We start from the raw sequence: 1061177 nt of genomic DNA, 5'->3' as shown, positions 1-1061177 counted from the left end.
TCCGCGCCTTCAAAAGTGTCAGACTAAGGCAGGCGGCTTAGGCCATGGGTCTTGTGATGTTAAGTTTGCAAAACTTAATGCAGTGCTTTGATAGGTTTAAATAGATTAGGTGATATATATATATTTTTTTTAGAAAAAAAGGAATTTCTAATACTCGCTTCTAATTTTTATTGCTAGCTTTTAATTGCAAATGCACAGTATTTCGGCTACATTTGGGTCCAATTGATTTTTGTCCACCGTCCAAGAAGCCTTACAGCCGTTGTTTCTATGGGAAAATGTATACTGAGTTCCAAAAGCTCAAAAGAAGTCTTGGAACAGTGCCCAGGTGGGGCTGGCCGCACAGGTAATGGCTGCAACGAGCACGTTATAATTGTCAAACCCTTCAAACACACGTAGGAAGAGCATCAGCCCATTAAGAGCTGAAGTTGCCTTTTAACTGTGCCCGGTGCAAACTGACGCTGGAGGGCAAAATATTGTTCTCATCAATTTGTTCCCAACAAATAAATCCAGTACCACACACTCCAAAACAAGGTAGGCTGTTTCGAGAGATCACACATTTTAATGGAATCACACTTCATTTCTGGAACAAGCACATCTTGCCCAGGCAGCTCAACTGTCATTACAAACAGGATCTGGTCACTGCTCCCTCTCTCCCTAGCATTATCCCTGTTTTACTGGGAAGGAAGCTGGCATGAGGCGCTGAAGTGACTTAGCCCCAAACTAGGGGTCAAGGCTGCAGCAAGCAGCTGGTGAAAGCACAGCCTGCCCCCGCCTCCACGCGGCTTGTCTCCCCACCTCCGCCTGGACTCCCTCCCAGCTGTGGGGCCGGAAATGTCCCTCTCACTCTCCTTGGCTCAGTTACCTGTGAAACAGGCTGGAAACAGCCATTCCCAGGAAGGTTCAGTGTTCATTCACTAATCAAAGAAGAAAAACCCGCCCCCAAGGGGGACATAGAACCCAGCACCGTTTCTGACCATTTCTTTCCTCCCCAAAGGGGGTCCGAATTTCTGAGGTTTGAGGTCCTCTGGTTCCTTTGACAGCGATGTTAATAATCGTACCAGTTTTCCCCTGGCGCGGCGGCACCACCGAGTAAAGAAGCCCAGTGTAGGAGATGCGCCCAGTGCAATAATGCCGGTTAAATAAGTACCGTTCATTGCCTCCCCACAGTCAAGGAGCTTAAAATCCTGTCAATCCATCCCACGTGAGGGAGATTATGTGATTTACATGTTAAAGTGTCCCGGTGGTTTGATTTGCATAGCAAAGACTTTGGGGGCACGGAAACAAAGGATCAGTGTGCATGACAAGAGTACTATTAGCATAGAGCATTCGGATTTTCAGACAGCCCAGCCTGGCAAACAATCCAGCACCTTCACCACACCCACTGAGTTTATAGGATTTGACAGTTTCTCATCGACAGTAAGGGGAGGGGTTAGGGAGTTGGGGTGTGGAAAGAGGTTGACTAGAAAGGCTGTCTTCTTAAGCACAATAATTAGTCTTTTCCTAAAGGGCTCCCCTCCTCCCGCCACCTTTTTTCACCCTCTGATATTCATTCCAAGGCAGAAATATGATGCCTAATAATAGTGGAAGAGATCAGCCACAACCATTTTGAACACTGAAGAACACAGTAGCTCAACCCTCATCAGCGCACGCACGTGCGCACACATACACACACACACACACACACACCCTGAAATGTATTTATTTGCATCTTATTTCTTCATTTATTTCTGTAATATGGACCAAGCAGCACCTAATGAAAAGAACACTGGTTAGGAAGTTCAGAGACTTGGCTTTAAGTCCTGACTTTGCCACATTCGTTACTTGGACAAGTCACCTAGTTCCTCCATCTACAGCCCAGTTTTCTCCCAAGACGGAAGATGGACCAGAGAAACTCTACAATCCCTTCCAGCACTAGCATAAGAGAAATTAATACGACAAACCAGTGCGCAGTTACATCAGACAAACGGGAAGACAGGAATGTGGGGGTTGGGGCCAAAATGAATGTTTCAGAAATCCCACCTTAAGTGTTTTGTCACCTGTCACTTTAAGAGTGTACTTACTTACCCACCCTGAGCCTGTCTCTCAGTTTTAAAAGAAGAACATCAACAAAATGTGTCTTGAGCTCTTGGGAGACTTAAATATAATGCTCTAAGTGAAAAGCACTTTGCAAATTATATATGCAATACACTGTTACTATGTGTTAACTCCAATGAGATGGAAAATCCAAGTACTAACATCAGGATGTTGTGAAATAGTCCTTTAAACCCATTGGTTTTCGGGGGTGGGGGGTGGGGGGGGGAGTGATTCTGTCACCCATGAGATATTCGGCAATGTCTGGAGACATTTTTGATAGCCACACTGGGAGCAGGGGAGAGGGCTACTGGCATCTACGGAAGAGTGGCCAGGAATGCTGCTAGATGTTCTGCAAGGCACAGGACAAGTGTCCCACAAGGAAGAATTCTCCTGCTCAAGAGTAAACCTAATACTCAAATACCGTCCTAAACAAGGGCGGTCTGTTTTCCCAGGGAAGAAGACAGGTCCAGTTGGTATGAACCACCAAATACTTAGGTCCCATGAATACCTAGACTCCCAAAGAGTCCTACAGCCCTGTGACAAAGCCCCAGCCAAAAATGGTTTCCCTCAGAGATTTAATCATCAAGCTCTTGGCCACAGGGACTTGGAGGGAGGCGGTCCTATAACCAAAAAGTCCCATGAATAGAAGTGCATGGTAATAACCTTACAAAGTTTATGCTCTCTTTTTTACTGGGGTGGAGGGAAGAAAGTCAAGTCTCCAAACTCATTTATTGTGTATAATGTGATAATGGGAGTTGGGGAATGAATGCATGAGGAATACATGATGCATCCATTATACTGAGGGCTGAAATTGATTCTGCATGTGTTCCATTCTCATGCACGCAATTAAGTGCACAGCTCATTCTCTATAGAAATCTACAAAAGATCTGCTATGAACATACCATGTAAGGGGGAAAAAATCTACTATAATTGATATATTTTTTAGTTACTTTAAAAAAGATTTAATCACTAGCCAGGTGTTACAGAATTTGAAGCATGAGTAATTCTACTGAATATCTGTTGAGCATTCTGGAAACACTTCTTGCAACCCAGGCTGAACACTGAAGGTGATTCAGGAAGATCTTCGATGGGTTGATGGGTTCAGTCTCCAACAGTCTCCAACCTTAGATGGTAAAAATAAATTATGAAACCAGAAACTCTTATTTCACGTTTAAATAGCAATATTTTTGTTTCAGAGGGAAAAAAATCACTTTAAATACATTTCTATTTTTTCTCATATAATCCCGGAAGGAGGATATTACAATAAATGGGGAAACAAAACTGTAAGGAATAAGAAAGCTTTGAGGGTAGGGTTAGAGCTCAAAATCTTTAAGTTATTTAAATTCACACCAACATCTCTGAAAATGCCGGTTACCCTCTCTATACTTTGTCCTTCGACTCGACACCCTCCTGTTCCGTGTTATGCCAATGTGTTCTCTACATGGCTTTCTGAATAACAGTGACTTGGTAGGCAAAGGTATGACAACGCTGGGCCATTTCCTCTTGACTTGTCCTGTTCAAACCAGAGTTCAGGCCTTGAGCCTGGTGTTAAGGTCTCTGAGTCCTGACACCTGACCCAAGATGAGAGTCCTTTCCTTTACCCTCTTGAAATGTCAAGGGGGCACTGGCATGGACTCTCTCCACTGAGTTAAGAGCCGGGCAGTGAAAGCACGTCATGGAGGTGAAACCCTTGTAAAACACACAGCAAAGGCATCATAGTTTCAAGGTGATCCAAGGTCACTGCTCCTGAGAGCTCAGTGAAAAGGCATTGACAACACCTTCAGAAACCCTGGTTTTGTAGTGCATTCGTAATTGTCGTCTCTTTGAGGAAGGAGCTGTTTAAGGTATATGCAGATAACATTCCAGATTTTTCCTGTGTCTGAGTATAAACTTGGCACTTTTAAAAATGGCATAAAATCAGGGGCGCCTGGGTGGCTCAGTTGGTTAAGCGACTGCCTTCGGCTCAGGTCATGATCCTGCAGTCCCAGGATCGAGTCCCGCATCGGGCTCCCTGCTCGGCAGGGAGCCTGCTTCTCCCTCTGACCCTCCTCCCTCTCATGCTCTCTCTCTATCATTCTCTCTCTCTCTCAATAATAAATAGATAAAAATCTTTAAAAAAAAAAAAGGCATAAAATCTGTCAAGTTACCTGGGTGCCGTTTTTGAAATTACTACTACAATGAACTAAGTGGTGCCTCACAGGACTTACCCCATGTTCAAAAACTGTTCATATAATTAAGGGATAAAGCCATTTGATAAAACCCTAAGAATAATTTAGGTCCTAGAAGAATCCAACTATTTCAGGCCTGCTTTTGTCCATGTACTTCCCCTAGGACCTAGGTGAACTCTGAAATTTTCTAATTAACAGTTTATTGTAAGAAATTCTTAAAAGGTATTATTCTCCTTCTATCCCTGAACAGGCATGCACACATACACAATTTCCTTTCTAGAGTTCCCTTTTGAGGTTTCTGGTTAAAAACAATCCCAGCTTCAAAAGGGGCTTTCTGGTTTGAGGCAGAGAGAGGAATGGAAAGGTGAACCGCCCAGGAGGTACTGTGTCAGAACCTATAGATTATTTCCACTTAGGATAGGCATAGACGGGAATGGCTAAAGGCAGAAGGAAGGAGGCTTTATTTTCCACAGACTTGCATATGTTTAAATTGGAGGAGAAATCCTCAGCAGTGCCTAGGTTAGTCGATCTCAAATAAGTGACCAAGGAACTTTCCCTGAGAAAGCAGTAGCTATCCCTGCTAGGATTACTGAAATTGGGTGGCACTGTTTGCATTCTTGGCAGAGAAAAGCCTCAAAGCCAAGTTCCTGGGATATCAATCTCCTAGAATGACAAAGAGCTAAGGGGAAAACAGTCATCTGAGAAAAAACGGTACTTATTCAAAAATATTTCCAGAGGCTATGCATGCTCCAAGGGATATAGACTAAACATTTTTTTTTCTTTCACGTAATGAGGAAATGGAGCCAGTCACACTGTTGGAAGAACTGTGACAAAGGAAGCGCGTGGACCTTGACCCGGAAGCAGATGATCCTCCCTCTCTTTAGCGTCAGAAGGTCAGTAGTAGCCTAACGCTCCGTCCCGGTGCCCACGCCATTCCCCTCACCTCGTTGCATCATGTGGGCATTTTATCATCTCACATCATCACAAGAAGAAGGGTGAGCGCAGGACGCTAAGCTATTTTGATAGGCCACATTCACAGAGCTTTTAGTACAGTCGTTTTTATAACTGTTCTGTTTTCTTATGAGTTATTGTGGTTAATCTCTTCTGGGCCTAATTTATAAATTAAATTTTATCATAGGCGTGTGTGTACAGGAAAAAACACAGTCTATGTAGGGGTGAGTACTATGGGCGGTTTCACACATCCACTGCCGGGGGCGGGGGGTCTTGGAATGTAACCCCCCCGGATAAAGGGGGCTACAGTCCTTATCATATCCTCAGGCGTAGTTTGTGATCTCTGTCGGGAGAGTGAGGAGTTGTGGGAAAAGGGATGCAGCAAACATTCCTACGGCGTTTGTCTCAGGACAGAAGAAAACAATGTCTCTGAGACCAGAGCATCCAGGAACACGTTGCCTCACCCTTTACTTGGGTTTTACATTGAAAATAATAAGCAATATGCCGTTGGACACAAGAGCACTTTAAATTGGAATTAAGCAAACTTAACAAATATAAAAAGCTAAGACAGTATATAATTATTTCAGTTCCCTTTGCTAGTAACTTACCCCATATTGTTCCTCAAACCTATGACCTCTACATGGATCAAAACAAAGTCTCCTTTTAAAATAATTTAAAAATTCATTTAAAGATAAATATTATAGTATATGCTTGTTTAGTTTCCTCAGTCCCTATCCTGATATTAAGTCTATGTTACACGTATACTCTCCTGGTGAAATATTTAAGATAAAACGATGTTTAATAAATTTTCCAGGCTTATCTGAGAATAGTCACCTTTCTCTCTCTGTCTTTTCATTTACTGCATTTTTCCACATAAGGAACACCATATCTGAACAATCCATTTTAAAAATAAACAAAGCTCTGTGGGTGGCTGATCTTAGATCGTGCCTGAGATTTATCTTCGTATCAGCCTTAATCTGCGTTGCCTTCCAGTAGCAATGCTTCCCCAGTCTCGAATGGAAGGCACTCACCGAGGAAACTACAAATATATCTTTCAATTTTCCCAGAAGGTTCTTTCTCAACATGAATGTTTCCATGAGTTGTTTATATCCCGTTGACTATAACCCTATTACTTCGACTGGGAACAGATGTTGGTATGTTGTGAAAAACTAATATTCATCTCAAAAATTTCATTTAGATCATTGTACATGAACACCTAGAGATAAATGCAAGGCTAAGGTAATAGAATACAAGAACATGAAAAAAAATTCAGAAATAGCTTATTCTTGCTATGCCTTTTATCTTCTGGAAGTAGAAGCAACAAACTTTGCCAAAAATTGATTGGGAATTAATTAGAAAATTCTCTGACCTAAATCAAATGACAAATTATGTGAAAATAGAATTTTTTTCATACACTGCAAAACTGTACTTTCCTGGTGATATCTGTTTTATTATGTAGTGTTATATACATTTTTAATGATATTCTATACTGATCAACATCATTTATTTTGTATACATGTTTAGTCCAATTTTACTTATAAGGACACTTAGGATTCCAAAAATGCACAGTCTTATGGAAAAATCTCATCTTTATATGCTGCCCAATAGAGGCTGACAATGTTAAATCTTTTTCTTTTCTTTTTTTTTTTTTTTAAAGATTTTATTTATTTTTTAACAGAGAGAGAGAGACAGCGAGAGAGGGAACACAAGCAGGGGGAGTGGGAGAGGGAGAAGCAGGCTTCCCGCCGAGCAGGGAGCCCGATGCGGGGCTCGATCCCAGGACCCTGGGATCATGACCTGAGCCGAAGGCAGACGCTTAACGACTGAGCCACCCAGGTGCCCCGACAATGTTAAATCTTTGAAGAAATTAAATAATAGTGAATTTTTTAGTTATGATTGAAGTGAATGAGGGTGTCTAATACATATTGACCAACACAGAGATATTGCTGGAAGATTCAGTAACAAGTGCTGTGCTACCAGACTGTGGTCTTAGACATCCACCAAAGGACATTCATTATTCAAAGTCAGAAAAGATTAATAAGGCCACAAAAGGAATAGCGTGTGACCATTACTCAAAAAAGGTATTTGAACTCAGGCACCAAAAAGTTGAATGGCATTAATTATAGGACATCTGACAAGGGGAATTTTAAAGCAAGCTCTAATATGAGAAAGATCCTAAGGAGAGGCAAAAGATTAATACTGGCCATCCTGGGTAGGAGTCATTTTTTCTGTGTCAGAGATTTGTATCTCAAACCCATCACTGGTAAGACTCCAGCTCGTTTACCCCATCACTGTCCTGACTTCTGAGCTCTTAAAAAAAAGATTTTGAAACTTGGAATAAGTGAAAAATCATCAAAGAAAAGCTCAGAATCTCTTAGTAGGATTGTTTTAATGTAGCCATGCTGTTATCAGTATGAGGTAGTGATAACTCAAGTAGAGACTGAAGGTGTTTTTCCTCACCTGTTCTTTGTAGGGACCTATCTGGCGAAAGTAGTCATGAAGAACACAAGCATCAGAGCCATACTTACGTGGTAGAGAATTAGGTCATAGAAGTTAATTTTTTAGGATTATGTCATAGAAGAGACCTAAGGTATCTGATAAAACTCTCTTATTTTACAGATAAAAAAACTCAAGTTTGGAGAAGCTGATATTTTTTCTAAGTGTACATAGCAAGTCAGTGGGAGGCTATGAAGCTTGAGGGTGAAGGGCTCTGGAATTGTACTGCTTGGTGGGCATCTTATCTTCATCACTTGGTGGTCATGACCAAACCATGTTCTTGGTTTCGGTTTCAATCTCTTTCTTCATCTGTAAAACTGACAATAGTAGCAGTGTAGAAGCCCTCTTATCCAACGTAATAAAGACAGTATATCAAAATTACAGTATAAGCAGTGATACACTATAAATACAAACACTAAATTATGTATTTTAACCTATTATATGCATCTGTATATATTTAATCTAACACATGCATACAAACCTAATATATATTATATTAATAAGATCATTATATTTTTATTAACAGTTATATAGTATATTTTATATATTTTAATATATGATATACTCTTATAATATATATTATATAAATATAAAATATATTATATATTTTTTATGTATGTGTACATCTATGTGTATATTCAATTATATTTCATGTAGGGCCAAGGTCTTTTCTCTGAGTATGGACCCTCTGATTGGGTTTCTAGTCATCCATAAACTTTCCTTCCTTTAAAGGAGAGCAAAAATTTTAAAGACATTCATGAGTCAATCTAAGCACAGGATTCTTTTAGCTTTTTACAGTTTCCAAATTTGTAATGGTCATCTCACCTGTACCTAATTCAACAGCATTTTTTAGAACACATATTGATTAAATCTTTCCAGTGCATTCAACTTAGTTTTTATAAAAATAACCTTTTTTTCTATGGGGATTCTTATTTCACTGCATTGTGTTATATTCAATAAAATAGGCAATTGCATTAACAGGTGCAACTGTTATAATCAGATTTGGGTCCAAACACCTCTGATTCTTGATAACATACACCTCGACTTGAGGTAGCATTGGTGATCAGCTTCCAGGAGACAGGCCCACCCTGGAACTGTTGATGTGCAATAAGTATGTCAGTGTGCTTTATGGATGGAATGCAGAAAGCCAAGTTGTCTTTTAAATGCAGGTGGTTGGGGTACCTGGGTGGCTCAGTCGGTTACACGTCTGACTCTTGATTTCGGCTCAGGTCGTGATCTCAGGGTAGTGAGATTGAGCTGCATCAGGCTCCACGCTCAGAGGGGAGTCTGCTTGAGATTCACTCTCTCTCTCCCCCCTCTGTCCCTCCCCCTGCTCATGTGTGCTCCCTCCCTCCTCTCTCTCTTTCTCTCTCTCTAATAAATAAATAAATCTTTAAATGCAGGTGGTTAAGGAAGCTCCTACTGAAAGCTCACCGAACAGTGGCAGCACATGTTAGCTATTAATATAAAAGTTTAGAACTCATTTTTCCTGACTTCTTGGCAGGAGACGATTCTTTTATGTAGCTATTATTTTTTTCTTTTACACAGCTATTATTTTTTTCTTTTACACATTTCTTTTTCACAGTGACATTCAAAATAATTTTTACTCTCTATTTAGCCACAGTAATAAAAATTACCAGTGGAATAAGTGTTTGTTGCAACAGTAAAGATTGGCAATCAGTTCTAGAGTTATGCTAACTATAGTCCCCATGATATAAGAAAAATATTTTTATGTTTTTAATAGTTGGTTTCTACTTTTCTCACTATTCAGATGCATATAGTTTAAACATCAAATGGTGTATCACACTAATTCTAATATGCACTCTTTTTTTACATTTTAATATCTTTGAAATCTGGATGCCTTTTTACTGTCCATGACATCTAATAATTACAATGGACCAGGTGGCAGTTGTAACATGGTGGCACTGCCTGTGCATTGACCCTCCTTAAAAGTACCAACATTACAATTCAGAAGTGACAGAAACTTGGAAGAGAAACACAGAATCAATAGATCAGTCTTTTGAGGAATGCTGCATTGCCAGTGATCTCAGTGACCTAGAGAGCACTTACTGCATGGAAAAATACAAGCACCAACAACTTGAATTAAACTAATTCAAAAGAGCTTGAAATTCCAGGAATACCTTATCTAACTTCACTTATATTTTGTTTGTCATGTATGCAAAGGAGTGATATATGACCATCATATATGATGCATGATCAGTATGATTAAAAATACTATATCAAGGGGCGCCTGCGTGGCTCAGTTGGTTAAGCGGCTGCCTTCGGCTCAGGTCATGATCCCAGGCTCCTGGGATCGAGCCCCGCGTCGGGCTCCCTGCTCAGTGGGGAGGCTGCTTCTCCCTCTGCCTCTGCCTGCCTCTCTGCCTACTTGTGCTCTCTCTCTCTGTCAAATAAATAAATAAAATCTTTTTTAAAAAATACTGTATCAAATAACTATAAAAGAGCTCCTTCATTAATATTGTATAAAGATGATTTCTGAGATGCCTGGGTGGTTCAGTGGGTTAAGCCTCTGCCTTTGGCTCAGGTCGCGATCCCAGGGTCCTGGGATCGAGTCCCACATCCTGCTGAGCAGGGAGCCTGCCTTTCCCTCTGCCTGCCACTCCCCCTGCTTGTTTTCTCTCTCTCTCTCTCTGACAAATAAATAAATAATTCTTTAAAAAAAGATGATTTCTGACAACAGGGGAGTAATTGGTACCAAAGTAGCACTCCCATCATAAACAAGCATAACACTGAGACAAATATATGTGTTCAGGCATTGGACCACAAGCAGTGTGTGGCTGGGATCCCTGAGAAAAAGAACTCACGATGTGTGTCTTTTTATTACGTAGCTGTCTGACTGGGGACAAATTTCTGACTACAGTGCAGTAAGCTGGAGTCGAAGCAGATCGTGGAAGTTGATCTGAGCTGGGAAGGCAGAGATCAGAGTTGGGGCAGCTGAAGCCACCGAATTCTACAGGGCTAGGACCCCAGAGGTAGAAGTGGCACAGAGTGAGGGCTCCAAAGGTTGAGATGGGCTTTCTCATGAGTCCTCAAATCACTAGGTATCAGTATGAAAAAAAACGAATCTTGACCCCATCTCACACTGTAAACAAAAATAATTTGATAACAATCCTACCTAAATTTAAAAGTGAAAACAATAAAACTCCTAGAAGAACACATAGAAGAAAATCTTTGTAAACTTGATTGGCAAAGTACTAAGCATAAAAAAAGAAAAATTGATAGGGGCGCCTGGGTGGCTCAGTCAGTTAAGCGTCCTACTCTTGATCTCAGCTCAGGTCTTGATCTTAGGGTCATGAGTTCAAGCCCCACATTGGGCCCCACGCCAGCTCCACATGGAGCCTACATAAAAAAAAAAAAAAATTGATAAATTGGACTTCATCAAAATTAAAAACTCTGACAGGGCCAGGATTAGAGTGAGGCAAGCAAAGCCAAAGCATGCAAGTTCAGAGTCAGATTTTGTCTTTATTTAAAAGTTTGATATTTTGTCCATTGTGATTTTTAACATTAATTTGGATTTTTAAAATATTGGATTAAAATATTATTTATCTTGATTACTCAGTTTTGGGCCTTGTTCTAAATTTTGTGCTTAAGGCAGGTGCTTACTTTCCTCACCCTTGTCCTGGCACTGATCCTATCCATCCTAAATTCTGAGCTGTGTATCCTAAAGTCAGTGGGACCCACAGGCTCTGTTTTGGTTCTCCCTCCCTTCTCTGTAGCCTGAAAACTCTTTCCAGTCAGTAAACTGGGGCAATTATAGAAAACACCTCATTTGTTTTCCTTCTCTCAGGAACCACTCTTACGTTCTACATATGGTCCAATGGTTGGACATTGTTGTTTCATACATCTCATCCAGTCTTCTAGTTGTTTAAGGGTAATTACGGTCCCTGTGCCCATTATTGCTGGAAGCATAAGTACTCACAAGAGTTTTGAAGTATATTTTTATCTCTAGTGTTTGCATTTTTAAAGTTCAGTGACCATGGCAACTCCTTAGTCTACCTCAATTTATACTGTTTTGGAAGAGGGTCATCAAAATTTTTCTAAAAGTATTATAATTTTAAATCTATATTAACATTTGGCTGATGGCCTGGTGACCATTTATTTGATCACACTGATTTTTTTAAGTCTAAAAATATTTGGTAATTACTTGTAAGACTGCTATGGGAAGTACGCTGAGCTGAAGTTATATACAATTGTGCAAGTGTGTGTCACATGGCTGTCTGTAATAATTCATGATGAAAAATACTGGAAATTGCTGCGTTCTGAAATTGCTTCCATCTCATTGATTTGTAGAAGTATATTCTGTTTGTGTGTGCCATGTTAGAGATATGGAAAACTTTTAAGAGATTTAGTTTACTTTTCTCTATTGCCACATGAACTTTAAAGGATGTTTTATCTTGGGGTGCCTTGGTGGCTTAGTCCGTTAAGCGTCCGACTCTTGGTTTTGGCTCAGGTCATGATCTCACGGTTGTGGGATAGAGCCCCTAATTGGGCTCTGCACTTAGTGTGGAGTCTGCTTCAGATTTTTTCTCCCTCTTGCTCTGCCCCTAGCTGCTCCTGCTCTCTCTCTCAAATAAAAAAAATTAAAAATCTTAAAAAAAAAAGTTTTATCTTTACTTTCTAGTCCAGGGATAAGGTATTTGTTCCAGAAGCCCGGACTCACATCAGAGGTGGAAGGTCAGTGGCTCTCAAACTGTAGGTCACTAGTATAGAATTAGAAGAGGGGGTGGGAATGATGAAGAGGAAGAAAGAAGGGTCACATTCACGGCTATGGGATGGAGACCAGAGAAGCCAGCCACAGTTAGAAGGTCTAGAGTAGGGCGCCTGGGTGGCTCAGATGGTGGGGCATCTGCCTTTGGCTCAGGTCATGACCTCCAGGTCCTGGGATTGAGCCCCATGTCAGGCTCCCAGCTCAGGGGGAGTCTGCTTCTCCCTCTCTCTCTGCCTCTCCCCCTGCTTGTGCTCTCTCTCAAATGAATAAATAAGATCTTAAAAAAAAAAAAAAAAAGAAGAAGGTCTGGAGTAGAGAGCAGGAGGCCAGAGGCAGCAGCTCTGTATATCCTCAGACCTGGGAGTGGATGGAACACCTCGGTGACTCTCCATTAGGAGGCTCTTAGATACTTTGTCCAGAGGGACGGATCATTTTCATTCTGTTGTGATCAGTAGCATGCACTTACTAGGAGAGCACGGTAATCATGTAACAAAAAATAATTTGTATTCATAAACTATCTCCCTAGAGGCATAAGACATTATTTAGATTAGTTTAGATTAAGAAAATTATCTTCTTCCTTCCCCTTACTGACCAAACATAGAACAAGTCTTAGCGTCTTTTAGTATTGCTGCAACATGTGTTTATTGCAACACAAATGTGAAAGAAAGTGCCATGAGGCAAGGTATAAGAGGCCCATTCATTCTTAAAATGAGTCCATGTTCTCTTCTCCCTGCTGAGGCTGCCAGCCATCTGCCAATTGTGATGTACTTTATGATATGGACAGAGGAAGCTAGACAAAGATCACCAATTAATTTCCTTCCCTACAAATGACAAAATTTATCATGAAGCAGAATTGCTTAAATCAGTGACCACTGGGTCTTGGCTTGTACCACAAAGGCTAGCCTCTCCTCTCTGACAACTGCTTTAAACTTGGAAAGAACTCAGCACTTCTGCCCCCTTGACACAGCTCTCTATGCCAGATTACAGACAGAGGGTTCCATGGTGGAATGTGGGGTTTGGAAAAGACTGTAGTGCTTCTATTTTTTTTTTTTAAGATTTATTTATTTGACAGAGAGAGACACAGCAAGAGAGGGAACACAAGCAGGGGGAGTGGGAGAGGGAGAAGCAGGCTTCCCGCTGAGCAAGGAGCCCGATGTGGGGCTCAATTCCAGGACCCTGGGATCATGACCTGACCTGAAGGCAGACGCTTAACAACTGAGCCACCCAGGTGCCCCAAGACTGTAGAACTTCTAATACGAGCCTCTCAACTTACAGATGAGCTAACCAAGGCCCATACAGGCTACATGACTTGCACAGAATCAGCATAAGTCAAAGATATATTTACTCACACATTTATCCAGTTATAGTCAGTGACACCTTTCTTACTTGCCTTATCCTGACTACACAGTTTAAGGGTAAGTGTGTTTTTACCCAAATGATGAAACTCGTTTGCAAATACATGTTTAGGTTTCTTTATAACCAGATGAAGTTAAAATTTTAATTTAATAAATAAATTGAATATGAAAAAAATCAAGGAAAGAGAGTAGGTAATAATTACATTAATAAACACTTGAGTATTGATAATGTACAAGGCTCTGAGCTAAGTTCTAAGGAGACTACTGGAGAAAATGCAAAGCAGGTTAAGATAATTGCCAGTATCAGCTATGCATTGCTGCCCAAGCAAAAGTGAAACTGAGCAGGTTAAAACAGCAATTTATTATATTTCGGGATCTTGTGGGCAGACTGGGCAGTTCTTGTGCTTGTTTCTGCGGCTGCAGTGAGCTGGGGGCTTGGCTGGTGCTAGATACTCTGATGGTTGGTTAGGAGGATGGTTAGTGGGGATGTCTGAAGTGACAGAGATGGCCAGGCCTCTCTCCAGCCTGTCTTTCACCCCAGGCCTCTTCACATGATGGCAGAGCATTGCAAAGAAGAAAAAGTTGCAAGTCCTCTTGAGACTCTCGTGACATCAATTCCATCATATTCTTTTGGGCAACAAAAGTCAAAAGGACCAGCCCAGAAGCAAGTGATGGAGAAAAAGCAGTTTCATCACTTCCTGGGAAGAACTGTGAAGAGTTTGTGATCATTTTTAATCCATTGCTTGTCCATATCTCAGGAACTTAGAATCTACTTGTAGAAACTCATTATTAATATAAATAGCCACAAGGCATAGCATTATTGACTGTTAGTATGTGGGAGGCATGTTTCTAATGCCTTTATATGTCATATCTAACTTGATTCTCATTGTAATCCTATGAATTATCATGAGTGATGGTGGGTTTCCTTATTAGAGATGAAACCGTAGAACCTAAAAGATTCAGTAACTTGCCTTAAGGTCATGCAATCTGTGCATATTGAAGCAGAATTATGGCCCAAAAGTCCAATTCTAAACCCTAGTCTCTTGAACACCCCACTTTGTGAAATGCACAGTAAGGACATTGTACTAATTTTCTGTTGCTCTCATAACACATTGCCACAAACTCAATGGCTTAAACCAACACAAATTTCTTATCTCAGAAGTTGGGGTTGGCTTAGTTGGTTCCTCTGCCCCAGGTTTCACAAAGCTAAAATCAAGACTGGGCTTTTATTGAGAAATTCTGGGAAGAACCTTCCTATTTACATCCTGATTGTTGGCAGAATCCGGTTCCTTGAAGCTGAAGGACTGAGCTCCCATTCTGTTGTTGGCTGTCAACTCTGGACCACCCTTAGCTCCTAACTTCTTAGAAGAACATTCTCCATTTCTCGCATGTAGGCCCCTATATCCCAAAGCCAGCAACAGCACCTCAAATCCTCCACACACTTAAGAATCTCTCTACCTTTCCCTTCTATCACATCTCTCTGACTGCAGCCATCTCTGCTTTTAAGGGCTCAGCCCGTGTGATTAGATTGAGACCATCTACCCAACCTCTCTATTTTAAGGTCTGTAACTTTAATTGCACCTGCCAAGTCCCTATTGCCCTATAAGGTAACACATCACAGATTCCAGGGACTTGAGGTTATTCTGCCTACCACAGATATGAAGTACCACTGGATTCAGAGGAAAATGAGATCATGAGGGCTGGGAGGTTAGGAAGTGTTCAGAAATGTAAAATATGAGTTGGCTTTTAAGAGATATATAAGAGGTGCTCTTTGTGTTGGGGAGAAAGAAATAAAGCCCATAGGGGAGGCTATTCCAGTAAGTAACAAGAATTGCAGGAGTAAGGACACATGGGAAAGTATAAGGCATTTGTGGTGATAATGACTAGAATGATGGATTCGTGGAAGCAATCGGTGGGGAGATATGTTAGTGTACAAGTTAAGGTCAGCTGGTGGAGAACCATAAATGTCACACAGAGGAATTTGGGTTTTATGCTACAAGCAACAGGAAGTCATTATGTTTTGTTTTGTTTCGTTTCGTTGTCGTGTTTTTAGTAAAGGAATGAAAAATAAAATGACCTGGAAAAATGAATCCAAGTGCATAGGAAAGATACAAGTGAGGAGAGCAAGAAGGTGGCTAGGTAAGTTAGGGAACTGTAATAATCATCCAGCTGTGCAATTATAAGGGTGGATAGAAAGGAAGGGAAACTAACAAGAGACCCCAGAAAGAAAGAGACAGCTCCTGTGGGACTGACTAAATGTTGCATCTGATGGAGGGAAATGTGACCTTGGAGAAAGGGTGTGGGATGGATCTACTAGAAAGAGGAAACCTGAATCAGCTTAAGTCTTAAATGTGATTCCAGCCTGGGGAGAAGAACTCTGCCCTAATTGGGAGTGGTTGGGATCTGCATCCTGCTCAGCCTTCTTGTCCCACCATCCTCCTACTCAGGGTAAGAAATGGACTCCCCACAAAGTAGGTGCCTGCTGGAGTCTCCCTGATTTCAAAAGCCACATCTCTAGGCACAGAAGAGCAGACACACTTTGTCTCTCCTGAAAATCTCCTTTAAATATTTGGAGTTATTTTCCAAACAGTGGTTTAATTAGTGTTTTTAATTTTTGCATTTAATGAAAAATTTACAGCTCCATGGTTGCTTCCGAGGATTCTGTGTGCTTGTGATGGTGTTCTCTCTTTTTTCCTCTTCCTATTAATTTTAATGCAAGATTTCTATAGTCTCAAAATTTTCTGAACTTTAATCTTTGAGGGCATCTCTGCATCTCAGAATTGAGTTATACAAGAATAATAATAATAATAATAAATCCCCAAATGTACAAGAGGATGGATTAAGAGATCACTTTTGAAGGCACTTCTTAATAAACATTCTTTGGCAGGCCTGAGATTTACAGGGGGCCATCATCAAAGCTGCCATGTAAATGGGGACATATTGACAACTTTTCCCTTAAAGGCAGAGCAAAAAGGATTTATATGCTCCAACCACAGCTCCCTTGGGAACTCAACAAGGGACTTATTTTGTTTCTCTTTTAATAGCTCCTCTTGGGTACTTTATGGACCAGTTCTCTCATCTCAAGTGTCTGATCCCAAGACATAAATTAATTTTAGATGCACCTTTTATCCATCTTGTCTGCTAAGGCAATATTCACTATTTGTTTTGGTTGCCATGGAGATAATTGACTTCCTGCCGTGGCAGGAGTCTTGTTTGTGGGTATTAAAGGGGTTTGGGTCCAGGGATTCTTTAATTTTCACACAGTAAGGAAAGCCATTTCATCAATGGAGCATTTGTATACATCTCCCACTTATAACTGGAATGATTTGTTTTATCACCTTGTGAGATTTCCGTTTTTATTTTCCATCACTTCCTTTTTTAAGGTTTAACCTCTACTCTCCAAGGTGCTGACTAAAACCACAGCAAAGGGCAAACAGTCATTTATTTCTGTTTCGTAGGATGGCTGGACACAGCCTCCCAGCAGAATATTATCTGAAAAAACAGCTGAAGAATCTGAGAAAATGGTGGATTATAGAACCCTATTCAGGTGGAGGAAGAGGCTACATTTTATCAGGGCAAGAAACACTTTGAATACCAATTCATAAAATCAATCTCCCAGTGACCAACCTGGGCTGCTAAAGATTGGGTCCCTCTGGAGTTTATGTACCAGTTCTGATATTTAAAAAGGCGATTGTTGGGTTTTGCTATAAACTGTTATAACAGGCAACCTGAAAGCCCTTTTCAAGTATAATGAGAAAAATTAAGAACCAAATACCAGTTTTTAAAACACTTTCTTAAGGTATATAAGTAATAAAATGATAAAATATAGTATTTTATACATATTCCCTCTTACCTTCCACACTTTGACTACTACCACAGATTATGAAAATTTCTATAACAAATTGTACAAAGATCTTTAGAGACATTTCAAAACATAAGCAGCAGAAAGATATCATATTTGTTGTACTCAACAAATTTGATTTTTGAGGATCATATGAATTACAATATATCTACACATATATTTACAACACCAAAAAAATCCCATAGCAATTATCCACAGGGCTAATACTTTTGCTAAAATAATTTTTTGTTGTAGTTCAAAAAGCTATTACCAAAAGAAAAAAAATTAAATCAATGATCAGAATGAGAATCCTTAGGAGCAATAATAGTGAACAAAACTCTAAGAACCTACTTCAGTTCTTTTAAGTGCACAGCACAAAATCAATTTGCAATGACCCTGAGAATCAGCCTTCCTCACCACATGGCAACAAAAGAAATGGGGGATGAAAACAAATTAAAGAAGATTCTTGAAAGTCTTTTTTGCCTTCCAAAGATTTCAGGGTATCTTTGAGCTATGAAATTTTAAAGGCAGCTCTTTGAATGTTTTATCAATATCGTTATATATTCTTACAGTAATGGCTTTTAGGCTGACCCTAGAAGTTCATGATTCACTTTCTGATTCCTCTTTCATTCTCATTATTTATTTTTTCCGCAAATGTTTTCTGATGGTATATCATGAACATAGCACTGGACTAAATGATGGAGGGAAAGAAAAATAATTGATATAATCCAGACCTGCGCCAGGCGAGTAAAACACAGGGTGGATAATTCTTTGTATGTGTCCAGAAGAAAAAGAAATGCCAAGGGTATGATGATTTCACAACATGCTTCCCATACATTAGCTCATTGAACAATGGCAATACCCAAAAAGGGAGGGCCTAGTTGTACCTTCAGTTCACTAATGAAAAAACTACACTTGAAAAAGGAGTTGTCGATATAGAATAGAGAATGGATTTGACCCCAGATCTCTCTGATCCCTACCCAAGCACTAAACCACTGACCTACAATACTTCCTTAGTTCAGCTTTATACTTGGCTCTGATGATGATATTTAAGGTGGACCAGAAAGGATTTTTTAACATGTACATGAAGGGGAAAAGCATCCCAAAGGAATATGGAGGCCAGTGCATGAGTCCTGGGACAATATAAATAATAGCCAAGTCTTTTCACAGCACTTACTTGGTGCCCGGCACTATTCTAAGTACTTTCTACATATTAGCTTTTTCATCCTCACAAAGACATCTTCATTCTCCAATAAGAAGAGGTATTATCATCATTCCCACTGTATAAGGGAGGAAACAGAGAGATCAAGTAACTTGCCCAAAGTCAAGCAGCTCCTCTATGGCAAAAACTTCCCAAAGTCTCAGGCAGTCTGGCTCTGAGCCACCACTTGCCTGTCTCCCTAGAGGCTGCAGGTGAAATGCAGAGGGCTAGGGCAGGACCAGGTGATGGGTGCCTGACAGTGAAGGCTGGAAAAGGAGCTTGGGGCCAGGCTGAGAAGGGCCCTCGATTGCCTTTTCTAGACTTTGGGGAGCCCCTTTCTTTTCTTCCTCTTTTTTTTTTTGAGCAGGGATACTCTAAACTCAGCTTTGTGCTTTAGAAAGATAAACCTGGAGCAGAGAGGAGCATGGATTGGAGGGGATAACAACTGGAGGTATTTTTCTTTCAGTAAAAACATATTTACCAATAACCCTCCACACGCTTACATATCACATACATATCATATACACTGCACATAAGTACCCATACACCACATACCCCAAACACACACGAATACATGCACCCCCACACCACACACATGTACACACACACACATTCACACATATATCACACACATCATGCTCCACACACACACATGCCACATACATGCATATACACATACTCAAACAAGCCGCACACTCACACACCAGCATCACACATATGTATACACACAAATATACCACATGTATACATACCAGGGACACATTCACAACACATACGTTGATACACACGCACATAAATACTCACATTCATCTCCTGGCCTCAATCATAAGGCAAATGAGCTCGAAAAGGCAATGCTCACTAAGATTTCTTTACATTCTTGATTTCCTGCTCTCTGAACAGACTGGACATGGTCAGGAATCCTGAGCCTGCAGCAAAGGAATGGTGAAAACCTCCTTTACCTTCCATTGCTAATGACCTGACATTAGAAACACTTCTCATTCTCCAGATTAATTTGGATCTTTTCTGAGCTCAGTAAGTGTGCCAGGAGGGCAATCTTGAAAGGCCTAAAAAGGGGCCTTGGGCAGCATTGTCCTTGGCGACTACAGATGATGTCCTGATCACTTATGTCTTAAATTAAGAGAAACCAATAAATTTTGGTTTCCCCAGCTTTATCTGGTTTCCCGTTTAGAAATTGCCTGTGTGAAGCCTGGACAAAGGCAGTGTGCATACCAGGACAGTGACTGCAGCCTGACAGGGAATCCCACAGAGCTATATGTGGACTTAATTATACCGTTGCCTTTTTGCCTAATTTTCTACATTTCTTGGTATTATAAACGCACAAGTATAATAGTCATCCTTTATAAAAATAATATATCTGTATCTAAAGAAAATAAAAAACATTTATTCTTTAGTCAGAATATCAGCCACCTAGATGGTAAATTATACACATAATGAGGTTCATACTTGTAAATATTTTTTAAGCCTTCAGGATATTCTGGAAAGGCAACATTTCTGAGCACACATGATTTGAGTTTCACTTAGGGACCATGAAAAACACATCCTTTAGAACACACATAGGGAATTTACAGGAAATGTGGTCCATGAGATACGGAGCCTCTGTTTGGTCTGAATGGAGGATCGCATTTTCCTATTTTAAGGTCAAATTACATCAGTTTCTTTCCAGTTAGAAAAAAAGAAAGAAAGAAAGAAAGAAAAAGAAAGACAGACAGAAAGAAAGAAAGAAAGAAAGAAAGAAAGAAAGAAAGAAAGAAAGAAAGAAAGAAGCATCATACCAGAATAATATCTTTAAAACCTCTGAGACTCAATATTGTGATCTCTCAGGATAATTTACTGGGGTGAGACTGATGAGCTGTAGCTGCTGTAAATACCCAGCGTTGTCCTTAGGAAAGAAAAGATTTCCAGGATAAACCATTTGCAGGGAAAATCCAATCTAGCATCCTTTATTTTGAGAACTTATGTTTAGGGTGGAAAAAAAAAACCAAAAACAAAACCCAACCTCCTATATATAAACATAGAGTTTTCATCCTTTATTATAAGTGTGGCTAATTCCAACAGCTGTGAAAATGTAGGACCTTGACCAACATATGACTATATAAAATCATTTCATGGAAAGAAACAACCAAGGAGATTTCTTTTAGTTTCTTCCCTCTCTTTCCTCCCCTGTCTGTTATTGTGCAGTATTGTTATGTCTACAGAACCATATGCAAAATATATTCAATAAGCATTTACTGAGCCCCCCCTCTGCTGTTGCAGAATGAGAATAAAACTGCAGGAAATTTGAAAGCCGGCTCGGCGCGTCGGCTGCCCAGAGTCCGCGGCCGGGGCGCCCCGAGGAGCTCAGCGGCCATGGCCTACCACAGCTTCCTGGTGGAACCCATCAGCTGCCACGCCTGGAACAAGGACCGCACCCAGATTGCCATCTGCCCCAACAACCAGGAGGTGCACATCTATGAGAAGAGCGGGGCCAAGTGGGTCAAGGTGCACGAGCTCAAGGAGCACAATGGGCAGGGGACAGGCATCGATTGGGCCCCCGAGAGTAACCGAATCGTGACCTGTGGCACAGACCGCAATGCCTACGTGTGGACGCTGAAGGGCCGCACGCGGAAACCCCCCCTCGTCATCCTGAGGATCAACCGGGCTGCTCGCTGTGTGCGCTGGGCTCCCCGGGAGAACAAGTTCGCTGCGGGTAGCGGCTCCCGCGCCGTCTCCATCTGCTGTTTCGAGCAGGAAAATGACTGGTGGGTGTGCAAGCACATCAAGAAGCCCTTTCGTTCCGCTGTCCTCAGCCTGGACTGGCACCCCGACAACGTGCTCCTGGCTGCGGGCTCCTGTGGCTTCAAGTGCAGGATCTTCTCGGCCTACATCAAGGGGGAGGAGGAGCGGCCAGCACCCACCCCGGGGGCTCCAAGATGCCCTTTGGGGAGCTGATGTCGGAGTCCAGCAGTAGCTGCGGCTGGGTGCACGGCGTCTGCTTTTCGGCCAGGGGCAGCCGTGTGGCCTGGGTCAGCCACGACAGCACCGTGTGCCTGGCCGATGCCGACAGGAAAATGGCCGTCGCGACTCTGGCCTCTGAACCGCTGCCGCTGGGGCCCTGACCTTCATCACGGACCGCGGTCTGGTGGCAGCGGGCCACCACTGTTGCCCGGTGCTGTTTACCTACGACGGCACCACAGGGACGCTGAGCTTCGGCGGGCGGCTGGACGTGCCCAAGCAGAGCTCACAGCGCGGCCTGACGGCCCGAGAGCGCTTCCAGAACCCGGACAAGAAGGCGAGCTCGGAGGGCAGTGTGGCCTCGGGCGCTGGCCTGGACTCGCTGCCTAAGAACAGCGTGAGCCAGATCGCGGTGCTCAGCGGGGGGAAGGCCAAGTGCTCCCAGTTCTGCACCACAGGAATGGATGGCGGCGTGAGCATCTGGGACGTGAAGAGCTTGGAATCAGCCTTGAAGGACCTCAAGATCAAATGACCCATGAGGCATAGGTTGCCCTCATCCCAGCTGCTGGGGGAGGGGGTCAGGGAGGCTAAGGATTGCTTTGCTGAATGTTTCTAGGGTAGCAGTTTGGGTCCCCCTGGGGACTGCTCCAGCTGGAGGGGAGGGAGGGAGGGATGGGAGGCTTTTCTGACCTATTGAAGGAACAGGTGCCTTTTTCTTATAAAGAGCTGCTTTCATTTATTGTTAAAAACAAAAATGTTCTCAAAGTATTGTGCTGGTCATGAACTGCAACAACGTGGATGTAATAAAAAAGCAATCTTAAAAAAAAAAAAAATACCTGCAGGAAATTTTCTATTTGCCCCCGGTGTGCCTGAAGTCCAGCAGGAGAGAGAAGATACTTACGGGACTACGGAGAAACAAAAGCACAGTTACCAGGAGGGGCGTGGGTACAAACTGCCTTAGGAAGGCAGAACTGCAGTTGAGCATCACCAGGCTGCCCGCTAAAGAAGACATATGCCTAATTCCAACGATGGGAGATGAAATTCCCATTTCAGGGACATAAAGTTGAAGTCCGTTGAGGGGCATTTTGGCTGCAGTGGCAGATGTTTGAGACCCTGTGCTAGAAATGGGGAGAGTTAATGACTACAGGTGGTTATCGTACCAAAATGACAAACAACAGCAACAAAAAAATCCATAAAAACCTGAGTGGCTGCTGCTAGATGTGCTGGCATATTTTCAAACACTAAAAAAGGTTGCTCATAAATTATCTTTCAAGTTGATTTCCTTTTTCTCTGTATGCTAGTGAAATGCTTTAATGAACATCCACCCACCTCAGTGGAATTGGGAGTTAGTACTGTTTGAGAAAAACAGGGGAGCTTGTAGCTCAAGGACACAGTAAGTGTTTCTGCCCAAACAATACAGCTGTGGACTCACAAATCCCCCATGGGCTTGGGACAGTCTCAGCAACTGTCAAAGCAAGAGGTTTTGGGGTGTTTGGGTTTTGTTTGTTGGTTTGGTCACTGGGGCGTTGTCCAAGTGGGATTTTATGGAAGACTCTGTCAGAGAGTTCTCCAGCCTCTTTCTGAGCATTTACACATACACTTTCTTCTCCTCTTGGCACCTGCAACCCAAATTTCCCTGCACAGAATCACATCCATATCTGTAATATGAAAGAGGCAAATTGGATCGGAGGCATAACCTCGCTGCCTGAACCTGTGAGGAAAGGCTCCCCTGTTAATATTTCTGCTGAAATCTGAGCAGCCTAGAGCCTGTAGGTTAAGTAAATACATTGTTGAATTTGCCAGCCTACAGGGAAAATGGCAATCTCTGTCATTTGCAGAACACCTACCATGTCCCAGAACCTTATATACATTTTTTTCTCTAAATAATAATCCTGTAGGGTTAGCAATTGTTATTCCTTTTCATAGGCTTCAAAAGACTAGATAATTTGCCCAAGGCCATATGTATGAGTGGTAAGACTTTCTGATCCCAGATCACTGCTTTTCTCTGTTCTAGGATTGGAAATATAACTCACAAGAGAATTAAAAATTGTACTTTAAGCAACATGAAAATATGGTGATCAGTTAGGCATAACTATATTGAACCAACCCTGACAGAAATTAAATAAAACCCTGGGGCAGCCCAGACCATACTATTCTAGGTTAGAAGAGATTGAAGAAGGGGCTCAGCCTGGGACACCGTAACCTTATCCAAATAATAGAATACCCTGCCCCCAGGGACCAGTATTATGGAGCATTGCTCACTCTCCCATGAGACCATAAGGTCATAGGCATGAAAAACAATCACTCACCTACTCACACATAGTGGCTACTGAAGTGACCTGGATGAAAATCTGAACCCAAGCAGATTATAAATCTTTGACTTTTCCCTTTGAGCAGTTAATCTAAAACCAGAGATTTCAGATAAAACAAGAACATTCAAAATTGCTCTGCTATCCTTTCGGAAATGTTACTTATTCAAAAATTACTGAAATCTCATAGACTTGAAAGGGGCTGACACCAAGGTATAGGGATGAATAGAAATGAAAGATAAAAACATCTGTCTTACTCTCCTACTACTCGTAACTTCAAATGAACTACATCCTAGATTAGGCAAATTTCCCAGCATCTCCTATGCAACATCCTTTTTTTTTTTAATCTTACAAAAAGAATCTCATTTATTGAATCTGATGTTTTGCCAACAAAGTACATACACATCAAACAAAAAAAATCATACATGAACAAACTGAGGGTTGCTGGAGGGGAGGGGGCTGGGGGCTGGGGTGCCTGGGTGATGGACATTGGTGAGGGTATGTGCTATGGTGAGCGCTGTATGTTGTGTAAGACTGATAAATCACAGACCTGTACCCCTGAAACAAATAATACATTATATGTTAATAATAAAAAAAAAATCCAAAAAAAAAAAATTCCATTAAGAAAGCAAAAAACAAGCTACAAACATATCAGTGAACTATGTAGCCAACAGAGGCACCTGGGTGGCTCAGTTGGTTAAGCGTCAGTGTTCGGCTCAGGTCGTGATCCTGGCATCCTGGGATTGAGCCCCGCGTTGGGCTTCCCTCACAGTGGGGAGTCTGCTGCTCCCCCTGCTTGTGTGCTCTCTCTCTCTCTCAAATAAATGAATAAAATCTTAAAAAAGAATCATACATGAAAATAGGCAACACCCTTTCATTCCTCCTTTTTGTTTTTCCCTTGCAGTGGTCTTTGTGGAGTGGTAGTGTTCAGAGTAAGATAGGTGGTGAAGTTTACTTGGAATGGAGTGAGACGAGGAAGGAATTAATTGTTTCCATCATGCATCTTGCAACTATCTGAGTATCAGCTTTGTGCACTCTGGGGAAAGCAAAATCGTCAACACTCACTGCTCTTGTGGAGCTCACATTCTAGTGAGGGGAAAGATGACAAAAAGGATAAATAAGTAATATATATTGTGCATTAAACAGTAAATGCTGAGGAGAAAAATAGAGGTAAATGTCTGGTGGTGCCATTTTAAATGACGTGATTATTCAATGTGAGCACAGGGCATCCATGCAAAGACTTCACATGTGTGGAAATATCCTGACCGTGGTAGAGTAGACTTAGCTGGTGTGTTAGCTTCTTGGGGCTGCTATACAAAGTACCACAAACTGCCTTTAAAAACAGAAATGGAATGGCTCATGCCTCTGGAAGCTAGGAAATCTGAAATCAAGGTGTCTACAGGGTTGATTCCCTCTGAAGGCTATGAGAAAGAATCTGTTCTGTGCCTCTCACCTTGCTTCTGGTAACCTCAAGTGTTCCTCAGCTTGTAGCCTTCTCCCTGTGTCTTCGTGTCATCTTCCCTCTGTGCGTGTCTGTCTCTCTGTCCAAATTTCCCCTTTTCAGAAGAACACCAGTCCTACTGGATGAGGGCCCACGCAAATGGCCTCATCTTAACTTGATCATTATAAAGATCCTATTTCCAAATAAGATCACATTTACAGGTGCTAGGGTTTAGGACTTCAACATCTTTTTTTTGGTGGGTGGTGACATGATTCATAACCTATAACCCCTAAGAAATGCTCTAAAATAATTAAAATAAACAGTCCTGACAATACCACTTGGAGAGAGGAATCATTAAAGGGGTTGATTGCTTTCATCAGGGACTGCTGATGGTGCCTACTTCTAGATTTAATAAAGGCTAATTTCAGCCCTTCAAACATTTATAATGAATTATTTAATGTAAGCTGGCAAAAATATACCTATCGAACGTAGATGTTGTCTTCATCGCTGTTGGATTTGGCTATAGCATAAAAAAGGAATTAGTGGTCTCTCAGGGACTGGAGCAGCAGAAAATTGGACAGGCCAAGGTCTCCTGAGCAGTCCCACAGCAACTCTGCCCACATTGGGCTGGTCCCTCTGCTAGTAGCAGCCCAACATTGCCTCCTGGGTTCCTTAATAAGCATCTTTTCTTTTCACAAAGGGTAGAAAATATTATCAAGCTAAATTTTTCCCTCTGCCAACAAGTTAGGGATAATGTGCACCATGTGGATCAAGCTGATCACATAAATTAAGGCTTTAACGCACAATATCTGAGCGTTTCCCAACTGAACGCTGCTTTTCTGTATAAATTAAAAATGTCTAAAAGGGGGGGTTATTAGAAGGAGACTATCAAAGCTTCTTATGAACACGCTTTCTCTTTTGATCTCTATAATTTCCAAAAAGTGTTAGACATCTCATGATTTCTAGCACAACTGGAATTTTAAATCCAGGAATCAGAAGGAAAAAATGCAAAATAGAAAAGACACGGATTTGAAACCATGTCTCCTTTGCCGCAAGTAGTCATTAAGCGGAGGAAATGAATTTCGGTAAAAAGCCTGGGTTATCTAACACTTTATCAACCAGAAAGCACCAGAAACAAAGCAATTTTATACCCCCCCCCCCAACACACATCTTCAATCTATTAACCACAGGGCTACGAGAAGGTTGTTATTTGCTTTCTTCCTGGTTTGGGGAGGAGAGAGAAAATTACATCTTTGCATCAGTGAGCTTTTTCAAACAATGGTGATTTACATGTCAGTCTCCTGATTATTAAATATTACCTATGTGATTTTCAACCGCATCCAATAGAAAAAATAATTTTAATGGCAGATGATATTTTTAAAATACTAACTACTTTGAATTTATAGGCTTGGAGGAGATCAAAGTTCTTTCAAGGTATATATACTTGTGGGTCACTGAGCCAGAACAGATCTGAAGTGGTCATTTATTTCTGAGCCCTCTCTCCAAGCATGTCAATATTAAAATATCAAATATTGGGAGACGTCTCAGGTTCTACTCTTCAAGAACTCAATCCATGTGAGACAAAGTTAATAGTGCCCCCTGGATTTGGGAGATTGCCAAATAGTAAATATAGCGTTCATGATGTGTCCCATTTAGTGACCCTGAGAGATGTTAGAAAATAATTCAAGCACCTTTCCTTGTCTGAATGGGAACTAAGGAGAGGTATGGTTCTTTTCTTTTGAAAGGTTAGCCCATCAAGTTACTGAACCACAGCATATTCAAAAGATACAAAGGCAAGTATATCAGCTTGTTAGAACTGCCATTACAAACTACCACAGACTGAGTGGCTTAAACAAGAGAAATTTATTTTCTCACAGTTCTGGAGGCTGGAAGTCCAAGATCAAGGTACCAGCAGGGTTGGTTTCCTCTGAGAACAGAGGAAAGAGAACAAGCTGTTCCAAGCCTCTCCCCTTGGCTGCCGATGGCCACTTTCTTACTGTGTCTTCACGTGGTCTTTGTGCATGCACACTCCTGATGTCTCTCTCTCTCTCTGTGTGTGTGTGTCCTAATCTCTTCTTTTTATAAGGACACCAGCTGGACTGAATAGGACCCACCCTAACAGCCTCATTTTAACTTAATTACCTCTTTAAAGGCCCTTTCTCCAAATACAGTCACATTCTGAAATCCTGGGGGTTAGGACTTTGACATATGAATTACGGTGGTAGGGGGAATCATTCTGCCATAACAGCAAGCAAGGTGGGGGTCACTTGTTAGTCTCAGTGATCACGACTCCCCTGTTGATTAAGTTTTCACATTCTTCCTGCTGGAAGGATGAATGTAGATGGCATCTTATTCAACTGTACAAGCTGCAACTCTATGATGTGCCTGAATGAAGGAAGAATTAGCAAAACATGGCCTACGAAGGCAGAGTTACCTTCTTCAGGACTTGAAGGTTGCCAGCATCCCCCTTCTGCTCTTGAAATAAAGATGAAATGACTATACAAATCAATGCAGTGGGGGTTATGGAAGTCAAAGCTTTAGACATCTCGAACTAGAATATGGAATCTACTGGTGGATCTCAAAGTCCTGACTAGCACAGTGTCTGGTACAGTTAGGAGCTACCTGAGTAGCGTATCTCCAAGTAGACTGGCCACCATCACGCTCCATCTTGTTTCTCTTTCTCACCGGACATCGATCCCAATAAGAACAGAGATCTAGCACATTCGTTAGCTTTTCCCAGGTCCTGGCATGGTAGTGGATACACTGCAATCACTTGGAACCCACCGAATGAGTGAATACTCCCTCTCCTTTAGAGGCTGCTCTAGAACTAGTACAGTTATAGGGCAGGCAAGTTGTGTGCTTCCAAAATCACTGCCTTTGACTGTTCTGAGTAATCAGAGTCAGATTTTCTGCCCACTCTAGCTGGAAGAAAGGCAGTTTGATTTTGTCAGAAATCATGGCTCTTTTACTTTCCCCCCCATTGCTCTATACAGTCTAGTTGCAACACTCTTATCTAGCTAGAGGAGACAACTCTGAACATGACTGACTCTCTGTTGAGTGAACTTGCTGGTTTTGAGTAGTCGGAATCCCAGTCATGGCAGGGTTCTCACAGGGCAGCCGGCAATAAGGGTACTTGTGTTTTTTATATTTTACATAGCACAGGTAATTTTTGTTTCTTCTGATTAAATATCTGACATGACCCATTTTAATAAATTTCTCAGGAAAAGTGACCCAAAGTACCCTCCTAATGGGTGGGCGAACATGTGCTCACTTATACTGGGTGACTCTAAGGAGACTGTGTCTATGTGCATTTTTATTGTGGTCTATGCAAATGCAAAGTCTGACCCATGCAGGGTCCTACTTCCTAGTGGAAGGACTCCTCTACTCCCCTTGTATGTCTACATTCCCAGGAAAGAAGCACCAAACAAGCGTTAGAGACATCTCCCAACTGTAAGAAGGATCCTGCCATGAGCACTGACCCCTGACTTCCTCTCCTCTCCAGCTTCTTAGAAATGAAGGTCATTTCTCTTTGCTAGGAGACCAAGGGCCCTGGACCCTTGGAGAAGGCAGAATGAGCAGCAAAATGAAAGATCATAGGCTGTTTCCAAAAGTTCCACTCTTGTTCCCAGGTTATAGATTATCTAAAAGAAAAATTTAACTCAATCAAAAAATTCATTCAGCTCTATGAAACTGCAGACGTTATAAACTGTCTCTTTCCTAAAGAGCACCAAACCTTGAATTTTTCCTGCTAGAGAGGAGCTGATCTTCACAGATACCTGTGTATTACTAGACATGAAGAAGGAAGGTAAATGCTGTCCTCTCCTCATAAAACACTTTTTTTGCCTTTCCCTCTCCTCTGCCACTGAACTCACTACATTTACAAGTACAAGCTATGACTCTGGAGATGGAAAATCTGATACCGTCAGCACAAGTTAAACAAAATGAAAAGGGAAAAAAACCTACACCCATCTGGACTTCCATATGCTCTGTAGCCAAGAGGCTAATATAATTCCTTGAATGTTGGTTATAAAGCAATGTGATATGGGTAACTGCTATGCACTGAGCTTATTTAGACAAGTGTTCTTTCTACTCAATAAACCTTTGAAAGGATTAAAGTATAATCACTCCCAATTATCTGCCCATAAGTTCTCCCCTTCCTATGAGTTTTGACCATACCCTACAACTGGTCCCTGTTTTATCCCGGTCTGATTCCCTGTCCACTGGACCAAGTGACAGAGTGTAACAAGAACACATGACATTCAGGGACTGTTCAGAGGTTTAATATGCCCAGGGTGTGGGGTGCATGGCTGGATAGGGGGCTGCCGAGAGAGAGAGCCACCTAAAGATATAGGAGCCAGGCTGTGAGCGGCCTTCCATGCTATAGTAAGGATTTTATCTCTGAGCATCAGGGAACCGTTCGAGTAACATGCTGATTTTTGATTTAAAGAAATAATTCTGGTGACAGTGTGGACAGTATATGTGAGAAGAGTAAAAAAAGATGAGGGCATGGCTAATTCAGTGAGATTGTCATGGTCCAGCAGAAAAATGATGAAGGCCATACGAAGGCCACTCCAGGAGGGCTTAAGAGGAAGGACCAGGTTCAATTTTGTGGTCAGATTTATTCACCAGGAAAGCTTGCTTCCTGCTCTTCAAAAAAAAAATCAATTCAAAAGGAAACTCTCTGAGGAATCTTCGGGATTTTTGCAGTCCCTAATATATAAGAAACAATATTAAGGAGACTTTTAGGGTGCTTGTTGAAGACTATTGTGAGAAGGGAGGAGGAGTCTTAAAATTACTACACACTTCACTTCTTTATCTAATGGGAGCAATCATCATTAATGTTCTAATTTCTCAGCTTAACATCTAAGTTGTCTCCTTATTATTTTTAATAGTCATAGTTTTCTGTATCCGAGTGCTTTCTTTTGCACTGAATATAAAAATGCCCTTGATTTTTGTTCCTTTTAATTTTTTTCCTAATGATGCCTCAGATTTCCACCTCTGAAAGCTCCAGTAACAGCCTTGACCACTGGCCCTTTAGTACACTTCATAATGGAATTAAAACTAAATGGATTTCAACAATCTAGTTTAAATGTTTCTAAATCCTCTTTTATAGACATCTTTTAAAGCTGGGGACCACACAATGGTCTTCGTGCCAATTATTTAAAAAAAAGAAAAGGAAGAGGAGATTTTGCAAGGTATTTTCTTCTAAAAACTTAGCCTGTGTACTTGAGTCGAGTCAAAACTATTGTTACATGAAAGAACTGAAAAGACCCATGACTCGGCATGCGGTATTAGTAAATGAATACTACCATAATATAATTTGCAAAGATTGCACTATGCTAACAAAAACTCTCCGTTGTTCTGCATTAGGAATAATTGCGTGTTCCGAAGATTTTCACCTGTTAGAAAGGATGGGCCCGCTCAGCTGAACAGGGTTTTGGAGGTCAGCAGTTTCAAGGTCACCCTTCTGAAGCTGCTGCAGAAGAGCCCCAGGGCGTGATGTGAATCGGATGACCATACTGCCCTCAGCAGAGCTTGGCGCGCTGATGCTCAGGAACCCACATAGCTCAGGACACAGGAGAGCCCAAATCTCCGACATTAGAGGTAAGTGGGTAGAGTGGATTGGGAGACATGTTTTAAAAGAATTAACAGTTCCAAATGGCTGGAGGGAAATCGCCTAATATCCTCACTGAAGCTTCTTGGGAAGGCTGGACACGAACTCGCTTCATCAGAGGCAGATGTTTCTGATTTCTGGTTTTTTCTTTGTTATGAAAATGAACACGGGTTAAAAGGGAACTGCGTTTTGGGGGCCACGGTTTGGAGCACGTATCCCACTTGTGTGGGAGAGACGGCATCAGGAGCCCTCACCTGTTTTCACAATGGGCTGTGCAGAAAGACTAGCGCCCGGGAAGTAAACAAGCTTGTCAGTTCCCCTAGAAAGCAGCAGACTAGCTGTCACTCTATTACACAACACTGAGTTTTTCATTTTATCCCGAAGACATGAAAACCAGCATCCAGTACCACCTCTCATTTTTCTTAAGTAACACAATGGAACTGAGATTCTCCAAGTCACAGAGAAAAAATGTAATCCGAGTAACTGAAATAGGGAGGAAAAAATAAGTAATAAGGGAGAAGTATGCAACAGCCAGCTCACTCAGAGCCAGGTTTTCAATGGACCCTCTTAATTGTGTCTGCAGTCTTTAACGGCACCTTCCATTCTCACCAGTATAAGCCCACATTTCAAAAGCAAATTGGATACCTGCATGAACAAGCAGGCAGTTAGGCAGCTAATTACTGTTTGCAATTCAATTACCTAATTACTGTGGGCAAGTGTAGGGTGTTTGTGCAAGCAAACAGTCCCACCCACAAATATTGCAGATTTGATTAAGAAGGCTTAGGTGCAAAGATCCATGTGCACTGCTAGTGCATAATAGGCTCAGTAATTTTCCCTCTGGGCCCAGGAAGGTCCTGGTTAAACACTCTTCTAGGAATGGAGTGGGGAAAAGCCTGCCGAAGCAGACTTCATAAGCGTCTCCCCAAGTCAGACCGAAGCTAAGCCAGAACCTTGCTACTCAAAGTGTGGTCTGCAGATCAGCAGCGTTGGCCTCTTCTGAGAGCTTGTCTGAAAGGCACAATCTCGAGCCCCATCCCAGACATACTGAATTAGAATCCACATTATAACAAGATGCCCAGGTGGTTCGTATGCACCTTTGTTTGAGAAGCACCTCTCTAGGTGGCTGCTCAAGAAACAAGACTGTCCTTGGCTCCAAGTTCCGCAGAGCTAGGTCTGTGCGGGGGTTGTCCTTGAAAGCCTTCCTTTGAAATGAGAGCAAGGCAGGTAGAAGCAGATGACCAATGATCATTCAGCCACATGAGGAAGCTTGATGCTTCAAGAGAAATTCTAAACAGGCAATGCTTCAGAAAGGGGACTGCATGTTCAGCAGCAAAATCATTCTGTGAATGTCCTCAACCAGGAGGACTTGGAGTCCAATTAATCAGTAAGATCTGCTTCCACTGAAGAACAATATAAGTGTGTGTTAGGCGAACGTGATAACCACTACACTACGGAAACCTAACTCAATATAAGTGTGTGAATATTGTGTGTTCTCTGCCAATCTCTACAGAGACAGACCACACTGATGCATTTACCCCAACATTACTAACAGAATGGAAGGCCTCAGGGAGAGGCATTTTCTACTCCCAAATAGACTGCTTCAACCACCTCATCAATCTCGCTCACTTTGCATGGTGCTGGAACCTGAGAGCAGTGCCACTGTAAGCAAAATTGTGTAGTTTGTCTTCATGATAGAGAGGAAAGGCGCCATGCAGGAACAGGGACCTGACCCCACCGCTAACCAGCTGTATGACCTTGGGCAAAGCACTTTAGGCGCAGTTTCCTCATCCGTAAAATGAGGGGATTGAATTGGCTGTTTACCTAATTCCCTTCTAGTCCCTACAGTAATTTGTCATCATCCTTCCACACTGGGGCTCACAGCTTCTACGTCCAGCTCTAGCTGGTGAGATACCCCCATATAGCGTATTATACCTTCTGATTCCAGGCAATTCCCCAGTGTGGGACTTCTGCACTATCTCCTACCTATACTTTCTTACTATGACTCTCATTCAATTCAAAGCTTCTTCAGTTATTTAATTAGCAAACTTCCAAAAAGCTATGTTCTAAAGTATTAGCCGCTAATTTAAATGTATTAACTCTCCCATGGAGTATTTGGTTTTGAATGGAGAACTCCTGCCTTAGCATAGAGGACTCCATTCTTTTTTTTTTTTTTCCAAGATTTTATTTATTTTTTGACAGAGAGAGACACAGTGAGAGAGGGAACACAAGCAGGGGAAGTGGGAGAGGGAAAAGCAGGCTTCCCACAGAGCAGGGAGCCAAACGTGGGGCTCATCCCAGGACCCTGGGATCATGACCTGAGCCAAAGGCAGACACTTAACGACTGAGCCACCCAGGCGCCCCAAGGACTCAATTCTTTTTTTTTTTTTTTAAGATTTTATTTATTTATTTGAGACAGAGAGAATGAGAGAGAGAGAGCACATGAGAGAGGGGAGGGTCAGAGGGAGAAGCAGGCTCCCTGCCGAGCAGGGAGCCCGATGTGGGACTCGATCCAGGGACTCCAGGATCATGACCTGAGCCGAAGGCAGTCGCTTAACCAACTGAGCCACCCAGGCGCCCCAAGGACTCAATTCTTAATGATGAAATGTTAAACATGTTTCCCTAATAAGGAAACTATGGCATTTCTATAAATAGCCAAAGCACTGACCATGAGGCCAAGAAACTCTCTTTTTGTTTCAGCAACTGAGGCCTAGAGAGATCATCTCACTTGTCCAAGGAGATGCTGCCAGGGTTGGAACTAATATTTCTTGAATCTCAACACCCTAAAGAGGTTCATCTTTTTATTGTTATTATTATAAAGGCAACTGTAATTTGAGGTAAGTGGTGACCAATCGGCATGATCGTTAACTTTGTCTCCCAAAAGGTCAAGAGTAGACTGGATCTTAGGGAATAGATGTCATTTCAAGACTTCTTCTATGGGGCACCTGGGTGGCTCAGTTGGTTAGGTGTCCAACTCTTGATTTTCAGCTCAGGTCATGATCTCAGGGTCATGGGATCAAGCCCCACATCGGGCTCCATGCTCAGTGCAGAGTCTGCTTAAGATTCTCTCTCTCACTCTGCTCCTCCCCCTGCTCACACACACTCTCTCTCTAAAATAAGTAAATAAAATCTTAAAAAAAAAAAAAGACTTCTTCTATAAAGGAAAAGAGAAAGCATCTTTCATAATAATGCTCTATCATAGTTGTCCAAGCTAAAGTCAGTGAGCTTTTAAAACCAATCATTTGACAACCCAAAGGGAAAAGGCAATATTGCTGAGAAGAGAGGTTGTTAAAAGCACTGAAGGACCACAAAAGGGAAGAGGATGCAATGAAGCGTCAGGAGCTCTGACCCTGTCACTTCTTGTAGTCAACAACTTTACAGCTTCGGCTGGGATTGGACTAGATCTCTCAATGTCTTAACATATTGTTTTACCTGTGATAGGTGAGAATAATGAATCAAGCCTAAAATTAAGCTTATTAGGAATAAATGAAAGGTCTGACATGTGGGTTCATATAAACAACTGTACGAGAACAGGATGGAATGAAGACATTGTTTAGCAGCTATATGATTTAAAAAATCACTGATTCCAATCAAGTCTCATATGACTTTGAAAGGGCTAATTTGAGTTCAAGCAGCATTAGTATGTGTTCATTTTAAATAGACTTATTTAAATTATAGTCCTGTTCTGCTTTGTTAGATCACATTCAGGGTGGTGCATTCCTGTTTGATACCACATTTAAGAAGCATGTGGACAAAAGAAAGTGGCCTGGGTGGGGAAGAGACTCTGAACTTCGTCATAGGACATGCAAGAGAAGGGCCCTGAATGTTTAGCTGGAGGGGAAGAAAAAGGCCCCATATGATCTGAGGGTTACTTGAAGGGCTATTGTTTTCACGAGGGGTTGGCACTATGTTGTGAAGCGCCAGTGAGCAGAGCCAGGGCCAGTGAGAAGGAGGTGCAGGAAAGCGAGGCCCCGAGTAGTCAGGGGCATCGAAAGGCAGAACGGGGGACCTCAGGAGGTCACTTGCCAGGGCAGTTCAAGCCCTTCTGTTTGTTCTTCTTTGGAAAAGATCCAAGCATCAGATGGGTGGACGAACAAGGGGATCCTTTTACTATTCCTTTCCAACCAAGAGCCTATGAACTGGAGAGAGAAGGTGCACCAAAAGAAAAAGCAGAGATGAGCAAATGCCAGGTGTTTATTGCTACTTTAAATGAAACCATCCCCCTCCAGGGAATAGCAATAGATCATTCATTTTCACAGGGGGGCTATTTTTAGTCTATTTTGCTAACATCCATAGAAGGCACGTCTACAGAATTATGACAATTAAGACACTCTTGATGTCACTGATTTAACAAGGCTATCACCTATGGGTAAGCTTAGTTTTTGCTGAGGAGATACAAATATCTTGTGTTTATAACTCGAAGACTCTTTTTTTTTTTCTGTATCTAATATGTGAATTCTCTCCATGTGCCTTATTTAAGGTTGTCATATCTCATTAGCAAATTTTATTTTTACCTGACCAGTTGAAAATGCGTCATGTTAATGGCAACTCCTATTACTAAACTTCATGAGAAAGCATGATGCCTTCTCTTTGTATTCATTTTTAGTTTCTTCATGACTACCAGTGTAACTATAATTTATTAAGATGTGATTGTCTTCAGTAGTGTGACCATCTGGGTTATTAATACAAAAGCAAAACAAAATCTGTTCCTTTTATCTTATGTCTACCACTGCCCCCCCTTCCCCCCCCCCCCCCGCCCAATCCAATAATCATCTTATTTTGACTTGCCCAAGAGGCAGGAACTGTTTCCTGATTTTAAGAATCTCCATTTTGAGAGTGTTTGAAGTTCACCTTTTCTCTATAGACACAAGAGAAATCACTAAAACTCTGACAGTACACATCATAATCTAATGTGCAGATGTCTGCAAATACTAATGAGCAAATGCATTGAAATTATCAGAGAAAAACATTCTTCTGTGGTTTATATCACTATAGTCTGCTTTGAAATTATGCTATATTATCCCCAATAAAAGCCTGGAGACACAGAAAATAAAGATACCTTAATCTATAAAGCAGTGATCAGCTTTCATAATTAGAACAATAAGCTACTAATTCTTTTTCTACTGTTTGGGGAAAGGCGAAAAGGAAAGAGTGATATTTGGACAGCTAAGGGGCAAAATGAGGCCCCTGCATGCTACAAGGTAAGGGTAAAAGCCTATAGGAATATTGGAGAAAGTACTTAAGGGGGATGTGAAGATACCAGAGACCATTTTTATCTGGTTTTTTTAAGGTTTTGCCTGGGTTATCATGAACGTAATTGCCAAAGAAAATGGTTATGCCAGCTCATATCTGAGGAAGAGGTAGAAAGAGCCAGCCTCAACTAAGAGGAGCGCTGGGCCACCCTGAACCAATAAGAATCTCTTCCCTCATAGACACCTGGGAAGAGCCACACTGTCTCTCAGCAATCTCCAGAGCCTCCCAAGAAATTTTTATTGATTGCACAACTATTCTTAGGGAGCACAGTCCATTAACTGACTTGGAATTTCAAACTCCTGTCTTCCTCCTGATCACCACTAGCTTGACCAAGTATGTGGCACAAGCCTGGGGATTGAACAGCAGAAGCCCACAATAAACAAACCACACACCAAAGTTCATTCTCCTAAGTTTCCGAAGCCGCTGGCCTTCACTGGACCTCCTCCCCACCCAGTCATGGGTGTCAGAGGAACAAACCCTCAGTCTGGGTCAGCCTGTCCTAACAGCTCAGTGTCAGAGAGTTACCAAAAGCTAAAGATACGAGGAAAGTGTTATTGAAAATAACCAGCATTGCTCTATGGGTAGTGAAGTGGGGAGTGTTGTCATTTTTATATTTCTTATTTCATTTGATTCACAAGACGTATCTATGAGTTACCAACAATAGATATCACATTCACCAATTAGCAAACGAAGAAATCAAGGCAAGAAGAAATTGAAACTTTCCACACTTGTCAGTGTCCTCAGCTCTGACCAGCCATTAAAGATATTTTAAGGTCATATGGAGATTAGAACCCAGATGCCTAACTCATAATTTAAAGATTTTTGGCCAAGTTAGTTGTTCTCTTCCCAATGCTACTCAATTATCTTCAAAAAGAAAAGCTATTAATTCCACATTAGTTCCAGGAACTATTCTAGGTTCTGATGAATCCATCAATTCCACCAAAAAACACAAAATTAAAAAGTTAGATAAAAAATCAATAATTACATGATTTGTACTGTGGATTATAATAGAAGTTTATAAAAGATGCTGCGGGAAACACAGTAGAAAGAATTCTTAATTTTGTCTGAGGATATCAAAGATAGCAATGTTTGAGATAGTTCTTAAAACCTAAGTAAGAGTTCCCAAGGTAGAAAAAGAGGCAAAAAAAAATTCCTTACAGAAAAATTAAGGTAAATAAGGCACAGAAATATTCAAGCAAATGGTATTCTAAAAAAATGGTCAGTGGTTTGGAGATACTAACTTGAGGCTAGGTTGGGAGGGGCCCTCTATGCTAAGTTAATGAACTGAGGCTTAGTCCTGTGGGCCAAGGGAACCTATGAAAGGATCCTCTAAAAAAAAAAAAAAAAAGCGAGTAAAGACTGTTATCAATAACCTATTAAATGTAGAGTACCAGGTTGCAGACATCATTCTACTGGCATGCTGACTAGAATTGAGAACAGCAAGGCTCCTTTTACTTATTCCAACCCATTTTCTCCCAAGATGACATCACCATTCACCTCCCCCTCTACTCTATCCAGGAGGCATCAAAAGTAATTGAACATCCATAGCAAGTTCTATGTTTGCTGTGAATGGAGTCATTCATTCTGGCTAGAAGATCTTCATTATAATTGCATGAAGCTTTCATTGCGGGCCATATTATGAGACTGTACTCAGTGCTGGCACAAGAAGAACTGCCTGGTAGAGCCAGCTGCAAATGTCATGGCCAGCTTTTATGCACAAAGTGAATGGGAACTTAAAAAAATGCAACACCCATTATCGTGATTCATCTTCCCATCAGCATCAGGACGTCTCTGATTACATTGTCTGGCTTTCAGGGAGGACATCTAGGACAAGGATGAAGGGAGGGGGTTGTGGCTATAGAGCTGGGCTCTCCTCTGAGGCTCCAGCTGTAGATAGCCACGCTCCATGCTGACAGTCGAGCCAAGGTCTTCCCGAATGATGGCTGAAAAAGCCATTATAAGACAGAATATGAACCCTGGAGCCTACTGCTCCCAGCAGGAGTAGAAGCAGAGAACAGTAGGAGCTGACTATAATTTTCTTTTTCTCTGGTAGCAAAGCAAGGAGGGAAAAAAAAAAGTCACAAACACGAGGGAGAGGAAATGGGAGATCTTTATTCTGAGCCACTAAATTTCCTGGAGGCTGAAAACTCCAAAAGGTAAGTTCACATAAAACACTGGCATTTCACCTGGTATGTTCAAGAACCTCAGGTGCACCGATTTTTTAAAATATAGCCATCTCATCTGCAGAGGGGAGAGATTACCTTATCTGAAACCTTTGGACTAAACGTTGGGGCGCCATGTGCCTGTACCTGTGAGGACCCAATCACAAAAGTAATTTGTTATAGGGACTTGACCTTACAAAGTTGAGGTTCCTGGGCAATAGTTTCTGCGAGGCTGTTGTCTTTGCATCTGATCCAGGAGCTTGATGTCTGTGGGCCATGCAGCTGGGAAGGGAAGATGGATGTTAAGTGGGGAGAGAGAGGACAAACTAGAACCCACACAGAGTCTCTCATGGTCTCCTGCAAGAGAAATTGGATCCTTCCTCACAGGGATAAACATACCTGGCCTAGGAGGAATAGAAGCTGAAGGAGGGTGCAGGGGGAAGGTAGCACAGCTGTGGGCCCAGCTGCTGCCCCGCACCAGTGTGTATGAGCTACAAAAGCACCAAGTTTCTGAGCACAGAAACAATGTGGTTGCTGTCGTTACAGTGGCGATCCCCAGAGCTTGTGCACACGTGTCTCTTGGGGCCCACCTTAACCAAAAGCATATAAGGAAGAGAATTGTAGGGAATGCAGCCCAGCCCAGTCAAGTCAACAGGTTGCAAAGCCACCATGTGCCTTCGGGACTAACATCATGACTCTAAGTGGAAGGCAGATGACATACAGGTGTCCTGTTAGTTTCTTAGGGTTGCTGTAACGAAGTGTCACAAGCTGGATAGCTTAAAACAACAGACATTTATTCCCTCCTAATACTTGAGGCTAGAAATCCAAAATCAAAGTTTTGTCAGGGCCATGTTTCTTCCCAAGGCCCTTTGGAGCCTAGGGAAGAATCCTTCCTGGCTTTCTAGTTTCTGCTGGTTGCCAGTAACCCTCAGTGTCCCTTGGCTAGTGGCAGCATAACTCCAGTCTCTGCCTCTGTCCTCGCACGGCCTTCTTCCTCGTGCCTCTGTGCGCCTTTTCCTTTTCCCATAGGAGCACCAGTCGTGCTGGATTTAGGGCCCATCCTATTTCAGTGTGACCCCACTGTAATGTAACGAATTATGTCTGCAAAGACCTTGTTTCTAAACAAAGTCATATTCTGAGGTTCTGCATGGATATGGATTTTGTAGGAAACACTATGAAAGCCAGTACAAATGTCATGAGGGAAAATCTAGATCGGGAAATGAACGGAAATCTTAGAACAGAGAATTTAACCAGCAAATGTGGCACTTATAAAAGGAACAGCCTCATTCCAAAGAATTATGTGTTCAGGAATTTAGTTTGGACCTAAATCTCTTGACACTGGAATACAGGTATATCTAGAAGACTGGAAGTCATACACTTCATTTATCTTATTTATTTCCTCATGGGACATACCATATTGCTCTTCAAAAGAGAAAATCCTCGTTCAAAGAGATTCCATAATATGCCCAAGGCTATACAATCTGGGATTTGAACTCAGGACTGTCAGCTTTCATTGGGAGTCTTTTATTACCCATTTTATGTAATAATAAATAATACTTGCTGAAGTGAATATTAACAAACTTCTACAGGCCATCTCTTACTGTCCCTCAAAGCTTATATTAAATATTATGTCTTCTTTGAAGACTCCCCTAACTCAACTGGACAAAATTAGTTCTTTCTCTGACTTCCCGCATTTGGGTCACAATTTCACTATTGCAGGCATTCCATCGCATTACAGTTATCTATTTGCACATCTGTTTCCTGCCCCATGGGAGGTACTGTATCGTATCATTGCAGTATTCCTGCACCCAGCCCAGTGTCTGGCACATAATGGGAACTCAAATCTTAATTGATTAAAGTTCTTCAGAGAAGAAACATTGCTTTCTAAAAATTTCTAAAAATGTTGTGTCTATATCCTCCCCCAATGTACTATTTTCAGACTTTAGAGACTCTGAATTTCTGTTATGCCAAATGAAATACTTCTCCTTCAATGCAGAAGTAATTCTACTTCAATTTTTATTTCTTTTCCCTTTTCTGAAAAGGTATAAAATAACTAGTCTCGAAGACTTAAAAAAAGAGGCAGGTAATTTTATGTGTTCATTTTTATTTTCCTGGTTGATAATCTCAACTCCATAACCTAATTTTATGGTATTTTTTGAAACCCTGTTAACTATACTTATGAACACACATAAATGTTTTTCATTTCATTTTTGTTTTTAGGTCATTTCATAATCTAAAAAAAATCACATTAACTCCACCATGCTTTCTGTTCTATTTCTTCTCATGCATCTTCTTCATTTCCTGTTACTTCACTCATATTTCTAGGAACAATCAGCTGCTTTCATCCCAGGGAAACAGATCACCATGAAAACTACACCAAAAAGGGAAAAAGGCAAGATTTACTTAGGGTCGCCACCTGATTTCCCCGGGTCTCTCAGCAACTAAATTGTATTCTTATTTATCCAGAAGCCTTCTATTTTCTCAGGCCTGTGGTATCTACAACAGAGGCTACAGAGTCAGAAAGGGCCAATTTATTTTAGCTCATGGCCAGCTCTCATTTCCTTAAATGTTTCAGTCCAGGCTCAGAGATGTCCTACATTTTGGCAACTCAAAGTGTGGTGCGTGGAACAGCAGTGGCAGCTCCCAGGAGCCTGTTAGAAATGCAGACTCTCTTGGGCGCCTGGGTGGCTCAGTTGGTTAAGCGACTGCCTTCGGCTCAGGTCATGATCCTGGAGTCCCGGAATCGAGTCCCACATCAGGCTCCCTGCTCAGTGGAGAGCCTGCTTCTGCCTCTCTCTCTGCCTGTCTCTCTGCCCACTTGTCTCTGTGTGTCAAATAAATAAATAAAATCTTTAAAAAAAAAAAAAAAAGAAATGCAGACTCTCTGGCCCCTCCTCAGACCTACTGTGTCTGAGTCTACATTCTGACAAGTTTTCCAGCTGATGTGGATGTAACATTAATTTTGAGACCCACATCCCTAGATAATTGGAGGCGACTGTGAGTTAGAGGAAATAACTGGAGATTGGCATAAAAAAAACTTAGGTTGGAACCCTGGCTCCTCTATGTTTCTATCCATGTGAACTTTGGAAAATCACTTGGCATTTCCTTTTTTATTTTCCTGGTTAATAATCTGACCCTCCGTTTCCTCAACTGTATATGAAAACTGTAAAGTAGTCCAAGAACCACTTACATTAGATTCTTAAGTCCTACCCTATAACTACTGAATCAGAATTTCTCAGAGATTTCCATTTTTAACAAGCTTCCCAGATAAGTCTTATGCACACGTTAAGGGTCACTGTTGTCAATACACATCAGAAACGATCTTTTCTCTCTTGACTTCAGTGCTAGTGACATGAAGGTCAGTTCTAGTAACACAGAGGGCTGGTGATTTGAATAATTTTCTTATTAAGTTGGCATCTGTACTGCATTTCATCTTCCTTCTTTAGCCTCCACCATAGGTGAAGAAGTGGTAGTCTTCCCTTAAACTGAATCATAGCAGGAGGATTGCTTTATGGAAGGACTACAAAGACTGGCAATCTTTCCAAAACATTCTGTCAAGACAAAGGAACATGGTGCCTAGAGAGTTGTTATTACCAGTGGCTATTCATTGCTCTTCTGATTTGTCTAAGAATATCAGAAGGTTTCCAGGGAGATGTGGCTTCCCACTTTCTATTTCACAAGATATTTCTACACCTGGCAGTTAAAAAAAAAAAAAAAAAAAAGCTGAAAACCAAACGCTTCCTTCTCACTGCTGTGCAAGCTTTCTAGATCAAAGAAATCCCTTCAGCAGTCCTATACAAGTAAGTCAGAGAGCAAAGTGATGGAAGGCAACATTTGGTGAGCCTCTCCTACATGCCAGGTGCTGTTCTAGGTGTTCTATGGCTGCACATTCAGAGAATCCCCCTGCCATCCTGGGAACAGGGGATTTCTTTGTTGCATGTTACAGATGATGATGCGAATAAGCACTGGACACATTACATACTATTTTAATATATAAGTTTTATTCTGAACTTTAATTAGCTCATTAAAAACTCAAAAAAAGCAAAAACACAAAACCCGAAAAGCTAATATTCCAAGAGTACTTAACTTACAATGTACTCACCATCTAATCTCATTCACGATTCTCAGTCTTACAGTATCACACAACTTCATTCGCGAAATATTGTTTAGTGCTCTCTGGACCCCTGATACCCAGAAGGAGAGGGGATTACACAAGTACTAAATGATGGCAATGTCCATGAAGACTGCCGCACATTCTGCTTTAGAATGGGGTTGATACTACTTGAGGTGGAATAAGAGACTGTCAGGAAAGGGCTCTGCAAATTTCCAAAGAAGGGAGCATTGGTATATGGCTGAGAGAGATAGACAAGGCATGGAAAAGATCCTAACATGCTGAGATGGAGGGTTGAGGATTGCAGGAGAAAGATCAAATAAGCAAATGTCGGGAGGCAGGGAAATTCAGGGTCTATTCAAGCAAACAGGAGTAGCCCATTTGGTTGCAAACTAGCAGATATGCCAGGAGAGACCTGGGAAGCAGGGATATCATAAAAAGACTTGAATGTCAAGCCAAAGAGCACGCCATATATGCTGAACGTTTTCGAACAGGGGAGAAGTTGATGAGAGTTGCTCGTTAAAAATCATTCTGGGGGCGCCTAGGTGGCACAGTTGGTTAAGGGTCCGACTCTTGGTTTCAGCTCAGGTCCTGATCTCAGGATCGTGAGATTGAACCCTGCCTTGGGCCCCACACTCAGCATGGAGTCTGCTTGGGATTCTCTCTCCCTCTCCCCCTGGCCCTCCAAAATAAATAAATCTTTTTAAAAAATAAGAAATAAAAAAAATAAAAATCACTCTGGCAGTAGTGTATAATGTGTTGGGAGGAGAAAAAGAGACTGGGGGCAGGGAAAGGGGCTGCAACCAAACCAAAGCCCCTGGACAAGTGAGGGTAGAAAAGGCTGTGAGAAATCTCTTTGGAGCAGAATGTAGGCACCCTGCTGGGAACTGAACATCAGTAGCAAGGAGGGCAGCACACATATTAACAATGAGAGGCAGCACTGAGAGGCCAACTGGGACCCTTGATGTCACCAAAAACCACATTTGTATCCTGCTTGGTGCATTACCTAACCTCTCTGAGTCTACAACTTTATTTGTAATGAGGGAAAAGTAACTTTAGAGGGCTGTTGTGAGGAGTACCTGAGTGAACATGTAAAATGTCTCATTGAGAGTGGTCCTTATACTGTGGCTTCCCTCTCTCCCTGTGTCCTTGACTCAGAATACTGAACATGGACCAGTAAAAGTGACATCCCCAGAAACATGTTAGAAATGTAGACCCTCAGTCTGCACCCTAACCTACTGAATCAGAATCTGAATTTTGACATGATCCCCAAAGATTTCAATGCACATTAAAGTTTGAAAAGTGTTACTCTCTGTAGTCCTTCTGAAATGCTCCCCATCCAGGTCCCCCAGCTTCTCTTTGACTCCTTAACCTTGACTCCCATTCTTTCTTCCACTTCCCCTCCTCCAAGAAGAAATGGAAGAAAGAGAGGAAAAAAATGAAAGAGAAAAAATACAGTAGAGCCTAGAAGAATGTCCTATGACTATAACATAACAACACTAATTTTTTTTCTTTTGTTAGAACTGTCACTACAAGACATTTTTAAAACAGTTCTAAACAGTTTCAAAAATGTTTGAAGAAAAATGACCTTCAAAGACAAATTCAGTTGGCACTTTTTTTGGTATGTTTGTGGAGAGTGGGGGCTGTCTCATTTTATTGGCACACCTATAGTCAAGCTTTTAGAATGACTAATAAAAGGAAAAGGCAGTGCTCTAGTGACAGTCGTAATCCAATTTTATAAGGCAACAAGCAGGACCTGTGGCTGAGAGAGGAATCTTTGATTTTGTGGATTAAGGATCAAACTCAATCCTGAATGTCTAGGCATTTGGCCACCATTCAAACCAAAGCTTTTAGGCTCTTGACATTGTAAAGCAACACATGGTAAAGGATCAAAAGATGGAGATTTCTCCACAAGTAAGAGCTAAGTCAGCCTCTGCCAACACAGGTTTTCTTTACATAACATCCACAAGCACGGGGAAGCTCCTAAGTTGGTGAGCCAATGGCTCAAGGTAGCAAAAGCAGACATTCTGATTCCAAGAGAGAGGACAGTACCATGATCTCTAAGGCCCATGCTTACAAAAGTACATTCATGATGAGAAAACAAGAGCCACAAAACAAACAGCCCTGGATCAACATCTCAGAAATCCATCCAACATGGACTCAGGCCTCCCCACTAGAACAGTCCTCAGCATACTTTTTGAACTCTGCCTGGGAATACCTTCCTGAATCTCCCAACCCTGATATGAATCTGCAACTGACAGAACATTGCCTGATTTTTTTTTTCAGTATGGATAAGTGAGGAATACATGGATTTAAAAGTATATGCAGTTGATTGGATAGTCTATCACAGTTAGCATAATTTCACATTATTACTGAAAGCACCATTATGATAAGGAACAAAGAACTAGGATGGTGATACTCTTTCTCACGTCTTAGCTGATTTCTTAAGCAAGTTAAAAGCTACATTTTAAGTCCCCATGATGTTGTCAATAATGATAATAATTAATTTCCAATTATTGAGTAATTACTCTCTACTACAGACTGTTCTTACAAAATGTTACTGTTAAGGATGGTAGATAATTCCCACCTTACAGATGTTGAAATTGAGGCAGAGAGAGGTTAATATCTTGTCAAAAGATACACAACTGATAAAAGATGAACCTGAGCCTCATATTCATATCTTTCTGTCTCCAAAGTCCTCTATATACTAATTCACATTGTGTCCAATAAGTCGCTCCACCTTATCGTTCCTTAGTTCCCTTACCTGTGAAATGAAGACCTTAATCAAATGGTCTTCTGTGTCCTTTTCTGCTAATAATCTGATAATCTTTGATTTTCTGTGACCTTAGGTCAGTCAATTTATGTAATGTAGAGTATTGTGATGGTCAATTTTATGTGTCATCTTGGCTAGGCTATGGTGTCCGATTGTTTGGTTAAAACTAGAGGATACAGTGAAGATATTTTTTAGATGTTATTAATATTAATCAGTTAACTTCAAGTAAAGATTATTTTCAATAATGTGAGTGGGTCTTATTCATTCAGTTGAAGACCTTAAAAGAAAAACTGTAGTTCCATAGGCAAAAAGTAATTTTGCCTCAAGACTGTAACGTAGAAACCCTGCCTGAGTTTCCAGACTTCCAACCTACCCTACTACTTTTGGACTCAAAATGGAAAAATCAATTCTTACCTGAGTTTCCAGTATACCAGCCTGCCCAGGAGATTTCAGACTTGCCAGCCCCCTCAGGGGTTTTATGAGGCAGCTGCTTAAAAAACTGTGAGAAATAAATTCTGGTTGTTTATAAGCCACCCAGTCAATGATATTTTGTTATAACAGCCTAAACAAACTAAGACAAGGGACAAAAAAACTACAGGATAGACAGAAAACAATTAACAAAATGGCAATAGTAGGTCCTTCCATATCAACAATTTCTTTAAATATAAATGGATTAAGTTCCATAATCAAAAGACATAGAATGGCTGAATGAATTTTTTTTTTAATATAATTATGTAGTGTCTACTAGGACTCATTCTAGATTTAAGGACACACATAGGCTGATAATGAAAGGATGGAAAAACATATTCTATGTGAGTGGTAACCAAAAGAGCAAGAATGGCCATACTTACATCAGAAAAAAAATTTTTTTTCTGTCTTATTTTTGATAAAAACTGTCAAAAGAGACAAAGGTTATATTATTATATAATAACAAAAAGGATCAATTCACAAGTATATAACAATTATATATACACCCAACATCAGAGGTATATATAACCAAATACATAAAGCAAACACTGACAGAATTGAAGAGAGAAATAAACAGCAATACAATAACAGTAGGAAATTTCAATATTCCACTTTCAATAATGGATAGAATATCCAATAGAAGATCAAAAAGTAAGCAGAGGACTTGGACAACACTAAAGGCTAAGTGGACCTCATAGACATATAAAGGACATTTCACCCAACAGCAACAGAATATACCTTCTCTAAGCACACATGGAACATTTCCAGGATAGGTCACATTTTAGATCACAAAACACAAAACACAAAATAAGTCTTAACAAATTTAAGGTGGCTGAAATCATACCAAGCATCTTTTCCAGCCACAATGGAATAAAACTAAAAATTAATAACAGAAGGAAAATTGAAAAATTCACAATATGTGGAAATTAAACAACACACTCTTGCACAACCAATAAGACAAAGAAGAAATCAAAAGGGAAGTTAGAACAAATCTTGAGACAAATGAAAACAAAAATATAGTATACCAACATGTATGGGATGCTGGAAAAGCAGTACTAAAAGAGAAGTGTATAGTGACAAATGCCTATGTTAAAAAAGAAAAAAGATCTCAAGTAAACAACCTAACTTTACAACTCTAAGAATTAAAAAAAGAACAAACTAAACCCAAAGTTAGCAGAAGGAAGGTAATACTAAAGATTAGAGCAGAAATAGAGAACAGAAATATAATTTAAAAAAATCAACAAAATTAGTTATTTTAGTTTTTTTTAAAAGAAGGTCAACAAAATTGACAAGCCTTTAGCTAAACTAACTGAGAAAAAGGGAATAAATAAATAATATTTATTTAATAATAAATAAACAAAAGATATTAATAACTAATGCCACAGAAATAAAAAGGATCATGAGACAACTATAACCAATTATAAACCAACAAATTGGATAACTTTGAAAAAAATGGATAAATTCCTAGAAACATACAACTTACCAAGACTGACTCAGAAATAGAAATAGAAATAGAAAGTCTAACCAGACCCATAACTAGTAAGGAGATTGAATCAATAATCAAAACCCTCCCCAAAAAGAAAAGCCCAAGACCAGATTATTTCACCGGTAAATTTTACCAAACAGTTAAAGAATTAATGCCAGTTCTTTTCAAACTCTTCCAAAAAACTGAGATATATATATATAAATCCTCAACAAAATACTAACAAACCAAATTCAACACACCTTAAAAAAAATCATACACCATGACTAAGTAGGATTTATCCCTGGAATGCAAATATGGTTCAACAGAAGAAAATCAATTAATGAGATACATTGTATTTAGAGAACAAGGAATAAAAATCACATAAAATCAAAGAATAAAAATTCACATGTTAATAGATGCAGAAAAAATATCTGGTAAAATTGAGCACCTTTTCATCATAAAAACATTCAATAAACTAGGAATAGAGGGAATGTACCTCAACATAATAAAGGCCATATATGAAAAGTGCACAGCTAACATCCTACCCAACAGTGAAAAACTGAAAGCTTTTCCTCTGAGATCAGGAATAAGACAAGGATGTCCACTCTCACTGCTTTTATTCAATTTTAAAGTACTGAAAGTTCTAGCCAGAGCAATGAGTCAAGAAAATAAATGTCATCCAAATCAGAAAGAAAGAAGTAAAATTATCTCTGTTTGCAGATGACGTGATCCTATATGTAAAACAAAACAAAACAAAAACAACAACAACAAAAACCTAAAGATTGCACACACAGAAAGGTAGAACTAATAAATGAATTCAGCAAAGTTGTAAGCTACAAAATTAGCAAATAAAAATCATTTGTGTTTTATACAATAACAGTGACCAATCCAAAAGGAAATTAAGAAGGCAATTCCATTTACAATAGCATCAAAGGAAGAAATTCTTAGGATTAAACTTAACCAAGCAGGTGAAAGACTTGTACACTAAAATCTATAAAACATTGTTGAAAGAAATTAAATAAGACACAAATATATGTGAAGATATTCCATAGTTGTAGATTGAAAAACTTAATATTATTAAAATGTCAAACTACGCAGTGTGATCTACAGATTCAATGCAGTCTCTATCAAAATCCCAATGGTATTTATTTTTTTTTTTGCAGAAATAGAAAAAATAAAAACAATCCTAAAATTCACATGGAACCACAAAGGCCTCCAAATAGCCAAAACAACCTTGAGAAAGAACAAAGCTAAAGGCTCACACTTTCTCATTTCTAAACATATTGTAAAGCTACAGTAAAATTAATTAAAACACTATGGCAATAGCATAAAGACAGATATATAGACAAATGGAACAGAATAAAAAGCCCAGAAACAAACCCCTACACATATGGTAAACTGATCTTCAATAAGAGTGCCAAGAATACACAATAGAGAATGCATAAATTGAATTTAAATTAAAAGTAATTTAAAAAAAGAGAATGCATAATCTTGTCAGCAAATGTGTTGAGAAAATTGTATATCCACATGCAAAAGAATGAAATTGAACCCTTTTACCATACACAAAAATCAACTAAAAATGAATTAAAGGCTTAACTGCAAGGCCTGAAACTGTAAAACTCCTAGAAGAAAGCTTAGGGGAAAAATTTTGTGACATTGATCTTGGCAAAGATTTATTGGATATGACACCAAAAACATAGGCAACATAAGCAAAAATAAATAAGTAGGACTATCTCAAATGAAAAATCTCTGTACACAGTGAGGAAAACCAGTGACAGAGTAAAAAGGCAACTTATGGAATGGGAGAAAATAATTGCAAAGTGTATATGTCGTAAGGGTTTAATATCCAAAATATTCAAATAACTCCCACAATTTAATGGTAGAAAACAAATAACCTAACTTAAAAATGGGCAAAAGACTGAAATAGACATTTCTACAAAGAAGACCTACAGATGGCCAACAGGTACATGAAAAGTAGTTCAACATCACTAATCATAAGAGAAATGCAAATCAAACCCACAATGAGCTATCACCTTATACCTATTAGAATGGCCATATAAAAATAAATAAACAGAAAATAACAAGTGTTGGTGAGGATGTGGAAAGATTGGAACTCTAACATTATTAGTAGGAGTGCAAAACGGCACAGCCACTATGGAGAACAGTACGGAGGTTCTTTAAAAAATTAAAAATAGACCTACTGTATGATCCAACAATCCCACTTCTGAGTATTTGTCAAAAAAATTGAGATCAGGATCTCCAAGAGATATATGTACTCTCATATTTATTACAACACTGTCTGCAATAGCCAAGACATGGAACCTCAATGTTCATTGACTGATGAATGAATAATGTGATTTTTACATACAATGGAACATTATCCAGGCTTTAAAAAGGAAGGAAATACTGTCATATGCTACAACATGGATGAATCTTGAGGACATTATGCAAATTAAAAGAAGCAAGTTCCAAAAGGACAAATACTGCATGATTCCATTTATATGAGGTATGTAAGTAGTCAAACTCATCAAAGCAGAAAGTAGAATGGTGATTGCCAGGGGCTGGGAGGAGAGGAAAATGGAGAGTTGCTGTTGAATGGGTATAAAGTTTATCATGTAAGATGAAAATATTCTAGTGACCTTTGTGCTTATAGTTACCAATATTGTAATGTACACTTACAAATTCGTAAGAAGACTGGTCTCATGCTTTTTACTATGATTTTTTTTAAAGTAGATATATTAAATTGAAAGTGAAATCAAATTAGTAAAAAGAATTACAAGAAGCATAGTTTTTGCTTCTAGACCTATGGCTATCCACAGTCGAAACCAATTTTGGCTTTGTTTTTCAAAATATATTCCACAATTTCTCATGGTAACTTCCTCCATTATCCTTAGGAAATTTTTCTTTAAAGTGCTCCTAATTCTACCAAGAGATATAGGATTTGTTTCTTGTCCTAAGTCTAAATGTTTGATTTGGTACTTGACCATGCCCTGAGGATTCGTTGTGTATCCTTTCTTCCCTGTACTATAAAATTTGTTAAATGGCTCTGAGACTTTATCATGCTATAAACTACTAAAATTCCTTGGTATTGACCAGCAGATTGATGATCCTTAAACTTCATTATAAAATAACCAATTCAGTCAGAGAGGTAGTTATCTCCTTAGGTTTTATTCTCTTGGCTATACCTTTCAGTTTGTTACCTAGCCCTTGCCTCTCAAAAGACCTGAAATTCAGGTTAATTTACCTGTGTTATCCACACATGCTACTTATATTTACACTTAAGTTAATTAAAATGATATAAAATTGAAAATTCACTTTCCCGGGCACACTAGCTATGTTTCAAGAACTCAATAGCCACATGTGGCTAGTGGCTACTGAATTGAGCAGCACAGATATAGATCATTTTTAATGACTGCGGAAAGTTCTGTTGGACAGGACTATTCCAGATCCTCCCATCACCCTCCAAAGCCCCACCCCTAGTTGGCATATTAGCAGAACTCTGAGCTTCTAAATAAATTTCACTTGTCTCATCTGAAGAGTGAGAATAACACTTTTCTGACTCAAGAAAGAGAACTGACCCAGATTATCTTTGAGGTTCCTTACTAGTATGATAGCCTCATTTCTGTGACTCCACTAAGACTTGACACTTGGTCAGGAAGATAACTCCCATTACAATAATGTTTCTCTGGAAAAAATCAAATTTGAATTACATCATCTCAACTCACAGCCTCTTTGCCAAGAATATAACCTACTTAAGTGTAGGAACTGCATTCCAACTTCACAAATTCCTTATTGGATCCAACATGGCAGGTGGTACTTAAACTGTATTTTTTTACACCCCAAGAGGCCTTGAAAATACTGTGATAAGAGAACCAGCCTCTCTATGAAGGGTCACAGCATCCCTGTTAGAAGACATCTGGGAAGCAGAAAATTCACTTAAAAATGCAAACCACATAGCCCTGTAAGTAATTAATTAGGGAACATAAGTTGTATTTGAACTAAAACGGAACCTTTGATTATACTTAATGTCTGGTGGATGATTAATGTATGAAGTGTTTGCTGTTTACTAAACAAGGGATTTGTCTTTTCTTTGCCATCTGAAAAATCTTGTTTGAAACACTTAGTTTCAGAGATGTGATCATTTCTTTGGCACTTACTGGACTGTTAAATTGAATTCATGCTGTCCTTCCTCGTTTCCCAACCTACTCAGGAAGTATGAAAATGGGAACTGATGAGCAAAGCCTGGACATGTTTCCACATCCACTGTGTTAATGTTTATTAATGCAAGTTAGCCTGCACACAGATCTACCATCTGGACCAAGATAAATGGTCAACGGTATACCTTGCTGCTTGGGCAACTTCCCTTCCACATCTAAAACAGAAGACATCTTCTAACTTGGGTTATTATTCACTTCCGTGGCAAACCTTATTGAGATCATCATTTTATATCATAAACCTTATTTTAAAAATATTTTTTTTATTTGAGATAGCTAGAGAGAGAGAGCATGCACGCATGAGTGGGGGGTGGCAGAGGGAGAGGGAGAAGCAGGCTTTCCACTGATCAGGAATCCCGACAGGGGCCTCAATCCCAGGACCCTGGAATCAGGACCTGAGCCAACGGCAGATGCTTAACTGAGCCACCCAGGTCCCCTATCATAAACCTCTTTATATCAGAAACCCAAATATGTTTAACAATAATTCTCAACATAAGATATAGTAAAAAAAGTTTATCAGACCACCTTCTTCCCCATTTCAAGTAGCCATATTTGTTCTAGGTTTTCCTGGGCAGGGAAAATGAATTGGGGGATGATTGGGTGATTTTTTCCCCAAACTTCCTGGGTCTTCTCTTGTGCCAATTCAACTTTGTTTTGTTATTCTGGGCTTTTTGCCTCATGAGGAACCAGAAGTTTATAAGCAGATCTAGGAACCAGTGGTTTTCATCCTGGAATTCATCAACCCCCAGAAGATAAAAGCAAAATTGCATGAATACATGCATTTTTTTCTTAGGAGAAGGTTAATAGCTTTCATGAGATTTTGAAATGAATCCATGATCCAGAGGAGATTAAAAAGTCCCAATTTCAATGCACTTGGAATGTAATCAAGTCACCAATGACATATTGCTTCTGCCATGAGAAACGGCCAGTGATAGTGCACAACACAGTGGCCATAGATCTATAAAAAGAAGAACTTGAACACGTAAGACAGGAGCCCTGTCTTATCCCCAACTTTTTTTTTTTTTTAAGATTTTATTTATTCATTCATGAGAGACACAGAGAGAGAGAGAGAGGCAGAGGGAGAAGCAGGCTCCCAAGGAGCAGGGAGCCCGATGCAGGACTCGATCCCAGGACCCTGGGATCATGACCTGAGCCGAAGGCAGATGCCTAACCATCTGAGCCACCCAGGCGCCCTCCCCAACTTTTAATAGTTGAGATATGTTCAGTAAACGTGGATGGAGGACTTTAAGCACTGATGATATGTCAGAAAGCTAATTATAATAACACCCACCACGATTTACTAATCTGAGGCTCAAATTGGCTAATAATGTGTTCAAGAGGGGGCCTGGGTGGCTCAGTTGGTTAAGCGACTGCCTTCGGCTCAGGTCATGATCCTGGAGTCCCTGGATCGAGTCCCACATCGGGCTCCCTGCTCGGCGGGGAGTCTGCTTCTCCCTCTGACCCTCCCCCCTCTCATGTGCTCTCTCTCTCTCTCATTCTCTCTCTTTCAAATAAATAAATAAAATCTTTAAAAAAAAATAATGTGTTCAAGATAACAAAGCTGACTGACATATTGCAGTACAAAAATTAGAGCCCAGGTCTAAAAGCTCTGGAAGCTTCTGCATTAATATGCCCAGCTAGGAATGTCCTTCTAGACCATAGGCTTGGATCTTCAAATCTCCAGTCATCCCAACTAAAACTGGAAAGGTGGCACATCTCATGATTCTTCAGGCAGGGCAAAATAAGGCTAATTTTAGAAGTCTAATGAGAAAGGATTAAGATACTTCCTGTTAGACAGTCAACACAAGTGCCTCTCATTAGCAGCAATAAAAAAACCAGCTTTATGGTCAGCAAAGGAAGCAGCCTCGGCTTTCTTTTGTGAGTCTCAGCTGCGTTGCCCCTTTAAGAAGCTTAGCCCACATAGTCACATTCATAGATCCTCTAAATCAAAACCTTTTCAAAAAACACCCAGGAGTGATCCCTAACTACCAAGGAGTAAGACATATCCTCTCAGGAAAGAACCCTGAAGTGGTTTATCTGAATGCCGGTGAGGTTCAGCTATTCAAGAGAAAGCCATCTAGATAAGTGATTTTACACAATTTGTGAATTTTATCCCATGCCAGCAAACTTTTATTGACACCTGTTCTATGCAGGAATTGTGCAAAATGCTGCCGAAGGGGCAGAGATGTATAGGAGGACATTGCTGTCCGCCGCGGGTTCAGAGTTCATTGGGAGAGACAGGTATACACCCCATATATGTAGTCTGGCAGATAGTAGTATGTTGCAAAATCAATTTTCAACCAAAATCAAGAGGAGAGCAGGACAGGGAAAGAGCAGACAGGGAAAGTCTGAAAAGGGCTTGTGGAAAATGTGGGCTCTTTGGATTAGTAAAGGCAAGTAAGACATTGATAGGGACTAACATCTCAAAAGCATAGAAGAAGGTGTGTATGTATCTGGAAAAATAATAATAGCCCAAGGAGGCCAGAGAGTAGAGTGACTCTGGAGAGTCAAGAGAACACAGGGCAGTTGGCCCCGGAAGATGGTTGGAAGCTAAGGACGCACTGCAGCCGTTGTTAGGCCCATCCTGTAGACCCATGCTACTCAGACCGTGGTCAAAGTAAAGCGGCCTCAGGAACACCTGGAAACTTGTTGGACACGCAGAAGCCCAGACCCCATCCTAGGCCAACAGCATCACAATCTGCATTTTTACCTGATGGCTGGGTGATTTGTAGATGCATTATGTTTTGAGAAAGACCGCTGAAGACAATGGGGAGCTACTGAAGGTTTCTAGGAGAGAGGAGTAATCTGACCTTAGCTGTGCTTGGGAAATGCACCTTCGTAAAGCAGCATGGGGAACACACAAAATGGCCATTCAATAAACAGCTTTTCAATGACCACATTCTTTGCAAAAAGATGAACAGTTGTCTTCTGGAATGATGATTATTAAATGATATTCCAGCAGCCAGAATTTTATCACATTTGACTTGGAGGTACCTCAGATATTAATTTTTTTAATATAATTTATTCATTGGATGGGAAGATGAAGAAGGGAAACCTGGTTGTTGCTGCAAAAAAAAAATAGATGTATTTTTCACTTGAATTCTTTATCTGAAATCTATGTAACCATGCTGCCTGATTTTAGATGGTTCAAAATTTTTAATGCTACTTGAAATCTGATAGCCAAGGACCCTGTAATATGAGATAAAATTAATCAGGCAGGCTCAAAGCCCTAATTCCAGAACAGTCTATGGCAACTCTTATACCCTCCTCCATCCCCCAAACACCCATTTTGAGATAGCCAGGATCATTTTCTTCATTTCCTGCCCAGACAGCTGTGGAGTGTTGCAATTCTTTGTTAGCTGCAGCATTTCTCCTTAGAAAAGGATACATCTTGTCAAGGATGCGGTTATTCTCAAATTTTTAGCTTATTTTTTAAACAGTGGTGTACCCACCAGATGTAGAAATAGCTTAGCTTTAGAAACCTTAGTGCACGGCCATAGCTAACATGCGCATCCCAGCTTGGAGGTCAGCGCTAAAATGTCCTCCCTGGGTTGCTTGTAATCTCCACTGCTTCAGCAAACAGTCCAACCCACTCCTGTTGGAAAATCCTCTGGACTCCTGAGAATAACTCCTTACTAGCTGAGTAAACCTTAACCATCTCCTATAAGCAGATAAGAAAATGCCACACATCTAGAAGGTGAGGAGTAGCCAATTTTAATCCTCAATTATCTCCTCCTTCCACACATCCACAAAACAGCCCTGCTATCTTCTGATCTTTACTATGAAACTGCAGAGAGGAGAGAAAGAGCTAAAAGAAGATAAAATCTCTTTCTCTCTCTCTCTCTCTCTCTCTCTCTCTCTCTCGTGTGTGTGCACGCACATGCACCCATGGGCAGTTATGTAGGAGGGAGACAGGCAACCACATAAAAATTGAAAATTACCTCAGATGACAGTAAAGGAGACAGGACTTGGAAGACTGCAGGGAGCAGAGATGATTAGAGTGAGTAGGCACGTCGGGTGAGGGCTAAGAGGTTAGAATACTTAGATTATTTGGGAAATGTTGGACATTAGGTCAAGGGAGGTTTGTTACTATGCCATGTCCTATAATTTAGATATCACAAATCACAAATAGCACAGATATGAGGGAAGCTTTTCTCCTCTTAAATGACTTCTACGTTCACAATAACCTCTTATTTGGTACTATTTTAATCTTTTTTTAAGCCTCCTTAGACTTGGCAAAATGGGTCCAGAGGCAATTAAAAGTCCTGTTAGTTACTTCTGTGAAATTGGTGTTTAATAGCTTTTGGGGTGTTTCTCCAAATAAAAATTCCATTTGCCCCATTTCTGTTTCGAGATCTCTAATAATCAATAAATTTTGTTTGACAAGGAATGCCACAAGTTAAAGCTATTTCCTAACTTTGTAAAATCAGTCACAAGCTCTATCCCCTGAGGTAGAAAGGACACATTCTTTGTTCATTGGCACAGCCAAGTGCACAGAGACCAGGCAGCAAAGTGCAACTGGTCTGATGTGGTCAACAAACTGCTCTGGCACCTACTACAGATCAGGGGTTTTGCTAGGCAGAGGCTAGAAGATAAATAAGGCATGAACCCTGACTCACACAATGTACATATTACGAGAAAGACAATCAAGGAAAGGGTACTTGTAATACATGTTTATTAATATAACAGGGGCAGCTTTTCCTGACCAGTTGGAGAGGAAATCCCTCCAAAAGTTAGTTGTTCTTAGAAGTCCATTCTGATGGAGATTTTGGGTAGTGTAGATGCTCAGGCAGGGTTAACCAGCTCTGAGAGCTTGACTAACGAGTTTAAAGTCATGGTTGTGTACAAGATGAGTTATCCCACTACCACATGCCAAATTCAGCAAGGGTGACCCCTGCGGCACTGGAGAAAGTTCTCATGTAGCCAGTAGGTGGTAGGCAGTCTGTGGTTGGTTTACTGGGAAAAGCTAGTTAGGGGGTGCATCACCACCAAGCAGCTTAGAATGACAAGACTCTAGAGCTGGACTGCCTGGGTTTAAATCCTGGCTCTCCTGTTTACTAGATATTTGACGTTAGGCTCAATCTCTCTGTTTGAGTTTCCTCATCTGGGAAATGGGGATAATAAAAAACACTACCTACTTCATAGGATTTTTATGAAAAGTCAATGAGTTGAATTGTGTCTAATCTTAAGGATAGTGCTTGGACCTTAGAAAGTGCTTTGAAAGGGTTATGTTAAATAAAAGTCAATATTATGACCCCCATTTAATGTCTATCAAGATAAGGTAGCTGAATCATAATTTGTTCCAGATAACGTCTGCTTTTTCAATGGATGAGATGACCTTTCCATGAAGGAAATGGACCATCTGTCCCAAGCAGCCTCCCACTCTATCAAAAAAGTTCCACTCAGATTATATTCAAATAAAATAGCTCCATGGCCCCCTTTCCCCTAGTTCTGGCATAATGAATGGGATACATTTTCCCAAGAGACTCTTGCTATGGTGGGGTTCATCATCTCCCCTCTTCTTTAAAATTCAACCAGAAGTAAGAGGCAGTCCCATATTAAGGGAATAGAGATCCCAAGATCTGATAACAAATTAGCATTGGGGCGCCTGGGTGGCTCAGTTGGTTAAGCGACTGCCTGCAGCTCAGGTTATGATCCCAGGGTCCTGGGATCAAGCCCCGCATCGGGCTCCCTGCTGGGCGGGAAGCCCGCTTCTCCCTCTCCCACTCCCCCTGCTTGTGTTCCCTCTCTCGCTGTGTCTCTCTCTGTCAAATAAAAAAAAAAAAAATTAGCATTAAACTCTAGTCATATCCTTTCTTAAAAAACGTATTTAAATTTAATTATTTAACATATAGTGTATCATTAGTTTCAGATGTAGAGTTCAGTGATTCATCCATTGCATATAACACTCAGTGCTCATTACATCGTGTGCCCTCGTTAATGCCCATCACACAGTTACCCCACTTCCCCACCGCCTCTCCTCCAGCAACCCTCAGTTTGTTTCCTAGAGTTAAGAGTCTCTTATGGTTTGTCTCCCTCTCTGAGTTCACCTTATTTTATTTTTTCCACCCTTCCCCTATGATCCTCTGTTTTGTTTCTTAAATTCCACATATGAGTGAAACCATATGATAATTGTCTTTCTCTGACTGTCTAGTCATATTCTTTTATATGTCTTTCTCTTAAATTCAGCATTGAATTTAATTACATTGATTGGCTTTGTCTTATCTCCAATTATAAAACCAATATTTTATAAATCTCTTGTTTTTCCTATTGCTCTCCACAAAAGTTAGCAAACAACCTTCCCTCTCTAGGCTATTTATTAAAAAATAAAAACGAAAGTTACATTTAGGCATACACATTACCCCTGGACTGACAGACTTCTACAAAACTAATTTCCCCATCCTCTTATCAGGGATCTGTACGAAGGCAGCAGCGGCATGGAAACTATTTATAAGCTGCACAGGCCAAGTAAATGCCAGGAAGCAAAATTGGCTGCCTTTAAGATTTTACACAGACATTCCAAGTCCCAGAGCTATTTCTTGTTCAAAATTTTAATAATTAGTCACTTTCTTCAGCTGTGACCAAAAAAAAAAAAAAAAAGCAAAAGCTTCCTAGGAGGACATTAGGATCATCTTAGGCTCCTTTGTCAGGCAGCTTAATAAGTGTCCCACTGAGAAGGTCCGCAGCCACAGCTCCTCCCAGTCTCATTGTAGATAAAAACTCCACTGATAGGCACTTGAGTCCCCGACCTGCAAGTTAACACTCCCTGTTTTTCCAGACAGCCGTTCTCTGGAGTGCAGGCTGACAATCATGTCAGGCGGGGCTAGGACCTGACCACCAGCCTCATTTTCAATTGTGAGTAAAATCAGGATTTGAGCCAGGTCTCTGAAGATCAGGCGCAATGACATGAACTTGGTCCCCTAATAAATCACAGCTGAAGTTAGTGTTCGGGAGAGCAAATGCTCTATGAGGCTTCTGGCAAGATGAATTCTATTACAGTCTCACTTGTCCCCTTTTGCCTTGGCTTGAAACTTTCAAAGAAGTTTAATCAGACTTTCCCAAACTCCATGTTTACCCTTTGTTTAAAAGCAATTTTTTTGTTCTTTCAGGAAATCATCGTACGGATGGCCTCAGGGGAAAAATTACATATTTTATATTTAGTCTGAGGGCTGTTGGGCTTTCACAGGAGCAGAGTTTAGAGCAAAAATCATATGTGGTCCTAGGAATTCTGAGTGAAGAAGAACAAAAATTACATACCAAGCCATTTTTGAAAGAGAAAAAATTACATATCAAGTCATTTTTGAGGTATTTTTAACATTTTATGTTTTCTATCTAGAGATGCTGAAAATAAATAATACCTGAAAATTATGATGTACCTTCTGAATTCAGCTTCAGTGGAGCAGGTGATACTTAAGAAAGCATCACCAGTAAATATCAAAACATCACAGAAATATTGATGTTTTACCTCTATGCTCTTCTTAGCAATTTTTATGTGGGCCAAATGGTATAAACTCAGCATTTAAACCTACAAAGTACAATTTTTTTTTTCTGATTCTTAACGCAAAGATGTGTACTCACAAAGAAAAATCAATTTGTCAACCTTGCATGTACATGACATTTTTCATTTCCCCACTTGCTGAGGAGAAACACAGACAGTATGTGCTGCTGAATGAAGTGACATTTAAAGAATTGTGATTTTTTTCTTTTCATTTACTACCTTAGTCACATTTAAAATTTTGAATATTACATGAATAAGCCTTCCCTACATATTTGAAATCAAACCAGTAAAATTCCTTGCAAGGAAGCAAAATTTTCACCTACTCAACGCACCCTTCTATGTCTGTTGTCAAAATGATACATTTAATGGCATCAAAAGGCTGAACAAGTAGAAAACGCAGGGTCTTTGGGCAACATTTCACAAATTTATCCAAGTTTTCACTTGCCCTAAACTGACTTCTTTTTTTTTTTTAAGATTTTATTTATTTTTTAATTTATTTACTTGACAGAGAGAGACACAGCCAGAGAGGGAACGCAAACAGGGGAAGCGGGAGAGGGAGAAACAGGCTTCCCATGGAGCAGGGAGCCCAGTGCGGGGCTCGATCCCAGGACCTGGGATCATGACCTGAGCTGAAGGCCGACGCTTAATGACTGAGCCACCCAGGCACCCCATAAACTGACTTCTTTTAATCCTTGTCTCATGCCTTCAGGATCTAGCCTGTGCCTAGTTTCATGACCACATTATTCTAGCTGCTGAGCTAGAAGTAATTAACAGTTTCACATCATAGAAGAAGCAGGTTTACCCCCTTGAAGAAGGTAATTGGTCATTGATGGTTGTCTGCCATATTTAGAATATTCTCTTAGTCATCTTCCGTAATTTAAAAGGTCGGTTTGGTGGAAATATACTGCCTGCCCTACTATTTTTCAAGCAGATCACTTTTTCCTAAAGTAGCTTCATTATACCAAGTAAACCCATTGCTCATTTCCCCTGATGCAGGACGACAGCAAATACCCCAACCCATTCCGGCTTCAAGTGCCTTATACTCCGGGAAATGAGTCTTGTTCTACACTAGACCCATTGAACATCCATGCCAGACTCTGCTTGTTACTTCATTTGTTTCTTGAGAAAAGCCCTATAGGATTGGTCATCTTATCACCATCTCATACTTGAAGAAACTGAGACTCAGAGGGTTCAGAGGAGTTAAGCTCACTTAGCTATCAGGAATTGGAATCTAAACTGTCTGCATCCAAAACCTGGATCCCAGTGACTGAGCCATCTTGGTTCTTTTTCTGGCCATAAGTGAAATATAATGGTCAAGATCTGAAGGCTGGATTCAAATTCCACCTCTGCTCCATCTCGCTTTGGCACTTGGGAAAAAGTGTTTAACCCACTGAGTGAAATGAAGCTAGAGAGATGCATGTCCCATGGGAAGCTCACAAAGATTAGAAGGTGTGTGATAAGCACTCCACCTACTGCTTCCCATGCAGCCAAGTGTTGAATATGAGGGGGGCTGTCAGAGCATAGGAAGTATCAATTTCAAATATTCCAGATCACAGTGTGTGCGTTCAAGGCATCTGTAGAGTTAAAACTGAAAAGCCTTAACCAAGTTTTTAGTCATCCAGGACCTTAACAATCATAATTAATGAAAATGTCTTTTGTTAAAAGCTTACCACTGCCAGGTGCTGTGCCGAGCACTTTACATACGCCATATTCATTGATTCTCGCAACCACGCAATGAGCCAGAAATTAAACCTGTTTTACAGTTGATGAGTCCAGGATTAAGAGTAGTTATATATTCAAGCAGCTAGTTATGCAGAGGAGTGGAGATGTGAATCCAGGCAGATACCAGAACCTAAGCTTTTCCTATAGTTGTGTGGACTACTCTTTGATTATCTCTATAGCAGGATCTGAAGTGACTTGTCTAAATTCAACTGTTTTGTTATTTCTCTCTTTCTCTATACATTCAAAGGATGGAATGCAAACATTTTAACTTACCTCCTAGATAACTTGAAGATTGAGACCTCCCCGCCCTCTAAGAAAGGGAAACTAGCTTATCAGTGGCTAACAATTTGGGTTCTAAGGATGCTGAGCCTAATAATAGGCCATACACTCTGTCAGAAAAGGAAAACAGGGTTTCACGACAGTTAAGTCCCTCTAAGGGAGGAGGAAGGATTCCCTCAGAACAAAAGTCAGTCAGAAGGAAGTGACTTGGAAGAGGAGGTGAAAAAGAAAAGGGTCATGGGGACAGGAACTGCATCCCTAAAAGTCAGCTTCCCAAAGGACAACTCTAAAGGGCCTGGGTGAAAGATAATCAACCAAGGTAGTAAACAGCCGTGATTCTGAAGCCAGCCTGCCTTGAACCAAACCCAATTCTACTGCTCACTATTTTGTGGCCTTTGACAAGTGGCTTAACCTCTATGCTACTGAACTGCTGCCTCAGATTTCTCTTCTGTAAAATGGGAAAATGTTAGCATCTACATTATAGGGCTCTGAGGGTTAAATGAACTAATACCTGTTAAGCCATGAGGACAGTATCTGGCCCAGAGGATGTGCTCAGTTATTATTTATACAGTATTTGAGAGTCCTTGAGTTGGGTGAAGCTGTGTCATCATATACCCAAAGTGGAAGTCTGGGCCATGGCCTGCACCCACATCTGTGCCTACACCAGCAGATCCTCCTGTTAGGGCTCAGAAATAATTCATTCTGGAAGGATCCAGTGATGTACTTGTGATTTCCCAGTGGGAGCAGATCTTGACTTTGCTACAAAACCCTTCTCTGCCATTTCCAAATGCCACATGAGGACCACTGCAAATCCAAGATCAGAAAGCTTGTTGAAGTCAGAACTGAAATGATTAGCAACTAAGACTCCAGTTCCCCTTTCTTCTATCCCCACTTCAATTTTGCTCAGTTCCCACATGTGTAAAATAAAAACACCACCCACTTCACAGAATCATTGAGTATTAAATGAGGTAACAAATAATCACCCAGCAAAGTGCCTGACACATAGTAGGTCATTGAAAAAATATTTACTTCCTTTTTTCTTTCCTCAAGCTAAAGACAGCACTTATTAAACCCTGTTAAGGGACTAATGATTTAAGGTAAAAGGCCTCATGAGAAGCAGGCAGTTGGTTCTATCATTGAGACACTGCTGCCTACACCATGTCTATGGACTTACTCCTTCCCCAGATGCTTGTGTCTCATAGTGTAGATAGGTTAGAAAGAATGCCTTCAACATAGGAATAAAATGAGGATAATAATAGTAATGATCATTAATAAAATCTAACTTCAGATATGTAATAAAATTGGCCTCTGTTTCTTTAGTGGAAATGTCTCTATTTTTCTCCTCTGGTCCCTAGAAAACCAAATCACCATTTATTCCTACGTGTTAGGAAGAGATGCGCTCTGCTGTAGTCATTAAATTCATTTAAGCTCACACAACAGAAGGAGACGTTCTGGAGGGCCTTTGTCATCATTAAATGAGCACCTATGTGGCATTGCCAGAAGTGAAAGAAATAAAGGCACTTTGAGGAATGAAAGAGAAAAGCCACTAGCATAAAAATTAATCAGATGAAGCATATTAGTAGAGAGAGACCCACAATCTGTTTACTACATCCCGTGTGACAACTTGACGAAGATACTGAGAAAAACCACTAGAGAGGACCCACCATTTTAAGACCAAAATACCTGAAACAAAGGCTGCCTTGAAGAACTGTTTGTGATGCTACACCTAACCCTCCGCAGGACAGCTAATTTCTCACACCAATCAGTCCATGGCTAGAAATGCTGAGGAGGGAAAAAAATCCCTGCTGCACACTTTCCTGTCTTTCCCCAGATTCTAAATCTTCGTACAGAAATAATTTGCAAGCACAGGCATCTCCGGGATTCAATAAATTTTCCCTACCACCTCCCTTTGTTCCTTCAATCCTGGAGGGAGCTCCAAGCAGACAGAAAATGTGACCCAGAAGTGTGGCAGCACATTTGTGTCTTGTTTCAGGAAGATGAGTGTTTCTCGGTCTCGTGCAGTTGAACTCACACATTCCATCTCTGAGGAAAGTTTTGAATAGTCCTGGCCCTTTGTTCTCAAGACCACTTTAGGAAACAGCCCTCAGAGACACAAAGACAATAAACTGTTCGGTGGGATGCTCTGTGCTCTGAATATATATCTTCAAGGATCAGGATATACTACTGATGTTTTCCTATCATGGTATTGTAGGCACGATTTCTTGTTACCAACCAGGACTATCAGTCCTAGACTAGGTTACACTTGAAGAATCTATCTCAACAACCACATGCTGGTTCATAGAGTGAGCATAATATTTGCACATAGCCTTCAAATTAGTCCTAATTTTTCCCTGGAGTATAAAATGCCATTGAAAGTATTTTTAAATAAATGGGAAATATGTGGATATTCTACACAAATATCTGTATGTAGCTGGACTTGACCTAAACGAACCCAGACATAGAAAATGTATCTCTATTAGATAATAATAACAGTCATGCATTTGCTTTCTTATTGGAATAGGATTTAAAGCTAGCGAAAAAAAACAATAAAAATAAAAAATAAAGCTAGGGAAATCAGGAGTGCGTCTTGGGTTCAAACCAATACCAGAACGTACAAACATGCTCAGAGATGCCACGAGTCAAAGGAAAATGTGGACACATCCCCACCCTGACTGGACCCAGTTGGTTGAGAAGAAGGGGGCTCTGACTTTCAGACCCCACCTGTGACCTCAGCCGGGAACAGCACCGCTACAGAAAGCCCTTCATGTGCTCAGGGCACATTCCACAGCAGAATGAATGAGGAAATCAGTAGTGGGCTATTGCTTCGTAATAGGGACTGTCCTGTAGGTGAATCTTTAAAAATGTGGCCTCTGCCTCATCCTTGTGGTTATTCAAGCAGAAGTGAAAGGTTTTCCCATCCATGTCATAAAATCAAGCAAAAAATAATCACCATATCTCCTGCCAATCTTGTCTCCTTGACTGGGAGAGATTTTAAATGCAGAAGGAATGCTCTCTTGGCTTGTTCCCTCAGCAACATACTAGCCTCCACTTCACTGGCGGATTAATAATGTTTTAGAATACCTGTCACCGATATGAAAAGCTCTAGCACACCAACTACCCTGATACATGAGCAGTTCGTGTAGGAAGGACTATAGTTTATAATCAAATGTAACATATGAGTGGTAATATTTGTTATACTTTATAGGAATGGCTTTAGTTTATAACCAAATTTAATATATGAAGGGTTATATTCTTTAAATACATAGGATAAATTTTATACTTTCCAAATGAAAATCCCAACTCACTACCTTTCATAAAGGCAACAAACAAAAAAGTCATAATCGGGAAAAAAAAATTAGAATCCACCCAACTAATTTCTTCTGAATTATCTCTCTATCTGCTCCATTTCTCTTTTCCCCCACCCTCCCATAGTCTGTTGTTGCCAGCAAGTAAACATAAATGCTGAAGCAAGAACAAAAGGAAAACAGAAACATATATTTATGTAAACTTGTATTGATTCAACTAGGAAGAAACCCCACAGCTTTCAAGGTCTGAGTCACAAATCATTATGATCAGAAATGCTGAAGTGCTAGGAATACACAAGTACTCTGGCTTGTTATCATGGTTCAGGTCTGTTGCAAAGCCAGAGAGAAGGGGAAAACATTAAATATAGTTTTAAGCCTCCATTTATCAGGTGATATTTTGGGAGAGGAAGGACACAGTGGCCATGAGTCCAAGCTCGTCTATTCAGCGCCACACATACTCGCTGACAGATCCGCATTTGGGAAAATCAGAGGGAGGTCGCATCACCTTTCCAAACATGAGAAAACTCTGTTCTTCCCAAGATGACCCGAAATGTTCTAATTATTGGTTATTCCCTCTGGTTGGTGATGCAGCCAACAAGCACGTAGAGTTCAGTGAACCCACAAGCGCACAGCTGTTATCTTTGACTTGTGGCCAAAACAAAAATTGGAACAGAATTTACCCAGACAAGTGTAAAGGCTTCTGTTTAAAGCAGCTATTTTCTGAGCCAGATAAACAGCTTTGAAATGGAGAAGAAATGAATCCTTTTCTAGAATATCTGAATCAAAGCGAGGTCAATGTCTTAAAGACGAGATGTTCACACGGACTGCGAAAGTCTTCCAAAGAAGGAGGCAGCCTCCAGGCTGCCTGGAGTTCTCCCTGCTTCATCAACTTGTTTTTGTGTTCGGATACAACTTTCTGCATTCAGGAAAGGTGGCTGTGTTTATTTAGTTCCTGATATAAAACATCGGAGGACTGCAAACTGCTATTCTGGAAGCTTCCATGAGCCAGCAGTTGCATAGGCCAGTGGCCTGTTGGGCCAGGAGCATCAGAAGCTCTTATTTGGCAGTATGATGGCAGAAAGAAACAGAGTAGTTTCACTTTGGGATTGAGTCCGCGATCCTGTCCTTTGGATTTCCGCTAAGAAACGACATTAACAAATACCTTGCTTTTTGTAGGAAGCCGTGGGACTGGTAAGAAATAGCTGGTAGGAGAAGCGGGGAAGAATCACCCTCCCTGTTCCTTACACAAACACTGTGTGCCTGTAGTAATCCAGCAATCCATCTTACAATCACCGAACAGTACAGAGCAAGGAAGTAATTCGCACTGTAATAGTGCTCCTCAGAGCTTTTCATAGCTTGATGCCTATTGCGGCTCCTTATAGTGTATACCAGCGGGTGGGTATAAAATAGCAGATCCGGAGCCTGCAGAAGTAGTGTCCCAGGGTAGAAAAGGAGATGATTTTTTTTTTTTTCCCAGTAGGGTGAATATGCATATCGGTGTACCTGACTGGAGAGCTGGGTCCAGGTTAGCTGTCATCAGCAGCCCTCCCTCAGTACTTCCATCTCTAGTGGTCTGTTTCGGTGATAACGAGGCTTATATCACAAGGGTTTGAAAAGCCTGCTTCTCTTGCTTCCAGTGGGGTTACAGACCACATCGGCCGTGCAGACAGCTCTGAGCCTGCTATCAACTTTCATCCACTCCCCCAGGTCCCCTGCACCCTGCACTTGCAGCAGGAGTAAAATTGCACTGGTTTCGGAGGCTTTTCCAGACATGGTAAGAACTACAAGACATTGTGGCCTGTTCTAAAATACTCTATCGTTAAGGCAGTCAGCTGCATAATTGGTGTCGACTTCATACCCAATGGGCAGGGATAGTTATCAGAAGCCCATTGAACAAATGGATGGGATGTTTCAAACCTATGAGCATCAAGCTTCTCCAAAAATAACAAGAAGTGACAGCTGAAGCCATGCTTAACAGAATTGGTTTTAAAATGTGTAATGGGTTTTAAAAGCAGCACTGCCTTCGTATTGGGTGTGAATGAAGCTTAGTAGGAAATATCAGGGGAGGGGGAATCCCTATCAAAGCTGAGACTCTTGCTTTGTTCTCCGCGTAGACAATTGGATATCTCTAGATAATACTTGAAAGGACGAGGATGTGTGGGCAGCAGATGGGTGGGTGGCCAAGGCGTGTGTAAAACAAGGCTCTAATAGTTTCAGCGCACTTCATAAGCAGCACTTTAGGACCCATCCTTGTAACAACTCCAGAGCTGTTGTTTATCTGGTAATTTGTTTACCTCAAGTAAGCAAGGAAAATTGCACCCGCCACCTTCCCTCCCTCCCCTGGACCGTATGTTTTCTGCTGTTGGTTATCTGATTGTTTCCCCTTTCTCTACCCGATGCATGCCCTTCTTATAATTCTCTAACATTGGATCAGTACATTTTTTTTCTGTGAATAGTGAAGAGGCTAAAAGTTTGCAGACCGTATAGTCTCTGCCACAACTATTTAACTCTGCCCTTAGAGTAGGAAGCCAGCTACAAACAGTGCACAAATAAATGGGGAGTCTGGGTTCTAATAAAACTTTATTTACAAAAGTAGGTTGGGGGCCAGATTTAGCCCACAGCCATAGTTGCAGACTCCTTCTGTAAGACATTGTGTCTTAAGCAAAATTAATCCTGGGAAATACTGTGAATCTTCAGTTCCTTTCCCACATTTTGATAACGTTCTGTGGTAGATCCTTAGTAATGCTCCCCCCTCGCATTTGTTCATGTGTTTCACTGTCCATAGTGAATTGTGTCCCTCTAAAATTCATATGTTAATGTCCCAATTAACCTCAGAATGTATCTCCATATTTGGAGATAAGGCCTTTAAAGAGGTGACTACAAAAAAAAAAAAAAAAGGCCTTTGAGGTGGAGCCCTGATCCTATATGACTGCTGTCTTTGTAAGAAGAGGAAGAGACACCAAGGATGCACATACAGAAAAAGCCATATGAAGAGGCAGCAAGAGGGAGGCCCTCTACAAGCCCAGGGGAGAAGCCTCAGAAGAAACCAGGCCTGCCATCTCCTTGATCTTGAACTTCCAGCCTCCAGAACTGTGAGAAAATAAGTTTCTATTCTTTAAGCCACCCAGACTGTAGCATCTTGTTAGGGTGGCCCTACCAAACAGTTACAGTGTCTCTGGGCCAAACATGCGATTTGCTTTGGCCAATGAGGCAATAGCAATTATGACACAAGCAGCAACTTGAAAAGTATCGCTTGCTGCTCTTGAGCCCCCTGGTGGACAAATCTGGACTCATCTGCTGGATGGTAAGAAACAGGACCAGTCAGCTCATCACCGCAATGGGTGAGGTGAACCCCAGAATTGACTGCCTCATTGACTGGCAGCTGACCACAATTGCACAAGAGCCCAACTGAGCTCAGCAGAAGAACCAATGAGCTGAAACAGTCCACGTTGTTGAGTCAAGAAAACTGTTGTTTTAAGCCACTGAGTTTGGGGGTGGTTTGTTATATACAACGGATATGCCCCCTAACCACCTGCCATGTCTTTTCCACCTCAACGCTCAGACCCACCTCTTCGTCTCCTGTCTCCTGCTTCAACGCTGCACTCCATCTTTCAAGCCCCTCCTCCCTCCACACCATCCAGTAACTCAATCAGGCCCTTCATCCACTAGCGACACCACTCTCTGCTAGGCGGGTGTATTCATTTTCTGTCACTGTGATAACAAATCACCGCAAACTTAGCGACTTACAACAACACACACTAATTATATCAAAGTCTGTAGGTCAGAAGTTTGACACACGTCTCCAGGGAAAATCAGGACGCTAGCAGGGCTGCGTTCCTTTATTAGTGCCTCTAGCGGATAATCTGTTTCCTTGATCATTCACGTGGTTAGTGGAATTTAGTTCCTTGTTGTTGCTAGAGGACTGATATCCCTGTTTCCTTGCTGGCTGGCAGCTAAGGGCCATTGCCGACTTCTAGAGGCCACCCACATGTCTGGGCTCGTGGTTCCCTTCCTCCATCTTCAAGGCCAGCAAAGGTGGGCCAAGTCCCTTCCACACTTAGAATCTCTCCTGCATCTTCATTTATCACATTTCTCTGACTCCAGTTAGGAAAGTTCCCTGCCTTCAAGGGTTCATGTGATTAGATTGGGCCCACTCTGATAATCTAGGATAAACTCCCCATCTCAAGGTCCATAACCTTTATTATGTCTGCAAAGTCCATTTTGCCATATAACATTGCCTATTCATAGGCTCCAGGGCTTAGGGTGTGGACATCTTGTGGGGAGGGGCCCGGTTATTCTGCCTACCACAGGTGGCAACTTGAAGCAGTAAAATCAGAAGTGTCTCTTAGTTACACAGAATTTTTTTAAAAAGCCAAATGCCAGCTCTCAGTGTGGCTGCTCTCCATCACAACCACCATGACAGCCAGTGTGGGGCTTCTGCATCCTCCGGAATTGCCACACTTATTTATGGCAGAGTGCGCTCCACCTACATTTATGGACGCTTCTGTCTCACAGCTCTTCTCCCTACTTAGTTGTAAATTAGGGTTTTTTGGCCATGATTCCCTGAATATGAGGTTTTCAAGAATGATGTTGGGAATCCCTTATGTCATTATCTTGGGCAAATGAGCTCTAACAAGTCATCCATTTTTTAGCCCAACTGCTTCAAGCCTGAGGTGGCTGGACTTAGTACAGGGAAAAGATTGTGTTATAGCCAGTGTCACAAGTTCGTACCCCTATCCACTTAGGATTTTGCAAACTGGTATATTGTAGTTGACTGAAGCTACCAGGACCCATTCTTTATCAGTTAGAATGCCTTCAGCTGCAAGTAAAAGAAATCCTGATTTAAACAGGCACACACAGTATGAAAAATTACTATTTCACATCACAAGGAGCACAGACAGAGAGAAGACTTCAGAATTAATTAATTCTGTGGCTCAGAAAAATAATCAAGGTCCCAATTTCATTCTCTCTCTCTCTCCCCCCCTCCATCCTGCCTTTTATGGTATCATCAAGCTGGTAGCAAGGTGTCTGCAGCTCTTCCTGGCATCACATCCAATTATAACTACATCTGGAGGAAGAAGAGAGAATTGTCTCTTCCTGTGCCTCTATCTTTGTTTGAGGAAATGTTTTCCTACAAGTTCCCTGGTAGACTTCCCCTCTGGTTTCATCGGCAGACTTGACCTAATTTAAAGCAAAACAAGGAAGGAGAACATGTCACTTCATCAAGCCCTTCCTTGATCACTCTTTTAAAATCACAACTACTCCCCGGCACTTGTCTTCCAGCATTCCCTTCTGAATTCACCAAGGCCTTGTTTTCCTCCTTAGCTTTTATTGCCATATGTTTTGCTTTATTTGTACATTTTCTTTACATACACACTATAATGTCAACTGCATTGTATTAGGGATTTGGAACTTTTTTATTTACCTAAAACAATGCCTGGCACATAATAAGTTTCTCTCAGTATTTTTAAGTAATTGAATAAGTGATACTCCTTGAACCAATGAGGCCCTTGGAGCTAGAGGTAAGATCCATTTCCCCATATGGCTGCAGTGGGGATGGTGGGCAAAAACTGAGTTTATGTTAAGAGTAGATGGGGGGCTTGGAAGTGAATGCTAAATAGGCAACCAACATCATCACTCAACCCCACTTCCCCACCACCACTGTCACTAATATTGGCCTGGGGTAACTTTGAAAAGACAGAGACTTGGTTATACTGTATCTTAGAAGTGATTACTGGTTTCAGGTCTTCTTGCTAAGAATCTTGATCCAAGGACCAGGCCTCTAGAAATTTGTCATCACAGATCCATTCATCCAACCATCCTATCATCATTTGGTATCTAAGGGAGGTTACCAATGCTATAAGTCCAATGGTTTATTTAATACTTGTTCTTCCAATATTTGTAATATTTTTATATAATTTACCCTTATAATTCTGAAGAAGCAATTTACCTAAAGTTGACATAGTAATAAGAAGGGTTTTTTTCCTGGAAATAATCAGGATGATCTAAAGCAATTAGTTGAAGCAGTAAAAGGAACTAAGGAAAGCCATTAGGCTGATGTTTGGCTATTCAAACCATCCCACCTGGGGAAGCCTGCGTAGAGCTTGAAGAAAGACAGCAGGTGACCATATTCCTTTGATTAACATCAGACTTCTGCAGCATAATTCATAATATTCCTGCTCATGTTCTGCCCTCAGAGTTCTTGAGAGCCCCAAGGTAGGGGAACATCAGGTCTCTCAGGCCTCCTTCTGGAGGCCCTGCCCTCAGAGAAGAGCCCATATATTCACTGTGGAGAGGTACAGATCAGGCACTCAGTTTATGCCCGTCCCAAAACCCCTTCCCACCTCCTTCCAAAGAACCTTTCTTTATCCTTGGGAAGACGCAGGGGGACCATTTGACCTATCCATCCCAAATCCTGAGACCGGGACAGTCTTGCTACAACCACTATGACCCAACATAACCTAGAGTCTTCCCATTTGAACTCATTCTGCCTACATAATGCTGGGCTTTTCCTCAGAGCTCAAGAGTCTCTTACCCCACTTAGCCATTGTCATCATTGCCCCTTTCAGATTCTGCTTCTTCAGGGGCTGCTTGTGTCCCCTTTTCCCCAGGCAACCAGAGACAACTTCTGCCCAAGCTCCTTCCCTGAATCCCAGGCTCTTTTTTGGAATTCCTTAGGGTCTCTAGAATCAGCTCCTCTTAATGAAGCCTGACCCTTTTTAGGCACTCTCTGAGGATACCTAGTTATAATCCAGTGTTTTCATTACTTTTTTTTTTTCTCAAATTGTTCCAGCTTTGGTTAATAAGATTTCCTTCAGGTTGACTCCTGTGTCCTTACAATAAGTGCCCTTCCTTTTTTGAGCACTTTTCTCTATCATAAGATAATCCAGCTTAATCTTGTATTTTCCTGTCCCACCCCAGGGATGGTTTCTTTTGTTGTTGTTTTAAGATGTTATTTATTTATTTGACAGAGAGAGACACAGCGAGAGAGGAAACAGAAGCAGGGGGAGTGGGAGAGGGAGAAGCAGGAGAAACTTATTTTGTGCCAGGCATTGTTTTAGGTAAATTAAAGTCCCAAACCCTAACGCAATGCAACTGATGTGATAGTTTGATATATGTATCAAAGTCCATGATTTATACTAATAGCTCTAATTCCAGCCCAACACCACAGGTTTTATTTTAGCCTTCCCCCTTTCCTTATCTGAAATGTCTTTCTCCAATAGTGAGAAACTTGAGTTATTATCTACCTTATTATTTATTATATAAGTAAATTTATGATCTCATTTGTTCAACTCTAGTAGACATAAAGTACTTCAGAATTTCTACCCCATGCCCTGTGAGAACACATTTATTAACTAGATTACAGCATTTGTATAGCATTTGTATACAGCTATTTTTGTATTTAGTCTTACAGTATTCAATCAAAATACTGTTTTCCAAAGTTACTTAGGTTTATTCTTTGCTAGCAGTAGGATTCTTGACTCTGAAGTCTTTTTCAAGCAACCTGTAGTCCTCCTCATAGTCCTGTGACCCATTTTATCCATATGCAAATGCCTGTAGAGCTTTGGGTTTTAACATCATGATCCCTTTTTTCCTAAAAGGCAGGCACATTTAAACATACTTTTGAGGTCCCACTTTTAGACTAAGCTCCTTAGCCTAAATAAGTGTCAAATATATATTGTGCCAGATTTTTAAACGTCTTCTTTACAAGATAAAACCTCTTAATTAAAGAAGGAGAATGGGCTTGACTCCTGTGTGTATTGTATTTATGCTTTATTATTTTTCTATACAATAGTTTGGATGCCTGAGATGATCATTATAAATTTCTTTTTATTATTCTAAATTTGTATTATCCCCTTAAGTGGTATATTGGATTGCTATAGTTCACAACCTCCAGCCATAAAATACAAAGCAATAAAATCTTCTAATTAATGCACACATATGCAAAGTTTGTAATTAAATGCAAAGCTATAATTGGACCCAGTGCCCCATTTAACATGAAATAGCAATAGCAGGGAACTAGGAGGAAAAAAGAAGAGCTGAAATACTCAGCATTGAAGTTGAACGGTTATTTACAGTATCTTAAAGAAAAAACACTATTCCAGATTTTAGGGAGAAGAAATATCCATAAAACCAATAAGGAGAAAATCGGTCTCAATTTATCATTACACAGGAGGATAAGGTCTACTATATTTATGACACACTAATGTGGGGGAAGACTATAGCAAATTTGTGGACGTAGTAGCTAAGGAAATAAGCTCAGCTATTGACTATGATCTGCCCACATATACCCCTACACACAGAAAAAAAAAATGCACACACACACCCTCCCTTAGTGGGAAGCCTTAAATTCCCACTTCCTTTTTTTGTTTTTGTTCTACACATTTCTATATAAATATTATGTCTCTTGCAGCAAATGGAGTTATTTTGTCTCTGGCTATAAGCATTTCCAAAGGTGATGTCAAATGACCCACAAGCACACTTTTCATAAATAACTTGTTTCCAATCTCTAAAAATTAATAGTAATAATTTATGAGTTCCAAATTTTACATGAAATGGGGAGTTCACATTATTGTATTATATTAATTTCAGGATCTAACTAACCAAAGTTGCTTCTCCCCTGTCTTCTGATTGAACACTAACTGCCACTACCATCCACATAGTCACTCAAGCCAGAGCTTAGAAATCATCCATTGCTCTTTACTTTCTCTCTACCCTAGTTCACCTTAATCGATCAATAAGTCCTATTAGCTCTATCTCCAAAATGTAGCATGAGTTCATTTTTACTGACACAACCCTAATCCAGCCTACTATCATTAATTAGCTGGACCACTGCAGTTGCCCCTTGACTCTTTTCCCCAATATTCATTTTTCCCACCTTGAATCCATCCTTTGTACTAAGGCCAAAGTGACTGATATTTCACAAATATAAGCTGATCACATTATTCCTTTTCTTTTTAAAGAATGTTCAATGCCTTCCTGTTCCTTGTGGGTGAGAGACCACATGAGTCACCAGAGGAACTCCTCTTACCCCACACTCCACCTCACTCTCTGAACTCAAGCCGACAACAATCCTTCAGTTCCCGGAATGCTTCCTTCTGCTCAGGTCCTTTGCCCATCCCTCCCACTCTGCTGCACTGGGTAGCTCCTACTGATCATTCATATCTCAGCCCTACTGTCACCTCCTCTAAGAAATCCTCCTTAACCCCCACATAATAAGGCAGGTTACCTCTCACCCCATATTCTCAAAACACAATGGACTTCATAGCACTCATTATAGTTGAAATTCTGCATTTATTTGGAAAAAAATGTTTAATTTCTGTCTTTCTACTTCTCCTGGACTACAAAGAATTATGTCTATTTGGGTTCTCTATAGTATTCTTAGCACCAAAGTGAGTAAGTACCTGGCACTTAGTAGGTGATCAATAAATATTTATTGAACAAATACTGAATAAAAAAAAGAATACTTTAACTATATGGAATTTTCACTTTTGTCTTCTCTATCAACCATCAACAGCAGGTGGAATAAAAATCCTGTCAGTGCACGTGAATCTCCTATTGCAATCCCTGAAGTTCTGCTGAGCTCAAGACAGATGGAAACCCTGCAGCATCCTCACAGAATGGCTCTCAGATATGACCTGCATACAAAGCAGAGAGCAGAACACTCCAGGCAGAGAGCCAGCAGCCTGTTGACATCCATAAAATACAAGGCTAGCTCTGGCTTTGACCCTCTCAGGTCCAGTAAAACATGGTAAAGATGTAGAGAACGGATGGGCTCATTTCCTGGAATTATTCCAGAAAATTTGAATATATGAGCAACATTTGAATATATGACCATTTGTCAGCCACTCAGTATTACCTGATAATTTGCTATTATCTTTTTCAATCTCAAAGAGCAGGAGACTACATGTTTCAACAGTGTTTTTTCTTCTTTCTGCCATTCCCAGATGACATATTTAGTGAGACAAAAATGAGGATAATGCTTTCTGGTCCTCTCTTTTCTAGTTCCCATGAAAATATCATGTCCTGACCATGTGGACTATGGAGGGCAGGAGAATGACCCACCTGTAGAGGAGACACACCAGCTCCAGGAAGGATCCAATAGGTCAAACACTGGGCACAAGTTGTGTAGTGAATGCTTGCCTGCTCTGGAATGGAGTCAATATGCAGGGATTTGTTCCCACGGAGCTGGCTGAGCATCACAAGGGATTTCCAGGTGGCAGGAGTTCTGTGTATCAGGTGGGTCCTGAGGCTTGGACTATGAAAGGTGCTAGAAGCAGAATTCAGTATTAAAACAAAGGATAGTAGGAATTAGGCAAATGGAATCAAGGTCTATGGCCAAGCAAATGGTTTGTGAATGGTGGGAAAGGAAGAATGAGAGACAGAGGATAGAATGTCAACTGGGCAGACTCTCCCGCTCCCTAACACAGTCACTTGTCCTTGAATCTTACTGAAATTCTACAAGATTACAGGCATCTTAATGGGTCATTTTCTGTTCTTTGACACTCTGATGAGCCTGCTGGGAAAACTCCCAACATTAGAGCATTTCAACCACCTACCTTTCCATTCATATAGCTGGCCTGGTGATTATGTACCTCAAGAGAGAATTCTCACTATGCAAGATGGCACAATTACTAGTTAATGACCTCCCCCTCATCCAAGCTCCCAGTGTACGCAGTCATCTTTCTCAAGATCCCACTCAAAAATGTTCACATCCAGGTAGACTCTTTTAAACTGTCTCTGCTCCCATCAGGCCCCATTCCCACCCTGACTCTCAGCTAACTGCACCATCTATTTTATGGAGAAAATAAAAGCCATAGAGCAAGAAATACCTCAAACTCTTGCCCCTACAATTTGACCTGAAAAGGTGCCTAGATCTTTGCTTTCTTTTTTCTACTTTAGAAGAGGTAGTTCTTCTGCTGCTTAAAGCTAAGCCCCCCACATGCATTCAGGATCACATTCTCTCCAAATCCTCACAGTTTGCTCCATCAAAGGTTTTCCCTTCCTTTTCTCTATCTTCAACTTCTTTCTTGCTACATACTCTAGCAAATAAGTCTCTCCCTCTTTAAAAGAATTAAGTTATCCCTTTAACTTTTTATTCCCTACTTTCCCAGGTGACTTAAAAGGCTCCTTTATGCAGGCACACCTTGAAGATATTGCAGGTTCAGCTCTAGATAGCCGCAATAAAGCAAATATCGCAATAAAGTGAATCAAATTACTTTTTTGGTTTCCTAGGCATATAAAAGTTATGTTTATGCTATTAAGTGTGCAATAGCAGTATGTCTAAAAAAAAACAATGTACATACCTTAATTTAAAAATACTTTATTGCTAAAAAATGCTAACCATCATCTGAGCTTTTAGCAGTTGTAATGTTTTTGCTGGCTGAAGGTCTTGCCTTGATGTTGATGGCTGCTGAATGGTCAAAGGGTGGTTGCTGAAGGGTAGGGTGACTGTGGCAATTTTTCAAAATGAGACAACTAATTTACCTCATCAGTTGACTTTTCCTTTCACAAATGATTTCTCTGTAGCATACAATGCTGTTTGATAGCATTTTACCCACAATAGAAATCCCTTTAAAATTGGAGTATATCCTCTCAAACCCTGCCACTGATTTATCAACTAATTTTATGTAATATTCAAAACCCTCTGCTGTCATTTCAACAATCTTCACAGCATCTTCACCAGGAGTAGATTCCATCTTTGCTCTTCCATAAGAAGAAACTTCTTATCAAAGGTTTATCATGAGATCGCAACAATTTAGTCACATCCTCAGGCTCTCTTTCTAATTCTAGTTTTCTTACTATTTGTTCCACATCTGCTGTTATTTCCCCTACTAAAATCTTAACCCCCTCACAGTCATCCATGAGGGTTGGAATCAACTTCTTCCAAACTCCTGTGAATGTTGATATTTTGACCTCTTCCCATGAATCATAAATGCTCTTAATGGCACCTAGAGTGGTGAATCCTTTCCAGAAGGTTTTCAATTTACTTTGCCCAGATCCATCAGAGGAATCTGCAGCAGCTATAAACTTATGTAATATATTTCTTAAATAAAGACTCTAAAGTCTAACTTACTTCTTGATCCATGGGCTGCAGAATGGATGTTGTATTAACTGGTATGAAAACAACATAAATCTCATTGTACATCTCCATCAGAGCTCTTGGGTGACCAGATGCTTTGTCAATAAGCAGTAATATTTTGAAAGCCATCTTTTTTTTTTTTTTTCCCTGAAAGTAGTTCTCAGCAGTGGGCTTAAAATGTTCAGTAAAACATATAAACAGATGTGGCATCACTGAGGCTTTGTTGTTCCACTTATAGAGCACAGGCAGAGTAGATTTAGCATAATTCTTTTTTTTTTTTAAGATTTTATTTATTTATTTATTTGAGAGAGAGAGAGAGCAGGAGAGGGGGGAGGGTCAGAGGGAGAAGCAGACTCCCTGCCGAGCAGGGAGCCTGATGCAGGACTCGATCCAGGGACTCCAGGATCATGACCTGAGCCGAAGGCAGTCGCTTAACCAACTGAGCCACCCAGGCGCCCCAGATTTAGCATAATTCTTAAGGGACCATTTTTGGAATCGTCAATGAACAATGCTTCAACTTAAATCACCATCTACATTAGCCCCTAAGAAGAGAGTCAACCTGTCCCTTGAACCTTTGAAACCAGGCATTGACTTCTCTTCTCCAGCTATGAAAGTTCTAGATGGCATCTTCTTCCAATAGAAGGGTGTTTTGTCTCCATTGAAAATCTGTTGTTTAGTGTAGCCATCTTCATTAAGGATCTTAGCCAGATCGTCTGGAGAACCTACTATAGCTTCTCCATCAGCACTTGCTACTTCACCTTGCCCTTTTCTATTATGGAGACAGCTTCTTTCCTTAAACCTCATGAACCAATATCTGCTAGCTTCAAACTTTTCTTCTGCAGCTTCCTCACCTCTTTCAGCCTTCCTACAATTGAAGAGACTTGAGGCGCAGCTCTGGATTAGGCTTTGCTTAAGGGAATATTGTGGTTGGTCCAATCTTCTAACCAGACCACTCAAGCTTTCTCCATATCAGCAATAGGGCTGTTTCACTTTCCTTATCAGTCATGTATTCACTGGAGTAGCCCTTTTAATTTCCTTCAATAACTTTTTTTTTTTTCCACTCACAACTTGGCTAACTGTTTGGTGCAAGAAGCCTAGATTCTGGCCTATCCTGGATTTTAACATGCCTTCTTCGCAAGCTTAATAATTTCTAGCTTTTGATTTAAAGTGAGAGACATGTGAATTTTCCTTTCACTTGAACACTTAGTGGCCCCTGTAGGGTTATTATTTGGCCTGGTTTCAATATTGCTGTGTCTCGGGGAATAGGAAAGTCTGAGGAGAGGAAGAAATTTGGGAGAATTGCTGGTGGGTAGAGCAGCTGGAACACACACAGCATTTATTGATTCAGTTTGCTGTCTTATATGGGTACAGTTTATGGTGCCCCAAAACAATTACGGTAGTAACATCAAAGATCACTGATCGCAGAACACCATAACAAATATAATAATAAAGAAAAACCTTGAAATATTGTGAACACTACCAAAGTGTGACAATGGAGACACAAAGTGAGCAAATACTGTTGGAGAAATGATGCCAATAGACTTGCTCAGTACAGAGTTGCCACAAATTTGTTTCAATTTGTAAAAAATGCAGTTTCTGCAAAGTGCAATAAATTGGGGTATGCCTGTATTCAAAGCTTTCTACTTTGTCACCTCCTATTCACTTGGCACAACTGAACCAGCTCTCACCAGATCAACAACAACCTGCTTGCAATCAAAACCAATGGACACTTTTCTCTCTTCATTTAGCTCACTGCATTTGAAAATGTTGGCCACTTTCTCTTCTCTTGGCTTCTGTGAAACTAATCTCTCCTAGTTTTATTCTCTCCCCTCTCCATTCCCTTGTAGTCTCCTTTGCTGATGTCTGTCCTTCTGCCCCCTTTCTCTTATTACAGTACACACATTACTTACAAAATCTCATCCACACCAGCCATCACAGACCATTTATACACATAGAACTTTCAAATAGCAACCCTAATCTCCTTAGTTCCAGACTACTCTGCCCAAGAATCTCATAAAAATTTCTATTTGGAGTTCCCAGAACTATCTCTAACTCATCCCATCCCAAACTGAATGAATGTGCTTCCTCACAAAAATGCTTACTTTGATAAACCTGTCCCTGATCACCTCTTGGGTCATCCCCAGTCACCCAAAGCAGGAGCCTGAGAGTCCACCTAGTTAACTGACTGTCCTTTGCCCTTCACACCCAGTTGGTCCCCAAACACTATTGATTCTGCCTCTTAAATACTTAACAGCTCTACTCTTGCCTGTCTCCACTTTTATCGCTATGGTCAGGTTCTCATCATTACTTTCTGAAATGTAGCACTGGACTCCTAACTATCTCATTGTCTCTCCTTCTTAAATATATCCTCCAGAGTCCTTCTCTGCTTTTATTCCTTAAAAGACATACTATAAAGAAAACAAAACTTCCTAGCACACCATACAAATGAGTCACAATCTCAAGAACACCCTTACTTCTTCTAATATTATTTGGATATTAAAAACACCCACTTCATAAGATTTTTGTGAGGCATACATGAGTTAATACATATAAAATGCTTAGAAGAGTGTCTCATACAAAGAGAATGCTCAGAAAAATCAGAAAATATCCTAGTAAGAACTTAATAATGTTCAATAAATAAATAATAACTGAGATGATCTGCAGAGGATTTCATGATTTGTATCCCAGTGCTGTACAGGCACACAGAAAGCTAAGTATGGGCACAGTTGGCTTCAAATTCCAGGCTAATAGGGAAAAACTGCTAATATGATGCCAGGTTAAGGGCCTCGCTGGTTCAAAACTACATTTCCGGTTTTTGCAACCCACATCAGGGTAGATGGGCAATTTGGGATTAAAAAGCACATTATAAGATCTCTTTCTTTGTTTCTTATTTTTATTTCGATTGGGAATGATTCGTTTCCATTTTCTTCTTTGCATTTTCACCTATTTGAAATCTTTGTGCCTAGACACACGCATGGTAAGGACTATACTGCACCCAGTGGAAACTCAAGTTCTAACTAATGTTCTCCGGGTACACGATGATGAGAACACACTCAAATGATGACCGTGAAGATGCTGATCAACAGAATCCCCCTCTCCCACCCACCCATGTTACATAAGGCTGCCAAAAGAGGCTTCTAAACCTTTATAACCTTAAGGGAGATTTTACTTAAAAATACAACCATCTTGCAGGGTCACGTGGCAGATCCTGTCTCTGTCAGAGGCACTGAAATTTATGCTGCAAAAGGACATCTCTGTGCTCATTCACATTAACCTCCAAGACAGGCCTGAACTTCCATTAATGATCTGTCATTGTTATTAATCTAAACTAGGCCTACAAGCTGTTTATGTTATTAGTCTCCTTCACCATTTGTGGGAAGTGAGCTTCTCAAGTTCCAAACTTCTCTCTTTCAAATTCAAAGGAGTCACTCTGGTGTACTTGGGTTTGAGGGGAAACAAAAAGGGCTGAATGGGGAAACTTCTTTTGTAGGACTATGAGATTTGACAACAAAAGACTTAATATTCCCCCAGATCTTTCACTGGGGCAGGATATAGTCACAACTTTTAACACGAGGACCACAAACCACTGCTGATAATGGAGAAACATATTTCACTTTAGTAATTATGGCCAGAAAAGTACATTGTTTTAAAAAGAAAAACAAGCTATTCAATTTTAGACATTTTTAGTCTATTGACTCTTCACTGTTCTAGGATTCAGAAAGAATCATATCATATAATTAAATTCTCTACATAAACATACCAAGCAAGTATAAGGTGTTTAATATAGTGCCTGGCACAGAGTAAATGTAATAAATGGTCATCATTGATGTTGTTATTTTCATTATTCTGATCATCATCTCCCATAGTCAACTGGGGATACGACCAGAAAACAGAGCCAACCACAAGTATGTCTTCTCATTAGGTAATAGATGTGGATAGAGATAGAGATAGAAGAATATATGGAGATAGAGGAAAGACTTCTGCGTTTATCACAATATCACATTCACTTAGGAGCCCTGTCAGTCAGGAAAGGTAATATAATTATCCTACTGTTACATGTAAGGAAACTGACACCAAAAGAAGCATATCACAGCGGTCAATGAAAGATTTGAGCCTGTAATTCTACCTTTCAGACTCCTACCTTCTTACTCTTCTCTTTGAGGTTGAGGGAATGGTGGAAAGGAGGCTGGGAACAGTGATGCAAGAGAAGTTGGGGAATGGGAGATAGTATAGGAAGCTGTTTTCCAGGTTATTTGAGTTCCTAAGCCTATGCAAAGTATATTGCTGTCAAGCAGTTTATTTGGTTTATAGGTGTGGCTTATGAAATTTACCTCTTTACTTCGTCATCATCATCATCATAATTAATTGCAAGTAGGCATTAGTCTACACTCATGATTTGTTGTTTATTGCACCAGCATGAAAAGCAGAAGAAAGCACTATATCCTACAAAGGCTCAAATTTCTCTTTGAATTTATAATACTTGTTCTAAAGGAGAAGAGAGATTCTGACAAGCATGGGTTGATTTCCCATTATGTTCCCTAGTTTCTTGGCTCAATAAGCTAGACCTTCAACAGCGCCAAGCATACGCTGACTGCCCTGGATCACCCAAGGTATGCTGGAGGCCTTAGGAGACCATATGTTAGGCATCTGACATATGTTAAAAAAAAAAGAGCTGGTCATATTTCTGAAGCAGATTTCCGTAACTAGCTTCGCTGTGCAGGAATTAGCCCTGTGGCTCATCATGTTTAATTCATGCTTAATTACATTTGAATCTGTGAACTTTTCCATGAAGTCTTCACAATTGCACTTCCATTGTAGTAGTCATACTTGCTAAATTTTCTGTGCTTTAAACACAAATGTCAGTGCCTTGTGAAATTTCACAATGATGCTATCCACTGTCATTTTTCATTCAGCCATGAATCAACATAATTTGATGATAGCTATACAATTACGAAAATACTGTCGAGTAGACATCACCCATGTGAACCTGGTGCTAAGCATTATTGTAATAACGTCAGGGAAAAGTCATGAAATTCCTAGCCAGCCTGAACTTAACAGAACATGAAGTCATTTAACTTAATTGAAAGTGTTCGCACTGAGTTTTTCTACTTCAGCAATAGAAGTTCCATACAAATTAGAGCTGCTGAGGAAAGGGCTGCTTCCGTAGTTGCCTTTCACAGAGCCAACAAAACTACCAGATTTACAGTGACATTTCATATTCACTCATCCTTCCTTCCTAAGGACCGTTTGATTAGCTCCTACTGCCATGTTTAAATCAAATCCTATGAAGCTGCATATCAGAAAGTCATAGACTCATAGCTGAAAGGAACTTAACAGATTACCTAATCTCCCACATTCATTTTGGAGATGAGAAGCTCAGACCCAGACTCTCCTAATATCACAGCTGTACAGTGACAGACTAGAACTGGAATTCAGGTTTCCTGATGCCCAAGCCAGGGAATCGTTTTCAGTGCACACTAGGGCACATCTCGGTAATGGTAGCTGAGGGTTACAAAGTAAAGCTTTGCTCCGATTTGAGAAATGGAACACCGAAGGCTCAAGTTCCATCTCCTTCCCTACCCAGATAGACCATTCCCACTAGTCTGGCTTTATGCCTGGAAATTTCACCATTGAGAATTTTTTTTTGGATTCAAACCATTGGGTTCCTAGGAGAAACTTGTTAAAATTGAAATCATGTATTATACAACAGAGGCTATCCCTTGAAATGGCCCAAGGAATCCTTTGCATGAATTTCAAGTTAGCAATCAGGGCCTGAACAAATGGCACAAGAGACAGAAACAATTTGATGGACGTGACTGATGCGGTAGGATGAGGGAGGAGACATTGGACATGGTGGGGAACCATAGTGGGTCCCTGGAATCTGAAGGTCCAAATAGGAAACAAGTTTCAGAGAGGCAGCATTTAGTCCTTCAAATAGGTTGGGAAATGGAAGGGAAGAGACTCTGATAAAAGAGCATTCGAGTGGGTGACTGATACCCACATACCAGAACCCAGGAATAATGACCAATGACCGGTATTTTCTTCTCCAGAGGAAAATTCTATCTCCATGAAGCATTTTCGTTTTTCATCTCTTTCTTATTCAGAAAAGGGAAGAACACTTCTGCATCTTTCTTAAGCACTCCTGCCCAAGATTTTTCTCTGGGCATATATTATCTGCAGGTGGTCAGTCCTTCAGTTAGAAAGTCCATGATTTTAGAAAATCTTTTTCTGAGTTCAGGCAGCAGAGAGAAAGCTCCCAAACAAACCATCCTCCTCCCATCCGTTTGCTACAAGCTTCCTCGAGAAGGCTGTGGTCAGGTTTGAAGTCCATAAAGTATAGGAAAAGAGTGGTATCAATTGCCTAGGAACACCTCTGCCTGCCTCCTCCCTTCTCCATATCTTCTTACACATGCTGGACAGGGCAAGGTGGTGACACTTAGGGACTCTGGGCTTAGTATCCAGTCCCACTTTAAACTGAGTGAAAATATAATGGGGTAGGCATTTCGCGTTGAGAGGTAACCCCTTCTTGGGATAAGATATTATATTTAAAGGTCACTTTCTGGTGTGTCTAAATCAAACCATCAGTGAGGCTAGTGTGCTAGGCTATTTGAGTAGAGAGAAGAAACATGGGTCTTATCCTCAAGAGCTTATAACCCAGTAAAGGAGAGAGAGCATCTGCGCAGAGAGATAGCCAACAATGATATCAAGATCTGTCAATGAGAGGAAAGGGGAGAGGATGGAAATGGATGAGAGACATGAGTGGGAAAGAAATATGTAAATGCATGAAAAAGAAGGGATAAGACAGATATCTTTAAGTACATGATAACAACGAGTAACTAAGCACTGTGTTCCCAGCACAGTGCTGTGCTTTATACACATTATCTTCTTTGATGGTATTTGTGACCTTTTTTAGAACTCCAGGAAGAAACTGCAATAATTGGTAGATTAGTACCTGTCTTCAAAGAATTCCTCTAGGAAAAGTAACTGAGCAAAGGTTTACCATTAAAGGATGACAAAACCAAGCCAGTGCCTGTGGTTTGATAACAGTGAGTCAATGGCAGAAACTCTGTCATAAAGCTTCTTAACTCCAGGAACGTTGTCTGCCATCTTGTCAACTTTGCTTTGAATGTCCCCTCCACCTGGCTCAACAACCTGGAAAGAGCAGGTGCCCAATATTCATCTGTCGGTCTGCCTTGGATTATAGCTTCTTATGTGGGGAGTGACCCTGTGTTATTGTCATTCATGAGTGACCAAATCCTTACAACAGTCTATCAGCACTTCAAAGTTCCCAAGATGCTTGACTAAACAAGGCCAGATAAGATCCACGGTAGACCGGTGGCTGATATGTCCTCAACACGTTCAGCCATAAAAACTCTCCTTATTTCTCCACAGGCCCACGAGCTCCTCCAAGTGCAAAGTCACCCTGAAGTGCAAAGAGCACAGTGGAATTGAGAGATTAGTGATGCAAAGGTGGTCAGGCAGTGGTAGAAGACACGAGAACAAAAGCACTTGTCATGCCAAAGACATTTTCACCCCAAGCAGGCCAAACCTTTGTCTGCCAGCTTTGAAAACGCTGGCCACAATACATCCTCCGTTTGCCAGGATAAAAGGGATTCTATTGTGGAACTCTCTCTAGGCTCAGGGAAATAATTATTAACTGTGGCTTCCACGGGCTAGGATTATGCCAGGTGGAAAAAACCATGGGCTTTAATCTGCTTGATCTGAAATGTCAAATTGGGCCTAAACACGTCCTAGTGCTCTTAGTGCTGCTGGGGAAGCCAAGCTCTTGATGCCTTAGCCCTTCTGTTCACAACTCAGCCTTTTCTTCTACATTTCCACGTTAATTACAACTCTTTGCAAGGGAGAGAATAATTGTTCTGGCTATTGTGTACTATCAACAGGCCATTTTCAAGCTTTTACCCAAAATTCAGTGATTAGGCCTCAGTCGGTATGCCTTCTGGATACTCTCACTTAGCCCTTCACTCTTGCTGAGTAGACAATAGTCAGTCCTGTGGTTCTGAGATTGGAAAAATAGAAGGCCTCCTTCCACCTTTAATATTTGTGCCTACAGAACTCGGAGGGGGGGGAGACCAGAGATGTGTCCTCCTCCTGGGACCAAAGCAGACTCTAACTCCCTTCCATAAAGAGACGGAGAAAGCCCTGCAGAGGCACATGGAAAACAGGCTTGAGGCAACACTGGTCACACTGGGAAGCTGGGCACAACCAGGCCGGCAACATGGACTCTCAGGAATGAGGTGGGTTGGTGTGCACAAAGCAATAAAATGAAACCAGAGCCAGAGGAGCACGAGGGCATCGGCCTCTCCAGATGGAGACGCTCAACGGTGCCATATGCTGCTGCGCGTGCCGACCTGGCGGTGGCTTGTCACTGCCATTCATTTGTCATCAGGAGCACGGCCGTCAGGCATGGGATGTCACTAAATCAACAAAAAACACAAATTCATTACCTTAGTCTGTCACTTAGCTCCATCCACTTTTTTGAAATCAGAAAGATCATTTTCCAAGAGTAAAGAGGATCTGTGTAACTAAGCTCTCAAGGAATAGCAAACACTGGGTAATAAGAGTCTGACTCCATTTTTGATGTTTGCTGACAGTTTTCAAGGCCCACCACTCCCCTCCGCCCTGCCCCACAGCTGAGCAAGCTAATACAAAAGCTCAGTGCTCCCTCTTTTGGCACCAGCAGCAAATTCAAACCACACAAGCCACAGTCTGGGCGTGGGAAACCATAGCCCACACACACCCCATGACCACCATAAAACCTCCCTTCTTTGCCTTCTCAAGCCATCGTCAGACCAGCTTGGGAGCCTGCCTTGTCCTCCCCAGAGACCCTCAATGTGTGTACAATAAACTTTTTCACACCCTCTTGGTGCATGTGTGAAATTGTCACAACCTAATATGAGGTAGGGGTCCACCCTACCTCCATGGATTGACCACAGCACATTGTTTAAAATGCATAAGAACAAATACTGACGGGCGCCTGGGTGGCTCAGATGGTTAAGCATCTGCCTTCGGCTCAGGTCATGATCCTGGGGTCTTGGGATCGAGTCCCGCATCGGGCTCCCTGCTAGGCGGGGAGCCTGCTTCTCTCTCTGCCTCTGCCTCTCTCTCTCTCTCTCTCTGACTCTCATGAATAAATAAATTAAAAAAAATTAAAAAAAAAAGAAGAACAAATACTGTCTAAAAAACTTGACTTGGAAAAAAAAGGGGGGGGGGGCGCCTGGGTGGCTCAGTCGTTAAGCGTCTGCCTTCGGCTCAGGTCATGATCCCAGGGTCCTGGGATCAAGTCCCACAAGGGGCTCCCTGCTCAGTGGGGAGCCTGCTTCTCCCTCTGCCTGCTCTGCATGCCGTTCCCCCTGCTTGTGCTCTCTCTCTGACAAATAAATAAATAAAATCTTAAAAAAATAAAATAAAAAACTTGACTTGGGGAGATTTCCAAGATATAGTCAAGCTTAAAAAGCAATTTGCAAAACAGCACGGATTGTATAATTCCATTTATATAAAAATAAGTATTACATACAGTATATGTTTATATATATAAATGTAATAATGTATATATGTATATATATAAAAATATATGTAAATGTGTGTGTATATATATACATACACACACACACACATATATAAAACCTAAAGAAAATTAACTAAAATCTGTTAATTCTGGTCACTCCAGGGCAAAGGAATAGAGAATAAAAGGAGATTAAAAGATCAACATCATGTTTCATTCTGCATACTTATGTTAGGCTTGACTCATTTATCATAGATATATCTATTTGTCTAAGGCACTACCAATAATTGAAATAAAATAAAACAAAATAAAATATTAAGTCTAGGGGTACCTGGGACACTCACCACTCTTGGTTTCGGCTCAGGTCATGAACTCAGGGTCATGAGATCAAGCCCCACTTTGGGCTCCATGCTGAGCGTGGAGTCTGCTTGAGATTCTCTCTCTCTTCCTCTCCTTCTGTCCATCCACCCCCCCTAAAAAATATATATATATATACTAAAATAATTTTTTGAACTAATTTTAAAATGGTTTTACTCATCAGACAGGGAAAAGCTTTTTGAATGGGGGTACCCCACATTGAGGGAGATGTAAGGAAATGGGTACACTCTGCATTGCCAGTGAGCTGTGGAGAAAACTGATTAACATATATAAAAAGCCTCAAAAATTATCAAATCCGTTGGCCCAGTAATTCCATTTCTAGTGATCAATTCTAAGGAAAAAAAATTAGAGCTGTGTACAGCAATTTATATAAAAGAACTCCTATCACATTATTTTTAAAGCTAGTTTTTATTTCTACCAATGGAATATATGCACATAGTTTAAACATGAAGTTTATAAGGCTTATAGTGAACACAGCAGTCCCTGCTCCAACATTTCCCATCTCCCTAAGACCATTCTTCAGATTCCACCTCTCTCTGCTCTTTGATAGGTTTCTTCTGATGTGTCATTCCATGTTTTTCTTTTTTCTTCTTCTTTTTTAAAGATCTTATTTATTTATTTATTTGAGAGCGAGCGACAGAGAGAGAGAGAGAATGAGTAGGGGGAGGGAGAGGGGCAGGGAGAAGAGCCCCATATGGAGCTTGATCCCAGGACCCTGGGATCATGACCTAAGCTGAAGGCAGACACTTAACCAACGGAGCCACCCAGGCGTCCCCATATTTTTCCATACTATGCTTATCCTGCTACTTCTTGGTTCATCAGTTTTAGATGTATGTTGATCTTACTATAGTGGCTGAGACTTCACCTCTCCTGCATCATCATCCCCACTCATCCTTACTTCCTGTCCCCTCTTCCTCCAGTCCTGTTATATCACAATCTTTATTCTCTATTATTATAACTATGCAAGTATTGGATTGAGTCAAAAAGTGAGCTTTTATGACATTTCCTTTCATGTACAGTACTTTTCCTAAAAAGTTAATCATCGCTTCTTCTTTTTTCTATGACTCTTGTGTTTCCAGATGTTTAACTCCTCCTCAGTCAACTCCTTCTCACAGAACTTCCTAGGGCTTCCCTTTCCTGCTTCTCTCATGTTCGATACATACTCATTTTTCTTGATCTTCCTCTTTTTTTGTTTACTCTTTACTTTGCTTGAGTGTATCTCCCAGCAGCCTCCCAAGAAGGGAAAAAAGGAAGATTTTTTTTTTTTTAAAGAATTGTATATCTGGAAAATCCTTTATTACTTCTTATAATAATAGCAATAAGGTAATCTCCCCCACCTTTTTTATTTTTCTCTTATTAGTTTGATGTTAGATGTTCTGCATTGATTTTCTAATTTCCTCCAGTCTCCTCCATTTTCTGTCTCTTTTTGTTCTGTTTTCTGAGCATTCCTCAATTTCATTCTCCAATCCTTTTATTGAATTGTTTATTCTACTACCATATTTCTAATTTTAAGGGCTCTTTCGAATCCCTTGGTTTTTTTTATAGCCTCTTGTGTTTGTTTTATAGGGGTAGTATCTTTTATTGCGCTGAAGATATTAAATATAGATTTTTGTTTGTTTTCTTCTGCATTGTCTCTGTTTTTTATGGGTCCTTTTTTTATTTGTTTGTTTGTTTTTCTCTTTAAAGTTGGATGAGTTCCTCAAATATATAGTGATCCTTAGCTGAACATTCACATTTAAGACTGGCATTCCAAAGTTGCTGATTAGAAGCTCAGCATTTGTGAGTGTGACTTGCCCACTATTCGAAGTGTAAAGTACATGGGCATGACTTGTCCACCTATGAGCTAACCTGGAAGATTTTTAGCTGTGAAGTAAACAAGGCTTTTTGGTGAGAAAGAAATACCAGCAGTATGAGATATCTTCTCTGGAAGGATTATGTTTCTCCAAAAATTATCCCTGGTGGGTGCAAGGGAATTTGGTGAAAAGGCATCATATGACCAGCTATCAGCATTCTGGAAAAGTAGGGCAGGGGAAGACAGCCGAAGACTCAAAGATTAGTGCATTTCAGTGGCCCTGTTTTCAGCCCTGTGCCCTACCCCCTCTCTCCTCCCACCTTCTGTGATGCCATTGCAAGGCCTATGACACCTCATGTTACTACAAGAAGGAGACGGACAAATTGACAATAAAGCGTGGAGCCAGAAGGCGCTGTTATGTTCTGGGGATGGTGTGCCATACTCCTCAAAATGCGTGGGGCTGGAGTCTCCTGTAAGACCAGTGTAGTTTATTGACACTTACGGTTTTCTAAAGATGAATCCTACTCTTAGGACCAACTCTGGCCAACATAAGGAGATAAAATGTTGTAAGCTGGATAAAAAGTACCAGGCAGCAGCATCGCATAGAACTATATTGCTAAAATAAATCTTCCTGGTAGCTGGTCTAAAGATCACTGTTTCTGTGTATTGAATTTTAGCCTATTTTTATAGTCATGCATTCCTATAAAGATGCTTATTACAGACTGCAAAGACCTGATTATGAAGAGTAGCTGCAGAAAATGAATTATGCAAAGGAAAGATCTTGCATTCTTAATAAATATACTTGTTAACAAATATGCAGCAAAGAAACAACAGGCTGAGAACCACTACCCTAGAAATCAATGCTTATTATTCTAAGGAGCGGGTCATTTAGAAATAAACTATCTCATTCAGCAAATGCACATGAATAACATCCTGCAACTGGAGCAGATGAAAGGTGTTTGGCCCGCAAGGGCTTTACCTTGTGCCACCACTGGGAGGGAACAAAAGTTCTTTCTGCCCTCTTTCTGGACTCTTGGTTCAAGTTAGGCTTCTGTTAGGATCAAGGTGAAACTCACTTCCACAGCTTCATTGGTATTTTGCTCAAAGAGTTAAGGAGAAGCAACCAGAAGGCATGTTTAGAGATGGCTTTTGTATGACCTGGGGGATTTGGGGTCCTTATTTCTAGCCACTCCCACCCTGAGAGTAGTTGTTCCATCGTGCTGTGAATAACTGAAGTGCTGCTTTGCTGATCTCTGTATGTGTGAGAAATTTTATAATGTACGATCCAAGGGAAGTCGGCTTAGTACAAACTCCAGTGGACACATACAGCAATTAAAATATTTATTAGATATAACGCTGCCTATCTACCCACGTCTGCTCGTGCCTGTACATTAAGTTTACTGTAAGTGGTTAAATTATCCTATGACATATCTTTCAATGCTCAAGACTATAAGTAAACACCCCTACTGTATATTATCATGTATATTTACTCCACCTTAGCACCATTATAATTGCCTATTAATACATTTATTTACCTTCCAGATTCTTAGTTTTGAAGTCATAGATGGGACATCTATTATATGCCCTACCCAGTGCCCAGCACAGTGCTGGGTACATAGCATATGCTCACTAAATACTTGCTGCAGGAAGGAATGGCTTACAAAGTCTCTATTAAATCTTCTCATCAAGCTTGCCTCACTTCTCATTCCAGCTTCTAAACAGTCTAGGGGTAGTATGGTTGTATAAGGGGGGAGAGGGAGTGGATACGGATCAAATTGTCAAATGGATCTGACTGCTTTCATGTATCTAAACCCGTTTTTGGAACTTGAATATTGAAAACACAACTCCGCCTACTTAGATGTATTGAGAGAAATGTAGGTTGATACAATCACCGTAGCAAACTTTCAAAGTTGAATTTACATACTATGTCTACCATTCAGCAATCCCATTCCTATAGTCTTGAAGACTCTTGCATATGCACACAAAGGGATGTGTCTATTGCAGCTTTCTTTATAACACCAGAGAAATGGAAACCCCTAAGGGTCAATTGACAAGAGAATGTGGAAATGATAAAATGGTGACTGAGCGCACATGAACTAAAGGTACACACAGTAAGGGTGAATCTTAGAAACATGTGATGGTTAATTTTCCATGTCAACTTTGGCTAAGCTGTGGTGCCCAATTGTTTGGTCCAAACACTAATCTAGACATTGTTGTTACGTACTTTTTAGATGTGATGAAAATGTATCACCAGTAGACCTTACGGTAAGCAGATTACCCTCCATAATGTGGGTGAGCCTCATCTGATCAGTAAAAGGCCTTGAGAGCAAAGATTGAGGTTTCTCAAGGAAAGAATTTTGCCTCAAGACTGCAACGTAGGAACCCTGCCTGTGTTTCCACTGCCAGCCTGCCAGCCTGGCCTACAAATTGTAGACTTGCCAACCCCCATGGTCAAAGGACTTAATTCCTTAAAATGTATCTATTTCTTAATATAAATTAATATAAATATAACATAATATAAATAAGTATTAAATATGTTTTTACCTTAAATTTTATGTATCTATGTATAATATCTCCTACTGGGTTGCCTCTGTGGAGAACCTTGACTAACACAAAACATAAACATCAGTGATAAAGCGTATAAAACTACATACAGTGGTACTTCAGTATCATACCTATAAAGCTTAAAAAGAGGGACAATTAAATAATATCATGTTAAGAGATGGATACGTGTGCGAAAAAAATATTTTTGAAAGGAATGGTTAGGGACGCCTGGGTGGCTCAGATGGTTAAGCGTCTGCCTTCAGCTCAGGTCATAATCCTGGGGTCTGGATCCTGCTCAGCGGGGAGTCTGCCTCTCCCTCTGCCCCTCCCCCTCCCCCTGCTCATGCTCTCTCTCTCTCAGTTAAATAAATACAATCTTTAATAAAAAAGAAATGGTTAAGCCCCACACGTATGAATTCACATTACCTCTGTGCAAGGAGTCAGGGGAAGGAGCTTAGGCTTTCCTTTTATGTGGTGTTGATAATGTTCTAGTTCTTAGGTAGGGTGGTAGGTTTATGAGTACTCATTTTATTAATATACCTTATGTTTTTATTTGTATATTAAACATCATCTTTTTACGAAGCAAATATTTTATGATTAAAACTTTTTAAAATAACAAACCTTATAGGCACCTATATAAAAGAACATTGTGCTGAGCTCCCTTTGTTGGCTTAGTCACTGTTTTTAACATAAAATATTTCCTTTTGGAAGCCTCTGTCTGTTCGTTTTTCTTTAGTAACACTCTTTGCTCTTTTATCCTTGTCCCACTGTACTTCTCACAGCTTCTAATCCATTAACCACTCTGACATATGGATTTAAATGCCCTTCTTATTACACTCTGTTGGATTCAAGTTCTCCAGGTCCGATTTCCCCAACTCGGTTTCATAATCAGTAGCTTTACCTGTAGCCCTTATTTTCAACCCCCTCATCTGGTTGGACTGCATTTCCCTTACGTTCATCTTGCCTAGACCCTGAGCTACGTCCCGGGAAAGTACAATATCCCCTGTTGACTCCATGGGCTTTGCTTATTTCTCCCCTTAACCTTGTTCTTTTGGTTAAGTCATTCTTCTTAGGCAAAAGTTCACACCTGTTCCCCCAAATTTCTTTCCTTCAATTCTCTCTTTGACCTTCTCTAATCCAGCTTTTACCCACTTCACTTCATTGAAACACAAAGCTACCAATTATGCCCTCCTCGGGGGCTAAGCCTCCTGGCCTTGTGCCAGCCTCAGCCCCCTTGACCTCACCGCTGCCTTTGATCTTGTGAAACAGTCTGTCGTTGGGTCAATCGATAACTCCCACAAGGGCCAGGCAGAATGTGTTCCTTGCCTAGAGTGTAGAGAAGTCAGCATGCAGCTGGCTACCCAGAGTATTTTGCATGCTGCAAAGGAGCTCTCAGCTAAAAGAGGGGAGGCTTGAGATGAGAATTAGTTTTTCATTTAAAAGCTGAATAAAGGATTGATCGTGCAGGCTGAAGTAACTTGAAGAAAGAAAAGGGTTGCCGATGATCAGCACAAGCAGACCTTCTTTCAAATAATTTCTCAGCAATTTAACAAATAGTTGTAGAAAATGAAATTTTTGAGAGAATTTGAATTCCAAAGCTCACTGTAATAATTTGCCTCTGTGTTGTTGTTGTTTTTAATTTTCTGAGCGGCATATTTGGGTTTTGGTTTCATAGCTAAATATATGAGCAGCATATTTGGACTTTTTTATTTGATTGTTTTTTATTTAGATTTAGAAAGGGCTAGAAATAATCTTTTCTTCTCTGAAATCATACTAACAAAAATTCCTTTATGGCCCTTATTGAAATTCATCATACATTAAGACAGAATGCATTATTAATAATATAGTCACATGAATTTGAGTTGATAATATGCAGTTGGATATTCAAGATATCCTCTCACAAAATATCTCCAAATTACTATTGTTGATTTATCTCTATAATTTCGTACCCTTTAGCTAAACAGGACTCTTTTCTCCCTTATGCCTTTACTTTCCCTCCTCCTTATCTTTGCTCCTGAAGTTTTTTGGGTTTCTGTTTGTTCTTTCTGACTTTAAGACCTCCTTGTTCTCTCATTTCCTCTGGTCAAAATTTCTCCCATTATTTGAGCAGCAGTAATACTTGACTTGTACCCTTTCTGACCTTATTTTGTTTTGTATTATGCATTTGCTATATTATTTAAACTTTTATTTGGAAATAATTTCAAACACACAGAAAAGTTGCAAAATAACACAGAATATAACACCCTTGCTTGGGTACACAAATTTGAACATTTCCCATATTTGTTATCTCTTTCTTTCTCTGTATGCCTGTGTTCGTATAATATTTCCCTTCTGAACTTCTCTAGGATAGGTTGCATCTATCATGTCCCTTTATCCCTTAACATTTCAGTATGTATTTCCTAAGAATAAAGCTATTATTTTATAGAACCATGGTACAGTAATCAACCTGAGGAAATTTAACGCTGATACTATACTTTTTATCTAAGCAGTCCATATTCCAATTTTGTCAATTGTGCCAATAAAATCCTTTAAAAACTTTTTTTACTTCCAGTGCAGAATCCAGTCTAAGATCAAGCATTGCATTTAGATTGCATTTAATCTAAGTCATGTCATTAGTTGGCAAGTATCATTGCAACTAATAAGCATTCTGAAGGTAGTCATGTTAAGAACATATAAATATCCTGCTCTTCATTAGACCCTTCCCCTAGATTTAGCATCCATTGATGATTCTTGCCCAAATTATTATGACAACTGAAAAATGGTGAATTTCCAATTCTACTACCCCACCCACATCTATCTGTCTGAATTAATCTTTAAGGAAGAGCCCTCCCTTTTCCCAATTTTTTTAAACTACCTAATTATTACCAATATAGATTCATAGGTTTCTATTTTATTCACTGGGTTACTGTCCTTAATTATTTTGATACTTAAAATTGTCTCTGACTTGGCTAGCGAAAGCCTCTTCAAGTGGGCTTCTGTATGCTTTTATTATGCCCATGTATTTTCAGATCACTTCCTTGCTTTCCAGCATAGCAGGATGATCCAGACTCATCTTGTGCCTTCTCAGCCCTGCAATCAGCTATTTATTCATTCATCTCACAAACATATTTAGTACCTGCCATGTACCAGACACTCTTCTAGGCTTCACCGATATGGTGATAAGCAAATCTAGCCATCGTCCTTTTCTTAATGGAATTTACAGCTAAGTGGATGATATGGACATTAAAATTTTCTTTCCCCATGTCTCCCACTCACTCATCTTATCCCTGTGTGGTGACTACATGAATTTCTCACAAATTGGATTGCATGCTTACCGAATGAGACTTAAGGTTTTTTTCTGGTTATCTCCAAATTTCTCCTTGTCAGAGTCTGGAGCAGGGTGATCCTGCAGGCTTGTAAGAAGTAGCTCTGGGTCTAAAGTTGTCTTGAGCCAGCAGGGAATGTTTTTACAGGGAACTCCATCCTGGAACCAGAGTGCACCTCAATGTCTCCTGTTCACCTGCTGTAGGGCAGACTTGTTGGGCACAAAGCTGGCAGGAGGAGGCATATGGCATTGGCTCCTAGGAACACAGAGCATTGGATCAACACTTTATGTAGGAGTCAGTAATGTCCACGTCAGAGTTCTTGGTTATGTGGAAAAGCCACAACTTCTCTAGTCACATGTTGAATGATTCTCTATTCCTTCCCTTGCTCCCTATGCTTCAGCCACAGTGGTTTTTCTTCCATTCCTTGAAAAATCCAAACTCTACCACATCATAGGCTCTCTAGTTCTTCTCCACACTATTCTTTTTTTTTTTTTTTTCAGTAGGCTCTATACCCAAATTGGGACTTGAACTCATGGCTCTGAGATTGAGAGTCTCATGCTCTACAGACTGAACCAGCCAGGCACCCCACACACTATTCTTATTCACATGGAAAGGCCATCCCTGGCCATCCCACCAAGACGCCTTGCTCACCCTGTTCATTCCTCTAACATTACCTTTACAGTCTGAAACACAGAACCTTGAAGAACATGGCAGGAAGCTTAGATTTGTATGCAAGGGCAATAGACTCTGAAAAAAAAAAAAGAAGAAGAAGAAGAACCATCATGACATTTAAGGTAATTGACTATAGATATACCTCTCACTTGAGCTATGAAAAGTAACAACCTAGACAAAAATGTTAGTACTCTTACCTCTATAATTTAGAAGATTTGCTTGAAATCTGAAAACCTAGAAATGAACAAATCATTGCACACAGGTTCAAAATAAATGAAATGTCCCATGGTGAGGCTTTAAGCACAACCTCTTGTCTTATTTAGGGATGCAACTTCCTGCTTTGGTCATGCTGTTTTAAAGTATTAGTGCAACCGTTAGGTACACCTCAGGGACTTTTGAGAATGTAATTTACAACATTTAATGTAGATGAAATGTGAATGTTTTTCATACCCAGTTGCACAAAGCTGAATGCATAAGAGCAGATGACTAAAAAAGTGTATTTGTGTTAGCAGTGCTCAGTTTTGAAGACCTTTCCATGACCCTACCACCTTCTCTTATTTACCTAGAAAGTGGTGGGAAGCAGTAAAATGTCCTAGACAAAAAGGTATCCTGGAGACTCCTAAGCATATAGGTTCTGGGAATTTGAAGCCTTGAGAAAAATGTAATCAATTCATCTGGAAATTGGACAGTAAAATAATCAAATTGTGACCACTTTACTCACCAACAAAGTATCTATAATCAAGAACGGAAAGATTGTCTCTCTAAAAAAGTAGATATGAAGAAAAGATTGGCATAAGCTTCTTTCAAATTATTTTTTTTCCTGATGATAAAAGTAACACGTGAAAAAAATCTGAAATCTTGAATGGCAAAAAGAATGAAATAAATTTATTACAATCCCACCATCCAAATATACTAACAATTATTATTATTTTGACATGGGAGTCAGATGATAAAGATAATTCTACATTCTGACTTTTGTAATCACTTTCTATTCTGAGCATTTCTCCTTGTCCTTAAATAATCTTTGAAGTCATGATTTTTAGCGCCTATACATTATTTTAGCATATACATACACCTGATTTATTCAACAACTTCCTGGTTTAGGGAAATATAGGTTGCTTGCAATTGTTAGTCATAGTGAACAATGTTTTGGATTTCTGGTGTGAAAAATGGCAGATTGACTACTCACACTTTAGCTTTCTGCTTCCCCCAAACCCTGCTAAAATTTCAGGAAAAGGGCATTAATCCACAAGGAAAAACAGAGTGTGAGAGGAGTCCTCAGTAATTAGAGGTCTTAATATATTCCTTGGAAGATTGAAAGAGGACAGAGGAGGGATGCCTGGGTGACTCAGTCGGTTGGGCGTCTGCCTTCGGCTCAGGTCACGATCCCAGGGTCCTGGGATCAAGTCCTGCATCAGGGTTCTTGCTCAGCAAAGCTCAGCTTCTCCCTCTGCCTGCAGCTCCCCCGCTTGTTCTCTCTCTCTGGCAAATTAATAAATAAAATCTGAAAGGAAGGAAGGAAGGAAGGAAGGAAGGAAGGGGACAGAGGAGAGTAACTGGCCATGGAAATATCTTGCTATTTCTTCCCCATAGATAACCTTTCTTAAGCATCTCTCCCTGCAATACCCATGCAAGAATGACAACATACCTTGAATTTACACAGTGTTACATGTCAAACATATTTCAATTTAATTAATAATTGATCGATTAATTACTTTCCTTTTACCCTTTAAAAAATGACATCACACTAGACCCTACCTCCAAGTCCACTGCTCTTTTAATTTGCACGCAATGTAGATTATCTCATTTTATTCAGTACATATGTTGAAAATCTTTAACCACACAATTTATTGCATTATGGTAGGAACTATAAGTCTATTTATGTGACTTTGAAAGTAGCCCAGCTTGTACCAGCAAGTTTAATAAAAGCTTCTGATGATAGAATAAATGGTTCTTATTATGTTTGAATCTGAGTGCTTGGTTTTTGACACTTCTCTTTGGTGTAGGTAACACACTCTTGAAGGCTTTCTACCTCCATGCTATAATAGCTCTTCTATTACTGCATTTATCACTTCACACTGTAACTATTTGTTCACAGAACTGCCTTACATGCTAGCCTATGAGATCACCAAGGTCAGGAACTGTATTTTCATTCCTTTAACGCATATTTTTGAGCACCTTCTACATATCACCCAGTGTGATAGGCACAGGAAATACAATGATGAACAAGGTAAATGTGGCTTATTTAGGCAAATACAGTGTGGTCTGAACCCCAGGCTGGCATATTACTTAGCCATTGCCACAGTAATGCTGTCTAACAAACCACTTCAAAACTCAGTGGCTTACAGTAACAAGCATGCATTCTCATGCCATGAGTCTGCAGGTTCTCCATAGTTTGTGCAATCTGAGCTGGACTCCTGTGAGAGGTTCTGCATCAGGCCAAAGGATGGCTGGCACTGGTTCCTCACTGTGACTTGGGTTCAAGTCTAAGACACTTGCGTTTATCCTGGGGCACAGGCTTCTCAAAGCATGCCCTCCTCATGGTGGATCACTGGAACACAAAATGTCAAATTCATGGAGCAGACAAAACGTCTCTCTGCTCCATGAGGTTCATTTACTTTCCATTGGCCAAAGCAAGTCTCATGACCAAGCTCAACATCAGTGGAGCAGGAGAGAGCCCCATGCACAAGGACACTGCAAAGTTACATGGTAAAGGGTAAGATTTATATTTCCAATAGGAAATTGCAGAATGTAATTCAATCTACTACACTAGATCACTGTTTTTGTTACAGCTGATCATCGTACCCTGTAGTGCTCCCCTTTAAATTATTCATCATAAATAACTTGTTCAGTATTTGTCTCCCTACTCTTCTGTAAGCTCTGTAAAGATAGAGATCCTGGGGGTACTGGTAGCTCAGTCAGTTGTGCTCCTGGCTCTTGATTTTGGCTCAGGTCATGATCTCAGGGTCATGGGATCAAGCCCCACCTCAGGCTCTGCTCAGCACGGAGCCTGCTGGAGATTTTCTCTCTCCCTCTCCCTCTGCCCCTTCCCCCCCTGCTTGTGTGCACACTCTCTCTCTCTCAAATAAATAAATAAAAATCTTAAAAAAAATAAAGATCCTGTTTTACTCACTAGTTATTTACTAAATCATCCTTTACACACAGTAAATGCTCAATAAATTAATATTGCAGTAAATTGAATTGGTAAGTGTCATGATAGGGACGTCCAGAAAGCTAATAGATCATAAGGAACAGAGGTTCATACCATTTCCTGCTCATTGTCACCACCTGAGGAACTTTAAAAACTACATGCCTATGCCTCACCCAGCCCATTCAAAAGGAACCTTCTAGTTTTAATCTCTGAAAGTGGAGATGGGGCCTTGGTGAGTTCCCAATGCATACAGGTGATTCTAATATACAGCTAGTGATGAGAATCCCTGAGCTGGGGCCACCTGACTCGGATTAGGGCAGTCAGGGAAGGCTTCATGAGGTATGAGGCATTTAAGCAGAGGCTACCCATGGACTGGTAAGTAGGTTTTGGCCCAGCGTGGGGGTGAGGGCAGGGTGGAGGAAGGTGGAGGTTTTTAACAGAGGCTGCCGTGTGGGCCAAGGAATTGAGGTAAAAGAGCTGTTTTACCTGGGGTCTGGGTAGGGTGAGGGGAGCAATGTGGAGCCTAACAACTGATGCTCTGGACAGAATTCTTAGATAAAAGGGCCAGAAAATATGAGAATTGAGGGGAAAGCTTTCCCCATCGGAAGCAGAGGTCTCTCAGGAAAGGCTCTGCCCGGTCTGAGTAACTTCCTTGGCTGCTTGCCCAGGTGAGGCTTTTGTTTGGTGCCCTTTTGCTCGAGTTTATTTTTGCTGTTGTTGCTATTATGCTGAGGTCTTTCCAACTCTTCTTTGTTTATGTAACTCTCTGGGCAGACATCTCACATCTAGGTTGTGACTGTCTTTCCAGGCAGCGTGTTTTGTTCATGATGACTGCTGAGTTACATTTTAATAATAAACAAGCACATGTTTTTTTTTTTCAAGTATGAATACATGAAATAATCATACCAAGAACCTCTCTGCTTTAAAAACAAATTCCTCTTCGAGATAGACTTTATGCAGCTCCATATTCTCCCTATACAAATCCATGTGATGAATCAATTTCAGATTTTTTTTTAATCAGTAAAACTTTGTTGCTCTTGTCAAAGTGATTTACTTGCATTCAATAATGAGAAATATTTATCCATCATGTTTTACTTATTGTCTCAGGAACCTTAGACAGCAGGATTCAATATTAGCCAGATTTGGGACATAATTCTCCTCCCGCCTATCAAATTTTAATTTTTTTGCTTTTAATTTTAGCAATTCTGCTCTATATGTGTCTTCAGTGGTAATCTACCTTAAATACTTTTTGGAAGCAAGAAGCCGACAGATTACCAGGTAAGGGAGTCAGAACACTTACTAGATACTGTGGCAAATGAAAAGATACAGGATTCATTCACTGTCCCCGAATTCCCAGTCTACTAAATACTCAGAGAAGAATTTTTCTGCAAATAAGTATATTAGTGAAAGACTTGTAATGCCTAGGCCTCAAATTATCTCGACAGTAGGCCTAAAGCTAAAAATATATTTCTTTGCATTCTATCTTAAAATCAAAGTTCTAACCATTTAATTAAATTTTTTTCCAACTATATGCAGAGAGAGACCTACATATATGCATACCCACACATCTGCAAAGGTGGCAGTAGTCAATATTACTGATTACCATCATGGTGAAGGTTGGCACATGTGAAATGTTGGGTTTTTGCAGTTCCAGTCAGAAGGTATAGGGCATGGGCAGTGAAATAGTAAATGCATAAATAAATTGCTGCCTGCTGCCTTCTGCAGCTTTCCAGAGAAAATAGTATCAATTGAAATCAAGTCATTTTGAGCCATGTCATTTTGCAGCAGAGAAGAAAATCTAAGAAAACTGAGCACCCTCCTCCAAGAAGTTACGAAGACAGGGTTCAATAAACCAACAAGTGGAGACTTTTCAAAGAAAATTCTGCCGTTCTAGATCCCAACATTAGGCCTGTCCTCCAACCTCCCTCTTTTGAATAAAAAGTAATTTTTTTAAAGATTTTATTTATTTATTTGACAGTGAGAGAGAGGGCACAAGCAGGGGGAGTGGCAGACAGAGGGAGAAGGAGAAGCAGACTCCCTGCTGAGAAAGGAGCCCAATGGCGGGGCCCTGGGATCATAACCTGAGCCAAAGGCCGACACTTAACTGACAGCCACCCAGGTGCCCCAAAAAGAGTAATTTTGTAAACCCTCTGAAAAATACTTCTTGTCACAATTCTACCTTCTGAATTTAATAAACAATTTTATTACCTTCATTTTATTAACCTCTATTAATCATGAAAAACATATTACTGGCATTCCATTGATCTTCTGGTCTGAATTTGTAAGGGAAAGACTTCTTATTTCTATTTACTAACATGAATGAAAAAGATTTAAAGCAAGACACTTAGCATAGAAAACTCATAAACTTCCACCGAAATAAGCAGTTTCAGAAAAGCAGAAGCATCTGGATTATATTGGTAAATGGTGCTTGGTTATAGACCACTCAATACGGTTAATGCTAATTGTAGCGTACTCTGGTCAAAATTGTACTTTATCTTAATTTCTTCTGATCTATGTCATTTTCCATAAAGTAATTCTGAAAACTTAAAGCTTATTGCATTCAGTACCTACTAAAGGAAGACTGATATGATTTAAATATCATTTTTCCTGGTATTCAGATATCAGGTTACATATTGCTGTTAGTTCAGAATGGACTGATGTTTACTAGATTATATTCCACCTGCCCCAGACTTCCAGTAACATAGCTCAAAGTACCAGTGATTGACAGGTCTTGAACTAAGGCACATTTATAGAAAGTACCACAAGCATTTGTCTCAGGAGGCAATAGTCTTGACCTAAGGCATATTTATAGAAAGTACCACAAGCATTTGTCTCCAGAGGCAATATCCTTTATGACTGCTTGTGGAAATATTTATAATGCGTGTGGAGTGCCTTGATCATTTTGTTCAGTAAGCAATGCATTTACAAAATGGAAGAAGAATGAAAATTCAATTTTTTTTTTTATTTGATTACAAATCTCCAATGAACTGTTCTGTGGTTGATCCCTATATACCAGTTCCTATTCCTTGGGACAAATGCAAAAACTGCAGGAGCCAGATCCATCACATGCTATTCTAAAGAACCGGAAAGTTTCCGAGCCTCCTGCTTCTGTGGATGTAAAAAAAATCCTGCCTGATCCTCTCCTAGGCGGTATCATGTCAGATGATTTCATAACACATTCGTGTGCTGAGCACCACTTCCTCCTTCTCCCCCCCCACCTCCCCCTTCCCCTTCCCCATTTAGCTCACATTTACCTTTATAGAAATTTTTGGCTAGATAATTCACACACTTTGGGGAAAAATAAAACTTAGCAAAATGCCAGGTTACATACCAAGACATTTACAGAAGAGAATCCAATAATTTCCTGTAGTTATTCTTCCCAACATAGTATGGAAATGCATTCAGTAGTTTAATTTTCTTTTCCTTCTCTTGCCAGAATTATTTATTGCTGAAAATTGAGGAGTTGTATTATAGTCATTATTTCTTTTAGTTTAAAAATTCAGTTTGATAGTAATCTTAAAAAAAAAAAAAATCCCACAAAGTTTAAATATGGTTTGGAAAGGCAGAAGAGGGATTTGAAGAGAACAGATCTGATGAAAAAGAAAAATGTTTTAGCATTTTCAACCGACCAGAGTGGAATCAGTGAAAAACAGAAGTCTCCAAAGGATACTGCGACAAAGTAAAAAGGGTTTATAAAAGAATACATAGCCATTTTGAGAGTTGTGTTGGAAAGGATAAGGTGATATTTTTTTTTTATCTGAGACTGTAATGAAAAGACCAGAATTACAGATTTGATGCCTCTGTGAGAGTCCAACTTTTCCATGACAACAGAATAGACTCGCATCCCTGGCTAAACATCTTGAAAAGATGTGGAAATATGGAACTGATTATACAGAACTGATCCATGACAATCTGTGGGAAAACAACGCATAATTAAGGGTCATAGTGATCATGTTAATTGAGAACTGTTCCCAAAAACTAATCTGAATGATTATTAGAGCTGAAGGTTTCCTAGGCTATACAACACTCTACAGACATGAAGTAAACAAATTATGGCAAAATCTCCTCATTGTTGCTATCTGCAGAGATTGTTCTGCCATCATTTCCATAGCCATGATTATTGTCAAACACCGAAGTGAACATGAGCAAACAGTATGATGTGCTGGGGAGAAACAGGGGATAGAGCTGAGGCCTTACCCCCTTCTCTACTCTTCCACTAACCAGCCATTTGATGTCCTCTATACGGAAGGCCTATAAACTCCCTTTTAGTTTCCTCAACTCTCATATAGGAATAATAATAGTCCCTTATCTACCACCTCACTGGGTTGTTAGGGATATCCAATGATATGAAGTAAAAGAAACTTAGAAAAGATTAAAAGTACTTACAAATGTAAGAGATTGATAGTGTTTATTGATCCCAGGTGCCAGACTGTTCTTGCATCTACACAAAGCTCTGCTTTCATAGCAGTTGACAACATTGATATTAGTTATATTGTTTTTCAAACTTCATCTTAACACATTCTGATTTCAAAAATAGTAAATGAGATGGTTTTTGCAAACGGAACTTGTCTTTTGTCCTTGTATTGCTGTAAGTGGAAAAGTTCTGTTGTAGAGACTTTCATTTTTAGTATTTAGAAGACTTTGGAAAGAAGTTCAAATTCAGAGGCAAGTTTTAAGTCTCCACAAGTATTTCAGTGGTGATGGTAACAATAATATTTACACTACCTGCATTGATAAAAGCCTTGACTTCCCTTTATGGTCATGTCCTATGTCTATTGCAGTTCAAAAAAGACCAAGCAATACTTTCTGGGAAAAACCAACTGGCCTCAGACAGGTTCCCATGGAGAGGGAGAACATTGGTATGGTTATCAAGGGTCTGGGTCATGGATATGGAGGTTGAAAATTCAGGGTCAGTATATTCAGAGGTGATTGGGCTCAGGCACATGACTCATACCAACTCAACTCATAAGTCTGACATTAAAAATCCAAAATGTCAATTTATGCACTTATAATCAAAACTTTAACTCCTCATGGGTAGATCTGGACAGCACAATGCTCATCAGAAGGTTGTTTGATGGAACTGGAATCAGAAGCTTACTGCCTAAACTGAATGGTAGTCAAGTCACCAGAGTTCTATGGGATATCTGTGCATCACAGGCCAGGTCCTTGGGCTCATGGTTCAGGCAACCCAGTCTTTTAGAGCTAGAGGTGGAAAGTCTATCTTTGCCCCCTTTGACCTACCCTATTGTTGGCCAATTGGCTTTCAGATTAAGATTTTTTTTCATATGAATATTTTCTCTTGAGGTTTAGCCTGGGAGGTAGTCTGCCTCTTTAAGGTAATCCTGTATCTTTGCTCTGATATATTTTAAATGTTTGTTTCATAGAAACACTTGGAGGGTAGTCTTCTCAAGTTCTCAGCTGCACCCCACTGTTGCTCATTGTAATATACCACCAACCATTCTTCCTCACATTTCCCTGAGCTTGTTCTATGCTCTTAAACTTCTGGGCCTTTGAATATGATTTGGTCAGGAATGCTCACCATACCCAATAAACACCTACAAAACTTTCAGTACTACTTTAAAAGTCCATTCCTCTGTGCCCACAGGGTAGGCATAGGCTAGTGTTCACTAAAAGAGCTACATTACCAAACTCAATTGTACTGTAGGGCTTAAGTCATTTTGCAGGCACAGCCCTTCCTCCAAGGGAGAAAAATAGAGAAAAGCAAGGGTGAAAATGTAGTAATCAATCTTCAAGGAACCATTCTAGTTCTATAGGCCCACAGTAGCTATGGGGCCTCCTCTTGGCCAAGAGGATTTTATTTCATCAAATAAAAAAGTTTTTTTGTTAATCACTGTAATACTTTGAGATTCAAGGAACAGCCCCAGTGGATTACATTTGTCATTGCAGCTAACATCGTGTGCTTACTACATGCTAGGCAGAATGTAAAGCATCTGGTGTGGATTATTTCATTTAACCTTCATGATAAGCTTATGATGTAAGTGGTTTAATTATCCCACTTTATAGATGGGAAGACTGATGGTAAGAGCAGACAAGTAGTAGGAGGTAGAGCCAGGACATAAATCTAGTGAAATCTGAAACTGTGTGGTGACCCAAAAAAGTGTTCCATTACCAAAAACATTTGTTTTTCCCACGGCAGTTGTCCCTGTAGTACGCCTGATCCCTACTGTAAAGACAGATCTGGGTGTTCCACGATGGCTAAGCATCTTGGCAAGATGTGGGCAAATAGAAAGTCAGGAGGTGTAGAAACTTAGACTCTGTTGATGTAGGAATAGTGCCAGGTCCTCCCTGGATCAGCTACGGCTCCCAACAGACAACTTTCTCAGCTGTCACAGAGCCATAAACACAGCTCTGGGATCTGCTGATAGGTGCTCTGAGCTGTCCAGGAGAATGTCACACAACAAGCAAGTATTAAGATTTGAGCTAAAAAGGGGGGGTTTTGTGCCCTACAGAACCAAAATTCAAAAAAAAAAAATTGTCTAATATTTTTCAAGGAGTTTTCTCATAATTTCCAGAATATTAGACATCTGGTTGTATCTATGCACATTTTCTACTCCCAAGCCTATGTGGTGATAAAACTGTACCCTGAGGACCCTGAGGAAAGAACCTTCTACCTCACGCAGTATTCACAGGGTTAGAGATGGCAAACTTCTTTTACTCCTAGAAAACCAATAGAGGGCTTTTGTCATAAATGGACCACAGTCCTAGTTATATAGCTGTATTTTCAGCCACAGTATTTGCTCATCCAGAGGAAGCTGTTGTTTAGGTTACTGCAAGCTCCCACTGGGACCCAGCCAGCTGTACCGTCTTAACTATTGCTCAGGATGTCCCTCTGTCCGTTCAAACACATATATTTGGCACCTACCAGGTGCAGGCCACTTTTCTATCAGATCTCAGTGTTTTAAGTTTCAAAATGTATCCAAGTACAGAAAAATAATTTGGTCAGTGTAAAAATGTAGGATTCATGCTTAATGCATCTATGAAATGTCAGTCAAACGAACACAGGTTTCCCCTTCTTCTCAAAAGTTTACCTCATGCCACTTCACTTTTACAAAAGACCTACATTTGCACCTGTTTTCACTCACCAAAAGAAATCTGAAGAGATTTTCACTAATATGAAAGAAGGCAAAAAGCAAAAACAGTGTTTAGCATTTGTTTTGCAGCCAGCAGCTACAGAGGTAGCGTGCCCCCAGGAGCAGCAAGGGGGCGCAGCCCCGCTCCTTCCCTGGGAGCTGACACAGCATGGAGCTGCCATAGCTTTGAGCTCTGTGAGCGTCTGTGCTTCATCTTGATTTATTCTGTGCGTCTGTTAGCAAGAAGTGTCCTAAGGTATCTGAAGACTCTAAGAGAGGTTATTTTTTGGGGTCTAGGAATGCTCAAAAATTTTTTCCATATAAATTAATGGTAATCGCTTCTTCACTTTACACCATTCCAGCTCACAAAGGTTTTCATAGGAAGCCTCTGTTTTCAGATAGCGGGGGGAACCCATACTCTACTGTGTAATTTGGACAGAAGTATGCCTTTTAGAATCAGAGGGCGCTCAACCTTTGAAACTGGTTGTTACTTCTCCGTTCCTCATCTGTCTTTCCCCCAAATCTATCTCCAAGTCACCTTCTCTCATCCCCTACATACACACACTTAATCAAAACAAATCTGTGGAGCAGCTATCCGCATGGCTACTCCATCATTAAGATCTATCACTTCACAGCACCTTATGGTTATAATAGGATTTCCCCCCTTTGATTAATTCTTGTTCAACATCTCTCACACTTGCCTACCCACGAAACTCTTTCCTGGGGGAGAAAACAAAATTACACCTTCTTTTACACTGATCCAGCAGAGAAAATGAGATTGCCCAACACATTACAGCTTCTATTCAGCAGAGCCACATGCTCCCCTCTTGAGATAGGATGGAAAATGAGCTGCCAGCAAAAAAAAACAAAAAACAAAAAACAAAAAACTCCTAAAGAGTGTCACAATTGCAACTTTTCATTGGTGCTCCTAGTGACAGTACTTCTGACCTAAGACAACTGAGACCTACAGATGTACTCCTGAGTCTGCTCATTAGCCTAATGAGGATGGAGTTAGGCAAAGAGTTAATTTGACTAATTTAATCAGCATGCCCCTCCATGTGTCTACTGGGAGAACACCAAAGTGACGGAGACAAACAGAAACACACAGAGGAGAGGAATTTACTGGGCTGTGTTTGCCATTAGGCAGAGCCACTGTGAAAACATAATAGAATCAAAGCTGGAAAGAACCTTAATGATTGTTTAACCCATTCATATCATTTTATAAGGTCTAATGAGGTTCAGAAATCATCATAAAAATAAAATTTATTGTCAAATGGGTGATACATGGGAAAACATTTTATAAATTGTAAGCTACTATGTGTGTAGATAAATATTATTAGATTGTTTTCTCCAAACAACATAGGGGAATTTAAACAATGGATGCATTGTTCTATATTTTCATAGAACAAATACTATAAATAAATTTCTTCTCCCCACAAAAACTGATTCTTTAGCTGTGAGGACACCTTTCAAGCTAATCATCTTATAAGGATAGTTTGAAATTATGAAAATTTTTTCCTAAACTTTTCCTGCTTTTGAAGACTTGGGAAAAAATAAAGCATTGATGCATGTTCTTTGATGCTGAATATAAATTTTAGTTTTACCAGATTTAGGGATTTTCAGTTAATACTCGGTGTGGATGATTTATGTGTTTGATTAATGGTTTTCGATTTCTTTCAAGTTCTACCTTAAAATGAGCACCATAAAATGTCTATTTAATGTTGGCAGTACTTCTGATAGCGTGCCTTGATCTTACAATTAGAAATTAAGCCACAATTACCCATCAGATTCAGTAATTCTAAGAGAGTTGATTGAGGGTTTTTCCTGGACAATAGAATGTCATTTGCATTGATTATTTCATTATATTAATTTTCTCATCACTTTTCCTTTTTCTTTTTTTTTTTATTTCAACATTATTAAGTTTTTTCAACAGGCTTACGCCTAAGGGGATGAAAAAGAAAATGAATGGGTTTCTTCGGTTTTAAAAAAAAAAAAAGGAAGAAAAAGGCTTATGGGGATACTAAGCCTCATAGCCTATAAATTGGTCCTGTTCTCTTTTTTCCTTGATGATAGTTTGTGGAATTAAAACAGGATAGGAAAAATTATATTTTGAGGTTGAGTCTTTTAAGAAATTGAACTTTTGTAGTGTCCCTTCTATAACAATATTGCTGCTATCCCAGTAGCCAGATCAGGCAATACATAATGGTCTTTTTCTGTAAGTTTTCTTACAAATCATTTTTCTTTATTTGGTTATTGATGGAGAGCCTATTATGTATTGTAGGTATATATAAAGTATAAATAAAATTTATACTCTTTTTTTTTTAAAGATTTTATTTATTTATTTGAGAGAGAGAGAGAATGAGAGAGAACACATGAGAGGGGATAGGGTCAGAGGGCAAAGCAGACTCCCTGCCGAGCAGGGAGCCCGATGCGGGACTCGATCCAGGGACTCCAGGATCATGACCTGAGCCGAAGGCAGTCGCTTAACCAACTGAGCCACCCAGGCGCCCCTAAAATTTATACTCTTGAAGGAGAGATAGACATTAAATAAATAAACAAATATGACTTTAAATAGAAGTGCAATAAAGGAAAAGAATTGTGTTCTATGACAGAAAAAAAGGAGATAACCTAATTTATATGTGACGGTAGTCAAGGAAGGCCTCTCTGAGAGATGTAAAGAGCAGGTGCATATTTAGGCTTATAGAAGACAGGACGAGGGACGAGGCTAAAGCAACTGTATAGGCAAAAGATCTTGAATCAGGGAAGACCTTGGTTGGTCCAAGGTCACCAATTTCAGTGTGGCTGGAATAAAGAAAAAAATAGTAAAAAATAAGGCTGAAGAGGAAGCCAGTGTCCAACTTGGAGCAGTTGAAGAGGGAATGGAAGAGTTGATATAGTACAGTGGTGGGCTGAATGCAGGATTGAATTCTGCTTCCTCCCAAAATCTCACTACAGAATGACAGAAAAGAAAATTGTTATAAAAGGCATAAGCCCCCCAAACAAAGAGAGATGCAGTGGAGTCCTTGGCATCAAAATTTTTTGCTTCTGCAAAGCATGCGAACAAGTGGTGATTGATTTATCAAATCTGAGAAAGTCTGCAGTGGGGAAAGCTGAGAAGTGACCCAGTTTACCAAGTTACCTCTAGAATTGGGGTAAAGGTGAGGCTAAACACAGAAGGAGTAGTTGAAAGCCCATTCAAGGAGCACTTAGACTCTGTACTAGTCAGGAGGGGATTCAATACAGAGAACGAATCACTTATAAAACAGTTGGAAGAACTAAAGAGGCACAGGTCAGAGAAAGCCATGGCTACTTCTTAGAGTTACTGGCAGTTTTCAGAGAATCAAGCATTGCAGGAACTTCGGGAAACTGCCAAAGATATCACGACTATCTGAAGCATCATAGCAAATGATTTGCAAAGAAATGCTCCTTGGTGGCTGAAAAATCTCATATTTGCTGAAGCCCATAAATTGCCTTCAGTTGTCAGAAAGCAATAATATGGTTTCTACCTTTCTTATGCCTTCCAATCTTGTAGGCTCTCATTGGCAGACTTGAATACAGAACCTGGCCAGCAGATTATTCTGGAAGTGCAGGTCCTTGGCTTCTAGCACCTGCAGTATAAGCAAGACCTACAAGAGTCATGATGTCAGGGAAAGCAGGAGGAATGTTGGAACTGAGTTGCTATCCATCAGTCCAGCATAGAGCCACCCTCCCAGATCCCATTCCCCTTTGTACAACTGGGCAATTGCCCTTTCCTCTATAGGCAGAAGATGAGGTGTAGAACAGATGGTCACCAGATACAGCTGATGGCTGGGGGACAGTTCTTCAAATGGGGGGGTGAGAGAAAAATGAATATATTAGACCTCTCTGCCCATTTAACTCTGGGTTTAAACTCCCTAGGCCAGACACTGGATAAGCCTTTCATAGAAAACCTGACCAGCCCAAGTGAAAAGGCCTCAGAGATACTGATCTCAAGGGTTTCTCCAGGAAATGTCCCTGTCAGATCACTTTATAGAGAATCCACAATGGCAAGCCCATACATGGGCATAAGCTTTAAACTATTTAATTCCCTACATTAAATATGAGCCAAGGATCATCAACATTTGAAGAAGGCAGCAAACATGGAAATCACAGTCCAAAACAAACAAACAGCCATGGAAGACAGAGGCTATAAAGGAAAGAGGAAAATGTCAAAAAGAAAACTAACAATAACTATCTTTGGAAAGTAAGGAGAAATATATTGAAGTGAGAACAGAAAGCTTTTTTTTTTTTTAATTAAAACATGATAGCAGAACTAAAAACCTTAATAGAAACCTTAGAAAATAGTATCCCAAGAATTAGAGTAAAAAACTCAGAGTTCATAAACAAAAAGGGAGGGAAAGGATAGAGAATGGTTCAAATGATGGAATCTCCAAAAATTTTTAAAAAACAAACAAAAACACAAGGAATTATAAAAGGAGAAGAAATTTTAGTGGGAATAATTCAAGATGATATATCAGAAATGAATGACACTGTGCTCAACACAATTAATGAACATAAGCTAAGATATTTAAAACACTGGGGACAAAAATCTTACAAAGTTTTAAAGAGGAAACAAACCCAGGACTTAGAGCCAGGATTGGCAAACTTTTCTGTAAAGAACCAGAACATAAATGTTTTAGAACTTGAGGGCCATAAAGTTAGTGCCCAAACTACCCAACCCTGCTGTTACAGTGTGAAAGCAAATATAAACAATATGTAAATGAGTGAGCATGGCTGTGTTTTAATAAAACTTTATTAACAAAAACAAGCTATGTGCTAGATTTGCTAACCTCTGAAAATCAAAGAAAAACACATGGGATCCTGAAACCAGGAATTAGGTTCCATTTCTTGGAACCCAGATTATGATAAAATAAAATACCAAGCCTGCAAGTCATTCAGCACAGAGGGCAACCACTCTCCATCAGAGCAGATCACAGGGTTTTGATAGAAACTGCTTTAAGATGAAATTGAGAGAATATGAACTGTGTTTATATGGATTCAGAGGGTATTTATACAACAGGAGAAATTCTGGGTGTGTATTAATTATAAGCACATGGAAAACTAAATAGAACAACTAATATTAACTCCATAGGAAACAAAATGTTGCACAGGAAAAAAAAATTAATCATTGATAACTATAATTCCAACTCAGAGGTCTCAGAGTCATTAACAAACATATATTGATCTAATTGAAATTATGACAGAACTATAACAGATGGAGGGAAGGAATGGCAGTGTGTTGTAGAGGGGTAGGTGTTTGTAGAACAGGGAGTTAAAACTTTGTCTCCCATTAGTGGAAAATCAAAAGATAATAGATAAAGCCTAAATTACAAAAAATAAATAGTACGCCAACATTCAGAGTTTTGGAGATACATACCAAACAAATCAGCTACAAAAGTTGATTGTGGTTATCTCTGGGTATTTTGGACTAGGGATGGCAAGTCATTTAATGAGACTTGTAGAACAATTCAACTCTTTTAAACTCTGTATATGTATAACACTTCGATTTTTTAAGTTAATTTTTAAGAATAATAAGTAGTTTTATCAATAGGAAAATAGGCAAATGATATATTTAATCAATGGATTTTTGTATAACTCTTAAGGTAATCAGGTGAAACTTTATGTTTTAAGGTAAAGATTAATAGCAATGCTGAGCAAAAAAACAAAAAGGCAAATTGCAGAAAGAGATGTAGAGTATGATAGAAAGCAATACTACATCTTATTTATACATAAATATGTACTAATGAATAATGATTCGCATGGGAAAAATAAACAATTCAAATGTGGTTGCATCTTGGGGGAGGACAATGAGAGCAGAGAACGGTCCCAGAAGTGCTTACACTCTAGAATATTTTATTTCTCGTAAGCAAATGAGGGAGAGTAATACTTTTAGACAAAACAGGAAGCAGTCAAAGATGCAAAAAAGAGAAGGGTAAACATCAACAGCAACAATAACATTAAAATCAGAGATAGGTTCCTCTTTCTGACAACACTTGGGCCTCCCATAGAGTCCCTCCATTTTCCTGTCCCTTCTCTTTCCTTCTGTTTTGTTTTGCATTTGTTGTTTTGGGTGTCATGTTTGTTTGGGTTTTCCATCAACATTCCAACATGCTCTTGCAATGACTCTATCTCCCTCCAGTGATAGTCCTGTGCTGCCATTCTGCTTGAGAGGGTCTCCATTTTCCTACCTCCCATCTGCTTTTAATGTTGCTTGTGGTGGTATTTTTAAGTAACAAGGCCTCAGTAGGAGTGATTCTGAGTAAAATATAGTATCACCAATTAAAACTGTTTTCTACCCCAGCCCACTATGCAGTCATGTCTTTGGAGAATAGGAGCTTTCACTAAAACCACTGTGAGATTTGAAACCCAGTTGTATCATTAAGCATTATGAGGAAACAGGAAGTAGCTCCTACCAGGATTGGTTCCGTCATGCAACACGGTCATCAGGAGCCAAGCTCCTCCTACCCTGCCATCCACAGAGCATTGACTCAGTCCCCGGATTTGCCTCTTGCAGTACTATGGGGATTGGCATGGTCCCAAAGTCAACTTAAAGAGAGTTGCCTCTCCGTTTCATTACAGAGGAAACTTTTCTTGGCAACAAAAGCAGGCATTCTTTCAGGTTGCATTCACCAGGGTTCGGTCCCGTGCAAAGAGGGGTGGAAAAATGAGAATCTAGGATTTTCAGTCCCTACAGTGGGAGGCAGGTTCTGCCAGCAAGCAAGTGGGGGTAGGGCATAGCTGTTGGACAGGTTATCCACAGTGCCTACCACTGACCTTCGGTGCCTTAGAACATCCACCACCATGCCCTGCAGAGGGCATAGCAGTGCCCAACAGACAGGGCCATATCCAGTAGAAGTGGTGGCAATGCCTACCAGCAGCAGCACTCCCCAGAAGGAAAGGCAGTACCAAATGGAAGCCTCAGTGGGGCCAGTGGATACAGTGTGCCCAACAGACACAGCCAAGTCCAGCACAAGGGAGACTGTAGCTGCATTGTTCAATACGATCACCAATATCCTCATGTGGATCTTTAAACTAAAATAAAATGTAAAATTCAGTTCTTCAGTCACACCACCTACATTTCAAGTATGCATGACCCACTAGTTGCTACCATATTGTATATCACAGATAAAGAACATTTCCATCTTTACAAAAAGTTTATTGGACTGTGCAGGGCTAGAGCAAGGGAAGAACTTCTTAAATGGCAAATCCATATATGTAGAAATAGGATTATAGTATAGCTCATCCCCAAGTATCTCTAGGGATGCCTAGAGTCATGGTATAAACCTCTGGCCAAGGCGGGAATGAAATGTACTAGCTAATGATTTATAATATGCTGTTTAAAGCCCAAAATTCCCCTGCAGGCACGCAGGGTCAGCGAGTCTGCCTTGTTTAGTGGAAATGTATAAATGGATGGTCCCTACCTGGTTTACCTGGTCGCTCAGCCTGATTCTGACTATGAGATCAGTGCAGTATAAGAACCCCCACACAAACTTGTGACTCATCCTCCCTGAAACAAGTATCTTGTTCTCATATTGGTGGATCATGATTCTCAGATGGAGCATATTCTGAGCAATGCAGAGAGGACGCTGGAAGCTGTGCCCAGGTGTTCCAGACTTCTGTAATGTTGCTTTATGCTTTCTTACTCCTGGTGCTGTGTATCCTTTGCTTGTAATAAATCTTTCATGAGTATACCTTGTTAGAGTCCTGTGAGTCCTTTCAATTATCTGACCCCGAGTAATTGTTGCACTCCATGGTGGCCAATCAGATTTGGTCATTAACACATACGAAACACCCTCTGGACACTGCTAGAAATAACTAGGCTGAACTTTACAAGGCTCTGGAGGTCCCACACTAGCAGATGTGAGCAAGAAACATCATATATATATAAGATTTTGTTGTTGTTCTTCCTTCTTTCATGTCAAAGGGAAGTTATGCATGAAGAGATATATTTTGACAGGAATAGAAGTCAGAGATTATTTGTGTTCAAATAATTTTATTGCCTAAACCTCAATTTTTCTCTTCTGTAAAATGGGAAATATTACAGAATGCACATCATAGGATTGCTTGAGGATTGATTTGTATAATACATGTAATAGGTAAGTACAATGATGAGCATGTAGGAAGAACCCTGTAAGTATGAGCTCTTGTCACACTGCTCAAATGAAGATATCTATTAAATATGAACATTTATAACAATCTGGGTAATGCATTACCTTAAAGATCTCATTATCTGTCTTAGATTTTATTTTATTTCATCTGGTAGCATTATCTCAATTACCTTCTATTTTGTTTTCCTTTAAATGATATTTTATAGAAATGCACACTGTATCTGAGTAGAGTGCTACATCATCCCACCCTAAACAGAGTAATATTTTCATATGCTCTATATTTTTATTCTATGCATGGCTCTTGCTCAGTGGGAAAATTATGGATGCAATTGTTAGGCCACTAACTCAAATTCTTCCCTAGTGGTTAATCATTATTTCTAATCCCAGTGGTATAAACGGTTTTCTGGCAGTCTTCTGGCATAATCCTCTCACTTTATAGTGAGATTTCACAGCTAGTAAATGATAGAACTGGGACTCCAATGCAATCAGACCCATATAAATGTTGAAGTTGTTATAGATGATACAGTACATTCTTGGAGAGGATATGATTTGTGATAGAAATAAGAGATTATAAAGAGACAAACATTTTAAGAAATTGCTCAAACTAATTTATAGGACAGTGCTGGAGGAGAGGCAACAAAGTTTAAGATATTCCTACTATTAAAGAATTTGGACCCCTAGTTGTACTTGTCCTATTCAAGTTTCTTTAAGTCACATGAAATAAAAACCCATTCAAGATAACTCAAGTAAAATGGTAATTTATTATAAGGCTATGTCAAAGAAGAAAAGGTAATATGGATGCATCTCAGGGCAACTAGAATTGGAAAGTAGAATGGCATTAGGGATTGAGGCAGACACTTCATCTCTTCCTCTCCTGATGATAAGTTCTCTAATCTCTACCTTTCTGGATTCTTTGCTTTGAATTCTGTTCTGTCTTGCCTGGTTTTCTCTGCCTGCATATCTGAACAGGGCCAACGCAGCCTTGCTCTTAACTCTAGAGTTCATCACTTTGTGATGACCAGCATTGTCTCTCTTTTCTGTTGGGCAGCATCCTCCTTACCATTATAGTCCATCTGCATTGTTTGCTGTTGGCTCAGAAGTTCATCTGTTGTTAATCGGTTTGGCTGGAGGTTTGTGGACACCTGGAACCAACAGCTGACCTTGATAGGGCTGCAGGAAAGTAAGTACCTCCAAACATATCCTTTATACATACACATACATGTATAAACGTTCAAGAACCGTACAAGGGCAGTCATTTAGGGTTATTTTAGAGGTGTCACGTGAGGTATATGCCAAATATGTCATAAAAACAGAAGTGCTTCAATAATTCATGGTAGCAGCTATCCATGTTCACTGAACCTCCAGGAAGTCTGAATAGAAAAAGTGGATATTAAGTGATATCTTGAAGAATGGGTAGTGTATGATTATCTGGAAAGAAGATAAAGGGTATTCCATTCAGGCAAAAAGGCATAAAGGTAGGAAATGTTAAGGTAGAAAGAGTAGAGTATTTAAACTGGAATAGAATGCTCATATACAGGTGTAATAAAAGGTAAGGTTGTAGAAGGTAAATTGTGGGCTAATTGGGGAGGGTCCTACAGTCCATATTATAGAGAATAGATTTGATTCTAGAGGCAAATTTGGTAAGAGTTGGTTGTAAAATATTTTTTATTTGGGGTACATGGGGAGAAGTTTAGGTATTGGGGCTGTTTGAAAATGGGTCTTGGGTGGTCCGGGGTTGGAAAAAAGAGGAAAGGTAATGTGGCATATTCTACTTCTAAGACTCCATCCTCAGGAAATTATAAAAGATAAAGCCCAAGATTTATGTACCAAAATATTTATGGCAACGCTGCAAATAACATAAAAATCTGGAAATGATTTAAATACCCAACAACATGGAGATTCATTAATAAATTATGTATATCCAGATGTATCATTAAAAAAATGTTTTCAAAGAATATTTGATGATATGGAGGGAAGGGAAGTCAGGCTACTCGCCGTCTATTAAATGCAAAATTCAAGGACAAAGCTAATGTTTATGTATATGGTATTGCCAAAAACTTAAATCTTTCTAAGTTTTGATAATTCAGTCTCTACTTCTTAAACAGAGGAAATTAACACTATTGTTTAATTCTTTTTTTATTGTTTACATTCTTGACAAAGAAATAGCAAGCAAACATTGGTATCTGTTATATATGTTAAGGTAAATGCTAAGTTGCTATAACAAAAAACACCAAAAAGTATGGCTTCAATAAGAAGTTTATTTCTCTCTCATGAGAGAGAGTCCGGCTGGTGTAGGCTTGTTGGGTAGCCCCACTTTGCAAGGTATTTGCAGGGAACCAGATTTCTTTTATCTTGTTCTTTGCCTTCCTCTGGGTTATCTTCTTTCCTCCTGAAAGCTGAATTGGTGCCATGTCTCTGTTCCAGCCTAAAGGAAGGAGGAAAAAAGAACAAGTTCAAGCAACTTTATTTTTAAGGACGTGTAGCAAAATTTGCTTGCCTCACTTCTGTTCATATCACCTTAGCCAAAATTTGATCATAGTCACACCGAGCTAATAAGGGAGGCTAAGAGATACAGTGAGAGAATGTGCTGTGTGACTTAAAGGGAGAAGAGAGAGGGTAATTAAGGAGAATAGTAATCTTCCACATCTGCTAGAATATAATGGCTATTCAGGAAAACTTTATTAACTTTCTCAAAAATCTAAGGGTGTTGTTGTTGTTGTTGTTTTGCCTTTATGTCAGTAGCGGAAACTGTGACTGTCGGTAAACCAGCCACTTTGGTTTACCCACCTTAATTGAGCAATTAGATAATCAAACATAGCAAGGATAAGTCTCAGATCAAAAACTTAGGTGAGAAAAGTCACCACATTCCTTTATTTTCTTTAAATCTACTTAAATCTAGCTCCAACCCCATGCAGTCTGGCAGGCAAAAAATTCACTCCGAGGTATTACTGGACTCTTCTCCTGGGGTTGTGTCAAGGACTACCCCCAAGCGCCAATGGTCATCAGCCATCAGTGAGCATTAGGTATTGTTCCTCCAAGTGCTGGACTCTGCACAGGGGACAGGAATATTTCTGAGACCACAGGTGCATGACATAGGTCTTACCTCTGGGATCTTTCTGCCATCAGTTTCCACCCCATTCCTAGCACTGTCAGGGAACAGGACCCAGAACCCCGTATGCAAGGCCTCTGGATCTGGTTTCTTTTTTCTTTTTCTTCTTCTTTTTTTTTTTGGGGGGGGGGCAGTATAATTAACATACAATGTTATATTAGTTTCAGCTGTACAACAAAATGATTCAACAGTTCTATACATTCCTCAATGCTCACCACCATAGTGTAGTCACCATCTGTCACCAAACAACATTTTTACAGTATTATTGACTATAATCCCCATGCAGTATTTTTCATTTCCATGAGTTATTTATTTTATAACTGGAAGTTTGTACCTCTTAATCCCCTTTATCTATTATCCCCTCAACCACCTCCCTCCTGGCAACCACCAGTTTGCTCTCTGTGTTTAAGAGTCTGGTTTTTGGTTATATGTTTGCTTTTTAGATTCCACATATAAGTGGAATCAAATGGTATTGGTCTTTCTCTGTCTGACTTATTTCATTTAGCATATACACTCTAGGTCCACCCATGTTGTTGCAAATAGCAAGATCTCATTCTTTTTTAAGGCTGAGTAATATTGAATTGTGTGTGTGTGTGTGTGTGTATTACATCTTACTTATTCATTCATCTATTGATGGACATTTAGGTTGCTTCCATCTATTGGCTATTATAAATAATGCTGCAATAAACATAAAAAAGTACATATATCTTTTTCAGTTAGTGTTTTCATTTAATTTGGGTAAATATCCAGTAGTTGAATTACTGGATCATATGGTATTTCTGTTTTTAATTTTTTGAGGGGCCTCCATACTCTTTCCACAGTGGCTGCACAAGGTTTCCTTTCTCACCACATCCTTGGCAACATTTGTTACGTCTTGTCTTTTTGACTCTAGACACTCTGACAGATGTAAGGTGATATCTCATTGTGGTTTTGATTTGCATTTCCCTGATGATGAGTGATGTTGAGCATCTTTTCTGTGCATCTGTTGGCCATGTATATGTCTTCTTTGGAAAAATGTCTGTTCAGGTCCTCAGCCCATTTTTAAATCTGATTATTTGGGGGTTTTTTTATGTTGAGTTGTAGGAGTTCTTTATATATTTTGGATATTAGCCCCTTACTGGATATATCACTTGCAAATATCTTCTCTCATTCAGTAGGTTGCCTTTTTGGTTTGTTGATGGTTTCCTTTACTGTGCAAAAGGCTTTTTATTTTGGTGTAGTCCCAATAGTTTATTTTTGCTTTTATTTCCCTTGCCTGGGAGACATATCTAGAAAAATGTTGCTATGGCCAAAATCAAAGTGATAACTCCCTATGTTTTTTTCTGGGAATATTATACCTTCATGTCTCACATTTAGGTATGTAATCCACTTTGAGTTAGCTTTTGTGTATGGTGTAAGAAAGTGATTCAGTTTCATTCTTTTGCATGTAGCAGTCAGCTAAGAAAAAAAAATAAAAGGCATCCAAATCGGAAGGTAGAAGTAAAATTGTCATTATTTGCAGATAACATGATACTGTATATGGAAAACCCTAGAGACCACCTCAAAACACCCAGATAAATGAATTCATTAAAGTTGTAGGATACAAATGTTTTTTCTTTTTGCTGTTCATCTTGGTTGCTTTCCTTTACCCTATCTTCAGGTCACTGATTTGTTTTTCTGCTTACTCTAATATGCTGTTGATTCCCTCCAGTGTATTTTTTTTTTACTTCAGTTATTGACTTCTTCATCTCTGGTTCTTTTTTATATTTTCTAACTCTTTGTTAAAGTTATCACTGAGATCCTTCATTCTTTTCTCAAATCCAGTATCTTTATGACAATTACTTTAAATTTTTTGTCAGGCATATTGTTTATCTTCATTTCATTTAGCTCTTTTGCTATTATTTTTCCTGTTCTTTCCTTTGGGACATATTCCTCAGTCTCATTTTGTCTAACTCTGTGTGTGTTTCCATGTATTAGGAAGGTCAACTACATCTCCTGGTCTTGCAAATAGTGGCCTTGTGTAAAAGAGGCCCTGTGATGTCCTGTAGTGCAGTGTCTCCTGGGCACCATAACCAGGCTCTCCAGGGGTGTCTCCTCTGTGGGCTGTGTATGTCCTACTGTTGTGGCTGAGCTGCATTTGCTTTCAGTCCTGTTCACTGCAATGATCTACTTTGCCTGTTGTCGATGCACTGGGCAGGGTTCGGTCCCTGCACTGTTGAGGGGCCTGTCTGAGGCCCCTATGGGCTTGTAGATGGGCAGCGCTAGCAGGCAAACTAGACGTCTGCACTTTGTCTCCCTGCCAGGGCTGTAGCTGCTTTCTCTCCGTGTGGCCAGCTGAAAGACTTGCTGCTGGAACTGCGGGCACACTGGGGTGTGGGGTTCTCTCCCCACTCTCCCTGGGGCAGGAGTCACTTTGGAGTGGCACCTGTCCCTACTGGGGTTTCTTGCACGATGTGGTAGGGCAGCAGCTGCTTTGGAGAGAGTTGGGCAGGTTGGGTGGGGTAGGTCCATGGGGGAACGTGAGGGTGGGGCACACAGTATGAACCAGATAAGCAGAGAGTGTTTACACTGGTCCCCACAAATGTCTGGTATCTAGCCAGGGTGAGAGGAAGAGAAATGACACCTGCCAGGACCTTTTTTATTGGAGAAGTCTCCTGAAGATCCCTGCCCTTCCCCTTATTTATTATACTGGCTTTTTAAGGGTGGAGACTCAGCTTCCAATTGCCCTCTTGTTCTCCTGGAACTAAGCCTGCTGATATGTAAAGCTTGTGAAATGAAGCCCACTGGTTTTCAAAACGTAATGTTGTAGGGACTCAGTGTGGGTCCCCAGTGCCTGGGTACCTGGCATGGAGTCTGATCCTCTTGCTTCTCCACACCTGTGGTATCTCTCCTGTTTGTGGTTAGTCTTGCCAGGAGTTTGGATCCCAACCATATGTCTGCCCATCCTACTCTTTTCAAGGTGGCCTCCTCTGCATTAACTGTGGAAGCTCTGGTCCTCCCTGCTGCGGGTCGTTTTCAGAGTCAGTTGTAAAGATACAGCATTTTCTCAGTGTTTCCCTAGCGAGAGGCGAGCTCAGGTCCTTCTGCTCCACCATCTTCCTCACCACCCTCCCGCCCTATGGATCTGTTTTGACCTTCTCAGTTTCATGGAAAACTTTCTTGTCTCCCTCAGTAATGACCAGGGAAATATTTTGAAAGCCTGAAGTCCAGACTAACATTACAAACGACAGAAAATGCTTTAGCCCTTAAGCAGGACTGCTTTCCACCCTGCAAGGTTTCTACTGGCTTAAAATGAGAAAGGAGAGTAAAATAGAGCAAACAAACCACAAATAATCACCTATAAAAATGATTCTGCCACCAACTTCTGAAATCGCATGTAAAATCAAACCAGTACTTCAGTATATGAACTTTTTTTTTTTACTTAATACTTCTAACTTTTTATTTTGCAAAATAGTACAGTGAGTCCCATGTACCCTTTACCCAGTTTCCACCAGTGGTAAACAAATCTTACAAACTATAGTACAAGTTCAAAACCAACATATTGACAATGGCAGAAAACTGCTAACTACACTACAGACCTTATTCAGTTTCACATGCATTCATTTGTGGGTATGTATGAACTATTTTAAATTCACAGAGATTTTTCCATTGTGCTTGGTTCCTCATGATTGGTCAGATTTTAGAGAGTTGAAAAGGTCAGATAACCTGTACCTAAGTGATGTATCTGTGTCTGAGTTCCTTGAGGATAAAAATGGGAGAGCGGCAAGAGGAAAACGTGAGAGAGGAAAAGGTTACTTAGTTAACTGCTGTAACTACAAAGTTTGCCTGTGATTTGAAATAAAGAATCTGGAAGCTGTTTCTTTATTACCAAAACGTAGGTCACCAGATGGATATGGAATAGTATAGAGAGACCTGAGCATAAGAAGAGAGAGGAAAAAAATAAAAGTTTCACCCAATTCCCAATCAGGGTAGGTAAACGGGCTCCTTGCGTTCCTGGGGCAGCTTTCTACCCCTACACACCCCCCCTTGAGAGACTAAAACTCTCTCTCTCAAAATCAGTTTCTCAAGAATCAAATCTCTTATTTCTCAGTTCTCTGCCTATCTGACTTTCCAAACATCAACATTTCAAGTTTTGAGAAATATTTGACATTTTTCCTGTCGATTTAACACAAACCAGTGATTTTTTTTTTTAAGAAAACGTATTTTAACACAGTAAAAACATGACAAGCAGCAGTGTGCAGCCAAGGCTCTGTTAAAGGCACAGGCTGACTCTCAGCAGACACTTGGTAGGGCCTCGAAAGTCAAGCAAACAAGAAGGAGGATCTCAATATTTTATGTCAAGGAAAACTTTCTCTACATCTTTACTTTTTTCCTGAAGATGAAGAAGTGCAGTAGCAACTTTCCAAGCTCCTATGGTTGACATCTTTATTAATGATCTTGCAGAGACAGCAAATGGTACTTAAATGAAGTTTGCAGATGATGCTAAATTAAGAGCTGTTGCTAATACCAATAAAGACAACACAGTAATAAATAAACTCGTGATGGTTAAAAATACAGGGAAGAAAAGGGGGGAAAGATACAGAATAGGCACATTTTGTGATGGTATACGAAAGCTACCCCGCCCCCACAAAGGAGACCTGTATTAGGGTAAATTTGAAGACAGTGTCTTATGGAAAAGGGAAGTTCCATGTCCCTCTCTCCCAACTGCAATGGAACTGAACTTGGAACAGCAGGTCTAATTTGGGCCCTTTATTCAACCTGAAAAAGTCCTAGGAAAGAGAACAAAGCTGAACTGAGAATCACCAAGTGTGATGCAAATTAAAAGGTTAATGGGAACAAACATTCACAATTTCAAGACTAAAAAAAGTCTGCAATTATCTGAAAGGTACAAACACTACAAAGAAGAGCAATTATTTAATCTGGGGAAAGGGTCTGTAACTAGAAATAATGAAGTTAAGTATGACATTATTTCAGAAATATCTGGAGGGACGCCTGGGTGGCTCAGTCGGTTAAGTGTCTGCCTTCGGCTCAGGTCATGATCCCAGGATCCTGGGATCGGGTCCCGCATCAGGCTCCCTGCTCTGCGGGGAGCCTGCTTCTCCCTCTCCCTCTGTCTCTCTCTCTGTCTCTCATGAATAAATAAATAAAATCTTTAAAAAAAAAAAAAAGAAATATCTGGAAACTTTTTCCCAGCCACAAAAAAACTAAGATCTAAGCAATGGGTACAAAGACCATTCTTCTAGAATAGTCCACCCTGTGGGGAAGAGGAGAAGTAATGGAAAGGATCACAAGGTAGTTTAAGGAAAAGCATTAGCCCACCAGGGAGCGAAGAGCAGGGAAAGCAAAGACCTGGAGCTCAGGGGAACCAACAAATCCCTGGGGGCCTTGAGATGAGGAGCTGTGTGCCTGGGCTTACACAGCCAAGGGAATGCATTACAGAAAAGAAGACTCAGGATTTCCAGAACCCCACCTTCCAGTCTTAGAAAGACTCTGCTCATATATTATGTGAAATGCTTAGAAGAGATCTCTGACTTATATTCCTGGGGTCCTCTAAGAACTGATGTTCCTGTGATGGCAGGTAGCTTATTCATTACAGCAGCAAGTGTACTGAGAACAGACAAATCTTTCAAGTGGGTATTGATACATTCTGACAACAGTGAACTTACAGTGTAGTTTGGACATACTGTGAGATCTGACGATTTCTCCTCCCATCTCTTCTTGGTTGCTACAATTATTACACTATAGAGCAGCCCAACATTGTGGGCAAACCTCAGCTCTACCACAGAGTGTATCTTGATTAAGTTATCTGACCTTTGTGAGCCTCAGTTTTCCCATCTATAAAAACAGGCATCATAATAATATTCAGAAACTACCATTTGCCTACAATTCCCAGGAGCAATGAATCTCCCTAATCCCCTAAATAAAATAGTTTCATAAACTACTAATTTTGTAAATAATTTAGTTTTCTAAGTTAGGAGGTGGGCAATGGATGGCACGTCAGGCAGAGTTCTTGAGCACATGCAACAAAAGCCATTTTATCACCGAAAGGTGATAAAAAATTATTTTTAATAAAAAGTTAAGGATTTTTTTTAAAGGATATTTAAAAGAGACAGAGATGGTATGGGGAAATTGGATATTTGCATGCAAAAGAATGAAACTAGACTTCTCTCTTACACCACTCAAAAAAATTAGTTTGAAATGGATCACAGGCTTAAATGTAAGACCTAAGACCATAGAACTCCTAGAGAAAACATAGGTGATAAAATCCTTGGCATAAGTCTTGGCAATGATTGTTTTTGATACAATGCCTCAATCACAAGCAACAAAAGGAAAAATAAACAAGTGTGATTATATCAAACTAAAAAGCTTCTGCATGGCAAAGAAAATGGCCAATAAAATGAAAAGTCAACCTACAGAATGGGAGAAAATATTTGCAAACCACATATCTGATAAAAGGTTCATATCCAAGATATATAAGGAACTCATACAACTCAATAACAAAACAAAACAAAACAAAATCTGATTAAAAAATAGGCAAAGGACCCAAGCAGACTTTTTTCCAAAAAAGATATTCAAGTGACTAACAGGTACATGAAGAGGTGCTCAAAATCACTAATTATCAAAGAAGTTCAAATTAAAACCACAGTGACCTATCACCTCACACCTATTAGAATGACTGTTATCAAAAAGACAAGAGATAGCAAGTGTCAGTGACAATATGAAGGAAGAGGATTCTTTGTGCAGTGTTGGTAAGACTGTAAATTGGTATAGCCACTACAGAGGACAGTATGAAGGGGCCTCAAAAAATTAAAAACAGAGATACCATATTATCCAACAATCCCACTTCTGGATATATATCTGAAGGAAACGAAATCACTCTCTCAAAGAGATACTTACACTACCATGTTTACTGCAGCATTCTTTACAATAGTGAAGACATGGAAACAACCTAAGTGTCCATCAACAGATGAATAAAGAACATATGGGAGATTCACACACACACACACACACACACACACACACACACACACACACACACACGCTGGAATATTATTTAGCCATAAAAAAGAAGGAAATACTGCCATTTGTGACAACATGGATGAACAGGACTTGAGGGCATTATGGTAAGTGAAGTAAGTCAGAGAAAAAGAAATATTTTATTATCATACTTATACATGGAATTTTAAGAAGTTAAACTCATAGAAACAGAGCAGATTGATGGTAACCAGAGCAGAGGGTAGGGAAATGGGTAAAGGTGGTCAAAAGGTAAAAATTTCTAGTTATAGATAAGTTCTGGGGATGTAATATGCAGCATGATGATTATAATTTACAATGTTGTATTTTATATTTGAAAGGTGCTAAGAGAATAGATCTTAAAAGTGCTCATGCAAAAGGTAAATATGTGGGGTGAGAGAGGTTAATTCAACTTAGTGTGGTAATTATTTTACAGTATATTACATATATCAAACCCTGTTGCACACTTTAAACTTATATGTTAATTATATCTCAATAAAATTGGGGGGTGGGGTTGAGGACAGAAAAATGAGCTCAAGGGTAAGCTTCTGAAGCAATGCTCAAACCTCACACAAAAACCACAGGTCTGTCATGGATGTGGTCACCATCCCCATCACCAGTGAAGTCTCCTGCCTTCTTGAGATGCTGTGATTCACACAGCGGCCAGAAACGCAACTTGACAGCACCCAGGGCTGCCATTAGCACGCTCACAACTTTATGCCCCAAATAACCTTGTAGCATTGCTTAACAGCCAAATAGCTGGGCAGTCATCTCCTATCAGATGGATTCCACTTATAGCCTGCTTCCTTGTGCAGTTCTGTTCTGAATCAAAGTTTCCCATGTCTGATGGATAGGGCCTAACTACCTGCCTATGTCCTAACTGCAAGGGAATCTGGGAAAAGAAGTGTTGTGACTTCTACATGTGGGAGGCAGGACTCACGAGGCTGAATATTTCTCCAGACATGAGAAGGGTTTCAAGAGATGCTGGGCAGGATATGTGGGCAATCTGACTGTGACATCTTGATGCAGCTGATCTGGCTGGTGAGAGAAGTATTCCCTTTCTCATCACTCCATGTGCATCCCTACCCAAGCTGAGCGCTCCTCGGTCAAAGAGGACGACCTTCCCCAATAGAGGAGGATCATTCTTCAGGCAAGCGTGTATGAATAGCTGCTCTCCCCTGTTAGAACCTCCAAACAATCCCTCAAGAGATGCTGAGCAGCCCCAAAACATGACAAACGTCTACTGAAGGACTTGGCTCTGAAACATTAACATACACATGCTTTTTCCATATTTAAAATTAAACAGCAACAGATTTAGCAACTCTGGAGCACAAAACACTGCCACTGAATAAGTCCCTCGTATGAGGCATCCCAAAAGAGACAAAGTCTCAACTGATACTGCCTATAGGTCCAAATCCAAGTTCTTTGAGTCAAGTCCGTTCCTCCTCTACATCTTTCACAATTTTGTCTGGAGTCTTTAAGCTATGTACTACTTTGTAAACTTCACTCACACTAAATAAAATATAGAAAGGAACAGTTAAAATATACATGTATATGCATGAAACAGTGAGGAAGAAAATATGAGTAGCTACAACAGTCCTTATTTCTGAACAGGTCACAAGGTTATAGTACTATTTTTTAATTTTTCTTCTACCTGTTTCATGTTCCCATTGTCATCAACCAATACCTCAGCTGGTCAGGAGTCTTTGCCCAGTAGATAACCCAAATTTTATTTCCAAGGTAGATAAGCCCTTAGTAATCTTGCTTGTAAAGGGTTGCTGCAGTTTTCTTCTCTTTCGCACTGGAGAAGGAAAAACTAGGAGACATCACATCCGTTGAGTTCCCCGTAAAATCCTCCTTGTTTCCATTGCCTAACCCTACTTTCCATTGATAATAGGGATCAACCACTTCAGTTAACGCAGAGCCCTTATTTTTGCCTGTTTTCCAGAAGCAAGAGGAATACTAGATGGCCAAGTAGCAGTCTCAGCTTCCAACATTGTCGTATCACTTAATGAAGGAAACCTTTCTCTCAGGGTTACTAACACGCTTAAGCCAGATTTCAAAGATACAAGGAGACGAAATAAAGGCCATCAGAGTGATTTAGTTATAATAGTGCGATGTGCCACTCCCACTTCCACTTCTCGGTTTCAGGGCCCCTGTGTTTCAGCTATGGAGGAAGCAGCATGGGATATTGGTCCCTGGTTGGGGTCAAACACATCTGTAGAATAGCATACAACCTGCACAAGGAGCTGTTAGCTACCCAACCAGAGTCATAACTGAATTTTCAATGGACTATTCTACTGTTAACTGGCTGGCTGCTTCTGGATGGTTGGGTATATAGTAGGACCAGTAATCCCATGGCCCAAGCACATTGGCTCATGTCTTTTGCTCTAAAATAAATTTTTTATTCTGTCAATTCTGGCCCCAGCTCAGACCTTACCTAAGGGCAATTATCTTACATTTCTCAAATGGGCAGCCTTTTGGGATTCTGCCTTTATGTAGTTCCCTCCTTAAATTTTCCAGACAGTTCAGGAAGCCAGACAACAGGATTCTAAAGATTGCTCAGAATCACAGAGCAATCACAGTAAGGCATTCCAGCTCACCAACTGGGCTCTGAGAGGCCAAGTTCACAGCAGTTTCTAATCTCCCCTCTCCCCCTCTCCCCTCCACCTCCCTACCTCTCTGTCCCCCATTCCCTTTGTTCTTCCTTTACTCTCTCTCTTTTCCTTCCCCTTCTAAGTCTTCTCCTTCTTCACCTTGCACATTCTTCGTCATTTTTGTAGTTTCAACCAACTGCTGCCTATCCATCTGGGAGAAGCCCAATCCCTACCTAGTTTTCCCAGAGTAACCTTTATCCCAGTAGATGCCCCCACTCCCCCCAGCATACTAGGTCAGAGGAAACTCAGCCTGTATAGAAAAACAACAACAACAACAAAATAGCCTTGAGACTATTAAATTATTCTCCCTAGCAAAAAACATCAATTTCTCTCATTTGTCGTTAAAATTACAAACTTTCATTCTTTCACTGTAAAATGTATGCATTTAGATATCATGGGAAGTGTTAACAAATTCCTTCATACAATCTTTACAAATTTTCTCAGTTTCAACCTCTAAGATGATTTCTTTTTTCCAAAATAAAAATCCTCTTTCACATCCATAGTCACATCCATAATTGTTTTAACTGAGCATTTGATAGGCTTTTAATTTGCACAGTTCTTTGTTGGTTTTATTGTGTTAGTTTTAAATATAGATTTTCAAGAACAGTACTTTTAACCACCTTGGGCACTTTCTTCTATCTGTGTTGTTGCTGTTATTGTTGTTTTACCCTTTTCTAACTTGTGTTGACAAATTTTATTTTGTGACTTTGATTTTAGTAATAGATCTGTGATAAAAGTAATCATTATTTCTATAATCTGACATCTTTCACAAACTTTGAAGCCCAGGCATAAATGTTCTCTATTGGCTGTCAAACATCTGTTTTCACTAATAATATGGTTTTATGGAAAAGATAAAGAATGGCTCAAAATTTCAGTAAGGATTTTTCAATTGAGTCATAAATGGGAAAGCACACAAAAAAGCAATTTATTGCAAATAGCATGTGACTAGAAATGGTCTGAAATGGAAGGAAATTTTCTGAGAATAAAAAAAGGAGTGGTTGGAACATACCCACCCACATAAACACACACACATGCTTTTCTCTGGGGTCGTGATTCTTAGTCTTGTTAGGTACTGAATCCTTTTAAGAATCTAAATAAAGTGATGGACTTTCTCCCCAGAAAGAAAGGCATTGACACACAAGGGCCATGGACTTGAAGTTAAAAACCTATGTCTAAGGAGTAATATTAGACAATTAATCCTAGCCCAAGTACCCTCTTGTTCCCCTTCTACCCCAAAGCCCCACTTGATGAAATATAGTATTCATCTGGAGGTAGAGATAGAAGGTCAGCACCACCCATGGTTTAACCTTCCATCCATTACAACGGAGCAGAGAAAGAATGAGGAAATGAGTGAATTAATACAAACACAGTTCCTCTTGGTGTAACTAGGTACAAATACTGTGGGGTTTGGAGAAGGTCATTCTGGGCCTGGGCAAAGGGAGGAGATGGGAAGAACCATGCTGGATGTGGTGAATTACCGGCGGGAAGGGGCAGTCGAGGAGATGGGATCATTTCAAGGGGCCAGGGAGGGAGCCGTTGTATGAAGTGCCTGGCACTTAGATTTTACCCTTTGAAGACAGGGTTTTGAACAGTTGAGGAACTGGTTAGCTCTGAATGTTAGAGGGATCACCCTGGCCAAAGTATGGAGAATGCATTTGAGGAGGATAAGACCAGAATCCAGGAGGCAGAGACACCAACCGGGAGGTGGTTTTAGGAGTCCAGGACAAAGATGATGGAAGACTGAACTAAAGCTGTGATACTAGGACCCAGCAAGAAAAAAAAAAAAAAAAGGAAACCCATGTAGGAAATTAAAAAGAGCTGGACTCGATAATGGAGTGGAGATTGGAGGTGATGGAAATGAAAACGTCAATGAGTGCCACTCATTGAGTGCTTATGTTTTACAGAGGATTTAAACTGTGGACTGAACAGCTTTAACATGCCAGGACCATCCCACTGAGGGCTTCAGCTGGTCTTGGGCTGAGGACACATCAGGACTTTTCTTTCCACAAAATTCTTTCCAAGGCTAAAGCAGAAATTTTTGGGAGGCGGGGTAAAGAAGAGGACTCACCAAGAGGTTTATATACTATAACTGTGCTTGTAGTCTCCTAAGTACACACAAACATACACGTACTCCTGTGTATGCGCACACACCCTTAAGTGGAGCCCCAGGAGCGGAGAGAAGGCCCAATCCATGTCATGCACACACGGTCTGTTCAGCCAGCGTTCTTGGACAACATGGAACTCTGCCACTGAGCACCCCGAGTATGTTTTCTTTAATTTTCAAAATACATTCTTCCACACTGAAAAATTAATCCCATAGATGCTTACACTAGTAAAATCATAGCTTATGACTCAGATGCCTGATTCTGCTTCACTGATTTTGACCATTTATAGCGGACATATTGGGGGATATTTTTTAATTCCTGGTGAATCCCCCCTTTCTCTCTTCTTTGGGTCACTGGCAAATGAAAGATAGGAAGAACCAAAAAGGAACAGGAAAGGTCAGTAATGTGCATGTGTGTAAGTCCCCTGAATTAGTGTTAGCTACTGATGGTTATATCACGGCCCTTCACTCACTTGTCTTTTCTTCATCAAGCCCAGAACAGGGTGGTGTTAAGGGGGTGACCACAGAGAGGGTTTCGGTGGCCCCCACCCAATAATCTCCATTGTGCTTCCTTTGCCCTTTTTCTTTTTTCTTTTTTTTTTTTTTTTTGCACACCCAATTAGAAGTCTCCCAAGTCCCCACCTCCAACTTGCTGTTCCTAAGCCCTTTCTGTTAGGTTGAACCATATTAAATAACCCTTTTTATATGTCAAGAGGGGTTGAATGAAAATTATTTCACATGGTTCAAGTTAATGTCAAAATTCTGGACGCACATCCAGAATGTGTCTCTTCTTGAGATCAGAGGGAAGAAAGGCATTCTAAGCCACTCTTTCTGCTAGTGTCACCTGTTGCTCATCTCTGAATCCCCAGAGCCTCCTGCTACGCTTGAGGATTCTCCCTCCTAGGAGGTTTGTGTTGGGGTGTAGGAGAAATGAGAAGGAGTTCTGAAGGACTTCAGGATTTTCTTGGAAAAGACCAGAGAAAAGCCATGTGCGGTCTAGCCTGTGTCAGAACCAGCACAGTGGTGCGCAGTCCTCCTCCGGCTTCCCGGGGGCTCCGCACCGACCGCAGTGGTCTTGGTGTGCTGAGGACACAATACAAGCACATGGGCAATTGGAGGGGAGAACGCATTTCCCTCACACCGGAGCTTGTGCTGACTTCCAAAACACTGTCCTGGGCTCTTAAGAATGATCCTCCCTCCTGCACACAGAGGGCAAAAAAAAATATATATATATATATATATACAGATTTTACAAAATGTGGCCAACAAGAGGAAACTAAAGAGTCCAGGCTTGGAGACATTGCTGGGAAAATTCATATCTGACTTTAATAATCAATAGCTTATGCTGGCATATGCCTGCTATCATCACACACTGAACGCCTGCAGACTATGGTACAATCAAGCTTTCATTTATATTTATGTGACCAGGAGGACTCTGTATCTGATGAATGTAAAAGATGCATGGACTCCGCTCTGTTTAATTCTGATATATTGGTCTATTATCTATAAGAGGCCATTGGCTAAATTGTACTATTCACATGAGGGTCCATGATGAAAATGTATCAAAATGATAGGGAAATATTCAGATTTCAGTTTTCTCCAACAGTAAAATTTGAGAATATAAGCATATTGTGTCTCCAAATGGCCGTCGGAACTAGATTTAAGAGGATCTCACTGTATAACAAATGCATTATTAAAATAGTTTGTTATGCTGCATTAAAAGAGAAGCAGCATGACAACTGATGGAGCAGGAGAGATGGATCCACAGAATTGCAGCCGAGGAAACGGCAGTCTCAGGAGTCAAATCAGAGAGCCTGGAGGGGGCCCCTAACGCTGAAGGAAACCAGCATTTCTTAAATAAGCAATTATTTCAGTTTTTGCTTTGTTTCAATAATGCAATATTTATTTAACTTCCTCACTGCTTATTCGGTAAGATAAGTCACTTCAGTTCTCCAGGCTCTTCGGCACCCATGGGTTGGGTGCTTTGGTGTGACAGTTACTGTGATGGACATGGATTTTCAAGGAGAATACTCATGGTCACTGCCTTCAGGAATCTGACAGTCCGGAGAACATACACATTATTGATTGATAGAACACACTAGTTTATTTTATTTGGGAGTTTCAGGTTTTTATTTAAATTCCAGTTAGTTAACATACAGTGTAACATTAGTTTTGGGTGTAGAGATACGACATACTAATTTACTGTTCCTCTGGAAGGAGGTAAAGAGAAGCAGGCAATTCCTGGTTCCCACTGGGAATTTCAGTAGTAGTAAAGAAAGGCGTTGTATGGATGGGAGTCCCAGTAAGCAGGTTTTCCTCTCAGTGTCTTTGTTGTGAAGATGTCCTTTTAAGGGGAAGGGTATACGTCTGCCATTGTTTCAAGGAATGGAAACGAGCTTGCAGCAAGTCATTCTTGTATGCGATCAGTGACATGCATCTTCAGAATGCTAGTCTCAGTGAGCCAAATAATCAACTTATTGTAAGCAACATGGAAAATTAAAAATGTGTTAGGTTTAGTGGTCAGAAGGCCTGGCACTGAGTTGCAGCTCTGCCACTCCTGCCTATGGGACCCTAGAAAAATCACTCCAGTTCCAAGGATCCAGATTTCCTCAGCTGTGAATGTTAATCTAATATTCAAAGTCACTAGAGGCCTAGGTTTCTACAGCTTAATGTGGCACTGAACCTTTGCCCACCACCTCTAACCAGATATCTTTAAATGAAGGCAGCTGTGGAGCATTTTGACTTTGTTCCAGAGCCAGATGTAGAATCCTGCCTGTCATGGTCATGCCAATAAAATAGAGTTTGTTGTCTTTACACATTAGACACTGGAAACTAAAGACTAATGATCCACCCACTCAATGGATATATATTGAACATATAACATAGGTCCTGGGAAACAATGGGAATAAGACAGGTTGCCCTCCCCTTCCCTGCAGGAATAAGCAAGAAAAGCCTCCAGGAATTTAGATCAAGGAATTCAAATATCTTCTAATAGAATGCATAGCTTACAGCTAGCATTGCAAAACTACATCTGAAGTGATCTTAGAGGTCACATAGGACAAGCTCTTCATTTTTCACTGGGGAAACTGAGACCTAGACACCTATATCTTTCTGAAGTCTCTTGAGAAGCTAGTGACAGTCTTCATTTAACCTGAAAACATTTGAGCTCCAATTTGCTAGCTCCCAAGAAAATAACAATAAAGCGCTCACAAATCTAATGGGTGACCCAGATGACTAAAGATGACATGATAAGCATTGTGATCTGGAAACCCATGTTAGAGGGGTGTCAGAGAAGGCTTTCTTGAAGGAATCCAGTCTAGGCTGAACTCTAAAGGATGAGCAGTAGACATAGAGCTAGGGCAGTGAATCCTAATTTAGAGTTCAACCCTCTTCTACAAGCCAGGACTATGGGAACTAGTTGGGATTTGCTGCTCAGTGGGGAATGTTCTTAGGGATTTGCCTGCTCTCAGCCCTGTCTGACATAAAGTGTCAGGTAGCTCCTGAAAACTTTTGACTGGGTTCACTCTGCCCCTTGGTTCAATGGATGGTGAGTAGAATAACACAGTCTGACAAAAATGTCCAACTGAGTTTGAGCAGACCTGGGTTGAATCCTTACTCTCACCGTGACTATAGCTGTGACCCATGGGCAAACCCTCTCTGAACTCAGACTTCCTAGATGCAAAATGAGGAAAATATCTCCTTAATAAAGTTGTTAAATCTTTAATCAAATGATAGATATAAACAGTCAGCACCTCCAGCAGTCAGGCCAGATAAAGAGCCCACAGAGTGTAGCTTTGAAGGGTCAAGCCAATGCAAGCACCTGAAATTGCAGTCTTCTTGTCAGAGGTGACTAATTGATTTTGCAAAAGGAAACAATAAATTCAAGGTCTCTAAACACGAAGACACTATCTTCTGTTCTGCTCCTCTGCTTCCTTATTATCAATTGAAATTATTATAAACTTTCTTGGTGCTTTACATCAAATCCATTAAACCCTCCATCCCAAGCTCATCACTACTATAGGCTTACTGAGAAAAGCACAAAAGTACAATTCAAATATACAGGTTCGCTGATTAAAATCAATTCACTCAGCCATAACATGTAAAAAGAAGCACAATTTCTATTGTCTTGTTCTTCTGGCATAAATTAATTATAGTTTATTCAAAGGAATTTTTAATAAAGGACCTAACAAAATTGTAGTTCTGGGCATGTTTTTTTTTTAATATTTTATTTTATTATTTATTTGAGAGAGAGAATGAGAGAGAGAGAGCACATGTGGGGGCGGTCAGACGGAGAAGCAGACTCCCTGCTGAGCAGGGAGCCTGATGCAGGGCTCCATCCTGGGACTCCAGGATCATGACCTGAGCCGAAGGCAATCACTTAACCAACTGAGCCACCCAGGCACCCCCTGGTCATGTTTTAAATAAAAGCATCAAGTACTCCATTCTACTTCCTGCTTTAGAAGGGTTCTTCCACTACAGAACACTTATGAAAAAAATTGAGGAAGACACAAAGAAATGGAAAAACATTCCATGCTCGTGGATTAGAAGAACAAATACTGTGAAAATGTCTGTTCTACCAAGAGCAATCTACACATTCAATGCAATCCCTATCAAAATACTATCAACATTTTTTTACAGAGCTGGAATAAATAATTCTAAAATTTGTATGGAACCAGAAAAGACCCCAAATAGCCAGAGGAATATTGAAAAAAGAAAACCCAAGCTGGTGGCATCACAATCTCGGACTTCAAGCTCTATTACAAAGCTGTAATCATCAAGACAGTATGGTACTGGCACAAAAACAGACACATAGATCAATGAAACAGAATAGAGAATCCAGAAATAGACCTTCAACTCTATGGTCAACTAATCTTCGACAAAACAGGAAAGAATATCCAATGGAAAAAAGACAGTCTCTTCAACAAGTGGTGTTCGTAAAATTGGACAGCCCCATGCATAAGAATGAAACTGGACCATTTCCTTACACCACACACAAAAATAGACTCCAAATGGATGAAAGACCTAAATGTGAGACAGGAATCCATCAAAATCCTAGAGGAGAACATAGGCAGTAACCTCTTTGACATCGGCCACAGCAACTTCTTTCAAGACATATCACCAAAGGCAAGGGAAACAAAAGCAAAAATGAAGTATTGGAACTTCATCAAGATAAAAAGCTTCTGCACAGCAAAGGAAACAGTCAACAAAACTAAAAGGCAACCTACGGAATGGGAGAATATGTTTGCAAATGACATATCAGATAAAAGGCTAGTATCCAAGATCTCTAAAAAACTTAACAAACTCAACACCCAAAAAAACAAATAATCCAGGGGTGCCTGGGTGGCTCAGTTGGTTAGGTGTCTGGGTCCTAACCCAGGATCTCAGGGTCCTGGGATCAAGCCCCAAGTCAGTCTCCCTGTTCACGGGGAGCCTGCTTCTCCCTCTGCCTACTGCTCCAACTGCTTGTGTTCTCTCTCTCTCTCTCAAAAAAATGAATGAATAAATAAAATCTTAAACAAATAACCCAGTCAAGAAATGGGCAGAAGACATGAACAGACACGTCTCCAAAGAAGACATACAAATGGCCAACAGACACTGAAAAAATGTTCCACATCACTGGGCATCAGGAAAATACAAATAAAAACCACAATGAGATACCACCTCACACCAGTCAGAATGACTAAAATTAACAAGTCAGGAAACAACAAATGTTGGTGAGGATGCAGAGAAAGGGGAACCCTCTTACACTGTTGGTGGGAGTGAAAGCTGGTACAGCCACTCTGGAAAACAGTACAGTGGTTAAAAATAGAGCTACCCTACAACCCAGCAATTACACTATTAGGTATTTACCCCAAAGATACAAATGTAGTAATCTGAAAGGACACTTGCACACCAATGTTTATAGCAACAATGTCCATAATAGCCAAATTGTGGAAAGAGTGCAGATGTCCATCAACAGATGAATGCATAAAGAAGATGTGGTATATATATACAATGGAATACTACTCAGCCATCAGAAAGGATGAAATCTTACCATTTACATCGACATGGATGGAACTGGAGGGTATTTTGCTAAGCGAAATAAGTCAATCAGAGAAAGACAATTATCATATGGTTTCACTCATGTGGAATTTAGGAAACAAAAGAGAAGATCATCAGGGAAGGGAAGAAAAACTGAATGGGAAGAAATCAGAGAGGGAGACAAACCATGAGAGACCCTTAATTATAGAGAAAAAAAACAGGGTTGCTGGAAGGGAGGTGGGTGAGGGGGATGGGGTAAATGGGTAACAGACATTAAGGAGGGCACGTGATGTGATGAGCGCTGGGTGTTATATGCAACTGATGATTAACTAAACACTACATCTGAAACTAATAATGTACTATATGTTGGTTAATTGAATTTAAGTTAAAAAAAGAAAGCGTTCTTCCAGGGTGGGTAGAAATACTGCTCCCCAAACTAATCCTCCTTTTTTAGATACAGAACAAAGTGGGTGAATAAATGACACCCAGACACAAAGTTCCTATGCCCCAGTGCATAATTTCTCTTGAGAGAGCTGGAGTTCTGACTCTGTCAAAAGTGTCCATATTTAGTGATGACCACCATAGCACTTGGCTACCTGGTTTTTACTCCATATAATTTCCTTCTTCTTTTCTCTTCAAATGTTTTGATAAGCTTCTCATAAAACTTTGCAAAGAAGGGAAACGAAAAGTTGCAAACTAACCACGTTGGGCCTGGACCAAACTAATGAGTGGGGGTTTGGAGGACAGGAAAGCTGATCAAATAAATGCGTGTGGGTTTCGGCATGCAAGTTTTTGACTCTGGCTTTTCAGAAACAGTGATGATATCAATTCACTCTTTCCTACTCAAGGATGTTATGCACCATCAGCTTCCAGGCTCTGATCTTTACAGTGTTAATCACCTGTAACCAATAGATTTTAATTCCCCCTGCAAAAATTCCAAAGATTTCTCTAACCTTTGGACAAGCAACCGGCAAGTTGTTTTGTCTTTTTTTCTTCACAAATGCCAATGTTATCAATAAAGGTCGAACTCCCCACCTTTATGAGAAAGGAAGCATAGTACAGTATTTTTAGCCCTGAGAGAGCTTCATCCTGTGATTTAATTAACCCAATTAGTGACCCTTGTACCTTTCTGGCTAATTTTAAACCTCTATCAGTGGGTGATTACCCCATATAACTTTAATGAAGAGAGTCAAAATTTCAGAAATAAGCAAGAGTGCGCAAAAAGGGAATATGTAGTTTTTCTAACCAACGTGAAAAAAGCCAATTCTAAGTTTTTAAACTCAGCAGATGTTCTGGTATCTCCCACAGCTTCTGTGGTGTTGTCACCAAGCACACTGATAATCTAATAAGGTGGAGTTATAGCAGCTTTGGTTCTAGACCACCGTAATAAAGTGAGTATCACAACAAAGCAAGTCAAGTGAATTTTTTGGCTTCCCAGTGCATATAAAAGTTACATTTGCACTATACTGTAGTCTATGAAGTGTGCAGCAATAGTGTCTTTAAAAATGTACATACCTCAATTAAAAATTACTTTCTTGTGAAAAAATGCTAACCGTTGTCTGAGTTTTCAGTGATTTGCAATCACTGATCACAGATCACCATAATATAATGATGAAAAAGTTTGAAATACTGTGATAATTACTAAAATGTGACATGAAGACATGAAGTGAGCAAATGGCATTGGAAAAATGGTGCCAATAGACATGCTCAATGCAAGGCTGCCACAAACCTTCAATCTGTAAAAAGGACAGCATCTGCGAAGTATAATAAAGTGAAGTGCAATAAAACAAGTTATGCCTATAGTTATGGAAAGAGTCACTCTTCATAGGTTCTTAATATCAGCTTGATTCTCTTGTTCCTTCTTACATCCCAACCCGTGGACCAGAGCAGTGATCTGTGCAGAGATGGTCAAACTGGGGGATTCACAGATCTGGGAATATACCAAGCCCTTCCAAAGGGCATAGGAATTCCTATAGTTTTTAAGCATTCTTTTTTTTTTTTCCAATTGAGGTGGAATTGACATACCATATTGGTTCAGGTATACAATGTAACATTTTGATACTTGTGTATATTGCAAAATGACCATACTAAGTCCAGTTTGCATCCATCACCATACATAGTTGCAAATTTCCTTTTCTTGCAATGAGAACTTTCAGGATCCATCCTCCTAGATACTTGCAAATATGAAATACAGTATTATTAACTATAGTCACCATGCTGTGGTGAAATTTACTGCTAAATTGTGTCCCAGCCTGTCCAACCTGCTTCACTGTGGGCCTTCTTTTGTTTACCTGATGTATAGGAGTCAGTCAGCTGGTTTTTAGGTTTTTCCCAGAGGAATTTACTCCATATGTAGCTGTGGATTTGGTGTGTTTGCGGGAGGAGGTGAGTTCAGGATCTCATGTTGCCACCTTGAACCAGAATTCCCCTATAATTCTGGGAAATCAATTTCCAGTTTCTCAAACTCAACTCCTATCCTTTCCTAAAACAGATTTGCCTAATCAGACACCTGTTTCACCAATAGCCCCTTTCTTACTTTACCAAAAATGAGCCATGACCTGATTCCCCACCTCCAGCATCAAAATTGTCAGGGTACTAAAAAAGAAGGTGAAAGTACCTCCTTTCATGACTACTCAAGACACTAGAAGTTAGGGCTCCAGTCATTCCTTCTCTTTGATGTACTCCTGATAAGAATGAAGGTGGGCATTAAAAATAAAAATAAATGAATCCCTGTTTAAATGTTCTAAATGCAGATATACAATAAAAAGGGGCTGATAGTCAAAATAAAAATGAAATAAAGTGGGAGTAATGATAATTTTATTTAATGACTTCACTTTGTCTATCCCCTATTAACAAAGAATTCATTATTCATGAGGTAGAATCTGTTGAGAGCAAGGCAAAGATCATCTGTGGGAAATATTTGATACCAAAAATGGTCCCTTTTTTATGTATTTAAATGTAAGCACTTCTTTTCAGCTATTCTCAATGCTCACCTTCCATCAGCCAAAACAGTATGAGTTAATGCTGTAGATCTTTTAAATGTTACTGGGATGTTTTCTGGGATTTCTACTTTTTTAAGGTACATTAGCTAAAACCCACAGATAAACTTCTGTATGGTTTCTTTTAGGATTTGGTTTGTGTTAGTATTAAATAAGGCAGTTAAATCTATTTTATTTAGTCATACCTTAAAATATTCTAATCTTTATCTTAGGAAAAGTTTAATATTTCCACCCCTTAGTAATAAAATATAAAATTATGCTAGCTGCCAGACTGATTGATTTGCAGCAGTTTATATGGTTTTTTCTTTTGTTTCATGTGTAAGAACTTTGATCTTATCAAACTTTTTTAGGGTCAAACAAAAATTATGGTGTTATTTATGTTTATACCTGAACATTTTTGAAATATATCTAAAAGCCACACATCAAAATTCAACACATATACCACATATGCACATGCACACATACTTACTCAAGAAGTGCCATGAGTTTGATTATAATCTCTACTTTTGGTAACTCATTTTACCTGTACATTACACTACCTTATTACAAATTAAGTAATGAGAAACTATATATTGGATTATTTTGTTTGTATATGTTAGTACAAACAGGATAAATTAGATCTATTAGATTAAAAACATTTAAATATGGATTTAACTGTTCATCATTTTTATATGATGCATTCCATAATCTCTTTCTTCATGGTTTCTAGTATATAATTCACAATCTACTTATGGGCACATTTATTTAGTTTAAAAATGAAGTCAGAAAGATTTGCAATTCTAGAAAATGATGGAGTAGGGCACACTTCTCTAGATTCTTCCTACTAAATACAGCTAAAAACTCTGGACATCATATAAAACACAAGAAGACTGTGAAAGGTGGAGAGAAGAAGATATTCTAGTGAAGGACCTTGGGACCTATGGAACAATGAGTTCCCTGGTTTTTCTGTTTGCCCTGAATACTCTGGATTGGGCACTAAAGAAGCCAAAACACCAACAGGCATGGGGAGAAAAAAAAATCTCATTCTAGCCAAAGATCAAAAAAGGGCTGCCTATCAAGAGAAAAAATGTAGGCAACAATTGCCCTACTTCAACTACCATGGGAAAGAAATGAGGCCATGCTTCCGCTCTCACTCCCACCAGCAAAGGCCATATAGAGAGCTTAGAGTTCCATCTCATCAGGCCATAGCAAGGTGTGCTTTCCTATGACAAGGGAGGTGTCAGAGAAGGCCAAGTATGGAGCCAGGATTTCACTACCACCAGTGGTAAGGAGAGCTCCCTCTTCCATGGTGTCAATGAAGTCCACATGGGGAACATAAATGTCCACTCCTACCCAACAGGGAGGCACCCTCTCCCAGAGTCTTAATGGAACCTGGACATCTACCCCACCTGAGAACAACTGAGTGATGTCCACCTTTCCCTACCAGTATGGTGTCAGAGGAGATCTGCTAAAGCAAAACATTTAAATAAAATCCAGGGTCTCATTACACAACGGTCGAAATGTTCAGTATATAATAAAAAATCACTAATCACACCAAGAAACAAAAAAAAAAAAAAAAATCTTAACGGAGTTAAGATAATCAATATACCCCAACACCAAGAAAACACAGGTGGTAGAATTATCTGATAGAGACTCCAAAAAAAAAAATTAATATATTTTCCCCATCCTTTCTGAGTCTGTATTGGATTTGGGTAAACAGAATGCCTATAAATTTTTAAATAATAGTACAATTGCCATTTGGTAAGTCTGATAGAGTCTTTTTGGTACACTGTGCTCTTCTGAAATTGGAAACTCAAGGTCAGGAAGACAAGGGAAAATTGTAAAAAATTCCAAATTTAAAGAAGAGCTTAATCCTATATACTTAAACTGGATGATAGTGTGTATTAAATCATTATAATATTTGAATCCCATTGGATGCATTTAAAATAGAGTTCCAAGCTCCATGTCTTAGCTGGTTAAAGTGCCTGTCTAGTAAAATAGTGATGTAGGGTGCCTAAATGGCTCAGTCAGTTAAGTGTCTGCCTTTGGCAGGTCATGATCCCAGGGTCCTCAGCAGGGAGTCTGCTGCTCCCTCTGCCCCTCCCTCCACTTGTGCTCTCTCTCTCTCTCAAAAATAAATTAAAAACAAATTTTTAAAGTTTAGTGATGTAGCAGTTTCATATTTAAATTTAAGTATTTATAAAGTACCAGATATTGCGTCCTTTGCAGTTATTTAAACTTATGATGAAAAATCTTTGAGATCAATTTGAAAATGTGTGGGAGGTCAATTAAGCAAAGAAAATGCTTGAAGACCATATACATAAGCTCAGTATCTATCAGAATTGTCCTTCTTTCCCAGACTACTCTGGGTGCTGACTATCTATCACCACCACATGACTATGTAGTCACACACATTGGACTTCTAGGATTCATCATCTCTCCTATTTTCACTTCTGTCATAGTCGCTACTGGACTCTTCCTATTGCCAGTCTTGGAGTCAGGTGTTCTGGGTGTGGAGACAAAAGACTTTCATTGTCATCTAAATAAAGAGTAAATGGGGGCGCCTGGGTGGCTCAGTCGGTTGAATATCTACCTCTTGATTTCTTTTTTTTTTTTTAAAGATTTTATTTATTTATTTGACAGAGAAAGACACAGCGAGAGAGGGAACACAAACAGGGAGTGGGAGAGGGAGAAGCAGACTCCCTGCCGAGCAGGGAGCCCGATGCGAGACTCGATCCAGGGACTCCAGGATCATGACCTGAGCCGAAGGCAGTCGCTTAACCAACTGAGCCACCCAGGCGCCCTCTTGATTTCAGTTCTGGTGGTGATCTCTGGATTATGAGATGGAGGCCCCCCCCAACCCTCCAGTACCAGGCACCAGCTCACTGGGAGTCTGCTTCTCTCCCTTTTCCTCTCCTTCTGTCCCTCTACCCACTCATGCTTGCTTGTGCACTCTTGCTCACTTGCTCGCTCTCTCTCTCATAAATTAATTAATTAATTAATGGGAGGCGTTAGTCAAGGAGGTTTTATGCCTGGAGCACATTTGACCTAGAACTCGTTCTGACCCATTTGATGATCTTTTTTTTTTTTTTTAAGATTTTATTTGTTTGAGAGAGAGAATGAAATAGAGCATGAGAGGGAGGAGGGTCAGAGGGAGAAGCAGACTCCCCGCTGAGCAGGGAGCCCAATGCGGGACTCGATCCCAGGACTCCAGGATCATGACCTGAGCCAAAGGCAGTTGCTTAACCAACTGAGCCAACCAGGCGGCTTTGATCTTTTTAATGGTGATTTTTTTCAGCTCTTGATCTCCTTTACAAATTTTAAGAAATAGTTATAAAAAGGGGTGCCTGGGTGGCTCAGTTGGTTAAGCATCTGCCTTTGGCTCAGGTCATGGTCTCAAGGTCCTGGGATTGAGCTCCGCATCGGGCTCCCTGCTCAGCAGGAAGCCTGCTTCTCCCTCTCCCACTCCCCCTGCTTGTGTTCCCTCTCTGTCTCTCTGTCAAATAAATAAATAAAATCTTAAAAAAAAATAGTTACAAAAAATCTTCTATACACCAGACATGGTACTTCATGAATGAAGATTTTACACACACACACACACACACACACACACACACACACACACATTGCTTGGCTTTCAAGAAGCTTACAACTAATAGATTTCAATAGATTTCAAACAAATAAATGAAATACTGAAGGAAAGCTGCAGTAATAGAATATACAAAAACACTATATTTTATCAAATCTAAGATACCATGGATTATAAAATGTACCGTTATTTTATGTACCATTAAGGAAAACTACCACACAAATTGTGACACAATGCTTTCTCATCACGTAGAATCTTTATTTTATACTTACTGAAAGAACTTTTTATTTTTTTTTTATTTTTTTTAAAGATTTTATTTATTTATTTGACAGAGAAAGACACAGCGAGAGAGGGAACACAAGCAGGGGGGGTGGGAGAGGGAGAAGCAGACTCCCTACCGAGCAGGGAGCCCGATGCGGGACTCGATCCAGGGACTCCAGGATCATGACCTGAGCCGAAGGCAGCCGCTTAACCAACTGAGCCACCCAGGCGCCCTGAAAGAACTTTTAAAACTTGTTTAGATGTAGAGCTTTATCATATTGCAAGTACATTAAAAGGAAAATATAAGTGAAATAAATTAAGGTGTTCCTGAATCTTCTTCCAATTCAAAGTTTATCTTTTAGTATCACTTTTTGAGTCAGATTTTTTAATGTCTGTGTCCTTCAACACAGTATTGGATTTTCTTTCAAGCTGCAGATACTCTCTTTGCAAGTATCTGCAGGTTTTGATGATGACCCTTTCTAGACCTTAAAGTAGTCAACAAAAGATTTCAAACAGTTAACACTCATGATCCTTCTTTGAAAGCCTTCCTAAAATAGTTCGTCAACAATGGGGTTTTGCAGTTGTTCGGTCATGATTCCAGAAACAATAACTAACTCTGAGTACGTGCACAAAAAAACAAGCATGTGATGACTGCTGCCTGACCACCAGTGATCGCGAGAGACACCAGCAATGAGAAAGGCATAGGGGGCAAATGGTGTGTTTTAGATTTGATTTAATAGGAGAGTATGAATGAAGAAGGATTAATTTTCTCTAAGATGGTCTGGGATAACCTGAACATGTTTTTGCTTTTTGTTTTCTTGCCAGGTAGGTCTCCATCAAGCAAGTAAAGGGAAGGGGAGGAGAAAACATGGAGACATGAAGCAACAGGGCACACTGGGGTATAAATTAGTTGATGAGCTTAAAATGAGCCTGAAAATCACAAATACCCTAGATCTCAAAAGAAGAAGCTTAAGTTCTTGGAAAAGATGGCAGAGTAGGAGGATCCTAAGCTCACCTCATCCCATGGACACACCTAGACAACAGCCACATCAGAGTAACTAACCTAGAAAGTTACCCAAAGACTGGCAGGACAGACTCTTCACAGTTAATCATAGAGAGGAAGCCACATTGAAAAGGGTAGGAAGGGCTGAGACAGGAACAGGAACCAAACTCCTGGTGAGACTAACCGCAAAGGGAGGGATACCACAAGTACAGAGAAGGGAGAAGAGCAGACTCCATGCCAGCCACCCCAAACTTTAAGGACATTTGAACTCAGAGGTTCTCAACACTGACTGCACATTAGCATTGCCTAGTCCTATCCCCTGGGCATTGTGAATTGGCCTGAAGTGAGGCTGGACTCTGATGGTTTTGAAGCTTTTCAAATTATTTTAATTTTCAGTCATGGTTTAAAATCACTGACACCAATAGGGCTGCCATCCAGTTTCCAGAGGCCAAACCTTCATATATCCTTTTTTTTTTTTCTCATTGTTTTTTGTTTGTTTGTTTGTTTTTTAATTTTATTTTATTATGTTATGTTAATCACCATACATCATTAGTTTTTGATGTAGTGTTCCATGATTCATTGTTTGCTTATAACACCCAGTGCTCCATTCAATACCCTCTGAGTACCCTCTTTAATACCCATCACCAGGCTAACCCATCCCCCCAAATCCAAAAGAATCACCTTTTAAATACATTGGGTATATGAGCACTAAAGATACAGGGATGACTAGTAAACAGCCCTGGCTCTCAAACTGCATATAATCTAAAAAAACACACACATAAATTACTGCAATTCAGTGCAATTACTGATAGAAAGGTGTATGCCAAGTGATAGAGCAGTGGAGAGAAAACCAACATTAAAGGCACCAAAGTGGATGTTTTTAAACCTGAAGTTTGACTGAGAAAAAAAATATGACTATACTGTTTCTTGCATTCATTCATTCATTCATTCATTCATTCACTTATTTAAATACTTACCCCAAAAATGTATTAAATGACTATTGTTTTTTAAATATTATCTTCTTCTCGTGGACTATGGGAGGTTATTGAAAATAAGAAATGTGTATCAGCTAGCTATTGCTGCATAACAAACTACAACAAAGTTCAAGTGACTTAAAACTACAACTATTTATTTGCTCATGTTTCTGCAGATTGGCAATTTAGGTGAGGATCAACAGTTTAATCAGAAAAGTATGTCTGAGTTACCTCTTAGGATCTTTGAAGAAAGTGAGATTTGACAAAAATATCTGTACTTGCCAGAGAAATTGAATGTTTAGTGAATAGATTCTTTATTAAAAAAAAAAATTGTTCTCTATACTGTGGAAAGCTTTAGGGAAACAAAACAAACAAACAAACAAACAAAAAAAAACCCACAAGTAGACTACCAAAGTTGGGATACCAGTTTTCTGCTCAGTCTTTATCCATTATTGTTTCCCAGCCCTGTAAATAAGAGGCAGGGATCAATTATTCCTTTCTGTCTAAGACCCTCCCAATTGCAGACCCCCTTCTTTGCTCTCTAGGACAATAAACCAGAAGAAGGATAAAAGAGTCTTACAAATTAATATTGGTCTCCAACTTCTATTGAACAGAGTAATAAAGAAGGCACAGGAGCCCAACAAGGTGTGGATTCACACAGATTTCCCACTCTCCTCTGGAGTCCTGGCACTTCCACAAGTAGACTGGAGACTGGGGAGGAGGTGGAGAAGCACAAGACTGTACTTCAACACTGGATTACTGGGGACAGAGTGCTGAAATTTGAGGCCATGGGTTTTTGTTTTGTTTAGTATTTAGTCTTGCATTATGCGCAAGAATCGCTGCTCCGTACACCACAGGTTGGCCATCCCCATGAGAAAGAACACCCCAACTTCAGGTGCTGTGGTCAGTTCTCTTCTGCTGTGGTCAGTTCTCTTCTGCTGTGTTCAGGGGGCTTGCTAGCAGCTCTGCCAGTCTGCTTGCGATGCTTCCTGGCCCTGGGCAAGGCGAGCAAGGGGATTCTTGTGACAGCTCCAGAGCGATGCTTGACCTGGCACTTGCAGCCATTCCCCTTGTTCTGGCACTTTCTCAGTTCGCGCTCGTGGTAGTGGTTAGGTGTCTTCAATGTGATGACTGGGTGGTTAAAAGAAAGATGAATGAGTCAGCACTTTTATAAAACAAGATTTCACCAGTGGATACTGATTTTTTTAAAAAAGATTGGTGCCCTAAGTTTTAAGTGGTATTTTGGATCAAACTCTACCTGCCCTAGATGAAAATGCACTCGAGGAATGCACACCTATGCACATCTGTATTAGAGGTAGACAGTCATCCTGGGACTAGAGCTGTTGAGGATGAGGGACCTTGATAGGCTGTCAGTGTCCTCAGTCAAGGCCTGATGTTTCAGTGGAGAAGAGATGCAGAGTGCTTGGCATGATGTGGCAGTCGTCTACTTCTGCAGCCTTACTGGTCACCATTCCCTCCTTCACCCTGCCTTCTTAGCTGCTCAGTCCCTCTCAATGTCCTGTCCCCAAGGGTCCCTCTTATATCCTCCCACAGGACCCTGTGAGAGTCCCCATCCCAGCACAGAGGACACCACATGGTAATTGCATTATTTACTGTCCTCTCTTTTCACGGGACTGTGAACTCCTTTGAGAGCAGGAACTGTATCTCATTTATCTCTGAATCCTCAGAAACTAGCACAATTCCTGTTTCAACATTAACACTCAGTGAATCCATTTTTAAAAGACTAATGAATGGGAAATATTATTATTTTTAGTTCAACAGTAGATTTGCATATATTAAGGCTTTAATATTATTTTGAACATCTAATGATCAAATATTCACAAACTAAAATACAATTTTATCATAAAAAAATTTTAAAAAGCATAAAAGCTTTCATAAAATAGAGAAAAGAAAAAAATATTCCCAGTTTTCTTTTTTCTTTTAGCAGTATTTTAAACACTTTCCCAGAAGGATTTCAGGATAGTTTGTGAAATTTGTTTTTTCTGAATTTGTTTTCCTAAAAATTCCCACTGGGACTAGGAATGCTTTAAATGTAGAATAGTTTAGGGAGAACTGTTATGTTTACTGGTTTTGTGGGTGTTTTGTTTTGTTTTGTTTTGTTTTTAGTCTTCCATTAGACACATGATTGCTCATGCCAGTTATGCAAACCTTTTTTTTTTTTTTTAATTTAAGATTGGGCGTTTTGTTCACTGAGATTATTTCAAGGTATATTGTTTTCCATAGTTTTGCATTCAGGTTAAAAATATCATAATGTTGGCCAGGATGTGGAGAAAAGGTAATCCTTGTGCTTTATTGGTGGGAATGTAAATTGGTGCAGTCATTATGGAAAGCAATATGTAGGTTCCTCAAAAAATTAAAACTAGAACTACCATATAATCTAGCAATTTTACTGCTGGGTATTTACTCAAAAGAATTGAAATTAGGCTCTTGAAGAGATACCTACCTTTCCATGTTCACTGTAGCATTATTCACAGTAGGCAAGATATGGAAACAACATAAATGTCCATTGATGGATGAATAGATAAAGGAAATGTGGTATATATGTGCAATGAACTATTATTCAGCACTAAAAAAGAAGGAAATCTGCCATATGTGACAACATGGATGAACGTTGAGGACATGTTCAGTGAAATATGCCAGTAACAGGACAAATACTGTATGATTCCATATATATGAGGTATTTAAAATAGTCAAACTCATAGAAACAGAGGGCAGAATAGTGGTTGCCAGGGACTGGAAAAGGGGGAAATGGGGAGTTGCTATTCAGTGGGTATGCAGTTTTATTTCCGCAAGATGAATAAGTTCTAGAGATCTGCTGTACAACATTGTGGCTATGGTTAATAATACGTTTTTTAAAAAAGATTTTATTTATTTGAGAGAGGGAGAGAGAGAGAGCATGAGTGGGGGGAAGGGGCAGGAGGGGCAGAGGGAGAGGGAGAAGCAGACTCCCTGCTAAGCAGAGAGCCAGACGTGGGGCTTGATCCCAGGACCCCAAGATCACAACCTGAGCTGAAGGTGGATGCTTATCCCTAGAGGGATGAGAAACAGAGTTGTTGCCCTTAAAGAGACAACACACACAGAAAAATCCCTGCTGAGATACAGCATAGAAGCAGCAGTTTAAAAAGTACCTGGGATATATATGAAGGAGATTCGTTTCCTAACTTCAGAACATGTGCTAGAGGGGCAGAGATCTTTAGATTTCTTCAAGAAAATGACAGGTGCCACATCCCCACCACCACCACCATCCTAGATAGGGAGACACTTGTGAGAACACTTTCCAACTATCTTGATAATACAGCATACCCAGTCCCCATATTCTTCTGCAGATCTGCCCCGTTAACCCACCCCATGCAACAGGCATCTCTCCAAAGCTGCTCCTGACCTGACACACCCTTCAATCAGCCCCAGCAGGGACCAGTGCTACCCTGGAGTGACTCCTGCCCTGGAGAGAAGGGAAAATAACCACACACACCAGTTTGGCTGTAGCCCCAGCACACAGATGAGACAGACATGGGATCTGACTGCTGGCCCACCCAAAAACAAAAACCTCTCAATGGATAGCACAGGGAGAGAACCCTATAGTTTGGGGTCACTGAAGCCCCAACACATGGATTAGGGACTGGCATTTGGTCTGACTGCTGGCCATGCCTACCAACAAAATCCTCTCAGGAGACAAGGCAGGGAGAGTACCCTGCTGGTTGGTGCTACTGCAGCCTCAGCAAATGGGCTGAGGGCAGGCATTTCTCTGACTGCTGACATGGCCCAGCTATAAGCCCATGGCAACTCCAGACTGACCCATTAAGAGCACAGGAACCAAACCCTGCCAACAACTGGAAAAGTGGGCCATTGCACTGACTGGAATACAGGCTACAGTACTGGAATACTCAGCCACAACTGTAGGGTTCATGCAACCCACATAGAGATACCCCTAAAGCACCTGGTTCTGGTGAACAGGGACAACATTGTGCTACAGAACACCACAGGACTCTTCTATACAAGGCCACTACTTCAAGATAAGGAGATGGAGCTGAATTTCCTAATAAAAAGAAAAAACAAAAAAGCCCCAAAAAACAGAGAGATAGACAAAAATGAGGAGACAGAAATATGTCCCAAATGAAAGAACAGGACAAAATAACAGCAAAAGAACTAAATGAAATGGAGATAAGAAATATGCCTGATAGAGAATTCAAAGTAATGGTCATAAAGATACTCACTGGACTTGAAAAAAGAGTGGAGGACATTAGTGAGACCTTTAACAAAGAGATTGAAAATATAAAAAAGAACCACTCAGAGATGAAGAACTCAATAACTGAAATTAAAAATATACTAGAGGGTATCAACAGCATATTAGAGGAGGCAGAAGAACAGATCAATGACCTGGAAGACAAGGGAATGAAAAGGGCTAAAATTAACAAGTCAGGAAGCGACACATGTTGTCAAGGTTGTGGAGAAAGGGGAACCCTCCTGCACTGTTGGTGGGAATGCAAGCTGATGCAGCCACTCTGGAAAACAGTATGGAGGTTCCTCAGAAAGTTGAAAATAGAGCTACCCTATGACCTCACGTTTGCACTACTGGGTATTTACCCTAAAGATACAAATGTAGTGATCCAAAGGGGCACCTATACCCCAATGTTTATGGCAGCAATGTCCACAATAGCCAAACTATGGAAAGAGCCCAGATGTCCATCAACAGATGAATGGATAAAGAAGAGATGGTGTGTATATATATACACACACACACGCACACACACTGGAATACTACTCAGCCATAAAAAAAAAAAAAAAAAAATCCTCAAAAACAAAAGTCCAGTACCAGAGGCATCTGGGTGGCGGAGTTGGTTAAGCATATAACTCTTTATTTTAGCTAAGGTCATGAGATCAGGGTCATGAGATTGAGCCCCGGGTCAGGCTCCACACTCAGCACAAAGTCTGCTTGAGATTCTCTCTCTCCCTCTGCTCCTCCTCCTGCTTGTGCTAGCTAAATAAATAAATAAATAAATAAATAAAATCTTTTTAAAAATGAGAGCTTTTCCTCTAAGATCATGAACAAGACAAGAATGCCCACTCTTGCCACTTTTATTTAACATAGTACTGAAGGTCCTAGCCACAGCAATCAGATAAGAAAAAGAAATAAAAGTCATCCAAACTGATAAGAGTAAAATTGTTACTATTTGCACATGGCCTGATACTATATATAGAAAACTCTAAAATTGCACCAAAAAACTGGTAGAACTGACAAATGAATTCAGTGAAGTTGCAGGATACAAAACTAATACACAGAAATATGTTGCATTTCTATATACTAATAACAAAGTAGCAAGAGGGAAATTAAGAAAACAATCTCATTTACAATTGCACCCAAAACAATAAAATACCTAGAGACAAACTTAACAAAGGGTGTGAAAGATCTGTACTCTGAAAACTATAAAATACTGATGAGAGAAATTAAAGATGATACAAATGGAACAATATTCCATGCTCATGGATTGGAATAGCTAATATTGTTAAAATGTCCATACTACTTAATGCAATTTACAGATTTAATACAATCCCTAATAAAATACCAACAGCATTTTTCATAGAAATAGAAAAACTAATCCTAAAATTTGTATGGAACCACAAAAGACCCTAAATAGCTAAAGAAATCTTGAGAAAAAAGAATGGAGCAAGGAGGCATTACAATCCCAGATTTCAAGATATACTACAAAGTTATTATAATCAAAACAATATGGTTCTGCTACACAAATGGACACATAGATCAATGGAATGGAATAGAGTACAGAAATAAACCCACACTTTTCAGGTCAATTAATCTATGACAAAGAAGGTAAGAATACCCAATGGAGAAAAGAGAGTCTCTTCAACAAATGATGTTGGGAAACTGGACAGCTGCATGCAGAACAATGAAACTGGACCTCTTTCTCCCACCATACACAAAAGTAAAGTCAGAATGGATTTAAAGGCCTAAATGTGAGACCTGAAACCATAAAATTCCTAGAAGAAGACACAGGCAGTAATTTCTTTGACATGGGCCATAAAAACATTCTTCTAGATATGTCTCCTCTGGCAAGGGAAACAAAAACAAAATTAAACTATTAGGATACACCAAAATCAAAAGCTTTCACACAGCAAAGGAAAACATCAACAAAACAAAAAGGCAACCTACTGAATGGGAAAAGATATTTGCAAATGATATATCTAGTAAGGGGTTAACATCCAAAATATATAAAGAATTTATATAACTCAACACACAAAAAATGTGTGTTGTTAAAAAATGAGAAGACCTAAATAGACATTTTTCCGAAGAATACATATGATGGCTAACAGATGGATAAAAAACATGTTCAACATCACTCATCATTAGGGAAATGCAAATTAAAACCACAATGAAATATCACTCAAACAAATAAGAATGACTACTATTAAAAAGACAAGAAGTAGCAAATGTTGGCAAAGATGTGGAGAAAAGGGAACTCTTGTGCACTGTTGGTGGGAATGCAAACTGGTGCAGCCACTGTGGAAAACAGTATGGAGGTTCCTTAAAAAATTAAAAATAGAATTACCATATTATCCAGTAATTCAACTACTGGGTATTTACCCCATGAAAAATACTAACTTGAAAGATATATGTAGTGATATGTTTATGGCAGAATTATTTATAATAGCCAAGATATGGAAGCATTCCAAGTGTCCATCAATAGATGAATGGATAAAGAAGAGATGGTATGTGTGGAGATATACAGATACAGATATATAGATGATATATAGATATAACAGCCATAAAAAAGAATGAAATCATGTCATTTGCAACAACATGGATGGACCTAGAGGGCATAATGCTAACTGAAATAAGTCAGACAGAGAAAGGTAAATACCATATGATTTCACTCATATATGGAAGTTAAGAAAGAAAACAAATGAACAAAGAAAAAAGAAAAAAACCACTGAAGTACAGAGAACTGGTGGTTGCCACAGGGAATGTGGGTGGGGGGATGGGTGAACTAGATAAAAGGCACTAAAAGTATACTTGATGGGTACTGATAAATGTAAAGAACTGTTGAATTTAAGGGTGCCTGGGTGGCTCAGTTGGTTAAGTGACTGCCTTCGGCTCAGGTCATGATCCTGGAGTCCCGGGATCGAGTCCCACGTCAGGCTCCCTGCTCAGCAGGGAGTCTACCTCTCTCTCTGACCCTCCCCGCTCTCATGCTCTCTATCTCATTCTCTCTCTCAAATAAATAAATAAAATCTTTAAAAAAATAAAATAAAAAACTGTTGAATTTTTATATTGTACACTTGAAACTAATAGAACACTCTGTTAATTATATTTGAATTAAAAAAAGCTTAGACTTTGTTGTGCAAACTCTATGAATAATTAACATTTTAAAGCAGAGTTACATTGATTAAAAAAAAAAAAAAAACACTCCAGTCCCTAGGCAGCTGCACAGGAGGGAGGCCAAAGTAGCAGATGAGATCATCAAGGTTCAGGCCACCCGGCCTGGTAGCCACACAGTCTTCAGGAAGATCGTTTGCAAGGAAATCCCAGCCAAAATCATTTTTAGGATAACCAGTGCCTTGCTTTCCATGACATTTGCCCTCAAGCACCAACACATTTTCTAGTGATACCCAAGAAACATATATCCCAGATTTCTGTAGCAGAAGGTGATGATGAAAGTCTTCTTGGCATTTAATCATTGTTGGCACAAAATGCGCTGCTGATTGGGACTAAAGAAGGGTTATCAAATGGCAGTGAATGAAGGTTCAGGTGGGGGACTGTCTGTCCATCATGTTCATCTCCATTGGCAGATGAGTGAGTTGGCTTCCTGGTTAAGCATGTTTTAGGGGTAATTTTCCCTTCTCTAGACAATGATCAATATTTGCAAGTTCCAATATGTTAAACAGTATACTTATTATTGCCTGTGTGTGGAGAGATTGAGGAAATAATTTTAAAAACCCAGACATAATAAAAGACAATGTTGCATGGTTAAAAAAAAAGAAAAGATTCCAGTTGCCCAGTAGAGAAGTTTAAGTGGTATATTGCTAGAGAATAAGGAAAACAGGAAAGAAATCTTCTGGCAGCAAGAGACCAAAGGTGATAGATGGATGCTAAGACAACTGCAGGCCTCTGAGCAGTCCTCTACAAAACCAGACCAGCATCTACAGCATCCACATCCATGATGCCATGAAAACCAAGCTCCAGTGCAGTTCTGAGTAGATGGAAGTTGTAGAGAGAATCTGATGCTGGAGTGACTCTCCAGTGGTGGTCCTTTGCCTTCAACCTCTCACATCTCAACTAGATCTATCAAGAGAAAAATACTGCTGAAGCTCACACCCCCAATTCAACCCAAGCAGTATTGAGCCTCTACAACCAAACAAGTGGAGGGCTAGCAATAGGAACTCAATAAAGCTTTCATTCTTCAGAAAATATAGTAGGGACTCAATAAACATTTGCTGACAGGAAGAGAGAGAGGACAGAGGAGCAGAAGGGATGGAGGGAGGGGGGAAGGAAGACAGAGAAAGAGAACTTTAAAAAAAATCAACACTTCAAATAGGAAATGCTTTTGTACTTTGAAAATTCAAAGGGTTTTAACAGACAATACAGTAAAATATCTGAAGAGTTTCTTTCCACAGGGTGAAGTTCTGGTAAATTTCTCCATGCTTCCTCCTATATCTTCACCCATCTCTGTTCACTCACATGAGGATTAGAATTAAGAGTTATTCTATTCTCTCCCCTGCTTCCAAGACTACAATTTTATATATAAGTTAGACGTTTTTGTATCATTCCATATGTCCCCCAGGCTCCATTCAGTTTTTTCATCTTTTCTATTACTCAGATTGAATAATTTTTATTAATCTATCTTCAAACTTACTGAGTTTCCTCTATTATCTGTATCCTATTAAGTTCATTCAGTATTTTTTTAAATTTCAGATATTGTATTTTTCAATTCTAGAATACACAAATGATTCTTCAAGATGTCAGCTGAGATTTCCTGTATTTTCATTCATCGCAAACATATTCTTTATGTTCTTAAGCATGGTTAATAGTTGCTTTAAAATCTTTGCTAATTCTAACATCCTGCTCACCTCAGAGTCTGTCTTTTCTCTTGAGAATCGGTCATATTCTCCTGATTCTTTGAATTTCAAGTTACTTGGGATTATATCCTCAACATTATGAATATTGTGTTTTAGACACTGAATTATTTTATATTCCTGTGAAGAGTGTAGATTTTCTATTTTAGCAAGCAATTATTTGGTTGCACTCAAACCAAAAACACTGGCTCCTGGGCAACACCTTATAGGTTAGTTAAGTTCTTTAACCCTTAGCTGGAGTCTGCCCCATGCATGCCTGGTTTGACAGCCAGAGGTTTAGGCAGAGTTTATAATAGAACTTGGGATTTCCCTTTCACTTGCCAATAACTGTGGTTGTCCCCAACACTGTCCTCTGGTTCTTTAGGACAAAAAAATTGAGAATTTTCTTTCAGAATTTTAGTGACATGTTGGTGCCAACTTTGGCTTGCCCACAAACTAAATACTATTGAAAAATGGGTAATTCATCCATGCAGTGCCTTTTTTTTTTTTTAAGATTTTATTTATTTATTTGAGAGAGAGAATGAGATAGAGAATGAGAGCACAAGGGGGGGAGCAGGAGAGGGAGAAGCAGACTCCCCACTGAGCAGGGGAGCCCGACGCGGGACTCGATCCCAGGACTCCAGGATCATGACCCGAGCCGAAGGCAGTCGCTCAACCAACTGAGCCACGCAGGCGCCCCATGCAGTGCCCTTTTTTAAAGTGTCGACTCCTCTTGAGAATCTGCCTGCTTTTTTTCACTCTCCGGTGCCTTTAAGTTATTGGTTTTTCTGTTTTGTCCAGAACTTACAGTTACCAGCAGGAGGGTGAGGCTCAATAGGAGCTACTCAGCTGTTCTGGAAGGAGAAGTCTGATTATGACTAATTCAATTATTATTTTATTTTAGTCGTCTCCACATCCAACATGGGGCTCAAACTCATGACCCTGAGATCAAGAGTCACCTGCTCTTCTGACTGAACCAGCCAGGCACCCCTGACTAATCCTAATTATGATTTATAATTACTGAGCCTTTACTTTGTGCAGGAACTGTGCTTTATAGATCTCATTTAATCCTATAAGAATCCCAGAAGGGAAGGAAGTGTCACTGTTTACATTTTACAGATAAGGAAATGGAAGATGAGAAAGGCGGAAGTCATACTCCAGTAACAGAATCAAACTCAAGTGTTTTGGAGACCAAAGTCCATACTCTTACTGCTTTAAGAAAGAAAATTAGCTCTCACTACCATAAGGTGCCCTGAGGCACCAAAGACTGCCTCAGGCAGGTTTCTTAATCAGAAGCCAACTTTAAACTAGATGATTGCAGGTGCTTAGAAATTCATCTTTTTACTCATTTAAAGCAGTGTTTCCCCATCGTGGCTTCTCAGAAGGATCACCTGAGGGGAATCTCTGGCTACAGATCACAGATTTTGTGAATCAGTCTCCAGGGGCAGGGGCTGAAAATCCAAATATTTAACAGACATTGCAGATAATTCAATGTTCTTCCCAGTTTGAAAACACTTACTTAGAGAAAGGAGCACCTGGTACTGAACACTTTATTCCCAAATCTGTGTTACCTGGTGTAAATAATGAGAGTCATAAGAAATGCTAATTATCCTCTAGGGCTGACCTCAGGTCTGGCAGGCTCTTTTCTTAGTTTACATATAGTATCTCCTTTAATCCTCCCACCAGACCTAGAAGTCATTGCAGGTTTTTATGAGGAAACTGAGGCACCCACTTAGCCACAGTCATACCAATGAGCGGAGGACCAGTAGGCTGTTTGATTCTATACCGCCCTTCGTCACTGCATTATTCCATTTCCATGTGTTCCGTCTATCCAGTCTGCCACCATCACTCCTAAGAAGAAGTTTGGGTAAATGTGTGTCACAATACATGTTTCCCAAGTACCCAAAAACAACGTTCCCAGCCTGCAAACAGTCCTTTTTCTGTCAGAACCCACTGAAGCATTGGGTTGTACTCGGGGAAGCTTCCGTTTGATTACTTTCAGCAGGAAGGTGAAAAAGAGTAGGAAAGAAGCTAGAGAGGTCAGCCAGCTGATCTACAGCACGCACCAACTTCCACACATTTACTATAGAAGTCTCTGTGCTAGGTACCGGCGTATAAACCAGATGAGGGGTCCACCGTCTAAGGAAGGAGGAAGACAATAAATAAGAAAACCAACTATTGCAAACTGACCTACTGACCATATGCACAATCCTTGGGGTCTTTTATAGATTATGGTAGCCACCAAAGAAGTTTGAAGTGGGTTCTGTAGGCTATTTCCTTACAACAGTTTATGCTAAAAGCAAGTTTCAAACCAAGAGATGTCTTTTTATTTTTTTATTTCTTGAGACACAGAATAAGCAGTGGAGGGGCAGAGGGAGAGGGAAAGAGAATCTCAAGCAGACTCCATGCTAAGCATAGAACCTGACGTGGGGCTCGATCTCACCACCCTGAGAACATGACCTGAGCTGAAACCAAGAGACGCTTAACCGACTAAGCCACCCAGGTGCCCCACCAATAGATGTTTACTAACTAAAATTTTGTTAGCAAAGCAAGTATCAAAAAACAATTCATATGACCTCTGTAGACTGGAGAAGGCCTCTACTCGCTTTCCTTTCAGATGGTTTAACCATTAACTTTGCATGAAAAGCTCATTCTAGTTTAATGGCAAGTTTCCAGAGGCAGGATACTGTCACCCCAACATCCTGACAGAATCTAGATTTCATGGCTACAAATCAGACCTTTTTAAGTGCAAACCCTAAGGGTACAGTCAGGAGCTTGCTGGATTCTTATACCCTATTCATGCTTTTTATTAAACATTCAATGTATATTAAATGCCTTAATTTCATAACTAACAGCTCATTTCTATTCCCCACATTAAGAACAGGCTACATTTCACATAAATCGAAACCTGTTTCTGACATCAAATGCTGATTAAAACAATCTGTTGTTGCTAGAGATGTGGATATCAGGAGGGCCTGTCATAGCTACCTCTGGAGTCTAATCCTTTCCGATAGAATGTTATCGGACCCTCTGCTGTACCTAATTAGCACACTAACTGACCACCTCTTGACCTTGCTTTCTACATCAATCCCTGGGTACTGGTTTAACCCGAGTTTTGCATTTTATCATATCATATTGTAATATTAAAGAACTTTAAAGATAATTACAGACACTGTAACAACAACAAATAGGAAAATAGAAACCATGGTAAGTACTATAAAAGAAGCCCCTTACAGGGTGTTTTGACAGAATTAGAAGACAAACCAGTTCATCTCACCAGGGCCCCATGGCTGGACAAGGGGAGGGGGGGTTGAGAGTCAGGGATCAGCTCTCCTTTTCCTTCTCCTAGCCTTACTGCTTCAGTCGTTCAGAAGTACAAGTAGTGGGCAGCTCAGAGAATGTTCAGGGAGGTGGGGAGAACCGGAATCATGAAAAGTCAGAGAGGACAGATAATGTTAGTGCCAGGGATCAGCAGGGAAGTTTCCTGAAAATACCCCGACTCCTACCTTCCCCAGAACCAGCAGAGCTCATGGAGCAGTCTCAGCGGTCCTGAGACATACGGACTCCTCAGAGCGCATGCAGTTCCACACACCAAGAACCCTGCTTCCTGCCACTAACCAGCTCCCACCTGCCTCGTCACTGCCTCCGCCCCTAGTTCTACTCACCGCTCCCTCCTTCTGCTCCAGCCTGATGGAACACTTCTCTGGAGAAGCAATGTCTGGCTGTTCCTACCCTCCAACACCAATTTCCTCCGCTTCCAACTTCCTAAAGGAGGACAACTAGTGGATTCTGTTCATTTGTATACTTCTACTGGTGTGTTTTCTTTGTTGTTACAATAAAGAATATTTTGCATGTTCATTATATGAAGAAATCAAGCAATATGTAAAAGAATAAGGAATAAAGCAATAATCACCTTAAATCTTACAACTCAAAGAGAACTGTTAGCAAACTTTTAATTATCTGGCTACATATAAATACACAAATTTTTATTTTACATAAACAAGACCTTATTAAACCTGTTAGTTTTATCATAGCTGTATTGCTTTTTTGTTAACATATTTTGGCTTCCACACTTACACATTCTAATATAATCATACATAAATAATGTACACATGTGGGACAGTTGTCATTGTTCTCAATAAAAACACTATAAATTCTTCCTTTCATCTTTTATCACTTAATAATGCTTTATGGAAATTCCTTCAAGCCAATGGTTTTAAATTTCATTCTTGGGATGCCTGGGTGGCTCAGTCGGTTAAGCGTCTGCCTTCAGCTCAGGTCACAATCTCAGGGTAGCCCTGGACATGTAAGCATGTCAGTGGGGAGTCTGCTTCTCCCTCTCCCTCTGTGATCTCTCTTGCTCTCTGAAATAAATAAAATCTTAAAAAAAAAATTCATTCTCTTTAAGGGTAGCCTAATATTCCATGGTATCAATTACCAGAATTTAACCATCCCTTAATGATGGACATTTTTACATTGTTTCTAGGTTTGTTTGATGGTGTTTGTTTTTGTTTTGGGCCCTACAAATAATGTATGCTTATCCTTTTACAAATGTCCTTTATATATTGCACTTTTATTTATTTTTTGGCCCTTTTATTTTTTTGACTATGAAGCAAAAAAATCTGTAGGCAATTGGGGATTGTTCTAAAATTTTTCAGTAGTACAAATAAGACTGCAATAAACGTTCCAGATTATACCTTTGATTGTTAGGTTAAAGTCCTAAAAGTTAAATAGATAAATTAATGAAGTAGAACATTTTCAAGATTCTTAATGCACACGGCCAAATTTTTCTCCAGAAAGATTGTGGTTGTAGCCTTTTCAGTCTTTCTAGAAGAGTGTGAGAGGCTTTCTTTGAGAATATCCTCCCTACCACAGACTATTCTTATACTCATTTCTTCATTAGCTCTACATCATAAGAGCACCTTTAATCATATCCATGACTCTGTGTCCACCTCTCTTGCTGGATCCTAAAAATCTTCACATTGGGTTGGTGGTGTACTTTTTCTTTAAGGTGGCACTCTTTGTGGAGTATCTTCAATAACTTTTGAGCAAAAGGAATTTCCTTTTATATCAGGGGTAATTTTCGCTATTACTGATTACAAGCTATATACCCCAATACAACCACTAACTTTATCTTCCAAGGTAGAGCTTATCCCTTGGGGTTTATATAATGGATATAAGGTATATTGATGGGGCTGTCTTCTTGACAAAAGACAGACAATATTCATCTGGAAGAGGCTTAAAGTCCTCATTTCTTCAAGACACTTGCTTCTCAGAAATATCTGGAAACCCAGTGTCCATGAAAATTTGTTTATCAATGATTCTCAAACCTAATGTCCATCAGAATCACCTGAAAGGTTTGTTAAAAGACCTTTGGCTGAGCCCCAACCCCAGAGTTTCTGATTCAGTGTGTCTGGGGCAGGATTGGAGAATTTGCATTTCTAACAAGTTTTTAGGTGATGCTCATGATGTTGGTCCATTGGCAACACTTGAAAACTACTGTTCTATCCTTACCCTCCCCCACCTGCTCTGGTAATAGAGGCTCACTATGCAGTTCTATTACTTCTTTATAAACTATCCCTCTTTTTATTAGTTCTGTCCTCTACAACAGTAAAGAACAGCTGGTCAGCACCTTCCTCATTATAACCTTTCATATCCTTGAAGAAAAAGATTAGGTTTTCCTCATTCTCCTTTTCACCTGAGTCCTGATTCCCTCAGCTTTTCCTTATAATCATATATCCAACCAGCTCATCATTTTTATTACTCTTCCCTGAAGCCCATTTTGAATTTCCACCCTACCCCCACCCACTCCTGTTCCAATCTCGGTTAATAAGAAGATATGAGGGGAAGGGAATGTGCTAACATAAACCTTGAATTCCTAACTTTTCCGGCTGTTCCTACCATGGTCTCTGGCCATGATATTTAAGAAGCTTCATAGAAATTGATTTTTTTCTTCAGTCCTTTATTTCAAAGATTATAGCATTCCACAAATGGATAGAAAATATTGGTCACTTTCTTCATATTTTCAAACATTCGGCTGCATCTTTTGATAACAAATACCCCTTTATTTAGTCCACAAATATTTTTTGAACACTTAAAACATGCCAGTCACTGCGAAAACTACATCAAGTGGATTGACATTAACTTGGGGTCAGGACAGCTTGTTTAGGCAGGTCCTAACAGCCCGAGAATATGAGAAATGTTTTCAACAACAGCTAAAAGATAGTGTTTATCAACGCAAAATTAGTTTAGCTTCTTCCAAATCCACTGTGCATATAGAAACAGACCTAGATTATAGTCAACTTTACATTATCTACAAGGAACGAATAGTATCTTCTATAATTCAAGTTGGTATACTATTAAAATACTATTAAAAATATACTATATACTATATACTATACTATAAAAAATAATTATTTCTGTTTGTCTTTGGGGTGTGTTCTGAAACATGCATATTCCATTCAATGCTGCCATGGATAGCACTGATTCATCAAAAAAGATGTCTGAAACTATCTTAGTCCTAAATGGTAGGAGAGAGGGAGCTTTGTGAGGTCTCTTTTGTAAGAGCATTAATTCCATTCATGAGGGCTCCGCCATCATGACTTAAGCAACTTGCAAAAGCCCCACATCCTAATACCATTTCAACATATGGATTTGGCAGTGAGAAAGAAGAGAGGGGGCAGATGACAAAAGTGTTCTGCTTATAGCAGAAACTTTTTTTTCCTATGGTTACTAGATGATTTTCCCCATGCCCTGAACACTATTCCGTATTGTGAGGCTGCAAAAATTTGCAGGGTAAATTGCATTATGTGTTCTTGGTGCTATGCATTCTTGGCACAATGCTTGTGGTTTTGGGACACCAGAGCATTAAGTGAGTCTGGTAATACTCTTCTAAGGTTACCCTGTGTGGTTGTGCTCTGCATATGAATGGTCTAAACCTTTTTCTGGCTTCTGCTGAATGAGTTTTGATTCCTAATGCCCAACAAAATATATGTAAATAATGGTGCTGAACCTATCTCAAAGAAGCAACAATAAAACTACCTTATGAAATGGGAAAAAGCAAGTTTTATGATAGCTCAAGTCTCTTTCAAGGAAATGACCACGGAAAAAAGAAGAAAAATCTGTAGGCAATGGGAGCTTGGTGGAAGTGCTTTGACCTAACAATAGATGTCACACTTTACTATAGTTGATGCCAGTCTGTGGCTTCCAAGAATTTGAAGAAAATGAGGATTGATTTCCAATGTGCAATACCAGGGCCCTATTTCCTTAAGGGGCTGTGCTAATCCAATGCTTTCTGATATCAGTTCCATTCTTTCCAGGAACACATGGACCACATCCCCTAGAGAAGAAAGGCAGGAAGTGAGCTCAGAGGCAAGTGTTTGAACTTTCCACCCTCCAAACGAATTTTGAAACTCCATGTGAAAATTGTAAATAAAGTACTAATGTATCAAATCCAACAGGACATTAAAATAATAATCCACCATCCCCAAGCATATTTTTACAGGAAATTTGTTAGTGTACCATTTAAAAAGTCAAAATAAGTAGGAAATACTGTAGGATAATAGCATTCTGAAAAGATATTTGATAAAAATTTACTCCCATTCTTAGTTTTAAGGTCTCTAGAAATTTGGAATAGAAGACTATTTTCCTTCCTGTAATGATGAATACTGGTAGCAAACCAAAAGGTAATATACTCAATGGGAAAATACCGTAAGCATTTCTAGTAAAATCTGAATGAAACAAGAATGCCTACTACAAAATTATTACACAGAATGCATTTCTTCATTCAAAAACATGTATTAAGCCTATACGTATTTCCAGGCACTCGGGGGTATAAAGATGAACAAAATATCCTATTGTCTTGAAAGTTCTCACCAAACAAAAAGATATAAAGACACAGCTATTGGAAATGAGAAAAAATCATTACTGCGATAGAATTTCAATCTCAAATGGAACCAGAGGTTATAAAATTTAAAAACCTCATGTACTTGTTGCCCTCAGGAAAACAAAACTTGACTGAAACACAGATTTCCTTTAAATACCTGATTTACAGGGCACCTGGGTGGCTCAGTCCTTAAGCGTCTGCCCTCGGCTCAGGTCATGATCCCAGGGTCCTGGGATCGAGCCCCGCATCGGGCTCCCTGCTCGGCGGGAAGCCTTCTTCTCCCTCTCCCACTCCCCCTGCTTGTGTTCCTGCTCGCGCTATCTCTGTCTCTGTCAAATAAATAAATAAAATCTTAAAAAATAAGTAAATAAAATTAAATAAATAAATACCTGATTTACAGAAAACTGATAATACTGGAATTTTCTTAAAAATGCTAGGAGAGTTGGTCAGGGGTTGCCTTATATAAATCTTGGGAAGGTTTACTTATGGTTTCCAGAGGCATGAACAAGAAACAAGGCAGGTCGGGCTGGTCTCGCCAAATAAGCTGAACTGAGCTTTGTTTGTGTGAGTGGATTGGTTTTGTCTGCTCAGGGAATTTTCAAAGCTGGTCTCCATTCGTTTTTGATTTTAACAGACTCTAACTCAACTCTCTCCTCTTTACATTCCCAACCGGTAAATACTGCCCACCCCAAAACCTCCACACAGTCACTGGTAGCTTGTGGTGGTTTGCATGTCCCAAATTGCAGTTCCTTTGTTATTCCAGAATAAACTCATCTTTTTGACAATTTCGAGCTCGTCTCAGTTTACCCCTTTATTCAGGTTGACATTACTGACAGACCATGTACATTAGTGTAGATAGTAATTTACATAGACAATATCAGATAATAAACTGAATGAACTAGAATTAACAAGTGAGATAAAAAACATAAATGTCTCCAAATTAACATTGGGAGGAAATATTATTCATAAAGTAATAAAAAGATAAAATAACTAGGCATCTTACCAAGGAATATGCAACACCAGTATGAAGGTGAAGGATACCAGAATAAGCCAGCCCAAAGAATACCTCTTTGGCATACGCATTATTTTGAGGTAAAGACCAGTGAGAGCTTGCAAAGGTAGAAAAAGCTATTTGCCTCTCCCCTAACTGCCTAAAAATAGAACATAAAGGTCCCCTTTTAAAAGAAAATTTTCATTTGTGGAAGTATCCCCGCCTAGAAGACAGCTAGTCCTGAGATGATTCTCACCACCTGAGAGCCTCTTGTTTGCGTAAGACAAGCCTTATTTACCAGCCGTTTCCTCCCTTCCCCTTCCTGTAACTTGCCTCCTTGGCCTTTGTTTAGCATGGGCTGGCACCAAAGCTCCAATCATTGGACCACCTCTTTGAGTCTCATTTCTTCATAAAATCCCAATCATCAGTTATTGTAAGTAACTAAGATTGTTTTTTCTTTTGTTAATGTCTTTATTAGTGTGATTCTCAGGCCCCAGCCACTGAACCTAGGAGGGTAGAGGAAGAGTTCTTTTTTTTTTTTTTTTTTTTAACCTCCTCTAAAAGGAAAGTATAGAGGTGCCTGGGCGGCTCAGTGGGTTCACTGTCTTCCGCTCAGGTCATGATCCTGGAGTCCTGGGATCAAGCCCTGCATTGGGTTCCCCGCTCCTTGGGAAGCCTGCTTCTCCCTCTCTCTCTCTCCCTTTGCTCCCCTGCTCGTTCTCTCTTTTTCTCTCTCTCTGTCTTTTTCTCTATCTCAAATAAATAAATAAAATCTTAAAAAAAAGAGAAAAAGGAAAGTACAGTTTACAGAAAGATCCTAAAGAAAATAACAATAAATGGAGAGGCATACTAACTAAACAGAATACAATCTCAATTTCTTCCAAAATAACATATAGCTTAAATACAATTTCAATTAAAATTGCAATGATTTTTTTTTTACCTTGACAGAAGTGATTCTAAATTTAATCTGAAAAAAATAAAAGGCAAGACTAGCCAAGAAAATCTTGAAACACATGAATGTTAAAGGAAGTCTTTCTTTAGCAGATATGTAAATTCTTCAGGGCCATAGCAGTAATTTTTAAAGTGTCTGATTCTGAAAAAAGATTCAGGCAAAGCAATACAAACACAAATTTATAGGATAAGGAAAAAATTAGTCAAATGATTTGGGGAAAATTGACAATTTAGAATTAATCCATTTAGAAACTACAGGTGAATTTTAAAAGTTAAACATAAAAATAAGTTCCTCAAAAAGTTGAAATAGAATTACCCTAAGACCCAGAAACTACACTCTTAGGTATACACCCAAAAAAATTAAAAACAGATATTCAAACAAATACTGGTACACAAATGTTCATAACAGTGCAATTCACAATAGCCAAAAGTGTCTTATCATGTAAGTGTCTTATCAATAATCCAAATGTCTTATTAGTGGATGAATGGATAAACAAAATTTGGTGTATCATATAATCATATAAAGGATTGAAGTGGTTATACATGCTCCAAGGTGGATGAATTTCCAAAACATTATTAAGTCAGAGAAGCCAGCCAGAAAAAAGGTCACATATTGTGTGGTTCCATTTATGCAAAATATCCAGAATAAGTAAATCCACAGCCACTGAAAGCAGATCCGTGGTTGCCAGGGGCTGGGGGAGTAGGAAGTGGGGAGTGATTGCTTAATGGTTTTGGAGTCTGCTTTGGGTGTGATGAAATGTTTGAAACTAGATGTGATGGTTATACAATATTGTGACTATACTAAATGTCACTTAAAAACTGGTCATTTATGAGAATTTCACCTCAATAAAAATGTAAATGAGTAGAATTAACAGAAAAAATGTGGGTGTACATTCTCTAAAATCTGAATTTGGAAGTTTTCTAGATATAAAATGGTGAAAGAAACAAGAGGAAAAGATAAATACACTTGATGGATGAAAATTAAAATGTTAGTGAGTCAAACTTAATAATAAAATTGTACTATATAGATAGGTTTCTCAAGGAATACAAGTCATTAGGTCTCCAAACCTACCCTTCCCCATTCATCTCTTCCCTGCTCCTCTAACCACTGCTAAAAAAATTCAGCACCTTTTGTTAGTCTGATCTACAGCACCAGCTGAAAGAATATCAGACAGATGCATGAAATTGCTGTTTCACACCTTGCCAACAGCATAGAATAAGCTTTCGTATAGGGTTTATGAAGACCCTATTTATGCCCACAAAGTATTGAATTTAAAAAGGAGCAGATCGTAGCAAGATTTGCCATAAGTCTCAGTCTGATTAATCTATAAACAGATTTTATTAGATATTTATTTAGATGCTCTGTACAGATTGCTTTAATTTTGAAATTAAGTTTCCAGGTTGGCAGTGGAATTTTAAATACTTGAATTCTAGAAAGGCAGCAACTTTTAACCTTTGCACTTTTCTTTTGAAAGCTAATTAGGAAATTAAATCCAAAAGGACTGAATCCATAAAATGTTGGCTTTGTAATGCTGATGGAAAAATTTAAGTCACCTGTTATTTTGGTGTCATTCCCCTGATTAGTCATTGGAATGAGATGTTCAAAGAATTTTTTAAAGATTTAAAAAAATAATTTAGGAGTTCCATAACCTTTGTTAATATTAGAAATTTTATTGCTTGAAAAATTAAATCTGAACAGAGAAGTATTTTAGATTTTCTTATCACTCCTGGCTAAAGGTTTTCTTAATTTATTATGCCCTTGATCAGTCAGTAAACTTTGGGGTTAATTTATAGTGGTGTTGTCAGCTGGAGCTCCAGAGCCTGCCCATTATCTCTGTAGGCACCCTGGCGCCCTGTGAGTACTCACCACAGACAGCGGGGGTCCACTGGGGTTGGGGGGAAACACTAAAGCTTTTTCTACCTCCAAAGGCATTTCCAGCCCATGAGCACTTGAAATGCTCAGCAGAATTCAAAATTCCCCTTTCCTTCAGCTGAAGGTTCTATTTACAGCTGTGACCCTCCACCTCTTCAAATGAGTTGAAAATACCTCCCGACAGATGTAATTTTTTTTTCTCTTTTGTCTTGAATATGCCCACAATCCTATGAAATCCTACCAATATTCATGGAGATCCAGGTGTGTGTGCCTCAGGTATGTGCTTCCTAGGGCTCACCTGTCAGCATGTCCATCTGAAATTCCTTCTCTCAGATATCAAGTGTGTGAAGCCTATTTCTGGTTAACTTAAGCCTCAGACCCAGATTTTTTTTCTTTTTCCTTCAGCAAATGTTTTTAAGCACCTACCTTCTATCTGACACTTTCCTAGGTACAGATGAGAAAACAGTCAAGTCCTCAAATGTTCAGGAGAGGCAGAAGTATAAATTGGTAACTTGAATACTATGTCAGATTCCAAGATAGAAGCCCCAAAAGGGAAGAGTAGGCCTACAAAGAGGGTGGGCATAGTTCTGCCTCGTGGTATGGGAGTCAGGGATGAAGTGGACCTTGAAAGGTAAAAGATGTGTTTATAGAGTGAAAGAAAAGAAAGCATTCCTGACTGGTAGCTAGTCTCCAAAGGTGGTCACACTCAGTTCCTTCAATTCCTTCCCTCCTTGTATGTGCCTCATGTACATGCACGATGTTCCTCACATCAAGAACTAGAGCTAATTCTCCTATCTTTTGAATATGGGCTGACCTTAGTGACTCCTTCTAATGAGTAAAATGTGGCAGAAGTATACTGTGTGACTTCTAGAGCAGGTAGGAAAGGACCATGTCACTTGGACCTAGTCCGTTTGGGATGCTTGCTCTTGAAACCTAGGCACCATGTTGTGAGGAAGCCCAGACCACAAAGAAGGACCTGGGTGGAGAGAAGCCCAGGACCGCCAGTGTTCAGTCCTGGCCAACTTCCCAGACTGCAGGCATTATTAATTGCTAAACTTATAAAGGAGGGAACCTTTGAGATGACTCTAGCACCAGCCATCATCTGACCACAAACTCATGCGAGAACACTGATTAGAATCACCTAGCTGAGCCCAATCAACCTCTACCGCCATGAAAGGTAATAATAGTAAATGATTGTTGTTGCTTGAAGCACTAACATTTTGCAATGGTTTCTTATGTAGCAATAGAAAACTAGAACACAGACAATGGAGGAAGCCTAAGTAATGGCACAGGGGACACTAAACAACAGCCTGACTTTGGGCATCACTGGCTCACAGAGACTGTTGAAAGAGGAAAGGAGGAGAACATGGCATAAAGCTGCAGGATCTGGACACTTGTTGATGCCCATCAAGGGGGAAGGATTCTAATGTATGGGCAATGGAGAAGCCATTAACCTCTTGGATGAGGGGAGAGAGGTTAATATGATCAGATCTGGGGAAGCCTTTCTAGCAGCAGTGTGCAGAAGGGTTGGGAAGATAGACTACTACATTCATCCCAGCAAGAGAAGATGGTGGCCCTGAAGTAAGGTGAGACAAAAGAAGATGGAGGGGAGAGGGCAGATTTAAACATGCTCAGAAAGATAATCTATAGGATTTGGAGATTGTCTGGATTTGAGATTGATGGGAGGAGAAATTAAAAATCGTTCATTTATTAAATTCTAACTGAGAGCCTACTAAGGACCACACATGCTTCTGTGCCCTGACAGTAAAGCAGTGAGTAAGACCTCTGGGGCCCTCATGAGCTTCTATTCTAGTGAGGAAGAAAAACAAATGGGTTTAAGTGAGTTTCAAACTCCATTTCCAGTTAATGCTTTTCTTATTAATTTGTGTTCTCATTTATCATGAGGTATATAGGAGAAATGGACAATTTTCCAGAAAGTAAAATGAACTCCTTAATTTTATATTCTAATGGTGATCCATGAGGCAGATTATCTGGGTGCTTGGGGCAGTTCAAGACCTATTTTTTGATACTGTTAGAGTCCACATGGAAATCCAGACACATGGTGGTCAAAGGAGTACCCTGGGCTGTCTACTGTGGTCTTTGGTCCCAGATACCAGTGACACATAGCAAAGGAAAGGGAGCATGAAGGACATACTTTAGTGAGGAAGTGATTTTCATTAATTTTTCTACAATCTTGCACATATTTGTTAATTCAGTAAATATCCATCACTCTGCTGTGCATATTGCAGGGAAAAAAGAGAAAGAGAACCCCTTAGTTCACGGAGCTTATATCGCATTTAGGAAGACTGATAATTAAACTGGTAAAGAAACAACATAGTATCAGTGTATTAGCTTCCTTTTGCTGCCATAACAAAATACCATAAGCTTAGTGGCTTAGAACACAAAACATCTATTACAGTTCTGGAGTTCAGAAGTCTGAAAATTGATCTCATGGGCCAAAATCAAAGTGCCAGCAAGATTGTATTCCTTATGAGAATCTGTTTCCTTGCTTTTCCAGCTTCTCAAGATCCTCTTCATTCCTTGGCTTACAGCCCCCTTTCCATGGTGTCGTCACTCACTCTGTCGTCTTCTTCCCTTGTCCTATCTCCTTCTCTGGCCTGATCCTCCTGCCTACTTTTTATATGGATTCTTATCCCACCCAGATTATCCAGGATGATTTCTTCATCTCCATATTCTTACCTTAATCACATCTGCAAAGTCCCTTTCACCCTGAGGTAACAAATCTATTGATAGGTTCTGGGGATTAGGATGTGGACATATTTGGGGACTATTATTCACCTAACCACACTCAAGTACTGATTACTATGAAGACAAATAAAGCAATAAGCAGATAGAAAGTGTGACTGGGCAGAAAAGAATGAAAAATTGGGTAAAATAGGGGGTCTGATTATGTAAAGACTAGCAATTTTATTCCCATTATGATGGGAAAACTGAAGGATTGGCCAGGTATGGGATGATGGGGCTTACAGTTTTGAAGATTCATTTGATGCTATGTGGAGAACATTGAGGAATTTTATTCCAAAGAGGAACAGAGAAAAGGGACTAATGGGCAATGTGTGGTCAAGGAGGGCGTTTTTGTTGCTGTTTCGATTTTTTTTTTTTTTTTAATTGGAGATACTTTAGCAAGTCTGTGTGTTGAAGGGAGTAGTGTAGTAAAGAGGGGAAACAGGTGATACAGGAAGAAAAAGGGTTAAAGCAGAGGCAAAGTCCCTGACTGAGCAAGAGGACAATAGGATCCAGTGCACAAGTAGAGGGGTTAGTCTCATAGGAACATAGACCCTTCTTTCCTTGTCAACAAGGAGGGGAGGGAAGAACAAGGGGGAAGGGACAGATGCAGAGAGACCAGTACATTGTACCTACTTTCCTGGTGAAATAAAATGCACAGGCATTGCTAAATGTGAGTGTGTGTGTGTGGGGGGGGGTTATAAGAAAGAAAAGTAATGATGAAATATTTATCCAAGAAGTGAGAGAATGCATGGACTCTGAAAATGTCCTGGGCAATATTGAAAGCCCTTCGAGGATGGTAGTCATTTGTCTAGAGCCAGCAGGGTGTATGTTTTTTTCTCAGCCATGATCAGCTGCTTGGGAGAAGTAATGGAGAATGTGTAATAAGTTGGATTTAATCAGGGTTAGGGTTTCAAATGATGTGAACACAATGGAGAGGGAAGGGAACAGATTTGAGGGTGATGCAAGGGAGCATGTAAGTATGGGCTGTGGTGTCTAAGTTGGATAAAGAAGGGAAGTGAGGGCACAGGGCAGTGAAGGACAGTAGAAAGAGGGTCAAGGGATAGAAAGTCCTGGGGGGTAAAAAAATATATATATATTGGTATGGGGGTATTAAAGTAAGTGAGCTGGAAAAATAGGAGCTAGTGATCAGAGTAGAATGCCTCAAAATGAGATTTTGGAGGTGATCTATGTAACCTGTAACTAAGCGTACCATGGGTGTGGATAACTAAGGTGCAATGGAAGATCAAATTGTTGGAGGTAAGGCCAAGGTGTTGAATGAATTATCCATACAGATATTTAAAAACATAAAGGATGCTAACGGAAGAGTGGTGCAGAAACTTTCAGTAATCTGGGGCCAAAATTCTTCAACAAATGAAAACAAAAGATTGGAAGGCTGGTAAGTGATTATTAAAAGGCAGGTTATCAAATAGGACAGTCAAAGGCATCTGGGGGGCAGCAGGGAGAATAATGGTAATACACGGTCATACAAAGCACTACCACTCTAGGTATGGTGCTACATGGGGTGGTGGGAAAGAAAACAGCCATCATTTAAAGAGAGCTCCAGGGAAAGCCCGGGCTTCAAGGACAGCCAGATTTCCATAAGAGTACGAAGGTTAAAGGAACTTTGAGGATTTAGGGGATTTTGCTGATGACACTCTGTGAGTTCCAGAGAATACAGCTGGAGAATTTAGGGGCTTGGAGGAGTAGGAGCTTAAGTCAGGAGAGCTACACAGAGCCGTAATGGGGTTAATGCCCTGGGAGGCTGGGCTTTTTGTGGGGACTCTGATCACAAGGGATGTAGGGAATCATGGGATTAATCTGAGGTTCTCTTAGGGCAGGGGTCAGCAAACATTTCCTGTAAAGAAAACACTGCAGGCTGTGTGGAACGTAAGTTCTCTACACGCAGGGAAAAAGCAGCCATCGACGATGCATAAATGAATGGGGGTGGCTGAATCCCAATAACACTTCACTGGAATAAACTGGCAGTGAGCTGACCCCTGCTTTAGGTGGAGTTGGCTGATAAAATCTGGGACTGTGATTTAGGCAGTTGCAGGGATAAAGCAGGCAGAAGTGGTGCAGGAGAAGGGTGATAGGAATAGTATTCTCACTGGAAATTCATGTGATTTTAGGGCCGTCCATCCTGCCAGGTCTTCTTCTATGTGGCATTTGGATCTCTGTGGGTCCACTCAGACCCTGCTGTGGCCTCCTGGGTTTTAGCTAGGATAATGTGTCTTCCACCAAGACACAAGTGATGAGCGAGAACCATTTTTGAGGGAAAGATGATGAATTTCATTTATGAGGTTGAGTTTGAATCGTCTTTGAAACGTGAAAGTAGAGATGACCAGGAGCCGGTTGGACTGGGATCTGGAGCTCAGCAAATGTCTGGTTGGGATGTTTGGGACGTGTGGAGGAAGGCATAATCCTTGGGGAGGGTATACACTGAAGTCTCACCCAGGCTCACTTGGAGAGATCGCCTCCAACTACATCACCCTGGGAACTAATGGGCCGGCAAAGATACTCGGTTATAAAAATCCCCTCCGAGTCCTGAGGTTCTAGTTTTATATATTGATAAAATCAATCTCAGATTTTCCAAATCCCATCCTCATTTGATGCTAGATGGGCACCGAGATGCTGCAGAGTGGAAGACAAAGTTTCCACCATGCACGGATCGGAGAGGTGCACTACTCGAGTGAGGTTGTATACTGAGAAATGAATGCGTGGAAAAAAGTCTTGAATCTTCTGTAGTTTTTCAGTAAAGCAGGACTCCTTAATGAATCAGGGGAGGGGGCAGGTTGAAATCCCTATCCCCCGCCCCCCCTTGGATGGCTCATTTTCCAGCCCATCATCACCTCTTGAACGAGGACAAAGAAATAAGGAGGTGCTATGTAAGTCATTTGACATTACTATCAATTAACAGCTTCTGTAGAGGGAAGTAACAGAAACCTTCACCTAAGTGCGTGTTTTCAGGTTGTCTCTTTGCCCTGAGAACCCAGAAGGTCGGGACGAGGTAGTGGAAGGGTGGTTTGTACTGGGAATCTGAAGACTTGGATTTGAGGTGGTTTGAGCACAAACGGGACCTGTGATCTTGGGTTCCTCACTTCTCTGCACCCGTGTTTTTACTTAGGAAGCGCCAGCTATGTGCCAAGTGCATGGCAGACACCATATATGCTTCTTGTGTCGTTTAATAATTCCTGCCTGGAATAGGATTGCTGTGAGAGCCCCATATGAGGCGGCCACAAAAGCACTGTGTAAGCCATAAAGCAATACACCAGCACTGTAGAACACTAATCATTTGTTTGCCGTACCTTAATTGCCGTAAAAATAACAATATGTTTGCCCATACCTGACAGACTTGTTTTTTTTTCATGCAATTTTCTTTTGGTCTGTTTCGTGTTATTGTTTTTAGGTCAAGGAACCAAATTGCCCATCATCGTTTAAGTTTTATACAAAAATTGCCAAACTCAGAAAAGGGAAGGTGGAATGAGCACATTCTTAGGTGACCTGAGCCCCAGTCCTCTTACTAAATTTGCTGTGACTTTTATAAACCCACAGTCTGCTGCCCTTTCTAAAGCACCCCTAAGCAAAGTAAAGGGTTTGGAAAAGGAATCCATAGGGGTGCTCTTTCCTGGACTGAGGCAGCACTGCCATTAGAATATGATGGCATTCTTGCATTATAATTTACACCTGCATTTCATGCATTTTATTCACTGCCAATAATTATTGAATAATTACTGTGTTCTCCCACTGTGCCCTCTCTTTGTACTCCCACTTCTTCCTAGGGTTTCAGCTAGATTGTTGCCTTTTGAAAGTTTCTTTGCTTCTGAAAAGGAGGCAGGTGGTTTGTAATTCTTAGTTTTGAGCCAAGCATTTGAATAGGCAAGCTTTTAACCCAGTAGCCTGTCCTGTCTCTCTGATTTCCGTGTGCACTGTTTACTGGGAGAATAACAGGAAGTAGTTGGGCCTGGGAAGTCACTTTTGCTTAAAGACCTTAAAATTCATGTGTTTGTGACTCCCGTGTTACCTATTTTCATGTAGCGTCTTCCAAATTTGCTAAGCTGATTTGAATTGAGATAAATTAGATCATTTGCAGCCCAACTTGCCTGCCAACTTCAAACTGGCACTTGAAGCACTTTATCTATGTTTGGGGGTTTGTTGGAAGACAAAATCATCAAGACTTAGCTACACTGAAGTTTGTTTTGTTTTCCTGCATGGAAAAACAAGATAACTCCTGCTTTTTTGTTGCTGTTGTTTTTCCTTTGCTGCAAAAAAAAAAAAAAAAAAAAAAAAAGTCCCAATTACCCAGTTAGTCTGTCTTGGTATCTATTCTCAAGCTCAGAGGAGAGTCTTGTCTTCTTTCCAGGAAACAAAACTTCAGAAATGGGAGTCTGGGTGGCTCAGTCGGTTAAGAGTCTGCCTTCGGTTCAGGTCATGATCCCAAGGTCCTGGGATGGAGCCCCGCGTCGGGGCTCCCTGCTCGGCCAGGAGCCTGCTTCTCCCTCTCCCACTCGCCCTGCTTGTGCTCTTTCTCTCTCTCTCAAATAAAATCTTTAAAAAAAAAAAAAAAACAAACTTCAGGAATGATAGACCTATTATATCCAGTACTAGATATAATCCTGGTTGCTTGACTTATATGATCTTTTCGTCATTCTAATGTCACTGCTCCCAGGGAAAATCTTGTTAAGACTACAATCTCCTTCCTTGATGTTAAAAACCTCTAATTAGTCTTGGAAGGAACTTCAACTTCTGTCACTCCCGGAAGAGTGCGTATTCTGTGTTCTCAAGTGTGTATTGAGTTTTTCTCACCTATTTTATAACTGTGACAAACCTCAGCATATGACAGTTTCATAACCAAGTCTTTCTTGAGCCTGATTATTGAAACGAAGACAAAAGTTGTTCTGGAATCCAGGCCCCGCACACAGTATCGGCTGCTTTGTGTATTTATTCCACCTTAGAACTTGCAACCGAAACGACTTGAGCTGTGGTGTTATGGATAACTGAGTGCTTATCAGAAGGCAGACTTCATTGGATAAATATGGATGCATCCCATAACAACTAGCACTTGCTAAGGCAGAGTTGTTTATTTTACACTCATTTCTTAGTCCTCACATTGAGGTTTCCGTGAAATAGGTAGGTGGAAAGTAGGAAGTGGTCTGATCCTTTGCTTGACCCCAGAAGAATTGAGCTACTTGAAATCTGTTTGGAAATCTCAGCCCGGGTCATTCAGAGCATCCTTTTGTTCCCAGGGCCCTCCTCCTCAGTACGAGGAACTTCCAAGTGATTTTCCCATAGGAAAAGAGATGATGATAAATAGAGTCCTAGGACTGTTTGAAACTTCATTTTGCTTCATTGTAAATAATACATTCCTTTAAATAATCTCCCTTCATCAGAACATATGTCACCTCACCTAGCCATCTCTATTGGGGAAAAACTGATTTGGAGGATGACAGATTGCCATTGCTAATGCCCCAATTATTATAAAATATTTGATAAAGACGAAGTCAGCCTCCAAGTATTTTTTTAGACCCTGGTCAATTTATTCATTTAATAAATTATTACTGAACATCTGCCACATGCTAGATTCTGCACGAGGTGCTGGTGATAAAACAAAGCATAGCCCCTGCCTTCCACTGGACCCTCAGCAGCTGCTAAAAGTAAAATTAGAATCAAAAGCTAGGAGATGAAATAAAGAAATGCCTGTTCTCACAAAACCGTCTGCACAAGGCCAAGATGTTCAAACACACAGCGGACAAACACACATGCTGGTATCGCATCGGGGCTCTTCTCTAACCTAGATACAGTGAACAGGAGTAGTTAACATAATTAACTGAATGAATTTACTCATACCAGATATTTATTGCTTGTGTCCCTTTCCCTGCCCTTACAAAACTTAGAGCACTTATTGGCCAGTTTCTCCCTCAGTTTTTCCCAGCTGTAAAAATATCACTACATCTTTCAGTTCCTGACACCAAATTGTGGGAGTCCTTCTCCAGTCTTCTTTCTTTCAACCTCAAACCTTCCCAACTTCTCATCCCCAGCACGGTCCAGAAACAAATTTTGCCAACTCCAAAACATATGCTGAGTCTCCCCTTTCCTCTGACCTCTAGTCTCTGTCCTTGTCCAGCGCCGCCATCTCTCCCCTGACCCACACGATGGAGTCCTCACCATCTCCGTACTTCTTCTCACACTTCCAACCCGAACACACACATCATGCATCCTCAACTCAGCAGCCAGAGTGAACTTGTAAAAATGGAAACCAGTTATATGTCAATTATATCTCAATTAAAACAAAACAAAAGAAACCAGATTGTGCCTCTTCCCAATGTAAAGTGGCTTCTCCCATACAGAATAAAATCCAAACTCCTTTGAGGGCTATCGAGGCACATAGGAAGTAGCCTCAGACTTTCCTTCATAGCTCAACTCCTACCAATATGGCCCACCCCAAGCCATACTAGCCTTTTGGTGCCTTAAATTCACCAACTTCCATCCCAAACTTGAGCCTTTGTACAGGCTGGTCCTTGTGATCTTTACGTAGCTGATTCCCTCATCACTCATTCCACCACACAGAGTCACATCCTCAAAACTCTTCCTTGCACTCTCCCTTCACCATCCTATCACCAACACTTTAATTCTCCACATACCACTTATTACCACCTTGGGGTTTCCCTCTTTATTTGCTTATTGGATGGTTTGTCTACCACCACGAAAATGGAAGCTCCATGTCTGTCTAGTCTTTTGGCTAACTGTGGTGCCTAAAACAGTGCACGATGATGTATTGGGTGCTCAGCAAATATCTGTGGAATGAATGGGGGACCGAGCTGGAGGGGGAAAAGTTGAGAAGAAAAGGAGAGCTGGATAGGGAGAGGTGTTGACCACGCAGGGAGAAGTACGAGAGCCAGAGAGACTGTGAGAAAAATGAACTGAGTTTAAGACTGAGATTCCAAGGACAGAAAGTTAAATATGGCGGGATATAAAGTGGGGTGAGGAAGAGGGTGGAAAGGTAAAGGTGGAGAGATGAGACACAGAGCATCAAGAAGTCTGAGATCTAAGCAAAAGTATTTGCACTCTATCCTGTGGAACCCAATTAAGAGTTTTAAGTAGGGGAGTGATAGGATCAGGTTTGTGTTTTATTTTATTTTATTTTTTTAAAGATTTTATTTATCTGAGAGAGAATGAGAGACTGAGAGCACGAGAGGGAAGAGGGTCAGAGAGAGAAGCAGACCCCCCAGCTGAGCAGGGAGCCCGATGTGGGACTCGATCCCGGGACTCCAGGATCATGACCTGAGCTGAAGGCAGTTGCTTAATCAACTGAGCCACCCAGGCGCCCTCAGGTTTGTGTTTTAGAAGGATCACTCTGGCTACGGTGTAAAGCCTGAATTAGAGGAGGGAAGACAGAAGAAACATTATGTTAACAAAGGAATGGTCAGTGTGGCAGCTTAAACAAAGAGGAGTCAGAAAGCAAGGATTTGGCAGTGTTTTTCCAACACTGTCAGGGAAGGGGCAGTAAATCTGAGAATCGGAGCATTCCAGTGAGCGCAGAGGAAGTATATAATGGTGGTTAAGCATCTGGGCTTAGAGTCAGACAGACCTGGGTTTAACCTCAAATCTATCACTCTGTAGTTTATGTGATCTAGCACAAGTTATCCTAAGCCACAATTTTCTCTGTAAAGTAGGAATAATCATTGTGAGCATGTAAACTGCCTAGTGCTCTGCCTGTTATGGGTGCTAAATAAACGTTTAGCACTTGGTTGCACTTTGTTATGGGCTTGCTTAATTCTACCAAGTCACCCCATGACCTGGATGAACTGTGCCCCAATAGCCTTCACCTCTTTTGATGCAATTCTCTGCAAACCAGGAAACTCGGATTATTTCCTTGACTTCCTATATACCTGACAGAGCAGTATCCTGGCTGCCAATAAAAGCCTACTTTCCAATGAAAATTAATAAGATAACACTGGGTTTATATTTAGTCTCTTTTGAGTTCAGTTCACTCGAATCAGTCCTCTGAACTTACTGATCTCTGGGGGGAAAAAAAAATAGGTGTAGGGTCTTCAAGGCTGAAGGGCGGGCCCTGGGCCAGTGGCTACAGCAAGGGGGTGAGGCTCACTCCCGGGAGAGGGGCCACCAGGCTATTCTGGACAACCGTTCCCAGCTGTGCCATGGGGAATCGTGTGCTTGGAATGTAACCATTCTGCAGGAGAACGCTTCTAATACTTAAAACTTCCTGTTTTACCGGGGCGCCTGGGTGGCTCAGTCGGTTAAGCGTCTGCTTTCGGCTCAGGTCATGATCCCAGGGTCCTGGGATCGAGCCCCGCATCAGGCTCCCTGCTCCGCGGGGAGCCTGCTTCTCCCTCTACCTCTGCCTGTCACTCTACTTGTGCTCTCTCTCTATCTCTCTGTCAAATAAATAAACAAATAAAACCTTAAAAAAAATTTCATGTTTTACCTCCTTCCCCCAAGTCTTCCCTTGAAGATGAATATCCACATAGGAGAAGAAATGGCTGGCGCTATTTTACAGCAGCGAGCTTCAACTGCATCAGGAGGGATGCCCGCCAATGCATTTGATGTGTTTTCCTTTTAATCTGTCTTTGGGGAAAGAGCTATATCTGTTAGAGACTTAATATTTTTAGAAATTTAATAGGCTCATTTGGAGGTAAATATTTTAAACGGGCCACCCATGCAGTGCACTAGCTGTACCTTACTGTGACATTATCACAAAGGCCTGAGACCTTAGGGACTGAGAAACCTTTTAACACTCTGTTTAGGAAACGGCAAACCCTCAGTTGATGATCTGAGTTCACTTTCCCTTGGTGTCGATCAGGCTGCTGAGGCGGGTGATATTTCAGTCATCTGAATGTCAGTCTAAAAGCAAGAACATCTCTGCCGCACATCATCAGAGCCCCGGGTCATTTACACTTGTGGTTGTTGTACTTCACAGCCCAGAGCCTTCCCCAAGCTGCTGTCATTCTGACCCTGAGGCTGCCCTTCACGGCCTCCTGACTCCACTCCCAACATCCTCTTTCAAGCTGACACAGAGCAGGGGTGACCTTGTCCCACCAACCACTTACCCACACAGACCCAATTAATCCTTGGTTGCCAGTCAATCTAACTCACTTCCCTCCTTGAATACTACAGAATCTCACAGAGGGGATGCTTTGGCTTCATTTGCCTCCACGTGGGATGAACTGGGGCTGAAGCCGAGACAGCTGCCCTCTGGATTGATTCAAGGACCCCTGGCGACCAAAGGTCTCTTCTCGTCAGAGTGTCCAGGCTTAGGAACTCCTACCCCTTTCCGTTGCTCCTAGGGGCTTCTGTGCAAAGATAAGGAATTCCTAGAATAATTAACTCATTGTATCCAGCCAAAGAGTCTGTCCAAAGACAGATTCCATGCAAGGGGGAAGGGGAAGAGGATGAGAAAGTGCACTGAAGAGGGGATGGAGTGTCCTGAGACCTAGGAGGGCAGGGGGTACCTGTAAGTAGTAGGTGCCCAGGTGAGGGGACAGCATGATCCTAGAGTCAGACTAATCCGAGTTTGGTCGAGGTGATGAAACTATGTGACTTGGGTGAGAGATGTTACTTCTCTGAAGATCTATACATCTGAAAAATTACACGATTTATCTCCTAAGCAAAGGGCTTCCCATAGTGCCTGGGGGCCGTGTAGCTGTGCGAGAATAGAGACAAATACCACTCAGTGTTGAATTTAACTGCGGACAGACTTGGCTTCAGTCAAGGTCACAAAAACCCAAATCAGTTGCTATTTCAACAGATGTAAGGTGGAGGTCTAGAATGAGGATTCAGTTTCCATTGTTCAGTATTTAGAGCATTTGAAACGCATTCAGATCACTGTAGGAAGATAACTGTTGTCTACATGAGATACTGAGGTTGGCACTGACCTGGGTGTGATGAGCTGAGTTTCTCACCCATGAATAGAGTGGAGACTGAGATTTTGGGAATACAAGGCCTGATAAGGAAAAAGTCATTGCTCATGGAATGAGAAACTTGAGGGGTAGGGAAGGTCAGTGGTCCAGCACGCCTTCCAACACCAGGGACAACATCCCATCACCATCCCTGGAGTTGGTGGGCCCCATGTTGTCCATATGAGTCCATCTATTCCCCAGAAGAGTTGGGGACTATGTGTGCATTCCATGGCAGACAGAATAGCTTCTGCCTTCAAAGATGTCCATGTCTAATCCCTGGAAACTGTGAGTGTATTCAATGACATGGTAGAGAATGAAGGTCACAAATTGAATCATCAGGAGGTGGGTGAGTTTCTCCTCACTGATGTGGGTGGGCCAGATGTCCTCACAAAGAGCCTTACAGGTAGAAGAGGGAAGCAGAGTCTGTCAGTGATAGGGCAAGTCCTTCTTGTACCCCTGCTGGCTTTGAGGATGGAGGAAAGGGGCTATGAGGCAGGAAATGCAGACAGCAGGAAAAGTCAAGGACAGATTCTCCCCTCGAACCCACAGCAGGAGCACAGCCCTGCCAATACTTTGATTTTAGCCCAGTGAGACCCATTTTGGACTTGTAATCTACGGAAATGTAAGATAATAAATGTGTGTGGTTTTAAGCCACTGAATTTGTGATAATTTATTACAGTACTAGAGAACACCTCAAAAGGGACCTGCATTTGGAGATGTAGGGGCCCTCCCACCTGAGATAATTTGCCAAAGTAGTGAATCTTTTTTTTTTTTTCCTTCAGTCCTTGAAGGGAGGACCTTCGCATCTTTAACCAAAAGCTAAAAGCTTCCCAGTTCCACGTTCTGTTAGGGCATACGCATCACCTGTGACTGCAGGCATTCAAAAGTTCTAGGTGAGCAGTCGAATGCTAAGGGAAGCACATCCCTTATTGGAAGTCAACAGGAACCTTACCTCAGAACTTTTCAGAACCCCACTTCAAAAGAGGAAAGAAACATTAAGGGGTTTGTTAGGGATCCGAGTTGGCAGCATTAGGGGAAAAAAAAATTCAGAGGCAAAATGTGTCCTGTATCTCAAGTTTACCCTTATTGTTCCAAAGAAAAGCAGGGATCTTAGAAGACTGTCATCTTAAAGCACGATGTGTCGAGTTAAAGATGGAATGGCAGTATTAATGGAATTGCCTTGCTTTAGTAGGTTTAAGGCAAATCCTTAACATTATTTTCCTGCCATTTTCTAAATTAAATTTATAAGAAATATTATGTATCCTGCTGTGCAGAGTGAAAGCTGTATTCTTGTAAAGGGCTTATAATCATATTAAAAAGCTGGAGGGTAAAGTTTGTTCATGCCATCAAAGTCACAAAGTAAAAAATAGAGGTTTGCATTGTGCATTTTTATAATGGGTAATACCTTTTGGGGTATGTAACACCACAAAGTGCTTCACTGATACTGTTTCGTTAATCCTCAGAACATCCCGGTGGGGAGGTATATTTTTATCTCCACTTTGCATATGGGAAAACTGAGGTACAGCGAGTGTCAGCAATTTGCCTTGGCCGCCAGTGGCTTGGCAGCACAGCTTCCATGAGACGCCAGGCTCTTAGCCCGAGGACGATTCATACCATTCATCAGATGACAGTCCTCTTTCTAATCTACCTTTCTGCAGGTACAGGAATAGCTCCAGGAGGACTTTTGCATCACTCAAATTTTATCTTCAAGTTCCTCAAGAAAAAAAAAAAAAATCCTATAAATAGATTTGGTTAATTCCACTACATCTGCTTAACATACTTCTGAACAGTTGGTGGGTTGGAGAGAAGGGTTCAGAGTAGGGGCATTTTTGCAAAGTTGGTAGGAAATGTGGATGCTCTAGGGAAAGCCAATAGGGGCTCGGTTTAGAGAGGGGGGACAAGGCTGGCGGGTAAGCCAGAGGCTCCCCACAGGAGCCTGCCCGCCAGAAACCACACACCTCCCCTCTGCCCAGGGAATTCCAGGGCTTTCGGGAAGCCCTATTTCTGGGCACAGAAGTTACTTCCCTTTTCTGCCGACTTCAGTTTTGCCCTGGCTCTTCAGCTTCTGCTTAACACGCTTTCGACCAACTGGTACACCCTGGGTTTGACTGTCTTGATAGAAATGCACAGTAACTTAAAGTCTTTATCCCTGCCCTATGCCCTTGCAGGAGGGGGTGGTTTAAAATCTTGTTCTCTCTGCTTGTTCTCTGTGTTGTGTGTCCCTTAGTGACACAGAAACCAAAGGCTTGAGTACCTTGCATGCAACAGAGGTGAATAAAATGATGTCTGGAGCACCCACTACGAGTAAGCATTAGTTTTCATGTGTCCCTCCTGAGGCCTCATGGGAATTTAGGCTACCCCCTGTTGTTACACAAGAGAAAATGTCATTTGTTCAAGGCCACTAAGGGGTGGGGCTGGGTTTCAGTCCCAGGTCTGACTGGACTTAACTACCTACTTTTAACTACCATACTATGTTCCCTCTGATATTCTGGGCTCTGTGAGTTTTCCAAGTATTCTGTGACTCATGGACTCTGCCAACCAGACACTGTTCTCCTGGCACATACGGTATGCTCAGTTTTGTGTGCTCTTTGGGTCTTTGGTATCCCACCATTGAGCCTGATAAGCATGCCCATTTCTCTTTTAATTTAAGGGATTCTTATCCTCAATACCCTCCATAAAATATTAGGAACATGGTTTCTAGGTCTTTTTCCTGGGAACTTATTTAAAATAAAAATGGTCCTTTTTTTTTTTTTTTTTGGATAATTAACATATTCTATTCCTTTCCTTCCTTTACCCATATGTTGTGTGTGTCACTAGTTTGCTGCAAATGCTCAGTTGTTCTGTGATTTATTTATGCAGATAGTTAATTGACTGCGTGGACAGAAGCACATTTTAGAGCAAAGTTTCCATTCCAGGATTAAGATTAACGATGGGAAACAAGGGGCTTCTTCAGCCTGTTTTCCTCTTGGACAGCGTAGATGGTCTTACATAGTGCTGGTTCTTAGGGTATCTGCAGCCAACTGGAGTGTTTCCCAGACATGCCAGCAGAGCCCCAGTCATGTCCCCTCACTTCACACCATTCCAGGATGTGTGAATGGCTTCATGCTGCCAGCACCCAGGGCTCTAAGAATACCCACTGGCCACGTGCATGCTGAGCCTGAGCCGAGGGTAGGTCAGAAGCACTGGGTTATTACCACCCTTGGAGAAGCCCTACCCACTGATGAATTGTAATGAGTGGCTCAATATCACATCTTCTTTGCCTCTCAGGTAGAACCCTTCTGAGGCATATTCTACACCATCTCCCACTGGCCTTTATGGAATTTAACTTTGTCACCCACAGAAGTAACCAGCTTACTAATGTGCCCTACATTGGCTTCCTTTAATTCCCTGTCTCATTCTCTCTCTCCCTGCCAGTGCTTCCTGTGATAACCTCCCAAATAAACGCAGGGTCTGCTTTGGGGTGTGGGGCGGGGGTGGGGGGGAATGCATCCTAACACACCCATGTTTCCTGGACTCGGTCTTCTCTTATCATATAAAACACTGACCCGTTGAATCATACTTGGACTGGACCTTCTACATCATCTAGCTCCGTACAGACCTCAGGGTGGGGGTCAGGGCAAGAAGGCAGGACTCTGGCCACTTCCTTCAACTAGAGCAGGAGAAATTTCTGTTTTATCAGTAATCTTCCACTTGAACTATGGGATCTAAACCTTAAAAGAATTGCTTGAAAACCATGGATGTAGGCCAACTTATTTACCCATGCAGGAATCCCATCTCTGTTAGTTCCCAATTGCTGCTACAAGAAATTGCCACAAACTTACAAACAACAGGAAGGTATTCTCTCAGAGTTCTGGGGGCTGGAAGTCCAAAATCAAGGTGTCAGCAGGGTCCTGCTTACTCCAAAGGGTCCGTAGGAATGTCTGTCATTGCTTCTCCCTGTTTCTGGTGGCTCCAGGTGTTCCCTGGTCCATGGCAGCACATCTGCCTCTGTCTTCATGTGGGTTTTTCTACTGTGTTTGTGTCTTCTCAGCCTTTGTCCTTTATAAGAGCACTTCTCATTGGACTTGGGTCCACCCCGATAATCCAAAATGATCTTATCTTGAGATTGTTCATTATATCTGCAGAGATCCTTTTTCCAAATTAAGTCTTATTCACACGTTTTTGGGGTTAGGACATAAGCATATCTCCTGGGGAGCCATCATTCAACCCATGATGTCTGTTATGGCATCTCTGGCCATCACAGCTCAAACTTGTAATGATCTGCAACTCCTTTCCTCACAGGACCAGGTGATTCCATCTTTGCTGAACTCTAATTTCATCAGAGATACACTTCATATTGTACCCAATACTGTGGCCAAATCAACTCTGTAACTTTCCCCCATCAGTCCTGCTTCTGCCTCTAAATATACCCAAGGGACAGTCAGTTCCTCTCCAATGAGACTAATGAATAAAGCTGAGCCTAAATATTATGGGTCAGAGAAATGTGGATGTTGGTGAATTCAGGGCAATCTGGACAACGAATTCAACTTACTTCATCAATTATTATGTTTACCTTGTGCAATGTGCCGTGGCAGATGGTGTAGAAGATTCTAAAATGGATGAGTCCAGGATCTCTGGGAAGTTACCATCTAGCAGGGCAGTGGGACACATTCAGGTGTGAGTGCAGTGTACAAGATGAGGCAAATAACTATAACACAGGTAGAAGGTGATGGAGCTCGTGAGAGAATTAACAAAGTACAGTGGGAGTTAGACGATAGAGGGCGCGCTTTGCCATCTCCCCCATCAATTTTCTATACAGGAGCCAAAATGAGTTTAAAACCAAACAAAACTGAGCAGATCATTCCAGGCTCAAAACAACAACAACAAAAAAATCAAACTCCTGGTATGGCCTCCCAAACTCTTCCTGATCAGGCCCCTGTCTGCCTCTCAGCCTTCTACACCCATACACACCTCCCATTCCTCCTTGCTTTCTGGACCAGCCACATGAGCTCACGTTCAGTTCCTCAGATGTGCCAAACTCTGTTCTGCGCCATGGCTATCTCCCCAGTTGCTCCTTGAGTGTGGAATTTTCTCACCCCAAATTCTTTGCTCACCTATTTCCATCTTGACCTCAAAGAAGATTCTTGATTCTTTGATTTAAATCAAATTCCCTATCCTATTCTCTCATTGCACCTTGACTTTTCATCATACTATTCACTATTGTTTGCAATCACATGCCTCAGTGTGCGATTATCTGTTTGCCATTGGATGGCAAGCGTCATTAGGGCCGCTGTATAAAAGTTTTCCTGAAGGAGGTGAACTTTGAGGAGAATTTTGAAGCAGTTATAGAGATAGGGCAGGAAAAAATATTCCAGGAAAGTGAAGAATGTATGAATGGGAGGTTCAGAGCTTACTGTTTGGAAAGTGGCAAAAATAGAGTTTGGTTTTTAATATAAGGCTGGTCGGCACCCTTAATGCTAAGCTGTGGAGTTAATAACTTCCAAGACCGGTAATAGGGAGACATAGCAAGTCTTTGGGAAAAGACATTGTGTGATTAAGTGATTCTTTGGTATCATTAATCTGGTAGCATCCTCTGATGAAGTGAATCAGAAGAGATTAGAGACATGGAGAGGAGCACTTAGGAGTCCACTGTAATAATCTCGGTAAGCGATAAGAGTTTTTCACCTGAAGAGACTGAAAGTAAAGAGGTGAGGAAAAGTACAAATTAATTCTGTTTTCATCCTGGGTATTAGAAAATGGTACGGGACTGGTAGGGGAGAAACAGGGATGTGAGGAGGAGGAATAGCTCTGGCCTTGGGGGGAAATAGCCAACCAAGTTCCCAACGTGTGAAGTTCCAAGGTGTGAGGAGGACCTACAGTGGATGAGAGAAAATTTAGGGCTCAGGTCAGGGATTTCTGCTGTGAGCTCAGACTTAGGTGAAAGACTGAGACAGTGGACAGAGGGAGGGCAGACCTTGGAATGATCTTCACTTAGACACTCAGTGGAAGAAGGAAAGCATTAGTAAATGATCCAGGTAGCAGAGGGCCACAGGGGGCAAACAGGGAGAGTTTCAAGAAAGAAAAGTGAAATCAGGCCCAAACAAACCCATCTCCAGAAAGCAAACAAGAAACAATTCTGTTTCTGGCATTATTAAAACGTCTATCCACAACATGGTGCATTAACTAGAAATGATGTACTAAAATTAGCCAGGGGGAGCCCAGTCTTAGGGTTGGCACTGCCCTTCTCTATTCAAGAAACTGCATCACAAAGAACACGACACGGAAAAGAGACAGACCTGTTTGCTTTCTTTATCCTAGGCAGGTTCCCATACTTCAAATGACCTGCAAAAATTCAATCATCTGTTCGTTTGCTAGAGTCTCTTTCTGAGACTATTGATGGGTGACTTATCAGAGCAACTACGGCCAGCAGGAGAGCATTCTCTGCATTGGCTTGGAAGCCCTGAGGCCAAAGCACATTGTCAGGACTGAAGGCCATTGTTTTCCATGGAAAACAATGGCATTTAGTACGGGAGGCAATTGGCGGTGACGCCCCAAGTAGAACAGCTCCGCGTTCTCAAGCTGTCTTTGCATTTCAGGAAGAGTGTGCTTTGTCTGTTCTTTGGAACAAAGGTTCCGAATCCCCCTTGGCCTGAGGTAAAATCAGGAGGGAAAAAACCCATCCGGGAGAGCCCTGAAAAGGCTGATTTCACTGGGTTTTTTACTTCCCACTCTCTGAGTCAAAGGCATTTGACCACAGATTCATGTGGTTAGGCCCGCAGAGAAATTAGCGGAAGGAGGAGAGTGATGATCCCAAATAACCTTTCCTGGAAAGGACCCAATTTGTTCTCACTTGCTGATTTCTGCACTCTTTCCAAGTGCTCTTGAATTTAAACGACTGTTTATTAGTTTCTGTGGATTTTCTTTGTGGAAAGATGTACCGTTCTGCATTTCTTGGAAGGAAAAATACAAACTTCTGAGGCCTCTTTAGGGATTTTACAGTCAGGAAGTAGAAAATTGTGTTTCAGAGTTGAAGCTAATGAGAGATCATCTGGTAATAGATGGGCTGTAAGGCTCTGTGGTCTGCGGAGTGAAGGGATGGAGGAAACAAGCAATCCACCTGCTGCAGTTCTCTCACCAGAAAAATTTCAGCTTCACCATCTGACAAGGAAGGTGTGCAGCCTGGGACATGGTGTACCTCAAGTGAAAAACAACTATTACCAATTCAGGTAACAATGCATCTGATTTTCACAAAGTCATCTGGCTACAGGATAACGAGTCACTTATTTCTCGGGAATGACTTTCAATAGAGTTTCTCTGTGAATACATTTCAAATTTTAACAACACCGCAGTGTTGCAAGTGTAAAAGCTAGCAGGCCATCGACTGAGCTGTGCTAGTCATTTGCCACTTACCCCTCCAGATCCATTTTCCAGCCTTGTCTGTGCTGCAGGAGGCTGACCTTTCCAAACCTTTTCACCGAAGCTTCTTGTTCTCTGGCTTCCTATTGGGTCCATCCAAAGGGAGGCACCAGCAAGTCCAAGGACTGAGTCCCCTGGTCCCTTTCTACTCCCTCCTTTCCCTGCCTGCATTTGGGTAGTGGCTGTGCTCTGCTAGCTGGCCCTTCTTGTGGACTCCAAGTCACAGGCTTTCTCCCTTTGCTGCTGCTAATGACGCCCCGTAGCTTGCCCCTGGGTGCTCTTCCCCACCCCCACCCCGCCCCCACTCCTTTCTTCAGATCTGCCCATACCTCTGGAAGCAGTTCCTTCATTAACCTCTCTTCAGTGAAACCCTTTACAGGGGCCATCTGTTTTCTGACTGCTCCCGGAAGGAAACAACAGCCATGTTTTAATGATACCATTTGTAAAATAATGTAAAGGGGAGTCTGGAAGTAACTATGCATATCCTAGCCAAAATTTTAACAGGTGCATTGGGAAATTTGATAGAATAATTCTAAATTTCATCTGGAAGAAAAACTACTCAAGAATATACTCAGGAAAATTCCAAAGGAAAAAAATTTTAAAGGCAAAAGTGATGACAGAGCCCTCAACTTGGCTGACATTACAGTTGGTTATAAAACTTCACTAATTGAAACAAATGAACACTTGTGCAAGAAGACCGATCAGTTAAAGAGAACAGAGAGCCCACACAAGAAGATATGGCAACACTACTCAGGAATATAGTTTATGGAAATGGTAATATTTCTAATCATTAGGGAAAATGATTATTTAATAAAAGGTGTTAGGGTAACTGGCTAGCCATTTGTTTAAAAAAAAAACACAACCAACTGGATTCTCAACTTCATTACTGACATCCCAACAAATTGCAAAGGGATCAAAGATTTTAATGGGAAAAAAAGACAATAAAAATACTAGAAGAACATATATTAAAACATTTTTATAGTCTTGGAACAAGTGTGTATGGGTGGCTCTAAGTATGTCAAGAAAATATAGGATAATAAAAGGTGCATTATTGTTAAGTAAAATACAGAATTCTGTATACTTAAAAAGAGGACATATATGAGGAAAAATTACTGACAGAACTTTGGTTACCGGCCCTTATTATGGAATGGCCTGAAAGTTTTTTCCGTTGAAAACAACTGAAAGTGCTGGATTACAAAAATTTAAAGCTCTTTCAATGTATTGTCAAGCTGGGATAAAAATAAGGAGTTTGGGGGAGGTTAAAGAGAAATTAAAGTAGGACCCTGTGAGCTAAGTAAGGACTGGAACAGTTTTCACTCTGGGAGTGTCTGCCAACACTGTACCTTGGATCTTCTCTTTTTGGTGTTCATACAGGGAAAAGGGGACAAGATAAAGCAAGGGCTGCACTTGGCCAGCTAAGGCTACACCTTTACTGCAAGGATGCCTAAGAACCAAGTCCCGTTGCATGGAAAGCGAGAGAAAGGAGAGCTGCCTGTGACCATCTTGGTGCAGGATGGGAAGTCCATTGCCGCTGAATGGAAACTCTTCCCCTGGGAATTTGCCAAACCTTTGGGGCTCTGTAATGGGGAGCTCTCCTTATCCGTTGTAGTTGGTCCAAGAAACTTCAAGCCGGCAGAGGCACCAGGCAAGTGACAGAAGCAAGTGCAGATCCTCTCTGAGGGCATGAGCATTCAACGCAAGCCTCAAAGAATTCTCAGAGATAATGTTCCAAAGAAAATGAGCTTACAGGCAAAAATAAAGGAAATAAGGCACTAGAAGCAAGAGCCAGCAGGTACACACTGGCAAAGTGTTTAGGTATCAAAATGATCAGACACAAACTATAACATATTTAATACATGTAGGTAAATACCAGAGAAGTTTGGAAATGAGAGAAGGGAAGAAGAGCTTATAACAAGCAACCAAACACACTTGAAAAAAGAAGCAAACGGATTTCTAAAATGAGCCATATAATAGTTAATATTAAAAACTCAGTGGGTGGGTTAAATGGAAGACTAGACACAGCTGGGGAGAAATTAGTGTCCTGGAAGATAGAGTGGAAGAAATTATCCAGAGTACCACATAGAGTGTCAAATAGGACATTTAAAAGCACCGTTAAGAGACCTAGGAGATAGGCAAAGTCTCGTACAGATCTAATAAGAGTTCCAAAAGATTATGGAACAGAAAAGATGCAATACTCAATGAGACAGTGTCCCAAATTTTCCAGAATTGTGGAGACACCAAAGCTCAAATTCAGGTAACTCAGTGAATCTTAGGGAGAATAAATAAAGACAAAGCCATACCTAGGTAAGTTACAGCAAAACTGTAGAACCCCAAAGATAAATTTAAAACACTCAGAAAAGCAAGATTACCTCTAAAGATCAGCAGTTAGGGCGCCTGGGTGGCTCAGTTGTTAAGCGTCTGCCTTCGGCTCAGGTCATGATCCCAGGGTCCGGATCGAGCCCCGCATCGGGCTCCCTGCTCTGTGGGAAGCCTGCTTCTCCCTCTCCCACTCCCCCTGCTTGTGTTCCCTCTCTCGCTGTGTCTCTGTCAAATAAATAAAGTCTTAAAAAAATAAAATAAAGATCAGCAGTTAGACCAACAACTGAGATCTCAATAGCAACAATGTAACTTGTGGAATAATATTACTGTGCTAAAAGAAAATACCCACATGTAAAATCTATCAAGAATGAGAGTGAAATGAGAACTTCTTAATTAAACAAAAATCATAAGAGTTTACCACTCATAATCCCTTACTACAGGAAATTCTAAAGGTAGATGCAAAATAATTCCAGAGGGTATGATATAAAAAGGAAACAATAAGCAAAGATATTAGTAAATATATGATAAATGAAAAGAAAAAATGTAAAACAGTGATAATGTCTAACTTACGAAGTTAAAAGAAAATCACAGCAAAAATATTGGACAACTTAAGCATGTAGTTTTGAAGGGTTGATGTTAAACAGTTACATTATTTGGAAAAAGTGTGAAATAATAGAAAAAATATATACATATAGGCCTCTGCTCCCAGCTCCAGGCACAGAGCTTCCAAGACCCTTGTGATTTCCTAAGTGATAAGAACCCTAGAAACATCTCTTGTTCTAATATTTGGTCTTTGACCTCATCCCTGACAGGGCTTCTAAAAACGTTGTAAATTCCTAAGTGATAAGAGCACTGGGAGCATATTTTGTTCTAATGAGGCACTCCTGGACAGCTTTAGGATGGGGGCTGGTCACCCAAAAGATCAAACCATAATTAGAAGCTTGGGATTTTTAGCCCCACCTCCCATCCTCCAGAGATGGGAGAGGGGCTGGAAACGGAGCTAATAATTGATCATTTCCTCATGAGGAAGCCTTCATAGCATCTCAATAGTAGGGGGTTCAAAGAGCTTCTAGATTGGCAAACACGTCCACACCAGGAGGGTGATGCAGCCCAACTCCACGGGGTACAGAGACTCCTGTGCTCAGATACCCTACACCTTGCCCTCTGTATCTCTTCATCTAGCTGTTCATCTGTCTCCTTTATCACATCCTTTAACAAACTGGTAAACATTTTTCCTTGAGTTGTGTTAGCCGCTCTCGCAAATTAAACCCAAAGCAGGGAGTGGGTGTTGGAACCCCTGTATAGCCTGTTGGTCAGAAGCACAGACTTGGGTTGATGACTGGTGTCTGAAATGTGTGTGTTTTGGCGGGGGAGGAGGGCAGTTTTGTGGGACTGAGCTCTTAACCTGTAGGATCTGTTGCTGTCTCTGGGTAAATAGTGACAGAATTGAGTTAAACCTACCCGGTGTCTGAGACGTGCTAGTTGTTGTGGGGGAAAATTCCACACATTTGGTGACTAGAAGTGTCAAAGGTGAAGTGCTCTCTCTGAGAAGCAAAGGAGACAGACATGTGGGATAAAAACACAGTTGGGTTTTCCCCTACATCAGAAGGGAAAAAACGGAGTTTGTCACTTACAAAGAGTAATACAGGTAGTTAACTAACTTCAGACTTTTAAAGTTTAACTATCAAGATAGCTAAGGAAACTACTAAAAGAATAGAGTGTAACTTCCCAATTTAAAGAGGAAAGAAATGAAGTGAGAAAATTCGGGGTGGATGGAGTGGAGCTACAATGCATTGTTTAGGAATATATGTATTTATATGCAGATATATTCATATACACATGTATACATATATGGAAAAACCACAAAGAAAAGTGAGGGGACAATGAACACAAGATTCAGCAAGCCTGTGGAGGCTGGACACAGAGTGTGGCTGCTCCGCACGGTCCCCGCTAGTCTGAGGTCGGCGGAGTCCCCAGCAGGAGGGACTGAGAAGGACACCTTGACCCTTCCATAATAGGAAGCCTGAACCTCTCACCCCTTCCCATTTTGCCCCTGCCTCTGCTCCCCTCCCCTCTGGCAGTCATCAGTTTCTTCTCTGTATTTATAGGTTTATTTCTGCTTTTGTTGTTTGTTCAGTAGTTTTGTTTTTTAGATTCCACATATAAGTGAAATCATACGGTATTTTTCTTTCCCTGACTTACTTTAATTAGCATAATAGCCTCAAGGTCCATCCATGATGTTGTAAATGGTAAGATCTCATTCTTTTTTATGGCTGAGTAATATTACACTGTGCACGTGTATGTGTGTGTGCATCACATTTTTTATCCATTCATCTATCAATAGGCACTTAGGTTGCTTCCATTTCTTGGCTATTGTAAATATTGCCACAATAAACATAGGAATGCATATATCTTTTTGAATTAGTGTTTTTATTTTCTTTGTGTAAGTACCCAGTAGTTGTATTGCTGGGTTGTGTGCTATTTCTATTTTTAATTTTTTTTGGATTCATTTATTTCAGAGAGATAGCAGGGTAGGGAGCAGAGGGAGAGGGAGAGAGAAACTCAAGCAGACTCCCCACGGAGCCTGACACGGGGCTCAATCTGATGACCCTGAGATCAGACCTGAGCCGAAACCAAGAGTCTGACGCTTAACCAACTGCACCACCCAGGAGCCCCTCTGTTTTTAATTTTTTGAGGAACCTGCATACTGTTTTCCACAGTGGTTGCACCGGTTTCCATTCCCAACAACAGTGCAGGGAGGTTCCCTTTTCTCCACATCCTCAACAATACTTGTTATTTCTTGTCTTTTGGATACTAGCCATTCTGACATCCATGAGGTAATACGTCATTGTGATTTTGAGTTGCATTTCCCTGATGTTGAGTGACATTGAGCCTCTTTTCATGTGTCTGTTGGTCATCTGCATGTCTTTTTTGAAAAAATATCTATTCAGGTTCTCTGCCCATCTTTAATCAGATTATTTCTGTGTTTGGTTGAGTTGTATAAGTTCTTTATATATTTTGAATATTAACTCTTTATTGGATATATCATTTGCAAATATCTTTTCTCATTCAGTAGGCTGCCTTACCATTTTTTGATGGTTTTCATTGTTGTGCAAAAGCTTTTTATTCTGGTGTAGTCCCAATAGTTTTTTGGTTTTTTTTTTTTTTGCTTTTGTTTTCCTCATCTGAGGAGACATATTTAGATAAATGTTGCTAAGGCTGATATCCAGGAGATTACTGCCTATGTTTTCTTTTAGGATTTTTATGGTTTCAGGTCTCACATTTAGGTCTTTAATCTATTTTCAGTTTATTTTTATATATGGTGTAAGAAAGTGGTCCAGTTTCATTGTTTTGCATGCAGCTGTCCAGTTTTTCCAGCATCATTTATTGAAGAAACTCTTTTTCCCACTGGATATTCTTTCCTGCTTTGTCATAGATTAATTGACCATGTAAGTATGGGTTTCTTTTTGGGCTTTCTATTCTGTTCCATTGATCTATGTGTCTATTTTTCTGCTAGTACCATACTGTTTTGATAGTACTTAGCAATCATTCTTCCCTCGAGATCATTTTAATAAAACACATCTGTAAGTCATGTTGTTACATAATATTATGTCACCTTATGACAGAGGACCCATACATTGTGGGCCTTCTGTAACTACTAGTACATGTGAAAAATATTCTTCCATCCAAGTACTAACCAGGCCTGACCCTGCTTAGCTTCCGAGATGGGACAAGATCAGGTTTATTCAGGGTGGTATGGCCGTAGACAGACAGTAGATGTAAATAATATTCTCAAGGCAGAAAATAGGATCAGAGAAATGGCTGTGCTAGAGATTATCTGCGTTTCTGTTGTTCTCTCCTCCTTGGGCACATAGCTGGAGTACAGTTCTTGGCTTTTCTTATAGCAAGGGGGCAAAGTTCTCATCAACAGGACATGAGTGCAATGGTGTCTGCTACTTCCAAGCATGGCCAGGAAAATCTCCCATGTCCCCTCATTCATGCTCTTTTTTTCCTTCAGGTCCTCTGTCCCTCCCCCTCCCCCCACCCAGAGTAACTGCAAAGGCTGAAATGACAAAGCTACCATTGACCTGGGCTCTGCATGGTTTGTGGATCATTCTACCCTCACACGAACCTCAAACCTCTCTAGATTGTTGGGTGAGTGGGAAGTTAACTGCTATCATGTTGAGTCATGAGTCTTTGGGTCTATTTGTTTCCACTGTCTCGTCTACCCCCTAACTGAAAAGTGGCAAATGCTCAAGAGCTGCTCGTAATGGCCTGAGAATGAAATTTCTTTAATGACTTTTTGTAAAGTTCTTTTCAGATGAATCCTTAAACACTGTGTGTTGTTTCACCCATGAATGTCAGATTTACCTCATTAGTTAATTTGATCTCCTGGGTGCGAAACTGTTCGTCTTTTCGCTCAGTGTGATACAGAGGCACCCACTGTGGGGTACATCTCAGATGCCAAAAGTTAAGCAGAGCAGCATTTTCCACTAGAGCCATTTGGCTTGTTACAATTACGGATGGGGAATGTGATCTAGAAGCTGAAACTGCAGTTTTCAAAGTGCAAAAATAGCAGCAACAAGTCTTCTATTTAGAGGAAACAAAAGATTTAAAACGACAGTTATAACAAAAACTAACATGTGCTGTTCTGGGATAGTCTGCAGAAATTTCAGAAGAGCTTCTCCTTCTAGAATAAGGCTGCTGTTTTAATTACTTTTCTTGAGCCTGTCTCAGATGTTACCCAAGTATAGTAGAGCCGTTTATACAGAGCCCATAAATCTGACTCCAAAAGCCTTGAGAACTAATAGAGATAATTTTTAAGGGTTTTGAGGAAGGAGCCCTGCAGGGCTTCACACATGGTCCACACAGAAAAATGTCTTCAGATTCCTCTTCACTCACCCGGCTCCACCAAATCCCTACAATGGCTGCAAAAACATTTCTCCCCATGGTAATCACTTTATGCTTTTCTCTCTCTTCCTCCCCTCCTTTTGCCAGTCCCTCTCTGTTCTTTTCAGTGTCAACCCTGCTACTCTATTCTACAGTGCCCCCACATTTCCCACTCTCACTCAGTGTCCTCACCTCCACGGGCAGATGCAAGGAAAGGGATGCATGCAGGCCTGGAAAGAAGATGTGAATTCTTACATAATTTTTCTTTGTCCCTATCATAATGATATATACACTTTATGAGATTTTATTGATCATATGATTTTTTTTAATGCTTTTTCAACTTTTTAAAAAGAAGCTCTTAGTTCTTCAACAGCCCCGTAGCCTTTAACTAAGTGAATTGGGAAGGTTTTAGGGAAGGGTGAGGCTTTGATCTCTTCCAATATCTATTATAATTCTTAATTATCAGGTTTTAGGGGGGAAAGAGAGGGGGCTACATGCTCCAATCCGTTGGTTAGAAACAGTTGAGAACTGTTCAGTGTATGTCCATATCACGCAGAACTCTAATTCTATGGAGTTCATAAAAGAGCAGTTCTGTAAAGAATGCTTGTCCTTCTTTGTATGATCTTTGAGGATGGACAATCCTTCAGACTGGTTGCCCAGAGCTTTTCCTAAAGCAAACCAGTGGGAGCACCTGCCCCAGCACTAGGATGACCGTGCTTCTGTCCACATCCTTACGCTACAACAGGGAATGCTGGTGATTACCTAGCATTGCTACTTCTATGTCTCAGTGGATGTGGAAGCCTGTGTCAGGGTGACTGCTATGAGCCAGTGAGGGCAGAATCTGAAATATCTGACCACAGTGAAGACCCAAAGTCCTCCGAGCTAGCAACCGAGAATTCTTCTCCCTGATCTGCTTCATTTCACTTACTGGGGAAGAGGGCCCTGAACTACAACGTGGGGCTTTGGGGGCTTGTATTTCTGTTGCCCTTTTCATTTGGACCGAATCCTCTGATGATTGGCAGCCCACCTGGCACCTCACTGCTGGAATCTCTGCCACACATGTCTGAGTACTGGGTCTCTGGTCTTCCTAACAACTTCATGTTACCCACCATCATTTCCTTTGCAACCTTTACAGTTGTCAAGTGAGCTTATGGTCTTTTATCCCTCCAGTCCTTTACCCCTGAAGTGAAATAAAGCTGCACATTAATCAACGTGGGTTCCCAGACATTTTGCTTTGAGTGTCTTTTGTAGTTCTTTGCTGTCTAATAGAACATGCATTTAGAAGCATGGCCGCCCTGCCCTTTACCGAATACATTGTGTTCTCAAAGGCGGCATGACATAAGCTTGTTTAGATGAAAGGGCCAGGCCTGTTTTGGTAGCTTCTGTTTGGCTTATTTGACTTTGGTTGGATCATATTAAAGTTTCATGCTTTCTGGGTGTGTAAAATTGATGTAGCATAAACTAGTTGGCTGATCTATGCATTTTTGCTCTATTGTTTGAAAATTACTGTCTCCGGGAAAATCCCCAGTGGATACAACCTTGCCTGCATGGATCCTAGACAAAACACCACTGTTAGTATTTGTCAGAAAAGTATGCATCTATGGAGAAAAAAAAAAGAGTGAGTTCTCAGAAAAACCATTTCTAAAGAATGTACATCCCGCAGTGATGTGGGTGATCTAATGGCATTTTATACCAGTAGTGTTAAAAATTAGAGTGACATACTTAATCTCAAACTCTATAGTTATTTTCTAAAATAAACACATGAAAGCATATACTGAAAATGTATCAAGTAGGAAGGTGATATGCTCGCCTTAAATATCAATTTATCTAGTGCAGAATAATTTTTGCAATAATTAATATAGCAGATGTTCACCTTGGAATACCTTAAATATAGAAATCTTGTTGCATATAAAATTAATGAAAATTTGAAGCCTCCTAATCTAATTATATTTTGCTTTTATGAAACAAAACTTAAGGACATTTGATACCACAAGTAATTGTTAGTTATTTTCCTTTTGGAGGTGGATTAATTTATACAACTTTGTCCTATTAAAAATTTTTTTTCCCAATGGTTTAGGAAAAATAGTATGAGTCTTTGTGTTATAGAGGAAGCAGTGTGCTAGCTTGATTAACTTCCCCTCAAACTTAGATCTGTTTTGTACCCCCAAATGAGCATTTCGTGCTGTTTCCCTCTTTAAAGCCTCTATATGTGCTATTCCCTCTACCTGGCACTCTCTCTGCCTGCCTAATTTGCCCATCCTCTCTGTTTTGACTTGAGTCACTACCCAAGAGAGCTTCCCTGATCCATCCCTCCCCACCCCATCAATGCAGCCTCCCATCATACTCGCCTCTCAAAGCCTGAGTTCCTACGCCAAGCATACTCATTCTGTGTTTATCTTCCCTGGCGTATTATACACCCCTCTAGAGCAGGGACTATCTTTGTTTGTCAAGCTTTGTATCTCCAGTATTTTGCATAGCTCCTGGCATTACTGAAGTTATGGACTGATGTTAAAGATTGACATCTGAACAGTTTGTGATGGACTCTCATATGTAATTGCTATTTTGCTTTTGTACATGGACTTTTCAGCAGAAGAATAAGGGTTGTCCAAGAATAACCCAAGATCATTCCCTAATGGATCCTTTGGTCTTCTTTTATTAAACAGATTGTTCATGAACTATTTTCAATATAATTGAGCTTTATGGCAGGTATCATATAGGACACTGAAGATACGGTGATTAGCAATACATTGTCACTGGTTCCTGTAAGCAAGTCAGATAATGGATGCATATGCTGCTAGATTTGTGCACTAAAGATAGTGTCAGCAAATTCTAACTTTAGAAGGATTAAACGGTGGAAACAAAAAGGAAGGACTAATAGAAACCTTATCCTGGAAAGCTTTAGTAATAACAGGCAAATTTGCATTTCATTTAGGCTATCTTAAAAATTCAATTATTTATTTGTCAGTATTGCTGGTTATGGAATGGAAAAGCATACCTATGGGAGGCCAATACCAAGTTCGGTTCATCCGCAATAAATGTCTTCACTTCAATAGGATTGGAATTTAAATTGCCTCTTACCCAAACAAAATTCAGAAATCTCTTAAAATACGTCATTCCAAAATACATGGCTTACTACTAATCAAAGAAATACCTTGATGAGTAGACTAAATCTAAAAACTTGATACATTCTGAATTTGTTTTTTAAAGAAACAAAACTCCAATGCACTCAAATTTCTAGATATTAAAAGGCCTACAAAGTAATTATTTTAGCAAAAAAGAAGCCTTGTCAAAGTTACTGCTTACATATCATGCTTTTGTTTCCCACTAAATTCAGAAAGAAAGGAGGGAAAAAATAAGGAAACCAAGGGAGAAACAAAAATGATCAACATTGTTATTTTGCAGTGAGGCTAACGGTTGGGGAAGAACTCATCTCTTGTACATACCATACTTACAGAAATCTCAGGAGTCTCCCAAACACAGAGGGTTTGACAAGCTGCTCATCTGTGTAGGAAAAGCATTCCTAGTGGGAGCAGTGCATGGAAAGTTGGCTAATCTCAGAGGACCCTAAGTTCCTGACAACTGTTGGTCATTTTAACCAACTTTGGCAGCAAATGTTCATGTTTAAACTTAGTCACCTTAAACTGATATGAGTGATTATTTGACAATATCATATTCAGGGAGAAGCAGCGATGGCAGGCATGTATATGAGAAAATATTTTATAAAATTTGTCCATTTTCAGCTTTGGTGTATAGGTATTGGAGATTCCAGGAAATCATAAGCATTTTGGTCCAAAATAATGAAGCTGAGTGAAGCGCAACTATAAAACTACCAGCAAGTTTTGCGAGGGAGGCAAGGTGTTTGAAAACTATCCCTGGTGTTTTTTCCAGGGAGTAGCTCCAAATTGTGCAGGGAGACAGGATAGCTTAAGATTGTGAGGTCAGGGCGCCTGGGTGGCTCAGATGGTTGAGCGTCTGCCTTCGGCTCAGGTCGTGACCCCGGGGTCCTGGGATCGAGTCCCACATCGGGCTCCCTGTTCTGCGGGGAGTCTGCTTCTCCCTCTGACCCTCTCCCCTCTCATGCTGTTTCTCTCGCTGGCTCTCTAAAAAATAAATAAAATCTTTAAAAAAAAAAAAAAAAGATCGTGAGGTCTAGAGTTTGAGGACGCATAGATTTTAAGTCTCGAGTTCACTCCTCACTAGCTTCCAGCCATGGGTAAATTATTTCCCGACTCAGTTTCTCCGCTGGTAAAATGGGCTCCAACAGCAATTCCCCTTTACGAGGTTGTTAAACACAGAAAGTGAGATAAGACCCATCACATGGCTACAGCGGCGCCTGGCAGAAACGTGTGGAACTCACATTCATGTTTTCATTACTCGCTACATTTCTGCATGCTGGAAAAGAGCCGCTTTATCCCTCGGATCGAGGCAATGCACCAGCCCAGGTCCTAAGCGGCTATTCTTTCCCACAAGGAATTCTGCCTTTTCAGATCACTTCTTTCTAGAGTAGGCCTGATTTATTTCAGTTGTAAGATCTGGCGCCGGAACATGAATAAACGAAGACAGTTATTTTGTCCCTCCAAGAGATTAACCAGTGGAATATGTGATGGCATGTAGAAGGTGATAAGCCCCAAGGCAAGGGTGCCCACTTATGATTCTAGAAAAATCACAGAACACAGATTCTAAGAGTGATAAAGTCTTTCAGTGCTCATATATGCCAACAGTGTACCTGAGTAATAGATTCTTTTCTTATCTCCCAGTCAAGCAGAGTCTGGCCTCTGCTTGTCGAGGTACCGGGTAACTTGCTAACAGGACTGCACAAGGAGGGAGGGAGTGCAGAGGGCAAGGAAGTGTGGACTCCCAGGTCACCTCACCCTTCAGATGGAGAATCAAGAGCTCAAATTCGATGGTCTCTGGCATCCCCCTTGAGGACTTGCTTGTGTTCTAGGATTCAGTGATTCATAATCTTGAAGCAGAGCCTCTCATCACTGGGCAGCTTTCCAGCTAAAACGTGGCTTCCTACATACTGTTGACCCCCGCTCTAGTCTCTAGAGACACACAAATACGTTCAGTATCTTTTTCATATGAATCTTTGAAGGATTTGAAGGTACTTATCCTTTCTTTTGGTCCTCCTTCTCTCTGAATATGGTCAGACACTTCCATCTGCATTGCTTCCAGCCCTCACTGTGGAGGACTCCCTTCATGGAGGACCACTCAGCAAACTTCCTTCAATCCCATTCTCCCCGTTCTGCCCTTCTCCTAACTCCCCATATTGTGCGTGGTCTCTGTTCACACCCACACCTGCAGTCAGTGCAGTGTTGGCCCAATGTGGCTTCTTTTTTTTTTTTTTTTAAAGATTTTATTTATTTATTTGAGAGAGAGAATGAGAGAGAGCACATGAGAGGGGGGAGGGTCAGAGGGAGAAGCAGACTCCCTGCTGAGCAGGGAGCCCGATGCGGGACTCGATCCTGGGACTCCAGGATCATGACCTGAGCCGAAGGCAGTTGCTTAACCAACTGAGCCACCCAGGCGCCCCCCAATGTGGCTTCTAAAGGTGGTTGCTATTCAGCATCATGCAGCTTCCAGCAAGAGAACTACATACCCACATCCCACAAAGACCTCAAGGGTTCAGCTGACTCTAGCAGGGCGACAATGCTATATAATTTGGGCAAGGCTGGTGTCTCCTTTCTGAGGTGCAGGAAAGGCTTGTGTGCCCAGACAATCCTTATGAACATGTGGGATATCATTCTGAGGCTGAATCAATGGTCGCCATTCTGGAGGATACCTGAAATTGTAAGAGTGTGGAGTTGTTGCTCACAAAGGCACCACTAGACTCCTTCATCCCTTGCTGTCTTAAGGGAGGACTACATTCCCCAGTTTGTCAAAATGTGAGGGGTGTTGTACTATGGAGGAGGAGGACTGTTATTTATTAGCATGGTATCTTTGTTTCTTGTGGCTTCTATCTATCCCTTCACTTTTCTCCTCAGAGCTTTGTAAAGTCTTTTAAAAGTCCCATCTTGTCTCAATTCTGCGAAAGAGAATGGAAGAAAAGGATTTTTGCCCATGCTCTGACCTCAGCATTAAAGTGGAAATAGCTCCCCTTGAAGTCAGACAGAAAGAACAAGGGGAAGTTTCAGCTCAGGGTTCAGCTTAATAAGTGAATGTAGATTCCCTCAGTTTGTGGCTTCTCAATTCTCTATTAGCAAACTTTCAATCCTTTTAGATTGGGTATAAGTTAAAATGCAGTTATTTTCATGAAAGGGTAATACTTTGCTGTTACCATCCATCTAAAGAACTCAAAGGAGGCTCAGATATAAAGAGAGAAGCCCTAAGGATAACAAAAGCCTAGTTTCTTGAGAACATTTGGGGCTGATCAAAATTGAGCTTTGCCTTCCTCATGCAGTACCTGGGACACACCCGCATTAAACAGTCATCCTAACTGAGGTTATCCTACTTGAACAGGGTCTCTGGCCTCCACAGACAGGCCCGCCATGCCCCCATGACGCTAGCATCTTCATGCTTAACAGTGTCCTTGAAGTGTGTCTGTTCTTATATAAGTGTATTCTCTTTTGGCTCCTCAGACAGAAGCTGTTAAGCTTCTCTGGAGAGTATGAGAAAAGCTATTACAACATATCAAAAACTCCCTTTCTAGGTGGATTCATGAGGAAGTGCCTGAGAGACAACTCTCCCCAGTGTCAGCCAGGATAAAGGAATTAATCATTGAGAAAGAGGGTGGTAAATTTGTGAACTTGGCGAATACATAATGTGTCCTGTAACATCCCGGGACCCCAGAAATTATTAAGGAATGAAGCTGGATACTTCTTAAAGAGGTCTTTTAATCTCTAAGAGACCTTCAGTATTCATTTCATAAAGTGAGACATTTAATCTAACGGATGCAGTAAATGTTCTGCAGAAAACATATGGAGTGACTTGCAGGACATTTTAACTGACATTCTTATAAAGATTAAAAAAAAAAATCAGATTTGTTTTCTCAGGTCAGCAATCCTTTATTTTGGGGAGAGACTATGGAAGGAAGAGAGGGTAACAGATACAAACTAGTCAGAAATCCTTTATTTTGGGGAGAGATTATGGAAGGAGGAGAGGTTAAAAGATACAAGCTATAATTCAGGAGGGTGATACAAGGAAGGTCAGGCGGGACAGAATGATGTGTGAGATCACGTTAGAAATATCACCAGATTCCTTCGGGAGTTATAAAGGTGCCTTAATTCTTGTCCTTGCCAAACATCCTATAATAGTACGACAAGATTTTATTTATTATTCCAGTCAAATTGGACCCTTATGCTCTGGGTAGGCCACAGGTGTGGGATGTCAGTCATGGCTTATCATCAGAATGGCTCTTGTTAGGTCATTAAGGAAAGGAATCAAGATGAGACCCTTCAAAGAAAATGCCTCCCACACCACCCCCAACTGCCCCCCTATGAAAAGGCACCTGTTTGCTTTTATTGGCTAATTGGTTTTACAATGTAAGGGTCAAGTATGTGTGGTTGATACAAGGGTAAAAAAGAAATATCTCATTTTAAAATCAAACTTCCCTCAGAGGTTGAGTACTTGTAGTTATGAAGTCCAAACTTTTGTTGCCTAATTTTGATGTATTTTAGTAGGGAATGCTTTACACATATTGAGCCTTGAAATTATTACAAAAGATATAAATAGACATTTCCATATTATTAATATATATTCATACATAACTATTTGCCTTGATACATGTTAAGTGTTTTAAGTTAAAAATACATGTTATTATTTATATTTAATCTACCCTTTTTTTTTTTTTTTTTTTTTTTTGAGGCAAAGATATGCCTGTTCCACCAGAACCCAGCCATGTCTGAAAACAGACATTGTGGGGAGAGATTATCTAGAATATACCTACTGGAGGACTTGGTCCTGCTCTCAAGAAATAATTCACGAGAACAATTGTTTCAATCTGTTTAATTATTTTATTTTTATTGACATTTATTTATTTTTTTTAGTAAGCTCTATGCCCATTATGGGCATTTGAACTCCCAACTCTGAGATCAAGAGTCACATACTCTATGGACTGAGCCAGCCAGGTGCCCTCAATCTGTTTAATTATTTTATTGTAGCTGCATGTTTGACCATCAATCACATCTGGTCAGATTATACATAAAATATTAAGATTAGACTGACACCAATTAGAGATACGTCATTAAAATAAAAATTTAATAACCCATAGTTAGAAAGTGAGGAGAAAAGAGAAATTTTTAAAAATAGGTTTATAATCCAAATATAACATGGGATAAAAATGCCAGGAGAAAAATTGATAGCTCCAAACTTTAGATAAAATTAAAAAAAAAGAAGTTATGTAATACGGAGTTTATTAAAATGCTTTAGAATGATGTTGTAAAAGAAAATGAATAAGCTGCCCTGAGGAGATAAATTTGGCTTCCAGTTCTATCATCAGATTGCTTGTAAAATATTAAGATTTCAAACATGAAATATATAATAATGTAGATTTGTCAGAACATGGAGAATGTTGGTGGTATTAGTTGTAAGGAGGAAATACCTGGAACTTTTAAAACATCTTTTTGTCCAATGGTTGGAGTTTCCAAGTGGGTAGTAGAGGGGGAAAACTTGTTTTAAGATTTGCTGGAAGTAACCAAGATTCCTTTTAAGTTCTTGTCTTTTGAAGATGTCTATGGGGAGGGTACTCATTCTGCTGAATAGTGATGGTAATGGGGGAGATTATCCTTGTGTGGGGACAGGAGGTAATTGGGAAATCTGTACTTTCCTCTCAATTTTGTTGTAAAACTAAAATTGCTTAGAAAAATAAAACCTTTAAAGAAATGAAAAAAAAAATAAAGGGAGGGTACTGTTGAAGTGTCAAACATGACCCTCAAATCTAATGAGGTGAGTAGAAGACAAAGAGGCATCTACAGGCTAACCCTAGAGGACACAGTTAAATTTCATTTTACCTCAAACTCTGTCTCCAATACTAGTTGTGACAGCCTTATACCCATTTTATATTTTAAAGATTTTATTCAGTTATTTGAGAGAGGGAGCACAAGCAGAGGAAGGGGCAGAGGGAGAGGGAAAAGCAGACTCTCTGCTGAGCAGGGAACCCGATCACTCGGGGCTGGATCCCAGGACCCTGAGATCATGACCTGAGCTGAAGGGAGATGCTTAACTGACTGAGCCAGGCAGGCATACTATTTTTAAATTTTTAATAGAAGTATAGTTGGCATATAATATTATATTAGTTCCAGGTGACAACAGTGATTACATATTTACATAATTATGAAATGCTCATGGTGAGTATAGTTACCAACTGTCACTGTACAGAATTATATTATTGACTATATTCCCTATGCTGTACTTTTCATTCTTGTGACTTCTTTATTTCATAACTGGAAGCTTGTACCTCCCACTTCCCTTCACCCACGTTCCTGACCCCCCCACCCCCACCTTCCCTCTGGAAACCATCAGTTTGTTCTTTGTATGTATAGGCCCGATTCAGCATTTTGTTTATTCAATTGTTTTGTTTTTAAGAGTCCACATATAAGTGAAATCATATGGTATTGGTCTTTCTCTGACTTATTTCACTTAGCATAATACCCTCTAGGGCCATCCAAGTTGTCGTAATTGGTAAGATCTCATTCCTTTTGATTGCTGAGTAATATTCCATTGCATATATATACACCACATCTTTGTCCATTTATCTATGGATGGACACTTGGGCTGCTTCCATGTCTTGGTTATTGTGAATAATGCTGCAGTAAGTGTGAGGATGAATAGATCTTTTTGAATTAGTGTTTTTATTTTGTTCAGGTAAACACCCAGAAGTGGAATTATTGGATTGCATAATATTTCTATTTTTAATTTTTTTTTTTTAAAGATTTTATTTATTTATTTGACAGAGAGAGACACAGTGAGAGAGGGAACACAAGCAGGGGAAGTGGGAGAGGGAGAAGCAGGCTTCCTGCCAAGCAGGGAGCCCGATGCCGGGCTCCATCCCAGGACCCTGGGATCATGACCTGAGCCGAAGGCAGATGCTTAACGACTGAGCCACTCATGTGGCTTTTACCAATTCGGTTGCTTTTAATTTCTTGAGGAATCTCCATATTGTTTTGCAGGTATTTGGGAAATCTGTGGTTGCACCAGATTTACATTCCCACCAACAGCGCACAAGGATTCCCTTTTCTCCACATCCTTGCCAACACTTGTTATTTTGATACTAACTATTCTGACATACATGAGGTGATAACTCATTGTGGGTTTGATTTGCATTTCCCTGATGAGCAGTGATGTTGAACATCTTTTCATCCTGTCTGTTGGCCATCTGTATGTCTTTAAAAAATATCTATTCAGATCTTCTGCCAATTTTTTAAATTGGATTGTTCTTTTGGTGTTGAGTTATATGAATTCTTTATAGATTTTGGATATTAACTCTTTATCAGATATACCATTTGCAAATATCATTTCTCCTGTTCAGGTTACCATTTTGGTTTTTTTGTTGTTGTTTTGTTTCCTTTACTGTGCGAAAGATTTTTAGTTTGATGTAGTCCATATTGCATATTTTTGCTTTTATTTCCCTTGCCTGAGGAGACAAATCCATAAATATGTTGCTAAGGCTGATATTCAAGAGATTAGTGCCTATGTTTTCATTTAAGAGTTTATGGAAAACATAAAGAGTTTTATGGTTTTGTGTCTCACATTTAGGTTTCTAATCCATTGTGAGTTTATTTTTGTATAAGTTGTAAGAAAGTGGTCCAGTTTTGTTCTTTTGCATATAGCTGTTCTGTTTTTCCCAGCACTGTTTATCGAAGAGATTGTCTTTCCCCATTGTATATTTTTGCCTCCTTTGTCATATATTAATTGGCCATGTAAGTGTGGATTTATTTATGGGTTCTCTATTCTGTTCCATTGATCTCTATTTCTGTACTGGTACCATACTGTTTTAATTACTGTAGCTTTGTAGTATATTTTGAAATCTAGTATTGTAATACCTCTGGCTCTGTTCTTTTTTCTCAAGATTGCTTTGGCTATTTGGTGTCTTTTGTGGTTCTATACAAATTTTAGGATTATTTATTCTAGTTCTGTGAAAAACACTATTTGTATTTTGAGAATTGGTAGGTTGCTGTGGGTACTATGGACATTTTAACTATTCTTTCTATTTATAAGCATGGTATATCTTTCCATTTCTGTTGTCTTCAATTTCTTTCATCCCTATCTTATAGTTTTCAGGATATAAGTCTTTCTTCTCCTTTGTCAAATTTACTCCTATTATTTTTTTTGTGCATTTGTAAATGAGATTAAAAAAAAATTCTCTCTGCTTTGTTCCTGGTGTATAAAGATGCAAAATATTTCTGTATATTGATTTTGTATTCTACAACTCTACTGAATTCATTTATTAGTTTTAATAGGGTTGTTTTTTTTGTTTGTTTTTTGTTTTTTGTTGTTGTCTTTAGGGTTTTCTGTGTCTTTTGCAAAAAGTAACAACTTAACTTCTTCCTTACCAATTTGGATGCTTTTATTTCTCTGTCTGATTGCTGTGGCTAGGACTTCCAGTACTATCTATGTTGAATAAAAGTGGTGAGAGTGGACCTCCTTGTCTTATTCCTGATCTTAGAGGAAAAATTTTCAGTTCTTCCCCATTGAATATGACATTAGCTAAGGTTTGTCACATATAGCCTTTATTGCATTCTCCCTAAAATCACTTTGTTGAGAGTTTTCATTATGAATGGATGTTATAGTTTGTTAACTGCTTTTTTTTGCATCTATTGAGATGATTATCTGATTTTTATTTTTCCTCTTGTTAATGTGATATATCACATTTACAAACATTGAACCATTCCAGCATCCCTGGAATAAATCCCTCTTGATTGTGGTGAATGTTAATGTATTGTTGAATTTGGTTTGCTAAAATTTTGTTGAGGATGTATGCATCTATGTTCATCAGGAATTTTGGTCTATAGTTGTCTTTTTTTGGAGTGTCTTTGTCTGGTTTGGGTATCAGGGTACTGCTGGCCTCATAGAATGAATTTGCAATCGCTCCTTCCTCTTCTTTTAGTTTGAGAAGGATAGACATCAATTCATCTTTAAACATTTGGTAGAATTTACCTTTGAAGCCATCTGGTCCTGGACTTTTGTTTGTTGGGAGTTCTGTGATTACTGATTCAATCTCATTACTAATAATTATTTGTTCAATTTCTTCTTGATTCAATCTTAGAAATTGTTTTCAGAATTTATCCATTTCTTCTAGGTTGTTCAATTTGTTGGTATTGGTCCTATTTTTCATAGTAGTCTCTTACGATTCCTTGTAGTTCTGTGGTGTTGGTTGTCCTTTGGTTTTATTTCAGTTGACAGTATTGCTCTTTCATTTCTGATTTTCTTTGAGTTACTTCTCTTTTTTTCTTGATGTATTTGGTTAAAGGTTTATCAATTTTGTTTATTTTTCAAAGAACCAGTTCTTAGTTTTATTGATCTTTTCTATTATTTCCACTTTGGTCTTTATTATTGCCCTTCTTCTACTAAATTTGGGCTTTGTTCTTTTTGTAATTCCTTTAGGTGTAAGGTGTAAGGTTGGAGTGCTTGAAATTTTTCTTGCTTCTTGAAGTAGATCTGTATCACTATTAACCTCCCTCCTAGGACTGCTTTTGCTGCATCTCAAAGATTTTAGACACTGTTTCCATTTTCATTTCTCTCCATGTGTTTTTTTAATTTCCTCTTTGATTTCTTGGTTGACCTACTGGTTGTTTAGTAGCATGTTGTTTAGCCTTCACATATTTGTTTTTTCTGTTTTTCTTGTAATGAATCTGTAGTTTCATATGTTGTGGTCAGAAAAGATATTTGATGTGATTTCAATCTTAATTTTTTTCAGACTGGTTTTGTGGCCTAACATGTGATCTATCATGGACAGTGTTTCATGTTGCCCTGAAAAGAATGTATATTCTGTGGTTTTTGGGAAAAGTTTTCAATTAGCAATAATCGCGCCTCGGATAAACCTCATTGGCTACGATACTGCCACTGCGCAAAGCTTATTCTGTGGTTTTTGAATGAAATGTTTTGTATATAACTGTGAAGTCTATCTGGTCTAATGTGTCATTCACAGACATTTTCTGTCCTGTCATGATTGGGCTATGACTGCCACAGGTGCACTGGTGGGTGTGGCTGACCCTCAGCCCAGCTGGTGGCAATGGCCGGCTGTGACTGCTGTGGGCACACTGTTGGACAAGGGTAGCCCTCAGTGTGGCTGGCTGAGAGGCCTGGATGCAGCTATTGAGTATGCTGGTTGGTGGGGCTGGCTTTCCACTTCCCTGAGGCAGGAGCTGCTCTGGAAGGGTGCACATGACCTAAAATTTCTTTCAGGTATAACCCAGGCGTTTTTCAAATTGCTGTCTCTGGTTCACTGTTGGAGTGAGTGATAGAGTTCCCTGAGCCTTTAAGAACAGACTTTCCATTTCGTATCGCCCTCAGGCTGTCCAGAGTTAGGTCCTGCTGATTTTCAAAGCCGGAAATTGAGGGCTCATCCTCCTAGTGCAGATCCCCATAGGGAGGTAGGGTGTGTGTGTCTGGACATGGGGCTTGATCCCTCTGCTCCTCAGGGAGGACCTCCTGCCTGTGCTACCACCCCTGTTTGTGGGTCGCTGTGCTGGGGATTTTGTTCACAACTGTGTCTCTGCCTCATCTACCCTTCTCAACATGGCTTTTTGTCTTTAGCTGTGGAATAGCTGTTCTGCTAGGCTCAGGTTGTTCTGAGTGAATTGCACTCCATGTATTCGCAGCCTTGATGTATTTGTGGGAGGAGATGAGTTCAAGACCCTCCTACTCTGCCATCTTTCCAAATCCCAAGATCTACTCTCCTTATACCCATTGTAAAAGGCAAAGGTGTGTTTAGGAATAATGAACTTTTATGGTTTAGGTCACATTATTTTCATTTTATGGGGAGATTTGGATTCAGTTTTGAAATGCCATCCAGTTTTGTGGCTCTTTGGCAACTTCCTGTGTTTTTGCTAAAGCATAGCTCTTAGAGCAAAATGGCTTCACGGTTTGGCCCCAGGACATATTTTAAGAACACTCTTGCCTGGCAAGGACACGTCATAACTAATTTTAATGACTAGACAAAACTGAGTATTGTTACGCTGCCAGTTTACAATTTCTGGATTTAAAAAATTTTAATAATATGAAGAAAATATGAATGCCACTTTTTGAGTTTCAATCAAATTAGCGGTTTATTTTTTAGGAGCTGTCACTTCTGAAAAGTTACATAGTCAGTACAAATGGTTGGCACACAAGTAACCATGAAATATACTCCCAGCCCACCTGTGCTTACCCATAAGAGAGTTTAATAAGATGAAATATAGCATAGATATAAATTATAGCCTAAATGATTTAGTTTTTAACTAGGAAACTCAGAAAGTTTTGGTATAAATTACTGAAATGTCTACTTCTTCATATAAACTTTGATATATTTTGTTTAAATATTTAAATGTTAAAGGACATACATGCATATAGGGTAGTACCCTCCCTGCCTCCATGTCTGGTTTAACTTTCCATGGTTTCAGTTATCTGTGGTTCAACTATAGTCTGGAAGCAGAGGATCTTCCTTCTGACGTAATGTCAGAGGTGAATAGTAGCATAACACTAGGTCTGTGTCATTCCCCTCACTTCAAATCATCATGGAGGCATTTTATCATCTTATGTCACAAAAAGAAGGGTGAGTATAGTACACTGATTTTCTTTTTTTAAAGATTTATTTGAGGGGCGCCTGGGTGGCTCAGTTGGTTGGGTGACTGCCTTCGGCTCGGGTCATGATCCTGGGATCCCGGGATCGAGTCCCGCATCGGGCTCCCTGCTCGGCGGGGAGTCTGCTTCTCCCTCTGACCGTCCTCCCTCTCATGCTCTCTGTCTCTCATTCTCTCTCTCTCAAATAAATAAATTAAATCTTTAAAAAAAAAAAAAAGAAAAAGATTTGAGAGAGAGGGAGGGAAGGTGAGTGGGGGGAGGGGCAGAGGGAGAGAAACTCAAGCAGACTCTGTGCTGAGCATGGAGCCTGACATGGAGCTCGATCCCATGACCCTGAGACAAAATCAAGAGTTGGACACGCAACCGACCGAGCCACCCAGGCACCCCTACATTAAGATATTTTGACGGAGGCTACATTCATATAACTTTTATTATAGTATATTGTTATAATTGTTCTATTAGTTATTGCTATTAATCTCTTACTGTGCTTAATTTATAAACTTTGTATAGGAAAAAGCATAATATATATAGGGTTTGGTACTATCTGCAATTTTAGGCATCCCCTGGGGGGTTGTCTTTGAATGTATCCCCTGAGGATAATGGGGGGGTGGGGGAGATAGGATGTGCTGTATGATTAGATCATTTCCTTATTTTTAAATCCCTTCAGATATTTGGGAAAACTTATTAGCAGCAGGTCTTTGCTTTTGGACAACTCAGTGATCACTTAGTTGTCTGTGTGTTTTTGCCAAATTCTCTACACTGACCAGAGAGGGAGTGAGAACCTATTTGGGGTTTGTCACTGGCATGGATGGAACATCTTTATCAAGGGTCCTGAGCTGTGTTTTGGCTTCAAGTTTACCTGGTGATTCAAATGAATAGATTGTTTGCCCAGAAACATGAAATTGTATCTCAATGTCTGCCCTCAAATTAAAGGTCATCACTATAATTTCCAGCTATAGTTGGCTAAAGGAATATTAAGAATTTTTCATAAAACCCTAATCCTACCCTCCCGCCCATTGTTGAAGGCGCATTTATCAGTGAAATATCTGCTGCAGAAACTGATCTGTTTCTTGGTTGGCCCTTAGCGCTGTGAACTCTAGCTGTGGAGAGGAAATCTAAAACAAGGCCCTCTATTCAGGCCTGCTCAGACTCCTGTCAGCGACGGGGAGGGAGTGGGCTGCTGACCTGCAGGAGTCCAGCCCCAGGGGGTGCTCTGCTAGCTTTGGACTCCCATTCATCCCGCTAGATGGCTGTCCTTCGGCTCCCGCAGACAGATGCTCTGGGGCCTGATGGCTCCGGCTAAGGCCTTGCCTGCATGTCTCTGCCCCTGGGGGTCTGCGTCGTCACCTCCCCTTACTTGCCAGGCTGCTCCTCCCTGGCCCCATGTTTCCAGAGTGTTTACCTGCCACCTGGTATGTCCAAACTATCTGGTTGAATTTGTTTTGTTTCTGAAAAGCCCCCGTCTTTACAGAATCACATGAAGAACCGACAGTCAGTATTCTTTTATTCAGCTTCTTTTCTTGCCGTTAGGGTCCTGTCTGCTAAAGTGTGTCAATGTCCTTCACCTTTCTTGATTTTGAAGATTTGTTCTCAGGAAAATATGCACTTTGCCATCCAGTTGCAATTCCTATTTCAGCAATACATAGGAGAACAATTTCTTCCTACACAGGCTGTGGATAGCATCATTCCCCAATGTCTATAAACAGGGCCTGGTTCATAGTTCTAATTAATTAACTTTATTAACTTGGAGCTGAAAGGAGGTGGCAACTTAAACAAGGAAATAAAAAGCAGTGGACCTCGCCAGACTGGTTCCACATAACTGCTTTTTAACTGAAGGTAAAAGAGCATTTACTTCACATAATAAAGCAAAATAGATGCTTAGATAGACAGCAGAGCGCAGTCTAGTTACAGCTTATCTACAGAATATGCTAACTACAAAAAAATCCCCCATTTTTTTTTTCACTTAGTGCAAGTAGCATTTTCTTTAATATAGGATTGAGTTAATGTGATGCCCCAAATGAGGTAAAATTGCAACAATTGCATAGGAAAACCTTCCTTGACACACTTTAGATCTTTGTTAAACTTATGGTCAGATCAAAGAAACTGCAATTTCAGGTTTGTTCACAGAAAAAAAAAAAACCCCATTACTTGGGAAGTTTCAAAATGGCAATTCGATCCCAGAGTCACAATTACCAAGGGAAAAACGCTCTCTCGGTTGAGAGTTTCGGCAGCACTGTAATACCGTATCCATCCACTTGATACAAAAGCAGGTGCGTTTTACAAAGAAAGAATGCACACATTCCTAGTACATCATTTTTGGAAATGTGCTCAACGGTCTTATAGTCTCCTACAGGGTCTAATGAACACGAAGTCAACAAAGATAACAATGAGCTTACGTGCATTTCCTCACAGCTCTCTCATATTCAATTTTATGTTCTTGATGCTACACTGATAGCACGAAGATCCGAGCGAAGGAGAAACCTGGGCCCATATAAACAACATGCATGGAATATGTATGGATACAGATCAAGAGTTGACAATGATGACTTGATGTTCACTAATGCTGAAAACAGGACGGTAAAAATTAGTGACTTAGAAAAATGGTATTTTCTTCAGGACACATTGCTGAACACATGGCCACCTACCTGTTTTCTAAAGCATTATGTATAATTTAACCACCAAATATAGAACACATGAATACCAGGAGACAAGAAAAGCATTAAAACCCATTACAATCTTGAATAAGCCAAGACCTCAAGTACATAGAAAAAGCACTACAATCATGTTATTTAGCTTTATTTTTCTAACATATATCATAATTTAAACTATATAAAGTCACCTATATAAAAAGCAATTTTTTTTTCAAGTGGTATAGCTTGGAGCATGGCTTTATGTTTGGCTTAATCATTTTTTACCAGTTTAATTTATAAAGCTCGTAATCTTGCCAGCAGGGCTTCAACTTCGGGAACAGATTCGTTTTTAGAAACAGAGCCAAGAAGTTCCATTTCCTTTTTTCTGTTGCTTTCTACATTACAGGCTTCCTTCTTCTCAACTGCCTTGATCCTACCCGTAGATGTATGAGTGTCTAGATTATAATTAAGCTCCTTGGCGACTGGAGTCCTCGTTGAGTTGCAATTGATATTGTAGTGTGAACGTGACCCTTCTGTCAACTGCACTTTCTGATTTTCTACAGTAAGGAAGAGAGAAACAGAAAATTTATCACTGTGATAAGCAAGGACTGTGCACATTACGAAACATTAATTTAAAATAATTATTCTCAACTCCTCTTAGATAAATTAAAATATTCAGAGAAGGGTAGATTGGAAATAAATACACATAGTTTAAGAATAAACTAAAATATAAATAGACAACCCTTTCCTTAGCATGCATGCTGATTTCCTTCTGGTCTCTGCTCAAATGCTCTACTAAGCAGAGAGGCCTTCTAGGACCATCCAGCAGAAAGAGCACCGCCCCTTTCCATCACACATTTACCCTTCTTCATAGAACTCCTAGCCACCAGACACGTCATCTACCTGTTTACTTGTCCACTGTCTGTCTCTTTACTAGGATGTAAGCTCCCTGACAGCAGGGAGTGCAGTTCTAAATACCACTTTAACGTCAGTGCCTAAAATGGCCCTAGGGCAAAGCGGTGCTCAATATGCACTAAGGAAATCCTCTGCATACTCTAGGACCCAAGATATGCATTAGTTGGAATAATATATTTTTTTTTCTAAAACCAAAACAAAACAAAAAGGAAAGTTTCTACTAGGTCTTTAAAAACCTCAATGATTTCCTTCAAAAGAAATACAGCATTTGGCAAATTAAACCTTCTTAGCAAATCAAAATTATGTCCTAATCTGTCACATATACACACACATTCATAGACATGTATCCATATGCACACATATATTCTTTTATTGGTAAGTGACACTGAGTCTGGCATGGAAGGCTAGAAGGTGAAAGTCACAATAGCTAATGACCAATGGCTTGAGATGATTGACTTTTGCAGGGAACGCTAGATTTTCTTTCAATTAACTGGCTTATCGCACAACCTTATGCGTTATTAGACCTCAAACTTAAAAAACAGACACCCTCAATATTCATGTAACCTTGAACGGGGCTTGAAAATAGCTCAACAAACTTGCCATGACATTTAAAGTTTTTTGGTTAATCGCTGAGAGATGTTCCATTATCCCAATAGTAATGACTCTCGAGCACAAGCAGTCACTCATGACAGTGTGTTTTATGTGAGTGCTGAAAATTCCAACTGAAAACAGCGTGTACATTAAAAGGTGGCTGCTGAAGATATTTACTGCACTGTCATTTCCTGACCAGGGGCTTCCAGTGATGGATGAGTATTTTACACACTTTCTTGGACAATCTCAACAAATTTTAGAAGTATGATCACCTTTTTAGCTGTTGGAAGAAAATAAATAGTTTTCTTATCACCTCTTCTATCAGGTGGGCAATTGTTACTCAGAAATCAAAATCTAACAGCACTGATTTATAATTTATAATGTACATATTGTGTTTGCAGTAAAGAGGACAGAGGTCATAGTATTCCTGCAGTTCCCATGACTGCACAAATTATTTTTTTTTTTATGGTATCCACCCTCCCACCCCCAGAATGTCTGAGAACTGCATTTGTAGCTAAGTGGAAATCTTTGGTCAGCTTATTGCTCTTTTCTCCCAGACATTCCTATCTTTTCTTGTCGTTTGATTTCTTGTAAACGACTCCATCATGATGACATCGCCAATGAAGTCGCTGGTATTCTGCTGCTGGGCAACTCTAGCTCCAGTTGTGACGGCAAAGAAGACAGTAAGTTGGCTAAAATATGGGCGTATAATAAACACAAAGTACTGCATACCTTCTCTGGCTATAAAATGGATCAAGCCCAATTCCCTATGTGGCAAAATGAAAGAAAAGGGTGGGATTTTGAAGACTGAAATCCACACTTCTGCTTGGCTTTAATAAGTTAAGCTTGTGTGTCGCAGGTTCTAATAATCAACATCAAAGAGCAGTTGTGAGAATTAATGCAAATGATGTGGGTGACACCAGCTTCAAGATACTTGATTTCCCCTTCTAGGAAAGTTTTTTTTTTTAAAGATTTTATTTGAGAGAGAGAGATGCAGACTCCCTGCAGAGCAAGGAGCCCAATGCAGGGCTCAATCCCAGGACCTGGAGATCATGACCTGAGCCGAAGGCAGACACTTAACTGAGCCACCCAGGCACCCCTCTATAAAAGCTTCTTAAGGGATGCATCTACCACCCAAGGCTGACCCTTCTGACTTTCTGGTGACTGTACCGGTAAGGTCTGAAATATCATTTTATTAACAGCTTGCATTTATACAGCACCTTTAGTTATAAAGCATTTGTTGCACTTTAAACATTACCACCCTCATTTTATAGATGGAGAGGTAAAAGCAAAAGGAGGTTAAGTCATTTGGTTAGACTTAGTTACTGAGTAAATCAGTGGCAGAAGCCAAATGCTGTCTCTAGAGATACTAAGGCTGTCTTAAACAAATTTGAAAAGCTTTTTGCCAAGGAAAAGTGCTAAGTAATTCAAAGCTAAGTTTCATAATAATCATATCCTGTACTTATACCTCAAAATGCTTTCTGTCACATTTAATTCTCTCAATAACTTTGTAAAGCAGATCGCAGACCCATGTAAACTACCCCAGTACAGCACATCCAAGGTCCTACATGTGCTCCTTCTCTTTCTGGGTCTTACTGAAATTGTGACAATGAATTTCAAGTACGACCTTTACTACTACTGCAGTCCCCTCGTCCATTCATTCTTCCATTCTTCGAGACAAATATTTCACACCTCCTCCTTTCTTACCAAATGTCCAATGTGTTCTCCTTCGCTATCATTTTAACTCATTCAGAGAACCAATCAGAACTCCCATAAGCTTCCACCTGCCCCCAATATCTATCTACTTACTGCATATAGACTCCTTCCCTCCTTAGGGTCTTCTGTGCTCCCCTCTGAGGAGCCTTAACCGTGAGCACCATGTACTACTGTCATTTGTCTATTCAAGGACATCCCTCTGACAGCTGTGTCCTTTCTCTATAGGAAAGGTTTCCTTTTTCATGTGATCACTCCCCTCAGCATCCAAGTAAGTTGTGATAACCCCAGTCTTTAGAGAAAATATGTATTTGACTCCACATCCTCCATTTACTCCCTCAATTGTCAACTGCCTTTACAGCAAAACATCTCAGAAGAATTGCCCATTCTTACTCTCTCGGTTCCTCTCTTCCTGTATTTCTCTTGAACCCACTCCAATCATGCTTTTGACCCTTTACTCTTCTGAAACAGCTCTTGTCAAGGTCACTAATAAACTGTGTGTTGCTAACAGCAAGTACTGTATATCCACTTGGATATTTTAGTCCTCCTTTACTCAACCGATGCCAGGTCCAAGGATGAAATGCCTAGCAGAGCCTGGGCTTTTCTTTAACCGTTTGCTCTTTGAACTTCTTTGGAGGCTTAGGTGGCTACCACTGGGTGGGTCAAAGCAGGCAAGAGCATTTCTACCGCCTTTTTTTTTTAAGGAAACTCCAAATATTATTTTGTTCCTATAGCACACCCACAGAGAAGAGAAAAACCAAGCTAGCATTTAACTCCTCTGTGGTTTCAGGTGGAGAATCTTTTATAAGAAGCGACGGATAAGATGACACAAAATGGAAAGTGGCCATTCCTGAAACCACCAAAGAAATAAAAAAGAAAGTGCACCAGGACTTCTTTAAGACTGAGCTTCAAGCTCTTAGATAACAACTCTTCACTCCAGCCCTCACATTTATCTCTCCGCACCTCAGTAGTCTCCAGGTGGGAGACTATTGCAGTTTCTTTCTCTTTGCTTTGTTCCCAGTCATGGGAGTCCCAAACTGTGGAACCGAGGATATCGCATCTGAAATTGCAAAGCTGATAAAGTTGAGATGGAGTCTCCTATCCCACTGCCACTAGCCACAATGTTTACAGGTAGAAGGAAGCTCCCAGGTGCATGTTCACTTTTATTATAATGTTGGTTCGAAGCCAGGTGACTTTTGCCATTACTATTATTTTAAACGTTGGCTATTGGTGGCTTCATGTGGGCTGAACTACAGATACAAATTCCACACAAAAATATATACTTGGTTTCTAAATGGTTCACTTCAAACATCAGGGAATGGCACAATGCTTTAAATTGGAGAGAACATTCTATAGGTGCTCAGAGGCATAAAATAAATCGTAATTTGAAGCCAGTGGGCTCATTGCCTTTTCCCAAATTAGACGGTTCCAAATACAAGATGACACACTTGTACTCTTTCTATGAAAGATAAGGCTGGGGTATCAAAAAAAAAGATTTCTATATCCTGTCAATTCAAATCCCTATCAGTATACATTTTTAAATGGAAACTAAAAATATTAAGACAAAGCAGAATGGTTGCTTAACTCTCCAAAGTAAGGAGGCTTGTGCTATTATTTTATGAATCAAATCTAGGGCTTTACAAGATGTCACAATTGATGTCTGTGAAGGGAAGTATGATATATCTAGGACTACGGCCAATACCCAGGGCCATTGTGATTATGGTACAGATGGCAAGGACCAGCTGCTATTCTTAGTAGTGGGTCAGTAAGGGAATCTAATCCACACATCTTGTTTCTACGTTTCTGTGGAAATAAACCGTGAGAATACACGCTATTTTCCTTTAAGACAAAAAAACCCCCAAAACACAAAACCCCCAAAAAACCCTATTTCAATTTAATTCCTCATATGATTCTCATTCTAAGAATTGATTCTGGAGTCCCACCATGGCTTCTTTTTTTTCCTCCCTAAAACTGAATGAAAAGTTGAATGGCTCTTAAATACAGAGAACCCCCTGGACTTAAACATGAGAATAAAAGCCTTAAACTAGACTTAGGGCTGGATCCCACATGACCTTTGGCAGACTATAGATGTGGATGACAAAGCTAAACAAAACAAACCCAAAACAAAAAACACCCACCATCCTGAGCTAATTTTTCCCTTGTTTACCCCGAGTAACACAAAAGACATGGGAAACTAGGAAAGTTGCTGACAAGAGAGTAAACATAAATATATGCGACTGGGCCTCCAACTGAGGAACTCTTTCAGCCAACCATTGTTATACTTCTTAGGCTGAGGCCCTGGCTGATGGCCCTTGGGGAAAACTCTCTCAGCCGCAGGAAATCTCAGTTATGGTTTAGAAAGAGGTATGATTCCCTTTAAGTCAGTATTGATCTCCCATCACATTGTGGTTCTAATGGGCACTGGCTCCTTGGAAGTGCCAACTCTCAGATGAAATATAAAATTGAGCTCCTGCCTTTTGTGGTCACTGGTGAGCCTGTGGCAGCTTTGACAGGAGGAAGAACACAAAACTCTGGTGTCCTAAATTGACTGCCTCTGGTCAGTCTTCCAGAAGTTTGGTCCCTCTTCCCCATTCTTTACCTTTTGCTCTTAACTATTACTTTGACCTACTAAGTAGCTGTTTGTTTCACCCCAGAAATGGCTTTACTTTGGTGTGAGAAAAAAAAATAACCCATAAATATAATTTTTAAAGCACTACTGGGTGTACAGGATAGTAAAGTGTGTGACAAATATATGTTTTTAATCTATGCAATAACTGAAGTTCGTGCAGCCGCCAGCAGCCGATCTCCCTGTGGTTTTCCTTACTGTTGATTTACTGATGCTATAAATAATTGTCTTCCCTTAGTTTCATTTTGCTGTTCATTTTACCTTTTGTATTGAAAATGTGTAAAAATGACAAAAAGAGCAAAAGGGCATTTTGTATACAGTCAGAATCTTTTGGGAGTGCCAAGAGACTCTTCCTGAAACCCATTACGTAAAAACAAAACAACAAAACAATTACTCCCCCAATTCAAAAAAGACAAAGAGAATGATAAAGGATATCTCTGAATAAAGGAGATAATTGACACTTGTTAAAGAAACATGTAGATAATGGAGTCACTTGTGCTGGGCCCCATGTCACCAAGCCAAGACTTTATACCTAACATAACTGCAGTTTCAGCCTCACCCAGGAATGTAACTAAAGGTTACCAATCAATCTGGAATTACCTGGCCAGCATGGTGAGGTAATCTGCCCAATAGACCCTTTTGGTCTCCTTTCAAAGGATGGTGACCTTGCCTGAAATACACCCTTTCCTCATCTCACTCCCTTTCAGCCTATAAAAGTCTTCCATTTCTTACAGCTCCTTGAAGCTCCTTACTGTGTGCTAGATGGGATGCTGCCTGATCCATAGATTTCTGAATAAAGCCAGCTTGATCTTCACATTTACTGTCGAATTTTGTTTTCTAATAGATTTGGTGGCAGCAGTGGGATCTAAAGTGAACTTTTGGGAGCTTTGGCAACAACCAGAAACACAGAAGTGGTACCCATGAATGTTTTTGAGTTTTTCCTTGCCATTTCTGAGGGCTGTAAATTCCTCTTGGTTCTGACTTCAGCTCTTGCATTGAGCTTCTAATCTAATTGGCTTTCTAGTCAGTTCAACATTGGGAACAGCTAGTAGTTTGGGCCACAATTCTTGTATAATTGGTGGAAACCCCTGACCGTTGATTCTGTCCCCAAATCCACATGGGAACAGCAGTTCCCCAGTTACGTGGAGCCCCCAGTCCCCATTTGTTGAGGTCTGCTGCTTTAGTACTTCCCCCAGTCCAAGGTTCCTTGGTGGGAACTGGTAGTGGGCCACACAGGGCCTTTTCTTGTCCAGGCTGCAGCAACATCTTCTGGTTATTGCTGGTATATTAAGGTGCACAGGTTTGTCTGTCTTGTTTTGTGTACATAAAGGCTATTGCTATAGGAATCTGTGAAGCAGCTGCGAAGTTGGCAGGCAAAGGTCTAGCATTTAAAAGCTTGTTATAGTTCTTGCTACCTAACCCTTGTTAGGATAAGTTGGTCACGGGACAGGTCAGATTGACCCTAGGTCACCGGCCAACCTCAATTTCTGTGCAGTGAGGTATATGGCAAACACCACAGAACCCCCAAACCAAAAGGCACATCTCTTTTAAGTATTAGTTTGACTCCAAGAAATCCAAAGGCTTAGCTTTAAAAAAAAAAAATTTAAAAATGAGACCCTTAAATTCCAAAAAGTTGAGTGTACCACCTTCCAGCATACCTGTTTATTTCATGTCTAAGGACTAAGGTTACAGAATGTAGAAGTATCTAAAAAATGGCAAAATCTTACTAAAGGCAACCAAGACTGTTCATTTAAAAAGTGCACTCAAAAGCAAGAGTTCCTGAATTAAACAGAATGGGGTGCCTTCTGAAAGGCTTCAAGATTCCCAAATTGTTCCATTAAAAAATTTGTAACAAAAGGCTCATGAAAAATTAAAGACACAAGAGGTACCTAAAACAAAGGATGATAAAACTGATAGGACTCCTACTGTTCTCCTCTACCTTCTGTTACCTGAGTACTCACATTCTGACTCTGTCTGAACTGCCTTTCAACTCTGAAGAGACCATTAAACAGTTACCTTTACAATAAAACCACCAAAAGTTGTGGGTGATCCTTCTCAGGTATCAATCACTCCTTGATCAAAAATTGAAATAAGGACCACAATTATGGAAATTTCCTAAAGGGACGATCCCCAAGAGTGTTTTGAAGAATTTAGTCATTTTGGGGGCCTTATCAGCTTTTACAAATGATGGTGGGACCTGGTGAAGCCCAAGAATGGATGTGGGAAGCAAAATGGCAAAACATCCAGGATGATTTTTGAGATACTTGATTTTCAACATGGTCCCCTCATGGGCCAATAAAAGCTCATAAAATAGCAACTAATCTTTTACAAGCCACTCCTAGGATTTTCCCTGCCTGCAGGGATTGGTTTGTTATTCAAACACACAAAAGATATATCTTCCTACAGCATTCCAGGTTCCATACAATAAACATCACCCAACCTGCTCTTACTGCCCGAGTAGTTAATGCATTATCTCCTGAGTGGATTGAAAAAAGGCAGAACATAGAATGGGAGATCACCAGTATGTCTGAACTTGCATCCATAGCTGAACACTGTGTAAGGTCTTTGGAACACAACCACAAACAAAAGTGTTTGTGAGTGACCTTACAGCTACAATAGATCCAAGGTCACGCACCAGAGATAACCCTTACCTGCCTATATCACACCCTCTAGGCATCCACCATTAGAATATGGCCCAAGGGTCAATGTTTCATTTGTAATCAACTAGGCCACTGGAAAAAGAAGTGTACTGAAAGGTACTGTGCAAATTCTTAACATCAACTTGAATAAAGTAGCTCTTTGGTCAGAGGCTGATAATTGGAGTCTGATGGGAATATTTTTAAGGCCTTCTCCCCTTAGCTAAAATGGAACTATGGAACCAGAAGGCAAGAAAAACTTTCTAGCACCTTCATAAAAGGATTTATGAGTGGATCAGCCTACGATGTCATTTAAGTTGCAACCCAACTCCTTGAGGAATTAAAAGCAACTGTCCTTACCTTATGAATCTTTACAAAACCAGAGAAATAGCTCCAGAAAAAATTTAAAGCCCACCTATTCTTTCTACCAATCCCCAGACCTCCTCTATTTATCTTGAAATGCTTGTAAATCTTGTAAAAATTTTGGCCCTAGGAAACAAAAGTCAGGCACTTTTGTCAGGCACAGAGGAACTTGCATTCTTTCCCTGTGCCTTTGAGATGTAAATGTTCTACTTGATCCCTCCAGGAATTCTTACCTAGGTCATCTCTTTCAACTACCGACTTCAGGAATAAGAAAGTCTACAGATGGTGGATGTAGGAAGACCCTGAACTCACCTCCTCCGTGAGCACACCCGAATCTACACCTCTTCATAGAACAATTTATCCTGAAGAACTGAGGGCTGACTGAACAGCTTCTGCACAACCAAACAGCCCAGATAGAGAATGAGAGAGAGGGATGGAGACAAAGGGACCTGTGCAGGTTCATCTGCTCTGGGGCACAGGAAAACAAACAAACAAACAAACCACAGTTTAAAATGGCAACTAGAATATAAAGGACCCAGCCCTAGAGCCCTGCCACATGGCAGTGGAGCTGCTGGAACTGTCTCCAGGTCAGAGGGGCTGGCAAGTGCCACTGGTTATGTTCCTCCTCCTCCACCTTGATAGTGCAGAGGAGAGCAGGGTCCAGGCTCACTAACCAGACTGCCCACCTTAGGGAGCCCTGGGCACCTAGCCCATACCAGCCCCAGATGGCATGGTTTAAAAGAGCAACTAGAATATAAAGGATCTAACCCTAGAACTTAGCCAAACAGCAGGGGAGCTCTCTAGGACAAATGGGCTGTGAAGCAGTACAATTTTCATTTCCCCTCCACCTTGATAGTGTGGACAGGAGCAGGGTTCAGGCACCCTAGCCGGCCTACCACCTCAGTGAACCCTGGGTCCTACAGCCCACACTAGCCCCAGCCATCGCACCAAGGCAACCCAATATGGCACATACTGGGAAAACCCCTAATCAGTGCTCACCACAGCTTCAGCCCTCTTGCCAAGATGACACGGTACAAAACATCCTGAAACATTCTAGGCCCATTCTCTGATTCCAGGCAATTTGCCTGGGCACCTTCAGCATAGAGCACCTTGGGAAGTCCTGGCCTGAGTGATGAGGGAGGAGAAGGCTGGCTGAGGACAAAGCACAAGCCGCAACACCCTGCAACCTCCCCCCACCCCCCACTCCTGGGCAGGACCTGTGTGACATCCTTCCAGGAATCTCCCAACCATCTTAATGCTAATATCTTGCTAGAAGGGTAAACCACCTTAACTTGCCAATGGCAAGACCTCTGGTATCTTGTAGGTCAGTCCTCTTTAGCATATGACAGTTCTTTTGAAATCTCCCTTTTCCTTACTTCCCCCAACTGTGGGGTATATAATCACCACTCCTCAAGACCACAGTGCAGCTCTTTCTGCCCACGGGTCCTGTCCCTGTGCTTTAATAAATCACCATTTTGCACCAAAGACGTCTCAAGAATTCTTTCTTGGTTGTCGGCTCTGGACCTCACCCCACCGAACCTCACTTATATTCCAAAACCACATCACGTGCACTCCTGGGCTCCAGCTGCCACCTGGGAAGAATGCGCACCTTGGCCCTCACATGCCTCAACTTTACCCACCCTACCAGGGTGCATGCTGCATGGAGGGCCCTGGGACACCCCAGTTTGCACCCACTTCAGCTTCAGCTGTCCTGCCAGGGCACCCTCTGTGGAGAGGGCCCCGAGATGGCACTTCAGTTATGGTTATCCCACCAGGGCAGTCCTAGCACAGAGGGCCCTGGGAACCACAGCCCATGACAGCCCAAGCTCCAGCCGACCAAAGTTACCAGACAGATGACCACACCCAAGATCATTTCTTCAAGTTTAGAAGTAGCTGTTCTGCCTAATTCATAGAAATAAACACAGAGAGTCAAGCAAAATGAGGAGACAGGCATATGCTCCAAACAAAAGGCCAAGACAAGATATAAGAAAATGTAAATAAAATGAAAATAAGCAATCTACCTGATTAAAAATTCAAAGGATAATCATAAAGATGCTCACCAGACTTGAGAAAAGAGGAATGAATTCAGAGAAAACTTCAACAAAGTGGTGGAATTCATAAAAAAGAACCAGAGATGAAGCATACAATAAATGAAATAAAGAATACAAATGAAGGAATCAACAATGGATTGGAGGATGTGGAAGAACAGCAATCCTTATGACAGGGTAATGGAAAGCACCCAAGCTGAACAGCAAAAACAAAACATTTTCAAAAATGATGATTTAAAAAAAGGATAGGTTAAGGAATCTCTTGGACAAGATCAAGTAAACAAATGCTATACTACAGAGGGGTTCTGGGAGGTGAAGAGAAAAAGGGGCAGAAAATTATTTGAAGAAGTAATAGCTGAAAAGTTCCCTAGCATAGGGAAGGAAACAGACATCCATGTTCAGGAATCAGAGTTCCAAACAAGATGAACCCAAGGAGGTCCATACTACAACACAAAATTAAAATGCCAAAGCTTAAAGATTGAGAATTTTCAAAAAAGCAAGAGAGAAGTAACTAGTTATGTATAAGGAAACCCCATAAAACTATCAGCTGATTTTTTAGCAGAAGTTTTGCAGGCCAGAAGGGAGTGGCATAATATATACCAAGTGCTGAAAGGAAAAAACCTATATCCAAGAATATCTGTGTGGCAAAGTTATCATTCACAATGGAGAAGAGAGTTTCCCAGAAAAATGTTAAAGGAGGTAATCAACACAAAAGTCGCCTTACAAAAAATGTTAAAAGGACTTCTTTAACTATGAAACCAAAGGTCATAATTAGAAGAAAATTATGAAAGGAAAAAAATTTCATGAGTAAAAGCAAATATACAGAAAAGGTAGTGAAGCAGTTACTTACAAAGCTAGCATAAAGATTCAAAGAGAAAGGCAATAAAACCAATCATATGTAAACAACTAGTAAAAGGAACTTGCAGAATAAAGACGTAAAACATGACAACATACACATAAAACATGGAGGCAGGAAGTAAAAATGAAATTATTATAGAATGTGTTCAAACTTAAGTGACCATCAACTTAATGTAGACTGCTATACACTTAGGATGTTATATATGAACCTTACGGTAACCACAAACCAAAAACCTGTAATAGAGACACAAAAAAATAAAAAGGAATCCAAGCATAATATTATAGAAAGTCATCAATCACAAGGAAAGAGAGTAAGAAAAAAAGAGAAGTACAAAACAACCAGAAAATAACAAAATGGCAATAAGTATATACCTACCAAATTACTTGTAAATGGTCTAAGTGTTCCAATAAAAATACATAGCATGGTGGAGTGGAAAATACCAAGATCCATTTATGAACGGTCTACAAAAGACTCACTTCAGTCCTGAAGACATATTTAGACAAAGTGAGGTGATGGAAAAAGATATTTCATGCAAATGGATGCAGTGGGGGAAAAAATGCTAGGGTAGTAATACTTACATCAGAAAAAATAGACTTTAAAACAAAGACTGCAATGAGACCAAAAAAAAAAAAAAAAAAGGATTTACATAATGACAAAGAGATCCATCCAACAAGAGGTTATAACAATTGCTTAACTATCTATGCATCCAATATTGGAGCATCTAAATATATAAAGCAAATATTAACAGACATAAAGGGAGAGATTGACAGTGGCATAATAATACTAGGAGACTTTAACACCCCACTTACATCAATGGATAGATCATCCAGGGAGAAAATCAGTGCACATGGAACATTCTCCAGGATAGATCACAGGTCACAAAACAAGTCTCAATAAATTCAAGAAGATTGAAATCCTATTAAGCATCTTTTCCAACCACAATGGTATGAAACTAGTAATCAATTAGAAGGACAAAAAAATAACTGGGCAAAAATGGCAGGCTAAACAATATACTACTAAACAACCTAAGAGTCAATGAAGAAGTCAAAGAGAAAATAAAAATACATGGAGACCAATAAAAATGAAAACACAATGCTTCAAAATCTTTAAGACACAGCAAAAACGGTTCTAGGAGGGAAATATATACAGGCCTACCTCAAGAAATAAGAAAAAGCTCAAATAAACTATCTAACCTTGCACCTAAGGAATTAGAAAAAGAATAAATATTGCAGAAAAAGCCTTTAACAACATTCAACATCTGTTCATGATATAAACTTTCAACAAAGTGGGCTTAGAGTAAACATACCTTAAAATAATAAAGACAACATATGACAAATACACAGCTAACATCATACTCAATGGTGAGAAACAGAGCTTTTCTTCTAAGATCAGGAATAAGATAGGATGTCTACTCTCACTACTTTTATTGGTGGAAATAAAAGTCCTAGCCACAGCAATCAGACAAGAAAAAGAAATAAAAGGATCCAAACTGGTAAGGAAAAAGTAAATTTGTTTCTATTTGTAGATGATATGATACTATACAGAGAAAACTCCAAAGACTCCAACCAAAAACTATTAGGATAAATCCAGTAAAATTGCAGAATACAAACTTAATATACAGAAATCTATTGTTTGTATACACTAATAATAAAATAGCAAAAGAGAAATTAAGAAAACAATTCCACTTAAAATTGCACCAAAAATAAAATACATATGAATAAACTTAACCAAGGAGGTGAGAGACCTATACTCTGAATACTATAGAACACTGATGAAAGAAATTGAAGATGGAGTGCCTGGGTGGCTCAGTCAGTTAAGCATCTGGCTCTTGGTTTCAGCTTAGGTCATGATCTCAGGGTCCTGATATTGAAACCTGCATTGGGCTCCCCGCTCAGCGAGGAGTCTGCTCTTCCCCCACCACACTCTGTCCCTGCTCATGCACACACTCTCTCTCTAAAATAAATAAATATATCTTAAAAAAAAAAAAAAAAAAGAAAGCAAGCAATTGAAGATGACACAAATGGGAAGACCTACCATGCTCATGGATCGGAACAATTATGGTTAAGATGTCCATATTTCCTAAAGCAATCTACATATTCATTGTAATCCCTATCAAAATGCCAATAGCATTTTTCACAGAACTAGAGCAAATCATGGTAAAACTTGTATAGTTCCACCAAAGACCCCATATAGTCAAAGCAATCTTAAGAAGAACAAAGCTGGAGGTATCACAGTCCTAGATTTCAAGATATACTACAACAAGATAGTATGACACTGGCACAGAAATAGGCACATAGATCAATGGAACAGAATAGAAAGCCCAGAAATAAACCCATGCATATATGGTAAATTAATCCATGACAAAAGAGGCAAGAATATATGGTGGGGAAAAGACAGTCTCTTCAGTAAATGGTGTTGAGAAAACTGAACAGCTACATGCAAAATAATGAAACTGGACCACTTTCTTACATTATACACAAAAATAAACTAAGAATAAATTAAAGACCAAAAATGTGAGAACTGAAATCATAACACTCCCAGAAAAAACATGGGCAATAATCCCTTGGACATCAGCCTTAGCAACATTAATCTAAATATGTCTCCTCAGGCAAGGGAAACAAAGCAAACATAAACTACTGGGACTAAACCAAAATAAAAAGCTTTTGCACAACAAAGGAAACCATCAACAAAATGGTAAGGCAACCTACTGAATGGGTGAAGATACTTATAAATGATATATCCAATGAGAGGTTAATATCCAAAATATATAGAACTTAACACCAAAAACCCCCAAATAATCTGATTAATAAATCGGTAGAGGATCTGAATAGACATTTTTCGAAAGATGGCCAACAGACATGTTCAACATCACTAATTATCAGGGAAATGCAAGTCAAAACCACACTGACATATCACTTCATACCAAAAACAAGAAATAACAAGTATTGGCAAGGATGTGCACTGTTGGTGAGAATATAAATTGGTATAGCCACTGTGGAAAACAATATGGAGTTTCTTCAAAAAATAAAAAAATAGAAATACCATACAATCCAGTAATTTCACTAAGGAGTCTTTAGCCAAAGAAAACAAAAATACTAATTCAAAAAGATCTATGCATCCCTATATGTTTATTGCAGCATTATATGCAATAGCCAAGATATGGAAGTAACTTAAGTGTCCACTGATAGAAGAATAAAGAAGATGTGGTTTATATGTGTAATAGAATATTACTCAGCCATAAAAAAGAAAAGAGAGATCTTGACATCTGAAACAACACAGATGGACCTGGAGGGTATTATGCTAAGTGAAATGAGTCAGAGAAAGACAAATATAATTTGATTTTACTAATATGTAGAATCTAGACAACAAATGAATGAATAAACAAAAAAAGCATTAACAGACCCATAAATACAGAGAACAAACAGTAGCCAGAGGGGATGGGGTAGGGAGATGGGCAAAATGGGTTAAGGGAAGTGGAAGGAACAGGCTTCCAGGTACGGAAGGAAAAGGTCACAGGGATAAAAGGCACAGCATAGGGAATATATAGTTAATGGTTTTAGAATAGTGTTGTATAGTGAGAGATGGTAGGTAACTTACGATGAGCACAGCATAACCTATAGAGTTGTCAAATCACGGCTGAACAGCTGAAACTAATGTCAGATTGTATGTCAACTATCCTTCAATAAAAATAAAATACCAACTTCAAGGAGGAAATTACCAGGAAAAAAAAAAAAGGAGACAGGGTTATTTTTTTATTTTATTTTTTTTTAAAGATTTTATTTATTTATTTGAGACAGAGAGAATGAGAGACAGAGAGCATGAGAGGGAGGAGGGTCAGAGGGAGAAGCAGACCCCCCGCTGAGCAGGGAGCCTGATGCGGGACTCGATCCCGGGACTCTAGGATCATGACCTGAGCCGAAGGCAGTCGCTTAACCAACTGAGCCATCCAGGCGCCCAGAGACAGGGTTATTTTAAAACTTAGGCAAATGAAAAACCTTGTACCTTTCCCACAAATATCATTAAAAGGCTTTTGCCATCTAAAAGGCATTTTGCCATCATCCAGGTGACCACAAATTATTCTATCTGCCAGAAACGTAATTTGGATTCAACATCTTTTGTAACTAATGATTATAAATGGAAGGTACATGGTCTCTGTGTCTGTCTTTATGTTTGTTTCTCTATATATATGCTGTAGAGATGTGGTATTTTCTACCTCTGGATAGTGTTACTAAAAGTAATCTGTAAAAGAGCTCTGTAATTGGCTTGAAGAGAATTAAGCACTCATATGCATTAAGGACTCCTAAAACCCTCAGAAATATAATAGAAACTAACCAATAGAAACTAACCCAAATGTTTTTTTTAAAATTTAATATTATTTATTTATTTATTAGAGAGAGAGAGTGAGCAAGAGAGAGCACAAGCCAGGGGAGGGGCAGAGAGAGAGGGAGAAACAGACTCCCCGCTGAGCAGGGAGCCCGATGTGGGACCTGATCCCAGGACCCTGGGATCATGACCTGAGCAGAACACAGATGTTTAACCAACTGAACTACCCAGGCACCCTAACCCAAATGCTTCTTAAGTTCATGTGATCTGAGATAATTTCTGGTAAATAGAGGCTAGTTGAAATTTGTTGGATTGATTAAAATAGATGTCTTCAGAATTATAAACATTAAAATTAATGTAGACGTATAACTTTATTCTACCTGAGTTTATTAGTCAAATTGGGTCACGTTATCTCTGTTACAAAATTTGTCAGCAAGAAAGAGCAAGAGATGATAGTTGAGTTTATCTCATGAAATTTTTGTGGGTAATTTAAACATAATTATTGAGAACAGTGAATTAAATAGATGTAAGAGGGGTAAAAAAGGTTTTAAGTCAACTTTTTAAATAGTGTCCCCAAATCTTTTTGGTAGCCTGAAACCTTAAAGTTTTGCTAAGTTAATTTAAATGATGGATAGGCATTAAATATCGACATTATTTCCAAAGATTAAATACTGAAACAATTACTGAATGTAGGTTTACCCAATTTTGGCTTCCTTTTACAGAGGAACTAAAGATATTTGGGTATATTAGTAAACATGTTTTGTGCCACACTGAAGCAAGCATATGTTTCCACAAATTAAAAAAATTATTTTAATTTGTCAAGCCACAGAATGCTCATGTAAAAGACAGTTCACAATTGCTTACTTCTTTATTTTCACTAAAAATTACAGTTTTTAGTGTTAAAAATACCAATACATGTAATTAAAGCTGCTAGAAATAATAAAGGAAGCATCTCCACATGTAAGAAAAGTAGGATGTGTGTTTTCAGTAAAAGAAGATCTGAAAAATGGAAATGTGTTTTTGTTAAGGAAAAAGTAATTTTGTCCTAAAGTGAGACTGGTTATTTCAGAATGGGAAAGGGTAAAAAAAAGTTGGACAAAACTGAAGAAGATTTGAATCTTGGGGAAGGAATTTTATGGTAGTCAAGATGGCTAAGATTTGAATAAGTTAATAAATAGAAAAGATGAGTTTTAATATCAAAAGTACACTGGTACAAAATTACAATTGGCTTTCTCTCTGTTAAAAGGACAAAGTTTTTCTGGACTTTGGGTCTGCTTTTGGTAACAGATTGTGAAAGTTTCTTTACCTTTTAAGTAATCTGCATTGGAAGCAAAGACTTTGTATCTTAAGAAAAAAATTCACTGTGCTTCATGTTAAACTTTATCTTTGGGTCTTTGATTACTTAAGAAAAACTGAGTCTTCTAAATTCCTTAAGTCTTCTAAGTTCCTATGTCCTGTTACAATACTAGCATAATTCCACTTATCATTTTAAAATGTGTGTCACAGGGCGCCTGGGTGGCTCAGTTGGTTAAGCGACTGCCTTCGGCTCAGGTCATGATCCTGGAGTCCCTGGATCGAGTCCCGCATCGGGCTCCCTGCTCGGCGGGGAGTCTGCTTCTCCCTCTGACCCTCCCCCCTCTCATGTGCTCTCTCTCATTCTCTCTCTCTCAAATAAATAAATAAAATCTTTAAAAAAAAATCATTAAAAAAAATAAAATAAAATGTGTGTCACAGAAATAACCACATTTCCTTGTCAATTTCATTATAATCAACTCTCATCACATTTTTAACAATGGGAATTTTTAAAGTGTTTTGTCATTTGCAGAGAGTTATTATTTTACTCAGATGCTTTTGCAAAAGTGTTCCTGCAAAAGTGCATCGTCTTCAAGGAGATTCATATAAAGCATTTTGACAAGTACAGGTTTCTGATACCCTTAAGATTGTAAAAACTGAGCTGGGTAAGAATTTCCAGAACTAATAGAAAAACCAGAGTCAAGGAGAACAAGTAATTAATACACAGGGCTGAATGAACTAAGGAAGATGATTATAATTTTTTTATGATATTTTGTTTGAAACTGGTTCTTTAATGTTTTGCTTTCTCAAATTTAAGGAAATCTTAAGTGACCTGTGACTTACAGCAATTTATTAAAGTATACCTTTTTAAAAAGATTTTATTTATTTGAGAGAGAAAGAGAGTGCGCGTGCTCGCGTGAGCAGGCGAGCACACGGACAGGGGGTAGGGGCAGAGGAGGAGGGAGAGAGAGAATCTCTCAAGCCCACTCTGTGCTGAGCGCAAGCCCAACTTGAGGCTCAATCTCAGGACCCTGAGATCAGGACCTGAGCCAAAATCAAGAGTCAGACACTTAATCGACTGCGCCACCTAGGCACGCCTAAAGTATACCTTTCTAAATGAAGACTGAACATTTACTTTTTCTCGGATTCATCCAGAATTTGAAAACTCTTGAATATTTTTTACATGGCAATGTAACTGGTTATTTGCATAAATTCAATAAGAATCTGTTCTCCTCATAACAGGACACAACTGGAAACACTGGCTATACCTCCAAGGCTTTGACTGGAACACCATATTTAAGAGAAATGTGTATAGACTGAGATATGACCAGAAAGCTTTGAGGAAATAACTCGAAAGACGAACCTGGTATCTTGCCTTGAGGGTTCCCAGCAGCCTTACCAGGTGAATAAGGATGGTCACTGCCTGGCATGCCCAGGAACCTTAGGATATTTTCAGGGAACTTGAGAAGAGAGGAATTCAAAGTATAGATTTTATAGGTAAAATCTAATAGCTTTTCAGAGGTCAATCTGAGATTCATTATGAAAAGTTCCATCAAAGCAGTCTTAAAGAAAAAAAAAAAAGCTTATATGGCTGATCACTACTCTTGCTCCACTTATGTAAATAATCAGGACAAGTCTAATGCAAACAAGTCAGTTTTACTGTGATTATCTTTGCTTAAAAAAATGGGGGTAATTGTAGAGAGAAAAATTATGTTTGTACCTTTGTAGATATTCAACTCTAATCCTATTGTCTTTGAGGTTTTGTTCTATACCTATAAACTAGACTAGATCCTGAATTCTAGTTTCCTCAAATATCTGGCTATGACTAAGGTTTCCAATTTTCTCTCACCTTTCTGACGTGGAATAATTAAGAACAAAGACTATCCTTGAATCTCCTTAGAAAGGATTATACTAGATCCCCCTCACAACCTAGATGGCAGCCAAACTTCAGGGACTTGAACTTCAGATACCTATCTCACAGCCAAGGCAGGCTCCACATGACATGTAGTCCTGTGCAGATGCTGGAGACCTCTAAATCAAACTGATGAGGAAGAGCAGTAGCTCACATCGAGGTCGACTGCTTCCACCAAAGATGCCAGATCAATACTTCTTACTTTAACAGAAAACACTGTCTTCTTTTCTTTCTTTCCTTTACCCTGGCAATGGCCTTGAAAGTTAACTCTATCGCCCACATCTCCCTGGCCATTGCTAAGGAGGAGTAACTTTTCAGACGGCTGGATTTGTCCTCAAAAACTCCAATCTGTCTATGATACTAAAATACATTAACAGTGCCACCTTAGCAGAAATGGTTTGTGCCCTAACAGAATTTATATTTGACTGTTGTGGTCTTCATTCTTCTGGGCCTAGGAATGGCTAGGTGGCTGACACATACTCGGCAATGCCTCTGAGGTTATTGAACCATCTCCTAACTGTTCATAAACAGAGTAAGACACCTCATTGCTCAACTTCCCTGAATTTACAATGTCAAGTTAGAAAAGATCTACCAGGAGGAGTTCATGACTCAGAATTTGCTTGCTTGGACAGGTTCCCTACTTCCCTGGTTAGGAGTGAATTCAAATGAGGCTATGATCTGGAACTTCTTAATTTCTTGATAAGTAGTGCAGAATGTGCTGCTAAAGCAATAAAGTCCAAGACTCTCTGGTTAAAGTTGATCTTGATTATAGGATAGCTCTTGATTATCTTCAAAGAAGGAGGTATCTATGCTATGGCCACCACCTGCTGCATCTTGATTAATATTTCTGGGGAAGTTGAAACTCAGTTACATAAGATCACTGAGCAAGCCATGTGGCTTAAAATGCTGACTCCCTCAATGGACTCTTTGACTCATTTGATTTTGACTGGTTTGGGTCGGGGACCATGGCTCCCAAGTACACTCCAGACATTGGGAATTATCCTACTTACAATAATTATTGTAATCTCCCTGGAGTGCTCTATTCTCAAAAGCTTTAAATGTATGTTCCCAGCTCCTAACCACCAAGCGAATGATCCACCTAAGGCTGGAATGTCAGAAAAGGAACAAAGATAATGACCAACTTAAAAATTGTGAATCTTAAGTTGTGGCCTGTGACTATCAGAGATTAAGCAAGACATCATGGCCTGTGAATACCACAGAGAGGATCAACAAAAGCCGTAAGAACTACAGAGAGTTAGCAGAGAGTGGTACTAATGCCTTAAATTCTGGTTGCATTGATGCAGAGCCATCGAGCACAGGGGTCAAGAAAGAATTTTTGAGATGTTTTATGGTGCAAAAGGATACTTTTATTATATCAGGGGGACAGGACCCATGGGCAGAAAGAGTTGCACTTGTGATTGTGGGGAGCAACTGATTATATATTTTTAAATTTGGGGGGTGGAGATAGAGATAACAGAAGTCTCTAAAGGGATTTCCAGATTTCTGTATGTTAAAGAACACTTATAGGATCCTGAATGGCTATAGTTAAGATAAAGTTGCTTTTAGTCTCTAGAAAAGCATTAACATTAAGGCTGCTGTGAGTCCCTTGAGGAATGTCACACTTTGCATGTGTCAGGTATTTATCAATGGGTTACAAGTTGTAAGGAAATGTAATTTTATCTACATTTCTCTTGCCTTTGTTCTCCTCATCAACATCTCTCAGTTAAGTTGAAAGTCTAATCAAAAGGGAGGAACTGTTAAAAAAGGAAACAACAGGCCCAAAATGGAGTCACTTGTGCTGAGTCCCACGTCAGCAAACCAAAACTTAATCCTAATAACCTAATAGCAGTTTCAGCCTCACCCAGGAATGTAACCTTTAACCACTTAATGTGGAATTACCTGGTCAGCACTAGTGAGGTAGTCTGCCCAATAGACCCCTTTCATCCCCTTTCAAAGGAAGGTGACTTTGCCTGAAACAGTTCACGGCTTCCTTGTCTCTCTCCTTTTCTTCCTGTAAGTCTTCCATTTTGTACAGCTCATTGAAGCTCCTTTCTATGTGCTACATGGGATGCTGAATAAAGCCAGTTTCATCTTCAAATTTACTTAGTGCAACTGTTTAACATAATTTAACTAGAACTTTTTTTCCTTGCTTTTCAGAAACCCATCATATATATACTTCTGTTCAATCTTGTTTCATATCATTGCCCTTTAAATAAAAATTCAAGACAGCACTTCTATTTTACAATTCCCTGTCCTGGGCCTTGCTAATTGCTCATAAGGTTAGATGGAACTCAAGATGCTGCAGGATCCTGACTACAGGGCATCGAGGTTAAGTCCAGATTCTTTTTTTTCTATAGTGAATAGTAATGTAAACCCTTCCATTCAATTCCTTATTTCTGACATGTAATCTGTTTGTAATATATTACTTGAATTGAATGTCCCTCTCTATAGTTGCTTCCATTTTTCCTACATCTTTATTCAATTCTTAGCAAATTTTAATTTGGTTTTTATCTATATCTCTCTATTGAAACCTAAGAGCCTCAAAATTCCTAAACTCAATGGAATTTGCAACATTAGAATACATATAATAGCGAATTTGGGGGCATCTGAGTGGCTTAGTTGGTTAGGCAGCTGACTCTTGATTTTAGCTCAGGTCATGATATTGGGGTCCTGGGATCAAGCCCTGTGTCGGGCTCTGTGCTCAGTGGGGAGTCTACTTCAGGATTCTCTCTCTCCCTCTGCCCCTTCCCGCTTGCTCTCTCCCTCTCAAATAAATAAATCTTAAAAAAAAAATTTTTTTTTTGGTTTGCCTTTATCCAGGTTCCTGGGAGGTGGCCTCTAAACCCCTGGCATTTCTAAAGTGATAGGAGAGTCTCTGTTATTCATGGTAGGTCCCTAAATAGTTTATGGTAATTGTGATTCAGAATGGGGGAGTGGCTACATCAAAAAGACCAATCATGTGATTAGAATGTTGGGGTTTTGAGTCAAGTGATATAAGCCTGATCTTCAAGGAGGGGAGGAGGGTAGAGACTGAGTTCAATCATGTGGCCAATGATTCAGTCAATCATACCTAAGTAATGAAGCCTCAATACAAAGTCTAGACACTGATGCTGAGTTTTTCTGGTTGGCAATATGATGTAGATTGTCACACACTGATGTGCTGGGGAGAGATAATATACGCCTGGGGACAACAGAAGTTTCATGTTTGGGACCCTCCCAGACCCCCTCTGTGTGTGGTCTTTCTTTGGCTGGTTCCAACTTGTGTCCTTGTACTATAATAAAGCTGTAATAGTAAGCTCCTGAATTCTAGGACTCATTGTCGTGAATTATTGAGCCAGAGGGTGTAGTGAAAACCCCTGAATTTACAGCCAGCTGGTCAGAAGTGAGCATGGCCTGGGGACCCCCAAACTTGCAGCTGGTGTCTGAAGTGAGGGCTGTTTTTCAGAGGACTGTGCCCTGTAAAGTTTGGCCTAACTCTGGGAAGTTGATGTCATAAGTCATAACTGAATGTTATTCATAACTTTTAATATTTTATAATTGATAATATCAATATCATTGTGTTACCTTGATATATGGCTATTCTGTAGTTCTCACACACTTTCCCCATACTGCACTCATTTGAGTCTTGTAACCACCTCTGTGAAAGAGGTGATATATTTACCTTGTTTTACATAAAGGTGAAGAAGCAGACATAACTTTCAGGCAGAGCCAGAGACAAAACTCAAGTCTTCAGACTGCTCGTGCGCATGTTCTCCCATGGTAATGCCCTTTACCATGCTTATTCTCCCACATTTTGGTGATTATTTTTAATCTTCTTTGGTAACTTCTTCCACCTTCCCAGCTCCTCTCAAACACAATGCTATGTCTTCCCCATGTGGCCATTTCTCATGGTTAGATGCTCGGCCCACTTTCCTGTCCATTCTACATTGTCTTCACCAAGATCTCACAGCTCCAACCATTTCTGCTAATAAGAAGACTCCCCATATGTATCTGCAGCCCTAACGGCAGAGCCTCCACACCCTGTGTTTATCTTGGGTTCCTGAAGCATTTCTGCCTTAAATGCCCTACCATTACTTCAAACAACACATTTTCAAACCAAACTCACGTCCAAAGCAGCTTCCTCTTCATACTAACATACAAAAACCAACCATAGCATCTGTTTGCCAGTCAGGCTATCTGTTCCTGACTGCAGTCCAAGCTACTATGGACTTGTGGCCACAGGGTGAGGCTTATTAGCAGCTATCAGGTAAATATTTCTCAAGTATGCATTCACCTGTCAGAGAATACCAGACAGTACATAACGTGGTGTCTCATGAGGAAGAGGTGGAGAAATAACACAGGGATAGGGTTTGATATTATAGTTATTGAATACATACTATATTTCTGATAAACCCCTTTACGTGTTATTTAAAAATTTTTGCAACAACTCTAAAAGATAGGTATTAACAACCTGGTTTTATAAATGAGGAAATGGAGGTTTTGAGAAGTCCATAAACTGTTAAGTCCACAGAGACTTTGCTGTTTACCTTTGGCAAGATCGTCCCAATCTTACCCCTACGGCTCTGGGGCACATGATCAAACCATGGAAAATACACATCATGAAATAAAGAGCACTTCACTGAGATGGGGGGGTTGAGGAAAGGCTGATTTCCAGTGCTAAGGACTTGGAGGCTATCTTGGAAAACAACCAGCTAAATAAATACTATGGGACCTAAACATTTTCCTGAAGCCATTTCTAAGCAGTATCTTATAGTGTGTTTTCAAGTATTTTCCTTTACTTATTTTTCCTAATACAACACTTTTAGATATTTCCAATGGGCAGATGTTCCTTCTGAACAAGTAACTTATACTATTTTGACTCCATTTCATTTTGATTCACAGAGTCATATAATCTCAGGATTGGAAAGACCCTGAGTTACTTGGTAGAACCATCTATCCAATGCTTGAATTCAATTTATTCAGCATCCTGTCGAGTGGTTGTCTTGTCTAAGTTTGAAGACCTCTACTCAAATCCTCACAAGACAATATATTCTTCCTTTGGACAGGTCTAATAATTAAATGTTTTACCTTACATTTATCTAGTGCTTATTTCCCTGAAATCTTTCAGCTGGTGTCTGAGGAAAAAAATGGCCTACTGGTTTTTTCCACTAGGGATGTAGTAATGGTGTCCGATTCCTCTTCCACCCACTGGCCCTTCTGCTATTTAGAGACAGTAATCCTATTCCCCAACCTCTTTGCCAAGCCTAACAGCCACAATTTCTTCAACTGTTCTTCCAGAGATCATGAGGCGAAGTTATGTCAATTTATTAGTTAATTCAATGAGGGTTTAGCCACCATGCTAGGTGCTGAGTCGCTCAAACATTTAGGATCCTGTCATTGAAATTATGAAAATACAAAATCATATTCATTTAGTAGTTCAAAATTCTGGAGGGAAACAAAAAACAAACCCAACTACCATATCCAATACCATAAAATAACAGAATTCTATGTTCCATAGAATCATTTTGAATCCAAACTCTAAAACATTTCAACGTGGACTTAATAATTGAGGTTGGTTTTCTGTATGTGCCTAATAAAAGTCTGTTTAAACAATCTGTTTTTATTCTTTGGAGATTTCCATCCTGAGACACATTTGTGTTGAAGACCATTTTAAACTCAAATAATTCAATGTATGATCATACACATAGAAATGTTCCCTTCTCCCCAACGTGTTATTAAAATACATATTAGCCACATCTAAAAGATAATAATATGTTCAAAGAGTAAGAAAAACAAACTCATATCCATGTGAGTCTGACCTAACTTGCTCTGATGTAAGCTCCATGAAGGCAGGGATCTTTGTTCTAGTCACTGGTTTATCCCAAGTACTTAGCCCAGTGCCTGCCTTATGAGCGCTTAATACATAATTTCTTGACTGAACCTAAGCATGGCATAATTATCCTGTTTCACTTAATGTTTTATATTAGTCCTTTCCAAAGTAACAGACTGAGGACATACCATTTTTGTTTAATACATACTTTTGTGCTTTCTGGCCCTTTGAAGACCTAACATTGGGTCTAGAGCAGCACCATCCAATAGAAATATAGTGAGAGTCACAAAAGTGGGCTACATATGCCACTTAAAATTTTCTAGAGGTTACATTAAATAGTGGGAAATAATCACCTGAAATCAATTTTAATAATGTATTTTCTTAACCAAATGTCAAATATTATCATTTCAGCATGTAAGCAAATTTAAAGTACGTTAATGAAATCCTTGCCTTTTTTGTTGGTTTGTACTAAGTCTTCAAAATCAAATATGTATTTTATACTTACAACACATCTCAATTCAGACTAGCCACATCAGCCCATTGGCTACTGTACTGGACAGAGTAAGTCTAGAACCCGGGGTTTCTACCAATGCTATTACCTGTAACATTTTTGAGTCAGATCCTTACTGAAAATTTTAGTGACTATATCTCAAGTTGGGTATTCTACTATCAGAAAGCTAATAATTATTAATAAAAATGGTTTAGGAATTATAACAAAGTTTTTTAAACTTTAGTTAAAACTTAAAGTTCAAATTGGAATAATCCATATCCTAATGGAAATTAACATTGTTCATTTCTCCATATTTACTAAAAATACTTCTACACCTTATTTATAAATCACTGTATGAGGATGTGCAGTTCACTTGGCTAGAGCAAAGGTTACAAGATCAAGATCATAAGCTCGTTCCACCTTTGTATAGACTAGCAAACATGGCTTTGTTCTGTGGTCACAGACTGTACACTAATCGCAGTTAGTTATCAAATAAACAGTGCCGTTTGAATTACATGGGGAAATAAATTTCAGATATAAATACGTTCCTAAGGCTGGCAAAAAAAAAAAAATCACAAAATATATAACCTATTGAGATTAGGATGATGAATAAAAGATAACCTATTAATGAAATCTGTTATTAAAGAAACTGCTTTTCCAACGTCATTTTGTAGCTACATGAAAAACGAGTGGAAGAAGGCAACGTTCCAAAATTTAACACTTCATTGTGGTTAAATTTTATATAAATTTTATATAAAGAAGGAACAGTTACGCATTGCTCGGTAATCTGGATTTATGTAGCTGCCGTGAAAGGTAGAAGAGACAATGGCTAAGGACGTAAACACAATCGTGACAGCTGCATGCCGATAACAGTGCCTCCTGTTACTACCGGCCGCGTTTTGACAGGTGTTTATCCAGCTACCCAAGCATAGGGAGGCCAGGGTACCACCACTCCAGGGACCCTTTTACCTCACGGTCCTGTATACATTTTAGTAAGTCAGTGAAAATTAGAAGGATCTAACTTATTAAATGTGACTTTCCTTTCCAAAAGGAGACTGCCCTTTATTTCTTGCCATTCTTTTTATTTTTATTCAAATTGGAACAGAGCCGGGAACAGGGCCGGGAACAGGGCCCAGGTGCCCAGAGTTGCCACTCAGAAACTGATAGACTTGCCTTTTTTGATAGTTCTATTCATAGCCCAGCAGCATTATCTTGTACCGGATTGATGGTATGAAGTTTCGTTATGAAATCTGACACTACCTCTAAGATTTTGGTTTCATGTCTTTCTAGAAAATGAGTAAAAAAAGAAATTTGGCATGAGTCACAGGCAGTACCTTCAAGAAAGCCGCTCAGGCTGGTACACCACTGCCTCCTACTGTCAGTTGGAGGAAAATGATGGCCTCCGAGTCTTCACTCCAACTCTCTCCATTTACAGATTTACACCTCACTGTACAACTTTGCATACTATGCCCTTGGACCAGTAACCTGGGAAGACACGCTCATGTTTTTTTTTTTTTTAATTTCTCTGAATTCTTTCCCTGCTTAGATACTAGATATGTAACAAAATCCAGCAAACACTCCTAGTATGGATCTTATCCCACCCCCCCCCAACAAAAAGGAAGAAACTGGTTTTTCACAAAATAATATTTGTTCTTTAAAAAAATCTGTTTCACATGTTTTCCTTAAGTTTTTAATTTTTCTCTTCCCCTTTTCTTTTAAAGGCTTACTGCATACTTACCTGTTTGGGGAAGGGAAGACAAAAAAAAATCTATATTATTTTAAAGTCTTTTAGCAGCTTTGTCTAAATCAAAGATATTAACAGTTATGAGTTAAAATAATATAGTAGGAGGTATAACAATTCATTAAATCAGAAAAAAGCATAAAAGCTTTGTTATGTATCTAAAACATGGAAGGAGTACATGACAATTTAGGGTAAATATAAACCACTCATTTCTAGAACTGGCATATCTGGATCAATGATTTGGGTGCTGGTTTTAGAGACTCTTGTCCTCAAACTGAAATTTGACTTCTGATGGTTTTGGCTGAGTCGAAGAATATCGATCTGCGTTTTAAAGGTGGGATTTTTGATCAGCAAAGTAAGTCAGGCAAAGAGGACCTTTCTTAGAAGCTGCTCCCTTTTAATGAGGAAACAGGAAAAGGAATAGGTCGCTGTCACTTCAGTTGTTTTCTTGCAAATAAAACACTAAGTTTGCTTCCTGAGAAACCTCAGGCTGCCCTGAGATCTTTGAAAAACTGGTTTCTGTAAACAACTCATTTTAAATGCAGCATGGCAGGGCTGTGCACTTCCTAAGACTCTATGGACACATAGTCAGATCTGACCACACAATTCCCTCTTGCCATTTACTGCTATAGATTCCTCCCTCAGGCTTCTCTAGCCAGCAGGGACTGTTTCCTCAAAGACCTGCTTCTATTCGTCTTCCCAGGGCTTTGCAGCACCTCCTGTCTCTATGGTAACACGAAATACAAAACACTGGAATGGTACCATACAGCAGACGGAGAAGAAAGAAATTAAAGTGCAGTTCTCTTGGTAAGCTCAAGAAGGTGCTGACGGCAGGAAAATGGACAGAAGACAAGACGTAGCAATTGTTAGTAGTTCCATTTCTCATATATTCTCTTTAAAAAGCCACAGGTGTTAGCACAGAAGCCTTAAAACATGGAATTTTACAAACCACATGGTATTTGAAATAAAAAAAATTATTGGAGATTCACATGAGCCATAAATTCATAGCAATTTATGGTTCGCTAAACTATTGAGATAAAAGTTCTCCGTTAATTGAGATACAAAGTATACAAAGAAAACAATTAAATCAAATATTCCAATATGGTGTATGTCGAAGACAAAGGAAACTATATTACTATCACATGGCAGAATGCTCTTTTTTATTATTCAACCTCAGTATAAATTGTTTTTAGTCTTTTTCAATTTGGGGCATCATATTAAATGTAGAATCTATGTCCATTTAGCTCAGTGGTTCAGAATCATCAGAGTTTAATTCCAATCTGTTCCCTGGTCACAAACAGCGTCCTCAACTGATGGAATACATGATGTACAGAAAGGCTGTTCAATTTGCATCTGAAAATATTCATAAAACCCACACATCTACACATTATGAAAGACCTATTACTTATACAGACATCGAATAAAAAATATACGTAGCTAGTCTGTCGATATTTTAAAAAGTATTTCAGGCAAGCCAATCAAATAATGCTGAATGTTGATGCTGGAAGCTTGCTATGAACCTCAGAATGTCAACTCAAAATGCCGTAGACATTACTTGGCTCTTGGGTCACAGGGCAGGGGGGCTGCTGATACATTTCAAGCCCCTGAACTCACTGATGAACAACACTGGTTCTGAACTCTGTTCTTTGAGTCATTACCTCAACAATTAGACTAGTAGAACTTCAGGGAAGATAATAACAGTACGCTTGCTTTTTGAACTCAATTCTTAGAATCTGAGAAGATTTTTTTCCCATGGCCTTATTATTTATTTTTAAAGGTTTTATTTGAGAGAGAGAGCGCGCGAGCGAGCGAGCACAAATGGGGGGAGGGACAGAGGGAGAAGGAGCAGACTTCCCCGCTGAGCAGGGAGCCTGATGTGGGGTTTGACCCTGAGATCACGACCTGAGCTGAAGGTAGATGCCTAACAGACTGAGCCACCCAGGCATCCCTTATTTTTAAAACCCTAACAACTGAGATGCATCTACAAGCTACAGCCACTAGAGGTCAGACATTATACCTGCCACCAACCATTACATTTAAGGGGGCATTCTTTAGGGGTGCCTGGGTGGCTCAGTCGTTAAGCATCTGCCTTTGGCTCGGGTCATGGTCCCAGGGTCTTGGGATAGAATCGGGCTCCCTGCTCTGCGGGAAGCCTGCTTCTCCCTCTCCCACTCCCCCTGCTTGTGTTCCCTCTCTTGCTGTGTCTCTGTCAAATAAATAAATAAAATCTTTAAAAAACGGGGGGGGGGGGGGCATTCATTATAGGGCCTTAACTTTTAGTGACTTAAAAATATGGAACAGAATACATTCTTTTACAACTATTACACTGCAATAACAATCTGTTTGCTAATTCATTCTGTTTCTAAAGGTCCTGGATATACCTTTCCATACTGGTTCTCATTTCATTGGAAAAGGAAAGAAATTGCAATTAATGGAACCAAGAAACCTTTGAACTAATGGAATCCCATGACACGAGAAAGCATCCTCTGGAGTAGAACACAGAAACAATGTGTTCTGCAGTTTCATCAAGTCCACTCAGTCCCCCTAACATTCATGGGAATTCCAACATCTATCACTTTATTTCTCTAATGTACTACCTTGTGCCTATTTTCTCCAGGAATACACAAGTCCTGTGATCTTGCATGTTTATGGCCCTCCTTACCAGAGTAAAGAATTACTTATAATTCTATCCAATGAGGTTTACTACGTGACAAACTAAAAATACTTTGTTAAAAAATAACATTTTCAGTATGACCCCCAAAGAGAGAGAACTCACTCAGATTCAGTTCTAACAAAAATATATTCACTTTTTCTCCATCTTACTGGTAAGACACTTGTTTGCAAGCCCCTCTACCCATTTTAGGTTATATGTTACAAAAGACTAATAATAAAAACAATGTGAAGGTGTTTGAGCATCTACTAAGTGCCCCAGCTGCCTGAGGTGTTATCAGCACCTCCAGGCAGCCTAGTGAAGGATGATTTTTCTTCTCTCCATTTCACAGATGAGGAGGAGAAGCTTTGAGGGGCTAAGAGACTGGCTCCAGGGCAGGAGGCAAGTTAGGGCGAGCTTGGATGCAAGCACCAAACCTGATTCAGCTCCAGGCACCAAACTATAGCTGCTACATTTAACTTTTTTTTTTTTTTAAGATTTTATTTATTTATTTATTTATTTGGGGGAGAGAGAAAGAGAGAATGAGCTGGGGAGGAATAGAGGAAGAGGGACAAGCAGGCTCCCCGCAGCAGGGAGCCTGATGTGGGGCATCTCAGGACCCTGAGATCACGAACTGAGCAGAAATCAAGAGTTAGACGCTTAGTCAGCCAAGCCACCCCGGCGCCCCTGTATATTTAACTTTTAAAAATAAACTATAAATGCTGAAGGAGCAGCAGATAGCATTCCTATATTAGTACAAGGAGCCAAAGGTAACTTATAAGACACTTCCTTTTTACCCATATTATTTGTGACAAATGCCTTAAATATCTATTGAGCTTTCTAGTTAAACAGAACTGGGAGTATTTTTCTTCGCAAGGCTTTTGCTTGTCTGGTGTAAAGTACTGCCTATACTTAAAACTGCAACTAGTTACTCACAGAGGAAGCAGAATGTATGGCCCAGATTCACCAGTACATTAGGAAATACTCAAAGCTAGTTATTTTGACATTATTACACATCAAAGAAAAAACACTCTACATTTTTTTTTTTAAAGATTTTATTTATTTATTTGACAGAGAGAGACCAGTGAGAGAGGGAACACAGCAGGGGGAGGGGGAGAGGGAGAAGCAGGCTCCCCATTCAGCAGGGAGCCTGATGTGGGGCTCGATCCCAGGACCCTGTGATCATGACCTGAGCCGAAGGCAGACGCTTAACGACTGAGCCGCTCAGGCGCCCCAAACACTCTACATTTTAATACCACCCAACTGGTGCCAACTAGAGCACCCAGAGTTATAAAATTACTTTCTAAAAACAAAGAAATGAAAACCAAAACCTCAATCTATCTAAAATGTTTAAGCTTTAGAATATCATTTCCCCTCACTATAAATCCGCGCTTGAGGAACCTACTATTCCTTTAGGAAATGGCGTGATTCCTTAAACTAAGACATGCCTCTTTAACTTCTTTTAGCAGTGAGCTTTCTAGGTAATACTAGCCCCCCGCTATTCCTCACTCCTAACCTTGTAATAACCAGTGATCCCTCAGATCTCATCAAATGCTCCCTCCACATTCCCCTAAAAAGGTGATGTCACTTTCCAATGAACATTCAGTGTCCCTCTCTCACGTATTGTGTACAATGGTCTGCTTGGTGGTAAGAGTTTTTTGGGTCCTTGCCTCACATGAGAGTCGAGATAAGATCGCAAACTACTCAGAGGAGGGTCTGTGTTCTTGTCCTTCCTTGTGGTGTTAAAAGCAGTAGTTCGCATGCAGGTGTAGGGCATTTCGTCTTAAGACTCTACATTCAAGAGGGAAGAGGCATGTCTCACAATTCTTTGGCATACTGCAGGATGCAAGATGAACAATAAGCTTTCATTCATTTAGGGGTAAATACAGGGAGCCATAAGTGTCAGGAGTGTAGCAAAGAATGGTCGGACATGGTTCCTGCCTATAGGAAACCTAAAATCTAATCACACCGATATATTGATATTTACAGAGATCTTTGCTTATTATCTTTCCTATATAACAAGGAGAAATGGCAAAAATCGAAGTATTTTGTCTAGTCCCTTATGGCTTTTTAAAAAAATGCATTACTGAGGAGAGGGACACCTGGGTGGCTCAGTCAGTTAAGTGTCTGCCTTCGGCTCAGGTCATGATCCCAGGGTCCTGGGATCGAGTCCGGCATCGGGCTCCTTGCTCAGCGGGGAGCCAGTTTCTCCCTCTGCCTGCAGCTTTCCCTGCTTGTGCTCTCTGACAAATAAATAAAATCTTAAAAAAATATATATATAAAAATGCATTATTGAACCTGTTATGGCTTTTAGCAAAATTAGGATGCATGCCTCATAAATACAAAACACAAATGTGTAGTAAGTCCTGTGGGTGTGCTAGATTTCAAAAGCAAATGCTTAGGGATTGCTAGGGGTGTCATTTGCAGCAGTGGACTGTGCCTGAAGGGAACACAAGCACTGTAAGGGTAACAAGGCCCAATCAGTGGAAATCTAAGGAGAGCTAGTGAACTAGGCAATCTGGGGATGGAAAGACAAGAGACAGGGAGAGGGCAAGGGAGCCTATGTAGAAGTACAGGTATGGAAATGATTGAATAGGGCCTAGTTTATGAAGGGAAAATGGACAGGATTTACAGAACACATGAAGAAGGAAATGAACTTGTAAAAAAAAAAAATTCTGAGTTTGAAACACTTCTGCTCCAGACGTGGCTGAGGTAATGGCTCCCTTGGCATCGTTCTTTCAATGCAGTTGACCTATTACCATTATTTCCCTTGTTGCCAATGCCATAATAAATGCAGAAGAATGATCTGAATTCATCATTCTACCTGAGTCTCTCAAGAGACTGGTGTTCCAGTTTCTCCTTTTCTCCACAGTCAGTCTGAACCAAGGTCAGAGTGCTTCGGTGCAGGAAGTCACTTCTTGGGAACCCCTGGCCCACACCCACCATTGTCCATCTCATAGCACCCTGTTCTTTGCCTTCACTGCACTGTCCGTTGGTGTCCTTTACTACATTTGACACAGGAAAGCTTTCACGGGTTCTTTACCTGAATGGTGGGGACTATACTACCATTTAGTGTGCCTCTCTGCATGCAGATGGGACAAGCAGCTTTAATAGCATTTCCTCAGTTAATGCCCACATACTCTATGAATTTGTTGTTAATATCCCAATTATACAGGGAAAAAGTCAAGGTGGAGAGGTCAGCTACTCTGTGGGACACCATGACAATGTTTCTGGTTTTATTGCTGAGTCTCTCTTCTGGGTCTCCTGGAGAGGGCTCAGGTGATCTCCTCAAGCACGTTAAAGGCCCTTTGGCGGGAGGCAAGTGTAGCTTTACTCGCTTCCCTGCTGTCTCTACAGATGTGATTTTAACTGAGCTGACTGCCACGGAACAATCTTTCTATTTACCAGGGTGCACGCTCATTGATTTGTTATTTGGATTTACATGAAAGAGAAACAAAAACAATTTTTCCTGATTCATCTGGTTGGTTGCAAACTCTACGTCTGTAGATCAGAGGGTGCTCTATTAGGGGGTTAATTTATACTTAAAAGGAAAAATTGTAAGAGTTTCTTCTTAGCTCTATCATTCACTTTTTATACCGAGGAATGATTCGCTTAATCTCTAGACTTCAGTACCTTTCTTTATTTACTGGAGATTAAATAAACCAACTCTACAAAGGATCTTTATGACAAAAACAATATACGCAAGAACTCTGATAAATACAGATCATCATACAACTCTAAGTCATTGTAAGGTGTCCTTTAATCACAAATCTTGAAAGTGGCTGTGTTTGAGCCTCTTTTCTGATGGTTACAGCAGATGGATTAGTAACAGACACTCCTGAAGTCCTAGAACTCAGGGGTGAAACAGAGCCATGGATGCTTTTGGAATAACTGATTAAGACATGTCTTTAAAAAAAAAAAAAAGAAGAAGAAGAAGAAGAAGGTAGCAGGAGGGGAAGAATGAAGCAGGGGAAATCGGAGGGGTAGACGAACCATGTGAGATGATGGACTCTGAAAAACAAACTGAGGGTTCTAGAGGGGAGGGGGGTGGGAAGATGGGTTAGCCTGGTAATGGGTATTGAGAAGGGCACATTCTGCATGGAGCACTGGGTGTTATGCACAAAAAATGAATCATGGAACACTACATCTAAAACTAATGATGTAATGTATGGGGATTAACATAAGAATAAAAAAAAGACATGTCTTTTAATGTTAAAAAAAAGAAAAGAAAAGAAAGAAAAGGAAAAAAAGAAAAAAAAATCATTGCTAATACTTTCATTGTAATCTATCTCATCAGCAAACTGGCTTATGCTTACATGTAGTATTAAATTCACGGTAGAAGTGATAAATGCAGCGATGTGTATTTGTGTGTTAATTTGCTGGGGATAAAATGGGTGGATATCTAAATTCTGAATATATCTGAAGAGAATGGCAGCTGTAATACTTATGCATTAAAGCCCTTTGTCATTTAAAATAATCTGACAGCTTCCCCTTAAAGAATGATGACAACGATACATTTAAAACCAAGTTTGATGATTTCAGGGCATCTAGAGTTATTAAAAAAGAAATTATGAAAAGCTTTATTTGGGGGGAGGGGGGGGAAGGAGATTCTTCTGAGCATCAGAGAAACATTTCCCATTTTCCTAAAATGTTGGTGCTTTTCAAGTGACTTCCACCGTCACAAAGACACATCTGTGACTTTTTTGTTTGTTTTGAGTGGTAACTAACACATTATGTTCAGGAATAAACTGAAAATAAGGAAACAGATTAAAAGAATCATTGAGGGCGCCTGGGTGGCTCAGTTGGTTAGGCAACTGCCTTCGGCTCAGGTCATGATCCTGGAGTCCCAGGATTGAGTCCTGAATTGGGCTCTCTGCTCAGCAGGGAGTCAGCTTCTCCTCTGACCCTCCCCCCTCTCATGTGCTTTCTCTCTCTCATTCTCTCTCTCTCTCAATAAATAAAAAATCTTAAAAAAAATAAAAGAATCATTGAAATCTCTTGTTTAAATTAAATATAAGCCCTCTTGTTCTTGTAGCCTTGCCTTTTCCAAGTGTCTTCCTGGTTCTCTTTGGCTGTCAGATGCAGGTCGCAAAGAAGCAGGTATCTGGACATGTTAGCACACGTTTAATCCTCCTGTGAGGTGGTTATTGTTTATCTCCATTTATCGACAAGGAAATTGAGACCAGAAGTTAAGTGGATTATTTTAGTGACAGAGCCAGGGAAAAGGAGATGCAGAATGAAGACTTAATAGTCTTTCTGTTTTACCTGGCACACTGCCATTGTCTTCCAGGTCACAGATCAGCTGTTTTGCCGAAGGGAGTGCTCTCTATCGTAGAAGTGGTTGGCTAATATGAAGAGATGATGAACAGAGATGGCAAAGTGGTATAGTGGTTGTGGGAAAAAGTGGGTGGCTGGTGGTTGTGTGGGACGCCCCCCCCCCCCCACCGTACATACATACATATACATATTGGACCTGCAGGAGATCTAAGCAACTATAAGCTTAAAGCGTTTGTAGTACCAGAGTCTGAGTAAGAAAAAAATGTTGACCATAACTTGCTTTATGTGGGATGTGTTTGGGGAGTGTGGAGGGCACTTTAATAGGCAACAGGCTTGAACGATGGAAATACCAGAGCAAGGCAAAAGGGCCCAGAGTGGCCCCTGAGGCTCATTAGGCGACCCACCCTGAAATAGCCATGGGTCCTAACCAACCAATGGGCTACTTACAACCAGGCACAGTTACCAAAAAAGGGAAAATTCCATAGACTCCCTTATTTCCTCACTCTGCCCTGTAACTATGGCCTCTCACCACCACCTTGTGGCAGACAGGGTCTCCTCTGCTGTCCTGACTGCTGCAGTATATTCAGTAAACTTCTATCCCTCTCCTTTGTTCTGCCTTGGATGAATTCTTTTACCACCCATGCAGCCAGCCCCCATCTGACTGTGGATACCCCACATGGAGTGATATATTTATTTCAGAATTCCTGTTTCCCTTTTATGTGGTTTTAATCTGAGATAAACTAAAATTTACACTCAAAGTTAACATTTTAGTAAAGGTTGGAAACCCACCAAACCAAATATGCCATGATTTGTGGTTTTTCCTCATTTAGGCTTAGCTTCATCAGTCATGAAATTACCACTTTTCTAAAATCTTTTCCCATTCAAAATTATTTGATTCTAGGAATAAAATAATACTATAAGAAACGTGATAAATATTTGCTAGTAGAATTTCCTACAGAAGAAGGAAGGAGGTAACCCACAGAAAATGTGAAGGCTCAGCAATTTGTCTTCTCTTCTGAAACAAAGGAAAGAGACGGAATCCTAATTTCAGAAAATATGATTCCAGAGCAGTTCTAAGCTACACATTTGCCAGTTACTGCTGGCCTGATTTAGTACCTTAGGAGACATCGCATCCTTTTTTTTTTTTTTTAAATCTTAAACTATAAGAATCAAATCACAAAGGGTATCTATTCACATCAATGTTGCACTTGAAACAGAAAAAAAAAAATCAGCTCACAGGTGGTTAACCAGGCAGGAGTACTCATGGGTTCTAAAAGGATAAATAGGAAAATGATGAAGCATTTTGGGCTTTTCAGGAAAAAGGTACTGCTATTGACCAAATTCAAAGATCTCTTCCCATTGGGAAAATGTACAAAAAATGTTTTCACTGACAAATAGGGCATTTATTTTTAACATATTTATGGGTTTTTTTTTTTTTTTTTTTAATACAATGACTTTGTTGTGGCTAGAGTAGTGTCTGTTTCGCTTTGGGCTCCAGGTACAGAAAGTTCAGCAGAAGAATAGGTAGCCCTGTGCCTGGTTTGTGTCCGAGGTTTATCACAGTTTACACACACCAGGGGTAAGCACATTCTGAGCAGATCCTATCATCCCACATCCTCAGGCAAAACCATGTGCACCAAAGCGTTGCAGAAACAGCCTTCAGAAGTAGAACAGAGCCTAACAGAGCCGTGGCACAACAATGGAAAACATCGCAAAGACCAGAACCTTTCATGATCTTTGACAAGCGAGGGTGTGTAAAATAGTAACAACTTCAGAGCCATGCAGGTGAGGGGGGGGGGTGGTGGTTCATGTAAGAGCACCATCCATTTCTCTTTGTCTGCTCTTAGCTGAGCTTCCCCATCAAGAGTGAGTCTAGACCAAGAGGCAGTATTAAAAACAAAAGGTTAGAGATCATCATGGGACATTAATTATGCAAAAGAAGGCAAACTGAATTTAATCAGAAGCAGCAGACTCGGTGCAGGAAGAATTTTCTCTTTTTGACAGAAGCAGTTAGGAAAACATTTATGGTAATACCACAGCATCTGCTGATTGTAGTCGAAGTTGCAGGACACCAACGCTAAATCACTGAGCCATCCTGACAGCTCCTGGGTACTTGAGTCAGATCGACCAGCAATTTACAGTGAAATTCATCCAAGTCTAAAAATCAGCCAAGATGTTTAAACCAGAGAGAAATAACTTAGTTTGGACTGTTAAAAAACAATTATCAAAGGGATTGTAGCTGATAAAACTTTTGATCTAATACAAGTATTTACCCTCAACAAATTCTTTTTTTTTTTTTTTTTTTAAAGAATGCATGAATTTTCAGATCTATTAACGGGCTTTGTGATCAATAAGATCTGGAAATTTATAGGCAGAAAGGATTTTATAAGGTCAAAAATACAGGAAGTAGAGTTTTAACTCTTGACACGAAATCAGGGCAAAATCTGACATTTTTTAGTGCTTTGAAATGAGAAATCTAAAGGATTCACAGAGTAATTAATTAAAATGTAATTTTTAATCAGTTAACTTGGTTGCCAAGCAAATATGGGTAAAATAAAAAGCTCAGAGAAATAATAAACGGGCGCCTGGGTGGCTCAGTTGGTTAAGCGACTGCCTTCGGCTCGGGTCATGATCCTGGAGTCCCGGGATCGAGTCCCGCATCCGGCTCCCTGCTCAGCAGGGAGTCTGCTTCTCCCTCTGGCCCTCCCCCTCTCATGTGCTCTCTCTCTCTCTCTCAAATAAATAAAATCTTAAAAAAAAAAAAAAGAAATAATAAACTACAATGTGGTATACCATGAGGGCGCTTATTCTATGAACTGCCTATAGAGGACGGGCAGGACAACCAAATGCATTATTAGCCATCTGAGAATTGCTGAAATGGTAATTAAAAGAATGATGAAATTCTATAGATATTAATAACTAAAAATTTCATACTTAGGTGTTTCGGTGGGCTTTCTTGTGGTCCAAAACACACTGGTGTTTAAATTTAAATCTTTGAATGACACAAGAGCCCAGAGAACAAAAGACCGTGTTAAAGTCTTCTGAGATTAAAATTCACAAAAGTAAATGTCTCATATTTTATCCAAAATCAACACCAAAGATTTTCTTTCCCCAGTCGCTTTGGGAGTTCAACTAAATATTATTCATAAACATGAGAGATTAAAGGAAGAAGGAAACAAAAACTTTAAAAAATGACTATTTTTGAAGGAAGCCACTGAAAATGGTCACAAGGGATGGCTCTATTGTTGTCTTTTTCTCAGCTAGATAAACTCTTTCAAAATATGTTTGCTACAGTTAATCACTAACATAATATTCATCTGCAATTTTAAAATCTGAACTTCTTTATTCAATTTATTTTCCCAAACACATTAAAAATGTCTCTAGACTTCTATTCATAGACATAACCTATTGATGGTAAAAATGCGACTGGGTAATCAAAACACCGACAAAAAACTAATAACTGAAAATTTCAGGTCAAAAATGGATCAGCTGAAAACTTCAACTTAACAAAGAAGTCAATATGTAATTGAATAATGAATCAATAAATGTTTATTGAGCACCTGTATGTATAAGCTGTAAGAGTTAGATACTACCAAGAAGTTGAAGGCACTCTTGCTGACTTGAAAAGCACCCTGGACAAAAGAAGCGCTTATGTTGGCTCATCCCTAGTGTTATGAAAATGCCAAATGAGACGTGCACACAGTAAATGCAGTAGGATTTTAGAGGAGTGAAGTCTAATAGCCAGGATAGCGAAGTGAAGGCTGGCTTCACAATGGCAAGGTCTCAGTCGAGCTTTGCAGTAACAATAAGACTTAAGATACACCTGAAAAAATGTGCAGGAAATCCGACCTAAGGGGAAATCTACTAAAAATGCTACAAATGTCCTATCTTGTAGATGTTAGAATTTAGAGTAAGTGACATCTTTGCTGACGAACAGATGAAGGCAATGAAGAGAACACATTACATGGGTCATCTAATGCTAATATTTTTAGTATCAAATTGCATTGGAAATTTCATATAGAACATGTTTTTGTAATGGAGTCAGACCCAGTAAAAATTGTTTATATAGAAGGGGTTACATATTTATTAGGTACTAGTCAGTCTTCAGGCACAGAAGGAAAGCAATGATTGAGGAAGAGACTAATGTGAATCTCTTGTTACAAACAGTTAAATATTCTAAGAACTCACTAACTTCTTCCTTTTGTTCCCAAAAAGTCTCCTCAATGGTCATAAGATTTCTGGGGAAGCTTAAATATAGGGCAGAATATAAAGAGGGTTTGACAGTTGAGAAAGGAGGCATTCCAATCAGAGAGAAAGGGTTGAACTGCAAGCATTTTGTTTGGAGGACAGCGGACCCCCCTGCTGGCCACCTTCTGGCCCCTCCCTCACCCACAAGAAAGGAAGAAGGGGTAGGAAAGTGGGAAGTGCAGGTGGTACTGTAAAAACAGACTAAAACGGATTGCACAAAAATAAAAAGCACTAGTCATCGGCAAACAGATGGCTCCTAATAGAGAATAAAGTTTGATTAGACAGTTAGCTGGAACACAGATAGATCTACTGCACTGGAATCAACTCTCAGAGAATCTCTCAGGCAAATCATGAAGGAAAACTTGACTCTTTGCAGGAGAAACCAGAATTCTGAGTAAGGAATAAGAAGATTGTTCTTCTGCAAGTTTGGATGGAGACACTACATGACAGAAGTTAGTTTCTATGTAGATTTTGATGGCAGATGTTGGGGAACAAACTGGCTTTAAGGTGGACATATGTGCAGATGAAGGAAGAAACTGTATCAAGCAGTAAAGAGATAATGTACCCAAGTGGTACTTGAAGTAAACTCTTCACGGAAGAGAAAATGAAGAAATTCAGACTGTATTTATGACCCCTTGAGGACATTTTTGAGTCCACCAAAGTTACCACTCTGTCCAAATAATGTTAAATACAGACAATCAGATTAAAAGAACTGGATAGTCATCTAATCCAAATGTTGTTTTGTCCAAGAGGAAACTATTTTCCAGAGAGATTAACTCATGTGTCTCAGGGCTGGTCATGGTGGAAAGATAAGGTGGTGGTTATCCAGTTCCCAGGCTTTGGGGGTCAGGCCAATGGAAGTTTAAACTCTAGGAGTTACTTTCTTTTTCACTCCATCAAATGTTCATAATTCAGTTTAATTTCATTTGTGAGTACTGTATACCATGATACACACTGCATTTGCATAGTGTTTTAAATGTTTCAGTGTGTACTTAAACACATTATCTTGCTTTTTCTTCAGGGGGAGCAGGCCACAAATACCAAGTTGGGGGGAGAGATGTAGAAACTCAGGCATAGTAAACTTAAATGATCTACAAGGCAAGTTAGTGAAACAGCTTGGCTTATATTCAGTGATCATGCTCTTGTTGCTAGGTCATGTTATGCTTGCCCATCGGTATACTTTGCCCTGGACAGCAGTTTCTACACAGAAGAGGAATTGTATTTACTTAATGTAATGAAAACACTGCACATTTGTAACAGTGCTGTTTTCTGTTATTTTTCATTACAACTGCATTGTGTTTCAGCTACATTATGGGTTAAATAGACTCTTGAGGGCTAGCCTGGGAACCTAACCACCATTTATAACATTTATAACATTGTTTCTGTGGGAAATTGCTTTGTGAGTTCCAAAACAACTGATTTAAAAATTAACTTTGGGAATACAACTGGTTTCAAAGTAGAAGATTGTCTGTCAGACATTTCATGTAATTGGTTACTTAATTCATGCATTGAAGCAATAATGGATTGCCTACTATGTACCTACCAGCCATTGTGCTGGGGATGCAAAGAGGAAGGAGGTCTTAGATCCTGAAGCACTCATATGTAGCAGAGAAAAAGCATCTTATTAAAAGAAATAAATTATAAATAAGTGCTAAAAGAGCCATGAAAGAAAAAAAAAATGCTGCAGGAATACAGAGGACAGAGGAACTAAGCCTCCAAAGAACTGACTGTGGAAATAACATTTGTACTGAGTCTTGACTAAGTCCAAGCCTATCAACTAAAGAAGGGTAAGAAGGGCATCTCAGGTAGAAGTAGGAGCAGATACAAAATACAGAGGGTTTCTTCTGATGGTTGGACTTACGATTTTTCAACTTAATGATGGTGCGAAAGTGATACCCATTCAATAGTAACCAGACTTCAGATTTTGAATTATTATCTTTTCCTGGGATAGCGCGATGCAGGACGACACTGTCATGATGCTGGGCAGCCACAGGGAGTGGCAGTTCCCAGTCAGCCACGCCATCATAAGGGTCAACAACTGATACACTTACAACCCTTCTGTACCCATACAGCCAATGTTTTTCATTTTGGGGGAAGTATTCAATAAATTACATGAGAGAGTCAACAATTTATTATAAAATAGGCTTTGTGTTCAATGACTTGGCCCGACTGTAGGCTAATGTAAGTGTTGTGAGCAGGTGTAAGGTAGGTGAGGCTAAGCTATGATGTCTGGTAGGTTAGGTGTATTAAATGCATAAGGTGTATAAAATGTATTCAATCAGGATGTAACTCCATTGTTAAGATGAGGGAGATCTGTACTCAGATGTGAAAGGGTCTGGTGGGTATGGAGGAAAAATGACAGGAGTACTGGGGGAGGGAGTTGGGCTGTGAACTGACAGATGTTTTTTAGTCATAAAAAATTAACTGTTGGAGAAAGGACTGATAAAGGATCAAAATTAGTGTAAAAGCAAAACTGGTCCATATGGGGACATCTTCAATTAGCTAAACTTCTTGGATTTTCCAAAGGAAAGAGGATGACTAGATTGAGAAAATTATATAGACCTGTGTCCTCCATGAAAGACTGCAATTTCTGCTTTTCATGTCATTAGTATTGCTTTTGTCTCTTCGTGTTGTATAATCAACCTTCACCAATCTTTTGCTGAACTATATCAAATCAAAGATTATAAAGCTTGCCTAATAGTGTTTTAGAAAATACAGTAAAGGATCAGAACTTAAAATCTGGCATATTTTAACCATTTCCTTATGCTTATTTCTGTGAACCTAATATGCTTTATATTAGCATAAGTATAATCTTTCTGACTCTAAGAAACTGTCTCACTGTAAATACGTGTTGCAGAAAAATTCAGAATAAAAGTTCATCTGACACGTCAGTCTGTATGTAGATCCATTTTAGTTATTAATACATGTAGAACTAATAAAGTAAGTGAAGGAAACAAAGAGGAAAGAATGTTTCAGCTCAAGTACATTTTAAATTTACCAGTAACTTTTTTATATTCAAGTACATAATCCATTTGCAGATGGCTGACTGAAGGTGTTTAGGACTAAGTAAACTGTATTCCTTTCATGTGCAACACAAACAAAAGGATACAGTCCATTGATCCTCTGTAAACATTAGTTAAAAATAATCCTGACCCTTTGGTATAAAGCTTATGCAATGTACACGTTAGGACTAAAATACCTCATTCAGCCTAAGATGAGTTAAAAAGGGTTTTAAAAAGCCAAGAACAGAATTTAGTATGTAGAATACCACAGCTGTAGTTGATGGTATTCTTTGTTCTATGCTTTTGATAACTAAAAATAAAACTTTTCTCCCCCCAATCTTACTTGGTACAGATTCCTCATAGCTTTGAGAAATTATCGGTTGGTTCTTTTATTTTTTTAAAAGAAAATATTAGCTTTCATAGATGAATTCTTAGCTCTTTTTCTGAATCCTGCTAATTTATCTATGAAATTTGGTGGGAGAAAGGATTGAGGTTTAAGACTAGGGGGTTGAGAAAGAGTGTGAATTTGGAGCCAAAGAGGTCACAATTAACTCCTAATTGTACCTTTCCCTCTGGCCCTTCTACATCCTTCCAGTCCCCCCGGAAGCTCTATGTTCTTGCCTGTGTCTGGAATCCTTGGTATGATTTACAACTGTAACCTGTCTTCTGGAAGAATACTTGGAGCCCAAGCCTCAGCCTATTCTATTTGTGGTTGACAATATTACAGTCATAGAACTTTAGGTTTCCTTTTACTGGTAAGGACATGGAGGCCCAGAGAGGCCAAAAGACAAGCCCAAATAACTAGTAAGAGCAGACTCTTTCTACGTAAAACCATCTCTCCCCCGCCCCCATCACCAGCCTCCTATTCTTTGAGGCCTCCTAAGATGAACCTGTGTACCTCCTGTTTTACACCACACAGCCTCGCCTCGAATTCATGGTTATCAGGCTGTGTGTTGCTCCCTGGGAGTTAGTTTGGTCTAATTTACCTGTCAAAGTGTGAAATACTGATTATAATAAAGTCTTTCCTCTGACTCCAACTCTTTCTTTAATCGTACAGCTTACACTCTCTTGGGAGAGGCAGGCGTTAAACAAATAATCAAACAAATATGTAATTATAACTTGTAAGTGCAATGAAGGAAAAGTAAAGGATGCAATTATGAAGTGTAATGGGGGACCTGATTTAAGTTTTAGAGGCAAGGCAGCGAGAGGAAAACTCCCATGAGAAAATAATATTTGAGACCAGAAAGATACCCTGAGAGTGAGGCAGGTTTAGGGGGAGAACAGCATTCCAGGCAGAAGGAACAGCATGAAGCCCATGGGTGGAAAGCTCTTTTGGTTGGGATGGAGTGACCAAAGGTAGGAGTGACTTGATGGAGACTGGAGGGGCATGAAATTTTATTCCAAGAACCATGGGGAACCACTAAAAAGATGTTAGGCGGGAGTGTGACCTGGTCAGATATGCATCTCTCTGATGGTCTTTGTCACATAACTCACTTTTCAAAGGATGGGGAGCCTGGGTGGCTCAGTCAGCTCTTGGTTTCCATCAAGTCGTGATCTCACGTAGTGAGATCGAGCCCCAGGATGCGCTCCGTGGTCAGCGGAGAGTCTACTTGAAATTCCCTCTCTCCATCTCTGCTCCTCCCCCTGCTCTCACGCATGCGCGCTTTAATAAAATCTTAAAAAAATGAAAAGGATATGTCATTAGTCTAAACAATGAAGACAATTATCAGTGCAAGTCCCTCTCTCCTATCTGTAAGAACAATTTGAAGAAAAAGCTCTTATGACAGTTTTTATGTAGTATCATAGTACCATGTAATTAATATATGGTATACTAGTAGTATAATCCAACATGAGAACAAATTGCAGTGCTAAAGTTAGAAAAAAGTAACAAAGTTTCTGCAAAATTCATGAAGCATGTGTTATCTTCAAAATAGTGAAAACAATATAGTATTTTTATAAAAAGAGAAAGGAAATTGTTACAAAATTCTATAACAAATTTGAGTTTTTTATTTGTAAAATCAAATTAAAATCCATAATTTATATTGGAAATGGTATTTTCTAATCTGGGAATTTCAAATGATCTTTATAATCTTCATTCTAAAATGCCCAAAGTGAATTTTCAAGGAAATAGTTTCTGAAATAAACGATGAAATGACTTAGTATATAATATTCTAAAGTCATCATGAACAAAAACCCTTAGTAATATCCTGAAACATGATTTTTCAAGTAAGTGACTTTATTTTTCTGATTTTGAACTACTCTTGTGGTGCTATTTATGAACCAAAGCCTCTAAATATGCCACCTTTGATTTGCCTACGGTTATAGAGAAAGCACAGATATGAGATCCTACTAAATATCTTTGGCTTTGAAATAATATTAATAAACAATAATCAACCTCAGTAATACTAAGAAAAATAATTCTTGGAATGGATCTAATTAAGATAAAATAAGATAGGAGACTCGAAAAAAATCAGACAATTGTTTATGAACCCCGACTGCAACAGAACACTCAAGATTTACTGGCTACAGAAATCAAGAATCTCTTCTTAGGTCAGGGTTTATGCTAAGAATAAGTATATATATATATACGAGGCTGATAAACTTTGATTTTGGTCTAGCTTAGTAGAAAGGAAGCCATGCCATTCTTCACTGCCTAATTCTTAAAACTGTAAATCTCTGCCAAAAAGATAATAACTGCAGGAAAGCATATTTTCAGTTTTTAAAAAGTTAAATTTGCTTCTTAGTTGGGTTACTTTAACAACCTAAGGAGAAAAGTAACTGAAAACATTATAAAATAGCTAATTTTAAAGCTTCTAAAATACTTAACTGTTAAAATAAATAATGCTCTTGGGATGTCTACATTTCTGCTTAATAAAGTAAATTAACCTTAACATAGCTTCTTAGTGAACCTAAGACTTTAGGAAATACTTGCTTTGTTTCTGATTCTTGGGAAAATGTTATTAAAAACAAAAACAGTAAAAAAAATGTTACAGTTCTAGAATGAAACAAAGTTGTTTAGTCATTTGAAACATCTGGTACTGAATGTGGATTTCTTAATTATTGAGAGGGCCCTGAAATATAAATATTCACAGGTTCAAAAGAGTGCTGCCAAATAGGTTATCAAGCAAAAAATACGCAACCACCTGGAGAACAAAATCCATCTGTCTGACTGAATTTAGTTGAAAATAATTTTTTAGACTTGTTAGTAAAACCCTCATGTAAAATTTATTTGATTGAATAATTTACTAAGAATATTTCCATAAGCATCATAAAGTGTTACAGTTGATAAAAATGAATATACTAATCATCTTTCTAACTTGGAACCACTGCCACAGCTTCTAGTGAATATATTTTGTAGGTTACTAGTTAGGTTTCATCGTGTTTGTGGTTTCAATGGGAAAAACAGAATTCTCATATATATACTGCGGCCAGTCCCATAAATGCTCTCTTTATAGGAAAAGGGGTGAGAGCAAATATTCGTGGGCAGAGCTGTTATTTACTTGAAGGCAAACAATACCCGTCTTTCCCTCAGAGATGGGCACCATGGTACGTTCCTCCTCTGCCCCCATACCAGACCTTGAGTGATGGCTACAGTCAGAACCAGAAAAGCCAAGGGAACAACACCAATCCTATATTCTCCCTCCTGGAATTTACTTTTGCAAGTAAACTGTGTATTTGGAAAGAACCACTATTGCAATACATCCAGATGATTTCCCCCCTTCAAATATTTACCAGTTAAAAGGAGACTATTAAATGAGATGATAGAATGTTTGTAAGGCACAAAGCACAGTACTTAACAAGTAAGTCACTAAACAAATGTTTGTTCCATCAGGTGATTATTTGCTCCCCCTTCTAAGCATCAGAAAACTGTACCTGCAAAGTTCCTAACAAAGAAGAGAGGTGGACAACCAGGTCAATCACCTAATAAGTGAACTGTTACAATCCAACTGGATTCACAGTTTTGATACTAAAATGCGCACTTACTCTTTCTGAAGACTAAAAGATGTACTTAAGAAGTTAGTACGAAAGTTTTCCAGAATAAGAGTATTCCAACAAAAAAGACATTAAGCAGAAGAATAAAATGACCCTTATCTAAAAAAGAATGACAATTCAGGCTGAATCAAGCAATTAAAAAGATATGCACTGGTACTCTTTCTTCTAATCTAATAGCATGAAAAGATGTCTCCTAAAAACATTCTTTGTTCCACCACCAAAACCTCTCTGTGGTTATCTTTAAAAACACAACAAAAATCAGAACATCTTCCAAATAGAAGATAACAAAGCTTACTAAATCCTTACTGAAGAAGCCCGAAAGGTAAGGATGCAGTTCTTGTCTCTCATACAAAAGAATTTCCATTTTAACTGTGCCTAATTCCATTCACTAGTTTCTATTCAGATGAGATGGTTATTTGATCTTATGCTTTTAGGCAGAGATCAATCAAGATAATCTACTAAAAATCAAAAATATTTAAATTAATAATCACTTTTTAGGAATAGCTCAACGGATTTCACATCATCTGGATTGACTTTTGAACATTAAACAGCAGATAGTTATTAATGGTACAATATTAGAATATGAAATTTAGGGCAATCTGAAAACATGTCAGTTGATACCATAACCATTTGAGAACACGTGGAGTTATTTCTTAGAGACAATGCCATATTCCCTTATATCACAAACCTGTTACCATGACAGGGAGGACAGACTCCTGCCATATAGTGCTATGCATCTCATTACGGCAGGTTCATTCATATTTATAATACAATCTGTGATGTCGATGCAATCACTTTAGATCTCACTGTTATTTCAAACAAATCCATAACTGAGCAAAAGGCAGGATGTTGACAGGAGTTAATGTGGGTTTTACGCTGTTTACAATTGCTTTCTAATCTACTAAATGGCTGTGAAAATTAATGCACTGTTAGGAGTGCTTTTATATACTAGTACAGATAAAGAGCTGCTGTGTTGCAGTCATCTCTGTAGCACTAAACTGAATTTTTTACAGTGTTTTATATTTTCTCTAGTTGTATATGAGGAGGCTCCTGATCATGTGTAAACCATTAACAAAGAAACCAAAAACCAGACTCTCATTGTATTAAGATGTATTTGCTTTTACTTCCTGAAAGTCAAAGTAAACTTGCAATTCTATTCTAGTTACTTGTAAAATGAACTTTTAATTATATTTCAAATAAATTAAGGAATCCGCACATTCCCAAGAAATTAGGATGATTTCATTCCAAGCCAGTGAATCATTGAACTTGACTAAAAACTTGACTGGCATGTGGTACATCAACAGCTGTGCAACCTAATGATGGTTGAAAAAATTCACTCACATCAAAATGAAATAATAATGCCTCCTCAAAGTACTCCACATGCTGCCCATAAGGTAGATAAGAGGGCAGGATGGTTTTCCAAAGAAGGAATTGAGGCTCGTGTAGAATATCTCTAATTATTTAATCTCTCTGTGTGAGTGTGTGTGTGTGTGTGTGAGTGTGAGAGTGTGTGTGTATGTGTGTGTGTGTGTGTGAGAGAGAGAGAGGTGTGTGTGTGTGTGTGTAGGCCCACCAGTCATCATAGCTACCAGGAGACTGTATTGCTTCTCTGGCTGTGACAGATGTAGGACTGTAAACATGTCACAGATCTAAAAATCATTTCTCCCTTTAGTGAACGTGACTCCTGTTTGATAATTGGAACAACCTTGAATCTGAGGACCAAAAGCTGGGTTTTCATGTCTACACAAGCTGTGAATAAAGACTACCTATCGACAAAAGCAAAGAACAAGTGTTCATGATGTTTAGAAACAACTTTAAATCATCCAACTGATTAACAGCTACTTGTTTATTGTGCTAATGGTTTTATATTTCCATGAAAGGGGTTAGAAATAGTGGATAATTACGCTTTCATTCTAGGATGTTAATTGTGCTTGTAAACAATGGTTGCTTCTACATAAAATTTGGTTTAGAAGTATATAATGCTTCTGGCCTTTTTGTTTTTGTTTTTAAACTAATATCTTAAATTACAGTAGTCAAAGGAAGGAGAACTCTTTATGTATTGACAAGAATTAAACACTCAGGAAAGTCCAATAAAATACATATGCCCAACTGTGCATAAGCCAAAGAATGCCTCTTTTATGGCTATTGAAATAGGGGCAGCATCTTTTCAAAGATCTGTCTTCCTGCTTTTTACATTTATCAATACATTTCACGCTCTTATTATTTCTCTCCCTAGGACAAGTTATTGCATTGACATTTATAAAGTGCATCGTTAGGAAAATTAAATAATTGGTTGTCTGATTACAGTTTCATTCTGCGCTTAATGTGGGGTTTTAAAGTCTTTTCCTGTCTGCTATCTCTGATTCCCTGTGGTAAACGGTCTCTCAGAGACTTAAAAGAACTTAAAATGTCTTTCTAATGAAGAAACACAAGACTACTGCCTCAAAACAACCAATAAAAGGAGGAGAAAATAAAAATAGTGACAAGAAACCTACAACAACCTGCTCCAGCTGCAAGTCAGAACTTGAGAACATAGCAGTTGCTGAAGTAACTTGAATATGAACATAGTATTTGATCAAATGAAAGAGAACAAAGCACCAGCGAATATCCCTCTTATCTATTTTTTTGAAAATCTCCATCATACGAACATTATGGCACAAATGGGCAAAAACCAAGTGTTGCTAGATTCCCGCATAAAAAAGTGTTGTGGTTGTAGATCGTGACAAAAGGAATAGCACAATAAGCCATATTCCTACTTTCCAAAAAAAACAAAGTCAGCAATATTCTTATTTCCTTAAATCAGCTTGAAGTAATTTATTTCCTAAGAACAACACAAACAGTACATGGCAAGGATTAATTGGCTCAGGAGAACGGGGAAGGCGGAGTGTAGTGGTCGAAATCAGAGGCTTGCAAGTGTTTGCAGAGGGAAAATGAAACAAAATAATGATTCCTAAAGTTAAATTTATACAAATTTGGCCTCGGTGGCTCAGTTAAGCATCTGCCTTTAGCTCAGGTTATGATCCCAGGGTCCTGGGATCGAGTCCTGAGTCAGGCTCACTGTTCTGCGGGGAGCCTGCTTCTCCCTCTCCCTCTGCCTGCCGCTCCCCCTGCTTGTCTTTCTTCCTGTCAAATAAATAAATAAAATCTTAAAAAAAAAAAAAAAAAAGTGTAACACAGAGGCTCCTGGCTGGCTCAGTCAGTATAGAGTGTGCAATTCTTGATCTCAGTTTTGTGAGCTCAAGCCCCACACTGGGGGTAGAGATTACTTAAAAGTAAAATCTTAAAGAAAAACAAAACAAAACACAGTGAAATATAGGTATAGATACATATTTTTCTAGTAAAAAAAAAAAAAAAGAAATATAGGTGACTGCAAAGCATCTTTTATATCCATCCCTTTATCCAGCAATGAGTTACTGAGCTCCTATCACAGGCCAAGCTCCATTCTAGGAAGAGCAGAGTGCAAAACTGAGAGAGGATGCCTGCCTTCCTGGAGCCTGCGTTCTGGGGGTAAGGCAGGAGGAGGCTCCCAGAGACAGACAAATACAAACCCATGTCCAAAGGCGGTCAGCATAAATAGAGAAACAGGCAGGGCAGACATGCTGAGGATCAGGCTGGCTATTTTACAAAAGATGGTCAGAAGAAAGTTCTCGGGTAACATGAAAATGGAGTGGAGATCTGCAGGGACGCACGGGGTGAGCGTGCATATATTGTAAAAGGAAAAATGCTCCAGGCAGCAGGAACTGCGAGCACAGACCCAGGTGTTCTGGGGGCAGCAAGGCGGCTGGATCCTGAAAAGGAGGAAGCAGGCGCAGCAGCAGCTGAAGTGCAGCCGGAGACTGAGGGGGGCAGGCTGAGGGGGACAGGGTTCTGAGGAGAGTTACCTGGTCTGACCTGCACTCGGCCAAGCTCACCATGGCTGCTGTGTTCAGAACAGAGCGGAGGAGGACAGGAGAGAAGCAAGGAGGCCAGGGAAGAGACAACTCCAATAATCTGCATGACAGATGATGTGACCAGACTTGCTCTCCTTCTTAAGAGATCCACAGAGATCGTGAGATGTTAATTTCACTGCCATCATTTGAATACCGACTTTTTAATCTATTTCCCTGCATCCCAGTCTCTCCAGAAACACTTTTAGGCAGAAACGGGTCTTAATTCCAGGTTTTCATTAGAAAGTGCTTTCTGTCATTCACTCCGTCTTACTTGGTAGCTGGACTTTCTCCAGGACTTCCTTGTGTACAGTTTGGTGTTTAGAAGCAGAGTCCACTGGGGAAGGGCTGGCTGTTCATGACCTTGCATGGGCCGTTGGAGTAGAATCAGAGTGATGGCCTCCATTTGGATTTTCTAATCTCTAAACTGGGTGGAAAGAGCTACTCTTTTTCTTCCGTCTCCTTCCAAACTTCCTAGCAGATCTTTTGCTGGCCCGGAAGTCATACTGCTCATTCACTTCTCTTTGCCCCCACCCCCGTGATCCTCTTACTCCTCCACCCTCTCCAACTGTCACCCCTAAATGTGGGTCTTTCCCCTAGAGAGTGCATGGGACTCCATGGCTTCAACCTGAGGCTTTTGGCTTCAAACTTTACACCTCTATGCTAAACACTTTTTTGAGTTGCAGGTCTCAGTTTCTATCTGTGTACAGAATGTTGCCTCCTCCACCTCCCTCTTCCTCTTCCAATTCCTGATGTCTAAATGCACACTTATTTTCCCTCAGGGGGGAAAACCCAGCTCTTCTTCCTTACATTCCCTATTTTGTTTCGTGGTGCCACCATTTCCTACTTAGCCATTTCTATCCTGAGGAAGGATAAAGGGGGAGGAAATAGCAATTCTCATAACAGCGTATCTCTCTACAGTGGAACAGCGAAGTGCCCCCTTCCCTCTTATCTGCAATCACTTGGCCACAAAGCTTTGTATTAGTAGTCAAGTATTGCTCCGGTGGATACTTGCTGTTTTGGAGAACAGAAGGATGCATAGGTACATGCAGGAATGCATAACACAGCACATACACATTCATTCTTTTGTCAGTCCACAATATTTTTACTGACAAGTGTCCCCAAAGAATGTAATGATGAAGGGTGTGGCAGACACAGGGCTCACCAAATATTTCACAGGCCTTCCTCCATTTCCTGGACTACTCTACAATTACGCTGGACCGTGTGACTACCTCAGATCTCTTAGAAGGAGTTGAAGTGACATGTGTCACATTTGGGATCAGGCAATTAAGAGCCAGTGTCTCCTCCATCTTTCTTTCCCTTCAGAAGAAACCATGGTCCTTCTGGGGATTTAGTTACATGGTAGAGGTAGGCTGCCTGGCCCATACTGGATCTCGTGGGGAAGAGAAATCAACCTTTACTGTGCTATGTCAGTCAGGTTCCAGGGCTTATCTGCAATGACAGAAGTCTTTGTTACACTGACTAATAAAGATTGTTTGGTTATCCTTGTGAAATCAACCTTAAATGTGAAATACATTATTTTAGTATTCCCGTCTTTCTAAAATTTATCAGAAATCTTCAATTCCACTAGTAATCCCTTCCAGTACAATCTTTAGGATAATGACTCCAAAAATATTTACTTTGTAAAGGAAGTTACCCAGATCAGTCTTCAAGGATACATCTCTTTTATTCTAGTATTAACACAGTATCAGCTCTTTCTCCATCCCTGTTAAAAATAAGTAAATTAATTTACTTATTTCATATGTGTGTATGCATATATGTCTATTTTATTCTGGTCTCTCAGCATCTGTCTTCAAGTCCAAAAAAAAATCATACATTTAAAAACTGCTTTTATCCTTCTGTTCGTTTTAGTTCTTTATTCATTCCAGTTACCCACCTTGAGGTATATCAGACCTACAGGTACTATATCTTTGAAATATAGATATAATAACATTCTGTGTCTATTTTTAAAGATTTGACTGAAAGTAACCATTGGATGTCAGTTAGATGCTCCTCACAGCTGTCTCTGAAATCCCTTTGTCCACCCTACAGTCTGAATTCAGTGCCTCTCCAGAGTCTTCCAAAGCATTTTGGGAAGGGTGTGGGAGCAGTTATCACACTATGACATAAATGCTTTCTTATCTATCTCCTTCCCCAAATTGTAACCTGTGTGAGGTCAGCTGCCAAATTTGTCTTGGTCTCTATGTATTTCCAGTACTTAATTTAGGACCAAGTTTATAACTGAAGCTCAATAAATATTCATTCACTTACTGAATGAATGGATTGAGGAAAATCACTTTGTAACTTTTTAGCTAATTCAAGACCACCACCTTTAAATCTGACTTCTTACTGTGGGGATTATGAGCTTTTTCCTAGGGAAATGGTTCATAATTTTAATTGGACTTTCAAAGGAATTGGGGTACCCTTCAAAAAGGAAAAAAGCCATCACTTCAAAGTCATATACACAGATATACGTACACTGGATTTTCAATGACCAGCTATAGAGCATTGCATTTGCTGGTTTCAACACTCAAATGCCCACCTGCACAGAGCCTCATGGTATTTCCTGAGGACTCTTACCAATTTATTGACTTTCTACTCGAAAATTCTGTGTTCTCTAAAACCTCTGATGTTTGACTGAGTCCTACTCTTCTCCAAATTATGTGTAGAAGTGTTAAGCTAATATCAATCCTTGAAGAAACTCAGTCCTCACACTCAACCTCTTCTCATCACTTTTCTTTTTCTAAGACAGATCCTTTACCATAATTAATCATCTCATCCAATCTCAGAAAATGAAGATTCATATTTATTTTCCCAGACTGGCTATAGGAATTACATTTTTACATACCTCTAAGCAAGAAGACCATATATAACACCAAGGCATTCTCAGTTTTACAACCTTCATTTGTCAGATAAGGAAATGTCTCACCTTTCTAACTAGATCTCTTCCTAATCCTAACATATAATATACTGTAGACTGAGCCACTTATAATTAAAAAAATATATATATCCACACTTAACTCACTAACTGAATGTGGTTATTTTCAATATTAAAAAACAAAAAACCCAACATGTAAAAAATTTGGAAATGTACTGATTTTCTTGCTAGATATATTCACAGTGTGAAAAAGGTGTTATTTAAAAAATTTATGCTAACAGAGTTTAATCATATTCTAGGGACTAGGGGAAAAGGATTTCTGAAAACCAACCTCAAAACGAACCACACCTTCCCTGACTCTTCATGTTGCATATTTAGTGGTGCACTTATGAAGGCATTATGGACTTAAGTACTCATTTTCAGGATACTTTTTTTTTTTTTAATTAACAACAGCAGAAAAACCAAAGCTAATTTTTAAAGCTTAAGTCCCCCGCTCCCCTTAATATAAAGTGAGTAAGCAAAATATGGAAATATATGTATTCCTTACTTATAAACTTCAAGAAGTCTATTGAGGCTTTATATGATCTGGCTCCCTATGCTTCTCTGATCTAATCTCCTTGTCTCCCACTTAATCCCTCCATCATACACCAGGCTCCTTGATGTTTTAAAAATGCCATCATACTCCTGCCTCAGGTCCTTGCCTTCAGTCTTCTACCCTCATCCATCTGCAGGTCTCACTTACTTCCCCATCTCCTTCATGTCTATCCTTAAATATTGCCCTGTGGGTAGGCCCTCCCATGTATTTATTTTTTAAAAAAGATTATTAATTTATTTGAGAGAAAGAGGGTGTGAGCATGAGTGGGAGGAGGGGCAGAGGGAGAGGGACAAACCGACTCCCAGCTGAGCAAGGAGCCGGATGCAGGGCTTGATCCCAGAACCCTGGGATCATGACCTGAGTTGAAGGCAGACGCTTAACCGATTGAGCCACCCAAGTGCCCCCCTCCCATGTCTTCATTTAAAACTATATACCTCCTCATGACCTCTCCACTGTCAGTATTTAGCATTCTCTATCTCCTTTCCTACCTACTTTTTAAAAAATATTGCTTCTGACTTCTTTCCTCTCTTCCTTCTGGGATTCTAATTATAAGGATGTAAATCTGAGCTGTCCAATATGGCAGCCATAGCCACATATGACTAGGGGCACTTGAAATGGAGAGTCCAAAACGAGATGTTGTGAAGTATAATATATGTATCAATATCAAAGACTTTGCATTAATAAAAACAAAGTAGCTGATTAATACTTACATGCTAATTATATGTTGAAATAATACTTGAATACATTGGGTTAAATAAATTAAAATTAATTTCAACTGTTTAAATTATATATTGTCCTGCCATGACATGTCTACTGGACAGTGCTGTAAAGCCTTTTTGTGTGTCTCATGTCTATTACACTTTTTTCTATGTTTCCTCTTTTTCCTTTCTGTGCTTCTGATTAGATATTTTCCAGCTGTCTTGTAGCTCACCAATTTTGTTTTCTGTTTGTCTAAACTGACATTTATTCATCATTTTACCCACCCACTTAATTTCAGATTTTGTATCTTTCAATTCTAGAATTTCCATTTGATTCTTTTTTGAGATTCTAATTCTTTGGTAAAACACTCCATCTTCTCATCTATTTTATTTTCTTGAATATTTTAATCTCAATTAAAGCCCTTGTCCAATAACTCGAATGTCTGGATCATCTGCGCATCATTAATTTGTGTGTGTGTGTGTGTGTGTGTTCATATGTCCTGTGTCTTGACATGCCTAGGAACATTTTATTGAAATCTGGACATTATCTACATATTAAAAAACAAAGATCAAAACAACAAGACACAGGGTGCCTCAAATGACACTGTCTTCTACCCGAGGGTTCATACTTTCCTCTTCTAGGAAGAGTGAATGATTACCTTAATCCAATCAGGGACTGAGCTGACTCTAGGCTAAGTAGCAGATTTAGTAAGACTTAGTCTATTCTGATTTGCCCCAGTTCCTAGTTCCTAGGATAGGATATAGCCCTCTAGAGTTTTCAAATGATTTCCTGGCAGGAACATCAGGAAACGTCAACAAGATGTTTTCCGCTTACTTTTAATCTTGTGCAACTCCTCACTGTCCACAACTTCAGAATATAGTAAACAACATGAGGGGGAACCGACTCTTTGCTGAGGCCCTTCCAGTTTGGCTTTCTGCCAGTTCAGCAGCATACAACTGCCAAAACTTGGCTGGTTTCACTGCTCTGAAGTTGACAGCCCACTTCTGGGGTCAAGGCCCAATGATTCCCCGTCTCTAGCCTTAACAGCTACACATAGCACCTCCCAGGAGCAGGTATACATGCCTCGGCTGCAGGTATGAGAGATAGGTAAACTCCAAAATGTTAGTTGCTCTAATCCTCAGTGCTTCTAATACCCAGCAGGGCTAATGATCAGCCACCAGCTCCACCACCACCCCAAAGCAGATGATCCCTTTTTTTCCCCCCATAGCCTACTTCACTATCTAACATAGTATGTATTTTATTTATTTAGTTTATTATGTTCTTTCTTCAGAATTTATCCTCTGAGAGGGCTGGGGGTTTTGCCTCTTTTTCACATCTGTATCCTCAGTTCTCAAAAAATGTGGAAAGAATGAATTTATGACCAGTGCATTGCTAAAATTAAGAAAAACCTAAATAAAAGTGATTCTTAAGTAAAGATGAACTGATTTGTCTCCCCAAGAAATAGATATTTATTCTGCCATCATTTACTGGGCTCTTGCTATGTGCCAAACAGTATGTTAAAGGTTGGGCATTCAGAAGTGAATACAGCATATTCCCTCCCCAAAGAAACAGATTGGCAAAAAAAAGAGATTAAAAAAAAAGAAAAGAAAAGAAAAATCCCAAAACCCAAAATGTACTTTCTTGACTCATGACAAGACAGCAACAATGGATTTTTAAACATTTGAGGACCCTAATTAACAAGAAACCCCTTCAAAAGCTTCTCGGGGAAGTCACACTCTTACTTCCCTTGATGGCCCTCTCTCACTCTGCTCAGAACAATCTGCCAATTTTTCTGTAATTGCCCTCAGGGCCCAGAGCATCTTTGTTTTCAATGGTGGCAGAAAATTTTCCCCTTGAGGGTAGATTTGACCTTAGAAAAAAATTAGCAGCCCTTTGGAGGTTTGATCAAAACAAAACAAAACTCATAAAATCATTTCTGATCAATGATGAAAGACTATGAAGTAAACAGGACTTTTCTTGTGTGGCTCATAAACTGGCTCTGAAGGTAATTTCAAGAAACTGGAATATTTGTGAGAGTGAAGATATTGTTGAAATAAGTATTTTAGTATTTTGTTTCATTATCGTAATCTATGGTTAAACACTCAGTTTAGAGGATGCAATGCTAGTGAAACATGAGAAATAAAGAATACATGGAAGAACAACTCGTATATTAAGAATACAGAAGTATATTAAGAATGGTAAAAGAAATTTCTAGATTTCACAAAGCCTGTATTTCACAGCTGAGGCGGCAACGCTTTCCTGTGCTAATCTTAGTAAGAAGGTCTTTAACAATTCTATTTTGTGTTTCCTCATACTGAGCTGTGCCCATAATGCTTCAGTTTTCCTCATATGTTTTTGTTACTTAAGACACATGCATACGTGTATTTTTTTACATCTTCCAATTCTGAATCACCTGCAAACTTAATAATGTGTCTAATAAGAGACAGCAGTAAAGAAGAAAGTCAACTTTTCTTATTTTCAGGTCAGAAGTTACGAGGTCAAACAGGGAAGAAGAAAGAAAAGAAAAACATTAAGAACCTGAATAAAATACAATCTACAAAACTGAATGTTAGCTGCAAATAATGGTGATTAAGTTATTTCATTACATTTTCTTAATATACTTTGCAAAATGCTGTGACATTTTTTGTCATCAACTATTTAAAAAGACCCAAAATGAAGAGATGCTCAAACGTGTCCATAAGCACTAAGCCACCACTTTAAGAGACCATTTCTTTTGTTATCTAGATTCCTGAACAAAATAAGCCTCAACTATGACAGATCTGCTACTAATAACAGGAAATAAAGTAGCCCGGAGAGGTTACCTTTTTTCCTTTTCCTTCATCTCTCCTGTTAGTCATTCTCAGATTACTATTGATAATTTAGGTTCATTATATTAGCATTTTTGGACAATAGAGTTAAATTGATTTCCTCACATTGAAACAGTCAACAAAAATGTGTTAGTATTTTATACTAGTAACATATTTTCCATGGGACTATTTTGATTGAGTAGAATTGACACATACATATAAATGCAAGGAAGTAATTATGATTATATTATTAGCAGTTATTGTGGCAATAATTTCAGAAAATGGTTATATCCATCTGCCTGAGAAAACAGACTTTAACACAAAATGAAGTCATATTCATTACATGAAAGAAGTGATTAGAACCTAGTAGTAAAGCCAGCTAAATGTGTTTCTAGCAAGCTCCAAGTTTAAGTTTTAATGCATTTTTAAATGTTTCTGGTCTCAAAACATTGAACAGCTGACAATTTCCCCCAAGAGAACAATACCTTGAGGGGAAAAGCAATTAGAATATGGATTGACCAGCAATCAGTAATCATTACTTGGTACATTAAATGCACTACACTGACACCTGGTTAAGTAATTTAGAAACTGGTTAAATATCTGGAAAACAGGGCTTTCTCAAGTTAAATGTGAAAGCTCAGAGAAATAAAATGGACTTTCTCACAGTTACAACGTATCAGGAAGAAAACTGCCGAATAAGGTTTTAGGAGGTTAAAATTGGGTGAACATATTAAAGGCAATTGGAATCAAAGGGACTGAAGTAGAAAATCTGGTATTTCTGGAAAGTTTAAATTCCCCCAAGTTTCTAACTCAGAAGAGCGGATGATACATCTCACAGAAAGGTTTAATATTTCTGTGAAGATGGCTTAAATAAACTGTACCATTTGGAAAAAGGTTTTTAGAAAATTCTTCACCTACAGGAGAAGAAATGAAAATTAGTTACTCCACCAGGAAGACAAGACCTTCCACAAACCCTCTTCCCTGGTGACATTTTTCCACCTGCCTCACTGTGGCCCACATACTCTACCTTCCCTCCCATTCCTACCCACAGACTGTGCAGACTCTAGCAGGGTCAACCTCTCCACTTACATCCAGACCTCAGCCTCTCATCCATGGACAAAGCTCCCACAATCCACTCCTCTTTTTCTAACATCAATTTCTCCTCATGTCACCGTTCTCTTTAGCAAACCAACATGCTATTTCCTCATCTGGACCCTGACTCCTTCTAACTAACCCATTTCTCTCTGTTTTATAGCAAATGGCCTCGCAAGAATTACCTAGAACCTCAATTCCTAATTTCTCTTGTGCCCTCTAGAACGCATTTCAGTCAGTATTTGTCCAACCCACGGCACCCAAACCAACTTCCTCAGTCACCTGTCTCCTCATTCATAAATCCAATGGTTGTTTCTCAGTTCTCAGCTCCCTTGACGGCTCAGCAGTACTGGGCACAGCTGTTACTCTCTCCTTCCTGAAATGTCCTTCCCTTTAGCTCTCAGGATATCAGTCTTGCTTGCTTTTCTCAGTGCTCTCATGTATCCTCCTCACCATCCTGAGCCCTAAATGTTAGCTAGTCTCAGGGCTCTGTCCTTGGAAATTATCTCCTTTGTATCCACACTTACTTCCAAAGTCATCTACTATACTCACGTTGTTTGACTACCATTTGTCTACTGAGAATCCCCAAATTTATATCTCCATAGCTCTGACCTGTTACTGGAATGCATTTTCTGAATATTTTAAGTAAGATGTGTTGTTTTTATAATTATCTCATCCCCTCAAAAAACCAAAACAAGATGCTGCTTTTTCTTCTGGATTAAAAAATAATAATAATAAAACACAACTCTATTTGTTCTGGACAATCAAAACTAATTTAAAAGTGAATTTATTAAAAAAACCATTATTGACAAGATTTTTCTTAATTGCTAGGTATGAGAGATATAAAAATGAATAAGGAAACTTAAAAATCATCTGTCTTCCCATAACCTAGAGATAACTATATTCAGACACAGAAACTCATTAGAATCTATGAAAAAATGCAGATCTATGGCCATTTGAAATGAAATAGTACCTAATTAAAATTTTTAAATGGGCACATACCTTGTACTCTTTCATTTTCTTAATGAGTGACTTTTATTTCTGAATGAGCCTGTAAATTTATAGAATTATTAATTTAACATGATTTACTTTTAATTAAGTTGCTCTTTTTGAATAACAGAATGAGGACACCTAATGTAGAAAAGTTGTGCTTAAAAAAAAAATACCATGCAAACATCTTATTATTACAGACTACTATTACAGACTTACTATAACAGACTTCAAGGAAAAAAACAAACTTCATTATTGTTATTTTAAATGTATTCTGTGCCTTTAATCTTAGTTTAAAAATGACACAACAAATGATAACCCAAACCGCAATTTGAAAAAGGCATGCAATTAAAAATATGGGATAGATTAGGGGCATATTAATAGATTGGTGATTCAACTCTCGAAGTGTAGGGTCCAACTTCCATTGAATTTGAACTCAATCCTTACTAATCCAATTATGGCTAAACAATCAAGGGAGAGGGAATAATAAAGAACTTGCTCTATCAACAGTGTGGTTGGTGTGAATGCTGTCTCTGTCTCTCCTGAGGCATGTGAGCCTGGGGAAGTCTAAGTTTTAGTTTCTTTATCTGTAAAATGAAGATAATACTAGCTTCCATCTCATGACTGTTATGGTTCCTGAGATAATATATGTAAATATCTTAGCATAGTGACTGGTGTATAAACTAAGGGCTTAACAAGTATTAGCATTAACATCCTTATATCTACTTTCTTAAACATGTTTACTGCATGTTGTTTATTCCTAAGTTTTTTTCACTAACACTGTTCAAATGAACAAGTATCAAAAATAATTAAAACAAAGAATATTCACACTGTGCTCTGAATTCTGCCTGCAAGTTTTTATACAGAACAGTTTATTGCAGGGAACAAAGCTATACTTTGAAATCAGTTTGTTCTGTCAAAAAGACAAAAAAGCTCAAAGGATGTAATTGAATGACTATAATGCACCCTGGCCAAGAAGCGAGGCTTTAACTTGCTCTTTAAAGTACATGCAAGTGAGCATTGTTCTTTCCATTTTAATACAGACTTTCCACCCCTAAATTGACTTTCTGAAATAGTTAGATAATTGTTGTACACTTTTAAGTCACTTTGTCAGTGTTCTTGAACTGTGAAAGTAATTCAGTGTTGAACTCATAAAATACACTCTCCAAGGTCCAAGTTTAAGTGAGCATAGTCATTTGTTTCCTAACAATAGAGCCCAACTAAATTTAAAAACTCCTTTGTACTGGACAGTCCTTGAAGCTTTGAGTGTCTTTCTTATCCACAGCCCTTCTGAGCCAAGGGCAGTTTTTCTGTGTGTATAATCTACTGTCACCACCCCCACAAGAGCCATGATCAACAACTCCCATTACCTCCATGCCTACCACACTATTCCGGTTGCTCCCGTGATTCCCTCCAATGCTATCACGACCACCGCCATCACTCCTGCCACCACCACCGCTAATGCCAGATACGCGTACACTAACCCTGTTACTTGTATTACTCCCTCTAATCCTCAGAACAAGTCCAGATATGTTGTAGCTCTTTTATGGATGAGGGACTCGAGGCACAGAGAACTTAGTAATTCTTAGCCCATGTTCATATATTTGATGAACGGAAAAGCCAGAAGTTAGATCACAGTTTTAATAACTACAAGGCATGTGTTCTTTCCATGGCCCAGTGTATCACTTGGACAGAGTTAATGCTAAAAACAATATAGCAGGAATGGCCAAAAAAGAAAGTTGCCATGCTTTGGGTCCTGCAGCAGTGGTGACGGCTCCCTGGGCAGTGGGAAGGAGATGCTGCCCTACAGGACCTTCTGTACTTGATATTCTCTAGCTCACCCTGTCAACTCCCCTTGTGGGACAATGAAACACAGAGAGGGGCACAAATAGTATAGGGACATTAAAATCAAGAAACAGAGAGAAGGCACTGGGTTAGAGCCATAAAGTCAAGAAAACCAGCATCAACATACACCAGAAAGGTATAAACATTACATCTGCTGCCAATGACAACAGAAACAGAGGCAGAGACAGGAAGAGGGTGCATCATCAGGACGCCACAGCACCCTCGTGGCAACAGCAATATCCTGAACAGCACTCTAGTTCTCCAAGTGGTTGACTGGGTCGCTGCCGACACGCTCTTTTCAAATGTTTTTGGGCTCCTCTTTCTCTAACCAAGCAGTGATCCTTTCCTTAGGAAACAATAGTCTTTATCCATCTGCTCAAGTCAATAACTCAGGAGTCCCGTGTTTATTCTGCACACACAACCCCTTACCATGTTCAGTATTTTCTCTCTATCCTCACCGCTTCAGTTCTAGTCCAAGGGGTACCTGAGTGGCTCAGTTGGTTGAGCATCTGACTCTGATTTTGGCTCTACTCTTGTCTCTCCCAATCCCTACGCCACACACCCACCTTCTGCACGTGGACACATTTGGTTCTTAACACATCATTTCTTTGGGGAAGCTCAAAGTCTTCCTGGTGTTGGGTCTGTTGTCACCCTCTTCTTTCTTCACACTTGTCACCCTTGAAATTACTTGTTCATTTTATTTATTTATTTTTTTAAAGATTTTATTTATTTGAGAGAGAGAGAATGAGAGACAGAGAACACGAGAGGGAGGAGGGTCAGAGGGAGAAGCAGACTCCCTGCCAAGCAGGGGGCCCGATGCGGTACTCGATCCCGGGACTCCAGGATCATGACCTGAGCCGAAGGCAGTCGCTTAACCAACTGAGCTACCCAGGCACCCGCTACTTGTTCATTTTAATATGTCTTCCTTTCTAGACTACAGGCTCCTTGAAGTCAATATTGCATTTGTTTTAATCCTGGACTCCAAGTACAGTACATGGACCATAAGAAGTATATAATAAATATTTGCTCAATAAATTCTGCTATTTCTTTGTATAATACCATCTGTAATAACTTGAAGGTCTATTTCTTTTAAATAAAAAAAGAACCTCAATATCTGATCTAAAATGTGCTTACGAATATTTCACAGTTAATAGAACTAGAATCCAACCCACCTCCATTGAGGACTGCCATTATGCGTGCACTGTGCAGAGTGATCTGGGATGGGGAAAGGGTGGGGGGCACAGTATGCAAAGGGAAGTCCCCAACAATTTTTAAACAATGGAATGACATGATTGGATCTGTGTCTTGGGTAGAAAACTATGGCGGCACTGGACGGACTCAAGTGTGTTCAGACTTGAGGAAGGAAGAGTAGTGGGGGGGGTGGGCGGCTGTTAGAATGTTCTAGGTAAGAGGCTTTTTCGATGGAAGAGCCAGTGCCCACATGGCCATGTGACATAGTTCTGGCCACTAAGACTTACAAAGTCTGTTAAAGGACTTCTGAGAAAGATTTGCCTTCCTAAAAACACAAACTCAAGAGAAGAGAGCCTTTTGCCAGACCCAGATGTCTTTGGACATGGCTGAGTGTGGATGATGCCAATTATCTTGCAAGCATGAGTCCGTGCACTCAAGGACAATAGCCATGGGGAGCAAAGAGGAAGGTTAAAAAGAGTCCAAAACTTTGATAATGCTGTCACGCCCTCAATGAAAACTAAAAACAAGTTTTACTTAAATTTCAAGATCTCAAACCTCTGTTTATGTGTTTACTTTTTTCCTTCTCCCTCTTCCTCTAACAAGATGCCACATCCTCAACCTTACCTTCAGAGTGCTCCCTCCACTCCTCCTGCCTCCATCAGTGAGGATGCTCCAACTTCAAGTGACAGATTGTGATTTAAGTGCCTTAAATAAGAAATGTATTTATTATCTCATTCATTAAGAAATCTAAGCTTTTTTGTCTTTTAAGGGGCTGACTGGGGTGCTCAGGGAGCTGGCTGGGGGTATGGAGAGTATGCAATTCCATTTGCTAGCAAGTAACATACAGCTCAATTTTATAAGAAAAATGTTTTTGGTGAGCAGGCATTTGTTACCATTTATTACAGAGCCATCTATTATCTAGATGTTAATGAGGGCATATCATTTTCTCTGCCCTCAAAGGATTATTCAAAATTCACCTCAAGAAGAAGTCACAAATTACCTGCTTATTAGCCAAGTTCCCAGCACATGGTAGGTAATCAAATATTTGTTTAATGCATCTGTTCTATAGCATTATGTTTTTGAGGGTTCTAAAGAAACCTCATGAAGGCAAAATCTTCTGGATATGGCACCTGATTAGAGGAGGGTATGAGAAAACAAATCTGTTCCCCAGTTCACAGAGAAGAAATTCCCACAGTTTGTCCCAATTATAGCACTTTTGGAAAGTAGAGGCGATTTAATGAAATTAATAGTGACCCAGTGACACAAGACCAGGTGTAACTTTGAACACGCCCTAGAAGCTGAGACCAATATTTTCTTTCTCGAAGATGATGATCATAATCCTCACTGCTGCATTTATTGTGAGAAGTAAATAAGATATGTAAGTGGAAGTACACAGCACCTGCTCGCACGTAAACATTTTTCAGGGTGTGCAAGAATGTAATGGTATCACCAAGCACTTGGTAAAGACTACTCTTTGCAATAGGGTAAGAGTAAGTTTAAAAAAAGTTTTTTAAGTGGACCAGCCGTATGAATGCCAATTATAATTAAAATCTAAATGCACAAATGCCATTTAACAGATATCTTCAGGTATCTATTGCAAGAAGTTGGTTATGGACATACTAATATTTTGATGACAATTTTTATATTAAAATGAATATTCATGATTCCATCTTTCTTATAGTCACAGGAATAATGCTGGGCTGGGGCATATAAGAAATGTTAATTCAAAAGAAATGATAATGAAGATGATGTCGACAACAAAAATACAGGTGCCCCTCCTGGGGATGCGCCCGGTGCCAGGCGACATCCTAAACCCTTCACATCCGAATAGCTTCGAGTGCTCATAAAAGCCATTTGAAGTAGATATTATAGTTGTTATCTCCATCTTACAAATATGAAACTGAACTTAAGCTAGCTTAAATAACTCAAAAAAGGTCACACTCTAAGTGATTGAGGCTGGATTTGAAACCTGCTCTTTGATTTTATACTCCCTCTATTAGGTTCTTTAATACATAAAATGAGGGGGTCTGACAGAATTATTATAAAATATATTCACCCCATGAATTCTGTTTTAAATGAGATGAACTGTCTACCAACCAGGGAATACTTGACTGCTTCGCAATGCCCATTATTACGCCAGCATTCCTTCATGTGACCTGACTACAGTGACAGGCGTTTCTACTGAAAAATAAAAGGTAATGATGATAAAAAAATTGTCATTTAATTTTTATCCTTAAAATTTTCTACACTGTGGGAACGATCACAAGATGCTGCAGAAACACAGAACAGTGTGTATCAAGCACGCACATACTACCTTCAAAACACATCATTCAAAACACATCAAAAGATCTATAATGGAACACTCCAGGAGAGTTGATATTTGAAAGAGGAATCAAAACAGAGGGCTGACGAGGGCTAGTATAATTTTAGGAGAAAAAAAACAACAACAGTAAGTTTACAATGATCTCATAACTACTCTAAGTTCATGAAACAGTTAAAAAATCTTATCATTAAAATGTTAAAAATTTTTAACATATTAGTACAACTTTTATATTTTCAGTTTTTAATCCAGATGCATTGATTTAAGATGTAAACACTTTAAGTGTTAAGTATTTTCTCAGCGGCATAGTTAACAGTCTGCACAGAGGATAGCCATCTGTCAGCCAGTCGCCTTCAGTGCCAACCAGTGATCCACGGTGGCAGGAACTTGTGGTCTCTATTGTTTTGTCTAGTTTCAAGTCCTGCATTAATTTGTCACCCAATGGCCCACTCGTTCTGGTCCAACCAAGGCCAAGTGTCTACAGTCTGACCAGTCACTCAGACTCTTAGGGAGAAATCTTACTTTCTAGCCACGTGCCTATCGTTAGGTTTTAAATGGATATTATCCAATAAGAATATATTTGCAGAACTGAAAAAAAAATCCATGATGATATTGTTTTTTGGTTCCTATGCAAGAAAAACACTGGTGACTTTCCCACACAACCACCAACCTACCCCAACACTGCCACCCTTGATACGGTAGCAACCAAGAGAATTATAGGTATAGGAGGATAAATCTTCCAAAGCACTAGCTTCGGAGCTCCACATCAAGAAGAGAGAGTTATTAAAATAGACAATCTTATATGTCCCTACTGAACTTTTTATCTCTAATCATCTCTACAGAGATCACTAAACACACAACATGAAATTTTAACATTAGAAAGAAAGAAAAATCAATGTTTACTGAACTAGTATATACTAGGCACGAGCCAGGTCCTTTTAGATATCAATTCATTTTCAAACTCGTAACAACCATTCAGGGTTGGAACTATTATTACAGTTTTACACTGAGGAAATGGGCTTAAAGGCCAAGGTCATGCTGTTGGCCACCTTCCTGATACCATGCTGCACGTGGTAAGGAAAAACCCCACACTTTACTTTCCTCTGTTTAAAAAGAATATCACAGAACATAAACAACCCTAATAATATCCTAAACCTTTAGAGAAGGTACTATGATATGTCCTTATAATTAAAAAAGCTAAATTCCTCTTGTTCTGAAATCTATTTGAATAACTAAAAAAAAAAAAAAAAAAATTAAATCCATTTAGCACTTGACAACCCATTCAAATTTTCAGAAATAGTGACAGTGCTTTTATTCAAGGAAAAGCATTATAAACACCAAAGTGGCCTAAATAAAACAGACTACCTAATCCTATTCATAGCTACTGAATGTTAAGTGCTTACTAAATTAGCTTAATCTGATATCCCTCTTAGGATGATACTAGGCAGAAAGGAGACCATCATAAGCAAGTTTCCAAAGTCAAATGGTAATGTCTTCTAATAATATATCTTAAAATGAACACATATTAATGCCATACAGTATGTATAATTGAGACATTTTTGATAGGGAAATGTTGAGAAAGGCAGAAACAAGTAATACTATTTTTATAAAGTAATTGTTATTTGTTAAATCCTTTTGGTAGGCTATATTCCAAAAGAGTAACACTTTGAGCTGGTTTTCAATTATCAAAAAGATTAGAGAGGAAATGAAACCATTATCTTGAAAAGATATCTACACTCTCATGTTCACTGCAGCATTATTCGCAATAGACAAGGAATGGAAACAATGTAAGTGTCCATCACTGAATGATGAATGGATCAATAAGCGTGATATATATATATGAATAATAGTCCTTTTTACATGCGGGTATGTATATACATACACATATTCCATTTTATAATGTATACACACACACACACACAAAATGGACTATTAGCCTTAAAAAAAAACTAAGGAAATCCTGTCATTTGCAACAACATGAGTGAACAACCTGGAGGGCATTATGCTAAATGAAATAAGCCAGACAGAGAAAGACAAATACTGAATGATCTCACTTATGTGTGGAATTGAAAAAGCCACCAAACTCCTAGAAACAAAGAGCAGAAAAGGGGTTGCCAGGTGCTAGAGAATGGGGGAAACAGGGAGCAGCTGGTAAGAGGGTACAAACTTTGTAATAGAAGGAATAAGGCCTGAGAATCTAATGTATAACATGGTGATTAAAGTTGATTCCACTATACTGTAGAATTGAAATTTGCTAAGAAGAGTAAATCTTAAAACTATTTACCATAAAAGTTGGGGGGGGAGTAAATATGTGAGCTGATGGATGTTTTAATTAATTCAGTGGGGGAATTCTGTCATAATACACAGATATCAAGTCACCACATTGTATACTTTAAGTACCTTACAATTTTATTTATCAATTATCCCTTAATAAAGCTGAAAAAAGAAAACAGATTAAAGAACAGATTTCCATGTTTTATGAAGGTTTCTGCGAGAAGTAATAGATACTTCACATTCATATATTTTAGTGACACTGACATCTCAAAAAAAGCTTTTTCCCCCCAACTCTACTGGTAATTTATATAAAGAAAATATATTCAGAATCCAGGCCTGAAGTAAGTATCCTGTAGGACCACTGCCAGTCCATTCCTTTTCCTGAGGGTTAGCTCATGGAGCCTCTGGGAAGGAAATGCATGTCTCTAAAAAGCCCTCACAGTTTTTAGCACAAATACACAGCAGACTGCTCTTTTTTTTTGTCATACCTCATATTATTCCTTCTTTCCAGAATATTTTTTTTCCCCCTTGAAATTAAGCCATACAATAAAATGTCTTGCTTGAAAAAGCGTATTAGTGAAGTGGGACACAGGTATGTAATTGGAGCTGGACCGAAGTATATATAAAAAGCTACATTTTAACTTAGGGAAGACAGCTATCAAATACAATACTTGACGTTAGATCTGTTTCTTATTTTTAGGTAAAGTTTTACTTAATAAGACACTCTGCTTTGATGAAGAATGGATTAAATGGCAAGCTATGAAACATGGAAGTTATGAAAAAAAGCTGAGCCTAGGCAAACTGGTTAAATAAATGAAGCCCGTCGTCGGCCACTATTGTCTCCGGTGACATTCCAATGCAGGTACTGCTTTCTGTCCCGCTGCTCATGGCCTTCCCACTATAGGCAATCCTTTCTTTCTTTCTTTTTTTTTTTTTTTTTTAAGATTTTATTTATTTGACAGAGAGAGACACAGCGAGAGAGGGAACACAAGTTGGGGGAGCGGGAGAGGGAGAAGCAGGCTTCCCGCTGAGTGGGGAGCTCGATGCGGGGCTCGATCCCAGGACCCTGGGACCAGGACCCGAGCTGAAGGCAGATGCTTAACGACCTGGTCACCCAGGTTCCCCTATAGGCAATCCTTTCATATGAAGTCCCCTGAGATTGGAACGTCTCCCTACATCTCCTCTTCTGGGTGTTGGAAAAAGCTCTTTACCGAGCCATGCCATTTGGCTCTTGTTGGTTTTTTTCCCCTCCCTGGAATACAGACATGACAGATGGCATTCCAGTAGCCAAAATGGACCAAGAGGCAGGCTTGAGATTAGAAGCTAAAGGAGAGAGATAAAGACAGAAAGGGACAATCCCTCATTTTTGTCCTTTCTAACCTAGGCCTGACAGAATGGCTCCCATGAAGAAAGATGGTGAGGAGGGTTGTGCCTGTCATCAGTGAGGTGGTGACCAGCGAACACATCATCGACGTTCGCAAGCCTGCCCCTTGGGCGTTCAAAGAATTTGGCTCTTTAGACTGGAAACTTAAAGTGTGTGCACATATGCATGTACTCCCCTAACCAAACCAGAGCTCACTCGAAATATTCAAGTCTCTCGATAAACGTTTACTCTTTGGTTTGATTATTATGTACTGTTTAAGATTCTTTAAGTCTCTCTTTGTCAGAAAATAACGATCTTTCTATCTAGCCCTTTTTAACCTTTTTAACAAAGGTTAAAACAAAGGTTAAAAAGTTTTAACAAGGGTTAAAAGAGAAAAAAAAAAACGACTATGATTGACAGTCACTGTGGGCTCTCGGTTTTTGTGATAAAGGGACAGTTGCCTATTACAATTTGTGAGGTTTACCTGTCCACTGTGGGTAAGGTTGTGTGATTTAGCAAAACAAAAATGAAAACAGTTAAATTTGAATTTCAGATTGACAACTGTTTCAGAAAAACAATGAATACTTTTTTAGTATCAGTATATCCCATGTAATATTTGGAACATAGTTATATTTAAAAAATATTTATGGGACATACTGTGATTAAAAAAAGTATTCACTGTTTATATGGAATTCAAATTTAACTGCCCATCTTGTGTTTTAACTAACAATCTTAATTATGGAAAACCCCTTGCAAGCACTACGTCTGCAGGGTGATCTTCTTACACTGAGCTTAGGTGCTGCAGAGTTCCCTAAGGATTTAAGATACCCAACTTCAGGCTGAAGCAAAGAGCTCAGTGTGCATAATTTATGGCATTTTATATAACAGGAGATAAAGAATAAATGAAACTCTTAATTGGCCTCAGACTCTTGCTATTTCCTGGGTTTTGCTTTCTTGAACCTAGATCCAAATATGCTCTTGCCCCAGGGGATGCAGCACACATTCTGGCATTCTATAACCATGCTGCTTCCTTTCTTCCCCCTGGCTGTCAGGAAGCTCAAAAATAAGTCACCGTATTGCTTCTCAGTTTCTTCTTCATCCTTTAAATAGACAAGCCACTTCAGATTCTTTTAAAACAAGAGATGGATCGTACAATATTGATTGAATCAAATGAGCTGGCTTTCCTCTATGGTGGCCATGGATAACCAGTGAAAGAAACAGTTCTAAAAATGACACACAACAAATCACCTTCCTAATTTTTCCACCTGTGGGGAATAAAACATAACGATCATGCTACTTGAATAGTTACAGAAGTTAGAAATTCGGCTATTCAAGTTTAGAAGCAGTGTAGTATCCTACACTACTGTTGTCTGTGATGAATGTATGCCCCAGAGCAGAAAAGCTATTCCAGAGTTTCAACTTTTATTTACCAAGGCACGTACTCTATAACGCAGAGAAGAGAGCAGTATCAAGCAATTTCGTGTTTTTATTTGTTAAAAGTGCTCTTCTGTTAAAGTATGAGAAGTGAAAATGTGGCTTAACTTTGAAATGTAATATATATCTGGAAAATAACATAATTTGCAGCATAGTTAAGTTTTGCTCAAGTCTGGAGAGATCACACGAAAAACTCTCAGACTAGCAATTTGCTGACTAGAAAATCACTATATTTTCAATCAGCCTAATATGGCAGTTGTTCTTCATAGGCAAAGAAAAGCTAAGGAAGACTTACAGTCTGTAGATATTTGGCATAGGTTGGCAAAATTTAGCTGCTAGCTTTCTTCTTATCCTTGTTATCCGTTTTCCATATGGGACTTATTATTATCAACAAGGAGAAATAATAGAGGCAAACAGAAGCAAGAGGAAAGGTCCGGACTAGCATGCATTAACTGCTTGTCAACTATGGTTTTCCTAATGAATTGCCCTGTTGCTCTGTATCTCACTGATTACAGTACAACAGCTTTCATTAGTCACTGCAAATAAGACTTAGTGCCACCTTATTTACATTCTATTGCAAATAATTAGCATCTCATATTAGAATCATCCAAGGCACTTCTGAACTTAGCAGGACTATTTGACATCATCCAATACTTGATTCCATCCTGAACAAGCTTGGAAACAGATTCTGGGCTTTTTAGTTACAACGGTGTCACCAATGAATTCTACCATAGCTTAAATTCCTGCCAATATTGTAGCTGGGGATATCAAAACGCTGCAGTAATTAGACCTTGCAGGCCTGACTTCCCTAGTCATAGAACTGTCACAGAAGGGGAAGAATTGATATTCAAAGTTTATAATAACTCAAACCTTTACAATTATTGCTAGAACACGAAAGCTACCATTTTGAAAGGCAGAAAGCAATTTAAGAAAAAGCCTTATTACAAAGGTAAAAGACAGAAAAAAATGGCATCATATGCTTTGCTGACCGATGCCCTTTCTCTGCTAAAAGTTTATAATTACTTATTAAGACTCAAATCTGATTATTATTAACTTGGTGAGAAACTATTTCTTTTGAAAACATAGCTGCCACATTTAATAGACTGTAAAGCCCATTCTATTACACAAATTAGAACTTTATGAGTATTCTAGAATGAAATATACAGATTTGCATATATTATTTACATAACCAAATTTATAGAATTTTGTACAAAGCCAGTTATTTCCATCCCTATATAATGTGTGTGTGGGGGGTGTATGGACCTACATATGTACATGTAATTCTTTGTATGAAACTGATGTTTTCTCCAGCATGCATGTATAATAAGACAGGAATCAATGCATCAAGTAATTCTGAATTCGTTTGACTATGTTGTTCACAGATAAAACGAGTTAATCTGAACATAACACCTCAGGATAGGGTAACTATCAGCAGCCCCCCAGGCAATGGCTGGGTCCATCCATACACCTGTTCTTATTTCCCTGACCTTTCCATCACTGGGCTCTGTACCATGTGTATAGATCCCGATACATCCTTCAGGACCTCATGAGATAGTTGAGACTCCTGGCCCAGCTAACCAACTCAGCCACCCCTAACCCTTTAGCTACTACTTCTGTTTCCACTTAGTCACTGATCGAACACCTATCTCCAAATGGCTGATCTGGTGGCCCCTTCCCTCACAAGAGCAGTGACTGGCTGACTCTTCCTGCTTCCGTATTTCAGCTTTCAACTAATAGTTAATTATTTTCATTAGACATTTCAGAAAAACAGGCAAATAGATGTTAAAATGAAATATAATAATAATAATAATTAGCCCAAGGTACAAAGAGGTAAATACAAACATATTAAAAATAATAGCGTGTAGGATGTTGGCTAAGGGCTCTCAGAAAATGCAGGAGATTAGAGGTTAGAAATCAATGATGATAATAAAATCTACTCAGTTGATAAAGGCCTTTCATACAAATTATCTTTTGTATGAAAAGATCGAAGGCCTTCTTCTTTCACATTAAATGTTTTATTCCTTACCACATCTCTCAATGGAGGCAGTGAACTAGTTCTATCTGAAGAAAGCTCTTCAAAAACAAAGCCAACCCCTGCAGGTTTCTTACTAGGTCAGTATGACCTGCAGGAACAAAGGGGTGTTTATTCTCCCCTGGCAACAGCTAGGTGGTCAAATCCAGGCTATAGTTCTTCAGGGGGATAGGCTGTTGTTTAGGAAACTGGGATGATAATTAGGTCCTCTATCCATGAGGTCACATTGAACATAGTAAACAATTATTTGATATCCAAGGAAGAGGACCATTAGAACTTGTCTGGGGCTAATACACAGTCCGCCTCCTTTCCAAATGTCTGCCTGAAATGAACCAGGGAATTTGGAAACTCTTCTAGGAGTCCTTACCCTCATCCATCCATCTTAAGAATATGGACAAATGCATGGGTTTGAATCCCACTCTGCCATTTTTATTAGCTTTTTAACCTCTCTGTGCCTAAAGCTTCTCATTTATATATAAATATATAGAAAATACCTACCTATATATAAAATACATATGCCTTATGGGATTTTTGTGATAATGGAACAAGTTACTACACATAAGGGCAAAACGCTGCCTACATGCAGTAGGAGCTACATACATGTTGGCTGTTTTTTCTACTGTTAGGAAGATGTGATGTAGAGAAAAATAAATCATTGTAAACTTAAGAACTTATAAAAGGAATTTCTTATCCAGTTGTTATTAAAGAGGCCTGGCTGTGGCCTTACACAGCCAGCCTACCATCTCATACACAATTTGACATGGAGCCCTAAGGCTCCCATTTTGGTCTCTAAGAGTCTTCTCCATTAAAGAAAGTGTCTGTGGAGGGTAATTGATTCCAAGTTCTGCAGCAAGGGAAAAAGACAGTCAAAAGGAGTTTGAGACATCTTGTTGCCCAAATGTATGGACATATTAAAAAATAACTGGGATGGTGTTACAAGGACACAGAGATTTGAAGAGGGTTCTTACTGGATGAGCCAGACAACTGGGACATCAAAAAGAAGAGAGACATTTGTCCTTTGTGAGTCGAAATATACCATCCTACTTTCTTGTTTGTTGCTTTATGTTGTAGTATCTGCTAAGCCCAGGCCCCCACCGGTCACTCTTTTTTTTTTTTTTTTTTTACTTTAAGTTTTTGCTTCTTTGTTTTCCCATTTGAATTTTAGAATTAGCCCTATCTATTTTTAGGTAAACATCTGTAGCTACTTTTAATGGTTTAATGTTGTCTGATAACTTTATGAACTAGAATTCCTGGAATTAATTAAGAAAAAGCCCAAATAACACAAAGATAGAAAACGAATATAAAGAAACATAAGATATATATAAAAAGAAAAGATAGAAAAGATACTGGTAACATTAGTTGACTCTAAAAAGAAACTGTATAAAGGATAGGGTAGTATCAAATTTTTATAAATTTTAGTTTGAACCATAAAAATGTATTATCTATTAAAAATAAATTATAAAATGAATATAATCATGGTTTACTGTAACCAGGTAAATATGTATAAAACTAATTAATTACAGCATACATGCCATTTAAAAAAATGTTACTATTAGGACATGAATATAAAAAAAGGTAATTATAATAGGATGTTCAATTTTTTACTAATTTACTATGTAGGGGTATATTGATACTTAATGGAGAAAAGCCAATACACTTATGTAGATGATTTTTCTCTATCTGTATAAGCAGAAAAGCATATACAGAGGGACCTATAAATAAGGAACATAGTTTCACAAAAGTAGGATATATTGTAAGAAGTAGGAAGAGTTCCAGAGAAGGGATGTAAGAGGTCAAATAAACAACATCTTGAGGGGAGAGCTGACTATGCTTCCTGAACCCCTCCTAGCTCCCAAGGGAGTTGAAATCTCTGCACTTATTACAAGATACTCAGAAGGCACGATATATACACGCAGGTAAACAGCCTGTGGCTGAAATGTTCTTGTGGGGAAGAAAAGAAGCATCAGGTTTCCTGGCAAGGTGTGGACTTTGGAAGTTCACCAATGCAGAATGGGAAGCTTAACTGTAGCCAGTGTAGAAGCTCAATAAACATGGCTCAGGATCGGCTTACCTTCGAAGGAATAAGAGCCTATGTAAAAATCAGCCAGTTACTTAGAATGGTTGGTCTGAGATCATATTGTCTTTCTGGTCTGGTAAGATTGTAGTAACCCTGAGCAGATAGAGAGATAAGAGTTGGAACTCCAACATAAATCAGAAAAAAACTCAAATATAGAAGCAATCAATAGTGAGGGGCGCCTGGGTGGCTCAGTTGGTTAAGTGTCTGCCTTCAGCTCAGGTCATGATCTCGGGGTCCTGGGATCGAGCCCCATGTCAGGCTCTCTGCTCAGCAGGGAGTCTGCTTCTCCCTCTCCCTCTGTGCACTCTCGCTCTCTCGCTCTTTCTAATAAATAAATAAAATCTTAAAGAAGCAATCAATAGAGATTAGAAAGGACTTATTGAGTAATACATGCTGTGATGGTTCAGGCCAGTTTTCTGTGTGTTTGTGTATGTGTGTGTGTTGGGGGAGCACACAAAAATCAATGGACCATAAAGGGGTAGCATGAGATCTTTGTAGTAATGGAATCCTATGCTGATTGTGATAGTAGTTACACAAATTTACATGTGATAAAATTGCACAGACTTATACACACATACTAACACACATACACAAATGAATGTATGGAAACTGATAAGATCTGAATAAGGTCTGTGGAATGTACCCATGTCACCTTGCCAGTTTCTCAGCTCTGTACTAAAGTTATGCAAGACATTTCCATTGAGGGAAACTGGGTGAAGAGTCCATGGATTCTCTTTATATTATTAAAACAACTTCTTGTGAATATGATTTCAAAATAGCTTAAAAATATTTCAAGTTACAGCAAATACTATGAATCAAAATAAAATTCAGATGGATCACAGAATTAAATACACTTCTTAAAAATGAGAGGAAAATTTAATTGGGCTCTTGAGCAGCCATTGAAAAGGACCAGCACAAGGGGCCCACACAACTGCAGACAAATTTTATGTGGCCAGAGTTGCTTTAAAAAAAGAGCTAACATTTTAAATTGAGGGATTTCACATAAAAATAGAGATTTCTGGTTTTTCATGGGAACCAGAAGAACTGGCACCCCAGGTACCATGTGGCTGAAATGAGTGGCACCTCCCTACAGATGGAGGACAGAGTCTCCAATTCCCTTCAGCCTCTGCTTGGGTGTCCATTTCCAGTTGGTGTCCAGTCTCTAGTGCTATATTACATTTTGTCCCTACTCTAGCAGGACGACAATCTTACATCCTCATGTCTCATAAATCTGGAAGTGCTTGAAAAAAATTATAAATGGAAAACATTGCATTTGACTACATAAGGGGCACAATTTAAAAATACGATAAACTGGGAAGAAATGAATACCTCTTGAATTATTATTATTATAAAAGGAAAAATTTAGGGCAGAAATTCATCAAGATAGAGTCTGCTATTTGTTCTGCTGCTCATACATTTAGCAATCCCAGTAAAGTATTCAAAGATATCAACAGGAAGGTAAATATAGTCTTAGTGAAAGGTCAAATGAAGTTGGAGTGAAAAGTTTACTGTGGTAGTTGAGAACGTGAGCTCTAGAACCTGACTACTGGGATTCCTCCTTATGCTAGAAGTTATAGCAGCCAGTTCCTTATCTCGTTGAGCTTCACTTCTGCCATCTATAAGGCAGAGATCTGACCACTTGCTTCACAGGGATGTGTTGATCATTAAATGGGATATATGAGTAAAACTCTTAGTACAGTTCCTGGCGCCTGGTAAGTACCCAGGAAAAATCAGATAGTGTTATTGCTGTCCGCATAAAACTAAGCTCCTTATCTTCCCTACAAAGACCACTGTCCTTGTGGTCCCAGGCTACTCTTCTGACTCCTCCATTCATTCATCCTCACTGCTCAATTATCACCTTTTCATCAACATCACTCTTCTGTTGATTCCTCTAACAAGCCCAGATCTCCCCTGCCTCTGTTCCTTCAGTATTGCTCCTTCCCGGCTCTTTGATTAGCTGTCACCTTCTGGGGCCTCCCTTCACGCTGTAGCTCCAATGTCACTAAGAAAGGCTCCAGCTGATTATCACGTCTCATTTATTTTCTTCACAGCACTTATAATAAGCTGATATTTCTTTTCTCTATCTACTTGCTGTTGCAAGAGAAGGTGGAGCTTGTAAGGTCCATAAGGACAGGAATAGTAGAGCCCTAGCATCTACAAGAGACAACTCTGGGAGCTACACAATGAACATCTACTGAGTGAATGTCTCAGAATTAAACTACAGTATGCTGATGAAGAAACTGGAGATTTTATGTCCAAATGCAAATCATATTTTGAGCTTAAACGTTTAACTCTGATTAATGTCTCATAAAGTGAAAAAGAAAATCCAATCATGTAATTATATTAAGAAAGAATATTCGGAACACCGAGACAAGCAAAGCACAACAAAAAAGAATGCCATTTTGATAAATATTAAGCAATCTAATTAGACAGCTACCATACCTACTTCTGTATAACATTTTTGACCTGCAAATTGTGCCTTCACACAGTAGAGGCAGCTCTGTAATTACACCGTTCACTGTAGTTAAAAAGCTTAGAAAGAGAATGAGCCAGTAAATCAACGCAGAAGACATAATTGCCATAATTGCCATATTCGAAGACCATTCAAGGCTGCTTGTTATCTATAGTCCAATATAGCTATAGTTTTATATATATATATATGTATGTATAAAGGAAATCAGCAAGAAGAACCAAAAAGTCAGGTTGTTCAGCTTTTCATAGCTGAATTTTTTGTACCTCAATTTAGAAAGATTTCTAGCTTAGTTTCTGCTGGTTTCACTTGAATTTAAAGATTTTTTAACATCTCGATGGTCGTTACTGATCATCTGTCAGAATCCTGGTGGAAATATTTAAAAGCCTGTTGTTTTGAAAACTTATCTACTATGCTAAACTACATCAAATCTTTGTGGGATATTAGATTTAGAACAACAGCATAAAGTTCTCGATATAGCCAGAGTGCGTTGATTTCCAACTTTGATCTTCATTGTTCTGTAAAACCCGATTTGTCATGTTTTCATATCTGCACAGAATACTATTAAAACACCTTCCTAAAAAGGTCCTTTTCTGAAAAATATAGTCTATGCTTTTCCATTTCTTCCAAATTTAGTTCAAATATTTTGTTTATAGTCTTTTTAGTCTATCTATATTCTTCTCATTAGTATAATCTAAGAATTTATTTGCAATTCTATTTGCTATCAGCTGGTATTAAGGGGAGTGATTTTTTTTTAAATTTTATTTTATTATGTTATGTTAATCACCATACATTACATCATTAGTTTTTGATGTAGTGTTCCATGATTCATTGTTTGCATAAACACCCAGTGCTCCATTCAATACGTGCCCTCCTTAATACCCATCACCAGGCTAGCCCTTCTCCCGACCCCCCTCCCCTCTAGAACCCTCAGTTTGTTTCTCAGAGTCCATAGTCTCTCATGGTTCGTCTCCCCCTCCGATTCCCGCCCTTCATTCTTCCTTTCCTGCTATCTTTTTTTTTTTTTAACATATAATGTATTATTTGTTTCAGAGGTACAGGTCTGTGATTTCAACAGTCTTACACAACTCACAGTGCTCACCATAGCATGTACCCTCCCCAATGTCTATCACCCAGCCACCCCATCCCTCCCACCCCCCACCACTCCAGCAACCCTCCATTTATTTCCTGAGATTAAGAATTCCTCATATCAGTGAGATCATATGATACATGCCTTTCTCTGATTGACTTATTTTGCTTAGCATAATACCCTCCAGTTCCATCCACGTCATTGCAAGTGGCAAGATTTTTTTTTTGATGGCTGCATAATATTCCATTGTATATATATATACCACATCTTTATCCATTCATCTGTTGTTGGACATCTTGGCTTTTTCCATAGTTTGGCTATTGTGGACATTGCTGCTATAAACATTGGGGTGCACGTGCCCCTTCGGATCACCACATTTGTATCTTTGGGGTAAATCCCTAGTAGTGCAATTGCTGGGTTATATGATAGCTTTATTTTCAACTTTCTGGGGAACCTCCATACTGTTTTCCAGAGTGGCTGCACCAGCTTGCATTCCCACCAACAGCGCAGGAGGGTTTAAGGGAATGATTGTTAATGATGTAATATATTTAATTGTGTTTGTCCTATTTACATTTTAGTCTGTAAATTCCTCGAGGGTCTGGAACTTAATTTCTGTTCTGAATAGGAGACTGTGGTGTTTGTATTTTCTTCTTCTCTTTTTGTAACAAAACAGATCTCTTAGTTTCAGCTTCAGTTTCTTAATTAGTAAAATGAAAGAATTAGAGTAGAATGATATTTTCTACATTTCAGGTCCCTATCCACCAAAGCTGGCATTATATATTCTTTTGTAAATGGAATACAGTAGATTAGAGTAGATCGGATTAGAAAATCAATATATTACATAAAGTAAAGGTAAAAATTCTGCAATTTTTGTCTTCGGATTTTTTGGGTAGGTGCAGATATATGTACTGGGTCTTGATGTATTATTTTTTTTAAATGTGGGCTGAAATCAAAAAAGCTTGAAAGCTTGAAAGACTAGGGATAGAAGATCTTTAGTTTCCTTCAATATCTACATTCTGTGATTTCTAAGGCATTCACCTAGGTGTTAACCTTTCTTCTTATATCATTGCTCATTAAAGACTACTATGGAATCACATGCATTTTTACCCAAAGGAGACTACTAAGAAAAATTCTAATACATAAGCACATTCATGATAAGAAAATGTTCATTACGGGGCACCTGGGTGGCTCAGTTGGTTAAGCGACTGCCTTCGGCTCAGGTCATGATCCTGGAGTCCCAGGATCGAGTCCCGCATCGGGCTCCCTGCTCGGCAGGGAGTCTGCTTCTCCCTCTGACCCTCCTCCCTCTCATGCTCTCTGTCTCTCATTCTCTCTGTCTCAAATAAATAAATAAAATCTTAAAAAAAAAAAAAAAAGAAAATGTTCATTACGGAATAAAACCTGAAAGAAGTAGATTTCTAGCAATTTCTTTTTCTCAAAATAGAGTCAGAGCTTAATTTTCATTAAGAAGTTTTAATTTGAAACACCTTAATCTAACCACTGAGAAGACAAAAAAAAAATCTATTGAAAAGGTAGTGTAACTAGTGTGTCCTGTTGTCTTATTCTAAAGTTTGAAATAAAAATATCCTGGAAGGTTTCTGGGAGAAGTCTTTATAAAAGGAAAATACATAAACTTTGATGAATTCATTACAGATAACATTTGAAGAAGGATGTTCAAGATAGGAGGGTTTAATTATACCTAATCTTCTATATCTTCAGTATCACAGTCCTTAGGTTTCGCATATATGTTTGCTTAGGAGAAGAAAACCCCAAGCACATATTCATCCCAATCTCTTTTCACCATCAACCTTAACAGGTTAAAGTGCTGTTCAGAGGGGACAAATGTGTGGGATAGAGCATGTCACTTCCCTATCCAGCACCATCACACACATCACTAAATGAGCACAGTGCTCTTTCCACTTGAGCCTTTCCTAAGCCAGTGCTCCAGGAAGCCAATGCAAGTCAGTAAGTTGTTGAGAGGAAACTTTCTCCTTTTCTGGCCCAGATCAGAATCCATCTATGTTAGAGAACTTTGACATGGAGACCAAGTTACCATTACATACACACCCCCCGACCCTTGTACGTTCACTTGACTGAAACATACATGCATTCAGAAATCTGGTTTGATTTAGGTGACAATGAGTCATGATACAGTCTATTAAGTCTAACCTTTTATTGTATTCATTCCTGAAGTGGTTTGATTTAATAAAAACCCAACTGAACTCAAGAATCAAGGTCATTTATGAAAGTAGATATCTAGTTCTTACGTTCTCCTTTTTGACGTTCCACTTTAAAAGTCACACTCCCATCAAAGAGCTTAGTAATGGAAATGACACATAATATGTGCTGTTCTACGTGAAAATAAATATAAGTATTATTTATGGACAACAGAGTCATCGGGGTGAAAAAATAAAACGCACAAGGCTAGTCTATTCAACAAAAAGCATCTTAAAGCCTAACTGTTAAAAACAAACACCGAATTTTCTCTTTGGCTCATCAACATCATCGCACATCAAAAGTTAAAGTTTCTGAATTGTTGAACTGGTGAGTAAATTTGCCCCTTGAAACCATCTGACTTTGGCTACAAGGAGTCGTGTCACTTCCTCTTCCTGTCAATGTCCTGCATGGCTGAGTTGCCACAATCCGCTTTGGGCACGAAAGCTCAAGTCATTTGAAGCCATCAGATCAATTGTAACAGCCCCTGCTGTCTTACACCGACAACCAGTGATTGATAAGAAACCTATCTGCTTTCAGTTCTCATCTGACAGCAACAAGCCAGTCTGTGCCTGCTCTTACTGGCATTTGCCATAAACCAATAGCCATTGCATGCTGCAGAGAGGGGCCGGCCACTCCTAGCCCAAGTAGTCTCACTTTATTTTCAGATTTTGAAAATGTAATTATTAAGCAACATCAATGCCAAAAGTTTATTTCCCGAAGTATCGGATGTCACATTTAAGTAATCACATAACTTAATGCCACATAATGTTCCTATTCTTTAATTCGATTTCCAAATGCCTAAAATGTCACTAAAACTTTGAAAGAGAAAACTGTACACTCTGGAATCCTGTGATCTTACATTTAGTAGAGAAAAATGACATTTCCTTTCAGATTATTTCAGATCTGCTGTCACGTTTTTAACTGTTTCAAAATATCTTGAAAAAAGAGGATTTTATTTTACCATTTGGGAAAGTCATTGCAAAAATGAAGTAAAAACTTCAACGCAATATTGTAAGTATTAGTCATTTACCATTTGGGAAAGTCATTGCAAAAATGAAGTAAAAACTTCAATGCAATATTATAAGTATTAGTCAATAAGCATTTAATATTAACTGCATGTAGAAGAATGTACTTTGCAGATAGGAAAATAGACAATTTTCTGAAAAAGATACGTATGGACTGAGACCAGTACACTTTATCTTATGGAGATGAAAATAACACCTTAGTCATGTGCAGGGAAAGAAAATAACAAACACTGATCTAATTTGCAGAAATTGGAAAACACTTTGAGAGTCTGTAACACCTTATTTTGCAATTTTCAACATCAAAGAATACTTAATAAAAAATCTGGATACATTTGACATCATATTAGGTAGGATGCTAACTTAGGCAGGAATGAATGAGTCTTGCAGGGATCTTGCGCAATAAGAGTAAAACAAAGATAAGTCATAATAACATAAAGCATTTATACCGGGGGAGAGGAGATGGAAAGGGAAGAAACATATATTAAGCATCTGCTTTGTAGAAGGCACTCATATGGCCTTTGTATATATGATTTCATTGGCTCCTTAAAACTCTAAGGTGGCATTTTTATTTATTTATTTATTTATTTTTTAAGATTTTATTTATTTATTCATGAGAGACAGAGAGAGAGAGAGAGAAGCAGAGGGAAAAGCAGGCTCCCAAGGAGCAGGGAGCCCGATGCAGGACTCGATCCCAGGACCCTGGGATCATGACCTGAGCCGAAGGCAGACGCTTAACTGTCTGAGCCACCCAGGCGCCCCTAAGGTGGCATTTTTAGAGTAGAAACAGACACAGGGTCACATCCAACCGAACTGCAAGTCAGTTCTGCTTGATTTTAAAGCCTATATTCTTTGTGTGTTCATTTATCATTTACTCACCTATTATTATTGAAAACCTAATATATGGCTTTCGCTAAGATAAGGATTACACATAGAAAAATGACTGAAGCTCACACCCTGGGACTACAGGTAAACAAGGCAGGCACAAAACCCAGGAGGTCATGTCAGCCGTGGCACATAAAAAGAGAACATCACAGTAACTAAGGCAGTAACCGTTCAACTAGGTCCAAACCGTCCCCCCTGTGTGGTTAAAAGCCTGATTTAAATCTCAATTCAGCCTACAAGCTGTATGGCCTTGGGTAAGTTGCTCTCTTAACCTCCCCTCTTTCTCGTCTGGAAAAATGGATTTACCCCAAAAAGGTGGACTGGAGTTCAATATGAATTAACCTGTATAAGAAAACACTGGGCGTACGGTAGTTGATCTTTAAATATTAGTCTCACTTCCCCTGTATACACAAATCTTCACCTTCAAAACATCTTCCTAGTTGCCGTCCTCAGAAATATACAAGATCTATCTTCTTCATTTAACATGTAAAATTAAAAAAAAAAAATGTAAAATTACCTGGTTTACAGAATTTCCTGACCAGACTGGAAGCCTGATAATAATGGTCTGGGGTCATTTGCATAAAGATTCTGGTCGGGAAGGCGGTCTGCCTAATGAGGGCACCACAGCAGTAAGAAGGTGCAGGTGAATGGGGTGGGGGAGCCTGGGGCAGAGCAGCCTCCCCAGAAACTGCGCTCTATGCATTGCCCAGATCTAGAGCACGCCACAGGGTAGCCAAAGTAGTACCTAAATTGCTTAAGAATGGTCAGATTCCCTTTAGCTTGCTTCTTCCCTTCCATGTGCTGGGGGAGGAAGGGACTGTTTTTGTTTTGTTTGTTTTTTAATATTTTATTTATTTGACAGAGAGAGACACAGCAGGAGAGGGAACACAAGCAGGGGGAGTGGGAGAGGGAGAAGCAGGCTTCCCGCCGAGCAGGGAGCCGGATGTGGGGCTCGATCCCAGGACCTTGGGATCATGACCTGAGCCGAAGGTAGACGCTTAATGACTGAGCCACCCAGGTGCCCAGGAAGGGACCGTTGTACGAGCCAGGCTCCAGCCAGGATAGATTTGACCTACTGTCAAATACTAAAACTACCAAGAAGAAAATATGCCCATTAATCCATGAAGATATTTTTAAAGTGGCACCACTTTAAAAATCTAGTCCTTCATATAATAGCTTGCAGCCCCCATAAGGGAATTCTGTAGGTCAAGTCAGTTCTTCCTCTCTTCCAAGAGCAGTACAGATTGACTTGAAACCTAGCTTCCTAAAGTTTAAATACTTGGCCCGACCACTGTACATATTATCTATGCGCCTCTTTGTATAAGGAGATATTTTCACCAACATTATCATCTGTCCACCGGACTATGTTTACATGTTTACAACCAATGACTTCCCCACCTCTTGATGCCTTGCTATTTTTTTTCTTTTTTTAACAGCAGTGAAGTAATATAATTTCATGTATTAAGAACGTTTCGGAGGTGAAGTTGAGACTCTCCTTACTGACTTCCTGTCTCTCCTGACCATGCTGTAAAGATCTATCCCTCATGCTCAGGTCCAAAGTATCAAAATTAACAATGGTTAGTAGAGGGATTAGTACAGGGATTCGAAGTTTCAAATTTGCATTTCGTTAAGAATGTGATCCTGTAGGGCGCCTGGGTAGCTCAGTTGGTTAAGCGACTGCCTTCGGCTCAGGTCATGATCCTGGAGTCCCGGGATCGAGTCCCACATCGGGCTCCCTGCTCAGCCGGGAGTCTGCTTTTCCCTCTGACTCTCCCCCTCTCATGCACTCTCTCTCTCAAATAAATAAATAAATCTTTAAAAAAAAAAATGTGATCCTGTAGAATAACGTGCTTTATAAAATAACCACATTTCACCTACTGAATTGTAATTTGAATCTTGAATGTATTTTGCATTCTAATACTGAACTGTTGGAGGCTGCATGCTGTAGTAGAAAAAAGCACATCAGATGGAAGAATCAAATGCTCTATTTTGTATGTGGCAACATGAGCTGGTCAGTTAATGACTGCTGGGCTAACCGGGAACGCTAATAGCAACATGTGTGCCTCATGGTGTTGTTCCGAGCATCATCAGTGACAATGCCACCAGTACGAGTGGCATCAGAAGCACAACAGCCCCCAGGCTCATTCACGTCTAACTATTACTCCGGGTCAGGCGTTCTGTAAAAAGCTTGTAAACACAGAACCTACTTAGTACCTACAGAGTACGCTTATTTCTGGATTTTAAAGAAAAGGAAACAGACACAGCCAAGATTAAAATTAATACCAAACCTGGAATTGGAACCCAGGTCTGCTTATCCCAATGCATATTGTCTTATCACAGTGCTACAGTGACTCCGGTTAAGCACTGCAAAATGCAACGGAGAACACCAGAAAATACACAAGGGTTTACTTATATCCCTTTAGCAGACATGCACAATCCACATTTTTGATACCACGTATACGCCCATCTTACCTACTTACTCAAGGGTAGGTTGCAGAATTATTTCAGAATATTCTTTCCTTAATTCCTTGGAAAATATATTCTTGTGTAGGAATAACTCAGGAACATTTTAAACACAGAACTTAAGAAATACCAGTTTTGGAGTCAGACAGTTCTGAGTGCCAATTCACCTCCACTGTACTTTACATATCAGGCCAAATACAAACAATTTCACCTCTTTACCCTGGAAACAGGAACAGTTTATCTTGCTTTATTGGACTATTGCAAGAGTCAAGTACACAGTGCTTGCCACGTAGAGAGTGCTCCGTGAATAATATCTTTTTTTTTTTTTAATTTTATTTATTTATTTGACAGAGAGAGACACAGTGAGAGAGGGAACACAAGCAGGGGGAGTGGGAGAGGGAGAAGCAGGCTTTCCACCGAGGAGGGAACCCGATGTGGGACTCAATCCCAGGACCCTGGGATCATGACCTGAGCCGAAGGCAGACGCTTAACGACTGAGCCACCCAGGCACCCTGAATAATATCTTTTAACACTAATTGTAATGATTGTCCCAATGACATTTAATTAGCCCGTGTGCTGGGATTTCTCACATGCTAAGTGTAACATCATGCACCAAGGCCTTCCACAGCCTGTGAAATTAGCAAACAGTGGACATGTATGTAAAGCAGTGAAAAAAAAAATGTCACGGGGGAGAATCAAATCCAGTTACATTCTAGCTTAGGTATCTTGAAAAAAACTTAAACAAGTTCTTGTGAAGGATCAAGAAACTTATAACAAGCTAGAATGAAATATCTTATCTACTTTCTTTTACATGTTAAAATCATTTGACCTCAATTAGAGAAACAACAGTTAACTCCTCTCCTCCCATTCTTCACACTATAGGGAGAGGATGAGGAACAGGGGATGGGGGAGTGAGAAGATGAATGGAAAAAGTGTAGCCTGAAAGCATGTCCTCAAACGGAGTTGGAGAACAGCTCAAGGAATCCACACCCAAGGCTGGGAAGGGAAAATAAGCCATGGGGACAAGGAGCAAGTTGGGGTGAGGTCAAGGGCTGACATGGAATTGCAGGAAAGCCAGGTGGCTCCTTATTTCCCGTGTCCCACTCCAGCCAATAACAGGTCATTTTTACAGTTTAACAAGCTGCCACTCCGATAAGACAAACATGACCAACTTAAAGAAACTTTAAAATGAAGCAGGTGCTGTTTAAGAGAAAGAGAATGGGTACAAGGGATGGGGTAGTTAAGAAAGAAGAAATATATATGGAGTGTTTTTTCTTGAATTTTTTCACATTATAGGGATATTTGGGTAGGTGTATGTGGGGGAGACAAATATACAAAGAGAAAATGTGAGTAAATATGTACAAAGGGGAAAGAAAAAATATATCCTAATAGCACTCATGCTATTATACGTATTTGAGTTTCTCATATCTACATAATAAAAACATTACAGATTTAAGTGTATTTCAGAGAGAATACCAATGGAAGGCAAAGCTGTAAGTATTGCCGGTAGCAAGTGAAAGAGATGAAAAATGCTACTTTTTCAGCTGTACATTCCACTCTTTGATGCTCAATTATTTATATAATCTTAAATAAATTAAAAATGATTAGTTAGAAAGATAATAAAGACTTTATGCAAGAATAAAATCTATGGCCCAATTCAGGTATAACTAAAATGTTTATAGTAAATATTTATAAAGTCTCTTAAATTCCAAAATTTAACCTATTTGAATATTATTCAACATAAAACAATTTTAAAATAGAAATTTTAAAATAGAAAAACATCCGTGGACTGTTCCCATTCACGTTCAGTTTCTTAAAGATTTTTTCATCATGGGTAGTGCCTCAAATTGACATAAGAATATTTTTCTGCCTCCTCTATGTGGTTTCAACATAACAGTGCTAAATCAAAATTATGTGAAGTAAATTAAAAATACATAAAACAAAGAGTAAAACATTTTCAAATATTTAAGCTATATATTTTTTCTGACAGCTTGTACTTCACACTTGGAAATTATAAAAAAGCAATAATAATATTGTAAAATATGTTTTTGTATCCAGATCTGGAATTGTTAACTTTGTCATAAGAAAATGGAAAGTATTAAAAATATTCTTTAAAAATATTTAAGTAAGGCGGGGAGTTAGTGTTGCATGAGTACAGAGTTTTAACTGTGTAAGATGAAAAAGTTCTGGAGGTGGACAGTGGTGATGGTCACACAACAATGTGAATGTAATGCCACAGAACTGTACACTTAAAAATGGTGAAAATGATAAATTTTATATTATGTATATTTCACCAAAATAAAAAATATTTACAAAAATGATGAAAAATACAGGATCAAGATGTAAATAAACAAGAAAAGATTAAAAACCCTATATTTTTTCTTTTCTTTTAAGATTATTTATTTTAGAGAAAGAAAGAGCATGTGAGAGCACGCAAGGGGGGGTAGAAGGAGAGGGAAAGGGAGGTAGAGAGTTAAGTGGCCGCCACGCAGAGCATGGAGCCCAATGTGGGCTTGATCTCATGATCTGAGCTAAAACCAAGAGTGGGCTGCTTAACCGACTACTCCACCCAGGCACCCCAGAAACACTGTATTCTTGATAACAGTACCAAATATGGAAGATTAAAAAAAAAAAAAAAACCCGTTAGAAGAAAACAGAATATAGTCATGACCTTGAGATAGGCAAAGATTTCTTAAATAGGACACCACAAGTGCTAACCATAAAAAGAAGGGTTAATTAAGTGAGCTACATTAAAATTAAGGTGTTCATAAAATCACCAAGAAAAATGAAAAGGAAAGCTACAGAGAGGAAGAAGTTATTTGCATTAATGAATATCCACCAAAGAACTTGGATCCAGAATACATCAAGAACTCCTTAAATGAGTAAGAAAAAGAACTCATTAGAAAACTGGAGAGAGACTTAATCATGACACTTCATAAAAGAGGTTACAAATTAAAGGAAATACAACTTAAAGCCTCAGTGTAATACCAATATACACCAGCAAAATGACTAAAAAAAAGAACTTTAAAAGACTAGTAATACCAAGTGTTACTGAGAATATGAAACAACTGTAATCTCCTTTAATGCTGATGGAAGCAAAAATTGGTAAGATTTCCTTGGAACATCTGCTGGTAGTATTCACGTAAGTGAAACATAAGCACACACTATGATCCAGCAATTCCACTCCTAGGTGAACACTCAACAGAAATGCATAATTATGTTCACCGAAAGGCATGTTTGAAAATGATCACAGTAGCACTGTTCAGAACAGCTCTAAATGGGAAACAAACGAGAGGCACTTCAACAGCAGGTTGGGTAAATCATACACTATTCAAATAATGGAATATTAGACAGCAGAAAGAATCAGCAAACAATTATCCTGTGCAAGATTATGATTGAATCTAACAGGTTGAGTGAAAGAAGGCAAATTCCAAAGAGAACAGACCATGATACTCCATTTATATGAAGTTCCCAAACAAACTAAAGGACTGATGGTCCTAAAATGCACAGAATGGTTATCGTTGGGAGATGAGGTGGGGAAGGAGAGGGGTGAGTGACTGGGAGGGAGCAGAAAATGGTGCCTCTGGGGGTGTTGGTGATATGTTATTCCTTGGTATGGGTGGGGTTACATGTTGTGTGCATTTTGAGAAAATACACTGAACTATATATATACTTTTACAAGTTCTGCATTTATCTGCATGCATGCTATATATCAGTAAAAAGCTCAACAATGAAACAACAAATCCATAACTATTAAAACTAAAATCGGAAAAAGGGTTAAGTGAAAATGTAAAAATCCCTCATATTTCAGTGAAAAATGGAAAGGATCATAATGTACTGAGAGGCATATCTGCAAAACACCCAAGTGGGGGATGCTAATTGCTGACACATACCTCTGTTGATTTTGAGCAGAATACAGATTTCTAAAGGTTTCAGAGTCTGGAAGGCATTTGATTTGATGGCCAAGTGAGGGAAGGGCTGGAGAAGAGAGAGCAGAGCCACAGTGCAGTATGGTACAGCATATGGGGTTGAAGGAGAAATAACAGGGACATACACCCTCCCAGCCAAGGGAGAAAGCTACAGGTAAAGAAGTGAGACCACTAGGCTCCATCACAAATAGTCTGTGACTTACGGGGCGCTACTAAGTGCCACAACTACTTGGGCAGTGAAAAGTATGAGAAGACCCAGGGCAACAAAAAGAAAATATTTGAGGAAATCTGAATCTCAGTTTGAGATTATTATACAAACTCGCTCTCACTATCCACCCATCTCAATTCCTCCCCATACTATTTTCAGCAAACCACGGATGAGTAGTAATCTCAAAAGAGCAGCATGTGATCTAATCATAGATGCTGCTAAAAGGAGGGGAAAAAAAGAGAAAATGTATAAAAAGAACAGATCAAGACATACTCCACACAGTAGGTCATGTTTCTACCTTAGTCTATCATATTTTATGTTTATATTTAAGCCGCTTTGACAATTCACCCTTCATGAATTATAACAAGACTCATTAAAATTGAAGAAATGACAGATTTTGGGGGTGGGTGTTCTCAAAGAGAGCATTAATAACTCTTAATGCAAGCAGTTATAATGTTAAGATTAACATTCTTTTTTTTTTAAGATTTTATTTATTTGAGAGTGAGAGAGAGTGCAGGAGCATGAGGAGGGGAGGGGCAGACGGGGAGGGAGAGGGACAAGCAGATTCTGTGCTGAGCATGGAGCCTCACGTGGGGCTCAATCCCATGACCTGAGCTCATGACCTGAGCTGAAATCAAGTCAGCTGCTCAACAGACTGAGCCACCCAGCGCCCTAAGATTAACATTCTTAATCTTAATGATATGTTGGAATGTGACATACAGGGACAAAATTCCTAAAAGATGAAAGAATTGTACACACTGAAAAGTGTGAGTCCCACAGGGAGCTACAAATGGCCAAGTACAGTGGAATCTGGCCATGGCGTACACAAAGACAAGCCTGGGGAGAAACGCAAGGGGTCATGTGGGGAATTTACATTGGAAACTATTGGAAATGACACAGAGCACAAAAACATCTGTATTTCTGGATGAACTCTGTAGTAGTAGCAGTATGAAGGAATGAGTTGGATGGGAGGAAGACGGGAGGAAAGGAGTGTGAGCAGGATTACTATTGCAGTAGAAGTATCTAGAAAGTACTATGGACTGAAAGAAGGCAGCAGCCCTCAGAGGGAAGGCCAGATTTAACCAAGCTTATGGAGATGGGAAAACTGTACTGGTGACCAACGGGGTGTGTATGTGGTGGTGGTGGTGGTGATGAGTCAGGGAGGAGGTTTCTAGGGTGGGGAATAAATAAAGAGCAGGTTAGGTTGGAGTTAGGAGGTGAGATAAGAGGAACCAGAAGCATCCTGTTGGGGGTACTGGAGGGATGATCACCCAGGGAGAGAACATGCTCACCCTTGCCTTACCCCTTATGAGGGCTGCGTGACAGCCCAATCTGAGGACTGTTAAAAAAAAAAAAATATATATATATATATTTTTTTTCATATATATATGAAGTATTCTTTTCTGAACATTTTTTTCATATATATATGAAGTATTCTTTTCTGAACATTTTAGAAAAAGTGGCCAATTATCTTTGTGTAATGGCTATTCACAGATCTACTGAAGGGTCCCTTCCAGCCTTTTGATTCTATGACAACTGCCTTTTTCACAGTCCTATAAGGATGCTTGGGGAATTAATGGGATATTTGTAAAGCATTTTCATTTCCTTTAAAGTTTTTATTTACAACCCATTTACATACATTGAAATGCAGCTAGAAAAGCATATTTAAATTCAATTTCCTTTGAAATTGCCAAGGGACTGCAACAGGGAGAATAAAAAAGCACTTTAATAGAGGAAAAAGGTCTGTATACAACAGGCATCACTGTCACTTCCTTGTCTCAAAATATACACGGACGTGCACACGGACGATTAAGGAAAATGGTGGCAGACCATATTATTCCTACACTGAATTTATAATAGGATCAATTTCTTTATTTTCTCTGGTAAATTCTATATTGCAAAAACACCATATGGGTGCTGGTTTCATGGTTCATTTTGTGAAAATACATTGAACTGTATCTACTGAACTCAATTAGTGTATTTTCTACATGTATGTAATAATTCAATAAAAAAAAACAAAAGTAGAAACTTTTAAAAATGATTATGAGTAAATGCGATACCAGATGAAGATGTAACATCCAATATTCAGACTGACGATATCAATCAATTATCTGAAAGGAAATGTGATTTTGGTGTTAGGTAGAAGCTAGACAAGAGCAGTGGAAGGAACGCCCTGAGGCCAAGTCCCAAGTCCTAGAAGGGAGGAATGAGAGAGAAGCAAGCTGGAGGCAGGGACAATGAGAACTACCCCTCTCCCCCCATAAGAAAGGCTGCCATGAAGTTTGCGGTACAAATCTTGTAGGGTCAAACACTCCTTTTGGAGGAGTTTTCCCAAAGACTGGAAGAAGCCTCCATTAGAGTTCACCCCACTGTACGTTACAGCTCCTCCCAACCCAGAGAAACCCAGTAATACCAATTCCAAACAACATAGGGGCCGGTTCCACGTCTCAGAACCTGCCTGCTCTCCCAGCTTGAGAATGTACTTTCACTTTAATAAACTGCTTTGTGTAGACATGTATCATATGATCTCATTGACATGAGGAATTCTTAATCCCAGGAAACAAACTGAGGGTTGCTGGAGTGGTGGGGGTGGGAGGGATAGGGTGGCTGGGTGATAGACATTGGGGAGGGTATGTGCTATGGTGAGTGCTGTGAATTGTGTAAGACTGTTGAATCACAGACCTGTACCTCTGAAACAAATAATACATTATATGTTAAAAAAAAAAAAAAAAAAAGGAAGAAGATAGCAGGAAGGGAAGAATGAAGGAGGGAAAATCGGAGGAGGAGACAAACCATGAGAGACTATGGACTCTGAGAAACAAACAGAGGGTTTTAGAGGGGAGGGGGTGGGGGGATGGGTGAGCCCGGTGATGGGTATTAAAGAGGGCACGTTCTGCATGGAGCACTGGGTGTTATACACAAACAATGAATCATGGAACACTACATCAAAAGCTAATAATATAATGTATGGTGATTAACATAACATAATAAAATAAAAAAAAAATAGCTTTGTGCTTGCTACTTTCCTTCTGGCCATCTTTGATCCGAGCATGGATTCCCATGTAAACCGTCCTGCGGGGAATCCAAGGATGGAGACCTCCATTCACACAACGCAGAAAGATACTCTCTCATCCCTGACATTGGGGACAGATGACATTGTGGGCAGAAATAATAACCAACAGACTCATTTAATACATATTACCTGCCGGGCACTCTGCTAGGCATCAAAGAAGCAAACATAAAGATGGTTGCTGCCTTCAGCTCATATTCCAGTAAGACAGACAACTACATCAACAACTCACCAGGGAGAATGGAGACCAAACATAGGGTTGCAGCACAGAGCTGCAGGGATTATCAGGAGTGGGGGAGGAGTGGGGCTGGAAGGTGAATCTAAAAAGTAAACTGTGAAACTAAGTGTGCCTCCGACAAGGAAGGAAAAGAATCTAAATCAGTGAGAATGACCCAAGATGTGGAACAACCAAAGCATTTTAGTTAGGAATGACTAGGGTGGAGTTTATGGACAACTTGTAAAACTCAGAGCCTTTTTGTTGTAGAAAGATTTCTTGCAGTAGTTGCTGTCATAAGAGCTGACAACTTTAGCCTGCCAGGAAGGAAGTATTTTAAAACTTATTTTATTTTGTCTTTCTTTTTCCTCCAGCTTTAACACACAGCCTGAGGTTTGTCGGCTCGTTTAACAGGAACAAAGCTACAGAAGTGAAAGAGAAGGCAAGATAGAAGGGGGACCCAAACCCAACATGGCAGAAACCAATACTACTTCAAGTGTGAATATTGTTTACCCTGGAGGTTAGCTATCTTTTAAAAAGCGAATGCCAAAGGTTTAGCAATTTATTCGGGTATATCTGGAGAGGGTACTTCCAATAGTGGGGGAGCAAAATCTCTTAGAAGTACTGCAAACAAGTGAGTCAAGGGGGCTGGGTTCTCTCATGATTTCAGTGGATACAAAGAAGAAATACTAATGGCTGGTGTGTGCCACAGAGCTATTCCTTGCTCAAATGAGAATTACCTGCAAGCCAATGGTTACTAGTTCCCAAAGGTATGTAGCGGCTGCACATATAAATACAGGTTAAATTAAATTGGCATTAATTATAATCCCACTAACCAGTAGCCCAGACTTTATTGAAATAATGAGATGCTGTTGGGGGCGGGGGGCGGTGGAAAAGCAGGCTGGACCCAGAGTTGTCAGGTCCAGGGAACCTGTCGCTAGCAAACTGATCAAAAATGAATGCATACAATCGATGCACACTTTCTAAAAACTATTTTTCAAACAAATTTTCTAATTAAATTTCAGCCAATTATGTCTGCTCTGCTTGGTAGTTTCCATTAATGTTGAAACTATGTTTCAAGCTCTAAGTAAATTGTTTGGAAGGATATGGATTGAAAACAAATCTTTCCAAGCACTAGCTCATGCAATAGCTTTTTTTTTTTTTTGGACTCCAGGGTTAAAAAAATTAGCAATTTTTTACATCTTAAAAGCAGCAATTCTGTCCATGTTTTATATTACTTATACTCTAAATTTATTTTTAGTCACTAACACATTATCGATTTAACATGTTTTACTGCAGATATCTTTTATATTCAAATATATGAAATATATTGTTTCCAAAATGCTCCTTTTCCATCTAGGAACACCTCAGGTATATACGATAATCTTTTGAGAAATTTGTTTAAAAACTTCCTAGCCCCAGGAGTTCTGATTCAGTAGGTCTCAGATGAGGCACATAAAACTATTTTTTAAAGAAGATGCCCACTGGATTATGACACACAGCAAGGTTTGGAACCACTGACAGTTTTTCTCATTATGTATAATTTAAATAGTGCTAGTTTCTGGCTTCACTAGTTTGTTTGTTTGTTTGTTAATTAATTAATTAATTAACTCAGGGCTTGAACTCACCACCCTGAGATCAAGACCTGAGCTGATATCAAGAGTCGGATGCTTAACTGACTGAGCCATCCATGCGCCCCTAACTAGTCATTTCAAGCAATGACTGACAAAGGGAAAAATGAATCTAAGTTTTAAAAATTAACAACTTGAACTATCACTACCCAAAGTTATAAAATTAAATTGAAGTGCCAAAAAAAAAAAAAAAAAAAAACACCCCACCAAAAAACCAAATGAACAACATATACTTAGTAGCTGGAAAAACTTTGAACTAGTTTTCCTAGGAGCAAATTGTTTAATGCTGGGTACAATTAAAAATAAATCAGGTAAGATTGCTAAACTGCGAAGAAGACATATTTGGCTGAAATGTATGGGGATTAACATAAGAATAAAAAAATTAAAAAAAAAGACATATTTGGCTGAAAATAATTGAGAAAATAATTATAAAAGTGAACCAAACTATAAAACACAAAACAAATAAAAAAAAATCTAACAGGTTGCCGAGTTGACCCATATCCCCAGTTACCAATATGTAGGGAGAAAAATCACCAACATTATTCTGTCAGGACTGTCTTTGAGGCATATGTACTCAGCAAGGGATTTCCAGATAATGTCCTGGGAAAGCTTGACTGTGGCAAAGATCAAGGGAGACTGAGTCTTCTAATAAACATTCACGTAAGATAGAGATTTTACAGCAAGATTTTAAAATCAGCCTGCTTCCATCAACGCATTGCTAGAATGATTCATCGACCTTTGGACATAGGTCCTTCAAGCTTCCTTTCTTTAAGAGGAGGGAGAAGGAATGAGTGGTTTGAGCAAGGGTTAAAGTAGAATTTTTTAAAATAGAACTTTAAATTTCAGGTCACTCATTCTCTCACCTTCCCAGGGGAGTGATTCTTTTAAGCCACATCAGGTCCTGTCTGGGGACTGTCTCAGAACGAATCTCAAGCCGAAAGAGATGGCCAACTAACTTCATAAGCACACAGACGGCATCTCCTCTTGGCTCTCTTTAGTTACATCCTACAGTGAGGATGCACATTTGAATGAAAGGTGATTGTATTCTTCTCATTTCAGGAAGTAATTATCCTGCCATCCACACCAGACTGAGGACAGAAGAACCAGTTTGGCCCCTGGATTCCTTTTCCTCATAGTCAACTCTTCATTCCCAGGTCACAGTCCTTGGGTAAGTCCCACTCCAATCAACTGACCTGATTCTAAAAGACTATAGACTGTCACCTTCCACTAGAGATTGTTTGGGGAGGCTTTGGTTTATCTTGGCCCAGATGAGCTTACCTAGCCAGATGGTGGGCATGTTACATCAATAAAAGCAAAGGTCTACAAACTATCCAGTACGACAAACTGGGCAGCACCTTTTTATACTGATACAGGAAGCCTATGGAACATAGTCAGCCATGGTTAGGATTCTGCCCCTAGGAGAAAGTGTGGTGGTGGTGTGGGGGGATCTCTAGGTACCACAAAGAGCTGGCTTTCCTGATGAGGTTTAATATTAATATTATGTGCTTTCAGAACACTCCTTGACATTAGAGCATTCCTCATCCCATATTCAAGTTTCAGCCCTTTCATCTCTCTGGCCATTAAGGAAAAGAACTTCGGCAGAGTGAAGATAGACTGTCTACTCTTATTTCTCCAGAGGGCTACTGTGCCCTGATCATGATGGAAATTTATCCTGCCAGTTATCATCCAGTCTACCGCTAAGTTTTGTGTTAACACAAATTCTCCCTGCCAAGGAAAAATGAATGTGCAGCCTCACTGTAAGGGTATTTTAGCTTCATTTGTTCTCAGAATCCTATGGGAGACCTAATCATTTGAGGAGGCTGGAAGCCATGATTGGTGATAAATTTGATAGTAATTTGCTCTCTCTTGACTGAGGAATTAGGAGTATTTCTTACCTTTTGGAGCTTTTCTCTTATTTATTATGCTGGGGATACAGTGTTGTAGGAGTAGAACCAAATATTTAATAAAAATAACCTATTAAAAATATATTCCATGGGGCTTATTAGGGAATATCTGAGATGTCTTTCATATAAAATTCACAAATAAGATATATATAATATTTAAAAAATAGTATTTGTTACATAGTGTATGGATATTTCATCTTAATTAAAAATTAGGAAAAAAGAAAACAAACAGATCTTACAAAATTTCAACAATTTCAGGACTTTTCTCCTTGGAATTTATGGGTTGAGTATCTATGTTAATCAATGAGATGGGACTAATTTGTTTAGTGTTTAAAGCACACAAATGACTCATGATCACTATCATCAGAAACGAATCTCTTCAGGGCACTGAGTGATACTCTGCTGGCTATTTTCTTGGAAAAAAGCAGGACAAGGGATAAAAACAGTAAATATACATGGAGTTCTTTCAAGGAAAAAAGAATCATATTGAATTGAAAGGCCTTTTTCCCCCTGTTCTCCAATGTAAAAAAAGAATCTGTAGTTATGATTGGGCCACTTTTAGACCAATTTTGACTGTCTGAATACAAACAAACAAATCTACAGCAAGGAATAGCTCAACCTAATGAGTGTGTGGTAGTGGGTCCTCTGAATTTTAAGAACAGTTCAGCCAGGATGCGCCGTCTTCAGTCTACTCGATTAGGAGACACGTACGTTAAATTTATACTTTAAAAAACTACCTTGATGTTTATTACTATTTGCACAGTAGCTGGTTTTAAAAATCTCATGAACTTGACCATTTTTATGAGTCAATATACTTTTAAAGGAAGATATGATATTATAATATAATAATATAATAGTACTTCACATGTTCCCTCTCACCAATATAATAATTTTCCCAAGTACCTACAGCAATTAGGTTTTACAATGAATTACCTCCTGCCAGGTTTAAGAACATTTTCTCAGATTAAACTAGCATGAAAGGCCGTACAGTTGGTAGATGTCACTTTGTCTTTCGTTTTGCAAAGGGCGCCTGTTCTCGTTTACACCGAGCTGATTTTCAGTCTCAACTCATTCCTGGCATTTGAGGAGGTAGTTACCAATACAGACTGAATCTAACACCTATGTGAATTACAACTGATTCCTTTCAACCAAATGAGTATTTTTACCTGAGGCCACGGGAACGCTGTTTCAGATGGAAATAAAGGAAGAACCAGAGATCTGTCTCCTACAGCCTCGGGGCGTTCCAGGATTGAGTTGAGCCTGGATAAACAGCTGTTACGATAGGCCTAGCACCTACCTCTGAGGGACTGGTGTCAAATTAATCTCCATGTCATCAGTACCTTCTCAACAGGTTCTGAACAGTCTTCTCCTTCCCCCTGAGTCCCAGCTCAACAGTTGTCGGGGTCTGAGTCAGGCTGTGCTTCTGCCCACATAGTGGCACTGTCAGCACTGTTGGCCGCTCGAAGGATTTTTAAGCAGAGCAGCCGGTTGCCTTCAGCAGCGATGCTTCTGGGGCCACTCTGTGCTGTTCACCCAGAGTCTGGCTGCTCTACAACTGTGCTAGTTAAGGGATCGACAGAAGGAACAACAAATGGCTACAATTAGCATCCGCCCTGCTCCAGCAAAAGAATTTCATTGCTATGGCAACGGGAGTTGCCCAGACAACAGGGGTTTTGGCTGAGTACAGTGTACTGCATTATACCAAGAACTGAACAAAATAGCCAGAGATGAGGCTCTCGCTTCACGGCACAAAGATCTCTGCCATCATATTTAAGTTTAATGAACAAGAACTGATTTCTCAATTTTGGGAGCCAAGGTTCTGGCTAATAGCCTGAAACAAAATACCATTATTGACCCATTCTTTTAAAATCCAGTAAAATAATCAGAGTGATTAAATTAGATTGCTCTTAGCTTGATTTTCTTATTACCGACCTTAAAGAGGCAGCCCGTACTTTTATTTCTACAACAGTGTTATTTACAAGCCCATTTTTTTTTTTTGCCTCCATCAGTTGCTATGATACAAATGTATACAACCTATGAAAAATTAACACGCACTTCCTTACGCTTGGATATTCAACCAAACTCTAGATGTCTGTAATCGTATGTAAGAAGGAGCAACGATATCTAAGTGATTTACATCAGGAACTATGATCTTGTAGGTCTTCTCCATTGTTTAAAATCAAATCGGAGAATATCATACTGTTTGTAAAATAAACTTTCAAAGCAGAAAACTGAAAATATCTTGAAATTTGATTGGTAGTAGTGGAAAAAATTAATCTAAATGACAAAAATAAGCTACCTTGCCTACCATTAAATACCTCTGCAGTCAAGCTACATAACTGGATCAATGCCACTCTTAGTCATGTAAACCGTTCTGTGGATCTGAGCTGGGAGCATTTCTTAATGAGCCAAGAAGGGGGATATGTTCAGGCAACAACAGGACAATGTGGCTACCTGGAATAATTTGGCAGATGATGATCTCCTTTTCCTTCTTTTCTAAAATTTACCAAACTTAAACATTTCCAGAGTATCGTCTCTTTCCCAGCCAACATCTTTATCAGGGCGGAGCCAAATGTTATCATCGGTAATAATAGTTCACACTTACTGAATGCATACTGCTTTGCATGGCTTGTTTCATTTGTTTTCACTATAAAGTGGGTATAATTTCTGCCCATTGACAGATGATGAAACCAAGGTGCAGAGAGATTCAGTAACTGCCAGCATCTAAGCCCCACAGCTGGAATTCGAAACCAAGTCTACCCTCCAGTATTTTCTTCAGGGATATTGTAAGCGTTACACCACAAGTAGTAATAATATAGTAATTTTGAAGCTGCAGTCCTTTCAGAATAATAGGAAGTACAGATTCTATAATGGGAAAAGTCTAAGTGACAAAAATAATGGTAGTATATACGAGCATAATGACACTCAATTTGATCAAATTTCTTAAATAATTATCTAGGGATGTGGGTGAGTGAAAAGAGAGAACTGAATTCTTCACTGACCACTTTGCTAGCACAAGTTTCGGAACAAAATGCTTGAAAAGATCCATACAGTCTGAACAGAAATTGTATCCCTTAATAACTTATGTAGATATTTATTTTCACTTCATAAATGATTACTTTAAAAAGTAAACACTTTCTTAGTAAGTAGCCATTAATGAAAGGTAAGAATTTTACTGCCTGGCAGAAATAATCACACTTTACAGCTCTTAAAATGCTATCTGGATAGTTAAGAGCATACCATATTACTTTGCTCCTGGGTTAATGTTAATCAAGCCAGGTGAAAAAACAAAACAACAAAAATAAAGAATTTTAGAGTTAATGAAAATAAAAACCCATCTTCTTTGTAAACAGACAAACCTAAGTCTAATTTTAGTCTAATCTAATGACAAAGGGTGAAGATTGGAAGACTTTCCAGGAAACTCATTATCAGAGGTTTTTACTCTTCCATTAATCACTAGGTATTTATATATGCAATTCTAATTTATGAAAAGACTTTTTGTAAATAATCAAACTTCAGATAAAATGCAGTACAGTACAAAGTTGTTTTTTTTTATGACTCCAAATGCCACAGTAATATAAGCCTGAAAAATAGTTTTGTTTTGTTTTTTTAATCAAACTGATACTTTGGGATTCAAAACTGTATTATACAGGGAAAATTACTTCATTTTGAACATGTTCGAGCAGTGGCAGTATTGAGATTTTTGAGATAGAAAAGGAAGGTGTAAAATGAGAGGGAAGAATAGCAAAGATCTTCCATGACACTGCCTGATGGCCACTGTTTCCCAAATAATAGCTAAATTTAAATTTTGATCATAACTAAACTTGTCATTTATAATGAGATAAATGCATTAAAAAGATATGGGCGGAACAGAAACCAATTTAAAAAAAACAACAAAACAGAAACTAACTTAAAAAAAAAAAGATATGGGCGGAGAAACTCCAGTACAGTTGTGACTTCTATCCAATTTGGTAGAGACATGTTTCTTATACTCATGGATATTTTAGGATAATAGAAGCAAATTGTTAAAGTGCTCACCAATATGTTAAGATCAAAGAAAATAATGCATGTGAGAGCATTCTGAAAACTGTAAAGTGCTATAAAAATGTATGTTTCACCAAAAAAGTGTTAGCTTTTATGGGCTCAAGGAGATCACCCTTGATGTTTACTTATTTTAACTAAATCAATGGAGAAAGGAAGTATATAAATTGCCTACCTTTTTAACTCACCTCCCCTCCCCACCCCCCCTTCTAATCTATAAACCCTCATCTGGTCGATTTTCAGCCTCTTTCTTCTGGGACACCTTTACTTTTTAGCCATTTAACTCATTTAAATACATGCTAAACTCCGGAGAAAAATCCCTTAGCTGATTTCCTCATTTACTCTGTCACAAAATAGGGAGTTAAACACATCTCCTGTCTCCACCTTATCTTTCTGTAGTCTAACTCCAATCTTTTTGAGTGTATCTTCTCCAGGAAAAAGTAAGTTCCTGATTCCATCCAAAGATAGGCAATTTATTGAAGTGATTCAGAGATGGAATTTGCTGTCACAGATCTGGGTCTAATTAATGGTTCTGACATTTATCAGCTGTATGATTTGGGGCAAGTTCCTTAAGCTTTCCAGGTCTCCGTTTGAGACAATGTAAATAATGAGGGTCAACGAAGTCTGACCCACAGTAAGTGGTCAAATAGTGGCTACTTTATTCTTTTGGGAACCTTATTTTTCTAAACTAGATTCCCACTCCCCTCACTCCGTCAGCTAGGGGCAACCTCTTTCCTTTGTTTCTACCAGTTAGCAATTATTAGCTTGTAGACAGAAATCCTGAGTTTGAACCCGAGCTCTGCCACTTGGTAGCTATAATTAACTACAAAAGCATACTTTCCAATAACAAACACAGCACACGGAAAATGAAAATCTCAATTCTGTTTGCTTCTAGGAAAACATGCTTAAACTTGTAAAAAAACAAAGGTTCCAGGATCTGTCACATTCGTCACTGAAGAAGGCAGATCCCAGACCAGTCATCCTTGTGTCACTTGGATTATTATCAGTCTTGTCCAACCAAACCTAAAATGCCTTCTATTATCAATTCTTCAACTAACTAACTCTTAATCATCACCATTTATTTGAACTGTTGCTATGTGGTAGGCTCTGCTGAGATTTTTCCATGCATTATCTGATTTAAATCCTCACAACAGACCAAGGCAGGAATTAATAAGATCCCACTTGATGGATGACAAAACCTAGGCACAAGGAGCAAGTAACTTAATTAAGGTTACACAGCTAATAAGAAGCAGCTGATACTTTAACTTCTATATAGCCATATTTAGGCTCATTACATCCATCTGACCTATGAACTATATTATCAATGTTCAATTTTTGTAGGTATATGTTTCTATATTCTGTGTTGCTCATGCAGCTCATGTGATATACATATTCTCCTTAGAGTTAAAACTTCATGAAATCAGACTCAGCATTCATTTTCACCTATTTCGAAGTCATAGAACTTGACTCAGTAACACACAACTTCTAAGCACTAAATAAATGTTCACTGATAATGAAGAAAATGTGCATGACCAGGGCAAAGTCAAGGTAGCATCACCCACATGGTAGAAATAATTTGCAATAAAACTATAAAATATAAAAACTTAATGAGCACTCTCAATTAGGAAACTGAAAATCTCATTAAACTTGCAGATGATACTTAGTTGGGCAGGGGTTAAATACTCTAGAAAAAAGAAAAAGAATTTAAAATGACCTTGATAGATTAGAGGAATGGTTCATCAAAAACTGGATGAAGTTCAATTAAGAGAAGAACAAAACCGTGTGCTTAAGAACCAAAAACATATCACACAGGTCAAAAAATGGGAATGAGTGGCTAGGCACACTGATGGAAAAAAAAAAACAAAAAACAAAAAAAAACCCAAGCCACAAAGGAATAAGCTGACTCTCTTTTGGCAATATGGGCTGTTTTTCTTTCCATTGGTGGCTTACAATTCTGGCTGCACCCTGGAATCACAAGGGGAGTTTAAAAAAATATATAGGGCTTAGGCGCTGTCCTCGACCATTAAATCAGAATATGTGGAGATAAGGTTCCATGTTGGTGTTATTGAAAAACTCTCTAGGTGTTTCTAATGTGGCCATTTTTCAGAACCACCAGGACATATAACCAATCACAGCTTTTATATCCATATCAAGAGCCTTATAAAACTAATAACATAGCTATCATTATGTATGATCAGATACATGGTTTATAAACTATTTAATTAAAAAAAACCACTAATATCAATAATGATTCCAGACACTCCAAACAGAAATAAGATGATCTATATCTGTGGTTCTCAAAGTGCAGTTCCTGAATGAGCAGCATCTGGAAACTGATGAGATATGCAAATTCTCATGACCACCACAAACCTACCGAATCACTAACTCTGGGTTAAGCCCAGCAACCCGTGCTATGATAAGCCCCCTGTGTGATTCTAATACATGCCAAAGATAAGAACCAGGGCTCTACGCTAAAGGAGCCAACTTTCTTCTGTTTCCTTATAGTATCTTTTTTCTCTTACTATTATAGAATGTTAGATGTCTTCTTTTGTAAGTATCTCAAAATCTTCCTAGAAGCACATATATCAATTATAAGTTTAAAGAATCATATTTTAACAGAGATCATAATATACAAATACCTTTATTTTTGAAATATCTTTTATTAAATGGATGCACGTGGTAAATTTATTGAAGAAAAAAAAGTCTGTTAAAATTGGTGTTAAAAAAGGCCAAAGGGGCGGAGCAAGATGGCGGAGGAGTAGGAGACCTGGATTTCATCTGGTCTCAGAAATTCAGCTGGATAGGGATCAAACCATTTTGAACACCTACGAACTCAACAGGAGATCAAAGAAAAGAATAGCAACAACTCTCTGAACAGAAAAGCGACCACTTTTTGGAAGGCAGGACGAGTGGAGAAGTGAATCCGAGGTGATATTTGGGAGGATAGACAGCGGGGGAGGGGGCCTCCGTCAGCCGCTTCTGGCAAGTGATAGAGCAGCGGAGCACAAAATCAGAACTTTTAGAAGTGGGCTCTGATGAGGGACATCCCTCCGGTGGCTAAGCGGGGGTGGAACCCTCGCTGGACAGTGTGGTCTCACGACCCTCAGGGTCACAGAAAGACCAGGGTGCCTGAGTGTGGCAGAGCTCCCAGGTATCTGAGCGGGGAAGCCGGCTGCAGAGACGGAGCCGAGGAGTGGGCTCTCAGCTCGGGGTTGCCATAAACCGTGATCCGTGGCACAGTCGGGCCACTGCTCCTCCAGCAGGGACCCAACAAGCGGCAGATCCGGGGAGACTCCACTTCCTCCCTCGGGAGGAGCCACGCGGGAGTGCACCGCAGGGATCTGCTGGGTTTGGAGACTCCAAACTGAGTTGGGTGCCAGAGATAGAAACGCTCGGTCACAGGCCGGGTGAGCACAGAGTGCGGCCAGAGACCAGGGAGTCGGGAGTGATTGACTGCTTTTCTCTGGGGGCTCACTGAGGAGTGGGGCCCCGAGTTCTCGGCTCCTCCGGGGAGGAGATTGGGAGGCCGCCATTTTCACTCTCGTCCTCCAAAGCTGTATGGAAAGCTCCCAGGGAACAAAAGCTCCCAGGGAACAAAAGTTCCCGAGAGCAAACCCAAGCAGATTACTTAGCCTGGACCCTGGCAAGGGTGGGGCAATTCCGCCTACGGCAAAGACATTTGGGAATCACGGCAACAGGCCCCTCCCCCAGAAGATCAGTGAGAACAGCCAGCCAAGACCAAGTTTACCCATCAATGAGAACAGCAGAACTCCAGCGCTAGGGGAATACTGCACATAGAATCCATGGCTTTTTTACCATGATTCTTTAGTCTTTCAAAGTTAATTTCTTTTTTAACTGTCTTTTTTTTGAATTTTTCTTTTTCCCTTTTTCAACCAACATCTTATCAATCCCTTTTTTAAAAACATTTTTATTCTTCATTTTTAGAGTCATATTCTATCCCTTCATAATAGTTACCCTTATTTTTGGCATATATATATATGTTGTTCTCTCTTTAAAATTTTGAGATACAGTTTCTTCTAATAGATCAAAATATACCCTAAATCTCTAGTGTATGACTTTGATCTAGTCTCCTGCCTGATCACATTCTCTCCCTTTTTTTTTCTTTCTTTTTAAATCCTTTCTTTTTTCAAAATTATCAATTCCCTTTATAAAATTTTTTATAATTTTCAACTTTACATTCATATTCCATCCCTTCATAGTATCAACCCTTATTTTTGTACATATATGTTTTTCTTTCTTTAAAATTTTGGGAGGCACTTTCTTCTAACAGACCAAAATACACCCAAAATCTAGTGTGTGGCACTGATCTATGCACCAGCCTGATCATATTTGATCATATTGTTTTTTTTTTGTTTTTATCTTTTTCTTTTTTCTTTTTCTTTTTTCTTTCTTTCCCTTTCTTTCCCCCCCGGTTTCAGGTCTTTTCTGCTTTGTTTAGAGTATATTTTCTGGGGATGTTGTTAACCTGTTAGCATTTTGTTCTCTCATTTATCTATTCTACTCTGGAAAAAACGACAAGACAGAAAAAATCACCTCAACAGAAAGAACAACAGGCAGTACAGACTGCCAGGGACCTACTCAATACGGACATTAGTACGATGTCAGACCTAGAGTTCAGAATGATTATTTTAAAGATACTAGCTGGGCTTGAAAAAAGCATGGGAGTTATTAGAGCAACCCTTTCTGGAGAAATAAAAGAACTAAAATCTAACTAAGTTGAAATCAAAAAGGCTATTAATGAGGTGCAATAAAAAATGGGGGCGGTAACTACTAGGATAAATGAGGCAGAAGAGAGAATTAGTGATATAGAAGACCAAATGATAATAAAGAAGCTGAGAAAAAGAGATAAACTACTGGGTCATGAGGGCAGAATTCGAGAGATAAGTGATACCATAAGATGAAACAACATTAGAATAATTGGGATCCCAGAAGAAGAAGAAAGAGAGACAGGGGCAGAAGGTATATTGGAGCAAATTATAGCAGAGAACTTCCCTAATTTGGGGATGGAAACAGTCATCAAAATCCAGGAGGCACAGAGAAGCCCTCTCAAAATCAATAAAAATAGGTCAACATCCCGACATCTAATAGTAAAACTTAACGAGTCTCAGAGACAAAGAGAAAATCCTGAAAGCAGCTTGGGAGAAGAGATATGTAACCTACAAGGGTAGAAACATTAGATTAGATAGGATAGACCTATCCACAGAGACCTGGCAGGCCAGAAAGGACTGGCATGATATATTCAGAGCACTAAATGAGAAAAATATGCAGCCAAGAACACTATAACCAACTAAGCTGTCACTGAAAATTGAAGGAGAGATAAAAAGCTTCCAGGACAAACAAAAACTAAAGGAATTTGCAAACACAAAACCAGCCCTACAAGAAATATTGAAAGGGGTCCTCTAACCAAAGAGAGAGCCTAAAAGCAACATAGACCAGAAAGGAACACAGACAATATACAGTAACAGTCACCTTACAGGCAATACAATGGCACTAAATTCCTATCTTTCAATAGTTACCCTGAATGTAAATGGGCTAAATGCCCCAATCAAAAGACACAGGCTATCAGATTGGATTAAAAAACAAGACCCATCGATATGCTGTCTGCAAGAGACTCATTTTAGACCCAAAGACACCCCCAGATTGAAAGTGAGGGGGTGGAAAACCATTTACCATGCTAATGGACACTAAAAGAAAGCTGGGGTGGCAATCCTTATATCAGACAAATTAGACTTTAAACCAAAGACTGTAATAAGAGATGAGGAAGGACACTTATCCTACTTAAAGGGTCTATCCAACAAGAAGATCTAACAGTTGTAAATATCTATGCCCCTAACATGGGGGCAGCCAATTATATAAGGCAATTAATACAAAAGCAAAGAAACACATTGACAACAATACAATAATAGTGGGGGACTTTAACACCCCCCTCACCGAAATGGACAGATCATCTAAGCAAAAGATCAACAAGGAAATAAAGACTTTAAATGACACACTGGACCAAATGGACTTCAGAGATATATTCAGAACATTCCATCCCAAAGCAACGGAATACACATTATTCTCTAGTGTCCATGGAACATTCTCCGGAATAGATCACATCCTAGATCACAAATAAGGGCTCAACCAGTACCAAAAGATTGGGATCATTCCCTGCCTATTTTCAGACCACAATGCTTTGAAACTAGAACTCAATCCCAAGAGGAAAGTCGGAAAGAACTCAAATACATGGAGGCTAAAGAGCATCCTGCTAAAGAATGAATGGGTCAACCAGGAAATTAAAGAAGAATTAAAAAAAATTCATGGAAACCAATGAAAATGAAAACACAACTGTTCAAAATCTTTGGGATGCAGCAAAGGCAGTCCTAAGAGGAAAGTATATAGGAATACAAACCTTTCTCAAGAAACAAGAAAGGTCTCAAATACACAACCTAACCCTACACCTAAAGGAGCTGGAGAAAGAACAGCAAATAAAGGCTAAATCTAGCAGGAGAAGAGAAATAATAAAGACCAGAGCAGAAATCAATGAAATAGAAACCAAAAGAACAGCAGAACAGATCAACGAAAATAGGAGCTGGTTCTAAGAATTAACAAGATTGATAAAGCCCTGGCCAGACTTATCAAAAAGAAGAGAGAAATGACCCAAATCAACAAAATCATGAATGAAAGAGGAGAGATCACAACCAACACCAAAGAAATACAAACAATTATAAGAACATATTATGAGCAACTCTATGCCAGCAAATTAGATAATCTGGAAGAAATGGATGCATTCCTACAGATGTATCAACTACCAAAACTGAACCAGGAAGAAATAGAAAACCTGAACAGACCTATAACCACTAAGGAAATTGAAGCAGTCATCAAAAATCTCCCAACAAACAAAAGCCCAGGGCCAGATGGCTTCCCAGGGGAATTCTACCAAACATTTAAAGAAGAATTAATACCTATTCTTCTGAAACTCTTCCAAAAAACAGAAATGGAAGGAAAACTTCCAAACTTTTTTTTTTTTCAAGATTTTATTTATTTATTTGAGACAGAGAGAATGAGAGAGATAGAGCACATGAGAGGGGGGAGGGTCAGAGGGAGAAGCAGGCTCCCTGCCGAGCAGGGAGCCCGATGTGGGACTCGATCCAGGGACTCCAGGATCATGACCTGAGCCGAAAGCAGTCGCTTAACCAACTGAGCCACCCAGGCGCCCCCAAACTTATTTTATGAGGCCACCATTACCTTGATCCCAAAACCAGACAAAGACCCCATCAAAAAGGAGAATTACAGACCAATATCGTTGATGAACATGGATGCACACATTCTCACAAAAATACTAGCCAATAGGATCCAACAGTACATTAAAAGGATTATTCACCACGACCAAGTGGGATTTATCCCTGGGCTGCAAGGTTGGTTCAACATCCGCAAATCAATCAATGTGATACAATACCTTAATAGAAGAAAGAACAAGAATCATATGATCCTCTCAATAGATGAAGAAAAAGCATTTGACAAAGTACAGCATCCTTTCTTGATCAAAACTCTTCAGCGTATAGGGATAGAGGGTACATAACTCAATATCATAAAGCCATCTATGAAAAACCCACAGTGAATATCATTCTCAATGGGGAAAAACTGAGAGCTTTCCCCCTAAGGTCAGGAACACGGCAGGGATGTCTACTATCACCACTGCTATTCAACATAATATGAGAAGTCCTAGCCACAGCAATCAGACAACGAAAAGAAATAAAAGGCATCCAAATTGGCAAAGAAGAAGTTAAATTCTCACTCTTTGCAGATGGTATGATACTTTATGTGGAAAACCCAAAAGACTCCACCCCAAAACTGCTAGAACTCATACAGGAATTCAGTAAAGTGGCAGGATATAAAATAAATGCACAGAAATCAGTGGCATTCCTATACACCAACAACAAGACAGAAGAAAGAGAAATTAAGGAGTCGATCCCGTTTACAATTGCACCCAAAACCATATGATACCTAGGAATAAATCTAACCAAAGAGACAAAGGATCTGTACTCAGAAAACTATAAAATACTCATGAAAGAAATTGAGGAAGACACAAAGAAATGGAAAAATGTTCCATGCTCATGGATTGGAAGAACAAATATTGTGAAGATGTCAATGCTACCTAGAGCAATCTACACATTCAATGCAATCCCTATCAAAATACCATCAACTTTTTTCAAAGAAATGGAACAAATAATCCTAAAATTTGTATGGAACCAGAAAAGACCCTGAACAGCCAGAGGAATGTTGAAAAAGAAAAGCAAAGCTGGCGGCATCACAATTTCGGACTTCAAGCTCTATTACAAAGCTGTCATCATCAAGGCAGTATGGTACTGGCACAAAAACAGACATAGATCAATGGAACAGAATAGAGAGCCCAGAAATGGACCCTCAACGCTATCGTCAACTAATCTTTGACAAAGCAGGAAAGAATGTCCAGTGGAAAAAAGACAGTCTCTTCAACAAATGGTGTTGGGAAAATTGGACAGCCATGTGCAGAAGAATGAAACTGGACCATTTCCTTACACCACACACAAAAATAGATTCAAAATGGTTTAAAGACCTAAATGTGAGACAGGAGTCCATCAAAATCCTAAAGGAGAACACAGGCAGCAACCGCTTCGACGTCAGCCACAGCAACTTCTTCCTAGAAACATCACCAAAGGCAAGGGAAGCAAGGGCAAAAATGAACTATTGGGACTTCATCAAGATAAAAAGCTTTTGCACAGCAAAAGAAACAGTCAACAAAACCAAAAGACAACCGACAGAATGGGAGAAGATATTTGCAAATGACATATCAGATAAAGGGCTAGTATCCAAAATCTATAAAGAACTTCTTAAGCTCAACACCCAAAGAACACATGATCCAATTAAGAAACGGGCAGAAGACATGAACAGACATTTTCCCAAAGAAGACATCCAAATGGCCAACAGACACATGAAAAAGTGCTCAACATCACTCGGTATTAGGGAAATCCAAATCAAAACCTCAATGAGATATCACCTCACACCAGTCAGAATAGCTAAAATTAACAAGTCAGGAAATGACAGATGTTGGCGGGGATGTGGAGAAAGGGGAACCCTCCTACACTGTTGGTGGGAATGCAAGCTGGTGCAGCCACTCTGGAAAACAGTATGGAGGTTCCTCAAAAACTTGAAAATAGAGCTACCATATGATCCAGCAATTGCCCTACTGGCTATTTACCCCAAAGATACAAATGTAGGGATATGAAGGGGTACGTGCACCCCGATGTTTATAGCAGCAATGTCCACAATAGCCAAACTGTGGAAAGAGTCAAGATGTCCATCGACAGATGAATGGATAAAGAAGATGTGGTGTATATATATATATATATATATATATATATATATATATATACACACACACACACACACACATACAATGGAATATTATGCAGCCATCAAAAGGAATGAGATCTTGCCATTTGCAATGACGTGTATGGAACTGGAGGGTGTTATGCTGAGCGAAATAAGCTAATCAGAGAAAGACATGTATCATATGACCTCACTGATATGAGGAATTCTTAATCTCAGGAAACAAACTGAGGGTTGCTGGAGGTGGAGGTGGGGGGATGAGAGGGTTGGGGTAGCTGGGTGATGGACAATGGGGAGGGTAGGTGCTACGGTGAGTGGTGTGAATTGTGCAAGACTGTCGAATCACAGACCTGTACCTCTGAAACAAATAATATATGTTAAAAAAAAAAAAAAAAAGATAGCAGGAGGGAAAGAATGAAGGGGGGGAATCGGAGGGGGAGATGAATCATGAGAGACTATGGACTCTGAGAAACAAACTGAGGGTTCTAGAGGGGAGGGGGTGGGGGATGGGTTAGCCTGGTGATGGGTATTAAAGAGGCCATGTATTGAATGGAGCACTGGGTGTTATACGCAAATAATGAATCATGGAACACTACATCAAAAACTAATGATGTAATGTATGGTGATTAACATAACAAACAAACAAACAAAAGTCCAGAAGAAAAGTTAATTAGTTGGTTGGGTCAGTTTCTTCTCAATTGGCTCTGCTGGCATCAAGTAGACAAAGTTTAGTCATAAGCATCCTTACAGATCTATTAAGCTGCTGCCCAACGACCCAAAACCCCTGGGAAGGAAGTACCAGTCCAGGTGATAGTCCAGCTACCCCTTCCTTAACCAGTTAGGTACTGCTGGGAATAGGTCGATCTCTGATTTCCATCCCCTATCTCCACCTCATTACTCCAATAAATCAAGTGTTAGTTGTATGTATTAGTATTAATGGTCAAAATGTATAAATAAAACCTACGCCTGGGCCGGCGGCATTGAAAAATCATCACAGATAAACAGTAATAATAATGCTCCTAGTGGAGAAGTAAGACAGGAGATAACAATATTAAAGTTTATGATTTTTCCTTAATTGGTGACAGTTTGATAAAAACTACCCAGAAAGTTTCTCTCTCACTGCCCTCTGTTTCTGGTCTCCCTGTTCCTCACATTTTGTCAGTTTTATTAAAAGATAGAAAAATATACAATTTCACTGCTAATTAAAAATGAAAAAAAAGACATCATTTTGTGTAATTGTAAAAAATCTTTAAACACATCTAGTGCTGTTGAGGGTTTGAGGAATGGACACGGTCATAGATTGCTGAGAGGAGTATAATTCAATATAATTCCTTTGCTCTACCCAGGTCAGTGTGGCAATATGTATAAAAAGCCTTAAAATTGTTCATATCTGTTAAGTTATCCTAAAGAAATAGTACTATTTATTATAATGATGAAAATTTAAAAGCCATGAAAAGGTCAAACCCTAGGGAAGCTGGTTAAATAATGCATGGCCCAGCCTTACTATGGGGATATTACACAGCCATTAAAAATTATTCAGAGGAATTTATATTATATGGAAAAAAACTCCTAAACAAGTTACTATGTACAACATGTCTGAATTAAAAAAAAAATATGTATGTTAAAAATTAGAAAAAAGTGATGTCAAAATGTTAATAATGTTTATATGTGAGAGGTTAGGTTATGGGTAGATTTTATTTTCCCCTTTATAATCTTCTCTATTTTTTAAATATTCTACTACTGATAGATAATTCCATGAGAAAACTCAAATATATTAATTTTTTTAAAAAGATTTGTCAGAGAGAGAGAGAGTGAGCAAGCAGGGGGAGTGGCAGGCAGAGGGAGAAGCAGGCTCCCCACTGAGCAGGGAGCCTGATGCTATGTGATGAGATGAAATGTGATGCGGACTAGATCCCAGGACCCTGGGATCATGACCTGAGCCAAAGGCAGATGCTTAACTGACTGAGCCACCCATGCGTCCCTCAAATAATTAATTTCTAAATGAACTCAGTGCTCACTTTCAGTGAATATATTTGATCCCAGGTGGCAGCTTAATTGGTTCAAATGTAGCAATCAACATAGACCAGATTGTGATATAACTATTAATCAAATAGTCTAAATAAAAAGAGTGAGATGTATAAGTTGTAAAAGAATAATAACTAGTCTAGTATCGCATTTTACTAAGGAAGAAACCTGGTAAGTGATGGACTTTAGAACACTTACTTAGCAAGGCACCTATCTTTTCCCCCTTCCATAGAATAGAGTCAACATTTAAAAAGTAAGAACAGCTTCCATTTCATACTAACTCTTTCTCGATGTAAAACTATCTCTATATTTTGCAAATTTGGCCTTGGAAGACAGCGCATAAGTTTTTGAGAAAAATCAATGCGTAATCTTCTAGGGAAACTTACACATTTAGTCACTTAATTCTAAACCAAACTCATCAACAGGAGAATCATGTGTTTGGGGTAACTATGAAGGATTTTTTCTGTGGTAATAGACTATGTATTTAAAAGTAGTCTATAGAGAAGTCACTCATATTTTATCATAAATTAAATCTAAACGTGTTTTAAGTTTGTGACTTGGAGAGTTCAAACCCCATTCGTGTTTGTGAGCTATAAGTTGAGGACAAGATTCTATGACAACAGTTCACCACAGTCCAGCAGTATTTCCTGATTAGTAGTAAATATTGAGACATGACGGAGTGTACATCAGACTTAACAGTTGAGAGGCCCCGTCAGCTTTTCTAGAAGAATGCTCTTGGAGTGTGAGCAGTTCAGAGAAGCTAGAAAGGCACTGGACTGCTATCACATGACAACAAGGACAGATAGACCAAAGGCAGTTAACAGAAGAGGATAAGCAGGCGGCCGTCCACAACTCGCTTGCTCTTTTATGTAGAATCCTGAGCAGACCTGTCATTCTAGCGCTTCTTACTGGAAGATCTAAGGGACCAATAAAATTTATAAAACTATAAAACGACACAATCTTTCATCTGACCTAAGTTTTAGGATAGAATTCTAAGTTGTATCAAAATCTATTCTCAATATGAAAAATATCTGTGAACTACTAGAAAAATAGGCAAAAACCAAACCAAACCAAACCAACAACAACCATGAAGAGGCACTTCACACAGCAGGATATCCAAAAAGCCAATAAGCATATGAAAAGGTGCTCAAGTTACCCAGGAGAAAAATGCAAATCAAAACCACAATAAGATACCCTACCAGAGTTGTTGAAATGAAACTCTCACCCACTGCTGATGGAAGTATAAATTGCTACAATCATTTTGGAAGGGTGTTGTACAGCATCTCCTAGAGCTGAATATATGTATACCCAATGAAAGAGCAATTGCACTCCCAGGTACACACCTGACAGAGCCCAAAGACAGGCATGAGAATGTTCTTAGCAGGACTATTTGTATCAGCGAAAATCAAGAAATAACATAAATTTCTAAGTACAAAGGGGGAAAAATACTGTATACTCAGAGCAGAGTACAAAATAACAAGAATGAACAAATTACAAATTCACACAATGTGGATACAAAGCATATGATCCCGTTTTTAAAAAGAACAAAGCAAGACGGGTTGGTGCTGTCACAATGAGGGTATGTGTGGGATATGAGGTTATGAACAGGAGCAAGAGGGGCTCCTGTGTTTCTAACAATATCATCTGTTGATCTGTGTGTTGGTTACATACATAAGTTCACTTTATGAACATTCATCAAGCCACACGCTTGGGAATTGTGTACTTCCTTATATTTATGTAACTCTTCAATATAAAGTTTAAAATGAGGGAAGAAGCAAGAGTATAGAGAAAGTTTAAACAAAATAAAACAAAACCTCCCAGTTCAATGCTATCTATACATCACACCGAGTACTTAAGTAAAACAGAGAGAGCTTTGCTGAGGCATGAATTTGTATATTTATAGTCTTTTGTTCCTGATTTTCAAAGTGGAAATAGTGTTTGGTATTTGTAGAAAGAGGATAGTAACAGGGTTAAAGAAGATCTTAGAGCAAAATGACAAAGATTGTAGATAGGGCTGCAGATCTGTTTAGAAGAGGAACATGTGATGAACCATATGGGCCTAAAATGAGAAAAAAATCAATTACACTTTTCAGCACAGACAGGCATGGGGGCAGGGGCCCAGACACCACTACGAGGACGGCATCCCAGCAGGATATAATAACTCATCACCAAAGAATAATTTTAAAAAATTATTCTCAAAAACCTCCCTTTTATTGACTTTAAAACAAATACAGAGGAGACATGGAGTTCATTTTTAGGAAATATTAAATATTTTGACAACATAGTACCCAGAGTTGCTAACTTTCCTTACCTCATTCCATGAATGAATATATTTATTTCTTACTCTGAGCAGATTGTGTCTTTTTATGTTTAGAGGACAGAAGCGAATGGGGATCAGTGACCGAAGAGGTTAACAGGACAGAGAGTAACAGGCCGCGTCCAGTTCCCAGCAAGTGAGGAGCAAACAGTGTCTAAGAAGTGATGAAGACCCGGGCCTTAGTAGAGGCAAAGCCACTGCCACGGGTTGCCATGGTAGCACAGGACCCAGGAGCTCCCAGCCACGCCTTCCTCCTCCCTGAGAGGCTGTCTCGGAGATCTCTGCACGCACCCTGGCCTTCCTTTACTGGTATCTGCACATTCAAACGTGGTGCATCATCATCATGATTTAAGCAGTTGCCGGATGGCAGATCACAATGAATTTTAAAAGATCCTTTTTCTTTTTTCTTCTCCTTTGGGCCGTGGGGAATACTAAGGGAAAGATAGGAAAATACACCTTTCTTTTTTTTTTTTTTTAACCCAGTGATAAAATACACTTTGAATTAAATAAAGCCCAGTGCATGGTTTACCAAACATCAGCTTAAGAACTCCTCGGGCTAATGGTATTAATAAGAAATAATAAGAGGACTGATGATAAGTTTCTTAGTTGTGTCTTATATTTATAGCCTTGAAGTTCTTGAGATTGAGTTATTGGCTTGTCAGGACTAAAATACAAGATGCTATTAACATTTTTAATGCTAAATCTAAACAGTATTTATTGGTTCATCTTTCAATATGGATATGTTGGTAAATGAGGATTTTGTTTTTATTTGCATATCATATTAGCACTTTTCTGCTGCATAAGTGTTTTAATGGGAAAAGTATGTGCATATAATTTAACAGGCCTAATCATCATATCTCAAATAAAAAAAAAAAAGCCAGAATCTTTTAACCTTGAGGCTGTTATAATGGACTAGGTGAAAGTAAATAAAATTGATATATGATGTAAATGGTGATGCACTTTTTTTACTATATTTCAATATTCCCTTATTTCATTATTCCTCTAGAAATCGGGATTAGACAGCTCTTCTGACTAATTAACCAAAGGAGGTTTGACTAATAGAAGGAGATTGCAAGCATGATTAGTTAAATGATGATGTACATAGCACTTAATGATCATTATCATTTATTCTAATATCAGTGGTAATAAATGGTGAAACTGTTTAAGCCAAATGCTGTCACATCACAATAATGTACATCATGGCTAATGCTAATAATTTCTAATTTACTTGGGAATCAATGGGACACGTAGCTTTCTTAATCCATGTCAATGCTTTCTTCAGTAAATTTATAGACCCTTTTAAAGTAAAAAATATTTAATATTTATCTTTTTACCTAGACTACATAACAGGTAGTCATACCACCATTTCCCTCCAAGGCACAATTAGTTCCATTGAATGTATGAAGACACTTATTTACAAAGATCCGATGACTATAATCAAGGCTACTGTTTCGAAATACTGATCTCATCCCAGTCTTTTGCTTTCTACAGATTCACTGGGTCCAGGTTAGCCCTCAGGTTCTTACACAGCACTGGAAGGCTACCTTTGTTCTAAGAAACAAACTAGAGTGGTACTTGATTTTCTATGTTACTCATTTCCATCACTGTTTTCTCTCACATTAAGAATTACAAGGGAAAGAAGATTCAGATATGCGCTACAAAATGGCTGGCCAATGTTATCTCCAGAACACACAAAGGTGGGGAGAGTGTCCATTTTATGTGGAGAGACACATTCATTATCTTGAGCTAGAGGCACTAGACTATTGACTCTTCATCATACCCTATTACTCTTTAGGAATGCACTTTCAATTCTGGATCACATAAAAATGAAAAGCTGAGAGCTAGGACAGACAGAAGTTCCCTTTAGGTTCATACACAGTAGTGGAAGAAGAAAAAGGAAAAAGGAAAAATACAGTTGCAGTCAGCGTCTTTTAGGAGAAAAGGATATTAGGTAACTAATGAATGAAAGAAGAGATTTGGCTTCTGCTTGTATTTTAATGGGGACAAACTAAGTTACTCTTGGAGATGTCTTCCTATCTCGACTGCCTGCCTGTTGCCCATTAAGACCTTTAATATTTCTAATTTTAATTTTAAGGTTAATGGTTATTTTATAAAGAAATGCAAAAGGCCTCCAATAAAACAGCAATTCCTTGTCTCTGACTCTGCCTTATTCATGTTTCTCTTGCTATCTCCTGATTAATCAGTTTTAGACATTATTTACTGATTTCCTAGTCTGATAGACCAAAGCTTAACTTCCTTACAGCTTGGTTGTCTCAAAAGGGCTGCTCACAACAAGGCTTCTCCTAGAACCAAGAGAGAGGTAGGGAGACAGAGCAACCAAGATGGAAGCCACAGTATCTTTTTTTTTTTTTTTAAAGATTTTATTTATTTATTTGAGACAGAGAGAATGAGAGAGAGAGAGCACATGAGAGGGGGGAGGGTCAGAGGCAGAAGCAGGCTCCCTGCTCCGCAGGGAGCCTGATGCGGGACTCGATCCAGAGACTCCAGGATCATGACCTGAGCCGAAGGCAGTCGCTTAACCAACTGAGCAACCCAGGCGCCCCACAGTATCTTTCATAACCTAATCTCAGATGTGACATACCATCAGTTTTGTTGTATTCAACTGGTTACAGACTAACTCTGGAAAATGTTTCTGGAGGTGGTACAGATTACATAAGGATACGAACACCAGGAGGCAGTAATCATTGGGGCCACCTTGGAGTCTGGCTACGACAGAGTTTATATTATTATGACTGTAAAATTGCACACAAGGCTATGTCAAATTCAAGTAGTATACTATGATTATATATCCCTATTTTCCCCCGGAGTTAAAATTGCCTCTTTTTTTTTTTTTCTTAGCACCTACCACTCTTCCCATACTTGTCCCCAAAGTTTTATAATACCATTGTACACAAATATACAATTATACAATTATAATTGTATACACTAATTCAATTGTACACATGGCCAAACAGATCAGATTATCTTAAGTTCTATATTTTTCTCCTGATCTTCCCCTAGTTTTTGCTTCTCCAAATATGTACTATTTTCTTTCTGCTACTATATTTTTCATATCTGAAACATCTTTTTCTTTTTAAATCTTTTTTTATACATACATCTTCTATATTTCAATGATCAAAAGAAGAGGATGATATATACATTATTATGATTTAATATAGATTACTTATAATGCTTTTACCTACATTTTCTCTGTCTACTAAGAGTTTCTTTTTTTTTTTTTTCCCCTTCTTTTTTCAAGTTGAATGCTTTCCTCAAATGTCAGATGATGAATCCTTGGCTCAAATTAATATTTAAGAACAAACACTTTGAATGAGTGAATAGTTTGTTAACTAGTGAGTTTTTCCATGGGATGTTCTTGTAGTAAGCTAGTGTTTTTTGAGGGAAGGGAGCCGAAATGCCAGTATCTGAAGGCCTTTTCTCTGGACTGTTCATTATCCATAGAGGAATATTCAGACATCTAGTTAGAATATAAGCTTCGCTCCTATGGAGTAAAGACTAGGTGGTGAGATGGGATCAGAAGAGGATTTTGCCAATCATTTCTCCTCTTTTCTCCCAAAGACCCTCCTCTACGTTCATGTAATCCCTGTTTTCGGTGGAGTGCCTCAGCTCTGGCTTGTATTCTAATTCTAGAGCTTCTAGCACAGTTTTTCCAAACAGCATGCTTTTCATCTCCTGGAGGTGTGGAGGCAAGGCTGGGGCGGGGGGTGGCGGGGTAAGCGCAGCATAGTGGTTACAAGCCTGCATTTGGAGCCCCGTGCCCAGCTGGAGGCTGAACTGCTCCCTTAAGATCCTTGCATTTTCAGCTCTGTGCCTCCTTCCTCCCTGTCTGTGGTTCCGGAACCCTCATGTGGAGCTGTGAGGAGGAGGTCAGTCTGTTTCTCATCGGGGCCCCCTGTGGTTGGGGGTTGAATTGTGTCACCCCAAATTTATGTTGAAGTCCTAACGCCTGGCATCTGTGAATGTGATCTTTGCAGATGTAAACAAGTTAAGATGAACTCAAACTTGATCAGTGTGGCTCTAACAAAATGATTAATGTCCTTCTAAGAAGGCCATGTGAAGAGACAGAGACAGAGAGGGAGAAAGCCATGTGAACACGGAGGCAGAGATTTGAGTGACCCAGCTGCAAGCCAAGGAACATCAAGGGCTGCTGGCTACCACCTGAGGCATGGAGGAGAAAGAGGACAGATTCTCCCCCAGAGCTTCCAGAAAGAACCAACCTTGCCAACACCTTCAGATTTCAAGCTTCCAGATTTGTGACAGAGTAATTTTCTGTTGCTTTAAGCGCCCCCTGCCCTTTCGTGGTAGTTTGTCGTGGTGGCCTTGGAAATGAATACACCTGGATTCCAGCTTTCTCTCCCTGCATCATTTTCTTCTCTTTTGTCATTGTATGTTGTTCCAGGTGAAAGATGTCTTGGTTTCAGAGGACTGGAGATTGGTTTTTATTACTCTTTCTCTCAGTGGCTCTGTGGTGACTCCCAAGGGGAAAGGGGGGTTAAAACATCTTTACTATCCTATTTTAAAACTAAAAATCTCTATAGTCTTTTAATTTTTCCTTTTTTTTTTCCTTCTAAACTAGTTCATACCAATTAATGCACTTTAAGTGCAATATAGGAACTATTCATAGGAAGAAAATTAATTTCAATCTCTAATTAGTACACCCATTCTGCACACTACTGTCACTTTGCTCACGAATTTCTAATTACTTTCTAGTGAGAAATGCATCACAGAAGGTAGGTGGAGAAGGGGAAGGAATGAGGAGGAACTGACATTGAAGTTACTGAACACCTATTCCAGTTGAGGTACTGTAGTAGAGTACTTTCCTATATTTTTACTAAATCTTCCTAATAGTTTATGAAACGTGTAATTCCTCTATTTTACAACTGAGGAAGAGGACATTCAAAGGTTAAATAACCTGCTATCATCACCCTTTTAACAAGTCAAGAAGTCAAACCAACACCTGTCTGTCTCTAAATACCAAGCCTGACTCCACACTGTCTTTCAAGGTCCGACTGCTTGGCTAGATCATTTAAGCCTTCTATAAACAAAATTCAAAAATCTGGCTAGTTTTATGCTTTCACAAATAGTCAGTGAATAAGAACAACTACTGCTCTTTTTTAAGGTAACTACTATGTGCCTGGCGGGCACTTTGCAAAAAGATTCATTTTTAATACAACTGTCTTGAAAAACGGTTTCCGTATCTGCCTATTCCAAACTGACCTTTGATGAGGACAAATAAAATATAAAAATAAATCTAATAGTACCTTAGCAATACCTAGGTGAGCACCAAGGGTTGTTTTCATAGGCAAGGATCTCAGACATGTAATATAGTGGACACACGCCAGGAAGGAGACCAGCTATGTGAGGGTCGCCGCTCTCCACGCCTGTTAGAATGCCTGCCTCATACATAACACAGCACCCCGACAATGCTGAAACATACATCATGTAAGATGTCCCAACAGAGTTTCCGTTACCTTCCTAAATAACCACCACACTATTTTGAAGTATGAAATATCTTCTCCTCTTAAAAAATGGGAGGACTCCGCTTGACTGGTGCTCGAAGCATGCTCAGACTGCCTTCCGCCACACTGAGCACTATGCTGACATCTGGAGAGGAACTTTCAGAACCTTTAGGTTATTGGGAAACTAACTGCCCTTTGTCACAGGGCCTGGGAAGCAACCTGGCCCTTTTTCTTCTCCCTAGACTTTACAGACTGCTATCATTACATAAGTCATAGTCTCCCTGTTCAGCTGGACCACTGATGCAAATATGGTTTTGTCTCCCTGAGCAGTTACCTCTCACAGTTCAGGTAGGACACGCACATATCACGCTTGTCTCTCCACTCACAGACTTTCAGGAGGACACCTTTTATCTTAGCTCTCAGGAAAACATGTCATCAGGTGAGACCTCCAGATTCCCCCTTACGCAGTATTTGTATCCACTTCTCTCCTGTATCCACATCCTTCCTTTTCACTGACCAGGTTCCCCACACCTGTGCTCCCCCGATGCCATCCCCCAAGAACCTCGCTCTAACCCCTGCCCCACTATTCACCCCTCCCCTCCAGGAGCTCCTTTCTCTCAGTGGCTTCAGAATACAAAGACAGTAAAGCCAATGCCACACAAAAGGCAAAGAAACACAACCTACTTGTTACACCATGATTTGCTCTAGTTGCAGCTATTTCTAGCTATTTCTCCGCTCTTTCTTCTCTCACATTCAAGGCATTTAGAAAGAGGAGGCTAAACCCCTCCAACCAATGCTCTCTGCCTTCAGTTTCTACTATTCCATTGAAACTGCTCTTCCTGAGGTGAATAACGGCACTCGTGTCCTCAGGCCAATTTGTGTCCGGGTGCTCCCCTATCCTGTTTTGCCTGGCCTTCCTAAAACCTATGGTTCGCTGACTGGTTTTTCCCAGGCTCCTCTTTCCCTTGCCTGCTCCTTCCAAGTTGCAGAGCCCAGATGAGCTCTGCACACCACCCTGCCCAGAAGACCCAGTAAGACTAATGACTGGATCCGAGGCACAAATGATGCCTTCTCCTTTTACCCTGGGGGAAGCTTCCCAGTAGCACCATTTCATTGAATCGTAACTGTTTATCTTAAACAATTTATTTGTCATTATGACTGTAGATCTGCCAACCGCTTGACACGTTTTCCACGTTTGTGATTATGTCAATGCGACGTTAGTTCTCAAGTGACAAAGTGGCAGTACAAGTGGCCTCCCCTTAAGTACATGTAAAAATGTAACACGTGGAAAAAGAGAAAAGCAATCAACAATACACAAGCCAGTAATCAACACGATCAATAATTCTTCTTTAATCTTTCTGGGGGGTTGCAGGGTGAAATTCGATTAAATCAAGAGATCCTGTCGCCAGGAAAGAAAATAGGCCCAAACACAAAATCTAAAACTAAAGGACAGAGTTCAAGGAGCTTCTAAAGTCTATCCACTGACTCCTTCTAAGCCTGTACTACGAGGAATGGGAGAAATTTAGAGTGGGCCAGAAATCTTGAAATATCATGTAATTATAGTCCACTATGGCACACAAACAGAACAAAAGACATATTAATCACAGCAACTATTTCAGGGAGGTCAAGGACATTACTTTCCTTATGCAGTAGTCCTTTATCCCTTTTCACTCAATTTAGTTCCAGCCTTCAGCACACGTTTGTGGATGCTCATTAAATGAAAGGCGTTTGCTATTTCTTGCATAAATGTCCTTTTGAAACAACTTGAAGTCCTTAGTGCTTGAGGATTTTTTTAACCTGTTCGTGCTTAAGAGCGTATATGATAATGACTAAGCCAGAAGGTTGTCCCTGCCTTGACTATAAATTAGAAAGGCCTTTCCCTTCTGCCCACCGGGCATCCTTGCCTAGGCAGGAGCCCTGCTGAGTCCATTCTTCCTTTCGCTTGACTACATAGTAAATAGGAGAGACTGTGATTTGAATAAAATGTGAAATCACCCAAATTGTTTTACACTCCTGGACTAGAAAAATCTCCTTAAAAAAATATTTAAGTGTTTTTTGACAGCTACAGGTAGCATTTGATTCTGCTTGAAAGCTCCAGTGTAAGGTGTCAAAAACAATTAGTATTTTAATAGCTCTCTTTCTTTCTTAGGTATTTAGCAGCAGAAGTTCATCGGAAAGAGAACAAAAAATATCCTGAAGAACGTGAGCCAATGACATTTGGCAAAATCATATAATCTTACTTTATTATTCCCTAGGCCCTTTTCTACTTTAAATTAGTATACAGTTCAAAGAAATAAAAATGGTAGTTGTCAACATTCACTTTGATAGATAAGGTTTTCTAGGCAAGGAGTGGTTTGGTGTCGTCCTCACTGTTTTCAAACAAGCCTTAAGGCAGCTAGTGTTCAGTAGACACTATTGAAAACCTTACTAATTTCATAATTCTGCCTCAAGACAAATTCTTGTTGTTTGGGGGAAGGTAGGTCAAGAAATAAAGAGGACCCAAGACCGAGTGGATTAGGGAGAGCGGGGTGGTTATGTGTGAAGTTTTGATAGATCAACAACGGAAGCCTGTCTTGTGTTGCCTCCCTTATTTTGTGAGAAATATGCTAATTCAAAGATATCTAACTAGCTTCACATTTAATTCTGACTTCAAATCTTAGAGTAGCAGAGCAGCTGTGCCTGGCGGCAATACAATCTTATTTCTATAAAAATCTCTCAAAGCTCCATATATAAGTGGAAGAGTAAAAATAGATAATCAAATCCAAATTAAGGCTATTAAGAATTGATTTAGTGTAAAGATAATATAGCGAGATTTTGTTTAGGTTATGGATGTTCACTAAAAATGTGTAATACTTGTTTGCCTAAAATTTTGATTATGTTTTATCTTATTTTGTCACAGTTAAATAGTTTTATCATTAGGGGTTTTAATTGCGTATAGTTTATAGAATTCTTTCTGATTACTCTATATCCATTTAACTGAGAAAAAAAAACCCACTGTAGTATTTAATGAAAAGAGAACCTTCTAATGAAGATGCAATCAAATTGCAGGCAGATGTACCACAAGGTGTGGCTACACCGTTCATATTTGCGAAACCTTTGTTGGGAACACATAAGCGTCTACATAGTGTGCAGAGGAAGAGATGTCCTGGAAGAGCGTAGGAAGTAAGGTATCCATCCTAAAAAGCACTAGTCACTCAGTGGTATACCACCGAGTTGTAGAAACAAAGAAACAAACAAAAGAGAGAAAATGAGGAAACCAAGTCCTTGAAAGTCTCCTTTCCACCTTCTTAATGTTGGCTCGACTATCTTGCATTCTCCCTGATTTCTTCATCTTTCTTCTGCCTCTTGTTCATTCACTTCGTTACCCACCTGTGTCCATTCCTGAGGTGTAGCCCTTGATTTGCTATCCTCTAGATTTAAAGATTTTCCTTTAGAGAACTCATTAGCTTAAGTAGCATTAGCAATTCTCTGTGGGGGTCTCTTAACCCACAGCTCTAGACCTGGCTTCTTCCCTCAAACTTTAAAAAGCTCTTTTATTCACTCCCCATCCCTTGCGGCCAATCCATGTCGACATCTAGGGTGGCTATGAAGTCCTTTTGATTCTTTCCACTTTCCTACTTTGTCACTTCAGTTCCAGAAAATCTGCTCAGACCTGTCATTTTCTTGCTTAAAAACCTCAACAGACCAATTTCTTGGTCTGGCATCAGACTCTCCATATGTTTCTTTCCTATGTGGTCCTTTATTTTTAACCAGACCATTTGATTCACTAACACCTAAGTATGGTACAATCTTTATAAAAACACATTAATAAATACTTTGATTATCTTGACTTAAAAGGAAATCTTACTGTTTTCCACAGACTATAGAAAATCTTCAGATTTGGAATGCACTGTGTTGAGTAAAGACACAAGATAATGCCCTGTACTCATTAGCAGAAGTTTCCCTTTGTTTTATTTACTGTTGTTAAACTCTGCTTGATTAAGCAAGGGAAAGAAATCTAATTAATAAGCAACCTGCCGCTTCTAAAGAGTGAATAATCCAATCAAGACTGAACCGCATCCTCCCTGTTTGATATAACACCTTTTGAAGCATAGACCACTGATGATCAAATAGCTCCTTCCGATGACAGATAACATTTTAGGGAGGAGATGAGAGGGGGTTAACAGTGTTCACAGCTGGAGCTTTAGCAATTAGCATATTAAAGCCCACTCATTTGGGTGACATCCAGCGACCTGATTTTGCTCGGTATCGTACATTACTTGTTCCATTCCAACCTAAACATAACCATGTCTGTTCATTCAACACGTTCTTACTAAACACCCATGTGCCGGGCACCAGCGCAGCTAAGTGCTGAGGTTACAGCAGTATATGAATCAGGTATCTTTGGTCCCTTTGTCCCCACCTCGAGGGGACCCATGACTAGGGGGCAGACACTGAATATTTTATAGGAAATGACTACTGCAAAGTGGGAAAGCCACTGGGCTTATTAGGACATACAGTTTTACAGACCGGGGTCCACTGGAGATGCTCTGAGAAAGTGTACACATGCTGTTGCTCTTCCTTGGCTTACCCTTGCCCGTGGCCTTTTGACCTCACTTCTACTCACTCCTCAAAACCCAGCCTGGATTTCAGGGTCCTTCTAGAAGTCAAGTCTGGATTGTCCTCATAAGGTCTGGATTCGTCTTCCACACCTGCAGGTGTTCCCAAAACTTTGTGTGTTGCCTCTATCCTGGCATTAACCAAATGCATGGGAATTGCTACTCATCTGTCCCAACTAGATGATGAACACTTAGGGAGTATCTCTATATTTTAAGCGCCTAGCAAGTGCTTCATAAATTTTGCTAAATTAATGAAGGAATAAAGGTTTAGGGAGGAAAAATACTGGGCATTTAATTTCTGCTGAGGCTGTAAAAGGCAAAGCAAAAGATAAAACAACCAATAGTTTTTTTTTTTTTTTTAAAGGTTTTATTTATTTATTTTTGAGAGAGAATGAGACAGAGAGAGAGAGCATGAGAAGGGGGAGGGTCAGAGGGAGAAGCAGACTCCCTGCCGAGCAGGGAGCCCGATGCGGGACTCGATCCCGGGACTCCAGGATCATGACCTGAGCCGAAGGCAGTCGCTTAATGACTGAGCCACCCAGGCACCCCCAAAACAACCAATAGTTTTAACCAAAGTATTTTTGGCAGAGGTTTGGAGCACAGCATAAGGGCTGGATTACGGAACATGCATAATTTCTGTGCTTCTGAAGCCCATAGCAGTTAGAGCGCTTGAGGTCATCTTCTGCCAAAATATATTCTCGGACATTTTAGCTCCAAGGTCTGAGGATACTCTACCAGGATCTTCTAATTCTGAAATAAAAGATGATCTATGTTTGCAACTACATTTGTATCTACAGGTATAATCTAAATCTGCACTTATAATCTATACAATCTATATGTTCCATGGTTGGCTAAAATTAATATAGATGTTTTAATACAGAGTTTTTTATTTTTATTTTTTTTTAAATTTTTATTTTATTTTATTTTTTAAGATTTTATTTATTTGAGAGAGAGAGAATGAGATAGAGAGAGCATGAGAGGGGAATGGGTCAGAGGGAGAAGCAGACTCCCTGCCGAGCAGGGAGCCCGATGCGGGACTCGATCCTGGGACTCCAGGATCATGACCTGAGCCGAAGGCAGTCGCTTAACCAACTGAGCCACCCAGGCGCCCTATTTTTATTTTTTTTTAAAGATTTTATTTATTTGTCAGAGCGAGTGAGCGAGTGAGCCCAAGGAGGGGGAGAGGCAGGCTGAGGGAGAAGCAGGCTCCCCGCTGAGGAAAGAGCCCGACACGGGACTCATCCCAGGACCCTGGGATCATGACCTGAGCAGAAGGCAGATACTTAACTGACCGAGCCACCCAGGCGTCCCTAATACAGAGTATATTAAAAAAAATAAAAAGTGGTCATAATTCCAGAAGATGACATATTCTTGGAAAAGAGTGCTATCTAGTGGTTAAATCTGGGAACAAGAGATAAGATACACCACAGGCTAGAAAACCTCTGAAAGGATGTATCTCAGTAGGTCACCCTTATGTCAAGAAGAGGAAAAAAAAAGATACATAGATTGCTCATAGCACAAGGATGTGAAAAGGAATAGATGCTGATTCAAGCTGTGTATTCAGAGTACAACATGGCGGAGAGATTAAGAACTTGGAATCAGAAGTCAGCTCAAGTTCAAAACTTGGCACAGGACCATAAGCAAACTACCAGACCTGTTTAATCTTTAGTTATTTTCAACAACGAAATGGAGATAAAAATATTGACTATCTGACAGGATTATTGTGAAGATGAAATAGGATGATATGTATAAAAATTCTGCATGGTGCTTGGTATTTAGTAAGCCAAATAACTCAGTAGACATTAGATTATTATTAATACTTAAAATTATTATTTTACTTAGAATATAAGTTTAAAATAATTGTAGAAAATCTTGTAAGTCTTCAAAAAAAAAAAGGTTAGGAGATAATATGAACCACTATAAGCATATAGAAAATGTCAGACATTAGTTTAAGTACATCAAAGCAGCTTAAAAAGTAAAATAGGTTCAAGTTACACTTCACATAGTTCAGTTGAGTTGTAGGGTTAGCATTTTCAAAACAAAAGGCAATTTTTAGAAATAGCAAGATTATAAAATACTCTGAAATATCATCTTTTCCTAATAATAATCATGATCCTTGTTTCAATAATATTTTCCTTAAACAAACTGTGTACTTTTGAACATCTAATCTAATAAATCTATCTTTATATACAGAGTTCTTCAAGATTAACTGGTCATTTGAATTTTTCCCCACTTGGTTAGAAATACAAAAGGAAAACACAACAGAAATATTGATAGAAAATAAGTGTCAAAAACACTGTAATCCACTACATTTATATTAGAAAAGAATTTGACCTTCATATCTCTTTTGGCTTGCTGTATAACCTATTAGTTTAATTATCACAATAGCCTTATAACTTCAGATAGTACATGTCAACCTGAGTAAAGACAGAAATGCAAGGTTCATCTGCTTTTATGCAGCGGACCAAAATACCATAATTTGTAAGTAATCATAGATGAGCTTTTGTAGACTGGACACTTTACTGACATTACAGTCAGAAAAGAACTGGGTTCCCCAAGGCCAGTGAACAAAATTATCTTAAATAATCTTCCTCTACATAATACCTAAATTAAGCATAGCATGGACATATGTATGCCATTATAATCATTTCATGATCACTGTGTTGGCTGTGGGTCTTAAATGATACACAATGGGGGCTGCATTATTTTATATATTTTGTTACTGATAAAAAATAATTCAAAATACCCATGTGTAATCAAAAAAAGAAATGTGATGGGAATCAGAACTGCATTATGGTTATATTTGTGTCACTAACTAGCTCTGTACTCTTGGGAGGGTTTGCAGCTTCTCTGAATTTCCATTTATTCATCTACAAAACAAAATAATCTCTAGGTCCAGGATAGCTCCATTCTCTAACCTTTTGCCATTATTTACTATGTCACAATGACTCCAAATCATAAACCCAAAGTTAGGAAGTACTTAATTATCCACAATGAGTATCTGTGACATACTACCATTCCTCTTTTCTGCTGTTAAAGTAGGGAAAGGCTAAACAATAACAAAAACATACTGTTGAAAAGACTAGAAAGATCTATTTAAATATTTTACCTTGAGCAATAAACATCTACCCATCTATGAAGATTAATTACCCACATTCACTTCTTTTTCTTATTCACTTCATAGTGTTTTTTTTTTTTTTGGCTACCCTAGAAATTTGACACAAATGTCTGTAGTTAGCCACACATTAACACTTCCAGAACTTAACTCCTCCATATCCAAAACTATCCTTGAATGAAAATCTGTCAAGTATTTTTCCATTTATAAATCTCGCAAACTTTGATGACAATCTCATCCTGAATAAATGACAATGACAACTGATAAATTTACTTATGACTATGTAAGGTAAGCAGAACCCCATAATTGATAACAGTGAGAGAAAGGGAGCCAACGTAAATAGAACTTGGTCAGCATGAATTGGCACAATGAAGAGAGGAGGGTGCCGTGCGGGCGCTGGTGAGATTTCTGGAAGCAGTCACTCTCAGATCAACATCAGAAACTCAGTTAACTCACCTTTTTAGTGATCCTAGTATATCCTTCCACGATAAGGGCACATGAAACTCATCTGTGTTATAATGATTTTGCCAAAATGCTGGTCACAGTATTACAAACGGCACTGGCAAATATGGTAGAGTAAAATAGTTTAACAGATTCACTATTTCAAGTCGTATCTTGATGTAAAGCAAATCCACTATGTGAAACATTACTTTGAGAGCAAACTGTTTTTGAAAGGATACATTGGGCAACACTGATCAAAAATGTCTGAGATAATTTCAAAAAATAATAATTTTAAAAATTCATCTGAGACCTGAAAGAAGAACCTTAGATACTACCTCAAGGCAATAGTATAAGCATGGAATATTATGAATATACAAGCTCAGGGCAATAGGTACATCCACACATTTCTACTCCTATAGTTATAACTAAACTTGAGAACCCTCACAGCAGCCTATTAAAATAATAGATCAACAGGATAAAAGTAGATAAGAAGAATGTGCAATTTATGAATACGGTTTATTACCATGGTTACAAACTTTCAGAACAGGCCTCTGAGACATGGGACTGAGACTTTGCCGAATATCTGTTAAAAAAAGAGAGAGAGACAAAATTAATACAGAGGTCTGTTCACCTCAACAAGTGTTAACAGTGGGATGCCTGGGTGGCTCAGTCAGTTAAGCGGCTGCCTTCGGCTCAGGTCATGATCCCAGCGTCCTGGGATCGAGTCCCACATCGGGCTCCCTGCTCCTTGGGAGCCTGCTTCTCCCTCTGCCTGCCTCTCCCCCTGCTTGTGTTCTGTCTCTCTCTCTCTGACAAATAAATAAATAAAATCTTAAAAAAGTGTTAACTGTTAGACTGTTTTCAAAGGTTAAATATGTCTCGACCCAAGCAATGCTTCAATACCCTGAAATACTTGAAGCAATGATGCTATGACTTTTACTTCCCATTTAGTTATGCTATTGTAAACTCCACTGGGATAAGGTGCATATGGTTCTTTAGATGAGACTTGTCACAGTAATCAGGATTTTCTAGGTTCAGTGCTTTGGTCTGTTAATGTGCTGACATCGGTCAGCTGGAATGCTTCTCTCTCTGACATCTGTCATGGCAAGGGAAGGATTAAGCAAACTCAGGAAACTTCTGAAGAGGTGTTGCCCAGAGCACTACATTCTTGACACATGACTTGAAAAGAATTAAAAGGAAAAAAGAAAACGGTTGTTCTTTGTGATAGTTCCCTAGAAAGTAACATGAAAGAACTATAATGTTCACCTTTTGGTTTTGGTGTCCTTTTTCTTCTGTCGCGGAAGGCAGCCCCCGACTGCAAAGCCTCCAGCAGACTATCCATCACTCCTGTCTCATCACCCTCTGTGAAGAGAGATGCAGGGAATTCCATCAGCCCTCAGGGTTACCATAGCAATGTCAAAGCATACACAGAAACTGGTGATGGTGATGGTAGGGGGAAGAAAGATCAGATGCCAGGACTAAGCCAGCAATTTCAAAATAAGATAGGACTTTATAAATCAAATATCTTCTAATGAAATCGGGCTCATTAGTGCCTGTGTTACTGTCCACTGAAGAGGACCAGCTTCCATTGATTCACTTCACAGGACTGCTTTTATAGTCTGGTGGCCCAATAACTTTAAATAGAATGCGGTTCTAGTCATATCTGTGTCCCAGGTTATCATAAATCACATTTCCCTTGTAGAAATGGGTTATTTTCAAAGCATCAGCTTCTATTCTAAAATCGACCAGGTGTGGGAGAATGTTTTCGTTGCTGTTACTGAGACTCTGCTGCCTAAACTTTTGCACAAAATTTTATTTCCAGGTTAACTATTGTGAACATGCTCCCAACAACTGATCTTTCATATCAGAAGATAATCGTCCCCTGATTTTGGTGACACAGAACAATCACTACAAACTTTCATAGAATGTATGAAAAGTTTGTCTTCTGTAATGAAAAAATAAACCAAAAGAGGCTCTCAAGTACCTGAAGTATTTTTCATCCCATTATGATTAGTTTAAATTGATATTCTGTATATATTTAGTGAAGGCTGTGGTATAGAGCCAATCCTTTCTCCAAAGAACAGATTATCTTGTAATATTCATAGTTATTTATAGTTGTCAATGCTAAATATTATTCAAAGGGGGGGGGGAGCTTCAAACTACTGGCCCAAACCCAAATTCAAGGAAATACACTTTTTTGTCCCTCAGAAAGAGGTTATTTGTAGGAATCTCTATGAAATTGTATGGCTGTCATAGTTACATCTAAAGTAATAGAAAACTACTTCCTCTGGATTTTTTATTTCTTTTTATTGAGACGCAATCCCTTGATTGGGAACAGAAGACAAATGAATGCAGTAAAGTACAGATAGCAAACTCATTTACAGTTTATAAACAGATATATAAATATAAATATGTATCGGCCTCTTTCCATCTGGTTCTATCTCATATTTTTAGAAAAGTACTAAACTTTGTAGGTGTAATTAAAAAAAAAAAGGTGGGTGACAGGTAGAGTATCTGAAGGTTAACTTACAGATAAATTTAATTCTAAAGTGGCTTGAAGGCTATTTTAATTAAAATACACTAAACATTTCAGACCCCTTAATTAGTAACTAAATATCTTTGAAAATTTACACTCAAACTTAACTTTAAAAAAAAAAAAAACTGTGAGTAATGCCAGATATTCAAGGTTGAGGATATATTTCATTAGTAAAAGGCAACATTTTAAAATTCTACAACTTTAAAAAAGCAAGCACGAGATTAATGGCATACACTTTAAGGGAATAAAAACAAAAACAAAGAACTACAAAGAAAATTTGGACTTTCGTTATTAAGTTTACTGTTGATAGTGGTATTGACATAGTGAATCTGAAACCATTATGTGTGTATTATAAGGTTGAGCAGACGGGTAAACTCGCTATTGGAAAGGAAATACAAATATGGAATAGGAGGACAGAAAGAACCATAAAGTGTTGGATTTCATTTACAAGGGTTTAAAAAAAAAAAAAAAAAAAAAACCAAAACACTTCCTAGCTTTCCAAAATAACCCAGAAGTAATGACTGTGGCAGCAGTGAGCACGCCGGTCTCCAGATCTTGGTTTCTAAATACCATTATTAATGTGAACTAGAATACTTAGAGAAATATCTGATTATGGGGCTGAGACCAAGAAAGTGTGAAAAAAGCCAGGAATGTATTGATGTACCAGAAGATTAGAAAGTACTCACAGAAGGCAGGGATGTGTCAAAAGGGCAGAGGGGAGCTAGATTGAAGGACAGTCTTGGCTAAATTTAGGGGGACTTGAGCACTAAATGAATAATAATAGGGATGGATTATTACACATTGGGGGTAAAAAACACTTATGCATCCATACTGATACTAAAAAATTAAAAATAAATATGGGGTAAGGGAAAGCTCTTTATAGAAGAATGCCAACCAATAGGTGTCAAAGATATGGGGGAAATACACAATTTACTATATTACAATTCACATAGTAAGAATTGATTGAGGCAGGAATCATCAATGGGTGCAGAAACTACTGGGTATTAGGCTGTCAGGGACAGCATTTGGAGAAATCTGGCAGATGTCACCTTACCTAAAGAATCCAATCTGACATTCTACGTCACAGTAATGGTACACAACGGACAAGCGCCTTCTGAAAGGGTGCACTGAGACAGACCCAACCTGTGCAGTACTTTGCACAAAAATATTTATCCTGAATCTAAATGTGAGGAAACTATAATAGAAATCCAAAGTGAGGAACATCCTGTAAAGTGACTGGCTTGCATTCTTAAAGACCATCAATTATGAAAGACAAGAGAGAGAGGGAGGAATGAAGGGGAAGAAAGAAAAGATTAGGGAGATTCAAGAGGTAGGACAACCAACTGTAAAACACAAGCGTTGATTAGCTCTTGGACTGTATCATATAAATGCTATTGTTGGGATAATTGGGGAAATTTTAAAATGGACTAGGTATTACATAATTATATTTTGCCACTGTTAAGTTACCTGAAGATGATAATTATGGTATCATTTGGTAGGTTCATTCCATTGTTGTCAGGAGATAGATGCTGACACACTTAGGCTCACTAAACAACTTATGCCCCCATCTCATATTCTCCGTTTCATGCCCTTGAACATGCTGCTTTCTTTACACAGAACATCCTTCCCTTTTCTTCGCCAAGCTAACTCCTCCTCCAAGACAGAAAGGAGAATCCTTCCCTGAACTATGTGAGCTGAACCAGGTACCCCTCTGTGTCCTAATGGCATGGGGTAGCCACAGCAATAAATCTTTTACAATATAATTTACTTGACAGTTTCTGCCACTAGACTGAGTTCACTGAGGACAGAGATCATGGCTTTCATTTATCCTTAATACCTAGCAAAATGCCAGTATCACACAGAAAGTGTTCATTATTAACTGTTGACTAACCAGTGAGGTACTCACATGGCCAATAGGAAGGAGTAATCGTGCAGGAGAAGGAAGGCCACAGGCGGGGCAGGGGTCAGGGAAGCGGTGGGAGCGTGTTCCCACCACCACCGTAAACAGTGCAGCACTGTTTCTCTCTCTTCCCTTGTCTCACACAACCATTCGGTTGCCAAACCCTGTTCATGCACACTCCCCAGTATCTCAAGAATGGATCGATTGTTTCCTTTTCTGATTGAACCTGAAGTTCACTGTCGAGAATTGAATTACTTTTCACCTGAAATATCGCATGAGTTGCCAGGAGTCACACTGCGTCTAGTTAATCCCAAATTCAAATTCATCCCATACAGCACTGGTCTGCTCAAAAGCAGAGCCATGATCTTCAGTCTCCCAGTCACAAATTTCCATTATCTCTCACTTCCCGTAACATAAAGTTCCAACTCTCACTTGCCCCGACACTTGATTCCAATTGTGTTTCCAATCTTATCTCTTTTAATTTCAAAACCTGTTCTTCAGCTAAAGGCAACTTTCTTCACACGTCTTTTCTCTTCCATCCTTCCCTCTCCAGCTGGAACCTCTGCGCTCTTGTCTCCCAGAGCTGATGGCTTTTCTTGGCCTTCATTCCCACGTGCATAATGGGAAGAACATATTATGGAAGTAAGAAGACACGCGTTCTAGTCTGAGCTCTCAACTAACAACCTATGTGACACCGGACTCATTACAAAATCACTCCTGACAAGTGTAATAGAAAAAATACCTGTTTAGGGTTAATGAGAGGATCAAATGAGAAAATACAAATGAGAGCACTTGGTAAATTGCTGTGATATCAAAATGTAGGGAAATAAATTCATAAATGAACTCCATAGCACACTACAGGCAGTTTATGAAATATTTGATTATTATGTTTCAAGTATTGTTTCAGATACAATATAAATTAAATGACTTCTATAGTGTATTTTATTATGTCTTTGATTATCATCATTTCTAAGGGAAACTGATGAAGTACCTGTCAGAAGTAAGCCCTTTAAATAGTCTCTAAATAATCCAATGTGTAAGGTAAGACATATAATGGAGATGTTATTCCAAATGTTAAAAGTGCACTTAGAATATATTCATTCACCATATGTTTACTGAGGTCTTACGATGTGCCAGGATACTACTAGGCACTAAAAATACCCAGGCCCCAAGAATTAATAAGACATGCTTTCTGATCTTAAGAAGCAGAACAGTGTGATAGGTATGGGAGGGATCCGTATGAAGTACTGGAGATAAAAGATTTCCTGGTGAATTATGATCTGACAAACAAGCAGGATTTAGCCATGGCAAAGACTAGAGAGAGAACATCATCCCTGGCAGAAGGAATATCAGGTACAAAAGCAAAAGATATGAATAAAAACAAAAGTGAGCTAGAGTCAAGTATTGAAATGATTTATATTTACATGATTCTAATACAAACTTAATTCATATTTACATCACTTTCATACATTATTCCTCTACAAAGAGAAATAAAAATTAGCTATTTTTTAAATTGTAGACTAGAATTCAGTATCTCTAACTACAAGTCAGTTCATATTCAAAATATTTATAGTCTCTCTCCTGCTATGAACTCTTTTAAATCAAGAGACTAACTGTAATATTCAAAGCTTTGCTATATCTGAATAACACATCACCTTGTTTAATTAGTAAATGGTATTTACAAAAATTGTACGGTGTCAAGGGAAATGGAGGAGAGAGAGCTAAGGAGGAGATACCCCTAAAGCAGAATCAATAGGACATGCAGACAAGCAGAGGATGGCCTACTGAGGAGTTAGACAAGTCTGAGGTCTCAGGGGCCTATGACAAAAGGAGTAGAAAATATGAAAATGTTTTAAAATAATACTCAGTTTGTTGGGGAACAAATGTTGAAGATAATGAGCTTCCTTTTGGACATATGAGTACAAGGTGCTAGCAGGGACCTCCTGATAACTTCTGAAAGTAAGCTGGAAATTCTGGCCTCAAGTTCAGACAACAATTTTGGTATTATTTTCAGAAGTCATTTCTATATTACAAAAGATACTCATTCAGCACTATGGGCCAGACCCTGAGAAAGGTCCTGGAAATACGAAGGCTGACTTTGTCCTTGCCTTATATGGTCCTCTGGAAGCACATATGACTGATTCAGGAGAGGTGCCATCTTGAGAACCAGTAGGAGAAAAAAGATAAGACAGTGACATGGTAAGGTATTTTCTTTCCTTTGTTCTACTTTCCCAAGTCAAGGCACAACACGGAAAGTAGATATAACTACAGATACAGAGAAGATCCCAAAAGGCTCGAGAACATTAAAAACAAACCAAACAGGTTGCATACAAAGTGGAGAATCACAATGGAAATGGATTTCTCAAAAGCAACACTGAGCTCCAGAAGACAAGTTATGGATTTCAAATTCTGAAGAGAAATGATTTCCGATGAAGACATGGTTACACTCCCTCTAAGAGGAGGACAGAAAATGAACATGCAAGTTTACGAACGCTCATTCTTAGAAAGCTACTGGAAGGTGTGCCTTGGCAAAAAAAGGTAAGAAGGTAAGAAAAACAAACATGGGCTCTCGGAGAGGGGAACAGCAAAGTGGCAAAAATATTGCCCAGGATGACACTTGTGTCCCAGGCCCAGAGCAGCCAGTTCAGATCACATGGGAGAAAGCTGGAGTGAAGGAGAGAACCGTGGCCAAGAAACTAAAAGCAAATCTGCTGTGTTGAGCCATTTACACAAATGACTGCGGCTGATTTCACAGACCTGAGAGTCTGGATAAAATTGTGACAGGTGTACACAAATACTGAGCAAATTAAAAAAAAAATTGTTCATATAAACCTAGAAATGACACTGTTGCCCAACAGGAAAGAACCATGGAATACTAACTGGAGGGGTAAGGAATATTTCCACAGTTGCGATATTATAAACACTATTTTTTTGACTATCAATTGCAATACAATTGTAATGTGAGGACAGCAGGGGTAGAGAAGGGGTGAAGGAGGGGAGTCCAAGGTGGTGAGAAAGCAAAAGGAAACTAAATCTTCACTTCTCAGGAACTCGCTAATGCCTAAAATAAATTAACAACAGTCTAAGCATATTATTTAGAAAGAGAGAAGAGGTAAATAAATACCAGAAAAAAAATCCTAAGAATTAAAAGTGGCTGCCTCCTACTGGGTATTTACCCCAAAGATACAAAAGTAGGGATCCGAAAGGGTACGTGCACCCCGATGTTTATAGCAGCAATGTCCACAATAGCCAAACTGTGGAAAGAGCCAAGATGTCCATCGACAGATGAATGGATAAAGAAGATGTGGTATATATATACAATGGAATATTATGCAGCCATCAAAAGGAATGAGATCTTGCCATTTGCAACGACGTGGATGGAACTGGAGGGTATTATGTTGAGCGAAATAAGTCAAACAGAGAAAGACATGTATCATATGACCTCACTGATATGAGGAATTCTTAATCGCAGGAAACAAACTGAGGGTTGCTGGAGTGGGGGGTGGGGTAGGAGGGGTGGGGTAGGAGGGATGGGTTGACTGGGTGATAGACACTGGGGAGGGTATGTGCTCTGGTAAGTGCTGTGAATTGTGCAAGACTGTTGAATCTCAGATCTGTACCTCTGAAACAAATAATGCAATATATGTTAAGAAAAAAAAAAAGAAGAAGGTAGCAGGAGGGGAAGAATGAAGGGGGGGAAATTGGAGGGGTAGATGAACCATGAGAGACGATGGACTCTGAAAAACAAACTGAGGGTTCGGGGGGGGGGGGTGGGAGGATGGGTTAGCCTGGTGGTGGGTATTGAGGAGGGCACATTCTGCATGGAGCACTGGGTGTTATGTACAAACAATGAATCATGGAACACTACATCTAAAACTAACGATGTAATGTATGGGGATTAACATAAGAATAAAAAAAAAAGTGGCTGCCTCTGGGAAGTAGAAGGAAGTGGAAGGAAGTTGAGAGGAGTGAGGGGAAAATATATTTTATCATGCTAGGAGCTTAACATATTTCATCTAGGAATTTGCAGACATTATGTTGATAAAGTAACGACAACGAAAGATCTCATGACAGAAAAAGATGACCAGGTAGGTAGAGACAAGGGAAGAAGTTGATTTTTGACCTACTTGTGCTTTCCTCTGATAAGGGGAAGAGGAAAGGTAATAAATGGTACAACGCAACATGCTGAGTAGTGTGATGGAGAGCTCCAGGGCAGGAAGGACAACTGGTATGGGGCACAAGGAAAAGGGACAGCAGTCCCAGAAGGCCTCCTGGATACCTAAGACTTAACAAAGAGCTGTCTGTCTGTCATGGCTTCCTGAAGGGGGAAGGCCCTGCTCGCGCTCACAGAACAGGCTGGGGTCCCAGAGGGTCATGAAACACATGGGAGACCCAGATGTGCATGGGAGTGGAGAGCAGAGTGCCAGTGGGGCAGCGCTGGGAGGGGTTGAGGGCACAAGGAGGGGCCAGTGCCCCAAGCACTGAATAAGCTACAGGAATTTGGGGTTTATCTTTAAGGGAGCGATCAAATTATTTTAAGCTAGGACATAACATGGTTAAATTCCCCCTTTAAAAGAACACTCTGAGAAGAGACAAGATGGAGGGCAAGGAAAAGGTGAGAGCAGGTCTGAGAATTTAAATCTAGGCAAAACGTGATGGCAGGGCCCAAGTAAGGAATGGAAGGTGGTGAAAATGCAAAAGAATGCACAGAAAAATCTTGGTGAGCACGGATGGGAGTCTTAAAAAATAAAGTCGAGGTTAATTTCTAGGTATCCAGCTTGGCTAACTAGGTATGTACTGATATTATTCACCAAGTACTGAATTGTTCTTGTTTGGTGGTGGAAGGGGGCCGAGCCTAGAGAGGAACTCATGTCTGGATGTGTTGAGATGTTCAGGAGACATCTAACTGCAGGTGATTAAAGGTGTTTAGAAGGCTGATGGTTTCACAGGTTTAACAAGAGGAAGGAGAACTGGTTACACTAATAGGTTTAACTTAGAAGCATAGTGGTTGTATTTGAAGCTGTAGAAAAGGGCGTAAGCTTAGCACAGATGTAGAGGAACACACGTTTTGAATTCAAACGACTTGGATTGAAATACGGGCTTTCCAATTAGCCACCAGTGTGACTCTGGGCAAATTAGTTAACCTTGCTAACCCTCATTTTCTTTCCCCTCAACTTTAATGTGGAAATAAGAATAGTACCTGCCTCAAAAAAAAAAAAAAAAAAAAAAAAGTCCTGCATCGGGCTCCCTGCTCGGCAGGGAGTCTGCTTCTCCCTCTGACCCTCCCCCCTCTCATGTGCTCTCTCTCATTCTCTCTCTCTCAGATAAATAAATAAAATCTTAAAAAAAAAAAAAAAAGAATAGTACCTGCCTCATGTTATTGGAGGATTAAAAGACATACATGGTGTGCAGTGCTCAGCAGGGTGCCTGGCACATAGTAAGAGCTTCACCTCAGTTGATCTCTGCTGTGGTAGTTGAGCTGGCAGAGCATGAGCTCTCTTAGGAAGATGTGTGCTTGACAAGAGCGCTGAGGGTAAGCCACAAGGCAAACTAGCGTGTAAAGGGGAATTTAGGAAGTCCTGAGTGTTTTCAGTCTCTGACCGTTTTCCATCGGGTTTACCGTGCACGCACTTTGAGAGCTCCCCTTTCTCATTGTCCCCTACATAACTTCATTAACTCTCACCACATTTTATAGGGTTTCAGTAGCAGTAAAAGATGGAAAGATAACCACCTGGAACTGGGAGTGGGGCTACAGAAGAAAAGCTCAGTTTCTCCAAAGACGTGTTGAAAGTGTGCAGCTGATGTACAAATTTCATAGGCTCACAGTTTAACCCAACTCCTTCTAAAAGAAACAGTGACAGTTGCCCTTACAAAATTACATGAATTATTTTTCTATGCTGCTGGTTATAGACCTTCTGGGAACCAGATTGTATCTGCTTTACTTGGTAACCCAGTTCAGTCTTTAACCTAGAACAAAGCTCAAAATACGACTTAAACCAGACAGCAAAAAGACAGGAATAACTTAAAGTCTTTGAACTTGTCTTAATCTAGATGTGAAACTGAAAATTTGAGTCAAGGGAGTTAGAAAGCCAATTTTCACTGGGATTTAACTGATAAAATGATGATTAGAACAGTTCTCTTTTATACTGCAGTTAAGTACCTCAACCAAAGTAGAATTTTATGTTTAAAAAAAACACAATATTTGAACCTATTTTTCTCCACTATTCTTCATTATTTGCACAACTTTAACTCAACATATTTCTTGCTGTAAGTTAGAAGAAGAAAAATAGAATCTTCTACAAAGGAACAAGTTTTTACTTTTTTGTTGTTTTGTTTTTAAATAGAACAGTTGATAACCTCTCTACTTCTGCTGACAATCCCAAACATCTACTGGAGCTGTGACAGCTCTGTCTGCAATCACATGCTACTACCTATTTCTTGCTATCCTGAATATGCTTGGACCTGTGGCGATCATCTCATAACTCTGAGCACAGGCCATGGGGCCATGCGTATAGTTGCTCTGGATAAAATATAGGCTATATTTTCAAAGCCTGAGTAAAAACATATTTCACAGGTACATGTGAATGTATAAACCATGATTATTGTACTATTTATTACATTGTATGCAAATGAGAATCTAAATAATTTCATGCCTTATAATAAATAAGGTTATAGTAAATAAAGTTAAAAATGTATTTGTAAAATAAAGTATTTTTCTCATATGAACTCTCCAGTCGCCAAAAAAAAAAATCCATACTGGATGTCATGCATAAAGTATGATTCTATTTTAATTATATAAACAACCAGGCAAAAAAGGTAATATAAATATATTGTGACAAATCATATTGCATTGTTATTAATTTTTAATTTCCCAATTCTTATGATTTAGATTCTGATGTAAGGAAATGATTCTGGCATCATAGTCATTTAGTTCAACTCATGAAGATATCCAATCTATCTTCTTCTGAAATCTTTTATTAGAGTTCATTTTTAAAACTAATGTAAACATGGCAAAATTACAGGAAAGTAAGTTAGTTATGTGCTCATTTAATTCTCCTTTCAAATAAAAATGGCACACCATTTTTGGAATGTCAACATACTTAAGGCACAAGATTTACAAGTGATCATATAATCAATGAATGAGTTTGCTATTTCAAAATAATATAGCAAAAACTTATCTGGGCTGTATTAAATAGACATCTCATATCAAAAAGCCAAAATTTCAATAAGAGTTTCCCAAAGGGTGTACCACAGAATGCTAGTCCCATGAGGAGCAGCGTGTGTGTGTGTGTGTGTGTGTGTGTTGTGGGGGAAGGGAGGGTGGTTCTGGGGTCAAATAAGCTTGGAAAAGAATGTGTAGCATATACTGCCCTTGGGAATTCATATCAAATACACACAAAAATTTAATTCATGATTTATGATAAATGTGGCATTTCAAATCAGTAGAGGATAAGAAAATGTTCAATAACCACTATGGTGACAATGTTTTATCTGGCTCCCACTCCTCTACTTACAGCAACATAAATTCTAAGTAGATAAAACATCTCAACAACAAAAAATTAAATTGCCAAAGTATAGCAGACAGTATGTAAAAGTATATTTTTCATTACTTCTGGAATGGAAAGATCTTCTTGTGAAAAATCTAAATACCCAAATGTCATGCAGATTTTACTAAATGTCTACAAACTGAAAGAATAGTAAGAACAAAGTTTACACAAACAATAAGAGGAGAAACTAGGAAAAAAATTTAGAACACAGGTATTCCTTAAGACTCGTTCTCTTGAAATACAGAAATTATGACTCATAAAAATAAATCAATTAAAAAACAACAACAACAACAAAAAAAACCAGGCAAATGCTATGCTCAGGAAACCCATCCTTAAAATAAATAAGCAAGGCTTTTATACAGAGAATATCATACTCAAACTCATTCATAATTAAGGCTATTCCAAATACATCAGTGAGAGATCATCTTTCACTTATCAGCATGGCAATAAAAAAATGAGGATAACGGGTATAGGCTGGAAAACAGGTCACCACACTTTGTTGGTAGAAATATAAAACTAATACATCCTCTTTAGAATGCAATTTAGTAATCTATCAGAAATAAAACTGCACATATCACTTCATGAAATAATTTTTCTAAAAAAATTATCCTACTTATAACTCACATGTGTGCAAGGCAATATGTAGAAGGATGCTCATTATAACATTGTTTATAATATCAGGAGATTGGAAACAACCTAAATGCCCATCAGCAAGAGACAGACTAAATAAACTGTGATAGTCACATATTAAAATATATTGAGAGGTGAAAATATAATGAAGCATATTTATTCATTTTAAAGATTTTATTTCTTTATTTGAGAGAGCGAGCGAGCGAGCGAGCGAGCAAGCACAAGCGGGGGGTAGGGGGGCAGAGGGAGAGGGAGAAGCAGGCTCCCCATCAAGCAGGGAGCCTGACACGGGCCTCGATCCCAGGACCGCAGGATCACGACCTGAACCGAAGGCAGACGCTTAACTGAGTGAACCACCCAGGCGCCCTGAAGCATATTTAAATTGTTCATGTGGACTACCTCCAAAATATACCAAGTGAAAAAAGTCAATCACTTATTTGATCAATAAGGACACTGGATATAGACCTTTCAATGGCCACTCACAGATATTAGCTATAAAGCGGAGGATATTTTCGGACTTCTTGCTTAGCAATTACTCTACCACATGGTGCTGAGAAAGGCATTACTTAATCATTTTTCCAGTGCTAAATGTTTGTTAAAATGTCTCCCATGTAAGTACTCAAGTGCCCAACTCTGATTAGCTTGTTCACAGTGACCTATTCTAGCAATTACTGAAGAAAGCAAAATTTAAAAACCAGTATTGACTCTGGTTTAAAAAAATAATGTTGCCAAAGTTGTCCTTGTGTATTACGTAGGGACTTGGATGCTGAACAGATGCCTTCAGCTGCAAAAAACATAGAATGTCAAGGGAAAGATAATGTATCTATTTAAATATATATGTAGATGCGAAATGATAATGGCATTTAACAAGATGTGACTCACACACAGTGAACACCCATGACCCTTTCATCACAGGAACCCAGGTAGGAAAAGTTTAATTACATGACATAACATCACTACTTCTGAATAGACGCTTCACTTGTTACCCCCAAGGGCTTCACTTTACTCTGAAGAAATAAGCCTGACAGTGTTTAAGCTTGGCAATTGCTTATTTTCTGATGAAAATATGCGATAGGTTTTAGACTCATTTAAATATTTTCTAGATGATTTCAATATTTCTTTAATGTTTTAATATTTTCTCACTATATGAGTGAGGAATTTTGAAAAATATTTTTCAATGGCTTTGTTTCTCAAAGTTTTGAACAAAGAATGGAATGATTTCAGATACAGAAAATGAAAATGTTTAATTCGATACCCTGAATCAAAAAAAAAAAATAAAAAGGGAAGGTAAACCAGGGGACAGCAGTAATTTCAGAGGAATTTCTTTCAGGAGAAGCTGGGATAAGTGGACTTGAGGCCATGAGGGGCCGCTCTCGGCGAGTGTACTTGGACACCGAGCGGTACCCAGAGGGGCCCAGTGGTCAAGTGCTGACAGCAACATATGGTGCACACAGGAAGAGGGGGAGAAAAGGTCGGGAAGAGAGGCCCAGGGAGCTGGGATGCAAGGCTGAAGAACTGCCATAGAATGGTTTTGAAAGGTGTGAAACAATCAAAATTGTACTTCACCATGATTAAAGCCGGCATAGTGTGAAGGTGTCAGGCCTGGGTGACTGGGAAATTGGTGGTATCATTAAACCAAAATGAGAACGTGAAAATCAGGTTTTATGTGGAACATGATAAGTTAGGTTTTAGATGAATTGATTTTGAGGTGCTGGCAGAATAGTTAAACTGCTTTGTCTAAGAAGTCGTTGGAAATATACTACTACAATTTCAAGTCAATCCCACACGGAAGCACTAAGGAATACGTGGCAGCCACTGAAACCAGCCCCAGCCCTTGTTCTCATGGGACTTATAGTCCAAGGGCAATTTCAACACAAAATTTGTGACTACCTGTATGATAAATGTCCCAAGACAGAAAGCAGAGTTCTATGAGACTGCTTACTGTAGAGACAGTGGATAAGAGGTGTAACTATGGCTGCCCAGTGATGATTGCAGGGGTTATTCTTTGATACTCATATTTGCACTTAGATTTCTGAAGACAGGTTTTAATTGCACTTTAAAAGACTCTATGGAGGGGTGCCTGGGTGGCTCAGTTGGTTAAGTGTCTGCCTTTGGCTCAGGTCATGATCCCAAGGTCCTGGGATGGAGCCTCACATCTGGCTCCCAGCTCCAAAGGGAGCCTGTTTCTCCTTCCTCTGCCTGCCGCCACCCCTGCTTGTGTTCTCTCTGTCAAATAAATAAATACCTTAAAAAAAAAAAAAAAGACCATGGATAACATAATAAAGAGTGGAAATTTGTATATTAGCATTTTGAGTGCCAGGAATGTTCTTAAATGCCACCTCACTGCAGCCAACTTTGCCCAAAGTAAGTTTATTAGATTCGAGTTCCAGGTTCATTTCTAATACGAATTTGTGGCTCAAAGTATTTTTTTCAGTTCATTTTGAAGGAGAAATACAGATTTATTCTGCATAAATATGGTATTCCTCCCCATTCTTTCCCCAATCAGATGCAAAAGTGTAGCATTAATATTACACACTGAAGAAATGTAAAAATCCTAATCAGAGTAACAGCAACATGCTTTTCAAAGAAAGGAAGTCAGCAAAGACAATAGGCAACTCTGAATGAGAGGAAAGTGGGGAGGAAAGGAATTGACATATGCTTCCGGAGAAAGCAAATAACACAGAAAAGAAAAGAAAGTGGGAGACAACTGAACTTTCCATGAACTCATTAACAATTGCAAAGAAACTGGAGACAAAAATGTGCTAAACTCTTTCAAGCGAACAATGGAAGATTTTCCTCTCAACTACAAAAAAACTGACAAAATGAATATGGAAGCCCCCAAATAAAACCTGATATTAGGTATGTTTGAGCACAATTTTATTTAGAAAAGAATGCATGAGAAAAAGAAAAAAATCTAAATATGAATTAAGATATACCAGGAACCATCACTTTGAGTGAACGCCTGTGTGGAGTATTTTACCTAAATTTTCTGATTTCATCCTCACTCCAACCCTGCAAAGTAACTATTATCACATCTATTTTAAAGCCAGGGAAACTGAAGCTCAAGGAAGTGATGTTCCCAAAGCCCTACCCGTGGCTAAGTATCAGAGGGGAGGTCTGAACCAGTATCTTTCTGATTCTTTCCATTATATGCTTTTCTTAGTATAGAGGTGTTGCAGGCTGAGAAGTACTCAGATCTTTAGCTTAGTTGAGTTGTACTTAGAGGTGTTTCAGGAAATGCCTCAAGGTACAGACAGACAGTGGCTTTTGTAGCTGGTAACTCAACCAACAAGCACAGATTAGGTTTCCCCCAATTCACTAGAAACCTGCTCCCTTTCTCTGGAAGCCAGCAATAAATGAATGCAGTCACAGAAGACTCCCTCCCCACAGAGAAAGGCCAGAGACATCTTCCAATTCTCCTAGGAACAGGAGTATCTGGAAATACTAAAATCAGTCTGGTCAGCCTGTGGCTTCATGATCCCTCCCTACAACCCATTCACTGGGTACCTGTTATAGTTGGGTTAAAACCTTGAGGCCAGCTAAACCACTATCACTATCATTCTTGGTCACCACTGGCCAAAATTCAGGTTCTTTCTGGTCTTTACTTCCTCGATATATATTAGCATAAACAACTTTTCTACTGCCTCAATGTCTTCAGTGAACATTCCTTTCACCTCTACCTGGAAACTGGACAGATGATCTGCACTGCCCCTTCCTAATAGATGTCCCTCATTCTCTCATACATTATGTGCGTGTAGGAGTGTAGGTAGAGGAGAGGGGAGTAGTTTTCTCCCTCAACTTTACTACTATATCAGAGTATCACTTCTTTTTCCGGATGTAAAAAGAATGCTTTGAGAAACAGGTCATTTGGTTATATCACTGCCATCCTTCTGAGTCAATGTCACCTAATTATGCACTAGTCTCCCCTCTATTCAAGATAGACTTGGTCATCTGATTCAATCTTCCTTCTCCGGCCAAGTCCTGCCATTATCCTGCATGAATTCAACCATATGAACAACTAAACTAACAGCAAATGAATTCTTTGACTCCCTCATCTCCAGGGACCAATCCTCTCTCTTTAACGGTCCGTTACCCATTCTCACATCCATAACTGAACTTTGTGACCAACCACAACTATTTTGTTAATAATAACTTAAATTCAAATAAACTTGACTGACTCCTGCCCTTCTTATATTCTCTCTCATGAGTTCTGTCAGGGGTCCCTGGAAATCTCCAAAGCCCTGGCCTCACGGTCTTTATTCCTTGTTTGTCTGCTAATACTCTATAGTTCGTTGCTTTGACCGTGATTCACCTGCCAGTATCTTACTTCTTCCATTGATGTCCTTTTTCAGACTCCTGGTAAAACATAAATGGATCCCAAATTCCATCTTCTTGAAACTATGTATCAGCTGCTGAGTAATCCTGGTGAAAAATAATACTGCAGGATCAGGACCAGTACATAATCACAGTTGCCAACCTCAACTGAATTCTTAATGGTATCCAACACGCCTCCTATGTTTCACCAGGAGGCTCTCACTCCCACTCCCTGATAGGGGTTGTTTCAATGCTTCCATACTTTTTTCACGCCTCTCAACCAACCACTGTCCTTCCTCGGTAGAGGACTTCCTCTATTTCAGATATAAAATAGAAACCCCTTGACGAAAATACCCTTAACTTCCTAACATCAAATCTACCATCGTATCTACACCTGGACCCAGCCTTTCCTCCTTCCCACCCATCACAGTGGCAGAGCATGTTGCTTTCCAACACAATTTCCTCCACCTGAATTGTTATCTTACCCTCTGCACTGTTCCTGCTGCCCTCAGGACCTTGTTCTATTGAGTACCCTTCCCAATCTCCCTCCCTTTCTCATCTCCCCAACTACATTCAAACAAATTTAAACACCTGCTTGGCCCCCTCTTGACCCCAAATCCCCTCTGGTTACTACCCTTCTTACATCTCAGTCTCACTTCCCATATTCATTTATCAACCCTCTAACCTTCTCCTTTGAGTTGAAATCAATGGGACAACTGTCATTCTCTTTATGATCTCTTGGTAGAATTTGACAACGTAGACCAACTCTTCTCCTTTGAAATGATCCCTTCCCTGGGCTCCATGATGTCAGAATTTTTGTTCCCTACAACTCTCATGGTGACTCCTTCTCAAGCTTTTCTTGGTTCCTCTTCCTTGGCCCACACATATACCATTCCTCACACTCTCCATCAGCAGTTTATTAAATCCCACAGCTTTGTATATTAAGAACTTCAAGTTTTTATCAATAGCACAAGCTCTACTCCTGAGTCCCAACTACCACGACCAAACAATCCACATTTGCCAAAGATTAAGGGGTTTCCTAGAACAAAGGACTTGCAGTGCTAACACTGGGAAAGTCTCAGGCAAACTAGCTTGAGTTACCCTCACCCCTACCCAATCACTGAGACAAGGTTACTTAAGTGTTCTATAGATATCTCAAAGGTAACATCTACAAAATGAAATTCATCACCACTTTCCCCAAAATTCCACTTCCTCCTGTATTTTTCATCTCAGTGAATGGTATCACCTATTCAAGCAGAGGAAACTGTCAAAGGCAAATATGTATAAAAGGATCTCCCTATCTCAAAGCACTGAGTTCCCAGACACTTTTCTTTGGGGAAATATCCAATATGATTCTTATATAACTTGTTAGTATTTATAAATGCTGCTGAATGAAAAACAGTAAAAATTAGTGTATCACTTTTCTGAAAAGTTACATGTCTACGGGCGAGCCCCAATAGTGCAAGATTTCTTTCTTCAGTGTCGCATTCTTCCACCATTCAAGTTCTTTGACACTAATTTTGGTTACCATTTAATGTATTATACAATTTCTTCTTTAAACACCTTGAAATATTCCTTACATGCAGTTATGGAATGATTAATTTCCCTTTCCAATACGTTGAAATAAATATTCCTCCAGTAAGGAAACTCTGGAAAACAACTGTATTAACTTATGAATGCCTCAGCCAGAAGACAGTACACATTCTACAGGTCGCCAGGAAACAAAATGTTTGCCCTTCACAGTACATTCTATAGACTCCGTTATCTTCACACAGCTCCTGTCTCTGGGTGAGCTCTATCAAATATTGCCTTTAAACTTGCTTGGACAAGTGAAATACACCCAGTACACAAAGAATAAATGAAAGTTTTAGATTATGAATGTACAAAAGAAGTGCAAGACCCAAGACTCCTTAGGCTGAAGGAAATAGGCAAAGGAATAACTTCACGGTGTTTGGGTTATTACATTTATATCTCTTCATCTTCATTCAGCACGAGACAGTAGATAGTCTGATATTTTAATGAAAAATTGACACTATGGGAAGAATTATCTGGAAAAAAAATGATTGTTAACACAGGACACAAAGTGCCAAGGGAAATGGTATTTTTTTGTTTATCTCAAATTTAGGGAGATATTCTCTTCTGTTCCAAGGAGTTCAGGTAGTGACTGGACATACAGCCAAGAGCACATAGGAACAATTCTCCATTGCTTAATACATTTATCTAAGCTTGTGGGTCCTCTTTTCATCCTCTTGCCAGCCATCTTGTGACCACATCTATACGTATTAGTGCTTCCACCATAGGGTATGTGCATCAATAGGAGGAGAAGTTGAAATTACATTAGTTAATTTGCTACTTCATTAACAGCTGTGGTAAAAAGTGCACAGAGAAAGGAGATTGAAACTAGCTAAAATGAGTGGTTTGTATTGTACGTGAACTAAATTATCTATGTCCCCTATTCCTGCGGATAACTGAGAGTCAGCTGTGCACACATCTGTGGGTGTTTATCAACATTTACCATCTGTGAGAAGCTTATGGGTTGTAAATGGTGGGCTAATTAGTTGAAATGCTAGTCACTCCTAATGACAGTTGTTAGGGATAAAGGTTTTACCCAGGTTAAATTGATCTCGGAACCCTGTTAATCACTGGAGGCCACTCCACCTTTTATTACAAGACTAAGGAGCTACACTATGCTGTATAAGTCACACAGTAAAGATGCATTATAACTAGATCAGGCTGCTAGTTTATGCATGTTAATGAGCTCTGCTCTTAATAGACTGAAGTGCTGATTGGGTATTTGTCAGGGAAAATGGGAAGTTGTCAGTCTGTAAAAAGGTCAGCCAATTCTGTAATATATAAGATTTTCATTTCTGTTCTACATATATACTAAACGCATTCCATTCAGAAAATTAGGAAAGCATGGATAGCAAACCAGTAACTGACATAAGAGATAATTCATTTATGAAAAGATTTGTCCTTATACATACTGGCATACATATACATTTCCCTAAATTCCCCAAATCAGCAAGTTTTTCTAAGCCCATGTCTCCCTTTTACTGATCAAAAGTGTGGGGAAAACATTCTAAACAGGTTAACTTTCAAATAAAATTGTCCTATAACCAAATGGAAAGCAAAACCAAACAAAAAACATACTGCATGGGGAGAGAGACTCTTAATTTCCTGCCAAATGAAAAGTGTCTTATAATAGAGCTTGTATTTTAATAGAGGATAGTGTTGTAAAATCAATGGAGGGCCTAGACAAATTTTGACTGCTCAGGCATGTTTTTATTTAAAAACTGACTTATAGAATATAGATGGACTTTGCAGGGTTAGAAGGAACCTTCTTTGATGGATAAGGAGACTTATAATCTGGGAAGCTAACTGGCCTGCATACTATCACTTAGCTGCCGGTGAAGTCGGGGCTGGAATACTGGTCACCCCAACCCTAAGCTGGAGCGCTCAACACTACAGGATACCGCTTGCATTCTAAGAGAATAACAATACTGTCCATAGGATCAAGAACTTTGGCAAGGGAAAAAATTGCCCTATCTAAAATGTCACTCCTTTCCACACTTCTTATCCCTCATCCCTGCTTTATCTTCTCCTTAAAACTTACTGACTTCTAACACTATATATCTTAAATGCCATCTGTCTTCTCTGTCAGGACCCACAAGGGCAGGGATATTTGCTTGTTTTGTTTCCTGCTATATCCCCAGGGCCCTGGAAAGTATCCATAACATGATACATGTTCAATAAATATTTGTTGGAGAAAACCTTTTGATAGGAAGAACTTCTTTTCACCATTACAGTACCAGTTCTGTTAATAAAGGAGGTATTCCAAGGCCAATTTTTATAATTTGTTGTCAGAAATGTAAAATCACAAGAGCAAATCACACAGGAGGCTTGAGAGTGTCTTTTGAAATGCAAAGTGTGATCGATGCTTTTTAAAAATTCACAAAATACGCACTAAAACAGTATCACATAGAACAGAAAAATGTGAACGCAAACTTCAATAACAAGAATTCCAGAGTCTTGGAACTGAATGCCTGAGTGGATTTCCACTGAAAAGGAAGGAGTGGGATTGCCCCTCTTTCCTCCGAGGGGAGAACGGGATACGTTGTTTTACTTGACACGCATCCCAACCGTCAGTTAGCCGCTCCCCGAGAGGCCCACCCCCAGTTTACCCTCACGAGCTAACATGATTTGTTTTCAAATGTTCTTGGTTGGCGTAGCTACAAAAAGATGCTCAAACTGTCTTTGTTAACGGAGAAGACTGTTCTCTTCCTCTAGACAAGAAGTTAACATTTATGCACAGTTGTGTTTCATACCCTACGCCAGACCCTGTCAGGTGAAATTATGCCCCAGATAAAAGGGTTTTAAATTAGAGATGTAAAATCAACATGTCCTAAAGCTCAGACAGGTACCATCTACCCTGTCACGAAAGCTTTTCCGTGTCCCCATACTTCATCAGCAACAAAGCCCTACTGGTACCGTTTTAAACTGCCTTTCAAATCTACCCTGTCTTCTTTTTCTCAGTACATCTGAGTTCAGGTTGTTGGCATTTAGCTCCTACAAAATTGCAATGGTCTCCTAACTGGTCTCACTCTTTCTACTCGCGCCACATCCTCAAAGCCTTCGGCATGCATTCTTGCCGTCAGAGCCATCTCTCTAAAATAAGACCCTATCACTGCTCTGCTCAACGCCTTTGGAAAGTGCCTACAGGATAAAGCAAAACTCTAAAGCATAACACGCTCTCCCAATTTCCAATTTAGCCTTGCCGTTTCCTACAGCTCTACCCAAAGAGCATTTCCGGCCTGCTACCTTATTTGTTGCTGTCCAAATACGAATTTCATGCCTCCGTGTCTTAATTTACACAGCCCAGTGGATTTCCAGACTTGGAAGCCCTGGCTCATTTTACTGTGTTCATTTGGTATCCACCTAATTCAAGATTCTGCATTTCAACAGACCAATAGAAGTCTGGGTACTACTGCTCAGGTGACAACCCACCTTCCCTGGCTCTACCCTAAGGTGGAAGCCAAAAGGACTATTCACAATATTGGAACTATCTACGTAGGAGAGAAGGTACATCACGTTCATGGGTTGTACATAAATGGACAAGATGCCCCCATCTGCTGGGAGAAACTGGAAAGGGAGGAGGTTTCCTGCAGGGTAGGAACCCTGCACACCGTTCCTCATTCCAGGAGGAAATGGGACTCACAGGGTAGGATTTCACATGGAGTCACAGGGAGTGGAATCCAAGAGCGGAAGCATCTTGTGCCCAACGTGCAGCCCTTGGAGAGCAGCGGGTCTACTGATGCGGCCAGGGGACAAACCTAAGTGAAAGGTTGCAGTCCCCACGGATGAGTGCTTCGGGAGGAGCACAGTGACTTCTAGGGGCACTGGCTGGGGAGAAAAAGAAGTGAGCAGAGAGAAAGTGCAAATCCAAGTGCATAACACGGAGACATCTCTGAGAATCGCCAATATCCAGGAGCAGAGGAGATGTCTAAGAGAACCCAAGCAGATCTCCTAGATTCCCACTCAAGGGCGAAAGAGACCTCACCCTTACCAAAGGAAGACACAAGAAATTATGTCAAGGTAGGGAGGCTGGTTTGGGCCCAGTCAGAATTGAATCAAGAAGAGTGCACGCTGCTAGAAGTGCCCGCAAGCTGGCTTTCAAGCTTGGCATCCGTTTTAGAGAGAAGGACAATAAGAAGAGAGCACAAACAGGGATTTCAAACAAGAATAACTCAATCCGACGCTGGCATACATACACAGAGAGAAATGACTAAGCGGTTTCCCATTAGGCAGGCGAGTGTTTCAGAGTCAGAAATGAAACTTCATTTATACCAACTTACATCTTTGCACACCTGAGTTTGTTCTCCTGACTGTGAAATACCTATTTGTTACCGATATTACAAGAGCACATAAAACAAACTGGACAGATGCCATATCTCGTCCTAGGATTGGGCCAAATATACCTCTAAGTGGTTGGCTCAGATAGAATATGTACAACTGAGGAATTCCTACCCCAGAGACGTGAATTCCATTAATGTTTTAAAAGTGCTTATTAAACACCTGCTTTGGAAAGATAAACAGCAGCTCACTTTAAAAAGTTCTTTTTAAAAAACATGGCTAATTTTAAATACAAGCGTTTTATTTTTGTAAGATTAAATGAGAAATAATATTATGTTTGACTTTCCTGTTTAAAGAACAAATCTTTTAGAGCCAAATTAGAATATTAGCTGAAGTATCATGTAAAGTAACTATAGTAAATGCTTCAAGTCACTTTCCTCTTTTCTTGTATTTTATAAAAGATAAATATCACTTAATTAATGAATTAAGCTAAACTTTTATTCCACAGAGGCCTCTGATAAGTTTCAGGAGGAATACACCAAATTCTTAAGATGTTTTATTTCTGTTTTCAATATTAACTGCACTTAAATGGGAGCAGGCTGAAAGCATGCGTGCACACACAAGTCTCCCTAGCTAAGATGTAATACTCGGAAGGAAATTTTTATATCTCTGAGAGTTCCTAAGATTCTAACATGGCTAAACACTGCTGGAGATATTTCTCCTTTCTTACCTTTCCCTGTTTAAAGTTGATGAATGGCGACTCAGTTATTATTCCATTTCTATTATATCCAAGTGTGATGCTTTAGAAATAAAAAAAAAAAAATGGTGCCAAACATAAAGAGGGAATTTTCTCATGGGGGAGCTGAAAGATTTGAAAAACAGTACTCTTTCCCCAGCTTTCCTACACCACAAGTAAAGCAGTTCTGAACAAAGCTCAGCATCATTTGGGCTCTCCTAATTTTCCAAGTAGAGAAGGAACAGTTTTTATTTTATTTTTTTTTCTTTTTTTTTTAAAGATTTTATTTATTTATTTGAGAGAGAGCACATGAGAGGGGGGAGGGTCAGAGGGAGAAGCAGACTCCCTGCCGAGCCGGGAGCCCAATGCGGGACTCGATCCCGGGACTCCAGGATCATGACCTGAGCCGAAGGCAGTCGCTTAACCGACTGAGCCACGCAGGCGCCCAGAAGGAACAGTTTTTAAACTCTCCACTATGCCTCCAAATATAACATTAAGACATTTTACATTCAGTCTCAGCAGATACCATGAGTTAGGAAACAGCGTTTCCTCAGATTGCAATGCTGTGTGTCTTAAAAGAGTCAAAATGCAAGAATCAAGAACACAGTATAACCATAATACCTGAGAAATACCTGAGAAATACCTGAGAAAATGCCTGAGAAAATGCCACATTTCCTCAGGCCAAGTTCCTTTAGAATCTCATAGATAAGGTCCCTAAAAAGGTTGTAGTCTATGGGGAAGGTGAGCAGCATTAGGGTCTTTTTGCAAGAATGAAAGGTACTTCTAATTATCACAAATGATATTTTCCTCTACCAAAGCTGAAATCAGAGTATAATCAACAGAGGTACAGCAAAATCATAGGATAATCTATTAAAATATTTGGTAATTTATTGGCTAATTTAATATTTATTTAATAAAAACTCTCCATGCATTCAAAAGGCACTACATTTGTTTGACTCTACCAAAAGGCACTCCTTTTTTTTCCCTGAAAGGTCAACATTGTTCCGTAATAAACATTAAAATAAATGAAGGCAAAGTAAAACAAAAACAAAACAAAAAACCTTTTATTCACATATGAATCCAAGGGAAAATACAATCTAATTAGCATCAAGACTATCCACTGGAAACAAGAGATGATAATTGCAATTCAGCACTAACAGAATCAATACTTATAAAATATACCTGAAGTATAATAAAACGACTGCCTTTCTCTTAATTCTTGGCTTTTGAATTAAGATAGTCCCTTTTGTTCACCAACCTTCTCGACTTTATGACATTTGAAGGCTACTATGCAGTGAAACAGAGGAACTGTCACATGTTTAGAATCTTAGAACTAATGGCAAGTCAGAGAATCAAAGTCAGGATGACTCTGGAGGGAAACTATCCAGCTTCTAAAGGCACTGAACCTTCACACAACCCTTGCAAGTTCCTGATGGAGCCTCTAACTCAACACTAATTTGACAAAAAAATGTTTCGACTTTGCAAGAGTTACTGCATGGATAGCACTAAAAGTTTAAAAATAAACCTTCAAAGGATTGTGCTGGACTAAAATTACTGTCACTTTTATCCATTAATGATAATTATTGGTAGGAGTTCTATAGTGACAGTTCATTCTACCCAGGCAATGGTCTCCCAAGAACTGCTTATTCCAAAAACAGTCAGTCATCTATTTTCTGTTATTACACTAGTCTGTCAAATTCTTCCTGCCTTGGGGCATCCAAGCTTGTGTTAATGCTGCCCTCAACATTAACTCTGTTAATATTATGTTGCTTCTAATTTTCTTGAAGAACACTGGATATCTGAGGAAGGAAGCTATCCAGGAAACAATATTTTAAAATCCTATCACAAAATAATGTCTAATTTCATCTAAACACTAATGCCTATTTATACCATTTTCAAGTAACACATAAATATTCAATTTCTCTGCTTAATTTTCCCCATCTGTCCTAGGGTTTATTTATTCATCATCAAAAGCCAAATACTACTGAGTTCCTTTTTTAAAATGGCAAGATAATCACTTTAGACTTAGCAACCTTCGTGACCAAGTTCAGCACCACTGAATGGATTTCCTTCAACCTTAAGAATTTAATGTCAAAATGACCAAAAATAGGAAGAGAAAAGAGACAGCCTATTAATAAAGAAATAAAAACCTGGCTTCCCCTATGACCTTTTGACACATTGATATTTTCATCTCAAAAGATATACAAACAATAGTACAGAAATACTGGGGACTATAAGCTGGGATAAAAGGATAAGAGCACAATAGTTGTGCTGGATTGGTGACTGGAACAATTGGCAGTCCAGATGCTTGCTAGCATTTCAAAAGTTCAACTGCACAACTTTTCATTTTAAATTAAAGAATCTAAAAATCATATGCTTCTCTTTCTGTGCTGAAAGATTTAGTTTTCCCTGACAATTACCATTATTTTTTATCAATACTTTGTGTTTAACTACAAGATCCTAATTTTCTTTTCTTTTTTTTTTAAGATTTTATTTATTTGAGAGAGCGCGAGCAAGCACGAGTGGGATGAGGGACAGAGGGAGAAGCAGACTCCCCGCTGAGCAGGGAGCCTGATGCGGGGCTCAATCCTGGGACTCCAGGATCATAACCAGAGTTGAAGGCAGATGCTTAACCGACTGAGCCACCCAGGCGCCCCAAGATCCTCATTTTCTAACACACATTGGCCATTTTGCAAATGCATTCTTTTGGTTACAGGGAGACAAGAGAAAAGTTGACAGAACAGGTTTTTTTTTTTTTTTTTTAGATTGCACCATAAAAATCAAAGAATAGTCTCTATAGATTATTGATCACTATCAGGAGTTAGTAAACTTTTTCGGTAAAGCACAAGATAGCAAATATTTTAGGCTTTGTGGGACATATGGTCTATGTCCCAACAGTTCAACTCTGCACCTGTAGCTCCAAGGTTGTCACAGACAATATGTGAAGGAATGAGCGTGGCTGTCTTCCAATAGAACTTTATTTATAAAAACAGGTGCCGGCTAATTTGGCTCAAGGTTCTGTAGTTTGAGCTATATTTTTACTTTACATATAAATAACAATATGCTGAACTAAACACAAAATGGAAGAGATGTCATTTGACCAGTTAATTTTTATCAACTGTTTGACAAATCTTATGCGTGTCTTCTGTGGTATTTCCTATGCGCACACCGCATGCTAGGTCCTATGAGATAAAGATTGCTGAAGGCCAAGTTCTTGAAAAATGTACAATCGATTAGTAGCATAACACTAAAGCAAACGAAATGAGTGCAACCAAATATTCCATACATTAAGTTATGTAGCAAGACTATAATGGTTTACCAAAAACAGACTACTATCAATGACAAATATTCAGAGAACACTGGACTTAAAACAAACACGATTTTGTTAGATTCAGTTAAGAATCAGAGGGAAGGTATTTATGGCAAAGAGGACACCAGAAATAAGCACAGAGAAGCAGGGATGAGAGTGCCTGAGGTAAAGAGCGGATGGTTATAACCAGTTCAATAGAGTCAGAGAGCAATCACTGGGAAGTACATACTCGTAGTCTCTTATCCACAAATTCTACAGTCAGATGTTTTAGAATCTGTTTTGCAGACTGTAAGAAGGTCAAAAAGGTGTATACGCTGTTAAACACTACCACATCCAGAATAACCTAGGGCAGCATCTTCTAATTAAACTCATTATTATTTCTGCTTCGATGGGGCCTCCTGTCAGTTCAGGCCATGTCTGGCATCAAATGAGCTTGGACACTGAAGTTACTTAAAAACTTCTGGTTTTCAGGGGCAAATTTGCATTTTTGGATTGGAAAGCGGTTGTAGACAGAGAGTGGATTTAGCTGCCCCAAACCCTAAGCAATCCAGTTTCTTTTACAGTTTTGTCTGATTGGTTGTTATTAGCTTTTTGACTGGTGCCAGTAAGTAACAGCCTTCAAGGGTGGCATACATTTCACCTCGTTTTCAACTGTGATATAATTTTTTTCTTTTTTTATAAGTGTTGGACTGGACTCTATACAGGCACCAATCAAGTTCAAAAGCCTCTCTCTCTGGAGGGCTGTGTTTCTCAGGGTAAATGCTAAAAACAGACATTTACATGATGTGTAAAGAGTATGCATTAAGTAATAGAGGTGGGATAAGTTTCTTAAAAAATGGAGAGATCTATGGTTATGCCTGAAAGTAAGACAATACTCACAGTCTATCTCTGAAATTAAAAATACCTTCAAATACAAATACTCATTCTACTCAGAACTAGCAATGTGACATGGGAGGGCTCATCATGATAATAGTCCACTGGTTTGGAAAGTATACACCATGTAAATAAGGGTTGGGAGGGACAGCTACCTAAGGAGGAGTCAATGTCACACACACAGAAGATGCACTGTGATTATAGCCTATGTTGTCAAAGTTATAATGTTCTCAATATGGTACTAAGATTAAAATAATGGATTGGTAGGATTTCTGCCCTCGAAGGGTAGAAAGCAGGGTGAATCTGTGCTAGGTAATAGAAGAGCCATAAGTTAAGTGATATTCATAAAAAGTTTTCTTTGGTAAAATTCTTAGAAGTAACCCATACGACACCATAAAGATTGAAATTCTTTTGCCCCCAAAAAAGTTCACAATTAATTGGCATTTAATCTTGCATTATAAAACAAATTTAAACAACAACAAGAAATTGGAGTAATTTTCTAGTCGGCATATAGCTAATATTATAGAATACTCAGAAGGGCAATGAAAACCATTTTCAAAATGGTTCTTAAATATTGGATGAACAGCCAGTTAGTATGAGGATGTACCATAACGATGTTAAACGAAGAGTGACACAACTCAAGAAGTTACCAAAAAAAAAAAAAAAAAAAATCACAGTTTCAAGATATGTTGTGCTAGAGAAGTCTGAGAGCCTCCTCTCCTTATCTTCCTTTTCAAAGGCTTTTTGTAAAGAGAGGATGGTGTGTGGGCCTTGCACAGCCATACAGAGAAGACATGTATTAGTGCACAGAAAAGCAGGACTCTGAATGAGTTTTCCCCATTGAAACTGTGTTATTCCAGTGAAAGAGATTCCTGCACACACATGAAAACCTGTGTAACTATTAGCAACACTCTTGGAAAAATTCCCCACTGGACACTCCTTGATACTATTCATGGAGTCTCCTAATACCATCAGAAAAGAATCTGTTAAATGGTAGAGCTGGTGGCGGGGGTGAAGGTGTCTAAGGGCATTTGTTCTCGAATAAAGCACACCAAGGTGTTTGTGCCCCTTCCATAAACTACTATCCTACAAAATCTCCTGGTTCTTTCACTTCTAACTTGGGTCAAGTAATGAAAATACTACAGATGTTTCCACCCCCTTCCAAACTGTTGAGCTCTAGCTACTCAGTTGGGCCCCGAACTATCCGGGCCATTGAAAAACCCTTTTCTAGAGGGGAAGAGTGGTGCTGATGGTATCCTCAGGGTTCTGGGCACTGGGGTAAACTCAAGCTTGATTAATCAGAAGAATTAAAGTGGTATCTGAACCAGAGTAGAAAAGCCTTCCTAATGTGACAATCCTCCTCAAACTCCCCAACACAAAGGAAGAGGGTATCTATAGTTTAAAACCACTGACTACGATACCAAAGACAGAGCTGTCCCTCTCACCCAAGGTTTCCAGAGAAGGTAATTCTCAACCTCCATACATAGGTATAGAGTCTAGTGCTAGGTATCAATTACTAAAATTCATTTTGGTCCCTTTTTTTCTGCACTATGGTCAGACCATCAGTGGTAAAGGCATAATAGCACAATAGTTTAAAAATACGTCCTCTGGTCAGAAAACTTGGCTTCAGTGCTTGCTCAATCTGTGACCACGTACAAAGACATTAAGCAACTCTGATAAAAATAGCTGCATAAATTTGCTGTAAGCATTACATGCAATAATGGACACATACGGAACCTGGCAAATAATACGTGATCAATAAATGGTGGCAGAAGTGGGTGTTGCTATTGCTAATGTCCCATAAAAGATGAGGGTAAGAAAAGAGAAATATATCAAAGCCAGTGCAATCTTATTTGTTCTATTCTTCTAAATAGAGAAATGATTAAAACCATTGGCCTATTTCTATGCATCAATTTCCAAAAATGCTAGAAAGCTGAAAGCACCACTGAACAAAACTAGAATATACACCATTATGGAAAATAATCTAAGTTTTATGATATCTGCAGAGGACAGGGTAATTGTTAAAGCCTTTATGAAAGCAAGTACACACATTAATTGCCTATCTATTGAGATTGGTAGAGACATTCCCAAGTAGTATTTATGTAATATGCATTTCCTCTAAAATGGAGGCCTAATTGCTTAGTTATTCTAAATTGCAGAATGGAAAACAAAGGAGCCATTTTGGCCATGTGGGTAAACAACAGATTTCTAAAAGCTAATTATCTCTTTATTTAATAGACTAAAGTTGTACCAAATGAGACATTTAAGTCTAATAAATAATAAACAAATTGTAACCTAAAGACTGAAATATAGGAGCTGCTCATATAGTTTTTATTGCTCCATTAAATAAGCTCTTATTTACTTCCCCCACAAAACATAATTATACAACACTGGGTCCATTTCAAGGCCATTCTGATGTGCTACTTAAAAATTATGTGAATCAACTTAAATACTCAGGAAGTCTTAAAGCATAATATTTGAATTATATTATCAAACGCCCTATTCGTTTCCACAATTAAGAAACAGAAATACAGTCTCGAAAAACTTGCACATAATCACATAAAATTGCTATTACTATTTGTCTCACTAGAAATGATTACACATAAGCATAGCTGTGCACTTCAAACAAATAAATACGAGCGTCTATACTTACTAGTTTCTACATCAGATGTTTAATACTTTGGGTATATTCTCAATTAAAATAACTCAAAATGTAAATACCAACCTCAGAAAATGTATTCGAAATTCACATACCAATTGAAAAAAAGACATCACGAAAATGTAGTTAATTTCTTTGCTTGTTTAATGTAATAACAAATCATTCAACAGAAATAACTAAAACTGTATGTGTGAATATTTAAGAGACCTCCAGGCTCATCATTTTTAAAGAAAACAAAAATGAGAAAAAGGACCTCTTAAAGCTATAATATGACAATACGAGATTCTGTGCTTTCTTAGTTTCACTGCGCAAAAGGATTTTCAATGCTTCGTTTTTCTTCTTAGGGAAATTTAGCCCACTATTCTATTTTTATTTTCATTCTATTAACAAAAATCACATCCTGAAATGATAGTGATAATAAATAGTAGACTTGAAAATCGTTACCTGCTCTTTCGCCAAGGGCAAGTAATGATTTATGGTGGATAAGAAAGAGCAGGGATTTAATTTACTCTACTACCTCAGGTGGTGAAACAAGAATTTGTACATCTGTGAAAAAACACAGTTCTTATTTGCATGGTGAAAATACTAAAGTCATGAAAATATATGGAAGGAAGCTCCCTGTGGGTTTATAATGGGGTTATGTGAACATTTTTCTCTCTCAATCGTTCAGGGCTGCGTGCCCTACATATGAAAATAAAACAAAAAGTCCCTGGTCTAGAGAGGTGACAAAGCCCTAATGTAAATTCAACAGTTTGCCCTTCTACATTTTTTTTTTTTAAAGATTAGGAAAGCTAGGCTGACAACTTCCACAAAGACTGAAGCAGTATTATGTTCTTCTGTACTAAAATAGAACACCCACAAGGAAAAATAATACAGAGTTTTGGCTCACAATAAGATATTGAAAAAATAAACCATACTGGCATATTTAGTATAGGACATGCTATATCCTATAGCATAGGATATGAACATGGACCTGATTTCTCCTATCAATTTCTAAGGAGTTTTAGAACCAATATTTTAAATTAGTACATTCCATATACATTGTATTCTTAGTTCTCTAAGACCAAATTTTGTCACCACCACGCACCATGCCAGCATCTCTATCTTGTTGTCTTGCCTTTAGTTCAGGTAACTGTTTATAATCTGAAATTATCTTTTACATGTGGTTGTCTGGTTGACTTGTTAGAATTAAAACATCATTCCATCGGGGACTTTATTCTTATCAGTGTAATGCCAGCATATAAATACAAAAACTATTTCTCGTTAAATAAAACAAAAGTGACCTATTAAATGTCTTTTCTCTACCAATGAAGTGGAAAACTGTAGCACTTATATTTTTCATGGTGATACATTTTAATTAAAGATAGTATTTGTCAAGTATAGGAAATGTATAAGATCCAGTGAGTGTATTTGTTAACAGTGTCAAAAACTGATATTTTGCATATGAATATTTTCTGTAATTGTTAATTAGACATACTACTTTACTGACCTCTACTTCATAAAGCCTCCAAATGTTAGGGAAAATCATGATTTGACAAAAAGCATATTCTACATCTAATGTGGAAAGGAAAAGGTGATTGCATATCTGTACTATTTTTAAATGTAAAAAAGATATCAACAAATAATAATATATTTGATACTTATATGACTAACTTAGCTATAGCAACTATAATAAGAGACTGACTACTTTGTTCTTCTATATTAGCAATCTTATGTTTAAAGGAAAACTAAAGACCACTTGAAATAATCATCATTTACTAGGGTTTTAGAAGAGGTATTTCACTTTGGTGAGGATATTATAAGTTTAGGTGCTCTGAAATTTGGGATATATCCCTAGATTCGTTAAAATTCCATGGGCTACAGGAAAAAAGGAAATTCAAAGTTGATTTCCAAAATTTTCAAGTGTTTTCAAAAGTAGCGTCCTACCTGATAACTTTCTTTCCTATCAACTGGCTTTCCGACTAAATATATTAAAATATTCACAAATACAGAGTATGTAAAGATACACTGTCTTAAAGTATTTATTTAATATTATCTATATAAATTAATGTTGCCCTGACTATCTTTTGAAGAGCACTCTCCTGGGAAATGTCAAACTGTCTGGCACATAAGGACCTTAGCATTTTTGGGGGAGCGTCTATCAAGTGAGAACCCTATAGCTATTGAGACCCATGTTTGGGAAGATATAGCATAAAGTTTTATAAGGTAATTCAATAGGTCAAATAAGATAAGCTCTATGATTCCCAAAAGATGCAAAAGAAACCTTTATTTAAAAAAATTCATATCTACCTTATTACCCTCTGTAGGAAACAGGATGAAGTTTCTTCAAAAAGTTAAAAATAGAACTACCCTATGATCTGATCCAGTAATCACACTACTGGGTAATTATCCAAAAAATACAAAAACATTAATTCAAAGGGATACATACACACCTATGTTTATTGCAGCATATTTACAATAGCCAAACTATGGAAGCAGCCCAAGGATCCATCGATTGATGAATGGATAAAGAAGAGGTGGTGTGTATACATACATACATACATATATATATATATATATATGTATGTATATACACAACGGAATATTATTCAGCTATAAAATCTTGCCATACGCAATGACATGGATGGAGCTAGAGAGTATAACGCTAAGCAAAACTAGGGAAAGACAAACATTATATGATTTCAATCATATGTGGAATTTAAGAAACAACAACAACAAAACGAGCAAAGGAAAGACAGGGTTGGGGCGGGGGGGAGAGGCAAACCAAGAAACAAACTTTTAACTATAGAAAACAAACTGATGGTTACCAGAGGGGAGGTGGGTGAGGGTATGGGTGATGGGGATTAAGGAGGGCACTTGTCGTGATGAGCATTGGGTGTTGCATGGAATTGCTGAATCACTATATTTTACACCTGAAACTAATATTACACTGTATGTTAACTATACTGGAATGAAAAGAGAACTAACCTTCTCAACAAAAAATTACCTTTGTGAAACCAATATAAACCAATTATTAACCATAACTGATGGGTAAGTATTAGAACAGTTTTGGTAAATTTCAAAAACAGACCCTCGTATATGAATAAGTAAGAATTACAATTAAATGGAGCAAAATAGTATTATGAATAACTGAAGCTAGAAAAATAATTGAAATGGATATAAAACTGCTGTAAAGATGACTAAATTTTAAGATAAGAAAAATCACAAAAGCAAAAATTATAAAATTTTTATATATCCAGATATAAAAAAAAGTGAGAAAATATACTTAAAAGGTAAATATTGATGCTCAATGAGCTAACATGTGTAAATCAATAAGAAAAAGACTAAGACAACACAATTCACAAAGAAGGAAATACAAATGGACTGTTAAATACTTGAAAAAATGTCCAACTTCATCAGTACTCAAAGAAAGGCAAATTAAGATAAAACAGAACTTTCTACTTTATTAACAAAAATCTTTAAAAATGACAGTATTCAACCAAAGTGTGTTCATAAACTAATACTAAAAGTGGGTGAAATTAGAATGATACTTTTGAAAATCAATTTGGCAGCATGCATCAAAAAGTCTTAAAACTTTATCCTAATAATTACAAATATTTGTCAGCCATTTATGCATAAACATATCACACTGAAAAGACGGAAATAACTATTGTTCTATGACCTCATTAAGACTAATGCAAATTAAATTAGATATGACATACCCAGTGAATGCAATGACACAGGTATTGCAAATGACAAATTAAGAATCACAAGAATAACAGGAAACATTCAGAAAGTACAGCAAGATGCTAAACAGCATATTCAGTACTATCATATGGCTACTATTAAAAGGTAGAAAATTTTAAAACTGAAAGAAAGATGTGCCAAAATATTAACAGGGATTTTTTTTTTTTTTTGGATGGGACGATTATGGGTAATGGTCTTTCGATCAATTACTTTTTAGGTGTTTTCTGTAACACAGCCGTATTATTTTTAAATTGGAAAAATAAAATGAACTTCGTTATTAAAAATAAAATGCCTTCCCACCAACAGTGTAGGAGGTGGATATTAAAGAGGGCACGTACTGAATGGAGCACTGGGTGTTATTATACACAAACAGTGAATTATGGAACACTACATCAAAACTCATGAAGTAATGTATGGTGATTAACATAATAAAATAAAATTGAAAAAAAATAAAATGCCTTCAGGAGAAAGGAAAATTTAAATGAAAACATTACTGAGATTACATTGGATCTAACATTTCATTAAAATTTTTGTTTCCTATCAGGTTTTAACTTTCCAGGTTGATAGAAGAGAACTGCTGAGAGGCTCTATATAGGCAGACCAGAGGGTCTGGGCAAACCCACAAATACAGCCCATGTGCTTGCTATCAAGTAACTCATCTAGGTGACACTTTGGCCGATACTAAATGAACTAATGTTCTAATATAAGAATGTCTGGTAAATTAGGCGTAGTCAATTATTTTAAAATGATTTCCAAAAACATTAAAATCAATATTAAACCTTTCTGATCTCCATTTTAGTTAACACTTTAAGATATTTTTGAGAACACTTCCTGAATTTCAAGTGTACTCTTCTAAATAAGAAGCTGTGCTTACATGATTATTTTTTTCTCCTGGAAGAAACGTGTGATACATTAAGGTACTCAGTTTGCTTTATTAAAGATAAAATATGTCTGTAAAAGTGAAAGTAAAAGAGGCAAAGAAGGCATCTCTGTCTACCCCTGGGGAAACTTTAGGTGAATTTGCAGCCCTGAGTTGTAAACTATGGTAATTTAGCAGTGAAGTTGATGGATTTTAATTAAAGCCTTCTGCAATCCTTAGTGGCTTAGAGGTGGAAGAACCAGAATTTTGAGGGAGTGAAATGTAACTACAATTTACTTAATTCTTTCGCTTCTAAGTTAGTGGTATCCTCTAGCTTTGGAATATATACATAGATATCTTTGTAAAACTGTAATTTTTCTATTTTTTTCCCAAGAGCTTTTTATTAAAGAAAATTTCAAAATATACAGAAGTAGAGCAAATGGTATAGTGAACACACCCTTCCCTCTAAGCACCCATCACCCAAGTTTAGCAACTATTATTTATAGCCAATCTTGTTTCATCTACACACCCGCCTATTTTCCTGGTCATGCTAGACTATTTTGATTGAAATCTCAGACATACTTTTGTCTGTAAAATTTCAGGATAAGTCTCTAAAAGATACTTTATAATATATTCGCAACAACATTGTCATGTCTACAGGAAAAAAAAAAGGTATTCAAATATTTCAGACTGCCTTTGTCTATACTTGTTTGGATTAGAATATACGTAAGTTCCATTTATTGCAATTGGTTGATAAGTCTCTTAAGACTCTTTAATCAATACATTTCCCTCCATCACTTTTTCCCTCCCTTAGAATATTTTGTTGAAAAAAACAAGTTACTTGTCCAATAGAATTTCCCAGTTTTCTATAGTTGTTAATTTATTGATTGACATAAACCATTACCGATTGGTTACTGAAGTAGCAGTCACAACAGCGCGAATATACTGGGACTACAAGAATAGACCAGGGGACCAGTATTACCTACAACCGATGACCAGTTAGGTAAAAGCACTACTTGTGAGTAAACTAAAGGGGGAAAGCCATTTAAAAAAAAAATGCTCTACAACTTAACTATACAAATAGGTGATCATATCGTCTTTTTTCACAGAAGTTTATTAAACTGCTAATAACCAGTACAAATAGCAAAGCTGACAGTACTCACCAGTCTTCATTTCTAATAAGCGCTTTTTCTTTTGTTGGCGTTCAAGCCTTTCCTTCTCTGCCAATTCTTTGGCTATTTGGGCACGTTTTTCCCTTTCCTCTGCTTCTCTTTTTTTGACATTCTCCTTTCTTGCTTGCTGTTACAAACAAATTGTGGAAAATGATCAATTTTAACCACAGCGATTCCACAAAAATTATTAATCTGTAGAAGTGTGATTAAATATCTTTTAGATAATGGCTACTTCTAATATTAGTAACACAGTCTTTTAAAAGATTAGCACAGGAACCCTTGTTAAATATGGATCTATAAATACAACTTATGTTTGAAGCACCTGCATCTTAGTGGAATCAACTAAGAGAAGGGAGACAGAAACTAAAAATAAAAAAGCACTTAATTTACAAATCAAAACTGTCTCCCTATATGTATTTCCAAAAGAGGGTCTAGCAAATGTATTAGAGCCTCCCATACATCCTCTGCTAGGTAGCTACTGAGTACCAGAAAAGTAGTTGAAAAAATGATAGAAAAGAGCTGAAATTTTGCAATGATTGTTTCATATTACAGTCCATCATTTAACAATTTCTTTCATATAAAGACAAGTGTCACAGGATGACTAGAGGAGTATCTGGCATTTCAAAGCTAGACCTCTGACTTCTCCTCAAAACCAATAACATGTGAACTATAGGATCCTGAACAGATATGTGATTTAATTCTTTATTTTCTAAGTTTTGTACAAATCAAGAAACACCTCTCACATGGCATTAGCGTGAATTAACAGGTAAACAAGGATTTTTCTATGTGCCAACAAACAGCATAGCACATATTACAATCTCCTATTGTGATTCTCAGTACCAAGGGATGCAAACAGACTATCTAATTGCTTGTTTATCACTAATATTAGTGATTAATAGTATTAATATTAATACTATCAATATTAGTATTAAATAGAAACATGCATAACTAAACTTTAACAAGTAGGTGGCTTATGTTATTTTTGGGAGAAACTTTCATTTCTCTACTGTCATAGTCTCTGTTTTTGTTAACCCTAGAGAGGGTACATGGTCTTCATTAGAAATCAAATAGCAAAATTTAATATTATTGACCAAAACGATGAAAAGTACATGGAAAAAAAAGGAGGAACAAAAAGCCTAGGTTAGAAGCAATAATAATTCATCCATCCAGACCTTCATGCAATACATACCGAGACACCGAATAATAAGTGGTATTATGCTAATATCACTTGGCATATATATATGTGTGTATATGACTTATATATGCATAGATGTATATATAGTTCTAAATAAAACAAGTTTATATTCTGTGTGATAGGGTGGGCCAGGAGGCAAAGACAGACAATAAATAAAAAGAGTTTGATAAATATTGTACCATGAAAAAAACAAGTGATGTGATAGAATGCTTGGGGAGGTACTTTACACTGAGGCGGTCAGATAAGGCCTCACTCACTGATTGATTCATGCTGAATCTTTAATGTCAAACAGCTAACTAGGTGATAACCTGGGGGAAGAACAAATGCAAAGGCTGTTGGTGTGTTTGAGAGAAAGAGAAGGCCAGTGTGACGGTAGAAGAGGAGGTGAGGAGATATGCTGAAGCCTGATCACTTAGGGTCTTCTAGCCAAGATAAGGAGGTGGGATTTTCTTTCAAGGGAACTGGAAAACAACTGGAGATTTTCAATCAAGAGAGTGCAAGACCAAGCACTCTAAGGTAAAAGTGCTAATCAAGCACCTTCGTTCCCAACAATCTTTTCAAAGATATATTATGAATAGTCTTGGAAGATAGAGGTAGAGTCTTCCTCTTAAGTAAATGGATTTGTTCACCAGCCAGTATGTAAACTGGGGCAAAGGTTGGGCTGTCTTATTACCTCTTAAAAAAGACTGAGTTCCCTTTATTACCTCTTAAAAAAGACTGAGTTCCCTAAGTTCACGATTTCACTCCAGTAATACAAACCACTGTGCATGTAGGTATTAAACTGGCCTTCTTCACATCACCCCGTGGGAATAGAGACTCAGGAATCTACACAACTGTTGACTCTGGCTAGTGCTATTACTGTAATAAATTCTTTGACTCCAGTCTTGTGTCTTCTGCCAACATTCATGAAGTGATGGCAGGCTAACAAGGTAAATTCTCCTATTCCTCACAGTTCATGACATATATTAACACTATTACTGCTAAGCTACGAAACGCCGGCTGCAGTAATAGGTGCTTTCCCATGCAATCCCTCCAATCTTCAAAATGGATTCTGCATTCTCCATTTGACACAGAATGGTCAATAGTTGCTCACTGTAATGAATGTAGGAAGAGGCAGAGGCAGGACGGAAAGCCTGCCTGTGGTGTATGTTCTTTCTACCATGCTGCTTCAGACTTATGGCAGCATATGTTAAGCACCAACTCTAAGACAAAGGCTGCTATAAAAATCAAGATAAGGAAGGTAGGAAAAGGCAGCATAAAAGTAGAAAACAAGTGTGGTTTCAAAGACAAGCATGTATACGTGTGTACATGGGTACCCATGTGTGTATAGGTAAGGGGGACAGGGAAGATGGGATTGTGGTAAAGAAAAAGATGGGCAAATATTCAGAAATCAAAACTGTATTTCTTACTTGAGGGAAATGAGTAAGAGGAACCTACAAAAAATAAAAAATATATATATCATGTAGCTTATTTATTAAACTTATTAAAGTACAAAATTTTCTGATGTAAATTTTCTACTTTAATGACTGGATGCATTTCATTGAGAACATTTAATAGACAACCTATAACCAGACATAATTGCCACACCCTTTTAGTATTCCATTGGGCAAGAAGAAGTCAAAATTACTTCCTGGGACCTATAAAAATAATGTTTACATTTAAGGAATAAGCTCTGTATAGTTCTTAAAGCGGTTTTGTTTTATGGAAAATGCACTACTGATTTTCATTTAAAAGCCAATCTCATTTAAAACATATCTTATTCTGACACTATAACTACTAGAAGAATTTCAGGTGGAAAAATACCAACAGACAGCATAGAAATAGATATTTAGTCTGAAACTAATATCCCAGTTCAAACAGTAATTGGGAATTTTCTTTTATTCTAAATGTTGAGAAGCAAAAGCAGCTGAAAACAGAAAAGATGAACAGTTAGAAAGCCACAGTATTCTAGATACAACTGCCTCTTAGTAACTTCAATTCTAAATTCAAAGCTAGAAAGAAAAGTTAAAGATGAGCTATACATAAAGATAGCTGTAAGACATTGATTTTTTAATCCTCTCATTTTAACTTTTTATTTTTAGTATAGTTCACACATAATGTTATGTTAGTTTCAGGTGTACAACTTAGTGATTTGACAAGTCTATATACATTATGCTATGTTTCCCTTATTCTTGGCCTGGTTTTCTATTTAGTCAATTGGCAAATAAACTGCACCGCCACCAACTACTTTCAGCTCTGCAATGCCAAAACAATTTCTCTGGATGCTTGCAGAATGTTCCCGCGATAGCCTGGCACATGTTCGGGTCTGAAAGATCTGTGGGCAATGACCACAGACGGTTTTAAAACTTCAGTCACATTTTGACTGTTGGTTTCAAAGTTGTAATCAATAATTTACCTGAGCTCCTAAAGCTCACATGCATTTTATGGTAACAGCAGACTTTAAAATAGCTCTATAAAAATACATAGGTAGGCTAAAAAATAAGTGTACACAAGAATATAGATATGTCAAATATATGTACATATGTGTGTGTGTTCTAAAAAAAATGAGCTCACAATTATTTCCCACCTATAATTTGTTTTCTGCATAACAAGAACTTTGCCACGAGTTTCAATATACATTATAGCATCATACATTTTGTCCCAGAGAAACCAAAATGACTCAAAGCCAGTGAATTTCAATAAGCGCACACAAGTGTGTGTGTGTGTTTAGAATTAGAACAGTCTGGCAGAATACGCTGTGACTATTCTCCTAAACATTATCTCTGAGCTTTTTTTTTTTTTTTAAATTCATCTTTATTACAAACTTCTATGACTTGCTTTTTCCATTCAGCATTATATTTCTAAAACTCATTCACATTTTTATATAAAAATAGAACCTCATTTTCACCGCTTATAATATTAAGTCATTTTATTATTTACTCACCTATGGGTGGGATTTGAACTGCTTTGGATTTTTGGCTATGATGAACAATGCAGATACCAATATTTTTACACATGTCTCCCTGTACCTATGTGTAAGAGTTTTTTAATGGTAGATCCCATTAGTTCGTTCTTTTTTTTTTAAAAGATTTTATTTATTTATTAGAGAGAGAGCACATGAGAGGGGGGAGGGTCAGAGGGAGAAGCAGACCCCCCGCCGAGCAGGGAGCCCGATGCGGGACTCGATCCCGGGACTCCAGGATCATGACCTGAGCCGAAGGCAGTCGCGCAACCAACTGAGCCACCCAGGCGCCCCCATTAGTTCGTTCTTAAATCTGTTTAGAAATTGTTGATAGTTTCTTTAAGTGAAAGAGAACAGAACATTTTAGAATGTAACACAAGCAGTAAGTATTCTTTGTTGATGCTTTTTGTTTTTGTTCTAAGGAGTGCTGGGTCCCCCTGTAAAATATTGTTTGACAGTGTGGGTTATGACCAAAATAGTTTGAAAGCCGCTGCTCTCTCGGGTCGGAGGAGAGCTGGGTGATGAATAAAAGGAGAGGTTCCTCTTCAACCTTACTAGATGGTGTCAAAGCATTTCCTGAGTGGGTTGTGCCAAAAGATACAGCTACCGTCAGCACATGATCACAGCCTACATACTAACCAGATTGTTATCATCAGTCTTCTATTTGGTAAGCTTATAACGGTATCACATGGTGCTTTTAACTTGTATTTCTATGGTTACTAATTAGTTCAAGTTGCTTCTCACATGTTTATAAAACATTTGTATTTCTTACTCTGTGAAATGCCCATTGTATCTTTTACCCACTTTTCCATTAGGTTATCATTTTCTTAATTTGCAGTTCCTTAAATATCCTGGATAGTAATCTTTTGTCAGTTTATTTTATAAATAGATTTTGGATTTTAACTGTCATACTTCATTTACTTACGTAGTCTTTCAGTAAACAGAAGTTCTTAAACGTAGTCAAAAATATCTTTTCTATTACTGCTAGCACCTTTAGTAACTTATTTAAGAAATCCTTTCCTACTTCCAAGACAAAGAGATTCTTCTACACTTTCTTCTTCAAGTTTCAATGATGCTATTCACATTTTAGTACCTACTTTATCTGAAATCAATGTTTTTGAATGGTGTGAGGTGGAAACCCTATTTACTTTTTTCTATGAAGAGTTGAACCATAACTTTTCACAACTAACCCAGCCTTTGCCCACTGATTGGCAAAGGCCATCTCTTTTGGATTTGAAGTGGCCATATATGTGCTGTTGTTGGGGGCTATTTCAGTCCATCTGGTCAATATATCCCTGTTTGCATCAATAACACTGTCCTAAGTATTATAGCTTATGCTTGATTTTTCTTCTGTAGAATTGTCTTCACTCAGTCACCTATTTTTCAGAGCAAACTTACTGAAGTTTTTGAAAAGCCCTATTAGGATTTTGAACAGAATTGCTCTGATTCTGCAGATTTAGATAAAATTGGTATCTTTATAATAATGAGTCTTTATAAACATAATGTGGCTCTCCATTAACTTGGGCCTTTTTAAAGTCTTTTGGAAAAAAAATACACTTTTTCCATCCAGGGCTTAGACAGTTTATGTTCGATTTCTTTGTATTTTCTATTGTTCTTCTAAATGGTGCCTTTAAAAAAAATTATGATTTCTAATGTTTTGGAACTAATACACCTTTTTATATATTCCATTGATAAAATTTATTTCCAATAATCTTCTTGTGGCTTCCTTTTCGTATATTCATTGACAACCATAATGGATGGCTACTTGCTTATCAAATTTTCTACTTTGTATTTCTTTCTCGTTTTAATCATACTGCAGGAGTTAAATTCCCATTATTAGATTACGAGGGTTCTCTTTGTCGCTAGTTTTCTACTTAGGGGTAGAGGGTTTGACCGGTTTATTGTTCTTGTTTTAAAATCTGAACACACGTTGAATTTTATCAAATGTTTTCCTCAATCTATTTAAAGTCTTAATGCAGTGAATTATATTAATGGATATTCTAATATTAAACCACACTTTCATTTCTGGGATAAACTCAACTTGGACAGGAAGCATTTATTTTTTTTGAACATTTGGTCATTATGCATATATATTTATATTCTATCAGTTTAGAATAATCATTTCATTAAATTTGGTAAAACTCATCTGTAAAACTTTTTGGGCCAACTATTTAATTTGTTCAAAGATTCTAAATAAGTCATTAAATTAAAAATTAGTTATAAGCTTATTCAAGCTTTCTTTTTCTTTTAAAGTAGCTTTAATATGTAGTAATTTTTCTAGGAACTTACCTATTTCATCAACCTAATTCTGGCCTACAAATTTTATAGTATGCTTGTCTCTTTTTACTATCTTCTGCATCTGTAATTATAATCCTTGTTATATCAATATTTCCTTTTCCTTGATTAATCTTTTCAGAAATTTATCTAATTTTTTTTTTAAGATTTTATTTATTTGACAGAGAGAGAGTACAAGCAGGGGTAACAGCAAAGGGAGAGGGAGAAGCACACTCCCTGCTGATCAGGGAGCCCGATGTGGGGCTCCATCCCAGGACCCTGAGATCCTGACCTGAGCTGAAGGCAGACGTTTAACCGACTGAGCCACCCTGGTGCCCCCTAATTGTCTTTTCAAAATAATGACAATTCGGCTTTTCAAAAATTCTCTAAGTCCTTTTTCCTTCATTCCTTTATTATCTTATTTTTTCTAAAATTATACAATTCCTTTTTAACCTCTGAGGTCAGATGCTTACTTTAATATTCAGTCATTCCAATTTTTTAACATAAACACTTAGGGTATAAATTTCTTTATACCATTATCACTGCATTCCATAAATTCTGGAGTATTTTCAATAAGGTCTAATTTTTCTCTATGATTTCTTCCTTGACATGAGTAATTTCATGTAATTTTAGAATTTTCAAAACAGAGGTTTTGAAATTTCATCATTTTTCAAATTTTATTGCTAACTGCATATTACAGTAGTTAAGAAAGATGCAGCTTAGAAACTTATCAAGATTTCATTCATGGTCTCTAGTGCGTGATTACTTTGATAACAGCACCACTTATGATTGAGAAGTGTACTCTAATTGTTGAGTTGGGTTCTTTCTATATTAATCAAATCAACTCTATTAATTGAATTGTTTAAAGCTCCCATATCTTTAATGATATATCAATTAGAGAACTTTGTTGAAGTTTCCCAATATAATGCTAAATCTGTCGTTATTTCTAGAAATTATAAATTTTTACATGTCTGTTTTGGTGCTATGTTATTACGGTCATGCCAATTTTTGAATTGTATCTTTCTGATGAATTATGCTTTCTATCATGAAGTAACATTCCCTTGTCTTAAGTCCATTTTGTCTGTTATCAACATAGTTTCCCATTCTCTTTTGATTAATATTGTATTCATTAACTGTTCTGTTATTTCAAACTTTTGCACATATTTGGGTTATAGGTAGGTCTCAAACAGCATAAGGCTAGGTTCTGTTTATCCAATCTTAGTCTTCTAAAAATTTTATTATGATTTATAAAATATTTGTTTCTACCACCTTATATTAATCCTTTTATTGGTCCTCCTTTATGTGCCTTATTTATTTTCTTTGTATGTCTTTCTTGGTCCATTTCTCCCTCTGTGGTCTGGAACGTATACTGGATATATCTATCCTTTTACTGGTTATCCTTGTAATTTTATCACACAAATTAATTTTTTTTTTTTTAAGATTTTTACCCATCTATTCGACAGAGAGAGAGAGACAGCAAGAGAGGGAACACAAGCAGGGGGAGTGGGAGAGGGAGAAGCAGGCCTCCCGCCGAGCAGAGAGCCTGACGCGGGGCTCGATCTCAGGACTCCGGGATCATGACCTGAGCCGAAGGCAGCCGATTAATGACTGAGCCACCCAGGTGTCCCTCACACAAATTAATTTAACAAGACCTGCAAGTTCACTGATAGCTTTATCTCCCTTCTTCTCCTTTGAACAATACAGAAAGGATAAAACACCTGAACTCCAAACACCTTGTTCAATTTATTTCACAATTCTGTCCAGGAGTTAAGCTCTGTAACTCCTTTTCTATAAAACAAGTTAGACATTGTTTTACTGTATACTTTCTTTATATTTAGTTTCATAGTAGGTAGGCCTTCTTGTCTCTCAATTCTTTCTTTCTGAAGGAAAAAAACGTTGCTTCTTAAAATACATCCTTTAGAGGAGGGGTCAGCAAGCTACATTCATGGCTTGGCCAGCAGTTTTTGTAAATAGTTGTATTGGACATAGCCACACCCCCTCATTTACATACCACCTATGATGGCTTTTACAAAGCTACTGCAGAGCTGAGCAGTGTTAACATCTGGCCCATTAAACAGTTAGGCAATCACTGCTTTGGGAGATCCTTTAACAGAGAGATGTTCATGAAAAACAACCCTTTGCCCTTGAAGATTTCCCCAACTTTCTCACAAGACAGCCATGTTTTAAAATATCTGTTGTACTGTGGTGGGACTGATCTTTGAATCTCTATTATATTGTGAGAAAATTCTCACAAGTAGCTTCTTATAGAAGGCTGACCAACACAGAGATCTTTATTTCTTAAACACTTTTGTATAATGTGGCAATTCTTATACACTATATATATTTCTGGGTAACTTATACATGTGTGTTTTAGGATCCAAAGGTAAACAATTTAACACTGAACAGCCATATAGGGTCCTGGGCACTCACTCAAATAAGTGTGTTGACTGGATAATCAAGAATATAATAAAAAATACAGTAAGTATGACATTTCATTACTTTCAGAAATGATTTTTTAAAATCTGTTTATTATCGCTTCTTAGGAAGGCAGTAACATCGTTAGGAGGAAGAAATCTAAAGTCTTGTGTCTCAGTTTCCTCTTCTGTAAAATGGGCAAAATAACACCTACTTTACGGTGATATTTTAAGAATTAAGTGCCTGGCACACAGTAAAACCTATGTAAATGCAGCAATTATTAATAACATTAATAATATTACTAATTTACATTATTTCCATTACTATATCATTGGTGAAATGCCCCACACAATTATTTATCCAGCAACAATTCATGCAAGAGCCACTTTCTAGCTTGCATCGATTATATATGCTTCTATCAAGCATATGGGGGAGTGTCAATTTTCATAGTCCCTATGAGAATATAAATGTTTTCCATTTAGAGATGGTCACGTACACTGACTCAGTAGGAAATTCCTCCAAAGCATACATCTAATACAGCTGGATTACTTGGTAGGGAAGGTACAGAGGTGAATTAAATATGGGAGGCAAGATATACACTTGTTCTCGTCTAGCTATTTGCCACTAAAAATTTATATATTTATGTTTTCATACAGAGGTACACTGTTTTTAATACTTCTAAATCTAATATACTTTTTGAGATTTTATTCTGAAAAAGAGTTTAGTTTCCTAAAGTAGTTCTCCTCCAAAGTACTGCCTGCTTTTGAAATTAGACATTGATAAATTAACTTAAAAATGTGCCCAATGACACAACTCATTTTTTTCCTCAAAAGCAAAATTTAAAAAAATCAATGTGCATATTGCCTCCTTCCAAAAAAGTTTAGTAGTCTATATTCCAAATATACCTTTTCTTGTCAAGTGTATTAGTCTTATAAGAGAAGAATTGAAACACAAAAGAATAATTTTTCTTATAATTAATACCAGTCACAAAAGTCTTTACAAATATAAAACATACGTGACCTATTTGTCCATTTTCCATCAAGATTTTCTTTTGTAACTAAATACAAAATTTCCCCCACATGCAAAAAAAAGAAAAAAGAAAACCAAAAACAAAGCCAAACAATGGAATGTAACTACTGTGTGGAAAATGAGTTATTCTTAGAAGTCCCTATTTGCAATACTTATAAGTAGATGCTTTAGAGAGGAATCTAGAATGACAGTAAAAATTAATTTCTCTGCTATTACCAAATTCAATGATGAAATGTTATCAATGAGAATAGGAGAGCATTATATACTCTAAACTGGCACAAACAATTCGTCATCTTAACATTCAGTATAAGGTGTTATTAGTTGAACTTTTCATGACCATGAAACTTACGAAAATGGGAAACTATCCTTTGAGAATGTCCCCCCAAGAATGTGCAGGTGCTGATGATTATTAAACTATTTCAGCTTCAAGTTGCTCTCTTTGGTAAAATCAGTTTCAGATGAAACAGCAAATTACCTATAAGCTTATCAGGAACTTAACATTATTGAGCCTATATAACTCCTATATAACGCCAATGAATTTGTTGGTGATTCTCTCACACATTTGGCAAAATTCTCAAATAAATGAGATAGTTCAACCTATTCTACAACTTCTTTAACAGAAAAAGTATGGAATATTCACAATTATGATTTCCCAAAGTACAACTTGATTTTCCATTAAGTGTGTTTTCTTCCTTTGTGCTCTGAAGTGATATAGTAGTATAAAAATACTTTTTATCCCGCAATTGTGAGGCTTAGATAAAGGCATAGCTAGGCACAAGACGGTAGTCATGAAGTGTACTGCTTAAAGGGAGGCTTGGTGATAGGGTAGTTTTGTTTGTTTGTTTTTGAGCTACTGCTAATCACCTCTTCAAGGAAAACATCCAACTAAAGGACTACAACATTCCATGTAAACCTGGTAATGTTTAAAACATAACATTAGGGGCGCCTGGGTGGCTCAGTTGGTTAAGCGACTGCCTTCGGCTCAGGTCATGATCTGGAGTCCCGGGATCGAGTCCCGCATCGGGCTCCCTGCTCGGCGGGGAGTCTGCTTCTCCCTCTGGCCCTCCTCCCTCTCATGCTCTCTGTCTCTCATTCTCTCTCTCTCAAATAAATAAATAAAATCTTAAAAAAAAAAAAAAACATAACATTAAAAGTAGCCTTAAGTCAACAGTGTGTGCACTCTCTCTCGTTCAGAATGTAGAGGACCAGTATATCTGATGTATAAAGAGCATGCCATTTTATTCATTTTTGTTTGTGGTGTCCTAGTTTAATGTTGTCTTCTCAATTACATGGGTTAATATACTTATTATTATGTATTATTTTATTTCTTTTCCCTCCATTGTCTATCAACAGTTGACCTTATCATTTTATTAGAATAATCCAGTCTTTATCTTTTGCTAATATTATTTCAGTGAACAAAATATTTAAAAAGTAAAAGGGAAGTACAAATTACCAGTCATTTAATCATATAGAACATGTCGTCAGATGGACTTGTAACCCCACTGAGGAAGGCATAGTAAGAATAAAACCTATCAGTAAAGAGAAAATTTAAGTCAATTAGTCTAGCTGTGTTTTTACTGTGAAAAGGCTAAAAAAGTAAAGATTAGAAGAACACATCAGAATTATTTTCAAGGTTGTACACCCAAAATATTCAGCACCTGGAATAGCTCTAATTCCTTAAAAAAATCAGATGCTAAAGGATATAAAGAAAACATCCTATAGTTAAAATGTTTGTTTTGTTCTACATTTGGAGCTTTATACCTCCCAGTATGATCTCAGAATAGCAATACTGCCACTAAAGACTTTTTTTAAGCTGTAAACTCACCAAAACAAGCAAGAAGAGAAGATATTTCCTACAATAATTACACAAGTGGGCTCAACATCCAACCACGGGACTTTTACATGCTTTTCATTGCTCTGATAACATCATGAGTCAATCTACAAGATTTAAGGAGCACACAGGAAAAGCTTAGTGCTTCGGAGTTCCTGTTGGTCAGCTAGTTAGTCCATACAATGGTCATCAGAAATGACATTTAATGTTGACAAGCATCAAATTTAAATAATTTTATTTAAAATATTTAATTAAAAATTATTTAAAATAATAAATTTAAATAATCAGTTCTGTTCTGGTTGTCCTCTTTACCAAGAAAATTTTATACTAAAAATATCCCCTCATTGGATGATTTCATTTTTGTTTGGCAAATCACTACTTTAATCTCAGTATTCAGTAGAAGAATAAATTATATTTGATCAACTCATGCAGCAAGATTAAATGAGTTATAACTGATTTTATATTTGTTCACTACACAGTGTATTTCAACTGTATGAACCAAAAATTAACTTAAAGTCTTCAAGTAGCATGAATGATGGATCTTTAACAGGATGAAACATAACAAGCAAAATTGTAGAAGTAATCTAAAACGGAGCTATTGATGAAAAATGTTATTTAGTTCAAAAAATCTATGTGGAAGCATAAAATAAAAAAGGGACACAATACTTAAAATATCGATCCTGTTATAATGACATGGCAAAGGTGAAAATCACTTCTATTCTTTGTAGATAGTTAACTTGTTTTGAGGGTGCATGTACATCATGTCATTTGATCTTCAATATGGAACACCCCTAAGGAACACATGGTATTTTTAACAGAAAACAGGCTCAGTAAGGTTAAGTAACTTGCCCATAGTTCTAACACCCCGGGTGCTCTGATGCCAGAACATGCACTCTCAGCCATGGCCGTCTTCCCAAAAATAAGGCAGATGGTAAAATACCACTCTTAAAAACAAGCAGCAAGGGTGAGGCTTCCTGTAGGCCAAGTTCATAAATCACTTAAGATTTGAAGACATGAGAGTGAATTCTTCCTCTGTGATTGTCATTACACAATTCAGATGGGAGGTATGCATGCGGGGAAGGAAGTTTAGGGAGGAACTGATTGGACTTTAGGGACAAGAAAAACTGCAAAGTTCAGCACATACACCCAAACCCAGTGCACGAAAAAGAAAAAACCTAAGAGAGGCTACCCCACCTCTTGTGTATGCATAAGTAATCCCTTGTAAGGCAGGGATTGTTTTTCTCACCCTCAAAATCCTAACCGGAAAGTGGGGTGCCCAGATATACAGGTCTGAGAAATGACAATGAAGGATGTCCAGTGATCTTTTTCAGTACTTTACAATCCCTACAGAAAATGTTCATGTGCTCAGAAAAGGAACTACACGAACCAAAAAAGTCTGACTTCTTTAAGTGTAATCATGCCAATTCTGTATGGGAATATATGAAATAGGAAACTCAGACAGTCATCACAGTGGTTACATATGTCTAATTAAACAGAAAATTGACAGAAAGAGATCTGTAAATAAAGAGAAAACACTGGTGGCTGTCAGAGGGGAGGGGGCTGGGAGGACAGGCAAAATGGGTGAAGGGAAGTGGGAGATACAGGCTTCCAGTTATGGAATGAAGAGGTCATGGGGACGAAAGATACAGCATGGGGAATATAGTCAATGACGTTCTGTCATAACAGATGGTAGCTACACTTGTGAGCACAGCATAATGTAGAGAGGTGCTGGAAGTTGTGCACCTGAAACTAATGTAACATGGTGTATCAATTATACTTCAAATACACAGAAAAATGCCATATTCTTAATAAGTATAATTGGGTAGGAAAATTGTTTTCAAACATGCTATCTATAAGGGAACAAATAACAAAGGAGAGCCAGGAGGGGAAGCATTCAGAAGTATTTCTCTAAGATGAAGTTGTTAAGTAAAATAAACAAGGTGTCAGAGGAAATTTGCTTAAGGAGTTAAGAGTGTTGTTGCACTATGCTAATAATTCTGGTTAAAGAGAGAGAATAGCAAAAGAACTTTCAATGACGAAAAAGGAAAGCATCACCAAGATAAGAAACGAAAATGTTAAAGAAGAGACCGCATATTTCAGGTGTGAGTGAAGGCACTTTGAGCAAAATTCTCTAATACAAATATAAGTGGGAAGTGGGGCCAGCACAAACATTATGCTTCAAGGCCATAGGGCCCAACGAGACACATGAAAATTAGGTTTAAACTCAAAGGACCAACATGAACATGCTATAGCTGTGAGGTAGCATAAAGGCAGGGGGTGGAGGGTCCTAGTAAAAGCCAACAAGAATTCCATAATGGGCTCAATTCATCCAGTAGAAGCATCACCTCTGTGAGTAATGGGTACATTGTTAATGGCATGAAACAATGTGCCTAAAACCAATCACGAGTGGAAAACGATGATTATCGTTCTACAACACTATACAGGTGAAGGCATGAACTTCACTTGATGAAGCCTAATGCCTGGGAGGACACTGATGTACTCAGCCTACAGTGTGGGGTCAAGTATTCCCACCTAGTATCTCCAATTTGAACTCCATGGTTCCCATGAGTCCTACAGGAAACAAAGATCTATTACAGAAAGGTGCTGACTCTTTACCCACCCTCACCCCAGCCTTGGGGTACATTAATAATCCTCTCATTTTAAAAGAGAACATCTGATGCTTTGAAATAGAACCAGACCAGCATACATTCTTCTACCATGAACACATCAATGTAGACAGAAAGTTATTCTATCAAGGAGTGAAGAAATAAAGTAGGTCTTGTGCGGATTCCTTCTAGTAAGTTATCAAAAATGCCCTTAAAAATCACATTTTAACAATTCTCCCAAACTCTCTGAGCACCAGTCTACTTGGAAATATTTTTCGAAAGTACAGGCTTTGGAGTCAGGCAGGCTTCCATTCAAATCCTAGCCCCTACCAATTCTGAAGCCTTCTGCAAAGGCACTGAGATTCTCTACCCCACAGTTACTGCACAGGTGACATTCTGTCCCTCACGAGAACACTGGGAAGACAAAGTTGGAGGACACGTGTAAAGCATCTAGTGTGGAGTCTAGCAAGAAGCAGGCACTTAACTGGTAGCAGATGTTTCTGGATTCATCTTGTTGAAGATGGTAATAAAAATAAAGCTAAATAAGATGACAATGAAAACTTACTCCTTATCTCTTGGAAATTGATCAGTAGTTCTAAATAGAAACTATCTACCTAGAGTAGATCATTAAAACAACATATTAATTGCCGCTTGAGAATCTCCAAGTCGAAAGGAGGTGAGGTAAGCTGCACAATGAGCAGGTGCTCCTCAAAGTTACGTGATTGTGGAACTTTTCTCCCTTGGTCTACACGGCTTGAGGCAGCAGTCTAGAACAGATATTCCTTTAGCTATTGTGTAGGGGCTCTCAGAAAGGAAAGGAAAAAAATAAATAAATAAAAGAACCTGAACAGCTACATCTAAACAAAGTAGTTAAAAGATCTTAGTGACTCTGGTAAGAGATTACATGGGTTGGTAAAAGGTATAGTAAAGGGTTTTAAATAGAAATGAGCCAGGCTTTAATTGCTTAAGAGTAAATTCTGGGGCAATTCTAAAATATAAATATTTTTGGATACATTATTCACAAACCAATCACTACTAAAAATAAAAGGAGCCACATTTGTACTTTGGGGAGGTATTAAGTTTCAGATTAGTCCTGTTAGCCATTTAAATGTAATTGCCATATTTAATAGGAATTAATAGAGTTCAGCCATATGCTGCATAGACTGGTACAAGACTCCCCGGGTTAGCCCCTCAGCTCCGTCAATTGCTGGCACGTCACAATCTCTCTAAGCCTCAGCTTTCTCATCTGTAAAATCAGAGTAACAACAGTATGGATACCACATCTGGTTATTGTTAGGGTTAAATGAATGAATAGGGCACCTGGCACTTGCTAGCACTATATGTATTAGCTATTAAATCCTGGCCCCCATTGTAGATGAGACTATCTATTACCCAACAAATTTGTCTATTTGTTGAGTAATAGATAAATGCCATGAATTACACTAGAGAAACAAAGGTAAGCAAGATAGTCACAGGTCTTAACAGATGAAGTGAAGTCTCAGCAGAGAGCAGAAGGGTGAGTATAGTAATTTTGCAGGGCAAAATACGGACAGAATGCTCCAGGCATAGGGAACCATAAGTAGAATGATCTGAACTTGGGAGAGAACATTCCATGGAAAACAGCCATAGTTTTGGGGGCGGGGAGTGGGGGTAGGTATGGAATGAGGACAGTGGTTCCAACTCCATGTTTAATAATACAAAATGGATCTCCACTTTAATGGTAAAATTTGCTCATTCATGACCAGGAGTATTCCTAAATACCAGTGGATGAAATAACAATATAAACATATCTCACCAGGATTTTCTCAAAAAGAGATTGTATTGATATGCCTTTCCAGAACAGACTTTCAACACATTAAAGTTCTACATCTGTTGCTAAAATTTTCACACTGATTCAGTGAGGTTAACTGGATTTTCAAAGTTGAATAGTGTGGAATTAAATAGCAACATAAGAGATCAGGAGAATTTGACAAAACAAAACATTTGTCAAAAATTTTTGCCAATATTGACACTGTCATCTTTTTAAACATACACTGTCTAAAATTCAAGCAGCATAACCATATTTACCAGAAAGGAAGAAAGAATAAAATTTGTGTGCCAAATTTCACTACCTTGATATAGCCACTTCCCTTACAGTCTTCTTTGTGTCTATTTTTACCCAAAAGAAAATTTCCTCTCCAAATTATTCATTTAAATAAAATATATTTTTTATATTTAGCTCTAATGAGGTTAATTCAGTACAATGTGCATATGTGTGTGTGACAGCTTCTACTTCTAGGACCCATGTGAACTCTGAAATAGACAAAGTGTAGCTGTCACTCTATTACCCCCCTCTTTTGAATGCTTCTCCAGTCAAACACTTTCTCCCTCTGCCCACCACTTAGTAATACAATGACCAAGTTACCCCCAGAATGCCCAAAGCCCTCCAATCCTACCAGATCTTAGGAAAATTGGGAATTAGACTTGATTCAAATGTCGATCTAAATGCTTAAAAAAAGTACAGCCTTGGTTTCATTAGAAAACCCTTCCTATGCCAGTGATCTTATTTGTAAAATAGAACACAAGCTATAAAATGTGAGAAGGAGCACTACATAGCATTTAATTGTACAGGCTCTTGGAGGAAGCCTGTATGGGCTCAAATCCTAGTTCTACCATTTTATAGCCTAATGAAATTAAGCCAGATACACTCCATCTTTGTGCCACAGAGGGATGGTAACAGTGATAGTTGGAAAACTATTATGAAGATTGACTGAGATAACATACATAAGGCATTTGAAAGACTATCTGGTTCACGGAACACTCATTATATGATAGGTGTTATTATTTCATATATCTATTTTATACTTTTATGCATAATTGTGTTAAGGGTCCCCAAGACCACCCACCAGTTTGATAATTTGATGGAAGGACTCAGAACCCAGAAAAGCTCTTGTACTCATGGTTACAGTTTATTACAGTGAAAGGGCACAGATTAAAATCACCACTGACTTCTCCCAGAGGAGTTTCATTATTCTAGCAATGATGTGTGACAATACATATGAAGTACTGCCAACCAAGGGAACTCTCCCATGCCTTGGTGTCAAGAGTTTTTATTGGGAAGGTCAGTCACATAGGCATGGACCTTCCACATGGACAACCTTAGCTACTTAGTCTCTAGCCTCCTATAGAGGAGAAACTGAACAGTGCACTCCAGGGCTTCAGGTGAACAAGAACAGGTACTCACCATAAGTCACAATTCTAGCAAAACCTATCTATAGTTTGGTCCAAGGCCCCAGGCATAAAAAAAACATCCTTATGAGACAGCATATTCCACGGGCTTACAGGTGATCTCCCAGGAGCCAATGGAGGGCTAGTATTTTCTTTGAAATATGCAGGGTTGAAATACCTCAAGACTATTAAGTTAATCCTTCACTGCACACTGATTTATTAAACAACTACCATGTGCAAGGAGCTGTGATAAATACTTAATATATATTAGCTGGTTTAATAAACACTCTTATGAGAAAGGAACGAGTATTTCTATTTATTTGGGAACTGAGGCTCAGGAAGGTTACAGCAGTTCACAGTCACATAACTAGTATGGAGTCCAAACCTAGTTCTCCCAGACTCCAAAACCTATGCTACTTCCACTAAGCCATGTTGCCTCGTAAGATATAAAAGTTAAATATACTGTACAATATATCACAGATATAGGCATATATTTATCAATCAAATCCACTTCTTCCACTTCTGGTAGTGAAAAACTAAAGAATCATCTTGAATTTGCGAAGGGAAAAAACTAAAGCTATGAGCAAATGTGTATTTATTACAGACTAGTTTTCCTTTAAAATACTGAGTTTTTATTAAAGGACTATCTCATAACCAAGTGATTATAACCAAGTCCAATAAATTCAGCACTAAATTTTTCCTGAGAGTAAAAAGAACCACTTCTTTAAAATTCAAGCTTTTTTCTTTACCCTTCGAAACTTTTTAATCCCTACAAACATTTGCTGAAATAGAGAAATGACTTACCCATCTATTAAGAATAACATAATTTTTTGTTGCAGAAATGTATCACCAGTTTCCCCAGGGAGGCAAAAATGCTTTCTCACTTTAATATGTGTGTGGTTTTTTTCCTCATCTAATCAGCTAATACTTTTCAAAAGATCTTTTTAATGCCTAAATGAAAGGATTCCACATCAAAGACCTGACCTCCCTATTAAAGTATCTAAAGGAAACCCTAGGAATGTAAAATCCATTCAAAGGCAAGTCACAGGTAGCTTATTGTACAATGCATTAAGAAAAGAAAAGGGGGGAAAAAAAGGCTTCATAAAAGCTTCATGGAATTTGGTAAAATTATACCACAAAAATACAAATTGAGCTTAAGTATAAAGAAACAAATTCATAGCCAAAAACAGATTACAAAAGTGTTCTATAATTGGCCAGGAGGGGAGTCTTTATGAAAAATTTTAGAATTTGTCACATTTTCAATCAAAATTTCTGATTACAGCTTAATGTTGGGAAGGCCAAAAAGAGCACAAACCGCACATTTTTCAATAGTATTAAAATTTGAAATTTTTAAAGCTAACTTTCAACATCGGGAAAGTAGATTTTATTTTACTACAGACAACAAGAGTGTAATAAAGTAATGAGATTAAAGTAATAATCGATGCGATAGTATAGACACAGACACCTTTTCAAAAAACAAATTAAAATTTTTAACATACCATGAATGTGGTTCTGAAGTTATTCAAGTCATTTAAAAAGTCTTCCACAGACATCTTCTTCACATCAATGGCGTAGTATCCCATCATATTCTGGTATGACTTCTCCATATTTTCATGTAACTTAAAAAGTTTCTCGTATTGTTCTTTTGCACTGATAACAAAGCTGTATGTTATAGTTAAGGGATTCAGAAACTTACAATGTTTTAGAAAAAATAAACAAACCCGTGAGTCCAAAGTGCCAAAACTACCTCTAACAGTTCACTGTTCTTATAACTAAATCTATCCTGTACAGTGGTGAAATCTTAAATTCAATTTCTTAACTGTCACAGTTATCAGAAAAGCTAAATATTTATTTAATATTTTTCTTTTACAATTGAGTTTAACGAAATTCTACTTCCAATTTGCGGATCTATGTTATTCAGATCATGCAGTATGATTTAAATTATAGCTCAGTAGCTAAAATTGAGTAATTTCGACGATACTGAAATCAACTACATGGGCACTGAACATACAGGTTAAGTTGGATGACTAGGGTCAATTTCAGGCTCCTACACCTGGAGGTAGATGGCTGTGGGCAGTGCCTTATTCTCTCTGTGCTACAATTTCCTCATCTGTAAAATGGGAATGAGAATACCACCCATTTTACAGGGCTGTTGCGAGGACTAAGTGAGTTAATAATGCAAAGTTCTTAGAGAAATGAATAGCACTTAGTAGTAAATGTAATCACTTAGTATTTTTATTGCCCACTTACTCATTTTAAGCTTTAAGTTTCTAAGATCAATCCAAAATAAATTAAGAGTTACACTAGAAACTTCAAATATTATGTAACTTCATGTTTTAACTTCCCTTTGGAAAATTGGTACATATATTCTATGCATTGCATGTTTTAAAATTATGATCTGGCACATAAACCTTCACATACAGAAATGTTCTTTTCTCATTTATTATGACAACACAATTCAAAGCACACTGATTTTCAGAAGACTAATAGTGAGAACATAGTGATGGCATTAGAAAACATTTTTTAAACCATAGCATTTCCTTTGTAGTGTGACAAATCACTAATGCGGTTAGATATACCATACCTCATTCTAAAAAGATGACTGCTAAGAGTATCATTCACAATCCTCTATGGCTCCTTTAAACTGGGACTTTTAAAGAAACGGAACACATAGAATTAAGCTTATCAAAGCCATCTTACTGTCTCTAATGTAAGAAAATAAACATATTAGTATAATTTTTTAAAAAGTCAGTAATAAGAATAACTAGATTCAGACCAAGAAAAGAAAACCAAACATGGAATGTTTATAACCTAAAGGAAAGATTTTCCACAATTTCAAAAGATAGGATTCCTCTGATCAGGGTATCCTCCAGTGGAAGATAAAATAAGGAAACTGATCTGGGCCCTTTATTTTGAGAGAGAAAGAGGCAGCCTTGCTGCCAGATGGGTGGTGAAATCCAAGGGGCATGGAAAATTTCTACCAATTGGAACCCAAGCTCCCCAAAAGGAAAGGCATCCCAGTCAATCACAGCTCACTTGTACCCATGTCTAGGGTCAGACCACAGATCACTTACTACCCTTCTATGCTAGTTCCTTTTTCTCCTTCTTTTCCCCGCCATACAATGCTCTTCTTACTTTTATATATAGTATTTTAGGAAAAAAAAGAACAAACTAGAACGTAGGAAGTCTGGATTCTAATGCAAGAGTTGATATTTTTTAACAACCTTAAGAAAATCTATAGATCTTTCTGTGGCTATCAACTGAATAGCAAAATGCTTCCTTATATTTTCTAGAATCTAGATCAGAATAGCAGCAGTGGTTGATGAGTGGTTGATGAATTTATGTGTGGTATCATTTCTTAATGCTTAAATAACAAAAGATTTTCTATAATTACTCAAATCACAAAATCGTAAGAAATTGTAACAATACAGCCACACGGGACAGATTTCCAATCACTTTGTCTTAGGAAATATCCATATTCATGAAATATTATAAAGTGAATTTATGTAAATTAAATAAACCACATTTGAAACACATTCAGGAACTAACATTAAATGGACCATATGGTGATTCATTTGTAATGTGAAATAATCATTCCTTCATTTATATAGTAAGGTCAGAAATCAACACTGGCCTATTTATTCAATCTATAACTCTCACCTAAAATTATTTATGTCCCAGATACAGACTATATGCATATGGATTATTTATATATCCTCAACTCTTTTTTTTTTTTTTAAAGATTTTATTTATTTATTTGAGAGAGAGAGAACACATGAGAGGGGATAGGGTCAGAGGACGAAGCAGACTCCCTGCCGAGCAGAGAGCCCAATGCGGGACTCGATCCAGGGACTCCAGGATCATGACCTGAGCCGAAGGCAGTCGCTTAACCAACTGAGCCACCCAGGCGCCCTATATATCCTCAACTCCTGTCTAAAAGAGAAACTGTTTTCTGCCTTTGCTTGTCCAAACCTATCATTCAAAGCTTCCTTCAATTCTTCCTCTTCCACAAAGCCGCCTTCTCTCATCTCTACGGCTATAAATTCGTTCCACTGACCACAGTATTTGTAATCCATTGTAGTCTGCTGCAACAGAGTTTTTCCTTCTAGTCCAATTCCCTACTCGTGCTTTGCTCCTGCTACATTTCTAGAGGATGGTCACCTCTGACGGTCAGCCTCTTCTGTAGATGCCCTGTTCCATCTGCTTGGCGGCTGCATTAAGTATACTCGCCTGCCACTACATTGGTGCCAATTATTCATTTTCCCCTAGTGTGCCATCATTCTTAAACTTTGGTGGCAAGGGTTAACAGCCCCCCTCAAAAGTGCGATGAAAGCCATGGAACTTCCATTCAAAAAATTTCACATCTACGCATTCACACACATACATTTGGGATGTAATGCTAAGGGTTAATAGAGTCCCTGAAAAGTAGGCGTGCTGGACAACACCCTAAGTATACTACTTTAGGGGGTGTTTCTAATTGTACGGTCCTAAAGCTACTCCTTTTCTTCCCCCTCACTGCATGGTAAGGCTTTGCATTTTAATAACAGGCACTTCACAAATATTAGCAATTTTATCCTAATACCTGGGAATATGCCCATTCTCAAGAATCAATTTGGTTGGGGCGCCTGGGTGGCTCAGTTGGTTAAGCAACTTTGCCTTCAGCTCAGGTCATGATCCCAGGGCCCTGGGATCGAGCCCCATATCAGGCTCCCTGCTCAGTGGGTTGCTTGCTTCTCCTTCTCCCACTGCTGCTTCTCCCCCTGCCCACCCCCCGGCTTGTGCACGCTTTTTCTCAAATAAATAAAATATTTTAAAAAAAGAATCAATTTGGTCAACAGGTTGAAATAAAACTAAGTATTATCCAATAACACTTCTTAAGATTTTCAGGGAGTAATCACAAGTTAATAAAATATTAGAAATATCCTGAGCACTTTTTTTTTTGAAGACAGAGCAAGAGAGGAAAGCACATGGGAGGTGGGGGCGAGGGAGGGAGGGAGATTTTTTTTTTTTTTTGAAGATTTATTTATTTATTTGAGGGGGGCGTGCAGGGGCAGAGGGAGAGGGACAGAGAAACTCAAGCAGACTCCCCACTGAGTGTGGTGCCCGATGCAGGGCTCCATCTCATGACCCTGAGATCAGGCCTGAGCTGAAAGCAAGAGTCAGGTGCTTAACTGACTACTCCACCCAGGTGCCCCAAGAAAGAGAATCTTAAGCAGGCTCCACACCAAGCACAGAGCCCAACACAGGACTCAATCTGACAAGAGATCAGATCATGACCTGAGCCAAAATCAAGAGTCAGTCGCTTAACTGACTGAGCCACCCAGGTGCCCGCCTGAACATTCTTAATAAAAATACTACAATTCTATATAAACTAAAAAGATGTGATAGGAAAGAAAACCAAGAGCCAAAACCATGGAAATGACATGGTCTTGTTTTAACAGCTAGAAAGCTTTCTAAGTTAATTTTCTTATCATTGTTATCTATGAAACAATTTGCTCCCAAAGGAATGAAGTGGAGCTTTGAATAACTGGAATTATCCACAAGAATGGTAAAATTGTGATTGAACAGAAACAATTTTGGAAATAGTCAAATTAATTTTCAGTTTAAAATGATTGTCTGATAGGACAGAATAAATGGTTAGATTAATGAGGCACTCTACATCATTACTGATGGGCTATTCTCTCATTAAGAGATGGTGAAACCACCCAGCACAAATACATTTCACATTCAGTCTCATGTCCTGCCCTGATTATTGTGCTTCCCCCAACAAGGATATCTAGTACTTCCCTTAACACATCTTATAAGGACCAGCTTCAATCCGTCCTCTATGTCTAATACCTTTTATAGATCTTCTTAAGTACTCAGGATCCAGCTAGCCAGGCAGCCAGCCAGCCATTCGGTAAGTATTCACTAAGCTCCACTGCATTCCACTCTTCTGGGCAATAGAGAAAACACTAGTTAACGAGGTAGGCAGAGTCCCTGCTTTCATGAAACATACATTCTGGAGAGTGGGGCAGAGAAAAGAAGTAAATGCATGAGAGAGAGAGAAAAGTATGATGATGAAAATAAAAGTGTGTGATATTATACAGACTGAGAGAGGCTAGTTTACGATGGGTTGTTGGGGAAGCTGTGGCTAAGGTGACATTGCCTGGAACAACTAGAGTGTAACTATAAAAGAGCTGTGAGCACCAAGTGCTGCACCTGTAGCACAGTGAGACCTCAGGGAAGGAAAAGTTCATTACCAACTTGGATGAGGAGAAGGATATTTTAATCCGAGTTCTAACACTTTGTTAAGAATGTAAATGGAAGATGAGGAAGGGAAGGGGAGGGAAGGGGAGGGGAGGGAAGAGAGGAATTGAAGAGAAAAATCTGCTACTACAAATCACCCAATTACCCAAACTCCCGCTCTTGCAAATGGACACATATTATACATATTATGTTTCACAGATCCCATTCGTCTATTTTACTTTCTAACCACTGTTCAATTAAATAGAAATGTACTGAATTCCTTTATCCAAAAGATGCTGTGTTTTACGCAGTGTGGAATACAGATATAAGCCCTAAGTCTTTCAAGGAATTAACTGGAATAGTTTTAGCATCTACATAATAATTTCAGAAGTGCCTAACACATTGTTACATACGAGAACAAGAAAAAAAAGTATGAAAATAAAGTAGGATTGCAGTGAAGAAATTTAAAGACTATAACATGGGAAAAAGCCAAGTGATTGTAACGTAAGTTGTGACAAATACAAAAATATATAAATGTCTGGCAAAATGATTTTATTCTAAGAAACTCAGGAGATGGAGTAGGAAAAGAAAAGGTAAATCCTGGGCAAGAAGAACTTCAAGGGCAATGCTCTAGGATCTATTTGTTATTTTCCTTAAAATTCTAGTATTCTAGAATCTAAAGTTCAAAAAAAACGAACAGGCACTACATGACACAAGTCCTGGCATTTTCCTAATTTTCTCATGTATAAGAGCTAAATGTGGATACTTCACATGTAATAGTTTACATGTAACTATGCTGATGGACCTGCCTCAAATTTGTGTCCCACATTTTTCAAGCAAATATTTACAGTGGAAATAGTCAACTCCAATTATATTTCTGTCCCAGGCTTAGCAACTGGAAAGTAACATAATTACTACTAAAAAGTCAATGTGAATATATGAAATAATTGTACATGCTATTTTAACGGATGTACTAAATTCATATTTTTATACTCAGTAGTATATGTAAATAAAAAGCATGCACTGGAAGAATTACAATATACTATAATTGAATGCTAATAGTGAAATTTCATATAACAAAATTCTATCATTATAATTTAAAACAATTCAATTAACGGATTAAGTTACTAAATCATGACTGTTTAAATATCTACTTGTAAAAATGTATCCCTAACAAGTTAGATAATACACATGTTCTTCCAGAATTGGCTGATGAACCAAACAATTTGACATGTGTTTCAACTAATGAGCACCAAAACTTAAAACATAAAGTTTGAGCGTTAATAACCCAAACTTCAGTTAAATACATTTTTATTCATTGTGTGTTTTAGTTTCCGAATTCTTTCATTTTCTAAGATCTGATAAGAAGCTCACAATTTGCCATTTTAATAAGATCTATATAAATCCATTTAATATTCAAAATGTGACTTGTTGTCAGTCCTAATTAAAGTAAACAAAGCTCTGCAATGAATGAATTTAATTACTTCGAAACTAGTATGTCTAACCAAGATGAAAAGCAAACGAGTACAATCTAATCTCAGCAAAGAATATTTATGATTATAAGCTTTGTCGATAGCAAAGTGCACCAACTGTTCATATATCTGACTTCCAAGAGATACATGAATGCTAATCAGTTCATTAGAGGCTTCTAGGTTGTGATATTTAGTGACAGAGGATGTAGTAGCCTTCTTGTCCATGGAGTATAATTGTACTCAGAATGAAAAATTGTTTCCAACAAAGCATCATCCTTCCTGTTTCTGATTTCCTGCTGGTTGCTTTTTATGAGCTGCATACCTTTCAAGAAGCCGACATCATTCAGCTTCTTGTTTCATATGAATACAAGTATGGATAGGTCCTGGGATCGTCTGCTGAGCAGGATTCTACCACCTTCACGCCAAGCTCAGGAATTTATCTTAGGTTATAGGTTCCAGAAACCTGAGCCTCCTAATTAGTACACTCACAGTGTATTACCAGAAACTGTATGCAAGCAAACCCTTTTCTAAAATGCAGTCTCTCTATAGGGAACAATGAAAGTACTTCAATTAACGGTGCTTAATGATTGAAATAAACTGTCACATGTGAATATTTTAACATGATAAAATGATTGAGGGGGAAAAAAAACTAAGGATAATGAAGCTAATGTAACTCAGCAATAACAAATTTAGTTTTAAAAAGCATACTTTGCCAAATGAGAAGGTGCTGCGAAAGTATTCTTTGGATAGGTAAATACAGATTTCACCTTTAGTTTAAAAACAAAACAACAAAAAATACCAAACAAACCTTCTCAAATGTAGTGATAATGGTGCCCTACCTAATAAAAGAAGAAACTGAAGGGGTAGGGAAGATATGAAAGGAAACACATTAGCCTGAATTGATTGTTGCTGGAGTGCATTTTTATGGTATTTCCCAAAAGAGACAATGAAGAAAGTTAAAAATTGAACTAATTCACAATTAAGCTGAAAGCATATACAATAAACTCTATGACAAACCAAATAATAATTTTGTGATTTGCTAAATCTCAGGGGAGCAGATATGGAAAGAGGAAAAATAGTTACTTTATTTCAATTATCTCAGTTTAAAATATTAGGAGTGTCTATTTATAAGAGTTCATTGGAAGTGGGTTATCCTTTCATATAAAATTCTGAGGTCCATATGGGATTTTAATAATGCATAGTAGTAATACTTTATTATAACACAAAAGATATCAGTCTCTAATCTCACACAATGGTTTGCAACACAACTCAACATTCATTTCAGGAAATTAAAAAAAAATTTATTACTTCAATTACTCATTAGAGATTAAACCACAAAGTTAGTGAAGCCAAAGATAATCGAATTCAAAAGAAAGCTTAAATTAAGCAGGACACAAGTCTCATTGACACACACACACACACACACACACAGATTTTATTTTGGGTTTGGAGAAGACCTATACAAGTAGTGATCATGACAAATTCCATTTTGATTTTGGAATCAGGCAGTATTTCTAAAGGAAATATTAAAGTTTCTGGAACATAATTTTTTATACCAACCCTTGAAATTAAGCTGACTAGTCATACCAGTTTATAAAATCTTTGTTTCCTTCCTGAAACATTTCAAAAGTATCTAAATCACATCATGATTCAAACTTCCTCAAACTGAGTTTTCACATCCTTTCAATTAACCATGAACATCAGAAGGAAACAGGGCAAATGGAAGGGAAAAGATGAGAGAAAATATCCAAATAGATATTAAAAAAAAAAAAGAATTGAAAGCAGAATACATTTCTGTATTGTTCATGATAGGTAAACACAGTGATAGATTTCCCCACAAGAAGGCAAAAGTTAAGCTGCTCTTTGGCACTACAGAATAACCACTGGTTATGCAAATAAACCTACAACATTAAATAAATTACAACTCTAGTTGACTAGTGACGTAAGTTATTTAGAGATCAGAAGGATATGGACATCTTTGTCACAAACTTATCATGCAAGTCCTCAGGAGGGGGAAAGGTTTCCAAATCTTTCTCAAGCTGTTGAAGCTGCCTTCCCATCTGCTTCAAGTTCTTTTCCAGCGTTTCTACAGAGACTAAAAGAAAGTATATTAAATGCCTTGAAAGGACAAAATTATAATATATAAAAGGTAAAACATTCTAGGAACATTTGTGCAAAACCTTACAATAATAAAGTAAAATTCTACTGAAGATAAATTTCACTAATTTTTTTTAAACCTTTAGATTTTCAAATGCAAAACTAAAGGAAATTTCATATTTTAAAAAAACATAAGATGAAATTAGGAAATGCTCACATGAACAAACCACATTTATTTTTTTTTTAATTTTTTTTTAATTTTTTTTTTTATTTATTTGACAGAGAGAGAGACAGCGAGAGCAGGAACACAAGCAGGGGGAGTGGGAGAGGGAGAAGCAGGCTTCCTGCCGAGCAGGGAGCCCGATGTGGGACTCGATCCCAGGACCCTGGGATCATGACCTGAGCCGAAGGCAGACGCTTAACGACTGAGCCACCCAGGTGCCCAAACAAACCACATTTAATAGTTTTGTTTAAAATTAGAGCCCTTGACCTCTACACTACAAGATAATCAGTCTATTCAGAAAAAGAGGAGCAAATAGAGACTCTTAAACATTAAACCCCTTTTAACATCATTTTAACATTTTTCAAAATCATGATCTCTCAAGAGGAACCATGAGTATGTGGAAAAGGCAGGGAAAAGAGTGTTCTATTGTCCAAGCTAATCTATAACAGGAATGAAAAGGTATCAGAAGCTACTTAAGCAATATGTGGAACAAATGTCACATTTTCTTTACTGGTACCCTGAGCACAATCTGTGTTTATTATCTAATAACAGTTTCCCTTCCTTCACGGGGAGTTTCTCTCACAATGCACATGAAGGAACAAATGGTAGAGAGGGCACTAAGGCCCTATCAGAATGTACTGGTCACCCAGCAGGACGTTGAAGAATCACTTCCTAAAATCTATGCATAATTTTAGATGACATCAAGGAAAAAAAATTAACAATATATAAAGATATAGTGACCCAAACCAAATTTGGGGTTCAGATGAATTTTGGCTAAAACTTTTTTTCTTTTACTTCCCACTACTGAGAACTATATGAAATAATGTTTAAAAATGCATATACTAATTCTAAGTACACTACCACGTTTAGGCTTCCAATTAATCCTGAGGAATGGATACAAGTCAGGTTTCAACTGTAAGAGTGGGAATACCTTTGAAAGCAACCTAATGGCCCAATAAAATGGGACTGAGTTAAATATATATATATATATATATATATATATATATATATTTACAGTCTTGGTTCAATAAAATGGAATAGAAGGGAAGCATGAAAAACAATGTTGCGTAAGAACATGGAGTTTTGTTTTTTAAACTAGCTGTATACAAAATAACATTTGCTATTCTAACATAAATAGCTGTTAATAAAACCTTAACATATTTTGTTGTAAAATCAATTAGCAGGCTAATTTTCAGATACAATTTTTTTTTTTTTTTTGAGAGAGAGCGTGCATGCACACATGCATGAGCAGAGGGCAGGGGGAAGAGCAGAGAAGCAGACTCCCTGCTGAGCAGGGAGCCTAATCTCAGGACTCCCGAGACCATGACCTGAGACGAAATCAAGAGTCAGATGCTTAGCTGACTGAGCCACCCAGGCGCCAATGTTCAACGAGGCCAACGAATGAACTTTTCAGAGAGCCGCATATAGTAGTTGTCAGCGCCCAGAGTGATGATATTTTAACCTCCGGCTCCCACTGTAGTGAAGCCATTCTGAAGTTATATTAGGTGCATATTTTATCATTAATTTTGTGCTACTCATGTTTTCCCTGTCAGCCTTACATTTAAGACAATAACACACACAAAAAGAGTACATAAAATATTTCTATCAGCATTTAGTGCATTAATTATTTCAATTTACTTAACTCAAGTGCCCAAATCTCGCTGTACTTTGCTCATGACGGTAACACATGGTTCCTATGCTATGCTCTTTCAGTTTTAAGTCTGTTTGTCAATTATTCACAACCAAGACATCTATTTAATTAGGCCTGGGGTGTTTCATTTACTCTTCTCATTTCCAATTTTTTTGTTTGTTTCTTTCAAAGTTCTCTATCTGCACTACAAGAGATTCCCTTTGCTCTCCTAGTCTATTTGATCTCGTGTCTAATATTTCATTAGCATTTCCTCTATCATTTAAGAAATCTTACAGGTGGTTCACTTTTATACTTCCTGAAACTGTGAAACTTCTCATTAAATAAATACAAGTTCAAAAACACATAAAATCATTTTGAGTGAATATGTGCTCAGAAGAGTTTATAAGCTGTACAGCCACTTTATGCTGTAAATCAGGTTCAAAACAAGCCTATTAGGATAATATTAGTGAAAGTCGTAATGGTAGCAGTAGGGATAACAGTAGCAGTGGCTAGAATGTACCAAGTATCCTGAGGTCCTGTCTTCAGCATCTTCCATTAATATTTTCAAAGATTTATTTATTTATGAGAGAGAGAGAGAGAGAGAAATGCAGAGGCAGAGGGAGAAGTAGACTCCCCTGCTGAGCAGGGAGCCCAACGTAGGGCTCGATCCCAGGACCCTGGGATCATGACCTGAACCGAAGGCCAACGCTTAACCGACTGAGCCACCCAGGCGCCCTGGATCTTCCATTAATTTTTAAAATCCTCACAAGATAATCATGAAATAGATATTGCTATTATCCCATTTTACAGATAACAAAAGTAGAGTTGAGTAAAAGTTAAACTAAAAGTAGTGAGGTCAGAATTCGACCTCAGGCAATTAAATTCCAGACTTAATTTTTAACTGTTTTGCTCTACAGAATACATTTTACTTTTACAACTGCTACCTATCTATAACAGTGTTTAAGTACATAGATGTGGCTTTCACACAATGACTGTCTTTTTGTATAATCTTGCCTCGTCCAACTGTAAGTAATCCACATATGGCCAGACTCAGGGGACTAGATGTAAGCATTCTGGACGGATGGCTGGATGACAGATAGACATGCTACCTTATTTTTTAAATGAAACTTAATGTGTTAATACACCGTGGAACAAAACCACATGCTTAAAATACTGTTAGTCCACTAATCCAATTTATTATACATACACATCATATTTGGGAAATATCTACAGAAAGGACAAATAAAAGTTCAAGGGACTCCAATGTAACAAAAAGCACAAGGCAAATACTGGGAAGGAACACAGTTGGATTTTTTTTTTTTCTGACACCCAATACAACGTTCCGATACCTATCAATTCTCCGATTCGCGGACACCAATTGGGTAGTCTTCCACTTCAATTCTGACACTAAGTACCTGGAGTTAATGCAGAGCCCATGGAGTTTAAGGCCTCAGCCCCACGAGACTCACTTCAGAAGACAATCACAAGACCCAGGGACCACCCATAACCCACACTTTTGACTAACTGGTTACAGAGTCAGGGGTTTCCATGCCCCTCCCCCCACTTATTTTCCATCATTTAATGTTTTCCAGAACTCAGGAAAGCACTATACCTGCTATTACAGTTTTATTATAAAGGATGCAATTCAGGAACAGCCAAAGGGAAGCTATGCATACAACAAAGAATGGGGGTGGGGAGATGGTAAAGAGTTCCCATGGCTTCTATGAATATACCCCAGCCTCCTCAGCCTCATTGTTTCAGAGTTCTTCCTGAAGCTTCATGACACAGCATGACATCAAATCAGCCGTCACTGGTGACTCAACTCTATCTCCAGCCCCTTTCCCCTCTCCCTGGAGGTCAGAGGGTAGGCTGATAATTCTAACCCTCTAATCACATGCTTGTTGCCTCTGGTGACCAGACTCCCATCTGGGAGCTATCTAGGTTCCTCCTCCCCCCACCCCCACCTGCCTGAGTCATCTCATTAGCATACAAAACACATTTTTATCACTTAAGAAATTCTAGAGGTTTTAGGAGCTCTATACCAGGAAACTGGAAAATGACCAAATACATATTTCTAATATACCACACGGATATACAGAAGTACATGTCTGGAGAGAAGGCAGAACTCCAGTACCTGTGAGGAGGTGTAAAAATAAATAAATAAATAAATTTTTGATTCATGAGTTGTGTTGCTCAGAAGGGTTTAACAACCTTGGCCGCCCCCAGAAGAGCCAGCTGCTCGTCACTGAACACAGAGCCATCCCCGTGAGTGATGGGCACTTCCCAGGGCGATGAGAGAAAGGCTTAAGAAAGAAGCCTGTATGAAGTGATCCTGTGAGCCTTTTCCAATTCTTTGTTACCCAATGGGTCAGAAACTATATTCTACTAACATTGTGATTTGAAGTAATTTCTCACTGGCTTAATTTCCACATCAGTGAAATGGGAAGAATCCTACCTCTTATTTTTACCTCTTAGGCATTTCATAAAAGATCAAATGCTGTAACATAGGAGAAGGAATTTTTTTAAAGACAGTGCACGATGCACTGTTATTCTTAGCTCTCTATAAGAAATGAAGAGCTTAAAGGCTGAAAGAAGTAATAGCGGACTCAAAGAAAAAGTAAAAAGCATCATCATCATCATCATCAGGCCAGGAACAGTGTTGTAGAAGTCAGTCTAAAAAGAAAAGTTGCTAATTTCAAGAACAAAATATTAGGACTGTTTGGGGCATATTCAAACATTTAACACTGATGTGATAAAAAGTAAGCAAGTGGTCTCTAAAAATGCTTCTTGAAGCTACTCTACAGATGGAAACCCCACTAAGCCATTATTTATGCTTCATCAGCAGTCTCTGGTTACATTATTTGTACATTTAAGTGTAAGTGACCAACTTTCACTGGTTTTTAACTAAAGACCACAGCACACTTGGAAGAGAGAAAGAAGGATGTGAGCAAACTGTAGGCTAATAATGCTTGGGCCATCCAATGGGTAAAACTAAAGAATATATAAGAATTTCTTTGGTGTCTTTCTTTTTCAGCAATTCTACTTCCACAGAGAAATCCTTTAAACATCTTCAAATATAATTTTAACCACACTGTTTGTGTCAAGTTCTTTGAGGTCAGTGATTATATATATTTTTTCATATTAGAAATCCCAACTACAGCAGAGTTTTAAATTGTACATCCTCAAAGAAGTGTTAATTTACTGGTGTCCCTGTATGTGACCTGTGTATGAATTTTATCTTTCAACACTGTCACAGTCCTCGACTAAGAAATTAATCTTATTTTTGTATTCCTTTCCATTATTTGGAAGTAACAAAACACAGCCATCATCAAACAGAGTTGACTAGATTATTTTAAGGGCAATTTCCACTTTTTCATTTTACTCGGTTAATATTCATTCAAATGGGATGTCTCTCAGTCACCTCAAATATCACGTGTGCCACTGCCCATCTGCAATCTCCACACCCAGGCAGAACCAGGAATTGTGTTTCCTGTGGTAGAAACCTGCTAGTCTTTACCCTTCCCTCTCCTGCAACCCTCAGATCCAATCGTGACATCACTGGCATTTCATTTGGCAAACAGTTCTTAATTTCTTGCTCATGGGAGCACCATTCAAGTGATCGGGATCTTTATCTCTTCTCTGATCTCCGGTCTCCTTTTTTTCTTCAGTGCCTTCTCCACACTGCACTTAGGAGTTTCCAGACAAACACCAATTTAAAGACGGCTTCAAGCTAGCCAGTAAACTGCTTTCATGACAACATCTGAGCTCCACCCACAAGCTGGCTTGACTATCTCATGTTCTGCTATGCTTTACTCTCAGAGCAACATCCTGCTTGTAGTTTCCCTCCCCCAAACCCCTCTTCATCCACTCTGTGGGTACTGACCCTGGAAAAAGTATGTCTATTTGCCTTGTCCACTGTTCCTCGATCATTCCCACTCATACCTAAAATAACAAGAGTCAAAAACTCTAGCTAGTCCCCCTAGTGAGGTGTCCTCCCCACCCATCATACCAGGTAATTATCTCTATCTTTGCAATTACTACACTCCATTACTTTTATCTTTGTGTGTGCCTTCCTCTCCCAAATGACTACGAATCCTTGAGGGAAGATACCGTATTTATTTTTGTATCTTCAGTTACATAACACACTGCAGACACTCAAATATTTGCTGAAGGAATGGATTTTGGATTTAGCTTTAATCTCGTGAGGTTAATAGAATAAATATCTCAAACCTTAAAATCCAACACACAGATTTGTCTTCAAGTGCCTTGTCATTATGATAATTATGCATTAGAGGTGTTAAGTATAAAAGTTAAAAGTCACAACCATAAATATTTAAGTTTAAAGTAATCATGAATATAGGCTTTCTGTAATGCGATGGCCTCCACCATTTACTAAGATTCCAAGAAAGGAGAGTAGAAATTACACACATTTAAGTAATTTTTACAATTAAATAACAATCCTCTATGAATATCTCCTGGAGATGCTGGTTATTATTTTATAACAAGCATCCTTAGAAGTGTCACATTCATTCTTACCTATCATGATACATTCCAGGGAAAATGATTTCTTTAAAGAAGGCTTACACAACTTATTACCATAAAAATTCAAACATTCAACCTAAATGAACCTTCCTGTGCTCACAAACACAGTCGTTTTGTGAGGGCAACACACTAGGCTAGAGCATTCAGGCTCCCAAGCAAATAAAGGTATTTTATAAAATTCTAAGAATATTTTATAAATGCGAGTTAAAAAAACAATAAGTTGGATGGACAAGATGGACAAAAACTCAGCAGCATTTTAAAAACCTCCACATTAAGTAGGCCTCTAACAAAATCTAAGTTCTGGAATAGCATTATGAAACCCATGATTATTTTGAAAAGGTATAAAACTGAAGCAAGAGGACAGAAAAGCACAAACTCAAAATAAATCGCAGCTCGGTATGCACCAGGCAAAGGTAAATCGAAAGAAGCAGTGGGAAACGAGTAGCCAGTTATCCTCACCAAGCACTGGCCTTCCTCTGCTCAGCTTCCCTTCCATCCCATTGTTCTGATTCTTAATGGGACCTGTTATAATAAATTGTCCTAACTTGCATTCCCTAATTTACTGTACTATGTACAATGAGAGTTTTGTGGTTATTTTATTTTTTTAACATCATGCTGCAAGAGAATGGCCTATGTCTGCTCTGGGAGCTGGAAGGAGGTAAGGTGGAAGGCAAGCAGAGGTGAGGCTGAATGGCCCAGTGGAAGGCTCCCTCACGTCAGTTCTGCTGAACCCTCCTCCTGCCCCACTCTCTGCTCCGGGGGAGAGAAGCAGCCTTGTCCTCCACAACCATGAAGAGAATGTTAAAGGTCAGTCAGCGTTTTAGACACCAGTAGTAGTGGTACAAACAAATCTCTTTCATAAACCATGTTTACCTATAAGAATTTGAGAATTCCTTCTTGCAAATAAGATGTTCAAGAACACGGTAAATATGACACAAAAGAGGTCCGTCATAGAGACGTCTGTCACAGTATTCAAGACGTTCCCTCAGGATAATGGTTTTGTGTGCCTGTGTATGGGAGGGAGATGGTGCCACTTTTACTGTGTCCTATGGTAAATATGAAGTATAGATTGGATGCTGTGCAAATTATAAGACAAACTTTCACATAGGACTACGGGAGACCACACAGCCTAGCATGTCCTAGACTGCGTATCTCTAGACCTGAAAAATTGTAAATTTTTTTTCCGGCCTGTATCCTCCCCCTAAACGCCAACTGCCTATTAAACATCTTCCCTTAGTATTTCACAGGCTTCTTAAACTCACATTTCCAAATTGGGACTCATCTTCCTCCTTGAACCTGCTTCTACATCTCAGTGAACAATTGGTGTGGTGACTCCTCTTTCTCTCATACCCAACACACCCACTCATAAAGTCCTGTTGGTTCTACCTTCAAAATCGAAATACTTCCCACCGCTGTTGCTACCTCCTTCTCGTCCCAGCCAACATGCTTTCCTCTCTGGATGATTATTACAGCCTCTGAGTGGCTTCACTGCTTCTGCCATTGTTCTGGATTTTTCCCCAGGACAGCAGCCAAAGCAATCCTTTGAAAATACAAGTCAGATGCCACTCTTCTGGCCTGAAAACTTTCTAATGGCTCCCCATCTCAGAGTAAAGTCAAAATCTGTCTAATGATGAATCCTGTCCTGTAGAATCTGTGACCTTTCTGACCTCATCTCCTCGCATATCTTCCCTCTGTTCCAGTCTCACTTGCCTATCTTGGGACTTCTACACGGCTCTGCTCTCTGCCTAAAGGGCTTCTCTCAGACACCCAAATTGCTCTGCCTCCTCCTCCCACCTCCTTCACATCTTTTCACAAAGGCCACCTTCTCTATGGGGCCTTCTCTGATCACTCAACCTTAACTGTGGGAAAAACAAAACAAAACTCTGCCCCGGAATGCCAGAACTAACCATCTGACATACTGTACATGGACTTCCTCCTTTGGCAGATGTTCCATAAAATGTGAACTTCAAGAGAGCAGATACTTTTCTTTTGTGCTCATGGCTCTATCCAGGCTTCCAAATTTTGCCTGGACAGAAGGAGGCACTCGTGAGATGGCTCGTAAAATAATGAATGAGTCCATCTAATTTAGGCCACTGTTTCATTTTTTCACTGTCAAAGTCAGGTCTGATCCTTACTGATGCAAGTGCCTAGCACCTTGTTTGCTACACAGTGAAAATTCAATAAACTTTTTGGGAAGATTTCTTTCCTTATGGGGTCAAAACATACCCAAAACTATTAATGAGCACTAGTACTTTTTTTCTTAAAATTCACAGTTTGACAGACAACTGCTGAGAAACTGTCCTAACAGTGACAGTAGTTTCACTGCTGATCAATTTTAAATCTATACTTGAAGATGACCTTTTCTGAGGGGAGGGGGGAAGATTATCCAGAACATATTTTCTTTAGGTTTTTCTATGCAGGCAAATAAATATCTTTTTCGACATTCCTATCACTTGTATCATTTATCTTAAGTGTTCATTCGTATTTCCTATTTTCATATGGAAATGGAAAACATTTCCAAGTAACTAATTCCTTAATAATTCCGGGCTGGTAAATTTGTTTTTTTAAATAACATGCAAACATTTCCAGAAAAAAATAAGCTCCAAGTTGTTGAAGAGTGGTTGGACCCTAGCTACTTTTTACAGCTTAATAGAAGACCTCTTTCAAAAGAAATCTTTTTATCAAAGTTCAAAACAGGAAATAAAAATAGTGACTCAGGCTGAAGCAGAGGAAGGAAAATAGAACTCACTTTCCAAATTCCATTTCCCTATGCTAGTAGGCTCAACCAGTGAAAATGCATTGTGTTGTGCATTTAAGATTGTGCAATTTCCTATATGTATATCATTCTTTAATTTTTAGAAAAGTAAATAAATTTTTCAGCAACATCGATCTATGAAATCCTAAAGTTTGCATAAGTTTCAGGCAAGACACAGTTGGGACCTGTTCAAATAACTATTGAGAATACATGTTAAAATTACATAATCATATTATTCACAGAGACTCATGTTTATCTGCATCATTAATGATAGAATAGGCAGATGTGTGTCAATAAAAAATAATCAAAAAAAAACAGCTAAATTACAGAAAATATAGAGAATATTTACAAAGTCCTTATGGTGTGCTATTCAATCTTTATAGCTATTTGCATGTATTAACCTATAACTTCATAACAAACCTCTGAATTAAGTACAACTATTATCCCCATTTTACAGGTAAGAACACTGAGTCCCAGTGGGGCTAAGGAACTCATCCAAGGTTATATACCTCTAGCAATGGACAGAGCTGGGGTTTGAACCCCAGCTGTCTAACTTCAGAGTCTGTGACTGTAACAACAGCTTCCTCCATAATGCAACGTCTCCATAATCTAAATGGGGATCACATTTTTTTATTTTGCCCACTGAAATTATTTATTGGAGTTATTGTAATTGTCACTACTTATTAATAAGAATTCCTTACATTCAGAGGCATATGATGAATTTGTTTTAATTGCTTTACCATTTGCATGTGATGATGAAAGAAAAGGGTATTTCATAAGTTCATCAACAATAACCCTAAACACCAAAACATTTCACAACATAATGCTAACTGCCGTCCATATACATGTCTATCTGTGTAACTGCGCTTCACCATTTCATGACACTCAGAGAATGGTGCTACTTCCATGCAGTTCTGGGAGTGAGGACAAGGATGAGTACAGGGAGTTGAATAGTATCCCTCCCACCCCCCCAGATCCATGGCCACAAAGCACTTCAGCATGTGGCTTATTCGGCAATAGGATCTTCGCACAGGGAATCAGTTGAGGATCTTGAGATGAAATCGCCCTGGATTTAGGGTGGCTTTAAATCAAATGACTCGTGTCTTTACAAAGAGAGGCAAGAGCCAGAGACACGGAGGAGAAGAGAGCGCCAAGGGTTGCTGGCAGCCACCAGAAGCTAAGAGAGAGGCTCGGGATGGCTCCTCCCTGACAGGCTTCAGAAGGAACCCATCCTACCAACACCTGGATTTCAGACGTCTGTATTCCTGAATGATTCGAGCATAAATTCATATGCCTCTGCTGTTTAAATGAGCCTAGCGTGTGCTCATTGCTACGGCAGCCCTACGAAGCCCCTGCGACTATTATTTCAGGACCCTGCCAGCCTCCCAGAGCCTGGTTTCCGGGCAGCAGCTGACAGTTTCACCTGCGGCACTGGAGCCACCCCACGGCTCTGCACCCAACTGGCCACATGGGTGAGCAGTGACATTCAGCAGACTGCCGTGACGGAGCACGTTCCATCCACTGCCTAGGCGTCCTCAGACTGCACAGATTTGTTACGGTAAGCTATCCTTCAGAAGGCTCTCATTCCGAAATTCCTTTCATCCACCTTGCTTATAATTTCCCACTTCCTGATGCAGCACTGAGCAGCCGTAAATACTGCTTTGCGGCCAGCCAGCCAGGAGAGCTTGGAGACCTTGCTTGTCACTGTTGCTCCTGTCCTGTGACTTGATGTCCTGTGACTTGATGTGAGCTACGGCTCATAGGTGACACTGAGAGAACTGTTCCAGTAGCTATTTCAAATGTGTAGCGGGCCCCAAATCTGAACACTGTAAGCTGTTAGTTTCTTGAAAAGATTAATGCTGTACTGATGCCACTTTCAGTCTGCTAACCTCCAAAAAGATATAGAGGTCTTCCTGATGTGTTTTTCTTCTTCATCATCATCGATCAGCCCCAGCAGCAGCCGATTCAGGAAATGTTCTCAGCTCAGTATCTCAAAAAGCAATCTTTCGCTGGACGTGTAGTTCCTCCATGCCTAGTGTTCTTCCACATCAGTCTACAGAATCCTCAATCTTTCGAGGGACTTTGGCCATGGTCTTTCTACATTCCATTATGCTGCTTTTCAAAATAGTTTATATTTGCACAGAGCAACAGCGCAATACAAACTTACATGCAAGTCTCCGATATAAACTTTTGATGCCAACTCTATCTAGATAATCCCTGGACATTAACTGGGAGAATTTAAATAGAATGCCACTCATCAGACAACTTGCACCTTGTGGCCCCTTACCAGCACACTGAGCTCACAGTACACTACATATATTTTTCATATATCTTGTAATTACCTTGTGAATGACCCAGTTATATTTCATCCTACCTTTTTATGTTAAAAGTGTTCACTTGAACAGAAAATTTTTACAAATACTGCCCTTTTAATACTATATGCAAACCTATATGTGAATTACATTTTAAAAATAAATTTATCTTTTATTATACTGGGCTGGTAGTGACATTAAAATTATTCTACAATTCCTAAGAATACTTATTAGATCAGTACAGATTATCCAATTAGATCACTGAGACCTAACTACACAGAAGTCATAAAGTAGCTTCCCAGACATAACTTGTTACTCTACCATCTAGCTGCAGAATCATGTTACACAGGTAAGAGATAGCAAATGTTTTCACTATTTCTACAGGATAATGCAAAAAGAAGTACAACCATCCATCCACACCTCCCTTTCAGAAAAGAGTCAACAGATAATTCAAAGTGTTACTAGTCTTTATTGGCTACTTGCTTATAATAAAATTACAACTATTAAAGTAGCAAAACAGAGGTAGGTGGCAAAGAAATATACAGAGGGATGCAGTGACTAAAAGAAAAGACCGAACAAAAACTTAATATACCAGCGTAAACAAATGTATTCTAGAATAAAATCTAGGAGATACCATAGATCTAACCCTGAAATTAAATGTGAATATTCATGAATATATTTATTTAGATTGCCTCAATTATTTCCTTATTATATGTAGCATTTATGTCGTGTCTATTCAAAAAAGGAATTGAGGGGCGCCTGGGTGGCTCGGTCGTTAAGTGTCTGCCTTCGGCTCAGGTCATGGTCCCAGGGTCCTGAGATCGAGCCCCATATTGGGTTCCCTGCTCCGCGGGAAGCCTGCTTCTCCTCTCCCACTCCCCCTGCTTGTGTTCCCTCTCTCGCTGTGTCTCTGTCAAATAAATAAACTCTAAAAAAAAAAGGAATTGAGACATACTTGTAATTACATAAAATCATGTGATAATTCACGGTTTGTACAAGAACCTTTGATATCCCGAAATTGCTTACTAGTGAACACCTAACACAGCAGGTCTACGACTGTTTCTTTAAGTGATCTGATCAAGTAAAACATCATTCCGCAAATGCTACTCTATTCTACAGCCAAAAAGCTGTAAGCAAGAAAAGTGCCTTAAGTTATTCTATTAGTGTGCTAGGGCCGCATCACAAATGCCACGGGCTGGGTGGCTTAAACAACAGAAACTTCATTCCTCACAGTTCTGGAGTCTAAGATCAAGGTGTCAGTAGATTTAGTTTCTTTTGAAGCAAGAAGACGGCCTTGGCTTGCAGATGGCTGCCTTCTCGTTGTGTCCTCACATCGTCGGTCTGTGTGCATGCAAACCCCTGGTGTCTATCTGTCCAAATATCCTCCTCTTATAAGGAGACAATTCACACTGGATTAGGGCCTACTCTAAGAGCCTCATTTTACATAATCACCTCTTTAAACACCTATCTCCACATTCAATCACAATTTGAGATACTAAGGATTAAGGCTTCCACATATGAAGGGCTTGGACACAGGGGGACAGAATTCAGCTCCTACCAGTGCCCTTTATTGACAATTGAATTAAAACGATACCCTACATGGTTGTCGTCTCTAAATTATTTTATTATAAATGCCCCCCCACCGTGTTCTTTCAAATGATTTCACTATATTGGCAGAAATGTACACAAATGAGTATTTTCATGAAACTCTAATATCTTACAGTTGATTTGAAATACCAGATGAATTATCTCACAAAATCGTGAAGCCCCAACCTATGACCTCCCTAACATAATGTTATTTATGTTAAGTCTGTTGCACAATGAATATTTTTATGTATTTACAGTACACACTTAATGTCTAAAATGCAATTGAATTAATAACTAATCCTGAACATTCAAAATATATACATCAAACTAATAAATTTTAATTGGCATTTTTAGAAGTGTATAGTATAAGAAGGTTAATGGGAGCCTTTGAAAATGCTTTCTGCTTGTTAGAGCAGATGAATTTGAAATTTCAAACACTATACATTTCCAGGTGGCAGCCACCTGGAAATGAAGTGTTCTAAGTGCTCACAGTAGGTGAATAAAAGATAAACATTTGGTATTTAGTAAACCATTTATCATAAAATGTTGGAAAGTCACAAGGCACTGGAATTGGAGATGTATCTGAGTAGACAAATATCTGGGTCAGACCAAGGAGTTACTAACTAAAAGCAAACAAACAGTCTTAAAAGCAGAGATGTCAATAAAATGGAGGACAAATATCAAATGTAAGATATCAAAGAAAATGCTCCCAAAAGCTGAACATGTGGAAATGGGGACACCTGGGTGGCTCATTCGGTTAAGTGTCTGCCTTCGGCTCAGGTCATGATCCCAAGGTCTTGGGATCGAGTCCCGCATCAGCCTCCCTGCTCAGGGGGGAGTCCGCTTCTCCCTCTCCCCCTACTCCTATTCTTTCTCTCACTCTCTCGTGTGTGCACTCTCTCTCCCTCAAATAAATAAAATCTTTAAAACATTTTTAAAAAATTTAAAAAATAAACATGTGGAAATGGAAAAAAGTGAACAACATTAGAAATGCGGAATCAGGGCGCCTGGGTGGCTCAGTTGGTTAAGTGACTGCCTTCGGCTCAGGTCGTGATCCTGGAGTCCCGGGATCGAGTCCCACATCGGGCTCCCTGCTCGGCGGGGAATCTGCTTCTCCCTCTGACCCTCCCCCCTCTCATGTGCTCTCTCTCTCTCACTCTCTCTCTCAAATAAATAAATAAAATCTTTAAAAAAAAAAAAAAAAGAAATGCGGAATCATTAAATGCACTCTGACAATACCCTGAAGGCAGCCCATTCTCTAGAAGTGAATTCCATCTCCAGCAGTTCCAGGAATAGTCTCTACTCTAGACTCTGAGTGCTTAGATAGTGGTCGAAGATTTTCTGGAAAAACATATGAATTTATCCTTAAGGAAAGAGTAGAGCACACTGAAACTCCCTGGAACAACCAGGAAAAAAGCACTAGAGGGAAGGTGACATTTACTATAAGTTGCTTGATGAAGGAGGGAATGAGGCAACATTCTAGGCCACTTCCCATAGACTAAACTTAGAATCTACCACACGACTCGCAGCTGACGTGCTGAAGGCTGTGAAGAGACAAGGCGAATGAGAAGAGGAAAATCAAAAGAAAGGGTGTTAGGAAGGATTTTCTCAAGTAAATAAAACTTGGGAAGGAGCGGTTACGGGTGTAGGAATTAAGAGCCGCATTTTATGGCACGCTGTGATCTATGCGCGTGGTGTGGCCGAAGATGGCAAGTTCGCTGTTGGATACACAAGTGTGGAGCTTAGAAGGGAAGACTGGGGTGCAAATTTGTAAGTCATTAGCGGAATGATGGTATGTAAGCCCTTGGAAACTGAAGAGATCACCTAAGGAGTTATGGGAAGAAAGGAAAAGAAGGGCTCTGTATTAGGCTAATAACACTGGCTGCAACAAAGCTGCATCGAAGGAGAGGAGGAAGTAAAGGATCCTGAGAATGTAAGAGGAGCCAGTTAGGACAGGAGCCAGATGCCAGTGCAGTCATCTGGGTTGCCACCAAGACACAGAAACTAAACCTTGGACCAGCAGCAAGACAAGGGCACAGTTTCTGACACTGAGTAATCACACAACACCTGCTTATCAAATGAAGAAGTGAGTTACAGACTGGACTTGCATGGCATTTCTAGAATTTAGACTATCTAGGGAAGAAGAGAAATATATGGCAGAGATCCAAGAACCCTAAAAGAGACAGGGCTGAACAAGGTGACATTATAAACTTACCTTGGTTTTACTTTAATACACTCCCCAAACCCCCACAGTTTTGTCATATTTTCTGCTCATTAATAAAAAACCATTCCAAGTTAATAATGAAGCTGGTTATTGTGAAATAATCAATAAAACTTTCACAGATTAGAGTCCATTAACTTCAAATGTGTAGACAAGAGAACAATGTATTCAACCCTTCAAAGACCGGAAAAAAAAAAAAAAAGAAAGAAATATTGCAATGGTATATAGAAATACAATAATGACCCAAAATATTTTCACTGAAATACAACAGAAAAGCTGTAAGCCACTATCTCTTGGAAAAGCAGCAGCCCTAATGAAGTAGATTTTTGAAAATTGTCATACGGGTAAGCTCATTAGTTGCGATGAAAGATCCCCCTGCTGATCCATGAGGACTTAATGGCCAGGATTTTGTTATGTCTCAAAAACAAAGGTGCTTTTTAATTCATATGATAGCTCACCGAGGAGACTTCAAATATGGAAACTTTTAAATGATGATATATAATATAAAAGCACTGAAATTTTCCAAAGCAAACATAGACTTCATCCAAAACTATTACATTCATTCCGCTAAAATCTCGTTCATTATTAATAATAGGGTAATAAAATCACATGAAGAAATTATGCTCGACAATCACCTACACTATATAAAAATATCTATATCCATCTATACCCGTGTATATCTATCTATATATCTATCTATATCTATATTTATATATATATATATAATATATATATCTCGATGATGGCTTTTTTGTTTCAAATATTTAGTTGGCTGCTTCCAGTGAAACACATTCATGCTATCTGCAGATCTATACACATATGCATGCCTCTGCTCTAATAGATGGAAATGAAAAACCTCCAAGGCCCTAGAATGCCCTGGTAGAAACATTAAAAAAGAAAACAAACAGAAGTATCTAATTACCAAGCTACAACTCTTCAAGCCCTTATCAAAGTTAGTTTTCAAAAGCAAAATAATACTTATACAGAATTTTAAGTACAATCAAGTAAGTCAAAATAGATAAATGATATTTTAAAAACTTAATTTAGAGCACCACTGCTGGAAAATAAATTCTATACTAAAATGTACATCTGAAAGAGAAGTATGTTCCAGCTCACTGTTCAATTTTAGAACCAGGAGGAAAGGATGGTGAAGCGGTCAGGAATGCAAACTGTTATTATCATAAAATGCTTGCACGGATTTAATTCTTCCCAAAGACCTAATGTTGATATAAGCTATAGCTCTACTCAGCTATCTTTTCTCCAGAAAAAGAACTCTCTCTATATTTCACGGCATTATGCACAACTTTTTCATCTACTATTCTTTTACTTATCATGCTTACCATTCATCACTTTCAATTCTCTTCTGGCCTGTTTACTTAATTTTTATTTCAAAATTTCCAAAATCTCATTTTAGGGAAGTTACCTTCCCTGAATTAATGAATCAATCACTTAAAAGCATTTTGAATATCACTGAGTTATTTTTAATATTTTTTTTTCCTCCATGTACTTTTGCCCTATCTCATTGTTTAATATAAGAGAATAATTATTTTCCCTTCTTAAATTCCATTAAAACACTTACACCCATATGTATATATATATATATACATATGGTCATTATCTTCTTATACCAAGGACATTCTTAGGTAGCACAAGGACAAAGTAAGTAATTCCAACATCATTACAACATTAGCATGCAGGAGCAAAAAGTGAAGTAAAAAGCTTATTTTTGGTCTTAAAAATCCAGACTAATTTCTAACTCTCCTCCACCCCCCACCACCTCAACAGGCTGTATGAGATATGTACTTCGAAGAAACATACATCTCAGGAAAAACTGTCAAAGAACATCTCATCCAATCACATTACCACTCTGCAGATAGAGTGTTACAAGAAGAAGTTTTACAGAAGAAACAAAGGGAGTAGAAAATGACAAAGGTGACTTTTTTTTAAGAAGGAATATTCACTAAAATGGAGGGGGGTGAAGTTATTCTTAAGTTGACAAATTCCAATTTTAGGAAGACAATAAACAACAAACAACACAAAAATAGTCTGACATTTCTAATGACCAGTTTTCAACACAATGACAATACAGGTATCTTGCCATTTGGAATGAGTTGTCTTCCAAGAAGTATGTATGCATATATTCATAGAAATGCGTATTCATAAATTGGTGGTTGAAGCAAGTAAAATTTTTTCATAGAATAGGCTATATAAATAAAAACTGGATTCTTCAAGTGGTCAAAATCTGCACTTAAATCATATTATAACCAACTATTAATAACAGGTCCTATCCTATCCTGACCCTTTGCAACCTGAGCTAAACCCAGTGGGGACAGAAGTAGGTGAGACATCCGGGCATTAGAAAGGACTGAAGGGAATTTCTGGCAGTTTGGCCTCTACTAAGACAAAGAATGCAGTCTCTACCTTCAGTGTGGGTAGAGACAGATTTAGAACTTAGGCCAACTGGGGACACTGATTACTGGGGCTTGGCCCAGACACAATGATTATCCCCAAGTGAAGGACACTGACTCAAGTGAGGGTTACCATGGCTACAGTGGAGGCAGCTGAGCAGCAGAGGGTGGGGCTGGGCAGGTATTCATAAGGCTTAACTACATAACTACATATTTTTTATATTTTTATAAACATATTTAAAACACTGTGGCAAAGTAGCAAGTTTGTTCAAATAAAAGGCATTTTCTGTCTTGACGTACTAAATGAAGACTCAGAGCAGTGAAATGTTTTCTATAAAAGCACAAACCTTTACTGGCTTTGTCTAAATGTTCCAAATCATCCACAAAATTCAGGATATCAGGGTACTTCTCTTCACATACTTCCACCAGAAAATGAAGTAGTGTTGTTTTCTGATCTGCTGATTTTGTGTCCTTTAGCTAGATAGGAGAGGGAGAAAAAAAACAGTAAAAAATATTTTGGTAATCTGCCTACTTACCTAATGTCAATACTGTATTTTGTAGGTAAGAAGTAAATGAATTGTAAAATTAGTTCATTCTATTTTTGAATTGCAAATGTTTAAGTACTTGAAAAGCTATTCTTTAAGTATTGTTGTTTGAAGTCATTAACATTTGTTGAAAAGTATAAGCTTAATCCAATCTATTATGCAACATTTTATGGGAAAAAATACATGATAAACACTTAGGAGAAGAGAATAACCTGAAAGTCTATATAATAATAGTACTTAAAACAATCCCAGGCATCTGTTCCTTTTTTAAAATTTTTTTTTTTAATTTGGCACATATTTATGGAATGCCTACTAGGTGATGTAGGAGTCAGAGATGCAGTAATAAATAAGACACAGAATTGTTCCTCAAGAAGCTGTTTAGTGGGGGGAAATACACACACACACACACACGTACATTTACCATGGTGTGACAAACAGAATAAAAATAATAACAAAGTAAGCCTCAGAGCACAGGACATCTGGAACACTGGTAGACAGGAAGTTGTATGGATTAGGGAAGGGAAGAATATTCAAAAGTGCCATACCATGAGCAGATGGAGCAATACTTGAAAAAGGCCACACTTGAGGAAGAAAACACCACATTTGAGGAGTCTGAGTGACTCAGAAAAAGAAGTGTTGAGGAGGACAATAGATAGAGTAGACAGATAAAAAGCTGGGAAGACAGGAAAAGACCAGAAAACAGGAGGAAAGGTATGCCATGGATCCCTCAGAATTGGGAGTTTTTAAACTGGGTAAGAGATGATGAGACTGACAGTTTAGAAAGCTCCCTCTAGCACTGTGTGGATAAAAGGCAAAAAGCAAGCAGGGAAAGAACTTAAAAACCTGAAACAACAATCCAGGCAGGAAAAGACAAGGGCCTGACAGAGGGGCCATGGAGACCCAGGTGGTACCATTAATTGAAGTAAACGGAAAGACAGAGAAACAGATTTGGGTGGGGTGCGGAGCGCAGAGAGACTGGTTTCACTTTTGAATGAGTTTGAAGCTTTTAAGTAACATCCAAGTAAAAATGCCCACAAAGGATGTAGATTGATACAGGCGTAGAAAAATGTTTCTCGATCTTTTTCTTTCATTATTGCTGACCAAAGAGCATTTTTAGGTATTTTTTTTCCTAATCATGTGCACCCATGAAATTTTAAAATCATAGGTATCCTGTATATCTGTTCATGTGCTGTATGTGTATCTATGCTTTGTACATAAAAACAGCAAGATATTTTTGCTTCCCAAGAACCAATTTTCTAGCCCCTGGGGAGTGGATAAACTGTTGAGCATACCTGGCTAGAACTCAGAGGAGTATAACGGTCTAGGCCCACCAGATTGTGAGCCTTTAGCCCCCAAAGCTCAACAGTTGATCAAACGAACCCAAACAAGTACATAGAATGTATATTTTATATACAAATATATGTCCTAGTTGTAATCCCAGTTCACAAGTTATTTTTTGCATGCTAAAAGCAGTTAGAATCTCTCAGTCTGTTTTCACATATATTGAGAATGTTCATCTGATTTATTAAGCTACCTTTCGATCCATAATTTCCTTCACACTATCATCTTTAATGGATAAGGCCAGAGTAAAAGTTGCAAACTTTCATAAATGTAATAATTTTCTGTTATAATAGAAATTATTAGAATAGAAAATTTCTATTAATAGAAATAATATATAACCAAGACGTAGCATAAAAGCTGTCTTTTGGTTTTGTTTTTATTTTTTAAAGCACCCTAATAGTGAACTCTTCTATCCCCTCTACCCCCGTGACAGCAATGACTGCCTGGGGAATAGCATCCCCTCGGTGGGCTCTCATCTCCCGACTGCCACTAATTACATCTACACCATGCTCCTTTCTTGTGAAACTAGATATGCAGCCTGTATGGAATGTTGATTAGCACAAGCACCATCGACCTCTAGAATTTGTAAAGCCTGGAAGGAGCTTTCCAGACTATATATGATGAAACTAAATAGTCAGCAACTGCTAGGATTAATAGATCAAGAAATCTCTATGATCTAACAACAACCAACTGGATCAATCTTGGTCTTTATTCATGAGCAACAAAAATTCAGAATTAGAATTCTGGAATATAATATAGTTTATAGCATCTATCAGTTTAGTCCACGTTAAGTATACAAGTCAAACAAAGATTCAAGTTATTCAGAGACCATCACAAAGCTAGACAGTAATTCATGGAGGAGGGTGTTGGGCTGGCTGTACTACTGAAAACATTGCCTGGTTAGCAAGTAGAGTATTGACAACAACCTAATATTAAAAAGTAGATCTACTGAATAGTAAATGGAAGCAAAATTCTCCCATCCTTTCAGAATTTGTATGTAACAGCTGTAAGACAAAAAGAAAAATCAAATTTCCAAATAAATAAGTTTCAAAGTAAACCTAATAAATGAGAAGTAGTTCAGATAAGAAACAAAGATAGCAACCAATTGTTGATAACATAGGTGTCTCATTCACAAACTGCTATGTGGCTTTAAATTCCAGGGTGGAGAATCTTCATTCAAGTCCTAATATTCTCAGGAATAAGTACACAAAGGTATTCTTCCTGCCCCAATTACTCTATTCCCTCCCTTCTTCCCCCCAAATCACTTTACAAGAAAGAATGAAGAAAAGGTCACCCTCTAAAAGCATGAATGCACAACAAAATATTTATCAACGTCTTTATCTACTTGCTCAATTTTTTTTACCACTTTTTGAGAAATGTGAACAAAAAGGGCACATTCTATTTCCACTAATTACTCATATTATATATAATCAGCAACTGAGCTAGAAGAATATGGAAAGCTTGGGGGATGGTGCTAATTTTGTTGAAGGGAAATAACAGTTCACTTGAGCACACTTCTTAACGCTAACTCTTGGAAAGAAAACGAAGCTAAAATATTTGCTTTAAAAATTTGTTTAGATTTGGGGCGCCTGGGTGGCTCAGTCATTAAGAGTCTGCCTTCAGCTCAGGTCATGATCCCAGGGTCCTGGGATTGAGCCCCACATTGGGCTCCCTGCTCAGTGGGAAGTCTGCTTCTCCCTCTCCCACTCCCCCTGCTTGTGTTCCCTCTCTTGCTGTCTCTCTAAATAATCTTTAAAAAAATAAAATAAAAATTTGTTTAGGTTTAAAAAATATGCTTTATTTAAATTTTAACAGACACTGTTTGACAGGCTCCCTTTTGTTTTATTGCCAAGAGATGTATCTTGCTGGTGAGTAATCATGGCTGTTAAGGAGAATTTCTTATTTGTATATTGTTTCTTTGAGGTACATTTAATGCAGCATGGATGTCAAATAAACAAAAAGATAGATGGAGTTTCTTCAACTGCTCTGTTCATTCCAGACAAAATAATGTTAAAAGAAGATCCTGTAATAAATCATGGCCTAGTTGTCACTCTGGAGTAGAATTCCCTTGTAGCTACAATGCAATGTTTTGAAATATTTTTAAGCTATTCAGCACAAATTTGGATGACATTTAAAGGATATTCCATTGTTTTAATCACAAGGAAAATTCGTAAAATATGAGTAAATTTTTGGTGATCCTTAGAATTCAAAGGCCCCTTACTCTTTGACCAATGACACTTAAATCATAAGAATATTGCCGAATTAGTAACTCTGCTTCCATTATTGTGTTTCTATTATCTAAGTATGTATCAAAACAGCACGGACACTCTAGCTATTGCAGACATTGCTGAACATCATAAAATGACAAAATTATGAGAATCTGTAATTGCTCCATGAACATTCTAGAAGACCCTAACTTGTGAATGGCATGAATACCATTAATATTGATAATGATTAATATTAATAATCAAATTAATTTTTAATTATGAATATTAGTAATAGTCAATATTAACACCATTAACACTAATACCATTGATATTATTATAGCCACAGCTCTTATGTGGCACTTGTCCTGAGACCAGGAGTAGCCATATATTTAGTGCTTAAAACACACAATATCTTTATGAGGAACTGGTATTATATGCATAACTAAGGAAGAGAAAGATTTGAGAGGTCATGCAGCATACTCCAGATCATATAGCAACTAACTGGTAAAGTCAAGGTTTAAACCCATGTCTGCGTGAATCCAAAGTTCATAACCTCACTACAAAATACAGTTCCTCTACAAAAATCTTGAGATTATTATGTGTCAAAAGAAACAAATTTCTCAAAACCACAGTGGACAAAAATGGTAGTAAGACAACAAAAGAACATCAGTGCAATTTAAAATACTGAAGCCCTATAACCTGCTAATTCTAGCCTGGAAAGCCTCTAAGAACAGATACCTTCTCCCCTGAGGTCATCTCTAGTTCTGAGAGCATGACATTCTTTCTAGTGTTTTATCCATAAATATAATAAAATGCCACCTGAATCTTATCACTCAAACAGCAAGCCTTTCAACATTGCTAGATTAGTGCTGACAAAATATTATATGAATATGGGTAGATGAAAAGACAGCTGTTAAGTTTAACCTTTAAAAGACTTGAACAAGTATATGTACTAACATCATATTCCATCTTAAATACTATGCAGAATAAAGTGATTTGTGTACATATGAAATAGTATCTCTAAATTTAAGTTAAAGGTATTCACATAAAAATAGATGTGTTAACACATACTGTCAAAGAATATATATATATATTTTTTGAAGATTTTTATTTATCTGACAGAGAGAGACACAGCGAGAGAGGGAACACAAGCAGGGGGAGTGGGGGAGGGAGAAGCAGGCTCCCCGCTGAGCAGGGAGCCCGATGCGGAGCTCGATCCCGGGACCCTGGGATCATGATCTGAGTCAAAGGCAGACGCTTAACTGACTGAGCCACCCAGGTGCCCAAAGAATATATATTTTCTCAGACAGAAGGTCAATGTGCCAGTAAAAACTCACTAGTGAAAACCACAATTATACAATGAATAATGTTTTTGATATGTGTAAACACATTAAGAAAATAATCGACATGCTGATTAAATTTTTTAAAAAGATTGGTTATCTCTCTACAATGGAAATAAAAATCTTAATTTAAATAAAATGCTTCACATCATCTATGTCTCCACCATAACTATTAATACCAATAATAAAACTTTCATAATGATTTTCAAGATAGGTGGAGATCAATTGATATTAGGTAAAAAAAGATACTAGACAATTTGTGATGTTCATATATAAAAATAATTTATATTGTGTAATTTTCATTTTAAAGTGAGAGTTGAAACATTATTAAATAAGCAAGAAAATGCTTTATATAATATGGATTCCTATAATTATAAGCTGATTTCTTCCATATCCCCCCTCAACTTTCCCTGAATTATGTTTTAAATTTATTTCTCTTGGATTTTAGTGAACATAGAAACTGCAGTGGTAAAAGCATTTTTGCCCTGCAGTAAAAATGTTAGATTACATTATCTACTGTATCATTCAATGTTATTTATTTATACAGCCTATTCCACGAGACATTTAAAACAGCTCACTGTTCTTTAGTTAATATAAATGGATCAAATACATTAATTTTAAAATAAATGTTTTACCTTTTATTTTTTAAACACATTTTTTTTTTAAAGCAGTTTCAGCTTTACATGAGCAGAAAACAACAGGGTTCTCATATACCTTCTCCTCCACACCAGTTCCCCTATTAGTAACATTTTACATTAGGTGTGGTACACATCACAACTGATGTGCTGGTATTGATGCATCATCACGAACTTAAGATCCACTGTTTACATTAGGGTTTACTCTGCATTTACAGCTGTATGGGTTTTGAAGAAGGAATAATATCATGTATCTACCATTACCCTGTCATACAGAATAGTTTCACCCCAAATTCACTGTGCTCTACCTATTCCTCTCTTTCTTACCTTCCCAACACAACCCCTCGCAACCATGGATCTTTTTACTGTCTCTATAATTTTCTTTCTTCCAAAAAGCCAATGGTTAAAATCATCTAGTATGTAGTCTTTTCAAATTGGCTTCTTTCACTTCATAGGCATTTAAGGTTCCTCCAAGTCTTTTCTTGGCTTAGGAGATCATTTATTTTTATTACTGAATAATATTCTATTGTATGGAGGCATCAGAGTTTATTCATTCACCTACTGAAAGACATCCTGGTTGTTTCCAAAGTTTGACAATTAAAAATAAGCTGCTATAAACACTTTTGTGTAGGTTTTCAACTCCTTTGAGTAAGAGTGTGATCACTAAATCCTATGTTAAATATATGTTTAACATGGAGCGCCTGGGTGGTGAAGTCGGTCAAGTATCTGACTCTTAGTTTCAGCTCAGGTTGTGATCACACGGTCATGAGACTGAGCCCTGCATCAGGCTCTGTGCTCAGCGTGGAGTCTGTTTGAAATTCTCTCTCCCTCTCCCTCTGCCCCTCCTACTCATGCTCTCTCTCTAAAATAAATAAGTCTTTAAAAAATATATATATATGTTTAACTTGGTACCTGCCAGTCTTCCAACGTAGACCTACCATTTTGCATTCCCTTCAGTAATGTATGAGAGTTCCTATTGTACTACATCTTTGCCAGGATTTGGTCTTGGCCAGTGTTTCAGATTTTAGCCATTCTAATAGGTGTGTAGTGTTATCTCATTGTTTTAGCTTGTAATTATTGACATATGAAGTTGATTATCTCTTCATATATTTACTTGCCATTTGTAAATCTTCTTTGGTGATGTGTCTGGTCAGGTCTTTTGACCATTTCTTGTTTTCTTGTTGCTGAGTTTCAAGAGTTATTTGTATATTTTTGGATATAAGTCCTTTATCAGATAGGTATTTTACAAAGATTTTCTCCCAGTCTGTGGTTTGTCTTCTATCTTAACAGTGTTTTTATTGCAGAGCAGAAGTTTTTAATTCTAATGAAATCCAACTTAGCAATAGTTTTCATTCAAGGATCATGCTTTTGGTATCCTATCTAAAAAGTCACTGCCAAACCTGAGGTCACTTAGATTTTCTCTTCTCTTCTAAAAATTGTAGTTTGCATTTTACATTTAGGCCTATGTCCATTTCGAGTTAATTTTTATTTAAGACCTGAGGTCTATATGTAGATACATTTTATTTTGCATGTTTATGTGCACTGGTTCCAACACCACTTCTTCAAAATATTATTATTTCTCAATTGAATTACCTTTGCTTCTTTTTTAAAGATTTGATTGTATTTATGTGGAGTTATTTCTGAGCTCTCTATTCTGTTCTATTGATCTACTTTTTTAACCAATACAACAATGTTTTGATTACTGCAGTTTTATAAGTCTTCAAGTCCAGTAGTATCAGTCCTCCAACTCTGTTCTTCTTCAGTGTCGTGCTGGCTATTCTGGGTCTTTTACATATCCATATAACCTTTAGAATCAGCTTGTTAATATTCACAAAATAATTCACTGGGATTTTGATTAGGATTGCATTGCATCTATAGATCAAGTAGGGAAGAAGAAACATCTTATTCTTTTCCATTAACCTGGAATATCTACTTATTAGATCTTTTTCAATTTCTTTCATGAAAGTTCTATATTTTTTCTCATAAGAATCTTGTTCATATTTTAGTATTACGCTTTTGTGTTCTAACATAAATGATACTGGTTTTACTTTCAAGTTCCAATTGTTCATTGCTGGTATTTGGAAAGTGATTAACTTTTTTTTATGTCAATCTTATATCCTGAAACTTTGCTATGATCATTTACTAGTTTCAGGAAGTATTTTTTTTTTCTTTTTGGTTAATTCAGGGGGATTTTCTATGTAGGCAATCATTTCACCTCTGATCAAAGACACTTTTATTTATTCCTTCTCAATCTAAATATCTTTTATTTCATTTTCTTGTCTTACTGCATTAGCTAGGACTTCCAATACAATGTTGAATAAGAATGGTGAGCAGGAACAGCCTTTCCTTTTTCCCAATTGAAGAGGGAAAACATTCAGTTTCTTACCATTAGGAATGATGCTAGCTGTAGTGTTTGTAGATATTCCTTATCAACTTGAGGAAATCCCCCTGTATTTTGCATGAATGGATGTTGGATATTACCAAATGCCTTTTCTACATCTATTAATATGATCAAATGATTTTTCTTATTTAGCCTGTGGATGTAATGGATTCTGTTAAGTGATTTTCAAATGTTTAACCAGCCTCCCATACCTGTAATAAATCACACTTGGTTGTGGTATGTAAATTTTTTTATACATCATTGGTTTTTATAAAATTTTATGAAATTTTATAAAATTTTGCTGAGAATTTCTGCATCTACGTTTATGAGAGATATTGTCCAATAATTTTCCTTTCTTGTAATGTCATTGCCTTTGGTGTGCTCCCATTTTATCATCATATTCCCCCACCTCTGCCACCTAAGAACAAATGTTCATAAATGCAACTATAATTATAGAGATAATAATGCTGCATGTTTTGCCTCTATCCCAAAAACACAAGAGCAATGCAGACCCTTGACAAAGAAGAGGTAAACAGTAAGTTCCTCCAGGAATGGAGCATCTTACTCAATTTTTGATTTTTCATTTTTAAAATGTATAAAAACAGGAGACTAGACTAAAACAGGGATAGTTGGAAAGATTCATCTTGGGTGCTGCCTCTAATGGATAGTAGCTGTAAGTATGGTGTTAAGGACAATGCTGAGGCTGTGTGTTGGGGGTAAAGGAAGTTTGATAGATTAGCTAGGCTTTCTATGAGAATGGTGAGATAATAACTCACAGTGTATTTGCTGTTCACAAGCAAAGACACTCTAATTCTAGTGAAAGAATAATTTCAAGTTACAATGCTTAATAGCAATTAAAAAAAGGTAATGTGAATAAAATTTATCAAAAACATTGCTTAGCAAAACCAATAAAATATTTCTTGGAAAATGCTATAGATTAATTGTGTTAATGAATGAATCAAAGGGGTTAAGAATCCTAAGTAGTTTCACATTACTTTGGAAGTCAGTATTTCAGTGACTTAATTGGCTGGATAAGAATGGCATTTGTTATCTGCAAGTCTTTGGCCAAAAATTGCTTTACTTTCAAAGGGTGCCAAAATTCACTGGTGTGATTTTGCCAATCCAATAAAGAATAAAAACCTCTCTAAAATCCTTCTAAAACACAATGCAGATGGAACAATGGGTTTGTTTGGCAGGGGTCTTTCTTCAAAATAACTTCATAGAGTGAAGGAAAAGTGATATATGAGAAGTAAATTTCACAAAAGAAGCTTCACAGTATTACCCTATATGGCAATAACAAGTGACAGGCAGAGGTATTTGTCTCCTGCTTTTTATAATGACTGAAACTCTACCTGTACAAGACAGAGCCCTGCAAAATAACTCAGGACACTGGCCATCAGCTTATTTCAGTTCCGCTGTGTGCCTGAGATTCACACTCCACTCACTACTTCATTTTCAGAGTAGTGCTCAGCTTGGCATGAAAAAAAGCAGCAGTTTTTGGAAATATTTTCACCATTCATCCTTAAGTGAAGACGAGTTGTTTCTTTTTTGTTTTTTGTTCTTGTGTTGGTTGGGTTTTGCTTCTGTATGTTTGTTTGTTGGCTGGTTTCACACCACCAATCAGGGATTTTCCATTCTGGGATAAAGAAGTAGGGCAGAAGACAAAGTGATTCTCAGTTCAGTTTGTGCATTAAAATTACCTGGGGGACCTTTAAAAAGCCACTAATCAAGATCCACACCCATACATGCTCAAGTAATGGATCCAATGTGGAGATGACACATCAGTATTTCTTCAAGGGTAATACAGAGGTTGATAATCAAGGTACTACAAGAAGAGCTGTTCATAACTTCAAGAAATCACTCACTGGAGTTGGTGGGGGGCATTAAACAAAAAGGAAATTAAACAGTTTTGTTTTTTGTTTTTTTTTCCCTTTAAAAATCTTCTCCACGGGTGCCTGGGTGGCTCAGTTGGTAAAGCAGCCGGCTCTTGATTTCAGCTCAAATCTTGATCTCAGGGTCCTGGGATAGAACCCCCGTTGGGCTCTCTGTTCAGCGGGGAGCCTGCTTCAGGATTCTCTCTCCCCCTCTGCTTCTCCCCCCAACTCGCTCAAGTCCCCCCACCCTCTCTCTCTCTAAAATAAATAAATCTTTAAAAAAGAAAGAAAGAAAGAAAGAAAGAAAGAAGATAAAAATCTTCTCCATCACAGCTTTGGGCAGCTTTATTCTACTTTTGGTTAGCCTGCACTTGTAAAAAGAATATATAGGCAATCAGATAAAAATTTCATGCACTTCAATGAACAACAACAAAATCTTTTAAATGGACAAAAAATCAAAATCAAGAGAGGACACAAAAACAAATCTTGCCTCCCACTGCCTACCTTTTTAATACCTAACTTCTAACTCCTTCACATCCCCATTACTACATATCCTTTGATGAATTCATCTTTGAGATGAACTCACTGCGTGGTCTACTGCCACAGAGAATAGAAAAGTTTCCTACAAAGTGATTAATACTGATACATTTATAATGGAATCAATAATTACTTGGTTTCTGCAATTTTCCCCCAAAATAGCATCAACACTGGCAAAAGTAAATTATTACAATTTGTAAACTCTTCTAAAATTTATATCTACTATCCCGATACAGCTTACTTAATTACTCAGAACAAAGAGCTACATTTTACAGCTAATCATCCACCTGTGTTGATCAGGATAATTTGTTACTCCAAAATTACCTATCATTAGACATTAGGAAATATTAAACACATGTTACAGCCATGATGTATGGATTGGTAACATTTGCTTTTTAAATTTACAAGTTAATTTGTATTATACTTTATTGTATAATAAACAAACTATATTGTATTATACTCTCATATACTTTAGTATGGTGTTAAACTTTGATGATTGGATCAATTCACTCTTTTGCTAGAATACTGATCTACTTGAAGGAAAAAAAAAAAAAAAGTCTTTGCCCTACCAACAGGTCTAAGAAAATTAACTTCAACACTAAGCACATACGCATTTTTTCTAGGTGTGCATTTCGGTCAGGCCCTACCATTTACTGACTGAATTTCTAAGGATATGGATTTGCATTTAATCAATAGCAGGTCCTGAAAAAGAGAATATAACCTCCAATTCCATATTATCCAATTCTTATATAAAGTCTAGCAATATCTTTGGAGGACTTTATGAATGACAAGAAGTCCATCCACTCTTTTATATATTCTAAGGTTTATCCTTCTAGATAGTCAAGCCATCAGAAATCAAGGTACTTACACCATTTTACTTAAACTAGGAATAGCATTATGTAACTGCAAAGTACATTTGTATCTTACCATGAGGGTTCTCTTGGAGTGTCAGACCCTAAGAGGCTCTGGTCCACACTTGTAGGGAAAGGAAAGGGGGAGGGGAGGGAGAGCTAGTTCTAAAAGAAAGATCCTAATATAACTGACTCTTTCATTTACTGTTTTAAAGACCATGGCTCAACATCGTATTTTTCTTTTATAACAATGCACATGCAATTTTTCTTGGGAAGTTCACCTTTGGCTAATGAGAGAAACCTCATCTTTAGCTCATGTAAAGTTTCATTACCATGTTTGCATTTCACTGAGTCTCAAACCTAAACACCTATATCTTAATAGATTCTCACTTATGTTTATCTTCTTTCTCATATTTTACTTTTACACTTATGTATCATAGGCCACATCAAATCTTTAGGATAAAAAAGAGCTCACAAAGCTTTCCCTCTGAACTCAGGGATATTGTATTTAGCTATCTCAATTATAAATGTATACAAAGATGTAATATAGCCCCCCAAATTAAACTATAATGTATACAGATTTCACGATTCATGCAATTATTTCTAAACAATGCAAAGTTAACAATTTAATATGAATTTTCATACACTTCTCATACTAGAGCTAAATTTATAAAGGGTATTTAAAAGTAAAGATTTTGAATATAGAATATTAGATGTCATATAATTACCCAGCATGTTTTAACAGATTAAAATATTATCCTGTCTTTCTACTGTCAAATAAATATGGAATTCCTTTTACGGGGGTTTATCATCAAACCAAATGCTTTATACTCTGTGAAAATTCAATCACAATTGTCAAAGATCAAGCTGCTACTTCTGATAACAAACATGATGAGCTATCTTGTTCAATATATGCTTTCAACTTGACATGTAGGCTAATAAAAAATACAAAGTTGTAGTATTTATTTTGTTTCTTGCACAACAGAAGGCTTCTAATAGGGATGATCAAAATATCTAGTATCATTGCCTGAAAATACAGTCGACTCTTATCTGGATACAGATTAACTGGTTTACAGATAAACTATAGTAAAATAATAGCAACATGCATTGTCCTTGTAAATTACTATGCATCAGCCACTATGTATCAGTATAAGAGGATGTCTACTTTCAACTGCATAACTAAGAGGCACAACTTTGTGTCCATTTTGTCTATTGCATTGTCATTCACTCAACAGCTATTTATTATTTACTATGCACCAGGCACTGTATCAGGATACTCGACCTCATCGATCAGACCTAATGTCTTGTCAACAGCTCCTCTGCAAGGAAAGCATGAGGAAAGGCATATGGTCAACTCTTTGTGAGTCGACTGGAGATCTGAGATGCAAGCTCTCCAGAGGAACAGACACTTAACACTAAGAAACAAACTCCAGTTGATTTACAGGTGTAAATTTCTCCCTGACCTTGCTCTTCAGCTTGTCTGTCTTCCTTTGCTTCCCTGCTCAGGGAAAGCCTGAATCTGGCAGGTGTGCTTGCCTCCTTGCCCTTTCCTTTCCAAGTTCATTATCACCACATTCTCACAGTTCCCTAGATGCTTCTTAAATGTGTCACTTATCTACCCCAAACCCTTCTGCCACTACCGAAGCTTGTACTTCCACTGTCTCAACATATAGTCACAGTTTCATAATAGACACACACTGTTTCAGAATATTTGCTAAATAATGAAGGCAGCTTCCATCATCCTCGCCATCTATCTTTTCAGCTTGAGTTCCTCAGTCACTTGCTACACGTCTGCCAGTCACCAAGTCTCTCCCAACTATAACCCTCTAGGCCACTGCTGTCCAGGAGAATACTCTACAGTGATGGAAATGTGCTATATTTATGCTGCCAACACATATGGACACTTACTCAGCTGAAATGTGGCAAGGGTGACTGAGCTCTTTCCTAATTTTATTGAAATTTTAATTAATTTACATGTGAACAGCCCCACGTGGCTCATGGTACCAGGACTGGACAGTGCAGCTCACCTTTCTTCCATACTGCTATTAGAATTACATTGCTATGGGACATCTCTGAGACTATCACTTGAATTAAAGAACTAACATGTCTCTGTTAATCTTCACCATCAGGTGTGCCGCTGGAGGTGCTTTTCAGTCTAGACCAATTTACTATTTCCATTTTCTGCACGCCTCTCCCGTCTAAGCTTCCGATCATTTGGTGGACTCACATATGCCACGATATGACCCTTCATGCCAATTGATGGCTATTGTCTAGAATGCCTTTCCTTTTCAGGAATATCCACTCATACTTCCAGATCCAGCTCAAATTCCTACTCCTCTCTGAATGCTTAGCTGTCCTCCCTTAACCGAGCTAGACTCTCTCTCACCTCTGTTGCCATAACTTTTTGGATAGAACTCTATTAAAAATTTTAATCATAATGGTTTACATGTGAAAAACAAGGGTTCTGTGTATGCCACATAAATAATTACATCCATTCAATGAGATGATCAGGTCAAGCACTGAGCACAGGGATAGGTAAGCACCCCATAAATGTGCAAAGTTTTCAATACATGTATTATGAATTACAGCCCCCATGCTAGGGATCTTAACTGAATAGATCAGGCTCAGAAAATGAGAGGAAAATAAAAAGATGGAGATGGAGTTAAGCAAACTCACAAGCTGTTGATACCAACAGGAGGCTTTAGGTCGGGAAAACTGCATAAGGAAAGTCATGAAAGCACTGAGAGATCAACTATTCAAGCAAACCCAAGGCTAAAACTGGACTTGTTTCTCACCTTCCCTAAGTGGCAATTGCAACACAGGTCTCCCCAGCTACCTGAAAGTAGAGCGTTCCCATGAAACCTTTCATAATCCAAATGGCGTAAAGCAGAGGAGCAATCACCATTTTGTAAAAGCGGAAATCCTCTTCGGATTTCATTTTGGAAAGAGGTGTATGCTAATGTAGGTCTTTTATACAAGTGAAGTTGCGTGAAGTGAACTTCTGGACAGTGGGGAAAACCAGTCATCAAATTCCTTAATCAGGTAGCATAGATGTTAGAGCAGGTCAAGAACAAAAGAAAGCTTTTCGTAGGATGTGTAACGGAGAAGAATTTGTTGTAAGCAGATCAATAAAGCACTATTACTGTGGCCCGCTTCTGAGGAAAAAGCTCTGTTACATAAAACAGTGAATATATTTGTGGTAAGGACATTTAACCTGTGGAAGAATCCAGGAGAAAAAAAAACAAATCTCTAAACTTACTTAATTCTCACATCCTTTAAAATTATATTTAGATAGAAACACTTCAAAATCATCAATGACATCCGAGGCATGTTTATTCCTAATAAAATGATTTTCCCTTTATATAAAGCAGTCTCATTCTTTTCTCCCTTTAGTCAGCTTGCAAAAAGAAAAAAAAAAAAGCAAAGAAATATTTAAATAGTAAAGGTAAAAAATGTAGTGGCAAGCCTAAGCAATTCTCAATATATCTATACCATCATTTGCAGCTACCTGAATTGAATATTAGATTTAAATAATATTTTGATGTTCCATTTCATTAGTTTGGGAAAGCATAGGTTTACAACATAATTCTATTATTAAACAAAATCCTTCCATTGGATTTGCAGATCAGAGAAAATTAATATTTGGATTTAGCTCTGAGGTTGAGTAAATTAGCTCAGTTCACTCTGGGTTTGGGTTCATGGTTTCCTTTAAATTCTTGATAACGAGCACATCAAAATAAAAATATTTAAATAATGTAATCAGGGCTGACATTTCCAAGTAAGTGCTCAGGCAAATATGTGTTTTTAAAAAACGAACTCACTTTACAGAGAGAGCTAAGGTTAAATCCGAAGGTTTGAGCATTCCGGGAGCCCGCGTTCATGTAGTTTCCCATTAGCAACACAAGTTCCAGCAACTTGCAGAAGCTTTTACTCTGCTTTATCTCCTCGCAGGCAGTACTGACAGCCATGATGTCAGGTTTGATGTTGTTCACCTGCTCTTCAAACTGCAGCTTAAAGAGAATAGCACTGAGCCGTGGCCGTAGTCTCTTCACATTGCTCATCTGATTGAAAAGAAAATAACAGATTCCCTTTAAAATGCATGGTATACTTTAGTACTGTATGACTGTGAGTAATCTGGGATGATTTATTGGTATGACAGTGCCGAGGAAGCAATATGTTCCTTCAAACTGATAGCAGGGAGAGAGAAGAGCCCCGCTTGTTTTTGTGAGCAATCAAGAGTCATTCCTCAAAGAAGAAAAATTAACAATTTAGATGCCCAATGGAAAGAAAGCTTTAATTCAGTGACAATGGTCCCGTAATCAAGTATATATAACTTCTTAACAGAAACCAAATTTTAAAAAGGTAACAGGGTACAGAAGCAACAAATTACAAAGCATTCCTACCATTAATTTTTGTTCAATATGGAAAATGTGGGGTCATGTTTAAAACATTCAGAAAGGTCTAAAGAGGGTTTGTTTTCTTCAAATAGCAACCGCTGTCCTCAGCAGCCCTGCCGACTAACAGTATGTGTTAGATGGAGTGAAAGTAAATAGGTCCCAATTTGTACTAAATTGACTTTCTTGAGAAACAGCCAAGTTGAAGGACTCCTGACGCACACTAAATTAGCAGGGTCAGTGTTGGGGAACATGGGCGTAGCCAGAGACAGAAGCCACGCAGAGCCACAGGTCCATCCCATGCCAGGTGAACCCTGTTTGGGACTCTGGGTTCCCTTGTTGCGAATGTGGGGGGTTGAAGACTTTAAAAAGAACAAAAAGGCTAGAGTCAGCAAGTTCTTGCCTTGAGCTGACTCCCGTGTGTTCTAGCAAAAGGGAGAAGAGCCATTTAACTGAAGACTGGAGACAAAGGGCATTTAAGCTACGGATTCCTTGTCCAAATATACTAGGGATTTGAGACTTAAAACACCTTGATGAGGCAATAACAGTGAAACTATTGAATTTCAACAACTATTATAAATATCAAAAAGAAGTGAGAAGCAAGGTCAGGGGAAAAAAATAGTGACAGAACACGAGAGGGTTAAAATAGGGAATAGTTGTGTCAGTCACAGACCCTAAAGGAAAAAAGTAAAGGACAACGTCACACAAAGCTTATAGGATTTCTGTTCAGGAGGCACAAGACTATCTGCTCATAATACAATGACCGTTATTTAAAATTAAACAGACCAGACAGAAGCCTGAACTTACTAGAGTCAAAAGGCGGTAATGGACACTCCTTGGCTGAAATGGTACAGCCCCGTGTGCCCATCTAACCACCTCTGAGCAACAGGGGGTGGCTCTCCAGAGATACCTCTGAGAGAACAGTGTCCGGGAGACTGAATCCAGCCAGCGACTGAAAAGTTTCGTAGTAAATAATATAAAGAGATAAATCACATTTAGTGTTCTCCCCAGCCACCTGACAGATTAAACGTTTAAGTGTATACGGCCAAGATGCTAAGAGTTCAACTAATGTAGTTAATGACTCCCCTCTACAAAGAGCTTTAAGAAATATCTTAAAATTCCCGGAGCCCAAGGAATGTCTTCAAATTTGCCTGTCTAGAGGAAACTTTTCTTTTCTTCCTACAAGAAAGTAGAAAGACTGTAAGCTCAAATAAGACTTAAAAACAAAGCAAAAACTAGTAATGGTTCATAGAATAAATATAAAATGTAAGAAAGATAAAATGAAACTCTATTAGAATACCAATTCCTAGTGGGCATGAATCCTTCTGTTTGGACCTCTATGTCCAGCACAAGAAGTAGAATTAAGCAGTGATTACTTCTCATACAGTCATTTCATATGTCTTAAATGTTCCCAAATGGGCTAAATTCCCTACGTTTTTATCCTTAAACGTTGCAAATGGCATTCATATTATATTGGGCCAGTTCTGTAAAATGCTCTATTACATTTAATAGATCCCTTAGAATAGTAAAACAAAGGTGTAATCACCTGAGTACACACAGTTACGGTCATTCAAAAGGTATATGATGCGCCCATGGCATGTTTTTGACCTGTGCCCTCATTCATGATACTTTGTTACTTTGCAGTAAACATGAGAAGTATCCCAGGAAAATATTAGTATTACAAAATATATTACTTTTAACCTACATTAATGTACTTTATGCACAGAGAGAAAAAACTCTGCTTAAATGCTTATATTATACTGCCCCAAAATATGTTAAAGCTTCCCTGATGACAAGCAAACCATATGTAACCGGTATAAAGTAATTAATTTTCCTAGAAAAATATAACCTAGATTTGTATGAGTAATGAGTCTACCTGGCACTGGGGACAGGTACCTTGAAAAGACAGAGTAAGTGTATGATGTAATGCAGAACAAAATGCTATGAGTTCATGAAAAAGCCTGACAAAGCAAAGTCAGGAAAGGAATCCTAAAAAACACATCTTGGAGCAACATCTTTTAAAATTAGATGTCCTTTACATATTGTTTTTCCTTCCAAATTTTAAAAAAATATTTTGACGAATATGAAATAAATTTATTTTAGTGAACAAAATCACTGAGCTGGAAAAGAACGTGAGGGATCACCTGGAGCTCATTAAGGTCTTGAGTCCACTATTGAAGAGCCTACGCTGATCCTCCAGGACACATGACTGTCCCTGTTATTTAAAAACAAAACCAAACCCGTAAAGAACGCTAATGTTCTAAGATCTAAGATCTAGATCTATGATAATCACAGGGTTCTTTTTGTCATTAATCAAATCAGTCTTTTGTCACATAGGATCAAAGAAAAAAGGTTTAAAAATTAGAATTTTTTTTTTGTTTTAAATTCCTGAAGGATGTTTCTTTGTCACTTCACAGACTTGCATTCTGTTTGCTTGCTAAGGAACCGCTCATTTGTCTGAGGCTGGATGCAAAAATGGAGCATTATAGTGCTCAAATAATCTTCTCTATGGTAACAGAAAGTCGCAACAGAGGAGGAGGAGGACAAAAAGAGTTAAGAAAGTTTAACTGCAAGATAGCTAATAATTAGAATGCTAAAAGAAATTAGAATTCCTCTTTCACAGAGGTATCCTTTCAATTTATTGTCACGGAGTCTTAGTAATATAAACTCGCATCACAAAACTCTGACAATAATGAACTGTGATCTGAAGATCAATCTAAAGGCATAAAAAAGGAAGTGAAAATACTTTCACTATTGTCTGAAAGCAGGGGGCAGGATTCCTGCAATCTCCCCACCCCATGACCAGAGATGTCCCATGCCCCAATGAGAATACCTTTCAAACAGTGACTGGTGAAAATCAAACCACAAGCAATATCCAGAACGCCAAGGGTAATCTTTATAGACACACTTGGGTTTGTTGGCAATGTGAGTGTTGTCGAAGAGATGAAATGAAACAACTTTAGAGAAGAATGAACCAACAGGTACTGACTGGATGCCCACTCAGTACTGTGTGAGTCACCTAAGTCATGAATTCCACCCTTGGATCATCCAAGTCTTTCCATCTGTCTTAAAGGGTAAAAAGTAGTAGTAGTCCCCAGGAAGATGCCATCTTCCATCATCTCATTATGTTTTTCACATGTAACTTTAATGTCATCCATTGTTTTATTGGGAAAAAACAGAAGTAGACATTTTTATACCAACGATGTCTAATACCATATCTGGTTCTCTTTATTTCTTTTATAGATAAGAGATATTCAGAAACTGGCTTATTCAAAACTTGCTGGGACGCCTGGGTGGCTCAGTCAGTTAAGCGTCTGCCTTTGGCTCAGATCATGATCCCAGGGTCCTGGGATCGAGTCCAGCATCAGTCTCCCTGCTCCGCGGGAAGTCTGCTTCTCCCTCTCCCTCTGCCTGTTGCTCCCCCTGCTTGTGCTGTCAAATAAAATCTTAAAAAAAACTTGTTGGGTTCCCCCTACCTTCTTGCCTGCAGACTTGTGTAGGCTTCCCTCAAAAGAAATTTCAGTACATTCTCCTTATCTTCATTATTCTCCCCTAAAGTCGTTTTAAAACTATTTTAACCATTCATTTAGCTAACACTACAAATAGCCAACTGATTGAAAAGCCACTCACTTCAGTCTTAACTGACTGGCCACTCTAAACCTTTACTTCATATACTTTGTACATATATCAGGAATAACAGAATATGATTTCACAAAGGTTTAAGGACTCCTGCGAGGTCACATGCAGGTAGGACACAGCCCTCGAGCTAACTTGCTGCCGATCACATGTGCATGCCACTCAGAGCATCACAGTTTGGAAATTAATAACCCCAACTTAAAAACCATCTGATACTCAAACTACTCCTATGCTTTTCCAGGAGTACGAATGGACTTTAACTGCGCCACAGTAGTTATTAGACAAAACACTATAGAGTTGACCCTGCTGTGAGCACCGCCTGCTACGACTTCGGACTCCTTTCCTTTCCCAGCTACCTCCTGCTGTGCTGAATTTTTAGTATTTTCCAGATTCGTGTTTGTTGTCCCCTTACACTGCACTCTCCACTCATACTTTATTAGCTAGTTCTTCTGTTCTCTGTGGAAGAGGTGCAAGATGCAAGGAGAATGTGAAAGAACAAATGCTTCGTTGTCCGAGACAAGTCTAGAGAAAATGACAAAGGGTTGAGGAAGGAAAGCGACATCCAAGAAAGCAATGTGAATCTATTAACAGAATTAAGACACTTAGAAAAAAGTTTTTAACTTGAATTCTTAAGCTAAACTACATAAAAAATATCTACCCTTTACTATTGGTTGACCACTATTTTCAAGACTTCCAGAATGCTCAGGAAAAAATAGTTCGTTTCATGTCAAGAAATGCATCTAAAGGGGCACATGGGTGGCTCAGTTGGTTGAGCATCCCTCTTGATTAGGGTTTAGGTCATGACCTCAGAGTCTGGAGATAGAGCCCCACATTGGGCTCCACACTCAGCAGGGAGGCTGGTTGAGGTTCTCTCCCTCTGCCCCTTGCCCCGCTCACTCACTTGTGCTAAGATAAAGAAAATCTTAAAAGAAAGAAAGAAAGAAAGAAAGAAAGGAAGGAAGGAAGGAAGGAAGGAAGGAAGGAAGGAAGGAAGGAAGAAAAGAAAGAAAGGAAGGAAGGAAGGAAGGAAGGAAGGAAGGAAGGAAGGAAGGAAGGAAGGAAGAAAGAAAGAAAGAAAGAAAGAAAGAAAGAAAGAAAGAAAGAAAGAAAGAAAGAAAGAAAGAAAGAAAGAAAGAAAGAAAGGCATCAAAAACCTAGCTATTTAAGCCTGGGTAGTGCTAAGAATACAAAAAAAGAAAAAAAATTTTTTTTTAATAAATGTGCCCTTATGATATTAAAGCTCTGAAGCTAAAATTTTTTAAAAACTACAGAATAGCAACCTACATATATATATTTTTTTCCCCATAGGAGCAAAGCCAAGAATTATTCAAAAGTTATTAAAAGGATAAAATGTATACACCTCTAGCTGGTCAAGAAATAGAAAATTGGTTATAGCCATCAGATATTGCTTTATCTTTGTTTATAAGTACTTATCAATTCTAGACCACTAAGGATTTCATAAGAGGTCCAGAGGAGTTCTGTCGATGCTCAGGATCTGTAAGTGGGAAAGCTAGAGAGCGGGAGACTTATTTAATTTGGCAGTCTTAGCAAATACTCTTAACACAGAAGCTTCATCTCTGATGAATTAAAAAGCTGGCATTAAACCCAGAACCATTCTGGTGTCTTAAATTCATTCATGTCTGCTTCCAGACAATCCCCACCCTACCATAGGAAACCAAAGTTTTGATTTCTATCACAATAACTTAGTTTTGCCTGTTCTTGAAATTTGTATTAATAAAACTTTCAGTAAACACTTTTCATGTCTGGCTTCTCTCACTGAATAAAATGACTTTGAGATTCATATACATGTAGTGTGATTCGGTTCTTTACTCGTTTTTACTAATGAGCAAGATTTCATTGTAAAAACATACCAAAAATATACCATGTTAAGGGACTCTTTTTTCTAGTCTGGGGCAATGTAGGGGTTGAGTTACACAGGGAACTGAAAAAATGTTATGTCAGGTTCTAACCCCAGGTACCTGTGAATGTGACTTTGCTGTGAAAGACCTGTGAAAGATCTTTGCTGATGTAATTAAGGATCTGTACATGAGATCATGCTGGATTTAGGGTGAGCTCTAAATTAAGTGACTGATGTCATTTTAACTAAAAAAAAAAAAAAAAAAAAAGGAGGGGGGAGAGAAAAATGCAGGAGGAGGTGATGCAAGGGAGGAGGCAGAGACTGGAGTCCTCCTACCGGCTAGGAAACACAAGAGCTGTGACTGGGAGCGGCTACCACAAGTGACAAGACAGGCAAGAAACAGATTCTTCCTCGAAGTCTCCAGAAGGAACCTGGCAACACCTCGATTTAGGATTTTGGGTCTCCGGAAATGTGAGAGAATAAATGTGTTGCTTTTAGCCGCCACAGTTGTGGGCATTTGTTAGGAGGCCCATGGAAACTAACACAGGACATTATGAATATTCTTGTATGAATCTTGTCATTTCTATTAAGTATCTGAAAAACTGAGTATAAATGTATGCTTTATAAGAAATTGTTAAACTGTTTTGCTAAGTGGTTTCTACCGCTTGAAGCCTGTTTTATATTTTATCTTTGCATGTTAGGTCTATATTCCATCCCTCATTAATTATTCTGTGTAGTATGATGCAAGACTTGGGATTCATTTCAGTTCATAAGATATCCAAGCACTGCAGTACAGTTAGATACAAAAAAGTTCCTTTCCCCACTCACTAGCCTTGAAGTCTCTGTTGAAAATCAGTTGATGGTATCTTCGTGGGTTTATTTCTAAACTTTCTAGAAGTTTGTGTATTTTTAAGCCAAAATGTTACTGCCTTGACAGCACATCAGTAGTCTATGTCTTCCAAGTGTGTTCTTTTTTCAAAACTTATTTTAACTCTTCTAGGTCCTTTGCATGCCATATGAATTTTTTGTAACTTCCTGTCAATTACTGTAATAAAACCTACTGGGATTTTGATTGGGAATGTGTATCATATATTAGAAATCTAAGATCATTTGAGGGAAAAATGAAATCTTAATAATACTAAGCCTTCCACTCTATGAGCCTGGTAAATATCTCATTTACAATTTCTTTAATTTCTCTCAGCAATATCTTACGGCTTTCGGTGTAGAAAATTAGTAGGTTTTAGCGAATTTTTTTCATAAGTATTTTAAGTTTTGGAGCTGAAGTAAATAGTACTATTTTTATTTTGCTTTCTAGTATGTCATGGCTTATAGAGAAAAATACAACTTATTCGAGTATATGGACTATTCTGTGATCTTATTAAATGCACTGGTTACTTCAATCAAGTTTGTTATGTGAATTCATAAGGGATTTACAATAATTAGGTCACTTAAGATAAAGGTGGTTTATTTCCTCATTACCAATGCAAAGGCCCTAAATTTCTTTTCCTTTTCTTACTATACAGGTTAAAACATGCATTATAATGCTGTATAGAAGTGTAAGAATAGATAGTCTTGCCTGGATTCCAATCATAAATGACAAAGCATTTATTCTTCCACCATCAGTTATGAGGAGAGTTAAGAGCTTTCCGCGGCTATCTTTTATCAGGTTGAAGAAGTTCCTTCTACTTCTAGTTGCTAAGAATTTTTATTTATCATAAATTCAAATTCTGAACACTTCTCATTTTGCATCTACTTAGATAATGTGATTTTTCTCCCCTTTTCCTGGTAATAGGGTTAACTACATTAATTTTTAAATGTTAAGCCAACCTCGTATCACTTGGTCATGACACATTCTTCATGCACTGAAATATTTGATGTAAAAATATTTTAATTTTTGCATATATGTTCAAGTCTAATTCTCTGTACTGAAATTCTTTTCTTTGACTCCTGTTATCTGTAATTTAAGAATTTGATTTTTCAGTGTTTGCATTCAGTTCAAAATAGCTTTTTCTTTGACCCACAAGTAATTAAAAACGACATTATGCAATTTTCAGACAGAGAGATGTTCCATTATTATGGTCCAGTTTAGTTTTAACAGAAAGCCTACTCAGCAAGATTTCAATCTTCTGAAAATTACCGACATATATTTTACATTCCCATATGCCCTACTTTGGTGAATGTTCCATGTCTATTTGAAAAGAATGTATATTCTGCAGCTGTTCTGAGGAAGCCCCACAGATACTAGAACAAGACAGTTGACAGAACTGTCTTCTTGATTTTCTACGTATTTACTTTTTGCGGGGAGGAAGGGGGAGTCTATTTTCTTTCTAGAATTTACTGAAAAAGGGACATTAAAGGCTAGGGTTAAGGAGCTATCTATTTCTCCATTTAATTCAGCCAGTTCATTCTTGATGAATTTTGATACTGTTATTAGGAGCTTATATATTTAAGATGATTATTCCTGGTAAATTACTCCTATCATTGTGTAATATCACTATGCTTTTTTTTTTTCTAAAGATTTTATTTATTTATTCATGAGAGACAGAGAGAGAGAGAGAGAGAGAGAGAGAGGCAGAGGGAGAAGCAGGCTCCGAAGGAGCAGGGAGCCCGATGTGGGACTCGATCCCAGGACCCTGGGATCATGACCTGAGCCGAAGGCAGACGCTTAACCATCTGAGCCACCCAGGTGCCCTATCACACTATGCTTTATAATAGGCTTTGCCTTGAAGTATACCTTCTCTGAAATATACATAGCTAGTCTACTTTTCTTATTGTTGCTGTTCTCCATTTGTCCCCCCTGCTTCTCAACTACAAAAGCAGGGAAAGATGAGAGAGATGTAATCAAGCAATTTTTAGTATTCCATTTTAGTTCTTCTACTGGCTTCTGAGGTTGTCTCTTTTCATTATATTTTTTCTGGTTGCGCTAGGACTAGCAAAATGCATCCTTACATTACTGATACGTCCTTATGTATCAGTCTACTTAGCGTTACTCTGAAGTCAATATTGCACCTATATACATGTTTTCCTTTTCCTGCCTCAGCCTTCCTCCAGTTAATACCACCTGATCCATTTCAGCTGTATAATGTTTTAACGGCATAATTCCATTTGTTGTGCCCCCATCATTTGTGCAATTACCATCGTATCTTTTACTTCTATGTACATTATAAGCCCTATCCTGCCGTGGTTTTTTTAATTATCAGTTTTCTTTTAAGTAATATGAGAAGGGAAAACAGTTTATTTACTATTTCAGGCACTCTTCATTCCTTTTTGTGGATCTAGAGTTTCCATCTGGTATCATTTCCCTTTGGCTGAAGGACAACCTTTAGCATTTCTTAGAGGACAGGTCTGATAGCCATACACTCTCAGTTCACTAAAAATGTCTATTTTACCCTATTTTGGGAAGGGTATCTAATAAAGAGAAAATTTTGAATTTACAACGTTTTTTATTATTATTATTATTTCAACACCTTACATCCTTCTGTTGACTTGGCTTTCCATTATTTCTGCAAGGTCAGCAGAATCTCTCATTATTCCATAGTGTCTCCCCCGACCCCACCAGTCCTCACCCCAACCCCCTGCACCAAGTTACTTTCAAGATTTTTTATCTCTGGCCTTTAGCACTTTGACTAGGATCTGCCAAGGTGTCTTTTTCTTTACATTATCCTGGTTGGAACATGCTGAGCTTCCTGAACCTGAAATTTCTATTTCTCACTCAATTTGGAATTTCTTGGCCATTATTTCTTCAAATATTTTGGCAGACACAATCTCACTCTCTTCTCCTTTGGGGACTCCAATTAGAGGTGTTTTGGATGGCTGGTATTTACCCAACAATATCTAAGGTTCTTTTCATTTTTTACACAATTTTTTTTTTTTTGCCTACACTCTTAAGATAAAATAACCTCTATAGAGCTCCCTTCAAACTGACTCTTCTGCTCTCTCCAATATACCATTAAACCTACACACTAAATATTTTAACTCAGTTATTAAATTCTTCAGTTTGAGAATTTCCATATGGCCAATTTTTATAGTTTTCATTTCCCTGCAGAGATTTCTCAATTAAGACCATGTTGTTGTTTTTTAATTCCTTAAAGATAATTTCCTTTAGTTCTTTGAACATATTCATAATATCCACAGTAAAATCTTTGCATGTGAAATTCGAAATCTGGGCCATCGTAGGTCTGGTTTGATTTTTTTCTTTGAAGATAGATCCCATTTTATTTTTTACTATTTACTATTATAATATTACAACAACTGTTGAGTTATAATATTCTTTTGAAGAATGTTCATTTTTTAATAAAAATTCTATTTAAATTCAGTTTAGTTAACATATAGTACATTATTAGTTTCAGAGGTAGAATTTAGTGATTCATCAGTTGCATATAATACCCAGGGCTCATTACATCAAGTGCCCTCCTTAATGCCCATCATCCAGTTACCCCATCCCTCCCACCCACCTCCCCTCCAGCAACCCTCGGTTTTATAGTTAAGAGTCTCTTATGGTTTGTCTCCCTGTTTTTGTCTTTATTTTTCCTTCCCTTCCCTTATGTTCATCTGTTTTGTTCATATGGTATTTATCTTTCTCTGACTTACATTATGCTAAGCAAAATAAGTCAAAGAATGTTCATTCTTGTTTTAGCAGGCAAATTACTGCGTGATCACCTTAAGTTGTACAGGCCTGAGTTACACAGTTAGTATAACTGGTGGAAGTAAAAGGAGTTGCCCTAGCCCCTCTAACTTGGTAGGATTATCTCCCAACTTTCTTCCCAGAGAAGTCCGCAAGATTTGATTATAGGTTTCCTTAAGGTGGGTCTAGAGTAGGTACTTCTTTAGGGTGTGGTCCTCAATCTCAAAGTATGACCTTTCCAGTTGTTTAAGTAAATGCCAAGTGAGTAAATGAGGTGCTAAGACGACTTCTCTATTTTGGCAGAGCCAGAAATCCAATGCCTCCCAGCAATGCTGGACCTTTAGGATCTCTGCTCCACTCGCAACCTGTAGCAGGTGCGGAGCAGGTAGGAACAGCCCGGTCTCCAGGCACAGACTCCTGGAGATCCACACAATGACTACCAGAGGCCCTTTCTGCACAATCCCTTCCCCTTCACTGCCCAGTAGATTTCAGCTGTTTCTATTGCTAGATATTCTGATCTCCACCTCTTCTGCTTAGAGAAAAACACAGCTTCTGTTTAATCCCCAGCTCTCTGTGCTGTTAACTGTAAAACTTTCACTAGGCCAAAAGCTGGGCACTCACGAAGTCAGGATTAGTTTACATTCTCAAGGCTTGTAATTTTTCCATTACTGGTCGTCTATTGCCTTACAATAGACAACTTTCATATTTTGCCTAGTTTTATCTTTGTTAGTGGTTTACACAGCTTTTGTTAATTTATTCCTAAGTATTTTATGTTTTCATGTAACTGTAAATGGAATTTTAAAAACTTATAATTTCAGTTTTAAGAATACCAAAAAAGAGACTTTATCCAAATTAACTGGCTAGTTCTATTTTGCCCTATTTGCTTTATCTTACTCCCTCTCTCCCTCTATCTTATATACACACACACACACACACACACACACACACGGTTAAAGTGATGCTCACCAGTTCTTCCTATGTAAAGTTACTACACTTTTCCTTTATAATTAAATAAGCAATTTGCAGGAAGATACTTTAAGTCTATTTGAATAGTACTTTTGTAAAACATTTTCATCAAATTTTCACCTTCATGTTCGTGGGGACAGCCCATTGAGTAGAATATTATAGTATTTACACAATTTTATTAAAAATGCACTTTAAGACCCTTTCAGCAGGCCTCGCAAATGAGACACAAAGCAGCCAACAGCCACATTTACACCTTAGGCCACAAGTGTGATGCAACTGCCTGGCCCTACAGTAACTTAGTTAGTTCCTTGAGTTCAGCTTCCCCCTTTCCATTATGTTTCCAAAGCAGTCTCAGAAAAGAATATGGAAACCTATATAATGAGATTTGCAGAATACAGAAAATGCTTCCCAGGCACTAGATGATACTTGGATCTAAAAAAGCAACCTTAAAACAATGCTGTTTGCAAAGTGATGAATCATAAGAGGCCTTTTTGCTTATAACTACAAAATGCTTTAGGCTTTATTTCAAATGAATGATGTATGGCTAGTAATTAGTATGTGACTGTAATGATGTTGTTTTGTTTTTGCAAATGGAACAAATCAAGCAGATTGTGCCATAAAATTTCAATACTACATAGAGGGTCTAACTAGAAAGCATCATGTTTCCATACCAAAAAAACAGCAAAGAAACCACATTTCCTATTATGGGCTTAAATGCCCCACTTTTCAGTTGTCTATTTAGATTTAAAATCCCAAAGAAAAGAAAATCCCAAATTTCTAAAACTTAATTTCAAGTTCAACAATTTCAGCTCCCACTTGAACGTTCTAAGTAATTTGTATCTATTAACTTGAAGTTAATCTTTAAATACTAAAAATAAATTTCCAGTAATGAAGCATACAGAAACCACCACTAAAAACGACTTCAGGTACAGTGGGCACCTACAGCAAACAGAAACACAAGAGCAGTGGCCACCCAAAGAAATGGGAATACTACCTTTTAGTGGCATAAAAGTATGAGTTCATAGCAGGGCGGTAATAGTTACTGGTTGAGCGTACAAGTTGCCTCATCTATGAAATGGTAATGCCTACTTTTGGAGTTATAGGAGAGTCAGATAAAATTACTCGTTGGTTTATATATCAAATATTTATTGAACATTTACTATGTTCACTGTTTTTGGCCTTGGAGATTCACATTAAAAATAAGATGAGAAGGACCTCGTCCAAATGGAGTGTACCGTAAGTAAGCAGGCAGAGAAAGAAGAGAAAAAGAGAAGCAGACATGATCCTTCTAGATAAGGACAAGTGCTATGACTAAGTAGGGTACAGGAGATAGATAATGATGGGGAGATCATTATGATGCGCTCCCATTACAAAGTGGCATTTGGGCTGAAGCAGAGGGAGCTGCAAGAGTAAAGGCAAATCTAAAGTGGGGACAGCAAATGAATAAGACAGCAACACAGTAAATAAGGAAGGGAGCAGTAAACTATGAGTTTCAAGAAATAGATACTCCATCATCTTACAAAGTATAATAAAATTAGAAACCATTCGAAATTGCAAAGGAAAATTCCTCTTCTGGCCAAAGATGGAAAAACAGGGACTAGACATATGCCTGAAGAAATCATTTTCAGACAATGGACACCAGGCAGTGTGGGACAGTGGCACCTGAGAAAGGAGAAACAAGGTGAGCACTAGGACTGTGCCAACTCACTTTTTAGAATTTCCGAAGTGCAGCACAGGGAGAAGAAAGCCAGGTGGAGTCAGGGGTCCCCACAAATTGAGGAGAGGCAGGTAGGAGTCTGACAAGGCCAAAGCAGCTGGAGTTCTTGGGACAGAGTACCAGAAAGGAAAGATAGCACAGAAAGAAACCTCCCAAGAGGTTCCCCCCATGGTTTTAGCTCTGGTACAGATCAGCACACACATGTGAGAAAACCAGTGGAGGCTGGGGAAAGTATCTGCTAAAAGCACCAGAGGTAACGATGCCCAGTTCTCACACAGGGTTGGGAAGAGTACTTGTTCTCATCAGCCAGAGTGGGGAAACTTCAAAATCCACGGGACATTGAGTAGAACACTCAGAAGAGTATTGCCTCACTCTTGGGGTTAAAGAAGCTCTAGATTGAAGGCTACTCTGATTCCATGCAACAAAGCTTAAATACAAGTACATTAGGTATCAAACCGTTGGCAAGTAATTTAACTGCCTCCCAAAACAAAGCTCAAGAATATTTTAAGAGTATAAAAGTATCTAGAGTACAACATGTTAAAAAGAAAAAATTTTGGCACCCAAACAAAGATCATTAGCCACCCAAAGTAGCAGGAAAATATTTAACTATTGAGGAGAAAAGTTAATGAATACAGATACAGAATTGCACAAATGACAAAAGTACTAAACAGGGAAAAGTTATTATTAAACTATTTCATATGTTTGAGAAGGTTGTGGGAAAATTGAGAATTTTAAGGAGGTGAAAGATACTTTAAAAAATACCCAAGCCGGAATTTCTAGAGAAAGAAATTATGATATATGAGATGACTGAATGGGAAAAACAGATTAGACACCACACAAGAAAAAACTAACTGGTATACATAGTCATGGACACTATCACAAATGGAAAAAAAACGAAAAAGAACACAAAAAAAGCATCAGTGAGTAAGGAACACCTTCAAAAGGACTAGTATATATGCAATGATAAAATATATGCAACTTAAGGCCCCAAAACAGAGGAGGGAGAGAAAAATTGAAAAAAAGTAATGGCAAAAATTTTCAAATTCAGTAAGAATTATAAACCCATAGATCCACAAACTCAGTGAACTCCATGGACAAGAAATATGAAGAAAACTACACCCAAGGTACATCATAATCAAATTGTTCAAAACTAGTGATGAAGAGAAAATCTTTGAAAACAGACAATAAAGAAAAAGACAGGTACAAAGGAATAAAGATAAGAATGATGGCAGATTGTTTGCCTAAAATAACTCAAACAAGAAGACCATGCAGAAACACGTGTAGGAACACATTTGGAGGACTGAAAGAAAAAGCTATTAGCCTGGAATTCTATACCCATGAAAACACTTTTTAAAGTGAAGGTTTTTCAAAAAAGAGACTTGTTCAGACATACAGAAACTGAAAGAGTTCACTAGCAATGAAAGAAATGTTATAGGCAGGGCGCCTGGGTGGCTCAGTTGGTTAAGCGACTGCCTTCGGCTCAGGTCATGATCCTGGAGTCCCGGGATCGAGTCCCGCATCAGGCTCCTTGCTCGGCGGGGAGCCTGCTTCTCCCTCTGACCCTCCCCCCTCTCATGTGCTGTCTCTCTCATTCTCTCTGTCTCAAATAAATAAATAAAATCTTAAAAAAAAAGAAAAAAAAAGAAATGTTATAGGCATTTCTTCAGGGAAAAGGAAGAGGATTCTAGATGGAAGTCAAGATTTGCATGGACAAGTGAAGAACACTGGAAATGGTATGTATGTAAGTACATATAAAGACAACTGATTGTTAGAAGTAAAAACAATAACCACATGTTAAGAGTTTTAAACCCATGCTGAGGCAAACTGTAGAGTAACAATAGCACAAAGCCCCCCGGTATTGGAAAACAGGAGTACACTGTTTTGAGACTTTATATCACAAAGTGGTATAATATCACTTGAAGTTAAAAAATAGATACTATAAACACTAATGCAACCATCAATAAAACAAAGAGTAATAACTAATAAGTCAACAAAAAGATAAAGTCCCCAAAATACTCAATCCAAGAGAAAGAGTACCAAAGAATAGATAAGAGAGAAAATAAATAGCAAGATAGTAGATTCAAGACCCCACCACATCAGTAACCACATTAGAAGAAAATGGTCAACACTATACTGAAAAAGTAGAAATCATCAGATTGGATTAAAAAACTTACATGCTGCCTGTAACAACAGTAGCTTAAAAGGAAAAGAACAAAAAGGACAGACCATGTTATCACTAATCACAATAAAGCTGGAGTGGCTGTATTAATAGAACACAAAGTAAATTTTAAAACGTTTAGAGTATTTTAAGCTTAGAGGTGAAATAATGTCACTTAGTTTGTTTTTTTCCCATTTAGTTTTATAATAAGAGATCACTAGCAGCTCTGTACATTTAAAACATGAGGCATAGGGCTGGAAACACATGAGGTAATCAACAAATAGTAAAATCAAAAGTATATGCAGTTATGATGGACTGGCCCAGTATCACTATCCTTGAGGGTTTATGTTTTCTCAATAATATCATTCTAAAATTAATACCCACACTTTATTCTACTTTAAATTTGGCTTCCCCATTACCATTCATTAACACGTATGAAACAAAATCACTCTAGGCATGGCAATCCCTGCCTGACTTGCAGGGCTCCATTTAATAAAAGAGGGATTATGAGAAATCATCAAAATACCATAAACATGATACTTACATTTAAGAGCCACTTTGGCTAAATCCTCTATACTTGCAAATGGTTAATTAATTACATGCTCAAGACTGATCAGTGGACCAGATAAAAATAGTCACAGAGTAAAAGAGAAAGTTGGAACTGAAAGTAAGATCCCCCCAAATATATATATATATTTCTGTGTGTGTGTGTTATATATTTACATATATAACACAGATCCTTAGATGTAATTCTAGCCAGCTGACTCTCTTATCTCTATCTCTAGAAGCTGATCTCACTAGCAGACATTCAAGTCTTAGGTGGTACTACGGGGAAGCAGGGTCCGGGGTCGTGGAGGTAAGAGAGACATAGGAAAAACTGTTGTAGATTAGATTATTCAAAAGTAATGAAGAATAAGAGATCCTTTTCTTGTAACATTTGCTAACTACCTCATGTTTTAAGGTAACAACTGTCCCCAACTACCCTTAAATGACAATTCCTTGCCTTCACTTTGATTTCTCCTATGCCATTTTACAAATTCTTTCTCTTTCTCTGATGCCAGAATATTAATGGCAAAGGTGTTCCTGTATTTATTCCAAATATAAACCCATTAAGAATGACACCTTTGTGTTTCTTAGGATTGACTGCTTGTAATTCTTATTCTGTTTCTACATGAGAAAAATAAAATTCATTCAGGGGCTTCTAAAAATAAAATCAATGGCCTTTCAGAAATTCATTCGGCTTTTGGGTTTAGGTTTCAGTTCCAGCCATTGATTTGGTGGGTGCGTTTGGGAGCATTCAAACCAAAATCACTGTGATAGTTTTCCAGCAACTTCTCTGCCCTTCAGTCATTAAGTATGTCTGTTACTTTGTCTGAAGATGCCAGAGGGGCCAGGCATGTCTGCATTTTGGGCAAAATGGGGGAACTACGGAGATACTGATTAAGGTGTCGTGAGACAAAGGGCATCTGACAGCAGGATTCAGGCTATGGTGCAGAGCCATGATTAGGAAAAAATAAGTGGAAACCTGGATTTGGGGGGAGCATAAAATAGGGGAAAATGTAGTCTTTAACTGGCAAGAGAAGTAACTACTAAAACCTATATCATCTATAATTCTGACACCTTATAGATAGTTCCAAAGGAGATTGTAAGAATCTAGTGAGAAATAAGGGGCTAAGAACATAGCAGATATAGCCACTCCTAAGAGAAAAACCTCGAAAAGTAAACAAGGCAAAAAAGTGCATCAAGTAGTAGAATGAGAGAGAAGAGAATGGTAGAAAATTAATCAAGGGAAGGACTGTCATGAAGCTAAGTGAACTAGTTTTCTCTTAATTACATTCAAACTATAGAATGCCTTAAAAAGAATTCTGAGTCAGAACTTAGGCAAAGCATAAAAATAGTGTCAAGAAAACCTAGCCAATTTGCATCAACATGGATGTAACTAGAAGGTTTTATGCTAAGTGAAAAAAGTCAAGCAGAGAAAGACAATTATCATATGGTTTCACTCACATGTGGAACATAAGGAATAGCGCAGAGGACCACAGGGGAAGGGAGGGAAAACTGAAGGGGAAGAAATCAGAGAGGGAGACGAACCATGAGAGACTCTGGACTCCAGGAAACAAACTGAGGGTTGCAGAAGGAAAGGGTATGGGGGATGGGCTAGCCGGGTGATGGGTATTAAGGAGGGCACGTGTGGTGATGAGCACTGGGTGTTATATGCAACTAAGTAACCGCTGAACACTACATCAAAAACTAATGATGTACCATATGCTGGCTAGTTAAACACAATTAAAAAAAAGAAAGATAAATAAATAAATAATTTGAATGGGGGGAAAAAAGGATAATACCAAAAAAATTAAAAAAAAAAAATAAAGAAAACTTAGCCTACAAAGCTGCTGGAAACTTAAATCCTTTCATAACATACCAGCATTGATTTGATCAGAATGATTTAGGTGCTTTAGGGTTCCAAGGGCACCTACCTTCAAAGGAAACATTGATAAAATAGAATAGACAAACTCTACTTGCCCAGAGCATGAAACTCCAGTAATGCCACACGGCTTACTGGAAAAGACACATAATATGACATCAGTGATTAAAAAAATCAAATTGACAGAACACTGGGTCCAATCACAATTTCAGCATAAAGCCACCAACTATGAGAATTCCTAAACATATTAAAATTTATGCTAAATCGTGACTATTTAATGTATCAATATAAGTTAACGTACTGTAAGTGCTACAGCATTCACACACACACACACACACACACTCACACACACAATTAGATTTTCCTAGCAGATGGGAACTTGGACAAATATAATATGTCACATAATTTGGTTAGTGATGAGGCCAGTGGTATAAAAGTTAACATTAGCTTTTCAATAAAGGGAGCTGGGGAATCCCTTTGTTCCCTATCCTATCCCTTAAATAAATATAATACGTGGACTTAGATACAAAATTGCCATCCTTGGTAAAGAAAGACAAATAACATTAATAATGGATAATAGTGGAGTTGCAGGACAGGAAACTTGACCCAATGTCAGAGGAAAGAAAACAAACACATTTATCCTCTCAAAAGGGCCACGTCTGGTATGGAAGATAAGGGTGTTTAATGAAACATACAATTCAATACAAAATGAAAATATAAGCAAAGAGGGAAAAGGAAAAGACAAACAAAACTCAGACAAGTACCATAATGAACCCAAAAAAATACAGATCATCACAACACCATCATCTCTGTCTCAGGACCCACCATGCAAATTAAGTTAAACGAAACTATACAGTTGATTCTGGGTATCCCAGGAAAGTTTTCAAGGGCTCTCACCCTTAGCATCCCAGTCCCAGTTTTCTGTCAACCACAAGACAGAAAATTAGGGAAAAGCTTCTCAATGAAGTCAGTGGTCAGGCCACAAGAGTAATGAGCCTGATAAGGCAGTTCACATTCCAGAAACATCTACACTCATCCGGCTCTTCAAGGAAAGACACAGGATTTCCCTCCAATTTGGGCCCTGAGTTTCTGAAGATAAAAAATGGTATTTGGTTTCTGCAAAGAAAAGGAGGGATGGGACTGGTCCTAAGCAAAATGCAATGTAGGCTAAAGCCTTTTTAAAAACCTTTCCCTTCATTTGCCTTTTGGCCACCTCCTATATACAACTACTTCTTTGCTAACATATCAAGAACCTTGTACCTAGAAACAACACGGTATAGTAGAAACAAAATACAATACAGAAATCCTGAATGTGAATCCTTCTCTTCTGTTTATAAGATATAGGGGTTAAGTCACCTACTCTATAAGAGCTTCAGTTCTTGCAATCCTAAAGGGCAGCCATGAGGGATATATCAGGCAAATGTATTATCACTGTACAAAAGTCAAATAATATAACTGTCATGCAGTTACTTGGCTGCTCTATGGTTGCTCATTTGATGCAATACTTCTATCATTGAACTGAAACTCCAAAATTACTCTCCCTGCTATCATTCAAACCCTCCTCTAAGCGTAACAAGTCTCAGATATTATATTAAAAAAAAATCATACTAAACTAATGTGGAGTCAGATTCTAATCTCTAGCCACCCCACTGCATGAGATGACTTACAAGCAGAGGTCTAACCTGCTGTGTTAGAATAACTCAGAGTTAAATTCAATTTCTAGTATCTTTTTTTTTGTCTTCAAGCACACTTTCTATAATAACCATCAAGCTTTTACTGTATGCAACTGGATGATTTTAATTTCAGGGGATTTCTAAGGCTAAGGTCTTCAGTTGAATAGACCTAGTCAGGTCTACTTAGCTCCTATCTCTGGCTCTAACTTGTGCAACTAATATCAGAAGGGAAACTTATCCTAATCAGGTTTTCAGTAACTTGAATGGTACTCTCGAAGGTTGTTCCCATCAACACAAACAACTATTCTGGCACCGCATCTCAACACGAGATCTGGGGGTCAGGATAACGATGGTAACCAAAATGTTCATCAGTCGGTACTTACTTTTGTCTCACACCCTTACTCATCGCCTTGGCTGCTCTGTGCAACACTGAATTCCATTTAAAAAATATACAAAGTACAAAAAGTCTAAAATATCTAAACATTGTTCAAAAGGAGTTAATAAATAACTGTGGGGTAGATAAAATCACTGAGAAAGAGGAGGATATGAAAAGAGAAGACAGAATCTGAGTAAGACGCTGATTTAAGTAATAGAAGAAATGGGAAAAGAGTCAGGGAAGGAGTCAGACAAGCAGCACACGGGAGCCAGAGGAGAGAACAAGAAGCAAGTCGATAAAGCCAGCAGGGTGAAATGCTGACTACAGGTAAAGAGTCTACAGACATGAAAGGACTTAGGTTGGATTTGGAATTATGCGGTTGTGCATAACCTGAAAATAATTCTTAACATGTAATGGAAGGAAACACACACACATAAAACATGTAAGAGGATCAGAGAACAGAGAGAAAACTTTCCAACTGTACATTAGGAAATGACTCAAAGCAAGAAAGTGGGTCCTCAACTGGATCTCAGCACATGAGAAGAATAACATTTAAAACACAAGTCTGATGAGGAGGAGGATAGCAGCTAACATAACTGGGTACTGATTCCTACTGACCACCCACGAATGCTCTCCTTTAAATCTTACCACAGCCTAAGGAGATAAGTTCTAAATTCACATACATTTCATAAATACAGAAAATGAAATTGAGGGGTGTTAAGAGACTTGTTCAAAGTTTCATAGCTAGTACCTGGTAAATTAAGTATTCAAACCCAGACCTGTCTGATTGGGCTAGAAATGCAATGAAGGATATTTGAAGGAATTTGGAATACCAAGACCAAGTTGTTTTAACCCAGATTCATGTTTCAATACTAGGAATATGTTCAAGCCTCAGTAAGCCCAGAGCTATATAGTTTTAGTATTTCAGTATTTACAATAAATCATATAGTACCTTATGGAAAATTTATTCATTCATTGATCAGATATTTATGGAGTGCTTATCACATGCCAAGTAGTTTTCAAGACATTAGGAATTCACCAAGAGATACCTGAGAAAATGATTCCTGCGGTGACGGACATTCTTATGATAGACTTGATAGCTTAATGGACAAAACATAATATAATGAGAAAACAATGAATACTTGGGAGAAAAAGCAGGGATGAGGAAAAGAAGTGCTTTGGGCAAGTGGGCATGCAATTTCAGGGTACTCAGAAAAGACCTCTAGAAGTAGAAATACGAACAAAGACCGTAAGTACATTAAGAAGCATGCCATTTTGGAAATCTGGTGGAAGCAAGGTCCAAGGAGAATAAACAGCAAATATAAAATCCTCAAGAATATGACTGGCATTGCAAGGAATATTACAGAGGCCATGTGGTTAAAGCAGAGTTAGCGAGGGGAACACAGTAGAAGATGAGCCAAGAACACCGAGGCAAAGGCAGATTCTCCAGAGCTTCATTGACCACTGCAAGGATTTGGGATTTTTCTGAGGTGGGAAGTCATTCTAGGGTTATAGGTAGAGAGAATATTATCTGACTTAGATCACTGTTTGTTGTGTTAAAAATAAACTGGTTGAAAATAAATTGAGGTAGGGACTATTTAATATAAAATCTTTCACACATTTTACATATATATTATATAAAACACAAGCAAACATTGAACCTTTTTGTCATCAAGTGAATAAAGAGAGAAGATCAAGACAAACACAGCTGAAAATTCAAGCTTTGTGAGAAACTCAAGAGTTAGGAACTCTGTGAAAGAGCTTATTATTCTGATCATGCTGTGTTTTCATTAGTTCTAATAAATTAAGGAATTGCAAAGTTATTGAATATAGCTGACATTCTATTAATTTCAAGGGAACGAGGGTTACAAAAGCTCGTATGAGAATTCGTTTAGAGCTCAATTCAACTTACCCTCCCACTCTACAGAGAATACAATTGGTAGTGTGCGAGTGATTTTTCCCCCTTACTGGCAGAATTTGATATTACTATTTTTATGTCGATTTGAACTTAATGAACTCAATCCCTTGATTAAATGAGAGGGTTATTTTATCATGGAATATGTCTACATACTTTTGGCATTTTAACTTGATCTTAGTTTATGACATAGGCACTATACCTTTAGTAAGATGATGTGCTAGAGATTATTCCATTTTCTTTCATATGAGAGCAAGATTTAGAGGCAAAAGAAGTTTTTTCTTTCTTTCCACAGACACACATTCTCATGAACACGAGCTTCTTTCCAATGGTCCCTGATGAATTATATTCTACAAATGCCAAATAGCCCTCTCACCCCGGCTCACACTTAGTTTTTGAAACAAACTGCAATAGTAGCATACTATAAACTCACCTGGTACAATTCCCTAGACCGGGGATTACAATTCTCCTCAGAGAGGTGGTAGCTGTAAAAACAAACAAAACCTTGCTGATGGTGAGTCCCTCCCTTGGGAGAAGATTGAAACAAAACAAAACAAACCAAACAAACAAAACCCAGTAGGGTTTGCATATATTACCTTGCCCTTCACTGCCTCCTGCACTGCATTTCTAATTCACTCCCTAGGTGATCTCATCCAGAGATCACAGCTTTAAATACCATGGTCCCAAATGTATGCCTCCAGCCCTGAACTCCCAGCTTACATCCCAACTACATACTTCATGTGTCCATTTGGAGGTCTACAGACATGTTAAGTGATGCCCCTTCCCAGTCTGTTCCTCTTGCAAGCCTTTTCCTCATCTCTGTGACTGGAAATGCTTATCTTTCTACTTACACAGGCCAAGAACTTTGGAGTCAGTCTGATTTCTCTCATATCTGGAATCCCATCTATCCAAATACATCCAGAATCTGACCATTGCTCACCAGGGACAGTGCCATCCAGCCTGTCAAGCCAGCACTATTCCTCACCTTCATCATTAGACCATTAGAAGGGCATGTTAACTGGCCACTGACTTCAATTTATGCCCCCTCCCCACAATCTGTTCCCCCACACAGTTGCTAGAACAATACTCATAAAGCATCAATCTGATTATTTCACTTATTTCAAACTCTGATGGCTTTCTCAGAATAAAGTCCATGGGCCTCATGCCATGGCTCCAAGGCCCAGGTGATCTAACTTCATCCCCTACATGCCCCTTCATCTCCTCCTTACTCTGCCAGAGCCACTGCCCTTGGCTGGGCCAAACTCACTTATCCCTCAAAGCCTTGGTGCTTGTGGTTTTCTCCATCTATAATGTGCTTTCCCCAAGACAGCCACACAGCTAACTATAGTCACTTGAGCTTTGGCTAATTATCATCTCTTCTAGCCTTGTTAATTTCACACACACACATACACGCACCTTCACCCCACCACTTCCTGAGGAGTATTTATTTTTTTCTTGATATTACATTATGTTTTTGTTTATGTGTTTATTGTTATCATCTTCAGAAATCTAAGACCAACAAGGAATAAGAGACACGTCCAAAGTCCTTCACTCAGGGCCTAAGCAATGCCTAGTGCACAGCAGGTAGTCAGTAAATATTTATCAAATAAATGCACAAATGAATGAATCATTTCTGAACCCCAGGAGACAAGCTATTAAAGTAAAAAGATCAGCTAGATGGTGGTGCAGTTCCCAATACAATTTCAAGGTCGTAATTCTTCCATAAAATATCTGGCAATCTAAGTCCCCTGTAACATCAGAAGGCCAGGGCCTACACTAATGGAAAAACTGCTACCTGGAGCCATTTCGTAAGAATCTAATGCGAGCTCAAATCAATATTCAAATGGTTCTTAAACATAATCTATTGGCAGTGAAGCCATGTTAAGTTCAACAGTAAGACAACCTCTAATTTTCTGTATATTTCAATGTATTTGGTTGAATCGATACATCAACTTGTAAAGAGAAAATGTAAGTGGACTTTTAAAAGTTTTGTCAATATCTAAGTCCATTTGTGACATGTGTAGGAAGAACTACAAAAAAATCTGTGCAGAACAAGATCTTCCAAGAAAATATTAGAGCGGGCAAGGTGAAAATACCTTCCAACTGACAACTGATTTTAACTACTCACACCAACAAAATTTCTATAAGTTTAATTAAAACTTCAAATGGAATTGTGACTATTTTGGCTTAAACTAATGAAGGTGATGAAAGACAAAAATCAGAGCATGAGAAAAATGACAGAGTACTAAATGTCTGCAGAATTTTAGCTGCAAATCAATGAGAATTGAAAGCAAGCTAAATTAATAAGCCTTGAACTAGGTGAAAGAAAAACCATCTGTGCTAGTGAGCCTATATTAAGTCCTGGATCCTGGTAGAAGCATGTCAAGAAGGTTGCAAAGCAGAGTTACAAGAATAACTGAACAACAGCTGAATGCTTAGTGTCTTAAGAGAAGCAGACCTCTAAGATTTAAATAGCTATGAATCTAGTTATAATCATTTATTATTCTAAACAAATGTCCTCCCTGGGTAGTGAAAGATTTGCAGATGCATTTGCCAAAGTGCTGTCTAAAGCATCATGAAATTTGAGAGAACTTGGACTCCAGGACAGGCACCAAAAAGCAGAAGACAAAACAGAACTCTAGCTTCCAGGAGGAGAGACTGGCAAGATTTCTCTCATTGACAGATGAGATGGGAGATGAAAGATCAAAGAGAAAAGGAAGAAATAATTGCAAGAAACCAAAATGGAAAAGAAATTCTATCATACTAACCTCATGTCTTTGATTAAGTTTTCAAGTGAGAACTCTGTGAAACATGACTGATCTTGTAGCAGGCCATTTGCAAAGCTCTTGAAATAACCAACACCCAAAGCATGAAAGACAGATTTGGAGATATTTAGTCTGGAAAAGCAATAGCTCAGTGGAGATACTCTTTCATATTCCTTGCCGCTCTTGCTTAGTCTTTCCTAAAGGTGCTTCAATAAACCATGATTCTTACACCAAATCACAATTTCCTCAACACCTATTACAAAAGAAAACTACTAAGTACCATAAGAAATACTCTACAGGGTACCCTGAATATTCAATGGACTTTAAAAAGAATGGCCTTCCGAGTTAAAAGAGCATCAAGGTAAAGGTCCAGGGTAGGTGTGATATCAAAAGAACATAGCGTACTGTGCCCGACGGACAAGTGGCGGCATTTCACAGGGTGGTTAAGTTCTACTTCTTAAAAGAAGAGCGAATTCAGACTTTTATGCTCATAAGTTACTTGGTCTGCTTTTAGAGTTCACCCATTCTTGCCACAGAGAAGTCATTATCTAGAGATTCATTTTAACAAAAATTAAAATAATTATCTTAAAAATACTTAACATTTTCATTTTAAAAAGTGAGTTTATGTCTCCCGAGGGAAGGGAAACAAAAGCAAAAATAAACTAAGGGGACATCAAAATGAAAAGCTTCTGCACAGCAAAGGAAACAACAAAACTGGAAGGCAAACCTATGGAGCAGGAGAAAATATTTGCAAATGGCCTATCTGATAAAGGGTTAGTATCCAAAATAAAGAACTTTATCAAATTCAACACCCAAAAAATGAATAATCCAATTAAAAAATGGGCAGAAGACATGAACAGACATTTTTCCAAAGTAGAAATAGAGATGGCCAACAGGCATACGAAGAGATGCTAGACATCACTCATCATCAGGGATATGCAAATCAAAACTACAATGAGATATCACCTCAGATCTGTCAGAATGGCTAAAATCAACAACATAAGAAACAACAGGTGTTGATGAGGACGTGGAGAAACGGGAATCCTCTTGCACTGTTGGTAGGAATGCAAACTGGTATGGCCATTCTGAAAAATAGTATGGAGGTTCCTCAAAAAGTTAAAAATAAAACTGCTCTATGATCCAGCAATTGCACCAGTAGGTATTTATCCAAAAAATACAAAAATACTGATTCAAAGGGATACATACCCCCCAATGTTTACAGCTTTATCTACAATTGCCAAATTATGAAAACAGCCCAAGTGTTCATCAATGGAAGAATGGATAAACACACACCCCAGAATATTACTCATTCATAAAAAAGAATGAAATCGTGCCATTTGCAATGAAATGGATGGAACTAGAGAGTATTGTGTTAAGTAGAATAAGTCAGAGAAAAACAAATACTATATGATTTTACTCATATGTGGAATTTAAGAAACAGAACAAATGAGCAAAGGGAAAAATGGGGGGGGGGGCCCAAGAAACATTTGTAACTATAGAGAACAAACTGATGGTTACCACAGGGAGGTAGGTGGGGAGATGGGTTAAATAGGTGATGCAGATTAAGGAGTGCACTTGTTGTGATGAGCACCAGGTGTTACATGGAAGCACTGAATCACTATATCATACACCTGAAATTAATATTACACTGTATGTTAACCAACTGGAATTTAAATAAAAACTTTTTTAAAAAGTGATTTTAAAAGACATTTGTTTTAGGGCAATAACAATATCCATATGATACCATAATGTGGATACATATCACTATACATTTGTCCAAACCCAGAAAATGTACAACACCAAGAGTGAACTGTAATGTAAACTATGGAATTTGGGCAATAATAATGTGTCAGTGCAGGTTCATCAACTGTAATAAATGTACCACTCTGGGGTGGGGGTGGGGGGTTGTTGATAATGGGGGAGGTCATGGATGTGGTAGGGGGAGGGTATATGGGAAATCTGTACCTTCCCCCCAGTATTGCTGTGAACCAAAAACTGCTCTAAAACAACAAAATCTTCTGTAAAAAATTCTTCACACTATTATCTTATTGTTCTTACCATATATTTTCCCTCCTTTCTGTTCATCTCTTCTTTATTTCATATATTCATTTAGCTAATATCATGTGGTCACCATGTGCTGGAAGATACACTATGTGTTAGAAATAAGAAGATGAACATGAGCTACTTCAGCCTACAGAAAATTCTAAGCATAAATGAAGACTGTCTGGTGTAAAAGAACACTTACATTCTAGGGGAATAACAGCCATTTGGAGATATGCACAGGATAGTACAGTAACAAAGAGGAGGGATACTGAATCTTGTAGGGAAAGTATTCCAGAGAAGTCTTCCTCAAAGTGGAAAGGAAGGGGAAAGGAAGCATACCAACTGGCCTAAGTATGGTGCCTTCAGAGCTCAGCAAGTTAAAGAAAGACAAGGGATAGGGGAAAACTAAGACTAGAGGAGGGAGGGGAGGCAGGAATGCTTCTTTAAAGACCGAGTTCTTGGTGGATGGGAAGGAGGGGTTTCTAGAAAGACCTGAGGAAATATTTGGGGCTGATGGGTATGCTCGTTATCTTGATTACGGTGATGGTTTCAAGAGTATATTCATACATGTCAAAATCAAATTCTACAAATTTTAAATATATGCATTTTGTTGTATGTCAATTATACTTCAAAGATTTTTTTTTAAGGCCTAATGCTATTCGAAGAACTGTAGACATCCATGTAAGAGCTATGGGAAGCAACTGAAGGATTTTAGGGAGGCAGTGAAGGATATTCTGTGGTATTTGACACTTATTTTACATCTTTACAGATCTTCCCTGCAATAAAACTAAAGACTGAATCAACTGGTCCTATTATAAACAAGGAATCATGCTCCTGTTATATACAAAGAACCATGCTTGTCTGTATACCCAGAATACATTCCTATCTTTAAGTGAGTAACATAGGTCTTCTTTATCTCAACTCACTTTTAAAACCAAACTTCAAAAATGCTAAAAAAAAAAAAAACAACAAAAAAACCCAGACATCATAAATAAAAGCAAAGAGACAAGTGAGAAGCATTAAGAAAAACTGCAAATAGGGTACCTGGGTGGCTCAGTTGGTTAAGCGACTGCCTTCGGCTCAGGTCATGATCCTGGAGTCCTGGGATCGAGTCCCACATCAGGCTTCTTGCTCAGCAGGGAGTCTGCTTCTCCCTCTGACCCTCCCCCCTCTCATGCTCTATCTCATTCTCTCTCTCAAATAAATAAAATCTTAAAAAAAAGAAAAAAAGAAAAAAGAAAAACTGCAAATATTTATAAAGGAGTAACAAAAAGATTATGTAAGATCCTACAAGCTAGAAGAAAAAAAGAAAAAAGATAAGCAGTTCTAAGAAGAAAAATAATATATAATAACTGCTTTAATATCATCTCATAACCAAGAAACATAAAGTAAAATACATAAAAACAAGTGAAAAAAGATAATATTAAGTATCGGTGACTATACCAGAAAAAAAAAAAAATGCACACATACATTGTTCCTAAAAGTATACATTGACACACATATCTTGGAAAAGTAATTTAGTAATACTCTCAAGATAAAAAATACCTTTAACCTAGCAAATGAAATTCTGGGACTCTTTCCTAAAAAAATAATAAGAAAGCTAACCTTTATAAAGAGTTTATCATTGTAAGAGGATTTACACATATTCACCATATCGATTTTTTAATACTCAGAAGAACATAATGGAGGTAGGCACTATTACTGCTCGTGTGATTGGTAGAATAATGATCCCTTAAATATAACCACTAATCACTAACACTTCTGAATACATTATTTTACATGTCAAAGGGACTTTGCAGATGTGATTAAATTAGGGATCTTTAGAGGGGTAGATTATCATGGGTTATCCAAGTAGGCCCAATATAATCACAGACTCTTATAAAAGGAGAGGAGAGGTTCAGAGGAGATGTGATGACAAAAGCCATAATGACGCTGGACCATGAGCCAACGAATGTGAGCAGCCTCCAGAAGTTGGAAAAAGGAAACAAATATTCTTCTATAGCCTTCAGAAGGAATGCAGCCCTGAAGACCCATTTTGGACTTCTGACCTCCGGAATTATTAGACAATAAACTTCTGTTGTTTGAAGTCACTAAGTTTGTAGGTAAGTTGTTATGGCAGCACAAGGAAATAATATAGTCCCATTTCACAAATAAGAAAATTGAGGTACAGAAACATAAGTAACTACCCAAGAGCACACAGCTAATACGGCTGGTCTAGGATTAAAACCCAGAGTCCATACTCACAACATCTAAGATACACTGCCTTCAAATGCATATATAAAGATGAATGCAGAATTACTCTTTTAAAAAATCCTGGGGACATACAATTTAATGGGTACTGACATAATATTTCTGAATAGTATATCCAAGTACATACATGAAGATGTGTACAAAATTATTTTAAAACCCTCCAACTAACCATCCTTTAGAGGAATAGTTAAAAGAAAAAGTCACACTAAAGACCATAAAATACCATTAAAGAATTTAAAACCAGGGACACTAAGGTGGCTCTGTCGGGTAAGCGTCTGCCTTCGGCTCAGGTCATGATCCCAGAGTCCTGGACCGAGTCCTGCATTGGGATCCTTGCTCAGGGGGGAGCCTGCTTCTCCCTCTGCCTGCCATTCTCCCTGCTTGTGCTCTCTCTCTCTGACAAATAAATAAAACCTTAAAAAAAAATTTAAAACCAGTACATCATGAAAATTAACTATCTCCAACATATATTTTTTTACAATGAAAAAGTTTCTGAACAATATATTTTTTCTAAACGCTCATATGAACACGCATATATTTGTGAATACAAAGAAATAGGTTTGGAAGTCTAACAAAATGTTAAAAATAATTTGTATGGGATGCACTGAGCTAGTGAGATACAAGGAACTTCCACATTGTATTCAATATTTTTATACATTATTTGAATGTTTTACAACAAGAATATTAGGGTTTATTTTAAAACAGGCATTTTTTATTCAAGGAAATATGCATAAACTTCCTACAACAGTTTTTGATTTAAAAAAACAAAACAAAACAAAAAACAAAACAATGGAGGTCTCTCACGCACAAAGTTTAAAAGCCCTGCCCTATAGTGACACCAAATGGTGGCAGCTGAAAATACAGAACACAAACAGGACATTTGTTCAATTCAGCCTTCCTATAAATGTTTTAATCCCTTTGAAGAACAGGCAGCTTAACAGAATTAAATAATGTGGAGACAAATACTCAAACACTGGGCGCCTGGGTGGCTCAGTTGGTTAAGCAACTGCCTTCGGCTCAGGTCATGATCCTGGAGTCCCGGGATCGAGTCCCGCATCGGGCTCCCTGCTCGGCAGGGAGTCTGCTTCTCCCTCTGACCCTCCTCCCTCTCATGCTCTCTGTCTCTCACTCTCTCTCTCTCAAATAAATAAATAAAATCTTAAAAAAAAAAAAATACTCAAACACTTAGAATTTTTAATCAAAGGAAGTCTACTGCACCAAGTTTCTAATTGCAAATTTTTAGGCATTTTTCCAAACTTCAGCTCATCTTCTGATCCCACTGACTATTCACATGTCTCATTTCTCCCACAGTTAAATCATGATACTGTGAGAACAGTGATTTTACCTAATGGTTTACTGATCAAAGAAACTGCAAATATAAAAAAAAAAATAGTCATACAACTAAAATCAGGTTTGATAAGTAGGCAATATTTTGGGAGGATAAGTGAGGAGGTGTTAGAGCTGAAGAGGGAAGGAAGGAATCCAAGAAAAGAGGCAGGTATATTTTCACTTCACTTATTGATAGAAAATAAAGTTGAATAAAGCATGAGGAGAGGGCCTACCAAATATAAACTGATTTCTCAACAATAAAAAGAGTCCTGAACTGCCCAGGAAAAAGAATATTTCAAATTAGGCACAGTTAGTATTCAATGTCCTCTGCCCAGAACCTAAACCAACAAATAAAATCAGCATGCAAATGGTCTCATTCAAGTCACACAAAAAGATACAGAGATAGACCACCTCCCGCAGCACTCCTTTAAAATACCATTTGACTAGAACCTTTAGTCCCTCAGTATTAAATGGTAACAGTTTCACATTTTTGAAGGGATATTATCTTTCATATGTCAAAATCTCCCAGAAAACATAGGACATATAAGTATACTCTACTCAGCTACAGAAACAACTTAATAGTATCATTAAACCATTAGACCCTGGATGCATAGCACCAGAGGATCAATTCCAAAAGGTAACAGGCCACCAACCACCACCAATGTCACCATCACAACTAGACTACAGAGCACAGACAGGACCAGCTCCAGAACACCTAACAACTGTCCTGCTCAGCTGGCCAAGGTCCAAGTCATAAAGATTGCAGGGAGAATTAGTTCAAGAAGGTACCTCAAGACTCTGAATTATTAAAAGTAACAGATGAATGACTAAACCCTTCAAGGCATAAAAGTACCTGTATCTAGTATTCATGCATTAAAAACTTTTTTTTTGAATAGTGATAGTATCTGCATTAAAAAATTTTGTTTCCAATTTCAACGGAGAAATAAAGTGCATATGAAATACTATATTATAGAAAACCTGGAAAGAATACACACATATCAAAGTCAATCAGAAAAAGACAATTATATGATCTCACTCAAGTGGAATTTAAGAAACAAAACAGAGGACCATAGGGGAAACATAAAACAAGACGAAATCAGAGAGAGAAAAACCATAAGTGACTCTTAATCACAGGAAAGAGTGTTGCTTGGGCGGGGGGGGGGGGGGGGGGCGGGGTGCAGGCTGGGAGATGGGCTAACTAACTAGGTGATGGACATTAAGGAGGGCACGTGATGTGATGAGCACTGGGTATTATATAAGACTGATGAATCACTGACCTCTACCTCTGAAACCAATAATACACATTAATGTTAACTGATTGAATTTAAATTAAAAAAATATAAAAAAAAGAAAGAAAACTTCAGGGACATACAATCCAATGAATATTGGCATAGTATTTCTCAATAGTCTATTTGTATAACACACTCTATATAGGATATAGTGTTCTAAAACGTTGTATCTAAGTAATACATGACAAAAGTAAAACATTTCTAATTTACATGTTATGTCTTATATATTCAAATTGGTCTTCAATGGACATTGGTTACTAGCATTTTGAATGTGTCACTTTTGCACACTGCCTTTCTATCAAAGAGAAAATAATGTAAACAAATGCCAGTGTCCTGGTGGATTTGCTTTTTGTTTATTGTTTTACAAAATTCTTTAGTGGAATTAAGGTTGATTATATAATGCAAACAACTATAATGACTATCGTATCAAATTTTGATGTTTGTTGAAATGGAACACACCTTTTCTGAGAAATCTGTAATTCACATGAATCAAATTAGTAAATTTATATAACTGGATGAAAGAAAAAGTTAAACTGGCAAATAATTTAACTGTAGAGTTTTAACGGTTTTTTTTTTTTTTTTTTTTAGTGGAGCGAGAGAGCAAGAAGAAGGGGGTAGGGAGAAAGAGAATCTTAAACAGGCTCCACACCCAGTGCGAAGCCTGATGTGGCACTTGATCTCATGACCCCGAGACCATAACCAAGAGTTGGATGCCTAACGGGCTGAGCTACCCTTAATTGATTTTTGTTAAAATGAAAACAATATAGAAATCACTATCAGGCTACAGAACTGGAATACGATACAGAGCTAAAAGTAAGTCTCTCTTGGGTGAAAATGAAAAAGCAAATGTTGGCCTCATTTGGGGGTGCAAAGGCTACCCTAACCCTTCCCTATTCCTTGTCTGTGATACATTGATGGTTTTTAGGTAGAAATGATTAGTACTTTAAATCTAAGTTTAGTCAATAAGTAAATGTTTTTCTAAAAGATCAAAGTAATAGGAATCTGCAGTTTAGCTTACCTCAAGGTAATAGCCCATCTTTGATACAAACATAATTAAGTTTATTACTTTAAAAATGAAACAGTATAATGGAAATCACAGAAATACACATGATAATTATAATCAGTTTCCTAAAACTACTAAATCATCTTACATAATCTTGATAAACTGAAAACATACCACTTTTTAAAGAAACTTAATATTGAGCGTTTATTCCAGAAAGAACAAAAAACTCCAGGCATTCCACACTGCTCTATAATTTTTGTCCATCATTTTTTTTTGGTAATTCTCAAGTATTGTTTAGAACTTTAAGTAGGTTTCCCCCTTTTTGGTGGGGGTAGGTGTCTGAGAAGTAGAGGAAGACAGATTGGGAATGGTGAAAACTTGCAAGGGAAGAAGGTAAAGTTGAAGAATATTATTATTTGACAAAAAATATATATATACACACACACATACACACACACTGTATTTTCCTCAACTTTCTTTCTCCTTTCTTCATGAAAGTAATTATGTCTTAAAATGTCAGTACCACACAAACTAGAACTTACAAAAATGTGTTCAAGAATATTCACAATCAACATATGATAAAGCACTGTTCATATTGTCTATAACAGATGTTTTTCAATAGCATTACTCTTTCTACATTAAATTCCATTTGCAGTCAGGTATGACCCGGCATGGAATGTCAAGATTCAAGGTCAAGTTTGAGTTGACATGTCCTGAAATGGAAGTGGTCCATCTCTGTCTTAAAATCAAAACTATAACCTCTAGCACTAGTATCTGGAAGTATAATTGTTTTAACTTTCTGACCCCTACAATAACACCGCTTATAAATCATGGCTCTTTGATGTGAACTCCAGATTTTCGATGGAGGACATAACCTGGCTATTTTAAATACACTAAAATAACTGCAAGTTTGAACTCATTCTTCTGTGAAAATCACTAAAACATGGCAAGCGTTTTACATTTTTTCTGTGATTATGTACAATGTAAAAAGTTACTGGCTAAATAGGCATTTTAACATAAGCTTGTATGTGTTTCAGATTTAATGTGAATGGGAAATATTTTAAAACTGTAATTTTACATTTTGTAGTCTTCAAGAATCAAAAAAAGATGGGCAAAAAAGTCTGTGGTTAAAAATTTAATGCAAATTCTCCCTTACTCACTTATTCCCAATGGAAGACAGTGCAGGTAGAGCATCAAATAGGGATCAAAAGAAAGACAACGTGATCCGGTAAAAGAATATAAAGCAAACAAAGAAATACAAAAGAAAGTGAAAAAGAGAAGAGAACATGATACCCTGGAGAATTGGGTTAAAAAAAAAAAGAATAACATTTTTGTAAAGAAAATCAGTTAAAAGGTTTTATAATCAAACTTATAAGACTATAAATAGGAAAAACCCTGCTTCCCCCTCCCACTTCTGTGTTCTAATCAGCGTTTTGTGAACTCAGGAAGGGGGCAGGTGCTGTGGAGAGGGGTGAGGAGAATGGGTTTATGAAGAAACAGGAAGTAGTTTAAGAGCAAATGCCTACAACATGCAAAATATGGTATGCAGACAGTCCTTTGGTTAGCCAACCCAAATTTCCAAAATTATATCAAATACAATTCCATCATATCCCTGGAGGTTGGTAATAGAACTGAAGATAAAAGGGAAAAAAATAATCTTACATATAAAAAAAATGGGGGCGCCTGGGTGGCTCAGTCAGTTAAGCATCTGCCTTCAGCTCAGGTTATGATCCCAGGGTCCTGGGATCGAGCCCCAGGTCAGACTCCCCAATCAGCAGAGAGTCTCTTTCTCCCTCTGCCTCTGCCCCTCCCCCTGCTTGTTTCTCTCTCTCGCTCTCTCTCTCCTAAATAAATAAAATCTTAAAAAAAAAATAAAAAGAAATGAAACACTAAAGTATTGTCATAATGACTGAATGTAACCAACCTCAAAATGATAATTTAATGATAGGAAAAAAGAAGAGAAGAAAGAAAGGTTGATAAAGTTGCAACTCAGCTAATATGTAACATTGGCACGTATTTTCACCTCTTCTGACCCCAACTTCCGTAAGATAGGAGGCTGGAACAAGATGATTATCAAGGGGTCTCAAAGATTTTTTTTAAAAAGGTATTCACTTTTCATCCTCATTGCCAAGAAGGAGACTGTATTTCTAATTCCACAGTCTAAAACAGGAGATGAACAGAGGTGAGCGATAGAACAAGAAACTGAAGCTACTCTTGCAGTATGTTGGAATATGTAGCTCCAGAATAAATCATAAATATACTCGTCTGCCATAGGAGTGCAGTTTTCATCTTACATTTTGACATGAAATAGAGAACACATGCAAAAAAATCAAGTTTATACTTTAAAAAACTCCTTGGACTTTCTTTAAGGCTACAGTTTCAATATATATATTTGAAATCAAGATAATTTTCCATAAATATCCTTAGGTTAAAAAAAAAAAAAAAGACAAGATGGACATTAAAGGTTTATAAAACAATCCTGATGTGAAAAGGTCTGACAGTTCTTTCCTGTGTGGCACAGTATAAAAATCCCCACCCAGGAGAGCTAATGCTGAGAGATGGATGGTACTTACCACAACAGCAAACTGCTCAGGTTCACATAGGTTGTTATAGTCACTCTTGAACTGAGACAATGAACTTAATTGTTCTTGATCAGGAAGATGCTTTATTAGGTTCTAAAAATTAAAACCACAAGAAAATATCTTCACTAAATGTGCTTCTTGAAATCTAGAAAGATTTATTAATCGACTATGGGAAAGAAACCACTGAAAAAGTCAATCTTTACTTTTATTAGGTAACCTCAGCCTTGTACTCAGCCTTACACTACATTCTCTGCATCTGGAAAGCAGTCAATTTTCCTCTCTTCTCTCTAGAGTTATATATTCAAATCAAGCGCCACTTAACTATAAAACTGAGAAAGAAAAACTCAACCTACACCAAAGGAACAGCTTTCTCACCTGGGTAAATGTGATCAATCACAGTTCAGCTTTAGGGAATTAAATGTCAGAAATTTCAGTCAAAGCCAAACATTTTAACACTTCATTCGAGGGGATAAAAGGAATTATCATATTGCTACTAAAAGGCAAGAGAAAGAAATGAAATTCGGGGAATTTTAATGAAAGTGCTTGCAAGATTTAATGAACATGATTTACAGTTTTAATAATAAAAATTAAAGTATCTCTAAAACAAAGACTAACTTTCCTGATGGGAAAGAAAACTTGAAAAGACACTGAAGACACAGAATGATATACTTTGCAGATAAAAAGCTTATAGAGATAACCTTTAGGAACTTAAGTGCCCATGGCCTTTGGCCTTTATCACCTGCAGTCCAGAAACCACAGGTTCTCGGTTATTCTGGCTCCTTTTATCCATGGCCTTTCCCATGCCACACATTTAGACAAGAGAAACACTCCCAATGGAGAAAGACCAAATAAACACACAAATTGTCTTCCCTGTTAGAATTTTAATGATTACACAATCCTGGGGACAAAGTCTATACAGATCCTCTGTGTCAAAATATAATTGACTATAATAGTGTTATAAACAAATTAGTGTCCTGATATTAAAGTTAAGAAACAGAGTGGTTGGTGCTCACAACTCCAGATAATAGCGTCAGTATACTCTGTACAAGCCCAAAGTCAAGTACAAGTTATAATTAAGCCTACATCATGCTATATATATTTATGGGGAAAAACTCCCCCAAACGTGTCATTAGTTAAAAATAATGTTAGAGAATGTTATATATCAAAGTAGTTAGATCAAAGAACAAGTTTTTGGACTCACTGTGTACCTTTGGACAAAAACTTGGTTGACTGGCCAAAAACAAACAAAAAAAGGGGCAATTTAAGATAATCCCTAAAAAAGAATTCACTGTTAATACTACCAACTGAATAAAAGCAATAGAGGATTTTTCCATATAAATAGAAATTTCTCTTATTAAAATTGCCTGAGGCCCAAAGACCTGGTTATTTATGCTTCTTTCAACCATTCTAGCTGACAGCTGGATTATGTGAGTTATTTACTAATCAGGCCTCTGAATTTCTTCAGTATCCTTTTAGATGACCATCAAATCCCCTTAAATATCTGTAGTTAACATATAATTAATCTTTTATCATGAATTTATTAATTTTTCACTTGCTTAGTTTTACTTTGTAAAGTAATGAAACTACTATGATTTGTAAGAATATAGGCCCAATTTCCCTTGTCCCTCCCTTTACCAAATTCACCATCCTTTCACAAATCCTAAGGTCCTATCAAACTAAACTCTTTGCAGTTGCCGCCTGCCCCAAACTCTTCCCTCATGGCACAGGGAATTATTAGGGCCAGAATAACTGACCCCTGCTACATTACTCACACAGCGCTACTGCCTTTTCTACATCCATACTGTATCCAACCCTGCAGAATGCTCACCTCCACACATGCACACATGTAAATACCCTCACCTCCACACATGGCACAGCGCTCCCCTAACACACCCTCTAATTCTAAATAAATAAATAAATAAACTCTTGATCCAATCATGTTTATCTTGTAATTATATAGGTAAATGTCATTTCCCTTGCCAAACTAGAAATTCCAAAAAGGTAAAATCCATGCCTAATAGAGCCTGACATCATGCCCTGCACATGGTGGGTATAATAAAATAACGAATTAATTACTAGAAGACAAATGAAGGCAAGTGGGTAAAGAATGAGGCAGAGAGCTGACATCAAAAACAGCATACTACTGATATCTGGTTATATATGAATACGTAACAAGATACGCCAAAATAAAGTTATGACTGTGAACAGAGCTTACCAAAATGGTGATTATTATCAAGTAATGTTTTTTTTTCCATGCCGTGTTCAAAATTGGCAGTGCTTCACTTTACAATTAGGAATATATTTTTAGGGCGCCTGGGTGGCTCAGTTGGTTAAGCGACTGCCTTCGGCTCAGGTCATGATCCTGGAGTCCCGGGATCGAGTCCCACATCGGGCTCCCTGCTCAGCAGGTGGTCTGCTTCTCCCTCTGCCCTCTTCCCTCTCGTGCTCTCTGTCTCTCATTCTCTCTCAAATAAATAAATAAAATCTTTAAAAAAAAAAAAGGAATATATTTTTAAAATTAAAATAAGACTTCAAAGAGCATGAAAGTCTTATTTTTTTTTTAAAGATTTTATTTATTTATTTGACAGAGAGAGAGAGAGTGAGAGCAGGAACACAAGCAGGGGGAGTGGGAGAGCGAGAAGCAGGCTTCCTGCCGAGCAGGGAGCCCGATGTGGGACTCGATCCCAGGACCCTGGGATCATGACCTGAGCCGAAGGCAGACGCTTAACGACTGAGCCACCCAGGCACCCGAAAGTCTTATTTTTTAATCAATCTATAAAAGTTCAAACTAAGTCTTTAGATTTTAAACTCCTAAAAATTGTTTTATATTTCGTAGGTGTGGTAGGCAAAAGATGACCTAAACCACATCCCCCAAGATGTCCACACCTAATCCCAAGAACTTGTGGAAATATTAGATTACATGGCAAAGGGAAATCAGGATTGTTATCAGCTGACCTTAAAATAGGAAAATTTTTCTGGATTATCTGAACTGCTGAACGTAACCACAAAGGTTCTTAAAAGTGGAAGAGGGAGAGAGAACAATGGAGCGAGAGGAAGATGTAATTATGAAAGAAAGAAGAGAGGCAACATTGCTTCAAAGTTGAAGAAACGTGTCCCAAGCCAAGGAATGTGGGCAGCCATGAGGAGCCAGGAAAAGACAAAGATTTTTTTCTAAATCCTATAGAAAAGAATGCAAGCCTGCCAACACCTTGACTTTAGCATGGTAAGACACACGCCAGATTTCTGTTCAATAGAAATGTAGGCTGATACATCTGTGTTATTTTCAGCAACTAAAGTTGTGGTAAACTGTTACAGCAGCAATAGAAAACTAATATATTAAGAAATTTTACGGAACTGGATGATCTTTGGACATGAATTTTAAAAATCCAAATTCTTCCCCCATCTCTGTCCAAGAGCCACCTGAACATCCAACACATTCATGTAATCAAGTTAAAAGCTACTCTGTAAATACTCAACAAATGCATTAGGAAAAATACCCATATGTATTAAGTAGAAATATTTTCTCTAAGGAACTTGAAGTCTACTCCCAACAACAAGGCACATTTATAATCAACAGTCACAAAGACAAAAATCTAGTAAAAAGAAAGTGCTAGAGAATGAAGGCTTCAAAAGTTACTGGATTACATTGTTTGAGTGTCTCAGCGACTCACAACGCAAACTCCTACTGGGATTATGTCACAACCACATTGGGAAGACAAGGTAGGAGAGGCAAAACCAAAGGCTGCTAAAGATACCATCAACTGATGGATTAAATGTCTAAAATAATTTTAAACATGTGTTGACACTAACAATCTCTGGTTTCTTTTTATTGCTAAAAAAATCCTTTTTCTAAGTACATCCATTATAAGAATGAAAGATAGTAAACAGAAGATATTATTCTCTCACTATATGATTTGTGGTTTGATTCGCTGACTTTACATTTTATCAAGATATTCATTATTGATGCCTTATGTGGATTTCAGCAAGCAACTCTGGTACCACACTAGCATTCCTTAAGTACTACTGTGGGTAAAAACCATTTAAAAAACCTCGCAGCCGCCTGAATGAATTCAGAATGCTATGCCCACAATTTCTAGTACTTGTAGGAACACAAATGACTCAAGGAAGGGTTGTTAATAAAAGATAACTTTAAATAAAGTTACCCTCTGTCTTCTATATCAAATCATAATATGACTTTATAAGACAAAAGTCTAAGAAAAACATATTCTAAAAGGATTATACAAATAAATTTTAATTAACATATTACTAATCTTAACTGTAACCAAAACAAAAACATATATATAAAATTAAACAATTCGCCTTTCAGAAACAGTCATTTAAAATAATTGAAATGTAATCATTTTGATAGCGTTATATTTGGTTTGCAGTTAAGAGAAGATGCAGAGTTTTATCTCCTGGCAAAGCAGAAGTTATGCTAAAACTAATTATGCAGCAATGATTTTCCAGTTGAATGATTTGGTTTAAGAATTTTGCTTCACTTACAGATTTCTATTTAATGAGAAGCTTGCAATGAAATATTGGAATTTAAGCTCTCTGCCAGTTTATTTACCTGAATCATAGACTCTGCCAACTGTGTTTCATCCACTTCCAGTATCATCATTTTGATTTCCTCATATGGCACCCGAAAAGAGCTCAGGAAGATTGCTAAGAGGAGGAGGGAGAGGTTCATGATGAGTAAGTGAAGAAAATAATTTGAGATGTAGTTCTCTATAAAAAATAATCCATAAAATGAGAAACTTTAAACACTGAATGTAATTACAATGGGGGAAAGGTTCATTAGCACTTTTTCTATTCTAGCTTTAGAACTACTATTTAAGCAACAGTCCTTTATTATTATGCTGGTTACAAGGTTGATTTTTAATGCTTAATCATTAGCCTATCACGGAATGGTGCCAATTTTCATGTGATTAAAAAAAAAAAACCTGAAATATATTTGGTATGCCATAAAAATATCACATTGTAATAAAAAGAACCATGAAACTCCAAGATGCACATGTAATATTTGTCTAAACGTGTGTTTTTAGCTTGTATAATATCTTCCAGCCCTACTAAGTAGTTCACAAAAAATATTTTAAGAAAACTGCTAAGTAGTGCATTAACACTATTTTAAGTTATAATAGCACTTCCCTGTTTCAAAATATTGTAGACAATATCCCAGAAAAATAGCCTCTGCATGTAACTAAAGCTTGAATATCCAATATTAGAAAACAAATTTTCCTGAAAAGCTATCCAAATAGATTAGATTGGATAATATATCCAATATAGATTGGATAAAATTACTAAGAATTTCAACATTTACATTTTTTTCTAATACCTCATATATCTAATATTAAAACACAACGATCTTCTCAAAAGCTATTGAGGTAAATAAGGATATTTTCACAGTATTAGATTCAAGGCTTTTGCTATTTTCTCCCTTATTCTACTATTAATGTCTCTTCTTCAGTGACAGATGTCACTTCTTGAACATACTCAGAATTTGCTACCACTAGCCCACTAATTTAGATGCTAAACTTACGTCATGTTGTCTGTAGGCATTTTCATAGAAAAACAGCATTTTTTACAAGATTGAGAAAACATGATCTACTTCTTTCCTGAAAGCTGTATTCCATATACCTGAGGATTCCATAGATCATCTACAAATAAGCAACAAGGGCACCATCTGTGTTCTCATCACCAGCTTCACGGACACATTTCTGAACTCAAACAGTCATAAATATGGGATAACAGTGCTAGAAATTATGGATGGGTATAATCCTTAATATCCCAACAAGATGGAATGAATGATATAAATGCTATTGCAACAGAGATTAATGAAATTATAAGAGGATAACCCCATAGTGGACACTAAAAAGCACAAAAATATATGATCTCAAAAAAATCATCAGTAAGTAATGGGAAGAGAAGATCTAAATCCATAGACCATGTACAAAACAAGTTGTATATGATTGTAGAATTAAATGTAAATATTAACAAAAACAAATACTAAAAGAAATTTCACATGTCCATTTAGCTCCTTTATGGTAAGAGAATATCTTAATCATAAAAGTTGATGGAAAATATATGAAAAGACTGATATCTGACACCATAAAAGGGAAACACCATCAAAGCACCAAAACAGGGCGCCTGGGTGGCTCAGTTGGTTAAGCAACTGCCTTCGGCTCAGGTCATGATCCTGGAGTCCCGGGATCGAGTCCTGCATCGGGCTCCCTGCTCAGCAGGGAGTCTGCTTCTCCCTCTCCCACTCCCCCCTCTCTCTCTCAAATAAATAAATAAAATCTTAAAAAAAAAAAAAAAGCACCAAAACAATTAAAAAGCAAGGAAGCTGAGGGGATAAATCTGCGTCAAGATTGAATGCATTTGTTTTTTCTTCATTTAGAATATCCTGAGATCTAAGAAAGAAAATGAGCAAAATGTACGTAGCCTTAAATAAAAGGGAAAAAAGACAAAAAAAAAAAAAGTAATATGTTAAACCTTAGGAGTAAGCAAACTGAAAAGGCAAATTGTTAAAACATACCTGAATTGTAAATTTAGTAAGATTAAGCAATCTTTGAAATTATTAATTTCCTTTGAGAAGCAATAAATCTCACTCAAGAAACCTAGTCTATGGATACAACATGGAAATATAGGAAAGATTATAACATTAAATACAAAGATCAAAGAATAAATACTCTGAAGCATAATATAGTCGTTGAGAGGAAAAAATATATACTTTTATATACTTTAGTCATTATGGCAAAGTGGAGAAATGCCCTTGAAACATCTATCTCCTCCATCCTGAAAAGGATATTTTTTATCTTAATCAAGAAATACCCTTTGCATAGCATAAGGTATAGAGCTCTCCAATCACTCCATTGTACAACTGAAACTAATCAAACATTGTGCACCAACTATACTTCAAGAAAAAAAAATAAAACCTTGAAATATCTAAAAAACATACATATGTGCGTGTACGTGTGTGTGTGTAAATCCTAAATTCATTTCTAAGCTGTCCTGAAAGGAAGGGAAATAGAAATCCCGGGAGAAAAAATATTTTAAAAAATGGAAGTTCGAAATAATGGCCAGGAAAAAAAAGAAAAAGATTACTAAGAAGAAACAAGATTGGGGGGGGGGGGCGACTTGGAAATTAGAAAAAAAATTTCATAAAAAAATTTTAAAAATTTATATATACATAAATATATTAAGCTACTATATATATAATATATATATTAAACTCCTGACATTAAAAACTCAACCTATGGATCAGACGTCAGATAAAGAGAAAACTGAGGACATCAAAGACATAGGCAAAGAAGCAATCCAAAACACAAATTTAAAGAGATGGGAAAATACTAGGTTAAGAGACACAGAAGAGGAATAAAGTACCTTAAAATGTCTACTTGGAGTTGCAAAAGGCAATCACAAAAAGTACACAAATGAAGAAAATCTTATCTGAAGAGAAAATGTCAGAATTTTCCAGAATTATAGAGAGATACAAATCATCACAATAAGAAGACCGAACCAATCCCAAATAGAATTGGTTTTTAAAACCACATTGGTTTATAGATCCTTATAAAACACATGGCGCTGGTAAGGTTGGGAAGGGGGAACATTTCAAGCACTGATGGTGGCAGAATACATTTGGTACAGACACAGAACAGTATATACCTCGAGCAGGCAGTCACCTGTTTCTGCTAAGAGAAACAATAGTAACTATTTTAGGTTTTTAAGCCCGACAGAGTCTCTGTCACAACCAGTCAACTCTGCTAGTGTAGCACAGAAACAGCCATGGACGGTATACGGTCAGATGTCCTGGCTAAGTTCCAACAGACTGCGTTTCAACAAACTGGGAAAAGCAAGATTTAGCCTGAGGGCCATAGTTTGCCGCACCCTGTCTCAGTAAAACCAAAAATGGGAAACCACCCAAGAGTCAACCAAGGGTTAAATGAATCAAGTATAACATTCAAAGCATGTTATTAAAACTGCAATAAAAATGAATATACTGCAGCTAGATGCATTAATAAGGTATGATTTTATTTATGTACAATTCAAAGTCGGTCAAAACCAAACAACTTATTTAGGAATATGTACATGGTTGGTAAAACTATAAAGAAAAGGAAGGAAATATTTAAACCAAGATTTAAGATAACGATACTTCGCATAGGAAGGGAGGTAAAATGGGAAAAGGTAATATTTAAGTCTCTAAAGTATTAGTCATCTTCTGTTTCTTTAGCTGTGGGTGTTTGATTTATATCATTAAACTGTAACATGTATTTACATATTCACTCCTGTATAATATGTCATAACTATTCAATTAAAAAAATGTTAAAAGAATAATATGAAAACAAAAACGCATGGGGAAAAAAAGGTGGCATAGACTGTGGGTAAAGCATTAAGCTTACTCAAGCAAAGTCTGGCTCCTGTGAGCTTCTCTCAAAAGCCCTGAGAATGTCCTGTGGGATTAAGAGTGTCTTTGTTTACCGGGGGCACTGGGCCACACTAGACAGTCTATGCTAATAATGTGATTTATGGTGGGGGCTTTGGGTCACTGTATTAGCCTGACCTCTCGAGGGTCTGAAAACTAAAGTCAGTCGTGCAGGGGTTCACCCATTACCAAGACCTAGTAAAAATGGTGGACACCAAGGCTTAAGTGAGCCTCCCCAGTTGGCAATAATCCGTGCGTATGAGTATTCATCATTGCCAGGGGAAGCTAGAGCTGTCCATGGCTGAAAACTTCACCCTCAGAACTCTCCTGGACTCTGCCCCATGTACGTCTTTCCTTGCTGATTTTAATCTGTATCGTTTAAGCATGAGTCAAATAGCTTTCAGTCAGTTCTGTGAGTCCTTCTAACAAATTATCATACTTAAGAGTGGTCTTGGGGACCCCCAAACTTGCTAGTGTCCAAAGTGAAGATGGTCTTGGAGATGAAAAAAATTTGCAGATAAAAACCTTCTATGATCTCACACACTTTTAAAGTATATAAATATGAATAAACATAAATAATACAACATGCATAATGAATATAGTAACATATATAAAAAAGATAAAAGGTTAACAGAAGAGTTTACTTTGCAAATAGACATAATTTATTCCTTGACTTTCTTCTATATTTGTAATTTACCCACTGCTTTCTGGTATTAATTATTATATAGTTAAAATAACATGCACGGGCGCCTGGGTGGCTCAGTCGTTAAGCGTCTGCCTTCGGCTCAGGTCATGATCCCAGTGTCCTGGGATCGAGCCCCGCATCAGGCTCCCTGCTCCGCAGGAAGCCTGCTTCTCCCTCTCCCACTCCCCCTGCTTGTGTTCCCTCTCTTGCTGTGTCTCTCTCTGTCAAATAAATAAAATCTTTAAAAAAAATAAAAATAAAAATAAAAAATAAAATAACATGCACATCAAATACCTATATTTATAAAGACTGAACTATGTTGTTTTTATAGCTTATGAATAAGGTTTTAGGAAAACATTTGCTCAAAGGGTAAAAAAAAAAAAAAAAGAAGAGTTGAAAATGGCCTAGTGCATAACACACAATTCAGAAGACAAACCTAGACCTTAAAAAAACAAATTAAAAGTTACTAAGAGGGCGCCTGGGTGGCTCAGTTGGTTAAGCGACTGCCTTCGGCTCAGGTCATGATCCTGGAGTCCCGGGATCGAGTCCCGCATCAGGCTCCCTGCTCGGCAGGGAGTCTGCTTCTCCCTCTGACCCTCCTCCCTTTCATGCTCTCTGTCTCTCATTCTCTCTGTCTCAAATAAATAAATAAAATCTTTAAAAAAAAAAAAAAAAGTTACTGAGAATATGAGATACTCATTTAAAGCCTCCAAAAGACCCATTAAAGTGAATATTTTTTTTCTTTTTTTTATTCTTATGTTAATCCCCATACATTACATCATTAGTTTTAGATGAAGTGTTCCATGATTCATTGTTTGTGCATAACACCCAGTGCTCCATGCAGAATGTGCCCTCCTCAGTACCCACCACCAGGCTAACCCGTCCTCCCACCCCCCTCCCCTCTAGAACCCTGTTTGTTTTTCAGAGTCCATCGTCTCTCATGGTTCGTCTACCCCTCTGATTTCCCCCGCTTCATTCTTCCCCTCCCGCTACCTTCTTCTTCTTCTTCTTCTTTTTTTTCTTAACATATATTGCATTATTTGTTTCAGAGGTACAGATCTGAGATTCAACAGTCTTGCACAATTCACAGCGCTTACCAGAGCACATACCCTCCCGAGTGTCTATCACCCAGTCACCCCATCCCTCCCACCCCACCCCCCACTCCAGCAACCCTCAGTTTGTTTCCTACAATTAAGAATTCCTCATATCAGTGAGATCATTAAAGTGAATATTTTTACTAACATGCATCTTATCCTTCAAAATGTGATTATATAGCTCCCACTGGGCAGTTCTGAGTTCAGTGAAGAAGTGTAACGTGTGCAGATTTTGGAACCAGTCACACATGTTTTCTTCAAGGGAACTTATAAATATTTAAACCTTTACATTAATTCATAGATTCCAGGGTTCCTCCCTTTAGAGCTCTAATACTCCAAAAATCTGGTAAAGCATATGATCCTTGTACAACTCCTAAGGCATCTCTTGAGCTGGAGTGGCTAGAATTCTACCTTTTAGGCTGAGCCCAGGGTCTCTGCCAAACCCTTTATGACCTCAAATACAGGGAGAACCTAAAACACCCTTGAATCAATAGGTAAATAAAGGAGTATATTTTAGATCCTTTGCTCAAAATTCTATCAAATATTTCAGTTAAGAGAAATCTAAGAGAAAGTATCTGATTTCCAAGTGACAACATAGAGAGTCTTGTCACTATCACAAGACTCTTTTCAGAATTCAGTATCTCAAAAGACTGAATTTCACAGACAAAAACCAGCTGTGAATCAGACTATAATTACGGTCAAGATTATAGGTTGCTAAAGCTTCTTAAAGTTTAAATCGTAACACTTGCTACAATCAAAGAGGTCAAGAAGAATCCAGAAATGGATTACATCATAATACGACATGGTTTAAATTCTGGACTTTTCGATCTGATACTTTAAAATGTGTTTACAATTAATTGGATGGATATATATCCTCTAGCTAAAACAATAACAACAAAAAACTAATATCCTCTGTATAATATGATTTTGTTATCTCTAAACAGGAATAGTATAACCTATATCTACTGACCATTTTCAAAATAAGCAATCTTCTTCAAGTCACTGAACTGCTATACCCATCCGTAACGTCATGCTACTTACTACCTATGTGATAGGGTTGTAGTAGAGATTAAAGGGCCAAATACAGAACTAGATTATAAAGGTAATCAGTAATTATTAGCCATTATTACATTTGAAATATCATTTAGCACATGTTCTATTACATATAAATAATACCAAATTCAACTATTCAACTTTGAGATGAATATTTATACCAACTTATCATGGCTGACCCATCTGAAAAGAATTCTATTAAAAATGCTACTTCTTGGGGTGCCTGGGTGGTTCAGTTGGTTAGGCATTTGACTTTGGCTCAGGTCATGATCTGAGGGTCCTATGGCTCTGCTCCACGGGAGTCGGCCTGTCCCTCTCCCTCTGCCCCTGCTCATGTGCACACACTCTCTTGCTCTCTCAAATGAATAAATAAAAACTTTAGGTAAATAAATAAATAAAATGGTATTTCTTCAGGACCCTTAATGAGGCTGTTTAGAGTTAAGCCTAGGAATCAGTCACGCCAAGACATGGACACTTGTCAAGAAAAACTCTCTTTTAGATTACAGAGAATAGAACTTTTTGACATTATCTAAGTTAATAATGCTTTGAAATCAATGTTCCTTTAAAGGCAAAAATTCCCTGAAATACCTGTATCATGTAACAGTCCCCAAAATCTTAGTCTAAGCTCGCACACACATACACATCCACAAATCATTTATAATTCAGACTACATGTCCATTACACATCAGAAAGAGCCCTGACACAATCTTCACATCAGGGTGATGGACACCACTTTGACCGGCCATCCTGGGTGCAGGGGAAAGAGCACTGGAGTTTCTCACACCAGCAATAAATGCTTCCATGTGAAAGCTACCTCATCTCCACTTACACTGTCATTGGCCCAAGAAGTCACACGGCGACATCTACCTTCAAGAGCATAGGGATGTGCAATCAACTTGTGCCCACAAAGAGAGTAGTATCTTGGCCAATCACATTAATATCTACACACTGTCCATGGGGATCATGGCGCATCCACAACGCAGACAAGGGGTGGCCCTCTGTCATAGCAAGCAGGAAAGGATGGAGGTCTCAACCTGCACAGAAGGAATGTCAACTCTGTCCTTTACACTTACTGCCTCCGACAGAATTCCTTCTCTAATCCATAGCATGGATCTTTAGCCTCTTACCAAAGAATTTTTGTTCCCAGTACTTGCTAAAAGCTCTCTTGAGGCATGTAGCAATGGAAAGGCAGACTAGAAGCCATGCTAACTTCCCATGACTCTTGATTCTCCACATTGGATTCCTATCACAACATTAGCAAGTGATCTATACACATGGTATTATCTCGGTTCCAAGCAAACTATCTTTGATGCATTCAAGTTGCAGTTAGAAAGGAGTTAGAAGCAAAACTCTTTGCTCTCTTCTCCTCCTAGTAATTCAGTCAGGGAGACAATTCAATACTAAGTATTTAGCCCCTGTAACAGTAATTAAATCTAAAATATTTCCAGTCATTACTTTTGAGGAAAGGCTTTCAATTGCTCAGATGGGATAATGGAATTCATTTTACTCATCATCCTAATTTCCATTAACATTCCAACCTCTTTTGTGTGTGATCAAGTATCAAAAATAATAGAGATTCGGAGGTATAAAAGAAATAACCCGTTACCACTTTTTAAAATATGATGTCATCACCTAAATTTCTTAACTCGTTATTTATATACTTAGACAAAGGGTAGCTTTTTTTTCCCGTTATAGAAGACATATTTTCATTCTAAATACTTTCCTTAGCTTTATTTTCTAATATGTTTTTGAAGAATTTAACCCATAAATTGCCTAAAGGGAAGGAATTATCTTTGAAGTTATTATGCAAATAATAAAATATTAAAATAAAAAAATGAAAAACAAGTCATAAAGAAAATGAAATAATTTACAGGAACCACCTCCAGTGTTTTACTAATGTGATAGTATTGAAATTTCATACGTACAAAGGTTCTGGGCAATTTTAGAATCTAAAAATTTAAGCTCTTTAATTTTTTTCTTAATAGCCTTCTTCTCTTCAAAATCTTCCTCTTCTCTTCTCTCTGTAAAACCAAAGATAGACCCACATCAGTCAGGCATTCAGCAGCAAAAGGACAGGTTGTGAACTATTATCAAAGAATCTAAAAAAGATACTATTCTCTTAAATAACATGGTTATAAAAGTAATAGATATCCCAAGACCTAGACTGTTTTAGATATAGGCACTAGTGGTTCTTACGCTAGAAAAACGGAGTAGATACTTGAAGGTCTGACAGCAAAAACAAAACTGATGTGCATTATGGAAACCAATACCACTGGGTACAAGAATGAGAACACTTAGCTCATTTGAACAGTATATGGGACACAATTACAGAAATGAATATACTTACACTTAAAGTAGGTTAAGAAGTTAGCTCTAAGAATGCTAAGCAATCACACACACACAGCTATTTTATGTCTGAGAGACCACCCTTATTTAAAAATATAGCTCCTATTAAACTGGAAGAGTAGGTGGTTTATAATTTGGTTTCCAAATCTTTGAAAACAGTCAAAATTTGATATTTAGCTTATTTTATCTGAGGGTTTCAGAAGCAACAAATGCATCTAACCTCCCTATTCTTAGTAAAAAATAAGAGAATAAATGTATCATGCTAAACATCAATCTATGACCTGTCCTTACAACAAGATATAGGACAGTCAAGATTAAGAGCTGGAACCAATAGTGATCCTATCAACTTCCCTCTCCTTTGTGTCCACAGATGGCACTTCTGGTCAAAGCCAGTCATTTACAAAATCAGGATCTTGATAACAAAAAATAATGGAGCAAAGTGTTTTAGATATGTACAAATAAATCACTACTATTGGGGAAAATAGCTGCCAAAAGCATCTTCATACATATAAGATGGCACATTATAATTACATTATATCAAAAAAGACTAATATAATTACATGTTTTGGTACATAATGTGAGACAGGGATCAACTTTTATATTTTTCAAAATACTTATTAAGTAATTACCTCTATCATTTTATTAATAGTCATCTTTCTCAACTGCTTCTATATTACACTTTTGTCCTATACTTGTTTTTCTGGGCTTCTAATTCTGTTCCACTGTTCTAAGTACTACATCTTAATTGAATGTCCAAATTATTTTTCTTCCCCTTCTAAACTTTCTTCCCTTTTCTCATTTATTTTTCCACATGAACTTTAGAGTAATGCAAAAGTTCCAGAAATAAAATTCATTTGAATTGTATTTGACTCATGAGACATTTGTAAATAAATTCAAGATTTGGTATGTTGACAATTTTCAAAATTCCCAGTCATCAACATGACATGCGTTTATAATCATTCAACTTAGAGCAGTGTTCTTTGTAGGCAACCCGTACATTCATTGTTAGTGTTAGGTGTCCTAAGTATATCTAAATTATACTCTTAAGTATGGGGATGGAAGGTGGAGAGATTGGTTAATTCTACCCTTTCCACTGTACTTTGTAACTAGTTACTGCTGGAATATAGAAACTTTGTTGAATTTTGCATACATGTTTTATAATCAGCAACTTTACTTATTCTTTCATTCAAATGAATATTAAGCACCCATTAAAAGGGACTGTGCTAGGCAATACAGATACAACGTTAGACAAAACAGAGACATCCTGGCCTCACAGAATTAAAGACCAATAGCGATGAATGCGAAGCAAATGTCAACTACAATATATAGATAAGTCTGCAATGTTTTGATAAGAATCCCATAACCCATTCTTAACAGCGACAGTCTTCATGTAATAAATGATAACCTAATCAAAAGCTTGGAAGAGGAAAGGAGTTAGGTATGAGAGAAGGTTTTGGGGTGGTAGGAGGAAGGATCAGACAACAGAAGGATAGTGTTTGTTTGAAGGTTTCATGGTGCAAGAACTTGAAGGGCACAGAAAGAAGTGAGAATAACAAGAGCAGAGAATATTGTGTGGAAGTAAAGGACACCAGAAACTAAGCAGATACCACATCATGCAAGACCTTTTAAGCCAGGTTAAGAAGTCTGGATTTTACCCTCCAAGCAATGAGAAGCCACCAAGGTTGAAGTATGAGACAGACATCAAAAGAATTGAATTTTAGAAAAAACTCAGGCTTTTCAAAGTGAAGTCAAAGAGTGGCAAAAGTAAAATGGGAGAAGGTCAGGACAGAGGGCGTTACAGAAATCCAAAGGACAATACATGGTACCCTCATCTACAGCAGCAGCCACTGGGATGAAAAGAAGGGATGATTTCCAAAAGTAGAATCCAGCCCACATCTGCCTCCTAAATTCCAGATTGAATACCCAAGGGCCTCCTCTCAACATCTCTGCTCGGATGTCTAAAGGGCACCTTCAACTTAACATGCCCAAAGCCAAACACACACACCCCTCCACACCTGCTCTTCCAGCAGTTTTCTTCATCTCAAAAACAAAAATAAAAACAAAACCAAAAATGGGAATGCTCTTGTTGCACTTGCTGAGCTCAAAGAGCTTGACGTCATCCTGTTTCCTACTATTTCCCTCAAAATCATAGCCAATCCACCCAGCAATCCAGGCAGCTCTAACTCCAACATGTTCCCTGAGCTAAGCACTCCTCCCCATCCCCCTGGCTCCTACTTTTCCTCTGCTCAAGCCCACCATCCTTTCTCACCTGCATCACAACTGCTCTCTAACCCATCTCCCACTTCCTGGCTTGACCATCTGCTGTCTCTGTACCACAGGGCAGCCAAAGACTCCTGAGCAACATTAATGGAAGAGCTTTCCTTTACTGCCTTACATGGAACAGCAGTCCTCACTCAGTATTCCCTAACACCATCATTCTGCCCCTTTTTTTTGCCTCCAAAGCACCTACTCCTCACATACTATAAATTATCTTTCTCCCCCCATTACAAAACAAGTCTGTTAAATGTAGATACGTTGTTCATCATTATATCCTTAGCACCCCAAAGTAAGGCCTGGAACACACCTCGCAGGTATTCAGTAAATACCGGTGGGGTGTATGTTTGTATGTATGAAGCTGCAGACCAAAGGAGAAAGAAAGGGCACTCGGGGCAACCTAAACCCAGCAGATGATGATGGTATGGTGCTTATCTAATTCAGCAACAAATGAGAAACAGGTATGAACAGTCCAGTTTTAAACACGTTCTGTTTGAGCAGCCCTGGCACATCCACACAATCACATTTAAGAGGCAACTGTATGTACCAAGGTGGAAAAGAGTAATCTGGAATATGGAGATACAAGTACCTATCCTACCAGTTATTCCACTCACTGTCCTAGATCTTCCAGGAACCAGCAAAAAGTGACATGTTTGTCACCTTATTCCTAGTACTTAAACCTCCTATCTATCAGTTAAAGCTTTCAGATGAAGGCTAATAAAAATTATGGTAGTGGACTTCCTTTCCTTACCCTGACCAAATGGCAACCCTCTACTTTTTAGAAAATGTACATTTTTCTTATCTTTATCTGCAAAAAAAAAAAAAAGGCCGGATTTTTTTAATCAGTTCATTTCTCAACACCAATATCCTTTGACATTCTGAAATATGTTCTAGCCTATCTAAAGAAAAAAGTCAAAGAAACTAGTAACCTTTAATTTTAAGCAACATGCTCTGCCCATCTCCTAGGCATTCCACTGAACACATTGTTTCACTTGCTCACATAATTCTCATCATCACTCATACTACTGCTATCCTCATAATCACAATGAGAAAAAGAACGCTTAGGGCAAGTAACTTCAGGCAACGGATCTGATAAAAGAGCCATCACAAGACTTTCTCTCCAATATTCTTTCCACTAGTTTTGGAATATATTAGGCGTCACATAAAAAAAAAGGGGGGGGGTGGATAACCAAGTAATCTTGACCAGTTCTACCTCCAAATCGAGGCTGAAATGATTTTAACTAATTCTGCCTTTTCATAAAAGTGACAAATTAGAGTCTGAGTTTAATGTTATCAGCATACCCATAATGCAATGAAGTTACGGTTTTTCTCCTCTCTTCTCTGTTACCATATAGTCAAAGGGTGGTTGGAAAAAGATGGAACTGAAATAGTGAGAATATGGATAAAGGGATAAGAAGCAGCAAAGTTTTCTGGGATAATAGGATTAAAACACACACACACACACACACACACAGTAGAAATCAGATAATCACTCTATTAGCCAAATAAGACTGATTTGGATAAAATCTTCAGCGTGGAAAAATAATAAAAAGTGAAAATGGAAAAAAAAAAAAAAAAGCCAGACAGATAACAGACTGCCTAAAATCAGTGTAATACCAGTGAAAATGTTTATGCAAAGGTCCTGATAAAACAGGACCCAAATGTTGGCAGCAACAAAAACATGCATTCAAGAGGAATACGAACAAATGAGGATATTTAATGGAAATGAAGTTCATACACAAAATCCTATTCATTTACCTGTGGTGATGTCATTTCTGTGAGCTACTACCCAAGACAGAGTGTAGGATCCTGCAGGCAACTCAGGCTGGGCATCTCCAACCAGGTCCTGCATGCCCAGCCCCACCACATACCCACCACTGAACCCCACTGTGGCTTACATCCCTCATCTAGGACCTTGGGACACTGGCCCTCTAAGAGGAGTTGTGAAAAGGAAATAGGACAATAATTACCTTCCTGTAACCTTCCCTCAGGCTCCATGGTAACAGGGAAATAAGAGACAAGAATCAGAAGGCCTGGGCGCCTGGGCGGCTCAGTTGGTTAAGTGACTGCCTTCAGCTCAGGTCATGATCCTGGGGTCCCGGGATCAAGTCCCGCATCGGGCTCCCTGCTCAGCAGGGAGTCTGCTTCTCCCTCTGACCCTCCTCCCTCTCATGCTCTCTGTCTCTCATTCTCTCTGTCACAAATAAATAAAATCTTAAAAAAAAAAAAAGAATCAGAAGGCCTAACTGCAGTTTGTGAGCCAACAGAGGACATTTTGGACTCATCCCATCCACTGGTAGATCTCTTTTTCTAAAGCTATTATAAAATACACTTTCACTAAAAGACTAAATTTTCTCAAGATGAAACTCTGAATCATAAAGTCAGACTATTAGTGCCATCTACACTTGGGATCTAGCTTTTTTGCCATTAGAGGCCTGTGTTTAATCTTATTTCCTAGAGATGCTGTGTAAGACGGCATTTTTCCAACAGAAGATTAATACTGTTCAAAAACGGTTCTGATCACTAACACAGCATATGCCGCATTTTATGAGGGTTTTATGTCAGAATGAAGTCAAAGATGACAAAACTTTCTATGTTGCCAAGAGCCATGAACTGAAAAAGTCTTTTTTAATTACATTTTCTCTTTATTCTTTTTCTATTTTCAAAGTTTCAAATATAGCAGCAAAATTATATAAAGAATCTCCTTTCAAAATCTTTGCTTTCATACTAAATTTTCCATTAAAAATCATAATTCCATGGTACATGGTTATACAGTTTAATCCAGTTCATTTTCCATTATGCTCTAATCAGATTGATTAAAAATGTGACTTTTTTCAGGAGTAAGAGCCCACATATTCTATCATACATTATTTCACCATTGCAAAAAATTCTAGAATACACAGTCCTAAATGTGTAAGTGGCTAGTGGAGGCACAAAAGGCAGTGACCGTTTTCTCTTTCCATAATGGGATATTCTAAATCAATGAATGCTACTAATAACTGTTTATTCTATTTTTATTGGCGCTTCCTGGTTAAACGTATCTCATGTCAGTATGTTTTTAAAATACTACACATTTCAATTTTTTTCTGGTATTCATTTGGCACAAATGCTATTAAATTTTACATGTTAGATGTTCACAATAAATTGCCTTTGTTCATTAGATTACACTAGCCTTGAGAGGATAAAAGGAAGTGTACCAGATTAAATAAGCATTCTCTATGACACTGAGAGAAGCCAATAAAATCATCTCACCTACAGAAATAAAGCAAGCATATATCAGGTACTTAGGAAATGACAACGGAGGCCTAGCACAATCTTCACATAAGGTAAAAGGCAGGGGCAGGAAGACACCCCTAAACTAGAAATTCTTTGTGTTAATTGCACTTGTTTTTCTTCTAGCTTTCTAACTGCTGAGGTTCTAAGAGGTTAACAAAGAGTATCAAGATTTTATAGGGTCCAGATTCTAGAAGAACCATCTCTGAAGTTTAAACACTTCATTCTACTGATGAGGAAGATTAAGCACAGAGGTTTATGAGTTACTTGCCCACAGCCACACAAAGGGTGAGGTGGTGACCGCCCCCCCCACCCCCCTCAGAAAAGGACACTGATCACCACGCCACAGCCAAGAGCAGCCTTTGGGGCGGGGAGTCCACGTGAGGAAAGTGATCTGCAACCCAGCACGTAAGAGAAAGGTAACTCCTCAAGCTTTGCATTGACACTTGATAGAATTTTCCCTCGTGGTACATGTTCACTGAGAGAGAAAGTGGGGAGGTGAATGGATCCAGGGGAAGAAAGAGAGAGATGTTTGGTTTCTTGAGCACAGTGAGCAGGATTTAACGCTATGGGAAAATGTATAGCTCCAAAGGGAATTCTTAATTTCACCCATCACTACCTCTCTTCAAGTGGTGGTGAACTGTGCTTCAGTTATCCAGCAATACACTGTGAAAGGAATGTACCTGGAAATCTCAAGGGTCAGAATTTGAGAATAATCTAATGGCTGGGAAAGGAAAATAGATTTCTGAGAATTACTACTACTGGTAGCTGTGACAGAATATTTTACAAAGAAGATTTAGGCAGCTTGAAGGCAGAAGATACGGAATACATAGAAGAAAGTGAAAACTTGGAATGAATTATTTTTTAAGTTGACAATACCCCCTTGGCAAAATGTCAAAGTAAATGCTTTGGTATTGAAAACCACAATTGTATAAATAGCTTTAGTCATATCTGATCTGTCAAACCCAGTTTTAGTATTTCTAGGCACATAAATAAATGACTATGTACCTAACTACACAGAAAATAAACAGAGAAGAAACAGATAGGCTATCTTTCTATTCAAATATTAATATATGACTGCCATAACTAATCAGAGCATTTTACTAGCAAAGAGATGCCTGCCTGGCAATTTCAGGCTAAGAATGAGAAGAGTGGCTACCACGCTAAAATTTTGTGGAATAGATCATTTCAACTACAGCAATCATCAAAAGTGTAGCAAACAAATGCATATTTCTCTTTATAAGGCATTCTATTTCTAACCAATGTCACAAAACAAATAGTCTTCAAGGACTTTTCTCTACAACTCAAGCCTTCCACGGACAGGGAGAATTTCATTATTTCATAAATTTTTAATTAGAGTTTTATCTTTTTAAATTTTTTTTAACCATTACTACATGTACAAGAGGATCACTAAGGTATGGGGAATATAGTCTATAAAAAAAAAACTTGAAAAATACACTTCAAAACTATAAGGATCTCTACATAGTTGACCTAAAAGTATCCCCTCCCTTTATTCCCATATACAATAATAAACTGATCAAGGAATGTTATACAAACTGCTCCATTTCTAAGGACACTTGCAAACACAGAAATTAGCAATTCTGCTCATCTCAAAGTTATTTGCACCACAAACTAAAAGAACCACATTCTTGAGGTCCCTATGTAAACACCCCTTCTTAACCAAGATTGAGATAACAGAAATACAGGAGCTCAAACCAAAGAAAATATCAGTATCTTTCAAGTTCGCGTATTCAACAAAATGTTTAACTTAACAAGCCATGCACCGGGGAGAAAAATAACAGAGTCAGTTAGATCTATTGACTGTCATGTATATGTTGGTGTTAAATGTTATAATTAAGTTACAAATCGAGATAAGCTTTGAGTAAATTGGACCAAAGGTATCAGGGAAGAAACTAAAAGATTCAAGAAAGAGTTACAAATTCAGTCCAAAAAAACACTGAGGCCTACTGTCACATGATCTTCCTTGGTTCATCACAATTCATAAAAACATCTCAGTTTTTTTAATTACGTATCCTCAAAATCTCTCCACTGTAAGCAACTGCCCCCTAGGAATTATTCTTGATGTTGCTGTTTTCCAGTCATGGAATAATACATATACTCATAATACATAATTTTTCTAACTATTGTTTTTGCCAGTCCAACCTATTCCCATATATCCTCAGCTGATAATAGAAAGTAAAAATATATCTCTGCTAAAAGAAATTACAGAGCAAAGACTCAAAAAGTTAATGAACGGCATACTAATGCATACACAAGAGAATAAACTAAAGGGGGGAAAACCTATTATATAAAGAATGAGAATTCAGTGTACAAGCCTAATATAAAAGGAGGATTAAATCCAAATGAGGACACAGGTAATTCAGGATATCTAGCATGCTGTAGAATGGAAAGACTTAATAAACCAACTTATTAGTATTTGTACACACAGTGCTAAGCAATTTAGGAATAGAAGAAGTAACAATAAATTGTCTTAACTAACAGATAAGCAATGTCATACTAAACTGTGAGCAGACCATCCCTGGTGTGTCAGAGGATGGGGAAAACAAAGAATTTTATCAAAATGGCCAGAGTGATTATCTAAACCTTGATAGAAGAAATGTGATCAGACATAAAAATGACCATTATTTCAAAATAATGAGAAAGAATCTCAGGTGTAAGCAGCAGAATTTTACAATGATCTTAATTAGACTCAATGACAGCATGCCTGTAGTCTTCAGGATCTTGTATTTTTGCAAAAAACTAATCAGAATATGGAATGTCACTGCATATCTCACATTAACATTTGTTTTAGTATTAGAAAAATAAAGTTGTTACCCCATCCCTAACCACAAGAACAAAGACTTGTCTCCAACTATGGGCTTAACATTGCCCTAGGAAAGGAGTATACACATCATCTCTGATCAAAAAATATTTCAGAGTGTTTGCGTGTGTGCACGTGTAAAAGAGAAGGAGGTAGAAACAATACCTAGGTATTTGTTCAATTCAACATTTATTACACAGCCTTTCTGATAAGTAGTTATCCTGTCCCTCTGATATCCTGTTCCTATCTCTGATAGCTCAGGTAAAAATTCATTTCCCCAATGTCTCAGTTATTAAATCTTTATTCCTCTGTGATCAAGGATGCTCCCAGCTAGTATTCCAGATCATTCTGGTCTCCAATTGGTCTACCTAGCTCGAGTTCCATTATCTGACTAGTCTGTTTTCTAGAATCAACTAGCCTGTGCTCTTTTCTATCCCACAACCACTTGAATTTACAATGATTTTTTTTTTAATCTGGGCTTTTGATACTTATGTATCTATATTATCATCCCTTCAAGCTAGATCTCATACTGTGTAGATTCTATATAGTCATACAAAACTCTCAGCTCATGTTCAGACCTCTTTTCCAGTGTACCACCTTTCCTATATGCAACCCAAATGTCCCTCATGTACCTTCCAACTATAGGGAAGTGGTTAAGGGAGGACTAGTGGGGTTTGTATAGACTATGATTAGGGAAGTATGGGCGAGAAGGGAATGGGGAGCTGGTGTTTAGTGGGTACAGAGTGTCAGCAGGGGAAGATAAAAAAGCTCTGGAAAGGGAACCGTGGTGATGGTTATGTAGCAATATGAATGTACGTAATGCCAAAGAACTGCAGACTTAAATGTGCTTTAAGTGATAACATTTTATGTTAATTAACCATAAAAAAATAGAAAAAAGTAAGGCTGGATTTCAAACCACTTTCTTTTTTAATAATGTGAGTTTGACCTCTTTTTGATTTAAAAATGTATGTAGGGATTAGGTGATTTTTTTTTTTAATGAAAAGACAATAAATCTTAAGTGACCCTCAAATTCTCAAACCAGATCAAACTGGGATCATTTAAAATGTGTGCGGTCTTTCCCAAGAGCTGCTCAAAGACAGAGATGGTGCTTCTTTATGGCACAGTGCACCTCGAACATGGACACTGGCTTGACTGCTCACGTGATGGCCCAGAAAATGCCGCTCCAGAAGAATCCTTCCTCTCCTACCTCACTCTGGACTATCTCTCCAAATCGTGCAAGGACTTTGCTTCTTGGGCAACCCAGGGTCTCAAGAACCTAATCACATTTCCAGTTTCTCCAATGTCACAGCCCGGCTCTCAGATTTCTAAGACTATGGCACCCCAGGTCAACCACTGTCATTACTGAGGATAAGCAAGGAAGCAAGGGTAGTCTCTGACATGGAAGGCAGATCTTAGCTCCTCTCTCCCCCCTCTTCTTACACCTCCAGTTTAAAAGGTTCAGCATGGAGTGTGGCCCTCTCATCTTTTATTTCCTTCCCTCCTCAAGAGCTGGCACAGACAGGAGAACTTGACATTTTCCAGCACTGAAACCAACCCTCTCATCTCCTTGGTCTTTGCCCCACATAAGCAGCGGGCACATGGAGAAACTATCACACTGGGTTCTAGAGAAGGAGCCAGCCTTAGGCCTTTAGTACCTGCAGACAACCATGTTAACAATAAATGGTGCTTTATCTTCTTTGTGGTGGATCCCTATAGAGATACCTTACCAAAGAAAAAGGAAGGCTGGACCAAGACAGGATTCGGAAATGCCCTGATGTTTTATAATCCCCAAAACTCCCATAAAAACTCCTAAGAATTTAAGATAAGCAACATTTCCACCTCCTTCCTAATGTCCATATTTAAAGTTACAGGTTTTTAATAAAACCATCATTTTCCAGTATCTTCCAGGATGCCTCACGAAAACATCATATCCTGAGCACACTAACCAAATATGCTATGAAAAAGAAGTACTTAACAGAACCATTCCGTGAAAGGAAAAGGGAAGAAACTCTTCATTAATGGGAGTGCAGTAGCTTAAATCTTATTAGAAAATCTCACTTTAAACTCAATTACTTCACATTATGTTGGGCCACCTGACACTTGAGCAGAGAAGCATTAACATCTTAGTAGAGAACAATCTTTACAGGAAACAAAATATCCCTTACTGTAAACTTCCCAATCTTACTAATTAAAAACTATCTCTGGTTTAAATGCTTCATGAAAATGTCAGACAGTAAAAATTAATGTTCAAAAGATATAAAAACCAACAAGCCAATGCAGAACACGGAACGAAATACTAAGAACATTTTTGATATCTAGGAACACCCATTAATTGGGGACTCTGGTGCATGTCAAAACTCTGAAACTTTAAAATGTTTTAATAAATCATATCACTATTCTTATTATTTTACTTGTTTACCCAAGAAACATGGAATCCATATTTCAAATGATTACTTGAGTTTCTTAAAGTTTCAAATCCTTTCTCCATTAAAATGAATAGTAAAATATCACCTAATAAAAGATTTTACAGTAAGAAAACTGAAGCAGAGAGTAGCGAAGAGTCTGGCAAACAGACATCAGGACTCTAGACTCCCGTTTTTGAGCTTTTTCTGCTCTGGAAATTTGATCATCCTGGCCATTCAGAGTCTATCTGGCCCATCAGCAGAAACTACAAATGTGAGGACATGTGAGCTGAATGGAATTAAAGGCAGAATGACTAAGATTCATTCCACCCTGCAGAGAAAGTAGAGCCAGACAATAATTGGAAATGATAACTGAATTTTTTTTTTTCCCCCTATCTGGAGATTTTCCCCATAGCCTTGCCATTTCAGGATCAATGGCCTTTATTTCCTCTGGGGGAAAGATAACGCTTAGAGTAAGACCTCATTCCTCAACACCAAGTGTAAAATTAGGTTTCTGTTAGTATCTACACTGAGACAATGGTCTTGAAAGCTATGTGGTTCAATTCAAGAGCTGGGTACTTACAGGGAGAATATGTTTAAACGAGCTCACAATGTTTTCTTTTAAAACAGGACGGGATCCCACTGTCCGCACTACAAAGGAAAGATGCAGAAGAGAAGGTAAGGACAGAGTCTCAGGCACAGGGAAGACCAAGAGAAAACTTGGAGAAGACCAGAGGCAAAAGGATCAGAATTTAGACCCAGCCATACAGGCTGTGCTCCCTTCCTCCTCCTACAGATAGGAATGGGCTGTGGGAGAAAGGTATCTGAGGTAAAAGATGACGGAACAGGGTTTGGAAACCTAAGAGCAGAGGCTGTTTGTGCCCCCACTTCTTGTCTGGGTCTCCGTAGGAAGAATGGCCTTCAGCCAAGGCGCCACAAGTTCTGGAAAGCGAGTGCGGGACACAGCAGGCACGCGGAGGCAGTGAGTGCACCTGCCCACAAGGCTATCTTGCTCCGTAAGAGGTGGATGGGAGATGTGAGGATGCTAACGGGTCAGAGGACATGCTCTTTTCAGAAATAGGGGCTATAGTACGTTAGACTTTTCAAATAATAGAGAAATACACATTGGATAAATTCTCCTGCAATTCTAGGAGGAAAAAAATATCTATACTAGCAGCAAATATTCTATTCCAAATTTTACAAAGTCAGTGAGGACTGCAAGAACTCTTCTCAACATGTATACATAAATACTGCCCAAAAGGAACATAACCTATAACACACACATTTCTATTGCCTTATAGAATACTTGACATCAAATGATTTAAAATTTAAACTCTTATTCCTATACTTAGCCCTCTTAGTTACTTGACTACTCACAATGCTTTCTCAGCTTTTCACAAGCTGCTCCTCCTAAAGCCTGAGGAAGATATATGCAACTTGCACTTCATCAATTACTTCTACCCTCACACTTGAGCAAACATTCTTCAGGATAACCATTACACAGATTCCCATCATTACAAATGGGTGTCCCTTCTGATCACTGGCACCATTTGGAATAATTAACTATCGAATATACTGCTTTCTGAATGCAGTTTACTGAATTAATGGAACTCTGTGTATGTAATATACCTGACAAAAACTTCTCGCACTTTGGAAAGCTAAGGTCATTTCTAAGCGGTGACTGTTTAAAAATCAAACAAATGACTCACATATCTTGTTACAATTTCTGAGATTCATTTACATCGAGTAAGGCAAAGTCACCTTTTACTTTCCAGTTAAACATATAAAACAGAGTTTAAAAAAAAAAAATGAAGCATAATAGTCCAGCTAATTGTCCTATTATGCTGAAAATGTTTTCTAGGAAAAAGAATTTTTAAACATCACTGTAAAATGATTCAAACAATAAAGCAAAGTTTCCTTTACCTTACTACATGTTATTGTAAATATTCCTCCAAAAAAAAACTGGTAACAACAGTTACTAGTAACTAAAGCTACTGCTGGTAGTCTTCTAAAAGGCTACACATAAAATATAAATACACATATATAAGTGCCTATGTAAACACCAACAGATGTATATACATGTATATAAATATACGGTTTAGGTTTTTTTTTTTTTCCTTTTTAATCAAATAGGCTTATACCATATATATTGTTTTACATTTTATTATTTGATAAAGCAATAAACACTGGATATTTTTCCATGTTCTTATGTATGGATCAACCACATTCTTTGAAAGAGCTTCACAGTATGTCACCCACGTACCCTATTTTACCATAATTAACTATTTTCCCTAATCATTACTTAAGGTGTTTCTAAATTTTTGCCATCAATTTATTACAGTAAACATCTTTGCAATGTATTTTTCCATATGTATATAAGCATTTGTTGCATCTACACTGTAGCATACCTAAGTGATAATCTCATTCCCTTTTAAGAAAAGAAATGTGATCAAGCTTACCACCATTATTACAGTTCTTCCTCCACTGAGCCAGGATACATGGATTTTAAAGTGGTTTTCCCAAAGTTTATTTTGGTAGCTTAGTTCATTTTAATGAAGATAAGTAGTTCTAAAAAATCCCAAATATTAAAGTGAACACTCATTTTATAGATATGTAACTGCGGCCTGGAAAACTGCCCTCTCCAAGGCCAAAGAACTACCTAGTAGCAGATTCAAGACTAAAAACCAGATTCTCGATTCTAGGCTATTCTCACTGTACCAAACTCCATTTTTGGAAGGAGGACACCCGGGGCAATGAAAGCCCTGTTAGAGCAATGAAAAGAACTAGAATTTCAATAGTTGTCAATACAGAGCTCCTCCAAGGAAAGGCTCCTTTGTCACCGCAAAGACCATTTTAAGCAGTTTCATTCACTCACTCATTCACAAGGCACTGAGACATCCAAGGAAGGATAGAGAAAAGGAAAACATAATCCTGTCCTTAAAGAATTTCAATTAAAACTGGAGCAATAGGTGCAAAGATGAAAATGATACAATAGTAGAATCATTTATATAAAGCGAAACATTTTAAAGGGGTCTTTTGAAAGCTAACCCATCAGAAGCCCACTAGAAGAGTTTATTGAAAAATTAGTAAATTTTTGAATGACTGAAACAAATGAGACCAATAAAGGGAGAAGTCGCATGGAGGAGGTTCAAAGAAGCAAAATATAGATCTGGCTAGACTAGTCAGGAAAATCTTCATGAAATAAGTGGTTTGAGGTGTGGGCCTTGAAAGCTGAATAGGAGATAGGATTAGGATGCATCTCTTTCCTCTCTCTCTGAAGAGTCACTTTCTATATGTAAATATGTGAATTTTTAAAAAAAAATTTTAAAGATTTTATTTATTCATTTGAGACAGAGATACAGAGAGAGAGAGAGAGAGCGCGCATGAGCAGGGGAGAGGGAGAGGGAGAAGCAGGCTCCCAGCCAAGCCAGGAGCCAGACATGGGGCTCAATCCCAGGACCCTGGGATCATGACCTAAGCCAAAGGCAGACGCTTAACCATCTGAGCCACCCAGGCGCTCCTAAATACAGTTCTAAGTTTTTTGAGAATGTTGAAAAAAATCTTAGTAAAAACATAAATCCAAAAGGGAAGAGCTTTGGTCTTTTCCAGTCTCATTCCGCACAAGGCAGTTGAAGAACAGAAAGGTTTATTTCAAGAATTATCATCACACATGAACTCTTAGTGCATCTCTGAGATACGAGGCAAACCAACTGTCCCAGGGAAGCAGAATTCCAATGACAGAATTTGGAGAGGGGAGCTGATTTCTACTGTCATCCATGCCTTATATGCAATGGAATTTTGAAAGTTTATTGAAATACATCTTTATTATTGTTAATGCATAGTTGAGTCAAAAACCACTATGTTTAACACTAACTTGTTTCAAATAACTTTCTTGTGCGTTAGGAAAAAAGGGGGCTTCAGCCATCAAAAAAATGAGATCTTGCCATTTGCAATGACGTGGATGGAACCTAAAGGGTATTACGCTAAGCAAAATAAGTCAATCAGAGAAAGACGATTATCATATGATATCACTCGTACGTGGAATTTAAGAAAAAACGGATCATAGGGGAAGAGAGGACAAAATAAAACAAGACGAAGTCAGAGAGGGAGAGAAACCATGTGACTCTTAATCATAGAAAACAAACTGAGGGTTGCGGGGGGGGGTTGGGGTAACTGGGTGATGGACATTGAGAAGGGCACATGATGTAATGAGCACTGCGTGTTACAGAAGACTGATGAATCACTGACCTCTACCTCTGAAACCAATAATATATGTTAATTAACAGAATTTAGGGGCGCCTGGGTGGTTCAGTCGTTAAGCGTCTGCCTTCGGCTCAGGTCCTGATCCCAGGGTCCTGGGATCGAGTCCCACATCGGGCTCCCTGCTCCGCAGGAAGCCTGCTTCTCCCTCTCCCACTCCCCCTGCTTGTGTTCCCTCTCTCACGCTCTCTCTGTCAAATAAATAAAATCTTAAAAAAAAAAAAACAAAAACAGAATTTAAATAAAATTTTTAAAAAGAAAAAAGGGGGCTATCGTCCTTTATACCACCTTTTAGAAAGGAGATAGGCAAAGCATCTTGAAAGAACCTGTCCTTAGTATCAGTCATTCTAGGCTCATAGCAGGCCACTTCATAGCCTCGAAACATCACCCACCACCACACCCTGCAGGCCAGCAATGCCTTCTACGGTCCTATGCCCTGGGCCAGCAGTCACTGCAACAGTGTGTCAAATCTTCCTCTGACGTGACAATTCCTTCTGCAGGATTAGCCTTCTCCTTTCCTTCCTGCTTTCATAAACCACATGCACCCTCCCAAACAACTCAAATGTTTGCCTGAAGCTTTTCCACACAATCCAGACCTCAAACCCCATCTCCTGCCATTTTTGCTCCTCACATAATATGCTCTAGCCACAATGAGCTTCTGAAGGATTCTAGATTACACATTCTTTCCAACCTAAGGGACTTTGAACATGCTCTTTCCCACATCTGTAGAGCTTGTCCCTCAATTCCTTGCTTGCCTGGTGAATTCTTAATTCCCCTTCAGGTCTCCAATTAAATGTCAGGACCTCAGAGGCCTTCAGTGACCAGCCTCGTCCATCTAGCACCTATCACTGTAACTTGCTTATTACTTTCACGGGACGTTCAAAAAACTGTGGTTATTTTTTTTCTACCTATTTATTTTCTATCCTCTCCATTTGAAAATACACTACAAGAAGGCAAGAATTTTGTCTTGCTCAGCACGGCATCCCAGGAGCTAGGACAGTACCTTTCATAGGAGGGGCATCCGATATGTGTCATTTGGCTGACTGGCTGGTTGGCTGGGCTACATGATTTGCCATGACTGATTCAATAACCAAAACCAGAGCCTCTGCTTGCTGACTGACAGCGGATAACTGCAATCCTAGGCATAGCATTAAGAAGTAGCTAGCCTTGAGGGAGTATGATTTGTATATCCAATTTCACTTGCTGACAGAAAAAAAAGCCACACGAGCACTAAGTCTTAAGCACTTAATACAATAGGGATTATGGAGCTCCGAGGGGAAAAAGTCCATAAGCACAAAGCTGCTGGGCTAGGAGATAAGGAGGCCCTCTTCTACCGAGGAATATCGATCTACAGAATAGACGTGGGAACCAGTGCCAAGAGATACAGGTGGGTATTCCTGTCCTGCTTCCTTCAGGCTTCAGAGTTAACGCAGCAGTATTTTCTATAATAATGATTCATTTTATCAGGAAAAACCCTATACATTAAATTTTACATAGCGAGCTTCACCTATTAAAAATACACTCACATAAAAAACAGAGAACACTCTGGCATATTGTTAAAATCTCCTAAATAGGCACTGAATTACAGGGTGCTGTCTCCACAGGACACATACAGAAAATATTTGAGTGATACATCACCCAAACATGAGCAACGATGGTTTTACTAGCAAAGGTTTTAGTCCTGTGTTCAGCCATCACAATTTTCATTAAATGATCAAATGATTACTATAGACCATACTAACTTTACACTTCTATGCTTATTTAACCAACATTCCTATTTTTTCTACTTCCATTACAAGATGCAAAGCACTATGATCCCTCTGTGTTGTCCTTTCAGCTAAAACTGGTTAAAAACAAACATTTGTGGGGCGCCTAGGTGGCTCAGTTGGTTAAGCGACTGCCTTCGGCTCAGGTCATGATCCTGGAGTCCCGGGATCGAGTCCCACATCGGGCTCCCTGCTCAGCGGGGGGTCTGCTTCTCCCTCTGACCCTCTTCCCTCTCGTGCTGTCTCTCATTCTCTCTCAAATAAATAAAATCTTTAAAAAAAAAAAAACAAACAAACATTTGTGTAACATCTTACACTTTATAATGCACAACTTCCAGCTGGACCAAGTTCTGGGTTATTTATAATGGATACAATGATGAGAAAAAAAGCCTCATCAAGACTATTTAATACTGTTCCTTGCATGGACATTTCTTTAAAACAAACAAACAACTACTTGAAGTTCGATATATAGCATGGGAAATGCCATGTTCGCAAAAATCAACTCCAAAAATTTTTAAAGAATATATATGCAGGTAATTTTAATTAGCATACAAATAACAAATGCTGGAAAAGCACTTGGGTCATCATTTAAAAATACATGCAAACAGACACAAAGAGAAAAAGAATATATTGCTGATGAGTACTGGACCATGCTTATCAGCTTGAATAGCTATTGTAGATACTATTTTAATTTGGTCATACTTAAAATTGAAAAGTTAATATTCTAAAAACCTAAGTACATAATGGACATGCTAGTGTTTCTTTTTAAACTACACCCCCATCACCAGGCACAGCTTTAAAATGTGTAATACGAAATGAGAGAATTTGAAAATCTGGTACAACAGAAGGAAAGAAAATTGTAAAATAAAACTGATGATGAAGTGTAAGAGCTGCACCAGGGGTCAACAACACTGTGTCTATTATTCAGTGGAAACACAGAATTTGCCTTTGGATACCATTTTAATGTCAAATCAAGAACTGTCAATCAGCACCATTTGTTTGTAATCCCTCATCAGAACCCATTGCCTCCATCTGAACATTCACAGGGAGGAATGCAGAGAGCATATCTACAAGCACTTAACCTTCATCAACCAACATTCATGCATGCTCATTAACTTTTTTTTATCCCACTTTCGAGCAGGACACAGCTCATACCGGAATAATAACTCGCTGATAATTGTTCAAGACAACAGCTGGACAGGCAGAGTGCAGAGGTGAACACTCTCATAGATTATGGGGTACAGTAATGCATTACAATTAGTATAAAGAGTCATATGCTCATGTTCAATCGTTTTCAAAAAAAAAAAAAGTTAGGAAAATGTCAGTAAGAACAGCAATCCCCTCTAACTTTAACTCAGCATGGCTCACTGCCTGATTCTCTTAATGCTTCACTATTTTGATATAAACCAATGACAAGCACTGACCCCAGTTACTGTACCATTTCATGAATGGAAACAGTCATTTTGATGTAGTATAGTCAGACATGATCTAAACTTATGATCTAATTTAAAGACCACCAAGAGGGAAGGGAACATTTTACCCTAACAGTTGTTTTGTATTAAATCTTGTAAGTTCATTACTATTCCAAAAAGTGGCACTGATTACTAGGTCTTAAAGATGAATTCAAATTAATATCACTGAAGAAGCTTTAAATATCATTAAAAAAGGAGGCCTAGCTATGGAAGGGAACCTAGAGAATATCCAGTCCAAATGTCTGATTCATAAGAGCTACTCTTCTTCTTTGCCATAAAGCAATACAAATGAAATTAGTATAATTGTTGGAAAAGGTAATCAAGAGGACATGATCACCAGTTGATCCTTGAGCTGGACTCAGGCAACTGGAGACTCTTCACCTGCTGTCCTTGGAATGTATGCTCTGACTACTGTTCCCACAGTGGAAGCTGTTCCAAGAACATAGCCTTGAGAGAGCAGGGTTTTGTTGAGACCATCCAGACATATACATGACTGAACCCAGTTAAAGCCTCTACATAAATTTTTTAAGATTTGATGGATAGGTGCAGACATGTACTCATCTTGCAGCGGCCCAAAACATGTCTTATAAGTTTCCTTGCTTTTTAAACCTGCCACCTACCAATCTGGAATGGTTTGCCTCCTTCTATGGTCTCTCCTTGCCCTCTGTGAACAGGGGGCCAAGTTTGTGAACCAATAATAAGAGTTGCCATTTATGAAGTAATGTGAATCAGGTATCATGCTAGGCATTCAGTAGAATGGTCTCTTAATATTGTGAGTAGCTATTAACTTCTTTTCAGATGAGAAAATTAACCTGAAAAAGACTGCGAATTCATCCAAATTAAAAAAAAAAATCAGAGACAGGATTCCAACCAGGCATTCCAAAATGAAGCTTTTGATGATTCCAAAAATGAAGCTTTTCATTGTTTTTTTTTTTTTTATATCAAAGTCTTGCTTCTATTTCCATTATTTTATTCCAGCATTCTGGCTATACAACTATTTGACTCTCTAGAATTAGACCAATTCCTGAAGGGTCTTTATTCTAAGATACAGTACTTAAAACTCCATATTTTCCCACTACATGGAGAAAATGCTCTTAAAATTCATATAATCTCTAGTCTTTGTACTTTAACTAGTTTCCTTTTGACATCCCCCTACCTTTATTTCTCCCACCACCCAGCTTAGACTTTCCAATCAAACTTCTTCAGGTAGTTGCTACTATACCCTTTCTCCATCTTACTTCCGTGACATTTAGTCACAAATGTCTCTGAGGTGAATTGCCAAACCTAAGTAAATACAACAGTCATTTCTCCAGTCCTACTTCCAGTTAGTGGTAATTGTCAAAGGAAATCACATAATCCACCTTGGGATCCACTATAATTTAAACTATAATCTGAAGTAAAACCTCAATAATATAACCCAGTGCTCACTGAACTCTAGCCCCATGACCCCCAACCATAGCTAAGCCACCTGTTTTTGTAAATGAACGATTACTGGAGCACAGCTATGGCCATTAGCTTACACAGAGTATGTAGCTGCTTCTGCCCTGTAGCAGCGCAATCACGGAGCAGGGGTAACGAAGAGCATATGACCCACAGGGACCGAAATATTTACTATGTGGACCTCAACAGAAAAGCTTTGTCAACCTATGATATAACCTATAATGAGGATCCATACAATATCTCAAGTCAACTGGGTAAAAATAAAAGCTGTTTCTCTTCAGCCAAAAATCTATAGACACCAGCTTAATTCACACTATTAACCCTAAATCAGCCTATGCTCTGCAATTCTTTCCAAAGTCCACCAGCTAATAATCATCTAAACCTGGTTCATTATACTTCCACAACTCTCTCTCATACCTTTTGTACTCCCATGGAAGGAACCTAGATTCAGGACTTTATCACCAATTCCCTGGGTAATTAGAGTGGTCTCTTAATGGTACCCCAGCCTATGGATTTTACCAACTACAACAAAGAGCTGTCCAATACTGACTTATCACACTAACATGGAGACTGAATCACACTACATCTCTATTCAATACATTTCAGTGTTTGTGACAGAATTTAATATATTTAATATTTTAAACTAATAATTGTGATAGGTCTAAATTTAAATGCCTGAATATTCCATACAAAGACCTCCATAATATGGACACAATTGTGTCCCAGTTCATCTTCCAGTGACATTGCCCCATCTCTCTCCCCCAAACCCCACAGAAGCTGAAGTACACACCATTACTGTTCTTTAGCTCCTAAGCCTACATATTTCCCCAAATACATCCAGCACACATGCCCATGCCTTTACTTACACTTTTTCTCTTTCTCCCTGTGTGTTCATTCACTAACCCATCCAACAAACTTATGAAGCAACAGTAAGCATCAGATACTGGCCTCAGTGAAAAGAATGTAATGGGGAGAAAGCAGACCTGGTTCTACCCATGGAAAGATTACAGTTCATTAGGAAAAGAGAACATTAAGTAGACACACAAATAAGAATTTTATGAGAATCACAAACCAGTGCTATGAATGAAAAGTAGCTATGTGGGACTGAATTACAAAGGGATCTATCCTAATCTGGAAAGTCAGAGAAGGCATTTCTCAAAGGAAAGGACACTAGAGCAAAGGAAGTTTGCATGGGGTCAGCAAGGTGAAGCTACCTCCCCTCATGGGATCTTTTCTAATTAATCCAGTTTCAATCAACAGATTTATAAATATGTGTAACAGCTGTGATATAATGACTAGATGTAATACTATATGGTCAAGATATTATAAAAACTGTTTAATAGCATAGAATGCATATGTACAAATAAAAATATATCACATATACAAATTTTGAAAAGATAAAAGGGAATACAGGCAAACCCTACCCTGATTTCAGGTAGGGTAGTAGAGTTTAGGGTGGTACTTTTTTCCTTCATCCATTTCTAAACTTTCTGTAACATAATTATTTTATAATGAATAAATTATAGCAGTTTAGTTAACTATCTTCACAAAATTTTAAACAGCATAAGTAATATTTCATGTCTACTTCACTCACATATAATATTTTATAGTTATAACATAGAATAACCCATAACACATGTATCTGTGCATTGCAAGCTTCCCAGTCATAAAACCTTTGAATCCTACCACTGTTCAAATTTGCAATATTATTATTTGTATCTTAATGTTTCTCTACTTGATTAAAGCTTGTTATTAGCCTCTATAAGAGTTAATATACTTGAGTTTGTTATGTCCAATCAAATCTTTATGTGGTGATGGGTATTAAAGAGGGCATATACTGCATGGAGCACTGGGTGTTATATGCAAACAATGAATCACAGAAAAACTAATGATATAATGTATGGTGATTAACATAAAATAAAAAAAAAGAAATATGCCCTCAAAAAAAAAAAGGAATAGTTTCAGTAAATTTTGAATTTTTTAAAAGCTTAAAGTCAACACCTGTCAAAGAAAGAAAGAAAAGGAAAAGAAAAGAAAAAGAAAAGAAAAAGAACGGAAAGAGGGAGGAAAGAAAGGAAAGGAAGAAAGGAAAGAAAGAAAGAACGAGTGTTTGCAAGTAGAACCCTTATGCATTGCTGGAGGGAATGTAAAAAGATTCAGCCACTGTGAAAAAGTTTGGCAGTTCCTCAAAAAGCTAAATACATAATTACCATGTGATACAGCAATTCCACTCCTAAATCTGTTACCCAAAGAATGGAAAACAGGTATTTAAACAAATACATGTTCACAGCAGCACTATTCACAATAGCCCCAAAAAAGGGGAGGAGGACAGTTTCAATGTGCAAAGAATAAAAACTTCATATATACACAGGATGGTATATACATACAATACTATATACAGAAAAGGAATGTAGTACTGATGCAAGCTACAATGTGTATGATCTTAAAAACTATCATGCTAAGTGAAAGAAGCCAGATACAAAAGCATCACATATTGCAGATCTCCCATTTATACGAAACACCCAGTATAAACTCACACAGACAGAAAACAGATCAGTGGTTGCCAGGGCTGGAAAGAAAAAAGGGGGAGAAACTGCTTCATGAGTACGGGGTTTCACTTTGGACTGATGGAAATGTTTTAAAACTAGACAGAAATGGTGGTTGCACTCCACTGTGAATGTCCTCAATGCCACAGAATTATTCACTTAAAAAAATGGTTTTTATGTGATATGAATTTCAACTCATACCAAAAAAAAAAAAAATCAATACCTAACAAAGGTGCAATTTTCGGGGGGGGGGGGCTATAAAATGTGTTACAATCTATTTGTTAACAGTTATTCTTGGTTTGCACACATGGAATCAAGGTCCAGCCAACAACAAAACAGAATTTACCTCAACTCTTTCCTCCTCCTTATACAGATTCCTGCTGCTAAACCAAGCAAGCAAGGTCAATCATTTCAGCATCTAGATTCTAAACCTATCCCACTCTCAATCACCTTCATTGTTCCAATTTTTTTTAATCTAACTTACAGAAGAGCTTGTTATTCAATCAGAGCTAACGTCATCAGTGGCAGAGTTAATTGAGTCTTGATCACTTAAATATTTCTACTCTCCATCCAAAATTCCTATTTGCTTAAAATGGAAAAAAAAAAAAAAAAAAAAGCTTGTTGGAGGAGGATGAAATTATCCTACTCTTCTTTTTTAAAGGAATGAGAAACCATTCATTCATTCAGCAAGCATTAATTCACTGTCCACTCATGTGTCCGGCATTCTACTAGGGACAGCAATACAGCAGTAAAGGAAAACAAAGATCTCTCCCCTAAAGGAGGAGGGCAGAGAAAGAACAAGATAAACATATGCTTAGTAAATAAGAATATGCTAGAAGTTGATAAACGATTTTTAAGAAGAAAACAACAAACCAGGTAGAAAGAACTGGCATGGGGACACAGAGGCAGAGCACATGGAAAACAGCGGTAGCACTGAGTTGGAAAGCAAGTGCAGGAGCCTCATTGCGAAGGGGACACTGGAGTCAAGACTCAAGCTGGTAAGAGACTTAATTTTTCCTCTGCCATGTCCAAGGAAGGGAACCTCTGGGGACGTATCAGGGGGCTCTCCAGTGCGGCTGAAGTAAAAGAACAAAGGAGAGGTAGCAGGCAATGAAGTGAGAGAGCAGAGCAGCAGGAGAGGGAAGAGTTTCCAGAGGCTTTGGCACTCTCCCAGGAGAAGAGAAAGGGTTCGACCATGTGAAAGCAAAAAACTGCATGCAAGGCAGCAGCTAGGGGCAGAACGCAAGCAAGTTCTCCAATGCCTAACCTGGCGGAAGACATTCTGCCAATAAGGCTGTGACGGCAGCAGCTCCTGTGGGGAATTTTCCTAGGAGATGAAGAATGGGTAGAGCCTGCAAATTAAAACATTCAGGGTAAATGATGAAGACCCAGGCAGAGGCAATGAAATGCACAGCCAAACCTGGTGAAAAAACAGACCAAAAGTACTGAAGTCTAGTGTATAAAACAGAAAAATAACAAGAAGAATACAGCTAGAAATACAAGTTGGGCCAGACCCCAAAAAGCTACCCATAACAGAGAAGTGTTTTTTTTTTCTTTTTAATCTTTTAGAACGCGTGCACACATGGGATTTGATAAATGTGCTATTTGTAGGGGTGGAAAATCCGAAGACATCTGGCATGACTATCTCAGGAAGAGGAAGAATAGGAGAAAACAACACAAAAGGTATTTAAGGGAAAAAGAGGTTGGAAGTACGTATGTAATGGATAAAATGGCTCTTAGAGCTTCCAAAGGTTAAAGGAACAAAAGAAAAGAGGTCACTGTGCCACACAGGTAGTCAGGGGAGCTGATACCAAGGTCATTTCCATACCAGCGCATGTGGACTTCCACGGACACCTTTCGGTCTCACCTCCCCTTTCGGTCTCACCAGGAGAGAGGGGAAAGAACACAAGGTGCCAAGTCAGGAAGAAGTGAATTCTTGAATTCCAGCTCCTTGATAGTGATTCGACCTATCGGGCCAGATTTTTAACTTCTCTGAGCCTCAGCCTCTACACATGAACATGGGAAGAAGGCCTAAAGCTCACAACGTTAAGGACTGTGCACAGTTACTGGGGCCAAGCAGACGCTCTTTTTCTCCTTTACTGTTTAAGTCAGCTCCTTTCTCTCATTGCTTTTTGCTTCCAACAGCTGTTCTGGACTTCTTACAACCCTAACATGATCAAGAATAATGAGAAATTTTGATTTATTGAGGTTGTAAGTTACGCTTATTCATCAAGAACACATTCACGAAAATAGCTTTGTTGACAAAGCGCACCTCAGAGATACAAAAATGGGCATGGGATGATCCCGTCAGTTGCCTTCTCTGTACTCAACAATCTCACAGAGGTAAAAAATGAAGCTGCACCCCAGTGATGATCAATTTGGATTATCTGGTTTATGGAAGATATTCTTTCATAAACAGGTAAGTTTACAAAACACACACACACACACACACACATCGAGGAAATTCCATGGCACGAGCATTGCTACCACACTGAAGCTGGAAGAGACTACTGCCTTCCTCGCTATCAGTACTGAAAACAACACGCAATCTACTAAAGTGGGTAATGGAAATACAAATGATTGGTCAGTGGGAAAAGCTCATATTCACTTTTCTATAGATAGGCAAGATTTGAAACGAAGCACACTAAAACTTGAGAAAGGTATTATTCATAAAAGTATAATTTTAAAACACACATTCAATCTCCAAATGCTAATATCCCTCATTTAAAAACAAACACAATTATTCCACTGTTATTTCAACTCTTCTGGGTTGAATCTTACGCTATGGGAGCAGCGTGCCAAACTGTCCCACTGTGACCTGTGAAACCCTGAAAAATAATTGGTTCTCTAATTGAAAAAGAAGAAAAGATGAAAGGAGGAAGAAGAGCTCGGCTTCGGGAAGAATGAGGCAAAGGCAGTATCATGATGGAAGAGTAGACCGGCAAATGACTAAGAGCCAACAATTAAATTAAAATAAATTGCTTATTTTGTGTGAAATGTGGTTGCATTAGATCTTTCTGATAAATGGGATTTCCTCAGTGATGAATTTTTTCCAATTAAAATAAACTTTTTATAGATTGTATTTGAAATTGCCCAGTGAAATATGCAATTATATATTTTCCAGGTTGTAATGAAATTATATGTTCATATCCATTTATAGATGCTTATGAGGTCTGAATAATATCTGGACCAGGAAAACATCCCTCTTCCCAGGGTCTCTAACACAAAAATATTACTCAGATAAAAATATATTGTGAAACATCATAGAACAAGAGTAACAATCTGCATTTTAAAATATTTAACTAAACTTCAAAGTGAGGAAATTGTTTTTCAACAGGCAGTGTAGAAAGTTAATAATGTGATAAGTTATCTCCCAGAAGTTAATAATGTATAAAACAGTACACATTTCTTTTTCTAAATTAGAACCAGTCTTTCTTTCTTTAAATACATAGTAATAAGAGTAAAGAACCAATTTGTTTTTATTTTTATTTTTTTTTTAGATTTTTTATTTATTCATTTGAGAGAGAGACTGAGTAAGAGCATGAGGGGCGGGGAGGGGCAGGTCAGAGGGAGAGGGAGAAGCAGATAGCCCAACGCAGGGCTCGATCCCAAGACCCTGGGACCATGACCTGAGCCGAAGGCAGACAGTAATCAACTGAGCCACCCAGGAGCCCCACCAATTTGTTTTTAAATGCCAAAGGTCTTTAGGTTTGGGGAGGGTGTTTCTGGGTTGAAAAATAATTATATATATCTATACACACACAACTTAATAATTTCTCCGAAAAAAAAAAAAAATTTATAGTGTGCATTACAAACTAAGAAATACATAGTAAACTGTGATACCTGTTGCCCATTAAATAAATATATTTGACTAAAAAGGGAAAAAAATTTTTTTCCTGGCACTTAGACATATGTAAGGATTTTTCCTAAAACTCCAGAAAGGCACTTAGCTGTGGCAATAAAAACATGTTAATGTGATTAGCAAAGATCCAAAGCTCAATAACAGAGTGAACAGAACAAATAACTTATAAAGTTAAAATGCCTCAGGACCCTAAGACGGCGCTCCTGTAAAAGAAATGCAGAGCTAAAGGAGACAGACATAATTTTGAGTGGAATTAACAGGGCCAAGTACCTTGTGAAATGTTGCAGTTTTAGGACAACCACTCATCCTAGCACCCCATCCTCCTCTATAGAAGATGACCATGTTCTAATCCCTAGAACCATAAATATGTTACCTTACATGGAAAAAAGGAACTTTGCAAATGTGATTACGATTACAGACCCAAAGATTGGGGCATGAGCATGGATTAGCTAAGTGCACCCAATTTAATCACATGGTTTTTCGAAAGAAACTTTCCCGGTGAACGTCATAGTCTGAGAAGGATGTAATTAAGGAAGCCAGGTATGTGGGCAGCTCTAGAAGCTGGACAAGGCAAGGAAGGGACAGATTGTCCCCTAGAGCCCCCAGAATGTAGCCCCGTTGACACCTTGATTTTAGCCCAGTGGGCCCATGATGCACTTCCAACAGAACGGTAAAACAGTAAATTTGCATTAAGTTGTCAAATTCACAGTAATTTTTTAGAGCAGCAATAGAAAATTAATACAAAGCCCCATTTGTGAGCATAAGGATTCCTCCTACCCTATGCTGGAAATGGACAGAAAGCTAAGAAAGTGGAGAAGTTAATCCTGGGTCCTGACATCATTAGGATGATGAATTTACCAAATCTGAGACAACCAACCACCAGACTTCTTGTCTAAATCACTTTTAGCTGGGTACTGTTTCCTGCAGGCGAAGTTCCTCACAGATTCACCGGAAAACACTAATTTATATACACTAATACAGCATATAAAATTCCAAAGTTGTCTTCCAATCTTAGATTTGGGGGCTGTAAGACATTCTAAAATAAATACTTCTCACTTCAGGAGTTTTGCCCCTCTTATTGATTATTTGACATGCTACGAGAAAAATAGAAATACCAATATTCATTAAGTTATAAAGACAGCTCTATATATTTCCTTAATTTGTTACGACTTTAGGAAACAAGAATTGGGCGGAACCGCTCAAAGTTCTTAATATGTCAAAACAGTAGAACTTCAACAATTATATATGGTTCACCTAAATAATTTCTTTAGCTTATACTATAAAGCGGGAGGAGGGAAAAAAAAATCTATTCCTGAAAAATTATCACTCCTCTGAACCTTCTGCTAGCACTCTATGAAAATAAGAAAATTAACAGTTATCACCCTTCCTGCAAACCCTGGGGAGAATTTTGGCCATAAGCTTTCCTTGGCTCTTGTATTTGCCTATCAACTACAGGTTCCCTATGCCTTAATGCACCCCAGTTCTGTAATTACATTAAGCCATACATAGCATCCTCGTTAATCTTTGAAACTGTAAATAACGGTCAAAAATAATAACAATTAACAAGAACAAGTCAGATTTTATAAAGTACAGACTGAGCTTTTCAAGTTCACGCTGAAATCATTAGCTCAACACTCGAAACCTGAATCACACCAAGTTAAAAGTTAAAATTCTGCTTTTAAATTTCATAAAATCACAAAAATTATTGGCTCAGCTCCATTAATGACTTGTAAACTGAATGAAAAAAAAATCATGGAAAAACTCAGAAAAAATTAAGAAGAAAAAAAAATGGTCTTTATTCCTGATTCAACAGATCCCTCCTTCTCCTGGAACTTAATAAAGCATTTGACAGTGAAGACATACACAAAAATGAAAGAAACAGGATGTACAGAATCTATTAATATTTTCTAAAACTGACGGTAGAGATCCGTGTGAGAGAAATCTTCTGAAGTGGCCACTAATACAGGTCAGTTACCTCAGCAGTCCTATGGTTCTAAAGGCTTCATTTGGAAGTGGGGCTAGAGCTGGCCAGGTTCCGTAGAAGAGTCAGAGGAGGTACACAAAATTTTACAAGTGGAAATGAACCTGCATTCCCAAAATTTAAGTTCGGCTAATAATTCTTGAGCAACTAACAATGAGCTGGGCATTGCAAAAGATGCTTTAAAATCTTCATGATATAATCCTCACATCACCTTGTGAGATGGGTATCATCTCCCCCATTTTATAAAGAACTATAGCTGCCAAAGCCGGGGTCACACGCGGGTGTGGGGGTGACTCCACTGCCCCTCTCTCCTCCTGTACACGCCACAGCATGGTGTTAGTATTTACAGCTCAAATACTTACAGAAGTGAATAGAGGAACCAAATGATGAAAGATGGTCATAATAAAAAGTGGCAAGTTTTTAAAGCCTTTAATATAAATTGTGGGATGAGGGTGAACTGCTGTGGGGCAGTGCTAAGGTGGCAGGAGATGAGAGGGAAATTATTTTAAATCAAAGAAGAGCACTTTAAATAAAACATAACAGGATTTCTTTTAATCAGAGAAGCAGCATGGCACAGCAGAGAGGCCATGGCTTTAGACTCAGATCTGTATTCCATTCAGAGTGGCAGCCCCTTTTAGCTCAACTTCGCTTGAAGAGTGTAACTTTTTCTTACATACAAGATCTAGGCAATATTTGCCTTGGTTCTTCCACAGGATTATTTTGGGGAACCAATAAAATGATAGGAGGTAAACACAACTGCTAAAAAAAAATATATATATGTTATCAATACTGTTGTATTATTGTCTAATTAAGGAGTTCTGTATTTTTGCCAGATTTGACATATGCTTTTATCAACAAATGCATTACAGTCTGTTAAAGTAGACCCAAAAATGGACGACCTGATGTTAAAGTCACCATAAAAAGGTATTCCTAGTTGGGTGAAGTATCTTATTCACGTTACAAATAAGGTACTGGTCCCTTGAATTAAAAAAAAAAAAAAAGGAGGGGGTGGTGCCTGAGTGCCTCAGTTGGTTAAGCTTCCAACTCTTGGTTTTGGCTCAGTAGTGATCTCAGGGTCCTGAGACTGGGCATGGAGTCGGCTTGAGATTCTTTCTCCCTCCGCCTGCCTGTGCTCACACACTCTCTCTCTCTCTCTCTCTCTCAAATAAATAAAATCTCAGAACAAAACAGAAGGGCTGCATATATATTCTGAGCTAGAGCTCTCCCCCAACTATGGTGGCTGAAAATTTGTTCTATTACACCACAGCTTAAGGTTCTTCCTACGAAGTCCTGCTTTCCCCACCTTCTACCCTTCACGTGCATTACCCACAGCATACCCCCTAAAAAAACTCCTGTACTCCAACCTTTGGCATCTGCTGTTGGAGGGACCCAACTGACAAAATAGGCTTCTGTATTAATGCATTAAACAACAATATTTTACTATATCTGAAATAATTCTAATGGGATATAAATGAAAGTATATATAAACTTTACAGGTAGAAATGGCCTAGGTGCTGGTGCATTTGTTGCCTATATTTACAATTGAAGGAAAAGCTAAATTTCAATTAGAGGTTAGTGAAAGTAATGATTTTTTTTTTCGTTATCCAAGTTCAAAGACCCCAAGTTAAAAATTCCTGGATTAGATATGTCTGACTTGGAAATAACCACTTTTTTAAGACACAGACAAACACCTAGACAAGTGAGAGCTGTGAGAACCAAAGATTTCTAACCTGGTGTTTCTCCTTAGATGCCAGGAAATCTGTGAATGCTTATGTTAAATGCACAGAATGTGTTACAAATTATAAGCTGTGACTAAATAATTTAACTTTGAGGGACAAAACACACCCAGCTCACCTAAACACAAATATATAATTACCTCAAAATCTAACTTAGGAAATTTAAGGTTAAAAAAGTTATTTTCATAAGGGTTTTTTTTTTTTCCCCTGTTACAAAAGAATTTACTACATTGTTTATTTAGTATCCAGTTCCAACAGCATACAAGCCAGCGGGAAGCCTCTTACACCTGTCTCCTCAGGACTCTCCTCCCCCACCTTCTAGTGCTCCACAGTGGTGGCATCCAGTTGCTCTACTAAGACCATGCGATCCTATTTCTTCCAAGCCTGGCAAGTGTGTGTGGAGGTAGGCATGGGGGACAGGGAAGAATGCAGAATGGCAGAGGGAGGGGGCAGTGAACAGCCAGATTTACAAATATCATTCTAAGATTAAAATCCTGCATTGAGAAGGATGACTCTCCTTTATATTTTCAGGTGAATAATACTGTACACTAATTATGAGTGGGAGTCTTGAGTGCTAGAACATAATGTAGACAAGGCAAAGAAGAACCGCCTGAAATAGGGAAGTGTAGTTTGAGCAACCAGAGTTCAACAAGAAATGCCCTGGGTCAATGGGGAGAAGACAGAAGATATGGGAAATGGAAGCGAAATCCCGAGGGGAAAAAATATGTGAGGACAGTAAAATGTAACAACCTTACAATGTTGTCAAAAGGGGACAGCTACAGGTGCAAACTACAAGAATTAAAACACCAAGGTGACTTTGTAATCTAGAAGGAACACAGTTTACCCCAATCTACTAGTCAAGTGACTCCAGTGAATCCAGTGCTCCCCAGTACCACTCCTTTCTCCAATGTTAAAAGGAAAAGAGAGAATAGGAAAAAAGCGGGGGGGGGGGGGGGGAGCTATGTTTATGAGCACCTCCCCCCCCATGCACACACGTCTAAGCCTCCTCCCTTTCTGTTTGCAGCATTTGTACAATATACAAGTAATATGCCTAGTTACAGGGGCCTTTAAAATTCCCGTTACACCATGTCAAAAATATGCTGTATAACTAAGCATGTAACTGAAGCATTCTGGGACTTTAAAGTCGCCTGTGGCTCCGGGCTAAAAAACCCACTCTCTTTAGCCTTTTTCTCTATTTCTTTAAAGCTTTCAGAATACATTTCTGTTTCTTTAGCAACCCAACACAAAATACAAGTAATTGGTAACAATGAGATACTTTCCAATGGTGAAGCAAGACATTCCTGACCTATCCTATTGTTTCCTTAAGTCTTTAGTTCTTTTCAGATTCAGACACAGACAAGAACCGAAGGATAAATCCCTAGGGAAATACTTAATTCTTCATGGACTATCTCCTCAATCTTTCCAAATTAGTGTTTGTCAAAACACTTTTTGTCAAAAAACTTTAAGATATGTTGCATTCATCTTGGCATCACCTATTAACACGCATTCCCAACACTGTGTTATAAATTACATTATTCATCTTAATGTAGTCTTGTGAGGTAGTTTAGGATTTTTTTTTGTTTTTATATATACACTTTGTTCATACAGAGGAATAAATTGTGTTTCAAATACAAAGCGACATCCTGAACACAGCCAAGTTCCTGGGATAATCCATGGTTTATCACTCCCTACTTCAATACTTTGTCCACTGAACTATGAGGTCAGAAATCTAAGCTTGATTTGTTTTTAAGTGCATAATCCATTAACTGTTTCCATATGCCATAACTGTTCAGTTGAGAAATTTATAAATGTTTATTAGCCCTATCTGGCAAATAGGATGCACCTGTTATAAAATGTGATTACTTCAGAAAGCTAACAATTGTGGAATCACATTTTTATAATAAATCAGTCTAAGTGAATTAGACTATTCACGTATTTTCAGAAAGCCCTTTAATCCCTATTAAGTTAATAGTTTGTGAATAATGAAAGAAATTAATATTAATTTTAGTTGATAAATCCAATACCAATAACCTGTTAGTATACTTTAATCCATTTTCCAACAGCCTGTAAAAATTAGCCAACAGATGCTTCCAATCTGGTAAAAAATATGCAGGTCATTAGCATTATTTTGATACCAAATGTTCAATATATGAATATTGTGATTACATTTCAAAGAGATATATATGCAATTTTCTTTTATAATCTTGTTAAATTTTAACAGGAGCCCAAGTGAGTAAAACATGACAGCCCTTTCTATATCAAAATCAACATTTGTCGTTCCATTCCTCATTCTTATGCTTCAACTTGAGGGAGAACTTGACTGAGTTTCACGGAGACTGAGTTTCACGGACGCAGGAATGGGCACATGTCTGCCTTTCTCTCTAACAGTGTCCCAGGTGCGAATCACAAGGCCTAGCATACACTGTATACCAAATAAATATTTGCTGACTTGAACAGCAGTAGCCAAATATAGGAAAGAGAAAAGGTGGGAGCAATGAATGAGGAAGAAAGCGAGAAAGAAAAATATGACCAGGAAAATGCCTATGTGTTATTTTCAGAAGAATTTAAAATATGGAAAGCTAAGATAGAACTCGAAAATTCAGGATTGAGAAAGGCAAGGAAACCAAAGTGATACCCGATTGCAAAATAAGGTACAGAAGAGAAAGTGATACAAACTGAATCAGGGAAACATGTTGATTTCACAAGAAAAGGCTGAGACAGTTTCCTTATATTCCTCAAGATAGGGCACAGGCACTTCCCTATTAAAGCAATGTTAAAAACATCACAGGGAGGTTAGTTTAAAAGACAACATTATTAAAATCTGACGGGGGCAAGGCGGGGAGGGGCAGCGGGGGAGATATTATAAACAACAACATGAATCAGCCAGGAAAGCTCATACCTAGAATATCTTGCTATGTCTACCAGAGCACAGGCCAGGGTGGTATTCTGAGGAGATAGCATTGTTGTGCAGAAGAAAAATCTCAGTAGAGATGTGGTCCTGATTGGACAAGGTAACGTGAAGATGGCCCAGCTCAGGGAGTGGTAAACCACAGGTGCTCTATGGGTACTATTAGGCCACAATTAGGCCCTCTTCCCTTTCCAACTTTCAGGGTATAAGACCACTAAAACCCAGTCATCTTAACCTGAAAGTTTGTAAAACCCAAAGCAGTGTCCTCCATAAGAAAAAAATAATAAAAATGAGTAACAACAACAACAACAAAGTAGAGAGCATGTGATTAGAACAGAGAATAAATGGTTGAATTTAGTTTCCTTTTTTCTTTCTACCAGTTTCAAACGTTTAGGGAGCACAACTGACTGACATTTTAAATTCCTGGGATGGAACTTCCACCTTTGTAATCCAAGAAATAGCTTTGGGTTTTTTGTTTAACAAATTTATACCCCCTTCGCCCATTTCCCAGACCCACGCCTCTGGCAACCACCAAGCTGATCTATAAGCTTAGTTTGCTTTTACTGTTTGTTGCTTTGAGGTTCTACATATAAAAGAAATCATACAGTATTTTTCTTTCTCTGGCTGACTTATTTTCAGTTAGCATAATGCCCTCCAGGTCCATCCATGTTGTCACAAAATGCCCTGGTTCTTCGACAAAAGAATTACTACAATGAGAAACAGATACACTAGTTCTCTAAAAACCCCATAGAGTCTCCAATGATGGGAATCCTGGGTCCTTCCGTGTTCAACTGTGATGCAAACCAATGATGAAAATCAACCAGGAGGCAATGCCTCTCCCTTACCCCTGCCAGCTAGGGAGCAGAGAGCAACTGTAGGGCCATCTTGGACTGAATAAGTGACTAGGTTTAATTTTGATTTCTGCAGAAATCACAAAATTGATTCAAAGTAACCTCTGGAGTCACGGGAGATGGGCAAAAAGTTAGGATTTGGACCTAAAGCCTCAGGGGCCAGGCCGTGAATAAAGAGACAAGGAGAAACATGTCCACTCCACCAGCCCACAGTCTTGTCTAAGCTTTCCAGGTACTCTCCTCTGGCCTTCCTTTCTGATCTTTACTACATAATAGCTATAGGAAGTCCTACTTTTCTGAAAGCAGCAATTTTGTTTTCCAATAAAATACTTAAGCACTAGTAATGCTAAAAAGCACTCTTAATTCTCCTTGAATAATGTTCTCTAGGAATTATTCTTTAAAATCCAGACCAAAAAGTTGTCACCTTCTCAGCTTGCCACTGTGAAATGTTGGCATCACCCAGGGGAACAACCTTGGGCTTCCCCACCTTTCCTGGTCACCATGGAAGTATCCTCCACTGTCACTGAAGAAAGAAGGTAGCATCTGAGCTGAGACAATAGAAGTCATGGGTCTCTGCCAGCCTCTAAGTCAAATGAGAGACTCTGGGCCGAGGGGACAGCATGTCCAAAGGCAGAGAGGGATGGAAGTACAGAACACTCACAAAAAGATCATCCTTCCCTCACTTTACCCTTTATAACTAATATTAGATTCAGCAAATACATTTTTTTCTTCAACCTTGAATCTCAAGGCTAAAGTTAGATGACTTAAGAATTTTTTAAAGGTCCAATTATTTCATTTAGGGCTAGCACTACAGCTAAATTAAAGACATGCTAACAAGTTTCCCTTTTGAGCCTCATTAATTAAGAAAGTAATCAGAGTAAAGAGAAAAAAAAAGAGACAGTAGCTGGATGGCAGTATTACTTAAATAGCTTTAAGGTACCACCATTTGTACCTACTAGGAAAGCAAAGGGAAAACTAATCAATTCCAGATTACGAAATCTGAAATTCTGAAGTGTTTTACATGTAAATACACATTTTAACTGCCATATATTTTCCTTGATTGCCTGAAGAGCACACTAATCTTACTCAGAGAAAATGTTCTTTCTCCATAATCAAAAGGTAAAATTAAGATCTGCTTACTTCACAAGTTTTCCTAGGATAAGCTTGCTGAGAAAATTCCCACTGTTTTCAAAGATCAAACTACATCAGTTTTACTATTTTGATCAAGAACAGTGCCCAAAAATATCTGAAGGCTCTGGGTTTATCCCAAATTCTGGAAAACCACCTTAATTTACAAATACCTTTTAGAGTTTCTAACTTACATTATTTTTTAGAAAAAGATTCTAATTTACAATTATATTTTATAAGCATTTCAAAGGAATGCAAATGATTTTTTTTTTAGTATCTGCCAATATCCTTTCATTGCCGTGATTGTCAAGTTAAATCAGATACATAGCACAGTGCCTAACACATAGTAGCTTTTAAGATTTTATTTAAGAGAGAGAGAGAGAGAGCGCACAAATGGGGTGGGGGAGTGACAGAGAGAGGGAGAAGCAAGCTTCCCACTGAGCAGGGAGCTCAATGACATGGGGCTCGATCTCAGGATCCCAAGATTATGACCTGAGCCAAAGGCAGATGCTTAACTGACTGAGCCACCCAGGTGCCCCCATAATAGGTATTTTAAGAAGTTAATTCTTCCCTCTCTACAGCAAGCCTTCCCATCTCCAGCTGGAGTACAATCTCTCTTCTCCAGCAATCTGTGCTCAATGAGCCCAGGGTCATAAGTGGCACAATTTGTGGTGAAAAAGTTTCCTTTTTGAAAATTAAAAGGTAATCACTGATATAAGTACCTTGTAATATAGGCCTAAAATGTAAGCATTACATAACTTAAAAATTAACTTAATAGTTTAAGTGGATATCAACTCTCAAACATATGTGGTGGAAACCCAATTTTTAGGCAAGAATAATGTTTGAGTTATTTAAAAACAAAACAAAAATATCACACCAAACAAGTAAAAGCTTTCACAAAAAATTTTGGAAATGAATGCTATTACTTTTAATGAAAAGATCATATAATCTATTCATATATTTCTATTTTAAGCTAGCCTTCAAGGTATTCTATAAATTTGGTATTTCTATCTCATGTGACTCATGCTAATTATTGCTACACTCTAATATTAAAGGGTGGTAAAATTATAACTAGAAAAAAGGCTCACATTTTGTTTGTTTTTCTAGGTCCCATTGACTGAAAGGAATTCTCATGCCAAAATCCTCTGTGAAAACATCCTCCTTTTCAAAAGTCCAATTTAGAACACCTTCAAAAGATACTATACTGAAATTTGACAAAGTTCTGTATTAACCATTTGCATTTTAAAGACTGTTCATGTGATAATCCAAATAACAAAATCTGTATTTTAAACATTTCCTTTCATTAGATAATTTAACCATTAGTAAAGTAAAAATATGTCTAGGACTCTTAAAATAATGCTCTCTAGAAGTTAATGTATAAGAATCGGCAGTGTTAACGTACTAAAATTAACAAATAAGCACTATGTTCAACATACCTTTTTGTTGGCAACAAAATGTATTCTCAAGTTTACAAAGCAAATCCACATTTTCATACTTATTTTCATTTGCTTTTATCCAGAAACAGTTTTCAGTCATTTCATGAGGTCTGATCTGCAATCAGAGAGATGGATTCATAAATAGTTGGGTGTTTCACCTCTCCCAGTGCAATCACTATGCTCAGACCCAGGGTCCCATCGCTGCCAGCAGATGTTTATGAAGCAATCCCTGTAATATTTTCCCCCAAAGTGTGTTCAACAGAATCCAAGTTCCCCAGGAAGCTAAGATTTTATTAAGGGGGGAGTGGGGAGTTCCACTACCACATAGTTGAGGGTTTGAAGCAGAGTGAAATAAAATTTGTGGCTTCTTAATTATACCTATCAGAGTCTTTAATAATGCTCGTGTGCACTGCAACAATTCAAGTGCAGGATACATTACACAGCCCCTCCCAAGGTTGTCTGACCATGAAACCATCTTTCTACAGAATTCAGAATTTCTATGTCCTGACTAAATATCAACTTCCGACAACTAGTATTGGTTTTTCCAATGGCTACCCACATAGAAAAGTTCCAAAGATCACTAACATCGTCCTTTTGAGAAACACTTCATAAAGGGTTCAATGATGATAATGTTGAATTATCAATTTGATGATGAATCAAATCCCATTTAACAATTATTAACTCTCACCAAATTTCTAAACCAGAAAGCCTTAGTCGAGAGAAAAGGGCTTTGTCTCAACACTTTAATTCACATAATGCCTATTTAATGTCACTGTGTAAATATAAAATTAAATTTTAATGTAGGTGATAGTATGTTTTCTTCCATTTAGTTCTGTTTTACCTTTAACCAATTCAATCTCCTCATGCTGGTTTCAGGTTTAAATTCTTTCTTTGGTTTTAACCCAAATGGTAGGGTTGGTGGAGGAGGAGAGTTTCGCCCGCTGAGAAATCCCAGGGGAGGTGGTGGGGGCACAGGACCACCAAAGGGCATTGGCATTCCTGGAAGTGGAGGAGGGGGTGGGGGAGGGGGTGGAGGTGGCCCGCCTCGGCAGGAGGGCAGCGGCGGGGGAGGAGCCAGTGCTGGGGGGCCAGTTCCATTTTCTTTGGACAGCGGCAAAGCGTTATTCGTACCAGCTGGCAAGGCACCAAACTAGAGAAGAGGACAAAAGAAACATGACTAAAAACACCTACAACACATGCAGAAGTACACTTTGCTCAAAAATTTATTATTTTAAATCAAAGATAATTCACTATCAGCAATTTCACATGGGTTAACCAAAAAAAACAAAATTCCAACCAAGTTGGGGTTTTTTCCCCCCAGTTAAAGAATTTCACTTTTGTTTTCATAAAAGTGTAATTGCCAGAAATATTATTTCCTATTTTGGTAGTTATGGCCATGCAGGTGGAGATATCCAGGAAGGATATGGGTATATGGGTTTAGAAGATTTGAAAATCAGCAGTTTCTAGGTGATAGTTCAAGTCATGAGAGTAGCTAAGTTCACACAGTATGGACAGAGCATCTAGCATAAAGAAAAGTCTATGTACAGAATTCTATGGAATACTAGCATTTAAATGAGAAGTTAAACAATAAGATCAAGACAGACTTAAATAGTATTGTCACATCATGTGACATGTGCCAATGACCTTGAGAGGAGGAAAAAACAAAAAGAAAAACCTGAAATTCGTAAGTAGGACCTGCAGGGGCACATCATGATCCTTGTGAACTAACTGGCCTTCAAGTGGCTTTCATATATAATTCCATGTAGATGCCAACCTCACAGCGATTTCAGGGCCTTGGCACATGCTATTCCTTCTGCCTGGATCCATGAGTCTCCGCATATGGATCACTTCCTGCTGGTCCTTTCAGTCTTAGCACCTCCCTTCCTCAGGAAAGCCTCATCTGACCACTCCTTTTACACTGATAGCACTGCTTCTCTTTGATTGTACTTATCAAAGTGTTCAATACTTAAGGAATCAATCATTAGCATTTCTCTCTTTGAGAGATTATAAGCTCCACAAGGGAAGTGACTAAGTCTGTAGAATTTACTATTCTTTTTCCAGCACCTAAGGTTGCGACTGGCAAATGACAGCTACTGAAGAAATACGTGTAGGATGAATGGATGAAAGATGAGAGAAAAAGCAGACAAGTACAGGTTCATGAATCACAAGTGAAGCAGGGGCATGCTGATATTCAACAGTGTCCAAAGTCACAGAGAAGCAATGCAAAATCAGGAGTGAAAAAGAGCCAAGGATGTCCACTCGTCACTTTTGTCCTTTTGTTTCTATGGCATGGTAAGAATAAATGCATTTTAATTATCATAAAGAAGACGAGAGTTGATAAATTTCTTGTAGTATGATCATTTTCCTGTAATTACTTCAATTCAGACACACACACACACACACACACACACACACCCCTTGCAAATGGTGGCATTTAGTAAATGTTAATAAATCATTTGAAAACTTTCATTGCACAATTATGGAAAAGAGATCATGTATAAAAGCCTGAAATTGACATCTGAGATCAGCACAAAGAAAAAGTGTTATAAAAGAAACTGAAACCACAAATCAAACATATCTTAACAAAAAATTAACTATAAAGTAGAATCAATTCAGCATTATGCTGCATTGCTGTTAGAATGGATAGTACTGCCCTCTGAATGTTAAAGAAGTATGTATGTTATATTCACACTCAATATGCATTTTATAATTAACTACTAATGTCTTAAAGATATGGTTAGATTTCCGCTCTATACTAGCTCATTTGATGGAGGATGGCTGACTTAAATATCATTCATGAGGCCAGATTAACCTGTGATTAACTTGCTCACCATTATAGCCCCAGCACTCGACAACATTTAGTTGTTAAGTGAATAAAGGAATAAAATCACAGATAACAGAATATATTTTATTCATACCCTTCATAATCATTATGGCTTTGATCAAAGAGAAGGATCTTAAGACAAATGAATAGATTTCATGAGAAACACACCAATCCATTAAAAAAAAATTTCCTGTTGTTCTTCAAAAATTAACAGGGTGGCCGATACTGTCTCTAATTCCAGGCTTGCTTCTGATGTACAAAACTAGTCATCCTTTTCCACATTCTTAAATAACATAGGAGATTCCTGGATTTAATCTCAGTTTTAAAACTAATTCAGTCCCATATTTATTTAAAACACATGCAGCAATATATCCAAAGCTGGTGATTATCTTCTTTTTTTAATTGACAGGAATTCTTTAGATTGGATTTACAATTAATCCTTCAAGTATAACAAATTAAAAATAAAGTTTTTTAAATTTATATTAGCCCAGACCAAGAGAAACTGGACATAAATATCTCAGCCACTGTCTATAACTCAATCTGAAATAATAAAACACAATCAAATATTTCTTTTAGTGTGAGAGACAAGGAGCCACACGGGAAAGATGAAAAGTTTCAATAAATTGTACTTCCTTCTTGCACAGAAAAGAGCTTCATTTTGCCTAAAATTGAACACTTAACAGATAGCTATCTCTTCAGGTATCTTCTTAGAGGCTCTGTAACAAAACTATCCACTAAGTATTTAAAAGAAAACAAAATAGCCAATAATATGGGAAATAGTACACCGATCTAGGAATTGGTACATCTGAGACTATTTCGACATAACCATAAATTAGGATGAAAGAAAATGAGCAAAAACTATACTTATTGCTCATCATCCTATATGTAAATCTGCATGAAGAAATTTAGCTATGAATATTCTACCTCTTTACTGTCATCCACTTACAACATGCAGATGATGTATTTCTTGCTATCTAAATGTTTTATATGTAGAGGGTGTATGTGAGCTATCTGCTTCATAATCCAGATTTGCTCTCTTTTTTGTCATGTTTTAAATCTGTTTACTTTTGGAAATTGAAAAATTATCAGAAAATGTTCTCATTAAGCTAGAGGTTATCTTTCACTGCAAGGTACCCATAGACTGAAGGTTTTGAAAAATAAATAGCTCGAGCAATAATTTCCTGTAGTGGGATAAAGATCAGTGATGAATGACAAATCTAAGAGTAAAAGACTTTCTTACCCTTTATGATTACATACAAAACATGTGACATTAAAAACAAAACCCAAATGAAACATAAGCAGATTAATTAGTAAAAGTTAAGACATTCTTAAAAATGCCAAGTACAAAAAAAAGTGGCGAAGTCATTTTTAAAAAAAATTTACAGAATAGAAATACATATAAACAATACTATTAAAACATACTAGTGAAATTAAAGCTTAAACATTTTGAGCTATGAAGATATGACATGACCTTTGCTTCCCTGGTAAGCTTTCAATACCCAAATTCAATCCAGAAAGATGGTATTTTACCTGTGACTTAAAAGTTTGTAACTCTGCTTGAAGTTCATTAATCTTTGCTTCCTTTTTCTGCAGTTGGGCCTGAGTTTCTTGGTGGTCGGTAAACTCTTTTTCAAACTGCAAAGGAAAAACAAACAAACAAACCAGGAGACAGAAAGATGGCATTGAAAAGCACTATTCTTCATAGAGAAATAGGACTCTAATGATCTGTCAGTAGAACACAAACCTTTTATGAAAGGAATGGCAGATCTTGCTAAGTCACCGAAAGCCTTTTTCTAGGTCCCCCCAGGTCCCACCAAAAATCATTCAGTTTGCAAGGGAGCAGACAAAGCCAGAGATGGTGTGACCTTCTCCTCTCGGCAGAGCAAAGTGGCTCAGAGGGATCTTCAACACTGACATTTTTCTTAAAAGTCCCTAAATATCATTGCAACTCTGTGTACAATAATAGCAAAGCATTGCACTGAGTTCCATGACCCCTACCTGCAAAAACTTCTACTTAAAATTTATGGGAAGTTTATCAATAGGAATTAAAAGAATTCCATTTTAGTATTTTTTATTATTAAATGACTCCATTTTGTAAATGCATCTTTTTCTTACATCATTATGCAAGTTAAGGGCCCTGATGTAGGCTCTAACCTTCAACAATAATTTAAGATAATAAAATCTGTTATTTATCATGAATCTTTGGGAGATTAAACTTTGGGAGATTAATGGTAAATTAATCTTTCAAAGACCCTGGTGCAATACCTTGTGGGAGGAAGGCAAACAGCAAAATTTGGTGAATCCAATGAGTTTTCTAATTTATATAGCCCCTCATCACAAATTCCCATCTTGCATTCAAATAGCTTCGCCCTGTCATCATCGTGACTGAAAACCTCTCCTAACAGAGGTGAATTTCAATAGCACAGTGTCTCACAATCAAAGAACATTTATCTCTTTTAAAAAGAAAAAAAAAAAAAAATCAAAAAAATACACAACTACTTCCCAAATGTAGCCTTTAGACTTTAAAATACAGTCAAACCTCAATTAAGGAAAAAACAGTAATATAAAACTCATTTACAGAAGGTACTTATTTACAAATTTTATTTTGTCCCTACCTCAAAGAGGTGGTTAACTAGTTCCTCATTATACAGCCAGTAAGTGAAGATGTGAGATTAAAAGCCAGATTTTGTCTTCCAACCCTGAGTTTAGATGAAAACACACCACCTTCCTACAACTTACATTTAGGTACTGTTTTATAGTTTGTTTTTTAAGATAGGTTTTATTTTTTAGAACCATTTTAAGTTTACAGCAAAATTAGGCAAAAGTTCCCAAAGATTTTTCATATACCCACCCCGCCCCACAGGTCTTGCGTCCCCCACGATTTAGTCTAAGCAAATCTGCCCCCATATTCATCTCTGTGCACCAGTGTGTTCCATTACAACACACCGTTCTGGTTCTCCTACTAACTCCTTGACTGTTCCTACCAATTCTTCTATAGTTCCTGTTCTTCAGTCCCACCTTCTAACATTTCCATGTTGTAAGACTCTTTCTTCACCCCTCTGTTGGTCTCACTTCTCATGTCTGATAGGATGGTATCTTCCACACCCACATGCTTCAATCCCATTCATACACTGATGGTGTCCAAATCCCTATCACCAGCTCAGCTTCTCATGTGAATTCCACACAGCTAATTAGTCCATAAATGTATTTCAAATGCTTAATGAACATTTCTCAAGGAAAAAAAAACCAACAAAACCAGTATTTTTAAAACCAGTATTATCTTCCCCCCTACAAACTTTTTTGAATACTGCTATTCTTTCTAAAGAACTGGCTCAAAAAACAGGACTCCTCTTGCTCTTAAACTTTCAGTGGCTACATTTAAAGGCTACACTCATTAACCTAATATCTAGGAACCTCCTAGGACTCACCCCAGACTACCTAATTCCCATATAGTAAGTAATAGAATGTGTCTGATGTGTTCCTCAAAGTGGTAGGTGCTAGACATAGAGTTTAACAGAACACAGTCATAGCTTTTAGTAAGTTTAGTGTCTGGTGGCAAAGTAAAAGCAAACTAATAATCCAAAATCTATGAAAATTACCACAATAGAAAAACAGATTGCAGAGAGTGATTCCGGGAGGAAGGATGCTTGACCCCAGGTTTAAAGAACTTGAGTAGTTAGCTGGGAAGGGGAGCGGACACTTCAAAGACAGGGTCTAGCACAGTGCATAAATGACAAGCAACCATGTGTCAGTGCCATAAAAGGAGGGAGGAAAAGAAATTGCAAGGGATGAAGTCATTTTTTTTAATAAAGATTTTTATTTATTTGAAAGAGAGAATGAGAGAGAGAGAGCGTGAGAGGAGGGAGGGTGAGATGGAGAAGCAAATTTCTGGCCGAGCAGGGAGCCCAATGCAGGACTCGATCCTGGGACTCCAGGATCATGACCTGAGCCAAAGGTAGTCGCTTAACCAACTAAGCCACCCAGGCGCCCCAGGGACGAAGTCACTGATGTAGACAGGAATGAAATTGTTCAAAGGAATTTTACAATAAGCCAAAAAGGTTTCCCTTTTGCCTGAAAACCAAGGAGAGTTATTAAGAGTACTTACAAGAAATTAACATGATCAAATCTGCACTTTGGAAAACCCAACCTGCAGCAGGGTGGAAGGTGGAATGAAAGAGAAACACCAGAGGCATGAAAACGAGTTTAGAGGCTACTGCAGTTATCCAAGCAAGAACTGAAGGCCTGCCTGAACAAAGGAAGAAGACAGAGGAATGGGGAAGAAAAAAAAAACACAAGGTTTTTTTTTTTAAACAATCTAAAAAATTAGTGTACAACTGAACATAGGAAATGAATGAGCGAAGCATATCTAAGATGACTATGGTGTTCTATTGCTTTGCAAACTGGAAACTAAATATTAGAATTTTAGGGGGGAAAATAGGGATATAAAATACATGGGGAAAGGCTTTTTTTTTTTTAAGTATTATTTTAGAAAGCGAGAAAGCGGGGGGTGGGGGGGGGAGAGAGGGAATCTCAAGCCAACTCCCCGCTGAGAATAGAGCCCAAGAACGCAGGGTTAGATCTCCCAACCCACGAGATCATGACCTGAACGGAAATCAGGGAATCGGATGCTTAAGTGACAAAGCCACCCAGGTACTCTTGAAAGGGCATTTTTAGGGAAAAGAAAAATGAATTTGGTTTCAGAAGTATTAATCTTGAAATGCCTATAAGAAATTCACAATAAATTTCCATATACCTCCTTGGCTATCTCAGCCTGTTGCCTCACGTTAGCTATCAATCACTTCCTTGGGTAAGCCTCCCTTGACCACCCAAGACTAGATGAGAAATCCTTTCTATAGGCTTACACACAGCATTGGGTTTAACTACCATAACAGTTATTACACTGTCATATAAAAATATCAAAAGGCACTATCACACACCTCAGTAACATTCACCAACTGGAAACTTATTAATAGTGAGCTGAATATTTTATTCATCACCTTTCCAAAGCCTTACATTTATAACTAAACTCAATAAATATTTCTGGAATGAACAGATGGAGCCAATTCCTGTCAAATCTCCCTTTATATGTTGTGAATAAATATGTCAATATCATATATTAAAGTTCTTCAATCTCCCAGCATGAAAAATCTTTGAGAGGTCATGTTCTCTATTCTCCCTTTTATGACTGCTCAATGTTTACTGCTGCTTAGCAAGAAATAAAAAATTCTTATGAGAGTAAAAATGAAGTCTTTTTCACAATACAATATGTACACTATCCTATCTCATATGGCTTAGAATAAGATTTGGAAGGAAAAAGGATTATTTATTGGAACAAAGATAAAACTACCAAAACTACCAGAGCCATAATTAGTATACTCTAAAAGAATTTATTAAATTAACTTGGCCTTACTTAAAGTATCTCTATTACTTAACAAAGAGAGGAATTTCTACATCCTACCCTATTAAAAGGATCAGACAAAATATAAACTTTGCTTTAGCATTTTTATAATATCTATAGTCAAATCACAGTAGCCTTGGGGATAAAATGAATCTCCATTAAAGACATACTTTATAAAAACAGACACGATAGCCTTCTTCTCCAAAAAGAGTTACTGGAGCAATATTATGCTTACAAAATTACACGCAAAAATGTCAAGAAACACAGTTAAGGCTGAGGCTCTGCTTAATTTCACTCCCTAGGGTAAATGTATTAGTGCATCTATACAAGAACGTTGATAATTCAATATTCTCTATGTACTTTCTGACATTTCTGGTCTTCATTTTTCAAATTTATGCACCAAAATAAAGAATGTGTCTAGCAACTATGATAGCTTCCTGCCTAAAGCAAAGTATTTACATGTGTCCTTATAAAGCTATCAGAAAGAAGTTCTTGCTGATATATACAAAATGGTATGGCAATAGAAATCTTTTATGGAGCAAACAATATTTTCTGAATATACCTAAGACATAACTTCTGACTAAAAGGAGACAAGTAACCTTGAACAAGGTCCTTCTTCTACTTAAACTTTACAATTTTAAAACAATATGTTGAGAAGGGTATCACGTTTAGCAACATTCATATATACCTTATACCTAAAAATGATTATAAGAGCAAATTTACACTATCTGGGATGCATCCAAACCAAGTACTTGAAAGTTTGCTACTACTTTCTCATGAAGACTTAAAACAGTAGAAAAGTAGAGAGCTTGGAATACAAGGTCAGGGTGAGGGGTCACCCTACAACATGATCACCTATCAACTGTAACACATATGACACTTAACTTAAATGATCCATTAATTTGTCTACTACATTACTGCAGGGCAATGACAGTATCATATTCATAGCTGTAATCCTAGTCCGCAGCCAGAGGCCCAGGAGTTAATCATCTCTCACTAAGTGGTGAACCTCAGGACTTCTTATACAGGACATTTACAAAGTTTTTCATAAATTCCCAGTAACTTATGGAAGACTGTCTACCATTTGCAAGTTATATTATCTTAAAAGGTTATAAAAATGTACAATTCTCTCAAGATTCATTTGGGTCGCGGCGGAGTGCCTGGGTGGCTCAGTTGGTTAAGCGACTGCCTTCGGCTCAGGTCATGATCCTGGAGTCCCGGGATCGAGTTCCACATCGGGCTCCTGGCTCGGTGGGAAGCCTGCTTCTCCCTTTCCCACTCCCCCTGCTTGTGTTCCCTCTCTCACTGTCTCTCTCTCTGTCAAATAGATAAATAAAATCTTAAAAAAAAAAAAAAATTCATCTGGGTCGGGATAGATCAAAAATGTAGCCTCTCAGGCATGGTACCAAACACATAGTAAATGTTCATTTAGTGTATGTTCATTCAGGTGCTGGTAGTAGTAATTATCATTTATTCCTCCGATGTGAGAAACCAGCCACAAGAATTTAAAACAGAGTGACTACTTAAAATGTGAAGAAATGTAAATTTTTCAAAACAGAGAAAAAGTCTAACAGATACATACTGAGCAGAGATGAAACCACAGAACCCCACCTTAAAGAAAAGCAGAGAATGACTGGATGGTCAGCAATACTACTGGGAGGAAACAAACAGAACTGGTAATATTGGATACTTTTCACCTATAAAAATGACAGTTTTATATGTTCAATTAAATCTAAGGAAGCAACTTTACTCAAAACAAAAATTAACCTTCCTTTTAAAACTTTTAGACATAATTTTGATCTTAAGGGCCTAAGTTACAGGAGTTCTTGAGGAATACTCCAATCCTAAAACTTTGAGTCTATATATTTTGTTCATTTATTCATTCACGCATTTTTTTTTTTTTTTAAGGTTCTGAGGGCCAGGAATTGTTCTAGGTGTAGGGACAGTGAATAAACAAAATCCTTCAAACAAATAAACAAACAAAACAAAAATCCTTCCTAAAGTTTACTCTAGAGGAAGAAAGAGATAATACATCCACGGACACACAGGTAAATACATACACCATGTGGCATGTCAGATAATGAATACAACAGAAGAAAACAGGGTTGGGCGCCTGGGTGGCTCAGTTGGTTAAGCGACTGCCTTCGGCTCAGGTCATGATCCTGGAATACTGGGATCGAGTCCCACATCAGGCTCCCTGCTCAGCAGGGAGTCTGCTTCTCCCTCTGACCCTCCTCCCTCTCATGCTATCTGTCTCTCATTCTCTCTCGCAAATAAATAAAATCTTAAAAAAAATTTAAAAAAAAAAAGAAGAAAACAGGGTCAGGGTTGGGAGTAGAGAGTTAAAATTTTTAAATATAGTAGTCTAGAAATCCTCCTCTGGGATGGCATTTGTGCTGCCTAAAGGAGGTAAGAGAGAGAGTGGGAACACCAAGCAAAGTCCCTGACGCAGAAGCATGCCTGAGGAGGCTCCTCATGGAGTCTTGCAAAGTTGGTCAAAATTACTTACTTTCTTGTAAAGTTCCGATGCTTTCTCTTCAAACTCTTCCAGTTTAGCTTGATCTATGCAAGTATCTGAAATTGCGATAATTTTTTTTTTATTCCAGTACTTCTTAAAATCATTAGGGACTTTAAAAGTTCAGAAGGAAAATCATGGAAAAGAATTAGAAATAATGCCAGTAATAAAAAATGCAAAACAGAAACCTAACACTGGGATGGAGAAGGATTTTCGAAGTGTGACACCAAGCCCATAAAATAGAAAGGTAAAGACAAACACAACTTTAATTTCAAACTATTAGACAAAAGGAGGAGAAAGTTCAAATATAAGAAAGAATAGTCTAAGGTTTCTATCATCAATCCATAAATATTTTGAAGATGATGATATCCAGGGCGCCTGGGTGGCTCAGATGGTTAAGCGTCTGCCTTCGGCTCAGGTCATGATCCCGGAGTCCTGGGATCGAGTCCCGCATCAGGCTCCCCGCTCTGCGGGAAGTCTGCTTCTCCCTCTGCCTCTCTCTCTCTCTCTCTCTCTCATGAATAAATAAATAAAATCTTTTAAAAAATTAAAAAAAAAAGAAGATGATATCCAACACGAGCTAGGAAAACGGGCAACAGTAATGAACAGAAAATTAGGAACAACAAAATTAACAACTGCTAACCCATATGAACAGGTATTTCACTTTACCTAACACAAAAATACAAATTTTATTTAATGAGACACAGCAAGGATTAAATGATCCATAATGCCAAGCGTTGTAGATGGCACAGAGAAACTGACTTGTCTACACTAGTGTAATGGAAGCATAATGAACTTTGCTAATGATAACTAGTTAATATGAGGTAGTATGTACTAAAATTTAAAATATGCATTTTCTTTCACCCAACAATTCTATTGTTAGGACTGTGCCTTTAAGGATGTTCTATTGTTAGCCAACATCTGGAAATAAATGTCCATCAATAATAGATTAAATAAGCTACAATATATATGCACACAATGGGATACAATGCAGAAGAAGTGATTCATATAGATTCCCCGTGATATAGTTGATCCCTTTTTTTAAATAAAAGTAATACATAAACACAGTTTTAAAAACACATTACAGAAGGCTTATGATGAAAAGTAACAACAAATCACTATATTAAAAACTCAATTCCACTTCCAAACTGCTACCTCTTACAGTTCTTCTTTTATCTTCTGGCAGTTACCTTCCTATCTCTAAATAAAATGTATATACCATAATTTCTTGATTTAATACATTATAGATAGCTTCCTATTAAAGAAGATGAAAATGGTGTTCCTTGTCTAATCCTATTTAATAATTTTGCTTTCTAAATTGGCTGGCTCTGGAGCACTAAATATTTAAAACTCTGACCTCTGTTACGAAAACAACATCTCCTGATTTCCACTCTAATATATGAAGTTATCTGTACCCCATACTTTCCAACGTTTCTCTACCCTAATATCCGAACCCCAGGTCTTCACGCTCACCTATTCACGTGAACACACTGACATTCTCTTCTCTAAGTCCTTTGTACTGTGTCTGTAAGTCTTGTGTAAACATTTAAAATCAACACATACAAGGTACTTGTTATAACTATGTAAATATGGTTCACTCATAGAGCCAAGCAGTAGTCATGGCGTCTATTTCCTTCTCAAGGGTTCAATATCTAAACCTCTCATCTACTCAAGAAAAAGCATTCCTAATGGCCAGGTGGAAGCAACTGGATTTTCAGATACTATTCAAAATTGTTCCACATTTTAGCTTGCTTTGTATTTACAGGATGTTTTTCCTCATTTCTCTATCCCTCCCACTACCAGGAACTTCTAATTGCTTCTCTTCTATGGAGGGAAATAAGCACTTTCTTTATCAGTGCCACTAATATTCCATACCTCTTACTGGATTCAAATATCCTATGAAGAAAAAACCACCTCACTCAAATAATGGATATTCTTTTCTCATGTTATGCCAAAATTTGACTTACACATACTCCTTACACCTTAGTTGCTATGTGGGATCACGTATCAATGACTATTTTGTTCTATTACTTTAAAATCCATGAATTCTTTACCCATGCAGAATTTGTATCAGGCACTGGAATGTGGAAAAGAGTGGTTTGCAGAGTCATGCAGAGTCTCCAAATGCTGACACATCTCATCATATAGGATCAAAATAATCACCAATGATCTCATCAGAAACAAATTTGAGTACTGGGAAGCTCTCAAGCTAACAGTAGCAGATGCAAGTTTTCCAAAACTCAAATTTTTACTTGAAAGCTTGAATTTGATCATTGGTAACAAATTCTACCAGTTGTTTTCCCTGACCTGGTTCATTTCATTTTTAAGAAACGTGTGTGCCAAAACAGTCATGCCTGAGTAGCCCCAGCTTTTCATGACAATCATTCCTTCAAAGCAAAAATCAGCCAATTCAGCTCACAATTTAAGCAAATACACAGCTATATGCTCATTGTACTTTGGGATGTGGAAGTGCTAAATGTGTAAAGACAGTTCGTTTTGTCTTAGGGGATATTAAAGTAATGCGTACTCGAGGATTCGATTTTTAATAAAATAGTGTTTTCCAGTTATCAAGGACACTCAACTAAAACAGCAGTTTTTATTGTTTTGTTTTACTCAGAGTGAGGAATACGATGGCTACTAACACGGTTTGGTGTCACTTACTGCCTTGATTCCTAACCAAGTTCCAGCAGTTTGACCCACTATTATTTTCATCACCAGCACAAGTATCAAAACAAAGGAAAAGGCAAATAAGGTCTTAGGATTCTTAGGATCCCCTGAAAAGGAGGGTATTGAGGGCCCTCAGGACTCTAGGATCACACCATTAGAAGCAATGCTGCAAACGTGACCGGCAGGGTAGGGGATAATAAAAGATTTCCATTTAAATATTAAATACTCACCAACAAAGTGACTTAAATCTAAATCTAGTCTTTTTCGATATGTGAAGTCTGGATCCATCCCATCTCTATGCAATACAATCTGAGATACACACTCATCAATTAATTTGAAGTATTGTTGCCTAAAACCAAGAAAAAGAATAAATGTACACCCAATTTATTAGTGTAACTTTACGTCAAAACAAAGTATTTTGGTAAGCTCGATTTCAAGTTCAGTAATTTACCTTTGTACAGTTTCAACAACTGACATGTCAGATTTAACACAGGAGAGTAAATACAATGGTCATCACTTTCCTTCTAATGATCTTAAGATATTAAATTTTTATCTCTTTTAGCAAATATAATGCTTTAATGATGATTAGCTTACAAAAGTCAGAACCTTGACTTAATTAGTAAACAATAAAAAAGATGAAGTGATATGTGCTTAAAAGCAATCCTCAAAAGAGATCAACCTACCACTATACCATACTGAAATATCTACCACTATTCATTTTATTAACACAAGCCAAAACCCATACCTTTTTTTCAAAAAAAAATTCTCTGAAAGGGTCTTAGAACTATACAGTATACTATTTTTAGAATGTTTGTGGAGTCCAATTAAAAACCGATACTGTAAATTATATACAATACCAAATGAATATTTCTTACTCAAAAGACAACTGAAAAAATTTAGTACATTTTCTGTCCAACAATTAAAGTTTAACTAAAATTCCCCAATAGAGATATTTTCACTACAGTCCACCTATGTTTGTTCTAAGCAAAAGAACATCCCTTAAAACTTAAGCCAACAAATTTAAAAGAAATACCCAGATTTAAAAAAAAAAGAAAAAAAAAGAAATACCCAGATTATATTAACAAAACCAAACTGAAGTGACAGAAAGGGTGGGTGCTATCTCAGTGAGGTCAGTCCTTTATCCCCAAGCCACCTCTAAGACTTATTTCTTCCTTCAATGACTTTTAGCACACATTTCCTCTCCCAATCTTTCTCATCGTGTATGTGATGGTGCCTCTAGTCACTTGAGCTCCTCCTCCCTAGAAACCGTGACCTACTTGTCCTTCATCCACTTAACTCACACCTAATAAATGACCCATTATACTGAATAAAATTCACAGCAACATTAGCAAAGATGACAAGTGGTCATTGACTCATAAACTAAAAATATTTTAAGACACTGTTCTTGGGTACATATCAAAGCAAGATAGTATTACCAATGCTTTCCTCAATGTTCTAAACTTTTTTCAAAAAATTAGTCTCCCATTCCCTAATGCTTTGCCATAATAACCAACCACATTTACAGTTAAGGTACATAAACTGCACACGTTCGTATCTATCACATTTGAAAACCGAGATGATGCATCCCATTCCTTTTTTACTCTTATTTAATATTATCCTAGTGTTGGGTTTGTTTTTTTTTTTTTTTAAGATTTATTAATTTGAGAGAGAGAGAGAGAGGGAGAGAGGGCAGGGGGAGGGGAAGAAGGAGAAGCAGATTCCCCACTGAACAGGGAGCCCGACTTGGGGCTCCATCCCAGACCCTGAGATCATGTCCTGAGCTGAAGTCAGATGCTCAAATGACTGAGCCACCTAGGCACCCCTACCCTAGTATGTTTTTAACACAAACAAGTTTAAATTAACAACATATGCTATTTTAAGGCCTTTTAAAAAAAAAATTTTCACTTCCACAGCTCCCAATGATAAGCTCATTTACAAAGTAGCTGAAATTTCATGCAAAACCTCTTTCAAGGCAACACTAGCAAAAAAATAATGTACTTCTGGATTCCAGAAATATAAATCTAGAAAATAATCTCCATGAGCAATGTTGGTGAGTTAGTAAATATGTCAGAAGAAAATGTGAATAACCTAATTAAGGGATGAATATAAATTGTCATTATTTCACTGATACATCATTTTTGCTGGAGGAATTTTAAAATCTTCACTTGCTCTTTAGTATTTTTACCAAATATCAAATTATCTCCTATGCACATTCAACTAGCATAAAATTTTGCACATGTAAGCCATTGAGTATTTGTTACAGAATTGAATTTGATTTTCTACTCCACCCTCCAATTTTCTTTCCGCATTTCATTTTTCTTGGGGGCAAGAGCTACCTCGTTTTGTTTTTTTAATATTTAATTTATTTGACAGACAGAGACAGAGCGAGAGAGGGAACACAAGCAGGGGGAGTGGGAGAGGGAGAAGCAGGCTTCCCGCTGAGCAGGGAGCCCAATGCGGGGCTTGATCCCAGGACCCTGGGACCATGACCTGAGCTGAAGGTGTACGCTTAACGACTGAGCCACCCAGGCACCCCAGGAGCTACCTTTCATGTACATTCTCCAATCAAGTTCCACTTCAGTAAAATTTCCTCTTGTTCCAAATGGGAAGGTGAGCAAACTTTCTAATTTCCCTATCCACTAATTCTTTTAAATGAGAATATCTTACGTTCTAAAATAATGCCATTTATAAAAACCTTTAAAAGATTATATCAGTATGTGTTTAGAACGTTCATTAAACAAAAAATGTTCAGATAATCAAAGATTTCTAAAAGGTAAAATCCAGGTCCACCTATGATAGTGAAAACCGAAAGAAATGAAGCTAAAACCAAAAGAACAAGATTCATAGAACTACACACCACTAAGTGAAAGTTTTACTGTATGTAAATAAAAAGCTGAATTTTTAAATGAATGTATGAAAACTTATGTAAATGACCCTAATCTGACTCAATCTTATAATAAAAATATGTTCTAAGAATAAATAACAATAATAAATATCCATGAGAATTTAGGAACATGGGGAAAAAAATGGATGGAACAGTCTTGATTACAGCAGTCATAGGAAGAATGATGCCTTCTCAGGGACCATATATGGAACAAAGACCAAGGTCCTTGGGCTTAAAGAGTCAAGGAAGAATGCAGCATGGTTACGTATCAAATTAAAAATGTGATACTTGAAAAATGACCAAAATAACTAACCTTCTATACCTCACTAATGTCACTCTGGTGATACTACGGTTTAATATTTTTCTGAGACTCTTAATTCCACTGAAGTGATAGGATTGCCTGAGCAGGTCCTAGGAGAGTTGAGCTTTTCAATCTGTTTTAAAGGTAGACAACTGCATATGCTCTTGGAGCACCAATTAGGGATTAGGGTAAAATTAAGGGATCAAAAGTAAGATATAACAACCCTGGCAGCACTGAGACACACTGAAAAACTTTGAAAGCAAACAATATTCTTGAATTCTTGAAAACTCAAGCAGCATCAAACAATCAGAGGTTGACAGAACCAACCACACAGGGATCAAGAAAAGGATGGGGTTACTTTAGAGCAAATGGAAGTTTCAATTTTATTTTTAAGAACATTTGGAAAACATATTAGTATAATTAGCAGCAAGGTACCTCTGATATTTAACAATATTAATCAATGTATTAATAGTTTTAATCAATGTATTAGTACTTTTATTAATAGTTTTGCCCATGTATTAGTATTTTATATTAGTATTTACAAAAGGAGATAAGATGAATGATCTATACTCATCCCAAAGAACCTAGTTTTACTTTTTTTTGACTCTTATTCTATTCACTTGTCAGTTATATCAAAAGCCTAAATTACACCCTCTGACATCACCCAGAGGACACAGCCTGAATGAGACATGTCTAGCAAATTCTTCTACATGAAATTAGAGTAAGAAAAGACATACTACCTGAAGTATTTGAAAATGAAATTTCAGCAAAGCTAAATTAAAGGCAACAAAAAATGGTTTTATATTCAAGGATCTCAGCTTCCCTCATAAAACAGTAACAAAGTGCAAAGAGGATATAGAGAACATTTATTGAGAATACACCATGTGCCAGATATCTGGCTAGGAGATTTACCCATGCTATTATATTCCATCTTCACAACTGAGCAACTTAGGGGCTAATATCTTTACAAAGCTACAGATAGACAACATACAGACGGGATAAACAATCTGTTAAACTTCAAGATGGCTAAGATATAATCAAACTTGAAATGTCATTTGCCTAGCTTTTCTGATACATTAGCAACATTAAATGCAACTATATTATCAAGGCACTTGCTAGCTACTTACAATGTATTATCAAGGCACTTGCTAGCTAAACACTAATAAAAGCAATGTTTAGTACCCTTCATGTAACTTATAAAAAGAAACATATCAGCATCATTCCTACTACCTAAACACTAACCAGAATGTATTATCCATCACATGATAAATTGGTAATTTGTTGCTAGTTCGCATTTTTATTCAGGTGAAAACTTGTTACCAACAATCTGCTGGAGCTTAAAACATAACAGTAATATCATTTTACCATCACCTGTCTAAATATATGCCCAGAAGAAACGCCACATTCCATGAGTCAATATTAAGACAGAAATAAAAATCTGAAAATTATTTGCTTGCCCAAATAAAACATCAGGTGATTTTCCCAATTAATAAAATTTTATTAGTGAGAGAAAACATTACAACATAGCTTCTTCTTACCTTATAAAATAATTCCTCTTACCTTATAAAATAATCATTTCGAATCAGCAAAAGATGCTGAAGAATAGAAATGAAATATCCCTCCGCTCTAGTTTCCTTAACTGAGTTCCACACCATGTTGTAAATATCATATGCTTCAGTGAATTGATTAAGGAATACACGATTTATTTATCGTCTACACCAAACAACTGCAATAACATGGCATGGAATCTACTCTGTAAGGCTTCAAAAGATTATTATGTGCCTTAGCCTAAAATAGGCATCATGTATATTTAACATCAAATAAAACACAGGTATCCAGGATTCAGAGTAGAGGAAAACATTTTGCAAATGACAACTTGACCTGACACTCCCTGGCTTCTCCTCCATGATCAACTCCAAACATGTGCCTCTCTCAAGCTAAGATGTTGCTGGCGGCAAGGGTAATGGGCAGCTGGTTGTGAATACCATATTAGGTTTTCAGAGTGCATTTATCAAGAGAGCTGGTGCCAGGCATTATCCACCATGGAGAAGCCCCAGTGGAGGACAGAAACCTGGTGGATTTCTGGAAAAGCACAGAGATCTGTAGACCCACAGAGTTAACAAAGGCCCATGTGAGTGTGCCCCCAAGGTGTAGGGCAGGAGCCAGCCAGCAAGCTAAGGATACCCTACTCCCAATGCTGGAAAGCACTAGGGGAGGGGAGGTGCCAAACATGAAAAGAAAAAAACAGTGTATACACACACACACACACACACACACACACAAGGCCCTAATAGAATCCATCTGTAGGTTGTAACGTTGATTTACATATGCATGTACTCAGAAACACACACAAGCTAATAAAAAAAAGTTTATATAAAAATCAGTGATTCATGTGTCTGATGAATCACAGACCTGTACCTCTGAAACAAATAATACATTATATGTTAAAAAAAAAAGAAAGAAAGAAAGAAAGAAAAGAAAAAGAAGATAGTAGGAAGGGAAAAATGAAGGGGAGGAAATCGGAGGGGGGAGACGAAACATGAGAGACTATGGACTCTGAGAAACAAACTGAGGGTTCTAGAGGGGAGGGGTGGGGGGATGGGTTAGCCTGGTGATGGATATTAAAGAGGGCATGTTCTGCATGGAGCACTGGGTGTTATACGCAAACAATGAATCATGGAACACTACATCAAAAACTAATGATGTAATTATGGTGATTAACATAATTAAATAAAATTTTTAAAAAATCAGTCTGATTCATAAAGGTTTGACTTTCTATTGTTTATATAGAAATGGCTTCAGAGGTTTGGTTGTTTGGGGTTTAGCAACAGTTTTTCCTATTTCACTAATTTCAGAACAAAAGGATATTCAAGTTCAGCTCTAATATCTTCAAGGCGATGGGAGAACTCAAGCAAATCTTCTTCCTTATGCTCATCAAACACTTTAAGCTGGATATCCAGGCCATCGTTCTTCATACATTTTAAGTTCTAGAGTTATTAAATAGAAATGACAATCAACGGTTTTCTTTTTAATAATGCAAAAAAGTTAATGAAAACATATAAACAGTAAACCAGCCATTTGACTGGATTTATAGCATTCAAACACTTAAAGTGTTAAATAATACTCATATCTTATCTGTATTTCACAAATTTTTATACTCAAGCCTTTTTTCCCCACAGATAAATTATTCTTGAAGGTAATTTATCTAAATTTCCCCCTATTCAAGTACTCCTCTAATTTAAATATTAATAAGGAGACTGCAGGGCACTTACTGGCAAGATCTCTTTCAATCCACAACGCATAAATTCATTTCTGATGTGGAGCCTGAAGTCCAAATCATCAGGAGATGTAACAAGGGCATTGATGAGCTGCATACACGCTACCTACAACAGATTGCACAGTGAGACTTAGGCTCAGATTCCAACATTAAGAAAGAGTCATAGAACTGAAATATCAAGGTTTTGTTCTAAGAATCAAGTATCTTCCTTCAGAGGAGAACCTATTAAAATAATAATCTGTATGTAAATTATTTTAGTCAATTACAAATTAAACAAGAAATACTTCAGTGGAGGTGTTTTGTTTTGTTTTGTTTTAATTTTTCATTTGTTTGGGAGTTCTTGTGGAATAAGAGACAGAAACATTACGCACTGGCACTACTCCATAAAAAATTCACTCTAGCCCAAAGTTAAGTTCTTGTCCAAAAATATCACTCAACGCACATACAACACAAAACTGAAGATCCTAGTTGAAAAATTATAGATCTCTATTGGATATATAATGCTTACCTAAAATAAAATGGTAACTTGCCATTCATCAAGAGAAACCTAAAGTCCCAAACACTTCAAGGTCAGCAAATGTCCTGAATCCGGTTAATGGGGTTGTTATAACCAAAAACTATCTTAGGAACACCGAACAATTAATTAGAATTACCCAAGCAATGGTTCTTACACTTTGGCAAGCATTCAAAAATAATATATGTCATGTTTATTCCAAAGGCATAAAGAAATTACAGAGCTAATTAAATCCTTTAGTATATACCTTAAATGATGAAAGTGTAAAAATCATGTATTTTCCAGGTATTTAACACTCCAAATTTCAAAGTGGATCTACTTTTTTTTTTTTTTTTTTACCCCCTGGCTGAAATTTATCTTTCATTATCTGAAATCCATATAATCAAAGCAAAAGAGATTGGAAGCAAAAGAGATGGTCTCTACAGAAGCAAAGTATTCTTTGTTGCTGATGATGATGTTATTTTTCTAAGTCTACATTCTATCAGAGTCTAACAAAAATAACTGGCTTACTAATCAATATGTTTAACCTCATGCTGTTCCCTAAATTGTCCTTTCCCCATCCCTTAAGGCAAGGTTTATATGAATTTAAAAATGCCTTTTTTTGGATTAAGACACCAACAGGGGTCTCAGGTCCTGCTGGTTGAAATATATCGTAATTACTGTATTTGCTGTCTAAATACTAAAATCTGACCAGCATGCCTCTACTGTCAAAACTTAAGACTATTTAAACTGGAGGAAGGAAATGTGTCAGAAGATAAATAGGGAAAAGGGAAACATTTAAAATAAAAAAAGAATAAACTTAAAACAGAGGCTACCTTACCAGTACACATTCATTCAGCTATAACTGGCTCATGTCACAAAGTTTAAAATGCTTTCTTTCCACCTCCCTGCCAGTCATTACCCAGTAGCCACAAATAGTTTTTCAGCAATAGTATGCGGTTTTAAAAGATCTCAAAGAACATTTAAATAATGTTTCTCTACATTCAGAGCAATTAAGATAGTGTTAGTGGCTAGGTTTCTGGAAAAGACATGAATTATAGACAACTCAAAGCAGCAAAAAAAGCAGTATAAAAATTAGCAGGAAATAGGACTTAAATGTAAAGTAAATATATGCAGAACAATAGCAGCATGAAATTGAAGAAAAAGAAGGGGAAGGATAATCCAAATTCTTTTCAGGAAACATCCTGAAAGGCAATTTCCTAAAAAAGGAAAAACAGAAAATTGACTTAAGCTGAAATAACGAATTTAATTATCTAAAATCCCTTCCCAATTCTAATGGTAATTGGCCATTATCATGACCTATAACCACTCTAACAGATGTCATGTAAACATAGATCTATGAACATATACAAGCATACAGCAAAATGTAGTGTTTCCTTGCAGAAAAATAATTCTATCAAGGTAAAGATCGAAGAGTTCCTTCTAGGTTATTAACATGTATACTGAGATACACAGACTCATTTGATCATACAATTTCACACGAATATAGCATACCAGCAGAAGCAGGTTCCAATATAGCATCTATGTCATTGAACTCAATTCCTACGGACAGTGGGAAAGGCTCAGGAACTATGAAGGTAAACAAGACATATTGCCTACCCTCATGAAGATAGATACAATGATAGACATACATTATGTAGAAGAGAACATATGTTCCACATATAACGGTAATATGGAGAAACTAAAGACAAGGACAGCTGGTTAACAGCAAGGCTCTTAAGGCAGCCTAAGTGAAGGACCGAGATGAGATGTTCTAAGCATCCAAAGAATTAACCGGTTAGAGGACATGGGACGTTCCATTGAATTACAAGGAATTCCAATATCCTGAGCAGTTCGCAAGGGTAAGAAGGGAGAGAGCAGTGCAAGGAGTCGTGAGAAATGAGGCTGGGCAAGAAGACAGACCAGGTAATGCACAGACTTATGTGCCAAGTCAGAAAATTCAGGTTCAACTGGAAACGGGGGAAACCACAAGGGATTCTATGTAAAGGAGAGGGAACAGTAGAGGTAACAGTATAAGTTAAGAAGCTATTGTAGAAGGAACTTTAGTAAGCAATGATGAAAGCTTGAACATTCAAAATGTAGGAGAAACTGACAGAATTTGACAGCTGGGTGGACATGGGGTTGACTCAGAAGAATTCACAAGACTGCCTCACCTTTGTTCTTCAACGAGATAGGAGGTGATACCATTAACAGAGCTATAAAATGCAAGGAGAGAAACAGGTTTTAGAGACCTGGATAAATCCCGCTTTTAAAATTTTGAGATTGAAATATACTTTAGGAGGGGCACCAGGGTGGTTCAGCTGGTTAAGCATCTGACTCTTGATTTTGGCTCAGGTCATGATCTTATGGGCATGAGATAGATCCCTGCAGCCAGCTCTTTGCTGAGTGTGGAGCCTGCTTAAGATTCTCTCTCTCCCTCTACCTCTGCCCCTCCCCAACACTTTCTCTAAAAATAAATAAATAAATGAATGTACATTAGGAATCATTCATTCTTAAAAAAGAAAAAACAAACACAAAACACTAGTTATTGGGTACCTTGCCTATGTCAGCTGGGGATATTAACAGAAGCTCAAGGAAATAATGGCATTGTAATATTCATCATAAACAATCACCATGCTGCTTGATGTTCCAAAAATATAGCCTATATAATCTCCATTAATTTGCATTTAACATATTGTTTCAAGAGCATCACAAAACGGGGGCGCCTGGGTGGCTCAGCCGGTTAAGCGGCTGCCTTCGGCTCAGGTCATGATCCCAGGGTCCTGGGATCGAGCCCCGCATAGGCTCCCTGCTCAGCGGGGAGCCCGCTTCTCCCTCTCCCTCTGCCTGTCTCTCTGCCTACTTGTTCTCTCTCAGATAAATAAAATCTTTAAAAAAAAAAAAAAAAAAAGAGTATCACAAAACGTACTTCTCTGTGGAATAGATGAGGGTAAGAAAACAAAGAGCTTCTGTCCTCCTAGAAGCATCCTAATTTAAAGCTTCTATCTTTGGACATCAAAATACAGAATTCACTCTCTGTGTACCTGTTCAACCATTTCATTCCCTCCAAGCCTATTTATTGGTGCCCACTAAGCATTCTCAGTGCTAGAGATACAGCTGTGGAAAAAGACAGAAATCACTCTCAGAGATGAAGAGTCAAGACTGACTCCAAGGTTTTTGGCCTGGGCAATTCGAAGGATGGGATTATCATTGATTAAGGTGGAAAATAAATCATTCATTTAAGATGGGAGAAAGAGGCTTGGGAAGACAGATCAGAGGAGTTGGGTTTCAGAGATGTTAAGTTAGAAATATCTATTAGTGACAGGCATTGAAGAAAAGTGGAGAAGGAAACTGGCTATAAGAGACCCAGGTTCAAGAAAAACATGACCACAGCAACTGCACATAAAACTCAGGGTCTTACATGGAACCACCCAGAAGTAGCCAGAGAAAAAAGACGTACAGGCACTGAGGGGGCATTTCGATTGCAGGTTTTACTTTAAAGGCTGGGGAAATAAAGTAAAAAGGCATCAGTGAGGTAGAAGAAAAAGGACACTTGGGTACCCAGGAATTATGGGAGGAAAGTGTCTCAACAGAGAGAGTGATCAACTGAGTCAGAGGCTCTAATAGGTCAATAAGATGACTAATAAATTACTACTGCATTGGGCCAGTTGGTGACTTGACAAGAACAGTCTCTATAAAGAGACAGAGTTGTTGTCGCAAGTAGGAAAACACCTGCCTTCTCATGTGTACCATATGCAACCAAGACGATTAAAATCGGCACTGAAATATTCTTCCTCCAAACGCAACTTTATACTTTAGAAATACTGCTTATTAACCTTTGGTCTCAGTAAGACACGTCTCTTTAGGTGTTAAATCATGTACTCAGTTCTAATGATTTGGAAAGCGGGTAGGGCAAGCTCATTTTGTTAATCTTGTCTCAATTATCAAGAAGGAGCCTTGCATGAGAAAAGTATATCTAGCATAACTTGTAGCTGGAGGGGTGTGTGCGTGTGCGTGTCCGTCCAGGGCTCAGGAGAGCTGAAGGCTTCCTGGAGACCAGCAGCAAACCGAAGGCGCACTGCAAGGACTGTGGCCCGCCAAGCCCACAGAGCAAGCCGAGGAAAATGAGCAGCCAGAAGTGTAATTACAAATCGTGGCAGCAATGCCAGTAATGCGGTAAACTAGAAGGCAGAGACACACAACAGGGGGCAAAGTAAATAAACTGTAAACAGAAATCTCAAAGATCATCAATATGAGGGATAGATCTGGTCAAAGGCAATCTCAGGAACGAGGCAAATGATCAAAGAAAAATCATTAGACCTAGAAAGAGGTTAATGAGCAAGACACGTGAAGGAACATGCCACCATCTACAACACTTCATCAGCAGAGAAGCTTTCTGCCCTTGAAAACAGTCAGGTTTCTTCATCTGTGAATACCCATCACCTAACTTTCCTCTAGTACACAATTTAACTTACTCCTATCACCATGCTCAATGCAAAGATGAGAGAAAAAATAAACAACTTTATGCAGTTGTAAACTTTGACCCAAAACCTCTGACTCGAATGAAAGTGAAGCACAAAATTCAAGGTACTCTAACAGGCGTGATGCCTGAGGGCCAAACACGAAGCTCAACCAATTTTTTCAAAGGCCACCAGAGCAAATGCTTTCTCCGTGACTGTGCTGAAGGAACGGAGAAGGTATCCAACAGCCCACGTAAGGATATTCTTTAGAAAGCTCACACTTGGGTCAACATGTTCGTCCTCAATACAGGTAGATGTTTTTACAAGTAAAATGATGGCTATACGATCCTGAAAATATATCTGCTTTATAAGCTAAATTCACATTATAAACAAGTACCAGTCAAGTACTTACATAAAAATTCTATCAGAATCTGTGAATAATTATCATCTGGGCCTGGAAGATGCAGCTTACACTGCTATTCATCTTCTCTACCCCATAGCAGAAATCATCTGTTTCTCTTTGCACAATCAAATTTCATATTTATCAAGTTAAAATGAGTAAATGATGCTTACAGAGAAACAGTTTGCTGCTAGTGCAAAGAAACTCCAAAGAATTTAAAAAGCACAGGCGTTAATTCAGAATAAAAACTAACCAGGCTACATTATGCAGACAAACACAGAAACAGTAAAGTAGATCAACAGATATAAAGTTCTTTCTTATTTAGACTTCCAATGGACTATTCTGTAAATGATAGACACAGTAAGAGAACAAATCAGAACAAGAGGTAACCGCATAGCTCCCATACAAACATGGAGAAACAAAGTGCAGGATTCAAGAAGCTACAATTTATATAAATGGGAATACTGGAAAAACAAACGGATTTTTAAGTATTTATTCAGACACTCCCCACTGAGACAGCATTCATTTCTTCTGTGTCCTCCCATGCATTTTGCTGGAACTCTTCCTACTGCATTTTACTTATGAAACATTAGCTAGCTTTAGATTCCCAAGTATAAGCTTCTTAAGGGCAGGAATGTACTTTAAGATTTTATTTATTCATTTGACAGAGAGAACGAGAGCGAGCACAAGCAGGGGGAGGAGAAGAAGGAGGGGGAGAGGGAGAAGCAGGCTCCCCACTGAACAAGGAGCCCGATGTGGGACTCAATCCCAGGACCCTGGGATCATGCCCTGAGCTGAAGGCAGACGCTTAATCGACTGAGCCACCCAGGCGCCCCGGGCAGGAGTGTACTTCTGTATTGGTCTTGTATAACTCAGTGCACAGCAGTCACTGAATAATTAACTAATTGACTACTTAATTATGAAACTCTGTACAGTTACCTTTGGAGCATGAGGTAAGTTTATCTTTCTGGTGATCTACCGTAGCATAAGTGAAGAAATTTATATTCTAGACAAAAACTTTCACCGCTGATTTACACTTAGATGTGTGCTCCCTATAACAGCATGAGTTCACATTAGACTATTATTCCACTGTGTTTCCTTAACGTCTTAGCTTAATGGCATATTATTTACCAGTCCATTTCAATACATTTAACATTTATATTAATATATTAATCCTACTGATGTAAACCTCACGGAGAGGAATTAAAACAAATTGATCTCCACATCCTTCTGGGATGCCCCAACACTGGCCCTAAATACAAAAACTTTCTACTATCTCTATTCTTCATTTGGTTCTTCATTAAGTATGAGGACAAGTTACTTGAAATTGAAAATAACTTCGGTTAGTAATTTGGCAGGGAGGGGGCAGTGGGGATATTTGAAACAAAAAGGAATAGTAAATTAAGATAGAACTATGCATTATAGTAACATCTTTATTTGGTCTCAAGCAAAATTAAACCTGGGAATATTTTGAGCATTTAAAGGGGTATAGAAAACAAAAAGAAAGAGAAGCAAATAAACTTGACTATATCTAAAAAGTCATTTAAACCTATGATTTGTTTCAATGTCATATTTCTCAATTATTGCCCAGTAACAAATTTCAAAGTACAGTGACTATAACTCCATTAAAGGTAATTTTTCCTACTTACTGAGACATAAGAAAATGTGACCCAATCAATTTTGCAAATATCTATTGTTACTGAACTCAATGAAATCCAGAAATTGAAGTTTTTTTGTTTTTAAGAAAAACTGTCTTTGTAGCAGCCACAGGAATGCAGTTCTCAATCTCTAACTGCAGGGAGTAAAAACAACCAACAGCCCAGCCCCAGCTGCTACCCTGGAAAATCCATCACAACAGGTGAGCTGAGGCCATACTCCCCACAGGCTTCTCCCAGCCAATGTCTGAACACAGCAAGAATACTAAAATGGGACACAAGGGGCTTTGGCTTGAGGATTCCCCAACAACCCTGCCAAGTTCTCCTGGAAGTATAGAGCAGCCCAAGACACTTCCCTCCCTTCACCATCCTTCCTTCTCTCCTCCACCTGGCATCAGGTCTGCAGTGAGCTGGACATCTCCCCACCTCCCCCCAGCCCTCTCCAGGCCCTCTCCCTAGTGCCATGCATACTAAATCTCTTGCTTCTCCAAAAGACCCCGATTAACACAGCCTTGGTCTACCAAACAAGTTTCAGCAAGAATATCATTTCCAAGTTGTCTGAGTCATAAGTAGTATAAATGAATCTTCACATTCAACAGGACACTTTCACTTTTTCTTCCTGTTCTCTAAATGTGAGCACCTTATGCACTTCAATATGTAACCATGAGGTATTTAAGACCACGTGCATGCCAGGTGTCTGGATGTGTTTGAAATTTGATTTTCCTCTAATAACAGTTCTAGAGATACTAAAGACTTGGATTATATTTCTGCCTTTTGCCTCTCTGAAAAATACCTTCTAGGGTAGAGCAGTATCTCCCGTGAGAATCCTAGAAAGACTGTCCACTGACTCTTGTAAGGATATCACCTACCACCCTTGTCCTATGTCCCTTTAGTCAGTAATTAAGGTAGGAAAAATACTCTGTAGTATCATATGAACCAAAATGAATGAAGGTTTTATTCTATTCAATGTACATCAAGGTACAATGAATGTATAGGAGAAATACCAAGAGGATCAGACTGAAGGCAAGAGGCTGACAGGAGAAGGTTTGGTGGTCTCTTCCCCACCACTGGACGCTGAGTCTCTTACATTTCTGTGTGCATTCCAAGTAGAGGCACTGGTGGGCCATCTTCTGGATGTTCTTTCCGAGGATGTATGAATAGCAAATAGGTAGGCGTGCTTCATGTCCAGTATAATAAAGATAATATCTCTTTGGAGCAAAAGGCAGACACAATTATGACCCACTATAAAGATTAAGGTTTTCTAAACTCAGAGTTTCTCTCCTATAGCACAAGATGACCTCGCAAACAAACCAAAAGCAAGGACTGGCCTCAATTTTATCCTGAACTGAGAATCCTAAAGTTTATCAGCCAGCTGGGAAGCCACATTGAAAACAATATTACCAAGTAGCCACCTGTTTGATAAAGGTCCCAACTGGGGGACCCCAATAACTACAAATAATACTTTCCTTCCAGAAGCACCATGTAGACCTTCAAGACTATATATGTTATGAAGAAGCCAGGTGTTAACTTGCTTATCTCTCCAAAAACACTGCCTTTCACCTCAGAGCTGATCCTAAGAAATGTTCAAGCATCTAAGCAAACACTAGTCCTCAGACAGTCATGAAGGACTCTCCAAACTGAGGCTACCATTGGTCCTGCAGAAAAAAGTAACTATGTGTACCCTGTAGGCATTTATCCCTATGATGGAAGTCACCCAATTAGAAAAGGAGCTAAGATATCTGTCCCTGATTTTAGTTGAAGTTATCAATGATACCTCACTGGCCCTGGAAAGCATTCGGCTTCAACTCACTAGCCAGGGTTGTTGTAGATAAAAAAAAAAAAAAAAATTGCCCTAGATTTCCTTCTTGCTGAACCAGGGGAAGTCTGTGCAATCACTAATACATCATTCTGTACCTGACTACCCCAGGCAAAGTGGAAAGATCATTAGAAAAAATTAAGAATAAAGACTTCTGGTGTTCTAAGTTAGACCCTGATGGTCTGTGGGATTTGTTCAGCTGACTCCATTTGTTCAGCTGACTCCAGGAAGGCCTGGCTGGGGTCCATACTGCATGTTGGCCTCAACCTGCTGCTTGGAGTCTGGTGAACCAACAGCCTTAATTAAATACTGTGAGACAAACTGAACTGATTTCATCATCACCTGCATCGATCAGAATTAAGTGCTGCCCGTGATGTAAGAGTTGAATTCCCTATATTCGGGGTTTCTCTCCTAAAACACAACCCACTGCAACTGGAAATTGGGGCTGATACAAAGCTGTCCTCAAACCACTACTGTTGCTGTGGATAGTGAAGTCCTTTGTTGTTGACCCAGGGATTCACGTCTTCCCACAGCACCCATAAACCTACGGCAGACTAACACGCTAATATACAAGTAACGTAAAAAGCACAGACCCTTCATGTTCTTGGCACTTCCCCCTTGAGTCCAAGAGGACTGAGAGGAAGACACCACTGGAAAAATGTAGCGTGCTGTCACCACACCTGAGTACAAGTGCACAGAAAAGCAAACATCCACCCAAAAAACTCTAGGATTCCCACACTCTGATTCCTTTCCTGACAAAAATCTACCACAATTCAAACAGTCCCATGACCAACAGCAAGAGTTTGGACAAACTCTAGAATCTAGCTCATGTTTGATGCTCTAGCAAGGCTCTAAAAAGAGAAGGGACAAGACATACATAGAAAAGAAAAATGAAAGAAATGAAAATAACAGAGGAATTCAACACGTGGTTGAAACTAGAGATTGGCTCACTCACACTTCTTCCGACCCTCTTCTAGTGAGGAAGACTGAGCCAACATGAGGGGACGATCACACATCTCCAGACTGGACCACGCGAGGCAAGGTTTGCTGCTGCATCGCCCTGTGTCCTAGAGTGTCAGGCGCTGACCAGCATAGAACGTTGGGAGTGGCATGTCCTTAGAACATTCCCACATGTGGTGTAGCACTTCTACATTGGCCAACATCATCCACACAGAGTTCCCTGGGCCTGCCAAAAATTCTGTTAGGGATCCAGTACCACTTCCTGCTTCAATTACCCACAGTGGATTATGCTGCTTGAATCTGAAAACCCTTCTCTGATACACTTGAGAAAAGTAAAGTCTGATATTTATATGAGTACTTTCTTTCCTGACAGGTAAGACTGTCTAAGGCCTGAAAATAATTTTAAGTTATTTGTGGCATTCATTTTTTTCACTGTCTTACTATACCATATGAGTGGGAGGAATGAAAGGATGTTCAATTTTATCAGAAACATGGGCAGTCACATTATCTTATTATCAGACTCAAAAAAAATCTAACAATCCTCCTTTAAAAACTACTTTGTTATAGTTTTCAATAAAAGAATGAGAATTTTTATTTTACTCTCATTTTCTCCAATTTAAAAGCAATCGGTTCCTATTTTATTCAGCAATAAACAAGTTATATTTTTAATTTGGTGATTTGCTAATATAAACCAGACTAGTACATTTCAATAAATGCAAATTATGTGGGTAATGGTATAAAATGGCACTTAGAGCAATAGCTTTATGGGAAAATTGATAACCAGCTAGCTCTAAAATATACTTTACTTATAGAAAATTCAGAAACACCCAAAGAGGAAAGTATTTTTAGATATTACTAACAGGTTGCTTGATCTTTTTAAAGGACATAGAGAACAACCAGCAGTCCCAGAAAAGACAATCTACTTACTTCCCCACACCCCCTAACTCCCTACGTTAGCTATCTGGAAAACAGTACCTTCAATCCTAACTTAAGCTTTCCACCTGCTAGCTTAGGCTTAGTAATAATGAGAACCTTCCTTCAAGAGTAAAAACCCAGAACAAAAAGGTTGAGTAGGAAAATAAATTTAAAAAAAATTTTTCCCATCATTTATTCATAATCAAGAGTATAGAAATTTAATCTGAACTTATTAAAAAAAATGAAAAAAAAATGCTAAAATGAACTTTCAGTTCATTTGAGCTGCCCAGTCTGTGGTACTTTGTTGTAGCAGCCCTAGCAAACCAACACAGAGAGGAAGTATCTGTGAAGGGTTCCCTAACGGTATGAGATTATCGAGGCAGGCACATTAGGGGGGGAAAGGTGTTCTTAGTAGAGAGAATAACACATGTAAAAATCAGCATGAGAGAGAGAGCATGAAACATTAAAAAAATCTGTGTCTGACTGGGGGGGACAGAATGGGGGGCAGGAGTATCAGGACAAATCTGGAGCTCTAAGCAAGAATCCAGTATTAAAGGGTAACAAGTGACTGGTTAAGAGGAACCGCTTTCTAGCAAGAGAAGAAAGAGCCCTACACTGTTGAAAATGACACACTGGCAAAGCTGAATTTCATCATTCTCTGCTCTCAATGAAAATTAAACTTTAAAAACTGTATCAAGAAATTTTAGTGTTTCAAAAAATAACCGTAAAAGAAAATATAATTATTCACAACGAAGGCAATTAGTTTCATAAGAGCAAATATAATCAGCCACCTAGGTCTTGGTAAAATTTTTCAAGAATTGAGTCAAATGGTTGACTTCAACAACTATCCAAGCGAGATGTTGCTGGCTAGCTGTGCCCCCACCTTTATTCCTTAACGCTAAATATGGCAAACAAGCAGTCATTAAAAAAGAAATCATCTCCACCAATATTCACAGGTAGCATTATCCATAAAAGTCAAAAATTAGAAACAACCCACATTTCCACCAACATACAACTGATAAGCAATGTGGAATATCCATAGAATAGCCTAATATTTGGAGGGAAAAAAATGAAGTTGTGATACATATTTCAACATGAGTGAACACTGAAAATATTAAGTGAGAGTACCAGTCAGAAAAGACCACATACTGTATGATTTTTATCAAAAATCCAGAATATGAAAATCTATAGAGACAGATTAACAGTTGCCTAGAGCTAGAGGGAATGAGGGTAATACAAGGTGACGGTGAAGGGGTTGGGAGAGGGGATAAGGAGATTCTTTTATGGGTAATGAGAACATTCTTGGTTATGGAGAAGATTGCACAATTCTGATTATACAAAAATACTCAACTGTCCACTTTCCATGGGTAACTTTTATGATAAGTGAATTTTATCTCAATAAAACTTAAAAAAAAAGGAATTCTTTCAAAATTACATCAATCTTTAAATATAGTTTAATTTCTTCAAGTCTTAGTGTCTTCTATAAACTAATAATCCATTCTCAATTTTTAACTGGCCATTCTCTTTCAGAGAATTTTATAGATATCTATTTTCCATATGGTAGCACCTTCAATAAACTGAGAGTAACTGCCCACAATAGAAATGGCTAAACATACCCAGGAATATTTTTGATACGTGTAGTTTGGCTTCAGGTTCATACGGTAACCAATTTTAATTCTACAAGATTAGACAAGTTTACCTCAATGTTTGATAGCCAAAAAAAAATTTAATATGTAAGTTACCATGAATTTTAAGGTTGTGATAGTCACCTTTCAATTAATGAGTCAATCGTGTTATTTACCTAGGTGAAACATGGCTTTGTTCTTAACAAGACATTCTTAACCCCTTTCCTCACAGCTTTAAAATGTTAAGTGACCATAATACTGCTGTAAACAAATTGGGACCCCACTTTTACCAGGATGTTTTTTTTAACTCTTTATTCTTAGATAATTGTAGATATACAGAAAGTTGCAAAAAGGAAAAACGTACAGGTAGGTCCTAGGTACCCTTGGCAAAATTCTGCCCCATGGTAACATCTTGCATAATTGTAACGTAACACTAAAACCAGGAAATTGAAATTGGTACAATCCACAGAGCTTATTCAGATTTCAGCAGCCTTACACTCATTTGTGTGTCCAAGTAGCGTTCTATGCAATTTCATTGTATGTACAGATTCGCCACCGTGACCACAATCCAGACACAGACCTGTTGCACCACACACAACCCTCTGTTGCCATTTACTTATGGCCACACCTAACACTTTCCCAGACCCGATCCTAAATCTTTGGCAACCACTAAACTTCTCCATCTCTAAAACTTGGTTCTTTCAAGGCTACTATATAAATGGAATCATCCAGTTTGTAACCTTTAAGATTGGCATTTTTCAATCAAGGTAATTCCCTGGAGATTCATGTTAAGTTGTTGTTATGTATCAATAGTTCATTCTTTTTCAATACTAAGTATTCCGTGGTATGGGTGTCCACGGTTTAACCATTCACCTACTGAACATCTGGATCGTTCCCAATTTGAGCCTATGACAAATCAAGCTGCTATAACAACTTGTGTATGGGTTTGTGTATGAACCTGTGTTTTACTCATCTGGGTTATGTTCACGAGTATAACTGCTGAGTTGTAGTTACATAACAATTTTAATATCAACACAGCTAAGGTTTTTGAAAAAGGAAGAGCCCCTTCAATCCCCATTCTCCACTGACTTTGGTTTTAATTTAACAAAATTACTTTCTAAGGCTAGCATTTACTCAACGTTTATGGCAAATAAGCTAAGCATTTTAAATACATTCATATATGTAACCCCACATCAACAATGAGGTAGTGATAAATATTATCCTTCTCTTACAAGTGAGGGAACTGAAGCATAGACGTGGTCTGGGGCAGGATTCAGAGTCCCAGAGCCAGGATGCCAAGGGCTGGGGCTTAAATTCAAGCTGCTTGACTCACAAGTCTACTCCTTCTATCTCAAGACACCACCCCTCCCACTCTAGGGACATGTGTGTTACTAGATCAAAAAGTACACATTAGTAGGGGTGCCTGCGCGGCTCAGCGTCTGCCTTCGGCTCAGGTCATGATCCCAGGGTTTTGGGATCGAGCCCCGCATCAGGCTCCCTGCTCCGCAGGAAGCCTGCTTCTCCCTCTCCCTCTGCCCCTCAGCCCCTCCACCCCTTCAATTCCCAGCCCCCGTTCATACTTGCTTTCTCTCAATCTCAGATAAATAAAACCTTTAAAAAAAAGGCATACATTAGCATAAAAAGTATTTAGAGGATAAAGTTTACATGTGACTATTACATTTCCTAAGTGAAATTTTAAGAATTGGACATGAACTCTAATATGCTACAAAAATGACCAAAATTAATCTGATAACCTAGTGCTATTTGCATAAATACTCTGAGTAAAAGGTAACCTGGGTAGTAAAGGAAAATTCAGATAAAGTAAGTGTTCAGTTTTTCTCTACAAAGTTTCTTCTCGGTTTACTGTTCATTTTTAGGCTTGTGGTAAATAGGAGCTCTGGTGCCAGATGAGAAAGGAGGAGAAGAGAAATGAGAGCAGTGGTATATGATAAAAAAGACTCCAGAGCACACATCAAAAAACTGAAGGAGCGGGGTCCACATCAGAGGTGGACAACACATCCCAGACCCCCGTTCCAGCCTCTCTGACAAGCCCCGATGAGTCAGGAGAGGCTTTTTTCAAGAAGCTCTAGTAATGGGACCTAAGCAACAGGGACCATACACTCGAATCTCCAGGCCTGCTTCCAGCCCAGAGAAACAAATCATAACAGGGTTCCTCACTAGCCATTCACAAACACTATCAGGAAGGTCACCATCACAAATACCTTCATCAGAAATGCCACAGTAAATTTATTCATTTGACCATCCCTAAGATTTTCTGACTGTTCATCAAATACCATCTTTTCTTTTTTTTTAATTTAACATGGAGATTTGGTTTTTCTATTCCTACCCCAACAAGAAACAATACAAAGGCCAAGCTACACAGAGTTTTAAAAATCCCAACAGCCAGGTCACACCAATTAAATTTTAAAAATACTGGGAGGTGGGAGTCAGGTATCAATTACTTCCTTAAAGATACTCAGGTTATTAGCAATAATTTTAACAATAATGCCAGCAATAAAAAGAACTCCTTTAAAAAAAAAAAGGGGAGAAATTAAATGAATATTAATTATGCAGCTTGGACATTATAATGGTTAAGTCTAAAAGTGACTTTCCAGGAGCACTTACATATTTAAATATCTTTGAAAATCTTAGTGTACCTTGGTCTCATTATTATTTATGGAAAGTCTTAACTTTTCCAATATAAAAACTAATAAATCAATGAAAAGCCATAATTCACTTAATTGCCCAAACTTCTTAAAATTTGTAGTAATCAACTGAGATTAACCAAGAATAAACAATTTATGGACTATGATTATATATATTTTACAGAGATCTCTAGTAAGTCAGCTTCTAGGAAAGTAACCTAAGGAAATAATAATAGGTATCCGCCAAGTTACATCTGTAAGATACATTAATAGAATTCTCTACTTTATTTGAAATATTATAAAATATTAGACATGCAGGGTTTCATACTTGAATATAAGCCAGTGAGCAAACAGTTACAAAACAGTATGTAGGGTTATGCATGAAACCTACTTGCAATTGAACTGAATCGTGCTGGAGACCTTCCACAATAGGTGAAAATCTGTCAATTTTTCTTTCTTCTCCAGCTGATGTTAAAGCTTCTAAAACCTCTTCAAGGCTATCAGAAATTTTGAAATTAATTAAATTGCAAACAGCAAATAATCCCAATGCCTTAAGACAACTGCTTGATCTACGCAACTCCAGAATCACTACTCCTAAGCAAGCAGCAACATTTTCAAAGCTAAGTACATAGCATTTATCAAGTACTAGCTACATGTTTTTATTCATTTATTCCTAATAACCCTATGATGAGGGTTATTTATCGAACACTTATAAAGTGCTTTCTACACATCAGGCACTATTTAAACCAGTTTACAAATATTAACTCTTTTTAATGTATATAGTTCTATGAAGTAGGTTTTATTATCCCTTATTATAGATTAGGAAACAGAGGGGAAAGATAAGCAATTTGTCTGAGGCCTCACATCTCCTAAATGGAGCAGGGATCTGAAATCAGTCTGTGTGGTTAGCACCATCTCGGCGTTCTTAACCACTACACTCTCCTTCCTTTTGAGTATAAATGAAGTCTGGTAGCCAAAGGATTTACAGTCAAACATAAAAAATAATAGTTACACAAGAACTACACTTGCTACTCCTTTAAAGAACAGTGTTAACACGACCTAGCATATTGTAGAAACTCACTTCGTAGACACAGACATGTAGTCCGTAAACAATATCTACATCATTTTGATAACCTATGATGAAGTCAAGAAATAATAAATAGGAAAAAATAAATAAATAAATAGGGAAGTGGGGGAGGAAGAAGGTGGGGAAAAAAAAGGAAAAAGAGAGGGTAAAGAAAGAAGAGGGAAAGGAGAGGGACAAGAAGAGGGAAAGGAAAGGAGAAGGTGGTAAGGAAGGAAGAGGGAGAGGAAAAAGAAAAGAAACAAGAAATGCGAGGGGAAAGAGGGAGGAGGAGGAAGATGGAAGAGGAGGAGAGAAAGGCGCAGGGGGAGCACAAGGAGCATCCTATGTGTCATCATTAAATAAACTCTGCAATAAAATGAACAGGGTCTTTTGAAAATGGGAGAGCTAGTGCGGAAACTGTGCGCCGGGCTTTGCGCGCTGGGGCAGCCGCGGGGGACGGCCTTGCCCTCCGGCTGCACATGTAGGGCCTGCAGACTCTCCAGCGAGTCCACACTGGGCAGCCCAACACTCTCAGCCCTGGTGGGGTCACCACCAGGGCAATTTTCAAATGCGTGCGGGAGGTTCCACTCACAGGCCTCTGCCTAGCCTTTATGAAAGGGCTATTTCTCTTTGTTCTATTAGTTGTTCCGTTTTTTCTATCTTTATCCTTTTTTGTTTTGTTTCAAGTTTTTAAATTCTATTAGTTAACATATAGCGTAATATCGGTTTCAGGAGAATGTAGTGATTCATCGCTTACATGTAACACCCAGTGTTCATCACAAGTGCCCTTATCTTTAGCCTTTTTAAAAGGCATTTTAAATAATTTTTAAATGCTTCCTGTAATAAGTACCCCAACCTTTAAAGAAAAAAAAGGTTTATCTTTATAGTTATCTTTTAATATGTATGTAACGGTCTTTTAGTTATAACCGTAACATTTGCGGATAATGTCTTTAAAGTTTAAAACTTCAGGATGTACATTATGGCCAAAGACTATGTACCTTCAACCAGTAAAGTACTACTATTTCATATAACACTTTGCAAATCTGCCTTACAAAGAGATTTCCAAATAGTATGATGTATGATTTTATAAGGGAATATACATGAGTTTGAATTAACTATCTGGAAAACAAAAATACATTAGAAACAGAATCCATTTGTACTTTTTTTAAGTCTTCATTGAAAATTTTTATTTACGGTTTGAATTCAGTACAGTTTAAAATAAATATGATGAAGAAATCAGTTTTTCATAGAAACATGTTAACCTATAACTATTATATTGACCGAGAAATCATTATTACTCAAACATTTCTGTTTGGCCAATTATGAATCTAAATCAGCTGCTTAAGTAGTATTCACTTATTAACAGTAAATTCCAGTCTAAAATAGAATAGGAACATTAAGTAAATCAAATTATACTGTTACATAATTAGAGAACTGAGTTGAGAAGACTTACATGCTTTCTTCTCCTACAATGCACACCGCAGACAGGAGTTTCACCACATCTGTCATCATACTTGGGTGCTCGGGATCGATGGCTTTGGCTAATAAAGAAAGACTCCTCTCTTCACTCATAATTCTTTCCAAGCCATACTGTAACATTTTGGAAATAAGAGGTTAAATGATAGCCATTTATTGGAAAAAACAGCACCCTAAAGGAAATGTATTTAAAAAGTTGATAGGATAATATATTTTTACACTTAGTAAAAGCCAGAAAATATAAGGAATATCTAACATTCTTAAAAAATTTTTTTTAAATAAAAATTATAGCAGTATTCACATCAAGAAGTAGGAGAGTCAACCAAATATAAATAACTTCTCAAAGGTGATTTTACAATGGTAGGACCGATAATTATCAAGGTAGATAAATAACCACCTGGAGAAAGGGAGAAGCAGTGAGGAAAATTGAGATTTCCCAACAGGAACACACAAAATGAACAGTCCATTTTTCAATCAGATGCTGAGGGTGAGCAGCTTTGCAGGAAAGGAAGGTGGGTAAGGGATACACTATCACAAGTAAACATACAGATCAACTCTCTCACAGAAACAGAATGAGAACCACAGGGGCAATATCAAGTTCCCAAGCAAAAAGCAAAACTTTAATGAAATTAATCCAATATATCTAAAATACAATTGTTTCAACATACTCAATATAAAACATCTGTTCGTGAGCTATTTTACCTTTTTTTTCCTTCCTAAGTATTCAAAATCCAGTGTCTATTTTCTATGTACACCACATCTGCATTCAGACAAGCCACATTTCGGGTGCTCGACAGCCACATGTGGTGACCACATAACACGGTGCAGACCTAGAGACTAACACGGAGTTCCTCTGATGGGCACAAGGTGAAAGATGACCTGGGCACATACCATGTAGAAACTGCCATGAGGAGCATAGGTATTCTAATCAGAATGGTATTTTATCATCAGAAAGACAATGCAGTTGTAAACACATTATATAAATGGGATGATGCTGGATAAGGATAAAGTTTGTTTGCTACTGCTAGGATGTCACATCCAATTAGAAGATAAGGAGTCATGTTAATGACTTCGTGTTTTGATTTAAGGATGTATACATCTCTTAGGGCCCACTTACAATCTATGGAAGATAAGTATCAGATAACAGAGAATAAATAGAAGCAATAAAACGATACGATTTATCTTCCATGCATCCCAGAGGATCCCTCTAAGGAGTGAGAAATTGGTTGATCAGAATTACTACTGAGCACCAAAAAGGACCTTAATCCCAGTTACAGACCTGTGAACTATGGCTTAACTCAAAATTAACACTAGATGTAAGTATCAAAGTTAAACCTATAGCAAGCTTAGACCCAAATGCTGTGAGTAGTATGAAGTCTTATTTATAATTTTCCTATCTCGCCGATGCCATCTACAGAAAGAAGCCGTTACACTGTGCGGAAATACCGCATTTGCTTTAAACCACTATCTAAGGAACACAGGTACAAAGGCAGCAGCAGAGGCAGGAGGGCCAAGGGCCCCAGGATATGCCCTCTGGAGAGACTTCTTCCTCTTCTTGGTGACAGGGGAAAGTTTACAAATAGCGAAACCAGCCAGGCAATGATCGCTTTTGTGATGCCCTGGGCTGTCTCATAACTGGAAACAAAGAAAGAGAAAGCAGGCATGGGGCCAAGGACCACAATATCCTTTAATAATTATTCCAGGGAATTGTCAGAAGCTTATAAAGTACCACTTAGATCCAATTCAAAGAGTCAATTAATCAATGATTACCAAGTACCAAAGGGCTGGCTCTGTCCTAAGAAACCTGAGGACCGAGTAAAGCACTTCCCCCTTCATTTCCCACCCACCCGGACATCCTTAACCAATGCTTGCACCTCCGGAATCAGAATCCTGTGGCTCTTCCAACCACTCAAGGCAAGGCACAAAATTTCCTCCAGGTGAAACTACCTACCTTCTCTGGAAGCCCTCCAGCTCTAACCCATTAACATGGGGAGAGCAGAATATGAGCATTCTCAGATTTCAGTTTTGACTAGCACCCCCTAACCTCCAAAAGCTCCATCATCGGCAGTATTCTGACTTTGCTAACATAACCACAAGCAGTGCTCATTTTAAGGCTGGAATGAGGCCAGCTTACCACTACTGAGTACCTAGAACTACAGACAGAATTGCTGCCTGCTTGAATAAAATTACTCTTGTTCAGTTATTTTTTAAAAAAGCAAAACTAAACAAAAACTGTGACTCCGAGAGAAATAATCAACTTACCAGTGCTAGCATCTAAAGTGCATTAAATGAAGCCTGTTATAAGGTTAGAGGCAGTGACAAATTTTGGAAGGTCTAAGGATGTCTCTCTACTGAATGTCAAGGACCCACCCTGGTTTATATGAAAACTCATGTGTTCTAAACCGAAGACTAAAGCCAGGTTCCATTTGCGTTCTATTCAGACCTATTATTACCTAACAGATGGAATTTTAAGCCACTGTGAAAGTGTTAGGTGGGAGAAGGGGAAGACCCTAATCCCCATGTAGGATGCTCAACAAGACATGAATACTGATGCTGAGTAACTCCCTATGGTGAGTTCATCCCAGGAGCAAAGAGAACACTGGTACTGGTAAGGGGGCTGGCTTCAGGAGCAAAGCACCTTTGCTGCGGGTGCACATCTTAAAGCAACACAAAAAGTTAACTGACCAAAATGAAGCCCTTGTTCCAATTATCTTTTAATTCAAATATATTTAACTCCTCATCCTTTTGTTCCCCCCAATATCCAAAGTCTCCTTCCATTTAGAAATTATTTAGTCCAGTTTATTATATGAATTCACTTTCACCCGTTACCAGACTTGCTCCTTATATTAATAACTAAATACTAGTACCTAATAAGGTACCACTGTTCTCTTAAAACCTGCATTTTTTCATCATTCAATGAACTCCTATAAATACTACACAGTGAGATAAATGAAAAATTATCAACCAATCTTGGGGGGGGTCTTTACTGAAAAATTATTTCATATATTATTAATTTTAGAATTCAGACATTATAATACTCATTCCAAGTATCAGCAACTTTTTATTTGTACTAGCACAATCAACACAAACGACAATATATTCTAGTTCCACAGATACAAACTATAAGCAAAAGCAGTCTATTATAAGAGAACACACTACATCAATCAGAACCTAAATATATAAGGTTTACTTGCTCTCCAATTCAATTTCAAACCAAGCAGGAATATTATCCTCTATATACCACCTCACCTCACTTAAATTATGGTATTCTCAAATTCAAAGAATGATCCAAGATCATTTGCGATACCTAAAATCTCATTCTTACACAACAGTGAGTACAAATCTAGAATATATTTGAATATATAACAACATAGAGTGGATTTCTACATCAGATAGTCTCCTTGAAAATCTTATCTGATTAGAGAAGGCAGGGAGGTAAAAAATATTTCATTGGTTAAAAACAAAATAAGACAAAAATAATCAGAAAATACAAGTTTTTGCTACATTTAGTAAAAAGAAATGTTAATAATTTAAGTACCAGTACTTAAGTGTGTAGTCCTCGAAAGGACTTTTAAAGGACTTTCACATTTTAAAAATGTGAAAATATTAAAAATTAAAATTAATCAGAAATATAGTTTTGCTCTAAAACACAAATCATCCTAACACCACAGGTAAATTCCTCCCTGCTGTCTAATGGCAACTAAAACACCTATCATTACTGCACCCATCATGAGGCAGATATGTTTAGATGTTGAAGCTAAAGACATAGCATGGGATAGAGCTAATTTCCGTAATTAACAGTACCAATTCTATTTAAAAAGGAAACACTGTCAGATACATCTAACTTCAGTTAGGATTTTCAGTATTTCTCTCTTCTAACATATCCTCTTCAAATATGAAAGCTCTGCAGACCCGCCCTATTACCTTTCGTCTCAATATTACTTACATTAAGCATCACTGCTCCATTTCTGGGAGCTGTTCCCTATCGGTTCATGTTAATTTCATTGCAGATTCAAGTTCCTCGACTATGAAAACTGTCTTTCCAACTTGATTCTTTGGTAATAAGTATTACCGCAGACCACGTTTAATTATCATGTATGATTTTAAAACTTATTCGTGCTATACTTTGAGAAGGAAGGGAAGAAGAGAAAGGGGACCAAAAATAGAGTAGAAAGGGAGGATTAATGTGCACATGACAATTTAAGCATCAGGAGAGGATCCATTCAATTCCCAAGTTTTTCCTGTTGAGAGATGGTTGATTTGATAAAAAATTAGAAATCAATGCAATTCAATATTTTTTCCTTTATGTACTCAACAGCTTATCAAAGCAGTACATCTCTTTAGTTCAAATTCTGTAATATACAACTATTTTATAAAAATTCTCTAAGAACTGGTGAAGAATAAATATAATTACCTATGTACATACCTGTGTATTCATCAAAGCCTTTAGACACTGTATGACTTTATGCTGATTCTTCTTTACAATTTTTTCTTGTCTGCATTGGCATAAAACACATCAATATTGGAATTATAATTGGACATGCAAATGTAGCTTAATTGAAAATAAAAACAATATACTTACATTTTGCCACTAATCAGTCTTTCCAAAATGTCCAGTAATAATCCAAGCCCCTCGCGTCCAAAGCTCTCCACCCAACTGATAAACAGGAAAAAAAAAAAAAGGCAATTATACATGGTCAGTATTCTACTTTGGAATATCACAATAATGCTATATAATCAGAAATATTTTATTTTTTTTACTTATTTATTTAACAGAGATAGAGAGCACAAGTAGGCAGAGTGGCAGACAGAAGGAGAGGGAGAAGCAGACTCCCCGCGGAGCAGGGAGCCTGATGCGGGACTCGATCCAGGGACTCCAGGATCGTGACCTGAGCAGAAGGCAGACGCTTAACCGACTGAGCCACCCAGGCACCCCTACTCTTGTCATGTTCTAATCATAAATACAAGAATAACACCAGGTGCAAAATCAATCTATTCATCTTGTGAAAGGAGGAGTAGTGATGAGAGCTGACTATGCCCATCGCTTCCATTCTGTATCCAGCAACATAGTGTGAGTAGATAAAGTCTGCCGTGTTGTAAGTACTACACCACAGAAATCACCAAATGCTGCCAACTAGAGCATCTCCCCCCACCCAGAAAGCTGGCTGTTAAACATGTACCAGCCTCACTTGAGAATTTCCTAAGAACAGAAATCAGGCAAGATTTAAAGAGGGAAAACTCAGGGAAGCCTGGGTGGCTCAGTCAGCAAAGCATCTGCCTCCGGCTCAGGTCATGATCCCGGGGACCTGGGATCAATGCCCACATCAGGCTCCTTGCTCAGCAGGGAGTCAGCTTCTCCCTCTGCCGGTCTCTCCCCCTGCTTTTGCGCGCACACGCTCTGACAAAAAAATCTTTAAAAAATTTTTTTTAATTAAAAAGAAAAGAGGGAAGACTCAGATCTACAAAAAGGTTGCTGGAAAAAATTCATCAAGTTATCAAAAGAGAGGTCTTAGGAAAATTTCTCAAACCACTGTCATGCATTCTACAAATGCTAATTTCCCAAGTTTCAAAATTCAATTTTTTTTTAAAAAGAGCTTGTTATTTTTAAATGAATATATTCATCTTGACCAAGCCACCTCTTTTCATAAACCCATTGGTATAATCAGTACTGTAATATAATTAGAACATCACTGCCAATATTCAACAGCTCACCTTAATTATAGAAAAACTACCTTAATGGATATTAATACATTTTTTCAGTAGCGATTTAGAAAGCCCTGAACAATAAAGAATATATTCGGTCTCCAAAAACGAGGGAGGAAGGAAAAGATAGGATATATAACTGTTTATTTCTTTGTATATATATATTTGTATGTATGATTTTGTGTATAACCTTTGAAAAATGGAACTTTAAGGGCAAAATTTCATCTAATAATTAAAAGCAGTTCTTAAATATGAAGAACATGTTTTAAGTCACATACCAGTATATAATACCATTTTCTTACTTAAGACACAATAGAACATTTCCCATGACAATAAAAACCAAATTTTTAAATGAAAAAATAAAAATATTCTTTAAAAAAAATTAATCTTCATTTGTACGCTTGTAAATACAGCTTACTTACCTATAAATGTTCAGAATCTGATTTCCCCACCAAAAAAAAAAAAAAAAATGCAATTTGCCGTTTAGATTGGCAGACTCTTGTCAACTATTTTACTCATCTCTTCCCTGTCCTGTGAAAGCCAGAGAGTAACTAATTCAAGAAGTCAAGCAATAAACACACTGATTCTCTCCTATAAAGGAAAAGTCTAAAGATCACTATTATAGTGAAGGTGAGATAAACAACTTAAATATAAGTCAGTGTTTTGAAACCAGGATGCTACTTCAAAAGTGAGGAGTTTACTTTCCACTATCAGCAACACACAGGTTACCTGAAGGCATTTCAAATCTCCTTCATATTTCATGGAAACACCTACAGCATCTGCTCAACTGTTTACCTTGTTGACATCCTATTCCGTATTTATTCTTATTTCAAATGAAACAGGGAAGCTTGAAATTAAACACATAAAGAGTAATTTGAGAGTGGTGCCTGGGTGGCTCAGTCAGTTAAGCATCCAACTCTTGATTTCAGCTCAGATCATGATCTCAGGGTCGTGAGATCGAGCCCTGTGTCAGGCTCTGCGCAGAGTCTGCTTGAGATACTCTCTCCCTCTCCCTCTGCCCTTTCCCCTGCTCTCTCTCTCTCTCTCCCTAAATGGATAAATAAGATCTTTTAAAAAAAAGAAAAAGGTAATTTTAGAGTGTTACTTGGGCTGACACTGAGATACGTGGACAGAATCTGTTCATCAGGCCCCCCTGAGTAAGTACACCAGAGCAGGACTCCAGTATTTCATTTGAAGTGAATTTTTAACAATCTCTATATACAAAGTATATCCAGAAAGGTATTCTAAAGCTTATAGGATTTAGGATTATTCATACTGCTATCTCCTTCAATCACTGTGGAAAATATTCCTAAAACTGCCTTATACCAAAATTATGTGACTATAACAAAATCTGCTTCACTTAATATGCTTATGTTGGAGCCCACTATAAAACTTAGGAAGCCTATCAAACCAAATAAATCAAGTCAAGTCTTGTGGTCTGAGTAATAGAACATATCTGTTTTTTTAACACCCCGAATATTACAATTACAACCAGAATAGTGGAACCCACACTCAAATCAACTATTTCTGGACCTACCCAAGAACTCATCTGCACTATAGACTGTGAATCATTAAAATAAAGCTTACATCCACTCGTGCATATTACATATAAACTAATTCTCTATAAAACAAACTTAACAAATTAAATGTAGAGAGGCATTATGCCAAATTACTTTATACTACAATCTTTTAACTCACGGTAGGAATTAATTTCTCAATAAAATCAGAGAGAATGGTAACAACCTAATGAAAGTCAGACTATACATTTCATAAAACATCAAAAACAAGCAAAGTAAGACAGGGCACAGCAGAGGAAGCAAAGATGCTTGAGAACACACACTGTAATATTTAAACATAAAAAGCTGGTAAAAGTACTTATGAAAAGTAATATTAAAACACAAATTAGATATGCATAAAAAGGCTCCCTGTTCTCTTAGAAATCTGCAAGGCCAGCACAGAGTTGTACTAACAAAGTGACAACCCATTCTCTCAAAACCTTGGCCCCCACCCTTACTATTTGGGGCAATATTGTTTTTAAAACAAGTGACCAATATTACTTATTTTTTCTGGAAAAGATGTTCAAGAAAAAAGTGATATTGAGTAGGTAGGTCTGTGGTACTGACAGAGGTTCTTTGAAATCCGTAGCTTCTTACAAAAGTAAAAAATTTCTCATCATCAACCTAAGAAGCAACCTGGAGAAAAAATTATCAACTGATCTATAAATGATCAATCTTCAGAAAACAAAATCTGTTCTATTTATTCTGTAACTGTCAGCACAGTACCATCAGGCATTATGTGGTTTAACTACAAACTGCATTCATGGATGAATGAGCACTGTGCAAATGTTTCTTCTTCATGAATAGAAATGACATAGAGATTAGTATGTCATTTGTATTGGGGGAAAAAACCACTTTAAAACAGCAAAAAGTAATGTGCTAAGTACTAATTTAACACAAAATCTACCTCTTAAAATTCTGTAACAGGAAATATCAAACTCTTCTTTTAATTGCTTAAAAAAAAAAAAAAAAAAAACCAACTTCTAAGTATATTGCCATTTAGCACTTCCTAGCAGGGGGCTCAATGCAGGAGCAAAGAAGAGATGAAGAGGTAACAGAAGGGGAGGAAAAAAAAAAAAAAAAAAAAAGGAGAGCAGGTCTCTAGGATTAAATGTTCAAACCATCTTTAAATAAATGTTCAAAGCATCTTAGGCTTTGAAATTCAGTTATTCCTTCCTCAGGATGAAATCAAAGGTATGCAAAGTGGTTTCCTAGATATTGTGGGCTTTATGAAGCAAATACAGTCACCTCACTGAGCAGAAAGAGGCAATAATCAGGTCTCAGATTTGCTTCCTGGCCAAAGGAACACTACCCCTGTAGGTTTCTCACGGACTACAGTTACCCTCTCTCCTCCCAAATATGCTCCAAGGAAGAGAAAGACAAATGCATCAGAGACCGTCAGAGCTGGAATAAACCTAACACATCCTAAGGGCAACCTGACCAGTTACATATACGTACAGGACAGGGACCATTTCTGATTTGTCTTTAAATTCCCTAGCACCTGGAACAGACTAAGCACTCAATAATGGTTTGAAAACCGAATCTCCTTCCATTTCTATATATAAGGAAAAGAACACACACAGAGAGGTTAAGGTCACTTAGAAATAGCATCCAGGTCTGCTGGTGCCAGGCTCACAGCCTCACTTTCTAGATGTAGAGAAAGGGACAAAGCAGTGACACCCCCTCTGCATTATCACTGAGCCTGTCTCAACCTTCATGCCAAAAACATCAATTCTGATTTCAGAACAGGTACTTATCCAGACTGAACCAAGGATGAGGAATCTAGAGTCCCTGTCCTTATCGCACTTTAGGACTTGATTGACTGCAGCTCAAAGGGTGATGTTTCATTACTACTAAAACAAGTGTTCATTAATGAAGTCACTCAGCCTTTAGGAAGGGCTCACTGTGTGCTCGAGACTGCAGTAGGTATGACAAATACAAAACTGAATAAAACATGTTCTCTGTCCTTGAAAGGATCACAGACTAGTGGCTGAAACAAATGTTGAGCTAAATTATCTCCCTAATGTAATAAGTGTTATAATCGTGGCGCTAAGGGAACAGAAGGATCTACCTCTCCCAGGAACAAAGCCACCAAGGTCTGACCTGAGTCTTGAAGGGTAAGTCAGAGAAAGAGCAGTTTCTGAGGCGGAGGAAAACCATGCAAATATGAAAGACGTGCCTGAGCTGACTACCAGAGGTGGCTGTATCAGATAAAACCAAAAAGGTAGGAAAGAGCTTCTGAAAAAAATTCTATACAATGTCATGGGCAATGGGAAACCATTAGGCCTATGTGGTAGGCAGAGTAATCCTACCCCTGCCCCCAGAAAGATGGCTATGGCCTAACACCAGAAGCTATGGTTATCGGATATAGCAAAAGAGGAAATAAAAAAGGAAATTGAGGTTACTAGTCAGAATATTTTAAAAGAGAGATTATCCTAAATTAGCCAGGGAATCCAATCTAATTACCTAGTTCATTGAAGTTGAAAGCATTTCCCAATGAGATCAAAGAGACAAAACGGAGGAAAGAAGAGAGCTGTAAAAGCATGAAAAGGACTCAACCTGCCTTTACAGGTTTAAAGACTGAGGAAGGGGAATAGGAGCCAAGGAACGTGGCGGGGCGGGGGGGGGGGGGGGGGGGGGGCGGACTCTCAAGCTGAGACAACCCTCACATGACAGCCACCAAGAAAAAAGGGGATGTCAGTCTCACAACTGCAAGGAATTGAATCTGGCCAATAACCCAAACAATCAAGCAAACATCAAGAACACAAGATCTCTTCTCATTTATTCAGAACTTCAATTCTCTTCATTATGATTTTGTAGTTTTCACCATAAGTCCTCTATGTGATTTGTTAGATTTATACCCAGTTTTGTTTTTTTTTTTCATATCTCCCCCCCCCACCCCGCCCCGGAGTGGTGTTAGGGGAAAGCAATAGCAAATGGAGTTCTCCAGAAGTTCATTGCTAGTAAAAGAAATATATTTTTTTCAGGTGAAAAACATAAATTTCCTAATATTTAAGTATACAGTACAGTATTGTCAACTATATGTACACTGTTGTACAAATCTCAAACTTTTGCATCTTGCAAAATACAATTGATTTTTCATCTTGAATCCTGCACTGTTGCTCAACTTACTGATTAGTTCTAGTTTTTGCAGATTCTTTCAACTTTTCTATGTAAACAACCATGTCATCTACAAATAGGGACAATTAATTTTCCTTCCTTTCTGATTTATAGGTTTTTGTTCATTTTGTTTGTGCCTCATTGCTTTGGCTAGAACTTCCAGCACTGTGTTGAACAAGAGGGGCAAGAACAAACATCCTGGGGCGCCTGGGTGGCTCAGTCGTTAAGCGTCTGCCTTCGGCTCAGGTCATGATCCCAGGGTCCTGGGATCGAGTCCCATATCGGGCTCCCTGCTCCGCGGGAAGCCTGCTTCTCCCTCTCCTACTCCCCCTGCTTGTGTTCCTGCTCTCACTATGTCTCTCTCTGTCAAATAAATAAATAAAATCTTAAAAAAAAAAAAAAGAACAAACATCCTTACCTTGTTCCCAGCCTGAGGGGGAAATGTTGAGACTTTCACATTTAATGTTAGCTTTATAATTTTTGTAGATTCATGTTATCAAGTGGAGAAAGTATTCCTCTGTGCTAGTTTCCTAGAGTAACTATAACAAAGCACCACAAAGTAGAGAACTTAGAAGTTCATTCTCATAGTTCTGGAGGCTAGAAGCCGAAGTCAGCAGGGTCAGGCCGCCTCTACGACTATGGGTAGAATCCTTCCTTGACTTTTCCTAGGTTCTGGGGATAATGGCTAATCCAGGATTTCCATACCTCTCACCACATGGCACTTTGTCTCTCTCTTCTTAAAAGGACATAAATCAGATTAAGAGCCTACTCTATTCCTTTATGACCTCATCTTATTACAACTATAATGACCCAGTTTTCAAATAAGGTCACATTCTAAGGCATCAGGGCTTAAAAACCTTTTTCTGGGGGGACACAACTCAATCCATAACGTTTCTATTTTTCCCAGAGTTTTTATCAGGAATAAGTGCTCAGTTTTATCAAACCTTTGTCTACATCTATTGATATATTTTTCTTCTTTAGCCTTGTTGATAAAGTGCATTATGATGAAGATTTTCATGCCTACATTCATGATAGACATTAGTCTGTAAATCTGGGGGTTTTGTTATTGTCTTTATTTGGTTTTCTTAGCAGTACCAGCTTCATAGAGTTATTCCTTGCTCTTGTATCTTCTGGGTGAGATTGTGTAGAATTGATATTAATTTTTCCTCAAATTTTGGTAGAATTCTCCAGGGAAGTCCTCTGTACTTAATTTCATTTCCTTAATAGAGGACAATTCAAATTTTCTTTTCCATATTGGGTGTATTGTAGTACTTTGCTTTTTGAAGAACTGGTCTTTCAAATAAGTTGTCCCATTTGTGTTAAAGTTTGTAGTAAGCCTTACTACCCTGATAACACAGGGCCTGCAGTGATACTCCGTTTTATTGCTGATCCTGACAATTTGCCTATTTTTTCATCAATAGAGGTTTAAGTTTTATTCATCTTCCCAAAGAACTACAACCTTGTTCCATTGATTTCCTCTATTGTTACTGTTGCAAATTTAATTGATTTCTACTCTTTATTATTTCCTATTTGTTTTCGATTTTGGTGTTTTTTTTTTTAGATTAAGGGTTAACTAAAATTATTGACTTGAGCCCTTTTTCTCTTTCTCTACCTAATGTAGGTATTCAGCCCCACAGATTTCCCTCCCAGTACTACTTTATATGTGTGCCACAAGTTCTGAAAGGTTGCATTTTCATTAACTTCAGTGTATTTTTTTTTTTATTTCCCTTCAGACTTTTTCTTTGACTCAAGGATTACATACAAGTGTGTTATCTACTTTCCAAATGTTTGGATATCTTCCTGTTATCGTTCTGTTACTGATTTCTAGTTTGAGTCTTTTGGTGGAAGAACACATTTGGTAGGATTTCAATTCTTTTAAATTTGATGAGGTTTGCTTTGTGGCCCAGGATATGGTCTATGTCAGTATAGGTTTTAAGAATGTGTACTCGGTTAGATGGAATGTTCTATAAATATACATTACGTACTTTTGCTTGAGTTCTTAGATCTTCAATGATTTTCTGTCTAGTTGTTCTACTGATCGTGAACCGAGTTGTGAAGTCTCCAAATCTGTGGATTTATCTACTCCTTTCTAGTATTTTTGCTTCATCTATGCACATCTGAGGTTTGATGTGTACACTTAGGATGGGTCTTTTGGTGGAATGACTCAAATACATCTTTTTCTTTACTCTGAGGTCTACACTATAGGATATTAAAATAGCCACAAACACCTTTTGATTAATGTTTGAATAGGTCTTATCTCTTCACTTTCCATCTGTCTATATCAATATATTTGAAGTGAATTTCTGATAGAAAGCATATAATCAGGTGGTGTTTTTTCATCTACTCTGCCAATCTCTAATTGGCATAACCATTTACACTTAATGTAATTACTGACATGTTAAAATTTCACTAATTTTTTTGGATACTGTTCATTCTGTTTGTTCATTTTCTTCCCCTGGTCTTCTTGTGGTTTACTAAAACATGTTTTAGAATGCCATCTTTTTGATTTATCATGTTTTTTATAGCTCATATAGCTTTTCTAGAGGTCGCTCTAGGTACATCATAATATATCAAAGCTTACTGGCATCATCATTTTATAAGCTTGAGTGAATTGTACAAACTTTCCTTCCTGTTATGAATCAAACGGTGTCCCTCAAAATTCACATGTTGAAACCCAAACCCACAATATGACTATATTTGGAGATAAGGCCTTTTTTTTAATTTTATTAATCACCATACATTACATCATTAGTTTTTGATGTAGTATTCCATGATTCATTGTTTGCGTATAAGATAAGGCCTTTACAGGGCGCCTGGGTGGCTCAGTTGGTTAAGCAACTGCCTTCGGCTCAGGTCATGATCCTGGAGTCCCGGGATCGAGTCCCGCATCGGGCTCCCTGCTCGGCAGGGAGTCTGCCTCTCTCTCTGACCCTCCCCCCTCCCATGCTCTCTATCTCATTCTCTCTCTCAAATAAATAAAATCCTTAAAAAAAAAAAATTAAAAAAAAAAAAAGATAAGGCCTTTACAGAGATAGTTAAGGTTAAATGAGATTATAAGGATAGGGCCCTAATCCAGTAGGACTCCTGTCCTTGTAAGAGGAAGAGACACCAGGATTGCACACCCACAAAGGCCATGTGAGGACACTACAAGACAGCAACCATCTGCGAACCAAAGAAAGAGACCACGTAAGAAACCAGCCTGCTGGCACCTTACCATGACTTTAAGCCTTCCAGCCCCCAGAACTGTGAGAAATTACATTTCCATTTAAGCCACCCAGTCTGTAGCTTTTTTGTTAGGGCAGCCCAAGCTAACACACTTCCCTTTGTGCACCTTTACTCTCCCAATTTAGAGTATAGTTGTTTTAAGTATTTCGTCTACATAGATTTAGAACCACATCAGATAGAATTTTTGCTTCTACCAAACATAATTTAGAAAATTCAAGAAAAGTATCCTTATCCATAGTTTTATTGACACTGTACACGTTTTCTTCCCAGGATTTCAAGGATGCCTTCTTTTACTGTCTCCATTTAGAAAATGTTCTTTAGCCATTCTTTCAGGGTGAGTTTTCTGGCCACAAATTCCCTTTGTTTTTCTTCATCTGAGTAGGTCTTGATTCCCCCTTCATTCCTGAAAGATACTTTTACAGCATATAAGATTCTGAGCTGTTCCTTGCTTTCTTCATTTAAAAACTGCTTTACCACATGCTTTGGGCCTCCATAGTTTCCAATGAGAAATCCAGGGTCATTCCATTGGTTCTCCTGGTAACTAAAGCGGCATCTCTTGCTGCTTTCAAGATTTTTTTTTTTTTTTTAAAGATTTTATTTATTTATTTGACAGAGAAAGACACAGCGAGAGAGGGAACACAAACGGGGAGTGAGAGAGGGAGAAGCAGACTCCCCGCCGAGCAGGGAGCCCGATGCGGGACTCGATCCAGGGACTCCAGGATCATGACCTGAGCCGAAGGCAGCCGCTTAACCAACTGAGCCACCCAGGCGCCCTCAAGATTTTTTTTGTTTTCAGTTGTCAGAAGTTTGACTAGGATAGGTCTTAATATGAGTTTCTTTAGGTTCATCCTATTTATGGTTCATTTGGTTTCTTGAATCTGTAGGTTTGTATTTTTTGCCAAGCTCAGAAAATATTTTAACCATTATTTCCTCAAATACTTTTTTATCCTGCCCTCTTTCTCAAATCCTCCAAGGATTTGAGTAACAAAAGGTTAAATCTTTGGTTATAGCACCCCAAGTCACCAAGGCTCTGTTTAACTTTCTCTCTGTTCAGGTTGGGTAATTTCTATTATTCTATACTGCAGTTCACCAATTCTTTCCTCTCATCCCTACATTTTGTTGTTGTACTCCTCCAGTAAGTTTTTCATTTCAGTTACTGTATTTTTCAGTTCTAAATTTCCATTTGAGCTTTAAAAAAGAAAATTTCTTCTACATATTTGCTGAGACTATTCTTTATGAACAATTCATCAATTTTTAATGAACAATTCATAACTGTTCATTAAAACACCTTGATGATGGCTTCCTTAAGCATCCTTATTAGAATATTCAAATAACTTGGGGTGCTTGGGTGGCTCAGTCAGTTAAGCATCCAACTCTTGATTTCAGTTCAGGTCATGATTTCAGGGTTGTGAGATCAAGCCCTGCATTGGACTCCATACTCAGCACAGAGTTGGCTTGCCCCTCTCCCTCTGCTCCTCCTCCTACTCGCTATCTCTAAAATAAAATCTTTTTAAAAAGAATACTCAAATATCTGTCAACTCAGTGTTGGCATCTATTAATAATGGTCTTTTTGCATTCAGTTTGTGATCTTCCTCCTTTTTTAGGAAGACAGGTGTTTATAGTGAAACCTGGAGACTTAGATTATTATGTTCTGATACTCCAGATTTCATTTCAACCTCTTATTTTTTAGCTTGCATCCTATGATACTGCTCCAGGGGATGAAGGACAGGCATCACCTCAAAGCTGCCAGGTGAAAACAGAGATCCACGTTCTCCAACTGGCCTCCGTTGACATCTTAGGAAGAGGTTTCTTCCTTTCTTTAAGACTTTGAGAGAGCCCAAGCACAGGGAGCAGCAGAGGGAGAGGGAGAAGTAGGCTCCCAGCTGAGCAGGGAGCTCGGTCCCAGGACCCTGGGATCATGATCTGAGCCTAAGGCAGAAAGAAACTTAACCAACTGAGCTATCCAGGTGCCCCAGGAAAGGGTTTCTTGTTATTGCGGGACATAAGTGGGAGCCTGAGCTCCCCACCTGGCCTCCATGGTACCTCCCTGGCAGGGAGAAGCAGAACTGCCTCATTATGCTCAAATAACCTCCACTAGAACCAATGGGAGGTGAGGTTTGTTTCCAAATCTTTTTTTTTTGCCAGTTGTACTAATTACCCTAATTAATTTATTTTAAAATTACATAAACAGACAAGTCACTGTTAAAAAAAAAAAAAAAAAGCTATTTCTAAGAAAACTAAACCTAAGTACTTTGAAAGTTTTTTCAGTGACATTTTAAAAAGTGCCATAGAAGTAGATGTGGACACAAGTGTATATTATTGAGAGACATCAGCAGAATGACTTTTTAAGAAGAATTCTATACTCTACTTTTTAAGAACCTCTACATTTCTGCTCCACCTTAAAATACCAATATGAGGAAGATAACGCATCACGGATGTGGTTTAATCAACCTGTGTCTACTCTAAGTAGGCACAGGCTGGCCTCCACATCAAAAGTCTAGAGGAGGGGCGCCTAGGTGGCTCAGTCGGTTAAGCGTCTGCCTTCGGCTCAGGTCATGATCCCAGGGTCCTGGGATCGAGCCCCACGTCGGGCTCCCTGCTCAGTGGAGAGTCTGTTTCTCCCTCTCCCTGCCTCTCTGCCTACTTGTGTGCTCTCTGTCAAATAAATAAATAAAATCTTTAAAAAAAAAAAAAAAGCCTAGAGAAAAAAAATGGATTTTTAATCTTTTGAATCCAAAGGATGTTTAGGCTATATGTGAATCATTTATCATTCCCTGCTTTTGCCAATTTTTCCAAAAACCAGTAGCATTAAAATGGACTTCCTCAGTAGACACACACTTCCACCCAAGAAGTTACAGTGCCTTTCTAAGTAGGTGAAATCATACGTTTTTTCCCTTCATTTTGCTTTTGCGTATTATCTATTTTCCTATAATGAACTTTTTGTAATAAGAAAAAAAATTTTTAATTACCCAAAAGAATCATCTTACATAAACGCCTAGGGAAACACAAAGTTATTTTGCTAAAAATCAATATAAGAAACACCCTGAAAAGGGAAAAAAATATCACTGGTCACATGTGACAAAGTAACGAATTTTATACCTTAACCTTAGAAGGTCAGTTTTAATACTGTGTAATATCCAAATCCAATTTACATTCCTCTGTCAGAGTAATATATCACCAATGCTGAATATAATTATAGCTTATTTTAGCTTTCATTTTCACTTACTCTTAGCAAGGTGACTAAATACTTAAAATGAACAGGGTGGGGAGGAGGGGACAAAGCAATTAACATGCCCCATAGGGCAAAACAAACATACACCCACATCCCAACCGATGGCCCATCCATGAAAATTACACTAAATTATACAGCCAGAAAGGGACTTCAGAAATTCAGGAACTAAATAATGTTCTCATTTAAAAATCTACCAAACTTCAAAATACAATCATTAATATGTGTATTTTCTAGGAATTGACTTTTCAAGGAATCATGTATTTAAAACCAGTCACTTATTCTCACTTCTAATATTAAATGAAACAGTAGAATAACAAACTAAGAAGTTTATTCTCCTGGTTACTTTTTAACTCTAATATATTGAAAGGTATAAAATGTCTAGAGAAAGTGTTCAAAATGAAAAGAAAACCAGATGAACTGCAGTGATGAAAAACCAATCACCAATATAAGAAACATGAGCTCTTGATCTTTAGATGAAAAAAGAGAACTATAGAGGTAAAATAACATATCTTAGCATGTGATCTGATCAAAACAAGTCCACTATTAAAAGAAAAATTGTAAAAAAAAGAAAAAGAAATCTCATTGGGAATGTATTAAATATGAGTAAGGAAGTTTCTTAATATCAAATCAAAACATCATTACTTGAGGAAAGCATTAATGAATTATTCATCTTAAATTGACTAATTTGACAACTAACGTATGAGGGAAAAGAAATCATTACATTGCAGGTCTTCCATCATCTGTTTTCACCTTAAGTACTTGCTGCCCAACACTTGTTCCATAAACTTCATTATTAAGTCTATCATCTCCTGATTCTATCAAGTTCATTGCTATGTTCACTCAGCAGCAAATGAAACTATTTCATCTTTCAAGAGCCAATTCAAGTGTCCTTCTTTGAACTCCCATTAAGTTTCTCCATTCGCTTACTGGGTTTTACCCACCTGACCCCAAATATCCCTCTAGTTACTGCCCAGTTTTCTTTCTTTTAGAGGAAAATGTCTCAATTTCATCACAAGAATGGTCGGTAGTCCTTCACCGTCCATTTATCCCATCTCAATCTGGCTTCTGCCACCCAGACTCCACAAAATTGCTTTTCTCAATGGTCAACAACAACCCTCCTCTTTCCAATTCTGACAGGAGTATCTTGCCCAGGTCTCAGGAGCATTCTGTGGTTTGTCACTTTCCCTATTGAAACACTGTCCCTCTCTTAGGCTCAGGAAATCAGTCTTTTTGGGTTCTCCTCCTCCCAAATGACCACTCCTCCATCTGTTTTCCTGGTTTCTCTTGCCTTTCTGGACCATGGATAATTGCTGGAGATTCCCAGGTCTTGTTCTGGGCCGCCTTCTATATCTTTACACACACCTCCCTGTCCTACCTGAATTCTCAACTATTTTCAGGGCTTAATATGCAGTGCACATATAAACAATAGGTAAGTATGTCTACATTCTCCACTGAGGTCCAGACTGCATTATCTAGCTGCTTGATATCTCAAACTGTGAAACTCAAACATATCAAACTTAACACGGTTAAAACAGACATTTTGATTTTCTCCAAAATGCATGAAACCAGTAACAAAACCATCTTCCCCTATCCAAGCTAATGGCACTACTATCCACCTATTTGCTCAGGTCACACAACCTAGGTGTCATTCTTGATTTCCTCCTTTTCATTCACACCCCACATCCAATCTATCAACAGGTCCTACAGTTTCTACCTCCAATCTGTCCGTAAAACCCACCCAACTCCTTGCCCTGCCCCCACTACAATCCTCATCCACGACATGCTCATCACTCCCGTGACTATGCCATAGTCTTCTTTCTGATCTCCCTGTCCACTCTTTCCTCCCTTCAATCCATTCTCCCCATAGCAGTTCCTTTTAAGAGTAAATTTAGAAATAGATCATTTCCTGTGTAAAACTCAGTAACAGCCTCACACTTATCTAGACTAAAAATCTTACCTCTCTTCCACATCACCTTAAGGCCTCTCATGACCTGGGCACTGCTCAACTCTCTGAAGGCCCCATGGCCTCCCTCTCTCCACCCTCTTGCCTGTTTCCGCACCCTAGGGTCTCTGCTGCCTAGGAGGTGCTCCAGGCCCTGCACCAAAGCCTGAGCCTCTCTTACCTAATTCCTCGTGTTCTTAAGCTCTTAAACTTTACCACCTCAAAGACATTCTCTGACCAGCTTGCACCTAAAAGCCCTCTATCCATCACGCTCAGTCCCTTTTCTCTTAACTGAAGTTTTATCTTCTATTTATTACATATTTTCTAGATCTCTCCCCCATATGCCTCATTACTGTGATATCTGGCATAGCACCTGAGAATTCTTGTTGCATGAGTAGATTAACAAATACATCCTCTGTTACTCTGTTGCATTTTATCCAGACCACACACTTAAAGATTTAATTAGGTAAGAGCTAGTGGTATCACTTACTCTACTATGTGTTAGACATCGCTCTCCAAATGGAAACTCAGTAATTTGAGGACAGGGAGAAGCCCTTGTACCTTTACTAGTTTTCCAATAGAGACGTATGTAAAGACACTCAAAATACTTGATACCCTATCCTGAAAAATGAGCAGTATACTGCCTCATGCATTTTTATTTCATGCTTTAATTTCCCTGTTCTTTTTACTATTCAACTCCATTTAACATACACCCTGATCTCCTGAGTCCCACATTACAGTTCCATAACAACACATTTTGTGCACCCCCTCAGAAATCCATAGCTTGCTAGAGAGAGCAGCCATACCTACAGAGACTCAAGAATGCAAAGGCTCAAAATAAGGGCACCAAGAATATCACATGGCTTTCTCATCTGTAAAACTATTATCCAAAAGGGAAGCCTCTAGCGACATGTGGATTTAAGTTTAAATTCCATTCCTTAGTCACATTAAGCACCATTCAAGTGCTGAAAGGTCACATGTTTTGAGTACTGAAGAGCACAGACCAAGAACATTTCCTGTACAAAGTTCTACTGGAATTCTGCTCAAGGGAGCCTACTTTCTCTTTAGCTCCGCAGAGGCACTCCAAGTGACATCAGTGGGTCTAACCCTCATGTGTTTATCTTTTATGAATTTCAACATAGGAAAGATGTTTAATATATGAAAACTACACCTATTTCCTTCTCATATATACTGATTACCCCATAACAGAAGACCTAGAAATCCATGGCCAATATGGGTGATAAAGTTGAGATTTCACAAGGTTTTCTGAATCATAAATATTAAAACTTCCTTCTATTGCCAATATTATTTCACCTACCTTTGTATCAAGGCCTTCTATATACAGCTGATCCTTGAACAACGTGGGTGTGTTAGGGGTGCTAATTCCCACGGCACAGTGGAAAATCCACGTATAAACTTTTGACTCCCCAAAAACTTAGCTACTAATAGCCTGTTGACCAGAAGTCTTACCAATAATATAGCCAGTCGATTAACACATACGTTGTATGTGTGTTATATACTATATTCTTACAATAAAGAAAGCTATAGAAAATATTGAGAAATTCTAATAGAAAATAGCTGTGGATAAGCGGACACACACAATTCAAACCGGTGTTGCTCAAAAGCCAACTGCAGTTATGTATTTTTTTATGTATAGAGACAACAGGACAAAATTTCTATTTTTAATTCTTTACTTAACTCACCATGCAATGTTTTTGTTTAAAAAAAAAAAGAAGGCTCCACACCCAGCTGGGGCCCAACACAGGGCTTGAACTCACGACCCTGAGATCAAGACCAGGGCTGAGATCAAGAGTCAGACGCTTAACCGAATGAGCCACTCAGGCACCCCACCAAGCAATACTTTTAAAACATCATAACAAGGCCAAAAAATTAGTATAAAGAAGAAACTACATAGACTCTTTGTATGTAGGATACTAAATAACTAGGGAGTGTGACGGTCTGAAGTTCAGTAATTTTTCCACTGAATATATACATATCTTTGCGAAAGAAACCCAAGTATTCAGTAAATAACATCATCCTGATAACGGTTATAGATTTGAACATAGAAGGCTTACATTCTCTAAGGACACAGACAATTATCATTGAAAAGCAAAGTTTCTTATATTTCACCTCTACGGTCAGGAGCAACTATACAAGTTTAAGAGCAGTACTTTTTCCAAATTGTTATAACACTATATTTTGTTGTCTTTTAAACTGTAATCTAGTCTTTTTGAATAGTTTTCAGTCACATATTCTTTCTTTTATGCTGAATATCAAACTACTGTATTTTAAAAAGGTTTGAGGCCCTATGTTAATTGTGACTGACTTTACATATGAATAGAATATTTTTTGAAAAAATTAATCTTGGCTATTCAAATTAGTAATTTATATTTTATTTTACATACACTAAGAGATATATATATTATAAAGTAGACTGAAAGGATTTTACAATTCGAGGACCTTTCAGGTCAAGTATAAATTGAGCTACACAGCTCTTATTCACCATGTACAGAAAATATGTATTTCTCAGTTAAAAGCAATTGCTGTATTTTCAATGTACTGTACTTTTATTGTTAACCTTGCATTCAAAGCTTTTCAGACACAGATAGAGTTAACTTCGAAACCAAATAATTATAACACATTTTAATACATCTACAACCCAAAACCAAGCTGTAGTATGAATGACAATACACAAAAGAGAAAGTCTCCTACCAGGGGGGACCATTCAGTCTTCTGGAAGGTGTCTCAAAGAAATTACACCAGCTTTGGAAGGACTGTGAAAGCAATGGAATGTATTGGCATGCCCTTTAAAATATCAGGTTAGTACTCATTTATAAACATTAACATTTTCTTTCAGGGCATTTTTCATTAATATTTCATTCTTTTAAAACACTTTGGAAAGGACTGCAAAAAGACCTAAAATTAAAGTGCATTTTCAACAAATATTTCTTTAATAAGCAATATTAAGGGTCATAAGAGTTATGGATCCTGAATGTTAATTTAGACATAAATAATACAAAGCATATCCTAAGATATATGGTATTGTCTAAAGAAATAAAGAATATTAACATCCTACCTATACTTTACTTTTTATTGGAAACATAGAAAAACTACTTTGAAGAGGTCAAAGTGTATCTCCCTGAGAAAAGTTCTGTAAAATAGGCATCCAACTAATATTTTTAACCTACCAAAGATGATGCTTCTATGATTTCTATGATGCGCCATATTGCTGATTCCCTCATCCCAGCTACAGCCAACCACAATGAAGTCTGCCATGGACTGTAGCGTTTCTACTGTCAGACACATCTCTCCTCTCCATTTCTATTCCTTAACAGCTGGTAGGAAACCCATTCCCTTTGCCTTATCCTTCCAAGAAGGCAGCACTGCCCGCTGAAGGCAGCCTCCCAGGGATCACTCATTTCTTCTCTCAGGACTCTTGATATAAATGTTCACTCATCCTTCGAGGTTTTAAAAATCCTTTAATCTTTCAGACTTCAATTCTTTTATTTATTCCCATAGTCCTGAACCTAACTTTGAGGATATAATCATCATGCAGTATTTATGTCAAAGAAGCAAGCAGCTACAGAGAGGAACCAAGGTGTTTAAGCAGCAATATCTAATTTTTTTTTTTTTTTTACAGTGACATAAATGGTTTATATGTGCTGTTCAGTTTGCTAGCCACTAGCCACATGTGCCTCGTGAGCACTTGAAATGTTCTGGATATTCCCCCCCACCTTAATTAAATATCACAACTAACTAGCAGCTACCTTATTAAAACAGCACAGGAAGGAAAACATAGAACCACCTGAATGACTTGCCTCTCTGGTATCATTAATTAAAGGAAAAAAAAAGGAAGGAAGGAATTTAAGAATGTAGATCACGAAGGAAAATCTTTACTCCTCTTGTCCACTTGAGGAATTATCACTATTATTAACACCATACATCCATACATATTGTTAATTCTCAAACTTTTTTCTAAGGCTTTTTTAAAAAAAAATTTTATAGCTCATGTCTTACTTTAAAACTCTAAAGCATGTCAGTGGAATAAAAATAAACTAGAGCTTATTATTAGAACATTTACTATTCTCCTCTCATTTCTACAAAGGGAGAAGCCTTCTACTATGTTCCCCAGAAGACAACATTAGGGATTACTCCCTCCATCTCATTATGTAAAGATTTCCCCACACCTCCACTACCCAGAAGGACTGAATTATCCAACTGGCGAAAGTGGGGAAGGGATCTTGACCCTGACCTACAGTTGTCTGTTCTTCCTACTCATGACAACGTGACAAGTTTGATTCAGTGGCAAGAACTACACTTCACCTTCGGAAGTCCCAGTTGTGCTCTGCAATTTAGCCTTTCTAGCAGTTCAGAGGTTATTCCTAACCTCACTTCTGTATCTGCTTTAACATATTCAGAACTCAAGGTTAAAAAAAAGGGGTGTCTATCAGGATCTCCACAGAACCAGTAGTTTGCATGTATAGTGTAAAACAGGACAGCTATTAGAGAAAATGAAACAAATGATAAAAGTTTTTTTTAAATGGAATCGAGGACTAAGTCATAAATAGAAAATGAAGCTCTTTGGGAGGCAAAACAAAAGTGAGATACTGAAAAAGTATCAGTCAATGTAGGAGCTGAGCACGTGACCATTTAGCAGGACTCAACTGACAATCTTCAAACTGAGATAGTTTCAGGAAATTCAGAGCAGAATAGTCTTTTGTATTCTTAGAAAGTTTATGACCAGACTCTACTCCTGTAGTCTGGTCCTAGCAGTAAGATAAAGAACCTACAAATCCAATGAAACTAAAAACTGGAAGAAATGAGGATTCATCATTTACTGATCTATACTGGGTCCCACTAAATAACATACAGATGCTTGACCCCTGTCCTCGCTTCCCCTCTTCCCCTTCTGCTGCTCTGTTCTAGTTTCAAAGGGGCTGAGTCCGGAGGCTTCAGCTCCCAGGGTTTGTAATCAGCTGTTCCCTGCTAGGTTTGAGCAGTGGGAAGCAGGAAGAAACAAGGTAATGCTCTCCCCCGCCACCCCCGTCTTGGAGGTTTCTCTGGCAACAGCTGCATCTTCCCCATGGATACAGTTTCTACCAATCAACACCAAACCGTTAGATTCCAGAACAGAGTTCTCTTTCTCTCCCTCCAGCACAGGGGTGGAGCAGCTTCCTGCTGCCACTAATCAAGTGTCTCACTGTTTCCTATTTGGTTTCTCAGTCTTCCCATCAGTTATTTAACCAATTGCTGTATTAACATTAAAAAAAAAAAAAAAGAAAAAACCTTACAGCGCACGCTCTAGTGTCTTCCTGTTAGATCTCTAACATATATACTGCACTCAGATACATACATGCATATGTACAGTCTCCTTCTGTTCCATTCCATCTCCTTCCTAGGAAAGCATCTTTGGTAAGACTGACAAAAGCAACAGACACTCCTCTAGGATCATAATGCAGTATAATTGAGCTTTAAGAGGAGGTCGTTCTTGATAAGAGAAAGGTTTGACTTGTCCATGTTTTGGTTTAAGTGCTCTGAAGAACCTGTAACCCCCACCCCCCACCCCACATAACATCATTTAGATCCACTAGAGTAAGGGCTCTGCAGACAGGGGAGAAGGATGAAGGATGAAGGCCTGAGGGACCGGCAGTGACAACCAAGAAGGGACACTATGTCTTCTTCACTCAAGGAACACCCTACCTCTCATTATATGCATTGTCCCTTCCCCCAACCCTGGGATGGGCAGAGGATGTAGGAAACCCAGACTTTCTACCCATTCACTCCCTCCATGAATTTCTAGGACAGTTTTGAGGAATACTACTATATCCCACAAACCTCTAATGTCAATCCCTGATTTTCAAAAAGATAAAAACACAGCTTCACCCAGATAAAGTGAGCAATGTCAAATATTTATTTAATGAGGGAACCAGCAAGATGATGACCCTGGTTCAAAAAGAACTAGAAAAATCAAAGAATTTAAAGTGACTTAAAAGATAGACAAATGCTAATTTAAATACAAGACTGATACCCTACAGAGCAATAAAACAGCAACTGCTAGGGTTCATCTTTAAAAAAATAAAAGTGTGCAACAGTAAGGTAAAGTAAAATAAGAGTATTAACATACTAACATATGCACTTAAAAAATCTGGAGCAAAACACTCAAGAAACTATTAAAAGGAGTTCACCACTGACCAGCAGGTCTGACAATCAAATTGACAGAAAAGAGGAAGTCTTTTACTTTTCTGTTTATATCCTTCTGAGAAATTTGGATTTGGGGCACACAAATTTAATACCTTTTTTTTCTTGTATTAAACTAGAGATCTAAAAAATGTAGTGATGCGAAGGGGCACCTACACCCCAATGTTTATAGCAGCAATGTCCACAATAGCCAAACTATGGAAAGAGCCCAGATGTCCATTGACAGATGAATGGATAAAGGAGATGTGGTATATATATACAATGGAATACTACTCAGCCATCAAAAAATGAAATTTTGCCATTTGCAATGATATGGATGGAACTAGAAGGTATTAGGCTAAGCGAAATAAGTCAATCAGAGGAAGACAATTATCATATGATCTCACTGATATGTGTAATTTAAGAAACAAAAGAGAGGATCATAGGGGAAGAGAGAGAAAAATAAATAAAACAAGATGAAACCAGAGAGGGAGGCAAACCATAAGAGACTCTTAACTATAGGAAACAAATGGAGGGTTGCTGGAGGGGAGGGATGTGGGGGGATGGGGTAACTGGGTGATGGGCATTAAGTAAGGCACATGATGTAATGAGCACTGAGTGTTATATGCAACTGATGAATCACTGAATTATACCTCTGAAACTAACGATACGCTATATGTCAATTGAATTTAAAAATATATATAATTTTAAAAAAAGTAGAGGCAAATAAAGTCACTTTCTGACAAGAGTTTTACCCTCAAAAGACTTTTGTCAAGGGAACCTAATGATATACTTGAAGCAAGAGTAAAATCATCAGACAAGTGAAAAGGACCTAAAAAGAAATGATTATCTGCATGGGCAAACATATATACATATACACTTATTTGTAGTTTAACTCAACAGTAATAGCTAATCTACCACACAAAACTAACATGCAAATTAACTGAGGGTGATTGTGTTATTCTTAGGCTCAAAATAAGGGATATTGCTTATTTTTGTCCCTTTTATGTACATGCATATTAAATTTCCTTTTTGAGTGTGTACAAGTTAACTTTCTTTTCTAAGATCAGAAAGGGAATAGGTCTTCCAGGTTAGGAAAAAAGTGACATGAAAGATTAAAAAAACTATCCAAAAGAATTTAAGTAAGAAAAGAATACAGAAAAGGAACAAAGAGCAGAAGAGGGTATGGAAAGGGAGATGAACATGGTAAAAAAAAAAAAAGCATAAACTATTTTACAGTGGCTATGAAGGCAAAGCTTATCAGAATTGTTTTAAAAAGCATTTGCATGCTACTTACAATAGCTATGCGTAAAACATAAGGAAATAAAAAGGCATGAAATAGTATGAATTGTGAGGATATGTGAGTAGTTGCACACATCAACATATATAAATCTATGAAACAGAGAGGAAAAAAGCCCCAGAAGAATGCATGGAAGATGCCACCACTGACACGAAGTTCAAAACGATATAAAACCAAATAATACATGAATTAAGAAGACCTATATGGTGAAATTACAATGAAAAGAAAAAAAGATAAGTCCGAAATTCACAACAGTGCTAACCACAGCACAGTGGGAGAAGAAGACATAAAATTTAGCAGGGATGTGTGGGAGCTTTAAAGTTACAAGCAGTATTTCTAGCTTAGTCTCATTAGTAGGCAAGTGGGTACTTGTTTTACTCCTATGACGAAGCCTTTTTTATATATTTAACATTTTATAAAAATAAGAATTTGAATAAGTATTGATAACTTCAAAATATTGGTCTTGACTTTTTTCCTCCAGATCACATCGATACCAATGAATATGTTGATCTCGTTGCTTGCCACAACCTTTTCTATTTGTCTCTTTACACGTGTGGTCCATGGCACAACATATGTCAGTTCCAAAATTAAACTCTTCCACCAGCTTTGTGTTTAAGCCAGAAATGGAGAAAAATTAGATTCCAAACAGGACACTGATCAAAGGGAATAACGAACCACAAAGGCTGTTCACTTGCTTTGCAGTAAACATACATTTTACTGCATTTTTCTAAAGTGATTTTTTTGAAGTTATTAACTTTCAGACCTAGTTCCAAAACCTCCTTAGAAATTTAACAAAAAGATGTTAGCAAGAAAATAGGTCTTATAAACTTCAAAATGTACATGTTAACTGTAAGTAAAGGAAAATAATGCCTAAGATCACAACACATGGGACCGGATAGACTGGATTTTCTGAGACAGAAATCGTGCCTTTGACAGCTGCATCAAATTGAGAAAAATGAAGATGTATTCTGTAACTAATTTGCTATATACATAGATGAGTATGGACTAAAATGCTAGATATCAATCATAATAATGTTAGTGTCTACTCTTTTACGTTTCCACCTCAAAGTGTTCAATAGCTCAAACATAATTGTTGCCCATGTCAAGATCCATTAAAGGTTGTAAGTGGCAACTTGAAGAAGTTGGTCTTTTCTTGTGTTCCAAAAGTAAAGCAACTATGTCTTTTAGCTTAAAACGTTCACCAAGAATACTGAATAATCAATAAAACTTCAAAAGAATTCTGTGATCTTCAAACCAACTCTTCATAAAAGGTGGCAAATAACATGGTATTTAAGGCACCGGTTTTCATATAATTCACTGCTGTCTGGATGGTAAAAGGTTGATGTGGCTCATAATTGGTAGGCAGAGTTTCAGAAATGGATAAATGGCTCTAAAAGTATTGCATATCCGGGAGGGGATGGAGTGGAGGGAGGTTTCTGTCTTGTTCCTTGATTTTTGATTTAAATAAAGCCCAATCCTAAACCAGCATGGGAGAATCATCATTAATCAGTTCACATGTTTCACTCTCACCTCTATTCGCAGAAATTGAAGAATTTTAACACTGATTTACTACAGGTCTAACAAGGGTCTCAAAAGCTGACAAAGAGTCTAATTCTTTTTCTCTTGAAACTGAGTCATATACTATACATTAAAAAATACAGGTATATGAAAAAAATACATGTATACGAAAAACTGACTTTAACAATAGCAGACATAAAACTAATAGCCAAGTCCAAAGATTTGAACATAGGCAGAATTTCAACTTTTACACATCCAGGAAAGTCATTCCTCAAATTGAAGCACTGCACACAGAGATATTCTTGAGTCTCCTCTCGTCTCTCTACATCAGGTGCCACAGTTTCAGAAAAACCTCTCCAATGGTAAGATTTCTATCACTTTCGATTAAAAAGACTTTTATAGGAAGCATCCACAGCTTGTAGGTTCCTGCTAATATATTCTAGAATTGACCTTTCTTGGAAAAATAATTCCACATTTTTTTTTAAAATAAGGTTCAAGTGAAAGAGACAAAGCATTATTTCCCAGTAGTTTAAGGCGAAACCACATAAAATTGTATCCACTGGAATATACATGAATTCGTACATAAAACCCTTTCACAGTTTTTCTTTTGCTACCATTTTCATCTAATCAAATTATGAAGATAAAGGGAAGGGTCTACTTCTAATTAAATTGAAAAGCCATGAATAAATCCATTGCTCAATGGCTGCCAGATAAACTAAGACATGAGTGCATCTTCCCATTCAACTCCAAACACCCTCTTCCTACTTTTAAACTCCTTAAGGGCCTGGGTCCGCTTTGCTATTTACCCAAACCCCACATCTAAGAGAGTGCTTGGTAAATATCAGGTACTCAGTAATTATTTTTTAAATGAATATATTAAAGAGGTACAGATTAAACTGGAAACCAGAGCTCTTCACGTATGATTATACCTTTCAAATTCCCACTTCAACTTAGTCTCTAATAAGGGCCAAGGTAAAACCGAAGGAGACTAAAATTAAACCATGTTTCAATCAACAGATCTTCACTGAGGATTTTTTATGTGCTGTGCACTGTGCCTGGTAAAGAGAAGTACATAAGACATACGAAGTCCCTGGCCTCCTGCCCATCACACTTCCATCTAAAGAACAGTCTGGAAGTGGGGAAAAATGGAAAAACAAAGATAAAGTTGAAATATACTTTGTTCACTCTCCATACTCCTCAGTTAAACCTCACTCGCTTTCATGTCTCAGCAGGTAGGGTCTTCTTGTTTTAAATAGTTGTTACTGCCAAGGATTTTTTCATACTGTAGCCAAACTTCAGAAGTGTCCAGAAAAGTACTAATCAGAGAGGATATCAAAAAGATTCTATATTATTAACTTCCACAGTCATTTTAGCCCTAATATGTATTTATATCTAAGTAAATATACATGTAATACAGATATATTCTCATGTAAAAACAAGCATTCATTTATTATACAAAAGAAGCCAAAACTGATCTACCTTAGAGCCTTGCAGCTCTGAAATCCTGATTTTATGACTGCTCATTTTTTTTAACAATTTCTGCCTGAAGTTTTTCAAGAATATCCTGAGCTTAAAAGTCTAAAACCTGATTTATAGAGACATCTGTATTAGTGTTGCCAGATCCAGGACACCTAGTTAAATTTGGATTTCAGATGAACAACAAAAATTTTTAGTGTTAGTATGTCTGAACTCCAGATTTTACTGGGCATCTTCTATTTTTACTTGCTAAATCTGGCAATATTAACCTATGTGCTCCTATAAAGATATTATTTCCAATAAAGGAAAAGTTAATTAATGGTATTTCTATGTCAAACAAAATTTCAGCCAGTATACAATACCAAAATTCAGAGTGAAACTCATTCTTTATTGTTATGTTAATCACCACACATTACATCATTAGTTTTTGATGTAGTGTTCCATGATTGATTGTGCATAACACCCAGTGCTCCATGTAGTACGTGCCCTCTTTAATACCCATCACCAGGCTAACCCATCCTCCTACCCCCCACCCCTCTAAAACCCTCATTTTGTTTCTCAGAGTCCACAGTCTCTCATGGTTTGTCTCCCCCTCCGATTTCCCCCCTTCATTCTTCCCTTCCTGCTATTTTTTTTTAACTCCGTTTCTAATCATGATTGTTCTCTTTTAAAAAACACCATAAATTTAAAAGAAAAAATTTTTAAGATGGGGGGTAGAGCGTGCACGTGAGTGGGCGGAGCAACAGAAAGAGAAGGAGAGAGAAAATCTCAAGCTAACTCCCGGCTGAGCAGAGAGCCCAACGTGGGGCTGCGTCTCACAACCCATGAGATCTTGACCTAAGCCGAAATCACAAGTCAGATGCTTAACCAACTGAGCCACCCAGGAACCCCAGTTTTTTTAAATTTTAAGAAAAAAATAAAAATTTTTAAGTCCATAGGGTATGTATCACTTGGTAATAAATACAAAAAGTACTGACACTATATTTCATCATGCATATAAATATTACATGTTCACTTTTTATCTTGAGACAATCGTTGATGAATATCCCACCTATTTGCAGGTGCTATGAAGTATTAAATAAAAGTAACAGATTAATGACATCTGTTTAATTTACCAACATGCCCCAATGATGTTCAGACAGATGAATTACCTCACAGGATTACTAGTCAAAGACACGCGAAGGGACTCCAGACATGTGACAAGTCTCTCATCTGCACACCCCATTTTCAGTTCATGGATGAATTCCTGAGGTGAGATCTGTCGCCTACTCTTAAGACTTCCCTGTAAATTAAAGAAAATAAATTGATCTTCATTAAAGTAATATCAATTACATTAATCCCCCCTTTCATATTAGCAGCTACACATGACTACACTAAGCAGTATTATTTTGAGGGAATGATTTCCTTCCGCCCACAAATACAAAGCATAATCCAGGATATTCACGAAAGATAAAAACATCAAAAAGGTTTGCAAATTAAAAGGGCTTTTTTCAAATCCCAAATATCATGGAAAACAATCAAGTATTTACTACAGAAATATCTGAAAATATAGTCCTCTATTTTAGGCCCATGCAAAATAAAAAGCAAACCTCAATACAGGAACAACCCTCTTAAAATTAGTATTCCAAGCGCCACAAAAAACGGCTGTAAGTCATTAATTGACCCAACTACCATCAAGTGCCCAGTTCTAAGCACAGGATACACAGAGATTATCAAAACCCAAGTCTGGCAAGAGAAATGCACGCAAGGAAATAACACTTCTCAGCGCAGCCTAATTCCTATAACGGGGTACCAAGGCACTCAGAGGAGGAAGCCCTAGCTTGCTGGAGCAGATGAGGGAAGCCTGAGGAACAGGGAAAAGGGAAGTCCGTTCAGGAGACTAAGAATTAGGAACTCCTTCCAGACTACCACATGGCATCCATGTACAGCCACAAAGAAAACCAGAAGCACTTACAACAGAATGAGGATAGCAGCCAGATCATGAAGGCACAGAGCACCGCTCTGCAATTAGATTTTCCAGGGCAGTTTTGGAAGGCTCACTCTGGCACGTTGTAAGAGTTGGAGTTCGCTCATTATGCAATATTTAGTACCTGCTAAGTGCCAGACACTGTTTTTTGTTTTGTTTTGTTTTTTAAGATTTTATTTATTCATTTGAGACACAGAGATACAGAGAGAGAGAGAGAGCATGAGCAGGGAGAGAGGCAGAGGGAGAGGGAGAAACAGGCTCCCCACTGAGAAGGGAGCCTGATGCGGGGCTCGATCCCAGGACCCTGGGATCATGACCTGAGCCGAAGGCAGACGCTTAACGACTGACCCACCCAGGCGCCCCATCCAGACACTGTTCTAAGTGTTACACAGAGAACAGTACACAAGGGACAAAAATCCCTAGATGCATGGAGCTTTCTTCTCCATGGAGAAAAAGAAAGCCAGGCAGACAATAAATGAAATAAGCAGGGAAACAGTTGCTTTGTGGCTAGTAAAAAGTGCTCCAGAGAAACAAAAGCAGAGAAGAGGTTTAAGGAGCCCAGGAGGTGGTTGGCAATTTCAAACAGGGTGCTCACAGAAAGACTCACAGAAGAATCTGAAGGCCTCAGACTTGAGTATTAGAATAAAGGTCTGAAGGAGATCGAAGCAAGCATACTGGTAACTGAAAAGTTGTGATGGAAGGGACTGTACCCTCACAGGCCACCAAAGGAACTCTGACTTTTACTCTCAAATCAGAAACATGAGAAGACCTATTAAGAAGACACATAGTCCAGATAGAAAATGATGAGCATGATGAACAATAAAGTCCAGAACTGTATCTGTCAGTTACAGATTATACATCCAAGGGGAAGGAATTAATACATGTTCAAAAGCAGGTTAATAGGGATGGCAGGAAATCTGATTCATTTTTTTTCCTTTATTATTAAATTTGCCATAATATTGTCCAAGGAAACATTCCCAATAATGCAAAATAAATTAGCACTGGAAAGACGGATGGTTTTCATCAATTGCAAAGTGGTAATTTACTAAAGAATATTCTGAGATTTTGCTCGTAAAACTAAGAAAAGTGGAAAGGGGAAATGAAATGGTGAGAACAGTGAAAACAAGCACTTTAAAAATCAGTGACTTATGTATCATTAAAGAGAATACATTTAACTTGTACTGACATAGCATTTATCAGTAAATTTTTCTGCTTTAAATTACTAAAGTATTGCCTGTTCAACACAGAAAATTTGGAAAACAGAAAATAGGGGGAGAAAAGTGCCTCAAAATGATTATTAATTTGATATTTCTCCTTGAAGTTTTTTCCTCATGTAATATGTACATAATATCCCATATATATTCATAAACACCTGTACTTTACTTTCAAAAACATTAGAGCATATTGTTTGGTAAGCTACTTTTATTTTTAGTCATGTTTCATAAACATATCCCAGTATCTTAAATGAAATTTTTTTTTTTCCTGTCTACAGGCTATTAACATACCTAATTACTTACCTAATTTAGACCCATATCATTGGGCATGTAGGTTGCCTAGCACAATTTCTTGGTATCTTAATTTTTCAAGTTTCCTGTCAGGCCATATTGTCAGGCCAATATTTTATCCAAATATATACCAATAGAAGTTAAACCAGATGATCTTTTTGTAGTACTTGATATTTATAGTACTTGATTCAGTACTCTGAATTTACCACTGAAATAATCATGATGGGGGAGAAGGGTTCAAAATAAACCAAAACTGAACAGATCAACTGGTTCCCTTCAACAATAAATGGGTAAGACCATATAGTCAATACTTTCAAAATATAAGAATAAAAAGCAGTAAATGCATTTGAATAAAAATAAAATTAAAACAAAAACAAAAACAAAAAAGCAGTTACCTCCCCCACCACTTAACCCTATCTTTCAGAGGCAATCATTTTCATTCCCTTAACTGTTTCTTCTGATAGCTACTTAATATGTCTAAATAGCATGATTACTCTGATCTCTCTAAACCAGTAAGTTTTCAGTATTACCTTTGACTTCTATTATGAAAGATGACGACTTAGTTATCTTAAAACATTGGAATTTGTACTCTTCCACCATCTGACTATAGGGAAAGGTAAACTCAATTGAGACAAAAGAGGTCAGTTCCACGAAATGGAAGTTCTAGGAGATCCAGAGATTTTTGGATAACTGAACTTAGTAGTTCTTTAGTTTGTTTCATGACACAAAATAGAACATCATATACTCCCATTCATAAAAAGTCTTCCAGCGGGCGCCTGGGTGGCTCAGTTGGTTGGGCGACTGCCTTCGGCTCAGGTCATGATCCTGGAGTCCCGGGATCAAGTCCCGCATCGGGCTCCCTGCTCGGCGGGGAGTCTGCTTCTCCCTCTGACCCTCCCCCCTCTCATGCTCTCTCTCAAATAAAAAAAAGTCTTCCAGCTACCTTAATTCCCCTGTTCATCACACCAACACGTTGGTCCCCCTAAAAGTGAGAACACAAGAAGCGTGTTGGCTCTTACCATTCCTATTCAGTATTGTACTGGAGATACTAGCTAGTGTGGTAAGGCAACAATAGACAGATTAGGAAAGTAGTAGTAAAACTGTCTATTTGCAAATGAAATGGTCTACATGAATTGAGCAAGATCACAGAATAAAAGCTCAACCTCTAATCTTTTTTTTATTTCTAAATACTACTCACAGTGGGGAAATAAAAATTTACTTATTTTTAATAGCATCAGAAGAGCCCTCACAAAATAATCAGGAAAATTTTTAACAAAAGAAGAGAAATACTTCTATTCTGAGAAGTACAAAACATTGTGAGGAGGTATTGAAGGTCGTGACCTAAATAAATGATGCTATGCCAGGCTCATGGATCAGAAAACTCGATATTATTAAGACATTGTTAAGAAATACATTTTCTGAAGAACGAACTATATATTCAATATAATCACCATCAAAATCCCAGCAAGTTTTGCAGAAATTGAGAAGCAGCTTCTAAAATCTATATGGAAATGCTGGAACCCTAAAATAGAATAATTTAAAAGAATAAAGTTGGGGGGGTTCATCTGATTTCAAGATTTAGTATAAAGCTACTGTAATCAAGTTAGAATAGTATCAGTAGAACAGTCGAGAAATACACTTGCACCTATGTGGTCAATGATTTTCAACAACGGTGTTAATGGATTTCAATGGGGCAAGAACCTCCTCAACAAACAGTGTTGGAAGAACTGGACATCCAAATGAGAGAACGTGAACCTAGACCTTAGACCTAAATGTACAAGCTAAAATTTAATGTCTACAAGAAAACACAGATGAAAATCTTCACTACCTTCAGGAAGGCAAAGATTTCTTAGGACAAAAGGCACTAACTACAAAATTGATAAATTAGACTTCATCAAAATTTAAACCTTCCATTTTGCAAACAACTCTTAAGATAGTTTTATTAAGACCATGAAAAGCAAGCCACAGACTAGGAGAAAAATATCTGCAATACAAGCTAAGACGTGTGCAGTCTGAGACTTTACCCTACATAACAAGCTACGTGAGTCTGTTACTGGTTTGTAAGTGCTGGTAGAAAACATACGAGTCCTTAGTTAGGGACAAAGGACTCTATTATGCCTCTACTCATTCCCCAACCCACCAAGTCCCCCACCGGCTCCCTGACGGATGCCTGCGCATGCAGTGGATTGCATTATAGGACACTAAGCTTGGGGGACTCACCAATTTTATAATGAATAATAACAAGCCTGCTCACTGTCTACAGGGAGACCTAACCACCTCTCAAGGCAGCTCACTGCAAACACAAGACTTGAGAAATGGTTTGGGTAAGGAGAAGTCAGGCCTTGCATTCTTGGGGTAACCAGAATAAATTATACAGGGATACTCAGGGCCCATAGCAGACTGCCTCTCCCAACAACAAATGTATCTCATAAAGATCTGTATTCAGAACATTTAATGAAGGCCTACAACTCACTAGAAATAAAACAGTCCAATTAAAAAATGATCAAAAGACTTTACCAAAGAAGATATATGAATGGCCAATAATCACAAGAAATGACATTCAAGATCATTTGTCACCAGGGAAATGCAGTTTAAAACCAGGGAGAAAAAAACACAAATGGGATATCACTACACACCCCCTAGAATAGGGAGGATGTAAAGCACCTAAAACTCACTCACAATATTGGTAGAATGTAAAATGGTATCATCACTTTGACAAAAAGTTTGGCAGTTTCCTTTAAATAGACACACAACAGGGGCGCCCGGGTGTCTCATTCGTTGGGAGTCTGCCTTGGGCTCAGGTCATGATCCCAGAATCCTGGGATCGAGCCCCACATCGGGCTCCCTGCTCGGCGGGAAGCCTGCTTCCCCCGCTCCCACTCCCCCCTGCTTGTGTTCCCTCTCTCGCTGTGTCTCTGTCAAATAAATAAAATCTTTAAAAATAAAAAAACAATAGACAGACACTGAACAGCGGATTCAACAATTGCACAGCTAGGTGTTAAGCAGGAGGAAAAACCAACGACAACAAAATTATTCATACAATGTTCACAGCAGCTTTATTCGTAAGAATCAAAGACTGGGAACAACCCAAGCATTCATCAAGTTGTGATATATCTATACAATAGAATGCTATGCAACAATAAAATTCACTGATAATGCAACCAGACTGATTAAAAAAAAAAAAAAAGTTAAATCAAGCAAGAAAAAGTACATAACGTATGGTTGCATTTATATGAAAGACCAAGACCAACCTGTCAATCTTTCATCCAGCGACACTCTCTGGTTCAAGGCAGTGAAGCAAATCTGTAAGCAGTTTTAATTGTGTTTGGGTGGAAGGTGGGGGTAAAGACAGACAGTATTTTAAATGGGGGCAGTAAGTAGATTTTTACCAATCAAAACTGGAAAGGACAGAATAATCTTACTGGCTAAAAATAATTCTTTATTGCAGCCATAGTTAAGTGTTCCCAGTTTGAGCAATTTATTATCTAAAAACTTCTGCATTTTCACCTGAGATTCCTTCCTCTTAACACCCTCCACTCTCACCATCACCACGGCGTGCTGGCACAAGCCTACTCCTACACATCAGACCTGGTTTGAGACTAACTGCCCGGGACAGGCCTTTAGGGGGCCACAAAAGGTGAGTCCCCCATCTATGGATTCCATGTTCTTAATGCTCACCACTGTATTAAAATACTTTTAACTACCATTTATTATGTGAAGGATATTTGGAGCACCTACTCTTTCCAGATCTTGTTTACATCATGTAGATACACGATGTAGATACAATGCAGATACACTGTTTACATGAAGTCCAAGTCAAAGACAACTCCTATCTAGGTTTTTGCCCAAGCAAAAATGTGATGCTGTGTGCTTCAATGGGGAAGATGAAAGAAGCAAAGTAAGTGGTAGGGGAAGTAGCTATTTGAGAGGGAAAGGAGGGAAAAGGAGGGGAAAGGAGGGGAAAGGAGGGGAAAGGAGGGGAAAGGAGGGGAAAGGAGGGGAAAGGAGGGGAAAGGAGGGGAAAGGAGGGGAAAGGAGGGGAAAGGAGGGGAAAGGAGGGGAAAGGAGGGGAAAGGAGGGAAAGGAGGGAAAGGAGGGAAAGGAGGGAAAAGGAGGGAAAAGGAGGGAAAAGGAGGGGAAAGGAGGGGAAAGGAGGGGAAAGGAGGGGAAAGGAGGGGAAAGGAGGGAAAAGGAGGGAAAAGGAGGGAAAAGGAGGGAAAAGGAGGGAAAAGGAGGGAAGGGATTTGAGCAGAGACCAGAATGAAGGGGCGGGGGGGGGGGGGGGGGGGACATGGAAAATCTGCAAGAAGTGTGTTTCGAGCCAAAGGAAAAGGCAAAAAGAACTGGGTAGATTCAAAGGACAACAGAAAGACATCTCAAAATGCCAGGGAACATGACAAAGAGTTGTAGAGAACAAGGAGACACACAATAAGCTGGTGTCTGGTCCTGGAGGCAGGGGACAGACAAACCGGAGCCTGAGTGCCAAATGTTTTTATAGGACTCTGGAGCTAAGAGTATTTCTTACATTTTTAAAAGCTTGTAAAAAGGAAGACGAGGAAGAGGAAACACGGGCACCAGCACAAGTAACTGAAACCCTGGGTGACTTACAAAGCCTGAGATGTTTACTGTCTGGTTATTTCATACAAAAATTTGCTGGTCCCTGAGGGGGTCTTACAAACCATGGTGAGGGCTTTGGGTTTTATTCTGAGGGGATAGAAAACTACTGGAAGTACCCAGCAGATAAATTTTAAGATCTATTAAAAATCAAACACTTTTAAAAGATTATTCTAGCTACTGTATGGGAACAGACTCTAAGTAGCAAAACATGAAACAAGAAGACCAATTAGAAGGCTAGCATTCTGTCTGGTCTAGAGTTGACAAGTAGCCTGGTACAAGAAGCCAGTGACGGAAGGCATGAGATCGGCTCAATATGAAGTTAGATCAGACAACACTAGCTGAGAGTTTGGAGGTGAGGTGTGAAAGAAATTCAAAAACGATGCCAAAGTTTTTGGTTTTAACAACTAAGTGAGCAGCGCTGCCATCTACCGCTCAACAGCGGCATGAATGGTAGACTGGGGATAAGCCTGGTCAGAAGGTGAAGGGGAAAGAAAGAATGGACAACTCCTTTGAGCAGATTTCCATAAAGGAGAGCAAAGAACTGGGGCAGCAACTGGAGGGGAACCTACAGTGGGATTTTTTTTTTAGGGGGGTGGGGTGGGGAGCGGTTGGAACCCCACCATGTTTGCATGCTGATGGGAATAACCAAGCAGGGGGAAAGTAGGTACAGATGCAGGAAAACAAACAAGGAAAGAAAAAACTTTTAAGCAGATAACACAGGATGTGGCCTATGATACAAGAGGAAGGGTTGATGTTATACAGTCACCGGTCAAGTGTATCACTGTAAGAAGAACCCAAGCATAGGTAAAGGGAAAAGACTCAAGTAGACTGTTAGACCCGGTGATCAGGAAGTGAGGTGTGAAAGTTCTATTCTCATTGCATCGACCTTCTTGGGGATAGAAATAGCAATATAATCGGCTAAGAGGACGCAGACTTGGAGGTAGAAGAAAAGGTATGAAATCTTTTTCAGAAGTCATGAAGTGCACTGGCAAGGGCCATGTGGTAGGGTTATGGGCTAACCTGTCGACTGTGGTCATTCAGAAAACACTGGTCAGTGTGGCTGCATGCTTCCTCCCAGATGCATGCTGTGTGGATGTGCAAAGGCAGAGAAGGTAGGAAGCTGAGTTTGACCAAAGGCAGAGTTTATATGGACCAAGAGGCAAACAAACAGATTGTTACTCAAGGTAACAACAGAGTACGGGTCTAAAGTCAATAAGGAAAGAAGGGCGCGGTGGTTAGAAGGCAACGGACACAAATGGTAGAGTCAATGGATTGGCAGTTCTAAAAGGGTCATGGAATTCTTACAGTGGGAATAGTAAGTAAGCAGAAAGATCGGTAATACTCAGGAGAGTCTGTAAACCGTATTTATAGGTGGTATTTTACCCGAGGCAATAAGTGGTTGAGATTGGGTAGAAAAACAAAGATTGTTGGAACTGGGAAATTCAAGGACATGAGAGGATGGAACGTTGGATGGATGCCCTAGGTGAGCAATGATGTCAGTAAGGATGAGGGCAGCGGCAGTAGCAGGAAGAAAAGCAAAGGCTCGGGAGCCAAATGAATAAGAAGGGAGCTATGACTAAGATGGAGTCTGTCAGTACACGCTAGCACCTCTTTGTGTGAGGCCTTCTCCACTAAGGACAGCGTCTGCTGCTGCCTGATTTATGGCTCTGCCATCAGTCAGTCCCTCGTAACATGCCCGGCATTCAGTGAATGAATGAGGTTGTAATAAAACTGAAGATATGCCTAGACTAAGGATTAAAACAACAAAGGAGAGGAAGATAGGTCACCAGGAAAAATTTCTGGAAGAAAGAATACTTACTCAGAAAGGAAGATCTCAAATTAAAGACACAGGAAATAGACCAGATAATTGTGTGATCGGCTTTCGCAGGATTTCCCCTTTTATTAGAGTACTATCAACATACAGGTACATAAGAAATGAAATTGTGGGGAGAAATAGGACGCATGAATAATCAGAAATATTCCTTTTAAGCACAGCTCCTCTTGTGTTTCTTTCATTTCACAGAACTTCAAAGGAAGCAGGAAGTAGGGGGAGAGAGGAAGGACACTCCCATCTGCCTATCTCTGATTCTATTAGCCATGAAGATGAAAATACTTAGAAAGCTTTATCCCCCATGGTATCAAAACACATTAGTGAGATAAGGATGTCTGCCTGACATCACAAAAATTAGAAGGATATTTATCCAACATAATTTTTAAATCTTTTTTAATCCTTTAAATTTTATTCTGAAATACCAAATGCAGGATAGAAAGAAAAGTACATAACATTCCCCTTGTCAGATTCCTTATTAAATGTGTTCTCAGGTACAAAAATAAGGTATATAAAAAATATGTACTTTCACCACTTACTTCCTTCACCATTTCTGTATTTCAGAAACCAAATATCCTTTCTTTTGCTACGTACTATTCAAGGTGATGGTAGTCATTTCTGTACCTGAGTCCATGCCTGCATTTCATCTCAGTTCAGGTATCAGAACTGCTCAGTAAGTTTCTCCATTATTCTATTTCATTTACTTGTTTGCAGAATTTGAAATACCTTTTCTATGATAAGTTAAAAATACATCCCATTTCCAGTTACCAGTAGACAGCATTAAAGAACTTTCTTTTTTCAAATAATTGAATGATTCCTACACAGGTATGGAGAATCCACCCTTCAATGGTGGCCTAATTTTAAAAATAGTCAAACGGGGTATCTCCAGAAAGTCTGCATGCTCTGCAAGAAGAGGACCCCCCCTAACGTGTATGTGGGTGAGGACAAATGACCTTTTAGCCTCTAGTAGAATGTCTAACACATGACAGTTGCTTTAAGCAAGTCTGCCTACATTATCTGAGACATCACAGAAGTTAGAAATTACATTCTTACACACAACTCCAATCGTTATAAACTATTACTAAACTCATTAAATCATACCTTATTCCTCTCGGAATGTAGCCTGCACCCAAATTCCCCATACTACCTCCTCAATGACAGGTAACGGTCGCTTACACCTAAACCCCCATAAGGGAAAATCAGCATGTTTTAACATGACCCAAAATATATAACCTCTAGCAGTTAAAAACTTAAAATTTGGGGGGACTGTAAGAAAACACTGAAACCTTTACTGATTTTTATATGCAGTTACTAGACTCAAGATCCCTCTCCATGACATTCACTTTGTAATTTTTAGCAGGTAAGCTGCAAAGAACAAAAAAATTCCATTAACATAACGCCAAAGGAGTCAAAAAGCCTAAGTTCTCACAGGGATGTGTGTGTGCGTGCGCACACGGTCTTACATGGGCGTGTGTGTGCCTGCTTCTCTGTCCGTAACTCTAAGTCAAATGCCTCAGTTTCTCTAGCATTGTAACTCCTGTATTCTTGGAACCTAATTCAGGTGATGAGACTAGTAAAGACAAGTAAGATAATATGAAATGTGGAGACTATTTAAAGAAATAGTTTGCATTGATAAGGACAGTATTTTAAGAAAACCGCAGAATCAGCACTGTGCAAAATAAGGGTAAGCACAGTTGCTGCCAAGGGGGTAATTATAATCTAAATTACTATCACGTATATTGCTATTAAAATGCATTACAACAATTTCCTTGCATTTTTCAAATGATTTCTAGGATCTCTAATGTCACTGATCAACAGAAACACTAAGCTGTCATTGCTGTATGAATTACTTGTTTTCAGAACATTTACAACCCCAACAGATCTCCAGTACCAATAAAATGTTATTCAGAGATGATATTATGCAAACTTCATAGTAGAAACTATGAGCAATGAAAAGTCCTGCAGGAAGGGGTGTTCAACAAAAAAAAGTTTAGCAAAGAGTTCCTTTTAGGAGTTATATTTTTTCTATAAACATTTAATGAGCACCATTATGTACCAAGAACTCTGCCTATAATTTTGGAGTCTGCTTTTAACATACATTAAAAATAGCATACATTAAAAGTTTAGAATTATCAAGTACATTTTACAAAGGAACGTGATAAAATACAGAAAAATCTGCGGCTCTCCCCCTTTTTTTCTATAATAGCTCTACAGGGGGGAAAAAAAAAAAGACTGATCCAACACTAATTTTAGCCACTCAGAAATTAACCTGAAGTAATAAAAGAAATTCAACACATTACATTCCTATTATCCATCAATACCTAACTAGCATCGACTTCCCTTCTATTCACAGGAAAGCTTTCTCACATCAGCCCATTGCCTTCAATAGGACACTTGAATCTTTAGACTATTTTGCGTATTTAAGAAGTGTTCCTTCAACTGCTAAATGCACTACCCTGCTATTATAGTACTTCCACCTGGTTACCATGACCACAACTGAGGCGTTCCTTTAGTTTGTTTTTGTTGTTCTTGTTTGGGGTTTTTTGAGAGAGAGAGAGTGCACGAGCAGGGCAGGGTAGGGATGGCTACAAGAGAGAGAATCTTAATCAGCCTCCCTGCCCAGTGCGGGGCTCAATCTCACAACCCTGAGACCATGACCTGAGCCGAAATCAAGAGTCTGACACTTAACCAAGTGAGCCACCAAGGCGCCCCTGTTCTTTTAGCTTTTAAACCTCAAAAGGATGGACTGTTAACAGTTAACGGTCAACTGCTTCTACCCATAGCCACAGAACAGAAGCCAGATAAACTATGGTGACCCACACACCATGAACACATTGCGTGAACCATAACATGCAGTTATTAAAAAGAACAAGATCTCTGAACCTTACAGCATTATTTTCATGATACAGTTTGAAGTGGAAAAATTAGCAAAGAATGTAATACCTGTGTTTATGAAAAGATAAGAGATGGAAGCAATAATCAGGAACGTTCATGAAATTGTACACCTTCGGGGAGTAGAGGGGAATGTGGGAGGTAAGACGGGGAGAACATTTAAGAGACAAGAGGTTAAGTGACAGTGCTTTGAGTCTACCTCTGTGTATGTTCTGACTTTTGCTTTTTCATATACTCAAAAGGAAAAATTATGATCAAAGAAGATGGGAAGAAAATCCTAAAATGAAATGAATCCAAGTAGGTGAACCTAACTGTATTTCAAATATATAATGATTTCAGAGAAATCAGCTAGAATATAAAAATCAAAGGTAACAGTATAAACTTGTGGTTTGAGTGAAAGGGAGAAGTATTTGGATACAGCTAGCTAAAAATAAAAAAATAGATATAAGATGGGTGCGTGTACACACATATACTATAGGTTTTCTACATATGGATTTACTTATATTTAATATTCACATACATATATGCAATTTCCAAATATGTACACATCCATATACACATCTTATAAACATATAAATGTCTACATACATATATATACATACACACACACACACACATATATATATGCTCTCTGTCTGAAAGGGCCTAGAGATAGAGATAGCCCATTAGGAGACCTGATCTCTAAAGAGCATTCTCTAAAAGAAATTATTCCCTGGATAAAGGACTGATTCCAGGGCTGGGGCTAGGACACTCCAGGAGGATCTTGGAAGATTTTCACAAGATGGTGAAAAGTGCTCAAAGAACGGTGGGGATACGCCATAGGACAAAGGAACCAGCCTGAAGGGGTTTCTATTGGTTTCTACAGGCTAGAGGGTGGGCTACGGAGTGACTGCTTCAAGGGCAAGGGGTTTACTTTGGGGCTGATGGAAAGGTGCTGGAACCAGACCGTGGTGACGCACAACACTGTGAAGGTACTGAATGTCAATACACTACACTTTATAATGGTCAAGATGGTAAATTTTGTATTATGTGGATTTTTCCACACACAAAACAAGTTTTACAAAACATTTATAAAACAGAAAATGTGTCATCTTAGAAGTTGACAGTTGTCTTGAAGAGAAGGAAGAGAAGGACCAGGAGCTACACACCGGCCAACAATGTCCTATTGCTCCAGCTGGGTCCTGGTTACACCCGGGTGTTTATTCTGTGTTGGTTTATCCAACAGTATACTAAAGATTTGTCAACTTCATTATATACATTTTATTTAAAAGTATCTAAAAACCATATTCAAATGGACTAATTTTTATGCTTTATTCTATTTCTAAGGTTACACAGTTACATTCAAATTGAGCTCCTTTCAAATCTTTGGGTTTCAAAGCATGCCATTTAAAAGGTTTTACACTAAATGTCATTTTCTTGCTGAAAAATGAAATTAAATGAAACAAGTTACAGTGTCAAATGAGGCCCCACTTGTTTATATTTAGCATCTTTGGTATACCTTTTAGAACTAAAGAATGTTTAGTTCCATCTGAACAACAAATTGCACTTTAAAACCTAAAAAAAAAAAAAAAAAGCAAAAAAGTTGGGGGTGGGGGAGCTGATTAAATAAACATGGATGTTCTAATTTGCCAGCCTCTATTTGATGGTTCAGTGAAGGATAAAGATCTATTTGGCACATCTGAACAGAGAAAAAAAAATGTGCTGATGCTCTTATTGGTTCATTATCTTCTTTATTGTGATTATGTTTATGTAAGAAGAAAAAACAAAACTTCATTGGGCCTTTACCGAAAAAGAAGGGGGGATGGGGAGGGAGGTAAGAAAACACCAGCTGTTCCAGTCTTCAAAATCAGGCAATTTGTTTTTCGGTCCCTTCAGGTAATAGCAATTTTCTGCCTCCACAATTCTGAGTATTTTCAAGTGTCATTGTTACATTTACAGTATAAGCCTGTCTTTTTTCTTTTTCTTGATTTAGAGACGAAAACCAACTTCTTCATATACACATACTATCCTACCAATCTAACCTAAAAAAGTAAATATACAACAGCACAAAATGTAACATTTTTCAGATTGTTCTTAATAGAATTAACATTAGGGGCACCTGGGTGGCTCAGTCGTTAAGCATCTGCCTTTGGCTCAGGTCATGATCCCAGGGTCCTGGGATCAAGTCCCCTATCAGGCTCCTTGCTCAGTGGGGAGCCTGCTTCTCCCTCTGCCCCTCCCCCCCCACATTCATCAGTTCTCCCACACTCTCTTTCTCTTGTTCTTAAATAAAAGATCTTTAATTTATATATATATATAAAATTCACATTAACAGCTAAATATGGGACCAAAAAATAGGAAAAAAACAAGATCTTGGGATCAGAATCACATCCCCCTATGATCAGCTGTGGCACTTTGGCTTCTGGTTCTCTCAGTGTCAAATGTTCCCAGTTCTTATGGAGTGGAGGAAGCTGTGAAATTGAAATACACTTGGAATATACCTATATTATGTGATTTTTGTCACAAAAAGCATATATTCCTCTTTACTTAGCAATTTTTAAAGCTGTGCAAGTTTATAGAGCAGAGCAAAGCAAAGCGAAGGAGGGACCCATAGTCTGCAGGGTTGTTTAGAGAGGAAGCAACAAGAACCAACAAATTGATTAAAATGAGAAGCAACTGAAGTCCAACAAAAAGGAGTTAATTGTTCATTTGTGTTCTTCCTTGTAACAAAGTACATATACAGAAAAGCTAAAACTGTCTCATATTTCTATTTCCCAGAATCCCTAGCATTATGTTCTAAGCAGATACTACATAAACAAATAAAATGAGAGGACAAAAAAGCTAATGGCCCTAAATTTACTCAACTACTATGCTCCTGCCAAGAACATTCAAAAATGCTAAGTTTAAAAACTCTGATAGTCCCATGGTAACAATTCTGTGAGTTCATAATTTCTAAGGTGTTTTGGAAAATTTACCTATCCATCTAACAAGTCATTCAATAAACGTGGCTAGAAGGATCTACTGTGTACCAACCATTATGGTCAGTAATGAGACTCAGAAAGGAGTAAGAGAAAATTCTGTCCCCAAGGTAGTCATCATCAGGTGAGAAAGAGCACCTGAACAGTTACAAGGTTGGGGAGGCTGGATAGGAATCCATCCTTGGTGAACAGAAGCGGGGGGGGGGGGTGGAATGTCCCAACTGTCACTCATCAGGGAAGGCCTCCCAGTAAAGGTAATGCAAGAACCGGGTGTTAAAAGACGGGGACTGGAGAGTAGAATTACACAGACAACGTGGGCAAAATGAGGTGAAAGAGATGGGGCATTTTAGGAATCAAATGGCTACATTACAGATGGTGCAGGGAGCGAAGACAATGAAAGCACAAAATACGCAGGCACCAGAATGTGGAAGGTGCCTACCGCATCCCGAGGGAAGTCAGCGTTAGCCCACAGCTAACAGGAAGCCATTGCATAATTGGAAATCAAGTACAAAAAAAGCTGTGTGTCAGAAAGATACTAGGGCAACAGTGAGGAAGACAGAGACACAAGCCTCTGAGGTTAGAGACACAAGGCCAGTTCAGGTGAACCTGTAAGAAAGATTTCATCTTCTCAGTTTTATTATAACCTTTAAAAAACAAACAGAACAACAACAACAACAAAAAGAGCTGGAAAGTGTTACTAGAGTTGGGCACAAAAGTGTGTTCGCCTCACACAAGGAAACCTAACATGTTGTATCTCCAAAGCGCTTAAAGGACAAAAGAGGGAGAATGGTTTCTCCTGTTAACAGACACAAAGGAGCCTCTCTCTAACCATCCCACTCTTCTCAAAAATATTCAGTGCTCCAGTAAGGGAGGAAAAAAAAGTATTTCCAAACCTGCTTTTTCAGCCTCATATCCAGCTGTTCTCTTTCAAAGGAACTTCACTCTGGACAAAATAAACAACTTCCAATGTACAGATGCACATCATGGTTTCCCACACATAAAATACATCTTTGCTGATGGGATTCCTACAGCCTTCCACATCCCTACCTCCGAACGGTTCCAATCCTACCAATCCAATCCCACTGAATGCCACTCCCCATGGAAACTTTTTCTCTCCCCTCAGCAAGAGATGATCTTAACCTCCCAATTCCCACTTTCAGGTTTATATCTCCTATTGTGGGTTAGTTACTTCTAGCTTCTTTTAGCAGCCTATTTCTATATTTTATGACCCCTAGCAGATTTAAAACCTCCTTAGGAATAAGATAAATTTGGGGCTCATCTTTATATGCACTGCAGAAAATAGGAGCTCAAAGACCAGTGTAAAAAAATTTTTTAAATCCCACCTTGATCAAAACCATGTTAGGGCAGTTGGTTAAAGCCAACATAGTTGCACCCATTCCTTCAACAATATTTGCTGAGCATCTCTTAAATGCCAGCAGTGATTCACACATTACAAATGAACAAAACCAGCAAAATCCCTATTAAGCTTTGGAAATGGACTCTTGGGATTTTTATCAATTTGGGGGGCAATTCTTTCCCTTCAGGGTAGTTTCAGTATCATCACTACTAAGACCAGTTATTCAGTATATTTCTCTTCAAACACTTCCTAAACCTTTACATTCCTATATCCACCAAGCACTGCCCCCTCCTGAATCACATGGATAAATAAGAATACCTGTCCTAGTAGAAAAGATCAAAGGATCAAATCTCAAGCTCGGTAGTGCTGTGGAAGAATTTGAACAAAAGTCTTAACAGTAAAAAATAATACAAATTATTTGTGTTCCCAGACCTGGTCTTACATTTTTTATTATCCATCCGTTTCCTCCACTAAAAAGTAGGCTACATGAGAGCAGGGGTACTTGCTTTCAGCTCTAACACAATATCCCTACTGCCTTGAACAGGGCCTGGCACAAAATACTTGTTTACAGAAGGAAAAAAAAAATGAATATATGAATGAGATTAAACAATTGCCCTCATCTACTATTTCTACTAATCTGATACTGGAAGGACTCAATGTAAAGATCATGACTCAGAGACCTGCCCTGTGTCAAGTTGTCAACATGTTTTTCATCTTTGGATTTGATCTTAAATTCCCAGAGTAGTTTATAAATAGGCTGTCATTAACTACCAAAATCACTGCTAACTCAAGAGGAGGGAAATGCCCATTCATCACAGCTTTAAGCAACAAAAAGAGATGTTCCATAAAGAACTGCACAAATTCAGGTATAAGGCTGGGGGCGGGGGGGTGAAGGGGGCGGCTGTGTAGCTTTCCAAAAACCGAGGAGGAAATACATGATCCTGGAGGCATTGCTTAATCATGGTTTCCAATGATGTATTTCAGAATGATAACTCTGATGATGGTCTGCAGAAATTTACATATTCTCTACTGCTTACTAAATATCAAACTAAAATTGAACACTTTTAAAAAGCAAATACCCTATTTTGTGAATATGTCCTACTTACTAACTCCTGATAAAAATAAATCACAACTCTGAAATGTAGAATTTTTTTCCAATTTTTAGTCACCATGACAGGTCTTGATTCATAATTAAATAACATGGTATTGCTGGGAAGTGTTTCACAGCCGCCTCTCAGGAAAAACAGCTTTTTGGTAACGTTTGCCAATCTATGTAAATACTCCCTGATAGCCAGCTTCAAGCACTGAACGTGAACCAACCAGCTCCAGAACACCAATGCAAAGTACATCGCGCTAGACTCGTCTGGGTATGGCACATGCTGTGGCCAGAAACCAACCCTTCAATAATGTCGTGTGCATACACTACATTCCAGGTTGGGATGGCGGCATGATGACAATTATACAACCACTGTGTTCAGGTGTGTTAGTTTTTGTGTAAATGAGAATGGCACAATGCCATATGTACTACAAATCACTGAAAAATCTAAGACAAATCTCTTTCATCTTCAGTTGGCAACGGCTTATACTCATTTTCAGTTGCTCAACCACCAATCCCATTTTACCCCCATCTCCATATGAAGTACCAAGTTAACTTAAATGTATCAAATGGCAATGAATTTAAGCTCCTTCCTCAAGGGTTATATGCTTATTACATGTATGTTATGGTATTCTAGACGACATTTAAAATTTTTTCCTTCCTGGGGCACCTGGGTGGCTCAGTTGGTTGGGTGACTGCCTTCGGCTCAGGTCATGATCCTGGAGTCCCGGGATCGAGTCCCGCATCGGGCTCCCTGCTCAGCAGGGAGTCTGCTTCTCCCTCTGACCCTCCCCGCTCTCATGATCTCCTCTCTCAAATGAATAAATAAAAATTAAAAAAAAAAAAAGATTTAAAAAAATTATCCTTCCTGAAGCTCTATTTCTCTTTCAATTTACATCTTCTAATACATTTACTCAACCTCATTTACTCAATGAGGTATTTATTAAATGCAACATATATGGCCTGATTTTATAAACACATACACTGTTTAATAAGCATTTTACATCTCTCTATTCAACCAAGATTTATTACATGCCAGATGTATGGATAGCAGAGCTCTTGTTAGGAGAAGGAAATACCAAAGTGATTAAGGAATTACCTCAAGTTTATTTCCTTCACAGTAAATCTTTGCCATCTTCAACATATGCCCAAAGTTTAGGGTTTTCCATGTTTCTCAATTACTTTATTTGAGCAGAATTAAAATACGGCATTCTGTAATCCCTTAATAGTTTAAGTGTACCCAAAACTTTATTGCCCTTTCAATATGGTTTTCTTAATTTTTTAAACTCAAACTTTATTCATTTGTGTGTATGTATATATATATTTAAATATATAATTTAAATAAATGTGACGTAGTTTATATACATAAGTATAATTTTTATAAATCTGTAAAAGTGAATTTTTTCTTTGACCCAGCTACTATACCCCCCTTCCCATTGTAAGGCAATTCATGTAAAAAGCCTGGTATGTACCTTTTCATATTTTAACCCAGGCACACACAATCCTCTGTTTATACACTTAACAATTATACCGTTAGAGAGTTTATTTTTTAATGGCATCATTTTATATAATTCTCTGCATCTTTTCTGGCTTATAGCACATGGAACTTTCTCAAATTATCTAGTATTCTAATTCATTCTCTTTAATATTGGCAGAATACTCAATGGTATGGGTAATTTATTTACCCATTTCCTTCTATTTCCAGGGTTTTTTTAACATAGTGACTACTACTGAAGAAAACACATCTTTGTGCATGTCCTCTCTATTGGTGCTTTTATTTCTATTTCACAGAATCCCAGAAGTGGAACCCCTGGGTTAAAAAGCATGTGTATTTCTTCTTTCTCATAGACCTTTCAGATAGCTTTCCAAAAATACTGTATCATAGTACAGTTCCACCACCCATGTATGAAGGTAATTTTCCCCCACATTCCCACTGGAATAGTAAAATATGCAGTTGGGGAGGGGGGACGCCTGGGTGGTTCAGCCTGTTAAGCGTCTGTCTTTGGCTCAGGTCATGATCCCAAGGTGCTGGGATTGAGCCCACGTCCAGCGCACGCTCTCTTTCAATTTTTAAAAAATTTTAATATGCAATGGGTATAAAGTCACTTTAGTTTGAATATCCACAACTACAGATATTTGTATTTATTTAGATTTCTTCTTCTTGAATAGTCTTTTCAGACCCTTAGCCCATTTTTCTATTGATTTTTTTTTTCCACTTTTCTAGGCAATTCATAAAAGCTCGTTCTAGGATAGAGGTATTAATCTCGTCAAAACCATTAGACCTCTATTTTTTTTTTTTTACCAGATTGTCTTTTGCATGTGATGTTTGTTAAACAAGTGGTTTTAGCTTTAACAGTTATGCCTTTGTTTTCTCTTACAACTGCAAGGTTCCAATTTCTTGGAGAAAGCTGTGCTGTAGTCGGGGCCGAAGACACGAACATCCAGAGGCCGAGGGAAAAAGAGAGACAAAGTTCTGGCATCAGACCCTCATTCTGCTCATCCCTTGTCCTCCAGGTAGAAGTCAATAAATGGCCTGTTTGGCTCAAGTTAGTTTAAACTGGGCTTCTATCACTGAGCCAGCAAAGGTTTGACTAATACGGTGATGTATTCTCCCAAATGAATTGCTACATTTGATACACTGTGGGGTTTATGCACATAGCAGGAAAAAAAAAAAATCTGTACTATATAAATTATTTCCCATTCTCACCGCCCATGTCAGTGTTCCTAAATCTCCACGTTTATACGAAGAAAATATCACTACATGGTTTAAGGAAAATGAAATCTAATTATTTCTTAATGCACAATAGCTAAAGCTTTTGAGATTTATGTATAATTGACAGTATTATTTAAATTACTCCTAAAGACTATGGTAATAATACACTTAGAGTTTCCATTTGACAAATGTGTCGTTTTCTTAACACACAATTTCACACAATTTTTATCCTTTAAAATGTTCTGTATTTTTATACCAGAAGTGAGAGAAGCTTTACTTCCAGATACCAGGTTCAAAAGCTATGAATACGATGGCTAATACTTAATTTTAGAAAGTACTTATAATTTTACATGTTTGTTCTCCTTTTAAAACCCAGATTCCTAATAGCTTTATTCCTATGTAATTCTACCTTTTTTTCCTTAAGACTTTGTATTTATTTTTAGATAAAGAGAGAGCGCACGGGGGTGGGGGGTGGCGCAGAGGGAAAGGGAGAGAATCGCAAGTAGACTGCCTGCTGAGCTCTTATCACACTCTTACCACTCCACACTCTGTTATCCATCCAAATGGCCCAACAGATGTATGAAAATAGGATGAAAAAAAAAAAAAAAATCAACCAGGCAGTATAACCTCCTATGCTACACACCTGTTGCTCCCCAGACTTGTGGAATCATTTCCTTACTGCAAACTGTTCGGATCCATATGTTGCTTCTTCCTTTGGTGATTTGCTAGGCATGTGTTCCAGCTGCTTACTTGATCTTCTGGTATCTGCTCCTCAGCCTAGCCTGGACCTCGGGGGTCATGTGAATTGGGGCTATTTGCCCAATCGGGATTGTTCTGGCCTATTCATGGTCAAAAGGAAGGAGATTATCAAGGTTCTAATTTATCTAGATCATTCCCTTTTCGGGGTATTCTACTTGTCTCCTCTCAGGACAGTGTCCCTTGGAGCTCTAGGCTTCAGGAGCTGAGCCTCAGAGTTGCCCATAACAGGGTTAACCACGGCCTCTAGGACACACTAGTGCTTCTATCTGCAGTTTGACGGGGGTTCCATGGAAGACTACATTTTTATAAAAAGGTTCTTTCACCAAACAGAATTTGGAAGCCATTATTCAACAGTATTTGTTTCTATTTCCCAACTCAAATGACCCTCAAGATAGCGTTCAGATATTTTTTCCTCATTTTCCATCCCTTTAATACCTGTTCAAAACCCATTAGCTCTTTTTGAAACTCTATCCCTCTCTGCCCTACTCTTGACACATGACTTTGCCCCTCACCTCCCTGAAAATAGCAAAACTAGGCAGTACTGACTCCATTTTCCTCTTCTACCAAGAAAATCAGGATCCTTCTAGCTTTACTCAATCTCCCACACAGCAAAACTGTGTGCTTCCTTATTTTTAAGACTGAACACTAACCATCAGTCTAGTCCGAGCACCTCTTTTCCACAAACCCTTCAACCACACCCACCCTCACCTCCCTCAATTCTGCTTCCTGTCAGACTACTATTTTTCTTTTCTAGAACTACCAACAAAACTGACAAGCATGGTGTAATCTCACTATCCCCCTTCCCCACTACATCCACTTTTCCTAAGCCCTCCCAGATTTGGTTACCTGCCCCATCAACCCTTCCTACAGTTTCTCTTACCAGTGACCATCAAGGAGCTCCTCATCTCTAGGCCGCATCTCAGGGCCCAGTCAACAATCTCCCCTGAAGCACAGCTCTGTTCTATTCTCCCACCTGAGCTCTCCTCTCCCTAGACTATCCCATCTAATCCTTCTCGACTGCCCTACATCCTATCTAAAGAGGCAGATCTAGCTGTAGCAGCTTCGCAAAATCCTCTCCTTTGTTTCTCCTCTTTTCCCCACTTAACAGAGGCTTTCACAGTGTCTCTACTACTCTTCTCTTCTTGCTAACTTTACCGGTAAGTTTTCAACCATGTCTTTACACCAATTAATGTGAGAACTAATCTTCGGCATGCCATGACCAATTTCATGAATTTCAGAGAAAGATCTATACACCTTGGTGTTCTCTACAGCTAAGTGTTCTGTCAGACATCACTTTTATATATACCAACACTAAAATTTTCCTTCAAACAGAGAATACCAGAAAACACTAGAAGATAAATGCATTTTTCTCAAAGTGCCTTACACTACCTCCTGCAAGTCACAGTTATTAAGGGTCTCTCATAAGCCTCAGAATAAAAGCAGTTGGAACATTTTCAGGACAGTATTAGAGTAAAAAATATCAGAAATGAGACCAACACTTTAAAAATCTCTAGAAAACACACCTATCATCAGTACTTACTGCTAAATGCTTAATTTAACCCACATGCCACATATGCAGTTAACAACATGCAGAATTTCATTTACTCTCCACAACCACCTTAAGGTTGATATTCTCAACTTCGTGTTGCAGGATTCCAAGAAAAGTAACCGAAAATGCTAACCACCATTATATCTGGCAAAGAAATAACAGTTATTATTTTCTTTTTGCTTTGTATGTTTTTTCTACAAGGATTATATATTACTTAATGAAAACATTACTGAGTGAAAACACTAAGATAAAGACATCAAGTTTTCAACTAAATGGCTTTGAAAGCAGGGTTTGTACTGGAGGGACATTTCCTGGTAAAAGCAAGAATCCAAGAATTGTCGGAAATGGAAAGTAACTTGGAGGTTATCAGATCTACTCCCCTAATTTTTAAGATTGGGGGGAAAAATCAGTTTAAGTAATAATTTCTAAGGCACAGAAAAATCACATGAAATCCTTCAAATATAAATAATACTTTTCATATATTTCAATGTAATAATATACCTCTTTCATGAATCGAGTCTCCAGGTTCTCTCTTTTTCATTTAGTGTGGTATTTACAGCCCCAGCGTTGGCCACACATAGGTAAAGGCTTAATAAACACTATTTAGCAATGATCACAAACTGAACATTTAATTTAGACATTTATCCAGATATTTCCAAAACTTAAGGTCTGCAAATAAAAGTGATTATGAAATGAGTGCCAATTTACTCCAAGAATATAAAATGATTCCGTGTGCTCTTCCAAGTTACATTTAAAAGCTTTGCAAACAGCACACTATTAGCTCTGCTGCTTTGTTTTTATTTTTGTAATTGAAACGTGGTCCATGTTATCAGGCCATCTGCACCACGGCAAAATGACTTAGTAAACAAGACAAAAATGGTGTTCTGTTAGGAACAACATCAGATTTTGTGTCTGCTAAGAAAATATTACTCTAAAAAGACAATTTCTGGGATCAAGGCTCAAGACTTGGCGGAAGGAAGCCACAGCAGGAACAGTCTGTTACACCACTTAGGGCACCAGCTAGGAGACTGATCAGAGTCCAGTGTGTCCCCCACCACCTCCCCAAGGCAGAGTAGAATGCATTCTCCACACGGTGCTGTGGGCAAGAATCCAGCACCTGACTGTACACGTATGGCCCACATATCCCATTGTGTTCTTTTCACGGTTACACATTTGGTCTCTCCTCAACTGTGAGCTCCCCGAAGTGCCAAAGACCTTGTCTTATTCACATTAGCTTCCCCAAATTTCTTATGCACAGAATGGATTGCTGTAGCCTAAAAAACAAACAAAAACAAATCCAAGGGGCAGGCAGTGAAGTTCATTGTTCACGTCTCAGCACATCCAGAAGTAGGACATAATCTGGGCAATGGTTGCCCTCCCTCTTCCCCTAGCTCTTCACCCCATATCATCCTGTTCCTTTTTGGTCCAAAAAAAACCTGTTTATCCTAAGAAATACACAAAAACATCAAAAACTAAACGTCACCCACAATCCCACTAGTCCTTTTTAAGTAAACAAGGAAATGGAAGACTTTGCCTCAGTTTCTCCAAACGTAACCTAAGAGGACACTGCAAATGCTTTTGCAAGTTTGCAGAGAAGCCATCGAGTTTTCTTTTCAATGGGTAGAGAACACACAGACGACTGACTCACTCACATATACACATATGTACCCACACACCGTCTTTAAATATGAACTTGTTGTACCATTCACCTGCTCCTATTTTTTTTCTAATCAGCTAACTTTCCAAATCATATCTAATGCACTCATTTTAATGGCTGTATCATCCACCACTGCATGAATAGGCTGTAAATTCATCACTTTTCCAGTGATGGGTATTTTGGTTGTTTAAGTTTCTTGGCATTCTACACAGTGCTGCACGGACCCACTTCGTACATACATCTTTATACTTTCAAAATAGTGGGGTTTGTTAGATCACTAGGGTATACCAGTTTTTTTTTTTAATAATCCCAAATTATACTCCAATAAGGTTGCATTGCTATATATTTCTACTCCCTGTCAGCAGTACTGTTTAGCTTTTCTTTTTTGACGGATGAAAAATGCTTTCCATGCCTATTTTAATTTACATATTGAGATTGAAGGTCTCTTCAAATAACCATTCACCATTTATGTTTCTTCTTGGGTAAACTGCCTATTCATATTAAGTGAAATTTTTCCTATTGGGTTTTCATCTTTTTCCTAATGATTTGTAGGTATTCTTTACCCAGTAGTGATACGTAGCAATTACTCCATTTTTTTTCTCTTCTTCTAAATTTTTATATTTACTCCCTTTCTCTCCCCATTACCACCCATATAGAAGTTTTTAGTTGTTATATTAACAAACATACCTAATCTTCGCCCTCACAATTTCTGGAATTTAACACACTTAAAAATATTCACCTCAAGATTATTTTACCTCAGAATAGTCTACATTTCACATCACTTACCCAACATAGTAAGGAAGAGTTCTTTTAAAAGACTAGTATCACAAATTTCAATCTTAAAGTTCCTCCCCTTCCTCAGTGTGACCCTCACACAGACTAGGAAATAGTGATTACAGAGCTGTGGGTCTTCACTATTTTCCCAATTAGTTCTTCAACTCCATTATCCCTACTCATCAGGTTTTCTCCAACACCTTCAGGGCTGAGGGGAGTGGGGAGGAAAGAGGTAAGATGGAGAAAACTGTTGTCATCAGCTATCAGTCATACTCCAGTGTCCCTGTCCTCTGGTTGTGGCTGATAAGCATCCCAGGAGGCAGCATTTGCATATGTGGGTTACTCAGAGACTCAGTTTGCTGAGACTTCTAGGTCTGCCCTACATAGACTCTGTTGGGGTCATTGCAGGTGGTCCCCTTAGATAAAACTCTTAAGATATCACAAACCTAGCTACCTTCTGAGAGGTCCATATCCAGTCAATGTTTTGGTGCAAGTCTAACTTGTTCCAACAGCAAGTCTACTTTTTTCTTATTGCTTTGCCACCACAGCAGCTCACACAGCGTCATGCCTTTAGAGTCCACCATTTGCAAATAGAGTCAGTTTCCAATCCTCATGTCCCCAAATTGAAAGGGATAAAGTCAACCTCTGAGAGGTTTTCTCAAAGGGCCATTCATTTGGCTTTATTCCCTCACAAAGAGTTGGATAATGCCATAGTACCCTGACACCACTCTCTCCAAAGAAAGCCTCTCTTGATAGATCTTCCATTTTTTAAAGTAATTGTGAACCTATTCTCATATAGCCTAGAATTGAGTGACAAGTTAACAGTAGCATGATTACTCTCACAATCTCTTCTCATGGCCACAGTGATCTGGCAAGTGAGTCTCTGGACTTCCACCAAAACTCTGACACAACAGAAAAAGTCACATTTAACATTTCTGCTATAGAAACTTTAGTTTTACTGTTTTAATGCCTTTTTAGGCAGTTTTGAAATCAAAACCACCTTTATACTTTAGCTGGTTCCTTGGGTTGGTAGTATTTTTTTTCCCTTCTTTGTCTTATACTTTCTAAGTTTTCTACAATAATGCATCTTTTGAAATAAGAAAAAAATAACTTAAAATTGCTGTTTTAAATACCTTGCTTTAGTGCATTCCCATTAGTCACATTCTTAACTTAGATTTTGTTAATTTTAAATAAGCATTAAACAAAAGTAATTACTTAAAGCCATTCCATTTATTCATTTATTTATTATGCATTAAAATGGCATTTGAATTCTGATCATATCTTACAAGAAAAGCATTCCTTCTCCAGAACGTTTAATGTAAAAAGTACTTAGAAATCATCTATCTTTTTTCACCGGAGAACAAAGCAATAAAATAGTAAGAAATTCTTCCATATTGGTCGTAGACCATCTCATTAAGTGATACTTTATCTTTTTAAGTTGTATCTTTGATTTTAATAATTTTAAATTTGAACATCTGAATAAATGAATGATACTTGCACTGTTACTTGATTACTAAACAAGTTGATCTTAGAATTTCTAATCACTTTAGTCACTGAAACACTCTAGGTCCCAAGAAACTCTCAAAAATACAGGGGGAAATATATAAAAATCTTGAGTATGAATCTTAAATATGTATTGAGAAAAATAAAATGAAAACACCAACTCTGGTCACATTCTATTCTAACAGAAATGAGCCTCAGGGGAGATGTATTTTGCCAACTCTAAAACACCCACAAAACTTAAGTTACAATTAACTTCAGATAATGAAACTCAGAAAAATTAAATTTATCAAATATGAGCCTATTAAAATGTCTCAAGAGATTACACATGTGCACCAAGATCAAGTATGACCTCAAGATAAAATGCATTCTTTTACCATGAAAAAAATATGACCTTAGCAATTTCAGGGTCCTCTAACATAGGAGGAAGCAGTCTGCTTGGCTACCTGGAGACATGCCCGGAATTCTGCAGAGTTCCACTGAGACTTTCCAGAAAAGGGAGTACCAGGCACACTAACACAAATACCTACTTTGCACTCCATCGGGTATTCTCTGCCTTCATGGAGCTTCTAGTCTATTCAGCGGGTAACTATATGAAGTAGGAGGACAGTTAAAGTAGGAAAAGTATACAGTGCTATGGGTATACACCCCATTATCTTCACAGCATACCATCCAACAAACCAAGTAAGTAATTCTCTATCATTTGGCTTCCTATATAGACTACCCTACAAAGAGATAAGGAAACAATTTCCTCCTTAATGATATTTCTAAGTCATTAAAGCGGCATTTGCATTCTTATACAGTCTATTAGCTTAGATCTTATACCTGTTCACAAAATGCATACTAAGTCTTACAATGTTGACCAATCAAGTTTGTAAGCCTTCAAGATCCGTCACACGTGGGAAATTACAAATTCACAAAGATAAGATTGTCTGAAAAGGGATCTATCTTGTCCAGGTGACACCTGACCTCGATGTCATTTTTCTCCAGGTATAACATATAAAGGCTAAGTGAGAGCACATCATATCTTATCCCTGAAACACTAACCCAGTAGGCATAAAAGGTGGCAAAGTGGAGGGCACAACAGCAAACTCAAATGAGTCTTCATATGTGGCTAAATGGAGGATGAGAGCTGGTTCATGGTATCACAGAGAAACCGGTAGAGGCAACAATAAGAAAGGGTTGATGTGGGCAAGAAGGAAGTCAGTGTGAACTTCAGAGAACTGCAATGGCTACTGCAGGTACGTGCATGCTCCCAGAACATTCCTGAATGGACAGGATTGATTGAGTTAGAAAAAATAAGATGGGTAATTTAAAATTAAGACCTTTAAATTTGGGGGGCAGGAGTATAATATTTAGAAGAGATAAAAAAATTTAACATTTCTTTCATCTTAAAAAGGGCATCAAGCCCAGAAAATCTTATAGTTCTTAAAAACAGCAAGTCGTCAAGTAATTTGTAGATTGTGTAAAAATATTTAAGATGATAAAGGGCATATTTATCATCAATCTGGCATAGCTAAAATGTGTTCGTAACAAAAAAGAAACCAAACATTTGTGAAGGAGAAAAAATTCTCAAATGAAATCATTTCCATCTTAATATCTTCAATTCATGTCACACACTTGAGATAAAATATTAATACATTAGTTTATACATAAAATGAGTAGAATACGAAATACTAATACAGTAGACATATTTATAATAAGCCAATATTTATTGGCATAATCAACTTTTTTTAATTGATGTGGTAAGTGATCAAGAATTTTTAGAGACTGTTAACCTGTAATAGAGGAGTTAAGCCAGAAGCTTCTGCTATCCATCTAGATATACCATGGAAAAAAACCTGCATGAATGAAGCCAAGACATAGTAAAACAGAGCTAACAGACGTAGGAAGACTAAGTCCCTAGGTCATTTGAGAACCTTGATCTAGGCCTGTCTGAAGCCAATATACTGAACCTGTACTAGGCCCATCTGAAGCCAAGAGCTTCTCAGATGCATGAGCCAATAGGTTTTTGTGTTTCTTTGAGTCCATTTGAGCTGAGACCATTATTTCTAAACAGAGGGTAGAACAATTAAGTAGGGGAAAAATAAAATTATGGAATAGATTTTTATGACCCCATTGGAGAGAGAAAGGGAAGAAAAAAAATCCACTCAAGTGTGACTTCCTTAAGGTACTGGATATAGATGACCAGTATCAAGCTTTCTATTATTCTGTAACTTACAGTGACAGGTGCCCAAAGCATGCTGTAACCACACATAGTAACTACACATAGTTACTCCTATGAATTGAATTCTGTGACTACCCAGAGTTGATTTTTTGTACCTCAAATTGTTAATGAGCTGGGATACCTGTTCTAGTTAATATAATAGAATGAAAGGTAAGTTGTTTCTGTGATAAATTACCTTAATGCTTAGAAAAGACAAGATTAGGATGAGTGCTTTAAAAAAAAAAAAAACTTATTTTCAAATTAGGTAGAGGCAAGATAACTGACAAGATCATACTGTAAAAAATCAATTTGAACTTAGACTACTAATGATGTACTATATGTTGGCTAATTGAAATTAAAAAAAAAAAAACAAGTATACATCCTTGGTCAAATTAAAACACACAGGGGGTCACAGATGATGCTTCATGGGTATGCCTTATGCGGGGGAAAACCAAAGTAGGCGCAACTCCTACTCAAAGAAAAGGACTTGGCCCTATATCCAAAGACTGACATCTGAATATGTAAGTTCATTTAAGTAGAAACAAAAATAATTTTTATGATGCCTGGTTTTAATAATTTATTCAACTTTATTCCATTGTGAAGCCAATGTAAGAACACTTCAGCTGTAGCATATATTTACCCGGTGCCATTTGACACTTTAAACTTTGATGACTTGAACTTATGTAATCATCGCCCTACTTCCCATCCTATATGTTCCAACACAAACGCTCCTAAAATTTTATTAATAAGTCATGTCTTAAAGAGGGATAATGAATTTTCTCAAATCACAAAGCTAAAAGTAACAAAGCAGGATTCTGAACTCCAAAAGACAGTCTGCCATGATGAGTAAAATAAGCTTTTATGAAACACTGTAGAACACAAATTTAATAATTCATATCTTCTGGAAAAGACAGAAGTAGTCTTTGTTCCTATTTCCAGTCATTAACATTACTATACTTCAAGTAATATTTCAGCAATTTTCTTAGTATTTAAAAACAGTATCTAAATACAGTTACCATTTTTGTATTTTACTACTATATATAAAGTCCTAATGTCCATAACATTTTACAATGTGTTACAGAAATTGATGAGTTTAATTACTTAATGTGCATGGATCAATTTGAAGTAAATTGAAAATGAACACACCATACACTCTACTTAATCTTGTTAGTCTTGTTTCAGAATTCACTTTCTAACTTGCAACCCAGTAGGCTATATTTTAAAATAGAAGATTTCTTTTACGTCTCAGCAGTTTAAAGCCAAAGCAACTACAGGGAGGTAGAGTTCTAGCGTCACAAAGTGTGACCTCAAGGGGAAGAAAGGTCCCAGGCTTTCATTCTCTAAGCCAATTCCCTTGGATTGTTATACTTTTTTTCCCCCTTAAAAATGGGGAGGAGAGATTCTACTTCTCTGTCTATAATTTTTAAATGAATTACAGGCACAAAGAGTAGACAAATTGGTAGACAAATGAAATAACAAAGGAAATAATCATTCAAAGTCACTTCTGGTTGGTTAAGAATGGCAGGGAACTATATAGTTAAGAAGAGTGATACGTTTTCATTAGTAATACATTTTCGAAGTAATACAGGTATCTGCAAAAGGGGTCACACAGTACTTTTCACATCACCGAACCATTTTAAAATCCAAGGTGAAATAAACTCCCAGATGCCTATGAACTCCATTTACATGGAGTACATCACTGTAATTTTTAAAAATGCATTCATATTCAAATCGGAGAAACAGGATTCTGAGCTCATCAGGCCTGCTTAATTGCACCAACATCTGCAATCAATTTAAATTCTTTAAGATGGTCTTTCACAGTGCTTGAAGTGATTTCATGCTGTGATAGATTTAACACACTCACTAATTTATAGACACACACAAGCAGATGAGACCTATTTTTCCAGGGGTGGGGTAAAGTACTGAAGGGCAGTCTGAATTTTCCCAGTATCAATGGGATATAAAAAAGGACGCATTCTGCATAACTTATTGAAATTATGTGAGAAGATGATAGCACTGCATAAACATAATATAGAAATTAAAACTAAAACTAGTGTTTTATTTCAATCTATTTGTAGGTCATGGACCATTAAGAGATCTGATGAAAGTTTACGGGTGGAATAAACAGCAGAACCCAGAGCCACCAAGTAAGGTTACACAGAGAAATGTCATTCCCTAGTTGATCATCATATTCCACCCTGAGTCAAGGAGGGGGGGGCAAGCAAGAAGAAGAAACGCTGATAATCCAGAACTGTTTTTTAACCAAAGACCTACATTGGCATTAAGTCAAGAATATGAAACTCAGTCAGAAAACTGGAGGACTTGGGCAGACGGCAGCAGCAGGGCAGTTTCTGAAACTCAATGGATTCCCACAGAAAACAACAGCTAAAGGGCAAAACCACAAACCTAACAATACTGAGCAACAACTTATCTCTGTGATCCTCCAAATACAAGCAGTAGGAGACAAACCACTCATGACCACAAAATCTACACAGCATCAACATCTATGTGGGAAGAAACAGAGAAGGCAAGAAGATGCCAGATGAACATGGAAAGACCCAAGGCCCAAAATAGCCCAGGGGTCGTCATTAGAAGCCTCAGTAGGTTAATTTGAGGATAGCAGCTCCAACTAGATGGAGTTTGGCCCATTCCAACCGTGGGTGAGCACAAGTGGCAAAAAGCATCTAAGGAGACCCAAGTGGCCTGTGTCCCGGGAACTCCCAGCCCTGAGCTGCCCGGGCTCCCTTGCAGGGGAGCCCCCCCCGCAAAGACAGAAAGTGCTGACGATGAAATCAAAGTTGAGCAGAACATTCCTGCAGAAGACGAACAGTCGCCCCGAAAACTAAACCATAAAACATGGCAAAGTAACTTACAATTTCAAACTGTGCAAAGAGACATTGAGACAATATACAAGCCATAGGGGAAAAAAATTAAAACAGAATTCAAAAGCCTCAGAAATGAGGTGAGAGAACCTGAAATGGGGGATGGGGGAAATAAGAAAATCACTTCAGAAGTAAAAACTAAACTAGAAGGAATAACATAGAAAATAAGAAGGATTTGGGACAAAGAGCATATTGAGGATACACAAAAATCTAATATACAGATAAAAGGATCTCTGAAGAAGAGCCCAATGCAGGACAACAGAACACTTTCATGAAAATTAAGAAAAAAATTTTAAAAAGACTTAAAAAGTACATTGGCACGAGCCAAGCTACTCATGCTGTTTGACAAAGTCCAAGTATGGGGGACGATCCTGAAAACCGGAGACTCCACAGCTGGCTCCTGCTATTCTCTTTCATTTTGTTTATGGCAATCTTTATAACTGTGGGAATAGTTCTGGGGTTTCATGATAAAGTGACTACTCATCTTAGTTTACGCCTATCTAAGCAATCATAATGAAACTAATGCCACGAGGCCCCCCAGGCGCCTCAGAAGCAGCAAGATTCTAAGAAAGGAACAGCTCAGGCTGTTCCACAGTTCACTATATTTCCTGCGCTATAGAACAAAATAGCAAGACGGTCACGCTCTGTCTAGCACCTTTCTCTTTGCGTATTGTTTTTTAGTTTTAGCGAAAGTCAATAAGCGGAAATCAATAAAGGTCATGTTAATCATTACAAAGGAAAAATAAAAGAAGGCTATGTCTGTAATCAAAAAATGATCTAAGATAATCTCAATCAATTGTGAAAAAACATAATCACATGTTACGAAAGTATGGAAAAACAAAAAAATCCTAACATATAAATAAAGTTCCTCCAAGGCTGTCAGGAGGAGATGCTTGCAACCTGACCCTGTGTCTGTGTCTCCTCATTCGCCGACGCCATCCTTTCCTACGAGAACCCCACCCCGGCTGGAGCTGGACTCCGGCAGTACATAATGAAAGTATGCGGTTTACCAGATAATCCCAACTCAGACATCTAGATAAAAAGAGCCAGTAACCCCTAAGGGATAAAAATTCATTACCAGCAGGGGCACCTGGATGGTTCTGTCAATTAAGCGTCTGCCTTTGGCTCAGGTCATGATCCCAGGGTCCTGGGATCGAGTCCCACATCAGGCTCCCTGCTCATTGGGCAGCCTGCTTCTCCCTCTCCTGCTCTCCCTGATTGTGCTCGCTTGCAATCTGTCAAATAAATAAATAAAATCTTAAAAAATTAGTTACCAGAACTTTTGACCAGAATACTGTCATGCTTTATGCCAGAAGGATATATTTAAGATCCTTTAAAAAAAAAAAAAAAAAAAAAGAGAAAAAACGGGAAAAAAACAAACCCTACATGAACCAAAGATTTTATATCCACTCAAACTGACTAAACAATAGAAGGCATATACAGTTATCAGTATGCAATACTCCGGAAATGCCCTTCCTGGGAGCCCTGCAGAGGAATCCACTACAGAACAAACTTAGACAAACGTCCAGAGAAATACTAGCTTAAGGACTGGTGGAGAGCCTTAAAACAGTTACTCAGAAATAAAGAGGCGGGGGGGGGGGGGGGGGGGAGGCCTAAATTCAGTTACTCATAGAAGGGAAGGCTACAGGAGGACTAGAAAGAACCAGAAAGTGTAACAGCTCTACACTCAATGTAGACAGAGTCCAACAACAGCACATGGAGACCACATATGCCGAAGAATACTTTTTTGAATATATCCACACCATGTTCTTCATTTGCTAGCTCTCCACTGAAGAGGCCCGGAACCAGAGATTAATCCACCAGCAATAAGCATCCTTACACCCAGACTGTTCTTGAAATACCATTTCCCACTGAAGGAAAGGATGGATTCCAGGCATAGTGTGAGAGAAGAACCTTGATCATCATATCTTACCAGACAGGAATGAAACACACTCTGAAACTCCTAGGGTCATGCCAAAATGCCTAGGAGCCAACTGGTCAAAAATGAGACAATTTGAGCTTCACTAAGAATAGTAATTATAATGCATAAATTATAATGATCATATCTTAATATTAAAAATAACTGGTTACCTTCAGAAGTTGAGAGGAAACCAATTCAGTATAGTGAAAACTGGAAAGGAAAAGAATCAAGCATTTATCCTAAATTTGGATTTTGGATATTCTTGGATATTTGGATTTTGGAAATACTGAGATACTCAAATACTGAGTATTTGAGAGGTAATGTCTCTTTGTGTATTCCAAATAAGAATATGCAGTGGGAAGAAGTCTCTTCAACAAATGGTGTTGAGAAAACTGGCTTACACCATCTCCAAAGATAAATTCAAAATGGATTAAGGACCTAAATGTGAGACCTGAAACTATAAAAATCCTAGAACAGAGCACAGACAGTAATTTCTCTGACGTCAGACACAGCAACTTTTCTCTAGATAGGTCTCCTGGAACAAGGTAAACAAAAGCAAAAAAAATTATTGGGAGTACATCAAAATAAAAAGCTTCGCACAGCAAAGGAAATAATCAACGCAATGAAAAGACAAACCCTATCTGATAAAGGGTTGGTATCCAAAAGGGAACTTATGTAACACCCCAAAAACAAATGATCCCATTAAAAAATGGGCAGAAGACATGAATAAGTGAAACAAGTCATAAAAAAATAGCATATAATTTCACTCATAGGTAGAATTTAAAAAACACAACAAATGAGCAAAGAAAAAAAAAGAGACAAACCAAGAAACAGACTCTTAACTATAGAGAACTGATGGTTACCAGAGGAGATTGGTGGGGGGACAGGTGAAATAGGTGATGGGGATTAAGGAGTGCACTTGTGACAGGCACGAGGTGTTGTACAGAAGTGTTGAATCACTGTACTTTATACCTGAAATTAATATAACACTATATTTTAACTATATTGGAATTAAACCTAAGACTGAAAAAAAAAAAAAGTATTCCAACTAATAAATGGAAATGAAATTATAGAATTTTCTCTATAAACCAGACATGAAGAACCTCCTGCCAACAAAACATAATACTTCCTATGGTCTTGCCAAAGGGAACAAATCTGAGTCTGATCAAGCTTCTGGATCTAGCTGCCATTTTACAGGAAATGAAACAAACAGGATTATGCAATCAGCACAATCCAGACTGTCCTCGACAAAATAGATGGGGCCCTGAAGATTAGAGAAAAACAAAAAAAAAGAAATTTTAAAGACATTCCAAATTTTTAAACAGAAACATGAATTATGGTGTCTGGTGATGTACTTTTGGGTAATTAAACTATAAAGAAACTCAAGGAAGTGACTCCTATAAAAGTCAAGGTAGTGATTAGGAGTAATTAAAAAAAAAGGGGGGGTTTCTAGGATGGTTGGCGAGGTTCCAGTTATTGACCTGGGTGGTGTTTCCCTTATGATAATTCATTAAGCTACATATTTGTTTTTGGTGTTTTCTAGAACTAATTTATAATAAAAAGGTCTTGGAAAAAAAAAAAAAAAAAAGCCTGGTTTCTAGGTCTAGCTGCAGAACATGGGGATGTCACTCCCTAGGCCTTTACACATTCTCCAAATGCAGAGGTGCCCTGAGATATATTTCAGACCTATTGTAAATAAACTACACAAAGGTCTACTAAATGAGTATAATGAAGCCATTCTTTACAAAAAACCATGCCAGAAAATGACTTAACTCAGAGAGTAATAGAACAGCTTTCCCCAAGGAGGGAAACCCCCCCCCCCAAAAATCTAGCGTTACAAGAAACAATCAACAATCTAGTCATCTAAATTTACTTTTGGACTATTTCTTCCAAATGAATCCCAAGGATAGAGTTCCAGTTTACCTGGTCTATCCCTGGAAGGCTTTCTGATATTGAAAGGATTTGAAATAGTTCTGTATTACATTGAAGGTAAGAAGATATATCAGCCCTATTTTCTTCGAAGTGGGGAGAAATCATTATACTGCGCCAGTTAGGAAATGGTAATGTCAGGGAAGCATGAAATTAGGAATTAATTAATTAGGAATTTTTGTACATCAAGATGATTAACCTATGAAGGATTTATGTATGTATAGAATGTATTCTACCTAAGCCCAAACTAAATTGAGGGTTTTAAGTTTACAGCCACCAACTAGGAAGACAAATCAGTCCACTGAAGCTTTTAAGCCAGGCTTACTCTTTTCCTCCTTACTAATACTGACCTATCAGGCATCTTTTCCCAAAACAGACCAGTTCTTCCATCTGTTATAGTAGATAGAAGAGGGGAAGGTTAAGTGGACAAACGTCAGGATTTCTTAGCTACAGTACGCCCCTGGAACACCCATTCTGACCTGATGCACATGCAAACTAGCCTTAAACACTAAGTGGCTTAATTTGTAAATACGCTCTATGCTTTGCTTTTAAATTCTATCAACTCCTAGTCTTTTGCTGAACACGAGTTCAACAACCTGTCCTATATAGGCAGAAATGGAAATTAAAGTGCCAGTTAGATTATTAAGACATCTAGTGATGATGCTCATCTTGTACAGCCCAGGAGAGTTTTCACCCTTGATTATACATTAGAATCACCAAGAGAGCTTCACAAAGTATGGGTGCCTGGGTCCTACCTGCAGGAATTCCGACTTGTTAAATGGTAGGGCTCAGACACAGAATTTTGCTTTTTTTTTTTAAGTTCTCCAGAAGATTCTAATGGGTATCAAGGTTGAGAGCCATTGTTCCTGTCCACTCTCGTTCCCTCCTTCATTTCATGAATTACCTGTCCCCTTCACTCACTGAAAGGCAACCATAGATACATAGCATTTTTTTTCATTTTCACATACTCCTTCAGAACGGTTTCTTTCTTTCACAGGGCTATTTGCTCATCACTTTCCTCTCCATCAAGTCACATGCCTCTTCTTTCTGGCACTTTCAAAGTTTTTTACCACTTTTGCAGCTATCAGTCATAAGTTTAATTACACTTGCAAAATCTAAAAAGCATGAGCAGAGCAAATTATCTCAGACCAACAACTCAGTGAAAAAGATAAAAACACCTCAGATGATCTCCAATGCCACAATTGGTATAAGCATCAAGGACCACATCAGGTTCTAAAATTCTAGGTTTTACCAGTAAATAACATTATGTCTTTATCTGGTGAGTCTTTTAAAAAATTGCTTAATCGGAGAAAGACATGTATCATATGATCTCACTGATATGAGGAATTCTTAATCTCAGGAAACAAACTGAGGGTTGCTGGAGTGGTGGGGGGTGGGAGGGATGGGGTGGCTGCGTGATGGACATTGGGGAGGGTATGTGCTATGGGGAGTGCTGTGAATTGTGTAAGACTGTTGAATCACAGACCTGTACCCCTGAAACAAATAATACATTATATGTTAAAAAAAAAAAAAATAGTAGGAAGGGAAAACTGAAGGGGGGGAAATTGGTGGGGGAGACGAACCATGAGAGACTATGGACTCTGAGAAACAAACAGAGTTCTTGGCGGGGGGGATGGGTTAGCCTGGTGATGGGTATTAAAGAGTGCACGTTTTGCATGGAGCACTGGGCGTTATACGCAAACAATGAATCATGGAACACTACATCAAAAAAAAAGGTATCTTTAAAGTGTTGTTTTTCTCAGATTTCATTTGCAAGTAAGAGTGTGCGTGCCAGCGGGGGGGCGGGGGGCGGGGGGTGCAGAGGGAAAAGCAGACTCCCCCACACTGAGCAAGGAGCCCGATGCGGGGCTTGATCCCAGGACCCTGAGATCATGAAGGCCCAGGACCTGAGCCGAAGGCGGATGCCTAACCAACTGAGCCACCCAGGTGCCCCTAAGGTTTTTAAAAGACCAAAAATATACAGTTCTAATTTGAACCTATTATAAGGGGGGAAAAAAAAAAAAAAATGAAGACAACTGGTTTCTTCATGTTCATCTCCTGCCTAAGCCAGAACACAGCGCAGTAATAGCAGGAGCACGTTACCCACCACTGGTGCCAGCCTGAAACAACTCCCAGTGAAGCCGGATGAATCTGAGCTGTTGGAAGATCAGTTTAATTGCACATAAATAAAACCTGCCCTATAGAGGCAGAAACGGAAATTAAAGTGCCAGTTAGATTATTAAGAAATACTCCTAACCAGAAATTGGTTCATTGCCCTGGGGCTCTGATACTTCCTCCTAGTCAGCAAGCAAGACCTGGAGACAGACCGACAAATACCGTAAGCAAGGGCATTGTTGATAAATAGGTAAGCGTCTAATACCCAGTACCAGCCACAAATTTTTACTAAGGTTTTATGTTACAAGTGTGCTTGGATCAAATCCCTAACCTGAAATAGAAGCCAAAAAATAATCCATGTTAACTTTAACTAGCAAGAATGTATTAAAACTGTCTCGTTCAGCTAAGTTTCCAGTGGTTAAAATATAAACCTTTTAATAACGACAAAAAGTGAGACAAGAACTTGATTTATGCGTATCTGACAATGTTTTCCAAAATTAACAGATGAAAATGAACACCCCCCCCCCAAAAAATAAGACTCTGAAAGGTATGAAAATGCCCCCACTAATAATACAATTTTAACAAATCAGGGCTAAAAGAAATGAGCTCTAGGTTTTCTACCTAGGGAAAAATATACAAATCTGAACATCATTAGTATTTTCCCAAAACAATGCTTTCCTGATCAGGATATGCCTAGATGAACGACACTGGACAAAACCACGTCCTCCATACTTGAACATTATGCCCTACTGGGCTAGGACAAGAGGTACCTGGTAACACCTTTCAAAATACACTATATATAAACGTGTACACATACACATGAGAACCTACAATCCTACATTTACAAACTCCATGTAGACTCATTTTATCACATTGTTTAAAAAACTTGTTAAACTTTCTATGTGCCTTTTAAAGTTCTGTTCTAATATTTGGTATTTATTTCTTACTTGAGAAGTCTAAGCAAGAACTACAGAAATACTTAAGGGTTGAAGGAGTATAGTCCAACACTAACCAAATTTCTCCAATAATGCCTCAGAGGAGCCTTGCAGTCAGTTGTCTGTGGTCTCAAATGACTAGGAAAGACAAAAGCTGAAAACAAAGTCCAAGGAAGCCAGCAGACCTCCAGGAGCATCTGAGGCAAGAAATGGCAACTTGGCCTTGTAGTACCCACTCTCATCTACGCGGAGTATACTTGATGAGGGGAATAATTTCCAGAGTGAATTAGAAATAGAGACCCTGCATAGGAAAAAGGCTATCGGGAGGCTATCAGGAGGGCCCAGCCAGATGTGCACAACAGCAAAGCAAAATCCCAACCTCAAGTAGTTTAAATAAGAATATGCATCACCTCACGTGATGGAAGAATCTGGAGGCAGGACTGTACAAGGCCAGAGCAGCAGCTCTAAGAAGTCATGTGCCAAGCATCCCATACCCTCACAACCATGTCAAGTAACAGGAAAAAAAAAGTGGTCTTCTGCTCTGGATCTTTTTATGAGGGAGGGAAGCCTTCCTCAGAAGCCCCCAGCAGACAGTACCGGCTAAACCTGGATCACATACCCATGCCGTAGGAAGTTGGAAAAATGTGACTCTGGCATTTGCAACCTCTAAAATAAGGCTCTTGGCTTTAAAAAAAAGTTAATCTTTTCTAACAACAACAACAACAAAAAATCAGCATTACTATTGGGCTACCTAAACAAACAAGATCTTAGAAATAACCTAGCTTGATTGATGATTTGTTATTTTTCCTCCCTATTCCAAAAACCCAGCTTAGCTACTTTAGGGCTGGTTTGAGGGTTAATATTTCTAAAGCATTTTCAAATTACCACCTGCAGGCATCAGTGCTAATTTCAAAAATATTAATGCTTCCCCACAAAAGAGAATCTCAAAGCAAAGTCTAAGGCTAAATTTATAACAAAAGTTTTTCTGACACAGACACCCCCATGCTCTCTAGAACAACCCATCTATGAATTTTGATGGTTTTTCCTCAGAGCAGCTTTTTTTGTACTCATTAACCTCAATACACTGGTATGACAAAGTCTGCATCTAAGAGTTAATGTGTTTCTACTTCCACAGCAAAAATAGATGACTGGTCAGCTTGAACTTTCTACAATGTTAACCATCTGCCAAATTATTCAGCACCCTCCTAGGAAAAGCCATGATCCTCCACATACTAATTAAATGAGTGAATGCTTTAATCATACTTTAGATAACTAATCTATTTCAATCCTGATAATCTAATTATCTAATTCTAGTAAATAAATTCCAACCTCAGTCCAAAACGATTAGAGGATTAAAGCTTAAAATCAGTGAATGCAAACTGAAATAGATCCACTCTAATGAAGTTCAAAGCAGTTTGTTCTATTAAAAAGTCTGTTTATTATCTGAAATTCAAGAATTAAAATGCACTATTATGCCAACATTTTCTAAACCAGTTCTAACTAATGTAGTATCTCTTGTAATTTTATTCAGTGAATTCATGCTCATTGGGATTTGAAATCTCTAACAGGGGAGTCATCCCTGATTACTCCATGCAACAGTTACATCACAGGGAGGGGGTAGGGAAACAGGTAAAATAGATAAAGGGGATTAAGAGTACACTTACCAGTGATGAACACTGAGTCATGTTGAGAACTAGTGAATCCTATTGTACATCTGAAACTAATGTAACACTGCATGTTAACAATACTTCACTAAAAAAGGAAAACAATTATACCGTCTCCACACCCCCTATATTTTTTCCACATCACATTTCACCTATCATGTATGTTTGTGTTTCTGTTACGTGTGTCCTGTGTTGCTCCATAAGCCACAATGATTGACCGTCTTGGTGCTCCAACTCCATTGGCTGTAACATTGCCCGATATACAGACACTGAATAAATGTGATATAGACTCACTAAGGGTCAATATTTATCTTCAAAAATATAAGTCAATGTTCATCAGTAATTACGGTGTAAAGATTTCAACAGCAAGAACAAACAAATCACAAAGAAAAAATAATTGCTAACAACCACCACTGCTACCACAAGAGGCAGCCACCAGTTAGAAAACCTGTTCTGTTCCCCTCATGAAATAAACAAATTAGTTTTAATATTTTATTTACTTGAGAGAGAGCACAAGCCAGGAGCCGGGGGGGGGGGGGGGGAGGCGGGGAGAAGCAGCCTCCCTGCCAAGCAGGGAGCCCATGGGACTCGATCCCAGGACCCCAGGATCATGACCTGAGCCAAAGGCAGACACTTAACCAACGGAGCCAGCCAGGCGCTCCATAAACAAATTCTAACAACAAGCCTAGGATATAAACATTAGTCCCATCTTAGGAATGAGGACGTTGAGAATCACAGAGATAAAATAAGATGCTCAATATCAAAGGGATAAGTTGATCCACAACACAAGCACTCGGACTCTTAAGTCCCTAATGCTCATTTGTGATATCCAGGGAGCATTAGGGTCAAAAAGCAATAGCAGAAAAGCCCATCTACATAAGGAGCCAGAAAAAGTACAGTACTCAATGACTTCTAAAACTCAACATCAAACTGCCTAACACGAGGCATATTTAAAAATTAAACATCACTTGAGTCTGTCTTCCAAAAGAAAAGCCTCCAAGTCACTGACTGGTCTAGTAGATAAATGGAGCTTAAGTGTAAGTAACTTACATTTTCGTACATTTTGGTCTTTAAAGTATCCAGTGAAAACTGCAGTGTATTAGTTGTTTTTCTCCAACCCAATTCTATTTTAAATTCATTTTCTACTGTCTTTCTGATTGCTTCTTCATTAGCTCCCATTTTGTAGATTTCACCCAGTCCATCAGTTCAATTTCTATAGGACTGGTCAAGTTCATCTGTTGTCCCGTGAAATGTAATTGATTCTGTGTGCCAGTCATGGTTTCTTAGACATTTACTCATTACTTCCACCCACATATTTCATGTTTCTTTGGAAAACTGGCAGCCACGTGGAGTCCTAATGCTCCTTTCAACATCTACATTTATAATTTGTTATGAGATCATTTTATCTGTAGGGAAACTCACAGTAAAGATAGGCCTCTCGGCCACTATTACATGAACTGATTTAGGTAGAGTAAAATCAGTCTTACTTTTCTGTAATACCAATATTATCCCAATTTATAAGTGACATCAGAGATCAATAGCCATCTTAATTCACTAACAAGGAAAGAAGTCTTGGAGGAAACCAACCCAGTCCGTGTTCCTCATCAATGTCAGGGGCTAAAAAGCAAAAGTAGTGTTAGAAGGTATGAGAAATATTTTTAAATTAAATAAACATCCTACTTGTGGCCTTTATACATTCAAAAGCCCTGTGATTCCAGTTGCCCAAAAACAAGCACTTCGTAGACAAATGCATTGTTTTCCACACTATCACACACAGTGCAGCAGTATTTTTCAACTTGACAGTTTTACTTACTGTCTTGGAAGCAGTATTAATGTACTGCAACACCATTTCTTTTTTGATGCTGAAGTCCTTTTCCCGCAATGGTGCCTTCTTATCTTCATTTAAATTCATATCTTCCTGGAAAACACAATTAAAAAGCCTCATTTTAGAATCTAAGTAGAGCAGCAATTCTACATACCCTAGGAACAGAAAAATCAATTTGTGACTAAAGCAGCATTAATTGTTTTGGAATGATTTATGTGTAGTTCTGCCTGGAGAAAAGAAAGAGCAGGAGATACAGACAAAAACATGTTCTAGATCATTTTAACAGGTAAAACATTTACCAGAAAATCTTTTTAAATTCACAGTGGGCTAGTAAAATTACATTCTCACCACTACAGATAATTAGACACTTAGATTTCTACCTTTCATAAGGTCATCCAGATTCACAATACATACACACACACACACACACACACCCCTAGAGGTGTTTCTTTTAACCAACAGCTGTACCTGAAGCTATCTTGCACTATTTCTGAAAGAGCTGCTCCATGTATCATAAAAATTAAAAGGTAAATAAGCCAACCACTTTCCAGATGGTGTAGCTATAAACTCCTATGATCAAATACGTGATATAGATCCTAGCAAAAGGCAAAGCATTCTATAGTTGTCTCTTCTCTACCCGTATCAAAAATATCCTTTAGCTACTTATTCTGTGTTCTATATCACCTAAAAGTTGCACTCATAAGAAGAGGTACCACCCAAAAATCTAACATTGCTCAACAGCACCAATCAAAATAAAGGTCTAAGTAACCTAGATCTTGCTACAGGTCTCATTCTAACTAAAAATACAAGTCAAGAATATCCACTTAAATGTGGAAATTGCTACCAGTTAAGTTGATTTAGAGGCTCCTCTGGCAAAGGAAAAGGAGCCTACAGGGGAGACAAAAATGACTGAAGGGCAGCTCAAATGGATTTCCTCAAATATTAGCCCTTGGTCATTTGTGATATGCAATATAACACACTTGAATGTATACCAACTCCACAGCTACTCAGAAACAGGTGTATAAAAATCAGAACTTTGGATCACCTGTGGAGCCCAGCAGGTTACATTTATTCTAAGTTTTATAAGAGTGCTACAATTCATAAGACACTGTAGTTTATGCCTTTAGCTGACTCAGTTTTTGACTACTAATCCCTTCAAGCACTTAAGTCAAAATTTCCTTCATTTTACCTTGATATAAATATTTAAGATTTTAGAAGTTGTTCCACTTGATACTAATAAAAGGTAGTAATTAGTAATGTCACTCCTGGCTGTTCAGGTTAGAAATATCCTATTATGTGAATAATCGTTTTGCTACCCCCCCCCTTTTTTTTTCTTTAAGCCAGGAACTCTCAATAGGCCTAACCACCACTTAGGATTTTAAAATTGTCTTGGGATATTTTGGTTGTCAATGACTGAGATGATGCTCCCAGCATTTATTAAGGTGTGTTAGGCATTCTTAATCCTACCCAATAAGAAACTGTCCTGTGTCCCACAGAGAGATGCACAAATCCTAAAAAAAATAAAATTTAAAAAACTCCTAAGCCTTGACTAATTCAATAGAATTAAATGTAAAATGGAATGAAGATGTAAATTGTTACTGATTAAATACTTTGCATTGTGTGGTTTTAATACACATTGATTTTTCTAAGAATCCAACTACTCTGCAAGTTATAGTTACACTGGGCTTTTTGTTTTTGTTTTAAATAAGCTTTACCATCAATTCTGCTCTATTTTTGAATTTTGGGTATCCCAGGAAAACATTGGTGGTGGTATCTGAATCACCAGAATAGCACAGCTATGTCGACCGGCACCAAAGCTGTTGTACTCACATGAGGCAAAGATTCAAGAATGACTTTAATGTACTTTCCTGAGCAGTCATGGCCAACTGCTTATACTGAAATGTATGTGGTTGTTCCATACAGTACAAGTAAGGCATTAAATGGATTTTTTAAATTATGAGTGTAGATAGCTTCTATTACCTATAAAGAATTTCACTAGAAAAAAGTAATGGGGGAAGTTACGGGGAAAGTAACGGAGTAGTTGTTCTAAAAAAGCAAGGGATGTAAGAGTACTGAGAACCTCTGTATTAAATTATTAACTATTTTTTTTCTGTCCAATGGCCAAACATGACCCAGCCTCTTCAACCAGCAAATTAAAATATGTAGTAAATACAGAATATGAAAAAAACTAGAAAATCTGCTTTCTTTTTGGAAAGGGATATTCAAGATGACAGGAGCTCATACACAAAAGTGGCATATTTGGAATTAAGGAAGAAACCCAGAGTTCTCCCAACCTCCTTCCTCTGCCTTATCCCACTTCTCTTGTCTAAACAGCACTCGCTCATGACAGTATCCGTTTAAAAGCAAAAAGGAAACAAGAAAGGACACTAAGAAGTTTGGAATCAGCTACACAGTACCTCGGACCCTTTTCATTACGCATGTAACTCACACATGGTCATTCTCTATTGTTTAATTCCAGAGGAGCTAAGCTAAGCATCTTTGAAGGCTATCCAAGAAACTGGAGTGGGGGGAGGGGGGATCAGGAGGAGCCTAGCATCTTCATCTAATAACCCCTGCCTTAAGGGAAAATCTTCAACGTGAGAATGAGTATCACATCATTTAAACTCCATGAATTAAAGAACAGAAAATACAGGCTCACAGAAATCAGATGACTTTTCAGGGATAGCTGGCTATTCGAAACTCAAGAAACTGGAGCCCAGATTCCCAATAATTTCCAGGTAATTATAATAGATATGTCTCTTGAAAGCAAGTTATCAATTTTTATGTTACTCAGTTTACATCTACTCAAAATGATCATATAGTATCTCTACTGTCTTAGGTCAGGTTCCCTAGAGGTAAAGTATAAGACAGGGATTCTAGTGCAGAAGACTAAGGGAGGGGATACACTCAGGAAAGGGAATGGGAAAAAAAAAAAAAAAAAAAAAAAAACAAGACAGAGCAGGGGAAAGAGACATTGGAAAATGTTGCCTCAGCTAGAGTACTACTTCAGCCTGAATTGCACTGCTACCAGTACTACCTAGAGGGAGAAGGGCAGTTGGACACCTCCAAATCAGTCAGCCAATTAGCTACAGGATCCTAGTTCCCAGAGGCCAAATCTCCGGAGAGAGCAGCTGTGAGCCACCAGAAACCAATACCTATCACCTGGGGTTTGCATGCACCAGCCTGGTAAAGGGGGTCTTGCAGGGGCACCAACAGCACCCACTATACCTTTTGAAAATAACTTACTGTATAAAAAGGTTTATTTCTAAGCGGAACTGAATAATACAGAAACTCATATATATGGCCTCAACAAGCAATACAAACCACTCAACATTCAAACATAGGTTGGGACATTCAAACATAGGTTGGGACATCTACTACACTGCATAGGTACAAAATGATACTGCAGGTACAGATTTTAAGAAAACCCTGAAATGTGGTTTACTTCAATGTATCAATGTGCGGAGATATTTGTATGTAATTCCTTAAAAATTGTAAATCAAAGACTGAACAGGAAATACATAAAAATGTAATTGCAAAAGACAAGATGAGTAATTTGAGGCTAATACTTAGTGGATAGGAGATAGTTTTCCCACTTACAGATATTTATTAGTTGGCTATTTAGCTGAATAGATCTCAAAAATACTTAAGCAGTCATCAAATCAAAACTGTGGAGAGTATTGTGATTAATGTTCTATTAATATCTTAATATACATTATAAAGTAACTCATGTATAGTGCTACCTTCATATACATGTTGAAACAGTTTTGCCTGGGGAAACTGGGAGTTGCAACATCAAGAACTAATTTTCCTTTAGTTAATTACTTTCTAATTAAAAACTATACCTTAATTGAACCACTGTGCTATTTTACTACGCGAATCTGACTGGAACGAAGGATAGATTTTAGAAGCAGAAAAAATACTGCAGGAAAGAAACCTTAATTGAGGGGCACTCTACAAAATAAGGATTCTTCTCAAGTATCAAGGTCATGAAAGATAAGGTAATGTCACTGATTGGAGACTAAGGATACATGTTAATCTGAACTCAAGGTGTGATCCTGGATTGGATCCTAGAAGAGAAAAAGCATGAGTTAGAAAAACTGGCAAAACCTCAGTAATTTAGTATTGTACCATTGTTAATGTCTCAGTTTTAATAAATGCATTCAAGTTACAGAAGATGTTGACATTTGAGGAAGTTGGGTGAAGGGTATCCAAGAATTGTCAGTGCTCTTTTCGCAACCCTTCTATAAATCTAAGATTGTTTCAAAATCAAATTTTTGTAAGACTAAATTGAAATATTCATAAAATTTCTGCCATAAAAATAAGTTAATGAAAAAGGAACATTCCTCATTCTTAGAAATTTTAATTTGTTCATTTAATTTTGTGCATTTGTTGTGTATTTGGCTACATAAATACAGACTTGACAGAAGGGAAGGAAGTAAAGAAACCACTATCAAAACAAATCCGAGGCTACTAAGAGAGTTAAGACCCAGGTATCAGAATTCCATTCCAAATCTAAAGGTCAGGCAACCTTTGGAATTCTCTCCAAACCAAATCCAAGTTGCTCACATTTCTTCCCATTTTCATCCCAAACCCGCTCTATAAACCATCCTCGTTCTTCCCATAATTCTTCCTACATATTTTCACAAAGATTTAGTATTCCTGTCATCTTAAGTAACAGTTAAGTTCTTGGGCCAGGCACGGTACTAAACATTTATAAGCACTTTCTTTAATCATCACTAATAACCCACTAGAGGTATGTACTAGCCTCTTTTCATTGAGGAGAAAACGGAGGCTTAGGGAAATTTTCAGTTGACCATAGTTCTATGGCTGAAATTTGAACTCTGTTCTATCTTAACTCTTCATTCTTATTCCCATAGTACTTATCTCCATCATCTAAAATCTCATTATCCTTTGGGGCTAATACTATCAGACTTCTCACTTACATCCCCAGCACCTTGTGTTGACTCCTCTCCCATCCCATGCCTTGCCATTCAGTCTTTAGCCTCCCCACCACCACCAGCAGTCTTTACTTCCCCTTTTCTCAACCACAGCCTTCGTGACCATACCTAGACCTTTTCATCATCTAAAAACTGTTCCACCTCAAGTATCATCATAATCCCCAAGACCCTATTCTGACCTCCATTATCTCTTTTCACTTGTCCTATTCCTAGACCACCATGGTCTTAACCTCAATAAAACCTCCAGTTTCTTGATCCCCACCATTTTCTCCCAAAGCAGGTTAATTCCATGATCCATCACTTCCTACATTTATGGAAAAGCCAACTAGTTTTTCCTTCACACAGTCCCTAAGGTACTTATTTCAAACTTGCCCTTCCCCAAGAACTATGAAACTACCACTTTTACCTATCATTTTCAGTAAGCAAATTACAAGTTCCTCTGTGAAAAGAAAGCTTTCAATTTCCCATTTCCTGTATTACCGATTTATTTGCACACTAATCTTTCTGTATCAATTCTTACATTCATCCAGAGATAATTCCATTCATTTATGCTCTGGATCCTCGTTCCTCTCACCTCCCGAAAGGGCACTGCATGTCAATTATCCTTTTTCAATCCGGTCTCACTAAATTGTTCTCAGTTGGTTGGGTCTCAATATATAAACATGTTGATCCTTAAATTAAAATTAAAAGGAAAAAAGAACCTCCCTCAACCCTAGCTCTCCTTTATATATGGCTTCCTTCATTCTCCTTCACAGGTAACTTTTAAAAGACCTTTTTTTGAGACCACAGTGGATTTCCTTTCAGGTGTTTGTGAAATAAGACCTAACAAAAGTTCCCAAGCAGAATTTGCTAACTCTATTCTGGGACAAACCATGAGATGAAGGTAACTTTCTGAAGGATGAAGTTGGAGCTAGAGAGAATACTCACATCCCTAGCTGAGAACAGTGAAGGAAACAAGGTCCAGCCCCAGAGATAGATTCTTCGGGCAGTAGTAGTGACGCAGGTCAATACGGCCAAGCTGAAATCCAGGACACTCTCAGGAAGCACGAGCAGAACCACCCACAAGCTCCATGACCTGGAACAAGGGTGGCATCTGGGGGAGGAGTGAACAGAGCAGAGATCCTCCAGACCTCCCTCAAACTGCATCCGTTTCTGTGATGCACTGTGTCTACCCAGAGGAATGAGGGATACACCTTTTTCTAAATTGCATGCGGACACCCTAGGTGTCAATAGCAGCCCTGATCTGGAAACCAGGTCCACGGAACATAGTAAGTCAGCAGCTTTTAAGCTACTGCAAAGGATTCTGCCTGTGTGCTGGATGGGTCATTAGTTCCCACCAACAAGCAAGTCACACACCTTGACTCCATCCCAGACTGATAAAATACTGGTAAAAATAAATATTTTCTACATTTTCTTGGCAAAACTGAAGGGAGGGGGCAGATACAATCTTAATACTCCTGCACATACATGCCACTAGTTAGAGCACTAAGGAGCAATCAAGCAAAGAATGGCAAACAGAATGGACATGTTTTCCACCAAGTTACAAACATTAGTCTCACTATTTTCATTCACGGATGTGGATTTTACAAGACAGCATGCTCATTAAATTTACATACATCAAGTTGAGTGGGATAGTTAACACCATGGAGAGTCAGATTAAATTTAAAATGATGGACTATTTGGAGATTTAAGCGAATCTGTACAGGCAGCAAGCTGAAGATGGTCAGGTGTGAGGTTATTCACCCAGAGAGGAAAAACTCTCCAGACAGGCAGAGGCATGCCGGTTAGAAAATATATGTGGAAAGACAGGATGGTCCTAGATCCAAACATCCAAGTGGATCAAGAAGCATATCAGAAGGGAAAAACTGGAAGCACAGCAATATCAAAACCAAACATTAAGTCCTACATAAAAGTAATCCTCTCATTTCAATAGTGTAGTAAGGCTTCTGTTTCACGGGTTAAAAACCAAGAGAATTGTTCTTGGAAACAGTCTCTGTTGTGCTCACATTTTTATCACTACAGCAGCAAATTGGTTAAGCATTTTAAGAGGTCCACAAGATCCCCTAATTAGTTCTCTTGAGACTTCAGAGCCCACCAAACTATAAACACAATTTTACCCGTATTTCCTCTTAAAGTGTTCCCTGTTCTTAACCACATTGGAATTCATCTTCCATACCACGTGTCAAAAGGTCCTGCTAATGTTTATCCCTACACTAAGGCAGTGTTTACCACCATGAATGGTTTAGTGCCAAATAAAGTGAAAGATTTCGTGATCTCATTCCAGATCATTACATACGCTCAAAGAGTGCCCACTAACTGAATCTATCTAGTTCCGCAATTTGTTTCATTAAGTCAGGTTTACATAAAATTAGAAAAAATTAGAAAATTAGGAAACCTTTAAGAGATAAATGCGCCTTGGAAAAAACTCAGAATTAACTTTATTACTACTTTGTATTTAACATGTCCATAAATATGCTAATGCTACAGAATAGCTGATCTCTTAATCATTTTTTACTATGTTCTTATATATACACCTTTATAGTAACTTTTTTATTTATCAGTGTGATTATAGAGAAGATATATACGGTTCTGCCAACAGTGAGGTTGGATTTTCACTGTTCTATCCATAGTATCTTTACTCAGTCCCCATTAAAATTAATAGGGATCCAGACAGCTAGCTCATTAACAGGAGAGGAGCCAAAAAACAGCATTTATCCAGAGACTGACAAAGAACTCACATAAAATGTTTGACCAAATACTCTAACTGGAGCTTACACAAAGTGTAAAGTATCTCAATTTGAAACCAAATTTCAATTTGTCCTAAAGCCAGTATCAAAGAACAAAGGAAAAAAGAAACTCAAGCATCACTTTTCTTCCATATAGGTTTTAGCTGAATAGACAAGAAATGAAATTAATATGCAGGGAGCTTCACAACTGTTTTGAAATTTTTTTTTTTCTTTTTAAAGATTTTATTCATTTATTCATGAGAGACAGAGAGAGAGAGAGAGGCAGAGGGAGAAGCAGGCTCCCAAGGAGCAGGGAGCCTGATGTGGGACTCGATCCCAGGACCCTGGGATCATGACCTGAGCCGAAGGCAGACGCCCAACCATCTGAGCCACCCAGGCGCCCTTGAAATATTATCTTACTGGAACTGTTCAAGCATATACTTAAGCACCTATAATCACAAACAATCGTTAAGTGATCTTTTAGGTAAAAACACAGCTAGTGATAAAAGTTTTTATTCGCTTTTTACCTTTTCTAAACAAATAGCCATTTCTTCATCAATTACATGAAGGATAGTCATTGGACTGAACATAAAAAAGCCAACTTTTCTAGAGATGAAAGAAGACTGAGAAAAAGCCCTCACAGCTGGGAAAGAACAGACTTGCACACTTCCTAATTGGTCAAAGAGTATGCCTAAACTTTAACACTTATTCTTAAAATTCCTCTAACCATTTTATTAGTTCAACGAACTCCCACCAGGCAAAGTCCAATGCTCCTAAATCATTTATTTTCTCATTTATCTGGATCTAAAGAGAAACAACTAGGCATTGACATTACCCCACCCCACCCCCCCACCCCCGACAAACACAACCCATGAATCAACTTGACAATTGCCTTACACTTCTATACTCTTTTCCTCCTCCTCCTCTTCCTATTTGGATTATTCGAATTGCTTTTAAACCACCTTTCCCTAAATTTTTCAATTTCTACCTAAAGGAAAGGGAAAAGGTGACAATTAATAGATCAAAACAAACCATTCCCACACAATCACTCTCATTTTATCGGACCAACCCTAAATATACTTTTTAAGTTTTTAACAAACACTCATGATATAGAAAAGCAGATTTGTAAAGAATGCTAATACTTGAAATAAACTAACTGCTACATTATAGCAGTCAATAAGCAGAATTAACACAAAAGAGTCTTTGGTTTCTCTTTTCATTTCCACTCCTATGTAAAGATATCACCTACACATTCAAAACAACAGGCATTCATTTAGCCGACTAAAAAAATAGCCATGCATACATCCTTAAAACCAAGGATTAAGGAGAAAAAAAAAAAGATAGGGAAAGAAAAAGGAAAAACTGTCCTTCACAGGTACCCAAAGAATGGGAACATGGAATAAAGTTAGCAAGATGAGGCACCTGGGTGGCTCAGTCAGTTAAGAGACTGACTCTTGGTTTTGGTTCGGGTCATGATCTCAGGGTCGTGAGATCCAGCCCCACATGGAGCTCCCTGCTCACCAGAGTCGGCCTGAGACTCTGTCTTCCATCTGCCCCTCCCCGCCACCCCCACACGTGTGCTCTCTCTCTCTCTCACTGCTGCCGCCCTCCCCCCGGGCGTGTGCGTGCCCTCTCAAGTCTTTAAAAATGTAAAAAGTTAGCAAGATGAACCCTCCTCCCACCAATTACAGTATGTATCAAAACATATGTACATGGTCATATTCGATTTTATAAGGTCACCTGAGCTTTTTTCTTCCTCTGGACCTTATGCTTCAAATACATCTGAATTGGTTATAAAAAGACATCTCAATATTTAAACTCTATGTGTACTAATTTTTATCATTTGATTGCTTAAACAATGTTTACCAAGGCAGAAAAAAAAAAAGATCAGCTCACTTGACAATACATGCTATATGTACTGTAAAGGCACTATGGAGACAAAGATGAGTAAAGTTGAATATCTACAGTCCACTAAAATACACTTCTCAGAAAAAATTCTTACATCAAAGTTCTCATTAAAGAAGTTCTTATAGTTCTAATGAATCAACAAGTAAAACAAGTATCAGAGTCACTCATTTAATCAATAATGGAGAATACATGCAGTTAAAAAAAAAAAAAAAAAAAAATTAGCAGGATCAAGAATCTACCCTATTGGAAAAAAAAAAAAAAAAAAGAATCTACCCTATTGGAAGGCCAGTCTAGTGAGGAACTAGCCATAACTCAAGTAACTAAAATGTAAAATGAGGGCGCCTGGGTGGTTCAGTTGGTTGGGCGACTGCCTTCAGCTCGGGTCATGGTTCTGGAGTCCCGGGATCGAGTCCCGCATCGGGCTCCCTGCTCGGCGGGGAGTCTGCTTCTCCCTCTCCCGCTCCCCCCTCTTGTGCTCTTTCTCTCTCTCAAATAAATAAATAAAATCTTTAAAAAATAAAAATAAAATAAAATGTAAAATGAAAAAGTCCTTCACTAAATACTTCAGGGAGAGAAAAATAGAACATATTAACTCTTAATTAGGGTTTTTAGAAAAAGTTTTATGGAACAGATTGTGTTTCATCTTCATTTTGGAGGCAGAAGAGTTTTGTTGTTGCTTTTTTTTTTTTTTTTTTTAAGAGGGTGGAGCACTTATTTGGGGACAGAAGAGGACTTAAGCTGGAGTACATAGAACTAAGAGCAGCTTCTCAATTCCCCTAATTCAGTTTATTATGTTTGGAGTGAAATCTCAGATTTGAAAAATATTCACCACTTTCAAGAAGACAGTTTTAACTTTTACTGTACAATTCTACTCTGTACAATGAAAAAGAAGAAACGTAAGTTTTTCACAGATACTCTGATAGGACCCCCCCCCAAAAAAAAAAAAAATGAAGGAATCTACATATAAAAATGAGAATCCGGTAACACTACCAGATAGCAAAATTCATGAACAAAAATTGACAATATTCTTAGTAAAAAACAAAAAAAATTTAAAGATGGTTACATATTAGAAATAAAGAATAAACCTAATAGATGTGCAATGCCCCTAGGGAGAAAAACCATAAATTTCTGTTTTAGGAGCCAAAAAATCTAGAGATAACATACACAATAGTCACAGATGGGAAAACTTAATATCACAAAAGTATCCATTTTGCCTAAATCAATAAATTCACTGCAATTCCAATCAAGATCCCAACAGGGTTTATAATAGAACTTAACTGATTCTAAAATTAATACAAAAACACAAAGCCTCAAGAATAGTCAAGATGATTTTGAATAAAGGGAGGGTCTTAGATAACAAGGCTTATTATACAGCTATAGTAATTAAGACAATGGATGTAAATGAGAGCTAGACAAATAAGACTAATGGACAGAATCAAACCTCCAAAATAAACCCACATTATGTTCAGGAACTTGATGTTTACCAGTGGAGGTATGATAAATGAAGGATAACAATGACTATTAAATCAATGCTGCCAAAACAAACCGTTAATCCATGTAGGAAAAAAACTGCATCCATATTTTACAGAAATAAAGATATAGAATCCTGAAATACAGGACAGATTTATGATGTCAGGATCGAGAAGGATTTAATATACAAAAAGCCAAGACCATAAAGAGATGGATAAATCGGACCACATGGAATTTTTTAGTTCTGTACTTTAATCCATCTACCCCTAAAGAAAGTAAAAAGACAAGACCCAAACTGGGACAAGATGCTTTACAGCTAACAGACATGAGCATTAGTCCAAATAGTGACAAATTCTACAAATCAATATAAAAAAAAAAAACCTCCCAGTAACAAAACAGGCAAAAGATATGAACAAATTTATGAAGGAATAAACCAAAGGGCCAATAAATGTGTGAAATGTTCAAACTTATGATCATTTAAAAATGAATTAAAGTAGGAGGTAACCTGTTTACAATTAACAGACTTAAAATTACAAAGTTTTATGGTACCAATGCAAACTCAGGGACATTGTACAAATTAACCAAGTGGAATCTTCAAAAATGTACAACTTCGAGAATACAAGGAGAGACTGAAGACTATTCCCAAATGAAGGAGATTTAAAAAACCTGACAGCTGAATGAAACACATGATTCAAAATTAAACTCTTTTCCTACAAAGACCATTTTTGGTACTACAGATGAAACCTGAACAGGGTCTGAGGATTAGTTGATAGAAACTGATCACTGTTAACTTTCTGATTTGGGTGGTTGTATTGTGGTTATGTAGGAGGATGTCCTTATTTGAAGGGACTAATACTAAAGAATTAGGAGATTAGGGAACATGAAGTCAGCGATCTACCATCAAATGGTTAAGAGAAAAATTTCTGTACATTGGTCATTATTATGCAGAAAAAGTTTAACATAGGAATGAAACCATCAGATTCAGGGTATTGTTCACCTTTGGGAATTAAGGAAGAAGAATGGAATTATGAGCATACAAGGCACTTCAATGATATCTGTGGTGGTGTTTGTTATGTTCTATTTTTTGTATACTTGAAATATCCTATTTAAAAAAGCATCTTTCAACATTACACAATGAAAATAGTTTCAAAAGTCAAATTGTAAATGCCTTTACTATTATCTAGGTTTCCCCACACTAAAAGCTGATATATGTATTAAACAGGTCATCTAAGCTCTTAATACCAGGAGACACCTAAAGCACATACTTTAAGAGACAATGATGGCATTTTATAAATTGCGTTTTCCCATATTAGATAAAGCTAACAAACATCTTCCCAAGAGAAGATTAGGGCATCACTATTCATACTTATGTACTCTGTGCAATTTAGGAACCATTTTTCTTCCATACTTAACAAATGATGACAGGAAGTCCAGAATTTAAAAACTGTCAGAATAATTTTATTACTGGCACTCATTTAATGCCTGTTAATGATCACATCTAAATAGGTGACCTTTCTTGCATAGCTTTCATTCTTTCAGAGAGAAGTGAGAAATCAAAACAAACAGGAAGGGATGAATGCATGAAATCTCTCCTCCTATTCATTATTTTAATGTTTTTGTGTAACAGGGAAAACTGGCCATTAAAGCTAATTTCCATCCAAACAGAATTGCAGGTAAAAAGAATTGTGGTATCTTAGAAATCTTAAAGGTTAGGACCATGCATTTAACAGGCAATTGTTTAATATAAACCAGTTGGATGCTGCTGCATGAATTTAATCTAGTGGGGAAGACCTATCGAAATAACAAAGGATAAGTTCTACAAGGGATTTACCTACAAGCAGCTGTGAGAAGCAGGTTTAATGAGTGCTAGGTCTGATAGAACATAGGAAAGTGTCAAAGAAGAGTCATGTTTGGGCCAGGATTTAAAGTGTGAATAAGAGTTCTCCAGCAGAGGCATGGAAGGGTGGATGGAAGGCCAGTGCAATAGCCCAGGGAAGAGGTAATGAAACCTTCAACAGAGAAGAAATAAAATCAGGACCTATTACCAACAGAAATGAATGGATGTGACCAATGACTGAGGGGGATCAAGAAGGATTCCCAGATCTCAGTGTGGGCTTCTGAGAGAGAATTAAGAAAGGAGCAGTTTTGTGAGGAATTTTTTGTTTCGTTTAAAAGAATATGACAGAAAGGGGAGGTCAACAAGATGGCAACATAGGTCATTTCCAAAGTCAATACCCTCCACAAAGGCCATTAACTATCCATAGGCAAGATAGCACTGTGAAAATCCCAGAAATCAGGAATAAAGCTGAAGCATGCCCCTGACTGAAGAGATGGTAAGGACAGTATTAAAGTCAAGTAAACAGGACACATAAAGGAAACAAGTTCCAGTAACTGATCCTAAAAAAATAAGTCTATCAGCTGACAAAAAATTCCAAATAATCTTCTTTGAAGAGTTCTAAAACAATACAGATAACTAAATGAAATTAGAAGATAGTATGAGCAAAATGAGTTCAAAAAAACAAACCGTCAAAAAAAAAAGTCAAGGTATTCAAAGATAAGTCATGTAAAATCATCTGGTCAAAGGAGCAAAACGAAAATAAAAAAAAATGTCTATGGGACACCAACAAGAGAAACTAAATATCCATTGTAGAAATCTCCAGAGGAAAAAAAAAGGTACAGAAAGTCTAAAGTGATAAAGGCTGAAAACTCCCTAACTTGGGGTGAGAAATAGACATCCAGATTCAAAAGGTCCAAGGGCTTCCAAATAGGTTGAACCCAAAAAGGGCTACACTGAGACACATTATAATGCCAAAAGTCACAAAGAGAATTTTGAAAGCATAAAGAGAAAAAGGGACTAGTCACAAATGAGAGCCCCCTAAGACTATTAGCAGATTACCCAACAGACACTTTACAGGCCAAATGAGTGAAACATTCAAAGTGCTGAAAGAAAAAAGTCAACAATACTATATCCAGCAAAGGTATCCTTCAGAAATAAAGGAGAGATATGACTTTCCCAAAACAAAAGCTGACAGAGTTCATCACCAGTAACCTGCCTTACAAGAAATGCTAAAAGACATTCTCAAGGGAAATAAAAGGACACTGATCATCACAAAAAAAAAAAATAGAGGAAAATATAAAACTCAATTAAAAAAAGTTAAATTCTGATTTTGTAAGTCACTTATAATGCTAGTTTTAAAAAGCTAATAAACCTATGAATTATAACTACAATTTGTTATTGATACACAATACTAACAGAAATGTCAACTGTAACATTCACAACCTAAAAGAAATAGTATAAAGTTTTTGTGTGCTATTGAAGTTGTCAGCATAAAGCAGGGTATTTTTTTTTTTTTTTTAAGATTTTATTTAACAGAGATAGAGAGCACAAGCAGGCAGAAGAGCAGGCAGAGGGAGAAGGAGAAGTAGGCTCTCTGCTGAGCAGGAAGCCTGATGTGGGATTCGATCCCAGGACCCAAGGATCATGACCTGAGTCTAAGGCAGCCACTTAACTGACTGAGCCACCCAGGCGCCCCTAAAGCAGGATATTTTAACTCTAAGATATTTAATATAAGCCTCGTGGTAACCATAAGGAAAATCTTTTGTATAGTACTACAAGGTTATAAGGTATTCATAACATGCTGCCACAAAAAGTCAATCACAAAAGACCACCACAATGAAAGAACAAAAGGATCTAAAAGAAAACTATTACAATGGCAATAGTAAGTCCATCTCAATAAACAAATGGATAAAATTCTCCCAAAAGACACAAAATGGCTGAATGAATCTTAAAAAGATCCAATGATATGCTGCCTACAAGAGAATCACTTTAGCTATAAGGGCATACATAGGCTGAGAGTAAAGGAATGCAAAAATATATTCCAAACAAATGCTAATCAAAAGAAATCACTTTTGCGGCACCTGTGTGGCTCAGTCACTTAAGCATCTGCCTTCAGCTCAGGTCATAGGTCCCAGGGTCCTGGGATCAAGCCCCACATCGAAGTTCCCTATTCAGCAGGGAGTCTGCTTCTCCCTCTCCCAACTCACGCATGTGCACGATCTCTTGCTCTCAAATTAAAAAAAAAAAAAAAAAAAAAGTTTTATCCGAAAAAAATACACTTTAGCTAAAAATGCTCATAAAAGATGATTATGTAATGACAAAGGAGTCAATTCATCAAGAAGCTAAAAACAATTCTAAATATTTATGTACCCAACATCTGAGAACCTAATTATATCCAGTAGATATTACAGAACTAAGGAAAAATTAAACACAATACAATAGTTGGACAATATAATACCCCACACTATCATCCAGACAGAATTTGTCAGGAAAGAGCAAATTTGAATACTATAGAATAGATATATACAAAGTCTACCATCCATGAATAGCAAAATACTAATTCTTCTCAAGTACACATGGAACATTTTCAGGATTTAGCATGTTAGGCCACAAAACAAGCCTCAAAATTCAACAAGATAATCTTATCAAGTATCCTTTCTGATCATGATGGTGAGACACTAGAAAACAGTAACAAGAGGAAAGCTGGAAAATTCGAATGTGGAAATTTAACAATACCATCTTGCACAATCAATGGGACAAAGAATAAATGAAAAAGGAAAAAATACCCGAAGACAAATGAAAACAAAACCACAACATACAGATACCAGTAAGATACAGCAAAAGCAGCACTATGAGGCAAGTTTACAGCAATAAATGCCTACATTAAACAAGAAATATCCCAGATTAGGGCACCTGGGTGGCTCAGTCATTGAGCAGCCGACTCTTGGTTGGGCTCAGGTCATGATCTCAGAACATCCAGGTCTGTACTCAGCAGGGAGTCAGCTTGAGGATTCGCTCTCTTCCCCTCTGTCCCTCCCACCACTCATACGTGTGTGTGAATGTGTGCACTTTCTCTCTCCCCCCACCCCAAAAATAAATAAATAAATCCTTAAAAGAAATATCCCAAATTAACAAGCTGGCTTTATAGCTCAAGGAACTGAAGAATAAACTAAGCCCAAAGTTAAAGAAATAATAAAGATTAGAACAGAAATATAATAGAAAATATTTTTTAAAATGGGGGGAATCATGAAACTAAGAGGCAGATTTGGAAAGAAAAAAAAAATTATCACCTCTTAGGTAAAGAGAGAACACTCAGAATCTGAAATCAAAGAGGACACATTACAAATGCTACCACTGATCACAGAAGGTCATAAGAGACTACTCTGAACTCTCGCTCTCTCTCTCTCTCTCTCTATATATATATACACACACACCAACAAATTGGACAACCTAGAAGAAATGGATAAATTCCTAGAAACACACAACTTAGAGACCAAATCATGAAAAATCTGAACACACCAATAGAGCACTGAAGTTTAATCAGTAATCAAAAATTGCCCAAAGCCAAGACCAGATGGTTTCACTGGGTAACCAAATATTTAAAGAAGAATTAACATCAGTTTTCCTCAAACTCTTACAAAAGACTGAAGAGGACGGAACATGACCAAACTCTTTACCAAGCCATCATTACCCTGATGCCAAAGCCAGACAAGACACTACAAGAATACCATAGGCCATTATCACCAATGAATTTAGATGCAAAAACTCTCAACCAAATACTAGCAAACTAAATTAAACAGTACATTAAAAGGATCATGTGCCACGAATAAGTGGGATTCGTTTGACAAAATTCAACATCCATTCGTGATAAAAACTCAGTGAACTGGTAATAGAATGAGCATACCTCAACATAATAAAGGCCATATGACAAGCCCACAGTTCACCTGTACTGAATTGGTTATAGATTGAAAGCTTTTCCCCCAAGATCATGAAGACAAGGGTGCCTACTCTCACCACTCCCATGCAACTTAGTACTTTAAGTCATAGCCAGAGCAAAAGCAATAAAAGGCATCTAGATTGAAAAGGAAGAAGTAATACTGTCAACTATTTATAGAGGATATTATATATAGAAAACCCTGAAGGCGCCACCAAAAAACTGAGAATAGATAAATTCAGTAAAGTGGCAGGATATAAAATCAACACATAAAAATCAGTTGCATTTCTATATACTAACAATGAAATGTCTGAAAAAGAAATTAAACAATCTCACTTACAATAGGATGAAAGACAATAAAACAGGAATAAATTTAGGGAGGTAAAAGACCTGTACACTGAAAAATATAAGCAGTGATGAAAAATATGAGGACACAAATAAATGGAAAAATATTCTATGCTCATAGGTAACAATTACTACTGTTAAAATAACCCTCCTACCTAAAGGCATCTATAAAATCAATGCAGTCCCTTTTAAGATTCTAACCACATTTTTATAGAAACAGAAAAATAGGCCTACACTGTTTGTATGGAACCACAGAATACCATGAATAACCAAAGCAATCTTGAAAAATAGAGCTGGAGGCATCATGCTCCCTGATTTTGAACTATATTACAAAGTTACAGTAATCAAAATATTATACTGGCATAAGACAGATATATAGATCAATGGAAAAGAATCAAGAGCCCAGAAAGAAACACATACATATATGGTCAATATTTAACAAGAAAGGCAAGAATACTCAATGGGAAAGATATTCTCTTCAATAAATACTGTTGGGAAAACTGGACAATCACAGGCAAAAAAGAAACCTGCAACCGGACCCCCTACCTTACACCACTCAAAAATTAACTCAAAATGGATTAAAGACTTAAATTTAAGACCTAAAACTATAGAACTCCAAGAAAATATAGGGGAAATGCTCATGGACATCATTTTGGGCAATGCTTTTTGGATAGGACAAAAAAAGCACAAGCAATAAAAACAAACAAGTAGGCTTTCATCAAATTTGCACAGCAAAAAAAAAAAAAAAAAATGAAAAGGCAACCTACAGACTGAGATGAAATATTTACAAACCACACATCTGACAAAAGGTTAATATACAAAATATGTAAGGAACTACTACAACTCAAAGCAGAGAAAGAAATATTAAAAAATGAGAACAGAATAAACCTCTATTCCAAAGAGGATAAAGTAGTGGCCAAGAGTTTCATGAAAAGGCACTCAACATCACTAATCATCAGGGAAATCCAAATCAAAAACCACAAGGGATATCACTTCATACCTGCTAATATGGCAGTTATCAAAAGGATATCAAGTGTTAGCAAGAAAGGATAAGAGGGAAGCCTTGTGCACTGTTAGTGGGAATGTAAATTGTTACAGTCACTGTGGAAAATAGTATGGAAATTCCTCAAAAAAAAAAAAAAAAATTAAAACCAGATATCAGCAATCGCACTTCTGGGTATATATCCAAAGGAAATGAAAACCACTTTCTGGAAGAGATACCTGTACCCCCCATGTTCACAGTATTATTTATGATACTAAGAAATGGCAAAACCTAAGCATCTGTTCAGATAAATGGAAAAGAAACTAGTGTATATATATTCATAATAGAGTATTACTCAGCCGTAAGAAAGGAAATCTGCCATTTGCAACAGCATGAATGAACCCTGAGGCATTATGTTAGGTGAAATAAGTCAAAGAAATACTACATAGAATTACTTATATGTGCAATCTAAAAATAACAAACTCCTAGAAACAGAAGATTAGTGGTGCCAGGAGCTGGGAAATGGAGGAAATGGATGAAGGTGGTCAAGGAGTACAAATTTACAGTTCTAAGACAAGTAAATTCTCAGGATCTGATGTACAGCTTGGTCAATCTCATTCTGTATTATATACTTGAAAATTGCTAAGAGTAAATCTTAAGTTTTTTTTTTTAATTTATTAAAGGGGTTGGGGGAGGGGCAGAAGGCAAGAAAACCTCAAGCCGACTCCCCACTGAGTGCAGAGCCCAATAGGGCTCGACCCCAGGACCCTGAGATCATGACCTGAGCCAAAAATCAAGAGTCAAGACTGAACCACCCAGGCTCCCCTAAATCTTGAGTCTTAAAAGTTCTGACCGTGGGATTGAGGGTAAGGAATGGTAACTACGTGAGGGGACAGATGCGTTAACTACCCTTACTGTGGTAAGCATTTAGAAATAGATATGCTCCAGTCACCATGTAGTACACCTGAAACTAATGTAACATTGTGTGTCAACTATACTTCAATAAAGTATCTGTGCCATTACAAAACATTAAAATATATATATGTGCATTTATCAAATCACACTGTATACCTTAAGCTTACACAATGTTATAGGTCAATTTTTTCTAAATAAAAAGTTGGAAAAATATCAAAAGGATGAGATCAGTTTCTGGTTTGTTGAGGTTTAGCATCTTTTACAGAGCTTGATTATAGCTGCTTTTTGAAGACAGGTAAGCATCAGAATATTGGGGATATTCTAACATGAAAGAGCTCCCATCCCCCAAGAGAAATGTGTAAGGAACCAAAGTGGATAAAGGTAAGAGGACCAGAAGCAACACTCTGAGGAAATGAAAATCAGAACAGGAAACCTGGAAAGCAAACTGGGGTAACAACTGGCCAGAGAAAAGGAAAATCAGAAGGCAAGGAGTGTCACGGTAACTAAAGGAAAGAGAAATGCAGACAAGAGGAGGTGGTCAGCAGTGTTACATATAAGATCTAATGATTAGAAAGCCACTTACAGTCAGGAGGGTAAACATCTGCAATAGCAAGAAAGAACCAAGTAGGTCATACTCCGAAGAGGACAGATGCTGAAGGGAATGAGATAAAGGACAGGAGCAAGGGGCAAAGGATACATTAGCTTCCCGTGGACAGGATGTGCATCCTAGGGAAGCAGCAGCCCTAGGCCATCTAAGAGGTCCTGCATCCAAAAGGCGACTCCAGCAAAGGAATGGGCTCATGGAAGGCCAGGGCAGAAGACCAAAGGAGACCTCACCAGTGACAAGGGAACTGTAGGGGAGACTGGGCAGCAGGGGGCACAAAAACGCCATAGGAGAAAAGAATCAGCCTTTGTTAATCTCCTATACCTGTAAGAGGCAAAATGGTCCCCCAAAGACATCCATGCCCTAATCTCTGGTCCTATAAAGGAGTTACATTACATGTTAAAAGGGGACTTTGCGACATTATGTTGGGTTATCTGGGTGAGCGTAATCTCATACATGAGCCCTTAAAAGCAGAGAACTTTCTATAGATCAAACGAGATGCCAGAGGAGGTGGCTTAGAGACCTACAAATGATAGGAAAGAGGCCTCTGGAGCTAAGGCAGCCCCCAAATCACAGCCAGGACCTCAGGCCTACAACAGCGAGGAACTAGATTCCGTCACCATGAACTTGGAAGAGGTTCTTCGCAAAAGCATCCAGTAAGAGCCCAATCAGACACTGATTTTAGCCTTAAATTCTCCAAATGGGAGAAAGAGCCCTTAAGTAGTGTTAAGTATTCATCATTGCTTAAAAAAACAAAACTCCACCCAACCTCGACCCAAAAACCCACTGAAACTACTACCCAGAGACCAAGTAAATCCATCTCTAAAATAAAAGTGAAAGGATTACAAATATTCAAGTATTATACTCTACCTCTCATCAATCAAGTCTGCACACTGAAGACTATTAGAAAAAGGTTCTGTAAAGTTTTTACTTTACATAGAAATTACTTCAATACCTTTGATAAAGTTAAATAAGGTTTTAAAAATTGCAATGTCAAAACTAAGAATTTAGACGCAAATTTTAAATGGTAGGAAACCCCTGTAGTTACAAATGCCAATACGTTAAGATTGCAGATTCAGCGTGGCTTCTTCAAAAGAACAGAAGTACGAGGGACGGGTGCCTAGGTTAAGCGACCTGTTAACCGACCTAGGTTAAGCAATCGGTTAAGCGACCAACTCTTGATTTCCCCTGAGGTCATGATCTCAGGGTCGCAGGATGAAGCCCCACATTGTGGGGCTCCGCACTCAGCAGGGAGTCTGCTCAAGATTCTCCCCCTCCATCCTCTGCCCCTCCCTTGCTCTCTCACGCTCACTAAATGTTAAAAATTTTAAAAAGTGCTAGATAGGTAGGTACAAATAAAAAAAAAATAAACTCAACATTTCATCTAGCATTCTCTACAGACATAGGAACAGCTTTAAACTTGTCAAAAATGCAGTACCGTGTAAAACCTGACAAATATCATCTACATTTAGTGAAGGGAAAAGACCCTTCTCAGCTCCAGAACCATCAGTGGATTTTCCCCTAGAATTATTGTCATATAGTCAAGCAATCAGAAAGGGAAAAACCACCTAGTTTTTTGTTTTTGTTTTTTTTGTTGTTTTTAAACAAGACCTTAGTTCTCACAAACTCACTTATTAGCAAAATCAGGCAGCCCTGTCCCATCAACAATTTCATTTTACTGCTGCTGAGTAAAATGAGTTTGATTGCAAACGATTTTCTGCCAACAGGGATACCTGTTTAAGATTTAACAAGCTATCAGGCCCAGTTATTAAATATGTATTGTGTAAACACTTCAAGGATGTCAATATCCTTCTGCCCTATACATAACTACAAACATTGATAGTCTTACCCTTCTCTGGGTAACTTACCTTTTTCAGAATAACTGAAAAATCCCTCAAGTAATCACGGTCAGTACAGAATACCGTGAACTATATTCAGTACTCTAGGTAGTTGCGCTTTTAACAGCTTGTGGTGCTAAGATGTGGCCTTGTAAACACGTAACATCAACAGCCTACTCACTTTTACTCAGATGGCACCAGCAGTTATGATCAGAAAGAAAAACTTAACGAAGTAGTCACCAAGGAAGAAAGTACCATTCTAGAATCTCCTAGGTAATTTATGTGAGTGGTTGACATATGGTACACGGAATGAGGAGGTAGCTAAGGGCACTTTATTATCTTGAGTCCTCCAAGGTGGTATTGAAAGAGAACTACCATTATACAAGCCTCATTAACAGAGGCAAAGAGGCCAGCAAAATATAACACAAAAACAAAAGTGCTCACTTTGGCGGCACTTATACTAAAATTGGGGGGAAAAAAAACAAACTTTTTTGTTCAAGGTTGAAATGATATCAACTCATGGAGATGAAAGAGTTAATAAAGAGTTATACATGTGTGGTTAATTAAAACCAAAATGAGCACTTCACCAAGAGCTGACATAATAGGTAATAATGTCCCAAGCCTAGGGTTCATGCAAAACAATACTAATGAAATGTATGCTCAGTGATGAAAAGTTAGGAATCACTAATTAATCCTATGGAGACACAAACTAGGCATTCTCCCTTTCTGGGGCCTTCTAAAGCTCCATGTGTAACACTGGACACAAATATTTGATGAAGAAAATAAGGCAGTATAACGGTAAATATTTTGTTGATTCTAGCGGAATAATGAAGAGGCCAGCTATTAACTTTCTCAAATTTCAAACACATTTTACACTCTAAGTGAATGTCCCTAAAAACTAATAAGGCTGTCAAAACCAATAGACGAAATAAAATAGATAAGTCCTGAGTTGAAATATTATACAACTCTTCAGAATGGCATACAAAATCCTCTCATAATCGGCCCCAAATTACCATTCCAGTCTAACTTTTCAAACCTCTCACATGTTCCCCCATGAGCTATTTGTACCTAGCTCTGTCTGGGCTCACTGTCATTTCCCCATCTTAAGAGAATGCCCTTTCCCTCTTCTTATTCCAACCCTGTAAGACCACACCTGCCTCTAAGTCCATCTGCTTTATGAAATTTCCCTAAGCTACTATAATAACCTTTCAATTTTGGCTTCCCCTGAAGCTAACGAGGTATCTCAAAAATTATTTTCTTCCTACTCTGAACTTATAAAGAACTTAACCATTAATTACCACCCTCTGGCATTTCTTACTCATTTTTTTCAAATGTTTGTTTTGACTCCTAGGAGATAAGCAACTTGAGGGTAAGAACTATACATGAACTATTTAGATGCAATTAGCATTCATTTTGTGATAAATGATTTTGAACATACTTAACATACTGGGTTGTTGGTGAAATTAGGTTAGCCATGAGCAGAGTCAGGATCACCATTTTTTTTTTTAGAAGCAACGGAATGCGGCTTCTAACACTGTGTGTCTCCACCAGAAAAGGCACACCCCCAAAATGAGTAAGTTCTAGTCTCCTCAGATATAAATGTTCTAGGACTATATGAACCTGGTTACCCTAAGAAAGAAATCACACAAGAAAAAAGATGAAAACAAACAAACAAAAAAAATCAACACACGTAACATACACAGCACCGTGATCATCATTCTAAAATGCAAACGAACCCCAACAGACCACTTAGATAATCTTTAAGATTCAAAATGTATCATTTGAGGGGCGCCTGGGTGGCTCAGTCATTAAGCATCTGCCTTCGGCTCAGGTCATGGTCCCAGGGTCCTGGGATCGAGTTCCGCATCGGGCTTCCTGCTCAACGGGGAGCCTGCTTCTCCCTCTCCCACTCTCCCTGCTTGTGTTCCCACTCTCACTGTCAAATAAATAAAATCTTTTAATAAAAATTAAAAAATGTATCATTTGATACTTGAGAGGGTTTTTGTGTATTCTGTATATTAAACACACACACACACACAAAACAAAAAACCAGTATGCCTATTTTCCTCTGGTTCTTATTTTTGTAATCCTAAAGCTCTGTACACCTAAAGTGCTATACTCAATGACATCAGAAATAACCCAATGGAACATGAATCTTAAATGTTTATGTTCCACTAACATGATTAGAAGGTAACGTTTTTACATAAACTATTTTATGAAAAAAAATAATTCTTACCATCATCTTTTCGAAAAGTTCTAAGACTTCATTCTGTGACAGTGGCTTTGGAATGTTTTCCATCACCTCCGAAGAGCAATCATTGCTTGCAAACGCAGTCTTCAGGTTGGAAAGTGGAGGTCTCTCTTTCTTGCTCCCTGGAATTCTTATGCTGGCAAATTTGTCCAGCTACAAAGGTAAAGCAGCACATACATTAATATTTCCTCCAGCATTTATCTGATTGCCAAAATAAAAAAACCCCACAGGATCGATCACATTATCACTGTGACTTCATCAAAAGGCATTCAGCACTAGAATCTAAGTTTTTTTTAAAACACAGAAGTTTTCCATAACCATCCTGTCTAAAGACAGAAGAAAAATCGAACAACTTCCAAAGATTCCTTCTAATCTTAAATTATAGAATTAAGATTCTAATGGCAGGTGACCTTTGCTTTACAGATTAGCCAACTAAGCAGTTTTACAAAGGTAACTGGGCTAATTTAGGGGTTGGCAATCAAACTAATACTTAGTGTCCTAGCTCCCAGCCCCCTTGTCCAGTGCCCTTTTCATAGAATTCCTAAATCATATTTCATAGTATGCATGCACTAAGAGTTGAATTCTACTTATTTCTCCAGAGCTTGTTGGTCTGATAAATACCACATTTCTCTTCATTCAGGCTGGTCTGTATTTGAATTTCATGAGCAGCTATAGAGTAGGATGGTTAAGCCTCAGGAAATAAAGCTGGGGTTTTTGCTATAACGGGATTTCTATTAAGTCAAATTGTTCACTGATATTTTAAAGTATATAGATATTAGTTTATAAAGCTAATTGTTTATTCATTGAAAATTGCTTGATTTCACAAATCCTATTCCTCACATAAAACCCAGACTCAAAGTTTCAAGTGGTAACAATCAAAAAAGGCAAAAAATGTCTTCGAGTAGTTAATAGAAGTGTACTCAAAAACCACAATGGTTCTGTGAATTGTTCGGCATAGCTGTATCTTACGCTGTTTTTGCCATAACGTATATATTGACTTGTGCTACTCATGGCAACCACTAGCCATGTGGGGTTGCTTAATTTAAGAGTTCAGTTTCTTAGTTGCAATAGCCACATGCCAAGTCCTCAAGAGCCACATGTGGCTAGTAGCTCCCATACTGGTAAAAGCACATATAGAACATTTCTATCATCACAGCAAATTCTACTGGATAGAGCTAGTATAGTCCAGGAGAGAAATGTGATACAAATACTGAATTTAAAGAGGACAAGAAGTCACAGTATTATTTCACTAAAGAAAAAGAATTTCTTTAAGTAAGATACAAAGATAATGTTTATCCTTCAAAACAGAATTTTAAATTCACTGTGAATATACAGCCTAGGAAAAATGCCATGTACTACATTCCATGTGGTCCATCTAACTGGACCTAATCAGGAAAGTACGAAGAACATGACAGCTTCCAGTAGGATTTATAAAGGAGTCACAAAATACCACCACCGCTCTCATCCTCATAACAGAAACAAGCCAGAAAACCTCCCAAGTTACAGTTGTTTTCAACCCATCAGGGGGATGAGAACATAAGGAAACCTGGAAGGACTACTGGGAAGTGACAAGCTGCTTTGATCCCTGACAAACAGTTACAGACTAAGAAGTTAAACAAGGATAAAAAAAAAATAATAACCAGCAAAATTTTTAACTACTGACGGGTTCTGGCAGGAGAGACTCAAATTCCAAGGAGCCCCAGTCCTGAAGCAAGTCTACACCCACCTACTGACACTTTCCCTCAGGCCTTCACCAACTGCATGGGTTAATCCCCCAAAGGCTGGAGGGAGGGCAAGATGTCCTGAGGCATGAAGTGTCCCAGGTGGCCTCTCCCCATGCAAAGAGACTGCCCTCCCAAACACTCTGAATTAGGAAAAAAAAGATGGGAGAGAAGCCCTAAAGACACATTCTGGCCCGTCAGAGAATCAATGATGGCTGCCACTGAAGGCCGGGGTCAGATACCAGGTCGGCGAGATCTCCTGAAGAAACCGAGCCAGAAATGGAACTGAAAACACAAAGAACTCTACATTAACCATGGAAAGGGCATCAGAACTTTAAAGCAGAAAGAGTTATCCCAGTCTTGAAAATGAACAGTTCAGTCTTAAAGCCAAAAGCAGAATGCCAGAATCTCATTCGTGCTAAGCGATCCTGAAGGCCCAGAGGACACTAATCAAACTAAAGCAGCCCCTTTGCCAAGCCCAGCTCAACGAGACATCACACAGGCTCAGTCCCCCATTCTAGCGCCTGAAGAAAGGTACAGTCTTTCGTAGTATTATTTCATTTCCACAGTATTCAAATGTCTACCATATAATCAAATACTCCTAGATTCACGAAGGACCTAGGAAGTGTCACCCAGAGCCAAAGAGAAGCAGACCTAGAGATGGTTTGGATGATGGACTTACTGGTCAGATCATCTCAAAGGGTATTTAGAAAAATGCTGAAGAATATAATGAAGAGCAGACACAAAGTAGGACATGGGCAATTTTAGCAACAAAGTCATGGAAATTATTCTTAAAAACACATTAGAAATTTAAATTGTACCAACAAAGAATTCATTAGATGAGCTTCAGAGTAACCTGAACACTGCTGAGAAAAGAACTGGTGAACTTATACCCAGACCAACAAAAAGCACACAAACTGAACCACCACAGAAAAAAGGAAAGAAAAAAGAACAGAGCAACCAAGAGCTGTGATACAACATGAAGCACTGTGATACAAGTGTAACGGAGGACCAGAAAAATAAAATGGTACTGAAGACCTAGGTCAGGAGATAATGGCTGAAATAACAGATTTTTTAGGAATCAATTCATGGCTACCAGAAGCGCAGCCACCGAGGAAGAATACCAAGACAAACAAGCCCACACCTAGGCACCTCACAGTCAAGCTGCTAAAAATCCAAAGTAAACGGTAAACCATAAAAGCACACCCAGACATATGAAGACACGATCTACACAAGATAAAAATGACACAAATAACTCATTTCTCCCCAGAAACTATAGCAAAAGACAGTGGAAGGGCATCTTTAAAGGACTAGAAGAAAACGACTGTCATCGTGGGATTCTATATCCAGTAAAAATATCTTTGGAAAATAGAAGCAGAATGAAACACTTTTAGATAGCCAAAACTTGAGAGAATTGGTCTCCATCAGACCTGTACTACAAAACATGCCAAAAGGAGTTTTTCGGCTGAAAAAAAAAAAAAAAAAGATACCAGATAGAATCCCAGATCTATAAAACGAAGAACAGAGATGTTATTCTATCAGATGTTTATAATTTTTAAAAAAAGACTATATTCAACTCAAATTGAATAAATCAAGTGGGAGAGACAAGCATATAAAGAGGCAATTCCATATGGATATAAAAAACATACCAAGAGGTATGGACAATGAATTACAGCAGCAGAGAAAAGAACATCCAACTCATCAACATAAATACTCCTCTACTTTAGAAATAACCCAGAAACATACACTTGTCTCCACGTGATTAGAGGTCCCAAAGTGAGTGACCCTATGTACCTCAGTACCCCAATTCTTGATAGTTTTAAAAAATGAGACCAAAAATTTAAGAAATGGGACTGGTTCCTCCACCTGTCTTCTGAATCACTACTTCATTGCTGTAACTTCTCTACAGAGAAGATCAATTCCTGAGTGTTAAACCTATGCTGACTCCACACACTCCACACACACACACACACACACACACACGTAACTTAATATGTTAAACTCATAATGAAGTGAAATTAAGCAAATCATTAATGCAACATCAATATTATAAATGTAAACACGTCAATGAATGGGAATAGTAAGCGTAAGCAATTCACAAGCTAATTTGTGAATCTATAACCTAATGGTTCCATCAGTGAGTTATCAAAAAATTTTAATTTTCGCCACAAACCAAAACTTTCTAAATAAGATCCTCTCAAAGTCATTGAGCCCCTTCTGTATTTTATGCACTGTGTTAAGAGCTTGAAAGGTAGCATCAGACTGAGTGCATTTAATTTTTACAATAAGGAAACTGCCTGGCTAAATAATAAAGGACAAGCTCCAAAACACTTCTATATTTAACAATTTCATAGTATTTAACTTCTACAACCACATAAATGAAAAAAATTCCATTATGTTTTTAGAAGTAGAACTGCATTTATATCAATAAACAGCATCATAACTGTACAATAACAATAAAATAGAATGAGCACACCTCCCCCATATGCTTAGCACCTAAACTCTGGGGGAAAGTTGGATTTTATTCAAGTGGAAAACAATTTCACACATTACCACTAGGATAGCTAAAGGCAAGGTAGGAAAAATTAGCACAAGGAGCCATAGGAGAAAAATACATACGATCCTCCTATGCTAGAACAGTAAATTCAATTTGTTGAATACCTCGGGCTTAGAGTAAAAGCATCCCCAGGTACGTGATGCTCTACTGAGCACTACAGGTAGGTTCCTATAATCAGGGCACTAGTGACAAAGCTAGATGCAAAATGAACTTTACTATCAAATCATTTTAAACATTCTAAGGGTTTTTTTGGGGGGAGGGGGGTTGGGAAGGGGTTTGTTTTTGTTTCAAGGGAGGATGCTTGTGACTCCATGCAGAAATGGGGGGGGGGGCGGGGGGTGAAAAACACTCCTAATTTATCTTTCATGGAATTACTCATACAATTTGCTTGAAGTAAGGTACAATGGAACCCAAGAGCAAAAGTTTTAAATGCTTCTGTCCATAAATACACAACAGAAATCCCCGTTATGCAGACTAGAAGTTGGTTATTCTGCATTTGGCAATTTGGGAGGTTTCCCAATTTGTGCATTGCATAGCTACTTTTCATTTTACGTGAATTCTCTTAAAGTTGAGCTAGAAACACAACCCAAGAAGGTGAACCACACCAATGACTTGCCTTTGTTAAAGAATTGGTTAAACACACAGAAGACAGAGAATTCTATTTTAATGCTATTTGGAGGTGGTACACCACAATTAATATGGCTTCAGCTGTGTCTGGGTGTACGGAGTTTTATAAATTAATATCACTTATCTTCATGGGAAGTTAAATGAGCACCCTACTGAGTATTATCTCACACTGATAATCAGTAATTACAGTTTAAATAAAATTAATTAAACCAAAAACAGGCTCTAAAAAACTATCTGGATTTTAAGCTGTAGTATAGCACTGTAATAGTGACAAAGTTCTATTACAGTGTTTTAAATACTAACAGCAGTGGTATTTTTTTTTAATTTAAAACAAAAGGAAGATACTGTAATTATTAGCCATTTTAAATTTGAAAAGCCAGAGAAAGTATCCTAAATGTACTTCCTTAGAACCTCTAAGAGTACCTATTTTCATGCAATCCAAGAGAATTAAGCAAATAAAAGTTCATTGTAATTATAATTCCATGTGAATGCATACCTGAAATCCAGAAAAAAATTACTTAAAATTATCTACCAATTTTCATGCAATCCTGTACTATATTTAAGAAGATGGGGTACTTGGGTGCCTCATTCAGTTGAGTGTCCGACTCAAGTCATGATGGGGCGAAGGGGGGGGGGGCAGGAATAGGGGGCGGTAGTGGTGAGACTGAGCCCTGCATTCAGGCTCTGCGTTCATTAAGGAGTCTGCTTACTGCTCTCTTTCCCCTTTCCCTCTGCCCATCCCCGTTGTGCTCTCTAGAATTTTTTAAAAAAGGAGAAAAAGGGGAAAAAAAAAAAAACACCTATAACTTCATTACTAAACAAGCAACTTGCTGATTAAAACTGGCTCCAGAGTCGCACTTCTGATTCCTGCCCAGCCACCTGCTTGCTGTGTCACCCTAACCAAGCTATTTAAATCTTCCATGATAATACCTATCACGGCAAGTTGTTTCCTATTGGAAATGAAACTGCTTCTCACCTTTCAGCTTTGGGCTGAAAGGCCTGAAATGCCTTCGGTGACCACTATCACGTGGATCCCCATACTCCCCATTATCACTGCACACAGGTTATTCCCTTTTTATGTCCTTTCATAAGACTTATAAAAAACATGTAATTTCTTCATTTATTCTGAGAAGGTTGACGGTCTCCTTCCCACTAAAATATAAGGGCATGATAGACCAACCATCAATGGTCTTAGTCACTGTGGTAGCCAGTCTCTAAGACAGTCCCAAATAATCCTGCCTTATATAACCAGTAGGATACTATGGAAATTATGGAGTTTCCAAGACTAGATCATAAAGACCTCACAGCTTTTTGTCTTGCTCCCTCTTGGGTCACTCAGTCTGGGGTATGCCAGCTGCCACCCAAGAAGACACTCAAGACCTAAGGGTAGGTCCACATGGCATGGAGCTGAGCTAAAGACACTAAAGAGGCAGAGAAGCCGCTTGCCAACAGCCATGCCAGTGTGCCATCTTGGAAGCCCAGCTGAGCCTTCAGATGACTTATATAGCCAACAGGACTAATAGCTCCTCAGAGATTAAGACTTTTATATACTCTAGCCAACATCTTCATTACAATCTCATGGGACTCCAAGCCAAAAACCACATACCTAAGCAACTACCAAATTCCTGCCCCCCCAGAAGAAGTGCAACTAAACATTCACTGTTTTAAGTCACTAAGTTTTGGGGAAATTGTTAACATAGCAACAGGTAACTGTTAAAGTCACTGCTGTATGTTCAGCCTAGAGCACAGAATCTAGCAGAAAGCTAACGATCCATTAACACGTGAAGGTACAAGTGAATGAGCAAATACTGGATAAAATACATAAGATACAGTACTGTCCCTGAAGAGGCTCACCACTTGAAGGAAAAACAGAAGCTACTGAAGGTAAAATACACAGATGCCCCCAAGAAAAATCATAAGCCAAGTAAATTAGCAACAGATAGTTATAAGTGATTCTAGGGTGAGGGAAAATCAAAAGAGGCTTGGAAAGAGGATACATCAGGGAACCCCGTGAGGCTGACAGGAGAATTATGGGAGAGGACACACGTTGACAGCCCAAAGACATGCCTGCCTGTTTCCACGGTCCTTACTAAAATGGTGGGGACATCAGTATTACTAAGATCGAACACGGTCAGTGAGAAATTGGCTGCTCATTGTTGCAGGTGTGAAGAGCTAACCATCCCAGTCTGAGGCCACAATCCTAGCACTCAGTAACAATTCCCACCAAGCCACCCACTATTGCACTCCAACTTTAATAGCCCTCAGTGTTAGAAATGGCCCTTCCTGGCCTTAAATTTAGATTTTAGTGAAGTTATAAGACGTTCTTTAGCCAGAGGTTTTGACAAAGTTTACCATCACCCCCCAGAAATGTACCTACAGTAATTTATTCACATTTAAATTTCATAAGGTATCTTATTAAATAAGCATACTCACTAGATTAAAATTCCTTGACAATAAATTACAATACGCAGTCTATCTCCTACAACCAACTGTCACAGGGCAGCCAGTGAAGACGCCCACATAGGAAAGACCAGAGGCCCCCAACAACTATCAGCACCAACTTCCCAGTCAGGCGTGAACACCCTATAAATGAATTCTCCAGCTCCATGAAGGCTTCACAGGACTGCAGCCTGAGTCAACGTTGTGCTTAGAATCTCATGAACGACGTCAAACCAGCACTATCCCGCTATGCTGCTTCCAAATTTTAGACCCAAGAAACTGAAATGTTATTGTTTAACCCACTCAGCTTTAGGATAATTATATAAACAGAAGACTAATACAGAGCTCCTCATAGAATACTTTTAAATGCCTAAAATAGGTATAATTATAACAAAAACTGTTATGAAAATATTTTAAAATTTTATGGTAATAGGTCTTCATGAACTCATTATATAACATGCGATAACAGGAAATCTAATTTCAACATAGTGTTGAACACAAACCACCTTTTGAAGTATCTCCAATAACTAACATGCTTTGAACATATGTTTTCTGTGGTAACCAAGTCACAGGTCAAAATCTACTGTGTGTGTGTGTTTGGAATTTGTTTTCACCTATATTCATAATTTAAAAAAAACAACTAAGTTTTACTTAAAGATTAATGAAAATAAAGATTTAATCTTTTTTCCGTTCAAGGACACCATGAATTTTACTACCAAACCCCTGGTGGTCCATGGCCTGCAGTTTAAGAACCCCCTGGTAGGTCTAGAATAACAGAAAGAGGGGTTGAAAGGTAAACAACTCAAGTTCTAATGCCTTTCACGCATTAGTGGCAGAAACTACATACAAGACCTCAAGTTGAGACCAACCAGGAAAACTGCACCAGAAATGCTCAAAGAGAGCTGGAAGCTTTTGAAGGAAGAAGCCAACAGGAACGTAAAGCCTTCAAAGAACATCTAGGTTTCAATTAGAACAAGAAGGAAAACAAACATTCAAAGACAGGCTTCGACTGCCAATGGGCAAAGTAGGAAGGCTTGAGAAGACTGGAGGAGTTGGGAGAGGAATGTCCGAGAAAAAGAATAAATGGACCTGGATAGGGAGAGAAGCATCTAGGTGCAGATATGGATTGACTAGGACTTCTGATGTTGACTTAGATCAACAGAAAAATCGTTTGAATTGTAGTGACTAATGAAAACAAATAAGGAAACAAATCATGAAACCATATAGACCGACTCCTCTTAAATCATCTTCTCTCTGTCCTGACTGCCACTGTCCTACTTTGGGACACTTGGACAACAGCCACAGCCTCCTCGCTTGCCTCTAGGTCTGCTCTGCCCCTCTACCCCCAATCACACTCTGAGCTACTCTCTATACGGACATCATTTTGATCTTCCTGAAATGCAAATCCAATCCTGTCCCTCACTCCTATGCTTAAAACATTTCAATCTTTGCATCCCCATTACTCAGAGAAGGACATTCCAATCTTACCATGGCTCAACAAGGTCCAGCTTAATCTGAACTGCACCTTCTCTCCAATCTCTTCACCACTTCACCCCGCTTACACTGTAGGATCCAGATGTAATGAAAATGCCAGTCTCTTAAATGTGCATGTTGTTCCTTGTGCCTAAAACCTATCCACAACCACAATTCCTATCCCATCCCCTTAATCTGGCTCATTTCAACTCCATCTTCAGCTCTCAGTTAACTACATCTTAGGTAGGAGCCTTCCTGACTAAGCAAGATGCCCAAAAGTCTGGTGTCTGCCATTACATAGTACGAATACTATTCTGAAACTACCTCTATCATAGGTTTACTCAACCAGGGTGGAAGTCCTTGAGAAGAGGAATTATTTTATTCACTACTGGACCTACTCCTGGAACTTAGCATTGTCCAAAGCATATAGTAGGTGTTCTATTCATTTTTGGTAAGTGAATAATAAATAGCTCCCTATCTTCCATGTCTGGGATACAAGCCATTGCTTCTTGCTTTGCTAATTCCTTCCCAAAAGTATCAGGAAGAACTCCAAGTGTCATGCCTTTTATATATTAAGAATAACCTAGACTCTTACCAACACTGATCCATTGAGTATTAGTCCCCTAGACTGAGAACCTTGAGTTCTGTAATGCAACATCAGGTGGGAAGAAAAATATCCACTCAAAGGAAAAGACAATCACTTAAAAAGAATATTCAAAACAACCCCAAAGTTATACCTACTCACATCTTTAAGTATAATTCTAATTTCTTGTGTGAAAATATTAACACTATATACATAAAAGGAAATATAAATTAGCTCTGTAAATATACTTTTTAGAAGACATAAACGAGTAATACCCATAAACAAAAGTCCTCCGAAAACATCAACAATTGCTTTCTACTTGCCAACCCAACATTTCCATTAGGAATCCATTCAGTTAGTATCCAGTAAATAAAATTATCAGAGTAAAAAATTACTACAACTCCTGCCAGCTTAGATTCCAACTTGTCCTTCAGAAGTAGCTGAAAGGTCACCTTCTCTACCAAGTCTTCTCCCAACATCAAAAATGACCTTACCACTTCCAATGAACCCTATATACAGAGCAATGGGCCTAGGACAGTATTAGTATATACCTATACAACTGTAAACTGTATACATCTGCTTCCCCACTGTTCCCAGATGCAGAGGCCATCATATCTATCTTTGTATTCCTACAGGAGTACTAACTATTCAAATGCTTAATGAATGAAGGGATAAAAGGATGAATAAACAAATCTGCACACCCCACTACATCTTAGTATATTCAACTCTGAGAGCTCTTGATCTTATTCCCAAGTTTCTACTGATTTGAGTAGGAGCTCTCTAAACTATCCCATAAATATTTAAAGATTCTAAGACAGTACTTAAGTGTTACTACTGAAAACCTAAGTACAGGAAGCTCTAATTAACTCATATTAATGGGCTCAGAAAGGCTCACCTGACTTAGTGAATAATTTAAGCTTATAGAACTTGTTTGATGTATTTTACCACATACATTCAGTTGTCCCAGTCCATGCTGGTTTATCTACTTTACACAGAAGAGTTTCTTTTGAATATATCATTTCAAAGAAAAACTGGAAAATATCACTCTGTATTATTATTCATGGTTTTTAAACTTACCAAGGAAATAGAAGTTCATAAAAAGTTGTATGTCCTATTAGGCCAATAAGAAAATAATTTAAGTAATTCTTTTAAATTAAGTTTTTTTAAAGAGGATTTATGTTCTATTAACTGACTTGCAAGTGAGGCACATAATCAGATAAAATGATTATTTACTTTCATAAGTACAATGTCCAATTTAGCATATATCCCACAAGGGAGGTCACATCTAGGTAGGTCCAGGAATAGCCTGCGGGTAGACAAAATGCAGTCCTGTCAAGCATATTCCTCTGGGCAACTCATCTTTGAGCAAACCAGTCTCACAAAACACACTCAGGAACATGCTGGAGTCGTCTGGTAGCATTTACATCAAGTTAGTCACAAGGCCCACTGAGAACAGGGAAAACTTCTCAAAGCACTCATCAGAACCCACACCCAGGTGATATCTTCAATGGTTCTAAGACCACATTCCTGGTGGGGAAATTTGAGGGGAACCAGGAAAGCCCGCAGTTATATCGGAGCAAATTGCCATTGCTAGATCTGTGAAGTGGCTTCCATACAGAGTTTTTCCATGTCCTTCACAATTAAAGGGGGGGGGCGGAAAAAGACGCTTATTCTTTACCTGTTGACATCTCTCAGTCACACACATCACTAGTCCTTCGGGATAAAGGTTTCTCAGTTTTATTTACTGGAAATACTAAAAATAACTCATTTCTAATCATAGAAAAGTTCTCAGAATATGTTTTTACAATTATAATTCTCAGAATTAAGATCAATGACTAGGATACAATTTTTCCTGATCAATTTAAAGGCCAGAAGTCTCACAGAAATGGCTTCAAGGGGAAAAGCAGTCTGGAATCAGTCTGCCATGGTCTTTTCTCACAGCCCCCATGACATTGAACAAATTATTAAATCGCTCTTGCCTCAGTTTCTCCATCTTTCAAAATGGGAATGATTTTCACAACAAGCTTCTAAGGGGGGTATTAAGTATTTATAAAGCTAACATTTAGAACACTACTCAGCACATAACTAACAATTACAGGGTCTTTATGTTGACTAAGAAATGCCTATCAAGTTAGAGAGGCAGGGTCCTACCATAAAGGCCTTAAAGGCCATATTAAAGAGTGCAGGCTTGACTTATAGATAACTGGTGCACCTAAGCAGTTTCAAATGAGGTGAAATATGGTCAGATATATAATTTAGATGGGTCAGCCCGCTGTGCAGGAAGTTGGCTTTTTAGGGAACAGAAAGTTGCTTGAGAATCCGGACAAGAGATAGGAAGCCTTGTGCTCTGATAGAAGGAACTGAGAGAAGGAAATAGATTCAAGAAATCATCAAGAAGCTACCTTCTAAGAGAATATAGGAACAGAAACAAGCTTAAGAGGAAAGAAAGTCAAAGGTTTCATTTGGGGCATGTAGAGTTTCAAGTATGGATGAGACATCCATATGAAGGTATTCAGTAGGACAATGCAGTAATAGGTCTCAACTTAAAGGTCATAGACAAAGACATGGACTAAGGTGATAACCCCAGGCCAGTACTATATACAGAGGAGAGCAGTAGCTGCAGGAAAGAAACCTGATAAATAATAGTTTAAGATCGGCAAAGGAGGAGCGCCTGGGTGGCTCAGTCGGTTAAGCATCTGCCTTCGACTCAGGTCTTGATCTCAGGGTCCTGGGATCAAGTCCCGCATCGGGACTTGTGGCTCAGCAGGGAAGTCTGCTTCTCCCTCCACCCACCCCCTACTCATGCTCGTTCTAATAAATAAAATCTTTAAAAGAAAAAAAGATAGGCAAAGGAAAACCACACAAAATAGAAAAGGTCATAGGGATACAAAAATCAATAAAGTTTGTGTCCCACAAGCCAAGAAGTATTTGTTCAAAGAGGAAGGCAGTAACTGTATCAAGTATAGCCAATAAGTCTAGTAGATTTCCAAAGACTACAACTTAATGACTATTACTGGGGATAAAAATAGTCATTTCATAATGATGAAAGATTTACTGCAATCCCAAGTGTATATGCACTTAATTGCAGAGCTTTAATATATGGAGCAAAACAGATAGAACTGAAGAGAGAAAAATCCAAAATTATAGTTGGAAACTTCCCACTGCTCTCTCAATAACTGTTAGAACAAGCGAAAAGAAAAATCCAGAATATATGAATAACACTGTCAACCAACAGGATTTATAGACCAATTCTAAAACAAGCAGAATGCACATGTAACATTCACAAAGATAGACCACGTTCTGGGACAGAGAGCAAGACTCAGAAAACTAAAAATGATTGAAGTCACACAAACTATGGTCCCTGGCCACAAGAGAATTAAGTTTTAAGTCAGTAACAGAAAGATCAGGAAAAGCCCCATATATTTAAAAGTTAAACACAGACCTAAATAACCAATGAGTTAAAGAAGAAATCAACAGGAAATTAGAAGATATTTTGAATATTCAGAAATGATACAGCTAAAGTAGCTCTCAGAGGAAAATTTATAGTGTAATTTTTTTTTTTATTAGGAAGCAAAAGCCTCAAATTATGCACATTTCTACCTTAAGAAACCATAAAAAGATTAAGGCAAAAGGAAAGACAAAAACAAAATTATCATCCAGAAATTAATGAAACCTAAAGCTGGTTCTCTGAAAAGATCAATAAATTTGACAAATCTCTACCCAGACTAATCAGTGGGGAAAAAGAAGACAAGTTATTTTTCAGAATGAGAAAGGGAGAAATCATTACAGATCCTACATTTAAAAGGATAAGGAAATATCACAAACTGCCAATTCAAAAATACAGATATGAAAAAATTCCTTGAAAGCCTAAGGCCCACTCAAGAATAATTTGAATGGCCCTGTATCTTGTGATAGACATTACAGGAGAGGAGTGGCAAATAAGCACAATAAAAGATACTCAACATTAGTATTTAGGAGAAACAGTTTGTCAGTTTCTTATGGTCATAGTTACCACTTTATTCCCCTTCCAAAATGAAAACATGTCCACAAGAACTGTACTCAAATGTTTGCAGCTTTATCAATCCCCAAAAACTGGAAATCCAAACTAGTGAATATAAACTAGTATTACCAAACAATTGAATACTACTCAGTAATAAAAAGAACAAATTTCTGATACACCCATAGCACTAGAGGGGTCTCAAAAGCATTATGCTAAGTAAAAGAAGCCAGACACAAAGGCAACATACTAAGGGATTCCATTTATATGAAATCCTAGAAACTGAACTGTGTAGTTCAGAAAGCAGATTCATGATTCCCAAGAGCCAAGATGGCAGGGGGCAGGGATTGACTGCAAAGGGCACAGAGGGAATCTTTTGGGGTGATGGAAAGCTTTTATATCATAATCCTCATGTAGGCATGATTGTATACATTTGTCAAAATGCATCAGATTATACCCATAAGATTGGCGCATTATGTTGTAAGTAAATGCTTCCTCAAAAAAAAAAAAACAAAACAACGCATGTTCCTATCTATACCACGAGTATGGTAAATGCATAGTTCTCCAAGCATTTCGGCAGTAGTTCTCCCTTACAAACCTCCATCACCAGGGATACCAAGTCTCCACAGAGAGAGGAGTCCTGCGCAGTCACACTGCTAGTAAGTGGCAGAGCCAGCACCCGAACCCAGATTTCCCCTTTCAGCTACATGTCATAAAGTGAAGAGCAGACACTCGGAGAGACCGGAGGACGTCCTCTGGTTGCTGTCTGGGCCAAGGTCTGTTTTCAAGTTCTACTTGTGAGCCACGTGTGGGACAAGAAATCAATGTAGTGGATTCGATCGGCACCCGCAACTTTTTTTTTAATGGAAGGAAAAAGAGTGGAAAAGAAAAGATCAGAGTTCACTATGCTCAGAAACATGAAATAGTCATATATAAAACTGTTTCAACTGCAGGGGAATTTATATGTGTACGTGTGCTGGGCTACAAAAGGGTACTTCTTATTGTAGGTCGCAGCCAAGAAAATTTGAAAATCATTGCTGCAGGTCACACCAGAGATTACAACAGTAATACTGGCTGCAGAAGGGATAAAAGAGACAATCAGTACAAGCCCAACACTTGAGACAAATGGTTGGGAGGGACGGTAAGCAAGTCAAAACGACTTCTACTCAAAATGCAAAAACACTCTGTGGACACACTGATGGAGGATTCAGCATTGTGTCGTCCACGTTCAATTTCTTGCTGTTTACCTTTCCAATCCCGGCTCCCTTCACTGCCCCGTCTCAATCTTTTTGTCTCTACAAGGAAAGCGCTCTTTTTAACCCAGGCATAGACAATGGATGGTTGTAAACTAAATGACTTTTTCACCTTGGATTGCACTTTATACATCATGAATGCTCAGATATTTGTAGAACAAACACGGTTTCAAGTATATGAACTCTGACCAGGGATCTGAACACTACAGCAATACTTCCTTCCTGCAACTGGACAGTGTCGGTGAAATCCTGACTAACTCAAGAAATAACCTTGAAATGTGAAGTATTTTTGTAGGCCTTCAACAAAGCAACTTAAATGGGGTTTTTAACATTAATGCTTCCCAGAATGTTTCAACTTAATGTTTCTAAAATACTCTTATTCAAAGATGTGACTACAGCTGACACCATTTTATGTACCTTCTCTCAAGTTCTACCCAAAACATGCTATTCTCTCATTAAAAAGTTCTAAATTGGAGCGCCTGGGTGGTTCAGTCGGTTAAGCATCTGCCTTCGTCTCAAGTCATGATCCCACCTCTGCTTGCTGCTCCCCTGCTTGTGCTCTCTCCCTCTCGGTCAAACAAATAAAATTTTAAAAAAAAGTTCTAAATCAAAAGTACACATGCAACATATATGTTGTGGGGTAGCCACCTTTAATTAGAAAACACATTGCCAGCACACATCAAAGCATCCATGGCAAATGCTCCCCTGAGCTCTAACTCACCAGAAACAGTTAAACAGAGGCCCCAAGATAACCAGCTACCCTTTCCTCCCTCCCTCCATGTTCTGCATTGGTCTGTGAGCATATAAGGCTCAACTACAAATGCATCACATCACCCTACTGTCTATACGTTGGGAAATATTTTTAAAAGGGGTTAAAAAGGGACAAATGAATGCAGCAGTTCAACACACTTCAGCCTAAGTGAAACTCAAAACTTTATGACAAAAGTAGAGATGGTATAATCAGTCCTGCTCTACAAGTGATCAAATTGATTTGCCAAGGTCAAAGAGCTAAGAGGTGAAGTTCTGTCTTTCAACAAGAGTTTTCTGATTCCTAATCTAATGCTCTTTCCACACTGCATCAATGAGTAAGGTTTGCTTTTCAGCGTGTCTTCTTCAAGATAGCCAGGCTTCTTCTCTAAGCTCCACAACAATGTATCCAGCTGCCTGAACTAGATGCCTGCTTGATCCTTTCCTGGACTTAAGCGCTGGCCTACTCAAGAGCCAGGCTAAAGCACAAGAGCAGAAGCGAACATCAAGAGCTGGGGAGACAGTAGTTCAGTCAGCTGGTCAAGGGGAAAAAGGCCAAGAAGGAATCTAGAAGAAAGAGTCATGTGTACATCGAAGAGAAAGGCAGGGGCAAGGCAACCATCAGTGATCCAGGCAGGTGGTCAGAAAGTCTGACAGCAAGCTCTTGTCAAAGGTTTTTTGTTTTTTTGTTTTGTTGTTAAAGCTTCTTTACCCTATGCAAAGGCAAGAGTCCATCTCTGGAAAGCCTAACCAGGACCAAGCCATCCCCAGGTCCAAGGAAACCACAATACTAGGCAAGTAATCAAAAACAGGGATTCATTCTTTTATTCCCTCAATGAAAAACTAGTGAAAATGCTTACCATGTACCAGACAATATACCTGGAAGTAATTAACACATTGTCTCTTCCTTGATGTTTAAACTGGTGAGAAGTTCACAGAGTGATATACTGGTTTGATAAAAATACCACACAAGGCACTCTGGTAACTTCCCAAAAGTCCTGACCTTCCCAAGCCCGATTACAAGGATGAGGGGAGAGCAGGAATGGAGGCAGAAAGGAGAGAGAGGACTATAGTCTTCACTGAGGAGGAGCCTATTTACTAATGTAAGATCAGAGCAAGATGGCTTCCAGAATGACCTGCAAAAGCCACTCTAGAAAAGAAACAGGCCTATTTCTAGAACTTAGGGTAGAGGCTGTGGGTTGGCAATGTGCAAGGTCAGTCATAAAGAGGGTAAGAGCGGCAGCTCAATGAAAAAAGGAAAAAATGTATGGTGCCCATAAAATATGAACAAACCTCACATGTCCTAGAATAGCATTCAGCAATAGAAAGGAACAAAGTAGTGATCAAGCTACAACACAGATAAACCTTGAAAACATTATGCAAAGTGGTCTTTTGTGACTGAATTCTTTCATTTATCATGACTCCATTCATAGGAAATGTCCACAAGTGGCAATCTGCAGATCAAGTAGCCTGGCCATTGCTGAGCACTGCCAGAGTTGGGCATGAGTGGGGAGTGACTGCTTTTAAGTAGGAGGTTTCTCTTTGGGTGATGGAAATGTTCTAAAACGGATTGTGGTGATGGCTGTATAGCTCTGAATAAAACCATCCAACTGTACACTTTACATGGATGAACTATAGGCTATATAAACTGTATTTTAATAAGACTATTACAGATCTACCATTGTATATTCTCATGGATGTTCAAACAAAAAAATTGCAGATGGTTTTATTGCAGTCATAAGCAGCCATTTGAAGGCTAAGTCAGCACAGTAAGCATATGGGTTCAGAACTTTGTGGAACAAGAGTGAAGCCACGGCTGCACCACTGGCCAGCTGCACATAGCTGGGCAAACGGCTTACTGAACCTAGCTGACCCTTGGAGCAACTGAGTGCTAAGACGAGGACAACATCTACCTTGCAGGGTAAGAAATGACATGTCCTCTGTGTAAGCACTCCATAGAACTACAACTTCCTAAATACTATTACATGAAAAACATTATCCAGAAAAGCTTACATCAACCTTCTTAGATATTATCCAGAGGAACAAAACAGAACATTCTATTTCTTCAGTCCTGCATGTCAAGATCTACATCTCCTTCAGCTTCACATGTCCACCTTATCCAAGTACCCAAGATGGTACTTTGGATAACAGGGGTGCTAAACATTTTTTTGAGTGCTTACTATGTTCTAGGCACTCTGTTTCATATTAAAGGTAAATTCTAATTCAAAACCAGGTCAACAGGGCACTGTGCTTGGTCCTATTGTTCTTTCATTATTATTGTTAATTTGGGCCTTGCTGTTATTATCCTTTATCATTAGCCAAAAGTTACACTCAAAAATCTATTTTTCAAAAACATGTACTTGAATATACAAGAATCTGTAATGGTGATATAAAGTGTTACTTATAAGCAAGCCTATTATCAACAGACAGAATAGGAAGGAATGCTTGGTTGTGTTTTTGAGCAGTATTTTTTTTTTTTTAAATACATGCATGATTTTTTAGTCTGGTTTACTTTAATTAGCAACTACATATTTCAAAAAAGCTGAATGTCTTTAGCTATTTTTTTTTACCTCCTTCTGAAGTGTGCAATTCATCCCCCAAAGAATGAGAGCTGATTTGAATGATTCAAAGTTGACTAACAATTTGTAATTAAACAATTTTAAGATATCAACTAGTTCCTTTTACTATTTAAAAGCAAAAAAATGTTTTTTTTTTTTTACCAGTTCTGTCTCTATTTTAGCACTATAAAAAAAAAAAAAAAGCACATTTCCAAACCATGCAGGTTTTTAAGCAGTTTCAAAGGTGTTAGCATAGCACGCCATCCACATTACATGGTTAGTTAAGATTCACAACAAAAGAAATGTTGAGCATAACCTTACCATATCATCCGTCAGGGTCCTAATATTTAAATGCTGCAAATGAAAGAAACCAATCACATCAGTACTTTATAACAGTTTTTTAGTTAATATTTAAAAATTCTACAGTGCTAAGTTGAACATAATTAAATTCCTGACAGTCTAATAAAAATGAATTATACATTGTTTTAATCACCTTCTCAAGAAGATGGACAAAAGGTACTCTGAATGTGTAGTTTCAAACACTTCCCAAGATTTCTTGGACTTGCAAACCTGACAAACCAGAAACCTGTGCTACAATAAACATGTTCCCGATTAACAATATTAGTTACAAGTATATGGACTTAGGACACAATGGATATGGAGATTTAAAATGTGAAAAAAAATCTGAACCATAGGACAGTGAAACTTTAAATCTACCATTAGCATGCAGCATAGTAGATAATGAAGTACTTTGCTGGCTTAATTAACTTAAACAATTCTAGTAACGAAGAGAGTACCGGAATGACTATTTGCATCTTTAACATCAGTCTGATTTATCACCAGTGGTGACAGTAGACACTTTTCAATTTCATTGCTAGCTTCTTTGAGAACCCTTTTGATTTCCCTGCTAGACAAACATAAGGCCACCTTAAAAAGTGAATAAATTAGTTTCTTACAAAGTGGTGTTCAAAAGAAAAAGCATTTAGGGGGAAAAAGGCGGCCAGAAATCTAAGTTTTATAAATTCTGGAGTCAGGCAAGAGTTTGTATTCAAGGAGCTGGAATCAATTTCCAATGCTCCCTCGTCTTATTCAGTAGCATTAGACCGTTTAAAAGGGCAGAAAAAGGGTCAAGTGCATTCCTAAATAGACCTGATTTTAGAAGTATAAAAGAACATGTGTCAGCATTCATCATATAACAGCCTGAGTGGCACTAACTTCAACATGGACAGAATGAAATTTTTCATGTTTGTATACTGGCATACACCTTTATTAATGCTCACCAATCTATCTCAGTGATGATCCAGATTAAAAAATTGTACAAAGCAAATCACTATCCCAGATTCTCTTGTTCTTTGACCAAGACATTCCTTCCTCTAGGGCAAGGAATACAGTAACTAGAGGGGCCCAGAATGAGCTTTGTGTATAACCAAAGCTGAGTAACAGACCACACTTAAGCCACACCACTAGGTTCTAGCCTAAACGCTCTGTTAAATTGGGAACAAAGAAGGGACAGTACTGAACTAACAGAACTAGTATTTAATTCTGGGCTAGAAGTGGTCTTCAATATTACCTTCAGCCTTTGAAAATAACAAGCACGGAAGTCCTTACAGGTGGGTAAACTCCTGGGCAGAACGGTTAAGATTTCTGAATACTTAGGGCCACAGTCACCTCCCAGAGGCCATTACTAGAATTAAACACCAGCAAAGGGCTCGCAAGTTCACAGAAAAAGGAGTAGAAAGACCGTGTGGGTAGAAAGCAGTAGAAAGACCCCTCCTAACTGCTCACTGTTATGTACCAATTTCCCACCAACAGAGATCTCCAGCCCATTGCACATGGTGAACTCATCTCTATTCTTCAGCCAGAGATACCGCCCCAATCACAACAGGCATCACACCGAAAGGGGTCGTTCCGCATTCCTCTCACAAGACTAGGAATAGAGCCAACTACCAACACAAGGGCATTCTAGGTGGCCTGATCTTGAAAAGGCAGGCCAAAGACAAAGGATCCGGCTGGAATCTCGTTTAGAAAAGTACGCCACGGTAAAAAGAAAACACCTTCTTCAATTAAATAGCCCCAAATACCAGTTTGAGTTGCCTGAGGAAAATGCCATAAAAGCAATGTCGAGAGAATGGAAAAACAATTTTAAACCAGAGCAGAGCCCAGGCAAGATTCATCATTTAAAGACTGCATAAAAGGTACAGAAAATACAGTACCAGACAGGAAAAGTCGGGGGGGGGGGGTGGAAGTTACAGCATGCAAAATACAGAAGATGTAAATAGCCAGAAACTATTTTTTTTTTTTTATAACTTTGAATGCCTAAAGCTGCACAGCCCTTTCAAGTTAGAGTTGGACTCATAACTCAGAATATAACAGTCACCCTTATGTAGAAACAAGACATGTAAGTTTCTTTTTGTTGTTTTTTGTTGTTTTTGGTCATAAATTCTTTGGATCCTTAAACCAGCTCACTGAGAATCTAGCTTTAGTGGTGCCTGGGTGGCTCAGTCGGTTAAGCGTCTGCCTTCAGTTGGGGTCATGATCCCGGGGTCCTGGGATCGAGCCCAGGGTCAGGCTCCCAGCTCAGCAGGGAGTCGGCTTCTCCCCTGCTCCTGTGCTTGTGCTCTCTCATTCTTTCAAATAAAATCTTAAAAAAAAAAAAAAAAGAATAGGGCGCCTGGGTGGCTCAGTTGGTTAAGCCACTGCCTTCGGCTCAGGTCATGATCCTGGAGTCCCTGGATGGAGTCCCGCATCGGCCTCCCTGCTCGGCAGGGAGTCTGCTTCTCCCTCTGGCCCTCCCCCCTCTCATGTGCTCTCTCTCATTCGCTCTCAAATAAATAAATAAAGTCTTTAAAAAAAAAAATATGTGACAAATTATGACAGAATTATAATACAGGGGTAAGAAAACTCAAAAGGATCCAAGTGAAGGAAGTTCAACAGTCAGAGAAAAGCAAGAAGCCAGTTCCTATTCTTTCTCTGGAAAGCACTCGCCTATCAATTCTCCCCACTACCCACACCACGATCCAGAGAAGCCAGTAGGGCAGGAAATGATGGCAAATTCAAGGACCCACGACAGGACCGCAGGTAGTGACCAACAGAGCAAACAGCTGTAAAACGAATCTAAAAATTCTGGTTCCTATATCAAAACAGTGAAGCCAGAATAACTTTCACTTCAAGATTTAGCTTTCAAAAAAAAAAAAAAGAAGTTACATAGCTATTTGTTTACACGCATGCAATCTGAGACTACTAAAGACCCGTCAGCATTTAAAAATTTAAGTAGGTCAAAGCATGAATAATTGCCCCTAAAAACTGAAATGTCCAATCCATCTACTTCAAACATGACCCAAAGAAAAAATAGACACTATTTTTTAAATGTACAGTTTTATCAAGTGGTACCCTTCTGTAGGATGTTTGCAAGCTAATATTAATTCAAGTTTTCTGTGAAGTGGACATTACATCAACATTTAGATCACAGACTTCTGAAAAGTCGAAGGGGTAGGGGGAGAGGAAATGATGGACATAAAACCCGGAGATAATTCTGCGGGGTTTCGGCCTTCTTGTAGTAAATATAAAACTACAAGGGTGACATCCCTTAATTAGAAAAAGAAAAGAACTTCGTTATAAAAAGTTACTGCCTTTATACTGCTACTCGAGGTACTGTTTATATGTCTGGTTAGCCAAGACACTTAAATGTAGTTGTTCGTTTTATAGCTACGAGCAATGCTCTTTACTCTGGCTTCTGCTTGGGGGAAATAGGAACTGCACCCATCAATCCAGCTCATGAGTAGCATTTGCTGAGACCCACACCAAGAAGGAAATGGAAACGTTCAATGGAAGCACATAGGACCACTTCAAAAATAACGTAATAGAAACTTTTAGGATTATATTTGTATCTCCACATGCACAGAAATGGAAATCATACAGTTCTAGACCTATGAAAACATTCATACCTAAATGTGATTTTGTGACCTTTAGTTACATTACTTGGTCTCTGATTGTATGGTGTTATAACACTTTATGGCAACGGGATAAATGAAACTGGCAGTAATTTCAAAAACAGTTCTGTACACAGAACAATTGGTAAATGGTTAAGGTGTGGTATTAAAGCACATTAGGGCTCCTTTCCTGAGCCAAAAAACTCACCTTTCTTCCTGTGTTCCTATGTTGCTCAATTTGCTAATTCTACTTTCTCCCTAAAAAGGAGCACCTCATATAGATAAGGAACAATGTTTTCTGCTAATGACAGTTCCTAGGATGGATGGTCAAGAGGATCACTCTGGAACTGAAAGACAAAAAGCCTTTATAGTTTTTTTTTTTTTGGATCCTATGTTCTTTTGAAGAAAAGAATAAAAAGGTAGAAATACAGAATAGAGGTCTCTATATTCGCATTTAAGCAAGGCATCAAAACCTTTATTGAAGACCGTACATGCTGTCAAAAAAACAGATCTAGAGCTTCAGAGCACTGTAAGAAATGCTGTAAATATCAAGAGGTCCTTCCCCAACCAACTTAGTTTACAAGGAAATAAACAAGACCAGATAAACTATATAATACAAAGCAACATATAAACCAAAGGTCCACATACACTTAAAAAAAGATTCTAAGCTATAGCCCAAGACTTTTAGCCAATTTTATATTTCCTTTCATTGGTTAGCACATTGGAACTAGCAGGGAGCAAAGGATCTGTCCATTCATGTCATTAGTTACATGGCAGTCACCACCAGGTGTCAAGCTAGCAGGTCTGATCACTGTCAAAGCCAAATAACATTTAAAAAATAATTTTTAGCTGTTGCAATTTCATCAGTTTACGTCCTTTAAGTGGGTCATTATGAGGAGCCATTAATGAGGAAAACCTGTAAGATTAAAGCCTCTGAAGGCACCTAAGACCCAAATTTCATCTCGGCCACCTGGTTTCACCTTGTTTGTGTGCACTAGGACACACCAAGATTTTCTCTGTGAGAGAAAGGACAAGGTCTCGGCTTCTCAAGATTCTGATTCAGTAGGTCTCAAGTGGGGCTTAGGCACCCACAGGTTCCAGGGGCCCTGAAGACAATGTGGCCACCAGCCCAGGACCCGTGAGAAATCCCGCTCTGCACTCCACCACCACCAGCTGTGAAACAGCCCCTCAGCCTGCACACATTCGAATCTCCTGTTAGGTGGCTCACTTGAAAACCGGTGTCCCTGAAACAAGCTAAATGAAGGGTACAGGTAGGAAGTACAAGCCGTTTTCAAAGAAGTGAGTAAGACTGAGCTGGTACAATTGGGACAGACACCAATTAGTATTGTTTTATGAGAATTCAACACTCTCGGGGGGGGGGTGAATTATTGCATCATTTATTCAAATGCTTAGTCTATCTCTAAAGGTACAATAATTCCACCTCTAAGTATAGGTTTAGTACTGAAGGATCAAAGCTTGCTCATTAGATCAGACCGGGCCATGACACTATTTCCTTGTCAAAAAAGCCCATAACGGACTGACAACAAAGTTACACCCAAAAGGAAGAACGGATCAATCTTCTTTTAATCAGAAGATGTGGGTGAGGTTATGTTAAAGCACTACTCAGACTTGTTTCCAATTCCAGATTCCTTTCCACCAAATAAGAACATGTACTTTATCCTAACAACATTTCTGGTCCACACACCTATTTGTTTTAATGTCAATGCCAATTGTAAAGATTGCAGGAATGTAAAGAAATATTACTAATCATGACACTAACCACACCTACAGAGCCTAAGGTTCATTTCCCAGGCAACGACACAGCATACCTAGACGTGAAACTATTCAAGGGCTCCATATTTAACAGCTCAGAAGTGTCCAAAAATAATACTGAAGCTTTCATAGCACCGAGGATAAGAGTAGAGCTGGCTCTTTGATAACCTAAAGAAAAGCTTTTTAAGTTGACTGGCTCTTCATGTGGTCGTATTTTTAGCCCCAGGTGGAAACAAGTAAGGGATGTTAGGGACAGGTGAGAAGGAGTAAAAACTCCCCACCTTCTTTTAATCTGTTCATTTATTCAAAACCAAACCCTGCCTACCTCAGAAAGATAAACACCTGGCCATTACCCCAGGCTTCTCTGCTCTCACCCACCCCAGAATCCAACCTCCCTTCTCCATAATTCCTTCTTTGGGAAAGGAGAGTCATCGAGAAATATTAGCTTTCAGGAAGAGACATCATTCAAGTATTCAGAGAAGTGAAAAAATTAATTTCTAAGATAACTCAAGGTTTTCAAAAGGATCAAAAGGCAGTAACAGAACTGCTAGAAAACCACCGCCTCTCTAGAAAAACCAATTATCAGATTGTTACTTGGACCTCTCTCCTAGATGACATCACAGGAGCTGGGCCCCTAACAAGTCTTTTTATTCTAATAGAACTCCAGTGTTTTTTTTTCCTTCAATAAACCTCAACGGTGAGGTAAAATTAAAGGGAAAACAGAACGGCTAATCCTAGTAACAGTTTAAATACCTATTTTAATATGTCGTCCTCAGCCGTTCCAGTTCTTTCCACCTCTATTACCAGATCAAAAACTCCTCTGCAATGGGCCCAAGGAAAGGCAATTCAAATCTCTAAGCTGCTCTACAAGTAGATTTGGTTCTAGGTCACCAGAATCCAAGACCTTTACAGTCATCCGGAGAAGGCTGAAAAGTATTTAAAGTATTCACGGGAGGAAATGGTCCTAGGGCTTCCAGAATTACCTTGAAACTTATCTAAACTACTGGGTTATTTCTGAGCGTGATTCAGTCTCCTAGAGGTCTGGTCCATGACACAAACGTAGACGGAATATTCCCGAAGCTAACAGCACCATGCATCATTCTTTATCTGTTCAAGAAGGATTTTGTTTTTTTGGGTTTTTTTTACATTCTAACATCACCGTAAGGAAATTAAGTTTTGTTGAACCTTTTTAGAGAATGATTTGGTGAAATAAATTCTATGTTCACATTCTTTAACCTAGTAATTCTACTTCTAGAATTAGAAAAACCAGAGGTTTACACAAATATTTGTTACTATAGAGTTTATCTTAAATAGCTAGAGTTGTAATCAACCTAAAACTTCCCAGAATATGGGAATGATTAAATAACTATAGTCCTGCCATATGGACTATAATGACATAGGAAAATGCTTACAATTGTTACATGAAAAAAAGTTGCATTTAAAATTGCATATGCGATATAATTCCAATTCCATTAATACACACTTATGCAAAAAAAAAAAGACAGGAACCCTTTTTAATTTTACATATCCACATTGTGGGATTTGGAGCAGTTTTTTTCCCATTTTCCTGTATTTTCCCAGTTGCCTAGAATAGGCTTATTTTTATAATGAGAAAAGCTTTTTTACATTACTATGGATAATACTTTCCACACCAAGCAGAAAATATAGATAAGTTCCTTTTCAAATAATAATGTAGTTAAAAAAATCTAAAAAAATCTAGTATTGTAAACACAGGCTTTAATAGGCTAGGGTTTTTTAATGCATATTTTCAAATATGTCAGAATACATTAAGCACATTACTCACTAGTTTTGTAATTCATATATAAATTAATTTCAAAAAGCTCCTTGGTTTTGTGAATTATTGTTGTCACCTGCTAGACTTAATTCCAAGAAAAATATACAAATCACTACATCACAAGCACAAATCCTTTTGACACAAATTCAATTTCTGTGGCAATAACATTGACTTAGCTTTATTTTCTATTTTATGACACTTATTAATGGCAGAGATAAAAGAAATCTAGCATTTTTCCTTATTGTAAATGTAAACGATCTCATGCTATGTTGAGAATGTTAAGGTAAATACCACTCACCTGATAACTTTTTCACGCAAAGGAGGACATGGTACCAAAATAAAATAGGACTTAGGATTTTAAGCAAAAACCTAATCTCTTAATCTTGCTACTGCACAATCAGGCTGCCAACATGGGCAAGACAGTACATCAAAAACGAAGAGGACTCGGTCCCCGCCCTTAGGAGCTTAAAGCCAAAAGAGCAGCAATAACCACAATAAGAGACCCTGAAACCAGCACACATCAGAGGTGTTCAATGGTGACCAGAAGGCAAAGCAAGCTCTCCTTGCTAATTACATCTGCTTAAATACATGCTATTAACATGCAAACATTAATTTGACTTTTGTCTTCGATCATGGCTATAATCTTCAGCCATGATTTGGGTAAAACCTGTAACAGAAAATTTCCTCTTCTGACAGCGTAACAGAATCGGAAGGCCGGCAAGCAGCAAATGTTTATTAAACATTACTAGATTCTTGACAAGGAGTATACTGGTAAATAAAACAAGGACTCCTGTCCTAAAGGAACTTTCCTTCTCTTGGGGAAGTGACGGTAAACACCTTAAAGAAGTTACAGAGGATGTTGGAAGGTGACGCTTGTTCTGCTGAAATGAACAGCAGCGGCGAGGAGAGCGGAGGCTAGGAGGCCAGCCGGGAGCCTCTGCAGCTTGCAGTTTTCAACATGGGGAGCTGGGGCCCGCAGAGGCCTGCCTGAGAGTGGCGTTGGAGCAGGGCTGAAAGCGGACTAAGGGGGAAGCTGTGTGGACGAGGAAAGCAGCTCAGAGGAAAAACAGCCTCTGGAAAAGAGCAGGTCTAGGGCGCCCAAGGACCAGGGAATCTGTGCTACAGCCAACACGCCAAAGTCAGAAGAGAGGGGCCGCAGCAGGTGGGCGCCAGGCCGTGTTAAGGCCAAGGGCTTTTCTACTCCTCTAATGGAACAGTCACAAACACAAAAAGTACTAAAACACGCTATGAATAATCAACTCAACCAGGACAACAACAGCTGAATCCGCACAGGATACCAGACGCCCCAGAGGCACGAAAGCAACAGGGCTATTCTCAACCATTTCCTTCAGGGCTCTTTAAGGGGCTTGTTGGCCCACGTTGCCCGGCGTTATTTATTAAGTATTAGAAATACTCTCAAAACACTGTAAAGCCCACAAAGGCAGTTTTTGGACCAACTCAGCTAGTTCTATTACATTAACATAGAATTAGGGGATGGGGGGTGGGGGGGGTAGTCGAAGGAATAGCCAAGCATGTTTGGAGAAAGGAAAGTTAGAAAATTTAATTACAGCAGTTTAATTAAACCTAATCTCTCAGATCCCACCGGAGTCTGAGCCCCAGCCCTAGGGGGTCCTCCCATAGGGGGTCCCAAATGGCCGAATTCCTACAGATATCTGAGCTCCGCCGCAGGGTCTCTCTCAGACAACATCCCCTCTTTGCCCTTTCCCCAACATTTTTGTAAGCAATTCCCCTGTTAAATTGACTGACGAATGTTTCAATTTCCTGTCTGGGCTCTGACCGAGACGCTGTCCTAGTCCCTTCCTTCTCCATACCCGTGCTCTGACTGTTTCTTTTACCCTGTACGTTCACCTACTCACCTTCAAACACCGCCTGCTTCAGGAATGTTCTCTAACTTTCCCACAAGCACGCCTCTCCTATGACTCTTATGTACTGCCCTGCATGACCCAGCAGGAGGCTAACAGCCTGGGTTCTAGAAGCTAACTCACCTAGATTGGAATCCAGCTCAGATACTGATCAGCTGTGTGACCCTGGGCGCTTAAACTGTGAGCTTCAGTTTCTCCCGGTACCAGGAGAGTAGGAAGCGTCTGTCCTCATAGGCCTGTCTGGAGCCTTAGTTGAAAAAGCCACATCAAGTCCCCTTCCTTTCCGCTAACATCCCCACCAGTATCACCTTGGTTCAGGTGACCATCATTCTCCTCAAGGCCACATCCAACAGTCTCCTCCCACTGGGCACTGAAATCATCCTCTAATCCACTGAAATCCATTTGTTATTGATGTAAATGTGTGCAGGTCCCCTCCCCAAAGTGGGTGTGGGCTCCTGAGAGCAGGATTTTTGTCATGGTCATTTTGCCAGCAGTGCTACTTGCTGGGCTTCAGTTATACTGGACCATTCTCTTCACAGCTGCTGAGGCCTCTCACGTGTTGCCATTTTTCTTTGGGGCTGAGAACTCAAGCAGTGGCAGCTTCCCAAGGCCATGCCCAGAGCCTGGGCCTCAGGACAGGGACAGCTAGATGGGTGAATGAGATGGGAGGTAAGCAGACATACTGAGTAGGTACTGCACGTATAAACCTGTGGTAAGGATGGGTCACTCTTCATCATCATCAAGAAATGATGAGCCCACCTCTCTCATCCAAAGCTCTTTGTTTACAATTCCCTTGCTGATCACTGCTTGCAGTTTGTGTTTATGTACTTTGTTTTCTTTTTTGTTGTTTTGTTTTTAATGCGCCAGGGACCTTGTTTCCCTCATCTTTGAATGCCTAGACCTAGTACAGGGAACATTTTAGGTCAGTGGTTTTCAACCTGACCACACATGAGAATCAGCTGAAGAGTTTTTGTTTTCTTAACATTCCAAATCAACTGAATACAGAATACCCAAAGGTAGAGCCTGTCACACATACTTGTAAAGCTCCCACAGGTGACTCTAATGGGCAACCTGGGTTAAAAACCACTAACTTGGACAAACTCTTCTGAACTCAGTCTTCCAGTTCCAAGACTATCATCAAGGAATCTCCAAAGACCCACATGTGTCGATATGGTAGATATTTGTTGGCTTTTCGACCTCACGCACAGAACTCTGTATCACTGGGGTGGACCCAGAAGGCTTCACTGTTCTCTGTGAGCCAGGCCTGACCACAGATGTGAGCAGAGCTCAACCCCTACACCCAAGCAGAGCCAATCAAATCCTCACTCTACCAAAAATCTGGATTTGGGATTCAGAGATGAGAATGAGAATGTGTTCTCGCATGGGTCAAGAGCATGTATGTCTGGAACCGTGAGGCTCTGAGCTTGGCTGTGTGAAGATCAAAGAAACAGAAGCTGTGCTTTGCGGAGATACAAATGCCTAGTGAGAAGCAAAACAAGGCTGTATGACCCCCAAAAAGAGAGAATGAGAGAAGCTGCCAGCTCTCAGTTCTTGGTTCCAAATCCTTGGGAGGACCAGCTACATTTACTGTGCTTGATCCAAGAATATACCCCTCTGTATCTTTACAACTGCCCTTTCCAATTTCAAACTAGATATTGTATGGGGGGGGGGGTCTGTTTCTTTAAGCCAAAATAGGCTCTGACTGAGACAAAACCCAAGACTCCCCCAGTACCCAGATGATATAACCCGCCTCATCATGATCACCACCACTTCCTGAGCACCCTTCATAATCACCAATACACCCACCAATCCTATTAATTAGCCATTATCCCCATCTTAGACATCAGAAAATGAAGTGTCACAGAAGGGATTTGTCAGAGTGAAAAGTGGCCAGGCTAGAAATGGACCCTTGGTCACTGTGACTCCAAAACCCAGACTCATTCCCCTTCCCTTCCCTCAGTCTCCGCTACAGTGGGATAGCTGCTGTTATCAAATCTAGGAAGGACTCACAGTGGAAACAAGGCAATTTCTGAGGCAAAGAAATTTGAAAATGAAATCTTAACAAGAAAAATGAGCATAATTACAACTGGATGATTATTAAGTGTTATAACACTGACCACAAAGTTATATCTTAAAAGTTCAGGTGAGTGACTACAAGAAGCTGGGGGTGGGGGTGGGGGGGGATTGGGATTTCTATAAACTGACTAACAAGAATATGGTTTTTTAAAAAGATTTTATTTATTTATTTGAGAGAGAGAGAGAGCATGAGCAGGGGAAGAGGGAGAAGGAGAGGTAGAGAGGGAGAAGCAGACTCCCCTCTGAGCAGGGAGCCCAATGTGGGGCTCGATTCCAGGACCCCAGGATCATGACCTGAGCTGAAGGCAGATGCTTAACCCACTGAGCCACCCAGGTGCCCCAAGAATATGTTTTGCCAGGGAGTTTCCCCATTTATGTCTTAAAGTTGCTCTCTTACGTGTATAATAGAGATGGAGGGAATAGTTTTTTTAATTTCTAATTCGTAGAATTTAAACTGCAGTATATACCACAAGCCTTAGAAAACCATGCCCTCCCAATTCAGACTAAAATATAAGCCACAAAAATATCCACATTCAAGAAAATGCACGTACACACACACACACATCCAAATAAAAAATTACAGGGAAATAGCAATCAAAGACAATTAAATACTTTTAATTATTGATGATGTTTGAACTCTATAATAACTAAATCACCAAAAAATTTTCTTGCATAATTTGATTACTACTTTTTGTTACTAGTGTCTACATTGGTTTGTCACTGCAAATGAGCCCAAAGGATGATTGCATATTACAAAGTTAACATCTGAAAAACAGAGAAAAAGAGCACAATCCCAACTCTTACATTCAGTCCTAGTATTATGCATAAAATGTAGTTCATTTTACATTTCTTCTAGAAATATTAACCAAGCTGGATATAATTAGCATCTAAGCTAAGCCGACAACACACTAGGCCTGGCCCAAAAAGACCTATGAAACACTGCAGCTGCCCTGAGTGAGTTGACAATCCAACAGGCTCTAGAGAAAAAAATAAAACGCCTAGGTCACTTATTTTCTCTTTCTGGTGATTCAAAAAATAATATCCCAAAAGTAACTGTCCTGCGAGGGCTACCCATACTGAAATACACAGGTTCTCCCATCTTAATGCTTTTCTTTGCACTTGTCATCCAGAGGAATCTGGAAAGATAAAGCCTTGATTGGGATCAGAGAGCAGCCCAATACTGCACCAAATCTGCACTGTGACATATCACGACACAGTGAAATTCCAACACGTAGCATTCTATGTCACACATTAGGTGTTGAACACACCAAGTTCTGTAGTCAAGCTGCAAGCTCAAGCAACTACAGCCTAAACTGCCCTTGGCAATCTTCCAGCGATGCCAAAATTCAGCTCTAACAATAACCCAAGTATATTTGCAAAGTACTTCTAAAAGTCCACAGTTTCATGTTGATAATCGCACCATTCAAGGACACCAATAAAACAGGCCAACAAGGATTATGGGGAAGTCTTCAACTGACAGTCGTAGTCATGAGAAGGCACCCAATAATCCTAATAGCCTAGTGCAAATTATTCAGGACTGCAGATCTTGCAATGGTGTGAAGATAATCCTCCCCTATTTCTTTTCAAGATCTCACTGACACTTAACATTGTGTAAGTTTAAGGTACACAAAGTGATTTCATACATTTATATATTGCAATGATTACCGCCATCGTTTTAGTTATACCTCTATCATATCACATAATTATCACTTATTTTCTGTAGTGAGAACATTTGAGATCTGGTCTCGGCGATTTCGGAGTAGATGATACAGTATTGTTGACTCTAATCACTATGCTGTGCATTAGAGATCTCGAACTTATGTTTTAGTTGGAAGTTTGTAGCCTTTAACATCTCCCCAGTTCCCCCATCCCTCCCACCTCCCTGGCCCGTTAACCACCATTCTTCTCTGTACAAGTTTGGCTTTTTTAGATTCCACATGATAAGTGATGTCATACAATATCTGTCTTTCTCTGTCTGGCTTATCTCACTAAGCACATGTCCTCCAGGTCCATCCGTGTTCTTGCAAAGGGCAGGATTTCCTTCTTTCTCATGGCTGAAAAATATTCCATTGTGTGTGTATAGATACTGCATCTTTTTTTGGTCCATTTAGACATTTAGATTGTTTCCGTATCTAGACTATTGTGAATAATGCTGCAATAGACATGGGAGTGCCATGTCTCTTTGAGATCTTGATTTCATCTCCTTTGGATATATATCCTGTGGGACTGCTGAATTATATGGTAGTCTTATTTACAATTTTTTGAGGAACCTCCATACTGTTTTCCACAGTGGCTGAACCAATTTACATTCCCACCAACAGTACATGAGGGTTCCCTTTACATCCTCACCATCACTTGTTATCTCTTGTCTTCTTGATGACAGCCCTTCTAACGGGTGTGACTGGTTCTGTCATTGCTGATGTTGTTTGGCTCATAAAACTATCATTGATGGTGGCATCAGAGGCTATGAAAGTGCATCATCTTGGCCAGAATAAGATGTGCATGTTCTCCAACAGGAATGAATCATCACATCACCGGTAGGCAGCCTGACTTACAGAAGACGCTGAGGGCCACAGGCAGTCCCTTTAAAAATGAATGTAGGTCAAAGTTTGTCATTGGCCATTAGCTACATAGGGCTATTTAAATTAATTCAAATTAAGCCAAATTAAAAATCCAGCAATTTGGGAACATTACCCTCATACAGCTAGTGACTATCAAACTGGACACAGCAGGACAGATTATCTCATCACAGAAAGTCCTCCTGAAAAACACTGATCTAGGTAGTAGTAAGAGCTAAAGAAATGGACAAGCTCAGGCTGAAAGGAGGTATAAACTGGAAGAAGATGGTCGGAGACAGTACTTGGGAACACCAATTTAAAAGGGTGAGAAGAAAGATGAGCAAAGATCAGAAGAGAAGAACACGTCATGGCAAAGGTCTCAAGAAGCGAGAGGTCAGTGCTAATCCTGTGTGAAGTTAAGTAAGATGAAGTTTGAAAATCAGCCACCAGGTTCGCAACTGTTGATCTGCCAAAGCAATTTCAGTGGAAAGAACAGAAGCAAAGGCAAGGTTGAGGAACCACTGGAAGGTGGCTGAATCCCTCCTCGACGAGAACACTCTACTGGTACCTTTGCCAATGCCATCCTAAGAGCAGCAAAAAGCTAAGAGCTGTTTAATACTTATGTGTCAACCCCCATTCTAACACACTGAATCATCATATCCAATGTCCCACATAGGTACTACTGTTTCCATCTCATAGATGAAGGAACAAACAAAAAACACAGTAATTTTCCAAGGTCACACAGCTATCAAATACAGAGCAGGATTTAAATCCAGGTTAATTTCAGAGCCCGAGTCCTTCAAGATGGCACAAAATGGACTGCTTGGTAACACTTCCCACTTGTTGATTCACACCTCTCTTCATACCAGACTGAATGGGAGCCTCTTGAAGACAAGGACCAAATTGTGTCTACCTGTGCTATACTTTGGTATAAAGAGCATTCAAATATTTACTGAATAAATGAAAAGAACTGACTGACTATAAGGGAAGGAAGCAGAGCATAGTATTCAGAGGGGGAGAAGGGTCAAGAGAAAGTCGGAGAGGGAGGCTGTTTGGTTTTGCTTCTGCTTTTTCTTTTATAATGAGAGGGACTGGAGCATTCTTGGAGAATGCAGCCTATAAAGAGTGAAACATACCTAATGGAATGGGACTGGTCAAGAACAGAGGTAAAGGGATTAACCTTGAACAGGAAAACAGACATTTCTTCTGTGGATATTGGAGGGGAAAGGAGGAAGAGTTGCAAATAGAGAAGATTACAGGTGCAGACAGCGGGAAATTGTGCAAGTTCAAGCAAAACGACCTTTATTTTCTCTCTGAAGAAGGTGTCAAGGGGAGCGCGAAGAGTCAGAAGTAACCATCTCTAAGATCTTTTAAGCGAAAGCGGTGGAATGTTCCCGTGTGGGGACAAGTGGGTATTTTACACACACACACAGAATATCATTAAAGGATACAAAAGAAATTAATAGAAGTCACCGCGGCCGCTGTTCGGGAACAAGCTGAATGGCAGGTCTGGGGCGCAAGGAAGTCTCGGGAAGCTCGCTCTGTACTCTTACACTGCTGGCCTTTTTAAGAGGTGTATACATTACTTTTTCAATTTAAAAAACTATTTACAACAAAAAGGAATCAGGCCCATAGGGAAGGTAAAGAGAGTGATGATAACGGTTTAGCATAAACGTTAAGAGAAATGAAAAAGAAGGTAACCAGAGAGCTAGTTCAAAGCCAGGGCTCTGGAGTTAGACCCGGCTGTGCTGGTTTCCTCGCCCCCTATCCCCAGCTGCTGCAGCTCAGGAAAGGCCCCAAACCCCTCTCCCCGCCTCAGTTCCATCACGTCCAACACAAGGGTGGTGAGAGTGCCTACTTCAAAGCAGTGAATTAGGATTAAGTGATTCAAATAGTGCCCAGCCCACTGGGAAAGCTGAATAAATGTAGCTATTGTGATGATGATTATCTAGCAGCTTTGAGGACCCAGCTAGTCAGCAGGCCCATAGATCCCCGAATGTAAGGGAATCAGTTCACATAGCTGGGAGGGTTTCCACCCCCAGGCAGCAGTTCAAGACCCAGAGGGCCTGTCGGCTTGCTCCAGGCTTGGAGATCTGAGGCAAATGGACAAGGAAACCAGAGATTCTATTTATTTACAGTCTACCTTGTGTCAGGCTTGAGGAGGTGAGGAATGGGAGGCATCCTAGTTCAAAAGTGCCAGGGTTACTTTAGTGGAGTGTGGGTATAGTGTGGAGCAAAAGTCGGCAGGAAACTGACAGGGAAAGAGAGGCAAGGTCAAGGGGCTGGAGATCTAGATGAAACAGAGAGGAGGGGAGTATGTCCAGGAACCAAACCTCTTGGTGTGTTCCCCACTTGAATTAAGGTCGGGTTCTTGGACACAATACAGGTTGTCCAACAGGAACACAAGGAGAAAGGGAGGTGGGAAGCTGAAAAGAATGGTCAAAATGCTGCCAATAACTGAGATCCTGTAACATCTCCTTCAAAATGACCAGCCCTAGAGAATTCAACACTACAGATGAGATCCCCCCCTACTCTGGTATCTGAGAAAGAATCAAAAGAGTAAAACTCGTAATAGCTGTCATGTATTAACTGCTAGGCATTGTGCCCAAGCTACTGAAACATCCATTACCTCAACTCATCCTCCCAACAAGCTATAAGTGGACATGCTGTGGTTATCTATTCCATTTTACAGATAGGAAAACTGAGGTACTGAAGTTCATTAATTTGCCCAAGGATACACAGCCATATTTGAATCCACTGAATCCATCCTCAGCCCTCTTTACCTCTCAAGCCACATTGCTGGCCCCTGGAGGAGCCTGAATGGGCAGGCTCAGTTCTCCGGTGACCCAGATATATTTCTGGTGGCCTTTACATGTCTTTCCCCACCATCACTGAAATCTTTTATAAAAATAAATAGACATTTAGGGTATATCAATAACATTTAAATTTAAATTAATCATGAACAGATTAATGAACCAGGTGGTGTAAGGTTACAAGAGTAATTTTGCATAGATTTTCAATTAGCCAAGCATTCACAGACCTATAGCAGTAAGCTCAAGCCTATACCAAGCACTGCAGAGAAAGTGACTTCCAAAAGCTCACAAACACATGCGTAAAGTGAAAACAGGTTCAAGATACAAAATAACATATCAATAATAGCCAAATAATAACTTCCAAAGGGAGGCTGAATGAAGTTTGAGCATGGTTTTAATTGGAGACCATCACCTTTTATAAAGAAATGAAACTGTCACATTGAATTTCTGATTGCAGATTATGTGCATTCTGGTTTTCATGTTCATTTCTCAGACTGTCATATTTTTCATTAGGAATGAATTGTAATTGTCCTTATGAATTGCTTTCTACCCAAGGATTTGATCAACACAACAGTTTAATACTATAGTATACTCCATAATTAATGTCACCAATTTGTAAATCCTAGTTAAAAACTGAATGTTACAAAGTTTCATTTTCTGATGCCCAAATAAACAACTCACCTCAGGAAAATGCAGCAATTACAGGATAAACTTCCCACATCCTGGGAAGATACTTTATAATAAAATAAGCCAAATAAATGCACTATTATGGATCTTACAATTAGACTAATCCATGTATCTCACTGAGAGTTTCAAGAAATTCTACATCATAACTCCAAAAGAAGCATGTGCTTTTCTTTTTTAACTTCCAGAATAACCTAGAATTAACGATAATTTCCTTGGAGAGCTGAACAGGTATTTAGCCGTCTTTAACCCATAAAGGTCCCTCATGAAATAAATAAAAAGCCCTGTAAGCACCTACCTCAAGAAAATGAAGAGGAAAGATTATAAGGAAATACTGATAGGAAAGGAGAAAACAGACATTTCAATAGGATTTATAAAGTTTCATTTCTGACACTGGTGAGTACATAGTGTTCTATACTTCTTTTGTATGACAAAATATATATATTTTTTTAAATTGCAAAGGAAATATCTACCCTTAATAGACTATTAAGAAGTAAACTGTTGTGAAGCACACTGTATACCTCTTCACACCTGAGAAACACTAATCACTTATAGCTCATCGCTAGATGAAGAACTAAAGGGGCAAAACCTTTGCCGGGTTCCAGTACTCGACTAACTTCTCAAGTCATCCCTTGGATTCCTCAAACCGAGTCTGCCAATCCCCTCACGGACTCTCCAGGTCCATAAGTCTTTTTAAATTTTGTATTTTTCCAAGATTATCTTAAACATTTGAAGTAAAATAAGCATCATCTGGACAATCTGAATGACCACTCTAAACCACGGTCCTTCTATTAGAAGTGTGGCTTCTGGTGGCCACACTTGCATGTGTGTGTGTGCGTGAGTGTGTGTGGGGGTGTGTGTGTACACAAACAGGGCACTAGAAGAAGGTCAAACAACATCAATCACGATACATAGGTTTTCACAATCTCCTCTACTTAGGAAGAATTCTGTTCCAAATGGTTGTCCCTAATTCCAAAATGACACTATTCAAGGAACCATGTACTCAAAGCTACGGCAAGGTAAATTTCAAGAAAAAAAATGAATATAGATGCTAGTGATCTTGGCTCCGATTCTTTCTGCTCCTTTTCAACAATTTCATACAATTGAGTAGAAAGTATCTACATATGGCTAGATTATTATTTTATCATAACCAGGTTTATAAGAGTTCACTACTTCACCCAGAGCCTCAAGTTAAGATCTTGTGAAAAAGACAGTAATGGTAGATGTCAGGTCTCTACCAATAGTGTGGGGCTGAGTCTTTGGCTTTGTCACTGTCCTTTGCTTCCTCAGCCTCTGAGATTCCATTTCCATCCAAGAGTCAAGCTGACAGAAAGGAAAACAGCAAACCATACACATATCTTCCCACTATTAAATCCAACAACGATGACTTAATTTCAGCAAAACATCATCAATCACATTAAATTAATGTTGTTCATTTGAATTTTATTGGTTTTATAGTTTTGTTTTGGGTTTTATGTGAAAATCTGTTTGAGTTTTATAGTTGTAAAAGAGCCATAAGCATAAGGAGTTATATTTTTAGTTTATATCTATACATATATCAGTAACATTATTTTTATTATCATTCAAGTCCACATTGGAGCATCACAAGAATTTTTTTCCTAAGTCTGAGGTTGTTGCCTTCATATGTTTCTCTTCTAAGTTTCATCTGTATGCAAGTGTCATAGTTTCATGATCCCCATTTTATGTATGAAAACATAACCCCTAGAAAGCTTGAGAACCTTGCTCTGACCATGCAGCCATCTCAACCAGAAGACTGCATCAACCCGAATGTTACCCGGCACCCCAGGGGGAGAACCGAGAACAGCAGGACTCTGCCCCCGCCACACACCACGAGGAAAAAGCCTGACCCTGTAAAGAGTTTCCAGCATAGGGAAGTAATTCAACTACCCAGTGTAATATCCCCAATGCCCTAAAATCTAGAAAACATTGGACTTCTACTACTATTACTACTGATGATGACAGCAACGACAATCCTATAAATGGCAAATATTTACATCGTGGTTACAACGAGCCAGGTGCTATTCCAGGCCTATCACACAGTAACTTCTAATCTTCCCAACAATCCCATTTTACACATGAGGAAACAGAGGCACAGAGAGAAGGACGTTGCCCAAGTGAATGCGTAACATGGGCAGGATTCGAGCCCTAACAGTGGTCCACATCACTGCCCATACATGCTCCTCACAATGCCTCTTCTATAAAAACTGTAAGAAAGGATAGCAAAAAAAAAAAAAAAAAGAAAGAAAGAAAGAAAAGAAAGGATGACAGTGGGTCTTTCTGAAGAATACAATCTATGGCAAGCATTTCCAAACAGTTCTCATTAATTAGCTAGTAATTGAAATATTCCAGCACCAAAACTTAACTTACTGAAACTCTTAAATCCTCCCCTAAGTTAATAATGATTATTTGATTTGCTATTTGAGAAAATTACTCCCAACGGTAAGGTATTTCAATGCCACCCTACTGCTATGGAAAGAAAAGTTACCTTTGTAGATCCTGTTCAAAGAAAGCTCATGCTTTGATCCTTAATATCCCATGAATTAAAAGGTTATGCTTCATCTATATTTTATAGATCTAAAAGTCAAATTAGTTTCTGGGAGAAACAAGCAGAGTGTGATGGTAAGCATATTCTGTAGCATTCATTTCATTCCTGGTTTGGAGGATACTATGTGCTGAGTTAAAGACAATTACATTAGTATAATACGTAGCAGTTTTTTCTTGTATTATTCTGCAAGCATAAACAAGTTATACACATGTTAATTTACATTCCATATAAAAAGCCAATTTTAAATCCAATTTATAAGGCAATAAATATATAAAGATTCTAGGACACAGCAATAAAGTTATGCCATAAAGTAGAGCTAATTCATGACAACAATAATAAAAGCATGACAAATTTTAGAATTCTACCAACTGCACAAAGGTGTTTCAGGTAACATCTGTTCAGAAGCAATTGCTACAGACAGACTAAATGAGATGCAAGGTTTCACAGTGTAATAAATGTATGTCAGTTTGCTTGCTTCATAATTAAAGACAGGAGTCTTTAAAAAAAGCAATTAAGCCTTGCTCTAAATCTGAGACAATTATCCCTACTCCCACCCCTTTTTGCCCCCAACCAAACACACACAAAAAAGATCCAGAGTAATCCAGAAGTAATAAATGCCATATATCATCTATTTTCAGCAGCTAAACATACTCCCAAAAGCCACTTGATATATTTTGTTTCTTTTGATAAATCATATATTAACAAACAAACAAAAAAAACTTCTCTTGTTAGGAAGGATAAACAGGGAAAAAAAAAAGTCTGGGGCAATTTAGTCAATTTACTTAGAAGACTAGCCTGAATAAAATAAATGATCTTACCTTATGAAGGTTTCAATGTTGGATGGGTTAGGTGGATTTTGACATGAAAGACACTCAAGTCCGTAAAGCCTTCATATAAGAACACTGTCTATAATTCTTGACAATTTAACTCTAGGACAACTGAAAGCATCACTTTAGCTGAGGACTCAATGAAGAAATAAACTCAAAAAGAACACACAGAAATCACCTCCACCTTTTCTCAGCTTTCTAGCAACTACGAAAATGATGCAGCAGAACAAGATGAATTCAACTTCTGGTTGCTATTCCAAAGGACCAAACTGTTATCTTATATCCACCCCCCAATCACAAACAGTCCAAAATAAAATGATACCACAAGGAAGAGATTTAGATGAATCTGATGGTTCTCCTAAACACGCATATATAAACTGTTAAACAACACCTTTCAGTGTGGTCACCCTCAGAACCATACCTGCTGTGTTCATTTCCTACGGCTGCTGAAACAAATTACCAAACTTGATGGCTTAGAACAAAAATGTATTCTCTCAGTTCTGGAGGCCTGAAGTCAGAAATGAGTTTCACTGGGCTCAAGTCAAGGTGTTAGCAGTAGCACTCTCCCTCTGGAAGCTCTAGAGAAGACCAGTTCCTTCCCTCTTCCAGCTTCTGATGGCTGCCACCATTTTTGGCTTTGGGGCTACACCAGCAAGCTCTGCCTTAGAGTCACATCACCTTCTCCTTTTCTGTAGTCAAATCTCCCTCGGCCTCCCTCTTACAAGGACACCTAGTGTTCATTTAGGGCCCAGCCTGGTAATACAGGATAATCTCCCCATTTTAAAAGCCTTAACTTAAAGTCCTTTTTAGCAATAGAAGGAAACACTCACAGGTTTCAGGGATTAAGACATGAATATCTTTGTGGGGGAGGGAGTCATTACTCAGCCCGCCACACCTGCCTCCAAATATACCTGAGGCGGGGGAGGGGGGGAGAGGAGGGCACTGATCTCATCAAGCCTACTCTGATTTCAACTCCCCCCAAGTTCCCAGTACAACAAACAAGATTCTCCAACCTCATACCTCTTCCCACCTCACAAACTGCCTATGATCAGGAAATCACTAATTCTATATTCATTAAAGGTGTTAGTATTTTTAATGGCCCCTAAATGAGAAAAGTAATAAAGATTAAAACTCCCAATAGTATGGGAGAGTAATATAGGACAGTGACTAAAAATGTGGGAAATAGCTTGTCTGGGTTCAAATCCCATCCTCACCAACACGCAGCTGTGTGACCTAAGGCAATTCAGCCTCTGCACTTTGCTTTTCCCATCCAGCAAACAAGGCTAATAATACCACACATCTCATTGGGTTGTTGTAAGGGTTAAAGGAGAGAGAGAGAGAGTGTGTGTGTGTGTGTGTGTGTGTGTGTGTGTACAGAACTTGGTTCATTCATTAAGGTTAACTACTATTATTAATGATGCCCAAAATGGTAGACACACAGATATTACTGGACAGGGTGAAAAATCACAACCAAAATTGAAGGTACTGTAATGATACAATTAAACAATAATTAACAATCCGTTTGATGGAAACCATAAGATTAGATGCAAGATTTACACTAAACTCCGTGAGAAGTTTTAAAGGATATTCTTAATTAAAAAGAAGATCTGCTCTGTCAACGAGGATCACCAAATGCACAGGCCTCCTATCAAAAAACTGGCCCATAGCCTAGAGATGGGAACTTCTCCAGAAGCCACACATCCTGCTCTCAATCTGGATGTGGGGGCCACCACTGCTTGTACTGTGTTTCTAAGGGCAGTAAAAGGTAGGAACGAAGTGCCCAGCATCACTAAAAGGCATTTCATGACAAGTAGGGCGACTTTTGTTTTGTTCTAGAAGGGAAATCAGACTCAGGCTCAGGTACTAAGATTGTGACCTGGGGCAGGACAAAGTTCTGATCCTCCTGAACTCTACCTTCACAAAGCCTTCGTCCAGGTGCCTGCCTTGTCCCCCATCCCCAGCCTCCAATGGTCGCATCCTGTCCCCCAGTATCTATCCCCAGCATCTCAGTACTCACTGCTTACTGTATTTTCTACTGAAATCAAGTCGGTTAGTCCACAAACAGCCCAAAAGTCGGTGATTTCCTGTGCAGCCAAACTAGCATACATTTACAATAGAATAATTTCTACTATTTACACAGATCTATGGGGAGAAATTCTGTACTACAAACTTTTATATACAAGCCAAAGTAACTTGAGACTCATGACTATACATACAGTAGAAAACAAGGATGTGTCTGCTTTATCAAGGCTCAAAGTAAACCAGGATTTCAGTGAGCACCAGAGCCTGCACCTTCCTAATCTACGACTGGAGCAAGGGGCCAATTTCCCACTCAGTTCTACCGCCAGCTTGCAGCTTTGTGTGGAGGGTGCAAAACACCAAACACCTAAATCATCCCTATTCCTGTGACATCACCGACCTACCTTACTCATTCCAGTCAAAAGCAGCTGCCCCTAGCAAGGACATGACCTAACGACTAGGGGACCCGAAGAGATGCAGGCTCACATGGCTCCATTCGAAATCAAGAGAAAGCCAAGAACCCACTTGACATCTGGCAGTAGAGCAAACCCAACTACAGAACAATCACGTGTAGAGGCACTGCTGAGATCTCATGAGGAAGGGACAGTCTCCATCCTCAAAACAAGAGTTACTAGGGTGAGACTGAGAGCAGTGCGGAACTAGACTGACTGGGAAGAGCTGCTTAGAAGGCAGCCTTAAGATCGGCACGCCAAGCCTCAGGCCAGGGACAGCGTTAGGGCTAAGCATGGAACCCTGGGCTTTCTAAGAGTCCTACTTCAATAAGAGGTGGTGCCAATTCAGTGGAACTCCCAGAAAAGCACTCCGGAAAAAAGCATCCCCACTACCCCTTGGAAGATAAGTTAAGATAAAGCAATGAGCTTACAAAGATCTACAAGCACAGGAGGAGAGAGTAAGCCACCATGAGTGCAAGTCAATGTAGACAGTCCAAAAATTGCACACACCAGAACTACCAAATAAAAAGAGTCACATAGGAAATGCCTAAAAATATAAAAGAATAAGAAACAAAGAACTATCAGGAATGACCAGGCAGATTTGAAGAAGAAACAAATGGAACCTACAGAAATAAAAAATACAGTTGACCCTTGAACAACACAAGAGTTAGGGGCACCAATTGATCCCCATGCAGTCAAAATTCATGTCTAACTTTTGACTCCCCAAAAACTTACTACCAAGAGCCTACTGTTGACTGGAAGCCTTACCAATAACATAACCAATTAACATATATTTTGCATGTTATATGTATTATATACTGTATTCTTATAACAAAGCTAGAGAAAAGAAAATGTTAAGAAAATCATAAGAAAAAATAAATTTACAGCACTGTACTGTAAGAAATCCATGCGTAAGTAGACCTGCACAGTTCAAACCCATGTTGTTCAAGAGTCAACTGTAATTGCTAAACTTAAATATTCCAAACAAGTTAAATAGCAGATTAAAATCGCTGGTAAGAGAATTAGTGAAATGGGAAATATAGCTAAAGAAACTACCATGTAAGCAAGAATCTAAATTAGTGTCAGGGATTATCAATAGTCCAAATTACCTCTAAATTAATTATGAAGCCATGATTCAAATCAGATTCCTATCTAAAAACAAACACTGTGGGGGCTCCTGGGGGGCGCAGTCAATTAAGGGACCTTCTGCTCAGGTCATGATCTCAGGGTGGTGAGATCAAGCACCGTGCCAAGCTCTGCAATCAGCACAGAGTCCGCTTGGGACCCTCTCCCTCTCAGTCTGCCTGTCCCCACCCACGTGCAAGCTCTCAAATAAGTAAATAAATCTTAAAATAAATAAAAAATAAAAGCAAACACTGTTTTAGTTATGTTTATAACTTTAAAGCTTCAAAGTATTGCTTTTAGAGGTCATTTCATCTTTACAATAACCCTTTTAACGTACTTAAGAAATGAAAAACTGCCTAGAATCCAAATCACCTGATACATCCTTCAATGAAACTAAACCTAAATACTAGCTTAGGTTCTGTTTTCATGACCTCTTTGCTGGAAGAGTCACAGAAAATCAGATCCCATGCATTCTGGAGCATAGGAGTGAGAAACAAAATGGAATGACATTACTAACACAGAGAGTAGACTCTAAAAAGAAGAAAAGTCATTGCCCCAGGATTCTTTTCCTTGGCTAGAATCCTGCATTGCCAGTTTAACTCAATCCTATTTATTCCTCAGCTCTGTTAAAATAACAATAACAACATAGTTGATCCTCCTGCAAAACTTCACCTGGCCTATGGCCATCTTGATACTTAATTTAGCAAAACTATCCATATTGTCCCTCATTTTCAGTATTCTGATATATATCATAGCTCTGCTCCCAGTTTTATTCAAGCACTATTTTTAACTGTTATACTTAGCAACTCACTCCTCCTCTACAAATCTCTATTCTCTTAATATGTGTATCCTGACTTAAACTCCTAATGAGTTTTTTTGTCCACAGAAGGCACATGCAGTACTGTATAATTTTACCTATAACTTAAAAAGTTTTCCTTACTCCTAAGTAAAATGGACGGATCCAATATTAAATTTTCAATTGTTAGATTCACCCCAGAGCTATCAACCTTCAGTAATTTGTTTACACACACATACGTAAAACAATCATCATTGCATTACATCAATAGGCATTCTTTCACTAGTTGACACCAACAAGAAGATTCACAAGCCGTTGATCATAACATCTCCCTTGGGAGCCAAAGTAAGAGAAGCAACCAGAAGAGCGAGTTTCAAATACTTAGACTTCTTTCCAATCTAAGCAAAACATTCCTTAGCAGTGACTACATAGCCCAAGTTTTAAAACGAGTTGTTTCTACTTGGAAAATTACATCTACCTTAAAAAGTTCTTCGTGGCTTAAAATACTAAGCAGAAAAAGAAATCTTATCACCTAAAAGTTCACTTTGCCATGTCTCATACTCTTAAGACGCTAGAAGGCTGGGGAGAAGTTCGACTTAAAAAATGCAATGTGCACCTAGGTGACGTCAATACAGACACATCTGAACCGCTTTTCATGTCAGCCAGAACAAGTGTGGGGCAACACAGTGATCAGTGTGTTTGTCCGAGGATCCAAACAGAATTGGACCCTGTCGTCGTCAATCTATTAGGAGACTGGCAGCCCTAGAAACCTAGAACAAAATTTACCGCCCCCCCCCAACCCATCCTCACGCCCCAGACCTCTTGGATCCACCCATGGCTGTCAGCCAAGTCAAAGTTTAATGAAATTATTGAAGGATCCCGGCACCTGAGCCGCAGCCCTTCCACAAGGCGGAAGCCGCCCGCCACAGCTCCAGGCGAAACTTACAAACTTGGGGCGTTTCTCTCCAGGCTCCTCAGCGGCGCCGGGCGGAGGGTGCTGGGGGCCCTTCCTGCGCGGCATCTTGCTTTCCCGGCAGCCGCGAAGCGCGGCGGAGGCGGGATAGGGCGCCCCGGCGGCGGAGCCCTGCTTCGGGTGGTGCAGCCGCGGCCGGTGCCGATCCATCGTTCCCCGCAGCTCTGGGGGACGGAAAGAAGGCGGCCGCAATGCGAGCCACAAGACGGGAGCTCGGAAATCCGCGGCGGACTGGCCTTCCTGGTTCCGCCGCCCGCCCCGTCGGCCCAACTCAGCCCAACCGCTGCTGCCGGGGCCACCGCCAACACATCCGAAAACTCCCGCCACCGCGGACCGCTCCGGACCCGCCAATCCCGCGCGGCTTTGTCAATGACATTCCCGGGACCCGCCTTTTCCGGGCAGATCGAAACATGATTGGCTGTGCGGCCCGTTCATTTCGCCATTCAACTCTTTTGGCGGTCCAGGCAGCTCGCCTTCAGGGCACGGGTGGGGTCACATCGGAAAAGCCTGAGAACCTACTAGAAGTCACTTGTGTGGGTTTATTTGGAATTTGGAGAAGCGGTTCCTGCCGGCAGGCGAGACCCTCTGCACCACCACTTGAGCAGCGCTGCAATGTGAAATCATCTGCTAACCCTGTCTTGCCCCACTCGGAGGCCCTGGTGCGATGGCCACTGGGAAAAGTAGTTCGAGGATCTGTACTTGAAAATGTGCTAGGCAGGTGAGAACAGCAGCTGTGACGTTCCAAAAGGATGCCTTTTGGACATACTGAACGCCTGCTGAGTGCCTAAGTGCTGAGAGCCTGCTCCGGGGTGGCAGAGGGGTATACCAAAAATCAGAAGGGGCTCGGCCACATCCTTAAGGAGTTCACAGTCTGTGGTTCACAAACCTTTACACAAATAACAAAATAATATAAATGTATAGCAGTTATTTTTAAGGTTCATTGAACAAAGAGGGGGGATATTAAATCTGAAGGAGCAGATCTGGAAAGGCGAAAGCAAGAGTCCATGGATTTTCACTAGGTAGGAAAGAGTGGCAGGACATCAGATACAGGGCATTGGGGGCGGGAAGCAAGGCCAAGAGCACTCAAGACCAAAAAGCTGAAAAAACTTCAAGAGCTTTCAATGAAGGGCCTTGAGCTGAAACTGTGCAAGAGTTCCTTATGTAAACCCAAGGTCAAGCCTCAAGGCTAAAGCAGTTTTCCCACACAGCAGTGTGCTTTTTCCCCCTCTTAAAGTCATCTTTTCCTTTGAACTATTTCCTTAAGTTATCCATCTTCTGACTACATGGACTTATTCCAAGACTCTGGTAAACATGCAGTACTGATTTGGGTATAAGAAACAACTCTAGCAACTCTGGGGAGATGCGCACTGAGTTTCAGAAAAGGGGCCTTAGTTCCAAGTATGTCTTCAGACTACAGTCATTGGGTTGTTGTTTTGGGGTTTTTTTTTAAATGTTTATTTGTTTATACTGTACCAGACTTTCTTTGCCAGTCTCTATCTTTAAAGAGCAAGTAATCTTTAGGAGAAAGTCCAGGAGAACTAGGGCCATCCAGGGCCAGAGAACTGAAGTAGTTCAGTAGGTCTTAATAACCATTAGACCCAAGTGCAAATTTTATTCCTGTCATTTACTAGCTATGAGATGTTGGAGATGATGTTAAACTTTCTTTCTCTGCCTTTCCATCTGCAAAAGGGGATAATAATAATAATAATAACAATAATACCTAACAAACGGGTATTGTCAGGCTTAAATGAGATAGCATACATAAAGCTCTTAGAAATGTCTGTGAAAGCCCTTCCCACCAAAGACCACCAGGAGGAAGACCTGTAGTTGAACAGGTGGAGCTTATTACTCACTGGGGAGAAGACCATGCTCTATGGGAAACTGGGGTTTCTCAGGATGAAAGTGTTAGAAAGGACTCAAAGGATTGGGACTTTGGTTAGGTGATTTGGAAGGCTCCTTAGAAACTGAGCGGGGAGGGCTACTCTGGATTTCAGTGCTGTCAGGAATTGGGGACAGTTTACTGACTGGGTATCTTAATAAATTTTATGTAGAAGAATGGCAGGTAAAGAATGAGGCTAGAGTTGTAACTGACAACAAAGCAGCAATCATCCATAGTATCAGGAAGGAGGGGTTGGTGTTTTGTGATTTGCACTTGACCTTGCTGTTGTTTGTGTGTAGATAAAATTGGAAGTGGCCTTGTTCTGTCCCACTTCAACACAGTCAGAGTGACCTTATCTGATATTGGTGCTCTGAGAGATTGTTTATGTCCATGAAGAGAACAACATGGCTTAGCTGTGAGTGTCAGGCTAGCTTTTAAAAAACATTGAGCCCTTGCTGTTAAGTGTCAAACTAGTTACCTGATGTGAAGGGCTGCTCTTTTCTTTCTCATGTCCTTCGCATGTAGAAGATACTAAGTATAAATAAACAGAAGTTATTATAATTAATTTTCAAGCTTCACATAGATCACTCTGAAATTTTTCTTATAGAAATTCTTCGGGCACGTGGGGGGCTTGGCCAGTTAAGCATCTGACTTCAGCTCAGGTCATGATCTCAGGGTCCTGGGATGGAGTCCAGCATAGGGCTCCGTGCAGCGGGGAGTCTGTTTGTCCCTCTCACTCTGCCCCTCTCCCTGCTCGTGCTCTCTCTCAAATAAATAAAATCTTTAAAAAAGAAAGAAAGAAAGAAATACCTTGCAACTGCAATGCATCTGTGAAAATAATACTCTTGCCTAAGTTTTACATTTTTAAAAGTACATTTTTCTTAATTTATTGTTTAAACTTCACATCAGCATGCACTGCTTGTCATTCTGACACCCCTACGAGAAGATGATATACCCCACTGAGTCAACAGTTTTGGAAATGCCAGGCTCAGTGCACAGGGCTAGGACAAAATTTAATGAGACAAAAGGCAGGCTTGGAGAAGCTTGGAATCCAAAAATACGTTTCCTTTCTTTATCATTTCTGTTCAGTCTCAACCTCCAGACAATTACAAATGCAATTTTTGTGAGGTTCACTCTTAATGACTATATAAGAGAGAAAGGTGTGAAAAGTTGAGGGAAGGGATGGATCATTCCCAATCTATTTTTTGTAATGACAGTTTTATAAGATGCCATCTCACCCTTTTGAGATTGGCAAATATTACAAAGTCTCATGTCACCAAGTTTAGGACCTGCGAGAAGGGAAGGTACGTGCACCTGTGGCCCAGCTCTTCTGTGGGTACATGTCCCCCTGGGGTCGCCCAAAGATACCCATACAAAGATACCCATACCCACACTTCATAATAGCAAAAAAGAGTAAACTATTTCACCAGCCTGCAGTCACAGAAAGAATAAAACACACGGAGGTTTCTTATATGGTAGAATCCTATATTGCATTTAAAATGGATAACTAGGTCTACATGTGGATATATCTCAAGAATAAAGAGAAAAATCAATTGGCACTATATATGTGTATATATATAGTGTGTGTAAAAACACAAGAGAGGGATGCCTGGGTGGCTCAGTTAAGTGTCTGCCTTCGGCTCAGGTCATGATCCTGGGGTCCTGGGATCCAGTCCCGCATTGGGCTCCCTGCTCAGTGGGAAGCCTGCTTCTCCCTCTGCCTGTGCTCCCCCTGCTTGTGCTCTCTCTCTCTCAGACAAATAAATAAATAAAATCTTAAAAAAAAAATCAAGGAAAATATACCCCAAAACTTCACCTACTTTCAGAGAGTAAAGGAAGAAGTGGCAAGGAATCGAAGCTGCAGCTTTATAGCTAAAGTATCTGTAATGTTTTATTTATTAAAAGGGAGAGATCTGAAGTAAATCTGGCAAAATATGAAGAAGTATTTAATCTTAGCAGTGGATGTATTTGTGTCTATTTTACTATTTTCTATAATTTCCTGTTTATCAAAAATGTTTCATATTCAGTTTTTAACAAAATATACAAATTAACAGAAACATAGGAACTTCGGAGGTAGCTCCCTTCACTCCTTCCATTCCTCCAAAAAATCTTAATATATTGGCATTGAGACTACAATGAGCTATTAAGTGCACATAAGGAGAAATGAAATATATTTTTTAAGGATGACTTTAATATTTTTTAATTTTGAATAATAAAATCTATTCCCTTCCCTCTACTTGTCTTCCACTCTCTTTTATCCTCTCTTATCACATGCATTTTCCTTCTCTCCAGAGAATCAGGAACCAACAACAACAAACACTGCATTTCCCTCTTTCTACAAATTTTTTTCTACAAACTTGAGTTCTACAAAAGAAGTTTTGTAGTTCTACAAAAGCGCTACCAAAAAAATTAGAAATTCAGTGCTTTGCTGTGCATGCTTTCCAAGGAGTCAGTGGATTAGAACAAGAAACATAATTGCAAGCCTAATTCAAAGCCTAATTTATGTAACTTCACCACTTTCTTCATTGCTTTACCACCCGATGCAGCAGAGGCGTACCTCATTTTACAAAAGTTCTATAGCACTTCGTACTTAATCAGAAGGTATTAGAATAATTAGCTGGCCAGTAGCACTGACTTGGCACCTTCATGTCAAACCTTCAGTAGCAAGGTACACTACTGTTGCTTACCCTTGTGGATTTGAGGCCTGGCTCCTTCCACATTCTCCACCTGCTTGTCTGTCTTGGTTGGTGTAAATTGCTGCTGTGTGGGGCGCCTGGGGGGCTCAGTCGTTAAGTGTCTGCCTTCGGCTCAGGTCATGATCCCAGGGTCCTGGGATCGAGCCCCGCATCGGGCTCCCTGCTCGGCGGGAAGCCTGCTTCTCCCTCTCCCACTCCCCCTGCTTGTGTTCCCTCTCACTGTCTCTCTCCCTGTCAAACAAATAAATAAAATCTTTTAAAAATAATAAAAATTAAAAAATCAATTGCTGCAGCTTTACAACATAATGTAAGGTGGGGAGAGGGTAAATTATATGCACAGAATGCTCACTGATATAGTCATATAATGTAAACCAGGCTTTCTCAATCCCAGCCCTATTGACTTTTGAAGCCGGGTAATTCTTTGTAATGGGGGTGGGTGGGGGTGGGAGAGGCTGTCCTACGCCTTGTAGGATGTTCAGCGGCATTTCTAACCCCGGCCACTAGATGCCACCAAAAATTTCACAAGACTGCTAAATATCCCTAAGGGCTGAGTAATATCCCATTGTATGGATATACCACCTTTTGTTTAGCCGTTCATCAGTTGATGGACATTTGGGTTGCTTCTTTTGGCTATTATAAATCATAGCACTATAAACATTCATGTACTTGGTGTTCTGTGGGCCCGAGTATTCATTTCTCTTGGATCTATGCAGAGGAGAGGAATCGCAGGGTCATATGGCAACTCTATGTCTGAAGAACGGCCAGACTCTACCAAAGTGGCTGCACCATTTTCCATTCCCACCAGTAGAGCATGAGGGTTCCAACTTCACCATATCGTTACTAACATTGTTTTTACCTGACTTTTTGAATCTAGCCATGTGAGTGAGTGTGAAGTGGTATGTCATTATGGTTTTGATAGGCCATCTACTTTTTGTGACTAAAATGTTATTGGAATACAGCTCTGCCCATTCTTTTACATATTGTCCAGAGCTCCTTTTTCTGGACATTGTAGACCAGAGTAGTTGTGACAGAGACCACCTGGCCTGCAAAACTTAAACTGTTTACTATCTGGCTCTTTATGGAAAATGTTTTTCTGACCCCTGCTGAATGATTTACACACACACACACACACACACACACTTTGGTATATCACAATTAATTCTGTTCCGTTATTTCTTTTTCTTCAATGAGAGTAGTATTCTAGTAAAAAGCAAATATTAATTTTGGACACATGTTCACAATAGAGCTAAATACTTCCCTTTGCCCTGTTACACACTTACATAGGCCTTAACACCTTTAAAAAAAAAATCTGTTTTAACAAGGTCAACCAGATCTTGCCACCATAATGAATCACTATGGAGGACAGAGTTGATTTAAGGTAGGGATGAAAAGCAAAATTATTATATGGATATGTGATTCTTCTTAAAATACATTTAAGCAATTTGTGCTCTGATAAGTTTTCTCCACGGTCTTATGCTGTAAGTTCAGATAGAAATTTTTCATAGGGAATATAATTAGGAGAACACAGTTTAATGTCATGCTTAATAGTTTCCCAGAATGTTTTGATTAGAAAATTAATCTGCGCATGTTTGTAGATGACAGAGCTGTGTAAAGGAGGACAGGAATATTCCTATTAGTGTGAGACACTTAACTAAGGTTCAATTGAAAGTGTTAGATGTCACTATCAGATTGCACTCCCAGTATCTGAAATAAATAGCAAGAAAGAATTAAGTAATTATTAAGACTCTTGTAAGTTTACAGTTTAATTCCCTTATACTAAAGCACAATTACTGAAGCCCAAACATAATTTGTTGAGTCACGGGGATAATAATTTGTCTGACAATAGCAAATAGTAATGATGTCACTCAAAGCTAAAAATGCATGTAAAATAAGTTGAAAGAATTCTGTGGTGCTCAAGAGAGATTTTCAAATTTTTTTTCTTTCATCTATGTCTCTATCTCATCATCATATATGTTTTTCCCTTTTTAGCCTCGGGTGAACTGCTGTCTTCCAGACACTTTATAAATCAAATGTACATAAGGCCTGTCTCTATTGAGGTCTGTCTTGAATGCATTCATTTTGCGCATTGTTTGTTTTGTGTTCTAATTCTTTAGCTGAACCCATCTTAATACAATAGACTAAAAATTGTTTTCTCAATTTGCTGTGATTAACGTATTGATGTTTCTGTTTGATCGTGGAAGGGTAATTAGTTGCATTAGTTAACATCCTTACCTATTTGCTGACGGTGTCTGAAATAGCCAGAAACCAAGCTCTGCCCACACAGCATCCTGAAACTACAGCCTCTCCGTTTGCTGTTGCTAAGTACAGGATCCATTTTCAAATTAATTTATCTTTTGAGGTATAATTGACATATAGCATTGTATTAGTTTCAGATAGATAACATAATGATTAGATATTTGTATATATTGTGACATGTTCACCACACTTAGTCACCATACACAGTTCCCCCCAATTTTTTTTTCTTTTGATGAGTATCCTTCTTGAATATCTCTTATCACTTATTTCTCACATCATCTCTCTAAACATTCTTTATCCGCTCTCTGCTCGGGCTTTTCTTTCTCTTCCCATCTCCTTGGCAGTCTCACCTCCATTGTATGCCCCGAGATAGAAAGCCTGATTCAGTTCCACTTTGTGTGAATAATAAAATTACCATAGGCGTTCAGGCTTACACATTACTAGCTCGCCTCAGTTTACTCATCTGTATAATAAAGAGGTTAAATTGTATCCCCCAGATATTCCAACTAAGTTGCTCAGAGCTCTAGGCTTCGTATCAGTACCTCACGGGCTGCCACAGAAGGTGAGGGAAAAGGCATAGAAATGGTATATTTCCGGGCCCTCTTCCCAGTGACATTTAAACCAACACTGTTTTTACCTGTTGTATGTATTATTGTCTAATGTGAGATTTCACATGAAACAAAGAAAAGAATTCTGCAAAAAAGGAAAAAAGAGTAAAACCTTTTTTAAGTGAAATGGGTCTATATCACTGTTTTTCAACCTTTTATTTATTATCATCCCCCTTAAAGAGTTATTGCAGATGTACTTCCTTATACACCCCCATGAAATTTTAATACCTTAAATATATTATATATTTATTTATGTGTGTATATATATACATAAAGCATTGATATATATATCAATGATATATATGATATATATAATGTATATATATTATATATATATATATTAAAAGAGACCATGTTTTTGCCCTCCAAAAACCAATATTCATACCTTTGGTATAGGGCATCAAGGGTGGCATCAACCTTCTTCCTATATTCAAAATGCTCTAATAACCCACCGAATAACTAAGTGACTTTGAGCTACTTACTTGTTCTCTGAGAATCTTTATTTCCATTTACAAAACAGGAGAAATAATTTGCAAGCATGTTATTAAGATTAGTTGAGGTAACATATATGAAAAAGTTCTGGCAAAGTGCCTGGCACATATTACATGATCAATAAGCGTTAATTTTGGGGCGCCTGGGTGGCTCAGTCATTAAGCATCTGCCTTCAGCTCAGGTCATGATCCCGGGGTCCTGGGATCAAGCCCCGCATCCGGCTCCCTGCTCCGCTGGAAGCCTGCTTCTCCTTCTCCCACTCCCCCTGCTTGTGTTACCTCTCTCGCTGTGTCTCTCTCTGTCAAATAAATAAATAAAATCTTTAAAAAAAAAAAAAAAGCATTAATTTTCCTTCCCCTTGAAAGTCCTATCCAGTATGTCACTCTATGAAATCCCAATTCTAACAAAACTGAACCTCTCACAATTCCATTTCCAATTGCCAGTGTTCACCAACACCACCACCCTTCTTCAGGATTCCAGGCAGAATTCCTGAAAGTTCTCTTTGATTTTTCCTTCTCTCTGATGAACTACACCCAAGTCAAAGGGATGTAGGGTGAACAGTGAGCAACACCCCAAAATCTGGGAAGGAGAAATGAAATAAGGTTGTCTCTCTGAGAATCGAACTAATTAAATTAACAGATAATGGGAAGTTGTTGTTGTCTCTGGGTTAGAAGACTGACGACTTCGATGTCAAAAGTATATTAATTAATCCATATAAAGAAAAATATCCATCAAGAGTTTGGTGGTCAGGATTGGGAAGGAGAAAGAAATGACACTATCCCACAGACACCTAAAATGTACAAACAAAAGTGAACTCAGCATCTTTCTCTACCTGCCTCTCACACCATGAGCTCACCTCGGTGAATCGCAACGCAGCCGACCCGGTTATCCAAGCAGAGACCTGCTCCATTTCACATCCAGTCTCTAAATCCTGTCCATTCCTCCTCCTTAATCCCCCTCAAATCCATTCTCTCCACACTATTGCCCCTGCTCAGATCAGGCTCTGCCGCCTGCCCACCCTCCCGGCTGAGCCAGCCTTCAGTCTTTCTCAGACTCCACTCTGAGCCCTCCATGCACTCTGCAGGCCGAGGCCACCACACTCTGCAAAGGTTATCCGATCTGCACTCTGAGAAGATGTTGACTTTTCTTCCTGGACAGGAAGAACGGATTTGCATTGTAATAAGCACAGAATTCACTCATTTATTGTCAATGTCAAAATGTTTCTGATTTGCCTTTTACAAATAATTTCTTTGCGAACTCTGTTCCATTTCTCAGTACTATTCTACTATTCCTGTAATAAGGAAGCCTGATTCATAGTTCTGTATTGTTTAAATTACTATGTATTTCCTGTGTTCGTGTCCCCAGTTTTATTTTTACTGTAAAACCTCTCCCAAACTCTGCAACTTAGACCTAGATTGCCATCTCTCTTTCTTTCCTTTTCCAATAAATCTTTTCCTTTACCTTAGGTTGTGTCTTCATAAATAAGTTTCCAAGGTTTTCCTTTTCTTAAAGGCAAACACTGGAGCCTAATTATAATCTCACCATATGGTTTCTCTTCTCTTCTTTATTCCTTAAAACTATCACGCAGTTCTTCTGCAATTGCTATCGAAATTCATCTGACCTCCTCCCATTATATTTGTACACTTCTAAACTTACCATCTGCTGTTGTCCTTCAGCTGGTTACTAAATCCTGAATTCATTTTAAGGTCTTGCCATTGCTATATCTCTATTCCTCACCTCTCTCAGTTATATGAGTCCCTCAACCTAATTTCCACTTCTTACTAACAGGAAGGAGTGAACTGTTGTAAACAAAACAAAACATCCTCTCTTCATTTACACTGTGACAAGGAAGAGCTGTACCTTACTAATTTCCTGAATAGTGGTCTTGAGCAAGGACAGACTGCTCAGGCAAAAGAAGAAACAAGGAGAGCTATGGACAATGCTGGGAAGACACTTTGGGGCCCTGCTGAAGTCCTCCGGCCAGATGAACCTTCATAGCATAAGTCCTTCCGTGCTTATGCAGAAAGCATAAGCTTTCTAGACCAGAAATTTCTTGGCAGGTAAATCCACAAAACTGTGGAAACCTGTGTCAGCCCTCCATCAAATCTACGTTAAACCTTAATGTTCAGGCCTGTTCTATTTACTTTGATAACCGCGTTATTTCTGCCCACAAGTTTTTTGAAATTAAGTAGTACTTTTAGTTCTACCAGGCTTACTACAGTGAGGTTTCAGAGGAGAGGACCTCATTCGAATATTTCAGAATGTGAAGCACATGGGCTTTTCCATCTAATGAATGCATGAGATTTCTCGCATGCTGACCATGTCCTCCAAAAGCATCTGTGTCTTTGAGTTCTGTTTCGATAAAGCAGCACCTGATCCCTTCTGTTGTTTTGGTTGATCATAGATGGAATTTTCTCTGCCTCTCTAGATCTGCACTAACTTATGATGACCAGTACCACAAACCGAATTTCAGATGTAGATAAACCCTGCTTTTATATGGCAGTAAGATACCATTTTCATTTGTTTTCAAAATATTAAAATGTGAAAATATACCCATTACTAGGGAGATGGCTTACCCATCAATGGCCCAGTGGTTCTATTCAAAATAGAGAACTTCTTATAGTAATATATTGTGTATAAAAGCATTTTATAAACTGGAAAATACTCTAAAAATGTTATAATTTTCCCTGGCATGTATTTATTACATGCTATATGGGTATCATATATATTTCTACTTTCAAAAATATATTTTAAGTATTTGTATTACATATTTTTTTTAAATCTTTTTTTTTTTTTTTTTTTTTTTTGCGAGAGAGAGAATGAGAGAGAGCACGAGACGGAGGAGGGTCAGAGGGAGAAACAGACTCCCTGCTGAGCAGGGAGCCTGATGAGGGACTCGATCCCGGGATCCAGGATCATGACCTGAGCCGAAGGCAGTCGCTTAACCAACTGAGCCACCCAGGCGTCCAGTATTTATATTACATATTAAACTATTACATATAAATGAAATACATATATATTTTTTAAGGAATAGTTAACATTAGTTTTCATTCCATGGACTATCTACTTGATGCTATGAAGTCAGCTAAAGGCATGACAGATGGCAGGAAAACAAGATTTAGTGTTAAACTGTGTCATAAATCATTCATAAGTGAATAATTTATTCTTCAGAGATAATCAGGGTTTGGTATCACAACCTGAGGACTGATAGAAAGCTCAGATTTGAAGACATGTTTGTCGCAACTGTTTCCATTGCAAGTTACGAATTCTCAACTCAAACTAGCATAAGCATGGAAGGACTTTTTTATTTTCCTACAAAACAGAGAAAAATACTAAGGAGGTTCTCATAGACGAACTAGATCTCAGAAACTGGACCTGGAGATCAGAACTGGCTACAAAATTTACAAAATGAAAAAACAAGATGGCTTTGTTTAAAAATCATTAAGAATTTCAAAATGGCGATAGCAAAGCATGAAACCTTATGCATTAACCCTTCCAAGTTCAGAATCCTGTATGACTGTGCAGATTGTGTGCCCATAAAGCTAGTCCTGCTAGAGATTCCATCCAACCAGGACCTCCCTTCTCTCTTTCTCCCTGACATCTCTCACATCTACTGTTCTCTTTCTTTTTTTATGATTTCCTCATTCTGTCCTACTTGCAGTGGCTTAGCAAATCATTCTTCTTTGCTAATTCAAACAAATTAAGTTGAGAGAGAGTTCTGATGGATCACACTGGAGTGAAATGCCTTACTTTGTTGAGGGCAGTCAGCAGGGTGAGGTGGAATGCTAAAGTGGGATCCTGGGATGCACAGATACGTTCAAGCAACAAGGAATTGAGTTCCTCATAGGAAACAATAAAAGTGAGATAGAACAGTATCTTGAGCAGGCAATTTCAAGTAACTGAAATTACCACAAAAACCCACTGGGTTTGGGGCACCTGGGTGGCTCAGTTGGTTAAGCAACCAACTTTTGATTTCAGTTCAGGTCATGATCTCAGGGTTGTGAGATTGAACCCTGTATTGAGCCCCACATCGGGGCTGCTTAAGATTCTTTCTCCCCCTCTCCCTCTGCTCCTCCTCTGTTCTCTAAACAAAAAACAAAAAACCCCAAAACATTGGGTTTGACTTGTCATGCTAACTGGCTGTAGTTTTTTAATATTTCTGGTCCACGGTTATAAAGATGAAATGAGATGATAATACTACCATATGGACATTCAATAATTATTAGTCTCTTTTACATTTTCTAATGTTAGTGTGGATCCCAGGCATAAAAAAATATTATTATTAATTTCGGATAGCGTTACAACTTTCAAATTACATATATATATGTATATGTAATATATACTGCACAGTGATTCTGGCTGGTTCTAAACCTTTTCTGCAAAACCCACATATAGAATGGTTGAGAGAAAACCAAAGAACAAATGGCAGGGCAGATGTTAAGAACTCTGTGATAATATGAAGACTATGACTCTTTTTTCCAGAGCAGATTTTCATAACTACAGCCAATGCCCATTATTTGTAAAGATTTTATCTGTCCTTTAGTTCCCCTCAGTAAAGATGAACGTCCATAATGACAAACAGACTCTTCTGAAGATTTGGACATATAACAAGAGGGAATTTTACAAATTTACCAGATACAACTTTCCTAAGAATCCTAAGAAACCATTTTATGGACATTCCCCAGCTGCCATCACCTAATCAGGTATCCAGACTGTTTTATTTCTGGGTCTTTCTCATTCAACTTTTGAGCTATATTCCAGAATTTCCTTTATTTTTACATATGAGTATACCTTAACCCATGCATTATTGAAAATTTATTGAAGATTAGAAAGAGCTCTCCACACCTTCAGAGAGAAAGGAATTAATTTTAATTTCTAGGAAGAGCTGAATAGGGAATTACAGACAAGAGAATTGGTAAAAGAAAAACATAAAGGTAGAATCAATGTTTTGCTTTCATTACACAGAGTAACATGGAGAATTGCCCAATCACCAGTATAAACAGCCAGATTTCTAAAAATCTTACACATTCTGAAAATTATTTAACTACCTTAATCCTCGACTCTGCTTTACTTTTGTTACTATGGACTATACCTTCAGAACTAAATTGAGGAATAAAAAACATTTTAGACATGGTAGATGATTAGCAGGTTTTTGTGTGTGCATATTTGCAAAATATAAAATATAATTGAAAATATACTGTATGGTTTTTTATGTGTACTGATTCATGGAAACTTCTCTGTATATATTTAATCCTTATTTTCTCATGGAGAAAGCATGCTAAGTGTTTAATATACAACCAATGTTTCTCTCTCTTTCTCCCTCTCTCTCAACTCTGAGGAGTCAAAGTCTTTGCAATGGTCCTGGAAAAGCAATAGCTTCAGGCTGGATTTTCACATCCATTCAGAGAAAGCTGGGACCAAATAAATAGTCTATCTGCCTTAATTACCATGTAAGAATGGACAACAGATGTTCTCCTACATGTGGTTTGCTAATTTATTTCATTCTTTCTGTCCATTTACATGATTCATTCTGAAAATTAGTATTGAGAAAGTGTAATCGAATCTTCTGCTCCTCTTGGTAAACAAAATCTAATTTCTCACATTAATATGTCATCTTTCAATACCAAAACTTACAGAAAAGAATGTGTATTACCAACCACCACCTTACACCATGCACAGATTAAAAACCCACACCATTCTTTAGGTCCATACAAAAATACCCAAGTGTACTCTTTTAAGGACAGCAGCAGAAAAGCAAACAAACCCAGCTGCTATCACACTATCATGTTAGATTTCACATCTCTAAAAGGTGATTTGATTTTTACCCACAAATTCTGACAAAATTCAATCACTGCCCCCCTCCCATATTCTCATTCTCTGGAAGTCTGGAAAATTGCCCACAATTATATTTAAAGCCATAATTTAAATCTGACTAGTTTTGAAAGAAATGAATGACTACTACTAAAATTACTCAAGATCAAGCATGTTCTAGAAAATCTTTTGGATCAGGATCCAGTTCTCTATTATGTCTGACTAATACTAGTAGTGCTAAAGTGCCTTGATCCACTTAAGGAGGAAACTGACATGGTTTTCCATTATATCGTATAGCTGACCATAGGATATTTAAATTGGTTTCAAATTTTAGGTTAATGTTCTTACTGCTGTCCTGTTACTCATGTTAATTCATCTTAGTATTTTATGGTGTTAGACATTACTGTCTGCATAATAATCATAGAAGTTTTAAATGTAGTGCCTTGTTTTTCCTTATTAATGCTGCTACTAAACTTCACTTCCTAAGGAAAAATGATCATATTATATACATATTTAGAAAGAGATAACTATATTGTTGAATGAAACTGCCTTATGTGGTACTTTAATTCTTATGTGGTGTGTAACTTGATTGTAAGCACCCAGAGAATATGTACTAAGTTTACCATACTTTTAAATTATAAAAATAAAATAAATATGGTAATAAAAAAATCCAACATTACGGGAGATTATAAAACACCAAGCAAAAATCTCCCATTCATTGCTCTTAGTTCTATTTAGCAGAGATAACCACATTTAGCTATTTTAATTTCAAGTTCTTCTGGTCATTACCTCTATATTACTGAATATTATACGTATGCCTTGTTTTCTAAATTTATCGGTACTCAACAGTATCAACCAAATCTATTATGAAAGAAAATTAGCTTACTTCTACTCCCTCTGCTATCTCCTATGCTCAATTTTTGCTAATCTAACTTTTATTTCTGTGTGATTAGCTACCTTTAATATTATTTACATATAGTCACACAAATATTTTTGCATTTATAAGCACATAAATGTGCTAATATGATATACGTTTTAGCTTAATGCAGTTTTTCCTGGGTTTTGTTTTCATTTTTGTTTTGCCTAATTCTCCCTCCCTCAATTCAGAAACACAGCCTTTCCCCATTAACAAATGTTTACAACCTATTAAGAATCCTTTGATATTTCTTCATGATTGTATAAACATATACAACATTCATTTTGCTTAATGGGTACAGAGTTTTAGCTCTGCAAGATGAAAAAGTTTTGGAGATCTGTTATATAACAATGTGAATATACTTAACACAATGAACTGTGAGCTTAAAAATGATTAAAATGGGTAAATTTTGTATTATGTGTTTTTGCCACAATTAAACTTTTTTTTTAAATACATGATTATAGAAGAGTCTAAGATGGCAGAGGAGTAGGACACCTTAATTTCATCTGGTCCCAGGAATTCAACTAGATAGCTATCTGAATACCTGCAAACTCAACCAGAGATCCAAGAAAAGAATAGGCACAGAGAACCCCCCTCAAAATCAATAAAAATAGTTCAACACCCCAACATATAATAGTGAAACTTACCAATCTCAGAGACAAAGAGAAAATCTTGAAAGCAACTAAGGACAAGAGGTCTGTAACCTACAAGGGTAGAAACATTAAATTGGCAGCACACCCATCCACAGAGACCTGGCAGGCCAGAAAGGACTGACCTGATATATACAGGGTGCTAAATGAGAAAAATATGCAGCCAAGAATACTTTATCCAGCTAGGATGTCATTCAAAATAGAAGGAGTGATAAAAACCTTCCAGGACAAATAGTAACTTAAAGAATTTGTGATCACCAAATCAGCCCTACAAGAAATATTGAAGGGGACCCTCTAAGCAAAGAGAGAGCCCAAAAGTAACATAGACCAGAAAGGAATAGAGACAATATACAGTAACAGTCACTTTACAGGTAATACAATGGCATTAAATTCATATCTTTCAATAGTTATTCTGAATGTAAATGGGATAAATGCCCCAATCAAAAGACACAGGGTATCAAATTGGATTAAAAAGCAAGACCCATTGATATGCTGTCTGCAAGAGACTCATTTTAGACCCAGAGACACCTCCAGATTGAAAGTAAGGGGGTGCAAAACCATTTATCATGCTAATGGACAAAATAAACAAATAAATAAATAGATAGATAGATAGATAGATAGATAGATAGATAGATAGATAGATAGATAGATATAAATGAATAAAGCTGGGGTGGCAATCCTTATATCAGACAAATTAGATTTTAAACCAAAAACTGTAATAAGAAATGAGGAAGGACACTATATCCTACTTAAAGGGTCTATCCAACAAGAAGATGTAACAATTGTAAGTACTTATGCCCCTAACATGGGATCAGCCAGTTATATAAGCCAATAATAATAATCAAAGAAACACATTGATAATAATACAATAATAGTAGGGAACTTTAACACCCCCTTCACTGCAATGGACAGATCATCTAAGCAGAAGATCAACAAGGAAATAAGGGCTTTGAATGACACATTGAACCAGATGGACTTCACAGATATATTCAGAACATTCCATCCTAAAGCAACAGAATACACATTCTTCTTGAGTGCACATGGAACATTCTATAGAATAGATCACATACGGGGTCACAAATCAGGTCTCAACCATTACCAAAAGATTGGGATCATTCCCTGCATATTTTCAGACCACAGTGCTTTGAAACTGGAACTCAATCACAAGAGAAAATTTGGAAAGAACCCAAGTACATGGAAGCTAAAGAGCATCCTACTAAAGAATAAATGGATCAACTAGGAAATTAAAGAAGAATTAAAAAAATTCATGGAAACAAATGAAAATGAAAACACAACTATTCAAAATCTTTAGGATGCAGCAAAGGCAGTCCTAAGAGGGAAGTATATAGCAATGCAAGCCTTTTTCAAGAAACAAGAAAAGTCTCAAATATACAACGTAACCTTATACCTAAAGGAGCTGGAGAAAGAAGAGCAAATAAAGCCTAAACCCAGCAGGAGAAGAGAAATAATAAAGATTAGAACAGAAATCAATGAAATAGAAACCAAAAGAACAGTAGGACAGAACAACAAAACTAGGAGCTCGTTCTTTGAAAGAATTAATATGATTGATAAATCCCTCGTCAGACTTATCAAGAAGAAAAAAGAAAGGACCCAAATAAATAAAATCATGAATGAAAGAGAAGAGATCCCAACCAACACCAAGGAAGTACAAACAATTACAAGAACATATTATGAGCAATTATATGCCAACAAATTAGGCAACCTAAAAGAAATGGATGCATTCCTAGAGATGTATCAACTACCAAAACTGAACCAGGAAGAAATAGAAAACCTGAACAGACCTATAACCAGCAAGGAAATTGAAGCAGTCATCAAAAATCTCCCAACAAACAAGAGCCCAGGGCCAGATGGCTTCGCAGGGGAATTCTACCAAACATTTAAAGAAGAATTAATACTTATTCTTCTGCAGCTGTTTCAAAAAATAGAAATGGAAGGAAAACTTCCAAACTCTATCTATGAGGCCAGCATTACCTTGATCCCCAAACCAGAAAAAGACCCCCCAAAAAGGAGAATTACAGACCAATATCCCTGATGAACATGGACACAAAAATTCTCACCAAGTTACTAGCGAATAGGATCCAACAGTACATTAAAAGGACTATTCACCATGACCAAATGGGATTTCTTCCTGGGCTGCAAGGGTGGTTCAACATTTGCAAATAAATCAATGTGATACATCACATTAATAAAAGAATTAATATTAATGTGATGTATCATTAATAAAAGAAAGGATAAGAACCATATGATCTTCTCAATAGGTGCAGAAAAAGTATTTGACAAAGCACAGCATTCTTTTTTTTTTTTAAGATTTTATTTATTTATTTGAGAGAGCGAGAATGAGAGAGAGAGAGTACATGAGAGGGGGGAGGGTCAGAGGGAGAAGCAGGCTTCCCACTGAGCAGGGAGCCCGACGTGGGCCTCGATCCTAGGACTCCAGGATCATGACCTGAGCCGAAGGCAGTTGCTTAACCAACTGAGCCACCCAGGCGCCCCTAGCATTCATTCTTGATTAAAACTCTTCACAGTGTGGGGATAGAGGGAACATACCTCAATGCCATAAAAGCCATCTATGAAAAACCCACAGTGAATATCATTCTCAGTGGGGAAAAACTGAGACCTTTTCCACTAAGGCCAGGAACACGGCAGGGATGTCCCCTATCACCACTGCTGTTCAACATACTACTAGAAGTCCTAGCCTCAGCAATCAGACAACAAAAAGAAATAAAAGGCATCTGGATCAGCAAAGAAGTCAAATTCTCACTCTTTGCAGATGATATGATACACTATGTGGAAAACCCAAAAACTCCACTCCAAAATTGCTAGAACTCATAAAGGAATTCAGCAAAATGGCAGGATATAAAACCAATGCACAGAAATCAGTTGCATTCCTATATACTAACAATGAGACAGCAGAAAGAGAAATTAAGGAGTTGAGCCCAATTACAATTGCACTCAAAACCATAAGATACCTAGGAATAAACCTAACCAAAGATGCAAAGGATCTGTACTCAGAAAACTATAGAATACTCATGAAAGGAATTGGGGAAGGCACAAGGAAACTGAAAAACATTCCATGCTCATGGATTAGAACAAATATTGTTAAAATGTCTATGCTACCTAGGGCAATCTACACATTCAATGCAATCTCTATCAAAATACCAACAACTTTTTTCACAGAGCTAGAACAAATAATCCTAAAATTTGTATGGAACCAGAAAAGACCTGAATAGCCAAAGGAATGTTGAAAAAGAAAACCAAAACTGGTGACATCACAATGCTGGACTTCAAGCTCTATTACAAAGCTGTAATCATCAAGACAGTATGGTACTGGCACAAAAACAGACACTTAGATCAATGGAACAGAATAGAGAGCCCAGAAATGGACCCTCAACTCTATGGTCAACTCATCTTCTAAAAAGCAGGAAAGAATATCCAATGGAAAAAAAGTCTCTTCAACAAATGGTGTTGGGAAAACTGGAAGAAGAATGAAACTGGACCATTTCCTTACACCACACACAAAAATAGACTCAAAATGGATGAAAGACCTAAATGTGAGCAGGAATCCATCAAAATCATAGAGGAGAACATGGGCAGCAACATCTCTTACTTCAGCACAGCAACTTCTTCCTAGACACGTTTCCAAAGGCAAGGGAAACAAAAGCAAAAATTAAGTATTGGGACTTCATCAAGATAAAAAACTTTTGCACAGCAAAGGAAATAGTCGACAAAACCAAAAGACAACCAACAGAATGGGAGAAGATAATTACAAATGACATATCAGATAAAGGGCTAGTATCCAAAATCTATAAAGACTTATCAAACTCAAATAATCCAATCAAGAAATGGACAGAAGACATGAACACACATTTCTGCAAAGAAGACATCCAAATGGCCAACAGACACATGAAAAATGCTCCACATCACTCAGCATCAGGGAAATACAAATCAAAATCTCAATGAGATATCACCTCACACCAATCAGAATGGCTAAAATTAACAAGTCAGGAAATGACAGATGTTGGCAAGGATGCGGAGAAAGGGGAAACGTCCTACACTGTTGGTGGGAATGGAAGTTGGGGCAGCCACTCTGGAAAACAGTATGCAGGTTCCTCAAAAAGTTGAAAATAGAGCTACCCTAAAACCCAGCAATTGCACTACTGGGTATTTACCCCAAAGGTACAAATGTAGTGATCTGAAGGGGCATGTGCACCCCAATGTTTATAGCAGCAATGTCCACAATAGCCAAACTATGGAAAGAGCCCAGATGTCCATTGACAGATGAATGGATAAAGAGGATGTAACACACACACACACACACACACACACACACACACACACACACACACTGGAATATTACACAGCCATCAAAAATGAAATCTTGTCATTTGCAAGGACATGGATGAAAGTAGAAGGTATTATGCTAAGCAAAATAAGTCAATCAAAGAAAGACAATTATCATATGATCTCACTGATATGTGGAATTTAAGAAACAAAACAGGATCATAGGGGAAGAGAAGAAAAAATAAAACAAGATGAAACCAGAGAGGGAGACAAACCATAAGAGACTCTTAATCATAGGAAACAAACTGAGGGTTGCTGGAGGGGTGAGGGATATTAAGGAGGGCATGTGATGTAATGAGCACTGGGTATTATATAAGACTGATGAATCACAGGCCTGTAGCTCTGAAACCAATAATACATTATAGGTTAATTGAATTTAAATTTTAAAATGTTTAAAAATTAATAAATAAATACATGATTATATAATCACACACATATGTTCATATACAGGAAGTCTTCACTTTGTATTGTTCCTACATAAAGGAATTTCACTTAACACAATTCAGTTAAATAATACCAGTGCCCCAAAAACATGATTCAAATTTTAGTTACCACAATGTATTAGCTGTGAATAATTGCACAAAGCACACACTTCATGGCTAGCTTGTCAGTCTACAAATCACCATGTAAATAACAAATGTACATTATGATCAGTGATCAATCACATCCCTTCTTTCAAAATCTGTTACTGATTGCTCACTGCACATTTTTAATTCAGGTGCCCCACAGACTGGGATCCCTGTAGTTGTGTGGCCCCTTTCTCTGCCGGTCATAAAACCATATGATATTTCACAAACGTTAAATAATCAAGAGAGGGAAATGGCACAAAGATGAAATAGCAGCAAAGATATAAAAAGTAATAATGCTGAAAGTGAAATTCAAATCAAATATAAATGGAGTTTAAGAGAAATAGCTGGCCATGGGAATGCTGACACTGCAGCCATTCAGGAGACCCTAGCTATGCACCCAGAGGAACTTAGGAAGGTGGACTTCACAAAAGAAATGAGGAAAGTGATTGTGATTGATAGAATCATGCCCCAGAAGGAGTGACACCATCGAAAAACTTCACATTAAAGGCATTTCTGGAGATATTTCACAACATTGAAAATGCAAAGTCATAAAGAAGTATGACAACTCACCAGGGCATGGAAAAGATACTTGCTCTGTTTTGTATGTTATCCATTGAAAAGAAGACAGCACTTTTCCAATTATTCTTTTTTTTTTTAAAGATTTTATTTATTTATTTCAGAGAGAGAGAATGAGAGAGAGCACATGAGAGGGGGGAGGGGCAGAGGGAGAAGCAGACTCCCCGCTGAGCAGGGAGCCCGATGCGGGAGTCGATCCCGGGACTCCAGGATCATGACCTGAGCCGAAGGCAGTCGCTTAACCAACTGAGCCACCCAGGCGCCCCCAATTATTCTTTTTTTTTTATCATGATAAGTGTACTCTTTAATCTTCATCACCTATTTCAGCCATCCCCCCCACTAACCTCCCTTCTAGTAACCGTCTGTTTGTTCTCTACAGTTAAGAGTCTGTTTCTTGGTTTGTCTCTCTCTTTTCTTTTTCCTTTGATCCTTTGTTTTGTTCCTTAAGTTCTATATATGAGTGAAATCACATATGGCATTTGTCTTTCTGTGACTGACTTATTTTGCCTAGCATAATACTCTCTAGCTCTATCCATGTTGTTGCAAATGGCAAGATCTCATTCTTTTTTATGGCTGAGTAATATTCCATTTTATGAATATATATCCCACCTCTTCTTTATCCATTCATCTATTGACGGACACTTGGGCTACTTCCATAGTTTGGCTATTGTAAATAATGCTGCTATAAACATAGGGGTGCATGTATCCCTTTGAATTCACATTTGTGTATTTTTTTTTTTTTTAAGATTTTATTTTATTTGACAGAGACATAGTGAGAGAGGGAATACAAGCAGGGGGAGCAGGAGTGGGAGAAGCAGGCTTCCCGCGGAGCAGGGAGCCCGATGCGGGGCTCGATCCCAGGACCCTGGGACCATGACCTGAGCCAAAGGCAGACGCTTAATGACTGAGCCACCCAGGTGCCCCCGTTTGTATATTTTTTGAGCAAATACCCAGTAGTGAGATTACTAGATCCTAGGATAGTTCCATTTTTAACTTTTTTGAAGAATTTCCATTCTGTTTTCCAGAGTGGCAGCACCAGCTTGCATTCCCACCAAGAGTGCATGAGGGTTCCTTTTTCTCCACATCCTTGCCAACACTAGTTATTTCTTGTGTTTTTTATTTTAGCCATTCTAACAGGTGTGAGGTGATAACTTTTTGATTTGCATTTCCCTGATCATGGGTGATGTTGAGCATCTTTTCATGTGTCTGTTGGCCATTTGGATGTCTTCTTTGGAGAAATGTCTATTCATGTCTTCTGCCCATTTTTTAATTGGATTGTTTATTTTGGGGGTGTTGAATTGTATAAGTTATTTATATATTTTGTATACTAACCCTTTGTTGGATCTGTCACTTGCAAATATCTTCTCCCATTCCATAGGTTGCCTATTAGTTTTGTTGGTTGTTCCTCTGCTGTGAAGAAACTTTATTTTGATGTAGTCCCAATAGTTTGTTTTTGCTTTTATTTGTCTTGCCTGAGGAGACATATCTAGAAAAATTTTGCTATAACCAATGTTAGAGAAATTACTGCGTGTGCTCTCTTTAATGATTTTTATGGTTTCAGGTCTCACACTTAGGTCTTTAATCCATTTGAGTTTATTTTTGTGTATGATATAAGGAAGTGGTCCAGCTTCATTCTTTTGCATGTTTGTCCAGTTTTCCCAACACCATATATTGAAATCAATGTCTTTTTCTCATTGCATATTCTTTCCTCCTTTGTCGATTATTTGAGCATATAACTGGGGGTTTATTTCTGGGTTTCTATTCTGTTCCATTGATCTATATGTCTATCTTATGTCAGCACCATACTGTTTTAATTACTACCATTTTGTAATATAACTTGAAATCTGGAATTATGATACCTCCAGTTTGTTTTTCTTTTGCAAGATTGGTTTGGCTATTTGGGGTCTTTTGTGGTTCCATACAAGTTTTGGGATTGCTTGTTCTAGTTCCCATTATTCTTGATGAGTTTGTTTTAATAACTTTTTTACAAAGAAATAAAATGCCTTAACTCTTAATGCTCTTCATGTTTTAATTTACAGTGTATTCAATAAACATTAGTTTTACAATTTGTGAATTTCTCCATACATTTATGACCAATTGACCCAGAGGTTTTAATTCTGACTAAATTTTTAAAGGCTTTAGAACAATCACAGTTTTCTCCATTGATTATTAAGATCAATTTGCATGGTTTTAGCTTGCATGTTTGTTTAGGGGGTCCTACTCTACTTGCAAAAAGATAATGCCTGTATAGGATTTTTTTTGTCACTAGTTATTATACAAAATTGAGATCATGTTACTGAACTTTTCTGCATTTTCTCTTCTCAGTCAAGATTTTTTTATGGAAATCTCTCCAAATCACTGTAATAATTTTAAAGAATTCTTTTTAAATTATTGAAAATTTCATGATATACAGGTACCACAATTTATTGAACCATTCTTTTACTAATGGGTATGAAAAATGTTGTTAGTTTTGTACCACAATGATCATTGCTTCAATAAACATTCTGTGCAGGGCGCCTGGGTGGCTCAGTTGGTTAAGCGACTGCCTTCGGCTCAGGTCATGATCCTGGAGTCCCGGGATCGACTCCCGCATCAGGCTCCCTGCTCAGCAGGGGGTCTGCTTCTCCCTCTGCCCTCTTCCCTCTCGTGCTCTCTGTCTCTCATTCTCTCTCTCTCAAATAAATAAATAAAACCTTTAAAAAAAAAATAAAATAAACATTCTGTGCAAATATTCTCAACTACTAGTTGATTTATTTCTATGAAATAGATTCCCAGGAGTGGAATTTCTAGGTTAAAGTTATACTGTTCTTATTAGATATCACCAAAAGGCTATAACAATTCCCAAAAGGCTGTAACAATGCATATTTCAGTTTCCTGTCAGTACAGTAAGGTAAGTAAAGTAAGGTAAAGTGTTCCTTTTCTTTTGCAACCTCAACAGAAATAGATATTTGAGCACCTAAATTGTTGCCAGTCAGATAAGGTAAGGTTATGTCTCATGGTTAATTTAATCAGCTAATAATGACCATTAGAGAATTTGAATTCTTTCATAGGTTTATGTGTGTTGGTCATTTGGAATTGCTCTTTTGTAAATAACCTTTTTTTGTGATCTTTGCTGATTTTTTTGAATTGAACTGTCTTTTTCTTGTCTATCTGAGCTTTTTGTACGTTATAGATTGAATAACCCATAAATGTAGAAAAGAGAAGCAATTTGGATGAGGTCAGAACTTGCTTTACTAATTAGCTAGAGCATGCATTCATCACATCAGTAAGATATTGGTACAGGAAGAGACAAATGGATCTATAGAACAGAACAGTCCTCAGAAACAAATCCGAGTGTACGTGATAACTCATTAAATTTATTATATTTATTTACCTAAGTGGGAAAATGATGGATTATTTAATAAGTTTTGCAAACAAAACTGACTAGGCATATGTGAAAAGTCAAATTGGACTCTAAACAAAAAATACGTCATGTGGATTAAAGTTAAAATGTAAAATTTTAAAAACATTCCTACACAAACATGTAGTATATTATATGTACAATCTATGGATAGAGAAGCTAAAATTTCTGAAACAAATGATGAACAGGGGGCACCTGGGTGGCTCAGTCAGTTAAGTGACTGACTCTTGATTTTGGCCCAAGTCATGATCTCAGGGTCCTGGGATTGAGCCCCACATAGGGCTCCACATTTAGTGGGGAGTCTGCCTGAGATTCTCTCTCTCTCTCTCTCCCTCTCCCTCCGCCCCTGTCTCTGCTCGCTTTCACTCTCTCTCTAAAATAAATAAATAAATCTTTTAAAAAAAAAGAAATGATGAGACATACTTGACTATAAAATTAAAACTTTTTTTTTTAAGATTTTATTTATTTATTTGACAGAGAGAAAGAACACAAGTAGGCAGAGCGGCAGGCAGAGAGAGAGGGAGAAGCAGGATCCCTGCTGAGCAGGGAGCCCGATGTGGGGCTTGATCCCAGGACCCTGGGATCATGACCTGAGCCGAAGGCAGACGCCTAACTGACTGAGCCACCCAGGCGTCCCTAAATTTAAAACTTTTATATGGCAAAATTTATTTACAAAGTCAATAGAAAATTACGTATGTGTGTATATATGTAAATATATATATAAATATGTATATTCACATAATAAATTCCTACATAATGATAAAAAAAATTCATGTAACAACAGGATTTACTATTGCAAGGTTTCTTTTGAGTCAGGAATCTGGGTGTGGCAAAGCCGAGTACCTCTGATTCAAGATTTCTCATGAGATTGCAGTCAATTTACCAGCCAGGACTTCGGTCTGTGTCTGAAGGCTCACCTATGGGAGAAAGATCATTGCGGGTCTTTCCAGATGACTGTCTCACAACCTGGCAACTGAGCAACACAACAAAGCACTTAGGGTGGAAGTCACAGTCCTTTTTTATAATCTAATCCCAAGTGACATTCCATCATTTCTGCTGTATTCTATTCCTTAGAAGTCAGTCAATAAATCGAGCCCACACTCAAAGTGAGATTACACAAAGATGTGAATACCAGGAGGCAAGGATCACTGGGGCCCATCTTGGAGGCTGCTTAGCACAATATGTTACATTCATAATTTTAAATAATATACCTACTTAAATCTTGTTTCTCATTTCAACATCTTTAGATGAAATCTCTCAACTACCATAAAATGAGGAAATTAGTTCCTTCTACCTCTCTCTTGGCAGCTCCCACTTGCCTTTTCTATCAGTTAGATTACAGTGTTTACATTGACAGTGTTTATAACATTTACCTGACAAATATAATTAAATCTACTGACTATCTTCACTTTAAGTGAAGGAATAGGCAGGATTCTTTTCTCCCATCTTTCAGTTTGAGGGAGGCTTATTCTGGTGGACAACCACCACACTAGACACCTTAGCCCTTCTCTGCCAGATTATCTCATTTATTTTTAGCCTGGGGATGCAGATGAGGAAACTTGCATAGCTGATCTATAGAGTTTGCTTCACACAATCACCTCAATTTCTGTTTCACTTTTCACTCTCCGTTCCTAAACTTTCCAGTATGGAATCTGAAATCGCCCAGGACTTGGCAGGAAATAGCGATGCCCACTTCCACTACACATTTTCCTGCATAGGTTTTGGTCAATTCTTCTACTCAAGGTTACTCATTAATAGGCTCCCATCTACTTTCTCTCTTCTACAAATTTATGAATATCTCTTATCTGATGATGTTCCCACTCTTGTTTTTTATTCTTTAATGAATGTATTTTCCTATTTACTTCTTGACTAATATTTCAATAGAATTCTGGAAGGAATAGGAGCTAAATCCTTTCACCTAGTTTGCCATAGTGAAGCAAACCAACCTTATCTACCTATCAGATAGTTAACAGATGCTTATAGGATAGCTAAAATAATAAATTAATGCTTTGAGGTGAATATGATCATCTTAGTTTTCTACTGTTGTCACATAAATTACCACAAACTAGGTTTAAGACAACAGAAACTTATTATCTTACAGTTCTGGAGGTCAGAAGTTCAAAATGGGTCACACCAGGCTAAAATTAAAGTATTAGAAGAGCCACATTCCTTCCTAGAGACTCTAAGGGAGAACTCAGTCTATGCTCAAGCAAGTTGTTGGTAAAATCCATGCCTTTGCTGTCATAGACAGATTCCCATTTTTTCTTCCTGTCAGCTGAAGGCTGTTTCCAGCTTCTAGAAACCAATTTCATGCCCAGGCTTACAGACCTGTTCCTCCATTTTCAAAACCAGCAAGAGCAGATCGAGACTCTCTCATGCTTCAAATCTTACCTACCTCTTTATGTAACATCACATCTTTCACTGACTTTTTTTTTTTTAAAGATTTTATTTATTTATTTGAGAGAGAGAGAGCACATGAGAGGGGGGAGGGTCAAAGGGAGAAGCAGACCCCCTGCTGAGCAAGGAGCCCGATATGGGACTCGATCCCGGGACTCCAGGATCATGACCTGAGCCGAAGGCAGTCGCTTAACCAACTGAGCCACTGGGCGCCCTCTTTCACTGACTCTTCAATCTTCCCTTTCTGCTTTTAAGCATCCCACCTCAATAATTAAGTATAATCTCCCTATTGTAAGGTCAACAGATTAGTAACTTTAATTCCACCTGCATCCTTAGTTTTCTTTTGTCACATAAGGTAACCTATTCACATATTCCAGGAATTAAGACATGGACATCTTTGGTGGGCCATTATTCTGCCTTCCACAGTGGTCAATATCTGTTGCCATTTACCAGGAAAAGTGACTGTACAATTCCACAGTGGTCAATATCTGTTGCCATTTACCGGGAAAAGGTTTATAAAAGAATGAAAGAACTTCAGGAAAACTATGAAGAAGGTGAGGAAATATACTTGATGAGAAGAGGAAGGTATTATGAGGGTAGTGGTGAAAAAGAAAATATGGAATATTAATTCTTCATCATAGAGGTAGAATAAATAACTGAAGTCAGAATGTCCTATGTCTCAGAACATTCTACTTCAAAGCACCTAAAATATTCTTATGGCAGAACTTACGTATTTGCCTTACTTACAAATTAAGGGAGATCGTGACCTCAAAGAAATGTATACTATTGGAGCCAAAAATACGAGTGGAAAAAAGAAATGTGGTATGATTTGCAAAGATATTTCTGGTTAAACTGAAGATATATGCAGTAGATCTATAATGAACCTTAAGATTTTAAAATAGGTTTCCTTAGAGAGTCAACATATGTATGAAGACAGAGAGAGTAAGAGTTTCCTGGAGTGTATTGCAAATGGTAACTTTGTTATACAAAATTTAACTATCCCCTAAAATCTGAAAACAAAACCATTCATAAAATCCTTGTTTCCACATTCGCAGTATGGTAACGCCAAATGTCATGCTTCATAAACTAGTAAATATTATTTTCTCTGTCATGAAGAAAAAAGATGTGTTTCCACAGAATGATTATCTCTGTTAATGCATTTTGTAGAATTTTATTGCTAATGCATATAGCCTAGAATGGAAAGAAACTTGGCAAATGAAAAAAGCTGATCTTTCACAATGGTCTGTAGATGATTTTTTTCTATTTTACATGACATAGGGGAAAACATAGTTTTAAAATGCCCATTTAGGGGCACCTGGATGGCTCAGTCATTAACCGTCTGCCTTCAGCTCGGGTCATGATCCCAGGGTCCTGGGATGGAGCCCCGCATCGGGCTCCCTGCTCATAGGGGAACCTGCTTCTCCCTCTCCCACTCCCCCTGCTTGTGTTCCCTCTCTCGCTGTCTCTCTCTCCCTGTCAAATAAATAAAATCTTTAAAAAAATAAAAATAAAAAAAATAAAAAATAAAATAAAATGCCCATTTATTGTTACGCTGTCATTTGTGTGATTAAACACATTAGTATTAGTAAATAAGTTTGCAGTTAAATTGCACATTTCCAACTCTGTGTAAACTTCATCACTAGTTGATTCTTGCTTCTAATGCCAGACAGTGAAGCTAAGGAATAGGTTCAGACGTTCATTTAAAGGTTGACTACCTACCAATATTGTTGTACTGTGTAGACAAAAATAAGTAAATAAGCATGTTCTGTATTTTACTGATGAACATATACATGAATACAATTCATCCACAGTGCTAAGTTGGGTATATATAGTGCCTATTGAAGTGTCATATCGCTAAGAAATGTACCTTTAATGTTTAAATATGCACATAAACATTGAAAGCTGTTCTGAATATAAATTTGCTACTATTTCCTACAAATTGCAGAACTCAATATGTGATTAAAATAAAAAGTCAATGTAACTCACCTAGTTTAAATATGTACTTAATGTTCATATTTACAGTTCACAATCACAAAAGTTACTCAGAGTGGATTTCAAACATCTTTGCAAACGCTAATTTTATTTAATAAATTTCTTCTATCTGATGCCTTCGTTCAGAATGGAATGTCTAGGTAATATTATTTTTTAATGACTACAATATCATCTTGACATCAAATGATGGTTGTGGGTTTATGAGCATTTTTATAATGTCAGAATTTTAATATTTTAATTGTGAATTCTTAATAACATGAATTCATTCTTCTGTGCTAACTCTGACATCTTTTCTTTTACAAGAGAATATGTAATTTTAAGTGGAACAGAGTCAGTATTCTCTTAAAATTACCATTTGTTTCATTTTTGTGCCTCTTATAAAGGGTGTTAGATAAATTAAGAAAACTCAGCTTGTTCTAGAACTTTATAAGGGAGAAAAATAATGACTCAGTCTCTCTTCTTTTTTCTTTCTAATTGTGCACTTTTAAAGACTTCTCTTATGTGCTATCTAAAACAGTAACAAAACTAAAATCCTGTGAGAAAATTTTTCTTTTATGTTTTTATAGCCTTAGATTTTCAACTATAGTACACCCTCACCATATCTTTGCAAATCCCTCCATTTGTAAATACCACCATAATGCATAATTGTCGCCATAAAATGACAATATGAATCACTACACACAAAGGTTTTGTGTTTCACTTTGTGTATGGCCATGAAAGTCACTAAACATGAAGCTGATTTGAATGTGAATGCAGGACAGTAAGCTAGCCTTACTCACTAGCTAAAGGACAACTACCTTGTAACACAAACAACTAAAACCAGTACCCCTAGAAAAATTACAAATTACTGTACGACATGAAAACTTGGGATCATTCATAATTAGTTGCAAGTGGAAAAGTCAAATTTGTGAAGGCTTGAGAATAATTTCTTACATGTGATTTCCCAATGTAAATGTTTATAGCTTATTAATACAGTTGACCCTTGAACAACATGAGTTTGAATTATGTGGGTCCACTTATACGTGGATTTTTTTGATAGATACACTACAGTGCTGTAACTGTATTTTCTCTTCCTTATGACTTTCTTAATAACATTTTCTTTTCTTTACGATATCATATGTAATACATATAACATATAAAATATGTGTTCATGGTGTGGATAAGGCTTCCAGTCAACAGTAGGTTATTGGTAGTTAAGTATTTGGGGAGTCAAAAGTTATACATAGATTTTTTAATATGCCAGGGTCAGTACCCCTAACCTCTGCATTGTTCAAGGGTCAGCTCTACTACTTGTAAAATCTAAAGAGAAGGCAAGTGAAATGGGAGAGAATGAAGTAGAAGCCTTCAGGGAAGAGCTGGAAAATTTGGGCCAGCAAGAGCTATATAGTGGTATAATGTGGTACCAGGAAAGCCCCGCAGTCTGTTAGAGATTTAGACACAAGTTCTCATTCCTGCACATCACTTCTTCTCCTGAGCCTCTTTCATCTTTCTATCAAATGAAATGTAATCAATTCTCTTGGACCACATCCCGAACAGAACCTTCATGAACTAAGAACTCATCGAGATACCAGGAGTCAGGTCCAGCATGAGGCTTGAGGACTCCTGCATTTAAGATTTGGGAACAAGAGCTAGTTTTTGAATCAGTCTAGCCACCATTATTTGTTTGTTTTCTGTGTTAAGCTCTCTCTCTCCCTCTCTCTCTTTTTTTTTCTTAAAAATTTTATTTATTCATTTGACAGAGAGAGAGAGCATAAGCGGGGGGGGGGGGGGGATCATGACCCAAGCTGAAGGCAGACACTTAACTGATTGAGCCACCCAGGCGCCCCTTAAGCTCTCTTTAGTACCCTGATTTCCCATCTGCTCTGTCTCTGCTAGATATATTGGCTCTTCTGACTTTTGACTTTACCTGTTCTCAAAACCACCCCACGTAGAAAATGTATTTCATGGCTATTGGCTTCTTGTCTGTGTTAATATCTTCTATTCACCCATCCAGATCCACTCTTGATCCTTCTTTATCCAGCTCTGTGTCCTAGGAGGTTGACCTGCATAGACTCTCTGTGAACTCCTTTGCCTCCTGGCTTTCAGTTGTTTTCAGCTAAGGGGAGCCTTATTATGACATTGGACAGGAGAAAGATGCTGAACATGAAGTACTAATTCTCCCACCTGTCCCCATCACACATATTCTCCATGGGGGCAATAATAACCCTCTAGAGGGTGAAAATTGATACTTAGGGCCAAAAAAATTATAGCCAGTTGCAATGGTTTGTGGCTTTCCAAAGGGCCAGAGTACAGAAACATATATACACTAAATCTGTAGTATTAAATATTTATGGGGGAGAGGTTATTAGGTATAAAATGTCTATGAAGGCTCCTTGGAGTAGTGATAATGATACATTGTCTTACAGTGTAGATATGACCTGGTTGCATTGTCTAGCTCAAGGTCAAAGCTATTCTGAGGTGACGGAATATGTAGAAAGGTAGAAAACAAAGATGGTGGGAGAGATTACAGGGGCCCTTTTAATTAACTCTAACCACTCAGAAGTAAAAAAAAAAAAGAGAATTAAAGTTTCCAAGAGGAGAATGGGAAGCCCTCTCTTTCCCCTCATGTCTCCAACCTCAATTTCTGTGCCTAATCTTATTTTAATGTATACACTTTCCCTAGGTCAAACTTTTACCAATAAATCAATTAACATCACATTTTCTGATCCCTTACATAAACAAAGAGGGAGTTTTAATAAAAATTAATTTATGCAGAGTGTATTGCAATTTACATAATTCCTTCAATAATATGCACTTATTTTATTCTCAAAATTACTTCGTGTAATCAATATGATAGACCACATTAATAAAACAAAGGATAATGATCATCTCATTAGATGCAGAAAAACATAAGACATTGATGAAAGGAATTGAAGACAACACAAACAAATGGAAAGACATTTTGTGCTCATGGATTGGAAGACTTAATATTGTTAAAATGTCCAGACTACCCAAAGTAATCTACCAATTCAATGCAACCTCTAACAAAATACCAATGGCATTTTTCACAGAACTGGAATAAATAATTCTAAAATCTGTATGGAACCACAAAAGGCCCCAAATAGCCAAAGGAATCTTGAGAAAGAAGAACAAAGAAAGAGGTCTCACAATCCCAAATTTTAACAGGTACCACAAAATTGTAGTAATCAAAACAGAATGGTACTGGCACAAAAACAGACACATAGATCAATGGCACAGAATACAGAGCCCAGAAATAAAGCCATGATTATACAGTAAATTAATCTATGACAAATGAGGCAAGAATATACAATGGGGGAAAAGACAGCCTCTTCAATAAACGGTGTTGGAAAAACTGGACAGCAACATGCAAAAGAATGAAGATAGACCATTTTCTTATGCCATACACAAAAATATATAAAAATAAACTTAAAATAGGTTAAAGACTTAAGTATATGACCTGAAACCATAAAACTCCTAGGAGACAACATAGGCAATATGTTTGCTCTTTGATATTCATCTTAGTGTTAGGTATATATTTTTAATCTGTTTCCTCAGGCAAAGGCAACAAAAGCAAAAACAAACAAATGAGACCACATCAAACTAAAAAGCTTTTTCACAGCAAAGGAAACTATCAAGAAAATGAAAAGGCAACCTACTGAATAGGAGAAGATATTTGCAAATGCTATATCTAATAAAAGGTTAACATCCAACATATAAGAACTCATAAAAGTCAATAAAAAAACAATCCAATTAAAAAATGGGTACAGGATCCGAATAGAAATTTTTCCAAAGAAGATATACCAATGGCTAACAGGCACTTGAAAAGATGCTCAGCATCACTAATCATCAGGGAAATATAAATCAAAACTATGATGAGATACTACCTCACACCTCTCAGAATGGCTAAAATCAAAAAGACAAGAAATAACATGTTGGTGAGGTTGTGGAAAAAAGGGAACCTTCATGCACTGTTGGTGGAAATGCAAACTGGTGCAGGGACTCTCGAGAACAGTATGGAGGTTCTTCAAAAAGTTAAAAATAGAACCACCCTATGATCCAGCAATTGCACTAATACGTATTTACCCAAAGAACACAAAAATACTAATTCAAAGGGATACATGCACCCCAATGTTGGTAGTAGCATAATCTACAATAGCTAAGTTATGGAAAGAGCCCAAGTGTCCATTGACTGATGAATGGATAAAGAAGAGGTGGTGGTGTATATAAACAACGGAATATTACCTAGCCAAAAAAAGAATGAAATCTTGCCATTTACAACAACATGGATAGAGCTAGAAGAATATAATGCGAAGCAAAATAAATCAGAGAAAGACAAATACCATATGATTTCACTCATATGTGGAATTTAAGAAACGAAACAAATGAACAAAATCTAAAAAAAAGAGGAGAAGCAAACCAAGAAACACACTCTTAACTCTAGAGAGCAAACAGATGGTTACCAGAAGGAAGGTGGGTGGGGGAACAAGTGAAATAGGCGATGGGGATGAAGGAGGGCACTTGTTGTGATGAGCACCTGGTGATGTATAGAAGTGTTGAATCACTGTATTGTACAACTGAAACTAATATTACAATGTATGCTAACTGGAATTTAAATAAAAACTTAAAAAAATAAAAGATTTTGCTGATGAAATATAAATTGGTGTTTTATAGAACATTATGGATATAAAATACTGTGCAGAAAATCATTGATTCCAGTATAATAGTAGAAACTTGAGTATATGATAATTCACACAAAAAATCCTAAATAATCCAAGTGCTCAGGAAATAATGCATTAAAATCAAGAGGTGTGGAGGAACTATTCAGTTTAAGGGATTTTAATGAAAACCCAGCCTATCTTTTAACTCCTTCAGAAAAAGAACTTTATAGAACAAATGGCATGAGTACATACCACTAAAAGATTTTGACAAACAAAATCTGTTCGAGAAATAAGAAGATGAGAAGGAAGCCAAGTGAACACATCAGATAAGGAGACAACTTTCATTGAAAAGATATGTGTTTGCAAGTAAGCAAAATATTCTAATAATATAAAGGATTAACACTACTCAGTAGGGTGTTAACAAATATATCAGGGGAGGAGACACAAAAAAAAGGAAGCAAGCTTGCTAATAAATGAGGACAAGCATGAAATTAATTATGTCCCTTAAATGTCTACAATATTGAAATTGGTTTTTTAAAAAAATCTTTCTTTAACAAGAGAAGTGAAAAGGAATTTGTGCAATTTGGAAATAGAAAAGATCTTGCCAAAGTAACAATTCATAACAAGCATAAGGAATTTAGGTATTCTGGACACACATAAATCAGCAGCCAAAAATGACAAGCTGGTCAGAGATGAAAAGCAATTAGTCAGAGGATTTATTGAGTTGCTTGGAAATCTCATTGTTAAAAGTTAGTGGATATCTTTAGAAAGAATCTGTTGAAAAGAATTTTTCACTGTTGAAGAAAAAGGTCAAGGAACCAAAGGAGAGGGAATGACCATGTGGAAGATACATTGTTAACTATTAGCAAAATAGTGGTTTTACCACCACAGGACAAAAACTGAATATATCAGGAAAAAATAGTTCCAAGAGAAACGAATAACAGCACATTATCAAGATGAAAAAAAAATCCTATTCAGAATTATCTTTTCTATAGGATTATCTAGAAAATGTCTGGTATTTCAACATTAATAATATTTCTGTGCAGTCTTCCTGAACTTTTTGTTGGACAAAATGAATTTGATTTGGATAGAATGCGGTCAAGAGGAACCAAAGTTTTCTGAATGTCTATAGAAAAGATTATAAGATGAAAACATACCAGATATTTTTCATACAAGCTACTTGAATTTATCAGGGGAAAAACATAGTACCTATGGACTCAATTTTTAACCAAGCAAAATCAAATTAAAGATTTCTAGCATTCCAGTTATCTGACATTTAAAAATATTCAATACAGTATTTTTGAGCCAGAAGTTATTATTTAAAAAAAAAAAAAAAATGCATTGGTTTTGCTTCCATTCATAGTTTAACAAGTCTTAAATGTTTATCAGTTGGATTTAGTAGGTTTCACTTGGTAGAAGTACATTAGGGGAAAAAACAAACATGAGTTCTAAATTTATGTTTATTCTTTTTAATGGCTGTGTAATATTCCACAGCATCTTTTACTTATTTTAAGTAGGGCTATTTCAGTTATCTGGAACATAATAACACTAGTGTTTATTTAGATAATTGTTTATTAATATCAGTTAATCAAGAATGTCTTTGAAGGAGTTACTGATATTTGACAAAAATCGCATGTTAAAACACTTTTACCTATAAAACAATTACATGCATGGATTTCTCTCTTTACCACCTGCCTCTCCTCCCTAACACACACACACGCACACACACACACACACTCCAAAGTACCAAGGCAATAAAATATGAAGGCCATGACAGTGATTTTAATTTTTCAAAATCCAAAATAGAGTTTGTACTCACAAAATACCAAATCACTGGTTGTTTCTGTTAATCCACACTAACACCTGCTTCGGTAACTGCCAGGTAAATCCCCTCACTGAATTAACCATTTGTTTTAGTCCAAATGTTTAATCTGGTAATCTGGTGTAAACACCCTCACAGGGCTTCCCCCCGGTCACTGTAGAGGATACATTTCCCTCAAAGACGTGAGATATACATCTACCTAACAAAATGGTCTAACCTCTTAGGGGACACAAAGGTAACTCTGGTAGGCTCAACAGTGATTCGAGTCCTGTCACCTAAGTATGAATAGCAAGAGGCTGGTACATTGGGAGAAACTGTCTAGAGACTAAGTGTTCCAAATTCTTTTGAAAATCCAAACAATTCTGCAAAGAACAGGCATGGCAGGAAGAGAAGTATCAGGTGAATGGGTTTTGGAAAGTCTATTGTAGAAGGAAAAGATGCCGAGTGTGAAACATAACTCATTAGTTGAATCACAACATTAAATGACTGTCCTTTCTTGGGGACAGGCTGTTATAAAAATAACTATATAACTTCAGAAAGTCATTCAATTATGCCTGACGGCTTTTAAAGACCCCGAATCTTCAGTTAAATCAAAGTACGTTTATTTATTTATTATGAAATAAAGCCTGTTGACATGTGTCACCGAAAAGTTTTTCTTTTTAAACGTGCCTCCTTGATCCAAGCATTCAGATACCACATTCTCCAAATCACAAACAGCACTAAAATTAAAAGCTGGAGTACTACCTAAATCAGAACATTTAAAGGAATGATTGACATACTTGACAATCTCATGGGGCAGAGAAACCATAAAAGTAAAATTTAAAATATGTAGAATCTAAAAAACAAAACAAAGCAGAAACAGACCCATAAATACAAAGAACAAACTGCTGGTTGCCAGAGGGAAGGAGGTTGGGGGATGGGCAGAATGGGTACAGGGGAGAGGGAGACACGGGCTGCCAGTTATGGAATGAATAAGTCACAGGAATAAAGGCACAGCATAGGGAATGGTGTAGCAATAGCTTTGTCTGGTGACAGATGGGAGCTGGACTTGCGGTGAACAGGTGAACACAGCACAACATACAGAGATGTTGTATCATTATGTTGTATTCCTGCAGCTAATGTAACACTGTGTGTCAACTATGCTTCAATAAGAAAAGCAACAAAAAAAAGGAAAATAAAAAAGGAAAAATAAACAAAAAGCAGAAAGGTAAGTGACAAGCATGGGGGGAAATTGGGATGGTGTACAAGGGCTAATCTGAAGAAGACGTAGAAAAATGGGCTGAGGGGCGCCTGGGTGGCTCAGTCGTTAAGCGTCTGCCTTCAGCTCAGGTCATGATCCCCAGGGTCCTGGGATCGAGCCCCGCATTGGGCTCCCTGCTCAGCCGGAAGCCTGCTTCTCCCTCTCCCACTCCCCCTGCTTGTGTTCCAGCTCTCGCTGTGTGATTCTCTCTGTCAAATAAATAAATAAAATCTTTTTTTTAAAAAAAGGAAAGAAAAACGGGCTGAGAATATGATTGGTGAATCTAGAGAAGGAATAAAAATGGCAGACAAACATAAAAAAAATTATTAACCTGACAGATAAAGATAGACAAGTAAAATACCAATCTGATCTTATTTTTGGTCTGCTGAGGATAAAGAAAAAATGAATAACACCTGTAATTAGACATATTATGGACAAACTGGGACCTCACACACTGGAGTACAGACGAAAGCAAAAATTGGTACAACCAAAAGATGATTCCTCTTTTACTTCCACCATAAAAGAAAAGCAAGTGGGCAATAAGTTTTTAAATGTAAAATGTGCATACATTTTCACATAGAAAATCTGTTTCTGGGGCTTTTCCTTAAAGAGATGATTTTATAGGGCGCCTGGGTGGCTCAGTTGGTTAAGCGACTGCCTTCGGCTCAGGTCATGATCCTGGAGTCCCGGGATCGAGTCCCACGTCGGGCTCCCTGCTCTGCAGGGAGTCTGCTTCTCTCTCTGACCCTCCTCCCTCTCATGCTCTCTATCTCATTCTCTCTCTCAAATAAATAAATAAAAATCTTAAAAAAAAAAAGAGATGATTTTATAACTCATCAAAAATGTATATACAAGAATATTCATGTCTGCATTTTTTATACTAGTAAAAATTTGACAGCAATCAAAATATTCATCAAAAGGGAATTGAGTAAATAAGTTCTAGAGTAACCATATAATGAAATATTCTGTAAGTATTAAAAATGTTGATGGAGGTCTACGTGAACAAGGTTCGATTACGATGATATTTGCCCAGCTTCTCTCTCCACAAATCACTGAAGCAGTGCATTCATTGGCTCAAGAGAAGGACAAATATAACAGAACACATATGTTTGTGAATGAAAATTTAAACTCAAATAGAGAAGCTTTAGGTTTGCAAGAGTGGGCTTTGTGAGAGAGAGAGGTTTAGTTTGAAAATTTGGCTTTGCATATTAGAAGCCAAAGCCCTGAAGTGTTAAAACAAATGACAGATTTGGAGGAATGATTGGCCAGTTTTTTCCTGTATCAGGGAGGGAAACAGGTTCATTCTTCACAGAGAGTAGGATACTAGACTTGGCTGCTGGTGGTGCTCTCTGAGAGGGAATGTAGTTCTCTCCATCTCTCTTGGCCAAGCTTTGAAGGAGGGATGAGTGGGGACAATAGAAGTCCAGTTGAGTTTGGCAGCAGGCTGGAGGGAGGGACCAATGGAGAGGACACCTATGTTTTACTTCCCCAGATAAAGCCCAGGGACACTGTGGGACTTTTAAAGAAACTCTATGTTTCACATGTGTATTAATTTCCTCTTGCTGTTACAAGAAATTACCACAAACTTAGTGGCTTAAAACAATACATACTTATTATCTCCTAAGTCTGGTGGTCAAAAGTTTAAAATTAGTCTCAATGGCCTAAAATCAAGGTGGTTAATAGGCTGGCTGCCTTCCTTCTGAAGGCTAGAGGGAGGAATCTGTTCTTGTCTCTTCTGACTTCCAGAAGTTGCCCACATTCCTTGACTCATGACTGTGGTTAAGAGGCTGGCTGCCTTCCTTCTGAAGGTAGAGGGAGGAATCTGTTCTTGTCTCTTCTGACTTCCAGAAGTCGCCCACATTCCTTGACTCATGACTTCTTCCTCCATCTCTAAAGCCGGCGGCATAACATCTTCCAGTCTCTCTCTCTTTCCCTCTGCTTCCATCATTTCTCCATTTCTGCTTCTGACCCTTCTGCTCTCCTCTTAGAAAGGCCTCGTGATTTACTGGGCCACCAAGAGAATCCACTATAATCTCTCCTTACCAAGATCTTTTTAATCACATCTGCAAAGTCCCTTTTACCATGTCAGGTAACATATTCACAAGTTCTGGGGAGAAGAATGTGGATATTTGGGGGGTTATTATTCAGCCCTAACACAACATGGTACCCTAGTAGTAGAACGGCAATGACTGTCAGCAGGTGGCCCCATGGGCAATGTCCTTTGGCATGCAGAGAGCAGTTGAGAGGACACAGATGGGGTTAGGGGCCAAATGTTTGTGTCCCCCAAAATTCATATGTGAGATCCTAACCCCCAAATGTGATGGTATCAGGAGGTGGGGACTGTGAGAGGTGATTAGGTCATGAGGGGGGAGCCCTCATGAATGGTATTAGTGCCCATATAAAGGAGGCCCCAGAGAACTCTCCTGTCCCTTCCACCATGTGAGGACAGAGTGAGAAGACAGCTGTTTATGAGCCAGGAAGTGGGATCTCCTCTGGCACTGACACATCTGCTAGTGTCTGATCTTAGACTTCCCAGCCTCTAGAACCATGAGAAATAGACGTCTATTGTTTCAGCTACCCAGCTTATGTTATTTTAGTTATGGGAGACTGAACAGACTAAGACAGACGGGATGGTGGGCAAACTTGAAGACACCTTGTGTTTGGAATAAGGTGGATGGAGAAGGTACCCTCTGACAGCCAGATGTCAAAAAATGATTGCAACCCTCTTAGCAGATGTGGCAAGAGTAAAACTGTTGGCCAAAATTTGGCCAAAAATTGCCCCAGGTGAAGGGAAGGAAAAGAGAGAGAGAACAAAAGTCCTAAAGTGATGTAACTATGTAAAACCAAGAAAACACAGGAGTGACTGATTCTGCCATGAATTGGACAGATTAACCTGTAGATCTTAAGAATAATTTAAGTAGTGTTTCAGAAAGGTACAGGCTTTTTTCACCATACTATTACAATATTATTCACTGTATTCCCTATGCTTTACTTTTCATTCCCATGCCTTATTTATTTTATAACTGGAAGTTTGTACCTCTGAATCCCTTTCACCTATTTCGTCTACCCCTCAGAACCCCTCCAGTTTGGCAAATACCAGTTTCTTCTCTGTATTTATGATTCTGTTTCTGTGTTGTTTGTTTAAAAGGGTACGGTTTCGGTCATCTTAGTAAATACTTTGAAATTCATAACTAAAACATTTATTTATTGGAAACATGTCTATATTTTATATGAAAAAAACCACACTACAAACATGATATGTATTATCCTGTTTTAATTGTTACATTGTATTTACATGTGTGTATGCATGAAAACATGTCTTAAAGGTTATACTCCCAATTAGACATGGTTCTCTCTGGGTGATTCAATGATGAGTGATTTTATTGTACTTTTTTCTTTATATCTATCCAATTTTAGAACCATGCAACTGTTTATATAATGAACATGTATTATTTGAATAATCAACAAAAATAACAAAGCCATTTCCATTTTCAAACTGGTAAAAGTTATCATTATTTATTTTAGAAAGTGAGAGGGTATGGAAAGAACATTGAACTTATCACCAGCAGAATGAGATCAAGTGTCAGTTTCCAGTTTACTAGTCACATGACCTTGGGCAAGCCACCTACAATTTCTGGTCCTCATCTGTAAGCTGGGGATAATAATGCTAACTATATTACCTCACAGTGGTATCCTGTGGCATGTGTTGGGCTTGACATTTAATGTGTTATCCAATCTGCAAAACAACTCTTGATGTGACTATTATTATCCCCATTATGCAAAATGAAATATAGAGAATATATATTACAGCTCTTTGAAAAACATAATGTAAACCTTAGCTGCTCCTGCAATATAATCAAGAAGAAATGCTTGCAGTGCTCGGCGTAGATACAGACGCCACGTATAAGCTCTTTAAACGATATATAGATAAATGAGATTCCATGAATATCAGGCTCCTCGAAGATATTTAGCAATCCGAAGAGAAATCTATGAGTTCTCTGCCTGAAGATAGCCCCTCTAAAGCCAAACATTTCAGTGGTATTCCTTCCTACCTGCTGCCAGGGCTCTTGATTAAAGCTTTGCCTCTGAGAATAGATTGTTGAATGAAAATATCAGTTATATCCTTTGTGTTTGCTAAATTCAAGGTGTTTGCCATAGCCATTCTCTGTGTATTTGTATACACATAAACATATATATGTTTTCTATATATGTATGCGCACATATTATCATTTTAAGTGCTTAGTTATCATTAATTACCTAATACTCTCATTTAAAGATGTTATAATCTATGGATACGGATGAGGAAACAAGGATCAGGAACATGGGCCAAGGACAATGCCTTATAAAGAAAAAAAAGTCTAGAATAATTCTATATAACCTAGGTGGAAAAATTAGCACTAATTCACATTTCTTTATCTAAAACCTTTGACACTAGAAGAGTTTTAAAGTTCAGAAGCTTTTGAGTTTCAGGAAGGTAATTAAAAGCATATACCTTATGTGGTGTGTGGAGATAGAACATCCCCAATGGGTATGTGTCCTGTAATCAAGCACATTGTTATTTAGGCCCAGAAAGATATGAATATTCATATTAAGTAGGATAAATAGTCTTTAAACAGTCATATCAGTTCGAGTTTTGCTGCCAAATGAGTTTGCACCAAACTTTGGGAAAACTTTTCAGTTCAATTAAACTCTGTAATGAGACAGGAGGTGCTTCCATTTTCTTCAAGTTGTTTTCAGGTTTTCATTTGCTCTTCATTTTTCTGCTCTTGCTGATGTGCTGGGAAGTTTCTCACAGTTATAGAGATAATATGAAGGCACAGTGTTGACTCTTATCACCAATGGCAATAAAGAAGTTGTCTTTAGTGAGAGAAGTTTTTCTTTTGCTGCATTGATATGTACTTCCCCGGATGAATAAAACATATCCATGTGATTGGATGTAAAGAGTTGATAAACAGTTTCCTATGTAAAAGCTTTCAGAAGCCTTTAGTTTGTATGAAAACCTAACTCCTGACCTCTGCTCTCTGGTCTCTTGCTAATGGTAATGCTTATTACTATCTGAAGTTGTGATGACCTAGTTGGAATTATCTGTAATGTTGATACACTTAGTCAGGACTGTAGAGACTTTCATAATTTGATGATTATATGAGTAAGGTGAGTAAAGGGGACATTTGTCCTGGACTTTGGGCAGAATGTTTCCATTAGTAATAGGTCAAAATAAATGGTGACTTAAGGTTGGAGAAAAGTTTCCAAGCAGTGACTCACAGACTTTTTTGCTTCAAAAGGAAGCAGATGCCTAAGTGCTGATGTCAACACATAGGATATAATAATGGATAGGATATTCATGAAGGATATAATAAGGAGACAGGGTAAAAAACAGGGTTTAAGACCCTCCTCCCCAAATCTTCCAGCTAGTCTCTCAAGCTAGATCCAACTATGATTGAAGAGAATATTGAGGATTGAGGCATTTATCAAACTATAAGGAAGGAGCCTCACAACTGCAGGTTAATGAAGAAGAGTCAATCTGGCCAATTCATGGTGAACTCAGGCACTCCTGTGTTTCCTTGGCTTACTTATGGTTTTACATAGTCACATTATTTCAGGATTTTTTTCTCTCTCTTTTCTCCCTCTCTTCACTTGGAGTCATTTTTCAGTTAATGGGCAAGGGTTATAAATAATCTGAGCAGCAGAGTAGACAGGGTTGGGTCTTTGATGATACTCCTCTGTCCTATGTTGCCTTTTATCTGTCCTTTGGCTAATGGCCTCTATTCTTGCCATGTGTGAAGAGGGCTAGAGCAAATGTGTGGTGGACCCTCTCAACAATCTTGAAAGGAAAGAATTATTCTCTTTAAGAAAGAGGAAACTGAGACCCAGAGAGGTTAGATTCCTTGTACAAAGATCATGTAGACTTAAATGATAGAGCCTGCAGCCTTCTCTAGTTTGAAACATGGAATGAGAGTAACTTAGGGAAAAAAGAATTTTGTCAAATATAGTGTCTAGCAAGCTTCTAGCAATAGTCATACTTGATTAAATTGCACATATAGAGATGTATTCTCTGGAGATGCTTCTTAAAGGAATAAAATTTATAGGAATAGTAACATTTATGATCAAGAGAAATGGACCAAAGAGGAAGGAAAAACATGGGAAGAATTAAAACAAAATTTTATCCCCACCCTCCATATAGTCAACATGAACATTATTTTGTGTAGATGTGGGATGAAAAGGCATATAACTATGTACATACCCATATAATGTGACAAGAGAGTCAGAGATAAAAATTTCCTAACACGCAGTGCCTGGGTGGCTCAGTGGGGTTAAGCATCTGCCTTTAGCTCAGGTCAGGATCCTAGGGTCCTGGGTTCGAGTCCCACATGGGGCTCCCTGCTCAGCAGGGAGTCTGCTTCTCCCTCTCCCTCTGCTCTCTCTCTCTTTCTCAAATAAATAAATTTTTAAAAATCTTTAAAAAAATTAATAAATGCATTAGGGAAGAACACTTACCAAAAAATTTTCTAACACGAATGGCAGTTTTGTTTTGGTGACAATGCAAAGAGCCAAAAACCAAAAAACCAAAAAATGTCTACACTAGCTAGTTTAAATTACTTTCTTAAAGCAGACTCTAAGAGTGATTTGGTTCATAATCTGTGCACCCTCTGCCTCTGAGTGTTTTATTTACTTTTCTTGCATTTAAATTCACACACCCCCATCCCCTCTCTCTTTCTCTCTTTCTCTCTCACACACGCACACACAGACACACACCCCCCACACACAAAGTATATGTGGAATAAGACTTTTCCAGATCTAATCATTAATAATACATTTCCAATGGGAGATGTCCTAGGCACTGTGATAGACCTGTGGGGAATGCTATAATAGCTTAAAATCCTCTAATTAGACTTTATGCCAACTGGTTCTCTTAATCAAATGTTTGACAGACACCTTAGAAAGATTCATCAAGTCCTCTTCATTAGCATGGTAAACAAAATTAATTCTTTAATGTACATATTCGTTAAATTGTTTATCTCCCATTTTGACATCTTCCACGGGTAAAAAAGCCAGGGGAAGCTGAATCTGATGTTGTACTGAGAGTGTAGGCATGTACTCAATAAGCCAAACCCACACATGGAACTATCAGCAAGAACAGAGGAAGGATAAAACTTTATAGATCTGATATGTCTGACATATATGCCTAGCTTGGTGTAGTAAAAACAAATAAATATTCAAGAAAACAAATTTTTAAAAATTGGTCTGGGCATCAAGGAATATACAAATGTTATTTAGATTTTTGACCTCCTGTTTCCTCCCTTAAATATGAAATAATTTTGTATGTCAACAGGATAAATTGTGAGAAAATTATTGTAAACGGAAGTTTTTAAAACCTGACTTATCCTCCTTATGGCTAAAACACATTAATATTTCCAGATAATGAAAAATTACTAGATTAAAATATAATGGTCAGAGAGTCACTATTATAAAAAGCTCACTAAAGTTGATATGAAAAACACTGAGACCCCAATATGAAAAGGAGCAAAGGACATGAACAAACAATATATGCCAACAGAGATAATTAGCAAGCACACATATGGGAAAATGTTTAACCTTGCTAGTTATCAAAAAAATACAAGCTAAAATAACACTGTATCAATACCATATCATTTAGATATGTAAAGGAAATTATATTCTGGTGAATTCTACCAAATGTTTAAAAAAGAATTAACATCAATCTTTCATAAACTCTTCTAAAAAATAGAAGAGGAGAGAATGCTTCCCAATTCCTTCTCTGTGCTTCCATTATCCTGATACTAACTAAAACCACATAAAAACATCACAGTAGAACTACAGACCAATATCTCTTATGAATATAAGTGCAAAAATCCTCAACGAATTCTAGAAAACCAAATCTTGCAACATGTAAAAAAGATTATATGCCATGATCAAATAGGTTTTATCCCAGGAATGCATGAGTAGTTCAACCTATAAAAATCAATCTATGTAACATACTACATTAATAGAATGAAGGGGAAAAAAGCACATAATAATCTCAATAAACACAGAAAAAGCATTTGACAAAATCCAATATGCTTTCATGAGAAAAACACTCAATAACCTAAAAATAGAAAGGAACTCCCTCAACTTAATAAAGACCATCTGTAAAAATCTATAGCTAACATAATACTCCATGGTGAAAGGCTAGATGCTTTCCCCTAAGATCAGGAACAAGACAAGAATGTTTGCTCTCACCACTTCCATTTGATATTGTACTAGAGGTTCAAAAAAGTAGGCAAGAAAATGAAAAAAAAAATGAAGTGGAAAGGAAGAAGTAAAATTATATGTATTGCATAGGACATAATCTTATATATCTTATATAGAGAAAATCTAAAGGAATTCACAAAAAATAATCAGAACTTATAAAGAAGTTTAGCAAGGTCGTAGGATATAAGATCAATATCCCAAAATCAATTGCATTTCTATAGACTATCAATGAACAATCTTTAAATGAAATTAACAAAGCAATCATATTTGTGATAGCATCAAAAGGAATAAATATTTAGGAATAAATTTAGCAAAATATGTGTAAGACTTGTACACTGAAATCCAGAAAAGATTGTTGAACAAAATAAAGATGACCTACATAAATGGAAAGATCCTTTATGTTCATGGACTGGAAGACTTAATATGGTCAACATGGCAACACACCCCAAATTAATCTGCAGGTTCAACATAATACCTATCAAAACCTCAGCTGCTTTTTTGGGGGTAGAAATTGATAAGCTTATTATAAAATTCATATGGAAATCCAGAATAGCCAAAACAATCTTGATAAAGAATAAGGTTGCAGGACACACTCTTCTCGATTTCAAAATTTACTACAAAGATTCAATAATCAAGACAGTGTGTAACTGGCATAGGATAGAAAAATATATCAATGGAATTGAATTAAGAATCCAGAAATAAACCCTTACACTTAGGGCAAACTGATTTTAAATAAGAATGCTAGAACAACTGCATATCCACATAAAAATAATAAAGTTGGACACTACTTCCCACAAAAATTAACTCAAAATAGTCCATAGGCTTAAATGTAAGAGCTAAGACTATAAAACTCTTAGAAGAAAACATAGGCATAAATCTTTATGACCTGGGATCAGAGAATGGTTTCTTAGATTTTACAGCAAGAGCGCAAGTGACATAAACATAAAATAAATAAGTTGGACTCCATCCAAATTAAAAACACGTGTACTTCAAAGGACACTATTAAGAAAGTGGAAAAATAACTTAAGGAATGGAAGAAAACAGTTGCAAATCGTATGTGAATTCTTACGAATCAAAAACAACAAAAAAATACAAACAACCCAATCGAAAATGACAAGGATTTGAATAGATATTTCTCCATGGAAAACTTATACGTGGCCAAGAAACACATGAAAAAATACTCAATATCTTTAGCCATTCGGCAAATTCAAATTAAACCACAATAAGATACCACTTCACATGCACTAGGATGGCTACAGTAAAAAAAGATTGGTAATAATGACCATTGGCCAGGAGGTGGAGAAACTGTAATTCTGAGACATTGCCTGTGGGAATGTAAAATGGTACAGATGTTTTCCAAAACAGTTTACCAGTTCCTCATCAAGTTACACATAGAGTTACCACAACCCAGCAATTCCATTCCTAGTTATGTATCCAAGAGAATTTGAAATATATCCACACGAAAGCTTGTACACAAATCCTCATATCTCCAGTATTTATTATTGCCCCAAAGCGGCAACAACTCAATTGTCCATCAACTAATGAATTAATAAAAGTGTGTATTATATCCATACAATGGAATATTATGTAGGCGTTAAAAGGAATGAAATACTGGTTAATGCTACAACATGGATGAACCTAAAAAACAGGCTCAGTGAAAGAAGCCAGACATAAAAGATCACATGCTGTATGATTCCAGTTATAGGAAATGTCCAGAATAGGCAAATCCATAAAAACAGAAAGTAGATTGGTGGTTGCCAAGGGCTGAGAGGAGGAAAAAATGGGGAGTGACTACTAACAGGTGTGGGTGGTATATGAATATCTCAATAAAGCTATTAGTTAAAAAAAAGAAATTATTTAATGTTGGCAAGACTGGTGAAACTGGGGGCGCCTGGGTGGCTCAGTCGTTAAGCGTCTGCCTTCGGCTCAGGTCATGATCCCAGCATCCTGGGATTGAGCCCGGCATCAAGCTCCCTGCTCTGCGGGAAGCCTGCTTCTCCTTCTCCCACTCCCTCTGCTTGTGTTCCGTCTCTCGCTCCTGCTGTCTCTCTTTCAAATAAATAAATAAAATATTAAAAAAAAAGACTGGTGAAACTGGTCTTATACCATATGTACAATATATAATATATATTATACATTGCTAGCACCTGAGAAATTGGTACAATCCTTTCTAAAACAAATTTGCCTGTATGTTCCAAGAGCCATACAGATCTTCCTATACAATAATCCTGTACCTGGGAAATTAGGCCATGCTCACTGTCAAAACAATAAAAAAGTTACATGCTCAAAGATACTCTTTCCAAAAAACTGAAAACACATCAAACATTTTACAAAATGAGACTAGGTAGTTAAATAATAGCATATCAATTTAATGAAATATTTTTCAAAATTCTATGATGATTTGTTAAGGAAAAACATGATAGATATGAATGATTAGACATTTTAAATTATTTATACGTATAGGAAAACCTGGACGAAGAAAAGGGACACAGGAAAAGAAGTGATTTGTTAGTATGCTGTAATCCCTGGGATCCCATTCCTGTGTTTCTCACATTAGTTTTGTGAGGAATCTGAATCCACCACAATGTTCTTTGCTACTATGATGCTGTTATATTTAAAATAATTTTTAGGGGTGCGTGGGTGGCTTGGTTGGTTAAGCAACTCTTGATTTTGGCCCAGGTCATGATCTCAGGGTTGTGAGACCCGGCTCCGCACTGGGTGTGGAGCCTGCTTAAAATTCTCTCTCTCTAAAAACAATAAAATGAATTAAAATACGTTTTAAATATTTGGAGGGTTTAAGGAGGATTTCTGAGTGTCCTTTTGGCTATGTTTGGCATATCCAGAAAGATGTCGCGGGTAATCGGATGTCTAGATGATTCTGACTGGAGAAAACATGAGGTGACCATAGTGACCCTGGAAGACCAAACCAAGTGCAGCGAGGAGGTGGGGAACCTACCTTCTCTGCACAGCAGCCTGGCTGGGATCGCCCCAGAGGAGCAGTCTCCCTGGGAGGGAGCCCTGAACCTCCCCACTGACAAAGGCTAGGACTACAAACTGTGCAGCCTGAAAAGGAAATCTGCAATTACAGCAATGACGAGCCTAAAGAATGCACCTTATATGAATCGGAGACTAAAGCATGTCACTAGTTCTTTAAAAAACTTTTCTAAAAAATAGAGGTATACTTTTACAGTTTTAAAAATTAAAGCACACTACATATACATTTATACATAGTAAATGTATACTTATATACAGTATATACAACTGAGTGTAGTCCACATTAAATATTCGTAAGTGTGTTCATATATCAATATATACATTCATATATAGTAAAGTACACAAATCCTAAGTCTGTAAATGGGTGAATATTTATATAAGTATACATTAATTTGTCACCACCCAGATCAAGACAGAACTGTCCTGGCAGGAGCACAGTGTTCCTTGCAGCTGACAGCCCTGCCCACAGCAACCGCTCTCTGACCTGTCTCACCATAGATTAGGCTTGTTGCTTTTGTACTTGATAAACATGGAATTATTCGGCATGTATTCTTTCGTGTCCCCCTTCTCTTGCTCACCATTGTATCTGGGAGATCTGTCCATGACATGCATGTCCGTGTTTTTCATTGCTTTGTAGAACTGTCACTGGATTTACAAGTTCTGTCATCTGCCTCCTGCAGAACATAGAAAGGCTAGCGAATTTCCTTTTATTTAAATTTCACTCTGATGTTAAACAAATGCATGATTAAATAAACTATCTTAAGAGGAGAAAGTTTGAAATAATAATAATAATAAATTCCCTTAAATGCAGTTGGTCCCCATAGGAGGTCAGACTAGTCAGCTGGAGACCTGGTACTTCTGAATAAATAAAATGGACTGATATTTGGGGAAATCTGCAGCGGTGTATGGTGATCCTGTGCAGAGAGTAGGCAGAGCCAGAGAGGAGAGGGATTGACTCGCCGGCCAAAATGGTACAAAAGGGAACTCTGCAAGCCCGGAAGCATTTGCAGGAAACACACGGTGATCACACCGCCCTTTGGACTCGTGGGTGTGAGGCACACGCAGCATGATTGCAGGGGTCTTGTCCTGTCCTACCATAAAGCCATCTCCTTGTTTCAGGCACAAGATCAGATTAGGTTTCAGTGGGAGTGACCTCAGGCTTCTGTAAACCTCAGGCTTCCAGACAGCAGATACCCTTTGGTCAGGAAAGGAGAAGAAATTTCTAGGAGCTGCAAACATTCAGAGCATTCACAGCTTGTTCTGGGACAACATCCAAAGTTAGATTATGTTAAATAATAACAGTCACGGAGGCAATAATATTAGTAGTGTAAGTCTGTTCTTATTGAATGGGGAGATTGGGGCAGGTGTTTCCTGCATCGACAGCTGGTGACCTTCTCAGTGGTTTCTCTCTCACTCGGCATTGCCTTTTCCCTCTCAGAGCCTGGTGTACTGAATCCTCATTTCCTTACCTAGAAAGGTAAGGTAATTACTAACTTTGAATCTATAGAAAGTGGCAGGTAAGCTGGCTAGCTGCATGCCGGTCCAGCTTTCTATTGACGGGAAAGAAAATTCTTTGTTTTTCACAACTAAACATATTAAAATGTATAGAATATATTTTGAACAGTTAAATAGTTTCACTTTCTCCATAATTAAGGTAAAAGAAAATTATGTTCTAGTGTAAGTTAGTGCTGTTACTAAGATCTGCATGACCTTGGGGAAATTACTTCTTGGAATCTGAGTTTCCTCAACTGTAAAACTATGAGCTTAAATTAAGACATCTCTAAAGTGCATTTTTAAATGCTAATATAATTTATTTCAAATTCAAGTCATGAAAGAATCTTAAAAAAAAAAGTTCCCCTTTGATGTTAGGCTTAGCCTGACGTTAGTATTGACCCCAAGAACCAAACATTTGATTCAGAATGCCCTAGAATTATATTCTGCTTGAGTTTGGGTGCCACAGTTGCAGATCACAAAGTACTGGATAGGAGCAGCAGGTGAGCACCCGGAGGCAAAATTACAATTGCTTCTTGAAAAAGAGTGATGAGACCTTGATCAAAGAGCGGTCTTTTTGGTTTAGATAGATAAAGTACCAAATGTCAGATAACATTAGATTAATTTGAGATCCTGAGAACATTTAGGTCAGGCTAACAAATTTATCTTTATTTGAGCTCTTAGCAACCTGTGTGCCAGGTGTTTATTACTCTTGAACAAGCACTTTCTGTTTATCTGGAAAGAGTGCATTGAGACTTGAGTCTCCATTATATAGATGTGACATTAAGTGATAGGACATTGGTATGCCAAACCCATGTTGTAAGGAACCATGCTTTATGAGGGAGAAATGTTCGTGTTTAGGAATTTCTTAGACAACACATAGGTTAGATTCATGCTTCAATTATCCCCAATTATAAGATGATCACCAAAGGAAATGTGCGGTCATCCTCCATGGAATTATGCTTATTCCAGCAAAATTATTCCTGATGACCATCCTTCCTTTTTGGTGCCCAGTATATAATAACTCCAGCTGTCAAGTGCTGATGCAAGGCATGGAAATTCGATTTTTCTTTTCTTTTACAGAAAACACAAAGATCCTCCCATGCAATCTTCCAGGCTATTGTCATACAGCATGATTTATGTATTTCTTGTATGTTTCTTTCTTTTTAAATCTGGAAGTATGTTCTTTTTGTTTTATTGGGCTATTTATTCTCTTGACATCCTTGGATGTGAGTTAATGGAACCGTGATAAAAGGATAGAGAAGTAGAACAAACAAGTCTGATGGTATAGATTCAGGACTGCCTGACAGATTAGGGATGGCAAGGATAGGAACAAAAGATAAAATCATTTGATTCATGTGCACTGGGATGGCCCAAATAAGCCATTGCTTGAAGGTTTTGCTATGCTGTGACTGAAATATAAATGCAGGAAAAACTAGGTTATGGTTATAAGGACTAAGAAAAGATGTTTGTTTTCCTTGAAAAAGTTAATTTTGAGACATAAAATGTAACTGCTTAGTCAAAGAGCTTAGCACAATGTTTTACGCTAAATGAGCATTTAATAGGTATCTGTTAAATAAAGCCAAGGAAAGAAGTTGATGGATGTGAGGAAGAGGGGATAGAGTGGGCAGACATCTATGATTTTGTCTACCCAGAAGAGCACCCACTCCCTTTCTGGCCATGTCCCATCCATGGGCCTGAGATTGGAAGCTCCCACTGTCCTACAGATCCTACTGGTCATGAGCCAAACTGAAATAATCCCAGTGCTTTCCCTCAACTGTAATTGGCCCAGAGAAGTACATTTAACACAAGCTGAACCACCTGGGGGTGAGGGGGGCACCCCCAGGATTCCCCCCACCCCTAAGTAGAACCATGAAGAATCATGATAAAGCTAGAATAACAGAAGTGTGGAAACTGCTGGTGGTTACTATTACATACCCAGGAGGAAAGAAGTCTGACATGGTGAGGGCAATCCATAGATAAAGAGAAGAAAGGGAGAAGAGTTCTGAGCACATTTGTCCCTGGTTCCAGCTATCTCCAAAGCCCAGTTTTTTCCTCTCTCCCTTGTGAGATTTGGTCACTTGAGCCAACACTGCCCCCTTTACTGAAGCTCAAAGATTCCAAACTGGTACAAGAGATGATTAGAATAGCAGTAGAACTGGGCTGATTCGGGAATAATTTAGACTCTAAACCATGGAAGATCTAGGATCATGTCTTTCATCTTGATAATCAAAGTACCCAAAGTAGTGCTTGATACCCAGTTGGCTGTCAATCAAATACATTTACTCAGCGTCCAGGAAATATGCTAAGTGCTGATAATAAAATAGTGAGCAAGACAAATGCTGTCCTTGCCCTTAAGAAGCTTTCAGTCAAGTGGAAAGCACAGACAAGATAACTGGTGATGAAAATGAAAAGTGATGCTTTTTGATAAGGAAAGAATTTAATTAAGGTTATTGGATGGCAAGTAAATAGCCTAGCTAATCTAAGTTAAAAAGGGAATAATTAGGTAATGGGCTATTTCACAGAACACAAGGGGTAGAACGTAGCCCCACCTTAGGGAGAACAGAAACCAGGAACCGGAGGGCCATTGTCTCCCCAAGAAGTGTTCTCTTTCTCACTCTGCTCTCTACTTGTCTTGATTTTTTCCCTAAAGATTGACTTCTTTGTTCACCAATCAGTGCTATTATAAAAGTGGTCACAGCTTCCAAGGACAAACCTATCTGAAGAAGATCATTATATTGACCAGAGCTCCCCTGAGGGGGAATGTAATACTTTGATAAGTTGATTGGCTTAGGGGCTCAGCCCTCAGGGCACGCTCAAATTGCAAAAGATGATTACTTTACTCGGCAGACACGAGAAGAATGAGTGTGACCCAGGAAAGACAGTGAAGAAGGAGAGGGAGGGAAGAGTCTGAATGACCCCTGTCCCCTTCACCAAACTTACTGTAGAAACTACAAAAATTATAAGATACTCCAGATGACCAGAAATTTTTTTTAAGATTTTTATTTATTTATTTATTTATTTATTTATTTATTTATTTATTTATTTATTTATTTATTTATTTATTTAATAGAGAGAGTGAGGGGGGAGCAGCAGAGGGAGAGGGAGAAGCAGACTACCCGCTCAGCAGGGAGCCCAATGCAGGGCTCAATCCCAGGACCCCGGGATCATGACCTGAGCTGAAGGCAGATGCTTAACCCACTGAGCCACCCAGGTGCCTCACAGATGACCAGAAATTTTCATGAAAACTAGTGAGAGAGCTGAATTCTGTCTGTGTTGGAGCAAAATATGACAGTCTATGATGAGGCCAGGAGCAAGGACTTGGCTGTCCTTGGGGGGGATCAGGCCGCACAAAACGACTGTTGAGTCTCCAATTTCGGGGGTGGAAGGGACCGTTAAGGGGATTCTTGTGAGCTGGTCAAATGTTCTAAAAAGTATTCACACAGGGAAGAAATGAGAGTTAAGGGAATATACGAGGGCGATGACTGATCGAAGCTGAATATTCTTTGAATGAAAGAATGAATAAATTAGACTTCCTTTTAGCATAAGCTGTGATATACGGCCACGAGGCTGTTGAAGCATTTGTACATAAGAGTTAACTTGCTCTCTCCAATCGCTGTTCCTCTCATTTCTGTTTTCCTTCCCATTCCCACTCTTTATGCCATACAATCCTTTCCCTGAGTCTCCAAAGAAAAAAAAAACCTATCCTCCCCATTTTTTTCCTTTCCCTTTCTACGTAGTTACAGCATAATGATGTACAGATGCTCACTGGGTGACTCAGCACTTGACTTAGGCAAACTTGACCTTATACAAAATGATTACATGAGGTACCTAATGCAATTTTAGAGATGTAGAAAATTTCACATTATGTAGGGAGACAAAAAGAAGTCTAGCTCATAGATGAATGCTCAGAAGCAAGGCCCAAAATAGGCCCCCCTGGGAGAAAAGCAATTGCTCTCCATTTTCCGAGGTCTCTCAGTGCCTGCATGGGTCTCTGGCCAGGATACTTGCCCACCATTTCTTCTGACTCTACTCCTGTATAGTATGCAGTTCAGTGCTCAGACCCTGGGTTCCCACGGCCTGGATTTGTAGCCTTTTTCTACTGTTTACCAGCTGAGTGACTTTGGGTAAGTCTTGATTTCCTAGTCTACAAAGTAGGGGTAATAAGGTTTCCTTTCTCGGTGTTGTTAGAAGAAAGAAATCAGATGATCTCTGCACAACGCCCCGCCTAGAGTGAATACTCCTGCCAGTAAATGGAAAGCTTGATGCTGGTTACCCCAATGACAGGCTTCTTTTTCTCTTGACCTCCATGCTAAGTGCTTTCCAAATTTTGAGTTACAAAAACACAGATGAAAACAACCGTACAAATGGGGAAGCATTAGTAGCAGAAAACGTGGTGCTGTGGGGCTTCAGATCTAAAGCTACTCTCTTTTTTGTTTGTTTGTTTTTTTTTTTTCTGAGTGAATTGAACCAATCTGAGTTAATACAGTGATGAAGTGAGCTTGATGTTCCAGATGTTTTTCCAGATGTTTGGCAGAGCTTCCATCTTTCCTGATGGCAGTCTTTCATTTCTAGGTTCTTCTGGATTACTAAATGTGGGAGGAGGGGGGATCTCTCAAACCCCATTTGGAGAAGAGAAGAGAGGAGAGTAATATGCAAACACTGTAACCTCAATATTCTCCCTATAAAAAACAACTTTCTGCAGAATCTCAGATCAGATGTCTTTAAGCTGCAGTGCAGTGGAAGAAAACATTCTCCAGCTCTCTTGAATGGAGAATTTATCAGGCTGCATTTTTAAAAAATCTCCTTTTGTGGAAGTAGTGAGAGTCTCAGGAACCATGTTCATATCCATAATAATGAAGCCAGATAAGGGTGCCTGACTCAGATTCTGCCCATCAAAACAAACCATCCAAGCACCATGTGAAAAGCTTTGATAAGGCCCGTGTGAAGACAGTTTATGCAGTCCCTTTGTCATTGAATATGGTTTCATCCCCAGCACAACATTTTTAAACAGCTTGATTTAAAAAAAAAAAAAATCAGTAGTCCTTGAGTACGAATGGTATCAGGACAACAATCGTCAATGTACTATTAAGAGCTTTATTCACATCTCTTTTAGCTTTAAACCAACTGGCTTGTATCATAGTCTAAATTCCAACAGTGATTTGCCAGTGCCTCCGGATTAATTCTTTCTTACTTTTGTCATGCAGCACAGATAGACCCTCTTTTTTCTCTGACTGGTGGTTTTCAAACTTGACTTCTGAGCACTGAAAACTCTTTTATCAAATAGACTCTTACTCAGAACTCAACAGCAGAGTGGAACTGCTCAGCAAGTGTCTCCTATGAGGAAGATCTTTGGAAAACCACTGCCCTATACCAAAAGTGCCTTGTTTGACTGGCAGAGTTCACAGCCGGGATAGAGATGCCATCCAAATGTAATTTGCTCAAAGAATGGAAATTCATTAAGTAGCACACAAATAGAACCTAATCATGTATAGTAACTACATTCATGAAGAAGTTGCATGACAGTATTATGCTTCATCACTAGAAATAGAAGTGGCAACAGGTTCAAGACTACATTTTCAAGTCTGCATTTCCTACTTTCCTCCAGGTGTGATGAGCTAGAGCTCTGGAGCAACACAGAATCAGTTGGCCTCTGTCCCGAATGACTCTCCTCCCAATAAATAGAATTTGCACGTGCCCATGTTCACAATATGGCCCAGCTGGAAGAACCTATAGCAGAGATAGTACAAAAGACCATCTCCTAAGTTGTTCTGACTTGTATATAAGACTGGGGAGGATGGAACTTTTCTTCCTATCCAAGCATGCCCAGTCTTATTTTGTTAAGGAAAAAAAAAAAAAAAAAAAAAAAGCCTTGATCCTAGAAGCATTACTCTACAAATAATAACCTCCTATGTTATTTTTAAGAAGACTCACCATTTTTATGATAAGCCTTCATTTTCCAACTCCAGAATGAGATCCTTGGTTTTTATAAACCTAGAGAAGAAAAACATTCCAGTTCCTAAAGGAAGTTACCCAGCAGATAAGTGGAATGAGGCAGATCCAGTAGCATGTCCCTACCATTGTAGCACAAAACTAGATGTGTCAAAGCATCATGAGTTTCTCAGAGGACAAGACAGTCAAGATAATATACTTCACTCTTGTACCCCTTGCAGCGAAAGTTTCTTTTCCTGAGTGTTCCAGTTTCTCTATTCTTGTTTCTTCCATGCAGGCAGCCACCATCTCTCAGAGCTGCTGCTAGTCCTTTAAATAAGGACTTTTATGCTTCACTCCTTTTCACTCAAGTCAGTAAGGGGCAGTGATGTCATGTCTCAGAGCTGGAAAGCACAGGCTCATTAGAGCTGACTGTTAAATTTTCAGGAATTTTGCAAGCCACTATTAAAAATTAAATTGTGTAAACTTAGAACTAAATAGAACTGGTTGTAGAAAAGAGTAGCAAATGCTCAAAACTCATCATTTCTTAGTTATTTTACAACTACCTCTACCCTTAACCGTCCCTTGTATCTGTATGGTGGAAATATCATACAAAAGTGTGCAAGGATATTTCATATCCTGCCCTGTCAGGTTGACAGCTTGAAATCAGTCATAGATTTATAACATCAAATTTGGTAAACACAAAAAATTGGAGCTTTTTTATTTTCTGGAGAGCTAGTTTTTAAATGTTTACGATCACACCATTGGCAAGAAGCATATGAATAGATATCTACTCCTTTGACAATACGTGACAAAACAATTACTTAAGTTTACATGACTGGCTAGTGGGACATTTTGCCGTCAACTCGCTATTTTTATAATGCTGTGAACTCTGATACTCACAAGTGGATTCCCTCGTTCTCTCTTTATCACCAGTGAAAATTTTAAGTCAGTAGCAATAAAGAATTAGGTTAGGTTTCAACAAGAAATAAAAACTATGCCAATCAACTGTGTGGGTAGCACTTTATATGGTTAGAAAAGGAGTAAGATATGAAACTCATAAATCTATTGCATGAATATATCAGACAGAGATGGAGAAAAAGCCATCACAAGAGGAAGGACATAAATTGTGCTATGTGGAAGGAAAGGAATGTACTGGAATAAGGAAATGTACTGCACTGGTTCATAATTTTGTAATAATGTAAGCTCATTATCAAGAGTCTGGGATATTTTTGCTGGGCAGTAAACAGAAAGAAGACTTTACTGAAGACTCAGGGGTTAGATCATAGAAGAATGACTGAGGGAGCACTTAATGACTATTACATGTGCTCACATTCAAAGCCAGGTCCATCTGTCGGAGTGGGGGGGCAGGGGTCCCTTGTGGGTGCCTTTCTGTATAGTGTCCTTCCACGGAAGTCACTGACCATTTCTCCCTTCCTGGAATCTAGGCCTCACACCCCTAAGCCTCAGTGTCCCTCTCTGTCTAAGTCCTATAACTCCAGTCCCCAGTGCTTGTTCTAGAATAACCTCATTTCTGGATGAGGAATCCTAATGTTAGGATTGGTGGCTAAGGTGTATGTCTGTATAATACAGGGCTGGGAACTAGGATGAGGCAAGTGGGGCACTTGCTTCTGGTGCAAAGTTTAAGGGGCACCAAAAACCTTTATAATCAAGATAAATAATATTTTTAAGTTAAATTAAAAATTTTGGTGTTTAAACAATCAAAATTCATGCAAAGGACCCACAATTTTTGAAATATCAAATTTTAAAATAATGACAGGATCATAATTTAGTAAAAAGGGTGGGCGTTCCCACTTGTAAACCAGTCTTCCGAGTGGAACGCTCTTGGTCCCATTCTCTCTTGGCTCCTGTGAGAGTTTGCTCAGTTAGCCATTTCCTCTCTCTCCTAGATTTTTAGCTTACTCTGAAAGAAGGCTTCTTCTCCAAAGCCGACAAACTGTTCAAGTTGCCTTGATTCCCCGCTAGCTAGCACCTCCCTCATGTTTTCCTTTTACACTAGAGCTTTTTGAAAAAATAACCCATGCTCAATGTCATTATGTTCTCCCCTCCCCTTTGGCATTTCCTCATGAGACAATGCTGATTATTCCTGTCTACCTGAGAAATCTCTTCTCCTTTGACTTCTTTGAGACCACACTTCTATCATTTCTCCTCCTGCTTTTTAGCATTCCTTCTCAGTCTTGTTTGCAGGTTCAACATTTTTCAAATGTTGGTAATCCTCAGGCGCTGACCTCAGTCGTTTTCCCGCCCCCCCCGCCCCCCCCCCCGCTGCATCTCCCTGGTGACCACATCAACTCCCATGATATTATTGTCATACATAAGTACATGACTCTCTTTTTCAGCTCCACAGTCTCTCCAAGCTACAGTTTCTTACATAAACCGCTCACATTAAACATCTCCTCTTGGCCATCCCCCAGACACTTCAAACTCAATATATCCAAATTGAAATCATTTGCCACCTCCCCAGTCTGTTTTCCCTGTATTAAATATTTGGTTGGATGGCACAAGGAATCAAACAAGGAAGCCTGGAGTCACTTTTTTTTTAAAAAAATTGAGAAATAATGGACATTGTGTTAGTTTTTAGGTATATAACATAACAATTTGATGTACGTATCAAAATGATCACCACAATAAGCTTAATTAACAACCGTCACCATACATGGTTATAGATATGTTTTCTCATGATGAAAACTTTCAAGAACTCTTCCTTTAGTAACTTTCAAATGTACAACACAATATTAACTATAGTCCCCACGTTGTATATTACATTCACAAAATTTATTTATAACTGAAAGTTTGTACCTTTTGAACAGAGTTACCCATTTCACCCTCACTCTACCACCACCTCTGGCAACCACCAGTCTGTTCTCTGTATCTATGAGATCACCTTTTTTTAGATTCTACATATAAGTGAAATCATAAGGTATTTGTCTTTCTCTGTCTGACCTACTTCACCTACGATGGACCCTTAAGGTCCATCCATGTTGTTGCAAATGGCAGGATTTCCTTTTTTTATGGCTGAATAATATTCCAGTGTGTCTGTGTGTTTGTGTGTGTGTATATATATATGTATGTATACTTTATCTATTTATCAGTGGATACTTACTGGAGTCACTCTTTGGTTTTCCCTTTCCTCAATGGTCTGGGGCTCTCTAGCCCCATATGCTCCCAGGGATGCCTCTGCCATAAAGTGAAACTGTCAGTGGAGGCCCCAGAACTCCCTTCAATATCTGCTCACAGAACCTTTAGGACACCTGCACTCTTGCAAAGACCTCCCCCCAAGGTTTCTGCCCAAGATCCTCCCATCATAATATTCCCCTCGGGCCTCCTCTGCTGCCTCTCTCCCCTGTACTCCCTCTGTGCCACAACACTAGCCTTCCTGTTTCTCTCTGGACCTTTCTCCTCTCAGATACTCGCATGGCTCGTCACCTTCCCTCATTCAGCCGTCTGCTGATCTAAAACTACCAGAGAGGCCCTCCCTGACCACCTGACCCAAGAACAGCAACCACTGCCCTCCTATTCTCCAGTGCTCCCGTCCTGCTTCCTTTCTCTTCATCGCACTTATACATGCCTGACTTGTCCATATTTATCTATTTGTTTCTTCTCCCTTCCCCATTAGAATGTAAATTTCTTGACAGCAGAGTCTGTTTTATTAACTCTCTGTCTTCATCACCTAGAACAGTGTTTGGCATTTAGTAGATGCACAATAAATACTTGTTAGGTAAATAAATGATGAATTCCTGTCACATCTACTTTAACATTTATTGTCTTTCTTAGTTCTCTCTTGTGCATATTCAGTAAATATTTACTCAGCCCCTCCTGTGAGCCCTGCATAGTGCCACTGCTTGCCAGATCTCATAGTCTCCAGCCTGGGCTCTTGCAATTGTCCCCTAACTGGTCTCCTTGCTTGCAGTCAAGTCTCTCTTTATCTGTTCTTCATGCTGCTGCTCAATGACCTTTCCAACTTGGCTCAAATTGATAGGTTCTTGGTGAAGACTTTCTCAATAATTTTGGTGGAATTGCTTGACCTTCCTTGTGCCTTAGTGTTATCTAAGGAGCTATTTTAGGAGCCTCCTTCAAAATGGCACCTTCTCCCTATTGTCTTGTTGGTGATAGTTAACCTAGACTAGCCACTAGGAATCCATCATCATTTCCCTATGTATTCTACCACCTGGTTCATCTCGCGTCCAAGTAAATGGTGGAGGGAACTCTGTGATTCTGTGCATGCCCTGGACAGCTGGCCATGAGGGAGCACTGCAGGCTTGGAAGAGGTGACTCATCTCCTCCTTGGAGTACAGCCCTCTGGGTAGAGCAGATAACAACGGTTATCATGGTATGTATAGCATGACACTTCGCTGCACACATTTACACATCTGTCCTGCTCTATTTGACTGCAAACCCAGTGAGGGCAGATACTATCATTTATCTGCCTCTGAGTCTTATTCTTATCCTGTGTAACACAGTGCCAGGGCTATCATGAATGCTTGGTAAATATTTGTTGAATAAATGAAGTAATAGTATATTCATTGAATTATCTGTCTTTATGCCAAACAGTCCAAAGCACTTATACATACCTCATAGTATGTTTTTCTAACTTAAAAAGTGATGTGACCACACATTTCTATATAATAGGTAAAAAAACAGGTAGTATTATCTCTCTGTAACAGAAGAAGAATTGGATTTATATCTGTTTCTTACAGAAGAATTGGATTTATATCTGTTTCCTAAGATTAGTTTGCACCCAAAGCTGGATTGATAGCGTCAAGTCCAGTGTGCAGATTATTGCATTAGATGCCAAAGGATTAGCAAAGCAAAGTAGAAACACTCTCTGCCTTTAAGAATCATACTAACTCTGAAGGAGAAGACAATACACATAGAAAATACAGGTTCATCAAACACTTTAACAACCCTAAAAAGGGACCACCCAAATATTAAGTCAGAAAAGAGAAAAATGCTTAAGGGCCCGGCTGAACTTCTTCCATGGGAGATCAGCATCTTTATGCAGATGACATCTGCTCTACCCAGAGGGCTGTACTCCAAGGAGGAGATGAGTCACCTCTTCCAAGCCTGCAGTGCTCCCTCATGGCCAGCTGTCCAGGGCATGCACAGAATCACAGAGTTCCCTCCACCATTTACTTGGACGCGAGATGAACCAGGTGGTAGAATACATAGGGAAATGATGATGGATTCCTAGTGGCTAGTCTAGGTTAACTATCACCAACAAGACAATAGGGAGAAGGTGCCATTTTGAAGGAGGCTCCTAAAAAGGACTAAGATGATGTTTCTAAAACTAAATCAAAACTCTACCAGCTATTTAACTTCAAAATTGTGAACTCTGGTTTTCTGGGAAAAGATTGTGTTAAAAAAAAAAAAACGGAGTGGGAAAAGAAGTTAACATTTACAGACACTTTCCATGTGCTTTGAACTGGTGTTTTGAACCCTCTGTCTCAATGCCTCCTTACAACAATATTGCAAGATAAATACTATTGGCTCTATCTTTATAGATGAAGATATTGTGGGAAGGAAAGGCTCACATAAAAATATTCATTATTTATTTCTATCAGCATGGACTCATGGAATTTTATTTTATTCTATAGGTTATAATCTATTAATCTCATTAGATATTTTATGGTTTTTCCCAGCTTTGACCATGGGAATTCCCTCAAATGAACTCTTGTGTCCTTTTCCCAGGCGCCCATCAGGTTTTGAGGATTCCCTTACTTTCTGGCACCACAAGATACTTCAGACACGCTTTGTTTATTTTTCTTGCCTCAGCCCTGGCTCCTTTTATTGAAGAATCAAGTGCCAGTTGGGCTCACTTCCTGGGCTCTTGTAGAGAAAAGAGGAGAGAACTTTGTGCGTGTATATATGTATATACGTTCCATACACACTCATCTCTAACTTTTTCTCTTTCTCTGAATATATTAAAGACCATGAGTTCATACTGAGACCTCTGATTCCAAACCATCACCTCGTGGTTCACTCTACCCTGCCTCATTCCTTTCTCCAACAGTGAAAAACTAGTCTTTATTATCCACAGTATATTTATTTATTTGCTTGATTCTAGAATACACATAGTTATTGAATTACTAACCCATACCCCAGTGAAAAACAAATTTAGTAACTAACAACCCAGTGTTTTTTTTTTCTTTAGCCTTACAATAGAGTTCAAAGACTCTATATTTTTTCAATATATTTTTCAAATTTGTTGTTGTGTGTATTTTGAGTTTCCTCTGCTTCCTGATTTAACTATTTAATGAGTATGACTAACATTACTCATGGAACTACCATGATTCCCAGAGTCAGAGCTATATATATTATATAGATAGTATACTCAGAGAGGTGTCCCTTCCCTCAGCCCTCACACCTGTTGGCATTCTGTCCACCCGGTCCCTTCCCATTTCCTTTAGGTGACCAATCTTCTTAGTTCTGGTTTATCCTTCCTGTGTTTCTGTTTGCATGAGAACATATACGTATATTTTCCCATGCTGTATTATATATATTATGATACTCTCTTGTACTTAGATGTTTCACTTAAAAGTATATCCTGGAAATTAATCCATATGAGTTAATAAAGATCTTCCTGTTTTTTTGGTGTTTTTTTTTTTAATAGCCTCGTGGTACTTTACTTTGTGGATATACCGTCCTTATTCAACCACTCATTGATTCATGGGCACTTAGACGTTTCAAATGTATTGCAGTTATAAATAATGCTGAAATGAATAACTGTGTGCATGTACTTCTTCATATTGTTAAAGATAAAGGGTAAATTCCTAGAAGTGGGACGTACTTTGGTTAGATATTGTTAAATTGTCCCCCCAGTGGTTGCACTAGCTTACATTCTCCCAGCGGCATCTGAGAGTGCCGGTCGCCCCACAGCATGGCCAACAGGATATACTGTCATACTTTTTAACACCACCGATCACATAGGTTAGAACTTGTATCTCAACGTTGTCCTAACTTGAATTTCTCTAATTATGAGAGACATATTAATGAACATATTTTCATATACTCTGGACCATTTTTATATCTTTTGGGGGAATTACTATTTGTATCTTTTCCCATTTTTCTATTAAGTTCTTTGTTCTTTGTCCCTCAACTTGCAAAGGGGCTATTTAGACCACTTTTTATAGATGGGTCATTTGAAATTCTATACACATTTTACTGCTTGTGTGATAAATTCCCATTTATCTTATATAGTTTCATTTAGTGTACATATCCCCTTTTTTTTTATTAGAAGAAATTTAGGGCACTTCGCATATTTTATTGTAGTTATACTATTTGCGTTGTACAAGCACACATTTTTATCACAATGTGGCTAAATGACAGCAGAACCAAAGAAACAAATTCATGCAAGAACTCCTTCATGCAATTCCTTCAAGAAATATTTACTTAGAACAAACAAACATTTTTTAAAAAGAAGGTATATCACCTTGGCCATTCTGTGACTCTGACACTCATTCTTCTAAAAAACAGGAGAGGGCCTCATAAGTCATTGCACTCAAGGTAATAAACAAGTGGAAAGAGTGAAACAATGGAGAAAAGTACCAAAATGGAGATTTAATCCAGATTAAACAGCTTTACTAAGATCACATACTTAGTCTGAGCTGTGCAACTTCTGATTTCTATTTAAAAGGTTTCATTTAATATTCTTGTGAGTTCTACGGAAGAACAAATAAAAAATTTATTATACTTTGCAGATGGTACTAAATGAGGTGTTTTCAACAGAGGGAAGAATAGACACAGCACATATGGAACTAACAAGGTTCCAAATGTGTGGGTAGATGATCATGACATATGATTCATCCTGGGAAAATACCTACTGATATTCATTGTGGGGGCCTGGGGCAGAACATTGGTATTGCAAGTCAAAAGAAATCCAAGAGGATTCAATTCCACAGGGCTTGGGGGTGATATAGACCTGTTAATAACTAATACTATAAAATCACAGATATTTGATCTGAAGATGCTTGAGAAACAAATGAATAATAGCGATCAACTGCATTAAGGAGCATTCCTCTGCCACACAGGAGCTCACAAATCAGGTTTGCCTGGTCGAACTCAGCTAGTCAATGTGTTTTGTTGGAGCCATGATATATTTTTAAATCTGCATTTGAATGCATTTAGGTCCTACTACTCATTCCCTCTTGTTTTATATGTGACAGAATTTTACCCATTTGTTTTGCTCCTTGTCCCCTTGTATGCATTTGTGTTTGTTAAGTCTCTTGTGTACTATCATATCCTTCCCTTCTTTTTATTGATTTGTTGAAGAAACTGGGATAGAATGTGCCACATTCTGGATTTGGCTGATTGCATCATTGTTGCATCATTTAACTTGATCTTATATCCACTATATTTCCTGAAAATTGTAAGACAGATCTTGAACAGAAGATGGCAAGCTTTTTCTGGAAAAAGGAAGGGATAGCAAATATCTGAGGTTTTATGGGCTGTAAGTTCTCTGTCACAACTACTCAGCTGTGCCATTGTAGCAAAAAACCAGCCATAGGAAATATTTAAATGCAGAGGCATGACTGTGTTTCAATGAAACAGTTTACAGAAACATGATAAAGTGTCAGCTGGGGCAGATGGAATGGTATGTGTGATGACCTGGAGACAGTGAGAACACGCCACATTAAAGGAATGGAACTATACTCAATGTGGTGGAGCGTAGAGTGGAGAAAAGTCTGAATGAAGACCACCTGCCTTCAGCAATATCACCAGAGGGTTTCGGTTCCATCCTTAATGCTTGCACATACCAAATTCTACCCTCCTCCCTGCAAGTCCTCTATAGCATTCTCATAGGTCAAACACCTACCATCTGTTCCACAGTTATGATCACATAGATAATTATGGATCAATCTCCCAAAAGAGGGCAGCCAACTTGTCATTTAGTCATCAGATATTTATTGAGAACCTACTATGTGCCCGGCTCTGTGCCAGGCACTTGAGGGCACGGTAATGAACAAAAATAGTTTTCTTTCATGGAGCTTGTAGTCTAATGGGACCAAAGAAATACATTAAGGAGATAATCCTAAAAATGAAACTGAATCATCTAAACTGAGGCAAGTGCTGAGGTATAAGAGGAGCAGTTGTTGGAGAAAATATAACAAAGAATCTTGATCCATAATGGGATAAGGGAAGGCCTCCCTGAGAAATCTTTCTTCCATTCAAATTTCAATCTGCCCCTAATCTTGTTGAGGATCCCCAGCTGGATTGGAAATTCCATCTCCTCAGTCACTACTCCCACCATCAGTAATAATTCTGGCTGGGTGTCCCTGGTCATTCAGGTAACAGGCTTCTGCTTTTCTTTCTAATTTTACTGCTGTCAAAGCCTCAGTTCTCCCAAAGAGTTGACCCCCTTGAGATCCCCAATTCTATGGAGGCAGTGTTTGTCCCTCTTCTGGTTTTGTTCTTCTGAGAAGACCCCTGGCCTATCTCTCTCTCCTGGGATTTAGACAACACTTTCCCTGGGACTTCGTAAAGCCTGGAAACATCTTTGAATCCAACCCTCAAGGGATCAGTGCTCCTCCAAAGACCAGATTGCTAGGGTAATGTGTGCAAAAAGGAAACAGAACCCACTAGATAAGTGTATGGGCAGAGGAACAGCAGGGGAAGAAAGGGCACTGGTCCGCGACAGGCTTTACCCTCCCCTCCACTCCCTCCCGTCCCCCACCCCTCCGCCGGTGGTGCTGCTTCTGCTGCCTGGTGCCTCTGAGCCATCTCTAACCTCTTCTTTCGGAAAGCAACTCTGATGTTCATTTCATCTGCTCTCCTCTATCTGCCGGTGTGACAGGTATGGATTAATTTTTTTTCTCCAAATTTCCTCCTATCGGAAGAGGTCACTTATGATAGGAAACTTTCCAAACCATCTGCTTCCCATACACCTTTTCAACCACTCAACCCACCCTGGCTTTTGCAGGTCTTTCTGTAATGGCTTTCTGTGCCCTCTCTACTTGGAGAACTTGGAGAACTCTAGCTCTGCTGAAAATACATCCCTTCCTCTGCCACGTGGTCCCAGGCGCCTCAAAACCCAGCAGAGTGAGTTCATCCCCCTCTCTGCTCCTGCAGCTCCCTGGGCAGGCCCTACTCTAGCAGTAACCACATTTTGTCATTAGATTGTAATCGGCTCTTTGCAGATCTGTCTTCCCGGCCGAGACCCTGACTGCTCGAGGCCTGGCGTAATTCTGTCTTACTCCTCTTCATATCTCCAGTGCCCTGTGGTATCTGCCACATAGTGGGTGCTGAGGAATGTTTCAATGCTTTCATTAGCGATACTGCTTTGTCTCACATGCACTGTTAGCACAGATACTAAAGAGGTACAACTCTAAAGCGATTTCACACATTCTGCTAATGCAAAAGAAGGAATTAGAGCCCAACGGGTAAGTGAGAAGTTTCTGTGTTTCAGCTGTGGAGTGTGAAGACTTGCCTCCCTAAAACCTGAGAGGGGCCCTGAAAAAAAAGGTCAGATTTTCCACAAGCTGAACCTGGGCCAGGTGAGGAAATTTCACCCTTTATCAGTCTACCTCTTGCCTGGATCCTAAGACTTCAGGATTGTAGTGAGGGGTTGGCTTATGGAAGGTCTCTTCCCCTTCTAGGGAGAAACTGGATTGCATCTCAACCACGCAACTGGTCTATGAATTTGACCTTTCAATTACCAACAACCTGCTGACCGACGATTCTCTAGGATCCTCAGATCAAGGAAATAGCATCCCCACCCCCCCCACCCCCCCGCCGTGGGAGAGAGAATAAAAACAAAATAAAATAAAACAAAAGGAAGTCTGATACCCAGCTATGTTGGTATCTTTCTAAAGTACTAACACCATAATAAAGGCTTTCCGCTTCTGTTTCATTATGTGACAGCCAGAGACTATAAACACTGTCAGTGGCAGAGAAAACAGTGTCTAGAAACAAATAAGAAAAACTAAACATGAAACTGGGAATATGTGCACAGCTTATGCTTTGGTATTCTGTGGTCATGACGGCTTTTGCTCTTATGAAAGTACTGTGTGTGCTGTTCTTTTTCTCCGTAATGATTTCTGAAACTGTGTGACTTGTAGAATTTGCCTTTTAAAAAAAATGCAGTGAGTGTTTAATCGTTCAGGGTGTGAGTAACCACATTCTGTTCGAGCACGCTTCCAGACTTCACTTTCCTCCTTATCGGCGACAGTACTCCAAACACTTGTCTCAATTTTCAGATCAAAGCTGATGAAAAACAGACCTCTAAAGGGTTGAATTGCTCTCTGCATTTTTGTGCCGCAGAAGAAAATACCTTTAGCACTTGAAAGGGCTGAACATTTTTTGGTGTTTTATCCTTAGATGGTGAATTCTGCTTTACCTTTCTGCTTTGCTTATTTTTTACTCTGCCAATGTCATCCGCTTCATGAAATGTATCTTTTAATTAAGTATTCTTGTCTCAAATTGTCTGCCGTGGCTCACGGTCAGGGCAAGAATTTATATTAGCAAAATAGGATCTGTCACTAAAAGGGAAACATCTTGGCTTCTTTCAACACGGAATTAACCTCATTTAACCAATAATCACCTTAATTGATTTTCCAGATAAATCTTTTTGTTGTTTATATTTTCTTTGAAGTTGCATGCAGCATGGCTTTTCTACAAAGAGCAGGAATTCAGAAGGATGAAAACACTACATTGTAGTAGAGCGGCAAAGTCTGATTGAGGAAGCGTTTGGAGAGAATTCTAAAGCTAGAAACCAAATCAAAACACAACAATGACAACCCATTCACATTCGGCTTGATGGAGGATCTTCAAAAAACATGTGTCAAAAATACATTATGGAATATGGATAGTTTTATACAGATTACACATTTTCTGCCTGGGTTTTTATTAAAACAATGGAAATTAGTGTAAATAATACAGTAAATATGTATAAGGTAAGTGAAGGTAAATAAGGTTATAACAAATAGGAGCAAGATGAGTGGTTACTTAAGTCGATATGATTTTCCAAAGGCAACCTTAAAAACAATGGTAGATTGTCAAAGTTAAGGTGTTTACCAAAGCAAATAGAAGCAAAATTTCCTATGCTTTGGAGAAAAATAATTTAGTCCTTTGGGGATGAAATTGAGGTCTGAGGATTTACATTTATTTCTACACTCTCTTCAATATAATCCTTCAGGGCTGAATGTGTATTCCTTTCTTAAGAATGGGGAATGAAGTTCACCCTTTCCCTACTAAGAACAGTACAATAATGTGATGCTGAGTCATTAGACCCACTGCATGGTACAGAATGATCACTGGGCTAGAAATGAAGAAATCCAGGTTCTCATCCCAGATGCACCATTAACTAGTTTTGTGACCTGGGGGAAATCAATGAATTTGATAAATATTCCTTAAGCACGTAAGTACTATGCAAGATGTTCCAAGATACATTGGCAATAGAAAGGCTCCTTGACTTTCAAGTTCTTTCCCCTTAGTAAAGAGAGACTCACAGTTAAAAAAAAAAAATCACAATAAAGAACTACAGGTACGACAATAAGAAATGGATGGGATGGGGACGGGAGTATTTCAAAAACTTCAAGCCCTTTGGCCTTGCTTGCTTCGAGGGTGATTGACAAGGTGGGCCAAAAGATAAAGCTGGAGTTATAGGAGGAAAACAAATCGTGGAGTGGGTTTTCCATTATACTGAGGAGTTGAGACTTTATCATATATCCAGTGATTCTCAAATTTTGACAGGCAACAGAATTATTTGGGAAGCTTGTTAAAACATGTATGTCTGCCCTTAGTGATGGCATCAGAATCTCCAGTGGCAGGACCAAGACACTAATGTTTTGGACAAACCCCTCAGGTTCTTCTGATCTACACAAAAGTTTGAAAACAACTGGTATAGTCAGTGGGGAGCCACTGAAGGCCCTGAGGTAAGGAAATAACACCATATTTGTATTCTAGAAAGAGCACTCTACCAAGTGTGTAGAGAATGGACTAGAGAGGCAGGAGCCTGGAGACAGGGAGGCCAATTAAAAGTCTGTTTTCCCTCTGACCCATAACCTGGCATCCCCTCTTGGGGATATGTCTGAGAAAAAGTCTAATATATGGACCTCAGGAGATAAACAAGAATGTTGACAGCTGTGGTGTGTATAGCTGCAAAAAACAGGGACACCCCAAATACCTACCAATAGAAGAATGGATACATTTTGGTATCTTCTCACAACAGAATATTCTGCAACAGTGAAAATGAGTGAGTCAAGTCTGTATGCAATAGAATAAGCAAATCTTAAAAATAGTTTTAAGAGTAAAAATGCAAGTAATAGAAGACTACATACTGTATGAGATTATTCAAACAGAATTTTAAAATGAGCAAAACTAAATAGTCTGTATACACACACAGTTTTCCAACCACGTGAGGGTATAAAAACACACAATTCAGGATAGCATTGACCACTTTGAGAGCACAAGGGGATTGGTCAGGTGGAAACATTGGTTGATGGCCGCTGTTGTTTTGATTATACATTACAGCTTATATTTGGCAACCGGTCTGCAAAGATGGCCCTCCAGAGCACCATGCTTCCCAATACTTATGCTCTTGTGTATGCCCCCTCCCACATTAAACCTGGGGGCATAATCAAGAAGATGCAGCAGAAGTGACACTGCAATTTACAAGCTTAAGTCATAAGAAGACTTGGGTCTGCCTTCATGGCCTCCTAGAACACACACTCTGTGGAAGCAAGCCACCATGTAGGAAGTCCAACTACCCCAAGACCACCATATTGTGAAGAAACCCAAGTTAGCCACATGGAGAGACTGCATGGAGACAAGAAGATGTCTGACCAGCTGTCCCATTGGAGGCACCAGATAGAAGAGTGAAGAAGCCATTATGCGTGTCCAGCACAGTTGAGCTTACAGATGACTCTAGCCCCAGACACCACTGGACTGCAATGACATGAGAAACCCAAATGGGATGTGCCCCACTGAGCTGCATCAATCCTTAGAACTGTGAGATAGTAACTAATTGCTGTTTTAAGTCACATGGTCTGAAGTGGTCTATTTTGTAATAACCAGAATATTACATGTTCTTTTGTACACATCAAAAATGTGATTATTTTTCAAAAATGAGTTTACTAAAATAATTGGTCAGAATTAGACAGTTCTGGCTTCAAATCCAGGCTCTGCCACTAATAAGCTGTGTGGCCCTGGGTAAGTGACTCAAGTCTCTAAGAATCCATTTTCTCATCTGAGAAATGGGGGAACTAATAGTTCCTAACTGATAAGGAGGTCAAGTGGCTTCAGAAATACAGAGTTTATTCATCCTTACCCAGGTAGAGAACAAGGACTTAAATTTTAGGGACTGGGTCATACTACACACATTTGCTTCCTCTGCATTTAAGGAAAAAAGAAAAAAGCTTTTGTAAATGAAAAGTATGGATTATAGCTCAAGAACTTCTGTGAATATCCATGGTGAACAGGATTCAGCTGAAACAAATGACTACACTGTCTTTTCCCACTCTGTGGTTTTATGAAGATTCATTGATTTCCTGGGGTTTATTTCAGGTATAAAACACTTGAATTCAGGTTTCCCAGGGACAGAGTTCCCTGCTAATTTCTCTATTTTTAGCAATATCTCTGTCTTTTGCTTCCCTCTCCTGTGGTGCTTTCCACATCATGTCCTCTTCTCATAATAGGTGACAGCAAAAATCGAAAGAATAATTCAGACAATCCACTTGATGGCTGGTTAATACCTCTTACAGGAAGGTGGGGTGAGGAAGGAGGAGCATGAGACTGAATGTATGTTCTTTCTGCAGGGTAGGTGAAGTCTGGGAAGAGAAGCTGAAACATGACTTTCAGAAGCCATCCTGTTTGAAAGACGATTGTACTCCGGGAAGCATTGAACTATGACCATTGTGTGTCCCCTTGATATCCTCAGAGTATAATGAAAGGCAGTTTCCGCCCTTTTGCATTTAGCTTGGTCCACAAATGACACAATTCAGGAGGATTAACACCACCAGCTGGGAGGTAAGCATTGCTGTCCTGAAGAACTTGTTGCCCGTGGAGCTTGTGAACCACGAAATATCAACATCCACGCGGGCTGGAGGAGATCTGCAGGGAGTCAGGCATGGCATGGCTGCACCCTGCACGGGGGTCAGGCTCTCAATCTGCAGACCCTGGAGCTCATGGGATCAGAGGATGACTTCCATCTGTTCTCTATACCCACCAGGGCAGAACAAAAGGGATGGGGCTCTAATCCAGCAGGAGGTATTTGGGTTAGATGAGCTCCAGAGGTCTCTTTAAGGTCTGATACAATGAACAGTGTGTTTTTCTTATCTCCAAGAAGAGGTAGCATTTAAAAAAAAAACTTAGTGTACTTCTGAAAAAAAATGTGAAATATTTGTTGAAACTTCATAAACGTCTGTACGTAAAAAAAAATTTTTTTAACTGCAGTTTAAGTGTCGAAATTTGTTAGAGAGTTGCTGCGGAAACTTTGGGCTTTGCTTATTGACATATCTTTCTCTTCAATCCTTCAGAAGGATGCTTTCCTTCTTCAACTGAATTCTGAGAAAGAAATAAAACAGTCATACTCCATACTTTCAATAGAGAGCTCCTTCTACTCCCAGAAGTCCTAAATGCTAGAAGCAAAGTAAGACCAGTGATTGGAAACTCAAGGTTAGATTTTTTATACTTACCTAGCAAATTCTCATGTAGTTTAGTATATCTAGTATCTAGAGGGTTGTTATTTTCCTGCTTTCCTTGGGGAAAAGTATGTAAATGCAACTCTCTACCTCACTGAGCTTTCCTAATAAATTCCAGTGCACTGAAATTTTTTGAAACGATTTCAAACTTACAGAAAAACTACAAATACAATAAAAGATTTTTTTTTCTGAGCCATTGAAGAGTAACTTGCTGACTTGATGTTCCATAATCCCCAGGTATCTAGTTCAAAGGCCTATTCCTATATAGCAACAAATACCCAAATCAGGAGATCAAAAATGACATTTTACTACCATCTGATCCTCAGCCCCCATTCAGGGTTTTCCAACTTTCCCAACGATGTCCTTTATAGAAAAGGGATCTAGTTTGGAATCAAGTTTACATTTAGTTGTGATGTATCTTTAGTGTGTTCAGTTTAGAATAGTTCCTCAGTCTTTCCTTGATTTTCAGGATCTCAACAGTGATGAAGATTACAGAACAATTTTTTTGAAAAATGAAGTCCCTTCATTTTGTTTCCTCATGATTAGATTCATGTTATGCGTCTTCGGCAGGAATATCACAGAAGAGATGCTGTTCTCACTGCAACCTATCAGATGGAATGTGACTGATTCATCTCCTTACTGATGATGTTAACTTTGATCACCTGAGTCAACTGGGGTATGTCTGCCTTGTTTATAAAGTTACATGTTTCCAATTTTAATTAATAACTATTCTGCGGGGAGATGCTTCAAAACTATGTAAATATCCTGTTCCTCATTTAACTTTTGTTTTTAAAATTTATATCAGTAAGGGTTCATGGATTCCTATTTTATTAAATAGATTATAATAAGTTACTGTATTTATTTTGGTACTCAAATTGTCCCAGATTTAGGCAGTGGGATTCTCTTGAACCTGGTTCCTGTGTCCTTTTGATGTGTCATCACCATTCTTTCAGCATTTCCTTACTTTCTGGCACAACATTGGCCCAGGCTTATCTTGTTCTTTGCTGTCCTGGCAGCGGACTCAGCCATTTCTCAATGGAGCCTTGTTCCTTTCATGGAGGATGGTATTTAGAAACCAACACTCGCTTGCTAGGTGTGCTCATCTATATTAGGGTATTGCTGCTCCCAGCCCTCTCAGCCCTTTCAAGACCTTTATATTTTAACAAAATGACAAATTTGTCAAAATGTGGCAAATAGCTTTTCTCAGTTTGAGGGTTTTCTTTTGACTCCGTGGTGATTTGGGCTATGCTAAAATAATTGACCCTATTATAGCCTATTTATCAGTTGTTTCTGTTTTGGCTTCTGGAATTTGTCTAACCTGGGCATTTCACACCTCAGGGTTACAAACATTTCTCCCCACGTGTCCTTCCAGCTGTATCACAGAAAAAGGTTTTGAAAAATCTTGAAGTGCACCTATGGGCATGTTGGTGAGAAATTTGTGTTTCATTCGAAGAGCAAGCTCAGTGCCACAAGACTGACATGCCCTCTGAGGAAAACCAAGGCCAGATCCATTTTTTTAGATATGTAGGTATTTTGTGACTTCCTTATCCAAACTCTTGGCTTTCTATCCTGGTTGCCCGTTATCGTTACATTTGCAGCTTTTATAAAACACACTGGTACTCAGTATCCACCACACAAAGCAATTGAATCAGACCTCTGGAGATTGCTAAGGATTTTTTTTTTTTAAGCCCTACAGATGATTCCAAAGTGCTACCGAAACCACTGATACAATTATATATCCTCACAGCTGCCTAAAATTCTATCACTAATAACTGCTTCCTTTGGATTAAGCAATTGTTTTTTGGTTATCTTCTTTTATTTTTATTTTTATTTTTATTTTTTTTAAAGATTTTTTATTTATTTATTTGAGACAGAGAGAATGAGAGACAGAGAGCATGAGAGGGAGGAGGGTCAGAGGGAGAAGCAGACTCCCCGCCGAGCAGGGAGCCTGATGCGGGACTCGATCCCGGGACTCCAGGATCATGACCTGAGCCGAAGGCAGACGCTTAACCATCTTAGCCACCCAGGCGCCCCGGTTATCTTCTTTTAAAACACAAATATTTTTCAAAGGTTTAATCCTCAAGTTTCTAGTAATTTAGCACTAGTAAGTTGAGCAGGCTCTTAAATCATGACACACGCATTACAATTATATACGTGAGGAAACTGTACATGCAGCACCCCATTCCCCTCTACTGGTTATGTGCAGAAGTCAGCAGCTGCCTAGATAAAGTCATATGCTGTGAAAACAGGAAGAAGTTTTGCCATCAGAATGATCTCAAGAGGACTTCAGACATAGATCTGGACTTCTGAAAACAAGAGCAACCTCGGAGGCATGTAAGAGAAAATATGAGCCATAGCTCATTATCTATGTGATTATGGGCAAGGTACTTCTCAGAATCTCCGTTTCCTTATTTGCAACCTAATGCCTCATACTAATACTAATGCCCATTTCATGGGAATATTGTAGGATTTAATCACATTATAAAGCTAAAGTTCTTTTCAGGAACCTGATACATAGCCAAAAGTCAGTAAATGTTTGCCTTTAAATAAGGAAGAGCTACTCTTATCCCTTCTAACCAGTATTACTTCTTCTTCTTCTTTTTTTTTTAGTATTACTTCTAACAGATAACTATTTCTGAGTCAAATTATACATTGGCTTAAATTTGCTTCTTGAGGGTGCCTGGGTGGCTCAGATGGTTAAGCATCTGCCTTTGGCTCAGGTTGTGGTCCCAGGGTCCTGGGATCGAATCCCTCATCGGGCTCCCTGCTCAGCGGGGAACCTGCTTCTCCTTCTGCCTCTCTCTGTCTCTGTCCCTTATGAATAAATAAATAAAATCTTTAAAAAAAATTGCTTCTTGAGTGGCTTATATATAATATTCAGTAATATCATTATTTAACACTAAGCATAAGAGTTTTGAGCTGAGACAGGATTTTTTTTTTTAATAAATGAACATGCATCTTGATTTCTAAGGAAAAGCCAGTAAAACTACACTTACACAAAATTAATTTTTAAATAAATTACTCATTATAATTGTTGGAATTTTACTGAGGTGATGGATGAATTCAAAGTGATAAAAAGGCTGTAACTGTTCATTGCACTAAAACTCCAATGCTATAACATTTGCAGTATCATGTGTTAAGTAGCATACATTCTGGAAAAAAAAGAAAAGGTGATGTTAGAACATGAGGTGGTCATGGATGATACTGAATATGGGAATTTATTATGGTATTTAAATTGGTATGTATATGCATATTTCTTATTTTACCTGATGCATGTAAAGAGTCAACCGACCTTGTGACAATTTGAAATAATAGACAAAGCATCTCAGAAATAAGCTCAGAATTATGAAGCCTGAGTCATGCACAATTTCCTATAGTGTCAAGTAAAATGAATATGAAGTGCATCCTTAATAAGCAGAAACAAAAACTGACAGCCCTTACAAAAGGGGAATTCTCTTAAGGATATATATATATATATATGAAAAATCTATCAATACAGTTCGATTTAAAGGAAATTGATGGTTTAAGTAAACTATATTTATATATCCATCAATTCTCTTTATAAAGATCTTCAGCAGGGAAACTTTTGCACTTGTTAATCAGTTCCAAGACACGGTCAGTTGAGGCAGTTCATATTGATGCCTAAACCATTCCACAGGTTAGATGGGTGGGGAGAACAGCAAATCTGTTTGTTTTTAGCTAGTGAATTTTTATGAAGCCTCCAAAATAAGCTAGCTCTATGTTGGGGGTTGATATAACTCAGGGTTTATATAATTGAATACAGGATACATGAAATATTACAAGAAAAACGAAAAATGTATTATTCAACTGAAGAGAGGTATTTATACAGGTTGCAGTCAAAGAAGCCTTTGTGAGACAGCACTTGACTTGAGTCTTAAAAAGTAAACAGATGCAAGTGGAGGAAAGAGAGGGAGGCATTCTAGGAAGAACAACATATAAACATAGAGCTGGGAATAAACATCAGATGTATGGGGGCTACATTCCTTAGTTATTGCTCTGTAACAAATCACCTCCCAACTTAAAACAAAAGCCATTTGCCTATTATTCTTAGGTTGGGTGGTTCTGCTGATGTGGGCTAGGCTCAGTGTATCTTAACTGGGCTTGCTGTCAGTTGGACTGTAGTCAACTAGGTCAGCTGGGTGCTGGCTGTTCTAGAATAACTCACTTACATGTTAGGTTTGCTGGTTGGTTTGTCGGCTGGCTGTTGGCTGAAGTGCCCAAGCTTGTCTCCACAGTCTTTCATGCTCTAGCTGACTACTGTGTGTTTTTTTCTCACTTGGCAGGGGGCAGGGGTACAAGACAGCAAGAGCAGAAGCATGTCAAGACCCCTTGAGGCCTAGACGTGAACCTGGCACTCTATCATTTTTGCCACATTATGCTGGTCAGTGCATATCACAAAGCCGGGTTAAGTTGGTAAGGAATTGGACTCTACCTCTCAATGGAAGGAGCTACAAAGTCCCATTGCAAAGGTATAGACCACAGGGAGCAGCCATTTTTACAAATAATCTTCCACAAGGGCCAACCTCACTGAAGTACAGAAGTTGTGGGAAAAAAAAAAAAAAGGAAATCATGAGAATATCTTTTTAGGAAATTAGCTTGGCAAGAGCTCACACTCAAATGTGAGAAGTCATGGAAGAGACTGAAGGACATGGGGGAGCTGAGTCAGTAATCTTAATAAGAGGTATAAGGGTCATGTCTCAGTCCATTTGGGCTGCTATAACAAAATACCACAGACTGGGTGGCTTATAAACAATAGAAATGTATTTCTCACAGTTCTGGAGGCTGGGAAGTCTAAGAAGCCTTAAGGCACTAGCATGGTTGCATTCTGGTGAAGGGACTCTTCCTGGTTTATAGCTGGCACCTTCTCCCTGTGTACTCATATAGCAGAAGGAACTAGAAAGTTCTGAGGTGTCTCTTTTATAAGGGCATGAATCCTATACATAAGGGCTCCACCCTCATGACCTGAATATCTCCCAAAGGCCGCACCACCTAATACCGTCTTTTGGAGGTTAAGATTTTAATACATGAGTTTGGGGGCAAAACAGACATTGGGCTCATAGCAGGTCAAGTCAAGGATAGAGGCAGTATCATAAGGATTTTTATTTTGTTGAAAGTAGCTACCAAATACATGGTTCCGTCCTTTTGAAAATATTTTGGGACATTTTTGAGTTGGTCGTGACTCACAGCTGTGTTTCTGAACTCTGTCTTCTGCTGCTCATGTCTTTGGGCTGTGGCCTGTCCTTGGACTCTGGCAGGTCATGAGTATACAACATGTGCGGACTCCCCAAAATAGTACTAGATCCAGCAAATCTGCTGGCGTGAGCTCTTCGGGTGCACGTTCATCAGCATTCAGCTAGCTGTTCGACAACTGAAAGATTTTTTTTATGGTGTTTGCACTCTCTTGAGCTGAAGGAGTTTCCCAGAAGATCTGAAACAAATTCCAATCTTGGTTTCCCAGATCCTGTTTGCAACCTCAAATATGCTTACTTTAAACCTGGATCTGTTCAGCACCTTGCTTCATTCTTTTCTTGATGGGAGCATCGCAACACGAGATCATCAACTAGGACCTGCCAAACATCAGCATGTATTCACCTGAACTCCACTTAGAGCAGGGATAATGGTACTGCTTCTAGCAACTCTAGTCATCACATCAGGTTTAAAAGAAGTGTGTTTATAAGTATTCTACATTTGCTTGACAGCTAACTACCATAAAAATTATACAAAATAAGACAAAGATTTTTTAAAATACTTCACTGCTTTAGAAAGTCTGAGAGAAAAATACAATAATTGAGTTAGGTCTTGAAGAAACCTGAAGAGGTCAGTCTGAGAATTCTTGTCTTAGGAGAGAAAAATCATTTAATACTGAGTAAAGATTTCAGATACTCATCATACTTCCCAAATTGATTAAAAAATGTATTGCTTTAATAACTCAAAAGTTCAATTGTTATTATCTACCCTGATACAAATATCCCCTGCTTTTCAAAAGTTCACATCACGTCACTTTGCTTTTATATATGCATGTGTTTTTGCTAATGGAAAGAAATCTGAAGAGGATCTTTGCTTTTACGAAAAAAGGTGAAAAGTGAAAATAGCATTCAGCATTTGTTTGGGAGTGAGCCTTTAGGGAGGCAGCGTCCACCCTTTCCAGCAAGAGGGGCACCGCCGAACTCCTTCCCTGGGAACTGCACTCAGCATCCAGCCGCCATAGCTTTGAACTGTGTGAGCATCTGCGCTTCATCTCAATTTATTTCGTGCATCCGTTAGCAAGATGTGTTGTAAGGTATCAGAAAAGCCTAAGAGAGTTAATTTTTTGAGTCTCAGAATGCTCAAAATTTTTCCATATAAATTAATGGCAATTGCTTCCTTCCTTGATGCCATTTTAGATTAGGAAACGTTTCATAGGAAGGCTCTACTTTTGGATAGTGGGCCAAACCTGTACTTTTCTCAAATGGCCACAGGTTTTGTTCTAATGATTTTGCTTTTCCAAAGACTTGTAAACATTCTATGCAAAGATTTAACTGCTCTCTATGAAGGAAGGAGGAGAGGATGAAAGTGCCTGGTGTGGAGCTCCAGAAAAACAAAGCATTTATCTCTATTTCTGTCTGTTGAGATGTTTTAAGGTTAATAATTGGGAATTGCTCATTTTAAAGCCACATTGCATTAAAAAAAGACACATGCTTCCTGCTGATAGGATTTTTCAGACTGCCTAGAATTTATTGTAATTTTATGAGAGAAAAATCTTAATAGTTCAGCTATCAAATACATTATAAAATAATTTTAGAAAACCTAAGTATTTATAATTTTTCTAATTGTTCCTTGTAAATTTCACTTTCCCCCTTGTACAGTTATGTTATCAGGATTTAGAATTTTAAATTGCAGCTTTCATTCATTTTACAACAGTATGATGAACGTTTTATCTTCCCTGGGAATTATTATTTCCAGAGGTAATAAGAACAGTCATCTGTTATATGGTCTGCATTTCTTGAGTTGTTTTCTATGCTTTTTGTTGTCAGCCTAGCAAAATTAATTAGATTAATTCCCTAAATTCTAGAGAATATTATTAGATATCAATTAAGTATTCAGAAATGGGTATTTTACATACTAGTTTATAGACTAATTTTAAAAGAAAGTAAACCCATCTAGATTCATATATTTTAATGCTTAGTCTTCATAATACACTCTAAAATCTATTAATATTGTCATTACTTTTGTAGGAATCTAGTAGAAAGTCATTTATATGCATTTTGAATAAAATATTAGCAGACCTTAAGCATTATTTTCCTGTCTGTTTCCTTATCTACACTTTCAAGTAGGTCTAAGTACGTGTATACCCTCAAAAAAATAATAATAGAACCTTAAAAAAGAAAATCATGTACTCAAAACAGATTGGTTGCCAGTTCTAAATGCCTGACTGGATGCCCACTTACTTTATTATCATTATTATTTTTTACATTTATTTTTTGAAATAATTTTCAAAAACCCACATGCACACAGTGTAACCATAAAGACATACAATAGTTCCCTCACCCACTTCTTCTCAGCCTCCAGTCTTACTTGATAGAGATACTGACTTCAAACTCCGCTCTTTTGAAACTGTTGGCAGATGACATTTCCCAGCCTCTCTTGCAGTGAGTTGCAGTCAAGTTTTGAGTTCAGGCCAACAGATTATGAGCAAAAGTGATGTAAGCCACTTCTGGGCCTATCAAAAACCTCCCGTGTACTATTCTCAACTTCTCACTGAATGGAGATGACTTCTGGACCTGGGGGGTTCTTGAGTCACTGGTATTTGATGTGGCTGGCTGCCACATTGTTTTCATGTAGTCTTTCAGCCGTTTCTTACTCCACCAGAAAGACCAAGTCATCCCCCAACACGTGACTTTTTGCCTCTGCTATTATGTAAAAAAAATGCAAAACTGGTTTTTAAAAATGTATCATCAGATTTAATTGAGTACTGGGTGTCTTAAATGCTGAAAAATAGTAGAGGTTTGCTTTATGGAGTTGTTTTAAAAACAACTAATTGTGATGGTTTCACTGATATCCCAAGGAACACTACACACCCATGGTTGAATTAGTTGCTATTGCTAGATGTAAATCCATACTGCAAATAGTCTTACTCATCATTTTGATTTATTTTTAACCAACTTGGAGTCAGATCTTGGAATCATTATTTTGACATCACACTGTGACTATCAAGAGCTCACTCTGGGAGTAGAAGCATTCTCACAACCACTGAATTGTTCACTTGCATTTATATTCCTAATATTATTTCTAGTCAGTAGTTTGTGCATAGGAGTCCTTTTAAGCCGCTCGTTCATTTTATGAAGATTAGTTGACATTAGATTATATAATCCAGATATCCACTGAACAATATATTATAACTGCAGTATGTGGCCATAAGTTGAAATGTGACATAGAATAAAAGGTGTTACTGTCAATGCCTCCAAGTTATAGAATGCCTGCCTTTCCTTCAGGATACCTTAGATATTACACATGTCAACTATCTAGCAGACAGAGTGAGTGACAGGGCCAGAGTTGATCCGTGTATTACTGTAGCAAAGTTTAATTTCCTACTTTTTTGATAAAGACTATAAATGTTAAGTTCTCACATTTTCTTCCCTCATTCCAAAGGAACTTTTCCACATCCACTCTAAAGACTAGTGCACTCTAAACCCTCGCTGTTCACAGTGTGGTCCCATGGATCAACAGAGTCAGCACCATCCAGGGCCCCATTAGAAAGGTAGCATCTCAGGCCCTTCTCTAAACCTAACGTATCAGAATGTGCATTTTAGCAACATCCTAAGGAGAATCATACATACGTTAAAGTTTGAGAACCACTGGTTCTAAATCTCTACCTCGGGCGGCAAAACCTGGAAGCTGGCATTCTGAACCTAGAGTACAGCCTGAAGATATACCGTCCTTTGTGCAGCTTTCCATTTAATGCCCTTGCTTTCAGTTCTCTGCCTCCCCTAATCAGTGGCTCTATCTAGTGTCCCCCAAGGGCCCAGCTTCACCTGGTCAATTTCTTCCGGAATGCAATTTTTCTAGAGGCACCATGGTTTTTTCCAAGCCTCAGTATCTCTTACAGATTCTTTTCCCTCTGCCTGAAATTTCTTTCCCAATCCTTCTCTCCTTGAAAGTTTTTGTCCTTTCAAGACCCAGTTCAAGTGGCACGATCTTGGGAACATTTTCTCTGGCCTGCCTCCCTCTCTGTCTCTATTGCCTCAAACCCACAGAACAACACAAATGCCTCATTGGGGGCACACAGCTCACCCATGCTTGCCTCCAGTTTTTCACAGGCTTTGGTCATTGCTACCTTGTCCCTCTCTTCAACTGAGCTGTAAGCACTTAATGTCTTTTGCTCCAATACTTAGCATAAAGCCCAAGATAGACAGGAGGTCCTTAGTAAATATCTGTCAAATATGTCTGAACTGACCTGGAATTTTTAGCAGCTTTCTCATCTATAGTGAAAACACAAGTATCCTATAGAAGTATCTTCAGTGATGCCCCAATAGTGTGGATAATTACCTCAGGCTTTGTCTACTCTGGGTGGAATTTCTGTTCCTCCTGGTTTCTGACCCGTGGCCTCAAGTCTGGACTTCACCTCTTATCTTGGACTCTTTGGAATGCAGTTAGTTGGATTGTCTGCCTTTCTCTTTCATATTGACCCCTGAGGGCTGATTCTTGATACAAGTTCAGCACTAGATAGTACCTTGTGAGCTCAACCTCTCTTAGTCCATATCTGGCCAAACTCTGGCTTGTTCAAGAGTTTAGTCAGAATGAATGGATGAGTTACATTCAGAAAAAGCTATACCGTGCAAATAGATTGTTGGGTTCTGTTTCATTTTGTATTATTTTGATGTGTGCAGTTTGTTTTCTCTTTGTTTTTGCCAGAAATAGCATAGTATTTATGTAACCTTGTGTTCTTTAGAATAGCATGTTTATAGTGCATGGGAAATTGCCATTCATTCCCTCCTTGTAGTCCTACCAGGCCACATGTGTGTGATAGAATTTTTTTCCACAGGCTTTTTATAGGATTATATGAAATGAACCTGAGATTTTTACTTTATTCCATATAGAATATCACAAGTTGACCCTAAAGTTGCTATTCTCAACCTGAGATGATTATGTAAGGAGAATTTACCATTTTGAATATGGTCTACTAATTTCCAACTTGGTGACCTATTTCTACTGTAGTCATAAATGCTAAAATTTATTAGCTTAAGTTAGCCTTTGTGTCTTAAGTTTACACTTTTTTTTGTATTTACAATAGTTCAACACAAATAATAATTGAATGAGTTAGTGAATTGAAAAGTGATATAAGAGACTACCCAGGCTTGGGACGCCTGGGTGGCTCAGATGGTTAAGCGTCTGCCTTCGGCCCAGGTCATGATCCCAGGGTCCTGGGATCGAGTCCCACATCAGGCTCCTTGCTCAGCAGGGAACCTGCTTCTCCCTCTCTCTCCGTCTGCTTGTGCTCTGTCAAATAAATAAAATCTTTAAAAAAAAAAAAAAAAAAAAGAGACTACCCAGGCTGATACCCTCTTTTTTTTTTTTTTTTTTGAGACAATTGTAAATCCACACACAGTTGTTTTAAAAAAAAAATGCAGAGAGGTCCTGTGAATCCTTTATCCATTTTCCCCCAAAGGTAACATCTTACAGAACTAAAATGCAATGTCAGGATCAGAATATTAACATAATAATAACGTAATGTTATTAACATTAACATTGATACAGTCAAGTTAATGAACACTTCCATCATGGTATGTATATTTCACGTTGCCTCAAAAGCCACACCACTTCCCTCCCACCATCACCCCCTCCTTAACTGCTAGTGGCAACTAATCTGTTCATTTCTACCATGTTGTCATTTCAACAATGCTACAGAAATCTAACCTTTTGAGATTGGCTTTTTTTCCACTTAGCATAATTCTCTGGAGAGTCATCCAGTTGTTAGATAGATCAATAGCTTGTTCCTTTGTATTGCTGAGCAGTATTCTGTGCTATGGATGGCCCACAGTTTGTTTACTCCCTCACTCCCTGAAGGACATCTGGATTGTTTCCAGCTTTTGTCTATCATGAAGAAAACTACAATCTACTCTTGGGTACAGGTTTTTTTGTGTAACCGTAAGTTTTCATTGCCCTGGGATAAATGCCCAGGAGTGTAATTGTTGGGTCATATGGTAACTGCATGTTTATTTATTCTTTTAAAAAACTGCCAAGCTGTTTTCCAGAGTGAATGTACCATTTTACATTCCCACCAGTAATATATGAGTGATTCAGTTTCTTCACACCCTCATGGATGTTTGGCGTTGTCACTATTTATCTCAGCCATTCTGATAGATATACAGTGATACCGAATTGCAGTTTTAATTTGCATTTCTCTAATGGCTAATATTGTTGGACATTTTTTCATGTGCTTATTTGCCACTTTATATCCTCTTTCGTGAAATGTCACTTTGTGTCTTTTGTCAATTTTCTAATAGGATTGTTTTGATCAGTTTTGAGATTTCTTTTTATGTTCTAAATACTAGCCCTCTGTCAGGTGATTTGCAAATATTTTCTGCCAGCCTGTAATTAGTCCTTTCATTTTGTTAACAGGGTCCTTCACAAAGCAAACATTTAAAGGTTTTTGATAAAGTCCAATTTATCAATTTTTCCTTTTATGGATATTTTTGGTATCAAGTCAAAGAAGTCTTCGCTTAGCTCTTATTATTGTAGATTTTCTTAAAAATTATAGTTTTTACATTTATGTCTGTTATCCATTTGGGGCTTTTTTTTTTTTTTGATAAGGTGTGAGACTTAGGTCAAGGTTTTTTTTGTTGTTGTTGTTGTTGTTTTAAACCCTAAGATTTCCAATTCCCACAGCACTATTAAATATTGAATGGACTAGCTTTCTCCCACCTTTGCACATTTGTCAAAAATCTATTGGGTATGGGGCGCCTGGGTGGCTCAGTCGTTAAGTGTCTGCCTTCGGCTCAGGTCATGATCCCAGGGTCCTGGGATTGAGCCCCGCATCAAGCCCCTCATCGGGCTCCCTGCTCGGTGGGAAGCCTGCTTCTCCCTCTCGGACTCCCCCTGCTTGTGTTCCCTCTCTTGCTGTGTCTCTGTCAAATAAATAAATAAAATCTTAAAAAAAATCTATTAGGTATATTTGTGTGGGTGTCTTTCTAGGTTCTCTATTCTGTGCCACTGATCTGTGGATCTAACCCTCTATCAATACCACAGGCTTGATTAATATACCTATTATCATACATCTGTAAACAGGGTAGACTGATTCCTCCCACTTTATTCTACTTTCAAAATTGTTTTAGCTATTCTAGTTCCTTTGGCTTTTCATATAAAATTTAGAATAATCTTATATATATCTGTAAAAAAACTTGTTGGAATTTTTGTAGAAATTGTGTCAAACTTGTATGTCAGTTTTGAGAGAATTGATATCTTTATTATGCTGACTCTTCTAACTCATGAACGCTGTATTTCTATTTATTTAGATATTATATCAGCACTGTGTAGTTTTTGTATACAACCCTGTACATGTCTTGTTAGATTTATACACACACACAACACACACAGCTATTGTACAGGTATTGTATTTTAAATTTTAGTGTCCATATGTTCATTGCTAGTATATGGAAATGCAATCAAATTTTGTATGTAAATCTTGCATCCTCCACACTGCTGAATTCACTTAGTTCTAAAAGATTTTTTGGTAGATTTTGAAATTTTCTACATAGGCAATTATGTCCTCTGTAACAGAATACATAGTTCTATTTCCTCTTTTATGATTTATATGCCTTTTATTTCCTTTTTTTGTCTTATTGCACTGGCTACAAATTCTAGCACTATGTTGAATAACACTGGTAAAGGCAGACATCCTTATATTGTGCCATTTAGTATGTTAGTTGTTGGGGTTTTTTGTAGATATTCTTTATCAAGTTGTGTAAATTCCCCTCTACTCCTATATTTCATGAATGGGTATTGAATTTTGTCAAATGATTGCTCTGTATTGATTGATTTTTTCTTTAATATAGTAGATGATATCAAATTGATTACATTGAATAATTTTCAAATAGTGAACTGGTCTTGCATCTCTGGAATGAATCTCACTTGCTCATGGTATAATAATTCTGTTTTATATATTGCTGAATTCTATTTGCTAATATTTTGTTAAAGATTTTGCATTCATATTCATGAAGGATACTGGTGTGTAGTTTTGTTATGTTGCTGTCTTCATCTGGTTTTGATATCTGAAAAATATTAGCTTCATAAAATGAATTAGGAAATGTTCTTTGCTCTTTTATTTTCCAGAAGAGATCGTGTGTAGAATTGGTGTTAATTCTTTAAACATTTGGTAGAATTCTCCATAGAATCACTTAGGAGTGGAGAATTATTTTGGGGTGGTGTTTAAAATTATGAATTCAATTTTTAAATAGTTATAGAACTATTCAAATGATCTATTTCATATTACGTGAACTGTAGTAACTTGTGTTTTTTGAGGAATTGGTCCATTTCTCTAAGTTGCCAAATCTGTGTGTATACCTGTTTTTAGTATTCCCTTAATATCATTTGATGTCTGCAGTGTTTTTAGTGATAGCCTCTGTTTCATTCCTGATATTGATAATTTGTCTTCTCTCTCTTTTCTTTGCCATACAGGAAATTTGTCAAAGTTATTAGTCTTTTCAAAGAACCAGATCTTTGAGATTGAGAAAACAATCCCATTTACAAACTGCACCAAAATAAAATACCTATGAACAAACTTTTCCAGGAGGTGAAAGATCTGTACTCTAAAAACTATAAAACATTGATGAAAGAAATTGAAGAATGACATAAACAAATGGAAAGATGTTCCACGCTTATGGATTGGAAGAACCAATAATGCCAAAATGTCTATACTACCCAAAGCAATCTACAGATTTAATGCAATCCTTATCAAAACACCAACAATATTTTTCACAGAACCAGAACAAATTATACTAAAATTTATATGAAACGACAAAAGACCCCAAATAGCCAAAGCAATCTTGAGACAGAACAAAGCTGGAGGTATTACAATCCCAGATTTCAAGATACACAACAAAGCTGTAGCAATCAAAAGTGTAAGGTACTGGCACAAAAACAGATGCATAGGGGCGCCTGGGTGGCTCAGTTGTTAAGTGTCTGCCTTTGGCTCAGGTCATGATCCCAAGGTCCTGGGATCAAGCCCCACATCGGGTTCCCTGCTCGGCGGAAAGCCTGCTTCTCCCTCTCCCACTCCCCCTGCTTGTGTTCCCTCTCTTGCTGTGTCTCTGTCAAATAAATAAATAAAATCTTAAAAAAAAATAGATGCATAGAACAATAAAACAGGATAGAGAGCCCAGAAGTAAACCCACACTTATATGGTCAATTCATCTATGAAAAGGCAGGAATATACAACAGGGAAAAGACAGTCTTTTTAACAAATTGTGCTAGGAAAACTGGACTGCTACATGCAAAAGAATGAAACTGGACTCTTTCTTACACCATACACAAAAATAAACTCAAAATGAACCTAAATGTGAGACTTGAAACCAAAAAGCTCCTAAAAGAAAATATAGGCTGTAATCTCTTGGACGTCACCATTAGCAACATATCTACGGATAGATTTCCTCAGGCCAGAAAAATAAAAGCAAAAATAAACTATTGGGACTACACCAAACTAAAAAGCTTTTTCACGGCAAAGAAAACCATCAACAAAACAAAAAGGCAACCTACTGAATGAGAGAAGATATTTGCAAATGATATATCCAATAAGGGGTTAACATCCAAACTATATAAAGAACTTAAATACAACTCACCACAACTCACACACCACAACTCAATTTGGCCAAAAAATAGGCAGGGGACCTGAATAGACATTTTTCCAAAGAAGACACACACATGGCCAACAGACACATGAAAAGATGCTCAACATCACTCATCATCAGGAAAATGCAAATCAAACCACAATGAGATATCACCTTACATCTGTCAGATGGCTAAAAGACAAGAAATAACAAGTGTTGGTGGGGATATGGAGAAAAAGGATCCCTCCTGCACTGTTGGTTAGAATGCAAACTGGTACAGCCATTATGGAAAACAGTATAGAGTTTCCTCAAAAGATTAAAAATAGAAATATCATACGATCCAGTAATTCCATTGCTGGGTATTTACCCAAAGAAAATGAAAACACAATTTGAAAAGATGTATGCACCCTTGTTCGTTGCAGTATTATTTACAATAGCCTAGATATAGAAGCAACCTAGGTCATCGTTAGATGACTAGATAAGAAAGATGTGGTGTATACACACACACACACACACACACACAGGAATATTACTCAGTGATAAAAATGAATGAAATCTTGCCATTTGCAACAACATGGATAGACCTAGAGGGTATATTGCTAAGTGAAATAAGTCAGCCAAAAAAAGACAAATATGATTCCATTCATGTGTGGAATACAAGAAACAAAACAAACGAACAAAGAAAAAAAAAAAAGAAACAAAAAAAAAAAAACTACTCTTTTTTTTTTTTTAAAGATTTTATTTATTTATTTGAGACAGAGAGAATGAGAGACAGAGAGCATGAGAGGGAGGAGGGTCAGAGGGAGAAGCAGACTCCCTGCCGAGCAGGGAGCCCGATGCGGGACTCGATCCCGGGACTCCAGGATCATGACCTGAGCCAAAGGCAGTCGCTTAACCAACTGAGCCACCCAGGCGCCCCCCAAAAAACTACTCTTAAATGCAGGTGGGTGGGTAGAGGGGTGAAACAGATAAAGAGGATTAAGAGTACACTTATCTTGATGAGCACTGAGAAATGTATAGAATTGTTGAATCAATATACTGTACACCTGAGACTAATATAGCACTGTATGTTAATTATACTTGAATTTAAAAAAAAAAGAACCAACTTTTTGATCAATTCATTTTTTCCCATAGTTTTTGTTTTAATTTCATTAACTTCTGCTCTTTATTATTTCCTTCCTGCTTTCTTTGGGTTTATTTTGCTCTCCTTTTTCCAAGTTCTTGAGGTGGGATGTTATATTATTGATTTGAGACTGTTTCTTTTTATTAACATACTAAGAGTGTTATAAATTTTCCTCTCAGCATTGCTTTAGCTGTGTCACACAGATTTTGGTATGTTCTATTTTCATTCGATATATGTTTTTATTTTCACTTTCTTCTGACCTTCATGGTTTTTTGTTTTGTTTTGTTTTTTTGAGAGAGAGAGAGTGAGTGAGTGTAGTGGGGAGGAGCAGAGGGAGAGGGGAGAGAGAATCTTAGCAGGCTCCATGTCCAGCACAGAGCCCAATTCGGGGCTTGATCTCATGACCATGAGTTCATGACATGAGCTGAAACCAAGAATCAGACACTTAACCGACTGAGCCACCCAGGTGCCCACGAGTCTTTTTAAATTTAATTTTAGATTTTCCTTGTTATTGGTATGAGTAATTTTTGATGGAAATCTGGACATTTTTGTATTTTGTAATGAGACACTAGATGTTATTTAAGCCTTTTATTTTAACTCTCTTTCTTGAACACTGTTCTTTCAAGGACAGGGGAGGGTACCACCTTATGACTGCCAGGTGGAAGTAGCCTCTGTAGTCATTCAGCCTTGGCTGACACCTGGTAGGGGATCCTCAGTACTGCTTGAGGGGGTGGGACTTTCAGCTCCCCTTGTGGTCTTTACTGACATCATGGGAGATGGCCTTGTTACTGCTGGTTGATGGTAAAAGTCCTGATTCCCCTTTAGGCCTCCTCTGACATCACCCCAGGAGGGAGGGGGTAGGAATGCCTTATCACTGCTGCATGGGGTTGGAGCTACAGACTCGTGTGGTCTCCAGTGATATGAGAGGGAGAGGGCTCATTACTGGTTGGCAGGGATGAATGTCCTGGCTTCCCACTTGGCCTTCTCACACATCACCCTACTGGGGTGTTGTGGCACCTTGCTACAGTGGTGTGTGAGTGGAAGTCTCAGCTCCTCATTCTACTCAGCCTTTGCTAGTAGGGATGGGGATGGAGCCAAAGTCTTTTCTGTGATGCTTTGCTTTTATTGTCTAAAAGTTTCCTGTCTTGCCGGGCTGCCTTTTTCTGATCCTTTGGCTAGACTGAGAACAGGTCTTTGTTGTGGCTTTTCTCCCCTGCCCTCACTGGCATTCCTTTATTGTTGGCTTTTTTAACTCCAAGTCTGAGATATATGAGGCTAAAAGAAAACGTAGAGAACTCACCACCACGTCTTAAGTCCCAAAGTCTCTTGCTGATCTGTCTTCTTCTCTCCACCTTTCAGTGTCTTAGGTTTGTTTTAATACAATGTCTAGGGTTTTTACGTTGTATTTAACAGGATATATAAGGAAAACAATGCCTATTTTATTTTTCCAGAAGCAGAACTACAATACATTCAATTTTAGGATAAAGATCCACAGCTAATAGTGGCATGACCAAATTAGATCTCTGCTCTCTCAACTCTGGTCAGTGCTCTTACCATTGTAATAGTGAAATGCAGGCATCTACCTTAAACTGTGAGGGCACAGAGACAATGTCATGAAAATACTGTACTCCCACTGCCTCCCAGCCATTTATTTTACTTTGTACTCCTTTAGAATCTTATATAATTTTAGCTACCTCACCATATTGCAGTCTCCAGTGGTGGGTCCAGAATTCCCACATATGAGCAGCTTAGAGGCAGCAATGTGAATTCAAGGGAGGCCAGAGGACTTATAGCTATAGCCTAGCAAATACTCTGTTTTTACTTAACTGTCTATTATTGGAGGTAGACTGAGGGATGGTGAGTGGAAATAGGGGCTAAATCACCTCAAGCCATCCAAACACCACCTGCCTTGTATTAAACTACAATGGTGGCAATACATTGATCTGGTAGCCTCTGTTGGTTTTAATTAGCTACTTTAGGATGGAGATGGGATATTTTATTGAATATAAATCTGAGGTTATCTTTGGTATTGGAAGATTAGAGAAGACCTTAATAAAATTTGCTTGTTTCCCCCCTACTGTTGGCATCAGGTACACATTCATATCCACATAAAAGCAGAGTCTGTCATCTCAGAGTTCCACTTATCCTTGCATCAGTCTCAAGTATCAAAATTGATTTTTTTAAATGTTCATTTGAAAAACAGCAGAGATAAGATTCAAGGATGCTTGCTCTTAGAGAAGGATTATTTATTAAGGGAAAGACTTGTCCTTTGAAAATTATTATCATAATTATCACTAAGAACCCAATTCTATATTTCTTATTAAGGCAAAATCCCTACTGAGGCAGACACAAGAAGGATGTTGATTGCAGTGGGATATCTGTCTGAATAGGGCTAAGTAATCAGCTTTGAAATGTCACTCAAAGGAATCAGCAGGGCAGAGGCTATTCCCTAGCAGGTCACAACGCTTTTGGTTTTGGGGTTTTGTTTTTGTTTTTGTTTTTGGAAATGCCTAGGGTTTGATATCATCCTTGTATAGATAATTTTTCTGGATGACTCCAGAAGCAATATTTAGGACTTGAGGAAAAATTATATTAGAACAGAGAAAATAGCATGGAAATGCAAGGAACCATATCAACTCATTGAATGTTGAGAGTCATTGAACCCTATACTGTCAGAGCTAAAGTTGTTTGGTCCCAATCCACCCTGATATGTAATTCTACTCTAGAGTCACTTTGCCATGATTTTTTCTGTTTCATGCTAGGAAAATTGGAGATGTGCACAGACAGCCCACTTCAGTCTCCGTGGGCTGACTTCCCTGTCTTCATTTGTAGGGCTTGACTCTATTCCTTGGGGCCATGCAAGCATTTTGTGAGTAAATAATGAGAATACAATTTAGCTTAAATCATTTGAAAACATTAAAAACCTCAATACAATAGGCACTTGACATTTTGAAAGGCTACCTTCCAAAACCTTTAATATTCTCCAGACATGGAAATATTGCTATAGGTCATAATTTCTTCCCTAAACTGTATTAAGTCTCAAGTAGCAAACTATGGCCACTCACCACTGAATTTTCAGATACTAAGCAGTTGACTAGTTTCACTCACTCACCAAGAATTTTGTAGAAAACTTTACTTCTATAATGGCTCTCATTCATTTATTTATTTCTTCATTCATTCTACACATACTGAAAGTCTAGTAGGTGAGAGGTATTATACTAAGCTCTTTAGATAATAAAACAAATATAATCCCTGTTCTTAGGGTATTAGCAGTCTAGTAGAAGGGGCGGTCAATAGACAAGTAAATAAAAATTTATTAAATACAAATTATGATGAGTGCTTTGAAGGAAACAGACAAGGTAGAGTGATACATGGTAAATCGTAGGGGAAAGCTTACTCAGAACAGGTAAGCAGGGTGGACCTCACTGAGAGAGTTGCATATGTGCTGAGAATCCAAAGAGTCAGTTACATAAAAGCAGGGAAAAGGGTATTTCCAGTATAGGAAAAGCATGTTTAACGTCTCGGACACTGGAGGGACGCCTGGGTAGCTCAGTCGGTTAAGCGTCTGCCTTCGGCTCAGGTCATGATCCTAGGGTCCTGGGATCGAGTCCCACATCGGGCTCCTTGATTGGCGAGGAGCCTGCTTCTCCCTCTGCCTGCCACTCCCCTTGCTTGTACTCTCTCTCTCCCTCTAGCAAATAAATAAAAAAATCTTAAAAAAAAAACAAAACATCTCAGACACTGGAAAAAGCATGGGACATTTGGGGGGTTGAAAGAAGGTCAGTGTGGCCAGAGGGAAGTCAGAAACGCAGAAGGGGCAGGAGATGGGTAAATTTTGTCAGTCAAGGGCCACATCACATGGGGTCCTTTTGGACCATTTGCCTTAGTACATCTGTGTTGCTATGGTGGAATACCACAGACTGGTGGTTTAAACAGCAAACATTCATTTCTCACAGTTCTAGAGGGTGGGAAGTCCAGTATCAAGGTGCCAGTAGATTTAGTGTTTAGTGAGGATCATAGATGTCTTTTTGTTCATGTCTCCACATGGCAAAAGGGAGTATGCAAGCTTTTATAAAATCACTGATCACATTCACAAGGGCTCCACCATCATGACCTAATTACCTCCCAAAGACCCCACTTCCTAATACCATTTCATTGGGGGTTAGGATTTCATCATATGAATTGGGGGGGGGATGGCACCAACATTCAGTCTATAACACCATTGTAAGGAGTTTAGATTTTATTCTTATGCAAAAGGAAGCCATTGAAAGGGTTTTAATAGGAAAGGGGTGTGTTCATAGGTTAGGTCAACCTTGCAGCAACACAGAGTGGCCATTTTGCAATAGGGTAGAATCTGCCTGTTAATTCTAAGGAGAGGAAGCTGGTAACAATTTAGGACATAAAAATTACGCTGTTGTTGTTGCTGTTGTTGGAGAGACTGGTTACCGGACTGTCAGTAGCTATCAGGGAAGCCAACAAAATCGTCTGTGTGAGATGGTGGCTTACCCTAGGGGGCCAGTGGGGGAAATGAACAGTGGAAGAATCTGACAGGTTTTTCCACACAGAAGTGACAGAGAGGGGCACCTGGGTGGCTCAGCCAGTTAAGCGGCTGACTCTTGGTTTCAGCTCAAGTCATGATCTCATGGGTTGTGGGATCGAGCCCCATGTGGGGCTCTGTGCACAGCAGGGAGTCTGTTTGAGATTCTCTCTCTCCCCCACTGCCCCTCCCCACACTTTTGCCCACACTCTAAAATAAATAAATTTTTTTAAAAAAGAAGTGATAGAAGTGTTGTGTTGCTATCAAGCAGCTAGAACAGGTGGATGTGATACTAGCCACTGAAGTGGAGAAGTCTGGGGAGCTGTGGGTGGTGGACCACGTCAAGGGTGTAGCTTTGAACAGGCTTGCTGCACACAACATGCTGGCAGACACCGGAGAGGAGGTGACGGGCCAACGTCTGCAAGCCACAACTCAGAGGGCAGGTGCTAGGGGGTCAATTTGGTATTTGGGGCCCAGAGAGAGAATTTGAAGGCATAGAAACTGAGGAGATCATCCAGAAGTGGGTAACAGGAGAAAAAGAAAAGAAAGCTCAGGACTGAATTAGAGGTCAACGGTTAAAGGTCAAGGAGGGAAAGAGCGGCCTGCAAAAGAGAACGAAGAGGAATTGGCAAAGAGATGGCAAGTTAATTGAGAATAGAGAGTCCATTAAGCAGGGAGCTGAGGGGCAGGGGGGAAAGAGAAGGATGGAGTGGCTTTCATAGTACATGCTGACGAGAGACTCATTCCAGTCTTCAAAACAACATAAATACATCTCATTTCGATTCGATGTTTATCACCTTAGTTATTTCGTGTGTTCTCCCCACTCACATGTTTTTCCTGCTCACCTGCAGAAATGACAACTGATATCCAAGTCAGGGACACTGTCAAATCCCCATCCTTTCAAGAGAAGTCTTTCATCCTTCTTTCTTTATGAATTTTGAGACTCCCCGAATTCTCTGGATCACTTCTACAATTCTTTCCATTTTGCTAGCATAGGCAGACTCTATAATCTTCAAAAGTCTCCACTTTCCAAATGTAAAACTATTTCAGATGCAGTTTATCATCTTTTGAAAATTATCCATGTTCATTTAAAAACTTATTAGCTCTTCACCTTCAATGTATTTGAATCGCCATGTTGTAGGAGCCCTGGATTATTAAGCTTATCGGAAAGTTAGGACAAGTTTTCCCTAGAGGATGGAGAAGTAGTTTTAAATTCAAAGTAAAAAAAAAAATTCCATATCTTAAAATAGAAGCAAATTTTTTTCTGTTTCACATTCTCTCAAGATACCCGCAATCCTTTTTAAACTCTCTATTTATTATTAAATACAAGCAATTTAGCTCCTTTGTGAGGTTATGCAAATAACTCATCCAGAATTAGCATTTAACATGCAGTTCTTATATCCACACAAATGTTTTGTATAAAGTTGTTTTAAAAAGATTCAAATCTTTATAATTAGGAAGGGAAAATATATTAATAGGAATAAAGGGATACCCTGCTAATCTCCCATATGTAAATTAGCTTATAATTTCCATCACTTACTTTAGAGGCAACAGAACAATGGAACTTTTATTCTTCAATATTGCTGTCTTTCTCCTTCTGCTAGCAAGTATGTGCTTATACATGTATATCTAAGGGAAAATGAAAAGGAATATTAAATGCTTTAGTTTTATGGGAAGGAGACGGCTGGTAAGTTGTGAGTGGGGTTGAAGTTGATATTCTGTGCTTTGACAGCCTACGCGATAAACTGCAATGCAGACCCTCTCGGGTTCTCATTTCAACTGGTTGTTTCTCCTTGTCCTCTTTGCTTTCGGGGCTGCAGCCACCCTTGCCCACGTGCCCCTTCCTCCGGTCTCTCCACCCCCCTCCCCAATCTTTACATAAAGGACATTGTAGAACGTATGGGGAACTTGTTCACTCCTCTGAGGGACTTTCTTTTTGCTTTAGTCTCCAGCTTGGCCTTTGGAGGAAGGGATCATGCAGATAGGAGTGGACATTGGCCAACAGTATAGCGCTGGTTAGATTCTTCGGTCTCGCTCACCTTCTGGCGCTTGGCTTTACTCTCTCAAGATTCTAGAAGTGTGATGCATAGTCCTAGGAGTTTACTGTCATCAGATGAACTAGGATGCTGAAGGATTCAAAACCAAGTCCGATACACAACCATGGAAAAGATTAGGTTGTTGAACCTGGAAGCAGATAGGGGAGCTCTGGAGAGACTTCAAATACAAAACAGGCTTAAATATGTCCCCTACAGCTGCCAAGTAGTACAACTAGACAAAAGGGTGAAATGCCTAAGGGATACCTATTTCTCCCTCAGCAAACATCTAGGGAACTACCATGTGCCGGGCAAAGCTGGTGTACTGGACACAAGATGAAAATAAGCACTTATTCCTGGCAGGAATGTCACGGTCTGGTGCAGAAATACACATGCAAGCCAACATTACAACAGGTCACGGGACATGTGACCCCAGAGGTATGCCTAGTTCTCAAAGAGAGAACCGAGGCAGGCTGCCTGCCCCTGCCTGGGGTACCAAGGAAAGCTTGGGATCTGCCCACCTGTCCGCATCTCCATGGCCACCGCCTCCCCCCAGAGGCCCTTAGCTCTCCTCCACCTTCTGCAGCCGCCTCAGGGCCAGTCTCCTGCCTCCAGGCCTCGCTCCCATTCTTTCACCCGCATGGCGGCCCGAGTCCGAAAAGGAAACCTGATCCCATCATTTCTTCCCTGAAAAGCCTTCGCTAACTGTCCCTGACCACAGACCAAAACCCAAACCCGCCATCTGGCTGATTAGGCATAACCGGCTCCTGCTTCCACCTCTAACCTGTTCTCTCCTTACTTCCCACCTTATGCTCCAGATACAGTCACTAACACGTTGTTTAAAGTCATCATTTGTTTCTAAGCCCTGAGCCTCTACACGTGTGTGCTCTCGGCCTGAAACTGACTGATCTGCCCTCAAACTTCACACATACAAATACACAAAAAGAGATGTGTGTGCTCACACATGTATATATATACACACATTGCCCTTCGGCCTATTCACTCATATTCTTTCCTCTGGTCCACAGCGCCCCAACACTCAGTGCTGGCCTCCTGTGGGTACACTCCTGTGTATGCCTTCTGTGTGCACCTCACTGACAAGCTCACCACGCTGTATTGTGCTTGGCTGTTTTATTTATTTGAGAGAGAGAGAGAGAGCACTCTTCAGCAGGGGGGAGAAGCAGGGGGGAGGGAGAAGGAGAAAATCTCAAGCAGACTCCCCATTGAGCCTGGAGCCGGATGCGGGGCTCCATCTCACAACCCCTGAGACCATGACTCGAGCCAAAACCAAGAGTTGGACACTCAACCGACTCACCCAGCCAGCCCTGTATTTTTTTAATAAGTGAGTAAGGAAACTTTTGAACAATGTTATCCAAAAAATGTAAGGAAGATCCCTGTCCCTGTAAGCATACAAATATATGTCTCTCATCTCAGTAGAGGGACCATTTCAAAAATTCTACAAGTTTCTAAAAGACTATGATGCTGTGAATCTACCTTAGGTCCTTTCTAGAAAGAGGCAATGTCTAAGTAAATAAGGTACAGATTATTCCTTACCAGTGGGCAGCAATGATCGGGCTCCGTGATTCTTTCTCTGAATTGGGCAACATTCTGATTTCGGGGTAAAACACTGAAGGTACGGTCACAAAGCAAAACACTCTTCCCCAGCCAGAGTAGCCGAGTGTAGCAAGCTTCGTCAAGCCGGCTGTAGGACTGCCAAAACACAGGGCCATTTAGCTGAGCGTGGGAGAATCAGGCTTTCGGTTTTCCCTTTCACATCTTATAAAAGTGTGAACATTTTAGCATCTTCATAACAGACCCACTCTTCTCCCAATCCTATCTCCTTCTCCTTACTGCTTCCATAACTTCAGACTATGAGCACCTGTATTCCTTTGCTTCGCGCTTTCTCATGCTGCCAGAGCCCACGTGGTAGTCTACCAATCGACTCTCCTCTTCAGTCCTCAGGCAAAGACTGCCCGGAGCTGGTATAGGACTGCCTCTCAGGTGGGATAACTTTAGGGCATGTGTCCTGCCCTGGGCTCACAGAGGTTGCAGTGAGATTTGGCTCTGGCTGCCAGAAGTACGATCTGGCTTGATGGCACATCTTTCCTGTCTCTTTCCCTTACTCCCCCTTTCATGGTTTCCTGTGATCAAACCCACATAAACTCCAAGTCTTGCCTCAGGGTTTGCTTCTAGGGGAACCCCAAACCAAAACAACTACCAACAAGCACATGTTCTCTATTTAGGAGCGTGAATCTGTCAGAGAAGCCTAAGACAGGTGGGAGTGACCATGAGAGGCTTTCCTCCTCGTGAGACATTATATTGGGCAGGTGGGAGATTGAGGGTGGACGCTGGTTCAGAGGGCGGGTTTACGGAAGTTTAGAATTGTGGACAGCTGGAGCCAAATCCCACCACGGAAACTCTGGGACCTGGGGCACGACACGGGCCTTAAAATGATCCCACCTGAGGAGCAGTTATATACCAGCTCTAGTCAAGTCTTTGCCTGAGGGTTCAAGAGGGGAGTGAACAGCCTGGCCCTTCCAGCCGGCCCTATAGGCCGTTGCTTACACTGCCTACCCAAGAGAATTGTATCCTTTCTCATAAGCATCTTATAAATCTGATCAGGCCAAAATATTATAGAGTCCGAGTAGACTATGGCTCAATATTTACAGCTCTATCCACAACCTCGGAAGTTACCATATGGTAATTAAAGCCAACAACTGCAAAGCTCTTAGAAAAATACTTTCCATCCCTGACTTTGTGACAGGGAGCGCAGGGCTCTAACCTGTGGAGGTGTCAGAGTAAAAACAGAAAATCTCAGCTTTTATAATTACGGTTTTCGGGGCGCCTGGGTGGCGTGGTTGGTTAAGCGTCTGACTCTTGGTTTCAGCTCAGGTCGTGATCTCGGAGTCGTTGCGCTGGGCTCCACGATGGAGTCTGCTTGAGATTCTCTTTCCCTCTCCCTCTGTTCCTCTCGCTCTCTCGCTCTCTCTCTCTCTCTAAAATAAATCTGAAAAAAAGAAAAAACAAAATAAAATTACGGTCTTCATGTTTATCTAGTTCCCCCCAGCAGTTTTACCCATGAAGGAACTGAAACCCAGAGAGGTGAACTTGGGTGCTCTCAGTTACCGTAGTTCCCCACTCTTACCCGAGCGTTCTACCACATTCCACCACTGCACAAGCAGAGCTGGATGAGTGACCTGGAATTTTACTCCATTCTCTTGACTATTTTAGACCAGATTTCCCCCGTAGAGAATGAGCTCCTAACGGGAAGCCAACACTGGTCGCTAGCCAGTCTGTCCTGTCAAGGCCTCCCAGAGACCGTTTCGTTTAGGAGTCTTCCTTCAACACTCAGATAACCGAGAGAGAGGCCTCACAGTGTGCTTTTGTCTAGAAAATCAAGCCTCTCGGTGTCATCTAGGGTAAGTCTAGGACGGCTGTTCTTGCCCCAGGCCCTCAGGGCAGCAGTTCCTATGCAACTGTCTGCATTCCTGTTGAGGCTGTTGCAAGTCACACCATACCAACCTCCAGCTGCATCCATGCCCCCCAAAAAGAGGTGCTATTTAGACTTGAACTTTCCTCCGGAATGCAACAGCTATTGTTAAGTCTGCATGATTCAGCCTCCTGTCAGTCATGGGACCTCCAGAGTCCTCCCTCAGAGGGATTCGTTAGTGCATTTCAAAGCCTTACCCTGAAGCTCCCTAGGCCACCAGCGGGGGGACCTTTTTGTTGGTCCTGGCAAAGAACTCAGGTTATCTTGATTAACAGGAAACACATTGTGCAAAAACAGTGAATAACGACAAGTATTTCAGGGAATTAGGGAAAGGTTTACAACCAAGCCTCACAGAATGGTTTTGATTCTGGTGATTTGTAATTACCACGACTTAACTTCTCTCTCCTGATGTTTCAGAGGAGTGTCTCTCTCATGCCCAGTTTCTGCTTTATGACTTTGCATTATTAGAGCTTCGGCTCGCTCACAACCTTTCCTGCTATGGCTTCTGCAAACAGCCTTCCCGGTGTATCCTTTCACCTTCAACTCCTCTGCTAATTGCTTGGCTGTGTTGTTGTTGTTCACTTTCAAGTTTCTGAGAGAAAAACCTCATTGCCCTGCCTAATGAACATTATCCCTTTCTGAATGAAGCTGTTGTGTCAAACCACCTACGAAACCTCTGGAGAGCCTACGTATTTGCTGGCTTTTCATTACTTGCTCTAGGAGCTGGTGTGTTATATACAATGTTATATAAATGTGTAAGGGACCATCTAGATCTGCCTTCCTTGACTAGCGGGCTGTGGATGGGGGCTTCCTAGGAGAGTATAAACCCTGGCCTATCAAGTCCATATCCCAGAGAGAGAGATGAATACGGTGACGATGCTGGCCCTCCCCTTAGGGCACCTCATATTCCTGCATGGGTGCAATGGTCTCATGGCTTCCAGAAAAGAAGAAACTGTGTTGCTCGCCCCAACCACTGCCTCAAAACGATTCCAGGTCCCTGTTGAAAAAGACTTTGGTAGCCTAAAAGGGGGGGGCGGCATGTTTAGATTCCTTGGTGCCCAACTTTAATCCATACAGTAACTTAGGCAACAAAGAAAAATGGGCCCTAAGCCTCTTTGAACCAAAACTTGAATGCATTTTGGTACATGATTCAGATTCCGAAAAAGTGATTATTGGCTAAAAATCCTACCTCATGATAATTTGGATATTGAAAAGGATGCATTTGTGTTTTGGCTACTTTCATGGATGAAGGTGCTCCCGAGTTATGGATGATTCATCCCTCACTATACAAAGTATTTGGCATTACTAAATGAAGTTTAAATTGGAGAGACACTATGCATTACACATGGAAAAAATTTGCATTTTAACATCTCCAGAATGCTATTAAATATCTCAGAAAGATCCATAAAGAAAAGTGTGTCCTAGAGCTTGAAATAGAAAGTGATTGGAAAAAGTAGAAATAGAGTTCCTATTTTTCAAAAAGGAGCCATATCATCCCATAAATCTTTGAAAAGAAGTTTTCTTGGGCTCTGCTCGAAGCATTCGAATGCCTCCCAGGAGCACCTTGACCTTAAATTAACATTTATAGAGTTTAGCTGACATCAAGCTTTGCAGTTTAATGGAAGGTTTAAAGTTGAAGAAGGTAAGTAGTCTAAATTGGTATTGTGTATTAAGTTCTGAATAAGCATGCATCTCCACAACTACCACCATTTTCATTTATTTGCCCCTCTAGAACAATAATAACAATTGGCAGAATATATGAAATGCATTTTCTTTCATGAATAATACATTTTTATATGTTAACCTCATGGAAACAGGAACAGTTCAACAGTAAGAGCACCATTTTAATGCTGTCTTAAGGAAGGGTACGTGAAACATTTATAGTTATGTCACTGTATAATTTAGATGACTGAACAGCCCTGTGGGTTGTTAGGATAAACAATAAGGAGTACTATCCTAGCCAGATTAAAAGAAGACAAGAAAGTTTCCTTTTCTTCAAAGTTGAGGACATATCACTGACACAAGAGCTAGGAAGTAAATTAGTCCTTAGTGGTGAAATGTCTTGGGAAATGAGATGGTTTACAAAAATAGGAAAATATAAACCAGGACCTCCTGATAGAAACTTCCTTATTAAAACATTGATTGTAGCACACAGGGCCAAATCTCTTTTGCCGAAGACCTCCCTGCTTAAACCCCGCTGGGAGACTTTTGGCCCTGTCAGACTCCCCTCGGGCACTGCCCTGTATCCTCTTGATCTTGCTTCCTATTGTAGCCATGGCGACTGGGAACAGATGAGCACAAGATGTGCCCATTTTACGCTGACAAGATCAATTCTCTCACCTGCCCAGGGCTCTTTGTGCTCTGGTGTGGGACCTCTATGCCCTCGGGAGTGGGAGGGACTTAACTCTCCAAGGCAACCGTCAACCAAAGGAGATCCAAGTGAGATCCTAGAGCCAATGGATAAGTGCTTCTCCTTGTGATCCTGTACGTGGACTGTTCTGTCCAGCCCCTCGGAGGGCACCGGCAGGGTGGAGCTCCAGCTGCCTACAGTGTTGACCAACTCAATCATGCACACTTGATTTGCCTTCTTCTCTACCTTCCTGGTTTGACTCTCCCTGGTCCTTCACTCCTGGTCCCTGGCATCACTTTCCAAAATAAACTACCTGCCAAAAGCTGAAGTCTCGGGCTTTAGTCTCCTGGGAAGAACTTAGGCTAAGAAAATGGAGCAATACCCCTAGGTCACTGTAATTATGCCCCTAACTTCCACATGGCCTCACTACCATGAATTATCTATCATTCTGCATGTCTAGTGCAGCACAAAGAGCCCTCCACGGTGCATGTATTTACAAATCTTACCACACTAAGGTAAAGACCCATGATTATCCCATTACTTTCTGCTGGAGAGTATTGATTAATAAAGCAAGACCCAGATCGTATGTTCCCTTCGTACTCCTGGTAGCATCCAAGATGTTCTGTGTTCACTGAATAGTTCATGGTACTGGACCACAGTAACCTGCAGAAAGTGGCCATATAAATAGTCCCATTAACTGCAAACCTCAGGGCCGTCAAGTGAATGAAGGCAAGGAAAACATTTTCCTCTACCATGAGTCTCATGAATGACAAAGTATTATATTTTATAAGATGTCTAACTGGCTCTATAAAGATATGGTCATTTATTTATCTTCTACCTACATACCAAATGTCATTGAAACTGGTGTAAAATCACTAACTGCTGTATTTATATAGAATAAAATGATTGTCAGACTAGTCAGAAAATTTCCACATTCCTAGGATTCTGTGTTTTGGAGAAAACATTTATAGTTATGTCAGTGTATAATTTAGATGACTGAAGCCAGGCTGCCAAAATATTCAAGTTAAGACTTAAGAACATACAGGATGGGGGCACCTGGGTGGCTCGGTCAGTTAAGCATCTGCCTTCTGCTCAGGTCATGATCCCAGGGTCCTGGGATCAAGTCCCCCATGGCCTCCCTGCTTAGTGGGGAGTCTGCTTCTCCCTCTCCCTCTGCCACTCCCCCTGGTTGTACTCTCTCACTTTCTCTCTCTCTCTCTGTCAAATAAATAAAATGTTTAAAAAAAAGAACATCCAAGATGTATAGGAAAATGCAGAAGTATTGTTAGAATGGAACAGGCAAGTTAGAAATGGAATAACCTAAGTTATACACAGTCACATATCCTTACTCACCCATGATCAATTAGGTCTGCAGCATTTGCATACAGTAATTTTCCATAGTCCCAAAGGGAGAGTAGGATGATTAAAGTGTTTCTCTTGGACAGGCATCATTGCTCTTTAAAGGGGAGAAAACTCTAGTTAACATCTGGCTGAGATACATTATTGAAATACATTCCAGACCTTGCTTCTTTTGGTTGAATTTTTTTTTTTAATCACTTTGATCCGCCTAATCTTCTGGTGGGGGAAAAGGAAAGCGTGAATGGCAATATATATATATCCCTTTTATGAGCACCAGTTTGTCCCAAGCATCTAGGTCATGTTTTACATATGTTGTTTCTAATAGGGTCACTGAGAAATGCACAAGTGATACGCTGTATGTAAAGAGGTGTAATCAGCACACTTGCGTGCATTTTGTTGTTATATCTTATTTGTCATGATATCCTGTATGTAGGTTCTAGTCAGGGAAATAGAAGCCAGGACAGGTATTTTAAGCAGAGGGGATTGCATACAGGGAATTATTTACACAAGAGTTTGAAGTCTGACAGAGCAGGAAGGAAATGCTTGAGGAGCCCCAATCTTAGTAACTGCTGGGAGCAGCTACCACCCCCAGGCCTGAGAGAGCAGAAGAGAAGAGGTCATCAGAACCTCGGAATTCATGGGAGGTCCCCATGTCACCCACAGCTGGTGTCAGTCTCCTAGAGGAGACGACATGCCTGGAGCTGGAGGTGCCAAAAGAATCCAGAGGCTCCCAGAGCCCGGGCGTGTCCAGAAACTGGAGAGCAAGACAGAAATACCTTCCCTTCCTTCTGCCGTCCAACCTCCTGTCTGTGCTTCCACTAGAGAACCTAACAGAAGGTAGACGTCAAGGGAGCCTAAGAAATGTAGTTCGTAGAATCCCAGCCCCAGCTTCACAAAGCAGATCATAGAAGACTGGCTTTGGGGCTGAAAGAAAATATGCAAATCATCAATCCATAGCTCTGCAATAATTATTAACTAATACATTACCTTTACATTTAATGTTTTATACCGAGCAGGCAAAATTTACTTTAAGATCTTTAAAACATTTTGTAGTTGTTTTATACCTTGGAGTTTTGTGATTTCAAGGAGTACAGAGTACGTTTGGATTCTATCATTATTAATACTCCTAAAATAGTATGAGATGAAAATACTATATGATGTTTTATTAATTCATATACTCACACACTGAAACGTTCTAAGCAGGGTTTTTTTTTTATTTTTTTGTTTTTTGTATCTGACATCATGAGTCAACTGGCAGATAGAAAAAATTTTAGAGAACTAGATGAGTTTCCACTGGCTTCAAATCTAAGGTGCTACACAATTTGGAGGTAAGTCAAGCTTTCCAAATCCCACACCAGAGAATGTGGTTCAAAGTTTACTCTCATTAAGCACAGTTGAAGCCAACTTTCTACAGAACAGCAATGGGCTTGTATCCTTAATTGGCTCTAAATTGGTCACATTTAGCAACTCTTCCTAACCTTTTCTATTTGTCACCCAACAGACTTTTCCCCAAAGACTCCCAGAGTATTAATTTTCTTATATTGTACCTTTACTCACAAAGAGGAAATATTTATTGTGACTAAGTCAATGCCCAGGGTTAAAAGTAGAAATGCTTTCTTTCTGCTGGGGGAAGATGATGGGTAGAAAAAAACTTAAAAGTCAGAAAACTTTAGTTCAAACTCAGTTACCATGTCTACTATCTGTGATATAATCTATTTATAGTATGCTATTTTTATAGCACGGTTTCTCAACCCTGGCACTACTGACATTTGGGGACAGATAATTCTATGTTGTGAGGAGCTGTCCTGTGTGTGGTATGATGCTTAGTCCCACCTCGTCACTTCCCCACTAGATGCCAGAAGACCACCCGGATTTGTGACAACCCAAAATGTTTCCAGGCACTGCTAAGTGCCCAGTTGAGAACCACTGCTCTAGAATATGTTTCCTCAGCTGATTATAATTGCTTCACATGGTTGTTGTAAGGTAAGATGAGATGTCGTATATATGTCAATGGTCTTAGCATGCACCCAAATTAGCAGACTGATGCCTAATTGGTAAAATGGGGTGGGGGTGGGTAACCTCTCAGAGGAAGATAAAATGTTTTTGGCTATGCGGGCTTGCTGCTGAAAATATGGTCGACATCGCTTGGGATCTTTAATCCTGTATTTAAAACTTGGATATTTTGTTCATCACGGATTTTGGGGGTATTGATTTGCATTTTTCAAAATATGGCATTAAATATTATCAATATTGCGTTATTTAAATACTTCTATAAATATTTATTCTATTAATATTTAACGGGTAATAAACATTAACTTTAATATATTAAAATACTTTAATTACAAATATATTTCAAATATTACATTAGGTATTATTAATATTGCATTAGAATATTATTTATCTTGAGTACTGAGTTTTTTGCAGCCCCCTTAAATTTTGAGCCTTGTCCCTGCTGATAAATACAGGCCCAGGGCAGCCTGACCAAATCAGAATTTGCATTTTAACGAGGTCCCCAGTTGGTTCGGATGCAGGAAAGTTCGAGAGGCGCTGCGGTAGTGTCTCCAAGACGCGGCAGTGAGGATGGGGGTCCCGGACAGGCGTAGGGGCCACAAGGCCTGGGAGGACAGCACGGGGCACATTTCAGATACAGATGGGATAGCGGGGGCGCGCGAAGTCCAGGGAGCTGTTTTCACCGGGCGGGGGGTGGGGGGATTAGGCGAGACGCCTGCTCTTTGGATGCCTAGCCGAGACAAGGTGACACAACGTGGGAAAGAGAGGCACTCCCTCCTCTTCTGGGGCCGTGAAGCGTGGATGCGAAGTCGTCAGGGACCGCGACAGTCCCCTGCCGACAGCGGGCTGCGGGAGCGCTCGCCCTCTCAGGGAGGGTGCTGGCGCCCTCAAGCGGATCTGTGGGCGCGGCGCGCGTGACACGGGCCCGGGCTGAGCACGTGCCAGTCGCGGGGGGCAGGCGCTGGAGGAACACCGGGTGGGTGGCGCTTTCCAAAGGCAACAGGCCTGCGGCGTGCCGGGGAGGGCGGGAGTCCGTGGAGATAGATGTCCATCGTGCAGATGACTGCAGGAGCTACCATAAGCTGGGGAGAGGGAAGGAAACTTCGTTTACAAAGAGGCATTCCTTAATTTATTTGGATTTGACATTTTGAGGGTCTGTTCTGTCTTAGCAATGGGTGAGTAAACAGTGGCGAGTGCGTGTGGCTACTCTTCGACAATATTAACTACATAAACGTATGAATCCTGAGTTCAAACACTTGACTTGGGCCACATCAACACTTCTCTGCCGTGAGCACGTTATAGACCCCAAAGTAGGTATTGCCTCTTACAGACCTAGTGCAATGGTTCTTAAATCTGCGAAACTGTTATTTTGAAGAACAGGCAAATTTTTATGCATGCCCAAGCTGCATTGACCCTTGATACATCTCACACGGGTGTGTACTAGCCTGTTAAAGAGTATGTGGAGTTGCTATTGTTCTTAATAAAATGCAGATTCATTGAACATTCTATTAAGTTCACTTTATGTCATTCTGCATTTTCTCCTTTAAGGTGTACCAAATGTAGATAATTCTAGATGTGAGTGTGTGTGTGTGTGTGTGTAAATGATTTTCTAAAGATCATCTTTCATGGTTAAAATAATTGGCTTTCTTGTAGTTTACTTTTTTTTTAAAGATTTTATTTATTTATTTTGAGAGAGACAGAGATAGCGACAGAAATAGCAAGAGAGGGCAGGAGCAGGGGCTCCATCCCAGGACCCTGGGATCATGACCTGAGCTGAAGGCAGACGCTTAACCGACTGAGCCACCCAGGCGCCCCTGTGGTTTACTTTTCATCTGCCAAGTAAAAATGGCAAAGATCAAACCCGAGAACAAGAATCTGGGGCAAAAGTGTTGATCCTTGCCTCTAACACTGTGTATTTTTTAACCATCTGGGCCAAACTTTAATTTCTTACGCTCACATATATTCAAAGCAGATGATGTATATATAGTTATGTATTTATTTTTTAAGGAATCTAATGCTTAAAAAAGTTGAAAATCCTACGTTGTGGACTCTACCTTTATAATGACATTTAGCAAATGAGGACACTAAGAAATTAGAATTTTGCCCAGATGCTTAAGAAAATACACAGTGTTAAAAGCGGTTATCACAGTTTTGTGCTCCAGACGCTCCTGTCCCTGGGCGCAATCCTCTCTACCGCTCTCACTAGGCAGACGAAAAGTAAACTATAAGAAAGCAAACTATTTTAACTAGGAAAGGTGACCTGAAGAAAAATCATTTCAAGACCAAGTTGGTTGCAGCAAAAATTCATTAGCCTCCTCCAGGATGAAAGCTGGTGTCTGGGTGACATTCCAAGGTTACTAATGCTTGTCAGCCCCACAACTTGCAGACTGTACATGATGGGGGATCTTTGGGGTTTGGCATCAAAGGAAAAAGGATGTAAAAATGGCCCTGATGGATGTTCTGAGGTTGTTTGATCTAAATCCAGAGAAAATAGCGGCTATCACAGCTGATGGAGTACCCGCTATGACTGGGAAGATGAATAGTACGGAGAAAAAAAATTAAAGTCAGAAAAGCTTGTGCCAGACATTTTATCATATCTTTTTATTTTATTTTTTACAAACCAAGCTTGACAACTTGGAAATCCCTTTGTGCAGTTTATAAAATAATGAATTCTAAATGAAGGCCTGGATTCACCAACAGACCAAGCAATTTTGTAAACAATTTCTGTTCCCCAATATGGCTCCCTGTCATCGCCTTTTCAAGTCAGATCACTTCCATGAGGTGGAACAGTAGTACATAGGATGCATATCTTTGAAGCGTTCGCTATCAGACATGGTAGGATGCCAGTTACTCGATGTCCCAATGACAAGAAAGGTATCCTGTGTTATATTTCCGCGTCTGATTTACACTCAGAGAAGAGTCAACTGAAAGACAAAAGTGCTACGGGATAATTTGTATTCTTGTATCATTTCTCCTGTGTTCAGCGGCGTTTATTCTCTGATTTCATTACCATGGCTGTTTCTTACTTTCAAGCTCCCTTTAAATACAAACAAACACGAATGCGCCCACACACACGTACACACACACACACCTCTTCAAGGTGCAATTAATCGTATGGTTTTCAAGGTTTTCCTCGTGCTAATACCTGTCCTTCCATCAGTTTCCAAGCTCCTGGAGAACAAGTGCTGAGTCTATTATGCCCTTTGTGTTCTCCCCACACAGTGAGTGTTCAATAAATACTATTGACTGACTGACACATCTCCCTCTTTTTCTCTTTGTCTCTGACACTTCTGCTTTCTCTCAGAAATAGTATTTTTTTAAGTGGCAATATTTTCCCACTCTGGACTTATAAAAAGCTCTTCTTGGCCTCTTTTTCTTTATGTAAGATTTTTCAACAATAGGCAAACTACAGGTAGAAGGAAACTGATAATCTACAACCCCTTGACAATAAATCTGTTTTTAATTAGAGTGTGACAAGTATCTCACAGAATGGAAGCTTTTTCCCCCAGAACAATGCCAGTGTGAACATCTCTGCCCAAGTGGCCGTTAAAAAATCAGCACTCCTCCTGCCTGTCCCACCCGCTCAGACGACTCCTGAATTCAAGGCAGGTATGCATGCACAGCCCCAGCTTTATTTTTCTTCGGCTATACAATGGGTCAGAGCCTCTGTCTATACTCAGGGTCTCTTGTTCTTGCGCAGACCTTAAATAGCAGTTTGTTCTCCTTTTGAAACAGATGCCTAAACCACAATTATTTTTTTAACCTTACCTTAGGAAAAGTCTTGGTAATTTGGTGATATCCAGAAATATGGACTTTTCAGGAGACATGAAAGTGTACCCTCCATCAACCTGAGCATTGTTTGATCTCACAGAGGCAGGGTAATAACGTGCCTTTATTACTGTTGGCTTTCTCTATTACAGCCATTACGGATTGTAGAGTTGCGGTGGGTGATTGTTACAGGGAGATTGCTCTCATGTCACATCCTCCCATTTGTGTCAACCTCCTGGAGAAGTGCCGGGGAGAAAAATCTTAACCCAACGTGGCCGCTGTGCTTCACGCCCTGTCTCTCCACTCACAGCAATTAGAGTACAAAGCCACCTTCTCTTTGGTACCGCTTCCATATCCTGTTTCTTTTCTTCTAATATGAGTTGAAAGCCTCTTGGAAAATGAGAATGTTCAGGAAATGGGAAGGCTGTAAGTGGAAGTCATCTGGATTTGCATAAGACACCACCGTTTATGGTCATTTCTCACTTGGTTCACCTGCGACAGGTTCCTGCCTTGTTGTTGCCTTTGACACAGTATCTGTAACACTGGAGTTCCCTAACCCATTTTAGGCTTTGTTTCTCCATCAGAAAAGGCACCAACTAGGTGTCTTAGTTGGGGTTTCCCCAGAAGAAGGCCCTGGGACAAGGATTCTAACACAAATCATGTATTTAGGAGGAGATCTCGGGAAACCAGTGGAGATGATGCTATCCAACTTCAGAAAACTGGAACTTTCCATAGTTATGGGGAAAGTGGGTGTTCACATAATTTGTATTCTTGTATCATTTTTATAAGTCCAGTCGCCTTTTCAAGCCACCCTGCTGTGAACAGGTGTTCACAGCGGGGTGGCTCCGTGTTCCGCATGGTGCTAGGTCTATCTTCCCATGCTTGGAAGCAGAGTAACTTGTGGGAAGACGTAGTTCCAAGAAAGACAGTATGGGCAAAAGGTGCCTGTGGCCCCAGTCTACGACCCAGGTCTCTGCCCCAGTGGAGAGGGTGCCCGTGGGGGATCAGCCCTGCAGGGACCCAGCACAGCGGCCCACGGTGTGGCTTCTCTGGGGGAGCCAGGCAGACAGACACAGCCGAAGGGGGTCGTGAGAGAGTCTCAACATTTCTCCTCTCACTTTTGAAGCAGAGAGGGCATGAGCAGAGGTCAGAACAACCATGGGACTCTTACGTTGCCCCCTAAAAATATCCTTAGACTGCTCTAGGGCGGGAGACAATAATCAGAGGTGGTAGCCATAGCACATTTACCAGGGTCTGCCCTGTAAGGAAGCTACATTTTACAGAGGAAAGTTAAAGCCCGGAGATTAAGTAACCAGCCCAGTACCACAGAGCTGGTAGGTAGCAGAGCCAGGATTTGAAATCCAGCAGCCTTTCTCCAGAGTCGATTCTTGAGACCCCTGCTCACACTGTCATGGGCACACAACATCTATGTGCATGTGTGCTCATCTTTGCTTCTTGTCTTTGTCCCAGCATCAAGGAAGAAATGACGGTGCCGTCTCTTGGATAGAACTGCACAGTTTCCCCTGTGGAGATTCTTGGCTTTAGGCCTGATGCCTGGTGACATCAATGTACGCCCTCCTACACGATCTTTATTATGACGCTCTCTAAGGAAACCACCATTTACCAAAGGAAACAGACCCAGAATAGTATTCTTAACATATGGCAGAGGGCCTCATGCTTGGGATTATAAACTCTGCATTGAGTCATCTCCTGCCTCTTGTGTTATATTCCTGTTCACCACGTTAACATACTCATTTCCCCCTTTTGAAGTATCCGAGCAAAGAAGTTGAAACCATTCCTCTTTCCAAGGCAGTGCCTACAACACTTAAGGGAAATCCAGCCATCATAACACTTCGCTACTTCTGTCGGGGAAAATATGCTGGGCCAGGTAATTATTCAGGTAATTCTTTCCTGCCAGGACGGCAGGCCATTATTTTGACAGCTTATGTCACTGTTACAGATAAAGTTTACATTGTCAATTAATGGGAATACATCAGGTGATAGTCATGAGTTCTCGGGAGATCATCTGGGAGCCATTTCCAAATGTCCTTTATGGAAGCATATGGTCATATCCTCGACTTCATCACCGGGTCAATCAGCAGTTGCTCTTTAATATGGTCTGTTCTTCATGCACCAGTGCAATTTCCAAGCTCCATCACATTTGTTTTTCCCCCTGCGGTGCTTGAAAGTTGCTTAAGCCGCGGATTATTGCCTTGCCACGAGTGCTGATCGCTCTTCTGGATAGTAGGCATTCCGATGTCATCTTTAATTTGCGATACTAATATTGAACTCCATCACCATTCAGCGGTTTTAGTGAAGTATTTACATATAGACTAGCAAAGTGTTTGAGCAGTGCATTGAAAACTGTCCATTCCTGATTGGAACCGTAAAGTTTACCACAGCATCTGCATGACATGGATATGATTTCTGGTTATAAAGTGGCCTTGGAGGTTTGCTTCCAAAAACAAATAAGATGTGTTTTCGCAGCTCTGCATTACCCCACCCATTCAGACCATTAGTGATTGGGGGCGACAGGGCTCCGAGAAATGTTTTTTTTTACAACCTCACACACTTTTAAGAAAAATTAACTATCTCAGGGCGCCTGGGTGGCTCAGTTGGTTAAGCGACTGCCTTCAGCTCGGGTCATGATCCTGGAGTCCCGGGATCGAGTCCCGCATCGGGCTCCCTGCTCGGCAGGGAGTCTGCTTCTCCCTCTGACCCTCCTCCCTCTCATGCTCTCTGTCTCTCATTCTCTCTGTCTCAAATAAATAAATAAATAATCTTTAAAAAAAAAAGAAAAATTAACTATCTCAAAGAATTTTTACTGGGAATCACATTGAAAATTAATGAACTAATTAGTTAAGAAATGTATGACTTTATTATGGGAAAGGAAACCTGGTACCATAATGACAGTATGAAATGCATGAAATGTCCTTTTAGTTTATGACATTAGAGGAAGGTGGACTTGTCAAGGAGCCTTTGGACCACTATTATTAATTATCTGATTTAAAGATCCCCTCACCCTATGAGAAGGATGGATGTTGGTTGGGATTTGAGAGATTCAAATGGAAGAAAGAAAGAAAAAGAGAGAAGAAAAGGGAATATCTTCCTAGTTGTGCTGTTGGATGACCTTGTGCCCTGGTATGTTTAAATTGCTTACTTCCTATAACTCTATAAACTTCTGTGTTTTCATTTGCCGGATTAGATTGAAGTGTCAACTATATTTAATGAATGGCATTGGTAATATATGTTCATGTTCGTCTTTGCTCTTTCTGCTTTTATTTATATAGAGTCAGTATAATTTATTTCTCCTGAAAAAGCTTTCAGCAAAAAAGATTTTTTAGAGTACAAATACTTTTTAACAGGGCTCTGGGGTTCGTGATGATCAAATCACTCATCTTTCCAGCTTTTTTTTTTTTTTTGGCCTGCTTACTTTTCTTTTAAATCTAGCAACGGAAAAAAAAAAAAAAACATAGGAAGGCAAGCTCAATGGTTGCACCTAAGCACTTAAGTGGTTGCATAAAACGTTACTATGGCAGACCAGCCTTTAGCTTGGTCTATGTGTATATTAGTGTAATGCTATCAAGAATTGTGCAATTATCTGAATGATTTAATTTAAAAATACCAGTCTGCAGCCTTCCCTGTTCAAGCACTTTATTCTTTCCCATAGCAGGCTGAGCATAAGATTGCAGATGTATTGCCGTTCTCGCTGACTACGAGGAGTCTGGTCTTTCCTTAGGAGGTGTTGGGAAGGAATCCCGGGTCATCTTGAGGTTAAAACAGAGTATGCTGTTAATTGTATCCTCAGCCACTCACACTGGATTTTCATTTAGATCAAAATGTTATGTTTAGGCTAATAGGCATGCCTATCTCTGTCAAAGCTCTCTGGGAGGTTAATAGAAAAAAAAGGTGGTAGTGAGAGGAAGGAAATGGGGGGAAATCACGTCAGCCTAGTCAGAATCTTCAAAACTACCTCCCACAATAGCAGCTAGGAAACTGGAGCGACATAAAAACTGGGGAAAATATAATAAACACAAAGCTGGATTTGGGTAGTCACTCGTTTTCCCCCTCCCTCCCTCCGTCCCTCCCTCCCTCCTTTCCTTCCTTACTACCTTCCTTTCTTTTTAAAAAAGATTCTATCCTTATCCTGCACCGTATCTTTCCGTCATTTCTCTTTTCATTCTTTTGGCCATCCGAGAATTTCTCCTGCTAATTGAAATCCAGGGTCTTTTTATTGTTTACTGAAAGGCTGTTGAAACAAATGATCGATGTGATCAAATGCCCAAGTTAAACCAGTTCAATCACAGAAATAGTGACATGCATATAACTGTATTTCTGCTTCACATGTCCATTTGTCTCTGATCCACAGTCATGGTCATTACCACGGCCCACTAGCCTGGGGTCAGCACAACCTGTGTTCTGAGTGCCTGGGGCTCAGACCCTGACTTCTCTGGGACTCTGTCAAAGAAAAAGGGATGATGTGCATGCTTTTGGAAGACTCTGGACACATTTGTTCTGACACCGGAGAGTCAAATAAGCTCAACTTTAAAAAAATAAAGAGAACATATGAGCAAATTACAGTCCTGCATGACTGAATGCCAGATAGAAGCTCATGAATTAAAAAAAAATGGAAATAGCCAGATTTTACTTCTCATGTACATATGGATAAAGTAGGATCAATAGATTTTAATTTTTATAGTATTGACAACACAGATGACTTTGCAAATGAAATCACCATTAGCCGGAACAGAAGAATGTGTTCATGTTTGTTTCTTTTTAGTGCAAAGATTTCCAAATTGTGTGATTAATATGCTAAATAAGTTGGATCAAATTCTACTTTTGTTTATTCTTGTATAACACTCTGTGCAGTCAGTTGTTATAATTCCTGTTCATTTGGAAAAAGAATATGTTAACATATGGGATAACATAAAAATAAAGTTAATTTTAAATAACTAGATATTTATATAGCCACACGATCATCTGAGGGGACTTAAAAATTATACCCTATGTGAAAATGTTTATGACTTCGGCTCTGGAGCATATTATGACACTTAGATGTCTAACAGACATCTCGAATGTAACACAATCTCGACTGGACTCTTCACAATTTATGTCCCCAGGGCTGCTGCCGCCTTAGTTTTATCCATTTCACTCATTCAGTCAGTTGTTCCGACCAAAAACTTCAGTCTTCCTTACCCCTGATTTTCTCACATCTCATGTGCAATCTTGCAGCAAAGCCTATTCATTCTGCCCTGCGATCTGCCCACGCCTCCCCATGTCCGTCGCTATCACTCACCCTCTCCCCTGAACTCCCCTGAGTTAATAGCTGTCTAACTCCTCCCCCTGCTTCCACCCTTGCTCCTACAGGGTCTCTCCTCAACAGAGCAGCCAGAGAGATTCTTTACAAATTAAGGCAGAGCATTGTTCCCTTCCGCTCAGAATCCTCCAACGGCTTCCTTGCCGCTTGGAGTAAAAGACAAATCTTTCCCATGCCCTGTATGATATGGCGCCCATTACTGGTTTGACTTCCCCTCCTAATTACGCTCCCCTTTGCTTGGTCCAAATGAGTCACCTTGATGTTCCTGTTGTTCCTTCTGCCTGCAAGTTCTTCTTCCAGATATTCTCATGTATGACTCCATTATCTCCTTTAGATCTTTGCTCAAAGGGCAAATATCAGGGAAGCCTTCTTACTTGCCTTATTTACAGTTGTATACCATACCTCCTGTCCCTCCCTATCTTTCTCGCCCACGTATTTTTCTTCATAACACACACACACACACTCACACATACAAAATGTTAGATTTATGTTAGAGAGTAATACTATATGTACATATAAATACTAACATAATATAGATGTCCTGCTTTTGCACATGCGTGCACACACATACACACAATTTGTGAATTATCTATCTTTCTTTACCAGAACGTCAACTCTGTGAGGACAGAGATTTTTGGATGTCCTGCTCACTGCTGAATCCTCATGCCTGGAACAATATCTGGCACATAGTAGAAGCTCAATAAATTATTGTTATATGAATGACTACACGGATGGATAAACTGATCAGTGACATGACATAGCTGATTTATTTCTTGAAGTATATCATAGGTGAGACCATACCAAGCCTCCTTTTATTAGGCTAAACACTGTGAAATTGCTGATAATTTTCTTTGACCTACACAAATGGCTATGGTTAATATTATGTGTACACTTTCCTTCCATTTCTTGTGTCTTGCCTCTTTCTGTCTTCTCACAGCTAGTGTCTTCTCTGGTTTGTCTTCTTCACACTTACCCATCATTTCTCAATGCCACTGTCACAATGAAGAACTGGTTTGGCCAATAGATTTCATGACACTCTCTTTCAATGCTTTATCCATATCCATTATCCAATGCTTTATCCAAACAAAAAGGTCCTTCTGCATACAAATTTGTCTCAATGTATTTCCAGTGATGGATGAGAAAAAGATTATCTACATTATTAGCAAAGTGCTTCCCTTTCTATCCCTGTGCCAGATTTCTACGTTACCTACTGTTTCAAGGTCGTCAGAGAGGAGGGGTGAGGACTAGGTCCAGTCGATGCAGGTGCAGTATCAGGACAGAAATGTATTAAGACTCTGGTTTGTCTTCTTCACACTTACCCATCACTTCTCAATGCCACTGTCACAATGAAGAACTGGTTTGGCCAATAGATTTCAGAGACCTTTCCCACATCAGCCACACATGGTAACTAAGCAGTAGAGATACTGTGGGAAGCAGATGCATATGGAGATGCGGACCTTTACCTCTCCTATTCATCTCTCTTGCATATTTCTGGAGACTCGGGATCAGTGTCCAAATTGGCCGACTGACAAGCATGGTGTCAATGCTTCCTTCCACCTGCCTTTGATGAACTGCTCAGGTAGAACAGGTGATCCAAGCAACTGTGGTAGAGTCACTTCAAGTGGAATGATCATGAGCAAGATAGGCCAATTTAAGAAGTTAAAGGTGCAGTTAGACTGTCTAACAACAGGGCCTTGCCTTGGCCCGGTGGGAAATTAGAGAAAGGTTTGGCCACAGGTGGGGGTGGGGCTGCATTACTGAACAGTGGGGATTACATGGGAGCATCATCAGTCTGCATGACCCAGTTCAGAGAAGGACAATTTCTAGTCAGCCTTGGGGTAGATGGGTGAGCCAGTGGGGCTTAGACCTGTGCTTGTTTTATCTAGCTCACAGGGATGGGAGCAGAGATATAAATAGAGGAGGTAAAAGGGTCAGCAGGTTGGCCTTCCTTCCCTTCTTGACCCCTGAGAGGGATGCCAGTCCCTGGGCCAAACTAAGGGCCCACTTCAGGTATGGGTCATAAATAGTGTGCTCAGGTATTCTCAGCTTGGGCCCAGCTGCACCACACCCTCATAAACCATGGGCTTTGCGAATTTTGTTTCCCCACATATGACAAATATCCAAAAGTCTTGTCTTATCTTTTCTTTCTTTCTTCTTTCTTTCTTTCTTTCTTTCTTTCTTTCTTTCTTTCTTTCTTTCTTTCTTTCTTTCTTTCTTTCTTCCTTCCTTCCTTCCTTCCTTTCTTCTTTTTTTCTTTTTTGCCTTTTAAACTGCTTTATTAACTTCATAATATATAATGAGCATCTTGCCATGCAATAGGGTAAAACTCTGTGGCTGACAGAATCTTACAGATTGGGTCAAAATACAACATTCAGTTAGAAGCTGGCATAGAAGACCAACAGGAGACATGTAACACCAAAAGGTTTACAACAAAGGTACATCAAGCACATGTAAGTTTAGGAAGCAGATGTGTCTTCCTATTAGCTTCAGGGAAAACATCAGGATTCAAGGCATAAGGCAAAACTCATGATGGTCACGGTGAGGAGGGTCAGGGCTAACTGCCCACAGACTGTGACTGACTCGCTTTTCCCTTAGCTTTTCCATCAGCTGTCTCACCTCCTCCCCAGTCCTTTCCATATTCTCTTCTCTCATCCTTGCCTGCAGCTCCAAGCCTCTGAATCATGTCCCACCTACACTGCAGGATGGGCTGCCTGACACTGAAATGCCTAGGATTTTCTCTAGGCACACAATAGTCACCAGCTTCCAAAGGGAGGACCAAGGGCTTTCCTTTATTAACAACTTGCTCCTTTTCATCCTTTTTTTTTTTTTTTTTTTTTTTTTCATTTTCCTGGTTGGCATTGTCCATGTTGAGATTTTTTACTGCTTATTCCTCTTTGGACGCCATTGCTTCTGGGCCTATCCTTGCAGTTTCCTCCTCCTCCCCATTCTCGATTCTCTGATGCAAGTGCACCACCATGACACTTAGACGCACGCACCTGCTCCCCCTCTGCCTCCTACTCTTTGGGGCCACCCCCAGCCTGCATGCCCGTGGGGCCACCGGGAGCAGGTACTGAGAAGGAAGCGAGCGAGTGACCGCCAGGCGACAAATATCCAGAAGTCTTAATACATTTCTGTCCCGATACTGCACCTGCATCGACTGGACCTAGTCCTCACCCCTCCTCTCTGACGACCTTGAAACAGTAGGTAACGTAGAAATCTGGAACAGGGATAGAAAGAGAAGCACTTTGCTAATAGTGTAGATAATCTTTTTCTCATCCATCACTGGAAATACATTGAGACAAATTTGTATGCAGAAGGACCTTTTTGTTTTGTTTTGGTTGTTTTTAAAAACTTTTTATATGAGACTCATAAGAAGTTGCATAAGAGTTCCTATGTATCCCCTACCCAGCTTTCACCAACAATCACCTCTTATGTAACTATAATATGTTGTTAAAATCATGCAACTGACACAGATATACTGCTATGAACAGATAGAAGGATGTTATTTTATAATGACAAAGGAAGAGTTTCTTAGATTACATTTGTTTTCACCTAGGATAAAACAAAGTAACTCACAGCAGCCTCTTTAATGCATTTTCCTACAATTATTAATAGTTGGGTGGTTGGAGTGTGAGTTAGTAAATGTGCTTAAATCCAATCATGCCATCCCATTTTGCCTGTCCTCAGGTATTGACGTTTGATTGGTTCCTGGGTTTTTGCTGATGTCTGAGATGCATAATTTTCAACTCCATGCTCGCTATCAAGCCCCCATTTCTCAATGCTCCAACACATGTAGGAGCCCCAACAACAGCCTTTCTCAGGCAGATTGTTAGTGAGCAGACAGGCTGTGCCCTGGGTAATAGAGCCTCTATCTCCCTGAGGCAGCCCCGGCTATTTCCAGGACATCACACAGCTCCATCATTTCCCTTCTCCAGCCCATACATTTAGGGCTTTGCTATTGTGATATAGACAACCCACAAGTTTGATTTTCCTTGTGGATTGGCTATGGATAAGAGTAGGTGATGAAATTTTGCCTTCGGAATGGGTTAGTGGACATATATGCTCCTGTCTTCTTTATGCATGTATGGTATTTACACTTGATAGTTTCATATATAGACCAGCCCCAGGAGTCCAAAATCCTTCCTGACCAGCTGTTTTGAACAACTCTTACAGGACTTGATAAAGGTTAACCGAAGAGTCAAGGGGGCTTCCTTATAGAATTGGCAGCAGACTTCCCTCTGGAGGTTCCACCAACATGTTTGCCTTAATGTAGCCAGAAACCAGTAAAACTATTTTGGATCCACCTAGGAAACTTGTCCAAAAGTAAGACAATTATTTCACCAGATGCTGTGATATTATGGGTCCCACTTCACTGTGGTTTGGCAGATTTATGTTATGTGGACTGAAGCTTTGGTCACCTTTCTAAGTCTACGTCTAACTGTTGATGTTGTTAAGGAAAAGTTCATGACACTTAAAGAGTGGTAAGGCAGACTTTATTTAGGGGGACTATCACAATAGGTGTGGAGACCCTCGCAGTGGGGTCTTGCAGTGGAGGAGACGGATTGGCTCAACTCTGATTACAACCAGGAAAGGTGAGAATTTAGAGTCAAGAGCAGGGTGGGGGTCAGTGGATGGAAAATTACTAAGAGGAAACATCAGGGGTAAGGGGATTCTGGCAAAACCGACCTACCAGGATCCTTGCTGAAGGCAGGCCGGGGCGATTGGATGTCACCTGGGAGATGGTGGAAAATGAAATTGGCTACCCAGGGTGACAAAATATAGAGGATGAGGGATAAACTAACTTAACAGGATTCTTGCTGAAATTGGGCAATGCAGAGATGAACACAGAAGTTCAAGAGTTGAGACCTAGTTGAAAGGAAAACTCAGGGGAGGAGCCTGATTAGAGTTTGGGCCAAGGGTAGAATCTTTGCCAATGTTTGCGTTGTAAAAAATGCTTATTATTACTAAACAGACAGGTGAGCTTTGTTGGTAAGATACTCAAACTTTTCTTTATCTGCTACATTTTTTGGTAAAAATGGAAGGGACAAGATCCTGAAGTTGTTTCTTGGCAAATGTAAGGAAGAGGGCAAACTGACTTCACCCTCAGACCACTTCCTTTAAAACCCTGTAGTAATTAGAGTAGATATTGCAGGCATTTCCCCCAGAATATTATCTTCAGAGATGAAGATATTTAGTGGGAATGAAGGATTCGTAATGATGTTATTGCTATTGCTCTGAGGAGAACCAGTTTTTGCAAGCATGGGTAACCTGGGAGAATTGGAAATTAAATTAATGGCTCAGTTATTTCAACCAGAGCAAAACACAAATTGTGTGTGTCTTTTTTTTTTAAGAATAATTTATTTATTTATTTGAAAGAGAGAGAGAACGCAGGGGACTGGGGCAGATGGAGAGGGAGAGAGTCCCATGCAGACTCCACGCTCAGCACAGAGCACAACATGGGGCTCGATCCCATGACTCTGAGATCACCACCTGAGCCAAAACCAAGAGTTGGATGCTTAATGGACTGTGCCACCCAGGTGCCCCACTATGTATGTCTTTAGCAGCTTAATGAAGAATATGTATGAGAAAGAGTATGGAAGTGACATAGACAATTGAAGGATAATCTGACAATCATGTGAAAGGTCTAGGATTCTAGATTGAGATCTTTTACATCTTTGGGGAAAGATGTAAAAAAGAAAAAAAGTTTCGCTTTTCTTAGGGTTAATCCCAGTCCTGGATCTGTGACAATGACTAATGCTTCATTTGGTTTTGCTTTTAATTTTAGCTCCCCCCACCTGCCCCTGCCTGCCCCACTCTCAGAAGATAACCTTGCCTCCTAATTAATCAAGAAAATTGAGGCCATTTAGTATGACCTTTCTTAAATCCTGACCCCCTATTTATAAACTCTTTGCATTCACCCCTGCACTCTGCTCCTTCCCTCTTGTCTCAGAGGCTCCTGCGTTCCCTTCTTTTTAAGGCCAAACCCACCACCTGTCTCTTGAGCCAGTTCCTCTCTGCCTCTTTCAGGACCTTGTTCCATCTTTCCATTGCCCTTCTCAGGATTCAAAATTTATGCAGAAATTTCTATGCTAAACTCAAGATTCTGGAAGAAATGTTTTCCCTTCCGTTTTGGTTAGCATCTTCCCTTCTATTATTCTATACTAGATTGATATTGAAATTCCCTTTCTTAGTCAGGGCCAAAAATACATTGAGAGTGGCTGAAATGCATACAAATGTTCACATCACATTGATAAATTCTTTTTGAAACATTTTTATAATGCTCACAAATTTGGTACCTATGGAAAAAGCAATTAGAAACAATCTTTTCTATATTTGAAAAGCATAACTCAGCTCAAATCCCCTATTGATTCAGGAAGCTGTTTTATCTTATTTAAACACCTGGTTTTTATAATAGGGCACACGTGCCCTTATATGCTGGTATTTTGATAATTCACACTAATTACACTGGACCAATTTCTGTTTGAAGCATTTTTTAACGTGCATTTTCCTCTTTTATGACAAAACTATGGTTGTTAATAAAATATAGCATTTAATTTAAAAAATTCTGGAGGAAAAAAGTGAGCTTGTTATTTTCTCTAGCATCATGTTACATCTAGACCCCAATAAGTTTTATATCGTTTTTGACCATAACCTTTTTTTCCCCTTTCCATGTTGACCGAGACATACTGGCAATATGACCATTATGATAAGTAATAATAATAGTGACAACCAAATTAATATTAATATAGTGTTTGACCAATTGCAGAGTGCATCACAACATTATCTCATACCGTCCTTCCAATGCCAAGTGGCATATACTGGAGGTGTCCTTAGCTCCTTCCCAGATCAGAAAACTGACACTTAGAAGTATTTAAGTGACAGAGCTAGAAGACACAAAATTGGATGTAAAACCATATCATTTGACATTTGAAATTGTAATTAACAGTCATTAAAACAACACTCTTGGCTTGATACCAATATGTATACATAAATACAAATATTTTTGAATGGGTTCTGAAGAGGTATATCTGTTTTTGGTGTAATTCAAATAAATAGTTAAATGTGCTCCTTGATTCACATTTGTTTCTAAATGTGATACAAGATAACAAATGATTTCTTTTATCATTTTTCTTAGTGATTTTCTTCCCCTACGGTTATTTACTTTGTGCTATCTGGTATTTCCCCACGGACACAGTCAGTGTTTGGGAAAGGCTCTAAGTTTCTGTTTTAGTTTCTGTTAACCGTTTCTCCTTGAAACTTCTAGAAGAGAAACTCTGGCCCCTGTGTATATCCTTGATTGCCAGTGACTAATTATCTATTTTGCAGTCAAAATGAGACTGTGCTTTTCCAAACTTGTTTCTTCTGAAAATTATGTTCTGAACTGCAGCACTTATTCACCTCCCCTATCTACACATTTGAACTTGAAGGCTAAAAACTCATTTATGCTTTTGATAATGTTACTGCTTTTTGCACCTCATCTCTGGACTTTCTGTCACATGCCCTCACTGCCTCCTTCAGCAAGCTTGTATTCCATCATCTTACATTTTCATAATATTTGCGAGCAGACCCTTTATTCCGTTCTCAGCTTTAGCTTTCTTTCTTAGTGTGCCATGTCTTTGAAGTTCAGGCTGTAAACTTTGTCATCCTCTCTCTCTATTCTGTGTCTTGTGCCTCTGATACTCGTTATTCTTATCTCTGATTACTTCCCTCAGGTCCTATTCACTCACCGTGGCCCCTTTCCACTCCCGGGGCACCTACTGTTAGATCACTCACAGAACCCTGGGATAGTGAGTAATTGCTTCCTGAACACTTTCCATTTCTTTTTCCTATTTGCTCTCTTATCCTGCTGTATTGTATTCAACATGGTCTCCATTTTTTTTCAAATTGCTTTTCTCCTTTTTTTCAGATTAACTTACCCTAATCATTAAAATTATTTGAAATAACTCTATCGTGCTACCTCTATAACTCAGACCCAACATGTGGACATCTTTAGTCTTCTTTTTGTACCGAAGAATGGCCCCACATCTCTTATTCTGATAGAGTGCTTTGTTCCGCATGCTAAAATTATTTAAACCTAACCTCCCCAGATTTTTCTTTTTTTAACAACGGATCAAAGATAGACTGAAATTTTCCTTTGCATTACTTTCAGAAAATGGGCTATACAGACCAAAACTCTACTGTAAATAAGATTGAGGGAGCATATTTAAACTCCTTGAAATACACCATACATTTGATGATAATTATATAATTTAATGAACTATAAGTGAGTTATGTATTATCAACCAAAACAATCGAATTAGGACCTTTACTAGGTAACTGGTTCAAAAAGAGACATTTTTAAAATGTCTACTATTTACATTTCATTCATTTAAAAAGAGCTTCTCCTAAGTTTGCTTTAGAGAGGGCTTGCTTTTATTAAGAATGTTTTTCTATGGAAGTTTTTTGTTCATAATATACTTGCCACTGGGCTCACTTTTTTTCTGTTTCCTGATCTTATCACATGTTCATTTACATCAAATTCTGACAGTCCAGTGCTTCCTGTTCATATTTTTTCTGAGCTATGATTTCAGTGGCTCTGAGTTTTCATTCCTTAACTTTTTTTTTTTTGAAAGGCTGCCTGCTTTTTTTTTTTTTTGAGGTGAAATTCACACAACATTACATTAACCTCTTTAAAGTGAACATTTCAGTGACATTTAGAATGTTCACAATTTTGGGAAACCACCACCTCTACCTAGTTCCAAAACCTTTTCATCATCCTGTGTACATTAAGCAGCTGCTCCTCTTTCCCAGACCCTGGTGACCACCAGTCTGTATCTGTTTTTATGGATTGACCTCTTCTGGATATTCCATAAAAATGGAATCAAACAATATGTGACCTTTTATTTCTGTCTTCCTTTACTTAGCATGTTTTCAAGGTTTGTCCATGTTCCAGCATGAATCAGTACTTCATTCCTCTTCATGGTTGCATAATATTCTATTGTATTTATAGACCACAATTTATTTATCTATTCATCCCTGATGGACATTTGGGCTGTTTCCACCTGTTGCCTATTAGAAAGAGTGCTGATACGAGCATGTGCGTATAGGTATTTGTTGGAGTATGTGCTTCAGTTTGGGGGGATATATATGTAGGGGCGGAATTTCTATGTGATACAGTAATTCTATGTTTAACTTTTTGAGGCACCTGCCAAACTTTTTTCCTCCTTAACTTTTTGAGATTCTCTTCAACATGGAAACTAAAGTTTTAGACACTGTATCCCTGAAAGTTAGCATTTCCTGAATTGCATCCAGAATTTTTTTGAATCAAACTCATTAACTATTTGATTATTGTTATCTGTTCCTTTGAATAATATGAGCTTCAAGAAAGGCATCCTTACATTAAACACGGTTATATAACAGAAGCTAGAATTTTCTCTGGTGTGTTGGGCATTGGTAGAGGGGACGTAACTAATGACTCTGGTCATTGAAAAAGAAGGCCGAACAATTGCCAGGGTCACCAATAAAACTCACTCAGCTGCATTGTCAGTGAAGAAAGAGTCTACAGTTTCACAGAGGATTGTAGTAAGGTCCTTAGTTTCAAGTAATTTTTATTTCTATTTCATTTACCAACTTGTTTATGTGTTTTTAATATAACTAACAAATCCTACTTTGAAGATAGCAGGGGAGGAATGCAAGAAGGAAAACAGAGAAGAGAAAAAGAGAGAGAGAAAAAACCCTGAGGTCAAAAACCTAATGTCACATGAAGGAAAATATTTTTTAAAAACAGCTTTGTCGGGGCGCCTGGGTGGCTCAGTCATTAAGCATCTGCCTTCAGCTCAGGTCATGATCCCAGAGTCCTGGGATCGAGACCCACATTGGGCTCCCTGCTCTGCAGGAAGCCTGCTTCTCCCTCTCCCACTCCCCCTGCTTGTGTTCCCTCTCTCGCTGTGTCTCTCTCTGTCAAATAAATAAATACATCTTTAAAAATAAAATAAAATAAAATAAAAAATAAAAACAGCTTTGTCAATTAACCCCATGGATTATTCATATTGAGAATCATTTTTAATAAAATACTCCCCTGTCTGTTCAATTCTCTTTATTTTTCACAATTAATATTTATATCTTTCCTGTGGGAGTTACCTTCTTTGTTGGAAATTTAAATATCCCAATAAAAGGCCTTTAAATAGTTTTTTTTTTTTTTTTAATTAGCCATCCCTTCTCCTAACTATTTAGGTGTCAAACTGGGTATTTAAAATTATTATATAGATAAATCGTAGATGGGCCTTCATATTTGAGTATTCCACTATTGTTTCTCCGTGGCAGGGAAACTGCTGATGAAATGAAGATCATTCTAGGTGAGAATATTTATTTTCATCTCACCTCTTGCAGCTTTCTGTAATGTTTTAAGGAGAATTAAATAACCCTTGAGAATTGAAATGCAGGGATGAAATGACATATTATTGTGGCCATGCTATGTCACATTTTCTTTTGTTAAAAATGAATACATCGGTTTAGATTTATTTGACAATGGTTTATGCCTTCAGAGTCCAAGCTTTAAAGGTTCGTTCTGTACAGTAATACTTCAGAAAGATACATCTCCCTTGTCTGCAGGATCTCATTTATAAGCTAGACTCACCTTCTGCTTCCTGCAGTAATAAACGCTCTTGCCTGCAAGATTTTAGATGAGATATTGTGTTCCCCCTCTTATCCCCCTTTCAACCCAGCACCTGTTAGAAGGGTGTTTCTTTTTTTGTGGTCTTTAAAGGGGAAATACTCACTTGACTTATTTTTCCAAAGCAGCTCTTTTAATGTGTTTGGAATTGCTTTCTGAATACTGTCTCTCATGTTACTGTTGAGGTGTTTTGTTATACGTGAGATAGAAAATAGGAAAAACCACTTAGATGACTGCTTTCTCGATTAAAAAAAATATCGCTTCAATGCAATAAAAAATATTTTTCTCGGGTCTCTATGTCTTTGAGGCTTTTGAGGTTTAAACAACGTCTGTAACAACAGGTGGGGAGGGAATGTATTTAAATAGGCATAGAGAGCAATGTAAAAAATCTACCACCCCACCACTTTAAAACCCACTTTCACAGGAGTGATTTTTAAAATAGAAGAATGATTTATGCTCTCAGAGCATGCTTCCTTGTGTGTGCAGGGCCGAAAGTTCTTCTATTGTCCTCCCACAGACTCTCCTTCCCAGAAAATTATCAGACTCATTTCCCAGCCGTGGTTGGCTTAGAAGCCAAAGGAAGCCCCATCAGGACTCCGAATAGGACTGGCCCATTCTGGGTGCATCCATTTCCCCGCCATGTTTCTGGCCAGGCCATCTCTTCTCTAGCTCTCTGTGCAGCTCTCCTCCCTAAGGAAGAGGCTTTCTGCTGCAATATAGGTTTCAGAGAGTTGTGGAACATTTGCGGCGTACACAGAGCATGGCCAAAAACGTGCATTCACTCCGGTGATAATGCTGGGAGGAGGGCTGCATAGCATCTAAGAACCTGAGCACCAGACCAGGAAGACTTGTCATCTGACAACTGGGCCTTGGCCAGGACAATTAGACAGTATCTTGAGCCTCTGTTTCTTCATCTGTGAAATGGGGACAATTTCTGCATTGGAACTGGTTATAAGTTTAAAAGAGTTATTGAATGATAAATATATGGTATTACTAGCATTTTATTTTAAATATATCTTCTTTTTTTAAAAGATGTATTTATTTTTTTAGAGAGAGAGAGAGAGACAACAAGAGTGGGAGGGGCAGAGGGAGAGGGAGAATCTCAAGTAGATTCCACGCTTGCCTGGAGCCCTATGCGGGGCTCGATTCCAGGACCCTGAGATCATGACCTGAGTCGAAACCAAGAGTCAGATCCTTAACCAATGGCGCCACCCAGGTGCCCCTATTTTAAATATATCTTTAGAATAAAGGAACTATCATTTAAAACCAAATCTAATTACACAGAATACATAGAATTGAAGTCTTTTTGGAGTTAAAATTCCCCAATTCCTCATCTTCCAACATCATCAAACCGAACAATAGACACAACAAAAAGCTCCTGGAGGAGAACTTTTAGAGATCTCAATTTGAAGTGTGGAACATGAAGCTAGGGGACGTGTTTTTTCATTTCCCCCTCAATTAATCTGTCTATGCCCCATTCCTACTTGTCTAGCTCCATGCAGCTATATGGTGTCTGTAGGCCCTTAAAAGATTTTTATTTTCTTTTTCCTGAAATGATAAATATTTTGGCATGACTGATTCTCGAATGTTGAAAGACTGGAAATGGAGGGAGAAAGTCAGGCCTTTCAAGCTGTAACTGGAAGAAATATTCTTAGCTCTGCTTCCCTTAGCTATGTTTGGCTTAACTGTATAATTTAATTACCTCACAATAAAAAAGCACATTATGAAAGTAACCGTGCCAAGGACCACATACAAAGAGAGCACACTAATGCTTTCATTTATCTTGTTGTATACGGGAATAATCCTAGAATGATTTTCTACAACAAAGAAGGTAAAATATGTGTAAAGGGATACTAAATGCCACAGTGCTCCTACTATGTGCTGGACATTGCATTAGATGCACTGGTGCAGATGGTCCATGGATAAACTAGTCCCTGCCTTCTCAGAGCTAATGATCATGGGAGAGAAATAAGACAGTTCCACAAATATCAAAACTATAAATCATGTGGGAAGCGTAAGAAAGGTTAAAAAGTATTTATGGGAACAAAAAATAATGGAAGTGAATACTTCCTGCTGAGACCTTTAGGAAGGCTTTGTGGAGTGGTGGCATTTAAACTGAATAGGATTTCAACAGAGGGGACAGATGAGGTTAGGATGATCCAGAAGAAAAAAACTGTGAACAAAGGCACGAAACAGCAAGTATCTCATGTGGCTGAATACATAGGAGCAGCGAGAGAGAAGGCATATTCTGGTCACATCATGGGTCACACTGGGGAGGGTGCACATCCGTTAGGGATATTGGCAGGACATGAAAGATTGGGGAAGAAGAGTAAGGAAGAGGGAAAGATCTCAGAGGACATAAAGATATCCAAGGAGAGACCATTCTAGAGAAGCCAGAAAGAGGAAGTGTTTACTGCTAGGGTTGAGGGGGGCGGCAGTGGAAAAAAAAGGGATAAAGGAGAGAACAATTGAGGGGATATGCCATTACTCTCCTCTGGACATGCAGATGTTTCCAGGTTGATGCAGAGAGAACAGAGGAGATGAAAGAAGGACCAACCGGGAAGCACTCTGTCAGCCCTCAGCTTAAATATGACTTGGTCAGGAAGTCTTCTTTGTCCTTACCCCTTCTTTCTAAACTAGGTCAGATTCCCCAGCCCTCCGCTCTGTTAGTCAGGATCCCAAAAGGACATAGGTGGCACACACAAACTGGAAAACTGTTGGGTTCAACAAGGAGATGATTCTCAAAGACACCTGCAGGGTTGAGGGGAACCAGCAGGGATGGTGAGGAATGCCAGACTGGTACACGGGAGCTGTGACTGTCCCTAGGCCTGAGTGACAAGAAAATGAAGTGGTTCCCAGAGACCAATGCAACCACTGCCTCACCATGGTGGGGCTGGGAGGGAGCTGGGAGGTAATTACCATGACCTTGATCCCCCTCTGCCCTCCTGTCTTCTGCTGAACCCAAAGGGAAGCCAGACAGCAAGGAAATTCCTGGGTACAGCCCAAAGAGGTCAACCTCCCAGGCCACAGAGCAGAGAGATAAAGCAGAGATGCACATGGAAGGGCCAATGGAGATTTACCTTATGTGCTTTCATAGTTTCTTGGTTTCTTATTTATGGCTCCTGTCACAATTATAACTAAAAAATTGATTACATAATTAGTTGTTTAGGGTCTATCTTTCTATTCAAATGTAAACTCAATGAGGGCAGATACGCTTTGGGTCTTTTTCTCTGAGCATTTCTGGTACCTGGCCCAGTGCTTTATGCATTGGAGGTCTCAATGATTAATTAATTAAATTAAAATAAACTTTATCATCTTTAATGTATATTGCAGGTGTTTTGAAAACAATAAAGTTCAAAAGAATTCAAATGAAATATACTTTACACCGAGCTTTGGATTAATTTTAAGCTATACCTAGGAGAAAAACTGTGATGTTGAAAGTTCTTATTCCTAGTTGTTCCTATAATTTTATTTTTTTTTTTTTTTGCTGTGTATCTTGCCTGGATGTAGACCCTTGGAATAGATCTTTGTGTGATCAGCAACTTGAGGCTGAAGGTCCTGCATATCCGTCACCACTCCCCATATAATTTTGGTGACTGGCCCTATAGGAGAAAGTTCCCTCACAGAACCTTTCTTATCTCTGAATCTTCTACGGACTGCAGAAATTGCTGACTTATCTTATTTGCCTTGTGTTCATCAGATAAGGGTCAATAAGCCTGCACTGACTAAAAAATTCACTTAAATCAGTAACAGGATTCTTTATGAATTACGTGTGGGGAGAGTAGTCTAACAGAGAGATGTTAAACGTGAACTATGATGGTAACAAGGGAGAGACATATAAATTAGGGACAGTCATTCATCTATTTATCATTATTTATTAAGGAAATCCTATCTGCTAGACACTGTGCTAGAAGCTCGGGACATCATCATGAACACAATAAGCATATTCCCAGCTCTGAAAGAATTTGCAGCATTATGAGAGAGACAACAAGGAAAGAGTGGGATAGAGTATAAGGGAAGAGCCGACTACCCTGCGGCTATGGGAAGGGCCACAGGTTCAGACTTGAGGGTGGAGGGAAGAACACTTATCTGGAGAGAGTGACTTCTGGGCTGTGCCCTAAGGGAAGAGTGGGAGGTAAGGTGAATAAGAGTGTATTGTATGTATAATGGATGCCATTAAAGGGTGTGCTAAACCGTGCAATTTACATTTAAACAGTTAACTCCTCCTGGCTGTTTTGTGCAAAATAGACTGGAATTGGTCAGAGGTGGAAGCATAAACCCTTTTAAGAGAACAAGGTCCTGGGGCGCTGGGGTGACTCAGTCAGTTGGGCATCTGTCTTCGGCTCAGGTCATGATCTCAGGGCCCTGGGATCAAGCCGGGTCAGGCTCCCTGCTCAGTGGGGAGCCTGCTTCTCTCTCTCCCTCTGCTTGTGCTCTCTGTCTGTCAAATAAATAAATAAAATCTTAAAAAAAAAAAAAAAACAGAGAGAGAGCATTATCTTGGAAGAGAGGGGCAACAGTAAACAGAAAAAGACCTAGGCAGATTCTAGATCCTTGTTGAAGTGAGGCAGAGGAAGAAACAAGATGGGGGAAAAAAATGCCCCTTAGATGTTTGGCTTGAGTGTCTGGAAGGACAGTGATTCCACTACCTGAACAGTGAAGACAGGAAGACAGATGATTTCAAGGGGTGGAGGATACTTGGGACAAGGAAATTTTAGATGCACAGCAGACACCGAAGAGGAATGGTAGAGGCAGAAGCCAGACTGAAATTAGTGGGAGACAAAAATGATAATAATGGAGTAGAAACAGTAAGTGTAGAACCCATCTGGAAATATTTTGCAGAGAAAAGCAAATGAGAAATAAGGAGAAAGCAAAAAGGAAATGCGGGGTAAAGGGCAGTTGTTGTTTTAAATAGGACGCAGCCGAGCATGTCTGGTGTGCTGACGGGAATGATCCTGTAGAAAGAGAGACTGATAATGTTGGGGTGAGAGGAAATAATCCAAGGAGTGAAGTCTTTGAGAAGGACAGAGATGGGAGCCAAGATGCAAGAAGAGGAAGGTAGGAAGAGGAAGAGGGAATACAGGAAGGCAGAGAACATGAGTAGTGGGTAGGTTTTTTCTTAAGAAAAGTCTTTTTCTTAAGAAAGAGTCTTAATTTTTTTTTTCAGTGAAGAGCGAAGAAAGCGGGACTGAGGGAGTAAGAAGGTGTGAGAGTGGTTTCACCTAGTGGGAAAGCACACTCACTAGAGAAATGTACTAGGATTGCTGGGTAGCCCTCACGTGTTTGTTTGGGGTTTGTCATTATGATCTGGATGCAACCGGTCACCCCAGAAGTCCTGCATTTCATTTTTCTTGAATGAACAACATTCAGCAACTTTGGTGCCGACATGTGTTCAAGCAAGGTGGAGTTTTGACCGACGAATGCGATCTCTTCATCAGAGGGCCAAGTTTGTTGAGGGTGGTTGCCAGGGAGTGATGGACCATGAGATCTTATCTGGGAAACAGGGATGTGAAAACAGAGAAGGAATGATGAATAGTGGAAAGTGGTTACCTAAATATGTCTGGTGGGAGGGAGGGGCTTCAAAGAATTAGTACGGTGTGTAGAGGAACAAGTGGGCTGGAAAAATAGGAGGTGGTATTTAAGAAGTAGTGTGGTGAAAGTGCAGTTTCCGAGGGGCGCCGTTACTGGTGATGACCAGAGTCATCACCATGGGAGTGGATGGCTGAGATAAAGAAAAAGTGTACTGGAACTGGGGGTGGTGGTGGAGGGGGGGTTGCCAAGACCAGAGAGTCCAGGATGTGCCATCCTTGTGGATGTCAAACGTCGCTGAGAATAATGACAACTGTAGGGGCGGAGAAGACAGTGAATACAAGTCTCTTAAGAGAGGATTCTAGGAAGGGAGTCAGTAAATGACAGCCAAGAAAGGGAAGCAAATGTGGCAAATAAGAAGGCAGGAGAATCAAAAGATCTGGTCTGTGAAGGAAGAGAAATGGCTTGGGTATGGAATTGAGGAGCATTTTCTGCTTTACTTCTAGCCCTGAGGTGAGAGGAGGATGTGAGGGTTGCTGGGGAGTGGTATCCTCAGGGAACAGTCAGGTACATTCCAGAAGGTGGAGACTCGGGGGATTTTGCTGATCATGGATCTAGAAGGCATGGGAAGGGCTAACAGAAGTCAGGAAAGGCTGAAGGACTACATAAGATTAGGCACTGTGTGAAGGGTAGAGTCTGGAAAAGGGACAGGGAACAAGACAAGAGGGTGAAGGATAAAAAATGGAGAGAGTCTTGTGACCACAGACAGAAATGGAGAGGAAACTGTGAGGCTGAGGGGAAAGAACTGTTTCTTCTGAGGTCTCAAAAATAAATGTTTCCCCCTGCTGTTTCTCTGAAATTAATACTGGCTCTCTTTTAAGGAATGGAGGGGGTGCCAAAAGAAGGAAAAGAGGAGAAAAATTGAAGGGAAGAGAAAAAAAATTTCTTTCAGTCATTTGCAAAAGTTTTTTTTCTCATCAAAATATTTTTAACTGTTCTTTCCTGACAATTTGCAGAGGATGGAAATGTTAAAAAGAAAGTAGCAATGGCTTATAATTTCCCTACCAGAGAACACCAGTGCTAGCATTTCTGCAACGTTCTTGCCTGCCATCCCCAACACACATACATTTTAATTTTCGCTGAGATGATACAGATACCAAGTGTCACAGTGGGAAGGAGGACAGCTGAGGAAGCTCCCCTTCCAGAGTCCTGATGATCTCAAAGAGAAGTGGGGGTTTGAGGGGTGTTTGGGAAAGTGGCAAATGTCCACAAAGACTGCTTTGGTGACGTCAGCAGGAAATCAGCGTGGGATGGGTAGAGTTACCGTGCAACACGGAGCACTTAGATAACTGGATTCTGCCAGTTTTCCCCCCAGGATTCACAATGTGGGGATTCTGCCAACTCCCCACCCCCCACACACCCAAATTAGAAAAAAAGTCACTGGGGAGCATTGGTTATTCTATAAAACTCATAGCAATTTTTAAAAGATCACATCAGCCAAACTGAGTTTCCAATTCTCCCCTGTAATTGCTACGAATGCCATTAGTAGATATGGTGGGATGATTCTTCTTTTCTCCCTAGCTGTTAGCTTAAGAAATGAAATAGAGAAAAGAAAAAAATTCTAAAAAATAAATAGACTTTAATTCAGACCTTGACACACATTGTCAAAGAGGACATGACTCCAAAAAATACAGTGGGCAACAAGGGGAGGCCTGACTCCCCATCTAAACCAGAATTGCCCTGCATTCACCCTGAATTAGATAATGTAATTGAGAGTTATGTAAAAGTTTTAATGTTTCTAAGTCTTTCAAATACACTCTAAAAGACTTCTTAAAAAGAGCCTACACAAAAGTTCCACATTTAAAAAAAACCTGATATGCTTGTCTCCCCTTCTGGTGTATAATACAACTCCCAGTAATTCTGTTGCTGTTAAAAGTCTTAGTCTCCAAGGTCACAGTTCTTGCTCTGGCTTTCTCTTGACAGCACCGAGGCATGAGGTGGCAGCAGGTGCACGAACTGCAGACCTGGAGAGCGGAGAGGTGGACAGTGCCAGGCCAGGAGGACTGCGGGGCCTGAGCAGGTGGGCCAGGGGATGGGCGGGCAGCAGAAAACAAGGAAATAAGGAGGATCCCTATCAGGCCTGGGACACCATGGGTTCTTCGGTCTCTGACCAGAGGCAGAGGCTGGGGAGAACTAGAAGCAGGAACAGCACCAGGCAACTGCAAATGGAGAGGCGAAGCATGGCACTCAACATGTCAATGGAACTTTATCCTTGGAAAAAACTTTCCTCCTGCCCTCGCGTCAGAGTCTTTCCCAAGCCACAGTGGCTACGGGTAAGTAAGCAACACAGACATGAGACCAGGTGAGGGGCTTTTCCTTTAGATGCAGCCTGAAAAGCAAATGCATCTCAAATCCTCAAGAATCTTTTCCCTTAGGTTTTGAATCTGAGATAAAAATTCTCCTGGGTTTGTCCTTACTGAGTGGATAAGGGTTCCCAGCGAATAGATTTTTTCTTTTAATTAACCAGGCAATTGTGTTCTTATCCATTATAAAAAGGACCCTCAAAGGACATCTTCTACCCATGGAGTCTTATGTCCTTCAGAAACCAAAGATGTCCTCTTATCACTCCCTTCTTGCTTAAAGCAACAGGGACAAAGGAGGAAAACATAGTCATACCAACACCCATGACTTATTTCCTATTCCCTCATTCTGATTCTTCAATGCTTTTCCTTTTTCAGTCCAACTCTTCAGTTTCTGCAAATCTCTCCTCTTACTCAGTGTTTCTGTGTATTTTAGCTGATAGCTAAATCTGAGAATAATAATAGCTACCTTTAGAATAGTGCCGGACATAGAGTAAGTTCTCAATAAATAATCGATTGAATTAATGTATAAATGATTGTCATTATTAGCTGAATAAGCACTTATTATGTGCCATTTTAACATTTATGTGCATTTAACACTTATGATTTCATTGTACCTTCACAATAGTTTGAGATTGGCATTTTTCTCCCCATTTTACAGAAAAGGAAACTGAGTCACAGAAAGGTTATGCTGCCTCTCCCAGCATGTACCAATAACACATGTTAGTAAGTGGCAGAGTCAAGATCCCAACAGTAGCAGTGTGGACCAGACCAAACTCTCTATGACGAGGGTTTTAAGAGCAGTATGGTCACCATTATAATCTTGGGATTGGGAGAATTGAATCTAGGAGGTTGAAAAGATATTTTATAAGGATTTTTTTAACTTTTGATTATTAACAATTTCGAACAAATAAAAATAAGTAGAATCGTATAATGAACATCCATATATCATCATCCAGGTTCAAAAATTACCTATCTTGTTTTATCTAAACCTGCAGTCCCCACCATTGTCCTAAATCATTTGAAGCAATCCCCAGACAAATGTTATTTCATCTATAAGTGTTGTGTATATCTCTAAAAGATACTGACTCTATTTTAAAAGCTCAGTATTATTTCAGAAAAAAATAAAATAAAATAAAAAATGAGACTATTCTGAGTCTTTAAACACTTGTTTTTTATTTTTTTTATATGATTTCTTTATTTTAAGAGAGAGAGCAAGAGAGCATGTGAGCAGGGTGGGGGGCCGAGTGAGAGGGAGAGAATCCTCAAGCAGACTCCCCACTGAGCGTGGAACCCAACTCAGGACTCAATCCTGGGATCCTGAGATCATGACCTGAGCCGAAATCAAAAGTCAGCCACTTACCTGACTGAGCCACCCAGGCACGCTTTAAACACTTAATTTTTAAAAATCAAATAATATATCTTAAAGTGGAATGAAAAAGGGAGAAAGCTGTTGTCTGATGCATATAGGTGTCCTGAAATGTAGAAAGTCTAGGTGCCTCTTTAACTGAGGATATTCATTGAAGGTAGGGTGAGGTTACAAGTGAGGAGATTTAGTACTAGGAAATATGCTGCAGTTCAAGTATTGAGATTTTGTTCTTTTGTCCTTGAATACAATGCTGGGGAAAATGGGTTTACTATACATCTGATCCCCCATCACCAGATTTGTGACCTGCCATCTTTCAGTGCTACTGCTTTCCAAGGGTACCTCTTTCTTCACTAATTGCTACCTATGGAAGTGATACTCATTTTTGCCGTACAGATCCAGAGAGTCTTTGTCCCCACCTCCCTGGTATTTTTTTTTTATTGACTGCCTATCTTCTGGCACATAAGCAATCTGAAAATGGCAAGCAATTCTGATTTACACATTTATTTTAAGTTTGTATGTTAGTATCCAATGGAGATGTTTATTTTTAGAGAATTGTTGATAGAAACTGGGGAGCAGTTTTTGAATGTCTTCTGTTTCCTGAGAGGACACTGGATTCTCCATCAGCTGAGCCACGAATATTGTTCACATTTTCCTTCTAGCATTACACAATTCCTTTGTGCTCTAAAGTACTTCTCAAAATAGAACTAATGTTAAAAAATAAACACCTACTGTGATTCAGGTATTGTCTTAGACTTGAATACGAAATGGTAAATAAAACAGTTTCAGCCCTCTCACAAGAGATAGGCATTAAACCTCTAATCCCCTAGAACATAAGGTTAGAAACTATGAAAGAGAAAGATACTATAAGAAATAATTATGGGAAAGCCCCACTTGGATTGGAAGGGGAAGGTGACAGAGTCTGTTGTGAGAAAGTAATATGCACTGTGACTTGAAGGATGACCAGAGTCAGCTAGATGAAGTGTTTGAGGAAGTGTTTCAGGCAATGAAAACAGCATGTGCAAAGGCCCTGAGGCATGCAAGAGTTCTACAAGTTCAAGGACTCAAAGGAAAGTGAGTCTGGATGAGTATGAAGGGCAAGGTAAAGTGGGAGAAGATGAGGTTGGAAAAATAGGCAGATCCTTATAGATCATATTGAAATACTTGAATTTCATGTAAAATGAGAAGCCACTGAAAGGTATTAAAGCTGGAGAGTGATTTAGTCTTTTAAAATAGTTTAAAGATCATGGTTGCTCTACAGAAGCGTCAGTGAAGGACCTTAAAGAGAGGGACTGGGAAGACCAATTAGGAGGATATTGCAAGAGAATGTGTTGAGGGGGCGTCTGGGTGGCTCAGTCATTAAGCGTCTGCCTTCGGCTCAGGTCATGATCCCAGGGTCCTGGGATAGAGCCCCACATTGGGCTCCCTGCTCCGCAGGAAGCCTGCTTCTCCCTCTCCCACTCCCCCTGCTTGCCCCCTGCTTGTGTTCCCTCTCTAGCTGTGTCTCTCTCTGTCAAATAAATAAATAAAATCTTAAAAAAAAAAAGAGAGAGAAAGAGAGAATGTGTCCAAGAAGAAAGAAAGAGGCCTATAAATTGAAGGTATATTTTGGAGGTAGAATCCGCAGAACCTAATGATGGATTGTTTATCTAATACAGTTGACCTTTGAACTATGTGGGTTTGAACTGTGCAGGTCTGCTTATATGCAGATTTTTTTTTTATAAATACAGTACAGTATTGTAAATGTATTTTCTCTTCCTTATGATTTTTTTTCTTAATATCATTCTTTTCTCTTGCTTACTTTATTGTAAGAATACAGTATATAATATGTATAACATACAAAATATGTGTTAATTGACTATATATGTTATCAGTAAGGCTTCCAGTCAACAATGGGCTAGTAGTTAAGTTTGGGGGGGGAGTCAAAAATTATTTGTGGATTTTTGACTGCACGAGGGGTCAACTCCCTAACTTTCATATTGGTCAGGATCAAATGTATAGCTTATATTGAGATAATCGACATCATTTCAGGTTTTTGGGCTTTTCACATATGAGTCCTAAATATTGATGGCCCTGTCACTTGTATGGTCTCATATTATACTGAGAATAACTGATAATACTAATTGAGTACTTACTGGTTGCCAAGTGTTGTGCTAAGTGCTCTATTTTGATGTCTCATTTAATCCTCCTTCTGATCCTATGGAAAGATTTTTTAGAGATTAGGAATGGACACTTATAGAGGTTAAGCACCTTGTCCAGCCATATGGCTAATAAAGAACAAATCTGGGGTTCGATCTCTTTTCTCCAACCTCAAAACTTGTTTTCTTAAGTACGAGATGACCTGGCTTCAGCATACTGAAAGCAATAATGATATAATGGTCTGTTTCTCAAATGGTCCTAACAATCCCCACCTCCTAGTATCCACTCCCTAATAGAATCCCCTTCCTTTGTGTGTAGGATAGACCTCACGACCTGCTTCTAACAGATAGGATATAGCAAACATGATAGGATGCTACTTGGACAGATTTTAAAAGATTATGATGTCAGTCTTAATAGAGCTCTTTCTTGCCCCCTTGCTGTCTTGCTCTGATGAAGAAAGCTGCCATGTTGTGAGCTGCTCTATGAAGTGGCCCACAATGCAAGGAACTGAGGAACAGCCCAGGAATGTGGAATTGAATCCTGCCAACCAACAACCATGTGAGCGAGCAGGGAAGTGTATCCTTCCCCACTTGAGCCTTGAGCTTTCTGCAGCTGACCTGTGAGAGAATCTGAGCAAAGGACCTAATAGTTAAGCCGTGCCCAGATGCCTGACCTACAGAAACTGAGATAATAAATATTATTGCTCTAACCAACCAAGTTTTGGGAGCAATCTATTAAATGGCCATTGATAACTAATACAAATGATAACGTCAACGTTGATAACATTAACTATCATAATATCTTGCATTTGTGTAATGTCTCAAATTTTTGCAAAGAAAAATCAAATTTCAAAATAATAAAATTAGGAAACTATATTATTATTATCTTCTTTTAGAACATAGCAGCTGCACTTGAAAGTACCACCTGCATTTTCAACAAGAAATATTGGTTTATTCACCTGGCTTTTAGTGCCTTAATTCCCATCTCTAAAACCATTTGAAACATGCTATCTAGCAAGGGAGTTATTATCTCCTTTATACTAAGTTATTAGTAACAAGGCACGTTTAAGCCATCTGGCCTGGGTGTTCTGTTGGACTTCAAATTTGTAGCAGCCAGTTGGATTTCTTACCCTGTACTGGGGTTTCCTAATCCCTATATCAATTCCCACTCCAGGAGAGGGACATGGATTTTAAGCTGTCAATCAGTATTTTTGCCTGTTGAGATGAAATATAAAGGGCAAAAAAAAAAAAAAAAATTTACATAAGACCAGTGCTCAGATTGGGCAAGACCACAAAGAATTTTTCTAAAAAGTTTTCCCAGAAGGAGCTAATTACTGTGGGAGAAAGTAATCTTCATGTTTGGCTTGAATAACCACAGAAACAACAAAATGCAAATATTTTAAAAATGATGGGAAAATTAAAGGAAGAAAAACTTTTGATTGCATTCTCACGGGGACTTAACTTTTTTTTTTTAAAAGCAGTGCGTATATGTGTGAATGTATACACCCACGCATATACATTTATAGAAAGAGAAATATAGGAAACACATGGAACATTCATTCATTTCACAAATAGTTATTGAGCATCTAATAACTGCCAGGCAAGTTCTGAATGTAAGAGATACACTGCAGAATAAGACAAATGCAGTCTCTACCCTGATAAAGCCTAAATTCTAGTAAGAGAGACAGATAAGTAAAAGCTAAAGCAATAAATCAATAAATAATTACAAGTTGTGATAGTGATTGAAAGTGAAAAGGAGGAATTGTTTACATTGGATGTTCAGAAAAGGCTTGTCTGAGATCTAAAGGAAGGGTGGGGTCAGCTATGTCAGGAGCTGGGGGAAAGCTTTCCAGACAAAGGAAATAGCAAATACAAAAGCCCAGAAATAAGAACAAGCATGGCATGTTCTAGAAATGGTCAAAGGTCTGTGAGCCTGGGGGAGAGTGTGATGAGAGGAGGTAGAGCAGTAGTCATGAGCCAGATCATTTTGGGCTTTGTAGGCTCTGGAAAGGAGTGCAATTTTACTCTGAGTTCAAGGGAATCTGCTGAAGGCTTTTAGGCTCCAAATGGCATCATCTGATTTATGTGCTCAAAAGATCATTCTTTTTTTTTTTTTTTGAAAGGTTTTATTTGAGAGAGAGAGAGAGCACGCGAGTACGCGTGCGAGCACGAGTCAGGGGAGGGGCAGAGGGAGAGGGAGAAGCAGACTCCTTGCTGTGCAGGGAGCCCACCGCTGGGCTCCATCCTCGGACCCTGAAAACATGACCTGAGCTGAAGGCAGACGCTTAACCGACTGAGCCACCCAAGCGCTCCCAAAAGATCATTCTTATGGCTGTGCCAGGAACAGACTGTAAGCAAGCGAGACTGGATGTCAGAAGCTGGGTAGAGGCCCACAGCCAGATTCCAGGCTAGAGATGGAACTGGCTTGGAGCAGAGGATGGCGATAGACATGAAGAAAAATGAGCAGATTTTGGAGGCAGGATGAAAAGGGTGTGGAAGCTAAAGGAAAGGATGAATCAAGGGAACCTCTTTGGTTTGGTGTTTGGATTAAGTGAACATGGTGCCCTGTACTGTTCTGAGAAATCCCTAAAGAGATCTCTGTGTTGAGACACTTAGGAGATTGGTTTTGAACATGCGAAGTTTGAGATGTCTATAAGAGATTCAAGTAAAGATATAATTTAGGAAATGGGATATAGAAGTTAGAGCTGGATATAAGTATAAAGCCAATTTTATGTTGTTGTTGTTTTTTTTTAGATTATATTTATTTGAGAGAGAGAGTGTGGGGAGGAGGGGATGTGGGAGAGGGACAGAGGCAGAGAGAGAGAATCTCAAGCAGATTCCCGGCTGAGCGCGGAGCCCCACACAACTTGATCTCACGACCCTGAGATCGTGACCCTGAGAGCATGACCTGAGCCAAAACCAAGAGTCCATCATCGATCAAACCAACTGTGCCACCCAGGTGCCCCTAATTCTTTGATTTCTTAAAGAACCAACAAAAATCTCAGACCCCTTTCAGCAATTTTACATTTTTAATTATATCCAAACACAAACCAATATCATTAAAAATGTTTTTCTGTTTTATGACCTCTAATTTTTTAGTATGCTAATTTTCCACTATAAAATAGGTTTCTTATTTAGTTACAGAAAAGGGAAGAAGTCTATGATTTATAGAGCACTTACTATAAAACAGGCAGGGACAATATAACATTTTCACTCAGATTCATAACAATTCTCTAATATTATCTTCTTTTTTGTTGTTGTTTTGCAGGTGAGGAAATGGGAGGTTCACAGTATTTAAGTAACCTGCCCAATGACACACAGTCCAGATTAGAAGCCAACTTTGCTTTTGGCACTAAAAGCCATGTCCCGTCTTTAGAGAGGCTGTAAAGCACAGAGTTTCTCCTCCTGTTTCTCTTTTAGTTTCCATATTTCTTTGCACCGTTCTTACATCTCTTTTATTGCTCAACTCAACTGAATTCAAGAAACACTTAGAGCGTTCCTGACAGGTGTATTGCTGTTGACTGCATTTCTGGCGAGTTTGGGACACGTTTTGTTCCTCACCTCCATCATTTGATAGTATCCTGCCATTGTCTCAGCTGCTTAATAAAAAGAAATTCCCAATATCCGTTTCTTCACAGAACGTCATCAATAGCTGCTATTGCCTTGGCAATTTTCTGGACCTCTGCATCCAATGAGAATTGGCTGTTACCTAAACTCTTCATTTTCTCCTGGCCATAATCCACAGGAAACCAGATTCATTAACTCTGAGGCTTGCTTAATGGGACAAACAACTTGATTTTCATCCTCTTTTCTCTTTGTTTCCGTAGTTTGTTTTCTTACTATATTTCTCATTCCGTGTTTCACCTTGAATTTCATTATTTTCTTTTTATGTTGTTTTTAAAATAATCCAGTGCCCTTTCCCAGTCTCAGTTTTTCCCCCCTGCATTTGTATTTTCTGGAATCATACTATCTGAATCTTAGTACTTATTTATGTATTCATTCTTTTAAACAAACTAATAGCCCTGGCGCAGGACTGGATCATTCTATTTCAGAAATCAGTATTTTTCATTAGGAGATATATACATCTTAATTAGATACACTAATCAAAGGAACTCCCACATTATTTTTCAATACAAACTCCTCTGCAGTGATTTCTACGGGTCAGTCACTGTTACAAGCTGTGAGCTATCACCTAAGCCTCCTAGCCACTCTCTGATAGTGGTTACTATTATTGTCTTCATGCTACAAGTGAAAACACCACCAAGAAAATAGAACAGGTCCTCAGAAGAGAAAATCTACATTCACTTTCACACATGGAAATGGACTCAAACCCTAATCGTGATGTTCGTATATATATAGGGTATCATATAATGGGAAAGGGGGAAGGAACCAGGAAATGGGGTCTTTTACTGTGCAAAGATGTTGTGTGTTCCCAGGAGAAGAGAGAAGAGCTACGGTGGAGGGAACTGAAGAAGAGAGCATGACTTATCTTGAAAGCAGGAGGGGCTGGCTATGAAGAAAGATGGACCTCCTTGCGAAGGTAGATGTCTCTGGTGCCCTTCCTTTTGATACCAAAATAAAAAATTTTATGTTAGCTAGAAAATTACACTTTCCCTGCTAGCACTCTAGTAGAGAAATTTGCAGCTACCTGCACAGGATGATGTACTTGTCTGAAGAGACCAAAGAAAAATGGTGGCCTCAGGGAAGTAGACTGTGGGTCAGGGTTCCAAGGAGTGATTGGCAGCACTGTTGGGTGGTCCCAGTGGGAGCAATTGTCAAGAAGCATTCTAGAGAAGTGTAAGGCCAAACCTGGCTACCATATAGAGTAGAGAATGCTAGGAATGGGGAAAAGAGGGAACTAGGAAACTCTTGTATTTCATAACACATAGGAATTGTTTATACTTTAGGAGAAGAATACAAATACGATTTTGTATTTAAGCTTCTGTAATCATATGTAGTTTTATGACACCCTGATAGCATTTGCATATTAAAAATCACAAATCCATATTAAAAATCACCTTGTACAAACGAGTTTTTGGTGAGAGTTACTGCTTTATCAAGAGCAACATGGTTGAGTTCTATTTGAACCGCAGCGCACACATGAACCTAAAATCAAGTATTTGGAAAATTAAAGATCAAAAGAAAATAAGCCTATGCTGTAAGTGTAACCAAAGAATGCAAAACAAACTAAATTGGTAATGATAAAGCTAATAGTCTTGTGTAATTAAAGAGTAAGAATCATGGTGAATGGGGCGCCTGGGTGGCTCAGTTAGTTAAGCGACTGCCTTCGGCTCAGGTCATGATCCTGAAGTCCCGGGATCGAGTCCCGCATCGGGCTCCCTGCTCGGCAGGGAGTCTGCTTCTCCCTCTGACCCTCCTCCCTCTCATGCTCTCTGTCTCTCATTCTCTCTGTCTCAAATAAATAAATAGAATCTTTAAAAAAAAAAAAAAGAATCATGGTGAATAAGAGCTGTGACCAATCCAATATAACATCATTGAGATACTGATGATAAAGGATACTTTCAGAAAGTAGGAGGAGTTTCAAGTATCTGCAACACATAAGTAGTAAACACTTTGCAAACCTGTTGAACAGCCAGTAGAATACTGATTTGGAGTCCCTGGTAAATTCTAGAATCAATGTAATTTAGTTCATAAATTCCACATTTTAGGAATTCTTAATGACTCACTCTCTGTAACACTAAGGAATGCTTTGGGCTGCATATTACAGAAAACTTCCAGCTGACAGTGGCTGAAGCCATAAATAAGAATACAGTTTATGTAACAAAAGCCTGCATGCATGTGGTTTGGGGGTCAGATCAGCAGCTCCAAATTTTAGGGCACTTGGTTGATGGATCTGTGTTCTCTAGGTCTTCTCTGGAGCACCAGACATCATGCTCAGGCCTCAGAATTAAAAAACAAGAAGCAAGGGTATGGCCAGGGTGGTGAGAAAATTTCTCTCTCCTGCCTGTCTGCTTTTATTGGGGTGGGGGGTGGGAATCTTCCCTAGAAGCCTACCAAGAAGACTTCCTCTCCTGCCACATTGACCAAAACTGGGTCTTATGGCTAAGTAAGCTGCAAGGGAGACCAGCAAGATAGATATATTGGTTTTTTTCAGCTTCTAGAAAGAGAAATGAGCAAGAAGGAATTTGAAAATGGCTATTGGATAGTTCATTAATAAGTGTTGGTCATATTTTCTGTGTTTGGAATCCATTACTTTGTCTGGTTTTCTTACAAAATGAAGGCAAGCCTCTTTATCATGGCACAGGTCTTTCATAAACAGGCCTCTGTCTGCCTCTTTAGCCTCATCCCCCACCCCCACCCTATCCCACAGGCAACCTGGGTTTTGACCATTATGGGCCAATTGCTGTTCTTACACCACAGCATCCTGTCCTATACTTCTGTCTTAGCTTTCCTTCCTTCCTTCCTTTTTTGAGAGATAGAGAGAGAGAGGGAGATAATGCACATTGGGGGGCGGGGGCAAAGAGTGAGGGAGAGAGAGACTCTCAAGCAGGCTCCACACCCAGCCCAGAACTCTACATGGGGCTCGATCTCATGACCCTGAGATCATGATCTGAACTGAATTCAAGTCAGACACTTAACCTTCTGAGCCATCCAGGCACTGCTGTGTTAGCTTTTCTGTTCACCCCTTAAAGACACTGTCTGTAAAGTATTTTCCAGCCTTCTTGATCACCCTAGGAAAACATTCTCAAGGTGCCTGGGTGGCTCAGTCGGTTAAGCGTCTGCCTTCGGCTCGGGTCATGATCCCAGAGTCCCGGGATCAAGTACCGCATTGGGCTCCCTGCTCGGCAGGGAGTCTGCTTCTCCCTCTCCCTCTGCCCTTCCCCCTGCTTGTGCTCTGTCTCTCTCACTCTCTCTCTCAAATAAATAAATAAAATCTTAAAAAAAGAAAAGAAAAGAAAAAGTCATTCTCTCCTCGAAGTTCCCTCAGCCTCCTATATTCTGCTATAGCACTTTATCACATTCTTTTGATTCTGCTGGCTTACTTGTCAGTTTTCCTCACCAAACCCTGAAGGACAGAGATTTTATCTTGCCATCTTTGTGCAGCACCTTGCACAGCACCAAGCATGTAATAATAACGCCATAAAATCTCGAGTGCATAAAGGGAGAGATGAAAGAATGAATCATGGATCCTTCCTCAATCCTCAATGGCCTGGGTATAAATGTCCTGGACGCAGGCATGGTTTTCTTTCTTCTTTCTTTTTTCTTTGGCAGTTTTGCTGTCCTGCACATTTTTCTCTGGATGTTTATCTTACCTGTTAGCCCAGGACTAAGGGCCTGCTTTCCGGGTGGCTGCTTTGTCCATTGTCACTTGCTTGTAGGATTCTTCCTAAGCCTCAGGCTTAGTCTGACACCTTACTGCGTTTCCTCTCCCTGCACTGACAGAGGGTCCCTCTCTGCTGTCTGCTTCCAATGCTAAGGTTACACAGTCTCAACGGGCTGCAAAGAGGCCTTGACCACTAAAGCAAGCCAACTTCTTGCCTCATTGTTTTGTTACTGATTTTACTGATTCCACTTTTCTCACTTTGTTCTCCAATGGGATAGAAGCTCCATGAGAAAATACTTTGTTTGAAAAAGCAGACTGGTTTCCTATTTGAAGATCTTTACCACATCCAGAAAAGATACCAAGAGAACTCATCGTTTCTAAGGCTCTCACTGGTTTCTTTCTTGCCTGGCTCAGTTACTTATGTCTGGGATAAGGAGGTCAGCAGAAAACATTTTACTCCTTTCTGCCTGTTATTTAGTTATGGTTTTGAAAATGTTCTGTCTCCAGGAAAGAAGTAATATGACTCTTCCCAAATTTTCTCACTGACTTCCAAATGGGCTTGAATAGTAATTTTCCCAGACTTCTGACCTACACATATACTACGCAATGTGAACCTGCAGTTGAATTTCTCGGTGCAGTGTATGTGGGTAAGAGGTTGAAAGACTTTGTACTCAGGGCTCATAATTCAGAACAAGCCAAAGGATTTGTCAATGGACAGGGGAACAGAAAGGGTGCACGAGTGACAAGGGGGCAAGCCTCTCTGCTTTAACATGAGTTTTCATAACTTGACTTTAATATGATTGATTAGAGAACATTCTATTTTATTGGATTAAGACTGGGAATTAGCATTAGTTGGAACAAAATTGCTATGCTGGTTGCAGCCATCTTTGTTTTCATGACTACGTGGTAAGACAATGGGGGATGAAGGTGATAAGAGCATGTCTTTATTTTTTTTATTTTTTTTATTTAAATTCAATTAATTAACATATAATGTATTATCTGTATCTGGGGTACAGGACTGTGATTCATCAGTCTAATATAACACCCAGTCCTCATTACAACATATACCCTCCCCAACGTCTATCACCCAGTTACTCCATCCCTCCACCCCTCACCCCTCCAGTAACCCTCAGTTTATTTCTTATGATTAAGAGTGTCTATGGTTTGTCTCTGTCTTTGGTTTCATCTTGTTTTACTTCCCCTCCCTTTCCCTATGATCCTTTGTTTTGTTTCTTAAATTCCACATATCAGTGTGATCATATGATAATTGTCTTTCTCTGATTGACTTATTTTGCTTAGCATAATATCCTCTAGTTCCATCCACGTTGTTGCAAATGGCAAGATTTCATTTTTTTGATGGCTGCATAATATTCCATTGTGTATATATACTACATCTTCTTTATCCATTCATCTGTCAATGGACATCTGGGCTCTTTCCATAGTTTGGCTATTGTGGACATTGCTGCTATAAACATTGGGATGCACACGCCCCTTCAGATCACTACATTTGTATCTTTGGGGTAAATCCCCAGTAGTGCAATTGCTGGGTCATAGGGTAGCTCTATTTTCAACTTTTTGAGGAACCTCCATACTGTTTTCCAGAGTGCCTGCACCAGCTTGCATTCCCACCAACAGTGTAGGAGGGTTCCCCTTTCTCCACATCCTCACCAACATCTGTCATTTCCTGACTTGTTAATTTTAGCCATTCTGACCAGTGTGAGGTGGTATCTCATTGTGGTTTTGATTTGGATTTCCCTAATGCTGAGTAATGTGGAGCACTTTTTCATGTGTCTGTTGGCCATTTGGATGTCTTCTTTGCAGAAATGTCTGTTCATGTCTTCTGCCCATTTCTTGATTGGATTATTTGTTCTTTGGGTGTTGAGATTGATAAATTCTTTATAGAATTTGGATACTAGCCCTTTATCTACTATGTCATTTGCAAATATCTTCTCCCATTCTGTCAGTTGTCTTTCGGTTTTGTCGACTGTTTCCTTTGCTGACCAAAAGCTTTTTATCTTGATGAAGTCCCAATAGTTCATTTTTGCTTTTGTTTCCCTTGCCTTTAGAGACGTGTCTAGCAAGAAATTGCTGTGGCCGAGGTTGAAGAGGTTGCTGCTTGTGTTCTCCACTAGGATTTTGATGGATTCCTGTCTCACATTTAGGTCTTTCATCCTTTTGGAGTCTATTTTTGTGTATGGTGTGAGGGAATGGTCCAGTTTCATTCTTCTGCATGTGGTTGTCCAATTTTCCCAACGCCATTTGTTGAAGAGACTGTCTTTTTTCCACTGGATATTCTTTCCTGCTTTGTTGAAGATTAGTTGACCAGAGTTGAGGGTCCATTTCTGGGTTCTCTATTCTCTTCCATTGATCTATGTGTCTGTTTTTGTGCCAGGACCATAGTGTCTTGATGATGACAGCTTTGTAATAGAGCTTGAAGTCCGGAATTGTGATACCACTGGCTTTGGTTTTCTTTTTCAACATTCCTCTAGCTATTTGGGGTCTTTTCTGGTTTCATACAAATTTTAGGATTATTTGTTCCATTTCTTTGAAAAAAAGTTGATGGTATTTTGATAGGGATTAGATTGAATGTGTAGATTGCTCTAGGTACATAGACATTTTCATAATATTTGTTCTTCCAATCCATGAGCATGGAACGTTTTTCCATTTCTTTGTGTCTTCCTCAATTTCTTTCTTGAGTATTCTATAGTTTTCTGAGTAAAGATTCTTCATCTCTTTGGTTAGGTTTATTCCTAGGTATCTTATGGTTTGGGGTGCAATTGTAAATGGGATCGACTCCTTAATTTCTCTTTCTTCTCCCTCATGGTTGGTGTATAGAAATGCAGCTGATTTCTGTGCATTGATTTTATATCCTGCCACTTGACTGAATTCCTGTATGAGTTCTAGCAATTTTGAAGAGCATGTCTTTAGATCGGTACTGGGCTGATGGTAGCTCTGATGATGACTGGAAAAAGAAAAGCAATTAGTCTTGCAGTGCCGTGGAACTGGTCCTCAGAACATATGTGGGAATTTTTAGCTGCCAAAGTAACTGGCATGAGTAGATTTATTGGCCATAAGTGGGTGGAGGCCAGAGTTGCTGAATGCCCTGCAATGTGCAGAACAGACCCACACAAGGAGGGATTAGCTTGCCCAGAATTTAAAATGTCTAAAGTCGTACTTCCCTGATCTACCCCTGACCCAAGGATAGAAATGGAAGCTGGAGAAAAAAACAATACACACAAAAAAAGTTACAAGAAAACTCATAAAGGAAAGCTTTTATTGTTGACTTTTTTTTTTAAAGATTTTTATTTATTTATTTGACAGAAAGAGACACAGTGAGAGAGGGAACACAAGCAAGGGGAGTGGGAGAGGGAGAAGCAGGCTTCCTGCTGAGCCAGGAGCCTGATGCCGGGCTTGATCCCAGGACCCTGGGATCATGACCTGAGCCAAAGGCAGACGCTTAATGACTGAGCCACCCAGGCGCCCCAATTGTTAATATTTTTAAGTCTAAAAATCTATGGCTTTCTAACCCTCTTTGTTTCACTGAAACAGAAGTTTTGTTTTGTTTCTTAATTTTTTGTTCACTCATGTAACAGGAGGTTCCTTAGGCAAGTAACAACCTTTAGCAGGACAAACAGTAAAAGAGGAAATACTTCCCACCATTTGACCTGTTATACATTTCCTTAACCAGAGTGGGCTTTCTTGTACTTGTCAATTCCCACCTCCACTTTGGGCAACTTTTGCTTTAAAGAGAAAGCCAACCTTGTACAAGAGGAACATGTTGACCAACTCATACTTCTTTCAGATGTCATAAATAAAGCTAGAAGTGTCTTTAATTTGCCCTCACTTTACAATAAATTGTAATATATTCAACATCCCTTTTGTCTATGGTACTTTTTTTTTTTTTAAATACACCTTCTCTTGGGGCATCTGGCTGGCTCAGTCAGTAGAGCATGTGACTCTCTGGGTCATGAGTTTGAGCCCTATGTTGGGTGTGGAGCCTACATAAAGAAACAAACAACAACAACAAAAATCTTCTCTCGCTGATGGAAAGTCAATGTCCACGTTGATTGTCCATTTTAGAAGTTAAACTGTCTTTTCTCTGGTTGCTCCTAAGATTTTCTCATTATTCTAACACTCTATCTTGCAATTGTATTATATGTCTAAGAATGAATTTGTTTTTATTTATGTTGCTTAGAATAATGTATGTTGCCTCAGTCTGATGTCTCATGTCCTGATTCACTTCTGGAAATCTCTTTGCCATCTTCTCTTCATACCCAGATCTTTTCATCCTATCTTCTACTTCTTTTAACTCTTCTTTCATGGTTTCTGTCTTTTTATTTCTCTGTGTTCTGGGTTATCTCCAGAGATTTATCTTTCATTTTGCTAATTTTCTCTTATATTGTAACTAAACCATTATTTATCAAGTCTGTAGAGTTTTTAAAAGTGACTCTGTTGTGTCCTTTCTATGATTTTTTTTTAATGATCCAATTTCTTTTAGCTTTAGGGATCTGTTCATTTTAAAATACATATATTCTGTCTCTTTAAACATTTAAAACATGTTTTTATTCAAGTCCCCTTCAGATTGCTTTGTTATTACAGCTGTGAAATCTCCCCTTTGTTAGGACTGGGGGTTCTCTTGTTTGCCACTAAGCTTTGTCATGTAATTACTGCACTTGAGTTCATCTTCCATAAGAGTTATCTTTCCTAGCAGTTTCTCACGGACCTGGGAGGACCCCTCAGGGCTGGTTTCACATCACCTCTATTGAGGTTCCAAACTAACTAATGCAGGTAGTGTGGATTTAGATCCTTTCATCTGAGCAAAGATTAGACTCTTCCATATGGATTATTTCCTCCTCATCCCCAGGCAGATGGCTGCCTCTGTGGTCTAAGCCCCATTGGTCACATGACCAAACAATTCTTTCTCGTCTTTTCTCTTAAGGTGGAAGATGGAGTTCTTGCTGTCTATAGGATCTGCACCTTACTCTTATCTCCACAAAGTATTAAAGTCCCAATTATGGTATCTGGTGGCTCATGGGCTGTGCAGCTTTAACTCCTTACTCTGAGCCTTTGAATCCCTTCCTCATTTATATAACCCGGAGATTTTTTTTTTCCCTAGTGTTGAGCTTAGCTACACACTATTAAAATAACTTAGTGTTTTATCAAGATTTCTATGTATTTTGTTGTTGTTGTTAGAAGGATAGAGGAATTTTGCTCTTCTGCTTAGCCTACCATCTTAATTGGTAGGCTAGATGGTAGTCTAAGCAGAAGGACAAAATTAGGCCAGGCCTATCTTTAGCTGGAAAGTGTTTTTTATTCTGGTACAGATTAGGTGTTCAAGAAATGGTTGTTGAATTGTTATATAATTAAAGTACATATCATATTCTGGCCAAGTTGAGCCTTGTATAAAGAAGCTTTAAATCAACATTATGGAAAACACATAGAGCAAGAAACTAATGCTGTTGTTGGTGTGTCAAATTGCTTACTCACAGTGGAATTTTTTTCTCTTTTTCACCATTTAATTGCCTGTTACGCTTAACTGAGAAACTGATTCTTTATAGCTCTGTAATTAAGTGAAAGAGTCTTGGATTTTGGTCTCAGCAGATTCTGGGTTTAAATTCCCCATTCAAAAGTTCAACTCACATAGTAGGTACTCAGTAATCACTTGTGGAAGGAAGGAATGAGGGAAAGAATGATCTTACTAAATGTCAGTTCCTCCCAAGTAAAATATGGATAGTTATAGTAACCACCTCCTGAGGTTTTGAGAATTAAGTGAGCTCATGCATGTAAAGAATCTAGCATAGTGTATACCATAGGGTAAGAGCTCAGCAAATGTTAACTATTATGATTCCATAGAGTTACATGAAATGCATATTTCAGGGCCTTTGCATAGAAGAATTTAAATAATTATGTATTCGCTTTACTTTTTCTTTTGTTTCCCCTATTGCTTCCATTATCTAGATCTTACTTTGAAAAGATGTCTACTCTTTATAGGTTCACACTCATAGATGGCAAATAAGATCCCAATTTTAATTCATAGTTCTACCCAGACTAAATTTCTGGAAAACAAAAATTCTGATATTCTTACATATTAATAACAATGGAATGGTTGATCTCCAGGTAAGTATTTACTGCATTATTAAAAAAATTAAACCAAGAAAGTAGAACCTAAATAGAGGCCTAGCATCTTCACACCAGTGGAAACCATATCATGTTATTCTAAAGAAGAGAAAAAGACTTTCCTGATTTAATAGATATTAAAAACAAGGGAGAAATAAAAACACAAATTTCCTTGAGTTCATTCTGATTTTCACTGATTACTTTTTTCAAGGGAATTAAAATATCTTAAAGAAAATTAGATCACCATATAGTTTTGTGCTATTATAGTCCTTTTAATATTTAGCTACAATTTATGTAATTTAAACTATAAATTTTAGAATTCTTTTGTATTTCCCTGCTTGATAATAAATACAGAAAGTTACAGTGCCATCTTGTGAAAAAGATGCAGAATTGCATTGTATTAACATTTGAATAAATTGACATAGGTGGGGAAAGGGATACTGAGTTAAAGAGTTGTGCATAGTAAAGATCAATCCGCATATTTCTGTTAACTTAGCTAGATTTAATGTTAAAAAAATAGAATCTAGGTGGGTTCGCCACCCTCCCAGATTTTGCTGTAGCATGGATAATAGCCAGAAAGGAAAGGTTAACGTACTGAATTGAAACCATGCAAGAGGAATTACCAAATTTCAGAACTTTTTGATTGCAAAGGGAGAAAGAATGAGAGGAATAAATTATGCCTGATTCTCTGAATTACAAAGCTATATATGTGATTGAGCCAAAGATGTGCTACATACAATTGAGAGGAGAAGAATTTGTTCCCAACCCTGGATAAATAATGCACTGTGTACTCACTGGAGCCTTTACTAAAGCAGGGACATCCTTTAGTTGTCATAGAAAAAGAATCCAGGGAGCTGCCAGAGGTTATTGTCACTTATAGAAAAGAGTTATCCTGTACAAATGGAAGTGACTCCAGAATATTTATTTTAGTTTGTTATAGGAAGACCAGGAAACATTTGTTGGTAGGTTCAATATGAAGCATATTATAGCTAAGTTCAAGGCTCTTTGAGTGATCTGGTACAAGAGGCAAGGCTGCTACGTGCCCACTGATTGAGGAGCTCTCCCCTTGCCTGCTTGTATGAGAACACCCCACCTGCGTGCATGTTGAAACAGTCATACCTGGTCATCAGGACACTACAGAGATCTGGTGAAGGCACCGACATGGGAAATGGATTGTATTTGAGGTTTAACAGGGGACCCAAAGGAAACGAACAGATTGTTCTTGTTAGGATAAGCCAAAAGAGAGAAAGAAAATGAAAACGAGGAGATAGAATCTGGGAGGCAGTAATGGTTGGGGGCGGGAGATGATTAGGTGATCAGGTGAAGGGATGGTAATAGCAGTTGAGATGGAATCACATTTTTGTGGTATCATTTTGATGGCCAAAAGATAGCTTCTGGGAAGTCTGCTAAAGAAATACCAAGGACAAGGAAAAGATGAAAGAATAGTAACAACGAAAGGGCTCATTTGGGGGCGGGGGGGGGAGAAAGAAAAAATTGGATTATTTCCTTATGATCCTGCTCCTGTTACCAATATTTTGAGTTCCTTAACTGATCTAAAAGTCCGTGGGAGTTGCTAGCTAAATAATTTCTCTGCTTCTACTCCCTCCTATATGTTTAAGGAAGTAGTCATGCACATGCAGCGAGGCATGAAACTGAAAGAATTTTATTCCTAAAACCTTGCTTTGAATTTTCCTGCCTTTGTGGATTTAACTTAGATCCTTTAATGCTATAATAATTTGGTTTCATACTGAATGTCCTTTGGGCTTTCATTGTCATTTATTTTTTTTTTTAAGGAGTTTTCCATGAGTTCAAAATAATCCTTTTGGCAAAAGGCAATTGAATTATAGTGACAGCCTAAAAAGAACATGATACAGTTCTCTAGTGAGATCAGATTTCCTGCTAAACCCAGATGATTGTATAAAACCAAAATTTGTATTTGCATTTTGAGACACTTGACTGGAAGTCTTGATCAAAACCTAAAGCATCAGATAACAGTGAATCTCTCATCTATATAAAGCAGAAGGGAATTAAGAGTTTAAGAGACCCCTCTAGGGCCGTAAGTTACCATGGCACAGCCACTTAACCAGGTTTGAAAGCATGTTGATTAGCTACCAAACTTCCCCAGTGCTCATCCACTCGCAGGCAGAGAATATGTCCAGTTGCTTCCATATGATGGAGATTTTCCATGCTGCAGGAATGGCTAGCACACATTCCCAACCTTATCACAACAGTGAGTAGATTGTACGGTAACTAGTTTTATTTTAAGTGGCACCATTCTCTGAAGACCTACCTGCTGATACAACACTGAAATTATAGCTCCACCAGTTAAATGCGATGTGACCTCAACCTCTCAGTCTCAATTATATTCAGTAGGCAAAATGAGATGATATTAGTTCCTATCTCATAGACTTTTATGAGTATCACAGTGCTTGGCATCCTTGAAGCTCTCCGGAAGTGTTAGCTATTATTATTATAACATATAAAGAACCAACATATAAATGTAAGCTTATAGCATGTATATGTTTATACACTACTAACATTCATAGGGTAAGATCACAGAGTTGAATCAGAAATACTGAAATGAACCAGGGGCAGTCTAAGGGAGGTTCCTGAGGAAGCAGCGCAGAGCAGAGGAATTTGGGAAGCCCCCTTCCTTTCTCAGTTTCTCACATATGTATCATTGTATCTATAAATCTTTACTGCTTGAACTTAATTATTTATATTCCCATCTTCCTTCATCGTTATCAAAATGGATCTCACCTGGGAGCAGCATGGATCTCACCTGAGAGCCTTTTAAAAATCCAGCATCTCCAACCCCACCCCAGACCTACTGCATTCACAACTGCATTTTTAACAAGATGCCCAGGTGTTTCCTCTGCACATTACAGACTGAGAAGCACCACTTTCTTAGGCCTTAAGCTTCTACTGTGGTGCCTGGTACTTAGCAAATGCGTGATTATATTTATTTATTGAATGAATTAAGTTGAATTTATGGAGGCCACCAAATCGAGCTTTAGGTGATGAGAAAAGTAATTTTTTTATATTAAAGATTTTATTTATTTATTTATTTATTTATTTATTTATTTATTTATTTATTTGTCAGAGAAAGAGAGCATAAGCAGGGCGGTAGCAGGCAGAGCAGGCAGAGGGAGAAGGCTCCTCACTGAGCAGGGAGCCCAATGTGGGGCTCCATCCCAGGACCCTGGGATCCTGACCTGAACTGAAGGCAGAAGCTTAACTGACTGAGCCTCCCAGGCGTCCCAAGAAAAGTAATTTTTTAACCCAAGACCAAGCCTTGACCTAGAGCTAAACTCCTACAGGAACTACAGAAACTAGGAAAATCATCTGTGTTGACCAAGGGATAGAAGTAGGGTTCTACAAGAGGAAAAAACAAAGTGATTAAGGATTGGAGCTACTTTGCAGCGGACCCTGGGGAAGGAAGCCCTGGAAATCGCCCACAGAGACTCTGTGAGTATAGTTTATATCATGAACTCCTTCCATAGCAGTGTGATATGTTGTGTTCTGAAAACAAATGGTGTCTTGTGTCCTTCGCCAAGGGAGACTATATGCGACAATGGCAGAAGCCTGAGCTGGGGGTACAGACAATCCCCCCCACCTCTGGGGGAGGTGGGTTATCAGGGAGCTTTGTTTAGGGGACCGACTCAAGGATCTTAATTTGAAAAATGATTAAGTAGAAGCAGTACCTACCCATTCTCCTGGACCACATTTTTAGATGCATGTAGAAATTGCTACCTAAAGAAGTAACAGTTCATCTTCATGTCTGCTTCTGGAGTTGATCCTAACTCACTGGAGATGCCGGCAATGATTCTGAAGTGTTTGCTCAGACTATAAATTTAAGATATTTATTTTCTAGACTTCCTTTTTAAAAAATTGTACCCCTGTGTGTTCACTTAGCTTTGTAAAAACAATCACTGTTCATCCTTTCCCCTTGCATATCATCTATCCCTAAGCCTTGCTAACCTGTCTTCCCAATCGGTCTTGCGTAAGGTTCTCCCTTCACATTTCTGCAGCCACATGTCCAGAACAGTCTTCTCATTGGCACTTTGGCATCAAGGTCAGAACTCTGGAGTCAGGTGGAACTGAGCTTGACTTTCTGCTTCATCCCTTGTTATATGTGTGACCTTAAGTTTCCTAACCTCTCTGTTTGTTTCCTCATTTGCAAAATGGCAATACTGGTGGCGTTTTCCTCACAGAATTGTTATATGGGGGCGCCTGGTTGGCTCAGTCGGTTGAGCTGCCAACTCTTACTTTCGGCTCAGGTCATGATCTCAGGGTCCTGGGACTGAGCCCTACGTCGTTGGATGCCTTGCTCAGCAAGGAGTTTGCTTGAAGAGTCTCTCCCTCTGCCACTCCCCCCCCACCCCCGCTACCACTCACACTCTCATGCTTTCTCTCTCTCTAGAATAAATAGATCTTAAAAATAAAGGAATTCTTATGTGGAAGTAAGATAGTGTTTGTGTGTAAATTAAAGATAAATATTAGTGTTTAAGAGCACAGGGTCTGGAGCTAGACTGCCTGGATAAATGTTTGCTACCAACTAGCTGTGTGTCCTTGAGGAAATCATGTCACCTGTCTATAACTCAGTTTCCTCATCTGAAAATGGTAATAATGATGTGTTTACCTCATGAGGTTTTATGAGAATTAAATAAATGCAGTGATTCATAGGGCCTGGTACATTTAAGCACTATACATGTCTCTTAATTTAAAAATTGCTCACAAGATGTGCTCAGTAATGTTTTTCTACTGCCTGCCTTTCTTTTCTTTTTTTTTTTTTAAAGATTTTATTTATTTATTTGAGAGAGAGAATGAGAGGGAAGAGGGTCAGAGGGAGAAGCAAACTCCCTGCTGAGCAGGGAGCCCAATGCGGGACTCGATCCCAGGACTCCAGGATCATGACCTGAGCCAAAGGCAGTCGCTTAACCAACTGAGCCACCCAGGCGCCCTGCCTGCCTTCATTTTCATCACTGCCTCAATCCATTCCCATTGATCCCTTCAAGTCTTCCTCCAACATCCTTCTCAGCATTAGTTAGAATGCTCTGACCACAAATAACAGGAAACCTGACCACTAGTGGCTAAAATCATAATATATCTGCAGCTTACTTAACTGGTCATCTGGGACTAGGTGGACCCAGAATTGATTTAGTAGATCAATAATGTCATCAAAGACCCAGGTTTCTTTAATCTTCCCACTTACCCAACCTCAGTGTTTGAGAGAGATCTTTCCTCATGGACCCACGATTGCTCCTGAAGCTCTAAGCACCATATCCCTTCATAACAGAATTCACAACATGAGTTCAACAAGGGGAACCAGATGCAAAAGGAGATAGCAAAATGAGTTTCTCCATGTTTATCTTTCTCTTAAAAAAAAAAATCATTTTCCCAAAGCACCCAGTAGATTTGCCTCACAGCTCATTGCTCAGACTTGTGTTTCATTGTCAAAGCTAGTGGTCAACATCCATTAAAGCTTGACAAACCAAAGGTAGGATGGCGGTGGTGAGGCAATTAAGTGTCTGCCATACTTTTGTCATGTCACTTTCCTACCTGGCTTCAAAACCCTTTCGTACCACCTCATTGTCGACCCCAAAAGCTCTAGCCTTCTCAGGTTCTGAGATTCCTCCATGATGTAGCCCTTTCATGTGCTCATCTCCATGGGTCTCCTCTGTAAGCCTATCCTAGAGCCATGTTATCCTATCAGCCACTATCTAAACTGCTTTATACTTGTCTGCTCTCCTTTCCCCATGTTTTACTGCCTGTGATATGTTTATCAGTTCTCCCTCTTCTAGCTCCCCATGACACATGTGCTTCCCTGCCCATCTCTGCAGGTTAAAATGCAACCTTTCCTTAAAGGTCCCAATCAAATGTCTTTTCTACTGAAACATTGTCTGACCATCCAAGCAGAAAGACCTTTCCTTCTTTTACATTCCTCATGCTGTTTTATATTACCTAAGTGTTCTCTGATAGTTTAGCTATGGAACAGGGCTATCTATTTTTCACGTATATGCTATGTTTCTTTCAAATATGCTTAATAATAATTATAAAGCTGTATTTCAGGTGTTTACTATTTTCTGGACATGTAGGACATTGAGCACTTTGTTATCTCATCACACTAACATTTTAAATGTGTAAATATTTCTTTTTAAAGTGTAAATATTTCCTTTTTTAAAGAGGAGTAAACTAAAGTTAAGTGAGATTTAGTGACTTGCCTTAAGGTCACCATGTTTTAAGTGGCTGTATTTAAGTATTTATGTGGCCTGTGTTTTCAAACAGTATGCTACATGACTCCTTAATGTAGTTCTTTTCAAAGTAATAAGTCCTCATTAAATTTTTATTTAAATGAACAAAAGAGTATTTGTCTAAGTTGCTAATAAAGGTAGCCAGTCTGTATAATATGTCCCCTGCATCCACATCTCTCCCCTCTAAATTTAAATCCCAAAAAACAAAATTGTGTCTTTTAGGTGAGTTAAAATATCTGGATATCTACCCCAACCTTTCTCATTTTACCTTAGCTATGTAGTCTTTTATTCGTTCAACAGCAACAAATACCTGGATTAATTGAGCACTTATTGCTTATATTGTCAAGTAGTATGCTAAGTCACAATACATTTGGCTCCATCTAACCACCTCAACAGAAAGTGGCTTAAATATGTAGTGTTTTTTATTATCTCCCTTAACAATTGATAAGTAGTTGCAAGGCGGGTATAGCAGCTTAATGATGTCAGATCTCAGGATGGGTATCTCTGCAATTCTCTTGTCATTCCCTCATGGTTGCAATATGGCTGCTGCAACTCCAGACATCACATCCTCACACAACTCACAGAAGATTTTCCAGATTTTTCATTGTATCTCAGTGACTAGAATTGGATTACATGCCTATCCCTAGATCTCTAGTCCCATCTTCCCTGAGAACAAGAATCTCCCATTCCCCAACTAAATTAGGATTCTGCTAGTAAGAAGGAAGGGAAGGGACATGGTTTTGAGTCACCAACAAAAATGGTCTCCTTATATAAGTAATAAAGAGATGACAAAAAGGGCATGGTTCTTGTCCTGATGAAGCTGATTCCTACCAAGGGAGAGAGATACTAAATTAAAAAATAAAATAAAATAATGCATTGTTTTGAGTGATAAATAGGAAATAAACAGGATCTATGAAGTAGACTGATACCTGCTTAAACAAAGTGTTTTTGGAAAGACCCCTCAATGGAGGTGACATGTAAACAGAGACAAAAGAATGAGGATGAATCAGCCATATGCAGAGTGGAGAGGAACGTGTTAAACATTAACGTTTTTGATTTTCTGCATCTTACGTTTTGACATTTTGAGGACCTTATAGGCATAGGAAAAGACTATCCCTCTCAAGGCTAGCCAATTCTTAAGAGGTAGCAAAGGGCCCGACCAGGAGCACTCCTTTCATATGCAAACCAACCTGCCTGAATCTATACTCCTAAATACTGTACCTTATCTAGTTCTTGCACACCAAGCCAATGTTTCCCCTGCCCTAAATCATCCCAGGTCAAGATTACCAGCCAACTAGAGATCACCTCTATAGCTGGGATGATTCAAACTAACCAGTCCTTGACTGTATGTCCTGCCTTGCCTTCCATGGAAACCTCAATAAAGACCTTGATCTAGGCTTTCCTCTCACTCCTGTCTTCCACCATGACCAAAACCCAGCACTTCCCCTTTGGCCCTGCGTGGTGTAGTATGTGTGCCCTTTTCTCTTGAGAAATGTAAGTAATAAAAATCTTCTTTCAGTGGCATTGGCTTTTCCATGGTGTCACTTGGTTACCTTCATAAATTAAGACCTGGGCACAGAACAGTGTGGAAGCAAGTGTGAAAACCCTTGGTGAACACTGGAGAGAATAAAAGAAAGCAAGCATGGCTGCTCATTAGTTGGTATTAGAAGACTGGAGAGAGGTGAAGACTTCTAGCAGTTCACCAACACCCATTTTTCTCTTCTTTTATGGCACTAGAATGTAGCCAGGAAATGACTGTCCAACTGCATCATATCTCCCAGTTTCCCTTCACTTAAGTAGAGCCAATAGAATGTCAGTGGGAATGATGAATAATACTTTAGGACCAATGTCTCAAGCAGTGGATGTACCTTCCTTATCCTCTCTTTTCCTCCCTTCCCACTGGCTACACCTTCTTTGTGGCAGTGACTCAGCTTTGGACAGTCCCAGTGGTATCCCAGATCAGTAGTGGCTGCATCACTCAGAAACTTGTTAGAAAGGCAGACTCTCTAGTATTAACCCAGACCTACTGAATCAGAAACTCTGACGACAGAACAAGCAACTGTGTTTTAGCAAGCCCTCCACATGATTCTGATGCATGCTCAAGTTTGAGAACCACTGGTTGTAGGAGAAAGAGGAGATACAAAATGAAAGCAACATGAATCCCTAAACGTGGCACTTGGAATACAGCTGGATATATGAATCTGGAGCTCAGGAAAAGGTTTTGAGTGGGAGATTATCAATGTAGGGTGATATCCAAAACCACAGGGATGGGTAAGATAACCCAGGGAGAGATTTAGAGAAAGAAAAAAGAAGAGACGTAGGAATGAGGCATGCATAGCTCCAATATTTAGGAAGGAAGAAGAAGAGTTGCCTGAAAAGGAGTCCAAGATATGGAGACTAGAGAGCCAGAAGGCAAGCTAAGAGTGTAATGTCATGGAAGTCAAGAGGGTAGGATGTTTTGGTGGGAGTTGGGGCCTCCTCTGCTCAATGCAGAATTTCTCCCCTCCCCATAGTGTAGCAGGGATGAATTGTTGGAGAACTGGCCCCCAACTCAAGGGTCGGTCACACTGAGTCAAAAGTTGTCCCACCCCCTGCCAACATTTGGTACAAAAATGAATGTGAGGCTCAGCTCTGGTCAATGAGATGCAAGAAGTGTACTAGAGACATCTGTGAAAATTCTTCCTTTCTCTTAAAAGAGAACAACAGGAAGCTAATGTCTGCCTTGCCCATTGGATGTAAATGATATAACCTTATTGCTACTGGCAGGCATTTTATGACCATGAAGGGACCATGCGGGTATCATTTTAAGGCCATAAATTTCCTCATTTGTAAAATGGGAGTAATGCTAAAACCTACTTCACAGAGGATGAAGCTGGCATTTTGGATACCCATGCAAAGAGATGAAAAGAACCAAAGTCCTTGGTGACGCGGTTGAGTGGCTGATCCACCAAAGGAAACTTGCTGTTTTTGTGAGCTAATACATTCCCCTGTTGTTTAGTCAGTTTAATTTAGGATTTATGTTACTTGTAGCTGGAAGCAGCTTATCTGATACAGTGATAGATGAAGGCTATTTCTATTTATAATTGTCAACAAGTCACCCATTTATTACAAATTCTCAAGAAAGATTATTTGTATGAAGTACTGTTCAATGAATATTGTAAAGCACTTTTCTAATAAAAGGGAATCAGCAACCTAATCTTATAAGACAACAAAAAAAATCAGCTTAGAAATAATGGATTAAGCATTTTACTTATCTGGGAATGAATATATATTTCCTATGAATGTATTCTTCCACAATTCAAGTCACATTTTAATACTAAAATCTCACTGAAACTAATTTTTTGAGCTCTCATTTGGCATAAAAGATGCAAATATTGAAAGTCTATGTTTTATCCTTCCTTCAACCTTCAGTGATTGTAGGGATTGAAAATTGGGTCTATGGAAAGACCATCCTGAATATTAAATATGCAAAATAGTATAAACATGAAAATATAGCCACACAAAGTCAATGGTTTGACTGGTTGAAATATTGATATCTTAATTTCATTTAGAAAATTGATCTATTAAAGCACAATGAAGCTTACTACTTCAGATTAATTTTATTTACTAGTGGAAGACAGGTTGTAGAAAGAATGTGAATCTAGAAATCAGGAGCTTTTTGTATAGTTCCAGCCCTTCTACTGATTGTTGGTCTCAGGTACATAATTAACCTCTCATTACCTTATCTAGGAAAGTGAGGAGAGGTTGATCTCTTATATAAAGCTCTTCCAGTCCTACAATGCCATAATTTAAATTATGTCTTCAATTTTGAAAGTAAAATAACTAAAGGCACTTTTTAAATAAACACGTTATATAAAATGTACTTATTTCTAATTCCAAATTGATCATTGCTTTCAATTCATAACTTGGTCATTGTCCCAACATTCCTATTTGGAGTGATTTTCTAGAAGCAGGTAGGAAGCTCCCACATAGGTGAATTTTAATTAAAATGTCCATGTACCATGCACTAAAAAGACACATTTTCAAGAGAGGTGCAAATAGATTCTCACAATGAAAAAGGGCCATTTCCTCTTTGCAGTGGTTAGAAACAGGATTAAAATTAAGCATGATTCATAAGACAGTAATGCATTTTGTAAATCATGAAATTATCACAAACAATATTCTTATTAAAAATGCCACTGTTGGGGCACCTGGGTGGCTCAGTCATAAAGTGTCTGCCTTCGGCTTAGGTCATGATCCCAAGGTCCTGGGATTGAGCCCTGCATCGGGCTCCCTTCTCCACGGGAAGCCTGCTTCTCCCTCTCCCACTCCCCCTGCTTGTGTTCCCTCTCTCGCTCTCTCTTTCTGTCAAATAAATAAACAAAATCTTTAAAAAAAATTTTTTTAAATGCCACTGTCAACGTTCTCCGTTATAAGTGTGGTAAGTGCTACATCAGCAGGATTAGTTGTGTGGTGTGAACAGTTTTTATTGTCTGATTTGTACTACGGTGTCTTCTATGACAAACTTGTTTCATTGGTCCATTGACCAAAGTCAGCCTGTGTGACTATTAACAGCAATGATGACTTTCTATATATGTCCCCCTATATTAGTCAACAAATGTTATATTTACTTCCTTTGATCTACTTTTAATTCCTCTTATTTCTCTCTTCGCTACCCACCCCTCAACAAAAGATGTGTATACTGCACATGACCATTAAGTTGGGGCATTTTCTTAGTAAGTTCACAGTCTTCTCTAATTTTAAAAGGCAGTAGTATTTAACCTTTGGTTTGATAAATATGATTCAATTGAATTAAACTGCTGTTCTTCTGGAACTTAAAAAGTAAAATGTCAATATAAATATGTGGTAATTATCACTAGAACTGTTCATTTTTAACTATTAAATTTAAACAAAGAGCAATTGCTGTTTGTTCAGGCAAAACAAACTGTGCCTGCTTCAGATCTTTGTGATTAATCTGCTTCCCTGCCTGCAGATTTCGGAGGGAACACCACCTCGGGCTCAGCACACGCATCTCTGGAATGGAACAGGCTCTGCTGTCCCAGTCAATTATTAAGGTTTTCCCCAAGCAGGGGTTTGGTGGTAACACAGGATCAGCTCGGGGAAGGGAGGCCAAATCTCAGGGAACGCAGAAGCACACACAAGGCATGGCAGAGGCAGCCCAGTTCTAGAACAAGTGTGGGAACCAAAAGTGATGCTTTGCTCCTGGGGAGAGATTGGGTGAATAGGTGAGAAATGGAAGGACTTACACAGAAGGAACTGGTACGAGACACGGCGCCAGATCATGTGAGAAATTGCATGCAAAACAAATCTAATGAGGAAGGGGAAACTTTTAACCAAAAGTGCTGGCAGGAGCATGGTGGTATGAGGGCCAGACACACGTCCCCGGGGTTGTGCTCAGCAGGTTAGATCACCAGGGAGGACACCAAGGGGTGAAAGGGACACCTAGAAGTAGATAGAATGCTGTGTTGGAGACCTCCATGTTCCTTGAGCCTCCCAACTTGAATAAAAATCCACATAAAATTACAGAATATTTTATTTGGCTGAATTTCTTGTAGGAACTGGTGTAAAGGTCAAGATGGATGTTCAGGACATAATGAAGCAAAGATGAAAGCCTTCCAGAGGATTTGAGGGCGGTGATCTGTGGACAGGAATTTCTCTTGGGTCTGGGGGGAAAGTGGGTCCCAGGTGACCTTAGGTTACACAAGAGAAGGGAAATGGTGATTGCCTATTGTATTTTAGGCACTGGCTAGGTCTTCTATGTCATTAGTGTCACCAAATGAGGGGAGGGCAGGCTGGACCCAATCCCCTGGGGGGAATAGGGTTGTCAGGAACATAATGGATGGGTCCCTACTGCTGGCAGGAGACATTGCTGAGCTTCCATGGGAAACAGGGCACTGACCAGTGTAGTTAAGGTTGCATGTGTGTGAGCAGGAATTTGAGTGTGGGAGATGTTGGCTAGGACACAAGAAACCCAAGCAGAAGAAGCCAGAGGCAGCCTAGCCCCCAATTATTTATGAAGTTCTCCTAGGTGAATTCATGGGCTCACTTAGCAACTCTGGCTTAGGCTTAAATATTTTCACACCCTAGTGATTCCTCAGATAAGAAAGTTGATAGACAGTTTCGATATCTTCTAATTTAACTTTGAGGGAGGGCAGAGTAGACTGCAGATGCAGGGGATCATCAAGGCCATCTGGAAAGGGGACAAGGATTGACATCAATATGGACAGATTTTGATTTCTGAATGGGGGGATGAGACTTGTAAATGCTAACTTGTTAAGAACAAGTCAAGGTAATATATGATTGATTGCTATAATATGACAAAGATTAAGTAAGAACTAAGGCCTTGTAGAACATTAATTCATATATTAAATACACGTTGAGAAAATACTATAGGACAAAAACCATAATAGCTACCAGGGACACAAAGATGAATGACATGGTCACTTTTCTCAAGAAGATCGCTGTCTGGTGGAGAAACACATACATTAAAGAATAATCAAAGCCCAAGGTGTTATATCCGATGTCAGTACAAAATCTTAGGGGAGCCCAGAGGAGGATGCCCAGCTCAGCCAAGGAGCCATGGACAGCCTCCCAAAGGAAGAAAGTCACATCAAATAAGATGTCGATATACAATCATATAGAAAGAGACAGATAGCTGGGACGGGGGTCCTGGATTACTAAATCCTTTTTAAACCAGTAGTCCCTTCTTTTTTTTTTTTTTTTAAGATTTTATTTATTTGCGAGAGAGAGAATGAGAGACAGAGAGCATGAGAGGGAGGAGGGTCAGAGGGAGAAGCAGACTCCCTGCCGAGCAGGGAGCCCGATGCGGGACTCGATCCCAGGACTCCAGGATCATGACCTGAGCCGAAGGCAGTCGCTTAACCAACTGAGCCACCCAGGCGCCCACCAGTAGTCCCTTCTTACAAAGTCCTACAGAGAAATGTATACACAGAAACTAATGATCAGCTTTGGCCCTAAATCATTTGAAATGAATGAGCTAGGACAGACCATAAGGAACATGCAAGCCAGGTCACCTTGAGCTGAAGTAACCCCGGTGTCCTTCTTTGCCTCCTTCTGTCCTGTCATTCACCATGGCTCCCACCTATCACAAGCTCCCTCGGGCTGAGGCTGCAAGAGCAGTCTCTGGGCTCATTGCACCTCTTCAGCAATACATCAGAAAACCACAACGACCGCCTTACATGGATTCACTTCTTAACCCCTTTGCTCAGCCCAGGGAAAAGCCCCTTTGCCCTCATGGTGATCAATGAAATGCCCTTCAAATTACCAGTCTCAACAATATGCCTGTACCTATGGAGAGGAGGTCTGACCTCCTTGGAGACTCTGAGAGTGTTATATGACCTAATTTTGAACATAAGGAAACCTAGAAATGAGCCTTCTTAGTAGAAGGAACCTTACGCCAAAGACACCAGGCTTGAGAGATCCTCACAAGTCTAGGGAATGCCAGGGAACACAACACGGCTGGACCCCAGGATGTGAGGAAGGAGAGTGGGGCACAGCAGGACGGGGGTACACTTAGTAGCTGGGGCTTCATGAGTGGAGACTAATAGGCCTTCAGAGAATTGAAACTAGCAGTCACATGATCAGATCCTGACTGAGAACCGTCACTTGCTTATATAAAAAAGCCTATTCTGTACTTCACTACTATCCTGATTCTCATCCAATTCCAGAACTTATTATAAGGAGGTTCCTATAGTGGATGGTTAACTATATGCTCACTGCAAATTGGATGGTTTTGGAGAGTGTCCAGGAGGAAAGAGGTTCTAGTAGTGTGAAAGCAACATTGTGTCCTTGGGAGAAGAAGCTATGGGGCACCTTGGGCTGAAACTCTCGTTAAAACCACCAAGCAAAGGAGGAAGCATAAACTCCATTTTCACCTCCCCAGGCAGCATAGTGGGTGAGGAAGCAGCTCATGGAAAGGAAGAGAAGCAGCATGAATCGGTTTGGTTCAGGGCCTTGAGAAAGGAGTCAGTAAGGATAATTTCTGAGAGCAGTTTAGAACAAAGTTATACACAACAAATTCTAACCCTGACCTATAGAGAACCTGTGTCAAGATTTTGAGGAAGTGGCACTATATTGGTTATTTCTTGCTATATAAGAAAATTACCCCAAAACTTAGTGAGTTAAACAATATTTGTTGTATCAAAGTTTGTGTGTGTCAGAAATGTGGGCGTGGCTTCATTGGGTCCTCTGGCTCGAGGTCTATCGCAGGATGCAAATCAGGGTATCAGCTGGGCTGCAGAAAACTCAAGGTTCAACTGGGGGAATATCCATTTCCATGTTCATTCAAGTGATATGGACAGGATTTAGTTTCTTGGGGATTTGGGGCTGGAGGTCACCCCTCAGTTCCTTGCAATGGGGGCTCTCTGGAGGGCAGCTCACAGCATGGTATATAGCCTCTATCAGAGTGAGAAGGTGAGAAAGTGAGAGAGAGTAAGCAGATCAGAAATCAGTCATTTTGTAACCAAATTTTGGAGGTCATGTTCCATCCCTGTGGCTTTATTTTCTTTGCTAGAAGCACGTAGCTAGGCCCAGCCCATTCTGGAGAGGATGGGATTACACATTTGTGTGAATAATTGATCACTGGGAGCTATTTAATGTTTTTTATTTTTTAAATTAACATATAATGTATTATTTGTTTCAGGGGTACAGGTCTGTGATTCATCAGTCTTACACAATTCACAGTGCTCACCATAGCACATACCCTCCCCAGTATCCATCACCCAGCCACCCCATCCCTCCCACCCCCTCCACTTCAGCAACCCTCAGTTTGTTTCCTGAGATTAAGAGTCTCTTATGATTTGTCTCCCTCTCCGGTTTCATCTTGTTTCATTTTTCCCTCCCTTCCCCTATGCCTCTATCTTGTTTCTCAAATTCCTCATATCAGTGAGATCATATGATACTTGTCTTTCTCTGATTGACTTATTTCACTTAGCATAATACCCTCTAGTTCCATCCATGTCGTTGCAAATGGCAAGATTTCATTTTCTTGATGGCTGCATAATATTCCATTGTGTGTGTGTGCATATATATATATATATATATATATATATATATATATATATGCACACACACCATGTCTTCTTTATCCATTCATCTGTCGATGGACATCTAGGCTCTTTCCATAGTTTGGCTATTGTGGACATTGCTGCTATAAACATTGGGGTGCACATGCCCCTTTGGATCACTACATTTGTATCTTTGGGGTAAATACCGAGTAGTGCAATTGCTGGTCACAGGGTAGCTATATTTTCAACTTTTTGAGGAACCTCCATACTGTTTTCCAGAGTGGCTGTTCCAGCTTGCATTCCCACCAACAGTGTAGGAGGGTTCCCCTTTCTCCGCATCCTCACCAACATCTGTCATTTCCTGACTTGTTAATTTCAGCCATTCTAACAGATGTGAGGTGGTATCTCGTTGTGGTTTTGATTTGTATTTCCCTGGTGCCGAGTGATATTGAGTAATTTTTCATGTGTCTGTTGGCTATTTGGATGTCTTCTTTACAGAAATGTCTCTTCATGCCTTCTGCCCATTCTGAGATTGGATCATTTGTTCTTTGGGTGTTGACTTTGATAAGTTCTTTATAGATTTTGGATACTAGCCCTCTATCTGATATGTCATTTGCAAATATCTTCTCCCATTCTGTCGGTTGTCTTTTGGTTTTGTTGACTGTTTCTTTTGCTGTGCAAAAGCTTTTTATCTTGATGAAGTCCCAATAGTTCATTTTTGCCTTGCTTCCCTTGCCTTTGGTGATGTTTCTAGGAAGAAGTTGCTGCAGCTGAGGTCGAAGAGGTTGCTGCCTGTGTTCTCCTCTAGGATTTTGATGGACTCTTGTCTCACATTTAGGTCTTTCAACCATTTTGAGTGTATTTTTGTGTGTGGTGTAAGGAAATGGTCCAGTTTCAGTCTTCTGCATGTGGCTGTCCAATTTTCCCAAGACCGTTTGTTGAAGAGACTGTCTTTTTTCCACTGGACATTCTTTCCTGCTTTGTCAAAGATGAGTTGACCCTAGAGTTGAGGGTCCATTTCTGGGCTCTGTATTCTGTTCCATTGATCTATGTGTCTGTTTTTGTGCCAGTACCATACTGTCTTGATGATGACAGCTTTGTAATAGAGCTTGAAGTCCGGAATTGTGATGCCGCCAGCTTTGCTTTTCTTTTTCAACATTCCTCTGGCTATTTGGGGTCTTTTCTGGTTCCATACAAATTTTAGGATTATTTGTTCCATTTCTTTGAAAAAAGCGGATGGTATTTTGATACGGATTGCATTAAATGTGTAGATTGCTCTAGGTAGCATTGACATCTTCACAATATTTGTTCTTCCAATCCATGAGCATGGAACGTTTTTCCATTTCTTTGTGTCTTCCTTAATTTCTTTCTTGAGTATTCTATAGTGTTCTGAGTACAGATTCCTGTCTCTTTGGTTAGATTTATTCCTAGGTATCTTATGGTTTTGGGTACAATTTTAAATGGAATCGACTCCTTAATTTCTCTTTCTTCTGTCTTGTTAGTGTATAGAAACGCCACTGGGAGCTATTTTAGAAGCTGTTGAGCACAGGCAGTAAAACAAAGAAAGAATTAGCCCCATTAAAAACCTTTCACTGCGGGACACCATCGAAGATGGAGCCTGAGGTTGTAGGTAAGGGGGAGCATGAGAGACTGGCTTGGAGGACAATCCTTCCCTTTGGGCATTGGAAATAGTGAGGGAAGAGAGCAGATTCTAGAAGATGGCAGAGAAGAAATACTCTCAAACTTTCTCAGGAAATCATGTGAGACTTCTGCTGGGCAAAGAATTATAAGATTAGATTCCACTTTGCTGTTAATGACTCATTCATCAGAATTCTTCTGCATCTTGAACATCTAGGAATTGAAGTCACAGCTGATATAGCCTCTCTTCACAAGGGTTCAGCTTCAGATAGTGCCAGACCTCCATCCCCGTATTAGTGACCCTAAGATTTCTCCTCCTGGAACATTCCTTCATTCCATAAAAGGATTGGTTGGCCCTGCTTATATTACATACCCACAACTGGACCAATCATTGTATCCACAAGTGTGTAGTATCACAGTTGGCCTACCCGGCAGCTCATGCCTACCTGTATGGCTAAAGACTGATGGTATCTTTTTTAGTCCTTAATACCAAATATTTCCACTTGCCTTCCAGGCACATGGTAGGATTGCACTTCCCTGTCCTATTGGAAGAAATTTATGGACATATGACTTTCTTTGACCAATGAAAGTGAGCAAAGTGATTTGATCTGACATTTTTAAAAAAGCTTTATTGAGATATAATTCATATACCATAAAATCCACCCTCTTCAATTGTATAATTCAGTAGTTTTTAGTGTATTCACAAGTTGTACAACTATCAACATTATCTAATTCCAAGACATATTTATCACTCCAAAAAGAAACCCCATACCCATTAGCAGTCACTCCCTATTTCCTCTTCCCCCTTCCTGGCCAATTGCTAATCTATTTTCTGTCTCTACAGAAATGTGCTATCCTGGATGTTTGCTAGAAACATGTAGCCTTTCATGATTGGCTTATTTCACTTAGCATGATGTTTTCAAGGTTCATCCAAGCTGTAGCATGACTCAATACTTCATTCCTTTTTATGTCTGAGTAATATTTCATTGTATAGACTTACCACATTTTGTCTATCCATTCATCCATTGATGGACATTTTGATTGTCTCTACTTTTTGGCTATGTTTACAGGTTTTTGTGTGGATATGTCTTTTCATTTCTTTTGAGTAAATACCCAGGAGTGGGACTGCTGGATCATGTGGTAACTCTATGATTATCTTTTTGAGGAACTGCTAAACTGTTTTCCAAAGTTGCTGTACCATTTTACATTCCCACCAGCAATGTATAATGGTTTCAATTCCTCCACCAGCACTTCTTAATTTCTGTCTTTTAAATTGAACTATCCTTGTGGCTACCTCATTATGATTTTGGCTTCCATTTCCCTCATGACTAATGATGTTGAACATCTTTTCATGTGCTTACTGGTCATTTGTACATATTCTCCGGAGAAATGTCTTTTCAAATATTTTGCCCATTTTTTACTGGGTTGTGTTTTTATTGTTGAGTTGTAACATACTTAAATATGTAATCTTACATAAATATGTAATCTTTATATATTTTGGATACAGATCCCTTGTCAGATATGATTTAAAAATATTTTTTCCCAATCCTTGGGTTGTCTTTTCACTTTCTTGATAGTATCCTATGAAACTCAAAGATTTTCATTTTAATGAAGTCCAATTTATCTCTCTTTTCTTTTGTTGTTTGTGTCATATATAAGAAACCTGAGATTTAGTCCTATATCAAGAGTTTTATAATTTTAGCTTTTATAATTAACTTTACATTTTACATTTACATTTTATACTTATATTTTACATTTAGATTTTACAATTAGGTCTAAAATCCATTTCTATTAATTTTTCTATATAGTGTGAGGTAGGGATTCAATTTCATTCTCTTGTATGTAGATATCTAATTGTCCCAATGCCATTTGTTGCAAAGACTATTCTTTCACCATTGAATTTTCTCAGCACCCTTGTCAAAAATCAATTGACTATGAATGTAAAGATTTAATTCTGGACTCTCAATTCTATTTCATTGGTCTGTATGTTTAGCTTTCTGCCAGTGCATGTGTGTTACTTCTACATGAAAGTTTTAAGAGCCAGCGCACAATTTGCCACACTTTATTCCTCTGCTTTTTCATTGGTAATGTTCCAGATTTTTTAAAAAGATTTTATTTATTTATTCATGAGAGACAGACAGAGAGAGAGAGAGGGACTGGGATCTTAGCCTGGGTTCCAGAGTAAGGATAATGTGGAGAAGAGTCCTGAACCGAAGCACAACAGATACGGTGTGAGTGAGATTTCAAACTTTGTTTAAATTTATTAATAACCTGAGTTTGTTTACTAGCCTGTTCTGACAAATACAGCACTAAAATCGACAACTTTACACACAGTAAGGGTGGAGTCCCCAGAAAAGCTAGAAGGGAAATGAGCAAGCATGCTGGGCAAGCAAAACTTTAGCCGTAATTATAAACCCCAAGGACTATCAGTCAGCCCTAATTGTGTTGTATATTTCTTGATGTAGCCTGGAGAAATCTTGGTTACCTTAACATCAATGTAGATTGCTGATTACTCTGTCCTGGGTACTGGGGTGCTGGAAATTCAGTGTGTAAAATGACATGTCTACTGTCAGGATCTTACATTCTATTTGGGGAGATAGAATGTACACATGAAACACATGAAAAAGCTGCCATGTAATAAGTGGTGCTAGACAGGCTTAAAGGAGAATGGGGCAATTTAGGATGGTTAAGGAGGGTTTCACCATATTTTGATTGAAGGTGTGCCTTCAGGGAAAAGAAGGATGTAGGCAATCAAAAAGGCGAAGGAAGGTACAGGGTAAAGGTGAACAGAAGGGTAGACAAAGTAGTACCAACTTGCTTGGGAAACAAATAAGTAGACCGGTTTACTGGGAACAAGATCTGTTAAGAAGTAGTCATAAAAACAGTTTGCAGGTGAAACAGAAGTATGTGAATGATTAGTATTAAGTTTTATTTTGTAGGTTATGGAAAAACATTGAAAACTTTTTTGTGGGAAAACTGATGCTTTTGTGAAATTAATCCTACAGTAGTGTCATTAGAAGCAGTAGAAGTGCTTCTACTTCATCACCTCTGAAATACCCTCTAAAGCTAGCTCTTTAGTGTCTGATTTACCATAGTTAATCAGTACAGTCCTGTAGAGACTTGGAAATGCCAACTCACTATCATTCTCTAAACTTGAAGAAGTCTAGGCTACTATAACAGAATATCATAGACTGGATGGCTTATAAACAACAGAAATTTATTTCTCACCATTCTAGAGGCTGGGAAGTCCAAGATCAAGGTTTTGGAAGATTCAGTGTCTGGTGAGGACCTGCTCCCTGGTTCATAGACACCACTTTGTTTTCTTATTTATTTCTTTATTCATGAGAGACAGAGAGAGGGGCAGAGGCAGAGGGAGAAGCAGGCTCCCTTAGAACAGGGAGCCCAATGCAGGACTCAATCCCAGGACCTTGGGAATATGACCTGAGCCGAAGACAGATGCTTAACCAACTGAGCCACCCAAGCACCTGACAACACTTTCTTGATGTGTCTTCACATGGTGAAAGGGGAGAAAATGTTCTCTGGAGTCTCTTTTATAAGGGCACTAATCCCATTCATGAAGGTTCCATTCTCATGATCTAATCACCACCCAAAGGTCCCACCTCCAAATAACATCACACTGGAGATTAGGATTAAATTAATGAATTTTAGGTCCACAAACTCTCAGTTCATAGCAATTACCACCTAATATTGGGAGTTTTCTATGCTGGGTAGCATCGTGCCAGTACACTGAATGATGATGTATATCAAACTAGGCAAAAAACAAACTGAATTTGGGCTTTAAATTTTTGGATCCAGTGGGCCTTGTGAACAGATTCCAGAGACAAACAGTAGACTTTAATAGTGAAGGAAGTTGAAGATTCGACCATCTGAATGTGGCAATCATGAGCCATTTTGAATGAGAGATGGCAAATATTTTCCTAACTGTCAATTCTAAGAAACGTGCAAACAGATTCTGTGTAAGTGAACGCAGAAGTGAACCTGTATCTATGTTAAACCACAGAGAAATGAAATAAGCTGATTTTAAATTTCTAAAGGGAACTTAAACCACCTGCTAAATTGTAGAATTTAATTTGCAAGATGAATACTTGGCAATGTGACACTTCTTTCATAGCTTCATTTGCTGTTTTAATAAAAATGTTCACAATGCTTTGGTTCCATCTGTTAGAATGAAAACAGCTAACTGCTATTCAAACAACAAAAAATACAGCTTTCTAGAAAACTATATCTAGTGCCGCCAAAATGTAAAGAGGTATTTATAAATTTCAAACTTCTGCCTGACTTCTAAAAAATGTTGTTGTAATTGCACTGCATCTTGGACTCAACATATAAATAATTTATGCAAAAATTTTAAATTTAAATGATTTCCTCACACTCCAAATGCAAACAAATGCTTTCAAAGTTACTATGACCATGAATCTTACTGCAGCAGGCTGCAGATTTTCATTATAACAATTTGTAAGCAAATATTTAGTTATTTTTATAAGCCACAAATCTGGCTGAAGGAGAAAATGATACGTAATAAATAAAAACTGTGCAATCCACAAAGTATGTTTGTTGTTACATTTCCAGATTGGAGATAACAATGAGCTGTAGTATGACAGCCTCTCTCCTTTATTGATTGAATTTCTGTAGCTTTTTTCCCTCAGAATAGACCAAAGTTATATAACTTTCAGGAAGAGTTATTTCTCAAGCACTAACCCCAGTGCTTACCACTGTTTTGGCATGTGTTAGGCACAGATTATGTGCTTGTTGAGTCAAAGAAGTACAATAGTAATCAACATTACATCAGAGAAAGACAGTGAGGGGAGAGACAGAGATGGGGACCAACTGTAGAAGAACGAGAGGAAGAAGAGCCTTTCTAACGCTCTGTCCCGTGGAATTACCTAGGACATTAGTTTCAGTTTGTCTAAGATTGAGATACTATGTAAAATTGAACTGTTTGCAGGGAGGAGAAATAACGTTGACAGTAACACATCAGGAGTCTGTAGAATGTTCTGTTGTCTTTCCCAAGCTGTCTCCTCCCATATGGAAGCTTTTTACTTACCCTTGTTGTAGACAAGTAGAGCGGTAAGAATTTCATCTTGCAATTCAATCTTATATTTGATTCAAGGTGTCTTCTCTCAGTTCAAAAGATATTGAGAGCTAGACTCTTTGAATACTAGTTTTAGATATTTGAGTTTAAGCCTATTTACTTTAAGGTGAAGACACTGAGAACCTTCAAGTTAAATAACAAGCTAATTACCCATTGAGCAGGAAATAGATACAATATTTCCTTAAGATCATCCTGGGATGGGCGCCTGAGTGGCTCAGTCGTTAGGCGTCTGCCTTCGGCTCAGCTTATGATCCCAGGGTCCTGGGATCGAGTCCCACATCGGGATCCCTGCTCGGCAGGAAGCCCACTTCTCCCTCTCCCACTCCCCCTGCTTGTGTTCCTGCTCTCACTATCTCTCTGTCAAATAAATGAATAAAATCTTTAAGAAAAAAAAAAAAGATCATCCTGGGAGCACCTGGGTGGCTCAGTCAATTAAGTGGTTAAGCGTCTGCCTTCGACTCAGGCCATGATTTCAGGGTCCTGGGGTTGAGCTGGGCTCTATGCTCAGCAGGAAGTCTCCTTGTCCCTCTCTCTCTCTCCCTCTGCCCTGCCGTCCACTCGTGCTCTCTCTCTCTCAAATAAATAAAAATTTTCAAAAAGATCATCCTGAATTCTACATAAAGATCAAATAAGAAGAAAATGAACAATAAATAAGTTCACTCTTCACCTAGTTATTTCATAACAAAAACAAAACTTATGTCTCATTGCCAATTTTAAGATAGGCTAAAACACCTAAAGGAAAGATACCTATGCAAAGAGAGTTACCAGTTTCAATATATTTGGTGATAGAGCCTGGACTTGGGAACCAGGTTTTAATCACTTACTACTCAGAAAAGTTTTATAATCTGTTTAATTCCAAATCTCCTCATCTGAGAAATGGGTATAATAATTACCCTATCTAGTTCATAGAGTACTGATAGGATGAAAATAAAAATAAGAGCTTATGTCCAAAGTGCTTTGTTAATTGTATGGTGTTAAATAAAAATAAGGTATCCTTGACAAAGTTGTAGTGGTTTTAATAGCTACGCTCTGAACCCTTCCACAGGAAACAACTGCAAATAGCCAGTACAGGAAAATATCACTCGTTAAAAAACATTGATCGGGGGCGCCTGAGTGGCTCAGTCAGTTAAGCGTCTGCCTTTGGCTCAGGTCATGATCCCAAGGTCCTGAGATTGAATCCCACATCAAGCTCCCTGCTCAGCAGGGAGTCTGCTTCTCCTTCTTCTGCTCCCCCTGCTTGTGCTTTCGCTCTCTGTCAAATAAATAAATAAAATCTTTTAAAAAATAAAATAAAAAACATTGATCAGGAAAAGAAACTGACACAGCATTGATAAAAAGATATTACAGAAAAAGATAAAAGTGAGTAGTAATATCAGTCAAGAACTGAACACTCTCCAAAAAATAATGCCATGGAATAGTGGTGTTTGGTACTAAGCACTTCATAATGAATATTTTTTAAATGGTAAAAGAAATAATTATTTCTGGGGTGCCTGGTCGGCTCAGTCAGTTGAGAGTCTGACTCTTTATTCAGCTCAGGTCATGATCTCAGGGTCCAGGGATTAAGCCTCAAGTCCAGTTCCTTGCTTAGCGTGGAGTCTGCTAGGGATTCTCTCTCTCCCTCTCTCTCTGCCCTTCCCCCTACATGTGCACACTCTCTCTCGCAAATAAATAAATAAATCTTAAGAAAAAGAAACAATTATTTCTGTAAAAAGAAACCACATGAAGCCTTATGTATGACTATTGTGAAATAACAGAAAGAAATAAAGCATGAGGTCACAGAACTCAAAAAAAGTAGAAAAGGGAAAACCATTACAGAAATAAAGATGAACTGTAAAAGAATAATAGACACTGTGGAAAAATCATGGGAATATAAAGGATAGAGAAATAGAAATGAGAAAATTAAAAAAAAATTTTTTTTGTAAAGAGTTTAAAAGAACTAGAAAAAACACAATAGAAAAGTCAGGCAAAGAAGAGCCAGTGTATGCATTATTGGATTGCTTAAAGGTGACCAGAAATGGCAAATAATACAAGAAATTCTTTTTTTTTTTAAGATTTTATTTATTTGTCAGAGAGAGAGCACAAGCAGGGTGAGTAGCAGGCAGAGGGAGAAGCAGGCTCCCCGCTGAACAAGGAGCCTGATGCGGAACTCGATCCCGGGACCCTAGAATCATGACCTGAGCCGAAGGCAGCCGCTTAACTGACTGAGCCATCCAGGCATCCCAATTCAAGAAATTTTTAAGGTTATAAAAATTTTTGAATCACTCTGTTGAAAGGGTTCATGGAACCCTGGTTCATGGAAAATTGACCTAAAATGGTCAACACCAAGGCATATCCTAGTGAAGTTACTAAGCTAATGATTTTATAACCACCCAGATTGTCCTTTAAGACCTTGAGAAACATTTTAAGCATGTAAGAACTCAAAAAATAAGAATGCCCATGAACCTCTACTGAGGAAATTAATGGAGGATAAATTTCATCGACCAAGAAAGACTAGGAAACAAAAGTAAAAGAACTTGCAGTGAGAAATATATTTAACTCTAGAACTAAGACTGAAACAAATAAGACCAGAATGACAGAAATAAGCCACATATGTCCTTACAATTTACAAATTAAGTAGTTAAACAAATTGGAAGAGTCAGGGGAGAAATAGGTAGGTTGCCCCATCAATAGTATCTGGAAGTCAATGGATACTACTTCAAGTTGACAGTCATATACTGGAAGTAAAAGAAAATTTAACAAACACTAAGAAATATGATTTTATTGACTCATAATGGAACACAAAGGGACAAAAAGAAACAAGGGGAGGAGAAAATATTTTAATAATATCATTGATCCTCATAGGAAACTAACAGTGTCTAGAGAAATAATGGTAAATAGAGAAATAAAAATTTAGACCCTTTTAAACGTCAAAAAACTACATGCACACAAAAATAAGCAAATTACACTGGAAAGACTTTTAAAAACAATTGTGATCAGATAATATAACATAGAACAATATGACAGAAGACCAAACATATCTATCATATTGATAAATGTAAATGCTTAACTCACCTATTAAAGGAAAAAATATTTTCAGGTTAGAGATCAAAGAAAAACTTTGTTGTGTATGCAGAAGACATCCAAAACTTTCAGAAGAGTTGAAATTAAAGTAAGTCTTGAGAAGTCAAAATCAGATAAAGTGGAATTCAGGATAAAAGGAATTATATGATACATGTCCTTTATGATGCCAAAGGGGGCATTTGATAGTGAAAATATAAAAGTTATAAAAGTCTATACACCAATCAAAATAGCGGTGACATTCCTAAAGCACAAATGATAGGAATTACAAGGAGAAATAGACAAACACGAATGGAAGAGAGTAAGTTCTAAAAGACCTAAATAACATTAAATAAATCTATTTCATGCATGTTGAACTCTGTTCCTGAAAATATAAAATCCACCTTGTTTTCAAATACCTAAGGAGTAGTCATGGAAATTGATTATAATTAGACCAAAGAGTAACCCTCAACCAATAAATTTGATTACAATAAAACTAGAAATAACTCAGAAAATAAAAGTCCTTTTCATCTGACAATTTAAAAAATTGTACACAACTTGGGTCTTGGGTCAAAGAAGAGCTATAAACTGAAACTGTAGAATTTAAAAAATATAAGGATAATTATAATGGAAATACTGTATCACAGTGCTAAAAAATGTCATGGCCCTAAATATGTGTATTACTTAAAAAAAAAGGAAATGGGGTGCCTGGGTGGCTGTCGGTTAAGTGTCTGCCTTTGGCTCAGGTCATGATCCCAGGATCCTGGGATCGAGTCCTGCATTGGGTTCCCTGTTCAGTGGAAAGCCTGCTTCTCCCTCTTCCTCTGCCTAATGCTCCCCCTGCTTGTGCTCTCTCTCTCTCTGTCAAATAAATAAATAAAATCTTAAAAAAAAGAGGAAATAAAAATAAATGAATTAAACTACCAATTTAAAAGGTTTAAAAAAGAAAAAATAAACTGAAAGAAAATAGAAGGAAGTATTAATAAATATGAAAGTAGAATCAATGAATTTTAAAAATAGAAAAATAAAACTGATAAATAAATCCAAAACCTGAGTGAGGAAAAAAAATAGAAATATAAACAATTTAACTTAATCAAGGAAAATAGGGAAAGGAGGACAAAGAATTCTGAGATTACTCTGCTCAGCTCTATATAAATAAATTGAAAAACCTAGATGAAATGAATAAATTACCATAAAAAAGATAGATTATGTAAACAGACCAATTTCCAAGAAAAAAATAGCATTTGTCGAAGCATGATCTTCTAAAAACATTACCAGGTCCAGGCAATTTTACAGGAATTTTGTAAAACCTTTTAAAAAAAGAACTCCAATACTATTGGAACTATTTCAAGAAAATTAAAATTCCAAGTCTATTTTTTTTTCATAAGTTTGCAATGCCTGTATGAAAACAAAAACAAAAACAAAAACATTTAAACGCAAAGGAAGGGCACATATGGAACATTTGAACTAATGGAAATACATATTATATTTCTGGTTAGGATTCAAATCAGTTTCTTCTAAGTTAATTAGCTAATTTCTAATTTAATGCGATCCCAATAAAAGTACAACAGATTTATTTTTACCTAGACAAGTTGTTCCTAAATTTTACATTGAAAATTAAAAAGCAAAAATAAAACCCAAAAATTCTTTAAAAAGAAATAGTGAGGTAGAACTGCTCCTACCAGATAGTAAAGATTCCTGCCCCTTAGTTTATACTTCCTGTATAGTCATCTTCATTTGACTATGGACAGGACCGGGAAATATGATGGGTATCACTGCTGTGGTTGGATTAGATTAGATGGAAAAAGTGAGTATTTTTGGCAGATGTGATTAAGGTCTCTAATCAGTTGGCTTTAAATTAATCAAAATGAAGATTTTCCTGGGCGGGCCTGACCTAATCAGCTGAATCCTTTAATAGAAAACTTAGATGTCAGAGAGTCTTCTGCTGGCCTTGCAGAAGCAAACCTCCCTGTTGTGAGAGGTCCTCTTGGGAGGGGGAATTAGCAAGGAATTGCAGGGACCTTTCAGAGTTGAGAGTGACCCACAGCTATAGTAAGAAAGAGGTTCCTCAGTCCTACAATTACAAGGAAGTGAATTCTGTCAACAACCAGGTAAACTTGGAAGAGAATCCCAAACTCTAGGAGGGGTCACAGCCTGGTGCATACTTAATTTTAGCCTTGTGAGACTGAGCAGAGGATCCAGTTAAGCTGTGTTTGGCCTCCTGACTCATAGAAACTGAGATAATAAATATATGTTGCATATAGTCATTGAGTGGTGCTAGTGGTGGTAGTTTTTTACACAGAAAGAAATAACAAATACATACCTAGAAACCTAAATTCCTAAATATAAAAAATGACACTATTAAGTAGAACAGGACATAAATATATATAAATGTCAATAATCAATAACATTTTGAGGAGATTATTGTTTTTCAGGGAATGTTGAATTTTCTAGCCTGGAGTTACTGGAAGTGAAAATCCCCAACAATTTAGAAATTAGCAATGAGAACATCCCGAGGGGAAAAAATAAAACTCTGTGGCTTATAATCAATGCTATATTTTAAATAAATAATATACACAACTAAAACATTGGGGGGGACCCAAAAACATAAACAAAAAGAAAGCAGGAAAACATACGTGAAAAGATGCTCAACATCACTCATCATCAAGGAATTGCAAATCAAAACTACAATGAGATATCACCTCACACCAGTCAGAATGGCTAAAATTAACAAGTCAGGAAATGACAGATGTTGGTAAGGATGTGGAGAAAAGGGAAACCCTCTAACACTACTGGTGGGAATGCAAACTGGTACAGCCACTCTAGAAAATAATATGGAGGTTCCTCAAAAAGTTAAAAATAAAACTACCCTACGATCCAACAATTATGCTAGTAGGTATTTGTCCAAAGTTTACAAAAATACTAATTTGAAGGGACACATGCACCCCGATGTTTATAACAGCATTATCTACAATAGCCAATTATGGAAACAGCCCAAGTGTCCTTAGACTGATGAATGGCTAAAGAAGAGGTAGTGTATATATGTAATGGAATATTACTCAGCCACAAAAAGGAATGAAATCTTGCCATTTGCAATGACATGGATGGAGCTAGAGAGTATTATCCTAAGCAAAATAAGTCAGTCAGAGAAAGATAAATACTATACGATTTCACTCATATGTGGAATTTAAGAAACAAAACAGATAAATATGGTGGGGGAGAGGGGAGGAGAGAGACAAACCAGAAAACAGACTCTTGACTATAGAGAACAAACTGAGAGTTGCTGGAGGAGAGGTGGGCAGGGGGATGGTTTAAATGGGTGATGAGTATTAAGGAGGTCACTTGTTGTGATGAGCACTGGGTGTTGTATGTTAAGTGTTGATCAGTAAAGTCTACACCTGAAACTAATATTACACTGTATGTTAACTAACTGGAATTTAAATAAAAACTTGAAAAAAAAGAAAGTAGAAAGAACTAATTAATAAACCTAAAAGGAAAAATAAATTAAAAAGAGGAACAATAAAATAGACAAAACAAAAATAGAATTGATATGTAAAATCTTAAGCATGGTAAAGTAGGCAAACATCATATAAGTCTGACCAATGAAAAAAGAGAGGAAAGACAAATATATACCATTAGTAAGTACTAATCAATTAGACAACAGAATGAGAAAAGAGATCCTGTTAAAAATAACAATTATATATGTATATATTTATAATCATATAACATATATGATGTATATATATCTCCTAGGAAGAAGCCTAATAAGGATGGGAAAAAAGAAAGCAAAGCCTGTAAAAAAGACTTGAACAATGAGAGATACACTGTGCTCCTGAATGGGAAGACTGTACTTTATAAATATGGCAATTTTATAAAATAATGTGTACATTCAATACAAATTCAACCAAAATTCCATTTGAAGTTGAAGGACTAAATTAAGAAATTAAAAAGTTAATAAGAATAGTAATGAAGCTTACCATGTGCCAGGAATCATGTTGAGTATTCCACAATTATCTTATTCTTGCCACAACTCTTTGAAGTGGATACTACTATTATCTCATATTCGCAGATGAGGAGAGTGAGCTTTAGAAAGACTAGACAGCATGTAAATAAGAGGATCAGCCTGGTTTTAACCCATATTGTTCTGAACTCAAGGCCATTCTTTTGACCACCACGCATACTGCCTCAAGTTCACATTGCTGGCAAAAGGGTGGACTTACGGGTAACTGGTATTGAGACAACTGGCTTATCATTTGGGAGAGAATAAAGTTGAATCCTTAGCTCTCCCCTGATAGCAAAACAAATTTCAGAGAAATTAAATGGAAACAATTGGCCAAAAAATATATATATATATATATACACCAGATATATATATATATATATATATATATACCAGAGATAGACCTCAATTTTGTAAACTTGGGTGCTTCTTAGAAACATCTCAATAAGTTTATGATGGGGGCAAGGTTGATGACTTGGTACAGAAATATAGAGAGCTTGGAGTGCCTGGGTGGCTTAGTCAGTTAAGCGTCTGCCTTCAGCTCAGGTCATGATCCCAGAGTTCCAGGATCAAGCCCCATGTCGGGGTCCCTGCTCAGCGGGGAGTCTCCTTCTCCCTGTGACTCTCCCCCATCTCGTGCTTTCTTTCTCTCACTCTCTCTCTCAAATAAATAAAATCTTAAAAAAAAAAAGAAATATAGAGAGCTGTTGTTAAATATATGGAAGGTTTATGGGTGGGCAGGGGATTTAAGAGGATTTCAAATAACTCAGAAAAGCTCCAGGGAGCACAGTTACTCCTTCAGTTAGTCACGAAATAGATGTTTATCAAGTCTGTACTCTGTACAAGGAGCTAAAGGCACAGTGGTGAGCAGGACATGGAGCATAGATTCCAACTGTGGGAAACAGTGAATTAAGGAGAGACACAGACAGATGGAAAGGGAGAGAAGAAAGCTATGCCAAAAAATTAAAACTGGATGGCATGACTATCTAACAATAACTGATCATGAAAATTTCTCTGAGGAGGTGAAATTTAAACTGAATCTGAGTGGCAAGATGCCAAGTGATGCTATGGCAAGAAATGATTTACATAGAGAGCAGAAGAGGAGTGACAAGTTGGGAAGGTTACTGCAGTGATCTAAGTACGAGATGATGGTGTCTTGGACTAGGAGTAGTGCCAGTATTTTTCATTCTACCAACTAGGCCTGGGGTGATGGTGTATTATTTACTCAGGTGGAAAAACTGAGAAGGAAACAAATAGTTTAGGTTGGGGGATGCGTCAAATGTGAGTATCATAAATTAGCTCCACCATAGTAGGTCTGAGATTCCAGAGACATTTTTTTTTTTAAGATTTTATTTATTTATGTGTCAGAGAGCGAGAAAGAGCACCAGCAGGGGGAGTGACAGAGGGAGAGGGAAAAGCAGGCTCTCCACTAAGCAGGGAGCCTGATGCAGGACTCAATTCCAGGACCCTGAATCATGACCTGAGCCAAAGGCAGACACTTAATCTACTGAACCACCCAGGTGTCCCAGATTCCGGAGACATCTATGGGAGATGTCAAATAGGCAAAAGTGAGAAGATGGATGTGGAGACTGGGAGATTTGGGTTCCATTATCATATAGATGATATTTAATCCCAGGGTCTAGATAACTTCCAGGGCAAGAGTATAGACAGAAAAGAGAAGGAAGCAAAGGAAAGAACAATAGAGTAGTCAACATTTAGAGCAGCTGAGGAGGAAAAGTCAGCCAAGGAGCCTTAGAAGAAATGGCCAGTGATGTAGGGAAAAATCAAGTGTGGAATTATAGAAGGCAAGGGAAATGTTCCACAGAAGATAAAGGTGTCAACCTGTAGCCACAATGGTCAACTGCTTAGAATGCTGCAGAGAAGTCACATAGGAGAAAAGTGAGTGCTTTGGCAATCGGAAGATAATGGGACTCTCGACAAGGACAGTGTCAGGCAGTGGGGGGAACAGAAGCCCAACCCAAAGTTCACTTCCTCTCTGTTTCATCATTCTGAAGGAAGGAAACCTCAGTTCTTGGGGAAGGTTTCCAGGGGATCATCTTGAATCACTCATCCATTGTATTGTAGCAGGGAGGTAAGGTGGTATAAACAGCCTAGCATAGGCTGAGTGCTTATGCCTGGATCCATCCCTGTGTCCTGGGAAGTCAATTCATGGAGCAAGAGTCCATAGCAAGATACCTCCTTGCATCCCAACACACAAAGTGTACAAACTTTTTTCTATTTCTAAAACAAGTAAAATAAGATAAAATAAAATAAAATACAAATCAGAGGAGCAAAAGTTTAGGTAATATGTAACTACGGCCAAGGTTAAGGGTCAATTCAGTCTTAGGATACAAAACTCTGTAAATGATAACAGAAAGTTTAAGCACTTAACATTCTTGATTCATCATCTCTTTGTAACAATAGTTTTTCTCATAGCCAAGAATTGGAAACAACTTAAGTGTCCATCAATGGATGAATAGATAAAGAAGATGTGGTATATATACACAATGGAATACTACTCAGCATTAAAAAAGAATAAAATCTTGCTCTTTGTGACAATATGGATGGACCTTGAAGGTATTAGGCTGAGTGAAATATATCAGGGGGAGAAAGACAAATACCATATGATTTCACTCATATGTGGAATGCAAACAACAACAAAAACAACAACAAATGAACAAACAAAATAAAACAAAACAAATTCACAGATACAGAGAACAAATTTGTAGTTACCTGTGGTGGAGGGGAGGGGGATGGGAGGTGGGCAAAGTGGATGAAGGGAGTCAATTTTATGGTGATGGATGATAACTAGACTTAGTGGAGATCACCTTGTAGTGCATACAGATGTCAAATTACAGTGTTGTACATTTGAAAAAAAGAATAGTTTTTTTTTCTCATTATCTTTAATCTAGAGTCAATTTGATTCACTGATCATATCATAAGCTTATCTAATTCTTATTTTCAGATATCATCCTTTAATATGTTGTGAACCATGTGTTTAAGTGTAGAGAATTGTAAAATGAAGATAATGGAGTAGTTAATTTGAACACAATAAATACAAGTTAAGTTTTAACAGTCCTACAGTGTATATAAGTATTTCTCTGAATTATCTCTTATAGTTAGACTTATCCCATTTAATTATAATATATTTAATCTGCTTTTAAATGAGTTAAGAACATCAACTTTTTCAATTTTGTTTCAAAAGTTAGGTGAATTTGTTTGAGAAGTCAAGATGGTAAAACAGAAATGATTGTATTAGTCTGTCTATATGAAATGTAACTCTCCATGTTTGTACCTTACAAATGTTAATTCCGTTTAACCAATGAATTATAGTTCTACTTAGCAACACTTTCTCCTTTCCATTTTTAACTTCTACGAGAAGGTAAATTTAAGTAATTACTAGTAAATTGCTCTAAACTAAACACGATGTTTGGAACATTTATTGCTCATATTCACAAAAACTCATGGTAAAGAAAGTTTTAACTAACTTGTGTCAAATAGGTCCTTACACATGTTCTGCAATCCATCTCTTGGGCTCAAGAACCAAATGACAGTGGGGGAAGGAGGGAACAAAGGACATAGAATGTCCCACAGAAATAAACTATCAGGATTATTTTATTCTTTTATAGAACCATGTGATGGAACAAGAGTTCTGATTCCCCACATACTGATCGTTGACCTGACATATGGCTATTGTAGGGATCAATTATTCTTATACTGTAAGGTCTAAATGGAAAGTCTACTGGCCTTCTGTAGATGATTGAGTTGCAGCTAAAGGATGAAATCACGAATGGGGCAAATCACTGTGGCCATTCTAGTTGTTTGGAAAAAACCTAACAACTTCATCCTCACCCACAGGGGAGGTGCAGGCTTCCTTCTTACCTATGGGTTCCCTCCACCGTGTACTTTAATGCGTCTTGGCCACCCTCTCTGCTCTGCCTCTGCAAACACTCCCTCCTGCATGGCCTCGGGGCTTACCCACTAATTTCCCTTCTGCTCTCGCTCTCTTCTCAGTTCTATAGACCTGTTCAACTCACCCGGGCCTCAGACCTTGATGGACACCCAGCTTAAGTCAGTAAATATTTATTCCATGAAATTTAATTTTAATAATGAGTTTTCACTTCTAAGATAATTATTTAGTGTTTATAAATTTATTATTGATATAATTAATTTTGTTAATTGTTTCTTCCTGCTATAATAATCTTGAATTTTGTGGGTAAACCTCTTGCTTATAGCAAAATCTTTATTTACTATGTTGTATTATTTTTAGATTTTGGTATTATCCATTTATCTGCTCCCTGATTTACAATACTTAGAAAGCTGGAAACTTATAATTTGCATTCCTATTGCTGCTGTGACAAGTCGCCGCAAATTTGCTGCTTAAAACAGTGCAAATTTATTGTCTTACAGTTCTGCTGGTCGAAAGTCTGAAATGAGTCTCATGGGGCTAACATCAATGTGTCAGCAGATTACATTCCTTTTGGAGGCCATAGGAGAGAATCTACTCCTTGCCATTTCCAGCTTCTAGAAACTGCCTTTTTTCCATGGTTTATGGCTACATCATTTTTACTTCTGCTTTTGTCTTCTTCCCATCTCCTTCTTTGACCGCTCTGCCTTCCTCATAGAAGGACCCTTGTGATTACACTGGGTCCACCCAAAGAATCTGGGACAATCTTTCATCTCAAGATCCTTAGCTTAATCACATGTGCAAAATGTAAGGTAAAGGTAATATATTCACAGATTCCCGGGATTAGGACATGGACATCTTTGGGGAGGACTTTTAGGCTACCACAAAATTCATTAGTGTTATACCAGACAAACAAAGAAATATATAAATGTGAGACCAGATTCTAAAACGTTAATTAAACTTTAGTACCAAAAGACTGAAGTTGTATAGAAATAAATATTATTAAGTTATTTAATAATGAGATTATGTGAAGTCTAGAGTTAATCTAATAATAAATTTCAGGGTTTTTAAAAAGATTTTATTTATTTATTTGACAGAGAGAGAGATAGCGAGAGCAGGAATACAAGTAGGGGGAGTGGGAGAGGGAGAAGCAGACTCCCCAGTGAGCAGGGAGCCCGATGTGGAGCTTGATCCTAGGTCCCTGGGATCATGACTTGAGCCGAAGGCAGACGCTTAATGACTGAGCCACCCAGGCTCCCCAGTAAATTTCAGGTTTAAGAAAAACTATAAACCAAACTTGGTTTGAAGCCAAGCTCTATCTAACCCAGTAACTACCCAGGGATAATGTTTTTGAGACATTAGCTTTCTATAGTATCAAACTGGGTATTCAAACATACTCTTCAAGCCCTGACCATGGTATTTTTTTTTTTTTTTTTTTAGTAATTTCTTTTTGTAGATACATACAAGGTAAAAAAAAAAAATTAGAAAATTCCCAAAGGGTATATAGTGAAGGGTAAGCCTCCTCTCTGTCTTCTTGTCACTCACGTTCTTTCAGAGGCAACCAAGTCACTAGTTTTCTGTTTATTCTTCCAGGAATGACTTGATCATTTTAGTTCCTTCTTCCTTGAATCACTGAGGCATTAGGAAGTTAAACCATGTATACTGCCTGTTTATAAAACTGTCTCTATGCTGGGCGCCTGGGTGGCTCAGTTGGTTAAGCGACTGCCTTCGGCTCAGGTCATGATCCTGGAGTCCCTGGATCGAGTCCCACATCAGGCTCCCTGCTCGGCAGGGAGTCTGCTTCTCCCTCTGACCCTCCTCCCTCTCATGCTCTCTGTCTCTCATTCTCGCGGTCTTAAATAAATAAATAAAATTTAAAGACAAAACAAAAGAAACTGTCTCTATGCCAGTTACACAGCCATTAGAAATAATTTCTATTAATAATTGAGACTCCTGTTTTCACAGTTTCTGGTGTTTACTACCTAATAAAGTATGTGCTGCCTGATAATCTATTTTAGGTCCTTAATCACACTTTAATTGTCCTTATTCCCCAAAAGGACCCGCTGTCATGTGGATGTCAAAGCATGGGGCTCTCGAGGCAGCCCCTCAGCTTAAAGTTTGGCTTTTCCAATTTTAAGTTGTTTTGATTTTGTTAGTTGAATAACTAGTTGACTTCTTTTGTTCTGCTCTCCTCATGTGTGAGTGGGGTATAATAATAGTACTTACCTCTTAGAGTTATTATTAAAGTTAAGTTAAATACTTCACAAAACACCTGCCATTTACTAAGTATTTAATAAATAATTATACTTGTGAAGAACTCCAGTAAACGTGCAAGGAGTATCTTCTTGCATTTGCTCTGTTGATCTTAGTTGCTAAGGATTAGTATTATTCTACTCTTGACTAATTTGCCCAATACAGAAGAAAGATTACTGGCCTATAATCCTTGAAGTTAGCATTGGAATCTTGCTTATGGATAGTAACAACGACTGTTCATTGAGGATCATTTATTGTGTACTAGACTCTGTGCTCTTGCTGCATTATCTTTTTTGAGCTTCTCAAAAACCTGTCAAGTAAGTGGTATTACTGCCATCATCCTCATTTCAAGGGTGGTTATCTAAGGATTAGAGACTTTGGATCACTTCCCTGGCAAGTTAAGGACAGGGCCAGAATTTGAACTCAGTCCAAGTCCTGTGGCCATTCACTTAATTATTGAGTTATACCATTTCCCAACAACACTGCTTACCGTGGCGTTTCACTAATCCTCAGACCTTCACTCCCTCATTCTTTCTTTCTTTTTTTATAGAAAAATAAGCATTTATTGAATGCCTAGTATGCGCCAGTTACTCTCATGGACAATAAGTGTACAAAGATAATAATGTAATGTGACTACCCTAGGGCTCCCAGTGGCTAACAGCTGCAAGTCACAGGTTCTGAACTACCATAACTTGACTATTACTAACTTGAGCTAGTACATAATGTTGCCAACATTTGAAATAGTACCATCTACTTTGCTCTTTCCAAAGACAATATGGGAATGAAAAGTTCCCTCATTGTCTTTCTCTCACTGAAGCAAACAACTCATATTCTCTCTTTATTCCGCTCTGTACATGTTATACACTGTGGTTACTGTCTATCTAGCAAGATTCCTGCCCTTCCATATTTTAAAAACTTATCCTTGATAGTTTACATTAGTGTTTTAAAATTAAAAATTTTATTTTGAGATAGTTGCAGATTCACATACAGTTGTAAAAAATAATATACAGAGATCCGGTGTACCCTTTAGTCACCCCAATAGCATTAGCTACCACAATAGCAACATCTTGCAAAACAATAGTACAATATCAAAAGGATATTTACATATTAACATTGACCAGTCCATTGACTTACTCAAATTTCCCATTTCTTGTGTGTGTGTGTGTGTGTGTGCGTGTGCATGCTTTTGTACATCATTGAGATATTAAGTCAAGGTTAGCTCTGGGTATTTTTTTCCTCACATAATTTTATTTTTACCTGATCTTCCCCTTGAGCAATCTTTACATTTTAAAAGAAATGCTCTATCCCTTTCTGTGATAGCATCTTTGACATTGCATTATTTTAGACATTGCAATCAACCATGAAGAATTTTTTTCTTCCAGAAATCTGATCTTTTTAATTCATGCCACACATTTTCTTGAGCTTCCAGTGAGTTATTTTTAAATTATCTGCAGAGAGCCTGTGGCTTATTTCCTTTAAATTAATCCATGAATTTTCCCTTAATAAATGCACTTATTTTATTACATTTGTAAAATGAAGTAAATGCGCTATAGTTTTTTGGATTTTACCCTGAGTTAAATCATATTGTGATAGCTCATATAATAGCGGTACACTTTCAGATTTTCTATCAATGGAACTTCCTACTCTTATTTCCAAATCTAATATAATTTATCTTTTTCTGGACGCGAACATCACCTTTTAGAATAAATCTGAGTATTACATAGAAACTAATCCTCAAAATCTCATTCACATTAGGTGTTGTCAATGTAAGTGTGTCACTTCAATTTTTCTGAGTTGTCCATAGTTTGTAGCTTGGCTTATATCCCGTTGGTTTTTCTCTTTCTACCCAAACTTTTGAGATGAAAATGAAAGCAAAATTATCACTTTCAATTCCAATTCAATGCAATATAATAATTATATTACTACGAATTCTAATCTCCCCATTTTGTTTTTAGAATCTATTATTTTAAGTCAGTAGTGTTATTTTCACTATCTGATAAAAAGAGATAGGAACCTCTGATCTCTTGATTCCTCAGACAACAGCTTACTGCCACACAGAGTCACAGGGACATCAAGATCACATAACACGTGGTACACACCTGGCAGGGACTACAAATTGTTGGCCCATAAATCATATCCTGTTTGCAGTTATTATTTGCTTGACCTACATGGTATCTGCCAGCAATGCTGTTGTAGTTGTTTTAAGTTTCAAGTAATTGACAAAAGCTAAAAAATCACTAGATAACACATAAAAATCCCAATTTCCAAGTTCCCTTGAAATCTAGGATGCCTGACAGCAATCAGCTGGAGCAGAGAGACAGTGGCTCACTCTGGACAGAGCAAGCATTCCAGTTTGCTACAACCGCACTGCTTACGCCTCTCCCCTGACCTTGAAGGTGGGTGGCATTGATCACTTATCGTGGCACTCTTGCTGTTATTTTCCTTAGGCCTGGCCTGCCTGGCTCAGTCACGTTACCTGCCTGATCCCCACAGGCACTGTGATATGCAAGCCTGATGCCTGGGCTTTGGACAAAACCCTTATCTGGCCATCTGCTTGGGGCAGTAGTTGGACAAGAGATCCATGAGATCCATTCCTTCAGATTATACCAGAGACACATTGAGGTTGTGCCTGGATCTGCTTCGTTTGGCTTAAAGCACTGACCTTAGCCCCCTAAAACAATACCTAGGAAGCGTGGCAGAGAAAAAGAGAGCCCTGTCTTTGAGGGCTGGAGAGGAGCTTTCGTATCTTCTTTTCCTGGCCCCACCCAGCCACCCACTAGACCTTCCAAAGTTAAGGCATCCTCAGTAAGGATTCTGCTGGTAAACAGCCCTCTGTTAGCTCTGGGATATCCCAGTACTCCAAAGGGCTACACTGTTTAAATTGGGGTGGGGTGAGGTTCCCAAACAGGAAATACCCACAGGCTCTACCTTGACACGTTAGTCACAGTGAGGGAAGAGAGTGAAGAAAGCCAACCCAGTGGCATAGGGAGGAAGGATGATGGTCTCGTTTAAATTCTATTGACTATATCTCTGCAATGCCCACTAAATTGTCCTTTTTTGATGTCAAGACCTATATTGTGTATACTTGAGACTCCACTTTGCCCTTGATTCTTTTCACTAGTTGGAGAGAATGGAGTTAGGGAAGAGCTCTGGTTTCCCATAGAGGTTAGTATCACATTGGACTATTAAAATTTTTAAGTGTCAATGTTTAAGTGTTCTCCCTTTCACATTGCTTGTGTATGCATATCTTCAAAACCTTAGGCTTTTGGCCCATTAAGTACTGCAAACTTTGAATTTTGAACTGTCCTCAGGGTTTTGAGAACCGTTTGTTAGTCTCACTATTTTGATACCCACCAGAGAAAATATCCAACCTGCTATGGAACAGGATCATTAACTGAAGCATCCACTATGAGAAGTAAAGTGCATAATGTTATAAATGAAGTCACTGCCATGAAATAATACAGATGTATTCTTTTCAGTGAATTCTGTGCAAAAACACCCAGTCAAGCTGAGACTTCCCTGATTATGTACAGGGAATGTATTTCAGAATATCACCAGCTGGGTTTTTCAGTGGTTTAAAAGCTGCTGTGCTGTAGCTTTCCAGAATAAAATAAGCAAATACCACCTACCAACCAGTCAAGTTTTTGATGCAAAATCCCTTTACTTCAAAGCTTATAATGAAATTGATTTTCACTGCTTTTTCATTTCAACTTGCAAACCCCATGAATAACTATTCTAAAATAATTTCAATTTAAGAAAGTTCAGAAACTGGTGAGAAATTGATAGCGACTGTTTTATGCTTAGCCAAAAGATACTGAATAAAAATGTAAAGGAAGAACTTGCTGTGTTTAGATGAGAAGAACCACATGATAAGGAGGCAAAGAGCCAGAACATGATTTTCCATGATAACCAGAGTAATTTAAAACTTTCTTTAATTTCCAGTGGGATTCAACCCTCCAAGAAATGAGGTTTCATTGCCTGGGGAATTGGCAGAGGCTGTAAATCAGATTTGATGTGTTTGGTTTTTGGGGGTTTTTTTGAAGATTTTATTTACTTATTTGAGAGAGAGAATGAGAGAGAGCGAGAGCGCATGAGAGGGGGGAGGGTCAGAGGGAGAAGCAGACTCCCTGCTGAGCAGGGAGCCCGATGTGGGACTCGATCCCGGGACTCCAGGATCATGACCTGAGCCGAGGGCAGTCGCTTAACCAACTGAGCCACCCAGGCGCCCAGATTTGATGTGTTTTTTTCCCTATAATGTCAGTCATTGATTATGACTATCTGATGAGACGGTCATTTTGATGAGAGATTTTTTAAAAATTCAGCAAATCATCTAGTTATTTGGAATCTCCTGGAGAAGAGCCAGAATTTTTTTACTTTGCATTCAAATAGATAAAATTTTATTGATATTTATTTTGAAGGCATGTGTGGATCCAGGTTTTGTGTGTCCTGAAGTCATACAATTTGGAAGAGAGGGATTTTTAAGAAAAAAAATTATAGTATTATCAATATAAAACCTGGTAAGAAAGTATTCATTTAGAAAGTAGAAATCATGACAAATTATGAATCTCAAAAGCTTGAAACACCATAAAGATCACAAAATGCAGAAAATTAATAAAATTCTTTTAATTGATGAACTTCCCAATACATATCTTTAATACTTTTTTCCCTACACGTTTTAGCTGCATTCTCATTGTCTCTTCATATGACAATAATTCCAGAATATAATTTTTTATTCAGAGAATATAAAAATAATTCAGGCGTTCCCTGGATTTCTATCCCATTAAGTGCCTATTTTTTTTCTTAAGATATAAATTTGGTGCCTAATCTCTTTCCTTCCTGGCCTATACAAATTCTCTGCCTTCCTCTGTTCAAACTATAGACTTTTTGAGACTACCAACTGGGTTCTGATAGTTCAGGGAACAACCTGGGAATTTATCTGACCCTCATATAGTAGGGGGGACAAAGCATTCCTTATGAATCTGAGAATGGAAAGATGAAATGTTACAGAAGCATACAGTTGAAAAAAGAGAAAGAGAAAATGTAACATCTTTGTCCAGTGAAAGATCAAATGTAATATTTTAGGTTATAGATCACTGAATGTAAGAAACAGACACATTAATTTATGTTTGGATTGCAATTTCCTGGTGTCATTTGATGCTTAATTGTCTCATGTAAATAAAGCTTTGTCATAATCAAAATCCCATGCTCTTTCAAGACATATTTAACTTATGACTTAAAGAAGTCACTGGGATTATGCCAATAATTTGGCAAAGGGGGAGTTTCCAGTACAATTTTGATTTGAAGGACACCAAATGCCAGCTTGTTCCAAAATATTTCTATATGTGATGACAAAAGGGATATTTTACTGGAGCATGTCCTTCTCCTATTATGATAATATAAATTAATTATATGAGCTATTTGTCATCTTGATTTCTGTAGAGAAAGGTCTGAGGGTCAATAAAATTGAATGGAACACAGTGGAGACAGGATCTTGATGACAGCAGAATTTTTGATCATAGATAACAGGGCTGGGGCAATGTCACAGTAACCAGCTACTGTGGAAATCTCTATTTTTCAACCTAATTTAGTAAACATAAAATATGCATGTGTTTGTTTTATGTATTAATTTTCTGGAGTTTGTAAGAAGGTAGCAGATAAGGAATAAAGTAATCAGAATTCTATCTCGCTTAAATGTGATTTGATTTTTTTGTGAAATGGCAGTATTCCATTTAATTAAAAAAGCTGATTGTGGCTAAAGAAATCTAAGGGAATCTGAGGAGGCATAAATATTAAAGATAAAACTTCTATTAACTTAGTGTAAATTTTTTCTTTAATTTTAAGTAAGCTAAGTACTTGAAATGGCCCTAAGAGGTAAGAAAAATCGAGTCCAAACTGGCTAAATAACCTATTGGCTCATGTAATCTACTTTCTTCAGGTTTGGTTTGATCCAGGCATTGAAATCAGTTTGCCTCTTTCTTTTTTTTTTTTTTTTTAAGATTTTATTTATTTATTTATTTGAGACAGAGAGAATGAGAGAGACAGAGAGCACATGAGAGGGGGGAGGGTCAGAGGGAGAAGCAGGCTCCCTGCCGAGCAGGGAGCCCGATGCGGGACTCGATCCCGGGACTCCAGGATCATGACCTGAGCCGAAGGCAGTCGCTTAACCGACTGAGCCACCCAGGCGCCCAGTTTGCCTCTTTCAACCATGCTGTCCATTGTGGAGCATCATTTTAGGGCTCCAAATGGTTGCTTGTGGATCTCCAGGCTTGTATCTTTCAAGATTTAAGTCAAGAAGAAAAGAAAAAATATCTCTTGCCAGTAACTCCAGCAAAAGTCCTAGATTTTGTTCATACTGGACCTTACACCCATCCTAGATCAAATTAGTCTCTAGAAGAAAGCAGTGGTCTGATTGGCCAGGCTTGAGTTCCATAGTTTTCTGCAGAATGAGAGATGAAATTGTACCTTGACCCTTATGGATGAGAGTGGGAGAGAAATAGGGACCCCTCAAAAAATCCAAATATGTTACTGTTAGCAAAAGAGGGAGAATGACTGTTAAAGAAAATGAAGTGGAATTTACCCTTTGGTGACTCAACACCAATACATATCTTTCTTCACACATAGAAACTTCCAAACATACCCTGGCTTGCACATAATGGCACATACTTCCAAGTGTACTCCTGCCCTTCCCAAAGGGAGACAACTCAGCATTTTGTCCAGTTACTGCTTCGCACTCTAAATTTAAGATAACTGGATGATGTATGTTTTCAAATAGGTCTGGATATAATGCTCAAAGTCTGAGAACCTATGGATAAATGTAAAACCTAATCACTTCTGATGTACTCCTAAGGCAAGTACAGATTAAAATCAGCTAATTTAGATTTAGAACTCATAGAGAGGAGGATAGAATAGGAAACAATTGAGAGTGGTCACAGATTCCATATCATATCCTGCAGGTAAGGAACAATATGGACACTTTGTGCTTGGGAAGTAAAGGAAAATCTTTGGTCAGTCTGGCTGCCTCTGGTCCTTTCTCTGGAAGGATCTCCCTAGACTATGTCGTCCACAGATAATGAGCATTAGGAAGAGTCCTCTTCTGGTGGATGTATGTCCTCAGCAGCCCACCTCCTATTGTGACAAAGAAGGCAGGGGCATGAAAACCAATTGTGTATTATCTCTTCCCAACTCTGTATTCAGTGACACACACAGCATTTTGAAATGGCCATGGTGGGAGTTTTCATACCACAGAAATCAGTCATCATCATCGCCCTCCCTCTAGCCAGTTTTACCATTTATCAGAATGTCACGGAGAGAAAGTCCAAGGATTACTTAGGATTTAAGGGTTGAGCAATCACCAACTTTTGTTTACTAAATTTGAGATTTCTCTGGCAATTACAGTTTAAGAATTTAGTTGACTCTGAGTTTGCAATTCCATGGGTTAATCACCAAATCTGTTTATCTTGTTAAATTAGAGTCTTTCAACTCAGAATCTGGGCAGGGAATTTGTACGTCTTAGCAACTACCTTCGGTTTCTTCATTTGCCCAGACCTCAGTGTCAAGGCCTTTCTCTTGGCCTTTGTCTTGCAGCGCAGTGAACATATGGTCTGCAAGTGAAGAGGCAACAACTAAGCGGCTTTTAGCCCCCAAGCTGCAAGCCCACTGAATATCTGCAATTAGAATAATTATCCCCTTTTGCAAGAAGAGAATTCATAACAAGATATGCCAGGTAGGAATCTGAGCATTAGACATTTTTAAGTGCCAGTCTCATCTCATGCTAGGTTTCCCACCTCCTGCTTTGTTTGCATTTCTCTGGTTTGATGCAGAGAATTTTGTTTTTATGATATTGCAAACCTTCAGGTCACTGGCCCCTCAGGCATTTTGGATTATAGGGTACTGATGAAGAGTACCTCCCTGAGCATGGATGTATTTTTTTATCTTTCAAATGGGTCAATTTCTCTTTTTTTTTTTTTTAAAGATTTTATTTATTTATTTGACAGAGAGAGAGATAGCAAGAGCAGGAACACAAGTAGGGGGAGTAGGAGAGGGAGAAGCAGGCTTCCCGCCGAGCAAGGAGCCTGATGCAGGGCTGGATCCCAGGATTCTGGGATCATGACCTGAGCCGAAGGCAGATGCTTAACGACTGAGCCACCCAGATGCCCCTCAAATGGGTCAATTCCTAGGAAGTTTTTGTCTTTCTTGCAGGAAAAAAGTCAAGAGGATAGCATCCTGCAAGCCAAGTGAAGAATGTGTATCAGGGAGGAAGACGTGTTTAATTATGCTCAGTGTCAAGGCTGATAGATTAATGTCCTAAATGCCAATGCTGGGTAGGTCAAAAAGAGTGAGGAGGAAAGAGTGAGCATTGGAATCGGCAACGTGGAGGTCTGTGATGACCTTGATGAGAGCAGTTTCAATGGTGTCATAGGGCAAAATGGAGTGGATTTAGGTGAGAATGGGAGAGGAATTGCAGAAAGTAAGTCTTTGATGGAGTTCTGCTGCCAAGAAGATCTTTGAAAATTATTTCTACCCCCGTTAAGTTTTTGATTGCATGTCCCTGAATATATTTCCTTTAATAAAAAGGGTATTTCTCTATGAATCCTTCACATTCCAGTAACTACTCTAGAGAGCCCTCTGTATGACCACCTGATGACACCTATGGATATTACAAGAATGAGTTAAAAAAAAAAACAAAAACAAAACCTTGACTTTTTTCAGTTAGTCAACAGGGTAACAAGGTTATTAGCTAGGGTTACTGGTTGAGAATTTGTGATAGCTTATAAATCTACTAACCTGAATTGCTCAGGATTCCTGAGTTTTCCTTTTAACTCACTCACCATCCAAATGACCAAGAGACAGTTACCTAACTTTCCATATATATGTGCATATGTATATATAGTTTTTTCATAACTAACATTAAGATTAAAAGAATATCTATACAATGCTGCAACAAGAACAAAACTACCCTTAATCAATAATTTCAGGTGTAATGAAAAGAATTATATAAATTCAAAGCATTCTTAATCTATTTACATTTTTATCCATTACATTTAATTCCACTTATTAATAGTTGCTAGGAAATCGCATTTTATTTTGTTAAAGTCAGAATAATCAATTTTTAAGTTATCATCTGCTGGAAGGTCTAAATTTGAGAATGAATGAATTTATTTAGGCTTTTCTAAGAGTCTTGAATTTTAAAAGCCTTACAGTTTATATATAATAAGGATCAAAACCCCCCACTATTTGTAGATACAGTGTGCATTTCAGGGTAATATCATTCTGGCTATTTGCTTGACATTTCTGAAAAGAGCTTAAGTACAAAAAAAAAAAAAATCAAGAGCAGTGATAATGGAGGGAGATGTTGAATGGTATTATTATTTAGCTTAGTTCTCACCACCTACCTCATGCACGCTGTTTTTTAATTAGTAGGAGCTGTCCTTGTTGTTATTTTGCATTTTCATGTGGAGAGGAGGAAATGATCTTCAGTCTTTTTTTTTTTTTAAGATTTTATTTATTCATTTGAGACACAGAGATACAGAGAGAGAGAGAGAGAGAGCATGAGCAGAGAGAGAGGCAGAGGGAGAGGGAGAAACAGGCTCCCCACTGAGCAGGGAGCCTGATGCGGGGCTCGATCCCAGGACCCTGGGATCATGACCTGAGCCGAAGGCAGACGCTTAACCATCTGAGCCACCCAGGCACCCCTATCTTCAGTCTTTAGATGACAAAGAGGTGGGCATGGATGGGACAGACAGGGTTGATTTTTTTTTTCTTTTCTCTATTTCAGAAACCCTCTCCAGTTCGGCTGAGAAGTACTTCTCTGCTCTCCACAGACATTTCCACTTTGTTCAGCCACTGCTCTGAGTTCGGGACTATAGCTTCAAGCAGTTGGCAGCTCATTATTATTACTGTCCAGGACCATGAATAAGGTTAATTTATATCCAGGCAATTATCCAGGTTAAATTCATCCTTAGAGTGAGGTTGATATTGAAAAATGCCAAATGTTTCAACCTTCTGGCCCGGTAGCAAAAGCACAAGCAGATTCCATACCAAGCTCACTTGCCTTCCTGCACACCGAACATGTCACATCCTTGACTGTGACCTCTGCTGCATGATTATGCTTCATGTGTGCCTATAGCTGCCCATTTTGGAATACTGACTTTCACATCATTTAATAAGGCTAAGCATAATGCCAGTGCTATTATATAAGAAAACACAATAGAAAAACTATTCCTCTGTTGTTCCTACTTCTTTACCATTAGTCACCATTTCTAAAGACATTAAATAGTTATATATTTTGGATATCTCGTAGATAATAAAATAGTATCTTCTATGGCGGTAATACTGAATTCATCTTCATATTTAATTTTGACAAGTTAATTTAAATGTACTTCCATATTAATAAAGATCGTGGGAAGTGAATTTGGTATAAATTGATAACTATTATGATGACAGTGATTGTTTTGTGGTTTTGAGGATGTCTAGGAACAAGTGAAAGTATTGAGTCAAATGATATCTCTATGGGTTCCTTTTATAGTCATCTCCATGCATTACAGATGTGTTGAATAACATTCATAAGTGTATGAAGTTCTCTTAATCCAGAAAGGACAAATGGTATCACTACACTAATTTCAGCCCATTAGTCTGATCTAACCTAGAATAAACATTTCAAGTCAATCAGGTGACAGCAAACACTTAACTACATTCAGTAACCCATGTTTATTGAGGACTTGCTGTGTAACAGGTACCGTGCCTGTATTTTCCCTCATTTAATCTTCCGAGCATTCCTTGTTAGGATGGTCCATTCAGAGATTATGAGGTCAGAAGCTAAGTAGCTCTCCCTGGATCACACTGCTAATAAAAGGTGGAGCTCAGAGCTAACCTGGGTGTCTAACTTCCAAGTCCCTACTGTTGACCAGCAAGCTTTGTAACCATGCTGGGTAGTAAAAGGGTAAAATAATGGCTCCTGCCTTTAAGCACCTCCCAGTGGAAAGGGAGACATGGATGAATAAATACATCATTGCTATCAATGTGGTGAAGTGAGGACTGTAGAAAATGGGTCTACAAAATGACTGGTGAGCAGAGGATGCAGCAGTTGTACCTGGGTCAATAAAGTGAGGGCTCCCAGAAGCGAAGTCAGAGGCACAAAGGAAGGGAGGGGTATTCGAGGCTAAGAGCGCGGTTAGTAAAGAGCCCCCAAAGAGGAAAAGACATTATCATATTATGGAAATCATGCAAAGTTTGGTATTGGGGTAGAGGTACTAGTGGCAGGAGTGTTAGAATTAAATACAGCAATGCTCTGAATTTACCCTATTGAATAACTGAATATTAAAATAGTCTAGGGATCAGGGAGCGTAAGTTAGAGGTTAAGTGACCAAGACAGGACTTACGACTTGCTAAGTTTTAAGCTAGGTCTATTTTTCTAGTTATTTTAATTACTTTGTCAGCATCCTTCTGAACACATCCTTTCCGTAGATTTTTTGTTTCAGGTCAACAACTCCGTGTGCATTTCAGCTAATGCCTCATTATTATGCTAACTGTATTTTCTTTGTTGAAACTCTATATTACAGTATGTTACTATATATGGCAGGGTATGATTTGGCCTTGCCGAACTTTGGGCCATTACCAGTGGCTTCAGATTGAACAGGGTTATTTTGAGGTCATACACTGACGCTACAAAGGATTGAATTATTTATGACTTTAATATTCACCAGTGTTTCTAGCTCAAGATCCAATATACCACTGCATATTATCTGTCAACAAAAAACTGCATCTGTTCCATTTGTTGATGACCGATAAAACAAAGCAATTTGAATTGCTGCTTTGAACTCAATATGGGTGGAATTTCTGCTCCAAGTATTTCAATAATAATAATGATATTTGTAATAAATATTTAAAATATTTATAATTTATAATAATGGTATTGTGTCTGATACTAATTAGCGCCAATCATAATGAATGCATAGAATTAATCATATGTATAAATATCTGTGTATATATATAATTTTACTATATTACAATATTTACTATTTTTATTTTCGCATAATAGAGACTGGGGGAAATAGGTATCCTCCTGAAACACTAGCTCTAAGCTCCAGCTACATTTCTGTAAACAATTGGGGTCTGATCTAAAACATATATTTTTTTTAATTATGAGAGTGAACATCTCTATCTCATTTGACCACTTTTTTCTTATACTTCTTTCCTTCAGCAAAGCTTAAGAAAAATGGATATTGGTTATTATGAGAGAAGAGGCAGAAGAAATATTTTATAATAGTAACAGAAATTCCTCTTTCTAAAAAACATCTGAAAAATAAATATATTGATACTTTTACAGAATTAAGCCTTAGAGACGGAAGGCATTGTAGAGTTCACTTTTAATCATTTTAAAAATACATTTTTTAGAACTCAACATAAAAATTTTTCTCTCTGAGCATCAACCCTGAAATGGCTTTTCATTACCTCACAGTAGTTTTTCCTTTGTACAAATCAGGCAGCACAGGGCATTTCTGGGAGCAGCACTAGAAAATGGAACATCTTAAAGTATTAATTATTTTTCCCGAGGGACAACGTTATATCTGGTAGTTGCATTACTGACGAAAAACTTGGAATAAAATAAATTACAGATTATGTCCAATAAGGTAGCATAAAAGCAAATATTGAGTCGTAGTAGAGACTAAAGGATGTGGGATACAAATCAGGGACCTAGCAGAGTACCTGGCACATAGTAGGAAATTTACCCATGTTAGTTTCTCATATCCTGGGATCTGATTGCTGTGGCTGCCTAACAGATTACCCCCAAATTTAATGGCTTAAAATAATAACAGTCACTTTTTCTTTCTCATGGTTCCTGTGGGTCAGGAGCTAGAAATCAGAGAGGACACTGCAGGTTCAACTCTTTTCTGATCTGCGGTATCTGAGGCCTCAGTGGGAAGAGCCAAAGGCTGACGTCTGAATCATCTGAGGATTCATTTACTCACGTCTGGCAGCCGCTGGTGATTATCTGTTGGGGGCCTGACTAAGGCTGTTGGCTGGAACATCTACCCATGGCCTCTCTGTGTGGTCTGAGCTTCCTTACAATATGGTGGTTGGGGTCCAAGGGCAAGCATAAGATAGATGGGGCAGGGGGTTGGGAGTGGGAGGGAAGCTGTTTGTCTTTTATGATCTAGCCTCCGATATCAAGCAGCTTCACTTCACCCATATTGAAATGGTCATTCCAGTCTCTACAATTCCAACGGAAAGGAGCAAATGATCAACTCCACCTGTCAGGAGAGGCCTGTGAATGTCACAGAGCGTGTGGAATGGGATACATATTGGTGCAGGCATCTCTGAAAATACAATTTGCCAACCTACCAATAATCGGAAATAATAAAATTACACTTGAAACCATACAAATTTGGAGGGCCAAAAGGATTTTATAATCCAATTATTCAAAAATCCAACACTTTGGAGAAAAAACTCTCAGGAGTCCCTGAGAAGTAAATGGTCTGAGTGAGGCCATGGAGCCAAATCCAGGTTTGATGAATTAAGTTATTGTATAAATATCCCATTAAATTGTCTGAGTTTGTTCATTGATTAGAAAAAGGGCTTAATGTATTTAAAACCATCCATCTGTGTAAAAGAAATAAAATTCTTATATATGAGAAATCTGAATTATTGAAACTAATATGGGGGCAGGATGTTTCCCAGTTGGGGTTAAAAAGGTATAGGTTTGTCTGATAAACAGGCTGGCTTGTTGGGGTTAAAAAGGTATAGGTTTGTCTGATAAACAGGTTGGCTTGTGACCTCTGCTTGCGTAAACTAGATGTATGGGGTGGCTTTCAGCAGGACTGAAGAGTGGAGAGGACAGTGTAGTGTCTGTTCTTCAACCCTGTTCCATGCGGTTTCCTGTTTGAGCTTGAAGAAGTCCAAGAGCTGAAGCAAAAGCTTTTTCAGAGGAGTCTGTAAGACTCAGAGTAAGTAGAGCTACTTTAGGTCTCAGGTGACACAAATGCAGCCAGGACTTGGAGAGGGATAGTCCCCATTTTATGTACATGACACAGTGGAGGGAACACATTGCTGTTTGACATATTGAGGTTTTGTAGGTTTGGGGCAATAACAAACAATCTTCTAGACAGACAACCAGCATTTTCAGAGAGGTTGGGGGGCAATTACAACATCCAAATACTTTCCTCTAGTGGGTTGTGAGTCAGTGGACAGGAATAAGAGGCCAGAACAGAAGACAGTTGTGCCCATGTGTTACACAGCGTCGAGGAATCCTTGCAAAACTAGGATCGATTACTGCAGGGGCTGGGGAGGGGACGGTCAAAGTCAAATAATGCTTAAGCCTTGCAGCTGTGTTGTGAAGAGTGACAGTAAAATTGGTGTATAAAAGCTAATGTAGCCTCATTTGAACCCGCAGGCAGATAAGGTCTGTGAAAATTTGGATTGCACTAATAAACTATAATTAACATTTAATTAGCAATGATTTTATTTGACTTCTCAGAATTTTGATAGGTATCTATCTGGAGGAATGATTTTGGATAACTTATGTCTAAAAAAAAATGGAGCTGTTACTTTCTCTCCCTTTCATTCTGAGTCAAGCAGAAGCATTATAAAATTACTCCATTTATCACCCTTTTCAAAAACATTGACCGAAGCATTTACCTCTTTGAAAACATCCTTATGGGGGTTTTACAGCCTTTTCCATTTTTGGCTTTATCTATTTATTAGATAAATTAGCCTGACCTTTCTTTTCTCACTTCTAAGTCTTCTGCCACCCAAAATCCAGGGTAGCTTTGGGAGTTTACAAAAATCACAAAAATGCAGTTGGAATGGCTTGCACAAGTGGAATGGGATTGAGTAGGTAGTGGAAGATGGATAACTTGTTATCAGAAGTTTAGGCTCAACCCTCAGCTTTGCCATTGACCAACTACAAACTCAGGCCTCAGTTTCCTCACCTGCAAGATGGGGATTTTACACACACACACACACACACACACAATCTTTAATAGCTTTGTTATTAAGTGAGCTAATACATAGAAAGGTATAAAGCACATTATAAGAACTCCCATTACCTAGCTCATATGAGTTATGAGCCAAGTTTTCTTTTTTTAAAGCACTAACTAGATAGAACCAGTCTACCCAGCAACTGCCTTAATCTCTGCTCACACGATCCTCTTCTACATGAGATCATCTGTGCCTAAAGATCTTTCTTGAGAAGTGGAACACAGATAACAGAATAGTTTCGAATGAGCAGAGGGGTAGAACAAGAAAGCTCTGAAAAGCAATAACCAACCTTTTTTTATTACTGAGACATTTTAGGGATAAAAGTGAATGTGAACCAGCTTTATTTCCCCTGGGCTTAGAAAATTCTCCTTCTAATCCTTTACAGCAAAAATTATCAGAGGTGACTCCTGGCTGGTAATTCAGAGCTCTCACTATTTTTAGCCCTGGAAAGCCAGTGAAGGGATTTAGATTGTGAGAGCCATCTCACAGGCCAGCTAAACTTTTTGGCCTACTAACATTCCATCCAAGTTCAGTATGCCAGCTAGGGCTCCTACAGGAGCAGGAATAAGGAAGGAAGGAAGGAAGACAGAGAAAGGAAGGAAGGAAGGAAGGAGGGAAGTTAGTTGAAAGGAAGTTAAAGAAGAAAGAAAGAAAGAAAGAAAGAAAGAAAGAAAGAAAGAAAGAAAGAAAGAAAGAAAGAAAGAAAGAAAGAGGAAGGAAGGAAGGGAGAAAAGAAAGGAAGGAAGAGAGAGAGGGGGAGAGAGGGAAAAGAGAAAAGAAGAGAGAAGAGAAGAGAAGAGAAGAGGGAAAAAAAAGAAAAAAGTCAAGACAAAAATAAGACCTACCATATGAATAGTGATCACATGGAAAGCCTTTCTTGGAACAGTGCTACAGAAAGAATGATGGAAATGGATGGTGGGGGAAGGGAAATAACTAACTGATCCCTGACATCAAGGTTATGATTAAGGATTTCACAGAAAGGGAAGAAGTGTTTCACATAATGCAGTTTTTCCTAATTTTAGTCATCCACAAGCTACCTTCCCAAATTTGTCATATCCACATACTTCCTGTAGTATTATTTGCTTACTATATATTTTTAAACAGAGCCACTTTTAAAAATCTTATGTGTATTTAGACAGGAAACTTTATTCGCCACTGTAAATGGAAAAGCAGAATAATCTGCCACGAATAGCTATTTTTTAGCTATAAAAAAAAATACCATGCAAAGAGAGCTAGATTATTAAACTCTAGTTAGATGTTGTTGTCTACAGAAGATCTTGAACTTCAGGCCGGCCTGCTTTCTTTTTTGTTAAAAATGGAGGTTGGCACATGCTAGAGGGATGTTAGAAATACTTGCTCCAAACTGACACCACTTGTTGTGGCCATTGGACAAACCGAAAGAGAATTGGAAAAAGGAGCAACTTTCTCACCATGTTATTGATTCAATAAGTATTTATTGGGTCAGTGTTATTTAAATCATGTCCACAAACATGATAGAAATGTTTATGATGGAAATAATAGAAATTTCATGATAGAAATTTAGAAATGATCTCTATCTCCACTTGTTCCATATTTTGGGAACATAGTTGGGTGTGTTGGTTAAGAAGGTGGTCTGAGTGTTGGATCGACATGGATCTAAATCCAAGCTTTGTCATTTAACGGCACAGCGACTTTGGAAAGGCCATTTTACCACTATAATCCCATTTCCTCATTTGCATGTAAAAAATTCTTAGCACTTCCAATAAATTTTATTGTGATGATAATGATGATGATGAAATGTGAATATCAATGTACAGGAAGAGACTATATGTATTTTGCTATTGTTTTCTTAAGGTGTTATCTGCAGTTTGTCAAGCAAATAGATTTTAACTGAATTCAGTTTATTTGGTTTAATCATCCATCCACATGATTTACCCTTCCTTCATCACAGTTCTTCTGGCCATCTGACTACAGCTTCTGTTATTTCTTTCTCCTTCCTTTTCCTCCTGCTCTTTACAGTGGCCACACCTTAGGCTTCATCTTTGAGCCTCTCCTCAGTGTTTACATCATCCCTCACAACCTGATTATCTAGAAGACTTGAACGATCTCTTGTAAGAAGATGACTCCAAAAATCAGCATCTTCAAATCTGCCCTTCATCTGTTTATAGCCCCAATTTCAATATGGTATTTGGCAGGTTTCGTCATTTTAGATTCAACACACCTAAAATCAGCACGTTTGTTTCATCCTTTTCTTGTCAAGCCTCCCACTGTTTTCCAGTTTCTTAGGAGTGCTAGCGCTAAGGGTGTGTGCTTTGGAGTCAGAATACTCTAGAATCTTAGCTCTACCATTTATAAATTTAACTGAAAATTACTTGTCAGTAAGAGATCGCTAAATAAATAAACATCTATTTGGATATATAAATATATTTTTTTGGTAAGTACATATGTGTATATATTTGGTCAAAACTTCCCAATACTTCAGGAGAAATGGAGAGTGGAAGAAATATCCATAAAGAAATGTAGCGAACATCCATTTTACGTTGAATTTTATTACCTCGCTGACCACTCTAAAGCGAGGAGTTAACATCAGTGGAAAACAAGGGGAAGAATAAAGCATATTTATGTGTTCTTTCATGCACTTTTTTGTGAAATATTAGTTCTAAAATTGATTCAAATTAGTTTAGATAAGTCTTATCAGCATGCTGAAAAGTGGCTTAAGTACCAAAGAGCAGGGACAAATGACAGTGATTGAACTCTGAGGAAGATCGGAAGAGGAAGCTGCATGTTAGGTCAGGTGTTAGTGGTAAGCTTTGAAGAGAATAAATGATTTGTAAAATATTAATAGGGTAATTTTATGAAAGGTGAGAAAATATGGGAAGGAATCTTGGCAAATTTCATTAAGTATGAATATTACAGCAAAAGTCTACAAAGATTTTGGGGGGCAATTTCCACTTCTCTTTGAAAACCTGTCACCCTGTGTGCTGTTTTAGCTCATGTATGGACACCAAATACATATGGTCTCTGTCCCAAACAGCTTAAAATGTAAGTTTAACAACTTTAAGGAATATGACAGAATGTAGTGCTTGAAGTGTATTGAATGAAATAACGAAAATATATGCAGCCTAACTTCGTGACATGAAGAAAGCAAAATGGGCCAATTCCTCTTGCACATACTTAGGAAACTTGTATATGTTGCAAAGTTGGTGCAAAGTGACTGTCCGTGATTTTTATTTAAGTAAAAATGATTATGGGAATATTGGAATATATCCAGAAGATATTAAATAGTGCTGACTGATTTTATAAGTGGGTGCAACTAACATTGTTTTAAATTTTATGTTCTTAAAATTTTGACTTATAAACTTTGAGGAGGAATACAACTGAGGTAGATAGATTTTGGGGTGTCTGCTCAGGTAAATACCTCAATTGCCTGCTTCTCTCATGTGGTGGTCCTGTGGCAGGCTCTGTGTAAATTGTGATCCCATCCTCTGACCATACTGACTGAACCCCATGCTGAGCTCTTTTCCCATGCTCTGCCAGGACAGATGCCTTCCCGGAAATTTCTGTTTGGGGTCAAGACTCAGAGAGGATCTCTCTGGGGGATGGAACTATAATATGCAAACTCAGGAGCTAAGCACATACATTGTCATACAAATTAGAAAGTAAAGAGAAAGAAGGAAGACGTGCAGAGGTGTAGAAATGGGATTTTGCCTAGAAGTCTGGTGGCTGTCAGCTCTTTCTTCCTGTTCTTCCTGAGTGCCACTACTTTTGGGCTCCTGGGTTCTGTAGGACCCCCTGTATCTTTATACATTCTATTTGAAAAAAAATTTTTTTTTACTTGAGTTGGGTGTTATTGAAACTGAAGAGGCCAAAAACAACATCTCCTGTATCTACTGAGCTTTCAGTGGACTATCAGAACTACTTAATGTAGATTTGGAAATGTTCAGTGAAATCTAAAACACTTTTGAAGTACTCAGTTACTTATAAAAAATGATTAAGTGAAAAGGTTATGTAAGATACCTAGGGCAAGAAAAGTATTAAGTAAGAAATAGTATTTCAAATATATAAATAGAATTCATGTCATCCATAACAAATAACAAAGAGAAATAATATAAACAGAATATATAGAAATATAAATACATATCATGAGAAATGGTAAGGTATATTAGATGATAAAATCCTTGACAAGGGTGGTAGAAGAATCTTCAAATGGATACAACTACCAACCATACTGCACATAGATGTGAAACACTAAGATTTCGGAGAATAAAAGATGCCACATAAATTCACTCTGCCATATTCTTACTGGACCTGTATATGTTTTTATATGAGTAGTACATGCTAATTTTGGAAAATATGCATGCCTTTAAAGGACATAAAATCATACTTCTATCATCACCGAAATATCTATGTTAGTAATATTTATGTATATTTCCTCTAAATCTTTTTCATCACTTATAACTCATTTTGCAGTATTTATGTCCAATTATGCTCATATTTTATTATATTTTGTAGTAATTGACAAAAACCACAGTGATCATTTCTAATATTTAATTTATTAAATAAAACACATGGTATCTTCCCTAAACAATTAGAATGATTTCTTGGGTGTTCAGAATGATTTGATAATTATCTAGCTGTGTTCAAGGGATGAGGCAAGGTTAGGGTCCCCTACTCCTCCACCATCTTAAGTCCTTCCCCCTAAACGATTAGAATGAAATCTCTATGCCAACAAGGACTCCATCAGTCTTACTCACTGCTGTCTAACTGTGCCTAGCCCCTAAGTAAATACATATTGTTAAAATGATATTTGAACAAATAATCTAATTCAAGGACACATACACAAAGCATGAAATCAAGTTTAGTTAATAGTCATTTTAATAATAAAAATATGGATTCATAGTATCATACATAGGATTGTAGGTTTAATTCGATCTTCATAGCACTACTACAATTGTAATTAATTAACTTTGTATATACAATTTAATGTTTTTATCCTCAGATAGACTAAACTCCAAAGGCAGGGCTCATGACTGCTGATATTACCTGCAGTGCCTGGCACAATGTTTGGCTCATAGTGTGGGTTTAATAAATCCCTGTTGAATGAATAACTGGTTTATTCATCAAGCCTCATGGTTCTTATAACTTTTTATTTGTTGAATCCTTCATTCAAATTAAATCTTTCATCAAAATGCAGTATGTAAAGCAAGTTAAAGAAGCACTACTCAGCTTTGAGTGGGCTTGGAGGTCTAGACTCCACATTCCTGACCCTTCTCCTTGCCCCCTACTGTGGTTTTTGAGGCACCAAGTAGAGACACTAGGGCTCCTTAGAAAATCCTTTGACAAACCACTGAACCGGTCTAACTGCTTGGCTTCCCTTCTATAATGTGCATCTAGTGGAGGCTTAAGCACCTCCATCACTGGGGAACTCACTCTGTTCTGAGATTGCCTATTTCCTTGTTGGACTGCCTCTAGATTAAGATTAGTATATTATGATGAAATCTTCTCTTTAGTCCTTACAATTACCCTCTGGGACTGACAAGTCTAAATTTTCTTGTACATGTGTCTTTCAAATTTCTGAAGTTCACTATTACAGTTTTTTTTTTGCCCTACTTTCCCTTTTATCTTCCAAGTTTTTTTCATATTACTTATATTTTGATTATATTGATGATAGAACAATATACTGCAGAAAATAAAAGTATATTAATATTATAAAGTATGCTGTAATAGAACAGTGTTACAACTTGTGTTTTTGAGATATTTAAAATGTAACAAGAAGTATAAATAATATAAAAATATATTCTTACTACTCAAGGAAGAGCAATACATTGTTGTAATTGCTTCTATTCTTTTATTAAAGAAATAAACTTTATCGGGGCGCCTGCTTCTTTTTTTTTTTTAACCTGGCATTACGTTGTTGAGATCTATCCAAATTTACACAGGGAGAACTCTAGTGTATTCCCTTAAACTGGCATAGGGCATTTCATTTTATTAATATACCACTTTTTTTTTTTTTTTTTTACCCATTTACTCTCAATTGAACATTGGAGTTGTTCTCATTCTTCTATTTTAAAGCAACATGTCAATGAACATCTTTCTCTGGAATAAGTACCTAAAAATGGAAATGTTCAACACATTTCAGGTATACACATTTTCAGTTTTGCTAGATATTGCCAAAATACTCTCCAAAGTGGTTGTATGAACTTCACTCCTATCAGCAGTGTATTAAAGAATCAATTTCCCCATATCCTTGCCAACATTTGATATTCTTTACTAGTTTTTGCCACTGGGTTAGATGAAAGTGGAATTTTATTTTATTTATTTATTTTTAAAGATTTTATTTATTTATTTGAGACAGAGAGAATGAGAGACAGAGAGCATGAGAGGGAGGAGGGTCAGAGGGAGAAGCAGACTCCCTGCCGAGCAGGGAGCCCGATGCGGGACTCGATCCCGGGACTCCAGGATCATGACCTGAGCCGAAGGCAGTCGCTTAACCAACTGAGCCACCCAGGCGCCCGGAATTTTATTTTATTTCTTATAATTTTTTAAAGATTTATTTATTTATTTTGGGGGGGAGAGAAGGAGAGGAGAGAGAGAATCCTCAAGCAGGCTCTGTGCTCAGCCTGATGTGGGGTTCAATCCCACAACCCTGAGATCGTGACCAGAGCTGAAATCAAGAGTCAGCCGCTTAACCAACTGAGCCACCCAGGTGCTCCAAAAGTGGAATTTTATTGATAGCCCGTTGTTTTAATCACTGTGTTGTATAACTGAAACTAATATAATATTGTATGTCAACTACATTTCAATAAAATTTTTAAAAATTCATTTTTGTGGTTATTGATATGGTTAAACATTTTCACATATATATTGATTACTTAGATTTCAGTTTTGTATATTGCCGATTCAGATACTTTGCCCATTTTTCTCATGGGATTTTTACCTTTTTCTTAATGACTTGTAGTAATTCATCATGTTAAAACTTGCTTCTATTCTTACTCCACATCTGACTAATATATCTTAGTCAGTACATAGTGATCTACTTCATTTTTTTGGTAATGTCTACATAGCACCCATTAGAACTTATTTAAATATTCCCTCATTGATGGACATTCTGGTTACCTTCAGGGTTTTGTTATCACAAATAATACTGGTACCTCATTGTTATTACAAATAATACTGGTACCACAGCCATTAATCTTGCTCATTGAATATTCATGGCTCTCCACCTTCTGGCAACTGGTGATTGACTTCCTGTGTTGTCATATGTCCAGTCCTGGCAGAGCATTAATTTCCTGTGTGAGATTCTCCAGAGCCCTTTTACCCTTTACTGCTTCAATCAGCAATGTTATTGATGGTTAATGCTCTGTCCAGATTCTGGAATGAAGATGACCATTATGATCAGAGACCTTCCTCCCCACCCTCCAAACACCTACATTGGACATAAAACATGAAAGAAAAATGACCATTTTTTCTTTTCTTCTTCTTTTTTTTTTTAAGAGAAATAAACATTTTATTAAAAGCCACTAGTGTTTTGTGGTTGTTTATTGTCATGGAATGACCTGGTCTGTCCTGACGGTCACACCCTACTGCTTGTATTCACTAGTTAAGAAACTTAAAATAAAATAAAATGAGGTTCATCTGGCATGATCTAGAATTGTAGAATTCTAGAAGTTAATCTTTAGAGGTCAGCTATTTCAGTTATTCTTCCTCCTAAAAATTAATCTCCTAAATTATATGTTCTAGAATCATGATTAATGGGTTAACAGCAAATTCCCTTGTCTTTAGTTTGTGAAACCCCACTCCTTTTGTTTATCTATTTATCAATTGATGGACATTTGGATTGTTTCCACTTATTGGCTATAATGAATGATGCTGCTATGAACATCAAATACAAGTTTTTGTGTGGACATTAGTTTCCATTTCTCCTGGATATCTATACCTAGGAATAGAATTGCTGAATCATATGGAAACTCTATATTTAACTTTTTGAGAAACTGCCAAACTGTTTTCCAAAGTGGTTGCACAATTTTACATTCCCACCAACAATGTATGAAGATTTCAAATTCTTCACATCCTCATTAACACTTGTTATCATCCATCTTTTTAACTATAGTCATTCTAGTGTGTGTGAAGCATCTCACTGTGATTTTGATTTGCATTTCTCTACTGACTAATGATGTTGGGCATCTTTTAACCATTTATTGCCCATTTGTATCCCTTCTTTAGAGAAATGTCTGTTTAAATGCTTTGCTCATTTTTGAGTTGTCTTTTCACTATTGAGTCAGTAGAGTTCTATACATATTCTTGCTTCAAACCCTTATTTTCTCCCTTTCTGTAGATTATCTTTTCATTGTCTTGGTGGTGTCCTTTGAAGCACAAAAGTTTTAAATTTTGATGAAGTCCACTTTATCTAATTTTTCTTTTTTAGCTCGTACTTTGGATGTCATATCTATTGCCTAACCCAAGGTCATGGAGATTTGATTCTTTTTCTTTTTCTAGAGTTTTATATTTTTAGCTCTTACATTTAAATATATGATTTAATTTGAGTTAATTTTTGTGTATGATGTAAGGAACTTTACTTTTTTGCATGTGGATATCCACTTGTTCCAGGACCATTTATTTTAAAGACTCTTTTCCTGTTCTTAGAACTGGAAATATTTTTGCTTGTTTCCAAGCTTCTACCACGTTTCCTGATGAGCTCAACAGTTCTTCAGGGGTCCCTGGCATTGGCTCCTCTAAGTCATTCACAGGTTATTTTAGTATTCTCCGGGATGTTAATGACTTAAGATCAAAAGATTTAATGTGCTTTAGAGAGACTAGGTATTCTTATAACCTCACCTTTTATTGTGGTTCTTTTTTTTTTTTTTTAAGATTTTATTTATTCATTTGAGACACAGAGATACAGAGAGAGCGAGAGAGAGAGCATGAGCAGTGGGAGAGGCAGAGGGAGAGGAAGAAGCAGACTCCCCGCTGAGTCAGGAGCCCGATGCGGGGCTTGATCCCAGAACCCTGGGATCATGACCTGAGCTGAAGGCAGACGCTTAACCATACGAGCCACCCAGGCGCCCCTTTATTGTGGTTCTTATTCCTATTTTTCCATATTCTATCCTTTATCACTCTGAACCACTTCCTTCACTGAAATGATAAGGACAAAACAGAAGTGAATGGATGCTGTCTCTCTCTTCTGTTAACTTAACACCATTGACTCCAAATAAATTTACCTTTTCCTTTTTATTCTCTTGTGCCTAGCAAAGCTCTCTTTCTTTTTAAAAAATCTATTTGAGAGAGAGTGAGAGAGAGAGAAGAACAGGGAGGGGGAGGGGTGGGGGAAGGGGAGAGGAGGAGGGAGCCTGATGCTGGGCTCAATCCCAGAACCCCGGGCTCCTGACCTGGGCCAAAGACAGACACTTAACCAAATGAGTCACTCAGACACCCTGCCTTGGAAAGCTCTTCTATCATCCTTAGGATTTCCCCCAACTTTAAGCTAATTGTAGACTTCACATTTTCTGTAAAGTGATGATTTATCTTATTAAAAATTAAAATTATTATTATTATTACTTGGTTTAGTCAGCTGCTACCATTTTCCATTGCACTAACTTATCTATACAGACCTTAATTCCAATTAAAAATTTTGGATGTGAAAGAGATTAGTATAATCTATACTTTTAACTTTTTGCTTTGAAAAATTTCAAAGTTAGAGAAAAGTTACACTATGACGAGCACCTCCAATTAGATTCACCCATTTTAAACATTTTGCCACATTTACCTTCTCTCCCTCTTTAATACACATACACATACATGTGTGTATATTTGTTTTACATATATATATATAATATATCTACATATATATTTTTTCTGAATCACTTGGAAATAAGTTGTAGACACCACAACTCCTCAGCCATAAAAGCCATAAAAGCTTTGGCATAAAATTTCCAAGATTAAGTATAATACCACAAAATATCTTTCTGTTTTTTTAAGATCCAAAATTCCACTTTGTTGTTACATTTCTGGAGTCCCTTTAATTTGGAGATTTTTTTTTTTTAATTATATTGGCTCAATGAACAGTCCAGGCCAGGTTTCTTATAGAATATGCCACATTCTGGATTTATCTGCCTGTTTCTTCCTGTTTGATTGTTCCAGTATCCTCTATATATCCTTACATTTTTGCTTATATCTAGACCAGGGCTGCTGAACCTTGGCACTATTGACATTTTGGGCCAGATAATTATTTGTTGTGAGGAATCTGTCCTGTCCATTGTATAATGTTTAGCAGTACCCGTTAGATGCAGTAACATCACCCCCCCCCCCCGCCCCAGGTTATGACAACTGAAAATGTCTCCACGCATTGTCAAATGTGTCCACTTGGGTAAGGGGTAGGGTGTGGGATGGGGATCCAGCTCCTGGTTGGGAACTATTGTCTAGAAGCTTGATTAAATTCAGGTTAAACAATTTTGGCAATGATGTTGTGTATTTCTAATTGCACTACATCAGTAAGCACATATCAGATTGTCCCATTAGTGATTCTAGCTTTAGTCATTTGTTTAAGGCAGTGATTTTCTTTTTTAAGGTAAAGGTACATTTTTTCTTTGTAATAATTAAGTTATGGCTTGATACCTTGAGATTGTGTGAAGATCCTGTACACCTACTAACTTTCACCAGTGGCTTTTAGCATTCTTTGATGAACTGTGCCTGCATCAGTTGTGAATGATTCGGAAAATGGTGATTTTCTAATTCTATCAGTTGTTCTACATTTATTCTCTGGTATGCCTCTGAAAGAAAAGCTGTCATCCTTCCTCCTTTTATTTATTTCTTTTTAAGATTTTATTTTTAAGTAATCTCTACACTCAATGGGGGGCTTGGATTTACAGCCCCAAGATCAAGAGTCACATGCTTTACCAACTGAGCCAGCCAAGGTACCACTTGTTTTTAGTGCCACTCTGAAATGCATTTTACCTATTTTTTTTAATTCAATAAATTATTGTCATTGTTTTTGATGGTAATATTGTCCCAAATTTTTCCAGTGGGAATCCTCAACCTATTCTTTAAAAACACTTCTTAAAGTAAGGGGATATAGCGTTTCATGGAGCATTTTATTAAAGTTATTGTAAGTGCTACGCGATGGTAAATTCTTACTACACTGCACCACAAGAACAAACGTGTAAGGGATTCACATTTAGCCAGTGAAGAATTCTGACATTAGGACAGCATATCATTTTCATAGTTAACAACTTACATTAATTGCAAAATGTAAATAATTGGTAAGAGTGGATCCTATTTAACACCAATAAAAATTATTAGCAATTTGAATCATCTATTTACCTTCAGAATTGCAAATCTTTTCCTGACTCCAGGGTAGGATAACTGGTGCCATTAAATTGAAATATACTTGTAGCATGTGTATGGTCTAAACACAGTATACTACTGCAAATTGCAGGGAATAGGATGGAATTATTTCTGATTCTAAGTACTTGGAAATACTTTTCATTAAAATAAGTAATGTGCTTGGAAACATATTTCGATAGCATTAGAAGCATCGCGATTTTACAACTATGCCTTGGAAAGCCCAAACGGAGTTTCCCAGTTAAAAGGAGAAAAATTTGTACTGAGTTCCAATTTGTATTGAGCTCCACCCATGGCAATTATTTCCTTCCTTCTGTAACTGTCAATTTCCTCCCCAATTCCCGGAGCGGCTCTGCCCAGTTCCGCAGTCTCTGCTCCAAGTCTGTGTTTGTGATGATGGTTTCAGATGAGGCAGCGGCGGGTGACGGGGCTTAAGTTCTCGGTTTCTCCCCGTGACTTGACAGTTGGGGCCGGAGCTACACAGAAGCGTCTTTATGCCGAGTAGCCGCAGAGGTGGAAAACCACGGAGGGCGGAGCACACTTTTAGGGAGTGTCTCCCCGACCAGTGGCCCCTTCCGCCTGCTCCTCCCCGATTGGCTGTCGTCGGTCTCAGCCGTCCAATCGTGCTGGAGCGTCCAACGCGCGTTCGGCGACGCCGCCGCGCAGGCTCACTCGGGGGACCAGCCCCTGCGCTTCAGCCATCCTGGGGGCTAGAGAAGGACACGGACGCGGAGGCTGTGGAGCCATCCAGGCCCGGTTATGCCGGTGCTACCGTCACAGGACCGCGCTGGGACTTTGGACGGGTCTAGTGGCAGAGGGACAGAGAAAACAAGCACTGACACAACTGCCCAATTTTACAACCATGTCCCTTAAGTTCAGGTTTTCTTGGGTTCATCATTTTCATTGTGCTCCAACCTCTACAAACTGATTGCCCGTGAGGACTCGAAAAAAATGCGACTTTATTCTTTTCTTTGCGTCGGGGCAGATCGAAAAGCAGAGTGAATGGAGCGAGTCTTTATTAAAAAAAAAAAAAAAGTAAACTTTTTTCCTATGCAGAGTGGCTGGCAACACCTCTTTCGTTGAGTTTCACTGTCCCCAAACTGGAAGCACTGCCTCTCAACCGACCCATCCGTCTCAGCTCTAGCATATCCTGGTCTCTGGTGAAGTGACCGCCTCTCGGCGCTGGAAACGCGGGCGTTACTTTCTGCTGTACAAAAAAAAAAAAAAAAAAAGTCTGCATTAGTTTCCAAGGTGTGCAACTCAGAAAAGTGACCCCAAACAAAAAATAATCAGCCTTCGATGGAGAGCAAAGTCTCGTGGTCCTTGCTCACAAATTGGCCTGCGATTTCCAGACCCCAGCGGGTCTGTGGGGCATCACGGCCTCCGCCAGGCTGTAACCTCCAAGCCCCACGCCAGGCCTGCCCCTGCGGCCGCTCGGAAAACGCGGCGAGCGGAACCCGCACGCGGAAGCGCCGGCCGCACTGAGCATGCCCAGTTGCAGAGCCGACCAGAGGAGTTTTTTTTTTTTTTCTTTTCTTTTCTTTCGTTTTTTCTTTCTTTCTTTCTTTCTTTTTTTTTTTTTTGGTCTCAAGTAGGAGGCCTACCCCCCACCCCACCCTAGCCCCCCCCCACCCCCGGCCTAAGCAGCTACCATGTCTGAGGTCCCCGGCGCGGCGTTGTCCCAGGCGGGTTGGTAAGTGGCTAGTCCCGCCGGCCGCCCGGCCGCGAGCGCGGGCCGGGGCCCCGAGGAGGGTTGGGGTTGGGGGCGGTGGGGTGCGTGTCGGGGTAGGCGGAGGCCGCCGCCCGCCCCCGGCCTCTCCCCGGGCCCTCCGGGCCGGCTCCGCCCCCGGCGCCACGCGGAGCCGGCCGAGTCCCCCAGCTCCCCTCGGGGCGGCCGCGGCAGCGCGGCCTGGGCCCGGGGCGGCGGGCGGCGGGCCGGGGGGAGGCCGGGGGCCGCGAGCAGAGCAGGCAGGGTGGCTGGCGGCCCAGGCCCGAGCGGATCCGCCCGGGAGGATCTGCCACGCTGTCCGCGCCGCTCCGGGGAGAGTTGCTGCGGCGGGACGAGGGGAGGCGAGGGCTGGAGGAACGAGTGTGGCGGAGAGGGGCGAGCGCGGCCGGAGCCCGCGGGCCCGCAGGGAGTTGAGGGCCGACCAGAGCCAAGCCCGTGGACTGCCCGGCCGCCTCTTTCTCCTAGTTTCAGAGCAGCGTGTACCGACCGGTGTGAAGCTGCCCTCCGTGGCACACACACAACTTCTGAAGCTAAGAATGACCTCATTGCCAACTCGTGTGGGTGCCCGTGGAACTTTTCTTGAAGCGATGGCAGTATTCTGATTTTTAAAGACGTTTCATGTTAAGATTTTAGAACCTGAAAGCAGTAAAAAAAAATATGTGAAATTAAGCAGTTTCTGGAACTGAGGCCATTATGGTTGTTAACATCCAGTTTAACTCAGTAACGCTTTTGCAGGCCTGCATAGACACAGTCTGAAAGGAGGGGTGGGAAGGAGGATAAAAAAGATTTGCCCCAGCTCTCTGAAAGTTCACTATTTTGGTGAAAAGGGGTGAGAGGGAGGCATTACAGGAACAAACACAAAAACGGGAAACAGTGGCAAACTGTGCAGAGGGGCAGGTAAATGTGCTGTGGAATAGGAAGGGAAGGAGAGTTCATTTCCTCGAGAAGTAGGTTTTGAAAGACCGGTGAGGAAAAGGCTTTCTAGACAGCCACTGGAGAGGCGACACCTAAGTAGGAAAGTGCTTATTGGTTTGCAGAACTGACACTAGATCCTGTGGTTCGTGGAAGTAGGAGGGTGTCCAATGAGGATTAAGACCAGAAAGGTTGGGCCAGGTTATGGAGGCTACAAGTGCCTAAAAGATACGGATTTGATTTTGTGAATAAAGTTTTCGATTGGAGTGATGTAACAATACCTATGTTTTGAAGAAGGGGCTTCTGGCTGTGCAGGCCCTTTCCTTCACAGGTGAGGAGACAGGCACAGAACCGTTAAGTAACTTTCCTGACCTAGCTAGGAAGTGGTGGAGTTGAAAGGTGAGCACAGGGGAGCTGGTTCCAAATCTGGTGCTTTTAACTATTATGCGTTGTTGTTCCCATAGTTTTTGCGTAGAACACCATTAGGGTGACAGGCTACGGAGTTAAAAACTCACCGTACTCAGTTTTTATTTTTGTTCTGGAATCTCTACCTTCAGTTTCTTTACCTCACAAGGATGTTTTGGATAATCTTGGATCACTCTTTTATTTGAGTTTCTCTCCATTCTTCATTAGATTGAGCCTCAGTTCTTCAACCTAGTTACACGATTTCATTTACAAACTTGGTCTTTTACTTCTTTCCAACATGACCCCACCTCCAAAGGCTAGTCTCATTTATTTTGGTCCCAAACACATATTGTTCTTTTTTGGACTACAAGCTCCTTAAGGGTGGGGAACTGCAACTTATTTTTAAGTGTATTTGTAGTGCCGGGGAGCCATTACAGTGTAGGTCCTTAGTAAAGTCTGATACAATTGACCTTGGAATGCCCCTGCCAATCAGAGTTCTATAGCCAGGGTCTCTACCCAAGCTTTGCTAGTGCCTCCCTTTTTTGTTACTTTGTTATAAGTCCCTAGTAATGTTATATTGTAACATTTGTCACTTTATGTTGCAGATAATCTGTTTGACATGTTTCTTCTTCCACCAGACTTTGTTGCTTTTGTATGGCAGTGACTCATAAAAGCAATAGTAATCCGTGGGTCTAATAAGACTTTTTCTGGGAGTTTACATGTAATTCCTAATGGGTCTTGAACAGATTAGATTTGTGCCAAAGAAGAGAGGTAGGATCTCGTAGGTGTTCAGGTAGCCTATATAGATCTTATATTTAAGTAGAGACTTACTATGTTAAAATGCAGAATCTCAAAAGTTTAGGCAGAGAAGAGCACTGGAAGAATTTAGGACCATAGAGTACCACCACAGTGTGGTGGTTATGTTTAAATAATGCGCTAAATACTACATTGATCTCTTGTAGTGTTTAGTTATATGTGTGGAATAAACCTCACTATGAGAGGAGATTTGGCTCAGTTTGTCTCAATAACAGATTTACTTAATGCCTTTTTGTTTTTTCTCTTTGGAGATTCCCCTTAAGGGGGAATTGCATATTTCTACTAACCTTTTGAATTTTCAGAATTTTTATAGAAATCTCAACCTTTTGAAACTTCAAAAAATAGAAACATGTTAGAACATAATTAGTTGAGATTGTGTTTTTGAAAAGGTATTTTCCATAGAATTAGTGATGGCACAGCTTAACACCCTTATGTGCAGATGAGGATGCTGAAGCACAGAGGGAATCAAAGATTTGCTCAGTTATAAGTGGCAGATCCAAGAATACTGCCCAAATGTGTGGAATAAAGATTCAAAACTCATTTCCATCAAGCCATGGTGACCACTTCTAATTTAAATTGTTGATCAAAATAACACATTTTAAAATAGAAAATTGGATTAAAGCATTTTGTGGTGTGTAAATTTACTTTCTTCTTTGGGAAAGATAAGGTGCTTGTGCTGAGGAGTTTGGAAACAAAGAAAGCTTTATCTTGCAGTGGCCCACCTAAGTGCTGATTAGAGTTATCTGAAAATGGCTAATTCTGTGTTTTGCAAAGTCTAAGGTATCTGAAAGGTAAGGCACTGTATTGTATGTATGTCTTTGCCTTACCTAGCAATTTTGAGTTGAAGATACCATAAGGTAGCATGAGAAATAGTGTTTCCATTTTATTCTGAAGGAACACAGTTTCTTAGAAACTCCAGATTTCTAACATGCAAGGCTTAACCAGGTTGTGCTCTGGGGTTTTTGTCTTTGTGTTTCTGTTAGAGGGGAAATAGGAGGATGAACACACAAGTCTTCTTACCTGATTCCCCTTGAACTTCACCTTCTCTTTTGTGTTCTATTTGATTACTGGTGCTACCACCATACTGACCATCCTCTGGCCCAAGTGTATATCACCAAACTCCCTTCCCTTTCTTTCACCTTTGAACATCTAAGAAAGACTACAGCTTATAAAAGTCTTTGTTAAAATTTAGCACTAGAGAAGAACAACTGTGAGATAAATAAAATAGGAAGCACAATGGCAGTATGGAGTATAAAGTGAATGCTCTTTTGTCTTGAGGTGCCTGCCCTCTTCCACATGTTGCCAGGAGATAGCTATTTCAAAGTGGTACATCAAGAGAATTTGCTGGAATTTCTAATTTCTAACTTTTGACCTATCCACAGATGGAGAGCTTCTTTTCACATGCCATCATGTAGAAGCTTCCTCCCAAACACATTAATGATCAAGACCAAGAAAGTCAGATTTCTGGTTCTGTAGCCCACCCTGCACCTTTCTTCTATGGCTTCTGTTTTCTGAGAGACACACCTCTTCCCCAGGAGATTGCTGGTTAATGATCTGTTTTCAGATGGGAAGCAACCTTTACAGCACCATCAACATAACTTTACTTTTGTGTGCTACACTTTTGGTAACAGTCATATGAGAAGAGTATAAAAGTTTTGCTCCCATCATATTCCAACATAACTTTTAGGCAGAAGTACATTTGCAAAGAATATTGGTAGTTCTTTACAAGTTGTATATTAAGTGAAAGATATTTTATTGTCTAGAATTGTAAAATATTTTATCATTACCACTTTGATATAAACATACTCTTGATACACCGTTTTGGAAAGGATCAGAACCATGAAAACAATTTTTTTTTTTTTTTTTTTTTAGCTGAAACAATAATAGATCATGTTGAAGAACACTAGAAGAAACCAGTTGCTTTATGTTTGGTTTTCAGGGGAGCTTATCAGAGACGTCCTGTTTTGAAACATTTCCCATTTCTTTAATGAGCACTTTTAACTATCTCTTTGGTTTACATTGTTTGTGAAATTATAGTTCAACAGTAATAAGCCTTGTTGACCTTCTCTCTTAAAATATGTTACATATTGCCTGGCAGCTTCTACTCATACTATAAACTGCTAAAAATGCCTGGATATTCTGTTAAACTGTGCAAGTTTTAAGGTTTCAAGGTGCTGTTTGCAGTGACTTTTTTTGGTGAATAACCTATAAATCTAGTTTCAACTGCCTGTAGACTTGACAGCTTCAAGCATAAAGGGGGCATAAAAAGAAACTTGCTACCTCAGCAAGTTGAAAATAATTTTCTTCTCTCACACAGCAGCATTTGCTAAATCAAGTAAAAATTACATAGTAACATTTCAAGAACCATAAAAATATAACTACATCAACTTTTTCAGCTTATGTTTTCTCCTTTTGACAAAAGAAGGATATTGGCAGTTTGACTTACCATGTTGCAGTTAAGTCCCATCTCTCTAGAAATTCTGACTTTTTGTAAGGTGTAGGATCTGGAAGTAGCTGAAGAAGACTTTACCTCTAGATGATTTTTAGAAGAAGCAGACTACACTCCCAGCAATGCAAAACAATTTATGTAAAAATTGAAAAACTTTTGTTTTCATAGAATGAAAACAAAAAAAAGCAGAGAAGAGGGGCCAAAAAATGTGTGGTGATAATGTAAAATATTAACAGGGGTGTCAAATCAAAGATACTGAGAGAAGAAAAGAAGCACCCTGGTGATAGAAAGGGGAAAGAACCACATCATGCTCCAGGGCTGGATAAATCCTACGTGTGCCTTAGTACTGTCACCCCGACAGGTTTCACACCCTTAATCTGTGGGTGTGAGTCTGTGTGCATGTGTGAATGCTTCTTACACTTATTACAGCTTTACAGCCTTTATAGTGGAGACAAATAGCTACCCTTATCTTAGGATAGTGCTGCTGAAGGTATGGTACCTTTACAACAGTAAGTCTCTGCAATAATGCAGAGAAATATGTAACCCTATATAGTAATGTGTGTACTGAAATACATGCAGTAAATGTTATGCCTCTTATACACAAGGAACTGTTAGTTTTTGTGATGATATACAAGTCAGTCAGAATTTACACATGCAATACAGTGGCATTTTACTTGGGAAGTCTGGAAGGCTTTCCAGAACTAATGATGTGTAAGCAGGGTGTGTTGTATATGCCATCTCATATGGTGTCTAGTCTTTGTCTAGGGAAAAAACAAGGCAGATTCATTGATGCATTCATTCAACAAATAATTATTAAACATCTTGCTGTAGCAGACACTTTCTTTAGTACAATCAGATGTAGTCTTATGGGGAGAAAGCCATTAACTATATATTCAAACATTGCATCTGTAAAATATACCAGAGATGAAAAGGGACATAGTTCTAGAAGAGCTTATAAAAGGGAAATTTGGTGTCTTTGTGGTGGTCATAGAATGTGTCCCTGAGATCTGGAGGATGAGTGGGAATTAAATAGGTTAAGTAAGGTTAAAGAAGCATATGCAAAGTTCATAAGGCAGTAGGGAGCATGGTGAGTACAAAGGTCTGAAGGACTGGGAAGAATGGAGGACAAGATAGGGACAGTATAGGGAGATGGCACTGCGGGAGATGGCCCAAGCCTTTTATTCTGGAGGCAATAGAAATCAGTTGGAAAGTTTTATCAGGGGTTGGGAGGCTTGAAGTAGCGCTGACATTGTAGTTAAATTTTGAGAAATGCTTGCATTGAAGAAAATGGCTCAGAGCTTGGCATGAGTAGATGGATGGATAGAGTGGTGGTGATGATTGAGATGGAGAGCAGAGATTGATTTGATTGATATTTAGGAAGTAAAATGGACAGAACTTTTAGATGGATTGTATATGGGAAAGAGAGAGAAGGAGGTGTCAAGGGGTTGATTTCTAGGTTTCTGGCTTTTATACCTGAATTGTTTACAATATGTTTAGATAGGGAGTATTAGAAAAGGAACACACTTTTGAAGGGTGGATCATGAATTGAAGTTGGACATTATTGGAGTGTGAGGTGCCTTTGAGTCATCTAAAAGAAGATGCCAGTTAAACATTAGGAAATACTAATCTTGCACTAGGAAGAAGACTGGATTAGAGAGATAAATTTGGAGTCATTCAAGTATAGCTGATGACTGAAGCAGTGCGTAGATGAGATCATCTAAGGCTGCACTGTCCAGTATGGTAGACATTAGCCACATGTGGCTACTGAATACTTGATATACGTCTAACTCAAATTCACATGTGCTGTAAATGTCTAATACAGACTGGGTTTGGAAGACTTAGTACAAAAAAGGATATAAATATCTCTCATTTTTAATATTGTTTACGTATTGAAATAATGCTATCAGTATATTGTGTTAAAATATATTTTTAAATTAATTTCACATATTTCTTTTTACTATTATGTATGTGGCTTGCACTATATTTTTATTAGATAGCACTGATCTATGATCTAAAAAATCAAGCCTAAAGTGAGAAGAGGCTAGGTTCAAGCACTGAGGAATTTCAGCATTTTAAAGGAGAATTAGCCTTTTAGGAGCTGCCAGAGAGAGGGAAAAGCATTGGAATATGAAATCATTAACTTTTCTGAAAAGAGAAAATGGACATATCTTTAAGAGTTCTGTGACAAGATTATTTACCTAGGTCAGTATTGGATTACTGACTTGCTGATATTAGAGATTCAGATCAGTTTTTAAAACATTTTTTATAAATTTAGGTATCTGAAGGTCCCTTTTTTTTTAAATTCCACCTCCATGCCCTCAAAACTCCTTTAAATATAAAATGCAAATGGGAGCGTCTGGGTGGCTCACTTGGTTAAGTGTCTGTCTTCCGCTCAGGTCATGATCCCAGCTCAGGTCATGATCCCAGCGTCCTGCATTGGGCTCCCTGCTCGGGGAGGAGCCTGCTTCTCTCACTGCCCCTCCCCCTACTCATGCTTTCTCTCTCTCTCTTTCTCTCAAATAAATAAATAAATAAAATCTTTAAAAATAAAATGCAAATAAAATTCAGCTGCAGCTTTTCAGGAGACAGTCTGTCATGGATATTAAGTGAAGACGTTAAGAAAAAAAACATTTTTATTTTACTAAATTCCTAAGCAAGACCCTGAGAAGTTTGAAAATTAATAAAGGTAGATTTTTAAAAATATATAATCTGAAACATTAAACATAAATGTTGATGGGAACACTTGCTAAATAAATTAAGCCAACATTTTATAATGGCTTCTGGAATTAATTCAGTTTAAGTTTTGTTTTGAAAGAGAAAGAGGGATGTATGCAAGTTTAAGTGTCTAGAAAGTTGATAGATGATCGTGATAAAGTGAATGAAATAATTTTTCCTTTTGCCATAAATATATTCTAATATTATTAGATCCAAAGAAGTAAGTGACTGTTTCTTTTGCCATAAATATATTCTAATATTATTAGATCCAGTTTTTCTATTTAGTCTGAATAGTTTGATTGATGTTTTGTAAGATCCTGTAGGACAAGGAACAAGTTTTCTCATGTTTCTATAGCATTCCTAGCAGTTAGCAGGGTGTGAAGTCCACAGTAGACACAGAAATGCTTGTGGAATGAATGTTAGTACCATCGTAATTAGTCTCAGGATGTTTCATCATATTGTTTTTCTATTCTCAAGGAACATGAAACTTATTCAAGCTTTGTATAGAGTAGAAAATTGTTACTTGTGAAATGAATGTGAAATTTTTAAAATCAATTTTATGAAAAAAATGTAATTTTTACAGAAATGCAGGGAGTAACCTGTTAAAGCTTTCTCTACTTATTGATACTTACTTCTGCCTGAACACAAACATACACTTACAGATATGTTGATAACATTTCTTTGCATGAGGGACAACCAACTGTTTCTGTACGGCTTTGAGATCTTCTCTCTCAAAACAATGTTTATAGAAATTATTTTCAGAAGTTTGTTTTTAGTATAAGTTTGTCCTAGGTCCTAATTATTTTTTTACTCATTTGATATTTTATGAGATGCTACAAATACTTACTTTTCTTTTGGTATTTCAGAATTGCTTGTTATCTTGGGGTCCCTGGTTAGAAAGGCATTAGGATGATGAGGTTGTAATTCATTCTGTGGCCTTTGATGAGGCAAAGCAGTAGGCACTTGGACACCTTCCAGTTTAGTAAGCTGGCAGAGGGTTCCAGTCCACTGGGTTTTAATATGAGGACCCTGCCAAGCACAGGTTGTTCTTTTGTTGACTTTCAATTATGAACACCAAAAAAGACCATGTGTATGTTGCTAGTTAGGTTACAAAACGTGTAAAATAGGTTTCTTCTCAGTGGCCTTCCTCAGTTTACCATACTCAGAATGGCAGATACTATTGACCCTTTCTCCCAGAGGAGAGAGGGAATGCAGCGGCCTCTGTTCCTGGGGGTTTGCCATGATCTTTTGTGCAGGCTGCCTGCTGAGTCTCTTGGTTTGTTTCACTCTAAATTGTGATGTTACGTAACAGTGAGATTTTTTCCAGGATTGTGTTGATTTACTTCTTTCCTTAGTTGTGCTTCTTGGGGAGGGGTGGTACAGGGTTAAAACCCAGGCTCTATCAGACACTTCTTTGGACATTTTGAAGTTTTACAGGATCAGGATATACTTTTTCTTTATTTTGATTGCTGCTGGTACATTTTTTTACTGCTTTTTCTGGTTGTGGTTATTTGCTTTGTTTTTACTTTTTTTTCTTTAATTACACATTTATTAGAAGTCTTTATAAGCATATGTTAATTAGGTGTTTCTTTGATAATTAACCATTGGTAAAATGAATGTATTTTATATACATACATTAAAAATATGATTGCTCTATCAATACCATGAAATTTCATTGCCCATTTTTGTATCTGTTTACATCATTGCTGGTGCAAAGTAACCACCCAAAATAACTTTTAACTTTGTTGGTAAACACATCTAGCTGTTCTTTGCTACACAGAGACACCTGCCATTGTACTCATTAAATTTTGATTTGACATCATGAAAAAGATAGTGCAGTGTAGTGGTGTAGATGTTAGTGGGTACAGAGTAATAATATTTAAATGATACATGACAAATCATAGTGTGCATTCTGGAGTCTGATTATCTTGAAGGGGCAATAGGGCCTTGAAGTTTTTACCAGTTTATACTTATGTGAATAAGCATTTATATTCATGTTATTTTAATTAAAACACAAAACTGGCCTGAGATATACCCTTCTAGTATTTACAGAACTGCTCTATATTAGATAGGTTGAAATCTAGGCTGATGTACAAAGACCCCATATTACAAAGGTCTAAAAATCATAGCTTTTTTTTTTTCCTCATCACAAAACAACACACAGTGATGGGGAATCTGCTTTGTGCTGTCATTTAGGGACCCAGGTCCCTTCCATCTTACTGTTTTGTTGTCCCCTAACACCTGCTACTCCAAGTATGGTCCTAAGATCAGCATCATTAGCATTACCTGGTAGCTTGTTAGCAATGTAGAATCTCTCTACCACAGTGCTACTAAATCAGCATCAGTGTTTTAACAGGATTTTCCTAGTGACTTTTTTGTACATTAAAGTTGAAGAAGCACCACTTAGGGTATTGTCATTGTTTCCGTGTATATAGTAGAGTCACTGCCACATGAGAGTTTTAGGTCGCAGGAAGGGAAAGGGCAGCTGAGAGCCATAGAGTCAGTTCCCTGATGGGAATGGTGGGACACGTCACTTCCTTGGTTTCCAAGAACTTAGTCTCACCTACCTGAAAGGGATTCTGGGAAATGTGGTCTAGCTCAGTGATTCTCAAGCTCTTGCCAGTTTTTAAAATTTCCAGTTTTTCACACATCAGTACTTTTGTAAAGTATAAAATCTTGGAGCAATGTCAAATTGCTCTAAGAGATTCAAAATGCTCACTTCAGTTTCTGTACTTATTCCATCATGAAGCAGTAACAGAGTTTGAAGACTGGTGTGGATCCATGGACCACACCTGAAGTAGTTCTCTTCTACCTGAACACATTTTGAATTTTTCACTTACTGATACTATTCAAATTATGGTATAGTTGCATGAATTTGGTGTGAATGAATGAGGCATTGTTTTTTGGATTTTATGCTTTTGATTTAATTTACTTGTTAATATTCTACTTAAATTTTTTAAAATTATTTTTAGTGATAATCTTGTTTGTAAAGGACTTCTTAGCTTGCAAAGCCCTCTTTCCCTAATTAAATGTCACTCTATAATAATAAGTAGTAAGTATGTATGTATTACATTTGCTTGTAAAAGGGGATTGCAAGCCTTCTTGGTTTAATCATGTGGTTGATATCTAGTATGACACATTAAAGAATGGTCATGTTTGTTATGAGGTAATACCTTTCCACTGCATTTTGTAACTTTCTTATACTTTTAGTTATGAATTAATACGAACTAATATTAGTTTACAATCGGTGTTATGAGACTTATCTGTGCCGTTGTCATATTGGCTAACATTGCTTGACATGGTTTGAATCACTCCTGCCTAAACATGTTTTCATGGAAAATAAAATTGAATTGGACTGTTGGTGGTCTTTTAAAATGTTTCACCTTATCACAGTAACTTTCATGTGTAAATTGAATTGTTTATCATTACTGGTAATGCTCTACTGCCTTAAGCAAAAGTATATTTAAAAAATGTCTGATTATAGATTTCTGTGTATCTAAGACATGTACTTTCAAAGTGGAAAAATAGGCTGTTTGAATGAATGTTTTTGTTATATTCAGCTTGCCTGTTGCTGTTATGGCTTGCCTCGTGTTGCCCCACAGCACCAGTTTTTTTTTTTTCTTTTTTGCCTACGTACCCAGTGTACAGGAACTAAGAAGTCAGCAGGAAGTCAGCATTGTGGAAGAGGAACAGGCTTGTGAGCTGGAATTGATTTGTGTTTGGAACTGAGATTAGTAAATTACATGACTTTGAGTAGTTAATTTATATTAGAATTACTAGTTAATTAGAATTAATTGATTAGAATTATATCAGAAAATTGAGTTACCATAAGAGATTACTGAGAAAAAGAAAATAGTTATGAAAACACCACATGTATCCTTTATTTTCAGTTAAATTTATACCTCCTTATTTATTTATTTATTTATTTTAATTTTAAGGTTTAACTGAAGTATAGTTGACCACACAAATATACCTGCCTCTTGAGAAGCAATGTGGTTTGTGGTTAAAAGCATGGACTCTGAAGTCTAACTCTCTTGAGCCAGGGTCAGTCCTGGTTCTGCCACTGATTAACTATAACCTTGAGTACATTAATTAACTGCTTGCTGCCTCAGTTTGCTCCTCTGTTAAGTGGTGCCAATTGTGGGACCTAACCCATAGTATACTTAAGAGGATTAATGAGTTGATACACTCAAAGTGTTCGGAACGCTGCTTGTCGTATGCTGAGCGCCCAGTAAATATTTGCATTTTTTTTATTGCATGTTAAGCCTGGACTCTTATAACTTACTGCTGCCAATAAATAAATTCATGTAACTTGCACATATATGCATTTCTGATATTGTGTTATTTTTGAAAAAAGTCCTTTATTTTAAAATATCTTATATAGTCTCTTAAAGGATTATCTTGATAAAGACAAAATCTTATGGGTTTTGAATCTCATTATAAGGTATGTCTTACCATTTGGTAATCTTGTGTTTGTGCCTCAAATTAAAGATAAGTGATACAGATAGATAGGATATTTCATATAATATTATTTCACTTGTACAGGAAGAATGAAAAGACATTTGAGAGGGAAAACTATCGATATTCAATCTCTTATTTTGGATGTGAATTTAGTAAGTCTCAGAAGCTGAAGGCAGGTAATTTAATATTCTTGCTGAAATGTTGCATTGTGGGTGCCTGGGTGGCTCCGTCGTTAGGCGTCTGCCTTCGGCTCAGGTCATGATCCCAGGGTCCTGGGATCGAGCCCCGCATCGGGCTCCCTGTTCGGCCGGAAGCCTGCTTCTCCCTCTCCCACTCGCCCTGCCTGTGTTCCCTCTCTCGCTGTGTCTCTCTCTGTCAAATAAATAAATAAATAAAATCTTTAAAAAAAAAAATGTTGCATTGTTATTAAGTATTTGCCTTTTAATTTTATAAATAAGGATTTCATTTAAGGAGTAATGAGATGTCCTCTTTAAAAATTAAATGTTTGGAGCCAGTTATGTAATAGTAAATTCACAGAACAATATAATTTTTTAAAGATTAAATACATTTTTTAAGAGATACATCTCTTGAGTCTAGCTTTTAAAGAAAAAGGATTATATAGCTTTATCCTAAGTAAGGAGTTGGCAAACTATGGCCCAATTTGACCTCATGCTTACTTTTGTTAATAAAGTTTTATTCATACACAGCTAGACCATGCATCTGTGGCATGGACAGAGTTGAATAGTTGTGACAGAGATCCTATGGCTTTCAAAAAACCTACAATTTTTACTCTCTGCCCATTTATAGAAAAAGTTTATTGGCCTCTGTCTTAAGTAATTAATGAAGTAGATTTATTAGTTCATTATTACTTAGAAGACGTTGGAATAAGTAGTACATGCTACTTTTCCAGTATTTGTCAAAAATAATTTCCAGAACAACCACGGTCTTTGTTCATATCCTTATTTGTAATGACCGGTATGAATGGTGCTGCCTCAGATTAGTAAATCCTAACTATTTGATAGGAATGTGCCACTCCTTGCAGTGGGGCTTTCTATCAAATACAGAATTGTCAGGTGTTTTTGAAATGGTCTACTGATTTTATTTTTTTTTATTTTTTTATTTTTTATTTTTTTAAAGATTTTATTTATTTGAGACAGAGAGAATGAGAGACAGAGAGCATGAGAGGGAGGAGGGTCAGAGGGAGAAGCAGACTCCCTGCCGAGCAGGGAGCCCGATGCGGGACTCGATCCCGGGACTCCAGGATCATGACCTGAGCCGAAGGCAGTCGCTTAACCAACTGAGCCACCCAGGTGCCCTGGTCTACTGATTTTAATAGAACTTTTCCATTATGTCCTAGGGCAGATAGAAATCCTTCATTGCTTTCAATTGAGAATTTCTATCACACGTGGACAACTTTTGGATTTTATAGAAAACCTAGACTACAGATAGTTTTTATCAAATCAGTACTGCTTAATGGGAGGAAACAGTGGATGTGAGGTTGAAAAACCTGTTAAAACATATCAATCCTGAGTAAAATATAGAAGTTTGTCTTTAAATAACAAAACCTATTTGGTAGCCAATCATACTTAAATTAACCTAATTTATTTGTAATAAGTTGGTTTTTTTATTGATTTATTTTTAAAGATTTTATTTAGGAGAGAGAGAGAGAGAGCACAAGCAGGGGGAGTGGCAGGTAGAGGGAGAGGGAGAAACAGGCTCCCCTTGGAACAGGGAGCCCAGTGCAGGGCTTGATCCCAGGACCCTGGGATCATGACCTGAGCTGAAGGCAGACGCTTAACTGACTGAGCCACCCAGGCACCCCAATAATAAGTTGTTTTAGATGAGAAATTGAATTCATGAAAAAGATTTCATGCCTTGATTTGACAAAAACTGTAGATGAAGTTTTTTAACAGTGTCCAGGAGACTAGGCACAAAGGGTCTAATAAAACCCAGTTTTTCAATATCCAGTCTTATACTCATTCATATTTTTCCTTTTTGGGTATGGGTCTTCAAACTTGTAGAGTTGCCAGTCCCACCATATAGAGATTCATATTCACTGGGATTCTATTTCACAGTTTCCATTTTTGACATTATTCTCATTATAGAATGTTTCATCAGAACTTTTACTTTTCAGCTAACCACTGTGGTATACTGAGATATAACTAATATAGTGATAACAAGCAAGCATGCCATTTAACAAATGTAACCAATAATAGGCAAATGCCATTACTGAGAAAACAAGGCCCTGAATTTTAGCTAAATTAAATAGATCACTACAATCTTGACAGCTCATCAACACACTTAAAGAATATAATAGTTTTGAAGAGTGTATTAGTTTTTCTGTAAAAATCATGATTAATTTTACGTATCAAATTGTAAGATATATGCAAATTGAATCACTCTTCTCTCAAATGGCTGAACTTTGTATGGATGACTTAATGGATTCCCCAAGTACCAACCTGGTCCAGAGATCCACTGAGAGTTTTAAATCAGGGCCATGAAAAGATCAGATTTGCTGAGTTTACAAAGATCACTCTGGCTTCTATTTCAAGGATGGGTTGAGAAATCAATATTCAGGCAGGGACAACTTAAAGAAAAACGTTCTTTAGAGATAAACTTCATCAGTGAATTTTTTCTTAAGGGAAATTGAAGAAATGGAGAATTCTGATTTGCTCTCAGTGCCCTTGACTTGTTTCTTTCCTCCCCCACAATTTAAAAATAAAATCAGTTAATACTATTTATTCCATTAGTGTTAGTGCTGGTGGTTTTTTGATGTTTTTTGCTTAAGAGTTCATAAGTTTATTGGATGCCTCAAAATTAAAATACCTTCTGAAAATTTATTTTTATTTATATTTGCATTTATAGTAATAAAAATACTTTAAAAAATAATGTATTTTGAAGTGCAAAGATTTTTTTTTTTTAAGATTTTATTTATTTATTTGACAGAGAGAGACATAGTGAGAGCAGAAACACAAGCAGGGGGAGTAGGAGAGGGAGAAGCAGGCTTCCCGCGGAGCAGGGAGCCTGATGTGGGACTCAATCCCAGGACCCTGGGATCATGACCTGAGCCAAAGGCAGACGCTCAACTACTGAGCCACCCAGGCGCCCTGAAGTGTAAAGATTTTTAAGGGAAGAAAAGGAAGACCTTATAATGGAGTTCTTAGATCTAGATTTCTGAAGAGGAGCAGGAATGTTATTTTTTTTAACTAATGAAATTTTAAGAACATGTTGATGAAAAAGCAGTGATTACTGCCAGATGGGAATATTTGCACTCACCTTTCTCATGACTGATAGGATCAACTACTGCTTGATTGCCTTCTTATTTCCGTGCTATTTCCAAGGCAGTGTGTGAATGAAGCTGTATTTAAAACATTCATTTAATACGTAGATATTTATTAAGACATTTTTCTCCAAGATCTGAGTTTCCTTTTTAAGAAAATATTTTATAAATGCCTTTTCTGGTATTTTTCCTTCTTTTGAAAGTTCCTGCTTTAATGTTGAGCACATGTATGATTCTATCACATACGTAGCACATACACAGAATTCTGTTACCAGTCTTTGTGTTATTTTCTACTTTTTCACCTGTGCCTACTGTTGCCATTGCTGTTTGCTGCAGTCTGAACTTGTGCTTCTTCCACACTAGTGAAATGCTTTTGCTGAAGTTATCAATAACCTGTTGGTGAGGTACATTTCAGGCTTTTCCTTACTGACCTCTTTGCTGCATTGGAGGATATTAGTCGATGGTACATTCATCTCACCCGTCACCAGAGAGTCAGTTTGCCTCTTACCATTCTCATATTTAAATTAAGAGTCAGTCCTGTCAGTTTTACCTTCTGAATATTTTCCTACTTCAGGCCTTAATTCTTGGGAGGACATTAGAAGCCTCCTGATTGGTCTTCTTCCTCTCCCAAATTGGCAGGACTGGGTATTAAGGAGGGCACGTATTGATTGGAGCACTGGGTGTTATATGCAAACAATGAATCATGGAATACTACATCAAAAACTAATGATGTAATGTATGGTGATTAACATAACATAATAAAATTAAAAAAATGCAAAAAAAAAAAAAAAAAAGAATAAGTTACCTAAAATGATTGTTTAACCTTTAGATTTCTTGTCACCTACAGGATGAAGTCTGTCTTCCTTACAAAGATTTGTGTGTGCTTTTGTTTGTCTCTGGCTTCATTTCTTGCTCCTTCCTTCTGTAGTTGCTGCTCCAACCACATCAGCCTGCTTATTGATCTCTCATGTATGCGGTATATTGGGTATGATTATTGTGTCATTTCTTATCTTGCTCTTTCTGTCTGTAATGCTTTCCTCCATTTAAGTTAGTTGATTCTTGCCTTTTATATTATCTTATTTTAAGATTTTATTTATTTTAGAGAGAGAGAGCTTGCAAGTGGGGGAGGAGTGGAGAAAGACGAGAGGGACAGAAGCAGACTCCCTGCTGAGTGGTGAGCCCCACACTAATGCCTACGCCGAGTGTCTCAATCCCAAGACCCAGACAGAGATCATAACCTGAGCTGAAATTAAGAGTCAGTCTCTTAACCGACTGAGCCACCCAGGTGCCCTGCCTTTTATTTTAAAACATAGCCATCATCTTTTATAGGAAGTCTTCTCTAACAGGAAGAAGGTATCCTTTCTTTGAGTTCCTGTAATATTTTATCTCTAACTTATTGTGCTGTAATTATTCATATGTCTCTGAAAGTCAGCTAAGCTTCACTGGAACTAAATTTATTTGAAGTCAGTGACAATGTTCTTTTTTTATCTTTTAATTCCTAGGACTAGGAGCTCAAATGTTTACTGAATAAAGAAAGTGATGGGACTTTTCTTTTTTAATTGCATTGTAATTAACATACCTTAAAATGTGTAGGTCTTAAGTGTTTAGTGCAGTAGGTTTTGATAGTTGTGTGCACTTAATGGAACCACCATTCCCAACAAAATACAAAACATTTCTGTCACCCAAGAAAGTTTTCTCATGCTTTGTCCCTTCCCCTGGCCTATTCCCTCCAAGTCATCTTTTTCTGACATTTGTCATCATGAATTAATTTTCTTGTACTTGGACATCATAAAAATGGAATTATTTTTGTCTGACTTCTTAGAAGCTTGACATGTTTTTGAGATTCATTCATGTTCTTGCCTGTATCAGTAGTTCATTCTTTTTTTATTGTTGAGTGGTATTACATGTTAACTGTGCCATAATTTGTTTAGTCATTTTCCTGTTGATAGCCATTTAGGGTTGTTTTTGTGTCTGGTTATTAGGAATAAGACTGTGAACATCTTAGACAAGTATTTTTGTGGGCCTATGTTTTCATTTCTCTTGAATAAATATCGAGGAGTGGAATTGGTGGATCACAGGGCAGATTTATGTTTATCTTTATCAGAAATAGCCACTTTATTTCCACATGTGACATCTTACACTCTAACAATGTGTGGGACATTTGGATTCTCTACTTTCTCACCAAAATTCAATGTTTTCAGTCCTTTTAATTTTAGCCATTCATGCTGATATGAAATGGTATCTCATTCTGGTTTTAATGTGTATTTTCTTGATGATTAAATTTATTAAGATATTGAGCCCTTTTTCATGTGCTTATTGGCCATTTGTATATATTATTATGAAGTATCTATTTGAGTCTTTTGCCCACTTAAAAAAATTGGATTCTTTGACTTTTAAATACTGATTTGTAGGACTTGTTTGTATGTTCTAGATATAAGTCTTTTGACAACTACATATGCTGTGAATGTATTTTTCCATCTTTTTTTGGTTTATTTTTTTAGTAGTATCTTTTGATATTAGAAATGTTTAATTTTGGTGAAAATCAGTTTTGTCAGTTTTTTCTTTTGTGATTAGTGCATTTTATGTTCTGTCTAAAAATTGTTGCCTACCTCAAGTTGTGGAAATATTCTTTTATGGTTTCTTCCAGAAGCTTTAGGGTTATATTTAGATATATGTCCTAATTAATTTTATGTATAGAGTGGGAAAGAGGCTGGTTTATTTAGTTTTTTTTAATGCAAATATTCAGTTGTTTCAGTTATATTTGTTAAAAGATTTTTCTTTCCCTATTGGATTGACTTGGCATTTTGGTTGAAGATCTATTGACCATATTCTGTGTGTCTATATTTAGACACTATTCTGTTTCCTTGTTCTAGTTGATTTTTCCCATGCCCATATCATACTGTTTTGATTAATGAAACTTAATAGAAGAAATGTTATCAATTAGTGTAAGCCCTCATTTTTTCTTGGGTGTAGTTTGACTATCCTTGATCTTTTGCATTTCCATATGAATTTTAGAATCAGCTTATCTATTTATTGAACAAAGCACACTCAGACTTCTGATAGCTAGAAAATGGTGTCGTGAACAAGCTCCCCAAATCTTTTTAAACTGTATAAATAACTGCACACATATGAAAATTCTGTGTAAAAAACACACTCTCAACATTATGTAAAGACAGAGAATGCTGAAACTATCAAATAGCTGAGGATAAAAAGAAATATTAACGAAAACCAGCACCACTCCAACCCTGTCCTACTGTGGGGCTTTGGTGATTCAAGGCAGACCTTGTAAAACTATTGGAAAAGCAGAGTAGAGATGAAAATGAAATGGCTTGGGAGTGAATAGGAATGACTACCAGAAAGATGAAATCTACCCTAGATCTGAAAATACTAAGGTAACTTGGCATATCAGGAAACTATTTTAAAGTTGCATATCTTAAAGGGACAGGTTCCAATTAAGAGCCCCAGGTGGGAGATTTAAAGCGATAGATGCTGTACAGTGAACAGGCATACAACTTAAAAAGTATTAGATGCAATATAAAGGAAAAGGAATGTGATTTAAAGGGACAGACTCTGTTTAAAAGGTTAAGACTAATTTCAAAGAATAGGAATTAAAAGGATGATCCTTTAACTATATTGCTTCTGGGAGAGAAAAAAGGCAAAAAGGAGGGAAAAAGCTTCCTTTGGCCATTTGGTTGTAAGAGGAAAAGAAGAAAAAGGGAAAAGTTAGACTCTTACAAGACAATAGAACCACATAATTGGAGGATTCACATTCCCCCTACCCCCATTAATTTTGTATCCTGCAACTTTACTGAACTTATGTATCAGTTCTAGTAGTTTTTTGGTGGAGCCTTTAGGGTTTTCTATATATTGTATCATGTCATATGCAAATACTGAAAGTTTTCTTCCTTCCCAATTTGGATGCCTTTTATTTCTTTTTGTTGTCTGATTGCTGTGGCCAGGGCTTCCAGTACTCTGTTGAATAGAAGTGGTGAGAGTGGAGTCCTTATCTTGTTCTGATCTAAGGAAAAGCTCTGTTTTTCCCCATTGAGTATGTTAGCTGTGGCTTTTTCATAAATGGTCTTTATTGTTTAGCGATGTTTCCTCTAACCCTACTTTTGAAAGTTTTTGTCATGAATGGATATTGAATTCCATCAAATGCTTTTCTGCATCTGTTGAGATGATCATATGATTTTTATCCTTCATTTTAGTAATGTGATGTGTCACATAGATTGATTTGCAAATATTGAACTACCTTTGCATCCCAGGAATAAATTCCACTTGATTGTGGTGAATAATCTTTTTAATGTATTGTTGTATACAGTTTGCTAATATTTTGTTGAGGATTTTTGCATTTATATTCGTCAGATATATTGGCCTGTAGTTCTCTCTCTTCTTTTAGTGTCTTTATCTGGTTTTGGTATCAGGGTAATGTTGGGCTTATAGAATAAATAAATTGTAAAATAGATAAAGTCTTCCTTCCTTTTCTGTTTTTTGGAATAGTTTGAGAATAGGTATTAATTCTTCTTTAAATGTTTGGGAGAATTCACCTGTGAAGCCATCTGGTCTTTTTTTGGGAGTTTTTTGATTACTGATTCAATTTCATTGCTAGTAATTGGTCTGTTCAAATTTTCTATTTCTTCCTGATTCAGTTTTGGAAGGTTATATATTTCTAAGAATTTATCCATTTCTTCTAGGTTGTCCAGTTTGCTGGCACATAATTTTTCATATTATTTTCTTATAATATTTTATGTTTTTTTGTTGTTGGTTGTTTCTCCTTTTTCATTTCTGATTTTATGTATTTGAATCCTCTCTCTTTTTCTCTCTCCCTCTCTCTGAGTCTGCTAAAGATTTATCAATTTTGTTTATCTTTTCACAGAACCAGCTTCTGATTTCATTTTTCTGTTTTATTGTTTATTAAGTCTCTATTTCATTTATTTCTACTCTAATCTTTATTTTTCTTTCCTTTTACTGGCTTTGGGCTTTGTTTGTTCTTCTTTTTCTAGTCCTTTAGGTGTAAGGTTAGGTTGTTTATTTGAGATTTTTCTTGGCTTCTTGAAGTAGGCCTGTATTGCTGTAAACTTCCCAATTAGAACAGCTTTTGCTGCATCCCAAAGTTTAGGACTATTGTGTTTTCATTTTCATTTGTCTCCATGTGTTTTTTGATTTCCTCTTTGATTCCTTGGTTGACCCATTCATTGTTTAGTAGCATGTATTTAGCCTTCATGTATTTGTGTTCTTTCTAGATTTTTTTCTTGTGGTTGATTTCTAGTTTCATACCAGTGTGTTCTGAAAAGATGAACAATATTATTTCAGTCTTTTTGAGTTTATTGAGACTTGCTTTTTGGCCTAACATGTGATCTTTTCTGGAAAATATTCTATGTGCACTTGAAGGTGTCTTTTAAATTTTAAGCCATATAAAAATAGTATTTAATATGTCATAACTTAAGGAATTTTGTACTTCTCATGCCTTCTGAGAAATCTGGAAGATGAGTTTCACCCAAGTTTGGGAAACTTCACTAAAAGGTTTGATGGTGAACATTTAAAAACATATGTAAATATATGTATAAGACTGAAAGAAAGATGGAGATGGAAAACTAATGTGAAAATGTTATATATTGTGACAACATTAGAAACGATGAAACTAGAAAGCAGGAGAGGGGAGAAGGAAAGAGGAAAATAGGCAATAGGTATTACAGAATACCAAAAGCACCTGATAAGCCAGATGTTAAAAAGTTAAATGAGGAAACTGGGGGTGCCTGGGTGGCTCAGTTGGTTAAGTGTTTGCCTTCGGCTCAGGTCCTGATCCCAGGGTCCTGGGATTGAGTCCCGCATTGGGCTCTCTGCTCAGGGAAGAGCCTGCTTCTCCCTCTCCCTGCTAGTGTGCTCTCTCTCTGTGTCAAATAAATAAATAAAAATCTTAAAAAAAAATAAATGAGGAAACTGGACTCAAGGGAATTAAAAAAAGGTAAAAATACAAAGGCACTACTAAAACAAAAATACAGAACTTTGTGAAAAAAATTTTAACAAAATGAGCAAAGAATACACATCTTATGGACAAAGAAACATGCTAAGAATAACAAAATTCTCTAACAAAGAGAGGTACTTTAAAATAAAATTATTCAGAATGGCTAAAAGTGAAAGGATGGTCAAAAGTATCAGTTGGACAAAAGGACCAGACAAATGGAAACAATATGAGAACAGGGATAGTGATCTTGATACCAGATATGGTAGAATTCGAGTCCAAAAGCTTTAAATGTGACAAAGAGGTTAATGCTAAAACTTATCCTTGACAATTAAGATACTACATTTATGAATATTTATGCATCAAATAACATAGCAACTACCTTTCTGAAACAAAACCCACAGGAGAGGTAGGGGCACATAGATAGAAGCATACAAATAATGGACTTCACTACACTGCTTTCATTATTAAGTAGATCAAGAGGACAAATAAGGAGATAGAAGATCTAAACAATATAATCAATGAGGTTGATCTTATGGATGCATATTAAATGCTACACTTTGATAATAGAGAATACACATTTCTATTGAGGGCCTGTGGCACATTGACAAAATTGATAATGTATTAGGTTATAAAGAAAGCTTTAGTAACATCCATGATGTAGAAGTATTACAAGCAACATTCTGATTACATTGCAATAAAATTAGAATTTACTAACATAAGTAAAATGTTCTCTTCCATCTGGAAATTTAAAAAATGATCAAATAGTTCCTTGGTAAAAGGGAAATAGAATTAAAATCATGGAGTTGAACATAACAACAGTGAAGATACTGCATATCATAATCTGTGTGATACATTTAAAGCAATGATCAGAAAAATTCCTTGCACTAACCATTGTCATCAATAAAAGTGAAAAAATAAAAATAAGTGAATTAAATTTCTAGTTTAAAAAATAAAAAACTAGAGGAAGAACAATAATGCAAGGCAAAAGAAAGCCCAAGGAAGAAAAATAATGAAGATAAAAGCAAAAATTGATGAGGGAGAATAGAAAAACAGTAACTCTAATAAATAAACCAGGTTCCTGATATGTTTTTCTCCCTGGCCATGCAGTAACTTTTTAAAAACTGGCAGCTTTATTGATATCATAAAATTTACCTTTTTAAAGTGTGCAGTTCAGCAACTTTTAGCATATTCACAAAGTTGTACAGTCATCACCACAATCTAATTCTACAACATTTTTATTACCCAAAAAGAAGGCTTTTTGTACCCATTAGCCGTTCCCCCACTCCTTTTTCTTCAAGCCCCGGGGAACCTCTAATCTGCTTTCTGTCTTGGTGGATTTGCCTATGGATATTTCATATGAACGGAATCACACAATACGTGACATTAGATATTTGGTTTCTTTCATTTAGCATAATGTTCTTATAGTTTGCTCATGTTGTAGCATGTATCAGTACTTCATTTTATGACTGAATAGTGTTCCATTTATGGGACTAACCACATTTTGTTTATATCCATTCATCACTTGATGAACAATACTGGTGTTTTGAAAAGTTAACAAAACAGGCAAATCATTACCTAACTTATTCAAGGGAAAAAAGAAAGGACAAATATGTAAAATAAGAAATAATAAGGGGAAGTAACAATTGAAACCAAATAAATAAAAAATATGATGAGGCCACTTTGCAAATACTTTTGAAAACCTTTAGGAAATAAGTAATTTTCTAGGGAAATACAAATTACTAAAGTTAGCCCTATTAGAGCAGACCATAAAAACAACAGAGAAAATTATCAAGGAATGACTCCCAAAAGCACTCAGGCTCAGGTGCTTTTGCAGGGGAATTCTATCAGACCTTCACATAACATATAATCCTAAATATTTTGTAAATGATTCCAGGAAAAAAGACGGAAAACTTCCTAATTCCTTTTATGAAGGAAGTGTAACACTGAAACTTAAACCATATAAACAGCACAAAGAAGAAAAACTATAGACAAATGCAACTCATTAATATTGACATAAAAGTTCTAAACAATAGCAAACAAAATTCAGTACCATATTAAGAAAGAAATACACATGTTTGGTTAACTATTAAGAAACCTATTAGTATCATAGACCATATTAAGAAATCTAAGGAAAAAAATCATATTATCTCCATTGATGCTGATTTTGAAAGCCTTTGAGAAAATTCAGCATCCACTCATGATAAAAACACTCTAGAAGGGGCGCCTGGGTGGCTCAGTCGTTAAGCGTCTGCCTTCAGCTCAGCTCATGATTCCAGGGTCCTGGGATCGAGCCCCACATTGGGTTCCCTGCTGAGCAGGAAGCCTGCTTCTCCCTCTCCCACACCCCCTGCTTGTGTTCCTGTTCCATCTCTCCCTGTGTCTCTCTGTCAAATAAATAAAATAAAATAAAACACTCAAGAAAATAGGAATGAAGGGATACTTCTTTAACTTGATAAAATATATAACGTAGTCTTAAAGCCCCTATCTTACTTAATGGGGAACACACAAAATAATTAACAAGGCAAGGATGCCCACTACTCTTAACTATTCAACATTGTACCAGAGATATTAGCCAGTGTATTATAAAGATAAATCAGGGTAAAGAAGTTATAAAACTATCTCAATCTGCAGATGATATACCTGGAAACCCCAGAGAATCAGTGATAAAAACTAAATCCAATAATGAAATAATTTAGAGAAGTAGCAGGATATAAAATTAACATATGAAAATCAATTCCTTCATACACACCAATTATAAATAGGAAAAAAATGATAGCACATGTTTACCATAGAAACAAAGAAGATTAAATATGTAGGAATAAATTTAACAAATGTGCAAAAGCTATATGAAGAAAAATTTAAAACACTCAATAAAGATGAAGTAAGGAAAGTAAAGAAGTAAAATTGGAAAGACGTCCTTGTTCTTAGATGGAACAACTCAACATAATAAGGATGTCAGTTCTCCCTAAGTTAGTTTATAAATTCAGTAAAATCACAGTAAAAATATCAACAAGTTACTTTATAGAATTAGGCAAGTGGATACTAAAATTTGCATTAAAAATGTGAGAGTATCCAGGAAAACCCTTAAAAAAGAAAAAACTATATAGGAGTAGAGGGAATAGTCCTAGCAAACATGAAGTTATAAAGCCTCTATAATTATGACACTGTGGTACTGTTGCATGAATAGAAAAGCAGACTAGTAAATTGAACAGAAAGTCCTGAATTAGACTCACATGCAAATGGAAATTAAGTATGTGGCAAAGGTTCCAATAAGGAGAGAAACCCACACAGTAATTTGAACAGAGAAAATTTAGTATAAAAATTATGAAGTGTAACAGGATACTGGAGTAATGAAGGCTTATCTAGTAAGAAGTAAAGAGAATTCCAGAGCATCTAGGAATAGCAGATATAAAGAGCAGCTAGTAACCCCACTTGGGAGGAAGAACGTCCCTGTCCTTAAGGTTGAGATTCAGACCACATTGAAGAGGACAGTGAATGGGAGTGGAGTTGCTGTGGTCCTGCGCTGGCAGAAATCACTTCTTTGGAACTTGTTGAAATTGACCTTTAAGATGTAAGGGAAAGCTAGCTGTTCACAGGGGATAAATATTCCTGGAGTCTCTCCCCTGTGGGACCACCTGAGGGATGGTGCTGGTGGTACTGCTGGCCACTCTGCACTGTAGGAGCCTGTCCTACGGGCACACTTGAATCATGAAGTAGAACCCTTTTACCTCGCAGGCCCCGGTGCCCTCTACTGACAAAGCTTAACATGGTGCCCACTGGCAAAGAAAACCTAATGTAAAGGGCTCAGATTCATTTTCACAGTTCAGGCAGCACAAGTGAATTTGGGGCTGAAAAACAGATGACTGGCATAGGCAGCATGTCAGAGCAGTACAATGAAGACTCACCTTTGAAAGCACGTTACTTGGACAACTTGGTAGCCATTTGGAGAATGATAAAATTATATCCATGTCTTTATACCATACACAGAATAAACTCCAAATTGATTGCAGTCTACTTGAAACCATATATGTAGTAAAAGAAAAATGTGGGAAGAGCAATTCACACACAAAAAGACAAAAATTGTTCTCAAACATGAAAAATTCTTCACACTTAGACATGCAAATTAAAGTGACACTGGGATATACTAGAACACCCATAGGGTGGCAAAAGTTTTAAAATATATGTCACATTCTGTTGGCAAGGTTGTGATGAAACAGACACTCTCCTAAGTTGCTGTTGTGAATGCAAATTGATATAACTATTGCAGTGGGCAGTCTGGCCCTGCTCCCTCCCTCTTCCTCGTTGAAGGCCTGGAGTGCCTTCCAGTGCTTTCTCCTAGTTCTCCAGGGAGCCTCAAGCCTCTGGTCAGTGAACAATGTGAGCATCTCAGGGGACTTCTCTCAATTCTTTTCCCCCACTTCCTGCTTTTAGTAGTTGAAAGTCTGGGGTTAATTCATTATTTAATATAATTATTAATGTGGCTTATTTTAGTCTCCCATTTTATTATTTGTTTTCTCTTTATCCCAGTTGTTCATTGTGCTTTTTCTACCTTCTTTTTGGTGCAGCATGTATTTTTTAGTATATTGCTTTGTCTCCTGAATTGACTTTCATTATATCTCTTAGTATCATTTCAAAAATGTTTGCTCTTCTAGAGAGATTACAGTATGAATCTTTACATTATCACAGTCTATCTTCAAGTAATAATATGTAAGAATTTTACAGTAGTGTAATTTTATTTATCCCTGCCTGCCCATTGTCCTTCTGATTTTTCATAGTATTATTATTATTTCACTTTAAACAATCTATAGTCTTAAAGAAATTTGCATGTATATGCAAAGGTAGTTTTCCTTTTTTTTTTTTTTTTTTTGAGATTTTATTTATTTGAGATAGAGCGACAGTGAAAGAGAGAGAGAGAGCACAAGCAGGGGGAGCAGCAGGCAAAGGGAGAAGCAGGCTCCCCACTGAGCAGGGAACCCGATGATGCAGGGCTCGATCCCAGGACTCTGGGATCATGACCTGAGCTGAAGGCAGATGCTTAACCAACTGAGCCACCCAGGCGCCCCGCAAAGGTAGTTTAAAAGATACTCTGTATTCACCTATGTATTAACCATTTCAGATGCTTTTAATTCTTTCCTTTGGTTTCATCTTGTATTATTTTGCTTATGACTAATAACTTCTGTTAGCATTTCTTGTATTGTGTGTCTGCTAGTGGTGAATTCTCTCAACTTTTATCTAGGAATCTCTATTTCCTTTTCCTTTTGAAAGATATTTTTTCTGGGTATAGATTTATAGTTTGACTCCTTCCTTTTTTTTTAAGATGTGGCTTTACTTTCTTTTTAAAAAAATTTTTTTTTCGCTGGCAGAGGGGGAGAGAGAGAGAGAGAATCTGCTGGAGCCTGATGCAGGACTCAATCTCACAACCCTGAAATCATGACCTGAGCCGAAATCAAGAGTCAGACACTTAACCGACTAAGCCACCCAGGTGCCCTAAGGTGTGGCTTTATTTTCTTCTGGAATGAATTGTTTCTGAAGAAAAGTTAGTGGAAATTCTTATGTTTTTCCTCAGTGTGTAATGTGTCTTTATTCTCTCACTGCTATTAAAAATGTTTTTTACTATTTTTTTACTGTCAGTTTGAATGTGATGTACCTTGCTGTGGTTTTCTTGTACTTAGTTACTGTGGGGTTTGTTGAACTATCGCATCTTTGGTTTGGTCAATTTTAGAAATTATGTAGACCTTATCTTTTTATATGTTTTCATGCCCTTCTAGATCTGGAGTAGTAGGAGTGAGGAGGGATGAGTTAATCAGCTTGGTGGTGGTTGTGACCTTTTTTTTTTTTTTTTTTTTTTCAGTTTTAGTTTGCAGCAGTTCACCAGTGGTTCAGATGCTGTGAGGATAGGGTCACAACTTTCTCTTTAATAGGACCTGGAATCCAAACACTGGCAAATTCCAGGGATCTACTCTTGCTTCATAGCTAAGCTGCCAGCTTTAAAACTGTGCGAGTTCTATTTCTCTCTGTTTTGCTATCTACTTTGTCAGACTCATGATTCATATCCTGCTTTTAATGCCTCTTTCAGCCCTGTTGCATCTTTCCTCTGTTAAAGCCTGGAGTGCCTTGGAATGGTTACTTTCATCCCCTGCCTTACTCCTAGAGTTGAAAACTTAAGAGTACCTGGAGATTCAAAAGTGGGGAACGTGGGGGGAGATGAGAAGTTCTTTCTTCTCTCCTGCTCTGCCTATAGTCATTTGGTTGAAAGCCTACATGTGTTCAGAGGGTACCTCTCAGATTCCCTGCCCTGGAATCACTATTCTGTAGCAAAAGTCCAGAGTAAATCTGATGGACTTCTGTCTCTCCCTCTCTCTCTCTCTCTCTCTCTGCTCCGCCCCCCCCCTCCAGCTTTTGGCCCACAATACCTGAGCACTTGGTGAAGACCAGTGTGAGATGGCATGTAGTTGCAAACTTGCTTGTGGCTGGAAATCCTTGGGATTCTAATCTGTGAGGCCAGACTATATGTGGCTGTAAAGTCTGTTAAAAGTCTGGCTGATTTCTTCTTACTCAAAATATGTTAAATTCTTCTTACTTCACCTGGGATGGAATCACTGTGGATCTCTTCTCTCCTGTGAAGGACTAGTCATTTTCTAGAGTTTAATTCATAGAAGTTTCTTTGTGGCCTCAGTTCTCTAATGGGTTTAAAAACCAATAAATTTGTAGTTTTTCCAGTTTGTTTTGAATGGTTGAGGGTAATGGTTTCTAGCTGCTTTGTGGAACTGTTTCTCTTCTTGATATTTCTAATTTTATAGAACTTTCTCTCTTCATAGTGAGAAAAACATGGAATTAATAACCAATGAGTCGTTCTTCTCTTGATTTTTAAATTGTCCTTATAATTTCCTTCAATATTGCAAGTTTTTTTTTTTTTTTAATTTTTCAAAAGATTTATTTAGGGGCACCTGGGTGGCTCAGTTGGTTAAGCGTCTGCCTTCAGCTCAGGTCCTGATCCCAGTGTCCTGGGATCAAGCCCTGCAGGCTCCCTGCTCAGCGGGGAGCCTGCTTCTCCCTTTCCCTCTATCTGCTGCTCCCCCTACTTGTGCTCTCTCTCTTTCTGTCAAATAAATAAATAAAATCTTTAATTAAAATAAATTAAAAAAGATTTATTTAGAGAGAGCATGCACGTGGGAGGGAGGGGCAGAGGGAGAGGGAGAGAAAGTCTGAAGCCAACTCTTGTGCTGAGTGAGGAGCCAGATGCGGGGCTAGATCTCATGACCCTGAAAATCATGACCTGAGCCGAAACCAAGATTCTCGTACGTAACCGACTTCGCCACCCATGTGCCCCAATATTACAAGTTTTGTATACTTGAGGTGGTATGGTGACTGTATCTACTCTTAATTTGAAATAACAAAAGGTAACTCATTGTCCTAGAATATCACTAAGCAAAGAAAGGTTCTTTTGAATGTATGTTGATAATTGTGACATGGAGATGCTAAGTTGGAGACTACGTGGTCCAACACCTTTATTTTACCCATGGGAAAATATGGCTGTGTTCTAGCTGGCCATAATGAGGTTGAGGGTAATTCCTGGTTATTTGAAGCTATTGCACTTCCATTTGTCTTTAGTGCAATGTTTTTATTCTTTAGATTTCCACTTTGTAATTTTTAGTCTGCTCTGGCTATCTTATTTTTTCAGATGTTAATTTGAATTTTAAAATGTTTAGAAAGACAGATTATTTCTCTGGGGTGCTAATTATTTGTATTTGTCTCTCCTGTAACATAAATGGGATTATATATATAAATGAATTTAATACGTGTTACATTGACATTAACTAAAACTGTTGATAATACTGTGTATGTAGTGGCTTATTTAATTAAAACATAGATTAGTAGTCATGAATAATGTTTTTCTTTGAGTTATTTTATGCAGCATAAAGGTTGGACTTTGATATTAATTTTTGAGATAAGGGATTCCAACACAAATAATTTTAGTTTATTTTAATTATAAAAATGAAAAGCTAACCATTTCAGATATGTAACAAATAGTCAGCAATGAATGGCTACTTGTTTAATCAGAGAAAGATAAAAATGTAAAGTGCAGTCTTCCAGGAATAGGTACCAGCACAAGTTTTGTTTGTTTGATATTTTTATAAATGACTGGAGAGTGGAAGAGAGAGAAACATTTTTAGGTTGCCAGAGGGTACTAAGCTTTTCTAACTGGTAAAATGCTAAATGCATGGGATTAAAGTAGAAGAGGATCTCTCAATGAGTACATATTTGCCATTAAAAACTACATTTTATTAAATATAAAATAAACTATTTTATTTTAACAAAGTACAGGCCCAGTAAGCCTTTTTTCTGCCTTTTTCTTTTCCTTAGGAAATGTTGACCCAGTTATAAGCGGCCTTAGATAACTAGAGTCTCTTGAAAAACATTGAAGAACTCTGTAATTTTTTTTCTTGTGTCTGCCATAAATGCCAAAATTTCCTTCCGGTTTCCTTCTGCTTTCACTTACCTCTCTGTTTTATTTCCTTCTGTTTCAAATCCTTTATGGTATGAAGTAGGGTATAGTTACTGAATCATAAATCAAGACTTAGATTGTTCCTAAGGCAGGTTAATAGAATAGTGGTTAGTACTTCCTCTGGCCACTTTTTGCTAAGTTTGCCATTTTTCTTAAATATCATTCCACTGTCTACTAGCTGTGTAACTTCAGGTAGGTTAGTTAATCTGAATTTTCTTATTTATGAAATGGAGATAAAATAATATGGGGAGTTATTATGACAAATGACATTATATATCAAATAATTAGCATGATATCTGGCATTTAAAGGCACAGTATTTGCCATCATAATTGTTATCAACATTATCATCATCATCATCTTTATCTTCACCTCAGCTTTCCTTCTGCCTGTTCTGACAATTACCATCATATTCTATACACACTTTCTTATTACTTTGCACTTAAACTTGTGTGATAGAATTTATTTGCACTTTTTAGGGGCACCTGGGTGGCTCAGTCGTTAAGCGTCTGCCTTTGGCTCAGGTCATGATCTCAGGGTCCTGGGATTGAGTCCCACATCGGGCTCCTTGCTCAGTGGGGAGCCTGCTTCTCCCTCTCCTTGCCGCTCATACTCTCACATGCTCTCTCTTACTATCTCTGTCATTATCTCTGTCTCTCTTAAATAAATAAATAAAATCTTTAAAACAAATTTTTTGTACACTTCAGACTAATCTACCTAAGGCAGAACTTTTTTTTTTTTTGACAGAGAGAGAGAGAGCACAAGCAGGGGAAGCGGCAGGCAGAGGGAGAGGGAGAGCAAGAGCGAGAAGCTGGCTCCCTACTGAGCAAGGAGCCTGACTTGGGGGCTTGATCCCAGGACCCTAGGATCATGACCTGAGCCGAAGTCAGACGCTTTAACCGGTTGAGCCACCCAGGCGCCCCAAGGCAGAACTTATAATCAGGATACTGCCCAGTTCAAGAATATCTCTCCATTGCTCATATGGTCAAGCCTGGCTTTTATTTAACTTATTATTACTCAACTAATTCAAAATTTATAGTAGGTTTTTATTAAATAAATTAAATAAATATTGAATAAATTGAATCAGTGGCTATATTATAGCAATTATAAAATTAGATTACAGTGAAATTTCAATAAATGAATGGCTGATGATACAGTTCTGTTTTTATTTATGTAAAGAATTATTTCTTATAAAAGATACTAATTGATTTTTTAAAAATTGCTTAAAATTTCTATCAAAGTACTGTATGGTTATAGCTAAAAAAAAGAACAAAGAAGATACTGAAGAACTTAAAATGAAAACCAGTAGTTCCTGGGATGCCTAGGTGGCTCATTTGGTTTAAGTGTCTGACTTTGGCTCAGGTCATGATCTCAGGGTCCTGGGATCGAGCCCCATGTCAGGCTCCTCACTTAGCAGGGAGTCAGCTTGTCCCTTTTCCTCTGCCCCTCCCCCCACTTGTGCCCTCTCTCTCTCTCTCTCATATGAATAAATAAAATCTTAGAAAAAAACAAGACAAAACAGTAGTCCCTGCTCATCCATCTCTCTCCCCCTCCCCATCCTACTTTAACTCTTAAATGTTTCTAATGGTTATTTTCCTCTTTCAAAATAATATGCCTTTATCAAGCTATCTTGACTTTTTAAGTTTTAATTTTATTATCTGTTGATTTATGGGATAGATGAGTATTTAGCATGTCCAACTACTTATCTGCCCTCCCTAATAAATATATTATTATTTTTAGAAGCCCATTACTTGCCCCACTTCTTACTTTATTTTCTCAATGTCAAGATAGATGATACGTACATTTTGTCATGTAACTATAATGAAGATCTCCATATCTCTTATACTGGCTGACAGTGTAGCCACATTTAAATTTACAGTGTTTCTATTATGATGACTGTAAATTTTCTGTATAGAAAATCATGTAAATAGCTCTGATTTTATTTTCTTTCTTATACAGCTTCTAGTATTTTCTGGAATTTCTAATTGCCTTTTTTTTTTTTTTAACGTTGCTTGCTTTTATTTATTTTTCAGTTCTTTTAAGGTAGTGGTTCTCAATTAATGGCATTTTCCCAACACCCTTCCCCATTCCCAGGATATTTGGTAATGTCTGGAGACATTTTTGTCACAACTTGGGGAGAGCCACTGGCATCTAGTGTGTAGAGCCTAGGAACGCTGTTGAACATCCTACACTGCACAAAGCAGTCCCCTAAAGTAACGAATCACCCAACCTAAAATGTTAATATGTAAGATTGAGAAAAAAAAAATTATCACATGTGTGGAATGCTTTCTTCCCTTTGTTTTTTTCCCCACTGGGCAGCTCCCTTCTTTTTCTAATCTGAAGTGATTTTTTTTTTTTCTGCTGTGCATCTCTCTTCTGAGATTTCAATTTATCATTTTCTTGTGTTGGATTCATTTCTTCATTCCATTTTCTTTTTTGGTTTATTCCATTTCCATGTTAGTTCACATTCTTGTGTAGATTAATTTCCTGTGAATGGAGGGATAAAAGTAAATTTTCTTAGACGTTCCATGTCTGAAACTATATTTATTTTGCCCTCACACCTGAGTGATATTTTGGATAGTTGTAGGATTATAAGTGGAAAGCTTTTTTTTTCCATAATTTTGAGGGTATTAAGTCAAAAAAGTCTGATGCTAGCCTCATTCTTATTCTTCCTTTTTCCTTCTTCCTTCTTATTTGCTATATTTTTAGAGTCCTCTTTTTATATCCCTGGTATCCTGAAAATTCACAATTAAGTATCTGGGTATTTTTCCCTCCATTTATTGTATTGGGAACTTTTCTTTTTTACTGAGTTCTTTTAGTGTCATTATTTATATCTTTAGCTTTGGGAAATCCTCTTGTATTTTTTCCTTGCTACTTTCCTCTATACTCTTCTCTTTTTAGAACCTTTACTAACTGGATGTAGGATCCTCTAGATTAGTTCTTTAGGTCTCTTACTTTTTGGCAGTAAATAAAGCACAGAGGTTTATAAAATAAGTACCAGTGTTGGATATAACCAGAATTGGCTATTATCAATTGGTAAATTGTCTTTTTTTCTAATAAAAAGCAGAGATTTCAGATAGAAGTTCCCTTTGATCCACATCTTCAGTCCTCTCTCCTTCTTTCCTTTTTCAGAGGCAACCCTACTATGATTTTTGCATGTATTCTCTAAGATCTTAAAGAATACATTTACCTATATGTGTACATAAATAATATGTAGGATTGCTTAGTGAATAATTTAATAATTTATATAGTTAATATTTCACAGCTTACTCTTTCTATCCTCTCTCTGTGCTGGTATACGTAGATCTATTTGTAAGCTCCCTGGAGGCAAGGACTTTGTCTTGCTCATTGTGGAATCACCAGCACCTAGATCAGTATCTGACATATAGCTAGAACTCAATATGTGTTTCTTAAGTCAATCAGTATAGTTTATTTTTAACTGGTATGTAGTACTGTGTGAATATACTGCATATCACATTTTATATATTCATTCCCATACAGATTGACAATTTAGATCATTTCTAATTTCCATACTTATTATAAACAGTGTTGTGAAGCATCCTTATATGCATCTCTTTGTATTTGTGTTTCAGGTTTTTATCAAAATTGCTTACCTAGAGTTGGAATTGCTGGGGTTGTATGAAATAAATTTAAAATTTTTAACTTTTAAAATCATGATTTTAAAACAAGTTCTATTGATAAATTTTTCCATTTTGTGTTCCTTCCTTTGAGTGCTCTGCATCCTGGACCTATAGTTTTATCCTATTCTTTCTTTGAAACTATCAGCTTTTCAAAATGATAATCTACAGCCCCAGGAAATATTCATGCCTGATGCTTGAAAGAGTTAACCTTTGATTTTAAGTTATATTAGCTAGTTATTACTTCTTTTAAAAAAATAATTTATTGGGGGCGCCTGGGTGTCTCAGTTGGTTAAGCGACTGCCTTCAGCTCAGGTCATGATCCCCAGAGTCCTGGGATCAAGCCCCGCATCAGGCTCCCTGCTCAGCCAGAAGCCTGCTTCTCCCTCTCCCACTCCCCTGCTTGTGTTCCCTCTCACGCTGTCTCTCTCTCTCTGTGTGTCAATTAAATAAATAAATAAAATCTTTAAAAAATAATAATTTATTGAGATAAGGTTTACATAACATAAAATTAACCATTTCAAAGTGAACAATTCAGTAGTTCTTTTACTTTTTTCTCTCATCTTGTTGTATTTTTTTTGTTTTACTTCCTGAGAGATTTCCTTGACTTTTTCCAAACTTAGTATTGGGTTTTTAATTTGGGTAAATATTTTTAATTTCTGGGGACCCCCTTTTTCTTTAATATTTTTTCATAATACCCTGTTCTTCTTTTATGGACTCTTCTTTAATGGATGCTTTAATATTTTTCATGGTGCTTTGTTTTTCTTTGATCTTTTGACTCTGAGGGAAGTAATCAGAGGTCCTTTCCCCTTCGGAATTATTTCTGTTTCCTCTAGTGCCATTTTTTTTGTTTTCTGTTTGTTGTTCTTGGTCTCTGTTTCATGTTATAGGCTTTCCCCAATTTTCCCTGTATTTGTTTATTAGTTTATTAGTTCACAGATTAAATGAGCCAGGAGAAAAACTCTGTATACCTGGGAGGGACTCTTAGACTAAAAGGATTACTAAGTGGATTACTTAATAACTCACTTTAGGAGCTGTAAATGCTACAGTGGTGTGAGCTTGTTTGTTTTGTGGTACCCAGTGTCCTTACTTGCCATCTTGGTTCTTCCCAAAGAAACCATTTGGCTTCTTAAAGAAAACCCTGCATGTATGTGTTCCTTTTCTCTTCTTTTCTCTCTTTCTTTCTTTTCTTGTTTTTGTGCTTATTTTATGTTGCAAACACCTGGTTGCCAGACTTTGAGTGTATGCCATTGAGTATGCGGGGGAGGGGGGGGCGGCAGGTAAGAGAATGTCAGCCATTTTTCTCCTGTACCATTAACCCCTTCCTCTTATTCCTCTGTTTATCTCCAGCTCAGACATCTCTTTTGAATGTCTGCTGCCTGCAGGGCATGTCCACTTGGCCATCTTGCAGACACATCAAATCAGACCTACCCCAAACTGAACTCATCATCTTTCCCCAAAAACTGCTTCTACTAACTCTCACCATCCATCCTCACTCTCCCTCATTTCCCCTGAGGCACCAGAATTTGATCTCTCAATGCCTCTTGCTGCTTATCTATACCCTCGTCACTGCCCTATTCTAGACCATCTTCATCTCTGATTTGGATTGATGTAATAGCTTCCTAATGAGTGTCTCCATCTCCAATATTGCTTCCCTCCCAGTCTGGATTTCTGTTGTACACAGCCAACACATTCCTAGTTTACCCACATGATAGTTAAAGAAAAGGAAGAGGTCTGAGGAAAGAACTTTTTTTGCAAAAGCAAAGCTTCTCACAATGTTATCCTCACTGTTAAAATTCAAGTTTGATGGTGGCATGATGAGGTGCTTTCAGGGAAATGGTTGAAGAAACAAAGGAAAAGGATCAGCAAGCCTGGAAAGGTGGACCTATAGTTGTTGGAAGCTGGAAAAGGTCTATTATGACTTTAGAAGTCTTTAATGACTCAGACCCAGATGGAACATTAAAGATTATCTCTTCCAGTTCTCTTATTTTATATATGACTAACCTGAGGCACAGCACAGGTCACACTGTTAGTGCTGAAGCCAGATTGTGGACTTTGAGCATTTTTTTACTCTGGGTTTAAGTGTAGTTACTCAGGGCATAGACTGGGACCAGACTCCTGGGGTTAGCATGCTAGCTCTGTCTTTTGTAAACTGTGTGTCCATGAGCAAGTTTAATTAAGCTCTTCATATTTGAGGTTCCTCATCTATAAAGTGTGTAATACCAGTACATACCTCATAGAGTTGTTGTGAGGATTAAATAAGTTAATATAAACAAGCCCCTTAGAACAATGTCTAGCACATAGTAAACAGTGTTAGCTGCTGTTGTCATATATTAATGAAAGGGATCCTGAATTTAATTATGCATGAGGCCTAATTTATATACCATGTTACTTAATATTTTCATTTTACAATGTAAGGAAATAGCCATGGTGCTCACAGTATATTCTTCATGTGTACAAGGATTACAGTTTACCTCATACTGGTGAAAGATATGGCCTGATTCCTTGTGAATACTACTGTGGAGTACTGAAGAGCTGCCCTGAGATGTGGATATCTGGTAGTTGGCAGAATTCTTCTGTGACTCATTCCTGTTAAGCAGCCAGTCAGGAGATGGGCTTCAAATTTGTGATTTAGCAAAATTACACATTATTATGTTGAGACTTTTAGGGTTACTTACAAATAGTGTTAAATCCTCATGCTAATATGTTAATATAAAATATGTTCTGAGGATGTTAAATGACAGTTAGGTTCCCTTGTCTAATTAACTCTGTATTAAAGAAAAAAATAGAAATGGGGCACCTGGGTGGCTCAGTCAGTTAAGCATCTGCTTTCAGCTCAGGTCATGATCCTGGGATTCTGGGATCAAACCCTGGGTCGGGATCCCTGCTTAGTGGGGAGCCTGCTTCTCCCTCTCTCTCTGCCTGCTGCTCCCCCTTCTTGTGCTCTCTCCCTCGCTCTCTCTCTCTCTGTCAAATAAATAAAATAAAATACAAAATAGAAAAGAGGGGCGCCTGGGTGGCTTAATCGGTTAAGCGTCTGCCTTCGGCTTAGGTCATGATCCCAGGGTGCTGGGATCGAGCCCCACATCAGGCTCCCTGCTTGGCAGGAAGCCTGCTTCTCCCTCTCCCGCTTTCCCTGCTTGTGTTCCCCCTCTCGCTGTCTCTCTCTCTGTCAAATAAATAAATAAAATCTAAAAAAAAAAAAAATAGAAAACAGGTTGTTGATTACAGGACTCTTCAGAGCATTTAATATGTTATTTTTGCTTGTCTTGTGACTTGCTTAAAGGGCAATATGGTAAATAGCCAGACTGATCTTGAGATTGGTTGTTTTGGCAAATGGTGACGTACTGGATTTTGTAGAATAATTAACATGCCTAAATGAAATCTTTAATTAAGGCAGATGATGTAAGAAATTTCATATTTGTAAAATAAGAAAAGTGCTAATTGAGAAAGGTATAGAATTAACAAACAATACCTTTTTCACTTATCAAAAACTTCATGATGCTGGGCGCTTGGGTGGCTCAGTTGGTTAAGCGACTGCCTTCGGCTCAGGTCATGATCCTGGAGTCCCTGGATCGAGTCCCGCATCGGGATCCCTGCTCAGCAGGGAGTCTGCTTCTCCCTCTGACCCTCCCGGCCCTCCCCCCTCTCATGCTCTCTCTCTCTCAGTCTCTCTCTCAAATAAATAAATAAAATATTTAAAAAAAAAACCTTCATGATGCTATCTACCAGTTTAACATTGCAGTTGTGGAATGTATTACTGATGCTACAGTTTGGCTATAGAAAATACTTTGACTACACAATTTGCCTATTTCACAACCCTGAGCTTTTTGCATTCATGCAACATTTATCATTCAAGAAATGAGTGACAGTTGGTTGTGTTGTTTCTAATCTCAGCCCATGATACCTCTTCTTCCTCAGAACCTGCCCTGATCTTTCCATGCAGACTTAACTGCCCAATGCATCTTATTCATACAGGGTACATTAGAATATTTTTGTTTCTTTTCATATAGCTTTTCGCTTTCATGTCTGCCAGTTCACTGGACCGTAGACTTCTTGAAGATGGGTCTGAACTTTTAACTTTGTATTATTTGTAGTGCCAGATAAGTTCCAAATAAAAATTTTGCTGAGGGAAGGAAAAAATAGTTCATGAGACTGAATTAGCTTTAAGGAAACTTAAAAAAAAAAAAATCTCTGTTAATGTTTTTGGTCCTATAAAAGGCCAAATTCTTGTAACCTAATTGATATATGAGTGCTGTTACACACACTAGAAACTGTATTTGTGTCTATATCCATTGGGAGCGAAGTTTCAGATTTTTTGACAGATAAAATAACAAGGTCTGAGTCTTTATTTAACATTACCTGCAGGATGAATGTACTGCCAAAATATGGGTTTCATATTTACTAAATTATAGAAGTTAAAAAAATAGATTCACAAAATACTGTTCTGTCACATACAGTTTTTGTATAGGCATGTTTTTAAAATAATACTTCCCCAAATAACCTGACCTCTTGCCAGTCTGACTTTTATTCATTTTAGGATTATTATTAACATATGTTTTATAGAAATGCCTATATTTATTTGTGACTATTTTTTGATTAAATATCATCTTTGTTGACATGTACATCTTTAATGTGGGAAAATGTTTTTATTGGAAAATGGTGATGGCCTTATGCTTAGAAATGTTCAGAGTTTAGTAATCTCTAACAGTTGAGTTTTATATGCCAGATATTATTTTAAAAATGTGTTATTGCACTTTTAAAATTGAAAGTCATATCAAGGCTTCTTTCAAGATGAGATTAATGAAGATACAACTGTTACACGAGGCAGTGCTGTTTCTGGACAGTCCACACACATGAGAATGAATAAGTTGATATATAAATATAAAATCATGAGTTTATCCTGAAACTACTATTTCTAGTCCAACACCAGATGTTTATTTCTAGCCTTCTACCATCTATATTTGTATCTCCTTTCTCCAACAGTGAGAACCCTGATCCCTAACATCATCAGTATATTTACTCATTTGCTCCAAGTACTTTCAGAGTTGCTACGTCTACACCACTGTGGAAAAAGAAACCTACTAGAGTTCAAGATTTGTTTAGAGTTTTTAATGTTTAATTTAAATGTTTAATTTAATGTTTACTGGATTAGTTTTTTATTTTAGTGTGGTTACATTATTAATTTAACATAGATCATTGACTTCTTTCTAATTGTATTTAATTTTAGGTTCATATCTTATTGATTAAGTTTTATATTTTGAATGTATTCATCATCATTTTCAATAAAAAAAAGCTGTAAGGCAGCTCTGGACTAAGGATTCAAAGGCTTTTGTTTTGTCCATTGTTGCCACTTTCTATGTATCATTAGTAAATTAGCAAACTTCTCTGAAATTCTGATTCCTCTCTTCAATTTCTCTCCTTTTTTATGTTTACTAAGGTATTTTTTACATACAATTAAATTCACCAATTTTAAAAGTACAGTTTGATGGATTTGGTAACATATTTAGTTGTGTAAATGGATTTCTTACCTTCTAGCTCCTTTGTATTTGATGTCCTTCCTCACCCCAACCCCAGGCAAACTCTGATCCACTTTCTGTCAGATAGTTTTGCTTTTTCTAAAATTTTATCTAAATGGAGTCACACACTGTGTGTAGTCTTTTGTATGTCGCCTTCTTTCACTTGGGATCATGCTTTTGAGATTCATTTACACTACTGTGTGTATTTTTATTTTGTTTCTTTTTATTGTGGTATAAATATATTACAATTTTAAGAAAGTCCATTCACCAGTTGATGGACTTTTGGGTTACTTATAGTTATTGCAATTATAAATAATGATGCTTTGAACATTCTATGTATACATTTTTGTGTAGACATATGCTATCATTTCTCTTTTGCATTATTTTATGCAAAATAATTTATTTATGGTGGTTTTCCTAAGGATTGTATTATATAATATCCTTAACTTTTCATAATGCATTTATTGTTAATAATGTACTACTTTATGTAAAATACAGAATTGTTGCAACATCTGTCTTATAATTCACTTACTCTTTCCACTGGGTTCATCCTGCTGTTAACTTCATTTTAGTTCAGAAATAGTTTTCCATTCTAGAACTTTCACTTGATTTTTTTAATTGTTTCTGTCTCTCGGCTGAAACAGCATCTCTCTGCTGAGATTTAATGTATTGAAGGCATTTTTCTTAATTGAGAATAGTTACAACATTTATTTTAATATTCTTGTCTTTTACTTCTAACATCTGGTTCATCTTGGATCAAATTTGATTTTCTTTTTTCTAGAGAATGTGTTTCATTTTTCGGGTCTTTGTTGGGTAATTTTGGATTGTATTCTTGGTATTATGCATTGTTAAGTGGTGGAGATTTTTGTTCTGTCGCTTTTCACTGATGATATTGTTTCCTAAGTTGTAGATGGCACCTTTTCTCGCTGGCATGAACTGCAGAGTCTTAATTTGTGCAGCAATTCCATTCTCTGTTAAAATCTTTTTGTCTTTAGCTGGATTGCTGTAAGTGTTCTGCACGTGGGTCATTCTGAGTTCATCAGAGAGGTGGGTAGACAGAGTCTGTAGATCCCCTCTTTAGGTCTTTCCCTTACTGGATTCCCCTCCATTCTTCGGTGCTCCTGGTTTCTTTACTTCCTTTTTCTGTTCCCCAGAGCATAAAGATTGTCAGTATGTCCTTGTGCACATCTGCGGCTGGTCTGCCATTTGGACTGCACTCTGTCCTAGATTTAAAGTACCAGAGACCATAAGTAACTTGTGGCTCCTGGTCTTCCACAATCAAACGAGCATGTGTTCCCCATCAGTATTTTCTGCTCACTTTGCAGTAGCTGGAGTTGATTTTTATATTTTTTCCAGATTTGGGGGTATTTTCTGCAGGGGACAGAGGGTGTCATCATATATCCAGTAGGGTCTTACTCCATCATACCCAGAAGTGGCACTTTAAAGAACATATTGATTCCTGTCTTTTAAATGGTGTTAACGACACACATACACATACACACACACACACCCTAATAAGTATGGGAATCCCAGGAGTCAAGTATGTAAACTTGAACACACAAGACTCTGAGAGAGGGTAGGGAGGGATCTTGTCATTTACCTAAATTCTTATTCAGTCATTGAGAGTGCTTTTACAATTAAGTAAAACTCTTTGGGATATTTGTTCATCAAGTAAGATTTCTTAAAATTAGAAGTTATTTATAAACAGTCATTTTTATTAAAACATTTAAGTATTTCCAAAAGCACAAAATATTTCATATTTTCTAAGTTTGAAGTTCCTTTTCTCTGTTCTAACACATATAATATTACATAGCAGCACGACTTTTAGAAATATCTCTTATAAAAACATTAATATTTGTCCTCTATTGTGTGTCTACAAATATACTCAAGGAAGTATTGTTAATATAAATTTAGAAACAACCTGAATAGTTAAAAAATTTTTGGTATAGCCCCTATGTGGAAGGGAATATTTTGCATCTATTGAAAAGGATGAGATGGGGAAATTCATGTGCTTGAAATGAAAATTGGCTGTGATATATTCTTAAATGAAAAGATTTACTGCAAAAACTTTTATGTAAAATGACTCTGTTTTTATAAGCAAACAAATATTTTCTTCTAAATCCCACTCCAATTTATGTGTGTGTGTATTACAAGGATATAGAAGGTCTAAGATTGTTAATACTGTTTATTTTTTAGAAGGAGAATTGGGGAAGGGCCACTTTGAGCTTTTTATTGTCCTTCTCTATAGTTTGTATTTTGTTATTTATAGATTTAAGAAAACAATCAAGTTCACAGAAGGAATTTATTCAGGAATAGTTAATGAATCAAGGCATTTAATTTGAATAGAAAATGTACTTCTATGTAGATTCTAATCTAAAGGATAATTTTTCAAAAAATTATTGAATTGAATCAGTACTTCTCAAATAATAACTTAAATTCATAATAGGTATATTAGTTTGCTTTGGCTGCTATAACAAATTACCACAAACTGGGTGGCTGAAAACAACAGAAATAGGTGCTTTTTGTTCTGGAGGCCAAATCAGTTGACTCTCTTCTGCTTCTGGGGGTTGTTGGTGATCCTTGGTTTGAGACCTCATCACTCCATATCTGCCTCCATCTTCTCATGGCTTTCTCTTCTCTATTTCTTCCCTTTGTGTTTCTGTCTCAGAACCCTGCCCACTCCCGCCACGCCACTTCTCTCCTATAAGGATTCTTGTTACTGGATTTAGGGCGTACTTGGATAATCATCTCAAGATGCTTAACTTAAGTATATCTATTAGGACCATTTTTCCAAATAAAGTAACAGGTTCCAGAGATTAGGACATTTGGGCATCACCATTCAGCCCACTATGAAGAGATATGGGGATATATTTAAATGATGTCTTCTAAGCTAAAAATTAAAACCTTTTAATTTATTTGCAGCATTTCAATTTCAAAAATTTTATCAACACAAAACATTTTGTATATAAGATGCATTTTAAAGAAATGAAAGTTAGAGTCCATATTTACTGACTAATATATATCTTATGGACTAAGATATATATAAATGGGGTATATATATATATATATATATGGGGGCTGTTTCACTGTTTTGGCAAATAAGTCATTTATTTGTTTAATATTTACTTAATTTGGTAGCATATTTAAGTGACTGCTCTTTTTATTTTATGCCTCTTTCATTTTATTTTAATTTATGAAGGATTGTCATACTATCAGATGGTAAAATATATGATTATGTATACTACAAAGAAGTAGGTATTTGCTGTAATTGCTTATGATAATTGAAGTAAATTTTCATTTTTAAAGTTTTAAATAAATGGCATTAGTTTAAATAAATTATAAGTAAATTATAAAATGTCTAATTTTAAAATTAGTAATTACAACTGTAATTCTGTGCTAAAGAATTTTAAGATTATTATTCACCAGCTATTTCTTGACATTGTTTTAAATTTTGATGTAAATGGCAGATTGGGCAAAAATGATGGCAATGTATTTTGCATTGGAAATTCTGTTTTGGGCAGAAATAGTTGTACAGTCTCATTGAATAACTTATTTTCTTATTGTTAAAACTTTATATATGTATCTGTATGTAAAATTGGAAGATATCCACAAATTAAATGATGAAATTCCTTCCATCTTGCTGACACTATTTTCTATTCTCAATGAACCCCTTGTCAGTAATATGTTAGAAATATGTAGTTCAGGTTTCCTATAAAGAAACATACACACACACACACACACACACACCTCTGACACACACACACCTTAGTTGTAGCCTTTGAGGAAATTCCCTTTGTTCTTTGGCAATTCTTATTCTTTTTCTTTCTTCTAAGAACCCAGAAAACATCTTTGAGTATCATGTTTTGAAAATATTTTCCAGAACAAACACCAAGGGTACAGTGTTTAAGAAGGAAGAAAATGAGTTTATTTAGCATCTACTTTATACCAAGCATATGCTAGGTTTTTCATGCTGTCTCGTTTGTTCTTGAGAATAACTCTGTAGATCAATATTTTCAGTATGATCTCCATTTTTTTTTTCCTTAGGAAAAGGAACAGAGGTGCAAAAAGATTAAATTACCTAGGATTCCACATGTGTTCAAGGGTGAGGGTGAGATGAACATCGAGTTCTGCCTTACTAAACAGTACAGATCACATGACAATCTCTCCAAGCTTTTCATCAAAATGCCTTCTAATTTTTGCTATGACATCTTATATTTTTAAATAACATTCCTTATACAAACCTAACTGAGTATGCAGTCTCCGGTGGTTAATCCTGGGAGGCCCTTGGCATGGACTCTGCAGGTACTGATGCTCTATTGTGGTAGTCAGTGCACAGGGCATCAGGCCTAAAGTGAAGCTTTCCACCTGATGTATGGTTTTATAGCTATCACCTTTGTGCTGAGGAAAAGATGACAGAAATATCAAATACTCTTACTTTTTAAAATATAAGTTGCTAAAACATAACCTCAGCTCTGCTTCTGAATTAAAGTATGAAAATGTTGAATTAGAGGAGGAATGTAAATTATAACCTCCAATGAAATAAAAATCTACAGGCTTCATTTTATACTTTTAAATTTATGTGAAGGCTTGGTTAGCAAAAATGAATAATAACATAGGTTCCCATTGCCACTATTCCTTGTAATATATCTATTATGGGATTTCACAGAAATTATTTACAAAATTTTACTTGCTCAGTTGTTTTTAAAAACTTTTTTATACCAAATAAGCATTCCAGGGTTAATATCATCATAGGTTGGTTTATGTATGTATGTATGTATTTATATATGTATGTATATTTTAATATCTGAAAATGGGTTATAAAAAAATAGAAGTTTGTAATTTATTTTCACCTATCTTATGGTTATTAAAATTGTCATGCTTATTTATTTTGATGTCAGAGAAAAGGAACTATTGAATTAATGTTGAAAATACTCTTTGTGTCTACTCCACAGCAAAAAAGCCTTACTCTCTAATGATTTGTGTGTACTTTTTATAAGTCTCTATTTCCAAAGGATGCATGTAGGAGACAATACAAGAGAAAATTATCTTTTGACATTGAATTTTTTTTCTTATGAGGAAATATGATCTTTGTAGCAAACACAAATTTTAAAATTATAATAGTGTATTTTATTTTCTTTGATATCTCTCCTACCCCTTAAAAGCCGGTAAATGTCAAAGCCTTTATTTTAAAGCTAGTTTAGTACATCTTTGGAGGCTTACCTTTCATGTGATATTTTACTTTGTGAAGCAAGGTTGTCACCTAGTGGTGTTTTCAAGTAGTACAGCCTCCAGAATTTGCTAATAAGTCTTCAGTATTTTAAAGGAAGTAGTTTTTCAGATTTTAAACACTTTCAAGTGTTATGACTTTTCAAAGGATTTTCCTTATAATTTTTTCTAATTTCAGTCTTTTAGTGTTCAATGTTGGGTCAAAAAATTTTTGTCTGGCCCCTGAAATGTTTGAGTAGTAGGTTATGGAGCATGGTGTATATCAGGGCTTTTCATAATGCTTCACATATCTAGAAGTTCTTTGTTTAGGGGGAAAAAATGCTTCTGTAGTACTAAGTAAATTTTCTTTTTTTGGTTTTTGCGTATTCATCCTTTCAGTTTTTGTGCCAGTTAATTTTATGAAAACTTTGCATTTAAAATGTTAAGTATCTTTGATATCTTTGCTTTTGGTATTTCTCTTTTGATAATATAACAATTTGAAAAATTAGTGTAGAAAAATTAAAAGAGATTTTCTGAGGTATGAGTGTGTAAGTATGTATATGTGGAAGAAATTTAATGTCATAAGTTAACTAAATGGAAGTAGTGTACATTTGTGTATGTAAAGAAATCATAAAACTAAAAACTGAAAAATTCATGTACTTTTAAAAATAGTTTATTTCTGGATAAAATAAATTTTGTATTAAAAAAAGTTTACTATATTGATTAAGATCAACAGTAAGTGATTGTACTTAGAGGTACTTTAAATATGTAATAACTTTATTCATCTGATACATTCATACATAAGCCATAGAGAAGATTACATTTTAAGCTAGTGTTGATTCAGGTCCTTATTATGATTGTTGGAATAAAGATTCCAAGAATTCAGTGGTATTTATTTTGGCATAGGAGATAGCCACTTTACCTAAAGAAAGAAAAAAAAATGGTAGGTGATAGAAGAGATACTTGGTTGTTAATGGAAATGCAATAAAAGACCTCTTTTTTCATTTTTATCTTTTGTGTGTCATAGTATGTCCTCTTCTGATTTATCTTTAGTAGTGTTTTGGTCCTGCTAATTACTGTGCTTAATAGGGATTTAGAGAATCCCATGGGTTCATTCAGCTTACTGTGGGCATATCAATTTGTATTCTCATCAGTAATTTTTTTTACCCTTAATGTATCTATAAACTATAATGAATATATTGATTTCATCTGTACCAAGTGATCTGAAGCAAATTTTATGCCAATTTTTATTAGCTTTGTTAACTTAATAATCTTGTTATTCAGTATGGTTAAATACAGGCATACTTCAGAGATATTGTGGGTTTAGTTTCATATCACCATCAGTAAAACAAATATTGCAATAAAGCAAGTCAAATTAATTTTTTGGTTTCCCGGTGCATATAAAAGTTGTCTTCACTATAATCTATTAGGTGTACAATAGCATTGTGTCTAAAAAATATACATAATATAAAAATACTTTATTGCTAAAAAATGCTGTCTTCTGACCTTTAGTGGATTGTGTCCTTTTTGGTGGTGGAGGGTCTTGCCTAGATGTTGATGGCTGTTGACTGATCAAGGTGTGGTTACTGAAGATTGGGGTGAATGTGGTAATTTTTAAAAAATGAGACAACAATGCAGTTTGCCTCATTAGTTGACTTCCTATCACAAACAATTTCTCTGTGGCATGTGTTGCTGTTAGATAGCATTTTACCCATAGCAGAACTTCTTTCAAAATTGGAGCCAAGGGGCACCTGGGTGGCTCAGTCAGTTAAGCATCTGCCTTCGGCTCAGGTCATGATCCTAGGGCCCTGGGATTGAGCCCCACATCGGGCTCCTTGTCAGCAGAGAGCCTGCTTCTCCCTCTCCCTCTACCTGCCTGCCACTCCCCCTGCTTGTGCTCTCTCTCTCTCTCTCTCTGTGTCAAATAAATAAATAAAATCTTAAAATAAAAAAAAATTGGAGTCAATCCTCTCAAACCTGTTGTTGCTTTGTCAACTAAGTTTATGTAATATTCTAAATCCTTTGTTTCAATAATCTTCACAGTATCTTTACCAGGAACAGATTCCATCTCAAGAAACCACTTTCTTTGCTCATCCATAAGAATCAACCCTTCATCTGTTCAAGTTTTATCATGAGGTTGCAGCAATTCTGTTCCATCTTCAGGCTCCACTTTTTAATTCTGTTTTTCTTGCTGTTTCTACCACATCTGCAGTTACTTCTTCCACTGAATTCTTGAACCCCTCAAAGTCATCCAAGAGGGTTGGAATCAATCTCTTCCATACTCTTGTGAATGTTGGTATTTTGACCTGTTCCATGAATCAGGAATGTTCTTAATGGCATCTAGAATGGCGAATCCTTTCCAGAAGGTCTTCAATTTACTTTGCCCAGATCCATCAGAGGAATCACTATCTATAGCAGCTATAGCTTTCCAGATTGTATTTCTTTTTCTTTTTTTTTTTCAAATTTATTTCTTAAATAACAAACTTGAAAGTCTAAATTATTCCTTGACTACAGAATGGATGTTGTGTTAGCAGGCATGAAAACATTAATCTTGTTGTACATCTCCATCAGAGATCTTAGGTGACCAGGTGCCTTGTCAATGAGTAGTAATTTGAAAGGAATCTTTTTTAACTGAACAGTGAGTTTCAACATTGGGCTGAAAATATTCAGTAAACCATGTTGTAAATGGATGTGCTGTCATCCAGGCTTTGTTCTTTTATTTATAGAGCACAGGCAGAGTAGATTTAGTGTAATTCTTAAGGGCCCTAGGATTTTCAACTTAAATCACCAGCTGCATTAGCCCCTAAAAAGAGAGTCAACCTGTCCCTTGAACCTTTGAAGCCAAGCATGGACCTCTCTCTAGCTATGGAAGTCCTAGATGGCATCTTCTTCCAATAGAGGGTGTTTCATCTACATTGAAAATCTATTGCTTGGTGTACCACCTTCGTTAATGATTTTAGCTAGATCTTCTGGATAACTTGCTGCATCTTCTACATTAGTACTTGTTGCTTCCCCTTGCACTTTTATGTTATGGAGATGGCTTTTTTCCTTAAACCTCATGAACCAACCTCTGCTAGCTTCATACTAGTTATGCAGCTTCCTCGCCTCTCCCAGTCTTCATAGAATTGAAGAGAGTTTGGGCCTTGCTCTGGATTAGACTTTGGCTTAAGGGAATGTTGTGACTGGTTTGATCTTCTATCCAAACATTAAAACTTTCTCCATATCAGCAATAAGGCTGTGTTGCTTTCTTATCATTTGTGTGTTCACTGGAATTGCACTTTTGATTTCCTTTAACAACTGTTTCTTTACATTTACAACTTAGCTAACTGGTGTAGCGGCCTAGCTTTCAGCCTGTCTCAGCTTTTTACATGCCTTCCCCACTAAGCTTAACCATGTTTAGCTTTGATTTAAAGTGAGAGAAGGGTGACTCTTCCTTTCGCTTGAACACTGAGAGGCCAACGTGAGGTTATTAATTGGCTTAATTTCAATACTGTGTCTCAGAGAATAGGAAGGCCCTATAGGGAGAATAGGGAGAGAGCAGTAGTTGGTGGAGCCGTCAGAACACAGACATTTATCGATTAAGTTCCCCTTCTTACATGGGTGTGGTTCATGGCACCCCAAAACAATTACAGTAGTAACATCAAAGATCATTAATCACAGATCACCATAACAAATATGAGAATGATGAAAAAGTTTGAAATATTGTGAGAATTACCAAAGTGTGACAACAGATATGAAGTGTGCAAATGCTGTTGGAAAAATGACACCAATAGACTTGCTCGACACAGGGTTGCCACAAATCTTCACTTTGTAAGAAGTACAATATCATCTGCAAAGCACAGTACAATGAAGTACAATAAAACAAGGTATGCCTGCATTATATTTTCCCAAATTATATTCATAAATAGGAATTTATAAGTCATTTTCTCCTGCCCTAGAGGAGGGAATTAGCAAGTTATTATTTCAGTGTCTCTGGGGTATAAGAATAATAGCAAAAATTGAATTTTTTGGCAAGCGTGTATATTCCACTTACTCAATGGGGATAGAAACAGGATAGGCAGAGAGAATAGATCTTTATTCAGGCAATTTTGTAAAAAAATTTTTTTTTTTAATTTATTTGAGAGAGAGAGAATGAGAGACAGAGAGCATGAAAGGGAGGAGGGTCAGAGGGAGAAGCAGACTCCCTGCTGAGCAGGGAGCCCGATGCGGGACTCGATCCCGGGACTCCAGGATCATGACCTGAGCCGAAGGCAGTCGCTTAACCAACTGAGCCACCCAGGCGCCCCTGTAAAATATTTTTTTAATGTGTTGATGGGGCATCTGGCTCGCTCAGTTGGTAGAGCATGTGACTTTTGATCTTGGGGATGTGAGTTCAAACACCATGTTGGGTGTAGAGTTTACTTAAAAAAAAAAAAAAAATATATATATATATATATTCTAATGTTTTGAGAATTTGCAGTAGGTTGTCAACTTCTGTATTTGACAGGACCAAAGATACCTTTGAATATTAATTGATTTTTAAATTATCTCATGTTTTATTCTCTTCTTTCCCTGTATTGAGCTTGGGTAGTTGGAAGTTAGTTATCTTTATTTTCTTGTGTCTAAGCAGGAATTAATTTGTTAAAATTCCCATTTTGATATTTAGATTACATATTTGGACCAATAATCTCAATGTGGTAGCAAATAATCCCGTATAGATCAAAGACCACAAAAACCATAGGAGGCCATTTGATTTGGGTTTTATTCAGAGACAGTTAAACTACTGTATACCAGTCATTGTCCAGATACGTCCATTATTTTTTTATTTTGTTCCAATTCATTTGGGAAGAGTGTTTTCATACATAGTTTTCTCCTTGGCATTTTAAAGAATTTTCTTGTGTCATCAACCTAATTTATATGTGCAGTAATAGATTCTTTGATTACTTTAGGAATTCAGGCCTTAATTCAAACTGCTTGAATGGATCAGGTGGGTGGAGGGAAGAAAACTAGTGTTTGCTTTTTAGTGTTTCTGGTAATTAATTAGAACATTCCTCTTCCCTAAAAAAAAAAAAAAAAGGCCGTCTAGAAATCTGAAGGATTAATTCCATATATGTCCAGTTTGTAAAATATTTATGCCAAACTAAGTGATTTGACACTTTTTAGTCTGATGTAGACAACTCTGGTAAGAACATTTGTTAACTACATAATTGTGTTCATTGTTTTCCAAAAGTCATACAAAGTGACCCAAAAGACAGTTCTTTTACTCTTTTGCTTGAACAGGACGTCAGCTATGAATATTGTATCATTTGAGAGACACTTTGGTACAAACTTGCATGTGAAAGACAGGTAACTTTGAAGTATGCAGGAACAAATAAGCAGATAATTTTAATAAAATAATATGATTAATAAGCACAAAGTATGTGTTTCACATGCAGGCTGAACTATGTTTTGTTTGGCTTATATATTGCTTTACAAAAACTTAAAAGCTAAAAATGAGAAGATCTGACACTAACTGCTTTACCTGCCCTCCTACAGACAGTCAGCTGGAGGTGAGTTAAGGCTGTTCCCTTTAGATGGGGCATGTAGTCTTCAGTTTGTCTTTGTCCTCCTCGTTATGTGTCCATCATAGCCAGCAAATAAGTTAGACTCAGGATTTTACCTGCTCTCAGAGGAATGAATGAAAGGGAAATTGCCTGTCTTTGACCCTTACTGGTAGTAAGAGGTGTTAATGATGATCCACTATCTCAATCAAATAAATGAGATTAAAATAATATTTGTTTTATCATAGTTTTCTATCAATTGAGATTCTTGAACTATAGTTTGGGCATGTTTTTTTTAATATGCCCAGGTGACTTTTGAACATGAAATGAAGATGGTTCTGGTAGTAACACTTAAGCTGTGACCCTTCTCATTGAATATTTTTCATTATTTGTAATAGGAAATCCCACTCCCCAAATTGGTGGATAATAATTAATTTTGGAGCTTTTACTTCTAAAGTGAAAAGAGTTGCTCAGGATTACAAATTAAGTGGCTCTGAGTAAGATGAAATTTTAATATCTTCTATTTACGAAAAAAGGAAGCAGTTTCTAAAATCTCTTTTTTAATTTGAGCACTTATTAAACTGTGATTTAAAATGGCATTAGTTGAAGTTAAAATTAGTGAGAAATGTTCATCTGTTCTGTGTCATGAAGAAATTTAGCCCTTTAGTGCCTTGCTTGTCAATAAAATGTATTTCAATGAATTTTTAGTACAGAATAGTAATGAGTGATTTTATAACATTACTGTTCCAAAATCACTAGAATGGAAGAATGTGTGCTTTTGCTGTTCTGGTCAACATGAGCCTCTCTGGGGTTTGTTTCTTCTTTAACTTCTTCTTTCATAAGTCTATATGCCTTTGGGTTTTACATGCTCAGAGATGGTACGTGGGAACTGATTATAATTCTCTTCCCTCCAGGTCTGTCGTGCAGATGTGTACAGGGATCAGATCTGGCATACTTGGTCCAATTTTTCAATTCCTTTCTTTCCCAAAATTTCCCTCATTAAGGCTGCTGAATTTTGTGTTTTGTTCTTTCAGTTACTGCATGACTGTGATGCATCTTGAAGCCAGTTGGGGAATTTGACCTTTATTATTTATTACTTTTTATTTGTTTTATTCATTGACAGTGTTGGAGTTTTAAATGTTTACAAAAACAAGATGAACTTGTAAGTCCCAAGTTCTGGTTAATTTAGATTCAGTCCTTCAGTGAAAATGGTACAGTATTTATAGAAGGATTACCAAGGTGTCACTGCGGAGAGCTGTGAATGGGTCTCCTGTTCCTCAAATCCTTTGATTTTTCAAAATATGAAGGGTGAGTAAGGGAGACTTGTAAGATGTGGAAATTGCGATTGAGCCACGTTTTAGAATTTGTTATATTCAGGAGGCATTTTACAGGCATTATTTGAAAGAAATCACATGATATTTGACTTACACATATATGAAGTCAAATTTCCACCTCTTTATGGCTTCTGCCTTTACAATTTTTGTTAGCGTTTCCCTTTTAAATTAGGTAGGGATAGGTATTTTTACTGTTTTTACAATTTTTGAATCTCTAATTATTAGTATTAGTACTCTGATCTTTTACTATGAAACTAGACATGTTTGTTTGTTTTGTTTTGTTTTAAGATTTATTTATTTGAGAGAGAGAGAGAGAGAGAGCACTCTGGGCAAGGGGCAGAGGAAGAGGGAGAGTATCTTAAGCAGACTCTGTGCTGAGCATGGAGCCAGATGTGGGGCTCCATCTAACAACCATGAGACCTGAGCTGAAACCAAGAGTCAGAAGCTTAATCAACTGTGACATCCAGGCGCCCCTAGATATATTCTTCTTTAATATATTGTGGAGCTCACTGATGGAGTTTACCTAGTTGTCCCTTTTTGCGTGTGTTGTTAAAATTGTCTAGTGGATCAGGAAATTGATTTGTACAGATACTGGTTTATGTTTGTGAGAAGATAGTATTTCTAACATAACAATTGTAGTTGATAAATAAAAATTGTATGTTGTAATGAAAAGACTGATGAACTGGGAGTCAGGAGGCATTCTTGTTTAAACTTTGTGTCACTTAAGTTTCTGTTTTGGGGAAGTTCTCTTAACATCTTTGGGCCTTCTTTTCCTCATCTGTAGAACTGAAGAGGTAAATTTTGATTATTTTAAAGATTTATTCCAGATCATCTCTCTTCCTATGATCTTTTAAATTCTAAAGACGTGCCTTTCTAGAAAAACAAAGTATTTTATTCATCATTGCATACTATTTCCACATTATGTAGGAATTTTGAAAGTTGTGTTTTTGTAATTACTCAATCAGCATTTAAGATATCACCCATATCTTTGTGTACTGTTGCTTTCTATAATCCATCTCAACCTATACTCATCGATCATTTCTTCCCCATTTTCCAGCCAGAATATTCCAGGTTATTACCTCTAGAAGTGCTTTACCCTTCTTGCTTTTATGTTGTTGCTCATACTGTTCCCTTTTGTGCACCCTTTCCCATCCCCTAGTCACTTTGAGCCCCTGTAATGTTTCATTTATAAATATTTTGGCCTTTCATGTTTATATATTTATTGTGTTGTGCTGTTTGGGAGGCAGTGAACTCCTTGAAGGCAGGTGTTTAATTTTCATCATTTTACTAATCTCATTACTGAATCACGTAATACTTTTCACACAAATAGGGACTTAATATTTCTAAAACTGAATTTGTAAGATGATTAATGATATATAGTCAGTGGCTAGGACCAATGAAATTTAACAACATAATAAGGAAATTAACAGCCATTTTGAATTAAAGCAGTGTTTTAACCATCTATGCTGACTATAGACATTTGTATTCCCTGGTCACTTATGTACTGTTATTACTGCCTCCCCTCCATTCATCCTACTCATGTACATACTTAACACTTCTGTTTTTTCTCTGTAACCCAGTTAACTATTTGCCTTTTTTCATCATTGTAGTTTAGCACTGCCAGGGTCTTAAACTCAATACTATATAATTTTTTTAATACATTCTTGTTTTGATATGTATACTTTTATCTCCTTGGTCTTGTTCTTAGGCTTATCAACTTTAATCTCCTCTTGTTCTTTTGCATTCTTCAGTTTACATTTCTTTTCATTTGCTCCTTCATTTTTGAGAAATTATTCAATCTATGTTTCTTAAAGGCACATGCTCTTTGGTTGCTGTCTCCAGGTAGAGTTTACACTGACAAGTGTCTTAGGATGAGTCAGTCTGATGTTGGGGATTGATGGTGGAATTGCTGGCCATCAGGGATGAGCTTGAATGAGTTCTGTCAGCCTGACACTCCTGTATCTTCTCAGTGGGAGGATGTCTGCAGTGGCAATGCTGGCACCAGCCTTTGGTTAAAGGAGTTGATACTGATTATAAATTATGTGAGATGGGGGGGCGCCCGGCTGACTCAGTCAGTAGGGTGTGCGACTCTTGATCTCCGGGTCATGAGTTTGAGCCCCACGTTGGGTGTAGAGATTACTTAAAAATAAAGTCTTTAAAAAAAGTAAAAGATGTGAGCTGTTAATGGGCATTTGTACAGGTGGACTTATGGGGGGATGATACCTGAATTCTAGAATTTATCAGAAGAATTTTAGAATGCCTGAATTGGGTATGAATGAATGGGTAGGAATGATTCTTTCCCTGGATTCAATAATCTTTTTACTCTTGAATTAATTATTGTCTACAACAGATGTGTGGTTGGTTTAGACTGGATAAAAGATCAAAAGGCAATAAGACAATGAGTAAAAAAACTGAGAAGAGAACAGGAAAAGTAAAAGGTATTAGCTAAAAAGTTGCCTATCTTTGTGCCACTTTAAGTCAATAATATTTACTAAAGCATTCTCAGGAATGTTATGTCCAAGAAAGGGAACTTGAGAAGATAATATGAGAAAGTAGCAGACAGAGGAAATTGTCAGGGATTAAGTTTAAATCTATGCTATTTTTAGTTCTATTTTTATAGCACATCTCAAATCTCTAAGAACTTCTGTATTAAATATTTAAGTCAGATATTATATTTGCATAATAGTAAGAGTAGCTCATACATTCATTAAGAAATATTTTGATATTTAAATAGCTTTTCTCAGAAAGCATATGGATAATTTTACGGACACAACATCCCTTTAAGGATACAAAAGAGGGAAAATACGCATTGCCCATTCTGTTCTATCAGATACGGTAAATAAACGGAATATCCAGAGCTCTTTCCCTGGTATTTATAGTAGAAGCTTTTTATGGTACAGAACACAATTGCATGTTGACTTAAGAATATAATTTGGTTAATTTTGAATTTAGAAAATATTAAGCCATTTATTTTATTTTAACAGGTATCTTTCAGATGAAGGCATTGAAGCTTGCACAAGTTCTCCTGACAAAGTCAATGTAAATGACATCATCCTGATTGCTCTCAATGTAGGTTTTGTTTATTAACTTACAAACATTTTAAATCTAGAAGCTTTCAAAATGTCTTATAGAATAAACTGGAATTTAAGATAAGTAATATGGAGGACATCTTTTGTTTTTACTGTGTATTTTAAGTTGCAGTGATGTTTGTTGAATTTGGTAATCTATCAGCCCAATTTTTAGAAATATATGTTTCTTATAAGATCTGTTATACAGAATCCAATAAAAAGGGAAAAAACGCAACTAGAATTCCCATTTCTCCCCAGTGATCAGTTACAGAATTTTAGAACATTTACAGTAGATATTTAATAGCAGAAAATACTGATCATATTTATTAAAACAAATCATTTCATTAACATAGGAACTCTAGCTAGGTTATAGCTTTTTGACAGTCGTATTTTTTGTTTCAGCATAACTTTTCCTGTTGATAAAAGTAATGTATATTGTAGAACACCTCAGAAAACAAAAGTAAAATAAGAAAATTAAGGCTATCCATAATTACAGTTATGTTGTGTATATATTTCTTTCCGATCTCTCTCCTTCCACCTATCTCTGTAGCGTATCTTTTCCATAATTGGGATTGGCTTTTGGATTTTATTGAAGAGTTATAGAAATTGTTTGAAATTTAGGTGTAAGTAAATGAATATCCTTTTTTCAACCTTGCAGTTACCCCTTTGGGAGTATTTTCGTATTATCTTTATAATAACAATCTATTAAATTTATAATTTAATCTATTAAATCAAATTTATACATTATGATAGGTAGTCAACAAAATTCATAAGAGAATTACTTATTCTCTTATTCATAAGAGAATGACAGATCCACCATATCACTGCAACACAGGTATAACGTGAAACAGAAATGGCAGCAACTGATAAGAACATTTAAAATATAAATAAATATATAACTGTATATAACTTTTTCTTTTTACATTACTTTAATTTATATACAGTTAAATGGACTTAAACAGGTAAAATTTATGTTTTGATTCTGTCATTTTTTTCAGCTTCTTTGAATTTTATTCAATAAAACTAACAAGATCATTTTTTGTTTCTCAACTAAGAATGCAGGTTTTTAATAAAAGACTATAAAATTTTTTAAAGTAAGCTTTAGAAATTATGCATGTTGTCTATGTCTACAAATGGAAATATTCCCTATACACTTTAATTTTTTTTGACTTGCACCCTAATAAGTGAATTCTACTTTCAAAAAATGTTGAAAAAACTCTATTAATTAAAAAAGATGATGAGGAAGAGATTTCTGCTCTTCTTTTTCTTATTTATATACTTAGGTAAATAGCAATGAGCTATCTATAATTGGCTGTGAAACTTAAAATAAATCAAGATGAACTATTTGTCCTATGTACGTAAGAGGTACATGATGACCATTATTTTATGAATTAATTTGTCTTTATAATTTTCTCTGAAATAATATAGTTGAATACTCCAATCCAAGATATCATGCCATACAATAGGAAAAAGAAATACTTTTAATTAGGATGAACTCTAGACCAGACAGCTAATTTACTTTTCAAGCTTATCACCTTTAAATAAAGTCAGGCATTTGTAGTATTTCTGTTGAATTTTTTTTCAACTTTTGAAAGATTAGGGGCTATTAGTTACTAGTTGAAAAAGACTTGCATTATTGATTCTTATTATATATAACTTATTATTTATTGGGAGAATAATCCATGCATGAGCTTTCTTATGTCCCCCTCCTCCTGTGCAGGACACACTGAGCTTGTTCCTTTATCTAGCAGTGAAAATGCTGTAATATATGTACAGGTTTTCCCCGCTATCCAAAAGTAGAGCATTCCTGGGGCACCTGAGTGGCTCATTCAGTTGAGCATCTGACTCTTGATTTTGGTGCTGGGCGTGGAGCCTGCCTAAGATTCTCTTTCTCCTTCTCCTTCTACCCCTCTAGTTCATGTGTGTGCTCTCTCTCTCTCAATAAAATTAAAAAAAAAAAAAAAAAGGGCATGCCTGCAAAACCTTTTGTAAGCCAAAATGGTGTAAAATGAAGAAGTAATTACCATTAATTTATATGGAAAGATTTTAGAGCATTCCCAGACCCAAAAAGTAACCTCTCAGGTTTTTCTGATACCTTAGGGCATATCTTGCTAAAAGATGCACAAAATAAATCAAGAGAAAGCACAGATGCTTACAACACAGTTCAAAGCTATTGTAGCTGGATGCTGAGATGCTGAGTGTAGTTCCTGGGGAAGAAGCTTAGCAGTGCCCCTCTCGCTGTTTGGGGTACATTCTGTTTCTATAAAGGCTCACTGTAACACAATCACTGAACACTATTTTTGCTTTTCTTCTTTACCTGTAAAATGAAAATCTTCGAATTTCTTTCAGTTAGCAAAAACTCATGTAGATCTTTTGTAAAAATAAAGTGGCCTAATGTGAACTTTTGAAAAGCAAGGCTAACTGTACAGTGTTCCTGCCCAGGGAAGTCCATAGAGACTAGCACCCAAGGCATTTATTGGTCTGCTTATGAGGGTACTCTCTGCCTAAGGGAAACAGTTCTGAGACTCCTCCCCCCCAAAAATCAGGTGTTCACCATAAATCACACTGTTTATACAAATAGTCTAGGCAGTGAACCACATTTTCAGTTAGGAAATGGTTCAAGTACAAAGTTCCCACATGCCGGCCTAGGGCCAACCTTCTAAAAGGAGCAGCCTAAGAGCTGCTGTGTAATTCGTTTCTGTATAGATTTTTATGTTGAAAAGGAGGTTTCTTAATTTTTTACTCTATAGAATGGGAAGTAAGAGTATTAAGAAATGACATTAAAATCCAGCATATAGTTTTGGGCTCAAATACCTGAATTATTCAGAAGTAAATTAAGTGATAGCTCGGTCTTAAATTACTGAATACTATGCATTAGTAAAAATTTAAAAACAGATTTTTAAAAATTTCTTTTAAGATTCTGTATAATATAAAATGATTTGCCAAGTAGATATTCCATTGAACTTACTTGAATAAATAGGGATCTTTTGTATGTGTGCACACGTGCATGTGTATTTATAAATTAAGAATTTCTCCTGCATAATTTTTTATGTCCAATATAAATGTATTTTTGGACCCAGTTTTACTAGTGATCCTGATATAATGGCATCTGAATCATAAAATTGTCTTTGCAGTACTTACAAATTGATTTTGATTTTAAGATGTTTAAAGATTTGGTAGGTCATTTTCATCTTGTTAAAAGAATAATGAAATTATATTCATTATATTGTGCTTAGCACTTTGAAAGTTATGTAAACTTTGAATATATTGTCTTCCTTTAGCCTGATAACAACTTTATGAGATAGGCTTGGTGATATTTTTTTCCATTTTATAGAGGAATAAATTAGCTGGATTTAGAGAATTTGTGGCAGTGCCCATGGTCCTATTAGTTAATTACAGTTTGTAATGACTCAGAGTTTAGGATTTTAGTATAGTGCTTATTTCTACTTTATATTGGTGCCTCATTTTAGTTTAAATTAAATTTCATAATTATTGCTAAAAACCAGAAATGAGGGACTGTGGTATATCATAAAATTTGTATATATTCTGTTTAGCATACATATTTAAATATTCAGCCTCTGAGTTATTTCAAAATAATGCCTATATTTTTATTAACTGTGAGTTGTATTACTGACTTGATGATTATTCATGTTCAGATGATAACAAAATGTACATAAATTTAACATTCATTAAGTGCTTACTCTTTGCAATTCATTGTACCAAGTACTTAATGTGTATTAACATTAGGAATAAAGCAACCCTAATATATGGAAGGTTAATATAAGAAAATATTTTTTTTCCCACCTGTTACTCAGTATTTTCAAAGTGAAAAGGCATGCAACTCAAAGTATAATTTTATATATATGTATATATACATATATATACATATATATAAGCTTTGTTAATTCTTTTACTCTGTGATTGGATGGAGGCTGCAAAGACAATAAAGCTAACCCATTATTACACAAGTGTTTTGGATTTGGGGCTTAGTGTGCCTGGCAGTTCCACTTGGTGGGTTTTAGCTTAGGAGTGACCCTAGCATTACATTGAGAAATAAAATATGAATTATGGTAATAAAAGTCTGGAAAGATCTGTGGGGATTGTATAATTTATATGCTCATTTCTTAAGCTGACCACATACTGGTATTTCAAATAAGCGGACATTCTTTTATTGTAGGTGATGAAAGAAGACTATCCTACTTCTCTCCATGTCTTCATTTTATGTCACAGTTATTTTATTTTATTTTTTTTAAAGATTTTTTTTTTTGAGAGAGAGAATGAGAGAGAGCACGAGAGGGAAGAGGGTCAGAGGGAGAAGCAGACCCCCCACTGAGCAGGGAGCCCCATGTGGGATCGATCCCAGGACTCCAGGATCATGACCTGAGCCGACGGCAGTTGCTTAACCAACTGAGCCACCCAGGCGCCCCGTGTCACAGTTATTTTAATCATCTAGTGTTTTCCCCTTAAGTCTAACATGAAGTTCTGTCTTACAGTTTTTGTGATTAAATGCACTCTATTTTATTTTGCTTTTAAGGAGATGAAGAGCTGTTGTTATATTTTAAGGAAGAACAGAACAATATAAATTTATCTAACCTCACACTCTCAGTCATCAATATAATTTCTTAACTTAAATAATTAGGCCTTCTTCATGAATATTGATTTTCCTCTGAGCAAATTTCTTATTGTTCCTTTAGTTTGTACTTCTTAAAGAGGACAGTATCCTTCAAAGTTCTGCTTTTTTGTAAATTGTATAGTTCAAGTTTTGTTTTTAAATCAGAAATGCTACAACTTTGTTTCTGTTAGTTCTTATGTTTTCCTTTTTATGTTTTGCTTTGGTTTGCCGAGAAATATGTACTTCTGCACTTTCATATAGTTAGTCATTTGTTCACTAACTTTGATTTCTGTAATTTGTTTAAGCAAATGATACAGATTTTTACTACAATGAAGTCTTCCTTATTCTTGCTGTTGCAGTGGTATTGTTCCCTAGGATATTTGTATGTTATATAACTTTGTTATGGGTATCACAGCCAATAGAATAATGTGTTTTCAAGACTCTTCATATGAATGTTGTGTAGGATTCAGTTATCAAAAATATATTCATTCTGTTTATGTACTAAAAGTAGTCACTTGGTTTGGGATTAGGGCATTAATTTTTTTAGTAAGACTACAGTTTATATAAAATCAAGTATTAGGTCTTAATAGAGAAGATTTAGTAGTTAAGTTATTGAAAGGAATATAACCAGAATTAAGGCCTTAAACATTACTATTCAACTTACCAGTGTACTTTAAACAAAATATGTATGGGACTATGTAATTTGAAAAGATCGATTATATGTATAGATCTCATAATCAGCTAAAAGATACTGATTTAAATTTTATTCTACGGGCCTTAAGTAATTTCATCTTTTGTTTATGAGTGAGATTAGATTTAGATTTACTCTTCTCTATAATTATATTTTAATAATAATATTTTTATTTTAGACAGACTTAAGAACAATTGGCAAGAAATTCCTCCCCAGTGACATCAATGGTGGAAAGGTAGAAAAGGTAAAGAAAAACATTAACTTCCTAAATTATGCTAACTACAATAAATATGAACATTTACTAAATTACTGGAATTATTATTTGTCAATAAAGACTGCAACTGCAAAATACTTTAGAAGTGAATAGGTCATAGAGTTATCCTTATAGTGACTTTCTATACAAATGGAAAATTATTGACTTGAACTTTTAAACTTTTGGTGACTTTTCAACATTAAAAAAAAACTTCGGTTTCAGGAATTATAATTATGGCACAATTACATGTGAGACTTACCAGATATTGCTGGAATACAGGACAAGGACCTTTTTGTATTTTTAATTTTAGTTACCTATTTCCATGTTTATTTAATGAACTTATTTGTATAAAATTATAAGATTGTGAGAAGATATTAGGAGCAATTTGTCAAAGCTGTGCATTTGGTTATTGCTTTCATTTTTGAATCACATATATCTATTAGTGCATAATATATATATAATATGATATATTATGTATGTCATATATATTAGATAATTTCAAATATATATATATATTTATGTTATGAATTTTTTTCAGTGATCTTTTTAAATCCAGGGATACAATTTTTAGATATCAACTACTCAATCTTTTACTTTTTTTTAAATTTATATTCAACTTCTTTTTATTTTAAAATACATATGAATTATCTCAGCCAAGAATTTTATGTGGTACTGGTCACTTTTTGAACTATTAAAGAATACCATTATCTATAATTTAAATAAATACTTTCAGTGTGTATGTTTTGTGTTTGGATAAATACTCTTACCATTTTAACACTTTGGTATTTAAAATAGCTATCAGATATTTTAAATTTTAGATAATTATAAAAGATCTATAATGTAACAACGTTTCTCACATTTTCTAAATATTAACCCGTTTATGTAAATGATGGTAATCATTTTCCTGGAAAGAACCGTAAGAGAATTTCTAATCTACTCTTGTTTTTGAGACAGATACTCAGAGAAGAGGTTCTGTATACTCCTCAGCAATTCATTTTAATATTTAACAACACTCTGTGTCAGCAAACTTTAATTACATTTTAACCTAAATTTCTTATGTTACAACTTAAAGTTCATAATGTCTTCTTGATCTTCCCTCAGGGGAAATGGAGAACATCTGCTTACTTTTCCTTGGGAATAATTCTTCATATACTTGAGGACGTGTAAATGTCATTGCCACAGGTTTCTTTTTGCTAAAGCTAGTTATCTTGAGTCCTTTGTTTATTCTGTCTCAAACTTTTCATTCAACTTCATTGTTCTCAGAGTTCTCTCCAGTTTCTGTACATCTCTTTTTTTGGTTGTGGTATAGTTCTCAGACTTCATGGTGCACCAGAATCACCATGAAGCTTGGGTAAAACACAGATGGCCAGCTCCTTGCCCTCAATCCCTGACTCCCCAGTTTCTGATTCCATTGAACTAGGATAGAGCCCAAGAATCTGTATTTTGGACAAGTTTCCATGGGATGTTGATTCTGGTGGTCTGGGAAGCATACTTAGCAAGTTTCTGGATTATGGAACCCCAGATTAGGCAGCAGTCTTGGATAGGTCTGATGAGTGCAACTGTTCTTTACAGGAAAGTGACTAACATCAAAGCAGTAATCCTCATTGGAGGTAGATTAAAGGAGTATAGAGAGGAGTCTTCAAACTTCTCCCAAAAGAGGCCAAAAGTAAATGCTCACATGGTGTGTATTGTTATTATATTTACTAAGTCTTGGATAATACCATTTTTAGCATTTGGGAATTTGAGAGTGGAAAGGAAGAATGGAGAGCCAGTTGATCTGTGATCAGGTAAGAAAGATTGTAGGCCTGTAGTTAGAAGACAGTTAATCCTGGATACATTGAATTTACATCTTTTTTGTTCTAAGACAAATCTGGGGCCTTCAGAAAGTACTGTCATCTGGAGTTTGAGACTGAAGTCTTAATAATTGCTTTTAGTTACCACTGTTAATTTGGGAGAAAGTAGAATGGCAAAAAATGCAAGGAACTTAATCATTAATTAATATAGTAGTTTTGTTCAGGTTCCTTTCTCTTCCCTTCCATTCTCTTAACGTTAGTTTGCAATTCCTATATTTTCTCCCTAAGGTTGCCCATGATCTTAATGCCAAGGTTTCAGACAAATTTTAAAAGTGCTGAAAGGGAATGGGGTGCCTGGGTGTCAGTTGAGTGTCTGACTCTTGATCTCAGCTCAGGTGTTGGTCTCAGGGTCTCAGCCCCCACTCCCAGCATACTTTAAAAAAAAAATGCTGAGGGGGAAGATGACTGTTTTCTCCAGGCTTCCAAGACTAAGCCAGGTCTTCCCATAGGCAGTTTATGTTTGAGGTTTAAGCCATAAAGATTGTGAGAGTGGAGGAAGGTATGGTGGGGAAACCATCTTTTGCAACTTCTTTTCTGAGTGTTTTAGGGCAGGCTTTTTTGCATTTCTTAGATATTACAGGGTCTTGGAACCGTGGCTTATAAGCTAAAAATCATAGAACAAAGTCATGACAAAAAAGAAGTAAAACTATTCTTTCTAAAAAGCTGTTCAGTATTTTTCATATTCTTTTTAAAGTTTAATATTTTTCAGTAGTCATTTTCATAGCTTAAGCCTCTGAACCAAAATATAGAATTACAAAATATAGGTTAATGTAAAAATACTTTGTTACCAGTCCAACTATGTGATGACCTTATGCATTACTGTGGAACCCTAAAAAGGAAAGGCTTTCAGGTCTGTATTTATTTTTTCTTCTGAGTTTTAAAAATGACAAGTTGTATATGCCTTTTTAAACGTCAAACTGTGATTAAAGACCTAATTTTACAAATGGGAATGCTCAAAACTTTAGCAGTACCGACATCAACCACAAGATGGCTTCACTGCCTTAAAATTCAAAGTGAATGCCCTTTCACCATCAGTCTAGAAAATTAGATGTTTTTGAAAAGAAAAATAATTGAAAAAAGTTTTAAGTTTTAATTTAAATAAAATTATATTATGTTTTATGTATGTTAATTTATTCTGTGGTAAATAATACAATTTGTCAGTGTTCCTTCTGGTGAGTTATTAAAATTAAACATGCACTCTTATTTTTCAGAACAATGGATTACTCTGAAATATTGATTTTACTATGCTTTATTTACAAGTGTTTATTGGCAAATATTAATAGAACTTCTGTGGAGTTTAAAAATAACTGCACAGGGGTGCCTGGGTGGCTCAGACGGTTAAGCGTCTGCCTTCGGCTCAGGTCATGATCTCGGGGTCCTGGGATCAAGCCCCACATCGGGCTCCCTGCTGAGCGGGGAGCCTGCTTCTCCCGCTGCCCCTCCCCCTGCTTGTGCTCTCCCTCTCTCTCTCTCTCTGTCAAATAAAAAATAAAAAATCTTTTTTAAAAAATGCACAAAACAATATATAGTAGACACTCTTCTGATAATTGAAAAACAAACTGTTCACCTTACTTTTTTTTTTTTTTTTAATTCTCCCAGAGGAAAAAGAAACTAAAAAGATGAAGGATAGAGGTGTGGAAATAGGCAAGTGATACACTAGTAGAAGGGTTAATTTTGACTGGGGGTCCCACAGTGTTTTCCTCATATTTCATTTGCTGTAATTGCTCTGAACGATTGAATAAGAGAAACTGTGTTCTGTGCTATACTTTGATGTACAATTTGATGCTTTTCACAGGGCATCTCATATTTGGGAGAACATATTCAAGATTATGTCTATTTCTCACTTAATAGGCTTTTATAATACCCTGTTTTTTAAAATTTCTGAGGAGTAGAAACTTTTAGGTCTAATAAAGGTACTACCATATTTATGATTCAGAAGGTTTCTTTTTACTATTGTTTGTAAGGTTTTTTTTTACATTTATACTCTCGCTATATGTGAATATCACTTGAAAATTTGAGATAGGGATGAGGGACTACCTTTGCAAAGCTGTTTTTTTCAGCATCCCCAGTGCATTTGACTTGCTTTCATCTTGATCTTTTTTTGGTGCAAGTTTCTAACTTATCTAGGAGAACCCTGATTTCCAGCAAACTCTTCTTTTTCTTTTCCTTCTCCTTTTTTTTATTGAAAATCTACTCTGCTAGATCCGATTTTAAGCAGTTTATATGCATTATCTTTGTGGTCTTCAGGAAAAACACTGAAAATAGAAATGATTACTGCCCTCTTTTTTTTTTTACTGCTGAGATGAAGGAACTATAACTTTCTTAAAATCTGTCTTTGCTGCCAGGCAAACGCTATTTATTCTGCAAATCTCCACTCATATTCCACTTCTCTCCTAATTTTCTTGACCCCTTTTGAGCAGAATTAATTTTTAAGCATCAATATTTCCATTGCCCTTTATGCCTATATCTGCTTTTGCTATGTAACAAATGTTGTCATAGTTTTAGAATGTGTAATAGAAAGACAACAGACTTCGGTATATGTCAGATCTGGATCTGAATCCTAATTCTGCCTCTTACTAGCAGAGTACATTATCCTCTGCCAGCAGCAGCAGCATTATTTCTATTTGGAAAATTACAAAAAATTAAAAACGTACTTTATGGTACAAACTATAAAAAAACAGAGCATGACAAAATCTTGACTGATAACAATACACAGAAGATAAGTATAGTAGACGTTTGTGATTCCTAGAACCTGAGTTCTCTTCCTGTGTGTGTGAGAATGTCCCATCTTTCAAGTCGTGGTGGTGGAGAAGAAAATGCCAGAACACATTTTCCCCAGCCTCCTTTGCAGCTATGCCTTGCATTTGTAGCTCAGCTCTGCTAGTCAGCTGTAGCTGCTGTGGACTTGGGCTAATCACTCAAATAAGCAGGAACTGTAGTGAATGCTCTCTGCTAGTGGTAGAAGCTATAGCAAGATTGAGTTTCTAGGGTAATAGCTGCAGCAGTACCGGATAAGTGTCGAGGGCCAGTGAGACTGATAGAACAAGGTGTACAGCTAGACGCTTGCAGTGTGCTGGTCCAGCTTGTTACAGCTCACGAACGCCGCTTGTCAGCATGTCTTCCTAGTTTAGAGTTCAGTAACATCTTGTTGGTAGTTGAAATCAGCCATGGAAGTTGGCAAATGTTACAAATATTAAGGCTTCTTCTCTCCCCTCCCCATCTGAGGACTGTTTTACCAACACACCACGGCCACTAAACCAGTTCTGTGGTTTGATTATGAGTGTTTTTTCTGTGTAGGCAGCAGACCTAGTTCTTTAATTCTCCTGACATTTCTGTGAACTATCCAATGTCTTAATTTCAGAATATCATGTAAATTATTTGAACTATTTTAATGTAATGTTTAATATATACAAACATATGTTTTAGGCTTAATAATGAAGTGAGCAAGTGTGAAGTCTCAGCCTGATATAAGAACTAGAACATTACAGTACCACTCTGCCTACCTACGTGTCCTAGCTCTTCCTCCCTCCCACACCAAGAACTGATTGCTGTGAATTTTGAGTTTAACTTTACTTTTAAAAATAATGTAGTTACATATGCAATTATTCCTAAACAATATGTATTTTTGTTTTTAAGGTTTATGAAATGTTAATATGTTGTCTGCTGTAATTTGCTTTTATCATTCAGTGCTCTATGTCTAGTAGGTATCCATGTGGCATATACCTATTATTCATTCATTTTCTCTTTTATATAATACTAAACTGTGTAACTATACCTCAGTTTACTTATTCATTCTCTTGTTGATGGATATTTAAGTGCTTTTTCTTTTGTTTTTAACAATAGATGCACTACTTCTAGGAACAAATTTGTGTATTTTTCTTGATGCATGTATGTAAGAGTTTCTCTGGGGAACATAACCAGGGATTGAATTATTATGTGCTTAGAGCTAAGCCAGTGTTCAACTTTATAAGATTATGCCAAATTATTTTTTAACGTAGTTGTACCAAATTTATATTACCTTCAGTAGTATATGCGAAATACCATTAATCTATATCATTTGTGGCACTTGAAATGATCAAATTTTTCTAATCTTGTGGTTGTAAAATATGTTATTCTTCCTTAGGCTATTCTCTTCCTCGCCCACCCCCACACCCGTATAAATTTTAGAATCAAATGATCAAGTTTCTTAAAATATGTTGGAGTTTTGATTGAAATTGCACTGAATTTGCAGATCAGCTTAAAGACAGTTGATATCATTATGATATCATATTATCAGTGAAATGCTTATAAGCTGCCTCTGTGAAGAGAAGGAAAAAAGCCCTCATATATACGTAGCATCTGCTACTTTTTGTAGCAAAAGTATTACTACCATGGCTGACTATAAGCTACACTATGAAATCACTGATGCCGGAATTGGGAAGAAATGTGCATTATAGGCTCTTGTGAACCAGTATGAGCTGCCTCTAGCACACTCCTAGATGTATCTCTTCATTTATTTAGTTTTTCCATAGTTTTATAATTTGTTAAAGGTATATAGGTCTTGTATCTTTTGTAAGCTTTATTCCTGGAGTATTTTATTTTTGTTGCTGTAAATGGTGTTTTTAAAAAATTACTAGTTTTTCTCTCTGATAATTGTATATTGATCTTAAATTCTGCTAACTTGTACTTATTATTCTTAATATTATATCTGTATATTCTTTTATGTTTTCTTTATAAATTTGCCTTTTGTTGACATTTCACATGAGTGGAATCACACCATATATTCTCTCTTGTACCTGGCTTCTTTAACTTAGTGTAATGTTTTTGAAGTTAATGTGTCAGTAGTTTGTTTCTATTTATTGCTGAGTAGTATTCCATTGTATGGATATATCACTTTTTTCTTTTCATTCACCAGTTGATGGACATTTAGACAGCCCTGCTTAGTTCTCTTTTATTTTTCCACTGCTGATGAAAGTGTGTTGATGTTTTTATTAATATTATCTCTTGAATCACTGATTGGCATCATTACTCTCTGCTTCTTGATCAGTCCTGTTCAGTATCAGTTTCATTAGTTTTTGCAAGGAACCAGCACTAGTCTGCTAAGCTTGAATTTTGTTTGCTATTTCATTAACTTCTCTTTCTTATCTTCTTTCTTCTACCTTATTTGAGCTCAGTCTGTTGTTCTTTTCATAATTTGTTAGTTTAGCTCATTAGTTTTTTTCTCTCTTTTCTAATATAAGCTATTAATTTCCTCCCCCTGCTGTTTAACTATCCCAAAGGTTTTACACGTTTTCATCATCATTCAGTTCTAAACACTTTACAGTTTATATTAAGTTGTATTTGTTGCCTGTTTTAATCATAAAATAATATCCTTTTCTTTCTTTTTGTTACAGATTTCTCATTTAGTTATATTGTGATCAGAGAATTTGGACAGAATGAGAGCTGTATTTGAAATTTCATAGAGGCTTACATTATAGCTTGATATGTATTTGTACATGTTGCATGTTTGCTTGAGAAGAGTATTTGTTCCCTACTTATTATGTTCACAATTCTATGTAAACTCTCTAGACCAGGCTTATTATTTTATAGTCTATTTTTGATAATTCCAAATTCTCCAGGTCTTAGAGACTTAACTTTTTTAATTTTTTATTTATTTATTTTATGATTCTCCTGCTTTGTGGCTTGTTTCCTTATGAGTCTCTTGATATTTTCTTGTGATTTCATGTTTCTTGCTCTTTCTATATGGGAATCCTGGGCACCTGAATCATCTGTGCTTTCTTCTAGAAGGGGTACATGGAGCTCATGGGGGTGAGCTGAGTGAGCTGAGGTTTTGGCTAAGGTTAGTTTTGCTGCCTTTCCACTAGCCCAAAGTTGAGGCTCTCTCATTTTCAGGGTTGTTATTGCCAGAAGCACACATAGGTCTTCTCTGGAGGAAAATGTCCACCAAACTGAGATTTACCATAGATGCCTGAATGGATAATGTGGGGAATGTTCTGAAATTTCTAACAGTGTGTAGATAGTTGTCTTTCATTCTAGTTTTCTTGAGTCTGATATTATCCTTAAAATAGTACAGGGTGTGACAAATCATACTTTTTTCCCCTGTGGTCTTTTCCTGCCCTATCCTCATGTTTATTAAAATAAAATTTTGTTAAAATGATATTAAGAGTTGTTTTGACAGGGCAAAGAAGTAGGTTAAAAAAGAGAGCATCATAAATGATTTTTAAAGCTTGTCCTTCAGGCTTTTAAAGTAGCCATAGCGGAACAACTTTTTCTTCTTCCAAGGCAGCTTTCTGGAATCATTTGTCCAGTTGCTTAGATCCTAAGGTGGAGATGTGAATGGTCTAGTCAAACACTTCTCTAGACATAAGTGAATGAAAAAATGAACCCTAGGAAATCTCACTGAAGCCACCACTGGAAATGCTTTGAAAGTAGTGATAGAGAATGAAATGAATTATGATTTTAAGTACTTAAAAGGACTGTGGAGGATGAAACTTTTTAGTCTGTTCATTTTAACCCACTTTGCAGTAATATTGGAAATTTGATCAGAACTTAATCATACTCATAGATCCTCCATAATTAATATACTCATAGGCCCTATGTTTAGGTTTGATGGAGAATCTGGTGCTTATGTTGTTAGGTATTGATGGAGGAAATTTATTTCTCAAGGAAATTGATAAGATTATAAAAAGAAATGGCTAGCAGATATTTCATAGTATCATAGACTGTCTAAATTTGGATTGTTTCTAGAGTCCTAAAGAAAAATCTGTTGTCCAGGTGTGATCAGCCTGTAGGTAACTGGTTCCATGTCATCCAGCCTTTGGTGAGTCTCACTAATAAACAGGAATGCTATTTAATATGATCAATAAAGTAATAAACTAATAGAGCCATTTATATCTGGTATTGCATATCAGTTTATATGATTGGTTAGGAGTTCAGATGACAGAGGTGTCCATCTTTCTAAGGAGAGGAAGGAATGAAGCCTGGGTGAATTTTTTTGGCCTCAGATAATATTTCTGGCAGATATTTTATATCATTTATTATGATGAGAAATCTTTACCTGGAGAGACAATGATGAATTCTTCTTACTTATTTAAACTTTTTACAGTAATTTCTTTTACTTGTTCCTTATTACTCATGCAAAAGAGAAAATCAGACGTTAAAGAAATGGGTGGGACGCCCGGGTGGCTCAGTCAGTTAAGCATGCAACTCTTGATTTTGTCTCAGGTCATGATCTCGGGGTCATGAGATCAAGCCCCACGTTGGGCTCCATGCTGGGCATGGAGCCTGCTTAAGATTCTCTCTCTCTCTCTCTGCCCCTCCCCCCCAAAAAAGAAGAAGAAATCTTGGGTAAAGATTAATCTTTTTTTTTTTAATTTTCATTTAAAATTTATATCTTATTTTACTTTGGGATTGCCCTTGACACTAGTTGGGCACAGATTTTGAGGTTAATATTCATTCAGTAGTGTGGATGCCTTTAGATGATTTTATTAAGATTTATTTATTTATTTTAGAGAGAGAGAAAAAGAGAGAGCACGAGTGGGGGGTTGGGAGGCAGAGGGAGAGGGGAAAGCAGATTCCCCACTGAGCGTGGAGCCCAAAGCTGGGCTTGATCTCATGACCCTGAGATCCTGATCTGAACCAAAATCGAGAGTTGGATGCTCAACTGACTGAGTCACCCAGGTGCCCCACCTTTAGATGATTTTAGATTCAGGGTTTAGAGTTAGGATTTATAATGTTAGAACTATAGCACTTTATTCTACTATTTGTGTTTTATTTAGGTCCTATACTTATGTATTTTGTTTACTACAGAGTATAATAAACTGAATTTTGTAAACATAATAATGAAAACATTCATTATATCTGTTGGCTTACTTATAGAACATTTCTGAATTGTGGAATCACTAATATTAAGGCTTGATGATTCACATTGAGAAGTGACTATGAAGAGATTGTAAACTCTTCTAAGAAAAGTCTAATAAATAGTGCCTCCTTTTCCACTTTGCTTTTGAATCAATTGAGAAGTAAAGCATGGGAGATATGGGCCAAAATGTCAACTTTATTATTGATGAGAATTACTTTGAAAGATGTGGTTTATGGACCCACTGAGCCACAAACCAGGCAGACTTAACACACTCCTTCATGGTAGTGTCAATCCAGTGAAGAGCCTGAGTCAATACCTCCCACCTCAGAGTCCCTAGCTAGATCTCAAGAAAAAGAAGGGGGAGAATGAACCCAGTATATACAGTGTATTCTTCCCAACCAGATAAGTCATTCCATGAGCAGGTATATTAGTTTCCTAAGGTTCCTGCAACAAATTACCACAAACTTGGTGGCATGAAACACAGAAATTTATTCTCTCACAGTCCTGTAGGCCAGAAGTCTAAAATCAATGTGTTAGCAGGTTTGGTTCCTTTTGGAGGCTTGAGGGAAAATCTGTTTCATGACTCTTTCCTAACTTCTGGTAGCTGTGGGCAGTCTTTGACATTCCTTGCCTTGTACCTGTGAAACTCCAATTTTTGCCTCCATCTCCACATGGCTTTTATAGCCTGCATCTTTCTGTGTGTATTTATACTGTGTGTTTATGTCCCCTTATCTTGTTAGGACACTCATCATGGGATTTCCAGCCCATCCTAATTCAGGATGATCTCATCTTTAGATCCTGACCTCAGTTATGTATGCTAAGCCCTTTTTCCCAAATAAGGTTACTTTACAGGTTCCAGGTAGATGTATCTTTTGGAGGGGTCACTATTCAATCCACTAAAAGGACTAGAGAGGCCAGGAGGGAGTAATTAAATAAGTAAACTTGTTGCTTGCTAGGAAATATTAGGAGCCAGGGACAGGTCTTATTTCCTAGCATTCCCCAGCGTTTTGTACGCATGGTCAACTAGGATGTAGATGAACCCTGTGTGTCATTGACATTATCTTCTATTTATGTTTCTTTGGTAGAATCTTTTTTTTTTTTTAAGATTTTTTATATATTTGAGAGAGAGAGAGCACATGAGAGCGGGGAGGGTCAGAGGGAGAAGCAGACTCCCCGCCGAGCAGGGAGCCCGATGTGGGACTTGATCCAGGGACTCCAGGATCATGACCTGAGCCGAAGGCAGTCACTTAACCAACTGAGCCACCCAGGCGCCCTCTTTGGTAGAATCTTTTTTTTTTTTTTTTTTTTAAAGATTTTATTTATTTATTTGAGACAGAGAGAATGAGAGACAGAGAGCATGAGAGGGAGGAGGGTCAGAGGGAGAAGCAGACTCCCTGCTGAGCAGGGAGCCCGATGCGGGACTTGATCCCGGGACTCCAGGATCATGACCTGAGCCGAAGGCAGTCGCTTAACCAACTGAGCCACTCAGGCGCCCTCTTTGGTAGAATCTTAACGTAGGTTTATACTTGTCTATTTTGTTATCATTAATGGTTAAAACTAGGTAATATAATCTGTATATCCACTGAACTGCACACAAATAAAAGGCAGTTTATTACAACACATTGAAAGCAAACAAAACCAGCAAAGGTGTCCTGTCAACCCTCATGGGATGTAGAACTCCTGATTCCATAAAGATACATTGTGATCTGTATTTCATATGACCGAGTTAGGGTGCCCTTGTCATGCTGGATAAGAAATACTAGGAAAGTTTAATTTTTTTTCTTAGTAAGAATTAAACAGAAGCAAAAGTTTTCCTGTCACGATTCGATGGATGTGCTCTCCCTAGGATGCGTGAGTCTCACTTTGGAACACATAGATTAGATCACTGATGGTCTAATAGAACTTTTTGTAGTGAGGTAGACAGTTTATATCTGTGTTTTCCAGATACAGAACATTTGAAATATAGCTAATGTTACTCACGAGTCGAATTTTAAATTTCATTTAATTTTAATTAATTTAAATATAAATTTAAGTAGTTGCATATGGGTGGTGGGCCATATTGGACAGCACAAGCTGTATATTCATCGGTGTCTAAGCTAAAACTATTAGGAGTAGTAAAATAAAGAGAATGATAAACATTATAATAACTATAACCTGCCAGTGGTTTCATTTAAATGTCCTTATTTTAATGGCATTAACAAAGCAATAGGAAAGGTTCATCCTGAATTCACAGTTTATCTGTACTTGTTAAAGATTTTGGACTTGTTTTGGGGTGCCTGGGTGGCTCAGTCGTTAAGCGTCTGCCTTCGGCTCAGGTCATGATCTCAGGGTTCTGGGATCGAGCCCCACATCGGACTCCCTGCTCAGCAGGAAGCCTGCTTCTCCCTCTCCCATTCCCCCTGCTTGTGTTCCCTCTCTCAGTGTGTCTTTCTCTGTCAAATAAATAAATAAAATCTTAAAAAAAAAAAAAGATTTTGGACTTGTTTTAACTTGGAATTTTTTTTTTTTAATAACTGAAAATTAGATGAAATTTTAGTCTCTTTTTTCTAATTATATTCTTTAGGACTAAATTTATAACAAAATTATTCCTCTATAGGCAAAATACTGGTAAATATGAAGTAGAAATTTGTTAACTTGGGACATGCTTACTCAAGAAATTAAGTATAAATGTTTGTCAATCATTTCACATTTTTCTTTGCTGAAAATATAAATTACATTAATATGCACAGAAAGATTTTACTTAATACCATGTAACAAAAAAGTAGCCTTTTTTTTCCCTTTGGAGGTATGATACTACTGAAAGGTATAATATTTTATAATGTGGAAAATATGACTTTGTGACAAAGTTATTTTTCAGCCATGTAAACAGATTTTGCCAACATTTCCCAATTATATCCTGGGCATTTTATTATATAAAATTTTTAAGAGCTGTTTAGTCCATCAGTTTTATTTTTGGCTTTGATTGAAATGTGGCCAGAGAGAGCATTTCTTCTCTTTAGTGCCAGGCATGTAATACAGCATTAGATTTAAATTTACTTAAAAAGATAATGTGAAAATAAATTAAATACAGCTCACACTTTTTGAACTTTATATGGTTTAAATTTTGGAGTATTGTATTCTTCATTAATGACAGAAGAGGGTGTACTTTAAACCTGATGTTTTTAAACAGTAAACACTCCTTCCAACTGGTGCTGTAAAGTTGATGTCCCTTAAAAAATTACTAAATTCTTTAATTCCATGTCCCTTAATTCCATGGGAGAAGATGGGGAGGGGTGCATGTGAATAATTTAGAGCACATAATACTAAAAACATCTATTAATACACCTTTAATCCAGAAATACAACTTTGTTTTCCTCAAGTTTTCTCATTACTTTCTGAAAATGCATTCAGAATTAATGAATTCAGAAGACCCTTTTGAAGTTTTATCTTTCAATCCCCCCAAACCCTGATGTGTGTTATGTAATTTCACTTTTGACCTTATTTCATTGAAATTATTATAAATCATGAAGTATGACCATTAAGGACGAGAGAAACAGAATAAATTAAAAACAAAGCCATGGCTAGAAAGTGATATCTATTCCTTTGTGTTTTGACAGCTTGAAGGTCCATGTGTTTTGCAAATTCAAAAAGTTCGCAATGTTGCTGCACCAAAGGACAACGAAGAATCTCAGGCCGCCCCAAGAATGCTGCGTTTGCAGATGACTGATGGGCATATAGGTTGCACAGCTGTGGAATTTAGTCATATGTCAAAAATAAGGTGATTGACACTTTAATTTGTATATTTGTACAGAGTGTGAAGATGCTATTCAAAATGGATTTTGTTTTAAGAATTTTAGAAAAAGGAATGAACTATTATAAGTGCCTGTTACAATTTTTCAAAAGAAATTAAAGAATTTAAATTTCTGTTTTATCTGTATAGGAAAATAGGAATGGAGTTACTCTTTCCTTAAATGTTAATTATTTTAAAAAATTCAAGGTGTTTTTGTAAGAAAAGTAATCATTTCTGTTTGTTTGTTTGTTTTCAGTAAATTTTAGGTCATTCAAAAATTTCCAAGAACAATTTACCTGAATATGTTACCATTTCTTCTTTGACAGCTGTGTTCAGCACACTAGAAAAGTTTTATGGACAAATGAGTTTTCCTAGGAAATGATTGAAGCTAGAGACATGTGTCACTCCACTTTCTGAGAGGACAAGGAACACTATAAGGAACAATTTTCCAAATTCTTCTTTTGGCTATTTTTATGAGAAGTTTTTATTTTTATTTGCATAAATTTGATGTGTAACATTGTATAAGTTTAAATTGTACAACATTTTACTTTGATACCCTTATATATTATGATCCCTAATGTAACAGTATTTATCACATTACATAATTATAGTATATTGTTGTCTGTTTTTATTATACTGTGTATTAGATCTCTGTGGCTAGTTTACTACTCATTACAAATTTGTACTGTTAAACACCTTTAATCTTATCTCTCCCCACCATTTCCTGGCAGTCACCATTTTATTCTCTTTTTACAGGTTTAACTTATTTTTATTTGGATTCCACATATAAATGATATCATATAGTCTTTCTCTGTCTGAATTATCTTGCTTAGCATAATTGTTTAAGGTCCATTCATGTTGTTGCAAATGGAAGGATATTCTCCTTTCTCATACTGAATAATATTCCATTGTGTATATGTACCACATCTTTTTTATCCATTCATTCGAGTGGTTTCCATATCTTGGCTATTGTGAATAATGTTGCAGTAAACATGAGAGTACGTATTTCTGGTCAAAATCCTTCATTTCCTTTGGGTGTATGCCAGAAGTGGAATTGCTGGATTGTATGGTAGATCTATTTTTAGTTTTTTGAGGAATCTTCATATTGCTTTCCATAGTGGTTGGACCAATTTACATTTCTACCAGCAATGTATGAGTTTAGATTTTGCCCCCAAATAGCTCCTCTGCTAATGAGGTAGGCACATAGACATATAAGTTATAATAAATATGTCAACTAAAAGGATTAGGAGTCGGGGTGCCTGGGTGGCTCAGTCCTTAAGCGTTTGCCTTCGGCTCAGGTCATGATCCCAGGGTCCTGGTATCGAGCCCCGCATCAGGCTCCCTGCTCAGCGGAAAGCCTGCCTCTCCCTCTGCCTGCTGCTCTCGCGCGCGCTGACAAATGAATACATAAAATCTTAAAAAAAAAAAGGAAATAAAAAAAGATTAGGAGTCTAGAAAATTAACTCTGCTGGGGGGGAACCAGGAATAAGACTTAAAATATGAATAGGTATTTCGAGAATGGTGAGAGGGGGGAATAGCGCATGCAGAGACGTGGTGTCCTGAAGAGCTTTGGCAATTTGGGATGGTGGTATGTGGGAAGAAATGTGATAGGTTGAGGCCTCCAAGCCATGCTCAGTAATTTCCCTTCTTTTTTATTCTTCCTTCAACCTGTATTTGCCTCTGGGAAAGGAATTTCCTTCCTTAGAAGATAAACGTTTGTCTAAAATACTGATTTTTATATACAAAGCAGGTTTTGTTGATTTTGTATTATGTTGTCTTTTTTTTTTTTTTAAGTAGGCTCCATGCTGAGCATGGAGTGCAGGGCTAGAACTCACAACCCTGAGATCAAGACCTCAGCTGAGATCAGGAGTTGGACGCTTACCCGTCTGAGCCACCCAGGTGCCCCTGTTGTCTTTTTGAAGAGTGGAAGGGTTCCTGCTTTTGTGGAGGAAGCTCTCCTCTGACAAATTCAGTCAAACCCCCTACAAAGGAGTTCATAAATGACTCAGAAAGATTTGCCCGTGTAATGGCACCCTCTCTGATTTTACTGCTGTGTATTTCTCTGAGCTAAATGAAAACACAAGGTCGTCCAGAAAGTTTAACTGTCTTCTTTTGTTGAATTTATTGCAATTTGACAATTGAAAAAAAAATACTACCATTTGCTCACTGACTCACCATTGAAGTAGTATGTCTGCTTTTGTTGCTGTAAAAGCAACGGCCTGCAGAACTGTTTTTACATGTGAACATTTGGGGAGACTTTTATTGAAGTAATATTGGTTGGTGGTTATCTTAGAAGCAAAGTAGAATAACTCACTAGAGAGGATACACCAGGATCTAATATGGACTGTGTTACCTTCAGTGGACAATGCATTTCTCTGGGGTGCTTTTTTCAGCTCTTCTGTTCTACTTCCTGACTGGCTTCAACTTTTAAACACCCACTTCTCACTGTTTTTGTGTTTATTTGTCTTGTTATAGTTTTTTTAAAATTGCATTGAAGAGAGAGTAGAGGCACTTTGGGGTGCCAATAAAAATAATAATTAAACCCAAATATGCTCTCTGAATAAGGGTTAGTTAGGGCCCTGAAGGTGATGTATTAAAAATTATGTTAGAATTTTAACACATATTTATCTTTTTGTGGGAATAGAACTATCATTTAATGTGGTGAGTGGGATTTTTTATCAGTTATCCTAATGAAATTTTAAGTACATCTTCAAATAATTTGACAACTTTTTCCTCTTATCCTATTAGGGAGAGTTTGAGAAAGGTACAGTCATTTTATACAAAAATTAGTTTATCATTTGTTTTCGGATTAGCTTTTAAAGTTATATTATCACAACTTAAATGTCCCTGTAATTTGCATCCAGTCTTTTAAGTTCTTATGTAGTTTCATTGCTAATTTCTGTTTCTAGATTTTCATTGCATTTTCCAATGTCACCAATTTGTAAGAAATTATTGGCTAAAAATGGTTTTGAAGAATAAGTTTTATGTAAATGATACAATTCAGTAATTATAATAGTTTCTTTAAAGAGTATAGCATTCTGTAGTTGAAACTTTCTTTTAATCCTTAAATGATGGTACAGAGTTATGAAAATCTCAATCTGCTGATTGCCTGAAATTGGGAAAAACTTACTCACTTAGTGTAACTGTATTCAATTGTTGCTGATACTGAAGTCTGATATTGTTATTTGCTACCACAGAGCTCTCTGCTTAAGGGTTAGGTTAGGCACAGCTGTTTATGACTATTTGTTCTATGAGTTACATGTGATGACAAAGCTTGGGATCTTCAGAATAGTTTTTACCAGATAATGTCTTACTTTCTATGAGATCTTTGAGGCTTTAAAAACAAGAGTGTTCTATTTCTTCTTGTTAATACTGTTTTAAAGCTATCTTTCTTCAAAACAGACCAGTGATATCAATGCCTTCACTGATTTTGCTGTTGCATATATCAGCACATGGTGAATATCCTGAGCTTTAAAAATGTGGACCATGTGAAGCCCTTTCAGCCTGATTTTCTAATTTGTCCTAAGTGTATGAGAATAGTCTTTACTCCTATTTAGAGTACTTTGTCCCTTGCTGCATGTGCAGAGAGATGGGGTGGGACTCAGTATCTGTGCTTTTATTTTAGAATAAATCTCAGTAATGAAATGGTTCCTTCTACTGTTTCTTTTAACAAACAGTTGGTAGGGGGATAAACATTTTGTCTCTGGTTTTTGTAAAAGGGGTCATCGTGTACTGTTTTCCCTAAGTCTGATAATATTTAGCCTATTACAGACAAGTTCTTTTAAGATTAAATTAAATTAAATTAAACTTTAAAGTAAATAATTCTCATTTGATCTTTAACTAGATGGTTAACAAAAAGAAGCATTGTTTGTATGGATTATGGTAGCTCATATAGATGTAAAATTTCTAGGATTATTACTGGTCAGATATCTTTTTGTGTATTGAAATTTAATTTGCACATAGTGTATCTTTGCAATGCATAGTCAAAGCTCAGGGGAAAATGGCAAGTCTTCCATTTGTACAGCATGCCGTGTATGGCATGGGAAGGTACTTCCATATCTTCTGTTCTGTTTATCTTTACTACAAGTGTGTGAGGTGTGATTTTTATTGTCCACGTTTGTTTGTTTGTTTTTTTAATGGGGAAACTGAAGTTCATTTGTTAGTAAGGTAAAAAGTGACAGCCTTGGACCTGGTCTTCTGACCTCTTCCCTATAGGTAATCTATTCGCACTATATAGCCAGTTTCCTGAAAAAAAAGTTTATGTATGAGTGTGTTTTGAAGAGCTTGACCAGGTTCAGAACTGAATTCGAGTTCGGGGAAGGAGTTTCAGTGTGTTTTAACTCTCTCTCTCTCTCTCTTTTTTTTTTTTTGCTTTGGTTTGCTTTAGCCTGAACACACCACCTGGAACTAAAGTGAAGCTCTCAGGCATTGTGGATATAAAAAATGGATTCCTGCTCTTGAATGACTCTAACACCACAGTTCTTGGTGGTGAAGTAGAACACCTTATTGAGAAATGGGAGTTACAAAGAGTAAGTGTAAACTAAGAAAAATGGTTGAACTTTTAAAAAAACTGCACTTTTTTTTATGGCATTCTGTATTTTAAGGAGATCTTCCCATAATGAACAGTAAAACTACTATTTTGTGTCAGATTAAATCAAATGGAACACAGTGATCTTTACAGAAAACTAACTACCTTTGTTTAAGTATATTCTTTGTCTTGAGCAGATGTCATTTTTCAGTATTTACCACATTTTATTACATATTTTAAAAAGTAATTCTTTACTGACAAGTTTTCAAAACTCCCAAGATACCATTAATAAACTACGTATAATATATCTGTGTATAATTCTGCAAAAAACCAGTGTTTGTGAATATATATGAATATAATCTATGTCTATTTGTCTCATGTACAACCACACATACATATAACTGAAAGCAAGTTGTATATATAGAATTTCACGTTAATGGAGAGATTCTTATTGCCTTGTCTTCCTAGGCACTTCAGTTGTTTTCCTCATTTATATTAGCAATATCTTCATCCTCCTAGTCACCTAGGTTATCTAGTGATTTTGTCTCTAGTTTGCTTCCAGCAACCAATTCTGTTGATCCACTGCAGTCAGATCTTAAATTGGTCTCTTGCTCTCCAGGTCTATTGCTGTTGCTATAGTTTGTCTTTTTTTTTTGCTCATTTTTTAAATTTTTTAAAATATTCACAACTTGATTATTTTAGTTTAAGTGTTTTGCATCTCTCGCCTGGACTATTGCAGTAGCCTTTTCACTGGTCTCTCCATATATACTTTCTTCATCTTCTAATTTATTTTATTTATTTCTTCAAGATTATCTTCCTTCAGCATCACTCAGAACACATCACCCCTGCTTTTATTTCAAATGCCTTAATTTGGCATTCAAGGCTGTTTACAATCTAGTTCTGGTTCCAGTTTTCCTTTTTAACTTTCTAAATTATTTTACATGGATTTTGTTCTGGCCAAATGGAACTACTTACTCTTTCTTTGATTCTCTGTGCTTCCCTCAGTCATACTTTTGGGGAAAAGAGGCTTTTCCCACATTTCTATCATTTATCTTGTTCTCTTTCCCCTGCACGGCCAAGTTGTCCCCATGCTTTTAGACCCTGGTCAAATGCTTGCTTCTTTACCAACTGAAGTAGTTCTTCCTTATGGAATTCTTGGAACATTTTATTTGTATCAAGAAGCATATTACTTTTTACCAACACTAAAATTATGTTTAATTATCTCCTTTAATAGATTGCAAACTTTTTGGGGTCAGAATTGTTTGTGCTTTTGTTCAATTTCATGAATATTTGTTGAACAGTCTGTAGTATTGTGCTGGGCCTCTTACATCAGTATACCATGTAATCCTCCTAACAGTCTTATGAGGGAGTATTATGTCCATAGAAAATGGACCTAAGGAACTGTTAAATAACTTATTTTATGATTACAGAGCTAATAGGTGATAGATCTGAGACTTCAGGTATCTCTGAAGCAGAGCCCTGATCTTTACATACAAAAAACATTATAACAAATGATTGTGGAATGAGTGAGTTACAAAACACATAAAACTAATTACTCTTTGCTAAAATTGATGTTCTTGTGCTACCCTCAAATTTTGCCTGTTACCTAGAATGAGCCAAGGGGCCTAGCAATAGAAGCTTTTGCTATTTTATGATACATTATTCTTTTCTATTTTCTTAGTTTGAAAGTGCCTCTGTTTGGGCGGTAAATAGATAAAGAAATTTAGGCACATTTTTTATTCCTTAGTATTCATTACTTATTATACTAATGTGCTACACTTAGGTCTGCAGTGCTATGCAGTATAAGATAATGTTCCATAACTGCACTGTTTAGTTAAAATGTTACAAAAGCAAGTAATTCAGAAGTGGCTTGATAGTTTTACAGAAACAGCCAAATTTATGAACTTTGAATCTCTTAGAGAAATCCCACCCATTTCATATAGTTCTTTTCACAAGTTAATAAACTGTTTATTATTAGAGATTTTTAAAAAATGTGGTAAGATGTTCTCAAGTCAGACCAGTACCTTATATTACTTACCCAACCCCAGCCAGAACTACTTCACTAACTGTAAAGTCAGTTTAAATGTTCCTAGAAACTTCCTTACCCCTAAAACACACACACACACACACACACACACACACTGATTATTAGTAGTTTGATAGTTGTCTTTGTAATGTTTTATTATATTATGTTTGCATTTTGTTTCCTGAAAGCTGTATTATTTTTCTTGTTAGGAGGCAATAAAAATTTACATTAAAAAGCATTTAAGGGGCGCCTGGGTGGCTCAGTTGGTTAAGCGACTGCCTTCGGCTCAGGTCATGATCTTGGAGTCCCGGGATCGAGTCCCGCATCGGGCTCCCTGCTCGGCAGGGAGTCTGCTTCTCCCTCTCCCACTCCCCGTTTGTGTTCCCTCTTTCGCTGTGTAAAAAAAAAAAAAAAAAAAAAAAAAAAAAAGCATTTAAAAACATCTTAATATGGTTATAGTTCTCTTTGGTTTTGTAGTTATTCCCGTTTTGATTTGGTAACCACAATAATGTAGAAACCATGGAGAATTTTCAATTACTTAACAAGCATCTAGCAGGTGGTACACATAGAAATCAGGTGTACACATAGAAACCATAAACCATAGAGTTAATTTTGAAAGAGGACCCTAACTGTTGTGTAAAATAAATAGGGGACATTGGGCAGTATTTAAACCATGTGCAGGTGTTATAGCTATAACAAATTGGTGATAGGTGACGAAACGAAGAACTCAAACCTCAAAATGTTTTGTATGTTGGACAAAGACAAGTTCTAGAGAGTTCTGAACCAGATGTAATTTATAAAGTGATATAGTTTCTGTAACATTTTCGTGTCCCTCACCCTGTTCCCATGGCAGATCTGAGTTTGTTTTTTTTCTTTGGTATGTATGTATGGTAATGTATACATAACATAAAATTTGACATTTTAACCATTTTAAGTGTAAAATTCAGTGGCATTAAATACATTTATATTGTTAATCCAACCATCACAGCCATCCATCTCTAGAATTTTTGTCTTCCAAAACTTTAACTCTGTACCCATGAAATAACTTTGCAACCCCCTACAGCCACCCGTAGTCTCTGGTAGTCATCATTCTACTTTGTCTTTATGAATTCAACTACTCTAGGTACTTCATATAACTGGCATCATATGGTATTTGTCCTTTAGTGTCTGGCTTATTTCACTTAGCTTAATGTTTTCAAGGTTCATCCCCATTGTAGAATGTGTCAGAATTGCCTGACTTTTTAAGGCTGAATGGTATGCCATTGTGTGTGTGTGTGTATCTATGTGTATATACACATTGACACACAGCATTTTCCTCATTCATCTATTGATGGACATTAGGGTTGTTTCTACTTTTTGGCTAATTATGAACAATGCTGCTATGGACATGATTGTGCAAATATCTGTTCAGGTTTCTGCTTTCATTTCTTTTGGGCATATAACCAGAAGTAGGATTGCTGGGTCATATAGTAATTCTATGTTTAATCTTTTGAATAACTGCCATATTGTTTTCAACAGTGATTGCACCATTTTATATTCCCACCAGCAGTGCACAAGAGATCTAATTTCTCCACATCCTTGCCAATCCTTTTTATTTTATTTTATTTTTTATAATAATCATCTTAATCAGTGTGAAGTGGAATCTCATTGTGATTTTGATTTGCATTTCCCTAATGCTTAGTGATATTTAGTAGCCTTTCATAGGCCATTTGTATATCTTCTTTGGAGAAGTGTTTAAGTCCTTTATCCATTTTTTAGCTGGTTTGTTTATAGTTTTTTGTCATATGAGTTCTTGGTATTTTCTGGATATCAATTCTTTATCAGCTGTATAACTTACAAATATTTTTTTCATATTCTATGGGTTGCCTTTTGACTCTGTCAGTAGTATCCTTTGGTGGACAGAAGTTTTTAATTTTGGTGAAGTTTAATTTCATGATTTTTTCTTTTGTTGCCTGTGCTTTTGGTGTTGTATCTAAGAAATCATTGCTAAATCCAGTGTCATGAAACTTTGCTTCTGTGTTTTCTTTTAAGAGTTTTATGGATTTGAATTTAGGTATTTGATCCAACTTAAATTAATGTTTGTATATGATACAAGTTAAGGGTCCAATTTCATTGTTTTGCATGTGGATACCCATTTTCTCAGCACTATTTCTCTCCTTTCCCCAATGAATGGTCTTGTCCACTCTCATCAGAAATCATTTGACCATATATGCAAGCAAGGGTTTATTTCTGGGTTCTTTATTCTTTTGTTCCATATGTCTATCTTTATGCCAGTACCACGCTATTTTGATTATAGTAATTTGTATATTGAGAAGTGTGAGGCCTTTTAGGATAGTTATGGCTATTCAGGGTCCCTTGAGATTTCATATGAATTGTAGGATGAATTTTTCTATATCTGCAAAAAAAAACTTCTTGGGATTTTGATGGGAATTGCATTGAATCTCTAGACCACTTTGAGTAGTATTGACATCTTAACAATATTAATTCTTTCAATCCATGACCACAAGTTATCTTTACATTTATTGGTATCATCTTTAATTTCTTTTAGCATTTTTTGTAGTTTTCAGTGTATAGGTTTCTTTACTTAAGTTTATCCCCAAGTATTTTATTCTTTCTGATGCTATTATAAATGGAAGCTTAAAACTTGCTGTTGTTTTTGCTCATTCTGGTTCTCAGCAATGACTTCAGGGAATTCAAATGTTGGTTTCTGGAGCCTCTTTTCTCTACAGGTCCCTCTTTTACAAAACTCTGCCCTATAACTTCTAGTTGCTTCAGCCTGCCTGAACTGTGAAATTCATTTTCTCAACTTGGCTCTCTGCACTCTGTCTGCATCATGTTACTGAGCAGAAATGCAGAGCTCATCTGTTTTGTTTTGTTTTGTTTTTTCTCTTTCTTTCATGGATTATAGTCCGACACTACTTATTGTCCTGTGTCTTAAAACAGTTGTTTCTTACATGTTGTCCAGATTCCTACTTGTTCATAGAGGGAGATGAAGTCTGACTTTTGTATATCCATCAGGATGAGAAGTTAAATCCTCTGTTTTAAATTATATGATATGTATTGAGAGATGGTATTATTAGCAGCTTATGTGAGCTTTTTGAGGAAGTTATAGTATAAATTGAAATGATTGGTGTTTAAATAATCCTATTCTTATATCTAAACTGAAGCTGAGAAAAGGACCCCTCGATAATTGTATCCTTTTGCTGTTTTTTTAATTTTTTTTTTTTTTTTTTTTATTTGAGACAGGGAGAATGAGAGACAGAGAGCATGAGAGGGAGGAGGGTCAGAGGGAGAAGCAGACTCCCTGCCGAGCAGGGAGCCCGATGCGGGACTCGGTCCCGGGACTCCAGGATCATGACCTGAGTCGAAGGCAGTCGCTTAACCAACTGAGCCACCCAGGCGCCCCATTTGCTGTTTTTTTAAATAGGTTAAAATCTTAAGTATAGCTTGTAAGGAAATACGACATTCCTATATGGTTTAAATTACTCTTTGCTTAATCAACTGAATGGTACTACTGCCTTTAGTCTTAACATTCTTTTTTAAAAGATTTTATTTATTTATTCAAGAGAGAGCGAGGGCTTGAAAGGGGGGGAGGGGCAGAGGGAGAAAAAATCAAGCGGACTCCCCACTGAGTGTGGAGCTCTACTTGGCGCTCTACGCGGCGCTCCATCTCATGACCCTGAGATCATGACCTGCTGAAATCAAGAGTCGGATGCTTAACCAACTGAGCCTCCCAGGCACCCCTAGTCTTAGCATTCTTTATATAAATTACCTAAAATGCATAGTATTCTCTACATAATTCAGGAACTCTAGAATATGTTTGAAAAGTGCACATGATGGTTTTTAAAACTTCTTTCCACCCACTGTTTAACAGCATATTTTAAACATAACATTTTCTAATGATAATTATTAAATATGCACAAAAAATTTTAAAGTTGAAAAGATGTATTAAATGACAACTAGTGCTTAACAGACATGTTAATACCTCAAAAACAAAACAAGTAGGAATAGATGACTGAAAGGAGTCCTTCAGAAGATTCCTTATGATGTTTTTGAAGGACATTATGATGTGAGAAATTGTTTTGCTAGGAGGATCTTTTTTTTCCCATTTTTATAATATGTTGTTATCTTTCTAGTCTTAAATATGAGAGGGGAAAAAAGGAAACTAAAATCAGTAGGGTTTGGAAGCTTATTTTTATTAAAGAACAATGGGCTGATTACTTCTTCAAAGTATAAATTGATTTGTAAGACAAGACTTTATTAAGGGAATTTTACTATAATTAAAAGTAACCTCCATATCATAAACTAGAAAAATATGATCTCTTTAAATAATTAGAAATCACTTTTATTGTTAAGTATTCCTATGAACTGTTGCTAGTCACAACACTTTGACACCAAATGTGTGTATTTTCCACACCAAGCAATTCTCCACTTCTGTATAGACACCACGTGCATGTCCTAAAATTTAATTCAATTCTGACACTACCCAGAGTTAGTACAGACCCCACAGCTTAAGGACTCAATCTCACAAGACTGCTCCACCAATTCAGATGCCAATTGCAAATAGTGGGTCCCCAGGTTGACCACACTTCCGTCCAATGTGGTTACAAATTGGGGATTCTCATGACCCCCTGCTCAGGTTTGATAATTTGCTATATGGCTCACAGAATTCAGGGAAACGCTTTACTTGCTATTACAGGTTTATGATAACAGATATTATAAAAGACACAAATGAACAGCCAGATGAAGAAATACAAGATCTAGAAGGGTCCCTAGCGTAGGAACTTCTGACCCTATAGAATTGGGTGTGTTCTACCGTCCCAGCACATGGATATGTTCACCAGCCTGGAAACTCTCTGAACCTCATTGTTTAGGGTTTCACTGGAGGCTCATTATATAGGCATGATTGACTAAACCACTGGACATTGGTGATTAACTCAGTCTCCTACCTTCTAATCACATTAGTAGTGCCTCTAGCAACCAGCCCGGATCCTGGAACTATCTGGGGGCCCAGCAATAGTCACCTTATTAGCATGAACTCAGGTAACCTCAAAGAAGCTTATTATGAGTAACAGAAGATGCTCCTCTCACCCCTATCACTCAGGAAATTCCAAGGGTTTTAGGAGCTCTGTTCCAGGAACTGGGGAAGAAGACCAAATTATATATATATATATATATATATATTTTTTTTTTTTATCACAATAACACAAGTATGTTGTTTGCTAATAGTTTTTATGTCTAAAAATTTATTTTGAAGATCATTTCCAGGTAATATTTGTCTGTCAGATTATAGTTTTAATATGCTTTAAAGTGAAATTCTTGTTACCAATGTTTGTTGTCTTGAATTTACCCCTTGTTGAGGAGGTTTTTTTTTTTAACTGTTTTCTTTTTATGGGAGCATGTTGGTAGGTACTTTGAAAATTGTATTTGAATGTATAGTTTAGTATGGGGAGGTGGGGGGAGAACCTTTGCCTAATTATTAGCCTAATTACATAAAACATTTTATGTAGTTTGAAATAATTTATAGAAGGCTTTTTTTCCTGTTCTGTATAATCTACTAAAGTAAGTGGATTCCTGGTACATTGTAAATGGTGTAATTTCTGTTTTGTGACTCACTTTTCTCACAGAGCTTGTCAAAACACAGTAGAAGTAATATTGGAACTGAAGGTGGACCACCTCCTTTTGTGCCTTTTGGACAGGTAATGACTTTCATGTTGGCAGATGAATTTTAATCAGCAAAAAATTGTTTTTCATTTGTATTCAAACTGTGTTTAGTTTTGTGCTGAACTATTCATTTAGAGGTCATGGGAGTTATATGGAAATATATTAAACACAGAAATTTAATAATTGTGGAGTTTTTTCTTTAATTAAATTATTGGTGTAGATTCCTTTCTCAAGAGCTATTAACCCAAAGATTGAAGCAATTAAGAGGCACACCTGAAGAGCAGCAACTTAGAACTAATTAAGATAGGATGGGGAACTTTTTTTTTTTTTGAGAGAGAGAAATTCAAAAGAAAGAAGACAAATGTATGCTGTAATTTCCCACTTTGTCAGTAGAAACACAAGAGGGAGAGAGAAAATAAAAGTGTCAACAGGATGAGACATAAAGGTGAGAACACAGAGGCCTCACTGCACTTCAGTAGGGCCTGTTGTCCCAGCTGTCCTCTCCTGGATTCTGTTCTTCTGCCTTGATCCAAATACCCACCTCAGGCGAGAACTTAATTTCATTTCTATTTGGTGTTTATTTTTTTAACCACAGCAGCCCTGATCCTTCTCTCATAAAAGCTAAAAGTGTTCTACTTCCTATTTTTCAACCCAGCCTCTGCAAAATGTTACATTGAGGTAACGCCTTGGCTGGCAGGTATATTGGGTCTTCCCTATTGTACTCAGCATCAAATTATATTCACAACAGTCTCCTGCAGCCTTTCCCTACTTTATCCCTGCTGAGTCTGAGAATAATGCCTGTGGCAGCTTTCTCTTTGCTTCTTGATGGCACCAGCTGTTGGTAATCTGCCTTTGTGCTTGCTCTTTATTTTTCTTGTAGAGTGCTAGTGCAGAGTGAATATGAGTTCCACAACAGGTGGGAAACAGAGCTATTGCATAACAGTAGTTGTTTTTTTGTTTTGTTTTGGTTTGGTTTGGTTTGGTTTGTTTTTTTTGGTGTGAAAAAGACCTCTGGTTGGTCAGCAGATAAATGGGTACAGTCAGTTGACTGGCATGCTTTCCAAAAATCTTTTTATAGAGTCAACTCAAAATTAAAGTCATTCTTGCATCATGGCTATTTTGAAAATACTTTAAAAATATGCCACTTTTACCATGCTTTGGAGCCAGGCATGGTCAAGATGAAAGGAGGCATGATGCCCAATAGTCTGATCCATGTTGCTGCCATTTTCTCTTCTACCAATGTAATAAACCTTCAGAATGGAAACAGAGCATAAACAGTCTAATAGTTTGTATTTGAATCTAATAAATACATGTTTGCAAGAATTTGCTTTCCTCTTAACATTTTGGTGATAATATTTCTCTCATGAATTGCTCAGAGAGACTTATAATCTAATTATTTTCAGGATTATGAATAGTGTTTTTTTTAGTTTTTTAAATTAGGAAATATTATAAAAGTTATAGTTTCAATAATATTATTTTTTATGAAGTCCATTCTGAAAAATTCTTTCAGTTTATCTTAGCCTCATGCATGGGTTAAAGATAGATAATGCTGGGTGTGTTCTGGTATCGACAGGATATACTTACATTGCTGAAAATCTGTATTTGTTTAATATATTTGTTTGAGAGCATGTTTTCCTTTTTTTATTATTAAATTGAGACAAGGTTCATTTTATAGGATTTTGACTGCTAGGATTGGAAGGGAGAACAGAACTTGGGGCTTATTTTTAGGCAGTGACAGCTTTCTTAATTTATCTTATGAAACTAAAAATCAAAAACTTTTGTGGCCTGATTGAGAGAGCAGGTATGTTTTTAGTTTTTGGTTTATAAGTTCAGAGACAGCTCTTTATATTTAAAATAACCATACTACTTAAAATAATCTTCATATGCATATTTTGGCATAATACAAAAATCAAACTCTTAATAAAAAACTGAACTTACCTCTTCTTGTACAGTAGTATAGACTGCTTGAAATTTAGAATAATTTCAAGTCATTATCCTAGAATGCAACCTAGAATGGTTCAATGTATGTTTTAAATATGTGCCCTATTTTAGATGGCCACATTTTTATGTAGCTTTACATTTTATTTACCAGTTACATTTATTTAAAAGTTAATTTAATCAATTTTCTACCTTTTTTTTAATCTGTGGGAAAGAATTATATTTTTATGAGCTCTCAGTTGTTGTCACTGACACAAATATTTCTTTTGAGGTATTAACTTTCTTATGAAAAACTTGAATCACTTTTGGAAATACTGAAGTGTTTTATTTTTATTTATTATTACCAGAAGTGCATATCTCATGTCCAAGTGGATAGTAGAGAACTTGACCGAAGAAAGACATTGCAAGTTACAATGCCTGTCAAACCGACAAATGATAATGATGAATTTGAAAAGCAAAGGACTGCTGCTATTGCGGAAGTTGCAAAGAGCAAAGAAGTAAGAAACTAAATCATTATAAATTTCTCTTATTTCTTGTCAGTATGTTCTATTTAGGTTACTCATAATCATTATTGTCTTTTCATATAAGGTAACTAATTCAACAAACTTTAGACATTCTTCTTGTATATTTCATCAGTAGAAATGCCGCAGTAACTTAGAGTCTTCAGCTGACACATTTTGCTCGTATGTTCTTTTTCTTAATCTCCTTGACAATTCTTTTTTTTTTTTTTTTTTTTTATTTGAGAGAAAGAAAGACATGAGTCGGGGGTGGGGGGGAGCTGAGAAGGAAGAGGGAGAAGCTGACTCCCTGCTGAGCAGAGAGCCCGGTGCAGGATGCAGGACTGGATCCCAGGACTCCCAGGACTCCAGGATCATGACCTGAGCCTAAGGCAGACGCTTAACCGACTGAGCCCACCCAGACGCCCTCTCCTTGACAGTTCTTGCTAACAGACTACCCTTCTCCCTCTTCCTTTTCTTCTCAATAGTGTAACAACTGAACACAACACTTTGCATTATAGCAGAGTTAGTTATGTTAGTTGGGCTAAAGGCCACTTCTGAGGAATGCAGGTAAAGATCAGAGGATAAATCAGTGGTTCAAGGATTAATATTTTTGTTAGTTTTCATTCTTCAGTCTACTTAGTAAAAAATCATTTTTTTCTTTGGATCATATGTATTTATATATACACACACACAATCCATCATGTTCTAACAGCCAAATGGTTTTCTTTTAATTATTTAACTTTCTCGCTTATTTGAAATAGGTGTTTTCTATAGTTATTTAATTGATTTTAGACTTTGATAAGAAATTTTTGTTCATGAATTTGTTGCTTAGACAGACTTTTCTTAATCAGTGAGATTGAAATACTTTCCTTTATTCATTAGAAGTTTAGCTAACACTGCTTTCCTATTTAAATTTGAAGTATAAGAGACTTACTGAATTTTAACTGTTCTTCCTGCAATGTCTTTCTATCATCCGTCGCTTGTAGGATCCAAGAGCACAAGCTCTGGAACCAGACAGCTCGGAAGCATATACTGCTGACAACCTTGGATAGGTTACTTAATTTTTTGTGCCTTACTTTTCTTCATCTATGAAAAGGGGATAATAATGGTACCCACTTCATATGGTTGCTGGAGAATTAAATCGATAATCTTTAAAACATTTAGAATCCTGCATGGCACAGATCAAATTTTCCTTCACTAAAAGCATTCAATAAATGTGACTGTTGCTATTCTTTAGTATTTCCTATGTGCTAAGATACATTTTTAAAAAAATCACTTTTAATGCTTCTGAAATTAATGCATTTTGCATAGTTCACATTAAATATATTTCTTCTTTCCCAAAAAGCTATTAAAATTATGGAGTTTAAAAAGAGTACATTGCGTATATATCAATTCCTTAATGATTATAGGAAAGTTGTTCTTTTGATATACATTTTTCTCACACAAACTTTCCTCCCAGAATTTTGTTTGATGTGGTTATAGCTCTTTACTGGAATATAGTTATACTGTAATATGCTTCATTTTTTTAAAGTCATAATTGATCCCATTATATTTGACATAAATATTTGATAAGTAAAGAATCCTAGTTCTCTTTTCTTTTTTTTTTTAAGATTTATTTATTTGACAGAGAGAGACAGCAAGAGAGGGAATACAAGCAGGGGGAGTGGGAGAGGGAGAAGCAGGCTTCCCGCCAAGCAGGGAGCCCAATGTGGAGCTCAACCCCAGGACCCCAGGATCATGACCTGAGCCGAAGGCAGACGCTAACGACTGAGCCACCCAGGCGCCCCAAGAATCCTAGTTTTCTGAAGAAACTTAAAACTTCTCAATTTATATATAAGAGAACTGATGGCTCAAAACTAACTGAACTTGCTTAGTGTTATTCAGTGGCAAATCTAGGACTAAACGTATGTGCATTATAGTAGATTGTCCCTATATCTATATATCTTTCTATATAGGTAAGTAGACACACACACACAGATTTATATTTAAATGTCTGAATAACACTGTAATTGTTCTGAAAAGATGTTTTATGATCATCTATTTAAACACATGGATTTGGTGGAATCTACTGCACATGATCACGCCATGATTTTCATTTATTTTTTCCTTTATTCCTTAATCAGCAAATATTTTTTGAAAATCTATATACTAGGAAGGGTTTTATTTTTTATTTTTGAGAGAGAGAGAGAGAGAAAGCAAGCGTGGAGGAGTGGGAGGGGCAAAGGGAGAGGGAGAGAGAGAGAATCTTAAGCAAGCTCCATGCCCAACCCAACACAGGGCTCAATCTCATGACCCTGAGATCATGACCTGAGCTGAAATCAAGAGTTGGACACCTAACCAACTGAGCCACCCCAGTGCCCCCTAGGGTGTGTTTTAAATGCTTAGGTTAAATCAGTGAACAAAATAGGCAAAAGATCCCTGCCCATATCAAGCTTATATTTTAGTAAAGGAGAGAGACTATTAGCGCACTGAGTAAAGTAAGTTATATGGTAGTTTAGATGCTGGTTAAGTGCTATAGGAAGAAAAAAAAGTAGAGTAGGTTGGGGAGTTGGGAGTGCCAGTTGGGGGTGCACTAAAATAGAATGGTCAGAAATTGAAAATTCTTTTAAATTTTTGTGTAGTTTACATTCTAGTAAGGACACTAATATAAACATGCTAAGTAAGTTGCAGATTTCAGTTTTAAATACAGTAATTTGATTAGGTCTCAGGATGATGAGATTTGAGCCAAGACTTGAAGGAGGTAAGAGAATTAGCTATATGGTTATATGAGAAGAAAAAGCTTTGCAAATGTTCTAAAGCAGGAGTATATGTTCAAGGAATAGGAAGGTAGCCAGTGGAAGCAGAGAGAACAAAGGGACAGGAAGTAGAATATAAAGTCAAGAGTGATAATGGAGGTCAGCTTATGTAGGTCTCTCTAAGTCATGTTAAAAACACTAACTTATTCAGAGAGAAATGAGAGCCTTTAGAGGGTTTCAGCACAGCAGTAACATCAACTTTAAAAAGCTAATTCTGGCTGCTAGGTTCAGAGTAGATTTTAGAGAAGAAAATTGAATCAGACGAGTTAGGAAATTATCAAAGTAATCCAGGGAGGGAAAAATGGTAGCCAGGATGATGATGGCAGCTGTATAATGTGGTGCCAAGTGGTCAGATTCTGGAATTTTAAAAGTAGAGCTATCACGATTTCTGAGATATTGAGCATGAGAAGAGGTGTCATGAATGATTCCAAGGTTTTGCCCTAAGAAGTTGGCAGGTTAGAGTTGCTTACTTTGAATTGGAGAAGACTATGGTGGAATAGGTTTGAGGATAAAGATTTGGTATTCTGTTTTGAACATATTAATGTGGAAGTGTGCCTGTTAGTCATCTACATGGCTTCATAGGCAGTGAGACAGAAGAGTATAATTGAAAAAGTGAGGTTTGGAAGAGATCTGCATTTGGAAGTTGTAGACATATATGGATGCCTTTTGAAAATCATGAGGCCAAATGAGATCACCAAATGAGTGCTGAAGTGAAGAGAAAAGGGGTAACAAATGAACCCTGTAGCACTAGAGGTTGTATGAAAGAGGTTGAACCAGCCAAGGTACAACCAGGAAGATAGGTTCAGAACAAAAGAATGCAGAAATTGCATCATGGAGGAAGGGGTATTGAACTTGTCAAAAGCTGTTGAAAGATCATGTAAGATGTCTGAGAAATAATGTAGAGTTGGAGAATTCATTTCCTCTAGATTCCTCTAGACATTCATGCGGATGGTAGTAAGATAAAATATACAGTGCTAAGAGAAAGTGAGTATGCAGATATCAGTAGGTGGGTTGATATGGTGAAAATCTATGCAAGTTCTGTAATGATTATTTCAGTTTTTCAGTGAGGAAGTAAGAAAGGTCAATAGTAACAATGGAGAAGATGTTGGAGGTTTGAGGAGCAAGGGGACTATGTAAAGTAGTGGTCTAGAAGACTGGGAGGGTGGATGGGCTAGGGGAATATAGTAAGATTGCTAGGGAGCATTAAGGGCCCACTTGAGTTTCATGGTCATGATGATTTCACAGATTCCTAAATTGTACAGTATGGACAAGATGGTGTCACTCTTAAAGGACAATACCATTTACCTTATGGGTAATGTTTAAGTTGTTTTGTTTCTAGATATTTATATGTTTAGTGAGTGGCAACTGTTATAAAACAGTGAAAACCAATTCTGAAAATTTATCCTATTGTTTAATCCATAAAAATGGAAAGAAAATAATAAAGAAAAGCATCCAGAAGATGGGACTGTTTCAGTAGTACCCAAAGAAAAAGTACTTTGGAGTTATGGAATTTAAATTCCAGAAATAAATTTAATTTGAAACAAGTCAGTGTCCAGAGTTCTCAGGTAACTATGTTTTAATACATTAAGCAAAACAGTTAATGTTGCCATGGATTGTGAGTGTTTACCATGTGCCAGTTACTAAATTGATCACTTTGTGTTGTTGATGTCATTTAATTCTTACAATGTCCCAATTAGGTAGGTTTTTCTCATCCCTGTTTTAAGAATGAGAAACCTGTCTTGTAGGAGGTGGAAGTAACTTGCTGAAGGCAGGAGCTAGGAAGGGGCTGAGCTAAGATTTAGTCCCAGTCTCCTCAAGTTCCAAAGCCTGTGTTCTTAACTATACTGCACTGTCTCCCAGACTAATAAAGTTTATATCACAATAATATAAGCTCACATCTTTTTCATTATGGCTTTATAAGTGATGACTGTCAAGACATTCCAAATCTATTGCATAAAGCAAAAAAATATAACTAGAATGAATCTAGTTATACACCTTTGGTCTTTGAAGATGTGGTTTTAATTTCAGTTTAAATAAAATTTAAATACTGTGGTGCATCAGCTGCCTAATCAATATTTAATATGTTGTCTGGTTAATGCTTATCTCATATCATTTTTCTATTTCTCAGGTTCTGTTTCTTTATATTTTCATCTGATTCAAAATAATTTCCCAATGTTACGTAAATTTATATCTAGGATGTTTTCTTACTGTCATAATTTTAAAATATGCATAAAACTATTATTATCACTAATAAAAAGCAAATGTTCACTTCTTCCTCTTTTATTAGATCTATTAGAACTATAAAGATATTGTGTAACCAAATGTTTAATTTGATATTGTACAAGTAACAGCAGTGGGTTGCTTTTCAGTCATGATTTTGTATCTTTCCAAGCTAATGTTCTTTACATTCTAGTCTTTTCACAGTAGTTTTGATAAAAATGAGATCAGATCAGATTTTCAAATATGATTAAACATAATTATTCAAATAAGTCAGGCAAAATAAGAAATAATGGACTTTAAAGTTTTTATACATAGTTGGTAAGATGGCATGTTATATAGTTAATGTAAATAATAAATTAGTAATGAAAGTTTTAATACAGTGTTAAAATTCATATTATTTGTTTACTTTTTAAAATCATACAGTCAGGGCCACCTGGGGAGCTTGGTTGGTTAAGCATCTGACTTTGGCTCAGGTCATGATCTCAGGATCCTGGGATTGAGCCACACTTTGGGCTCCCTGCTCAGCGGGGAGTCTACTTGTCCCTCTGCCCCTCCCCCCACTCATGCTCATGCACTCTCTCTCCATCTCAAATAAATAAAATCTTAAAAAGATTATGCAATCATATTACTGGATCACAGACCTAATGTAACCGATTCCTAGACATGTTTAATGCCTTGATAAATATAGACTTGCTACATAACCCAGGCCTCATGATATCACTTAAGTATTGTACCTTAGAATTATTTTAACACCTAATCTCCATGATGCTGATACTATTTTATTTTCTTCTATATTGTTGTCTACTTAGGTTTATTCTGATGACTTGCCTAGAAGACTTAAAGATTTCAATTAATGTAATTTTTTTATTGCTTCACCTGGACTTGTAAAAGAAGAGATTATGGCCAGTAGATATTTGTTTAAAAAGAATTAATTAACATTTCATTTTTTTCATGTAAAACATAATCAAGAAGCTTTAGGTGCTTCAGTTTTACTAGGTGTTTTTAGTTGTAGATTAGTCTTTAGAGCTATTTTTAAATGTTATTTATTTATATCTCTTTTGTTTCTCTCTTATCAAAAGACCAAGACATTTGGAGGAGGTGGTGGTGGTGCTAGAAGTAATCTCAACATGAGTGCTGCTGGTAACCGAAATAGAGAAATTTTACAGAAAGAAAAGTCAACCAAATCTGAGGGGAAACATGAAGGTGTCTATAGAGAACTGGTAAGGCTAAAGAATCAACCACAAAATTAATGTGTTCTTCCTTACCTTGATGATTTTTGTGTTCTTTCTTGTAACTACCACTGGCTTTGTTCATTGTATTGTGGATAGACTTCACAATTCTAAGAAGGCGTTCATTAAGGATTATAGTTAATTTATGGAAAATTTGGATTATTTGAAAGATGATTTACTTAAAACTTCCATTTTACTTAAATTTCTAATGTCCAAATAATGTCTTTTGGAATGGATAGATAAAAAGCCATTAAATTAAATAGAGGACATTTAATAGAGATTATATTCTGTAAGATGATGCATCAAGGACATCCCTTCCCTTCCCTTCCCCACATCTTTCTCAAATTTTGTCTGAAGTGATTTTGTTTTGTTTTGCTTCACTCTTTGGGAAAAATATATTAGAACAAGTACATGTATATTATGGCCTCATTTGCAGAATATACCTGGATTTTTAAGATAAATGGTGGGAGTCAAAGTTATTTCTGGTATGCTGCAGTGTCCTCAGATATAAGGGAACTGACAAGAATTCATTTTCCTCTGCCTTTAGAAGTTGAATGACTTGAGATGATTTTATCTGTGGGGTTCAGAATACTAAGACTGGCTTAAGTAATAGAAATTTATTATTTCATATAACTAGAAATTCAGAAGTAGATGGTTACAAAGGATGATAAATTCAGCAGTATAACAATGTTGGAGCTCTGGTGGGTATCTCTGTGATTTTTTTGGCTTTCTTCTTAGGGTTACAGGATTCTCTGTGTGTTGAATCTTCACACAAAAAGTTCAAAGGCAGGAAGGAAAGGGTGTAGGTCTATTTTATCAGATAAGAAAATATTTTCTGAAGTCTCCAGAAAGTTCCATTTATGTCTTATTGACTAGAGCTAGGTCACATGTCCACTTCTATATCAGTCATTGGCCAAGGAGAATGGGTTTATTAACTGTGGGCCTGGCTGTCTCTCCCTTGAACATAACAACCATTTCATTCTTTTAGAAAAGTCAGTTTTCAGATTAGAGTAGATATAGTGAGCTGAAAAAATATGGTCCCTAACTAAAGAAGCCTTCAAACTTTAGTAAATTGAGAATACTTCTTAGGGAATGTCTTGCTATAGGACATCAGAGACCAGCAGTTTGGGGTTGTGACAAGGATTAAACACATGAAGGGAGTGACATCACAAAGATGGTGGAGTAGAGAGCTCCAGAAATTGGCCTCGCCACCCAAACAACTGTTGAGCTGAAAACTACTCTTTGAAACAACTATTTTAGAACTCTGGAGCCTGGTAGTCAGACACTGGAGCATCCAGAATAATGAGTGATGAAGAAAGAGGCTGGTTACTGGCTGACCATGGGGTAATGGAACAGAGACTTTAGTGATCATATACCACAAGAAATATAATCCTTGCAAAGAAAGTTTGGAAAAGTCACTAAACAAACTTACAATAGCAGCTTTCATCTAGTAACAACAGCAGTCTCTGAGGAGGAGGGAGAATCTGATTTTCAAAATTATTGCCATTATAGTATTCAAAATGTCCAGTTCCCAACAACAACAAAAAATTACAAAGCATTTCAAAAAACAGCAAAGTATGACCCATCATAGGAAAAAAAGAAATTGACAGAAATCATCTCTAAAGAAGCCCAGACATTAGACTTACTAAATAAAGACTTTAAATAAACTATCTTAAATATGCTCAAAGGTCTGAAGGGAACCATTGACAACTAAAAGAAATCAAGAAAACAATATATGAACAAGTAGGGAATACGAGCACTGGTTGTTATACGCAACTAATGAATCATTGAACGCTACATCAAAAACTAATGATGCACTATATATTGGCTGACTGAACATAATGAGAAAAAAAAAGAGATAGAAATTATTAAAAAGAAACCAAATAGGATTTCTGAAGCAGAAAAGTACAGTAGCTGAAATAAAAAATTTAATTAGCAGATTCAATATCAGACTGGAACAGGCAAGGGAAAGAATCAGTGAACTTTAATATAGGGCATTGAAATTATCAGGTCTAAGATGCAGAGAGAAGAGTGAAGAAAAATAGAGGATAAGGGACTTATGGGGGTACCATCAAATGTACCAACATACACATTATGTATGGGAATCGCGATAGGAGAAGAGACAGAGGAACAGAAAAACTATCTGAAGAAACAGTGGCCACAAATTCCCCAGTTAGATGAAATTTTGAATCTACAAATCCAAGAAGTTCAGCGAACTCCAATAGGATAAACTTAAGGAGAGAGACACACCAAGACACATTATAATCAAGTTGTTGAAAGCTTTTGAATCTACAAATCCAAGAAGTTCAGCGAACTCCAATAGGATAAACTTAAGGAGAGAGACACACCAAGACACATTATAATCAAGTTGTTGAAAGCTAAAGAAATCTTGAAAGCTTCAAGAGGGGAGCAACTCATCAAATTCAAGGGATCCTGAAAGATATATGAACAATATCTGATCAGAAACTATGAAAGCAAGAAATCAGTGGGGTGATATCTTGAAAGTACTGAAAGGAAAAAAAAAACAAAAAACCTGTTAACCAAGAACTATATATCCAGCAAAGCTATTATTCAAAACTGAAGGAGATCATCGAAAGGACAATTTGTAATACCAGTATAAATTTGAATGTACATCAATTATTCTAATGACTAAGTACCAAATTCTTTTGCAGGTTGGACAGTTTTCAATTCCTTATTTTCAACAATTTAAGGAAGATTTGATTGGAATGTCAGGCAATAGGTTCTTAAAATAATTTTTGATAATAGTTGGTATTATAGGTTGAATTGTACCTCCCCAGATGTGTTGAAGTCCTAACCACCAGCACCTTAAAATGTGACTGTATTTGGAAAGAGGGTCTTTACAGAGGTATCAAATAAAAAAAGAAGGTGGACCCTAGTTCAATATGACTATTCTTCTTATAAAGAGGGGAAATGTAGACTGAGAGACTGATATATACGGGGCAGGTGACCTGAAGATACACAGCAAGAAGATGGCCATGTAACTAGAATGGTACATCTACAAGCCAAGAAATGCCAAGGTTGCCAGCAGACAACAGAAGTTAGAAGAGGCGAGCAGAGGTCTCCCCTACAGCTCTCAGAGAGAGCAGGGCCCTGCCAATTCCTTGATTGGGAGTATGGTTAACTGAAAATCAGATCCTCAAGGAAGGTAGAATAAATTATACCAAGATCAGGTATTAATTGATTATTAAAAATATTTTTGATCAAGTTCTATGTATGGAACAATATTCTTAATTAGGTATTTATTTGAGAGATAATTGGGGGAGAGAAAAGTTTTAGAAAGTTTGATAATTTTTTTTACATTCAGATAAGTTTTTGAATAGGAAAGATGCATTTTAGTTTTGATGTCCAGTCCTTTTTATGTTTACTTTAGCATATGCATAGTAAGGATCTAGTTTTTCTCTCACTTGTCAACTCTGATCTATTGATACTAGCTACTGTGTTTAGAAAGGATTTTGTGTTTGAAGGATGCAGTCATGGTTTGGAGAAAAGTACTATGCTTTTATCATTGTCTACAAAGGTATCAGAGTGGCTGTCTGCAACATGTATGTGATGTATATGTTATCTTAAAGCCTATCAATCTTAACTCTTAGATGTATACGTTAGTTATATATTCCTCAGCTGGCAGTGGTTCAAGAAGTTTCTTTTTGGGATATGTTTGTATTACTTAAAAAGTTCTTGAATTCTACTCAGCTCTAGATTTTTCATGGAGATTTTGGGTTCTGGCATTTATGAAGTAGATTTTCCTGTTTGAGGTACAGGCTGTCAATGCACCATAGATAGTGTTGCTAATGAATATAGAAAGAATACTGAAACAGAGTTAAAAAAAAAAAAATAAAGCTACTGAGATAGTACCATTTTGTTAACTTCATTTTATAGTTTGCAATTTTGGAGAAGTCCTATATTAATACATTGACTTTTGAGGATATGGAAGTATCAACCAAGAAAAATTTTCATTATGTAGTTTTCACTATATAATTTTCAGAAGCTTTATTCTGACACCATTTTTTTTTCTTTCTTTCTTTCTTCCTTTCTTCCTTCCTTTCTTTCTTTCTTTCTTTCTTTCTTTCTTTCTTTCTTTCTTTCTTTCTTTCTTTCTTTCTTTCATTTGTAATGATAGTTGTGAAGTCAGAGAGTACTAGAGGTACAACCCCACATATCATGCAGATTTTTTCTTGACTGTTGGTATGAAAAAGCAGCAAATGAATGCTGTATTAGTACGACATTTTTTCCATAAGCAGGAGATGTAATTTTTAGTTAAAAAACAGTGTATAGTTGAAAACTTATACCTTGCTTATTTATGGCCATCAGCACAGCTTTGCTCTTAATTTCTTACAGGTTGATGAGAAGGCTCTGAAACACATAACAGAAATGGGCTTCAGTAAAGAAGCATCGAGGCAAGCTCTTATGGATCATGGCAACAACTTAGAAGCAGCACTGAATGTACTTCTTAACAGCAATAAACACAAACCTGTTACAGGACCACCTCTGAGAGGTAGAATTCATTAAGCAATGTGCCAGATAGTATTGTTTGCTTTTCAGGCTGAGGTTTTATTGTGGGGGAGTGGGGGTTATAAATTCATTTCTCTTTGTGGTAAGTGGAAGGAGCACCAATTTTGGAACCACGGAGACTTGTTCAAGTTACTCCAAGTCTGTTTATCTTCATCTTTATGTAAAGTAAATAATATCTTATTTAACAGGGTTGTTATAAGTAGTAGAGAAAATACGATATGAAGTGAATAGTTCTATTCATTATTTCTAGAACTATGCCCCTTACATAAATTACTAGTCTGCAAACTTTTTAAAACTAACAAGCACAGGACTTTTACTTAGTGTTATTCTTTAGTCATTCAAGCCTTAATCCTATATTCTTTTAAAGGATAAATGGTTAAAGAAAAATTTTATAAAAATGATTTTTTTCTCTTAAAAGATTACTTACATGAACAAATTCAGATTTCCAAATAGATCATTTAGAAGACTAAAGGTGCTAGTTAATATAATCATTTAAAAACTTTTTTGTTTAAAAGATGTAGAATATACAGAAAAATATGAAAAGAAATACAGGGCGCCTGGGTGGCTCAGTTGGTTAAGCGACTGCCTTCGGCTCAGGTCATGATCCTGGAGTCCCTGGGTCGAGTCCCACATCGGGCTCCCTGCTCGGCAGGGAGTCTGCTTCTCCCTCTGACCCTCCCCCCTCTCAGGTGCTCTCTCTCATTCTCTCTCTCAAATAAATAAATAAAATCTTTAAAAAAAAAAAAAAAGAAATACAAAATCAAACTTAAGGTGACCAATGATTATATTTTAGTGTGTTTTCTCCATTTGTTTTTGTATGTACAATAAATATATCTTGCTTTACTTCTTCAGGTAAAGGAAAAGGAAGGGGGCGAATAAGATCTGAAGAAGAAGAGGAACTGGGAAATGCAAGACCTTCAGCACCAAGCACATTATTTGATTTCCTGGAGTCTAAAATGGGGACATTGAGTGTGGAAGGTAGGCTAACTTAAAGTAGATTTTTTTTTAAAAGACCAGATTTGTTTGGAATTGTACCAAAAAAGGTTAATAAAGCAACTGACAATACAAATCTCTACCTGGGTGTTAAAATTTTTAGTTACAAATTTCCTGTTTGACAGAAGCACAGAACAAAATTTGAATTGTTACATTCTGAAAATACTAAAAGGTAGCTTATTTTGCCCTGTGACTGTATGATGAATAATATCACCAAACTTTTCCCCCAGCTTCACTAGATGACAGATTTAGATATGAAAACAGATTGTTACATTGGAGAATTTATTATTATATAATCTTAAATGACATTTTGACTGTGAATCGTCTATCCCTTCTTTCTCCACATATTACATATCATATGAAAATATTCACACAATGAGTCAGTATGCTCTCACAATAATGATGTATTCTTTTTTTTTTTTTAAAGATTTTACTTATTTATTTGACAGAGAGAGATAGCGAGAACAGGAACACAAGCAGGGGGAATGGGAGAGGGAGAAGCAGGCTTCTTGCCGAGCAGGGAGCCCGATGTGGGCCTCAATCCCAGGACCCTGGGATCATGACCTGAGCCGAAGGCAGATGCTTAACGACTGAGCCACCCAGGCGCCCAATGATGTATTCTTTAATATAATATATTTTAGTGATTAATATAAATACTGAAAATATAAATAAGTATGTTAAATGTATATCTTTTTTTCTAAGCATAGGATATAATAAATATTTTCTAAAATAGTATGTTTTTAAAATATGATTCCAGGGGCACCTGAGTGGCTCAGTTGGTTAAACATCCAACTCTTGATTTGGGCTCAGGTTGTGAGATTCAGCCCTGTGTCGGGCTCTGTGCTGGGCATGGAGTCTGCTTAAGATCCTCTCTCTCCCTCTCTCTCTGCCCCTTCCTCCACTCCGCCCCCCCCAAAAATAAAATAAAATATGATTCCAAAAAGTTAGGGAAATACATGTTTAAATTCAGTTTTCTCTTTCAGATATATTTTTAATTAAATGAAAGCTTGCAGATAAAATGCTTTGATAACAAATTCAAAGTGTCCAGATTTCATGAAAATGGAAGCTCATTGCTAGCTTATATAGAAAAGAAAGTGTATTTTGAAAAAAAAATGTTTGATGTAGATGAGATTTGTAAGCAGACACATGTAACAGCAATATTTTCTTGGTTATAAAGCATAATGTATTGGTTTTCCATTGCTGTTTAATAAATTACCACAAAGTCAGTGGCTTAAAACAATGCAAATTTATTATCTCATAATTTCTGTGGGTCAGGAGTCTAGGCAAACTTAGTTGGGGCCTTTGCTTAAGATTTCAGTTGGGGCTATGATCTTAGCCGAGGTTTGATGTCCTCTTATACACTCACTGGTTGTTAGCAAAATTTAGTTCCCTAATAGATTAAGATCAAAATTCCCATTTTCTTGCTTACTGTTGCCTGGGGAGGCTTTCAGCTCCTGGAAGTTGTCGGGTTCTTGCCACCTGACCTCTTCCATAGGCAGTTCACAACATGTTTGTTGCTTCGATAAAGCCAGCAAGAGACTCTCTACTGCTTCTTCAAATCTCTGACTTCCTGATATTTTTATCACAACTTCCTTTATATTCTCCCAATCAGAACTTATGTGATTTTCTTTTATCCTTCTGTTTCCATTCATTTGCTTTTGACTCCTGCAGTGTCTCCTAAATCATAATGAGGTTGAGACTGAAAATGGTAATTTTATGGTGACCCATGTACTTATAAGGCTTCAGTTCTCACAGAACTAATTTTATACAACAAAATGAAATAATATTAGCATTCCACTTGGAAAAAGGTATCAAAGTTAAGATACATGACATAAATACTACAGTAAAAAACAAACATCTGTGTTAGATATGCTTCTGAGGAAACAGAAATTTATGAACACATATGGTAATACAAGCCATTGTTTTAGTAGATGTGTTTTATTTATGTCACTGTTATTTAATGTGACATAGAACCTGCTAGCATGTGAGAAAATATGGACATTACATAATATATATAATATTCTAGATCCTTGGTTTTTACAGAGAATATAATCTGTGACCTTCATAAATTCCTAAATTCAAGAAATTAGATATTTCTAATATTTGTACAGTACAGCCTCTTAAATTTGATCCCGAATCACATGTTCTGCAGTCATCCTAACACCAGAAATTACTCCCTCCAACTTATATTAGTTTTTGAAGAGCGAGATTTTGCAATTTTTGAAGAGAGAGAGAGCACAGGCGTGGGAGAGGGCAGAGAAAGAGGGAGAAACTCAAGCAGGCTTCACACCCAGTGCAGAGCCCAACGCAGGGGTCGATCTCATGACCCTGAGATCATGACTTGAGCCGAAATCAAGGGTCGGACACTTAACCAACTAGGCCACCCAGGTGCCCCTTATATTAGTTTTCTTTCATATTTGGTGACCACTATTCTCAGAGAAGCAAAATTTTCATTCTTTCCCAGAAGTACTGTGAGGGCAAGCCGGCTAAAAAAGATGGGAGATGGGCAGAACGCTTCTTGAAGGAGGTGGCATTTTAGACAAATCCGCAGAGCAATGTTAGATCAAGGACAGTCCAAGTAGAGGGAGCTCTGGGTGTCCAGGCTTGGAGGCAGCAGAACACCAGTTCGCTGTCTTTGGGACAGTGTGGGAGAGGTGGGAATAGAGGGCCAGAGGTAGAAGTGGTAAGCTGGGGACAGATAAAAAGGATTTTTCCTAAGGAACTTTTATTTTATCTAAATGGCAGTGCAAAGCCGTGAAAGGGTTTTTGGCATGAGAGCAATGAAGTTTGGTGCCTTCATGAAAAACAAAATTTTTTTTCCTCTGCCTGCAAGGTGGAAAATGGGGTTGAGACTGAAGCAAGACTGCATTCCATGTGTTACGAGGAATTCTTCATTCTATAAATGTATTTCATGTAGTATTTATTTGTACCAGGTCTATGGCTAGTGGTGGGTACAGGATATAATAAAATAGTTCTTTCTAAACATTCAGGGAGATAATAGGGATCTTGTAGCTCTTGCCCCAAAGAAGCTTACTGTCTAGTTATGTTTACACTATACTGTAGACAATTAAATGTGCAATTGCATTATGTCTAAAAAACAATTTAACCTTGATTAAAAAATACTTTATTGCTAAAAAAATGCTGACCGTTAACTGAGCTTTCAGGAAGTCATAATCACTGATCACAGATCACCGTAACAAACATAGTAATAACGAATAAATTTGAAATATTGTGAGAATTACCAAAATGTGAGGCAGAGACATGAAGTGAGCAAATGCTGTTGGAAAAATGGTGCTGGTAGACTTGCTGGACAGAGGGTTGCCACAAACCTTCAGTTTGTAAAAAAATGTGGTATCTGTGAAGTGCAATAAAATGATACATGCCTGTAATCTTTAATAATATTTAATCCTTTACTTCAAAGTTTTATTGCAAAAATAAGACCAATCAGTTAGTTTGAATGGCTAGGTAATACTTTAATTAGGTAGACTTGAAAATACTGTTTGGTTTAGTATTTCATTGTTTTAAATGTTAGTCTGACCAAAAGCTGATTCTGTCAGTAGCAGCTCTTCAGATCCTAAACTTTTTCTTTGATGATGTTGACATCACTCGTAAGAGATTGATTATAACACACATGACCGCAAACAAGCTGGGCAGTAAGTTGATATGTATACATTCACTGACGATTATTGTGCCTATAGCTGTGTCTTAGAGTGCCAGGGCTCTGCCTCCATGTAGTCAGTCCTGTTACAGGGAAGGTGACAGGAGAGATGTGCGTGCCCGCCTGTGCTGCCAACCTCACGCTTACTCTTTCTCTTGTTAACCCACTCAATGCCACTGCAGTTTTCTTAGGTGAGCGGGGGCTCATAGTAAAGTAAATGGATGAGGCAAGCAGCTGAATTGTTTTTCTGCTCATTTTATGATTTTATGTGTTTTCTAAATTGGAAATAAAGCCTAAAATAACTTTTTACTTTCATAAAATTGAATCTCCACTTTGGTCTTCTCTCAGAATTTGGTCATTGTTCTATAAATCTTGAGTTATAAAATTAACTCTTCTTTGATGGGAGAAAATGTTGGCCATTTTTCCAAGGAAGATTTAGGAGGCTTTTCAGGATGGAGTCTCTATAATATTAAATGGTTAAATGCTTCATGGACAACTAATGAAAAAAGTGAGGATCTTATGATTTTAATGTTCATAATGGTGTCATTATGTGGGTCTGTTACAGTCCCAGGTTGATTATAAAGAAATAGTCTGATTCAGTGATACATATATTTGGGGTTTTTAAATTTTTTTTCTAATTTAGTTGAATAATTGAATCTTTCTTGCTTCTATGTTTTGTATTATATGAGCTGTCTCAGGATTTTGTTTAGTTTTAGTATCTTAAAAATCATCTTTTAGCTGAGTAAATGTAGGCCTGGATGGACTTGTTATTATCATATCAGATTCTGTGTAATGTGTCTGGCTATATAAGAATATACTTCTGACAAATTTAAGGCAGTTTAGTAACACATTTACCTTCACATTTTATCATATAATTTTCTCTAAAAGGGTGCTATCATTTCTTTATTCTAATTTCTTAAAAATTCTGTCAGAAGTCATTGATCATCACATGTACTTAGAGATTTTCTCTTAACATTAACTTTTTGTTGGATCTTTAAATTGGCATTAAACATAATTCTAGTTGACATTTTTATCAGTATTCTGAAAAAAATGAGGTTGGATTACATTATTCTCTGAGAGTAATCACTAATTAAAGTATTTCTATGTGATATGTAATGATGTCAACTTGGGAAGATTTAATTGATCAGCTTGTGATAGGGTTGTGTTCCAAAAGGCTCTTATATATAGATTTTTCTTTTTGAATTTGGTTTTACAGACTATATATTATAATTGGTGGCTAGATTATCAAGCCAACTTTCAAAAAATCAATTTTTGTTCCATCATATACCTTAAGTTGATAATGAATATCCTCAGTGATACATAACTACCACTTAAAACAATGTCCACTGAGAATATATATTTTAAATTTCAAGTTGAGACAGAAAGAGTAGGTTTGATTCTTTCTGTTATTATGGAAGATAGGTTTGCCAGAGATAGAGGTAGGAATGCCTTGAGACAGTAACTTTACTGTTTTAACTCTCTACATCTAAATAAGAACAGGATAACCTTAATTTGTTCTGAATGGGGAACAAGGGGCATTGTGAGAATAGTGGACAGAGTAACTCTCTTACATTTGTATTTATCTACCATTCTCTTTTTTGTGTAGTTTATTCTGTAAATTATATGTAATCAGTTTTATATATGTTTCTTCATATTTTGCATCAGAATTTTAGAAATCAGAATAAAGAATATAACCTAGTTATATGCAGAGTAAACATTTAGAAAAATATGAAGAGAATTCAAATAGAGACATTTTTATGAGAAGGATAAGATTTAAATTAAATAAATATAGGAACTAAGAACTCATCCAACATTTATAAATGTTGGACATGGTCATAGGTGATCAAGCTTCCTCTTTCCAGGACCCAGTCTGGACCCATCTCCTGCTTTCCCTGACTTGTTTCATGGTTCACAGAGTTGTGTAATTCCTCAAGAAGAACGATTATCTGATTCTTTTTTGGCTTGTTGGTGATAATTGAGAAGAACACCTCTTACCTAATTGTATTTGTGTCCTTTCTACTTTCAAAATTAATTTCTTTTTTTTTTTTTTAAGATTTTATTTATTTATTTGAGACAGAGAGAATGAGAGACAGAGAGCATGAGAGGGAGGAGGATCAGAGGGAGAAGCAGACTCCCCGCCGAGCAGGGAGCCCGATGCGGGACTCGATCCCGGGACTCCAGGATCATGACCTGAGCCGAAGGCAGTCGCTTAACCAACTGAGCCACCCAGGCGCCCTCCTTTCTACTTTCAAACTTGCCCACTTGTGTCTTTCTTGTAGGGTGTACTGAAGGCAGTAAGAAGTAACCAGAACCTTCTTTTCATACCATGTTCTCTTAAAGCATCAGAGTCCTTAGTTAGGTGGTCTCAGTTTCAGGACAATAGGCTACAGTTTAAATGCACAGTAAGGAGTTCCAACTTCCTGTTAGGGGTTGAGGAGACTTTCACTACCCTGCACTCTTTCTTTGCTAAGAAGTTTTACATTTGAGGGCGCCTGAGTGGCTCAGTTGGTTAAGCATCTGCCTTTGGCTCAGGTCATGATCCCGGAGTCCTGGGATCAAGTCCCACATCGGGTTCCCAGCTCAGCGGGGAGCCTGCTTCTCCCTCTGGCCCTCTCCCCTCTCATGCTGTTTCTTGCTCTCTCCCTCTCTCAAATAAATAAATAAAATCTTTTTTAAAAGTTTTACATTTGAGATTCTGTCATTTGTGTCATCCTATTTTCTGGCACCAACTTCTAAATTAGTTTGCTTTAAGATAAAAGCCACAGAAATGCCAATAAGCAAAAAAGGAATTTTTTTTGCTCAATAACTGGAAAATCTTTCTGTCTCTGCATTCTGCTATTTTTGCTTGTTGACAGTGTCTCCACATGGTAGCAATGATTGACCCAGGTATAATGACATATAAAGATATGCAGGTAAAAAGACTCAATTTTGCAAGTAAATTTTTGGGGGGCAAAGATAAATACCTTTCATCGTATAATTATTGGTTACCCAAGCTCAACTGAGTGCTACTAGGGATTTTGGCATTCATGTATGTGGAGTGGCTAGGGACAGAATCCCAAAGAGATTTGGAGAAATGTCAAATCTCCATTTATAATATGAGATAAAAGGTAATAAAAACAAATATTTGTCAGAATCAAAGAAATGGTCCTCATACCTGGAAAGTCAGACAGGAAAGGGCCTTCTTAGTCAGGAAAGGCCCCTTGGTCAGGAAAACACAGGACATCTGAATTAACTAACTGATTTAATTGATTTCATCAGTATTATATGTAAGGAGAAAAGAGTAGTTCCCACATCTACCTTCCCTCTCAAAGCAAGATTCTGTTACCAAAAGAAGGAGAGAATTGGACAGGTTTCTGGGGCAGATAAATACAACTGATTCTATACTAACTTAACTCACAACTTTTTTTTTTTTTTTTTGTAGATTTAAGACTTAGCCACCCAGGCACCCTCACAACTTTTGTATTTACCAGTTGTATGTGTTTGGGCAAGTTACGTAACTTCTTAAACCTTAATGTCTTTATTGGGAAATGGGGAATAGTAGCAGCACCTAAGATGTAGGGTTGTTGAGAAGATCAAATTAGATAATGTACATAAAGTGCTAAGCACAGTGCTTGGTACATAAGCCTTCATATAATGGTAGTTCTACCACCACCACCACCACCACCATCATCATCATCTTTTTTTTTTTTTTTTTAAGATTTTATTTATGTATTTGAGAGAGAGAGAATGAGAGAGAACACATGAGAGGGGATAGGGTCAGAGGGCAAAGCAGACTCCCTGCCGAGCAGGGAGCCCGATGCAGGACTCGATCCAGGGACTCCAGGATCATGACCCGAGCCGAAGGCAGTCGCTTAACCAACTGAGCCACCCAGGCGCCCCATCATCATCATCTTGATTAACAATAGCAGCAACAGCCTCCTCCACTCATCATCTCCTCATCACCACCCCTACTACCCTACTACAGGCCCTCATCAGTGCTCCACTGACTCTTTGCAGATCTTTATCATCCCACTCTCCATTTTGTGGTCATTCATCTTTTAAAAAAATTTGAGGGCACCTGGGTAGCTCAGTTGGTTAAGTGTCTGACTTCAGCTCAGGTCATGATCCCAGGGTCCTGGGATGGAGTCCCACATCAGGCTCCCTGCTCAGTCGGGGGGCCTGCTTCTCCCTCTACCCTTCTCCCCTGCTCGTGATCTCACTCTCTCTCTCTCTCTCAAATAAATAAATAAAATCTTTTAAAAAACAAACAAAAGCATGAATTTGATCCCACTACCCCATTATCTCTTTTCAGTGGCAGAAAAATATTCAGACTACACTACATGCACTGTTTCTGTGGTGTTCCATTACTCTATTTCCTGTGAATTTTGTGAGAAGTAGCATTTACTTGATTAACATTGCTGCATAATTTCAAATCCTGCATAATATTCAGATATAAATAACATATTTAGATGTTAGCAGATATACTATTGGTGGTTTGATGGGTAATTGACATGAAGTTGTAGGATTCTGATAGTTGTTAGGTGTCTTTTTTGTTTTTGTTTTATTTTCTTTTAATCAAGTTTCAAGTCAGCTTAAATAGTTTGGCTTATAGATTTATAGCTCAAATTTTGAAGACTGAAGAAGAGGGGGCTGTAGGAAGGAAATGTGATATAATGGTAATGGCTTAATTGGAAAGGCAGGAAACTAAGTCAAGAAAAGAGAATATGTATGTTTTAGGCCAGATGTTCCTGTGAAGGGTTTCCTCAAGAAAGGATCATCCAAGTACAGATCTTCCTTGACTTAAGATAGGGTTACATTCTAGTAAACCCACTGTAAGTTGAAAATACCGTAAGTCAAAATGCATTTAATACACCTTAGCCTAGCCTAACTTACATGTGCTCAGAACAGTTATATTAGCTTAGAGTTGGGCAGAATTATCTAATACAAAGCTTATTCTATAACAAAGTGTTGAACATCTCATGTAATCTATGGAATACTGAAATAAAAAATATGTCACAGTGCTGCACATGTAATGTCCAGATTATGAATGTATATTCAGTAGTGATTTGAATTTAATAACTATATACAAAATATTATGTGTGGATTTAGGGGTAATCTTAGTGAAAAATTTTAAAGGAAATACATAGAAAAAATGGTTAAAATCAGCTTACCATAAATTTGAAATGCACTTTTTTAAGCATGTCTTAGAAGGGCATTTTAAGAATAGAAAGCTAATAATTGAGGTTAATAAATGTCTTGATCAGGTACCACAGAAGTGTATTGTTTCCTATTGTATAGGTGTTAATTGATAAATTTAGAAAAAATTAAAAATATAGGTAACAAAAGAAAAGGAAAATGGCCCATGATCTCATCACCATATTCTATTTTTGTTTCTGTTTGAGATCATACTTACATACAGCTGCTTTTTTGTCCTACAATAAAATATAACCGTATTTCTATGTGATTATATATTCCTGCCAGCATAATTTTTAATGGCCCCATAGTAATTGATTGTAATTCTATTAATGTTGTTACTAATTTAAAAGTTTCCAAATTTTGCTATAACAATAACCTTCCAAAATAATATTTTTTAAAGATTTTATTTATTTATTTGAGAGAGAGAGTGGGAGAGAACATGAGATGGGAGAGGGTCAGAGGGAGAAGCAAACTCCCCGCTGAGCAGGGAGCCCAATGCGGGACTCGATCCTGGGACTCCAGGATCATGACATGAGCCAAAGGCAGTTGCTTACCCAACTGAGCCATCCAGGTGCACCCCAAAGTAATATTTTGGTTAAATTATTTGCATAGCAGTGGTTATTTTTTCAGGCAAATGTATGGAAATCAAATTATTTGGCATACATATTTTTAAGATTTGTTAACTGTGCTATCAGTTGTGATATATAATTAATTTTCTTTGGTACTTAGATCTATAGAAGATAGATACAGCCTTTCTCAGAATGCTAGGACACACGAACCTCTTTTTCATTTTTGCCATTCTTCTATTTTCCTCCTCCTCCTCCTCCTCAATTAATGATCCATTCATTTAAGCATTTATTGACCATAAAAATAGAATAATAAGTAGCCATTATTGAGCATCTACTATATGCTAGGAACTGTTCTAGGTGCTTTGCATACTATTAATTCATTTAATCATCTGCAAACGCAAATGTATGTTGTTATTTCCATTTGACAGATAAGTAATAGGCTTGAAGGGATAAAACATATTACCCATAAGAACTAAAGAACTGGAACATGGCCCCCTGTCTGTCTGATTCCCAACTCAGAATCCTTCTGTGATGCTCCATTTCTAAGCACCTATTGGTTTGGTGGGGGTGGGGGGAGAGCAATCAAGAGTTTAACTTTAAGATATGTTAATTTTTAAAAATCAAGGAGAGACATCAAGCAGGCAGTTGAATTTAGAGATCAAATAGGGGTGGAGGAGCCAGTAAAGGAAACTGAGAAAGCAGCTGCCAAAGAGGTAGGAGTATGAGAGAAACTGAGAGATAAGGATGGAAAGTGTCCATTGAGTTTATGTAGAATCAACAGCGTACAGGTGAATGTTTAGCAGTAGGCTCTGGGAGAAGAGGTGGGGACAGAGGAATGCTCTTGTTTTTTAGCTTTTCCTGTTTCTGTGGTGTAAATCTTTCCACTGCTGCCAATTTCAGACTGTCAGTAGTTTAACAAACAGCTTCCAGATTTTCCTGAAAATTTAATGTCAGTTCTAGTACAGTGTTCAAGTTGGCTCCTGCACACCACGGATTAAAGACCTTGACAAAAATAGTGCCAGTGAAGTGGTGGAGTTAGAAGACAAACTGAAGGATATCCAGCAGATAAATGTTATATGGACATTAAAATGATTATTTTGAAGAGACTGGTAAGAAAGAGCATATTTAATATAGCATGAAGAAGTTAAGCTATATGCTTGAGATGATAGGTGATTTCTCTTCCTGCCTATCACATTATATTTTTAAAAGGTTACATTTTATTTTTATAGTATATGGAAAACATAATCATTTAATAACTACGTATGTTTACATGTACCTGCAAGGCATGAGACATAATCCCTGGTCTTATATTTTATAATCTAGGTCAGAATTCATACAGAATAAATCTGTAGAGGAAATAATTTTTTATTGAGGAGACAAGTATATAAATTTTGAGCTGATAGACAAATTTTCAGAGCCAAAGAGTTTCGTGATCATTACAGAATATACACATCTAAAGATATTTTATACAAAAAGCCCTGATTTGTATCATTGAAAATTTTGAGGTAAAAAAAATTATGTATAAAATGGCTGGAATACAGACATAGAAATATTAGAAAGTGTTATGCTTCAGTTATGATGTGAATTCATGTCCTAGTCAGTTGAGACCAGCTTTTTGTAACAAATACCTTTAATTATTTATTTCTGTTTTGTTTTACTTGTTGGAGGATTACTCTGCAGTAGTTTCAGCTATTGAAGTTGAATCATTTTAGACCTCAGTAGGTAAGCTGTTGTACCGTAGGGGCTTTTTAAAAATAGTATTCTAGCTGTAAGTGGACATTCCTTTGCTTTTTCTTTATAAAAATCCTCTTTACTTTCATTTTTTTGTCCCCAAAAATAAAGTAGCTTTAAATTTCACTAGCATATTTTGGCTTCAAGTTGTAAGAGTTCTCATTTTTGTTTTGCTATAGTTTTCTGTGAAATTTGCAAGAAATGTGTTACAAAGATAATATGGAGTCTAAAATTATCATACTCATGGTCCTGGAAAATATTAATCAACTTGGAAGAAAAGATCACACAAGTTTAGTTTCTTAAGTTTGGCTGATGCTTCCTATATGAGAGTTTTAGTTGTTTTGACACATTATCCTTTCAGTTTTTGCAAGTTTGATAATAAGTGACGTTTTAGTTGGTGTTTCCAGTGTATTTTCTGCAGTAAACGTTGATATTTGAGTTAAAGCAAAAATAACATAAATTGTTATTTCTAAATGGTTTCTGACTCACAAGTTTAGCACCTCTTGTATCAATGCCCAGTTTATCAACAAGGGAACGTTACCTCACTTACCCAAGTCCACTAATGCACAATTGAACTAAAGGTATTAATGGCAGTGAATAGTATGGGGATGATAGTAAGACTGCAGTGCTACATTTGATTAAAAATTCTTGTGTTATTATATGTCCAGGATATGCTAAGAAGATGAAATAATCCAGTTTGAGAGGAGTTTTATGAGAAACACAGAAATGTGACTGACAGGGCTTATTTAGGTATTAGAGTTGGTTGAAAGGAAAGAAATAAGGAATGATCCTTTATAGTTTAGGGTTTCATGCATTAGGATTAAGAGCCCTGACGACTCAGGTAAAATGGAGCAACAACAGGGAACATGTTAGGCCCCACAAGGCAGTGTCGCCCTACCCCGTTACCTCATCTTCTTTAATGCTCCTTCATCAGAGGAAAAAAGCATACCCGTAGAAGGGTGACCCAGAAAATATTTTTTCTTCTTGAAGTTGTTAGAAAATGCAGATTATAAGAGATTATGCTACCATGGTGGTATGAATAGACAGTAGTAATTACCCCAAAAAAACCCTTTATTTTTTAAAATGTTTTTTTCTTCGTAAGAGCAGTGCATATTCAGTCTGGGAAATAGTGATCATTTATTCATTCCACAGTATTAACTTGAGGCTTACCATGCGGCAGGTACTATGTTAGAAGGGATATATTGGTAAAAAGAACACAGTTGAGAGATCTCAGAGTCTAGCACAGGAGAGAGATTCTGGGGGTTCTCTTCTGTGCTGTTGTGTACATTGCTGTGCACAGAGCAAGGGTGCTTGGCTCGGTCTCAGGGCTGGAGGAGAAGGACCGCCCAGAAAAAGTGAAATCCAGGCTGAGAACTGAAGAGAGACTAGAGGGAAGACGCCTGGGACATGTTCAGGCACCGCGCAGGTGTGGACGCATGTGTGATCCTAATACACTGAGAACACTCAGAACAAGACACTTCTCGCTTACCAGGAAGCGAAACTGTTTTCGAGTGTCTGTTAGTTACTGGTGGAGAAAAGGCCAAATTGTGGCTAGAAATGCCCTCTGGAGAGGACATTACAAAATCTGAGTGTTTAATGTGTTTAGAGGTAGAAGAAAAATTAATTCAGTGGCATATTTTACATATGAAATTTGTAATGTAGCCATACTCCTGCAATTTGTTTATAAAGAAAAGAAGGAAAATCAGCCAAGTTAAACATATGTGTTCTCATTTAATGAATTGATCTGTACAGGTAGTGCTTTTTTTACCCTGACAAAAATATTTTTATGGAATCCTAACATGTGTTCCATGAGGAAATACTGAAAATGACTCATGATTATTAATGATTTAATGCTACTAGCACAATGGTATCTTTGTTGAGGAGGTATAGCAGGACAGTTAATAGTAAAGTCTGGAACCTGACTGCCTGGTTAATCCCAGCTCTACCCTAGTTAGTTGTATGACCTTGGTCAAGCTCCTCCAACTTCCTTATTTGTAAAATGGGAATGTTACTATAGTTGTACCCTGAGCTAAGTTCATTTGGTCAACTATATGAGGAATTTTATGTACTCCCCAAACTAAACTTTTTTTCCTTTTGCATTTGTAAGGACTGGCTCGGGCTTTGCATGCCTCTTGAGTATGACTGGAGAAGGGGTATCATCGCAGCTGTATCGTTGTTGTGTGTTGTGTGTTTTCTCAGCATTCTCATATTTGTTCATTTATAGCGGCAATGATTTTATGCTTCATGCCCCCCTTTTTTTCTTTGACTTTGCTGTTTTTAAAGGGGATTTGAGATACTCAAGTGTTAATTCTGTGAACATTGAGTGTCATAAATAGGTTTATTTGTGAGCTTAAGCTTAATGTGTGTCACAATTATGAAAGAATACCATGAGAATAAAAAAAAACTGTATCTTTGAATAACTCAATGTTTGCTTTTGTTTTTTGTTTGTTTGTTTTTTAGATTTTATTTATTTATTTGACAGGGAGAGCCAGAGAGTATGGGGGGGGGGGGGGGCGGGCAGGAATGGCAGAGGGAGAAGAAGAAGCAGGGAGCCCGACACTGGGGCTTGATCCCAGGACCCTGGGATCATGACCCGAGCTGAAGGCAGACACTCAATTAGTCATTACCACAATTTTAAACTGTGTTACTAGTTTACTTATTTGTTGTCTGCTTCTTCCCCTTATACCTAAAGCACCACAGGATAAAGTATGAGTCTTACTACTGCTTTGTATATAGTGACTAGAACAGTGTTGATGCTTGTCCAGAGTCCGTGCTTACTTAACTATAGTATAGAGTAACTGAATGAAGAAAATAGGTAGGTAGCATTATTCTGATTTTAAAAGGTCACACAGCTGCTCAATGGTATGACTGGGATTTAATTCCAGTTGTCAGTCTAATACCAAAGACCTTATCCGGGCCATGAGAAAAGCAGTTTCACAACTATTTTCTAATTGATTCTTCACCATAATCTTGTAATAAATACAATTATCCACACTTTCCAGATGAAGAAACTGGGTCTTTTTGTGACTTTGTCAAAGACGTATCACTCAGAAGTGGGAGAATGAATTTATTTGGCTTGAGCTCAGTGTTTCTATGTTGTGCAGTGTTTCCCTGTAATCACTTGAACTCAGTCTAACTCTGTCCCAATGTGCTTTGATGCAAACTTGTCTTACAGAAAGTAAGACAGAAAGTGTATTTTCTATTTCAGTGTTGCCCCCTTAGCTGAGCCCAGGTGACAGTGTTAAACAGGTAATGATTTTTAACTTAGAAGCTTGTTCCATTCCCATTGTTTTTAGTAACTGCATCTTTCTTTTAGTAAATACTTACTGAATTCCATTTGTTTGACTGTATTATAGCTAGGCACTGGAAAAAACAATGATGAGTAAGAATTACGCTTCACCCTCAATTTGGTTAATGCATAATAATATTTAAAGTACTTAAAAAAAAAAAGAACATGGAGTATCAAAATGAATGAGATACCTCTGGGCATGGAAAGACGGCCTTGATATAGAATTGATTTAAAAAGTATACAGCAGCTTTTGAGATGTGCATGAGTCTGCTTTTTTTGTTTAAAAATAAAATATGCATAGATATGTCTATATGAATTATATAAAAAGGAAGAATAACCTCTGAAAATGTTAATATTGGCTATCCCTAGAGGTGGGCTTGAGTAGGTAGAAGATAGTACTTTCATTCTATTTATATTTCTTATGATAGGATTATGAGTGATTTTTACTTTTTTAAAGTATTTCTTGTATTTTTTTTTTAAGATTTTATTTATTTATTTGAGAGAGAGAGAATGAGAGACAGAGAGCACGAGAGGGAGGAGGGTTAGAGGGAGAAGCAGACTCCCTGCCGAGCAGGGAGCCCGATGCGGGACTCGATCCCGGGACTCCAGGATCATGACCTGAGCCGAAGGCAGTCGCTTAACCAACTGAGCCACCCAGGCGCCCTCTTGTATTTTTTAATATAAAAAAATTTTAAAGGGTGTATAAGAGAATTTTATCTGGAGAATGTTTATAATATTTTAGGTGAGAAACAGTATTAGAGTAAGATTTTGATTTTCTGATCTGAATTTTCTCTATAATACGATTTTTGTAGTTTGACAGTGAAATTTTTACTAAAGCATTCTTTCCGCCCTATTTTCAACAACAACAACGAAAACAAATGCAAACAAAAAAATAAATAAAGCAAGGTAAGGATCCTAACTAAAGGTGGGGGTTGGTGTAGGGGAGATGTGTAAATAGGGAAGCAACTTATCATCCAAGTATTGTTTAAAATTTGTTTGCGTTATTATAATGCTAATAATAATCATAATTATAACAGTGACAGCTCACATTTACTGCGTGCTTATTTAAGCCAGATACTGTTCGAAGTACTTTGCATGTATTAACTTAATTAATCCTCTGAGGTAGGCTCTGTTGTTACCCCTATCTTAAAGAGGAGGCTCACAAAAGTTATCTCTCGTCGAAGATTACAAAACCATTCAGTGTCAGAGCTGTGGTGTAACCTATGCAGTCCTTCTCCAGAGGTTGTACCCTACCCACTGCTATCTCTGTCAGTTTGTGAGATTCCAAATACCAGTCCAGCTCTTAATAAGGGTTTTAGTTTTTTTCCGCATTAATGAAAGAAACTGTTAATTTTAGGTGAGGATTCTGGTAGTATCCAAATTTTCCTAGTATCCAAATTTTTTTTTCAGCCCATCAGGGATTGGGAAAAAGTCTTTGTGATTTCTGCATCTTACCAGAAATGAACAGATGTAGGTGATAAAATTGTTGTTGGTTGCCTTCTGTTTTGTTTCTCTGGGCAGGCAACTTGGCATAATGGAAAATAGTGGCTTCAGTTAGATTTGAGTTTAAATTCTGGCATCAACACTCTCTAGCTTCTAGCCTTCTTTGTTTCTTTATTTTTAAAATAAAGATAATATTGCTCTTCAGGGTGATTGTGAGAATTACATGAAATAATGTAGGCAAAAGACCTTCAGAGTAGAGTCAGGCACATAGTAAAATCTTAATAAATATTAAGTCACTTTTTCTTCTGGTAGATATCTCAGAATAAATTGAAGAATCATCTTAGGAAACAAAATGTACTTCATTTTTTACTATGAAATGCAGGTACAACTGTGACTGAAAAATGAATATTCAACGAAGTATTAATATTTTAAGATGCCTGGTTAATTTAGCACATTCCTATATACAAACCCAAATAATTTGTGGCAATTAATAAATTCATTTTTAATGACCCTTGCATTTCAAATTGTGGAAATGTAAAACATTGTAATGAATTATCTTATAAACATACATTTGAAACTCATGATCTGGTGTGATAGGAACATTTTATCACAAGTCAGATTGAACTCATACAGCAATTTTTTATTAGTTTCTTCATATGAGCTTTTATCACTTTGATTTTTTTAGGGGCTCCTGGCTGGTTCAGTCAGTGGAGCACGTGACTCTCAATCTCAGGGTTGTGAGTTCAAGCCTCACACTGGGTGTGGATCCTACTTATATAAAAAAAAGAGGATATCACTTTGATCTTTTAGATGTTTTCACATTTTTATCCATTTTTGATGAATTTTTCCATTATTTTTGCTAATCTCCCCTTTTTTTCTCTTATTATTAAATGTGAACCAATTTCTACATATGTTTTTGTTTCATGTTTCTTCTTCAGGTCATTAAAAAAAACCCTTCATTTTATTCCACTGCCTATATAGAAAAATATCTCAGTATATTTATTACTGGATGGAGTGATTGTAGACCTGGCCTGTGGTGTTGAGTAGTATTTTGGGTGGTTTGAAATCATCATGCCTTCTGAAGAAGTGTGGCAAAGAGCAACTAGATTCTGAGTGGAGAACTGAGGAGATTTCTATTTGATTTTTGGGCTATTTCTTAATTTACTTAAAATCACATTTTACACAATTTAGTAATTGAGCATATTCTGTTATTTATTTAATAGGTTAGCTCACTCTCAAAATACCTACTATGTATCTCACTTCATTACATAACAACCTAAGAAAAGATACTGAATTTAAGGCATTCAAGAATGATGAAACATTTAAGGACCTTCCTTTCTTGGCTTACTGTTATTTTATTTTTGAAAACTACATTCTTTTATTTATTTATTTATTTATTTATTTATTTATTTATTTATTTATTTATTTTAAAGATTTTATTTATCTGAGAGAGAGAGAATGAGAGCCAGAGAGCATGAGAGGGAGGAGGGTCAGAGGGAGAAGCAGACTCCCTGCCGAGCAGGGAGCCCAATGCGGGACTCGATCCTGGGACTCCAGGATCATGACCTGAGCCGAAGGCAGTCGCCAACCAACTGAGCCACCCAGGCACCCCCCGAAAACTACGTTCTTTTAAAGGCACAATTGTATTTTCTGCCTTATTACAATTATTTCTAAGAGCAATTTTTATTAAAAAAACTTTTTTATGGATTCTTCTCTCACTACTATTATCTCAGCATAATAATAGAGATGTATATTCAAAATTAGTAAATTACTTGTTTTATTCTGTAATCTAATGTACGTCATCAAATAAATATGGAAATCTTGTCCTTTTGGTTTTTTTTCTTTTAGAAGAACTGAAATCAAATTCTCCCACACCTACGTTCTGTATACATGATTATCCAGATCGTTATCTATAGTCCAGGATACTTAGTTACTCTCATGATGACCTCAGTTAATTTGTACATCCTGACCATCATATTGGTGGCCCTAACTGGAATAACTTAAAAATTGATTCCTAAACATAGCAGATCTAAAATGCTTACTTCTCAAATATCTATTCAAACCTAATTGACAGCAAATAAAATACCTTCATATTTGACTTGTTTTGGAGGCTGAAAATTTTCTTCAATGCACTGTACAAGGGACCTCTCTCTATTACTCAAATCTTGTAACACCTGTATCTTGAGACTACTGTGGGGGCTATTGATAATGTATGTAAAGTGCTGGTGTGTGGTGCCTAATACATAGCAGATAGACAGCAAGAGGCGACTGCTGTTTTTATTCTCTAAGAATGACTGGAACAAAGGCCAGTACATGCTTTCTGCTGAAAGTTTGTGTCCTGCTTATGTTCACTGTTCTTGCTTCCCTAAATGATCACTCCTGGATAATAGTGCTGGCAGAAACCACAGGTGACCATTTCTCTTCTCTCTAAAGAAAAATATAATGTTGACTACAGCTGTTAAAAATAAGATATTTGTGTTATATTTATAAAGCAAATCTTGGGAAAAGGTGATTTTTTAAAAATATCTCTGTAAAATAGTCTTGGCTACTGTTTGAGAGTAGTACTCCTGCATATTTAAAAAAATATGTATTCTTTGTCAAAATTAATGGGTGATTTGGCTGGGCATAGAATTGTACTTAGGAAATAATTTTCCTTTAATTTCAGAGACATGAAAAACCTATTAGATTGGCTTTAGCTTCCAGTGGTTCTAATGAGAAGTTTCTTGCCATTTTGAGTCTTGATCTTTAGTCTGTGATTTGTTTTGTCACTCAGGAACTTTTCAAGGTCTTCTCTTTATCCCTGTTTGAGATATTTTACCTGGTACCTTTTGCCTCCAGTGGGTGTTTGAGAATGTATGGAAACAGTTTTGGTTGTCACAGTGACTAGGGAGGATGCTTTGGCATTTAGTGCCTGGATGTCAGAAAGGTTAATTTTCTTAAAAAGCAGGAAAGCATCTCAATTAAAATGTTAGTAGTGCCACTGTTGAGAAATATTGTGACCCTTGTGTATGACAAGAGAAACAAGACATGTACAGCAAAGACCAGTCAATATGTTTGGTAATAAGGTTGTAGACATGTTGTGTGAAACAGTGGAGGAAGAAAGTGTAAATGACAAGTTACAGATCGAAATAGAATAAAAATCACTACATGAAATACAGCCATTAAGTTATCCATGAGTATATATTTACCATGTTACCGCTTTGGGTTACTAGTTGGACATTATCTGCACTATTGTGCTTCATCATATTTTTGACATTTTTTTCTGTATTTCCAAGTAGTACGTGCTCTTAGTTACTTTGATAAGTCAAAAAAATAATTTATTCTTCTCTGTGGTAGGGTATCTATTTGTAATCTAAACACTTAGCAATTCCAGATCCAGACAGATTTGAGGAGTAACATCTTTGCAAAGGCTAGAACTTGACTGACCGTGATAGCGTATGTATTTAAATTGAAGTGGAATTCAGGAAGGAGTTGAGCAAGGGTTGTTGTACTCGTGCAGTGTCATAGCAGCTTCTTAGCAGTTTGCAATCCTGTTTCATTAATGTCTGGGGAAATGAATTACCAGAATAGCACCTATAGATAGCTATATTACAAGAATGCGAACATTCAAGGGCAAAAACAAATTCCTTTTGGATTATCCACCATTTTCTCATGATTCATATCATTGCTTTACTTCACTTAATGTGGCTGACCAGGAAAACTGTCCATTAGAAATACAGAACTCTAAGGAAGCAGAGAGGGATTAAGACATTGAGGTGGGAAGGTAGTGGAAGATGCTAGAATAAGTAGTTTGATAATTTGTATTAATATAATAATTTTTAGGTATTTTTAAATAATTTGGTATTAATGTAGAGTCTTCATTTAATATGTATATAATAAACTTTTACTTTTCAGAACCTAAATCACAGCTGCAGCAGCTTCATCAGGGACAACACAGATTGTCAAATACTGAGCAAAATGGAATAAAAGATAATAATCAACCAAGATATGTTCCTCGAAATGATACCAGACAGCCAAGAAATGAGAAACCTCCTCGTTTTCAAAGAGACACCCAAAATTCAAAGTCAGTTTTAGAAGGCAGTGGATTACCTAGAAACAGAGGTTCTGAAAGACCAAGTACTTCTTTGGGATCTGACGTGTGGGCTGAAGAGAGAATCAAGTGTGATAGACTCTATTCTAGATATGACAGAACTAAAGATACTTCATACCCTTTAAGTTCTCAGCACAATGATGGTGCTTTTAAAAAAAGAGATAACTCTATGCAAAGCAGATCAGGAAAAGGTCCGTCCTATGCAGAGGCAAAAGAAAATCCACTTCCTCAAGAATCCACTGATTATAATAATCAAAAACGTGGGAAAAGAGAAAACCAAACAGCAAATCCTGATCATTTTTATGACAGGAAACCACGAACAATAAATAATGAAACTTTCAGTGGTGTAAAAATTGAAAAACATTTTAATGTAAATACTGATTTCCAGAATCCTGTCCGAACTAATAGTTTCATTGGTGTTCCAAATGGAGAGACAGACATGCCACTGAAGGGCAGGCGAGTAGGACCTATTAAGCCAGCAGGACCCATCACAGCTACACCCTATGATGATAAAGTATTTTACAATAGTGGGCCCAAAAGAAGATCTGGGCCAATTAAACCAGAAAAAATACTAGAATCATCTATTCCTATGGAGTATGCAAAATTGTGGAAACCTGGAGATGAATGTTTTGCACTTTATTGGGAAGACAACAAGGTATGCATGTTCTAAAGTTATCATATACTAATATTACTAAATGTCACATTCTAGTGAGACCGTAGAAGGCCATTGCTTTGGGACTGTGAGTTTTGTTCTATGGCTGTAACTGTTTAAAGTCTTTGAACAAATTTATAGATGTGTAATTTATAAAATAGGAAAAATAAAATATTAATATTTTTTATGGATGCTTAGGGAGAATCAGTCACAAAATTTGGTTAGGTAAGATTTGATTTTAGATTGTATATCAGAACAGTATTTAAAAGTAATTAAGTGAAGTTAATCAGTTACTTCATTTATCATCAACTGTCAATGTTTCCTTTTCTTTCCAGTAAAGTTATATGATTCACAAGGAAGAAAATGAGTTGAGTGTCACAGTTAAATTCTGCAGATTTCGTTTAAATTAAAGAAAATATGCGATTGGCCTACTTAAAAAATAAGAACAGAACAGTTAATTATTTAGCTAACAATATATGATAATTATTAAGCCAATAATTTAAACATTCTTTTAGTTCTACGTTATATGCTATAGAAAGCAAGAAATCATGAAGAAATGGGAAGGGAAAGACAGATAAGGTCAAGAAGGAATACAGTGGATCAGATAAAAGAGTCTGGCTGAGAGGGAGAAGATCAACAGAGAACAGGAGGGGCAAGAGGAGAGAGGGACCCTCAGAGAGAAGGACCTTTGCACATGTTTTCCCTTCTGCCTGATATGCTCTTCTACCAGCTATTCTTCTCGTCCTTGAGGGCTTGGCTCCAACATCAATTCCTGGAGAAGCCTTCTTTGCCCTGCCCCCTCCTCCCTCCTTCACTGTTGTCTTTCTCATCAGTTCCTTGTTCACTTTCTAAAACTTAACACAGTTTGTAAGTATTTTTAGTTTTGGTTCTTGGATCGATAGCTCCTTCCCCTACCATAATTTTCAGTTTCTTGGAGGCAGGGCTATGTCTGTCTAGTTTTCCTCTGCAGCCCTGCTTCTCCCACAGTGGAGGGATTTCATAATTACTTCTTGACCATGTTAATTAGTTAATTCTGAAGGGGGCACTTATACTGGAAAAAAAGGAGGGTGGTAGGGGACCGGAGATATCAGCAAGATCATAGTAAAAAAAGAGGAGTTATAGTGTGAGACACCTGGGTGGATGTGAGGATCAAGTTAAAGAAAAAAATATTTGAAATAAATATTTCATAGGTAGAGTAGTTTCAGTTGATGTGGTAACGTTGTGCCCATGAGAGTTTGTGTTTGGCTAAAAGGAGTGGTGGAGGCAAAGTTAACTGTAGTTTTCAGGGAACTGAAATTCAGGCTAGGGAATGTGGTTGGCTCTTTTAAAAGGATGCAGTAGGGCCAGGGATCAGGAACTAGGCCCTGTTGTGTTCAGTGAATGATGAGACATAAGCAGGGTGTTAGATATTTCCTGATGATAACAAGGAGAATGGTACAGGGTGGTATAACTAGATGGCATAGTCTTACAAGGTTTTTGTTTGAATGTGAGATAGCATCTGTCTAGAAGCAGCATCTCCACTGTCGAATTTTTATTCAAGGCTAGAAGGAGGGGAGGAGACAGCACTAGCTGTGTCTTTTTTTTTCCTTCCAGAAAAGCAAAAGCCTTTCCAGAAATACCACCAGACAATCTCATTGGTTGGAACTATTTTACATGGCTCTTCCCTGGCTGTTAGGAAGGCTTGGAAAGCAAGTAAAGTGTTCTTCAACACCCAGACTTTTACCCTTACAACTCAGGCCACTCGCCTTCCAACATACAGGAACTATTTGATTTAGGTAGTGGGAGATTACTTATGTGTAGCTGTTCCTCGTGGTAAAGGCAAGTAAAGGTGAAGTAGTTGGAAACCGGTGTTGGTTTATAGAGCTAACGGTGTCTATCTTAGAGTGGCTACTTGTGTCGGATGCTTCTGTGAAAGTTTGATTAAGCTGAGAATGGAAAATGTTTTTTTGTATTGGACAATGTAAGGTTATTGGTGATCTTGATGAGCAGAGGAAGTAAACGGAGTTCCAAGTTCAATAACTTTTGAAAGGCTTAGTATATGACTCATGCTTTCCACTGAAATCCCACAAGGATCATGCCCTAGTAATAAGTGCAAAACTAATACAAACAAGCCATTACAAAGCCTAAAACCAACCATTTACAGGCTCAAGGATATCCATTTGTACTCTGTCTGCTGCCAGAAGAAAATATAATCCTCTTTTTGTGAAAAATAACATTTTCTGAAACCTCTTGTGTATTTCACCTGCAATGTATGGTATCCTATAAAAAATTAGGAGGCATGGTTAAAAATAGAGAAAATGAATGAGAAACAAATAAGCAACAGAATACTAACAGACCTACATATATTCAGATATTAGACTTAACAAATAAGTTCTTCAACAAATACTGAGTAAACAATAATTGAGTAGCTGCTAAGTGTCAGGTGCTTGGGATATATCGATAGTTCGGGCTATGCTATTACCCTAATTTCTTGAAACATCTGATGAAATTATTAATAAAACTTTACTTTTAACTAATTATCTCAAAAAAATCAATAATACTGAATTCATCTGTTGCCTTTTCTGAATATATTTAATATAATATCATATAGTTTGTGAGAGTACCTAACAATTCCCAAAATGTTTTGAGCTTTTAGAGTATTCTTATAATAATTGGATGATCTTCTAAGGTGACTATTTTGATTTTAATTGGATGTGTACTTTCATTTTAGAGTGAGGGACTGTGGGCTTTCTGAAATTACACCATTAAACAAATAAATAATATTCATCCTTTAAAAGAGATGGGATTGGGGTGCCTGGGTGGTGCCTGGGTCATTAGGTGTCTGCCTTCGGCTCAGGTCATGATCCCAGGGTCCTGCATCGAGCCCATGATCCCATCGAGCCCCGCATCCGGCTCCCTGCTCCACGGGAAGCCTGCTTCTCCCTCTCCCACTCCCCCTGCTTGTGTTCCCTCTCTTGCTGTGTCTGTCTCTGTCAAATAAATAAATAAAATCTTTAAAAAAGTAAATAAATAAAAGAGATGGGATTAATAAAAAACTACATCAAAAACTAATGATGTAATGTATGGTGATTAACATAATAAAATAAAAAAATAAAAAAAATAAAAGAGGGCGCCTGGGTGGCTCAGTCGTTAAGCGTCTGCCTTCGGCTCAGGTCATGATCCCAGGGTCCTGGGATCGAGTCCCGCATCGGGCTCCCTGCTCTGCGGGGAGCCTGCTTCTCCCTCTCCCACTCCCCCTGCTTGTGTTCCCTCTCTTGCTGTGTCTGTCTCTGTCAAATAAATAAATAAAATCTTTAAAAAAGTAAATAAATAAAAGAGATGGGATTAATAAAAAACTACATCAAAAACTAATGATGTAATGTATGGTGATTAACATAATAAAATAAAAAAATAAAAAAAATAAAAGAGGGCGCCTGGGTGGCTCAGTCGTTAAGCGTCTGCCTTCGGCTCAGGTCATGATCCCAGGGTCCTGGGATGGAGTCCCACATCGGGCTCCCTGCTCCTTGGGAGCCTGCTTCTCCCTCTCCCACTCCCCCTGCTTGTGTTCCCTCTCTCGCTGTGTCTCTCTGTCAAATAAATAAATAAAATCTTTAAAAATAAATAAATAAATAAATAAATAAATAAATAAATAAATAAAAGAGATGGGCTTAGTTGTCTTCTGAAAACACCAAATGCTTTGTCAAGAATAGTCAACTTTCCAATTTTCTAACCAGAGACCAACCAAGATAAAGATTTAAGAAAAATATGAGTTATAGGGGCGCCTGGGTGGCTCAATCATTAAGTGTCTGCCTTTGGCTCAGGTCATGATCCCAGGGTCCTGGGATCAAGCCCCACGTTGGGCTCCCTGCTCCGTGGGAAACCTGCTTCTCCCTCTCCAACTCCCCCTGCTTGTGTTTCCTCTCTCTGTGTCTTTCTCTGTTAAACAAATAAATAAGATCTTTAAAAAAAAAAAAAAAAAAAAGATCAATTAAAGAAAACAGCCTGCTGAGATTTCTTTAAAAAAAAAAAAAGAGTTATAACTGTTAAGAAACTGTAATCTTAATTGCATTATAGTGCTGTAATGAAGATAATCAGCTCATTAGTATAATCTATCATTTAAAAAATTCTTCATACTCTCTTACCTTCTCTCAACCTTTCTTCCCATAGGAGGATTTGAGAATTTGGGACAATTCTTCTTCTCTCTCTAGACTGCCATAATTAGTTCGGTTCTTCCTGCCCTCTCAACTGGAATACTGTAACAACCTCCAAAATGGTTTTCTTGCCTTACACCTTATTCCTCTTAAATTTGTCATTGCAACTACTATCACTAATCCTGGTCTTATACCATGTCATTCTTCCTAGTTAAAATCTGTCACCTGTGAAACAAATCTAGCTGGTAGCATGCATACAGAGCCTCCATCTGCTGGCCCTTAGCCTTCTTGTCCCTTCTCATTTCCTGTTGGTTGGCCCTTCTTACATCATGCCATAATTAACTCTAAACTTTTTCCAGTTTCCTGCACTCATCTCCATATTTTACATCTCATTAACTTTCTTTGGAACACCCTCCTCAGCTTTTTTACTTAGCTAAAACCTTCTTCATCCTTGAAGACTGTATCCATTGTCATCTGCTGCAGCAAGTTCTTCTCGAACTCTTCAGCCTTAAAAGTGCCATATCACTGCAGTATTAGTACAGTACACTCCACATTATACAGAAGGCATTGTTTTACACACATTGTTTTTATTAGGTTGTAAGCTTCTAAAAGGATGTCAGCTTACTTGTTCTCCTAGGATATATCATGACTCTTGTTTGTCGAGCTTACCTGAACTGACATAATTATCTGAGAAGCTTACAATTGAAACGTAGGTCCAGAAATACTCACAGCAATTCACAGATCACAGAAGTGTGAGGTTAAAAAATAAAGGAGGGATAGATAGATGTGAATATATATCAAGAACTCTAATATAAGAAAAATTCCACACACACACAAAAAAAAAAGGAAGAAAAGAAAAATTCCAGCATGGTGTCTCTAAACTTGCCAGCATCCAGACCTAGGAAGGAAACACTATAGATTAACTTAATAAACTTTGTGATGTTCATCAGTAAAAACAGATTTTTTTTTCCCTGGTATACTCAGGATAACGTATTTTAGAAGGATGTAGACAGTAAGAATTTTTGTTGCCTGTAGCATTTTCTGATTCTGGTGAGCTTATGAAGAGATACTGTTAGAGTAGATAGTGTTATAATAAGAGCATCCAACTACCCTAGTTTGCAGGACATATTCTTTAAGAGTAAATAGTTTTTTGTTTTTATTTCATCTTCACTAAGCAACATTCAGACCTATAATTTGGGTCCTGAATGGGTTGACCTATAGTAGAGAAGTACTTCAATTAGTTAGTTGACCTACTTCTAGTTACTTAACAGAAAAAATTTGATAGTTAAGTTATATAAGTCAGTTCCTTGTGAGTTTGTTAATGTGAATTAGTTCCCAGAGCCAAATTACACTAGGTAAATGGATAAAATAAATGTATCTGGTCTTGCAGTGTATCAAATCCTATAAATTCTGGATATAAGTAATGTGTTTACTCCTTATCTGATATCCCTACCTCACCCCAGCTAACTGTGGTGACTGTGGCAGTGAGCCTTCTTCTTTGAGATTTATTTTTGTCATATATTTCTGTTTGTTACATAAATTGCTCCATAGTTCTATTTTCTGATTAGTACATAAGAATTGTCTTACTAATGTTGTCAAGGGGCTTCAGTGGCTAACAACAAAACATAACACTAGTTCTTTTTACATCCATTAACATGTGAATATTCTCTACTGACCCTCTGTTCTGTCCTGAAATCTTACTACTGCTCAGCATATGTCAGAACTCACACAGATGAGAGAATTTCTCTCTTTTTTTTAGCCAATTTATGATTATCTAAAGTTAAGTTTTCTTTCTTAAAAATATTATTCCCTTAAAAATTTTCTTTCAAATATTGTATATTTGAAAGATGCTTACAGAGTAGATCTTCTTTTAAAAAAGATTTTATTTATTTATTTGACAAAGAGAGACACAGCGAGAGAGGGAACACAAGCAGGGGGAGTGGGAGAGGGAGAGCAGGCTTCCCACGGAGCGGAGCAGGGAGCCCAATGCAGGGTTCAATCCCAGGACCCTGGGACCATGACCTGAGCCTAAGGCAGATGCTTAATGACTGAGCCACCCAGGTGCCCCTAGAGAGTAGATCTTAAAAGTTTTCAGCACAAGAAAAAAAGTTTTGTAACTATATGTGGTGATGGACATTAAGTAAACTTACTGTGGTAATCATTTCACAATATATACATATTTCACTAAAAATTAATCTTAAAAAACGAGCTTTCAAAAAAATGCACAGTGTTAACACTTTGAATATTTACGTTTCCATCAAATATTGCCCTCTGTAGACAATATCGATTATCATATCTAAAACTCATTTTTGTCTCCTCAGTTTTACCGAGCAGAAGTTGAAGCTCTCCATTCTTCAGGTATGACAGCAGTTGTTAAATTCATTGATTATGGAAACTATGAAGAGGTGCTACTAAGCAACATCAGGCCCATTCAGACAGAGGCATGGGTACGTGATCCAAATTCTGTATGGAGGCATAAGCTATTTTGAAGAAAATAGATAGCTCTAAAAGATTAGTCATAGCAATAAAAAATTTGCCAGTGGAAAAAAATATTTTGAATTTGCTTAAAACTGGCTACTCCTAAAGTAAGATTCTAATTAATTGCATTGAACTACAATAAAAGTGAATGCATTGGAATTAACTTTTCTTGTGTAATGCTTTGTTATATTATGCCTTGGAAATAGGTGCCCTTTTTTACATTTGCAAGTTTTTATGCATAATTTGTTCCTTCCCAGCTTGTTCCTTTAAATTTGACTAAATTATGTCCAGCAGTTGTCAGATTTAAATCTCTGTTGGATACATGTATATTCTTTATTATTTTAGTTACATATCAAATTAAGAAAAGCACTTTAAATTTATGTGAAGTCATGCTGCATTTACTATATATATATTTACATATGTATATGTACAGATCGACTATAATATCTGTTTAATAATTATTTGGTTTTGTTGACAAATGTATGTCAAAGCTCTGTGATAATTTTGATGATGTAATTTAGAACTGTTGGCCTCATGGGAGTCCATTTTATATAAGGACTTACGTGACTTTATATAGACAGATTCTCAGCTACATTTCAGGAAAAACAGGAGGGCAAGGCATATTAAAATTAGTTTCATATAGTTTTTTTAAATTTCCTTTCTCCAATTTATAGGTAGTTGTAATAAACTTATCATTAGAAGTCTAATTTGTTTCTATTTCTCTAAAATATCAAAATATACTATGAAAATGTATTATTCAGACATTAGCCTTAACATTGAAGTATACAGTGTTTTCTCATTTGCTGACTTTTGTTGGTCTTCTTACATTTTTCTGTCACCACCTCAGTGTCCCCTACCCCTTCCCTCCCCCATCCCGTCTCCTCAAGAGAAATAAACAACAAAAAGCCTAGTACCAATAATTATGCTTTGGGCCATGGAGCTTTATTTTTTACCTTTTTATTCTAGAAAAACTATCATTTTCTAGATAATTTATCATTTCATATTTTATAGTATATTACTAATGGTTCACATGTTTAAGAGATCTTTTCCCTCACTCTCATTGTCTAAAGTTTAGAGACTTTTTCTCTAAAAGACTGAAATACCATCAGTATCTAATGTATGTCTTTCTTTCCTTGGAGAAACTTGATGTAACCATATCTTTGCCCTTCTGATTCTCATATGACTGGCTATTTTCATTCTCTTTTTTTCCGTTAATACCTCTTAACGTTACTTTGATGGTAAAAGTAATTATTTATTAAGTCTATTTCTAGAAGGTGAGTCCTGGTTTGCTGTTCATAATGTGCTCTCAAATGTGTTTAACTATTACAGGCAAAGAGTCAAAACAGAGTTTTTACCTTTAGGTTTTTTAAATTTTTTAGAGGATTTGATAAGAGATTGATTTTATTCTTTTCTCCCTAGAGAAAAATTTAGCTTCCTTACTTCACCTCTTTTCTACTTCCTTTTTCTGTTTCAGGGTGGCCATAACTGATGAGCACATTTGTCATTCCTCATTGTAGCTCTTCCATTCAAAGGTGTTTGGTACTGAGCGATCATTTTCTTTCTACAGTCAGTGACTTTTCCTTCCCACCCCCCCTTAATAGTCCTCATTGCTTTATCATTGATTTTAAGTCCATGTAAATTTAGCTGGACAATGACTTTATCAGATGCCACAACCCATGTAGTGATTCTGAACCACAGCAATACTTCCATATTCTTTCTACCCATTTGTGAATATTCATCTATGCTTTATTCTATTTTTTTACCAATTTACTTTTCTGCAGTCAACTTAAAAATCTTTTATAAAATGCTTGAAATATTTTACAGAAAGAAGCAGGGTAGAATCACTAAATCTTTTGGAGATTCTGGTATTTTTTCTCCTGTGATTATCGATATTTTATGATTTTGCATAAATTAATATATTTTTGCATCATAAACGTTATTGGGGATAAGATCATTCTTCTTTATCTGCATGAATAACTGACTTAGTTTGTAGAAGCATCTCCTCGATATGCAGAAGCCACCAGTTTAACATATCTTCATTCATCTCCATTTTAAAAAAATACATATGTGCATATATCCATAAAAAGCCCCTGAAGAAAAAGAGTGCATGCAGTTGTCAATACATTTAATGTAGAGTTAGTGTTGAGTTCTCTTGGCCTCTGAGAGTATTAATGTTGGGGTCTATGAGCACTTTTTCTTTTTATAACTGGAATTGTGATAAGTTTTAAATTAATCAAAAGCAAATAAATATTCACTAGATCAAAAAGAAGATAATTCTAACTGACAAGTCCTGCTAGAAAAATTAAAGGGCTGCAAAAGTACAGGGAAGTTTTTAGAAGCCTTAGCACAGTTGTTCACTCACACCATGGATTGTGTAATTTTTAATTTTTAACTCTTGCACTATTGTTAAATGTGATATTATATTGTATCTTTTATTAAAGTGTTTGTTATTGGTGTAAGATTTTGGAAGAACCTCGTTTTCCTAAATGTAGCAATTATCATTCATTGAAGATTTTTCGAATAGTTTGCAGGAAAAACAACCCAAAACCTGCATATAAATCAAAAGCTTTCATAGAAATCAGTTGCCTGTATTGATTGTCTCCTAACGGTGTGAGGATAAATCATTAAATAAAAAGCATGAAATATAAAGAGACTCAGTGACTAAGTTATTAGTCTCTTGTATGGAAAATTAAAATAAAAATTTAATACTTTAAGAGTTAATATTTTTCTCCTGAAGTTTAGGAATTATTCGCCTTTGCTCTGTAGACTAAATACTTATTTTCCCTTTCCATTTGGATACATCTTTTTACTTCCAGAACATACTCACTCAGTGATGATATTTTAGATGGTGAAAATATATGCTCTGATTATGAATAAATACTTTATTTCCTCCAAAATGATTCAGTAAACTTTTTGGTAACCCATCCTTGATTTTTTTGTATTCTAGCTAGATTTCACCTGGTTCTTTTAGCTGTCATTAAATATTCTCTTTTAATTTTAGTGTCTTTATTATAGTGAACTCTCTATCCCACATAGTGTGGGGTTCATAACTTATTCTTAACTGGTAAATGCTCTCACTCCCCACCCCCCAGTGTTCTTTAAACATTGTACGATTTTCCTTATTTTTCCAAAGTAAATGAAGCATTAGGGAGTTTCATATTATCTGTAAAATTATATAGGAAGAAAAGTGTAATATTATTTTCTATTTCTGATGACTGTTTGAGAAAACATTAGGAGTAGAGCAAACTGCTATTTGTTTCCTGCAGGCCCTTTCCAAATTGGTTCCTTTTAACTCTAAAACTAATACCGGGAAACCAGTAAAAAGATGCCACAGGCAATTTGGAATTACTGTAAAATACCCTGGTAATGCTGCTGAGACAAACCTTTTGTGTTTTTAGAATTTAGTTGCTTCTGAATTGCTTTCCTAAGTCTGGAGAGACACTTGTCAAGTCTTGATTTTCCAAGTATTTTTATGACCTGGATTCTTTGGAGGCTTTTATATCCCAAGAAGTGTTTTAGAACTTGCTGATTTCTAACCTTTTTCTTTATAAATTCATAGTACTTCTTAATATCAGGAAAAGATCTGGTTCAGCTATTGTTCCAACAAAAATAATTGTGATTATGTAGATAATGCTTAGGTCTAAGGCCTTAACATACACACCATCTTGGGCATTAATTCTGGACAGATGGATTGTTATTGCCTTTTAGATGATCATCCTATTTTAAATGTTTTTCTGTATTCATCTATTCAACAAATATTCATTGTACCTCTATTAGGTGCCAGGCAGTGCTCTAGGTGAAAGGTATTTGTTAGAGCACAAAACACAAAACTCCCTGTGCACTGCAGAAAGTTAGAAGAAAGTTATAGTTCCAGTTATGTGAAACAAACTTAAATATTTCATGAGGGTCTTTTTTCTTTCTTCTTGAAGCTTTAAGATAAAATACAAGTGGAAAAAATCTTGTTTACTGAAGTTGTAATTTTAATGTTTAGGTCTCTTTATTCAACCTTTGAAGATAGGATTAATATGGAAGAAAAAAGTATGACTTAATGAATTTTATCTATTTTAAAAGTTATTATCTATCTATTTAAAAAGCAAAATTTGTTTTTAGGAGGGTTTGGGTTCTGTTTTTTTAAGAATTATGATACATATTTTCTTTTTCAGTTTTAGTATACTTTATCAAAAAAACTATCAATCTCAAGTTTTACTTTTGAAGTAACTTTGCACAAATATTTTATAATGACATCCTCGGAGCACATTTGAAAGTTATCTTTTCAAACTCAAATCATGTTCACAAAAAACTCTAAACTATCCTATCACTAATAAAAATACTAAAAAGAAACATATAACCAGAAAAGCCCTAACCTATTTAATAAGGAAGAAGATTGAGAGTTAAAATGGATCCTAAATGTATTAGAACAAGGTCATGTTAGTAATTTTAATGATGTAGCGATAAAGTTAGGTTATAACTAGTTTGTATTTGATATCAAAAGATCATAATAGGTATTAAAAAGAGGACAATTGTTATAGAAATCATTAACTTCAAAGGACAATTAGAATTATGTAACAGTGAAGTTCTGCCAGTTAGTATCCAGTAAAAAGTACAAGCACATATTTGATCACAGTCCAGAGGTTTTTCATTCTTGCTGATAAATTCTTGAATAAATTATTGGGTATAATTTACCATACTTAAATTTCTGCACTAAAAGCATAAGTTGATTAAGGTCACTGAAATACTGAAATACATTTTCTTCTACCAGACATATTTCGGGAAACTTTCCTTTCAGATATTGTCATATGGACAGTGCTCATTGTGTTCTGTTTTGTTTTGTTGCATTGTGAACAGAGTTAATCAGAATGAAACTGTAGGGCTAGCTTAGCCCCATTTAAGAACATAATTTTCAAATCACAGGTGATGGAATTTGGGGATTCCATGCAATATCTTCAAGCTTTGATTTAATAAAGTTTGGTTGTATTTGATATTCTTTATTTCTTCATCAATTACCCAGCCTTTCACAATTCCCACTAGAGGTTGTGGAATATGCAGAAGGACTTTACTGGAGATATGAAAGCTGCTCACATAGAGGGAGAGGTTATTCATTCATAAATGCATGCCATATGCATAGATATGTCAACTTAATACTTCTGGTATCTACCCCCTGAAGCCCATATTTCATTTGTAATAGCCAAACCTAACAGATTATTATGAAAATGTTGACATCTAGTTTTGACCCTACTATATTATTCAATAGACATTTTATTTCACCATTTAAATTAATACTAAGAGAATAATATGCTAGATAATAATTTTAAGAACCTGTACAAAAAGCATTGTTTGAATTCTGCTATTTGATAACTTAATATATTGTAATCTACTCTAAAGGCACTATATATATCAAAACATCTTTAAAAGGTTTCTGGGTAATCTGAGTTGTTCTTTATTGAGCAGTGAATGTACAGATTATATTATTATTTCATGTTACTTTTTCCAAAGGTGAAATAACTTCCAAAGTGAAGTAACATGTCAGGGTATTACCTAAGATGTGCTGTCTGTCTTTTTAAAGTTACTATAGTCATACTACTGAGATTTGTTTCTAACTTTAATTACAATTCATAAAACAATTCAAGCCTTAAATTATTTGAATATTAACATTAAGAATCAAGTTAGCATACCTGAAAAATCTGCAACATTTTCTTTTTGTATAAGTGAATACCAACAGATAATATGTTAATCTTTTATCTTCTAAGTCTCACCTTTATTAATAGCAACCTAGAGGGTGGAGCCCTGAATTATGATGTTGGTTAATTAGGAATTAAATTCATGATGCTTTAGATTTATGCTGAATATTATATGATTTACTTTTTCCTTCAAAGTAGTCTTAAGGAGGCATCATGGTTAAGACCTTCAGCTGAAGGGTGCTGGGATTGTCAGGTGAACTTATTTTTCCTTTTGACCTTTTTGATTCAGTAGGCTCAAGCCTTGTTTTCTTCTAAGTGTAAATTTTTGTTTTTTCATTTACTTTACTTACCAGCACTTTTAAAACTGTAATTTCAATTACAGTTTCAATTGCACTGAATTTTACCATTCCTTTGCATATAATGCAAAAGACTTGCTAATATACTCACTGCACAGGAAATAAAGTAGTAAAATAAATGAATCTGAGGAATATTTTCATTTGGTTTTATTTCTGTTTCTAAAGATGTCACGCTTATATTGGGCATGTGCCTTGACTAGACACTTATGCCAGTGTATTTTGAAGACTTCTATAAATCTGAAGAGGCATTCTTGAATTTAAAAAATGCACACAGTTCTATTTTAGTTTCTAGTAAATTTCTGACCCTCTTCCATATGCACCTAAAAAAGCGGAAAAAGAATGTTGCTCATTGCACCACAGACTTTATTCGCTTTCAGATGGAGACCCCGCAGCATATCTCCTCTGAAGTCAGTGATTGTGAACCTTGCTGGCGACGGGCTACAAGGGGACTTAGGATACATATTTGATTGCATACCATAGTCTGTTGTCAGTTGTCCATTCTCTTTGTTAATTTTACATGATCATCTTGTGTCTCTACCTAATACTGTTTTTCTATATTCTTACTTCAGTCATCTGGTTTATTAGTCATCTCTCTCTTTTTTCACTCTATTTCCAAAACAGCCTTGTATCCTCTTGGCTTTTTTTTTTTTTTTTCCCTTTTTTTTTTTCCCCCTTTAGAAGGTGGTATCTCTTGATGTATATGGACTACCCTTCCTACTTACCCTAATTTTTCTGAACTTTACTGGACCTGTACTATTTATTCTAGAATCATGAGCAATAGGCTTCACTATCACATCTCTAGGAAAGAGTGGAGTTGATCTGTCTCTTTGTGAGAAATGCTCCAGTGTTATAGAGCTTCCAATTCCATTAAACTTGAGAACTACTAGCAAGAGTTTTACACCTTGGCTTGAAATAAGTCCCTTAGTAACCTGTCATTGACTGAGAGCTCCATTGAGAAGGGAAAGGAGGTACTACAACAGTGAGTACATTTTATTTGCCTTAAAAAAGAAAACCCATGTAGTTTATTAAGAGTAAACATAATTGAAGAGGCTCTCGTTAAGCAACTTAGACTACTGTAAGAATACAAAAGTCACTGATTTTTTGTGTATACTTTTTAATGTCTAGTCCATCTAGCTCAGGATTTTCTGAAGTGTGTTCTAAGAACATTAGTTCCACTTTCTGGTTAAATAAATTTGGAAAATGCTGGGTTAAAAAAATTAAGTATGCTTTTTTATTATGGGACTTATCAAGACAATATGTATTTTATTTTGTTTTTTGTTTTTTCCATTTGTTTAGGTCTTCTGTAATTCCTTCATCAGTGATTTGTAGTTATCCTGCAATCTTACTAAATCACTTATTAGATCTATGAGCTTATGTTCATTTGCTTTGAGTGCTTTTATTTTTGATTATTTAGAAATTACTGTTGAACATTCACATCAGTGATATATATTTTAATCTCTAAGAGAGAAAAGTAGTGTATATTGCTTCACAAACCAATTTGCTTATGGAATTCTTTTTTTTTTTTAACCTGTTACAGAGAGTCTATGGGATATATTTTAGAAAAGATTTTAGCTGTCTTGTTACCTTCTTTCTAGTTTTCAAATTTCCCAGCTTTAAGATAGGATGAAGATCTATGTTTAAATATATTGTTTTAGATGTTCCAAACATCTTATTAGTAACATAATATTCCATTTTTATGTTACAAATAGAGACTAAGTATATAAAAGACAGTTTTCTCCTCAAACATGTTTTAAGATTCTTAACCTTTCTTTGAATAGAGGACAGAATATTCCTGAAATTTTAGGTCCCTTCTAAGTACTTATGTCATTAGTAATAGTGTTTTAGTCCATAAAAATAAAATTAAGATCTTATGTTACATATAATTATACATAACTCACTGGTCTTTTAATTTTAGCTTAACTCTAATTCTGAAAACTTCTATGTATTAACCTTTAGAAATTGTCATTTATGAAGACTACCCACTATAGCTTTTATAATATTGCTGTCCTTCTCTGTAATTCTCACCTAATAACCTACATGATATTTACATGTTCCAACAGTAACACACTTTCACCATTTATTTGGGTTTTGTATTTTTTATTCTCCAATAAACCAGCCTAAGGCAAAATGTGAAATCCCTCTTTTTGTTAAGATATTTCAAAAGAAAGTGTCAAAGCAAGTTAATTCCACTGGGTAAGTGAACATTCTTAAGTGAAGGAGAATCCTAAAAGACCAAAAATTCTATTTTGTTTCGATATTTATATTGCTTTTTTACTAATACGCTAGTATGTCCTAAAGCTTTTGAATAATACTGTTTTAATTAGTTAAAAGCTTGTTAAAAACCTCCTAGCAAATAAGCAAGCTCCTATACTCAACTGCTCTTGATCTCCTGTTCTTGTTTTCCTGGTAATAGCAGTTAAGTGAAATGAATTGATAATCTTGGATATAATTCCAGAGCTCACTTGAGTGACCTGGAGTGGGGGGGAAATTCTTATTTTAAGAAACCTGCCCTTTTCAGGCACTTATAATTATAAACAAGGGCAGAATTTATGGTTGGATAATAGCTAGTGGGAGTGCATAGGAACTCTATAAATAAGCAGTAGATACATACTGTAAGTACCAGGTATTTTAGAACTTGAAGGGATTAGAATTTTAAGTGAGCACATGAACTGGCTTGATAACTGAAACAGTGGAAGGAGGACAGAAATTATGTGTTGAATGATTTATATAGTTCTGGTGGTCACCTTTATTACTGAAGAGTCCTTTGTCAGACATCAAGCCAGAGCATAACAGTTTAATAGGATAGTTTTTCAATAAATATTCTTTGAATGCTTTTTGTAGCAAAGCTACTTTGGAAAATAGATTGCCCTATATACCCAAGGGATTAAAAGGATATAAGAGAAGTAGAAGATATATTTCTTTCCTTTCAGAAGCCACCTAATAAATATTAATAAGGCCTCCATCAGACTGAGATGGTTCCAGTCTGGGAACCATCATTGGCATGGTTCTTGATTACAATTTTGTTATGCATGTTAAACGAATAGGATAGCATGAAGGAAGTAAGTGGGGGAAAGCTAACATTGACTTTTCGAAACTATTAACTTTTTTTTTTTTTGAAGATTTTATTTATTTATTTGAGACAGAGAGAATGAGAGACAGAGAGCACGAGAGGGAGGAGGGTCAGAGGGAGAAGCAGACTCCCTGCTGAGCAAGGAGCCCGATGCGGGACTCGATCCCGGGACTCCAGGATCATGACCTGAGCCGAAGGCAGTCGCTTAACCGACTGAGCCACCCAGGCGCCCCGAAACTATTATTAACTTTTTAACAACCTTTTATTGGCATTTTTATCTTGCCTGAAGTACACTCATTTTTTCCCAGATCTTGTGATTAAGAAATTAGGGTAAGCCCTCTTGGTCATGCTTAACCAAGAACTTACTATAGAAAGTAAGATATTAGGAGTCAGTTTAATTCTGTTTCTGTATGGTTCAAATTTTAAAATGTATGGACTTGTGTTCTTTTTTTAAATGTTGGTAACCATTTTTGGTACTATTTAATGAGGGATTTAGGAGAATATAATGACTTTTATCTTGAAGAGACTTATGTAAATAAGGCTGAAAATAGCATGGAAAAAAGTACACTAATTTTTTTTACCTCATAAAGTGATCAGAGAATATAAATATTATTATTATTATTATTATTAGGAATTCCTGAATTTGACCATGAGTATGCAAAACAATTAGATTTTTAAAATATGGAATTGAAGTCTTAAAGCAAAGGGAAAAGGGAGGCATATCAAGAACCTGAGAGTGTTAGTACTTACTGGAAATTTTTTGTTTATTCTAGGTAAGCATTTTTTCTCTTCTATTTTGTTCCCCTTCTCTCCTTTTCCTCTTCCCTTATCCAGACTCCTCCTCCTTGTCCTCTTTCTCTTTTGTTTTTATGTCTGAATATTTGCCTTTTTATTCATCTTAAAGGTTTCATGTAGCTTTTAACTATTAGGTTGGGTATGTTCCATCTCAGATAAGACCAATCCTCAAATGAAGTCTCGTTAAATAGGGCATCTTTTCAAGTTCAAAAAGCCTCTAAAAGCTTTGGGCACAAATAAATTGATGTTCCTGGTTGATCTTTTATAATCCCTGATTATAATTGATGCTAACTTAACACCTAGCCCTACTGATAGTAGTTCTCATAAATGCAAAGACTGTTAGAGACTGAGATGTACTGGAGCTGAGAACAAAAAGATCTAGAAATGGCAAGAAGTTGGTTATATGCCCAATTGATTTGAATTGTATCCTTCCATTCTTAGGAAATAAGCAAAGAAGAGAAAAAATTCTCACTGAATGTGTTTAAAACTTTTTAGAAATGTAAGTAATTGAGATCAGAAATTAAAATATATAATTCCCTAAGACAAATTAAGGAACTATTCAAGAAACTAGAGACTGGAAACTCTAAATTTTGTCATAGAAAATCAATTATAAAAGGCTACATTAGAAACATTTTAGATATAATTTAGAAATGAACATAAGATTTACATCTCAAGAAGATGATACACTTTCCTATTGTTGAAAATACTGAAAATTGGCTATAAAAAGACGATATGTGTCCATTCTAATGATTATAATTGCTTTAGTGAAAATAATCACTGAGAGAAGAGCATTAAGATAGGGAAAAAAATGGCCAGAGAGTAGGTTAAATGTTGAATTGGTATTTTGGTTTTTAGGTATTTTTCAAAATAATTTTTATAATGGTATAATTTGAAAGGTTTGACTGAAACTGCTAAAAAAATTTTCAAACAAACTGCTTTAAATAATTTCACTTATAAAAATAAGTTTTACTTCCTGAAATGAGATTTACTATACTTTGAGATTCCAATAAATTTCACATCAGTGGCAAAGTACTGCCAAAATTACTTCTGACATCATTTACTACTTACTGGCATTCTTGACCCAAGGCTGAGACACATTTTCAGAATCTGTGTGCTGTATCCTGAGAGAATTTGATAGAAAGGGGTCACTGCAAGAGTTAAATGGCTGCTCTGCTTGGCCTTTAAAAGAAGGGGAGAGGGCAAGGCTGGTCTTGGGCAAATTACTCCCACCTCCCTTTTTGCCCCTGCTTCAGCTCCAGGGGAGCTGGAAATGCACAGGAGGAATCAGAAGACCTGGGTCGAGTCCCGGCTCTGCCACTTACTACCTATGTGACTCTGGGTAAGTTACTTAATATCTCTGGGTCTCAGTTTTAGTACAGGGTTGTTCTGAGGATTAAGTAGTATAATCAATGGAAATGGGCTTTGTAAACTCCCAAGGTGTATGGAAACATAAATTTTTGTTATCAAAAGCTTGGCCTTCTTCCCTGTTCTTCTATAGTATAGTGTCCTCAGCTATGTTATTTTTAAAGCAACTCAAAATACTTAATTCCTTTTGCTTCTCCCTATGTCCTCTCCATATTGGAATTCTTATTCCTATCCTCTGCATGCTTCAGAGTAAAGTATTCTAAGAATATAAAACCAGTCTAGTTAAATTAATTTCACAGTGAAGTGTGGATTACTGTTACCCCTTCTTACCTTCACATGCCTACCTTTCTCCTTTAATCTTCTCAGAATTATGGGCTTAGAAACATCAAGAATCTAATGCATGGACATTTGGACAGTGTTGGGGAGAAAGGTTTTTGGCAGAGGGAAGTCCTTTAAATCCTGTTACCCATATCACACCTGCATCAGTTAATAAGGTTGACTGGGAAAATGGGAATATGTTGAGCCTCTAGTCCTTTCTTTTTCTCTGCGGGAAAGGAGATGGAAATAGTTCAGAATTTAAAAGTTCTTCAGAAGTCTCACTGAAAACCTAGATCCTTAGCTTGAGGAATAACCATAGAGAGAAGAGACAAGGAATTTAATGGGCATTTCTTTGGTCAGCTTTTTGAGTTATATCTGACTGGGCTTCATCTTTGCTTCTCAGTAAAGTAAGTTCTAGCCCACCCTCAGCCAAACTACATTTATAATGCCTATGATCTTTACTGAGTGCTTGGTTTCTAGAGGCTGTGTGGAGCTAAGGAAGAAAGAGAACTTGCCTTCTGGATCACATCTGGTTCCAGATCAAGGGATCTTTACGAGGGCCTAAAAAGACCTTATATCTCTACTTGGTCCAGCCCTCCCTAAATCTAAGAATACTTGATCCGGCTATGTGTAAATAATAGTAATAATAGCCACTTACATGAACTGCTTGCCATTAATGCCTAATTATCATGGAGCACAATAACAGTTAATCATGCCATGATTAGATTAACTTAAAGATTTTTATTTTATTTTATTTTTACAGTCTTGAACCGTTGACTTATGCTCAATATGGTTTCTTGCTGAAGTAGCAGTGTCATCTTTCATAAATAAAAATTAGAGAGAAATACTGAACTCTAGTAGTATTCAAATGCAAATTGAAACAATTAAGTACAGTGTTTATCTAAAAAATTAGATAATGCTCATGCTGGCAAAGATGCCGTGATGTGAGTACTCTTATACGTTGGCGATGGTGGTGTAAATTGTGTGATCCTTCTGATTTTTTTCCAAACCTTGAAAGTGTTCATACCCTTTAAACCAATAATCCCACAGTTGTTAATCTCTCCTAGGGAAAGAGCAAAGGAAATAAGCTAATTGCTGAGAGATGATCATTGCAGCATTGTGATAATAGTAAAAACTAGAAGTTACCTAAATGCCTAACAATAAGAGAATGGTAAAATAAGTGATCTTCCATCTGCTGAATGAAATATTTTACAGCTGTGATGAAAGATCATTATGAAGGCTGTAATATCAATGGAAATATTTATGATGAGTAAATAAAAGCAATGTATAGATTTGAATGAGAATATACAAGGTGAAGTGGTTTAGTGTAGTAGAATTATGTATACTCTACGTGTGTGTATACATACATTTTTTCAATTTTATAAACTTTCTGTAATTTTGTATTACATTTTTTACTTGAAAAAGTAAGCAAAATAAAATTAGCAAGAAGAAAGTTGATCATAATTAGGGAATTTTAGTCTTAAATAAATCCCCAAAATTTGCAAAAAGGATATGAAAATATAGGAGGAAAAACATAAGATAAAACATCAACCTTTCAGTTTTTAATTTTGCCTTTGCCTTCAGTGTGGTTAACAGCAACATGATTATGGTTTTTCATGGATAAAATACCATTAGCCTTAAACTTGTTCCTATCATTAGTAAATGAAATACTCCCACAACTAAACAAGTTGAGTTACCTATACAAAGTCTTACCACCTACCTTCACTCTATCTGTACAACCTGTTTCCCAATTCCTTGCAAAATTCTCCCTTAATTATACCGTTCCCAAAATGCTTACGCACCTTCAGAATTTAGTCTCTTCCAAGTGCTTTCAAATACAGGCAAAATACATTTCTTCTATGAAATGTTTCTTTAATCTGTACTTCCCTACCATGCATAATTTCAGGAATATGTTACTATGTAGTTATAATATTTTGTTTTACTCTTTGTCCCTGTTTTAGTATTGATACATTATTAAAATATTAAGTACAAAGTGAAATTTTTATATTTGAGGTTTTCCTATTATCATTTCAAACTTGTATCAGTCTATTCCAGAAATCCTTTTTTTGAGCACTTATTAGGTGGCTTTACCTCGCCACTGAGGACAGTGCTGGGCACATATCCTTAGAATGATTATGTGCTAGACAATGGAAATGCATAGATGAGCAGTCTCTGCTCTCAAGGAGTCCTAGACTCGCAGAGGAACCCAGGAAGTAAGCCAGCATCTGTTTATCCTGAGCAGAGGACAGAGTACCTAACTCAGTCAGGAACTGACTCATGGAGGAATCAAGGCCTTCCCTGACCATCCGATTATAAAACAGCAGTGTGCCATCACAAAAATTCTCTAGCCCCTTTGCCCTGCTTTATTTTCTGCATATCTTGCTCCGGCCTCCAACCCCTAAGTGAAATCAGTATGAGAACAGGGACTTTTTCTCAGCTAATACTTCAGCATTCAGAATAGTACCTGGAAAATAAGGCGCCCTCAATAAATATTTGTTAAATCTGGATAACTGAAGTTTAATGTGAGTCTTGAAAGTCTTGAAGGGTAGTTAGGACTTAGCTTGGGGGAAAAGGGAGGAAAGTAAGAAAAGGGAGAAGTCAGGGAAATTCTAGAGGGCATGGTAGAGCGAGGTATATTGGCAACATAGGTGGGTCTGGTAAATGTCAGTAGATGAGGCCGAAAAGGAAGGCGGGGTCAAACGATGAAGATTAAGATAGGTTATGGTAAGAAGTTTGAATTTTATCCCTCAGAATAGGGACTACTGAAAGATTTTAGGCAGGAGAGTGTCATAATGTGATCTTTGCTTTAAGAGATTATTGCCCTAGGAGCACCTGGGTGGCTCGGTCAGTTAAGCATCTGCCTTCAGCTCAGGTCATGGATCTCAGAGTTCTGGGATCGAGCCCCGCATCTCATCGGGCTCCCTGCTCAGTGGGGAGTCTTCTTCTCCCTCTCCCTTTGCTCCCCGCTCTCTACCCCCCCGCCCCTGAGCACATGTGCTCTCTCTCTCTCTCAAATAAATAAAATCTTAAAAAGAGAGAGATTATTGCCCTAGTATAGAAAATGGGTTTCAGTGAAAGCAGAGAGCAGAGAGCATGGAGACCAGTTATTACAATAGTTAAGGCAAGAGGTGAAGACCTTGGAGTCATTAGAATTTAAGCAAAAGTAAAGAGTATGGGTGAGATTGCCTAGAGAAAATGTGCAAAAAGAGAAAGACAAGGACTGGGGTCAGACTTCTGGGGAATTTCACTAAGGGGTGGGAAGGGGCACTGAGAAGGAATAGCCAGGGAGGACAGCAGGAATAGGTGCTGAATCCATAATATATAGTGCTGGAAGCATCAAGAAAGATAAGAACTGGAAACCACCTGTTGGATTTGGCTATCAGTAGGTGACTTTTAACTGTAGCATGCATTTCCAGTGGAATGGTGCATGTGCATCGCAACTTACGGTTTCTTGAGAATGAGTGGGAAACAAGAAAATGAGGTGTAGGCTATTTTTAAGATCTTGGTTGTGAAGATAAAAAGCATAGAGGATGAGAATAAAGAGTAAAAGAACTCAGGGTAAAACCCAAGCCTGTTTACATCAAAGGCGCAGTGAAGCAAAGAGAGAAGGAGAGGTTGTAAAAATAGGAGTAAAGATTTTTAAAAACCCAGGCCATGATAAGAAAGTGGGGCACAATCACATGTGACTTTGGGTGTCTGAGGAACACTGGGGAGAGGAGGAAAGAGAAGTAAATATAGGTGTGGTGAGGTTAAATTGTTGGGTTTCAGGGAAGGAAGCTGAATAATTCTAATGAACTCTCTTCTCTGTGAAGTAAAAGCAGGTCATCAGTTGAAAGTAATGAGGTCAAGAATAGGAGAGGAATTTTGAAGGGCAAAGTAAAGATTTAGAAACTGCCCAGGAACATGGCAGAGGGAGTTGACCAAGAATGTGTTTTCACAGCAAAAGTTTTCAACCCTTAGTAAAAATCATGTGTAAAGCATACTGTGACAGTCCACTCTCAGTTTCTAGTCTTTCAGTAGCTACTAGAAAAGTTTAAGTGGATGTACAAATGAGAACTTTCCATGTATATTAAACAGAAGCTAATAGTTAACCCCTAGCCATTTTTCGATAGAGGTTCTCACTAGGAGCCTGATACTTGAAAGTCTGCATAAACATAATGACTATATTATTGCCCTACGACTTCAGCAAAATTCAGTATTGGAAAATGCTCTGTAAAGGTGGGCATTTATGCATAAACCATTAACATTAATCCTAGGACTATTAACAAAGTTTTGGGGCTTCTTGAACTCATCTTCATGCCAGGTAGTGATATATTAAATACATTAAAAAATTAGGTACATGAACATTCTAAGACTCTGTGTGTGTGTGTGTGTGTGTGTGCGCGCGCACGTGCGTGCACATGGAAGCACATGAAAGATATCAGTGTTTAAAAAGCTGTGATAGTTACTAAATTGTTCGTTTAGAGAACAAAATAAGGTAGGAAATTAAAGGAAGAAAAGCATTAATCGCATGAGACCTCATCTGTCTATGACCTATCCATCTATTCCTGACCTATTCATGGGGAGAGATTTTCCTAACACCAACACAGTTTTAAATGAGGAAATTTTTTTTAATGCCCTTCATAATTTTTGTATGACACTTATTATAAAGAGTTGTCCCCTACTAGCTTTGGAAATATAAAACAAAATCTAAATAAGAAACTAGGTAATCCTGTTAAGACCATATGCTCTTCACAATCATAGAGTTAATTTATCAACTATCATGCAATATTCTTGTTTTGGCATTGAAGGAGATGGCCCATCATGGACATACCACACCACAATATTGATAAAGTTTCTAAAAAGAGCCTAAACAATTTATAGTCTCTCACTGGGACCAGAGAGAGCTGAGAAAAATAGTCTCTCTCAAAGTTTATGCTGCTGAATGTGATAACACTCAGAGAAGCATAATAATACTATGAGGTTTATCAAATTATGAAATTAAAGAACATCCCTTGTTTAAAATGTATTATAGTTCTAAGTTCTTAGGTAATGTTAGATATTGACAATTAAGTATACAACAGAATTATTTGTGTTAACCTAAGCCTCTACGATAAATATCTTGGAACATGTAATAGTTTGTATTGGTACATTTTACTGCTTTATTATACTTTCCTTCTCAGTAGTCATGTTCTCTGGGGAGTTAATGCTGCTTGTCTCTAGATACCAAAATGGGGAACATTAACTTGGATGAATTTTATAAAGACAATTACTCTATTTGGTAAGCTGGTAAGATTTGCCCCAGTAAAGAAGATTGCCTCTGGGTTCCTTTTTTCATTGGAAGAAAAATGAACATGTTGCTAATTGACCAGATTTCTTAGCCTCTCTTTTATATTACATTGATTATTAACACCAATAATTTAAGAATCACTTTGGAAATGGAAAGTGCCACCTAAAGGCTCATTTAGCGTTGTGTGTTAGGTTTTCAACCTCTCTAATTCACTAGGATAACTTAGTCAAATCGCTTGACTCAAACCAGTGAGAGAAAAACTGTTTATGTTTTATGTGACATTATAAAGAATAGAACTTTACATTTGTGAAGCAGTAATAGCGCACTTTATTGAATACTTAATTTTGCAGCAGACATATTCTAAGCTCTTTACTTACATTAATTCATTTAAAGTGTAGCAGCTGTTTACGGAGAGTGTAGTCCTCTCAGGGCCAATTGTCCTTCAATTGAGCCCTTCAGAGTAGCTAGCAGTATGGATAATTTGTTGTAAGAACAGTAGCACCTTAGTGTTCTTATACCTACCTTATAAATTTCATGATGTGTTTAAAATGCAAGTGAGGTGGAAAACACTTGATTTTGATCTATTTCTATAAACCTCGAAGAGTTTCACATGATCAATCTAATTCTCTCCTTCAGCCTCTGCATCCACTGGGATGTGCAGAAAAAGCAACATAACCTGGGCAAAATATATCATCCTCGTTAAACCTCACTTTTGTTTTCTTCTCTGAAAAATAGCGATAAAAATATGCAATTTGATAGAGTTGTTGAAAAGATCGTATAGTAGCTGCTCAATAAACATTTTATTCAATCATTGAATAATTGAAATGCCTGGCACATAGATTCTTAATTTCTGTTGGTTCCACTTCTGTAGTTTTCTTTCAAGGCTTTGGAAAGAGCAGCTTCCCTTATTGTCCATCTTTTCAAAGTGGTGTTTGCTGACCCTGGACTGCAACATCAGCAGCTGTTGATTGGAACTTTCAAATCAAGAGTTGGGTATCCATCCCAAATTATCTCCCTTGGAAGGAAACCCAAACTGCTTCTTTGCACCGTCTTTTTCTTCGAATTAATTCCTTTTTCTTTTATATTTCCTTTTAAAATTTTCTTTTCTATTACAATGTTACTAGTATTAACTTCTATATTAGGACTCTTAAAATGCAGGCCTAAAATAAAAATCCATAAATCTTTTTTTAAAGTAAACCAGTTTTTCCCACAAAATGAAAGAACTGTGTTCCTTTAAGCTAATAGTGTTGCCTGCAAAGTTATAAAAATTTCCATCATTTCCTTTGTGCGAAACCATTTTTCTTCACACTTTTGAAGTCCTGTGTTTGTAACAGCCTTCATAAATTGGTGACTTCCGTCCTAGCTCTGACACAAAGCTGTTCAGCCCATCCTGCTGTCAATGTACCTGCTGCTTGACACTGACAGGATTCTTGTCAGAACCAGGGATTGCATAAATTAGTGTTTAACCCTGGACAGGCTTTTCTTCTCATTTCATTTCAGCTTTTAAAAAAAGACTGTCATGTCCTTATTCATAGACAATGAAAGTGGAATTTGACTATCATCATACACTTTATAACTTTCAGAGTTTATAAACTGTTAAGAATACCATAAACTTTCCAAGTCTTACTGATTTTTCATTAAGCCTTAATTAGTAATCCTCAGGTTTGTTTTTTTTTTTTTTAAGATTTTATTTATTTATTAGAGAGAGAGAAAGGGAGAGGGAACACAAGCAGGGGGAGTGGGAGAGGGAGAAGCAGGCTTCCCGCGGAGCAGGTAGCCTGATGCCGGGCTCGATCCCAGGACTCCAGGATCATGACCTGAGCCGAAGGCAGACGCTTAACAACTGAGCCACCCAGGCACCCCTAGTAATCCTCAGTTTTACAAATTCCTGTACAATAATGACATCATCACTGATTGTCTACTGTCCTTTTCTTCTAGTCCAGTAGGATCTACTTGCCTTACGTTTTATTTTATTTTTTTTTAAGATTTTATTTATTTATTTGAGAGAGAGCACATGAGAGGGGGGAGGGTCAGAGGGAGAAGCAGACTCCCTGCCGAGTAGGGAGCCCGATGCGGGACTCGATTTAGGGACTCCAGGATCATGACCTGAGCCGAAGGCAGTCACTCAACCAACCGAGCCACCCAGGTGCCCCATCTTACTTTTTATTTTAATAAGCAGCTTACATTGTGTGTGGGGTGGGATGGGGGAGAGAAGAGGGAAAGAGTTTTAAGTTACATAAAGTAGTTATACTTTAAATTATCTTCTGGATGAATTTAGAATTTTAAAAAAGTTGATTGTTTTACCTTAATACTTTTCAGAAAAGTACATATTAAGTGCTTGAAAAACCTAAGAAACTCTTTCGACTCCAAAGTAATACTTCCTAACTTGTCCTTATTGCCTTTGTTCCGCTGTGGCTCTACGGACAAGGAGAAATGGCTTCATTCTTGAACAAGGAGAACAAAACACATATTTTATTATGTTCTCCCTTTGTGTAAGATGATGAGCATATTACTCTCAAGAGTATATTATCAGTTCCCCTAGCCTGTGTTGAACATCTGAAACAGGGTTCCTGAATTTCAGTAGACGTAGAAATTATTACAGGAAAATATAATATGTTTAATAGCCTTAATTAAATCAGGTGATATATACTGTATAATTTTCCTTTACCTAAGTTGACGGAGAGAGATAAGTTTCTCTCCCTTATTATTCTTGGAGAAAATCTTTGTGATACCATTTTCTTTCTTCAACCATCTTACCGTCAAAAATGATTGAGAAGGTCTCCTAAACTTGGAAAGAGAATGATTTTCTTTCTTTCTTTTTTTTTTTTTTTTAAAGCTAACTCCTCATATACTGAACATTTTGAAATCTCAACATGAGGAAAAGAAATCCATAAATTTAAGCATACTGAGAGTAATTTCTATTTCGATAACAGCGAGATATGTTATTTCTCTACTAATATTGAGGTAAAGGGGAATAAATGGCTGAGAATGTGAAGATTAGAGTCCTCTTTAGAGCCTGATTATAATTGGAACACTTATACACCAGGCACTCTTGACCTGCATTAATCGATTTAATACCTACAGGAACCCTATGAAATAATTATTAGTATTCCCACTTTACATACAAGGAAAACTATGAATACAGCTTCAGAGTCATGAAGTAACTTGCCTAAAATCATTAAGTTAGCAAGTTGCAGAGCTGATATTCAAGTTTCAGACTCATTGACACCATAGCACGTGATCCTACATTTTACCTGTAAATGAAGATAAATGATACCAAACTACTTGAGGATTTTTGTGGGAGTTTAATGAAGTACTGTGTATAAAAATATTCAGCATTGGGACACCTGGGTGGCTCAGTCAGTTAAGCATCTGCCTTCAGCTCAGGTCATGACCACAGGGTCCTGGGATCGAGTCCCACATCGGGCTCCCTGCTCCGCGGGAGTCTGCTTCTCCCTTTACTTGTGTTCTCTCTCTGTCAAATAATAAATAAAATCTTTAAAAAAAAATATTCAGCATTGCAGTAAGTTTGTGCTCAATATGAGATATACCATTTTAAATAAGATATCTTTCAAACATTTAGTTCACTCAATCTTAATTCTCATGAATTTAAAAATTTTTAAATAAAAAAGTGAAGCTGAATGTGGGTAGAAGTATCAGCTCATATTTCCCAAGAGGCTAGACAGCATTTTACATAGGGCAGAAAAAAATCAACCTATTCCTTTAACCTACTATTCTGTTGCTAAGAGAGTTTAATCTCATACCGAAACACTCTTTTCATCTTCTAAATTTCCCTGGAATCTAGTTTCAAGATTAAATGACATTTTAGTCATCTATTTAGGTATTACCCTTTTAGATGGTAGTCCTCTGATTTTCACTATGCAAAAAAAAAAAAAAAATCAAAATAACTTGTCAGAAAAACTAACTTAATATTATAGTTATTCAGAATACACCAATGATAATACTGTGCCAAAATAATATCTTTCATTAGTATATGGATTTCAATGGTGGTTAAATTTAAGGTTGAGATTTAGATTGGGAAAATAATTATTTTCAAACACAGAATGACATAAACCGAGGAGTAGATTGTAGGGATTTTGCTTGATGACAAGCACAATATGAACAAGCAGTGATTGGGCAGCTGCTAAAAACATTAAAACAAAGTTAGATTGCACTAATAGATTTACATAGAGTTTGCTCATCATGGGAAATAATAGTATTATGTTCCAAGCAGACCCTACTTGGAATGTTAGTCTGAAAACTAGGTTACATTGAAGAGTAAATATTAAAATGCATAAAGGAAAAGACGATCAAGATGATGGGAGATTCTGGAAATAATGGTATTTGACAAGTGAGTGATTCCAAGAGTCTTTTGATGCTAGAAAATAGAAGACTAATGCTTGTTTTAAAATAGCATGAAGTCTTTCATATGGCAAAGGAAATAGGCTCAATAAGAGAATGTAGGTAGAAATGCAGATTTGTCCTTTGTCGTACAGGACACAGAACAGTGGAGTTGACTGAGTTGATTGCCTGAGGAAGCCTGACTTCCCCTCACCAGAGTTCTCTGGAACCTGGGACTTCGGATCGCTGACTCCTGGGCTAATTTGCATTTCTAAACCCGCGGCTTTGCTAACTAGCCTGTTATTGATAAGGGTTTCTAAACATCTGTTATCATTATGTCTCACTAAAGAGAAATATTTTTAGTTAGTTAGGCAGACTTTGTTAGTATGGGTTTTTAGGTGTGAATGGGATTTAAATGCAAAAAGGATGTTCGTCACATTGGGTGCTATCTGCTTTAAGATTTAAATGTTTAACTCTTTTCCTGTTAGTCTTATGTTCTTTTACTTTCACTAAGTAGGTGAAAATATCAGCAATGATTTTATTTCTGTGTTGCTAGGCATGACAATTTTTTTCTTGTAGTTTTATAAAGCGTGTCAAGTCATGTGTCATCCCCACTCCAAGCCTCTGTACTTTTTAATGGCAAAGATCTGGCCTATATTTCATCAATTTGACATGGAGATTTTTTTTTTTTCTATCTCTGTTTCTTAAATCTGTATTATAGGTCACTGCAGCATACCATAAGTGTTTGTCTCAGGTGGTCAGTTACATAATATGCATTGGGCTGACTTTTAAGTAGTAGTCTGTCATGATGGTGCAGTAATTACTTTCAGAGAAAGAATGGGTTAACCTATCTTAAATTATATTAGCCTGCCCATTTAAGATGTAAAAATGATATAATTATGAGAGTGAAATGATTAACCACTTGTGGTTAATGCTCATATGTCTTAACCATAAGATACTCTAAAACATATTTGTTCAGTTAGCATATTTGAGAAAGCAGTTGTTTTTGCAAAGATAATTTGTAGGCATTGACCTGAAAACATAGCAACATAGATAGGCATTTTCTATTATTAATAATCATTGCTGTATTTCCACGTTTTAAGTAGGGTTTCTAACTGGTTCCTTTTTATAACATTTACCAAAATTTCAAGGGTATGATCTAAAAGGCAAGATATTCAAAGAGGTTGATCATGTTAACTTATTTTTGGCTTCCTCTTAAAATATTCAGATTTTATGCAAATAGTGTCTATAACTTTTGATTGATTTCAAGAATGCTTCTTTGCTAATTTCCTCCCCTCCCCCCCCTTTTTTTTTTGTTTTTGTTCTATTTGCCCTTTCTATCTGTAATTAAGAAGACCTACTCCCAAAGAAATAAAACCAGTGGTAAAAATAGAGTGATTTAGAATATTAAATTATAGTTTTAGTGTATAGATAGTTTTTTTTTTTTTAATTTCCATAGAAATAAAAGGAGAGCAAATGGCAAGAATCCTTCTCCTTGCATTAGCTCTTCCATTTTTCCCCCCCAGTGGCTTTTCCACTTTCCTTATCTGCCCAAAGCAATTTGAGGAATACTTTAGCAACAAACTTCCTGAATTTTAGCAAAGTCTGTGGGTCTAGATTGTTTGATTGAAGTGGGCTTGTATATTGTATTGTCAAAGGGTTACTTATCTCAGAATAATAGACAATATAGAAGGCTTATTTCATAAACCCTTTATAGGTATTACCTCCTATAGTTCCCCATGTAAACCTATGAATTCATTACTGTTTTCTGTGTGAGAAAACTGAGACCAAGAGAAATTGAGTAATATGCTTAAAATTGGTAGAGTCTAAACTCAGACTTCGATCTGACTGAAGAGACCGAAGTCTCAAATACCAATGTCATGAAGTATCTCTCAAGGAAATCTTTGAGTAGATTGGCATATTTGGGAGCAGTATATGCTCTCTGCCTTGATTTCTGGGCAAGCTTTTGAATCTGTTTAACCTCTCCTCTCCATCTGTATGCCATAAAACAGAATAAGAATTTTATCTTAGGGGCACCTGGGTGGCTCAATCGTTAAACGTCTGCCTTTGGCTCATGATCCCAGAGTCCTCGGATTGAGCCCCACATCGGGCTCCCTGTTCAATGGGAGACCTGGGCTTCTCCCTCTCCCACTCCCCCTGCTTGTGTTCCCTCTCTCACTGTGTCTCTCTCTGTCAAATAAATGAATAAAATCTTTTAAAATAAATAAGTAAAATAATAAATAAATCTGTTACAGAGTAGTGATACCTAAAGGGAGGAGATAAGTTAGAAGGAAGAACTAGGTATAAATGTCATTCAAAGATGACTCCAAATAAACTCATCTATTAAATTGAGCTTGTATTATGTAAAATGGAAAGAGGTACCTATTCAATGCTAACAATTACTAGCTATGGACTATAGGAAGTAGTTTCTGTGGGTGACTAGTTTTGCCCTCAAGTATTCTGCAAGAGGAATATTTAAAAGTTAAAAAAGCAAGATTGTGCCTTTGACAATAACTGAAAACCAAGCTGTCAGGATCATTTTTATTTTTTGCTTCTACTTTGTATAAAAAGATTGTGAAGACATCAAATAATGTGAAAGAAATCTCATGGTCGGTCATCTTTATAAAACCATTTAATGGGCTCTGACTAATAGTCTGTGAATCTTTTAAACACAGTAGAGACAGCTTTTCAAACAGCAATGCCATATTATATAAATCCAGCTCACTCCCTCAGCAAATGTAGTTTCCTACCTTTAACAGTGTTTTTTATTGATAACGTATAGATTTTTAGATGTCCTCTAGCCAGTTCTGCAGCTGGGTATGGAGAAAAAAAGCATTTGATTCTAATTCCTGAAATAATTACTTCATCTACTACAGTAGCAAATATATTTTCATACTTCTCAGTTAATATGCAGAGCTTCAAGTGTTGTCATATGTCATAAAATTAGCTCCTTTTCAAATTTAGCTATAATATTTGACAATCATCATTCAGAACAGTGACCAGAATAATAAAAAATAATTCTCTCCTTTCCTGAACACTTTTTAATTTCTCTTCCTGCATTTAATTGCTTTGCTAAATTATAGGCATATCTGACACTTCTAACCATTTTGAGATTGATTGTTAATGAAAGGAACATAGAGAAAGGAGAGCTAATCTGGGAGTTTGTCTTTAAAACGCAGTTATAGAGTGATGTCAATAGATTGTCACATTTCTCCATTCTCTTATTTAGGTGATGATGGCCCCTTAAGGATGATCATTAATTTTTGGCTTTTGGTTTATTTCTTTGACATGCAGACTGAGATGTAAAGATTTTAGCAGTTGCATTTGAATCAAAACCCAAGTTTGCCTTAGAAGTATCAGGGCAAGGTCACAAAGTTTTCCTGGGCTTCAGTGTCCTTTGTATAAAATGGAAATGATGGTTTTTTTCTTAAGAATACCATGGAGGATGCCTAATAATGAGAGTTATGTTCATGCCAAATATTAAATATCATTTCTAAATGATAGGATTTGATCAAATTATCTTAGCATCTTTCTGCTTCTCTCAGGTAAAATTGCAGTAGTTGGATCTGTAAAATTTGAAGAATAGAACTCCGTCTCTCATATAACTTCTTATGGTATTAATAGGGTCAAAGGAAAGCAATCTTTTGGGAAAGAAGATTCAGAGATAATGTGAGGAGGAAGAAGTGGGATACATTTCCAAAATCATGCAAATTATTGTGCTCTGATAATTCAGTTGGAATTTAAACCCTAATTTTGAAATAGAAGCAGTTACTTTCATAAACAAAACTGAGAGCCAATTTTTTTCCCTGTCTTTAAAAGGGAACATACTTCATAGCTGTATTAATTTAAAAATACTAAAATAACAGGGTGGCAGCACTCAGTAAGAAACCAGTGTGGCTTTGGCTACGTTTCTGTTGCTTCTAAGTTCTTTTCAAATATTATAATTAACTGTATTCTTTCTGCTGTTTAATCTGCTTATCCTAATTTTCCATGCTATTCCTTGAGCTGATAGATCTATCCCCTCAGTAAGAAAGAAAATGAGAAGAAAATAGTTTGTGTTTTACTGTGGCGATTGCTATGTCTTGCATGAAGTTTTCTTTATATGTAAATTGTATTTCCTCCTCATTCCAATCCATTATTTTTTCCTATCTCTAGATGTAAGTAAGGTTCTTAACGATCTTGGAGATTTCATCAGATGAGGACAGACAGCTGGTGAACGTTCTCTGGCTCTTCAACCCCTTTTCCATATCTTACCAAAATCCCTTTCCATGACAAATACCTAGAAATATTTAGAAGCCCAAATATTCAGGAAAATTTTTATTATAATGCTGGCTTTTCTGTGATCTCACCCCCTTGTGTCAAGTCATTTGGTGATATAATCATGCTATTATGTGGAAATAGTTTCCTCTTCTAGAATTAAATTTGATTCTAATCTTACCACGTCAAGTTCATTCTTCTATTATCAAGGACCAGAAGAGTTTTAACAATGTCCCTGCTTTTTTTTTTTTTCCTTCCCCTTGCTTCCCTCTGTTATAAAAGTTGACAGATATGAATCCCAGGGCAGCTTAAGAGGGCATATCAAAATCGGCACCATAAAGTATTTAACTTAGGAAACTTGGAGCTATTCTGAACATGTTTAAATCACTACTCTTTACAAATAGGAGGAAGAAGGCACCTATGACCAAACACTTGAGTTCCGTAGAGGAGGTGATGGCCAGCCAAGAAGATCCACTCGGCCCACGCAGCAGTTTTACCAACCTCCCCGGGCCCGGAACTAATATGAGAAGGTAAAATTGGCATTGTGAGATGGCATTTATGTTGAATATGTAAATCCAATTGTTAATATTTCATAATAATGTAATAGAAAAAACTGATGTTTCAAACCTTTCAATTATAAAGTACATAAGATTATACCATAGTTATGAGCTACTTTTCCACCAAACCTTTCCCCACAAATGCTACTTCTAACCCCCTTTTTTCTCTATTCCCACTTTCTTCTATCGGAGGTGATGCCAATCAGTGAAATGTCTTTAAGTTTGAAAGCAGGAAGAAAATAAAAGGAAACAAAGGACCAGATAATCACCAACTTGGATAATTGAGTTTTTTATTTAATTAATTTCAATCCTTTTCAAGAAAGAGGAAATGTTTTCATAGTGTATCTTCAGGAATTGGATGAAGATAACGTGATTGCTTACAGAGATGGGATTTGGGGGCCCTGTGCTATCGATCCAGAAACATTCATCTTAGAGTTTCAGGGAGTTGTTCTCTGAAAATTATCTCCAATGGGAAGGATGAGAAATATAACAAAGAAGTCAGGAAATTATGGGACCAATCTAAGGCATCTCATTTTGATCAACAAAGACCTTATTTTTTAATATGTTATTAGAAGGAAATACTTTTGTCATCTTTGGTAACATTTCTATTTTTTCATTATGCCCAGACTTTTGAATAGTTTCAGAGTTTTCCCATTACACCTTTTATATATCACTCTAAAGACTATATGAGGCTGTTTTAGACTTAACTGTATCTTTTTTCTCAGTCTCTTCTTCTCAGTAACAAGACCATTGAGAATTTTTAAGAAATTGTTCTCAGTTTCTCATTTCAGCTATTCATTTTGCTAAGGTTGTTATCCACATTGTATTTTCCCCCTGCTAAGTGACCCTCTCAATTTTTCAAACCAGCTGTGGCTTTTTAGCACTTGAAATGCAGCTAGTCTAAATTGAGATGTGCTATAAATGAAAAATACATATCAGATTTTGAAGACTTAGGTAAAAAAATAAAATACCAGTAATTTGTATTGTTTATGTATTGAAATGAGACTATTTCTGATAGGCTGGATTAAATAAAATATGTTACTAAAGTTAATTTCACCTATTTGTACTTTTTAAAATGTGACTAATGGAAAATTTAAACTTGCATATGTGTCTCACATTGTGTTTGTGCTGGGCAGCACTGTCCCAGAGTCTTAGATCTCCTTCAGCTTTCCCAAAGCTCCTTCGCTGGTTACAAATTAGCTCTGTCATCCTAAGTGAAGGAACGTTTTCTTCTATGTTCTAGTCCTTCGTTCCTTATAAAGTAGTCTGCCTGGAGTGGAAGTCTCATGCTACCTGACTTCTGATTTACCTGAGCAGGCCTGAGTAGCATCGTCTTTGTCCTATCACTGGCTTTTCTTTGTGCTTAATACAAGGCCACTGAGTAAACAGCCGGGACTTACTGTCCATATTATCACAGAAGGACTACTTCATGACTGGGCATTTTTCTGTAACAAGCACTGACCAGAGCAGATTCCAAGTATATGTAAGGACTTCCACAACTTTACATTGTGCAAGATTGAACATCCACTTTGAATGTAAGTTCAGTGTGCTTACAATTAAAGCACTTTTAAGGTGAATGAAAACTGAGAATTCCCTCATAGCTTCCTGAGGGCTTCTAAATTGGTTAAACCAAGGTTTTAAAATAGGGCCGAAGGTTCTCAACTCCCTGATTGCTCTAGGTTGCCTAACAGCGGATGCAGGACTAGGACTTTTCAGCGGTATCCTGAGGCTGCAGAGTAGAAGGTGGGTAAGGCCTGGCAGGGCTGGGAGTAGAGAGGAGGTTGTGAGGGTGAGTAAGGCTGCAGCCAGAAGGCTGGAACTCCTATCGTCTCGGCCTGTCTTTGGTTTCTTTCATATGTTTTCTAGATTAGGCTTCCACAAAAAATGTCCTCTGAAAAAGAACATACTGCTTAAAGTAAACCAGAAACCATAGCTCCACAGTAATTATAGCTCATCAATACCAAATACTACGACGCACGCTGCTCCCAATCAACTGAAACATCACAATGTTAATAGTTTTCTGTGCTCCCTAAGTTAAAACACCCATTTTTCCCAGGTGCTTGCTTTGGATTGTCCTCTTGATGCAGGAAATGTATGACAGAGATTTTGGATTCCTGACATTGATAAGAAGATTAATTTTGCTGCATGGGGGAGGAAGGGGGGACAGTCTCATGATGGTATCACTAAAAAAACCTCTCACTACAAAATTTACTCTGAAAAGTAAATAAATAAGCAAAATACATCTGCTCTTGGTTGAAAATTTTTTTTTTATTTTAATTCAAACATGAAAGATTATGAAGTAGAATTATCTTTTTGATATACTACCTTTAATGGGAGGTTCACCAACACTAAGAATTATACCTTTTGTTCTTGTCACACAACCAATATGTTATTTTCTTCTTGAGAGAAAAGATATTTTTGTTTCCTCATTCCTGGTTTCCATTAACTTAAGTGTTTAAAAAGAAGATATACATTGTAGCCTGCCATTTGACTTCCAGCAAATATAAGTATGAATTCTAATATATGCTGAAATTTTTCTCAGGTTTTGTTATCTAAAATTATTCAGGATAGTAAGAAACACTTAAGGCACTTTTTATTCTCACTTAAAAACCATAATTTCATAGTTATACTTTTTTTTATAATGTTTTGGGTACTTTGCTAGGTGATGAATAACACATAGTACCTGTTTATTAAGTAAGTATATTTTGATAAAGTTTCTGATGTGTAGTTTACACATTCTTTGATTGTCCTAAAAAGTTTTCTTTGCAAGCCCTCTATCCCACCACCACCCCTTCGCATGCGCATATATACCTCATCCAAGGTGGAGAGGGATTTGGATTCTACTTGGTCTTGGTACTAAGCACAACATCAGAGACTAGAAAAGCAGGAGATGCCTGGGAGTCCAGGCTAGGTGAGAGAAGGAGGTATCGGGGAGCAATGTGGGGAAATAGGCCCAAGTCTGGGACAAAATGGTGGCAAGTCAGATCTGAGCCCTGAGGGGAAAGAGGGCCTAAACTCCAAACTTCTAGTTCCTGCGCTTGCCATAATCGTCCCAGGTAACTCAGAAATATGAGTAGATATGGATAGAGGAATTATACATAGTTCTTTAATCCGTGAAGCTGGCCAAAACTACATGCATTGGAAGAGGTTTCTGACATGACTGGAGCCTGGGAACTAGACGCCAATGAGTAGAGGCAGGCCTCAGGAATAAAGTTGGAGCTTCATTTTCATGGTGGGGTAGAGTCCTCTGAAGACATTCTAAAGGCCGAGGAACGCTTAAAGAGGGGAGAAGCAGAGTCCACAGCAAGCGGCTTTCGTGGCAGCAGTAGAGCTTGTGAACCCAACAGTAGATGCTAAACATATGTGCTGGTGGTGACATGAGTGTGGCTTTAGCTGCACTGGTGGCTCTGAACTTCGGAGTAAGAGTAAAGGGTCAAAACTAAGCTTAGGCAGTATTGCTGCTGGCTGTGGGATCACAGCTCGGGAGGCGACGAAGCTAAGAAGCTGTCGCAGTAGGCAGTCAGGAGTGCTTAGAGTGTCACGTCCTGCGGTGAAAAGACAGAGACGACCTGTGTGGGGACACTCTGGAGCCCCCGAGGGCCGCTGAAGTTAACACTTCGTGCCAGAAGCAGCTTAATAAATGTTGAGTCGCCTTGAGGACTCACTTCCAGTTTCTTACTGGTTTGATGAAAGAACGGTCCTCACAGTTTCACAGATCAACCAGGAACCTTGAAGCCAAGAGCTAAGCATCGACTACTGCATAAAAATGTCATGACTTTATTTTCTAAAGTCCAGGTTTTAACACCATTTTCAGCTGGTAAAAAAAAAAAAGATACATTTTTAAATGTCTTTTTTTAACAATGTGGTCCAGCGTCCCTCTGTAAAACTTTTGAAATCAGGGTCAGGGAAATGCTTGCTGTAAAGACAGCTGTCGCAGAACCCACTGATGCCAGCAGGACAGGCGTCCTGCGAGGGTAACAGCGCCCGAAGCTCTTCATCTTCCACGCAGGACACTGTGCACTTCCGAAGACGAGCAGAGCTGTTGGGGTGCAGCCGGGGGCGCTCTGCCCTCCCTGCCTGAGCGCTCTTGCACGCCCGCGACTGGCGTGCGGCTCTGGCACACGGGCTTCTCTCCCCGCTCCTCTCAGCCGTTCTGTGGTCACCACCCCAAGTGCTTCAACTGGAGCGGTGCCGGGAGGGGTTGGGAGGAGGCAGGAGCAGGTGACAGACTCACATAAATTACCCGTGTGGACGGAGCCAGTCCAGAGGCGTTCAAAGGGGAAACGGAGGTGGGTAGGATGGGGGTCGAAGTGGCCCATTGGCAGACTGCATCTGTTCCAGGTCCTCTTCTGTGAAATACCGTTTAGTTAATCCAAGTTCCTGAAATCAACATGCCAGCAATAATGGGGCTCGCAATGACGGAGATGTATCTAAGAATTTCGAGAAGAAAAATTATTTTGATTTTGCTTTTTGTTTATATACTGATTTATAGAAATTATGTTTATAAATTAGACAGCAGTGTGCAATTTATTCTACTTGAGATCTATTAATATTTATACAAGCACTTCACATTTACATATGTCTCAGCAGAAGTGTATCCTGAGTACAGAAAAGTCAATTTGAGGATCCAATCTCACTTTCCTCCTCTCTTTTTAAATAGAGCCTTTGTGAAGAAAGGAGCCATTGACTGAAACATCCGGTCAAGAGCTGTTGATAGACCTCCTACTTTCTCTTCAGAATAAGGTGCAGCCGTGACGAATATTATTATTGGAGAATGGAAAAGCAGATTTTAGAGGGGAAACAATCCAGCTCATACAAAGAATGGGAAAAAATACTAAGTTAACTAGAGCAAGTACCTTTTACAAGTGAATGAGAATTTTTTCTTCTGCCATCAATAAAACCAATGCGCTGTTATATACATTGTTTTACTGTATGTTTTATTTGCTGAATAGTATCTTTCTTGTTCGTCTGGTATTAATCCCATAGCATAGCATCGAATAGCAATCACAGGATACTGAAGTCCCCCCCACCACCATAATTACAGAATAAACTGACTGACACAGCTTGCCACATTTCCTGCAAAAACAACCTGCAACTGGATAGCAGTTCTTGGTAAGGT

The 1061177-nt window shown here is 38.1% G+C and overlaps 2 protein-coding genes, 2 long non-coding RNA genes and 3 pseudogenes across 17 annotated transcripts; 2 read left to right on the top strand and 5 right to left on the bottom strand.

Annotated features, from left to right (window-relative positions):
• The first annotated feature begins 21123 nt into the window (after positions 1-21123).
• LOC123838611 (actin-related protein 2/3 complex subunit 1B-like) lies at positions 21124-22586 on the top strand (annotated as a pseudogene).
• A 181101-nt stretch (positions 22587-203687) lies between these two features.
• On the bottom strand, positions 203688-203794 carry LOC123840147 (U4 spliceosomal RNA; annotated as a pseudogene).
• Positions 203795-207341: 3547 nt separating this feature from the next.
• DIAPH3 (diaphanous related formin 3) lies at positions 207342-693805 on the bottom strand. 5 transcript variants are annotated; one of them, XR_010409980.1, is made up of 29 exons: positions 693434-693805; positions 667513-667545; positions 649222-649389; positions 625454-625558; positions 583970-584100; positions 558152-558226; positions 557996-558065; positions 553547-553683; positions 551419-551524; positions 536054-536164; positions 535650-535768; positions 534342-534458; positions 529827-529945; positions 526924-526988; positions 520547-520651; positions 517034-517342; positions 516193-516307; positions 479616-479711; positions 471004-471098; positions 466425-466526; positions 431252-431491; positions 416068-416197; positions 397917-398040; positions 389745-389910; positions 370739-370874; positions 335902-335997; positions 335159-335218; positions 252122-252302; positions 208550-208688 (listed from the first exon to the last, which is right to left on the bottom strand). XR_010409980.1 is itself a non-coding variant. In XM_064586021.1 (28 exons), the coding sequence occupies exons 1-28, from the start codon at positions 693608-693610 to the stop codon at positions 208426-208428; spliced, it is 3570 nt and encodes a 1189-aa protein (XP_064442091.1). In that variant the 5' UTR covers positions 693611-693804; the 3' UTR covers positions 207342-208425. The 5 variants fall into 5 exon arrangements, 4 of the variants coding, with proteins under 4 accessions (XP_064442091.1, XP_064442092.1, XP_064442094.1 ...); XM_064586021.1 differs by lacking the exon at positions 252122-252302 and having other exon boundaries at positions 207342-208688; positions 693434-693804; XM_064586023.1 differs by lacking the exons at positions 208550-208688; positions 252122-252302 and adding an exon at positions 327439-331829.
• Positions 693806-779692: 85887 nt separating this feature from the next.
• On the bottom strand, positions 779693-790262 carry LOC123838613 (uncharacterized). 2 transcript variants are annotated; one of them, XR_010409979.1, is made up of 6 exons: positions 790141-790262; positions 789450-789625; positions 788173-788328; positions 786625-786769; positions 786126-786214; positions 779693-785772 (listed from the first exon to the last, which is right to left on the bottom strand). It is a non-coding gene; the product is annotated as an uncharacterized LOC123838613 (long non-coding RNA). The 2 variants fall into 2 exon arrangements; XR_006789482.3 differs by lacking the exon at positions 790141-790262 and adding an exon at positions 789764-790130.
• A 17155-nt stretch (positions 790263-807417) lies between these two features.
• Positions 807418-807817, bottom strand: LOC123838614 (protein BEX1-like; annotated as a pseudogene).
• A 93791-nt stretch (positions 807818-901608) lies between these two features.
• On the bottom strand, positions 901609-904109 carry LOC135363832 (uncharacterized). Its single transcript, XR_010409978.1, has 2 exons — positions 903529-904109; positions 901609-903081 (listed from the first exon to the last, which is right to left on the bottom strand). It is a non-coding gene; the product is annotated as an uncharacterized LOC135363832 (long non-coding RNA).
• On the top strand, positions 903080-1060976 carry TDRD3 (tudor domain containing 3). Of its 9 annotated transcripts, none has more exons than XM_045869550.3 (15): positions 903080-903570; positions 957313-957397; positions 962878-962943; positions 976242-976402; positions 980802-980943; positions 988596-988667; positions 990918-991067; positions 997165-997305; positions 1001671-1001827; positions 1002697-1002822; positions 1022597-1023447; positions 1029896-1030021; positions 1041205-1041290; positions 1055906-1056031; positions 1060719-1060976. In XM_045869550.3, exons 1-15 carry the CDS (start codon positions 903530-903532, stop codon positions 1060747-1060749), a joined length of 2361 nt encoding a protein of 786 aa, XP_045725506.1. In that variant the 5' UTR covers positions 903080-903529; the 3' UTR covers positions 1060750-1060976. The 9 variants fall into 9 exon arrangements, 8 of the variants coding, with proteins under 8 accessions (XP_045725506.1, XP_064442087.1, XP_054362332.1 ...); XM_064586019.1 differs by lacking the exon at positions 903080-903570 and adding an exon at positions 929973-930101 and having other exon boundaries at positions 962882-962943; XM_045869552.3 differs by lacking the exon at positions 903080-903570 and adding an exon at positions 929973-930101.
• The last annotated feature ends 201 nt before the right edge of the window (positions 1060977-1061177 follow it).

This window comes from Mirounga angustirostris, unplaced genomic scaffold (genome assembly GCF_029215605.1).
Source record: "Mirounga angustirostris isolate CCGP_5_RB_7025 unplaced genomic scaffold, mMirAng1.0.hap1 SCAF_3, whole genome shotgun sequence".
Taxonomy (NCBI): domain Eukaryota; kingdom Metazoa; phylum Chordata; class Mammalia; order Carnivora; family Phocidae; genus Mirounga; species Mirounga angustirostris.
The sequence above is the reverse complement of the archived record's forward strand: the minus strand, read 5'-3'. Positions and strand labels throughout refer to the sequence as shown.

Coding starts and splice junctions, on each gene's coding strand:
- TDRD3 (XM_045869550.3), top strand. CDS start 903,530: ATGTCTGAGGTCCCCGGCGCGGCGTTGTCCCAGGCGGGTTG. Junction 962,944..976,241: donor ATGGTGGAAAGGTAGAAAAG/GTAAAGAAAAAC, acceptor GTGTTTTGACAG/CTTGAAGGTCCATGTGTTTT. Junction 991,068..997,164: donor AAGTTGCAAAGAGCAAAGAA/GTAAGAAACTAA, acceptor TCTTATCAAAAG/ACCAAGACATTTGGAGGAGG.
- DIAPH3 (XM_064586021.1), bottom strand. CDS start 693,610: ATGGATCGGCACCGGCCGCGGCTGCACCACCCGAAGCAGGGCTCCGCC. Junction 471,099..479,615: donor TAAAATTGCCCAGAACCTTT/GTACGTATGAAA, acceptor TCCTCCTCTTAG/CAATCTTCCTGAGCTCTTTT. Junction 431,492..466,424: donor CTGAGCAGTTTGCTGTTGTG/GTAAGTACCATC, acceptor CTTTTCAATCAG/ATGAGCAATGTGAAGAGACT.